General features: G+C 45.2%; 2 protein-coding genes across 5 annotated transcripts; both read left to right on the plus strand.

The window, feature by feature from the left end:
* Positions 1-32,395: 32,395 nt before the first annotated feature.
* Positions 32,396-929,376, plus strand: LOC146772936 (rho guanine nucleotide exchange factor 11-like). Of its 4 annotated transcripts, none has more exons than XM_085639320.1 (41): positions 32,396-33,815; positions 205,845-205,930; positions 269,011-269,109; positions 281,036-281,085; positions 283,769-283,826; positions 294,967-295,145; positions 313,468-313,539; positions 315,520-315,639; positions 316,433-316,487; positions 325,477-325,547; positions 354,384-354,521; positions 355,046-355,120; positions 369,081-369,182; positions 380,123-380,221; positions 384,681-384,723; positions 408,264-408,360; positions 413,043-413,165; positions 414,224-414,247; positions 428,321-428,465; positions 448,691-448,787; positions 458,530-458,559; positions 476,751-476,877; positions 537,491-537,664; positions 553,340-553,387; positions 556,437-556,627; positions 586,417-586,563; positions 614,859-614,938; positions 618,455-618,580; positions 655,962-656,079; positions 687,815-687,996; positions 688,097-688,172; positions 694,829-694,996; positions 752,641-752,728; positions 769,541-769,636; positions 795,100-795,182; positions 824,992-825,228; positions 855,884-856,318; positions 895,277-895,372; positions 897,367-897,662; positions 909,707-909,890; positions 928,554-929,376. In XM_085639320.1, exons 1-41 carry the CDS (start codon positions 33,781-33,783, stop codon positions 928,613-928,615), a joined length of 4,812 nt encoding a protein of 1,603 aa, XP_085495446.1. In that variant the 5' UTR covers positions 32,396-33,780; the 3' UTR covers positions 928,616-929,376. The 4 variants fall into 4 exon arrangements, with proteins under 4 accessions (XP_085495446.1, XP_085495447.1, XP_085495449.1 ...); XM_085639321.1 differs by having other exon boundaries at positions 824,995-825,228; XM_085639323.1 differs by lacking the exon at positions 895,277-895,372.
* A 58,698-nt stretch (positions 929,377-988,074) lies between these two features.
* On the plus strand, positions 988,075-996,447 carry LOC146772937 (uncharacterized). Its single transcript, XM_085637869.1, has 2 exons — positions 988,075-988,360; positions 993,997-996,447. The coding sequence occupies exon 2, from the start codon at positions 994,521-994,523 to the stop codon at positions 995,658-995,660; it is 1,140 nt and encodes a 379-aa protein (XP_085493995.1). The 5' UTR covers positions 988,075-988,360; positions 993,997-994,520; the 3' UTR covers positions 995,661-996,447.
* The last annotated feature ends 156,986 nt before the right edge of the window (positions 996,448-1,153,433 follow it).

Genomic DNA, 1,153,433 nt, shown 5'->3' on the forward strand with positions numbered 1-1,153,433 from the left:
TTCACACCCATTACACATTGATTTAAAATTACATTATGATTTAACTTGTACTGTTGCTGTTAACGATGGCTTAACTAATGGTGCAACAGGTATAGCAGAATTTGTAGAAACTAGAAATAGTTCACCAATTTTAGTTCGGATTACATTTGATAATGAAAATGTGGGTAAAATTACAAAACAAACACTTGTATCACATAAACATTTCACATAATTGGACACGCATTCATCCTATATCAAGACCTTTTCAATTCACTAAAAAATGTATTATAGTTATACGCAAACAGTTCCCATTACGACAGTCCTCTGCATGACTATACATAGGACCCAAGGTGAAACTATTGAACAACTTTATATACACTTAAACAATAGCAAAATACATCACCTGCAAACAGATATGCCATTGCAATCATCAGTACCACAAATAGCCAGATAATGCAAACATTTAAATATTATTGTACAAAATATACGCTCACTACGAAAGCATTTCAAAGCAATAACTGCTGATAATAACATCATGAGTGCCGACATCATTTGCCTAACAGAAATAAACACAATTAGAAAAGCAGAAAACAATGCCTTCTCAATTCAGCAATATCATTTGACAAATTACACAATCAACAAACCATGGAATTGTACTTTACTACAAAAACAAAACCCTTTTCATACTACCTATTTATAAAACACACCAACAAATTGGCATTCTACATTTTACTCAACATATTAAAAATAACAATTACTTAAGTGGGATACTGTACACATCCCCACATATACCAATTTAAACACTATTGTAATTATTTACAAACATGATAAACTTCTACCCAAACTATAAATATAAAATAATGGGTGATTTTAACATAGATTTACAAACACAATAACACCATAGTTCACAACTATTAGAATTTATGCACACACTATTTAACTGCAACCAAAGAATACACAATTACACAACAGAGTACAAAGCATTATTAGAGCACATATACACTGATTAGAAACCTATGGAATATTAGAATTTTATTATAGTGATCACAAAGCATTATAGATAGCAATTTAAACAACAGTTTGTACTTATTAACATTTCCTTTTCAGATTTCAGATGATTTCTATTGAAGATATTAAGGGCAAAGCAAATGAAGAAAACAAACCATACCAAAAAGCTATCAGAGACAACATCAATATATGTTCAACGAAAACTGATTATAAAAATGCAAAACAGGAAATCAAAATCCTATATCATCTTGCAATAGCAGACACAACAGGATCCATCAAAGCTATCTGCTATAAGGAAGATTGTTACAGTCAAACAAAAGCACAAAATGGAATTCTTATTAGGAATTTCATAGTAAAAAACAATAATACATTCATAACAAAAATATCAAGAATACCTGCCATTACAATTCCAGAGTCTATAGTTCAGGAAGCTGAATAAATACTGCAGCCACCAGTTCCACCACTTTTACCAATAAAAACTATGTGAGAAGCTAAGATAAAAACGCTTCTAAGCATTTCAGGGATAATCTCATAGGTATGTTACTAAGAAAAAGTTATTAACTTATTTGTTTACTATATGTGTAATTGTATTATAAAAAAACAACTCCAGGTATATGTTTAAACAAGTCTTTTATATGTTTACCAAACGCTATTTTAAACTTTGTTTACCAACAAAAAAGTAAGTAGATGCTAATTAATCTGCTTATTAAGTTCACATAGTATAAAAATGCCAAATTGTTTGAGATGCTAAATCAAACATTACTCAAACCTTTCTTTCAGAAATATGATGCAAGTAAATAGTACTAAACACATATTAATATATATATATCAAAATCTAAAAGTAAATATTAATTTAAGGCGAAACCTCTTACAATTTTCAACAAATAAATATCTGCCCATGTGTTTTATGTACACAGTAAGCCTTACCCAAACATTTGTTTAAATAATAAAAAGTAAGTAAATGTTAATTATAATCCTTAGACATTTCATTTACCCTCTCTCTCTCTTGCGCTCTCTCTCTCTCTCTCTCTCTCTATATATATATATATATATATATATATATATATATATATATATATATATACCGTCAGAAAGGCCGTGCTGGCCGAAACGCGTCGCTGTGACAGACTGGCTCTGTAATAAATTATAATTTCCAAGCTTCCAGAGTGCTGCATCCTTTGTTGTAAAAAATATTTATATTTCTGCCTGCAGGCGTGTGCTGCCCGTACCAGTGATTTAAGGTGAAGGTTGAGCCTTACGCAGCTGCTCGAGTGCTTTCCAAAAAGCGTGTGTGTAGGAAGGTGGATATCTGACTATGGTTACCCCCAAATTTTTGCCTAGTGTCTAGCTGGTTTTTCGACTTAGTTGGCCTGAGATCCTGCCATTCAGGCTCTCAGGCTATCTGCTCTCTCTGTAAAATGGACTCCATGTACCCTAGGTACATACCCAATTGGTTGGATCACCCTGTCAGCCCCTGTACCAGTGTACACTAGGTACCCAGGGCATTGGTGTATCCAAGGCCTGCCAGGGGCTGAAGCATGTATTATGCCACCCCAGGCTTGGCCTAACAATCTGACACAACTGGCTGATCACTCAGCTGGGGTAAGTTGGTGTAATCACCTCTTACTTAGGTGTAGTATACCTATACCTAAACTTAAATGGGACACCTGGTAACCTATAAGTCACTCCTATGGCAGGCCTTAACAATCCTGAAGGCAGAGTGCTTGGTTCCATGTGAGATGGTGCTCTGGCATGAGCTGAGCCTGTCTGCAGTGGTCGGAACAACTTCCTTCTACTGTTTCCAGATATCGTCATACCATATACTCTTAAGTGCATTATGAACCTCGCGGTTAAATGCTATCTTTGGTTTGGCTTTATCAAAACATGTCGAGTAAGGTGTCATACGAATTGGAATACTAACCCCTCGCCAATTCTGGCGACGGGGTTAGCATTCCACCCTTCTAGAGGGACACGACATGTACAGTGCCTGAAACCCGGGTAAAATCAGACATAGCCTCAGCTCCACAAAATGGATGCTGCCACCACAGACACAAGTCTGCCCTCCTGCTGCTGGGAGTCCTTCCAGCTTGGGAGGTGTGGACAAAGGGTTTCCTGCCAGGGGAGGTGCGTGCACCACCCCAGACAGGATTTTGTGTATTGGTCAGGTAGGGCTTGAAAGAAACCAGACATGCCTGTGGCTCACAAGGAGCCTCGGTGCATATGCCAGTTCAAACCGGTCCTGGGGCACACCAGTCCCGGGCCTGGGGCGAGCTGGACAAAGGATTGGGGGTGTAACCACCCCCCTCCCTGGTCCCACCCTTAGGGAGGGACCTAGCAGGTAGTCCGGCCCCTAGAATCCGAATAAAGGTAGGAGCTGTGTCCTAAGACTTCAGACATCCTGGAATCAACTTGAAACTAAGAAGAAGACGGGAACTTCGACGCTCTGCCGCACAGAGGACTGAAGCCAATCTCCCCTGTGGTCAGGGAGTGACCACCTTGCTAACGCAAGCACCATCCAGCGAATCAACGTCTGCTTTGCCGCCGCCTCCCGCCGGAGCCCGAGCCCAGAGACTGACAAGACCTGGACCTCCAGACCTCTCACCGCCCGATCCACAGTCCCTGCAAAGAGGAGACCCGTGGAGGCACCGAGACACGTGGAGCCAGCCATCTTGAAACGACTACGACAAGCTGACCAGTGCAACAACCGAGGCTCCCTCCAAGTTGTGCTTTGGGTCCTGAGAAGCCCAACCCTCGAGCAGCATCTGCACCAAAGGTGAGCCCTCCAGCATCTCCACGATCTGCGTGGGGCCCTTCTGCATTTTGCCACTCGACGCGCCTAACCGGTTGCTGGCCCGCTGGCTAGTGGCCATCTTGGCGACGAAATCTACGACAAACACCGCTGGTCTGGTTGCTCCAGACTGGCCCTTGCTCCCCTCCAAAGGAGCGATCCCTCTGACCTTGCTGGTCAGAACCAACAGCTGATTTCCGAATCCTCCTACAATTGCTTTTGCCAAGGCTTGTTTGCTTCGATCAAGTCGCCGACACCGCCGACAGCGAGAGCCTGCGTGGGACAGCTCGTGAGCCGACTCCTGGACGTCGTCGACCTTCAGGGACCACGTGGCTGCGGAGACAAGCTACCCCTCATCACCTGTTTGCACCCGACATCGCCTGGTACCCACCTGGTGCCACGCTGGTCACTGGCTAGTGACTGTGAACACTGTCCCCTCTGCTTACAGGTCTTCAACATCTCCGATCCACTCTTGGATCCACCGCATCCCTACCGGACCGACCGCCTGCAGCATCTTTGTCCCAGGCTCAACGGAACAGATAGAAGAAACCCGACGCACTTTGAGGCCTATGCACCCGCTTCCTGTGGGTGAGGTAAAGCTGGCACACCTGTGCCCAAGTGTAGTATTACATCTCTAGTGCCTGTGTTCCAAATCTTAAGTTCCTAGTCAACCCGGAAGATCTCCTTTGCAGTAACTTTGTACTTTTTACGCACCCATTGAAACCTATGGGAGCACGCGTGTGACTATTTGCTCTGCACACGCCACCCGTGGACCTCCTGGTCACTAACTGACTTTAGCTCCTTGTAGGCCCAGCGATTCTAGAGGCCCTAGGCCTTTTCCCTTTTCTGTTCGTGGTACTTATACCACTATTTTAGTATATGGTTTGAGTGGCCACCAGGGCCTATCCATATAACGTGCAACTTCTGTGTATTCTGTGATAATCTTGTTTGACGATTTGTGCTCCTGTGCTCATAAAGAGACTAGGGGTTACTTTGAGAAATAAATACATATATATTTTGAATATATATCTGTGTGGTGTCCTTTCATTGGTATAAAAGGGGGTTGCATTTGGTAAAACAGCTGGCTTAACACGCTTCACGAGTTTAGCCTCAAAGACTGCTTAGCCTACGCTACCACTAGGGCAGCTAGTCCGAAAAGGTTGACTTACAACCACACCATAAGGGTTGCTTGGCATGGTACAAGGTGATCACTTTAACTAGTGAGCATCATATACCAGGCCAACTTCTCACATTGGTGAGCAGCGGTTGGATTTGAGCTTGCTGTGTTTTACCATTGTAATCTCTTGGTTACCAATTGAAAGATCACATAGGTACCTGTAGGTACATATAAAACAAGATTAGATATACTTAAGTTCTACTGAACTTAGTTGTTGTAGAGCAAAGGGAGTAGCACACCCTGACTACAACTACTAGATAGGTTTAGTAGGTAAACCCAAGTGTAGGTAGATTGCAACACATCCACCCACACTTAAGAGCAATGGCCGGGGCAGAGGGGTCCACTGTACCCATCTCTGTCGAGAGTGACCCCCAGAGGGCACCAACCAGCTTTGCTACCCTTAATCAGAATGAGCTCAGGCATTTGGCAACTCTTAGAGGCCTTAAACAGCCCAAGAACCCAAACTCTGCTGAGCTCAGAGAGCTCTTACAGAATGATGAGAATCAGAGAGCACTCAAGAAAGCTTCCCAGTTAGCCCCCTTAGGGACAGGAACAGGAGGCCCCCCTTCTGAAGATGCCACTGAAGTACCCCTTCCCAATAGTCACCCCTTAGATGGGATGCCTACCACAGAGGAAGAAAGTGATGGGGATACAGATGTGAGTGGGGATGAAGGGAGAACTAGCCCAGTGCCAAGTGTTATACTTGGCCCAGCTAAACTAAGGCTATTGGGGACTGACAGTGGGTTCACCCCATTGGATCTCCCCAGTGGACTTAACACAGGGCTTGGAAGGCAAAGGAATCGCTCAGGTGACTCCAATGCTTCCCATGGCTCTAGAGGCTCTCAAGGTCACTCCAGAAGGAGACTGACCACCCCTCAGAGGAGGGAACATGAGGCCAGAATGCAGGAAGCCCAGCTGAGGATCAGGAAGCAGGAGCTAGAAGTAGCCCTGATGGAAGAAAAACTGAGCAAGGCTAGGCAGCATAGAGAGAGTGGGTCTATACCCACTGGTGGCAGCAATGTCCCTAGGGACAAAGATAGGGTCTTTGACAATAGGAACCTGTCCAAGATTGTGCCCCCCTACAAAAGTGGGGATGACATCCACAAATGGATGACTGCTCTTGAGAGAGCCTGCAAAGTGCAGCAGGTTCCTGAAGACCAGTGGGCAGCAATCTTATGGCTCTCCTTTGAGGGGAGAGGCAGAGATAGACTCCTCACTGTTAGAGAAGAGGATGTCAGAAATTACAGAGTCCTGAAGAGTGTCCTAGTTGATGGGTTAGGCTTAACCACTGAACAGTACAGGTTAATGTTCAGAGACACCCAGAAGACACAGACTCAGGACTGGTCTGAATATGTGGAATGTGCCACTAAGGCTTTGGAGGGTTGGTTGCTGGGAAGTAAGGTGTCTGATTATACAGGATTGTACAATTTGATGATGAGAGAGCAGATTTTAAGTAATTGTCAAAACCAGCTTCTCCATCAACACCTGGTAGACTCAGATTTGACCTCTCCCCAAGAATTGGGAAAGAGGGCAGATAAATGGGTCAGGACCAGGATCAGGCCTAAAAACCAGGGTGGTGACCAAAAGAAAGATACCACCAAGCCTCAAGAGAAGGGTGGGGATAAAGAAAAAGAGAAACCTTCCTCAGGGCCCCAAAACTCCACACAGGGTGGTGGGTCCCAAGCTCCCTCCTCTACCACAGCTAAAAAGCCCTACTGCCATGAGTGTAAAACTCCTGGGCATTGGAAAACTGACAGCGGTTGCCCAAGGGCTAAAAACAAAACTGTTCCTCCAATTACTCCTGTCACACCACCTATTACTGTCAGCAGTAATCCCCCAGGTGGTGGGAGTGCCCCCAGAAATCTGGGTGGGTTTACTTGGGGAACACAGGGGGACCCTGGCTTAGCCAATTCCCCTACAGCAACCACTCTTGTCTGTGATGGTGGCATGGGGTTTGCCAACTTCACTGCCTGTCCCAACACTTTGGGTAGGTACAGACAGGAGCCCTACATCAATGGTACAAAAGCTGAGGCCTACAGAGACACTGGGGCTAGCATCACAATGGTGGCCCATTGGCTAGTTCCCTCTGAGCAGCTTTTGCCCGGTTTCTCCTACCAGGTGACTAACATTGATGGCAAACAGAACAGTCATCCCATGGCAGAGGTATGTCTCAGCTGGGGAGGGGTCACTGGCCCTAAAAGGGTAGCAGTGTCCCCAACCTTGCCTGTAGACTGCTTACTGGGGAATGACTTAGAACTCTCAGCTTGGGCTGGAGTTGAACAAGACACCCATTCTAAAATGGTAGGCCTTTCACAAAAGGGTAGGGGGGTTGTGCCATTCACAACCCCTGTCCAAATAGATTTCCTCCCTGAAAAGGTTGGAAGGGCAGTGGTAGCCACAGCCCAGGCACAGACAGACTTCCCTGTAGGGACTGGCAGAGCTGTGACAGTCACAGCTCAAACACAAACTGAGTGCCCCCCTGAAAAGGTTGGCAAGGCTGTAATGGTCTCAGCCTATACTCAGACTGACATAGGTGTAGTGAAGCCTGAAACAATGGATCACTCCACACAAACTGAGAGTAGTGGGGAGGAAGAAAAGTCTCCCTCTCCCCAGACATTAGGAAAAGGTCAGCCTCCTCAGGGATCTGACCTCACCCCTTGTGAAGGAACTGCCCCAGAGGTAGCCAGGCCTGGCCTGGCAGAGCCTCTGATGTCAGTGGCCCCTTCCAAGGTGGGATCCAGTCTGGTGCAGGTAGCCTGCCTCTCTCTACCCTGCCTCAGTCAGCCCAGGGCTGCAGAGGTCAGGGAGGCCAGTGGACCCCCAGAGGGCCCCTGTCCACAAGAACCCCCCCATCAAAAGAATGAGGATTGCCTGGCTAGTAGCCCTAGTCAGGTGATGGGTAAAAACATTCCTGAGGGATCTCCTTTACAGGTAGTTAGGGACCTCCCCCAGGGGGATTCTGTTGGGCACAGGCAAACATGGGACCTTAGGGCCCCAAACCTGACCTGTCCCTCCAGTAAGCCCACAAAAGGGACCCAGCCTCCAGCTTTAGGTAGCCAGAGGCTGACCCTGAGAGCACAGTGCAACTCAGTTAAAGAAAGAAAGGCATCCATGGTGGAGGATGATTGGAGGAAGCTGAGGCCTCACTTTGAGGACACTCACTTCAGTACTCCATCTCAACACCAGCCTTTTACTTTGCCAAGACACACCACAGGTAGAGATTCCCTATGGTGGAGACCCTCTGATACCCTTAGGGTGAGGGATTGCTTAGTGGACCATGAGACAGGGGGTAACCATGCCAGTGCTGGTTCCTCCTTATATGGCCACTTGGGCAATATAGGCTTACCTGGTCAAGGTCAGCCTTATCTCCCTTCGTTTGGGGGGGGGTTGTGTAGGAAGGTGGATATCTGACTATGGTTACCCCCAAATTTTTGCCTAGTGTCTAGCTGGTTTTTCGACTTAGTTGGCCTGAGATCCTGCCATTCAGGCTCTCAGGCTATCTGCTCTCTCTGTAAAATGGACTCCATGTACCCTAGGTACATACCCAATTGGTTGGATCACCCTGTCAGCCCCTGTACCAGTGTACACTAGGTACCCAGGGCATTGGTGTATCCAAGGCCTGCCAGGGGCTGAAGCATGTATTATGCCACCCCAGGCTTGGCCTAACAATCTGACACAACTGGCTGATCACTCAGCTGGGGTAAGTTGGTGTAATCACCTCTTACTTAGGTGTAGTATACCTATACCTAAACTTAAATGGGACACCTGGTAACCTATAAGTCACTCCTATGGCAGGCCTTAACAATCCTGAAGGCAGAGTGCTTGGTTCCATGTGAGATGGTGCTCTGGCATGAGCTGAGCCTGTCTGCAGTGGTCGGAACAACTTCCTTCTACTGTTTCCAGATATCGTCATACCATATACTCTTAAGTGCATTATGAACCTCGCGGTTAAATGCTATCTTTGGTTTGGCTTTATCAAAACATGTCGAGTAAGGTGTCATACGAATTGGAATACTAACCCCTCGCCAATTCTGGCGACGGGGTTAGCATTCCACCCTTCTAGAGGGACACGACATGTACAGTGCCTGAAACCCGGGTAAAATCAGACATAGCCTCAGCTCCACAAAATGGATGCTGCCACCACAGACACAAGTCTGCCCTCCTGCTGCTGGGAGTCCTTCCAGCTTGGGAGGTGTGGACAAAGGGTTTCCTGCCAGGGGAGGTGCGTGCACCACCCCAGACAGGATTTTGTGTATTGGTCAGGTAGGGCTTGAAAGAAACCAGACATGCCTGTGGCTCACAAGGAGCCTCGGTGCATATGCCAGTTCAAACCGGTCCTGGGGCACACCAGTCCCGGGCCTGGGGCGAGCTGGACAAAGGATTGGGGGTGTAACCACCCCCCTCCCTGGTCCCACCCTTAGGGAGGGACCTAGCAGGTAGTCCGGCCCCTAGAATCCGAATAAAGGTAGGAGCTGTGTCCTAAGACTTCAGACATCCTGGAATCAACTTGAAACTAAGAAGAAGACGGGAACTTCGACGCTCTGCCGCACAGAGGACTGAAGCCAATCTCCCCTGTGGTCAGGGAGTGACCACCTTGCTAACGCAAGCACCATCCAGCGAATCAACGTCTGCTTTGCCGCCGCCTCCCGCCGGAGCCCGAGCCCAGAGACTGACAAGACCTGGACCTCCAGACCTCTCACCGCCCGATCCACAGTCCCTGCAAAGAGGAGACCCGTGGAGGCACCGAGACACGTGGAGCCAGCCATCTTGAAACGACTACGACAAGCTGACCAGTGCAACAACCGAGGCTCCCTCCAAGTTGTGCTTTGGGTCCTGAGAAGCCCAACCCTCGAGCAGCATCTGCACCAAAGGTGAGCCCTCCAGCATCTCCACGATCTGCGTGGGGCCCTTCTGCATTTTGCCACTCGACGCGCCTAACCGGTTGCTGGCCCGCTGGCTAGTGGCCATCTTGGCGACGAAATCTACGACAAACACCGCTGGTCTGGTTGCTCCAGACTGGCCCTTGCTCCCCTCCAAAGGAGCGATCCCTCTGACCTTGCTGGTCAGAACCAACAGCTGATTTCCGAATCCTCCTACAATTGCTTTTGCCAAGGCTTGTTTGCTTCGATCAAGTCGCCGACACCGCCGACAGCGAGAGCCTGCGTGGGACAGCTCGTGAGCCGACTCCTGGACGTCGTCGACCTTCAGGGACCACGTGGCTGCGGAGACAAGCTACCCCTCATCACCTGTTTGCACCCGACATCGCCTGGTACCCACCTGGTGCCACGCTGGTCACTGGCTAGTGACTGTGAACACTGTCCCCTCTGCTTACAGGTCTTCAACATCTCCGATCCACTCTTGGATCCACCGCATCCCTACCGGACCGACCGCCTGCAGCATCTTTGTCCCAGGCTCAACGGAACAGATAGAAGAAACCCGACGCACTTTGAGGCCTATGCACCCGCTTCCTGTGGGTGAGGTAAAGCTGGCACACCTGTGCCCAAGTGTAGTATTACATCTCTAGTGCCTGTGTTCCAAATCTTAAGTTCCTAGTCAACCCGGAAGATCTCCTTTGCAGTAACTTTGTACTTTTTACGCACCCATTGAAACCTATGGGAGCACGCGTGTGACTATTTGCTCTGCACACGCCACCCGTGGACCTCCTGGTCACTAACTGACGTTAGCTCCTTGTAGGCCCAGCGATTCTAGAGGCCCTAGGCCTTTTCCCTTTTCTGTTCGTGGTACTTATACCACTATTTTAGTATATGGTTTGAGTGGCCACCAGGGCCTATCCATATAACGTGCAACTTCTGTGTATTCTGTGATAATCTTGTTTGACGATTTGTGCTCCTGTGCTCATAAAGAGACTAGGGGTTACTTTGAGAAATAAATACATATATATTTTGAATATATATCTGTGTGGTGTCCTTTCATTGGTATAAAAGGGGGTTGCATTTGGTAAAACAGCTGGCTTAACACGCTTCACGAGTTTAGCCTCAAAGACTGCTTAGCCTACGCTACCACTAGGGCAGCTAGTCCGAAAAGGTTGACTTACAACCACACCATAAGGGTTGCTTGGCATGGTACAAGGTGATCACTTTAACTAGTGAGCATCATATACCAGGCCAACTTCTCACATTGGTGAGCAGCGGTTGGATTTGAGCTTGCTGTGTTTTACCATTGTAATCTCTTGGTTACCAATTGAAAGATCACATAGGTACCTGTAGGTACATATAAAACAAGATTAGATATACTTAAGTTCTACTGAACTTAGTTGTTGTAGAGCAAAGGGAGTAGCACACCCTGACTACAACTACTAGATAGGTTTAGTAGGTAAACCCAAGTGTAGGTAGATTGCAACACATCCACCCACACTTAAGAGCAATGGCCGGGGCAGAGGGGTCCACTGTACCCATCTCTGTCGAGAGTGACCCCCAGAGGGCACCAACCAGCTTTGCTACCCTTAATCAGAATGAGCTCAGGCATTTGGCAACTCTTAGAGGCCTTAAACAGCCCAAGAACCCAAACTCTGCTGAGCTCAGAGAGCTCTTACAGAATGATGAGAATCAGAGAGCACTCAAGAAAGCTTCCCAGTTAGCCCCCTTAGGGACAGGAACAGGAGGCCCCCCTTCTGAAGATGCCACTGAAGTACCCCTTCCCAATAGTCACCCCTTAGATGGGATGCCTACCACAGAGGAAGAAAGTGATGGGGATACAGATGTGAGTGGGGATGAAGGGAGAACTAGCCCAGTGCCAAGTGTTATACTTGGCCCAGCTAAACTAAGGCTATTGGGGACTGACAGTGGGTTCACCCCATTGGATCTCCCCAGTGGACTTAACACAGGGCTTGGAAGGCAAAGGAATCGCTCAGGTGACTCCAATGCTTCCCATGGCTCTAGAGGCTCTCAAGGTCACTCCAGAAGGAGACTGACCACCCCTCAGAGGAGGGAACATGAGGCCAGAATGCAGGAAGCCCAGCTGAGGATCAGGAAGCAGGAGCTAGAAGTAGCCCTGATGGAAGAAAAACTGAGCAAGGCTAGGCAGCATAGAGAGAGTGGGTCTATACCCACTGGTGGCAGCAATGTCCCTAGGGACAAAGATAGGGTCTTTGACAATAGGAACCTGTCCAAGATTGTGCCCCCCTACAAAAGTGGGGATGACATCCACAAATGGATGACTGCTCTTGAGAGAGCCTGCAAAGTGCAGCAGGTTCCTGAAGACCAGTGGGCAGCAATCTTATGGCTCTCCTTTGAGGGGAGAGGCAGAGATAGACTCCTCACTGTTAGAGAAGAGGATGTCAGAAATTACAGAGTCCTGAAGAGTGTCCTAGTTGATGGGTTAGGCTTAACCACTGAACAGTACAGGTTAATGTTCAGAGACACCCAGAAGACACAGACTCAGGACTGGTCTGAATATGTGGAATGTGCCACTAAGGCTTTGGAGGGTTGGTTGCTGGGAAGTAAGGTGTCTGATTATACAGGATTGTACAATTTGATGATGAGAGAGCAGATTTTAAGTAATTGTCAAAACCAGCTTCTCCATCAACACCTGGTAGACTCAGATTTGACCTCTCCCCAAGAATTGGGAAAGAGGGCAGATAAATGGGTCAGGACCAGGATCAGGCCTAAAAACCAGGGTGGTGACCAAAAGAAAGATACCACCAAGCCTCAAGAGAAGGGTGGGGATAAAGAAAAAGAGAAACCTTCCTCAGGGCCCCAAAACTCCACACAGGGTGGTGGGTCCCAAGCTCCCTCCTCTACCACAGCTAAAAAGCCCTACTGCCATGAGTGTAAAACTCCTGGGCATTGGAAAACTGACAGCGGTTGCCCAAGGGCTAAAAACAAAACTGTTCCTCCAATTACTCCTGTCACACCACCTATTACTGTCAGCAGTAATCCCCCAGGTGGTGGGAGTGCCCCCAGAAATCTGGGTGGGTTTACTTGGGGAACACAGGGGGACCCTGGCTTAGCCAATTCCCCTACAGCAACCACTCTTGTCTGTGATGGTGGCATGGGGTTTGCCAACTTCACTGCCTGTCCCAACACTTTGGGTAGGTACAGACAGGAGCCCTACATCAATGGTACAAAAGCTGAGGCCTACCAGTGCAGTTACAGTCAGGAGAAGAGTTTGAGGTTAAAAGAATACTGTATTCTAAGAAATCTAAAGGGACAATCTATTATTTAGTGGACTGGAAAGGCTATGGTCCGGAGGAGCGATCTTGGCAAAAATGTTCTGATGTTCATGCCCCCTGTTTGGTACGAGCTTTTCATCAAAAATTCCCTAAGAAGCCAAGATTGCGAGGGGGTACTGTCAGGACTATTAAAGACTATGAACCATCTCTTAGCACCATAAGTGCCAAAAGATCCCTTGTAACCAGAAAAATCAAGACAACTCTGACCTGGAGCGAGGCTTGGAAAATAAAGAACTTCAAGATGGCCGACGCTCTGGGAGAAGTGACATTCTAATCTTTTTGAGCCAGTCTCAGAATTCTATGTAAAGCGCTCAACTTAGAATGTTGCCGCACTTCACCTGAATTCGAGACCCGTTCGGTTGCGTTTCTCTGTGTCCCGAGTTAATTTTAGTCAGGGTTTCTCCCTAATGTAATTTACCACAAACCTGCATTCGAGTAGTCAGAGACCGCCGATTGTAGAACCCAATTCAGTATTCTGTGTATCATTTCCAACACGGCTTTCCTCCTCCGAGGTAGCGTCTGGTTTGAGCTCATGCGCAGTTCACACAGGACAAGAACAAACAACCAAGGATTGCTACGCGGTTACAAAAGTCCGCGTTAGCTGTCTTTGGACGAGGGCAGCGACGAACTGAAGAAACAAAGAAGATTCAAGGAAAACGAGACAGAGAGATTCTTAGACGAGCAGTTTTCAAGTCTTCACAATGAGCTAAGTCTTGATGATTTAACAATATAGTCAGAGTTAACAAAACGTTTAATTTTGGTTAAAATAAGTAATTGAAATAATACTCACCTGAGATTGTCTCACCAAGATCTATACCTAAAAGAAGAAAGGAAATATATTAATGCTACGAAGTAAAGGAAAGAGAAAGACATAGATAGGTAGGTTAACGTGTGTTTAGATAATAATAAGTGATTGAGGAAGTATTGATTAATCCACAATTAATAAGTAATGTCGATTATTCATGGCAGAAAAGAAAAGGCAGAATAATACATATCCGCTGACCAATGATATAGAAGAGAGGCACAAGCTGAAGGTTATACTGGTACGTTGTACATAGTGTTGGAAGGAGATCAGAGGGTTTAGTGAGATTTAGGATTAATGAGTGTTATCATTATTTACCTCCTGAACGCCCCAACCAGAAGCAAGAACAGCTGAATGAAGATTGGAGTGGAAGTAGATAACCATTGGCAATCTCTTCTCTCTTTGTTATTTTATCCAATCCCCCTACCCCCTTTGCGGAGACATTTAGCGCATTTATTCACCAGTAGTGCGTTGGTGGTTCCGGAGGTAGTATCGGGAAAAGGCATCTCTGTTCCTGCGCAAGGTCTATAGAAGTGGCTCTGACAGCAGGCGTGTGCTGCCCGTACCAGTGATTTAAGGTAAAGGTTGAGCCTTAAGCAGCTGCACGAGTGCTTTCCAAAAAGTGTGTGTCAACCAGGAGCTTGATGTTTTGGCGGCTACACGGCCGTCGGAAGGGCACCACCCCGTGACCATTGGGGGCCATGAGGACTGGTAATTACCTATCTGACTATGGGGCAACACTGCTGGATTGAGGACAGAGACGCTTTTGGGGGCTTATCCAGATTTTGCAAGAAATGTGCTTCCATTTGAGGATTAATTACGGACACTTCAATTCCCAAGAACAACCACTGTTCCATTTGGACAGCCCATTAGGGCGTGGCATAGTATAAATTGGTGGGGGAGTGTTCATTATGTTTTCGCCTTTGAAGAAGTGAATAAACGAAACGTGTTGGCAAAAAAGTTATTTGCCTTTATATCTGCCTGCAGGTGTCAGGACTATTAAAGACTATGAACCATCTCTTTGCACCATAAGTGCCAAAAGATTCCTTGTAACCAGAAAAATCAAGACAACTCTATATCAAACATTATCTTCACAGGTAATAGAAGCATCACAGGAAAACATAACAACATACGCATATGGGCTTGAAAAAACTAACCAAGAAATAAGTACACTAACGACGTAAGTTGAGAACAACGTTGAGGACTTCTCTGATGCATTAATGCCACATTTGCCAATTAAAATGCAAGTATTTTTACAAATGGATGCATAACAGAAGTTATTGCATAAAAGTGAAAAATGCAAACTAAAATGAAAAAGTACATAAAACAAATATGTGCTCTATTGTTTTAGTACATAAGTGCACATTATCTACAAATAAAATAATAAAATGCATCTTTAAATTAACAAACAATACATGTGAAAAATTATTACTTCAAATTCTCAGTATCTCCACATGCCTAATAACAACGTTCTTTTCCTGGAATTCAGACTTCCAGGTTTTCGCACAACCTCTCAAGTGCACAAATTTAGAAGATCAATAAGTTCTCTCCATTTACTTTAGCCACTCGTACTATCTTTCGATCCCAATATCTATTGATCACATAATCCTTTTCTACTTAACAACATGCCACATATTTCTACTACACAAATACAATAGACACCACACACAATTACACAACTAACAAATACAACACAACAAACATAATTCAACTACACAACACATGCATCCAATTCACTACAAACCAAAAATCATAGCTGTACCTTGCCATTTACAATGTCAACAGCTCTCATTCTAAACAATACAACACCTATTGCATGACAACTGCGTCTCTGGTCTCATCGGTAATTCATCATTCTAAATACTATAGGCAGTGCTGCTACCTGCTGCTCTGGTCCCACTGGAAATTCCTCATTCTTAATCCTCTAAACAATGCTAGTACCTGATTCTCTGGTCCCGTCAGTAACTTCTCATTCTAACTCCTCTAAACAATGCTGGTAGCTGCTTCTCTGGTCTCATCGGAAATTCCTCATTCTAACAGTTCTACACATTGTTGCAGCTGCTTCTCTTATCTCATTGGAAATTCCTCATTCTAAGTCCTCTAAAAAGTCCTACTATCTGCTTCTCTGGTCTCATCGGTAATGCCTCAATCTAAGTCTTCTAGACAGTGCTGCAACTGCTTCTCTGGTTCCAGTGGTAATTCCTCATTTAGAGTCCACTAAGCAATGCTGCAGCTGTGTCTGTGTTCCCAGTGGTAATTCCTCATTCTTCATCCTGTACACAATGCTGCTAGCTGCTTCTTTGGTCACTTCAATAACTCACCCATTCTAACTCCTTTAGGCAGTGTTGCAGCTCGAGCTCTGTTGCCAATAGTAATTCCTCATTTTAATGTCCTCCAAAAATTGCTGCTTCTCTGGTCTCATCTGTAAATCCCCCATTCTAAGTCCTCTAAACAGTGCTACTAGCTGCTTACTCGTCTCAATGGTAATTCATTATTCTAACTTCTCCAAACAGTGCTCTAGTTGTGTCTCTTCTCCCACTGGTAATTCCTCATTCTTAGTCCTAAGCAGTGCTAATAGCTGCTTCTTTTGATACCCTCAGTAACTCCCCCATTCTAAATCATCTAGGCACTGCTGCTGCTTGTCTGTTTACAGTGGTAATTACTAATTCTTACACCTACAGGCAGTGCGGCCAGCTGCTTCTCTACTCCTATTGGTACGAACATAGCCTGGCATTCTGGCAGCTTGGCTGTTCCTGTTAAAGCGGGACCAACACTGATTTGCATATGGTTGGTCCATGTCTGGAGTAGTATAACTGACAAAAAGAAACAAGCATTTGCAATGCAATAGGTCTCACATCAGTGAAACTTTGAGCTATTGGCATTGCAAATGATAATGATTGTTAGATTCTTTTTTTTGTCAAAAAATATCCCAGCAGTAGCATAAGTAATAAAAGAAATTCCACGAAGCAAGGTAAGGGTGCAGTACCACAGGATATGCTTAAATAAATATTTTTTACAAGGAGATGGGTCACAAGAAATTCCATCAGGGCAAAGAAGTTAAATGGTATGATGACGAGTGCAAAATAGCCAAACAAGTTTTATGGTCAAAGAAAGTAGAACTTATCACCATCACATTCAACCTGACAGGTGGGTCAATCATTTCACCACACTATATGCTACAACACACTCCAGTGACTCATCCCCAAGTTCAGGCCAGGGGACCCCCATTGAGGACAGGTTTGCAGCTGATGCAGGAAAAGACGATGTAATAGTCTTTAGCCTTAAAGAAACTGCTAGATCTATTGACGTGTTAAAATCCGCCAAGGCCCCTGGGCCACACAAAATCCCTGGTGACCTGTATAAAACAGAGCCCAAGTTTGGACAAGCTACATAAACTTACTATCAAATGACATTTCGGTGTGTGGGGAAATTCCCAATTCTAGGAGAATTGCTAAAGTAATCCCAATCTATAAAAAGTCCATGCCTGCGTCTACTCTAACTATATGCCAATAAGCCTTACAGACAATTTACAAAAGATCTTTGCAAGGCAAGTCCTAAATAAATTATAAAAGTGGGTGGAAGAAGAGTGAATCATGTCTCCGCTCCAATCTGGATTTCGCTTAAAGACAAGTACCTCTGATCAGGTCTTCAGATTTGCTACCCTCTGCTGGAAATATGCTCTATCAGCAAGACAAAAGCTCTATGTAGCTTTTGTCGATCTTAGAGCAGCCCTCAACTTTATTCCATGTGATAATCTGTTGGGAGTTTTGACAAATATTGTTGTCCAAGGGAATCTGCCTCAACTAATTGTAAAGCTCTACATTAAGAATTATGCTCAAGTTTGGTGGGGAAGCAAGGGAGAACCAACGGATCACATTCCAATCATGCGTGGAGTACACCAAGGTTGAGTTCTTGCCCGACGTTATTCACCTTCTATATGAATGATATAGTGAAAGTACTCCTTGATTGTATCAATGATTCACCCACTCTGAACAATAGAAAGGTTCCCTTTTTCGTTTCGCAGATGATTCGCTACTCATCACAAAACATATATGTGGCTCCAACTCCTGGTCAACACATTTCTAGATTTTTGTACGTCAAGGGGCTTAGAGCTTAATGCTAATAAAACCAAGTACATAGAGTTTGGAACGGGACCCACCCAGAACTCTGTTAGTCAAGCTGGTCGTGAAATACTCAAAAGAGTACACAGCTTTGACTATTTGGGGGTCAAACTGAAAGACAAATTGAAATGGGCAGCTCAATTCACTAAGAGTGCGTTGTTAATTGAACACAGATCGAGTGTCATCCTAAGGTGGTACAAAAAGACGAGCTCCAATTCGATATCACCAGCATTGGAGGTCTATTGTGCAAAAGTACAAAGCACAGCGCTCCTTGGTCTCAAGGTCAGGGGCTGTACTGATACTCTCCAACTGGCCACCGCAGAGAACAACTTCGCACAGAAGTAGGTTTCTGAACCGACCAGCACCCTCTTTATCCCACTATTTTTTGACCTAGGCCTAAAAAGAATCTGTAATTTGGCTTCACTTAAGCCTCTAATGTATTGGGTCTGCTTCTGGTCTACACCCGAGTTTAGTGATTATAGAAATTCCCTCAGGGATTTAGTAAGTACTACAAACGCTATGTGGTTACCCTGGCTAAAATTTGTCTCGGTCCGTGGGCTGGGCTTGCAGAGATTGTGGGATGAGCCAAACTCCCTTTGAAAAGCTGACCTTGGTGGTTTGAAATTACATCCACAAGCATTGTGTAAAAAATGGGGTCAAGGGTCATCTGACAAATAAGTATTTGGAATTCAAGATTACCCCATGCTTTAAACCATTCTTGGACACAATTTCCCAGCCATGAGCTAGGAGCTTCAATGTGCGCTTTCGTCTAGGCATTCATCATCATCAAGTCTTTATTTCGGCCACCAGGGCCATAAAAGAGTACAAATATACATCATTGCTTAGACAAAATAAAAGACAATAAAAACAGTTCATAAGCAATAGTTTAAAATCATCAAAATATTGAACTCGATGGGAAGGACTTGAGGTAGCGCATGCGAGTAAACCACATTGAAGTTAAGAATTTTGCCACCGCAAATACTATTGAAGGGGAGAGGTCTGATTTCAGTATTCTGAAGGCGGGGGCATAATGTCTAAAACCCATGTTAGTAAGAAGGGGGCGGAGCCAGTAATTCCTTGCTCTGCCCACCGAGCCGTGTATGCCCTTATAGGCAGTGTGTTATAACACCATTGCATAAAAAGTTTCCTCGTTAAGGGCGGGCCCATATCATCGTAAGTGAGCTCGAGATGGAAAAAATCTTTGAATCCTAGAAAATGTGCTGTTTGTGAGTCTTCTCGTACACTCTCAATGGCCACACTCAAATGGTACTCATAAGAAACTTTGGAAATGAACCTTCGGGAGACCTTAGGACAGGCCGATGCAGGATCCGACCACAATTCTGGTCTGCCAAGTGCTTCACAGATGCGTTTAATATAGCTGAGCCATGGGATTGGAATATCTGTAATAGGTAGAGAGATCTCAGTTCCAGCAGTAGAGGAAGAAGTACAAAACCTAGCTCTAGTGCATCAAACAGCCACAAAAAACTTAGCAAATAGACCACAGGAGGTCTTCTTCTGAGGTCAGCCCCTTCAATATACCTGGGAGGGGCTCGTACTGGCAGTTTAGATCGCCACCGATTATAAAGGGGGTGCCCTCCGGGATTGCTTCCAGGACCGTCACTAGCTCCGCAATTGTAGGCGATTCCTGTGTAATGTTCACTGGCCTAGCATAAATGTTAATCAATAAAAGGTTATAAAAGTTGGGCCATTCCAACAGTACAGCTAAAATATCTACAGAGTCTGTCGGGAAAATGGAGGCCTTACACCCCAGATCAATAGCAACCCATATGGCTAGGCCTCCGGACGGGCGGCCTTTCCCCCCCCAGGTCGCATGTACAGAAAATACAGCGAAGCCAATATGCAAGATCTCCTCCCTTGCCCAGGTCTCCTGAAACAGGCAAATATCTTTGTCCCCAATAAAGGAGCTCCAGGCCGGGTTGATCCATTTAGTGGCTAGGCCCGCGACGTTCCAAGATAAAATCTTGAGGGGAGACAAAGCATCCGTCGCGGGATGTGCAACTGGGATATGGGTCGGTTCAAGGTTCGGGCCCTCGTGTAGGTTAGAAAAAGAATTGGGGATATGAGGATTCGTGACCATGGCCGAATTAAGCGGAGAGGAAATGACCCCCACGGGACCTTCTGTATTTGGATGATAACAATCCAAGTGGGTCGGGTACTCCTGCACAGTTAAAGTATCAAGGTGAGCAGGAGAAATGCAAGACGTGGTTTGGTACAGGGCTGCGCCACCCCCCCCAAGCGGGCGGTCAATCCACCATATCCAAAGAACTAAACCTATTGTAAGTAGGGAAATAGTCATAGCGAGGAGGAACCATAGGAGCGTGGTCCCTACTGGACCCTTGGCCACCCCGTTTCCCTCTCCTGCCAACCAATACCCAGCGTTCTTCCTCCTGATCGAGCGTCGTATCCGGGTAGAAGAATGACAGTGGGTAGGGTTGGATAGGGGATCCCTGGGTGATTTGAGGCCACCTGCAAATGTGAGAAACCGTGCGGGGGTCCCTGAAATTAATCAATACACAGTCTCCTTTGATGGATTTGCTGGTATTTCCCAGCCATGGGGCCCTCCTCACCATAAGAACCTCACTATGAATACCCTGGGGGAGGGGTCTATTTAAAGAGAGCCAGTGGATGACCTTGTTTTTTAAAGCGTCAACTGGTTCTTTAACAAAAGGTCGTAGTTCAGGAATGCCGGTTAAGATGACAGTGTAGGGGGCAGCCTCCGGCGGCAGATGGACTGGCCTATGTCTAATGTCAGTATCTTGCGTCCCTGCTAAAGATTCCAATGCAAACCCGTGGGAGCTGGAGTCAGTAGTGCAAGGTGCAATCAGAGGTTCAGTTATGTGAGGGATGGATGCACTAGGGTTACGTGGCTGGGAAAGCTTAGATAGAGGACAGCCTTCTTTTGCTGGAAGTATTAAAGTAGTGTTTGCCTGTTGGTTATCTGGTCTGGATACTTCTAGGAGTGATTGGATTCCCCTCTGTAGGTTCGCTAGAGATGTTTCTATTAGAGCCAAACGGTCTAGTAGTGGAGTGAGTGATTTCTTCAAAAGAGAACTTAAATCAAAGAAAGAGAAGCCAGCCACACATGGTGTTGGATTATGATTCTGGAGTGTATAGGCAGGTATATCTAGTGGGTCTGACCCTGTTTCAGTTGGCCTTAATTGATTAGATACACTCCTCGGGTTAGGCTTGGCAATTTTGGGCTTTTGCCGTCTAATAGTTTGTGCCTTTCTTTTCCTCCTCGGGATTGCACCTTCCCTCTCCCCCTGGCTGGGTTGTTTAGTTAAAGAGTTGCTACAAAGGGTATTAGCCTGCTCAGGGATGAGACGATTTAAATTATGTTGAGCGGGGTGCAATCTAAGTGGGGGAAGCGAAGAAATACTTAACTCAGTTGGATTTGAAATATCATGATCAGTAACAGGAGTAATCAGAGAATCGGGTTCAGAGGCACCAGGTTCAGGGGCTACATTAGGTACCGTAAAATCATGGGCGTGAGCTGGAGAAATAGCCTGTGCAAGAGGTCCCAGAGAAGATCTCTGTAGGAGAGTGGAATCTGACTAATGGTTGCCCCCAACTTTTTGCCTGGTATTTGAGTGGTTTTTGACTAGTCTGGCTGGGATCCTGCTATCCAGGACCCCAGCCTATCTGCTTTCTCCCTAAAACTGATGTAAGTACTTTAGGTACAAACCTAATTGGATGCTGGGCATGCCCTACCAGTCCCTTGTAGATGGTACCCTAGGTACCCAGGGCATGGGTCCCCCAGTAGGCCTACCAGGGCTGCAGCACTTATTGTGCCACCCTGGGACAGCCACACAAACTGACACCACCAGACCACTACTGTAGTCTGGGTAAGGTGGTGCTAGCACCCCTTACAGGGATGTAGGTACCCTATATCCCATACCATTACAACACATATACTCTCATAGGTCACCCCTATGGCAGGCCCTGGTAATCCTACAGGGCTGGGTGCTGAGGTATGTGTGAGGGGGGACCCCTACGTGAGTAGGGCCTCTCTGCAACCTTCGTAAAACCATTACTGGGTTGTTTGTAGTGTAGCCATACCATATACTCTTAACCGCATTATAAGTAAATCACGTCATCGCGATAACTTGAGAATGGCTACACAGAACCATATCGTGTTTGGTGTCAAACATGAAGGAATCATACCCCCAGTCCAGCCATGGGCATGAGGGTACGATTCCCCCTTGCTAGGAGGGTGATATGGGAAAAGCGGTAGAATTTAGACACCAATTTAAAAGTGCACATGTACCACAAAATGGCTACTGTCCGCCACCTACACGACTCTGGCTGGCTGTTGCTGGGGAAAACCCCAGCCTCGCCATCTGGACAATAGGGCTCCTGTGGCAGGGAGCCCTCCCCAGACAGGATATGTGGATTGGAACAGGGTGGGTGCACCAAATGTCCTTTCAGAGTTGCACGTAGGCAGCTGCAGAGCCCCAATTCTGCATACACCGCCTGGAACCGGTTCAGGGGCATCCTGCCCCTCGCCCAGGTGGGAAACACACAAAGGGGAGTGGGTGTAGCCACCCTTTCCCGCCTCTACTCTGATTGGTAGGCTCTATTTGGGACCATCCCCTAATCTTGGGGATATATGTGAATAACCTGGCCCCAGAGCCTCAGATTCGTCCAGAACTTAACAGAACTGACCTTCGACGAGCTGTTGCCCAGCTGACTGAAGAAATCTCCCTTGGGATAAAGGAGTTATCCCCCTGCTTGGCAGGCACCTAAAAGACTGCAAGATACCCGGTTGGAACTTCGCTGCTCTCACGAACTTCGACGCCTTCCATCAACCTTGAGGTGGGTCTCCAGTGCATCCCAGAGTCCTGTGAGCGTGCCCAGCAAGTCTGAGCACCGTGGACCACGTGGGTGCCGAGATCCCTGCATACCCCGAGACCCCGGCCACCTCTTGCATAGCACACGACCCCGACCAGTGGGGAAGTTGTGCTTTGGCCCATTTCTGAGCCAACCTTCAAGCAGCATCCGTGCCAAAGCTCAGCTCCCTAGTCCGCTCCGGTGGCCCGTGGGAGCCCTTTTACGCACTCCATTTTGCTGCCTTCCACGGTCCCTTGTCTCTCGACTTGTGGGCCCTGACGGAGGAAAATCTACCTTTCCAAGAGTTCCCCTGGTTGCTCCAGGCCTGCTCTGCGCTCCCTGCAAAGGAGAGCACCCTCAGACCTCGTGGGTCTGCACCAGCAGCTGCTTTGTACATCTTGCGTGGGTTGCGGTTGCCAATGCTTAGTGGATCCAATCGGGACACTAACACCGCAGCGACCCTCATCCAACGTGGGATAGTCGCCCTCCAGAAGCTGGCCTTCCTTGAAGCCTCCCGGAGCCCGTGACTGCAGAGCCCAGCTGTGCCTTCCACACCTGAAGCACCCGACATCCACGAGCTCCTTCCTGTGAGCTCCCTGGTCACTGTGCTGTGACCCAGACTCTGTCCCCTCTGCTTTCAGGTTCATCTTTATCTTCTCTTCATCTTCAATCTTCACGACTTCAACGACGCTTTCAGCTAGCAGCAGTTTGGACTACTTTTCCATAGAAAATCAGCCCGCGACCCGACACCAGAATCGACCTATGCACCCGGCTTCCCTGGGGCAGGTAACAGTGGTACTTCGGTACTCCCGTGGTGGTGGGCTCTCCAAAGCCTTAAGTCTCAAGCCTTAACTTTGTACTATTGCTAGAAGTGTCTTTAAACCTTAAATATTCAACCGCTACATTCTCCATAGGCTAACATTGCGATCCCGATAGCAGCTCTTTGCACTGCACGCGTCTCCCGTGGGTCCCCTTCCTCTTAACTGTGGGTGGATTCTGAAGGGGCAAGCGATCCTGAATGCCCTAGGCATTGCCTGTAGAATTGTCGTGGTTCTTATACCACTATTTTAGTATATGGTTTGGTCCCCCCCTGGGGCCCATTGATTTCTGTGCTATTTATTGTGTTTATAAATGCTTGTTTGAATTGTAACTTTGCCACTAGCCACATAAAGTGACTGTGGGATTCTGTATAGAATAAATACATATATTTTATATATATACACCTGTGTGGGCTACTCTTTCATTTGGTTATTCAAGAGGTTATTATGGTAAAACAATAAGCTTAACACTCCTTCAAGACTTAGCCTGAAGGCTGCTCTCCACAGCTACCACTAGGATAGCTTTCTTTAAAGGTTGTCTTAAAACCTATCATCAATAAGAGTCGAATTGGACTGGTGCAAGGTGTCCCTATAACTAGGAACAGCATATGCCAGGCCAACTTCTCACAATCTCCTTACCCAATCTATCTCCTGGGAGATGCGCCTTTCTAAGATAGTAATTTCGTCAGTCAGTAAAGAGCCGGCCTTAGCAAAATACATATCCAAAGTCCCGGATGCAGCTCCAGCAGCTAGCGCAGATTTACTTCTAGTTTCTCTAACTGACATAGTTGGGATCAGGCAGGGAACCTCAAGGAGCCCTTAGCTTACCGCAATGAGTGAAAGTAGTAAGGCCTGGGCCTGGCTCGCCCGTGCTCGAACGGCCTCAAACGGCCCGCTCTTTGCCCGGTCTTCGCCCCGGACTTGGCCCCGCGCGCGTCCCTCTGGCGCGCGAAATCAGGGCAGTGGTATAAGGGCTTGGGGGCGGAAAGGGAGGAGTCGGGAAGAGGAGACAGCTGCGCTCGCCGCCAAGCAGCCTGGTCCTCCCAGTCCCGGTTTGGAATGTTCCAGGTAAGTATCACCCCCAAAACAGCACAGCGTCCTCGGGCAGAGCCCACAATAGTCCAGCAACAGTAGCCCAAGCGAGATGAGAGCAGTGGCAAGCCTGCGAGCGGCTCCCGCGAAGCGGGGGCCGCGAGGCGTCTAGTACCTGCTGAGGGAGGAGTCGGGAAGAGGAGGCAGCTGCGCTCGCCGCCAAGCAGCCTGGTCCTCGCAGTCCCGGTTTGGAATGTTCCAGGTAAGTATCACCCCCAAAACAGCACAGCGTCCTCGGGCAGAGCCCACAATAGTCCAGCAACAGTAGCCCAAGCGAGATGAGAGCAGTGGCAAGCCTGCGAGCGGCTCCCGCGAAGCGGGGGCCGCGAGGCGTCTAGTACTAGCTGAGGGAGGAGTCGGGAAGAGGAGGCAGCTGCGCTCGCCGCCAAGCAGCCTGGTCCTCGCAGTCCCAGTTTGGAATGTTCCAGGTAAGTATCACCCCCAAAACAGCACAGCGTCCTCGGGCAGAGCCCACAATAGTCCAGCAACAGTAGCCCAAGCGAGATGAGAGCAGTGGCAAGCCTGCGAGCGGCTCCCGCGAAGCGGGGGCCGCGAGGCGTCTAGTACCTGCTGAGGGAGGAGTCGGGAAGAGGAGGCAGCTGCGCTCGCCGCCAAGCAGCCTGGTCCTCGCAGTCCCGGTTTGGAATGTTCCAGGTAAGTATCACCTCCAAAACAGCACAGCGTCCTCGGGCAGAGCCCACAATAGTCCAGCAACAGTAGCCCAAGCGAGATGAGAGCAGTGGCAAGCCTGAGAGCGGCTCCCGCGAAGCGGGGGCCGCGAGGCGTCTAGTACCTGCTGAGGGAGGAGTCGGGAAGAGGAGGCAGCTGAGCTCGCCGCCAAGCAGCCTGGTCCTCTCAGTCCCGGTTTGGAATGTTCCAGGTAAGTATCACCCCCAAAACAGCACAGCGTCCTCGGGCAGAGCCCACAATAGTCCAGCAACAGTAGCCCAAGCGAGATGAGAGTAGTGGCAAGCCTGCGAGCGGCTCCCGCGAATCGGGGGCCGCGAGGCGTATAGTACCTGCTGAGGGAGGAGTCGGGAAGAGGAGGCAGCTGCGCTCGCCGCCAAGCAGCCTGGTCCTCGCAGTCCCGGTTTGGAATGTTCCAGGTAAGTATCACCCCCAAAACAGCACAGCGTCCTCGGGCAGAGCCCACAATAGTCTAGCAACAGTAGCCCAAGCGAGATGAGAGCAGTGGCAAGCCTGCGAGCGGCACCCGCGAAGCGGGGGCCGCAAGGCGTCTAGTACCTGCTGAGGGAGGAGTCGGGAAGAGGAGGCAGCTGCGCTCGCCGCCAAGCAGCCTGGTCCTCCCAGTCCCGGTTTGGAATGTTCCAGGTAAGTATCCCCCCCAAAACAGCACAGCGTCCTCGGGCAGAGCCCACAATAGTCCAGCAACAGTAGCCCAAGCGAGATGAGAGCAGTGGCAAGCCTGCGAGCGGCTCCCGCGAAGCGGGGGCCGCGAGGCGTCTAGTACCTGCTGAGGGAGGAGTCGGGAAGAGGAGGCAGCTGCGCTCGCCGCCAAGCAGCCTGGTCCTCGCAGTCCCGGTTTGGAATGTTCCAGGTAAGTATCACCCCCAAAACAGCACAGCGTCCTCGGGCAGAGCCCACAATAGTCCAGCAACAGTAGCCCAAGCGAGATGAGAGTAGTGGCAAGCCTGCGAGCGGCTCCCGCGAATCGGGGGCCGCGAGGCGTATAGTACCTGCTGAGGGAGGAGTCGGGAAGAGGAGGCAGCTGCGCTCGCCGCCAAGCAGCCTGGTCCTCACAGTCCCGGTTTGGAATGTTCCAGGTAAGTATCACCCCCAAAACAGCACAGCGTCCTCGGGCAGAGCCCACAATAGTCTAGCAACAGTAGCCCAAGCGAGATGAGAGCAGTGGCAAGCCTGCGAGCGGCACCCGCGAAGCGGGGGCCGCAAGGCGTCTAGTACCTGCTGAGGGAGGAGTCGGGAAGAGGAGGCAGCTGCGCTCGCCGCCAAGCAGCCTGGTCCTCCCAGTCCCGGTTTGGAATGTTCCAGGTAAGTATCACCCCCAAAACAGCACAGCGTCCTCGGGCAGAGCCCACAATAGTCCAGCAACAGTAGCCCAAGCGAGATGAGAGCAGTGGCAAGCCTGCGAGCGGCTCCCGCGAAGCGGGGGCCGCGAGGCGTCTAGTACCTGCTGAGGGAGGAGTCGGGAAGAGGAGGCAGCTGCGCTCGCCGCCAAGCAGCCTGGTCCTCGCAGTCCCGGTTTGGAATGTTCCAGGTAAGTATCACCCCCAAAACAGCACAGCGTCCTCGGGCAGAGCCCACAATAGTCCAGCAACAGTAGCCCAAGCGAGATGAGAGCAGTGGCAAGCCTGCGAGCGGCTCCCGCGAAGCGGGGGCCGCGAGGCGTCTAGTACCTGCTGAGGGAGGAGTCGGGAAGAGGAGGCAGCTGCGCTCGCCGCCAAGCAGCCTGGTCCTCGCAGTCCCGGTTTGGAATGTTCCAGGTAAGTATCACCCCCAAAACAGCACAGCGTCCTCGGGCAGAGCCCACAATAGTCCAGCAACAGTAGCCCAAGCGAGATGAGAGTAGTGGCAAGCCTGCGAGCGGCTCCCGCGAATCGGGGGCCGCGAGGCGTATAGTACCTGCTGAGGGAGGAGTCGGGAAGAGGAGGCAGCTGCGCTCGCCGCCAAGCAGCCTGGTCCTCGCAGTCCCGGTTTGGAATGTTCCAGGTAAGTATCACCCCCAAAACAGCACAGCGTCCTCGGGCAGAGCCCACAATAGTCTAGCAACAGTAGCCCAAGCGAGATGAGAGCAGTGGCAAGCCTGCGAGCGGCACCCGCGAAGCGGGGGCCGCAAGGCGTCTAGTACCTGCTGAGGGAGGAGTCGGGAAGAGGAGGCAGCTGCGCTCGCCGCCAAGCAGCCTGGTCCTCCCAGTCCCGGTTTGGAATGTTCCAGGTAAGTATCACCCCCAAAACAGCACAGCGTCCTCGGGCAGAGCCCACAATAGTCCAGCAACAGTAGCCCAAGCGAGATGAGAGCAGTGGCAAGCCTGCGAGCGGCTCCCGCGAAGCGGGGGCCGCGAGGCGTCTAGTACCTGCTGAGGGAGGAGTCGGGAAGAGGAGGCAGCTGCGCTCGCCGCCAAGCAGCCTGGTCCTCGCAGTCCCGGTTTGGAATGTTCCAGGTAAGTATCACCCCCAAAACAGCACAGCGTCCTCGGGCAGAGCCCACAATAGTCCAGCAACAGTAGCCCAAGCGAGATGAGAGCAGTGGCAAGCCTGCGAGCGGCTCCCGCGAAGCGGGGGCCGCGAGGCGTCTAGTACCTGCTGAGGGAGGAGTCGGGAAGAGGAGGCAGCTGCGCTCGCCGCCAAGCAGCCTGGTCCTCGCAGTCCCAGTTTGGAATGTTCCAGGTAAGTATCACCCCCAAAACAGCACAGCGTCCTCGGGCAGAGCCCACAATAGTCCAGCAACAGTAGCCCAAGCGAGATGAGAGCAGTGGCAAGCCTGCGAGCGGCTCCCGCGAAGCGGGGGCCGCGAGGCGTCTAGTACCTGCTGAGGGAGGAGTCGGGAAGAGGAGGCAGCTGCGCTCGCCGCCAAGCAGCCTGGTCCTCGCAGTCCCGGTTTGGAATGTTCCAGGTAAGTATCACCCCCAAAACAGCACAGCGTCCTCGGGCAGAGCCCTCAATAGTCCAGCAACAGTAGCCCAAGCGAGATGAGAGCAGTGGCAAGCCTGAGAGCGGCTCCCGCGAAGCGGGGGCCGCGAGGCGTCTAGTACCTGCTGAGGGAGGAGTCGGGAAGAGGAGGCAGCTGAGCTCGCCGCCAAGCAGCCTGGTCCTCGCAGTCCCGGTTTGGAATGTTCCAGGTAAGTATCACCCCCAAAACAGCACAGCGTCCTCGGGCAGAGCCCACAATAGTCCAGCAACAGTAGCCCAAGCGAGATGAGAGTAGTGGCAAGCCTGCGAGCGGCTCCCGCGAATCGGGGGCCGCGAGGCGTCTAGTACCTGCTGAGGGAGGAGTCGGGAAGAGGAGGCAGCTGCGCTCGCCGCCAAGCAGCCTGGTCCTCGCAGTCCCGGTTTGGAATGTTCCAGGTAAGTATCACCCCCAAAACAGCACAGCGTCCTCGGGCAGAGCCCACAATAGTCTAGCAACAGTAGCCCAAGCGAGATGAGAGCAGTGGCAAGCCTGCGAGCGGCACCCGCGAAGCGGGGGCCGCAAGGCGTCTAGTACCTGCTGAGGGAGGAGTCGGGAAGAGGAGGCAGCTGCGCTCGCCGCCAAGCAGCCTGGTCCTCGCAGTCCCGGTTTGGAATGTTCCAGGTAAGTATCACCCCCAAAACAGCACAGCGTCCTCGGGCAGAGCCCACAATAGTCCAGCAACAGTAGCCCAAGCGAGATGAGAGCAGTGGCAAGCCTGCGAGCGGCTCCCGCGAAGCGGGGGCCGCGAGGCGTCTAGTACCTGCTGAGGGAGGAGTCGGGAAGAGGAGGCAGCTGCGCTCGCCGCCAAGCAGCCTGGTCCTCGCAGTCCCAGTTTGGAATGTTCCAGGTAAGTATCACCCCCAAAACAGCACAGCGTCCTCGGGCAGAGCCCACAATAGTCCAGCAACAGTAGCCCAAGCGAGATGAGAGCAGTGGCAAGCCTGCGAGCGGCTCCCGCGAAGCGGGGGCCGCGAGGCGTCTAGTACCTGCTGAGGGAGGAGTCGGGAAGAGGAGGCAGCTGCGCTCGCCGCCAAGCAGCCTGGTCCTCGCAGTCCCGGTTTGGAATGTTCCAGGTAAGTATCACCCCCAAAACAGCACAGCGTCCTCGGGCAGAGCCCACAATAGTCCAGCAACAGTAGCCCAAGCGAGATGAGAGCAGTGGCAAGCCTGAGAGCGGCTCCCGCGAAGCGGGGGCCGCGAGGCGTCTAGTACCTGCTGAGGGAGGAGTCGGGAAGAGGAGGCAGCTGCGCTCGCCGCCAAGCAGCCTGGTCCTCGCAGTCCCGGTTTGGAATGTTCCAGGTAAGTATCACCCCCAAAACAGCACAGCGTCCTCGGGCAGAGCCCACAATAGTCTAGCAACAGTAGCCCAAGCGAGATGAGAGCAGTGGCAAGCCTGCGAGCGGCACCCGTGAAGCGGGGGCCGCGAGGCGTCTAGTACCTGCTGAGGGAGGAGTCGGGAAGAGGAGGCAGCTGCGCTCGCCGCCAAGCAGCCTGGTCCTCGCAGTCCCGGTTTGGAATGTTCCAGGTAAGTATCACCCCCAAAACAGCACAGCGTCCTCGGGCAGAGCCCACAATAGTCCAGCAACAGTAGCCCAAGCGAGATGAGAGCAGTGGCAAGCCTGCGAGCGGCACCCTCTTGCCGAGATCTTTTACAAGCAAATGGAAAAATGAATTGGCTTTATGCCTGTGCCCAGCTTGTGGCCTGGATCCTGAGACTGAGGTACATTCTTGTTTTTTTGCCCGCAGTACCTGGGTTCTTGTCGAAAGTGGATTTGACCAATCTGTCTGAACCTGAAGTAACCAGATATTTAGTAGCCCAGAGAATTCTGAAAAGTGACAGTTCTCCCTTAATTGTGTTTGCAGTCAGCCACTTTTTAGCAAATGTTTGGTACAAACGCAGTAATATCTTTTTACAAACTGCTTTGTGATCACTAATGAGCATGATCAATACTCTGGATCTTGTGTACTGTTTTTCATTCATGCAGATCAGTTAGAGTTTAGAATGTGACTCGTACGCTGCCTACTTATACCTGGTTTTATGATGTATGTAGCACTGGCACTTCCTGATTATGGCATTTTTCACATTGTATTTTTAATTGATTTTATCTTAACATGATTGTTTGTATCTTTGGAGATGAATGCGTACTTTTAATGAACATCACAGCCCTACAGCAATCTCTAAAATCATGAATTTTTAAGTACTATTTTTTTTATATTCGCGCCATATATGAATTTGTACTGTTTCTGTGTGTACTTTGATGGTTTTTCGACAACAGAATAAAGTATTTTACTACTACTATTCCGACATTACTAATAAAGCAAGCACAGGAAAGGTTTCCGTATTAAAAAAAACAACTAAAGATTTTACAAAAAATGCACATGTAGGTACCTGTTCCCAGCCCGTCCAGAAGAATGTTAAACATAACTAAACCAAATTGCAAGCAACCTGGGGCCTTATTACACATTATCATTGTATGGGCCCAACGCACCTTTCAAAAGGTGCGCCGGGTGCAAACAATGATAATGCGCCCCATTAAGGTGTATGCGCTGCATCCAGGGCAGCCACGACTTCGCGCTGCCCTGGAGGCAGCGCATTCATGTGAAAACACGGAGCACCTGTTCTGTGTTTTCACAGTGCAGGCGGCATCCACCTGCACTTTCAAAGGGAATTACAGATCCCCTTGCAGGCGGGTGCAGTCAGTGACTGCACCCTCCAGCTAGCGGATGTCTGGGGGGGTCCATGGGACCCTCTTTACCCCAGTGAAGAGGGCTCCTCCACGGTGGCGCACTGACAGAGCGCCACCTTTTAAATGGCGCACTGTCAGTGTGCCTCTGGAGGGCTTCTTTGACGCTGCGCCTGCATCTGTAATACGGCGCGGGCGCAGAGTCAAGGGAATTCTCTCATTTGCATAGGGCACGCCCCTACGCAAATGAGGAACACCCTCTGAAGGTAGCGCTGGAGCTTTAAGTGCACCAGCGCTATTGGTATTATAGAAGGGGACGAACAAGCGTCTGCGCCCTCTTCTATGATACCAAAGTGCCCCGGGGGCACCTTCTGTAATATAGCCCCTGGTGCTTTTCTGCCTTCCTCTGTGGCCACATTAAGGCCCTTTTGGAATTCCACTCTGCAATGTAGTCACTCCAGCTAGTGACTTATTATCCAAAAATTATTTTGGGAAAATCTATATATTTTCGTATACATTTCAACAGCACACTCCAATCTTGTCACATAGATATGCAAAAGACACATCAAACATTACTCGGTATGTTTAAATCTCTCCTGCGTTATGGTCAAACATAATCTGATTTTATTTGTTCTAGGAAAAGTACACCTGTTGCTCCCACCCTTTCTTATATATTCAAAAGCGCGTTGCCGCATGGCATATGTATTTGTATTTAACCGCTACATGTATTTCAGTTTAATGCGTTGCACCTACTTTACCCTACACCCATTCTTTAGACTGTGGCATTGGTTCACTTGTTTGTTTAGCAAACATACGCCCCCGCCCCTCACCGCACCAAAAATGTCCCTCGTGACGACTTTCTACTTTCGGTTTCTATTTTATGTTAATTGTGCTGATCGAGGGAGGAAGAGAGAGCAGCGAAGAAAGCCCACAGAAACTACTAATTACCCTCTGCAAACTCTAATCTTTTTTTCAATTAAAACTCTTTCCTTCCCCTCTTATGAAGGGGAGGGAGGAGGACAGAGATTGGAAGGGAGAAAATAAGCAGGAGGAGGGGATGGAAGAAGGAGGAGGGGGCGAGAGAGCCCTGGATGCCGCTCTAGCTGACACAGAAGGCAGGCTCCGCCTCTTTTCCTCCTCTTCCTCCTCTAGCAGTGTGTGGTTTGTGTTTATGCCAGGCCGTGGTCAGTCCCTCTCGATGTCGTGTTCACCCAGGGGGAGGGGAAACTGCAGCCAGGAGGAGGGGATTGAGAGAGAGCGAGAGACAGCCGCAAACCAAAAAAAAAAAGCCCTGTGATTTTTTTTATCTTCCCAATCTGCACTACACAAAAAAGGAGAAAAAAAGCCCAAGGAGGAGCAATATACTTGGGGCGACTGCAAGGACAACCTGTGCTGCTTTTTGGTTTGATTTCGTTTTTACGTTCTGGGATTTTTTGAGGGTGCTGTTTTCTGCCGTTGCTTCCTTTTTCCCCCCTCGTTCTCTGTTGTGTGTTTAACGGGAGCGAGAGAGGGAGGGAGCGAGACAGGGAGGGGAGCCACTGGGCCAGGCATGCCGGACTAGGAAAGGCTGGGGATTCTAAAGGCCTGAACACTGGGTGATTGTGGTTGGGAGAGGTTACAGGGAGGAGGGTGGGTCGGTTCTAGATCCCGTTAAAAATAACACAAAAATTAGATGCAGACGAGTCAGCAGGGACTGCGACTCCCTTTTTTTCTCCCTCTGCATGGGGGTAGAGCGACATAAAAAAAGGAAATGGTTTTTGCCATTCTGGAGTTTGTAAATAGCTGGCGAAGGGCACATAACGTTTCTAGATAGCCAAATGTATTCTTGCTTGCCTAAAAATACAAATAGAATTGTGGTTGTATTGTCATCAGCAATTTGGATGCTTGGTTATGAGCGGGTACTTTTGGAAGTAAAATAACGTTGTTTTTCAGGGATTTTAGCTCGTCTTTTTTTATTGGACCCAGGCATTTACATGAGTTAAAGTTTTCAGAAGTGCTTTTAGTATTCTTTCACATTTTAGTGGTTTAAGCCTAAATATTTTAGCAGCAGGGATTGACTTAGCCTGGATATGTACATATGTATGTTTTTATTAATGTATTTATTTGTCAAACAGCTGTAGGCTAAGCGTTTGGTATAAACATGCATAAATCTATGTAAATGCATGTAGTTTATTTCTTGTTCAGTGTAAAACTGAGCTTTAAGTAGATTCCTAACACCCACATTTATGTTTTACCTTTGCTTTTCCCTTCCCAGCAATAAAGACCGCTCCTAAACAGTGTTATTGTTAAGAGTGTAATATTAAAAAGCACCACTATTTCATGCATGTATTTTTTTGTATGGGAGAGTAACTTTGAAATAAATACACAGCACCCTCATCTTTTTCGTACAGAGAAGGCACCTTTTTTTATTTTTTATTTCTGAATCCATCTCATTTTATGCGCGAAAGTGAGAAACGGACCATGGTAACCCTAAAAATGATAATGAACCTGCAGCTGCCAGGCTCATGAAACCTCATCTGCCCCGGAGAGCAAATGATTTTTGCCACACTGTCTTATTTTCATATACTGCAATTTTGACAGTCAAACTGGATTTGGCATCAGAAGAAGATCTTCAGGAATCATGAGTGTGAGACTGCCCCAGACTGTGTTAGACAGGTAATTACGAATTTACTTAACTATTAAAAAAGCTGCATGATCACTCAGTTTTGTATATGAAGCGTTGTGGTTATTTATTTGAAGTCAGCCAAAGAGTACAAATATATTTTGAAATGATTCGTCATGCTCGAAGTACCTTTTTTATAAACAATAATATTGTATTAAATGCCAATAGAGTATTCTTTGCAGGTCTTAATAACCTGTATTTTTATGCTACAAGAGAGCATGAGTGCAAAATAGGAGGTGGTGTGCGATAAGAATAAAAATTAGGCAATTTTGCACCTCAGCCCTCCTGCTCCGATTTTGCAGACATTGCTACTATTCATAGACATTAATATTCTTAGAGTTCAGTCACTGTCAAGTTGTAATCATTCTTTATCAAAGTTGTCAATTGCTGACCACGTGAGTATATTTTAAAGAGTGGTTGTCGGGTTTAAGGCCTTTACTTCAAAGAGAATTGGGATGAGAATTTAGGTCCAGTTTTAAGGACTCTTAATTGGGTCAATTTTTGTAGATTCATTCCATGGGTCATTGGTGTAGTTGAACGAGGGTCTAAGATTCTTTCTGATGTTTGTCATTTGAAGCTAGTTATGCTTTGTTGGATTGCTGGAAAGCTTTGAGCCATTAATGGGTTAGTCAGGAATGTCTGCATTGCTGGTCATCATACAGAACCCCTATGAAATGGGTTAGTCAGTGTACTTCTGACACCAGTGCTCCATACTTTGGGCACTGAATGATTGAGCTTAGATGGCTGCATCTTTCTGCAGTGACAGAATGAGCACTAATGCACCTTACATGTTTTGATGTTCACTTTTTTGTTTACGCTGTGTTCTAACCATTAAGTAGTTGTTGATCGGAGTTCATTCATATGTTGCTTATTAAATTGTGCAGTTGCATAGATTATCTTCACGTATAGCAAATGTTTCCAATGTATTATGTTTGGACAATGTGCTTCTTTCCTGTTTGTTGGGACAGTTGATATACTGGCAGTAAGGTACCACAGAGACAACATATTGTGATCTAGAAAACCAAAGTGACAATGTTTCAGCCTTTAGCCATAAGTTGTCTTCAGTACTTAAACAGGAATGCAAGAGGTCAGGTGTTATTGTTTTTAAGATTTAGGTGTTTTGCATACACTTTGGACAATACTGGAGTGTGAGGTTGGTTGTGAGGCAGGCATCTAACATGGTTCATTCTTTTGCAATGCTCCTTTTACTTTGCCTGAACTATATTAATTGTGGTACACTATTACTACACTGATCATTGATGCTCTCTCTAAATACATTACTGTAGTTCCCAATCATTCTGTCAAAGTAGGCTTCATACACTAGTAGTTCATTGATCATACAATGGTGTAATTTGGATAAATTGTGCCCGTGAATTGCTCATTGCGGTCTCCTTCTTGGCTGGTGGTGAAAAGGAGCCTGCTGCAGGATCTGAGGCCAATGACTCTACCTGCTTTAGGAGATGTAGTTGTCTTGTATTCATAGCTACATTTTTTTCTTTGGGTAAGTTGTCCCTCTGTAGACTGCTCAATTTTCTGATATAGTGCAACGTCTTTAAATAGTAGTGTTTCTTTGATCCTTTTTATGTATATTATGATAGTGTACTAAAAAGATCTACTTCTTAGTCGTTTCCTACCTCTGCATAAATTGATATTGGATGCTTCTATCATGTTGGAGGCCGAAGTAATTATCAACGTATTGATATACTTGGAAAAGACAGTTGAATGTGCATGAGGAGGTTGACCGAAAGTTAGTGGATTCCCATCGTTGTGCAACTGAACAAAAAGGAAAGTTGACTTTGTGCACATATCAGCTATCTCAATAGTACTAATAGGACAGTACTGATAGGATTTCTGGGGTTGCTGTGAGGGGAGATAAGGTATTTGCTAGAGTAATTATTAGTTACTGCAGAACTGATTTGGATTTCAGAGCATAGTCTTTGGTCCATGGTGATTTTGTGGTTGGTTAATTGTTGAAGAAAACTACTGCTTCACAACTGTAATTGCTTTGTCATACAGCTGTATACACCCTTCATTTGAAAATGCATTTTTATTGAAATTTAGTAGATACAATTATACCCTCTTACAGCAAGGTACTGATAAGGTGTGCGTAAAAAAAGACGAAAAAAATAGGCCTGCAAAAGAAATACACAAACAAAACTAGAACTGTAGCACAGGTAGTACATTATACTCCCCCCCCCCCCCCCCCCCCAACAACACGGGAATTAAATTTAGACTGGTATGCAGCCAAGATCCGTACAGAATAGGGGGTCGACAGCTGGTGTGTATGCTGCCTGCCTATGATGGACCCATCGGGTATATAGAGGGTAGGTCGATGCCCCTGTACGTTGCCAGAGGTAAAAAACAACAATTCTCCACTGGTATGATTATACAGGACAATTAGAAATGAATGTGAAACACATTGCAAGGAAGACCAGCATTGGCATAGCCAATAGGTCTCGCCTTTGGGACCTTATAAGTGTCTAGCTGTGCAACAGTTGCATAACTAAATACTTATAAGGTCCCAAAGCGAGACCTATTGGCTATGCAAAGCGGCCGTGGGGCCGCGAGTGAAAGTGATCGCGATCAAACATCAAAGCTGCCGTGCGGCCGCCAAAGTGAAAGTAATCACGGTAAATCGCGGCGCGCTCACCCACGCACATGCACTGTAGCTCTAGGCTGACCTGGTAGCACTTTTTGGAGCCCTCTCAATAAGTCTCGCCAGACCAGTGAATGCGCTGGGTCAGGCGAGACCTAAAAAAGGGAGACTCAGTTCAGATTTTTGAATAGTGCACTTGGCATCATATATTTACAAAACGTAATAAAGTACAGTTGTAGCAGCACTGTAGACATAAAATGCGAAAAAACTACGCAAATTGGACTTGGTGCTCAATTGTGTAAGTGATGATGCAAGTGACAATGTGTAATCAGCGGAATACGGCGCAACATACAATTGGTGGATAGAAATATACAGTGAGTGTTGGTGGTTTTAGCAATAATTTAACAAGTTTGTTCACTGAAGACAATTATTTGGTTGAACCACAGAGAGTAATGCGCTATTATTTGCGCTGAACGGTCGAAGATGTTTGGACCCTTTTAACTCGGGATCATCTTCAGAACCGGGTTGCTGAAATTAGAGCTGCACGGTGCTGAGGTGGACACGGTCCTGTGTCCCTGGAGGGCGAGGTAGCAGTAAATGAAATGGTGTGGGTAGGATTCCCAGCCAGGATATCCTGGATTAGAAACACGGAAATAGTTGCGTGTAGCGAGCGATGCCGTGTCACGGAGGGAACATCGGCAAGTAGAAAGGTTAAGGTGGTGGAAACTCTTCGTTGTACCCCGAATCGGTACCGGTGGGGGAGCTTTTGTCAATACGGAGTGAATCTGGGGTATCGCGGGGGCGTCGGGGATGACGGCTCCTTGCTGCTCCTGTACGTTGTTGCCCAGCGGGCCCATATCTTTTTGTGTTTCTGTGGGCAGCCCCTCGCCTTGAATACTGCTATTTCCAATCCCATGCAACTGTCCAAGCTACGCTTCCACACCCCGAGAGATGGCGGCGTGGTCCTCTTCCAATGTTGGGCGATGTCCCTTTTTGACAGAGAGTCCCTTTTTGACAGAGAGAGACCCAGAAACAGGAGTTGCTGTTTATAGTGGTTTCCCCCAATCCCATCAGTGCTATGTAATAAAAATAGTTTAGGCTCTGGGGTGAGATGCGAATATAAGACCCTCGCCAGGCACATGACTACCTTTCGCCAATATAGCTGGAGGGCCTTGCAACTCCACACCGTGTGGAAAAAAAGTCCCCTCCTCTTCCTTGCACCGAAGACAGGTAGGGTGCTGTAAAATTCCAATACGCCAGAGCCGAGACCGTGTATAGTAAGATCTATGGACATATTTGAATTGGATCAGGCGGTAACATGTCGCTAATGCTGCCCCCTGTGGACTCACCAGTGCCTCCGTCCAGGCAACATCAGCGATGCCTGGGATGTCTGCTTCCTACGCCAAACGGGTTGCATTTAATGTCGTGTCGTGTGTGACTAAGGTTTGGTAGATCTGATGGATTTTATGTGCCCTCAGGTCCCCCATTAATAGTCGGTCCTCCAGAGGGTGAAACTCCGATAGCTCATCTCAGGTGCAGATCATTGGGGTTAGAGCATTTCGAAGCTGTAGATACCTGTAAAATTGGTTGCGGTGGAGATGAAACTCTGCTTGGAGCTGTGAGAAGGATTTAAGGACTGTTCCCTGCATAACGTCCCCTAGCGTCGAAATACCAATCCGGTCCCATGTACGGAAATCCGTCAGTGAAGGTACTGGTCGGAGGCAAGTTCCCTGCCACAGTGGAGTCGTCTGCGGCCCCTCCATCCCATCACTGTCACCATGCACAGCCAGATTTGAATAATTACTTTGTACGCTGGGGTCAAGTGATCTAAGTTTAATTGGCTGTAGAGGAGACCCAGAAGAGACTCCGTACCCATTGCACGCCTCTCGACTGCGAAAGCCAGGTCCGCATGCGAACTGTACCACTATTCATATATGTACAGGCGAGTATAGTCTGGGAAGAGCATGATGGTGTGGGAGTTGTAGACCAGCTTCTCTCTGTGCATTCTGGCAAATTGGAGGATGGTGTCCCGTTCGCCCGGGGAAGGGGGGGGGGGGGTGTCTCTGAGTCATCGCCCGGTGGGCCCACTTCACGACTAAGCAGGGGGACAGATCGCATAACAGGCCCCCTACGAGGACCACGTTCACCGGACCATGTTCATCAGACACCCAGTGTCCCCCCTCGGTATGCTTCTGTTGCAAAAGGCCACCTGGGACAGGCCACCACTGCGCCCTCTGAAGGAGAAGATGGGCACGAGTCCAGGTGTCCCAAGGCCAACGGACCCTGCACTACACCACTGCCCAGGCCCTGGAACCAACTCAGACTCCACCCATCCCCCCCCCTCCCGCGCACGACCACCAAGCAGCACTTCTAGGCGTGAGGAATTTAGTCACCGCACTGCGCGCTGACACCCTTCAACTTTTAAGCCATTGTTATTCAACTTAAAACATAGCCATCTCTTTTCACTAGCCAAATCATCTGTCCCCTTTACGGTATGGGCCTTATGAGTTGCTCATAATCTGACTCATGCATAAACTCCTATCTACAAATTGACCAGAATTACGAGTTTGAAGGTACTTCACGTATCTGATAAATATTGGTTGTGTTAAATAACTCAAGCTTTGAGAGCAGCATCTGCCGAAATATACCGGTGGACAAAATACTGTAGTTACCGTATCATGTGGACTTTGGTGTGTTAAACACCAAAATCTGTATATTATTGCTCATGGACCTGTAATAGATGTTATTTATCACACCCGATAAATGTATCCTCTGGTATCGTTATTTATTGTGGCGATAAATAACACCATTCCTCTTAATCAGGGCTTAACTTTCTGCTAAGAGCTGTGGTGTGATGCAACATTTTTGTTGTTGATATTTTAAATTTTGACATGGAAATTAACTGATTGGGGAATTGATTGAGGATTTGTATGTGCTGTGTCTTTGTTTCTTTATTAACATTAGGTCCAGGGCAGGGGTCTTTTTGTGGCTAGGAGAGGTGCATAGTGCTGGTGTCTAATATGAAGAATGTGAGGAATAATGTGAGAGTATCTTCCTCTTGTTCCATTTGGAGATTGAAATATGTCACCAGGGAGGGGCAACCGGCAGGAAGTGAGGTTAGTTCTTGACCGTATGTTTTGTACTAAATTATGGCTGAGTACCTGGATGTATGCTGGCATTATGCGATTCGATTTTATTCTCTTAAGGGTGTTTGGATGATAATAGAGAGATGGGGACATGGGGAGGTCGAGCTTGTGATGTCATAGTCAGTAGAAATGGTAGGCACGGTACCGGTGTTTCTATCTTTGGTTGATAATCCAGTTATGCCTTTACCATTTTTATACCAGGTGAAGTGTTCCCAATGCTGATTATGGTTACCTGAGATAGTATTTTCCTGGAAGGAATTTGCATCATTTGAGACCAAGAACAAATAGCATGGTTTATTGTTCCTGGTGGGAATGTCCTTAGTTTAAAAAAAAAAAAAAAAAGTCAGTTTTACTCGAGCACAATTTGGTGCTATTGTGTTTTGTCCCGAATCAAGGTATTTGAGCCAGATTACTGAGCGGGTTTGATGAGTGGTATTTGAGGAAGTTGTGCCTAGGCTGGGAGTGATAGAATTTAAGATGTATTGCCATGTGCGTCATGAAGTCTTACCTGCTATGAGGCTCTCTTCGTTTTAGGTTTGGTGGCCATAATAACATCACACAAAAAGTTGCGGGCTATTTGATTGTGAGACGATTCAGCATGTGATAGCTGTAGCATGCAGCAATGGGGTTATCTCGCTATACTTTAGGTTTAGAAGGTGTCATCAGCATGGCATCACCTTTGATTGACAGTCGTTTGTTGTGCAAAATCATCATTGGTACAACATCAAACTGAGTGTGGAGAACTTACAAGAGCACAAATCGAACGAACTTGTAAAATGTAATCTGCCTTTTTGCAAAATAAACAACACTGCGGTTTCACATTTAGAATTAAAATGCGCGTTCAGATCCTCATCAGAAGGAGTGTGGAATGTTGTTTAGGAGCATAAATTTCGTTTGGAAGGTAAAACAGAATTATGTGCAAAACTAACCCTGGTGGAACATCATCACGACTGTAGAAAAACATGAAGCTTTAAAAACACAGCAAAGAGCAAAATCACCTTTTGTTTCAAATCACCCTTGATGCAACACCAACAAGAATGTGGAAACACTGGAAGGAATAAAAAAACTTTGGGGTACAAGAACACACTAGACACATCACTTTCAGGTATAAAGTCATCCTTGGTGCAACATCTACAGCAGATTGGAAAAAACGTTTGGGAGTAAAAGTTATTTTAAGATGTGCAAACCTTTTAGGGTGCAAAATCAGCAGCTGTGTGGAAACACCTCTCAGGATAAACACACAGTTATCCAAAGTGTTTTTCAGTGCGAGACCAACCGTTGTGCAGCATTTGCAGGAGCGGTGAGACGCTTTTAGGAGCAAAAATCACATTTAGTTGCATTATTGTAAAATCAGTTGAAATGAGGCGTCATTTAAGTGCAAAACCGCTAAGTACAGACTGAAAACGTAATAAAATATACCATTAGGTATAAATGGTTTGCAAGCAAGACCTTACATTTAGTTGACAACACATTAAGGTGAAAAGTAAGGTACTACTATGTTACACCCTAAAGCTGTTTGTCTCTTAAAGGAGCCAAACTACTTTAAGGTGTAAGATAAGCAGAAGTGTGTAAACACTTTTAGGCGCACATATAGTAGTCCGGAGGAAAATCTCCTTTGGGTTAAAAATCGCATTTGAGTGCAAAAATCACTGTTAGGTGCAAAACCATCCGTGGGACGTTAGCAGGGGTGTGGAGATGCATTTAGTTGCAGAAATACACTTGATCCAAAGTTGTGAGGCTCGTGGCATCTAAACTACGTTCACAATCACTAGGCTCATAGGGAAAATCTGGCAGCAAGTTGTCACATAAGGTGTAGCAGATTGTACTGCATTATAATATCACAGTTGTTTGACAGCACCATGAGGGGCACCATACCTGTATGAATGTGGGAAATATTTAAGAGTGCGAATCACATGAAGGTGTGAAATCATTTTTAGGTGACAAATGCAATTTAACCAGCATTGGTGTATGACATTTGGGTGTAAATCCTATTAAAGTGCAAAGTGATCCGTGGCGGAGCAGGAGTGGGGGGCACTTTTAGGAGCACAAATGAGACCCCATTGAACTGCATGTATGCATCACCTTCTATGTACTGCGATGCGAAGTTCCCAAAAGGCAGGATGACTGATAGATCTAATAGTCATTAGACAACCATGAGACTGAAATACGCCTTGCATTTGGTCCAAAGTCTGTACAACACTCTCTTTAAGTCTGAAGAAGTTTGACTCTGAGAAACTAGTGGTGTAAGAGGGCCGACCCTTAGCTGATATTTGTGAATGTTTTTGGGATTGAAATCTCTCGCCGCCTTATGATCACTTCAACAGACTTTTTGTTGCCACCAGAAGGCTTGTTATTGTGCCAGCGGGCTTCTTCCCGCTTCTGTCAGGCCCTAGCTGTGTACACCATGTTCTCAGGAGTTTTCTACTAGATTCCAGTCGGCTGCGGTCCAGCCCTCTCCTTTTTTTTCAAAGCTGGAAACCGACAATATAGACACAACTACGACATTGCTACAGCACGGAACATCGCACCACAACCTGGCCAGCTAAAAACTGAAAACATCCTGTTGATCAGCATCCCTAGCCCTTTGTTGCTGGTGACATTTCCATCAGTACATACACGCAACACAGGATGTACACACGCACCTCTTTCCGTACACCATCGCAACAAAAGTAGGCACAAGGAGAGAAAACGCAAGCCTTAAGCTGAAGTAAAGCTCCCATATCTATGTAAACATTCACCAATATGGTGACTTAAAATACTTGAACAATTTTGGGATTTTCAAAGTGGGAGACAAACGCTGTATCCTACAACCCAAAGAAGCTCACAGCACAGGTGTTGCATAACTTTTATGCAACTTGGAATGTTTTCTAACCCATGACCGAACAGGATAGCTCAGTCATTACATGTTCACAAATGCCCTTCTTCAAGCCCTCCGAAAAACAAACACTCCGAAACTAAATTTTACTTATAATCCCATCATCTCTGGTGTAATGATGTGACCTCAAATTATGCTTATTTTTAACCATCTCCGGCAAACCATATGGTGTCTACAGCTGCACAGTGAATGTAGAGATACAAGCCGGGGAAATATAAAAAATAATAATATGGTAGACAGGCAGCTGTGGATTTGTACTTTCAGCGTCTGCTTCGAACTCCTACCAAGACTACAGAAAAAATGTGAAATATCTTCAGAGACATAATTGTGTAACTCAGGATGTCCTGTTTCTCATTCCGCAACACTGAGCCTGCAGAGTGAATCACACAGAAGAGCATACACTTCACATCTCAACATTGTCACAGTCCCTGCCTCTCACATTAGAGTAAATGTCATCGACAGTGAGTTTCATCCAGACCTGTGTTACGATCCACTCTTTTTTGACTGTACATGGAGCCTCTACTCGAGAAACAACTGTTTTATTTCTGCTGTTTATCCTAAACTGGTATTGAAAGCACTACGTTTACAATTGGGGTGTTTAAATGAAGTGGAGCTGCTAATTGAAAACTCTTGACGCGTATATTTTCAGATTTAATCCGTGTATGGTGATGGGCCACCAAACCTACAAAACATGATAGGAGGAATGGTTGCAATAAGTCTAACCATTGGCAATCACTTTGGGTGGAATTTCAACTCTTCTTTGTTTTGCCCACCATGCTACCCAAGTTTGGATCCATCCATATGCAAATCAGTCTTGACCCTGCTCCAGTAAAAACAGTCCAGACCGACTGTCCGGCCAGGTCCTGAACTGGAACAAGCAACCCAGAACCAGCGTTGCCCAAATTGGGGGCTCTTCAGTTGGGCGTGGCTTGGTTCCAGTGGCACAGTGAGCAAGGGTCTCCTGTCTGGACAAACCCTTTTCCACTTAGGGCGTAACTTAAAACACCTAAAAGGTGATGGGAGGAATACTTGCAACAAGTCCTAATAACCACTGGCAATCTCTGGGGCTAACATTTCATCCCGTTGTTCCTTTTGCCAACCATGCCATCTACATTTGGACCTAGCCATATGCAAATCAGCCTTGACCCTGCTCCATTAGGAACAGTTCAGCACGACCTGCCTGGCCAGGTCCTCCCTGCACTGCAATACAAGCAACCATAGACTCGTTTTGTTTTGATCGGGGGTCTTTCATCATCGTAGCTTGGATCCAGTGAGCAAGGGACACTACATGATATAATTGCGGGAATGGGGAATGTTGGTCTTTCTGTCTTTAGTTTAAACAATTGTGTTAGCAAAGTATTTGGATGCTGTTAGACATTCTTCTTTAAAAAAATAATGTATTTGAAAATATGCAGTGTGTTCAATAACAATCATGAGTAGAATTAAAAAAAAAAGATCTAAGAGTGAATAAGCAGGTCTTTAAATAATTTTTTTTTAAAATCTGATGAGCGTGTTCAAGCCATAGTGACAGTGGCAAGGAATTCCTCCTGTGCGGACCCTCTGGTATGATGGGTGAATTGGTGTAGGGTGACGAGAGGAAATTATCTAAATGTGCCTTACTTTGTAGTTCTCAATACTTGCATACCATTGGCACAAATAATGTGTCTAGTGAGTGTCTGGTTTCCTTTGCACACATCATCTAAAAGTATGCTTGATTTGTGAGTGGATATAAGTTTCCTCTCAAGGCCCAAATTCACGAAGGACTTTATTACCCTGTTAATTACACCTGGTCTGCTTTTGATCAGAGCACTTCTTGGCCCTGTTTTTTGTTCAGTGCCAGGTGTGAAAGTGTCCTCTCTCCTTCACTTGTCATCTTCTTTCCTTCCCATGCTTCACTCCAATTTGAGCCCTTGACCAAGTGACCTACCTGTACCTACACAGATGGGATTCCCTTAGAACATGACACTCTCCCTCCTTTTTCCAGAAAGATGTTGAGGTTATCCGTCAGTGCTTGTTGACCTTCATCACATGGTGCGGTCAACTTGGGGTATTGGATGTGCAGCATTCCCGGGATTACCTTTTGTGTCTTGGGATAAAGCCATCTGAAGAGTAGTGTTGACATTTAGATATTTCTGGATGTATTACACATTTCAGGTCTTTAGTCCATAGAGACACTAGTTCTTTTTACATGGATGGCCTGGTTGGGCACACCATTAAAGGTGATATGATTTTTTTTCTTTCTGTTTTATCTCTGTTGCGAACGGTAATTTTACTAATACGCACATACAGACAGACATTTGTTATGTTCGTGATAAACAACACATTGAGTGCTGTCACTGTTGCGCATGGTACACGTTTTAGCTTATGTCGCATTGCATTCAAGATACAAAGCAGCATATAACACCACGTTTTATGTTGTGATTTTTGAAGAGGTAGCAAGTCTTCTCTGAACTCCTTCATTTGGCTTTTTGTTTTCCATTTATTCCACAATGATGTGCCTTTAGGTAGAGCAGGTTTTCTGTAGGGCGGCAGGTCAGTCTTACACCTCCGAAGACCAGCTCTGCAGACTAATAGCTTGGACGTCATGACGCATTCAGGCTGCGATAGTTTGTCAGAGCATTTACAATGTGGCACAATTTCATTGTGTTTACACCCATGATGTCTACATTTGGAAACCTCACCCACTCTCTAAAGGATCTTATATGTTTCAGTGTAATGAATACCGCCCTCTACTCCCACTTTTGCTGTCAGTGGACATCAATAACTTGCTTGTGCAATCCCTTATGTATATATGACACTGTGGTCCTGCATACCATGACCCCAAGCACCTCATTCTTTTACTGGAGTACGTTTAATTCATGGTCCAATCCCAGTTAATATGGGTTACTTCTGTTTAGGAAATCCATGATTTTAGAGAGTAGGCTGGCTCACTTAGGCCCTGAATTAGAAGACTGTTTTCCTCTGACTATGTCCGTCTGTTCCACAGAACGTACAACTTGGTTGATGTGGCGTAAAATTTGGAAACCTCAAAGCTTCCTTACCATGTAAACGATTGTGTAACGTGGAACCTGGAAAGCAGGTTGACGGTCATAGCAAGGAGGCTCATTAGCTGAACAGTGGCATTGCTGAGGAGGCACATACCAGGCAATTCAGCTTTCAGGATATGAACTATCATTTCATGAACAGATCACTATTGCATAATTTTCTTGTATTTATTATTTTAATCTTGGGAGAAGATGGTGCCATGTTCAACTTTACCGCCCCTGCCTTAGGTTCAGAAGCACACATCATGTTGCACGTTACTCCAATGTCAAACAAAGACCGTGCAGTAAGTTAACCTATACCCAGGCAAACGGGGGTGTCTTCTATGATGAAATTTTTCAAGGCCTTTCGACTTACTAACAGGCGTTGACAAGAGAGACAAGGGATTCTTGCCAATTTTCCTGGTATCTTTTTGTAACACTTCATGTGCGCTACTTTTAGACGATGAACATTTGGATCTCCTCCCTATGGTCACTCTGGCGCGATCATGATGTGTTGCTTTTTTGTTATGCTTGTCTCAGCGCTGTAAGTTTACTTAAAATGTGTCGCAATTTGTTTACGGTTTGTGAAGTGGTTTTCACAGTTGCAGTTACTGCAGTCAAGGCTATGTACAGGGTCCACTGTGAGTGAATGATTTATCACAGTGATAGCATAGCTTTATGGCTCTGAGTTTTTGGCTTTTTTTTCTCTTCCTTTGTCTTCTCCACCCTGCCATACACATCACTTCATGTCTCGCCCAGCTTCTATTCTCGACATGGATGGGTAGACCCTTGCATACACTGGGCATGGCTGAAATGTAAGGATGTTCATTAGGCTCACCACAAACTTCATGTCTAATGGCACTGAGCACCCATCGTTTTCTGATATGTGATCTTTTGTTATATGTTTATTGAATTTCTGGAAATTGCAGTGTGCTACTGTGTGCAGCACATTTTTCACATATTCATCCATCATCTCACCTTGTATCTGACAGGCTGTCTCAAAGGTGTATCACTCCTAGTTGCTTTTGCACTGAGGATTGAATCTCTCGTGTGTTTTGTATTTTTGTTGGGGTATTTCATTAGTAAGTCATAGTTGTAGCTACATACACGGTAGATTAATGGACTGATCGCATGCTACTTTGAATAGTTCTTGCATGTGCTTACACTGACCTAACATTTTAAAGTCTGACATATCAGTGGCATGCCCATGCAAACATAGTGTTTCATCATCAGTGGTGGATATTTTATTGGAGCAGATCAAGAGAAGAAATCGGTTCTGTGCTACATTGATGGCTTCACTATAAATTCATCCAAATGGTAGCGTCCTCTGTGGCCACAGTGGACAAATGGGGTTATTAACTGAAATTAGTACACTTGTGCGCTGCCTTACTTGAAAGGTGGCTCCCCGCTGCACAACACAAATGAAACATTGCAAATATGTCCTTCTAATAAATGATGCTTAGAGAAATCATTAAGCTTTTAAGAATCAGGCTAGTGTGTGGGACCACCAGCCTCTTCATACATCAAAATTGGATGTTTATGTAGTCCTTCAGTTGGCTTACAGGAGCCCCATGCACAAGGGTAAATGGTAGTGCCAGTGGGGTTTCCCAACCACAGAAGTGTGGGACAAATGGCTATCCTGCCTGGCGTATGCAGGCTTTAGGAGAGAAAGGACAGCATGAGGTAGTGCCACAGCATTAGAGGCTCCAGTGGGAGAACAGGCTCTCATTGGGTGTATGGGTGCTGTGAAGGTGGCCTACATTGGTTAGTCCACTTGAGCAATGTGAGATTTTCTCTCTGGACCCAGACACACACTCAGAACAGCAGGCTCCTTGTACAGTTTGTTACATCTGCTTTATTCCCTGTAGCGAATTGCAAGGCCATTTTGTTTTTCACAACTGATCTTTGGGTCGTGCGTCCTGTTCGTTTGCCCAGTGGCAACGTGTATGTTCTTCTCAAGCTCTTCCTTGCCTTCTGTGCCTGGAGACCTGAACTTTAGTAACTCATCTGCTTATTTTTCTGCAACCCAAATGTTGGAACGTCGCAGTATGCCATTGGAAAGCTAAGTGGGGCAGGTGGCTGTCATCCAGCTCCAGCAGTGGTTTTAAGGGAAATAAACATGATTCAAATTTGGTGACCCTCGGCCCTGAAACTTCCGCAGAACGCACCAGCACCTCAACCGTCCGATTTGGGTTTCTTTCCTCATATCCATAGAATAACAGGACATTGCATACAAAGATATTGTGTGTGTGTCTAACACCCAAGTTCATATCCCCCATGTGCTGTTCTCATTTTTGAGCGCTGGTGCCTGTGGCTCCATGGCCAGTGCAAACAGAAGCATGGAGAGGGGACAGCCCTGTCTCTTGGCTCTTCCCGCTTGCCGTTGTCCAGAAATTGTTTTCCCAGTTCAAATTCTATCTGTGGGCTGTGTATATAGTACTCCGATCCATCTAAGTATTTCCCTGACAAACCCCCATCTCCTGTAGATTGAGAGAGATATTTTTCCAGTCTAAAGTTTCAAATATCTTTTCCATGTTGATGGAGGCACCCCCTGGTTGTCTTAGTCGTTTGGTAATCTGAGTATATGCATCAGGCATCAAACATTAATTGCTGTAGTTCTACCTAGGATAAAGCCATGCTGGTGGCATCGACCAAATGCGGTAAATGTTTGGAAATGTTGTTGGACAGGACTATGTCTAAGATATTACAGTCCAGGTTAAGCATGGAAAGGAGATGATATGATGTTCCATTCAGTTTAGCGACCCACCTGTTAAAGATGGTACACTGCTCAGGAAAGTACAGTGGGGTACTGTTCCTGTAAGTATACTGTTCTAGAGCTAATACTGACTAAAGCCGTTCGATTGAAGGAGACTCTTACTGTTGCATGTCAAAGTACCAGAGTCTTGGTGCTTGAGGATAACAACAAGCTCACATTGCATGCTGTCTAGCTTGAATCAAGGGATGGGTAACCCATATACAGTTTGAAGCTGTCAATTGCCTGCTTTAATGTCATTTAATGTGCAGGAGTTCAAATTGTTTTTATTTACACCGAAGTCCAGAGAATGAGACCGATGGGCCATTACTCTGGCGAGTGTGGTTAACCCTCAGTATCAAGCTCACTGTGAGTTTGTAGAGAACTAATAAAATTATGAACATACAAAGATAGAAAGGTTAATGGTAAAACAAACACCAACCGGGCACCAAATCTGATCCCTCTGGTATAAAAAAAAGTGGAATCTCAGGTATAGGGAGTCAAGGAACCTGAGTACTTGAAGCCAAATAGAACACCTGATGGAGAACTAGCTTACCCTACAATATACAGCAGGAAGGAAGTGAGAGCATCAACCGAGGAGACACCTATTTACCATTCCAGTTTTTAAGCTTACATAAAGATCTCCTAGACCAGGGTAACCTCTCAACACACACCCTTCTTGCAAACCGTTGGCAAATAAATTAACACACTGTGAAAACAGTGTAATTTTCTGTTACTCACCTTTCATAATAAGATGTCATATGAGATGTCAACTTAACTGTTTACTCTGGTTAGAACCGAAATTCTCCCCCAGATATGTCTCACGCTAAAGGTTCTTTCACGTTATCCTAATGTAATTTTAATTTTTTGTTGTTGTTGTTAGGCAATTCTTGTTGATGAATATTGTTTCAGAGCCAATGGAAAAGAAAAGCACTGATTGGATGTTTAGAGTTAAAAATGGGCCTTCAGTTGAGACAATCTGTTCTTTTGTGAAAGCTTCGTGCTTGTGTGTGCATTTATGTCTGTTGGTCTGCAGACATGGGTACCTAACTATACTTTTGGCTGTGAGCATGGGTGTTTGTATGCATGTTGATGTATGTGCACATGGGAGCCAGTAGTTTTATTGATCTTTGTTTTTTTGTCTGTATCTGTTACTCATTTGCTCCAAGTGATCATGTGCATGTATCTCCAAGCTGGAACTACACAAAAGCCAAGGCACTAGACTTGTTCAGTGCCTGTGGGGTAGTGACATTGCTCATCCTTGATACTAGGCTGTAGTGTAATCTTAACCTAGTCTGGTGTCTTTAGTACCTTTTTTAGGTCTCGGCTAGTGTAGGCTGCGCAGACATGCGCAGTCTCGCTGGTGAGATTTTATGTTTTTGTGTAGCTTTCACTAGCGGGGTTTAAGCCCCACCCCTCTTTAAACGGTGGCTGGCGTCACCGTTTATGCTAAACGGTGGCCAGCCATTGGAAAAGAGCTTCCAGTGACGTACACTTTTCTCTTTTAGAGCCGTCCCAGTTGGACTGGCTCGCTTGACTTATGTGTGTGGTAAACGGTTTCTTATCTTTATGGGGCCATGTGTTTCAAACACATGGCCCCATAAAGACAAGAGATCACCACCGGGAGCTTCATCTGCTGTAAGCTCCTACGTCACTGCAAGCCGCGCTGGGATTGGACCAGCGTCGCAGGTTGCCTAGCAGGCAGCGGAGGGGGGGGGGGGGGGGCTCTTCTCTTGTTCTTCCAACCCACGCCTCTTTTCTCGCTCCACACCCACTATCGTTCTTTCCCTCAGCCAGCTGTCCTGCTCCTTTGATCTCTCTCTCACTCAGTGTGTCCTCCGTGAGGTTACTCACTCGCTGTCTTTCTTTCAAGCAGCCTTTGTCCTCCTCGCGTTAACCCCTATTCTCCCCTCTGCCGTCTCGCCCAAATTGTACCCCTCGATGGTTCTCACCATTTTCCTCCCAGCTCCTTCACGTCTGCCCCTCACTCTTTCAGTCTCCCGGTCTGCAGCCCTTGCTATAGGCAGTAGCCGCCTTTCTGTCTTACTTATACCGTGAGGTTACTCGCTCGCCGTCCTTCTTTCAAGCAGCCTTTGTCCTCCTCGCGTTAACCCCTATTCTCCCCTCTGCCGTCTTGCCCAAATTGTACCCCTTGCTGGTTCTCACCATTTTCCTCCCAGCTCCTTTGCGTCTGCCCCTCACTCTTTCAGTCTCCCGGTCTGCAGCCCTTGCTATAGGCAGTAGCCGCCTTTCTGTCTTACTTATGTGTTATATCCACTAGCTTTCTCGCCCAGTCTAGCCCCTTTCTTGTCTCTCTCTTCCTCTTCCCCAGTTTATTCCCGTCGCTCTCTTCCCGCCCCGAGTCTCCAACTCCTCGTTATCTTTCTCCCAGTTTATCACCACTGCTGTCTCTGTAGCTCTCTTTATCTCCTGCCTTGCTGTCTAGCTCTTCCTTGCTACCCCAGTGGTTGGGATAGCACTCTGCCAACAGAGACTATTAGCAGCCTAGCTTGCTGTCTCTCCTCTCGCTAACTGTGTTCAGCGTGGCGTCTCGTCTCAGTAACTCAGGGTTTTCTCTCTCCTAGTTAGGATGTTCCTCGTCATGCTTTCCCCTTCCCCACGGCTTACCTCGGGCTACACTCCCAATTCCCCAGCCCCTCCCCTCAAAGAAACCGAAAGGAGGACAGCTTCTAAAAATAAATCTTGAGAAAGGTCCACTTACTTTCCAAAACCAACGTTTCTGGTCCGGAGAGGCACCGTAGGATACGGGTATAAAAATGCCATATACTACTGAAATGAATAATTATTCAAAAGGTGATGCTTTCTAATACCAAACAAATGGGACCAGACACCAGCGGAAAGTGTACGTGCATGAAAGGTTGGGGCTTGTAGAGAAGCGTGCTGCTGCCCTCACGGGGCGCTGGGATGTCATGGTTTGTCAAGGCGCTCTCCTGCTGCCTGATTCTCCCACGGCAACTGCACTTCTGAACTCAGATCTGCGGCTGTGCCCCTGCAGACTTGTTAACATGCTCTAATGTGAATCAATTTTAGAAATGCAGCTGAAACCGAAAGCACAAGCTGCTGTATCTTTCCCAACCCAAAATAATAAAACAAACTTCACAGGAAATCCCTTTTCACGTGTGCAATGGGATACAATTCATGCACCAGTCCGAGGTGCGGCAGTTCGTGTTCAGTTCTGGGACAGGCCGCCAGGGGCGCAACCTCACTGCAGTCAGCCCGCGCCCCATCACACAGAATTAACGAAGCGTCCGTGTGCCGCTGAACGTGTGAGGCTGAAGGTACCGAAGTGTCCCAGCCTTGCAGCAGCTCTACTGCTGAACATGTGAAGCAGAGTTAGCGGTGCATCGGAGTGCTGTTAAACATGTGATACAGCAGGTACCCAAGTGTCCGAGCCCTGCAGCAGCTCTACTACTGAATACGTTAAGCAGAGTTAGCAGGACTTCCGAGTGCTGCTGAACATATGAGGCACCAGGTACCCATTAAGTTAAAGCCATTTGCTTTGCTATACAATACCATTAGCAAAGCAAATGGCTTTAACTTAATCAAAGGCGAGACCTATTGCATTTTCAATGCTTGTTTTTTTATTCTGTCTTTTTAGGTCGAGGCATACCAGACAGCACAGCTCTCTGGTTTCTTTTTTTTTTTTTTTACACACTTTATTGATGACTTCTTTGAATTGTACATAACAGAAATCTTTAAGCTTAGTCATTTTTAACTTTAAGCAAATAGACCGAAGCAGCGTACAGGTATTATGACACTTACTTTCCTGGAACAGGCATAACCTATTTCCGCGTGTATCAGAATACAAATAAAGCTCTCTGGTTTGCTAAAGACATCTTGGGGACATTCAGAAAGCAACCCTGGGGATGAATAATGCCGGTTGCTTACCATTTGCTTAGTGGTTTGTAACTCACATATTCTGGCTTTCTATTTGCTAGCTTTATTTGTTTTAGGCTGTCCAGAATGAGTTAATTCCTCCCAAACAGCAAAACCTTTTCACACTACCTCTCCTTGTATTCTTCCCCAAGTGCTCCTTTCTGTAAACAGGCCAGTAAATCTTGTTCTTATCTTGTCACATTTGATGTGCATTCAAAGATCGTAATCAAATGTCAGGTTCTGTCTTCAGAGGGAGCTTGGTGTTTATTTTCTTTCTCTGATTTCCAAGTGAGAGGATTTATAGTACAATCTTGCTGGATATTGGGGGTAGGAAAGATTTTCTTTTCTAGCACACAACATTGAAATGAACTACGCATGTGTTTGTAAACCATATAGTTTTATTAGTAAAACTGTATGTCTATGCAAATGTAATGGTCATTTCAATTGAAAATGTGTTGTTTGTAAAGGCAGTGTGGTACCACACCATGCATACTCCACTCCAGTCTGCACCACACTACGTCACTGCCTTTTATTCTGCACAAATCCACTTTACACCACTCCATGCCAGTGCAGTCTGCCTCAATCCTCTACTCCACGCCTCTCTACTCTGCACCCCTCTCTACTCTGCACCCCTCTACTGTAAGCCAATGCACTCTTCGCCACTGCACTCTACAACACTCCAGTCTCGGCCACTCTACTCTGCACAGCTCCACTCTACGCCACACCACGGCACTCTATGCTGATACACTCTACTCTGTACCACTATACACTACCCTGCACTCTGCACCACTTCACTGTACGCCACTCTAATTTACTTTGCACCACTCCACTCTGTGACTGCACTCTACACCGTTTTACTCCACGCCATTACACCCGATGTCACTCCGCCACTACACCATGCCACTCTACGCCACTGCACTCTACTCTGCACCACTCTGCTCAGAAACCATCTACTCTGCACCACTGCACACTGTGCCACTGACTCTGCCACTCTGCTCGACTGCACTGTATGCCACTCTGCTAAACTGCTCTTTACACCACTGCACTCTGCACCACTGTATGCTGTGCCATTGTTCTCTATCCCACTGCACTGTATGCCGAAGCACTCTACAACACTGTTCTAGTCTGCACCATTCTGTGCCTCTCTTTACCACTGCATTCTATGGCACTGTACTCTACGCCACTCTACACTTCTTGGCACCACTGCACTCTACTATGCAAAACTCTAATCTACGCCGTTGCATTCTACGACGCGGCATTATACACTGCTTAACTCTATGCCCCTGCATTCTACACGACTATACTCTGTAGCACTCTATGCCTGTGCACTCTAGACCAGTCCACTCTACGCCACTCTAGACCAGTCCGCTCTACACCACTCTAGGCCAGTCCACTCTACAGCACTCTAGGCCAGTCCATTCTATGCCACTCTGCTATACGCCACTCTACTCTGCGCCACTCAATGCAACTCTGATAAATGACACACAATGTCACTCCACACTATGACACTCTAACCCACTCTTCACCATTCCACTTTACGACACCCCCTGCCACTCTCCTCTACGCCACTTTTTTTCATCCATGCTTCACAGTAGCCAAGCTGGTGTACAATATGGGTAAAACACACTGGCAAACCCGATAGCTGTTGCACTGGTGAGATCTATTGGATACGTCAATGCTTGTTTTAGTAGTGTCAGTTACACGCTATCCTGTAGTATTTTGTTTGCCATTTCAAAATCAGTTTGTTTTCCTGCTTTCTTGGAAGACTTCCCTAGTCTGATGCTGCTGTGTCAGGCTCTCTATTGTGGATGGGTTTTGATAGGTCTGTTATTTTTTTTTCCTTTTTCTCTTTCTACCACGGTCTCTTGTCCATGTTACTGAATGAATTTTAGGTCGAGTGGCACCAGTAAGGAGCGTGGCACTTGAATATTGGTAGTTGTGAACATTGTGTGTGTTGTCTCATCAGTTAGGTCTCACACAATTATTATAACCATAAAGTGACAAGGAGGTTGTTTTATTCAAAGGAAGTAGATTGGCAGAGACTCTCTGTTTTTTTTAATATATATATATATGTATATGTGTTGTTGTTTTGCATATTGCCTTTTTATGGTCCTCCAGACACCTGCAGTTGTCTGGTACGTATATTAGGCTGCAATTGAACCTTATACGTTTACCTGGAAACCCAAGAGTCTTTTTCCCTGAAAGACCACTAGCCGGCTGTATATTTCACCACCAAGATGATGTGAGACACTAGACAAACGTTTATGGATTGCTAATGCTGACTAAAGCGAATTCTATACGCGTTCCGATTTTATTTATTAAATACTAGCTAAATGTGCACCTTTATATATCTGAGATATTTTCCCACCAAAGAATATTGGCGAAGTTGCCTTAAAATGCCAAGGTCCATGAATTGAATCCGATTGATTTGGTTAAAGGGCCTGTTGATAAATGACAACACAGAGTAGCTCTAAGGTATTGTAATTGTCCTTTCACATACCAGCAGTTGTTAGGGTTTCCTCTTAGATCTACATGTGCCACCACTCACATTTGATAGGGGCTGTTTTCCCCCCATTGGCTGTTGTTTATAGTGCAGGGTAAGTGTGCGATGCCACATATGGGAGCTGAATCGTGTTACTTGTGTTTACTTAGCCTGCTATAGCAACTGTAGAGTGAAATTAACCTGACAATAGCAAATGCATGGAAGCCATTATCCTCCTGTGCAGGTTTGACAGGGCTACTCTGAGTATCCTTGTCATGGAGACAGTTCACACAGGAAACCAACGCCTTCTCACTGTGAGTACCTTTGGTATGTGTTAGTTCAGGTAATTGAATACTTAGGTGAATAGTTCAGTCGAACGAAATGTCCTTCAAACCGCGACCTCCCTACACGGGACTGCCTTTCACTACTCTGAGCTTATGCTGCCACTTCATGAACATGGTGCTATTTTGGTTCACCTGTTCCCATTGCATCATTTCAGTTCGCTTTGTTATTTTTATTCATATCTTCTGGCACTTTGTCAAAGATAAGTCTAAGTTTTTCATATCCAAGTTTTCCAGAGTACAGTGTAAAGTGGTTTGGTGACTTGTTGCTAAACTTTCACAATTCTTGAAAATGTAACAAATAAAATCTAACAATTTTCAGTTTTGCAAATGTTTTTGCACTGGTAGACCCTATTCACAATAAAAAAAAAAATGTATTATCAGATGTTTTCATACAGCTTTCCGTTTTCAAGTTTCGTATACACATTTTTTTTTTTTTTTAATGTAGTTGACACCAAGTTTTCTTTGATTAGGGAATTATCCACTCTACTGCAGTAGCTACCATAAGATTTTTGGTTGAAACCCTTGAGATTTTTGGTTCAAGCTGTAAAAATGCACGGAGATGGAGTTGTAGCCGTAGGTGATGAACGGAGCATATTTTACATTTCATGACCACCTTCACTGTATTCTACACTGGAATAACACGACTGCCACAAATGAGGTGTGTTATGTTTTTGAAAGTTCTGCTAAAATTGAATCCGCCTCTAGCTAGGTGTTTTCGAATCTCTCGTTGCCCATTGAATGCCAGATTGCATCATTGTATAAGATATATATTTGGTGTATGACCCACACTAGGCTTCTGCGAGCATTACTAAATAAATGCAAACTTAAGAAGTCTTTGTTTCTTCTTGAGTATCATAGTAGTATTAATCTGTCCTAGATGAAGCCATGCTTTCCTTTTCTTCTACATCATTTGAATGAAATAATATGATCTTGAGAGTTGTTGACCAAGAACGACTGATGTATATGTAAAACCAAGATCTACAGGTGAGAGAGAACATTTCCAAAGAAGCTGTCTCCTTCTCCAATTTCATCTGGGGATGCAGTCCGTTCACTTGATCCTCTGTAGGTTTTGATCAAGAACATCTGCTTCAATCCAGTCACAAATAAAAGAGAACAGAGGAGGTGTGGTTTGACTGTCTGCAGGTTGGCATCGCCATTTGATAACAATCTACTACAGTATGTAACGCCGAAAAAAACCCTGTCATTTAGAATCTTGAAGCATCCCCCATACAAATATTTAAACTGGTATCTCCAAAGGTACTTAGTATTTGAGAGATGGTGAATTATTGTTGCCGGCCATGGGTGGAAGTGAAGCTCCAAATCGGAGTGTAACATTGATTTACTGAGGGACTCAGTTTTAAGTATAAGCATCCTCATCAATGTTGCACTTTTTCCTGCCTTTGACATTTACTCATATATTCAGGTGTAGTACTTGGACTTTTGCTTTCACTTCTTACAGCATTGGCAGGACTATGCAGCATTTCCAGAACAAATGATTGTCCCCCGAATGATACAGGATTGAGGCCTATACTTTAGTGGTCCAAGATTGGTCAGAGAGAGTACAAAGCAGCCTAATGACTTCTGGCTGTTTTAGGGGTCGGGTGGCAGGGGAGTTGTGCTGGCATAAGAGGTAGCCAACTCTGTGCTGCTAAATTCCAAAGCTGTGGGATCAGATTGTTATGTGGCTTTGTCTCTTACTTATGTTGCAAAAGTGACAGACACCTCTGTACTGGCTAACTATACGCACAGGATACAGTTGTGACATCTGTGGAGAGAGGGCAACAAGGATGACCTTTTAAAGACCGTTAGGGGTCTCTAGGCACTTATCGAGATCTTGCTTGGTGTCTTAGCATCTTTGCTGTCAAGGCACTGGTTTGATGCTAGTTTAACTTGTACATTATCCCCTCTTCCCTTCCACATCCCTAATACCGCCAAGTTTGCTTCTTCCCTCCAATGTTCAGGCCATGACTGGTGTTGCAAGTCTATAATAGGTCCTAATACAAGCAAGGAAAATAGGCTCCTCAGCCCACGGTTATGTAGTGGAAAAACTATTATTGGGGTTCAAAATACCCTATCTCTAGACCCCAATTCCACTGCAGCTCCTGCAAAAATGATAGCTGGATCGCTACAGGTCATAGACTGAGGACAGAGTTGCTGGACTGTACATGCCCACTAGGATCTTAAAATGTGAACTCTGAGACCTGTGTATGGTCTACTCCAAGTCCAGTTTTTCAGTGGTCCCTGGGCACTCCCAAGACCTCTGGGGTTATAACTTGGAACCCTTTGTCTTATAAATACATTTTCTGCTCAAGTAGTTGTACAGTATAGGCTAATTCTACTTTGTCTCCTTTTTCTCATTATGTGGAACTATTGTAAGAATTTAGTTTTATTCACTTACCTTATTTTTTATTTATCTTTTGTTTCTGTTTTTCCACAGCTGAGTGCTTTGCTCAAGTCAGATGAACAGTAATGTCAGTTAGCATATCCAAATGTAAACATAGCATTTTGTATCTATCTTCAAGCATTTGTGCAGCAAACAATAGCAGACTTGTCTTAGAATACAAAAAAGTGAATAGCAGCTGTTAAAAATGCGGTTTGTCCTCAGCCAGACTCATTAGCCTTTCTTCAGTTGATCCCTTAACAGCTTCCTGCTCTGAAAAAGAAAAAAATCAATCCATTTGCTTCAATTTAGATTTTTCTGTTTTATTTCGTCCCAGGGTTTAAACGCTTGCCAGTTTGCCTTCAGGGTTAGTGGACACACCCCATACCATTAAACCAAAGGTAATGCTTTGCCAGGTCCAGGCAGCAGCCATGAAGCCAGGTGTCTTTTAAATCTTTAATGATGGCTTCATCATAATGAGTCACTACAAACAGCAAAGTTGCTTCTTTATTTACTCATTTCAAATGTTTCCAGGCATCCTCTGTTCATCAAAAGTCTTTATTTCGGCATTAAAGTACCATAAAAGAGATAAGCACATGAATCTTAAATAGCGATGAACAAGATAAAAGGTACTATAAAATACTCCCTATGCAGACTCTTGGGAATTAAGAAAAAAAGAATACGAATTTGACAAAATCGTGACACAAAGATACAAATGCAACAAGCATTGGCATAGCCAATAGGTCTTGCTTTTGGGACCTTCTAAGTATTTAGTTATGCAGCACAATATCCTTGGTGCAACCACATCAACTGTTGCGTGGCTAAACACTTATAAGCTCCCAAAGGCGAGGCCTATTGGCTATGCCAATGCTTGGTGTGGTTGTGTGTGTGTGTGGGTGCGGTTGTGGGTGCGGGTGCGGTTGATGGTGTGTGTGTGGTTGGGTGTAGTTGTGTGTGTGTGTATGGTTGTGGATGTGTGGTTGGGTGCGGTTGTGGGTTTCGGTTGTGGGTGTGGATGTGTGGTTGTGTGTGGTTGCGCTTGTGGGTGTGGTTGTGTGGTTGTGTGTGTGTGGTGTGTGTGTGGTTGGTTGTGTGTTTGTGGGTGTGGTTGGTTGTGGTTGTGTGGTTGTGGTTTTGTGGTTGTGTGGTTGTGCACGTGTGGTTGTGCGTGTGGTTGTGCGGTTGTGTGTGTGGTTGTGTGTGTGTGTGTGTGGTTGTGTATATGGTTGTGGTTGTGTGTGTGACAGTAATACTAAAAGCATCTCAAAATAAAGGAACACAAACATCGATTTTGTGGAAAGAGAAAGCACGTTGTAAGACAAACGGGCGCCGCAAAGCATTAACACAACAACAAAACAAACAAGATCACTTAGCGAAGAGTGAGTGCTGATAATGGATACACACAGCCCATCATCTTAAGAGTTCGATTGCAGCCAATGTGCACGCAAACCTGCCCCCTCCTTGTGAGTTGCACCCCATATTTCATGAGTTGTAACTGCTGCACCCACCATAGCGCTTTGAGATCTAAAGCGCTACATAGGTCTAATCGATTAACCAGTCGCCAAAATGCTGTGCTTTTAAAGAGAATGTGCCAAAAGTTTCCAGCTTCCTCATCATGTACTCATGAAAGCGCCAACGAAAGGACTCCCCCCCCCCCCCCCCCCCCCCCCCGAATGGTGCAGCGGACATGAAGCAGCTGCTGCGATCAGAAATAAACACTGTGAACGTTGTCCAGTTTCACAGTAACATTTCCTTAATGTTCTTTAAGTCACAAAACAGTAATACTAAAAGCATCTCAAAATAAAGGAACACAAACATCGAGTTTGTGGAAAGAGAAAGCACATTGTAAGTCAAACGGGCCCAGCAAAGCATTAACACAACAACATCTTCTTTGATGTTTGATGTTCTTTGAACGAGAACATCAAAGGGGCGCCGCGAAAGTGATCGCGGGCGCTTAATGAGCATGACGAGGTTTGCCAGCCTCTGCTCCTAAGCCCGCGCACATGCACTGTAGCTCTAGGCTGGCCATGGTAGCATTTCTTGAGCCCTCACAAAAAGTCTCGCCAGACCAGCGCATGCGCTGGGTCAGGCGAGACCTAAAAAGGGTACAAAGATCAGCAATTTCAATATTTAAATGATTTATCCTATCGGAACAGAGCTAAAGTGCTAGTGCTTAGTTAGATTTTGTTTTTATCTCAAATTTACAAATATAAGGCCCGATTACACAGTAACATCCATTTTAAATCCTGTGCCCCAAGTAACCAGTAAAAGGATACAAGTTTAAAATAGTAGCATAGAAACCAGTTATTTACAAGCCAAAGTGCTAGTGCAGGGTATGCGCCCGACTGGACTGATCATTTGGTTTTCAATTTATTTTGTTCATGCCAGTCGGGGAAGTAGATAGAGCCCTCCTTCTAATGGCCCAGAAACTTTGCAGTTGCACAAGCATAGAGTGGTCTCACATCTGACTTTAACATGCGTAGGGCGTCTTTATGGCTATGTGTCCCAAATTGTCTACATACCGGAGTTAGCCAGTACCTTCTAGGTCTGGCATAATCAGCACAGGCAAAGAATACATGGCCTATTGTTTCATGAGGGCATGGACAAGAGGGACAGCCCTTGGGTTGTGGTGTATTTGTCAGCCAAGTGTTAGTAAAAGCATTAATGGGTAGACAGTTGTATCTGAACTGTATATACAATTTTCTGTCTGCCGGCACTTATAAAATTAAGGTAGTTTTCAAGCCGGCTGCTGGATTTAATATCAGTGAACAAATCCGTTAAACAGCCTTGGCGTATTTTCAAGAAATTCTTCTGTTCTACCCATGCCCAAAACTGTGATTTCAATTGGTCACTAGAGTATGAGGGCGGGAGACCTTCTAGCTCCTTAGGCACACCCATGTCTGCCCGGATGGTATTTATGTATTTAACCCACCCAATTTTATGATTTGTATCCAAGGCAGAAACTTCAGTAAAAGCAGCGGCGTATGGCGCCAGATCGGGGGTTGTGACCAATATATGCCAGAAGAGCAATGGGCGCCAGTTCACCTGGACATTGATAGACTTGACACCCATGTCAAGTTTCAAGGGGAGGAAGGGGGTGCTCTGTGGGAGTGATACCAGGCTCCTAAGAAACTTGTTTTCTGTTGTTGAAAGGATGTTAACGTTTATGGAACCCCACAGTTCTGCCCCATAGAACACACTACTCACTACCATGCAACTATACAACTTAAGTACGGGGGCTACAGGCTTGGTATAAGAGAGGCAATGCTCCCGTCGCAAGACCCGAGTTAACTGGGAAAATTTCAGGGACGCCCTCTCTAGGTGTTTCTTCCAAGCCGTTCCCTCGGACAGCTTAATTCCCAGGTAGTCAAAAGAACTCACTCGTTCGAGCGGGACATTGTCAAGCACCAGGGTACCTTTAAAAGATTTGTGGGGCTTTAGCATAATCAACTTGGTTTTAGTAGTGTTGATGACCAAACCCCTCTCATCACAAAAGGTCTTAAAACGATTTAAAAGTTTTTGTAGGCCCATGGGAGTTTTGGACACCAAGAGGGTGTCGTCCGCAAACAATAAAGTAGCTATTTTGTGGTTTGCCAATGTGGGAGCGTTAGCCGGAGTGGAGCACAAGAGATCGGCCACCTGGTTTACATAGAGGGAGAAGAGGGTAGGGGTCAAGACACACCCTTGGCTTACCCCCCCCCCCCCCCCGCCGAATCTTGAATGGCTCGGTAGTTTTACCCTGGTTTCCCCACCTTACACATGCAAAAATATCCTCATGAAGCCTAATAAGTGGTTCAAGGAGTTCCAAAGGTATTCCCATGTCCCGAAGGACTTGCCAAAGTAAATCCCTGGGGACTAGGTCGAAGGCTGTTTTAAGATCAATAAAGGCAAGATATAAACTGCCTTTGCCCAGCACAACTACTTTCCAATACAGCATAACCAGGCGAAACACCTGGTCGATGGTGCCAGTCTTCCGCCGAAAGCCCGCCTGCAGAGGAAAGAGGATGTGACTCTTCTCCATCCCGGTCTGGATTTTAACAAGGAGCGAACGGCAGAAGACTTTCTGGGCACAGTCTATCAAGCTAATTGGATGGTAGTTGGCGGGCTTCGACCTGTTTCCCCCCCCCCCAGTAATATCATTGGCCAATCTCATGAAGTAAGTTGCCCAGTGTTCCCTATCGGCACGAAAAAGGTCTCCCGGGATGCCATCAGGACCGGGGGCTTTTGCAGGGATAATGGCATCTAGAGAGCACATTATCTCCTCCCTAGTGAATAAAAGTGTACATGCAGGAGGGCCTATGTCGTGGAGCATCTGGGAACTATCAATAGTGGGACCACTGGAATATAACTCACTAAAATGTTTATGCCATTCTACGGCCGGAATATTATTTGCCAAGGGAGGTGTATGTTCGAAGTTACTTTTGGACACCGGGGACCAAAACATTGGACTATCAGGATGCCCAATGGCTTTTCCTAGCTCTTCCCATCTCCTCTCATCCCATTCCTTTTTGGCTTTATCCTACGCCTGTTTATATTCCTGCATGGCTTTGCGAATACTGGCTGGCTCTCTTTTCTTGATAGCAACAGTCAGTCTCCCTCTCAGGGTCCTACACTCTTTATTGAACCATGAATGTCTTCCCAGAGGTCTTCCCTGAGATAACCTGGTCTTATTAATTAGGGCATGAAAACAAACGGGCCAGACAATCAAAGAATTCCCTATGGAGGGTACTACAACTACTCTGTTTAGGTGAGTCCGTGGTCGCTGAGGTTAGGAACGCTAAGTGATTAATTAGGGCGTCCTTAATCGATTCGATCTTTGGTTCATCCGCCAGTACCACAGGCCGTTTGAGTCGGCGCTTGTCGTTTGTGGGGGTTAGAATCTTTGTGCTTAATGGTGTCGGGGGCTCTCTCCCAATACCACCCCAGGGATTAAGAATAGACCGAATAAGGGGGTATAATCACTGTCACAGGATGTGACAATGGCCATGTCCTGTACCAAGGGCCAGAGTGTCAGATCCACTAATAAATAGTCAATCCTACTTGACCGATTTGGTCCAGAAAATGTCATTCCTCCTCCTCTGTCTGAAATAGTTCTACCATTTGTAGCCCTTAGCCTATATTCTAAGGATATCGCTTTTAACTGAAGTGCAGCTTCCGACCATTTTTTGATCGGGGTGAGCTCCAGTGGGGGTACCCTCCAAGATTTGTTATCCTCATTCACGTCATTGGCCTCTGCCCAATCGAGTGGCTCAAAAGTTACATTAAAGTCACCACCAACTATTAAAGGGTAACTGTCATGCCTGGCTTCCAATAAGTTATCCAGGACCTGGAGAGTTGGAGAACTACCACCTCTGGTACTCCTGGTGTATACATTATATATATATATATCAACCGTCTTACCCTTGCCATTAGTTATCCTAATCCCGAGGTCATCTGGACTGTTCGTAACCAACTCTTTGGCGTCGCAATTTAATGTAAGACTTACAAGTATGAGCAGCCCTCCTGAGGGCCGACCATGTTTGGATGGTTTTTCAGGTCTGTAGAAGGTCATAAAGCCTGGAATGAACGTAGGGGTCAAACTCCAGGTTTCTTGGAGTAAGCAAATCTCAGTCTGTGCGGTAAGCTCCAGCCAATGCGGGTGATCAAGCTTCCCCCTTACGCCCGCCATATTCCATGACGTGATTCTCAACATTTGCCCAAGGTTCAAGGGTATAGGACCGGAGTTAACTTCGCTTTCTCCCTGTGAGATGTTTAAGCTCGAGTCATTATTGGTTGTGTGGGTGCAGTTCGTGTTAGTGTGCACTTTAGGTGAGAGTGGGTCGTCAGCAAGAAGGGCAAATCGATTACTGAGTGAGAGCTCATCAGGTGTAACGCTATCCAGGAGACTAGCTTCCTTTTGGGCACACGAGGGGCTTAGAGTATTACTATTGAGCACTTCCACAGCTGGGGTCGTTTTACGTTTCCTTGCTGCTTTCTTAAATAGATTGGGGATGTTCCCGTACCCTACAGCGGTGGGTCCGGTGGAAATTAAGGAACATGGGGACTTGGTGTGGGTGGTATCCTTGTTGGGGGAGGAAGGAAATAGTGCAGGTGTAAGTAGCAAATCTTCACAATTGGCAACAATGTTCTCTATGCGGCCGAGGACTTCCTCTCCTGTCTCTTCATCACACCCAGTTCCCTGTACCAGCGACTGGAGCCGTTTTTAAAATCTTTTCCTAATAGTACCTCCCAGCCCAATCTTGGTCCCTTTTCTTTTCCCATGACACCGTTAAGCAATCATACCCTCAACAAGAGTGCTAAGAACAGTACTAGCCCCCGCAGAGCTATAATAACCAATAGGGAGCAGACTATTAGTTCAAACTTTGAGTCTAGAAGTATGTAGAATAGCAAGGGTAGATCGACAACAGTACCTTAATAACATGTACCCTGGGGCACCGTGCCTGTGATGTTACAAAGGTGGCCCAGCCCAGCCTCCTCCGAGTGATGACTAGCAAGGACGGGCCTGCCCTTGGCCTGGGCGCTGCCCGTGTGCGTCCCGCGCTGCGGGAGCCCGCTCTGCCCTTTAAGCTGGCGCAGACAATGAAGCTTGATGCGCGCTTGTGCTGAGCGCGAGGCACCCTGGGGCGGCGAGTCCTGGCCCCCTCTGGTCCCGGTGAGACTGCTGTGCTAACGGGCATCCTCTGTTATTCGATGAGAACCTTGTAAAGTGGCCTTAGTATAGTTTGGCTGGTAACAAGGACTTTTGTGAAAATGGGTGAGTGTTCCCCAATCCGGATTACCGCAAGTGCACTGATCTGACACAAATTGCCGCTCAAACCCCCAACACCCCAGATTATTACCCTGTTAAGTCTGATAAAACACGTGTGGTGAGTAACTGCAATATTCTGAGTTTTTCAGTTTAGAAAGCGGGAACATTTGCATTATCTTTGCTAATTAGCTCCTAATGGACAGTTCATATCACCCAGTGCAAAAAAAACAACCGAGAAAATGGTGCTTGTTACACAGCGACCCACATTTCTTGCTGAATTTGGGTTTTTTTAAATCTCCACACTTGAGCACTACTGTCTAGTGTATATACGCAAACACCTAAACGTGTCGAATTTAGCTAAACTCTGATTAGCTTATTTTTCTCTCCTCTATGGCCATAGTACATGGAGTAGAAACTACACCCAAGACATGGAAAGTTAATTGTCCCCTATGGAATGCAGCCCACATTGTGCCATCCACTAGAGTGACAGGGGAAACATGGCTCCAGGCCTACCATTACAGTCCCACAGTTGCAATTTAAACCTGCAGTTGAATGGATTAAAATAACACTTTCTGTGAGGTACAAACCTCCTTTTTAAATGTTAGTGATTCACGTTTATGCAAACTTTGTAGCTCACAAGGTAGGGGGGCATGGTTTTTAAAAGTGGGCCAAAATTAATGTTACTATGTCCCTTCAGTGACCAAGCCATCAACACTATTTTCACTGTTCTCTTGCAGGACTAGCTGTCCTGTGTAGAAATCTAGACTACTGACTGACCTATGAATACTTCTGTCTTGAGAATAGGACCAGCTACAAAAATAACGAACCCCCTTTTTTAATAGATATTAAAACTCCAACGATGAAGCCAGATTTTAAATAATATTAAGGAAAAGTAACTTTTATACAGCTACCCTTTTCCTTTTTGAACGATTGGAAGGCTAATTAACATACGCTTCTGCCAGCTCCCAGCTTGTGCTCAAGTCCAGCAATAGGTTTGAAAGACGTATGAAATGCCTCCCAGGATCAAACAAAAGACTGACCTGAATATAGGTAAAGGTGACATGTCTGAACTCCACAGAATATTGAGAGGGTTCATCAGTTGATACCACACTGCCATATCCTGCTTGACAGGTCTCTGGAGCCACATGAAACATTTGGGGTACACTTGAAAGGGAAAGGCCAGGATGCAAAGCCAGTTCTTGTTTATCACCAAACTTGTTGCTGAAGGACCCTGCATTTGTCCTCCCAGACTTCAGCCTATGGGTTTGTTGTGGGTAGATTGCCTGCTTCAATCAATATTTTAGTGTTAGATGTGGGAGGACATTGGTGATTTCCCCATGCCACTCTTACATATACCTTCAGCCATCAGCACCTCAGTTTAGTGTAGCTGAAGACTTTTATCATCTTGAAAATGGTCTGTTACATGGCAGTTTCGACCTGTTTGCAATAAGGCAAACTGGAACTACTAACGAAGTAGTCACGGTTTCGGGCATTTTTACCCCATTGGATAGGGAAAGTCCCAGGAGTCATTCCCACCCACTAGCTAGTGCCACGCGTAAACGTGGCACCCCATCCGAACACTTCTGGACTTGCAAAAGGATATTAGGCAGACTGAACTTGCTGCATTTGCCATCTGTGACCTGGGAGAAGGGTCTGAGTAAGCTGCACCCCTTCTCACTTGAAATCAAAGGGCAAAAAGATCTTCAAGGAACATAAGGCTAATCCCCTGGGTGGCTCTAGGAACATAAAAAAGCTGCGTAGGACATTCCTGTAAGGCATCCCAGCTTACAATTGGCAACTGAATGTGGACTGGACTTTTCTGTTGACCTCTGACTGCCACACTGAAAATCTCTAAGTGCTCCCCTTCAGGTCCTGGGGACCTTGGATGTGTATTCCCGTGGTTGTTTACGCACCAAAAGAAGTCCACCCAACATTTTTGCTCATGAGTTTCACCGACCGCAAAAAGTATCCGATCAGCAGTACATGGCGTTTGCTAGAATATCAGGTTTGTGTTGTGTGGAGAATAGATTTCTTCACCAAAAAAAAAAAAGTTCCTATTCAGATTGGGGTTTGAAAACTTTTTTTGAACTTTCCTACTTCCAGGCCCTAGTGAAGACCTATCAGTCCACTTGGTGTATCCGACCCACACACTATCGTACTCTGTCTCAAATCTCTCCTAGGTGCAATCTAGTGTGACCATGGACTACCTTTGGCACTTTATGCTTTTTGGCACTAGTATCTTCACTTAAATCTTTAAAAATTCACATTGCTGGTTCCCCTTATTGAATTATTGGTGTGATTTTGCTCATTACATTTTTTTCTCTTTTTATAAATTGGAGGGAGATTTTTATTGTGTTGTGTTTTCTACTTTTTAATAGTTTGGTACTTCCAAATGCTTTACATGTTTTCTCTAGGTTAAGCTTATCTTCTCTCTGCCAGAGCTTCCATGGTTTGAGCTAAGGTTTAAATTATTGAAACCTTTGACTGTATCCTATAGTATTGTGACTTCTCACTTGTGGTGGACATCAATCCACCACAGCCAATAAACCACTGGCCCACAATAAGCCTGCAGTATCACAGACGGCAATTACCTGAAACTTACAATGAGAATGTTTGTGTTCAAGAAACATATTTTTGGGAAATGTAAATCAGTTGGCATTTCTCTCATACTGCAAGCTTCTTTTTAGGTTCTGTGAATGTGCAATTTGGTAGCATACTGGCAAGTGAACGGTTGAGACGGGACATGAATTTTAGACTTTCTTTAAGTCTAGTCCTCAATGCTTCCCCTCCCCTAAGTTAATACCTCAGCCAGTAATTATTTTTGGCTATTAAAAACTCAGTCTGTTTGTTTAGCCACTTCAGAATAGCTAGTTCCTTAAGGGGTAGTTGCAAATTCTATCAGCATTATGAAGAGTAGAAAAGGCTTTTCTGTCTATCCCTTTTAAGTAACCCTGGGCGTAGTGGGGCTACGCGGAGGTCCACGGAGTTGCAAACAAACTCCGTGGAGCTGCCCATCTCCACCCCCCTATTAAGAAGTACGTTTCCAGAAATTAAAAACAAACTTAAAACCACTTACCTCTTTACTGCGGCGTCCCAGGGCTGCCCTCCTCCTTGCCATACCAGTAATACTTAAGGTAACTACGCTGGTGCAGTAAAGAGGTAAGTGGTTTTAAGTTAATTTTTAATTCCTTTAAACTTACTTCTTTATAGAGGGGTGGAGGCGGGGGCTGGCCAACTCTGCTCCGCTGCGGAGTGTGTGGAGATTTGCCTTCTCCGCGACACGCGGATAAGGCAAATCTCTGCACGCTCCGCGGGCAGAGCGGAGGTCTCTTCCCCCCCCCTTCTCCCCCCCCCCCCACGGGTTACTTTTAAATAGTATAGCAGCATTGCCGCTGCCCCGTGATCATCTTGTGTGTCTTTCAAGCCAACACATTTTGATGAAGGACTTTCTAGATGGTATTGAAGGGCCACCTTTGAATGTGAAATTCGCTTACTTTGGGATGGTGCCTGTGGAAAGGTTTTTACTAGATTTTCCTGACCACCTTCAGCACGTTCAAGGGGATGTGAATCACAGACTCTGAAGAACGGTAGGGTAGTGCGATGCCAACAATAATTGCTGAATTAGGACCTTCAATTGGTCCATCCTTTGATTTGAAGTCATAGCTCTGGCAGTGATGTGCAACATCTGCATCTTTGAAATGTGGGGGCTTTATTGAAGGCAAAGAATTAAAAGCTAGATTTAGAACCAAGAACCACAAAATATGTAAACTTCCCACCACACCACTGGTATTGTACAGTAAGCTGAGTAACTTTGGTCGAAGCTCTGGAGGAACTGTGGGGCATGAGTCTATCCCACCCCCCATGTAGCCCGAAGTAACCCTAGTGTTGAGCAGAATTTGGGGCAGGAAGATGTAACGCTGAATCAGCAGTCAGTAGGGTGGTGGAGAGAGAGTCTTAGTAGCGCAGACCATGGATTTGTTCTTGGATCTCGATTCTCACCCCTGGCTTTTATTAGTAGAATGGATTGGGAGTAGCAATCCTCTTTAGTGAAGTGATTTTCAAGAAGAATGTTGGAGGATAGATTCAGCTCAAAGACCCTGAACGCTAGTAAAGCCCTGGGCCATTAAGAGAAAATCACAGCCCCGGGATGACTGCTTGCACCTTTTAGAATCCCCAAGCATTACAGAGGGAGGTGCGGGTTAGGGTTTGTTTTATTCTGGGAAGACACTTCAAGCCTTTAAAGAACGTCTTCTGATTGGCCTGTTGTTGGTTTACCCATTACATTTAACCCTGACAAGTTTGCTTGTGGCGCTATCCGTTATTTTTGTTGTTGTGCCTATTAGATCTGAACTAGAGATTGCTTTAAATGTTTTGACAACTTTGCACAATACAAAAAATCCTAAAACATATAACATATGTGCATTTATAGAGGGGTTTTGCATCCATTGTTTTTTTTTTTTTCCAACTTCCATTCACATGTTGCTTCAGCCCACAACAGCATACAGAAAGGGACACTAGATCGGCCCACTCCAGCCATTGCCTCTTTTGTACTTAAGTGACGCCATTATCCTGGTGTCAGAAAAAAAGTTCACCTTACTGCCAGTGTTAATTGTCCAATCATTTACTCTGTAGGTGTTTTTTTATTCATACTTTACCTTTTTATTGATTTTATTTATCCTTGGCTGTGTAATGTATTTATTCAGGTTACAGTACTTTTAAAATCAATGATGTCTTTTGCGCCAGTAAGAATCTGTTTCCTTTGATGTGTATTAAAATTAAATTTAAAAAAATACCCCGTTTTACTTTCCCTCTTCTTTGTGAATTTATTTTGGAGGTTCGCCCTTTCTTCCCTGTACCCCACATTTGAATTTCTCGAATAATCTTGGAGAATGTTTCACTTGACAGCATTGTGTCACACATGTGCCTGCTTGTACACACTGTGAGTGCACACAGCAAAGACGGCTGACTAGTGGCCTCCGGGCAGGAGGAAGGACATATTTCACACATTTTGAGAGCGAGAAAGCAGTGCGTAAGTGTTCTCAAATTGTAAGGTGAAAGTGCCGACCTCTCTCTACCTTAAGGCAAGGATCGGAATCTGTGGAATGTAGAAAAGAATGATGAAAATGATGGAAAGTCCCTGCATTAGGGCACTACAGCTGTTCCGTCTAGGAATATCGTTTGCTCAGCTTCAAGGCCACGGCTGCCTTGTATTTTGTGTGGCCTTTAGTTGTTCTTTCTGCTGTGGAAATGGCATCATTGCTATTTTCTTTACCTACCCGCATAAACTCCAACTGTTGGAGTTTAACTGCTAATTTGTATTCCTACCGTTTTGATGCCAACCCCTCTTGCTGTATTGCTGGCTGCTTGGAGAATTTGCAGTAGCGATGTGCGATATTTACGTAATTTCTTTTTCATAATTATTCAAAATGCCGCAAAAATAACATAAGATACGAAACTGATGTTTAGCGTGATTTTGTAGGGGAACGCTTCCTCTCTTTCAGTTTGGACACGAGGAATCATTTTCATTTAAATAAATAGTGCAAAAACACGAACAACAGTCACTAGTTCATGGTGCCCTTGATCGTGCACTAAACTGTTGTGCTACAAATGGCCTAATTCTGTCACGTGACAATGTCGTGTCGTTTTGGGAATTTCAAAAAGATCCCGAAATAATGTGTTATTGCTCCAGCGTAAGGGAAATGTGCACATAATTACTTAGTGACAATACAGTTTTTAAAAAATTGCTTTTGGTAGCTTACCCTCTTCATGATGTCTAATCTTCAAAAATATTTTTTAAATTACCAGCCTGAGAATATTCAGTTCGTCTTTAAATTGCCACTCAAAGTATTATCGCTTTGACAGGGTGTGTAAACAGAAAAAACACAATTTGGTTTAACTTGAATCCAAGTCAATTAGATTAAATTCATTCCTACCTTTAAATTAGCTGAGGTATTTGTGTTGAGTGGTGACAGGAAGTGTATTCTATCAGGCATGTTAAGCAAAATGTGTTATGATAGTTAGCACACGTGTAGTGTGTACACCTCAGTGAGTGTCATTGTTGAAACTGTTTCCAGTCCTGGGCCTTTGTATGAAAACTTAATACATTCTGGATATTATAGTTTTGGTATAATTACACAAACACACCTGTTAGTTATTTGAAGGTGATATCAAAGGACTGGAAACACTTGTAATGACCTGGTATGCCCAGACGTGGGTCCCGTGCTCTCCGTGCCACTGGAATCAAGCTATCCTTGCTGAAGAGGGGTGAAACCCCGAAACCGGTCCTAGGATGGATGCTTGTTTCCAGTCCAGGGAGGACCTGGCTTGGCAGTTCGGGCTGGACTCTTCCTATGAGGCACAGGGTCAAGACTGATTTGCATATGGCTGGGTTCAAACTGGAACGGCATGGTGAGCAAGAAAACGATGGAATTAGGCCCAGATCTCTGTCCTGGGGTGAATGTATGACATTGTTCTGCATTCTGTCCATCAATTGTTGTTTTTGCATTTTGAGACTGTACGGCCTCCACATGTATGATCACGAGCATTGTATTGGGTTAGAGTTATGGATTCCTTTGTAAACACCCAATTGCCATGTCCTCATTCAACTGGGCAAGACATTTGATGCAGAGAGCTGTAGCTCTGAGTTTAGGGAGTGGCCTTTGATAACACTGTGCGCCCAGTACTGATTTACGTAGCCTTTAAGCATGACCACTGTAGTCTCGGCCAGGCCCGAGCTTTGGACATGGCATGTGCTCATCATAGACCTCTTCATAGGGTGTGGTCGCCTGCTCTTTGTGCGCACCAAGACTTTCTGCTTTGTTTTGCACCCTGTCCGCAGTCTCAAAAATACTAGCATAAGAAACAAAAGACTGTTTCCAGCAACCTCTGAGTGCAAGACGTGGCCATGGGCTACACCCTACCACGAGTTTCTCGGATAGTAGATCTTGCTTTTCGTATCCTTCAAGTGTGGCCAGGTGGGCTGTGGACACATTGTGTAGCCTTGGGCCATGTGCTGTGCCCACTCCCCTTTCACTCGAAGCCCACGGACATGTAGGTAAGGAGATGTTAAAACAGTAGCTATTTTTAGGTTCAGGTATCAGATGATGTTGATTGTGTCAACGGTTAAGTAATCTGTGATGTCACCAATGATGTCACTTTTGTACACAGAAAATCAAGCTGCTGCAAAATCGGCGAATACGTAGTTCAAATTTCTTATTCAATGTTTGCATTTATGCCAATATTGGTAAACCAACATAAAATTTAATCCAACATCCATCCATATTTCATTATAAAAAGTAACATTTGCATAATAATTAAAATACTAATATACAAACTCATTAATACCTTTAAGTAAAATCCCTCAATTGGCATACGTAGTTAGAAGGATCCAATACTACTCTCTAGAACTGTATATAGGTGGCCTAGGGGAAAAAAACATTTTTAGTAGCTTTGGTGACTTGATCAGTATTATCAGTGGTGATATGATTTGTAGTGTCAGAGGTGATGTTACCTATGGTTAGAATTAATATGTCGTCCTTTCTTTCCGAGCTGTCGTTGCTTTGTGGAACTTTGCATTGCATTACTGTCATTGTAGCTCTTCATAAGGTAGACATTGTAAAATGCGTTTGACTCTATTTGAAGCTTATCAGAGAAGCCAAGCAGTGCCAGATTGTAGAAAATGGACCAATTTATGCACCTTCAGTAGCTGTTTTGCTAGAGAGAGTTGAAGAGGTTTTAAAGTAGAGATGCACACTTGAGAGTATTTGATGATATTTCTTTGGGAGTGTCAATTTTTTGGGGGGTACATATGTTTTGCGTCCTAGGAATCTGGTGGCAATAACTAGTGGAATCTTAGAACGGGCTTTTATTCCACAGTCACGTATGATATTGATTTCTTGCAGCCACAGTTCTTGAAGTCCTTTTTCTTTTGTCACCAGTGTACATAAATTAGAGGTAGAAGCACCCGGTATCGATACTTGCACTACTGTGCACCTTTCATTGTAGCCTGAAGGCTGTAGCACTATTTGCCACTTGTAGGATTTTCACACTTGAAGTACTTGTGCAAGCATATGATGTCTAGTTGATGTGAAATTTTGCTTCCCTAAAAACTTTGTGGCCACTTTGTAATCATACTGAGCCACCAGCTGCTTGGTTCTTTGCCTTTTTGCAGCAGGCCAGAGTCTGATAAGGCGTGCTCCAAGTTCATTTCCGCACGCTTGGACCGAATGGTCCTCTGTTTGAGGAAGAAGCCAACTAGAATGGCTGCACTGTGTTCATGAGCCGTGGATCCGAAATGAAATGGGTTTTGTGGCTAGTGGGGGGCACAAAGCCATATTGTTGTAACGAGCAGCGTGGAGAACTGCATCCGATGTCTGACTCAAACATAGTTACTGATACAGTAGTGTGGAAGTCAGCCATGGCACTGAAGACATTTTGCAGGTCAAAGTTGAGCAGTAAATTTAACAATGAACTTTAAAACAAAATGCGCCGGATGCAAAGCTGCAGGAATGCAAAGCTGCAGATGTTGCAGACTGAAGAACCTCGAACAAATGTTTCCTCAGGAACGTCTGTGAATCCGTAGCAGAACAGAAATCTAACCATTAACTTTCATTTCAGCGACTCTTTTCATTATAAAGTGTCTCCCGTGGTTATTTAGCTTTCTGCACCACTCGATTCTCATTTTCTCACTTTGAGACTCTGCATGTCTTTTACTTCACTTAAACCTTAGGTTGGTGCAGAGTAGACAGTGCAAATTAGGTGGTGGTCTCCATGCGCTGTGTGGTCACAGGCTTTCTGGTGTCTGGAAATGAGCAGGATTTGAGATGGATGCTACATTTTGTATGTTGGGCATGAGCAACTCCACAAGTGTGCTCTGTGCTTCAAAACACAAGAGTCATTCCTGCATCCGAGATTATTGTATCATACTTGAATTCACATTCCTTTCTTTCCCACCTATCAGCGACCACGGTATTCAACATCATTTCCATGGAGACTTTGGATCCAAGCAGACAGGAGAATAAGGAGAAATTCCTTAGAATGCTAGTGAAGGGCACACCCATAATGCCAACTACTGGCAACTACCCGGTTTATAGGGAGGACTAAGAAGGTAGAAAACACATCCGTCCCTATCTTGCCTTTGGCCATCTCTTTTCTTTTTTCTTGCTTTCTTTCTGTCCTGTAGAAATCAGATTTGCGATATTGGGTCTGTATATTATTTTAAAGAATGTTTTGCTCAGAAGCCTATCCTTAATTTTAAAATCTCTAGGGTTAATTTTCCGGTTCTATAAATGGTCAGGTGTTGACTACCCCAGATTGACACAAAGCCTGTGTTTCCAAAGAGGTTACTCTTAAGCATTTCTAAACACTAAACATACAAAAGATTAGTTGAAGAGATCTATTTTTTTAGCTCATCCAGTAGCTCACCAAGTTGAACTATGTATTTTCTGTCGAAAGCAAGATTTACTTCTATAAGGAAGTCTATTCAGACTATGGGGAAACCTAATGTTGGATGTAGTTAATTTCATATTAATCCTCCCTGTCCAAGCTATCTCACAAATACACAGAGGCAAACTAGTGAGAGGATGGAATGTGAATAAAATAATAGTACTAGATAATCGCATGACGGCATTTCCAACCCTTTACTTGTAAGCTCATGCAGATTATGCAGAAATAGGTGAGAGCTATGAAAGAATTCTTATTTTGACTATGTGGGACCTCATAAAACATTGTGTGCTGGCAATCATTTATTATATAGAGAGACATGAAGTGTGCTACTTGATTTTCAAGAAAACTGGCATAGGGCACACAGACGTCACATTATCTGGTCTTGCTGCCCAAATATGGGTCTATAATTCGGGTGCAGATTCAGTTGCCCTAGGTCATGCAGAGAAGCTCTGACTTGAAACTACAGGCTTATCCAATGTCTTAGCACCAAGTCACCATTCATAAATTATTTGTGGAGATTGCTTCCGGTCAATGCCTCTTGTCAGTCATATTCATTGGAAAGTCTTTGAAGAGGCTGATAACCTAGGAAGGGTTATTTCGGCAGGGTATTTTTCCCCACTCTTTTCTCTGTGCCCTTTCATACCTTTATGTATGTTGTGTGCGATGCTATTGTGTATTTGTCGACAGTAGTGTTAATAAATGGCAAGGCCTCAGGGTGCTTCATACAGATTTCTGTAGTTATGATTTGTCCATCCGGGGTTCCCCACTAGGGATTTCTTCACAAACCACATTCGGTGTATTGAATGGTTCGATGTGTCAGGTCATAATTTCATAGGTATCCCTTAAGGGGGAGTGTTTCTTGAGATTTTTCATCTTAACCCTTCCGAATGTGGTGTGTGCAGTAGTTGTCTCTGCATGGTGCTTTGCAGTGGATTTTAAGTTTTGTGGCCCTTCATCTCATTATCTTAGCTGATTCAGATTTGGTTATGACCGACCTTGTGGGTGACTGGTTTGACTCCTTTAATGACTGTGGCCAGAGCAAGAGGCTGTTCTGCGCTAGTTATATCAGTAAGTAAGAGTCCCGTAGGTAAGTATTTTGATCTTACCTCAGAGTTATTGTTGGGTGCTTGAGTTTAATACCTTGTACATGGTGCCTCAGACTAAGAATGGGAGGCGAACAGGTAGAAGTGTCTGTAGAGAGGTCTGAGGTAGTTTATTCTTCTTTAATATTTTTTATCCTTTTGATCACTTTAGTTTTTTGTGTAGAGAATGCTTTTCAGTGAAGTGAGATAGGAGTCTAGGATGCTACCCTGCAGAGTGTTGCCTCCACTCAAGATGTGATTGCACCATAGCTTGGGTGATCACTCTGAAGTCGGTTTCTGGGTGGGAGACTTTTAATTTCAGAGTAAGAGGTGTTATTGTTTATTGTTTTTTCTCTTTGTTGCAATTTTGGTAAATAATGAGGCTGCTGTTAATGTAGAACTCAAGGAATTTAGTGTCAGTGAGTCCGTTTGTAAAACCTCCGAGGAGTATACGTGCCAGCCATGTTTCCATTTGTCTTTGTTTGCTACATGAGATAAGCTTGACATAATTCTTCGCCATCTAGGCGTGATGTGTGGAGGAACAACCTTTCCTTTCCTATGGGTGATTTTCGTCCTGAATGAGGCCCTTAAGAAGAGCTGCATATCTTCTGCATGTACAAGTTTTTTTTTTTTTTTTTTTTTAAATCAGTTGGTAGATCTCCCTCCAGTGTCAAACTGCCATACTGATTCTTCCAGTCCAGGGATGTTTGCTGGCTGCTTTCACATCTCGACCAGAGCGTGTGCCGCTCTCTAGTTTGCTAGATTCTCTGCCCTCTATCACTTCCCGTAATGGCCTGCTCTATTTTCTTTAGAGCCTTTTCCAAGGACATAGATCGGAGAAGTCAATATTTAAATCAACCTCTTTCATAGTGATAAAAACATCCTGTGCACCCCTAAAACTCATTTGGTTGGTCTGCACCTTCTCTCTGCAGTTACATCATTCCATTGGATACACTGTCCCATGTCTTGGCACGGGGCCTGCACTCGAGCCAGCTGTTTGCGCGGCGTTTCCCTTCGGGATGTGCTAGTGCCATTCATGGCAGAGACTAGTGTCTTCCCCGCTCCTCCTTTGAGGAGGTCAGAGAAGAACAAGGTTTCCTTTTTCACGACTGAAGAGAATTGGGCGGATCATAGCAAATACAGCTGAGCCCTGCTGCGAAAGGTCTGGCGCTTTCAATGCCTCCTTGTGTCAATGGGCTGGGGCTGAGCTCTAGTAGGCTGGGAGGGTGAGAAGTCTGGGTGACTAAGAGGAACTGATTAAACCATAAAGCCCAGTGACTAAATATCTGCCTTCTAATCGACTGCTACAATGAGCTTTATTGTTAAATTAATCAAATGATCGCCAATCCTTGTTTTCCCATAGCTAGCTGCACAGGAACTCCCTTTCTCTGCCTTTTATTTGAGCATTGAGGGGTGTGGCTGATCTTATAACAGAGGGGACCCTATGTTTTACCAGTTTAGAAAAAATGCAGGTATAATTGGTGGGGTTCCGAAACAGCAAGAAAAAAAAATATGCATTCATAGGTTTTGGAAACAGTCGGGATTTTAACTCCTCCTAAGTTGCAAAGCTCCTAGTGCTTGGAAGATCTTGTAGGGTCAAAGGCCATACAAGTATCATCGTCGTATGGGCATACATTTGATAAAAATTCTAGTCTTGATGCATGCTACTTATATTTATTTTTTTAGCTCTCATTGCAACCTCGGTAAATTGTTTTGCAGCTAGTGTTGTCAGTGGTTCTTCTCTCTCGCTAACCCAGCAGCTCCCCCTGGCCGTGAGCTTCGGAGTCTTTGTCCATGCCCTTGAGCATGGACGAAGTACTGCTATTTGTGGTCCGCAGACTCCTGCTGGTACTTTTTTGTTTTGTATGCTCTTTCTTCTCGTGCGCTTTTTGGAAGACTTTGGGTCTGCACATTCTTTTGTATCATGAAGCAGGCAGCTAGCTGTCTGTCTGTATTAATGCAATTTTTTGTGGTAACAATAAACCATAGAAAGCCTCCACGCTCCTTTAATTTTAAATTATAGCATCCTCGAATGTTTAATAGTTTTCTGTTTGGATATAAGGGGAGCCTGGCCTACTTTTTAGTGTTATTTATGGCGGCCCACAAGAGCCATCTTTGCTGAGCGCGCCATCCTTACATCCGCAACCTGTGGCGGGTACATAACCTTGATTTTCTGCATATTTTGACTGCCCTAGGTTTTTGTTCTCTCTTACTTCCATTTTCTCTCCCCAGCATTGCTGATGGGGCGCTGGCTTTAACAAGATATACAATGCTACTGATATTAGGCTTGCCTACTGTTACCGTGGCATGTCAGGGCAGCGCTTTACCTGTTCCCAGTGGCCCTTTTACTCACCACTGCATTCTGGGACTTGTAGTCTTGTTCCCGTCAATTGGATTGATGCACAAGTAGCAGTAGTAGTTAAATGGAATCAGAGGACTTGAATGTAGTGCCGTGCTAACAAGAAGTGTGGCTGCCGTCCTAAGAAGTACACTTTTTTTTTTTTTTTTTTTTTTTAAATAAAATGACGGGCGAAAAAAAACCATTATCTGTTTCATAACCTTTTTTGGGTGTTTTAAAAAACAATCACACCACCAATTTTTTTTTTTTTTGTGTTTTGAAAACAATCACACCACATTAAAGAAATGTTACGACATAAACGTATCTGAGGGAAACCATCACCCAATATAAACCATACCGCCTCCAAGATATACGTATGTAGTGTAAGTCTAAGAATGTTAGAGGACTGGACTTTAGGTTAACGGTCGGTTTTACTGGCTATCCATGACCCCTCATGTTTCACCGCATAGTCCCTCCATTTATATACCATATTTTCTGCTGGAGGGGGGTGGGCCGTCTGTGAATAATGGCTTCCCTTTGTTTTCATTTAAGGCCCAATAGCTGCTCTGCTGGTGGGACTCTAGACGTCTTTTTGTAGCTGCATAGACATTTGGAACAATATTCTGTATAGGATAATGTACGAAAACATTAACAAAGTCAAATAACCTGCGCTGAGCTATTTGGCCTTGTTAATGTTTTCTAAAGATGTTGCAAGGCTGTACAGGCTGCTGTACTACATAACATAAAGTAAACAAAAAAAGGGCTATGACCTGGTTAATGCTGACTGCGCCATAGCACTTAGTTTTTCTTTACTTCGAGCCATGCTGCACGGCAGCACACGCTGCCAATGCTTGTTAACCAGGCCCCTGCGTTCTTTGGCAGAGATTGGGCTTACTAACTGACTGGCCCATGTTCCTAATATTTCCCTCACTTCTCTTCCGGCAATATTCTCTGGGTTTTTGGTAGTTTTTTTATTGTTTTTGAAACGCAACATATTTAATCCCTGTAATGCGGTTGTCGGCCAATGGCCGACACTTGAACTACCTCCGCAGTGCTTCTTTCGTCCCATTACACTGGGGAGTTTTATAAAGGCCCCTTTGGTGCTCTGCACCTAGGGAGTCCTTTTTTAGGTCGAAGCTGACCACACTGCACAGCAGTCTGGTTTGTTAACGACAACTTGGGGACATTAGGAAAGTTTCCCTGGGAATGCATTCCGCCCATTGCTTGCCTTTGTGGTTTGTAACTCACTTTTGCTTGCTTTCTATTTGCTTGCTCCATTTGTTTTAGACTGTCTAGCTTGAGTTTGTCCCGTCCCTTGCTCAAAACCTATTTACTGTATTCTTCCACCTGTACTGGATATCCGTAAACAGGCCTTTAAATCTTGCTCCGATTTTGTTATGTTCTCACAAGGGCTCCCATTGACCTTGGTTTGATCTGTTCCTGTCAAGGGCACTGGTCTCAGCCACACAAGGGGTGCAGGTTTTTTTCATTGGCTCAAGTGGGGTAACACTGGGTGAATGTTTGCGGATTCCTGCATATTCCGGAAGTTTCTATCAGAAATGTAAGGAAAATATGTGCTTTCGGGAATATTTTGAGGTTTGCAGGGCATTTCTGGTAAGAACATCTCATGGGATCCACGCAAGGTACAGAACCCTGGAATCTCCTGGTTTTCTAGTTTTCAAAACTGTCTATGGTTGGTAGCTTTGCATAGGTGGCACCATAGCATGCCCCATAATACCACAGCTACCTCAACTGCTTATCTCTCAAAGTAGGGCTTTAGGCACTTTTTGTGTTGTGGTCTCGTGGCCCACCCGCTCAAGTGGGGTACCATTCTTATTGGGGGACAAGTTGGAATGCAGGGGGGTTTTTACCTACGTTTGGTTTTGTAAGGGCTTCTGGGTAAAATTACCTAGTGAGAACAACAATAGTCAAGCATCCCTATACTCCCTTGGTGGTATAGTTTTAAAAAATGTGGAGGTTTGGTAGGTTTCACTAGGTGTGGCCGAGCCAGGGCCCAAAAAGGGGGTCAGTTTTGAGTGGAAAAATGTGATGTATCCATGTTGTGTTACCATTTTTATTGGGAGACTTGGGGGAATGCTGAATGGAAGGAAGTTTGCGGCTCCCACAGATTGCAGAACTTTCCATCAAAGAAATGAGAGGAAAATGTTTTTTTTAAGTCAAAGTTTGAGGTTTGCAAGAGATTCTGGGTTAGAAAACCTTGTGAGAGCCATTCAGGTCACCCCAACCTGGATTCCTCTAGGTGCCTAATTTTAAAATAAATACACCGGTTTGCTAGGTTTCCCTAGGTGCCGCATAAACTAGGGCCAAAATCTACAGCTACCCACTTTGCAAGAAAGACTCATTTTCAGTGGAAAGATGTGATGCGTCCATATTGCTTTTTGGCCCATTACCTGTTGTGGGCACTAGGCCTACCCACGCAATTGAGGTGCCATTTTTATCAGGAGACTTAGGGGAATGCTGGGTGGAAGGGAGTTTGTGGCTCACTGCAAATTCCAGAACTTTCCATCAAAGAAATGTGAGGAACACATGTTTTTTGTTTTTTTTAGTAAATGTTTATGGTTTGCAAGGGCTTCTGGGTAAAAAAGCACCTGGTGAGAGTCAAGCAATTCACTCCACCCTGGATTTATTCAGGTGCCCAGTTTTAAAAAATGTGCCAGGTGCTAGCTTTCCCCAAGTACTGACTGAGCTAGAGCTCAAAATCCACAGTTACTCGCAGTGAAAAAAAGAGTGTTTTGTGTGGAAAAATGTGATGTACCGTTTTTATCAGGAGACTTGGGGGAATGCTGGGTGGCAGATAGTTTGTGGCTCCCGGTAGATTCTAAAGCGTTCCATCACAGAAATGTGGGGGAAATTTTTTTTAATTTGTTTTTTAGGTCAAAGTTTTAGTTTTGCAAGGGAGTCTGGGTAAAAGAAATCCTGGTGACAGCCAAGCAAGTCACCTCACCCTGGATTCCCTTAGGTGTCTAGTTTCCAAAGATGTGAAAGTTTGCTAGGTTTCTGAAGGTGCCAGTTGAGCTACAGCCCAAAATCCACAGCCACCCACAATAAAAGGGTCAGTTTTCAGTGGAAAATTGTGATGACTCTGTTGCTTTTTGGGCCGTTTCATGTCAAGGGCACTAGGCCTACCCAGACAAGTGAGTTACCATTTTTCATCAGCAGACATGTGGGAGCGTATAATGGTAGACAATTTGTTATAACAACTGGATTTTGTTGCATTTGTGCCTTCTGAAAATAATCAAGCAATGGTGTAAGAAAGCCAACATTTTGAAAAAAATTGTATGCTAGTACGGGTACCCACAAATTCAGAGATGCACAAATAATCACGGTTTCTAAACTCTTGTGCCCATTTCAGAAATACATAGGTTTCCATTTTTCACTCTCCATATTTCAGCATATGAATTGGTCTATACTCTGTACAAAATGAAAAACCCTTGTCCGCTGCAGCTCAGTTGTTGACTCTGGGTACTTTTGGGTTCTTGGATTACCTTCAAACTTTATATATCCCCTCAACCAGAAGGTTCTAGCGGATGTAATGGTATATTGCTTTTGTAAATTGGACATTGTAACAAAAAGCTACAGATGAAAATGTTGTCACAAATGGCAGTTTTTTTTTCTACTCCTTTTCATTGTTACTTTATTTCAACAGTTTCTTTGGGAAAACCTTGCGGGATCTACACACATAACCCTAACCCCCTTTCTGAATTTGGAATTTTGTCTACTTTTCAGAAATCTATGGCTTTCTTTATCACTTGTGTATTTCACACTGGTTTCCACCACATACTGGAAGTATTTTGAGAGCCCAAAAAATAGGAAAACAATGGGCTACCCCTTTGAAAATGCCAAAATGGTGATAATGTCTTTTTTTTAATTCAGCTCTGCATGTTCCTTATCGCTGAGAGGATGGTGGCTTCAGCACAGCAAACCGTTCGTTGGGGCCATTTTTAGGGGGTAAAACAGTTACTGTTGCTGCGCAACTCTGTAAAGCGCTTGGATACCTTTGGGTCTAGTTAGCGCTATGTAAAACTCAAAAATAAATGAATATGCACTTTTAGCTAGAGCCTTTTTTTTCTTATTTTTCTCCAGATTCTCAAAATGTAGCTATATTTTTCCTGTTTTCTCGGTCTCCTCAAGGGGAATCAACAAACCCTGGGTCCCTTTAGAATCCCAGATTTTGGGGGAAAAATACACATATTTGGAGTAGATACCTTATGTTGAAAACAAGTTATGGAGACCTAAGCGCAAACTACCCCAAAAAGCCATAAAAAAGCTCAGCACTGGGGGAGGGGGTAAAGCCCAGCAGTTAAGGGATTGAAGGCTTTTGTTTGTTTCCAAAGTCTATTCAGTTTCAGCACACAAACCCACCAATACAGTCTGATTTTCTTTTTTCTCCAGAGACTGCACATCTCCAGTCTTTGGGTCATTTAATTGGCTTACTTCAAGGTCGTATACCACCTTCCAGACAGTTTGCTTTGTCATAAGACCGTACACTGTCTTGTATGAATCATTTTTTATGTACAAGAAACTTAACCAGCAGCTATTTCCTAGTTTCTTTTTCAGATTTCTTCAGCATGAGGACTTTTCATTCAGTGTCTGAGTGAAGTCCTGCACATTTCTTGTATGGAATCAAAAAAACTTGCATTTGGTGGTCTGCAGACTGTGTTCTAAACTCAGACTTTCACATTACGCATATACTTAACACCGAGTCTCATATTCTCCTACTCATACAATCACTCTCTCAATTCTGATGCACGGGTGGGTATTCATGTATATCCTTTTCTTAAAGCCACCAAAACTGTTTAAGTTTATTGTACTACTTGGGTGTGCTGGACTGGTCTGTGTGCCGGACTGGAACTTGTTTCAGCTTGAAGTAAATTCTCTAAATTTTAATTCAATTTATTGCATAATTAATAAAAATTATTAAATTCTCTAAATGCAGCGTGAATGCCTCAAAATTGATTAAAGAAGACAGTAGAAAGTTGAGTTGCCTTATCTAAGCTAGCATGTCCACAAATCCCACATAATAAATTGTATTTAAAAGGACACACACTCTACTCTACACCTCTTTTCTAATTTCTTATATTTTGATGACTTGTCCGTTTTTTTTTCATTTTCCTGCTTACTTTTCAGTGTATCAGACAACTCTTGCAATCATTGTAAAAGGAAGAGATCATTAGCATGTGTGAAGCACAACAATATTATGCTTGGTTTTTCTTTAACACGTTTTAATTCAACCATACATTCTTTATAGCAGTGGTGCCCATCTCTGACTTCGCTGACAGACGGGACTGACAGTGGATACCAGGTTACACCTCCCAGCTCTATTGTTTACCTTCACAGCTAGCCAAAGTGTTCATATTAAAGGCAAGAAAATTTCTTGTTCAGTACCAGTGCTGGTCATTGCTTTTATCTGCCTAGTTGAATACCGTGGTTCCATGCTTCTTCGTGCCTGCAGCAAATAGTTATTAGAGCATACAGATGCCTAACATTGTTCCAATCCTGCCTGTCCACAATTTGATCTCTCACAGTTGATCACGTCTAGATTGGGAGGTGACAAGTCCTTCCGGTGTGGTAGAAAATAAGTATTTGCCTTGGCCATGTGCCCACCATATCTCCAACCAATAACTAAATCGCAGCGGATGTATTTTGCTGTTTTAAAAAAAATAAAAAATCCTGCCATAATATCAGACATTGGGTGGTCTTTCATTGAAAAAGGCATCACTAAAGAAGAGGACCATCTTGTTATTGTGTTTTTTTTCTTCAAATTGTGTATGGTCAGCCAATCAATTTAGGAAATGTAAGCGGAGTCATGCCATATGATAGTCCATGAAGCAATTCAGTGTAGGAAAGACATTGATGATAACCACTTAACACTGCCGGCATAATTGGACAATGCTTCACAGGAAGGTGCGGCTGAAGAAAACCATTGTTAACAATAAGGTAAACTTAGTAGTTGTGGAACATCTTCATTGGCAATTGGTCTTTATTTAGGAGCCATGTCTAGGAAGTTGCTGCTTTTCGATTAATATTAGAACTCCGCGTTTCAATAGATGGAATAAGTCTAAAATAGGGGCTTTGTCAATGGAAATTTACATTTCCACTGTGGGCTTTGATTCTAGGATGAAACCTCTTAGTAAATTACACAAAAAATACAGGCTCTCTTATTTATATAGCCGTGAAAGCGGCAATACATCGATTTTAGTCAAACTATTATCAGCAAATCAAAAGAACTCCTGTTACTGACTGCAGAACGTTACATGCTGAGTCCACCTTGCTTGTGATTCAGATCTGTCAGCTGTAAATCACACTCCGATGTATGTGGAGAACTTAAAATGCAGGCTATGTTATCTGGTTGAGGGTGGCCAACAATGAGACGTTTCTGGGTGGGTTTTAAATCTGCAGCTTTGTTCGGGTTTGTTTAGTAGAGTGCTCATAAAGGTCATTTTCCCTAAATGAAAGCCATCCAATACAAAGATCTATCTATCAATAAGGCAAGTGAGTGTTCAGGTGCCCAAATTGGTCAGTGTTTAAAAAAAAGCCTGTTAGGAGTATATGGTCTTGAGAGTTCTTATAAGAGTAGGTGCAGCTAGACTTAGTTGCACAATAGCATGTCAATACAATATGTATTACAATGTTGCGCTAAGCAATTTAGTTTGGACACTCCCCTCTAAGTGACTGAATCATGGCAGATGCCTGAGGCCTCATGTTCAGGTTTAGAACAAGCGAGCCAGAGAGGAAATCCCAGTTGGAATGTTTACATGAATAACAACTTTTACCTGTTGAAATGTTTTATTAGTCACTTTTCTTCATCAGAAGAGGCATGCCTGATTCTTTTTGAGAATGCCTTGCCTTTCTTGGTGGTTAAACTGATATAGTTCCACATAGCTGCTCAGCTCATCCATGCTTCCTACTTGAAAAGTGGGCAGCATTCTTTGTGCCTGATCCATAAATTGTCATTTGGAAATGTCTGAAGATTGCTCCTGTAGCAGTACTCTTTTTGTTTGGAATACATTTCGGACGTTTCAGAAGTTCCAAAGAATACTAGGAGTACTTGCGTAAATTTGAAGGAGTCCTCTGTTTTTTCACTCCATTTGGAGCGTTTTTTGTGTAAGCGATGTGGGACACTTACCCTTGTACCAGGTGTTTCCACCGAGATCTGCTCATTCAGCGCTACTACCCCTAGATAATCCGTCAGGTTCTGGTTCGATAGTGTATTTTCACTCGAAGGAGGCGATGGGTTTGGTTCATCGGCCCATTTTGGAGCAGCAAAGGCTGCTTCCATCATTAATGTAGTGTAGGGTTTCCTGTTGATGGTTCCATTAAAACCATCACTAGGAGGTCTAAAATAGACATGTGCGGAAATAAACTAGACCACATGAGCTATCCAGTTGCAATGAGTGATAACGTTGGCGGCACCATTTTGATTTGAACTAGTTGTCTTTGAGGCCTGGAGTGGGGAGAAAGTGTAAGAATCATTTTCTCGCAGCCCCAGTCTTGCCCCTCTATTAACTGGCAGCAGTTTGTAAGACGTCCACTATCTAAAAGTGTAAGTTTGCATGAATCGGGTATAAAATGTATTTAGGTGAGAGAGTGGAAAGACAACATACAGACTCATCAGGTTGCCAACAATATGGATGACAAAGATTAACTTAAGCCCTAAGTTGGGTCTGGACCCACACAGGCCTTGCAGCACTAAAGCATCACTAAAGCCCTCTGCCAAAAAAACACCCTATTGTAAAGCAGTGAGCTGTGCCTACAACCGAATGTCAACGTGCACAGGTGCTGAACCTAGTGGAAAATGATGTTCTTTTAGAGGCCAGGGTTTTAAGCAAATTTATGTATTTCACCCTGCCACTTTCAAAGATTAGAAGCTGCCATTGGGCGCCGTAGATGTCTACGTAAAAAGGGTCATGTTTACTTTATTATCTTTCTTACCAGCGGGTATTTATTTTTCGTCATATCTCCCTTTCAGAGCTCTAATTCTCGGGCTGTTTAAGCCCATGGCTTGCTGTACTTTGGACCTATGCTATTTCTACATTGTTTTGTTCAAAAAGGCAAAGGGCCTCCTCTGGGGTCTGTAGTTGAGCTCAACACTTTTCATGTATTGGAAGTCAGGCTACACCCTAGAGATTTTCCTTGCATTCAAGTAAAAAATGTGCTTGCTTTGGTTTAGAACTCTGCTCTTTCTCAGCCTCCATCACCTTGTAGATTTCCGAGTTGTTTCAAAGTCCTACACACATATGTAACTTCATTTCCCTGCTTTATTTTTTGCTTCTGCTGTGAAAAACGTTCATAATAGCAAGATCTGACTAACTAGAAGGAAGCTTTGTCTGGTGTTAATGCGACTGGTCTTTCAAAAAAAAAAATCCAAGCAGGTCCTACGTGCTCTTTACAAACTGTTGACTTTGCAGGGAGCATTTTTCCCTGTGATTTGTTTAGGCTGATACAGCTGGCTTGAGGGCTGAGCAAATTATCCACCTACGTGCTTAATGTGATTTTGGTATTTGACAAGGAGACTGTATTTGGTTTGGTCTCTTGGCCAGTTTCTCAGCCCTTTTCGGCAAGCTTTTACTTCCAGAGAGAGCTGAACAACTGGGTGCTGCACACACGATTTCTTTTCGTCATTTATCCATCGCCGCCATTTTTACGTCTAGCATAAGGGGGCTTTGAATCGCTCGTTTCAGAGAGCGATGACGGTTATGGCTTGCTGCCTCGTTACTTTGTGGTTTGTTTCTCCACCAGGAAATAGTGCCTTGTTATCGTGAATGATTTGCAACAGAAAATAATAGGAACGAGAAGGTGATAAAATAAATAATGTCCCCAGCAAATGCTTATTGTTGGCCGTAGTAATCGTTTATATTTTATATATTAAAAAAATATATATATATGCAACCTTTGTGTTTACTGGGATGTGTGTTAGATACTAGTTTTGCATTGTATTGCATCGTTTAGAAGGCAAAGACAACAAGTGAGGATCACCAGGCTACTCGTCGCTTCATTCACCTTCCGCTGCAGTACATTATGGTTTTGTAGCCTCTGGATTTCAGACCATAAATAGTCTGCCAATATTTAAAAAATGTCATCATTGAATGTATACATTTTTTCCAGGCACAGTAAGATATAGAGGCATGCTTTGATTTTTTTCTTTTAGTCATCCTCGGGTTTTAATAATACTGTGCTTTATAAATATTTGTGTCTGGTCTCATTATTTGATTTCTGAGTTTAATATTTGAATCATCAAGTAAAAGGAGGGACTCGCCTGGAAGACTGTGGAATTAATTCTAATTGCAGCACTGTCTCGTCTGATATTATGGGGCTGATTGTTACGGGAAATGTCAATTATAGAACAACTGAATATGAGGTGGAAGTCCTTGTTTTGAAAATCAATGACTTAGACAGAATCTATCTTTGTATTGAGAACACAGATGAATTTTCACAATAAACTCAAAACCAAAATGTTTTGTATTTACAGGAAGTAAAAACATTAATTGATTCTTTTCTCAAAATATTAGCCTATACAGAATATATTTAACATGGTAAGAAAATGTTATGAAAACAAAAGCAATGAGCATTTTGTTTTGTTTTCTTTCATTTTTCTTATAAGTAAAATGCTTTCTTTAATTCACATTAATCCTTTAAGAAGGGCATACAGTAATTCAGTTTATTTGTACCTCTACATCTCCGGTTCACAAAAGCCCCCATCCAATATCTATTCACTGTTTTCCGAACACTTTGAGGCGGTAAAGGCTTACCGGCCTTGCTCAGTGCTTATTTACAAGTTTTTCATTTGCCTTTGGTGCTCATCTTCTGCCTGAGAGACACAGTAGAAACCTCTTTGACGTGCAGACCCATTCTGTACAATCTCACCCAAATACAGACGACCCCCACAGTTTGGCCATCCTATTTAAACCTCTTTGATATCACAAATCGTGTACATCCATGACGTTGAGTGGCTGGGTGTTGCAGGAAGGGAGATGGAGATGATGAAGATGAGGGGGATTTGACTGTTGCCGGACAAATCTATGTGGATTGGAATTTTACCTGTAGGGTAATTATGATATGCTGTAATATGTTCTACCTTTTCTTCCCCACTTCTCATGACCAGCCTTGTGATTATTTTTTATATAACTAACCCCGCAATAACTATAGCAGCTTGACTGTTTCCATCTGTACTCTGCACTGCACGCATTAGAAATATATGCGTCCTAGGAAGGTGCCAGCCCACCGGGGAGTTAATCTAAGTGATCAGTGGAGATCCGCATGAACCAAGGAAGTCTAACAGTCGTTACACTAGAGTTGCAGCTGATGAGTGGCTGATGCATATGAAAAAGTGTTTCCTTTGGAGAAGATACTATTTTAATGTTTCATGGCTAAATATTCTCTTTACGGCACACTCACACCTGCATTCAATCTATCGACACACGTGGAGGGAACAGTATAATTTCAATCCCTTTACTAATGATTACAAAACCAAATTTATGTCAAAAGTATAACAATTTATTACTTAGTTTAAAAAAAGATTTCGCTTAACAATACATCAATATACACTATCGCTATTGCATCAAAATCACATCAGAAATACAGTACAATTACACATTGAATTTAAAAAAAGATTCATATAAAAATCAGAGAGAGTACAAATCAAAAACAAAAGACTGTGTCATTGGGTGAACATGTCCGTGATTATTTCATATAGAAGCCGAGACTTGATACCATACATAAAATGAGCATTCAATGGTCCCAGTTTTCTCACAGATTATGTTCTTATTAACCAGCGTTGACGCGTTTCGATGGTGCCTTTGTGTAGCCATCTTTTTCAAGACTAAAACCTTCGTGACTCTCTCAAGTGAAAAAAAAAAAACCTGGAACAAATTGGATCGCCTTAGATTGTGATCCAGGATGAATCTGAATTTTGGAGGATCCGTCAAGTAATTAGGGGGCCTCTGCCTCCTTCTGTTATGGTCGAACTAATTTTAATTCATATATAGAAGATCTGAAACATAAAGCAAACTGTAAGCCAGAAGTTGTTGTCTCTAGCAGAGTTTAAAGTTCAACAGTAGGTTGGCCCACGATCCACCAGTAGATTGACAGATCTTCATAAAGCTTATTATATTATTTTCATAGAGTGGGTCGGTATCCAATGAAATACCGCTGTCTGTGCACCTTATTTTTAAGACACGGTTGCCTATGCGTGTATCCTTTTTGTACTTAGGATTTGAAAATGGATCGATTTTCCACCGTGTTGCTCCTTTCCTGTTCTGGATGCGAATGCATATGAAATAACACGCAGAACTAAATTAAGGGCTGGCACCTTCGTCCCACGCATACATTTCTAATGTGCAGGGCTGATTGCCCTTGACACTGCGTTCTTCCAACCGGGATTACTCCTTGTAAAGGATTAATACCTTAATCACCCACTAGATATGTGGTGCTCACACCTGATGATGACCTCACATCTATAGAGGATGAAACGCCGTCAACTGTACACCTATATCTACTCCGATCTGACTATATAAAAATAATTAAAGCGGTCCGGATTCTTGATGTTGTTAGATGATGCACGTTTCTTTGTCACTCACTTATCACTGCATGTTCTTACACTTAACTGTGAGCACTGGATCTTGTCTTAATCTACCAAAAGAAAGATTTGAAATGCTTCAGTAATGTGTAGTGAATACATTAATTGATGATTTATCTGCCTGCTCTAAGTTTGTTCTGGTGGACTTTTAAGATTAACTGAGACCTTGTCTGTCGCTTATTTGACTAATTGTCTAAGAAGTGAACCCCTGTTTTTCTGCAATATGGTTTATAACCCCAGGTTCTCTGAAAATTGTGGGTTTTCCCTTGCTTTAAAATACATACTGTGTTTTTTAGCAATATCATATGATGGCGGTTTTAAGAAAGCAGCAGCATAACTCTTGGTGGACAACAGTGGTCTCTGTCTAATGCTTCATAACGTACTTGCTCATGCAAACCATCTTTAGAGCCCTGTGATGTGCTGGCTTCAATGTCAACCGTGACAGATGGAGGAGCTTTGGCCTCACCCTTACTGTGCATTGGAGCTCTTTATTTTGCTGAAGATCTGTAGAGTTCTTCCAAGCTCCCACTCGATAGCTTTTGCTGGTGGGCCGCTTCTTTTATGGACAGCTCCACCTGCACAACCTTGGTATGATGATTTTCTTTGGTTGTTTCAGTAACTAGACCAGTCTCTTCGTATTAGAATGATTTGATAAGCAGATCACGCTATGATTGACTTAGTGTTTAAATGTCTCTTCGTAACCACCTGGTTGATCTCTGCTTCGTAGCACATCAGGCGACAATTTAAAGTGTGCTAGATTGTCAAAATATGCTGGTTTTCAAGACCTGGTTATATCAGCCTTTAGCATTATCACTCTGCATAACATATCTTATCATTAATTTGCGTAGTAGCGTGGTACATCTATTTGCGGCCTTTTCATTGTATTTTGGCTTCCCATATGTAGATTTTCAATTCTGCTTTCTTTTTTTGCAAAAGCTTTACACCGGCTGGTGTTGTGCTGAGACTACACTTGTGCCAGTATCAATTCTGTACTTCGACTGTGGCACACGTGCATGCACAAGCACATGCAGTTTGCTGGACCACAGTAAACTCTCTGTGAGTGCTGTTGATCTCTAGGTTACTTATCCCCTACTTATCGCCAGTTGTAGTGTCCTGCCCTCGCAGTCGCCAATGACTACGGCACACACGAAGAGTAGTTGTACATGTCTTTGTTCTTCAACGTGTAAGCAGAACTCAGCTTTCTAAACCTGCATTCACTTCATTACCCTCCAACACATACATCACAGGTCTACGGAGTCCATCATGGACCAAAATAGTTTAGTTATTTTATATTTACATGGCACCACAAATGTAGTAGTCTAGACCTAGCGCCATTTGTACAGTGCAAGTTGATTTGCAGTTAGCATAATTGTGCGGGAGAATCCACTTTTGCCAAGTGTCATTACTTTTACAACTAAAAAGTATTTTGTGAAATGTTCATAGCTGTAATGCTTACGATCCCTCAAAAGTAATGCAAGCTAAAGCATCCCATTCTGTCTAACCCAAAGAGGGTATTAAAAATGGCAAAAATAAATTCCAAATGGAGACTGCAAAAAATTGCATTTCACAGATTGCCTCGATGCTTCTTAATTCTGATAAGACATTGGGAAGTCTTTATGTAAATTTTCTTCTTGGCGTGCTTTAGATATCCGTGTATACAGAGAGTGGTATCCCTAAGTAGGTATTATCTTCACCTCCAAATGGATAACTAAATGATCTCCTTTGGTCACTTGACTGCTATTCCATAAGTTTATAGTCCAATGGTGTTGGTTAATCGAGGACGTCAGTGGTAAAGGACATCCTCACTCCGGGCATGATTTAGACCGTGGTGGAGGGGAAACTCTGTCACAAACGTGGCGGATATCCCGCCGCCATATTACGATCCCATTATATCCTTTGGAGATCGGCGGACGGGATATCTGTTACGTTTGTGACGGAGTATTCCATCTGCCGAGATCTAAATAAGGCCCAGTATCTTGCATATTAAACAGTCGAGATGTTGCCCTGTAACCGCTCAAAAAAGCCTGGGCTAGATAAATTGTCCTTTAATTCGCTATCACCGTCTCACTCTATATATTGGGCTATCTGGGCGCTGGCTACCTAGCCACTCAAGTGGCTGTAGTTGGAGTGAAACATGTTGTTATTAATATTACATTTACATGATATAGTGATAAGTCTGCATTTGTAGTGCCCTGCACTGTGCCAGTTTGGAGACTTTTCTCTCAAAATTATGCATGTGTTCGCTCTAAAAATGTATCTGGGGCCCCCTATAAAAGCATGTTAACTATATCTTTGCTTACCCTCCGAGGTTAATATGATGCACAAATAACGGTGATCATAGAGGAGCTGGCTGAGGTCTGCGGATGTTTACTGTAAAGAGCAAATAGCAGGGCTGTACATGTACACACACCCCTGCTGTGCTCGTAAAACACGATAACCGCTGCATTCAGGAGCAGTTAATAGACCCAATAGATACGCAAGTGAAAATCCTGCGGTTTTGTAAGAGATACTTTTAAAAACATTGGTGAGTGAAGCAGAGGAATGACTAATGCCAAGGGCTTTCAGTGTTACAGTGAGTAAAAAAAACACAAACCGAACCGTCAACACCGAAGACAAATACAGTAATTCTTCTGTTTTATCATTTGAACAACACTGCTATCGCCCCGCTGATGGGCGCTGACATTTTACCTCCAGATATTTCGAATAAAATCTCATGATGTCAGTGCAAAGCTGCCACTTTGCATCAGAGTTTGTCAGCCAAAGAGAGACCGCTAGTAAAAAAAATCAAACCGATGAGTATTGTAAATGGTTGTAAATGTTCAAGCGAGCCACTTAAGGGAAAATTGACGGTGTACTCTGATCAGTGTGTTCTGTTGACGTTGTATTGCAGCAGTCTAATAATATAAACCTATTTAAATTTGAAGCATCAGGACATAGTGCTTTGCCCGAATTGCACTATCTTTGACCAGGTGCCCGAGTAGCTGTTAGATCCCCAGGCCTCTAAAGTAGAATGTAAACATCTAAGTAACTTGACTAAATTGTGTTCTGTTTGCACATTCCACACCCTTTCCATTTAGGAGATGCGCCTCACACAGTGCAAGAAGCGGAGATCATAATTAGTTGTTGAAGGTATAATATTTGTATGTAATTTTGCATTTATGATAAAGATGCTATTTCCACCCGTCCTTGGCAATTCAAGTGATGGGGTGACATCACCGTTGTGGTGAGAAATATTTGTGAGTGGCATTCTTAAACTCTTGCCACCATTGTGATGGGATGTCTTACTTACAGTGTGAATTTAATTCACCTTGCTTATGCTGCACTCTTAGCATTTGTCAGTATCTTCCAATGACGGGCGCCCTGACTCCAATCCCCGAAAAAATGATAGATCTAACAGTGATTTTCCACACATAAATGATATTATGCTATGTTAAGTGCATTTATATACTGCAATCCCACCTTTTGTATGTGGCAGAAGTGATTTTAGAATGTGAGCGTCCTTTACAGTTCAGGGAATTTTCGTTGACCATATTAAAAGTGACTTGTTGATAGTGGACTTGTTTTTGTTTCACAGTATTTAGAAGTGAGTCTTGTATGCAGGCCAGCAGGTTTGAAGTAGACCGGTGTATTGATTAGTTATCCATTATATTATGCTACCTGGCTACAACCATTTGGAGCATTGCATGCATGGATGTGTTTGCCAAAGTACATTGATGTTTGGTTTTTTTCAACTTCTGTGGACGGTTGTACATTGCTTGACCTCAGGCTTCTTTTATGTTTCAGTCTCTCGCTGGAAACCAAAGATCACACAGTGTGCATGATAGGTCATTCTAAGTCAGATATATTATTTATTGTGGATATTAGCAGTTTAGATACAAAAGCATAGCTAGCTCCCATCCAGCAGCATCTTCCTCAACCGCCTTCTTCAGATCCACAGTTTCATTGCTCTACTCACATGCTGTGCTATTTTGCACATTTCTACATCACATCTACACTAACATCATGCTTCCGTGCCACCTTGCACATACTAGCACTCACTTAACACATGCACTCAGGATTACACAATTCCAAAGTATCTTTGCTCCTAATATGGCTTTAATGCTTCTCATATGAGTTTAGTATGTTTGAGGTGACAACGTATGGTCAGCTCTATGGTTAGGAGCCAAGATGTATTCCTGATTTTGAAGCAGGTGTAATCTTGGTGTAGTGTGGCAGTTAAAGTATAATTTGATTGGCTGTGTTGCTAAGGTGGCAATCTCCTAGCAAATAATATAGCTGTGAGCCATGTTAACCAGGTGATGAGGCAAAGGGTTGTGTCTGATGATAACCGATTTATATTCGTAAGGGCAATCATGCATTCAAGGAGAGTGAAAGATCGTGGATGCAAGTTAAGGACTGGAAGAGATAGGAGTTCTGTGGTAATATCCTACGGATAAGGAGGCCTTTAAATGGACCATTTTATGGTATTTCATAGCCATTTTCACAATTGTACCAGAAGAAAATAGCTTCAAGAATTCACATTCAGGCTCCATTTCTACAAACATTAATGGTGAGGAATCTGAAATACACTCTTCTTCATAATAGGAAATAGTTGTACTCGCTTTGACCGATTAAACTATGCCAACATTGTTTCACAATGGTAACCCCACATGCAATCTACCTTTTGTGGATTTGTTTCAGGTGGAACTCCAGAGCTACCTTAATAGTTCTGTGTGAACTCTACAACACCTAAGGATTGACCTCTCCAGGAATAAAAACTAAATATGCTGTCATCCCCAGCACTAGCGGGTATTTAGCATGATAGGTCAAGCTTATCCAGTCTAAATCTGATGCCCTAGCCTATTGTAAGAGTGACCCACCTTCTTCTCAGATGGGTTGACTTAAAACAAAAATAAGTGATTAGGATTATTTAAATTTAAATACTTTTTGTGAGGTTTGAAAAACGGTGTAGGGTGTTTTCTGGCAACAGCAGGCTCATTGGTGTGGAATGAATATCTTCCTAGAATGATGTGTCTTTTACACTGGGCAATTTTTTGTACCTGTTGCCTTAAGCAAGCGTTTGTAAAGCCAGCTGCTATTATCTTTCTACATATTGGCTTTGCCAACCATTTCTTTTGATGTTCTGTGGCAGCCGCTAAAGAAATACAGTTTACCAATTCTATACAGCACAATCAAGAAAAAAGAGCACAATGACTTCTAAGCACCTATGCATGAATATGTATCATGAGACATGCATATGCATCCCGAGGCATGCATATGACAAGCTTCATCTGCCATTTTATTTTTTATTTGTGTTCTAAGATGGCAAATGCCACTTGTCGTTTTAAAACAAATAAATTGAAGCATGCATGAAAGCTCTCTTTAACAAATCTGAGCACATAGCAGCAGTCGGGCACTCCCCAAAAATTGGGGAAAAACTGTGATGAGGAGCAGTTCAAGAGACTGCGTTCCACCCCAAAGTGTGTATTTTGTACCGCTGGGACCTAGCCACGCAGGTCACAAAATAATTCACCTGTAATGGGAAAAGACATGCAAGAATGAAGTGAACTTGAAGACGAAAAAAGGAGCTAAGCATATGGGACGGAAAAAGAAGAGTTAGATATTTTCCCCCCCAAAATCCGGTAGGTTATGGTTCAGTCTTATTTCTTCTAGTCAACAATGTTGTAATGCCAGCATTTAGCGGGTAAGCACCAGTGCTTATGTAACTGTTTTGACATCAGTGGGGGTGAAATGGGATTGCTTAAGCTTCCTCAGTAAATAGAGTTGGGAAGACAAGAGATTGGTCTGTTTAAAAATAAGAGTGACCATAGATAAAATTTAGAGCATACAAACACAGAAGATGAAATACCTAGCTGTGAGAGTGATTCATGCTGTTTTTACTGTCGAAGGATAGTCTGGAGTGAAGAAAGAAGAAGACTATTTTTTGGGCGAGTTTAGTTTCAAGTTGAACAAGGACATCCAATTTCTAAGTTGTTACAAGCAGACTTTTCAAGTTAATATGTCTGAGGAAATAGACATTCTAAAGTAAAGTTTGGTATTCTCTTTGTATTGTTACATTACCATTTTTTTTTTGTTTTTTTTTTGCCTTGAGTCTGGTGGTTCCATGTAGAGACTGAATAGGGAGGACGAGAGGATTGAGGCCTAGGATACTCAGCAATTATATGTTTTTGTACTTGACCTTAAATCCCCATTCAAGACTAGAGGAGGTTGAGTAGGGTCTACTTGGTAATGTTTTTGAGAAATGCTCTGTAGGTGGGATCCGATGGCCATCTATTAATCCGCATTATGCAAAAGAATGGAGGCCCTAGCTTAGGGTAAAGTCCAAGGAAATTTAAGATACAAAGCAGGTGAATTCCATTGTTGTCTTAGAGCAAATTGCAAACAGTAAATGCCCACTGTGTGGCGTTTGGTGTTTACTAAATGTACAATTAGTGACCTTTTAGTTGCTAAACACATCTACATGGGGAGTAACACAATAATGGCTCATTTTATTGCCCTTTCCGGGGTTTGCACATATGAGCTATTTGGCTGTTTTGCGCCAGGTAGGTCCTAGTAAAACTGTCTGAGCAAAAGAAATCGGAGACTAACAGTTTGATTCATAGTGAAACACTTGTTTGAACCCAGAACAGGATATGCACTCTATTGGGTAACAGGTCAGTGATCAAGGTGGCAGAGCTTTAACCAATCGGTCAAATTATTTCCCCGCGGTAGGCTATATCACAGCTTTGCCGCTGGGACGGTTCTGTTTCAGTGTTTATGGTAGCATGATGCATGGTTTAATAATTCAGGTTGGACTGCAGCGTGTTCAGGTCTTGTATTACGATTGTGGACAGCTTTTTAGGTCTCGCCTGAGCCAGCACGCATGCGTTGCTCTGCGAGGCATTTAGTAAGGGCTTTTCAAGCCTGAACACTCGCTCGTGCGTGTGTTTTTAATTTTTTTTTTTTAATTAACCCACGATTGGCCTTTGCATGCGTCTTTCTAAGAAAGACAGCACGCAGGCCTAGGGTCCTCGGGAGCGAGCATCAGCGTCATCTGTTTACAAATATCACGCCCTCTCTCGCGTTTGCATTAATTGGAAACAAATGGCGGTTGCGCTGGCCCTGGTGCACTTTTGATGAAAACGCGGCGCTTTCACTGCCGACCTGGCACGCGCGGCTGTGCTTGTTAACCGGGCCTCTCATTCATCCTGGCGGCGCGCCTGTTTCGCGGGATTGTCTTCCTGTCTAATGATCGCACTCTTTGCGCGTTAGTTCTTTGGGTAGGTGGCCGCTCAATCTGCGCCTTTAGAGGATTATATGGTAATATGGAGACTCGCCCCTTCCTCCTTCAGCCTGAACACTGGCGTGGCTTCCCTTTCACATAGGGACGCAAGGGGCTTAGAGCACATATGGCGCCTGCCCCAGGCTTCGCGGGGTTTACTCTCTCACAGGCACCTATCGATTCCCATATCAAGCAGTACTATTTCAGATTTTTCGATCAACAATGTGCAGCAAGGAGTGTTCACCATCAGGAAACCAGCGTGGCTGGCATTGCCTGCTCCCAGAAGAGAAGCGGCAGCGTATTACAACCACTCGGAAGGAGCACACCAAGGCAAAATTGTACTCTCTCAGCTTAGGGAAACTGATGTACAGACGAGGAGGAGGACCTCCAAAGGCTCTGTGCAAAAACAATCCAGGCAGTTAAAAAATACGCGATCGTCACTTCCATAATGACGTCTCACACAGCAATGCTTGCGGTGAACTACAGGATGACAAAAAACAGAAGACTTACGAGGAATGTCCTGTAATACTTTAAAACACGCAAAACAACAAAATATCAGAACCCAGTGAATGATTCATGAAGAAGCTTACTGCCTTACGTTACGGCGCGAGGTGTGATGCATCTGCCTATCACCACTGTAGCATCTTATCTGAATAAATTCAGTCGTATTCGAGAGTGGCGAGTGTAAAGTAAAGCGCCTCGAGGCTCTGGTCGTGCTTGAAGGGGGATGGGCGAAGAGCGCATGCTCTTTGTGTTGCTCAGCAAGATCCCGAACTGCTAACCGTGTGCTTTGGAAGAAGGTTTACTGACTTGCTACATTTATATAGCACCTTCTACCAGACAGTCTGCAAGTATGTAAACCTCCCAGGGTATAACAGTTATCAGTGGTGTTCTTCCCTGGGTATATCAGTTTCTTAATTCTACATGGAGATTAATGTAAGGAAGGCAATGGCCAACCACACGTACCCACTTCATCTAGGTACTATTGTCTGTCAATAGATTGACCCATTGTCTGTCATTGCAGTGAAATAAATGTGGTCCAATAATACATATTTTGGAACAACGGTACTTATAATGCACGGCCATCACACATTTATGACTACAGTGTTCACGTCAATTTTATTACAATAGTACAGCATAATTGACATGGAAAAATAGTTTCCAGCCTCACAGATTACACATTGAAAGGACTATTACACAAGGAAACATCTCTCCAAAAGTCACATGGCCTCTTTAATGTGATTTTACCGTTATGCACATTTAACTCATTGCACCCTGGTCTTGGTTTAACAGTTTTATTAAAAATTAAAAATACATTCATGGAAAATTCGATGGGATGAACCATAAACGCAGATAGAGCAGACTAGAATGTGCTATTTGTTACCATTAGCAGGAACATGTTGACCTATATGATGCAGGAGGTATAGCGCTTATAGGCACCCTGACTCCAACTTTAGTATCCCCTTCAGTCTCCAGCAATTAAGCAGTATCCTTGAGAAACCGCTGGAGATTTTTACTATGATATTCAGAAACCCACACGTTAACTTTATATCCCATATATATTTAACATTTTACTACAAATCCCCGAATGTCTTTGCTTGTTGACTGAAGATGAGACTTGAAAACTCTGCTAAAACATGGTCTACTATCTTGTGTTTCAAAAGGTACAAGCTATTTCAGAGATCTGTTGTAAAGCCTCTTGATCCATCCAATGTGTATTTTGCAAATGCTGCTCGCTGGATTCAAGCCTGAGAGCAGATTTTCAATTTGACATTATGGTGCTTTGTAATTAACTCTCGTGTTCTTGCATTCACTGGTTTCACTCCCAACAGTTGAGAGACTAAATGGTAGCTGTGTGCAGTGTCCACCGCCATCCTTCACTTGGGAGGGAGGGTTGCAGTACAGAAACTGACCAATTCATGTGTGAAAAAGACCGCTTTATTGAAACAGGTGTACATCACAAATGTTCCTGGCAAGCAGCCGTACAAAACTAAAACCTTGCTATACATCCAGTGAACTAACCCCTACCCCAACCCAACATACTCGCCCTGCAGCTAACTCATTTAGTAGTTAATCTCCGCACTTCCAACTTTCTATTCTCTCTACATCCTATGAGTGTATGTATGAACCTGTAAGTAACCAAATGTCCTAAACTGAACCTTGAACTACCAGCCTACCCTCCCCTTGCACATGGTTCCCCAACTGACATCCAACTTCTACCAACCCCTGTCCAGCTTTTCATGCCCCTGCCTCCCAGGCAAGAGGGGTTGAGAAACTACCCACCTTTTCTGACCCCCTGTCTCTAACTTACCACTTACCGCCTAACGTTCAAAGCCTTGGCCAAAACTTCTGTGATCTCGAGCAGACATAAATGCATTCCCTTCTGAGACTGATGTACCCCATCACCCCTTAAACTCTTTGGTCTCAAATTTAATGTCTGAATGGCATATTCAACCAAAACCTGTGTCTCTGCAAAAGCGTGCCATCTCCCTATTGATTTTCCTCCACGCCCTGTTTATTGCTGCCGGCTTGCATGCACTTCTCCAAAATCGCATCAGCACAAACTCAGTCTATAGTACAAAAACCCCTGCCCACTGATCTTTTCTCTCTTACCAAGTCACTCTGCCCAAGGTGAAGAAGCAACACATCCGAGCACCTTGCCCCAACCATCATGTCATTTAATGTGCGTAAAAGGTCCCTCCAAAGCATACCCCTTCCCCTCTAAATAACCTTGAAAAAGGCGATCAATGAAACCCAGATAAGTCCCCCATGGCTTTCTGTTCAGCTTTTATAGCTGCCCACTTGATAAAGGAGTGGCCCACTACCCAGGCCTCAAAAAATCCTAAAAATGTTACTAGGCCTGCAGGTGTAGCGACTTTAACATTTTACTTAACTTCATTATAATGCTCTTGACCCATAAACTGGATTTAAATTATGTGATCCTGGGCAAGTATTTTAATTCACTGAGAGGCCATTTTCTTTCACATATGAGGGCACCTTCCAATATGCAAGTTCAGCATGTCTGCTGTACAAACAATTCTCTTGTTTGATTGAATAGACTAAACATTAGCTCCATAAATAATATACATCTGGCCACATATAGGTTACTTCTGACTTGCCTCTTAGTTCAATACCCGCATTGTCATCAGGGCAAGGGCAGAAATGTTTCTCAAATCATGTTTAGAAACTGTCACTTTAAAAAAAATACTAAACTAAAGCCTAAAGTAGCAGCACACTGTCCTTTGCAATCTGCAGATGTTACATTGAAATGGCCTCAGACTTTGTCACCGACGTGGTTTTAAAACTATATAGCGTACAATGTTTAGAAATAAATTTCTGCAAATATTCGTCATCCACGCATCAACAAGTAGTGTTCTGATTTGTTTTGCTCATATTCAAATCTTTGTTTGCATTACACTTCTGAATTACAAAAAAAGCTTTTTCATAATTCCTGATACATTTTGAAATAATTGTACTATTCATTTACAAGCTGTTTAAATGGTGTGTAAGAGAAAAAAACGGACATTTTACAGCCTTTTGTTTCATAATTATTGTCAGATAGCTCACTTGGAAAAAATCACTAACTGTAATAAGTGAAAGAAAGGTAAACACCATTTTCCAGGAACGCATAATCAACAATTCGTAAAAAGACAAGATTTAAGGGCATCTTAATTTCTCATTCACTTTCTGAATGAACAGAAAACCTCTTTCTTCCAGTTAATTTCACTGGCCAGCTCAGGCGAGTAAGTGCTAAAAATAGCTCATCCTGATAATATCTCACTCGCCATCGTGAGTGGATTTTTTTGAGGCCTGCCACTACCCAGATCAGGGCTCGTAAAATCTGAAAAAATGGTACTAGTCCTGCAGGTCTAGTACCTTGAAAAATCTCCTCGACCTAACAGTAACCTACTTGACCTCCGTTTCTGAAAGCGGAGCAAATGTGACAAGATAACAAGATTTAAAGGCATCTTAATTGCTCATTTGCTTTATGAGCAATAAAAAGGCCTTTAAATTTTGTTATCTTGTCACATTTTCTCCGTTTTCAAAGACAGAGGACAAAAGTTAGTATGTTTTCCTACTCGCCAGAAAGGGCGAGTAGGACCTAAAAATAGCTCCACCTCATTAAATTTACCTCGCAAATGCGAGCGGTCGAGTGGATTTGTCGAGCCCTGCAGATATACAATTCCTCGGCGGCTGGGCCCGCTACAGCACCCAGAAGGAAACAGACCAGCAATAAGCAATTCACCGAGCAGCATCTGCCACTCTTCCCCCAGCTCCCTCACATAGTGCCTATATCATTGCAACGACCAGCGGTCTAGTTGCCTGATAGACTTGGGCGGCCACCCCTTATTTGTAGTTTCTGATGCCTACCCAGTTCAAAAAGAATGCATGCTGTACTCTGTTGCGTGCACTCCGTGCTGGAACAAGGCATTACGTATCATCGCTATTAAGTGGTATGCCATCACTTTGCCCCGTAGGTGGTGCCAGAAGACCAAACTGCTGTCTGCCTTACAGCAGGTTGTCTAGCGCTTTTCCCATGCCTCCGGACATGGGCCAGATGAATATATTGATTTCGATATGATCCGCTTCCCCTGGGCTCTCTGATCGGTTTTGGAGTGGCTAAGCCATATCTCCCAGATGCCCCGACCACACCCTCCCAACTGAGTCCTCCCATGCCTCTGCCCCCCCCCAAACAGTTAAGGGACTCTGAAAGCCCCCTAAAAACATCCTCACCATCAGTGTAGAAAATAAGCAAATCTCTCCCATGTCTCTTCATACCTCAGGCAGCTTCTGCAGCACTATAAACAGTAGATTCCACGACAAGGCTTTCTGGACTGCCCCCTCTGGCCCTGTTCTCATGTCCAATCTTCGAGTATCCTGTGTCCCAGGTTGCCCACCAATGGAGAGTATCCCCATAACAATTTGCCCATAAAGGCCAAGCCTGTCAATCTCCCCACAATGGTCACCCACAACAAACCCCGGTTAACTAAGTCCAAGATATACTGCATCCTCGACCCTCTCAATGGTCACTCCCTGGTGCTGCGCACCTAACACCAGGAATTTCTTTCATGCCTGAACATATGCACTGTGTGTCGAGTCTGCCAGCAACCCTACTACCAGTTGTACCATCATGTGTTGCTTACAGACCATATACTCTCCGGCATGAGCGTTGAGTCTCTGACTGCGTCCTTTGCTAATCCACAGAATATCCCCCACCGTGTACGTGAAGACCATCTGAAATGTCATTGTCCATGCTGGCACGTGTTGCGCCTTATAAGAGATGTCTTGTCGCAAGCAACCCAACACAAAAAACTGTAAAAGCTTCAGGACCTGCATGTCCCTAGCGGACTCTCTGTTCACCACCTCCATCACTGACATGTTGTCCATCTGAAATAATACTCTCTTGTGTCATAACTCCGAGCCCTATTGGGACGACTGCTACCACCAAAAGGATCAGTTCCATGAAAACTATACTCCTACCTCTGTTGTGCCACATAGCTGTCCGTGGCTCTGCACATAACCTACCCTGCCAATAGAGACCTAAACCACCCCCGCTGCATCTGAGATTTGTACGTCCCAATCTACGTTCTCCTGTCTGGCCAAAGGAACATCATTGAAATCCTGCGGGAAAAAACCCACATTCTCAGGTCCTCTTTGACCTTTGCTGAGAGTCGTATATGGTGATGAGGCAATGAACACCCCGATAACGCCCGCCCCATCCTCCTGCTGAAAGTCCGCCCCGCATGTACCACCCTGCACACAAAATTGAGGTGTCCCAACAGGACTTGAATCTCCCTCGCTCTCACATTTTCCCTTCCTAGCATGCACATTAGCAGTGTCAGCATTTTCTCCTCTTTGTCCTGTGGTGACCTGGCTTCCATCCGCATGGAGGCAATATCAATGCCCAAGAACGATAGCACTGTTTGTGGACCTACTGTTTTCTCTAGTGCAAACAGAACACCTAGTTCACCCATGAGCTCTTGGAACCTTAATTTAATTTAATTGTGGGTTTATATAGCGCTAGAATCGACTCCCGGAGGAGTATCTCCGCGCTTCGACCGCTGGGGAACCCGTCCTGGCTCACCCTGAGAGATGGTCCCTAATGGGTATCTCTAAGGTGCGACCAAGCATCCCCGGCGGTCTGGGGGGGGGGCCGTTGTGAAGATGAGGCAAGCTAATGCCCAGAGTTGCCGAGTGTGGTCCCTGACTGGAGTAGGCACCGAGGCGAGAATTATCGAGCCCGCTGACCCTGGTCCACGATCCTGCCGCGTCGGGAATCGAACCCTGGTCCCGGGCCGTCCTCTGCTTACGGGTCTGCCGCCTCTAACCAGTGAGCCACACCTCTCCACTTGCCAGTAGAACCTGGTAGTCTGCCAAACCAGGTTCCCCCACAATTAAGAAATCATCCAAATAGTGGGATACCAGCTGAAGGCCTGTATGCCATGTAAACACCCACTGCAAGAAAGAACAGAAACACTCAGAGCGCATAAAATGGAGCAACCCATTGGCAATGCTTTATCTATGTACCGTTTTCCTTTAAATTGCAAACCCAATAGCTGGAAGTCCTCGGGGTGTACCAGAAGAAGCCGAAAAGCTGACTTCACATCACATTTTGCAATTAATGCTACCAGGCTTGCTGTCAATACCAGTCACATGGCTACATCCACCGAGGAGTAGGGCACTGACATCACTTCCTCAGCAATGAAATCATTCACCGACCCACCCTCGGGCCACGACAACAAGTGTTGATTAAACTAAATTGGCCCTCCTCTTTTTTAGGAACGACTCCAATGATCATATCTGCCATTGGCCAATCATGAAAGAGTCCCGCCATCATTCCCTCTCAGACCTTTCTCCAATTTTTCCTGCACCACCTGTGCATGCTCTTTTGCTTAGCACAAATTGTCTGCCTACCTCAGAGGATCCCCATACCCCAAACGAAAACCCCAAATAAATCCTTTCCCCAACAACTTAGCCTCTTCTGTCCGCTCGTCGAACCCTAGCCAGTACTTCAACCTCTCTATATTAGCCAGAGTATGCGCCTTTTGTGCCAGATTCCTGGGCCCCCCTCCTACCTCAGGGACCTGCGAATTGCTGCAGATGCCCTCCTTGGCTACTCCTGTATTGCTGCCTCTGTCCTGTGCCCTGTCTGTGGGATGCACCTCCTGTTCCGTAACAGTTGACCAGGGAATGTTGCCCTCAGCATTTTGAACACTAATGGCAGTATTCTTGCGTGCACATTCCTTTATTAAAATCCCAGCAGATGCCCCCTGTCCCTGATTGAGCCCTTGGTGCCCCTCCCTGGGTGGGACATCCCTGAAAGGGATGATACACTATCTGCAGACCACTTTCTGTAAAAATTGTTTTCCGCAGTTTTGCTGCCCCCATGGTCTGCTGCCATACATCCGAGTCCATTTTACCCTATTTGGCCTCTGGAGACAAGCCAACGGTGCCCGAAATTCCTTGTCGTATTGAGACCACGCATATCCCCTCCTGTGAGTTGGGCTTGCCATGCCACTCCCATGTATTTGAACATGGCTATGCATCGCAGCGAATATTTTCTGCAGTATACACAGGCATAAATGCAGTGGTCTACTTTTCTATTGTGAGGGGTATCTTTGGCCGCTTTGCCGACTTGTACTACTCCTCTTTAGAACCCTCTTTTGATCACACCTCTCTATGGAGGAGTTTTAGCATCTCAACATACTCCCCCTTCCAAATTCGCTCTTTCGTGGCCGACAATAAATTAGCCCCCTACAGTTTAGTCACGCCCCTACAAGGCTATTGTTTTACGTTAAGATCCTTGCTTTCGGGCCCCTCCTTACTCTCTTCCTGCCTCAGCGACCCCCCAAAACTACCCCTGATCCTTCCTTTTTGCTGGTGTCACTGTGAGTGTTGTCCTTCTCTTCCGTACTTAACTCCCACATCCGGCATGTATTGCCCTTTGCGCAGACCACCCATCCCCCCCCCGTAGCCCCTCCCTCGCCCCTTTCTGACATTCTGCCAGTATCCACGCCTGTGAATGCCATTTTTGGTGCTTTCCCCTTCTCCTAACCTGCCACCAAGGTGGGTGCCTGCGCAGTGGCAGTCCGCCTCACCAGTGGTTTCTCCTCCTTCGCACACCTCAGAAGGTCATTCCTTGCGCACCTGTGAAATACTGGACAAATAATTAGTGGACTCCGTCCCCCGCTAATATACGACTCCTCATCCTGCAGTTCACCTTCTTCCCTGCTCTCCTCCTCATAATCCAATATTGTGACCCACAGCAGATGTTCCATAATGCCCCTGCCCGTCCCCCTGTCTTGTGCATGATCCGATCGAAAGTTCAGTCGTAGTGTCCCCCCTGCCGCTGGGCCCTGCCTTCTCTTCGTCTTGTGCTGATGAGCCATACCCAGCTCTACCGAGTCTGGAATGTCGCACTAACCCCTGCACCTGAAATAAAGATGGAAAAACTGGTGTACAGGCACCCTACACCTGAACTGTTACCTCTTGTGTGCCCAAAAACTCCTCCGTCCACACCTGATAGCCCTGGGTGTGACTCGCTAGCCCCCCTCTCATGCCACGCCCCGCACCTCACCCCGAGAGGGGCTGCCCCCCGATGACCCCCAAATCATCTTCGAAGACCTCCTCCTCCCCTCTCCATTCTAGCATAGCTGCGACTATTGGAGACCCGGGGCCCGGCTCAACCCCTGCTGCCCGCCACACCTCGACAAAAATCTCCCCCTCCCTCTTCTGCCCTGTGGCCACCCCATTGCAGGGAACCTTCCCTGCCTAAGTATGCGTCCACCTGGGCCACCCTGCCTCACTTCCCCCATCTCCTCTTGAGAAGTCCTCCCAGTGTTCAAAAATGTCTAACCTCACCAGTCTGGCTGTCCTCCACAAGGCTGTGGTAAAACACTGACATTTGCTGCTCCTGATCCCTCTGCCGGCTGATGTTCCTGCCCGTTCCACTGGCCGCTGGTCGCTCAGCATGCACGGAGCTGCTGATGGGGTCTGCCACTGCCCCACCCAACTCCTCTCTGCTCCCCCCGTCTTGCTGGAGAGCCACGAGGGGCCCCAAAGATGCTGTGCGTGTTTTATGGCGCAACCCAACCTCCATGCCATTAAATGGGGGCGGCTCTTCTGATGCCGCCTGTTTCCTCCCTCCTTTTTTTGTTGGCGGGCCCATAAAGTGCCTACAGCGCGGCTACCTTGCCTTTCACAGTCAGCGTATCCCCCGCTACACAGGCCACAACCATGCTGACGTCCTCCACACCCCCTTCTGCCACACATCTTTCCCTCCCACCAACAGCCTTCAGATCTGGCCAAGCCGTTGCCCGCCTGACACCAGAGGGCTCCGCCCGGCATCCTGAGGGGCCGCTCCTCTAGTCACGGAGCAGCCCCTCACACTCTCCTCCTCTAATGCAGCCCCTGCTGCTCGCCATTTCCTCAGAGGGGAGCACTCCATAACAGCCACACCTTCAAGTAGGGTGGGCCGGTGCAACATCTGCCTTTCCTCCCAGCACGAGGTCTAACCTCCCGGACTCCCTCGGCAGCTGCATCGCCTTGGCTACTCCTGCATGATTGGACATTGTTCTTACGTAAGTCGCCGCTACCCTAAACTACTAAGGACAAAACCTAACTTCCACCTCATGAACTGAAGGCACTAAGAAATTGTGAAACCTAGCCCAACCTGACCCTCTTAATATAAGTTGGGCTTATTTTGGGCTATATACGAAGCCCAATACAAATTGGCGGTAGGTGGACTGCACCACCCTCCGAATCTGCCAGGGGGGGCAGACTTCCCTCCGGTCAGCTGCCCCCAAACCCCCCCCTTATGCTATGTCCATATTCGAAATTCAAGCTGAAAGGTCCTCTGAGCTGTTACTGTTTGAGGTTCTTAAGTGTGCCAACTCTTAAGGTCTGATTACCCCACTTTCACACTTTGGGAAGTGACAGTGATGAGATGTAGTTTCATGTGCCACACAATTTTCCAATAAATCTCCCTCCTGTTCACTGGCATCCATTTTGTGTACATATAGAATAGCTACTCACTCATCAATCGAAAAAGTGCTTACGGCCTCGCAAAAATACCAATAGCATAATATGCATGCGCGTTCTAGAAAACTGAAGGGGGTCTTCTTGTCTTGACGCCTGAAGATTTTGCAGGAATTAGTTAAATGCAGACTAATTTATTAACATATTTGACTCCTTGTTTTATTGTAAGCCTTCGCATAACCATAGCAGCACTATTAGAAGCCTTTTATCACTGAACACCGTCGTCCTTCATGACTTCTTTGGAGGCATGCATCAAATGCCTTAATGAGATTGAGCACTTAGAAAACACTTAACTAGCCAAATGGCCTGCTATTATTGTGAATTAATAAAGACCATTACAGATCTAGCAATTCATGTATTAATAATATATTTTTTTCTTTTGAGCCACTTTACAAGAGCGGCTGTCGTTACTTTAACGTCCTGTACTTTGATTATCCGGAAACTGATTCAGAGGCGGGACACAGTACACTAAATTTTACCTCCTGTTAAAAAATACATATTCTCATAGAATACGCATCAGGCAAGAAAGAGGCTATCAGAGTTAACAGGGTGGGTTATAAAATACATTTTTACTTGTGCTATCAAAGATTCTACTATAGAAAGCATGGTGGTTCAGAAGGCTGTGGGTTAACTATTTATATTCTGTTTAATTCTAATGTATCAGTCGCAATGGGACTGATTTATAGCGCTACACAAAATCAGACATACATAAGTAGGACTTGCTTACTGTCTCGCCTTCTGTCTTATATACAGACACTCATAGCGCACACATCGCTCGTACACATGTGCACCAAGCACTTTCTCCCCCTCACGCACACTTTCTCCCCTACACACACATGCACTTTCTCCCACACACACACGCATGCACCTTCTGTCACACACGCACAAACTCTCACATGCACACTCCCACACACATTTACTCACTTTCACACACTGACATTTAATACACATCCTATTTTACCCATTAGGGATCGACTGCTACATCACTGAGCTGTCTTCTTTTGTATCTCAGCTGTTTTCTCCAGGGGAAGTAGGGGTTACGCATTTATGTCAACTGTGAAGGGACGGCCTGCCCCCTTAAATTTAGATATATGTAAGGAGGTTGGGAATTGTGGTATTCCTGCTTTGAAAGAGGTCAGTCCTTTCAAGAAGCCGTCACTTCCGTTTGATGCTGTTTTATCGTTTTAGTCTTCTTTTTTTTACGAAGTTTCACATAACATTTTGTTTCCAACATAGCTATAGTGCAAAAATTCAGTTCCCGGCATCAGTTCACTCTCATAACATGTGCTTTGTTTTTTTATTTACTTTGTTTTTTATTTACTTTGTTTTTAAGTTATCAAGGACTACCTTCAATAATGCAACAAATTAGCAATTATCTGTCTTTGGTGGTTAAGGGTTAATTGCCTTGATTAGTGACTTTTTATTTTTATGTGCCTTGAGAGAGAATCTAATATTGGACTTATTTTGCCTTTGGTGTCTAATGTAAGACTAATATGTACACTTGAGGTCTAATGTTATAACCCCACAGTGTGTATAACTCTTTCCCAGGAGGCGCTATTTTATTTGTAATAGTTTTTTTATTTTTTATTTACCGGAAACATAATGAATTTTGTACCATTCTAAAGATGTGCTGCGTTATTTAACTATTTTTAAGCTTTGCATGAGGGACCTCTTGCTCTGTTCCTTGCAAGACATTTTGTTGGCTTAGAACCCAATCATTCCTTACCTTTGTTTAGCTTCATTGTAACTCTTATTTACATGCTCCTCTTTCGTCGGCATGTGCTGGCTTCTCTTCCTCTTCTTGTGTCACCCCCACACCCACAGCATGCAAAAAGTACTTGTGTCCTTCCACTGCTTGCACTTTCTGAGATACTTTTTTAGGTCTCGCCTGGCGTTAGCGCGCATGAGTTGCTCTCGCCATGCGAGGGCCTTTGGGAATCGATACAGATTCCGAAGTGACTTAAAGCCGCGCCCTTGTTTTCAATTGACGCACGTCATCGTTAATGTTAAACGCTGGCGTCTGATTGAAAAACAGGCTTTGGGGTTACCGCCTTGTCCACTTTTAGGATGGCCCATCTGGACAGGCCGACTCCATCTTTGTTTGGCATGACCTGAGCGCCCATGCCCACTTTCACTTTTAAAGCGCAGCTGGGCAATGCATTTGTATGTGTCTCGCATTTAAATATGGGACATATAAGATTGCAAATATTTCTGTAAATTATGCACAGCACCCGTGCGACGCTCCTCAGCGGGACTAATTGCATTTATATTTTAAACATGGCCCGTGTGTGTGCAAGGCGGAGGACACTGGCACAGCTAACCTTCTGCATTTCAGGAACCAAGCCCCCGCAAGCTCTGTGTACACAACTCGCCAATGGCTCCCATCTCAGGTGCTGTGCCACATTTTCATCCTTTTCACCACTTATTTATATATATATTTTTTTACATGGGCACTGGGAGAACAAATGCCGAGGCTCGAACCCAGTTCTCCAGTGCCAAAGTCGCCCGCTCTGGATGATCTGCCATGTCCTCGCTGCATATATTGCTGGGATAGGTCAGTGTGTTTCCGGATTTAACACATAAAGTGATAGTTGTGCGTGTCTATGCTAAAAGAGGCTATTAATATCCAAATTAACCCTTTCTAGCAACCCTATATTTACAAAAGATTGGAAAAAACGATATGGTTCTAAACGTATGCCTTGCAGTGTGCTTTGCAGCAGGCACATTAACCCTCTGTGCTACGTTGTAATGAGTCAAAATTCAAAAAACTTTATTCGGTCTTAAAAGCAATAGACCATATGTTATTAATATCCCAATTAACCCTTTTTAGCAGCTCTATAATAACAAAAGATTGGAAAAAACTATATGGTTCTAAACGTATGCCTTGCAGTGTGCATGCACTGCCTGGAGGCCGGTTCATACTTCACCGCGCTATATTACAAGCACTGCAACTTAAAAAGTTGAAGTAACAAAAGAGGTGTGCTTTGTGCTTCGTTATAATGAGTAAAATCTTTGATTAGACAAAACACAGATGTCTGCATTGGGTGCATTAACCAACAGATTTATTTTGCCATTTAGTAATCTTTCATCTCAGGCTGGGCCTCAAGCCTGACGTGTGACATAAAAGCGCAGAAGAGTAGACTTTCTCTTTCAGGCCCAGTCACAGCCAGGCTTGACTCATCCCAGGCACCATTTACCTGCTCACTGGAGCACTTGCACACACTGGGCAGGCGGGGCAATTGTCTTCAAACAGGGCGGTGATTGGCAGCTGAATTAGAATGACAGCCCCGCGACCGAACACCACTGGAGGATGGTGTCCACAGTGACACAAGTAGTTACATTTAGGCGCACATCGCGTCATCGGGCCTTAATGTAACTCCTTCTGTCATGACTGTGTGCTAGCCAGTGATTGCCTGCTGCTACTGCCTCAGAGCGTGGGCTGAGAGTGGGGGCTCCAGCCTGCCTAAAGCAGGGACACACAGTGAGCAAAGCAGCAACGAGCTATGCTCAGTTGACAGTGTGTACCCTAAGTGCACCATACAACCAGAGACATTCATTAGGCACCAAAAAATACGCACACAGGGCACAACCCAGCCCAAAAATATCTCACCTGCGAGGTGGGGTTTTCCCTCACAAATGGGGAAAAATGGTCCCTCATTTGTGGAGGAAATAGCCCAACCTGGCAACACTGGAAGCTGCCTTCTATCCTAGATAGCATCACGTCATCAGCTACTCCAGGTCCCAGTCCTGGCCTTTCTTTTGCACGTCGTTTTTTCCCAGCAAATTGGTCCAATTGTCGAAGGAGAGCACACTGCCAGTAGGTCGGCATACATACCGCAAAGTATTATGGTAGATGCAGTTCCTGTTGTTAGATGTGTTTTATCATAGGTGTTTGCACAGCCAATGCTTGATGCATTCCTGGACATGTCTCTGGGTTATTTCCCTTCTTTAACAGAAAGTTGCAGTCGTATTGAGATCAATTACAGTTCCCTCTTCCATTTTTATCTGCTCCTGTGCATTTAAATGTATATCAGTTCTACTGAACGAAGTGTTGTCTTCCATACTATGCTTACCAGATGACACCATATCATCAGCGATTCCAAGTCCTTGTCCTTGGCTTTCCTTTACCTTTTAGGGTGCATTAGTCCAACTGTTATAGTTTAAATGAAACAGGACTACAACTCCCAAAATGCATTTGGTTGTTAAAAGGAACGCTTTGCACTGAAAGATGTGTCATTTCTGAAGTGAATTTATTAGGAACCTATTCTGTGCAGCTGGTATTGTGCTCTTAAGTGTGTGTCCGTTCCTGTGCTAAGAGCTGCCCCTGGGCTGTTAAAAATGCCGACTAAGATATATGGAGCCCCTGTGACAATTGTTGCACCAGTGGTATTAAACATGTCAGCTGTGCTGGGAGGGCTGGTGCAGCCATGCCTTAAACATATCCCAGACCTACTAAGAAGTGTGCTAAAGAACATTATTACACTTACTATCAGCCCTGATAAAAGTGCCCCTACTGCACAATTAATCAAATCAATTATTGGACGACTAAACAAAAAATCACTGAAATATAAACTTTACAATTAAACAACGCCCTAAAAAGACAATGAAAATGTGCTTCCTGTCATTATTTGCAGAACCCAGAATTTAAAATTATCAAGACTGATGCCATCAAGCATTCAACCCATAATGCAACACACTACTTAATATCACAATTCCCGTAGCAGGCATTGCCGTTCCAAACTCAATCACGGAGTCACTAAAATATGGGAGCACATTGTATGGGAGCACACTGTAATTTAACTATTTACATTCAGATATTTGTTTAAGCATGTTTAGATGTGTGTATGTATATATATATATATATATATAATATATCAATCCTACTGGCAGTCGCCAGTAGGAAGTTATAGTTAGGACCTATTTTCCATAGGAAATCCGCAACATTTTATTTGAAATAACGTTGGCGTCGATTGACGAATCTTCGCGAAATTTTTCAAACTTTTGGCCAGCTCCGGTCCGCTCCTACCCTAAAAATTTCACGGTGATTCGTCAAGCGGGGGCCGAGAAAAAAGGGGGCTCCCAAAACGTGTTTTCCCCATGCATTTTCCCATAGGACCTGTTGACGCAGCTACAGCCCGAACTGCTGAACGGAATTGCACCAAATTTGGCAAAGAGGTAGTCCTCAGTTCAGACTCGTGCCTTATGCTTAAATGGTGTAAATCCGTTCAGTAGTTCCTGAGAAAATTAGAGTTAAACAGAAAGATATATCTGGGCAGAGCCTAACTACACATCTCATCGTGAGATCTGATTGGCTGTCAGTACTTCATCCAAGAAGTCTTGGCAGCCATCTTGGGACCAATATACATGATAGCACCTCATTAAAAAGCATTGCAGTTAATAGAAGGTTTTAAGACTTTAGTTACATTATAAATCATTTGTTGATGGTACCATACTCATTTTAGGAATTGTGGTGTGTTCTAAGGTGATTTTACCATGTGAAAAAGCCTTCTGCTGTGATATCATGAATCATGTTTGAGAGAAAACTATTTTCTCATGCTTTTCCCACAGAGGTTTGGAAGGTGATCTATAAGCTAAACTGAGAGCATATTTTCTGTAAATTCACATTATCTTTCTCAGTCATGTGAGAATGAAGTCTGACATTCTCAGTAAAACATGTACATCCAACAAGGGCAGAGACTGTCAGTTGATTCCTTTGTGTTCTACTGCAGCTTCCCAGACTGTTCTAAAGAACAACTAGAGCGCTAACAGTCCTACTTATGACAAACGTATTGCACACCTGAAGCCATCTTGATTGGAATAAAGAGGTAACTCTTAAAACATTTAATTTAAAAAGGAACAAAATGAGGGGGTTCATTTTGCCATAGAAAGTATGATTAGTGCTGCAGGAAGAAAAATTAGGGCACATTTTGAGTGACTTCTCAAATCCTCTTCTATTTCATTAAAAAATTCTGATATGCAGACTGAAACATGTACTTTGAATACCAGCAGCAGACTTCCCTGGTGAGCAGTACCTTTACTACAGTGATCTAATGAGCAACTAGAGTGCTAACATTCAGAATTTATGGCAAATGTGTGACATATCTGAATACCTTCTTGATGGAATCAAAGTAAAAAACTGAAAGCATTTCCAACTTAGGAGACTGCAGTAAATGAGGACATTAGGAAACTTCATAACAAATAAATCTCCCAAGATGGCCACCAGAGACAAAAGAGCCCAAATGCAGCACAAATATCACCCAGATGTAGCCCACATGTAGCCCAATGACAGAAGTGTGCAAAACACTTATTTTTTGTGTATTTGCAGTTTTATATAGTGCAGACTTGTCAGGTATTGGAGTGCTTTACATGAGCATTGGTTACATCACACAAGATCAAATTCATTTTGGTTGTAGACATGGGGAGATTAAGTGATTTGACCAGAATCACAGAATGCTGAGCTGAAGCAGAAACTCCAACCTGGTTCCCCAGTTGCAAAGTCTGCAGCTCTGGAAGTAACACCACATCCTCTCCCCTAAGTGCAACGTTTAATCAAGTGGTCAACTGGATAAAAAAAACATAAATATTACAAATAATTTACAATTCTTTGTCACTATTTGAAAACTCAGAAAACATGTCCTCGTTTTAGTTTTTTAGAGCACTAACAATAATTTTGATGCAAATAAGACCCCCTCATATATGTAATTTCTAAAGGAAATGCTCTAGGTATTACAGTTTTGATTACATCAAGATGACGTCAGGCGTTCCACACTTTTGTAATAAATATAGAATGTTAGCAATCTAGTTGTTCATTGGGATACTGTTGAGAGGCAGAGGCCAGTTGCACGGACTCTGAAAATTGAAGGCAGGTAGGAGAGTGCAGAGGCAACAATTTGACCACACTGGGCAGGCAGGCAGGAAGGGCAGTGGTAGCACAACAGACTATGGAGGGCAGTGGAAAGGGGGGCAGGGGTAACAAACCAACAGGACTGCCAAGAGAGGCTGTGGCAATATAATAGACCATTGTGGGCAGAAGGAAGAGGCAGTGGTAGTACAACCATACATGGCAACAGACCCGTTTCAGCCAGGAAACGTCCAATGTTTTTAAGCTCAAATGGGCTTTATTTGATCTGTCTCCTGTCTACAATCTCCTCTTTTTCAATGTAACTCAAAGGGGAAAATCAATACCCCAGTTTTTTTTCAAAATCTCCCTTTTACCAAGTTCAAAATGTTCGCAAGTATGGTACATTGGATCATGGTAGACAGGAGGAATTAGGGTAGGGACATGGACTCGGATAACAGAGGACAGGAGGGACATGGAGAGGTGCACCAAACTGACCCTACAGGGCAGGCATCAGGGTTTGCAGCAGCACAATACACCACACAGGGCATGCGGGACGGGAGTGCAGCACAACAATCCATAGAAAGCAATAGGGAGGGGACAGGACCATGCACATGGACAACAGAGAACAGAGGGCAAAGAGGCAATGGTAGCTAGCTGACCATAATGGACAGACAGGAGAGAAAGCTGCAACATAACAGACCATAAAGGGCAGGAGGGACGGATCAGGGGCATTACAATGGAACAGACAGGAGGGAGGGAATAGGGGTCTGCACATGGAAACGGAGGGCTGGGGGCAAGGGGGCAGGGCAGGAGCAGCAAGATGACCATGGAGGTCAGGCAGGATGGGCACTAGAACACACCATGGAGAGCAACAGTGAGACTATGATGGCATACACACAGACCATGGAGGGAAGGTGGGAGGGGCCATGGCAGCACAGAAGACCATGCATGGCTAGCGGGAGGGTTAGTGGCAGCAAAATGGCTTTGATGGGCAAGAAGGAGGGTGCAGGGGCATGCACAAAGGACCATGGAGGATAGAAGGGAGGGTCAGGACCTGGGCACAGACAAGAGAGTTCAGGGGAAGAGGCCTCACAACAGACGGCGTGGGGCAGGCAGGAGGAGCAGTTGCAGCACAACAGACCAGGGAGGGCAGAAGGGTGTGACAGTAAAATGGACCATGCAGGACAGGAGGAAGGGGATAGGGGCATGGCATGTGGACAGGCAGGGTGGAGGTGGGATGGACAGGTTACAGTCATCTGACAATGCTAGGCAGGTGGGAGGTGAGTGGCAGCTCAACAGAACACTCAGAGTAGATAGGAGTGGCAGTTCCATGGAACATGGTGGGCAAAAAGGATGGAGCAGGGGCATGCACAAAGACATCGGAGGGCAGGGGGAAGGAGAATAGGGGCAGCAAGCTAACACAGAGGCTAAGCAGGAGGTCAATGATGGGCCATAGAATTGGGCAATGGAGGGCAGGAGGAGTGAACTGGTACATCATGCTAAATGGAGGGCAGTGGCAGCACATCAGGCCATGCATGGCAGGAGGGAGGAGGCTAGTCCATGGATTCACACAACAGAGGATAGGGAGTAGGTGAATGGGGCAGCAAGCTAACTGTTCAGAGAAGGTGGGTATTAGGAACTTTATTATTTTTAAAATGTGTGTCTGTGCGAACTACTTAAAATATGAACAAGTATGCAGCATAATCTCACTTTTATTCAGGAAGAAGAGGACGTTTGTGACTGTGACTCCGGGCTCACTTGGCAGAAACACCCCCTGACCCTCCACCCCCCATCGCAAAATGTAATGCCCGTGAAAAGGGTAGGTGGACGCAGTGTATATAGAACATAGTCCTGAGAGCACGATTGAAAATGAAAACTAGATATAGAATATGGTATAAACTATGCACCAAAAAGTGTGATATAAGATGAACCGGGGCGTGAAATATAATATGCAATACATTGTGCGCAATGACAGATTCATTGGAGAGCGCGAGATAGCACAGGCGCGTGCTATGCGATATGCGCCTTGGAGTGTAATATGCACAGGGCAGTGTTGTGTAACCTAACTAGTCTCTAAAGTTGTAATATAAAATATGTGCTGGGGAGTGTAACGTTGCATATGCACTGTGACAAAGATATGGATCCCAGATTGTAATATGTATGGCATAGCGGTGTGCGTAATAACATAGGCATCGAGGAAGGCATGTTAGATGGGGCAATATAACCCGTGTGAAGGCAAGTGTGGCATGACATATTCATGGGGTGGTGTTACAGTGCACATGGGCTATAGAGTGTCATAGCATACGCACTAGCAGGTGGAATACAACACAGAGGTGTGTGGCACTCGGCGGGCACTGGTGGGTGTAACACAGCATTGGGCGCAGCCAGGAGCACGCTGTGACTCTCAAGTGAGGTTCGTCTCCTTTCCAGAGAGTAAAATAAAAAGTATTACACATCCGGCGGTGGATGTGTGTTTTATTAACCGTGAGGGGGGTTTCTTGCATAGTTTGGTCGAATTTTTGTCGAAACCCCTTTGAATGGCTTGGTGTGCGTGTGTATTAAATGTGCCCGTCAATAGCTACCCATGTTTGTATAAATAAACGACAAGGGTGTCTACTTGGAGAGTACCCACCGGCGGGGGCGCCGGGATTAGGCACGGTAGAGCGTCAGAGCTTCACTAGCGGTGTAAATACATTCCACGTGGATTCATTGTATGCATAGTCGCCTTTTAATGAATATCACGCAAATCGTTATGGTTATAGGTACATACGGTTTGTCCAGCATGTCCTAGGTGTTTCTATAAATATATATTTTTTTAAAATAATAAAAAACAAAGGCGGGCCCCGGGGGATGGGGTCCCCGGGGCCATAAGTGGCCTGAGGAGGGGGGCAACGCAGCCCCCCTCCTAAAGAATAATAAAAAAAAAAAAGGCCATGACCCGGGGGGGTTGGGGTCCCCGGGGCCGATTAAGGCCTTGGGAGGAGGGCCACGTGGCCCCCTTCCAAATTTATTTTTTCCAACAAAAAAAATTAGGGTGCAGGCCCTGGGGGATGGAGTCCCCAGGGCCAATAAATTAGAAAAAGAAGGGGGGCCACACAGACCTCCTTCTTAAAAAAAAATAAATAAATAAATAAAAGACCGGCATCGCGCCGGAGGCCACGCCCCCTCCTTGCAGCACTCTGCAAACGCGCCCCCTGGCCAGTTGTAAGTTGGGGAATTAATTCCCCTTCAATACTAAGGGTCCCTGAGGGCCAACTAGCCCAACAGGTATCTCCAGTATGTGCCAGGGAGCTGCGTTGCAGACATGTGTTCTGAGACCATGCCCCTTTTTACACCTCTATGCAACGCAGCTCTGTGGCGCTTACTGGAGGTACCTAGTGGGCTAGTTTGACCCTAGGGACCCTTAGGATTCAAGGGGACTTAATCTCTTAGAACGGCCACAGGGCGCGTTTACACAGTGGTGAAGGGAGGGGACGGGGCCTCAGGTGACGTGTGCAAACACACCCTGTGGCGCGTTTTAAGTTGGGGAAATAATTCCCTTTCAATCCTGAGAGACCCTGGGGGCCAACTAGCCCACCAGGTGCTTCCAGTAAGCGCCACTGCTCTGCATTGCAGAGAAGTGGTGCAGGCCATGCCCCTTTTTACACCGCTCTGCAATGGCGCTTACTGGACGTACCTAGTGGGCTATTTTGCCCCTAGGGACCCTCAGGATTCAAGGGGACTTAATCTCCCAACTTAAAAGGGCCACAGCGCGTGTTTACACAGTGAGGAAGGGAGGGGACGGGGCCTGAGGTGACATGTGAAAACACTCCCTGTGGTGCGTTTTAAGAGGTAGTTTTAATCCCCTGCCCTATTATATACTAGGGGCTTACAGAGGAGGTCATGCTAATCACAGGGGGACCCCAACGCATAGTGTTCCCTAGTGTATGTAGGTGTTTTCACTGTATTCTGAGTGTCTTTTAACATAGCACTGGCTCTAGGACTGGTTAGTCAGACTCAGTTACCACCAGTATCGTCTGAAAAAGTTGAGGGTGCAGGATGATTTTGCAACAAGGCTTCTTTCTGCTCTTCTGTTTGTTCTTTCTGCACGTTATCCTTCTTCCTGCACTTTTCTTCGTCTTTGAGGACTTCTGTTGCATCTTTCTTTTTTTTTCTGTGCGTTTTTTCTTCTTTCTTCACATGTCCTATCTCTGTAGGCATAGTTAGAAATTAGCATTTAAAAAACCTTTGAAATTCACTGAAAAAACCTTTGGTTTCAGGCACGTTATAGTTAGGAATTAGCATTTAAAAAAACCTTAGAAATTCACTGAAAAAACCATAGGTTTCAGGGGCGTTGTAGTTAGCTGGACTTTTCACTCATACAAAACCATTGAAATGCCCCCGTTATAGTTATTTCAGCTAACTATAACTCGTGCGCCCGCAATGCACTGCTGATGACGTCACATATTACATCACTCATGACATGGTCAGTAGCATCACTCATGACATCACTGATGACATCTCAAATGACATCACGGTTGACATCACTGATGACATCATCCTTGTGATAGTGGCAGACCTCCTCTCCCCCTAATATAACCTTTGATACACCATTCAAAAATAGAAACAAACATTTTCAAAACAATGGACATATCAATACCAGTTACAACAACCTATTCAGTAATTCTAAGATCCACATCCACTCATTCTCCAACAGTCCTATACAGTCACTTATACATGTGCTCACTCATCATATGTACTTATACACCTATACATCCTGTTACACAATGCCACTCATCCAGAGAGTTACTCACACACATAGTCACTCATGCTAAGAATCAAACATCCATTTACTTGCATATACAGTTATACACACACCACCACACTTACTTCTACAGAAACTTACACATACTTAGTCTTCTAAACAATCACTTATAGAAACACATACTTATTCACACAGGAACTCTTCCAATCTCTCACTCTCACAAATACTCACTTATATACACCAATAGTCACATATACTAGTTTAAAACATATGTAGTTACTCATAAAGACCCTATTGAGACAGTCATTTACTCACTAACACACCCATGCACACACTCATCCACCCATACAGTCCTGCACACATGCTGTCTTCAACACATACAGTGAGTCACTTATTCATGCACCTATGCACTATGTAATACCCCCCACCGAACCATACAGACACTCCTACTGATACTCAAAAAACCAACTAATAACCTATATAGACCCTCATGTAGCTACTCACCAACCCATGCAGCCACTTATACACAAGGTGAGAGACTGATACAGATATTTACATATTTAAACATTACTCACTAAGCCATGTATTCACTAAGATACACTTAATCAGTCAGTTATACAATCAATTTTTCAAAAACAAATCATCCATTTAGACACTTATATACCCATTTATTCTTCCATCGACCTTGAGATATACATATATAAAGCATATGTAATTTTCTGAAAAACACACATTCACTGGATGATGTCATCAGTGATGTCATTTGAGATGTCATCAGTGATGTCATCAGTGATGTCACTGACCATGTCATGAGCGATGTAATATGTGACGTCATCAGCAGTGCATTGCGGGCGCGCGAGTTATAGTTAGCTGAACTAACTATAACAGGGGAATTTCAATGGTTTTGCAGGAGTGATAAGTCCAGCTAACTATAACGCCCCTGAAACCTATGGTTTTTTCAGTGAATTTCTAAGGTTTTTTTAAATGCTAATTCCGAACTATAACGTGCCTGAAACCTATGTTTTTTTCAGTGAATATATATATACACACATATGTGTATATATATATATATATATGCATTTATGTATAGATATCTAATAATCTTACCTTGCTTCAACTTCACACTATTCTTATACATCTCACACTCCTTTTTATATCACACCTACTTCTCTTCTACTACTCTATCCTTCCTTATGCATCATGCTGCTCTCCACACTTTTCAACATTCAAAACACTAAACTCCTGCACACTTTCTTCCTTCTCCCTATTTACTCTCCCCCACACCTTTCTTCTACATCATAGTATTCTGCTCCTCACTATACTTCATTAACCCCCATGCTATTCTTCTAATCATTCTCCTTCCCAAATCTTAAACACTGCTCCTCTCCTACTAAGGTATGCTTTAAACTACTACACAGCTAACAAATACAATTCTACCAACATAAAATAACAACATATCACAAACATACACTAATTAATACAAAGCTATAAAACAATACCATTCGCAAGCAAATTGCTTTAACTTAAACGAAGGCGCGAGCTATTGCATTTCCAATGCTTGTTTCTTTTTGTAGAAGCGCTGCATTACTGCATGTTTGAAGGCCGTCTCCCTCATGTGATTCTCTCAGTCCCCCGGTACTTTACCACTCCAGTCTGTCACTCTCCCTTACTCCTGTCCTTTTGACCTTTTCTGTGTTACTGCTTGCCCCCTCCTGATCTCCTCCTGCAGCCCATGCTGTTTCTTTCCCCACCCACTATCTGGGTTGTTGCTTACCCCCACCTGCTGCTCATGTTGTTGCTTGCTCCCGCCTGCTGCTCATGTTGTTGCTTCCCACACCCTCTATCCGTATTGTTGCTTGCCCCTTTGCGCCTTCTATGTTATTGCTTGCCACCCTGCCCTCTCTATTGCTACTTGCCTCCACTCTCCCTGTTGCAACTTGCCCCTCACCCTAGATGTTGCTAATTGCCACCCGCCCTCCCTGCTGCTACTTTCCCCCGCCCTCCCTGCTGCTATTTTCCCCCGCCCTCCCTGCTGCTATTTATGCTGCTCATGCCCCCCTGCCTGTTGCTGATTGCCCCCTCGCCCTCTCTGTTGCTAATTGCCCTTTCGCCCTGCCTGTTGCTAATTGCCCTTTCGTCCTCCCTGTTGCTACTTGCCCCCTCGCCCTCCCTGTTGCTACTTGCCCCCTCGCCCTCCCTGTTGCTACTTGCCCCCTCGCCCTCCCTGTGCTACTTGCCCGCTAGTCATTTTCGTGTTTATCACGCCATCACACTCAAGAGAAAATTTGCAATGGTGTTGGTCAGAGCACCGTAGTGGGGAGATATTTTTCTTTTTCCTACGGTACACTTGTAACCTATACACTTTTTACTCTGAAGCAGCGATCAAGAGGTGTGGCTCAGCCCAGCCTCTTTCGAGTTCTGACAAGTGCAGACAGGCCCACTCTTGGCTGGGTCTCTGCCTGCAGAACAGGCGAGCTATATGTGCTTTCTAGCACCAAGTACAGAACCAGACCCGCCTCCACCAACAGCAGGGCAGTCTAGGATCTGTAGTGTCCTCGTATCCCACAAAGAAGTCTCACATCCCATGCAGTCGATGAGCTAGATGTGCTTTATGGCATCAAACACCGCACCAGACCCTGCCACCTGCATTTTTCCAAAGCTCTTCCAGAGAATTACTAGGCACATCTAGCGTTGTGTGTTATGTTTTCATGCTGAACCAAATAGCTTCTTATGATAGGCCTAATCACCCTTGCCTACTCGCTTTGTAGTCTAAGTTGTTTCCTTAACAGTTGCAAATAAGACTGATTTGGGCCTCACAGCCGGATGGCTAGGTGTAGGGAGAAAACTGGGATTTGGGCCACACCATCACAATCTGAACAAAAAACATCCTGTTGTTCTTTTTCACAGCTGCCAAGTTTTCAGATTCCTGTGTGTGACATTTTCATAATTTCCGTGTAATTATGAGTGACATTTCAACAACTATGAGTGACACTTTCTCGCAAGCCAAATCAAGCAATGAAGGTGAGGCAAACCTATAAATATCGGAAATTACACTCATTTGAGCAACAAGAAATTCCAAGAAGATCGTAAAACTGCTACAGAGCACCAAAAATGGAAGCGCATTAGCCTAGTGCGCAACACACTGGTGCCTAGTGTTGCCAGACGAGCTGGCAGAAAAACAAAAAACAGATTGCCTGTCAATATGGGGCCTGCCCCCCCCCTCCTGCTGGCAAAATCATCTGGAGAGCATGACCATCTCAGGACTTGGGGTGCCTCACTCTTTGTGACGCGAATGACAACGTGACAGACCCTCATCCTCACCAACCGCAGGGATGTGAGAGGCCGCAGACATGTAGACTACACCTGTAAACTCCACTGTGAAAACGAACTCCTCAGTATGCAGCATGTAATTACTTGCACCATTTATTCAAGCAGTCTAATGTATGTGACTGGAACTCCAGCAATGAAACAAGTAAACATACAGCCATATATTATCAGCTGCAGACTGACATTGTGTGTAATAATTGTTCATAAGAGCTGAAAAGTTCATTACAGGCATCTGTGTATTCCAGTGCTTTCTTGTGCAAGTCAGTGGCGCTCACTTTGTTAACCTCAGAAGGATGAAAGGGACAGCCAGCCTTGCCGGAAGCCAAAACCTGATCTGAAGAATGTCAAAAGATCTTGTAGCGCAGTGATGCCCCTGAGCTGTGTCGCTCACCAATGTTCTAGTCTACAGGGTTAGCATATGTCGTACCCTTCATGGGGTCTGTGGTAGTGACGGCTTCCCCAATAGGCAGCCCTGGAACTTCCAGAAATACATTCAGTCTGTGTGCTGGGCCAAAAGCGTTTTGAATGACAACCGGATACATCATGAATTGTTAGTCGTGGCTGTGCGGATCCACCTCTCTTGGCTAGTGAGCACCCCTGACTCTCAGGTTTTCAATGCAGGCAGCTGAAGCTGCCTGATCGCTCGTTCCCATTAATTTAATTTGAGTTGTGTTATTACACACACACACACACACACACACACACACACACACACACACACACTGAGAATTCAACTTGAAGTGCCTGGCTGCACTTGTTACTTATACTTTCTTTACGGTTCTGTGTTGTCCTTCAACTTTAACCTGAGCCAGGCACCGTGAGTGGCACTGGCAGCGTGTCGGCGACTTGGTGCAAGGCAACTCAAGCTGGCCACCCCCACAGCAATTATCTGTCTAGTCAGTTGGTCCAGGCTGCGGCCTGCCGGCTAGCTGAGTCCTCTAAGTCCTGGACGTGGCAGCCACTGCAAACTGGTGTTGGCAAATAATTCAATTGAATTTGGTGGCGGCCATAGATATAACTAGCCCCACAGCGTGGGTGGCCCAGCCGAGCACCATGATTGTGGCCGGGGCAGCGCCGCCCGCAAACCAGTCAGTGAGCATTGGGCCTCCTTCCTCATTACTTTGGTGTCCCCGCTGCACTGCAGGACGTGACGTCACGTCTCCACTGTGGCGCCATGGCCAAGTTGCATCACACAACCTGACTGGGGCAGGCCTGGCTGTCTCAGTAGCTATTGGGCACTACTGGGCTGTGACGTCAGGCTGTGCCTGTCTAACTCTGAGCCGTGCAGCCCCACGGCAGGGAATCATTGCATTGAAGAAATACTTTGTAGCAGTGCTGTGAGCCTACCAGGCCTTAGCCCAGCTGGGAGTGCTGCCTCCCCCAAGCTTACGGGAGCAGCCAGCGCAAGCCACAGGAGGCTCGCTGCCAGCTGCAACACACAGTCTTAGTTTGTTTGCAGCATTTCTGTAACAGATCCCATGCATTAAGCGTGGCAGTGCATTTCAGTGCAGTGATGAAGCGCACCACCCGGAAATGCATTAGTCTAATGCCTGATGCGTGGTACTTGGCAGGGCTGTTTTTTTCTGTATATCTTATATATGGAAATGCGATTATCAATACTCGTTGCTGAGAAAGGTACCTGGAGGTGCTTGTTCAAGAAGGTGTTTGAGGTTTCTTTGACCCTCTTTTTGCGTTGAGGGGGCCAGTATACATAGAGAAGTTACAAATAAAATAAAAAAATTAAGAGTGTTTCATTTGAGGTCCTTAGAACATGAGGCACTGGGTGTTGGAGATGTTTGAGCGAAGGCTGTTCAGCCGCAGTACCTGAGAAAGGGACACATCCATTTCGCTTGCTCTTGGATTTTGTCCTGGGTTTCACCAGAAGGTTAACCTAACAGGATGGTAAGGTGTTTTGTAGCTTTATATTTTATCCTGGAGGTGTGTGGCTGCAGAGCTTTCATTTATTTGTCTATGGGGTATAGAATTTTATAGGAATTCCCAGTCTTTACGCGAAGCAAGTAGACGATTTTTAGTTGATTAGTGGCAAGTGAGTGTTTTTATGGTCTGGCTCGACAGGCCAGCTGTCGCCCAAAATGTATGTGAGCATTGCTAGAGAGGGGCTTGGGATCCGCCCACATGTTGGGAGTCAGAAGCACATGTTTTGATTGGGCAGAAGTTGTGTTCTTCCACAAAAATAGTTTTTGCCTTCTATACAACTGTGATCATTTTGTTTATCCAGTTGCCTGATATTGAACTTTCAGGTGCACACACATCACATTGTAGTGCTTTTACATGGATTTTTAGGTCTGACTTGACAGTACAACTGTCACCTGACTTTTTAACCTAGACCAATATTATTCTACATATAATTACTTCCACACAAATACATATTCATTCTCATGCTATGTACTTCTAATGCTTTACATTGCCATACAACATTCTTGTGAAGCCAGACCGATTGGCATTGCCAATGCTTGTTTTTTAAAAAACCTTTTACATTCCTGTGTGCACGCCAAAGGATAGGCGGTGTTGCAATTGCTACAGCAAATGTGTCCGCTACCCTGGGGTGTACGTTGCAAGTTAATAAGGGAAGATTATGACGGTAGAAGGACTTTCATATAACCTGTTTAGTTGTCGGTGATACGATCTGCTTCCAAATGTGGCATAGGTTCATCATTTTGCCGTTCAAGAGACTGTTTAAACTTGCCTGTGTATAGGACCTAAATAGATTGTCTACGCACATCTCTTGCGGCAATGTAAGTTTTAGTTTTTCTTTAATGAAAGACTGGGTCACGTTGTTGACGGACTAATGTGAGAAAGCTTTTCCTTGTTTCAGATGTTTTAACATAGCATAATTGAATTGGATGGACCCCTTTCCCTACTCTTTCAATATTATTTACATTTTCTTCCATGAATTCATCTTGTGTCCTCTGCTATACTTTCTAATCGCACAGTCGAGTTTGGCGACATGCAAGCACTTGATAACTTATTGAACAAATAAATTAAATGTTTACATTAAAAAGGCCATCACATACTGGTCCTAACAGTCTGCATGTAACATCTGATTGGGTGTGACCATGATCTGAGTGTGTCCCTCTTAGAGAACACAGAGGAGATTAAGAAGGCATCTATGCTTGTGAGGCAGTAGAAAGGCTAACGGCTGAGTTAGAGGTTTTCCAGCAGAAATGTTTAAATATAGAAGAGTGATAAACAGTGTTAGATATTTCAATGATGAGATTAGCGAAGGGTGTGGGCATTAGGTAAGCCTTTCAGAGTGCTACTTCTGTTCTTACTGTGGTTCATATCGGAGCCTGTAGATAACCAGCCTCTAGATTCATGTGATGATATGGATGATCCTAATCTAAATATAACGTTGTAAAAATAAAAAATAAAACGCTACGGTAAAGGAAGGTGAGAAGGCCATAGTAGGCTACTTATCCATCAATGATACACCCAATACGGCGATAGCGACGCTTTGGGAGGCTCTCAAGGCAGTTATTAGAGGCACGTACATAGCAATAGCGCCAAACTCAATAAAGAACGAGCCTTGAAGTACGCTGCGTTAGAAGCTAGTGTGAAGGAACTGGAGGAAGTTCATCGGTGTGTAGGTTCACATAAAAATAGACGACCAATATAGCACGGAAACAGCTTAGAGCGCTAGATATGGATGCAGCGGCATATGCTTTATTGCAAACGCGACAGAAGTACTATGCGGGGGGAAATAAGGCGGGGAAGCTGCTGGCACATAGGCTGAGAACACGGGTGCACTCCAGGCGGGTACAGGGCATCATAGATAGCGACGGACACCACATTGCGAGAGATGAGGACATAGCAGCGGAGTTCGGCCGCTTTAATGCACAACTATATAAGGCAGAAGGGACACTCCCGGACATTTGCACACCATATATCGCGCAGTTCCCCATAACAAAGTTGCTGGCCTCGCACGCTGGGCCCCTGGAGAAGACATAACTGAAAGGGAGGTGTTGTACGCAATAGGGCGACTTCAACTGGAAAAAGTACCAGGGCAGGATGGGTTCATAGCAGCCTTTTACAAACGGTATGCCACGCTTTTGTCCCCAATTCTTGCTCAACTGTATAATTCTTTCAGTGATTCTGGGGAGCTTACAGAATCAATACGCATGGCGATAATCATTATGCTGCCAAAACCAGGGAAAGATCCCCAACAGTGCTAGTCATACTGCCCCATATGCCTTCTAAATGTGGATGCCAAGATTTTTACAGGGATTCTAGCAAGCAGACCGGGTGGACATATGCCGGGGCTCATAGAGCCCGATCAATCTGGCTTCATACCGGACCGCACCTGTGGTGACAATACTAAACGGCTTTTTCACTTATGGAACAAAACACAACGTTCCCAAGTCTCGACCTTGTTCTTATCAATAGATGCCAAAAAGGCCTTTGACCCCGTGCATTGGCCATTCTGGCACGCGGTACTGAAGACAATGGACCTAGATTCCGGCGCTAAGTCGGGGCTGGTTAATCGGGCCCAAAAGCGTCTGTCAGGGTAAACAACACACAGTCCCCGATCTTCCTGGTTTCGAGAGGGACCCCCCAGGGCTGCCCACTTTCACCGCTATTATTTGCGATACATATGGAGCCGCTAGCGGAGCGCATCCGACATCATCCACAAATAGAGGGAGTCTGGATGGGAGGCCAATCTCATAAAATAGCGCTGTACACCGACGATGTACTACTGGCCATCACAAACCCACGTCATTCATTGCCTCCTCTTCTTGAGGAACTTGCAAAGTTCGGTGAAACCTCGGGTTTCAAAGTGAACACAGCTAAGACCCAAGCCTTGAATATCACTATTCCAAATGAAGAACAAACTCTCTTGGCGTTGGAGTTCCCCTTTCAATGGGTGCAGCAGGGTATCCAGTATTTGGATATTCAAATATTCCCCACAATAGAAAGCTTGGTCACGCATAGCTATACAGACCTGTTGCATACAGTGGGATCCCTCATACAATCTTGGCATGGCGGTCCCCTTTCCTGGGTGGGTCGCATAGCATCTGTCAAAATAACTCTGCTGCCGAAAACTCTCTACATGATGCAGGTGATGCCGTTGCCACCTCCTGAATCCATCTTGAAGAGGTTACAGGCTGCCCTTGAAACCTACATATGGTCGGGTAAACGGACCTGGATGGCAAGAGAGCAAACATATTTGCCGCTTGCCAAGGGTGGACTGGGTATACCAAACCTAGCCAAATATTACCAAGCCGCCCAGTTACGCTATATGGTCAAATGGCACCGCCCAATAACTGAGAAACACTGGTGCTTCTTGGATCAGGTGGTGGCAGGAATCCATGTTTAGATGATCCTGTGGGTCCAAAGTAATCATCGTCCGCCAGACGTCTATAAATTGCCAGTGGGCAGAGCCACTGTGGGGATTTTGGACAAGGTGTATTCTTCTCACCAGTTATCCACTCAGATTTATCCACTTACACCAAACATAGGGAACCAGGATATTCCTCGGGCCATGCAAGATAAAGCTTTTGCACACTGGTAGGAGGCCCAGTGCCAAAGGATTGGAGACCTATTTGATGTTCGAAGCCTGTTGGACTTTGGTGCGCTCCAACAAGACTTTGGACTCCCAGACTCTGACTACTGGCGTTACCTGGCAATCCGACACTGGTTGTCTCTTCCCACAATCAGGCCACATGCCAGTAGACGACTAACACTGTTCGAACGCTGGCTGTTATCCAGAAAGGATGATTCCCGCATTTTATCAGACATATATTCTTTTTTAAACACACAGATCTCCTCCTCACAGACTGCAGCTAGGAAGAGATGGGAGCGGGAGTGCGAACATAGTTTTACAGATAAAGAATGGCACGATATTTTGCACCATGCACGTATCTCCGCCACTAGCGCTGCTGGCAAAGGAACGCTGTTAAAGTTAGTGCACTACTGGTATTATACTCAGGCCCGTCTGGCTCAATGGCAGAAGGGAAGGGAAGACACATGTTGGAGGCATTGTGCCCAATCAGGCACGCTCACCCACTTGCTGTGGCACTGCCCCAAACTCCATAGGTATTGGAAGGAAGTCCTGGCTGATATTGACCTGATGTTTAATACCGAAATACCACGCTTTCCTAGCTATGTACTGTTCGGGTTACCCAATGTTCTAACGGATCCATTACACTCTCAAAAGGGTAAGGCTATTACATTAGCACTTTGTGCAGCAAAGCAAGTCCTGTTATCAAAATGGGCCACCGATTTAGTCCCAAACCATACAGATTGGATACATAAGCTTTGGGACCTATTGGGGGTGTAGAAATTGACAGCTGTCATTAGTCATACCTTACCCAAGTTCGAGAAAAGATGGGGAACGTGCATTAAACACCTTTTGGGAGAATTCCAGCAAACTCATGTGCCCAATATATCTGCGTATATTGCAGATTACACCCTCTACCCCCACAATAGATCCAGGGAAAACGAAGAAGTGTTGATCACGACGACTGTGACAAAAGCACATATTGTTTTCTTTATTCATTGTTTATTGCTGTTATTGATTGTTTTCCTACCCTCCTCCATTTCTTCCCCCCCCCCCCCCCCGCTTCCTCTCAGCTACCTCGCCGACCAATGGATGCAGGCGCAGGGTGTTGTAAATCAAAATCAATAAAAATCGTTACAATCTTAAAATAACAAAGATGAACTGGAAGGGTGTGCTAACTGCCTGGGTTTAAAGACTCTATTGGTTTGCGGAAGATCCTTGAGACAAATTAGGAGAATGTGTTTCTCAATAGAACTGTCACTATTTGTTTTTTAAATAAAACCCCATACGCATGGATCTCTGCCAGAAATCCCTTTGTGCTACCCACTGCCAACACTGAGATAGCCCTAAGGTTTAAAGATCACTGTGCAGAACATATGTCCGTCTCCCAGACCAGTTCCTATAAAACAACCAAGATAAAGACCTATGTAGCATACCCTTCCTAAAGAATGGGGGTGTCAGATCTCTTGTAGTGGTTAACAGAACCGGACGTGTCTAACCTCTAGAAGTGTCTACAGGACCTTTAAGAAACAGAAATGTCCCTGTCTTTCTCAAGTTAGTGCAGTCTGCCATTCTCAGACTAGTTAAACTATGGTTAATGCAGAACACTGTTGATAGCAAAAACCAAAGGAAATGATGGACGGAGTGTTGAACATTGCAAGCACTCACCACCAGTCAACTGATCGGGGTTTAATCCATCACCGTTCTTTAGCCCACTCTGCCAGCCCAGTTCAGACATGGCCATATGCAAATCAGTCTGACCCTGTGCCTCATGGGAACAGTCCAGCCCGAACTGCCAAGCCATGTTTTCCCTGGACCGGAAACAAGCTTCCTAGGACCGGTTTCTGGCACTGTTGATAGACTGTGGAGGTGGGATCCTTCCTATAATCATGTTAAACCCATCCCAATTTTGCACTGACTTTTAGCAAAATGTCTGCTCAGATTCGAGTGAGTGCCTATTGGTTCCTGACCATCAGCAGAGTTACACACCTCAGTATTTATAGTCCATACTGGTTCGTTATTGACTGTGTCCATGGACTTGTGCTGCACTCATCACTTTCTATTGGCTTTCCATAAAAAAGTATTGTGTGACTTGGATTACCTAATCTGCAGACAGAAAACAGTAGGTGCTACTTTAACCAGATTATTTGGCATGCACTGCTGTTGTGCTTTAATCAATACTAAAGAGATAAAGTTATGATTCTATTCATTTGGATTACGTTTTTTTTTCAATTTTAAACATTTTGCTGAAATTGAGACTTTTAATCCTAGACAATGTGGGCAAAAGAAACCTGAGTGTTACTTGGATTTCTATTTTATCTCGTTTTTTGCAATGTGCAGTTTTCTAGTATATGAATACATAGGTCATACATACCCTTTCAAACACATTCTCTTTTGAACACATCTTTACGTCTTCTAATCCTTATCCCTCTCACTCCACCTTTGAAGCATACTCTGCCTTACCTAGAACCAGCTATAAATCTGAATCATTCTATGTCTCAGGCCCAGCTTTACCCATGGTGCTGCATCCCTCTTGCTCCTGTCTTCTCCATGCTTTTTCCCCCTCATTTCTTCAGTGCCTTCTCCTTGCTTTTCCCTCGTTTTCACTGCCTCGTTGCTTTTTTCCACATTTTTTTAGAACCTTTTCCTTGCTTTTCCCCTGTTTTCACAGCTTTCTCCTTTTCCCCCCTATTTTTTGAGAGCTGTAGCCTTGCTTTTCTCTTGTTTTCAATGCTTTACTCCCTCCTTTCCTTGTTTTTTGAGAGCATTCACCTTAGTTTTCCGTTGTTTTTTCACTGCTTTCTCCTGCTTTCCCCCCTACTTTTTTGAGAGCCTTTTCCGTGCTACTTCCTCATTTTTCACGGGCTTCTCCTTGCTGCCCCCCCTAGGTTTTTGAGTGCCTTCTCCTTGCTTTTCCCTAGTTTTCCCTGCTTTCTCGCTGTTTGGTCTTATTTTTCACTGCTTTCTCCTGCTTTTTCCCCCAATTTCTTTGAGTGCCTTCTCCTAGCTTTTCCCTAGTTTTCCCTGCTTTCTCGCTGTTTGGTCTTTTTTTTCACTGCTTTCTCCTTGCATTCCCCATTTTCAGGTCGAGGGACCGTCCAGTCTGCCGAAGGCAGAACCGGAAGTTTGGAGATCTTATGATGCTTAGAGTGGCTATTTAGCCCGCCTCTCTTTTTGGCTCTCCTCCATTGACTGGCTTCCTAAACGGAGGCCAGCCATTGGAGGAGGGAGCCGTCCCTCCAAATAGGCTCCGTCTTTTTCAGATTCGGGGGCGTGTTCCGTGCTCTTCTTTCCACTTTTTAGCCACGCCCTTTTTAGGTCTCGGCTCGAAGGCTGCGCTTGCGCAGTCTCGCTCCGAGACCGAGATTTAATGCTTTGGAGAAGAGGGGCTTGAACCCGCCCCTCTTCTCTCCTCTTCTCCATTGGCTGGCCTTTTAAATGCTGGCCAGCCATTGGAGAAGAGTCTTTGTCTCGCAAAACAAGCCCCGTCCTTTTCGGATTCGGGGGCGTGTTTTTTCGCTACTTTTCGCTGGGCGTGTTTTTCTCTCCTCCAGCCAATGGCAAGAGGAGAGAAAAGGAAAACACGCCCCCGTCTCGGAGAAAGGCGGCGGTGTTCATGGCTCTCGCTGCCCTATCCTCGCAACCTGGAGCTTGTGGTGAGGTGTGCTCTGATGTTTACGTTTCCAACTCAGGTCACAAACCATAACACGTTTAAATCCTGGTTTCTCCACTTGACACCAACCGTGTGATCTTGCGCAAACCACTTTAACTCCCGGTGCAAAGTTCCAGATTCCCCGGGAACGGTCTAAGCTCCAATATTAAGCCTTATCTTGGAAGACTGCATCCTCCTGCCCCAGGATGTCCTCGGTACTGGCAGAGCTGCAGAAAGGAGGTCCAAGGGTCCGTCCCTGCCGCGCCGCTCCTTATGCGCCCTTGGCTCCTCTGTGCACTGCACCCTCAGCTGCAGCGGGTGGAGAACGAAGGATCCGCTGAAGAGTGGGCGCGGTGCCCTGGCACCCCCGGGTCCGAACGGGTCCAGCTGGGTAAGTTTGTGGGGTGCCACAGGTGCACTCTTCTTCCCCTGCAGTTAGCCTTCCGGAGCTCTCGGCTATGGCACAGTACCGGTGCTTGACACGGATCCTCCCCCCCTACCTTTAAGTACAGTGCATCCGCCCTATCCAATTATAGCACCATTTCCACCCCGCGGCCTCTCCTGGCCCCTTGTGCGCTCTATTGTTTGCTAACAAGCTTCTGATGCAATTTAAGAGCCGCCAGACTCTGCCAGGCCGGGAGGATGTGCCTTATTCATGAGGCGCTGCGGTGGCGAACCTTCAAGTCTTGGCACCTCCCACAGTGCCCTCGTGTGATGGGCAAGGCGCTATAGGTCACCCCTCTAAAGGCAGCTCAGTGTTTTGGGACCCTACTGCAAAGAGTACCGTTAAACCCAGGCTGTCATGATTGGGCAGATATAGGCCGCAATCCTTACGAGGTCGATATATTTACAGCCATATGTGAAACTCAACCTGTTATCCTTCGGAGATCTATGTAATCAGGGCCACTTGAATTATGCGATTCTGCAGCCGCAGCATTTTCCACATAATTATAGATTTGCCCCATTTGCCACTTGATCCATCCACTGCTGTATCTGCAGATTTTAACCAAACCATGCGTCTAGCTGAATCGCATCAAACGTTACTAAATATGTGGCGACCCCTGTTTCCGCACAATAGAATGCCACCCGCAAAGGTTGACTGGTTATCCATCCTTCAGTTGTTTATGACCGTATTTGGTTGTTAAACTGGTACCAATGAGGTCAAATCTTTTGCCAGAAAGTGTTAGCAAGTATAAAAACCACAAAATAATGAAGCAATACTATAAAAAAGTGCCTCATTATACTGCATAGTTGCCTTTTTTGCCTCCTAGTTTGGTCCTCCCTTTCTGCGTCATTCGAGTGGCCTAGGAGATAATAAATATCATAATTCAAATTCGGCATGTCATCTTTCCGAGGTCCATAAAAATAGTCCTGCAGGTGACACAGCCTTTAATCCTTCTGAGGCTGCTAATGTGAAGGACATTCTACTCACTCCCTCCACTGTTCAACAGCAATCTAGATGATACCATGAAAGGGGCGGGGGAGGGGGGAAATAAATGCTCTATAATTGTATTATCTTAGCTTTTATTTGTCTCGAGGATTGTATTCACAATGTTAGCATACACTATACATTGGTTCTTTTCTCTCCGGCAGATCTAGCATCTTTGATCTTACCCCTTTACTGCACCTCCTTTCAGCACTGAAGTTGGCAGACATAGTGATTGTGGTGCGGCTGTGGTGGGAAGGGGACATTTGGGAGTACTTGTGAGGGGGGAGATTAAAGTTAACAACCTCTGACTGTTCGGGGCAACGCGTTCTGCTTACATGATGAGTGTGAGCTCAGATGCATGATGGGTCGTGTAGTTTCCTTGGTCCTTGCGAGGGTAGTTAATCCTACCCAGCTTGTATTTTTGTTACAGGTTCGGATTTATAATTCTGCTGTAAGAATGAGTTCAAAGTAGGGCTACAAGTCTTAGAAGGCACAGCGAAAAACCTGAACTCGGCGAGCTGCTCACGCATGGATCAGGGCACACGAGAACTTAAACAAATTCGCCTTCAAAGTCTCCTAAGTGGTCGAGGTCAAGAGGCAGGTCAGTGGGTCCAATAATTCAAACAGAGGACGTAGGCTTAGGGCTAGAGCAGCCGACTTTGGAGCTGACGCACAGGGTTCGAGTGTCAGCCTTGGTTCAGCATCCTGTGATATCTTAATCTTCCCGTGTTTATAAAAAATGAGTGTGTCTTGTGTGAGGTAACTGGTGGTCATTTAAAGCGCTCCAATACTTTTGGGTAGAGGTTGCGGTATATCAACCTGCAAAAAAATAAACAATGGATTTAGGAAGAGAAGGGGGCCGCAGAGGTTGGTGTTCATAGCTCTTTGACTTCACAGCCTGTAAGCACTTTGTGAATATACACATCGTTAGTTTAAACAAGTGCGCGCCTCGCGCTACAAGTGAGGGGTGGGGGGGGGGAGTGTAAGAGCACACAAAGCGTTTCCCTTGCAGGAGCATTTGAGAGTGATTAAGCTATTGACATTGTAAATAACAATGCAGTTTCTTTAAATCTTTTAACAACAACAACATAAACAAAAATAATGTCATGAGCAATGCCAATAGCTCTAACTTTAACAATGCCGAGACCATTGCATTGTAAATGCTTGTTTAGTTCGAGCTTAGGCAGTACATGCACTGACTCTCGATATTTAGTCTATGGGCTTACAGCCTGCATTCAAAGCTCTTGTTTGGCTTTTGTCAGTGTCCTTTAAAAAACATTGCTTATAATTTGATAATGGTTCCTGCTTTTTTCTTAATTGTTGACTCCCATGGATCACCCCCAGGACTTGTCCTCTTCAACTTGTTGTGATTTATGTTCCTTTTGTGCGGCCTATTTTTTGGGGGGAAGCGGTTGCCTTGGCTTGTGTATCAGCATGGCGCCCCCTTCATGGACGTCGCGCTTTGTTAATTTCTGTCGGCCGCCAGACCAGCCTCTGATGCACCCGGCCTCTGCTCTTCCGCTGTAAAGTGACAACAAGTTAACAAGTACTTTCATTGCATAAGGCACTGGCCTGGCTCTGTGTGTGAGATGCTATAATCTGCCTCCTTCCCTCCCTCCGGACTTTGTGTGCTGCTCACCTGCGAATGGTAGCCATATGAGCAGAAGAAAAGAATAGCCGTTGATGAACTTTCAGTGTATTACCCACGGGTCTCCCTGTTCGTCTCTTCTGCAGACCTCGCTGTCATTTAATCATGCACAATGATTACATTTGATTTGTAACAATGTATGTATTCTTTTGCGCAATTCTTCTTGTGTTGTGCCTAACTTACCTTCCTGGGAGGGACCCCCCTACTCAAGAATAAACCAATTCTACATTGCTTTCAGTGTGGAATAATTTCAGTCAGACAGCAGACCAGTCTGTCTATAGTCCCTGTAATGCCTGCAGGCTGATTCAAAACCCAAGTAGCTATATAATTTGTCTTTCCCAAGAGGGCTACCTGCCTTCTGTATAGTGTCAGAAGATTGCAGGCTCACACCTACCACCCCCTCCACAGGTATTTGTGAAGCGTAACGTTTTTCTTTGTGAACCCCCCCCCCCCCCCCCCCAAGATCTTGGATGTTCTTGGGAACTTTCTTCCTTCAAGGGTTTCTTAGTTTCGATACTTATGAATGGGAGACTGGTCCACCACATTCTACACTCCCCACCTCCCTCCTCAGTGTGCGCTCTTTTTATTACTGCGTAGACAGACGATGTTTTCACAAAGCTGTCTGGAAAATCAGGGTATTTTTTTCTTTATATAGAAATTCCTACTGAAGTTCTGCTACTTCTAAATGTTTAAATTAGTAGGCATTGCTAATATGATAATTTATCAGCCTCGGACGGATAAAAGCCTATGCTGGCCCTGCCAGCTGTCAAGCTTATTTTCCTGAGAAATATCAGATGCCACAAGTGAGCCCTTAACTCCATGGGATCGGGCCGTCTGTATAAAAAGGCTGAGCTGAGAATGGCACTGCAGAATGGTAATGGCAATCTGACTTCTCATCCAGCATGAATTGACTTCATTGCACCCTGTCAAGTCCATTGTTGCCTCTGGACTAAACCTGCACCATGCATGGCCTGGCACTAGCGGTGCTGGCACATTGTGCTACAGGCTGGGTGTTCCCAGCAAAGGTAGGTCTAACAAAGCCATCACCGCCCTTTTAAATGTCTTGTGCTTCATTGCATGATAGTCATAAGGTGCAGTGTGGGACACGTATTTCTGTCCTATTATTTATGCACGTGTGCCAGTCTATGCAGTGGTGTACCGTCACTTTACTTGTGCCAAGCTAACCCTTGCGTACCATGATGGATATCTATCAATGACAAGACTGATTTGCATCTGGCTGGCTCCAAATTGGGGTGGCGTAGTGAGCAAAAGAGCATTGGATTTAACCCAGATCTCTTCACTGGGGTGAATGTTTGATTTATTCAGCACGCTGCAATCATTGGTTGCCGCAGCATTCTATTCAGTGAGGCAGCGTGACTGCACGAAAGTCTTCTGATCACCGTGGTATAGTGCCTAGACTATGCATGATTCATTTGATGCGATCTGCACAGTGTTAGTACATGAGCCAGTCTATGCAAGGGTAACAGTGATTGCAGATGTGTTAGTCCATGCATAGTGAGTGTAATGTGTCAGCCAATGCTGAGTGAAAACAGTCATTATATGTGACTGTCTGTGCAGGAGGGCAGTGTGGTTGTCTATGCAGAGGCATACATTGGTTTTAAGTACATCATTCTATGCAGTGGGCGTAATAACGGTAGGAGCATCAGTCTATGTAGGCGTTAGTCCTTGTGCAGGCTCAGCCAATGTATTTATATCTGGGTCACAAATGGTGCCCTTTTCTTTCCCATGTGATGTGATCACGTTATATAGACCATCACCTGTAACCCTGAGGAATGTATTGATTGATATGCGGTTGATGCATGTCCTCTGAACTAGAGAACAAGGGTCCGGCTTGGATTATTGCTATGAACAGTCCCCTCCAGGTGCCCGTCACTGACCATGGGACTCCTGTGCAAAGGGGACTTTTACACAGCCCTGGGCTTTCACCGAACATCTCTGTGCATGCTGGGGCTTTTAAGTCCCAATTTATACAGCAGGCATTTGAACTACAAGTGCCAGCATGCTTAGTGCTCGTGGCATGAAGGCAACCCCGGGACACAGGGCTGCCAGACAGCTGTGGGTATGTGTTCACACTGAGGCCCTCAAATGGTGCCCCGGGATGGCATTGACTTGCATCAGTTTTTTGTGTGTGGGGGGGGGGCATGGTGGGGGGGGGGGGGGGGACAAACCTGATTGTTAGACCTGGGCCATTCACCTTTTGAAATTGTTTACTTTCTAGTGATGAAAAGATCATTTGGTTGAACTAATAAAAGGGCAGTGGGAACTGGGTTTTATTTTGTCCCTGGTTGGAGTTTATAGTGTTGGGCAGGATGTTCTCTTGTTACGTGTACACCCCACCTACAACATGTTCTCTTGTTACGTGTACACCCCCCCCTAAAACATGTTCTCTTGTTACGTGTACACCCCACCTAGATGTTCTCTTGTTACGTGTACACCCCACCTACATGTTCTCTTGTTACATGTACCCCACACCTACAACATGTTCTCTTGTTACATGTACACCACACCTACAACATGTTCCACACCTACAACATGTTCTCTTGTTGTGTACACCACACCTACAATATGTTCTCTTGTTACAAGTACTCCACACCTACGCCATGCTCTCTTGTTACATGTCCTCCTCACCCACAGTATGTTCCCATGCACCGCTCCATCTCCCTGCTCCCCTTTTTAAACCAGGTTCTAGAAGCCATGTGGCAAGCTGCCTCAGCCCCTTTATCGAACATTCCCACTATCTTGACCCCCACCAGGCGGGCTTCCATCATGCTCATTCCAAAGAGGCTGTCATTCTCACGGTCCTAGACGAACTTAGGAAGGGGGCCGACAAGGGCACTACTCAGGCCCTGGTACTCCTTGATCTCTCTGCAGCGTTCGACGCGGTCGACCATGAACTCTTGGCCGACCATGTCAGTAACGCCGGGATCCAGGGCCTGGCTCTTAAGTGGCTCCTATCCTTTTCTGTAAGACCGTTCTCAAGCTGTGCGCCTCGCCCACCTCTCCTCCCCAATGTTAAACTGACCTGTGGGGTGCTGCAGGGCTCTTCCCTCTCACCGCTCCTCTTTAACCTGTACTTACATCCCCTCATTCGCTCCCTCAGCGAAAGGAAGGTTTGCACCTTCAACTATGCCAACGACCTCCAATTGATCTTTGATATTGATCAGTCAGCATCCTCGGTCTCCAACTTCCAATCCACCATGCGATACATAAGCGACTGGATGAACAGCAACCACCTGAAATTGAACCCGGATAAAACTGAAATGATGCTAGTTGGCGGGCCATCCAACCCCTGGAATTCCAACTTCCCGACAACCGAACTGGGAACCCCCCCCTGTGCTCTATGGCTAAACACTCATAAGGTCCCAAAGCGAGACTTATTGGCTATGCCAGTGCTTGTTTGAGTGCCTTTTCCTTGCTATTCCCTCGTTTTCACTGATTTGCCTTGTTTTCCCTCATCGCGACTGAATGAACAGATCACCACGAAGCAGTTAACAACTCCATCGCCTTGAGACCCTCACGAGTGATTTGCTGCGTTTTATAAATCTTGGATGATGATGTGTCCTTTTTAGGTCTCGCCTAGCGTTGCTGCGCACATGCGTAGCTCGCTCGGCGAGTTTATTGTTAAAGAGGACTTTTAGAAAAGGGCTTGAAGCCCCGGCCCTAGTTTCCATTGGCTGGCATCACCGTTTATGCTAAACGGTGGCCTGTCATTGGAAATGAGCTTTCTGGGTAGCCTCCCTTTGACTTTTTTGTCCGGCCCACCCGTACTGGGTCGTCTGCTTTCCTTCTGTCGTGAAGGTATTTCTTATCTTTGTGGGAACCATATGTTTTCACTCAGCCCCGTAAACACAGGGCTGAGTGAAAACAGATGACGAGTGCTTATTTTTTATGCGGATTTCTATAGCGCGAACTCTACCTGAAGGTATTGGAGCGCTTTACATGAGCTCCGGTTATGTTACACAAGGGGCACATTCAGGCACCGGGAGATTATGTGATCGGCAGTCAGGGCTGCTCGGGAGGAGTGCTTGAGGCAGGCTGGCACGGTGTTTTTTTTTTTTAATGCAGATTTCTATAGCGCAAACTCTACCTGAAGGTATTGGAGCGCTGTACATGAGCTCCGGTTACGTTACACAAGGGCACATCCAGTCATGGGGAGATTGTGATCGACAGGCCAGGGCTGCTCGGGAGGAGCACTTGAGGCAGGCTGGCACAGTGGTTTTTAAAAAAAGTTTTTTGTATTTTTATTGAATTCGACAATCATACATACAGTACCGATTAGCAGGTAGTATAGTTACTTATACATTTGTACAGTATACATGGGTCAGCCAAGCATATACATCAATTACTCACATCTCTGTCTGCAGTTCTGCGCATTTCTAACTCCACTACTGGGGATACACATATGCCTCCACGATAGACATTCCATTTGGACCATTTCCTGTCCCATTTTTTGGGGCATTCCCGGTGTATAAATACGTCTTTCTCAACTATCATGCACTTGTCTAATTCCTTCGCCCATATAGAAGTGGACGGCGGGGTTACCCCCCCACCACACTCTCGCCAGTTCCCGCTTGACCAGTGTGTATCCTAGTGTCACCAGTTGTTGTTCTATTTCAGTAAGGTCAGTTGCTGCCCAGACATTTAACAGTCCCAGCTGCGGTGTGAGTGCTACCTCCTTTCCCAGTGTGGTCTGTAAGTGATCTGTGGCTTCTTCCCATATATGATGGGCAGCAGGGCAATCCCAGATAGTGTGATAGAAGGTGGCTGGTTGTTTGCAGCCCCTCAGGCAAAGGTCATCCTGTCTTGCGCCTATTTTGGCCAAGGTAGTCCCCGTAATATATGACCAGTGTAAAATCCTAAGCTGTATTAGACGAAATAGAGGTGTGATGGCCGCTTCCCTAGGGGACATAAGGGCCGATTGCCAGTCCTCATCATCAAGCGGTCCCAGGTCACCTTGCCAATGCTCTCTAAGTTTACTGACGGTATCGGGCAGGTTATTACAGAGTTTTTTTTATATGTTAAAGATATGGCTTTCGCATGCAGTGCTCCATCTAGTAAGCGATCTTCTAGTGGCGATGAGTCTGGTATATCCTTGAAGTTTGGAAAGGCCGCCTGTAGGGCGTGTCGTATTTGCAGGTATCTGTATAATTCCCCGTGGGCCATTTGGTAGTGTCCCCGGAGTTTCTCAAATCTAAGGATAGAGCCCTTTTTGACCAAATCCCCCACCACTGAAATCCCAATAATTTTCCATTTGTCGAACCCTGGTTGGTAACGCAGCATTTCCAGTTTCTGTGTGTACCACAGTGGCGTTGCTTTGGTAAGGGTATTAGCTCAGCCCAGTCGAGAATTTACTTGGTGCCAAACCCCTAGTGTGTGTGCGGTGGGCCCAAAATATCTACCTTTCCTGGTTCATGAATATAGGGCACCCAAATAACCAGAGCGGTTTGTCTGGTATCTGTCCAGAGCATAGGCCGGATCAGTGGGGGGGTGATATATCCAGTGGTTTACCGCTAGCAGTTGTGAGGCCCAGTAGTAGAGCTTAAGGTCTGGCAACCTTTTGTTAACTTTTTTATTGCCACCCTAGGGGCCTTACCATCCCACAGCATCGTACGAACTCGCTCTCCACTGCGGCAAAATCTGCATCCGGGACACGGTTTGGGCAAATCTGAAGAATATATAAAAAGCGCGGAAGAGCCAGCATCTTAAAGAGGGCGGCGCGGCCCACTATGGATAGAGGTAGAGACCGCCAGTGCTTCACATCTGTCCGTAGCCTAGCTAGCGGGGGCGCTAAGTTATAATTGTGAAAAAGACCCGGATCTGACGTGACGAATATTCCTAAATATCGGAGCCCTTCTCTAGCCACTTCTATCTTACAATTCACTGGAAAACGAGGATCTGCCCCCGAAGCACAAACCATACCGACTTACTCCAGTTGATGGCTTATCCAGAATATTTCCCAAAGTTCGTGAATATGTTTAGGACCGCATGAATGGATTTATAAGGGGAGGCCAGATATAATAGTATGTCGTCGACATAGAGGGATATTCGGTCTTCCTGGTCCTCTGCCCATTTCAGCCCTCATACCATTACGTCACGTCGTACCCACACGGCCAGGGGTTCCAATATGAGGGAGAATATCAATGGAGATAAAGGGCATCCCTGTCTGGTGCCCCTCTGTAGTTTTGTTTTTTTTGTGCAGTTTTCTATAGCGCAAACTCTACCTGCAGGTATTGGAGCACTTTACATGTGCTCCGGTAACATTACACAAGGGCACATTCAGGGCACATTCAGGCACGGGGAGATTATGTGATCGGCAGGCAGGGCTGCTCGGGAGGAGCCCTTGAGGCCGGCTGGCACGGTGTTATTTTTTTTTTTATGCAGATTTCCATAGCGCGAACTCTACCTTAAGGTATTGGAGCACTGTACATGAGCTCCGGTTAAGTTACACAAGGGCACATTCAGGCATGGGGAGATTGTGATCGGCAGGCAGGGCTGCTCTGGAGGAGCGCTTGAAGCAGGTTGGCACAGTGTTATTTTATTTATTTTTTTCATGTATGGCGCTGCCCCGAACTCCTTTGGAGACCTCATCTCCAGACCTCCTTCATGACAGTGGAATCCCCTCTAATTCTCAGACGTGAACAGCATGGGACTTGCCTCAATTTGGGACATTCATGCCACAGCTTTACATCATCAGCGCGCAACTTAGCCTCTACAGGTTGATGCGCTTAAACTTTTTTAAATCATTGCTTCTCTTTTCGACCTCGTTGTTCGCGTCTCACGTTCCTGACTTATATTTGAAAACTAAGTTGTGTGTCCCGTATATCGTGTAGAATCTGCGTTCAGGACCTGGACACTGTAACCGTGACCAATAGGAACAAGCATTAAAAATGCAATAGGTCTCGCCTTTCATTAAGTTTAAAGCCATTTGCTTTGCTATACAATACCATTAGCAACGCAAATGGCTTTAACTTAATCAAAGGTGAGACCTATTTCATTTTCAATGCTTGTTTATTTTTCTTTCAAGATTTGTGGCTTCTCATATTTTTCCCTACCCTCTTTACAGACATAGTGCTAGCATCTACAAAAAATAATAAGAAAAGTTGATCACCAGTTGAAGTTACGATGGGAGATTAAAACTGTGAATGATTTCGAAAAAGCTCAGAGACCTCGTTTTTATAATAATAATGATTTTGTTTCTGCCATCTTTTTGGGGAACGTTGCTTTTTACACAGCGTGTATGAATGACACGTATTTGTGCATTCTGTTGAACCGGTTAAATTAAAATAGCAAACGTAGGGTATGTTTTATTCACCCTCTTGTGTTTGAAAATTAGGACACTTTAATCATTTGTGTCTTTTATTGACCGCTTCAAAAAATACATGAGCTTTTGCGTTGGAAAGAAAATGTGCACTTAGAGGGTTAAAGACTCTAGGAGAATGCGGAAACACATAGTTAGAATTAAATAAAATATAAAAATAGAAGACTGACTGTGGTATTAGAGCTGTGGTCCCTCTCGGGATCGAGAATGCAACGTTTGTATCATAACCCATCTGCGCAAGAGTCTATATGCCATGCAAATTAATTTATAGTGCACAAACCAATGTGCCTCAGCTAGCATGTCCTTGTTTCAATTAAGCTCTCTACTGATGCCACTAAGGCCTTACCCACTTTCTGCGTCAGAGGTCATTTGCTCTTTTTCAGTTAGATGGTCTTAAAATACGCATCTGCTCTTGGCAGGTGTGAACTGGCCCTTTAAACGCTTCTAACCAGATGCTTAATTTCCCCCAAAGAAACTATTTGGTTTCGGTATTTTTCAGCAAGTTGCTCACTGGTATTCACTGGTGTGTTTGCATTCCTTTGTAACATAGGGGCGACAAGAAAACGCTACTAAGTTTGGACAGACTTAAATGTTTGTCTTTCGCGCGCACAAAGTGAACTGTTCCTTTGTTGACCCAAGCTGTCTCTCGGGCATACAAAACAGGCATTTCAAAAGAACTAGAAGCATCTTTCCTGGTGTGGTCCATGATTATTCCCCATTTGATTTCAGCTTCGTTGGTGCCTTGACATCAATACTACTGTTTTCGTTCTTGATTGATCAGCTAGAGCAGGGATTGCAATAAAGATATAGAGAGCAGGATTTTAAGTGGGGTGGGTTCTACAATGCTCAGTATCGGCAGATATCAAACAGCGTAGGCAAAGATAATGCTTAAAGGCAGAGCCATTGGTTTTGTGAGTGCTTGTCGCGAGCAGCCTGGCAGTAGGATTAAAAGCAGCCGCTGGGTGCGCTGCGACTGCGGATGTCTGGGGAACGATGATAGGGAGCTGCTGGGCGTACTGACGCAAGAATGACGTGCAAAGTCTTACACTGACAACACTTCCGGTGAACAGCTTGGCGTGACGAGATAAAGCAGGGGTTTGTTGACAGTAGTGAGCTGACGGATAAGACGAAACCAAGATCAGCGGAAGCCTTCCAAGACTGAGACGTCATCTGACCCTCGTGGAGTGACGTAGATGAGGTAGTGTCAGACGTGGGAAGTTGCCGGGCACACCGAACAGGGCCAGCAGCTTGGAATCAGGAATACAATGGATTGCCAAATGTCTAGTATTGCGGCAGTGGCCTAGCAAGTGGATATTCTGATTTCTCCTTGTGTAGACTTGCATTGTATTATTACCCTTTTCCTTTGTGGTTTGCTTTAAAGCCTTTATAAATAACTCTATATTATGTTTTAAAAAGTGTACATCCTTTACTGCGGAGTAACGTTCGTCGACGTAAATTACATTTCATCCTTGTGAATGAAGCAAAGCGGCTGTAGAGAGTTTCTTAGAGGCGGTGTTGCTCTGTTCTGACTGGCATTAGCATGAAATTAGGTTAGAAGATCCACTCTATCCCTAAAATTGTGTTGTGGAGGGGGTTTATTTGTGCAGAGTGGCTTTCCTAGAGCGAATTCCGGTGGAGTTTTGATCGTTGGGTCTTTGTAGAGGTGGAGAGGCTGTTGTAGTGAACTTGGGCAGGTATTTGGTTGGATGGGAGAAGTGTGATAGGTACTGTGCTCATTGTACCATAGAAAACAGACGCCATCTCTGGTGAGGCCCCACTCTCCTGAATCCGTCTGGGCTTGTCAGTGTTTCCATATCTAGAGGGGGCTTGGCCTGGCAGCCCTGGCTGGACTGTCCGTGTTGGAGGAGGACCGCAGTACATCTGCACAAGGCCGGTCTCTGTCTAGAGACCTTACCTTTGTGAAGCTATCCCAGGTAGGTCTCCTGCCTGCTTGGGAATGTTTCTTGCTGTTTACATTGTTCTCCTGAACATCATATTTTTTTAGGAGCCCAAATTCTGAAAAACGAAGGTGAAATTCCTCAAAATAGAGATGTGCTCCGTTATTGGACAGTTCCCACGATCAAATTCACTTCCACCCTTCGTACAAAGACTATTGTAACAATTCAGAAAGGTTCTGTCTAATTCATGAAAAAGCCATTTTTTAAGAAAAAAAATTGTTTCTTCATACCTCCAGTATTGCTCCGCCACTGTGAATTGTGTGGTATTGTTACTTGAGATATATGAACAGGAATGCGGCGCTTGACAGCACAAATATAGCATCTACATTCATATTAGTGATAGTTTCCAGGTAACGTTATGTGTCTGTATGTGATGTTTTGTCCCTTGCCTGCCATAATAATCCTTGCTAGTGGCAGACGCCTAGCATTTAACGTCACTACAGATGGATTGATTGATTGATAGCTTGCTTGCTGGTCAGGCGTCGTAAAGTGTAGTAACAGGGAACGAATGATCATTGTGTGCGCCTGCTGATCTCCGCCATAGTGAAGGGAGGGGGGAGAAATGAGTCCGCCTGAGCAGGGAAAAGAAGAGGAAATAATGCTGATCCGATGGAACGGGGGATAATTGCTGTCTCTCCCAGGCCCAGCTCGCCTGTAATTATGGTTTCTGAAGCGATCGCGTCATCATGGAAATCCGCTACGTGCAACGATTTTAACGTTTCCACTGTTTAAAAAGCATTTTCATTTTCCCTGAAAGAAACTGCATTGAATAGACTTTTTCTTCAACGTTATATTCATATATATTTAGGAGATCTTAGTTCACTCGTGCACACTCTATCACATACCCAGACTCGACCACCGTTACAGTGTGTACCCATGCACGTTTTTAAGAATGAAGTACCCACCAGAAGGACGACCACTGTATCGTTTGACTTAAAAACAATATGGTCAGAAGCTGTGTATTTATTTTCTTCCAATTTTTTTTTTTTTGTATAATGTGTCCCAATTTGAATTGTTTCTTGCGCAGCATCATATTTAAGAACAAGCGTTTTCAATCTCGCATTATTTAGAGTTTGAGCTATTGGCATTGTAAATGACAATGCCTTTTATTTATGTGTTGTTTTTAAAACCGGTAAATAAAAGGCATTGTCATTTACAATGCCAATTGCTTAAACTCTCGCAAATGTGAGACCTATTGCAATGCAAATGCTTTCGTGCTATAAAAATGTTTAAAAAAGCTTTAGGATAGAGCGTGTCCTGCCTGCAAAAGCAGGCAGGACACAGCTATTTGAGAAAATTGTGCTTGGAGGCTGTAATTAAAACCTACTCAGTATCAACACACGTAACGGGGGTATTGCCATGGGAGGTTACAAAATGAGATAAGGCACTACTAAGGAGGGACTACTAAGCCTATTGACCTATGAACAGCCACAGTTCACAGTGGACAATGACACAAGCCAATTAAAAATGTGTGCAGAGTTTCAAGTCCCAGCCTGAATACAGCATGCTGTGCAGAGCAGCGCATGGACTACCCAGGCTCGACCTAAAAACATGCAGGCTAACATCACATACCAGTTAAGCGTATTATAGAAATAACAAGTATGTGGGCAAGTCTCAAATAGAATTGTAATGGTTTAATTTTTTTAAAAAGTAATTTTATTTCTGATGCGTACATCTACCTGCAGATTTCTCTCCTTGTTAATCTCCGTAGCCGTTAGGCTGGATCCGGAAACTCTTGCAATAGCTCCTGCCAGCCAGGTGATGCCATTGATCTCCATTGTGACTCGGTCCTGCCTCCTGACATGACAACATGGAGCACCACAAAGGCACCATCACTCCATGCTGACATCCGTTCTTCTTTTTGCACCTCCAGCTATGCATCTCTAGAGCTCTTTCCAATTTTGGTTTTCACCCAATTCTTAAATATTTTAACAAAAATTTGTCTGAAGCACATATCTGACCCATTAGACATCTTATGGTGCCTCAGCAACAAAGCATGACTTGAAGTCATATGACCAGTGTTTCTTGGTTCACCTGAAGGCTTCCAGGGACATAGAGGACATGCTCAGCATCGCCAAACACAAGAAGCGAAGATGGTCTTAGTTAAAATCGGGCTGGCCAGGTAGGTCTGAAGTTGAAAGAAATGTCCAAGGACTAGTTGAGGAAGAAAAGAAGTGCCACCGAAACTCCTTGATCTTGGATTGGTTGCACAGTCAATAATCACTACACTCAGCTCCAACTTCATTGTTGGGCTAACTAGTGTCATCCTTGGTGCCGATGGGTCATTGTTGAATCCGCAACAGGCTGTGAGCTATAGGGAGACCATGCTACAGGTGTTAAAGTTCATTCTGTCTCTCTCTCGTGCGCTACAGGGGCATGGAGCTTCCAGAACCTCTTGTCAGACTTAAGCATTCGAGCTATCTTGCTGCACCAACTAATCTCGGTTGATTTCAGCCCGCTCTATTGACTATACGTTTCTTCATTTCTGTGCCGAAGTTCAAGCTCTGGTTCTGTGTCGGTGTGGGCCATGATTCGGTGGCATCCCTTCTAGTCGTAGATCCAGAAACATAACTAGAGCTAGCCCCATATCGATGTATACAATTACTAACTCAAATGCTGGTGACGATGAGAGCTCTCCTCCAAATCCACAGCTCCCATAACAGTCCCTATTGGAGGACATTTTTGAGTCTGATTTGTACGCTGTCAATGGCCTTTAACATATTCCCCACAATAAGGATGATGATGAAGAGCCAGGTAAATCATTGCCATCTCGCTATAAAAATGCTGGCTTTATTTTGATTTACAAAGTGCCAGAGGCTTGAGTAGTTAGTTCTCAGTAGTCTTCCTTTGGAATCTCCCTCTGGACCTCCTACTGAAGGAAAGTCTGTCATTTGCGGTTGTGGTTCGGATAACTTCAGAAGTCCTGCAATTTCCTCTCTCCATTAAGGAGGTTAATGCTAACCTACTCATGGAAATTTTGCAAAGAGGCCATTGATTTCTGGGCCTTTGTTGCCTTTCAACAATGCTCTCACTGACTAAGTCTTGTGTGCTTGGTCTAAGTTGTTTTGGGCCCCATTGCGAGGCATCAGAGGCCAGTGCCAGGTGGTCAAATGTTTGATCCAATATCCAACTTCAATGAGCCTTGCATTGCAGGCTCCACTTGAAGGCCCACTGTACAGAGAATTAAAAAGAATTGATGCTATGGGCATCTGCAGTTTGACATTACACTCTCTAAACGCAGTGTTTCTCTTGCGTCGCCATGTTGCCGGCCTTGCATGAGGATGTGTCGAGGGTGTAGTCACGATACTGTGAAGTATGTTTTATATTCTTCACCTGACAGTACATATTCAGTTGTCTTTGCTATAGGCACTATATAAATCCAGAATAGCCTTTACCTTGTTATTTTGTATGTTGTTTCATTTCATGTTCTGTGTAAAATATTCTACTTTTTGCTCTGTGTAAAACACTCACGCACGTGTTGGAGCCCATTGGTATATAAAACTGCTAAATCAGATAAGTCAAAACAATACAATGAGACATTTGCTCTGCAGTAGTGGAATAGCCTGCGAATTTACAAATATGATTGATCTTTGTATGAATTTCAATTATTATCCTAGCTTGTGGTTTAATGTTTTTACAAACTGAAGCTTTGGCAGAAGCAACAATGCACTGATAGTACATTTCAGAATTGAGCCTCTGACTCCGCTAAGAAACCAGCACCACTCCTTTTGCAGGTGAGAAGTAATCCTGGAACATATAGAAGGAATGGTGTATGCTTGCATATTGCATGATTTGGTGGGATCATATTCACTAACTAGTAAAGTCCTTTATGATGCAGATGTTTATAAAAGAGGCAGCAGTCTTTGAAAGAAGGATACGATGGGACTCGCTTTGCTGTTGTTTGCTGCTGGTGTATTAGAGACTGCAAGCACCAGAAGGTGTTGGAATGCGTAGAAGGAGGGGGCCGGCAATATCGATTTGCTCATAAGCGCTGGGATGCCCACGGGGCAGGAAGCGATTTTCTGTTTGCTGCTGGTGTGTTGGGGACTGCAAGCCCCAGAAGGCATCTGAATGCTTAGGAGGAAGGGCCTGTTATTTTGATGCGCCCATAAGCACTGAGATTCCCATAGGCGCAGGACACGCCTGGGCCCTTCTTCGCTATCATCGGCCAGGAGAGGTTGCGCAGGGCCATTTCTCTTGGCCCGAGGTCATATGATCTACCTGGATGAGTGGTCTTTTCTCCGATTTCTTTTCATGTAAGACTGGCTCTAACTGAATGACTACTGTGAGAGTAACCTTCTTCTAAGACCGTGAATTTGGTGGGTTTCCCATGTAGTAATCTCAGCAGGCTGTGGATTTTTTTCTTGACTTCAGATGCGGCAGAGGAAGACACCGAGGGTTAAGGACCATATTAGTTCTCACTGTGAGTCCCATCGCACAACTCTAGACTCTTTTTATTTTTTTATTTTTGGCTAGAGCAGTAATGATGATCACTAAGGAGATAAATCTGGCAGAGGGGCAGCTATCCTTTGAACTCTGCAAAAGTCAAGTTATCTTCTTGAGGAATTTAAATAGATTATTGAGGCCAGTATGGTCCCCCTAATAGAAAATTTGAGATCTCTGGAGGCAATGGTTTCAGATTTCTTTAGACTGCATAAAGTAGAGGCTGGACTGCCAAGCACCGTGCTGACTATACAAACTAATGAAACCGCTAATGAGGCAGTTACCCAGTCGGGTGAGGCAGTTTTCGCCAAGTTGCCCCATTAATGCTATATCTTCTGTACACAGAGAGGGTGATTCCAAAGATTAAGCGATTTCTCAGACTGGGAGAGGCAATTCAAATGGGCTTGCAGAAGGAGAATACATTGGTTTGGAGACAGAATGGGCATGCATAGAATTGTATAAGTGGAATCATTTGTGCTTGAATCTTGAATGCTGTCCAAATGTTGCTGTACTGACAAATGTACCACTGTTGCCGCCATCAATTGAGGAGTCCACTGTCCTACTTGAGAACAAGGTCTGCATCTGGTTAAGAACAAGGTCTGCATCTGGTTAAGCCAGATCTCTGACTTTCATCCCATTGAAAACATGGACATCCTATTTGTCAGGAGGATTAGATGGATTGGTTCTTTACATAAGCAGCCAAGTCACCCACCTTGATATAACGTGTCCGGTGCTTATCATTCACTATACTTACTCTTAACAGCTTCCCTGATGTCAACCACACGCTCCATTTTACCTGAATAGATGCAGTTCCTGCCCATCCACGCTCTACTTGGCTTTAAACCTGCCTCCCTTCCTCTCAACAATGTGAAGGATGATATTCCTGTTTTTATGTGCCAGGTTTGTCGAATGGCCTATAAGATATCTCTGATAACAGATTTCCACTCCAATCCATCATTCAGCACCAATTGTAACTGATCCTTCAGGACACGGTTCACTCTCTTTACTAATCCATTGCTTCAAGGGTGATTGAGGGACATTCTAACATCTTTAATTCTTGAATCTTCTTAGCATCAACTTAGTACTATTGTCGGTGACCATCACTTCTGTGTACCCTTTTCTGAGAAAATCCTTTTGCAAAAATTTGCTAACAAGACATGAAATAATGTTTTTCACATATTAAATCTCTGGCCACTTGGAAAAATAGTCTTTTAAGGCCAGTGCAAATTTGGGCATGCTTCCTAAAATCCCAAATGATCCAGAAAAATCAAAAGCTACCTAATGCCAATCCACCTTATTTACAGGCACACAAGTAATAGGACTCAGACTAGTGACCTGTGTCTTATCACTGAGAGCGCACTGACAGCAATTCCTGACATGATGTATCACTTGTTTATCCACACTAGGCCACCAGAAGTCTTTGCGAAGCCTGCGCTTCATGGCACGTATAAAAACATGCCCCATGTGAATTAAGTGTAGAATTTTACTTTGAAGACCATCAGGCACCACCAACAAATAAACTCTGCACAGCACCCCCCCAACAACCGATAATTTATCTACAATTTATTTATATGGGATAAGGTTTTCATGCAATAACGGAACTGAGCCATCTGTGATGCAAGTACTCCATGACTGCTTGAATGTCAACTTCCTCCATCAACACTCATTTCCATTCCACTTCAGAGAGAGAACCTTTTATGGCAACATCTACCGGGTGCAGCGTACACACCATTTTAAGGTCCTTAAATGAAAGTTCAGCAGAGTTTTCCTCATTTAAAGGTAATCTTGACAGTCCGCAGCAAAATGTTTCTTTCCTGCAACATACTCAAGAGTGTACTGATAGCCTTGAAGTCTGTATTGCCACTTCACTATTCGGTGAATGGCTCTCCCACAACCTGCGGTTCTGAATAGATCTTTTAAAGGTTTATGGTCAGTTCTGAGAATAAACATATCACCCACACAAAATTCCTGAAGTATTGGGTACCCCTCCACAAGGCAAGGGGGTCATTTTCTATGGTAGAGTATGTGACTTCTGCACCCCTCAAATATCTAGAGGCAAAAGCCACTATTTCCTCGCTGCAATTACTTCTCCTTTGCATTAAGACAGAACCTAGGCCTAAATTATTAGTGCCAGTATTGATCATATTTCTATCCCTGGTATTGAAAGGTTTTAGTGGGTTGACAGCTACAATTTTTATTTTAACACATTCAAAAACTTCTTGAAATTCAGTGTCCCATACATAGTTTGCATGTTTTTTTCAGTAAATTTCGCAAACATGATGTTTTACTTGCAAAATCTTTTATACTTTTGGCATAGAGCTCTAAAGAACCAAGAAAAGACCGTAGCTGGTTTTTGTTACTAGGCACAGGTACCTTTCTTATGGCTTCCACAATTTTGACCTTTGACTCAACGGCTTTCTCAAATATAAAATGGCCCAGATTATTCACCCCATGGCAAATAAACTTACTTTATCTTTCTTCAGTGTAAGTACCTTTCTAAGTCTAGCATTGTGTTCATGATCATTCCTCCCATAAATTGGGATGCCATCTTGGAAGTATAAACACTCCGTCGATGTCCTTAAAGTTCTTCATCAACTTCCAGAATACAGAGGAAGCTAATGGTAAGCCAAATAATATACAAACATAAAGAAAAGCCCCTTTGGGCGTCACAAATGAGGTCAGATGCCCAGAATCCTAACATAATTCAATTTGATGATAGGCAGCTGACATATCTATAGAAGAAACACTTTTGCCTCTTTTACAGTCGCCAACATTTAATTTATGTTAATAAGAGGTTGGTGATCAACCCAAATGTTGGAGTTTAAGTTGCACAAGTCAACATAGAGTCGCAAGGACTTGTCCGACCTACGTGTTAAACTACTGGAGAAAGCCACTCTGATCCCTCGATAAGTTCAATAATTCCCAAATTACATAATTTATCTAATTCTGATTTCAACTCCTTCCTCAAACACATTGGAACCCTGCAGACTTTGTGTACTTTAGTTTGAGCATTGTGTTTCAATACTATAAGATGTTAAAAACCTTTCAATTTTCCCAATTGATCACTGAACACCAGCGAACATTCATTTACCCACTCTTGATCACTTACATGGTAAACTGTTCTAATAGCAATAGCAGACTCTAAAAAGTTACCCTTGGACACTATCAGCTTGAGATGATTGTAGTCTAAAATTATTTCAAGTTCCCCCTGGTTTTTCCACTCCAGTTGATTCAACCTATTCTTTACAACGTAAACCTGAGTAGTGATAGTACAGTTATCAAATCGTAACCTAGCATACATGTTTAGGTCCCGCCTGGCGTTGGAGCACCCATGTGGTCCCGCCTGGCGTTGGAGCACCCATGTGCTCCTCGCCTGCGAGAGCTATAGTAAACAAGTCTGTTTCCAGAAGGGGACTCTAGTCCCGCCCCTCATTTCCATTGGGTAGCGTCAGCGTTTATGGCAAACGCTGGCTTCCCATTGGAAAGGAGGGTTTTTCGTTGCCTCCCTTTGGATTTTTGCCGGACTGGCTTGCCTGATTCACGGCTGTCGTGAAGACTTTTCTTATCTGCTTGTTTATGTAACAAGCAGATAAGAAAAGTCTTCACACAGCTGTGAAGCAGGCATGGAGCTCTGAGGCGCACGTGGTCACGGGGAGGACAGGGGGATCCCAGCAGACTCTGTGGGTTTTCCTGCCAAGGCAGCTGCGTGAGGGTGCGTTATTTACTTCAGAGGTAATTGAGCGATTAATGTCAGGCATTTCTTGTCTTTGAGTCCCCGTGTGTACATGTCTGTCAATAGATGTGTGTCTGTCAGTGCCGGTCTCTATGTGAGGGCACGTGTGTGTACACTTCGCTACTAGTATGTCTGTTTTATTATCACCCGTCAGTGTTAAACTACCAGTGCAGATGCGTCCGCAGTGTCTGTTGGCACCTGTTTGCACATGTCTGTCAGTTGAGTTGTATCTGTGGACTGTAATTACATGTGCACCTTTGATTCTCTGTACGTGAGTGCATGTGAATACACTTGACTGCCAAAATAAGTGTGTCTTTGCCGCCTGGCATGCCTAGATTAGAGTGCACGAGTATCCATGCTGTCTGTGGCCGCCTGTCAGTCTAAGCAGTGCTCTTAGAGTCGCCTTCAAAGCTCTTGTTGGCCCTCCGCGCACCTGTGTTTCATACTTGGCGGTACAATAGGCTTCCTCGTGGACCTGACAGAGTAGCGGTGTAACGGAGTCCACACAGGCGTCCTCCATGCACACTCGTGGGTTCAGGTGGCTCACAACGCACACATTTTAGGGGGAAGGACTGCACAGGACGCCCTGAGCCGCTCCCACCTTAAGAGCCTCTTTGACTGTGACGGCACGTCGGAAATTTACCAAAGCCAGAGCTGGCCAACTGGGGGCTCGAGCGGTTCGCTGTGCTGGGATTGGCTGGCTGCGTTGACGTCGCCTGACGCCTGCAGGGCTGGGATGCCTGTTAACCGTGAATAGGGAGAGCACATAAACAAAGGCACATTGGAGGTGGCAGAGCCAGTCTGCCCGGCACGCGCTCCTCGTGCTGCCCTCTTTGAACTGTCTGCAGCAGTAGCAGCGCCCCTGTGCCACTGCCCCCTGGAGATGTAAGAGCAGGCGATGAGCAGAGCTCCGGCCACCACAGTAAGTACCGTTTCTGTTTAGCTGAGCTAGGCGGACCAGTCTCAAGCGCTAAGAGGGCACACTGTTTTCAGGGCATACTCTTGTTTTATGGTTGGGGGGGTGGGATGGGGGGTGCTCTAGTGCAGTGGCACTGGGTCAAATTACTGGGGACCAGATGTTGGAATGATGGGCGCACACTGCAAACTATTAGTTGGCAATGATGTCTCAAGTAGGACGAGCAGAGGGGTCTCAAGTTCCGTACTTGTGAGCTGTTATTCTGCGCATTGTGTTTTGTCGCTCCCTATCTTCGGCATCGGTAGGATCCGATTTTACAGTCTGTGCGTTTATATAATGGCAAGTGACATCAACACTGTGTCCTGTCATCTTGTACATAGAGCCGCGGGAGGCTACACATTCTCCACTCACTGTACACACCGAGCACCGACCGTCTGTACAGAGAGCACGAATTGTGTGATGAGAATGGAAAGTCTGTGCATCGAATACAGTCCGTTTAGCTTCTAAGCACTGACAGTCAGTACATTGAAAACTGACAGTTTATGTTCCAAACACTGGCAGTCTGAAGATTAAGAACTGACCGTCTGAGTTCTATGCACTGACAACATGCATCTTGAAAACTGCCACTCTGTTTTTCCTTCTGCGACAGCTTGTGCATTGCAATCGGTCAGTCTGTATACTAAGCACTGACAGTCTCTACATTGACCAGTGACATTCTATATAGTAAACACTGACGATCTGTACATCAAGAATGATCCATTTACAGAGCCACAGCCCGTCTGCACAATGTTTAACTTTAATGTATTAAAGATTCTGTCCATGCTCTTCAAAATACGTTTATTGTACTAAAGATCTTCTCTCTGAGGTTCCTCTGCTGGCAGTTCTGTGGCCCACCAAGTAAACCCCCCCCCCCTGCAATCTCGAGTTCTATATTCCACTGCACCTGCAGCATCTGGGGATATGTATTCTGCTCAGCTCCCGCTTTATTTATCCAAGTGCACCTTCAAGTATTTAATCTCCTTGTTTCTATTTCTGTGCTTAGGACAGGTTGATAGTTAGCACTTACACCTGAGCAGGGCATAGCTACCAGTGGTGCAGCCGGTGCAATGCACCAGGGCCCAGAGGTGTGAGTGGCCACAACTATAGCAGCCCTGAGAGGGTACCTAATTAATCATTACGGAGTTCGACGATTAAACAAGACATTTTCCTGTCATATTTGCTGTGCGTTCAAACCTAGAGGACAAATTTTATCCTTTAAACATGAAGGCTGGTGTTTACTTTTGTCGCTTGCGGCAAAGGATGAGGATGATGGAATTTAATTACATTGAGCACTTTTGTGATCTCAAACTGGAGAAGTGCAGTGACTTTCTGTTGAAGATATGTGTGGGACCTACAGAAATATGTGCGTGTGTGTATGTGGTGTGTGTATGTGGAGTGTGTGTGTTAGTGTGTGTATGTGGTGGTCGTGCGTGTTTGTGGTGTGTGTACTTGTGTGTGCTTGTGTATGTGGAGTGTGTGTGTGTGTGTTTGTGGTGTGTGTGTGAACGTATGTGGTGTGTGTGTTTGTGTGTATGTGGTGTTTGTGTGTGTGTGTATGTGTGTGTCAGAGCCAGTACAAGTGAACTCCTGTGATCCAGATCTGGCTGTTGAATGACATATGTTGAAAATAGGAAGAATCCCCTGGTGTTGTGAACTATTCAAGCATCAAGCGGTGGACTTAATGAGATTTTCTCTTGTCGGATGGAGGTAACTCATTTTGTTCGGGTTGAATGCCTCTATGTATAACTTCTGTACATTAAAAAAAGAAAAAAGAGCATGACATAAACCACATATGCCAAGTTGCAGATGGCAATATGCTTCTTATCACAGTTTAAAAACAAGCATTGAAAATGCAATAGGTCTCGCCTTTTATTAAGTTAAAGCCATTTGCTTCGCTAATGGTATTGTATAGCAAAGCAAATGGCTTTAACTTAATTAAAGGCGAGACCGATTGCATTTTTAATGCTTGTTTCATCTACTTTTATCCATTTCCCATCATATGCTAAAAGATTGATGCACGAGTCTTGTAACTGTACTTCCGGAAGATGTTGTAACTCACATTGATCAGTGTGAATGGGGAACCCGATTATACACCGCCACCCTTTACAGTGATGGATATGAAACAAAATTGCAGAACATTTCCTATCCATGTCCGTTCTGGCTAACGCAAATACACCTTTCTCCTCACACCCTTGGGGGAGATAACATCAATACAACATTTTTGTTGTCAACCAAAACACCTTCATCAAGTACTTTAGCAATTGGGATAGGTCGGGTTCTCTGACTCGTTGAAGCTTTGCATACACTCGCAAAGTGACCCTTCTTCCAACATTTAAAACATACTGAATTAAGAGCACTCCAAATTATCGCATTTCCCAAGTGAGACTTTCTACTGCATCAAAAACACAACAGATGACTACTTTCATTCACGCTATCATTACTAGAATTAGCTTTTCTAGGTTCATCAGTCCCAGACTTAACATTTCGTTTTTCAATTTGTTTAGTGACCAACTGAACTTCACTTGGTTTTGCTGAAGTATTAATTCCCTCGTACACATTTCAGAGTGCTCAGTGCGTCTAGCAATGCACAAAGCCAGTTGATTTTTGTAGCTTCATTGAGAACATTGGTAGTTACTTGTAGCTGAGTCGAGTTCAAGGGCAAAATAATTCGCAACCAGCTAATAGAAAGGACTAACTTAAGGAAAATTCAAGAGATCTTGATGTTAACTGAAGATCCTTTCCTCGTTGCCACGGAAAAGACTGAGTCGGGTAAGTAGTAACACATCTATTCAGTTCACGACCTCTGTCCTCCAAGTCAGGCAGCAACATTGTCGTCCCTCAGAACCCCCTTCACCAGTATTCCACCCCAACACTCCACGCTCCACCCAACACATGGACATGGGGGAATATCACATGGGATTTTGTCCCTTGCAGACCTCCATCTTTGCGTTCATAAAAACTATGACTAGCAAAAAGAGTCCTTCCATATGCATAATGCTGAGACACCAGTTTTTGCGACGCTTTGCTTATGGTGAATTTGTACATCAGTTGCAGCACAAAGCATTCATGTATCAAAGCAGTTGCTGTGCAAAAAACAGTTACTGCTTTGCGACTTGACGGGTACAAACTGCCCCAGATTCTGCACAGTGGTGACGTTACAGACTGCTTGCTGGGTTCCAAACAAGTTAGTTGGTTTTGGTGGAAAGGGTGCTTCACCAATACAGATAATCTCCATGCCTTGCTAAATGTAACCAAGATTACTCCTCCCTCCCCTGCCTCATAAGCTGAAGGTTTTATTAAATGTGCAGAGGGAGTGTGTCTTTTTAAGTGCCACCACAGCATGGGAAAGCTGACATTGCACTGAAGAAGCAGTCACTGAGACGATTTCGAAAAGTCAATTTACTGTGGAAAAAAACATGCCTTCGTTCCGTTTATTCACCATACTCCCACTTGCTGCCTTTCTCCCCTCACTTGTGGTGGGGGACATTATTCTCAAGGCAGACGAAGTCTCTGGTTTGCGTTAGTCTCATACCTGGCCCGATATTTTTCCATTGGATCTGCAGTATTTGCTGAGGAAATAGAAATAAAACACCCCTATCCTCTCGTCGCTTCTCACCATACTGCCCACTATATGTAAAAAACGCTCTTGGATTTATAACCCAAAGCGACTGATACAGTATTTCTTAAACTTGTGCTATATGTGCCAAGAAACATTTCCTGAATTATATATAGATGGATTTATTTTCCTCCTTTTTTCGCAGTTTCCAGCAAAATGCTGTTTTTCATTATGGTGCGTCATGAGTGAAAGTATTTTAAACCGTGCTTGAAATTGTTTCGCAGCTGTACAGTACTACATTCATTAATTGCATTTTTTGTTTGATCTGTTTATTACGTTTTCAAGGTACAGTTACAAATCAAATGTAGGCACTCTAAAAATACAAGGGTGTTAATGTTAATATCTTACTGAATGTCCGGAAGAGCACAACCAAACAAGCATCCTGCCTAAGTTATTTATTTATTGGGCGGAATATCTCGCCATAACTGCGAATAGCTACACAGTCATAATGGAGCCAAAATACATATACATTAATGCACGTAAATTAGCAACAAAAAGACGTGAAATCAAACAATTTAAACTTCTCTTGATTGTGGTCTTTCGCTTTCTTTTTAGAGGAGGAATGAATGTGGTCTGAGTGGTTTGAAGTGCGGAATGGATGGTCAGGGGGTAAGATGTAATGTGGGTACAAGAGCAATATGATGTATAAATATTTGATTATGTGTTGTTGATATATATTATAAAGACCCCCTTCTGATACGTTTGTTCTGTTTTTGATGTACCCAGATTCTTTGAGTGTAGCCCTAGTGGTGTATTCAGTAGGTCATCTGCTTGTTCATGTTTGCTTGTTCTTTGGGGATAGTATGTCTGAGATTAAATGTCCCCCAATATTAGCGTCCAGTTGAAGCTGGAGATGTGACTCAGCCACATAGGCCAGTGCTTGTGATGCTGCAGTGGATGTTCAGGCTGGTGTGAGAGAAGAGTCAGAGTCAGGAGGCGAAGATGAAAGGTGCCTATGACTTTCTATCTAGTCCATTTCTCCTGAGAGACAGGAAACGGTACACTGGACTGTTGTTAGCATGAGAGGAGCGCCATACACCTGGTTTTATTCCTTAACCTGTAGAGCTCTACTCAAGACTGTGATACAACGTGTTTATGCCAATGACCAATATCCAGCTAAGGGCTACCCTCCTAATGAGAATCTGTTGCAGACTAATGAATAATGTAGGATAGGATAGATGATTTATTGATTGATTGGTGGCTGCACTGCTCTCCTATGTAATGGGGAACTCTGGTACCATATGGCGTGTCCATCACAACCTACAAATCAAACCTTTTCCACCAGTTCAGGATTGACACAAACTGGGCGGGTGCTGCTCAGAAAAAGTAAACCACAAACAAAGCTGTTCTGACATCCTGGTTTTTGCCAGAAGATTGAAAGAAAAACCCATTGCTTTATTTAGTGTCCCACTGAAGATATGGAGGGAGGACATATAGATTTTAAATCCTGCTAGGATTTATTTGTTTTTTTATTTTTATTTATTTGGCATTTTGTAAAGAGTTACACCTGGCCAAGAACAAAACTATGCAGCAGATGCAGAGAGCCCAAAGAACACATGAGCGTATGTGTTTTTATTTGTTTATATAGCGCCAGAATCGACTCCCGAAGGAGTATCTCTGCGCTTCGGACGGGCAGCATAGGTATAGTGCAATTGCAGCTAAGATCAGAAACAGAAAAGGGTAGTCTTAAACCGCTTCCTAATTTGTAAATGGTTAGGGCACTGTCTCAAATGCAGGGGGAGCTCATTCCAGTAACGAGGGCCAAGGTAGGAAAGGGCCTTTCCCCCTGGTCTTGCCCTCCTAACTCTGGGAACCTCTAAGAGATGTTTGGAGCCCGAGCGGAGAGATCTAGAGGGACGGTAGGGTATGAATTTCTTCGAAAGATAAATAGGACCAAGATTAGAAAGCGCCTTATGGATGGTACAACAAATTTAGAATTTTACCCGTTGGTGTATTGGAAGCCAATGAAGCTACAAGAGAAGAAGACTGGAGGCAGTCCTAGGGGGCACGTTAAGGACTAGCCGTGCCGCCGTGTTCTGAACCACCTGCAGTCTGCTGATCGAAGTCTCACTAGCAGAGATCAGCAGACCGTTACAGTAGTCCAGACGGCTTAATATAAGTACCTGAGTTAGAGTCTTCTGAGTAGAATCAGGAAGCAGAGTAAAGACTCAATGGAGTAGGCCCAGTGAATGGAAACAGGTGCCAGCTGTCTGAGTGGCGTGCTCCTTCAAGGTAAGGGCTTGGTCCAGATGGATGCCTAAGTTCTTAACAGTGGATTTAGTGGAAGGAGGGGCCCCAAGATCGATCGGCCACCACTCGGGAGACCATAGTAAGGGGGCCTCTCCGAAGAGTAAGATCTCCGTTTTCCCAAAGTTACACTGGAGGAGATTGCTCTTCATCCAGTGTGAAATGGCTCTCATACCCGACGAGAAGGTCAGCTGTACAGAAGGAGTAAATTTGTCAAAAGGGAAAAGCAGCTGTGTATCGTAGGCGTATGATATTGTGGTGAACCCATACGTCCTCAAGAAATTGGCCAAGGGAGCAACATAGATATTGAACAGTGTTGTGCACAAACATGAGCCCTGAGTTACTCCCTTGGACAGTTCCATAGGTGCCGAACGATATGGGCCCAGGTTGACGGTCTGAGAGTGACCAGATAAAAAACTCGACATCCACTGATTTTCTTAATCCAATCTCCTTCAGTCTCCTGAGTAATATCTGATGTGAGACCGTGTCAAAGGTGGCAGATAGGTCCAACAACACCAGAATCGTGGAATGGCCCTTGTCTAGGGTCATCTTGATGTTATCCGTGACCGCTAGCAGAGCTGATTTGGTGCTGTGTTTGGGCCTAAAGCCTGACTGGGAGAGATCTAAACAACCAGTAAGTTCGACATGGTTTGAGAGAGGTTTGTTGATGTCTCTCCAGTAGTTTGCTCAGGAAAGGAAGAAGCAAGATGGAACGGAGATTGGACAGATCCGTCAAAGGGGCCTTGGTGTTCTTACGAATGGGCATAACCTGCGCTGCTTTCCATTCTGACGGAACGTGACCCTCTCTTAGTGAGAGGTTGAGGAGATCTTCAATCGAAGGGGATAGTTGAAGGGCCAGGGAGGTGACGACTTTGGCTGGAGTAATATCGTGGGGGGACCCAGATTTTACTCTATAGATCAGTGTTACTACATCTGCCGAGGTTAGCGGAGGAAAGCTTTCAAGCAGCTGAGGGGTTTCCGGTTCTGGTAGATCCGCTGTCAAAGGGGCCAGGTGCTGGCTTCCTGACAAAACAATTTTTTCATAGATTCGCTCTATTTTCTGTGAAAAATATTGCGCAATATCATTGCATAGCGTTTACGTGGGTGCCTCAAGGTTCTCACAGGCCTTGGGATTGGTGAAAGACTGGAGGATACGATGTAGGATTTTAAGGGCATTGCCAGCCAGAGCTAGTTGGGAGGCAATGTGGGTTTTACGTGCCTTTTTTATATTATTATGGTAACTGGACAAAGTGGTCAGAAACCAAACTTTATCACTCTCATCGTGGGTGGTGCGCCAACGTCTCTTATATTTCCTACAAAGTTGTTTTTGTACACGCAGCTGAGGGGAGAACCAGGCAGCCTGAGGGCGTTTGGAGTGATTAGGGAGTCGTTTCAGTGGTGCGAGATGATCAATAGTCCGGGAGACTGCAGGATGGTATTTAGCCAGGGCTTCTACTATAGTATCCGATGTGATGTTCCGTGGCATTAAAAAGGAGGCTTGAAAGCTCTCCCAGGTGACATTCTGCCATTGTCTACAGATATGATGTGTGGCCGAATTTGACCCCTTCAACTCCCTTGGGCCCTGAATGGACAATTAGATTAGCGCATGGTCGGATCAAGTTAATTGTAGGGGGGGCTCACACTGAACATTAAGAGAGTTGGAGAAAATAATGTCCAGTGTGTGGCCAGCTATATGAGTGCGGCCTTCATTGAGCTTGGATAGGCCCAGGAGTGCTAAGTCAGCCAAGAGAGTTAGTGAGTCAGCATTGGAGGTGCATTCGCTATGAATATGAAAATCACCTAATAACATATAATTGCTGCTCGCAATCACGTAGGGGGCTATTAGTTCAGTAAGTAATAGTGAGAATTCAGCTAAGGGTCCTGGGGGACGATACACTAGGGCCCCCTTCCAGCTAACTTGGGAGGAGAAGTCTATCTGAAAGACAAGAACTTCCCATCATAGCATTGCAGCACTCATCCAGTGGGGAGACATTAATGCTATCTTTATGCACAATAGCAATTCCTCCCCCCACCTTAAGTGGTCTGTCCATCCTAATACGTTTGTAGACTTTGGGTATAGCTAGCGCAATAGAAGGAACAAAGTGAGGCTTAAGCCAGGTTTCGGTCAGAAATCCCAGCTCAGGCTGTACGGAGGACAGTAGATCCCAAACCTCAGTGGAATACTTAGGCAGGGAACGGATGTTGCATAGCAGACATTTCCATCCCATCTGTGACTTATCTTTGGAATTACCTATAACTTGGTCAGGGTGGGTGGAGGGTTCAGGAATAAAGGAGCCCATGCTTGAAAAAGAGCAGTATGGTGCCTCATTAATCGGCACCATCTCACCAGAGTTGCCCTGAAACTGACAGGCTTGGCAGGCGAAGGGGCCTTCGGGGAATGGCCAAGACTCAGTCCGGCAAGAGGGTAGAAAGTTGACCCTTAAATCCAGCAGCTCCCGTCTAGTATAGAACCTAAGGGGAGCTCAGCCCTTTTAAGGAGTAAATTAACCAGGGTCCCTGGCGACCTCCAAATGCGGACGGACTTGCCTTAGGTGCGCCTCTAGCGTGCCGCCGGCGCGCCCGCTGCGCACGTCCGCTGCAGGTGTCCGCTGCGCGTCGTCTGGGGCATCCGGTTAAGTAGAGGGGGTTGGGGCACTAGAGAGCCAACCTCCCTCGCAACCGGAAGTGGATTAAAAAATTAATGCTTCCTCCACAACAATCGAGCAGAGCTCGCGGTGGACCGGGGAGAAAAGAGCAGAACAAGTGATGTGGGTGAGCAGCAATATACAATAAAACAAAGTCAAGTATTTTAAAAGTATACAAGGTACTGTGCAAAATCGCTAGAGGGTAAGCTGGACAGCTTCAAAATGCAGCTTCTATGTTAGCGCGCGACCGCTGCGTGTCTTCTGGGGCATCCGGTTAAGTAGAGGGGGGTTGGGGCACTAGAGCGCCAACCTCCCTCGCAACCGGAAGTGGATTAAAAAATCAAAGCTCCCTCCACAACAATCGAGCAGAGCTCGCGGTGGACCGGGGAGAAAAGAGCAGAACAATTGATGTGGGTGAGCAGCAATATACAATAAAACAAAGTCAAGTATTGTTGTTTAGGATAAAAGACACCTCTACCGGATCTTGTGTAGTACCTCATAAAAGGGGCCGGATGGCCTAGGCCAGGCCAAAGAACTATGATTTTGTTTGCGATAAGTTTCGTTAGAAAGTTCAGAGTCATTTTGAAAACCAACTGGCTTGGCAAGTAACCTTAGGAGCACAAGAACTCCATCATGGCCTATGTGTTACTATGAGAAGGCACCTGACACAATAAACCTGCTGCTGTGCATGACAAAGTTTGTGAGGAGGGAGTTATAAAATGGAACGCAGAAGAAAAATTGTTGATGCTTTTTCATCCTGAATATTAATTTTCCTCACTTGCCCTGTAGTATATAATCTTCTGCATACTTTGCACATATTATTGATAAAAAGTTTCTATCTCAAACCAATCAAAGGTTATTAAAATGACCAATGATGCAGTGCAGAGTGCCATAGGGTCACACCAGTCTCTTTACAAAGTTAACTATTCATTTTTAGCAGTTGATTGCTCTAATCATGCATTTGAAAAGGGAGGTAATGTTGCTTCGGTAATGCTATCTTCCCAGTGTGATAGCAGGGATTTAGGCCTTTGCCCTGTAGCAGGAGTTACCAGGCATTGTCAGAGCCATCCTGTCTGACCTTTTGCACCTATTAGCTTTGCCAGTGCAGTTTGGCAATGCTGGGCAACATTTGTAAAACAAAACAAAAGAAATTGAACGACCCAATCAGGTAATTCTGTAGAAGCATTCATGCATCTCCACGCGTCCATAGAATGGGGAAAGAGGAAGAGAGTGACCAGTACACAAGGGAGAGAGCAACAAGGGGAGTGGGGTGTGAAGTGCACAAAGGAGAGAAACATGGTGCATGCTGAGTGTGTGGTGGAGAGAGAGATGAGGGAGGTTGTGAGCAGCAAATGCGGAAGAAAGCAACATGAATCGCGGGGGCAGGTGTTTGGTGTAGGAGGAATAACATGACGGAGAGAGTTGGAAAACACATACACTCATGTAGTGCTTAACCAAAAAAAAACAGGTCCCTAAAAGCGAGCAGGCAGTGGGAGGCTAGCCAGTCGAAAGGATGGTAAAGATGGTACGATCTTGAAGAGGGACAAACGTAAGAAGAGGAATACGAGCTGTGGAATAAGATGCAAGAAAATAAAAGGGAGAATGAAGCCAACCAGTGGTAATCAGTGGGCTGGCTGTAAGCCCATTGTAAGTTCACAATAGGTCTTTCACAACCAGAAAGTTATATTAAATTTAAAATGTGCCATTTTTTTCTGCAGAGCAGTTTTTTTATGTTAAAGATGCTTCATAATTTTTACGTTCTGGAACTACAATGGGCGAAGGGTCAAGCATGATGCCAACCAACCAGGATGCATGTTTTAATGTACTAGCGTTCAATTTGTATTTCTGGTGACATATTGTTATGTTCACTTCTAAGTGTGTATTATCAACTGTTTGCAATTGTCTTACCTTTGCTGCGACATTAGTCTTTCCTGTTTCACTTCTTCTGGTTGTAGAACAGGCATGAACTTCTACCACATTCATTATCACGTTTTGTTTTTTGATCTAAATATCAAATAAATTACAGATTTTGGTAATGATATTAGAATACTCGTGATCCTGAGCCCAAAAGATGTACACGTACATGAAGCTTATAGTATCCTCTTTTTAATGCTAACTAAATCTGTCAGAAATCAGCAGGCATTTGCAGAAATTGAAGCTAAGAGGGTTCTTATTGAAAAATGGGTGAAATAATTGTATTAGCTGAGAAAATAGGGTAAACTGTATGTTGTAGAAGTGCATATTTTGTTTTCCCAGATGCCTGTTGTGATCTGAAAGTATGTCTTTGGCAGTGCTGGAACAATTCATGCAGCAGGGTTCACTAAATTATGGTGCAAGAAAAATCAAATTGCGTAGCGTAATTTGACACATTCTGGTCTGTTCCATTTCTAACACAAATTATTAGCATTGGTGCAAATGTTTTTCCTCATTAGTACCCCTTTAACACCTGAATAGAGCAAACAGCCACTGAAATGTAATTAGTTATTCCTTGCAAAGGGCTTAAAATTGCACTAGGGTGACCAACTGGCATGGGTGCAAATCCAGGACCGTGAGTGTAAAAATTCAGGACAAAGGGTCACAATTCAGGACAAAAATTCAGGACAGAAGGTCAGAATTCAGGACAAACATTTGGGACAAAAGGTACATTTTGCAGACACATGAGAGGAGGTCGCGCAATCATTAATAAGTAAATAGACAACCAACACAAGCACAAGTCAAAATAAGTTTATATTAGGTTGAGAGATCCTTGCATTGAATCCGTTGTGTGCGGGTGAAACCTAAACACCTGCGTTTGCATATTCAAAAAAAATAATAATGAAGAAAAAGATCAAAGCTGAAGGCTTCTCAGATCTTACATGCCCCCTCTCCCCCACTGGAAAAATAAACCCAATCTGATCAGTCATCCCAAGGGGATGTGATGTGTAACAGCTAAGGGGGCTCAGAGGGCCAGGGCAAACATGACAATAATAACAGCACAAAAGCATAAACTTTGCACTATTGGATAAAAATAAATAAATAATAAAGGACAATTGTATTTGTACCATTATCACTGCTTGCGTGACAGTTTGAGGCTAACAGTGGATGCACCTGAGTAACACCCCCCCCCCCCCCCCCCTCAAAATGAAACCTCCACCCCCCAAGAGCATGGCCCCTGGTGAGGTGACAGGAGCCCATAAACAAAATCAGTTTGTCACGCCCTGGGCTCTGGCAGGAGGAGGCCCAGCAAATACTGTCACTGCGCAGAGAGGACCATTATCATTGTGTATGTGATAATTAGGCCGACATACAGAACGATGATGGGCCTGATGGCAGTCTGTGCCAGGTCGGGGAGGGGCTGCTTGCAGGCCATTGATCACAGCAGGAGCCAGAGCTGGTCCCTGCTGTGAGAGTTGCAGAAATCTCAGGCTACTCGCAGGGGGCAGCTCCCTCCAATGCCTGAAATTACGGACAAAAGGCATCCGTGGAAGAAACCCTCACGGACAATGGACAAGAAGCCCAAATTACGGGCAGTCCGTGAAATTTACGGGCGGTTAGTCACCCTATGCTACACGGAACCAGTTTTTAAATTAAACTTTTTATTGGTTTGATTTAGTAACTTCTTTTTGTTGAATCTGTAAATTATACTTGCGGTGTGACAAATGCCATACCTAAGTAGTTGCAGAAAACTTAACAGCCACAGTTTTAATAAATCCAGTGGCCCTGTTTAGGGTTTGGATTGGATCGTCATTTGAGATAGGGATTTTAAACAATATTTGTGGTGAGATTGCTTACTTTCATTCATCAGAGCACTGCCAAAACAGATGTCTTTGTTCGCTATGGTGAATGGTTCCATAATAGTCAATCCTGATTGCTCCCAAAATATAGATGGTGTTACCCAAGGCCGTATTTGGGACGTCAGGGCTACGCCTTATTCTGACTTTCGGTTCAGGCAGTGTGATGATATAAATGTGGCATATATATCTAAATCTGTACCTATAATGTTCATATCTGGGACGCTAAGGAGACTAAGCCTTAAAAATCACCTACATCTGTGTCAATCTTAAACCGCACTTTCAAATGAAAAGTTCCTCTTTAACCTAAATGAATTCCTTTAATTTCTCTCCCACCAACCACCTTCACACTTATTAAACCAAGACTTCCACTCCCCGTGTGCGCTACCACAAGCAGCAGATTGTTCTGGTCAGGGTGGTTAGACACCATTAAAGTTACTTGTGTATACATATGTATTTGTGTATTTTTAAGTATGCCTAAATAGACTCACGGTTTTAAAATCTGTTGTTAGTGTGCCACCATGTGCTTTTGAAAAATACATGATTCCTTTAGAGCAGTCTTGGCTCGTAGAAGTTTTTCCATTCACGGTGATGAGGGCCCAGCAACAAGCTATCACTAGGTGAGTGAAGGTGCTTCTTTGCACGATTGTGCCAGAATGACCCAGAGTAAACCTTTAAAAGCCACTGTACAGAGGACAGTTCTATCAACTAATCAATCAATCAATCAGGGGAATTGTAAGCGCGCTACTCATCTGTGAGGGTCTCAAGGCGCTGGAGAAGGGGGGAATAAGCAGCTCCCTTTCAGTCGCAGAGCCAGGTCTTGAGCGTCTTCCTGAAGATGTTCAAGGAGGGGGCACATCTGATGTTGAGCGGGAGCTCGTTCCAGGTCTTGGCTGCGATATAGGAGAAGGTTCTTCCACCTGTTCTGGCTCTGCGGATGCACAGGATTTCGGTGAGGTCGGTGGATTGGAGGTTTCTCTAGGGTACGTGGAGGGAGATTCTCTCGTTGAGGTATTGGGGTCCGTTGTTGTAGATGCATTTGTAGGCGTGGGTCAGTATCTTGAAAGTGACTCTCTTCTCAATGGGGAGCCAGTGGAGGCTCTGTAGGTGTTGGGTGGTGTGCTTGTGTCGAGGAATGTCGAGGACAAGTCTGGCTGCAGTGTCCTGTATGATGTGGAGCTTGCGGTTCAGAGACTTGTTGATCCCGGCATAGAGGGCGTTTCCGAAGTCCAGTCGGCCTGTGATGAGCGCGTGGGTGACGGCCTTCCTTGATTTGTGGAGGATCCACTTGAAGGTCTTTCTGAGGATTCGGAGGGTGTTAAAGCAGCTGGAGGCGATGGCGTTGATCTGTCGGGTCATGTAGAGGGAGGAGTCGAGTACGATGCCGAGGTTTCGGGCATGGTTCGTGGGTGTGGGGGGGGGTGCTGCCGAGGGCATCCTCGCCGCCTTGGAGTTATCATGCCCTATTATATTATCAGTCATCCACAGGGTGAGTACACACAAAGGTTTGCGTACAACATTGACACAGACTTAAAAATGACGCAGTGTCTGGTTTGCAGTCCTGAAGTGCGAGCCACTGTAGCGTCCTCCCCAGCCTGCAAGTAGGCAAATCACACCACAATAGATCTTGATTACACCTCTGCTATTCATCCACATGTAATTAAACTATTCTATCTCATCCACTCCTTAAATAAGTCTGCTTTAAATAAGCCATCGCCCTACTCCTGCTTAGTTTATCACCATGCAGTAGCCTCCTCACTGAACTAAGTATCCTTGACGAAAGTTATTTCACATCTAAAGGTTCACCTGGAAGGCAGAGGCACGTCAGAGAAAGTGTTACTACTGCTTTTTGACCAAAACTCATGCTTTAACTCTGCAGACTAAGAAATCTATGTTGTTACCTCCCAAAGGCAACATAACAGGAGTCGTAGACTTTTCCTTTCCTGTGGTTTCACACCCTTAACTTCGATTTCAATCATTTAAAGTGGCCCACTTTTCTGTGTACCTCTCGTTTGGTTAGTGTGTCGGACTACAAGGTTGACCCTTGATGGCAATACTATACATATCCATCATCTTTCTTTTGCACCAGCTTAAACTTTATTCCACCTCGAGTTTCTAGGGATTAAGATCTACCCTGCAGTGCCTGTTTCATTGATGCTTGTCCATTTATTACTAAAAAGCAAAACCTGCACAGAGTCTGAGAAACTTGCATTTGTGCCAGTGAATCCAGAATGATTAGGAACTTCCTGAACTTAGTGGATCCAAAATGGAACTACTATTCTCAGTTCATGGAACGAGCCACCAAACTCGCATACATTCAAACTTACCAGTCATTATAAAATAATTATTTCAGGGAGTTAAGACCAAAAGACACTTGTCTTGCAAATTATTCTCTGACCAAACCAGACCCTTTGGGAACTAGAATACTTAAGCACCAACCTTCGTGGTTCAACTTGTCTCTTCACCACACAGACTACAGATTAAAAAAAAGTAGATGGTACATAACCCTAAGAGTGTGGCAATGGGTCAGTCTGTTATGCAGCTAAGCACTTTGTCACACAAACAGTTTTCTGATTTATTTTCTGTACTGGCAGTCGAGAAAGCGGTTTTTGCTTCTTTGACAGAGAACTTTATCCTTATTTCATAGATTTGGATTCATGGTTCTGACATTTTTCTTACTGTTCATTCAGTCCTAAAATTATGTCTTGCGTTGGAAACGTGTAATGTGGGATTTATTCTGTTTATAGACTAATAAACATGTAGAGTGCTTTTTTACTTTCCCACTTGTGGTGATTACAACCTTTAACAAACCTTTATACCTTTAGTGCTCTCAAGCTTCAGAGATCGAGGCACATTAAATAATTCTCAAGAAATGATTTGGAAACAATGATAGGACATTCAACTAGTATATTTTCTTGTAAAGTATCTGCACAAATAAATGGAAGCCGAATCTGACCACTGCTGCTAAGCACCTGTAGCCCGAAATACGTTAGGATAACATTTTTCACAGGAAAATAATCCCCTAATTAAGTTGGGGTCTAGCACTTTTTTCCGATCGGTAAAAGTGGACAGGACCCCAATTCTTTCTTTCTTTTTTTTCCGCCCGTAAATTTTGACTGTCATTATTCGATGGTTCCCATTAATCTTGATGTGGTCCTATTTCTACAAGATCATGCATGTGTATTTAAACTACTTTTATCATCAATTCAGCAAACTAGGTTTACAATTCTTCCATCAGCTAAACATGTTTCGGATATGTCTTTGACGATTTGTCTCTATAGTTTTCATTTGCGGAAGCGGCTGTGTTTAGGTTAGCTGCCAACTTATCTGGAACCTTACATTCTTTATGTTCTCGCAACCCAAAAATGATGAATTTATTTTCTGGTCAATTCTCTAAAGTTCTAAATGCTTTATTAGCTGCTGAACATTTATTGTTGCATATCTATTTAGAGCACAGGGCCATATCTGCTGTTGCTTGTGTGGAATACGCTCTGTATTGTCACATCGAAACAATGGATACATTTTACATTTCTCATTGATACTTCTAAGTGCATATTCCTCATCCTTTGAATATTCCCCTGGTATCAGACTGCTCCTAGAAAAATATTTAGCAGTACCCTTGCACGCCATTAGGTGGTGTTGTGCGACTCCATCTAGACGTTCCGCTGTGGAAGTGATGCTCAGATTCACACATAAGCATCACCCGTTTGTTCTGACTTCTGGTGCTATCTAGGCCATCTGCACCTATAAATGCAGGGCCCCACAAAATATTTGTGTGGACCTTTGTGCAAATGGCTATACTTGGGACCTTTTTAGGTGGAACTGGGAGCAGTTCACAAAAGAGGGAAAATAGGACAGTTACTGAGGAATCTGTGGTTAGAGTATCTAACAGAGCATTACCAAAGGTAAATGACTTGTTGCTTTTATAGATCCATCTAACCACAGATTCCTGACCTTTTGAATAGATACCAAAGCGCTACCTCCTAGGCCTGTGAACTAAAAACGAAAAGTTTATCATTACTGAGCTGGCAAAGATCCATTCTCGTTGGACCTAGCTGTCCAGAGAGTTGTGCTTCATTAATGTGTGGAGCAAAGCCCACGTAGCAGCCTGGCAAATGCCCAAGACAGGCACTCACTGTGCCAACACTTATGTAGCAGCCTTGTCTCTGGTGGAATAAGACTGCAAATTTACCAGAAGCTAACTCTTGGCCAGTGCATAACAGATTTTAATACACCATTCTTTGCTCCAGGGAATCCCACAAGTAGCTGATCATCTACTCAATATTCTCTAGTATGATCAATGTAAAAGCTAAGAGTTGTTTTAGGATTCAGCTGATTGAGAACCTCCTCCTCCTTAGAGGAGTCAGGTCACGCAAAGAACGCCGGCAGAGTGATATTTTGCCCAATGTGAAATTGGGTTACCACTTTCTGGAGGAAAGAGGGCTGCGTTCTGAAGACCAGTATGTCTAGTTAAACCTACTTTATGGTGGGTTAACGTAGAAGGCTTGTACTCGCTTACCAGTCAGGCTAATTTTATGGCGACAAGAAAGGCTGTGTTGAGGGTTAGGAGCCATAGTGGACAGCTGTGAAGCAGTTCAAAGGGCATGCACATGAGGAAAGTAAGGACCAAATTTCATTCCCACTGTGGCATAATACACTGGGAAGGTGGAAACCCATGTTGTAAACCATCGATTCTTAACTTGTGACCCCTGTCGCCTACCCAGGGGTCAGCAGTAGTTTAGAAACTCAAATATTATCAGATTAATAGATTATATTTACATAAAAAAATCAGAAGTGAAATTTGAAAGTATTAAAAACAAATATGTCAATGTGAAGGAATTTGAAACTGGAAGCTAAAAATTAATTCAGATGTTATACTTATTTTGATTCATGGGAGCAGCACAAGTGCAGGTAATTGAATCTAGTACGAACTATTGGTGAAGTCAATTGAAGCCTCACTGGAATGCACCTATAAACAAACCATGAACTAGGAGTAAAAGAGACAATGTGAAATGCTAGAGTCTAACATATAGCTTTCTTTTAGAACTAAAACTACGTTTTGAAAAGCTCCAACCTTCACATTAAAATTGAAATTTCGATTTATTTGCCTCCTTTTGTTTGTGAATTAAATAAAATATTTAATAATTGATAAATCTGTTTGATGTATTCTTGTTTCTGTATTTTTGTATATCATTTTGAGGATGAAATCTTAAGAACTGCTTATGCGGGGTCTCCAGATTCCGGTAGTGAATTTTTGGGGATCTGTAGAAGTCGAATGGTTTAAAAACCGCTATTGTATGTCCTAAGTAAGGTCTTTCTGGGCTAAAGATAAAGCCAACACCGCCACTTCAGACAACATGGTGTGAAGTAGGTCACGACACTACTTAGATTATGAGATTGCAGATTCTCCATTAGCTCAACACCGCTATTGCAGATTTGTACTCTGCTACAAATCCCAGAGACAGAGCAGGCTGAATAGGGTAGTTTGACATTAAAATCCCCCTCCACACAGAGGCCGGCTGTTTTACCAAAGCCCTTCGAATTCCATAGGGAGGTAATAAAATCAAATATATTAGTAACATTCATTTTAGGAATACTATAAAAATCATTATTGTAAAAGTTAAATACAGAGATGTCCCCCTTTTATATTTTAAAATTTGGAAGTTAACACTGTGATTTTGTAAAACCATTAACACTACCCACGCCACAATATTCACCCATATCGAGCGACCACCAGACGGATGACTGGATTTAGAGGGTGTAGCTAAAATATTAAAACACTCAAACCCATCAAGATATATGTCTTTGTTAGCCCAGGTCTCTTGAAACATTGGGATGTTGTGTTGTCTGACTAACTCCAACCAAACGTCTAAGGCTATTTTCGATTAAAGGCCGGCGACATTCGAACTGAGTATTTTCCGAGCCTGGTTATCACAAGCCATAGGGCCAGTTATGACACTTTGAGTGTGTATCTTGGATGTATGTGGTGAGCGTGTAGACATGGGATCAACCTCATCTATCTGGGAGAGTGGTGTTAGTAAGTCCAGGGCATTAAGATTAGACAGCACTTCAAAATTGTTCTGTATAGCTAAGGGGGGGTTAACCATGCAATACAGCCATAGGGGGTGGTTTGTAAAAATAGCCCAGTGGTAAAGTCCAGTTTTTGGACTGTCTAGGGGTAAGGATATACTGATTTTTCAGGAGTGCCTTTACCATTGCGGGTTTGCGAAAATTAATAACACAGTCCCCCTCTATGTTTTTGGGTGAGTCGCCAAAACATTAAACTGCTTGTTCTTGGATAACCAATCCACACATTTAATGCGTAGCTGATCCCAGGTTTTGCTCTGCTCTTTTTAAGGGTAGGTACCCCTGCCGACACCAGAACATAGGGGCAAACTGCCAGTGGCAATCCCAACACATCCGCCGTATTTGATCTAAGGAGGGGCCCACTCGAAGGATGGGGTGTTAAGCTATTCGAGGCTAGCATCCAATGGGCGACCGTTCAATATAGGGTTGGGTTTAGATGTAGAAGCAGAGAGAGTGGGTAAATCGGCCCCAGTTTAGGTTATCAGCCAATCATAGGCCAAAGAGAACTGTGATGTATGTTGTCCATGGCAAAAGAGACTGCCTCTCAATCAGTTGTGTACATGTCTTACGTGATGGTGCAGTTAAAGAAACATCTAGTGTGCCTTTGATACTATGAGATGAACTATCTACAGGGAAAACATTAGGTATGCAATTAATCAATCCCACAGCAGTGTCAGTGCTGGAATTGGCTGTCTTTTCCCGGTGGCTGATACTATTCATCAAAGTCTCCAGGAGATCCAGGCGGTGCATTAGAGGATTAAGGTTCATATCTATCAAATCGCCTAGCCGAGAACGTAATGCATTGATGAAAGGTTGCTCTATGTCCGATAAATCGAATGTGGTGTCAGTCTGGGTGTAAGAGCAATGACTGCCCTTGCCATTCGAGGGCTGAACTTGGAGACAGACCCTGGACGACAACTGCATCCAGGAGGTTAAATCACTTCGGGGCACACCGGTACGTGGGAGCTGTTTCCTTTTCGTGCAGACAGACTTCCCTTTTGGTGCAGACAGTCTTCCTTGTCGTCCTTTTTCGTTTTGAAGCCACAATTGGTGCTGCAGGGGGAGTGATCGTGGTTAACTGTGTCACGGGCAGGTCATGCCTAAGACCAACATTAGCAGTGCTAAAGGTGAACTCCTGATTCGCATTGCTCCAGCGTGGAGTGCAAAATCCCTCCCGCCGTCACAGACCAAAGATCTCACATACACACATTATCCATACGTTCGCTGGTGGGGCCCATTACACCAACATTCACTCACCATTAATCCGTGTTTCTTGGGAGGCGATTATCTTCCAATCGCTGGCATGAAAGGAAATACCACTTTACCCTAAGAGTGACAAATCTACATAACATTCTGACACTCATTAGGCCCTGCACTTCACCTTTAGTATTCTCTAATTAACCTTTTCGTTAACACATTTTCAATGAATAAACAACCCAACTCATTTCTGTAGTTATTCAATTTCAATCTTTATCTAAATAATGCAAATTAAATTGTTCATTTAATCAAGTTGCCATTCATATTTACCTATTCTGGCTAATTGTCGTCCTCTAGGTCAAATCTGGCAGTCTCGCAAATCTATGCCCATCAAATTTAGTAAATTCAGTTCATCAGGAGTTTGGGCATTAATTCAGTCCGTCAAAGATTCAGGCAAACAGCTGTCCTGCAGTGTCACCGTCCTCTTCGTCACCATAACGTCAGGAAATCGAGAAAGGCCATAAACGAACCCGCACCAACCTCTCTATTCTACCATAATTTATAGTAAAAATCATTGACAAATTGAATCAAAAACGGGTCTTCAAATGTTCTGATTGGTCAATTGAAATCTTCTGACAGGATTCCCACCAAAATAAAGTCTCAGGTCATTATTCTTGATTGTTCCGGTTTTTCAAAGCACATTATTGTTCTTTCAGAAAAGCTGGTTTGTTTCCCAGGGTAACCTTGAAGGGTACAGTCTGGTTAGGGTCATGACGAGCCCACTGTAGCTGGCGTCAGCGCAGGCGCACTTCACCCAAGCCTTGTTCGGCGTCGGCAGTCGGGTTAGGCACCAGAGGCAGCCATTTTACGACAGGCCCAAATGCTCAACTTAAGCAAAAGAAACCCAAAACGTAATTAATACATAGAAATTACTAAATAAATGTTATTCCCTCACTAATACCCATATGTGTGTGTATTTATCTAGCATTAAGCAACACTCAAGTGGGTTTATACTTACAAAATAAAGCACAAATCACAAATACATCACAAAAGCGACATATATCATGCAATATTCTACTTGTCTATCATTAGTATGCGTACATAATTTAGTTTACGATTTAATAAAGTCATGCAAAGCAATCCCACGTATATTTCAGTCATTAATAAGGTTGATTAGTTATTTTCCACTTCAATCCATTAATTCAATTACAATTAATCAAATCATCTAATTAGTAAACATGCAAAGTGGGGTGGGTATACAAAATTTTTGCATTACCCGCTCCAGCAGCATCAACCACCGGTAGTAAAGGGTCGCAGCTCGCAGAGGTGGGGGGTGATGCAGGGTCAGGAAAAAACGCACCAGATGCAGACACAATCTGTGCCACCTCACATCCCAGCGACAGTCTGCGTTCAGTTAGCTCTATCTCGCTTGATACGATGTTAGCCACCCTTTCCAGCATACTATCAAGGGTAACAGAGGGGCGCGCGAGTGGGGGACCTGTTTGCTTCCTCAAGGCTGCTGCTTAATTAGCAGAGACGCTCTCACCTTATGGCTGAAACTGCTATACCAAGGGAAAGAGAGGGGGCCCAGCCTCTGCCGGTCACTGTCAGGGGCAGACAGGCCTGCTCTTGGCCCGGCATTCGCCCAGGCACGTGCCCGGCACGTCCTGCGCACGTCCCGCACTGCAGGAGCCCCAGGGAGCTTAAATGTGTGCCTCCAGGCACGGGAAAGCGTTGGTGGTGTAGGACGCAAATGTTGCTGGGGATTGTGGTCCTGCCCCCACCACCTCGCGATCACTAGGCGTCCTGTGCTGTGGGAGCCTCGGGGAGCTTAAATGTGTGCCTCCAGGCACGGGAAAGCGTTGGTGGTGTAGGACGCAAATGTTGCTGGGGATTGTGGTCCTGCCCCCACCACCTCGCGATCACTAGGCGTCCTGTGCTGTGGGAGCCTCGGGGAGCTTAAATGCGCGCCTCCAGGCACGGCAAAGTGTTGGCCGCAAATGTTGCTGGGGCTTGTGGCCCTGCCCACATCACCTCGCGATCACGAGCGTCTGGGGAGCATTCAAAAGGTGAGGTACTTGCAGTTAGACAGAGTATCTACGAGAAACTGATAAGTAACTTGTTCATACAGGAAAAGCCATGTTATCAGACAAGAATAGTTGTACTGAGAGGGGTTTTGTAAAGGGATCAAACAAGTGATTACTTGACAGAACAAAATATTTTCACCAAAGTAAAAAAATAGATATTTCCACCAAGGGGAATAATTTTACGGAAATATTTTTTTGCAACTGCCATCCCATACGTCTTCCTCATTAGGAGATACACACTGCTTCATGTTTGTTTGTCAGGATTTAATATTTCAATTTACCCCTTAGCTTCATGGCTGTGCTGCAGTTACAGTTATACTTTCAGTTCTACAGTTGGTGATTAATTTGTCAATCTTTGAGTTTTACAAATTAATTAGACAGCTCTGAGAGTTTTGCAAAGAGCCAGTAGTTTCACAGTCTACACAGTTTTACAAATAATGTGTCTTTTTTTCAGCTTTTGATTATAAAATAGCTAAACACAATAATAGCTACACTTAATTGCGTTTATCCAACAAAATGTATTTTGAGCTTTGCAGAAGTGCTTCGTTGGGTCTTAGTGCTCCACTTTGATTTGTTTTATTTAAAAAATACATTTAACTTAATGATCATTTGCCGTGATCAAGTCTGTGCTTTAACTCCATTTCCTCTGCAGCCAAAAAAGGTCCCTTTAGAATATTGGCTTGATTTCAGTGAAAATGAAATTACCTCAAAATAAACTTTACCCAAGTATGTTCCTTTCTTGACCTGTAGGTATGTAATGACACCCTGAGACTACATTTAGAGAAAGTTTTTGTTATTTGAGCACAATCCAGATTCAGCCTATTCATATTCACATGTTGATTGTTTCGAAGTATAATAGGAAATTACTATAGTTAATTGTGTCAGTCTTAAATTCACAATGAGAATGTGTAACTTAGAATGTATGTATGCTTATATGGGTACTAGTATAGAGCAAACCTAACCTAGAACAACGGAGTTCTGTTCAGGACTTGTCTGGAGCCAGCAGCCAGGATACAGGTCCGTCTTCTGTTTTCCTTTTTACCGTTCATCATCCCCAGTCTTGCGATCTGGCTGTAGGTATGTCAAGATATTCCAGTAATGTTTAATTTGTCAGCTGGGTTGGAAGGGAGCTGTTCATTGTTTCCATGTAGGTAATACAGCAGATCCTGAAAGTGGTATGGGCATGCTAATGGAGACTGAGGTGTTCCATCAGGGTTGAAGTGATTTGACTGCATTTCTTTAGGCTTCTGTTAAGACCTGTCATGGCTGGTATCATGCCTTTTCAGGCTCCATGTACTATCTGGATTCTGCGGAGCAAGACGTTGCTTCAATCCAGACACACAAGTATGAGGACTGAAATCGGTTGCTAAAGAAACACTTTCACTTTTTTTCAAGTGGGAAAGCGGGTACCATTCCGTCTAGGTCCTCTTGGTGACTTGTTCTTTGACAGAGAGGTTGGTGTCAATGATGAACCTGAGTGACTTAGCTGTGTTAGATAGTTTAGTGTTGAGGCCATTCCAATTCTTGTTATTGTTCCAGTTTTGGACTCATTTTTGTTGTCCTTTTTGAGGAACTCCAGTATTTGTCCGATTAAATTTCATGTAGGTGCTCTATCTATATCGGGTTCTGAATGAGGTGGGGCAATGCTTGAGTTTCTGAATGTGGAGAGCACAAAACACTTTCATATAGAGTTGTAGGTCATCGTTGTTGGTGAATTTTGATATGACCGATGAGTAGGGTTCCAAGGAGCTCCATGAAGATGCCTAGTGGCAAGATGGAATCATGGGGTATTCCTCAGCTGAGTATTGCTTTTGGGATCCTGGGGTCCCTTTCTGGACGAGCTTATGTCAGTTAGCTAAGTTGTAGGAGAGTCAGGGAAGGGCATTAGTGGCCCATCTCATTTGTTATGTTAGGGTGTTAATGCGGATAGTATGGTTGACCATGCTGAAGTCATTTAGGAGGTCAAGAAGTGTCACCAAGCAGTGGTTAAATCTTGTCTATGATCAAGAGGATGTTGATGACCACTTGATTGCTGGCTGATTTAGAGCTACGGTAGGCTCAGCAGCTTGAAAGGTAGCTGTAAAGGTTAGTGGTGTTGAAGGTTTTTTGAGGATTTGTATGCTGCTTTCTCGATTGTCCTGCTGAGGAAGGGTAGATGAGGGTTGCTCCGGTAGTTGCTGAGGACATAGAGGCATAGACAGGATTTCAGGAGTGGGAAATTTGGCTAGTCTATACGAATTCTAGCAACATGCTTTCGATAAGAAGTAGGTGTTAATAATAGTGGTATTGGAATGCCTTGATCCGGCAGTAGCGGCAAAATAAGTTTGTGTGTCAACCCAAATAAAATGAGATAGTTCGCAATTATATAATAATTTGCCTCTGGTTCATAGTCAAAGACCAAAAACAACCTTATTGTATTTCTGTTGGCTGATTCAACACACAGTTGAAAGAAACGGAAAACCAGCGACTTCAACATCAAAAATGCACATCTAACATTAGCCATAAGACCCAAATAAACATTTGGTTGAATACACATAGAACTGAAACAACAGGCCTACATTGAGCATGTGACCTTCCTTTGCAATGAAGGAAAAATAAGCAATCCTGGATCTATAATTTTTGCTGGTGTTGTGAAAGCCTTTAAATGGACTGGTCAACATAGAATGATTGTAAACAATGTTAACGTAAGCCTTGGACTTCAATAATGAGCTCCAGCTCACGTGGAAACATATGTGTCTTGCCTACCAGTCTCCTGGGAGGGCTCCACTGGGAAGTGGACGCTATGGAAGAACATGGCAGAGAATTGTGTGGGGTCACTAATGGTAAACAATGCAAACTGTAACCGTATCCTGATTATTTGTAACATATGAGGTCGTATTTAACTCCAGATGTATGACTGAGTTCAATAACCAGAGATGGAAAAACAAAATAATGAACTCCAGCTCATATTAATTTGCTCTACTTTAAAAAGGTGTAATAGTGTATTAGGAGCTGCCTTCAAGATGCAATACTGCCAATTCAAATATGCTAGCCAAAATAATGCTCAAGTTTTTGTGGCAGAGGGTAGGACAAGTGGGCCTGGGAGAAGTGATAAGTGTTTTGATGGTCGTGAAGAGTGCTTTGTCCGTTGAATTCCTTTTGTTAGTGTAGAATTTGGCTTTGGCTGATGTGATGAATTATCTGCGTGTCGAGTGGCGACATTTTAGTAGAGTGAGGGATCAGCTTTCATCCTAATTTTTCCTGTTTACAAAGGATGTTCTAGTTGTCAGTGAAATCTTTGAAATATCACAATTCTGATAGTTGTGGTTTGAATTTTTTTGTTTTTAGTTGGCCATTGGTGCTTATTTAGCTGTCCAGGAGTATATATTTGGTTTTGCAGTGTGAATCTTTTTTGAATTTACATACTGTGCATCGTTCCGCCATTTAGTGGTTGGTTCCGGAATAGCTGCCTTATAGTCTCTCTTCTTTTTTCTATTCTTTAGAAGGGCGTCCGTGACCATTTAGTCTGAAACACCTCCTTGATTGTTCGCAGATGTATGCCTCCTAAAATCTTTGATGCAGTCGCCATCTTTAGATTCTTTTCTCTGCCGTTGGGTCCAGAAGCCTATGGGAGAGCTTCGGAGTCAGGGAAGAAGAAACTGCACAGAGGAACATCAATTCCCTTCTCTTGACTGTGTTTTACAGTGGAAAACTATGTCGACCGGTAAAGGAAGCAAGAACACCAAAAGCCACTGAGAAACACCTAAGGTTGAGAAGACCGGCTCACAAAGTCTGTAACCTCTTCCTCCCTAAAGACGTTCAAAGGACTGGGCGGTGTGTGCAGCATTCTTACTGACGACTATCAGGGCAAGGCAGAAGCAAAGGTGAGCACACTATGCCATGGCATTGATGCAGAGAAATCAGGAGTCCCTAAAGGATCTTGGACTATCTAGGAGAAGATCATTCTGGAGGAGACTGAGGAGGTCTAAGGTGAGGAACCAGGCCTCGAAGAGGTCATCGAGGTGCCCACTGGTAAGAGGCACAAGAAGGTGCTGAGGGAGGAGCCCAGGCTGAAGGTAAACCATCAGGGTTATGACATGCTGAATCCGTAAGTTTTGACTCTAGAAAAACGGTAGTACTGTCCATATCCTTGACGCCAGAGGGCAAAGTCAGCCCGAAGAGCCACACGGGTCCAAGGCAAAGGACACCGCTAGAGAGACACCCTCGAAACCGGCTTCGACCTTAATAGAGGATTAAACACATGGAAGAGAGCCAGCACAAAGGTGCTCAATGCTGGCTTGAAGACCGGGGCCCCATTGGCACTCTACTTCGACACTGAAGAGTTTTTGACAAAGATTTCAAATCACAGAAAAGAAGAAGCCAAGCCATTGAGCTTGATGCCAAAAGGAAGTCGCTCGAGGTAGAGTGTGAAAGAAGGCGTCTTGAGGCTGAAGTCGATGCCCTAATCAAAAACAAAAGGGAATTCGATGAATCCCGCTAGGGATATAGGATTCCTCTAAATCAACACGCACAAGCAGAAGAACCAGAGGAGCTGGAAATCCCAATCACTCCAGAACCTCAAAAAGAAATCGAAGAGGACTGGTTCGAGTTGGAGGAAGAGCAACAACAAGAAGAACTCTCGCAAATGATAAAGCCGACAGATGAATGGCAGGACATCTATGCAGACTAAGGGGTAAAATCCTATACATCCAGCCCATCACCACAGGATGACATCACTGCATACAAAGTATTCATCAAGAGAGCTACAGGTACTTATGGGGTGTTCAGTTAGAAGAGCAGCAGTCAGGGCATGCTTCCTGTATGAAACTCTACTACCCAACCAGAAAAGAAACCAATTCCTCACAGTGACACCCAGTATGCTGGACCAGGGCAGAGATGCATTAAAAAACAGCTGCATCAAAGGCCATACCACCAAGGGTATAAAATAAGTTTTGCTTCTCAAGATGCAATCTACATCGGTTAAAGATGCCAGCAGGCTCCCTCATTGTGGCAACAGAATGCAGGAGAGCATACACCCCTGTTTCTGTGGGGCCTCCCTCTGATTATAAAAGCAAGAGTAGAAATGGTAGGGAGAAAAATGGAGAGATCGGCAGTAACGCAGAGGAGGCTAGCTAACTGGAATGCCCTGCTAAACAGGAGTGGGATGAAATGGAGGAGCTCATAGACCATTTGCCAGAGCTGAAAGAGTCTCTGGGAAAAGAAGATGGTGGGTGATGCAGCATCTGTGAGCTCTCTCCCGGAGTTTCAACCTGCCTGCCATGCCTCTGGCCTTTTTCCCTGTTGGCTACCCTATTCAATCCTTACTGCTCTTCACATCCAGCAAATGGCATAATACTCATTAGTACCCGATTAGCTACCTGACGCATCAGCTCAGTGCTTGGAGGCTTTGACGCAGCTTGACATACCTGTGGCGCACGATGTGGCTGGCTGGCATTTCCAACACTGGACTCAGCGCGGCAAGCCCCTCCGGCATTATAGTGCTACTGCCGAGTGTGCTTGGAGGAGTTCAGGGGGGCCGCACAGCAGCAACAGCGATCAGTCAAGCGCCTCCGATGGCTTCAGTTTCAGTGGAGGCTTCAGATGGTCGCCTTTGATCAACGGCAGAAAGGGGGGGCCACCTTCTGGGTCGGCACTTAAAATCTAGCAGTGCTACTAGCCTCCTGCAAGCGTGCATTGAAGAATATCCTAGGCCGGGCCAAGAGTCATCTATCATGGACATGTTAACAGATGCAGCTCAATCTCAAACCACGAGGATTGATAAATCTGCCTCAACATCTTCTTCAGTACTTGCCACTGCAGATTCTGACAACAGTGTTGCAATGCCTCTCCCAATTCTGGTGGCTTTGCAGCAAGGAAACTCATAGTCAGCTTGGGTCTCTCACTAAATTTCTTGAAATCGAGGTGTCAGAGCTGATGGAACAAGAGGGTTTTCATCGTATATGTGTGTGTCAGTGAGAACTTCTCCCCAGTGAGGTAGCTCAATGAGATCACCACTTACTTCAGCAGCAGTGAATAGTGAGTTTTCTACATTTTCTGAGGTAACTAACGCAGACACAGTTAAAAGCCGTACTGCCATGGATTTCCCATCTAAATACAGTGCGGTGGCTGGTCTTACTTCACAAGCCATTGGATTCCCTTATAAGAAACTAGGCAAATAGCATCAGAGAAGCCAATGCAATCTAAAGAAAAAGTTGAACTTACAAGGGGCCTCTAGACACAGCAACTTGGCCACTGCTCATATAAAAGGGGGTGTCAAAGGCAGCCCATTGCACAACTGCGTTTCATCTAAAGGGTTAGTTAAATCCTTAATATCCCGACTAACTATCGTCTGCCTGCCTAGCCAGCTATCAATGGGGGTGGGCGTGGTCCTGTAACGTCATCCTAGCACCCCCTTCAGCTTTCAAACTGGCCCGACTCAGAAGGAACTTCTCGACTCTTCTGACAGCATAATTTCTGGGTATTCCACACCAGTAGCTATGACAAGTACTGTAATCCGGCTTACTCCCAGGAACCATTCTTGTCCATGATTTGACAGTTTTTCCAAGTGCAATGATTTCAAGAGCAGGAACATTCTGCTTAATTACGGGCAGACAACTTGGTAGGGCCGCACTCTTTGGCTGAGGTGACTGGCAAGGTTGCGCTACTAACTACGGAAATGGCAAAGCTACAACATAGGGTTGCTGGGGTTGAGTAAGTCGACTCAGCTACAGTCAAATTCATTAATTGCTCTCTGTTCAAAGGAAGATTGAAGACTTGGAAATCCCCAACGTCAAAATAATCTGAGTGTCTTTAGAATACCCGAAGGGAGAAAGTTGGATGATCCAAGGCTGATTATAGTTAAGGTTTTTTTAAAAGTGTTCCTGGAGCGTGCAATTTGGGTTATGGACTCACAAACACAACGTTCATATCGACTTCCTATAAACCTGAGGCAAACGACTGTCAAAACGAAGTCCTCGCACCCCTGCCCAATACTAATATTTGTGGGCAATTTTCTACTTAGACTGACAATATTTCTTAAAGCCCACCCAACTATGCCAGTGACAGTTCTATTTTTGTCCATTTCAGTTCGGTCAGACCTTTGCAAACTACTATGGACCGATGCTGGAATTTGTGCCAAATGATCGACCCTCTGAAAGCTGTAGGGGCACAGGTCTTTTTGCAAAATTATCAAGGGCACAGTATTCTACACAGAATCTGATGCTGTGCAGGCTTTAAGCCATTGGGCAAGGGTGATCCTCGATTACTTAAGCAGGCCAACACCAGGTGGGGGGGGGGGGTACCTGGCGGCCTCCTTTCTCTTGAATCTCGCTACTTTGATAGAGAAATGGCCAACTAATGTTTAGATATGCCTGCTAAGCTTAGTCCATTACTTAGTATTTTTAATTCGTTATTACTTACCGAACTGTACCGGTTTGTACATGAAAAAGAAGCGCTTTGTATTAAAAAAAAGTTCATTGTTGTATTATGTGATTTTTTTTCTGTAATCAGTGCTGACTCAAATATAATGAAAATCTTCTTAAAACAAAAAAAAAAAAAGGAACACCTGCTAGAGGAGTAGAACAAGAGAGTAAATGTGTTGCTACCTGAGGCAAAAAGAATTGCCAATACATGCGTAAAATCTGTGTCAGTCCGCAGTGGATACTGCTATTAGGGAGCTCTGCACGGCTACCTCCTTAAACAGAAACACTTGTCTCTGACTCTCGAGATTCAAACAGAGTATCCAGTAAGCTATAATTAACAGGGGAAAGCCTGTTTGGAATAGGCATTGGAAAAGGTGTAACATCTCGTGAAAAAATACAGCTAAACAGCCAAGGCCATGGTAGCCCTGCAGTGTAAGAGAACATTCTGAGAAGGCATGACCCAGAGGAAGAGAACAGCCACAAGAGGAGCTGTACAGCCACACACCACTCAACCCTCAGACACCAACAGAGTAAGGCCATCACTCCACCACAGTGGCATACAGCACTGAGACCAGCCAGTCCTTTTGCAGCTTCAGAATGGGAAGAGGGGGAACACCTTATAAGGGGTAACCACGCAAACAAGTGACTGTTTCCAGATCATCCTCCAACACAAGTCGCCAGTAGAAGAGCAAGCATTTGCAATGCAAAATGTCTCCTATTTGCGACCATTTAAGCTATTGGCATTGTAAACAGCAATTCCTTTTATTTGTGTTTTGAGAACCAACACACATATATTAAAGGCATTGTCATGTATAATGTAAATAGCTCAAACTCTTGCGAATGCAAGACCACTTTCTTGGTGGACGCGCCCCTTTCTTTAGACGCTGCTTGCTGTATTCAGGTTACAGCAAGCCGCCTCTAAAGAAAGGGGGGCGACCATCATTAAAGTTAAAGCGGGCATGTGGTGCTTTTACAAAACAAATATATATATCGAGTTTGTGAAGTTCACATACAAATGTTTATTTTTTGTAAAAGCGCCCCCATGCCGTGCTTTCACTTTAATGGCGGAGACGACCCTTTCTTTAGACACTGCTTGCTGTAACCTGAATACGGCGAGCAGTGACTAAAGAAAGGGACGCGACCACCATGAAAGTGAAAGCACCGTATGGACTGCTTTTACCCAAAATAAACCCCAAAACAAAAGTACTGTAGCGCGGCCGCTATAGTTAAAGCGGTTTGCGCTGGCAAATTTAATATATAAAGAAGGGCAGCCGCTATAGTTAAAGCGGACTGGCCGCCATTACTAATAAAAATATAAAGGCGTGCTGTGTTGTAGAAAAGCACGTCCAGGGTGGAATAGGGGAAAATCGTTAAAGAAAATAGTGCTCAGACTAGATAAAGCAGACCGTGTAACAACACAAGTAAAAAGTCCAGTCCTTATGGGAGGTTACAAATGAAGACAAGGTGGTACCAAGGAGGGACTACTAAGCCTATTCATGAATCAAAAGCAACAATTTAGAAAGGACAGTAAATGGAGCCAATTGAAAAGATGTGTGGGAAATGGGCGGAGCTTCAAGTCCATACCCGAATACAGCATGCCTCGTATGTTTTGTAGAGCTCTTTGTTTTTATTAGTTAGGGCAGCATTAAAATAATCACGTATATACGTGCATACTAGCACCAATATGACAAACGGATCTTCTCACAACAGCGACTGAAGGCAGATTATTAATTAAAACAAAGAAGTCTTGGGCAAGATTATGTTCCTATATGGAGTGCATTTTAATCGGCTTAACTTCTTTACAATTAGTTTTATTTGACAAAAGCGGCTTCGCTCACATTGGACCCTGTTTTAAAGCCAAAGTGCAATGTTTTTTGTGATAAACTTTATCACCACCGGTGTTCATCAAAATGTGATAAAAGCAAGTACCTATACAGATATCATGTGCAACATATGTTAAAGTAAAACGTGTTGTATGTAAAAATAAATGGGCCAAACCACTATGGCCACGTCCTGACAATCATAAATAACATTAAAAAAATTCTGAAAAGAAAAGCACAAATGAAACTTTTACAAACCATCAAATCACTAAATCCATGGGATCTTCACAAGTCACCAAAACTAAAATTGGTGAGCCACAAATACACTAGCCAAAACACAGTGGCCCCTTTGTACGAGCACATATTCTCAGATAGAGAATGGGAAAATATTTTGAAACATCAGGCCCATTGTGCTAATCTGCAACTAGATATGTAACTAGGACATTATTACTTTTTGTTGGCTCTTGATGGATAAGTTACGGCAATCTCTCTAGTGGGGAGATGTTTCATGGTGAGCCGCCTTTGGCAGAGTTCTTATGGGTAAAATAGAATTTGCTAATAGATGGGAAACACCCCTAAATTGGAACCTGTAGTGCCCAGAAGTTCTTGATTCTACCAACGTAAGACAGAATGTAAAGTAAGCCTAACTACATTTGCATGAAAGCTGATACTGGTCAAAACACAATGAAAGACTGATTAAAAATTAAGGAATAGGATAATCCAATATTAAAAAGTCGTGCCCGATACAAGCAACAACGTTTTTTAACTTTTTGAAAGAAATTGAATGACAAATGATCCTTTTCTCCCGTCTTCCCTTCAAAACAAACCTGGGGCAAGTAATCTCAACTCATGGGACGGCCTCGGTCGACAGGTTTCAGTTTATATCCCTTTCCGAAATCACCCTAAACATTTTAGACTCTAACCAAGGAGGGCTTTAAGTGAGTAATGTTTAAAATAATTAATAGACGCTTTCTGGAGTTTGATTAATCATTCTACAAACGCAGGCCAACTCTGGCATTAAATAGCCCAATCCTATTTAGGAGATGAAGTGTAATCTTTACTTCACATCAACCATCTGAACGACTTCTTGCCCATATCTTGGTTTATTTGCGCATTTTCTGCCTATTGTTGGGATTAAGAGAAATAGAACAATGGTTCTGTGGATCTTATTTCAACACCGGTATGTTCCATTCGTGGCAACCCATTTTAAACCCTAATTTGCATGCATAAAAAAAAAAAACTTCAAGTTCTTTCAGGATGCAAATCAATTGCACTAATCTTGGTGGATGCAACAACTGATCGAGATGATAACGGTGCAGTGCTCAAGAGTGAAGGTGCAGAAACGTATACAATATGATTCACGTATGTACAGTAAGAGGTGTCCCTTCTTTTCATTGCACTCCTATAAGAATCCCACGCTTGGTAACCCCTGAATATATGTGGACGTTTCAATGCATTCGGACAATCATATGGGTCTCATCAGGACTAATAAGTTGGATACATCACCTGAATCTCATCTGTAATTAATACACAGAATGTCCGATGTTGTAGTGTATGGGGCCACGAGTTGACACAAACCAGGCCAAAATGATGATTCTTGGAGAACCGAGTTCAGAGCCGAAACGACCCAAACATCACACTCGCCTCTAAACAAGTACAACAGCTTCTCTTAGTGTATCTAAAGCAGGGGTCCAACCTTTTTTGTAATAAGAGCTAATTATGTTCATTGAAACTCATTGAGAGCTACTAATATTATTATAGAAATAATGATCACATCAGACAAGTTTATATTAGTGGCCACGCACGATATGCAACCTTATTACCAGTGTTCACCTCAGTCCATCAGGCATGGTTGCAAGCCGCAACATATAAATAGCTATGTCAATATATAATTCCTTTACATGGGTATACAGAACAGCCATAGCTGCAATGCCTTTGGCACCAATGTAACAACATTAGTAAAATGTTTCCCGGTGTTTCATGATTCATCACTAAAATATAAGCCTTAAATATATTTTGGAAGCACAGCCATTTTTCTCCAAGTATCTGCTTATGAGTTCTGAAAATAAACACATTTTTTGTCTCAACTGTACACTCTATTCAACCAAAAACTCGGCCAAGTAGAAGCTTCAAATTTAGTGTTCTGGGCTGCACACAGGAGAGCTACTTACAGTACCTGAAGAGCTACTCGTTAAAGAAGCCTGGTCTAAGGAAACAGGGTGGCACAAAAGGAATATACCGGGGTTTAATGAGACCTGCAGAACCATTGTCCTATTAATCTCATTGCTACCCTGGTTATGTATTTTGGGCATGTAGGGTTGGTCCTCTGTTGGGTACTATTGTGATTAGGCATGTGTTCAAAATTACAGTAGACCTACATAGTGTAATGGTTTGCAGTACTCATCATGATCAAAGTAAAAGCTCCTGCACAACAAACTACAGATTGACAAGTTTTGAATTTCATAGTTATTATGGAGTACACCCTAATCATAAATACATTAGACATTCAGATCGGAGGGTGTGAAACCTACATTTTACCCTTTAAGCAGAAGCAATGTAAAACACACAAATAGGCAAAATGAAGAAAATGGGTAAATCTTGTTAATGAGCATGAAATGTACCATACCTTGAAATGTGTTTAAATGCATCCACTATTACCAGTGCAACATCTGTTGTGAACTCGGGTCCTTTCCTTTTGCTGCTCTGAATGACATTGTTGGCTTAATATAGGAATGTCCGCTTTCTACTTGACTCGACACAAAACTAAGACGGCTGATGTAAAATCGTACCAATTTACTCTATTCTAAGAACTAGCGTGCCCTGCCGGCCTTATTTGGCTTCAAATAACTGAGAAGCGCATTGGCATAACCATTAGTTTCACTAACAAACCAAAGGAAAAAAAAAGGTTTGCAATGCTATAGGTCTAGCATTTACGAGAGTTTGAGCTATTGGTATTGTAAATGACACTGCCTTTTATTAATATGTTGTTTTTAAAACAGATAAATAAAAGGCATTGTCATTTACAATACCAATAGCTTAAAATCGCACAAATGCTAGACATTACAAATGCGTTCTGTGCCCCTGCTTCAAAAATAAAAAATAAAGCGTTAGGAGAGAGCGTGTCCTGCCTGCAACAGCAGGCAGGACAAAACTATTTGGTAGAATAGTGCTCAGAGGCTAAAATTGAATGGGGGGCATGGGATGTTAGAAAATGAGATACGACGGTACTAAGGAGGGACTATTAAGCCTTTTGACCAATGAACAGCCACAGTTTACAGTGGACAGTGACACAAGCCAATGAAAAATATGGGCGGACAGTGAGCAGAGCTTCAAGTCCCTAGCTGAATACAGCATGCCTCACAGAGCAGTGCATGGACTGCCCAGGCTCGACCTAAAAAATCTGAGGATTCCTGAAGGAATGGTAAATGTTCACCTATGACAAATGAATACTAAATATTATAAGAAATGGCTAATAGAGTTAACCAAGGTGTCCCAACAATACCAACAAAAAGGAAGAGAATAAAGGAAAACAAACCATGACTTCAACAGAAAGTTGAAGACTTATTAAGCAAACAAACTATTGAAATAGTACCCCCAGAACTACTTCAAAAGGGTATACTCAAACTACTTCCCAATTCCAAAACCGGACAGTACATTAAGAATAATACTGGACCTAAGGACACAAAAACACAAAAGTTCAAAATGCCAGCGCTGTAAGACGTCATCCCTCTCATAGGAAAAGGAAGACTACATTGAAACGATTGATCTCAAAGATGCCTACCTACACCTACCAGTGAACAGACAGCACAAACAATATCTCAGATAAAGGACAGAATATTGCTAGGAGCGATACAACTACCAGGAAAGTAAAATGCAGAAGTGGATAGGCTAAGCAGAAAAGCAAGCGCCAATCACGTGTGGGATCTGAAAAGCATAAGTGTTAATGCAGATCTTCCAAATATGTAGGAGACCACAAATAGACCTATTCGCAACACACAAGAACGCAAAATAGCAAAGCTTCGCATCCAGGTTCTACCATCCACAGTCACTGGAGAATGCTGTGTCGCCTGTCAATAAAATGGTCAGGGAGATTTTCTTATGCCTTTTGACCAATTCCAATCATACTGAAGCGCAGGCAGGAGCTTTTAAGCCTAATCCTGGTAGTCTCATAGTGGGCTCATAAGACTTGGTTCTCTGACCTCATGGATATAACCCTAAGATAGTACATCACACTCCCTGCACACCAAGACCTGCTGACGATGCAGGAGGGGCAGGTATGGCACCTGGAGCCAAACACACTTAGTTTGGCTAAATGGCCCCTGAGGAAACCGAGTTTGATCACCTCAATTTTCCAAGGAGAGCAGAGAAGCAAGGTGATCAGCAACAAGGAAATGCTACAGCAACAATTTGAAGAGATGTGTACATTGGTGAAACAAAGCAAGGAAACAGAGACTGGGCACAGGATGTACTGCCATTAGATTGATGATTAATCTGCCGGACAGGCACCTCTCTTATGCCTGAATCAAGGTTCACCTAGCATCCGTTGTAGCACAAGGGGTTTACTAGGGAGAAGTTTCTTCACCTCACTAGCAGTAAAATGTTTCCTTGAGGAAACAAAGATGGAATCACCGTCAAGGAGCACACCCATGCCCAAATGGAACCGAACTGTTGTACTTGCGCAGCTTAGTGTCATCACCCTTCAAACTGATGCCAAAAGCACAGCTCACATTCCTAGCTCTTAAGATTGCATTCCTCATTGCAATCCCCTCGCTCGCTAAGGAGGGTCAATGAAATACAAGCACTCACCACCCAAGAACCATATCTTTGAATATATAAGGACAAAGTAGTGATGAAAATAAACCCAAAGTTCATACCAAAGTTAGTATTGAAATTCTATGTTAACCAGGACATCTTATTCCCGGCCTTTCTTCAACCACCTGAAAAACACCTTTACAAAACACTTGTGTGGACATCCACAGCAACAAGGAGGCAGAAGTGGAACAAAAAGTGCTGAAACATTTTGTTTGTAAACACACACACTTTGAGAGACCCAACCTACCCACAGGAAGAAATATTGCTTTATAATCAATGGACAGCATGTGAATTCAGAAAAAATTCACACTGCAAAACATAATGCTTACTTACCAGTTGGAATAGTTTTGCAGCTTGAAGAATTTTCTGGATTCATGTGCGACCTGCCCACCTCCACCTCCACCAGTATAGGTGTATTTACAAACTCATCACAGAGACAACGCTAACTAACACAAAGGAAACCAATATATCTCATCGGAAGGAGAAAAGAAACGAGAAAACAATCAAGATGATGACTGCGTTGAAGGATTTCCAGGACATACATCTGACAACACTCAAGGGGGGAGTTTTGCCCAAAAGGTTGACGTCACCCACGAAAAAAAAGGGAGACTACAAGGAGACTATTCTGGACCCAACCACTAGATGGCAGAATTATGCGCAGTGTGTGAATCCCGAAAATTCTTCAAGCTGCAAAACTACTTCTACTGTTAAGTGACAATTTCGTTCTTGAGTGACGGAAAGTGGCTATATATGGACTTCTTTATGTAGTTAACGGGTATTCAGTGCACCTCACCTTTATATGAATCTTGAGGGCTAGAATTTGAGTTTCTGCTGAATATGCTACTTGGCGGTTCTCCATCTCTGGCAAACTTGTGTTTGTGAGTTGAATCGAAGGATTTTCTAGAGCAGAGCTTCAGTACGCTTTGCTTTTGGGAGCCTTTGACCTGGTGGCCCAGTGTCTGGCTAGTGGGAGTCCAAGAATACTTTATTTGGGAGGCGTGACATGGGAGAATTGGGGCATAAAAGTGAGAAAGATTCACAAAAATGTTATAGCCAGAAATGTAGTGCATTTGTAGCCACGGACAACTGAGTGCCTGTCTAGACTCTTCATCCAGGATTATGATCCAGATCATTTTTGAGTGGGAAGGACATTTAATTTCACTGATGTTCATTCCCAGAATTGTTTTTTATATAAACAATAGCAGTAGACGCAGTTGAATAAGTGATTAATAATAATGTCATAATACGTACTTTCTTTAAATTGTAATTCATAATAGGCCTTTTGGTCAGTGCCTAGTTGATCATTAGGTTTGCAAAGACAATAGAATCAAATCTACTCCAAGTTATTACTGTCAAGGTACCTGAGTCGATTGAGCCTTTTCCACAGGAGCCGATGCTTGATCTCCACTCCACCACTCCGCTACCGCGAGCTCAGAGGCTCACGAGCAGCAGAGAGGGGGAAAGGGGAATTGGACAGAAAAGAGAGACAACACTGCGTCTTCTTCCTGGACTGGACTCGGACCTTGTCTTCCGATTCCTGCAACGAGAGTTACTTAACGACAATTCTTACCACTAGCTCTACACAGAAATTACATTGACCTCTAACCAACTATACCTGTCCTGACACTGTGTTTTGCCGCTCTCTGCTTGGGTTGATACCTTCTAGTGGGTGAGTAGTGGAGTTGGAAGGTGGGTACCACTCCTGCAAATAGAAACATATGTAAACCTGATCTACCTCATATTCCTTCCACACCTCCTCCCCTAGAAGTCCATCGTTACCTGTCTTTTACTAGAAGGTTGAGTTATGTTCAAGTCAATGTTCACTAATTCACTTTCTTCTACTTCCAGAGCGAGGCAGAAAATAGGTTGAAAGTTCAATTCATATATGTATATATATATATATATTATATATGCTATGCTGCTTCTCTTGCAAGGTCTCTTTTAGTTCTTACTTGTTTCTTGCGACTACTTTCTCTCTAGTCTTTCCTTCTAAAGATGTTCTGGAGCTCAGTGGATCTTTAGAGATAGCGCTTCTTCATTCTCTCAATAAGTTGATAGAAAGTCACAAGCCCTTTGTGGAATCCGGCGTCCACGAGATAAAGAAAAAATCAGCACTTACTTCTCTGAAGGGGAAGTTCGAGAATTGATTCTACCTTCTTCTTGTCCGTCGAGATGAGGTAGAACTGGAAAGGATTTGGACTCTTCACCTCAAGCTGTGACTAAAAACTAACTGTACTCCTGAGGAGAGTGAGCAAATAACGGGAACCCAAATGACAAGGACTGGGAAGGAACCTTAGGGGAAGTTGGCTCTATTCAGAACTAACTGTCAGAATCTTGACGGGAATTTCTTCAGACGAAATACGGAGCGATAGGAAACTCCGTCTAGTCAAACCAATTTTGACGGTTGAAGTGCGCCGCGCTGAGGACGCGCTCGCGCACTTCAGAAACTGAGAAAAGACTACACCGCTGCATGAACCAAACAATAGCTGGAAAACAGATGTGCCAGCCAGCGGCCATCTTGAGGGGGGTGTGTACCTGAATCCTAAGCGCTAAAGGATCGCAAGAAGGCAACAAGCGATCGTACTGAAATCTTTCTACGCCTTCCTAACCGACGACCAGCCTGACTCCTAGAGTGTATGCAAAATGTCGGAAATCTAGCTGCGCCCACCACAGCCCTGACAGTACCTCCCACCAAAACCCCCTCCCTAACCCTTTTGGGCTTAGTGGGGTGTGTGCGGTGAAAATTTCTCAGCAAACGGGGAGCATGGATATTGGATTGGGGCTCCCAAGATCTCTCTTCTGGACCACAACCCTTCCAATCTACGAGATAGAAAATTTCCCCTCCTTGAACTCTTGAGTCGAGTATTCTTTTCACCTCAAATTCCTCCTGCCCTTGTACCAAAACGGGAGAAGGAGAATTCCTGTACCTAACCCCTTTTGGACTGCACTGAAGCAAGGAGACATGAAAAACTGGATGTATTCTCAACCTAGGAGGAAGTCTTAACTTCACACTGACTGGATTCACCATTCTGTCTACCTGAAAGGGACCCATGTACCTCGGCTGAAACTTTCTGTTTCCCTTCAAACGTAAATTTCTAGTAGACAACCAGACTAGATCTCCCTTCTTGTAAACAGGATTGGGACGTCTCTTCTTATCAGCCTGCTTCTTGTAAGAAATCTTAGCCTGTGACAGATTTCTAGTGGCTAATTGATAGGCCTTATGTAAATCCTGAACCACTGTCTCCACAGCAGGAACATCACTAGCCTCCTTGTCTACCCAAACGTTTGGATGACGACCAGAATTTAAATAAAACGGAGAGAAACCTGTGGAGGCATGCTCAGCATTGTTATAAGCGAACTCTGCCGCCCAAATCAGGTCAGGCCAATCTCCCTCCTGGTCCATCAAGAATAGGCGCAGAAACTGCTCCAGCTCCTGATTCACTCTCTCGGTCTGTCCATCAGTCTCAGGATGGAAACTGGAAGACAGACGAGAGTCTACACCCAATCTTTTCAAAAAGGATCTCCAAAAGCGAGAGACAAACTGAGGACCCCTGTCAGAGATAACAACCTTGGGGATTCCGTGGGCCTTGACAATGTGCTGTGTGAACAGTTTGGAAAGCTGGGTAGCATTGGGGAGGGCCTTTAAAGGGATAAAGTGACTCATCTTGGAAAATAGGTCCACCACCACCCAAATGACAGATAGTCCCACACTGGAAGGTAGATCCACTATGAAATCCATTGAAATAGTATGCCACGGGTACGGGGCTGGGGGCAATGGCTGCAAAAACCCTTGGGGAGCCCTTCTAAGTGTTTTTCCCTTGATACAAGGCTCGCAAGTAGCCACATACTGCCGCACCTGAGCTTCCATTGCAGGCCACCAAAACTCTCTTCGAATCAGTTCTGTAGTTTTCTTCACTCCCTTGTGCCCGGCCAGCATATTGTCATGAAAGTGTTCAATGATTTGTTCTTGCAGCTCCCGACTAGGCACGAACAACTTGTCTTGGTAAACGGGTCTTCCATCCTTGACTTGATATTCTTTCCCTTTTGCCGTCCAGTCTCTAACTTCTTCCAAAGATCGCAAGTTTGGTAACTTCTGCTCTATTTCGGAGTAGGAGAGTGTTCCTATTATCCGTTCAGCTGGAATTATGACTCCTTTTTCTGCAGTCTTGTTGTCAGCGCTCACATTTAGGCGAGATAAGGCATCCGCCTTCCCATTTGCCGATCCAGGTTTGTAAGTTAAAACAAAGTCGTAATCTGCAAAAAATAAAGACCATCTCAATTGGCGTGGGGTCAAGGTACGGGCAGATTTCAAAAACTGGAGATTCCGATGATCAGTAAATACTGTCACCACATGCCTTGCTCCCAGCAAATAATGTCTCCATTCAGTGAAGGCATCCTTGACAGCCAACAGTTCCTTATCCGCAATGGGATAATTGATTTCAGCCGCAGACAACTTCCTAGAGCGAAAAGCTACTGGATGTAGCTGACCGGTCTGCTTATGTCGCTGGGACAAAACCCCTCCGATGGCCAAATCGGAGGCATCTGCTTCCACAAAAAATGGTTCTCCCGGATCCGGGTGGAGTAAGATTGGAGATGATACAAAGATTTTCTTGAGCTCGTTAAATGCTAATTCCGTTTCGGCATTCCACTCAAATTTGGTTTTCTTCCTCAATAATCTCGTAAGAGGACAAACTCGCTCAGAAAAGTTGATGATAAATCGCCTATAAAAATTGGCGAATCCAAGGAAACTCTGTACCTCCTTTACAGTACGCGGAGAGGGCCACTCCTTGATTGCTCGCACCTTAGACTCATCCATGGAAACTCCATCCGAGGACAACACAAATCCCAAAAACTCAACTTGAGTCGTATGAAAAACACACTTCTCTAGTTTGACAAAAAGTTGATTTTCAAGCAATTTCTGAAGTATGGATCTGACGTGCTGGATATGTTCTTCCTCGCTGGCAGAGAATATGAGGATATCATCTATGTAAACCACTGCGAAGCGATCGAAAAATTCTCGCAGAACATCGTTCAAAAAATGCTAGAATGCTGCTGGAGCATTGCATAAGCCAAATGGCATGACTTGGTACTCAAATAAACCAAAACGAGTGCGAAAGGCGGTTTTCCACTCTTCGCCTTCTGCCATACGTACCAAATGGTAAGCCCCTCTCAAATCCAATTTTGAGTAAACTTTCGCTCCTTTCACCTGGTCTAACCGCTCCGAGATTAAGGGAAGCGGATAACTGTTCTTCTTGGTTACCAAGTTAAGGGCGCGATAGTCTATGCAAGTCCTTAATTGGCCATCTTTCTTGGGGATAAAAAAAAGTGGGGACGAAACTGGAGACTGGGAGGGGCGAATGAATCCGTTGGCCAGGTATCTGTTCAGATATTCCTTGAGATGGGCATTTTCCGCTTCAGACAATGCATAAATCCGACTACAGGGAAGGGAGGCTCCTGGCTCAAGCTCGATTCGACAGTCGTACTCCCGATGAGGCGGCAAACGTTCAGCCTCTCTTTCGTCGAACACTGAGGCCAGATCTTCGTATTCAAGGGGAATTTCTTGGGTGTCTAGCGCACAGATAGTCTTGGGGAAGCTTGCTAAAAGTTGGGATTGTGAAACTTCTGGTGACTCTGGAATCGTGTGAAAGCAATGACGTAGACAATACTCTGAGTTCATGCAAATCGAACGTCTGGCCCAATCAATTTGCGGATTATGCTCAGTGAGCCAAGGCAGACCCAAAATCAGCTGAAATTGTGGAGCGTCGATCAGACTAAATTGCAAGGAACTAAGATGTTGTCCGGGTCCACTCAACAGGATCTTCTCCGTATCATACACAATAGGTCCGGAGGACAAGCTCGTTCCGTCCACTGCGCGAACCGGCTCCGGCCTTTCTTTTCTCAAAAAGGTGATTCCGAGAGACTTGGCGAAACCTATGTCGCAAAAATTTCCAGTTGCCCCAGAATCAATCATGACAGAAATCCCATCCTTGATCCGTCCTCCAAATCTTATTTGCACAGAAATGATCAAATGTGGCGCCGAAGATTGCAAGGTATTTGCCACTAACTTTGGTTCTGGAGTTGACTGTTCCTTCGCTTCCACCAGGGCAACCCCTTCTACTGGTGGAGCCGATCTTTTAACCCAAAATTGTTCTTGGGCCTCTTAGTACACTCCCGCACAAAATGACCAGAGTTCCCACAGTACATGCACAACTTGCCCAATCGTCTCTTCTCCCTTTCTTCCTTCGACAGTGGCCCTCTTACAGAACCAATTTGCATAGGCTCTTCCTCTGACACAGCTTCCTTTAACCTAGATCCTTCTGATTTTATTCTGTCAAATCGAGGTGGGACATTCCTAAATTCCTTACGTCTCTCACTCTTTCTTTCACTCTGTCGCTGATCAATCTGTAGGACTAAGTCTATTAGTTCTGAAACCTCAGTAGGTCGCCTTGGGATCTGTGAGAGACCATCCTTTAACTCATCCTTTAGCCCACGATAGAAAATTGCAGCTCGTTTTTCCTCAGGCCAACTGGTTTCCACAATTAATTTGTTGAATTGGGCCAGGTATGCCACTAATTCACGATTCCCCTGCTTAAGATCTAACAGCTCATTGTCCGTGGATTGGGAGATGGTTCTTCTGTCAAAAATCCGTAAAAATTCTCTCTTGAATCCTTCAAAATCATACAAAATGGAATCATTGTTGTTCACCAAGGGCATGGACCAGGCAGCAGCATCTCCACTCAGGTACGACAGCATGAAAGCCACTTTGGATTGATCTTCCTTAAAAATGATTGGCCGACAGAGATAGTGTAAGGAACATTGCGTGAGAAAAATTTGGGCCTTGTGTGGGTCCCCACTAAATCTTTCTGGAGCTGCCAATGGAATTGTCGGGGAAATAGCATGAATGACCTGAGTAGTGAGTTCTGCAGCAGACTGGGCAGGAGCAAAAGAAGGAGGCTTATCTTCCTTAACTGAGGAAGGAGAACCTCCGGAAAACTCGTCAAACTGCTGACGCAAATAACGAGCTTCTTGGGCAGACTTCCTAACCTCTTCCCTCAGGGACTTGTTATCTTCCAAGGTGTCACTTAGCTGTTTCTGTATACTATCTAACACCGTTGCTAGAGCCTTTACATCAATTCCCTCAGCCATCGTGCTCGGGTGGAATTTTAATTGTTTTGGCACTTCAATCTGTCAAGGTTCTGTCAAGGTACCTGAGTCGATTGAGCCTTTTCCACAGGAGCCGATGCTTGATCTCCACTCCACCACTCCGCTACCGCGAGCTCAGAGGCTCACGAGCAGCAGAGAGGGGGAAAGGGGAATTGGACAGAAAAGAGAGACAACACTGCGTCTTCTTCCTGGACTGGACTCGGACCTTGTCTTCCGATTCCTGCAACGAGAGTTACTTAACGACAATTCTTACCACTAGCTCTACACAGAAATTACATTGACCTCTAACCAACTATACCTGTCCTGACACTGTGTTTTGCCGCTCTCTGCTTGGGTTGATACCTTCTAGTGGGTGAGTAGTGGAGTTGGAAGGTGGGTACCACTCCTGCAAATAGAAACATATGTAAACCTGATCTACCTCATATTCCTTCCACACCTCCTCCCCTAGAAGTCCATCGTTACCTGTCTTTTACTAGAAGGTTGAGTTATGTTCAAGTCAATGTTCACTAATTCACTTTCTTCTACTTCCAGAGCGAGGCAGAAAATAGGTTGAAAGTTCAATTCATATATGTATATATATATATATTATATATGCTATGCTGCTTCTCTTGCAAGGTCTCTTTTAGTTCTTACTTGTTTCTTGCGACTACTTTCTCTCTAGTCTTTCCTTCTAAAGATGTTCTGGAGCTCAGTGGATCTTTAGAGATAGCGCTTCTTCATTCTCTCAATAAGTTGATAGAAAGTCACAAGCCCTTTGTGGAATCCGGCGTCCACGAGATAAAGAAAAAATCAGCACTTACTTCTCTGAAGGGGAAGTTCGAGAATTGATTCTACCTTCTTCTTGTCCGTCGAGATGAGGTAGAACTGGAAAGGATTTGGACTCTTCACCTCAAGCTGTGACTAAAAACTAACTGTACTCCTGAGGAGAGTGAGCAAATAACGGGAACCCAAATGACAAGGACTGGGAAGGAACCTTAGGGGAAGTTGGCTCTATTCAGAACTAACTGTCAGAATCTTGACGGGAATTTCTTCAGACGAAATACGGAGCGATAGGAAACTCCGTCTAGTCAAACCAATTTTGACGGTTGAAGTGCGCCGCGCTGAGGACGCGCTCGCGCACTTCAGAAACTGAGAAAAGACTACACCGCTGCATGAACCAAACAATAGCTGGAAAACAGATGTGCCAGCCAGCGGCCATCTTGAGGGGGGTGTGTACCTGAATCCTAAGCGCTAAAGGATCGCAAGAAGGCAACAAGCGATCGTACTGAAATCTTTCTACGCCTTCCTAACCGACGACCAGCCTGACTCCTAGAGTGTATGCAAAATGTCGGAAATCTAGCTGCGCCCACCACAGCCCTGACAATTACCCCAAGCTTTAGCTTCTCTCTTCTCACTCTTACTCCTTCTGTACCTCTTTCACTCTCTGCTTTCCTATCCTCATCTCTAACCTTTTTCTGCAGGCTTTGTACTTTTCATAACTCGTCCCATGCTAGAAATAGGATTATCAGCAACTTCTAGGATAATATATTGTTCATGACGACCGGTTTCAATCAGTTTGTTCCTCACGGTCCATTACGGAGGAAGGCATAACTCAAGCGTATTGACCTGACACGGATCTGCCAAGGACTACTTGCGTGTATGCGGTCTCTTCGATGACTTGGTCACTAGGGCCTACTGCATTCCAAGGTTGTACACTCACTAACTCGTGTCCCTTTACATTGATCCGATTGTAATGTACCGTCTGATCCACCTTTTGCTGTCTTCTAGTAATGGCGACATGGTTGACTTGATGTACCTACTATACTTTGCCCTGTCTTTTATGTATTTGTAAAGAAAATTTAAAAAAATTATTTGAATTAAAAAAAAAAAAAATCTACTCCAAGTTATTTGATGGCGCTTGGTAAGGTTACAGTCATTCAACTGTTTCTGGAATTAATAAATGTCCAAAACGTCTCGGATTCATAGTTGAGGGTTAGGACTTGAAGTTTATTTGCAGTGTTGGGCGATCGATATCTGTGTAATTAAAAATAAGAGAAATATACACCGAAGTCTGAGGTATGAAGAAGAATGGCTATTAGTAGTAGCATACAATATTCAGTTGTGAAGCCATAAAAGCACACAGAACCAAACACAATAATTAGAACATTGCAGTTCTATAACCGGGATCGCAACAGCATTAATATCAATCCCCAAATCAATTTAAATACACTTCCTACAGAATAACATCTAACAGACAAATGTAAATAGGATAAAGGGCACGGTGCAAACAATACATAATCTGCAATGGGCAAGATATGCCTAATAGTTAATATCGGGAACTCAAGAAAATTTCCTGAAATTGCTTATTATTTCTCCACAATTTCGCATACCCTGACAGTGGCCAAGACGAAACACCAGACTGCATGCATTACTAGTTCAGTTCAAAGAAGCCGGAGATGTAGTAACGCTGGCCTACATCGTCCAATAATATGGATTCTAAGCAAGGGGACCAGTACGTGTTCCTTGGGGCCTCATATAGGTCACAGAAAAAGAAAAAATGCACCCGTGACTGTAGTGTTTTTGCGTCGCAGGGGTAAGCTATCAGATCTTTATCATGGTGGACATGGGATGGATAAGCAACGAATAGGCGGACCATATTCAGACGAAATCTTGCTCGGTAGTACCTTTGTATACTGGGGATAATAAGCAGGTAAAGCTCTATGCTGATAGTTGTCCATAATAGAGTGTAGGCTCTAACCCGGATTTTACCACTTTCCCTAGCTTCTCTGCTGGTTGCCAGATAAGCTAGCAGCTCCTTTTTAACAAGCGATTTTGAGTGCCTCATAAGGAACTGGGGATATTCAAATTTTTCATGGCAGCCAATTAAATACAGCTGCTGTAGCCACTGGATACGGTTTGCCATTTCCGGGGCCAAACTATCTGCGATAGTGGCCTTAAGGGTTGTTTCGGGATGGCACCAAATGGAAGTCCATAATAATATAGGGGCGGACTTAATTATGTACTCTTAAGTGTTTCATACCCAGCTCTTCATTGCATATGCTGCCAGGGACACACTGGGGTAGCCACAGCCGTTTGTACATGAAGCTTTTTTCGCCAGTTTGTAATGAGGTTGGATCACAATAGCTCCAGATACCAGCCCCGTATGAGGCAGCAGAAATAGATCTGGCTTTATAAATAGTGAGTATTGCTTCAACAGGGGACGGACCCAGTTTCTTCACAAACTTGAAGATAGCTGCCCTGTTTAGTTCAAAGTGTGTGTGTCTCACCTCTACGAGATGTTGCAGGAAGCAATAATTGGTAATGTGGATCTCCAAATAAGTGAAGTTTGAATCTGTCTGAATTTTAGTTCAAGTAAGCTGGAAAGACTTCACTTTGCTCTTAGGGTGACCACAGATCCTAGTATATGATTTGGACTTATTAGTGTGTAATCCTAGTCTGTCCATATAACCAGAGCCTCTAGAACTATGCTGATGGCCAAATTATGCCGCAGGGTTTCATATATTATGCAGCAAGAAACAGTAGATTATAGGGCATAACATGGCACATTTTGTAACAGTATTACTTCATTAGTTTATCATTTCTAAACGTGGTAACACTGTCTGGGCATTGGTTGTACCTCATTAGTATTATGTTAATATCCATATATAGCTGTAAGCAACAAAAAGGTGACAAGTCCAACTTTGAAAGGACCTATCACTGCGCAGGCAACACGCGTCACTTCATTTTAAGTAACTTTTGAACTGTTTAAGCTAGAAATAATTTTTTGTTTGTTAAAATCTGCAGATTATGTGGCAGATGATGGATTATGTGGCAAATGCAGCAAATCTGTAACTACGCAAAAAAAGCTACTGTCGCGCATTTGCATAATTCGAGTGGCCCTGCAAATTACCCACAAAACTGTTCTGTTCAGCAGTCTTGGCAGACCAACTACAGTCCTGGACATAAGTACAGAATCATCTGCTTACATAAGGACAGGTTGTTTTTTAGTGCCAGCCATGGGGGGGTGGAGAGGTAAAAAACCACCCTTCATAGAGTGGCCTCCAGTTTGTTACAGGCTAAACAAAAACGGGGCATGCACGCCTGCCCTGAACAATCTTCAAGGAAGATGAGCATTCTCCATTGGGTCCATATCTGACACATCCCACCATGTCCTCATGAAGTCTAGATAGTATTTGCACTATGCCTTTGTCAGCGCCCATAGACTGCATCTTGGACCAAAGCCTGCCTCTGTCAACATTGTCAAAGTTAGATGAAGCAATGTCCCGGGCACATGTTAGGAGTGGAAGTACAAGGGTTGTAAGTCTTGTAAGGCAAAACAAGCTGTGGTCGACACCAGTACGTTTCTTAGGTTGAATTTAATCATAGAGCGTAAAGGAAAACAACCAGCCGACATGTGTTTCGTCACATGTGAAGTATCCCGTGACTTCTTCAGGGCTGGGAAAGACCTAAAAAGGAAAAATAAAAATAACAGAAAATAACCACATATTCTTAATATCATTGAAGGCAGACATATGTGTAGTGAAACAAAAGAAAGCACCATTATGACGTGGAAACCCTAAGAGAACAGTGTAAAGGCAAAAACTGTGACTCAACAAAAAACGGAAAGAAGGCCCCGTGGGGAATACAGTGAGCATTACAGATGGAAACAAGTAGTGGTCATAAACGTACTGAGAACATACATAATGAAACAATGACGTCAGTGGAGCAATGTGTGAGCGAGTTAAAAATGACAGTGACTTGTGGATTTCTCAACCTAGAAAATCAATAAATTGAAGACACTAAAATAAAATCATGTTATGAGCAACATGTGCTTGAGTCACGCTAATTAGTCAGAAGAATGAAAGAAGAGTCCACAGTTTTCGGAAAAGAAAAGAAAGAAAAGCTCAAAAGAGGCAGAACAAGTAGGCTGAAAAAAGTAACACAGACAGTAAGGCAAAAGAAAATCACAATCTTTAGGTGAGTGGACAGTACCCCAAGCCTAAAAGGTAAATAACCACTGGAAGAGAACCAATAAAACAGCATGTGCGCAATCGCACAATACGGAAAACAGGGGCCCCGAGAACTAGTTTAAAGGAAATCAGCGAAAAAAGGGAAAGCTACCTGTTCGGAAGACATTCGAAAACGTGCGTGATCTAGGGACAAGAGAATAACCAGGAGTAAAGGTAAGGATAACTACAAATGGATGTTTCCAAAATTCACAACAAAATGCCCCAGGGGTAAAAGAAAAAAACTGCTCACCGCTGAGCCGGTGATAGTTCCAACCCGGCCTAATCGGGTATTGTATCGAATATATCGGTATACTGATTGAAGTGGGTAACGCAAGGGATGGACTGAATATGTCACTACCCCGGGAGTCCAGGATCCAGTCGACATAAGCCGGCGGATAAGCCTGCCTTACGTGAAGCCCTGTAAAATAAAGTACCAGACATGGAGGACCTTCAAAATAATTAAAAATGAGGTTGGGAGCTTACGGAGGAACGCCAGTCAAACGCTTACCTTGGGCAGTGGTTCAGGGTGAACAAGCAACGGATCCGTCTCGCTTTCCGGATGCGGAAGGAGCGGAAACCGGAAGTGGCGTAAAGTACAAAAGCCGATGTAAAAGGCTAGAACGCGCAACTACAATTAACTAACTGTTAAAATGTGAGCAAGAACACCAGAAGTGAAAATAGAGGTAAATGTCAACAGAACAGAGAGATCAAACAAAGAGAAAGTTCAAGGACAGTAGAAATAAAAGCACAGGTTTTAGTTAGATGAAAGGGAAAATACAAGTGTAGATGGCCTGATAAACAGTTTTCAAAACTGATGGAAGTTTAGAAAATGAGTCATTGTGGCCACAGAAAGAAATAATCAAATAGGGGCAAATAGGAAGATATGTTTAAATTACTGTACCGAGGAGACATAAAGAGGGGAAATAGCAAGTACTAAGTACAAAAAACCCCGTCAAGGTACAAACGGATGCTGAATGACAGTAAAATGATTGTCAGTTGTTAGAAAGCAAAACAAAACAAATTACATCACACATGATTGGAGGGCGACATTTTACAGCTACATGATCGTTGAAGGGTGCAGTGCATGACATCCGGTACCCAAGAAATATTGTAGTTTGTGGTCAGTGTTCAATCCATGTCTCACGGTGTGGAGGCGCATGATCCAGGTGGCCTCCAAGCGTCTTGAGTCGGAGTTCCCTGTTTCCCCCTGTGATGCTAGGCTGAGTCACATCAATGCCAAAAAATGTGAATCTTTTGTGTTGACCTTGTGATGGACAGGATGCTGCGTGCAGAGCCATGGGATACCTGGCATCTTGGTGGTGGATTGCTCTGACATGTTCACTAATTCGTTCCTTATGGGATCTGATGGTGCTCCCGACGTACTGGCCCTTGCATGTGCACTCTAGAATTTATACAACATATTTGGTGTTACAATTGATGTTGAAATTTATTTGATAGTTCCTTTTGTCAAAACCAGTGAAATTTTTAACACCATTTTGAGCCCATCTTCAGACTCCACAGCAACCACACTTGAAGAATCCTTTCATGTGGGTTGTAAGCCAAGAGCTGGCAATTGTGGTGTGTGGAACCCTGGGTCTGATTCGGTTTCTCAGTGTCCTACCACGTCTGTAGGTGATCTGGGGTCTGGCGGTAATGACCTCCCTTACGGCTCTGTCAGCAAGTAGAATGCCCCAGTGTTTAAGACTTTTCCTAATCGCTATGCTCCTGTCACTATAATCCGTAATCCGTCTAACTGGTTGTATCTGTGACTGTGAGGTGTTCTTAACGCGTAGTGTAGTGTCCCTCTTGATCTTGTCAATTCTTTTTTCAGCTTTATGTATGGTATGTGACTTGTAGCCTCTTCTTTTGAACCTACTTTTCATGTCTGCAATACAGTTCTGAAATTCTGGTTCCTCGCTACAGTTTCTCCTGGCTCTAACAAATTCACCGCACAGAATCGCCTGAATTTGATGGATAGGGTGGGAACTCTCCGCATGTAGGATGACATTACATGAAGTTTCTTTGCGGTACAGTCGACTATGTAACATGTCCTCTTTTATGTACAGTTCCACATCCAAGAATGTAACACTGGATGTGCTGGAGTTACTGGTAAATCTCATGTCCATGTCTTTGGAGTTAAGATATTCACAGAAGGCCTCTAATCTCTCCTGGGAGCCTGACCACAGTAAAAGACAATCGTCAATGTAGTGCCACCAATAATTGATGTTGTCCATCCAGGGGGCCCCCCTCTTGCCCCAAATCCATTCTGATTCCAATGAGCCCATGTACAGATTGGCAAAAGAGGGCGAAAATCTGGAGCCCATGGCAACACCCTTAATTTGTTTGTACCAACGCTTGTCATACATGAAAAAATTGTTATTAAGATTGATATCCATCATGGACACGAGCATGTTCGTGTGTTGCCATAAGGTGGCAGGCCTATTGTGTAAAAGGTGCGTTACTGCCTCCAGACTTACATCAGGTTTTATGGAGGTGTAAAGGGATACCACATCCAAGGTGCCCATAATCATGCCTGGTTGCCATTGAACATCAGCGAGGACACACAGAATATGTTTGGTGTCCTGGATGGTAAGTTCTTGACCATATGGCCTAGGAACAAGTCAACATACTGTGCGAGTCTCTCTGTGGGGCTCCCTATGCCAAACACAGTGGGTCTGCCCGGTGGAAATGGTGCCTGCTTTTGTATTTTGGGAAGGGTATACAGCCATGGAAACGTGGGTCTAACTGCTTTCATATATAGGAGTTTGTCTTCATCTATGAGACCTGAAGAGTGCCATTCTGCCAGATGTTTATTGATTAGAAGAGCCAAAGGGCCTGCGGGATTATTCGTGAGTTGTTCATAACAAGAGGTGTCCTGCAGTTGTGTCATAATCTCCTTATGGTAGTCTGTTTGGTTCATGACTATCACGTTTACTCCTTTGTCGGCTTCCCTGATTACAATGTCCTGGTCTGCACCTAAGGTCTTCAGGGCTAACCGTTCACTTCTTGACAAATTATCTTTGTTCTTGCGTTTGGTTTTAACAGACTTGTGGTCATGTTTGTCTATGTCTTCTAATACTAAGTTATAGAAGGTGTCTACAGGGTTGCCACCCGGAAGTGTAGGAGTCCATTTGGATTTGACTTTAAGGCCACTGGCAATGGTCAGGCCAGTGTCTATATCCAGTTAATGTAGAAGAAGTTCCATACTGATGGGTGGATCGTCCATGTCTGTGAGTGAGAGAAGTAAATGTGTATCCTGAATGTCTTTTATACTCTGTACGTTGGAGGGATTGTCACTACAGATTTTCACAATGTTGTTATAGGAGAGTGGGATCCCCTAAAAATGTTTTCTCAGTTGCAGACCCCTAATAAATATGAGGAGATCAATTTTGAGTCTACACAAGTCATCCAGTTCGTGTGGATTAAAGCTTAAACCCTTGCTCAGTAGAGAAATCCTGTCACTAGTGAGTGGTTTAGAGGAAAGATTAACTACCTTAAAGGTAGAGCTGAGGTCTACAAATGCCAAGCCCCACTATGAGCTGCACATACTTAGTAAGCAAAAGTAGCAGATTGAGACACTGCTCTGTGGTCCCTAGACCTCGCTGAACCCATACTGCACTTGTGTTAAAGTGCTCATCTGCTGCGCCAAGGTCTCAAGGTTGCGCAGCAAAACCCTACCTATGACTTTGGCTGTAGAGCCAACAAGTGATATTGTGCGGTAACAGCAGGGGTCTCCTCTATTCCACTTTTTAGGTCTCGCCTAGGCAGCGCTTACGTGGTCTCTTCGAGACATGCTGTATCGAGGATATGGGTTTGAAAAAACTGACATCTTTTTTTATTGGTTCCTGTTGCTGGCCTTTAGAAATGCTGGCTTTTCATTGGTGAATACACTTAGTAGTCCCTCCTTTTGAAAATTTGTATCCTCCCATGAGGACTGGCCCGCTTACATGTGTTCTTACTGTTTAGGTTATGTATACTTAGAACTCTTTTTTTAGTCGGGCTGCATCTTTGCTCCTAAAGTGTTCTGTTTACTTTTGCAATGAAACTTAATTTGCTTGCAGTCCGTCCCTGCATATGCTTGGTCCTTTCCACAACAATGCTCCAGGCCCCCTCCCCCTCCTCCGAGGCCGCTGCTGTTTTGCTCACGACACTGCTTGCCCGTGCCTCCCCCTCACCCTTCCCACAACACTGCTCAGGCTCCCACCACCCCTCTAAGGCCACTGCTATTTTGCTCACGACACTGCTTGCCCGCCCCGAGCATTGAATTCTTATGTTATTTTCCATTTCCAGCTTTTATTTATATAGCGCACCTATACATGCGCTCGGGGGGGGGGGGAATGAAACAATCAGGCTGACACCAGACTGGGACATGGATCCCCAGCTCCCCAGTCGGCAGCTCTCTCTGCTGCACTTACAACTGTTGAACAGAATTGTACCCCTTGGCATGGAGGTGGAACCTTATTCAGCATATATTGGTTTTGCTGTTTTGTGTAAATCCATTCCGACGTATTTTGAGATATTTGCATTGCAGAAAGTATTTTTGAATCTAGATCCACGGAGTGTCAAAGGATAAACCTTTCAATTAATATTCAGCTGATTGGCCGAGGGAGCATTTTGCCCTTCTGCCTTCAGTAGATTGTGGATAAATCTACAGCTGTGACTGGAAAATCTTGTCATTATGAGGTGCGAGATCTGCCTGTATTGAGGGGGCCTGTGGAAAATGGCAGAAACTGACTGACCTTAAAAGTATTCATAAAAATAGTATATTACCATGCACGCTCTACGCATTCAAACCTTGTACAATAGAATCCAGGGACCCCCTATGGGCCCTGCACATTTCAGACTTTGCGGCGGCAGCCATCTTGGATCTCCAAAGCTCATATAATATCCTCCGATTTAAAAGGTGTAGGGGATGTGGTCTAAAGGTCTGAGCTGCCGACCTTGGTACCAGGGAAGTCCTGGTGATAGCTCAACATCCTATGATTCTGGGCAAATCACTGAATCTACAGGAGCCTAAAATAACAATGATAATGAATCTGGCCTTGTGTGATGCAATCTGGTGCGCATGTAAAGTGCTCCAATGCCCTTGGGTCGAGTTTGCGATATATACAACTGCAAATAAAAAAGAAAAGTAGAAAGCTTGCTCTGCTCAAATGGGCACAGAGGGTAGGAAGATCTGGCAGTACATGCACCCAAATGTTGTTGTTCACGACAAAAGATTGCGCACAGCTAGTTCAGGGAGCATTGGGACTTGTCAGAGGACGGAGTCAGAACCCTTGTTCTGCTTCAGAGCCTGCTGTGCAGATAGAAAGGCAGTACACATTAGGTTCTGGGAGCTGCTCCATGGCGTGGCCTGAAGCCATACATTGCACCGAGGTCCAGCTATACAGGGCTAAATGCTTTTCAAGGCAACTAGGTGGGATTCAAAGGTTGACCAAGGCTGTGCCCTGCCTTCATAGCTGTATGCGCATTGACCAAAAATAGACATTTATCTTAAAGGGGATGTTATGTTTAGTATGGCCAGCTTAAAAACCACCAAAATGTAATTTGTGTTGAAAGTGCAACCATAACTACTACTCCAGTGCACTGATTATGAGGGCGTGGATGATCACCGATGGTAAATAATGAATGATACCCAAGGTGGTGATGGCGCATTGTGGGAGTGATAAGGTGTAGAATGGGGTGGCGCACTTGGAGGATAACTCTGCAAATTCCTGGTGGTTCCTCCTGGTTTTAGGTGAACATCTTTTTTCCCTGTGTATTATGCAGGAGACATAAAACTACTAGATTTGCTTTTGAATAGCCAGTGTACTTTCCCGGTTCTGGCCAGTTCACAGGTGACATGTCCCACGCCTATGAGTGTTGAGTCTGGAGCATCTCAAGTCTGATGGTTAGTATAGGGAGATCAAGAAGATTTATTTGGGCGTTGTGTAATAGGTGGGGGTAGGGGGTTGCTTCTTTTGTTGATTTCACCAAAGTGAACTGTTAGTGGTTCTTTAATGATTTGCGTGGTCTTGGTTGTGGGTGACCAGTTATTGGATAGTACCTTGGGAAAAACGGATGCTGGTACTCTCCAGTTACACAAAGACTGACCATTAATTATAGTCCCTAGCTGGCATTCCAAACTCTTGGTAGATTACTCTACCAGACTGATATTTTGCAATAAAAGCTTTAAATGATTAAATGAATATTAGGCAATTTCACTTATGTAACCCCAGCACCAGTCTTTGCTATTAGTTTTTAGAGATTACATCACTAAATGAGAGCTAATCAAAGCAAGTAAAGCTTTTGCATTTTATTTTGGAGTCCTTCAAATACAGATGCACTGGTTGCCTACAATATACAGGCAGTCATAATATATCATGAGTAGGTATTGGGAATGGAATGAGTCGAAATGCTTTCTTAGAAATATGATGGTGTGTCATGTGATGATGGGCAAATGAGAACTGAAACGCAGTTTTTTTTCCCTTTCTCACACCGAGGTGTTTTTGGCATATGCCTCAAATTTACTTAATCCCTTAGATTGTCATGTGTTGTTATGTTATGACCAGAAAATAAATACTCAAACGTCTTTATATTGTGTTTTTTCTATTTTGCCAGGTTAAGTGGTCTATCTTTGGGAAATGCCTCTCCTGATCCCGGGTCCCCAAGTCACCATCAGTCTTCTTATTCCAATGAAACAACAGGTAAGAAAAATGATATTTAACTCTTCTCATGTCTGCCCCCTCCTTTTTTGGTATACATTCAACTGTAAGCAAGATATTTCTTTGCTACTTCTATATAGCAAAAGCTATTTCTAGATATTATTTTATTAAATGCTATCTTCTCATGGCCTCAGTCTAGTACTGCAGGGATATGCTTTTTGCTAAAAGTTGGTGGTGATAGAATTTCTTTCAAACTGGTGTATTTACTTAGCAAAGCAAACACAAGGAGATGATGGATGGAGCAGTGAAACGTTTCAGACCCTCACCCCCAGTTACAGATCTGGGTTGAATCCATCATTGTTTTTCAGCTCACTTCGCCTCCCCAGTTCAGACCCAGCCATATGCAAATCAGTCTTGACCCTGTTCCTTGTGTGAACAGTCCAGCCGCAGAACTGCCATGCCGTGTCTTCCCTGGACCGGAAACAAACATCCTGGGACTCGTTTCGGGTAACACCCCTCATCAGCCAGGCTAGCTTGAATCTAGTGGCAAAGAGAGCAAGGGACCCACGTTTGGGCATACCCTGCCAACTTAGGGTGAACAAAGCAAACATGATGGATGATAGTTCAGGCTGGACAGCGCTCCGTCCATCATTTCCTTGTGTTTGCTTTGTTCGCCCTAAGTTGATGCACACCTGGTTGCACTCTTAAGACGTCTTCATTGGGGTTTGACCACATCTGTGAGATATGGAGATGAAGGAGATTGTACCTCACCTTATCATTGGATACAATCATAGGAAAAAAAACATCACTGCCTTTTTAGAAATTTAAACAAGAAAATGTCTTCCTACATGACATATGGGGCTGGTGCTGGAGTTGGGGGAACAGGGATGTAAGCATTATGCAACTGGAAGAAAACAGAGCTTGTAGGCGCATACTTGAAGTCCCTCCTTCTACATCGCACTATGTTATACACCAGGAACTAGGCTTTGAGGACTCCATTAAACTTGCCCTCCTGATGCTGTGATGTTATGTATGGTTGAACAAAGAGGCTGCTTTAAATTGGGTAATCATCATTGATTGTCTTTCTTGTACTAATGTGTCCAAAATCCCCTTGCTGAATTATACCAGAATGCAAACCAATGATTTGGGTTGCCCACAGATGTATGTTAACCCAGATGGTATTTATAAGAAGGACAACATTTGTGTGAAGAACAGTTTTCTTGCTGCCAGAGTGGATCAGAGAGAAGAATCTGAACTAGTGAAACCATCTTTAAGAGAGCATTGTCTTGTAAAATTTCTCTAGGAGTTGCCTTCCTGTTGCCTTCCTCTCTAAGTCTTTTTTTGGTCTCTTGGGAAAGAATGTTATTAACCCGTTTTAGGCTAGGGTCCATCAGATGGTTATTGTGTTTCCTACAACAGCAGTTTTCACAATCCAATATATGTATTTGTCTTTGTGACAAGGCATCTCCTCAGATCCTTTTACGTCTTACATTTTTGGTAAATTATATCTGATTGTCCTATGGTGTCTTATATCCTCAGTATCGGGATGGTGCTCAGAATGGCCCACCTCTCTGCAGATTTAATTCTGAACTGCTATATTAGCGCAGACTCTTGAAGTTATCAAGCGGGGGAAGAAAGAGTAGGAAACTGCAGGGAAGGAGACCCTTAAAAGAATAAACAAAAATAGATAACTGTGTTCTGAAGTAGGAAGTAATTTGAGTGGTGGATATGTTATTCAGTTATTTGGATAGAGAAGGGTAGGTTGCGGGATAGAAGAGGGAAAGAGGTTTGTATTTATATAGTGCTTGCTACCCCTTGATGGAGGTTTGAGGCGCTTCATTGGCGAGTAGCACGCTACTCTGGAACACATAAAGGATTAGTGGTGAATTAGTATAGTGGAATACGGAAATTGAGAAGTGAACATAATAATCTGTTATTTTGATTGAAAAGGATAGTGGAGGGACAGAAGAGTGAGATTTTTTTTTTGGGATGTTAGAGCAGTAGAAGGAGGCTTTTGGATATGTAAAAGGGGTTTTTGATGGGGAAGAGTCAGAGGGAAGAGTTTATAAAGGTTTGTTTTGGAAGATCAGTATAGTAAAAAAGGTTTCAGATGATGCAAGGAGGGGTAGAGTAGGAGAGAGTCTATAAAGGTTTATTTTGGGGATCATAGTAGTGGTATGGGGTTTGGGATAAATGAGAGAGTGGATGTAGAGGATATATTGATATATGTATAGGGTGAGAGATAGGGTAGTGCTTTGGAAATAGTAGCAATAAGTTTGATGAGTCAGAAGGTTTGGCCAGAGGATATATTGAGAGAAGTATAGGCTGAGAAATTAGAAGAAAGTGATAAATATATAGATCCTTAAGTACATTGAAAGTATATAGATGCATAGAGGAGGTAAGTATATATAGATTAAAGATATTGATAGAGTTACAGGTTGAGAAATAGGGTAGTGCATTGGATATGCCTTTTTAGGAGAAAGGTAACAGACACACAGATCTAGGTACATGGAAGGTACATAGATGCACAATGGAAGTAAGTACATGTAGAGCAAAGATGATTTTTATTTATTTACAACATAATTATTCTGCATGTTTATACACAGCAATACACAAAGATAGGTACATATCTAGAGTGAAAATAAATACTTATATACAGAGGAATATGCTGTAAATTTCTGTTTGCTTATGGTGCTTATGTTGGGAAGAGCCAATTCTTGAGTAGTTTTCTGAAGATAAGGTGGTTGTTGGTGGATCTTATGTTGGGGGGTAAAGAGTTCCATAGTTTGGCTGCTTGAACAGAGAAGGATGTGCCACCCATGTTTTTTTTCTTGTATCTTGGGATTTTGAGGCGAGATGCTCCTTTAGAGCGTAGGTTCCTTTGTTAAATGTGTTTGGTGATTTTATTTCTGATGAAGAGTGGTCCCATTCCATGTATTGCTTTGTGGGTGATACATTTAGCTTGAACATGGATCTTCTGGCAACCGGTAACCAATGCAGGGCTTTCAAGGCAGGTGAGATGTGGTCTCGCGGTTTGATATGCAAGAGTAGTCTGGCAGCCGAGTTCTGAATCCGTTGTAGTCTTTTCATGGTCGTTAAAGGTGATCCATGGTAGAGGCTATTGGCGTAATCGAGTTTGGACAGAACAAGGGAGATGGTAGGTTGGACCTTGTGTGGAAATCCCAAATGAGGGAAAATTTGTCGCAGCGTTTTTATTGTGACAAAGTTTGACCTTGCTAGTTTGTCCACTTGGGCATTCATCGACAGCTTGGAGTCCATGGTCATTCCGAGGTTTCTTACTTCCTTCGAGACTTTAGGCGGTGATCCCAGTTCATCAGCCAGGCGGCAAGCGGGTCGTAATGTTTCCAATCGCCACCGTTTTTGAAGCACTCAATTTGAGATGGCTCCAAGTCATCCACTGATCCACGGCTCTGAGACAACTGAAAATTGCGGATTTTTCAATGTCTTTGGAGCATTCCAGTTGAAGGAGTATTTGCGTGTCATCTGCATAGGTATAGCACGTGAGGTGACATTGATTCATCAGTCCCGGTAATGACTTCATGTAGATGTTGAAAAGCATGTGCGAGATGATAAAACCTTGAGGGACCCCTGCTTTTGTGGAGTATGGTTTGGACGAGAAAGGTGGGGTATGGATGACATTAGTTCTGTTTTGAGGTAGGACGCGATCCAGTCTAGAGCAGTTCCCTCTATGCCGGCTTCATAGTCTTTGTTTCAGAGTGTCATGGTCAACCGTGTCAAAGGCAGCCGAGAGGTCCAAGAGGAGTAGCGCAGCAACCCCACTGCAGTCAACTGTGTTCTTCAGGTCATCCCAGATGGCAAGGAGGACAGATTCAGTGCCTCTTCCCGGACGGAATCCTGTTTGGAAGTCTGAGAGTATATCATTCTCTTCAATGAATTGTGACATCTGGGCCAAAACAAAAAGCACCAACCAGCAATAATATTCAATATTAGTGCGGATTTTATCAGTCATAGCACATAGAGCAGGGGTCTCCAACCTTTTCTGTAATAATAGCTACTTATGTTCAGCGAAAATTATCACGAGCTACTCTAAGTGATATGATAGTCCATTCAAGACTGTCAGTAGTGATCACATCAAGGCATTAGGCAGGGCTGCCAGCAGTAAAGACGAAAAACACAATCAATTTGGAATGCATCTACATGGGCAATTCATAACAGCCATAGCTGCTATTCTCCAACACCAAGGTAATAATATGAGTAATAAATGTCTCTAACTCAAACAATAGCTTAAAATGTATTTTGGAAATTGAACCACTTTTCTCCAAACATCAGCTTATGAGTTCTGAAAATACCCACATTTTCATCTCGGATACATGGTTTTTAATATTAGCATTCAAATAATAATATAATCAAGTAAAGGCTTTCATGTTAGTAGCCTGAGATGCACGCAGGCAAGCTACTCACAGGTAGCTGGAGAGCTACTGGTAGATCACGAGCTACTCGTTGGAGATGCCTGACATAGAGCTTTTGATAAGAGAGTCCCCCCCCCCAAAATTATATGAGCGTCACAGTGAATTGCAGAATGAAAAACCCAAACGTCAAGAACTCTATTCATCCTGGTATGTGAGCACTGGGACTTCCAATATCAGGTTTCGTTTTCAGTTCAGTATATATATACATATGTTCATGTGAATACCACCTGTGGTATACTTCTTCGTCTCATGAGTCTCCCATCAAAACTCGCCAACGGAGGATAACCAGAAGCACCGATATCACAGATTCCCCTTTTGACGAGTCTCTAAGGAGAGAGCTGGCCAACGGAGGAGAAAGGAACTATAAGACGCTGGCACCGGCGTCTATTCTCATTCTGAGCACTGCTTCAAATACAAAGGAAACGCAGAAGACTCTCACCTTCCAGGGATAAACAGAACCAATCGAAAAGAGTCTGTGCAACAAGCACCCTTATCAGACTGCACCGCAAACTCCCTGACTCCAGGCACAGGTTACCAAAATAATCGGCCACGTTTTGGAACGCGGAAATGATTTTAACAGCTACTCTGACAGCAGACGCATGCATGTATGCGACGTCAGTTTTGCAAGTCTTGCTGGAACATGTAGTTCCTGATTATGAAGCCATCTGTAATAAAGCATATTGCAATCGTATTCTTTTGCTATGTTCATGTACCACTAAACAGTGCTTGGCAGTGTTTCCTGACAGTGTTCAAGTCATAACCTTTATGTTTGACTGATGTGCTTTGACACTGATAGAGACAGTTAGTTGTAGATTCCTTACCGTAGAATTTCCCCCAGGCGTCACTCCAGAGATTGTTTCTTCAGCAGTACCCCTGCGCGTCATTAGGTCGCATCGATTGGTTCCACGTCTGTCGTAGGCGCCGTGGGAGCCGGGATGACGTTGCAGGACCTACATTGATGCCGCCCATGCGCGCTTTCATCCGTTCATTCTTTTTCCATGCCAGCCTAGCGCAGATCCAGAGATAGCTACCCCTATCCACTTCTTGGCTAACTTTTTTTGACTTTTTGTCTACGTCTTTTTCAAATAGGATGAGGTCTGTGACGGATCAACACCTCTTGTGCCTTTGGTGTTCAGAGCATGACCATGACTCGAAGTTGTGCTCAGAGTGCCGAGCCATGAACCCGAATGATTTGCGGGAGCAGTCCCGAAAGCTGCTGGAGGCCCAGCCCTCATTCCGCATCGCTCCCGTTCGAGGGGAAGGCCTCGAACGGTCGTGGAGCCCACACTCCTCGCACTCTAAGTCAGCTGGAAGATCTTCAGTTAAGTCAGGGAACCACAAGAAGAAGTCAAAGAAGCACAGGCGTTTTTCAACTTCTTCCCGTTGGTCAGCCGACGCGATGCGGGATCCCAAGCGTTGTCACTCAAAGGCTCCGTCTCTGGAGCCTACTTCTGAGAATGCTCGACACCTCCCTCCCTTTCCAGGAGCCGGAGCGTCTCCTGACCGAATCCCTAAGTTCTATGAAGCCTTGCACCTCATACTTGGGCAACCCGGCTCCGCCAGGGCGGATTTATGCCCCGCAAACTCGGTTGTGGGCCCTGGAAGTTAGACGCCGGCAGCCCCAGCCCTGGCTATGGAGGCAGCCCCAGCCCTGGCAATGGAGAGTCCACGTGGATCCAGGCCTGGATCCGGATTGATGCCGCTCAATCTCACTCGACCTTTCTCAACGAAGACGCTCCCGGTCTGCGCAGACCCCATCCTCATCCTGAAGTGGACATGTAGCCTGACCACGTCGAATCTGACGTTAGAAGGGACTTTCGTCCCTGTGTTCATTCCTGGTGTTCCTTTTGGGTCAGAATGGGAGGAAGAGGACTGGGAGGGGATGCTGAGCCCTTTAACTGAACAGCTTGAGTAACTGGATCGGAGAATGGTCCCGGGTGATAGCAGTGGTATTTCCCCTGACACTAGCCAGCCCCCCCCCTCCCCCTTTCCGTGGCTACGGAGGAGGAAGCTTTCTATGCTCTGGGGGTGAGGAGGGCAGCCAAGGTCCTTGGCCTCAAGCTCCCTAAGGTGCCAGTCAGGACCAACCTCCTGACAGACGTGCTTCAGCTTGCGGCTTCCTCTCCCGAACCCCTCTTGCCGTTCACTGAAGCTCTCACGGACGTCCGTTTGGGCACTTGGTCCAAGCTCAGCACAGGGGCTCCTGTGGATAGGACAATTGCCCACCGCCACACTCTGAGCGACCCAGCATTTCTGACCAATCACGGCTCCCCTGCGAGCTTGACAGTCCAAGCCTCTTCATCAAAAGGCACATTCGCTTCTGCTCCACCAGAAAGGAAATCCAAGAAGCTGGGCCATCTTGGGAAGAAAATTTTCTCTTACTCCAGCTTGGCATTGCGGTCGGTGAATACTGCTTGCTTCTTGGGCTGCTACACCCATACTATCTGCGATACGGTCACGCAGGTGCTGCCTCAGTCTCTCAAGCTGTGGCAGACGGGAGAGACACAGGCAAATTAACCATACGATGTGGACTGGATACCACCAACTCATTGGGCAGAACGATTATCACGACAGTAGCTGTTAGACGCTACACCTGGTTGAGGACTTCTGGCTTTTCAGGGGATGTCCAGTCTTCTTTGATGAACATGCCCTTTGACGGCACTCTAATTTTCGGCGGCAAGGCACACTCAGTGTTTGAGCGCTTCAAGGATTCTCGAGCTATGTCCAGATCCTTGGGCCTCGTGGCTACCTCACGTCCATCTCAGTCTGCCTTTTGTCCCTTTCATGGCTATGGAAGGGGCACCCATCCATGGCCTGCCCAGCCACAGAGTCACGCAAACTGTCCAGCCTCTGCGTGGCCGCGGGCGTGGGACTCAGAGTCCTTGCAGGTCATGGAGCTAGCAGGCAGACCAGTCCACCCTTTCCACCCTGCCGCAGCCTCCAACCCTTCCTAGTCCGAGGTTCCAGGTCCATCAACGGCCAGTTGGAGGCAGGATCCGCCATCACCTCGTCCACTGGCAATCCGTCACGTCGAACAGGTGGGTTCTGCAAATAGTCCGATTTGAGACTATCCCCTCCCCCCAGCCACCTTTTTACGATTGCATGATGGAGGATCTATTGGCACTCCTCCGCCAGGAAGTATCGGTTCTCTTGGCCAAGAGAGCTATACAGAGGGTCCCTGTGCCAGAAGTAGGTTGTGGTTGTTATTCCCGCTACTATCTGGTACCCAAGTAGGACAAAGGCCTGCGTCCTGCATCCTATCTTAGAACTCTGAACCTTAATTTCTTCCTCCGGAAGGAGAAGTTCAAAATGCTCACCTTAGCCCAAGTTCTGTCTGCACTCGACCCTGGAGACTGGATGGTGGCGTTGGACTTTCAGGATGCTTATTTTCATATCCCTGTCCTGTCGGCCCACAGACCTTACCTTTGGTTCACTGTGCGCCACGAGCACTTTCAGTTCACTGTGCTCTCCTTTGGCCTTACCAGTGTTCACAACGGTGATGGCGGTGGTCGCAGCTCATCTATGCAGATCAGGGGTTCCAGTGTTTCCCTATCTCGACGTCTAGTGTGCCGCCCCAGGCTGTTGTCTCCCACCTCCAGACTACGGCAGACCTCCTGCATTCGCTGGGGTTCACTATCAACGTTCCAAAGTCACACCTGACTCTTCTCTCAGATGCTCCGTTTCATTGGGGTGGTTCTGGATACAGTGTAGTTTAAGGCCTAACCTCCCGAGCAGCGAGTCTGGAATATTTGGGCTATGATACCGATGTTTCAGCCTCTATCACGGATTTCCGTGAGAGTGACTGTGAGGCTGCTGGGCCTCATTGCCTCCTGCATCCTGCTGGTGGATCATGCCAGATGGCATATGTGGGCTCTGCAGAGGGACCTAAAGTTCCAGTGGGTGTAACACCAGGGGAATCTTTCCGACTACGTCCAGATCTTGGAGGCAACTGTGCACCAACTGCAGTGGTGGCTCACAAACCAAGATGGGGTCAGAGACAGATCCCTCTCCCTTCCTCAACCAGATCTAACAGTGTTGACGGATGCGTCACTCCTGGGATGGGGCGGCCACCTGGGAAAGGTGGAGATCCGAGGCGTCTGGTCTCCGACTGAATCAGGCGTCCATATCAACTTTTTGGTGATCCTGGTGATCAGACTGGCAGCAAGCATTCCTTCCCTCTCTCAGGGGGAAAGTGATGCAGGTGTTAACCGACAATACCACTGCCATGTGGTACACAAACAAACATGGGGGAGTGGGGTCGTGGACCCTTTGTCAAGAGGCTCTCCACCTCTGGACATGGCTGGAACATCAGGGCATGACCCTGGTGGTTCAACACCTGGTGGGCTCCCTTAATGTCAGGGCAGACGAAATCAACCGTCGGTGCCTAGTTGATCACAAATGGCGTCTCCATCCGGAGGTGATGCAAGGTCTATATTAGCGGTGGGGAGAGTCTTGGTGAGATCTGTTCGCCTCCGAAGAGAACGCGCAATGTCAGCAGTTTTGTGTGTTGGAGTTTCCAAGGCCGCACTTGCTCGGTGACGCTTTTCGTCACGAGTGGCGCTTCGGCCTCCTATAAGCCTTTCCGCCTGTACCACTTCTGCCCCGAGTGCTCAAGAAGATCAAGCGCGACTGAGCTCAAGTCATTCTTGTAGCATTGGACTGCATACAAAGAGACTGGTACCCCAACCTTCTGAGCACGGACATCGATTATCCGATCAGACTGCCCCTTCGGGAGGATCTTCTGTCACGGCAACAGGGTAGGGTACTTCACCCAAACCTGTCCAGTCTCCACCTCCTTCTGTGGAGATTGAGCGGTGGCAGTTGACAGCTTTTGACCTTCTGCCTGAAGTCGGTGATGTTATCTTGGGAGCCAGATGCCCCTCCATGGAAACAGAATACACCTGTAGATGGGCAAATTTGTGGCATGGTGCACAGCAAAGGCTGTTGGTCCCCTTTCTCCTCCTCTTTCAGAGGTTCTCTTGTATATACTTTCTTTGGCCCAGCAGAGTTCTGATTGGCTTCTCTTTAAGGATATCTTGCAGCCATCTCTGCTTTTCTTCGGCTGCCAGATCAGCCTTCTTTATTCAAATCTCCTTTCATTAACAAAGTCCTTAAGGGCCTTATTCATCTGTTCCCTCCGTCTCCTTTTGTAATGCTCCAATGAGACTTAAATCTGCTTCTCACCTTTCTTATGTTTGCTCCCTTCGAGCCTCTTCATAACTGTCTCCTCAGGGTGCTGACTGTCTAAACTGCCTTTCTTATTACCATCGCCTCTGCTCTCAGGGTGAACGATCTGCAGGATTTATCTTCTAAGCCCCCTTTCCTATCTGTCTATCTAGATAATGTGGTGCTTCGGACCAAGCCTTCCAAGGTCGTCAAGCCTTTTCATGTGGGACAATCTTTCACTCTGCCCGCCTTTTAGACAACCTACATCCCTCCAAAGATGAGGAGGGACTCCACCGACTGAACCCAAAACGTACATTGTCTTTTTATCTTGATCGCACAAAAGACTTCCAGGTGGATGGTCAACTCTTCATTGGCTATGTGGGTGCAGAGAAAGATCAGGCTGTTCAAAAACGGACCATTTCCCGTTGGGTTGTCCTTTGCATCAAAATATGCCATGCTTTGGAGAAGACATTCCACCACAGCAATGGTGGCAACCACGGCATTAGCACATGGAGTTCCAGTCCTTCACATCTGTCAGGCAACAATGTGGGCATCCTTGCACACGTTTACCAGACACTACTGCCTGGACAGCCAAGTCCATAGGGATGAGTACTTTGCCCGTTTGGTCCTGCAGGATATTCTGGTATGATTTTGGTTCGCAGACCCTCCTCCGGGTTTGGTATTGCTGGGGTATCTATTCTAAGGTAAGGAATCTACAACCAACTGTCTCTATCAGATAAACAAGTTACTTACCTTTCGGTAACAATGTGTCTGGAAGAGACATATGTTAGTTGTAGATTCCTTACCGCCCCGCCCATCTTCCCTGCTCTGAGGACAGATTTGTAGGGATACAAACTTCCCTAAAAGGCCCTAATTGTACACACCAGTGGTCAGTGACCTACGTGGCTGTGCGCTTCTGGCGTGGAAGGCCATGTTAAGAACAGTCGTCCGCGCGCATGGGTGGCATCTATGTAGGTCCCGTGACGTCATCCTGGCGTCCACACAGATGCGGAGCAGACCGCCACCTAACGACGCTCAGGGGTACCCCTGAAGAAAATATCTCCGGTTGCAAACTGATGCCTGGGTGAAATTCTAAGGTAAAGGAATCTACAGCTAACATATGTCTCTACCAGATGTATCGTTACCGAAGGTAAGTATCTTGTCCATTTATTAACCATTTTATTAACCATTTTACATAAAACAATTTTAACAAATGTAGAGTGGCCTTGCTTTTTTTGCAATTAGATGATCCTGCCACATGCACAGGGGTCAGTGGCTTTTTAAAAAGTGCCCATTTTTTTTTACACATAAAGCTATATTGTTTCAAATTCATTTCAAGCTGTATCTAACTTTTTCATGATGAGGGTTTTTATTATATTTAATTTATTTTTATTAATGTGTAGGTATAGATATTGGTGCCTGTGTTTTTTAATTATTTACCTTGTTTACTTTTATGATCTTCCATAGCGAGATTGAATAAAGTTTGTTTTGACCTTTGACCTATCAGAATTCAAAATGACTGCTCAGAAACATTGGTTCTTTGCCTTTGCCCCCAAGCAGTTATTTGACACTAAGTCACAGGTAGCATTAGAAAAGTCAGTAGTTAAGGTTTTTCGAATCTATCTCTTAAATGTGCCAATGCCTTTTGGTGTCCCAAATTGGCTAAGGCATTTTTTCTCTTTAGGTCAGTTATTGTGTTTACTATTGGCTTAAAGTAGGTTTTTCATCAGTTGGCATTAAATGCCCAGCACATAATCCCAAAAGGTATACGCTCTATTCCAAAGGTTGTGATGAGATTCTAGTGGCCGTGCAACGTTATTTCCTGAAAACTGTGTTTTATCACAGACCGCAATTGTACTCGTGGATTGTCACCTAATGAACGACGAGAGGGTGTAGAATGTCTCTCTCATTTTTCTCTGTGCTTGTAGTTCAATGATTAAACTTAATATGTGTGATATATGGAACTGTCTGGTTTAAATCTAATAATCTTTTCATTAAAGAACAAAGGGTAAGCCCATTGTCTGAAGGCTGAGTTTATGGAATCCACCTCAAGAGTGATGAATCACTTTGTTGTCTATTGTTTGTCGGGTAACAGCGTTATCTTCTAATCCACAAGCTTGCGTTCTTCCTGGAACTACAATAGCCATCTCTGGATCTTGTTTGCATTGGATACACTGCAGAAAACCAATGATGTTAGCCACGTCTATTAATGTAATACGCTTTGAGATTGGGCTGTTGTAAGGGATCAATATTTGTCCTAAGTTCAACACCACAAGCCTTCTTATAGTCAAATTTACTTAAATGACATATCTTTATATATTCATCTTATGTGATCAGTGTGTAGATACACACTGTTTATTCATTTTAACAGGTTTTGTAGGCAAAATGCCGTCCATTTGAGCCCTATTGGTATTTTGAAACTTAGTAACAGAAATACTGCTGATGTGCTAATATTTCATGACACTACATTGATGCTTCCTTAAAAGACTAAAATCCAGAAGTTTGTGTTTTGCTTGGTTAATGTTTAGCTCCAGTAGCAACACCCTCTCCAAAGCCTATTTTGCAATGCATTGCTCTTAAAGATTCCCTGCGCCCAAGGCTTTACAGATCCTAATCTTCTCTTTCAGGTTTTCAGCAAAAGGACTTTAAGTACAGTTTTCAATGTTTTCACTACGTTAATTTTTATGTAGTCAGTGAATTATGTTGTTTCAAGCACTGTATCCTCCGAACCTTGTAGAGCCTGATTATTATCAAGGTGGTAGTAATGATGTTACCTAGCCTTGAAGATGATTTGAGACAAACTAATGTATTCATGTTCTTTGTTGAACACTCATCACAACCCCTTGGCATTGTTATACCTTTGCATTAATATACAATTTGTTTGCAGCCTACAAAATGACTGACTGTTGCATGCATGGGGATTTTTGGGGGGATTCGGGCCTTTCTTGTAAGATATGAGATGGGTCCCAGTTCGAGACTGTTCAAACTTTTGGAGGCCCACACTGAGAACCGTCGGTTAACTGGTTAATCTATATGATGACATTTTGTGTAATGTGTAGCAGCTTGATTATTTTTTGCACCTATAGTATTGTATTGTAATTGCATTTGTATAGCGCTTACTACCCCTGACGAGGCGTCGAAGCCCATTTTAGGCGAGTAGCACGCTACTCCGGGACCCATAGAGGATTAGTGTTGAATTAGTATAGTGAAACATGCACCTGTGCGACTATTGAACCACAGGCTTGCCGATTTCTCTAGAAAAGTTCCTGTGCAGGGTGAATAGGATTCTAAACTACATGCGCTCTCTGGAAGGGAACCTAAGGAATCTCTCAGTACATGGGCTATGGGAATGTCTTTTGGGTAAGTCTTCCAGTTGGTGGTTTTTGGAGTTGTTCCAGAAGGTATTGAGGTACTTTACAATGGAGGTGTTAGGACTAATCAATCTTGGCACTGATGTAGGAAAGATTTGTCTTGATGTACCGTAGCTAAGCGAACGACCATTGGATTTAATTTGGGTGGGCCTGCTTATGTTTGTGCATACCCAATGTTTTGAACAGTAGGCAGGTGATCACGTGGTATTGATCGAAAAGGGCAGGTCACCTAGCGCTGAGCGAGTAGTAAACTGGGGTTGAAAACTCTATGTGGCTATAAAAGATGAGGCTATATAGTTCAGACTGTTGCTTTCATTAATGAAGTAACTGCCTGGCATGCCAATGGCATATTCCACTCTTTCAAAGTGAATGTTGCAGCTGTTAAAGACTGAGTAAGGTTCCAAGTGGAAGTATTTAGTCCCAGACAGTGAGAAGAAATCTGTTAAATTTGTGGGACAGACTATGGATTATTAAGGGTTTGAAATGCAGTCTGCTTCCATGAATCATTCATGCTGTGAATATATTGATATTCTTCATTCGGCCATCCTCAGAAATGCGACTGCAATGTTGCATAGCAGATTAACAAACAAGCATTTGCAGAGCCAATAGGTCTGCATTCAAAGTGTTACACCCTGCATACTCGCGTATACATTTCTGACACTGCACTCACATTGACAGAGTATTTAATCTCTAGTGTACTGGGAAAAGGAGCAAAAAACAAGAAAGTGTGTCTGTTTTCTATGGTGTGAGGAAATCTGGGCACAACCAAGAAAGTATAGGAGAATGAAGCATGTGAGAGGGCTTGTAGTGCTGAATCGAAAGCATAGTTAATTGTTCACCATTTACTGTGCCTTAAAGATTAGTGTATTCACTGGTAACCTTTGGAGGAAGGCTAACAGAACTGAGCAAAAACGAATTAAAAAAACAGTAGTGACAGCTGTAGTTTGTAAAATCTGAAGATATTAGGATAACATGAGATAGCTGCCTGCATCACCAAACATCCCCTTTAATATGAAAGGACAAATTTTCCTTAAGCTTGTTAAAATATATTTTTTTAAGTTCATATTTTTGTCACTGAAAATAAAGGCGTATTAATGTTTTTATGTTAAATCCAATGCACAAATAATTAGTATGTATGTAGTCAAAATGAGTTTAATATGAGCTTTAGAAGTGTGTTTACATGATTTAGTTATGCCACATTTTGGTGAAAATTAATGCTATTTCTATCTGTTGTTTTCTACACTTTTATTTACATCTCCCATAAGATTCCATGTGCATCTCTTTTCCCCACATGGTCCGCAAAAGCTAGGACAGTTTATGTAAGGTTTTTCAAACAGGTCATGAATACAAATGCTTATTATTGAAACTTGTGGTCTACTGGATAGGTTGCAACATTCAAAGTTTCATCAGCTGTGTTTCTGAAGCTCAGTTCAGTTTTACACGATCATGAAATGCCTTTTTTTAATGTTGTATATTTTGTTCAAAACATCACCTGATGACAATGATACGGAAAAACAGGATGCTTTCTCAGAAAATGGGATAGTGCTAACGTATAATGCAATAGATGTGGATTATTCTGATTCATGGCATGCTGAATCCATGGATTTAGCTAATTTCGCATGCAAGAACCCTTCGGTTCTGGCAATGAGTCAGAATATTTTAGGCTTTCCTACATGTTGATCGGGATGCTGTCTGACCTTTTCCTTTATTATTTTTGCTGCTAATTTTAGAATTAGAATGATTTGCGATTTTGACCATTCAGTATTAACTTTGCACTTTCAGCCTTCATGACATTTATTCTGTGCTGCTTGATTTTGAGATTTCTGTCATAAAACCCTTATTATTTTCTCTGATCTACAACTCAGTTATTGAGTGGTCTTAATTATTTTAAATACTGCTAAACTGATGTTGGGTGTAGGCACCTTTTTACACAAGATCAACTCGAAGTGGAATCTCTTGAAGTAAATTGGGGAGATATGCTTATTGGGGTTCAGTACTAATTATTGGGGTATGGGGTTCCACGTAGAGAGATTGGTAGCAGAGGTTAGTTGTGTATGAGCACCTCCTCTTTGTAACACTTTGGCAACATAATTCCTGGTCTTTAATTCCCATTCCAAGAGAATAGTGTTCTTTTCCCCTGAGCCATCAGAAGGGCTCTGGAGGCTAGAGTTTCCCAGGGAAGCTGCCTTGCAGCGCATTTATCAGTGATTTGGAATGTAAGTATGAATAGGGGGAATTGATTGATGTATGGCTTGTATTTGAGAGGTATGTTGAAGTATGAGTTTGTGAGATGGATTCTTGTGTGCTTTATGAGATATTTGGATATTTAATGCCAACTATTGGGTAAGTTGGTCGATTAGTCATTGTATTGTTGATGTATTATTCATACTTGTTCATTTATTTGTTGCGAGTTGGTTGGTTTGGTTATCGGCTTCGTCGCAATCCAATATGTCGATATATTGTGGTTTATTTGTCGGCAAAAGTTAGTGTATAGTAAAAGGCGCCACATGCACACAGGTGTTTCTGAAATGAATGATTATTGATGTATTTTTGCTCGCAAGTTCATGGGAGTGAAAGCATGAACCCGATTGGATTACAGCTGAACCGGGGTCTGTCTGTGAATTGTGGTTTTCGTACTGGACTTCGAAATGTGTGGTTTCTGCTGCTCTTCGTCTATCAGTTGTGAGAATTTACTTGTCTTGCTGTAACCTGTTGACTATCTTCCTATTTAGATTAAGCTGACAAAAATTTAATAAGTTTGAATCTGTTTGGAACGGTTCTTCAGTAGTCTTCCATGTTCACGTAGAAGTCGCCCTTTTATTGAATAGTCAACCAGAGAGCTGTGCTAGAATTGGGAAGAAGTCATCACAACGCTGTGCTCTGATTGGTTGGTTGTTGATAGAGCCGTGTTGTGATCGGTTGACTTTTGTGAGCGCCACAACGGGTTTTGTTGTTTCTAATTTCAATTATTGTGTTTTTGTTTCAAGTGACAATAATTGCAAGTTTCTGTTGTATCTACCCTTGAAGGTAAGAAAATACCAGATGAGGTAACGTCTGCATACAAAAAGATGACGGACATTGGGTTCTAAACTTGTCCCTCAATTTCTGAATGGCATGATTATACCACTTCTAATAAAGATTTGCAGTTTGCTTTAGAAGGTACCTTTGGCATTAAAGCTAGATTTCCTTAGGAAGATTATGAGCATTATAAAGCAGATGCCCAGACCTAAACAGTTTGAGGCACTAAATAAATAGCATCGTATAGCAACTGGAAAAGAAAGAAAAAGAATGTAAAGGCAGGTGAAGGGCTTCTTCAAACAGTGGTGAAGAAATGGATTGAAGAGAAAAATGCGGAAGGGAGGATACAATGGAATGAATGCGAACGTACCCTGCTATAATTAAAGAAACAAATGACCAAAGCAAGACGTAAGATGGAAGGAAACGGAATGATGATTCTTATGAGGAGGACAATTTCTTTAATGATCTCTTGAATTCTAGTCCTCCTCCGTTTAAAGCGGTAACAGGGACAGATAATTCTGGTTCCTGCTCGGGCATGACATGGGAGCCAGAGGAGATTGCACTACTGTGCAAGCTCCGATAGCTGTTCCACTAAGTGCACCAAGAGAGGCAGTAATGAAAGCGATACCTAGTACTAGTAGGAATACCTACCCTGTTGCTCGGGCTGAAGTCAATTTATCTGAACGAATAGTAGTGGTTGAAGAGTCTCCTAAAGTTATTAACCTTGGCATTTGGAAAATCTCTTTTGATGAAATGTTACAGGGAAACATTGATTTGAACAGGCTGTTGACCTATACAATTCTAATGAAATGAGATATTTAATTTAAGAAACAGCCACGTGTGCAAACAAAGCATATGAGGAGTTAGAGGAGCTAGCTGATGAATGTAAAGTGGACATTATCAAAATGAAACATGTGAAACGAACTTATAAAATCGATTCGACTTATGATGAAATTTAAAAAATGAGCTTGATTAATTTGAGAGCTCATATTAAAGATTTGATTGAGAAAACAAGGGACCGATGCGACTTAAAAAATACAAAGGGAGAAGAAAGAAAGGCTAGTAAAATGGAAGCAAAGATAATAGAAGGCAAAGCATGGGGAACAACAAGTGAATAAGAGGTTGGAATTGGAATGGTTTTGAAGTTTCATTTGGAGCCTCCAACTAAGTACATGTGATATGGTTTCTCCACAAACGTCCCTAAGTTGAGAGAGGAACCAGAGATGGTATATAGAGGTGCATTGGTTAAACGTATGACATGTGTGGACTGATTTTAATTCATTATTTGAAATTGTGATTCTTAGTGACTTGTGGGCAGAGTGTGAGGCAGCGGTTGCTTGACCACCTGGAGAACTAGGTAGGGTTGCTCCTAATTTTGATCGTTCTGAGGAGGTAGCAAATAAATACAGACATGTAATTGAGTACTTGAAAAAGAGAGTGCCTGAAACGGATATAAGTTGGATAACGTTTTTGAGAACCTCGCAGGAGCCGAACCTCACTGGAGCCGAAGGATTCAGTCCATTCCTTTTATGGGAGGCTCATTCACATGTTAAAGAAGCACAGTGAAGCCTGTATTCCTGAGAAATATGGTGTCAGTGGTTTTGTCTCTGCTTTTGTCAAAGTGAAATATGTTGACAGACAAAGATTATTGAGATTCTGAAGTTGGCTTAATATAGTAGTAATTACCTTGATGCAAAGCAGAAAAAAGATCAAGGAGAAGCTAATGATTGCTCAGACAAAGCAATAAAAAAAAAATCTCAGAACCAGATGGGGTCAAATGTGAATTTTGGCCTGTCTGGAATAAAGTGATGAATTAGATGCAGGTTGCAGCAATGGGAAATGGAAAGATACAAATGCAAGATGGTGGGAAAGATTTGGCGAACAACAATGGGATGAATTTGAGTTAAAATGATGAAAAGAAACACTCCTTGACACTTCTTTGTGATTATTGGGCCATGGATACTGGAGTGTCGCCAGAATCCAAATAGAATTGAGGGTCATGGCGTTCCCCAGATGCAGAGAAATGATTGCTCCAACTATTTCAAATTCTGTGTAGGGTATGCAAAATCAGAAATTATTTCAAATGCCCATGCCTTCAGCTTCAATGTGGCAGCAAAATATCAGAAATAACATGCTATATAATACAAAGTACCAACAGAATCTATTGATTCTGAATTGTGACTTAGCAGAGAGCTATTATTAATGATGGTGCATGAGGCAAGAAGAGGATTGCTTACTTAGAGCAGTCCTAAATTTAGACAAAAGTGGCCCACATGTTGACGTAGAAGTCAAACACCATCCTGTTTAATTTTTGATTGATAGGGTGTGCCTGTTCTACAGTTCATTGTGGAAGTCCTAAATCTACCCCTCTCAGGAAAGGAAGTCCAGGTCTTAGGGGTTAGTAATTATAGCAGATGTCACAGTAAGAATTGGTTAGTTGGAAAATTTTGTGTGATTCAAGTCCTGGGAAGAGACTTATTTTGCAAAATGAATTGTGTGATTTATTGCCCAGTGAATGCTGTTGTAATTGAGCCATAAGAGGAAGACTCTTGTGTTTAAAATAAAATCACAAGAGACTAGAGTTCAGTTATTCCCTGCTTCAACAAAAGATTGCCTGCCTTTCAATTTAAGACATGTTGTCAAATATGAGGTATATGAGAACTCTGGAAAACAGATAGGGCTAGTAAAAAGTGCTGAGCCAGTTAAAATAAAAGTGAGACCAGATGCAATTTTACCTACAACCAAACAGTATGGTAATTGTAATTCCTTTTATATAGCGCTTACTACCCCTTACGAGGCGTTGAAGCGCTTTTCGACGAGTAAAACCCTATTCCAGAGCCCAAAAGGTATTAGTGGCGAATTAGTATAGGGAGATATGAAAGTAATTTGAGCGGTGGACATGGGAGTTTATTTGGATTGAAAAAGGATAATAGAGGGATAGAAGAGGGAAGAGTTTGCATTTATATAGCACTTGTTACCCCTGATAAGGTGTCAAATGGTTAGCACGCTGCTCTGGAACCGAAACAGAGCCCCGAAGCCTGGGCTGGGACACCCTGACCCTTGACCTTAAATAGCCTTAGTGATCAGGTGACCCCTTCGGCCAATGGGAGCCCTAACCAATCAGAGAGCTTTCCTTAAGACCAATAGGAGACCAGTCCCTTACAACCAATCGCAGCCCTAGTCCAAGCAGCCAATCAGAAATGCACTCCTAAGCCCCAGGAACCAGTAATAAACCCTAGACCTATCTACCAATCAAAACACTAACCCTAAGCCTTGCGTCCAATTGAATCACTAAGGGACCAATCAGAACCCTAGACCTAACAGCCAATCTGAAAACCAACCCTATGCCCAATAGATACAGCAGCCAATCAGAGCACAGATGTAACGTGCAGTAGCAAACGTAGATAAAGAGTGTTTGATCTCAAGCACAGGCTGATGGCCGGGGGCAGGGAGAGCTGCTCCTGAAGTCTGAATCTCCTTGGATACAGACAGGCTCAATCCACACTTTTCAGGTCCTGTTTTAGGCAGCAGGTAAGGCTCAAATCTAATTCTAATACCACTGAAAATACTGCAAGGATGTTTGAAAGTGGTTGCAGCTGCCTGTGTTGCCATTGAACAAAGTGATAGAATAGTGAAGAGGCATAATTTAATTGTATATGTCCCTCACCCAGTTGAGATCTTTCAGACAAGAACTAGAACACAGTATTTGACAAGTAGCAGACTGACTCGTTATGTGCAAGATATTCTTGTAGTTGAGAATATTTCGATCAGAAGGTGTAAATCACTGAGCCCAGCAACACTGCTTTCTATTTCAGACAGGCCCTTACAAGGCGGGGGGTGATGAATTTGAGACAAACCTGAGCATGACTGAACAGCGGTTACTGAGATATGCACTAAACAAAGACCAGACAATAAAGAAACTCCATTGAAAATGGATGATCAGACATTATTTGTTAATGGTTCTTGTTCAGGAGACCATTATGGAGCTTCCTATGCAGAATGTTCTATTACTGAGACCCTTGAAGCATGCTATCTGTTGAATGTAACCCAGCATAGGTGGCAGGGTTGGTGGCATTGACAGGAGCTTGCTGCTTATCCGTTGCTTTGAAAATGACAATTTGCACAAAAAGCAAATAAGGTTTTGAGTTTGTGCATGACTACAGTTGGCTGTGGTTGCAGGGATGATTTATAACATCTTCTGGTGCTCCCATTAAAAATAGTGCTTTGTTAGATGCAGGGCACCAGCCAGAGGAAATTGCCGTGGGATGAATATTGCCCCTAGGGCTGGAAAAGGTTTAGTTTCACTTGCTAATCGATATGCAGATCAGGTAGCAAAATACTGTTCTTTATAAGATGAGACAGTGGTACAAGAAAGTGAGAATGATGAATCAAGAATAACTATCATTCAAAATGCAGAAAATGTAAATTGTTTTTTAATTAACTTAATTCAGACTTCTTTAAATGAGTTAAAAGATTTGCAGGAGGATGTTTTGTAAGAAGAGAAAAATAAATGGGAAAAATGTAATTTAAAGAAAAATCATCAGGATTAGTACATTAAAGGTGAAAACAAATAATTCCTCCCATATGAAATGCTATATCCAATAGGTAAATATTTACATAATCGAAGCCATGCAGGTAGGAATAGTATGTTGTGCACATATGGAAAATACTCGGAGAATAAAAAATGTAGTATTGTGTTTGGTGTGACAGAGAAATAATCAACGAAGAAAAACCCTAACAGTGATGAATCATATTGGTAAATCAGAGGGCCCATTTACAAGAAGCCAAGCAGACCTTGTAGAGATGCAACAATGCAATGGTCTGTAGTGCATTGTAATAATTGCCTGCTTGTTCTCAGAATGGGTGGAAGCCTACCCCACTTGGAGATCAAGTAGCCTTACAGTTGCCAAATCTTTGGGAATGAGTTTCCCGCACCGGTCCGTCTGAACCCCATTTCCTGCCGCATTATTCACCTGATTCTCTGCGGCTCTTCTCTGGTGGCTGGCTGAGGTGGGTCTCGGTCTCCCAGCATTCCACGTGGCACGGAAGGCAGGGACAGCCATCCCGTTGCCGTAAATGCACCTCACTACTCCCGCAGTGAGGGTTTCGACTGCCGGGCCAACCGAGGCTTTCCCCCTGCTGCATTTCTCACCTGCTTCTCTGCCGCTTTTCTTTGGCGGCAGGCTGGGGTGGACCTTGGACCCCTAGCATTCCACGCGGCATGAGAGTCGGGGACAGCCCTCCTGTTGCCATAAAGGCACCTCACTACTTCTGCAGTGCAGGTTTCTAAATTGTGGATCGTGAGGCCCAAATCTGAGACTCTTTGTTTGAAATGGGTAAGCGCAAAGCACAACAGCGAGAGATGGGGGGAGTAGCTAATACCTTAGATTCTTTCCTGACAAGGTCAGCAAACCTACTATCTAAAGAAATTGTATTGATGGCACGCTGTCTCTCTCTTGAAAAAGGGAGGAGAGACCCAGACTCAGTAGTGATCTCCCTGAACTTGGTCACATCGGCACAAAATTGATTTGACAAACCAAGTAGACCCACTTACAAATCCACACAGCATTTCCCTATGCTAGGGGGAACTGGGTGTAACTCCTACAGGACAACTTCCAGTTAATAGGAAAAAGAGGTCTGAAGGCCAAGATTGATAAGTCTCCTAAACTGCCTTCGCCTGTAGGTCCTGACATTTTGAGAAAGAGACACCCCTGAGATTAATGATGATTTGAGTCATAGTTTGGGGAAATTGTTTTTGTTGCTGAAACAACTGCTTTTGCTAATGCTAGGGAAAATCAAAAAGACATTAGTCCCCCTAACCACCCGGGGGGCTGTTCAATAATTATGTTGCTGCAGAGGGGCTGAAGGCACCCCCTAATTCTCAGCCATTTTAGGAACCAATATGATTGGGAGGAGAAGGGGGCTCCCGAATACCCATTCATTACGTCTTACTAATCAGGGGGGAGTAGTAGGTCCCCAACAACTAAGGCCTCTTTGTAGGTCAGAGTACACACCATTGGCTGAGACAGGAGCTCTGTCAACACAGACCTACCATTCCAACTGAGCCCACTGAGGGGGGCAGAAATAAAGTGAGTGGCCTCCCCCTTCTCCAGAAATCCTCCCTTTTCTATCTCCCGCCCGCCTCATGTTCTTTCGTCATAATACTGGCAGATAGCCCAGAATTGATGGAGGCTCAGCAGGAGACAACCGAGCAACTCATGACCAAAGCCTGGCATTGGCTGACGAGATCTATGAGGGGGTCAGAGACTTTTCCAGGTATGTTGTTATGGCAAGGAGAGTAGAGTGGGTGAGCCGGTCCCCCAAAGCCTTAGCGGACGATTGCATAGTCCTTAATTTTAATGACAGAAGGGTGGTGGGGGATTTACTCTGGGCACTTCCCAAATACTCTCTCAAGGGTCATGGAATTATGCCCACCCTTTAGGGTATTTTTATAGACCCTTCTGGCCGCCTGGGACGGTGAAGAATAGTATCGAAACTTATCCCCCTATCCTCCCCGATGTTACATACTAGTCAAATATGAAGTAATGGTTGACAATCGCTTTACCCCTCTGCAAGATCTAGAGTCCTGTGATTGACTGAATAAAGCACACTTGGACACTCACTTCAAAAATATAGCACAAGTAGGGGCAGATAGCAAGGAGACAGTCAATCACACTTTAAAAATTGTTACCTGGAATGTAACTGGTTTAAAAGAAAAAAAATGGGAATCTTAGATTGGAAAAGTTTTGTAGTAAAACATGATATCTTGTGTCCCCGGGAAACCTGGAAAACAGGTCAGATATTTTTAGATGGGTATAGATCATTTCAAACTGCAGCAGTCCCTTCCGTGATGATGAGAGTGAAGGTGGAATTGTGACCCTAATAGCAAACACACGAGGGTTAAATGTCGTAAAGTTTTTAGTTCTCCTCCCCATTTCCACATTTTATTAGGCGAAGTTTTAGGTGATTGGGTTTGGCTACTGATTAACTACTAAAATAATAATTTTGGAGGGAATATGGCCTCACTGGTAAGTCATTTCGAAAGGGAAATTACCACCATTAGAGAAGCACACCAAAAGTGTATTTATATCCTGTGGTTGGGTGACCTCAGCGTGCATTGTTTCGAGAATATGACAGTACCTGTGTGTGGAATAGCTGATGTAATGGGGGATATAATTCCCCATTTCACTCATAGCGAACATGGTAATTTTCCTAATAGGCTTTTAATAACTATGAATCTTGAGATAATTAGCCAGAGCCTGACACAGGTTTACTCTCAAAGATATTTGGGGGTACTAAGTCTGGTTCTACCATAGATTTTATATTAGCTTCAGAACCCCTCTGTGGCAGAATAACCCAAACAGAACCATCTTTTCCATGTGTAGCGATCATGTGGCCCTTTCTTGCTCTATAGTATGGGTGGTGGGTAATAGGCCTGCAGCAGACAATATACCCCAGTCAATTTTAGCAAGGTAGAATGGGTGCTTATTAAAATGGGAAAAGGTTAACAGAGATCAAGTTGTTCCATTGATAATCTCAAAAAAGCTGAGTGAGGTTTTGATATGTTATGATCCAGCTCACAAACCAAAAGGCTTAATGTTGGCATTTTTAGATATAGTGGCTAAGGTCAAAAGAAACCTGTTGTGATCAAACTACCCCCAGGTGACCCCAGTGGCCAGCCGATTTGATGCAGTCTGCTCTAAGACATTAAAAACATCAACATTCTGCCCTTAGAACCATTTCAAGAGATCAAAAATTGATGAAGACTATTTGCATATCATATAGTGAGGCACTGAAAGCCAGAATCAGGGACCCGAGGAAGGAAGCGTGGGAGAACCTGTATCATGGTGAGGTTACAAAACAATTCCAGGGATTTCTGGAGATTGATTAATGCCTCGTTTTTTAAAGATGACGCCTATCCGACATAAGACACACATGTTGGCGAGGATGATCTGAAAGAAACACGTTAGTTAGATTCCTCACCTTAGAATATCCCCAGGCGTCAGACTGGATCCGGAAGATTTTTCGTCAGCAATACCCCTTGCGCGTCGCTAGGCGTCGTCTGCGGCTCCGCGTCCGTCGTCGGCGTCGTGCGCCGGGATGACGTCGTCGGAGTACTTAGACGCCGCCCTCGCGCGCTGACGTCAGTTCTTCTTTTTTCCGCGCCAGTAAGCGCAGATCCAGGAGAGCTACTCCTTTTAGTCTTTTTTGACTAAATCTTTTTGATCATTTTTGATCCTTGTCTGTCAACATCTGGTGCCGGTAGGATGCATGGGTTCAAGGCTTGCGAGGATTGCCATCGACTGATGTCGGTGACCGATCACCACCGCCGGTGCCTCTACTGTTTAGGCCCCGACCACGACGCGGAGTCGTGCAACGACTGCCAGGCCCTGACTTCGAAGGCTAGGCGGGAGCGGTCCCGCAAGCTTCTCGAGCTTCGCCACTCGGCTCCGCGTCGTGCGCGATCCCGGTCCAGGAGGAGGTCCAAGGATCGCTCGCGGAGCCCTAGCCGACGCCATCGATCGTCCGGCTCCAAGTCGTCGGGTAAGTCCAAACGCTCAAAGAAGTCCAAGAGGCGACACCGCTCTTCGGACTCCCCTCGCCGGTCGCGCGACTCGGCCGAGGGTCAGGGTGGTTCCACCCCCGCGGCTCCGGCGGAGCCGCAGGCGCCGCGACCGCCCCCATACCTTCCGGTCCCTGGGACTGACGCGGCGCCGGCGGAGATCAGTGCCTTCCTCTCGGCAATGAGGAGCCTGGCCCCGCCGTCGACGCCCGCTGGCGCGCCTTCGGGCCCCGCGGACTCGACTGGGCGACCTCGCCTGCCGGCGGCTCCGGCGCCGTCGACGACTCCGGTCTCGACGCCGCAAGTCCCCGCGGGGCCCATGCCTGGGCCCCCGTCGCCGCCGGTTGACCTAGTCACTCCTCCACCGGCGCCGGCGACTGAACCACCGACGCCGCCACCGGCGCCGCCGGCGCACACGCCTACACCTCCGGCGCCGCCGACGCCTTTGGCGCCGACACCGCCCCAGTTTAGCCCTCCTCCGGACCCGGCGCCGCAACGGCGTCGACCGACGCCGCATCTGACGCCGCTTGAGTCCTACCATCTCTACAGTCCGGTTCCGATCGTTTCTCCTGTTTATCAGGAATCGGAAGAAGGGGGCGACTGGGAGGGGTTCGAGGACCCTATGGCTGTTCAGTCACAGCTTTATCAGGACTGGGCAGATGAACTGGGGGAGGCCAGTGGGCTGGACACCTCGCCAGACACTGGATTCACTTCTCCTCCGACCGTGGCTTCGGAGGAGGGTGCAGCATTTTCTGTGGTGCTGCGCAAGGCGGCCGAGGCCCTTGGGCTCGAGTTGCCTGCCGTGGCTGTGAGGACTAACATCCTCACTGAGGTGCTTCAAACCTCAGCAAGCTCCACTGAGCCTCTGCTGCCGTTCAATGAGGCCCTCACTGACGTTCTGCAGGGCACCTGGTCCAAGCCCTCCACAGTCCCTCCTGTGGATAGGAACGTTGCCAGGCGCCACCGCCCTGCTCCGGGCGACCCCAGTTTCCTGTCCCAACACCCCACCCCCGAGAGTCTGGTTATCCAGGCCTCTACCTCCCAATCCTCCTTCCCGACCGCTCCGCAGGACCGGGATTCCAAGAGACTCGAGCAGTTTGGCAAGAAACTGTTCTCGTCCCTTAGTTTGGGCCTGCGGTCTTTGAATACCGCCTGTCTCTTGGACCGTTATTCCCATTCCCTGTGGGATACGGTGGAGGACGTGCTGCCCCTGTGTCCGGAGGAGGTCCGGACGCGTCTTAACCAGGCTTTGGCCGATGGGAGGGATGCAGCACGGCACGCCATACGATGTGGGCTTGACACCACGGACTCGCTGGGTAGAGCGATTTCCACCACGGTGGCGCTCCGCCGCCACGCCTGGATGCGGTCCACGTCATTTTCCGGGGATGTCCAGAACACCCTCATGGACTTGCCTTTTGATGGCACTCGCCTGTTTGGTGAGAAGGCGGACAGTGCGCTGAACCGCTTTAAGGACTCCCGGGCTACGGCCAAGTCCTAGGCCTCTCGGCTCCGCGGGCGCACACCTCCGCTTTTCGCCCCTTTCGTGGCCAAGGAAGGGGCGCCTCCTCACGTCCGCAAAGCCACCAGCCGCAGAACCAATCTGCGCGCGGACGTGGTTTCCGCCGTGGCGGAAATGGAGGCCGAAGTGGTCAGCCCACTTCCACCCCGGCAGCATCCGCCTCAAAGCCCTCCTAGTCCGACCTTTCAGGCCCATACCACGCCAGTGGGCGGCAGAGTTCGCCATCACCTGCTCCACTGGCGGTCCATAACATCGGACAGGTGGGTGCTGCAAATCGTCCGAAGGGGCTACTCCCTCCCCTTCGATACGACCCCTCCAGCCATGCCACCGCAGCACCACCGTATCTCGGGGGATCATTTGAATCTTCTCCGCGAGGAAGTTTCGGCTCTCTTGGCCAAGGGGGCCGTCGAGCGCGTTCCGAGTCCAGAAGTAGGTCGTGGTTGTTATTCCCACTACTTTCTGGTTCCCAAGAAGGGCAAGGGGGGCCTACGCCCTATCTTGGACCTCCGGAACGTCAATGCCTTCCTCCGAAAGGAAAGGTTCAAGATGCTAACGTTGGCTCAGGTTTTAGCTGCCCTAGACCCTGGAGACTGGATGGTAGCGTTGGACTTGCAGGACGCATATTTCCATATCCCCGTCCTGCCGGCCCACCGGCGTTACCTGCGGTTCACGGTGGGCCAAGAGCACTTTCAGTTTACCGTGCTCCCCTTCGGCCTCACCAGTGCCCCTCGGGTGTTCACGAAAGTGATGGCGGTGGTCGCAGCTCATCTGCGCAGATCAGGGGTTCCAGTCTTCCCCTATCTCGACGACTGGTTGTTGAAGGCGGGCTCGCCCCAGGCAGTCGTCTCCCACCTCCAGACTACGGCGGATCTCCTGCATTTGCTGGGGTTTTCCATCAACGTGCCGAAGTCACACCTGAGTCCCTCTCAGAAGCTCCTCTTCATCGGAGCGGTTCTCGATTCGGCGCAGTTCCGGGTCCATCCACCGGAACAGCGGGTCCGGGATATACAGGCCCTGATTCCCATCTTTCGGCCTCTATCCCGGGTTTCGGTCAGGCTAGTGTTGCGGCTTCTGGGGCTGATGGCCTCCTGCATCCTACTAGTGCATCACGCCAGGCGGCGCATGCGGGCTCTGCGGTGGGACCTGAAGTTTCAGTGGGCCCAGCATCACGGCAACCTGTCCGACCATGTCTTGATCTCGGAGGGCACTGCACGACAGTTGCAGTGGTGGCTCACGGACCGCGAGTGGGTCAAGGGCAAGAGCCTCTCCCTTCCCCAACCGGAGCATGTCGTAGTGACGGATGCGTCCCTCCTGGGATGGGGTGGCCATATGGGAGAGGCGGAGATCAGAGGCCTCTGGTCTCCGGCGGAGTCTCGTCTCCACATCAACCTGTTGGAGTTGAGAGCGATCCTGCTTGCACTGAAAGCCTTCCTTCCCTCTGTCAGGGGAAGTGTCGTGCAGGTGTTCACGGACAACACCACCGCCATGTGGTATTGCAACAAACAGGGCGGGGTGGGGTCGTGGACCCTTTGTCAGGAGGCTCTGCGCCTCTGGACATGGCTGGAACACCAGGGCGTCACCCTGGTGGTTCAACATCTGGCGGGCTCTCTGAACGCCAGAGCAGACGAACTCAGCCGCCGGTGCATGATGGATCACGAATGGCGTCTGAACTCCGAAGTGGCACAAGGTCTCTTTCGGCAGTGGGGAGAGCCTTGGTTAGATCTATTCGCCACCGAAGAGAACGCGCAATGTCAGCAGTTCTGCGCGTTGGAATTTCCAAGGCGGCACTCGCTCGGCGACGCTTTTCGTCACGAGTGGAGTTGCGGTCTGTTGTACGCCTTTCCGCCTATACCACTTCTGCCCAGAGTGCTGAAGAAGATCAGGCACGACCGGGCCCAAGTCATCTTGGTGGCTCCGGATTGGGCACGAAGATACTGGTATCCCGAGCTACTCAGTATGTTGACCGATCCCCCGATTCGTCTGCCCCTTCGGGAGGATCTTCTGTCGCAGCAGCAGGGGACGGTCCTCCACCCGAACCTGTCCAGCCTCCACCTCCATGCGTGGAGATTGAGCGGCGGCAGTTGATGCCATTTGACTTGCCTCCTGAAGTCTGTGATATCATTCTGGCAGCCAGGCGTCCCTCCACAAAGTCGGTATACGCCTGCCGGTGGAACAAATTTGTGGCATGGTGCACAGCAAAGGCTGTGGATCCCCTTTCCGCCCCTCTTTCTGAGGTTCTCCTCTTTCTTCTTTCTCTGGCCCGGCAGGGCTCTGCCCTGGGCACCCTGAAAGGTTATCTTGCTGCCATCTCCGCCTTCTTGCGGCTTCCTGATCAGCCTTCTCTTTTCAAGTCCCCTGTGGTTACACGCTTTCTCAAAGGCATTACACACACGTTCCCTCCGGTCCCTTTTGTAATGCCTCAGTGGGACTTGAATCTGGTCTTGACATTCTTGATGTGCGCTCCCTTCGAGCCTCTTCACAATTGCCCTCTTCGTCTTCTGACTCTTAAGACTGCTTTTCTGGTAGCCATCACCTCGGCTAGACGGGTGAGTGAGCTCCAGGCTTTATCTTCAAAGCCTCCTTTTCTGTCTGTTCATCCGGACAAGGTTGTCCTTTGGCCTCGTCCCTCCTTTCTTCCTAAAGTGGTGACTCCATTTCACCTTGGGCAGTCTGTCACCTTGCCCACCTTCTTTCCGCCTCCGCATCCTTCCAAAGAGGAAGAGAGGCTCCACCGTCTGGACCCAAAACGTGCGCTCTCCTTTTATCTGGACCGCACAAAACAGTTCCGGGTGGACGACCAGCTTTTTGTTGGGTACGTGGGCGCTAAGAAGGGGAAAGCTGTGCACAAACGGACCATCTCTCGGTGGGTCGTTTTGTGTATAAAAATTTGCTATTCCTTGGCTAAAAAGGACCCTCCTGCTGGGCTGCGCGCCCATTCTACTCGGGCCACGGCGGCTACTACTGCCTTGGGACGGGGAGTCCCTTTGCAGGACATCTGTCAGGCGGCGACGTGGGCTTCGCTACACACGTTTGCCAGGCATTATTGCCTTGACAGCCAAGTCCGGAGGGATGGCTTCTTTGGCCGTTCTGTCCTCCAGGACTTTCTGGTGTGATCTTGGTTCGCAGACCCACCACCGGGGATGGTATTGCTTGGGTATCTATTCTAAGGTGAGGAATCTAACTAACGTGTTTCTTTCAGATGAACACGTTACTTACCTTCGGTAACGATGTATCTGTAAGAAACATTAGTTAGTTAAATTCCTCACCGACCCACCCATCCTCCCCGTTCTGCGAACTGACATCTAGGGTTAAGGTTGTCCTTTCAGGCCCCTAGATTTTATTTTTGGCACCAGTGTCGGTCTTTGCATGGCTCTGCGTTCCTGGCGCGGAAGGCTATGTACAAGAACTGACGTCAGCGCGCGAGGGCGGCGTCTAAGTACTCCGACGTCATCCCGGCGCACGACGCCGACGACTGACGCGGAGCCGCAGACGACGCCTAGCGACGCGCAAGGGGTATTGCTGACGAAAAATCTTCCGGATCCAGTCCGACGCCTGGGGATATTCTAAGGTGAGGAATCTAACTAACTAATGTTTCTTACAGATACATCGTTACCGAAGGTAAGTAACTTGTTCTTTGGGTGGCTCACTTTGAGCACATTTTAGGGGCTGCCGATGTGTCCCTGGTACTTCCTTCCAAAATCCTGCAGGTAACCCATAAGGAGATTTTGTCGTAAGATATGGCAGAGGAAAGATTGAGACTGGCTCAATGTAGTGTTACAAAGGCCCTAGGTCCAGATGGGGTCCCAGTGTGGCTCAATGGTTAGAGCGGCAGACCCTGATGCAGAGATCTGGCCCGGGACCAGGGTTCAATTCCCGCCTCGGCGGGTCTTGGGCACAATTTCCTCGGACCTGATATTTCTCGCCTCTGTGCCTACTCTAATCATGGGTCCCACTCTGCAACTCTGGGCAATAGCTTGCTTAATCTCCACAACGGCCCCAACAGCGCTGGGGATGCCTGGCTTCACCTTGGGGGTGCCCAGGAGTAGACATTTCACAGGGAAAGCCAGGAAGGGTTCCACAGCGGTATGAGTACAAGCGCCAGGACGCCCCGTCGCTGGGGCAGCAGTGCGCTATACAAGTACAAAATTTCATTTCATTCATTTCATTTCAGTAGATCTTTTCTTAACCCAACAAGAGCTTTGGACTCCACTTCTAACCAATGTTTTTAACACCATAACTAAGGTGGGTGCTCCATTCTCATGGAATAATATGATAATCATTCCCATTCACAAACAGCGGGACCAGTCCAATCCTCAAACTTACAGACCCATCTCCCTGTTAGACAGCAAAACTAATGGGGTGCTTTTTGTTTAACAGGCTGGAGGTTTGGGCTAGAGAGAGGAACATTCTGATACCATCTCAATACGGCTTCCAAAAAGACAATGGAACCATAGACCAATACCAATACCTATGAGTTTAACCATAGCCAAATATACGATGGCGAAGCATCAGCAGATCTAAATGGCCTTTATGGATCTGTCGATCGCTTTTGATTCTGTCATCCACTCTAAGCTATGGGATTATTATGGATGAGATGCGCATCGAGGCAGCTGTGACTGGATCTATGAAAGATATACCCATTTTTAATGCATTGCACCTCACTATACTGCTTTATGCACAGCTAATTGCAAGAATGGGGTGGCACTACACAAACTTATAAAGGTCTACTCAAAGTTTAAGTAGTTTGGACTGTCGTGTTAATGAAGCTAAATCCTTCGTATTACCGGCAACTTGACTGGGCAAAGGACAACTCTGTCCATATCACGTTGCATGCACTCAATACTGCCAGAGTTAGGTATGGTAACTGCGGTGAGCTCACAGACCCTTTAAAGATTGAAACTGGTGTTCGGCAGGGTTGTGTGCTGGCCCGATATTGTTTACTCTTTCTAATAATCATCTAGCGCACGCACTTGATTTTCCTGGTAACGATGCACCCAAACAAGGCCCTCATAAAAGTGTAACACTACCTTTCACATTGGCATAATCTCTTAAATCCAGCGTGGTCTGCAGGCACTACTTGATCGTTTTTCAATTTCCTGTAGCGATCGTGGTCTTGAACTAAACGTCAGTAAAATGAAATTTATGGCTTTTAATCCCTATAATCTGTTAGAGCAAGTATTTTGGTGCAGGGCGCTGCTGTAGAAAAAGTTCAGGGGTTTGTGTATTTGGGGGTTTGCCTGAATCACAAAAGGAGCTGGTCCTCTTATATCGAGTTGTTCTTTAAAACGCCAACAAGAAGCTGGTTCCGTAGTCAAACTGCGCAAACTGGCCAACGTTTATTGTCGAGAACCAGCTGTGAAGATTTACAACATGGTGTAGAACTATGGGGACACGTCAAAAGGAATGAACTTGGTAAACCGAAAAAAGGTTTGTGAGGAGCATTCTCAACCTTCCTCAGAGTGCTCCGCACCTCCTCCAATTGCTGGATCTGGGCATTGTTCCTATAAACCAGTTTATCACGTGTCGCCTATCTTGCACTGGCATGGACTGTGATCTATAGATAGACTAGAATTCTATAGATCAGTGATTAGGGCTCCTGGTTGTGAGAGGATTGCTTGTTTCGCATATATTAAAGCCACATTGTACGAGGTAGCCTTACCTCTGCCTTGGGAAACCCCTGTCATGGCAAAACAAGTCCCTCGCTCCCTGGTCAAAGAACAACTGAATGAGTTTTTGTGGTTGAGGGATTTGAAAGGTGTTAAAACGGGTAGTCTCACTGACTATTTTCTAAACCTCAAGATCTTCCCCGCATATGAATCTTTTTTTTTTAAATATATTCTCCCAGGTTACATTCCCCTGCAACTCTATTTAAAATGCATAAATCGGGGTGTGCAGTATTGTAGCTCTAATGTGTGCCCCGTACGTAAGCCCGTTGACTTTAATGTAAACATAGGTATGACCACATTGCCTTTACCTAGATCGGACCCTCAGACAATGTAGGCAGCTCTAAAGTGTGCATTGACTATCCTTTAGAAGACCGCAAGCTCTTATTGAGGCTTTTTTCATAATCAATTTTATTGGGTTTTTTAAAACAGGAAAAACCAGCAGTAATCAAATACAGCGTGTTGCAGCAGTTAATGCACTTGCAATACATAATCTCATAAAGTCTCACATAGTGCTCACAGTTCCTGAAGTGAGGTACTTTTATTCTATCTGTCCCAGCCATTTGCCCCAGACTTTACTATATTTCGCCGGGCAGCCCCAGGCCTCATACATAGGCTTCTCTTGTGCTGCGCACCAGTCCACCCCTCTGCGCCATTTGGTTATGGTGGGTGGGACAGGGTATATCCAGCTGGCAGCAATGTCCCTCTTAGCCATGACCATGACTGTGCTCAGAAATAGTTTGTCAAATCTAGAGCCGTCTAATCCATCCGTGATTCCCAGGAGCATATTTAATGGATTGTGTGGGACCTCCCATATCAGAACCTCTGTGAGCTCCTTTTCTATGGAGTCCCAATATCATGCAATGACGTGGCAAGTACATACCATGTGAAAGAAATCTGCTTGGTCTTGTTCACAACGTTTACATGATGCAGTGGTTGCACACCTGCGCTATGAAGCGGTTTTTTGGTGTTAGGTAGGCAGCGTGTAGATTGTACAATTGGACCAGACGGAGTCTGGCTGAATTGGTGACTGTTTCGGTGCCATCAGTGCATCGCTCCAGTCCTCCTCCTCAAGAGGCCGGATCCATCCCTCCCATTGGCTCCTAAGCTGATCTAACCTATTTGGAGTGTTTGTCAGGGAGCGGTAAATACGAGGGATTCCTCATTTTCCCAGATTACCTGTCATGGTTTGCGTCTCAGGGGGACTATATTCTGGTAGTGAGGTGCAATTTGGTATGTGTATGCGGAGGGCATGGCGCAGTTGCAGGTACCTATAGAATTGTGAGGAGTACCTGGTCTTCAAGTCCTGAAAAGTGCGCAAGTGATCCCCTTTCCATATGTCCCCAAGCTGTGAGATGCCAATAAGATCCCAGGCCCGGAATCCCTCTAATTTTGCTGACCTCTCGGAACCAAGTACCAGGCCAAAGAGTCGTGTATTGGGTCAACTTATTCATCCATTGGATGTGGTGCAGGAAGGCGTGCCAGGCCAGGAGAACCACCTGTGTCACCATGGGTAAAGTTCTGGTGAAAGGTCTCCCGTACATCATCGTCTGGATCTGGGTAGGCCCAAGTCGTTCAGCTCTACTCTGTATGCTGGGTCAGACCAGCCTCCGTTAAACCAGTCATGTAGACTAAATAGGCGGGTTGCCAAATAATACAGGTATAAATTAGTCCTGCCCATACCCCCGTCAAAAGATGGGGTCCGGCATTAGGACAGGGCCATGGGAGGTCTCCGCCTGCCACAAAGGAATTTAGTGATCAGGCTGTCCAGTTCTTTAAACCAAGTCCGCGGGAAATGAAATGGGGTATTTTGAATTATTTCGAGGAATCTGGGAAGTATCATTTTAAAGTGGGTGACTCTTTCCAGAGCATTAGGCGGTAGTGTCTGCCATTTGTGGAGGTCGTCTCGAGCTCTCTTTACCAGTGGGGTAACATTGAGTGACCCGGCGAGGTCAGGAAGCAGGGCCACCCAGATTCCCAGATATTTAAACGATTGCCTTCTGATAGGTATTGTGGCTTGCCAATCAAAGCAGTCTCTCGAAATGTGGAGAGGGACTAGGATGGACTTACTGGGATTTAATTGCAGACCAGAGATTTGCCCAGTAGAGTGCAGCGTCCGAAGACAGTGGGGACCGGATTGAGCTGGTTCAGCCAGATAGAGCAGGACATCATCCGCGTATAGATCGATTCTGTCTTCCTCAGAGTCCGACCATATCCAACCCCCAATTCGGTCGTCGGACCGTATGAGGTATGCCAAAGGCTCCATCGCCAGGGCGAACAGGAGTGGTGAGAGGGGGCAACCTTGCCTCATCCCCCTCTTAATAGGAAACAGCTCCGATAGTCCCTCTTGAAGAGCACACGCACCTGCGGCCTAGTATATAACACTGTAACCAAGTTGCAGAAGGGCTGACCCAGGCCCATCTCAACCAATATGTCCACCACATACTACGGAATCAAAGGCCTTTTCAAAATTAATGAGAAGTGCTAAATAAGGGGTTAGTGGTTGGCGATTTGCTAAGGCTAAATGGAGGCGTCTGAGACAGTGTCTGGTTCTACGACATTGCATAAATCCACATTGGTTAGGGTGGACCAGTTTAGTAAGATAGGGCCTCAGTAGGTTGGCTAGGACCGAGGCAAATATTTTAACCTCTGTATTAATGATGGAGATTGGGCTGTATTCAGCACAGTTTGATGAGGGAGGTTGTGTTTTAGCGATCACCACAATGGTGGCGGCATCTGATGTGGAACAAGTGTCTTACGGTAGGCAGCGTAGTACTCCTGCGGGAGACCATCGGGGCCTGGAGCTTTACCCGATGCGGTGCGTGATATGGCATCATTGATTTCCTCCTGGGTGATAGGAAGATCAAGGTCAGCCATTTCGGCTGCACTGAGGCGAGGGGAGATGGAGGTGCTCCGTTTTGATTAGCTCTGAAAGGAAGAGTTCAGGGCACTGCTCTGAGTAAAGTTTAGAGTAATAAACAGCAAAAGTCTGAGCCACGGGTGAGGGTATGAACAGTACCGTCGCGGTCCGTGATTTCTGGGATTATGCGATTAGCCATGGGGTATGGGCCAATTAACTTATTGTGGCTTGACCTAAAAAAAGGGATATCATTGTTAAATCTCTTCATGATGCATTGGTCAGTGACTTGACAGTGGCATACACATTTCTATTATATTTTCAGAAATTCAGAACATAAAACCTGTTCCTGTTGCATTTTTCTGAGGGTTCAAAATATACAATCACTGCCTATTGTGTTTGTTAAATCTTTGCAGTTCAAAGATTTGACAAGTTTCTTGCCATTTTACTTTCATCTTGTATTACACAGTTGTGTTTGCTGGTATTGCAAGTCGCTTCAAGTCAAGCAACAGAGTTTTCTTCTGTTTATCTTGCATGGTTGTGTCAGTTCAGTTCAAAATCTTTATTCGACTCTTAAAGATGTCATAAAAGTATACATTTATAAAGTACATGCAAACATAGGACAAACCCATTAAAATGTTCAAATAATTTAACACTACAATTCCTTAAAATCTTAACAAAGCAGCTAATGAGTCCACGTGTGAAACTAGAAGCATCTGGTTTAAAAATGTATCTGTTCATAATGGTTTCTTATTTTCATGGCATCTTTATTAAAAGTCTGAATTCCAATAAATATTTCTACCGAGGGTAACTTTTGTTAAAATTCCATTGTGGGCAAATAACTTTAAAAGCAGTTTGTCGCAGTAAAGGTTTTAATAAAAGCGATCTAGAGCTTCCATACAGGGGTCAAACCAGTGTTAAGTGAAATGTGCATTGTCTAGTTACATAATTACAATGACATGGTAGCAGATCAAGGCTTCAGGTACATTGAGGGGGGAATGCCACTTTTTAAAATGTATAAGATTAAGTCTAAAAAAGGGTGTGTTAAAATATAAGTGTTAAAAATAGAAACGGAGAAAACAAGTATTGCTATTTGGCTTCTCTTTTTCAGTACATAATCCTGAAAATACACAATCAAGATACAAAGCCTGTTTCATTATTTATGAGGAGTAAAGAGGGCCCTATGGCTCATGAGATAGAGGGATTTGTATATTTTATTTCACTGATCCCATCCAAGACAAACTTTAAATGGGTGTTTGCTAACCATTTCATAATGCCTTTGGTGGTGGTTGAGCCTTTCACGCAGCCCTCTGCTCCTTCTGGATTGCCCAGAATATTTAGATTTGCAAGGTATTGTTTGTTCTTAGCATTTCCATACTTTTGATTTAAGACTCTGCACTGGCATTCATGATTTACCCCCTGCATTTATTTGACCTTTGCAGTTTAATTATTTTTATAGAGTTGTGTGTCGTTGACATATTGATGAGTGTTGCTGATACTGCTGTTGGTCAGTGGGCTTCAGTGGAAGTCCGTGTATGAGTTTTGGACATTTTTTACTGACTTTGCAAGAACATATGGACAAGAAACTCTCCAAGCAATTTCACCTGGTATCAGTTAAATGTGTATGGCTTAGTTCTTTCATAGGCAATACGTACTTTCATAAGGCGCCCCCTGTCATGTGTAACGCACATGAACACCAGGAGTATCTAGGGCTTCCATCTTTGCGAGTAAACACGGCCTCCATTCATGGTTTAGAACAGCGCTGGTTCATCCATCTATGAACTTAAAATAGATTTCTCAGATAGTTCCATACATTGCAGATTGGACAAAATAGAAAAAAAAACTTCCAGCAGGGAGACAAGCAACAGTACTCCAAAAGAAATGAACATGTCAATGGAGATCCACCTGTCTATTGATGTGGAAGATGTATGATGGCACATTACTTTGCTTGCTGTGTTTAGATGTTTTTTGGTCAGATTTTGGTGTGGGAGAGGCTGCTGGTGATGGCTTTTAACTCTTGGATTGGAAGGGTAGTGAAATGAGCAGGTTTGGATGACTATGTTGGGAGAGAAGGATCTTGCCTGAATTACATTGTTAATAAGAAGGTGGAGTAGGATGAATGGAGAGGCTATGCAGGTGATGGAGTGGATTTTATGGAGGAGCTCAAGATGGCATGCTCTGCTTTAATTCTCGAGACCAGTTAATCTAGTTGTGGATGGAGCCTTCTGGTAAGATCTTGGGGCTGTTTAAATTCACTGTCAGGTGGTACCTTCTCCAGGATTACTGCTAATGAACAAGATATTGCTTAGTTCCAAATCCATAGGGGCATCCAGGTCAACTGCCTCATAGTATATTTCATTTACTTGACAATAGGGTGCATGGAGATGATGGTATGGAAGGATTGTAGAAGTAGAACGTTGTAATTCACTGGTATGTATCAGGTAAGTGCTTGGCATTGGACAGTACTAGAGCTCTCCAATACTTGTTTTAGAATTTTACGCTACTGGGATGGTAGGGTGCTTGTCAGTGGGAAAGACATTACAATCCCCATGGATTATAAAAAAAAAAATCTGAATACCCAGAATATTGTAAGGAAGATTAAAAAGGCAGAATGCATGAAAGGAGAGGTGGGGATTTCATAGCATGGCCACTCTTTGGTGCAGATGAAGGGGCACAGTGTTTCATATTCAGATTCATAACGGTTTCAGTGAACCTGTGGATGAAAGGTATTCTTGAATCTTTTTTGTTTATCAGCCCACTTTAGTAGTTGTAAAAAATTGACTACCGTGACCAGTACTGTAGAGTGAGGTTGCTTTCAGAGTTTAGCCTTACCTCAACTCGGAAGAACCTTTCAAAGTTGAGGTTGGTGAACAGGTTAAGAGGGAATCATGATTGAAGCTGAATGAGCATGCAGAAGGGCCCAGCTGGAAAGGGTGGCCAAGTCACTCTAGGAAGGTGGTAATTGTTTTTAAAGGAGAATGTCTTCTAATGAAGATAACCATGGCCGAGGTTGTATGCATTCTGTGATGTGGTTGATCGATCAGTATGGGCAGAGGAATCAGACCCAAATAGAGGGCACAGTTTCATAGTTCTGTCTCCTTCAACAGGATTGCATAGCCTTTTTATATTGCATAGGCTTACCTCACTTATTTTAAATAATATATGGCCTGTTCTGATTACTGTGAAGTTTCATAAGGGGCTTGTTCTGGCAGGCCCATGTTCCTGTTCAGTGAGGTCTCCATATAGTCTTGGCTTATCTCTTGCGGTCACCTTCAAGTTGTAGTATTTAGTTAGTCTCCATGGAAGCCTAAAGTGAGTTACCATTGGGGAGAGAAAGAAGACATGACTTATCTAGCTACAGTTGATGGTGCATATGTTTATATAGATTTGACACTTTGCAGCTTACCTCTTATGTGCACAAATTTGTCATTCAGTATTTCAACTGTTTAACATTTCATGTCAAGCTCTTCTTGCCAAACTTGGCATAAGAATTCCTTATGAACCACAAGTATCCTCTAATCTTTTTCTCTTCTTTCTTATTAATCTTAGAGGAAAGAATACATAGTTGTTGTCCTCAGACAACTTTGAGTTATGACAGCACTCACTCAAACCAATAGTAAAAGTATAGCAGCTTTTCACCCTGTTGACCATTTACAGATGTGTTTTTTAAAGTATTCAGTTGCATCTTCAGGGACTGCTTTATGTGCCCGCACGAGAACCTTGAGCATAATCATATACTGTGCATTGATCTACAACTGATATATTATGATCTTGATATGAGATGTTGGTAAATGCTGTATTTGCTAGGTTGTGCATCAGCTGTAGCCTGGAAATGTTATTGTTAGTTAGTTGTTCAAGCCAGCAGAATATTAGAGTAGTATTTGACTTTGAGTTTGGTTTGTGTAGTTGATGTTAAAAAAGTATTAATAGATATGCTTTAGAAACTTCCAAGTGACATTTCATTAGCTTCTCTTAACCCATTAGTCAGTTATAATAACTTTATAAGTCCTAATTATGTTCGGTCAGGTAGCTGGCTTGTGACTCAACGAAGTCAAGACCATCTGCACGAGGACGACTTGAGAGGGTGATATGTAGATGGCCTTTCAGTTTAATTACCGAACTGTCAACACCAATGTAATATCTGGCCTAAAACAGTTATAATCCGACAAACATTTATGTCATCAGATGCAAAAGGCATTCTCAAGAGTAAGAGCCTCTAAAGGTCTACACCACTTGAACTCTGTACTGCCCTTCACCCTTCAAGGTTGAGCTCATGAGATGTAAGTGCCACTTATTAATGCCAGGTCAGCAGTAAAATAGATGTTATATTTGTGAAGCAATGTTGAATCACAAGCTAGTCTTGCTTTATATATCAAGTCTTGGTGAAGATAAAAGGATTTTAGGGGTGATTGTTTGGTTTTTGAATGTTTATTTAATGTTACAGTTGCAATGAATTTTGGTTTGATTTGTAGGTTTCCAGGCAGTGATGGCTTGTTTCTCTCTTCAAATAAATGGTTATTGGTGATTTTAGCTTCTTTATAGAAATTGCAGATGATCTTCTCGTGAACCAAGGGGCAGACTTGAGTCTTTAGCAACGAGTCATTTGACTTACTCGTACATTTGATTAGATTCTGGGTTTTTTCTTTTTCAATCCCAGTCTTGGTGGTTATTGATCATAAGTTTTCGTCTTGTCTGATCACGCTATTGTTGTCTTCTAATTGTAATTGGATCGAATGTGTTCCTTTGAGAAATGGTCATGTGGATCTCTTTTTTAGGTTGAACCTGGAGTCAGTGCGCATGCGCTGCTCTATGAGGCGTGCTGTAGTCCAGGGATACCCAAAGTACGGCCTGGGGGTGCATGCAGCACTCCTGACCTTTAATTGTGCCCCCCTGGTGAACAGCAGCACTGGGTTGTTGTTCACTTAACACAGCAGGGGCATTCAGAAAGCTACAAAACAGGCGTACTCTATTTTACAGGTTAACTAAACTAAAAGTAAAGAAGCAAAGAATGTTCCCTTGACAACATATCTTTAGCATGCATCTGCTTTGTGTCACTCTACGCCCACCTTTCAACACCCGACCCTGCCCTGCTGGCATCGGTGCGGCCCTCGGGAAGCCACTGACCATACTTTCTAGCCCCTGGGGAAATGGTTGTGAGTAATCGTGCTGTAGTCTGTATGTGAAGCATGGCCACTCTAACTGCCTTTCATAGATCCCTTCCTCTTCTTTTCAAGCTGTCTTGCTTTCGTGTGGTGAATGGGTGCAATTTGTCCCTCTTTTTGGTGTTTTTGTCACAAGGGTCATTCTGCTTGAGACCATTTCTCTAACTTGCTGGGCACTTTTTTACATTTGTTTTGGTGCTTGTGTGTTGTCGCTGTTGGTTTCAGACCATATCTTCATTTTTACATCTCCTCACAGTGCGCCCACACAACGGGAAATGCTACGCCCCCTCATCCCTGTTCTTACATTTTTTTATTTTGTGTGTTTTTTGGGGCAGAATTTTATTTTTACAATATGTATCCATGATTTATTGGTCGCCACGTGCTGCTCACGGGCCGCTTCAGTGCACCACATCAAAAGCCCAGAAGAGATGGACTGCTATGAACCTGAAGAGAACTGAGGGATCGTTAGTAGGGTATCTGAGGCCCAGAGAGATCTGAGTCGCTAGAACGATGGACATCTGAGGAGACCAGAGAGATGGGAAAGACAAGCAAAAGAGAAAGGTAGAGTGCAGAGGCGCAACTAGAGTCAAATTTCTTGGGGGGGTGGGGGTACGGGGGGAGGGGCTAATTCTTCCAGCAATAGGCAGGGTGGAGATGCTGGGGCTCTAAGAAGAGGTGAAAAACAACAAAGCCCCTTTAACAAGTAAATGGTCTTTGTAAGGAGGAGGACGGAGCGGACCGGAAGCGGATCGTGACTGTGCTGCTGAACGCCACTCCGGAAGTAGGAAACGGTCTAGCCTTGGACTCGACCGAAGGGGAGGAGCCACGCACGGGAGGTAACGCAGAACGCGTAAACGAGCTGAAACGGAGCTGGAAGGGCGCGAGACCGGAGAAAGGAGAGCGAGAAATCCAGAGTACAGCGAAAAAGGAGGGACCAAGGACGGAGGAGAGCAGCGAGCGGGAGGGGTGCAGGAGGAAAAAGGAGAGGCGGAAGACGGCGAACCAAGGAGAGAGAACAAGATATTTACGGCGACCAAACCCGGTGGGCTAAAAGGAGGAGAAGACACCCCGGGTCCCAGCGCCACGGTCCGGGCAAGTGTCTCTTCGGGGACCTTTTGGGTGGCGTTGGTGGGGAGGTTGCGAAGGGGCACTAGAGCAAAGGTGAGACCCTACCGGACTCCCACACTTCCCTCCCCACACCTGACGTCGGTGATGGTAGCACGGATGTAAACATACAAGTAGCAGCACTGACTCAGACCTGTTTTTGTTTTCTTTTCCTCCCTTCCCTCACCTACCGAGCACCTCCATGTGCGGACTCCGAACACAGAAGGCCAAGACCCCTCCAAGTTTCGAACGGCCCGCACAAGGAAGATCCCACGGCCAGTGACTGTGTCTTATGTTTGTTAACTCTGATTATTTGCCCAAATCACACCCTGAACCTACCGGAAGATACTCCCCATCCCTACCTGCCAGACTTGCTAAATTAAAGAGCCAGAACCATTGCACCTTGTTGACTTCGGCGGGTTTTCTTTTTTGTTTATGGTCAACCTTCCCGTTAGGGACCCCTGAACACCACAGATTTGGTGTCAGAAGTGGGATATAGCTGGGTGTCAACAATGACACAGCCCGTGCCTGTTACTATAGAGAGCATCATTAACCAGTTGGCAGAGGGACAGAGACACCTCAAATTGGCACTTGAAGAACAGGCCCAAGCAGCCCGAAAACTGAGTGGGTAGCAACTACCGCTGCATGGCCCCAGGAACGGTGGAGTCAAAATATAGCTCCTCTCCTGGCTGGGGAGCTACAAGCCGCCTATCAGGCCGCCAACCCCGCTGGAACGACCGCCTACTAGGATGTGAAAAAAGCCATTTTAGAACGGCTAGGCTGTGACCAAGAATACTACAGGGCAAAATTCAGGAAAGAAAGGTGGAACACTGGAGACAATCCGCGTGCCCTGTATTACAGGATCAGAGACCTGGGGAATCGCTGGTTAACACCCCATATATCCACGGTAGAGGAATTGACAAAGTGTATCTGGAACAGTTCCTTGACGCCCTACCAACAACAACCCGTACATGGGTGAAACAACACCCTAACCTCACAACCGCAACAGCTGTAGACTTGGCTTGTGCTTTTCATAGAGCACCTGAGTTTAAAGCCGGAATAGCCCGGACCTCTTCTTTTCCGCTGAGAAATACACCCAGACCTGACTTAAAACCCTGTGTACAGCCTAGACCAGTTCCCCCCCATCACTAGCCCGGGTAGTCAAGGACCCCAATGCTATCATTGCTCCGAGTGGGGACACATAGCCCGACAATGGCCACATAAAACCCCGACAGTAGAACCCATGGAGGTAGGGTATTCTAGGGGACGGATATTTGTGTGCGGTCAGGGGTCCCCTCGATACAAAAAAGATATACTGCTTAACGGAAAAAGGCAACAGCCATTATTTGATACCGGGTGTCACGTGTCCGTGGTAGATAGGTCCCTAGTTCCCCAACCGCAACTACGAGAAACAGAAAGAGTACAAGTCACCTGTGCTCACGGGGATACAAAGTCATACCCAGTCGCGGAGGTCCTACTTGATATATCTAACGATCCCCAAATACGGAAAGTAGGTTTCATACCGTCCTTACCTGAGGCAATCATTATCGGTACAGACCACCCAAAATTCGAGCAGTACTTAAATGAGACTAAAAGAGAAGCACTATCATGGTTACATGAGGCACCCTTTAGCGATTGTGTCCTAGAGACTGGAACCAGCAAAGACAGGAAAAGTAAGACTGAAAGAAGGAAAGCAAAACAACTGTACGTAGAGACCCATAAATCACATCACGCCTTTCCTATCTCCCTTACAGACCCCGTTGAGGCAGTCCCGATTAGCTTCCGCTCAGCCCAGAGGGAAGATCAGACCCTTGTCCATGCTTGGGAACAGGTACAGGAGCAAGAAAAAAATGAGGTAGCACCATATTTTTTTATTCATAAAGGTTTGCTATATCGCTCTGTAAAGGAGGGGGAACGGGTCAAAACACAGCTCTTAGTGGCTCTTTCCTTTCGTCACCATGTAATGCAGTTAGCCCACAATCACACAGGGGGTGGACACTAAGGGAAAGAGAATACACTGAAGTATCTCTTGGGCAGGTTTTACTGGCCGGGAGTCTATAAGGATGTGGCGAAGCATTGTGCGTCCTGTGTGAGGTGCCAATACTCCAACCCCGAAGGGATCAAAAAGGCCCCTCTATGTCCCTTGCCAATAATCGACGTCCCCTTTAAACGTGTTGGCATGGACTTGGTAGGCCCACTTACTCCCTCTGCTAGAGGCCATAGATACATCCTAGTCATCATAGACTATGCCAGCAAATATCCAGAGGCTTTTCCTTTGACCACAATGACCTCCCCTGCTGTGGCTAGAGCCATGATTTCTTTCTTTTCCCGGGTGAGTTTTCCCACCGAAATACTTCCGGACCAAGGAACCCCTTTCATGTCCCGATTAATGGCCCAAGTGTGTAAGATCTTAGGTATCCACCAAATCCGAACGTCGGTTTATCACCCCCAAACAGACGGCCTTGTGGAACGCTACAATAAGACCATTAAAGCATGCTCCGCAAGGCCATCTCCGAAACCGGGAGGGACTGGGACCAACAACTACCACTTGTCCTGTTTGCGATCCGAACCCATGAGCAGAAATCAACGGGTTTCTCCCCGTTTGAGCTATTGTTCGGAAGAAAACCCCGAACCCTATTGAACAATGGGAGGCAGAGGACGAGGAGGGACAACCAATACCCAAATACGCAGCCGATTTAAAAGCCGCTGTTGCCAAAATCTGGGGTTTTGTACACGAACACATGGAAAAAGCCCAAGGCATTCAAAAGTTATATTATGACCGAAATAGCCGATTAAGAGAGTTCGCTCCCGGAGACAAAGTTCTTCTCTTGCTCCCAACGACAGAGAACAAACTACTATCCTAGTGGCAAGGCCCTTATGTTATTGAAAGAAAAATCACTCCAGTCACATACAGCGTTCTCCAACCCCCTCCGGTCTAGGGGCAAACAAATATACCACGTTAACCTTCTTAAAAAAAATGGGAGGAGCCCACTACACCCGATGAGACTGGGCGATCGGTTCTTACGATAAACACAGAAAGGCCCCTAGAGATATCCACAGCAAACACACAAGCTGTAAACGAGTAAGCACCTGTTGGGCACATACTGTCTTCTAGCCAACAGACACAATTATCCTCCCTGCTTGACCGCTTCCCTGGTCTATTTTCTTCCACCCCAGGACTGACCTCCCTAACACACCATGATATAATTTCACTAGACAACAGTATAGTAAAGTTGAAGCCATATCGCATCCCTGAAGCGAGACGAGAAGCAGTGGAAAAAGAGGTCACAGCTATGTTGCAGGCACACATCATAGAACCCTCCACAAGCAACTGGTGTTCACCAATAGTGATAGTATCGAAACCCGACGTAAGTCTGCGTTTCTGTATGGACTTTCGTCAAGTAAACAGTGTCACCAAATTTGACTCATACCCGATGCCTCGAATCGATGAGCTAATTGAGAAATTAGGAAATGCCAGATATTTGACAACTCTTGATCTCACTAAGGGTTATTGGCAGATCCCCCTAACACACCAAGCCAAAGAGAAAACAGCCTTTTCAACCCCCTCCGGGCTCTATCAATTCCGGGTGCTACCTTTCGGCCTCCATGGGGCGCCAGCAACGTTTCAACGTCTTATGGATCGCTTGCTGAATCCCCATACCGGATACGCAGCCGCTTATTTAGACTACATAGTCTTCAGCCCAACATGGACAGACCATATGAAACACCTAGCAGCGGTGTTTTCAGCCATTCAGGATGCCGGTCTAAAAATAAACCCAAAGAAGTCCCTACTGGTCACGGATACCATACAATACCTCGGCTATACGATACAAGGGGATCTAATAAAACCACATCTGAATAAAGTAGAGGCAATCAAGTCCCTTCCTAACCCCAAAACCAAACGCGACATACGCTCGTTCCTTGGGTTCATCGGGTACTATAGAAGATTCTTCCCTAATTTTTCTTCCCTGGCCAGCCCCATTACAGATCTACTAACCAAGACCTATCCGTCCCGGATACACTCTTGGACGATAGAACACGAATGCAGCTTCCAAGCACTAAAAGACACCATATTACATTGCCCAGACTTCCGTAAACACTTTATCCTCCAGACCGATGCTTTCGATCTCGGTCTGGGTGCCGTACTACAGCAGCCTGACTCAGGGGGTGATCTCAAGCCTATCCTATACATCAGTAGACAATTGTTTCCTAGGGAATGCCATTATTCCACCATTGAGAAAGAGTGCCTGGCTATAAAGTGGGCAGTTGAAGCACTACAATGCTATCTACTAGGACGCCGCTTCACCATCCTCACAGACCATGCCCCCTTAACCTGGCTCGTGAAACACAAGGATTCCAATCAACGTATACTCGGGTGGTTCATGTCCCTACAACCTTTCTCTTTTCAGACATTACATATGCCAGGTGCCAGACAAGGCTGTGCGGACTACCTGTCCCGGAATCCCTTCACTGAATGGCCCCAACGTCCATTCGTAGTGGGAGAGATATGTAAGGAGGAGGACGGAGAGGACCGGAAGCGGATCGTGACTGTGCCGCTGAACGCCACTCCGGAAGTAGGAAACGGTCTAGCCTTGGACTCGGCTGAAGGGGAGGAGCCACGCACGGGAGGTGACGCAGAACGCCTAAAACGAGCTGAAACGGAGCTGGAAGGGCGCGAGACCGGAGAAAGGAGAGTGAGAAATCCAGAGTACAGCGAAAAAGGAGAGACCAAGGATGGAGAAGAGCGGCGAGCGGGAGGGGTGCAGGAGGAGAAAGGAGAGACGGAAGACGGCGAACCAAGGAGAGAGAACAAGATATTTACGGTGACCAAACCCGGTGGGCTAAAAGGAGGAGAAGACGCCCCGGGTCCCAGTGCCACGGTCCGGGGAACGGGCCATGGCTCAAGGCAAGTGTCTCTTCGGGGACCTTTTGGGTGGGGTTGGTGGGGAGGTTGCGAAGGGGCATTAGAGCAAAGGTGAGACCCTACCGGACTCCCACACTTCCCTCCCCACACCTGACGTCGGTGATGGTAGCACGGATGTAAACATATAAGTAGCAGCACTGACTCAGACGTGTTTTTGTTTTCTTTACCTCCCTTCCCTCACCTACCGAGCACCTCCATGTGCGGACTCCGAACACAGAAGGCCAAGACCCCTCCAAGTTTCGAACGGCCCGCGCAAGGAAGATCCCACGGACAGTGACTGTCTCTTATGTTTGTTAACTCTGATTATTCGCCCAAATCACACCCTGAACCTACCGGAAGATACTCCCCATCCCTACCTGCCAGACTTGCTAAAATAAAGAGCCAGAACCATTGCACCTTGTTGACTTCGGCGGGTTTTCTTTTTTGTTTATGGTCAACCTTCCCGTTAGGGACCCCTGAATACCACAGTCTTCTAAAGACCTGTGAAGTACTCAGGTGCGGCTACAATAAGATGGACGCCAGACCAGCCAGCCCACAGCAGCTCAAAAACTGACTGGAGCTGTAGCCCTTTGAGCACTATGGTCGTTGCGCGCCTGGTAGAGTGCAGCACTTGACAAAAGTCTAGTGAAAATGACAGAAACAGCACACACTCAAAGTACTCCAAGGAGGGCAAGAAACTGCAATCCAGGATCTGCTGGCACACCGCAGCACTACCTGTCACAAAGCAGCATATAGCACAACCTTTCACACAGTGCAAGCGGAAACATCATTGTGCATCATACACCACAAACAGCATACGGCGGACTGTTCTTTACTCTTTCTATCCCATTGTCAAAGAGTACTGCCTATGACCGAGCGTAAGCAGCACTTCCCATTATACTATCAAACACTATATATAATTCACTCTAACAATATGGTGCAAAATTCAACACAACACGAGCAGTAATAGTTCTGTGCATAAAACAGCTCAAACAACACTGTCCAACACAACACCAACATCACAGCCCGACGCAGGACACACTGCATCGTGCATCACTCTACGAAGAGCACAGTGCACCCACTGCACGATACGCAGACAGAACTGAACATTATACGGCGCAGGATTAGAACACACTATCCCTCACAGACACCACGGTGCACTGGACGACACAACCAACAAATTGTGTCACACCATAAGTAAAGCGGCGCACACACCACTCGGCACCATGCACCACAAACCACCAACAAAACCCTGCATCCCTAATACAAACAACACAGCACATGCCAGAGCACTAGCAGTACCGCCCACGATATGTCCTAGACCAGTGATACTCCACGTACGGCCCGGGACCCCATGTGGCACTCCTGACCTATCCATGCGCCCCCCTGGGCAGCAGCAGCACTGGGCTGCTGTTTACTCGACTCAGCACTAACATGGAAAAAATATTAAATATGCAGCAAACACTTATTTAAAGGTTAATTGGAGTTAGGGAAAGGAAATAACTAGGCCCTTAACTTTAGAAACGCCTTCATTTTTTAAAACGGCTACTAGATATACATGCTTTGTTTCCCCTACACCCACTTTACACCCCCTGCTGGTATCGGTGCGGCCCTCTGTCACACCATAGACCAAATTTGCGGTCCCCAGGAAAATGTTTGAGTACCCATGTCCTAGACACTGGCATCACAATGTGCATAGAGCTCGGTGCGTCCCACAGCACAAGCAGAAGTGCGAATCCTGCAACTGTGCCAATCACAGTACACACAAGAAAATGAGCATCACACTTTGCGGGCGCTAGGTGGCGCGCGACCAAGATGGCCGCACACCAGTAAGGCTCCTACCTGACCGGGCGAGATCATATACTTCACATACATCCTATGCTGCTATTAAGATCCGCAAACCGACCTGTGGGGTGTCGGTATCATTGAGGCCCATGATGGGAAGAATCCTGAGGTCGGAGCGCTGGCTGAACCGATCCTGGCGACCGGAGAAAGTTCCCACGGCTGGGCGTCCCTCGGACCTCTAGGTGGAAAGCGGCTGCCGCGGCTGCGAGAGGCCGGTGCTGTGCGGACCCTGCGAGCGGCGGTGGCGGACCAGCTTGGAAGGTTGTGGTGTTGGTGTGGTCACACTGGACATCCGTGCGATGTGAGGTCCGCGATCGGCTTCAGCTGGTGGTCTCTGTACGCTCATACCCCCGGCCCAGGAGCAGCTTGTAGAGAGCCCGTCATCCATCGGACGCTCGAGAGCTCAGCCCGTGAGTAATTGGCGGGTGGCGCATCTCTGCAGCATCGGACACCGGGGCGTGCGGTGAGCCCCCCTTCTGTGGATTTGCTCTGGAAGCTGGCACGGGAGCCCTTTATGCTGGTGGGACGCCTCTGACACGGCGCAATTGGAGTACGGACCCGGTTGGTCTTCGCCGCCATTTTGCTTGCTGGGAGGTGAGTCCGCTCCTGCTGCGAACTGTCTGTCTGCCCCCCCACCGAAGGTTTGGAAGTTGCCCAGGGGTGCATGGTGACAATCAGTGAGGTCACTCCCGGCGATTATACGGCACCTGTCAGAGTGAAAGCTGCCTTGATCCCCCTAAGAGTGCATTGAGCGGCGGCCATTTTGCGAGAACACAGGGGGTCATCTGATGGTGCGAGCGACTGTTTCCAGGGCCCTACATATTATGGCGGTCCCCTGATATCCTGGGTGAGCCGGAGGACACCTTCTACAGTGCACGCAGTCTGCAGGGATCTACTGCTCCGTGGTGCAACCAGGGCGGGAGTGACGGGCAGCTGTTGAGTATTGCCGGGAGGCCCCGGGAGAACGGCTGTGCGACTCTGCCGGACTGAAGAGGCTAAAGGGAATCCCCCCTCTACGCTTTGAGGTGCCCAGGGTGCGCCGCGGGCAGATCCAGTTCGCCACTATACCTGGGGGGAACCCTCGTGACCTCAATATGGGCCGCACCAACACCAAGCAGGCGAAATTGCCCTTCGAAGCGTGCAAAGTACCCAAGACCACGTCGGCTGACCAAGCAGACACTGACAACATGGACACCCAGGAGGAAGACTGGAAGTCGCTGCTGCTGGGTATGAAACAGTCTCACAACAATTGCAGAGAAAATAGACACTATGAATGCCCGCATGGACGCCGTTGTTAACAAGTTGGATCATCATGAACAACGGATCACGGAAGCAGAAACTAGGGTATCTGATCTGGAGGACGGAGATACGGCCCATAAGGCGCAACTCTCGCAGATGGATCGGCTGCTCAAAATAATCGCAGACAAGAACGAGGATTTGGAAGCCCGTTTCCCGAAGGAACAATGTGCGCATCCTGGGTTTGGCGGAGTCGTCCAATACAGGACGCATGGAGGACTTCATTGAAAAGCTGGTTGTGGACTTGTTCGGACGCGACTCCTTCTCGGCCCACCTCATGGTGGAGCGAACGCACAGATCCCTGGGGGCCCGCCCGCCCCCAGGAGCGCCGCCTCGCCCGGTGACCGCACGATTCCTCAACTACCGGGATAGGGATGCGGTGCTACGACTCGCTCGAAAAGAAGCAGGTGTACTACGAAAATACCACGCTGTCATTTTTTCCGGACTTTACACAGTCAGTACAGGATGCGAGGCGCAAATTTGCTGCCATGAAGAAGTTGTTACAGGCGCAATCGATCCCCTATGCCATGCTGTACCCAGCAAAACTGAAAATCACGCACCAGGGACGGCAACATTCTTTTCAGAATCCTCAACAAGTTGAAGACTTCCTTAAGAAGCATCGTAATAACACACCTTCGAGAGCGGGAACACGATCACGGTCCGGATCTTGGTCTCCCATGTCAAACCCGGACTGACCTGACCACCTGAGACAACACGAACATGGACACTCGGTGACCGGCGCTCACGGCACTGTCAGACTTTGATGATGTACTCAGATTTATATAGCATGTTTACTGTTCTCGCCCGGACTCTCTCTCCCCTCATGCGACCCGGAAGTAGGAGAACCCCTGACAAATGTCAACCTTTCAAGTCAGTAAGGGGCTGCTGAGTTTGGGCTGAGTTCGCTGGCGGTCCGTGCTACTAGCGGGCCGGTGGGCACTCTGGCAGCCAGGAGGGGCACAGGCAAGGAGGCCGGGAGTGCGACCTGCTGTAGGTCTTGACTTTTCTTTTGCATTGGGTGGATTTGCACTGGGATGGCTGACCTGTAAACTCCATAGGTATAAGACGCAGCTCTTGTGAGCCACTGCTTCAAGCGAGGGGGACCGTTGGCCCCATCTCGGATTCAACAAGGATATATCTGAGCGCCAAGATTAACCTAATAAGAGATCCACCTCATTTGAAAGAAGATTTGCTGAGGATTATAAGAGCTTGAAAATATGACCTATCTCTAGCAGAGATCTGTCCCCTCGTGTGTGCACTGAAAAGTTTTCTCTCCTTATTGGTCCTGATGAAGGTGAATTTAAATTATCTCTCACCGAAACGTGCGTAGACCAGCTCTTCTACAACTGGACAAGAAAGCTTATCTGGACATACTCAGACTAAAGAATAAGAGGAAATTAAGTCTGTCACTGTAAACTTTACAGTCAAATGTGAAAAATTTTCTGATTGCTTTTAAACAATTGACTTTCCCAGTTGTACATTTTCTTATTGGTTTTTCTTACTCCTTTTTGTAGTGATTTGCCTGTGGTATGATTGTTTGTATGCAAGACTAGTATGCAAGATATGTATGTAGGGATTTAATTGGCCTATCGAGGGGCTAAATCATTTGTGTTTATGTCATTTTAGATATGTCTATTACTTTGTTCAATTGTACATATCTGCTCTTCAGTATATTTGGGAAGTATTTGAAATCATAACATTGAAATGAAATGTTTATAATCACTTTTTGATATGAAAAATGCACCTGCTTATCAAACAAAATAAACAAAGATAAAAAGTAAAAAATTATGTGTATACATTGTATTTATGGGTCATCACTGTAGGTGTGCATGTCTATTAAGATTTAATTAGAGTATTTACCAGGAAATGAAAGAAATATAGGCCGTCAAAGAGGTAGCTTCTCTTTAAAATTTTCTCTCTCCCCTCCTGCCACAGCTGCCCGTGTTTATAGCGGAGTAGTGGGTGGGTGCAACTGTGGAGGAGAGTGGGTATGGTGCGAGCCCCTACTGTTTCTCCCACAAGGGTGTTCCATCAAACCTCCTACAAGGAGGGACCGTGTTAGACGGGTTGATGTTTTCTCAGGTGGGGAGGGTGCAAATGCCCGGCGTGTTGGGGTTGCTGGAGGGGGGGGGGGGGTTGTTTTTTTGGCGCACCGTAATGTTATTCACCCAGTTGGTCAGCAGGGAGAAGATAGCATTCCAATCCACATATGTTAGCTGTAAGTATGATAGAGGGCACATGGGACATTAACAGCCTGAAAGTACTATCTTGGAATGTACGGGGTCTGAATAACCCTAAGAAAAAGAGGCAGGTACTTAGCTATCTACACAGGCACCACATAGCCATTGCTATGTTACAGGAAACACATTTACGTGCGGACACTGCTCCCCCTTTCGCAACGAAATGGGCCTTACACCGTTACTTTGCGTCCTATTCCGGATACTCTAGAGGTGTGGCCATACTCATTAAACGCGGGGTGGGGTTTGTACCAAGTGGGTCGGCGGTGGACAGTAGTGGAAGGTTCTTCCTAGTGTGGGGGAGGCTTAACTCCCATGAGGTTTTTTGCAACTTTCTATGGCCCTATCTCAGACGATCCCCAACCCTTACTCTCACTATGGGACAAAAATTCAGACGTTCGGAACTACATATGTAATCTGGGGGGGACTTTAACACGGTGATACAGCCCCAGGTGGACCGATCTCGTGCCGCACCTGTGCATTACACGAAAACGCAACGAGCATTCAAAGATGTACTGGATACCAACTTCCTCCTTGACGTATGGCGGTATAAGCATCCGACACAGCGAGAAGGCACGCATTACTCGGCGGTGCACGCGTCCTGGGCCCGACTGGACTACCTCCTTGTATCGGTTGGGATGGCGCATTGGCTCTTGGGTGTTGTTCATCTAGCGCGTACATACTCTGATCATTCCCCTGTGATGATGACCATGCAGCTCCCGATTCACCATAGTCCGTATCGCAATTGGCGTCTTAATCCCTTGCACCTCCAAGACCCAGTCTTCCACAAAGAACTAGAGCAAGATATTAAAGAATTCTTTGAGCGCAATGTGCACTCTGTCTCTAGTCTCACTACTGTCTGGGAGGCATTTAAAGTCACGGCCAGAGGCTGGTGCATTTCCAAAGGAGGGGGTGTACTCAAAGCACTACGGAGGGACCTTAATAGGTTGGAAGGCGAACTTAAAACGCTGGAAGCAACACTCCAGACGTCTCCGGACAATGGGGCAAGTCGAGCCAAACTGATGGAAACCCTCGCAGAGTATGAAGAAGCTGTGAGCAGAGAGAGTAGTTTTCGTGGGAAACCATACATTGTCAGAGCTTATGGGGAAGGGGACCGCCCTGGGAAAGTATTAGCGCAGCTGACTAGGCCCCCTAAGTTTTCAAATTATGTCACGGAGGTGGTGGATATCCAGGGTAATGTGCATCGAAACCTCTCTGACCTACTGGAGGTGTTCCGAAGTTACTATAACACACTCTATGCTTCACATAGGGGGGGACCCGCTGGATCTGCCGTTCTATTTTGAGGATACGGCTCTGGCATGGCTGGGGCCCACACAACAAAAAAAAATTAATTTGGAATTAGAAGTGGACGAGATTGTCGAGGCAATAAGGACTATGAAATCAGGGAGAGCTCCGGGCTCTGATGGCTTACCAATAGAATTTTATAAAGCATACGCGCCAATCTTAGCGCCGATCTTGAAAGGCGTGTTTGATGCGGCCCTAGAGGAAGGAACACTGCCAACAACTATGCAGGAGGCCCAAATAATCTAGCTGTTAAAACCTGACAAATCCCCGTTACATTGCGAGTCATATCGACCCTTATCCCTACTGAACTGTGACACTAAAATCCTAGCAAAAGTTTTAGCAATCCGACTCAGTCTCCTAATGGAGCGCCTGGTGCTCCCAGACCAGGCGGGCTTTATTCCAAGTCGCGCCACGGCCCACAACCTTTGTACCCTATTTGTAGTCCTACGGGACATAGACCCCAAGTGCTCGGCGGTGGCGGTCTTCCTTGATGCCACTAAAGCGTTTGATTCGGTGGAGTGGGACTATCTGATAGGCACCCTGCAATACATGGGGATGCTGTTTTCCCTCCTGAACTGGATTAAACTGCTGTACACACAGCCGTTGGAGACGGTACTACTGAATGGCGCCCGTTCCACTCCATTTATTGTTTCTAGAGGCACGAGGCAGGGATGCCCGCTCTCCCCAATCTTATTTGCTTAAGCCATCGGACCCTTGGCAGCGAAGCTTCGACAACATCACAAGGAGCGCTCTTTGATCTACCCCGCCAGGCAATTGCTAATCTCATTATATGCGGACAATATGACCCTGTATATCAAAAAACCTACTGAGAATCTTAACCCTGTGTTGCGAGAAATAACCAAATTTGGCGCCATATAGGGAATCCAAATAAATTGGGCTAAGACTGCGGTGTTCCCCCTCACCGCCAATACCCAAGAGTTCCCAATGGATTATCCCTTAGTTTAGGAGAATGGTGAGTTAAAATACCTGGGTGTGCGGATCACTAGGGACAGGGGTGCATTGATGCATGCCAACTATGGGGTGGCTCTAGATGGGGTAACTGACAAGATTGCCAAGTGGATCCGCCTTCCACTGTCAATGGCAGGGAGGATCTCCCTTATTAAGATGGTCCTACTCCCTAAGCTTCTGTATCTCTTTGTCAACATCCCCCATCATCCTGAACGATACTTTTTTAATACACTAAATTAAATAACTTGTACGACTTATATGGGGAGGGAAACAGGCGCGACTAAGCCTAGCCACACTGATGTTACCGTATCAGCAAGGAGGATACGATGTTCCCAACTTTGAATACTATTACGTACATGCACATTTCGCAGTTTACTGGCTCTATCCGCCTCCCTTCATGCCGCACTTAGCGGTGGAAGATGGCTATATGTCTCCGACGCCCCCAGAGGGTTACCTCTTCACCAGGGTGACGGGGCGAGAGCGAGACCCTTCCGCAGTGGATTGTACGATTGCTGCGTGGGGCCATATAGCGCGTAGGCTGGGAGCCTCTATGATGTATTCCGCCAAAATACGTCTGCTGCGTAACCCCTTAATACAGGTCACTTATGATGGGCTATGCCGCAAATTACTGGACAGTTTGCATTACACCACCTGGGGAGATCTCTATGTAGGGGGACAATTCTGATCTCAGACACAGTTTTCTGATGGCCGTGAACCCACTACCATGGACAATTTCATGTATACCAGGCTCCGACAAAGTGTGAAGGCGGTTACCCCAGTGTTTCCGGACAAGCCCGAAACGTTCGCTCCCCTTCATGATTTGCTACGGGCGGAAACAACACGGCACGTCGTGTCAACACTGTATAAACACATCCGTAAAGGGACTCCTTCCCGACTTCCAAAGGCCAGACGGAAATGGGACAATGACCTAGATGCTCCACTAACGGACGAGCAATGGGAGTTAGGTTGCAGGCAGACAGAGGAGGTTACTAGTAACAGTAGGCTTTGCCTTATACACTTTAAGTATTTGCATAGATTATACCATACCCCTACCAAACTACACAAACTACTACTGAGGGAGCACGATCATTGTGCATGATGTGGGCAGCAGGGTGCAGACTTTATACATTTAGCATGGTACTGCTCTCGAGTGGCCACGTATTGGGTACAAGTCTTTGAAGGGCTGTCCACTATGATCGGTATACATATGGTCCCGGACCCGCTCATAGCTCTATTGGGCCTTATTTAGGGCATAAAAGCAGTACATAAGAAATACTTAGCTATGGCATTGTTTTTGGCAAAACGGCAGGTAGCTTGTAAGTGGGGACAGGCCGTGCCCCAAAATTCAAGGATTGGATAAATGAAATGACTACGTGGCAAGGTCACATGCATTATTACGCTGAACTGTTACCTGCGAACTCTCGACCGAAAAATATATGGGGACCACTGACTGCCTATCTTCGGGAATCTGAGGCACCCCAAGGACCAATCTTGGTAGGAAAGGAGGAGGGTTCCGTAAAGGAGGGGGACGCGGGTACCCAATTGGGATCCCCCCAAATAGACGATGAGTCCTTGGGGGGCTGCAATGCTGAGTCTGTACATGGCTTTTGATGACTGCAGGGGGCACGGGGAGCTTGTCAGGTACCTGCCACAGGCGCGGGAGATCAAATTCATCAGGCTGATGTCAATTGTAAAGAAAAGCTCTGCATTTTGATGACTCTGGATGACCCGCTTTTTATGGACCGTGTTGCTCTTAATGCACTGTATTTCTGTGTTACCCTATGACCGGTGGGTGGGCTGTTACATAAGCTGGGATGGGGGCGGGGGGATGTTGATCATATGTAGAGAATCTGCACAGGAAGGTGTAAGTTACTGACGTAATATTTCAGCAATACCATTGTTGATTGTCATTACACTGATGTACTGTGCAGATTACGAATAAAGTTTCTTTGAAACCAAAAAAAAAATAAAGAAAATGAGCATCACACTTTTTAAGGAACACTGTGCTTATCACTTACAAGGAGTACTGCCTAGCACACACAACATGGAGCATCACACGATACAAAACACTGGGCATCTTACACAGGATATCACAGAGCACAGACCGCATTATGCATCACACTACACAAATCATACTGAGCACCACAAATCATGCACCGTGTTATTCGTCACAAGCAGCGTAGGCATCGGACAGAACAAGCACCACTTCTCATCGCACAGCCCGAACAGCACGGTGCATCCTGCAGTACAAACAGCACAACCGATCCCACATTGCTGCCAATCACAGGGTTCAAACTACACTGAGCACCCACCAACAAACTGCACTGAGCACCCACCAACAAACTGCACTGTGTATCACACTCATTACTAACGTAGTGTATCAAATAGCACACATACAACACAGTCCATCTCACACAGCACTATCCAGCAGACACCACAGCTGCCAATGCACATGTCACAGCACAAACAGTAAACATTTCATTGTACTTTGCATCATATAATTAAGAAAACACTGTTCACTATAGACTACAAATCACACCGCGCATCATTCAATACAAGCAAACTGCATCACACTTCAGAGTCAGCCCTGTATCTAAAACAACACCAATACCACAGTGCATCTCAACGCAAAAACATCAGTGCTCATCACAAAGTACTAACGGTGTCGTCCATCACAATTACTAACAACGTCTGGACTTGCAGCACGACCAGCAAAATGCAACACACAGCACAAACGGCACCAAACATAACAAGCATTTGCAATGCAATAGGTCTCGCATTTATGCGAGTTTGAGCTATTGGCATTTTAAATGACAATGCCTTTTATTTATGTTTTGGTTTTTAAAACATAAATATAAGGCGTTGTCATTTACAATGCCAATAGCGCAAACTCGCATAAATGCGAGACCTATTACATTGCAAATGCTTGTTTCATACTGCCAACAAACCTACCCCCATGTCACGTGTATTGATGCATATACCTATATCAAAATACTTCAGGCTCCCATTAGGTAGCTTCAAGCGTGACTGAACAGAGCAAGCAAGAGTCCTCCAGGCTGGCAGGGTACCATAGTCCCGTTCTGAGATTTTCATTCAAAAGATCAGTGCATTCTGGGAGAGGTGGTCTTCATTTCCTTACATTGCAGCTATGCAGCTACCACTGAGAATAATTTATGAAAAAATGTCAGCCATTGCCCGGGATGTGGCTTAACAGCTAGAGCGGTCGACCTCTAAGCTGGGGAACCAGGTTCGAGTCTCGTCAGGGACGCTCAACAACCTGTAATTCTGGGCAAAATCACTTATTCTCCCCATGCCTACTAAAAATTAATGTGTCCATCTGCAATGCAACTGTTATTTATGTGAAGCGCTTTGATACCTTCGGGTCCACTTAGCTCTATATAAAACTATAGAAAAAAACATCTTGGCACCAGATCAAGGAAATTGCCCCACTGCTGTGAAATGTTGCGCTCCTTCTGAGTAATTTTGAAGCACAGCAGGTCTTAGTGCTTTTATATTTGCACTAATGAAAAGCGTGAAGATGTTGTTAGTGCAAAAAATATATTTTGTGCTAACTCTGGTCGAGGTGTCAGTTCATTGTGTGAAAATTTGCCAAGCACCAGTAAAAACAAATGCTGCAAACTGTACGAAATGGCTGCCGTTGTTGGTGCCTTTTACATGAGCTGGCCCATAGAACGATTACAAACCATGCTCTGCTGTGGGGTTGCACAAAGCCGGGTACACAGTTTTTAGTCATGTGCACGAAAGCCCCTTTCACTCCCAGGATGGTGGATGAGGAAATTATTCTCATGCCAGCACACTCCGTACTAGTAAAGGAAAAGTCTTGTTGCGCAGAAATGCCATTTAGACATTCATTCCGGAAGTGCAGCCATTACAAGCCCAAGACCGCACTGGCCGAGGGTGTGCATTAATTGCTTATTAATGGCATGCGACCTCAGAGCACGGTATCCCTGAAGCGGGCGCCGCCCTCATTAAAAAAAGTTTAAAAATATAAAATGAAACCGAGTGTGGTGTCCCAGAAGCGGGTGCCGCACTCATTACAAAAGTAGAAAAACAAAAAATTAAACCGAGCGCGCTGACCCTAAAGTGGACGCCGTGCTCAGCATACAATTAAAAGCACTATAAGAAAATCGGCTACCATTGTCCGAACATTTGAAATTTAATATTGACTAGAAAGTTCTTAAAAGGTCTAGTAATTCGTACTGAAAAACAAAGTAGAGAAAATCATTCAAAAGCTTCTTACAATGCAGAATACAAGAAGGATGAGTCCCCAAATGAATGAAAACAAGACCAGCCCGGCGGAGCGTGGCGCGCACGCTTGGCGGGGGCAGGGGAGCGGACCCTTTGAAGTGCGTTGCCAAACGGATTGCATGGCGGCACGACGCGCGTGATTGTGCGCGTGCTCGCCATGCAATCCGCTTTTCGGAGCACTTTTGGGAGCCCCTTACAATAGTCTCGCTTTGCGATCGCTTACGCGAGACCTAAAAAGGCGAGACCTAAAAAGGTGGCCAAACAAACGTTACATCCTGGATTCTCAGTATTCTTTTAAACAAGTGCTTGTATTGATTTTTCACAAAGTAATAACTTTTATTTAAGTAACCTGATCCTGGAATGCAGCCCCAAGATATCCCCACAGTTGTTTATGGAAGTCAAAGGCAGCGCAGTCGCGTAGAGGTGAAGGGAGAGAGGAGAGGCAGAGGGGAGAGAGGAGGATGGCAGAGAAAGTTATATTTGTAATTTTGTTGAATATATTTGAATGTGCTGTAGAGCGTTCCGGCAGACACCGGCGTAATTTAAGCCCCCTGCAGGCTTTGAGTACGGGCCAGGATGAAAACCAAGAAGGAGGCTAAACAAACTTGCCTACAATGTTTATGGTAGATAAGTTTAAACACAGTGCTAAGCGTCCCAGTAGACAACGCCCTCTGTGCATCAGACTAAAGAGTCACATGTTATATTTTAATGATACATCGCTCTTGATCGGGTTTTGTGAACTATGCGTTCTGATGCCAAACATCATAGTGACAACGTGTCTACAAGTGTGTTCTTTTAAGCTGTATTCACCGGCGGAGCGTGGCGCGTGCGGAAATAGGGGTCACGGGAGAGAGGAAAGGCAGACGGGAGAAAGGACGATGGCAGAGAAATTTATATTTTTAATTTTTTTGAATGTATTTGAATGTGCTGTAGAGCGTTCCGGCAGACACCGGCTTAATTTAAGTCCCCTGCAGGCTTTGACTAAGGGCCAGGATGAAAACCAAGAAGGAGGCTAAACAAACGTGCCTACAATGTTTATGGTAGATAAGTTTAAACACAGTGCTAAGCGTCCTAGTAGACACCGCCCTCTGTGCATCAGAATAACGAGTCACATGTTATATTTTAATGATACATCGCGCTTGATCGGGTTTTGTGAACTATGTGTTCTGATGCCAAACAGCACAGTGAAAACGTGTCTACAAGTTTTTTTTTTAAAAGCTGTATTTACCGGCAGAGCGTGGCGCGCGCGCACATGTTATATTTTAATGATACATCGCGCTTGTTCGGGTTTTGTGAACTATGCGTTCTGATGCCGGTATTCACTGATGAAGCATTGGGATGAGTCGAGAATGTTTACTTCATCCAGACATTAATGAAATAGAAACAGAAGAAACAATTATAAAGGATCAAATGAAGGAAAAGCCATGATAGAATACAGAAGTACTTCTTGAAAACAACATTTAACAAGACAAGCCCGGCGTAGCGTGGTGCGCGCGCTTGGCGGGGGAGCGCATTCCAGGCGGGGGAGCGGACCCTTTGAAGTGCGATGCCAACGGATTGCATGGCGGCACGATGCGCGTGATTGTGCGCGTACTCGCCATGCAATCCGCTTTTCGGAGCACTTTAGAGAGCCCCTTACAATAGTCTCACTTTGCGATCGCTTACGCGATAGCAAGGCGAGACCTAAAAACGTCTAAGAACTGTTATCTAGGACTCGAAGGTGCATTCGGGATTGGTGACACTAGGGGTTGGGTCACTACGCTAGGGTCAAGGCGTGGCTAGAGAGAACAACATCCCGGATTTTGTGCATTTGGTTGGATTTTCACAGAGCAGAAACTGCTCATAAAAATGTTCAGTGCAAATGCATGTTCAACTCATCACTTATCCGAGGTAATCACATTTGTGCTCATATAATTCATTTCAGAATGTGTGTTGTGTTTGCTCTTTGCACCCTAAGTCTGCCTACAACTGCTTGTACTGTCAGCACCAGGCTTCTCTCTCAGTGCTTGTGTATGTTGCCCAGGCGTGAGTGGAGACAAGAAATGCATCCAGGCAGCTATGACCGAGAACCCTCATGTAGAGTTCTGGAAAAATGCAGGAAAGCTAGGGTTAATTGGAGTACTGCTAAAGCACCAAATTCTGCTGACTCTGAATTTTGGACTTATTGTAACAAATATGTTACTGTTCTCTCCGGTCCTATGGAAAATTAATAGTTAAAGTCATTTGAGCAAGTTCCTCTCAATCTATGTGTAGAGTATCCTAATTATTCGTAATACTGCACGTCCTATTGTGGTCCTGTAAGCATCATACCGGGTATTGGCACTTATTTAGAGCAGAAGTCTAAATGAGGCTTCAAGAGGCAGAGCCTCACCGTAGGCTTCTGTGCTTTTGTAAATACCATTGTACTGGTGATGCCACCTTACTGCTTGCTGTCGCTGAAATCCGCCAACACACAAATCAACACCACCCAGCATATTTACACTCCACATTATACCACTCAGCACTACATAATTCAACTCCACATAATAGCACTCAACTCACTACCACATAATGACACACCACATAAAAGCAAACTCGACCACATTTTTTTTTTTTGTTGAAACGTTTTTTATTGTTTTCCAAATCAACAACTTCAACACACATCCCACGACCTCCACCCGTCCCAGGAGTACCGCACAATTATCATCAATATCAAATATCCAGGAGAAGGAACATCCTTCCCACACAGTCCCCTTCCCCCCCTTCTCCCCCACCCCATGTCAGTGTGCCCCCGTCACCTACCCCTCTTCTGAAGTGCCCCTCCTCCCTAATAAATTATGTACGGGAGCCCAACCTCTCCCTAAGCAAACAGAGCCTTCCCTCATGCCGACCCAAGGTGTATGCGCCCAGGACCCACCACCCTTCCCCTTCTACTCCCCGCTACCTCCTGCCCATCAGATGTGCTCTCCCCTTCCCCAGCATCAGACATCAACCCCTGAAGTTCCACCACCAACGCTTCCCATGCTCGGGCCGTCGCTAGGCAAACTCGACCACATAGTAACTATCCACATAAAAACACTCTGTACCATGCCACAAAATGTCATCAGCATATTTTCATTCCATGTCACACAGTTCCATGCCACACAATTCAATTCAACACATTTCCATTCCACACCTCACAATTCAACAACAAACCACGTAATTATATTCAACACAACTATAAAACACACAACATACATCCAATACATACTACATAATCACTCATCATACCACAAATTCTACATAATACTCCACAACACAAAATAACATTCCACATAATCATACCCCATAACACACAATCCCACTAAGCATACCTCTAATACGCTTGAATACACCATAATTACTATCCACATAATTCAACTGCACACAATGCCACATACCACTACACAAATACACTCCACACCACACAATTCCACAACTGACGATTCCCCCCAAAAAACATAATTCCACTACACACTACGTACATCCACTACACTCCGTAACACATAAGTAAGACATTTGCATTTATAACACCAATCAACTCCACACAGTTACAATCCACACCACAAACTTTGACACCAAACTACATAATACAACTCAATAACACAATTACTCAACACACCACATACATCTGATCCACACCACAGAATTCAACATCGTGCCACAACATTCAGCAGCACACCACATAATTAAAATTCCACTACATACCACTCCACAACATACCATTCCATAATATTACACTCCATAACACACAATCCCACTCTACATATTTCCACTACACTCAATACCACAAAATTACTATCCACATATTTGCACAGCATGCCACATAATTTCACTACACAAATCCACACCACACCATTCCATCCCACACAATTACACAGCTAGCCAATCCAATCCAACCCACATAATTCCACTAGGCACCACATGCATACACACCATAACACATAGGTAAAAGACATTGCCATTTACAGTGCAAGTAGCTCTAACTCAAATGCATGTGAGACCGATGGAATTTACAATGCTTGTTAGCTCTTTGCTTTGTTCTAGCACTGCATGCCCTTTGATGATTTGAACATGGAGGTTGGTGCAAGTTGTAGCATGTTTGTTGGAAAATTTCATTGGTTTGTTGCATTTGAACCAGAATAATAACTCCTTTTTAGCTGTATTTTTCAGTGAATTACATTTTTTCCTTTCATGGAAGTACTTAATTTCCAACCTCGTGCATCCAACCTGCTGTGAGCAGGCACGCCCCACATCTGATGTCCTCGGCCCCACTGCCTGCTTTCACCCAACTCGGGCTGCACAGGGAGTTCAGCAACGCTCAGTGGGAGTTTGTCATACCACAGCACTCAAAGCTTTTTTCTCTGCCAACCCCAAGGCCATGCTTAATGGAGGTGGCCTGGCCCTGTGTCCTGCATAGTGCCGTTATCCTACCCACAAGGCATTTGCCTTGCAACTAGGCCCTTTGTCATCAACCAGCCCCTGATGTGCATGGCCTTTTTGTGCATGGGGGGGGTTTGCACCGGGGCTGTGCGGTCCCACGCCTGTAGCCTAACCAAACAGTGCATAGCCTCTGGGCATGCACAGGAAAGATTGGGTGCATCTCTTGGTCTTTGCTTGTGGTCAGACTCTTGTTAAACTATTTGCCTTTGGGATTTTCTTTTGATTAGCCTGAAGTGCTTGAGCCAAAAGTGATTTGGAAGTCACAAAACAGTCTAATCAGAAATTATTAGATAGCCGGCCAGGAAGTAGCAGTCGACTTTGGCACCTTCAGTGACCTTTCGCATGACTTTCTAATGTTCTGTGACAAGAAAGTCACACAAATTTTTTATTGTTTTTTCGTAGTTTAACCCATTGTTATCATTAAAGGGAAAATTGCACATACGCTTGGAGCAGACTCATCTGAGTCAATGACTTTTGAAGTCAGGAATTTTTTTTAACATTTCTTATTCCTTTGTCTATCTGTGTAGTCTTGGGATAAAACTTGTATTCTCTGTCTTAATAAATACTCCATATTAGAAGCTCTGGTTTAACATCCCAAATCGTCAGATCATTAATTTCTGTCAGTGGCGTAAGTTATAGTTAGCAGCTTTTCCATTACTTATTTAATATGACTTCGAGTAACTGTAATTTTCTTAGAATCAAGAAAGGAAGACCAGAAATTCTTCAATAATTGCCCTTGGTTCGTCTGTATGTGTGGTCTGTGATCAGTTATGTCGCTGTTTACTTGAAATTAAGATTGGGAAGCAAATATGTTTAGAATTTTAGATTTTGTAAAAGTTTTCTCCAGTTTAGTTGTGCCTTTTTGAGTGAGGAGATTTGATCCAATGTGATACATCCTATTTAGTTTTTATAAAGGATAAACGTTTCAGTTCTCAATAAATAGTATTCCTTGTTCTGCTGCAATTGATTGTATGATCTTCCCAGGTTTGGTTCAGCGCTGCGTCATCGTCCAGAAGGATCAGCATGGCTTTGGGTTTACCGTCAGCGGAGATCGCATTGTGCTGGTTCAATCTGTTCGGCCGGGTGAGTAACCGCTCTTCCTGCACTTACGAAGCTGTGAAAAATATTTCTGGGAAGACGAATTGGCATTGCTAGTTTTTATTTCCCCACGTCAAAAGATAACTCTTTTGCAAAAAACAGCATTTAAAAACTGGCCGCCTTCTAAACCAGAAGTCAAGTTTGAAGGTTGATGTTTGCTCATTTGGGTGGTTTCAATTTTAAATAGCCATATCTCTCTAAATACAGATGCTTGAGAAAGTTTGAGCGGCACGACTGTATTGCCAATTTCTACATCTGTAATATTTTTTTAATAACCGCTTTACCAAGCCACTATTATGTGTGTTTCTTTTTATAAATATGTATTCGCTGATCAATGTTTCATGTGCTATATATTCTCTTTTTCATAAATTTCCACTTAGTTGAGACTGTTATTTTTCCTACTGAATTAGTTGGTCGTGGACCTTGATATATTGTATGCTTAAATGTCTCATTTACCTCCTATATGAATGGATGGGTATTTTCTCTTTATTTCCCTTTATCCCTAGGAAAGGTATGTTTCACAGTTGCTCATTGAAAGGAGTCTCTCATTAATGTAATTCATATTTAGATTAAGCCAAGTGTAATGCTCATACTGTTTAGGTAAATTAAGTCAGAAAAGGAAGCGTTTATTCCATGCACAGTATGGGAGATTGAAGAATAGTTTAGAAAGACGTGTGTTGAGGATACAAGGTACATGTTCTGAAACGCTGGGAGATCGTCATACGTAGTGTATCACCCAACTACTGCTCCAAAAGCCCCTTATAGTCAAATAAATATTAGGTGAACTTGGAATTTTGATGTCGACGATTGGGTGTTTTATTAGTCGCAGTGACTTTTGATGAGGAATTGGGAAAAAGCAGCAGTGTGTTTCAGCAAAGACCTATTCTACTACATAAAAACTGAGTCAATATTGTAATGCTGTGAACACCACATTCTTAGACAGTGGATGTTTCATACATTAATTTACTTGATTAATTTCCTGATACAGAAGACTGTTGGGCTTTCATTCATTGGTCTCACATCGGTCTAGTGAATAGTATATGTATGGTGTCTTCCATACTTCTCTTCTGGTGAAATTTCGAAGTTCTTTCAAGTTTAAAACTGCAATGTTGAGGGTCATCTCTTTGATGAGGTACACAAGGCAGATACTAAGCCTGCAGTGTTTTTAGGTCGAGGGACCGTCCGGTCTGCCGAAGGCAGAACCGGAAGTCCGGAGATCTTATGATGCTTAGAGTGGCTATTTAGCCCGCCTCTCTTTTTGGCTCTCCTCCATTGGCTGGCTTCCTAAACGGAGGCCAGCCATTGGAGGAGAGAGCCGTCCCTCCAAATAGGCTCCGTCTTTTTCAGATTCGGGGGCGTGTTCCATGCTCTTCTTCCCACTTTTTAGCCACGCCCTTTTTAGGTCTTGGCTCGAAGGCTGCGCTTGCGCAGTCTCGCTCCGAGATTTAATGTTTTGGAGAAGAGGGGCTTGAACCCGCCCCTCTTCTCTCCTCTTCTCCATTGGCTGGCCTCTTAAATGCTGGCCAGCCATTGGAGAAGAGTCTTTGTCTCGCAAAACAAGCCCCGTCCTTTTCGGATTCGGGGGCGTGTTTTTTCGCTACTTTTCGCTGGGCGTGTTTTTCTCTCCTCCAGCCAATGGCAAGAGGAGAGAATAGAAAAACACGCCCCCGAATCCGAAACCGCCGCTGCGTTTCTCCGAGGCATTTCTGCTTCGCCTCGTAGAAAGGCGGCGGTGTTCATGGCTCTCGCTGCCCTATCCTCGCAACCTGGAGCTTGTGGTGAGGTGTGCTCTGATGTTTACGTTTCCAACTCAGGTCACAAACCATAACACGTTTAAATCCTGGTTTCTCCACTTGACACCAACCGTGTGATCTTGCGCAAACCACTTTAACTCCCGGTGCAAAGTTCCGGATTCCCCGGGAACGGTCTAAGCTCCAATATTAAGCCTTATCTTGGAAGACTGCATCCTCCTGCACTGGAGCCGCACTGTTGGGGTCCCCCGTACTCCAGGATGTCCTCGGTGCTGGCAGAGCAGCAGAAAGGAGGTCCAAGGGTCCGTCCCTGCCGCGCCGCTCCATATGCGCCCTTGGCTCCTCTGTGCACTGCACCCTCAGCTGCAGCGGGTGGAGAACGAAGGATCCGCTGAAGAGTGGGCGCGGTGCCCTGGCACCCCCGGGTCCGCACGGGTCCAGCTGGGAGTGCAAGGTGAGTGTGTGGGGTGCCACAGGTGCACTCTTCTTCCCCTGCAGTTAGCCTTGCGGAGCTCTCAGCTATGGCACAGTACCGGTGCTTGACACAGATCCTCCCCCCTACCTTTAAGTACAGTGCATCCGCCCTATCCAATTACAGCGCCATTTCCACCCCCCGCGGCCCCTCCCGGCCCCTTCTGCGCTCTATTGTTTGCTAACAAGCTTCTGATGCAATTTAAGAGCCGCCAGACTCTGCCAGGCCGGGAGGATGTGCCTTATTCATGAGGCGCTGCGGTGGCGAACCTTCAAGTCTTGGCACCTCCCACAGTGCCCTCGTGTGATGGGCAAGGCGGTATAGGTCACCCCTCTAAAGGCAGCTCAGTGTGTTGGGACCCTACTGCAAAGAGTACCGTTAAACCCAGGCTGTCATGATTGGGCAGATATAGGCCGCAATCCTTACGAGGTCGATATATTTACAGCCATATGTGAAACTCAACCTGTTATCCTTCGGAGATCTATATAATTAGGGCCACTTGAATTATGCGATTCTGCAGCCGCAGCGTTTTCCACATAATTATAGATTTGCCCCATTTGCCACTTGATCCATCCACTGCTGTATCTGCAGATTTTAACCAAACAATGCGTCTAGCTGAATCGCATCAAACGTTACTAAATATGTGCCGACCCCTGTTTCCGCACAATAGAATGCCACCCGCAAAGGTTGACTGGTTATCCATCCTTCAGTTGTTTATGACCGTATTTAGTTGTTAAACTGGTACCAATGAGGTCAAATCTTTGGCCAGAAAGTGTTAGCAAGTATAAAAAAAACACAAAATAATGAAGCAATACTATAAAAAAGTGCCTCATTATACTGCATAGTTGCCTTTTTTGCTTCCTAGTTTGGTCCTCCCTTTCTGCGTCATTCGAGTGGCCTAGGAGATAATAAATATCATAATTCAAATTAGGCATATCATCTTTCCGAGGTCGATAACAATAGTCCTGCAGGTGACACATTCATTAATCCTTCTGAGGCTGCTAATGTGAAGGACATTCTACTCACTCCCTCCACTGTTCAACAGCAATCTAGATGGTACCATGAAAGGGGCGGGGGAGGGGGGAAATAAATGCTCTATAATTGTATTATCTTAGCTTTTATTTGTCTCGAGGATTGTATTCACAATGTTAGCATACACTATACATTGGTTCTTTTCTCTCCGGCAGATCTAGCATCTTTGATCTTACCCCTTTACTGCACCTCCTTTCAGCACTGAAGTTGGCAGACATAGTGATTGTGGTGCGGCTGTGGTGGGAAGGGAACGTTTGGGAGTACTTGTGAGGGGGAGATTAAAGTTAACAACCTCTGACTGTTCGGGGCAACGCGTTCTGCTTACATGATGAGTGTGAGCTCAGATGCATGATGATTCGTGTAGTTTCCTTGGTCCTTGCGAGGGTAGTTAATCCTACCCAGATTGTATTTTTGTTACAGGTTCGGATTTATAATTCTCCTGTAAGAATGAGTTAAAAGTAGGGCTACAAGTCTTAGAAGGCACAGCGAAAAACATGAACTCGGCGAGCTGCTCACGAAACAAATTTGCCTTCAAAGTCTCCTAAGTGGTTGAGGTCAAGAGGCAGGTCAGTGGGTCCTATAATTCAAACAGAGGACGTAGACTTAGGGCTAGAGCAGCCGACTTTGGAGCTGACGCACAGGGTTCGAGTGCCGGCCTTGGTTCAGCATCCTGTGATATCTTAATCTTCCCGTGTTTATAAAAAATGAATGTGTCTTGTGTAAGGTAACTGGTGGTCATTTAAAGCGATCCAATACCTTCGGGTAGAGGTTGCGCCATATCAACCTGCAAAAAAATAAACAATGGATTTAGGAAGAGAAGGGGGCCGCAGAGGTGGGTGTTCATAGCTCTTTGACTTCACAGCCTGTAAGCGCTTTGTGAATATACACATCGTTAGTTTAAACAAGCGCGCGCCTCCCCCTACAAGTGGGAGGGGAGTGCAAGAGCACACAAAGCGTTTCCCTTGCAGGAGTATTTGAGAGTGATTAAGCTATTGACATTGTAAATAACAATGCCGTTTCTTTAAATCTTTTAAAAACAACAACATAAACAAAAATAATGTCATGAGCAATGCCAATAGCTCTAACTTTAACAATGCCAAGACCATTGCATTGTAAATGCTTGTTCACAGTTACCTTTGTGAGGTGGAAAAGGGAAACCATGTCCTTATCCTTCCTTTAGCCTCTATCTGCAGGTATTTAAAGTGTGCGGTGGATCGAGACATAATCCCAGATTACTGTATAAAGTGTAAAACCAAATTCTGTCTTGACGAACCTGTAGTCATGCCAACGTTTTTGTAAACCGTTTGTAGTCAGTATAGTAAAACTATGTCTTCATACTCTCGGGGTCAAGATGTGTTTCAAGTGTTACATGAATAAGGTAAATTCATTTAGAAGGAAGGAAAAGTATTCTTGCTTTTTTTGATATTTGATCAAGGATTGACCAGTTTCAAAATAAAACATACCGGAAGGAACATTCAAAGAAAGATTGTCGGGTATCCAAACAGGTCATACCTGAAGAAATAGCCACTGTCGTTGCTTTCTGTCTGAGGAAAGGAGGCTGGGTAACATTCAAGGGGTGGCCGTGCTAAATTCGAGCAACATCCTTGGTTTAAAGTCCGACCGCCTAATTACAATGTAGGCGGTCAGAGCTTAAACTGGCCAGTTGGACCGAGTGGCTTCTGATGGGCTTAAGGAGCCCCTCGACCAGTTGGAGGTCGCACATAATTCCCTACAGACTGTGTTTCCGCCGTCGGGATTAAGTCCTCGGTTTCTGACAGCCTTTTAATGTTGGACTTTTTAACATGAAAATTCCATCAGAAACGACTTTGTGGGCCTCTAGCAGGGCCCCTATGCCTCTGCGGCCTCCGGATGAGGGCCTGAGGGGCACCTATGGTGCCCCCTGTAAATCACTGCACTGTGTGGCCACGTGGTGCAGGGATTTACAGGAACTACCATTTCTCTATGAGAGCTTGTGCTGCGGCCGGTTTCCAACTGCTGCACGAGCTCTCATAGGGAAATGAAAGTTTGCAACCGCACCATGTACGGTCACATTGTAATGGGGTGATCGGAACCGCCGACCTACGGTCGGTCAGTTCCCACACTGGAACGTACGCCACCCGATATCGTAATTAGGGCCTTAGTGTCTTAGAAAGGAGCAGAAAGCCCCTTACTCTATAGCACCGATCAATAAAGATGAGATGAAGTTGAAAATCTTGCCTCACGTATATCTAAACAAATCGCAGTGAAAATTTACACCGTTAAGCATCTGAGAGCTTAAAAATATTTTTGGGCCTCTTCATGATCCAAACCACTTCTGTAGATCAATTGTGTGTATTTTAGAATTTGTTTTTACATCGCAACATCCATTACAACGCATGATTTTACAACCCATGTATCACAATGCATTTTTAGAAACTACATTTACAACGCATTCCATTACAACGCACAACATTACAACGCATAATACTTTTAGGGCAACAGTAGGGTAAGTGTTAGATAGTGTAGGGGTAAAAATTACTATTCCCACTCCAGTGAGTGCAACAGTAGGGTAAGCGTTGGATAGTGTAGGGGTAAAAACTAGTATTCCCCGTTACTTACCTTATAATGCGTTGTAATGGCATGCATTGTTACAGTGACATGCGTTGTAGTCACATGCGTTGTAATGGCTGCGTTGTAATGGCATGTAATGTAAAGGCAGTTGCGTTGTAATGTCAGCGTTGTAAATGGAGTGCGTTGTAATGACTGCGTTGTAATGGTTGTTTCCCGACCACATCCGAGACAACCACAGTGATGGCCATACCTTGCTGGATTAGTAGTAGTAGTGACCACCCAAATATATGTCACAACATTTGAGTGATACCAAAATATGTCAAGATTATTGACCAATACAATATCATGAAGGTACATATATAGTTAAGTATATATTTACTATTCTAAACTCCACATCTGTGTCCCCCAAAGATGTGTAAATCCTCAAGATAAATAGATGTGGAGTAAAAAAGTAAGGACAACTACACTTACCTCTATATACTTACCTTCATGATAGTGTTGTAGTCTATATTCTTGATACAATATATTGACTACACGATATGTAATATTGTATAAGAACACCAACCATCCAGAGCAAAAGACAGGACTACTAACAGCACTGTTAGGAAATGTTTTAGCATAATTAAATGCCTAATGAAATAATGGCAGCAAGTGGCCACTGGCACAAAGGCAATACTAAACGCTATAAACCCCCATAGCATGGTATGAACTATCATTCAAAGAGCAGTTTAAAAATGCTTTGGATTTTCAATCACTCGGTTTTCAATTATCAGCATAATAGTTTATAAAAATACCTGGTGCCGTATTACACATTATCATTGTTTGCGCCCTGCTCACCTTTCAAAAGGTGCGCCGGGCACAAACAATAACGCGCCCCATTATGGTGTATGCGCTTCCTCCAGTGTAGCCGCGACGTCAGTGACTGCACCTGCCAGCAAGGGGATGTCCGGGGGTTCATGGAACCCCCTTTACCTCCTGCAGAGAGCTGCTCTCAGGGGGCGCACTGACAGTGTCCCACCTTTTAAATGGGTCACTTACAGTGCACCTCCTGAGGGCTTCTTTGACTCTGCTTCTGTAATATGACGCGGGCGAAGAGTCGAAGGAATTCCCTCATTTGCCCTTTTGCAAATGAGCGAACATCCTCTGAAGGTAGCGCTGGCGCTTTAAGTGAGCCAGCGCTATTGGCATTAAAGAAGGGGACGCAAAAGCGTCTGTGCCCCCTTCTATTATACCAAAGTGCCCCGTGGGCCCGCAAAGCAGGCGCAAAGCTTGTTGCTTCCAGGGGGCACTTTCTGTAATATGGCCCCTGGTTTTCTATCAAATATGCACTTTCCATTTTGGGTTAACACACTCGAAGAAAATCTTGTCCTTTTCTTGCAAAGTGATTTTTTTATCATATGGGTATATTAGAGCCTCTGGGTTAAGTACATCGCTGGGTTACACATCAGGGAGCTACTTCTAGGGTACTGGCGAGCTATCAGTAGCTCCAGTGCTACCCGTTGGAGACCCCTGGTTCAGCACCTACCATTATTAATATGTAGCTCGGTAGTCTGTGAAGGATCACTTGCATATAACCAGGGCCACTGGAATTATGCACTTATGGGTCTGCAGCGTTTTTTGCATAGTTATGAACTATCCATGTTTGCACATAACCGATCATTTGCTGCATGATCTGTAGATTTTGACCCACATTTATTTTTACTAGCTCAAACAAATCAGTTGCTCAAAGCGTGGCGACACTTGTCCCTGCTCAGTAAAATGCCCTTCACAAAGGTTGACTGGTCAATTTTCAACTGCTTATTGCTGTAGCTGTGAGTTAAATTGTCAGTAATTGGGTGAAATCCTTGCCAAGGCATTGTTCGCGTGTGTAAAAATGCCAAAATAATGAAGTAATACGATCACAAAATGTGCCACATAATCCCACATAATGTGCCTTTTCTTGCTGCATGATTCGGTCAATCCTGCTGCATTATTTTGTCCTCTCCTCCCGCATAATTCCAGTGGGCCTGCTTACAAAAGAAGTGGTTTATCAAGAGTATCCCAGATTTATAGTTGGTCCGCTCTATTGCAGCTAAAGTACGGAAACTATCTTTAGAAAATGGAAATTCCATTCTCAGGGTATTTTATTTTTAGATACTTTTTTTATTGTGATTTCATATGCAAAAAATTGAAGTGAAAGAGGAAAGTACAATTAGGAAAAAATGGTGCTTCTGACTTCTTGTTTTGCAATCTGAGGAGTCTTGCAGGAAAACAATTGAAATGAGAATTGTAAAACAGGTGTGAATTATTGGTTGTTAGTTTTATTTGCAAATAAAGCATTTATTACATTTGTGACATGGCAAAATATGTCTGTAGAAAATATATTTTGTAATTGTTTTTATACTTGTGTTAAGCACTGTTAAACAACTTTTGAATTACGTATTAATTATGGAAAATCTATTAAAGTAGATTTTTTTCCCACAGCGAAACTTAAATCCACTTCAGGGAAAAACGTACCTAGTTTGGATTATTCGTGCTGCATGTTCATTTAATATGAACCTGTGTGTCACAATATGCATATATTGTGGTTATAATGTTTCCAAATCAGAACGGATAAATCTTTATGCGGTATACATTAGTATAACCTTGAAAGATATAAAACAAATGTAGTAAAATCAACTAAAAGAAATGTCAGTTAAGACAGCACAATATAATTTTACACGTCACAGCAAAGCATTTCGTTAGCCAATAACATGAAATCCTCAAAAATCTGCCAAAGACAGATACGTTTAAAAATCCATGCACATCAGCCGGGCAATCGTGTCTCAAAAATAAAACATTTTAACTGTTCCCAGTAATTGCACAATCTAAGCTCATATGAGTTTGTCAAGGTTGCAAAAAATGCAAATATACCAAAAAAATCACAAGTTACAGGGATAAGTAGAGAGTAATACATGGACCATTAGTAAATCAACCTACTCTGTCTTAGCAAAAATATAAAGTATAGTAGTGGTGAACAAATATCGAGATTTCTCGGTATAGTATTGTGCAAGTAATACGCAGATTACATTTTCAAGGGCCAAAGTCTCCCCAAAAAAGTGCTTTGTGCAAATGTAAACTCCGATAGAGTAAAATGCATTGCGCACAAAACAAGATAGTCCCTGCCTCTCGAAAACACAAATGGCAAATTCGTGAGTCCCTGTCTCCCCAAAGAGGTACTTTTTGCAGATATAAATACAGTTATAATAAAGTGTCTTGTGCATAAAACAAAGTCCCTGCCCGAATTTGATACGCTTACTACAGCAGAAAGAACAGAAAATATGTATTTCCCCACTAACTTTCTCAGGCGACCACAACAAATATAAGTGTGTAGACCATCAGACATATATGTTCTGTTTGAAGAAGCTGCAAGTAGCAGACGGCTGGTCTGCAACTTCTGATGTTGAAGTGCTTTGAAAGTGGAATTAGTAACTGCTTCCTCGGAACATTATAAAACTTTTTTTTTTTTTTTAAAGAGAAAGTGTGAAAGGGACTGGCTCATTAGGTCGAGCCTAGCGCAATGCGCATACGTTGCTCTATGGGGAGGCTTCTTGTAAGCACTCCAAACATCCTAGAGACTTCTTCGTGTGATTTTGCTAACACCCACACATTTTATTGGCCATTGCGTGTGGCTTTCAAAAATGAAAGCACACAAATGGCCAAAGGCAGGTGTATGTCCCGCCTTTTCTGTAAACGTTCACTCCCACGACCTTTGGGTCTTGAGAGCGAGCGGAGCGAGCAGCGGTGCGCAGTGTGCCAGCTGAATTCCAGGATCATGTTGCAAATTAACCCAGCGCAGTCGCTTTCACTTTCGCGACCGCGCTTGTCTTGTCTCAAAAGCAGACCCCACCCACCCCCAACACAGCATCGAGCAGCGCTCACAACGCGCCTTCATTTATTTATTATCAGCGCCTGTATGTTCTTTTTATACACAGAATCGCTCGCTTTACGGCCGCCATGCTTTGTTTCATGAAGCTCAGCGGGCGTGGTGTTTTGGTAAAAGAATGCAGGCTGCTGCTGCTGCTACAACGACCATCTAAATCGTTCCTTTAATCTAAACATGTCTGCCGTGATGCAATTCTTCTGTTTGCAGGTACGTGTGACGAGTGAAGAAAGCGTGTCAGGCTACAAGCCGTCTGCAGCCACAAAGCACATCCTATCATCAAGGGGCTCTGCGTCCCACCCGTTACTGCCTGTTACAGTGCTTCTGCGCCCATCGTGTTCATTTAATTTAATTTAAACATGTCCGTTGTGCAACACTTTTTCTATTTACAGGTATGAACAATGTGGGCTGTGGCAGGGAGTAACCCGACTGACTCCAAACTTGCTAAAGTCACTGCACCCCAGACCACGTCTCCCGAGGCATCGGCCAGCTCTCGCAGTGCTTCATCACTTGTTTGTGTACCTCAGTCATCTCCCGAGGCATCAGCCAGCTCTTGCAGTGCTCCATCCCTTGCACAAACAAGTGCTGCTTCCTGCTCACCACCAGTCACGGCGCTAAGGACCAACACCCCCAGCGGGGCAGACTCAACCCCCGGGCCAGGCCCTTACTGGGAATAAAACTAAAAGGGTATCCCTCGCTCCCGAGACAAGCTGGGCCGCGCCTAACAGACGGATGGATCTGTCTTCAAGGCGCTCTAGGCGAGTTCGTGCACATTGTTTTTATTTTTTGGCAGGCTAAGTTCCCAATGTTCACTTTTCACAAGGTTTTCCAGTCTGCCTTTATCCAACTCTTTTGTCTATAGAACAATAAGATTTTCACAGCTTAGCCCAATATTTTTTTGACTGTAATCCAACCCGGCCATGTAGGAAAACCTAAGCTGAATTTTTATCTACAAAGCCGAGCTTTTCCAGATACATTGGTATTGCGCGGGAGAATCGTGCACCATCGTTTTTGCGAAGTATATACGGTATTGGATCACCTTATTTAAATAGTATTGATTTAAAAAAAAAAAGGATCTAAGCAGATGCAAAAGTAGCAAACCCAAAACAATTAGAAACCTTTAAAAAGTTCTAACTATTTTCATAAAACCACGCAAGGGTTAAAAAAACAAGCGCCAGTCCCGGGCTGTGAAGGAAGCGCCTCCGGCTCCAAGCAGTTTCTTAGCACTTCCATGTAAGCAGGCACAGGGCACAGCCTATGATCAGGGGGCTCTGCCTCCCCCCTCACTGCCTGTTATTTATAGTAATTTGGTGCCTTTCACCATTATTTAATATATCGAGCCATGCTGTCCCTTCTCTATCCCGCCTGTCTCTGAAAACATTTGCTTTTTTTTATACTCTTCCCCGTCCCCTTTCTTTACCAAATCACTTTCTCCCTTTCTTTCCTCTTCCCCCTCACCTTGCCACCCCTTAAACTTCACCCCACATTTCCCACCCTGCCCCTTTTACTCCTTTTCTCCCTCCCTCATGCCTCCTCCAGGCCCCCTGGATATAACCAATTTCAGGGATGATCTCCAGCCACTTGAGCTACAGAAAGAGGAGGCTGAGTAACCGAGCAGCCTCTGTTCCCCCCCGTCAGTAGTGTTAGCAACATCACCACCCCCATCTTCAATGTCAAGCGCATCCCTTTCTTTAAGGAGGTAATGCCAGGGCTGGAGTTGGCACTAGTCAACTGCTACAATTAGGTGCTTGTTTCCCATTTAGAATATCATTTTCAAAATATTACTTATAGAAGCATCAAATTCCACAAAACTAATAACCCGCCCCAAAGGCGAGACCTATTGGCTATGCCAATGCTTGTTTTTTAGTCTCACGGGTAGGGCTCCAAGAGAGATTCATGACGAGTAGTAGCCGGATAAGAGACCAAGCAATGAGCTATACCAAATCTAAATAAATTGATTGTTTGTGTGAGAATGAAAAGGTAAGATGTGGTTCCATAAAATTAGTTGCAAGTTGTTGTTCTCCAGGAACTGTTGCTGTTGGTTTCAGAAAGCATCTTTTCTACTTCTCCCAAAGAGCTGATTTTTCGATTTGTTCACTGGTGTTATGTTTGTGCGTTGATATCCCCATCAGCTTCTCATTGGAGTCGAGGTAGAAATTAATACTTTTTGAATGTCCTGTTGTAATGCCTATTTTTTTGTTGTAGGAGGAGCTGCTATGCGGGCCGGGGTACAGGAAGGAGACCGGATAGTGAAGGTAAGTTTCGGAACAAGCTCCATTGTTAGCTTTAAAAGCCTGTTGTATTTGCCCACAGTGTTGTTAAATACTTTATTTAGATCAGTTAATTATTTATAGCAGCTCTCTGAATTAATAGCGCCAAATATTGCCACCTATTTCAGTGGTGCAGTAGCCCTAATGTATCAGTTATTGATTTTTAGGCCTGGTCTCCTTTAAGAAATTCCAGCCTCATATCAAAGTAAATGAGAAAACCGGTAAAGAAATAATTATCCAGTGAACTAAACTGTTGGCCATAACAAATGTACCTCACTGCATTTTACCTTTATCATAGTTCCGGAAACCCAGTCCATAGTATTTGTTGCAATTAAAGCTTCAGTGTCCGCCGTTAGCTTGCCATGTTTTTACCTTGCATTGAACACCTGACTACATAAGTTTGTGTCCAACATTTACTTTGTTGAGTACTTTACTGATTGACAGTTTTAGATATAAGCATTGCTTCAAGAATATTATGCTGCCAATACAACACTACGATCCAACTAACCAATGATCTCCCTAGCAGTAGTATTCTACTTCCCTGTACCCTGGCCGAATAATGTTTTGAAAGACTTGGGTATGTTTTACTACAGACTAAATTGCCTCTGATGCTTTGGAGAGGTTAGAAGAGTTAGGTTTCTAATTTCTTCTGTAGGCCATCTGGTTTGCACCAGGTCTGATGTTGACCAGCGCAAGTCTTAGCCCATGCTTTGAAACATTGACTGATCTTTGAGCAGCAGCCTTTTCTGGAGACATGAAGTAGATGGTTGGCTGGTGCATTAACAGTTTTTTAGGGGAATGCTTTTGTGATTGAGGCGGAGTGTCTAAGGGTTCATGTTTAGCCAGTGAAATGTTTGTAGGTATTTAAACATCAGACTTCAGAGTTTTTCCCTTCCTAACTTTAATGGTTCAGCATTCAGAACAACCTTAAGAGGGTAGATTCATTTTAGCTAATATTCAAGGAGTCTTGGTAGACCGAGACGATCAGGCTCTAGAGAGGAGATAACATAGGTGGGGGCAAGGCTGGCAATAGTTGTCCCGACTGCCTACGTTTAATGATTTCAAGAGCAAACCTACAGGCTTTGTCTTGTGTAAATTTTACGTGACTAATGTTTTAGAATCCTTGTTGATAAAGTTTAGTGCAAAGAATTTGAGTTTTCTGTTGGAACTGTACAGTTTGAATGTACCTGTGGACCTCTGTGACGGGTTTGGCTCTTTCTAGTTTCTCCTATTGACCGAGTTCAATATATATATTTTTTTGTTCAATACATTTTATTAGTTTTTAAAATCCAAAGTTGTACTGCGGAAATGAGGAAGGAGAAGAAAAAGCTACAACCTCTGTCGTGGTACAGTTGCATAATGTATACAATATTGTGGCACATACAGATACTGAGGATGAAGGCATGAAATAACATTAGACATAAATCCAGTATAACAGAAGCAACAGAAGCAACTGGTACCTGGCTATGTGCATGAAATAGGATTGGATGAAGTGAATCCTGTGGAACTCTCAGATGTATACCTTTTGCAAATGTACCAATGATGTAATGAATGGAAAAGAGAGAAAGAAAGAGAGGGGAGTTGGAGGGGTAGAAGAGCAGGAAGGAGGGGGAGAGTCAGTGTGTTACTGTGTACATGGAGGATCCGAGATTCTGATATGATAAGAAGAGTAAGAATCTATGGTCAGTAGATTTCCCTTTCGAGTGAAGAGTCATAAATAAAAAGGTCAAGCGTATTCCAAATACCACGAGAAGGGGCTGGGCAACCTCTTGTATGAGATTGGTTGATGTGTGTACTGTGTAGTTAGGTTACCCAGGTCCTCCAAGTGTGATAGGATACATTATTGGAAGATTTCCAGTCAAGTATTATAACTTCTATAGCGATGGTGAGATAAAGATCAAGGAGTGATAGGTCCATGGCAGAAAGGTCAATTGGAGGATCTGCCATCTGGGGTCCTAGGATGATGATCTGTAGGGATAATGGGATCGATATTTTACAAATATTCTAAAGCTTTTAGGACACCTCCTGCCAGTAGGGATGTAGATGAGTGCAGGTAAAGAACATTTGTTCCTCGTCGCCTGGGGACAAGTCGTAGGCTCAGTATGTATTAGCAGCGTCTTTCAACTTTAGTGGTCCTCACAAAAAGGCAGATTTCTTATGAACTTGCATCTGTTGGTCCAGTTGACAGAGTTTAATATGTAAATAAAGATGTGTGCCTTCAGCATATTCGAATTATGGGATTCTGATGTTCCCATTAATATTCTGTAGTGGGTGGTGGTTGATGATAGTGGGCAAGAATTAATGTTTAGGAAGTAGAATTTTGATTTCTACAAATGACCTGTTGGGAATCAGAACGGAATAGTCCCAGTTTGAGATTTGATAAATTGTCTGTGGTTGGGGGACACCTGGCGAGAAAGGAACAAGTGATTTCCTTGCTTTCACTGTATCTCTGTTTTTAGACTGTTGCTCTAGTTTTGAGTCCTTTAGGTCTCATTTTTCCAAATATTTCACTTTTTCATCATTTCTAGTTTTTGATTCATCTGCACTCAGTCATCCACTAGAATTCGTATTTCATTATACGTTCACGCACTTTCAGACCATTTCTTCAGCCTGTTTATATCTTAGTCCTCTCTTTCAAGTATATTGATTGTACCTATTTTGTTTGCAGGTGAACGGCACCATCGTGACCAACAGCTCACATGGTGACGTGGTGAAACTCATCAAATGTAAGTAGGAAGTCAAGAACAAGAGTAGGAAATGAACAGACTCCTTAGTGTTTTAACAGTGCACCCTTTAGAATTTCAATATCTGCAGGCATTGTGGGTAGACTTAAGCCATCAATTCTATTTAAAAGTTGGAGAAGTTCAAATGTAGTATTTTGTGGTTAGTCAAAATTGTATGGAAAAATACAGAAAATATGCAGTTGTAAATCCTTATGATCTAGTGAGGGAGACATAGAAAAACACATTCTCTCAGCACATTTGGCAGTGGTGTAGATATCTTATTGTTGTCAATTGCTTTAGGGATCCACTACTATGGCACATGAACATTTCCACTCGTACTATTGTAATCCCGAACCTTCCTTAGTGATGCAATCCAAATAATATTTATAAAAGGAACACATCAACATGATGACTTTTAATTATTTTCAGACTTCTTTTTGAGGTGCGTTCTCCCATCCTTAGGTTATGCTTTCGGAAATCTCTTCATGCTGAATTGACGTGCAGATATCGCTTTACTTTTCTTGAGAAAAGCTTTTATTTTTTTAAAACAATTCAACAGAAAGGCAGACTTCTTATTAATGGTTCTGCTTTCTACATCCAGGGATACAATAAAAATGCTTAGTTTATAGCTTTTAGCCTTTCCAAGAGACAAATGCCTTTAGCTAATGATTTCGTAAACTTTAGCAGCACCAAAGCCTTGAATGTTTTCTCAGTACTGCATTATATATGGTGAAATTGGGTAATTTACATTTTATGATCCATTTTTTCGAAAATTGTGTGAGAAAGTACACTTCCACTTAATTTACTTAATGTTATTTTTCTTCACTTCGATTATCAATCTATATCTGCACCAAAAGAACAATCATCATCTAAGCCAATGAGAATTTATTTTGCAAGAGACAGAGAACGTTGAATTTAAGGGGTTAGGCAGAAAATATTGCACACAGATCGTGCGTTTGGGTTGTATGTATGGTAGTATTGCACATCTAAAGGAAGAAAGATACAAGAGACACTCAAGTTAACCCTACCAATAGGAAGAGCAATAGTAACGCCAACATGCATCTTCAGGTAACAGTGCAAAGTGCTCAAACTCTACTCAGCAAAACAGCTATTAAGGCTAAATATACCAATTTAAAGAAAACTACAAACTCAGATGATCAAATCCGAGATCGTAAGGGCATAAAGGCATAGCCTAATAAAGTACGTTTATTGGAAACACTAGTAATAGCTCAGCCCATATGCAAGTCGATGCATTCAGATAACCCAACCAGATAAGTGATGGTAAGACCTGCTTGGTTCCTGAATGACTTACTGTTCCATCAGAATGGTATTTGGGTGAACCTAGGGTCAATGAGATGCTCTTTGTGCTGTGAAGGTCAAATATTTCTTCAATATCTTAATTAATTCTGCCGTTTTGAAGACCTAAATCCAGTCTTTTTTAAGGCCAAAACATGTCACCATAACTCATTTTCAAAGTCTATTTCATGTGAATGGAATGGTATGTTGTATTGAACATGTAGCAGTAGCAACTTACCCCAACCCATAATTTTCCTAACATGAACTCTTGAATGCAGCTAATTCAGTATTCTTTTTCATGTTCTGTAATTTTTTTAATTCATTGTTTATAAACTCTCTCTTGGCTGTGTGGTTGCATATGACAGAGACATTGTAAAGCAAAGTTCAAAGTGAGGGAAAGCAAAGTATTTCTATGTCTCAAAAACAGTAGTGTTTGCACTGTGACTATGCCCAGTGAATGTAATTCATTGTTGTGAGGAGCCATCTATTTCAAGGTAAGCAAAGCTGGAGTGATGTGGTACTTTTTGTTTAAAGCAGTAAAATAGTTCAGACTTAACAAGCCCATTGCAAGCGTTATAAGTAAGAAAAACTCTCTTAAGAATGATTTATTATCAAACTGTTTTTTCCGGCTCTGTTGTAACCTGATGTGGGTCATCTAATTTATGCAGAAAGTGAGCGAGTGACTCTTCGCTTGATATCTGGTTGCACAGAGTAAATTTAACTCATCACATTATCAAAGTAATACTTAGAGATCAACAATGCATCACAACATTTATACTATTGTAGATTACTCATTGTTTCATGTCCTGAGACATTTATTTAACCCATTAAAATTAAACAATCATGAACTATTGTCCAATCTGTTACAGCAATATAGATATATATATATATATGAGGGAAAAGGTGTGGTGCAGCGGCCAGGGCGGCTGACTCCGGAACACTGGGGCTCACGGTTCGATCCCAGAATGCTGGCGGCAGGTTAGCTCAGCATCTTGTGACTCTGGGCAATAGCTCGCTTAATCTTCTTGACGGCCCCCAGCTCTGGGACACCTCTTCAGAGGTAGCTGTGCACTTTACAAATGCTGGTATTTCATTTCATGTACAATGTAAACAGAACAATATTACTGATTACGAAATTATTCCACATCCAAAAATCAATATCGCCCAATGCATTTTGGGATCATCACTCTCTTCTTCAGGGGCCTCTGTGAAAAATAATGAAATACTGTTGGTCAAACATAATGTTTTCACACGTTTATATACAGGGATAGCTACCTCATCTCCAGGAATGCACACCGACATGGGAAGACTGAAACACAGCCCATGGAAATGAATACCAGTGGTGCTAGTACATGCTATAGAAAAAGCTCTAATAAAAGTGATGGTGAACCATAGCTATGATAGAAAACGAACAAAAGCCAGTAAACCACCAGCTTGAAAAAAACAAAAGTGAATAAACGTGTACAAAAAGCAAGATTCAACGATGTGCCCACAGTTTGCATGCCACCATCTTGTGTTACCAAACAAATACTAAATGCTAATGAAAATCACAAGCTTACTGGATGTCAGCCAGTGACTAACAATTATGGCAAAGATACACTTGTAGTGTGTCTTGAATCTATGAAAAGGACAAAATATCAACCCAGCATGAGTGCTCAATCCGTAATGCCCAAAAAGATGGACAGAAAAAATACAGACTACCACTAATCCATACCTGGCTGTATATCAAGCCACTTTAGTAGTACACTGCAACCTTGTTCAAACCACGCCGTAAAACTACTGGTTAGCTACCATCATGTCAACAAATGCGGTTGGAAAATACTTCACAAAATGCCTAATTCAAAGGAAAAAAAATAAGTGAGTCCTCCAATCTTATAGAACAGTTAGGGTGTTGAAGATAGTATCTATATTTTAGATACCTCCTTCGCTGCTGCGAGCGAATACAAGGGTTGTCCCGCACCCCAGTCGTAAATGGCAGGAATGGTAAAGTCCGTACTCTAATCAGTGAACAACAAAATGTAAATCACGTGAATTACTGGGCTTAATATCAATTGAATAATTTCGTAATCAGGAATATTGTTCTGTTTATGTTGTATATATTGCTGTAACAGATTGTACAATAGTTCATGACTGTTTAATTTCAATTTTGATGGGTAAAATAAATGTCTCAGGGCATGAAACAATGAGTAATCTACAATAGTATAAATTTTGTGATGCATTGTTGATCTCGAAGTATTACTTTGATAATGTGATGAGTTAAATTAACGGTGTGCAACCAGATATCAAGTGAAGAGTCACTTGCTGACTTTATGCAATTTAAGGGGCAGGCTACCTCTTCCTGGTGTGCACGCTTACAAGTTAAGTTTGTTCCGTTCTTTGGAGTATTGAATTTTAGAGAGGTGTGTGAAACTACATTCATTTAGTTCAGCTAATTTATGCCACATATTAGAGCAACTCAAATTTGCATAGTAATAGTAATGGAAAGGTAAAATTAAATTAAGGATTCTCATGTTGAGAATGAAATCTTTACTTATGAATTTTCTGTTGACACTAACGAGGAAAACGTGTAAGCAAACTACAGCATCTTTTGTTTGTTATTCCAATGGCGGGCAAGTCCTAGTGCTATGTAAGCATTCAAACAGCTTGGACAGAACATCCTTTTTAGGTCTCGCCTGAGCCAGCGCTTTAGCGCTGCTCTCGCGAGAGCTTTTGTAAAAGGGGGATCTGGAAGTGCAAACTAGTGCTTTTCAGGCCTCCAAATACAGTGCATGTGCGCCGGGCGCGCGCACCATTTGGCAGCCTGCGTGATCAATTTCACGGCCGCTTTGATGTCCTCAGTGAGCCGCGCGGCCACTGAGGACATCAAAGCGGCCGTGAAAGTGCACACCATATGCTCTGCTTCTCCCTCCTCCCTTTTCGTCACTTATTGTTGAGAGCCTTGCACTGGAAACGGTTTAATTCTTGCGTCTGTTTAGAGCCCCATAACAAAGTTCACAAAAAGCTGTTTCGGGTTCTGTGTGTGGGAACCTTTCAGGATCCCTTGTGCCCACGTGCAGAAACAATGCCTGCACCAGTGGATATAAAAACAACATGCATTTCTGAAACTCGAGTCACTGGCCTGACTTATTTGTACAAATCCTTTAAATAAAAAAACCGTCACGTGTAAACCCATATGGCCTAATTCTGGCTTGTAAAGCATTCATACCTTATTGCTACCAGGGAGAAAACAGGCAGGAAGTAAATATACGACAAGGCAGTGACAAAAAAATGTTGAACAACGTCCATGCCTTACTGGTGAGAACATAATCTTAGCCGATGCATTAATTATTGCCAGAAACGTATGGAATTTACAGGAGTCTATTTTTTATTCAGATGTTTTGAATCAAGTAAAACAAACAATGTATATTTTAGTAGACACTGAAAATTGGCATCCATCTCTCTGCTCAGGTCAAGCTGTGCACCCCCTTGAGCACTGCCTACTACAAGGTACGCAGTCCTTACGGGCCCCAAACCCTTTAAATATGAATATTTACTCAGATATCGATTTTTAGATAAAAATGCAGTATTCAAACACTAAGGAGCGCAGAAATGAATAAGGTATATTTCCCGTTCATCCGATGCTGTCCATTCAGGAAAAAAATTATGTGTATTGGGGAGGCTTTTGTTTCTGCAAACATCATACAGTAACATTTCTCTAAAATTGCTACAGTTCTTTGGTGTGCCTGCAGGCTCACAGCAGATGTGTGTCAGTTTTTTAAAGAAATTAATTCTATCGTACAAAATAATAAAATTCATATGCAAGACATCAACAATGACAGGACTACAGCAGTCACTTGCACATACATTCCTACAAGTCTCGGGGGAGGGTCTCTTTCTGTTGAGGCTCCGGTGTCCCTGGGGGTGCATTAGGAGTCCTTAGCATGAGTGCAGGACGTGTCTGCTGAACAAGCAGCATGCATACGAGATGTGCTTCCCAAACCACAAATAAATTGACAGAGTTATCTCCCACCCACCCCCCCTTTCTGGCTCCCCCCTTCTCTTTCAAAGCGCTAACAGCACTCGGCAGATCATTGCTGTGCAAGTTCCGGGCTCTGCAGGAGGCACAGTGATTAGAGCTGCCTTAAAAGTTTCCAGAGGCGTCAGTAGCAGACATGCTGGCTGAGACCCTCTTGGTTACTCTGCAAGTATGTTTCATTTTTGCAACAGTCCTTCCGCCAGCCTGTTAATTTGTAAATGCATGAAGACAAGGGGGGAGGTAAGATTCTTCTTGTTTCTAATGCTATGGCCGGCTCTACCCCTCCCTCTCCTCCAATGTCCGGCCCATGGCTTACAAGAGAAACAGAAAGAATCTTACCTTCCACCTGTCTTCATGCATTTACAAATTAACAGGCTGGCGGAAGAAATGTTTAAAAAATGAAACAGACTCGCTGAGTAACCAAGAGGGTCTCAGCCAGCAGGTCTGCTTCTGACACCTCTGGAAAACATTAACAGGACGGGGCTGCTTTCAGCTGCATGATATCTCCCAGAACAAGCATTTGCAATGCATTAGGTCTCGCATTTACGCGAGTTTGAGCTATTGACATTGCAAATAACAATGCCAATGTCATTTACAATGCCAATAGCTTTAACTCGTGTAACTGCGAGACCTATTGCATTGCAAATGCTTGTTTTGTATGCTGGCCCACAATTATATTTGTCTAGAAAAATCCCACCATATGACATTTATGTATTAAATCAGTTTCTTTTATAAACCTGCCAGAAGAAGAATTAAAGCAACTCACCTATGAACGTACTACAACTTTGAATACACTGAACCTTAATTTACAAATGAAATAAGCTTAACACAAATCTTCTTTTTGTAAAGAACCCAATATTCACCTAACAAAGCATTACGTTTTCAAAACATGGAAAGGGCCATTAAATATCCCAAAACATTAACGTGTATGTGCAGTGAAAGTGGGTGGAATAATTCTCACCTAACCGTACTAAAATTTTAACTTTCCTTCATTCGTTGTTAGGACTCGATGCAAGATACTTGTTTACAGCTTACCACCAAAGAAGCCATGTCTTCCAGAGGTTTAAAATAAAATTTCCTGAATATGGAATCCCTGAAGTTTGGGCCACTTTGAGAATGTCTTTCAATCTTCTGCACACTGAAAAGCCTTGGAGGCAATAGTTCTCTTATTGACTGAGCCGCAACTTGAAAATGTTGATGACCTGAGCACAGACCTCGTTTCAAATCTCTCAGATAGGTGTATTTACTGGTGGAACCCTTAGTTTATGCCTTAGAACAATCTTTAGACCGAAGGATGATCAAGTTGCAGTGCCAGAAACTAGCTTATTGGCTCCTGAAATAACTAATTTAAAATGTTTTACAGTCCTGTAAGTTTTATCTTCGGACATTATGATAAAAACAAATCCTGATCTGCATCACAGCTGCCTCTGTTGGATCCTGACACCTCTCCAGCAACCATGCATACATCTGGACCACTACCTTAATATTGATGACTAAGATTGCTTGATGAACTAGCATTGCCAAAGCAAATGGGTCTCGCCTATGCAAGAGCTATTGGTTTTGCCAATATCGATTTAGCCATGTTGTACATTGGTGTGGCTGCTGTTCAGCATGGCAAAAAGTGAGTGACGTAAAGAGAGTGGCGTGAATTAGAATGGAGTGGCATAGTGTTTTAGGGTGTCGTGGAGGGAGTAGAGTGTTGAAGTGTGGTAGAGCTTAGAGTTGAGTTGCATAGAGTAAAGAGAGTGTCATAGAATGGAGTGGCATAAAGTGGAGTAGGTTAGCGTGGAATGGCGTAGAGTAGAGTGTTGTAGAGTGTTGCATAGTGGAATGGCTTGGAGAGGTATTTTGTAGCATAGAGTGGCATGGATTAGAGGGAAGTATTGTGTTGTAGAATAGAGTGGAGTAAAGTGGGATGGAGTGGAGTAGAGGAAGTTACATAGTGTGGGGGTAGTGTCGTAGAGTGGAGTACAATGTTGTAGAGGAGAGTGGTAATGGTGGGAAGTAGAGTGCCATACAGTGCAGTAGAGTGTAATGGAGTGGAGCCTTGTAGAGTGGGGTATCGTAGAGCGGCCTAGAGTGAAGTACTGTATAATGCAGTGTTGCAGAGTAGTTTAGTGTAGTGTAGAGTAGAGTAGAGCAGAGCAGAGTAGAGTAGCTCAGCTTAGATTTCACGGACATAGAGTAGATTGTTTCAGAGTAGAGTGAAATGGCGTAGAGTGGAGTGTTGCAGTGTGGAGTGCAGTGGCATAGAGTAGTGGTGTAGAGTGAACTGGCTTGGAGTGGTACAGAGTAGAGTGCACTGGCATAGACTGGTGCAGACTAAAGTAGAATAGTCTAGAGTGGAGTGGTATAGAGAAGCTTTTTCAGAGTAGAGTGAAGTCGTGTTCAGTGGAGTGGTGCAGAGTAGAGTGGAGGAGGTTGCAGGGTAGAATGCAGAGGTGAAGATGCTTAGAGTGCTGTGACACTGAGTTCCTTTGCATATAGTGCAGTAGAATGACATAGAGTTGAGTGGTGCAACGTAGAGTGCAGTGGCATAGAGTACAGTGGTGCAGATTAGAGTGACATAGAGTTCTATGGCCTAGAGTGCAGCCTTTCAATGTAGTGTCGTAGATTGCAGTGGCTTAGAGTAGAATGGTGCAGAGTGGAATCGAGTGCAGTGGCGTCAAATACATTGTAGTAGAGTAGAGTGAAGTGGCATAAAGTAAAGTGGCTTAGAGTGCAGTGTTGTAGAGTGAAGTGGGGCAGAGTAGATTAGAGTGTCTTCGAGTGGATTGGCATATAGTGTTGTGGCATAGACTGCAGCAATGCAGAATAGAGTGGCATAGAGTGCAGTGGTTAATAGAGTAGTGTAGAGTGCATTGACGTACAGTGCAGTGGTGCAGAGTAGAGTGGCTTAGAATGCAGTGACATAGAGTGGCATAGAGTGCAGTGGCGTAGTGTGTAGTGGCACAGCGTACAGTGATGCAGAATAGATCGGCATGGAGTGCGATGGTTTTGAGTGAAGTAGTTTAGAGTGCTTTTGCTTAGAGTGCAGAGGCATAGAGTGCAGTGATTAGAATAGAGTGCAATGGTGTAGAGTGCGTGCAGAGTACAGTGGTGCAGAGTCGATTATAGTGGTGTAGAGTGGCGTGGCTTAGCATGTAGTGGTTACAGTAGAGTGTAGTGGCGTAGAGTAGCATGGCGCAGAGCGGAGTGGTACAGCGTAGATTGCAGTGGTGTAGAGTGGAGTGATGTAGGGTAGAGTGCAGTGGCGTAGAGGGCAGTAGAGTGGTGTAGAGAGCAGTGGCGTAAAGTGTTGTAGAGTGCAGTGATGCAGAGTAGATTGACATATAGTGCATTCGTTTTTAGTTTGAGTAAAGTGGTGTAGAGTACATTGGCGTGAAGCGCAGTGGCATAAAGTTCAGTGACGCAGAGTGGAGTGTTGCAACGTAGATTAGAGAGGCATAGAGCCGATTTGCATAGAGTGCACTGCCATAGAGTGGAGTTGTACAGTCTAGTGCATTAGCATAGAGTGCAGTGGTGCAGGGTACAGTGGAGTGGCCTAGACTGAAGCAGTGTAGAGTGCAGTGGCAAAGAGTTCATTGGTGCATAGTAGAGTATAGTGGGGTAGAGTGCATTAGCATAGAGTAGAGTGGTGAAGAGTAGAGTAGAGTAGAGTAGAGTGGAGTGGAGTGGGGTAAAGTAGAGAATGCATGGTGTGGCAGTGCACTGCCATTACAGACAGCACATCTTCAATTGAAATGACCATTACATTTGCACAGACATTCAGTTTTACTGATACCACTATACATCACACAAACAATTTGTGGAAATGTCGTCACCTAGTGTATTGATTTGTTTTGATTATATTCAAATATTAGTTTCCACCACACTTCAGAATTACCCCAAAAATATGCTTCATGTTTGCTTTCCTAATCCAGTTGTATTCTGAAATATCTGCACAGATCATTTGCAGACATTTACATTTTGTTGCGCGCTAGAAAAAAATAACATGGTACAGCCTTCTTCCAGCAAACCCAGGGTAGCCAGCATAATATAGTAAAGAACATGAAAAAACCGTAGAAATTAACTGAAAAAAACAAAGGTTACAGGGGCGCAATGCACTGCTTATGGCCATACATATCACCTCACTCATGACATGGTGAGTGGCATCACTGATGAAATTACTGATGACATCATCCACCCAACCACTCACACACATTAATTCACACCCCTATACAACCTCTTGTACACCCACTCACAGACCCATACAACCACTCAATCAACCATAGTCACTAACACACTCACTCAAACAGCTACTCTCACAACCAATCACTCAACCACCCTCCCACCCATACACCTACACATACAACCAGTCACTCACCATTTCAGCCACACACTCACTCAGACATCTACTCGTACACCCACATATTCACCTATATAGCCACTCACTCACACAGCCTCTCAACACAGCCACACACTCACCCATACAAGCACTCAGGCACACTCATTCACACACCCACACAACCACTTACATACCCATTCACACAGAGTATCTCTAAATACAACCACTCACATTCCAGCTCAGTTAATGAAACACCCACTCAATCTCTCATACAGCAAATAACACACCCAGTCACTCACTCCTACAGCCATTCAGACACCCACCCACGCACTCACCTAGACAGACACCCACAAACCCTTTCACCTACCCATAGAGCCTCTAACTCACCCATACAGCCACTGATTCACCCACCAATAGTCACTCACCCATAAGCTACTTTCACACTCACTTAAACACACATACAGTTGCTCACACACCCACTGACACCCCTGTACAGCCACTCAGACACCTATACAGCCACTCAGACACAAACGCATACACATTAGTTGTACACCTAGTATAGTAATGTAACTTTTGTAATAGCTTATTATATATGTTTAACAAACATATGCTCTTCGAAAGAACTTGCACTTACTGGATGATGTGAAAAGTGATGTCATTTGAGATGTCATCAGTGATGTCACTTAACATGTCATGAGTGATGTAAAATGTGAGGTCATAAGCAGTGCATTGCGGGGTACGCAAGTTATAGTTAGCTCAGGTAACTATAACTGCTGAATTTCTCTGGTTTTGTAGGAGTGAGCCTAACTAGAACATCCCTGTGACCTTTTTTTTTCTTCTGCAGTGAATTTCTAAGTTTTTCCCCCTAACTATAATGTCACCCCCACCCCCCATCTCCTCTTATTTAAAAACAACAGTGACCCTTGAAATGCAGAACCTGTTTCTTGGTTCTATGTGGGTTTATCGTAAGGATAGCTCACAATAGTGTTGTTCTAAATATTTTATCATTGGGGTACATTTATTTTAACTGACATGGTCTCTCTCTCGCTGTGAGTGTGTGTATGTATATATATATATATATATATATATATATATCTTAAGTCTGTATATAAGCGCACAATATCATACATGCACAGGTCAGAGCACACCGATCCTTCTATTAGTTTTCCCGTGGCAGCAGACTGACGGCTTCTGTCACAAGAGATTACATCTGCTGATAACAAATACCACTTGTGCGGTATTATAATCTTTACGATAAATGTATGTTTTTTTTCTCATTCTGGCTGTTTAACCGCAGAACTCTTGAGGTCAGAGTTCACGTTTGTTTAGCTTTGCCTTCTGCTGCTTTTCAAACTAGACAAGTGAACCTTTGCCTACATTTGCAGTAATTTGGCTACTGCCTGTCTCAGTTGTTTTTTCATCACAGCTACAGTGTGTACTGAAATATTTCTTTCTAGGAGTGTCATTTTTTTTAATTAAGATTTCCTCCTCCTCCTCTTCAACAGCCGGCGCTTATGTTGCACTGACACTTTTGGGGCCCCCTCCTCCGTCTCTTGGGGTGCCTGGGTTAACTCAAGAATTCGGCGCCTCCGGGATCCACCGCAAAACTCAAGCGTCTCCACCACCACCTCCCCCGCCTCCGCTGCCTCCACCACAGCGGATCACAGGACCCAAACCACTACAGGTAATACAGGCTTTTGATTGGCAGCTTCTCTTGTGTTTTTTTTTTTTAAAAGAGACACTGCCCGCACCTGGAACATAGTTAAGAGGAGCAGCTAGCTAATGTCAATGATGATAATGTTTTTTTATAAACTGCATGCTTTCCTTCTACATTGGCCACACTTGAATGCAGTTGTATACAGACAGGTCTGTGCACAGTATAAAGATTTTGATAGTAATTCATGTCCTCCTAGGTGACAGTTACCTTCTGGGATTGCATATATTCTTTTCGGCTTTTTGCAAACACATGCAAACCTCATTTGTACAAAAAGTATAATTCTGCCATTTATCAGATCCATTTTTGCATAGGACAAAAAGGAAAAGTGTTAACTGATGAGAAGGCCATGTTCCCGTCAAAAAATAAATGTATTCTTATCAAATTGATATCCTTCCAGCCATCGGTAAAATTACCCTTTAGGGGCTCAACAATTTGCACTTACATGAAGACTGGTCTTGGGAGAGCGGTCTGATGTGGCCTGCCTTTACCTCAACTCTCAGCAACAGTGGGGCCTAGATTCCTGTCAGCAGTGGCGAAGCCCATTGAGAGTCCTGTCTGGAATAATGTTGCTTGGAACTGACAATAGGGCTTGTGCTAAAGAAAGTGATATGCTGTGGCAAATCTAGGTGCACAAAGTGGTCACTGCATTGATTTTTTCCCCCAGAGTTTTATATAGCCAAACTCGACCCGTAGGTATCAGAGTGCTTTACATGAGCACCAGTTGCGTTACACAAGGACACATTCATTAGGTCTTGCCTAGCGATGCAGAGCATGCGCTGCTCGCCTTGACGAGCTCTATTGTTGTCGGTTTCTTCACCGAAGGGGGACACGACATGTGCGCTCCTGGACAGGCGATGTGCACGCGCATGGTGTCTCCTATCTAGCGATGTTAGCTTTCACACGCTCCCATCGCGCACTTGATTTAGCTTTCAGTTTCACTGCGCGCTGCAACTATACAAGGCAGACACATACATTTGGACAGGCACGAATCATGTCACCAAAGTGTATCAGCACACTTGTTTCTCTACCCTTCAGGTTGCTGTCATGAACTTTGTGTGAATTTTTGGCCGATTTCACCCCTCCACCCCCTAAAAAATCCTTTCAATTCCGTGTTGCAAAACAAGTTGCCAAACGGAACGAGGCTAGCTACCTCCTCCCTGGTTTTAAACCAGGCTTTGGGTCCAGATGCAGAGACAGCCTGGCTTCTAATAGTGGAAAATGCTCTGGGCATCTAAATGGCATGATGGAGCCTGGCGTCCACTGTTCAGACCCCACTGGATGCCCTCCTGCTACCGGACAGCAAGCCCAGCCTGGTCAGAAATAGACAAATCTCTGGGCAGGAACTTCACCGTAAAGGCGTACGTAAGTGCCTGAGCCAAAAGTGCACGTGTCCAAATAACCCTACTCGGCAGAATGAATCCTTTCCTACCCATCGATAGCTGCACAATAGTAGTTCAATCTCTAGTGCTCTTGAGACTCCACTACGGCAACACCTTCCTATCCGCGTGACGAAGAGTCACAGCTACATTTCTGCCTGACTCCTACACATGCCACGGCTTCACAGGCTTTCGGAACCCCTTCTCACTCTGCAAACACTTTGATCGATATGGTCTCTGAGTAACAACTTTTCGCTCCCACCCTTACCTGTCTCAACCTGTCCCATATCTTTTTGTGCGTGCGTCTTTTAATTTTTTTTTATTTATGGGGGGGGTGGAGGCGGGTCGAAGGCTCTCTCCACAGTAAGAAGTACCTCTACTTCGGTTTCACCCATCCTCTCCACCCCCATTCCCCCACATGGTGCCCCTCGTGTGCCCCCATGGTGCTTTGCCCCCACCTCACCATTCTCGGAGCCGGTGGAGGTCTCACAGTCAGAGATGACCTGCTAGGGCCTCGGCTGCTTCCTCCTGGACATCTCCCTCCCGTGGGTGTCCGCTTTCGTCGCACCCAGCATGCCCCCCCCGGATGCATTGCGTGCTGCCTGAGGCGTCGGGTCGCATTCAGTGCGGTCCGCACTCTGTACTGCAGGAAGCGCTGATAGAGGATTCTGTCTCCTCCCAGCAGCCTCCTCCAGGCCCTATTGTGCACCCTACGAGGGAAGCTAATCCCGCACCCCACCCTCCGGGGCCCTTGCTGGCAGGAGGAGGGGGGTGTTAACCCTTCCCCTCCTGATCTCCCCCAGGCCAGACAGCCGGCTGCAGATCCCCAGCCTGGATAGGTGAGATTTCAATACAGATACCGCCGTTCCCTGGATGGCCTCTAGGCGCTAGTGGGAAGTAGGTGCTTCTGAATGATAAAACTGGAGACTCGACCCCCACATAGCGTAATCATGATAATAACGTCAAATGAAATAGTTATGTATCACTTGACAAAAGTCTACAAAGCGTGGCTCATTTATGTGTGACTCAATGTCTTCATTTTATCTCCCTAGATTTTGAAATTTCTCAGTCTGGCTAACACGGCTTCCATTTTGCACAAGTTTGCAGCGGGTGCACCAACCCACTCAGTTTTCTTGCCATTTTACGGTAGCAGAAATAGTATGAATTGTCTTTGCCAGTAACCGATATTATGCTTCGCAATCAGACTAGCATATATACAGGCAAGAAATGACAACCCTATCGTTTCCACTTCTTATAGTAGAAAACATTAGTACGTTGGTTATTTGTAAGAGTTACAGCGCCAAGATGGCACCATGTTTGTTTAGAGAGCACTAATCAGAGGGCACTGCTACTCATCCATACCACTCTATAATGTAAGCATATAGTGTGCAACCAGGCTGTGCGGGATCTGGTGTGTGAAGTGAGGGTGGGCATGTCAGTGTGTAGTGTCACACTGGGAATGGAGAACATCTGAAGTGACATAACCGATGACAAAATGGACAACATCACTGATCACTGATAACACCATAGTGCTATACAGCACTGAGTACTGTGTGCATATGTATGGGTGCATACATGAACACAGCGTAAACCCTGGAGGTTGTACAGGTTGAAAGTTGCATGGCGCACCGTTTACAAATCAGTAAAGTTTAGGGTGCAAGTAATACTCCGTGGTAAACAACGTAAAGGGTGAGCGCACCTGATGTGGGTAGCAGAGTTATGTTTCACAGTAGGTTGTGACTTAAAGCCAAAGCCTATTACAAACAAGCATTTGCAATGCAATATGGCTCACCTTTGTGAGAGTTTGAGCTATTGTCATTGTAAATGACAATGCCTTTCATTTATGTGTTTTGAAAACCTGTAAGCGGTCCGTAAACACGCACTTTGTACTAATAGTCCATGTTTACCAGAAGCAAGGCTGGCAGTAAAAGAGGAGCAGTTACTGCCAGCCTTGCTTCTCGTACGCAACGACTATAAGTACAAAGTGTGTGTATAGACACCGCTTGCAGGTTTTCAAAACACATAAATAAAAGGCATTGTCATTTACAATGCCAATAGCTCAAACTCTCACAAAAGCGAGACCTATTGCATTGCAAATGCTTGTTTTTGTTAGGCACGGAGAGATTAAGTGATTTGCCCAGAAACACAGGATGTTGAGCGTCCATGCCGAGGTTCGAACCTGGTTCCCCAGCGCCGAGGTTCGAACCCGGTTCCCCAGCGCCGAGGTCGACCGCTCTAGCTGTATGGCCACATTCTCTCCCCAATCCCCAGATTGAAGAGGCATCACAGTACAACCGTATGTCATCCAGCCCACGTCATTTTAAGATACATTGCCCTGTTAAGGAATTAGTTGTGATTCGGACAGTACAGTTGCTTAAGAGGATAAACTCCTTGGAGCCCCGAGCTAACAGCACTAGGAATGGTAAACTATTTGGGGTGGAAAACCTCATGGAGAGTTCCATATAGAGGAATAATTAGGACATAGAAGCAAAAGTCTCTTCTTTCCAAGGTCGTGCTGTCCCTGCTGCCTCCTATTTGGAAAAGAAAGTGGAGTTCTTAAAGAGCAAGTTAGGTCAGCAGATGTCCGATTTCTGTGTCTGGCCACAAAGTCCCAAGGAGAAAGGATCAAAAGGGTAGGGCAGAGAAGTTATGAACAAGAGTTTGGAGGACAGAATCACTTTCCACAATGCAAAGGTGAATAGGGTGCAGCACTTAAACTAAGGGCCCAAATAATGTGCAAATGGTGAGGAGTTTGTTATTGTTATTTTAATGGATGCTACCTAAAAATACATTGTTTTATATCTAATCTGTAATAAAACGTTTAGAATATAGATTCAGTTGAATATTAATGTTTCTGATGTATATTTCTAACCGCAGATTCCTCACACTGCGACCCCCCCAGTCACATGACTGGAAAATGCTCTGCAAATGATCCTGTGCACTGGCAGGTGGCACCATTGGCCGGTGTCTCAACTCCATCCCTCAAATGGACGTGATGAGATGAATCCTCACATAGGCACCACCCTAGTTGCTTCTTTTCTGATAGATACACAAAACTGCAGATACTTGACATCAGAATATCCCGCAGGTGCCAGACCAGACTGAATCCTTAGAATTTTGTAGCAGTGCTCCGCCTTCCAGTAGCTCTGCCGAGTGGTGGAGTGGAGCGCATGAAAGTGCCTCCTCTGCAAACAAATGTCAGTTCCTTTCTTTGTGACCTTCCGACGTGGCTGCAGAGACACCTTTGTTAGTCTTCCAACAACTCCAAATTCTTTGAGCGGTGTGCTAGGAAATGATGTCGCTAACAAAAAAGTCAGGATTTGAGCTGTGCCCCGAATGCTCGATGCAGATGTTGGTCACGGACCCAAGCAATATGTGACTTTCAAGTCTGGGCTCTGGATACGACAGCCATTTGACAAATGCACTGTAGTGCACCTGGAGGTGATTTGATACTTGGCGGCGAAGACGTACATTGCCAAACAAAAGAAATAGTCGCTTTATTCACACGGGTCCCACTCCAAGTCTCCAACCCGGTCATTGGTCTGTTCCCGCAACCACTCAAAATCTTCAGGTAAGTTGAAGTCCTAAAGCAAGCATAAGTAAGCAAAGAGAGGCTCAATCCCATCCTGCCACTCTGACTCCAATGAGAAAGCATCAAAATGTAAGTCTCACTCCCTCTAGGTCACCAGCAACAGAACTGATACCTCAGTGTGTCAGGATGCACTCAAGTGCTCTGGGCCTTTGACAGATAGGAAACCAGGCTCTTCAGTACGCTGTTTACCTTTAGAACTAAGCTATCCTAGTCCAAGGATTTTAAGAGAGTGCCACAGCCGCAAGGGACAAGTCAGGCTATGACCCCATAATTCATGTGCATGAGAGCAAACCTGGACAGAGTGAAGTTCATGATTTTTTTCTGCCACAAAAAATCCCGGACATTTGGTCTGTCATCCTTAAATTTTGAGCTTAAACCTAGATCTCTGTGAGGATGGCTCTGATGCTTTTTATTCATCATGAGTCCTCCTGGTCAGCTATGCCAGGCGACAAATACGAGTCCTGCAGTGGTACTGGAAATTCCAGTGAGCCTAGCGTCCAGGCTGCCTTTCAGAAATCAATCGGGTCTCGTAGGATGTGGTCCAAGGTCTGCAGTGATGGCGGTTTGATAAGTTTGTCCTGCAGCAGGCCCCTCCCCCTTCTCCACTTAAAGCGGACAGTGGAGATGGATGCATTCCGGATGAGTTGAGGGAGGGCCTTCGGAGTCAAATGGAAATCAGAGGCTGCTGGCCTTCAATCGAAGGCTTGCTTAATTTCAACCTACTGGAGCCACCTGTTTAGCCCTGAAAACATTCCTGGCATCAATCTGGGAGACTGGTGCAGATTCTCACGGACAACACTAAAGCCATGTGGTACTGCAACAAGCAGGGCGGAGTGGGTTCCTGTGCTCTGTGCCCGAAGGATCTGCACCACTAAAGGTGGCTACAGTGCCATAACATCTTCCTGGTTTGCCGACCACCTAGCAGAGTCCCTGAATTCAGAGTGGATGAACTGAAAATATGTCATCTGGCAGGTCACTTGTGGCGTCTACATCCCAAGGTATTTGACCAATGGGGAGAGCCCTGGCTAGATCTTTTAACCATTTTCGAGAATAGGCAGTTTCAATAGCATTGTGCGTTGGAGATTTAGCAAGATGCATTTTGGCTTGAATGGAATAAGGTACTCCTTTATGCCTTTCTGCCACTGCCTCTCCTGAGTTTTGAAGAAGATCAAGAACAACTATGCCAAAGTAATTCTAACTGGCCCAGATCGGTCCAGGAAAGTGTGGTTTTAGGAGCATGGTGTAGATAGCATCTGCAATTAACTGCCTTTGAGTTGCTGTCTGGAGTGGTTGATGTCATCCTCGTCGCCGGACCGCCCCTTCACAAAATACATCTACGCTGGGACAAGTTTGCAGCCTGCTATGGTTCCTGGATCACTTGGCCCCTTACAGATGAAACTGTTGGGTGTCATTTTGTTATGTCTTTAGACCAAGCTGGCCTTACAGTAGGTACTGTATAAGGTTATTTGTCGGCCATTTTGGCCTTTCGCCATTTGCTGGACCAATCACCCCTGTTTAAACCGCATGTTGTGATGAGGTTTGTTAAAGTTTTGATACACGTTTTCCCCCGCACCGTTTGTGATGCTCCAGTGGGACCTTAACTTGGTCTTGACATTCCTCATCTGTATACCCTTCGAGCTTCTGGAGAGTTGCTCGCTGCATCTTCTGACACTTGCTACATGAGTGAACTGTGGGCAATTTCATTTGAATCGCTCCACACCACTTTCTTTCCAGACAAATTGGTGCTGAGTATTTGGTCAGCCGCCTTACTGAAAGTTGTGACACGCTTTCACATTGGCCTATCGATCACTCTACCAGCGTGAATTGCCTCCCTTTTACCTCATACAGGAGAAGATGCTCCAGCTGTCGAACCCCAAGTAGACTTTAAACTTTTACATTGATAGTGTCAAAGACCATCAAGTGTAGTATCAGTTTTTCTGGTGTTTTTGCAGCAAAGAAAGTGAAGGCTGCAAACGAACCCTGTCAAGTTAGATCGTCCACAGCATTACGATATGCATTGCACTGGTGAAGAAGCAGCCTCCTTAAGATCTGAGAGCCATTCCACCAGGGCCAATGCTGCTCTTACTGCCCTGTTGCGAGGGTTGTCTGTCCAGACTGCTATGGTGATCTATCTGCGGGTAGAAGCATCCATCAGAACAAGATGTTACTTACTGTTGGTAAAGATCTTACTGGCAGAAACTCTTATATAACTGCAGATTCCTCATTGCCCTTCCTCCTCCCAGTTCTGTGGAGTGGCCTTTTTAACGTGGTACCATGTTAGTAATCAGCACACTGTTTCCAACAGTTGTTCGCGCTTCCAGGCTGAGGGTGTGGAAATTGAAAGAGAAGAAACTGATGTCAAAACGCAGATGTGGTTCTTATATGTTTCTCTGTCACTTCCTATGTGGTATGGTGTCCGCAATACACACAAACCCTGGAAAATATTGACGGTAGGGAACCAGACGCTATGGGGCCTCAAGGCTGAGCTGGCCTCCAGCCACAAACTAATATACAAACAAGCCACCTGAGTGAATCTTTTAAAATTATTATCTAATCTAACACATTCTGCAATATGCTTATGTTACATCTGGCTGCTTCTAGACATAAACAAAAATATGGTTGGATGCCCTCACACACCACCAGGTGTCATGCTTTACCATTGGACCCTCCACATTCTTTAAAGAAATGGTTCGATGAAGAGGGGGCCTACTCCCTGAAGTCAGAGAGGCACTTCTGTCTAAATACGGACCTAGGAAAATAATAAATTAAAAACCAATGTAGTACACTAATCTGGTACTTGGGAAAAATCCACCTCTCTGACAGAATCAAAGGCTCTACCTGGTATGGGCGTCCTTACTTCCAGTACTGTCCTTAATGGTATGTCATCCTGAAAAACTATAATCATTTTCTTAGATCATCATCAAATAGCTGGCCATCCAGAATTTTCTTGACTGTTTTACCTGACTCAATAAATATAACACATGCCCATAGGATGTGGTTATGATCACAAGCTATCAGAGCACCATAGGTTGGTGTTATTTTTAAGTCCTCTATTTAAAGATATCCAAGAATCCTAACCATGTAGTTGGAAAAGAAACCCCTAGGGTAACTCCACTTCTCTTCCCAATAGCTCTGGTGTTTCTGCTACTATTGTGTTTATCGCTGTGCTAAATGCCTCTAGATCAGTGGGTTGATCTCTGATTTGATCTCCAGTAGAAGAGTGTACTGGTACAGCCATGAACATGGAAGGAGGAATTCCAGGGGTGGAACAGATCATACTACCATCAGGCTCAAATTGGATAGTCATGTTTAGGTTAGCCATAAGATCTCTTCCCAAATAATTAAATGGGGTAATCTGAGAAAATAATAAGCTGCCATCAACATTCCTCATATCTCCATCTCTAGCTGCTTAGTGAATGGAACCCTCATTACCGACCCAGAGAATCCTTGTGTGTCCATTGATCTGTTATCCCCAGCTCCTGTAATTAACAACCAGAGTCTACAAGATTTAAAAAAAAGATTGGAGGACCCTAGAACTGATATAAGAACTGATACACAACCAGAGGGCTCAAGATCAGACACATTATGTAAAAACAATTGAGGACAGGTACAGATGGGAAAACAGAACGAACCGTAGCTATCGAAGAGCAAGACTCGAGAGTGGGAATGAGTGGATAGGCCCAGAGGGGTAGCACCTACAAAAATATCCAACCTAACACAAATAGGGGGAATATACTAACTGGCACAGCACAGGCAGGGAAAGTACAGCATGGGAGCAGGATCAGCATACTACACAGCACATGAGATACCCAGCATTACCTATACAGAGCGTAGACAGACCTTCACCACATAGGAAGATGGGTACCCCCCAACAAATGGGCTGGAAAGTGTTTATGACAAACATCCCCAAGCTTAGCCTCTCATCATATAGGGAGGATGAAGAGTCACTAAAAAGCTAAAATAATTCACTGGATCTGACTCCAGCACGACTGCCTATCTGTAATACACTGGGATTTATTGGAGGTGGAGCGCTTAACTAGTAAAAATCCAGCCCATGATACCATGCTCCTTACACTAAAATCAAAAAAACATAGCGGATGGGTTAGTAGTGCTTGATTTAAGAACAGGACCACTTTCCAGCAGCCCGGTGAGATTTAGACTATACAACCCCCGTGGCACAACGGAAGGGTGCCATCGAGAAACTGCAAGCCCCAGATTACTACCTAACCTCGATTCCTTGCATAAACATTTGGAGGCAGTCGATTGACAGCCAATGCTGTCTCCCACATTCAACCGAAGTGTGGGGCCCCTTGTCTTATCTAACGAAGATCTACTCCCAATTGACCCCACTATTAAGCAGCATGCTATTCTAGTAGATAGGGGAGAAACAGGAGCAGACCATCTCACAGAGAGCTCCCAATTTTGGAGTGAACCAACACAGCCATCAGAAATGCATTTGACATCATGGAACATAGCAGGGCCGAATCGAAAATTAATAGATTGTGAATGGAGTATATCAACCGTAGTGAAATCTGTTTTTTGCAAGAAACTTGGGTGATGGAAACCCCTCACAAGCTTGGGTATAAAACATTTACTATTATTGCCACCCCCTCAGCAAGAGGCAGACCGTCGGGTGGCCTTGTCTTATAGGTAAAAAATCACCTTAAAGTTTGAAACATCTCCCCTGGAATTTCCATCACAAGATATACTGGGTTTAAAGGTTTTAACACAAGACAAAGCTGACATTTATATAATAAACCTCTACAATAGACTAAGTCCATCCTGTAAGGAATCTCTAGTTATAGAGTTGTTACACAAGTTTTTGAGTACAATCGACTCCAGGGCAATGGTAATTGTGGGGGAGATTTTAATTGTAATTTTGAACCAGTAGTGGGTTTGGACAATATTTTTGAAGAGGAGGACATGGCAAACCATATTCCTTCTCTGGAGGCTGGCCCTACAGTGTCCTGTACAGTTGCAGTTTCACAACTTATTTGTTTAGTTTCAGGGCAGGGACTTAGGGCCTGCAATGGTAGGTTGCCGTCAGACAGACCGAGTGCCCCTACATTTAATAGGGGAACTACTGAGAGCATTATTGATTTTATATTGGTAACTGCTAACTCCTGGCCTAATATGCACGATCTAAAAGTCAAAACTAGAGACAATAGAGATCACTACCCCTTGTGCTTAACATTAGCAGGCTCCCTCTTCGACCCTATGAATTGGAGAAATAATGATAACAACCCAACTCAACCTACAGTTAGTAACAACCGTAGAGTCCTGAAAAGGCCATCAATAGTGTTGTAAAGATGAAGTTATGATAATAATTTACAGCACATTTTAAGATGTTATCTCCCCTTACACAGATCTTCCTATCCCAGAGATTCCTATAGTGCAGATTCATCGTAAAATGACAGATAAATTAAAATTGATCCTGAGCAAAATCCCTAGAGAAAATGAGGTGGGTAATACAGCTACTTACCTCTCAACTAACCAGTGGTATAATAGTGAGTGGTGTAAAGTAAAGGGTGAGCTAATACTGGCAGCAAAATCTAATGATGTTAAGGCACTAACAGACATGAGGTCCAAGCACAAAACATTAATAATGCTAACAAAGAGACACTGGGATGATAGCGTCTGGACCAAACTGATTATCGCAGCCAAAATTAAGCACCACGCAGGCTTCTGGAGAGTTGATAGCTAAGGGTAATAAAACGGGGAGAAGTAGTATGGCTCTCTTCTAGGACTCAGGTACTTGGGTCAATCATTTTTCAAACTATACTCGGAGATTACTACCGAACCAACAAACAACCAGCAAAGGAACTCAACAAATCCCGTACCAATCTCTGAAACTGGACAAACCCATACTTTAGCACAGAGGAAACTTTGGCAGCTATTGATGCAGTTAAGCCCGGGAAAGCTCCAGGCCCCGATAAAATACCAGGCAACCTGCGGAAACACAATAAAGCTGTTTGGGGCCATACATCAATCTTCTCTGTAATACTGTGGTGGGCAGGTGCCCCATTACCAGAGTCTTGGAAAGGGGCTGAAATCATCCCAATTTTTAAAAAGGGATATCGCCAAGATCCAGCAAACTATGGGCTTATTAGCCTAATCGATACCCTACAAAAGATCTATGCTTAGCAGATTTTATCAAAACTAAATGACTGGATGGGGGCGTGGCCGAGCCGAGCCGCAAGATGGCCGCCGTATACCGGGGCTCTGCCGGCCGAACGCACTATCCGACGGCCCATCCGAATATGCCTCCTTGTCCGGGCAGACAGAGTTAAGCAGTGAGGTGTCGGAAACCCGGAGACCTGGTGGCTGCTTTTGCGGCTGAAATTGGCGGAGTATTGCCGGCGAGCTGGCCCTGCGAGATACTGCCGGGACACCCACGCGACGCACATCGGCCGCCGCTACGCGAGTCCCCGGCTGGGGCCTCCGATCTGGCGCGAGAGGCGGCCCGGCGAGGGAGACCTGCGGCGCTGCTGTTGCCGTGACCCGAGAGGCCGGATCGTCGCCCAGCGGACCTGCGGTGAGTGCGTGCTGGCTGCCCCCATAGTGTCTCGCCACGCGGGGGCACGGCGGTGCCACTTGGAGAGGCCTAGCCACTGCTGGGGCGCCCGAGGGAGCGGCCGCGGCTGGCGCTGCCGCCGCAGCGCGGACGACGATCGAGGGAGCCTGCGGGGACGACGCTTGCCTCGCCGCTGAAGGCAGTTGCATGCCTATCGATTTGCTGGCCCTGCGAGGGGGTGAACTGCCGGCTGCTGCTGTCCGGAAAGGATATCGAGCCGAGCCTGCGGTGTCGCGGCCAGAGGGTAACGACTTACCGCCAACGACGCTGCCCTGCTGCTCCTGCCTCGGTGCCTGTGTGCTCCCTGCACCTTAATGGACAAACTGTGCTCGCTGGGTCTGAGGGTGGAAGTACCGCGGTGCAACATGTGGTACTGTTTTGGAAAGTAATGCCAGGGACCTCTGCCAACAGTAATCGCCCGCCTTCTCCATCTTGCATCTATGGGCCACGACATTTGCATATCCACATAGCGGACACCGGACATCTGCTCTGAGCAAAGAAGCTGACACAGCTTTTTGCTGCGAACGCTGGGGGCCATTTGGCGCTGGGGCTTTGCTGGGGTCCGCGGGGAGCGACAGGCGGCGACGTGCCTCTGTCGCCCGTGAGGCCTACCGGGGGGCAGTGCCTCGCAACCTGGAGTGGCTGACTGGAATACCCCCCTCCCCGAGTTCCCACTGGGAAGCCTCCCCTGCATGATCATGGGTAAACCGGATAACAAACAGCCGCGGCTGCAGTTCGAACGAAAATCTACCCGAAATGTGGAGGTGGAGTCGGCCTCTCAGACGGTAGTCCCTGAGACGCAGCTGGAAACCCCACAAGACGAAGACATAAAAAGTATGTTTCGTGAACTAAAGGGATGCCTGAGGGAGATCGACTCTAAGCTTGACTCAATGGCACAGCGCATGGAGGGCCTGTTGCACACAGTGGATCAGCATGGGGAGAGGCTTGCGGCGGCGGAGGCACGGATTGCGGACTGTGAAGAGGGCCAGGGGGACACCCGGGAACAGCTGCTCCGCATGGACAAGGTCTTGGAGGTGATACGCGGGCGCAATGAGGACTTGGAGGCCCGCTCCCGCAGAAACAACGTACGCATTATAGGTATTGCGGAGTCCACAAACATTGGCAACATGGAGAAATTTGTAGAGGGCATGTTCCGCGATCTATTTGGGACAGAGCTGTCGGCAATATTTCTGGTTGAGCGTGCGCACCGAACGCTGGGACCGCGCCCAGTGCGCCGCAGAGACCGATCCTGGCTCGCGTTCTCAACTACCGCGACCGGGACACCATACTGCGGTTGGCTCGGGAAAAAGGTGAGCTCACTTTTCAGAACATGGCCATCTCCCTATACCCTGACTTCACGCAGGCCGTACAAGCGGCGAGGCGTGAATTCATACCTGCAAAAAAGATTTTCCAAAAAGTGGGGACCAGATACGCCATGTTGTACCCCGCCAAGTTAAAAATCCACCACAAAGGGAAGCCGCTGATCTTCACGGAGGCGAAGGAGGCGCTGAAATTCGCCAGGAAAGCAGAACGAACGAATGGGGAGCGGCGCGCCAGCCGTGCAGCCTCCCCGGCGGACAGGCTGAGTGATGTGGAATGAATCGACGGACGTCACTGTGCTCCCTGAACTTCTATTGTGTTGAATGGCGTCTGGACACTCTGCGGATAAGTACCCATCACTGTCCGTGGCTTGATAACTGCGGTGGGTGGGGGATGCGAATGGAGGTCGCTGAGGCTGACGCCACATGGACTGCTGATACTTATGGTCTCAACGGGTGACACCGCTACTGTTCTTAGGCGATGCAAAAGTCACTGCCCGTTGTGTGTGGTCTGCTGGGGCTTTGGACGGCAGAATGTTCGGCCACCTTATCGATTACAGATGGGGGAGAGTGCCGGTTAACCCACGCCCTCGAGGGGATGATTCCCGTGCAACCGCTTTGTTTTGGGGTTAGTAATGGGAGGGGTACAGTATCTCAACCTGATTGGGGGGTTGGAGTGGGAGGAGGGGAGGGGGGGTTTGTATTGTTTGATGTTGTTGAACTGCAGAAATGTAAGGTACTATTGAAAGACGACACGATATTATCCCTCCACGCACACACTTTCCTGATAAGTGCGAGAAATGATACATTGGTTATCAGGCCGTCTGCCCTGCCCCTCACCCCGCAGATAGACACACTGCCGCGTAGGACACAATACCCACTACTGCACTGACTGCGCTGCGTTGTCTGACATGGAATATACGAGGTCTCAACGACCATCGCAAGATTAGATTGACTCATACGCACCTAGCCAGACACCACATCGACATCTGTCTTCTACAGGAGACCCACCTACTACAGAAAGCGGGAGAACGACTGCGACATGCCAGGTGGGGTGAGGTGCACACATCCGGATGCTCCAACTATTCCCGGGGGGTGGCCATATTAATACGTAGAGGCCTGCCCTGGCAAACATTTAAAGTACATGCTGATTCGGAGGGCAGGTATTTACTGATACTGGGGAAACTGTTCCATAAGCAGATCATTTTAATTAACACTTATGGTCCCAACACGGATGACCCAGGTTTTTTCAGGACCGTCTGGCTGAAAGCGCAGGCCCTTGGCACGGGGGAGTACATATGGGGAGGAGATTTCAATGCGGTGCTTTCGCTGGAATACGACAGGGAGGGGATAGCGCGCACACATCACCCGCATACAGCGGACCTTCTTCGAGGTCTAATGGAGGAATACAACCTGCTGGACTCGTGGAGGACCCTACACCCCGGGGAGCGAGAGGGCACATGCTTCACGCCACACAGGAAGGCATGGTCTAGATTAGATTTCTGGCTCCTAACCCCACATGTCCATGCCTGGGTATCTGAAGTGCACCATAGAGCACGCACCCTGTCAGATCACTCTCCGGTCGAACTGGTGCTACGGATCCCCAAACCATACACCACCCCATTCGCGTGGAGGTTGCCGGCGCAGGCCCTGCTGGATCCGGTTTTTCGCGAAGAGGTGCACCAACATATCCTAGATTATTTCGAACTAAACACAAACTCGGTGGCGTCTATAGGCACACTATGGGATGCATTCAAGGTAGTCATCCGGGGCCACTACATTGCGGGACAGGCTAGAGTGCTGAAGGTCATTAGAAATGCACTCAAGAGGCTGGAGGACCGCTTACATACTCTAGAAGTACAATATAGCTCCGATCCCTCAGCGACCACGCTGGCGGAAACATGCACCACACTAACGGAATATCAAACTGAGGCAGATAGGGAGCTTAAATTTCTGCATAAACATGCAACGGCGCGCCGGTATGGCGAAGGGGATCGCCCAGGCAGAACACTTGCCCAGTTGTTGCGCTCACAGAAGGGCTCCTCCTACATTCCCTCAATCGAAACGTCGCGAGGCGACACCGTGTACTCCCTCCGGAGATACTAGATACATTTCGGTCCTTTTATAAAGACCTATACCGCTCCCGGGGTGGGCCCTCATCGGATGATTTCTCCGATTACCTAGACACGATTCAGCTAATATGGTTTAATGCGCACCAAAAAGGGTACTTCGACCGCCCCTTTACACTTGAAGATGTCAAGGAGGCATTGGGGTCCTTGGCGCCCGACAAGGCGCCGGGACCGGATGGCCTACCAGCGCAGTTTTACAAGGAATACGCTGACCTCCTAGCCCCCCGGCTGTTAACGGTGTACGCTGAGGCAGTTGAATCTGGGATACTCCCTACGACGATGAGAGAGGCCCTCATTATTGCCCTCTTAAAACCCGATAAGAATGCCCGGAGATGCGACTCGTATCGGCCACTTTCCCTGATAAACACGGATGCGAAAATATTCGCTAAAATGCTCGCTTTGCGGCTACAGCCGGTGCTGCCACTCATGATCCGCCCTGATCAATCGGGGTTTGTGCCGGGCCGTTCCACGGCCCACAACTTACGGACCCTGTTTGGCGTACTGCACTATTTAGCCCCCCACGTCAAGGCCGCGGTGGTGCTGTTGGACGCCACGAAGGCGTTCGACTCCTTGGAATGGGAATTCCTCTTTCCATTGCTGCAGCGAATGGGAGTCAGTGAAGCGTTTATCCGCTATATTCGACTGCTCTACACTACCATCACTGCCCGTGTGAGGGTAAACGGGCTTGTGTCCGCGCCCTTTGCTATCGGTAGGGGCACGAGACAGGGATGCCCCCTGTCACCCCTACTCTTCGCGATTGCCACCGAACCACTGGCGGCCCAGATCAGGCAGCACCATGCGGACAGGGGAATTGGATTCGCATCCCGGGCGCTGACCATCTCAATGTACGCAGATGATATTACCCTTTATGTAACTGACCCAATCTCTCCCCCATGACGAGTGAATTGATACGATATGGCCGGCTATCGGGAGTGACTATTAATTGGGAGAAATCGGTCATACTGCCTCTGACGGATGCGACGCCCCGCTTCACGCCGGATTGCCCGCTGGAATGGGCGACTGGTCCGGTACGCTACCTAGGGGTATGGATTAGCACAGACATGCAAGCATTGTGGAAGGAGAACTATGGGCGGGCGATGCGGTGGATAGAGGAGAGGGTGGGCCGGTGGAAGCACTTGCCCCTGTCACTGGCTGGTAGAATTGCCGTGGCCAAAATGGTCATACTGCCCAAGATGCTATACTTATTTGTTAATGTCCCACTCCCCTTGACTAAGCACTTCTTGAACAAGATACGCTCGCTCATGATCGAGCTGGCGTGGGGGGGGAAACAGCCGAGGGTGGCCTGGGAGACCCTTACTCTCCCGCAGCGGCAGGGGGGTATGGCGGCACCAGACTTTGCGCTATATGCGTACTGTGCGCAGGCGCAATTCCTGCACTATTGGGTACACCCCACGCCGTATCAGCCGCATGTGGCGATAGAATCGGACATGGTGGCCCCGCTACCACTCAGGACTGCCCTCTACGCGCCACACAAGGGGAGGCGCAATGAAATCGATACGGTGCGCGCGATTCAGTGGGCCTGGGACGGGTTGCGCCGTCGGGCTAAGCTGGACTTCCTCTACACTTCATCGATCCCTCTGCGCGGGAACCCCATGTGGCCCCCGCTGCAGCGCATGACGACGGGAGAGCGCGCAATGTCGCGTGGTCTCCATACGGCGGGTGACATTTTCCCTGATGGTGTTTTCATCACGCTGGAGCAGATGTGTGCTGCGGAGACCCCGACGATGCTTGACACCCTGCTGCATTGTCAGCTTCGACATACGTGCCAGGCACTGTTTCCTACATTCCCGGAGCCACCGCCGTGCTTGCTGGCTCTGGAAAATATCCTGAAGATAGAATCGGGGCGTAAGCTGATTTCCCGCCTATATGGACGCATGCAAAGTGATCATCCAATAGTGACCCCGGCGGCGCGCAGTTTGTGGAGTGCTGCCTTGGGGGTTGATATCACTGACGCCCACTGGGACCTATGCTGTAAAATGCTCGAGAAACTATCCCCTAACTACAGACTCCGGCTGATTCATTTCAAATACATACACATGATATATCGTACCCCAAGCAGACTTCATCGTATTGGCTTAAGAGACACAGACAACTGTTGGAGGTGCATTGCGCGCGGCGCTGATTTTTTGCATATGTCGTAGGAATGTCCCACGCTGGCCTCCTTTTGGGCCGAGGTAATGCGGGTGGTGGGTAGCATCACGGGACTGCAGATCCCATGCACTCCGCAGGTTGCGCTTCTGGGGATCTTGCATACGGTTCAGCCTAAACATCGCCGGTTACCGGCCATGCTCCTTTTGCTTGCCAAGCGCCAGGTAGCAATACATTGGGGGGCTACTACGACACCCACCATTAGGGAGTGGCTTAAGAGTGTGGTATACTGCCAGACGCAGCTCACCCTCTTCTGGGAACTCCTGCCGTTGCGCACACGCCCGAGGGATATATGGGAACCATTCTCAAATTGGTTGACTCACACACCACTTCATACACTGTAGTACGCTGATTTTCATGGTGGATAGCTGGGAGGGGACGGAGGACGGAGAGCACAATGGACTACTGCGTTGGGCGCTAGAGATGTGGGAAATGTTGGGGGTGCACTGGGGGGCTGGGACGTATATGGCCTATGTCATTGGTTTTTCGCTCAAGAACGACTAAGTGGGAACTTGTTTGTCATCTGATAACATTGTATGTGTGGGGAACTGTCTCGTCGGTACTATATCTTATGCACCCTGCAGTGTATTACGTTTGTTTTGTTGTTGAAAATGCAAATAAAAAGAATTTTAAAAAAACTAAATGACTGGATAGAGGGGAATAACATTTTATCACAGTACCAGGCTGGGTTTAGAGCTAGAACCAGGACATTTGATTAGGCGGCAAATGCTATAGCTTATTTTGAGATAAAGTAAAGTATAATTTCTGTAAAATGAATGATTCCATTTAATTGGGTCTGATGACTCTGTTATTGATGCATCTGTGTTTGATCATTCATTTACAAATTGAAATGTTTAGTCCCCTCAGCCCTTCAACAATCCTACTCCTACCACTGAGTTCAATAACAAGAAATGTATAGTAGCATGTTGTTCTGTGTTACTTGACCCTGTATTACCATGTGAATTTAAAGTGACTTTTTATCACTAGCCCATTCTAACCATTTCATCTTGATGATCTAGGTAGGGTCTCTGTTTTGGTGCTGGGTATGGGTCACTATGAACTTGCCAAGAGTATTTGACCATGCCTCCTGTGCTAAATGTATTGCCTTACTTGTGTGTTTTCTTCCCTAGGATTCAGAAGTTCAAAAGCATGCCACTCAAATTCTGCGGAATATGTTGCGGCAGGAGGAGACCGAGTTACAGGTATACTAAGGAAGCAGATTGTATTCTAGTAACCAAAAATATGGAAAACCAAATACAGTTTTACATGCATTTAAAGTCTATATTAGAGCCCATTTGTAAGCTAACATTGAGTACACCACTCATATACATCATGGTGTGTAATTTGGCTAGACCTTTAAAAAACTTAGGGCCTGATTACAAGAGAGTCCTTATTTTCTGACCCATGCGTAAACGGTTTGCGCAGGGGTCGAAATTAAAGTTCAATGTTATTTAGCGCATCTGATAATTATCGGAAGCTTTAAATAAGTCAACCTTCGTTACATTTCTGAAAGTCAAACCTGAGGATATTTAACAGGGTGAAAGCATAAAGTGCTTACTGCGACACAGATTTTGGTGCGTTAAACACCAATATTTGCATGTTATTCTCCGCCAATCCGTAATAAGTGTTACTTATTACACCTGATAAAAAATGTACCCCATGGTATCATGATTTATCAAGTGCAATAAATACCACCTCAAATCGTAATCATGGCCTTAGTAGGCATCAGTGGGGCAGTAGTTAAAGAGCAGTTTTGCAACTAGAATGTTGGGCGACTCCTGTCTAGGACTACAATATGTACATTTGATTCACTATCTTCTTCCTGAATCCGCACTCTTTAATGTCGTGCCTTTCATTGTAGGGTCTTGGACATTTAACTTTGAAACGGCGATGTAGGCACATGATGGTAACACATAGCCAGATTTTTCTCGTTATTGGTTCCTGCATCAATTTACATAGTACGGCAAGACACCGATTTCTCTTTTTTTCTGGTATGAAACAACCCCTCCGTCTGTGCTTGCTAAACTGGTGTCTGAAGTTTAGGCATTTGTAACTATTTACGGAGTAGAATGGGACAGAACAAAAAAAAGTGTTAAAAAGGATGATTTTATTTTCAATCTGACTCAATACATTTCAAATTCATTGAGTTCGATTGGAGAGTACTCCAAAGAATATTAGCGAGGCTTCATAATAATGATTGTTAATCATCAAAGGAAAACCAGAAGGGCGTTATTCAATAAAAGCAGATATTGGAGGAGTAATTTTGTCATTGCCACAGATTTCCAATTAGGATACATGTAATTTCAGGCAATGTGTAGGAGTTAAACATTGTTACGTTGCGCTGCTCTCATTGAAGTTAGAGGTATTAACTACATTTGTCGCTCTTTTGAATGTTGAAAACGGGTCAGCCAATCAGAATGTTCCCTTAATGGAATATAGTTACCGTTCCAGGCTTACATAGGAAGCATTCCACGTCCACCATACTCCCTTTTGTCCACAGCGTTCACTGCATGTATAATAAACCTAACAATCAATCTTAACAATTGAGACAAGTAAATCTGCAAATATCTTGCCACAGTAGCTTCAGCAAATACTATTTTCTATACGCAAATCTTATTATTGAAGTCTAGTTGCGCCACACAATAAGCAGATCTGATTTTATTGAGTATTTTTTTACAACCCTCCTCTTCTAGAATTTGTAACCATGGACAGTATATCATGAGGGAAAATAACAAGTTAAGTGCCCCTTTTTAAAATGTCTTTCTTTGGTTAGCCTCTTCTGTGGTCCCACATAGCCCACCAACACCTACATAGTCTCCCGTCTAAACATTTTGATTTACGTTTGAATAGTAAAAGTGGGAACCTGGGAAACGGCATGGCAACTTGGTCTTGTATTACATCAGGCCACTGAGGGATTCTACAAGTAGAATACTGTACATTCGTGAGCATAGAACCATTTAATAACCTTTTTACTGAGACTACAATCTGCTCTTTTGTTAGAGTTTTTGTTAAAGTCTGGTGTTCTAGTCTGGGAGTCTTTTTTTTTTTAGGCAAAGGTTCAATGTGGAAGCATTTATGAGAATACATAATGAGCAGTGCAGTTAGGGCAGAACAGATTGAGCGTAGCAGAATATCTAATTTATGTGCTTTCAGCAGCTTTGTGTTTTTACTTTTCTCTATAGAGTTTGTGTGAAGTGTACAGCAGGAGCCCTGCTGCTCTCATTGAAGATCAAATTGAAGGCGCGCGGCGGCGAGTTCATCAACTCCAGCTCAAGATTCGACAAGAAACCAGTGGACCAATGGTAGGGCATGCCAGTTGCATCCGTTTCAACCTCTATGCGTGTATGCATGATATTTTCATATTCTGCTTACTTTGTTTAGAAATACTGTTTACTTCAAATCAAAATAAATATCCTCTTTCTGAGTTTGGTGACTGGCTTGTTCTTTGCAATCTGCCTAAGGCATATTTTCATAGCATGTCCAGGCAGTCCCGATTTTTAGTCAAAACCACTGCTTTTAAGAATCTATAATAATTTGTTTGCTCCACAAGATGTGGCCTGGTATGGCCCAGAATGCAATGTCCTATGGATGAAGGGGACTGGTAATTCTGTGGAATGCCATCATAACAAGGAGGCAGTTGGCAGTTGTGCCTTATGTTGAATTTCTTCAGGCCTAACTATCCTGTCATTGACAATGTATTAACATTGACTTAAATCTTCTTGACACAGCACAATTGTGAGAGGCATTTTTGTATTGAATACTAAATTAACTCTTGCAGCCTTGTTCACAAAGTGTCAGACTGCCACAAGAATACTATAGGGTGAAAAGAAGAAATTACTTGTACACTGTTCCTCAGTGTACTTCTACTCAGAGGATGCCTCCTTCACCAGTCATCAGCCAAGATGCTAACCTGGTATTCTGTTCCAGCTTGTTTCTTTGTCTCATTAGTATGTTTCCATATCTGTCTTCTTTACTCATTATGTGCTTCGTTCCTTGTGCTAAAATAGGCCTTCACTTTATGAATATAAACCTAAAATTGTTTAAAATCAATACCTCGTTGTAATGTTTAATCTTGCTTTTCTGCTTGTGTTCCAGGAGGCAATGAGATCGCAAAGTGACTCCAGCCCCGCTTGTCTTAGGGTAATTGAGGGTGAGTCGCACACTTTCCTTCATGAAATACCTACATAGAACTGTTACAGATGTTTTATTCCTACATTTCTAAATGACTCAATAAGTGTAATGCTTTATACAGCTTAGCATCAAAATCCAGCAAAATGCTGGTGTCCCATACCTCCCTACATACTGTCAACAAATGTACACATTACAATTGACTGAGGTGGAACCGATTGTTGATTACAACACTCAGTCTGTTACAACTGTGCATCGCCTTACCTTTTCAAGCACTAAGAGTTTATTAAGCAAAAGTGTAGGCGGTAGTTTCACCATCTACATTCAATGGTTATGATCCAGCTGTTTCAAAGAATTGTGAAACTCAACACTATGGGAACTTTGACTGTGGCTGGTAGAGACGCTAGCAGAATGATGTGGTTGCTTTAAGGGAAGTGTTCAGTCAGCTCTTAAGTAATATTCAAGTTGTTAAAAATGGAGGTAGGAGGGCTACAACACTCTCATACTAAAGTCATTTCGAAACAAAGAGAAATCTGCTCAACTGTAATTTTAATTTGATTAACAATATTTACTTCTTAGTGTACAAATTTTAACAGCGTCTTAGATTTACAGAGGTTGTGTAATACCAAGTCTAATTTTTGAATGGGACAGAATCATCAGAAAGGTATAAATAATAAGTAATGTATCCATTTCATACATTAATGTGCTATTAAGAATACCTATTTAAAATAGATAAAATTTACTTTGCTAAACCCTGCATCATTTATTAATGAAGGTGAATAAAAACAGATATTTGATGTCTAATCGATCATAAACCCTTCAATATTTTCCTTAAAGGAAAGTGGACAGTTCAAAATAGGTGGGGGCAGCCACTAACGGCAACATTTAATGATGTGCATTAATCCATGCACGTATGCCTGTGGCTTTTGTCAATGCTGAGATATATTATAATGGAAGGAAAGAGTTGACAGATATCTGAAAAATATCAAAATTGTTTGAGAACCAGAACTCGGTGCTACTGCAGCATATGTTCCACCATTATTCTGCATCTGGTCAGTTTGGTGTTCCTTTGCTCTTTCAAACACACTGCTTCATTATTATTTTCAACTGATTCATTATAATTGGAGTATGCTCTAGAGGTAAATCCTTTTTGTAAATTGTGCTTAAACATATAAAATGAAAATATTATTTTAGCTTTTTTTTATTGAGTACTTAATTTCAAATATTTTAAAAACATCAGTTGTGCTTATCCACACTCCATCTGGATCCAAAAATGCCCTGAGCATAAGCTGTCTAATTTTATAAAAATTAAGCAGACTTTCCTCCCTCTAAGCCTTTATTCTGAATATGATCTAGGATATTAGGATTATGTCAAAGGAGACCTGGTGGGGGGTCATCATATTTTTTGGGCACATTCTTTTTCCAAAGTGGTCAATTTGTGGTATTGGAATTTATAGAAGGAACTTTTAGAGGAAACCATGTTCTCTACAGTGCCATCGTAGGGTACTAGATTTTTTTTCAAAATGCTTATATTGATTTTTATTTACCAGTACAATTATAATCTGTCACCAATTATACATTTAGTATTATGTGCCCCAGAGTTTTCCCTGCATGGCAGCCAGTGGAACATTTCCAGGGGAAATTCCCAGATAGGATTTCCAAACTGACCAGATTTTTTCCCATTTCTTAAGGTAGCGTCTCTCCTCCTAGACCACCCTCTCTGCATGCATGCACCAGTCCATGTCTTTCCCATTTTGACACTTCTGGAGCCCCCTCCAATCGTCTGGCTATATTCCGCTCTGCCACAATTAATGCCAGTGCAGCCCCACAATTTCAGGCATTTTCGGGTCATATCATCACCTCATATATTTAATACAAACCACTTGGCAGTTTAAACAATTCTCTGGTAGTGCCCACATTTCTACCTTTTGTTTTATCTAAATATTTTATACTGATTAATTGGGTCTTTTTATTCCAGATAAACAATGTCGGTAGTGGATATATCAAGCTGAATACGCTTATACAGTATCTTAATTTTAGTTCATCCTATCATGGAAAGTGAATGGATGCCTCAGTGCCTGGAGCAGATTTGCATTTTTTAGGAGAGAATAATTCACACTCTATAATTTTTGTATGTGACTCAACAGTCTTTATATTAAGGTATTTTTGGGAGAATAATTTATCTTCAGGTTGGTTGTGTTGTATTTTACTGAGAATGTGTTAAAACTGGTTAAGTCACAGAAGCATTCCTTCTGTGTTCGACAGCCAGTGAAAATGTTTCTCTGCTCTCCTGTGTATTTGATATATTCCTGATTGTAAACAGACCTCACAAATAAAGCTGTCTGCTAATAGATTTAATTTGTTAGCAGTCAGATGCTCAAGGCAGTTGTTTACTTTCTCCTCCTTCTGAATTCATAAGGTGATGGGTTGATAAAATCTGGGCATCGCCACCTAGTACTTTTTACAGTATTAATTTAGATAGCTACCTTCTCATTTATGTTTCAGTAGTAATTATTAGATTTTTAGCATATATCAAATGCATTACAGTACCCAAAAAGGTAATTGACCCATAAAAAAGTGTTTGTTTACATCCACGCCAGCACACCTCGAAATGGATGGGCCTGATAATGTGTAGGCAGTGGGGGGTGAGGTGCAAGCGGTCCGAATTTTTATTTGTGGTCTCCCTACACTGAGGGTGGCGAGGAAAGTTTTGGTGTGGTGAAACACTTCTTGCTATAGTTTAGTGTCTCTGAGAAATCTGGCGGCCAGCCCATCGCAATTGGAATAACGTTTTGGGTGTTGCAGTCCCGGTGTTATGGGGGGTAGAGATGGTTGAGACCAGGTGTTTGTCAAAGGTCAAGTGCTCGATCAACTTTTTAAACTGGGTTAGTGCACTCTTCGGTGCGCTCTGAGTCTATTGTGGAAGATTAAGTGGTGGATTTGGATATAGTGGAAAGGCTTGTAGTCAGGAATCTCATAGTCTGCTTTGAGTTTCGTGAACATTTTAACATGGTTTCACTGGAAAAAGTACTGCAAAAGCAGCCCTTCTTCCTCCAGATTTGGAAAGCCTGTTTAGCAAGTCCGGGGTGAAATTGGTATTGTTGAGGATGGGCGTGAGTGGGGAGGGGAAGGAAGTTGGGCCCTATTTAAGATGCAATTGAGTCCCAAACTGCTAGGGTGGATATAGGGACTGGGGAGGTGTAGGGGAGTCTCCCTCTCATACCCTTGGGGACCCATGGGACCTCTCCTACTGGGACGGTTGCTAGATTCTGGTCTCTGAAGCAGCAAGGTTTATTGGTTTCTCTTTTGCGGCACTCAATAGTATATAGCGTAGCTGGGATGCCTGATCATAATGAAACTCTCCCAGACCTCAGTCTTGAGGGTTTTTAGTCCAGGTCTGTAGGGCCAGTCTGGTGTGCCCCCTTTCCCAAATGTACGACATACAAGCGGTCTGGAGATGGGCGATGTCTTCCTTAATGATTGGCAGGGCTTAGCTTGGAAAAGGTCAAATATGCAAGCAAGTAATGTCATTTTAAGAGCAGTTATTGGCCCTACCCTTCATAGTGCATGATCTGTCTAGGCTGACAATGACATTTTGATTCCACGCTAAAGCATTTTGAAGTTAACTTTAGGGCAGGTGGAGAAGGAAGGTGACAGGTGACTGCCCAGATGTCTGATGGAGTTGGTTGTCCTGTGTTGTCATGGTTAAGGATTCTGCTAAGGCGTTCCCACCAACTGCTCCCCCCCTTAATTGGTTTAACCCCAAGACAACGTGCACTCTATGAGGTTATCTCAGGACTCACGGACTACCTCGATGCTGCTCAGCGCACTTGAATTTCCGAACCTATTATGTAGAATCCTGCTTTATTGTATCAACCCCAAGACAACGTGCACTCTATGAGGTTATCTCAGGACTCTCGTACTACCTCAATGCTGCTCAGCACACTTGGACTGCCGAACTTATATGTAGAATAATGCTTATTGTATGAATCTTGCTCTAAAACTGTTGTGAAGTGCTCCGATACCCTCGGGTCAGGCTAGCGCCATATAAAACTCCTTAATAAATAAATAAAATAAAATAAAAACTAGGATCAGACCTTTAGATTTTGTCATATTAACCCACAGACCTGCGACTGCCTGAAATTCCTCAAGGAGGTGAATCAGGGCTTGGAGCCCTAGCGCTATAGTTCTGTAAGGGAGAGCAAGATGTTGTCTGCATAGATCGAAAACTTATAGGAGTCACTGCAGAATGATATGCCTTGGATCTGAAGGTTGTTCCTAATGTGCTTGAAGAGTGCCTCCAAAAAGAGTTAAAACAGAAGAGTGGTAGGCGACATCCCTGGCAAGTGCCTCAACGGATTTTGACAGGTAGTGATGAGTAGTCATTGACTCTGATTTTTGCAGTTTGGTTGCAATAACCTGCAGTGATACAACCTCTCATCCTGTGCCTGCCAGTTCGAAGAGCATTCCCAAGTCAACGCTGTCAAATGCCTTTTTGGCATTTACAGACAGAAGTATTGCTGCCCTACACCACTTCTTGGCAGTATTGATGAGATGTAAGGCCAGTTTTGTTGTATTGCTCCTCGTTCAGTTAATTATAAAGCCTCCTGAATGTAGTGTATTAGGTCGGCATCTGTCTGTCTAGACCTACGAGCTGGCGTCTGGATGGGGCAGGTTTCCAGAGCCGACACCTGAGTAATCCCCCGAGAAGGTGTGGGCGTCCAGCGCCGCTAGACTCAAGGAGTAACTCTTGCTCCTCATTTAGGTCGCGATCAAAGGGGGCATAACTGACTCTAGAGCCACACACAATTTGTGTAGGAGGCACCCCCCTCTTGTGATCGGTGAGAGGGCTAATGGTACCCTTCTCACACCAAGATGTTTGTGCACTCACCTCACATCACCATCACCCCTGGTCCTGATGAAACGCCAAGGATCTTATTGACCACCCAAGGCGTGAAACATGTCGACCGTAGCTTAGTTACCCAGACACATTACGTCTCTACTGGTAACTGTTAACCTACGGGTTTTTACTTTACCAAGGGCACCTCTTTATTAAATAACTCCTCTATGTTTGGTAACCCTTAGGTACTTTTAACTCACATTGCACGCACTACCTTCACTTCTCATTTGGTACTTATTTCCACATACCCACATGCACCCATCGGCAGTTCTTTAAAAGATCTCCGCTAAAGAGACCCTTCGGGGGACCCGTAGGGCATTGCACCGCCGGCCCGACGAGGAGCAACCGCCCGATGATGAAGCATGACATCCTACGGGGTGTGTGAGGGCAACAAGAGACAATTTATACCTCTCCCCACTTCAAGTACCAAGTCCTTGACCTAACTTCTCCATCTTTCCCACCTCTGACCTTATTGTGCGTGTAGGTTGTCCTGCAACCACACTCACCACGCAACAGTGCCTCCTGTGTGATTACCTGTCTAGACGATTGGCCAGGACCTTTGTAAAGAGTTTTAAATCGAGTTTCAGTAAGGATATCGGACGGTAAGATGGACATTAAGTTGTCCTTGCCAGGTTTGGGCATCAGTATAATAGATTTTTCAATCATGCGCATGCTCCGCTATCAAAGTATTAAACAGAGTGGTAAGGACAGTTAGAAATTGCTGGGTAAAGGGCTTGTAAAAGCGCAGAGTAAATCTGTCTGGCCCTGAGGCTTTAGAGGACTTAAGTTGGTTATTGGCAGTTAGGACTTTGACTGCTGAAATAGAGTAGTCTAGGTCTGTGGCCTCAGTTAACGAGAGCCTTTGCAGGTTGATGAAGTTCAAGAATGCATCTCAACGCCCCTCCCTCCTCCCAAAAGTAAGACAAAAGAAACAGTAGTAACCAACCAACTGTAAGCAAGGGTCCACCCTGTGGGGCCATCATCAGAGGTGGTCGCCACACTCAGAAGACACTCCAATCGAGGCTGGGGCAGATTGGCTGTGCAGGTGTGGTCATCCCTTCGCTGGGTGTGGCGGTGTTGTACCAGAGTGAAATGAGGCAGGTGGTGTCTCTGCTTTACCCCAGAAGGTGCTGGTGGGGGGCAGGGGACCTCCTGGGTGCTGCCGTGCACAATCAGGGCACTCCTCATCAGGTCGACTGCTCGGGGAGACTGCAGGCTAAAAGCGCCGCTGACCGTAGCCGGTGGCTCGGTGTGTTGGTGTAGAGGTCAAGGATTATCACCGAGAGCTCTGATACAGGTCAGGGGGAAGCAGTGGTTCATTGGTGTCCATAACGACTGGTGTGGGTCCCTGTGTGGGTATAATTAAACATACAGAAGCAGCCAGATGGGGAGCTCCTAACTCATGCGTCCATCATCTTGAATGGCCTGGCCACATCTCAGCTTCTCATTTATTATCAATTTAGTATAATCTCCATTTTACTTCCAGTAATTTTTCCCAAGTCAAGCTGCCCATTTAATATCAGTTTAACTTGGGCTTCATTTTTCTGAACACAGATTTCCCTGTTAAACTTGCTAGGGAAGTTAATTGTAATTAGAACAAACTAAGGGTACTTCCTATTAATTACAACAAACACTTTTTTTGGATCTAAAAAACCTTGTCTCAGATTGACAGAATAATTGGATAGATCAGTTTTCTACCAGCCAACAATTATGGATAAACCCAGTTGGATCTTGACCAGCCATGTTTTGTTCACTTTATTATTCATAATTGTTTTTGGTTTTTTTACGTGTACCTTACTTTTTACAAGCATTGATCGGATCTTTTAGGTTCACCTTCCTAATTTATTCAGGTTAGACCCTCTCAAAGTTTGGATTTTGGTCATTGGCACTCCTTCGCAAGTGATCCGTCACATCTGCTAATTTCTATGAGAAGCATCATCCAGGGCTGCGCTTAATAATGTGGAAGTGAGCAACTGCTCTCAAATTCATTTCATTTTAACAGAAATGTATACACAAAATTCTTCCGGCATAACCATAGAAAAAGTACATTGCCTTCGTATTAATCATAAAAAATTAGTCTTTACTAATTAGTCAATGGCCTAACCACCCGTCTTATTTGGTAGTTGCAGGTGATTGGAATGGTGTGTAATATGGAAGACGGAAAGGCGCATATTATACCAGTTTTAGATCAGATTGCCTTTGAAGAAATATGAGTTATAGGTTTTGTGTGCAGTGCACTAGACCTTCTATGGTTGTGGTGATACTTTCCTTGAGAGCAAGTTTAAAATCTACACTCCAGGACTATCCCTTTGGTAAACCTCTGTACTCTGGGTCTTTGCTACAGCAGGTCGGGAAGGGACTCTTAGTCACCCCCAGTTACTGTATTCCCTATTTCAATCACAACTATTCTATATTTTTGACAGAAACAGAAGACGTGACGTTGCTCTTTCTTGTAGTCCTTGCATTTGAGAGGATGTTCTCTTAGCACCCAGGGACCATCATATGATAAAGCATGCTACACAACATGAACATAGCTGAAGCACAAACAAGCAGACGTTTGAAGCTGCGTTTTCCTAACTTAGACACTAAATATGCAGAGCAAGTTAATTTACTCAAAAGGCAGTCTACTAACAAGCAATCGCAATGCAGTAGGTCTTGCATTTACGAAACTCTTGTAAATGCGAGACATATTGCATTGCATTGCAAATGCTTGTTTGAAAAAGCACCCATGCGTCGCTTTCACTTTAATGTCGGCTGTGCCCCTTTCCTTAGGCAACCCATATCTAAAGAGAGGGGCGCAGCTGCCATTAAAGTGAAAGCGCGGAATAGGGCGCTTTTACAAAAAAAGCATTTATTTATCAACTTGACAAATGCTTTTTTTTGTAAAAGTGCCCCATGCCCCGGTTTCACCATTATGATGGCTGTGTCCTTTCCTTAGACATGGCTTGTCTAAGGAAAGGGGCGCTGCCGCCATTAATGTGAAAGTACCGCATGGGGCAGTTATAAAAATAAAAGTTAATAATCAGTAAGAAAACAAAATAAAAACCATGTGGCTGCCTTGGGCGCTGCATATAGACTAAAGGCACGGCCGCCACTGTATGAGCGCGGCATGCCGTTTTATGAAAAAATAAAGCAATGGGGAAGAGCGTGTCACCATTCAAGCAAATAGTGCTTGATACTGTAATTAAAGCATACTGAGTTACAACACATGTACAGGAGTGTCCTCATGGGTGGTTACAAAATGAGTCAAGGTAGTACTTAGGAAGGACTTCTTAGCTTATTGACCAATGAAAAAACCCAGTTTCCAAAGGACAATGACACAAGCCAATGAAAAATATGGGCAGAGCTTCAAGTCCATACCTGAATACAGCATGCCTCTCAGAACAGTGCATGCGCTGCCCAGGCTCGACCGAAAAATGGTGTCTAAGTGAAGGAAAGTGGCAGAGTACCAAAGTAAGCGAAGCACATCCAGTGTTATAACAACATAAGTGCAGTTTATCGTGCATACTACATAGTTTTATATTTATTTTCTATTTGATTTTGCCAGTTCCATCCAATGTGCAACACTGGGATTATAATAGCAACGTATGCTGTCAGGACAGCCAGTAAATTGCAACACACCTGTGCTATTTACTGTTCTATTCTTTTGCTTGCACCAGTGTTCAATTCTTTGGTCACACGCTTGTTTGTTTAAAAATGTGGCACTGTTTGTGCATTTTGTGGGCAACCATCAATGAGGTTTCTGGTTTGCTTCAGTGTGAAAGTTGACCTGGTCCATTATATAGACATTCTAGCTGTGTAAAACTGCACTCTGCATATTGTAGATAACCGAGCCCTTGGTTTAGCTTTACAGTGTTTTACATTATTGCTGAATCAGCCTATTGTTTGATATGGATGTGCCATAGGACTAAATTTGCCAAGAAATGTGAATGAATATGATTACTTTACTTGGGCAAAGTGCTTTGATTGTGCGTTTTAGGGACTCTAGCTAGCCTCTGCTTTTTACCCAGTCCAGAGATTTTATATGACACAGCAAGCTTTTTCAAATTCAAATGTTGTAATTTTGCTATATTCTTTCTTTGTGTATGTGTGTCTCCGTTTGCTGATGAAGGGCGACTCTCAATGGAATCACAGGACAGTGGACTGGACTCTGGCACAGAACGTTTCCCTTCCATCAGTGAGGTCAGAGCATAGTAAAGTCATTATACTTCATTACAAATAAGTGATTGCGTCTATCCCCAGTTAGAAAAATTTAATTTGTTCTAAATTCACTCTTTTTTTCTCAGATGTACACTATAGCATTTGTGTCTGAACTTCAAATGGCTTGGAACATGATTTCAGTTTTTCCTTTGTGGATATGCAGGCTGTCAAATGGTTTTTCGTAGAGGATTCAGTTTCTTTCAATCTTCTGTCTTGATTTGAAGCTTCTGTTTCTGAAAGTTAGTATTTCATGCATAAAGGTATTATTTGTCAGGTAATGGAAAAAATGATGATTGCTGTCCAGTGCAAATGACCCCGTGTCCACACCTTCAATCTAAAACTGTTGCAACGTTTTGAGTCTTGTTTTTGAGAAACAAAATGTCAATAGATAATAGCCTTTTGTGAGCTGACGAACACTTAAAAAAATTAAGGATATTTTTAAAAGCACGACTGCTAACATATGCAGATGTGTAATTCATTTGGACTTTACAAGATTTGTAGTTTGCCATGGGAAAAGATGCTTTTGGAGTAAATTTATTTCACAGTTTTATGTATCATGATGGCACTAATTATAACATACAGGTGCTTTACATTTCAAAAGCCTATATAGTAAACCTAAAGCACTAACTGGGTGGAAAGAAGAAGGAACGAGAACCAGAAAACATGTTGGCGAGCCTATGTCAAAAATAGTCGATATAGGTGAGCTTTTAAGTTGTTGTTTGAACTGCATCGATTAAGGGTTGGTTTTTAGGTCAGCTGGCAGAGAGTTAAAAAAAGAGGGAGTCTGTCTTATTTCAGAGTAGTGGTATCTGAAATCTATGTTCATTTATAATTCATGTAAATTGAACTTTTTTTTTTTTTTTATAATTAAGAGACTCTGCTCCGGATGTTTGCTAATTCTCTCTGATAGAAAAGAAAACTGTAAGAAATTGGATTATTAGTTGAGGGGTTATCTACATACCCCAAGTAATAATCACAACCCTTGGCAGGGTGAACCACTAAAGTTACTAAATAAACATGAGCTCAACCTCCTGGGTAGCTAGGGCAGAGAGCAGCCAAGCTTAATTCAGAAGCAATGTATAAAGTATTTATGCAGTTCTAAAACAATAATACAAAATAAGAAATCTGAAACATGACTAAAATGCAATAAACAAAATTAGAACTGAGTGATAAAAATCTTATAAGGGTAACCTGAGATAGGAGTATCTAAAGGTTTAAGTAGAAAGAGCTCCAAGAAGCACAAACGACCAATGATAGTCAATGGTTGCTGTAAAACAGGACCTAGATGCACTTTGACTTACTGTGCAGGTCGGATACACCATCTAGGTTTGTCGTGGGCCAAAGATATTACCTTCTGACATTTTCCTTTACAGTCCAATCCATTACAGGCGTACATTTATAAAGCCCCCCCCCCCCCCCCACTATCTCCAAAGAGGTGCTTAGAGACTCACTGACTGTCAGACAGAAGCCATCAGCAAGTTCTGGTTGTCACTGGTCATGTGGGCAGTTGCAAAACAGGCATATTGTAGTTTGTTGTGTTCCTGTAGCTTGAACAGGAGATTATTCTTCCGACACTTGGAGTCCGCTTCTTCATCCTGGGTACAAAAGGAGAGAGCCTGTCCAATCTTCTATGCACTTCTCAGGTCTCAGACTTCTTCAGTTTTCTTCTGATTTTCCAGAGGTCCAGGAGTGTTCTGAGGTGGGTGCCTGGAGAGGTCACATTTATGCCTGGTATGAGCTATTGAGTGTAAATGACTCTTAGGGATGCCCTAACCTATGGAGTAAAGGTTCTCGGGGCTAACCCTACCCACGTAGGGTATTTTCAAGATGGAGAAAGTCTTCAGCCACTCTAAACTTGGCTCGAAGGCATGTGGATGTGTGTGGGGAGTGTACTACGGTGATCCTATTGTTCTCCCACTTCTAGCAATAAAATCCAGTTTGAAGCAGCCACAGTACCCCAAATAACCCCAGAGACAGAAGTCTGGTAGAACACAAATTTGTATTTTCAGCAATCCGATGGTGGATGCACAATAAAAACATCCTGTTTTCCTCCTTTGAAGCGTGCTCCAAGTGATATATATATAAACCCTGCAGATTGGTCAAGCAGGCTTTGACACTGTAATGACAAAAAGCGCCCCACTGTAATGTAATTGGGGCTTGCCTGTCTGGTGGGACAAAGGAAGGTGCCAGCTAACATTTGATTGTGATGGGGAGTTCTCTTTAAAGTGCGTCCCAAGTGTATATGAAAAACGCCAGTAGATGTATCAAGCAGGAATTGATATTCAGGCAACATTTAACACTGTGTGTAAAAAAAGGATGCTCGTAGCCCCACCCGCATATTCTGCCAGGTAGAGAGTATCACCTATGGCCATTCAAATCAGCCTATTGTTTGCTCCTTGGGGCATTCCACACCCATTCCGCCTATTAAAATTCTAATTACTGTCTGGCAGAAGTGGGAGGGTAAAATGCAGATTTGTATACAGGAAATTCGGGCAGGGAAAAAGGTAAGCTTCTGAAAGTTACTTTTCCTTAATATTTACTAAAAAAATCAACTTTACCATTGAATTGGGTTTCAATAACTATTGAAAATAGTTGTTTTGTTATTTTTGTATCTAGTTACATTCCCGAGATTAGTTTGTACTTATTATTACCTCCCAGTATTTTCTTATAGGGCAGCCATCCTTGCTTCAGGGAACATAGATTTTTGGAGCTTTCAGTACAAGGACATTTGTAATATAATCCTTTTAGATGTCCGACTTTTAAATACAGTGCCCCCTGCCTCATGGACAAAACAGACAATTTAGTTGCGACTTAAAAATATTTAAAAGGAAGGTTTAGGCCTTTCAAAAGGGGTTATTTTAACAGGTTGAATATACAGATTAAAACCGACATTCAGGCTACCAAGGGTGTTCCTGCAGTCATGTTTATGCTGTCACCATAGTGGATGGCACAATGGGTGCTGTAGTCCACTTGTGATATTTAACTTACAAGTCCTGGGAACACTTTGGTACCATATATTAGGCACTTATTGGTAAGTTACATATTCCAATTAGGAGTATTTCAATTTTACTACATTAAAATCTGGAGCACATTCACTTCATCACTGGATAGCAGGGGTAACATGAACATAATTCTATAGCCAGCAAAAATATAGAGACCATCAAAACGTAAAAAATCCAGGGTGACCACGCAGAAAAGGTGGATTTCCCACAAAAACCATTGTCTAATCCTTCCTTGCTAGTCGTAGGAGACCCGTTCTTACAACATTGTATGGGCTCTGAAGTGACTGCAAGAAACAAAGAAGTGTGTTATGGGCCTGGAGACATTAAAAGGGAAAAGTTAGAACATATCAGTTAGCCTAAGCAGTCACTGAAAGAAGGAAGTAAAAAGCTGAAATAAAATAAATAAAGATTGATACAAAGATAAGATGCTTCAGAGGTGAGAACACAGACGTTCTGCAAACCATTCACAATTCCTTTTTGGCATCAAGAGAGAGAAATCCACAAAGGGTGTGGGTATTGCCGCTCCACTTGTAACTTGGCATGCCTCAAAGGTGTTATTAGATTACATACAGTGTGCCACAAAGAAAACTTGCTTGTTCTGGGCCCAGTAATGACTGTGTACTAGGAACAAGGCATTCTTATAAAGCGTTTGCATAAAATTGGTGTATTTTGATAATGTATATGGTTCTGCAATAAGCCCTGGCAAGTGGTCTCTGCTTCGGTAGGAGTTTATATCTCTGCTGTGTCTCAGAAAGTTGCCTACATTTCTCCATATTTCTAGCCCATGGTAAATTACCGAGCAAAGACCATTGTTGTGGAAGGTGTGAAGGAAGAGGGAAAATTACTCAATCACTACCATCACAATTATTTTATGTTTTATATAATTTTATCTGCTTCTAAGAGTTTATGCAAGATTTGCTGGCACATTAAGGAAATTTGTACCACTGTCAGTTCATAGGATAGGATAGTTGCTTGTGGTGTCTTTTTGGGGTGTCTGCCAGAATGGGATGTAGGTATGTGCAGAAGTGATAGACACTGACATTCTTAAATGGTGAGTAGAGCTCATGAAGTGGACAGAAAGACGGGGGACCTGATCCATAGCTGTACTTGATTCTCAAATAGTGGGACTACATAGCTACAACCGTATCGCTGGTGCAATATTTGGAACACTTGCCCTACTCATTCACATTCACAATATTTTCCATAGATTTGTTCTGAATTGTTGTGCAAATTGGTTCCAGAAACCTAAACTATCTGTTCAGGCTCTGGCCCTGGAAAAATACTATCTCTTGTTCTTTACTGGGAAGCAGTGAGCACACTGCTTACACCTATGAAATTTGCCACTATTTTGGAAGAAGCTGTTGATGCATAGGTTCAGAAAATGCAATGTTTACAAATAAATGTGTTAATATATAATTTCTGCAGGTAGTAAGAAGAGCTTGGTAACTCTAAAGTAATATCTTCCTATTATCAATTGTTCAGTGGTTACATTTGACACCTATCTGAAAGAGACTATTAGTTATGGATTCCTCACCTTAGAATTAACCCCAGGTGTCAGACTGGATCCGTAGAATTTTTCTTCAGCAGTACCCCTGCGTGTCGGGAGATGGCGTCGGTCGACTCCACGTACGTCGTTGGCGTCGTGGGTGCTGGGATGACGTCGTGGTATCTACTTTGATGCCGGAATCACGCCCTGACGTCAGTTCTTTCTTTTTCCACGCCAGCCAGCGCAGATCCGGAGAGAGCGGTATCTCGAGTCACTATTTGACTCTCTTTTTGCGACTTTTTAATTTTTTTTATTTGAAGTTTTGCATTAGCATACAGCATGGGAGCATACCAGATAAACAATGCATTTCGAATCTCCATTGTAAGAAAGCAATACAAATAAAAAATAAAAAACAACAAGAGGTACATTCCAATGGTCAGGAGATGTCATATATGCATACGGATTACTTTGCATTTGCTACGATGTTAAACATTTTGTGTATTGCGGTAACTTATCAAGCACAGTGTCACAGATAGATTCACACAGAGTTAGCAGTAGACTGGGATAACAACTACTCTCTCAGAGGGGCCCAGATATCCGTGGGTCTAGATGTTGGCGGCAATTCCTCAGCATAGAGGTCCAGCTGCTCACGGCAGAATACCATATCCTTAACCCAGTCATCAACTTTCGGAGCAAGTTTACTCTCCCACGTGAATAGCACTCATCCTCTTGGCCACTCTCACGAACCTTTCCATTGCAGCCTTTAGACGAGGGACGTATCCAAGGAGGCACTTCAGGGGCGTGCACTGCAACACCTGTCCTGTCATAGTATGTATACGTGCCGTAACGTTCTCCCAGTAGGTGAACACAGGGTTACATTGCCATGCACGATGGAGGAAGTCAGCACTGTTTCGGCCACACCGCCGACAGTTGTCCGAATCCCTGATACCCATACTATGTAATTTGACAGGAGTATAGTACACTTGATGTATAAATTTAAAATGAATAATTCACAAATTACCATTTGGAGTCAGGCGGCCAGTTAGCATGCATATTTGTTCCCATTATTTTGGGTTGATCGGGGGAGTCAGTATGGCATTCTAGCGTTCCATGCTTTTATCTGGCCTATGGACTGTTTCCTCCTGCACCGCTTTGTATAATTTGGTAATCCGATTTTTCTTAGTTGGGGCTACTAGCAATATCTGAAGTGACTTAAGTGTTACCGGTTCAGCAGGGAAGTCAGTATAGTGGTCTTTTATCACACGCTGCAATCAATAGCATGTGTACTGGAAGAGCGGGGTAGGGTTCTGGATATAATTTAGGTCGTCGCCTGCAGTATACCTTCCCCTCGGCTAGAGATCGCACATGTGTGTAATTCCAGCCTCCTATCTTTTTGCGACTTTTTGTTGACATCTTTTCGAGTCGTTCGACACCTCATGTGCCTTTGGTTTTTGGAGTGCGACCACGACCCAAAGTTGTGCTCCGACTGCTGGGCCATGAACCCGATGTCTTTGCGAGAGCGGTCCTGAAAGCTTCTTGAGGCCTGGCAGTCCGCTCCTCGTCGCTCGAGGTCCCGTTCGAGAGGGAGGTCGAGGGACCGGTCGCGAAACCATCACCACGACTCCTCGTCGAAGTCTAAGGGTAAGTCGAAGCACAAAAAGAAGGCGAAGAAGCATCGTCACTCTTTGTGTTCTCCCCTCTGTCGGCCGACGCAACACGGGTTGCGGAAGTTAATCATCCAGCTCCGCCCGCGGAGCCTGTTGGGTCTACCCTGAGCCTCCCTCCCTTTCCGGGAGCCGGGAAGACCTCTGCCCAACTTCGTAGTTTTTATGAAGCCCTCCACTCGATCTTTGGGCAGCCCGACTCCGCCGGCGTGCCTTCGGGCCCCGTGGACACGGCTGGGTGCTCTAGGCCTTCGATCCCGGCAGCTTCAGCTCTGGCACCACAGGGCCCCCAGGGATCCAGGCCTGGGTCCGGAATGGCGCCGGTCGACCTTGTGACACCTCCAGTGCCGAATGCAGTGCCAACACCGGTTGTGTCCCCAGCTGACGTCGACCACAGCCTCCCCCTCGATGTGGACACGGACCTGGACTGGCGTCGACAGGTAATTTTGTACCAATGTTCTCCCCTGGTGAGCAGGACTGGGAGGGGTCTGTGGACCCTCTGGCAGACCAGTTAGAAGAACCGGACTGGAGAAAGGTGTTGGGTGAGGCCAGTGGTCTGGACACCTCCCCAGACCTTGGCATGCTATCTCTCCCTACCATGGCTACGGAGGAGGGTGCATCATACGCAGTGGTGTTACATAGGGTGGCTGAGGCCTTAAACCTTGAGATTCCTACGGTGGCGGTCAAGACTAACCTCCCGACTGAGGTGCTTCAACTGGCAGCGTCCTTTTCTGAGCCCCTGCTGCTGTTCAATGAGGCCCTCATGGACATCCTTTTAGGCACTTAGTCCAAGCCCAACACGGGCTCCTGTGGATAGGATGATTGCCTGACGTCACCGCCCGGCCCCGGGAAACCCCATTTTCCTCTCCCAACCCCCCACCCCAGAGAGCTTGGTGGTCCAAGCCTCGACTTCCAAGGGCGCAATCCCTACTGCTCCACCTGATGGGGAATCCAAGAAGCTGAACCACCTTGGGAAAAACATGTTTTCTTCCTCCAGCCTAGGACTGCGGTTGGTGAACACCGCATGTCTCTTGGGCCGTTACTCCCATCTGTATGGGACACGGTCGCGCAGGTGCTGCCTCAGTGCCCGGTGGAGGCCCGGGCTGTGCTCTCTCGTGCATTTGCTGAAGGGAGAGACGCAAAGAAGTTCGCCATAAGTTGTGGGCTGGACACCGCTGACTCGCAGGGCAGTACAATTTCAATGTCTGGCTGGCTGAGGTCCACTGGCTTTTCAGGTGATGTTCAAGCTACGCTTTTGGACATGCCCTTTGATGGCCGTCGCTTGTTTGGCGACAAAGCAGACAACGCGCTCAAATGCTTTAAGGACTTCAGGGCTACGACCAGGTCCTTGGGCCTCACATCTCTTCCTGTTGCCCCGCACACTCTGCTTTTCGCCCATTCTGTGGCTACGGAAGGGGTGCCCCGCCACGTTCCGTCCAGAGCCACAGGCCTGCGCATGCCGTCCAGCCGCTGCGTGGCCAGGGAAGTGGGACCCACCGTTGTGGGTCTTGGGACCAGTGGGCGGGCTGGTCCACCAGCGCCCCTTCTGCAGCAGCCTTTAAGCCCTCCTAGTCCGTCGTCCATCACCTCCCCCACTGGATCAACATCACGTCTGACAGGTGGGTTTTGCAGGTAGTACAAAGGGGCTACTCCCTCCCCTTCGAGACTACCCCTCCATCCATGCCACCTCCATTCCATCGCATGTCGGAGGATCACTTGGCCCTTCTCGCAACAGAATATTACGGCTCTCTTGGCCAAGGGAGCCATCAAGCGAGTTCCTGCCCCAGAAGTAGGTCGTGCTTGTTATTCCCACTACTTTCTGGTGCCCAAGAAGGACAAGGGCCTGTGTCCTATCTTGGATCTCAGGAACCTCAACCCCTTCATCTGGAAGGAGAAGTTCAAAATATTGACACTGGCTCAGGTCCTGTCTGCCCGCGGCCCTGGAGACTAGTTGGTAGCGTTTGACATGCAGGTCACTTATTTTCACAGCCCCATCCTGCCGGCCCATCGGCGTTACCTGCGTTTCACGGTATGCCACGAGTACTTTGTTTACCGTGCTCCCCTTTAGCCTTACCAGCGCACCTTGGGTGTTCACGAAGGTGATGACTGTGATCGCAGCACATCTGCACAGATTAGGGGTTCCAGTCTTCCCCTAGCTCGACGACTGGCTGTCAAAGGCGGGCTCGCCCCAGGCTGTCATCTCCCGCCCCCAGACTATGGCCAACCTCCTGCATTCGCTGGTGTTCACCATCCATCCATGTGCCGAAGTTGCACGTGATTCACTCTCAAACTCCTTTTCATCAGAACGAGTCCGGGATATTCTGGCTATGATTCCAATCTTTCAGCCTCTATCCCGGGTTTTGGTCAGACTGACCCTGAGGCTACTGGGCCTCATGGCCTCCTGTATCCTGCTGGTGGACTATGCCAGGTGGCATATGCGGGCTGTGCAGTGGGATCTGAAGTTCCAGTGGGCACAGCATCAGGGGAACCTTTCTGATTGCATCCAGATCTCGGAGGGCACTGCACATCAATTGCAGTGGTGGCTAACGAACCAGGATTGGGTCAACGGCAGGTCCCTCTCCCTTCCCCAACCAGAGTTCACAGTGGCGACAGATGCATCACTTCTGGGGTGGGTCGGCCACATGGGGGAGGCGGAGATCAGAGGACTCTGGTCTCCGGCGGAATCGGGGCTCCACATCAACCTTCTGGAGCTTTGGGCGATCCATCTTGCACTGAAGGCATTCTTTCCTTCTGTCAAAGGGAGAGTAGTGCAGGTGTTCACGGACAATACCAACGCCATGTGGTACTGCAACAAACAGGGCGGGGTGGGGTCGTGGACCCTATGTCAGGAGGCACTTCATCTCTGGAAGTGGCTGGAACATCAGGGCATGTCCCTGGTGGTTAAACACCTGGCAGGATCTCTGAATGCCAGGGCGGACGAACTCAGCCGCCGGTGCATGATGGATCACAAATGGCGTCTTCACTCTAAGGTGGTGCAAGGTCTCTTTCAGCAGTGGGGAGTTGGTTAGGTTGAAGTACTGGGAATTTTAAGCCCAGCGGTGCAGGGGAACACACCCTATGACTTCGGGTTCTTCCTGTTTCAGACCTACAGAAACACAGAGTCTTCTGGGTGAAGTCAAAGATCAGTTTATTGGCTGCAGACCAATTACAGGCATCCTAGAAGTACAACAGCGTGTATGTTCTCAGGAGACTGCTAAAAGTTACAGAAACGGGCTTCTCCTTAAATACAGAATATCCTGCTTCAGGCATACATTCCTTGTTTTATGATATGGCCATATAAATGTATACATTTCAAACGAAAAGGCAGAGTCATGATGACCATCCCACATTCCAGTTAAGCCAGCCCACAATTATTTACCCAGCAAGGCTCAGATCCCACATCAGATATCAACAGGCCCCAATAAACACGAGCATCTCCTGTTTAGAAAACAAGCCATAAAGCAGGAACAGTGAGGTGTGAAAGAGATTAGCTGGAGGCTCGTGTGGGATGAAAAGGCTTTATGGTGTGTCAAGCCCTGATGCTAATCACAGGTGGCCGTAGGACGGGGAGCTCGTAAGACCGGACTGACCTGGGGCAGCGAAGCCAAGCTGCCCAGGTCACAGAGAAGTCAAAGGAAGGCACATGTGCTCTAAAAGGCCCGTATTTGCTTCATGATATGTAGCCTATGTGAGGGCAACCATAAGATGGCCACCGCTCTAAGATGGAACCCACGGAGTCAATGTATAATAACGTATACATAGTGCATTCATAGCTAAAACGTTACACAAAGCACTTGTACATACCGCATTGACCATTCGCGGTTCGCTAATACCGGGATAGACAGGGGTAGGGCCCTGCCTCCTACGCGGTCCCAAATTTTAAAGTACGACAGACCCTCCTTTTGCCCTTACATAGGCAACAACTATACTCATTTCAATCCGAGTCTAGGTCAATATTCACGAAGTCATGGAGATGTTGCTGTAGCATCATCCTATTACTTAGTTCGTCCCTCGATACAGGTTTCCTTACACAAAATGTAGCACAGAGGCCACATATCGCAGGAGCACACTGTATGCACAGACAGAACAGGAAAAGGATGGCTAAGATCATTCCAATGACCATCAGAATCTTCCAACCCCAGGCAGATATCAGTTCCCAGAACCACCCCACTAGTGACCAATCTCCTTTATCCACGTGTATGGATTCAGATATTCTATGCAGTTTGGAGATGGCTTGATAAACCGTTGGAGCGTTATCTGGTATGAAAATGCAACAACTAGATTGGATAACCTTACATACCCCACCGCGGTCTGCATGTATGACGTCTAGAACCATGCGGTTCTGCAAAGTCATGAGGCGATCCGCTTGGAGCTCAGCTGTTAAATTACCAAGGGCACCAGCCGTAACATTAACAGTGGATTCAACCACACAAGTCAGTTGTCTCAGGTTCCTACTATTAACCATAGGTCCCCAAAATGGCAGGAAACCCAAAAAGAAGTCTCCTGCTTCCTGACCTGCAGTATCCTCCTTACTAATCACGCCTCTCACAACTCTGGTCTTGTGATAGTCGGAGGCAGCAGTGAATGTTGGCGGTAGCAGATTTGCAATATAACATGTGCCCGAGAAGTCAGGGGGCAACCACGTATATGCTCGATCGTTGCAGACAAAATATGTACCCTTGGCAGCCAAAAACGCAGGGGAAAACTGTGACGGAAAAGTGTACGTTTCAGTACAGTCACTTCTCCCCAGTTGAGCTCTTGGATTCTGACCATTACCTTGTAAACAAAACCGACCTATGTGGGGTACGACCCAAATTGGGGATGAAACTTTTCGCTGTCTTTCACCCAGACTAATACTATACCCCGTCGCGTTCCACCCTACATAAGCTCTCAATTCCTCCTTGGGTATAGATGAGTATGCGTCGATATCTCTGCTCATATCGGCAACTCCTTTCATTAAAGCTTTATTATTTGTGCTAGGTCTGATGGAACGCGGTTGTCGCGGGGAGTACGCATCTAGAGCAAAGAGAAACATGGTCTGGAATGCCCATGACGATCCATTGTAACTAAACGGCAGCACTAGATAAGGAATACCCTTATTAATGGTATGTGGCATTAAACCACACACCCAGCAATTGGTTGTATTCATGACTAGTTGGTGCTGGTGCAGGAGCTGAATAAACGAGTTGTTTACAAACTCTGATCGTCTAGCTTGTTCATGTTCAGGCAGAGGGTGAAAAGAGTGTGAGGAGACAGTAGGAGGAGGTATAGGCTGTACAGTGGGTGCAATGGGCTCTTGAGAGGAGAAGAATACAAATCCTACAGTAAACACTACCATACTACATAATATAAACAGACATAAAAATACAAAACGTTTGCTCTTCATTATTTTACACATTCTTGCTTTAAAGTTCATTTCCTCAGCGAGTCTCTCCATCTTAAAAAACTCCATCCTCTAATCGTGCCGCTCGCGGCGGGTGAGTATCTTCTGCTAAGGAGTACGCCTGTCAGTCCAGGGAACGCCCTAGACCAACCAGAACCGTTGACCTAACGTCTTCGGCCTGTACCCCAAAGTCTTGGCACCGCGACCCTGCGGCTGAACCCGGATGGTGGTTCGAAAAACAAAAATCAAGAAAGTCCTTCAGTATGGAGAGCTATGGTATCAAAAAACAAAAAGGTAAGGAAAAGAATATTTATTTGTCCATAGGCCTTGGTCTTAAATTGTAGTGGAAAGGGCCAGGTACTGTCTGATCTTGAAACAAGAGTTCAGGCTCTGTAGTGTCCAATCGAATTGACGGTGGCAGAGCTTCTTGTAAAATATCGTCACTTTCCTGTGCTGAAGCTGTGCCTTTTACGCGTGCATCACTAAACGGCACGAAACGAGGTACAGTGTCTGTTTCAGAGTCAGCGATACCCTCCTGGACCCACTGGTCATACGGCAGAGGCAAAGGGATCCTTTTGATGTGGGCGCCGTGGATCCAGTTCTTTTTCCCCTTTACTCGAACATCTGATCTTGTAGACAGAAGTACGAGATGAGGGCCAATCCAACGGGGCTCATCGTTGCTTTTGCGCTGGAAATTCTTGATGAGCACCCATGTGCCAGGGTCGATAGGTTGTCCTGGAGCTTCAGAGGCCTGGGGAAGAGTATCGTGCACCTGTTGGTGTAAAACACGCAATTTAGCCGTCAATTCGTACAAATAATCAAGCAGTACTGGATGTTCGATTTCGCTGAATTTCGTCGGTCTTGGCACACCCCATACATTGGCCGGGCGGCCAAAAATAATCTCGTATGGGCTAAGTCCCACTCGTGAGTGTACGGTCATTCTGGTGGACAGGAGTGCTAGAGGCAGAGCGTCAGGCCATTTAAGACCGGAGCTCGCCTGGATTTTGGCCAGCTTGAGTTTTAGAGCGCCATTGTAGCGCTCTACTAATCCAGCTGATTGGGGGTGATTTGCAGCGTGGAACTTTTGCTTTATCCCCAACCCCTCACACACATTCTTCATCACTCGACCCACAAACTCACTCCCATTATCACTCCACACCATTCTTGGCATTCCAAACCTAGGGAAAAATTCCTTCACAAGGGCTTTGGCTGTGGATAGAGCAGTGTTGTCCTTTAGGGGATAGGCTTCTATCCATTTTGAAAAAGCGCAAACAACCACCAATACATATTTCAGGTTGTTGCACCTTTCCATGTGGATAAAATCTAGCTGCAAAACTTCAAATGGATATGATGGAGGCGCAAAATGACCAGCTGGAGTTGGGGTTCCCCTACCAGGGTTGTATTTCAAGCATACCATACAATTCTTGACCACATTCTCTGCACACTTGGGAATCCCAGCATTCTGCCATACTGGAGCCAACAACTTACAGATTCCTTTCATACTGATATGTGCCATTCCATGTGCCATAGTAACCACTGGAAGCACATATGCATCAGGTAACAACCATCGCCTATGTTCTGACAGATCAATCCAACAACCATTCTCATCCAACTTACCCATACTTTCTCTCCACTTGCTCAACTCTTTCTCTGTGGCTTCAGCTTGAAGGGACTTTACACCTTCTATTGTGTTTTCACACATTCCAACATCACCAACCCATCTTGCAGGGCCTGCAACATACATTCGAGTCTTTACATCTTTTGCTGTTTCTTTCGCGACTTCATCAGCAAACGCATTACCACGACCAACATCATCAGTGATTTTCTTGTGCGCACTGCATTTCATAATCGCAACTTGTAACGGTAGGGTCAGCAACTCAAGGAGATCATTCACCAACTTGCCATTCTGAATCTTAGCTCCATGCGAAGTCAGGAACCCACGTTCTTTCCACATTCGCCCAAAACTATGAGCCACGCCAAAGGCGTACTGGCTATCCGTATATATGTTCACTTTCATTCCTTCAGACAACACGCATGCTCTCGTAAGGGCAATCAATTCTGCTGCTTGAGCCGAATTTTGTGGCACACGTGCAGTTTCAACAATCGTGTGCAAAGTCGTGATAGCATATGCAGCAGTCGTATCACCATTCGGAAGCTTGAAACACGAACCATCCACCCATAAGGTACCATCACACTCAGTCAGGGGAGTATCTTTAAGATCTACTCTTCCTTTTGTCTCTTCTTCTGTTCTGAACAGACAATCATGTTGCTCAACCCCATCTAGGTCTGCTGGAATTGGTAATAGGGTAGCTGGATTCAACGTGTTGCATCTCTTTATGTGTATATGATTTGCTAACAGTGTCCGCTCATATCCAGATAATCGCGCACTAGTTAAGTGTTGTGTCTTGGTCCTGTTTAACAATGTGTCCACAGCATGTGGAACCATAACAATCAATGTATTATCCATCACTAGGCCAGCAGACTGTTGAATAGACATAGCTGCGGCGGCTGTAGCTCTCAAACAACTTGGCAATGCCCTCGCTACCGGGTCCAAGGTTGACGAAAAATATGCGCATGGACGCGGTCTGTCGCCAAAAGGCTGTGTTAACACTGATAATGCGCAACCATCTTTCTCATGAACATACAATGTAAAAGGCTTGCTGTAGTCAGGGGTACCCAACACAGGAGCTGAACATAATGCATTACGCAATTCCAAAAAACTTTTCTGACACTCCTCAGACCATGGGATAGGATTCGGTGTGTCTTTACATGTTAATGCTAACAAAGGTTTTGCCAGCAAGGAGAAATTTGGTATCCAGTGCCTACAGTATGAAGTAGTGCCCAAGAAAGCACGCACTTCTCTCTGTGTTCTAGGCACACTCAATTGTGCAATGGCTTGAATTCTTTCTGGGGTCAGTTTCCTTCCCTCCTTCGATAAGAGATGACCTAAGTAGGTCACTTCTTGTCGACAATATTGCAGCTTTGAGAGAGACACTTTGTGATGAAAGGCAGACAAATGACGCAACAATGACAAGGTAGCGTTTTTGCAAATCTTTTCAGTATCCGCGGCGATTAGTAAATCGTCAACATACTGAATAAGGATAGCGCCACTCGGTAAAACAAGTGCATCAAGCTGCGGTTTTAAAGCCTGACTGTATATTGATGGACTTTCACAGTAGCCCTGTGGAGCGCGTTTAAAGCGGAAGCTGCGACCTCCTAAACTGAAGCCAAAAATGTCTCTGCTGTCCTCTGCAATTGGGATGCTAAAGAAAGCATTCTTTAAATCGATCACTGAGAACCATGCAGCGGAGGCTGGAATCATAGTTAACAAAGCAGTTATATCAGGGACAACTGGAAACTATGGCACAACAATATTATTAACCTCTCTAAGATCAATCACAAATCTGTAAACAGGTGGCTGTGAAGGGTCCGTTCGTTTTAAGACAGGTAAAACAGGACTATTGCAAACGTTGCCTCTTGTCTCTTCAATTACACCCTTTTTAATCAAATCACTGACAATTGCTAACAATGCTTTCTGACCTTCATTGGAGATCTTGTATTGGGGAATACGTGGCAATCTGACATTGGCTTTTAAAGTGACCACGTATGGCGGTATTTCCAAAAGACCCACATCATTGGGACCAGTAGCCCAAAGGACATCCAGAAGGGATGACAATTCAGGTGGCATTGCATTTGTAGACAAATACATTGGGGAAATCACTTCCTTACCTAATGTAAGTTGTACTCCTGAGGGAGAACAATATAGTGTTGCATGCAATCTTTTTAGCAAATCTAATCCTAGCAGATTTTCACCACAACCTGTCGTTAGGATGAGGGGTGCTTTTAACTCACAAGGTCCAACAGAAAGTGACATAGGACTAGAAATCGGGTTCCTAACTGGAGCGCCAGAAAAATCTACTGAAACATTCATTTCGCCAGACAAAGGCACGCCAGGGAGTTTTGAATGCATGATTGAACTCTTTGCAGCACCAGTATCCAGCAGAAAGGGCTCCGTTACATTTGCTGTAGTTACTTTAACATAAGGTCCGCTCTGATCCACTGGCACTGAAACAACTCCCTCTCTCTGTCTACGGCTGTCCTAGTAATCATTATCTTCTACATTGTCATCTTCTGCATAATAATCATTATTGTAGTACTGAGCTGTATTACCAGTCGCGTTGGCTTGCGGATCAAAGCTATTTATGATATTTTGAGGCGGAAGAGGACGCACGTTCTGGGGAGCATTTCCACGCCCTCTGCCTCTAGGAGCTTGCTGACCACCCCTACCTCTTGCGCCATACGCATTACTGTTACGCTGCATTAATTTAGGGCAACTATACTTGAAATGACCTTCCTCTTTGCAATATGAACATTGATTGGGACCTACAGGGATACGTGGTTGATAATACCCATTCATTTGCTGATTATTCTGAAACTGTTGGGGCTGCTGATAGATACCTTGGGTTTGCCTATAATTATTCTGTCCTCCACGTGGCGGATAAGCCTGCTGCAAGAGGACCTTTGTTTTCAGTTCTTTCGTTTTCTTATCTGTTCTATCCTTCTCATCTTTATCTCTATTTTCATAATACTGTGCAGTAGCCAGTATTTGCGCTGAAGAGGAAACAGCCCAGGAACTTTCTGAGTCTTTTAATTTTTTACACAACTCGGGAAGTAGATTCTGCACACATTTATCAACAAATAACCGTTGGCCACCTTCAGTGCTCATGTCTTGACCACTGTGGTCGATAAACGTTTCTTCAAACCTGGTAAAGAAATCGGACACTGTCTCATCTTTCTTCTGCTTACATGCGGATAGTTTATCCCAATTTACGCGCATCGCGGGCATTCTAGTTTTCATGTATGTGATAATTCTACCAGGGAGTTCTGCTACCAAGGGGTCAGGCTTTGCGCCACCAACTTGTCTAGCGTCTGCAGCAACGATATTAGCCCATGTACCCCCTAGCTCTGCAGCATAATCCGTATTACGGATGGATCCCCATAAAGGCTGTGGAACAACATTCCCGAATAACATATCTATGTCAGCCAGATTCATGACACACGATTCTTCAGTTTGGGATAACTCTTTATAATATCCTGTAGGGTTTTTACGGGGGTCAGGCAATGTCTGCTTAAGTGCTAACACCTCAGATCGCTTCCACGGGACATGCACCCAAACACGCTGAAAATGTGCTAGGACAGGTGGATTAGCATTTGGATCAGCAGGTCTCCAAACTGGGGGAACCTCACGCATCGGATATTGGCGCGCTTTTACCTTTTTCCCCACAGGGAGTTCCTGCTCGAACAATGATTGCTGACAATCCCCATTTCTGAGGGACAGTAAAGTCGCAACTGCTTTATCTACATTGGGGCCCACAATTATACCTGTTTCAAAATCAAATCGCACTCGACACAATTCCTGTGGGTTTGGGTTTGCACCATTATCCTCCAATTCCTCACAGAGGAATTCACACATCTTATCAAAGACATACCTCTGTTTTGGGGCATCCCATTGGTGAAAAACGTTAACAACTGATTCCACATCATAGAGTGAAGGGAAACCAATCCACCTACGCGCCAGATGATCTAACACCTCTTTCTCGTCGGGACCAGGCAGCTGACTGCGCAATTGCTTACGCTGTAAGCCAGGAGTCGCACTAGATGACCCAAAGAGAGGCGACATTAAACTAGTAACTATATTAGCTAGTCGTTGTCGTGCTGAAGGAGAAGTTGAGGCGAAAACAGGGGGATAGACAGAGGGAAGAAAAACGGATTCAGATACAGGTACCTGGGTAGTGTAAGAAGGAGCGCCAGGGGAAGCCGCTGGCGTGCTAGGCAAAGTCGCAGGAAGCGCGGGGGTAACAGGTAACAAAACTGGCGGCCCTTGAGAGGGCTGCACTGCAGGGATAGGAGCCAGCTGAAGAGGAGCTGGCGGCTGCGGGAAGGCTTGCGGCATATTTACCGGAGGCTGCACATTTACAAGCTGTCGAGGTGCTGTGGCATTTTGCGCATATGGGGGTGGCGAACTTAGCAAATGGGACATTAGGGAATCTTTCTCTTTTGTCTCATCTTGCACAAGGGGTGACAAAACAGGGTAACATTTATCGATCCCTAGTTTGCGCTGTCTATGTAATTGCTCATTCATTTGTTCCTCCTCATTATCTTTAAATTGCACAGCTGCTTGCATCACTGACATACCTCTTTCTCTCTTATTCCTTTTCGCTAGCTTAATTTCCTTCTGTTTGGCTTCCTTTCGCCATAGGCGGAAAGAATCAAACATCGCCGGCCGGGCTTTCTTTTTAAAAATTTCACTTCCAAATTATCTAAGATATCTGTATCGAAACTACCATTTTGGGGCCATTTTAAAACACCGTCCTTTCTGGTGTATCGGATCCATACTTCATTATATGCAATGGGGCCCACGCCATGTTTTACATAAAGCTCATAAGTTGGAGTTCCAATTGGAGGAACCGGACATGAATCCTCTAACTGGAAATCCATTCCACAACCCAAACAAAACAATCTTCCAAATACACTAGCACCAGGCATCTTCGCTCACTAGTCTAGTTCCAAACTTCAAAGGATTATCGATTACGATAGTCTCGTGAATACACGAGTCCTCTGGCTTTGGCGTTTGCAAACTCCAAATCAAAATAATCCCGAAGGATACCAAAAATCCCAAAGGATACCAAACAAACTGGGAGACGCTCCACTTATACTTAACTGAATATCGATGATCAATGGCGTCACCAGAAGACTCTCTCGGTTGATTCGCTCTACCAAATTCGTCAAGGGTCCAAAACAGGGCGATTCATCAGGGCAGCAGTCCTTCGTAGCCGTCGGGACGCGGAGAACCTCGCAGAAAAGACTTTCGGACCACGTCGACATGCAGGGGTCGATGAAGTGGCGGCCTTCCTCCAGAATTTCCACACGAAGCTCCTCACGAACCTCTGGCTTGGACCGGTACCGCTGAAATCGTCCCGAGTTGGGCGCCAACTGAAGTACTGGGAATTTTAAGCCCAGCGGTGCAGGGGAACACACCCTATGACTTCGGGTTCTTCCTGTTTCAGACCTACAGAAACACAGAGTCTTCTGGATGAAGTCAAAGATCAGTTTATTGGCTGCAGACCAATTACAGGCATCCTAGAAGTACAACAGCGTGTATGTTCTCAGGAGACTGCTAAAAGTTACAGGAACGGGCTTCTCCTTAAATACAGAATATCCTGCTTCAGGCATACATTCCTTGTTTTATGATATGGCCATATAAATGTATACATTTCAAACGAAAAGGCAGAGTCATGATGACCATCCCACATTCCAGTTAAGCCAGCCCACAATTATTTACCCAGCAAGGCTCAGATCCCACATCAGATATCAACAGGCCCCAATAAACACGAGCATCTCCTGTTTAGAAAACAAGCCATAAAGCAGGAACAGTCAGGTGTGAAAGAGATTAGCTGGAGGCTCGTGTGGGATGAAAAGGCTTTATGGTGTGTCAAGCCCTGATGCTCATCACAGGTGGCCGTAGGACGGGGAGCTCTTGGGACCGGACTGACCTGGGGCAGCGGAGCCAAGCTGCCCAGGTCACAGAGAAGTCAAAGGAAGGCACATGTGCTCTAAAAGGCCCGTATTTGCTTCATGATATGTAGCCTATGTGAGGGCAACCATAAGATGGCCACCGCTCTAAGATGGAACCCACGGAGTCAATGTATAATAACGTATACATAGTGCATTCATAGCTAAAACGTTACACAAAGCACTTGTACATACCGCATTGACCATTCGCGGTTCGCTAATACCGGGATAGACAGGGGTAGGGCCCTGCCTCCTACGCGGTCCCAAATTTTAAAGTACGACAAGGTCTATTCGCCACCGAAGAGAACTCGCAATGTCAGCAGTTCTGCGTGTTGGAATTTCCAAGGCGGCACTCTCTATGCAATGCTTTTCGTCGCGCGTGGAGTTGTTGTCTTCTATACACCTTTCCGCCTATACCACTTCTGCCCAGAGTGCTGAAGAAGATCAAGAGCGACCTGGCCTAAGTCCTTCTTGTGGCTCTGGACTGAGCACGAAGAGTCTGGAATAACGAGCTTCTGCACATATTCATCGATCCTCCGATTAGACTACCTCTTTGAGAGGATCTTCCGTTGCAGCAGCAGGGGACAGTCCTCCACCCGAACCTGTCCAGGCTGCACCTCCTTGCGTGGAGATTGAGCGGTGACAGTTTACAGCTTTCGACCTTCCTCCCGATGTCTGTAACGTTATCTTACCAAAACGGTATACACCTGTGGATGAAACAAATTTGTGGCATGGTGCGCAGCAAAGGCTGTGGATCCCCTCTCTGCACCCCTTTCAGAGGTTCTCCTCTTCATTCTTTCTTTGGCCCAGAAGGGCTCTGCTCTAGGCACTTAAAGGCTATCTTTTGGCCATTTCGGCCTTTCCTCGGCTTCCTGACCAGCCTTCTCTTTTCAAGTATTGTAAATAGTTTCCTTAAGGGCATTACTCACTTGTCTCCTCCTATTCCTTTCGTAATGCCCCAGTGGGACTTGAACCTGGTTCTGACCTATCTTATGTGCGCTCCATTCGGGCCGCTACATAGCTGTACTTCTGACACTTAAAACTGCCTTTGTGGTTGCCATCACCTCTGCTTGCAGGGTGAGTGAGCTTCAGGCTCTTTCTTCCAAACCTCCTTTTCTGGCTGTTCACTCGGACAAAGTTGTCCTTCGCACTAGGCCTTCTTTCCTTCCCAAAGTGGTTACCTCTTTCCACATGGGACAGCCAATCACTTTACCCACCTTCTTCCCGGCCCCGCATCCTTCTAATGAGGAAGAGAGGCTCCACTTTCTAGATCCAAAGTATGCGCTTTCGTTCTATCTGGATCGCACAAAGGAATTCCGGGTGGATGACCAGCTCTTTGTTGGCTTGGTGGGCGCCATGAAAGGTCTTCGAACTAGATCTTCTTTTCTTCCGAAAGTGGTTACCTCTTTCCACATAGGACAGACCATCACTTTGCCCACCTTCTTCACGCCGCCACATCCTTCCAAGGAGGAGGATAGACTCCACTGTCTGGATCCAAAACGTGCGTTATCATTTTATCTGGATCGCACAAAACAATTCCGGGTGGATGATCAACTCTTTGTTGGCAATGTGGGTGCCAAGAAAGGTCGGACCGTGCAAAAACGGACCATCTCTCGATGGGTCGTCCTTTGCATTAAAATCTGTTATTCCTTGACGAAAAAGGAACCTCCGGTAGGACTGCGCTCCCATTCCACCAGGGCGACGGCAAGCACTACTGCTTTGGGACGTGGAGCCCCCCTCAGTGACATCTGCCAGGCAGCCATGTGGGCGCATCTGCACACGTTCACTAAACATTGCTGTCTGGATGATCAAGTCCGGAGAGACGCCTTCTTTGGCCGTTCAGTTCTCCAGGACTTTCTGGTGTGAACTTGGTTCGCAGACTCACCTCCGGGTTTGGTATTGCTGTGGTATCTATTCTAAGGTAAGGAATTTATAACTAATAGTCTTTCAGATGAACAAGTTACTTACCTTTGGTAACGATATATCTTTAAGAGACATATATTAGTTATAGATTCCTTTCCGCCCCACCCATCCTCCCCGTTCTGCGAACTGACTTCTAGAGTCAGGGACTCCCTTTCAGGGCCCTAGTTTTATGCACCAGCGGTCAGTGTCTTGCGTGGCTCTGCGCTTCTGGCGTGGAATGTCGTGTAAAAGAACGGACACCGACTAACGTGGAGACGACTGACACCACCTACTGATGCGCAGTGGTACTGCAAAGATAAAATTCTCCGGATCCAGTCTGATGCCTGGGGGTAATTCTAAGGTAAGGAATCTATAACTAATATATCTCTTACAGATATATCGTTACCGAAGGTAAGTAACTTGTTCGTCACAAACAGATGCTTACAGGTTCTGTAACATTTTCCATTTGCAGTCTGTTTTTGTCTGGCAACAGCACAGATAGAAGGAGGGCTTCATGGGGAAGCTATTGCTGTTTTCCTGACTCGGCATCCTCCACTTTCATTGTTAGTTTTAGACTTTAGAGTGCAGTTGTGTTTTTGTGAGCAGCATGGGATGCCCAGGGCCACACTAATGTACATGGATTTTTAGGTTTTGCTTGGCAGTTTAGCTTTCGATTGACCTGATATTGTGATCAACATAAAAGAGCTATCCGATAGAGACTTTTAGCCGCGGATTCCTTCCCTTAGAATTATCCTGAGGCTTCAGACTGAATCAGGAAAATCTTGAGCAGTACCCCTGCACCCCGGGAGGTGGCGTCGCTCGGCTCTGCGTTGCTCACGCCAGAAGTGGTGTGCACTGTGTGTATATAGGCATCACCCCAGTGTGCTGACATTTCTTTTCTTTCGAGCAGAGCAGATCTGGGGAGAACTACTCAGTCAATTTTTTACTGACGTTTTTCAAAAGTTTTGTTGAAGATTTTTTTTAACACTTGTCTCTGCTATTGTGCTAGGGATGTCCCATAAAAAACAGTCGTTTTCAGATCATGTTGTGCCTGTCACAGGCACAAGTTTGTCATCCACCCACACTTGGTTTGTCTGTGGTATGTGGAGCGCACGGGACCAGGACTCTAAAACCTGCGAGGATGCCCTGCCATGAATCCAAAGGCGCTGCAGGAATGCTCTTTAAAGTTCCTCGCCTTCCGACATCAGACGACCATGCGACATTCAAGATCCCCTTCATGTGGAAATTCCCAGGGCTACTTTTGAAGCTGCTACTGACAATCATTGTCACAGTCTAAGTCATCAGGTAAGTCAAACAAAGGAAATAAGTCGAATTGCTCTCTGGCTTCAACCTGCTGGTCCAAGTCCTTGAACAAGACGCAGGAAGACTTTGCCACTAAAGGGCTTGCTCCCTTTGCATAAGCATGTGCCTGGGTCCACTCCACACCTGCCAGAGTTTCCCAGAGCTGGCGTGACCCCCGCCCGAATCAGTTTTATGAGGCTATGCACCTCCTATTTGGGCAACCCGACCCCTCTGGAGCGCTTTCAGTCCCCATGGGTTAGTAAGGGGCACCTATTGGATTTCTGCCGGCGGGTCTGCCCTCCGTGGCAGTCGGGCTGCATGGATCTGGTGCGGGATCTGGAGCGGCTTCACCTGTGAGGCCACAGCCTTCTTTAGAGCTTGCTCCCATTCTGTCAGTTCCAGTACTGTTGTCATCCCGTTGTGGCCCCAACCCTATTGCCATCACCTACTCAATATGGAGCCATATTGGTGTCGTCCGGCTCAGACTCCAGGTCCAGCCAGTACTATGCATTCCGAGTCAGAGCCAGTGCTTGTTTCTTTTGATAAGCCTGGAGAAGGTGAAGATTGGGATTTGTCTGAAGACCCTTATCGATACCACAACCCCCTTGACGAACCAGCGGAAAACTGGTACAAGGAACTGGTGTATGCCAGTGTTTTAGACACCTCATCATACACTGGCTTGATCTCTCCTTTCACTGTGGCTACAGAGAAGGGAGCCTCCTTTGCAATGATGGTGCTTGGAGTGGCTGAGGTCTGTGACCTTCAGCTGCCTTCAGCCGACAGTTACCTTCTCCGAACCTCTATTCCCCTTTAATGAAGCCCTTATGGATGTCCTGCGTGGGACCTGCTCCAGGTCTACAGATCTGTTGCCTGCTGAAATCGCTCTGCTCCTGGGGACTCCAGTTTCCTCACCTAGGAACTCACCCTAGAGAGCCTGTTGATCCAAGCTCCACCTTACGAGTTAATCCTGGCGTGTTTCCTACCTCTCCACCGGATGGGGAATCTAAAAGGCTGGACACCTTTGGCAAAAGGTTGTTCTCTTCCGCCAGCATAGCTTTGCGGTCGGTGAACACTGCATGCCTTTTGGGATGATACACCCACACTGTGTGGGACTTGATTGCACAAGTGCTACCCATGGTCTCCTAGGAGGCCTGAGCTATACTCTCCCAAGCTTTTGCTGATGGGTGAAATGCAACAAAGTATGTAATTTGATATGGGCTGGTCACGACTCACTCGCAAGGCAGAGTGATTGCTTGGTTGGTGGCACTGCGATGGCTCGCCTGGTTGAGAACCACAGGCTTTTCATGGGATGTCCAGGCTTCCTTTGTGAACATGCCCTTCGATGACTCTTGCCTTATTGACAAAACGGCAGACTCGGCACTGGGTTATTTTAAAGACAGCTGGGCTACTGCCAGGATTTTATACCCCTGTCCATGGTTCCCCGCCAACTCCAGTCTGCCTTTCGGCCCTTTTGTAGCTATAGTACGGGCTATCAACGGCATCATTTCCCACCTACCCTCCAAGGCCAACAGGCTGCTCAGCCTTTTTATGGCTGTGGTTGCGTTTCCCACAGACGAAGTGGGATCATCCGCAAGAGTTTGGGCCAGTCCGAGCCCTCCCTCCCAAACCCCACTCCCCACTGCCTCCAAACCACTTTAGTTTGCCCTCATTCTAGCACACGCACCCAGTGGGAGTTAGTATCATCTGCCCTTCTGGCAGTACATAACATCGAACACGAGGATATTCCAATCGTCCAGAGTGGTTATTCCATTCCCCTTTTAGAAACCCCTACACCCGTGCTTCCTTCTCACGACCAGCTGACAGAGGACCATCTCTCCATGCACCATCAGGAAGTGTTGACTCTTTTGGCCAAAGGGTGTCTGCATCAGAAGTAGATTGTGGTTGCTATGCCCGCTACTTTCTGCTGCCCAGAAAGGACAATGGACGTCTCCCTATTTTAGACCTGTGCCCGCCTAACTTCTTCCTAAAGGAGAAGTTAAAGATGCTTATCTTGACTCAGTTTCTGTCTGCCCTTGACTCCGGAGACTGGCTGGTAGGTTTGTACTTGCAGGATGCCTATTTCCATATCCCCGTACTTGGGGTGGGTGACTGTAGGCATGAATATTATTAGTTCGCTGTGTTCCCCTTTTGTATTAACAGTGCCCCTCTGGTTTTTCTAAAGTGATGATGGTGGTTGCAGCACTACTGTGGAGGTCAGGGGTTCCAGTCTTCCCCTACATCATCGACTGGCTGTTGTAAGCGGACTTTCCCCAGCCAGTCATCTACCACCTCCAGACTACAGAGAAACTCCTGCACTCGCGTAGATTCACTATCAACATGCCAAATTCATACCTGCCTCACTCTCAGGCTCTCTTTTTCATGAGAGCTGTTCTGGACACAGTGCAGTTTTGAGCCTATCCTCCAAAACAGTGAGTCCAGGACATTCGTGCTATGGTTCTGGTGTTTTAGCATTTGTCCTGAATTTCAGTGAGACTGACTGAGGCTTTTGCGACTTATGACCTCTTGCATCCCGCTAGTGAAGCATTCCCGTTGCCTCTTCAACTTGGTCTAGATCTTGGAGGGAGCTACAAAAGACTGCAGTGATCGCTAACAAGCCGCGATTGTGTCAGTGGCAGAAACTTCTCTAACCAGAGCTGACTATAGTGACACATGAGTCACTCATGGGCTTGAGCGGCCATCTGGGAAAGATGGAGATCAGAGGACTCTGGTCTCCGGTGGAGTCCCTACTCCACATCAACTTGTTGGAGCTGCAGGCGATCCGACTTGCATTGAAAGCCTTTGTTCCTTCGATCAAGGGAAAGCTGGTTCAGGTGTTCACAGACAACACCACCGCCATTTGGTTCTGCAACAAATAGGGCTGGGTTTAGTTGTGGTCCCTTTTACAGGAGGTCCTGCGACTCTCGACATGGCTTGAACGTCCGGTCATTTCCCTGGTAGTTCAGTACCTGGTGGGCTCTCTGAACCCTAATGCAGACAAAGTCGGCCGTTAATCCCTAGCGGATCATGAATGACGTCTCCATCCGAAGAAGGTGCAAGGTCTCTTCCGAGATTTGGGAGAACCTTGGTTAGATTTGTTCGGCACCACCGAGAACGCGCAATGTTAGCAACTCTGCACACTGGAGTTTCCAAGGCAGCTCTCGCTCGGAGATGCTTTTCCCCTTGAGTGAAGCTCAAGCCTCCTGAATGGCTTATGGCTTTCTGCCAATACCACTCCTGCCCAGAGTTCTCAAGATGATCAGGAATGACTGGACTCAAGCCATTCTTGTGGCCCCGGATTGAGCATGGAGAGAATTTGAAATTTCAAACTCCTAAACCTGAGCATCCATGCTCTGATCCGCTTGGCATACGCACTGCCATCGTGCTTGGATAGTGAACAGTGGCAGTTGACAGCTTTTGATCTTCCCCCTCGAAGTCTGCAATGTTATTCTGGCAGCCACGAATCCCTCCATCAAAATGGTGTATGCCTGCTGTTGGGACACATTTGTGCAATAATCTGCCTCTGTTGATCCTCTTTCCGCACCCCTATGTCAGATTTTGTTGTTTATTCTTCCTCTGTCCTAGCAGGACTCTGCTTTGGGTACTGAAGGAAAGTGCCCCTTTTTGCATGGTTGCCCCCCACTTTTTGCCTGATGTTGATGCTCTTTGACTAAGTGTGCCCTAGGTTCCTGCCAACCAGGTATCCAGGGGCTATATTCTTTCCTTGCAAACCCAATTGGCAACTCTCTCGCCACATGTAAGTCCCTTGTAAAAGTTACCATGGATACCAAGGGCCCTGTGTCCAGAAAAGGCCTCTAAGGACTGCAGTACATATTGTGTCACCCTTAAAGGCCCTGTACCTTAACACATACACACTGCCATTGCAGGCTGCGTGTTGTGATGCAGAGCAAAGTGGAGTCGACATGACACACATCCCTGTATGACAAGCCAACAACCCACTGCTTATGGTGTAGGTAAGCCACCCCTCTAGCAGGGGGCACTATACCACTGGTGAGGGTACTGGTGCATGAGCCCTGTACCCCTACTGTGTCTAAGTCCATTCTTAGACATTGTAAGTGCAGTAAAGCCATAAAGAGTATATGGTCTGGAAGTTTGCCATTACGAACTCCACAGCACCATAATGTCTTTGCTGAAGTCTGGGAAGTTTTCTATCAAACTTCTCAGCACATCAAACCCACACTGATGCCAGTGTGGGATTTATTGCCAAATGCACTCAGAGGGCATCTTAGAGATGCCCCCTGAAAAACAACCTAACTGTAATGTTCTGGCTAGGTGGCTGCTCGCCAGCTGCCACCACCAGACATGTTTCCAGACCCCTAGGCCGAGAGCCTCCTGCTCACCGGCAGGAGAGATCATAGAAGCATCTGCTCAGCCATTTTGACAGGCCGCACCCCCTCACCTGTGATTCATAAAATTATTTGATTGCTGTCTGCGTACATAAAGTCTGAAATTGAATGATGGAATTGAGTGGGCTAAAGAGATCATTTAGAGACTGAATGGAAGAGAAGATAGCATAGAGTCATAAGGGACTCTGCAGGTTAACTGTCTGAACGAAGACATGAACAAGGAGTGAGCCACTTGTTGAGCTCTAGTCAATGATAAAAATAGAAAACATCAATAAATCTATATCCTTCATGCCCAAGTTAGGCGAGCAAGGTCTGATGTTCACAGTTTCTGATGTGGTTGAAAGATTGAGAAGAACCAAAGCAGCAGAAATTATTCTGTTAACACAGTGGTGAATTAGTTGAAAGCGGCCACCACTCTGTGCTATAGCAACCTGGAAAGGATACAAAAGGTGGTAAGGTTCTATGTGACGAGTTAGCCAGACAAATTCTGCTCTTTCCAAACAGCTTGGCCAGATAGTGGAGTTGAGAGACAGGAGGGATAGGATGATAGTTGGCTATGTTATCAGGCTACAGTGAGGGTTTTTGTAAGAGACAAGTCAAATGAGAACTTTTCTCTCTTGGGAACACCGCCTTTAGTTAAGTTATTGAGAGTTGCCCAATGGTGGTACTATTCTACTAGTAGAACGCTCTCATGACTCTTGGGTGGAAGAAAATCTGACAGAGACCCTAAGAGTTTACTGCTACGGACCAAGAAGGGAAAGTCTTCTGAGAGGAGAGAAATGGGCCAAAGACTTAACTCATTCAAATAAGAAAACAGCTAGAGAAGAGAAAAAGAGAAAGGATTTGAAGTAAGACAGAGTAGACGAAATTGCATTAATACCAAAATGTTTGCTAATGATTCTAGAAAGGTCAAATTCATATTAAAAGTTATTAACCAATTCAGACCTCTATTTAAATGAAGGTATTAAATAGATGCTTTTCTAAACAACTTGCACTTCCTCTTTCTGGGCTTAAAAATTCTGAAAGTTACTGCTCTCCAATGTTTGAAATTCAAGAGGGAATTGATGAAATGAAATTTCGGAAAACCTCTTTATTGGATGGATTTCTTGTTGACTTGTATATGGAGTTTAAAAATGTGTTGTGCCCATTTCTTCTGAAAGTCTCTTTAATGACACTAAACAGTACAACAAAACATCCCATCTTTCCCAAGTCTCTTACTCCACTAGGTAGCAAAAAAATATGCACTTTCCAATAATACAGTCCACAAAGGTATGTCCTCTGTGAAGTTTTTGACTCAAACTGGAGTCTGAAGAGAAGACGGAGACTGCAGAAATAGAAAAATAATTTAGAATTAAACAGTTGAGGCAGAGAATAGTGCAACATTTTCATCTACCGCACTACTCCCTTGTTTTACTTCAAATAGTCATATTATCTAAGAAGGATCTTTTGTTGTCTGCAAATGTTTTAAGTATAATACTTTTTGGGTTGGGGTTTTCATATCCTTTATTTCATGTACGCTCATCACAACCCATGTGTTTTGATGACACTTCAATTTTTTCTGACTTCAGGTTGAATAATTTGTGCTGCACTACCCCACTCATGAGATTTTTAATATGTTGTTATACATGCCATTTGATGAGCGTTTTTGCAGAGCACAGCTGGGTTCATACCAGCATTTAGTCACTTTGATCCAAATAGATTGTTTACTTAATACATGTAAGACACTGCCAGGGTTTAGCAGCAGCCATAAGACATTTCTTTAGTGATTACTAGCTCACTAACAGTACTACAGTAACTATTTCATTGAGAATGGAGTACACTTAGTGTCTTTTATTATACACAACCTTTAGGCTATTGTGGTAAATGTTTACCTAAAGAAAATCCTTTTAAAAGTGCTCCAGCAGTTCTTGATGATACTCACTATCAAATAATCATTTAGTACAGTTGGACCAGATGTATCATTTACATCAAGCAAATTGTTCTTGGAGTGTAAAATATATATAAAGATATATTTTTCTGCAGATTTAAATAGATTTTAATGAAATTTGGGTTCAGTATGTTAATGTGGTTAGTCCGTCACTATTCTTTCTTGTTATAGTCATATTTGTTCATCTTATATTATTGGTCTTTTTTTCTTTTGTAGTACCCTCTGAATCGAAACTCTATTCTTTCGGACCCAGAACTGGATAGTCCAAGGACTTCACCTATTATCTCATCAAAGATTTTCCATCATCACCGTCGCCAAGGATCAGACACGCCGTTCACCCCAAGTCTTGACATTGTAGGTTTGGGCAATGATAAAACAAGGGGTCGTCTTATCAATTTTAGAATAGAGTGCTCTGGAACAGCTCATGTTTATCTTGTAGTTTGCTATGGAGAATGACAATTATTTTCTGTAGCCTAGCCCAGCGGAGGATGTAATAATAACGACCTAAGTGAAGTAGAAACCTCCTCACGCACACCACTAAATATCGAAGTATTCTGTAGGCAGATTTGATTGAAGACGGGTAAATTGAAGTGTGCAAAAGCATCTTGGCAAGGAACTATTTGTAAGGATAACTCTCATGATGTTTAGCTGCTATGAATTTGAGAGTGCTAAGATTGGTCACTGTCCTTTTGGGATTAGTGCAAAGCTTAAGCATAGGTTGAAAACTTGAATCCTAGATAAACGTTTCCTGTGGCAAGCTATAAAAATCTGGGATATGGGATAATGTTCGTTATTACAAAATACATAACCCCAGGTCTGTTCTACTTCTGGCTATGATTTTATGCTTGACTAAATGATGCCTCTACTTGAACTTTTAGGTTATGGACCGTTCACCAAAGCCACTGATTATTGGCGAGGAAGAAGATTATGACCCTGGATACTTTGTCACTGAGGTACCATTTCAAATGATTCACTTTACTCCCCACTATTATTGGCTGAAAATGTTTAGGGTGTGAGAGCAATACAATTGTTCCCAAAATGGAATAAGTTTAGAATTTAAACTCCATCTGTAGCCTTCATTGTCATAATATCACTTGGGACAAAGGGTACTCTTTCAGAAGGCCCTGTGTTGGCAGAGTAGCCAACTTGCATGGGTCCAACACATTATAAGTATATAATTCTGTAGTTTTCATCAACAATCTGATTGATCTGTTTGCCATCAGCCTTTTATAGTCCGAGATCTGCATGCAGGATATTGATGGTGTTGTATTGAAGGAGAAAACAAATCTCATTCTTTAAAAAAGGGTAACAATTAGGAAGAGGGCATATTTTCTACATTAATTAACTTCGGGTGTTGTGTTTGTTGTCACTAGTAGGATGCTGAGAATGTATCAGTAAACATAACATTGCAACAGGAAGCTATCTCTTAATGTTAAATCTGTAGAAGCACATTTTTTTGTTTGTTCCAATTTATTAGAGTCACACCTTGTAGATCCCTTAAGCCTCATAAGCTTTTTGAATGAAAGTATATGTGGGTAGCTGTTTCTCACCTCACTCCCATTGAGTTAGGCTCAAGTAGTACTGAGTGCTAAAAGCAGCTACACCTGTTAGAAAAGCTCTCTGGTAGTATGAATAGAGCCTCTACCCAAACCCTTAAAATCCATGCGCAAACACAATCATTGATATGATTCTTTATTATACACTACTTGTATACAAATCAAATGCCTTTGAATCGTTTTAAATATTATAAACATCTTTTCATCAAATATGGCAAAGTTTAAATATGCAGTAATTATCTTTCATCAAACATCCCTATCCTATTTGTTTTACCTAAGTTTGTTGTAAGCAGCCTTCTATCGGCATGGTTGGGTAAGTGATATCCTAATATAGCAAGTTATGCACTGCCTGCCAGCCTATATTATGGTAGCTTGAAGCTTCAATTCAGAACACCATGGTTCCATGCTGCCTCCAGCATCTGGCCTCTGTTTCCTCCCAACACCTTAAATACCTGTTCGAGGCATATGAGCTGTAGATCGTATACTTGTGCATCGATCGCCATCTGGGGTTGGGCTCGGGTGTTTGCACTTTGTTTTTGTCTCGGAAGAACTCTTTGTAGTCACGAGGTAGGTGACTCCTCCTTAGGACAATAGTGCGGATGGGCATCAACGCCATCTCCAGATGTTTTTTTTCCACCATCAGGTTCGGATGTGATTTGCTGCGCTCCGGGTCGATATCGGTTTCAAATCTCCCTTTGAAGTATAATCCCTCTCCATTTGACGGTATTGTCTCGATCGCGTTTCCTTTTTGATGCACATCTTTAAAACCAAACTCCTCGACCTCGATCCGGGCCGTTAGGCCTATTCGCGCCGACTACACCTGCAGTCAATGGAAAGTACTCCTTTCAAAAAATGACCCGGGTGAGGTGCTAAGTTCCCACAAACAGACTTGCACAAGGTCTGTAACCTCTGCCTCTCCCCGGAGCACGAAGACAAGAACTGCGAGGCCTGTTCAACTTTCAGGTTGAAGAAAACCATTGGTGATCGTCTGGCTCGACGTCACGAAATGTCTTGTGGAAGCAGCTCGATTCCGGACATCTTCGGAGCAGAGCCCAGTGTCCAGCCGGACAACAAGGTGATGCAGAAGACCACTCTATCTCCGAAGCCGACGACTCCGACGTCGAAGACGAAACAGTCACCACGGCTCAGCGGTCCGTGAGTACTGAAACCCCTCTCCCAACCAAAACCAAACCTAAGGCTCTGGTAACACCCTCGCCCTCGGGTCGACAGCGGCAACATGTCTCAGACGCCCCGCCCTTGGGCCCGGTTATGAAACCTAAAGATAAGCCTTCCGGCTCGGGCTCGAGCCAACCCCATTCCGGTGCTGAAAAGTCACCTACGACACCGAAGCACAAGGACACAGATGTGCCACACCCTTCTTCGTCTACACCGAAAACAGCCTCAACGCCGAAGCCCTACCATACCAAAGACAAACATTCGGAACCAAAAAAATCTTCGGAGCCGAAAACGGCTTCGGAGCTGAAAAAATCGTCTGTGCCTAAAAAAGTCGTGGAGTCACAAACTCCTAGAACAAATCGTAAGGAGTTCAAGACCCCGCAGAAAGCCTCCGAGACTTGGCCCAAAGAACATTTTGACCCAAAATCTTCGGCAGCGAAAAAAGACATTTTACCCACGCAACCTGTACCTGATTTTTTGGATCCAAAACAAAAAACTCTTTCTATTGATCCAGAGACTGGCAAAGTCGTCGCCAAGCCTCCAAAAAAGAGGAAACTGGACACTTCAGAGGAATCTGCAATACCCTTGAAAAGAAAGGAGATGAGTACTAACACCTCACCACCTCCTTCTTCTCCTCCAGCTGATCCAAATCTTCTCATTTCTGCACCACACTCCCCACAACATAATGTTTCACCTCAAACATCAGATACTGAGGATGATCATATCGAAGGGGGTAGGAATATAGATCCACATGGGGATGATGATGCACATACCATCCCACACGATGTAGACACTTGGAATGACTACAACACAGATCCCGACCCACATAATGACCCGGACCTCTATCCATCTAGGCCATCACCACCAGATGACAATATTGGGTTTGCGCAACTTCTCAATAGGGCTGCCCAATACCACGGGGTATAGTTACATTCTGATCCCTTAGAGGATGATTTTTTACTTGAAATCTTTGCACCCTCACAAAAGTCCACTTACACCTTGCTAATGTTAAAAGGCATGTTCAAACATGCCCCCGAAGTTTTTAAGGACCCTGTCAGTGCCAGGATTCTAAACACCAGGATGGATAAAAAGTATAAGGCAGCTCCCAATGACCCAATTTACATTAAAGGTCAGGTCCCTTTGGATTCTCTTATGGTGTCTAATGCATGCAAGAGGGCAAGCTCGCAGAGTACAGGCGACACTCCCCCTCCTGATAAGGAGTCCAAGCTAATAGACGCATCTGGTAAACGTATTGCATCACAGGCTGCAAATCATTGCTGCATTGCAAATCATTGCTGCATTGCCAATGCCCAAGCTTTATTGGCCAGGTACGACAGGGCTCACTATGACGAGCTTGAAAAGCTCATGGAACACCTTCCTGACCAGTACAAACAAAAGGCCAACAACCGTATACAAGAGGGGAAATTGATCACAAACACCTCACTTAAATGTGCGCTTGACGTGGCTGATACCGCATCTCGCGCCATTAACACTAGTGTTTTGTTGTGCAGGCACGCTTGGCTCAGAGTCTCTGGATTCAATCAAGAGGTACAATCTGCTATTCTAAATCAGCCCTTTGATCAAGAGCATCTTTTCGGCCCTCAGTTGACACATCTTTAGAAAAGATGAAAAAAGATACGGAAACTTCTAAGTCCATGGGGGCCTTACAATTCCCTTCCCCTAGAGGCTCTTTTCGCCGCTCCTTCTACAGAGCTGGCTCCAAAACCATTGGCTCAGAACATCCCTCTTCGTCCTATAAGAGCCCGACTCAAACGTCCTCCAAAGGATACTTTTGTGGAGTCTACAGAGGCAACAATGGTAAGTGAAGAGGTCGTGGCAACAATAACCGCACCTCCCCTACCACCAAACAGTGACTTCCCTGCACTTCCCCCCCCGATCATCCCACTCCTGTCGGGGGACATCTCTCACAGTTTCTAACTTTCTGGAATTCAATCACAACAGACAAGTGGGTAAGACAAATTATCCAGTTTGGTTACTGCCTGAAACTTACCTCTACCCCCCCAAACATTCCTCCCAAACAATGTCCAATGTCCTCGGAACATCTAACACTTCTCAAACAAGAGGTTCTCTCCCTATTACAAAAACATGCAATAGAACCAGTCCCCTTGCCTCACCAAGGCACAGGAATTTACTCCCTCTATTTCCTAATTCCAATAAAGGACGGATCTCTCGGGCCCATATTGGACCTCAGACCCCTAAACCTCTACATTCAGTCGGATCACTTCCACATGGTCACTCTCCAACAGGTGCTCCCACTACTTCAACAGGGCGACTTTCTCTTCACTCTGGATTTAAAGCACGCCTACTTTCATATTCCCATTCACCCCGCTCACAGGAAATATGTCAGGTTCGTGGTAGATGGTCAACACTACTAATTCAAGGTACTTCCATTTGGGGTGACTACAGCACCCAGAGTCTTCACCAAGTGCCTCGCAGTAGTTGCGGCCCACTTAAGAAGACAGCACATTCATGTCTTCCCTTATCTGGAACACACACACAAAACAATCCAACTATTTCAGGACTTGGATTCACAGTAAACCTCACCAAATCCCATTTCCAACCATCTAACATACAACAGTATCTGGGGGCTACAATAGACCCTTCAAAAGCTGTAGCATACCCCAACCCAATCATGATAAGCACCATACAAGCTCGAAAAGCAAAATTTCAGCCTCAACACTCACTACCAGCGCGAGTGTTCATGCAGCTAATCGGGATGTTGGCCTCTTGCATTCTCATTGTCCCATATGCACAACTCCAAATGCGTCCCTTACAGGAGTGTTTGGCACGTCAGTGGAACCAGGCTCAAAGTCAGCTAACAGATCTGGTGTTGGTAGACGACCGCACCCATTGTTCTCTGCAGTGGTGGAACACACAAAATCTTTCCAAAGGGCGGCCTTTCCTCGACCCGGTTCCACAGGTAGTGCTAACAGCAGACACATCGCTCACCGGCTGGGGAGCTCATCTTCAAACCCATACCATTCAGGGCTATGGATCCCTCAACAAAAACAATTCCTCATAAATTACCTGGAATTGTTGGCGAACTTCCTAGCGTTTAAATCTTTTCAACTCCACCTCGTAAACAAAGCTTTCCTGGTCCATACAGACAAAATGACAGCAGTGTATTACATACAAAAACATAGGGGGACACACTCTCTGCAGCTTTCACACCGAGGCTCAAAGCATATGGAGATGGGCCATTCCTCAAAATATATATCTCCTCGCAGAACACCTCCCAGGAGTACACAATCAAATTGCGGACCTACTCAGTCACCAAACACAGCAGATCCACAAATGGGAACTTCATCCTTCATCCATTCTTTCAAATGTGGGGCCACCCAGAAATAGACCTGTTCGCCACACACCAAAACGCAAAATGCCCAAGCTTCGCATCCAGGTATCCACACCCTTTGTCCAAAGGCAATGCGCTGTGGATGAACTGGTCAGGCAATTTTGCTTATGCTTTTCCGCCTCTCCCACTCATTCCGCTCTTGTTTCGGAAACTAAAACAGCATTCCCTCACAAAGATCCTGGTTGCTCCAACATGGGCCCGACAGCCATGGTTCACAACCCACTTGGAACGATCAGTAGTTCCTCATCAAAAGTTACGCCTCTCACCCAAGCTTCTCACTCAGAACCATGGAGAGATAAGGCATCCAGATCCCAGGCAACTCAACCTTGCGATCTGGCACCTGAAGTCTTAGAGTTTGGATACCTTAATCTCCCACCAGACTACATGAACATCATTAAAGAGGCAAGACGTCCTACCACTAGAGCTTGTCATGCCACAAAGTGGAAAAGATATGTAATTTACTGTACAGATAACAAAATCAACCCACTAGATGCTGCTATTCAAGACATCATCTGTTACCTTTTGCATCTACAACAATGTAACCTAGCGTATACATCCATTAGACTACATCTCGCTGCAATAGCATCCTATCTCCAAAACAGACAACACTTTGTATAGTGTATCAGCTATCAAGGCATTTATGGAACTACTTAAAAGAATAATTCCACCTAGAGTGCCACCCTCTCCAGCATGGAACCTAAATGTGTTACTTACCAGGCTCATGGGTCCCCCATTTGAACCTATGCATAAATGCAAATTACAATTTTTCACCTGGAAAGTAGCTTTTCTGGTTGTGATCACCTGTCTCAGAAGAGTTGGTGAACTCCAGGCATTAACCATTCAAGAACCATTTCTACAAATCCATCATAACAAAGTGGTTCTTAGGAATAATTCAAAACTTCTACCTAAAGTCGTCTCTACTTTCCACCTTAACCAGTCTGTATAACTCCCAGTGTTTTTCCCTCTACCAGACTCAGTAGCAGAACGAGCTCTTCACACGCTAGGCGTAAACAGAGCGATACTTTACTACATTGAAAGAACAAAATCCTTTAGAAAGACTAAACAACTTTTTGTGGCTTTCTCATTAAGGCAACCCTATCTCATAAACAGGGATTGCAAGGTGGATTGTTAAATGCATCCAAATATGCTATGCTAAAGCCAAACGCATCTTAACCATTCCCCCTAGGGCTCACTCCACAAGTAAACTAGGGGCATCTATGGCATTCTTAGGTAACATTCCCCTAGATGACATCTGCAAAGCAGCAACTTGGTCTACACCACACACACATTCACAAAACACTATTGTGTAGACGTGCAAGCAAAACAAGCTAGTTTTGGCCAGGCTGTATTACGAACACTTTTTCAAAACACGGCAACAGATACAGGTAGGTACCGCTAAGGAGTTAACTGCTGTATATTCTTTGCACAAGTATACGATCTACAGCTCCTATGCCTCGAATGGAAAATGCTACTTACCAGTATGCATCTGTTCTTGGCATGTAGAGCTGTAGATTATATATTTTCTTCCTATTCGGCATCAACATATGTAGACACATAGGACGCGCTATGACATTGATCGTCAGCCCACAATGCTGTAGCACTCAACTTCCATCTAATATCCTTTTTTTTTGCTCTTGAGTCCAGATGTGTACATGCGGAGTTCCTGAACAGACAAGATTTTGTCAGCAAACTCGACTAATGACTTTGTAGAGCAGTGTGAGGCCCTCCAATGCTCAATTGAGAGAACCAGGTTTCGCACATAGACTTTCATGGAGCATTGACTTGGTCAGGGGATTTGTATAGCAAGCAATGTTGCCTCTCAACCTCGTTAAGGTCATTTTAGATTCTGAATATGTGCTTTAAATTCAGCCTTAACTGCAACCAAAATTTTACCATAAATGACAATCATCCGATATCTATCTTATGCTTCCCAAGAGATCATGAGTCCGGATTACCTTCCTACTTGTCTTTCAAACCAAATACTCTAGTTCACAGAGAAAATCATATTGATGCACTGGGGAAAGGTTGATTTGGCCAATCTGTTTTAAGAAAGGCAGAATAAGCAGGTGCCATCCATGGAGTGAATGGGTTTCTTGGAGAACAAGCATTGGCATAGCCAATAGTTCTCGCCTTTGGGATCTTATAAGTATTTAATTATGCAGCACAATATCCTTGGTGCAACATCAACTGTTGCATGGCTAAACACTTATAATGTCCCAAAGGTGAGACCTATTGGCTATGCCAATGCTTGTTTTCCTGTGCTGCTTGACAGTAAGGTCTTTCCTGTGTTTCGCTCATTGCTGCCCAGATTTTCAGTAGGTTAATATTTCCATCTAAATGTGTTTACTAGCTGAGTATTAAAACAGCACACAATATGTTTTCAGTAAATGTGTATGTACTTTTTAACTGTATATTTATGCTATAATTGACAACGGTAATTGATGCATCACTACAAAAAGATGCGCACTTAGATTAATAATTTTGGCAGTGAAGCCCCATTGACAGAATGTCCGAAAGGCCGCGTTAGCCCAGAAACTCTTAACAGATTTGTAAATCCTGTTTCCAAGTAGGCGCTGTAAAAGGACAGAGCTCCGGCGCTGTATGCATAATCTGCCTTACATATACAAGACCTTGTGCAGTCCCCGTTGCCACTGTCTTTAATTGACAGCAGAGCGCTCTATATTGCTGGACTACACTCGTGCACTTATATAGCCAGGTTTCATTTATACGGCAGCATTCTTTATTAATTGGACGTTCGCACGTCACCAACGGGACTGCCACAGAGAAACATCACAAGTGTTTAAGGAGATACTATCGGAAAAGTCCTGCATGTTCTAGGCGCGCTGGGAAGGTTAAGTGCAGAATCGGACCATTCTCGCCATGCCGATGTGGCAGGAATTCTTTTAAGGAAAGATTGGCATTTTGTGTAGTTTGCTTCTTCGAGGCGACTTCAGTGGGTGCCACCTTGAGTGGAGAGAGGCCCAGAGGGCTGTTATTTTGAGGTGGCAAGGGAAGGGTTCCCATGAAAGAGGTTCACTGGGCCGCTCACAGCCGGGCTGCTAGTTTACTTTCACATCTCACGTAGGGCAGGGGTATGACAGCTGCTGGCACCAGAGAGGGCATTAACAAGAGATTTACAGCCCGAAGCCTGGCTTCTGAATGTCCCCTTCTGCGCCCGGGTGCGATGCTTGCCGTGTTAGCAGGGCAGGCGCTGAGAGCTCGAGGGAAGTGAAGTGATGCGGGTACTGCTACCAACAAGCACGCGAGTGGTGCGCACGCGCCACAGTGAGACATCTGTTTTCCATTATCGCGCATGCATCTGTGCACGATAATGGAAAACAGATGTGGCCCGTGCGGGTAACCACAAGCAATACGCCGTGGGCGGAGCGAAGGCCATGCACCCGCCTTTACCCAATTGCGTGCTGTCTTTCTTAGAAAGACGCACGCAAAGCCCAATAGCCTATGAAAAACAAAAACACACGCACGAGCGTGTGGTGAGCTTTCTGAAGCCCCTTACAAGAAGTCTCGCCAGAGCAGCGCATGCGCGCTGCTACAGGCTCGACCTAAAAAGGACAACTCATAATAGGCCTTGGGGGAACACAATACAGATTCTGACATCCAGATTGTTTAATTGGAAGTCCTTGAGGTAAAGAATCCATTACCTGGGAAAAAAAACAATTACTAAGACCCGAGGTTTACAAAGCCACCGATGATAGACATTAAGATGGCTAATAAAGAGCAAATTACAGAAGTAAAGTAATACATTGTTAAAAATAGAAAGTTCACATAAGTTAAAACCCTTGACATCGAAACTGTGTCACATCGAAGAGGTTTGTAGGAGACAGTCCCAACAAATCTGTGTGGAACACAGGCAAAATCTCTGAAGCCAGCACCGTCACTGTATGTTTCCCATAACAGTGCATCAACAGTACATTAAGCATTGTCGATCTCTCGGGTTTAACATCTTACGAAGCCAATATTTGCCTTAAAATTCTTGTTATCGCATTATATGCCATAAATAGTCCTGCATATAAGTCAAATAAACAAACGAGCAACATTGAAAACCTAGTCGCACATCCCTATCAATTTAGAGCCCTATAAGAAATGACCTAAAGTGGTGCTCTGACACTATATCACACCTATTGCCATGATGTGTACATCTTGACCTTAGAAAAAATACAATTTTCCCAGGCCAGATATTAGACTAAGAAAACAAAATAGTGGAGCACCCTTCATATGTAAGTGATTGCTGTCATCATGATCCAAATCAATTTAGCTTAAATATGCATTTATATCATTTGAAAAATATAGAGATACTATCTCCTAAATAGACATTGTAGGCTTGTGATATTTTTACTTTTTGTTTAAAAACAATGTCACATAGATTATTATGCATCAGATCATATTTTATATTCCATGGTTTGTTCATCACTTTATTATACATATAAAAATTCAATACCAATTATATATGCATTATTGTGCGTTTCCTTGTTCCACAGATAGTTATGTTGTTCTTCTAGATGATCTCAGCCGACATGTGTTTTGTCCTAAGGGACTTTTCTTTAAGGGTATGCTTAGATATGTTGTTTCCAGCCCATATGTATTGGTCACTCTCGCTTGTGCCAATGAAGGACAGACGAAGACTCCCCGAAAAATCAATAATATCTTTTAAAAAGAGAAGATGAAACTGTAAAAAGTCATGTCCACCCCGTAATGTAAGTAATCAATGGCAACTGTTGATTCCGTACTTTATGCACACAAAAGCTTTCTAACCCTGCTCTTGACGCAGACCTTGATAAGTCCTAGAGGTGAACATTGTAACTGCTGTTGTGCTGTGTACACTGACACTTACATATGAAGAGTGCTCCATTTTTTTTCTCAATTCTAATTTCCTTAAAAGTGAGAAGGTGGCCCCTGCATAAAGGTCTCCTAGCTCAAGAATTCCAGCTTTCTGCCATAGGGTCCTATCATATAATCCAGCCAGATCTCAGAGTCTCGGCAGGCGCATAAAGTAATTTCCAGGGCATATACTTAGCTGCAGTTGCTGCCTACCTTCACAATAGGAAACACACTTCACTGTTCAGGGTCATTGTCATCAATTGATGCTATTTTCTTGGAGCAGGAGTGAGGCTCAAGCGGTATATTTAACCGGGACAGGACCCCTATTCAGTACACCAGAAAATAGGACTGCCTGTCAGGTGGCAACACCGCTAATGTCCACCAGGTAATAGGAAAAGTAATTCAGGAAGGATAGGCTGTGCATAAAAATGATGACCTATTTCAGGAATAAATGCCCAGAAAATTCTCTATGTATTTGATATGCATTTACTGAAATCATTAGGATTTGAGCCTGATTTAACACAGGCGCAGCCAGCACGTTTTTGCCCAATCTGGTGGTCATCACTGCAGTGACCGTGCTTTGGAGTTTTTCTTTGAATTTACAACACAAATACGATTGGAACACAGTTATTTGGATTTTTTGAATATGGTTACTTGTATATAATTTTTTATGCGCTTATGGTATCTATCAGCCTTTAGAAAGCCCTAGGCATGCCAGCCACATTGGGCGAAACACGTGTCTGCTGCACCTTTACCGTACCTGCTAGACGATAAGAGGGCCCCCATGTATTACACTAACAGGACATAACCCTTCTGCGAAACACTACAGCTTTTTGTCTCTTTCTCAGAAACATGCAAAGGCCATTCTCCCTGTAAAGTGGGCATATTCTGGTGGTCAGTCAAATGCATTCAGACCTGTTAAGCAAAGCCAAGAGGCAATTGCCTGCAGCACCCAGACTCCACTCTAGCCGCAAAAAGGTGGCATCTGCAGCTTTCTTAGGTAACAACCATATGGCTGACATATGGAGGCAGATACTTTGTCCACCCCACACACTTTCACCTAGAAATACTCTGTGAATGTGATAGCTCACAAATAAGCTAATGTTGGCCAAGGTTTTCCACATTCACTTTTTCAGTCCTCTGCAACTTCCTCTGGCTCACCACCGCTAAGGAAAGAACTGCTTCACAGTCTATGCAGAGCATGTGTATTTGCAGCTACACATGCCACAAACTTAAAATGTTACCCTGCAAGTATGTATCTGTGGCATGTAGTGATTTAGATTCTCATACGCCTACCATTCCTCACTGGAAGCCTCAAGTTGTTGCTTATGCCTTTCTTCTTACTCTTTGCATGGTCATCTCCTTTTGTTTCTGCCTGCTCCTTTTCATCCTCACCGGCCGTGCAGGAAAGCCAATCTAGAAATGGAGCTGATGCTCATGTGCGTTACCAGTCATAGGAAGATTCACTATAGCATGCGACTTGAAATAATATAAAGCAAAACAATTTGTACACGTCTGAGTCCCAACACTAGATGGCCGGAGTATGCAAAGCATGTGAATCTACAGCACTACTTGCTATGCACAAATGCTTGCAGGGTAATGAACATTTTCCTTTCTTCTATTTTTTTTTCTTGGCGGTAGAGGGAAGAGTTTTCTGAGATATATTTCCCCTTCTGTAACTATAAATGGCAGTGTTACTTGTGCATAGTTTCATTATTGGAAAACCACACTTACATTAACAACATTCTTTAATAAAGTAAAACATATGTAATGTACAACTAGAGGCCTGATTTAAAGTCAGGCAAATTGGTTATTCCGTCACAAACATGACTGATATACTATACACTTTGCTGCAAGTTTATTCCATCCTGTGGCACTTGAAATAAGAATGGTAGCGTATCCTTCACATTGTTGACAGAGTACCCGTCCACCAAAATCTAAATCAGGCCCTATGTATTTACACAATTTAGAGTGACAAACATAGTTAACTTACAAAAATATTATATACAAGACATTCCCAGTTTTTATAAAGAAACGAAAATAACGGTCATATTTTGAATATGGAATGGTTGACAGAACTTTTGAATAACTGTTAAACTTTTTTTGATGCCTCCTCTTTAAGGTGTGTAATGTTTTAAGGAAAGTTTGTAAAAACGTATCAATTACTCTATGTGAGGAAATGGGGTGTATTATGTGATGTGGTTGTGCAAACTCTCTGTGTAAATACACTTACCAACCTCTTTAGGACCCTTAGGTTTTGTCTGGGTAGCAGTGGCACTCCGCAGCAAAGCTTACAAGGTGTTAAGCATTTAAACAGCACAAAAAAAATTAAGAAGTAATTGACATTACATTCAAGAAATCTGACATTCATTTATAAAAGACTGTATTTTTATGAGAATTTAGACACGAATTAAAAACATCCACCAGAGGGTTCCGGAGAAATAGATTTTAAAAGCAATAATAAAGCAATACAGTTTCACTCAAGCACCCTGAGAGTCGTTAGCACGTCTCTGCAGGGGGGCAGAAGCCTGTCTCAGGGAGCAGGATCGGAAAGGCACAGGAGTTTTAAAGGAAACAAAGCGGTAGCTTTGCTAAAGCTGCTCACTACAACAAGTTACATTAATTTCAATTTTAGATACAAGTCTGGCTTAATGTAATGAGTTGTTGGATACCTGGAGTGCCCACTTTGGTATCACCGTTTGAGTTAGCACAGCTGAGGGGGTCAACGTGTAACCCTGCACTCGTCTATTGGGTGACCCAGTCTTTCCACAGCGACTATAGTTTTGCATGCTATACTCTCAGGAATTGTAATGTATATGTCCTGCCTGTGTCATATGTTTCACCCTGCCTTTAGGGCTTGGTAAGCCTGTCAGAGGGGTGTCTTACACACATGTTCTGGGGGAAGTGGTGGCTTTGCCGTTGCAAGCAATGGCAAAGTCGGGCTAGCTGTGTATGACTGCTCTACCAGTCTGCAGTGGTGAACTGTGGGACTTGTTTTACTTAGGGGACCTCCAGGGTTGCACAATCAGTGCTGCAAGCACTGGGCACCAAGGCAACGTTTATTAGGGACCTACAGGTAAGTTAGCCATTTCCAATTGGGTATAGCCACTTTGACATACACTTTAAGGGTCAGGCACCAAAACAGAGGTCTGGTTAACAGGCCTACGTGCACTCTCACGAGTCCAAAAACCAGCAGCATCATTCGAAAACTTGGGGTTGACCTTACTAAATGAGGCATTTCCTTACACTCTAAAATGGTTTAATTATAGAGTTGTTTAAATTAAATGTTTTTTAAATTAAAGGTTTTTTTAATCAAAGAGGTTATATGAATAAAGGGAAGAAAGAAACATTAGTTGCAGTGTCCATACACATCTATTTAATTTCCAGTTCAATATCTCTTACAATCCAAACTTTAATGTATATAAGGCCCACTCTCCAGCAACCACCATATTTCCCCCATCATCACTTTCACACGTCACTCCGGACCTCCAGAATATTTTATATGTTCCTGATCTCTCATCTTCATCTTGCATGGTATCTGAGCATAAACTAGTTCCCATAAGTATTACATCTGAGATCCCTCTGTTAATCAGGGGATTTATTATGGAAAGTAATATCACTTCACAGCATTAACAGATTTGTTTGTCCAACAAAACTTATTTTGGTGATATATTGGCTGCCCATTATCTACATTACAGTAATAACATGATCTCATTTGATTTTTTCTTTTTTTTTTTTTAAACAAAATTAGTTGTTTTCTATATCTGTTGCTGGGTGTAAGCCCTGGGATTCAGTTGGTTGAAAGTAATTCTAGACTGAAGAAAGACATGGTTGTCAATTGAAGCCATAGCACTGTTGTGTATTGTTCAGTTCATTAGCTGTAGTCACTGATGCAGTCTCAAATTGGTTTTCAAAGAATCTTTAGAGGTTTTTCATGTAATTTATTGTGTGACTTTTGTGTTTTTCTAGTGTGACGAGTTGTTCCAGGACTTGGAAAAGCTGAAATCCCGCCCGGCTTACTTAGGAGTTTTCCTGCGATACATTTTCTCTCAGGCTGATCCCAATCCTTTGGTAAGGCAGCTATATTGTTGCATTTGTTGTTTAGAGTATGCATGTCAGTGTTGGGTGACAGGAGTTATTTATGCAAGTAGGAAGCAATTGAACATGTTCATTCATATTTTGAATATTTGAAAAGTAAAATGCCCTATTTTATTCATTCTGTACATAGACTGTACTTTTTACTTTCCTCTCTTTTTTGTTTTTCAAGATTTGGCTCCATACTACATGCATTTCGCTCTATTCTCTACTCTTGGTCCCTCAACCACTCCTCTTGCATTAAGCATACATAAAAATCGTATGAAATAGGGTCTTAGTTGAGGGATGTAGGTACCCACCTCAGATAATAGCCACAATGTTTGTGAGGGTGAATTTTTAGTCACTAAATTAGCCTGAGCTCAACCCCTTGTTAGCTCTGGCACAGATCAGACAGTCTTAACCTAGAGGCAATGTGTAAAGTATGTATGTAGTAGTAAAACATTAATAATGTTGAAATGCAAACACAATATGAATCTCAAAACAAAGTAGAAACCTAAAGCAAAATTTAATAAATAAAATCCCATCAAAAATCCAATACAGGAAACCGGAGAGATGAATTGTTAAAATTTTGAGTAGAAATAGCCCCAAGAAGAAGAAAGTGCCAATGATAGTCAGTGGTTGCTGTAGAACAGGACCTAGGCAGAATTTAACGCTGACAGCAATGGAATGTGGGCTGAACAAATTAACCAGGTTCATACTGGTCAAAGATTTTACCTTTGGATTTTAGTCCTTTATGTCCCAATCCACCACAGGCGTATCCTTCTAAAGCCCCCCGGGCATCAATGGAAGCACTTAGAGATTTACTGGGCATCAGGCAGCAGAGGCCACAACAGAGTTCAGTCCAGATTAATTTGCCAATGCTGAGCTGGGCAGATGCCAAAAAAAGGCCTCTTGTAGATAGTTGTATTTGTATAGCTTAACAGAGGTAAGTGTTGTGACCCTTGTAGTCCACTTCTTTGTCTTGGGTAAATGAAGGAGAGCAAGTCTAGTCTTCTAGGCTCTTCCCAGGTCTCAAATAGCATATTCAGTCCTAGTCTGATCTTCCACAGGTCCGGAAGTGTTCTGAAGTGAATGCTTGGGGACGCTACATGTATGCGTGGCTCAAGCTTGTGGGTGGGATTGACCCCTGGGGACACCCAACCAATGAGGGAAAGGTTTACTTTGCTTTGCCTACCTATTTTGGGCATTTCAAGATGGCCTAATTCTCTGGCCACAGTAAACATGGGCTTTGAGGTGTGCCTGCCCCAACACCTAACTATAAAATCCAGTTTTCAGCTGGCGCTGTAACCCCAACAAACTCTAACAGCATTCTAGTAAAATTAAAAATATGTTTTTAGAAAACAGACAGTGGATGCACACAACGTGTTTTGGCAAGCTGTTTCTCTCCTTTGAAGTGTGTCCCAAATTTTATATTTAAAACCCCAGCAGACCTGTCATGCAGGATAGGACATTCATCAGGATTTGACACCTATATCAAAGAGGATGCTTACAGCCCCACCCCACTTGTCACTCCAAACCAGTTGTGATGAATCTCTCCCTCCCACTGAGGTTGGTGCCTGGCTGACTATAAGGACAAAAGGGAAGGCAGGCCCATGTGTGGGGTACATGGGCTTGTGACAGGAGAGAGGTCCCATTGAAGTACACCAAACGTCTGGGTTTAGTCCCCAGGCCTTTCTGTCAAGGGGAGGGCAACTTCTCCCCACACCCAAGGATCATTGTCCCTGTCCTGTGAGCAGTTCACACTTTATCTCATGGGAACCATCAAGCTGACCGGTAACAGATGAATAATTACAGATAGACTTCTAGAGGATTTGTGCAGACAAAAAGTCACTTTTCTAAATCACCTTTTCTGTGTTAATTTGACAAAATTCGACTTTACCATTAAATTTGAATTTTTTTAACTCTTAAAAAGAGTCTTTGGAATATTTCTCTAGCTCTTACAAATCCGAAATTAATATTATAGGGTATTATAATGTAATCCAGAGCTTCACTTTGGGTGCAGCCAGTCCTGCTGCAGTAAATCTAGTTTTTTTTGGTTTGTCACTATAAGCACTTTTGGAATATAAAAAGTTTAATTCCTACTTTTGAGTTCCCTGCACCGTACCCCTTGGCCAGAAGGGCCTACCTCAAGCGTGACTAAATATTTAAAAATACGGTTTAGGCTTGTCAAAAAGGATCATTTTGACAGGTCGACTTGGCACTTAAAAGCTGCAGAACCAGGCTACAGTGATTGGCAAGGAGACATTATGTACTCACTGGTGATATTTAACTGGGTACACTGTGGCTACCATGTACTAAGGACATGTAAGTGAGTTAAATATGTCAATCAGGATTATAACAATTTTACCATGTTGAAAGGATGAGCATATGCACTTTACCTCAGGTTATTTGGGATTAGGTACACAGAGCTCTATAGTCATCAAAAATAGGGTTCAGCAAAAAGGCGAAGAGTGTGGGGTGACCATCCAGAAAGGGCAAATTTCCAACAAGAAGAAAACAGTTTACACATCTCTAAGTGTGTGTTCGGTATCTCCACTGGCTCTTCCTAGTGTTCTGTTGTGTCCCATTTCCGGTGCTACCTCTCCTTAGTGGATGTGTGCTAGAGGATGGAGTGTTAGATCATCTTGGCTGCGGGCTCCACCACTGGGCAACAGACAGTACTTCTGCCTTTATGGGTAGGCAAAATCATGGGTTCACCCCCTCTTTGTCAGATTATTGTGGCAATCCTACATCCAAATCAATTCTGATTTCCTCTCTCATTTCAAAGGGGAATAACAACAGTATCTGGGCTATTTGACATCCAGGGATCACTACTAATCCTGGATATTTCTGAAGCCTAGTGACCCAAGGGAATTTCTTATGGACCAAAACCATGTAAGGACCACATTGACACTACATTAACTACACACTGTCCACTTTTTGACTGGTACAGTTTTTAGCAAAAGCATGGCAACTCTGGGTGGTGGACTTTTTGTCCCTTTGCAGATTCCAGAACTTTCTCTCACAGAAACGTGTGAAAAGTCTGTGAATTTAGCCAAAGTTTGACATTTAAAGTGCATCCTGTTTTAGAAAATATAGCAGTATCCACGCAAGCCACACCACTTTCCCAGGTATCTAGTTTTCAGAAATACCTGGGGTTGGTCGAATTGACTACTGGGTGTTACATGCTTTGGACCCAAATACCACAGCTGCCCACATCTCCCCAAAGATGTAAAGTCAAATGAAAAATCTAGGTGTAGTCGTGTTGCATTTTGGGGTTTTTCCAGGCACTAGTGCTGGGCCCACCCACTAAAGTGGCATACCGTTTTATTGGGAGAAGTGTGGAGTTATGCAACAGTAGAACATTTGTTATTATCAAATTAATTTCTCTCCATTTGTGGCTTCGAAATCTAATTCTGTTTGTAGGAAAGAACACATTTTGCACAACTACATCTGACTGATATTATGGGTAACCCCAAAATTTATAGTCCTGCGAATCACCACTATTCCTGAACTTTGATTTATCTGGAAACATTTAAACAAGCATAGCTTTTCTTCATCCCGCAATTTAATTCAAAAGATTTCACCTTTTGAATTGATGCATGCTCAGTACTTAATAAGAAATCCTAAAGTGCGACTCAGTTAATGGCTCCTGAATATTACCTGTTTTGGACAACCAGCAAGCACTATGAATCTCTTGTACCAAAACAGTCTGATGGACTTGAAAGATTCACCTCTATAAACCGCATTGTGTCAAAAAATACAAATAAAAACATGTTCACCAGTTTTTGTTAATCCTACTTCCCTTCATTCGTTTTTGATTTCACCGAGTAGTTTATTTGGAAAAACCATGAGCTTTGGACACCAATTAGCCTTTGCTGAATTCAGATTGTTGTCCACTTTTCAGAAATGTACAGCTTTCTGCGTTCACCCATGGATATCCCACTTTTTACTCCCACACACTACAAGTAGGTAAAAACTGCAAAAGTAGAAAATATTGACTGACACTTAGAACCTTGCACAAACCATAGTGATAATGTTTTTTTCTTCTTTTTTAACTCTACCTGTTCCTCAATGCTGGGATGGAGACAACCTTAGCACAGTGTAGCCGGGTCAGAAGGAATGCGCAAAAGGCTACATCGGGGCAAAGAAGGTTTTATTTTAAGGTAGTCCGTCTTCTGTGAGTTGCCAGTTTGAACAACAACAAAAAAAAAGAATAAGAGGCTTGGAAAAGAAACAAAGAAACAAAAACAGGTAAACGATGAAGAGTCCTCCTCTTCTTCCGGGCTGGAATCTGTCCTCTGGGATGGGTTCACAGTCCTCCCTTAATCGTCAGGCAGAGGTAGAGAAAGGTGCTCCGGAGTCCCCAAAAGAAAACAACAGCAGAAAGGTAGGGGTCAATATCACGTCCCGATGGTCAAACTCACGAGGGTAGGGGGTGAGGAAAACACTCTAGTGCACAAGTGATTGAAGCGAGAAGAAACGGGAGGTGGTGAGGAGTGGCATTGAGGGGAAGAGGTATTTACACTATACAACGAGGAGGCGATGAGCGGCAACGTTGTTAACCCTCAGGCTTCTCCCGCCTCCCGACCCAGCCAGAGAATCTTTCCCGTACCTGAGTCAGCCACACTCCTCCGGGGTCGTGGCTCGGCGAAGCGTGTTCCCGGTGGCCTCCTGGCTTCGCCTTCCAGTCTCCTCACTTGTTCTCTCCCTCCGGGCTGTATGTCTTCTCCGGGCGTCTGGGTTGGGTGTCTGGGTTGGTCTTCAGGGTCTCGGTTCCTCGATCCTTCGCTCTCCTTCCATTCGAGCCTCTCTCCGGTGTCCATGCACCCCTGGTTCCGATTGCCAAGGCTCCTTATTGGGCGCCATTCAACGACGTCATCAGAGGTGGCGGGGCCTTCCCTTAGTGTTTCCCAGTTAAAGAGACCTACATCGGAATCAGTTTGCGATGTCTGCCACGAGTCCTCCTGGCGAGAAGAAAGCATAGGCGCTGTAATTTCACGGGCTTCCCACCAGTCACCCCATTGTCCTGCGGCTTCCCCGCTGACCTTGTGACACTCAGCAAATCGTTTGTTGATGTCATTCTCAGAAAAAATAAAAACCCCTGATTCTTGCTCAGTATAATTTCCAATTTTTCTGTTAAAAAAAAATGTTGTTACCTTTTGGCTATTTTCTTGGTTCCCTCCAAGGGAATCCACAAATCCAGGGTCCCTTTAGAATCCCTAACAAGTGAAAAAAGTGCTCAAATTTGGCCTGAAGACATTTTGTGGGTAAAATGTTAGGAATGCTGAAGTGCAAAATGCATCAAATATAAAAAATGCACTTAACACCGGGAGAGGAAAATCCTCATCATTTAAGGGTTTAAAAACCCTAGAGTCATTGCATCCTTTTACAAAAAACCCTACAGACACTGCATGTTTAAAGATACCCTTACAAATATTGCATCCTTTTTAACCACTACCACAGACATTGCATGTTCACGCAGAAACTCTGTGTCATTTAAGAGAGAAAAAAATAGGCACTGTTGCCCTTACGAAAATTATACTTTCAGGTGACCATGTGCTTCTTTGCTGTTCTTACATCCCTGCTAGGTTCTTCATCAAGGACCTTGTTTCATGGAATTGCTTAAAATGTGTCTTTTTCGTTATTTCCTCCTGATGCTTAGTCCATGGGGTTCTGTTCACCAGGAGTCTCCAACCGTTTCATTAATAAGAGTCACTTATGTTCAACGGAAATCATACTGAGCTTCTAATATTATTATTGTTGTACACATCAGGCTAGACTGCACTAGTGGCCACCTTATGCAAGAATAGCATCCATGATCACTTCAGTACATTATTGTCATCGGTAATGCAAAAAAAGGCTTTGTGAATTTGAAATGCCTCTACAAGGGTAATTCATAAGAGCCACAGCTGCAATGCCACTGGCACAAGGTGATAATATTAGTAATAAGTCTCCTAATGCTGCATGATCTTTTATTCAGAAATCCGTTTCAAATTTGTTTTGAAAATAATGAGTTACAAAAATACTTTTCCAATTCTGTTACACAGTTTTCAATTATGGTATACATATACTATTTTAACTAAGGAAAAGCTTTCAATTTAGTTGGCTGGGCTTCACACAGGAGAGCTAGCAGGAGCTCAGGAGTTACATGTTGGAGAAGCCTGAATTCTTCACTGTAGACCATGCCACTTCCTATTCGGTTTCTGTACCTCTCACACTCAAGAGTGGTGTTCCCAAAGCCTTTCCATAGTATGTATATCATGTAAGTAAAGGTGAGTAAAATTGTACTACACCATTTACATCCTGACTTCATAGATAAGAATTTGTGATCAGGCTGAAGTTATCCCTTTGCAGTATTTTCCCTAAAATGTTTCATTTCATGATGGTTAGTGAAACCTCTGAAAATGTTTCATTTTTTATAAATATATTAAATATTTTTTTTGTTTTATTACTTTATGGATTGACTTAGATGTTAGTTTATTTGTTGGTGTGAGAAAATGGGGTTCTCGTGCAGTACCCCCCCCCACACACACACTTTTTACCTGGCTTTTGATGCAACTTTGACTGTAGAGTACTGGGTACCTGCTGTCCATTGCTACTTCTAGCCACCTCTAAGTCCCTAGTAAGTGGTACCCTGAGTACCTGGGGCCTGGAGGCAGAAGATGGTCCTCTGGAACCCCCTCACTAGGACCATGGCACTGCCCCTGCAACTGGCATGCCCCTGTTAGGTGAAAAAATGAACAAGTCGACATGGCACACTGCCTGGTTGCCATGCCAGCTAGCACTGCCTGAGATATAGGTAAGTCACCCCTCAAGCTGGCCTTACCAGCCTAAGGTAGGGTGCACTATATCCCAGGTGTGGGCATATCTGCATGAGCAGATATGCCCCTACAGTATTATGGCCTATTCCTTCATATTGTAAGTGCCAGGAAGTCATAGTGAGTACATGGGCCGGGAACTTGACAACTCGAGTTCCACAGCCCCATGATGGCTTCAGTGAACCCTGGAGTGTTTTGTAACAAACAGCTCCTAGTAATAAATCCACACTGATGCCAGTGTGAGATTTATTAAAACATGTACTCAGGGCACCTCAGAGGCCCCCCCCCTGAAAACCTACCGACCCTGGTGTGGGCACAGACTGGCTTTAGGCAGCCTGCCACACACAGACATGTTTCTGAACCCCTGGGTGGAGAGCCTCTGCTCTCTGGGACCAGAAACAATGCACATCATTGGCAGAGGTGTCAAACCTCCTCCCTCAGGATGGGCCAGTGCTAGAAAGGGAAGTTTTAAAGGCCTGCTTCATCTGTAATGCAATCCACAGCTTCTGCTGCTAGCAGCAGATGGCAGCTCTTTGGTTTATACGCCCACTTTGGGCAGAAAAATTGGCAGGAAAATTGAGAAAGTCTAGGTGGTGTGCCCACCTCTGCCAACTCCACCCCTGCGGTGGAGGAGGCGGTGTTAAAAACACTTTCCTGAAGATGAGGGGACCCCTCCAATCGGGGCTAGGTCTATGCCCCCTTCCTCAGGAGGGTGGCATATTAGGGGGTGTAGTCACCCCAGGTAAGGTACCCATTGACACTACCTATTACTCCCCTAAAATGCTTCCTAAATGTAGTATTTAGGTGGCTCCCTGAGACCTGGAGAGTAGATTGGATGGACCAAAGAAGAAGACTGAAGACGATCCCTGAAGTAGCAGAAACTGATCCACTGCAGATCAAATTCAGTAAGACACCCGCCATCTGCAACCGGTTCAACCACTGGGCCTGCTGTTCTTCCAGAAACCTTGCAAGGCTTCCAAGAAACCTCAGAGACCTTCCAACCTTCGCCAAAGTGCCAAGAACCTCCCTTCTGACTAAAGACTTCAGTCCCCGGTGTCCGCCAGTACAAGTACTACAGCAGTGATGACCGACACTTGTTTCGACGTGACTCTGCGCTGCCAGAATAAAGCATCCCATTCGGACAGCCTCCATGACCTTTTGGGATCTCTCGACCCAACGACCCCAACTGTTCCCAGCTCGGGGCCTGAGAGACCATACCCTCCTGTAAGTGGCCCTGTAGGCCTCCTCCGGTACCTCCTGTACTGCCTGCCCATCCGCGACCTCTCTGTGTCGGTCTGACGATGGCGGCACTCCTTCACCCAATCTACAGCAGCATACGACCGCGACAGTAGCTGTGTTGGCATGCTGCTGAATACCATCCTGCTTCCTTCCTCTCCGTGGACCACAAGGGTAAATATCATTGCCGGTATCGACCGCCTCAGCGTGGATACTGAATTCGGCACCTTCTGGATGCCCCCAGTCCCCCGTGACTGACATTGCCATCAGTGTATGTCTGAGCCACCCGAAGACTGGACCAGAACTGTAATTGGAGTTCTTGTCTGTTACACCGCCTAATTGTTTGCCTCCACAGGATAATATTGGACTATTCTGAAATTGCCTTGTCAACTTCTGAATCTGGAAAGTATTTTTCATAGAAAACGTACTTACCTGATTGCAAAGACCTTGGCATTAAAATAAAGTACAAACAAAGAATAATTTTCAAAAATTGACCTGGATCTCCTTTTTGAGTCATGTGTCCATTGTTGATCATTGTTGTGCAATAAATGTCTAACACTTCTTTGTGTTAGGCCTAAGGCTGCTCTGCTCGCCCACACTCCCACTAACAGAGCACTTTGGGTTTTACATTAAGCCGTGTACACTTTTGGGGCACCCCTGGATCCTGTGCACGGTATTACCTCCTAGTGGTAATATCGTATTGAGCCAGCTTCCTACAGTTGGATATCCAGAATTCCAGCACATGCCTTGGTGTAACTTTGGTCTGAAAATAAAATTATAAACATACCATCAAACAAGCAAGGAAGTGTCACAGCTAGAGTTTGTATTTCTCTAGTGGTGTAGACCTCCATCATAATAACTTGATGTGGCCGCATTGCATTTGTCAGATGCAAGAATAATAGTCCACAGTTCGAGACCTTGCAGATTATACTTCGAAATTAATGGACATTTAGATTAACAGGGTAATTTACTACATCTCTGTGATACTATCCTTGCTGAATTCACATTTTGAAATAGTCTTTATTTTGCTTTGTGGTCTACTAATGTACTTTTAGTCCATTGGGGGATGTTAAACAATTGTAACTAGCAACACAAACACAATGTGACTGAATTAAGAATTGACTGAAATACTTAACTTGTAAAAAGAAAAAGAACAAGGGCCCAAAGCTTTTTCTTAGGAACTCACGATGGAACATCCAAGTACCAGGGTTGCCAAATACAAATGCTGCCTATTCTCAGTTGCACCTCATACCTCTTTTTTCAGTTTCCTATATTTCCAGTCTCTTTATCTCACTCCTCAGATTCTGTTTCATCCTTTCTTTCTCCTTTTCTCAGTGTTCTCACCTTTCATTTACTCCTTCCTTCTCTGCCTTGCTCTCCCATGCTTTAAAATTTGGACCAAGGTCTGAAAATAAGGTCTGATCCCCTAAACCAATTGTGATGCCCACCACCTGCAGTGACCTCCCTAAATTAAGCACTGATCAATTGAGAATTCTGCAAAGTTTAAAAACAAGTGTGCGATTTTTGAAGCCCACTCTGGATCAGTATCCTTTTGTGCACTCACTGTTGCACAACTACCACCACTGTGCCATGTTTAAGTAGTCCTCTTATAAATGTGTCCAGCTTTTTCCTCTGCATCTGCATTTTTCTTATCAATTCGATTCAGTTTTTCTTTATTCAGCATAAACATGCCATTAAGATTCATATCATTCACAATTTCATAAATATGCAATCAATGTTCAAACATAATTATTTATGAGCAAATTTCAAAATTTGTAGTAAATCCTCAAGGAATAATCTACACACAGAGCTAACTATTCAACAATGGACTATCAAAATGTCCTTATTCTAAGAGCAGACCAGACAAAATGTATTACAGACAAACAAGTTGTATGAGATAAGAGCTGGTGAATATAAACAAGCACAGGCCTGCATTGTCTTCTATCCGATACACATGACATAGGCAGTAAATAGCGTTTCCTAGGGTACATATACATTAGATAAAAAAGCATGAAGTACAATGTACTGTGAGAGGACTTATTACCCTTTGGACTACATGGGAGTTCGCGAAGGCAGACACCACACTTAGGAAAAGCCACTAACAAAAAATACATGATATTCAATCTATAACGAATGAGGTAATGTGATATCGCTGTGGGTTGACAACATTCTCTTCTCCTTTCCATAGTCTCACACATTTTGAGAAACAAATCTTTTATTATTATTTTTTTTATCTAATATTTGATTTGCATGTTCAGAAGGCCCACTCTTCTATTCCTTCCTCATTGTTCTTTTCTCCACAGCAATGGCCAACCACTGTTTGCTTTAAAGGGAAAGATCCACCTTACATGTTTTTGGGACAATGAATTGGTCACTATTTAAACTCCCAGAGTTGTCCATCGTTTTTGTCAATGTCCCTTTTATCACCTTTTGAAATGTTAAAAATTGAATGATAACACTTGGGAACCTGCAACTTTCTCCCTCGTCGTTGTTCTGATGGCACTTTTCAAGTGGAAGAGCGTTTCAAGTTCCTTAGTTACTTTTCATGGATGCATAATCGTGGGTGCTCCAATTAAAGTTACAATTGCATTCAATTCCCAATGAAACGTTTTGTGTGGACCATTGTCTTAATTGGTGGTACCCAAACACGATTTTTTGAAGATAAAACAATGAATAGTGTAGTAAGTACACTAGTGCTTCTGGACAAGTGTTCTCTCTCAAACATCATTTGTATAGAAATTCATGTATGATGTCATCAGTAACTTTGCTCTTCTTTCTCCCCTCCTCCCTTGTGCTCCACCCTTCTGACTCTCAACTCTCTTTCTCGTACTTTGTTTCATTTTTGTTCCTGCTCTTTTTTCCATCTCTTATGCCCAAAAGCTCTTCTATTTATGTGCGGACGTTTGCCAACAGATGAGCGTCAAAGATGCACGGATACTGGGGAAGGAGGTTTCTGCCATTTTTCTGGACAAAAATGCGGTAAGAGCAATGTTTAGCATATACAGATATTTGTGCTAAATTGGCATCAGCAACCAACCATTACCTAAAATGTAAAATGAGGTCAGCCAACCTGGTCTGCCAGAAAACTATTTGACAAATGTACCTGAAAGCGTTAGACAAATGTATCTTATAAAAGTACATTTCAGTAAAACATACAGGACAGAAACATGTGTTGCGATGTGCATTAGAAAGGATATATTCCCCATGGCCATGTAAGCACCCTCGGTCAGTGTTAACCCAAAATCTCAGGGAAAGCAGAAGGCAGCGTATGCAAATACTCACTAACTAATGTCCACTTCTAACTTCAATTTGTCAGTGCCTGCTTCTAATAATCATAATTGTTTGAAGGGGTGGCGTCTAGTGTGTCATCAATCACGAGAAATGTATTCTGGTTTTCTTTATACATGTAGACATTGTGAAAAAAACACATGCAGCACCATTTATCTATTATCTCTGTTGTAAGAGGTGCAATCCACCTGAATTCGGCCTTGAACATCTGCATAGTTAGGAGTATCCTAGTTATCAAATATTTAGCGGATGTTTATTAGTTTACAGAGCAAAGGAATAGGCACTTCATTTTGTAATGGTAAGCTAGCCTTAAGGACTTCTAAAAAACCTGAAGTGTATACTGAAGTATTCTTTTTTTAAAAGGTGATCTTTTTCCCTCACAATTGTTTTCAGTGTCTTTTCAAAGGGAAACACCCTTTACAACAAGGTTTTTTACCACGTTGTACCTTTACCACGCGTTTTTTAAGTACTCCTGTTTTTAGAACCCTTATGCTTTTACAACTTATGCCTTTACCACGCATTTAAGGTAAGTTCGGGGGTCTCCCCCCCCCCCAAAAAAAACCATTGTTTTCATAGATATAAATGTATATATAAACAATGTGTGTTAAAGGCATATGTTGTAAAAGCATATGCGTTCTAAGAAAAATGCGGGGTAAAAAATGTGTGGTAAAGTAATGCAGAGCATTTCCCTGCGTTGTTCCGTCATACAACTCTTTTCAATGAACCGTGTCTAAAAGAGGTTGGTTTAATCAGCAACAAGTTTGTTTTTATGTTTTATTTCTGAGCGTAGTCTCAGCAGTTGCTTATTTGCACTGACACAAACTGAATGGTTGCCAAGATAGTTGGCTTTACTTGCTCAATTATCTGTATTTGTGTTATTTACTGTGAGTGGGATCAGCAATGATTTAATGTACTTAGTAAATACACCTTGAGCAGTAATGCTGTTGGATATTTCAAAACTGGGGCCAGGTACATGAATCTCTCCCCTTGCCCGCAGACACTCGTCTGGAGTAACTTAGGAGGTACATGGCAGTAGACGGCTGAAAGCAGAGCATCCAGGTCACATGCTAGAAGTGTTGTGGAGAGTGTACCACTATTTTACACATTTGGTGATCATGCCCGCATATCCAAAATGTCTGATGGGATGTCCTTGCACTTTTACTGTCATGATAAACACTACACTTCCACTTGAGCCATTGGTGGTAGTGTTGGGTCTTCTTGGTGCCTAAGGCCCTTCCCCCATCACCACTTCACTGGGAAAGCTGATCACCCATCTCCTACTAGCTGCCCGCCCAGTATAGAGCAGGTGTGGAAATTGCCAAGCGCCCCAACACTTAACATGTGGTGAGGGAAAGAATGGTCCAACTATGCAATGGAGAAATGTTCAGCAGCGATTGATGACCGAATGCACAAATTCGACCTGATATGGTTCCCTTTCGTGAAATGCATGCGTAGGGAGAACAGGGTGGTGGGGGATTCATTATGGTCATGTCCCAGACTCTACGTAGCTCGGGCGTCTGTCTGGTGACTGGCCTGGATAATGACCATCAAGAGAATGGTGACGGCTGCCGAATATAATTAGTAAAACTCTTCTCCCACCTGCATGATTTTGCAAATGAGTAACTATGTCACTGTAAGAATGTATATTTGGAAATGTGAGTTTCACCGTGAAATCAGTGTAATCAACGAATGTGAAAGAGTGCTAAACCTTACGTGCACCTTTCGAACCGCTGTGAAGCCCAAAAATAACGTTGCTAAAGAACTGACATGATGTGACTTGGACAGCCTAGTTTCAGTAATACCAGGGCTGCAGGTACATCCTCTCCCGCAACCTCCGCTCCGCCAACATCCAACTCCTAGCCGTCTCGTCTTTTAAGCTTCACCGTCAGGGTGGACGCAGGTTTGCGACTCTGGCTCCCAGATTATGGAATTCCCTTCCGCTGGAAATCCGCTCCTGCAATAACCTCCCAAGCTTCAGGAAAATGCTTAAAACATGGCTATTCACTCAGGCCTACAACTAACGCCTGCTTGGTCCTGGCACACGCTAGAGCTAGCGCCATGAAACCTTCCGGTGATCGTGCGCTCTATAAGAAATAAAAAAAAAAAGCAGTGTTGTGCTTTAAGGTTGTCTTAAAAATTGATTATTTCTTCAAAGCAGCGCAAATTTTATTTTGAATACTTGCATTAACAAACAGTTGCATTAACAATCCTGACCACATACAGTTTGGTAGAATGATTGTGTTAAGCACCGTAGAGATTCAACCCTGAAAAATCAGGGTCATCTAACTAGCTGTTCTCTGATATTGGTCTTCTGTGGTTCTCACGGCTACTGCTGGGACAGCATAAGATACTATGGTCATCTGAGAATAAATCCAGATCTTTTTCAGTTGTGGATTTTCGAATCGTTATCATACTGCAACAATAAATAAAATTAGGGTTTCCTTTAAAATGTGCCTCGGAATGTGTGTTTACTTGCACGTCCATCACTCCCTCTCTTCCAACCAAGAACTTGCAGAACACTTCCTTACTAACAATGAGAGATGGAATGCCAATAGGATTGCTCTAATAAGTCAGTCGGTAAGGAAACTAAGTCAATCAAGGCGATCCCTTAATTCTTATCGAATGCAAGCTGCCCGAGAACGTTGACTGGCTAATGAACAACATTGTAGAAAGCCTTGTTTTAATTGTAGTTTTCAAAGAAGCCAATATAATTATTATTATGACTTTCTATGGATGAACATCTTTCAGTTTACAGGCCAGAATAGAGACACGGTAATTTATAGACCCTGCTAATTATTTCTTCATTTATATAAGGTAAGCCTCTGATGGTCATCAAGGCAATTCCCAAAGGTTAGCAAAGTATTGGTTACTTTTGTGCTCCTATTTTGCAACAATACCAGTGGTAATTTACTTTGTCCTGAGATAAAAAAAAAATGTTTTTAATTGGACAAATGCATTTGCAACTCATTGCTTTATTCATGCTTGAGGATGTGTGTGCCCCCAGTTGGTGCTTGAATCTGTTCACCTCCATATTTTCATTCGGCAGATGGAGTAGGGCAGCTTATCTATGGGCAGGAGAATATCAAGGCATTGTCTCCAAGTTGGTCAATGGGTACTTAGAATAGAAGTCTAGCTATTGTAAGGCTGACCCTAATAATATTCAGGGATCTTTGGAAGTGACTAGAGCATGCATTGTAGACAATGCACTTGTGGATGTGAAGGGAGAGGCAGTCGCTCTACCGTTAGTTTAATCAAGCATCGCAGTTCTAGCAAAACCACACCTCAGGATGTAAAATAGTATTCCAAAAAGTTGTTCACAGCATGGTACTCTTTTCTGAGGCGCGGATTAGCAGGGGGTGGCTGAGTGCTACTATGAGGCCACTTTAGGCTGCTGCTTTATAGCAGCACTGAAAGGTGCCACAATAGGTGCCTGAATGCAACAGGTGACCTTGTTGCTAGGGGTTGGTAAGAGTAACCAACTGGTAAACTATCACATTACCTGATGCTCTGAAAATCCTTGCACTGGGCCTGATGAACCTCTGTATTGCTAAAATTGTTTGTGGAAGATGGGCATCATTTTCTGGGGTGTAGATAGGGCAATACAGAGGTGAACAGTTAACAGTGGGGCATCATTTATTCTCCCTTACCCATCGTGCTGCTGCAATAGAGTGTACTCTCAAACGAAGTGATGGGTGAGAGTGCCATTACCGCATGAGCCCCGTACTTGCCGCAACTCCTTTCACCCTTTCCTTAACCATGCTCTGAAATTCCTGGGGCAGACTGGGGTTCACTGGAATAGCTGGATAATCTTGGTGGCACTGCCACCTGAATATCCACAAGCGTCCCTTTAGACTCTTTCTTTGCTGGTGCCAAGAAGATTGCGGCATGGGGCAACAAAAGGTATTGAGCATTTTGGAGGCCCAGAGAGGTGAATCATACCAGCCATATAAAGAAGATTGTTTGAGAAAAGCAGCAAAGCAATGGATGTCTACAGGTGCTTCAATAGCTAGGGAAACTAGTCATTCAGTATTGTATTTTAATTCATTAAGTACCAGAGAACCTGCACCCATATGTTGAGTCTTGTGTTGTTACCTTTAAAGCATGGCATTGCACTAATGAAATATTAATCCTTTTATTTTTATTTTTCCAGCCTTTACGAGTGAAGGTCCCAGAGCCCTTGTTAGTAGACCTGGGTAAGGCATTATTATGTACACTAAGTTCACATCTTTACATTGTGTGTAATCAGCCTATTAAGTGGTTTGCTCCTGCAATGGGCAGTCTGGAGGCTTCTCCGTGCACTTTGCATTCATGCTTTCTAAGATCGCACTCCCAACACTTTCAGCAACTGCCTTTCTTTATCTGTCATGGTCTTTGAAGTGGCAGGATGAGATAGAAACAATAGGAGACAGATACTAGATGCATTTTTGGAGGCTATTCAATATCTACAGTGTCCGATATCGACAATGAATTTAGTGAAAAGACCCTCTTTAACTTTACTGCATTTGCCTGTACAAATCTTGAGTTCTAGACGTGAGTGATGTGGATTTACTCTGTGATTTTGCATCCCTGCTACTTGACTTACGGAGTTAATTCAAGATTTTAGGTTCTTCATTTTCCGAAGGATGCTTCTTGACGGAGATTACTCGCTTTCATATGTTTCCCCAGGCACCAGACTACATCCGAAAGTTTTTCATAGCGGTGCCCCTGCGTACCACTAGGTGGCACCACTTGGCTCCGCATTTTCTTCATTCACCCCTAAAGTGGCTGAGCAGATTTGCAACTACCTGCCACCTCTTCATGCTGACGTCAGCTGCTTTCACTCTGCTTCTTCCAGCGTGGGGCCTGAGCTCCTCTTTCACTTTTGTTGGTCTTAAAACGGTCTTCAAACAAAATCCACTGTTTGAGGGAATAATGTCACTCCAAAAACGACAAGCGTTATACTATGGACTCACTGCAGAAAACAGATGCTGGTCACTGATCCGTATGAGAGATCTCTTTGTAGTTTGGACTCGTGAAATGACTCCTAGTGCCCCCTCCTGCACCCGAAGGCAATCCAGGACTGCGAGTTGAATGTCTCAGAACACAGGAATGGCCTTACGTAAGTTCTGCGCTCACTGCAAGTCAAGGACCTGGATCTACTCCCGTGAGAAATCTTCCCGGTCAAAGACCTTCGGTTAGTCGAAGTCCAAGCATAAATAACAGAAGGCGAAGTGGTACTCTATTCCCATCTCGCCACTCTAATGCGAAGTCATGGGGGCATTAAGCTGCCAGTCGATCTCGCTCCCAATTTCTAGTTGAGAAGCTAATTGTGCAGCTAATCCCAATGCGCCCTATGTTCCCTGGGCCACCGGTGATACCACAACAGGTCAAGGTCTTTAAGGAGACCATGTTACTTATGTTTGACCCTCTTCCTGCTCCATCTGAGACACCTTTTGGCCCCAAGGATCCACTGGGGCCCTCAGTAGGATTATTGCTTGCAGATCCATCCTTGGTGTCATCCAAATCCCTTGGACCTGTCTCTGGTTCAGCACTGACTCCTGTGCAGAGTTCAACACCAACTCGGAACTCACACAAGACCTCCTCCGTTGAAGCTGATGATGGCGAATGCTGACGTCCTACGTCAAAGGTGTGTCGGCTCGAGCAAAGTTGTGTTCTGAATCTGCTACAGTGCAGATTCTTATGGACAACACCACCTACATGAGCATTTCAATAAACAAGGCAGAGTGGGGTCCTAGGACCTGTGCCAAAAGGATTTATACCTCTGTTATTGGAATCTCCTTGATCATGAACCACTCTGTGGGACCTTTGAATGCCAGGGGCAGACAAGCTCATCCGGCAGTGTCTGGCAGATTTTTAACTGTCTGCTTTTCAAAGTAGCATAGGGCATCTTCTGACATAGAGCGTAACCCTGGCTAGATCTTTTCACCACCATCAGAATGTGCAGAATCAAAACTTTTGCATTTTGGCATTTCCGTGAAAACTCTTAGGAAATGCATTCCAGTTGGAGTGGAACACAGGATTCTTGTATGACACTTTCTGCCTCTGCCTTTCCAACCCCTGGGTCTGAAGAAGATCTGGTTTCGTATTGAGCTTGGAGATTGTGGTACCTGGAACTTCTGGTCATAAGGATCTGTCCTCCGATCAGGCTACGACTTCGGGAGGATCTTCTGTCGCATAGTAGGCCAGGGCTCAGCACCCAGGCCTGCTTGTTTCACACCTCCATGTGTGGAAATTGAGCGGCGGCAGTTGCTGTGTTTGACCTACAGCCTGAGGTTGTGGATGTCATTCTTGCTGCCATGCGTCCATCTACCAATCCCACTTATGCTGGGTCCTGGGAAAAATTGGCCTCTTGGTGTGGAGTCTGTAAGACAAACAACTTATGAGCCAAACTGCCGGATGTTTATTTTGAGCACTATTATAGGTTCTTTCTCTGCCCTTTTGGTCTTTTTGCATTTGTCGGCCCAACCGTCCTTGATTTAAATCACCTGTTGTGATGCGGTTTATGAAAAGTTTCAAATACATATGCCCTCAAACATGGTGTGTGATGCCACATTGGGACTTTAACTTGGTTTTGACTTTATTCATGTGTACTGCCATTGAGTTGGTGCACTGTAGCTTGTTGTCCCTTCTGACCTTAAATATTGTCTTCCTCATTGCAGTCACTTTATCTTTTTTTGTAGCTGTCTTGGTGCAACTACCCTAAGCCACCTTTTTTCTACAAAAACTGGTGTAGAGGACTTGGACTGCCTACTTTCTGAAAGCTATTAGTCCTTTCCACATTAGGCGATAGATCATACAGCTATCTGTGCCCCGCCTCAGCCCTCGCATGAGCAGGAATTACCCCCTCTGTTGGACCCCAAAAGAGCTTTAAGCTTTTATTTAGATCCTACCAAGTAGTCGACGATAAGCTTTTTGTGGGGTTCCCTGGGGAGAAGAAATGAAAGGCTTTCCTAAAAAAGACTTTGTCGAGTTGGGCAGTCATCTGCATTAAGATCTGCTCATCATTGACTAAAAAGCTGCATTCAGAAGTCCTTTTAGCCACTCCATCAGGACTAATGCTGCCACCGTTGCATTCATTACCACGCAGAGTGCCTGTCCTTGACATCTGTCAGCCACGGCGAGAGCTTTATTGCAACCATACTGCATTGACAGTCAGATCCGACAGTAAGTACATTTTTTCTCGTTCAGTCCAGGAAGATTTTGTGGTTTGAGCCCCCTCTACTGACCTTCCACAGGTACTGCTTTGATATCTATTCTAAAGGTGAGGAGTCTGCAGTTAGAAGTGTCTATCAGAAGAACATGTTACTTAACTATTATAACCCTGTTTTTGATGGACATCTTATCTAGTCTCAGATTCCTCCCTGCCCTCACTCCTCCCTTGATACCAAAGGGGATGATGGACGGAGCTTTTGAGCAAATCAAACACTCACCCCCAGTCAAATGATCCGGGTTTAATCCATCATCATTCTAATTTATTCCCTGTTCTGTGGAGTGGTCTCTTTTTACCATCTCAATAGATGTCAAATTAGAGATCTGCACACTCGTGCTGACTTTTCTTTTGGGCTCTGCATCTGAGAATGTGAAAGAGTGCAGCAGGAATGACATCTGCTCTCAGATGTGGCGCTTATTTGCAGCTCTGCTCATTCACTTCTGAGACAGAATGAAGCCGACACGGAGGCACACTATACCACCTGATGTGGGAGCACTGCTATGAAAATCTTCTTGATCCCTTCTAGTGCCTGGGGAAATATTGTAAAAGGGATGAATCTGCTGTTTAATACGGTATCCAGCAGAAAGACGATTACCAAAGGTAAGTAACTTGTTATTTATATGTATGGCATTGCCATTGTCTGTCAGTAGGAATCTGAAGCCCATATGTCCTAATGGTAGAAAAGCCACCTTTAATAGACTATAGCTCACTTTTAGGAAATGGACACTATGGGTGCTATGTTACTTCTTCACACATCTAACCTCTAAATAAAACTGCTTGTAGTAATGATCTGAAAGAGACACGTTAGTGATAGATTCCTTACCTTAGAATATCCCCAGGCATCAGACTGGATCTGGAAAGTTTTTCGTCAGCAGTACCCCTGCGCGTCGGTAGGCGCCGTCGTGCGGATCCGCGTACGTCGCTGGCGTCGTATTCGCCGAGATGACGTCATCGGAGCTACTTAGACATGCCCACATGCGCTGACGTCAGTTCTTTCTTTTTCTGCGCCAGCAAGTGCAGATCCGAGAGAGAGCGGTACTCCTAGTTAATATTGTAACTTTTTTTCTGAGACTTGTTTCTCTTGCTTGCCGAGTACTTGACTTCTGGTGCAGTGGAGATTCCTGGGTTTAAGTCCTGTAGGGACTGCCGTCGGAACATGTCGGTGGCGGACCCGCATGACGTGTGTCTCTTCTGCTTGGGGCACGCCCATGACCGCGAGACGTGCCCTGATTGTCGGGCCATGGCGCCGAAAGCTTTGCGGGAGCGTTCCCGAAAGTTGTTGGAGGGCTGGCAATCTGTTCCGTGACGCTGGAGGTCCCGCTCCCGTGGGAGGTCGAGGGACAGGTCGCGGGGCCGACACCACCATTCTTCGGAATCGGGGACAGGTAAGTCAAGGCGCCATAACAAGTCGAAGAAGCGACGTTGCTCTTCATCTTCCCCTCACCGGTCGCGGGACGCGGTAAAGGGAGCGGGGGTCACTTCCCCGCGGCTCCATTGGAGCCTCCGTTGTTGCCTGCGGCCTACCTTCCTTTCCTGGGGCCATGCGCGACTCCGGAAGAAGTACAGGTATTCCTGTCGGGTTCAACGCCGCGTCGAGGTCGATGCTGGACACGATGCCGTTGCCTACAGGGCCGGACTATGTCGAGCCTGGTTTGGTCTATAATCCCCTGATTCCTATTCCAGGTGGGGAGTTTATTCCCTTTCCCCGGGCCACTCGTCCTTATCGGCCTCTTAAACAGCTGGTGGACGAAGGGGAGTACTGGGAGGGGTCTGAGGACCCTATCGCAGCTCAATGTGAGGATGAACCGTAGTGGGAGGGTGATATGGAAGGGCCAGGCGATCAAGATTTCTCTCCGCACCCTGGTACACTGTCCCCTTCTTCCATAGCTACGGAGGAGGTTGGGACTATTTCTGTGGTGTTGTGTAGGGTGGCTGAGTCTCATAACCTCGAGCTCCCTTCCGTGCCTATCAGGACCAATTTCCTGACTGAGGTGCTGCAGCCGGCGACCTCCTTGGCGGAGCCGCTACTGCCCTTTAATGACGCGCTTACAGACATTCTGTTAAGCACCTAGACCAAGCCTAACACAGGGGTTCCTGTGGATAGGAGTGTGGCACAACGCCATCGCCCGGCCCTGAACGACCCCAGTTTTCTCACGCAACACCCAACGTCTGAGAGTCTGGTTGTCCAGGCCTGCCTCTCCGAGCGCATTCCCTTCCGCACCTCCGGACAAAGAATCTAGAAAACTTAAGCAGTTTGGGAAAAAGATTTTCACCTCTGCCAGTTCTGGGTTGCGAGCGGTGAATACTGCATGCCTGTTGGGCCGCTATTCCCAGTTTCTGTGGGACACTGTAGCACAGGTGCTGCGTCAGTGTCCAGTGGAAGCTCGAGCGGTGCACTCCCAAGCCATTACCGAGGGTAGAGATGCTGCAAAATTCACTATCTGTTGTGGCCTTGACACAGCCGACTCCCTCGGCAGAGCAATTTCCACAACAGTGGTGCTACACCGTAACGCCTGGCTCAGGATGACTGGCTTCTCCGGGGATGTCCAGAACATTTTGTTGGACATGCCCTTTGATGGCGCGCGCCTCTTTGGTGACCAAGTGGATAGCACTTCGGAACGCTTTAAAGACTCTGGGGCTACAGCCATGTCCTTGGGTCTTGCAACCATGCGTGCTCCCCTGGGGTCTGACTTTCGCTCCTTTCGAGGTCAGGGACGAGGCGCCCAAACGCGTTCCATTCAGAGCCGCCGGCCTGCGCGGCCACAGTCTCAGCGCAGCCGCGGTCAGGGAGCCCGTCGAAGTGGGGCACGGGGCCAGCGGATGAGTCCGTCCACCACCGCCCCTGCTATCACTGCCTCAAAACCTTCCTAGTCTGGTGTTTCAGGCCCACCAAATGCCAGTGGGCGGCAGGATTCGCCTTCACCTCCCCTACTGGCACACCATCACTTTGGACAGGTGGGTTCTGCAGATAGTCGGAAGGGGCTACTCCCTCCCTTTTGAGACTGCCCCTCCAGCCATGCCGCCTCAGTACCACTGCATGTCGGGGGATCACTTGGCGCTTCTCCAGCAGGAAGTTGCAGCCCTCTTGGCCAAGGGGGCCATCGAGCATGTTCTGACGCCCGAAGTAGGTTGTGGTTGTTATTCCCACTACTTCCTGGTTCCAAAAAAGGACAAGGGCCTGCGTCCTATCTTAGACCTCCGGAACGTCAATCGCTTCCTCCGGAAGGAGAAGTTGATGCTCACGCTTGCTCAGGTCTTGTCTGCCCTAAACCCCCAAGACTGGATGGTAGCGTTGGACTTGCAGGATGCTTATTTTCATATCCTCATCCTGCCGGCCCACCGGCGTTACCTGCGGTAGGCCACAAGCACTTTCAGTTCACCGTGCTCCCTTTCGGCCTTACCAGCGCCCCTTGGGTGTTCACGAAAGTGATGGCGGTGGTCGCAGCTCATCTGCGCAGATCAGGGGTCTCAGTCTTCCCCTATCTGGACGACTGGCTGTTGAAGGCGGGCTCGCCCCAGGCAGTCATCTCCCACCTCCAGACTACGGCCGACCTCCAGCATTCGCTGGGGTTCTCCATCAACGTGCCGAAGTTGCATCTGATTCCCTCTCAGAAGCTCCTCTTCATCGGAGCGGTTCTGGACACGGCGCAATTTCGGGTTTATCCTCCCAAACAGCGAGTCAGGGACATTTGGGCTATGATTCCGAACTTTCAGCCCTGGTCCTGGGTTTCGGTCAAGAAGACCCTGAGGCTGCTGGGCCTCATGGCCTCCTGTATCCTGCTGATCAACCATGCCAGATGGCATATGCGGGCTCTGAAGTGGGACCTGAAGTTCCAGTGGATGAGCATCAGGGAAATTTGTCTGACTACGTCCAGATCTCGGAGGGCACTGCACAAGACTTGCAGTGGTGGCTTACGGACCAGCGTTGGGTCAGCGGCAGATCACTCTCCCTTCCCCAACCAGAGCACACAGTGGTGACGGATGCGTTCCTCCTGGGATGGGGCGGCCACATGGGAGAGGCGGAGATCAGAGGCATCTGGTCTCCGGTGGAGTCAAAGCTCCATATCAATCTTTTAGAGCTCAGGGCAATCCTACTTGCACTGAAGGCATTCCTTCCCTCTGTCAAGGGGAGTGTAGTGCAGGAGTTCACAGACAACACCACCGCCATGTGGTATTGCAACAAACAAGGCGGGGTGGGGTCGTGGACCCTATGTCTGGAGACTCTGCGCCTCTGGACATGGCTGGAACGTCAAGGCATTTCCTTGACGGTTGAACACCTGGCAGGTTCTTTGTACGCCAGGGCGGACGAACTCAGCCGCCGGTGCCTGATGGATCACGAATGGCGTCTTCACTCGGAAGTGGAACAAGGTCTCTTTCAGCAGTGGGGAAAACCTTGGTTAGATCGGTTTGCCACCTAAGAGAACGCGCAGTGTCAACAGTTCTGCGCGTTGGAGTTTCCAAGGCGGCACTTGCTCGGAGACGCTTTTCGTCGCGAGTGGAGTTGTGGTCTGTTGTACGCCTTTCCGCCTATACCACTTCTACCCAGAGTGCTGAAGAATATCAGATGCGACCGGGCCCAAGTCATTCTTGTGGCACCGGACTGGGCTCGAAGAGTTTGGTATCCTGAGCTACTCAATATGAGCGTGGATCCCCCGATCCAACAGCCTCTTCTAGAGGATCTTCTGTCGCAGCAACAGGGGACAGTTCTCCACCCGAACTTTTCCAGCCTCCACCTCCTTCTGTGGAGATTGAGCGGTGACAGTTGATTCCATTTGACTTGCCTCCTGAGGTCTGTAATGTGATTCTGGCAGCCAGGCGTCCCTCAACTAAATCTGTGTACTCCTGTTGGTGGAACAAATTTGTGGCATGGTGCACAGCGAAAGCTGTAGATCCCCTTTCTGCCCCTCTTTCTGAGGTCCTATTGTTCCTTGTCTCTTTGGCCCAGCAGCGCTCTGCTGTGGGCACTATCAAGAGCTACCTTTCTACTCTTTCAGCCTTTCTCAGGCTGCCTGATCAGCCCTCTCTTTTCAAGTCCCCTGTTGTCAATAGATTTCTCAAAGGCATTACTCACCTTTTCCCTCCTATTCCTTTTGTGATGCCTCAGTGGGACTTGAACCTGGTTCTCACATACTTAATGTGCTCTCACTTTGAGCCTCCTCATAACTGTCCTTTGCGGTTATTAACTTTGAAAACTGTCTTCATGGTGGCCATCACCTCCGCTAGGCATGTGAGTGAGCTGCAGGCTCTTTCATGTAAACCTCCTTTCCTGGCGATTCATCCGGACAAGGTTGTGCTTAGACCACATCCTTCCTTTCTGCCAGAAGTAGTCACTGCCTTTCATCTCGGGCAGACTGCCACTCTGCCCACTTTCTTTCCGCCTCCGCACCCTTCAAGAGAGGAAGAGAGGCTCCACTGTCTTGACCCAAAAGGTGTGGTTTCATTCTATTTCAACCGCACACAGCAGTTCCTGGTGGATGACCAGCTCTTTGTTGGCTACGTGGGCGCAAAGAAGGGCCGAGCTGTGCACAAGCAGATTATCTCCCGATGGGTTGTCTTGTGTATTAAAGCCTGTTACTCTCTGGCTGAAAAGGAACCTCAGGTAGGGCTGCGCGCCCATTCTACCAGGGCCACAGAAGCTACTACAGCATTGAGACGTGGTGTCCCCCTGCAAGAGATCTGTCAGGCAGCCACGTGGGCCTCGCTGCATACTTTCACTAAGTACTATTGCCTTGACAGTCAAGTCTGGAGAGACGGCTTCTTTGGCTGGTCGGTTCTCTGTGACTTTCTGGTGTGATTTGACTTCGCAGATCCTCCACTGGAGTTGGTACTGCTTGGGTATGTATTCTAAGGTAAGGAATCTATCACTAACGTGTCTCTTTCAGATGCACAAGTTACTTACTTGTGTAACGATACATCTGTAAGAGACATTAGTTAGTGATAGATTCCTTACCGCCCGCCCATCCTCCCTGTTCTGCGAACTGTTCTCTAGGGTTCAGGTCATCCCTTTTGGGGCTCTAGTTCTATTGCACCAGTAGTCGGTATCTGGCATGGCTCTGCGTTCCTGGTGCGTAAAGTCGTGTACAAAACTGACTGTGCGCGTGTGCGCGTCTAAGTAGCTCGGCGAATACGACGCCAGCGACGTACGCGGAGCCGCACGACGACGCCTACCGACGTGCAGGGGTACTGCTGATGGAAAAGTTTCCGGATTCAGTCTGATGCCTGGGGATATTCTAAGGTAAGGAATCTATCACTAACTAATGTCTCTTACAGATATATTGTTACACAAGTAAGTAACTTGTGCATCATCACATCACTTTTTGGTGAAACGATTCGTACTGTGAGCAAGAGGATTTCGAAATGCAAGATCACCCTCTCAAATGTGCTACTCAGGGTCAGGTACAAAAACAGCACACTGCTTGATTCTCTGCAGTAGAAGACCTCCTTATCAGTGAGAGGGTTATAATAAGTTAGAAGGGCAGGCTGATTTCATTGACGTGCTACAGACCAGTTTGTATTATGAGCAAAAGATGTTTCCTATCGAATGTCCTCCCAACAATTAAATTAACTGTACTATTTTCAGTGGAAAGTTTTCATCCCATTACTTGTTTAAATCGTATGTTAACTGTTTATTCTCAGTTTTACATTTTCACTGTGGTGGCCTTTGCACCATGAAGCTTTTAATATTCCATTGTGTATTGAATTATTAGCACATAATGATGTGTACTCTAATTTTTTGCCCAGAGTTAGCTTTTCGTTCTGGAAGGGAGGTTACTCAGCTGAGGCTGTGAATCCTGAAGAAAGGTTAGATCTCCCACCAGCAGACTGCCCTTATGTTATAGTGCTAGCAAATGTACCAGAACTGAAAGCGGATCAACAAGAATCAACGGAGCAGTTAATCCATAAAGCTCAGCACTGGCTTTTTAATTGTACATTTAGATGGTGTTATGGTAAAATTGTGAGTGAGAACCAACCATTTGACTTTTATGTAGGCGGCAGAAGTAATGAAGAGGTGCAATTCTGTCCAAATCACATCTCATCATTTGTGAAGATGGCTTGCTTATGTTACCTATCCCAAAGAATTTTCCTTAAAAATATGAGATCTAGTAAAGAAAAACTATATGTGAATCGAACGTTATTGTAGCTATTTAAAATATAAGCTTGTTAGGTTACAAGCAGAATATTTGTCTTAAGATCTAACAAACTATTTGCTTTAGAGCTAATCCATGAAATACGAAACCATGTATCTGAAAGAAACAGTTATAGATTCCTTACCTTAGAATTACCCCCAGGCGTCAAACTGGTTCCAAAAGGTTTTTCGTCAGCAGTACCCCTGCGCGTCGGAAGGTGGTGTCGTTCGACTCTGCGTTAGTCATTGGCGTCGTGGTCGCCAGGATGACGTCGCTGTAGCTACATAGACGCCGCCCTTGTGCGCTGACGTCAGTTCTTTTTTTTTCCGCGCCAGCAAGCACAGATCCGGAGAGAGCGGTACCCCCAGTCACTTTTTGACTGACTTTTTCTCGACTTTTGTCAATATTGTTTTTGAGTCTATCGAATCCTGGTGCACGAGGGATGACTGGCTTCAAGGCTTGCGGTTCCTGTAGCCGACAGATGTTGGTGACGGATCCGCACCGCGTGTGCCTCTTCTGCCTGGAGTGCGACTACCACCCCAAGTCGTGCTCCGATTGCCGGACCATGAACCTGAAGTCTTTGCGGGAGCGGTCCCGAAAGCTGCTCGAGGCCCAGCAGTTGGCTCCGGGCCACAAAAGGTCCCGGTCACGTGGAAGGTCGAGGGACCGGTCGCTGAGCCACCATCATTCTTCGTCCAAGTCTTCGCACTTGGGGTCAGGTAAGTCGAAGTACAAGAAGACGTCGACATAGCATCGTCGCTCTTCGACTTCTCCCCGTCCGTCAGCAGAGGCGACGAGGGATGCATATAGCGCCCCTTCTGCGGCTCCCCGTGCGGAGCCCGAAGGGCCGACCCTGGGTTTCCGCTCCTTTCTGGGACCTGGAGCGACCCCTGCCTAGCTTCGTCAGTTTTACGAAGCGATGCATGCCATCTTTGGGCAGCCTGACTCCGCCGATGCGCCTTCGGGCCCCGCGGACTCGGCTGAGAGCCCTGGGCGTCCGAAGCCTGCGGCTCCTGCCTCGGCACCGCAGGGTCCCCTTGGATTCAGGCCTTGATCCGGATAGGCGCCGGTCGACCTTGTTACGCCTCCCCCGGCGCCGATTCCATCGGCCTCCACCTTGAGGTAGGCACGGAGTCGGACCAGCATAGACTGATACCAGATCCGGCGCAGACGGGTACATTTATGCCCCTGTTCTACCCTGGCTCTTTGAGACCAGATTGGCAGCCAGAGGAGGGTGAGGAGGCCTGGGAGGGGTCAGGAGACCCTTTAACAGACCAGTTAGGTTATGAACCGGACTGAAGAGAGGAACTGGGGGGAGCCAGTGGTCTGGATACCTCACCAGACCTTGGCATGTCTCCTCCTACCGTGGCTACGGTGGAGGGAGCGTCGTACTCGGTGGTGTTGCGTATGGCGGCCGAGGCTCTCGGCCTCGAGCTACCTACGGTGGCAGTCAGGACTAACCTTCTGACAGAGGTGCGTCAACCGGCAGCGAGCTCTTCGGAGCCCCTGCTGCCGTTTAATGAAGCACTAACGGACATTCTTTTGGGCACGTGGTCAAGGCCCAACACAGGGGCTCCTGAGGACAGGATGATTGCCCGACGCCACTGCCCAGCCCCGGGCGACCACACTTTCCTCTCCCATCACCCCACCCCGGAGAGCTTGGTGGTCCAAGCCTCCACCTCCAAGGGTGCATTCCCTACGGCTCCACCCATATGGAATCCAAAAAGCTGGACCATCTTGGGAAGATGATGTTTTCTTCCTCCAGCTTGGGACTGCGGTAGGTAAACACCGCTTGTCTGTTGGGCCATTACACCCACTCCGTGTGGGACACGGTTGCGCATGTGCGGCCTCAGTGACCGGAGGAGGCCCGGGCCGTACTGGGGCAGTTGTCGAAGGGAGAGATGCAGCAAAATTTACTATCTGCTGTGGGCTGGATACTGCCCACTCACTAGGCAGAACGATTTCCACGTTGGTAGCCCTTTGACACTATGCCTTGTTGAGGTCGACTGTTTTTTCTGGGAATGTCCAATCCACCCTGATGGACATGCCCTTTGATGGCCATCACCTATTCGGTGACAAGGCAGGTAGCGCGCTGGAACACTCTGGCTATGGCCAGGTCCTTGGGCCTCTCCACCACCCGCCCTGCGCAGTCTGCCTTTCTCCCCTTTGGTAGAACAAGACCTTCCTTTCTTTCCAAGATGGTTACTTCTGTTCGAGGCATATGAGCTGCAGATTACACACTTGTGCATATATCACCATCTGGTGTTGGGCCCGGATGTTTGCAGTTTGTTTTTCCTCTTGGAAAGTCTTTGGAAGTCACGAGGTGACTCCTCCTTTGGATCGTATTGCGCATGGGCTTCAGCCCCATCCTCAGATTGTTTTTTCCACCATCGGGCTCGGATGTGATCTTCGCGCTCCGGTTCCGAACAGCTTCCAGTTCGACGATCGACGCGCAATCCTCACCTTAAACCGCGGTATTGTTTCGATCGCGATGTCCCCCACTCAACGCGCCTTCTCATCGGCACGGACCTTCAGTTCCAGTCATCGATGGCGGCCTTCGGACCTCTCCAAGCTTCGGTCCTGGCTAATGGAAAGGACTCCATTTAAAAAGTGCCCTCGATGCGGGTCCAAATTCCCCCACACCGATCTCCACGAGGTATGCAATCTCTGCCTCTCCCCTGAACACGAGGCTCGAGACTGTCCGGCGTGTAAGTCCTTCCGGTCCAAAAAGACTATTCGGGACCGAAGAGCCAGAAAAACTATGGCGCACTCCTCGACTACGATTCCGGACGACATCTTTGGAGAAGGCATCGACGCTTCAGAGCAGTACACCGAAGAGGGCCTCGTCAGCGCTTCCGAGGCCGACGACTCCGATGTGGAGGACATCACCCCGGTGCAGAGGGTCGTGAGTACTGATCCCACCCCCCCCCACACCCCTACCGGCACCGAAAAAGGCTCCGGTCACGCCTTCGGGCCTAGGCAAGACCAAGGACACTGCTTCCAACACCCCACCTTCGGGCCCGGTGAAGAAGCCAAGCAAGCCTTCTGGCGGCTCAGGCTCGGGCCAGCCTACTCCCGGTACCGATAAACCCACTTCGGCGTCGAAAAAGAAGCCGACCCCCATATCGACACCGAGCTCCGCACCAAAGCACTCGGGGTCGAAACCCAGCTCTTCGGCACCGACACCACCTTCGGTGCCGACCAAAGCACACAAGGCCACCGGCACCGACACTTCGAGGCCGAATCTCGGCGCCGACCAAGCGTCCGGAGGTTCCCAAACCAGGTTCCAAACAACGAACCGGTACGGGAAAGCCTAAAAAGCCAACGCCTCCGATTCCTTCGGCGCCGACGGACAGACCAGCCTCACCGGACTTATTTACACCGGATCCCTTGCAGAAAACACTCACCAAGGATTCAAAAACTGGACATTTGACACTTTCTTCCAAAAAGAGACATTTGGAGAAACCTGCTCCACCTCCGCCTCCAAAGAGGAAGGACTCTGCTACCTCCCCGTTCAGAATACCTTCCCCACCTCCTCCACCTTCTCCACCTTCTCCTCCTCCTCCTCCTCCACCCCCTCCGCCTTCTCCACCCCAACCTCATCGTTCTCCCACCCCTTCTCCACAAGATGATGATCACGGGAACCCATATGATGACATAGGGAATGTCCAACAGGACCTACCCAAAGGGGACCCCACTCCTACAGGATCCCCAGACCCATGGGACGACTACAATATACCTGATATCCCCAACGTCCCACAAGATGACCTTTACCCCTCCAGGCCATCTCCACCAGAAGACTCATTGGGGTTCCACCACCTACTGCAAAGGCTGGCACACTATCACGGGGTAGACTTACATACCGGCCCCATGGAGGAAGATTTCCTCCTCGACACGTTCGACACCACACATAGGTCTACCTCCATATTACCTATGCTTAAAGGAGTGGTAAAGCATGCACCAGAGGTTTTTAAGGACCCAGTTAGAGCCAGGGTCATTAACCCGCGCATCGAGGAAAAAATACAAAGCTGCCCCCACAGATCCCTCCTACATCAGGGGGCCAGCGCCACTAGACTCTCTAGTGGTACCCACTGCACGTAAAAGGGCAAACTCCCAGGCGTCATGCGAAGCACCACTACCTGACAAAGAGTCAAAGCTACTGGATGCATCAGGGAAACGCACTGCGTCACAAGCAGCCAATATGTGGCGTATCGCCAATACTCAAGCGCTATTGGCCAGATATGACAGGGCACATTATGACGAGTTAGAGAGCATACTGCACCACCTCCCTGAGAAATATTAAGCTAGGGCCAACAAACTAATTCAAGAGGGTAAGACTATTACGAACACCTCTATATGCTGTGCCTTAGATGCAGCAGACACAGCTTCCAGTGCCATCAATACAAGCGTCCTCCTGCGTCGCCATGCTTGGCTGAGAATATCAGGGTTTAAACTGGAGGTACAAGCCTCCATCCTTAACCATCCCTTTTACCAGGAACATCTATTTGGCCCAAAGGTAGATGAGGCCCTAGAAAAAATGAAGAAGGATACGGCGAAGTCCATAGGAGCCTTACAGTCACACCCTCCTAGACGCTCCTTTCGCTGCTCTTCCTTTCGCAGTACATCTAGAGGCTACTCCTCAGATACCACGTCCACTTCGTACAAATCCCCCACTCAGTCCACCTTCACGAGGGGTTATCAAAGAGGCGGCTATAGGGGCAACAATATTAAAGGCAGAGGCAAAACAAACAACGCCCGCTCTGCCACAACGCCTACCCAATGACTTCCCCCCCACTCCCCCCAGACCATTCCACTCCGGTCGGGGGCAGACTCCAACATTTCCTTCCCGTCTGGGCTACCATCAACTCAGACAAATGGGTGACACAAATAATTCAATCAGGCTACTGCCTAGAACTAATATCTACCCCCCCCAAACATTCCACCCAGGCAGCGCCCAATGTCACAAGAACATTTAATACTCCTAAAGCAGGAGTTAGTCTCCCTCCTACAAAAACAAGCAATAGAACCCGTTCCTACCAACCAACAAAACATGGGAGTCTACTCCCTATATTTTCTCATACCAAAAAGGGACGAGACTCTGCGGCCCATCCTAGATCTCCGGCCCATAAACACGTACATACACTCCGACCATTTTCATATGGTAACGCTTCAGCAGGTACTTCCGCTCCTCTCCCAAAACGACTTTTTGACCACCCTAGATCTAAAAGACGCTTATTTTCACATTCCGGTGCACAAAGCTCACCGCAAGTACCTCAGATTTGTAGTGGACGGACAACACTTCCAATTCAAGGTGCTCCCGTTCGGAGTCACAACAGCGCCAAGGGTATTCACCAAGTGCCTAGCAGTGGTAGCAGCACATTTACGAAGACAACACATCCACGTCTTCCCATACTTAGACGACTGGCTGATAAAAGCCGGGTCGTACAATCAGTGTGTTCAACACACATCTACCACCATTCAATTACTCCACCAGCTGGGCTTCACAGTTAACCACCAGAAGTCCCATCTCCAACCATCCCACATAAAACAATACCTCGGTGCCACCATAGACACCTCAAGAGCACTAGCCTACCCCAATTCGGCCAGGATTGCAAGCATTCAAGCTCTACGCACAAAATTCGCACTACAACACTCCCTTCCAGCTCGAGTGTTTATGCAACTAATAGGGATGATGGCCTCTTGCAATTTCATAGTGCCTCACGCAAGACTCCTGGTGTGTCCTCTCCAAGAGTGCTTAGCGCGCCAATGGAACCAGGCCCAGGGTCAATTAACAGATCTGGTGTTGGTAGACGGTCGCACCCATCGCTCTCTGCAGTGGTGGAACACCACAAACCTTTCCAAAGGTCGACCGTTCCTGGACCCGGTTCCTCAAATAGTACTGACAACGGACGCATCGCTCTCCGGCTGGGGAGCTCATCTACTACATCTCACCACACAGGGCAAGTGGACACCTCAACAAAAGTTACTCCATATCAACCATCTGGAGTTACTAGCAATCTTCTTAGCCCTAAAATCTTTTCAAACTCAAATTTCAGGCGAGGCAGTCCTGATCCGGACAGACAACATGACAGCCATGTATTATATCCAAAAACAAGGCATCACACCATCTCCACAGCTCTCTCACCTAGCACAGAGCATATGGAGATGGGCGATACCCCAGAAAATCTTTCTCCTAGCTCAGCATGTCCCAGGAGTCCAAAACACAGTGGCAGATCTGCTCAGCAGACAGACACAACAGATCCATGAGTGGGAGCTTCACCCGCAAGTTCTTCACCCATACTTTCAAATGTGGGGGCATCCACAGATAGACCTCTTCGCCACCCACGAAAACGCCAAATGCCCAAGCTTCGCCGCCAGATACCCACACCCATTGTCCAAAGGAAATGCGATATGGATGAACTGGTCAGGCAAATTTGCGTACGCTTTTCCGCCTCTCCCACTCATTCCTCTAGTGGTGCGCAAACTACAACAACACTCCCTCACACTAATCCTAGTAGCTCCAACTTGGGCCGGACAATCGTGGTATACCACACTGCTGGAACTATCGGTAGTGCCACACCAAAAACGACACCTCTCTCCACACCTCTTAACCCAGAACCGTGGAGAGATCAAACACCCGGACCCAGCGCAGCTCAACCTGGCGATCTGGCTCCTGAAATCTTAGATTTCGGGTACCTAAATCTTCCCCCTGACTGTATGAACGTCATCAGAGAAGTTAGAAGACCTACCACTAGAGCGTGCTACGCCGCCAAGTGGAAACGTTTTGTTGTTTATTGCCATAACAACACCATCAATCCACTGGACGTGTCCATTCAACACATAATAGGCTACTTACTCCACCTTCAAAGGTGCAATCTAGCCTATACATCCATTCGACTACACCTCGCAGCTATTGCAGCTTACCTACAAAACAGGCAACATCTCTCACTCTTCAGAGTACCTGCCATTAAAGCCTTCATGGAAGGCCTTAAAAGAATAATTCCCCCCAGAGTGCCACCCTCACCTGTGTGGAACTTAAATATCGTTCTCACCAGGCTAATGGGGCCTCCCTTCGAACCTCTCCATAAATGCGAACTACAGTTCCTAACATGGAACACCGCTTTTCTTGTAGCCATCACTTCCCTTAGAAGGGTCAGTGAGATACAAGCACTTACCATTCAAGAACCCTTTCTCCAAATGCACCATAACAAATTTGTTCTCCGTACCAACCCAAAATTCCTCCCTAAAGTCATTTCTCCCTTTCACCTAAACCAAACAGTAGAACTACCAGTATTTTTCTCGCAACCACAGACCGTTGCAGAAAGGGCTCTTCACACACTGGATGTGATACGAGCCTTACTCTACTACATTCAGAGAACACAACCTTTCAGTAAGACCAAACAACTGTTTGTTTCTTTCTCTCCACCACACAAAGGTAACCCCATCTCAAAATCGGGGATAGCTAGGTGGATTGTAAAATGCATTCAAATCTGCTACCATAAAGCAAAGCGAACGCTATCCATTCCCCCGAAAGCCCATTCTACACGAATAATAGGGGCTTCCATGGCATTCTTAGGGAACATCCCATTAGATGTTATCTGCAAAGCAGCTACATGGTCAACACCGCACACTTTCACCAAACACTATTGTGTAGATGTGCAAACTAAGCAACAAACTAGTGTGGGCCAGGCTGTACTCAAAACATTATTTCAAACCACTGCAACAGATACAGGTGGTCGCCGCTAACGGTGGGTACTGCTATATAATCTATGCACAAGTGTGTAATCTGCAGCTCATATGCCTCGAACGGAATATGCTACTTAGTATGCATCTGTTTTTGGCATGTAGAGCTGCAGATCTACACACGCCCACCCACCTCCCCGGCTACCTTTATCTGTTCCAGTTTATCTTATTTAGATAGCACACACATGGGCATCTTCACTGTTACTACTAAGCTCCATCTTTCCCTGCTGGCGAAAAACAATCTGAGGATGGAGCCGAAGCCCATGCGCAATACGATCCAAAGGAGGAGTCACCGACCTCGTGACTTCCAAAGACTTTCCAAGAGGAAAAACAAACTGCAAACATCCGGGCCCAACACCAGATGGCGATCTATGCACAAGTGTGTAGATCTGCAGCTCTACATGCCAAGAACAGATGCATACTGGTAAGTAGCATATTTCTTCCACACTGGCCAAACCATCACTTCGAAAGAGGAAGAGAGACTCCACCGTCTGGATCCAAAACGTGCTCTTTCCTTCTATTTGGATCGCACCAAACCATTCCGGGTGGATGACCAGCTCTTTGTTGGGTACGTGGGCTCAAAGAAAGGTCGGGTTGTGCACAATGAACCATCTCCAAGTGGGTCCTTCTGTTCATCAAAGCTTGCTATTCTTTGGCAAAGAAGGAACCTCCAGTGGGACAGCCCACCCATTCCACCAGGGCGACGGCAGCTACCACTGCTTTGGGACGGGGAGTCCCCCTTAATGACATTTGTCAGGCAGCTACGTGGGCATCGCTGCACATGTTCACCAAACACTACTGCCCGGACAGCCAAGTCCGGAGAGACAGCTTTTTTGGCCGTTCTGTTCTCCAGGACTTTCTGGTGTGAACTTAGTTTGCAGACCCACCTCTGGGGTTGGTATTGCTGGGGTTTCTGTTGTAAGGTAAGGAATCTATAACTAACTGTTTCTTTTAGATAAAAAGGTGCTTACCTTTGGTAATGATATATCTGTAAGAATCATAAGTTAGTAATAGATTCCTTACCGCCCCACCCATCCTCTTCGTTGTACGAACTGACTTCTAGGGTTAAGGACTTACTTTCAGGGCCCTAGTTTGTGCAAAGTCGTGTACAGAACTGACGTTGGCACGCGAGGGCGGCGTCTATTTAGCTACCGCGACGTCATCCCGGTGACCACGACGCCAGGAACGAACGTGGAGTTGCCCGACGCCACCTTCAGACGCAGGGGTACTGCTGACGAAAAACTTTCCGGATCCAGTCTGACGCCTGGGGGTAATTCTAAGGTAAGGAATCTATAACTAACCTTTGTTTCTTACAGATATATCGTTACTGAAGGTAAGTAACTCATCAACAATCTGTTATATTGTACTAATGGATTTTTTTTCCGAGCACAAGGGTTGGAGGGGTCACCAGAAATGCGTTAATTAGCACTTATTGGTAGGAGCAGAAGGTCTTTGTGTGCTCTTAACAGCAAATTACTCATGCTTTTTTCAAAGGTATATTAGGACCCTGTTTACAGGCAGGTCGCTCCCCACGTCACACAGCTCCACCTGTGTGCCCCTGAGCCTGCTGCTGCCGTGAGAGCGAGGCCCCCCTCTACCTCCTGCTGGTAGTCCGCTCCCTGGAATCTGCACATGCTCTGCTGTGTCCATATTGCTGCTACTGTTTTGTCTTGCTTGTGCCCTTATTTCCCTCTGTATTTCTCGCTTAGTTTTTCATTTTGGGCCACTTTACCCCTGTTCCCCTCTGTCCCCCACCCGCTCTGCTCTCCCGTCGCTGCGTCCCCTCCGGCCCCACCCCCCGATCGCCGATAGGTCCCGCTCCCAGCTGCTCCTCTCTCCCACCTCACCCTCTTATGGTGGCCTAAGGCAAGCCCGTCTGCGCCTGTCCGCGCCTGGACAGCTCCCAGCGCCAGACCCCCTAGCCCCCGCGAATGCAACGACACCCGATGCCAGCACCCACCACGCACTCAATGCAGACTAATCCCACACCTGCGTCCATCACACCCCGAAGTGGACCCATGGACCCTTCTCCTGCCGGACCTGCTGCTACACCAGCCTCCAAATCACCAACATGCCCACCGGGGCAGGTCGCAACAGCCTCCGGTGCCTTCTTCTCAACACCCGCTCTGCCCGCAAACACACTGTCGAACTCTGGGACCTACTCGACTCCCCCTCCCCAGACGTCGCCTTCCTGACAGAGACCTGGATGAACCCCTCCTCGGCACCCGACATCGCTACAGCCATCCTTGACGGCGACAAGATCACCCGCAGCGACCGCACCAATGGCACAGGAGAAGGAATCGCCATCGTCCACAGAAACACCCTTAGAATCTCGACCAGCACCGACGACATGCTTATCACTGCCGAACCCCTGCACTTCCACATCCACACTGACCCCAACACCACCCTCCGAGGAATCCTCATCTACAGACCCCACGGCCGCAGTTCAGCGACTCCATCGCCAACCTCGTCAGCACGCACACCCTTGCGTCCACTGACTACATCCTCCTCGGAGACCTGAACTTCCACCTCGAGAACACCAACAACAGCAACTCCACCACCATGCTCGACAACCTTGCCAACCTCGGACTTAAACAGCTCGTCACGACTCCCACCCACTCCGCCGGACACACGCTTGACCCATCTTCTCAGCCTGCAACCATGTCACCTTCAGCCACACCACCGAACTCCACTTGTCCGACCACCGCTGGGTCCACTTCACCTTCGAAAAACCCACCACTCACCACCACACACAACGGGCCCCCCCACCGCAGATGGAGCAAAGTCACCGAAGACCAGCTAGTCACCACCCTCGCCCAAAACCCACCAACGGACACTACCGACACCGACTCCGCTGCCCTCAACCTCAGGCAATGGTTAGACGACTGCGCCAACACCCTCGCCCCAATCAAGAAACCCTCGGACATACGCACAGACAGAAAAGCCATCTGGTTCACCGCCTCCTCCAGGCATCCAAGCAGGCCTGACGTAGCCTCGAGAAGAATTGGCACCACGAACCAACACCAGACAGCAACACAGCCTACAAGAGCGTCATCCGCAGAAACCTCCAACTCATCCGAACTGCCAAAAGGACCTCCTTCAAAGAACGCATTGACAACAACGCACACAACAGCAAAGAGCTCTTCAATATCGTGAAGGAACTCTCCATCCTCAGCTCCAACGACATCCCGCCATCACAACACCTCTGCGACTCCCTAGCCACCTTCTCCCACCCCAAGATCACAGACATCCACGACAGCTTCGGCAACCAGGCCCCCCCGACAGGCACAGACACCTCAGACTCACCGCCCCACAGCCCCATCGAGATTGACCCCCTGCTCTCCTGGACCCATGTCAACGACGAAGACACCATCAAAACCTTGAACACCATCCACTCCGTTTCACCATCCGACCCCTGCCCGCACCACATCTTCAACAGAGCAAGCTCCACCATCGCACCCCATCTCAGCAAGATCATCAACAGTTCCTTCGAGACCGCCACCTTCCCGGAAAGATGGAAACACGCCGAGATCAACGCCCTACTCAAGAAACCCAAAGCTGACCCCAAGGACCTCAAGACCATCCGGCCCATCTCCCTCCTCCCGTTTCCGGCGAAAGTCATTGAGAAGATCGTCAACAAGCAACTGACCTCCTTCCTCGAAAAGAATATCTTGGATCCTTCCCAATCTGGATTCCGCAGCAACCACAGCACCGAAACAGCCCTCATCGCGCAACCGACGACATCAGGGCCATGATGGACAGCAGAGAAACCGCGGCCCTCATCCTCCTGGATCTCTTGACCGCCTTCAACACTGTCTGCCAGCACACCCTCCGCACACATCTCCACAACGCAAGGATCCGCGACAGAACACTGGACTGGACCACCTCCTTCCTAACCGGCAGAACCCAAAGTGTCCGCCAAAACCCGCTCTAAAGACACCAAGATCATCTGCGGCGTACCCCAAGGATCGTCCCTCAGCCCGACAGTCTTCAACATCTACATGGCACCACTCGCTAACATCGCCAGATCGCGCGACCTCAACATCGTCTCATACGCCGACGACACCCAGCTGATCCTCTCCCTCACCAAGGCCCCCACCACTGCCAAATCCAACCTCCATGAAGGAATGAAGGCCATCGCCGAATGGATGACGCTCAGCCGCCTGAAACTGAACTCCGACAAGACGGAGGTCCTCATCATCGGATCCACCCCCTCCTCCTGGGACGACTCATGGTGGCCGAACGCACTGGGAGCTGTACCGACACCCACTAACCACGCACGCAACCTGGGAGTCATCCTGGACTCCGCACTGTCAATGACCCAGCAAGTGAACGCCGTCTCCTCCTCCTGCTTCAACACCCTCTGCAAGATCTACAGATGGATCCCCACCATTACCAGAAGGACGGTCACCCAGGCTCTCGTCAGTGGCAGACTGGACTACGGCAACGCTCTCTACGCAGGAACATCAGCCAAACTCCAGAAACGACTACAACGCATACAGAACGCCTCAGCACGCCTCATCCTCGACATTCACAGCCACATCACAGCCCACCTGAAAGACGTACACTGGCTCCCCATCAACAAGAGGATAACCTTCAAGCTCCTCACCCACGCTCACAAAGCTCTCCACAACACCGGACCAGCGTACCTCAACGGACGACTCACCTTCTACACCCCGAACCGCCAGCTTCGCTCCGCTGACCTCGCCCTCGCCACCGTCCCCCGCATCCGTCAAGCGACCGCCGGCGGCAGATCATTCTCTCACCTCGCCGCAAAAACCTAGAACACCCTCCCCATCAGCCTACGACAGACCCAGGACCTGCTGGCCTTCAGGAGACTCCTCAAGACCTGGCTGTTCGAGCAGTAGCAGCCCCCCCCCAGTGCCTTGAGACCCCCACGGGTGAGTTGTGCTCTCTACAAATGTATTGATTGATTGATTGATTGATAGTTAGTTAGACTCTGGCATACATGAAAGGTATTGAGAATGGACAGCTGACCAACAAATAAAGAGATGTGAAGCTATGCAGAGATTTACATCTTTAACACATGACTTTATGTTCTGGGGATCTTTTACAATGCATTGAAGTTCACAAAGTGCTGATCACCTCTGAAGCAGCCATCTTTAGTACCAACTGAATTAAACAATTCATAACAGTTTGCGTAATAGCACTTTTGATGAGTCGATGTTTTCAAAAGGCAAATTGGGGAACATAAAAGTCGACACTTGTTTAAGCTAACGGATGCACATTCCCAGGTACTGATCACATATTCCACGAACGCGAATGACACCCGGACTGCAATTATATCCCCATGTGCCCGTAAACTCTGCTATGACCTGTTATACACTGAACAGATGGTAAATGACTAAGCGCACACCACGTTTTGGAGGGTAATGTGCTTTTTTTAGGGTTGAGGATACCACATTCCCTAGATCAAGCAAAAAATTAAGAGGCTAAACATTGTGAAAGAAATATCTTTTGACTTTTGTTCTCCGTATTTGTAAATTACTTTCCTCCTCTTTAATGCTTTGTTTTAGTATTTCTTTCATTCTGTTTAGCACGTGAATTTATTTTCTTCTTCCCACAGGAACATCACACGCTTAAATATTCACATTTGTTGTTCTCTCTTTATTTTTGCAATCATTGGCCCCAGAGTCTAAAATGCGCAATTCAGAAGATGTACGGGGTGTTTTCTCAGAAGCTCAGGATTGTGTGTTGCCAGAGATTCAAGAACAGATACAGGACTACAGGTAATCACTCTTATACTTTTAATACTTATTGTGCTATTTATCACATATGTTGCTACTGCAGGCTGTGCATATTGCTTTTTAACAATTATTGATATATATATATATATATATATCACATCACTTTGAGAAACGCTGAAGGTCAGCTGAAACGTATTGGACTGCTGCTAATAAAATTAATGACTTGACACGTTGTTTAGAGTGCCCACGTTCTGTCCCGTGTAGCTGGCAGGAATTGAGATATATATATATATATATATATATATATATATATATATATATATATGAATAACAAGGCGTCCAACGGTTCCGGATAAAACGGCGCTCTTTTTTGAAGGTGCGGTGTCCTTGCGGCTTGGACCGCCGCTAATATGCCAGCAAACTTTTCTCCGTTTTAGCAAAGAAAAAATAGGGTCGCACTCCAGCGAAATGTAGTACTCCTTTGTTTTAATTTCACAAATCCACAGATTACGAGATGCACACAAAGAAAACCAACGCGTTTCGTCAGCGTCCGCCGACTTGCTCACGGTTAATTTACAACATTCAAATCAGGTTATTTAAACAAACAAACAGGAAATTGACACACCTTTCCTGTCATGTGAGGGGTGATTTAGAGTTCACCAGATTTCTGGGATATATAGTCCCGCATTAAATCACAAGTGTTTGTGTATTTATAAGGATTTGCTTAACGGGAGGCTGATTGACCCCAAATGGGTCCAAAACTTTCAAATGCAATGTCTGAGTAAATCAATTTTCGTGGTTGGACAAATAAGTATCAATTTCAAAAATTATATATACATTGTGATATACAAACCCTCTGGTGGGTCGTCATTACAGAGTTTGTTTTTTTCTCTTTCAAAAACCACCTTGTAAATAAATATCCTCTAGTGGATCGACATTGCTAAGTGTCCCATGATAGGCCTACATCTTAAGACTGATATTACTTAGGGAAACCATATACACGGTCAATAATAGAAACTCATTGACACATTGCTGTGTTAAATAAAAATACTCAATAAAGTTTTATATTGCAGTCTAGGCCACCTCTCGCGGCAAGATTCATCGATGATTTATTGATAATTTGGAATGGTAATGAAAAGGAATTTAGTGAATATTTTGAAATTCTTAACAACAGTGTCGAAAGTTTGAAATTCACATATGAAATCAACAAGAACAAGATCAACTTCTTAGATGCCACAATATATGTGAAAAATGGTCATTTGGAATCAACACTGTTCCGTAAATCTACAGCTACAAATGCCACCCTAGAAGCAACGAGCTTCCACCAACCCTCCCTAGTGTCAAGCATACCATACGGAGAATTTCTCCGACTTCGCAGACTGTGCAGTGAGGAAGAGGAATGGAAGAAACAAAGTGCAGGCTCAATAAACAGATTTCTACAGAGAAAATACAATAAAAACACGGTGAACAAGTGTTGGAACAGAGCCAATCAGAAATCTCGGGAAGATTGCCTGACTCAAACCAAAGAGTCAATAACCAAGGAGGAACCAATAAGACTAATACTGGATTATACCTTGGAATCGAAAGAAATCGTCAATGTGATCCAAAAGAATTGGAAAATACTACAGTTGGATGGGACTGTGGTAAAAATAATGGGACCGCACCCTGTAATAACTTACAGAAGAGCTCCAAACTTAAAAGACAGATTGGTACACAGTCACTTCAAAACGGATAAAGCACAAACAACATGGTTAAAGAAAACTGGCTTTATCAAGTGTCAAAACTGTAAGGTGTGTCAAATCGCCAAACCCACAAATGAGATCAGAATGGCGAATAAAACAACCTGGAAAATCAAACAGTTAATATCGTGTAAAAGCCAATACACGGTCTACATCATTGAATGTCCTTGTCATTTAAAGTACGTGGGTAGCACCATTTGTGAGCTGAAGAAAAGGATACTGGAACATACCAGGGCCACCAAAAACAAGGACAAAAACAATGCGGTAGCAAGACATATGGAGACACACCACAACAGTAATTGGAAGTCTCTAAAGTTTTATGGAATTGAAACTGTACCAATCAATACACGAGGTGGAAATCGGGAGAGACTACTGAGACAGAAAGAATCTCGACATATTATTAACTTTAGAAGCATGACGCCGTTTGGTCTGAACCAGTCGGAAGAACTTTACATACATCTCTAGACTGCAATATAAAACTTTATTGAGTATTTTTATTTAACACAGCAATGTGTCAATGAGTTTCTATTATTGACCGTGTATATGGTTTCCCTAAGTAATATCAGTCTTAAGATGTAGGCCTATCATGGGACACTTAGCAATGTCGATCCACTAGAGGATATTTATTTACAAGGTGGTTTTTGAAAGAGAAAAAAACAAACTCTGTAATGACGACCCACCAGAGGGTTTGTATATCACAATGTATATATAATTTTTGAAATTGATACTTATTTGTCCAACCACGAAAATTGATTTACTCAGACATTGCATTTGAAAGTTTTGGACCCATTTGGGGTCAATCAGCCTCCCGTTAAGCAAATCCTTATAAATACACAAACACTTGTGATTTAATGCGGGACTATATATCCCAGAAATCTGGTGAACTCTAAATCACCCCTCACATGACAGGAAAGGTGTGTCAATTTCCTGTTTGTTTGTTTAAATAACCTGATTTGAATGTTGTAAATTAACCGTGAGCAAGTCGGCGGACGCTGACGAAACGCGTTGGTTTTCTTTGTGTGCATCTCGTAATCTGTGGATTTGTGAAATTAAAACAAAGGAGTACTACATTTCGCTGGAGTGCGACCCTATTTTTTCTTTGCTATATATATATATATATGAAAAATCCAAGATTCTGTGAAGAATTTCACAAGTAATGGGACAGCACACCAGGAAACGGCACAAGAACTTTATTGTGCACTAGCGTATATATATATATATCTCCTGTAAATTCCAACTGTGAATTTGGGCTACAAAATAAAGACTGTGAGACCCTGCCAGGATAATCTATAAAGCTTTTCTGAGAGTTTGAGGATATGAGACTTTTATTTTTGGCTTGTACAGTGACACTACTCCAACAGGGTTTTGCCTAGCACAAGTAACAGAGGTGCAAAAAGTCTAGCCTTACTTCTATCTTGGGTTAACTCGGCCTAGAGAATGTAGTACAAATCAGACAGCAGCTGCTTGTGCCTATAAATGGGCATCTATTTTTCTGTAAATTATTTTACGCTCTTTTCCATTGCGGCATCAAGAAAATGTACAGGATTCTGTGATTAAGATAACATCAGTGAAGTCAGAAGCTTGCTCCTGCCTGTTATCATGGATACTCAAAGCTTGAACAATATCCAGTAAAGATGGACCAACGAGGGTTCTAAATTCTGAATATATTTTCTCAGCAAAATGTGAGCATTTGTATGACTTGTGTCCACTACTTTGCAATAGTTCTGAGCTAGCAGGCCCATGTTTTGAACACCTTTGTAGCCTTAAATGTTGTCACACTTTAGAAGCTGAAATGTGAAGTCGACTGGCAAATCTACCATCAGAGATGTGGGATTTCTTAGTGTGATCCTTGTGCAGGTTACCTGTGATTTTGATGAGCTGCAGAAAAGGCACGTAGGTTCAATGACAAAATTAGCCGTTTCTAAAGTTATAAACATTTCATGTGTGTGATTTAAGCCAAAGCATTTTAAGACTTATAAACTCTCCAAGCTACATGGCATTAATAGGAGCCCTCTGACAATAGTTTTGGGAGTCACATCTCTTTCTTTGAGCTGCTGACCATAACTCTGAGGTAGTGTGGTGTAGCCAAGAACAGTGCAGTGATGAGTTTCCTAATACTGTGCCAAGCCCACCCCTTTTAATTGTTATTACTTCAACAGGAGTGATGCAGGATCCTTATTCATAGAGATTCAAAAATAGTTCATCCTCCTGAAAAATTAGACTAGAGTGATTTCTATTATGAATAGTCATTTGTAGCATTTTTTGTGAACTTTGTGTCTAAAAGTACTTTGCTAAACATTCGAGATGGAGTCATTTGAAACTTTCATTCTGATGATGCCAACACATTTTTACCAAGCCTAGGTTTTGGAAAGGTTTTTCAATCCAAGAATTATTTTTCAAAAGTTCTTATTACAAAAGAAACTGAAACTGTGCACAATGGAATTGTAAACTTTTAGAAAATTGTGATTCTGCTCTACAATCGTTTTCTATGCCCTTTTTTGACTACATACTTAAAATTCCTATGTAGTTTCTCTGATCCTTGCCTCCTTAAGATAGTAATTACTAGATACCATCTGCTTACTAAATTCTAGCTTTTTTAACCGTATAAACTCCTAGTTGTTCATCTTTTTATTTTAATTATATTCAATGATGTTACATGAATCACAGCTCTCCAGTCTATCGAAAAAGATCCTTGAGATTGGCCTAGAAACCAGAAGGTGGCAAGAAACCTATTGTCCATCAGAAGCTCAAGCTTCACTTAATTCAGACCATTTCGAAACTGATTTGTTACATGTCTGAAGTTGAGTTTAAAGTGCTTCTCAGGCCCCTGTATTTATAGGCGGACAGCTTTTAAAAAGTTTACAACTTTATTATTTAGTTTTTGTCATGCTGTTTTCCTCTGTTGAAAGTCAAAATGATGCTGTGCTATTAGTTATTTTTGATTGTTTTATCAGTGTCTCTGACCTTTGTTTGTTTGCCATGTAGGACAAAGCGGACAATGGGTTTGGGAAGTCTATATGGTGAGAATGATCTCCTGGACTTAGATGCTGATCCCCAAAAGGAGCGTCAAATCGCAGAGAAACAGATGTCTCAGCTTGATGAGTTACTGTGAGTTGGAGATGTTTTTAGACACTTTCAAACAACTAACTGCAGTGCTTCTCCGTGGCCTTAATTATTGAAGATAGTCAGAGTTCTAGGTATATCTTAAAACAAGCATTGGCAAATCCTATTTGTTTCGCCTTTGTGACCTATTGGCTTGCCAATGGTTTTTTAGCCATGATGCACTACATCTGTGATGCTGTGCAGAAGGGCTAAAGTTAAGGGGGGAAAAAAGCTTTAAACAACCACTTTTTTATTTTTGGTTACCTGTCCAAGTTGGATTGGTAACTAAAAAGAAAATCAAGCTTTCAAAATATATTTTTTTTTTTTTAGCTGCCCGTCACCCACACCTATCTTGAAAGTAGTCATCACTGTATTTTAAAAGGGACATTCATCTATATCTAGTTGTACTTTTAAGTTTGAAAAAAGGCAGGTGGGAACAAAAAAGGTGTTTGAAGAAATCTCTTCCAGTACAGGTCAAAGTCATCCAAAACATGCCTTGTTTTTTGTTTGGTAGAAGTGTAGATTAACAATCCAGAATGTAGGACACCTCAACTGGGTTGAAGAATAAATCAAATGTTTGATAGAACTTAGCCTACTCTTTCCTCTACAAACGCTAAATGTAATGGGAGACAATTCCCTTGTTGGTGAATAGTGACTCAGATGTATGTGTCCTCCTTGTCTATTTTCTGTAGTGTATTCATTATTTTACATTGGGGTGATAGTTTATACAACATACACAGAGGCGTAACAAAACATGAGGGTCCCTCCCTGCAAAGTATACGGAGGGGGCCCCTCGTCTCCCACCACCTACCATTTTTGCTGAGGGGGCCCCCTGGAGCTCTGGGCTCCACCAGCACCGCGGGTGCGTTTGTTACGCTGCTGGACACACACCAATGTCAGTTAACTTAATTAGACATTATATTTATCACCCTAGAGATGCTGCATGCAAAAGCCTAAAGAAAGTTAGGATTTAAGAATAAAAGAAGATAGTACCAACAGCTATAATGTTCTTATTTTTAGAAACATGTTATTCACACCTTAATCCCGCTTTTTGTTCCTTGCAGGTCAAAGTATGAGGAAGACAGAAGGTAAGTGATTTGTTTGTAGCTCTATAAGGATAAATAACTGCATGTGAGCGTGAAGCAGGGGATGGCTTATGGGGAAGTCTTCAATATGCCATTTTTCTAGTTGCTTTAAATAATTTTGGGCTACTAACCTATTATAAAGTCACAATGTTCTGGTTCACAAAATAAGAGCCTTTTCTGCCAGCAAAATGTTTCTCTAATGTATGAATCCCATTTTAGAAGTCAGTAAACTTTTATCAATGCCAATTCGCAATTTGCAAGAGACGTATTGTGGCTGTCACTTTCAAATTGCGAATAGGCATCCTATGTATCAACGGCATGCAAACAGTCTCAAACCATTATAAAATTACTGATCCTTAAGGTGGGGTGGTAACTCATTAGCAGAAGAGAAAGCCCTTTGGCACCCCTTCCCCCCATGTGAATTGAGAATGTTTCTGGTGGAGCAGGCAATGGTCCAGCCAGGGGTCCAGTTTATTAGATAGAAACATTTTATATTTGATATCTATTTGACTGTGGGCCAGATGTACCATCTCCTCCCAGTTTATCGGAAAATTAAAGATACTCTCCATTTGATCTGGACAGACCATTATTACTTCTGTTTGAGAATCTTTGTCAGGCTATTCAAAATTGCTGTCTACCTCATCTGTCAAACCGAATCTTAAGTCTCAAGAGCCTAGAGTAAGCTTGATGCAAACCAAGCTTGTGAACTGTTTAACAGTCACTGGGAGACTGTAGACCCTGCTATTGGCCCAGATTACCAAAATAACTATCATTGCCTTCTTTAGTAATTCCTAGTTCATTCAAAAGTTATGTGCTGTATGGGAAGATTGTGATTAATCAAATAACTATCCACTTATCTTACACAGGTCAAAAGTAAATTTATCCCAGTGCAGTTCTTATTGCAGTTTAGATACATAATATTGTATGCATATAATTAGCCGTCAAATAAAGTCCGCTCCTGAAAACATGTCCTGAAACTTGGTTGTATAATTGTTAGGTCTCATTTAATAGAAAAGGCATTCGCTGTCTATTGCAAGGCTTATTGTCAGCTTATAGTGGGCTTATAGCCTGCACATTGCGTACCATTCATTTGTTGGCTGTATTGTCATTCTTGTTTTCCCGCATCTTATTAGTTGGCTTCTGTGGCTTAACTTCCTCTTTTTGTGTTTGCCATTCCCTTGGAGCATGACTGAAGTACCTGTGTCCTTCCACTGCTCGTGTCTTGAGAGCTGCTTTATTTTTTTGCTAATGCCTTCTTCAAGAGTACACGCTTTCAGGCAGTCTGTCTCCTGTCCTTCTCTCTCTGCCCCTGTGCTCCTTGTCCCTCTCTGCCCTTGTTTCCCATCCATGCTCAGGTTACCTTCTTTCACCCCTGTGCTTCATTGCCACCTCATCTTGTTTGTCTGCGTGCTTCTGTGCTACCCCCAGGTTATTCTCGTCTGTGTATTTCTGTGACCTCCCTGCTCTCCACCATGTTGATCTCTGATCTTGTCCATTCATGTGCTTTTGCCCCAGCAGCTCAACATTGCTGCCCCCCTCCTTCACTGATCCTATTAACATTTTGTTTTCAAAAAGCATAATGATGCGCCCACAAGATTTTGTAGGTGTGCACATGCGTGTTTAACGCATGAAAATGCCTACAAGATAACATGATCCAGTGCCTGCATAATTGTGCTAATTTTTTATTATTTCTTTCCTCTCCATGCTGGACAGCATCTGCTTTGATGCAGTCCAGCATGGAGAAAAGACATTGGGAGAGCAAATAGGTCTCTAAATGAGACATATTGGCCTTATCGGAAAGAGACACGTTAGTGATAGATTCCTTACCTTAGAATATCCCAAGGCGTCAGACTGGATCCGGAAAGTTTTTCGTCAGCAGTACCCCTGCGCGTCGGTAGGCGTCGTCGTGTGGGTCCACGTATGTTTCTGGCATCGTAGCCGCCTAGGTGACTTTGTCGGGGCTATTTAGACGCGCCCATGCGCGCTGACGTCAGTTCTTTCTTTTTCCGCGCCAGCAAGGGAAGATCCGAGAGAGAGCGGTACTCCTAGTCATATTTTTGACTTGTTTTCTGAGACTTGTTTCTCTTGTTTGTCGAGTACTCAACTTCTGGTGCAGTAGGGATGCCAGGGTCTCTGTCCTGTAGGGACTGCTGTCAGGACATGTCGGCGGAGGACCCGCATTTCTCGTGTCTCTTCTGCTTCGGGCACGTCCATCACCCCGAGACGTGCCCCAGTTGTTGGACCATGGCGCTGAAGACTTGCGGGAGCGTTCCCGGTAGTTCTTTGTGGCCCGGCAATTGCTCCGCACCACTCAAGGTCCCGCGCCCGTGGGCGGTTGAGGGGCCGGTTGCGGTGCCTACACCATCATTCGTAGCATCGGGTTCAGGTGAGTCGAAGCGCAGTACCAGGTCGTAGATGTGGCGTCGCTCTCCGCCTACCCCTCACGGGACGCGGTGGAGGGGGCGGGTGGTCACTCCCCCGTGGCTCCGGTCGACCCTCCGTTGTTGCCAGCGGCCTACCCACCTTCTCTGGGGTCGTACGCGACTCCGGAAGGAATACAAGTGTTCCTATCGGCCATGGGCCGTTTATTTGCACCTTCGGGTCCCTCCGGAGCGCCTTTGGGCCCCTCGGAACCGTTGGGTGGTTCTGCCCCCTGCCACCGCCTTTGGCCCCGGCAACGCCGGCAAGCTACCCTGGAACGCCGTTGGCTCCGGCCTCTGCCCTGCCGTTGGCTCCTGGCCTCGGACCCGCCGATGACTCTGGCCTCTGCCCCACTGCTGGCTCTGGCCTCTGCCCCACTGCTGGCTCTGGCCTCTGCCCCACTGCTGGCTCTAGCCTCTGCCCCACTGCTGGCTCTAGCCTCTGCCCCACTGCTGGCTCTAGCCTCTGCCCCACGGCTGGCTCTGGCCTCTGCCCCACTGCTGGCTCTGGCCTCTGCCCCACTGCTGGCTCTGGCCTCTGCCCCACTGCTGGCTCTGGCCTCGGGCGCCGCCGCTGGCTCCGGCCTCGGCGCCTATTGTCCACCAATTCCTTGCCCAGGAGAGGAAATGTTCTCCATTGCCCCGGCCTCCTCGTCTTCTCAAACAGCCGACGGCCAACGGCAATGACTGGGAGGGGTCAAGGGACCCTCTCACAGCTCAGTGTGGGGATGCACCACACTAGGAGGCCAATGTGGTGGATCTGAGCGAACTGGAATTTATCTCCACGCCCGGTACACTTGCCCCTCCTCCGTGGCTCCGGAGCAGGATGGTACATGTTCTGTGGTGTTGCGCAGGGCGGCTGAGGCTCTTAACCTCAAGCTCCCTACGGTGTTTCTCTGAACCTATCTCCTGACTGAGGTGATTCGGCTAGGGGCCTCCTCCATGGAGCCGCTGCTGCCCTTTAATCACGCACTTACAGACGTCCTCTGCGCGCCTGGTCCGCGCCTCCCACAGGTACTCCTGTGGATAGGAGTGTGGCACGACGGCATCACCCGGCCCCGGGCGACCCCAGTTTCCTCAACATAACACCCGACGCCGGACAGTCTAGTTGTCCAGGCCTCTGCTTCTCCCAGCGTATTGTACCAAAAAAAAAAAATATATATATATATATATAAAGAGGTTGAGCGGTCTGGGAACAAGGTTTTACCTCTGCCACTTTCGTACTGCGGACAGTGCATACTGCATGCCTTTTGGCTCGCTATTCCCACTCTGTGTGGGACACAGTGGCGCTGGAGCTGCCTCAGTGTCCGACGGATGCTCGGACGGCCAAGGGGAGAGATGCAGCAACGTTTACTATACGTGGTGGCCTTCATACCGCCGACTCCCTCGGCAGGGCAATTTCCACAACTGTGGCGCTTAGCCGTTACGCCTGGCTCAGAGCCACTGGCTTCTCAGGGGATGTCCAGAATGCTTTGTTGGACATGCCCTTTGATGGCACGCGCCTCTTTGGTGACAATCTGGATGGCACGTTGGAACGTTTTAAGGACTCCTGGGCAACGGCCCATTCCTTGGGCCTTTCCGCCACGCGCACTCCCTCTGGGTCTGCCTTTCGTTCCTTTCCTGGCAGGGACGAGGTGCCCAAACACGTTCCCTTCAAAGCCGCAGGCCTGCGCAGCAGCACTCTCGGCACAGCCGCTGAAAGGGGACCTGCAGAGGTGGGTCACGGGGCCAGCGGCTGGGTCAGTCCGCTGCCACCCCTGCCACCAAACCTTCCTCCCCGGGGTTTTTGGGCCCATCAAACACACGTGGGCGGCGCGATTCGCCATCGCCTCCCCCACCGGCGCACCATCACTTTGGACAGTTGGGTTTTGCAGATAGTCCGAAGGGGCTACTCCCTCCCATTCCAGACTGCCCCTTCGGCCGTGCCCCCGCCGTACCACCACATGTTGGGGGATCACTTGGCGCTTCTCCAGCAGGACGTTCCGGCCATCTTGGTCAGAGGGGGCCGTTGAGCGCGTTCTGACGCCAATAGTTGGCCGTGGTTGTCATTCCCACTACTTCTTGATTCCAAAGAAGTACAAGGACCTGCGTCCTCTTTTAGGCCTCAGTACGTCCCGTTCGGAAGAAAAAGTTCAAAATGCTCCCGCTTTCAGCTCATCGTCCTCCCATTTGGCCTTACCAGCGCCCCTCGGGTGTTCACAGAAGTGATGGCGGTGGTCTCAGCTCATCTGCCCATATCAGGGGTTTCAGTTTTCCCCTATCTCGACTACTGGTTGTTGACGGCGGGCTCCCCCCGAGCAGTCGTCTCACACCTCCAAACTACGGCCAACTTCCTGCATTCGCCAGGGTTCTCCATCCACGTGCTGAAGTCGCATAAGGCTCCCTCTCACCAGCTCCTCTTCATCGGAGAGGTTCTGGACACGGCGCGGTTTCGGGTTTATCTTCCTGAACAGCGTGTCCATGAGCGGCAGATCCCTCTTCCTTCCCCAACCGAAGCACACATTGGTAACAGATGTGACCCTCTGGGGATGGGGTGGCCATATGGGGGAGGCGGAGATCAGAGGCCTCTGGTCTCCGGCGGAGTCCGAGCTCCATATCAATCAGTTGGAGCTTACGGCGATCCTGCTTGCACTCGAACCATTCCTTCCCTAGGTCACGAGGACAGTAGTGCAGGGGTTCTCGGACAGCACCACAGTGACCGCCAGGGCATTCTACAGGTGGTTCAACATTTGGCAGGTTCTGTGCACACCGGGGCGGACGAACTCAGCCGCTGGTGCATCGTGAGTCACGAATGGCGTCTTCACTCGGAGGTGGCACAAGGTCTCTTTCAGCAATGGGGAGAACCTTGGTTAGATCTATTTGCCACCTAACAGAATGCACAATGTCAGCAGTTCCGCGCGTTGGAGTTTCCAAGGCGGCACTCGATCAGCGACGCTTTTCGTCGCGAGTGGAGTTGCGGTCTGTTGGACGCCTTTCCGTCTATATCACTTCTACCCAGAGTGCTGAAGAAGATCAGACGCGACCAGGCCCAAGTTATTCTTGTGGTACCGGACTGGGCTCGAAGAGTTTGGTATCCCAAGCTACTCATTATGAGTGTGGGTCCTCCGATTCGACTGCCTCTTCGGGAGGATCTTATGTCGCGGCAACAGGGAACGATCATTCACCCAAACCTGTCCAGCCTCCACCTCCTTGCGTGGAGATTGAGCGGCGACCGTTGATTCCATTTGACTTGCCTCCTGAAGTTTGTAATGTGTTTCTGGCAGCCAGGCGTCCTTCACCTAAACTCTATACGCCTGCCTGTGGAACAAATTTATGCATGGTTCACAGCAAAAGCTGTGGACTCCCCTTTCTGCCCCTCTTAATGAGGTCCTATTGTTCCTTCTCTTTGGGCCAGCAGGGCTCTGCTTTGGGCACTGTTATGGGCTCCCTTTCTGCTCTTTCAGCCTTTTTCAGGCTGTTGTCCATAGATTTCTCAAAGGCATTACTCACCTTTTCCCTCCTATTCCTTCTGTGATGCCTCACTGGGACTTGAACCTGGTTCTCACATACTTAATGTGTGCTCCCTTTGAGCCTCTTCATAACTGTCCTTTACGGTTATTGACTTTGACAACTGTCTTCCTGGTGGCTATCACCTCCGCTAGGCACGTGAGTGAACTCCAGGCTCTTTCATGCAAACCTCCTTTCCTGGCGGTTCATCCGGACAAGATTGTGCTTCGGCCGTGTCCCTCCTTTCTACCAAAAGTAGTCACTGCCTTTCATCTGGGGCAAACTGTCACTCCGCACCCTTCCAGAGAGGAAGAGAGGCTCCACCGTCTGGAACCAAAATGTGCGTTTTCATTCTACCTCAACCACACACAACCGTTCCGGGTGGATGACCAGCTATTTATTGGCTACGTGGGCGCCAAGAAAGGCCGGGCTGTGCACATGCGGACTATTTCCCGCTGGGTTGTCCTGTGCATTAAAGCCTGTTACTCTCTGACTAAAAAGGAACCTCGGGTAAAGCTGTGCGCGCACACTACCTGGATGACGGCAGCTACTACTGCATTGGGACGCGGTGTCCCTCTGCAGGACATCTGTCAGGCAGCCACTTGGGCCTCGCTGCATACTTTCACTAAGCCTTATTGCCTTGACAGTCAAGTCCGGAGAGACGGCTTCTTTGGCCGTTAGGTTCTCCGTGACTTTCTGATGTAATCTCACTTCGCAGACCCACCACCGAGGTTGGTATTGCTTGGGTATGTATTCTAAGGTAAGGAATCTATCACTAACGTGTCACTTTCAGATGCAAAAGTTACTGTGTAACGATATATCAGTAAGAGACATTAGTTAGTGATAGATTCCTTACCGCCCGCCCATCCTCCCTGTTCTGCGAACTGTTCTCTAGGGTTCAGGTCATCTCTTTCAGTGCCCTAGTTCTGTTGCACCAGTAGTCGGTATCTGGCATGTCTCTGCGTTCCTGGCGCGTAAAGTCGTGTACAGAACTGAAGTCCGCGCGAGTGGGCGCGTCTAAGTAGCTCCGACGACGTCACCTCGGCGGCTACGATACCAGCATCGTACGTGGAGCCACACGATGACGCTTACCGACTCGTAGGGGTACTGCTGACTAAAAACTTTCCGGATCCTGTCTGACGCCTGGGGATATTCTAAGGTAAGGAATCTATCACTAACTAATGTCTCTTACAGATATATCGTTACACAAGTAAGTAACTTGTGCGCCAGTGCTTGTGATTGATGTATTGCAGTGCGCGGGTAGGCAGAATGCACCCCCTCTGATATGGCACACGTTTATTAATAGGGTTTCCAAAGTTGGAGGGCAGCTGAGTGCCATGTTTGCCTCTCTCTAAATACACCAAACCTATTTACCTGCAGGAGCAATAAAGTGAGATGCTACTACAAGCAGAGAAGAAACATTTGTGTAGGGAGGGTGGTTTGCCAAGAAAAATAACATGAACTATTTTAAAACTGCACCTAAACCATGAAAGAAGACCCATTTCCCGTTCTCAAACAGCCAAGAAGCCTGTTCCCTTAAGATCCGCTTTATCGATTGATTGAAAAGTTTTGTTTTGATCTCCAGGTTCATAACATCAACATACAATATATAAAAACAAATATAAATACTTTCCATTCTAATATCCATAGACCACACAATCAATTCCTTTCCCATACTGCCCCTTAGTGTGACCAAACTTACCTTCTAAACTTGCATCAATTTCAAAAAGTTATTATAAAGTGCAAACATAGGCAGTAATATACTACCATCAAATACAAACAAGTTAATTAAAATACATACATAAGACTTATTATTGTTAAAGAATATTAAAATGTTGACAGGCCATTTTTATAAAGTGCAATATGCTAACCCTGTCTTTATCAGGATTGTTCATTGCAAGCAGACAAAGTCGTCTAAATAGATAAAACAGTGACTTGGTAAGGTATCCTAATTAATTGTTTAAAAAAGACCAGTAAAACAGCAAAGTGGGGAAATATTATACAAAGGACCTAAATACAGTAAATGTGTCCATATACGGCAAAGTTGTCATCTGATTGGACCAGAAGGAAGAAAAATATATAAAATCTCTTGTGTATAAAAGGACCGCTTAGCCAATAGCTTCTAGACACTTAGTGCGCCAAATCCCCACAGCCATTAAGAATTTAGCAATAGCAAACACCATAACTTATTTTGTGTCTGTGCTAAGTGTTCTAAAGGCATCCAGGTACTTTTTTGTTCCCAGGAACCTACAAATGGGTGATATTCATTTATTTTTTTGAAAGGGATGTGCTGGACAAACGAATAATATGCGAGTTAAAGTCTCCGGGGCTCCCTTGCAAGCTGGGCATGAATCATCTTTAACAACTGCATCTGTTCACATACTTCAAAACACCTTTATCTGATAGAGACTACTAGCCGTAGATTCCTTAACGTCGAATTATCCCCAGGTGCGAGACTGGATCCAGATTTTTTTTTGCCACATCATCTCTGCGTGCCGGGGGGTGGCACCACGTGACTCCGCCCTGACGTTGTCTGCGGACTTGACGTCAGCGAGGTCACATAAGTCCCACCCCAGTGCGCCGACGTCAGTTTCCTTCTTTTCCGCGTGCAACACGGATCCGGAATGTGTTCCCTTGACCTGTTTTCAGGCCTCTTTTAACGCCTTTGCTTTGGAAACAGTGTGCAATGCCTTCGGGTTTCAAGACGTGTGCTGCTTGTACGCGTCAGATGTCGGCGACGGACCCTTGCCCTATTTGTATGTGGTGTTTGGGCGAGCACCATGATTCTACGGACTGCGACGCTTGTCAGCATCTCAAGCCGAAGTCCCGGCGGGAGCGCCGGATAAAATTGCTTTCGGCACGCTTGTCCAGATCGGTCTCATCAGCGTGTCAGTCCTCTACCTCGGAAGGGTCCAGAAGCCGCCGATTCCGGCTGCGGCATAGTCCTTCACCGAGGCCCCATGGGTGTCGCTCGCCTGCCAGTAAGTCCTTCAGCTTGTCACCGAGACCCTGTCCTCATTCTGCAGAGGGCGTGGGTTCTTCTCAGGACGTGCGCTCTCGCCCGTCGCCACCCTATCTGCCGTTTCCTGGCATTGGGGCGACAAGGGCCCAAATGAAGGCCTACGCTACAGCTCTGCAGGCTTGTTTGGACCCCCTTCCTCTCCCTGAGATGTCCACGGATCCCTCGCCATGCGCGGGACCTTCTGCGGACTCGCCGGCGGCTTCACCCCCGGGGCCGACGGGTTCGGCTTCAGGGTTTGGAGGTGTGGTGTCGTCGAGGTGCGGCCCTACGGGGTTCCCCTCTTTGACCCACAGCGTCTCTGCCTCGCCGCAAAGCCCCACGGGGTTCTCTGTGGTGTCGCAGTAGGTCGCCGGGACTTACGGCTCGTCCCCGAGTCCCCCTCGGTCCTCTGCACAGGTGGCTGTCTTACCGGATGCCGAGCCGACGCCTTTCTGGCGCCGACGGCTTTCCTCCCCCGGCCCTGACGGCGCTGCGGGTGAGGGCCGGGACCCGGGGCGCCTCCCCGGGTCCCTCTCGATCCTCTACGCCGGCGGCTGCCTCGTCGGAGGTTGAGCCGGCGCCTTTTCGGCCCCGCCCCTGCCCCTTTCTCCTCTGAGGCACGTGGTGGTGGAGGTCGACTCGCACCCCTGGTGGACACTTTGGCGCCGATCGAGGACACACCGGTGCCCATAGCGGACTCCCCGGCACCCTCCTGACATCGGATCGTCGACTATTCTCCGGATGTCCCTTCCTCTCCGGAGGATTGTCGTCGCCTTGTCTCCCTTCACCGGAGACTGGACACCGCATCGTTGCCTTTTCCCCGGCGGCTACCAGGGCGGATTCTACGCCGTCTCCACGTCCACGGACCCCAGACCCACTCTTCCGCACCTTGCAGTTAGTTGCACCGCCAGCTTCTCCGGAGACCCCTCAGGCCCCTCACTCCTCCACGGGTCTTCCATCCTACAGGGGCTGGCCTTTTCTTCCTCCAGCAGGGCACAGGGACGGTCGGCTTAGTTTGCAGCCTTCGCCCACGGAAGAGTTGCTCTCTCCCCCACGACGCCCTACGGAGGCGAGTGTAGCCTTTGTCTGGGCCATCTCCACTGCCACCGGCATTTTGCAAATGGGCAACCCGGTCGCTCCACTCCCCATGGACCACTTGTTGGAGGTTCTCCACCAGGGCTCTGATGGAGGGGAGCCGCTTCTTCCATTTGAAGCTTCGCTCCACAACTCTCTTCTGGGGGCATCCTGCTACGGGTTATCCGGTGCCTCAGCCGCTCCTCCACCGCCACCGTTCTGCCCGCACGATCCAGTCTGCCTTTTTTCCTACCCATCTGCCCAGGGCCCTGTCCTGCAGACTGCTTTTCCTTCCTTGCCTTCAGTGTTGCCCCCTCCGTCGCAGGAGGCCCGGTGGTTGGACTCCTGGGGGCGTAACATTTTCGCTTCCACTAGTGCTGCTCTGCGCATGCTCAACACACTTTGTGTGTTGGCCAGGGCTACCTCCGACCTATGGGATTCCGCTGAGTCCCTTCTGTCTCGCACCTCCCACAAAGGTGCCCGTGCTGATCTGCGGCACCATGTGCTGGATGGTCGGGAGTTAGCTGCATTTATTCTCCGTTCGGCCTTGGATGTCTCTGATTCTCTCGCCTGGGCTATGGCGAGTTCTGTGGCCCTCCGCTGCCATGCTTGGTTGCGGGATAGCGTCTTTCCGGAGAATATTTGGGAGCGTCTTGTTGACCTGCCTTTTGATGGGATTCTTTTATTTAACACCCACGCGGACTCTGCTTTTCAACGACTCCTTGCGGGACTCTGTCCTCCTCCCCCTCTGTAAGCTTCGGCTTGTCGGTCCTCAGGTGTCTTATGGGAGGCATTTATCCCACCTCTCTCTTTGTGCCTAGTGTTTAGGTTGGCCCGTGTGTGTGCGGCTTGGAATGCCTTCAGGGTCCTTACGTTGGCCCCTCTGTACTTTTGGCTGCTGGTCCAGCCCTTCAAAGTTTGTGGTGTGTGATTTTTGGCGGTTAGTGAACCTGTATAGGTCCTCAGGTTGGACCATCTGTGTATTCTTTTTTGGCTGATTGGTAAGCCGCCTGTGGTGATATCCACAGGCTTTTATGTTCTTGACCTCTGCTGCGGGTTTCCCTAAGAGGTGTTCCCCTGTTTTGTTCTGGGGCGTGTCATACCCTAGGCGGGGTACTTGTAGGCTATTGTATAGCTCTGTCCTAAGCTGGGCGGGTGTGGATACCTTCTCGGGTTCCACGCGTTTCCTGGCGTCACTGTATACCTCTTGGTGCGGTTTCTTTTGTTCTTCCGCCTTTGCGCAGCTTGCGCAGCTTGCGCTGCTCCAGGTTCTGTCCTTTTCAGTATCCAATGGTGCTTCTGTCCTCCTTCTACAGGGCTTTTCTATCGTACATTTTGCCCTTTGTTCCTGCGGGAGATCTGCTTATGTGCGTTTTGCCTTCCCTCTTCAGCCTCTGGATCGCCAGACCGACTTTTGTCATGCTGTCTACGGCGTTGTGTCTTGGTGTTTCCACCTTATTAGCCGACGTTTGGGCCTGGTCCTCTGCCTTGTGTTACAGGGGGGCTAGGTTATTCCTGGTGTTCTGGTTGACGGCTTTAGGTCTGTCCTACATATCCCCCCAACCCCTGGCTGCTTCTTGGGGGGGTTCTTCTCCTCTTTATCTTCTGGCCGGTCCCATTTCTCTTCGTGGGCCGGGTTGTGCCTCTGGGACGGTCCTTCTCTGGGGCTTGTTCTGGGGTTCCCTTGTCTCTGTCTTTGTCTTGCGTTCGGCTTGTTCTGGGCACGCTACTTCATAGTAGTTACCAGCTGCCTGCTGCGCACGCCTGGTAGTTATGGTCCGCCTCCGTGGGCCTCGGCGTGTACCCGTGTGCTCCTGTCCCTTGCTTTGCTGGAGCTTTGCGCGACTGTGTCTTCCTTCTCACATATGCGCTTATTGGCTGTGGGGCCGTTCCTGCCTTGTTGCCTGCCTCGGGGCTGACACCCGTTCAGCTGTCCCCTTTGCTGTGTATGTTCTCCTGAGGCGGGCTCTGCCTGCGTTCCACCTCTTTTCCTTGGATTTGCAGGTGGTTCTTTTCTTCCTTTGGTACGCGCTTGGTGCCGTCTGTCCCTCTGGGTTTTCTGACGGACACCCTTTGCCCCTCGGGTAGGCTTGTGGTATCCTGGCCTTCCCTTCTCCTTGTTCTTGCTTACTTCTGCTTGGTGGGGGCTGGGCCGTCCTTCCTGTCCCTATGACAAATCCCCTGTTGGGGCCCTGTGTTCTTCCAAGCTGGTGAGGTTCTCTCGCAGACCCTCCTCCTCTCTGGGTATGGCTAGGGTATCTATTCTACATTAAGGAATCTGTGGCTAGTAGTCTCTATCAGATGTACAAGTTACTTACCTTCGGTAACGATGTATCTGGTAGAGACGATTCTAGCCGCAGATTCCTTCACGGCCCGCCCTTCCTCCCCGTTCTGCGAGGACCCTTCAGATTGATCTTCTGCCCTCGCCTTCCTCCGGGTGGCTTTGTCTTCTGCGGGTGCCCTCTTTCACTTCCTCCCTGGCAGGATGCTTTGTTCTGTTTATTTGTTCCACTTCTTCTTTTCTGGCAAATTGGATGGTGGGTTCATATGTACTTCTGCATCCCTACACCCTTGTTATTCCAGTGTGGAGCCTACTCTTAATCTTCTCCCTTTTTTCATTACTTGGGGTTTCTGACTCCTCTGCAGTCCCCTGTGTTGGGGTCACTTGGCTGTGCCTTAGCCCTTTACAGGGGATACGACATTCCTTGATGGTGTTTTCTTGGGTGATTTTTTGTTACTCCTCTGTTCCGAACTTGTTGGCATTCACTGGTATAGATTGTAGTGGAAGACTTTCTGTCGTCTGCCATGACATTTTCGCATGTTTTCTGCCTCCAGGGAGGATATCGCCTTCGCTTTGCAGGGTTGCTTCTCAGAGCGGTGCTCTGCTCTTTCCTTTCCATGACTTTCAGTAACACAGTGCTTGGCTCTGTCCCTAATGGTGCTGTTCCTCCCATTCGCTTCTTCTCTTTCTGTTTCACTGATTTTTTTCACACACTGTTCCCATACTCTAACAGTTTTTTTGTGATGGCTCCGTGTTGTGGTGCGGAAAAGTTCTCCAGAAAACTGACGTCGGCGCACCGAGGTGGGACTTGTGACCTCGCTGACGTCACGTCCGCGGACAACTTCAGGGCGGAGTCACGTGGTGCCGCCCCCCGGCGCGCAGAGATGCTGTGACAAAAAATAATCCGGATCCAGTCTCACGCCTGGGGATAATTCTACGTTAAGGAATCTGCGGCTAGAATCGTCTCTACAAGATACATCGTTACCGAAGGTAAGTAACTTGTACGTTGGTTCCGGCTTGTCTTCCTCCTCCTCGTTCATTAAAAAATAATTAGTGTTTTTAGTGTTAGCTATAAAATGCCTTATTATTAAGAGTTAGCACTTTTCAAACATAAGAGTAACCTGTTACTCTGTGTAAATCATATATAAAAATACATCTTCATTATACATCTGAATTGAAGGCTAATACTAACCAATATGCCATTTTGCAGATACAAATATACATGCATTTATTAAAATTATCTACAATGACAACAGTTGTGCAGTGCTCAAAGTTGAATACTCTGTGAAATAAGTTAAATGAAGTGTGTAGTGTGTGTTTACATGGAATGAGTAATAAAATTGGCCTCAAAGATCAGAAGGCTGTAACAATTGACATTTCGGATATTGTGGCATTGTATTATTGAATCTTATTAATAAGGGGTGCCAATAAGCCACTTTTTGATCTAGATTTTTAGTTTAAGTTTTGCCATGAGGCTTTTGCTCAGAATACATTTTGTTTAGTGAGTATAGTACTTCCCTAATTTGTAAAGATGAAGAACAACTGTGTTATGTCTTTACTTGTGCCTTTAAAAAAATAAAAGAAGCTGGAGCCAATAACACTGACTAGAAATGAATTCTGTCAAAGGAAATTTTTACCAAAGTTAACGGTGTACACACAAGCGAAGATTGGCTCTGCATCACTGAATGACATTACCAGTGCATGTACCTAAATTGCATTTCACCTAACAAGAGTCCTTTACTGTTACTGATTGGTAAGAGCCCGAGCTTGTCTTCATAAAGCTTAAAATTCTAAATTGTTTGTTTTTCTGGCAGTTTGCACATGGCCTTTGCTTTGGGCACCTACATGACGTATGTGGGTATCAGAGCGAGGGATTCCCGCCCTGCCAGTGTCTCGGAGAAGTCTACTGCCTTGCCAGACAAAGACAAGTGGCTTCCGTTCTTCCCCAAAGCAAAAAAGGTGAGGCTGCATGACTTGACCCGTTCTTATTTTTAAATTATTTTTGGTCACAGTGGTTGTTTCATCTGATCACAATTCTACAATGTTACTACCAACAAATCATCTCAAATTCTAGGCTGATAATCACTGCAATGCCAGAATTTTTATCTCACATCTCTGTAAAACAGAATGTGTCTTTGCCCTTGACCTGGTGCATAATGTAATGATGCAGAAAGTCTGGCAGTGAGTATCTAAGACAATTGCGATCTTTTTTTTCTAAAGTTTATTGGGTTATCCAACATTCTAAAAACTAGAGCGGAGTTATACATTCCTCTAACTTTGGGCCTACAACGTAAACTACTAAGTGTAGATCTTCACAAAGAAATGTGGTAACGAGATATGCTGTAAAAGCTGATCATTTGGCCTTGTAATGTAAAGACAGTAATAGTAGCATCAGCAATTCATTTTAAAAAATTTGATTCTTGGGAAATCAACTTTTCATCCTTAGCGTCCGGTTGAAAATAAGTGACGAAAATATGTAAAGGAAAAAAATAATCTGTCATACTTTGTCTCCTGGTGTCCAAATTATTTATTCCTATGATCCTCGCCAAACATACTCATTTCAGTGACCTATTCTCAAGCCATAATCACTATTCATATTACTTTACGTACAGCATCTGATGTCACTGCTACTAAGATATAATTGTTCTTAGAGCTCCCTTGACCTCATATGACTATACCAAAAATAGAAATATGTTGAGCAAAAGCTGCTTGTGAGTTTCTATGTATGGATTGTAGGACAATGTAGGCATATTCAGGGCCACTGGAAATATGCTATTGTGTGGCCTGGACGATCTTCCCATAAACATTGATTTGCCACTTTCTCCATCATCTTCTGCATAAACTGTAGGTTTTACCAAAACACTTTTTGTTTCTAGCTCAGACCGCTCTAAAGATACTAAAAAAGCAGCGAATGTGCAGTGGAAGGCCCTTTGCAAAGCTGGGCTGGTAACCTCTATGTTGCTTATTGCTATATTTGGTTGTTTTTTCTTTCTAGATAATTAACTCAAACCTGCTGCATAATTTGGTCCTCTCCTCCTGCGCAATCCCAGTGGCCCTGGGCATAGTGAATAAGTCCATGATCAAGGCATGTGGTATTTTACTTAGAGATCCTTGTGATCTAGCGGCCTATTAGATTTCCAACATACAGTTTACAGTCTTCCTTGTTGAGGCATGGCTGGCTCTTGATAGCTCCAAGGAATGAGAGGTAGGATCTTTGTGGGAAGAATAATAAGTCTAACAAGGTGGGATGGATAAAAATGTATCTTTCAGCTTACTCTCACCCCACTCATTGCTATTTAGCTTTTATGGAAGGCTGTTTTAAAATGGAGGATGCTAGCTAACACCGTGCCACTTGGAAATGTGAAGTTGAGGTTAATTTTCGAATCAGTCATTTCTGATGTCTTCTAACTGCGGATTACTCACCTTTGAAATATACCCAGGCTCCAGACTGGATCCAGAATTCTTTAAAGCAATTGCTCCCATCTGACCCCAAGAGGCATTTAACTCCTAGATGACGCCCTTGAATCTCCTGAAGCGATGGATCAGAGCCAGATACAGGCGCCACCCATGCACGCTGATGTATTTTACCGTTTTTCTGTCCTTTGATGTGGATTGTGAGTTCTGCACCCAATTTTGCCTATCTAACAAAAATTCTAAATATTCCCAATGTGCCAGGGAAGAATTAGGTCTCCCTTAAAATGACTTGATGTAAGCTGTGCTCCAGCTGCAGGAAGCAGATGTCGGTCACAGATCCTAAAGATGTGCACCTCAAATTTGTGTGACAAGAGTGCCCTTATGCACACGAAGGAGATGTCACCCACATCAGGCTTATGTCAGGCTATGAGATCACTTAAGGTGAGGACAACCCATGGTGTCTGAACAGTCTGGGGCTAGTATCCCTGTCCGGCTCAGATTCAGACTTAGCCCAGTTGCTCCAAAGTGTTTCCCACAATACCGATGATGATAAGAGGCGGACAATTTACTTCTAATTCCGACATCAATGAAGGACTCTCTTTGGATCTACAAACTTTTTGTGGATTAGATACATGTCCAGAAATTGAGTAGGAATCTACAACTGGTCCACCTACTGAGGAAAGTGCTTCTTTTAAAGTGGTAGTTCTCAGGGCAGCAGGAGTCCTTGACCTGCATCTGATACTTTGCAGACAAAATCTACTTCTTTGGAGACAGCATCTAATTGACTGAAATCCTCAAGCCAGGTCTGTTCATCACCTCCATTAGCCTTCTAAGAGGCTCTTATGTAAAGTTTGTCTGCTACATTGGAAAAGCAGTGCTCAGCCACACCAGTCAGTCGAACTTTGGCCAGGCGACACAGACCAGCTTCTGATCTTGTATTCCTCACCCAGCTAGAGAAAGCCTTGTGAAGCAAGTGTCAGCAAGTAAGTTTAACCCAAATGCTTTATTTTTTTGCTGCTCCAGACAGGATATACAAGCCTAGTGACACATTTCGAAAGAAGTTATTCTTTTTGGTTAGCCTAGCCTTGCTATCTTTATCTGCAGTCTGTCTTTTGGGGCACCACACACGTACTGTGTTACATTGCCAGCAAGTCTAGCCTTACGATCTTCAAATGAAGTCTGTCTCTTTGACCGCTAATCACTCACAGTGTTTGATAAGTATATCAAAAATGTGCTGGTCGTTCCAGAGTACCCCAGGCCTATATTCGCCCAAACCATTCATCCAAGATAACAGGATCCAAATTATTATGTTTTATGTATTGGTTTTGAAAAGTTATGGTGGTGGGATGCACACCTGTTTATCCTAAGTTTATCTATATTAGTTTTCGTCCTCAAACAGTGCGTGCGAACTGGAAAAATGTCTTACCCAAGTGACACTTAAATTGAAACCAACAAGACGTGGAGCGTATTACGCGCCACCTCCAGTCGCACAGCTGAATTGTGCATATACAGCGCCTACTTATATATTCAACCATTGTACCTAAAAAATAATCTGTGTACTCCATATTTGTAATACTATATTTGTTCTCTCTCTCAAGTCCTGTTTAATCCACACGCAGGAATATAATGCCGTTTCCATGGCTTCCCATGTTTAAGTTGTGCCCATCCGGACCTCTTAACAAAAACACAAACTGATGCATAATTCGTCCAAGGCAGTGTTTATTAAAAACCCAATGCATTTCATGCTACCAGAGCCCTTCTTCAGGGATCACTATAAATGAAAAATAAAACATTTATCATTAACTTGGTAATCATTTTTGTGCATCTTACATAATCAGTTAATTGTTGTTGTGCATATTTACAAAATTAATCCTTGTTGTGTACTACTAAGTTAACCTGAATCCCATATTGTTATTGCACCCGTCCGTTATTCTCTGTTAGTCGGCCTCTGTAAAAGCAGTTTAATTATACCTTGCCATTTAACTAGCACACCATTATCGCTACAAAATAACCACTTGCTTTCATCGCCTTCAAACTCCCTACCCTCTAAATCCTTCCCATTTATCATTCACCAACATTAACAGTTCCCCACAACCTCTCTTCCTCACCTATTTTTACAAATCTCCCCTAACTCAAACATACTTTCCAAGTACCCATATCACCCTCTCACAATTACTACATTTATTCCGCTCTCATAACAACCATACCTCATCCATTTATAAACGACCTCCCACCCACCCTGGAACCCACTTTACTCACAACCCCTGTCGTCATACACACAAACACTCACACAGTCACTCGTTATCTACCTCTACCACATGTTTAACTAGCGCACTTACTCATCATTCAATCACAAACCGCAATTCACATCGCACAATTTCACGTACCTGCCACTACTTTTCCAACCAGTTAGTCCTCATCTCATCCTCGAATAACGATACACACCCCCATGCTTCCACCCAGTTTTTAACTCATCACCTCTTACAAGCCCCTCCTTCATCTATGTAACCTAATGGCCGGCCGCTCTACCTTTTCCCGCCAACAAACTGCTTAAAAATCAGAGAGAAAAACTACATTTCCCGTAATGCAACAGGTTAACAAGGCCACTCACAACAAGGAACAATCATTATCGTGTTATCAATACTTCATTGACTTTACTGCGTTATGTAGAACATAACCAATCCAAGCCAGATCCCGAGAGAGCTACCCCCAGTCATTCTTTGTCTGACTTTTTAAAAACGTTTTGTCGACATTTTTGGAGAACTTTTCTCCTGGTGTGGATGGTATGTCAACTAGGAAAGCTGGCACCTTCAAGCCCTGCTGCGCCTGTCACCGACTGATGCCGGTAATGGATCCGCATCTTGTTTGCCTCTGGTGCCTTTAGCACGACAACAACACGAAGACCTGCATCGACTACCACACCATGCACCCCAAGGCTTTGAGGGTGCAGTCCTTCAAGCTCTTCACCACTGGACGTGCGATGCCGAATTTGTCTCGATCCCGTAGAGAGGAAGGTCCTGGAATTGGTCACGGAGCTCTAGATCCTTGTCGCACTTGAAGTCGTCTTCAGGTAAGTTCTAAAAGAAGAAGAGCAAGAAGTCGAAGGGATCTTTGTCTTCGCCCCATCCGTCGAAGTCTTCCAACGGGATGAGGGAGCGTCAGGCTCAGCATCTCCCCGAGTTTCTGAGAGCCGAAGCAACCCATGCCCAACGTCACAAATTTTATGAGGCCATGAACCTCATATTTGGGTGGCCCAAACTCGCTGGTACACCTTCGGGTCCTGCGGTTTCAAAAGGGGTTAGTTACCAAACATAAAGATCCACCTCTGGAAGAAAACAAATGACCTGGGTTCAGAAAACACTAGGGTAGTAAAGTGTGCGTGTCCCACTTTGGTTGGACACACACTAGGTTGTTTAAATACCCCTCACACACCAAGAATGACCCATGGTGTCATGCTTCATCATAGGGGGCGTGCTACGACCTGCGACTATGCGGGAGCACTGATGATAAAGTGCTATGTGTGATGCAAAGGGAGGGTCTAAGGTGAATGTAAATGTGAGTTAAAAAGGACCTGGCCCCTTAAGACAAAAAACTTTAATATGTCAAGGGGGGCTGGTGCTAGTAAAAAAGTGGTGCGGAGATTCCCTACGTAATGTGTGGTTACTCCTAATATGTCAACATGTTTCGATGCGAAAGCATCTTCATCAGGACAGGGCTAAGATCCCTCCTAAAAAGCGTGTACTTATTTAATGACTATTAACATAAGTGAAGATGCAAATAATGATGCATTAATATACGATATCTAATAGTATACTTGTATATTCTGAAAAAGAAAAAGAAATTGGACGTGTTTAGTGTCCCAGGAAGCAAAAACATGGTACCTGCAAACATAAGTAGTGCGCCACAAATGTGACCAAACGTGATCGTTAGCCATAAGTCTAATATTGCAGGAAAAAAGTGCAGTGACCTGTAAGAGACAATACATGACACTACACACAAACAACAGAAAACACACACTCTAAGAATTGCGTGAACTAATCTCTAGTGATCTAGATGGACACAGTGGCAAAAAAAAACAATACATACTTGTGTATGTGAGGATTCTGCCTCATGAACCTTGAGAACGGGTGGAAAAGTCAAGGAGCCTCAATGGTGCCCTTGCACAGACTTTAGCTCAATGTACGCCCATCCAGCGGTTTCGCTGATATGCGGGGCTTTGCGGGCTGTGCTTCTTTTAAAATGAGCCAGTAATCGCTAAATTGGGTAGAACGCGTTACACCTGGGTCATGGTAGTGACTTCCGGGTAGAAACTGTCGAAAGGCTAGACCGGGGAAAGCCCTCGGAAAACCGGAAGTGAGGAATAATCGTAAACACAAATTCGTGGAAAGCAGTGTGAGCTATCAAAAATACGATAAAATAATCCGGTGAAGATGGAACATTGTATTGGAATGGTAAAGCGGATATTTGGTTTTATCGTATGCTGAGAAAGCTCAAGTTGCGGGCGTGTTGCGCAGGTTTAGAACACGTGTCACACCACTGCGCAACACATTGGCCAAATGGTATGCTCTAAAAAAAGGTATAAAAAGGGGGGGTAGCGGAGAACAGCCATGCTAAAACCTCCTGATATATAGGATAAATACAAATACAGGGATTTCTCAAAAGAAATAGTCTTAAAGGTAAGTATGGAAAACGGGGCCATTCGCTCTCCATGCCTGGTGGGTTACACAGAGCCTCCTGATATAGAGGATGAATATAATGAGTCTCAAAAGGAATGGTCAATATTAAGTCTTAAAGGTTTATTTGAAAAACAGGGACACCAGCTCATCAATGTCAGGTGGGTTACATAGAGAATACTCAAAGGAACCTTCCCAGAGAGTGCTGTACATTGATAAAAATAAATGGAAAAATTAAAAAAAAAACATTAAAAAATTAAATGGATGGCTAAAAAAGGGGAAACAGGAAGAGGTGCATTACTGGGGGGTCTCAAAATTGATCATTGCAGATTCTGCTTCAAAGGAACACACCAGTAGCAGTCCGACATGCATCAGATGACACATGTGGGAAAATGATGGTGCTAGGTCAACTGTGACCATGGTATCTCATCATTCAGGCCCGTCAAGTGTGTGCTCAGACGGAACACCCAGCGTTGCTCTTTTTCAAACAGCCCAACCTCGGTGTTCAATTGTTCTATGATTGTCCATCTGAGGTCTTCAACCCCATGGTTCATAGTTAAGAAGTGGGTTGCCATTTTAGTCGTACTCTTTTTGCAGCGAATATTGCTCTTATGCTCGCCGATCCGTATCTTCACTTGTCTAGTGGTCATACCCACATATTCCATCTTACAAGGGCAAGTAATGAGATACACAACATTCTTGCTGTTGCAATTAGTGAATTTTCTTTGCTCCCAGGAAGTACCGTTGGCAAAAGTGATGTGGATACTTTTTTTGGTGAGTGTGCATGTACTGCACATACCACATGGATAATGTCCTTTGATGGGTGGTAGTACTTTACTAGTAGTACGTCGGGTTGGTAATGAACGTGGTCTGGTATGAACCAGAATGTCCTTCAGATTTTTGCCTCTTTTGTGGGAGAACATAGGTTTTGGTAAGTTTAAGCCGCCACAGTTCAGGATCTTCCAATTCTTATTAATGATTTTGGACACTTGGTTGGAATGGGTGTTATAGGTTGTAACACAAATGGGTCTGGTCTCTTGCTCTTGTGGCGTATGGTCTTCTAAAAGGGAGTCCCTATTGTTGTTCCTCGCTCTTTTGAGTCCTTTTCTAACAATTGATTCCGGGTAGTTCCGATCTAGCAATTTCTTTTCCAAATCTTTTGCCTGGGCCCTGAAGTCCGTAAGTTCAGAGCAATTCCTCCGTAAACGGAGGAACTGACCATAAGGGAGATTATCCCGAAGGTGTCTGGGGTGAAAGCTATCATATAGCAGTAAGCAGTTCTTTGCCGTAGGTTTAAAGTGCGTGCTGGATTTCAATCTTCCTTCATCTGCGTAGATGTTGAGATCAAGGAACACCAGATTGCTGTTACATGACGCATGTGTGAATTTGAGTAAGGTGTTCTGTTCTTTCAGCCAATTCATAAAAGTGGTCACTGATTAGGAGTCCCCCTTCCAAATAACTAAAACGTCATCAATGTAACGTTTCCATAGAATAATGTTGTTGTAGAATGGGTTATGCTGGTAAAGTATTTTCTGAGATTCAAGATGATGAACATACAGACCCGCTAGACTCGGCGCAAAGGTACTCCCCATGTTTCAAAAGGGGTGACTACTGGTTCTTCGCCACTGATGGACCCGGACGGCGCCGGTCATAACACTTCAACGTTTCCCAATACCGGTTCCATTGTCTGTGCTACTGACCTCCCTGTTCACCTTCCTGACTCTGACACGGAGCCAGAGAGGCGCTGTCCGGTGCAGACTCTGGCGCTGACTGGAGCCATACCTACCAGGCTGGAGCCTGAGCCGATTCCTGTGGATTAGGCCTTGGGGAAGATTAGGAGTCGCCACTGGACTCTTAAGAATACCAGCCCCTTGACCCTAAAATGCACTGGTGTGAGGACTTAATGGACAGCACTGGACTGGACACGTCTCTAGATACTTGCATGGTCTTTCCTTCTACTGTGGCTATGGAGTAGGGGGTGCCTTATGTGTGGTGGTGAGAAGAGCTGCCGAGGTCCTGGACCTTAGTCTTTCCTCAGTGGTAGTCAAGACAAACGTTTTGACAGAGGTGCTTCAGTTGGACGTGACCCCCTCAGAACCGCTAATCCCTTTTATTGAAGTCCTAACGGACGTCCTGCTTGAGACCTGGTCCTAGCCAAGCACAGGGGCTCCTGTGAAAATAATTGCCTGCTGCCATTGCCCTACCCCAAGAGACACCAGTTTCCTCCTGCAACTCCCTATCTTGGAGAGCTTGGTGGTCCAAGCCTCCACATCTTTTGTAGACCCTGGAATATTCTCTACCACCACACTGGATAGGGAATCCAAGAGGCTGGACACCTTAGGCAAGAAGATGTTTTCTTCCACCAGCATGGCACTGTAATTCGTGAACACTGCGTACCTTTTGGGCGGTTACTCCCATGCACTGTGGGATTCGGTTGCGCACGTGCTCCCCAGAATACCGGAGGAGGCCCGGGCCACACTCTCCCAAGCTATGGCAGATGGAAAAGATGTAGCCAAGTTCACTATTAGATGTGGGCTGGACACGACCGACTCGCTGGGCAGATCGGTTTCTTCGTCTGTGGCCTTAGGTAACCATGCCTTCCTGAAAGCTACTGGCTTTTCAATGGCTGTCCAAGACTCGCTTATGGACATGCCCTTTGATGGCTCCCTTCTCTTCAGAGAAAGGCCCCCGCAGCTCCCACAGAGTGGGGGGAGGGCCTGATAGCTTCAGACGGCCCCCTCAGTACAGTACCCTGTCTTGAGAGCTCCTGAGTGAGCACAGGGGGGCCCCCTCCATGTACTTTGTAGGGGGACCCCCTCAAATTTCGTTAAGCCAGTGACAAGGCGGACTCAGCACTGGAGCACTTCAAGGATAGCAGAGCTACAGCCTCGTCCTTGGGCCTTTACATGGGTTCCCACCACCCCAGTGCATCTTTCTCTCTTTTCGTGGCCATGAAAGGGATCTTCCAACCACATCCTTACCCGCCCAGTCACCACAGCACACAAGCTCCCCAGCTTCTGCGTGGCCTAGGACGCAGTACTCCCAGCCAGAGGTCAGATTAGTCCACCCCAGGCAGCCACAGCCTTGACCTCTCTTTAGTTTGCCCTCCAAACATCATGGCCAACCTGTGGGAGGCAAGATTCGTAATCGCCTGCACCACTGGAGGTTGATAACATCGTTGGGTTCTCCAGATTGTCCGAAGGAGCTACTCTATCCCCTTCGTGACTACCCCATCACCCATACCACCAACTTACGACAGGCTGACAGAGGACCATCTCTCCTTAGTACGCCAGGAAGTAACAAATCATTTTGTTGATGAAGCCATGGAGAGGGTGCAGACGCCTCAAGTAGGACATGGTTGTTATTCCCACTACTTTGTGGTGCCCAAAAAGGTTGGCGGTCTTTGTCTTATCCTAGACCTGCCCCCTCTCAATAACTCCCTTAAGAAGGAAACATTTAAAATACTCATGCAAGTCCTGTCTGGCCTGGGTACGGAAGACTGGATGGATGATAGTGTTGGGCTTGCAGGACGCTTACATCCACATTCCGGTTTTGCCTGCCCACAGGCATTACCTGAGGTTCATGGTTGGGCCACAAGCATTTTCAGACCGCCCAACTCCCCTTTGACCTTACTAGTGCCCCTTGGGTGTTTAATTAAGTTATGGCAGTGGTTGTAGCTCCTCTGCGGGGATTAGAGGTACCAGTCTTTCCATATCTTGATGACTGGGTCTTGAAGGCGGGCTTGCCTCAGGCAGTCGTCTTCCACCTCCAGACTATGGCAGACCTCCGGCACTCACTCGGGTTCACTGTCAACATGCCGAAGTTACACCTGACTCCCTCTTAGATACTCCGTTTCATCAGAGCTGTTATGGACACAGTGCAGTTTCTCATTTATCCTCCCGAACAGCAAGTCCAATATATTTAGGTTATGATACCAATGTTTCAGCTTCTGTCCTGGGTTTTCGTGAGACTGACACTTGCATCCTGCTTGTGGCACATGCCCGCTGGCATATGTGGGTTCTGCAGTAACACCTGAAGTTACAGTGGGTATAGTATCAAGGGAACCTCTCCGGCATTGTCCAGATCTTGGTGGGAACACCAAAAGCTCTGCAGTGGTGGTTAACGAACCTCAATTGGGTCATTGACAGACCTCTCTCTATTACCAGACCATATCTGAATGTAGTGACAAATGCATCACTCCTTAGATAGGGCGGCCATCTGGGAGAGGTTGTGATCAGGGGCCTCTGGTTTCCTGCGAAATCCAGACTCCATATTAACATACTGGAGCTCCGGGCGATCCGGCGAGCATTGAAAGTCTTTCTACCCTCCATGAAGGGAAAGCTAGTGCATGTGTTCACATACAACAACACTGCCATGTGGTACTGCAACAAACAGGGCAGAGTGGGGTTATGAACTCTGTCAAGAGTCCCTACACCTCTCAGCATGCCTGGAATGTCAGAGCATATCCCTGGTGGTTAAATGCCTAGTGGGCTCCCTGAACGCCAGGGCAGATGAGCTCACCGAAAGATGCCTAGCGAATCACGAATTACATCTCCTTCCGGAGGTGGTGCAAGGTCTCTTTTAGCAGTGGGTAAATCCTTGGTTAGATCTATTTGTCACCACCAATAACCTACAATGCCAGCAGTTCTGTGACCTGGATTTTCCAAGGCGGCTCTCGCTCAGACACATTTTGTCTTGAGTGGAGCTGAGGCCTCCGGTAGGCCTTTCTGCCCATGCCACTCCTGCCCAGCATTCTCAAGAAGATCTGGAAGGACCGGGCCGAAGTCATCTTTATGGTTCCAGACTGGACTCAGAGAGTTTGGTATCCCGAGCTGTTGAGCATGGCCATCGGTTCTCCGATCGGGCTTCACCTTCAGGAGGATCTTCTGTGACAGCAGCAGGGGAGAGTTCTCCTCTCGAACCTGTCAGCACTGTTCCTTCTTGCATGGAGATTGAGCGGCGGTGGTTGACAGCTTCTGAAGCTCCACCCAAAGTCTGCAATGTTATCTTGGCAGCTAGGTGTCCATGTACCAAGACAGTATGCGCCTACCATTGGGTCAGGTTTGTGGCATGGTGTGCAGAGGAACAGGTTGGCTCTCCTTCTGCTCCCCTCTCTCAGGTCCTTCTCTTTATTATTTCTGTTGCCACAGAGGGCTCTGCTTTTGTCAGCTTAAAAGGCCATCTTTCTGCCATCTCAGCTTTTCTGTCTTGACAGATCAGCCATCCTTGTTCAAATCCCCTTTTGTAAATATGTTTTTGAAAGGTCTGCAACATGTTTCCTCCTTCACCCATCATCATGCCTAAGTGGGCCCCTAATTCAGTCCTAATTTTTTTGATGTGCACTCCTTTTGAGCTACTGCACAACTGTCCTCTTAGGCTTCTTACCATCAAGATGGTATTTGTAGTGGCAATAGCATCTGCCCGGAGGGTCACTGAGCCTTTAGGCTTTGTCCTCCAGACCCCGGTACTGGAACATCTACCCAGTCAAACTGGTTATTTGCACTAAAGCTTCCTTCCTGATAATTAGTCACTCCCTTTCATGTAGACCAGTTTGTCACCCTGCCTACTTTTCACGCTCTGCCACATCCCTTTAATAGGAGGAGCGCCTTCACCGACTGGATCCAAAAAGAGTGTTGTGTTTCTACCTTGACCACACGAAAGAATTCCGGGTGGACAAACCACTCTTCTTGGGGTATGTCGGGAGCGAAGAAGGGAGAGGCTGTACAGAAATGGACTATCTCCTGATAGATCGTGCTCTGTAGAAAGATCTGCTGCGCATTAGCCAAGATGCAACACACTGAAGACTTCTGTGCTCACTCCACCAGAGCTAAGGCTGCGACCACAGTGCTAGCATGCAGGGTTCCGGTCCTGGACATCTGCAAGGCAGCAACGTGGGCCTTTCTGCATATGTTCACAGATCACTACTGCCTGGATAGACAGGTCCATCAGGATGGGCACTTTTCCTGTTCAGTCCTGGAGGACTTTTAGGTGTTAAATTAATTAACAGGCCCACCTCCAGGGAGATATTGCTTGGGTATTTATTCTAAGATAAGGAATCTGTGGCTAGAAATCTCTATCAGATGAACAAGTGACGTACCTTCAGTAATGCCTTATCTGGTAGAGACTTCATCTATCTGCAGATTCCTTACCACGCTCCTGGCATGGACAGTCAGAGAAAGAAACTGACATCAGCACGGTAGGATGGCGCCTCTATAGGTACCTCGCACGTCTCTTCCAGGACGGACTGCGCCACTTGGAGCCGAGCGATTCCACCTACCCGTGCGCAGGGGTACTGCTCATGAAAAATGTCCGGATCTAGTCTGACTCCTGGGGTTAATCCTAAGGTAAGAAATCTGCAGCTAGGTAGAGTCTCTACCATATAAGGTATTACCGAAGGTAACTATTTTATAATGCATCCAAGAAGAAACATAATTCAAACAGGTAGTGATAATCCTTGGAGAATGTGAAGAGCTTTGGAACCTAAACAAGATCTACTTGCCGTCTACGTACATGTAAAACTTAAAAGAAAATACTTGCAACATATGAGCAAGGTGACGTAGATATAGATTAAAAGAGTGGGCGACGATGAAGTAGGAGTTCATTGTCTCACTCCAAAAAAAACGTTAGGGAGATGAAGCCTGATTGAATGTAATGCTAGTGTTTGCTCAGAAAGAAAGTGACTAAATATATGGAAGGTTAGGTGTATGGATTCAGAGTGAAGGTATAAGAAATGTATGTTCGAGGCATATGAGCTGCAGATTGTACACTTAGCATAGATCGCCATCTGGTGTTGGGCCCGGATGTTTGCAGTTTGTTTTTCTTCTTGGACAGTCTTTGGAAGTCACGAGTTCGGTGACTCCTCCTTCGGTCCGTACTGCGCATGGGCTTCGGCTCCATCCTCAGATTGTTTTTTTCCGCCATCGGGTTAGGATGTGATACTTCGTGCTCCGGCTTCGAACTTCTACGGTTCCAGCCTCGACGGAAAATCCTCGTATCTTCGAGTTTCTTCATCATCATCTTCATCTCTCGAAGCGGCACTTTTCTCCATCCCGTACATCGGCACCGGCCTTCGGGCCCTCCTCGACTCCGGTCCCGGCCGATGGAAAGGACTCCGTTCAAAAAGTGCCCAAAATGTGGGTCTAAATTTCCCCACACCGACCTCCATCAGGTGTGTAATCTTTGCCTCTCTCCAGAACACGAGGCCAGAGACTGCCCCGCCTGTAAGTCTTTTCGATCGAAGAAAACCATCCGGGATCGAAAAGCTCGATGCACCATGGCGCACTCATCGTCTGCAGCTCCACCGGACATCTTCGGAGACGGCGCCGAAGCTTCGGGGCAAACACACACCGAGCAGGAAGAAGATGTCGTCAGCGCTTCCGAAGCCGACGACTCCGACGTGGAGGACATCACACCGGCGCAGCGGGCCGTGAGTACTATGCCCCCTCCCACCCCCGCGCCCAAAACCAAAGAGACTCGGGTTACTCCCTCGCCTGCCGGCCTGGGCAAAACCAAGACCAAAGCTTCGATCACCTCACCTTCGGGCTCGGTGTCGAAGCACCCAAAGTCTCACGGCAGCTCGGGATCGAGCCAGCCGACGCCCGGTGCCGAAAAACAGCATCCGGCACTGAAGAAAGCAATATCCAGCTCGACTCCGAAGCCACCGGTGCCGAAGCCTGGACTCTCGGTGCCGACCAAACACAAACATAAATCTGTCGGCACCGACGCTCCGACGCCGAAAACTCCTTCGACGCCGAAAAAACAGGAGGCCCTAAAAAAGCATGGCGCACACAAACCATCGAAGCCCTCGGCTCCGAAATCACCGGTGCCGACGGACGATTCGACGCCACTGGCTCTGTTTACACCAGACCCTCTACAAAAGACTCTGTCCAAAGATCCAAGGACTGGACTATTGACTTTAATTATCAAGAAAAGACGCCTTGATACTCCGGCTCCTCCTCCGCCACCCAAAAGGAAGGACTCTGCTACTTCACCCCTCAGAGTGCCCTCCCCACTACCGCCTTCCCTACGTCCTCCACCACCTCCACCCCCCCCCCCCCCCCCTCCCAGGTCTCCACCACCTCCACCTCACTACGATCCGGCCCCATCCCCAGACCCGGACAATTACCCGGCGGACGCCCCAATGGATCCCACTCCACCAGGGACCCCAGACCCATGGGAGGATTACAATAACCCTGATATACCAGATATACCTCAGGACGACCTATACCCATCCAGGCCGTCTCCTCCAGAGGACTCCTTAGGGTTTCATCATTTAGTGCAGAGAGCAGCACACTACCATGGGGTGGACATGCACAGTGAACCAGTGGAAGAAGACTTCCTACTGGATACATTTGACATACAAGACAAATCCACTTCTATTTTACCCATGCTTAAGGGTGTCACCAAGCACGCTACAGAGGTGTTCAAAGACCCTGTCAGGGCCAGAGTACTGAACCCTAGAATAGAGAAGAAGTACAAAGCGGCACCCACAGACCCTGCATACATTAAGGGCCCTGCTCCCCTAGATTCCCTAGTTGTCTCCACAGCTAGAAAGCGGGCTAACTCCCAATCCTCAGGAGAAGCCCCACCGCCAGACAAGGAATCTAAACTTCTGGACGCGTCTGGTAAACGCACCGCCTCCCAAGCTGCAAACATGTGGCGCATTGCAAACACACAAGCACTGCTTGCGCGATATGACAGAGCACACTATGACGAACTAGAGGCTCTTATGCAGCACCTTCCAGAAAAACACAAGCGCAAGGCTCATGACCTGATACAGGAGGGTAAACTAATTACAAACACCTCCATTAAATGTGCCCTCGATGCAGCCGACACTGCTTCTAGAGCCATAAATACAAGTGTCCTGCTTCGTCGCCATGCCTGGCTCAGGATCTCAGGGTTCAAGCCTGAAGTCCAGGCATCCATACTCAACCACCCCTTTGACCAGCAAACTCTCTTTGGGCCAAAGGTAGACGAAGCGTTGGAAAAGATGAAAAAGGACACAGACACAGCAAAGTCTATGGGGGCACTCCAAACACAAGCCTCTAAACGTTCCTTTCGACGCTCGTCCTTTCGTGGCACAGGCAGAGGCTCCTCCACCGATAACGCCTCTACCTCCTACAAGTCCCCTCCTCAAAATACCTTTTCAAAGGGCAACCAAAGGGGCGGTTACAGAGGCAACAACAATAAGGGCAGGGGCAAAACCAACAACACCCGTTCTGCCACCCCACCCGCACAATGACTCCCCTCCGCTCCCCCCAGACCATCCCACTCCGGTCGGGGGCAGACTGCAAAACTTTATCCACACATGGGAGTCCATAACATCGGACAAATGGGTGACCCAAATCATTCGGTCAGGGTACTGTCTCGAACTAACATCTACCCCACCCAATATCCCACCAAGGCACCGTCCAATGTCTCAAGAACATTCCACACTGCTCAAACAAGAGGTACTCTCACTCCTCCAAAAACACGCTATAGAGCAGGTCCCCGTCAATCAACAAAATCTAGGGGTCTACTCCCTATATTTCTTAATACCAAAGAAAGACGGGACCCTCAGACCCATTCTCGACCTCCGGCCTCTAAATGCCTACATACATTCAGACCATTTTCACATGGTCACCCTACAGCAAGTCCTCCCACTCCTCTGCCAGGGAGACTTTCTCACAACCTTGGATCTGAAAGACGCATACTTTCACATTCCAATACACCCCTCTCACAGGAAATACCTCAGGTTCGTGGTGGACGGGCAACATTACCAATTCACGGTTCTCCCCTTCGGGGTCACCACCGCACCACGGGTGTTTACCAAATGCCTAGCAGTAGTAGCAGCACACCTCAGACGTCAACATATTCACGTCTTCCCTTACCTAGACGACTGGCTGATAAAAGCCGCGTCCTACGACCAATGTGTGCAGCATACAAACAGCACCATCCAACTGCTCCACCAGCTAGGCTTCACGGTGAACTACCAAAAGTCCCACCTCATACCATCTCACACAAAGCAATATCTCGGGGCCACTATAGACACCTCCAAGGGTATTGCCTATCCAAACTCAGCCAGAATCACAAGCATTCAAGCCTTACGCAAAACATTCCTTCCTCAACACTCTCTTCCAGCAAGAGTGTTTATGAAGCTCATAGGAATGATGGCGTCTTGCATTTTCATAGTGCCCCATGCAAGACTCCACATGCGTCCACTTCAAGAGTGCCTAGCACAACAGTGGAACCAGGCCCAGGGTCAGCTGACGGATCTGGTGTTGGTGGACGGCCGCACACATCACTCTCTGCAGTGGTGGAACACCACAAACCTTTCCAAAGGGCTGCCGTTCCTGGACCCGGTTCCTCAGGTGACTCTAACAGCGGACGCATCGCTCTCCGGCTGGGGAGCGCACCTTCTACACCTCACCATGCAAGGTCTATGGACGCCACAGCAAAAATCGCTCCACATCAACCATCTGGAGCTCTTGGCGATCTTTCTAGCCCTAAAATCTTTCCAAAAACAGATTGCGGGCAAAGCAGTCCTCATTCGCACAGACAATATGACTGCAATGTATTATATCCAAAAACAGGGGGGGACACACTCTCCCCAGCTCTCCTGCTTAGCCCAGAGCATATGGAGATGGGCAATTCCTCAAAACATCTATCTTTCTCCTGGCACAGCACGTTCCAGGCGTACAAAACACCATGGCAGATCTGCTCAGCAGACAAACGCAACAACTACACGAATGGGAACTGCATCCACAAGTTCTTCACCCATTCTTCCAACAGTGGGGGCATCCTCAGATAGACCTCTTCGCCACCCACGAAAACAAAAAATGCCCAAGCTTCGCCGCCAGATACCCACACCCATTGTCCAAGGGCAATGCGATATGGATGAACTGGTCAGGCAGATTTGCATACGCCTTTCCACCTCTCCCACTAATTCCATTAGTGGTCAGGAAGCTACAACAGCACTCCCTCACACTCATTCTGGTAGCTCCGACGTGGGCCAGGCAGCCGTGGTACACCACGCTACTACAACTGTCAGTGGTACCACATCAAAAACTGCATCTATCCCCATGCCTCCTAACCCAGAACCATGGAGAAATCAGGCACCCGGACCCAGCTCAGCTCAACCTGGCGATCTGGCTCCTGAAATCCTAGAATTCGGATACCTTAACCTTCCCCCTGATTGCATGAACATCATCATGGAAGCCAGACGTCCTACCACTAGAGCATGCTATGCCGCAAAGTGGAAAAGATTTGTAATTTACTGCCGTAACAATACAATCAACCCTCTAGATGCATCCATACAGCACATCATATGCTATCTGCTCCATCTTCACAGGTGTAACCTGGCATATTCATCCATACGCCTACACCTAGCAGCGATCGCTGCTTATCTACAAAACAGACAGCATTTATCACTCTTCAGAGTGCCCGCTATTAAAGCCTTCATGGAAGGCCTTAAACGCGTAATTCCTCCCAGGGCACCACCTTCCCCTGTATGGAATCTAAATTTAGTTCTTACACGACTAATGGGTCCGCCCTTCGAACCAATGCACAAATGTGAGCTACAGTTTCTCACCTGGAAAACAGCTTTCCTTGTAGCTATCACTTCCCTTAGAAGGGTTGGTGAAATACAAGCGTTCACCATACAGGAACCCTACATACAAATGCATCACAGCAAGGTCATACTTCGCACAAATCCGAAGTTTCTGCCCAAAGTCATTTCCCCCTTCCACCTCAATCAATCAGTGGAATTACCTGTCTTCTTTTCGCAACCTCAATCTGTTGCAGAAAGGGCCTTACACACACTTGATGTGAAAAGGGCGTTGCTATACTACATACAAAGAACGCAACCCTTCAGGAAGACTAAACAATTGTTCGTTTCCTTCTCTCCACCACATAAAGGCAACCCCATTTCTAAATCAGGGATAGCTAGGTGGATTGTAAAATGCATACAAATTTGCTATCAAAAGGCAAAGAGAACATTATCTGTTCCTCCTAAAGCCCACTCTACAAGAAAGTTAGAGGCTTCTATGGCTTTTCTAGGAAACATACCCTTAGATGACATCTGCAAAGCAGCCACATGGTCTACACCGCACACCTTCACAAAACACTACTGTGTAGATGTGCATTCCAAGCAGCAAGCTAGGGTGGGCCAGGCTGTACTAAAGACACTTTTTCAAACAGCTGCAACGGATACCGGTGGTCGCCGCTAAGGTTGGGTACTGCTATATAATCTATGCTAAGTGTACAATCTGCAGCTCATATGCCTCGAACGGAATATGCTACTTACCAGTATGCATCTGTTCTTGGCATGTAGAGCTGCAGAGTTGTACACGCCCACCCGCCTCCCCGGCTACCTGTATCCGTTCCAGTACATCTTATTTAGATACAACACATGGGTTTCTCACTGTTATTACTACGCTCCATCATTTCCCTGTTGGCGAAAAACAATCTGAGGATGGAGCCGAAGCCCATGCGCAGTACGGACCGAAGGAGGAGTCACCAAACTCGTGACTTCCAAAGACTGTCCAAGAAGAAAAACAAACTGCAAACATCCGGGCCCAACACCAGATGGCGATCTATGCTAAGTGTACAACTCTGCAGCTCTACATGCCAAGAACAGATGCATACTGGTAAGTAGCATATTCCTTATATTTGACACATGGAGCAAGGAAATTAGTTTTTACTGAAGGTGTGTTTTTTTTCTCATCGCCTGCGCAGGCAAGTCTTTGTGTAGCTAGCCTTGGTTTTGTGTTTCTTCTTGCATGGATGCTAGGTGCAGGTGAAAGGTGATTTATATGCCCAAAACAAACTTGAAGAGGAATCTCAGTGCAGAACCCATTAAGATGTTATTTGGTTACTAGCAGTGGGTACCTCCTTAACTATCTTTCTTCCTTCAGTATATATCACACTTCTTAAGTTGCATGTAATTGAAATAGTAAAGTGTAAAAGAGATGAGATAGATCACTTTAAGATGGCGTTCAAAGTGATTTCTTGAGGTAAGTTGTTGATCGTAAAAGACCATAACTTCACAGAGCATTGGCTGAGGTCTTTACTATTTACTGGAGGCATTATTGTAAGTTAAAAGGTTTTGAAAGTTGCAAATAAATTCTGGGGCAATGTATAGTTAATCAGACTAATTTGGCTGATTTAGTGATCTCACTCAACCCCGAAGAAGGCAAGTGTCTGTGTGATTGTTTGAGAAAGTTCTCTGTTGTCTTAGCCAATTAAAATAACTGCCCATTTGCCGAGTTGATGCCAACTCTAACCTCCTACTGGTATGAAAATCACAGCTGGCCCAATATCTTCTAGAACGTACCTGCCTATATCATATATTGCTCAACCTCAGTGCTGCATAGCTAATTCCCATTTTTGCAGTGCAAATACCTTGATATCACACTTTTGCAACAAGCGTTATCCTTAGCAAACAGTATTCCCGGATGTACCTTTAGACCCTGTACCATTTTGGCATTAACACTTAAATATTACACTATTAGTGTTGTCTCTCCCCTTCTCCTGAAGTTATCAAGCGATTTGAGGCCTGAGGATTTTGTGTGTAGCACTGTAGTCCAATATTTGCAAAACTTGTAAACCATTTCAGAGGGATAATTTTACTCTGCTTACTCTTAAGTTGTGGGAAAGACAGTTCAGGCTGCATAATTAGAATACCTCGGCCCAGGTTAGCGTTGGTCATTGGTTGCTGTTTTGAGTGATCGGGGGATTAGCAGAGGCTGAGTACTCTTGATGTTATAGAGGAATGGGCTGTTGTGGTAGAGGAACAGTAGGATATTTTCAGAAAGACTATATGCTATTCTGTTAACATCCTAACCTTCTTTCATCCATATTGTGTAGATTTTCAGAAGCTTTGGCATAGCAGAGTGATTGCAGAAAAATCTAACTTGCTAAAACACAAATATGAGTTTCGATGTTCCTCTTGCATGGGTTGGCTACCATTATAAATTGGAGCGGTTTTATAGATCACCAACTTTAAAAACAAATCTTTTTGTTAAGATATATTTGACTTGCTGTTTGAATGTAGCATCTGCAGTGGATTTAGTTCCCCTGTTTGTGTTGTATAATGTCGCTCATCTTCTTGTTTAACAGACCAGCAACTCAAAGAAGGATAAAGAATCAGTGGAGGATAAAAAACGAAATCCCATTCTCAAATACATTGGCAAACCCAAAAGTGGATCCCAGAGCAGTGAGTATCTTAATATCCTGGGCTTGAGGTTGAGCAAGAAGTTTGAATGCTCCAGTAGGCGACCATAGGGTAACTAAACAGGCTGAACTATACCTGAAGTGGTGAAGAACGTGAAAAATTGCTTTTTGAGTATACATTTTATTGAGTAAAAATATATAGTGTGAGTGTTTCAACTATCAACACATTGCTAAAAGTAACAAAATTGTACAGCTTTATAGAATGACAGCGTAAAAGATGAGCATGATGAACAATGTAATAGTTAGGATAATAGTAAGGCAATAAGGAAAAGAGAAGTATCAAAAAAAGAAGAAAAAAGGGAATTGAGTATACGGTTGTTAAATGTGAATTTGTTTCACTTTAAAAAAACGTATCTTCAATTACAACCTACTTTTAAACTTTTGCAACCAAGGAGCCTTGTGTAGAAACTGTCCATTTGTAAACCGTGGTCGCAGATTTAGCTCTGACTTTTTCTGAGTTAATAATTATTTTGCAAACTGACCTATGTAGTAATAGGACAGTTTACAAAACTCCAAATCACAGTTGCAATCCGACCTGCTGCATCAATTTATAACGAGGTTGGAAGAAAATAGTGCCTCACTATGGTTGGATGCTGTCACTAAGATTGTGGCCTCCTGGGGACAGCAGCCACCACGTCTGTGATTCCATTTAAAAAAAAAAAAATATATATATATATATATATATATATATATATATATAAATATGTCCCAAAATCCACGTAGTACAGTATGCTCTCAGTAATAAAGGCACGGCAACTCCGTAGTACAGGTCCAAATATTTATTACACCTCGCGTTTCGGCAAAAGCCTTGATCACGTGTAACCAAGAACACAAACACCCAAAGTTAAATAAAGTTACGCGTGGGAAGCAAGTATCATGGAAATCAAGAAGGGACTTCGCGATGGCTCAGATGTTCCCTAGCATGGTCGCCATCTTGGAAGGGCAAAATGTTTCAATGGCAACATTAACGTACATCATACAGTGAAAATCAAGGTTAAGTTCGATAGAAGTGCCAATGATGTAAACAAATAAGTATTGCAAAATATTCACAGTTCATCTACAAAGCAGTAAAATCTACTGGTAGAAACAATCATCCCTAGTCGGGTTCGCCATCTGAGAAAGGTCAAATCAAACGAGCAACACAGTTAAATGATCGTAAATCGAAGATTCTACAGCAGATCTGGCAAAAAGAGTGTTGATCATAAAGATAATTAAACAACACAAAATTCTAAAATACATAGTGTAAATAGAAGGATAAGCTTAGTCATTACTATAAATTCATCACAAAGGTAATGACACTGGAGCTGAAAAATCTCACTGAAGTGGGAGAACAGGTCAAATACCAGAACCAGTAACATAGCCCCACTAGTTGTCTCAGGTGTAGAATCTGTCTCAATGGACTAAAGTTCTATGATTCAAACATAGTGCTGCTAGTAAAAGAATAAATGTCCAATGACACTAAACAGTGACCAAACCTGTATCAAGGTCTCATCTTAACTTAACATGAATACCACAAAAAATGATATACCAAGATCCCAGTGCGAGGAGGTGTGAGTGTAGAATTTTGTGTTGTTTAATTATCTTTATGATCAACTCTCTTTTTGCCAGATCTGCTGTAGAATCTTCGATTTACAATCATTTAACTGTGTTGCTCGTTTGATTTGACCTTTCTCAGATGGCGAACCCGACTAGGGATGATTGTTTCTACCAGTAGATTTTACTACTTTGTAGATGAACTGTGCATATTTTGCAATACTTATTTGTTTACATCATTGGCACTTCTATCGAACTTAACCTTGATTTTCACTGTATGATGTACGTTAATATTGCCATTGAAACATTTTGCCCTTCCAAGATGGCGACCATGCTAGGGAACATCTGAGCCACCGCGAAGTCCCTTCTTGATTTCCATGATACTTGCTTCCCACACGTAACTTTATTTAACTTTGGGTGTTTGTGTTCTTGGTTACACATGATCAAGACTTTTGCCGAAACGGGTTGTGTAATAAATATTTGGACCTGTACTACGGAGTTGCCGTGCCTTTATTACTGAGAGCATACTGTACTACGTGGATTTTGGGACATTGAACTTACAGGTGAGCTTCGCCGGTGTGTATGCCACCCTTCATGGGTCCCAGCACCCCAGAAGAAGCGACGTTTATTTTTGGAATATATATACATATATATATATATTTTTAAAATAAATCTATTTGTTTTCCTCAAGAGAAACTGCAAGCATTTTAAAAGAAAAGTTTTTTTTGTGTAAGTTTGAATGTTGGCAGTAGTCACCTGGACCAGTGCCTACTTCTCTAAACACTTTTTATTCACATTTTGAAAGGTCTAAAGAGGGGCCCTTTCCTTTAGCAGATATTTTAGCATTCAACTTCGGGAGTCAGTAACTTTTAAGTGTTTTGGGACTTTTTTCATCTGCACAACATTGCTAAATACCGTAACGATTTGCTATTTAAAATAGAGACCCTGAACAAGTCTCTTTCAAATAACTCGGTTATGCTTTTCAAAAGCCTATGTGCGATTAGGTAGCCTTTTGCCTGTTACTGAAGCACAACATGGGTTTAGTACATAAAAAAAACTACTTTTTTGATTGCAGACCCGCTGATTTTGCGAATCTCAAGTTTTGCAACCACAAAATAGATTTACTAGTGATTAATTTACAAATACCAGCTGTGGTTGCTATCACCGCACTACATAAGAGCTTCCCTTTAGTTACGTAAGCATGGTTCAGACCCGTCAGAGCCATGTTGCAAGATGGTTCTTCCCACTGATGCTTTCCGAAGACAGTATAGAATTCCAATAATTTGTATTGGCGGGGTTGTACTCACAAAAAACAGTACCTTTAACTGTTGTTGGAACACTGTCTACATGTGGATAGGCAAACAACAAGGAGCTGCAGAGGGAAATAGACCACAAGTCGCCCTCCTCTCAATCAATAATCTTACACAATAGACTGGGTCTACGAAGGTATCACCACCATGTATCAGAATAAGCTGCGGTACAAATACCTATATCTTTTGGTATTTTGAACCCCCCTCCTTTCTTAACTTGAGGTAGTCACCGACAGCCTTTCACCTTCAGTTTTAAGAAAAACCTACAAAGTTTTTTTACTAATGGCAATCCCCACTTATAATTCTCTTAGCAAAAATACAAGAAGAGAATATCAAGTCCCAACTCAAATACACAATGTTTTTTGAATTTTGAAACAAATTTTTGAAAAAAATGTGAAAAGACAAGATGACACCTCGCGTGCGCACCACCAATTGAGCCTGCAGATTGGTACTCACCAGCTATGCCCACTTTTATCATCATTGGTTGTCATCTTGCTTATAAAAAATATACATAAAGTGTCCACACAATTAAACCCAAATTGTGATATTAAGTGGTGAAGCAATCACATACCAAGATGCAACCAAAATGTGAAATAAAATTGAAAAAGATGCACTTTTCACAGAACCAATTTTATTCTTCCTTATGTGTGCACCTAATTCAAATTTTAAAAAAGGTTGCTTAATATGCATACCAGTGTATTATGCCGACATGTTTCATCGCCATGAAAAATTTGTGGCGATTTCTTCAGGGCAAACACAGTCGCCTGGCACCAGTCGGGGACACTTCTTAACATTTATTCCGGGGACTGCCAAAAGTAAAAGACAAGACACACACAATTCTTGCTAAATAACCAATTCTAAATAAATGGTCATTTTCTCTAAATCTCTAACACAAACATTTTTTTTACCCTTATTGAGCCACACTTCCTCGTACCAGCTTGTTTCTACAGGTCACAACACGAGCTCCATATGTGAGTCCTCGCAATGGATTCGCATTCAGCTGTAATGCAAATCTAGGAATAACAGAGTATCTCATTAGATCCTGCACACCCCTGTTCAATCTTGTATCTAACAGTCACCGAACATAGTTCTGACTGAGGTGACTGGGAACTTCACACATTGCCTTGATTATTTGTCGCAATTCACCCATTTCTCTCTGCCATTTTTTTACTTGCTTCTAGTGGTTCCCCTTATCTTATACAAGTACTTCTCAAACGCATTCTCGATGACCAGGTGTCTTTTTTTTCTTCACCTATTCCCATCCAATTCAAAACAAATATTCCTCCATGCATAACTCCACACACTAGATATCGGAGTCATGGTACCTGTGAGCTAGAATACACTTCCTTCCCACTCAACGCACTAAGCATCGGAGTCATAGTCACCGGGTAATGGAATGAACTTACTTCACCTTAACCCATATCGAGAAATTCTTGTGTGATGCCCATAATCAAAATGCGAGCTTTAAGGCAATACCAATGTGATATCACGCAAAACCCTCTTTGCAGCCATTCATTCTTACCACCCGGGGCCTCACGGAGCTTCTTGTCTCCACCGGATGAACTCGACCCGCATCCGCCTCTATTTTTAAACTCTTGCGGGAAAAACGACAGCGTCACCATGCTGTAACTATGAGCGCCATCTTAGAATGGGATTATTTCTACCGGATTAATACTATGAAAAACTCCTTTTCGGATACCGGTACTTATCCCCATCTATATTCAACCCGTTTTCAAGGGGCCAGCGTTCTTCTCATTTCGATCTTCATACACACTTTCAATTTAATTTTTCAATTTAATTTTTCTTTCGCGTTTAGCCGGTGACTGCTTATATTTATATATTTTCACCCGGTAACACGGATATATCGCCTTGCTATATCAATGGGCTCTGTTTTACAAGTGGGACCATTTCTGCTTGAATGTTATTTTCTTGTTATTTTTCGGGCCTGCCCCTGTCTCAACCCTCCATTGTTGCTCAAAAAATCAACCAACATGCTGATGCTATTTACTGCGCCCTCATATATATATTCACTGTGGGCGCTCCTGTGCCCATAAGACAAAGTACCCTATCTCTTGTTTTATTTTTATATATATTTATTTTTGTTTTATGTTGTTTACTAGTATCTAGCATTCTCAGAGACTACTTAGTTGTTAACCTTAGACCCGTTTATAATAACACCCAGATGTTCACCGTCCTTGTCCCTAGTGTAGATACAATATAGTATTCCTTGTACACAGCAGTAATGGCTTATACTGTCTCCTATAAACACCAGCAGCGCTTAACCAAAAGCAAGAAATTTCATTCATCTATGTTCAGTATTTAGCCTTGTTCCATTCAATTTGGTCGTTTAACCCAAATTGGTCACATTTCTCCTGAAAAATCCACCGTGCTTCTTTTGAGGCAAGAAGGTCTTCAATATTTTGAGGATCCCTACTATTCTTTCAAGTACAACCCAAGTGAAAGTGTGTTTGGTCTCATAGCAATGTTGTACCAATCTTGTAGTTAACTTTCCTGCTCTGATTGTACTAAGGTGTTCCTGCATTCTGATTTTCACCTTCCTTGTCGTGAGACCTATATACTGAAGGTCACATTGACAAGTCAGTCTGTATACCACATTCGTGGTGTTACAATTACTGAAACGCCTCAAGTACCAGGTCTTCCCTGAGTTTAGAACAACACTCAATGTCTTCTTGGTAAGCCTACATACTGAGCATGACCCCACGTTTCAAAATTCAAAACACTTGGTGTATTTGAGTTGGGACTTGATATTCTCTTCTTGTATTTTTGCTAAGAGAATTATAAGTGGGGATTGCCATTAGTAAAAAAACTTTGTAGGTTTTACTTAAAACTGAAGGTGAAAGGCTGTCGGTGACTACCTCAAGTTAAGAAAGGAGGGGGGTTCAAAATACCAAAAGATATAGGTATTTGTACCGCAGCTTATTCTGATACATGGTGGTGATACCTTCGTAGACCCAGTCTATTGTGTAAGATTACATGTGGATAGGCCCAGCTTTGGGGCTTAACAGAGCCTGACATTTTCTTAACCTAAATTTGTAATGTATGTGGTCAAAGAAAATTGCATTCTGAAAAACCAAGTGGTAATGATTGTATATGGCTCATAGGACACTATTTGAATCTTGTTCTTGTGTGAAGGATGTGGGACACTATTATGTCGTGAAATATAGAAGCATTAGCCCTGAAGATGTTCCTAAATGATGGAAACAAAACATGTTGGTTGAATTGTGACTGGTTTTTTAATGAAAAAGTAAAAATTTAATTCTATTGTTTGTAATAGCTATATATGGATTACATACTTTGGAGATGAATGTACTGTGACGTAGGGTTTGATATATGAAGAACTGTTAATTCACTGCTTTCTGAGTGCAGTCTTGACGATTTAAAATATATGAATTATACTAAGAAACATGTGTGAAGACAGCTTTGTGCTTACAATGTCTATTCTTAATTTCACTTTTTTCTCAAGTAGCGAAAAACGTAGAGAAAAAGACTTGCATTATTTTGGGGGCTGGTCTCCGCTAGGCACAAAGTGTTGAAGGTGGATAGAAAACCACCTCACCTGAGAGCACGACAGATGTGGGACCATAGGTTGCAGGATCTACTGATGGATAAGGAATGTTACAGAACAACACAACATTGCTAGCAATGCAAGATATAAGCAAGGACATTTTCATTACTTCCACCGCTCACACCCCTTCAAGACAACATAAGATATACTCAGACAGATCACTGAATTGTCCAAAATGCTAGGAATGTGGGGCTCATTCCTACACATGGTGTGGAATTGTAGAACAGTAGCAGAATACAAGGGAGAAGTGTCAAGAAGCTTTGATAGATCATAGTAGTCATACTAGACAACAATTAGGCACTGCTTAATGGGGCACCTACCCAACTGAAAAAAACATAAGATACAGCCGTAGGTATGCAGTGCTAGGATTACGGCTTGTGAAATGCTGTATACCGATGTGCTAGATTTTCCATAGATGGCCCACAAAAGGTAAATGGGAAAAAGACCTGTTGGAATGCCCACTAACCAAAGAGTTTCCAATAAGGGAGGTTCAAAGAGATGAAAAGGTAGGTGAGTATCTGCTAAGCTGAAATGATAAATGCACTAACAGACACACCAGAGGAGGCCAGTTAGTAAAGATAAGTAACGAGATAGCATATATTGGGGTATGGCCACGAAGGCCTTTCCATATGCGACCGCTTATAGGGGAATACTGCACACTGAAGGGGCTTAATTACCTCCATATTGGGAAACATGACCGAAACAGAAGGTGACATTCGAATATTGAATAAATACTAACTGAGGACATTGTATGGAAAGATTAAGAGACAGAAGTGTACATTATATTTATTGCATAGCAAACATACCAGAAATGTATATGACGTCCCTGATGCTGTGTTCTACATTGTTTTCTTTCATTTCAGCAAAAAGAAAATAAAGATAATTATTAACAACAAAAAAAGTTTAACCAGAGATTTCAGTTGCCATTAACAGCTCAAATTTTCTGGTGGAAAAGTAAGAATTTCCAGTGGAATAAAACCTGAATGATCAATTTACCCTGCGCTTTCTCATTTCTTACTGGATCCCTCCGAATGTCCGAAGTGTTCAACACGTAAAAGGTCATATTTTTACACGACTTGAGTTTACCATTACCACCATTATGGGATAAGGAAAACTGACCCATTCCCCAGCCAACTTGTAATAGGGCCTCAAAGTTGATTTCTAACTGCAGAAAATCCCTTATTAAAAATGTACACTTTTGCAACAACAAAAAAAGATTACATTTGGTTTGAACTAAGAAACAAGACGCAAGATGACCATCAAGGCTTTGTAGAGCTAACATGACTTCATCAAGGCATTGTAGAGCTTGAGTTTCAATGCTTTCATACTTTCGCTGGTCATGCTACAATTACATACAGTAGCACAGAGAATGCATAATTGTGCATTGAAGCTGAAGGGTTGCCTGCTTTTCATTATCCAAAGTTTAGCAGTCGACTTGGTCCTTTTATTTAGCTTATCAGTTTATTATATTTTGAATTTTGATTGACATGTTCACTCTGATTTAGTTTAGTCTCTGTTAAATATTATTTTATTTGAAGTACTGAATCGTGTTATTTTCTTAATTGACTTTCGTGGGATGGTTATTGATCTGCTTAGATCAAAGTTTATAAAGTACATAATCAAGTGCTTTTCCAGAGACTCAACTTCAAAACTGTCAACTGTAAAATTAAAAATTCATCTTAAAAGTGTACTAAATCACAGATAATTACTCTATCCAAAACATGAACGTGACCCCTAAACGGGTGGGTTAACGGTTACACCATTAAACATTTTTACAGTAAAAGTTTATCTTGCCCCACCACCCTGAGACAATTGTGGGAATAATGCTTGTGGATTTGAAATGAACACATCTAATAATGGGTGGTTGTGAATGAAGTGATAATTATAGTCATCTGTTATAGCCATCTTCAGGGTACTGTACCAGTCAGCAAAGACCCTCTACCCTAGTAATAGGCTTCAGCTAAACATCTAGGTCGAAGCAGAAGGGCTATTACGCTATACGACCATTCTGTTCACAGAGATAATTATTTTCTATCAAAAAGAAATATACATTTTAATGTTTAATCAGAAGATGATAGGCTCCTGTGCTTACCTAATGGATTCAATGAAGCACTCAACCTTCCAGTGTTATAAAATAGCCTTATAGCTCGCTGTATTAAAGTCACGCTCCACCATCATACGGCCTATAAAAAGGGAGCTGGAGACCAAGAGAGTCGAATATCCTAAAAAGAGCCTTCTGGGAAACCCATGATTTCAAACCAACATGGTTCAGAGGAATATGACACTTTACAACGCGTGTCATTACAACACATTTTTTACATCGCAAAATCCATTACAACGCATGTCGTTACATCGCATGTCATTACAATGCATTATCCATTACAACGCGATTACTATTCTAACTCCGATGGGGCGTTACTTTGGGGAATGCGTTGTAATGGATTATGCGATGTAATGATATGCATTGTAGAGGATTTCATGTTGTAAAACATTCGTTGTAATGACGCATTGTAGCGCGTTCGTTTTAAACGATGTTTCCTGGTTCAGAGCCTTTTAGGCCTTTCACATTTCCTACTATGTATATAACATTTGCCTCCATGCACTTAGCCACAGCAGTTAGCTGTCAAACATAGGAAGCAAAGCAGTAAAAGTGGGTAGCAGTAAGGCCTGATTCTACTTTGACTGCCTCAGTCATCTTTTCTGTAGCAAAAGCAAGGCACACTCAGGAGCGGGGGAAAATCCCCTCTTTCCCTCTGCTGCTCCTCTGTCATGTGGAAATTGAGAGGACGAATGCATGCTGTGCCCTTGACCATAGCCTCTGCCTCTCTAGCCACTTATTCCAAGAAATGCAGGTGGGAGAGAGAGACTTAGGGCATTGTAATGCTGACAGTAGTGGGATTATAACAGTGTTTTTGCCTGCTGCTTCTTCATGTCTTCAGTGGATCTGTCAACACTCCAAAGTTCTAATGTAGCATTAAAGCCTTCTTTCAAATACCACACCACAGAGGCCTTCTCCACAAATTATAGTCCTAAACCACATCCAGTGGTTTAAAACAAGCGGTATATAGGAGCTACAATACTTTTTGAATATTTCATCTCTATGGATATAATGTTCTAAAGAAATGGGGAGAAACTGAAAGATAATTTGGAGTCAATCTTCATATATTCGATGCTTATCAAACCTTTCCATGAAACCTCTCCATCTTTTTCTATTTTTTTCCATCTTTTGCGAAAGGTTGCATATGCTCATTGTTTAAAAGATATTAATTTGACATTTCAATTTTATTCCTTTTCAGCATTTCATGTTCCCTTGTCCCCTGGTGAAGGTAAAAGGCCTCTTTCTTTTATTAATTTATTTCATTATTGTGTTGCCCAGTCGCGCTAGTGTGTGTGTGTGTGTGTGTCAGCGTGTGTGTGTGTGTGTGTGTGTGTGTGTGTGTGTATATATATATATATATATATATATATTGGATTGATTTCATCATCCAAGTTTATTTAGTGGTCACATCCTCATACAGCAAAACATGCAAAATTCAATCAAAAAGTTTGAAAGCAATATCAATTTTATTTGAAGACCTATTGAAAGAATACAATGCACTGTTCCAAAATGTAAGAGGAAATGAAAACTAGAAAAATATGAACCTGAAATTAAGGGAGGAGACATTGTGCAAATTTTTGTGAGATAAACAGGATTATGAGTAGAGCAGGGTGTCCATGTATTTGTAAGATGCCCTTACCACTTATACAGAGGAGTGGCAAGAGGCTACAGTATTTGAAGACATGATGTGATCTGTGACAAAACCATGTCTCTCACTATTTCTGACTATGAAACTACTGACGCTTAAAAAAAATGTCATGAAGCAATCATAATGAAAGCTGCAGGGGAACATTTTGTTAGACCAGTTCTGTTTAATGAAATAAGATCAGCTTCCAGAGCATAACAGGAGAAGGTGGTGGCCTGGTCAGAAGAAAAATCAAAGAGTAAAAGGTGGAGAAAGAAGCCATGGGTGGGCAAAAATATATGTAGCTAAAACTAAATCCAAGTTGGGGAAAGGAGAAAATATGATCTCTCATCAAAACCATCAATCGAATCAGTAACCAATTTATGTGAGCATGTACCAATTGAAACAGAATATGAGTTACTAGATGTGGGGCTAAGCAACTGCCCAGAGAATCATTTTGACTGCACAGAAACATAAATTCAGATCTTTATATTATTAAGAAAACTAAAATTATCTTAGGCATTTGCAGTGAAACCATTCATAACAAAAGACAATTTAAGTTTTAAAATGATACATCTACAAATTGAATAAATTCCAGCCTTGGAAACATAATTTGAATTAATATTAGGAAAACATCAGATACTGCTGGTAATTTCTTAAAGAATAAGAAACTGCAGACAGTTATGCCATTAAGCCAACTAATTGACCTTAAAGAAATGTCAAAATAAGCATCAGCAGCATGACATATGTTGTTGATGGTATCCATGAGCCTGCAATAACATATTTTAAACAAGCATTGGCATACCTATAGGTCTCGCCTTTGGGACCTTATAAGTGTTTAGCCATGCAACACTTGATGTTGTTGCTCCAAGGATATTGTGCTGGATAACTGAACACTTATAAGGTCCCAAAGGCGAGACCTATTGGCTATGCCAATGCTTGTTTTTATAGCTTTACTCTGTGTGGTCCCATTTGCATTTTACTGTTTATTATCCTCAACATTCAATTTTGATTTTTTTCGTCTCAAGCAGGTAAAATGTGAATTCTCGACAACCCATTCAATACAATGTAAACGACAGGGATATATTGTCACTGATTGCTAGGCCTTTGTGAAGAGCTTTTCGGACCACGTGTCAGAAAGCATTGTTAGCATCCGTCCACCCACAACACTAGAGGTTGATTCGGAGACTCGTAACTCAAAGGCCTGTAGAAAACATGAGCGGCCTATAGGAAGGTGGGACACTGCGGGATAGGCTGGTGAATATGGAAGCCACAAGAGTCGGCCTGGTCTTCCAGCTGAAGAACAGTATACCAACTGAACCGGCCATAATTGAAACGTTCTCAATCATATTGTCCGACTATAGCCTGTCAGATCTGGGCAGCCTCTTTGGTCAGCCACGGCCCGCACCATAGGCTTAACGTGGTTGGGGCCCACTGAAGATGCACGCCTCTCACATCCGTCAACATGGTTCTTATTGTGGTGCGTGGCAGGTAAAAATCACGTCGTGTGATTCGGTTCCGTGCATTTCCATGTGTTAGCTGAATCTTCAAAACAGTGGCAGGTTGCTGGACATTGTCTCCGGAAGACAGTAACTGTCATGCAATCAGATGCCAGTGCAGCAGCATCATCTTGCGGCCATCTGCAGCATAACACATGTGGTATAAGTTAAGAAGGGCTTTATTTCGCCAGTGTTCTATATCGCGAACGTGGACCAAAAAGGGCGTTGGAGCGCTTTACAATGAAAACATAGGTTACAGATAATAATAAATGTGATCAATTTTCATAGCAGGCACACAGGTGAAAGTTAATCGTGAGGCGTAAAAAAGGCACAACAGGTGACAATCAAATAAGGGACGACGGATGGGCAAACAGGCACGTGAAGAAGAAAAGAAAGAATTAAAAAAAAAACACAGGTGACCGAAGACATGATCATTTAAGTAAGTCTGCTTCAATGTCTCATACAACCGCGAGTAAAATCCATTAAGGGCATTTCGCTAGTTACCAACAAGTAGAGAAAAGAGGGAAACAAAAGAGGGTGTACAAGCGCGCGTGGGTGAGCAGCCCATCTGTTTTCAATTATCGTGCCCGTGTCTGGGCACGATAATTCAAAACAGATGCCGCCCGTGTGGGTAACCGCAAGCATTAGGCCGTGGGCGTCAACATTGGGACAAAAAGGTGGGACAAAAAGACGCCTTTGGCCAATTGCGTGCTGTCTTTTTACAAAGACGCACGCAAAGGCCAATGGAATGTCAGGACCTCGAGCACGAGCTTGCTCTCTCGTGCGCAGAGTGCTGGTCACCTCCAAGAGGCCGTATCCTTAGAGCTGCGCATGCGCGATGCGCTATGGCTCGACCTAAGAACTGAGTCGATGGAATTGTTAATATACCACAGCAATTGAAATCAAGCTGTTGAAAGCCTTAAAATAAATAGTAATTTAGCATTTAAACTGTCAGAGAAGTGAGTAAATATTGTATCTATAAACTATTGTTTACATGAAGGTGAGCGACATTTGGATGACACAGGTTGTTAAGAAATTTACCTTAGCGAAAAATACTGTGGGATAATATCATGATATGTTGGTGGAATGGCTCACACACTTATGACAGTATAGTCTGGTATCGGTATAAAGACGACCTGTTTCCTATTTAGAATCACAATAAATGTCTAGCTTAAAAGTATTGCTCTCAGGCTAATTTAGCTAAAGAGTTTAATGGAGCACTGAATGAAAAGTTGCATTTAAACCTCACAAGCACAGTGAGCAATCAAGGAATCATATTTTTGAGCTTGCAGATAGAGGTGTCAAATACTACTTTGTAAGCTTCCCTGTATTGAAAAAACCAGCCTTGTGACATCCCCCTAGCTCTCATCCTAATAAGCCGAAGTGGAGCATCCCCTCTGGAAAGTTGTTCATCACAAAGCATAAAATGCAGAAAAATAATCGTAAGAAAAACCAGATGTAGTCTGCCGATTCAGAATGAGAGCTTTGAAAATTGCATAGATGGCATTGCTGATGGCAAAAATAGAAATATCAACTAGCAGGGTGACACGGGTAGAGAAGAGCTTTATTGAGCAGATACACATGATAGCTACAAGCAGCAATATAATCTAATAAAATCAAAATGATCATGCAAAAACCCATGGAATATAACAGAAATAACAATTCACTACAAAATAGAATTTTCACTGCTATAACCTACAGATCTACTGTCACTAAGGGATCAATTGTAACAAAGCTTTCTCTCCTCCGAAACAAAACCAGCTTGGTCACAACAAATGTATGATTTCGATCCATGTAAAAAAATGCATGGATGAACTCTATAGAATGGACCTCCTGCTTGATGCCTAATAAAATAATATCAGTCATTATATTTAATTAAAGACACATTGTGTGTATACATTATGGAATGTATTAGTTGGAAAAGATATGTAGGCAGTAGTTGCTGTGTCTTTACAAAAATAGAACACAATGAATACAAACACCAGGTTCTCATGCACATGCTTTGCATACTTCTAGTGTTGGTCTCCAAAGTTGTTTTTCTTCAAAGGAGCATTGAGTCACAGTATGTTGTGTGACTCCTCCCCTAGTGACAAATGAACCTGATCGCCGACTCCACCCATAGATTGTTTTTCTCCACCATTTTTTTCGGAGGTGTTTTGTAACGACTCCGAATCGATGGGCACCCCTGGCCTTTCTAGGAGATAGCTGTTGGCAGCATTCGACACCCAGGCCTGGAGAACAATCCTTCTGGATTTGTGATAAAAAGAGAACAATAGGAATCAACTAAAGAATAATCTCGGTGGTGCCGTAGTACATGGGCAGATTTGGTATAGAGGTCTCAGTCAAGTCCTTCTCCACCTTTACTTAAATACTGACAGAAGCTGGGCAAATACAGGGTTATGGATCAAACTCCCATCTGCTTTTTCCCACAGTGCAACACAAAGTAACCTTCTACCGATCACCACAGCATATGCAATCGCTGCCTCTCTCCCAAAACATTGATACCTTGTCAGCATCCTGTGCCACTTTTTGGTGCGAAAAGACACCATGCAATAGGAGGGAGAGACGTTGGGTGCGTCTTAGAAAGCTTGAACAGTCAGTTGCTGAGACACCAAATGTTTTTGATGAACGAGACCCCTTGATGCGGAGGCAGAAAAAGCAAGGCCCTTGGTAGTCGCAGCATACCAACAAACACACAGACTGAGTCTTCCAGCGCCTCTGAGGGGTGAAGGTCGAGGAAACACCTTTGAGGTCAATGCCATTTTTCACTGATTATGAAATCTACTCCCATGGCGACCATGAGTACTACTGTCCTGTCCTATTGTCCTGATGCCACACACACAGAAACTCATGGTTTTGAGGAAGAGCACCGCTAGCAAGTGAGCTGGGCACCCATCCTCGAGCCCTCCAGGTGAAAGCCGTCGGTGTCTGGTGCACCTCTGCCCTCTATCTCCTCTCGATACAGAGATAAGACTCCAGAGTCATATACCAAACTCTACAAAGGTCCACGCAGATCCAACTGTGTGGCATAAGTGTGTGCAGAAATATCAGCCATGGCCCATGATCAGGCCCTGGACGCTGACATCAGACATCTCCAAAGCACCTCTAATTGAAAAATTGACAGAGAAATTGGATGCAAGGCTGAACAGACTTTTAGTGCACCCTGACACCAGGAAGATCTCTGCCAAGGTGAAAATCTCAAGTGCGTTGCTGCTGATAACTAAAAACAAAAGCTCGTCTTCAAGGAAAAAATAGCTTTCAAAGAACCTTTGCATTGAAGAGGCACAAATGCAATGCCACAAGCTTCACGCCACTGGCAATTTCACCTGGATGTTCGCCTCCACTACCGCCACCACCTCTTTCTCCACACTTAGATTCTCTCCCATGTACACCACCTCTGCATTTTCTGTAGGGGACAATCCACTCTTATTCTGACACCAGAGTTCACTATGGGGAAGGGTACCCATATAACTAGCTGCAGGACCAGTGGATGACCATAGGACACCAGATGACCAAGACCTAGAGCCGTATTCCATCAAAGCATCTCCTTCCGATGATATACTATGATCACTCAGTGATGAGAGTGGCTTATCACCATAAGTTGGAGATCCACACAATGGAAGAGGAAGAGGATTTCTTGTTGAAACAGTTTCACTGACTAAGTGCACAGTCCAATGTATACCAATGCTTAAAGGTTTGCGTAAAACTTCCCCGAATTTTAAGGAACCAGTTAGGGTAACGGTAGGGGTCTTCCAGTGACCCACTATACATTAGAGGGCAAGTCTCACCGGATTCTCTAGTCATTCACACGGCATGGATGATGGCGTCTGTCTACGCAAAAGGGAATGCCCTCCTAGTCAAGGAATGCAAGAGCCTTGTTTCTGCGGGGAATAGAGTTACAGTAGGGGCTACTACTCAGTGGTAAATAGTTAACTCATTAGATTTACTGTTGAGCCGCGACAGCTATCACTGGGAGGAAGCAGGAGGCCCTCATACAACACCTTCCAGTTCCCTATAAAAAGATTGGTGAGGAATTTGTAGTGGAAGTGAAAATCCTCTCTAACAGAACCATCAGGTAGCTCATTGTGCAGCTGAAACTGTGTTCTGTAATGTGAATACTAGTGTTCTCCTGCTGCCGACATGCATAGCTTTGTGTCTCGGGTGTTAAAACAGAGGTACAGCAACATCTTTTCAATACCCCTTTTGATGGGGAACATCTTTGGAACCCAAATCAACAAGATATTAGACAAAATGAGGAAAAACAATGAGAACTCTACGTCCATAGGTGCACCACAACGTTATGTCCTAAAAGATCCTTTCGTAGAAACTAGGCGAGAGGGGGGCAACAAGACAACACCATCTACCCAGGCACAGTCACACAAACAGCAGCAGAAGCCGACCTTCCATGACTCCCTCGCCAGTAGCTGTTACAGGGTGGCTAAAGAGGGAACAACAGTAATAGCAGATGAGGTGACTCAGGCAAGGGAGCATTTAATTCCCATCCATCCCCACCCAAATCATCCAACACCTGCCGTTGTGTTGCATCGCTGGTTGGAAATCACATCACATCAGTGGGTCCTAGCAATAGCCATTAGGGCTACTACCTCGAATTCCATACCACCCCACCCAACATACCATCGGGATGCCACTGCCTCTGTCAGGGCCATCTCCCCCTTTTACCAGCGCAGGTCTCATACTTGCTCCAGAAGGACTTAGTGCAGCTATACCAGTATGGAGAGGGAGTCTACGCGCTCTTCTACCTCATTTCAAAGACAAATCTGAGGCCACTCAATTTATACATCCTCTCGTAACATTTCTATATGACCACTATGCAGCTTGTCCTCCCACAACTTTGGTACTTCTTGACTGCATTAGATCCCAAAGGCATGCATTTTCTACATCCTCCTCTACCCAGCCCATGACGGAGGTACCTACTGTTCATGGTAAGCGGACAGCATTACCTGTTTACAGTGCTACCTTTCAGGCCACCACAGCTTTAAGGGTCTTCAGAAGGTGTTTGGGAGTGGTGGCTGGCCATTTTCAAAGCGCAGACATCCATGTTTTTCTGTAACTAGTCGACTGGTTGATCAAGAGCAGCAGCAGACAGTAATGTCTAGCACATAGCCAGACATAACAGAACTTACTATACAGTCTATTGCTAAAAATCTCAGCTTCAACCACAGAGGAATTAACCAATCCTAGGATTGATTCTTTACACTGTCAGAGGAAGGGCATAGCCAAATCAGCTGGGTGGTATTTTAACAGCGCTCCCTCTTTTCCATACAGTTTGTCCCATGCCTGTATGTATAGTATTGAAGCTACTAGGAATGAAGACATCATTCATTTTTTTTTTTTTTTGTAAATTCTTTTTATTGGCATTTGTTATTACAGTCGTGGAACATATGCATTCCGTACGCATGAGTATTGTACATGTGCATTCAAATCAACTATTATCATTATAGACATTTACATTTGCGTCTATTTCGCGTAATGCTGTATGTGCTGTAGCAGGTGTTTGCCAAAAAGGAAACCGGGGGGGAGAACCAAACTAGGGGTCGTCATGGGATTCTAGGTAGTTGGGCCAGACAGATGTCATGGTTTCTCGGGTATCTGCTCGGTGGTTCAGCTGCATCTCTCTAAGGAAGATATGGGTGTGCGGGCGGGAGCAGGGAATAGGTCAGTGTGTCGAGTGAGTGGGAGCGGAAGATTAGCGGGCCCTAGGGAGGCGTGAGTGATCGGGAGTGATCCCCCGCTATGTGGGCATGCACAGTAGGTAACTGTGTGGTGTCGGGGGTAGCCGCGCCAGTGGTCGGGTCCTCTTGGGACTGGGACTGTTTAAACTGGTGTAGCAGGAGCACCCATTTCAGGGAAATTGGGGTTTTACGTATGCCTTTAGCTTCTTCTTCGCGCACTGCGTCCTCCTCTGCTGTAGCCCATTTAAGCACCGCCCTCTCCCATGCTGCGATCGGCGGCCCGTAGGGGAGCGCCAGTGCATAGTTATACAGCGTTTGGCCAGTAGGTGGGCTAGGGAGACAAAGCGTATGGGTATTTTGTGACGTTTCCTCCGTCCGATTATGCCTAACGCACAGCCCTCCCAGGTGGTTAAATGGGTGAGTCCGGTGAGGTCTCGAAGCGTCGTGTGAATAGACGACCAATAGGCTTGGATACCCGGGCAGGCCCAAAACATGTGGTAAAAATCTGCAGCTTGCGCCTGACACCGGGGGCAGAGGAAGGTCGTATCGGGGTAGAAGCGCTGAAGGCGTGCTGGTGTCCGGTAAGCCCTATGTAGAATGTGAAATTGTATATTCTTAAAACGGGTGTTCCTAGATACTTTTTGGGGGAATTCAATCGCCCGTTCCCATTCATTATCGTGAAATGACCATCCCGCTTCCTCCTCCCAGAGAGTCCGCAGGGGTTCAAGTAGTGGGGGTGCCAGTTCCCTGATCGATTTGTACAACCAAGTAGTAAGATGGCGGCCTGCTCCCATTCGTAGTATTGTGTGAAGAACTGGGTGCGTGGGGTCTCCCCTAATGTGAGGTCGCAGTACGGTCGGTAGTGGCTGAGGAGTTGGCGGTGCAATAGGAACTGACCTGGGGGGAGGTCATAGTCATCCACGAGTTGTTGGTACGGTCTAAGTTGTCCCTCTTCGAATAGTATTTCTGCTTCGGCGATGTCTCTGGACGTCCATTCCTGGAGCATGGCAGGAGCAAAAAACCCTGTGTGTTTGGGCCAGCCTACTAATGGAAGTAATGGTGTGTGTGGGGGACGGTTTGATGCCATGCGGTGTATGCGCTGGACACATTTCCGGGCTATTTCCACTTGGAGGGGGTAGGTCCTTGTGGGACGGGATCCCGGTATGAGTAGGCGACGCAACTCTGGTGTTGTCACCCGGCCCACGGTAGTGTATGTTTCGGATGTGTACCTATCTGCCGTCCAGTAAGAAAGCCACTGAAGCTGCGCCGCCAGAAAATAGGCTTCGAATGATGGAGCACCTAGGCCTCCTTGAGTCGTGGGTAATTTTAGTTTTGCCAGCGCAATCCTGTGTCGTCCTTTACCCCATATTAGAGAGCTAATGAGTGTGTCCAAATCTTTAAAAAAGGATCGGGCGGGATTACTGGGAGGTTGGTAAAATAATACAGCAGTCGTGGGACCAGTATAATTTTTGCGAGAGCTACCTGACCGATCGGGCCAGTGGGAGACTCTGCCAAAACCCAATCGTGGATCGTATACTGGAGAGTGCCCTACGATGGTTGCCCTCAAAGAGGTCGGTGGGGGAGTGGTACAAGCGGATCCCAAGATATCGGGGGGCTTCCGCGGTTCAACTTATTTTCTGGTCGCCAATCCAAATTTCCTGGGGGGGGGGGGGGGGGCATTCGGGTGGAGGGGGTATACCATAGATTTATCCCAGTTTACTTTCAGGCCCGAGGCGTTGGCAAATTCTGTCAAGGCGATCTCGAGTAGGGTGAGATCCGCTGTGATATCCCGCATATAGATAAGAAGATCGTCGGCATACATAGACACACAATGCGTAGTGTCTGCGAGTGGGATGCCCCAACCTTGTCCCTCCCGGCGGAGACGGATAGCTAAAGGTTCAACAGCGAGCGCGAATAATAGGGGTGAGAGGGGGCACCCTTGTCGTGTGCCCCTATGTATCGCGAATTACGGGGAGATGTATCGTCCAAGGCGGACCCGGGAGGTAAGTTTGGTATAGAGAAGGCGAGTGTAAGCTATGACAGTGGGGCCAAGTCCAGCTCGCCTGAGAACTGGGAAGAGGAACTGCCATGTTAGGGTATCGAAAGCCTTCTCAAGGTCCAAGACCAGGCACGCTGCCCGGGGAAAGCGGTCGCCAATCTGATCCTGGATGTGAAAAAGACGGCGTATGTTCTGAGACGTATTCCTGCCCGGGACGAAGCCACACTGGTCCGGATGCACTAGTGGGCGTATAATTTGGGAGTATCTATCCGCTAAGATCTTCCCTAGGATTTTACAATCGGCTGTGAGAAGCGTGATAGGCCGATAGGAGGCTAGGAGCTGGGGATCACGGTTGGATTTCGGGAACGTTACGATCACCGATTCTCTCATGGATTTGGGCAGTTCGCTGGATTGTAGCGCTGTGTCCAGCACTGTCGATAAGCGGGCAGTCAACTGGGAGGCAAAGGTGGCGTAATATTCGAGTGGAAACCCGTCCAGACCTGGGGCTTTGCCACGGGCTAGGGCCCGTATGGCGTGTGTAATCTCAGTGGTTTGTATCTTCGCATCCAGATCCGTCTTATATGCGTCAGATATCTGGGGAAGGGGGAGGGGGTCTAGGAAGTGGTTAACTGCCTCCAGATCCAGTGATAGGGGGATATTGTAGACTGCCAAGTAATGTTGATGGAATGCCTGAAGGATCTCATCCTGAGTGTACTAGGGTGCCGTGAGAATTTATTATCGCGGTGATGGGACGCACCTCCGTGTCCTGTTTAGCTAGCCACGCTAATAGTGTGCCTGTTTTGTCACGGTCTTTATGCATTCGGGTCGCATAGGCACGAAAGTTGTGCCGCCGTAGGTCCGCACATGCCGCCTGGTAGTCTGATTTGGAGTGGGCGATTTGTGTCGCCGCTGACTGGTCGGCGGCCTTAGTGGCAGTAGCTAGCCGCTTTTCCGCTTTATCAAGGGCCTGCTCCAGGGTACGCTTAGCCCCGGCTCTCTGTTTAATGCATTCCCCACGGGCCACCACCTTAAAGATGTCCCACTCAATGAGGATTGATGATGCAGTCCCCACGTTGAGTAAAGTATTCTTGAATGCTACGTTGTTGCTTGTGCGTAAAGACTTGGTCCGTCAGGCAGTCTCGTGATAAGCACCATGTGGGGACTGGGGGATGTGGGGGTCTCCACTGAAGGCTTAGGAGATGTGCATCATGATCTGAGACGATCCTGCCTAGATAATCCGAGTGACATATTTGCGGGAGAAGTGTTGCCGTACATAGGAAACGGTCGAGCCGGACTCGTAGGTTGTGGGGGATGGAGTGGAAAGAGTAGAGGCGTGTTTGAGGATGGTGCAGTCTCCATACATCCGTGAGCGATCAGTGTGCGACCCATGCTTTGAATCGCTCAATATGTCTGTGAGTGGGGGAGTGTGGGAGCGGGGGGTGGGAACGGTCCAGTCCTGGGTCCAGGATACAGTTGTAGTCCCCCCCCCCCGCCCCTAATATCCAGGGTACATGGGTGAATTGGGCTAGGGTTTTCGTGAGTCTGTCCCAAAATTTGTCCTGGTTGACGTTCGGGGCATACACACTTCCCAGAAGGACAGCCTGACCATCCAGGAGCCCCTCTAAGAGGGCGAACCTGCCCTCCCCGTCCACCACCCGTCTGAGCTCCCGGAATGGGGTCCCTGGGCGGACCCAGATCAGCGCCCCGCGGGCAAATGAGGAGTAGGTCGTAGCACAAATTAGGCCGCTCCACTTTGCGCGTAACTTGCCTGCTTCAGTTAAGTCGAGGTGGGTTTCCTGCAAGAAAAGGATGGATGCTTTCTGCCGCTTTGCGTAGGCATAGATCGCGTAGCGCTTACGTTGGGTGTGTAGGCCGCATGTATTCAGCGTGAGTATGTTAATGCCCGAGTTTTTCGTTAACGTTGCCATGAGCGATCTATGCTGTGTGTGGGTTGGGTGAGGCACCCACTAGATAGGTCATTAAGTGGTCTCCTAGGGATGCGCTGCGCCTGGGGAGAGTAGGTGAAGGGTGAGCCTGGCCGCTCAGGTGTTCTACGGTGTGGAGTACCATGACGGAGTGGGACTTGTATGAACTGGGGTGTAAACGACGTGTAGGGGTTCGGGAAACAGTCCCAATTCAAAGGACTCATCGTTCGGGAAACGGTGTGTCCAAACTTCCTCCCGTAACACTGGGGGGGGGGGATAACTGCTCTATATGATAGGGGGTGGCGACATGCAAGTGCGAGGCCGCGCGCTAAACGGGCATATAGAAGGATCAATGCGCGTCACTTACAGGGTATCAGACCCTATTCTTTTGGGAGTGGGCATGTAATGGACACTACTCATAAGAATACAATTTGATAGTCTGTATTCCTGGACTGTTTTAAGGTGAGCGAGGAGAGGCTTGTCCATCCAACAGTCCGTCTGCCGTTTGTGGGGGGGTGCCACTGAGTCAACCCCTGAAGTGGTGTCGTCACTGTCGTTTTCGCCTTCCGATGAGAAAAGATGCGTGCCGATCTATGGGTTCCGAGCGTTGAGTGGAGCGTAGGTCCGTTGCTGCTTGCAGAGCTTCGCGCCTCTCCCTCATGATCTGTTCTAGATCAGGTGAGTCGTGGGTGCCGACCGCCGTTTTTGTCTCGGTGTTGCGGAGTTTCATGGGGCGTTTTCGAGCACGGAAAGTTTTGAGAGGTGAGCCCCGTTGGGGGTGAGTGCTGGGTGCCCGCGTGCAGTGTTGGTCGACCCAGTCATGTGCGGCCTCTGCGGTCGTGAAGAAAAGGGAAGGGCCTTTGTGGAGGATCTTGAGGCGGGCCGGGAAGAGTAGAGCATATTGAATGTTATTTTCACGCAGTCTCCGTTTTACGTCCAGGAAGGAGGATCTTTGCTGCTGCACTACTCGGGCATAGTCCGGGAAGATAATTATCTGGTTGTTCTCTACTCGTAGTGGCGCCGCTAGTCGTGCTGCCCGGAGTACTGCATCACGGTCCCGAAAGTGTAGGAATTTAGCTAGCAGCGGCCTGGGGGCTGCGCCAGGTGGGGGTTTTCAGGCAGGCACTCTGTGGGCTCGTGCGGTCTGATGTCTGATGTCGGGGTGAAGGATTTAAGCCATGTGTCCATATAGTCTATGGGATTTGCTCCCTCAACGCCCTCTGGTAGTCCCAGCACCCGGATGTTACAGCGTCGCGAGCGGCCTTCCAAGTCCTGTGCACGCTCTTCCACCGCGGATTCCTTGGAGCGTCGTCTGATGCTCCTTTAGTGTTGGCTGCATTTCCTCCAGCGCCCGTTCCTCCGTTCTCACCCGGTCAGCCAGTTTACGGTGATCGTCTCGGAGGAGGTTAACGTCCGTCGCCAATGTACCGAGTCTATCCTCCATAGATAACCGGGACAGTTCGATGGCGGCGAGGACTTTGTCCAGTTTGTTCTAGATTGAGAGGTCCGGCGAAGGTGCTGTATTGGGGGACCAATTTGAGGCTTTCTGCATTTTTTCCGGGGCGGTTTCCGGTACTGTGTTGTGCTGTGCAGGCTTTGGTTTCCCCATCTTCGCCCTATGTGGTGGGGGGGCGTTGCTGCTGGATGGGTCGTGCAAATCCCAAGGGGTGCAGGAAGTCAGCAAATAAGAGAAGCGGGGCCCAGCGATGTTGGTGGATGGCGGGAGCGTGTCCCCGGAAGAAGATAGTCCTCGCTGGAATTCCGGCTCCCACTCTTCGGTCTAGGCGTAGAGATCGCCTACATCAGGTGCGGGGGGTTGTGGGCGATTTGCTCCGAGCGGTAGGCCGCCCTCGCGAAGAACGCACATGCTCTCGGTGGTACGAGTGGAGGGTCACATGCGTCGCCCCAATGGATGGAGGGCGAGCCCCGTGCAGGTTGAGGGGCTATCTCTGCAGTCCCTGTATGATCAGGGCCTTCGCTGGGTGTGTGCGATGGGGTCGGGTATCGTGCAGGCGGCCATATTAAAGTCCGGCAAAGTCAGTTTTCAGGTAGTTGAGGGGCCGGGACTTGCGTTGCCCCTGCTGAGAGTCGTGGTCCCCTCCTGACCCCACTATGCGCCAGCCACGGCAGGGACCTGGAATGTCCTGCAAGTGGTTCAGGGCCCGCCACTATCCCACGCCGAGCGCCGGCGCTCTCCGGTGATGCGCTTGCCCTCGCCGATCTCCGGTGTCCCTTGACGTCCTGGGGGGGTTCGTTGGTGGTCCGCTGTGGGCGGACTGGGCGCGGTGTGTCAGGTCCCCCGGGTACTTCCGGAGGGGCGGTCTCTGTGGGATCAGGGCCCCCGCCGAGGGTGTACTGTGGAGTCCGGCGCTGTATGGGCGGCCATGCGGAGGTCAGGCAGGGTCCGATGTGGATAGTTGGAAGGCCCTCGGATCACGCCGCCCCCACCAATGTTCGTTACTTCCCCGCGGTCCCCCTGTAAGCAGGCTGTGTTGGGTACCTGGGATGTCCAGTGGGGGCCGAGGCCCGCTTCTAGCTTGCGTCGGATGCACAACGTTGAAGATGGCGCGTGGGTCGAGGGCGCCGACGATCGCCTGCACCATGGCTTTCTGTGCAGCCCTGCTCCGGTTCGCCGCGGGTCCACGGCGTCCAGATGCCGAGTCGAGCTGGGCGTGGTGTGCTAATTTCCCAGGGCCTCTCCCCACACCGCCGCCGATTCCCCTCGGAGGACCCCCGGCGCCGTTTTGAGATCCGGAGTGCGGCACCAGCGGCTCCGTAGAAGGAAGCTCCGATCAGAAATCGTGAGTGTTTTCGGACCTCCGCATACACCGCACTGCCATGCAGACAGGTTCCTACGTTTCTGGGTCCGTTGGTTAATCGCGGCGACGCTCAAAATTAGCTGTTAGAGGCGCCCGAGCACGGAGCCTCAGCAATGCATGTCCGCCATCGTGGCTTGCGTAGCCACGCCCCATTAAGACCTCATTCATAGCAATTGTCTCGCATGCGAGGCTGCACATGTCCCCGCTACAGCAGCCAGTCAATGGTCACAAGCTGACGGCCAATGAGAAGATCTAGTTTTGATAAAGGCCAGTACTCCGTGCTCTCTGCAGTAGTAGAAAAGCAACAATCTGTTGATAGGCAGGCCTTTTGTAGACCCTCTTCTTTATGTGACCATTACAACAGACGTGCCACTTATAGGGTGAGTATATATCAGGTAAGGGGCAACGAGGTTATCCTGGGGATCTGGTTAATAAATCAATTATAAAGCACATTGATCCCCTTGGAGAGAGGAAAGAGCCAATCCTTCCTAGGCAAAATAACAAAATGTACAATAGTTAGTACCAGTACACTATACGTAAACAAATGTATTAGTTACAACATGAATCAATTTAGCGAAGCCTTAATAGAAAGTTAATATTGTCAGTGCTCAAAAAAGCAGCGCAGTGCAATGTCACATTTGTGAATTAAATACACAGGTGCTTATTTACAGTATATACAATCTAAGAGCTGATATTAAACCAGATTTCAACAAGACTCCAAATTATAGTTCATTGTTTGAGAATATATATCGGCATCAGTCCACTTGTAAAACATTGACGTTTTGACCCCACACTTAATTATAAAATGGTCATCATCGGGAGCAAAAAGATATTCTACAATAAAACAAATAAATGTCCAAAGAATAAAATGTGTGAAAAAAGTATGATATACTTGTAAGACCAATAATATAAGGAGGTTACAGGACAAACCAACAGATCACAATGGCTGAAAAACACCAGTTTCAAATTATGGAAATAAATCTATAGATTGAAGGAGAAGAGAAATTTCTAATTGGTCAATAAGCGTAAAAAGAAAGAGAGGTCCCTATATTATAATCAATGAGTGATTATGAGAAAACCAACTCACCCTCCTAGGTAGCAGCACTGAGCAGAAAATGGTGAGGCAAGCCCAAATTATTCTAAAAGTGGGGAAAAGCAGTGCTAAATTTGAGGATATATGCGGGTGCATGCTGCCAAGTGGCTACAGAGCTGTACTTACCCAAAGCTGTAGCTGAAGTACGTTCTGATCGCGTGTGCGCTGGCATCTAGAAATAGACAATGGCAATGTGGGAAAGAGCACGCTGCATAAAAGGAAAAAAGAAAGAAAGTCAAAGGTTCTAAAAAAATTAACTGCACAGAAAAACGGTGAAAATTATTCTCTTCGATGAAATCCGTTAATGAAAAAATAGTGGAGGCCATATAAAAATCCAGGACTAGACCTCTATAGCCATAGAAAAAAAACTTTCATGGGCCACAGAAAATACTATACTTTTACTAGCCTAAAATGTATGTGAATGAGCACCCGATAGATGTGCATTTGACGCTTGGAAAAAATCTGCAAGCAAAGTAAATGAGTGAATCCAGTATTGATAAACAAACAGTATTGAGCCCTGTACTGTTTCTTCTATTTTACCAATTCTGTCATGCCAGGGTCATTTACATTGAAATCAAGGGACCACTGTCAGATTTTCTTGTAATAGTCTGCTTTCTGGACACTGCAAATCAGGGGTTTATAAATATTGTTCATAAATGTGAGCATAACTACATAGACGACGACCCCAGATTGTACACCCTAAATTGGGGTTAGAAAGCTTTTCAAGCAGAGGCATCATTCTGAAATTACTCCATCTATTAGGTTTTCATATTTATATCTACCAATTATGCAGTTCTGTAAAGCATGTACTGCTGAACAAATTTGAGATTTTTTAAGACTTTAGTCACATTTGTCTTTTAGTACATGAAACATCCTAAATGTAATTCTGTCACTAAAGAGCACTTTAAAACCTATATAAAGCTAAAACCATTAAGTGATTAAATAGTGGAATAAAATGGAAGTGAAAAAGCGATCTTATTTCATGTTGCATAAATATTCAACTAATGATCAATGAAGTTTTGTGTGCTAACTCACCCTCTGATCGGTTTAACATTTGTGCACATCGCATTCTAGTCTGCATTCATCATTCTGAATAAAAACTGCCCCATCTTTCTTGAGCCACCCTTGCATCCTTAGTTGACCTTTCTAATTCACCAGACTTGTCGTATGGATCACTCAACCTGGCCCATAGCAATCTAGCCCCACCTCGTTTCCCTTTATTCAAAAGCGCTACACAGACCTTCACAGACTTAAAGTGTTATCTGATGATTGCACCTTTTCTTTATATGCTGTATTCTTCTACCCCCCTATGGCCCACGTGTATAAATATATATACCATGAATTTATTCAATAAATGTAGTATTTCATCTAATGGATTGTTCCACAACTCCTAATTCTCTATAACACACTTCCCACAGTGTAACCACCCCTAGCAATTTGTATCATATGGTTTCTAAGACTTTTTGGCTAGTTTAAGGGCACCCAATTTTCAAGACATGAGAATAAACTGTTAAGAGCCTAAAAGGTGTATTTATAACAGTGAGTCCTCTTTTCATTCCCTTATTGTTTTTCCATCCTGTTATTCAAGTTATGGTTTGTATCACCCTATTCTCTCTGCATGTATGCACCTAATATTGAAAGGGTGAAATAGAGCTTGTGCCTTTAGAGCCTCTGTGGCTTGAAGATTTTAATTTTCTCAGCACTGGAGATAACCTGGAGAGGCTAAAGGAGTTGCTTGTAAAATTACTCTGAGATCTTTAGTTGATGATTACCGAATATTCTTTAGGATATGCAAAGCTATAAATGATCATTTTAATGGCAAGAAATCAGTCAACCTGAGGGATCTGCTGCGTAAAGATGAGGGTTAAGCTGAACAGTTTTTAATAAGCTTCCAGTGCTGGGAAGAGAAAGTGTGACACCGCATCGCACTGCGTTCACACATGGTGCATTTCCTAAACCCTAAAAGGACATTTTATGACTTTGGGGAAAAGGAAAATTGGTAAGTATCTCCTACTCATCTCTGAGTTATGCTCAAGTAGGTAAGTAAGAGTGCTAGGAGTCAGACAAAACCTGTTGGAGGATCTCATATCTGCAGATGGTATGTTGAACCCCGCATTGTACCCTGAGCTCAGTACAGAATGGTTAGTGTTTTACACTATGTGATCGTTACGCACCATTTTTGGTTTCTCCTCATAGTATATTTCAGCTGCCTTAGTTGTGTTTATAAAAAGTGCATCAGGAAAATTTTCCTATTCCGGCTTGTTAATATGAGTCTCAAAAAACAAGCATTGCAGTCGAGCACACATTTGAATTATCTACACCGTTTAAACTAGTTGGACTGCTTTCTGGGTCCTGCATCATGCACTCTGATGCATATAGTCCACAGGCAATGACCAAGTTAGTATACAGCCAGACTTGTAATATAGGCAACATATTGCAAGTCTAGTTGTATAATAACTTGATTCAAGATCTCGTTAGACTGCATCGAAGAGCACTCTTTATTTTCAAGATTGAGGCCGTAGATGCATTGGTGCATAAAACACAAAAGTAGTTTACAGTGGCTGAGAGCTTGTAGCCCAAAACATTTTACATATTTCCCCATCATGCATTGATATAAATATAGATGATGACCAGCAGTTGCAGGCAGATCATTTGTCAATGCTTTAGTTGTGAGATACACGAGTGGTCATGACATGAAGTGGTGTCTTGACAATCTGTATGGTCACTATGGGCACACATAACATCTTGCCTCTTGTTTGACACCTAGTTAAACCTGGGAATGTGAGGAATATAATTCTGCACTTTGAGAACAACCAGCACTATGACCCCCAAGACCTGGTGTTGCAGCGGTTGTCAACAGGAAGCATTCATGAAGAGCTTCTGGACTCTGAAAGGTAGGCGAATGCTTCTGCTGTAGCAGTCTATTCTATAATCTATAATGTGACTACAGTTGTATGAATTCACAGCCTAGTGGGATAACTGTCTCTAAGCATTTGTCACCGTACCCCTTCTGTGGGAAACCATGCTTTCTTCCACGGTTACCTACACGTTCGAAGAGAAATTCTTAACCATAAACTATACACTTCCAAAATGTATTCATTCTGATTGAAGACTGTATCAGGTTTTCATGTTTTTGAATTTGAGTTTATTATCCCCTATTGCTGCACTTGTCTAGTTATTAAGTATTATATTTGTAATTTTGAAAGTGAACTGTTTATCAGGGCATATATAACAGTTGTGTACACTTGCACATTCCTCAGAACGTCCGTGTGCATTGTGTATATTTTTTATGTGGAATTTCTTTCGCCCATAGTATGTTTGTTTTTACATGTGCATTCAGTTTGTGGCGCAGAATGACAAAAGTGCTACCCTGTTTAACAATATAATGTTGCATTTATTCTCTACATAGAATTAAATGATAGTGGTTTGTTTTATACGCTATTGTTTTAAAACCACAAATATCAGCATTCCCTTAAATTGTCTTTATCTACAGTATTCTTTGAGATTCTGCTAGAATAGAAGGTTACTTGGATTCATTCCTTTATTAGTATTAGATGGATTTAAATTAAAATGAATTTCTGATACAGATTTCTACCAGCAGATTTCTTCACCTTTAAAAATACTACCCAGGAGGTGCTGTGGTTGGCATGGAATCCTGATTGCAAGGTGTCAATTAGGTGGTTGAGGTCCAGGTATTCGATGAGCTGTTGGTTGATGGCTTTCTCGATAACTTTGACTTGGTAGTGGAGCAGGGAGATCGGTCGGAAATGTTTTATATCGCTTGGGTAGCGTGGACATCCTTTTTAATGGTTCACAATTCCCTCCTTTTGAGGGATTAAGCAGATTCAGCCCAGGAGTGCTTCAAAGATAGCAAGGCCACAGCTCTCCCTGGGCCCTCCTTCTATCCGCCATCTGCATCCGCGAGCTGCATCTGCCATTTCACCCTGTCTGAGGCTATAGTAGGGGCTTCCAGTATCGCCAGCAGGCCCAACCAGAACAGCAATCCCTCCAACCTTTTTGCGGCTGCGTATCCCCAAGCCTTGTTAGTGTGCCCCTGTTGGAACACAGCTACCCAGGCTGAATAGGACATTTTCTGCCAGGGTGGCAGGCAATAGCTTTGGACAAGTGGGCTCTCAAATCTTTCTACGGGGTTGCATCTTACAATTTTTTTTAAATCCCCCCACCATCCACCCTCCTCAGATCGGCTGATGGAGAACTATCCGTCTTTCTTGTATCAGGGAGTGCAGGGTGTTGACAAAGGAGCCATAGAGAGGATACCAGTGACAGAAGTAAGGCATGGTTTTTATTCCTGGTGCTAAAAAAAGGACGATTGTCTCATTATCTTTGTAGAATTTCGCACTCTCAATGCTGTTCTGTTATCCTCAAACAAACAGAAATGCTCAGAATTTTAGAAAGCTTGCTTAAAGGGATAAAAGGGTGAAATTCTCCGGACAATGTTGGGGGCTCCATGGGCATCCTCAAAACAAAGAGATTGTCCTGCAGCTAAAAAGCTGCAAAAACACATTTGCTGCTAAAATCTACCTTTTAAAGAACAATCTTATTAATTAGTACCAGCGTATTAATAAACAAAACATGTCCCTCATCGGCGCAGTCAACCAAAACAACATTAGCAATTACCCTGTTAGTGAATGCACTCGCTTGTCTTTGAGGATCTGCTCATTAATATCCTCAATTACAACTTATTCCTTAGTAAAACCTACTTAGTTGTCAAACCCAGCACCAAAACCCTTACGGATGACACACTCTCTTACAGAGCTCTCTTATCAGCGTAACAATATATATGCTGTTTGAGGACTTCGGTTGTTCTGGTAAGGGGAATAGCTTACAAACTGAAATTTTACATGTAATCAAAAGGCAAATGCTGACTTGAAAATTTAAGTTGACATACTTGGTTGCATTTGATTGTTAATTATTGGGTATTCTTTGTGCCTGCTTTCCTGTAAGAGAGGCTTTCAACCTGCTCTTGCTGGTAGCTATTATATTGCATCTTACATGGAACAATGACCAATTGCAGAGTATGTGCGTGCAAGCTTGTGTGTAGGAGGAATGACCTCTGCAAGAAGTCTTTCAAGATACGCCTTGATATATTGTTCCAAATAATTATTTTAGGAAAACACAAGGTTGTGGGCTGTAGGATGGTGAGAGAGATGATGTGATGGTCATTCCCAGCATGAAAATGTGATGAATTATGGTCCAAAGATGGCTTCAAGTGTGTGTCCTCTTGAGTGCGTTGGTAAGATGTGTCGATAAAGCGACTGTTTTGGTTGCTACTAATTTTGTCAAGCCAGAGATTGAAGTATCCAAACGTGATTGTTTTGGGGTATTTTGTAAATATTTAGAGATAGTGAAGGGTTCAGAAGAGAAGGGTTTTTAAGCAAGAGGTCCATAAATGAAGAAACAGGAATACTGGATATGCTTTCCTGTGAACGAAGCATGATCACATTTATTTTGGTTATCTGGTGTGATTTTCTTATGTAGGATAGGATCAGCATTGTTCCTAGACAGTGTTTTATGAAAAGGCAATCATGTTTCCGTTCCGAAAGCAAATTCCAGATGTGGCATTGATATTTTGATGCAGATCTTGAAATGTTGATAATACATTTTACAGGATTCAAGGAGAGAAAAATAGAAAGTGTGAGCCTTAAAGGTCTGAGGAGTAGAGCATAAGAGGAACAAGTAGAGTATGCACCCTTCACCACACATTTTTTTGGGCTCTGGTTGGCACTGAAGCAAGGTGTCCATCCTTGACACCTAGTGGCCCATGAGTCCAAGACTACGTGTCAGCACCAAAGTCTCCATGCAGACGCCTCAATCGAGTCCAAAACCAATGTCTGTGCTGAAAACTCAGTCAGCTCCGAGACTTTTGACAGGCGACTCCAAGGAGAGGCCTATCCTTAAAAAGTTCCAACCAGAGCTCGATGAAAGGCAGCAGTGCACAATCATCTACCCATGCTCAGGCAAGATCTCCACCCCAGAGAAGTCTTTGCCTAAAAAGCACAGGCTTGCCTTTGCATGAGTTCCATCTTCAGACATTCCTCTATGGCCCTAAAATCCCCCCTCCTCCCAGGCCTAGGTCAAAGTTGTTGCCCCTGTTCCACCCACTCTCACTCCTCTCCCTCCTCCTCCACCAGCATCACTTCCACCCTTCCACCTCCTGCAACTTCCCCTCTGGGTTCACCGGAATCGTGCTCAGACACAGGCAGCCCAAGCCACTACTGTCCAGAAAATGATTTTGCCAATCCATTCTACCCGCGACCCACTGATGATCCTTGGGAGGATTAGGACGTGGATCCTCCAGGGAACCCTAACCATGACCATGTCCCTGTTAGGGCATCTTCTCCAGATGACACCACAGCCTACCACAGCTGCCCATCACAAGGTGGAAATGTATGTCACCCCAGAGGGTGATGATTTCTTGGTGGAGCCATTCCCCATAACCGAGCTCTCCCTCCAATATTTGGAGACAGTCATGACACATTTCGTCCCCTGTCTAGATGACTAGTTTATCAAGAATGCAAACAAACCGGACTGCCTAGCCCACACCCTAGCCAAAATGTCTCTACTACAGAGCTTATGGTTTACAGTAAATGCCACCAAGTCCCACCTCAAGCCACTTCAAGTGTAACCCTTCCTGGGGTTCGTCCTTAATACAGTGATGACCAAAGCTTACAGCAGCGCTAAAACGGTAGTGGCATTCCAGCGGCTTCTGCCTCTATTTTCAGCCACTCTGTCTTCTCAGATGTTTTAACTGTAATTTGCCTCCTCAATAGGATGGCCTCATGAATAGCCTTAGTCCCTCATGCAAAGCTCCATATGCACCTACTTAAGAGCGCCTTTCAGATCAGTGGTCAAAAGCAAAGTCATTGGGAAGATGTAGTGTTGATAGGGGCCTCCAGCCATTGTTTTTTGCAGTGGTAGAACAGCAACAATATGTTGCGGGGCAGGCTGTTCACACACTCCGTTCTGCAGGTGACCATCACTATGGACGTAGCACTTGCGAGCTGTAGGGACACATCTCAACAACATGACAGTCCAGGATCTGTGGCCCCTTCATCAACATGGTCTCAACATGAACCATCTGTAAATTTTAGCCATTCACTTAGATCTCAAAGCCTCTCTCCATTCATGGCAAAGTGGATCTGGTGCAGATAGTCAACATGACTGTCATGTTTTACCTACAAAGCAAGGCGTCACACTGTCCCCTTAGTTTTCAGCACTAACGCGCAGTGACTTTGGCGTTGGGCAATTCGTCACCAAATATGCCTCCTCGTGGATTATCTCCCAGGGTTAGACAACGACTTTGAAGAGTTGCACAGCAGGACGCACCAACAAATCCACAAGTGGGAACTCCACCCACAAATCCTACTCTCTTATGTTAGTCAGTGGGGCATCCCCAATATAGACCTTTTTACCAAGTGGGAAAACGCCAAAATGCCCAAACTTCATTCCCAGGATTCCACACCTCCAGTCTTTTAACAATGTTCTGTCTATGAAATGGTCAGAAACCTTTGCAAACGCCTTTCCTTAACTTCCACTTCTATAATACAAAGTGAGGAAACTATTGTGAACCTCCTTCACCCTCATCCTGGTGGTTCCCAAGCGGGCCAGACAACCATGGTTCTCGACCCTTGTAGAGATGATGCTTGCCCCACACAACAATCTCCCCAACAAGCTTGACCTTCTTAAACAAAATCAAGGCAGGGTCAGACACCCGGGCACCAGGCAGCTCAACATACTGATATGGCTCCTGTGGTCCTGGAGTTTAACTTACCTTAACTTAACTCAAGAGTGTATGTACATACTCAGGGAAGACTGTAGACCTACCACACTTATCTGCCATGCTGCTAAATAGAAACAGTTTGCCCACTACTGTATCTTGAAGTCACACAAACCCTATCAAGCCTACAGTATGAGACGTTATTTGCCACATCCTACAACTGAAAAAGTCAGGATTAGCCTACACCTCCATTCAAATGCACCTAGCTGCTATTAGCGCATACATGCTGACAGTGAACATCCCTCACTTTAAAAAAGACTCTGTAGTTAGGGCCTTTATGGGGGGCCTTAAACATGTCATCCCACCTACAGTGGAAACTGCCCCAGTCTGGAGTCTGAATATCTTCCTCACCAGACTCATGGGACCTTCCTTCAAAACACTGCATTCTTGCTCCTTGCAGTTTCTTTCCTGGAAGGAAGCCTTTCTGGTAGCCATAATATCCCTTAGACATATTTTTGAGCTACAGGCCCTCACAATACAGGAACCTTTCTTCTCGTCCATATTGTCAGGCTGGTTCTTAGTACCAACCCCAAGTTCCTACCTATGGTTGTCTCCCCCCTTAACCAAACAATTGAGCCCCCAGTCTTCTATCCACATACTGACTCAGTAGCCGAGAAAGCACTTCAGACACCTGACTTCAAGCATGCTATCATGTATTATATAGATGGGACCTAACCTTTCCGTAAAATACAGCAGCTTTTTGTTTCCTTTACACTGCCTCATAAAGTACACCTCACAGGTATTTGCCGAGCGGATAATTAAATGGATCCAGCCCTGTTTCCTTAATGCCAAAAGCACTCTACCTACCAGCCCAGACTGCTCTCCATCCGCAAGGTGGGTGCCACTATGGCTTTTTCTGGCAACATGTCCATAGCTGACATCTGTAAAGCCCCTGCATGGTCCACTCCAATCACATTGACAAAGCATTATTGTTTGGATATTCTTGCAGGGTAACAAGATAGTTAGTCAAATTTGAAGAAGCAATAGAGACGGTCCCAAAAGCCCAAAGAAATCAGGGATTTTATTTGAGATTCTTTCTGATAAGGAAGAAAACGAAAAAATGTAAACCTGTTATTGACCTCAGGGTGCTAAACAAGTTCCTGAAGAAACAAATCTTTCAAAGGAAAAGAACAAGGACCCCCTGAACAGCAAATAGTTCAATTCCTAGGACAGGGTAATTTTAGTATAACGAGAATAACTCCTAGGCAATCAGAATATAATGAACAAATTATATAACAATAAAATATAGGGACACATGAAAGAAAAATATAAAAATACTGTAAAGAATAATAATTTATTTTTTAATTATTCATATTGTGAGAAAGATTCATGTAACACATTACATTCAATTTTTTAAAAATATAAGAGGCAACCAATATAAAAACCAACTAAACAAAGTTAAAAAGTGGCAGCTTTGAATAATTGACGCGCGTTTCGGCGTTCACAACGCCTTCATCAGGAGTAGCCACACATGTATCTACAATGATAAAAAGATATATACATATTCATTAACTAAATAGTAATATATCGAAAAATGAATCATTATTGTTCATTCATTTTCTGATATATTACTATTTAGTTGTGTCTTTCTCACAATATGAATAATTAAAAAATAAATTATTATTGTTTACAGTATTTTTATATTTTTCTTTCATGTTTCCCTATATTTTATTGTTATATAATTTGTTCATTATATTCTGATTACCTAGGAGTCTTTCACACAGTAGCGCTTCAGGAAGTCCTCCTGATGCTCCAGGTGAATGATTATATGGTGTCCATGGATCTTCAGGATGTATATTTTCACATCCCAAAACATTGGAAGCAGAGCAAGTACCTCTGCTTGTAAGGGGCAGAGCAGCACTACCAATTCAAGGTGCTACCTTTGGCCCCAAGACAACACTTTGAATATTTATCAGGTGCTTAGCCCCGAGGATTGCTTACCTCAGATGCTAGGGTCACCAGGGATACATGAACTTGAACGACTGGCTTGTCAAGGCACCATTAAAGAGAAGCAGCAAATCCTTCTATGATCGCTTGCATCACTGTATTATGCATACTAAGAGTAACACTGAACGTCAATAAGTCTTCCGCAGACCTGTACAAACAGCAGCTTTTGGGAACAATCCTGGACACACAAAAGGGAAAAGACAGCATGGTACCCGATGAGTATGGTGATCTGGATCTCACATTAGACTGTAGAGACTTCCTGGCACAAACTCCAGCAGCAGCTATCACAGGAATCTTAAACGCCAAATGGGAGCATTTCTGTGTCTAGGGCAAGGCTAAAGGATTCATTTAATAGAGATTTCTAACCACAGATTCCTCTACCTACAATATTCCCCAGGCATCAGACTGGATCTGGAAACTCTTGAACAGTACCTCTGCGTGCAGGTCAGTAGCATTGATCGGCTCTTCAGTAGTGTCATCAGCATTGGAAATGACCTTGCAGTGCCCATATAAGCACCACCTCATTGTGCTGATATCAGTTCCTTCCTCTCTACGCCAACAGCATGTATCATAAGACCTACCTCTGTCATCTTTTGACTAATTTTTCGACACTTTTGTTGATGATTTTTTTTATCTGTTTCTCTCAGTATGCTAGGAACACGTCACATGCAAATCCTACAGGGTTTAAACCGTGCGGGGTGTGTCACAAAGAGATGTTCGTGTCTGATCCCCACTTTGTCTGTCTATGATGCTTTATTTGTCTCTGAGGTCGGGCCACGACCCCAAGACCTGCAACGACTGCAAGTCGATGTACCCCAAGGCGATTTGCGAGTGGGTGATGATTCTCCAGATGGCCTGCAGAAGAAGGCTCTACGCCGGTCCTGGTTTGAGGTGGTTTCCACAGGTGATTCTTTTTGTGTTCCAAGACTTTGTCCTCCAAGTTGGGTAAGTCAGAGAAGCGCAAGTTAAAGCATTCTCTAGTTTCCCCACTCAAATTCCGTTCTTCTAGACCTTGCTCCCATACACCATTGGGTTCCATGGAGCCGGAGCGATCCCTCCCAGTTGAAAGAGTCCTATGACACCATGCACGCAGTCTTCTGCTACTGACTCCCTCTATAGCGCCTTTGGGCCCCAAGAAGCCATGAGGTGCCCCGACTGGGTTATCGCTGGCAGGTTTGCTCCCGATACCAGCTGGACCCTTTGAATCCTGCTCCAAGCCACCCCAGGCAACTATAAGCCTCCCTGTTGCTCTGTCAACAGCCCCTAGGCAATCTGAATTGAAGCCGCTGTACTTCAACATAGCTATCGTCCAGACCATATCTCCCCCTCCCCCCCCATTGTCTATTGTTATTAATAAATCCCAATTCGTGTTGACATGCATAGAAGTACCTCTTGTATTCGATATAATCTACTGTTGTCTTACTATTTAATGGATACTGTGTAAAGGGGAGCAGATATATCTCTACTGTGTCCCTTCAACAAGATACCGAGCGGAATTCTTTTCTCCTTCAGTAGATTCTTTGTCGTACTTTGGAGGAAGGTGCATCATTCACAACAGTGATGCACAGGGCAGCTGAGGTCCTTTGACCCACAACTGCCTGTGGTTGAGGTCAAGACCAACATCTTGACAGAGGTGCTTCACCCAAGGGCGAACTCTACGGAACCTGTGCTCACCTTAAATCAGGCGATCAACGAGGTTCTCCTGGGGGTGTCTGGGCAACACCTTGCACGGGGCTCCAGTGCACTGCATGATATCCAGTCACCATCATCTCACCCCAGGAGATCCAGCCTTCAGATCCGGCCTTCCTCTTCCAGGCATCCCATCCTTGAGAGTCTGGTGGTGCAGGCCTCGCGAGCCAAAGTTAACACCTAACGCATTCCCTTCTACCCCACTGGATAGGAATTCCAAGATGGTGAATACCTTTATGACACTGTTGTACAGCTGCTCCCCGTGCTTCCTGAAGAAGGCTGCACCAACCAACCAACTGAACCAAACCTTGTGGATGTCCAGGAAGCAGAGAAGATTACCATGAGATGCTAGCTGGTCACCAAAACTCTCTAGGCAGGGCCATGGCCTATATGCTCAGTTATCAGGTCTGTTTGATGTCCACTGGAGTTTCTGGCAAAGTGCAGTAATTCCTGATTGACATGGCAGTCGATGACTCATGCTTGTTTTGCAACAAAGCTGATTTGGCGATTGAGCATTTTCAGAGAAGCCGATCTACCGCCAGGTTCCTGGGTCTTTCTCTGGCTTTCTGATCACAACAGCACTCTTTTCTCCCCTTCCATGGCAGCAGCACCTGTGGGTGTCCACAGATATCAGCCTTACCCCTCAACCCTCAGGCTACTCTGCCCTTTTGGATCCCAGAAAGGACACAGGAGTCATGCTCAGTGCGTTTTTCAGTCCACCGCCCCTCCTGCTACCACAGCCTACAAGCAGCTTTAGCAAGCCCTGCACCCAGCACAGTCATCCTGTTGACAGCAGGATCCTGCACTGCCTTCCCTAGTGGAGCAACATACCCTCGGCCAAGTGGGTGCTCCAAATTGTGAAGAGAGGGTACACCCTTCCATTTGTAGAAAATCTTTATTTCGGTTATGAAACCATAAAAGACAGCATTTCATGTCAACGATTAAAAAAAGATTTTGGCAGGAATATTTAAAAGAATAAAATACATTGATAAAAGAAAAGGATCTTTTGCAATTTGTCAATGACCACTAGTTGGTAAATGGCTTTTATATCCAGGAACTGGCGAGTTACAGAGCCAATCTTGGGGTCCACTGAGATGTTATCAAATTTCGCCTTCCAGTACATGTTGGATAAATATGTTCGCGTGACCCTGGTGTGGGCAATTAGAGGACTTGCCCATAGCTCGGGACAGCCTATCTCATTTAAGCTTTTCTTGATATGCATAAGCCAAGGAAGCTTCCCTGCCCCAGGTAGGGTGAGTACCTCTTGCAATTCGGCTCTGTACTCCGCCAGCTCGATTGTTGCCCACAGACGTCACCAATACAGTAGCGGACGCCTTGCAATTTCTTGTGTGATAGGTCTCACCCCCAGATCCATATACAAGGGCAACAGAGGGGAGGTTCGCGGAAGCCCTGTCAATTGCCCTCTATTTATGAAAACCTCTCTCCCTTTGCCACCATCCCCAGACCAGCTGACGGAGGACCATCTCAATTTGCTCCGTCATGAAGTGCAGCTTCTGTTAGCTAAAAGAGCCATTGCGAGAGCGCCAGAAGTAGAGTGTGGTTTTCCTGCTACTTTCTGGTGCCGAAAAAGTATAGAGCACTTTATCCTTTCCATGAAAAGAGCAATTGAAGATGCTGACCTTGGCTCAGCTCAGGTCTTTTCTGATTTGGACCCTGGGGACTGAACGGCAGCATTAGATTTGCAGGGTGCTTATTTTCACATCCCAGTCCTGCAAACCCACAGACATTACCTACAGTTCACAGTGGGCCATAAGCATTTCCAGTTTGGTCCGCTCCCCTTTGTGCTCATCAATGCCCCCCGGGTGTTAACTAAAGTTATGGCGTAGATTGTAGCTTATCTTTAGATGTCAGGGGTTCCAGTCTTCCTCTACCTCAATGATGGACTTTCTAGCGGTGTGCTCGCCCTAGGCTATCCTCACCCACCTCCAGACTACAGCGAACCTCCTATATTCGCCGGGGTTCACTATCATCCTGGCTAAGGCACACCTGACTCAGTCCCAGATGCTCCCTTTTATTCTGAATACAGTGCAGTTTCGCGCCTTCCCTCTGAAGCAGAGAGTCTAGGACATTCAGGCTGTGATCTAGATGTTTCATTGATGGCACTGACTCTGAGGCTGCTGCACATAATGCCCTTCTGTATCCTGCTGGTGAAGTACGCCCGGTTGTACATGTGGACTCTGCAGTGGAACCTGAAATCCCAGTGGGTGCAGCATCAGGGGAATCTTTCCGACCTGCTCCAGAGGTTGGCAGAGACTGCCAAATATCTGCAGTGATGGCCTAACGAACCACGATTGGCTGAGCTGCAGACTTCTCTCCCTACCCTAGTCTGAGCTGACAGTGATGACCGATGCATCACCTCTTGGTTGAGGCGGCCAACTGTGAGAGGTGGAGTTCATCGGACTGTGGTCGCTGGTGCAGTCCTGGCTCCTACATCAACCTTGAAGGCAATTCTTTCAGCATTGAAAAGAATTCCTCCCAGCTATCAAATGAAGGTTGGTTCAAGTGTTCATGGACCACACCACTGCCATGTGATATATCAACAAACAGGGTGGGGTCATGGACCCTGAACCAGGAGGCCCTGCGGCTCTGGACCTGACTGGAGCGACAGGCCTTTTTCTCTCTGAATACCAGCGCGGACAAGCCCAGCCACCAACCCCTTGTGGATTATGAAAGACGTCTACATACGGAGGTGGCCCAAGATCTCTTGAGAGGGTGGGGAGAACCTTGGCTCTATCTATTGACCACCGCTGAGAGTTTCCAAAGTGGTTCTCTCTCAGTTTCGAGTGGCGCATGTTACTCCTGTACTCCTTCCTACCAATATCGCTCTTGCCTCGAGTTCTCAAGAATATTAGGACCAGATTTGCCCAAATCACCCAAACTGGGCTATGGGAGTATGATATCTCAAACTCTTGAGCATGAACAAATGTCCTCTGATCAGACTGCCCCTTAGGGAGCATCTTCGATTGCAGCAGCAGGGCAGAATACTACCCCTGAACCTTAGCATGCTCCACCTTCATGCATGGAGATTGAACAGCGACAGGTAAAGGCCTTCAATTGGTCTCCCAAGATGTGACGTTATCTTGGCAGCCAAGCGTCCCTCGTCAAAGACTTTATACACCTGCCGTTGGGCCTAATTTGTGGCTTGGTGCTCTTCTTGCCAGGTTGACCTGCTTTCGGCCCCTTTGACAGAGGTATCTGAAAGAAACCATTAGTTATAGATTCCTTACCTTAGAATTACCCCCAGGCGCCAGACGGGATCCGGAGAATGTTTCTCTTAGCAGTACCCCTGCGCGTTTGTATGTGGCATCGGTCGACTCCTCGTCTGTCGTCGTGGTTGCTGGGATGACATTGCAATGTCTAATTAGACACCGCCCCTGCGCTCTGATGTCAGTTCTTTCTTTTTCTGCGCCAGCCATAGCGCAGATCCGGAGAGAGCTACCTCTTAGTCACTTTTTGACTAACTTTTTCTTGACTTTTTGTTGACTTCTTTTTGAGTCTTCGAAGTCGTGCTCCAACTGTCGGCACCTGAATCCAAAGTCTTTGCGGGAGCAATCCCGAAAGCTCTTGGAGGCCCAGCAGTAGGCTGCGCGTTGCTCGAGGTCCCGGTTGAGAGGAAGGTCTCGGGAACGGTCGGGGAGCTACCATCACCACTTGTCAAAGCACAAGCCGAAAGGGGAAGAAGCAGCGTCGCTCTACGCCTTCTCCCAGTTGGTCGGCTGACACGATGCAGGACCGGAAGCGTCTTCGCTCTCCAGCTCCATCTTCGGAGCCTGTTCCAGGGACGGCTCTGAGTTTCCCTCCTTTTTCCGGTGCCAGAGCATTCCCTGCCGAGCTTTGAGCTTTCTACGAAGCGCTTCATAGCATCTTTGGGCAGCCCGACTCCGCTGGTGAACCTTCGGGCCCTGCGGACTCGGCTGGGGGCACTGGGCCTTTGATGCTGGCGGCTCCAACGCAAGAGGGCCCCCGAGGATCCAGATTGCCGCTGGTCGACCTCACTGTACCTTCCCTGGTGCCGATCCCAGTGACGATGCCACCGGTGCCGGTCGTGCCCCCGACTGGTGCCAACCCCAGCCTCACCCCTGACTTCGACACGGTGCCTGACCAACATCGCTCGACGTTGGTACCAGTGCCGGAAGGTACGTTTGTGCCTCTGTTCATTCCTGGTGTTCCTTTCAGGCCTGAATGGCAACCAGAGGAGGGTGAGGAGGACTGGGAGGGGTCTGTGGACCCTTTGGCTGATCAACTTGAAGAGCCGTACTGGCGAGAGGACCTGGGTGACGCCAGTGGTTTGGAAGCTCCCCCCCCCCCCCTTCCCCCACCGTGGCTATGGAGGAAACATCACACGCAGTGGTGTTGCTTAGGGCAGCTGGGGCCTGGATCTCCCTACAATGGCAGTCAGGACTAACCTCCTGACAGGTGCTTCAACCGGCAGCAGCCTCTTCGGAGCCCCTTCTGCCTTTCAATGAAGCCGTAGCGGGTCATCCGGCACTGACGTTTGTGAGAAAGTGGCTCTGTATATACTGTTCCCTAATAGGTACAGGGTGTACAGAGTCCACAGTCCCCCAGAGGCTGATAGAGGTCACAGTTAGGTATGACCTTACTCTCAAAAGTGGTAGCTTGGTCGAGCAGTAAGGCAGTACCAGAGGACAGTGTAAAGCATTTATTGTACACACTCAGTCAGCAAATGGTTTCACACACTCAATAACTGAACTCTAGGCCAATGGTTTATATATATAAAATATATGCTTGTTTTATTTTTAGAACCACAAAGGGGGTAAAAATATACTTTTGCAGCGTGAATCTTTCTGGATTCACTATGCTGTGCATTATTCCGCGATCTTGTGGTTGGGTCCGGATTCGTAGTCTTTTCTTTGTTTTTTTTTTTTTTTTTTTTTTTTTGTAGCCCAGGTGGGCGTCGACGTCCACCATTTGGTGCACCTCCCGTGACGTCGTCGTGCTTCCTGCGGAAGTCCCACCTTTGGGGCGCCATCTTCAGATTCTTTTTTCCGCCGTTGGGTCTGGATCGTCATCGGGAAGCTCCAGAAGTTCACTCGGAGGAAGAAGAAAGAAAAGCGAGTTTCATCGATAGAATCAAGAGAAGACATCAGGAAAGAACAGATTTCGACAGGAACGCGAAGAAAGAAGACCAGCGAGCCTTTTTCTTCGACAACCTTGGAGAATGCACGCTCAGAGACCCTGAGCGAAATGGACAAGACGCCATTCAAGTTCTGCCCAAACTGCCACCACAAGTTCGCGCAGAAAGACCTGCATCCGGTCTGCAACCTCTGCCTACCGGTGGATCATCAGAGTATCGACTGCAACGCCTGCTCAGTCTTCGCGCCGAAGACACTCAGGGTGAGAGAGAGGCAGAGGAGAGCCAACGCCAACATGGAGGGCCAAGGAAAACCCCCGACACTCTACGCGCTGGGCCTCGACACGGACGACGAGGACAACGTCGCCGAGGCAGCCGAAAACTTCACGGTCGTAGAGACCGACAAGAAGAAAGAAGACGAGGTAAGAGAATCGTCGAGCGCAAATCAAAAAACACCTCGAAAACACGAGGGTGACTCGAGAAAAACTGAGTCATGGTCCACGAAGGGAGCCCCGGCGCCGAAAACTTCGACGTCCAAAGGGGGAACTTCGGACAAAAGGCCCAGCGGACCCTTACAAAAGGACTCCCTGGCGCAGAAAGACGCCGAAAGGCAAGGGTCGTCGAAATCATCCCATGAAACGGGCCGATCGACGCAGAAAGAACGTTCGACGTCGACGCAAGTTTCATCGAAAAGGCCCGCGGTCGACGCCGAAAGCATCTCCGAAATGGAGAAAAAGAAGAGGCGGCTCGAGGCCGAAATGGAGAACATCCTTCAAAGGAAGAAGGAGTTCGACGCCAGGATGAAGGAATTCAAGATTCCAACGGTTTCATCGGCGGACGTCGTCGAAGTCGAGGAGGAGTTCGACGCCGAAGGGCTGACAAGGGACCTCGAAGAGGAAGAGGAGCCCTATTATGAGGAAGAAGCCGAGGAAGAAGACCAACAATCGTTCTTCGAATCGGCGACATCTACCGGCAACGACGTCGAATGGCAAGATCTCGACACCGAAAACCCGGAGGAGGCCGTGGACACGTACCCCTCGAGGCCTTCGCCACCAGACGACATCGGGGTGTACAATATGGTGGTGAAGAGCGCAGCAATGGCCTTCGGCGTCAAGCTCGACGAGGAGAGGCCGAAAGCAGATTTTCTCGTCGAAACACTGCTCCCCATCCAGACTAGGAGCCAGTTCCTCCCCATGCTACAAAGCGTGATGAACCAGGGGAGAGAAGCCTTCAAGGAGCCTGCCACCTGTCGGTCGATCACGCCCAGGACAGAGAAAAAGTATAAACACTCCTCCCTGGACCCACCTTACATCAAGGGTAGCGTCACCGCAGACTCCATCATTGCCTCCACGGCCAGGAGAAGGGCCAACGTGCCAGCAACCTCGGGCCCACCTCCAGATAAAGAGAGCAGGAGAATCGACCTCACAGGCAGAAAGGTCGAGAGGAACGCCGCAATGCACTGGCGCATGGCGAATTCAAATGCACTCCTAAATAGACACCAGTACCAACACTGGGATGAAATGGGGGAGCTAGTAAAGCACCTCCCCGAAGAATACCGCCAGAGAGCCTCTCACCTGGTAGATGAAGGCAAGAACATCGCCAACTCCTGTATAAAGACGGCGTTGGATGGGGCAGAGACTTCAGCAAGACTCATGGCCATAGGGGTCACAGAAAGGAGGCATGCATGGCTAAGAATCTCGGGATTCAAACCGGAAGTGCAGAACAACATCCTGGGCACTCCCTTCAACGGAGAGACACTGTTCGGAGCAACGGTGGACGAGAAGCTCACCCAGCTCAAGAAGGAGAACGAGACAGCGAGGTCCATGGGGGCCCTGCAGCTGAGGGGAATGAGACGAGGAAATCCCTCGAGGAGACCCTACGGTAGGGGTGGAAGCCAACAGGGGACGTCGCACCAGGCGTTCCAACAAGGTCAGCAGGGCGAAGGTCACGGACAAAGTCAGCAGAAGCAAAGCTGGCAATATCAACCTCGGGGCCAGTCCTTTCGAGGGAGAGGGAACGGACGTGGCCAAAGGAGGAGAGGGGGCGATCAGCCCTCCTCGAAGTGACTCAGCACGCAAGAAGACGCCCACCCTCGTCAGGCCCCCAAGGGTGAGGCGCAAAAAGGTGTCATCAGGGGGAAGAGAAGATCCAAGAGCCTACGAGCATACGTCACCAGTAGGCGGAAGGCTGAGGTTCTACCTTCAGGAGTGGCGGCGCATAACCACAGACAAGTGGATACGGAACATCGTGCAGCACGGATACTGCGTAGAGTTGGAGAAAAGACCTCCAAACAGAAAGCCGAAGGGAAGACAGAGATCGGCCCAAGAACTGGCGATACTCAGAGAAGAAACACGGAAACTCCTGCAAAAGGGAGCCATAGAGACAGTGCCGTTCAGGGAACGCAACAAAGGGGTCTACTCAAACTACTTCGTGGTTCCGAAGGTAGACGGAGACCTCAGACCCATACTGGACCTCCGGTACCTAAACAAGTTCGTCAAAACACAAAGGTTCAAAATGACTTCACTGCAGGAGGTACTGCCACAGATAAGAGAAGGGGACTTCATGGTCACCGTGGACCTCAAGGATGCCTACCTTCACATCCCAATAAACAGAAGGCACAAGGGCCTTCTAAGATTCAACATCGAACAGGAACACTACCAGTTCACAACCCTGGCCTTCGGATTAAAATCAGCGCCAAGGGTCTTTACAAAATGCCTGTCGGCGGTAGCGGCACACCTACGAAAGCAGGGCATACACGTATACCCCTACTTGGACGACTGGCTGGTCAAGGCAAACTCACGCGAGAAGTGCGAGAGGCACGCAAAACGCGTAACGGACACCCTCACAAATCTGGGATTTTCCATCCACTGGGGAAAATCATCGCTGGAACCGGAGCAGGTAAAGATTTTCCTGGGGGCACAGATCAACTCCCTCAACAGTACAGTAGTGCCCAGCGACAGGAGGACAGATGCCCTACTGAAGGAGACGCAGCTCTACCAGAAGGGGCGAGCTCTGACAGTGAGGGCGGTGAGCAAGATGATGGGGATGATGGCGTCCTGTATCCAGCTGGTGCCGAATGTACGCCTGCACATGAGACCATTCCAGGAATGGCTGCAACAGCAATGGTCACAAGCAAACGGAAGTTGGGAGGATCTAGTGGTTGTTACGCACGCAGTGCAGGAGGAGATAACTTGGTGGAACAGAGACAACATTACAACAGGGAGAAGCCTGACACCACCAAGCCCAACAGTGACCATTACCACGGACGCATCGCAGATGGGATGGGGAGCGCACATGGACAACCTCAGAGTGAGGGGTCTATGGGCTCCGGCAGACGCGGTCCGCCACATCAACTACCTCGAGTTGAAAACAATACTGCTAGCCCTGAAGGCATTCCAGAGACACCTGTGCGGGCAGAGGGTGTTGGTACAGACAGACAACACCACGGCGATGTTCTACATCAACAAACAAGGGGGGACACAGTCGTTTCCCCTCTCATCCCTAGCTCAGGAGATTTGGAGATGGGCCATACCTCTCAGGATAGATCTACTGGCAATTCACCTACCGGGGAAGGACAATGTGGAGGCAGACTGGCTGAGCAGGCAGACCTCAGCATCGCACGAGTGGGAGCTCAATGGCCAGGAAACGGAGAAACTCTTCCGGAGATGGGGGACTCCCACAATAGACCTTTTTGCAACACGCCACAATGCAAAATGCCAAAGCTTCGCGTCCAGGCAACCAGATCAGCAATCCAAGGGCAATGCCCTATGGATAAGCTGGTCGAGGACATTTGCCTACGCCTTTCCACCGATACCCCTGTTGCACAGAGTGCTCGACAAGTGCAGAACCAGCAACATGACTCTGATCCTGGTGGCCCCACAGTGGGCGAGGCAGACATGGTTCTCACAGATTCAAGAAATGGCGCAAGGCAATCCGTACAGGTTCGAGCGAAGAAAAGACCTGCTCTCAATGCAAAACGGGGAGGTCCTGCACCCAGAGCCAGAGACCCTCAACCTAGCAGCATGGCTCCTGAAGACCTAGAGTTCGCACACCTAAGGTTACCTCAGAGCACTATGCGAGTGCTACGGGAGGCAAAGAAACCTACTACAAGAAAGTGCTACAGCGCAAAGTGGAAAAGATTCACGGTGTGGTGCAGGAAGAAAGGCCTGCACAACAGAATGACAAAAGACTCAACGGTGCTGAGGTACCTCACACACCTTCTAAAGAGTAACCTCTGCTCGAGCTCCCTAAGGGTGCACCTAGCAGCGATCGTTGCCTACACCAGAGGTGAGAAGGGTGGAAGTTTCTTCAGCTCGCAGGTGGTGAAGAGATTCATGGAGGGAGCCAAAAGAATGGCACCCCCGAAAAGGTTGCCGCCGCCGGCATGGAATTTAAACGTGGTTCTGACGGAGCTCATGAAGGCGCCGTTTGAACCCATTCACAAGGCCAATCTACAAATGTTGACGATGAAGACTGCCTTTCTAGTGGCCATAACCTCACTACGCAGAGTGAGCGAGCTTCAAGCACTAACGCTACAGGAGCCCTACATTCAAATTCACAAGGACAGGGTAGTCCTGAGGACGGACCCACACTTCATGCCCAAGGTAGTGTCGGCGTTTCACATGAATCAGAGTATACAGATACCGAGTTTCTTCCAAAACCCGACTACAAACGCAGAAAAGGCCCTGCACACCCTCGATGCCAGAAGAGCGGTGATGCACTACATTGAAAGAACCAAAGAACTCAGGAAGTCGAAGCAGCTGTTTGTGTCCTTTGCTACTAGCTTCATGGGTAGACCAGTGACCAAGGGCACCATCGCTAGATGGATTGCCCTCACTATCCAATTCTGTCACAAACAGGCTGGACAGGAGCTAACGGAGGGGCCACAAGCTCACTCCACAAGGAAGAAGGGGGCCACAGTTGCCTTCCTGGCAAACACGCCCATCCAAGACATTTGTCTCGCAGCAACTTGGGCATCTGTGCACACGTTCACAAAGCACTACTGCGTGGACATTCAAATGAATAAGGAAGCACAGGTCGGACAGAAGGTGCTACAACACATTTTCAACGACCAGCGATCATCTTCCACCCAGCCACCACAAAAATAGGAAAACCGCTACAAAATCTATGCACAGCATAGTGAATCCAGAAAGATTCACGCTGCAAAACGAAAAGTTTCTTACCTGTCGGTGTAGTTTTGCAGCTTGAAGATCTTTCTGGATTCACTAGCGAACCCACCCACCTCCGCCAGGAAGATGAGGCTGGAGGAAGAGGGGGTGAAATGGATAGGATCAAAAAAGGTGGATACGTACAGAAATATGGACAAAAGGATTAATCAATCGCCTAGGGTTAAAAAAAAAAAAAAAAAAAAACAGGGAAAAAAAGAACCCGAAGATGGCGCCCCAAAGGTGGGACTTCCGCAGGAAGCACGACGACGTCACGGGAGGTGCACCAAATGGTGGACGTCGACGCCCACCTGGGCTACAAAAAAAAAAAAAAAAAAAAAAAAACAAAGAAAAGACTACGAATCCGGACCCAACCACAAGATCGCGGAATAATGCACAGCATAGTGAATCCAGAAAGATCTTCAAGCTGCAAAACTACACCGACAGGTAAGAAACTTTTCGTTTCTCAGAATGAGAGGTTGAATACAAATACTTTTGTTTTAAGCAATAAATTTGTGTAAACAGTCACAGTTGGTTGCAATAAACAATCCTATTTCCTAAACATAACAATGCATTGAGCTCAATGGTAAATTCAGGTTATTTGTAATAAATTACTTTTCAGATTACTTTTGGAATTCCAGGTCTGGCTCCTAGAACCAGCCTTGGGTCAGTATTCAGAATCAAGTGATGAAAGTCGACTTAATAACTGTAATGATTTTTAAATAATATTTAGCTATTTCAAAAGTTAGCACTTCGAAAATATTTCAAAGAAAACATTCAATGGATCTCTATGGCAAAAAATTCAAATTGCAGGTAGAGTACTTTATCGTTACTTTAGTAATCCAGGACTGGGTACCTAGACCCAGGACTGGGGTCCTTATCAAAAACAGGTAAGTAATTTCGTTTGCAGAAATGGTACGATTTTAAAAGAATATTTCCAATTTGCAAAAATAGACAATTAGAAGAAATTTCACAGAAAAGCAGACAATGGTTTCCTATGGGAGAAAAATGAGTTAGAGGTAAGTATAGTTGTGAACACTTTTCAGGGTCAGGGCTGGGCACCAAGATCCAGCACTGGGAGCTCACCTAGGAGCAGGTGAGTAAATTCGTTTTTGTCACTTGGCTGATTTTTGGTGAATTTTTGCAGTTTTGAAAAGTTCACACTTAGAAGATTTTTGAAGAAAAAGCCAGTCAATGTTACCCTATGAGGAAAATGAAGTTAGCGGTTTAAGGGTAAGTACTCGACTGGCAGAGTTGAAATTCCGGGCATGGACTCAGGGGTCCCCCAGTGTCAGGTAGGTACAGTTGGTTCACCCTCAGCGGTTTCAGGACGGCCGGGTGCAGAGAGAGTTAGGCCCAATGTTATCCTATGAGGGATAGGGGGGCCTTGGTTGGTGGCTGCTGTCTGGCAAGCCACGTGGCTGTGGGAGCTGGGCTCCTGGTCACTTACTTAGGGCAAGTGGGGAAGTAGGTTAGTGTAGAGAGGGCACTGCCAGGGCCACTCGGGCGGCTGGGTGCAGGGTGCTTTTGAGCCTTCGGGCGCTCAATGGAAATCAATGGGAATGTTCCGGTTTGGAAAAAGGCTGCAGGCTCGGGGACGAGGATGTTTCAGGTGCCACCACCACTTCGAGAGGTAAGTTGGGTAGTTGTAGGTTAGGTGGGTACCCCGGGATTGGGCACAGGGGGCCGCAGGGCGCCGGGTGCAGGGGTGCCTTTTGACGTCGGGAATCTTACCCTCTGGTTGATCGCGGTTGGGGTGGCACTTGGTTCTGAGGCTGCAGGCTTCTTCCGGGATGTCGAGGGGGGTCCTTGGGTGCCGGACTCGGGGTCTCAGTCGCCGTGGGGTCGTCCTCAGGGTCTTTGTCCACTCCGGCACTGGCCAGGCTTGGCTGGTGCAGAGTGTGTTGGGTCCGCGGTTCCGGGCTGCTGCCAGGGGTTAAAAATAGGTTTCTTGAGTAGAGCCTCTACTCATGGGAGTCCCAGGGGCTTAGAGCCAAAAGGTAGCCAGGTCCTCCGGGGTTGGTGAGGTTGCTGGCCACGAGAGATGCCGCGCTGGTGCAGGTTCGAGAGTCGACAGGCCGGTAGGGCTGGGGCCTAAGCAGTTGGTGTCTTCTTCTCTTTTTAGCAGCTGCAGGGCAGGTCTTTGTTCTTCTTGCTCTTCTTGTAATTTTCTATCTGGAATCTAAGGAAGGAAGGTTCGGGGTGCCCCTAAATACTAGATTTAGGGGCGTTACAGGTAGGTGAAGGCCAGGGACCAATGGGTCCTTGTCCTGGGGTGGGTACACCCCCCATCCTGCCTCTCTCCTGTGGGAGGGGGGCAGTAGCCTAAACCTGATAGGGTAGGGCCTCCCATCTTCAAGATGGTGAGAGCCCGGAGATGTGCTTCACCTCGCCTCCCCCACCTGAGGGGTGGGGTGGGCAGGCTGGCACATCCCCTGCCCTTGTATGGGGTTTCCGGCCAAGCTTCCCGCCAGAGTGGGGGGTTGCAGTGGCCTGGGGAAACTCCAAATGGCGGCCTGCCTTTGAAGCTTCCTTTTGCTCATCCTGGTGGAGGAGATTTCTCACCTCACCCAGGATGTGCATTGTTGCAGGCCCGGGAGAGCAGGGGCTCTCCCACCCAGGGGTCCAGCAACGTGTCTGCTGTGTGGCAGCCTGGGCAGCCTCAGAGCAGACGTGGATTGTAAGTTAGCTGTAAGGGGGCATCTCTAAGATGCCCTCTGGGGTGCTTAGTACATTAAATCCTACACTGGCATCAGTGTGGGTTCAATGTGCTGAGAAGTTTGATACCAAACTTCCCAGGCTTCAGTGTTGCCAATATGGTGCTGTGGAGCTCGTGTTTGACAAGCTCTCAGCACCATGTACTCTTAAATGACAGCACTGCACTTACAGTGCCCAGGAATGGACCCGGGTACTGTAGGGGCACAGGGCTCCTGCTCCTGTGCCCACACCATAGGCGTAATGCACCCAGCTAGAGGGGTGGCTGACATATGCCTTGGCAGTGTAGGTGATGGGCATGGTACACAGTGATGTGTGCCATGTCGACTCTTTGTTTTGTCCTGCACCCAGACACTCAGCCTGCAAGGGCAGTGTGTTTGTAAGGGTACAGGGCCTCTGAGGGTGGCACAATGAGTGCTGCAGCCCTTAGAGGCCTTCCCTGGCCACAAGGCCCTGGGTACCTAGGGTACCATTTACTAGGGGCTGACATGTGGCTAGGGTTTGCCAATTTGGAGTTTGTGTGGTTTAAGGAAGGAACATAGGCCCTGGGTACCTGATTGGCAGGAACCCAGGGTACACTCAATCGAAGTACATTCAGCAATTTAGCAAAAAGTGGGGGCATACCATGCAAGAAAGATGGCACTTTCTCACAACGTTGGACTAAGGGAGCAGGCATGGGACGCTCTTCAACAGACCAGTGTATTGAAAAATAGCTCAAAATGTTGGTTGGTAGTTAATAGTCCCTTTCTCTCAGAAACTCCCATTTCTGACACTGATTGCTTAATCCCAGCAGATAAATGGGTATCGCATTTTGGAAACATTTTTAGTGATGTAATTCTGGGTGAAACAAAAGATTATAGTGAAGACGGACAAACTAGTACACCACTCCACTTCAGCGTTGAGGAGGTCTATGAAGCCATTGTAACTTCATCTGGCGGAAAGGCCCCAGGCCCCGACGGGGTTCCCGCCGATTTATATAACGCGGACCCAAATGTATGGACTAGTATCTTGACACATGTTTTTAATGCCGCGAGTTTATATGGATACCCAGCATCCTGGGGAGGGCAGTCATTGTCCCGATTTTTAAAAAGGGTGCAAGGGATGAGCCCACGTGTTACAGGCCGATTTCACTCCTAGATTCCACAGCCAAAATAATGGGTAAAGTTGTACTGGATGACCGAAATGTTATCTTCAACCTGCAATTTGGTTTTAGGCCAGGTAAATGGACCTTGTACCAATTTAAAATTTACATTTGGTGGTAGGGAAATACGCCATTGCCAAAAAGGGCATAATACATCTGGCATTCATGGACTTGACTCAAGTTTTCGACTGTGTTAATAGATCAAAATTGTGGTCAATTCTAAGTAATATGGGTCTCGAGCCTGAGCTCGTGAATTTTTTACATGCTATTCATGAGACTAACACAGTAGCTGTTAGATACAACAGCAATGGGGATTTGACAGCCCCTTGGGATGTGAAAAGAGGGGTACGCCAAGGTTGTATCCTGGCACCCCTTTATTTACATTATACATAAATAAATTGGGAGATTTTTTAACAGCTAGTTGTAAAGTTATTCCCAGGTTTGGTGACAAAAAAATTCCCGCACTTTTATACGCGGATGACACAGTCATACTAGCTAGAATGTCAGTGGACCTCCAATCATTATTCAATGCTTTTATAGCTTTTATGGATTCCTTAGAGCTCTCAACAAATTTTAAGAACTCGCACACTATGTCCATCGGCATTGATAAGTCCCAAAAAAAGATCCAATTTTATTGTAAAGGTATAGAACTAACAAAGGTCCCAACTTTCCCTTACTTGGGGGTACTTTTTGATGATCGTGCATCATGGCACTCACAAATTATGCACAAAAAGAATACTCTCACTAGATTAACTGGGGCAACACTAAACTTTGCTTAGAGACTAGGGTCAACACCTATCTTGGCATTGATGAAGATATATAAGGAAAAATGCATCCCAATGGTAACTATGGCAGTTATATTTGGGGATATAAGGAAGGAAAAGACATTCAGTATGACGAAGATAAGTTCTTACGTAAACTTTTGGCAGTCCCGCATTCCACCCCTGCTTATATAATACATGAAGAATTAGGGGTGGGATATATATCAGACCAGATTGCAGTAGCCCCTTTAATGTGCTGGCTAAGAGTCTGGGCAAGTCCTACAATACATTTAAATCAAATAATAATTACTGACTGTCTAGCGTTAGACAGAGCAGAACACATTCCCTGGCTAAAGTACCTAAGGGATCTGACAAATTGGCTAGGTTGCCCTGACCTTTTCTTAAGGCCCAAACATCTGAACAAACTCAAAATTAGAAACATCAAACAACAGTTTTTACTTAAGCGCCAGGGATTAAGGGAAGAAAAGTTGCTAAAACCAGCGGTGAGAGGCTATATTACATTATTTTTACACTTCCAAGTTCAACCATACCTACAAATTGTCAGCAATCCCTTTCACCGCTTTGTATTAACGAGATTTCGTCTGCTTATGGTCCCTTGGCTTTTATTGGTCCCTCAAGGATTTTCTAAACCTGGTACTTTAAAACCATGTCCCTGTGACAACTTCTCCGAACCGGACACCTTTCATTTTATCTTCTTTTGTGATTACCATGTCACTTTACGTAAGAAATTCATACTACCATTGCTCAGAGACTGTCATTTTGCCCAAGTTAGGCCTGCCATACTGTAGCTTCAAATGCTACCTTCCCCCATTGTCTGTTTGGGGTTGCAAGTTTTTTAACAGGAGCCATTAGGTGCAGGAAAAAAATGTTTTTTTTAGCTATTAGTATGCTTTTATAAGTTTGCTATCTGAAAGAAACACGTTAGATTCCTCCGATTGCGGGCGCGGGCCGAGAGGCCCAAGGACTTGGCCGTAGCCCGGGAGTCCTTGAAGCGCACCAGCTTACTATCCGCCTTTTTGCCAAAAAGGCGATTGCCATCAAAGGGCATATCCATGAGGGTGCTCTGGACATCCCCTGAGAAAGACGTGGACCGCAGCCAGGCGTGGCGGCGAAGAGCCACCGTGGTTGACATCGCCCTACCCAGCGAGTCTGTAGTGTCTATTCCACATCGAATAGCATGTCGCGCTGCATCCCGCATGTCGGCCCGAGCCTGGGCGAGCCATGTCCGGGCCTCCTCCGGACACTGGGGCAGCACGGCCTCCACCGTATCCCACACCTTTGAAGTGAGGGCCCGGTAGTCGAGGCACGACTCGGAATTGTGGTCGGCCCCCAAGCAGAACAGGCACCGGCGATGATGCTCCGTAACCGACATCAGTTGGTGACAGGAGTCGCAGGGTTTGAACCCGGGCATCCTACCGGCACCAGAGTCGAGTCGACAAGAGACCAAAAGAGTCAAAAAAGTTTAGTCAAAAAATGACTAAGGGGTAAGCTCTTCCCGGATCGGCACTGTCTGGCGCGGAAAAAAGAAGAACTGAAGTCAGCGCGCGAGGGCGGCGTCTAAGTACTCCGACGTCATCACGACGCCGACGACGAACGCGGAGCCGCAGGCGACGCCTAGCGACGCGCAGGGGTATTGCTGACGAAAAACTTTCCGGATCCAGCCGACGCCTGGGGATATTCTAAGGTGAGGAATCTAACTAACTAATGTTTCTTACAGATACATCGTTACCGAAGGTAAGTAACTTGTTCTTCATGCTCCCCAGGAGTCATAAGCAGGGATCATCATATTTGATCGAGTCGGCCCTATCGTACTCTGCACTTTATACAATGCTTCCGTACTGTATGGTTTTGGGCCCTCGGCCCTTTGGTTAATATCAGGGAGGAAACAAAAGGGGACTATTGTGCCTGACGAGTCGGCTCTACTATTGCACTTTGCACTTTATATATTGTGTTTATACTGTATGCATTCTAGATTTTAATTCTCTGGCTGATATAATGAACAACATAAGTGGGGATTATTGTACTTGATTGTATTTGCCTATTTGCACTTTACATTTATGCAATGTTTTAGTTTTTGGGTATTTTAGGCCTTGATTTCCTGGTCGATATTAAGAATGCTTTTTTTTTTAATTCTGATTTTTTTTAAAATGTCTTAATGAAATGTATTGCTGTATAATATGTTTACTTTTATGACATTAATTTGTCCAATAAAGCATTCTTGACTCTTCACTCTTGGGTGCCTATACCACTCCGGTTCCAGTTCTCCCGGCTCCGACCACAACACCACCGACGCTGCTGGCAGATAAAGCTAACCCCATTTCTGACTCCAAGCCGTTTCTGCCTCAACACCACTTGCCATTGACCCCGGTGCCATCCAGACTGTATCAACCTCTGGGTTTGCTGACATTGGAAGGCCCTTTACCCACGAGGAGGGCGATGAGGAAGAAGTGTTTGGTATGGTTTGGTGTGGTTGTTTTGAGGATGACCCTAACCAGAAAGAATGCTGATACAAGGAGCTGGGTGACACCAGCGGCCTAGACACTTCCCCAGACATTGGCATGCATTCCCTTCCGGGCCTTACTTCAGAGGAAGGCACATCCTTTGCAGCAGTGATGCGCAGGGCAGCAGAGGCCTGTTACCTAAAACTGTCTGCGATCAAGGTCAAGACCAACATCTTGACAGAGGTGCTTCACCCAGGGGTGAGCTCTACGGAACCTGTGCTCACCTTTAATGAGACCCTCGCTGATGTTTTCCTGAGGGCCTGGGCTAAATCTTGCCTGGGGTCTCCTGTGCACCACATGATTGCCCATCGCCATGGTCTCACCCCAGGAGAACTCGCCTTCCTCTTTCAGCATCCCTACCCTGAGGGCCTGGTGGAACAAGCCTCAGCAGCCAAATTTAGCCTAACACATTCCCTTCTAATCAATCTGGATAGGGTATCCACGGGGGTGGATACTTTTGGGAAGCAAATTTTCTCTTCTGACAGCTTGACCATGCAGTCGGTGAGCACAGTATGCCTTTTGGGCCAATACTCCAGTACATTATGGGACTCAGTTGCACAGCTACTCCTATTGTTCACTGAAAATGCTGCACCTCCTGAGCCAGGCCTTGGTGTACGACCGGGATTCAGTTAAGTTTGCCATTAGGTGTGGTCTGGACACCTCAGACTCCACAGGCAGGGCCATGGCCTTTACAGTGGATCTCCGTTGCCATGCCTGGTTGCACTTCTCTGGGTTTTCCAGGGATGTGCAGTCATCCCTGAATGACATGCCATTCGATGCGTCCCGATTGTTTGGCGACAAAACCAGCTTGGCACTTGACTGTTTGCAGGAAACCGAGCTACCACCAGGTCTCTGGTCCTTTCTCTGGCTTCCCAATCACAGCAGCAGTCCTGTTGCCCCTCCCGTGGCTGCAGTTGGGGCACCTATGGGCTTCCACAGTATGCGCTTCACCCTAAGTCTCCTGCATCCTGCTGGTGAAATAAGCTTGATGGCATATGTGTGTTCTGCAGTGGGACCTCAAGTGCCATTGGGCATACTATTAGGTCATTCTCTCCAACCTGTTTCAGATTTCGACGGAGACTGCAAAATATATCTCAGCTCTACATTAACCTTTTAGGGCTGATGAAAGTTTGTTTGGCATTGAAAAGCCTTCCTCCTATTCATCAAAGGAAGTTTGGTTCAGGAGTTCAAGGACAACACCACAGCTATGTGGTATTGCAACAAACAGGGCAGGTGGGGTCCTGGACCCTGTGCCAAGAGGCCCAATTCCAATGGACCCAGCTGGTGTAACAGGATATCTTCCTGGTTGTGAAGCACCTGGCTGGATCTCTAAACTCCACGGTGGTTGAGCTCAGTCACCGATACCTTGTGGATCGCAAATGGTGTCTACATCTGGAGGTGACACAAGGCCTCCATGCATAATGGGGAGAACCTCTGCTTGATCCATTCATGGCCATCAAGTGTTTCCAAAAAGATTCTCCCTCGGAGAATCGTTATGTTTAGACTGGAACCTGGGTTTCTTCTATGGCTTCCCACCGATACTGCTCCTGACCCGAGTTCTCATGAAGCCCAGAACTGACCCAGCCCAAGTCATCCCATTGGCTCTGGACTGGTCAAGGAGAGTTTGGAACCACAAACTACTGAGCATCTGTTCTTTGATCTTGTTCCTTCGGGTGCATCTTCTGTCCCAGCAACAAGGCGGGGTTCTACACCCGAACGAACCTACGCACTCTCCACCATCATCCGTGGAGATTGCATACAGTTAAATGCCTTTTATCTGCCTCCCGAGATCTGTGACGTCATCTCGGTAGCCAGGTGTCCATTGCCAAAGATTGTATTCGCCTGTCGTTGGAATTAATTTGTGGCTTGGTGTTCCTCTAGCAAAGTTGACCCTCTCTTGGCCCCCTTGTCCGGAGGTCTTATAGTTTTTGTTTTCTTTAGCCTCGCAAGGCCTTTCCCCGACATTGTTAAAGGTTGTCTTTCAGCCAAAAGGCTTTTTTGCGGTTGCCTGATCAGCCCTCACTGTTTAGGTCACCTGTTGTGACTCGTTTACATAAGGGATTGCAAAGTTTGTCCCCCCCTTACCCCTTTCATCATGGTTCAATGGGACCTTAATTTTGTCCTTGCATAGCTGTTCAATCAGACTCTTATCTCTGAAGATGGCTTTCTTGGTTGCCATTATATCGGCCAGGAGGGTCAGCGAGCTTCAAGCTGTGTCAGTCAACACTCCATACACCATCTACAAACCAGACAGACTGGTTCTTCAGATAAATTCCTATTTTCTGCTGAAAGTCGTCACGCTTTCACATCAGCCAGACCATCACACTGCTAACATTTTTCAGTTCGAAAGAGGAGAGTAGACTACCACCGAGACCCAAAGAGAGCTCTTTCTATTAACATTGATCACATCAAAGTACAACATGTGAACGATCCACTCTTCTATGAGTTCACTAGAGCAAAAAAGGGCAAGGTGGTACTGAAACGGACAATCTGTTGATGGCTTGTACTCTTATCAAGAACAGCTATGCATTAGCTAAAAAGCAACCTGAAGGCTTGAGGGCCCATTCCACCAGGTCCATGGCCGCCACCAGCACGTGGGTACCTGTGCTGGACATCTGCCAAGCAGCCACTTGGTGTCTCTCAGTCCAAACTTTCACAAGGTACTACTGCTTGCAAAGTTAGGTCCGTCTAGGCTGCGTCTCTCTGACGTGATCTTTAAAGACCCAGTAAGAGCAAATATCATAACACCCACAGTGGACAAAAAATCCAAACCGGCTCCATCAGACCCTATTTACATTAGAGGTCAGCTTCCCCCAGACTCGCTAGTGGTGTCTAATGCCTGTAAAAGGGCTAATTCACAAACATAAGCAGACACCCCTCAACCTGATAAAGAGTCTAAACTTAATGATGCTACGGTGAAATAGGTAGCGGCACAGTCCTCCAATCACTGGTGAATTGCCAACAACAAGCTTTATTGGCACGATACAATAAGGCACACTAGGATGAGATGGAGGAATTTCTCCAACATGTTCGTGGAGGAATAAAAAAAAAATGAGATTGTTAATGAGGGCAAATTGATTTCTAACAACTCTATCATGTGTGTCCTAGATTCAGCAGTCACAGCAGCCAGGGGCATTAATATCAGTGTACTGTTGAGACATGCCTGGCTCCTTATATCGGGTTTTAAACCAGAGGCACAACAAACATTACTCAATGTACATTTCGCTAAGTAACATCTTTTTGGTCTCCAAGTGGACCAAGCGTTAGAGAAGATGAAAAAGGATTCTTAAGTAGCTAAATCTAAGAGGGCGCTTCAAACCCCTGCTTTACATGGTTCCGGTTACCGTACTTCTTTCAAACATGGTTCAAAAACAACAACTAATGCTTCTATCTCATCCTATAGGCAGCACCATCAAAAAACTCTCTCATGAGGGTACTACAGAGGCACATAAAGGGGAAATAATTCCAAAGGTTGTGGTAGAGGTCCATCAACACGATCTGCACCCTCTCCCTCAAAACAGTGACTCACTTCTCATGCCTCCTGACCATTTTTTTATTTTTATGACTTTATTTTCAGAAATTTACAGCTCAAACAAGAAGCAAAGTGCGGTATCCTGTCCGCAGTGAAGCACACACATGTAACATACTTTAGCAGAACATAATGAGTAGGTGTCATTAAGCACCGTGATGTACGTGGTGTAGGTGTTCCAACCTTACCAGAGCGGGATGTATGAATTTCCTATTTGGGGGGAGTCCATATTCTACTATCTTTGTGTCCGTCATGCGAAGCTAATACTGGAGTCAGTCTGCGACTGAAGTGTGGTCTTGCGGTGGAATGTCACCTTCAATCTCCGTTTCTTCCTGTCCGCTGGTGGTGATGTATGTCGTGTACAGTCCCCAGAAGTTTTTAGGGCGACACTTGGGAGGTAGTAGTTCACTGTAATTCTCCCTTTGTGTGCTACAATAAAGCATATCACGTGACCACTGTGTCATGGTGGGGGTAGGGCCACGCAGCCAATGGATAGCGACGTTGCATTTTGCAAGCAGCAGACCCATATCTACCAGTCTGCGCTTCCCCTGCGCAACGTTTTTAGAATAGCCCAGCAGTGCCAGGGCCGGATCCCGGGCAAGCTCTATTTCTAGTATTTTCGCTAGCTCCTTAAAAATTAATTCCCAAAATGTATATATTCTTGGACAAGTCCAGGCAAGGTGCATGAAATCTGCCATGGGCTATCGCAGGCCGGCGTGTCCCTCAATCCATATCTATTTAATCTTTCCGGAGTATATTATGCCCTATTGAGGTACTTAAAATGGATCAATCTGTGCCTACCATTTAGTGATATACGGCGTGTACTGGTGCAGCAATATGCCCACATTGCATCATCTATTGGCTGTTACAGATCTCGCTGCCAATCTAGTCTGGTCTTGAATATTGGTTAGCCCTGTGTGACATGGCCATCTTATAAATATTGGAAACTATCTTACGCGGCGATTGTGCCTTGATGACATACGTGAGTTCCGCAACCTCTGGGGGCTCCAATAGGTCGTCACCCAGCACATCCTGCAGGGCGTGCCTAATCCTGTGATACTGGAAGCGCTGCAATAAAGTGCCAGGAGGCTCCCGCTGCACCAATTCTCCCCATTGCTTAGCCACTCCATTATGGAAAAGATTGCCGACCTTTTGTAGCTGTGAAGAGTTTAACACGCATACCACCCCACGGTCTCTACAGGGAGGCAGCCAACGTGCCCAATCTAATGGCATCTCTGGGGAATATAACAGAGCTCCCGCCTGCAGCTGCAGCAGAAAATGTCATGCATGCCGCGTAGCATTGATCGAGTCAAGTATCCCTGTCCTGTGATCTGGGTCTTCCGTCAGTAAGGCTGGGAGTGGCAGCAGTTCCGCCACTATCGCCTCGAAGTCGGAGGTGAGGAGCTTCCCCTGGGCCATGTTTCCAAAAATAGGCGTGCGAACACTGCACAGCTCTGTAATATAAATTTAAATCCGGGTCTCCCAGGCCCCCCCATGTGATATGGCAAGGTCAACGTCTGCCACTTTATCCTAGCATGCTTGCCCGCCCAGGCTAGTTTAATGAGAAGCGTTGTAACCCGACTAAAGAAGGATATAGGCAATACCATGGTGATATTCATAAACTGGAATAAAAACCAGGGCAAGACCACCATCTTCATTAAGGAGATTCTACCTAACAGTGATACCAGCAACTTAATCCACATCTCCACGTCCTCTTCCATCTTGCTGACCGCTACGCCATAATTTTCCCGAAATACAACATCGGAATCAGGGTGGACTCGGATCCCCAAGTACCTTATAGAATCCGTGGACCAGTGCAAGGGGTACTCTGTCATGCTGCTGAGTGGCAGGTGTGAGCGGGACCACGACCGACTTTGACCAGTTAACACGTAACCCTGATAAGGCTCCGAAGCGTACCACCTCCTGTAGGACCGAGGAGAGATTGTTTTCGGGGCTGCGGACATACAGTAAGGTGTCATCAGCGTATGTTGACACTATCAATTCTAATTTTCGACAATCTGATCCCCTTGTGGCTATGATATTAAGGGCGCAGGCCAGTGGTTCCGCCACCAAGGTGTAGAGTAGTGGCGATAGTGGGCACCTTTGCCGCGTCCCCCGCGTAATGTTAAAGGGCGCTGTCACCAGGTTACCGACTCTGGCTGTAGGGCGATTATACAACACCCCAATCAGTTGCAAAAATACTGGACCCAGACCCATCCTAGTTAAAGCTTGATGCAGGAAAGGCCACTCGACCGAGTCGAAGGCCTGCTCCATGTCCAAAAAATAATGCTACCGCCTTAGTATCTGGTCTGGTGTGCTGCAGAGCTCCAAATACCGTACGTAAATTATAAGTGAGGTTCCTATCCGGAATAAACCCAGCCTGTTCGGGGGCCACCAGTACATGCGCCAGGGGTACTATCCGATTAGCAAGTATTTTTGCAAAAAGTTTGGGATCCACTTTGAGCAAGGAGAGCGGTCTGTAGGACCCGCACTCCTCTGGGGGCTTCCTGGGTTTAGGTATAGCTACTATCACTGCCTCTCTAAGTGTGGGCGGCATTTCACACAATTGACACATGTCATCAAAGAGTGCAGAGAGATGCGGTAGGAGTATATCCAGGAATGCTCTATAAAAGGACACAGTGAGACCATCTGTCCCGGGAGCATTTCCCGCTCGCATGCCAGTCAGAGCGAGGACTATTTCGTCCCTTTCCACTGGTCTCATCAGGAATTCCCGGTGAGTATTCATGAGGAAAGGCAATTTAATATAAGATAGATACTCCAGTATTTCCTCTTCCGTCCCCGAGGAGCGCGTAATATATAATTCAGCATAATAACTGTGAAAGCGTTCCGCAATCTCCGTCTCCTCTGTTAGCACCTCCCCCTCCTCCGACGTGAGTTCCGTGACTAGAACTTTGCTGCGGCGTCTCCGTAGAAGCTGTGCCAGAACCGAACCCGGTCTTTCCCCTTCCCCATACGCACGTGCCGTGGCATATTTTCCCAGATGTTTAGGTTCCGCATCGGCAGCATCCTGATATTCCTCCAACGAAGACTTAATTTCAGCAGCCACGGCCTCGTCCGCCATAGACAGCTGGCGACGCTCCATGTCCCCCAATTCCCTCTCCATGTCAGCCAGGCGTCTGCGAATATCCCGGAGAACTCCTGAGTGCTTAGCCATGGCTATACCCCGAATATAAGCCTTAAAGGCTTCCCATATCACCTGAAAGTTGTCAACCGACCCTATATTAGTCGCAAAGAACGCCTCGATGGCTTACGCAAGCTCAGCTTTGAAGGCCGGATCCAATAGTGAGTACGGCGGGAATCGCCATGTAAACGGCGGGATACCTTTCCTAGGTGTGGTAATCGTTATCAGCAGTGGGGAATGATCAGACAATGTACGAGGTAATACCTTGCATTCTCGGACCGCCTCATAAAGTGGAGTAGATGCCATCCAATACTCTATCCTGGTGTGTAGATTGTAAAAAGCAGAATAATGCGTGAACCCCCTTTGTACGGGGATCTCGAACGCCACACATCTCTCAGATCTAAACGAAGCATTACGCCTTCCAGCGTCTTAGCTGCCGCTGTGGGGCGTCTCTCCGGGCCCCCCGATTTGTCAATTTTCGGGTCCCTGACCAAATTAGGATCCCCACCCCAGAGGAACCGGCTATTCATGTATTTAGCGGCAGCGTTCGCCAGGGCATCAAAAAAATCCGGGCCATCGTAGTTTGGACCATATATGTTCACAAGTACCAAGTCCAGTCCTCTCCCCTGGCATGTGGATATAGTGTACCTACCGTCTCTGTGTCTAGTGGTGTCAAAATATACGCAGAATTAGGGTTGGTCCATGTGATCACCCCCCTGGCCAAGCAAGAAACAACAGAATATACTCTACCCCTATGATTGAAAAATGTACAGTGTATCATATATCTAACTCCAAAAAGGATGACACTCAAATTGGATGAAGAAAATGTGGCATACAAACACATAAGGTCACCATAGAGAAGAATGCAGAGGCAGAAAGACACAAAACAATCAATATAGCAAAAATATTTTTTCCTTTTTTTTGGAATATAAATTTATTTCATTTGTTGATGACACTTTTTTATAATACATAGATAAAAAATCTTTTTAGTGGATACTTCCACCGAAAATAATCACATTGGATAAATCATGTAATACATTAGTACAGAAATGGAAAAATTCAACAGCGCACAAAAATTAGTACAGAGAGGGATATGACACAAAATGAAAGGAATGGATCAATAAATAACAGGTTCCCAAACCAGGGGAGAGAGGAAAAGGGAATGTTTTTGATCAAACATACATACACTCAAATGCAAACAGCTCACATTCATACAACATTACATAGTTCATTCAAAAAAGACCAAAGACACTCGTGGGCCCAATCCAGGGACACGGGATGGATGATCCCAGGATACTTTGATGGTTGATCGAAGTATGCAGATAAAATCAATGGGGGTATAACGGGCCCAATAAACAACGCCGACGCGCGTTTCGGTGAGACAACTCCTAATCAGGAGTACCACCTTCTTCAGGGCGTAACAGACCGACCCCCACAGGCTGGGACCTGTAGAAATAAGATAAAATAAAAATAAAAATAAACTGAAGAAATAGACTGGAAAATAAATAAATCAGATGTATGCATGGACAAAAAAAGGAGAGAAGGCAGGGAAGAAAAGACATCTCCTCGCGAACATAATGCAAAGTGTATGCCACATAGCAAAAAAACAAGGAATAAATAGACTCCAACCTGAGTGCCAAAACCTTAAAATGAATAACTACAATTTTCTTTTTGGAACTATTTAGTTCAAACGTAGACTAACACATATACACAGGCACTTGGAACAACAATAAAGAGAACTACCAACAGGAAAGGGAAAAATGGAAAAATACCAAGAGAAAGCAAAAAAATCAAACAACACCTCACTGAACTTTATGCAGAGAATATACTAACAAACAGACAATAGAACAAAAAGACAAAAGACGCAGGAAGGTGCACAGATAAGCGCTTACCTGCGTTGAGATCACGAGAGGAAGAGGGAAAATTTCCTTGCGGTAGTATTCTAGAACAAATTCCTCCAATTCCGAGTCGAGGAAAGACAAAAACAGATTTGATACCCAAGACAGAATAGAGAAATAGAAGAAATGAGCGCCAAACACTCGATATCCACAAAGGTGGATCAGGAGGTGCTATTCAAGGATTAATAGCTTAGTTTATCCTAACAGCTCTGCTGGAGAAAACAATGTGGATAAATATTGTATCGAAAAGATTTACCTAGATTCCACGGGGGCTAAACATAGCGGGAGTACATCTACCCGCTAGATATAGACAAAGAAGCGAGGAGAGATTGTTTTCGGGGCTGCGGACATACAGTAAGGTGTCATCAGCGTATGTTGACACTATCAATTCTAATTTTCGACAATCTGATCCCCTTGTGGCTATGATATTAAGGGCGCATGCCAGTGGTTCCGCCACCAAGGTGTAGAGTAGTGGCGATAGTGGGCACCTTTGCCGCGTCCCCCGCGTAATGTTAAAGGGCGCTGTCACCAGGTTACCGACTCTGGCTGTAGGGCGATTATACAACACCCCAATCAGTTGAAAAATACTGGATCCAGACCCATCCTAGTTAAAGCTTGATGCAGGAAAGGCCACTCGACCGAGTCGAAGGCCTGCTCCATGTCCAAAAATAAACGCTACCGCCTTAGTATCTAGTCTGGTGTGCTGCAGAGCTCCAAATACCGTACGTAAATTATAAGTGAGGTTCCTATCCGGAATAAACCCAGCCTGTTCGGGGGCCACCAGTACATGCGCCAGGGGTACTATCCGATTAGCAAGTATTTTTGCAAAAAGTTTGGGATCTACTTTGAGCAAGGAGAGCGGTCTGTAGGACCCGCACTCCTCTGGGGGCTTCCTGGGTTTAGGTATAGCTACTATCACTGCCTCTCTAAGTGTGGGCGGCATTTCACACAATTGACACATGTCATCAAAGAGTGCAGAGAGATGCGGTAGGAGTATATCCAGGAATGCTCTATAAAAGGACACAGTGAGACCATCTGTCCCGGGAGCATTTCCCGCTCGCATGCCAGTCAGGGCGAGGACTATTTCGTCCCTTTCCACTGGTCTCATCAGGAATTCCCGGTGAGTAATCATGAGGAAAGGCAATTTAATATAAGATAGATACTCCAGTATTTCCTCTTCCGTCCCCGAGGAGCGCGTAATATATAATTCAGCATAATAACTGTGAAAGCGTTCCTCAATCTCCGTCTCCTCTGTTAGCACCTCCCCCTCCTCCGACGTGAGTTCCGTGACTAGAACTTTGCTGCGGCGTCTCCGTAGAAGCTGTGCCAGAACCGAACCCGGTCTTTCCCCTTCCCCATACGCACGTGCCGTGGCATATTTTCCCAGATGTTTAGGTTCAGCATCGGCAGCATCCTGATATTCCTCCAACGAAGACTTAATTTCAGCAGCCACGGCCTCGTCCGCCATAGACAGCTGGCGACGCTCCATGTCCCCCAATTCCCTCTCCAGGTCAGCCAGGCGTCTGCGAATATCGCGGAGAACTCCTGAGTGCTTAGCCATGGCTATACCCCGAATATAAGCCTTAAAGGCTTCCCATATCACCTGAAAGTTGTCAACCGACCCTATATTAGTCGCAAAGAACGCCTCGATGGCTTACGCAAGCTCAGCTTTGAAGGCCGGATCCAATAGTGAGTACGGCGGGAATCGCCATGTAAACGGCGGGATACCTTTCCTAGGTGTGGTAATCGTTATCAGCAGTGGGGAATGATCAGACAATGTACGAGGTAATACCTTGCATTCTCGGACCGCCTCATAAAGTGGAGTAGATGCCATCCAATACTCTATCCTGGTGTGTAGATTGTAAAAAGCAGAATAATGCGTGAACCCCCTTTGTACGGGGATCTCGAACGCCACACATCTCTCAGATCTAAACGAAGCATTACGCCTTCCAGCGTCTTAGCTGCCGCTGTGGGGCGTCTCTCCGGGCCCCCCGATTTGTCAATTTCCGGGTCCCTGACCAAATTAGGATCCCCACCCCAGAGGAACCGGCTATTCATGTATTTAGCGGCAGCGTTCGCCAGGGCATCCAAAAAATCCGGGCCATCGTAGTTTGGACCATATATGTTCACAAGTACCAAGTCCAGGGTTGGTCCATGTGATCACCCCCCTGGCATCTGTGGTGAAACCTGAGGCGTGTACATTGTCCCGTAGACCTGTGCTCCATAGGAGGGGGCTGTCTATTGGAAGATGTGTCTCCTGTAGCAAGGGCACGTCAATGGAAGGATTGTGCAGATAGTGTAATACCTTACGGAGTTTCCTGTGGTCATTCAGGCCCCTGACATTCCACGTAAGTGCCCTAAGCGCTTCTGCTGATTGGGTTGTTCGGTTGGTACTATGTGACCCCATCCCACTCATCTGGTCTCAAATCACAATTAGATCCGTGCCTTCGGTTGTGCTAGTCTGCATCTTGTATGTGTGCGCAAATAGCTTCCCTCCGGAAGAACACCCACCTGCTTCGAAACCCCCACTCACCCCCCTCCCACAGCAGACCTCCCGCAACATGGCTGCGATCACTCCCCAGTCCCCTTCCACACCTCCCCCCTCCCATCCCAACCTTCGAAAACAAAGAACAGTCCCAGGTGTGCTTTACGCGTGGGCAGAGGTTGCTCATATAATATGGGGTACTACCCGGCCCCCATGGAGCCGCTCTCTAGGTACTGTCTCCTACTGCTCTCGTAATTGCCCATTATATAATGCTTCCCCCTTCCGCTCCCTCAATTGGACAAGTTTCAAAGTTCTGGGCTTCGTGTTTTGACTTTACGCAGCATAGTGTCCGCCGAGCGTGGCGCCCCCGACCAAGAGCTATGTGTCCCATAGTTCTACAGCACTGCTACACAGTCAGCGTCTCCAGCAGCGCACTGCAATCTACATCTCTCCTAACACTGGACCCTATTGCGTATTATTACTCAGGCTCTATACATCTCCCCCCTTCACCCTCCTATCAAACTCCAGACACCCTCTCCACTCTGAGGCTCTTACAACTAATACATCATCATCCCAGGGCAAATGTCATACTTATCACTCTCAGTCACCAGTCTTAATTCAATCCTGCTCCTCCAGCTGCCCTACGGTCGCCACATCAAGGAGCTGCCGCTCCGGACTTGGATGTTTTTTTCTCGACCAGTCTTTCAGCGCCTTCTGCAGTGCCTTTGGGTCTGTGAAGATGTGAGATCTGCCTTGCCTGTTAACACGCAGTTTGGCAGGGTACAGCATGGCGTAGCCCACTCCCAGCTCTCGTAGTTGTTTTTTCATCGGGATGAACTGTTGGCGTGCTTCCTGTACTCGTATCGTGAAGTCTGGAAACAGCGAGATCACTGGGCCTTTATACCCTAAGGGCTGCTTCTCCCTGGCCAACTTCAATGCAATGTCCCGATCCCGATAGTTGAGTAACTTTGCTATGATTGGGCGGGGCGGCGCTCCCGGGGGCGGCCGAGGCCCCAGAGAGCGGTGCGCTCTTTCAACAACAAACATATTCGAGAACGCTTCTTCCCCCAATAAGGCTTTCAACAACTTCTCTATGAATTGCTCCATATTACCCGTAGGTGTGGTCTCCGGAAGTCCCGTAATTCTGAGGTTGCATCGCCGAGAGCGGGCTTCTAAATCTTCGGTCTTGTCTTGTAGCACCCGCAGCACTCTACCTAGTTGTTTGTGGTCTGAGTCAAGGGTGGTATGCGCTTCCTCCACCTCTGTCAGCCTGCGTTCCGACATGTCCAGCCGCTCAGCATGTTTATCTAGTCTCTCAGCCATACGATCCATGCAATAGGATAATGCATCCATTTTCGTGCCAAGGGATGAGATACCGCTCTGCAAACTTTTCTCCATAGCGACTAGCATGCCTCGAATATCCGGACATTGTTCCTCTGCAGGCTGGACACGCACTCTGGAGGCCGCTTCAGTGGAAGCGTCACTGGATTTGGACTGCTGTTGCTCAAATGACCGCTTCGGCTGTACCCGGTCTACTCTTCCCATCTTTGTCTCATGCGGTTCGCACAGCCAGCAGGAGGGGTGAATCCATGTTAACTGTTGCACCAGCACCCCAGTGCCGCCGCGCCAGTGGCACCTCTGATTTAGGAGTTCTTCGTGGGAGATCCTCAGCTCTCAAGCTCGCAGCCTGGCCCAGTGCTCGGGGCCTCTAGGCAGCTCCACTGTATGTCCGCACTATCAATCACCCCCAAGTGTTCCTCCTCGTGAGCTGCTAGGCACTGTGGTCGGTCGTAGCTGTCCCACACCAATACCGCGCACCAGTGCGCCTTTACCTCAGCAGGCTCTACATATAATCATCCATTCTCGCCTGCAGCAAGTCTTACAGAGCGACATAATTTCAGCGAGGGCCGAGGCCGGTATTCCCCTCCAGCGTGCTGCTGCCACGTCTTCCGGTGTTTAGTCAATCCGTTAGTAAGTGCGCAACAGCTCCCAGCGTATTGTGGGACTACACTTCAGCCACTAGTCCCTCGTGGTCTGCCGGGCTCTGAACACGCAGCGCAGCCTCCCCGGGGCTGTCACAATATCTTACACGCACTGGTTCCCCTCCGCAGTGCTCCAGCTCAGTGCGTCCTCCTTCCAAAATGGCGGCACCTCAGCGGTCCCGATTGCGGTCTCTGGCCGCTCCCTCGGTGGATTGAAGTCAAGTGTCCCGCCGTGTGTTGTTCCTATGTGCCCGCCACTCTTAACAAGGGCCGAGTTGCTGCCGTCCGTGCCCCGCTGCTACCGTGCCGCGGTAATCTTCCTGCTGCGCCCTCCTCACTCACTCGGGGCCAGGGGTGCGTCGCAGGAGCAGCCCCGGGTCCCACACAAGTGCCACCGCGGACTGGGTGCACACCTTCAGGTCACGCCGCACAGACCAACCAGTATTTCAGCCGCTCTCAGTAGCAGCTGCACCTCGCGTGTATCTCCCCTCTGAGGGGTTCAGGGGGTCCGGGTGCATGCCACCCTCCTCGTTCACTCGAGCCCGGGAACTGAGGCCCAGCCCAGCGCTCCTCGGCCGTCGCCCTAACTTCGGCCCAGATTGCGGCTCAGCTGTCTGGAGCATCGCAAACCGCTCCCACGAGTCTTCGGAGCTCAGGGGGCACAGCTATCCGTTCCAGATTTAGGTCAATTGTAGGTTAATTGTTGAATTGGGAGACTGTTTTTACGGAGCTCCCGGCTCAAGCGGCCATCTTGGTCGCGAGCAAGCTCTGCCCCCCTCCTCCTGACCATTTAACACCTGTCGGAGGCAGACTACAAAACGTCCTTTACTTTCGAATTCCCCAAAAAGGCAAATCACTAAGACCCATCTTAGATCTCAGGCCATTAAATCATTACATTCTAACAGAACACTTGCACATGGTCACTCTCCAGGACGTGATTCCACTGCTTCAACAAGGCAACTTTATGCCAGCACTAAACTGGAAGGACACCTTTTTTCTCATTCCAATACATCCAGCTGTTCCCAAATACCTCAGATTTGTCGTCGCTTGTAAGCATTACCAATTCGCAGTATTCCCATTCGGAGTCACTACAACACCATAGGTGTTTCCCAATTGTCTAGCAGTAGCAGCAGCACATCTACACAGACAAAACAACATGCATGTCTTTACATATCTGGACTACTGGCTTATCAAAGTCAAAACATTTATGCATCTCTTGGGCATGGTGGCATCTTGCATAACTAAATACACACCTGCTGCAATAATCTCAGTCACAGGGTCATTTACTGATTCTACTGTTGGTAGACAGATGCACTTATTGCTCTTTTCAATGGTGGAACACACAAAACCTGTCAAATTCACGAGCCGGTTACCCAGATCATTCATCCCTTACAGGATTGGGCACTCACCTACAGAATCTTACAGTGCAGGGTCTCTGGGATGCCAAACCCCAGAGTCTCCACATCAACTACCATGTTCACCTAGCATTGAAAGCATTCCTAACTCACCTAATAGGAAAATTTGTCTTGATTCGGACAAACAACATGACAACAATGTTATATATACAAAAACAAGGGGGAACACACTCGGTACAGCTATCACGCCTATCTCAGACAATTTGGCATTGGGCAATACGTGAAAGCATCCATCTGCTAGCCGAACACCTCCCAGGGATGGACAACCATTTTGCTGACCTCTTTTGCAGGATGCAGCAACAAATCCATGAGTGGGAACTCCACCCTTGAGTCCTACTCCCCTCCAAAAGTGGGGGTTTCCACAAAAAGACCTATTTGCAACTGTAAAGAATGCAAAATCCCCAAACTTTGTCACCAGGTTCCCACTATCCAGAGGCAATGCTCTATGGATGAACTGGTCATGGATATTTGCCTACGCTTTCCCACCTCTCCCACTTCTTCCGTTTGTGGTTCCAAGACACAGGCAAACGTCTCACCCTCTTTCTAGTAGCTCCCACTTGGGCTCATCAACCATGGTTCACTACACATGCCCACATTCTCAGTACTTCCTCATGAGAAGCTTCCTCTCAACCTAAATCTTCTCACTCAGAACCATGGAGAAATCAGACACCCAAATCCATAGGAGCTCAACTTTGTGATTTGGCTCCTGAAATAATAGAATTTGGATATCTTAATCTCACACCTGAATGTATGACTATTCATAAAGTAGCTCATAAGCCTACAACTAGAGGTTGCTATGTAGCAAACTGAAAACAATTTGTCTTCCAATTTGCAGAACAGACAACATCTGTCTTTGTGCAAAGTACCAATTAAAGGGTTCATGGAAGGCCTTAAAAGAATAATTTTACCTAGAGTTCCACCTGCCCCTGCATGGAATCTTAATTTTATACTTACCAGACTTATGGGTCCACCATTTGAACCATTACATAAATGATAAATGTCTTCTCCAATTTTTATCTTGGAAAGTTCCATTCTTAATAGCCATTTCCTCACTTAGAAGTTTCAGTTAGCTCTGGGCTTTAACATTAGAAGAACCTTTCTCCAGTATTGGGGTATCTTTCGTAGATTCACATGCCTGAATCATTCCCTGTCGTCGGAGTGGGAGTCCCACGGTACATAAAAATAGCAATATACATGCATATAGAAACCATATCGTAGGTAACCTAGAACCAGGAAGTAAAGTAGCAAGAAATCAAAAGGAAAAAATACTCCACTTTCATGACTCGTCCAAGTCATTATATATAGTCCAAACTACAGCCAATCAGGCGGCAGCATCCTCCAGAATGCTCTCCTCAGAGGCTCAGGCTCTCAGATTTTCTACCGCACGTCGTAAATCTTGTGGGAAGCTCCGGTTGTTTTCAGAAGATCCCCACAAGAAGTGCATTTACTGCTTGTATCCTGACCACTAGGTGAGAGACTGCAAGATCTTCAGAACTTTCCCACAAAAGACTCTGAGGGACAGAGAAGGGTGTCTACTTCTGTGGCTACAGAAGATTAAAGATCAGGACAATTGGCATTTAAGGGGGGAGGAGCCTAGCGCTTGACCAAGATGGCCGCGTGAGCTTAGAGCTCCCAAGACCCTCGCGCCCTCCGTCGACTATCCTGTCTCTAATCCTGATGGTATGCATGGCACCGTGTTGCTGAGTTGTCAGGGAGGCGATTGATGCTACCCGCGGTCGGATCGCCCATCGGGAACCGGACTTATGACTGGCGAAAGATTGCGGCCTAACTCCCGGAGATGCCAGGGGCTAGAGTTGGCAGGATGCCCGACTCCTAGTTGATCAACAACGGCCTGGTGAGGTGTGAACTGTCGGACGGAGGCCCTCGCTCTTTCACTTTCGATTTCGTTCCCTTTGTCTGCCCGGACACTGTAGAGCTCTGGGTGGCTTTATAACCCCAAGGACGCTCGGCGGGCTACTTTGGCAGAACAAGGCGGACCTGCTCACTCTTTATACCTCTCTCTGAGAGGGAACGGTCTTCACTGCATTGGACTGCCTGGAGTCCATTATGTCGGGCAAGGCAGAAGGAGATCGGCTGAAGACTAAGTCCACCAGGCGGGGAACGTATTCCCAAGTCAACAGTATGGACCGCTACGCCCTCCTGAAGACATCGCCGAGTGGATCGAGCCAGGCGCCGGATGCCCAGAAGGAGGACTCGCCTGGGACACCGGAGCTCTCCCTGCAGGATGTCATGGGCGCGCTTGATGGGATGCAGACCTCGATGGGGAGGCAATTCGAGGCCCTGGCGCATAAGGTGGATGCCATCCTGGTGGATGTCAACTTGATCCGCTCGGACCTGGGCAAGACAAACGAACGCGTTAAGGACCTGGACCACAAGACCACGGGCCTCACTGATGATGTTGCGGATCTGCAGAACGAGGTCCGGAAGCTGAGGGCCGAGAGTGACCTCGCCGCCCGCCGGCTGGAGGACTTCGAGAGCCGGTCCAGGTGCAACAACGTGCGCGTCATCGGGGTCCCGGAGTCCTCGGATGAGGCTTCGACGGACCTGCTTGTGGAAGATTTGGTCCTCAATCATCTGAAGCCTAAGGGCCTTGGAAAGTTTTTTGCGGTGGAAAGGGCCCATAGGGTGCCGGGCGGACGGCCCAAGGCGGGTGCCCCGCCGCGGCCGATTGTCGCCCGGCTCTTTCATTTTCGAGATCGGGACGCTATCCTGCAAGCTTCGAGGGTGACGGGCCCAGTCCCCTTCCAGAATGCGTCGGTGAATTTTTATCCGGACTTCACCCAGCAGGTGCAGAGACAGAGACAGAGCTTCCTGGGGGTGAAGCGAAGACTTCGGGAACGGGACCTGAAGTATGCCATGCTTTTCCCCGCCAGACTACGGGTGGTGCATGAAGATCGGACATTCTTTTTTGACTCTCCTGTTATGGCCGACGAATGGCTGGACGCTTTGCCCCGGTGACGGACCGGGGACGACACAGCCGAGCATGGAGACAGTGGCCGGGATGGACAGGGCTGATATCTCAAAGCCGGCCTGACTTGATTTGACCATACTTGAAGATTTGAACAGAGTGCAGTAACTGTGGAGGGTTGCGGGAGGACGAGGGGTACTCTTTTCCTCCCTTAGGGTACTTTTTGTAGATTTTTGTTTTTGTAGGGCGACAGGCACACTGCAAGTTGGGGGGGCTTTTTAAGCTGCAGCAGGGGTGCAGGGTGGGGGGAGTTATGGGGAGTTTGAGTTTGTTGTTGGGGGGTTTATTTCTGCAAGGCATGATGATTATCCTCAGGGCTGTTCCATGGTGGCGCCTCGGGTGTGGGGTGGGCCTCTTTCCGTTTGAGGATGGGGGGTAGAGGCTTAAGTGTTATAAGCTGGAACGTTAATGGTTTGGGGGATCGCATTAAGAGGGGGATTGTTTTGCAATTTCTGAAACGTTCAATGCCAGACGTTGTCCTGCTGCAGGAGACGCATCTCCTAGGCAATACGTGCTATGCCCTGAATAGGAAGGGGTATAAATTCATTGCACACTCGGGATTCTCTTCTGGGTCCAGGGGTGTGGGCATCCTCGTTAGAGCATCGCTGCCTTTTGAGGTGGACTCCACCATTGTTGACGATAGGGGGAGGTTTGTGGCGGTGGCGGGGCGGTGGGAAGGAAGGACTTTGGTTTTGGTTTCGGTTTATGTCCCGCCGGCCCTGCAGGCCTCCACATTTGCTGAACTGGGCAGGGCTTTGCTGACTCTCCCGGGGGGCATGCTGGTAGTGGGAGGGGATTTCAACGCTGTGGGTTCCGGACTGTTGGATAGATACCCGCCCAGGGACACAGGGGGGGCTCAGAAATGGCTTCCAGACCTCCTGGACACGTTTGGCCTGATAGACTGCTGGAGGCTCCGGCACCCCACACAGAGTCAATACACGTTTCACTCCGGGGCGCATGGTAGCCTCTCCAGGATTGACTACCTGCTCACTCTGGCCGCACATGCCTCGTTGATATCCGAGGCGAGGCACATGGCACGTGGTATCTCTGATCACTCGCCAGTGTGGATCCGGCTGGATCTAGGTCGGGAGGGAGGAGGGAGGGTGGCCCCCATTAACCCATGGTATTTCCGAGACCCCAAGATGCGCAGCGCCCTGGTAAAGAAGGTAGATAATTACTTTAAGGACAATCTGGGAACCGTGGACTCGGCGGTGTCGCTGTGGGAAGCTTTTAAGACCGTGCTTCGGGGGGAGGCCCTCTCCCTGGTGGTGACTGCCAAGAATCGGAGGGATTGCGAAGTGCGGCAAGTGGAGGAGGAGATTGCGGCCCTTGAGGGGGATATGGAGGAGGAGGTCACAGAGTCCTCATTGCATGAGCTTTGCTTGAAGCAGGCGGAGTATAGGGACCTGGTGACGGACGCCGCCAAGACCCTCAGCAGGGAACAACAGGGCCGCCTGTATGACGTTGGGGATAAGGCAGGGAAACTCCTGGCGTGGCTGGACAGGAAGGAACGGGTCAATAGAGTGGTGCCAGAGTTGATTGGAGAGGGGGGAGAGGCGATTGTGGAACCTGAGGGGATTGTGGAGTGTTTCGCGGAGTATTTTCATAGGGTTTATTCCTCTGTGTCGGACAGGCCGCCCGAGGAGTCGTCTGATCTCCTCCGTGATATCGAGTTGCCCTGCCTCTCTGACGTAGATAGGGACGATTTGGATGGCGACATCACGGTTGACGAGGTGGCGGGGGCGATTCGCGCGTTGAATTCGGGTAAGGCCTCTGGACCGAACGGACTGCCGATCAATCTGTACAAACTGTTCCCGGATAGGGTCGCCCCTCACCTGCGCGCCAAGTTTTTGGAGGCGCGGGGGGATGGGATCCTTCCGTTGGATCAGCGGCTGGCGTCGATCGTGGTCATACATAAAGAGGGTAAACCCCGAGATAGATGCGCCTCCTATCGGCCCATTTCACTCCTCAACGCTGAGCCGAAAATTCTGGCCAAACTCCTGGCTACCCGTTTGATTAGGGTACTTGGCGATCTGGTCCACCCGGATCAATCTGGCTTTATCCCGCACCGAAACACAGCATTGAACCTTAGGCGTCTCCATGGCGTCATCGCCAGGGCGGGCACGCTGCGTGAACCGGCTGTTGTGGCATCTCTTGATGCCACGATGGCCTTTGACACGGTGGAGTGGGCATATTTATGGGCCGTGCTGGCCAAGTTTGGTTTCGGTCGCGGGTTTGTGAGTTGGGTCCGGTTGCTGTACGAGGGGCCACTAGCGAATGTTGTGGTGAATGGTCGGGCATCTACTCCGTTTCAGCTTGGTAGGGGTACTCGGCAGGGCTGCCCCCTGTCGCCTCTCTTGTTCGCCCTCGCCCTTGAACCGTTGGCTGCGTGGATACGCTGGCACCCGGATATACGGGGCCTTCGGTGGTCGCCTGATCACGAGGACCGTATTTCGCTTTATGCCGATGATATCCTGCTGTATCTTGCCTCACCTAAGAAGTCACTTATAGTGGTCTGTGACGTACTCGCATCGTTCGGTAGGAACTCTGGGCTTGTGATTAATTGGGGCAAATCGTACTTGTACGTTCTTAGTGGCGAGGTCCCACCGATCCCTAGAACATGTTCGATACAGGTTGCCCAGCAAGGTTTTGTGTATTTGGGGATTTTTATATCCATGGATCCTGCTGTGCGCTATGAGAGGAACCTGCTCCCCCCCTTGGCACGCTTGAGGCGAGATGTTGAAGGTTGGCGGAGGCTGCCGCTCTCCCTTGTTGGGCGTGCGGCCCTGTTCAAAATGATGTCTCTTCCCCGCTTCCTCTACGCCCTCCAGAACACCTTGGACTGGGTACCGGCCAAATACTTTCGGGAGGTCGAAGGCCTCCAAAGGACGTTGCTGTGGGATGGGCGGCCGCGAATAGCTATTTCAAAGTTGACGCTCCCATGGTACGATGGGGGCATTGCGCTCCCAGACATCCGACGGTACTATTGGGCCACGCAGCTGAGCGCGATCAACCATGGGTTTTACGGCCCTGCCCTCAGCCCTGGGTATGCCATGGATAGGTGGCTGCTGCGCGGCGGCAACTACTACAGGGCGTTGTATTCGCGGTCCCTAGACTCGTCCCTCACGGGGCCCACAGGTGTGGCGGTGCGCGTATGGAAGATGGCGACCGACTCGCTGGGCTGGAAGGATAGGCTAACCCTCGCTACCCCATTGTTTGAATCGGAAAGGTTGGGAAGACTCTGGCATACGAAGGGCTTTGATAAGTGGGATCTGATAGGTATATCCAAGGTGGGGGATGTGCTGCATAAAGGGAGGGTGAAGTCCTTCGAGGAGTTGCAGACTGAGTTTGAGCTAGGGCCCTCAGAGTATTTTAGGTATATCCAGCTGCGTCACGCCCTCCGATCAGTCCTCGTGGAGGGTGAGAAGGTGCCGGAGTCCTCTCCCCTTGAGGACCGAGTCCTTGATGGTCATATGCCCGAGAGCACGATTTCGCTCATATATAAGAAGTTGATAAACGTCCGGGCAGACTTGCTATTGGGGCTGAGAGAACAGTGGACCAGGGATGGCCTTGAGTTGGATAATGAGGAATGGCAGTCAGCGGTTTCTTCGCCTAAGGAGGTTGCGATCCCGTCGCGTCTGAGGCTGGTGCAGCTTAAAATACTGCACCGGGTGTATGTTACGGGGCCAAGGCTGGTCCACATGGGATTCTCGGAGGACGGCCTGTGCAGAAGGGGATGTGGTATGGTGGGTACTTTCCTGCACATCATTTGGGAATGTGGTGTCATTGTGGAGTTCTGGAGGAGAGTCCATGCAGTCATGGGGGAGGTGACGGGCATTGTGGTACAGCCGGAGGCGCGGTGTTGCCTCCTGAACGTCTGGGGGCCCACTGATCTCGATGAGGCGCAGACCCAATGGGTGACTCTGGGTAACATGGTAGCTAAAAGGGATATCGCGCGATTATGGGGCTCCTCGGGACCCCCTACACTGACCGCGTGGAAGGAGAACATGGATTGGAGCATGTTTAGGGAGAAGACGGTCTACTGCTCTAGAGGTCGCCCCCGGAAGTGGCATGCCATCTGGGGGCGGTGGAACCAATACAGGGGGGGAATATGTCTTGCCCCGGACCTGGAACCTCCCGAGGAACTGCTTTCCCCCTGACCTACTTTCCAGCACAGTTTGGTTTTAGTAACCGTTCTGGGCCTCTGCTGTTCCCCTTCTTCCTCCGCACACAGTCTTATACTTAGTAGATGAGTGGGGTCCTGCCTCCCCTGGGGGCTTTCGCCATGGGCTTTCAATGTTCTGCCTTGCTGGGGTTTGTTGTGTGTTTTTTCTGTGTTTATTTAAAATTGGACCTTTGCATTACTCATCGAACTGTATTGGGGACACATCACTGTATCTAACTTGCAATGCTGCCGAACCTTCGGGCTGTCGGCTGAATAGCTGTGTCCTGAATTTCGAAATAAAGGTTTTCAAAAAAAAAAAAAAGATCAGGACAATCCCTTATCGGAAGTTGGGAGTATTGCCTCTCTTCAGACTACTTCTTCTAGAAAGAGGACAGCTGACACGGATTTATCTTCTCCTGGGGCTAAGATGTCGAAAAAACAGCACACTTCTAAGAGTGCTGAGCTGCCTTCTACTTCAAAAAAGGCTCCTCCACCTTCTAAGAGTAAAACTCTTCCTTCTACGCCCCCGAGAAAGACTGTGAAGACTCGGGCTTCAAAACAAGTTTCTGACAGGGCTAGTCGACGAAGCCTACCGTCGGTGCGACGACGACGTCGACTGCTACTTTCTCGTCGCCGAAGCCAAAGATGATAATGTCTTCGGCATCATAGCCGTCGACGCTGGTATCCATCTCCGTGAAGCCAGTCCCATCGACGAGGGAGGTGAGATGTACCATCGACGTTCCTTCAACGACGAAAATTAAGAGCCTCGTCGAAGACTGCCTCATCGACGGCTGCCTCGTCTTCGAGGTTTGTCTCGTCGATGATCACTTTATAGACGTCCGCCTTGTCGACGACTACCTCGTCGACGCTACAACTGTCTTCATGCACGGCTCTTCAGGTTTGGTCTTCGTCTACGCCAACAACATCCTCTTCATCGTCTACGGCACCATCTACACAGTTGCCGCCGTCAACAGCAACGCCTTCTTTTCTTCAAAAACGTGGGGCTTCTTTGGAGGCTCCCTCTCGAATTCACACCTCCCCTTCTAAGGTTCCTCTTGTGTTACCTGCACAGTTGCTGGATTATGAAGAGGATGATGAAGAATCGGATGAGGGTGATAGATTTCGTACTGCCAGGAGCCCTTCCGAGCTCTTCATTAAATATCAGGATGTGGATCAAGACTATGATTTCTGCCAGGAGACTGTTCCTCCAGCTCCAGATCCAATTCCTACGGCCCAAATGCCTTTGGCTCTTCTAAATAATCTGCAATACATATTGGACGATTATTACCGCCATTTCCCTCCATCTGAATCGGCTTCTTCTATACCACCTACACCTGTTCCTCAATCTTCATCAGCATTGAGGTCGCCCAGACCACATTCTCCCGTACATTCACATCACTCTCAGGATGCTCACACCACGGATGACGATAGGGAGGAAGGAGAACTGGATGAAAGATCACTCCTTACAGAATGGGACGACTACCAGATACACACTCCGTCTCCATCTACTCCTGCTCCGGTTGACTCTCCTCCAGTTGACATCGGAGGTTTTCATCTTCTCATGGAGAGGGCAACACAACGGTTCCTCCTTCCTATGGAAACAAAAAAAGGATGATTGTTTCCTTTACGGTTTTAAAGATCAACCGAGGAAGCAAATACGGTCTATTCCTATCATTGACTTTATTTGGCAAGAAGGACTAAAGGTTATGAAACTCCTGCTTCTATTCCTGGGGTCTTGCCCCGCCTCGAGAAGAAATACAAGGCACCAGACAATTTGCCAGAATGTCTGATAGGGCAGCCAAAGGCAGATTCTGTTATCGCTCAAGCAGCTCAACGATGAGCGCGGAATCCCTCCTCTCCATTGTCAGCTCCTCCTGATGAGGATGGGAGACGTCTGGACGCTATTGGAAAGAAAGTTTCGACCATGGCAGCAACGACCGTCCATGCAACGAATTCACTGGCTATCTTAGGTCGATATGATAGACAGATGTGGTCGGACATTTCTACTTACATCAACATGTTGCCTGAGCCCTCTAAGTCTGAGGTGCTCAAGATTCTTCAGGAGGGGGACCGAATCTCGGCTGAGATTATTGATTTGGCTGTGGATGTTGCGTCTACGGGATTTCGACAACTGGCAGGTACCACAGTCCAGCGACGACAGGGCTGGCTAAAAGCTACATCATTTCGCCAGCAGGTTCAGGCTAAAATAATTGATATGCCTTTTGACAGCAAGTCTCTGTTTGGTCAGCATGTGGACGAGACCCTTCAGGCCATTAAAAAGGATACAGAGACAGCAAGATCTCTCGGTACTCTTCAATTTCGGAAACCACCTTTTCGTGGCGCTAGAGGCCGTGGATCCTTCTCTGGTCGAGGAGTATATAATCGGCAACGACAATACCAGTCCTATCGGAGTTACCAACGTTACTCATCTCAGCGTCCACAATCCTTTAGGCAACAACCAACTACCTCTTATTCACAAAACAGAAGAAAGTCTTCCTACCGCGGACGTGATGCGTGTAAGAAGTAGTGACAACTGCCACCTACTCTACCACTTACCCCTTCAAAAGTTGGAGGAAGAATCTCCCGTTTTTACTCAAACAGGTCAGCTATAACAACAGACAAATGGGTCTTTGTCATTGTGGCCAGAAGTCATGTTCTAGAATTTGTAAAACTTCCTCCGAATTCTCCTCCCAAAGGACCACCTCCAGCTCACCTCACAGAGCTTTTTTCCCAAATAAATTTGATGTTACGAAAAGGGGCGATCGAAGTAGTTCCTCAGTTGCAAAGAGGAAACGGATTCTATTCCAGATTTTTTCTAATAAAAAAGAAATCGGGAGATTGGCGCCCCATATTAGATATTCGCTCCCTCAACAAATAACTAAAAAAGTTATCTTTCCGGATGCGGGGAATTGCATAACCACCCTTGACCTCCAAGACGCTTATTTTCATGTACCAATTCTCCCCAGACACAGAAAGTTCTTGAAGTTCAGAGTGGCTGGCAGGGACTTCCAGTTCAAAGTTCTTCCTTTCGGACTATGTTCCGCGCCCTGTGTCTTTACCAAGGTCTTGACACCGGTGGCAGCACACCTTCAACTGGAGGGAATTCAAATCTTTCCCTATTTAGACGATTGCCTTATCAAGGCAAATTCTTTCACAAGCGCAAACGCACATACTCAGAGATGTATGTCTCTTTTCCAATCTCTGGGCCTTTCTGTCAATTTCGACAAGTCCCACCTCGGCCCATCACAAAGGAGAACGTTCTTGGGAGCCACCATAGACACTCTGCTGACTCAAGCCTTTGTCTCAAACGAAAGGCAACTGAAACTTTGCAAACTTGCCCAACTGTTGCAATCAAGAAAGTACTTTTCAGTCCGGCAGTTCAAGTCACTTCTGGGTATGCTTTCATGTTGCATTCCTCTGGTCCCCAACTGCCTTCTCAAGATGAGACCTCTGCAAGAGGAGCTCAACAAACCGTGGTTACAGGTTTCGGGATCCTTCGACGATCACATCCACATCACTTCTCGGATTCGGGAAGCTTTACGCTGGTGGACTTGCAAAAAGAACGTGACAGCAGGCTGCTCATTTCTAGTGGAAGCTCCAAGTTTCGTCATCACCGCGGATGCCTCCCTCGAAGGATGGGGAGCGCACCTGCAAGGACTCCCTGTCAGCGGCAAATGGGATGCTCAACAAAGGACTTGGCACATCAACCTCTTGGAGTTGCTAGCTATCTTCCTAGCCCTAAAGTCTTTTCGCACCATCATTCTCGAAGCATCGGTGTTGATCTAAACGGACGTCAAGTATGCATTACTTGAACAAACAAGGAGGGGCAAGATCCGTTTTACTGTCTCAGCAAGCCCAGCAAATTTGGGATTGGGCGATCCGACATCGGATAAGTCTAACAGCAATCCATGTCCCGGGAGTTTCCAACGTCCTCGCGGATTCCCTCAGCAGGTCGACAGTTTCCAATCACGAGTGGGACCTCCATCAACCAACTTTGGATCGTATTTTTCAGAAGGGGGGTGGACCCGATCTGGACTTGTTCGCGACCAGTCAGAACCGCAAATGCCCATTCTTCGCAAGCTGGCTTCCCCACAAAGGATCGTGCGGGAATGCGTTTTTGATGAACTGGTCGCGGATTTATGCCTACGCTTTTCCACCGATACCGTTGGTTCCTAGGGTTCTCCGGAAAATGAAGGAGTCTTGTCACCTAATACTCATAGCTCCCAGGTGGCCTCGCCAATTCTGGTTCACCGAACTTCTCCTTCTCTCCGAAGGCGATCCCATTCAGTTGCAACCAATACTGAACCTTCTATCCATTCAGAACGGACAGATCTGCCACCCGGATCCTGCATCTCTGCGCTTAGAGGCCTGGCGCCTGAGCACCTTGAATTCACTCACTTAAACATTCCTTCGGACTGTAGGGAAGTCTTGGCCAATGCTAGAGCGCCTTCCACAATAAAGGCATACAGGCTCAAATGAAAACGATTTTGCCTGTGGTGTCAAGCCGCCAACATTCATCCAATCCATGCAAAACCGGAACAAATTTTGCCTTTCGTTTTACATTTGGCAGGATCAGGCCTTTCCCATTCGGCTCTTAAAGTATTTTTAGCAGCTATTTCAAGATTCCAGCAGGATGGTTCCAACTCTTTACTCCTCTAGGGTCATTCAGCATGTTCTTCAAGGGATTGTTTCACATGTTTCCTCCCATCCGCCGTCCACCTCCATCCTGGCATCTTCACGTTGTGCTCTCACAACTCATGCGACACCCCTTTGAACCTATTCATAGGGCAGATTTGAAGTTTCTTTCATGGAAAGTGTCTCTGCTGTTGGCTCTAACATCAGGTAGGTGGGTCAGTGATAGTCAAGCCTTCACTATTAAACCGCCTTTTCTTCAATTCACCAAGGACTCGGTGGTGCTACGCACTAACCCCATTTTTATGCCAAAAGTTCCTTCGGACTTCCATTTCAACAAACCGGTCATTTTAAGGACTTTCTCTCCCAATCACCTGCGGAAGGGGCTTTGCATACTCTTGATGTCAAGAGGTGTCTAAAATTCTATTTACAGAGGACATCTTCATTACGGAAATCTGATCAGCTATTTATAGCTTATGGAAAAATGCGTACAGGACACCCAATATCCAAACAGTCCATTGCTCGTTGGATTTCTGCTGCAATTTGTTTCTGTCATCAGCATGCAGGCAGACCATTACAAACAACTCAGAGAGCACATTCTACTAGAGCAATCTCTTCCTCTTTCGCTCTCTTTGCTGGTGTGCCTCCTAATCAGATCTGCAGAGCTGCTACGTGGTCCAGCAGGCACACCTTTACCAAGCACTACTGTCTGGAGACTGCCAGCGATGCCGACACGTCTGTGGTACAGGCGGTTCTCCGTAATCTTTTTAAATAAGGTGAGCCCCTGTTCTTCCCGCCTCCTCTCCGCTATTTTCTGACGTACAGATCTTCTATGATTGTTTATGTATATATATATATATATATATATATATGCATAGATATATATATCTATATATATATATGTGTGTGTGTATATATATAGTCACTTAAAAAACCATAGGTTTCACACATGTTATAGTTAGCTGGACATTTCACTCGTAAAAAACCATTGAAATTCCCCCGTTATAGTTAGTTCAGATAACTATAACTCGCGCGCCCGCAATCTACTGCTCATGACGTCACATATTACATCACTCATGACATGGTCAGTGGCATCACTCATGACATCATCCTTGTGATAGAGTGGCGGTCGCGCGAGTTATAGTTATCTGAACTAACTATAACGGGGGAATTTCAATGGTTTTTTACGAGTGAAATGTCCAGCTAACTATAACATGTGTGAAACCTATGGTTTTTTAAGTGAATTTGCAAGGTTTTTTAAATGCTAATTCCTAACTATAACGTGTGTGAAAACTATGGTTTTTTAAGTGAATTTGTAAGGTTTTTTAAATGCTAAGTTATGTATGTATTATTATATTTTTTATATATTTATTTTAGAATAAACTACCTATGTATATAGTTATAGATTGACTGTATCCTGTAATATGCAATGGCTCGTTTAAAAAGTTTTTTTTTTTAAGGTTTTTCAACGTGCGCGCACACCGCGATTTAAAAAAAATAAATGTTTTTTTTCACCCCTCGGGGGCCTTCAGGGACCCCCTGACAAAGGCTAGGAGGTCAGGAACTCTCTACCCTGCCCCCTTTTCACGTTCTCCACCTTTCTTTTTCACTGTCACACACAAAACACACAAAATGGCGGCTGACACTTCCTGATTTCGACCGATTCGAATGTTGACTGACATGTAACCACCAATCAGAATTACGCTCGCGCACGCACGGTGCGCGCACGGTGCGCGCTTATAGATATTTATGTACTTTTAACTGCAATTTTCTCAGGAACTACTGAACAGATTGACACCATATATGCAAAAGGCACATGCCTGACCTGAGGACTACCTCTTTGCCAAATTTCAAGTAATTCTGTTCAGCCGTTCGGGCTGTACCTTCGACTAAAGGTCGTATGGGAAAATGCATGGGGAAAGTGCGTTTTGGGACCCCTCTTTTTTCTCAGCCCCCGCTTGACGAATCACCCCGAGACTTTCAGGGTAGGAGCTGAGCAGAGCGCCCCATTAGTTTTGAAAATTTCGCGAGGATTCGTCAACCGGCGCCAAAGTTATTCAAAATAGAATTTTCAGATTTCCTATGGAAACTCGGTCCTAACTATAACTATCTACTGGCGACCGCCAGTAGATAATATATATATGTGTATAGAAATATCTATATCTGTGATTACATACTGCCTATGAGATGCATATGCTTATGTTGTGAGGATAATCTAACTAGTATCCGTATGGAGTTATTGCTCTCTACTCTGATTTAGGCATGTGAATCTATGAAAGATACCCCAATACTGGAGAAGAACCAAAGTTACTTACCTGTAATCTGTGGTTCTCCAGTATTGGTATCTTTCATAGATTAACATGCAACCCACCCACCTCCCCTCAGAGGCTCTTCTATGCTCTTTTCTCTCTGGATCACACTTGTGCTAGAAAATCTGAGAGCCCGAGCCTCTGAGGAGAGCATTCTGGAGGGTGCTGTCGCCTGATTGGCTGTAGTTTGGACTATATATAATGACTTGGACGAGTCATGAAAGTGGAGTATTTTTTCCTTTTGATTTCTAGCTACTTTACTTCCTGGTTCTAGGTTACCTATGATATGGTTTCTGTATGCATGTATATTGCTATTTTTATGTACCGTGGGACTCCCACTCCGACGACGGGGAATGATTCAGGCATGTGAATCTATGAAAGATACCAATACTGGAGAACCACAGATTACAGGTAAGTAACTTTTGTTCTTCTTTCAAATACACAAGGATAGGGTGGCTCACCAACAGACATGAATCACACAGCCCAAGCTTGGGCAACCCTTGGTATGACAATAGCAAAGCACAATATAGCTAGATACTGGGGGGCAACAGATGCTCCACTTCCCACAGACTGGTGTAAAGACATGGATGTAGCCATGGCGGCAGAAAAAGCCACATATGTCCTCAGAGTGTGCCCTCAAAAATGGGAAAGGATGTGGGGTAAATGAAACAACTATAGAGGGGGTATATGCGCCCCTCGAGTAATAGGCCCAGTCTCAGAGGAGGAGGATTAACAGACAATTGTTGGTACGCTATGTATTTGAAATTGTAACTTAATTGTGCGATGTGTTTCTGTTGTCGATACTACATGACCGAAACCAATCTACAATGAATACGGTATGTTGTAAATGTATACTCTGCAAGTCGTACAAGTAATACAAAGTTTCACCAAAAAAAGTATAGGGTGGCTCTTAGAACCAACCCTAAATTTTATCTTTCCACCTGAATCAATCAGTTGAGTTATCTGTTTTCTTCTCACAACCAGGTTCAGTTGCAGAGAGAGCACATCATACATTAAATGTCAAAATAACTCTAATGTCCTATATTGACAGGACTTACGAATTTAATTTCGAAAAACAAAACAATTGTTTGTATCGTTTTCACCCCCTCACAAAGGAAATGCCATATCCAAGTCAATAATTTCTAGATGGATAACTAAATGCATTCAAATATGCTATGCTAAAGCTAAAAGAACTTTTCCTACACCCCCTTGAGCACTTTCTACTCAAGTGGGTGCTTCCATGGGTGGTAATCCAATAGCTGACATTTGTAGAGTAGCTAAGTGGTCTACACCAACTGCAACACCCTCATGTTCACCACCCCTTTGGAAGAGGGACTGCTTTACAATCTATGCAGAGCATGTGCATCTATGCTATACATGCTTCGAACGGATTATGTTACTTACCCTGTAAGCATCTCTCCGTGGCATGTAGTGCTGTAGATGCACTTGCACCCACTATCCCGGACACCTGTGGCCTTTGCAGTTTCCTTATACAATTCCATTTGCCTTGACATCTCTTTACGGATACTTACTCTCACTCTATTCTCACTTGCCTGCGGTAAAACAATCTAACAATGGAGTTGATGCCCATGCTCATTACCAAGAGAAGGAGTCACTTGTCTTGTGACTCGAAAGACTTCTTCGAAGAAAAATAACTTGGACATATCCGGACCTAACACTACATTGTTGAAGTATGCAGAGCATGTGAATCTACAGGACTACATGCCACGAACAGATACTTACAGGGTAAGTAACATAATCCTCTATAGTCTTCCTTCTCCAAAAATATGCATTTGACTTTTACCGGTACTCTTTTCTGGTGCACTTCCAAGGTGAAACTCGTGAGCTGCTCAATAAAACAGCCATCAAGGAAAAGCATGAATAACAGAGGCATGATGAAGGGGACACTGGTGTAGTTTGGATCCTAGCACATACAGCAGAGTAATAGTCGCTTAATTTTTAGCAGGAGTAGTTTGGGTAGGAAAGGGCACCTTCATTTCAAGATCTTTAGATAACAAGCACTTGCATAGACCCTAAGCATCCCTCACTGGACGATGTTTGAAGGTAAGATTTCATTATAGCATTCAGTATTTGATAATGTGCTGTCAGAATTTGTGTCATGCAGTTTGATTATTTGGAGTTTTATATTGCATGCACAAGAAACAAAGGTAATGTGGTGTTTTACATACACATTCTTTTGTGCTGGAAGATTAGTTTTCATGAACAATTTCTCATTAAGATCACATGCGAATAGTTGCAATATGGACAGGAGGAATTTGTTAAAGAATACTTTATATGAACCTGTAGAAAAGAAGAGTATCATATTACATAATTGCTTCTTTTCATAACAGGATTAGCTTTATGTTTTGACAATATTAGGACAGATCAAAGAAGAGCCATGTTGAGCAGTGCTTGACCATTCTTGGTTTGTATCTGATGGCATAATTACTCACCAAAAATGTCAGCCTGACGACCTGGGGACTGTCTTTTTGGTTTAGTCTATCTATAAGGATGAATAACAGACATGTCAGGCCTCCATTTACATGAATGGCAATTTTTATCAAGCACATGATGGTGTCTCTTAACATAGAAGAGTAGGCAAGCGCAGGCCGTGGATGGTTTGACTTTGGGTCAGGCTCAGCATTGCAAGCCTTGTGAATGGTCAATATAGTGATGACTACTCCACAAACTGGAAACTGATCCTCAGTCCAATGCTGCACAGAGATCATCCGTAACAATGGCACCCATGTAATCTCCATCCCACACCTGTAGGAATGAAGGTGCACTGGAATCCCCCAAACTGAAATTGGACAGATGAACTTTAGTGCCCTGTGCCTGAAGTCAACTTAATTTGTAGAGTGCATTTAATATGGCCTCTTGTCATAAAGCTTAATCTCGTGAATTATCTTGAACCATTGCCTTGATATCTGCACTATAAGCCATTAATAATACAGGTGCGTCAACCGAAACACTTGGGATACTTTTGGCTATGTGGTTGATTTACATCCGTAGCCAGTCGCTTTGAGAAATAATGTTATGAGGGCAATGATAAGATGCATTGATTGCTTTTTTTGGGAGTCATGGTGATTAGCAGATTTGAACCTGTTAAATGGAAGAAAATCCTTGACACATTTCCCAGAACTCGCATCTGTTAAAAATTGCATTGCGAGCCTTGATTAAGGCAACAGAAGCGATCAGAGAAACTCTAGATTAAGGAGGTATGGCTGCTCTCATTCTATTCGGCCTGTCTGCAGCTTTTGACACAATACAATCATGAGCTGCTGAAAAGTCGATTAGCTGACATTGGTATTAGAGGAGATGCCCTTGCTCTCCTAAAACCTTTTTTGACCAGACTGAAACAATATTTTTCACTAAACAAATTAAGATCTGAACTTTTTTGTCTACCATGCTGAGTACCACAGGGCTCATCACTGAGCCAGACCCTGTTTAATGTTTGTTTCCAAATTAGCTACCTTGATTAGACAGTTTGGTTTCTCATTGATCTCCTACTCAGATGACACAAATTGTTGTCTCCTTAACTGAGAACGATCTCAACATAGACTCTAGATTTAGACAATGTATGCTAGCAGTCAACCCATGGATGGCAACTAACTGCCTTAAGTTGAACTCTAGTAAAACTGGGGTAATTGTTTTTGGGAAATGACCCCTTCTGGTCCCACTCTTGATGGCCTCCAGAGTTAGGTACTTCTATCCTAGTCAAATCAGCCTGCGATCTTGGAATGATTATTAACAAGAGACTTGCCTATAAGGAACAGGTCAATGTTGTCTCTTCCTCAGTCTTTTACACCCGTCAAAACCATTTTAAATAATCCTACATTTTCTCCCTTCCTCCTTGCAAAAAACAGTAGTTACTTTGATGGTGCCTTCAAAACTTGACTACTGTAATGAGCTTGTCTTGAACATAAAACAGCAATATCTGAATAAACTTCAGATTATACAAAACGCAGCCACTCAGCTGTTAATAGGCATTGCCAAATTCAAATCTCTATCAGGTGCTCTCTAGAAAAAGCTTCACTGGTTGCCAGTAAGACATAAAGTGGCATTCAAGCCTGTCTGCACTGTTTTAAGGCACTGCATGGGATGGATTGGACCTGACTACCTGAAGAAAACATTCAAGTGGTACAAGCAATCACAAATCCTGAGGTCTTCTACAGCATAAAATGTCCTGATTCACAAATGTAAGCACGCCTCTTGGGGAGGAAGAAGCTTCATTACATTCCTGGAATACTCTACCTATTCATTTAAAAATGCTGGAAAATCTTTTGGCTTTTAGCAAAACCTTAAAAACCTGGCTTTTAACTCTATTTAAAGTGTACCTTATGATGCTGTCCTAGTTAAGTAGGTCTCTTTCGAGCTAGCACCAAGACACCTCCGGGTAATCGTTGCGCTTTACAAATATATTAACATAGCATAACATGGCAAAAGATGCACTTTACAAATCACCAAAAATTACAGTATTTAGGATCCATGTAGATTTCATACTGCAGAATTTCATTACATACTCTTGCTTTTGTGTACAGGTGGCTGTTTATGTGGCGAGAGAAGTTTCCAGCACAATGTCTCTAATAATAGATGTCAAGTTGCATCTCTTATCAGTCCTTGCTTTATGTTCTCATCACTTCTCTCACTACTATAGCTGGGGCACCAGTTCTGCCTGTATGAGCATTTCATATGCATACGCATTTAGATGTATTTTAAGAGGGCTCTTAAAGTAGGAAGCCTTTTCTCTTTACGCAATGAATACATTGGTTTCCAGACTACGCGTTTCCTGGAGCAGAAGACTGTGCCTTTCATTTGTGCGATGGCGACTCTTCAGTCCCTTGTAATGCCTTATTGATTTTTATAGCATGTGCTATAAAAAAAAAAAAAAGACAGGAGAGGAAAAAATCTATTTTGGTTCAGCTGGTGCAGAATGGGAGCTGCAGAACAGAGGCCTGTTTGCTGGTCAGGACTGCTGATTACTGCATTAGAATTAAGGGTCAGCGGCAACATTAATGCATAATAATGGCACGAATTTGCAAAAACAGTAAATAGATAGGGATAGGAGTGAGAGCTGAAAATCATGGATAAGAGGAAGAAGATGGAGATGAAGAGGTAAGAAAACCAAGGAATAGTGAAAACCTTGCAAAATTATCTGACAGAATGTTAGCAATTTTAATTTCTCTGTTGATGGGGAAAGAAAATAGTGAACGGAGATGAAAATGTCTGCATTTATTGTTCTACAAAATGGAAAGACTCTTTAAAAGGCATTCTTGTACACTGTGTGTAATTACTAAATCTTTTCTCGAAAGAGGTAAATCTTTTCTCAGAATAGATAAAGCTCATTATTTTAGTTTTGCTGAAAGTGCAAGTACCATGCCTCGGAGTTAAAGCTTTGGATATTTTAAGGATGCTGCTTTTAACCAAAAACAATGAAAATTTGTGTTTTCCCCTTAATTAAGCCAAGTGAGTTCAAATGTTTCCATTTAGTTACTTTCACACAGTGTTTTTAGAGTCACTAAGAAAGTAGCCAACAACTTATATTCTGTATATTTGCTAGATTGTGCAGAAGAACGAGGGATAAATCGTTGGATACATAATTCTGGTCTTGACACATTGGTAGAGTTGAGAAAGAACGGGGCCTTAAAGGCGATACATTTTCAGGGCAGGATAGCAGTGCATTGCATAGATGTCTGAGGTATGAAATTTGTAATAGCTAGAAAGATGCAGTTATTTTTCTTGGGAAGAATTAGCCTTAATAAAATAAATATTTAGGCGTGCTGACGATCTGTAAATATTTGACTAAATCAAAGGCAGGGTAATGGAGGTGGGGAGTGAAATGTTTGAAACTGAAGTGATTGTGGTCTCTATTATGGTACATCGGATTTCAAGTTTGAATTGTATTATTTGCACTCCAGGTGGGATTGATAAGTGTAATATAAAAACATGTAATCTAGCTATTTATGAGATGCATTGTAAAAGGTATGACATCATAGGAACATAGCAGCAAATAGAGGCTTTCTTGTCACAGTTAAACTCTCTGGTTTTGCAGTGATGTAGACTTTATTTATGAGGTGTGGATTATAACACCATTTTTTATTTGGTTCCAGGTCAGAGGTGAAGCTTGGTCGATCAGAGAGCCTCAAAGGCAGGGATGAGATCAAGAAGTCTCGGAAGTCTGACAATGTTCCTAGATCTCGGAGTGATGTCGACATGGATGCTGCAGCTGAGGCAACACGGCTCCACCAGTCAGCCTCCTCATCTGCATCCAGTCTTTCCACCAGGTAAAAGGCTGGGGTTCTTAACTTCAGCAAATATGACCTTCTTCATCTGAGTAGTTATTTGCTAAAAAATACATTGTAATTCAGTTTGTGCTAGTGTTTTAAATCGGTTTGGTAGACAAATCCCCTTTGTCATCCAACACCAGTTCACACATTTGACAAGTGGGTTTAAGAATGTTTTGTCAAAGGGATTCTTGGTTAACAAATTTAAGTTGGCTTCTGTAATGGCACCGGCACTAGGAGTATACTATCTATGTTTATTTCTGTCAAATTTTGTGAAATCCTGAAAGTTGTAAATCTGCACTAATGCAAGGACATATTCCAGCCAGTGCACCTTTCTCACTTTCTTCAGGAATCTAGCCCCCATTTTATTTCTATGTTGCTCACAATGGTTGAACACCAGTTATCCATTATCAATCTTTTTTCAAATATTGGCATGCATCAAGCACATTTTACTAAATGATGCCTCAGAGAAATGGTACCTAAAGTTGCACAGCTGATCTGAAAGAGACTATTAGTTATAGATTCCTTACCTTAGAATGACCCCCAGGCGTCTGACTGGATCCGGATACTTTTTTCTCAGCAGTACCCCTGCACGTCGGTAGGTGGTGTCGGTCTACTCCGCGTTCTGCGTCGTGATAGCTGGGATGACGTCGCGGTATCTACTTAGATGCCGCCCTAGCGCGCTGACGTAAGTTCTTCCTGGTGCACGTAGAGATGTAACATCGTTGGACCGGCTTCAAGCCTTTTGACTCCTGTCATAAGTTGATGTTGGTCAATGACTCACACCTCATATGACTGGAGCGGATCACGACGTGAAGTCGTGCGCCGACTGTTAGGCCATGAACCCGAAGTCTTTGCGGGAACGGTCCTGAAAGCTTCCGGAGGCCCAGCAGTCAGCCCCATCATTCCTCCTCGAAGTCTTCGTCATCGGGTAAGATGAAGCACAAGAAGAAGGCTAAGAAGCACCGTCGCTCTACACCTTCTTGTCCGTCGGCCGACGCGACGCGGGACTCCGAAGGTCGTCGTCCTTCGGTTCTGCCTGTAGAGCCTGCTGGGACGGCTCCAAGCCTCCCTCCCCAGGAGCCGGAGCGTCCCCTGCCCAGCTTCATGCATTTTACGAAGCCCTCCACTCGTTCTCTGGGCAGCCCGCCCCCCCGCAGACTCAGCTGGGGGCTCTAGCCGTTCCATGTCGGCGGCTCCGGCCTCTGCGCCGCAGGGCCCCCAAGGATCCAGGCCTGGATCAGGGTCCGCGTCGGTTGACCTCACAACACCTCTCCCTTCACCGATTTCTCTGACGACGCCTCCGCCACGTCTGAAGCCGGTTGTGTCCCATGCCGGCGTGGAACCCCGGCCTCCCCCTCGAATTGTACACTGAGCCGAACCGGTGTCGACGACCCCGGTGTGGACCGGTACTTTTGTACCACTGTTCTACCCTGGAATTCCTTTTCGCCAGAGGCCAGTGGCAGCCAGAGGAGGGTGAGGAGGGCTGGGAGGGGTCTGTTGATTCTCTGGCAGACCAGCTGGAAGAGCCAGACTGGAGAGAGGAGTTGAGTGAGGCCAGTGGTCTGGATACCTCCCCAGTCCTAGGAATCCTTTCTCCCCCTACTGTGGCCACGGAGGAGGGAGCCTCCTACGCTGTGGTGTTGCGTTGGGCCTTGATCTTCCTACAGTGGCAGTCGGGACTAACCTCCTGACTGATGTGCTTCAGCTGGCAGCTGCCTCTTCAGAGTTCCCGCTGCTGTTCAATGAGGCCCTCACAGACATCCTTCTGGGCACTTGGTCCAAGCCCAGCACAGGGGATCCTGTGGATAGGGTGATTGCCCAATGCTACCGCCCGGCCCCAGGCGACCCAATTTTCCTCTCCCAACATCCTACCCGTGAGAGCTTGGTGGTCTAAGCTTCAACATCCAAAAGAGCGTTCCCTTCTGCTCCCCCAGATAGGGAATCCCAGAAGCTGAACCATCTTGAAAAGAAGATGTTTTCTTCTGCCAGCTTAGGACTGCAGTCGGCGAACACCGCATGTCTTTTGGGCCGCTACACACACTCTGTGTGGGACAAGATTGTGCAATTGCTGCCACAGTGCCTGGAGGAGGCCTGGACTGTACTCTCCAGTGCGGTTGCAAAGGGTAGAGACGTAGTGAAGTTTGCCATTCGATGTGGGCTGGATACCGCAGACTCGCTAGGTAGTATGATTTCTACGTTAGTAGCTTGAGACGCTACGCCTGGCTGAGGTCCACTGGCTTTTCCGGGGATGTCCAATCGACCCTTTTGGACAAGTCCTTTGATGGCCGTCGCCTGTTTTGCGGCAAGGCAGACAATGCACTCGAGCTCTTCAAGGACTCTAGGGCTACGGCTAGATCTTTGGGTCTCACTGCCACCTCTTGCCCCATTTAGTCCACCTTTTGCTCCTTTCGTGGCTACGGAAGGGGGGCCCCACCACGATCCACCCAGGGCCATAGGCCGGCGCAAGCTACTCAGTCCTTGCGCGTGCGGGGATGTGGGACCCAGCACCGTGGGTCTGGGGGCCAGCGGGAAGGCCAGTCCACCAGTGCCCCCTCTGCATCTGCCTCCAAACCATCCTAGTCCGACTTTTCAGGGCCACTAGTAGCCAGTGAGCGGCAGGATCCACCATCACCTTCCCCACTAGCACAACATCACGTCGGACAGGTGGGTTTTTCAGATAGTCTGAAGCCCCCTTTGAGACTACCCCTCCCTCCGTGCCACCAACACTCCATCGTATGTTGGAGGATCACTTTGCCCTTCTTCGTCAGGAAGTTACGGCTCTCTTGGCCAAGGGAGCAATCGAGTGAGTCCCTATGCCAGAAGTAGGTTGTGGTTGTTATTCCCACTATTTTCTGGTATCCAAGAAGGACAAAGGGCTGCGTCCTATCTTGGATGTCAGGGAAGTCAACCACTTCCTCCGGAAGGAGACGTTCAAAATGTTGACATTAGCTCAGGTCCTGTCTGCCCTCGATCCTGGAGACTGGATGGTAGCGTTGGACTTGAAGGATGCTTATTTCCACATCCCCTTCCTGCCAGCCCATAGGCGTTACCTATGGTTCAGGGCAGGCCACAAGCATTTTCAGTTTACCATGCTCCCCTTTGGCCTTACCAGCGCCCCTCGGGTGTTCACAAAAGTGATGGTATGGTCGCAGCTCGTCTGTGCAGATCAGGGATTCCGGTCTTCCCCTATCTCGACGACTGGCTGTTGAAGGGGAGCTTGCCTCAGGCTGTCGTCTCCCACCTCCAGACTACGGTGGACCTCCTGCACTCACGGGGGTTCACTATCAACGTGCCAAGTCACACCTGATTCCCTCTCAGAAGCTCCTTTTCATCAAAGCAGCTCTGGATACAGTACAGTTTCGGGCTTATCCTTCCGAGCAGGAAGTCTGGTATAATCGGGCTATCATACCGATGTTTTAGCCTCAAACCCAGATTTCGGTGAGACTGAACCTGAGGTTGCTGGCCCTCATGGCCTCCTGCATCCTGCTGGATGGATCACGCCAGGTGGCATATGCGGGCTGTGCTGTGGGATCTGAATTTCTAGTGGGTGCAGCATCAGGGAAATCTTTCTGATTGCGTCCAGTTCTCGAATGGCACTGCACACCAATTGCAGTGGTGGCTAACAAACCAGGATTGGGTCAACGGCAGATCCATCTCCCTTCCCCAACCAGACTTCACAGTGGTGACAGATGAGTCACTCCTGGGATGGGGCGGCCACATGGGGGAGGCGGAGATTAGAGGCCTCTGGTCTCCGGGCGGCCTCTTGTAAAAACATGAACAGATGCGAGGTTCGTCAGACAGTGTTTATTCATTAAAAACCCTATGCATTTCGGGCAACGCAGTGCTCTCATCAGGGGTCACTGTAAATGAACGATAAAATGACCAATTAGTACTTTTTACAACCATACTTTAATTCTTTTCATAGGTCAATGTGCAATACACCATTGTAAGCATTCTTTTTAAAACCTCCCCCACAATTAAATGGCGAACGACTTCATGGGTGTGTAAATCTCATGCCCCCATTTATTAAAGTTTCACCATTTTTTTAGAGACGTGTCACTAGCTCTAATAATCCATACCCCAAATGCTTTCCTTCTTTCAGCCTCACTGCTTTACTTAAAAATCTTTCCACCCTATTAATCTACTTCCTGCTCATTAGCACAACGTTCCGACAATTGATTCAAGTCTACTGTGACTTCCATTCGTTCCTCTTTAAGCTGTGCATTATAACAGGTAGACAACGCACGTGTAATGTCATTAAGAAATTTGGAAATGGCGTTTGGACCATATGTCGGAATTAATTTGGAGAAAACTAGGATAAACTGAGAAACATGAAAGAAAAGATTAAGAATAAGATTGGATTTATGAATTATACACTATCGCTAATAAAGCATGTTCACGCAGTGCGTTTGGTTGGGGCGAATGGAAGCCCCATTTCAATACTTTCACGTTAACCCTGGTGTCATTTGGGCATGGCACTTCACCAAGCTGCACGCAGCAATACAGTAACATTGAATAATCCGCATTAAAATCAGGAGTGCATCCCATCACTAGTAATGTATGATCCCTTTCTGCCCCTCTTTCAGAGGTTCTCCTCTTCATTCTTTCGTTGGCCCAGCAGGGCTCTGCTCTGGGCACTCTTAAAGGCCATCTTTCGCCCATTTCGGCCTTTCTTCGCCTTCCTGATCAGCCTTCTCTTTTTAAGTCCACTATTGTAAATAGATTTATTTAAGGGCATTACTCACCTCTTTCCTCCTATTAATTTGGTAATTCATCAGTGGGACTTGAATCTTGTCTTGACTTACCTTATGTGTGCTCCTTTCGAGCCACTACATGGTTATCTTCTCAGACTCTTGACTTTAAAGACTGCGTTTCTGGTTGCCAACACCTCTGCTCGCAGGGTGAGTGAGCTTCAGGCTTTATCTTCTAAACCTCATTTCCTTGCTGTCCATCGGACCAGGTTGTCCTCCGAACTAGACCTTCTTTTCTCTCTAAAGTGGATACCTCTTTTCACATTGGACAGACCATCCCTTTGTCCACCTTCTTCCTGCCCCCGCATCCTTCCAAGGAGGAGGAGAGACTCCACCGTTTTATCTGGATCGCACAAAACAATTCCGGGTGTACGATCAACCCTTTGTTGGCTATGTGGGCGCCAAGAAATGTCAGGCCGTGCAAAAACAGGCCATCTCTCGATGGGTCGTGCTTTGCATTAAAATCTATTAATCCTGGGTCGAAAAAGGAGCCTCCTGTAGGACTGCGTGTCCATTCCACCAGGGCGACAGCAGCCACTACTGCTTTGGAACGTGGAGTCCCCCCTCAGTGACATCTGCCAGGCAGCCACGTGGGCATCTCTGCATATGTTTACTAAACATTACTGTCTGGATAGACTAGTCCGGAGAGACGGCTTCTTTGGCCGTTCAGTGCTCTAGGACTTTCTGGTGTGAACTTGGTTCGCAGACGCACCTCCAGGGTTGGTATTTCTGGCGTATCTATTCTAAGGTAAGGAATCTATAACTGATAGCCTCTTTCAGATGAAGAAGCTACTTATCTTCGGTAACCATATATCTGTAAGAGACATATATTAGTTATAGATTCCTTACCCTCCCACCCATCCTCCCCGTTCTGCGAACTGACTTGTAGAGTAAGGGACTCTCTTTCAGGGCCCTAGTTTTGTGCCCCAGTGATCAGTGTCTTGAATGGCTCTGCGCTTCTGGCATGGAATGTCATGTAAAGAACTGACGTCAGCGTGCAGGGGTGGCTTCTAAGTAGATACCACAACGTCATTCCGGCGATCACAACGCCAATGATGAACGCGGAGTTGACCGACACCACTTACGAACGCGCAGGGGTACTGCTGAAAAACAATTCTCCAAATCCAGTGTGACGCCTGGGGGTAATTCTAAGGTAAGGAATCTATAACTAATATATGTCTCTTACAGATATATCATTAACGAAGGTAAGTAACTTGTTCTTCTTGACTCCAGTGTCAGGGCCAGAATTCCACACACTTTACTGTGTGTGATACATGGTCATCTTGTCCTTGAAGAATGAGCTTTCGATATTGAATGAAGTGTTTTTAAGTTGGCGTTTTGATGCTGAACAGTCACATTAAGCTTGTTTCATAAGCGGTCCTTTTTTATCACGTTATGGATGACTTTGTTTTGTGCAGTAGTTTTGGGGATCAGTTATGTCATTAAAACCTTTTCTTTGAACTGTGTATATATTAAATATTTTGGTCTGACATTGTAGCGGATTAAAGAGGAAATATTTGCTGTATTTTTATCCTTTTAAATTGATTCAATTCTATTTATTAGTGTAGCAAACGTAAGTCCTGTAATGGTTTAGGTCTAAAGACTTGGTCCATTTATGCCCAGTTTCTTATTAATGGAGTTCCTTTGGTTTCATTAATGTATAATCTAGCATTTCAAGGCTTTATAGCAGTATATTGGGAATACATTCTGCCCTCCTGGTCCCTCTAAGAGTTTCTTTAAGAGACTTAATGTATGCTTCCAAAACACATTTTCAGTAGCAAGTCATAGTGTTAGGATGTGGGGACTTTAATCAACAAAGTTCAACCTGATATCTTAATCATAATAGTATGATTATTTTGACCACCTCTATTCAGTAAAACCATTAAATGAAGCGTTGAATTCACTTTCTCGGGTTAAATGTAATCTTTTTAAATAAAAGTTGAATAATATATAATGCACAAATTGTGCAATTATACAGGCCAGAAATTAGACAAAAAAAATGTAACACTGATGCGCAGCATCGAAGTTTGATAGCGACTTTGACAAGACATGTTTTTCTGCAATCTCCGACCAAGTGGGAGCATGCTTGTTTAGGGGGGATGTGGGTTACATTTGCACCTCTTAGACACCGACTTGAGAATAGTTATGGAAAATAATCTGTCTGTTCAAATTTGGCCCTAATTGTCTAAAATTTGCCATGAAAACCAAGCATCCAATGTATATGCTTTGTCTATTGTATTATCAGTGTTTGCATAGTTGTGATGCATGCTCATCTTTTAAACCAAAGACTTCTTGAGAGTAGGGAGAAGCAAAGATTAGCATGTTGTGCTAAAATGAAAATCCTGAAACAAGCGGAGTTTTAGACTGGAATAAAATGAACTGCCTATGTCTGAAATTGACTTGTCAGAATATGAGGATGTAGAGGCAGCAGAGAGACCAGAAGGGGGAACAAGGTTTCAACTCTGATGTTAGATATCAAGACACAAAATATGTAAGGTTCCGGCCCTCTTTCTGGAATTTGTTTTAGGCAAAAGTATAGTGTCTCCTCTTCAGCGCCAAAAAATAAAAAGACCCTCAAATTTAAACAGCAGTCTGTTATTCTCTGCAGAAGCGCAAAGAACCAAGACCCCTATGGTTAAAGAGAGCTAGAGACAACACAGGCGACATTAGATTAAAGAGAGACATGCAGACCACTTCCTCCAACCATACACGATGGCTGAGAGGAGAAGGTGTTGGCTTTATTGAAGAAGAGGGAATTCAGTTGGCAAGTAATGTAGAGGAACATAAACCTCACTTGCAGGAAGAGGAGGATCTAACTTGGCAAGTTGTAGAAACTGATTCACCTCAGGAAGAGGTGGAACTCTACCTTTCAAGAGCATCCCCACTAGGTCACTTGGCAATGTGTCATGGAGTTGTTAAAAAGGCTGCCTAAACCTCGAGAGTACAATTTCAAGAAGTGCTAAAAGATTCTTGTTTTCTGTTAGAGCCCTATGCTTCGTAAAAGTCAGCTTACATTAATGACATGTGGAAGTGGATTCATGAACATTTAGCACTGCGAGAAGGATGTATAAGAATCTCGGCATCTAGAACACCCCAGAGAAGGACAGCAAGAGGCTGGAAGCAGTAGGAAGGAGAATTGAGCGAGCAGCAGCCATACAATGACTCAAACCAAATGCAGTCCCGTCCTGAACAGAAATACACATTAACAGACGGAATAAATAGAGGACTCGTGGAACAAAATACAAAAAGAGGGCAAAGGCAGTTATTGAAGAGTAAAAGGTATAGCAAAAGCATGTTTAATATTGTGCCTGAACAGAGACTGATTTCATTCACTTAATCAAGAAGGGCTGGAAGGTTACACACCTTAACAGAGCAAGAACCATATTGAATCATACACAAAGACAAAGTGGTAAGGAGAGTAAATGCACAATTCATACCCAAGGTAGTTCCCCAGTTTCACTTTTATCAAACAATTCAATTATCAGCATTTCTCCAAAATCCTTTTGGTTCAGCTGAAAGGCCTCTACACACAGTAGTTGTAAGAAGAGCAGTAATGTTACTTAGAGGTAAGAAATGGTGCTAGAGTGCGGTGGATCATACGACCGTTGAAATGTGGTGCACTTTATCAACCAAAAGATTATCTTGTAAGCCAAAGCTCGTTCAACTAAAAAAAAAAAAAGGGCCACACTGGTGTTTATGGTTAATGTTTTACTAAATGACATTTGTGCATAAACAAAGTGGGCCTCAAAACATATTACACGTACCGTCATAGAAGGAAGCCAAAATAGGTTAGACAGTATTAAACACTTGTTTAAAGTACTTACTCTTCAAACCTTTCTCCACAGCACATAGACATTACTGATACATTACCTATGTACAGCATGTAAATCTAGAAGAGGTTCATGCTGAAACACAAACTAGTTTACCTACACATAACAGCAGTTTTGCAGATTGAAGCTTTTCTGGATTCACCGGTGACCCTCACACCTCCATGGTGAAAAAGAGTAGCAAGTGAAAAATACAAAATCTAAAATAGAAGCACATATTAGAGCATAGTGAGCTTACAAAGAACGTCATAATGAGTCATCATGGCTCTGCCTATTTAAATTCAACATACAAATGTGGGCCCAACCACCAGTTATCAGAATAATGCATGGCATGCGACTCTAAAAGAGTCAAAAGCTGCTATTGTTAAAAGTAAGTAACCGGTTTCTTTTTGTTCACCCAAATAAAAGGGTAGACAGTTAAACTTGTGAAGCAGTTTACCATTTATATTGACAAGGAAACCTGATTTATTCAGAGATAGCCAGAAACTTTTCATATATTTCCAGTTCCTTTGTTAGCAAAGGTAACAAGTTCTCTAGATGTGTTATGGTTAATATAACATCATCCACAAATACGTTCAATTTAAATGCCTTCATCCGAAAATTGATTTTGTTGTATCTTATCGTTTGCAAGAGTGTTTCAGGAGAGGTGGCAAGATGACAAGTAAAAGGGGAAACCTGGGACAACCTTGTTGCATTACTCTCTGAGGCTGGATCTTTTTTTTTATTTACCTATCTTCGCTTTAATTTTTTTAAATGTAGATGGTAGTAGTTTATAGTTGGCTTGAGTGAGTGTGGGATTATTTCCTGGTCTACTTACTCTACCAATTGATGTTTCATTATTAAGTTCAGTTAGAAGATTTACTTCACTTTTATTCGCTTTTTCTATCAACTGAGTATTGATTTGTACATTTCTAAATTTCTTTTCTTGCATCAGGAAGCCTGATTTGTCCAACTCTATTTAGGTTGTCAACTAAAACTCCATTCAAGATGCCAGGATTCTTTTATAAATGTTTTCTAGGTTTAACAATTTATCATTCTTGTTGGCTTTAAGACTCACTGTTAAAATCTTTCTCAGCTTTGATGACAGAGAAATGGTCTCCTTAGGTATCTTTGATAAAAAAAAAAGTTCATGAGTTATGAATCATGCTATACCCAGAATGCTCCAAAAGCTTGGTAAAAGCTTTGTGTGAACCATTCTAGGGATGATATTTTTTTAATTTTAAATGTTTAATCACCTCCAAGACTACAATGTTGAAAATGTCACACCTTTTTCATATCAGAGTTTGCACTTGAGGAAAAATAATCTCTTCTAAATATTTTCTCTGCTCTTTGGTTTATTTTTGGCTCCAGGTGTAAAGATTCTGATATCACTTGTGGCCCACCTCCCTTTGACTTTATTCACCTCATAAAATTCCGTTATGCTCATCTATGAATGCTCAGATAATGCCTGCCCTTATTCTTTTAATATCAGTGCTAATATTTGACCTGATTGAGTCCCCTTCTTGTAAAATTATTTTAAATGTTTAGTTACAAATTGTCTGCATGGGTTTGAGTGGCTTTGTGCTGCTACCAATGTTTTGTGGCTCACTTACGGTTTTGCATTATTTTCCCATTATTATGTTCCTTCTGCATCTTTGCTTCTCATTGGTCTGGGTGCTTACCTTATATTTGATATTAGTTCTATAAATTGTACCATTAAAAGTACATCAAAAGCATGACATGTTTATGCCAACTCTCTACTATCATAGTCTTCTGTTTACTCCTTTTCTATGCTAGGTCTTCTGGTATTTGGTCGTTCTATTTTCAACTGCCTCATGCGTCTAAACCTGGTCTCTGTAAATCACCATTGTCCTTGGTTATCATGTGTGTTATATGTTGCTGTACAATTCTGTTCTTTTTATCTTCCTCGTCAGTTACTAGTCTGAAAGCAGTGTTTGGGGCAGAGCAACAAATAATTTTTGGTGTGGGGATGAAATGTTCTTCATGTACTGACCAGCTCGAACTGTCGAAATCTTGGCTTCAGGCTCTTGGGCCCTCATAACCAGGGCGCAGTTTAACCCAGAGTGGAAACTCAGGATGGAGTTATGCCACCCCCAGTTAAAAGTTACTACAGACCTGGACTGAAAAGGCTTGCAAACTCTGGATCCAGTATTTTGGGGCTCAGGCACTAGACCCTTTCAGAAGCTACACGGGCTGTGGGCTTCAGGCAGCATCATAGCACTGCTTCCCCCCTCCTCTATGGAGCAAGAAGAAAAAAAATGGAATCGAGAGAAAACACATGGAAAAGGACCCAGTATCTCCAGATATGTCATTAATCTTCATTCTAGGGAGAAACCCCATCAGTGGGTTTTAGTTCAGGAATACTTTCCGAAATCAAGAATTCCAGCCAATGACATCCCGTCAGCAAAATATACCAAACTTGTAATGAAGGCCATAATTGCTTATGTTGTTGACACTTAAAAGGGTCTCTAAGAACCGCAGCACGAATTGTCCCACCTTAAGGGACCCCTTACCATGCACATGCATGACTGCCATTGCAGGCTGTGTGTCTTGGTGCAGACAAAAGTGAAAACACATCGTCACTCGTCCCTGTGTGCCATGTCCCCTACCACAGCATATGATATTTGTAAGTCACCCCCTACAACAGACCTGACAGCCCTAAGGCAGGGTGCTTAATATTATATGTGAGAACATATCTGCCTGAGAAGATATGCCCCTGTGCTGGTCAGTCCTATTGCTGCCAGTGCACGTGACCAAGGAAGCCATCTTAAACCATGTACTGGACACTGGTGAAAACGAGTCCCCCAGCTACAGGATGGCTTCAGTTAAAATAGGGATGTTTGGTATCAAACATCTCTTCTTGATAAACTTATACTGATGCCAGTGTTGGATTTATCAAAACATGCACTCAGAGGCTTTGGTGCGCTTGCTGGCTGGATTCTGCCAGCCTGCCTGCTGAGACAAGTTTCTGACCTCTTAGGGTGAAAGTCCTTTGCTCTCAGGAGGTAAGGAACAAAAGCCTGTCTGGGGAAGAGTGAGTAACACCCCCTTCCACAGGATGACCTCCTGATTATCCTCCTTGGGCTGGCAAGCTTCAGAGGAGCCACCACCTTTAGAATGCACATCTGGCTCCCCTCTGTGCCCCCCCCCCCCCGCACCACCCCCCTGGTCCAGAACCCACTTGGCACCTGGACAGGCAGGAAAACTAGCTAGTCAGGTAGGCGTCTCACCCCCAGGCTAGTACCACCCTTAAGGTGGGCTACTCACAAGGTGGACACGATTTTTCAGAGGTAGCCATCTTTGTGTTGGCACACCTCGGAATTCTGGGAGGAGGGTATACCCATGTCCCACAGGACATGGTCATATAGAGCGTGTAGTGACCCTAAGGGTCAGTAGCCCATTGGCTGCTACCCTACACTCCCCTAACCTCCATAAATTCAGTATTTAGGGTAGTCCCTGGCACCAGAGAAACAGATCCTGACGACCTAAGAAGAGAGGACACCAAAGAGCCGCAAAAATGTTTTGATAAAAGTCAATAAAAAGGACAATTTTTAAATTTAAGAGTGTTAGAACGTTCCAAGAGATTTGCTACCTTTCAACACATAATAGAGGCCAGCATCCGTCTATTACGGTTTGGCAGTTTGCCTATAAATGTTGGGTTTTTGCTTGGAGATTGGGTGGCCACTTGACGAACCTATGGGCAACTTTTCTTAAGGTTAGGGAAATGTTGATTAGATTTTTGTGAGAAGTGGTAAGATGGCCATATCAAACATGTTTCTTCCATGTCCAGCACCTGTCATTTGTGCCAGATAACAAAATGTTGGATATTAATTGTGGCAGATGGGACACCAAAGTGTTATCTCATAATGTTACAGAGAATGACCTCTCCCATATGTTGTCTTCGGAGGTCAGTCGGTCAACACGATGTTAGCCCAAAGGATTGATTTTTGGATAACATGAGCATTCACAAGAGATGCTACAGCTTGCTAATATTGTGGAGGTGCAATTGTTGTTGCACCTTTTTGTTTTATCAAAACAAAAAAGCCTCTCTGCTCCCTTATGAGTTATTTTGTGAGTGGATGCTGCTGTGGTTCAAATGCAGACATCCCATTTCATTTTTGGCCACTTCCAATGCTGCACTGTAACTGACTGCTTTAACAAAACCATGGTGTAATTACTCACTGTTTGTGGAATGTTTTGGCTGATGCAGATGCTGAAGTGCTTGACTTTTGATTTCTCTGTGAACTTTGTTTTTCTCAAGTACACTCTTAACCACTGATGCATTAACCTCTTACTTCTTTATCATTCTGTGTTTTCTGGAACGGTAATGTACTTTTTCCTTGTGTTTTTGTGGTTTCTCTTGTGTAGTCATATGGATTGCCACTACAAAGCTTACCGACACACAGGCACATTTTTCCTTGGTGTACATATGGAGCACGCTCACCTTTCACTTGCAGCCTTATAGTCCATAGTTTGAATGGTGCTATTGTTCACTTGAGCACTCTTAGTTGACCCACCAAGAACGTTCACTGTACTGTTTTTCTTTATCACCCACTATTTTAACTTAAGAATGTTCAATTTATGTATTTAAGGAACTTGTTTCAATATGCTACACATAACTGAGTAGCTCAGGATTATTCCGCTTTTTAAAGTAAAGTCACGGATTCACATTTAAAAACATTGATGGTTGGCAGTTACAAGTAATCACCATATTTGATAGTCTTCTAGCCACAGATTCTCTACCTTAGAATATTTCTCAGGCGTCAGACTCGATCCAGAAAATCTTGAGCATTACTTCTGGGCGCCGGTAGTGGCGTTGTCCACCCTGGAAATGACGTGCACAGTGCCTGTATAGGAGCCTCCCCTGTGTGCTAACTACAGTTTGTTTCTTTAAGCACCATCAGCACAGTCCTGGAGAGAGTTGCGTCAGTCCTTTTTTGGACTACCTTTTCTAACTTTTTGCCAACATGCTTCTTGAGATACACTCCCAGTGTGTGCTAGGGATGTCCCCTGAAAAAACTGTGGGGTTTAAACCGTGTGGATCCTTTTGCATACAGATGTGTGTGACAGACCACCTGGTCTGCTTGTAGTGCCTGGGGTAGGCGACGACTCCAAGGTGTGCCAAGACTTACAAGTGATAAACCCTAAGGCAGTCTGGGAGCATGCCCTGAGCTCCTTGTCGCCCACACAGGACTAGTCTGCACTGCTCCGGCTCCAGTTGGGTCCTATGGATCTGTTTTTGGACCCGAATTGCAACAGGACACAAGTCTGTGAGCTTCCCCGGGTTACGTTCGGCTGAAACCGTTCCCGACACTTTGGTTATACTGACTCCCAATATGGAGTCTGATACTGGTATGAGGAACTGGTGGATGTTAGTGGTCTGGACATTTTTCCCGGACCCTGGCCAAGTCTGTCGTCCAACTGTGCCTATGGAGGAAGGGGCTTAATTTGCTGTGGTGGTGAGGAGGGCGGCTGAGGTCCTGGATCTTAAGCTGGCCTTGGTGGCAGTCTAGAATAAATTCTTGACAGAGGTGCTCCATCTAGGGTAGGTACCACATGGCTTCTGCTCCCTTTTAATAAAGCCCTCACTGATGTCCTGCTCAGGGCCTTGGACAAGCCCTGCACAGTCGCTCCTGTGCACAGGACAATTGCCTCCTGCCATCGCCCCATGCACGGGGAAGCAACTTCCATCACCCCACCCCAGAGAGCCTGGTCGTCCAATTAAGGCTTGACAATGGGCCTGTAAATGAAGGTGGTACAGTTAATTTTCTTTGTGCCGTGAAGTCGTGGATGAGAGTAAATTGCCATTGTAGAAAAATCTAGATCTGTTTGGTCAGTTGTTCTCTTGTCAACGGTAAATCTTCTAACTGGTCCTTGTCTCTCTGAAATCTTCTGGCCCCAGTGAGAGTGCTCCAAACCCCGTGGGTTGTATTTGCACCAGTGGTCTATTTTTAATCTGTGATAAATGCAGTTGTAAAATAATACCTTGTAGTATTGTGTTAGTTGATGAAAAGTTTGGACAACGCCACCATACTGCGGTAAAGCCGATCAAGTACTGTTGGATAGGCTCCCGAAATATCACCTACTCTGAGTTTCTATTTTAAAAGATACAACAGTACTGCTTATTCAAGCCGTTTTGCAATGTATGTTAATGTGCAATTTGTATGTAACTCGTCTCTTACTCAAGAGGGTGTCAGTGTGCCTTACTATTTACAATGAATAACAAACCCAAATCTCTAGAGTACGTTTCAAAAATAAATCAACAAGAAAGTTAATAACTTCAAATGTAAGATACATGAAAGTGAGTCATAGCAGTAATTTCAGTTTTTTTGAGTTTGGATCCCAATAGACTGAAAAGTTTAAATTAAGAAAATATTCACTGTGCACAAAATATTAGAAGAAAGGGCACCTAAATATATTTGTCGTCGTGGTCTTCCGCAGACATATCTCCGAATAATTACCACTGTCTGTGAACTTACTGGCCACAAATCTGTCATGGAATGAAACCACCTGGTCGATTTTGTGTCCAATAATATATTGTGAATTTTTTAAAAACAACTGTTTAACAGCGCATTGATGTCATTAAAATACAGCAGTAGTTGTCCGTTCTTTTAAAAAATATATATTTATGGTTTGAATTTTCTTGTTTTATCTACTTTCAGAAATGTTTTCTCTTGGTGTTCTCATAGTAGTTCAGGTCAGCATTCCAAAGAGATGGGGGGGCTTATAAAAACATGTTTCCCTTTTGGAAATCTGATTCAAACCATTGAGGCTTGATTCACCTTTAAGGTAAAATAAAATTCCCCTTTCATTGTAAAAGTCTTTCACACTTAGGGAGGCTCGAAAAAGCACTGCGCTCACGGAGACCTCACACAGCTGCTTTAGTGACTGTGTGCATGATTCAACTTCAGTGTCTCTTGTCCATTATTGATGTAAGACTCATACCATTGAAGATATTGAGTGTCTAAAACAGATAATGTATGCCGCATGCTTATTGCTATGATTTGGATTTCAATACGGTCATGATGTATTCTGGTAAAGCATAAGTATTTGTACCATTAAAACATGACTGATCCAAAGATTTCCACCAACAGGTCTCTGGAGAACCCCACCCCACCATATACCCCTAAGATGGGACGCAGGTAAGTAAGATCATAGAGGATGTGATGTAAGTTAGCTGACATGAGCAAGACCTATTAATTTGTGTACTATCTGTCAGTTGTTGACCATTAGAAAGTGGTTCAGTCATGGAATGTGTACATTCACAAAGAAGGCTTTGCTGGCTTAGGTTTTGTCTTCACAGATGCTCTTGAATATTGAAGTATTTATTTGCTTTTAGAATCATTCATTTCATTTAGAGAAAGAGCTCAGGACATTCACTAATAGGCTAATTGATGCTACAATCAAAACGAAAACAGTAAAGGGCCATAAGTAGCTGTGAGCACAGATTTTGCTCATAACTATGATCCTAAAAGTGTGAGTAGTACTATGTTGTACACTTTCTGGTTTGTCCCATTCCATTGATGGAATTCTGCAGCTAGAGGACACAAGTCTTTAGAAATATTGTATCATATTTAGAATCTAGCTTAATGATATTTAGGATTAGTGACTTCCTTCTTCTCTGTTGATCTTGACTGCTACGTTTTTGGGAACATGCTTGTAAAATACTTCAACGGACAGATTTTGCTAGGACAACATAACTTAGAAATGTACAGAATTTCTTCATGTTTGCATTAAGTACTTGTTTTTTGTTTGAACAGTGCTTTAAACAGAATTGTTTTAGAATGTGTTGATGATTGTACATGACTTTAGATTCATCAAACGTCCAGGGATATCAAGTTGGAGATCCCATACTTCTTGAACTCCTTCACCATCACCTTCCTCTTCCCACTTTGTCAACAGTGGGATTATGTGATCCTTAGCCGTGAAGACATCTGAGGCAGTGAAACATTTATTTTACTCTTCATTAAAAATGCTTCTGCTAAATGTACTTTTTGCACCAGACATAAAAGTAAAAACATTTATGAAGCAGTCGCTTACATAGATACACAGGAGGAAAAGACAGGAGAAAGTAGAGAATTTAGGGAGGGAGAATAGAGCAACAGGTTCCACTGAAGTGAAGGAAAACTGGAAGGTTGACAAACTAACAAAAAATTTAGTCAAGCAGAAAATCTATGAACTTCGACACCTCCAGGGAACACCAAGAACGTGGCATTCACCTATTCAGGTACAGTCAGTGTATTCCTAAAAAAAGGTTCAAATGCACAATTGTGGCCAGCCTATCCCTAGGTGAATGTCCAGGGAGGCCATCGTCCGGTACAGTGTCTGTTAGCCAGTCATAGGTTCAGTTGCCAGTTCAGAATAAAAGGAAAAAGCCAAAGAACTTTTTCGAGTGGCCCTGCAGCGGCTTAACGCCACTGGTTAGGAACTCAACCAGTGTCGACGTAAAATAAATGTAAACTACTGTAGTGTAATCTTTTTAATGGGAACCGTCCCATGATTGGAACTGTAAAGGTTCTATCGACAATTAAGATACCCAGTGGATAAAAAGTTAAATTATACTAATCTATTTATAAAGCTCAACAATATAGTCTCATGATTATATAGGAATTCTTTTTTGTGGCCAACATATACAGTTGTTATCTAACAAATATCTTTTTTAGAATAGGATAATATCAGTAACGTTTCAACCCCTTTTTTAAAATAGTCAATATCTATATGAAAGCAGTCTTATTGGACTTCCCATGTCTTCCATTTTCACAAAGATTTCAGCCTTCATACATTGAACATGTGTTTTGTGTATAAGGAATCCTGCTTCCTCAAGGCTCTGTGGTTGAATTCATTAAATGTGTCCTCCTGTATCATTTTCCAGTAAGTTCTCCTTATACTTCTTCACTTCAGAACATTCCATATTATGAAACTTTCAGTAATTTCCAAAGTTGCAAGATTGAACATCAACTCCATGTGTAGTTCAATGGCACTCATTTTCTTCTCAGATCTCTATCTTTATGTACATGTTTCACACTTCTCATCAATACTTAAAAACAATAAGCCTATAATATGTCACAATTGCCTGCCGATATTCCCTCACTAACAGGCAATAACTCTCATGTGGTTAGTCATAAGTACAAATCCAAAGGTTCACATTCTATGTTGAGTTGCAGCCTCCAATTCCACGTCACTCTTTAAGAGGAGGACGTGCCTCTAAATGCCCAGTTGAAGCATAAAAAAATCTAAAACAGAGATGTAAATACTTTTGCAGTTCTCAGGTGCCCTGGCACCAGCAACGCATGTCCGGACACAAAAATCAGTTGCCATTGAATAGCCATATACTCCGGTAAGGTCATGTATATTGATGTGTAGCCATGTAGGTCCAGTTCAGCCTCATAAGCACATGCACATTGTCCCACATGCCCATGCCCAATTTTGTTTTTAAATGTTCTAATATAGCCTTGACTATCCAGTACAGTCTTGGCCTCAAATGTTCTGGCAAAATATTAGCTTCAGATGCTCATTGCAGCTCCCCCTGCGCAGTAGGGCTACAAATACCCAATGAATCCTCTGCATGCATTTGTTAGTTGCTGAATGTTTCTTGATAGAAGGCAACGTACGGACCTTGTTGGAGGAACGCTGATCCCATCTTACTTTCTTCTTGTGCTACAGGAGCTCTTATTGGCTCACTTTAATTTATTCCCGGATACTTCAGTTTGGAGGCTGCTGGATGGAAGTTTTGGGCGTTCTTATACCTAGTTCCAATCAGAGACTCCCAGCAGCTTCCTCTATGTGCTGAGGGACTAGAAAGTATGATAAGGGATAGGAAATCAAGAAGGCAGTCCTAGCTCACAATGCCATATTTACTTTCTTTTGTATGCTGTCCCTGCGACCTCAGAGACCAGGAGATTGGCAAACTGCTAACTGGCTACTTCGCTCGTTACCCGCTAAATGATGTACGTCATAAGCATTCCATATGTTGTGTACTTTCATGCAAAGTTGTAGTTCTGTGTTTTGTTCCAGAGAGCAATGCAAATGACAGTGGTGGCCATTTGATGATAGACCAGAAAGTACAAACTAGTCTGGTTGTTCATCATAGCCCGAGTCATCAATTGTAAACATGCAGTTAGTATAATGTGTTTGTAAATAGTGTAACCTTGGTTTTTAAAATAATTTTCCATGTATTTATACCCCTTTCAGAAGCATCGAATCTCCTAATTTAGGGTTTGCTGGTGGTGATTCCCTTCTTCCTAATCTGTTAGAGGATGAGCTGTGCCATCTCTCAGACCTGGAGCCTGAACCAGACTCACAGAACTGGCAGCATACAGTTGGACGCGATGTTGCACCCCATCTACCACAGAAGGAGAGGGCTAGGCAGGAAGTCATACATGGTGAGCAGTCCAATTCATTGTTTGATTTCTGATTCAGGCTTGTTTTTTTCTGGAATGTTACAAAGCATTGTTTGAATTTTATTTGTTTCCTAATGAGCTTCAACAGCTGCAAAACATATGTTAAAGAATAGGGGGCATATGGTCAAGAATTGCCTTTTCCAAATTCTGATTCTTACTGAATTGCAATCAGGAATTCACAGTCCCTAATCCCTGGTTGGTTGCAAATCGACCTTCCTCATGAATATTAATGAGGTAAGTCACAATTTGTGACTCATTAGGAATGATAGCCTTCACAGGGATGGTGGCTTGCTGGGGTTAACAGACCACCATGCTTGTGATTGCTTTTAATAAAGAAATATTTGTGTTTTTTTCTAAATGGATCCCGTTTCCGTCAAGTAAAATAATAAATGAAACTATTAAGGTTCGTGGGACCACTTCCTGCTCTTACAAATATTTCTGTTCACATTCTCAAAGGGGATGGGGATCCTTGGGGACCCCTTCCCATTTGCGAATGGTTACCACTACCTTTTAGTACTCGGTAAACAAATTAATATTTTGCTGTAACTTGGTTGCAAAACATTAGTACATACCACTGCAAATTGATAGTTGAAAGTGAAGACCTAAGCACGCCCCTTCCAAATACCGAATCGTAATTGCAATTTCGCAGTTACAGATTCGCAGTTTGGCATTTGTACTTTAAAAACTGTTTTTCGCGGTCGCAAATGAGCTGATTCTGTGATTCAGCCAATTGCTGACCTCAAAAAAGTTTTGTACATATGGCCCTAGACCACCGTTTGCATTACATTGCCTCAAATGCATGGGAGCCCAATTATTTTGGTCACTGGTATAACGCGTTTAATCCTAAAGGAAATGCCGTTTTTGCCAGTGCATTATTTGCCTTACTCGAGAGATGTGTCTCAGTAATAAGGCCGGCTGGTTTCCCACCACGACTGTACTAGTAGGCCCTTGTTCTTTAAATACGACCTAGGTAAAGCTTGGTATAGAAGAAAGGCTTATATTAAAAAAAATAGCCTAACATTTTGAAAATATTGATGCAGGCTTGCACGGTATCTAGTAAACAAACTTTACTCCACTCTGTACAAAAATAAATCAAGAAGAGAAAGGGAAATTTGGAATCTGAAGTAAATGGCTGACTTCTTGACTTCCATTGGGTCTTACGTCATATGTGACGCGTTCAGTCAGTTCAAGCTGTTGAGTTCATACCACGTTGCATTTTGAGACTCACTATTTTAAGTATGGGCCCAACTCAGGAGGCACCCTACCATTGGCTAATAAGACAGGACTGTGGTTTTACCCTTTACTCTATCTAAGTGGTGAGTAAAGTAATTAGCCAGTCACTGCGTTCCTTTGAACTTAATGTATTTCTTCCGCCTTGCGAGCCAGATAACTGTAACCTGGGTCTGACTTCTTCAGCATGTTAGTTTGTCATGTGCTGAGAAGAAATAAAATCACTCCATGGATCTGAACACAGAAATGCGATGCTCAGAGTTGGCATTTGTATCTTCATCATTGTTAATTAGGGATTACTTGTGTGACCTGTTACCTGAGAATAATTATAATTTGTTTTTACTACACCGGTGATTCTCCAAAAGCCGCCTCTGAATTATTTGTAGTTCAAGGGAGCATTCAGTTACACATGCTTAATGGCCCATGTCCAGTACTAAACCCTAAGCAAGTTCAGGCATAGGAGCAAACAGCACTTATCATGAGGAGATGCTTGAGCCATCACTTTTAAAAGAAAATAAAGCAGTTTGTGGTGCTTTTCAAATCAAATCGGAAGCATTTTTATTCGGCAGAGAAACCTGCCATAAAAGCAATTTAAAATACATGCAAGGGAGAATAAATTAAACATCAACGTCAACCAACGTGTCATATAGAGCTTGAATAAAAGCATGCCATACATAAATAAATAGACTAAAAGAGTATAAGATCTTAGTGAAAGTGCATGGTGCTTCTTGAACGTACAGCTGCCTTAAGAAACAACCTTATGCAACAGGTTTTTGTCAGTTAAATCTTTTAGACCCCTTAAGCCTGTTGACATTTGCGATCATTTCTAAGCCTTAAAACAGTTGCTAAATATATTCTCCTTGTAAATAATTGGTAGTGCCCACAGAAAAAAGTGAAATGAATCATGGTTTGCTTAGATACATTGTTGCACGAGTAAACTTGTGAGCCCAAATTGTGCTGGAAACCTTGTGGAAAACAGAGGGAATATTTCAGGCTCCCGGCTCTAAATCGAAATAGGAGCAAGCACACCCAGCTCCCGGTTGTACTCACCAGGTTATCAGTTGACACAGCACCAAAGTTAGCAAGGAAGCAATCCCTAATGCTGGATTTTTGTGATTCTTCATGTAACCCAATACCCTGCAATTTTTCGAACAACAGGGCCTGTGCTTGCTTTATGCTGAGTAGTGCAACAATAGCTGACTCAGAAACAGCAAATCTTAGTCCAATCCCTTCCAATTACTTTATTTACGTGGGACAGCCAGGAAATAGAAAGCCCTTTGACACAAGCCAGGCAGTCAAAATGTATCTTTCTAGTGAGTGAGGCTTCCAAATTGCTCATAACGGAGAGCCACAACAGCACAGGACAAGTACATATTTGGTCACTTAAATAATTTAGTGCTAACTCCTTATGGCAAATAAAATGTGAGGTCAATGCGGGCACCATTAATACTTGCTTGCAAACGCATTTTCTTCCATTTGTAGCGACTGCGGGTCACTAATGCCCCATATTCCTGCCCTGTAGGTAGCAATGGGTACACACTGAGCTGAATATATTTGTAACAAAGGGGCAAGGGCTCTGCCTCCTGGTGGTGATAGTAAGCTAAGGAGGGAGCCTACAGCCTTCGACAATTTAAATCTGTTTTGCACAATTTGGTACACCCATGAGCTAGAAGCACTAAATAAAATCCCTAAATATGTAAAAGTGCTAGTGTGCAGTAATGTATTTGACCCTACTGTGATGGACTATGAGCGTATGTGCTTCGTGCCACAGGACAAAGTGAACAATTTTGAGAAATTGGTCCTTAGATCTACTTTCTCCTTAAAATCCACAAAATAATTGACTAAAATACTTAAGGCTTTCGTGGTGCGGGCCATTAGTACAGCGTCCTCCACATATAAATGTACAGCAATGGGTGCGCAGTTTGCCATGGGGACATCAGTGGTGCTATTTATTAGGTCCAAACTGAGGTTATTTATATATAAAATAAGGGGCAAGCACACACCCCTGACACACACCCCGTTCAACATTAAAAACATCAGACACTTCCCTTCCGGTCCCAAACCTAACACATGCTTTTGTCTCATCGTCTAAAGATATTAAAGTGCGCACCAGTGTTGGGTCCATCCCCATTCCGATTAAATTTTGCCATAACTTACACAGTCAAAGGCCGTCGTCAGGTCCATGAAAGCAAGATACAAGTTAGATTGCTTCGACTCGGTGTATTTACCTATAATAAGGTGTAAGTTCAAACATTATTCCACCGTACCTATTCCATTTCGAAAACCCAGCTGACACTCATTTAATACATTGTTTTCATAGACCCATGTTAATATCCTATTGTATAGGACTTTTCCAAAGATCTTAACTGGGATGTCTAGCAGGGATATAGGGCGATAAGTTTTAGGCTCAGAGTGACTCCCCTTTTTAGGTCTTGCGACCTGCGTTGCACTGCGCAGCAGTGCTTGCGCAGGCGAGAGTCCTTTTGTTCTGGGTTACAGAAATCGATCAAGGAATCGCACACGCTTGTGCGTGTGCGATTCCTTTTTAGCTCCTCCATTGGCCTTTGCGTGCGTCTTCTTCCAAAAGACTGCACGCAGTTGGCCTGAGGCACGTGCATAGCTCCTCCCATGGTCTATTGGTGTCTATTACGCGCACCAAGCACATAATAGACACCAATAGGCCGTGGGTGGAGCTGTGATCGTGCCGAGAGTCCGGCGTGACGCGCGCACCACTTGCTTTTCTTTACTTCTGGTATAAACGCGGCACCCGCGCTTTACAGTAAAGCGCGGGTGCCGCGATTATACCTAAGGTAAAGAAATAGATGTTCGAGGCATATGAGCTGCAGATCACACACTGAGGATAAGATCGCCATCTGGTGTTGGGCTCGGATGATTGCAGGTTGTTGTTGTCTTCGGAAGAAGCCTTTGGTCACGAGGTTGGTGACTCCTCCCCTGGACAACAGTGCGCATGGGCATCCACTCCATCGGCAGATTGTTTTTTTCCGCCATTGGGTTCGGATGAACTTTTTTCCGCTCCAGCAGAAAACTTCCAGCAATCAATTTAACTCTTTAATCTTCATTTCATCGACGTCGACATCAACTCGGACCGGTTCCGGAAGCGGCTGATGGACAGGACACCCTTCAAAAAATGCCCCCAGTGTGGAGCGAAGTTCCCCCACAGTGACCACCACGAGGTTTGCAACCTCTGCCTGTCGCCGGAACACAACGAGTCCACCTGTCCAGCTTGTTCCGCTTTCCGTTCGAAGAAGACCCTCCGGGACCGAAGAGCTCGACGCCATATTATGGCCAAACCAGCTCCAGAACCGGAGGACATCTTTGCTCAAGATGTTCCCGAAGACGACACCGAAGATCTCGAGATCGTGTCCGAAGCCGACGATTCCGATGACCTCATCACTCCAGGGCAGCGTGTGAGTACCACCCCCCCTGCCCCTGCCCCATCCAAAAAAGCATTGGTCAAGACTCCGCCAGTTGGGCCCAGTCGCGACCGGAAATCCTCTTCAGAAGCCCCGCCCTCGGCACCGAAAAATCAGTCGACACCGAAAAATCAGTCGACACCGAAAAATCCATCGGACCCGAAAAAATCATCGGCGCCGAAAACTGCGTCCCCGCCGAAACAAGCTCATAAAGACCCGAAGCGGATGTCACAGACACCACCTTCGGAGCCAGATGATCTTTTTCGACCAGATCCTACTCAGAAGCGGATCTACATCAATCCTAAAACGGGACATGTGACTGCCATCCCATATAAAAAGCGGAAGCTGGACACTACACCTCCCCCAGCTCCCATACGGAAAAAGGACTGTGCTACTTCACCACTTCGTCCTTCCTCTCCTGTTTTACCTCCTAACCCGTCCCCCCCTCCTCCTCCTGATTCTCCTTTACCTTTACCTTTACCTTTACCATCTCCCTATCATTCACCTCCTCCACAGGATGATCATGATGACTTAGGGGGAGGGGCGGACCCTGATTTATTTGATGATCCTGTTGACCCAAACGACCCTTTTACGTTCCCAGACCCAGCACCCATGGATGACTGGTCTTATCCTATACCTGACATGCCTGACCCCACTACCTACCCTTCCAAGCCCTCCCCTCCTGATGACCACCTAGGGTACGGCCAACTTATAAATAGGGCAGCAACATTCCACGGCGTTACAATGCACACAGACGCCATTGAAGAGGACTTTCTCCTTGATACCTTTGAGCAGTCACAAAAGACTGTTCACATACTGCCCATGATCAAAGGGGTTATAAAGCATGCTACTGAAGTCTTTAAGGACCCTGTTCGAGCTAGGGTTCTCAACCCACGCATCGAAAAAAAGTACCGACCAGCCCCGCAAGACCCTGCATACATTAAGGCCCAGCTCCCTTTAGACTCCCTAGTCGTATCAAATGCCAGGAAGCGCGCTAACTCACAGACAACTGGAGAAACGCCTCCCCCAGACAAGGAGTCTAAGCTTTTAGAAGCCTCGGGCAAACGGGTCGCCGCGCAGGCGGCTAACCATTGGCGTATTGCGAATACCCAGGCCCTGTTAGCCAGGTATGATAGAGCGCATTATGACCAACTTGAGGACCTTATGCAGCATCTGCCTGAACCTTTTAAGTCCCAGGCCTCTGACCTCATCCAAGAAGGCAAATTAATATCTAATGCCTCCATTAAATGCGCCTTAGATGCAGCAGACACTGCTTCTAGAGCGGTCAATACTGGCGTCTTACTCAGACGACATGCCTGGCTCCGTATTTCCGGTTTTAAACCGGAGGTTCAAACCGCAATTCTAGCTCAACCTTTCAACCAAGAGCAGCTATTTGGCCCTGCAGTGGATACTGCATTAGAAAAAATGAAAAAGGATAATGAAACTGCCAAGTCTATGGGAGCACTGCAGTCTCATCAAAACCGGGGTTCCTTTCGTCGCTCCTTTTATAGAGGAGGCTCCAAAAACACATCAACTGAGACCACGTCCACCTTTAAAAATTCTGGACAAACATCCCCTAACAGAGGTTACTTCCGGGGAGGTTATAGGGGAAACAATAACAAAGGTCGAGGACGGGGCAACAACAACAACACCCGCACCTCACCAGCCACCAAACAGTGACTTGCCACCACTCCCCCCAGACCATTCCACTCCGGTCGGGGGACGACTCCAACAATTCCTGCCTGTCTGGACTTCCATCACCACAGACAGGTGGGTAAGACAAATTATCCAGTCTGGCTACTGCCTCGAACTCATACAATCCCCCCCAAACATACCGCCCAAACAACGTCCAATGTCCTCGCATCATCTCTCTCTCCTCAAACAAGAAGTTCAATCCCTGTTACAAAAACATGCGATAGAACCAGTTCCCCTTCAACATCAGGGAAAAGGGGTATATTCTCTATACTTCCTCATTCCCAAAAAGGACAAAACACTAAGGCCCATACTGGATCTCAGACTACTAAACCAGTATATACATTCGGATCATTTTCACATGACCACTCTCCAACAAGTCCTCCCACTTTTACAACAGGGAGACTTCCTCGCCACATTGGACCTCAAGGACGCATACTTTCACATCCCTATGCATCCCGCTCACAGAAAATATCTACGATTTGTGGTAGATGGGCAACACTATCAATTTACAGTTCTCCCATTCGGAGTAACAACAGCACCCAGAGTGTTCACCAAGTGCCTAGCAGTCGTGGCAGCGCATCTCAGAAGACAACAGATCCATGTCTTCCCCTATCTGGACGATTGGCTCATAAAAGCCAATACATACCAAAAATGCGTTCTCCACACTCATCGCACCATCAAACACTCCACGATTTGGGATTCACTATCAACTACCCCAAATCCCACCTACAACCTTCCCACTTACATCAGTATCTAGGAGCAACCATAGATACATCCAAAGCCATTGCCTATCCCAGCACAGCCAGGATAGCCAGTATACAAAATCTCATCTCTCAATTTCAAACTCATCCATCTCTTCCAGCAAGAGTGTTCATGCAGCTCCTAGGCATGATGGCGTCGTGCATCTCCATAGTCCCACACGCACGACTTCAAATGCGTCCCTTACAAGAATGCTTAGCACAACAGTGGAACCAAGCTCACGGACAACTTACCGATCTGGTGTTGGTGGACAGTCGCTCACTTCGATCACTGAAATGGTGGAACACCATCAACCTGTCCAAAGGGAGACCGTTCTTAGAGCCTCTTCCACAAGTTGTGCTAACTACAGACGCATCTCTCACGGGGTGGGGAGCCCACCTCCTCCACCATACCACTCAGGGCAGATGGACCAGCCAACAAAAACTGCTCCACATCAACCACCTGGAACTCTTAGCAGTGTTCCTAGCACTAAAATCCTTTCAAATTCACCTAAAGAACAAAACTGTCCTCATACGCACAGACAACATGACGACAATGTATTATATACAGAAACAGGGAGGGACACACTCTCTCCAACTGTCCCAACTGGCACAGCAAATCTGGAGATGGGCAATTCCCCAAAACATCTACCTGTTAGCAGAACATCTCCCAGGGATCCACAATCAAGTGGCCGACCTCCTAAGTCGCCACACACAACAGATCCACGAATGGGAACTACACCCCAAAGTTCTACTCCCCTTCTTCCAAAAGTGGGGACAACCAGACATAGACCTGTTCGCCACCGCCGAAAACACAAAATGCCCAACCTTCGCCGCCAGGTTTCCACACCCACAGTCGAAGGGCAATGCCCTATGGATGAACTGGTCAGGCAGATTTGCGTACGCCTTTCCGCCTCTCCCACTAGTTCCATTTGTGGTACGCAAACTGAAACAACAGTCACTAACACTAATACTAGTGGCTCCCACTTGGGCACGTCAACCGTGGTTCACCACACTTCTGGAACTATCTTTAGTTCCACATCAAAAGCTACGCCTCTCCCCGGATCTATTAACCCAGAACCATGGAGAAATCAGACACCCAGATCCTCAAACACTGAACCTAGCGATCTGGCTCCTGAGGTCCTAGAGTTCGGTTACCTCAATCTCCCTCCAGACTGTATGAATATCATAAAGGAAGCCAGACGACCTACTACTAGAGCGTGTTATGCCGCTAAATGGAAACGATTTGCCATCTACTGCGCTAATAATGACATACATCCATTGGATGCTTCCATCCAAAACATCATTTGCTATCTACTACACTTGCAAAGATGCAATCTAGCGTATTCCTCTATACGATTACACCTAGCAGCCTTGGCAGCCTACTTGCAAAATAGGCAACACCTGTCCCTTTTTAAGGTACCAGCCATCAAAGCGTTTATGGAAGGTCTCAAAAGGATTCTTCCCCCAAGATTGCCACCTGCCCCAGTGTGGAATCTCAATGTGGTTCTAACAAGACTCATGGGCCCCCCATTTGAACCTATGCACAAATGTGAATTGCAATTCCTAACATGGAAGGTAGCCTTCCTTATCGCAATCACTTCCCTGCGCAGAGTAAGTGAAATACAAGCCCTTACATTTGAAGAACCTTTCTTACAACTACACCGTAACAAAGTGGTTCTTAGGACAAACCCTAAATTTCTTCCAAAAGTGATTTCCCCTTTCCACCTTAACCAATCAGTAGAACTACCGGTCTTTTTCCCAAATCCAGACTCGGTAGCTGAAAGGGCCCTACATACCTTAGATGTCAAAAGAGCCTTGCTTTATTACATCGACAGGACAAAACCTTTCCGAAAGACAAAACAACTCTTTGTTGCTTTCGCACCACCACACAAAGGCAACCCGATCTCCAAATCAGGAATAGCCCGGTGGATAGTTAAATGCATCCAAATATGCTACCTCAAGGCTAAACGTACACTTACAGTTCCCCCTAGGGCGCACTCCACGCGTAAAATAGGGGCTTCTATGGCCTTCTTAGGCAATATTCCCTTAGAAGACATTTGCAAGGCAGCCACATGGTCTACCACGCATACCTTCACTAAACACTATTGTGTTGACGTGCAGGCCAAACAACAGGCCTCCGTGGGCCAGGCTGTCCTAAAAACTTTATTTCAAGCTGCTGCAACGGATACAGGCGACCACCGCTAAGGGGAGCACTGCTGTATAATCTATCCTCAGTGTGTGATCTGCAGCTCATATGCCTCGAACGGAATATGCTACTTACCAGTATGCATCTGTTCTTGGCATGTAGAGCTGCAGAGTCACACACGCCCGCCCGCCTCCCCGGGACCTGTATCTGTTCCAGCATCCGTCTTACTTAGACATTACACATGGACATCCTTTCTTTCTTTTCTATATACTCCATCTTTTCCCATCATGGCGAAAAACAATCTGCCGATGGAGTGGATGCCCATGCGCACTGTTGTCCAGGGGAGGAGTCACCAACCTCGTGACCAAAGGCTTCTTCCGAAGACAACAACAACCTGCAATCATCCGAGCCCAACACCAGATGGCGATCTTATCCTCAGTGTGTGACTCTGCAGCTCTACATGCCAAGAACAGATGCATACTGGTAAGTAGCATATTCCTTTTTTTTCTATTTCTTTACGTTTGGTATAATCGCGGCACCCGCGCTTTACTTTTAATGTTATAAGTAAATCGCGGGTGCCGCGATTATTCCAAAGGTAAAGAAATAGATTTTTTTTTTCTATTTCTTTACGTTTGGTGAGTTTTTTTCATTGCATTTACCACCCCCAGCAGCTGATGTTATCATGGTTGGTAATCCCTGGCCTGCATGGGTGGATGGGGGGGATTTGCAGTTACTGCCACCAGGCTGCATGAAGATTACTGCAGCATGCACATGAACCCACCCTAACGGAAAAAAGGGTGGTACCTGCCAATGGGAATGGTGAAGGTGTACATATTTTGAACATTTTAGTAGAATTCGGTGTCTATTCACGAATCCTTCGGAGCCTTTCTAACAATCCATATATTTTACAAATAGTTTTAACTACGGGTTTTGAAATACATAGGAGTATACGTGACTGCGTGCACCTCGTAATTAACGTGCATTTCTTAACCCCTCCCCCAAAAAATGTCTAGTATCACTGCAGCCCCCCACCTCCGATCCATGTGCTGATCCTCGCTGTCTTCAATAAAACATGGACTTTTAAGTAACATCAATTTGTTGAGAAAGTGTTGGGTGCTCCTTCCTGCCTCTCGTTTTGTGAAGTCAAACCACACAGCAGCAGGTGCCCGCGTCTCAGTGTTGGGGCATATGTAAACAGCAAATAGGCAGGGTTGGGTTGCAAAAAAATTCTTGCTTTCCGGCAATAGCGAGGCCCTACAGAAGGTTTAGAAGGCCTCATGTTTATGACAAAAAAATGTTTTCCGGCGAAAAGGAAGGAACTTTACCAGCAGTGTAGTCTTTAGTGCCACTTTTTTCTATTTTCTTTTTCAGTTGCCTATTCCCAGGCTGTTCTGCAGACTTGGCCTCTTTGCAGAGTGACACTCCTCTCAGCAGCGTAGTCTCCAGCCTGGAGTTCCCATAACAGAGGCCCCAAGGAGGTGTGAACTTTCCACACTTGGGTGCTAACAGTGACACAGATAGTGATCAGGAAAAGAAACAAAAGGCTGCCCTCACCTAAAAGACCCTTCTCACTGTTGTGAATAAAGATTGCAGTCCCACCCTTCACTCCCACCATCTGCCAAGTGTCTGCGTTTGTGTGCTATGGAAGGAAGCCCTCAACAGCGAACAACATCATTAAACTCCACTACATACCACTCCACAACACAAAATACCATTCCACATAATTACACTCCAAACAAACACAATCCCACTCCACATAATTCCAGTTCACTCAATACCACATAATTACTATCCACATAATTCCACAGCATATCATGTAACATAATTCCAATTCACAAATCCTCTACACAAAATTCCATGCCACACAATTAGACAACTAACTAATCCAATCCATCGTACATACTTCCACAACAGACCACATACATACACATAAGTAAAAAAACATTGCCATTTCCAATGCTAATAGCTCCAACTCTAACAAATGCGAGACCTATTGCATTTCCAATGCTTGTTAAAGATTGGCACTATGATTGAAAGGGCGCATGATTTTGGAATTGTGTGATGTCTCATGGAATTGAACACATTTATCAATAATGGTGGCTGTAAAGCTCACACTTAATCAAATCAATGGTAATGCCATCCGCACCAGGTGCCTTTTCACCCTTACTCTCCTGAATGGCAGCCATACCTTCTGATAAGGATACAAATGGGAAAGTGGAAGTGTCAGTTTTGACAATGTTAATGTTAGTTTGGTTGCTAGCAGTATAGATGGCTTTAAAGTGTGCTGCCCAATCCTCACTGCTTATGTGGCAGCTATTAATGGTGCCAGTTTCATCTATTGTCCTCATGCATGATACAGTTCTCAGAAAAACCTTACTATCCTTTGTCTTAGCAGTGTCTGTAAGAGTAGCCCACTGGTCAGTTATAATTTCCTTTCTGCGCTGTCTGGTCACAGACTTGTACTCCCTGCACAGAAAGGCCACAAGATCTTTATCTCGAGGGCGGACAGTGTGGTGCTCTTAAAATCGGAGACTGAAGGAAAGTGCCACGCGGAACATGGGTTAACACTGCAGTCACCTGGAAGGATCATCTCTAAAATAATGTACAGGCTTAGAGCGGAGTTTAATTCACAACATTAGGGTTGGCAGACTGTCGGAATTGGGGAATAGTTGGTCAGAGGCCAGTTCGGGATGGGTGTATAAGAGTCAGTTGCATGTTAGATTTGCTTCTTAAATTTATTTTTACATTGCTGCCACATTCTGATAAGTCTTTTTTACAGCACATTTGTGCTCAAAACACTCTTGTTTGCTCCTAAAAGGCATCCTAACTTTTTAAAACTCAGTCCTATCAAGAGAGAGCTGCTATTGTCCAGGATTTTTGTTGTTCACTGATATCAGGACCTGTGGCTGACTTTCCTGGACACACCCTCTTCAAGCAGTAAATGCAGTAAAAAATCTGGACATTATTTATACTAACCCTACTTTGGAGCTGTGGGTTTCACTTTGTTTCTCAAACTGTGGGTTGCAAGCTGATTTTTGCTGGGTCATGAAAGTCTAAGCAATAAATTAAAATGCCTTTAAATTCGATATTTCTCTTGTCACATTTGCTGCACTTCAAAGACCGGTCAAATGGCAAGCTTTGCCTTCTGACAAATTGCTGCCTATGTTTTTTACAAGGGTGGTTGGTGTTTAAAAGCTCCTCTCACTTTGAAGTCAGTGAAAGAAAAAGTACAGTGAATTATGTGGCAATCTTGATGGGGTACTGGGAATGTGACAGGAATGGCTATAGGATGTCATTTTATTTGTAACACAACAAAATGTAAATATATGTAAATGAACTGTATGCATTCAGCAGTTCGAAAAGCAAAACCAAAGTACATGTTTTGTAATTCTGCAGTGTGATGGAAACAAACATTTGAATGGGATTGAAACAAATCAAGACACTTTTCTTGGTGATGCACAAATGATATATATTCATTGAAACCGTATTTCCACACATTTGTTTGTGTGCAAAATAGTTTTATCATTAAAACTGTATGTCTGGGGGGAGGAGCCTAGCGCTTGACCAAGATGGCCGCGTGAGCTTAGAGCTCCCGAGACCCTCGCGCCCTCCGTCGACTATCCTGTCTTTAATCCTGATGGTATGCATGGCATCGTGTTGCTGAGTTGTCAGGGAGGCGATTGATGCTATCCGCGGTCGGATCGCCCATCGGGAACCGGACTTACGCCTGGCGGAAGATTGCGGCCTATCTCCCGGGGATGCCAGGGACTAGAGTTGGCAGGATGCCCGGCTCCTAGTTGATCAACAATGGCCAGGCGAGGTGTGAACTGTCGGACGGAGGTCCCCGCTCTTTCACTTTCGATTTCGTCCCCTTTGTCTGCCCGGACGATGGAGAGCTCTGGGTGGCTTTATTACCCCAAGGACGCTCGGCGGGCTACTCTGGCAGCATAAGGCAGAACTGCTCACTCCTTATTCCTCTCCCTGAGAGGGAACAGTCTTAACTGCACTGGACTGCCTGGAGTCCATTATGTTGGGCAAAGCAGAAGGGGATCGGCTGAAGACTAAGTCTACCAGGCGGGGAACGTATACCCAAGTCAACAGCATGGACCGCTACGCTCTCCAGAAAGCATCACCGAGTGGATCGAGCCAGGCGCCGGAGGCCCAGAAGGAGGACTCGCCTGTGACACCGGAGCTCTCCCTACAGGATGTCATGGGCGCGCTCGACGGGATGCAGACCTCGATGGGGAGACAGTTCGAGGCCCTGGCGCATAAGGTGGATGCCATCCTGGTGGATGTCAATCTGATCCGCTCGGACCTGGGCAAGACGAACGAACGCGTTAAGAACCTGGATCTCAAGACCACGGGCCTCACTGATGATGTTGCGGAACTGCAGACCGAGGTCCGTAAGCTGAGGGCCGAGAGCGACCTCGTCGCCCGCCGGCTGGAGGACTTCGAGAGCCGGGCCAGGCGCAACAACGTGCGCGTCATCGGGGTCCCGGAGTCCTCGGATGAGGCTTCGGCGGACCTGCTTGTTGAGGATTTGGTCCTTAATCATCTGAAGCCTAGGGGCCTTGGAAAGTTTTTTTGCGGTGGAAAGGGCCCATAGGGTGCCGGGCGGGCGGCCCAAGGCGGGTGCCCCGCCGCGGCCGATCGTCGCCCGGCTCTTTCATTTTCGAGATCGGGACGCTATCCTGCAAGCATCGAGGGTGACGGGCCCAGTTCCTTTCCTGAATGCGTCGGTGAATTTTTATCCGGACTTCACCCAGCAGGTGCAGAGACAGAGACAGAGCTTCCTGGGGGTGAAGCGGAGGCTTCGGGAACTGGATCTGAAGTATGCCATGCTTTTCCCTGCCAGACTTCGGGTGGTGCACGAAGATCGGACATTCTTTTTTGACTCTCCTGTTATGGCCGACGAATGGCTGGACGCTTTGCCCCGGCGACGGACGGGGGACGACACAGCCGAGCATGGAGACGGTGGCCGGGATGGACAGGGCTGATATCTCAGAACCGGCCTGACTTGATTTGACTATACTTGAGAAATTGAACAGAGTGCAGTAACTGTGGAGGGTTGCGGGAGGACGAGGGGTGCTCTTTTCCTCCCTTAGGGTACTTTTTGTAGACTTTTGGTTTTGTAGGGCGACAGGCACACTGCAAGTTGGGGGGGCTTTGTAAGCTGCAGCAGGGGTGCAGGGTGGGGGGAGTTTCGGGGATTCGGAGTTTGTTGTTGGGGGGTTTATTTCTGCAAGGCATGATGATTATCCTCAGGACGGTTCCATGGTGGCTCCTCGGGTGTGGGGTGGGCCTCTTTCCGTTTGAGGATGGGGGGTAGAGGCTTAAGTGTTATAAGCTGGAATGTTAATGGTTTGGGGGATCGCATCAAGAGGGGGATTGTTTTGCAATTTTTGAAACGCTCAATGCCAGATGTTGCCCTGCTGCAGGAGACGCATCTCATAGGTAATACGTGCTATGCCCTGAATAGGAAGGGGTATAAATTCATTGCACACTCGGGATTCTCTTCTGGGTCCAGGGGTGTGGGCATCCTAGTTAGAGCATCGTTGCCTTTTGAGGTGGACTCCACCATTGTTGACGATAGGGGGAGGTTTGTGGCGTTGGCGGGGCGGTGGGAAGGAAGGACTTTGGTTTTGGTTTCGGTTTATGTCCCGCCGGCCCTGCAGGCCTCCACATTTGCTGATTTGGGCAGGGCTTTGCTGACTCTCCCGGGGGGTATGCTGGTAGTGGGAGGGGATTTCAACGCTGTGGGCTCCGGACTGTTGGATAGATACCCGCCCAGGGACACAGGGGGGGCTCAGAAATGGCTTCCAGATTTCCTGGACACGCTTGGTCTGATAGACTGCTGGAGGCTCCGGCACCCCACACAGAGTCAATACACGTTCCACTCCGGGGCGCATGGTAGCCTCTCCAGGATTGACTACCTGCTCACTCTGGCCGCACATGCCTCGTTGGTATCCGAGGCGAGGCACATGGCACGCGGTATCTCTGACCACTCGCCAGTGTGGATCCGGCTGGATCTAGGTCGGGAGGGAGGAGGGAGGGTGGCCCCCATCAACCCATGGTATTTCCGAGACCCCAAGATGCGCAGCGCCCTGGTAAAGAAGGTAGATAATTACTTCAAGGACAATCTGGGAACCGTGGACTCGGCGGTGTCGCTGTGGGAAGCTTTTAAGACCGTGCTTCGGGGGGAAGCCCTCTCCCTGGTGGTTGCTGCCAAGATTCGGAGGGATGGCGAGGTACGGCAGGTAGAGGAGGAGATAGCGGCCCTTGAGGGGGCTATGGAGGAGGGGGTGACAGAGTCCTCACTGCATGAGCTTTGCTTGAAGCAGACGGAGTATAGGGACCTGGTGACGGACGCCGCTAAGACCCTCAGTAGGGAACAACAGGGCCGCCTGTATGATGTTGGTGATAAGGCAGGGAAACTCCTGGCGTGGTTGGACAGGAAAGAACGGGTCAATAGAGTGGTGCCAGAGTTGATGGGAGAGAGGGGAGAGGCGATTATGGAACCTGAGGGGATTGTGAAGTGTTTCGCGGAGTATTTTCGTAGGGTTTATTCCTCTGTGTCGGACAGGCCGCCCGAGGACTCGTCGGATCTCCTCCGTGATATCGAGTTGCCCTGCCTCTCTGACATAGATAGGGACGATTTGGATGGTGACATAACGGTTGACGAGGTGGCGGGGGCTATTCGCGCGTTAAACTCGGGTAAGGCCTCTGGACCGAACGGATTGCCGATCGATCTGTACAAGCTGTTCCCGGATAGGGTCGCCCCTCACCTGCGCGCCATGTTTTTGGAGGCGCGGGGCGATGGGATCCTTCCGTTGGATCAGCGGCTGGCGTCGATCGTGGTCATACATAAAGAGGGTAAACCCCGAGATAGGTGCGCCTCCTATCGGCCCATTTCACTCCTCAACGCTGAGCCGAAAATTCTGGCTAAACTCCTGGCGACCCGTTTGATTAGGGTACTTGGCGACTTGGTCCACCCGGATCAATCCGGCTTCATCCCGCACCGAAACACAGCATTAAACCTTAGGCGTCTTCATGGCGTCATCGCCAGGGCGGGCACGCTGCGTGAACCGGCTATTGTGGTTGGGTTAGGTTGCTGTACGAGGGGCCGCTAGCGAATGTTGTGGTGAATGGTCGGGCATCTACTCCGTTTCGGCTTGGTAGGGGTACTCGGCAGGGTTGCCCCCTGTCGCCTCTGTTGTTCGCCCTCGCCCTTGAGCCGTTGGCTGCGTGGATACGTTGGCACCCGGATATACGGGGCCTTCGGTGGTCGCCTGGTCACGAGGACCGTGTCTCGCTTTATGCCGATGATATCCTGTTGTATCTTGCCTCACCTAAGAAGTCACTTATAGTGGTCTGTGACGTACTCGCATCGTTCGGTAGGAACTCGGAGCTCGTTATTAATTGGGGCAAATCGTACTTGTACGTTCTTAGTGGCGAGGTCCCACCGATCCCTAGAACATGTTCGATACAGGTCGCCCAGCAGGGTTTCGTGTATTTGGGGATCTTTATATCCATGGACCCTGCTGTGCGCTACGAGAAGAATCTGCTCCCCCCCCCTGACACGCTTGAGGCGAGATGTTGAAGGTTGGCGGAGGCTGCCGCTCTCCCTTGTTGGGCGTGCGGCCCTGTTCAAAATGATGTCTCTTCCCCGCTTCCTCTACGCCCTCCAGAACACTTTGGACTGGGTACCGGCCAAATACTTTCGGGAGGTCGAAGGCCTCCAACGGACGTTGCTGTGGGATGGGCGGCCGCGAATAGCTATTGCAAAGTTGATGCTCCCGTGGTACGATGGGGGCATTGCGCTCCCAGACATCCGACGGTACTATTGGGCCACGCAGCTGAGCGCGATCAACCATGGGTTTTATGGCCCCGCCCTCAGCCCTGGGTATGCCATGGACAGGTGGTTGCTGCGTGGTGGCAACTACTAAAGGGCGTTGTATTCGCGGTCCCTAGACTCGTCCCTCACGGGGCCCACAGGTGTGGCGGTGCGCGTATGGAAGATGGCGACCGACTCGCTGGGCTGGAAGGATAGGCTAACCCTCGCTACCCCATTGTTTGAATCGGAAAGATTGGGAAGACTCTGGCATACGAACGGCTTTGATAAGTGGGACCTGATAGGTATATCCAAGGTGGGAGATGTGCTGCATAAGGGGAGGGTGAAGTCCTTCGAGGAGTTGCAGACTGAGTATGAGCTGGGGCCCTCCGAGTATTTCAGGTATATCCAGCTGCGCCACGCCCTCCGATCAGTCCTCGTGGAGGGTGAGAAGGTGCCGGAGTCCTCTCCCCTTGAGGACCGGGTCCTTGATGGTCATATGCCCGAGAGCACGATCTCGCTCATATATAAGAAATTGATTAACGTCCGGGCAGACATGCTTTTGGGGCTGAGAGAACAGTGGACTAGGGATGGCCTTGAGTTGGATAATGAGGACTGGCAGTCAGCGGTTTCTTCTCCTAAGGAGGTTGCGATCCCGTCGCGTCTGAGGCTGGTGCAGCTTAAAATACTGCACCGGGTGTATGTGACGGGGCCAAGGCTGGTCCACATGGGATTCTCGGAGGACGGCCTGTGCAGGAGGGGTTGTGGTATGGTGGGTACTTTCCTGCACATCATTTGGGAATGTGGTGTCATTGTGGAGTTCTGGAGGAGAGTCCATGCAGTTATGGGGGAGGTGACGGGCATTGCAGTGCAGCCGGAGGCGCGGTGTTGCCTCCTGAACGTCTGGGGGCCCACTGACCTCGATGAGGCGCAGACCCAATGGGTGACTCTGGGTAACATGGTCGCTAAAAGGGATATCGCGCGACTCCTCGGGACCCCCTACACTGACCGCGTGGAAAGAGAACATGGACTGGGGCATGTTTAGGGAGAAGACGGTCTATTGCTCCAGAGGTCGCCCCCGGAAGTGGCACGCCATCTGGGGGCGGTGGAACCAATACAGGGGGGGAATATGTCTTGCACCGGATCTGGAACCTCCCGAGGAACAGCTTTCCCCCTGACCTTCTTTCCAGCACAGTTTGGTTTTAGGAACCGTTTTGGGCCTCTGCTGTCCCCTTTCTTCCTCCGTACACTGTCTTGTAACTAGTAGATGAGTGGGGTCCGGCCTCCCCTGGGGGCTTTCACCATGGGCTTTCAATGTTCTTGCCTTGCTGGGGTTTGTTGTGAGTTTTTTCTGTGTTTACCTAAAATTGGACCTTTACACTACTCTTTGTACTGTACTGGGGACACATCACTGTATCTACCTCTCAATGCTGCCGAACCTTCGGGCTGTCGGCTGAATAGCTGTGTCCTGATTTTTGAAATAAAGGTTTTTCAAAAAAAAAAAAAAAAAACTGTATGTCTGTGCAAATTTAGTGGCCATTTCTACAGAAAATGTGCTGTGTGTAAATGGCCACACAATGCTATAGTTGCATCGAAAAATCGTCCACTTCATGTCTATTAAAGCTAGGTGGGTTGTGAATGTTTGTTGTTGAAAAAAGTGGGTTGGACATTCGAAAACATTTGGGAAGCACAGCTCTAACACATTTCTGGCATTTGAAATGACTCAAAAGAATGTTGCTCTTTATCCTTAGCTCGTCCCATAAACTAGTTATTACCACTTTTATTCAGTTATGTCTAAATTATACCTAGGCTGTCCGGAATTCGGTTTTAACCGAATCTAACCGACAGAACCCTACCGGACGAAAATCAGCGGACTCAGTTTAAACCGAGTGTCACTGATTTTCGTTGCTGTTGCACCACTTGGCCACTTGATGGAGCCAAAGCGTTAGATACTGTAGCGTGTACTGTACACAGGGAGACAAGTAAGTGGCCTGCGGTTGCAACTCCTTGTAATAATGCAGTATTTCATGATTGCACTCTGAAGTGTAGAGAAATATTGTAAGAGTTTCATGGCAGCACTTCAGTGCATCGATGGCCGCAAAAAAACAGAAGAGAGAATTATTAGTGAAGGAAACTAGGGCTGTAGAAGAGAGTACATGACCGATCGTCACACCACCATCCAGTGGTCCTGAACTCTGCAGGGTTCAGAGGTAGACGGGGAGGCAGTCGCCAACAGGACCTCTCCACAGTACACTAAATAGGTTCCAGCTTCCAGTGTGCGTGCCGTGAATGTTAGAAAAGTAAGCAAATAGAAAATGAAGGCGGCGGCCACCATGTTTAAAAGTATAGCCGACGTAAAATCTGCACAGCCGGCAATGAAGTAAAGGTGGCCGCCGCCTTTCTTTTCTATTTAATTGCATACACATATGCAAAGAAGGGGGGAGAAGGAAAAAAATACCTCTGGTCATTTTACAAGCTGCCGAACTGCTGACAATAGGCGCATGGGTGCCATTGTTTAAAGTAAAGTGCGGCATCTTACCGATGTTGAAAATAAGAAAAAAATGAATAAATATTTAAAGTTAAAGCGGGGGGGGGGGTGTACAACACCTAGCTCCCCTGTGTAGACTCGTGGGTGTACAACACCCAGCTCCTTTCTATTGACTCTGCTGTACAACACCCTATACCCCGCTCCCTCTGTAGACTCGGGGGCTTCTGCCCCGGGTGACGCTGTCGGGTTTTCCATCCAGCCCAGAGGTAGCAGATGGGGTTGCGCCTTGCTGCGGAGCCCAGAGGATGAAAGTTGCCGTCTCGCTTTACATTATCCCCGCGCTTGGAGACCTAGAAAGGACATTTTTATCAGCAGTTGCAAAACGTGGCTCGACCACTCTAAAAGGGAAGTTAAACATGACATTTTTAAACAAATTTGAAGCCATTAAAAAATGAAAGATACTACTAAAGGGAAAAAGTTAAAAAGGAATGTTAAACTACATTAAGAGGATACATGTGTAATGTATTAACTCTGATTATCTTATTCATTTTCAAATTATTTAATCTATTTTGCGGAGCGCAAAGGGGGGGAGGGGGGCGGGGTCAAGCCCGAGGTACATCTTCTAAGAGTCTTAGCGGGATTGGATCCTGGGCCAGCCATTGTGTCAAGGATCACACGGCTCGACTTAAATTCGCCGTACAAAGGTAGTGATAAGGTGGTGAGCTCGGAGCTGATAGGCGAGATTCCAGGCCCTGGAGACGGCGGTATCAGCAGCAAAGCTCCCTGCGGTGTCCCAGTCACAGAGAGGGGCTGACGAGACAGCTAAGGGTCAAGAAAGGGAGGCCCATTGAATGGAATGGAGAGCAGAGCGGTGTGTGCTGAAGAACACAAGCAGAGCAGAGTATGCCCCTGACGGTTCTGAGACAGTGACCGGCACGGCACTGAGGCCTGGAAAGTAACTTCAGTAACGGAGCAGAGAGGCGGAGAAAGCATGACGTAGACTCCTGGAAGAGAGAGCGGAGGCCCCTTCTAACACTAACATGACAGCAAAGAGAGGGGGGCTGCCCCGTGTCACTGAAGGAGGGGGCACCTCCGGAGCAGGATTCAACTACGTACACTGGGCATGGGCCCTGGAAGTAGGGGTGCAGCAGCATATTAACTAAATATTTAAAGTTAAAGCGCGATGTGACGCTGGCATGGAAATACTAATCTCCAGCATGTGTACTGTACATAGGGAGACAAGTCAGCAGACATGCCAACCCTCCTGATTCAGGCGGGAGACTACCGATTTAAAGGATAGTCTCCCGCCTCCCGATTCAAGTATCCAGAAACCCGATTCCTCGGGGTTTCAGCAGACAGGGCTTGGTATTGTGTAACTGCTAATTCTTCCAGCAACAGCCAGTGGCGATGCAGGGGCTCTAGATGAGGTGAAAAACCAACAAAGCCTCATTAACAAGCGAATGGTCTTTTAAAGACCTGTGAAGTACTCGGGCGGCTGTGTGCGTGCCCCGGGGTGTATGCACTGCCAGCAACCTGCCAGGCCAGTTTACAATACTTGCATCACCCTCTCTCTGCCTGCCATTGCGCTCCATGAAGAAAAAAAACTTGCATTTGCGTTTCAAATGTCCGATCCTGCAGCAGCACACTTCCAAAGCCCATACATGAGAGTAACCCGATTCAAGGCCGCATTCTCCCGATTTTTTCTAAAAAATCTCCCTCTTTGCTCTTTTGAAATGTTGGCATGTATGAGTCAGTGTTCCGCGGTCGTAATTCCCTAAATATACCTAGTGCAGCTTCACCCTTATCTGACGAGCAATATGGAGAGCACCAGTCCCTTGCACCAAAGACATTGATGTTGTCTATTATTGCTTTGGGAGAAAGGGTCAAGGGGCCAGCAGCTCATCTTTTCAGATTGGAACAGCAAAGAAAAGTGCAATGATCATAGGATTTTACTATAAAGGAAACAACTGAAAAGGTTTAAAATAGCTCAGCACTGCGCTGGAACTATAAAGACACATTTCCAATAATGCCTGTTAAAAGTTATTAGCATGAAAGTTGATCTTACTATAAACCCCACTTACTTGAAGATGACAGCGGTCGACACACATCGCAGGGTTTTAGCTTCAAGACTGTTGATCGAATAAATGGATTTTGCAAAAGTCCCTGGGAGTGCAGCATCTCCTTTTGTGAAATAATTTGTAATGGGTTTGTGGTCTTATACCCCCAATGTTGCATCAGCATTAGAGCGTGTTGCTTGGAGACCACATTGTGAAATAATGTTTTAAGGCGGCAGTGCCCGGTGTTGGGATTGACAATGCAAGAGACTGAAGTTAGTGTGGAGATACTAATCTCCAGTGTTTGTATTGTAAATATGGAGACAAGTCTCCCCCAGTCGCAACTCCCTGAATGCATGAGAAATGGCTAGCTATGATGCATAGAAATGTCCCTTCACCAACCATGGCGTTTGAAGCCTCACTTTGGTACTCTGCGCAAGTGTTAGATCCCTTCCGTAAAGGGGAATTTTCGCCAGACTTTGCGAAGTACAGCTTCATTTTTGACCGCTTTAACACCTCTGAGGGCATATGCACCCAGTTCAACTCATATGTTTCTGAACCTGGCCCAGACAATGTCAACCTTGAGGTGCGCCAGTATTGGCATGGAAAGCTACGTCAGTGGCCAGAGTTGGCAAATTGTGTACTGTCTGTTTTGGCGTTGCCAGTCTCAAGTGCCACTGTCGAGAGGGCCTTTTCCCAAATAAAAGTGTACATGGGTAGGAAAGAGAGAGTGTGAATGACCAAAGATTCACTGAATAAATATTGTATGGTGTACTACAATAAATTCGACTTGTAAAAATGTATTTTAACCTCATATACACTGTACATAGACTGTCTATATTCCATGCACCAATTAAGAAAGCAAACAATAATAAAAGCAAAGCGTCCCATAAACACCGGTAAAACACCGTTTCAGTTGTTTTTTATGGCGCGAAAATTAGTAACCACTGAAAAGCACTGTTTTTTCGAGGTATTGAAATCACTGGAAAACACTGAAAAAACACCACCAGAATTTACCCAAAATAGAAACTGAAAACAGGAAAGCCTAATTATACCAATCCATATTACCTGCACCTCTTAAAAAATGTATCCAAGGGCTCCAATTCATCGACAATGCTGCAGCCAGGTCAACTTGCCACTCCTAGCTCAGAGATAACATTTCACCTGTTGTTTATTCTCTTCTTTGGCTACCAGTTGTATTTTTTGTATTATCGTCAAGACCGTGGTCATTATGCACAAATGTGCTCATATCCACTCACCTGCGTTTTTGGCCAATATAGTCTGTTCTTAAGCTCCTGGTCACTCCCTTCTGTCCAGCGGCACCTTTCTGTTTACAGTACAAGGTGAGAACTGCTACTTGGGGCAAGAAAGCTTTTTCGATTTACACAACCTACTAACAACTTTTGTTTCCCTTTGCTGTGACATTTTAGGGGTTGATTGCAATGCCGTCCAGAAAGGCTCCGAACAGGATTCGGATTCGGCATCTATGTTTCCGACCGAATCGAACACCTTTCCGGGAGACCGATTACAATGCAAGGAAACTGTTCAGACTGTCTGAATCGGTTCAGAACGGCTTTCAGACAGCCCCAGTCATTCGCAGCCAAATCGTACAGCTCTATGGACACAGTTTCCGAACGAGCGATTATGAGGACTGATTCGGACAGCTATTCCGATTCGGTCTGCCCGACACGAAACGGCTATCAAATCTGACTTTTGGGGCCCTTAGCAGGCCCCCCTTCACCCATAGGACTCCGGTTGGGGTCCGTGAGGGTACCCAAAAGACCCCTCTTACCAACCATGCACAGTGTGGCAGGCACCATGGGGTGCCCGTCACAGGGTGCATTGTTTTCCGAAACCAGCCCTATTTTTTGCAATGGGAGCCTGTGTTCTCGTTCGGCACACAGGCTTCCATTGAAGTCAATGTGAGTCCGATCGAACGATGTACGGAAGCATCATAATCGGTCGGTCAGACTCGCAGAACCAGAGAACTCTGGGAGTCCACCTTCCAAACCTCTCTGCAAGGGAGAAGGGTGCAAAACCTTGGTAAACGAACATCCTGCGGGGAAGCAAAGAGATCCACCCTGGGTCTTCCGAACCTTGCCAAAATCTCCCATAAGTTCAGAGGAGACGGGGACAAAAACACTGAGGAAGGTAGTAGGCGACTCTGCTGATCCACACACCCATTTTCCCTCTCCAGCAGATAGATCGCAGTTAGACCCAACAGATAGGCATCTGTCCAAGCCCCAATCTGATCTTTCAGGAGAGCCAAAAGAGGAGAACGAGCCCCCAAAATGGCTCAGATATGCCCATGGCCACCTGATTTTATGTCCGGACTTGAACCAACTTATCCTTGAAAAGAGGGACCAAGTGCAGAAGAGTTTTGAAAACCACATCTAGTTCCTTCCAATTCAAAGACATCCATCTCTCCATGGGTGACAAAGGAACTTGAGTTGAAAGAGTTCCGAGGGTAGACCCCCAAATTCAAGGGCTCACATAGTTTGTCAGGGAACAGGGCATGGGAGACTCCAAGGGCTCCTTCTTCACCAGGCCTTATCATGTGTCCCTTGGTGTTCACAAAAGTGATTGTAGTGGTCACTGCTCATTTACAGAGATTGGGTTCTCGATCAATCAGCGGACCACTCTGGACTCTTGCAGAGAGGCTTCCTTTTAAAGGAGCTATTCTGGACATAGTGTAGTTCAGGGCCTTCCCTCTGTTGCAACGAGTCTAGGACATTCGAGCTGGTGCACCGATGTTTCAGCCCCAATTCTGGATCTCAGAGCAGCTCCTAGGCTTCCTGCATCCTGCTTATCCACTTCGCCAGGTGCATATGTGGGGTCTCCAGTGGGATCTGAAGACTTGGTGGGTTCAGCACCAAGGGAACCTCTACAGTGGGATCTGAAGTCTCAGTGGTGAGTCATCCAGGTTTCTGAGGCAACTGCAAAAGTTCTTCATTTGGGTCTTGACCAGCAACAGACCCATCTCCCTTCCCCATCCAGAGCTGACTGTGGTGACGGATACACCACTACTCGCTTGAGGAGGCCATCTGGGAAAGGTGGAGATCAGAGGACTCCGGTCTCTGGCATAAATCCAGCTCCACATGAGGCACTGAAGGTCTTTCTTCAGGGGAAGGCTGGTGCAGGTGATAGAGATCAGGGTGTGTATAATATTCCCACTACCACGGATAAAGTAATCTCACAGTTACACGCACATGCATACATCATACGCTAGGGCCCATTTCACTAACATACGCTCAATACTCTACCAGCAATAAACCTGTGGAAGGAAAAACTCCTAAACACCCTGCATCTATACCGAGGTCGATAAGACCTGGTTTTTGTGACTGTCCTTAAGCATAATCTATACAACATATACAGCAATAATCAAAATGTAAACCCAATAATTGACCAGAAAGAATATCCAACACCATGTTTTTAAAGTTATATTGCTTTATCTAAAATTAGTCAAAGAAAATCAATCAGAGTAAATCATTTCTCATAGTTACCTATTCTAGCTAAATGTCAGAACGGGTCAGGACAAGTCTCTCGGTAAATGTCTCTCAAGACGAAGTCCTTTCAGCATCAATCCTCAACAACGCAGATTCGGTACGCGGCAAAGGCAAAATGGCAAGTGGCAAAAAACACTCTCTAGGCTAACATTTCTTATAGTTTCTAAACAATAGAAAGATACATTGGAAACATAGAAAAAACTATAATGTCCGCCGGACTTGCTGAGCAGAGCGAGAAGGAAAGGATGTAACATCGCTACATTTGAAAATCTCCGCTCAGGAAAAGTACACATAATGAAGACTACGGAACAGGAACCAAGAAAATAAAACATGTATCATATTAATCCTGCTTCTCCTTGGCTATCGAGCCACAGTTCAGAGCTTCTCTCTAAGGCTCCTTTGTTTCCCAAGGCTGCCAAGGACACTTTCATTTCACTTGGAGATCTCCCAAAAACTGCTGCTGTCCTCATGGAAAGTTTTTCAAACCAGCAAACAAGGACCATGGTCAGTTAGCTTCAGGACCATTTCCAGCAGGGGTCTCCCTCGTCACAGTTTTCATATTATAAATCACAGCCAGGCTCATAAATCGCCCATCTTTTCTAGGCCAACATAGGCCTCAATAGACCATCTTAATTAAAAGAGACAAAAACAACGTTACCACAGCATAGTGATTAAACAGTGTTAACCCCACTAATACCCTTATGTGTATGCATTTATCTAGCACTTGCAACATAGAAAAGCATTAATTCGGAAAGCATTTTGTGCTCAAAAATAAACAGCACATAGCAACGTTTAAACATGAAAACACGCACGTTATTTTTAAAACAGCACATTTATGCACACCCACGTGTAACTCTCTCTTGTTAGGACAAACGGATTGATTAATATAAACACACTTGCACAAGAGAAATAATTAATTATTAATTATTAATAAATTAGTACAACGAATAGACATGCCAGAGCTTCAAAAGCCACTAAATTTTCAAACTGAAAACTCTGCTCCAGCACAGGTTCTCATTGACAACACCCCCCCCCCCCCCCCCCACCCCATGTAGTACTACATCAAGGATGGAGTGGGGTACTGGGTCCTGTGCTAAGAGCCTCTACCCACCTGGAGTCTCAGGGTATTTCCCGAGTCATGAAACTCTTGGCAGGATCTTCATTTGCCAGGCTGACCAGCATACCGGCGATGCCTGGTATATCATGAATGGCAGTTGCACCGCAAGGTGGGAAAGGGCATCTTCTGACAGTGGGAAGAACCCCGGTGTGATGTCTTCTTCCTTCTCATGACATGATGTACATTCTAAAGAATGTAGAACGCTGTTTGTGGAAGCGAGTTCTTGAGCGGTCAGTTGGCTTCTTAGACTGATGGCTGAGGTGTTATCAATTAAACCTCTTCACTAAACTCAACATGTGTGCACCATTTATGTGAACTTTACACCCGACTTATATCCTTTTGCCACAGTAGAGAATGTACAGTGTCAACATTTCTGCTGCACATTGGAGTTTCCCAAGAATGCTCTCTCTAGGAGACGCATTCTGGCTAAAATGAAGCACGGACTCCCATACACATTTCTGCCACTGCCTCGCGTTCTAAAGAAGCTCAGGAACAACCGCTCCCAAGCTATCCTGGTGGCTCTGTATTGCACAGAACTTCTAGATATAAGCATCTGTCCTCTGATAGGCTCTTCTGCTGCAGCAGTAGGGAATTCTGCATCCGAACCTGCACAATCTACACTTCCATGCGCTGAGATTGAGCAGCAGCTGTTTTCTGCATTTGATCTGCCACCCGAGGTTGTGAATATCATCCTTGCTGCCATGCGGATGCCTATGAAATCTCTTCGCTAAATAGTATTTTTCAAGGCAGATTGTTGGATGTTTTATTGTTTGTTTTGTCTTTGGCTCAGCAGAATTCTTGAAGTTGACACATTGGTTAGTTGGACCTTTAAGACTTTGTGTTTTTCTGGCCACCTGTCTTTTTCTAAGTCACCTCTTGTGATTTGTTTTATTAACGGTTTGACACACGTGTCCTCCCAAACAGTTTGTGATGCCACAGTGGGATCTCTATTTGGTCCTGATGCAACTCATGTGCATTACCTTCGAGCTAATTTATAGCTGCTTAGTGCCTCTGCAACTCTCACAACTAACCTCCTGCAATCACTTCAGCTTGTTTCGTGTGTGAGCACCTGGCTCTTTTGATGCAGCCACTCTATTCCACCTTTTTTCCAGACAAACTAGTGTTGAGAACCAAACTATGTGACTCCTTTTCACTCCCATCTTTAATCCTCCTCGCCCCTTGAAAGAGGCGGAGAGGCTCCATTGACTGGACTGTAAAAGAGCCTTAAGCTTTTACATTGATCTACCTAGGACCATTGGGTGGATGCTCAGCTTTTTGTGGGGTTCTCTGAGGCGAAGAAAGGAAAGAAAGTGCATTAAGATGTGCTACGCAGTCCCTGGAAGGTTTGAGAGCCCCCTTCCACCAGGGAGGAATAAGGCAGCCATGACTGTGTTGTCATGATTAGTGCCTGTCCTTGACATCTGTCAGACCTTGACATGGTCAATGAACATGTTCATGAAGCACTAATGCCTTGACCGGACCGACGGGAATGACGTTTCGCCTGTTCGGTCTTTCAGGACTTTTTGGTCTGAACCCACTCCACAGAGCCTCCACCTGGGGAGTTGCTGCTTTGCTATTTGTTCTATACTTGAAGGATCTGTGGTAAGAAGTATCCATAAGAAGAACAAATGACTTTCCTTCGGGAACACTATGTTCGAGGCATGTGTGCTGTAGATACACATGCTTTGCATACTCCTGCCATCTAGTATTGGGTCCAGATGTTTGCAAGTTGTTTTAGATACTAACTGCAGACTCCTCACTGCCTCCCCTCATTTTCTGTGTAGTAGTATCGTTTTTTACCATCTGAAAGGGACCCATATTAGAGATCTTCATGCTGGTACCTCCAGTTCTTATGTACGCTGCACTGAAGGGCATGAAGAGAGTTTAACAATAAAATGATGTTGGAGTGCCGGTGTGACACATATATGCGGTTCCGCTCTGTCACTTTCAGGAAGTTAACACAGAGTCACTAAGCGGCCAACGGGACCACTGCCATGAAAACATCTGGAACCTGTCAGGTGCCTAAGTGCTATTCTAAACGTGAGAATCTGAGAATATCCTCCAGAAAGAGCACAACCGAGGGTAAATCTTTTGTTTACTGTGCATACTGAAGTGTTGTTCCCACTCCCACCCTCACTTTGTTTCTTGGCTGTGTTTCACATCAAAAGATGTGTGGTACTTTTATGCAGTAATGTAGCAAGGGTGCCAAAGGCCCTAATGCGAACAAGAACAATGGGCCCCCATAATCCTCTACTGGGAAGTGAAAACATCAAAATTAGGATGCAGTGTGCCCCTCGCAGCTTTGGGTCCTAGAGCCTCTGCACCTGCTGCACTAAAGGTAGCTATACCCCTGCTTTCATGTAGAACGTGCCACATAACTTGATGCAAATATCGTAGTAATTTGAAGGAATTGCTCACTTAAAAAAAAAAAAAAATGAGTATTCAAATTGTCCCGTGTGCTATATGTACCTAGAAAATGACTTTTTTTGTGTTGCTAATAACTTTAGAGCAGTTTGACGAATCTCCACAAAACTTTCTAAAAAGGTACTCTTCTTTTGCCTAGTTTGTGCATAGAAAGTTCCGGTGTGATCCATCAAGCGGGGTCCCAAAACGCAAAATCCCCATGCATTTTCCATAGACTTTTTTAGACCGCTCTACTGCAAATATTGCTGAACGGAATTATGCCAAATTTGGCAGAAAGCTAGATCGTAGTTCTCAGATTATGCCTTTCGTGATTTGGTGTATTTCCGTTCAGTAGTTCTTAAGATATTAAGGTTTGAAAATATTTGTATTTCTGGACAGTTGAGTTGGTCCCTCGAACCACATGTGTTTTTTAAATGGAGTGTTCGGACTGGCCTAGGTAGCTGTTTTTTTTCTCTTGGTTCAATTCGCTCCCATGGAAGCGAGCGCTCTGATATGGCAGTGCATCATCCCAGTCCAGCTAATGGCTGTCTTCAGTGTGCGTCACGGGATTCTGCTCTTTCATAAGGAGCACGTTCACACACAGTAAGGTCCCTTCAGTGCCCGGGACTAAAACGCCAATATGTCTTTTTTGATATCAAAGTATATTTTGGTTTTAGTCAATGTTTCTATTGGTGAGCTCCCAGCAGCTGCCCAACAATATCTTTTTTTCAAAAACATTACAAAAAAAGCATTGACAAAGCCAAAAGACTGGCAGGCAAACCTTACTTGCTAGTCCTTTTTCTGTTAATGCTTTCCATAAATTTATACATGTAGTGTTTATTTAATTTTTTGCAGTTTCAGGTCCGACCGGAAAATCACTTATTTGCAGTTATTTCGGTACGAAGTAATCTATTGGGTAGTGGTTGATTTATGCCCATTTTGAATGTGTGACCTTGGACAAGCTGCCTATTGTTCAGTTAAAATGCGTGGGTTCAGGTGGTTCTACTTAGTACATTGCCATAATGAAAGGTGACTTGCATTCTGGGTATTCTGTCATTGCTACATTTAGTTTCCAATGGGCTCTTAATAGATATGTACAATCTTAATATTTTTTTATCATGTTACAGAGCTGTTTGTGACTGAGGTGTCTCACTCAAGGATCCTCCGAGTGCTCGATCTCATTTTCTACCAGCGTATGAGGAAAGAGAATCTTCTGTCTCAGGACGATTTGTTGCTGCTGTTTCCCAATCTTCCTGTGTTGATTGAAATACACAGTAAGAGGCTGCTGGGGGTTTGATATTTATTACAATCATTATTTATTGTCAATCTTTAATGTCTGTATTTGACATATTTCAGTTCTTAGTGTACAGTGATTGTGGGGCAGGGTTGGGTTTGCAGGCTTTGTTTACAATACAGTTGCAAATATTTGGCACCTGCCTATCTTACTGATGGGGGCAGCTGAACACGTTGTTCTTCTTGATCCTGAATATTACACCTCTTGGGTTACACAGCAAAGGATAGTACATTCAGCATTGAGTTATATGTATTGTTACTGTATGAGGTGAATTGAGATTGCACACTAATGATAAGTTTTGCAAAAAGAAGCTTGTGGCTAAATCAAAAGTTGTCTGGGGTTCAGAGAAAAGGTGAAGATAACTTCAGACCAGGCTTGTGGATGAATGATAAATCCAGGCAGAGAATATGCTGTTTTCAAATGGACATTTCGAACTGCAGTTTCCTCTTTAAAATAATCCTAGGCACTAATCACCAAACAACAATTCCTCCCATTCACCAATGGGTGGCGCTCTTCATCGGTTATGCTGACCCCAGAATTCAACGACCATAGCATGCCATCGAAAATGGCCCTTCTTCAAAAAGGGAGGTTTCAAACCATTTGTCAACTGCAGAAAGTACATGTTGATCATGGATCCACATGACATTTTCTTGTGGTTCTTTAGAACTGGTCTTTATTCCGAGTCGCGCGACAAGCTCTCTCTGAACTATCTGGCTGTGATCAGGGAGTGGGACGTGAAATGCTAAATTACAGAATACAGGAGGATGTCGCACTTGAAGCAATGTTTTCAATCTTGCTAGTAGTCTAGAAAATGCTCCTGCATCAAATCGCTAGGTCACTTCCAAGCCAAATATTTACCCGAATCCATGTCCTTGGGTAAGTCCAAGTCGTGCTACAAATACACGAAGGCCAAGTGGGATACCTCCACCTCTTTCTGCTCCAGGTCATGCAAGAAGCTGTGTAGTCAACAACCCAAGGGCATGACTTGCCGACATCTTTTGACTCCAAGCACGTCCTCGGGCTGGCCCGACATACACAGATTTTCCCAGGCCGTTGCGGACCAAGGAACAGAAAAAGGCCTTTAAAAAGGCCGTAATGTAAATCTTTAAGTCAATACCACCCCCCTTTGAAATTCCTTTAGACTTCATGATGCCGCAAAGGGCCTCCAGTCATACTTTTGCCATCAGGGTTTTCCCTAGAGCTGGCTGACCTTTCTGGGCCTACTTTCTATATCTCCTCTCTGACTCCTGGCGTCACGCCAGTTCCACCCGCACCGACACCAGCTCCAAACTTCATATACTCCTATGATGGATCTGTAGCTGATGGGGCCCGGGTCAGACATATGTCACGTTACAAATTTGCAAAAGTGCAGCATCCAGCTTTGGAATGCAATCCCATGTTTTTCTTGGCACCAGTACCATAGGAGGCTGGAGGCCCCGTTCATCTCTGATTCAGTCACAGTTCAAGGACGTCAGTGCACTGGTGTCATGTGGTGAGGGCAACCTGTTACCTTCTTGCTATACTGATGCGGGATTGTACGTGGACATACAAACTGCAGGTAGATTGGATAATTCTTGTGAGAATGTGTTAGAATCAACCAAAAGTCCCCCCAGAAAAAAGTACCTCTTTCGCTGTTGTTGTCCAGAGAGCTGTTGAAGTTCTGAAGTTACAGTGCCTACAATAAAAAAGACATCTAATTTGTTGATAAACATCTTACAGCCACCAAATATCTTTGTCTGTCACTGATGTTGCAACACGTAGAGGCCTTTAGGGAGTCCATGCTGCCCATTTTCAGCACTTTACTGGTTCCTTTCAGGCCCCAAAGATCCGCTCTTGCCTCTAGTCCTACATTTGCAAACAGGTTACCCTTTGCGCCATCTGAACCCCTGGAACCTTCTAAAAGTTTAGCACAAGCTTAGGTGTCGACTTCGGCAGCACCAGCTGCTCTGGGTTCCTTAGCATCAATGCCGACTGCCAACGCCGGAGTAGGATTTGCAGCCCAGTTTTCCTTATTACTGAGAGCAGAATCCACCACAACCTTCACTGAGAACGTACCCAGCTTCCATCGGAGCACAGCCAACTGGCAACCATTCAGATTGTGATGCCTTTCCCTTACCACAAGGTAGGGCTCAAACTTTACTTTATTCTTTTCGGCACTGATTCAAACAGTGACATTTTCAAAGAAGGGAATTATTTTGTTATCCAATATAATGCGGAAAATTGGTATGAAGAATTACAAGATGCCAGTGGCCTGGATACTTCTCCAGGTACTGGCCTCTGTTCTCCTCCCAGTCCTGCCAAGAAAGCACCTCCTACACTAGATCCTCAACTCCCTACCATTGATGTGAAGACTGATATTCTGACAGGTACTCAATCCTGGTCAGGGTTGAGTATCTCTATTACCATTTAATGAGGCGCTCATGGATATCTTCTAATGGACTTGGGCAAAATCTTGTTCAGGACCATCAGAGAATAGGCTGGTTATTTGGCACTTTTGTCCAGCACCAGGCGACCCTGACTTTCTCGCACAATATTCTACACCAGAGAACTTCGTAAAAGAACAGCTTTTGTTTGCAAATACAATTTTTTCTTTCACAAATCATGCTCTGCATTTGGTGAGTGCCAGCTGCCTTCTGGGCCTCTACTCCAATGACTAATCAAACTCGATGGCTCAAGTATTTCCTGCAGTTCCAGATCATCTCAGGGCTTCCCTGACCCAAGCTATCGAGGATGACTGCGTCACAGCAAAGTTTGGTTCGAGGCATGTGGGCTGCTGAATTCATATCTGTGCATAGATCGCCGCCTAGTGTTGGGTCCGGATGTTTGCACGTTGTTGTCCTGGAAGACTCTTCGAAGTATCCTGAGATAGGTGACTCCTCCCCTGGACCACAGTGCGCATGGGCATCCTCTCCATCCTCAGATTGTTTTTTTCCGCCATTGGGTTCGGATGTGCTTATCTTGACTCAAGTTAGGAAAATGTAGTTTTCAGGCCAAAAGGCCTCTAGCTTACGTCGGTACTGTTCCCGATTGGTATCGACAGTTTACTTGCTAGTTTAGCGACCTTCACAACTTTTTCGGATCCATTTCATCCGACCAATGACCCTACATCGACGATGGAATCGAGGACCCCATTCAAGCGGTGTCCTGTTTGCCACGCGAAATACCCACATATCGACGTCCATCCGGTGTGCAACAAATGCCTCTCACCGGATCACGACGAATCGAAATGTATGGCCTGTGCCCGATTCAGATCCAAGAAAACTCTCCGGAATCGACGAGCCGCGAGACTTGAAGCGCAGCAAGCGGCGCCGGCCCCGACCAACATCTTCAGCACCGAGGACGAAGATGTTGAAAGCGTGGAAAACATACCCTCCAGCCCCGCTTCCGAACACGGTTCCAGATCGGAAGAAGTGGATGAAGAGCTTTTTCACAGGGAAGAAGCCGACGATGAGGTAGGAGACTACGATGAGGCCTTAGGGGCCGAAGAAGGTAGCTCTGGTGACGAGCAGGGCCTACCCGTCCAAACGGAGGATATCACAGTGCGTCCATCTACGGCTCCAGTCGAGGGATCGCCTTCGGGCCTTACCCAAGATCAATCCCGCAGTTCTTCGGCCCCGCCCTCTGGCCCGGCCTCGGACATCCAGCGAGAGCCATTATTACCCAAAAAGACTGGTTTCCCTTCCATGAAACCGAAACCAACCGTCACACCGGTTCAACAGAAACCGAAAGTGAAACTAACAATGGTCGGCTCGAGGACCACTACACCTTCGACGCCAGCCAAAACCGTTGGCTCCGACCGCACCAAAAGGGACTTCGGTGCCGAACTCGCTGCAGCCGATGTCGGCACCGACCCAAAGAGAAAGGCCATCGGTACCGCCAAAGCGCCTCGGCCCCCGGCACCGAAACAATCGGCACCGACCACCAAGGTTAAAATGGCCGCTGCGTCGCAATCCATCTCGAAAGCAGCGACTACGGTCCAATCATCGACGCCGTCGACAGCTACTACCTCTCCTCGACTCGATGACCCTGTGTCTCCAAAGAAGTCCACTCCTACCTCTATAGAACCACTCGGCGCAAAACAACCGTCGGAGTTCTCGGTGCGACAAGTTGCAGCGTCCTTGCAACGTATCAGAGAAAAGGCAGCCCTCCAGCCCACGTCGGGCTCCGAGCCGAAAAAGGCTCAAAAGGCACCTTCGGCACCAACCAACATCACCTTTGGTTTGCCACCATCCACAGCGCCAAAACTATTCGAGATCAGAACTCGTGTCACCCACACAAGGTCCCCATCTACTGAACACTCTCCTACTGGGACATCACCGTCCCACTTCATCGACGCCGACACCGGCAGGCTCATGCTCCGCAAGCGGAAGATCACTTCCGAGCAAGCTTTGGACTCTTACAGAACCCCGCTGAAGCAAAAACTGCCGTCAGAATCGGAACCAGTTCTTTATGAACGCCTCCACACCTCTTACCCAGATCCACAGTCCTTCTCTCCCACGCACTCCGACACGGACGCCATAGAGGACTACATGGGTGATGACACCACCTACCCCAGGGATATGGACCCTGAAGGCCAGCAGGACCCTGATCAAGCTTGGGATGACCCTGTAGACCCGGGTGCCACTATGGATACCCAGGACACGCAGCTTTATGGCGCAAAAACATCTCCCACAGAGGACACTGCTGCATTCAACGCCCTCATTGAACGTGCCGCAGCCAATCATGGAGTGCAACTCCACTCAGACACAATCGAGGACGATTTCTTGGTGGACACTTTCGCATCCTCAGAAAAGACTGTAAAGACTCTGCCCATGTTGAAAGGTGTCCTCAAGCCAGCAGAGGACATTTTCAAGGAAACAACCAGGGCACGGGTAATAAACCCCAGGATCGAGAAAAAATACAAGCCCGCACCTGGGGACCCTACGTACATTAGAGGCCAGTTACCTCTGGACTCCATCGTAGTTGCTAATGCTCGCAAACGGGCACACTCGCAGACAACTGGTGATGCTCCTCCCCCGGACAAAGAGTCCAAGGTGCTAGAGACCTCCGGCAAAAGGATTGCAGCCCAGGCGGCAAACATATGGCGCATTGCCAATACACAGGCGCTCCTAGCTCGCTACGATCGCTCACACTATGACACGTTAGAGTCCCTACTCCAACATCTACCAGATGAGTACAAAGAGGCAGCGGAGCTCCTCATCAGGGAGGGACAACTTCTCACAAACGCATCCATTAAGTGTGCACTGGATGCCGCCGACACAGCTGCGAGAGCAATAAACACCAGCGTCATGCTACGACGACACGCCTGGTTACGAATCTCCGGATTCAAACCTGAGGTTCAAAATAACATCCTCAATCAGCCTGTCAACCCCGACTACTTATTCGGACCAGAAGTTGACACCACCCTAGAAAAGATCAAAAAAAAACCAGACACTGCAAAGTCTATGGGGGCTCTGCAAACGCAGACATTTCGTAGTGGCTCCTTTCGTCGACCCGGAAATAGAGGAGTGGGTAGAGGACAGGGGTCACAGCAAACCTACAATAAAGGGGGCACACAGAGTACCTACGATAAAAACACCCGAGGTGGATATCGTGGCTCCAGCACCAAGGGCAGAGGACGCGGTTACTGCAATACCAGGTCCTCCCCCAAAAACAAACAGTGACGCCCTCTCCCTTCCCCCCGACCACATAACACCTGTCGGGGGAAGACTCCAGCGGTTCCTGTCCACGTGGAATACCATCACCACGGACAGGTGGGTCAAAGATGTTATCCAACACGGTTACTGCCTCGAATTAACCTCCACTCCACTCCACCCACCATACCGCCAAAGCACCGTCCTATGTCCTCAGAGCACTTAGCATTATTACAGCAGGAAGTGCTAAGTATGCTGCAAAAAGGCGCAATAGAGGTCGTGCCCGTCCACCAGCAAGGGACCAGCAAAGGACGGGTCACTCAGACCTATACTAGACCGGAGACCCCTCAACCACTACATTCTCTCAGAGCATTTCCATATGCTCACCCTACAGCAGGTTCTCCCGCTGCTCAAACAGGGAGATTTCCTAGCCACGCTCGACCTCAAAGATGCATATTTCCACATACCCATACACCCGTCACACAGAAAATATCTCAGGTTCACTATTCAGGGCCACCACTACCAATTCAAAGTCCTTCCCTTCGGCGTGACAACAGCACCCAGAGTTTTCACAAAGTGCCTAGCTACTGTGGCTGCACATCTACGGAGGCAACACATTCACGTCTACCCTTACCTGGACGACTGGCTTATTCAGGCAAAGTCAGCCCAGCAATGTGCCAGCCACATGTCCCGCACCATTCACCTTCTTCACAGTCTGGGATTCTCACTAAATTACCCAAAATCACATCTCCAACCCGCACACGTACAACAGTACCTAGGTGCGACCATAAACACCCTGGCAGCCACAGCTCAGCCAAATTTAGTGAGGGTCAACGGCATGCAAATGCTGATCTCCAAGTTCAAACCCCAACACTCTCTTCCTGCGCGAGTGTTCATGCAGTTGATAGGCATGATGGCCTCCTGCATCTTCATAGTCCCGCACACAAGACTACATATGCGCCCGCTTCAGGAGTGCTTGGCACGTCAATGGAATCAGGCTCACGGGCAACTAAAAGACCTAGTGTTGGTGAGCAGTCGGGCATACAACTCTCTGCATTGGTGGAATCCACAAAACCTTTGCAAGGGCCGACCGTTCCAAGAGCCTGTTCCACAAATCATACTGACAGCGGACGCGTCTCTCCAGGGATGGGGAGCTCATGTACTCCATTACACAGTGCAGGGACTATGGACAATACAACAAAAGAAGATGCACATCAACCTTCTAGAACTGATGGCAATCTTCCTGGCAATGAAAGCCTTCAAGGTACACTTGTGCAACAAAGTCGTGTTGATCCGGACGGACAACATGACTGCCATGTACTACATACAGAAGCAGGGAGGAACGCACTCTCCACAGTTGTCTCATCTGGCTCAGAGCATGTGGAAGTGGGCCATTCAGAGGAACATATTCCTCATGGCGGAACACCTCCCCGGCAAGGACAACCAGATGGCGGATCTGCTCAGCAGACACAGCCACCAGATGCACGAGTGGGAGCTACACCCGTCAGTACTCCAACCGTACTTCCAACAGTGGGGTCATCCAGAGATAGACCTATTCGCCACAAGCGAAAACGCAAAATGCCAAAGCTTTGCCGCCAGGTTCCCACATCCACAGTCGCAGGGCAATGCGATATGGATGAACTGGTCCGGCAGATTTGCGTACGCTTTTCCCCCAGCGCCGTTGATACCGCTGGTGGCACGCAAACTGCGACAACACTCACTAACACTCATCCTGGTTGCTCCAACATGGGCACGCCAGCCATGGTACACCACCCTTCTGGAACTTTCCGTGGTGCCGCATCAACGGCTGCGGATCAAACCCGCGCATTTGACGCAGAACCATGGAGAAATTCAGCACCCAGATCCGCAACAGCTGAACCTGGCGATCTGGCTCCTGAAGTCCTAGAGTTTGGCTACCTAAACCTGCCACCGGACTGTATGGAGATCATTAAGGAAGCTAGGAGACCCACTACCAGAGCTTGCTATGCAGCCAAATGGAAGAGGTTTGTCATTTATTGCAATAACAATGACATTAACCCGCTAGACGCATCCATTCAAAACATAATCTGTTACCTCTTACACCTATACCGATGCAATCTGGCCTACACCTCAATACGTATCCATTTAACCGCAATAGCAGCCTATCTCCAAAACAGGCAGCACCTCTCTTTATTCAGAGTGCCTGCCATCAAAGCCTTCTTGGAGGGACTTAAACGAGTAATTCCCCCAAGACATCCACCAGCACCAGTGTGGAACCTCAACTTGGTCCTCACCCGACTGATGGGTCCACCCTTCGAACCTCTCCACTCATGTGAGATTCAATTCCTCACCTGGAAAGTAGCTTTCCTAGTGGCAATCACTTCGTTGAGAAGAGTTAGTGAACTCCAGGCACTAACCATTCAAGAGCCATTCATACAGGTTCACGCAAACAGGGTCGTACTACGTACCAACCCCAAATTCATGCCTAAAGTTATATCGCAGTTCCACATGAATCAAACGATTGAACTGCCTGTTTTCTTTCAGAATCCACAAAATGTCGCTGAAAGAATGCTCCATACACTAGATGTTAAAAGAGCCCTCATATACTATATAGACAGAACTAAAAACTTTAGGAAGACAAAACAACTTTTCGTTGCCTTTTCCCCACAACACAAAGGCAACGCCATCTCCAAAGCAGGTATAGCCAGATGGATCGTTAAATGTATTCAAATTTGCTATCAAAAGGCTAAACGCACATTAACAATTCCCCCACGAGCCCCCTCAACACGTAAGTTAGGGGCCTCCATGGCTTTCCTGGGAAACATTCCTTTACATGATATATGTGGAGCAGCCACATGGTCCACTATACATACATTTACCAAACACTATTGTGTAGATGTACACTCAAAACAGCAGGCAGCTGTAGGACAGGCTGTTCTCAAAACTCTTTTTCAGACCGCTGCAGCTGACACTGGTAGCCGCCGCTAATGGGAGGTACTGCTATGTATTCTATGCACAGATATGAATTCAGCAGCCCACATGCCTCGAACTGAATATGCTACTTACCAGTATGCATCTGTTCTTGGCATGTAGGGCTGCTGACATTCATATCGCCCACCCTCCTCCCCGGCGCCTGTAGCAGCTGCAGCTCTCAGAATTGCTGTATAGCATGGTCATCACTTTCTGTATCTACTCCATCACTGCCACAATGGCGAAAAACAATCTGAGGATGGAGAGGATGCCCATGCGCACTGTGGTCCAGGGGAGGAGTCACCTATCTCAGGATACTTCGAAGACTCTTCCAGGACAACAACGTGCAAACATCCGGATCCAACACTAGGCGGCGATCTATGCACAGATACGAATGTCAGCAGCCCTACATGCCAAGAACAGATGCATACTGGTAAGTAGCATATTCATTACCAAAATCCAGAGCACTACATAAGTATTGTATTTTTGGTCTGCCAATGTAGCAGATCCGACATTTAATTTTCAAAGAATCCAAAGTTTATTGACACGCAGGTCAGTATCAGATGAGAACAAACAAAAAAGATGTGTGTCTTCGAAAAGACAACTTTTTCAAGGCTGTCAATTTAAAAAGCAATTGTTACATAGTTTGTAATAGGGTCTGGTTGGGACACGAAGACTGCCTAGACCGAGCAATGTTGTACATATTTGGCACTAGAGTGCCACACATGGATGAGGTCTAATGGCTTCTCAAGGGATATCCAGACATCTTTGATGAACATGCTGGTCATTGCCTCTTGTCTTTTTGATAATAAGGCAGATTTGTCCCTGAAATGTGTAAAGAAAGCAGTGTCATAGCACATTCCTTGGATTTTTCTGCCCTCACCACACAATTTCACCGACTTCGTAGCAGTATTAGGGTGTTCCATTTTCTCCAGCATCTGACCGTTCTACTAGCACAACAGGCCTTTCAGCCTTTTCTTGGGGGAGACTGTGGTTCACAAAAACATCAGGAACAACACGCAACTTAGTCCCACGCCATCTACAGCCTCAAAACCTCTTTATTGTTTTCCTGACAGCACACAGCTAGCCTGGCGGATGCAGGATTCGCTATTTCCACCAAAGGTGTCAAGACATTACTTTAGACAAGTGGTTCCTCCAAATCCTACAACAAGGCTATGCCCTTCCATTTCTTTCTATTCCGCTGCACCTTCCACCACCATCAGGACAGTTGACTGAAGACCACCTGTTTCCCTTTCAGCAGGAAGTGCTGACCCTTCTGTCTAGGGGGACATAGAATGGGATCAGGCATCAGAGGTAGGAACTGGATGTTTCTCCCACTATTTCCTTGTGCTGAAGGGCAGAGCCCTTCCTCTAATTTAACATCTTTGCCCTCTTAATACCTCACAGTGGAAGGACAAATTCAGGATGCTAATGCTAGCCCTGGACCTGCCTGCCTTAGACCCTGGAGTCTGTATGGTGGCATTGAAGCAGTAGGAATCTAATTTCCATATCCTCATCTGACTTTATTTTAAGGATTATTTTCATAAAAATTTCAATGTCTGGTGTCTTCCATAAGGTCCATAGGCACTTGTTGTGGTTCACAGCGGGCCATGAGCATTTTCAGTTTGCACTGTTCCCCTTTGGCCTCACCATTGCCCCTCGGGTGTTTGTGAAAGTGATGATAGTGGTTGAAGCACACCTTTGCAAATTTCCGGTTCTAGTGTTTCCCTTCCTCGATAACGGACTGTTGGAGGTGCGCTCGCCCCAAGCAGCTGCCAACTACCTCCTGACAATGGCAAATCTTCTAACATTGTTGAGGTTCACTATCAACGGGCCGTAGTCACATCTTACTCCCTCGCAAATGCTCCTGTTCATTAGAACCATTCTGGATACGGTGCAGTCTTGCACCTGTTCCCCGGAGCGGAGAGTCCAGGATATTATGACTATGATCATAATGTTTCAGACTCTATCCTGGTCACTGAATCCACGCACAAAGCTGGACACACACTCAACCCAATTTTTACCTCCAGCGACCGGGTCATATTCAACCACCTCACAGAACTCACTCGGTCCACCTACACCATCATTCACTTCACATTCTCCAGCGCTCAGCATACAACCACCAAGCATCACAGCTGCTCCCACCACAGCTGGGGCAAGGTAACAGAGACACAGTGAACTCGGACCCTCATCACCACCCAACCCAAAGCTTCATCAGACCTAGATCAGGCTGTCCACAGCTTCTTCACCTGGATCACCAAATGCATCGACTGAGTCTCCCCGATAAAGCCAGCAAGAACCAACAAGACCTCAAGACAAGTCAGCTGATACACCCCAGAGCTCAGAACCACCAAGCTCAAGTGCTACTGACTCGAGAAACTATGATGCTTCACCAGTAACCCCTTCAACAAAGCCGCTCACAGAGCAGGCCTCACCAGTTACCGCCTATGCATCAAGAAAGCCAAGAGAGCAGCGATATCAGCCCACATATATACAGCAGCCAACCACATGAAAGAATTATTTAAAACGGTCAAGGAGTATTCCAACCCTGCAGCCACAGAGAACACATTCCACCCTTACCAAGAACTCTGTGACACCCTTACGGACTACTTCCACAGCAGGATTGCCACAATCTACAACAACTTCGACCCACAACCCACAGTTTTCAACCTCAACAGCCTCGACCACACTAGCCAAACGCACACCAGCTAAACAATAACCACATGGACCTCACTCACCACACAGACAACCATGGCCATAATAAATAAAAAAAATCAGTTTTATTAGTTTTTAAAGAAGCATGAACGTGGTTAAAGCATCAACAGTTCAGGACCAGAGACATTGCCAAATATACATCAACATCACATGCAATACATATGGGGGCAGCATAGGAGCGCAAAAGGTGTTGCATGGAGCAAAGAACAGGCTAAAGACATGGACTTCTCAATGCACAGGAGACATTACTGAGCGTTTGTGGGTTTCTTACTGCGGGGTTCACGACATGTGGCGTTGGCAGAGGCGAAGTCCGTATCAAAATCAACAACAAAAGGAGAAGAAAAGAAGGGGGGGTGGAAACATTGGGACAAATCAGCCAAACTAGGGTCTGCCCAGCCCTCCCCTATCCCCCAAATGAAACAACACTGTACACATTTCCTATCAACGAACCCATCAGATCCTAATTTGTTTAAGGGGCTAGCATGGCTGTATCAACTTGCATGGCTTTTGTGGAGTGGTAGGTTAGGACTCTGCATCCGGTTTATCTGCTCTCGCTATAGCTTCTGCATTGCTCATTTTGGAAGCCATGTAGTATAGTGTCCCAGTTTGCGGCAATAGGGATCTTGCGTAACTCTAAAGTGTCTTCTTAGTGTAACGCAGTAGTCTCAGCTTGGGCCCAACCACAACAGCCATAATGTCATCCATCCACTCTGGTGCACCCCACCAACCCTTGCCCACACCATTTTTTAAACCTCTGAACCAATTAAATCAGCACGGAACTCCCCTGCATCCTCAACACCTCTATCACCCGGCAGCCTTCCGGGACAGATGGAAACACGCAGACATCAGACCACTCCTAAAGAAATCCTCCTCCTATGATCTCACGAACTCAACAATTATTGACCGATCCCTCTGTTCCCTTACCCTGCCAAAGTACTTGAGAAGGCCATAAACCAACAGCTCAACGAATATATGGAACAAAACAACCTGCCTGACGTCTTGACTTCCGGGATCCCGAGCCAACCACAGCATGGAGACTGCACTGATTGCAGCCATAGACGACATCAGAACCCTTGTTGACCACTGCGAGATTGCAGCCCTGATCCACCTCGACCTTGCAGCTGCATTCAACACCGTATCCCACCACACCCTCATCAACAGACTGTACAGCATTGGCATACAGCAAAACGCCCTTAAGTGGATCGCTTCCTTGCTTACAGTTCGCACACCGTCATACGGCTGCCTCCCTTCACCTCCGAACCCAAGAACATCATTTTTGGCATAAACCAACAAACATCCCTTAGCCCCACGTTGTTCAACAGCTACATGACTCCCCTCGCGGACATTGTCAGATCCCATGGTCTCAACATCATATATATTTATTGTATTTGATGAGTTTTATATAGCGCTGGCTAGACCCAGAGGTATCGGAGCGCTTTACATGAGGTTCCACAATGTTACAAAATTACATCAGTTACAAGTTATATCAGTTACTAGTAAAACATTTAAAGGGCATGGAAGACGAGATAAATGGAGCATAGACTGGTAAGGGGGTAGGGTAAAGGGGCTGGAGGGAGATACGATGGAGAGACGAAGGAAAGTCTGCCCAAAGTCCAGCTGGGTCGGTGACGGCCGGGGGGGAAGACCACAGCCCATCTCCTCGATAGCTATCACGTAGCTCCACCGGGCATTGGCCTAATATCTAGGTCTCAACTGAAAAACATTCAAAGAGTATAGAAGACGGGATAGATGGAGTGTAGAAGGGTATGGGGGTAGGGTAAAGGGGTTGGGTGCAGGGACGACGGAGAGACAAAGGAAAGTCAGCCCAAAGTCCAGCTGGGTAGGTGACGGCCGGGGGAGGGGGTGGGGGGAGGGTAGTCCACAACCCATCTCCTTTTTAGCTAACAGGTATCTCCACTGGTCATCGGCCAAATAGCTAAGGTGTCCACGGTCGGAGGTAATTTCACATATTCTATGTCCTGATGGGTACGCCTGGTGGGGGATAGGTTCTATGTCCGTTTTTTGTCCTAGAGTAGTAGCACAACGTGGTAGCGACAACTGTGGCAGCCATCTTGGTGTTACAAAGCCATAACTCTGAATTTAGAGTGCTAAGAACAGAGTCACGGGTGCAATTTTGGGGACAGGCGCTGCTCTCATAAAGAGCGCCGTGGAGAAGAAATCAAACGCTCAAACAGCAGTGTCTTGTAGTCAAGTGAGCCCAGCGCTGGGATCCACATATGATGTGGGCTGTATGTCTTCCGCAGGGCATGTGCCATGTTATGTGTCAGCTGTGCAGGGCCTCCAGCCGCAGTTGTTCCCTTTCCTTCTGGTTGTCCCTCTTGGCTCATAGGTGTGCTTCTACAGCAGATCATGCAGGTGTTAGTGGAGTACCCGGGTAGACAAGGCTCTCATCGTGCACTGTATTGAAGAACATCCGGCGCCATCTTAAAGTCAGGCACAGGGTCAGGCATATATATATGCTGATGACCTACAACTTATCCTCTCGCTCACCAAAGACCCCTGTCCCCCCACCAGAAAAAACTTCTGCAAAACCATGACCAATGTAGCCAACTGGATGAGAGCTGCAGGAAAGTACCCTTTTTTGACATGGTCACCCCCCCCCCCCCCCCCCCCCCCCCCCCCTTTTTGCCTAGTATTTGATCTGATTTTGACTGGACGTACACTAGGTTCTTGATGACCAGGTCCCTAGTGCCAGTTCTCTTTCCCAAATCTGTGCAATTGTGTCCCCAATTGGTAATTACTTTAGCACTCCCTGTAAGTCCTTAGTAAACGGTACACCTGGTATCTAGGGCAAGGAAGCTTAAGCGAGTCCTTGAGGGCTGCAGAACAAATTGTGCCACCCTAAGGGTACCCTCACAAAACACATACAGACTGCCACTGCAGGCTGCGTGTCTTGCTGGAGACAAAAGTGAAAACACAACATGGTACACATCCCTGTGTGCCATGCCCCCAGACATCGCATGCAGTATAGGTAAGTCACCCCTACAGCATGCCTTACAGCCCTAAGGCAGGATGCACTATACTACATGCATCTGTCGCAGCCTCAGCAGTGGCAGTTCCTTCTCCTACATCGCCGTTACAACCTGGGATGATCTGTCTCATCACCTCCAGACAGCAGCCTTCATTGCGGACTTCAGAAAGAAACTCAAGACTTGGCTTCTCAACTGAGACCTCACACCCCAGTGCCCAGATACCCTCAGGGTGACAGTGCTGCGCTGTACAAATGCTGATTGATTGATTGATCTCAGTCTGAAAATCTCTGAGGCTTCTGGGATTGTTGTTTGCTACCTTCTTCTGACCAGACATACCAGATGGCAAATGTGGGCTCTGCTGTGGGACCTCAAGTCCATGTTCGCACAGTACCAGGGGAATCTGTCAAACTGCATCTAGATTTCCATGGCAACTGCAAAATACCTTCAGTGTTGGTTAATCAACCGCAATTGGGTCAGCAGCAGACCTCTCTCCCTGTCCCACACAAAGTTGTCAATGGTGACGGATGCATCAGTTCTAGATGCGGGACGCCATCTGGGAGAGGTGAAGATCAGAGGCCTCTGGTGGAGACTTGACTCCACATAATTTTGTTGGACTTGAATGCAATTTGCTTGGTGATTAAGGCCTTCCTGCCCACCATCTGAGGAAGGCTGATGTAAGTGCTTATGGACAACACCATCACCATGTGATACTGCGACAGGTAGGGTAAGGTGGGGTCCTGGGTCCTGTGCCAAGAGGCTCTACGTCTCTCAAAGTGGCTGTACCACTCAGGAATTTCTTTGGGGGTTAACAAACCCCTGGGCAGACGAACTCAGCCGCTAACGCTGAACGTATCATGAATGATAGTTACTCATGGAGGTGGCTCAGATTGTTTTCCAGCAATGGGGAGAGCTCTGGCTTTATCTTTTCACCAGAGCTCAATGTCCGCTTTTAAGTATGATGGACTTAAAAAGGCTGCTCTCATTTAGAGGCAGTCCATCAGTAGTGGAGCTTGGGACCCCTGTGGGCCTTTCCGCCGCTGCTTCTAATGCCCGGAATTAAGAGGGAGATTATGAATATCCAGGCCCAAGTTATCATGTTAGCACCAAATTGGGCAAGGAGCGGAGAGTGTAGTACCCAGAACTCTTGAACATGACCATCTGTCCTCTGATCAAGCTGCCTCTTCGGCAGGATCTTCAGTCACAGCAGCAGGGCAGGGTAATGCACTCGATCCTGCACAATTTGCACCTCCATGTTTGGGTCTTGGCGGTGAGTCGTCCCTCTACAAAATCGATGTACACCAGCCTTTGGGACAAGTTTGTGGCTAAGTGTGCAACCTGTTAAAATGATCCGATCCAGTACAAGTCAATTTGATGGTTTATTGTTTGTTTTGGGTTTAGCCCTGGAAGGACTTGTTTTGGACACTGTTAAGGCTATGCGTTAGCCCTTCTGGGTTTTTGTAGATACCAGATCTGCCGCCTTTATATATGTTAACTGTTCGTTGATTAGATTTTTGAAAGGGTGCAACATTTGTTTCTGTCAACATTGTGATGCCACAGTGGAACTTGAAACTGGTTTTCACCTTTTTGATATGCACCCCGTTTGAACTGCTGCACAGGTGATGTTAAAAACTGTCTTTATCCTCCCCATATCATCAGCTAGGCATTTGAGAGAGCTGTAGGCTCTTTCTGTCAACCCACTTTATACAACATTTTTCCCAGATAAGTTGCTGTTTAAGATCAGAGGTTCCTTCCTATGCATGACATTTGTGCGGAGCCCCTCGCTCCACCTATTGGTATGCAGAAGTAAAGTCCTGCTTTGAAGTTTCCGAACCTAGTCTGGTACCTGAATGATATTCACAAGGGTAAGCATCTGTGATTAGGTGGGGTATTCACCTGCAATTCATTACCTAAACTAAATGACTTTTTCTACGGGGTGTTCTTGGTGCAGCGGACCATTTTGACCATGCCATAGGCACTATTGTAGTGAGCAGCATCATACTTGTATGCACTGCTGGGTTTTTCAGTGACAACAGAGTATCTCTAATGGGCAAGTCCTTCAATGGATCCAGGCACTTTGTGGAAAAGAATGAATCGACCCGAGAACACTTTAAAGCCAGCCTGCGCATGAATTGCTCTAACTTGTTCACCAGTTTTACCAGCAGTACAAAAGCTTCCGAGGCCTGTCAACAGCTACCCTTGTTATCAGTTCAGCAGCCGGCCCAGAATCCTTGCAGCTCCAGAGGCCGTGGGCACCATCAAGGGAAGCAATCTTGCATCACCTCCTAATCCGCCTAATCAGCCACTTCTATTTTACCTTTCAGGACCAATTTCTTGGGGAGAGGAGTTGGCCTAACAGCTAGTGCAGTCGACCTCGAATCTGGGGAACGGGGTTCGAGTCTCGGCAATGACGCTGAACATCCTGTGATTCTGGCCAAATCACTTAATCTCCCCTTGCCTAAACAAAAAATGAATGTGTCCTCATGTAATGCAACTGGTGCTATGTAAAGCGCTCTGATACCTATTCGGGTCAAGTTCGCGCTATATAAAAACTCTGTAAAAAAAAAAATAATAATAATAATCTCAAAGCAGAGTCAACTTTTTCCTAACCTGCTGGAATTCCATCATTTCTTATTGATGGTACTCAAGTTGCTACCTGATTGGCGGCAGATCATGTAGCTGGTGGTCTTTAGGGATCAAGGTTTTTGGGGGCTATTCAGAGCCATCAAAAGGGTATCGGGCTCAGAAATGGATGAGGATGGTTAGTCCGACTTCTTCCTGGTGTCCAAGAAGGACGGATGTCTCAGATTGATTTTTGATCTTAACCCTCCAAATTCAGAATTCTTAATCTAGCTCAAGTTCTCACTGGCTTGCATCTAGGTGTTTGGATGTTATCCTCGGATTTGCAGGAAGCATACCTCCATGTGCTTTCCTGCAGGCTTAAAGATGCTGCCTCCTGTTCGTGGTAGGGGGAGAGCATTTTGCTGTTCTACCGTTTGGCGTCGCCCCCATCACCCGGTTTTACGAGGGTGATGGTGGCAACCCACCATCTCAGGTTGTGAACTCATTTATTAACATAACTTCAAGACTGACTGCTAGAGATGTGTTGCGCAGCAGCAGTTCCAGGGAGATTGCTGGCTGTGATGCAAGGTTTGGCACCAGGTATGTGTCACACTGTGGCATTCTGATGCGGCTGCGGAGAGATGCGTCACACTTCATCAGTTCTGTTCAAAGAACCACAGCTGGGCTGGCAGAGCACCTACAGGCCCACTTCCAAGTGTACTGGACTAGGGTGGCACCACTTGTGGAAGGGGAATAATGGGGTGGGGGAGGTAGGATTCCCAGCTGACAGTCTAGGTGCTAGATTTGATGGGGTTGGAGACTTTTCTGTCCCTGAGGCTCTGATCAGAAGGCTAGTCAACTAGCCCTTGGAGTCACTCTGGTAGTCTTGGGTTCAAGGATGCATGTCTAGTCCTTTAACTTAGGTAGCAGGGCAACAGAGTAGCAGTCTTTCTTGAAGAGCAGCACAGCAGTCCTGAGTCTTCCACAGGTCCAGAAGTACACTGAAGAGTTGGGTCTAAGGGTTTAATGTTTATACCTGGTGCTCATTTTGAAGTAGGAGAAAGATCTGGATGTTTTCACGCCCAGAGCTACTTGGAATTTCTCGCCTCTCAGCCCTAGTCCCAGAATGTCTGGGGTCACAATAGATTTGTGCCAAAACCCTTTGTGAGTGCGCAATGGCAGAGTCTTTGTGATGTCAAGTGTGGTGTGGTAGGTGACAGCTCCTCCCCCTCATCAAGTCCGTGATGGCCCATCCTGCCAACAACTTTGCTCCTTTGTCTCACTGTCTGGGAGCAATATACAAAGACCAACTGCCAGCTGCACTAGTCATGTGACCCAGGAAACAGGCTGTAGGCACCAAATGCTTATAACAAGAAAATTCCAACTTTCTAAAAGTGGCATTTTCAGAATTGTGACTTAAAATCTGCCTTTTCCACTAAAAAGGGTTTAAATTGCAATTCTTTAGACAGCAAACTCGATTTTCCTACCTACTACGAATTGAAGTTATTAAATGTAATAAGTTAAGCCAATGTTATCCTGCGGGAGAGGTAGGCCTTGCAGTAGTGAAAAACTAATTTACGAGTTTTTCACTACTGGGGCATATAAAATGTAAAAAGTACATGTCTATCTTTTTAAATGCACTGCACTATGCCATAAGGCTGTTTAGGGTCCTAGCCTAGGGGTAACTTATATATATTAAAAGGGAAGATTTAGGCCTGACATAAGGTTTATTTTGCCAGGTCGAAAACGCAGTTGAAAACTGCACACACAGGCTACAATGGCAGCCCTGCGACATGTTCAAAAGGATACTTAAGTGGATGGCACAATGAAAGCTGCAAGACCATTAGACCATTAGTAGAATTTAATTTACAGGCCCTGGTTACATTTAGTTTCACTTTACTAGGAATTTCAAGTACGCCATCTGGTTGGTAGACAGTTTTACCATCTTTAAAGGAAAGAATACAAGCACTTTAGCACTGGTTAGCAATGGTAAAGTGTGCAGAGTCCTAAAGCCAGCAAAAACGAAGTCTTCAAAAACAGGAGGCTGGAAGGTAAAAAGTTGGGTTAAAATCACACCAAGGATATCTGGTCCAACATGAGCACTTCCCCAGCTGAAAGCAAGGCAAACTATCCACCTTTAAGGTGGTTCTCATCACTAAGGCGGCAGAACCTTGAGAAGCCGTCAGCATAGGTGTGGTCAGTTCCAGGCGGATGCTCCATGGTAAAGTCTGTTCTCTGTAAGGAGGTCAACTATCAACAGTTAGGAATTCTCACCCCTCATCTGCATTAGCCATCAGAGGGGTCTGCGGTCTGTCTGAATCCTGAAGTGAGCCCCAAACAAGTTTGGTCCCAACTTCTTTAGTACCCAGACCACTACAAATGCTTCCCTTTCTATTACACACCACCTCTTTTCTCTGGGAAGGAGCCTCCTACAAATGAAGGCTACTGTTTGATATAGGCTCTTTGTTTAGCTGTACAAGCACTGCTCCTATGCCATGCTCTGAGGCATCTGTCTGCAAAATGAACTCCTTGGAGAAATCAGGGGCCTTGAGCACAGGTGTTGTGCACATGGCATTTTTCAGGGTGTCAAAAGCAGTATGACTCGCCCCCCTGCAGATCACCTGTATGGTCTGCTTCCTAGAAGTTAGCTCTGCCAAGAGAGCAATAATGGTGGCACACACCGGGTCAAATCTCCTGTAGGAGCCAGTGAAGCCCAGAGAAGGCCCTCAACTCTGTCTGGGTCAGGGGGAGTTTCCAAGCCAGTATGGTTGAATATTTCCCTGAAGAGGCTGCAACTTGTCTTCTCTCACTTGGAGTCCCAAGGAGACCACTTAACCCTGCTCTATCTGGCACTTACTGACCTTGATAGACCTGCTTGCTCTCTGCAGAGCCTGAAGCACTTCTCTGAATGTGGCACAGGTGATTATTCCATCTAGAACCGAAGACTGCAGTGTCGTCTCGGTAGGCAGAACTGAAGTTCTCCAACCCAGTCAGGAAACTGACCAACCTCTTGAAGGTGTCAGGGGCAGTCTTCAATCCGAAGGGCATCACCCGAAACTGGAAGTTGCCTTCTGTGATAATTAACCCAGATCTGTCTTTGGCCCCCTTAGTCACTGTGATCTGCCAGTACCTAGATGTCAGATCAAACGTGCTGAGGAATTTAGCTGGCCTTAACAGATCAATGAGCTTGTCAGCTCAGTGGATGGGGTGTGCGTCAGTCTTAGTGTCTTCATTGAGCCCTAGAAATCCACGCAGGACTTGAGTTCAAGGGTGGTACCTGGAGGTTCAGCCTTGCGGACTAGCACCACCCGGCTGGACCAAGGACTGCTTGAGGACCCAATTGTCCCTAGCTCCCAACATTTTGGAGCCTTCCTTTATTCTGGCTCTCATCTTGTCAGATTGCCTGTAGATCTTATTCTTCACAGGCATACTGTACCCAGTGTTGTTCTCATGGGTACACCATATAGTGAGCCCTGGAGTTGGGGAGAAGAGAGAGCGGAACTGCTCCAAAACTTGGCAACAGTCTCTCTGTTTCTCTAGGGTCAATGTATGATAGAGGTAGAAACCAAACACTGACCCATCCTACTCCTTCGAAGAAAGGGTGCTGTGGAGAGGTTCCCTCTCCTCCTCCACTTCATCAACCGTGACAAGGAGCATGGTAACCTTAGACTTCGCGAAGTGAGGATTTTAGCGATTGACCTGTAAAGGGTTTCAGGGAGTCCTGAGGTCCACCAGATAGGTGGCATCCCACTTACGTTCTTTTACCTCATAAGGTTCCAGATCATCAGTCTTGTAGGGCCCTAGACTCCACAGTCTCCACAAACTCAACCAAAGTGACCTTCTGTTCCGTTTCATAACCTCCTTGCTTGCTTCCAGATTCCTCTGCGCCTTCGTCCAGAAGCTCTTCATCTGGGTGCAGAGGGCCAGCATGTAGCAGACCACACCCTGAAGGACTTTGGGTGGAGCTTGCTCCCAAACCTGCTTCACCATACTGAGACGCCCTCTAACAAGGTTCCCATATAGAAGTTCAATGGGTCTGAATCCATCCCCCTCCTACGGTACCTCCCTGTACGCAAACAGGCATGCAGTAGGACGTCCCACTTTCACCTCAGAGGCTCTGATAGGCCTATAATCATGCCTTTAATGGTCTTGTTGAATCTCTCAACAAGCCCATTGGTTTGGGCGTGATAATGTGTCTATCTGGTATGGGCGTAGGGAGAACTTTTTGGCCTGGTTTTGGGAGCACCAGCTTGATTACACCTGCATGCCATGTTATCTAATGTTTTCTTGTTTGTTTTATCTTTGGCTCAGCAAGGCTTAGCAGTGGTTACAGTTAAAGGCTGTATTTTAATCCTCTCCGTCTTTCTAAGTTTGCACAACTTACCTTCTTTATTCAGATCACCTGTTATGGTGAGATTTAACACGTTTCCACTAAAGCCTTTAAATATACCTCAATGGTACCTCAACTTGATCCGCACAGTTCTAATGTACCTGGAGTTCCGGTCTATGTACATCTATCAATCCATCCTCTTCGCTTCCTTTTTTTCCTCTTTGCTCCTTTCATGGAAGAAGGAGGCTAGAAAGGCTCTACCTGAGTGCCCTGAAAAGAACCTTTTATTTTTGGAGTACTGTGTAGACAACAAACTCTTTGTGGGCTTTGCTGGTATCAAGACATGGAAGGTGGTACAGAAAATTACCCTGTCCATGTGGATCGTCCCTTGCATATAGGAATGCCCACACCAAAAAAAAAACCCTTTGAGGGCCCACAGGCTCACTCCTCCCAAACTAAAGGTACCTCAGTGGCGAGGGGTGTTTGCATCCTAGACATCTGCCAGCTTGCTGCAACATGAATGTCCTTGTATACATTCACAAAACACTACTGCCTTGACAATGAAGTCTGTAGAGGGCCATCTTGCCTGCTCAGTATTGCTTGACTTTTTGGTGTGAGTCCAGTTCACAGACACTCCACCTTTTTTGGACATATTGCCTGGGTATCTACTCTATGGGTGAGTTATCTGGAGTTAGAAGAATCTAGAAACGGAATATGTTACATATCATCAGTAACACTCTTTCTGGTGGATACTCTGTCTGACCTCAGATTCTTCACTTCCCTCCCTCCTTCACTGTCTTTGTATTGGACTATGGTGTCTTTGAAAAGGTTTCAAGTTACTTTTGGCACACTGTCATGACTGATCCAAGTCTGAGGGTGTCCAAGAGTGAAAGACAAAACTGATGTTAGAGTGCAGGTGAAGCGACTAGGTAGGGCTCTGTACCATCATTTTTGGAACAGAGCGAGGCCTTAGTGGAGTCCGACAACACCACTTACCAACGTGTGTGAACAATTTTGGGTTCAGTATGGCACTTGGGTTTATTGTAAAGGTGAGCAAACTGTGGTTTGACAGAGCTTTTCTGAAAGGAAGTAACTTGTTCTTCTAGTTTTTCAGAAGCTGCCATGGATGATTTATTTTCCTAAGCAGCAGGCTGGTTGCTTCATGCATTGAGGCAGATGTTAGCATGTCTTGTAAACTATGTGAACATCAAATGTTGGCCAGTGTATTGCAATGATGGTAGTGGTTGTGTTGCCAAACTTTGATTGCCAGTAAAGTTGTTTCTGCATTTAAAAGGATGTGGTGACCATTTCAGGTGACACACAGAAAATCATAGTTCGAGGCATATGAGCTGCAGAATTCACACTCTGCGCATAGATTACCATCTGGTGTTGGGCTCGGATGCTTGCACCTTGGTGTCTTGGAAGAAGTCTTTAGTAGTCATGAGATAGGTGACTCCTCCCTTGGACAATAGTGCACATGGGCATCGACTCCTTTGTCAGATTGTTTTTTTCCGCCATCGGGTTCGGAGGTAACTTCAGCGCTCCGGTTTAGTACCGTGTTTTCCAAACCTTTTCGACGCGCAAATCATCAAAGAAACTCAACGGTATTGTTTCGTTCGCGTGCCCTTCGACATGCTCCTCAAATACACTATTCCAGTCGTCAACGCAGGCCGCTGGACCTATCGACACCTTTCGGGCCTTCGGCTAATGGAAAGGACTCCATTTAAAAAATGCCCCCAGTGTGGAGCTAAATTCCCACACAGCGACCACCACAAGGGTCTGTAATCTCTGCCTCTCCCCCAAGTACGGGGAGAGTAATTGCCAAGCCTGAGCCTCTTTTTGATCCAAGAAAACTTTCCGTGATCACCAGGCCCGACGACACGTTGTGGCGCAGCAAGCAGCTCCGGTGCCGGAGGACATCTTCAGCGAAGGCCCCGATGTCCCGGAGGAGGATTCGGAGGATCTGGAAATAGTTTCCGAAGCAGATGACTCCGACTCAGATGACCACATCACTCCAGGTCAACGAGTGAGTACAACTGCCCCTACCCCAACCCCACCTGTAAAAAAGAAGGCTCCGGTCAAGACTTCGCCTGCTGGCCCCAGTCGCGAACGAAAGAAAGCTTCAGAAGCCCCGCCCCCGGCTCCGGGGATAAAGGAGAAGCCTTCTGGCGGCTCGGCACCGACCAAACCACATATCAGTGCCCCGCACCAAAGCCGGGAGCGCATCCAACTCCCCTAGTCCCCAGAAAACAATTCGCACCGAGCACCTCGGGTATGAAACCCAAAAATTCAGGGCTGAAAAAGATTTCGACATCGAAGCTGAAGGATCCAAAAACCCCTTTGAAGGTTCTACAGCACAAATCTAAACCTCGCTCGGACCCGAAAAAATCGGCGCCGAAAGCGACTACCGAAGAGGAAGAACGTTTTCGACCGGATCCCATCAATCCAAAGCAAAAAACACTCCAAGTGGACCCCAAAACAGGACCTGTGGTTAATGTTCCACACAAGAAGAGGAAACTGGACACCCCACACATCCCTGAGGTGCCTCCAAAGAAAAGAGACTGTGCTACTTCACCTCTACGACCCTTTTCTCCTGTTCTTCCTCCTAAACCTTTCTCTCCACCACACTCTCCCATAATTCCACCATACTCACCACCACCACAAAATGATGATGATTTAAGGGGTGGGGGAGGAAACAATGACCCTTTCACTGACCCTGATGACGACACAGATTTACCACAGGACGATTGGGATGATTATTATGACCCAGTAGGCCCTCCAGACCTCCCCGACCCCGATGCATTCCCAACAAAGCCATCTCCCCTAGATGACAATATTGGTTTTAGCCAGCTTTTAGACAGGCCTGCCCAGTACCATGGGGTTCAAATGTATTCGGACCCCGCAGAGGAGGACTTCCTAATGAACACCTTTGCACAGTCACAAAAACTGTACAAACTTGACCAATGCTAAAAGGCGTCATTAAACACACCCCAACCATATTCAAAGACCCTATAAGGGCTAGAATTCTCAACCCTAGAATTGACCAAACATATAAACCCGTTCCCAATGATCCTACCTACATCAAGGGTCAACTACCTTTGGATTCTCTAGTGGTCACCAACGCTAGAAAACGTGTCAACTCTCAAACCTCCGGTGATGCTCCACCTCCGGACAAGGATACTAGATTATTAGATGCTTCGGGCAAACGAGTTGCTGCCCAAGCAGCTAATCACTGGAGGATAGCCAATGCGCAGGCATTACTTGTCAGGTATGATTGGGCTCATTACAACCAACTAGAAACCCTATTGCAGCATTTGCCTCATCAATATAAGACGAAGGCCAATGATTTTCAAGAGGGCAAATTAATAACTAATGCATCAATCAAGTTTGCCCTTGATGCAGCAGACACCGCATCCAGGTCCATTAACACTAGTGTGTTACTAAGAAGACATGCCTGGTTGCGCATCTCTGGCTTCAAACAGGAGGTACAAACAACTATCCTCAATCACCTGCTCAATCATGAACAACTGTTTGGCCCAGCTGTGGATACAGCTTTAGAAAAAATAAAAAAGGACACGGAGACTGCTAAACCTATAGGACCATTACAGTCTCCATCCACACGAGGTTCCTTTCGGCGCTCCTTCTATAGAGGCGCATCCAAAAATATCAGTACAGACACTGCTTCTTCCTCATACAAAAACCCCACACAAATATCCCCTAACAGAGGATATTTTAGAGGTGGATACAGAGGAAATAACAACAAAGGAAGACGCCGAGGTAACAACAATTCTCGCGCCTCTCCCTCTAACAAACAGTGACTTCCCTCCAGACCATTCCACTCCGGTCGGAGGGAGACTCTCACAGTTCCTACATGTCTGGCAATCCATCACCACAGACAAGTGGGTAAGACAAATTATCCAGTATGGTTACTGCCGGGAACTTACAGCAACTCCACTCAGTATGCCACCCAAGCAGCTTCCAATGTTCACGGAACATCTGACACTCCTCAAACAGGAAGTTCTTTCACTGCTTCAGAAGCATGCAATAGAACTAGTCCCCATACAACATCAAGGAACAGGAGTTTACTCTCTATTTCCTAATCCCCAAAAAGGACGGTACCCTAAGGCTAATATTGGACCTCAGACCCCTCAATCTCTACATACAGTCAGATCATTTTCACATGATCACTCTTCAACAAGTCCTTTCACTGCTTCAACAAGGCGACTTCCTTGCCACACTAGATCTCAAGGACCCCTACTTTCATATTCCCATACACCCTGCTCACAGAAAATACCTAAGGTTCACTCTGGACGGCCAACACTATCAGTTCAAAGTCCTTCCATTTGGGGTGACCACAGCACCCAGGGTGTTCACAAAGTGCCTTGCAGTAGTAGCAGCACACTTGCAAAAACATCAAATCCATGTATTTCCATACCTTGACGACTGGCTCATAATATGCAAGTCATACCACCAGTGTGTTCACACTCATCAAACCATTCAGCTGCTACACATCTTGGGGTTCACAGTAAACTACACCAAGTCACATCTTCAACCATCCTACATACATCAGTATCTAGGAGCCACAATAGACACTTCCAAAGCTCTAGCATACCCCAATCCAGCAAGGATAATCAATATGCAAACCCTTATCTCCAAGTTTCAGCCCCAACACTCTCTCCCAGCACGAGTGTTTATGCAACTCATAGGAATGATGACCACTTGCATTTTCATTGTACCTCACGCAAGACTTCAGATGCGCCATTTACAGGAATGCTCAGCATGTCAGTGGAACCAGGCTCAAGGTCAACTTCCAGATCTGGTGTTGGTGGGCAGCCGCACACATCGCTCTCTGCAATGGTGGAACACACAAAATCTTTCCAGAGGGCGGCTGTTCCTAGATCCGGTTCCACAGATAGTGCTAACAGCAGATGCATCACTCACCGGCTAGGGAGCCCATCTCCTAAACCACACAATTCAGGGCAGGTGGACCACTCAACAAAAACTTTTCCACATTAGTTACCTAGAATCACTGGCAATTTTTCTAGCGTTAAAGTCTCCTCAACAAAGCTGTCGTAGTTCGCACAGACAATATGACAGCAATGTATTACATACAGAAACAAGGAGGAACACTCTGTCTCATCTAACGCAAAGTATATGGAGATGGGCCGTTCCACAAAACATATATCTTTTGTCAGAACATCTTTCAGGGGTGAACAATCAGATGGCGGATCTGTTAAGTCATCAGACTCAACAAATACACGAATGGGAACTTCATCCGCAAGTTCTTCAACCCTTCTTCCAGACGTGGGGCCAACCAGACATTGATCTGTTCGCCAAACATGCAAACGCAAAATGCCCAACCTTCGCCGCCAGGTTCCCACACCCGTTGTCCAAGGGCAATGCGATATGGATGAACTGGTTAGGCAGATTTGCGTACGCTTTTCCGCCACTCCCGCTCATTCCACTAGTAGTACGCAAGCTCAAACAACAGTCTCTCAAAATGATCCTAGTTGCTCCAATATGGGCACGGCAACCATGGTTCACAACACTACTCGAACTCTCGGTAGGTCCACACCAAAAATTACGTCTCTCCCCAAAGCTGCTAATGCAGAGCCATGGAGAGATAAAGCACCCAGATCCAGCACAACTGAATCTAGCGATCTGGCTCCTGAAATCCTAGAGTTTGGTTACCTCAACCTCCCATCGGACTGTATGAACATTATTAAAGAAGCCAGAAGCCCCACTACTAGAGCTTGCTATGCAGCTAAATGAAAGAGATTTGTCATTAACTGTAATAACAAAATAGACCCATTGGATGCTTCAATCCAAAACATTATCTGCTATTTGCTACACCTACAAAGATGCAATCTGGCATACTCATCGATAAGATTACATCTGACTGCCCTTGCCGCCTACCTACAGAACAGACAACACTTGTCATAGTTTAGAGTGCCTGCTAACAAAGCCTTTATGGAAGGCCTTAAAAGGATAATTCCACCCAGACTGCCACCCTCTCCAGTGTGGAACTTAAACATTGTTCTTACTAGACTCATGGGTCCCCCATTTGAGCCTTTACAAAAATGCGAATTACAATTTCTTACATGAAAAGTAGCTTTCCTTGTCGCAATCACCTCTCTCAGGAGAGTAAGCGAGATCCAGCTTTTAACCATACAAGAACCATTCTTACAAATACATCGTAACAAGGTGGTTCTTAGGACAAACCCAAAATTCCTTCCCAAGTAAATCTCTGCTTTCCACCTTAACCAATCAGTAGAGTTCCCAGTATTTTTCCAAAATCCTGATTCTGTAGCTGAAAGGGCTCTTCACACGCTCAACGTTAAAAGAGCTGTACTTTACTACATGGACAGGACTAAAAACTTTAGGAAGACAAAGCAACTGTTTGTAGCTTTCTCTCCACCTCATAAAGGCAATCCAATTTCCAAAGCCGGAATTGCCAGGTGGATAGTAAAATGTATTCAAATATGCTATCAGATAGCAAAACGTATGTTAACAATTTCCCCTAGAGCGCATACAACACGCAGACTAGAGGCTTCCATGGCATTCTATGGGAACATTCCCCTAGAAGACATTTGTAAGGCACCAAAATGTTCTACAACACACACCTTCTCCAAACACTATTGTGTAGATGTGCAGGCAAAACAACAAGCTTCTGTTGGCCAAGCTGTTCTTAGGACACATTTTTAAACCACTGCAACTGATACAGGCGACCACCGCTAGGGGAGACACTGCTGTACAGTCTATGCACAGAGTGTGAATTCTGCAGCTCATATGCCTCGAACGGAAAATGCTACTTACCAGTATGCATCTGTTCTTGGCATGTAGAGCTGCAGAGATTCTTTGGCACAGGTTGAACGTTTGTTCATTTTCTGCCTTTCCTTTTTGATCACTTTAGTCTTTGTAAAAGTTGAATGCTATGGGAGACAAATATACTCCGCTCTTGTCCAAAGTTATTAATTTGATAAACATAAAAAGAATTACTTTCACAGCATCAGCCACTGTCAAAACTAAATCTCTGATTATTCTCTCTCTCTGTCCTACCCCAAATTACTCCTCTCATCTCCGTCACTTATATCAGGTTCTCTGGCAGAGTCCATGAAGAAGCTAAGAGAAGAAGGACCAATCATCCAAGAGATCGGTGACCTTATGCTGTCCAGGGTATGAATTTATTTGAGAGTCATTTTATTTCAGTTTGTTAGAAGTTTACACCTTTTGGGCCTGATTCTGTGGCTCATAATAAATGTTGTTACTTTGTGCAAGACTGAAGTTACTTGTACTGTCTGCTCTGGAGCATTAGCTGTCACTGCTGTTTAATTTGGCGTTTAGGCCAGGTGTGGCTGAAACATTTAAACCTCAATTCCTTTGAAGCCTGACACTGTGGTAGGGATCAATGCAGAAGAATAACTATTGGAGAAAGCATATGGTGAAATAAAAACCACATCATCATTGAGCTCTAGCAACATTTAAGACCTCTTGTAATCGAGGGAAACCTTAGTTAATACATAGTGGAGGCCTAGTGGGACAGAAGTGTGCAGTGTTGTCCGTTTGACCCACATGGGAAAGGAGTTATAGTAGTTAGAGTTTAACAACTTTAGGTAGTGCACTAGAAGAATACTTTTAACACTTACACATTTTCACAGATTATATCTGACAAGCTGTAGAGACACGATGTGAAGTATTCATTACTGGTAGTAATGCAGATGTTTCCAAGATGTTAATTTTATCCCACGTAGTTTCTGTCAGTAGACGTGCAGGATACAATTCACTGTCATCTGGGAAGGCATAACAAGCATTGAGATGCTCATAATTCCTATTTACTTAGTCCAACAATTCATGTCATACATGGTGCACTTTCTTTGAAAACTCAGATTACATTTAACACAGTTAAAAAAGCATCTTTATTCCCTAACATTTATCAGTCATATCCTCTGTGCTAGAGGAGATCTCTTTGCTGGCACTCGGTGTGTGCAGCCAAACATTGAAAATGGAGCACAGCGTCTAGGGATTGTCTAAGTCACCCAACTGAAATGTTTCTAGTTATTCTAGTGCAACATACCAGGCAGCCTACAGCAGAGTAGGAAACAAATGTAGGCATGTCTTGGTTTTTCCCCCTCCAATATAAACAATCATGGGTCCAAGGGAAGGGTTATATCTCTAAAGTGCCCATGAATTTCCTTCAAAAGAAAATAACTTTCCTTCCATTTCAGCCAATATGAAACATAGCTTTTGCTGTATTACACTCACACTACCTTCTGTCACACTGCCTAAGATTGGTTCTGTGCAACCTACATGACGTCAATAAACATAGGACTTAGCTGCAATTTTCGTAGCCAGTTTCTGTACTTTCGTCTCACATTTGTATGTGTTTCAGTTCATTGTATGGGCCCAAACATTTTAACTACCTTTTGTGTCTTTGAACTCCCACCCATCAACCTAGTTGGTGGCATGCTTCATCATCACATTCCCACCAAAGATGCTGAATGCATCTTAGATGTGCTTTGATGTCAAATTACAGCAGAGCTGTTTTTTACCTTGTGATGAGGTGAATTTGTGAGTAAAATCGTTAAATTTACCTTCAGGATATCTGCCCTTGAGGGATCAATTTTAATAATTGACTTCTGGGGTAGGATTAAAATCAGTGGTGGATGTGCTCTTACAAGTTAGTGGTCTCTCACATCTTAGTGTGTGGTCAACGGTGTTCAGCCAGTGGTGCGTGCAGAGGGGTCATAGTGGCTTTCTTCAGGACCAAGGTGTTTAGGGCCAGAATACCATAAATAGTGAACTTGTACTCACTAATGTATGCGTATATTTGAAGCTCTTTTCATAACATATTCTTTTTCACCCTACTTCTTATAATATCTGCAAAAGATCAAACACATTGAGACCAACATAATGTATCATGACATGGTAGAATTGACGAGCATTGATGAAGATAATGCAGTGCTGGTGCAGCAGGTGTGTGTCATGCAACATGCTCATCATGCATCTAGACGATTGGATCCTGCGTCTCATGCAGTTGTGTAATAAGTTATCTCTCATAACATTGCAGAGACTATAGGTGCTGCATCTCCCCGGGATCCATGTTACCCTAGTTAGTAGCAACACGAGTAGGTAGCATACGAAAATATTGCCACCCGTTCTTCTGGGTTTCCTTTCATTGACACCTGATACCATGCCGTATAGTGAATATCTTGCAGCATGAACCTTCTTACTATAAAATAAATTTCATAGAGAAGCAATGTCATAGTTGGTTACATTTTGAGGTCAAAGCCCTTCTTACCGGACCGCGGAAGGAATACACTTTCACTTCTGATGTGTTCCATGTGGGAGGTGCAGATATTACTATATATGAGAAGATATTACTGCTAAATCATTAAAATCTACAGATATTTTAGAAAATGCAGCTGATGTCCTGATTAGGAATACGTTTTTTTCAAAATAGTGTCACTAACTACCCTTGCAGGTATTGTAAGTTTCAAATCTTTTTGATGCTTGTAGTTCTGCACCCAGTAAGATGTGTGGCCCACCTGCATTTAAACAATAGTAATCTGGGGCTGACCATTGTTAAATCATGAATAATCATCATTTGCCCCGGTACATATGATGTTAAGAGGCTGTATGAGATGAGGCTGAGCTGAAAGGGAGTTCAGGCTTTCCTCTTTACCACTGGTGTTGTTGTGATACCCTCAATCCAGATCCTTGACATGCCATTGGCAAGATGCCCATTAGCTTCCCCCTTGGCAGACTCTGCCCACTGGAAGCTTGTGGAAAAGATGAGAAGCATTTTGGTTTGGAAACCAAGCGTTTAATAGGGGAATTGCAACTCTCCTTGTTAATAGTGAGCAAAAATGAATAAACAGTATGCATAGATCGCAGTTCTCAAAGTTCCAAAGTGTAGTTTTCTGATTAATCATTTTGTGGTAAACATTGATTTGCAGATCGATTTTGTCACGTTTTTGTTTACGTTCCCCGTTTTAGGTGCTTGCTTTTTATTCGGATATGTTTACATAGATGCATTCATCTATTTGGGAGAGCAAGCTCACTTGACCTACAGCTGTATCATGAAAAGTTATGGGCTAGATATCTGGATCCCTCAGATGTCTGAGATGTAAACATGGTTTGGGGGCCGGGGAGGTGATAGTTCTCTCTGCCTTTGGATGTGAAATGTTTTTAATGCATCTTTGTTTTGTAGCCTTTACTCATTTTGAGTTAGACTTTGAATTGGTTTGCACACATTTAAGATCAGTTGCCAGATATATTTGTGATCTTGCTTAATGAGCCCACATGGATTATTTTTAAACTGTATTTGTATTCCAGCTGTGCTTAATTTACTTCCCGCAATTACATTTCATTTCTAGCTAACATGCACAATGTTTGCACTTGCTTTATTTGTATCAATTCTGCATTAAGGTGCTGGATGTGTATGTTTAGTTTTTACATTGCACTTGAAAATACATACAAAGTAATTGTTATATGTAGTTTGATTTTTATATTGTCATGCATGAATGAACCCTTGATCTGTTATTTAAATTTGTTTTTAGAAGAATATGCTGTGGTACACTTCCATACAATTTAATCTGCCAAAACACTTGGGTGGGCAGAAAACGTTGAGCATGTCACTGGGAAGCATTTGTTAAATATCTGGTTTATTACATTTTTTGGGAATCTATCTAGTTTGATGGGTCTGCTGGTGAGGAGTTAAAGCACGAAGCTGCAAAGTTTTGCTGTTTTCAGTCTTTTGCCCTGGAATTCATCAAAACCAAACAACGGAAGGAGCCCCGATTTAACCTATTCATGCAGGTATGTCTTTCTGCTTCTAGTCAATATCTTGCCCAACAGAATATCTGTTTAAATCAATGAAATGTGTTCAGGGTTCGAAAGGTCTTTGGGTAAGATAAGTGTTTGTATCGTGGAGGCCTTTTTTTGGCTTTACTATTTGAGCTCCAAAATAAATGTAAGGTTTTCTCTTTTTAGTTCAGAAATAATTTTATTGAAGAGAGTAAAGGTGTCTGCATACAGTACAAAATATTAGACTCACTTTGTTACAATACATGTCTGTTACAATAGAACTACATGAATCGGACTTATTAATGAAAGTAGACAAAGTAAAACAATATAAATGAAGCATAAATAACGTAAAATCTAAAGTTTTAGGAACCGTCAGGAGAATCAAGGTGGTTTAAGGACTTCCTGCTGGGATGGTTATGGTAAAGAACATTTTTGGGCACTTGCATCAATGTATGTTGTGACGGGTGACCACACATTTAAATGTTTCGTTGCCATGTGTAAAGGGTAAACAAAAGAAGTGTCCAGTCTATGATTATGGCAAACAGCATACCACCAAGCTTTGTAAGAAATTTTTGTAAAATCTTTCCAATCAGTGGTTATTTGCTGAAAAGCAACCGCTAATAATAAATCAATAATTTTAACATTTAGCTTGACATTTTCCCAAATAGAAGAAAGACTTCCTAGAAAAATAGGAGTAAAGGAAAAAGGAAAGTTAGTACCAAACATTTAATTAATTTGGGTCCACACTTGTTTCCAGAATGCATATACACATGGACAATAAAATAGCATATGAAATAAATCAGCATTTGTGGACGAACATGTCCAGCAAGTATCCGATACCGTTGAGAATCTTTTGCTTAAAGTAATTGGTGTTAGCAAGAGTCTATTATATACAAAAAACAATGTTTGCATTGTGTTAGCTGCCCTGGAAGATCTACGAATCTTGGTCCATATTTTCTTCCATAGTGACAATGGCCAGGATGTCATAAAGTTGGGTTCCCACAACTGTTCTGTTTTAGATTTCTGCCTGTCAGTGGCGGAACTTTGTAAATAGTTATGGATATTGGATGCCTTGGGCATCGTTTGTAACAGTGTATGAAGTCGCGAGGCAGTATTTGGAACATTAGAGGTATCAGGTGTGCTAGATAATTGAGTATAAGTATCCATCACAGCTTTCTTAAGGGAATTATATTTATGTTTGAATGAAGCAGGCAGATTAAATGATTCGCTAAGCGAAGAAAAGGATATAAAATCTGATCTTGAGAATAGCTGATTAACCCATATTAGTCCCTTTTGTCTCCAAGTTTTCCAATAGAAAGGTTTATTTCGGATGAGAAGGTTCTTGTTGTGCCAAATTGGTGAGTTAAGAAAAGAGTCTAGAGTGCTATGAGGTGAAGGAAGGGTTGATTCAAGGAGTTTGGAAGTGAGTTTAATTATGGGAGTAGAAAGGGACTGAGGTTTGCGTGAGAAGGAGAGATACTCATGAAAAGAGAAGGGATATAAAAATAGATGCTCGAGTGAGGCCCAAAGAGGGGACTCCTCCGTGGAGTCCAGCAACCAACAAGAAGCTTGACGCAAAAGGAAGGCTTTTTGATATACCGGGAAATCTGCAAAATTAACTCCACCTTCTAATGTAGGGCAAATTAATTTTAAAAGAGACATTCGGGATTTCTTATTGTTCCACAGGAAAGAGGAAAGGATGGAGTTAACTTTTTAAAATAATTTAGCAGAGATAGGTACTGGGATGTTAGAAATAGTATATAATACTATGGGTGATAACATCATCTTTATAGTATGCAAGCGTCCCCACCACGATAAATAGAGGGGATGCCATCTAGTGGTTAAATCTGATAGTCTTTGTATACATTTATTCATACATAATGTTACTGTATCTGAAGCTGAGGAAGTGAAGTGTAATCCTAAATACTTAATATGTTTAGGGCTCCATATGAAATTAGAAGCATTGAAGTCTGATTTAAAAGTGTATTTGGTTATAGACAGAATCTCTCATTTATCATTGTTCAATTTATATCCGGGAATATCAACTTACTTCATCTAAAAAAGCTGGAATTGAATCTTCTGGTTTTGACATAAAAAGTAGATCATCAGCATAAGCTGCGAGTTTGATATGGGAATTTAACGTTTGGAAGCCATGTAAATGTGGATTTTGACGTAATTCAGATAGGAATGGTTCCAAAACTAAATTAATAAAAAGGAAAGGAGAGAGAGGGCAACCCTGGCGCACTCCTCTTCCCAAATCAAAAAATGGGGAAATCATGCCATTAGCACAAACTGCAGAACGTGGATTAGAATAGAGGAGAGATATTAAAGATATAAACTTGGGGCCAAAGCCAAACCACTTAAGTGTATAAAACAAGGAAGTCCGCTCAACTCTAGCGTACTCTTTTTCTGCGCCTAATGCTATTGCTGCAAGGGGTTGCTTTAGATGGGATGATTTAGATAAAACGTTAAAGAAAAGACGTGTGTTGTCTGTAATGAGTCGTCCCTTAACAAAACCAGATTGCTCTTTGCCCAGAAAATTTTGTAGTCCATGTTAACTAGGGAAATAGGCCTATAATTTTTACAGTACTTAGTTTCTTTTCCCTCTTTCGGGATTAGGCATATGTGGGCTTCTGAAAAAGAGCCAGAGGAACTATTTACGAAACAAAGAGTTTACCAGGGAGTACAACTTCGGTATTAAAAGTTTGGAAAAGTGAAGATAAAACTCAACAGTAAAACCATCGGGACCTGGCGCTTTATCATTTTTAAGACATTGGAGAGCTTTAAGTAGTTCTTTCTGTGTTAGGCTCGCTTCCAGGGAAGATAAATCAGAAGGGGGTGTATTGGGATTTTTGAACATTAGTAAAAATATGTGATAGTTCTTGATCTGTAGGTTGTGTTTCGGATGTATATAATGATTTATAAAAGAGAGAAAATTCATTCAGTATCTCAGCATCTTTACATTTTAAAGCAGAACATTCGTCATAAATAAATTCAATATTTAGTTTGTTGTGCCGAATTTTTAAATAATTAGCCAATATTTTTCCAGCCTTATTTTTGCCACCATAACATTTTGCACTAGATTTTAACAAACACAGTGAGGCATTATCTGTAGATTTCTTATTAAATTGCAATTTGGCCTTTATAAGAGCTGTTAAACATTTCTGCGAAGGGGACGTGTAATATGAGTGCTCCAGCCTCTTAATATCATGAAAAAGATTGTTGGTAAGGTTGCGTGCTGTTTTTCGTTTCTTGGAAACAAGATTAATAATAAAATCTCTCGCTGAGGCTTTAAAAGCATCCCAAATGGTCAAATGGCATGGAATCTTTCTGGTTTATCACAAATTACTCCTTAAAAAAGGAAATGAAGGAAGCTGTGCATACAGGATCTAAAAGAAGAGCATTGTTAAAACGCCATCTTCTAGGAGCATTAACTTTAGGCAGTTTATCAAGACCAATTGAGACGGGCGTGATCGGACAATAGGATAGGGCCAATTTCTGCGTATGTGAGGTGTTGCGAAATATTATGAGAAACAAATATATAATCAATTTGTGATTGAGTATGATGAGTTGGGCAGTAGAAAGTGTATTCTCTGGTAGTCGGGTTACATAAACGCCATGCATCAAGGAGCTTATGCTGGGTGATAGTGTGGACAAAAGATTTATTAGGGACAAAAGAAACCTTGGAACATCTGTCTATAAACGGGTCATAAATTTGATTACAGTCACCAGCTAATATAAAATTATCTTCACTGCCATGAGTAATTTGCTTAGCCAATGTGTGCCAAAAAGAGGCGTCCCCACCAGTGGGAGCATAAACATTAAGGAAAGAGACTGGAACACCCTTGAGGGACCATTTAACATTCAACCATCTGCCCTCAGCATCTGATTCCTGTGATAAAAGTATAACAGAAAGTGATTTGCGAAAAAGTGTCATAACTCCATTATGTTTACCATCCCCTTGAGAGAAGAAGACTTTCCCAACCCAATTTCTTCTTAATTTTAAAGACTCAACTTCCGTAAGATGTGTTTCTTGTAGAAAAGCTATATCAGCGCCCATTTTAGCTAGATGAGATAATACTCTGTCTTTTGATAGGAGAGTTTAATCCCCTAACGTTCCATGAGATCAGTTTTAAAGACATAGAGGTTCAGGAAAAGAATGAAAAAGGAACATGAAGTAAAAGTCCAGATCATGAAAATGACAGTGGAGGATATAGGAAGAGAAACGGTATATGCAAATGATCAATTCAATTGCGAGGCGAAAGAGGATAGAAGAATCAAACGTATTAAACCAAAAGTGGAGATTAGAGATGACAATATAGCAAGAAATAGATAGTATAGATAGATAATATAAGAATAGGTATACAATAAAATTTAAAGACATAGTAAAAAGTATGTTAACAAATGTGTGTGTGTGTGTAGAGATATGTAGATATATTAGAAACACCAAAAGAGAAGAGAGTAAGGAGATGCATGACAAAACAAATAACAAAAATCAAAACAAATAACATATCTATATGAAAACTTGAATCTGCATCGACGAATATAAACATAGACATGAGAATACTAGAGGAGCTGAGAGTACTGAAGACATCAAATAAGCAAAAAAAAACAAGAAAAAGACTAAACAAATAACGTACCTACAAAAAGGGAGCATAGGTGTGGGGAGGGGTGGAGCCACATGGAGCAGACGAACAGAAACAACAATAAGTTGTGTACCTAATAGTGGCCAGATACCGTCCTAGAGATGAATGAACAATATATAACCTGCAATAATAAGAATGGTAGAATCATCTTAGCAAAGTTCAGGATAATCAAGGAACATGTGAGGAGGAAAATCTTGAGGAATCCATATGTTCAGTTCTGTGTGAGTTAATGAAGCTTTGCAATCGTATTGGATCCTCGTATGTTGTTGTATATAACCTTAAAAAGTCAAGGGTGGAACAGACCATATCTTGCTTCCATTGAACGAAGATCCGGCCTCATGCTTAGGAAGGCTTTGCGTGTGGCTGCAGTGGCTTTGGAATAATCCTGTGCAAAAAACAGTGTTGATCCAGAACAGGAGATCCGTTGAATAGCTTTAGCAGCTGACAACACTTTTAACAGATCCGTGTACTCTAGAAAATAGAGAATGGCGAAGATGAAACGTTTGGGGAGATGCGACCCAGCCTATGAGCACGTTGTATGTTGAGCACAGTGTCCTCTGGCATATGGAGAACTTTGGGGAGGAAGGATTTAAAGAATGCCAGAGAGTCCATACCTTCGACCCCTTTCACCAAACCATAAATTCGTATTATGTTTCTCCTATTACGATTTTCAAGGCCCTCGACCTGTTTTTGAAGTGTTGACACTTGAGAATGAAGGAGGGAAACGCTATTAGTGGTGTCCTTGAAGGAGGAGACATTCTGTTCTACTGCTATAAGTCTTGCATCGAGTTGAGACCAGCTGTCTGAGAGGGCCTGAGGGCTTTTATCTCCTGTAATAACAATTCCATAGAGACTGGCGAAGCAGGTTTAGGCGGTGAAGGAGGATCTTTTTTCAGGCGTTTCACGTTGGACTTTCCCGGTGGTCCCTGAGTAGGTTCCATTGTTATATCGTGGCCCTCTGGCACAAGTAATCCTGAGCCTTTAAGTTTCGAAAGTTCTGAGAATTTTTTTTAGTTTTTGATGAGTGTGTCTTGGCCTGGACATAATAGAGAGGGACCCTTTTGTTCTTCCCATCAACGTGCGGCTGAGTTGTAGGAAGATTCCTGGTGTACAACTCGAGAATTGCTAAATATGCAGACAGTAAAACGAGCAAATATAGTCCATAAAGAAGAACGGCTTGAGCAAGACTGTGCAACCTAGGTGAGTTTCCACAATTAGGACCACTGTAACCATTGTAGTGATCATAAAATATATAGTCAGTAACAAGCCTTTTACTTCATGCTCAAAAAGTGCAGAGAAACTAATATTGAACAATATGAGAAAAAAAACTGAAGAAGTACCTCCTTGTTAAGAAAATATCCAATAAAAGAATAGCTAAAAGCAGATATACGTTATATGAGAACTCAGCTGCTCATTGCAATTTAACTGAAAACGCATCCTGCAAAATGGCGGTCGCGACCACATCCCCTCAGAGCGTTGCAATTATATGAGGAGAAACTGGGTTGATAGACTGCTTTGAGTTCCTGAGATGAGGAAGTGCTGGAATCGTAATTCAAAATATATATGGGTATTCGCATGAAGAAGAGTCATTTCGCCGCCGTTGAGGAGAGAAATACGTTTGCGGCTCATATCAAAAACAAAATGGCGGCCGCCAAAGTGTAGGCTAGGTCACAGCATGGTCTGCAACTCTTCAGACGGACATTCCTCCGGACAGCTTCGCATAGTTCTGGCTCGAAGCGCGATACTACCGCACCGATCTGGAGAGCCTCACTAAGACGCCGCCATGCTCGTCGGGTGCCAAGCCACACCCATAAGGTTTTCTCTTTGATGCGTACTTTTTCGGCATTAGATCATTCATAGATCCACACAATTGTGAAACTTTTAACATACCTGCCTTTCTTAATTTTGGGTGACCACAATTCCACCAATGAGCTGAAAATGCTTCAGCACTGTCTCGGTAGGCTATTTCCAAAATCTTTTCTGCACGTTTTATGACAAGAGTTCTTGAAGTGATAGGTGCTCTTTTTAGAGCATTATGTTAATGTTGCTGATATTTTTCCAAGTTTCAGGTGCTGTAACTTTGTTCAAACTTTTACTAGGTTCATTTTAGATCCATTTGCAGCACTTCAGCTCTGTAGCTGACCCTGATATTGACATTTCAGCGTTCTTTTGTTTAAGTTTTGGAATGCACTGCTTGCTGCTGTAACTGAAGAGCAGGTAAATCTATGAACAATACAATACTGGAGCAAAGTACTGTGCTACATTTGCAGTTCACCAGCAGTAGTATATTTGAGAGATTCACATTTAAACACTTCTCCTCTCTGGCAGTGTATGTACGATGCAAATACTTGGAAGTCAGAGTATATCTGTAGAATGGGTGGGATGATGAGTGGAGGATTAAGCTCTAGCAATCCCATGGTGCTCTATTAAGGGTGTGTGGTCGAGCAGCCTTAGGCTTAACCTAGAGGAGTGCAAGAAATTTGAAAATGTAATGATCAATAAATGACACACACAACTCAAGAAGGAAATACACACTAATTTATAAAAATAGCAAGTATCTATATATATGTTTAGGCATCAGAGAGAAATCGTTCAGGTTAGTACGTTTTTAAATATAAATTCTTTTCAGTTCAGTTCAGGAAGTGGACACTGCAATTTTGAGTTCGGCAATGCTATCCTATGGAAGGAAGAACAAGTATTGCAAGCAGGCATACTACAGCGACTTAAAGGACCAATCTTCAGGAGTTAGGGTGCGTGGTGGGTAAGGTCCCAGGCAGCAGCAGCACCTTCAGCACGAGGCCAGCCAGGAGCAGGCTGAAAAACTGCGCCGGGCCCAATGTTATTCTATGGAGATCGGTCACTGCAAAAAGAGGCTGCACGTTCTGCCTGGAAGACAAGTCCGGCTGAACCTACAAGGTGGCTCAGACCATGTGATGCTCTGGGACGTAAGGACACCTTTGGTCCTCTTCTTCACGGCCCAGGGGCGACAGATACAGCGGTGACTTTAGGCGTCTGGTTTTCTTATCTTGAGCAGTTGCGGTTGATGGAGCCTGCGTGCAGAGGCTGCAGGCAATGTCGGTGGGTCCACAAGGGGTGAAACCATGATGGACTCTGGCTCTGGAGGGTTGGGGGACCTTGATGACACTGTTGGCCCACCTCGATTAGGGCTGAAATCGACAGGTCCAGTGGTGGCTTCAGGTGTCTGGTTTTGGCATTTCCGGATTACCCAGAGCCTTTTCATTTGGAGTTTCTGCAGGATCCAGGGAGCAGTTCCGCTGTTCTTCATGAGGACTTGGTCTTTATTGAAGGCAGGCAGCCCTCCCAGGTTTTGCAGGCACACAGCTGCTGCACAAGACGTCTTTGGCGCAGTTCAGATGGAGAGCGGCAGACAGGTCAGCTGGGCTGGGACCAAGTCAGGTGCTCTCTTCAGTCTTCTGCTTTTGCAGCTCTAAGTGTCGTCCTTCTTCCAAGGTTGGCAAGATCTCTTCTTCTGGTGCCAGGGGCTCCCCTAAATACTGAATTTAGGGGTGTTAGGGGAGTGTAGGGCAGTAGGCAATGGGCTACTGACCCTTGGGGTCACTACGCCCCCTATACGACAAGGAGTGGTCATAACCCTGTCCCAAAATTCCGAAGTATGCCATTGTAAAGATGGCTACTTCTGAAAAATCATGTTCACCTCAGTCTAGCCCACCTTAGGGGTGTTACTAGCCTGGAGGTGGCATACATGACTAGCTACTTTTTCCACCTTTCCAGGTGTCAAGGGGGTTCTGGACAAAGAGGGGGCAGCTTCCTCCTGTTAGGGGAGCCAAGCTTGCATTCCAAAGGCGTCATCTCTTTGAAGCCTGCTGGCCTGGGGAGGCTAATGAGCAGGTCACCCTCTTCCTGGACAGGCTTTTGTTCTGGGCTCCTGAGAGCAGAGGCTCTCACCCTAGGAGGTTAGAGCAGTGTCTTCGGTGGCAGGCTGGCAGAAGACAGTCAGGGAGCACACCAGAGGCTGGTAGGTTTTCAGGGGGGACCTCTAAGGTGCCCTCTCTATGCATGTATTGGTGAATCCATCACTGGAATCAGTGTGGGTTTATAAATATGAGATGTTTTATACCAAACATTCCTATCTTCAGTGAAGCCATCACGTAGCCGTGGAAGTAGTTTTCACAGGTGTCCAGCACGTTTTTAAAAATGGCTTCCCCTGTCACTTGTACTGGTAGTAATAGGACTGACCAGCACATTGGCATATCTGCTCATGCAGGTATGCCCTCATGTAATATTCAGCACCCTGCCTTAGGGCTGTCAGGCCTGCTGTAGGGGTGACTTATAAATATTACATGCAGTGTTAGGGGACATGGCACACAGGGATGTGTAACATTCCGTGTTTTCACTTTTGTCTACACCAAGCCACGCAGCCTGCAATGCCAGCCTTGCATATGCCTGGTGAGGGATCCTTTAGGGTGGCACAATTCTTACTGCTGCCCTTAGGGACCATTTTTAGTACCTCAGGCCCTAGGTAGCAGGGGTCTAATTACGAGGGACTTACAGAGGGTGCTAAAGGTTTTGCCATTGGGGGTACAGTTGTAAAGTTTTGGAAAGAACTCTGGCACTGGGGACCTAGTTAGCTGGAACCCAGTGCACTTCCAGTTGCAATCGCTTCAGTTACCAGTCAGAGAGTGGGGGGGTGACCATGTCAAAAGGTCTACTTTCCTACTGGGGTCTTTCCTGTTGCTAGCAATAGACCCACCCACACAATTGTGATATTAATTTTTATCAGGGATCGTATGGGAGCACAGAATAGTAGAGCACTAATTATTATCAATTGAATTACTGTCCAACGGTTGGTTGCTAACTGTAAGCCAGCGTTCAAGAAATAATATATTTTGCAAAATGCCTTAATCACATTATAGTAGGATTACCCCAAAGTAAAAATTGGGCAAATTATCACCAATCCTAAAATCAGTTTTATTTCATACCCATTTTTTATTCATTAGATTTTAGCATGTTAATTGAAGCATACACAACTTATTAGAACCAGCAGTTGAAACATCAGCTTAAGGAAGCATGTGTTTTTGGATAACCAGCAAATGCTGTATATTCCTGCAAACGTAAAGTCACATTACTTTTTATAACTCCGCTGTAGGGTAGAAAATTGAAGACGAAAAGCCACCTGTTTCTGTTACTTCCCTTGCATTTTACATCATTTTTCATTTCAGTGAATAGTTTGTTTAGGAAAAACATGAGATATCTAGGGAAATTACTATTGCGGAATTCCAAATTGTACCGAAAGAAAGGGGGAGACCAAAGGAATTCCTAGAGGGGCTCGTTCTAACCGTGTAAATATGAACAATAGAAGGCCTACACTCACCCACCAGGGTTTCCCCTAGGTGGCTTGCTTCATCATAGAGTTCTTACCATTCCGGTTCGGAATTGTCAGTGCTACTACCAGTGAGACATATGGAAACACTTGAGCTGTAAATACCCAATGAATGATGGAATGGGAGTAGGAAGGGTTGGAGGTGCCGAATTAAAAATACCTGATTGATAGGGAAAACTGTGTTTAATTCTGCCATGCAAGCAGTAGGATTAAAAAGGGCAGGAATTACAGAGCACACAGTTATAATGCACCAGGTTTCTGTGTGGTCCAGTTCCAAATTGTCTACTTTTAAGAAATGTATAGTTTTTCATGTTTACACATGGGTTTCAATCTGTTTCCGCCACGCATGTTAGGAAAGTAGAAACCACAACAACAACAAAAATATGAAAACATTGCTGTGCTTAGTAAAATGGAAAACTGTGTTTAAATATAATTTTTTCCAAACCTGAAAGCTGTATATATAGGGATGTTAGCAGCGCAAACATTTTGATGCCATTTTTAGAAAGAAAAAGCATACGCTTTTTTGCAAAGCACTGTTCTCTCAGTTTTTCCATACAAACAAACCTTTAGTTAGGTTATTTTCTTGGTTTAACCTGGGGTACCCTACACACCCATGGAACATTTGCAATTTCCAAAATGTGGCAAAGAAACATGAAAAGTTATGAAGGCTCAAGCACAAAGTGCCCAAACAGCAACTCAAAAGACTCAGGACTGGAGATATGAGTTGAAGATTCTGGATGTGGGTATTGAACTAGGGCAGTGGTATTAACCTTTTGACTTCTGTGAACCCCCACTTTACTGGAAACCTTGAACCCTTGCACAAGCAATTTTGATGGCTTGAACATCAAAACAATACACAGAAATACACAAACAACCATTCATCAAACTAGTACACAAATAATGAAATATTTTATTCAATTCACAAATGAATATATAAAATATAAATATTTTCATATCTGAAAGAGACCCGTTAGTGATAGATTCCTTACCTTAGAATATTCCCCAGGCGTCAGTCTGGATCCGGAAAGTTTTCTGCTCAGCAGTACTCCTGCCCAGTAGGTGGTGCCGTGCGGCCCGGCGTCGGTAACTGGCGTCGTGCGCGCCAGGATGACGTCACGGAGGTTACTTAGGCGCCACCCATGCGCGCTGACGTCAGTTCTTTCTTTTTCCGCGCCGAAAGCGCAGATCCGGATTGAGCACGTAACCCAGTCGATTTTTGACCACTTTTTTGAGACTTTTGTCTCCTTCTCTAGTCTCTTGGTGCACGTAGGGATGCCCGGCTTTAAGTCTTGTGGGTCATGCCTCAGTAATATGTCGGTGGCGGACCCCCGTGATGTCTGCCTCTACTGCCTGGAGACCGACCATGACTCCCGGGATTGTCGGGACTGCCGTGCCATGGCCCCGAAGGCCTTGCGGGAGCGGCGCCGGAGGTTGCTGGAAGTCCGGCACTCCACTCACCGCCGCTCCGGGTCTAGGGGCCGTTCGCGGGACCGGAGCCATCGCTCTTCGGACTCTTAAGTCTTCACCTTCAGATTCCAGTAAGCGACGCCATAAAAAGAAGTCGAAGAAGCGTGTTCGCTCTCCGACATCCCCCCCGTCGCTTCCCGGAGGCGGACGAGGTGGACAGGGGCTCCGCCCCTGCGGCTTCAGAGCCTGGAAGTCCCACGGCCTACCTGCTGTTCCCGGGTCCGTCGGCGACTCCCGAACAGATGCAAGTGTTTCTTGGGATCATTTGGCTCTTCTCCGTCAGGAAGTCATGGCCCTCCTAGCCAAGGGGGCCATCGAGTACGTTCCCGATCAGGAAGTAGGGAGACGTTGCTATTCCCACTACTTTCTGGTCCCCAAGAAGGATAAGGGGGGGGCCTGCGCCCTATCTTGGACCTCCGGGACGTCAATCGCTTCCTCCGGAAGGAGAAGTTCAAGATGCTGACTCTGGCTCAGGTCCTGTCTGCCCTGGACCCTGGAGGCTGGATGGTAGCGTTGGACTTGCAGGACGCTTATTTTCACATTCCCATCCTGCCAGCCCACCGGCGTTACCTGCGGTTCACGGTAGGCCAGGAGCATATTCATTTTGCCGTGCTCCCCATCGGCCTTACCAGCGCCCCTCGGGTGTTCACGAAAGTGATGGCAGTGGTCGCAGCTCATCTGCGCAGGTCAGGGGTGTCAGTCTTCCCCTACCTCGACGACTGGCTGTTGAAGGTGGGTTCGCCCCAGGCAGTTGTCTCCCACCTCCAGACTACGGCCGGCCTCCTGCATCTGCTGGGGTTCTCCATCGCACCTGAGTCCCTCTTAGAAGCTCCCTTTCATCGGAGCGGTTCTGGATTCGACGCTGTTTCGGGTTTATCCTCCCGAACAGTGAGTCCGGGATATTCAGGCTATGGTTCCGCGCTTTCAGCCTCTATCCCGGGTTTCAGTCAGGATGACCCTCCGGCTTCTGGGCCTGATGGCCTCCTGCATTCTGCTGGTGCCGCATGCCAGATGGCATATGCGGGCTCTGCAGTGGGACCTGAAGTTACAGTGGGCACAGCATCAGGGCAACCTGTCTGATCTCGTCCAGATCTCGGAGGGCGCTGCATGACAGTTGCAGTGGTCGCTCACGGACCGCAATTGGGTCAGTGGCAGATCCCTCTCCCTTCTCCAACCGGAGCACACAGTAGTGACGGATGCGTCCCTCCTGGGTTGGGGAGGCCACATGGGAGAGGCAGAGATCAGAGGCCTCTGGTATCCGGCGGAGTCCCGGCTCCATATCAACCTTCTGGAGCTGCGGGCGATCTGACTTGCACTGAAGGCATTCCTTCCCTCTGTGGGAAGTGTAGTGCAGGTGTTCACGAACAACACCACCTCCATGTGGTATTGCAACAAACAGGGCGGGGTGGGGTCATGGAACCTATGTCAGGAGGCTCTGCGCCACGGGACATGGCTGGGACATCAAAGCATTACCTCGGTGGTTCAACACCTGGCAGGTTATCTGAACGCCAGGGCGGACGAACTCAGCCACCGGTGCATGGTGGATCACGAGTGGCGTCTGAACTTGGACGTGGCGCAAGGTCTCTTTATGCGATGGGGAGAGCCTTGGTTAGATCTATTTGCCACCGAAGAGAACGCGCAATGTCATCAGTTATGCGCGTTGGAATTTCCAAGGCAGCACTTGCTCGGAGATGCTTTTCATCTCGAGTGGAGCTGCGGTCTGTTGTATGCCTTTCCGCCTATACCACTTCTGCCCAGAGTGCTGAAGAAGATCAGGCGCGACCGGGCCCGTTATTCTTGTGGCTCCGGACTGGGCTCGAAGAGTATGGTATCCCGAGCTACTCAGTATGAGCATCGATCCCCCGATCCGTCTGCCTCTTCTGGAGGATCTTCTGTTGCAGCAGCAGGGGACGGTCCTCCACCCGAACCTGTCCAGCCTCCACCTCCATGCTTGGAGATTGAGCGGCGACAGTTGACACTTTTCGATCTTCCTCCTGAAGTCTGTGATGTCATCCTGGCAGCCAAGCGTCCCTCCACTAAAACGGTGTATGCCTGTAGGTGGAACAGATTTGTGGCATGGTGCACAGCTAAGACTGTGGATCCCCTTTCTGCCCCTCTTTCTGAGGTTCTTCTGTGTCTTCTCTCTTTGGCCCAGCAGTCCTCTGCTCTGGGCACTGTTAAAGGTTATCTTTCGGCCATCTCTGCCTTTCTGCGGCTTCCAGATCAGCCTTCTCTTTTTAAGTCCCCGGTTGTTAATCGTTTTCTTAAGGGCATTACGCATACGTTCCCACCTGTGCCCTTCAGAATGCCTCAGTGGGACTTGATATTTGTGTTGACTTTTCTGATATGCGCTCCCTTTGAACCCCTTCATAACTGTCCCTTACGTCGTCTTACTCTCAAGACTGCTTTCCTGGTACCTATCACCTCTGCCAGAAGAGTGAGTGAGCTGCAGGCTCTTTTTTCCAAACCTCCTTTCCTTTCTGTTCATCTGGACAAGGTGGTTCTGAGGGCACGTCCTTCTTTCTTGCCAAAGGTTGTCACGCCCTTCCACATCGGGCAGACCATCACTTCGCCCATCTTTTTTCCGCTTCCGCATCCTTCAAGGGAAGAGGAGCGGCTCCACCGTCTGGACACAAAACGTGCGCTCACATTCAATCAATCAATCGGCTTTATTTCGATATAGTGAATATCTTAAAAAGCAGTACATAGACTAATGAACAATAAAACAATAAAAGGAGCCAATACATAGAAAGATAAACATACATTTCATACTACGAGTGGCGCCAATAAATTAGATAAAAACAGTTAAAAATACAGATTAAACAAGATACAAAAGCCTAATTGATCTAATACGCCAAGCCCATCCTAGGAACTTTGCTAAGCCACAAGCAAAAAGGGGCCGTGGGTCATTTTTCAATATACGTAAGGCCTCCTTATAATGTCTAGTTCCAAGTTCTCTACAGAGTGGCTTTAGCCATCTACTGCGGGGGTCTACATAGGGCGGGCATTCAAACAGCAAATGGGGGAACAGTCTCTGTCCTGTTTTCACAGAATGGGCAGGAAGAAATTGTTTGGGCCGGAACCTTCCACCTAGAGGTCAGTTCCCCAACGGGAAGTAGACCTACCCTGAATTGGAAATATAGAGCCCTGTCCCTGCGGTTTGTAATAACATGCAAGTATGGTTCACAAAAAGACACATCCTTTACCAAAAGAAAATCCAATGTGGACCTGCACAAATTGGCATTACTACTTCTGCCATCGGCTACCCATCTCCAATATATCTTCTTCAGGACAGATTTTGGGGGGGCAGTTCTATTGTTCCAAGCGTCGCCAAGGCCAAGATTGCCGAGAAGACGCTTGACTTCCCTCAACCAACAAATCTTTGGCCAGCCTGGCAACCCCAGCACATCAGTTAAGCCATCCGCGTAGCTAGACATTTCTGGAACTCTCCAGATTCGCGCCCATAAGAGGAGAGGACGGAGCCTAGCCTGATCACTGATTGCCCGAGTACCCATTCTATCTGCAGCGTACACAACAGTTCTGGGTGGATGATCAGCTCTTTGTTGGCTACGTGGGCGCCAAAAGAGGTCGGGCGGTGCACAAACGGACCATCTCCCGGTGGGTCATTCTGTACATCAAAGCCTATTACTCCTTGGCCAAGAAGGAGCCTCCTGTGGGACTGCGTGCCCATTCGACCAGGGCAACTGCAGCCACTACTGCCTTGGGACGCGGTGTCCCCTTGCACGATATATGTCAGGCAGCTACGTGGGCCTCGCTACACACGTTTACCAAGCACTACTGCCTTGACAGTCCGGTCCGTAGAGACGGCTTCTTTGGCCGTTCTGTGCTCCGTGACTTTCTGGTGTAATCTTGTTCGCAGATCCACCACCGGGGTTGGTATTGCTGGGGTATCTATTCTAAGGTAAGGAATCTATCACTAACGTGTCTCTTTCAGATGCACAAGTTAGTACTTGTGTAACGATATATCTGTAAGAGACATTAGTTAGTGATAGATTCCTTACCGCCCCACCCATCCTCCCCGTTCTGCGAACTGATTACTAGGGTTAAGGTCATCCCCTTTTAGGGCCCTAGTTTTATGCACCAAAGATAAGTTTCTCGCATGGCTGTGCGTTTCGTCACGGAAATTTGTGTACAGAACTGACGTCAGCGCGCATGGGTGGCGCCTAAGTAGTCTCTGTGACGTCATCCCGGCGTGCACGACGCCAGTGACGGGCGCGGAGCCGCACGGCGCTGCCTACTGGCGAGCAGGGGTACTGCTAAGCAGAAAACTTTCCGGATCCAGACTGACGCCTGGGGAATAAGGAATCTATCACTAACTAATGTCTCTTACAGATATATCGTTACACAAGTAGTAACTTGTGCTTTAATTGGAAAGATTGGACTTTAGTAAAATCACCTGAGGCCACCCATCTTCCATACTACAATCTGTTTGATCCCTTTGCACTGTGCCTGTGAATCAATCTTTGGACACCAATTTAATTTTTAGCCTCCAATTTCAAATTCCTCCCCTTTTACGGAACATTTAAAAATGTTAATTTTCACATGTTGCATCTTTATTTATATACTCTTTATTAATCTGTTAATAATATTTAATTTTCTAAGCAATCGCGGACCCCCACTGCACTGATCCCTGGACCTCAGTTTAAGAACCATTAAATTAGGGCACCCATGCTGTCTGTGCCCAAGTTTTGGGGGCTGGTAACATGGTAGAGACTCAAATATTTAGATTTTCCAACCTTACATCTGCACAATTCGGAATCATTAAATCTAATTCTTAATGTAAATGAATATATGCGGGCAATATTACTTTCCTTCAGCTTGGGAACATTAAGATAAACCTGTTCATGCAAACACTTCAAACCTGGGTTTTTCTTTTGTTGCACAGCTTCCTTAGATGCCTGATGACATTGTTTTTAAACATCAAGATTTAAATACCTGTTCAATACAAGGTTAATGAAATAAAGAATTGTGGTTTGAACTACAAAGTGAATTGATACATTCCATAAAGCACTTAAATGCCATAAAGTGGCAAAACTAGCTTCACCACTCCTTCCATAAGTGCCATAAATAAAATAGAAAGACTCCAATATGTTCAGCTTGCTCCCACTCCTGAACCACAAATGTTGATAGTATGAATCCAGAATGAGGTTCGCTGTTTTCTTCCCAAAAGTAATGTCGGTCTTTTTTTTGTAAACAAATGTTATTGCCTTTTACATGTCATACAGCGTAATCACAGTCTGTGGTGTCAAGGTTCATAAATCCCAATCAAGTGTATACTTCATTTGGTATCCCCCACTTGGTCTAACCATCTCACGTAGTGACTGTGCCGATCCCACAGGAGTTTTAACGTCGGTTCAGCATATATACGAGAAACTTCCTCCCTCCCCCCCCCCCCCACAAGTTACTACCCCCTCCCACCCCGCACTGCTGTCTCCCTACTATCTCTATTGGGTGCACTTAGTAGTCTCTCCTGCGCTTGAGATGCGTGCAACGGTGCTGCGCCGGGGCCCTCAATCGTATCTCCCTCCTCTCCTTTGCGTGTCCATGCAGTGTTCTCATCTCTCGGGATCTACTATGTCGCTCCGTGCTACCCTGGAGCCTGGGGGTTCTCTATGTGTGGGGGTCTCTCTGGGGTGGAGGCTTCCGATGCCTCGTCACTTCTCGTTAAGTCCGCCATCAATCCCTCCCACGCCTGAGCTTGTTCTAGCATGCCCACTCCTCGTCTTGCATTCCTAAATGGGCCCCTGCCCTCGCATCCAGCCCATTTCACCAGCGCTTTTTTCCATCTGCGCACGTTGGGGCCCTCCGGTTTCTTTCAACTATTAGTTAATTCTTGTTTCGCAAGGATAAATGCCAGGTCCTGAAACCTATCTGTGTTCTTGGTTTTGGCAGTGTGTGGGAACAGGTTGAGTAGTACGTGGGCAGGTGTGCAAGGGACCACCCTCTCCATTACCCTCACAACCTCTTGTGTAACTTCCTGCCAGTATTGCGTTAAGGAGGCACAGCTCCACATCATATGCATATAGGTTGCCCGATGTGCCTCACACCTCGGGCATCTAGCATCTGCCTCAGCAAAATAGTGGTTGATGCGTTCTGGGGTGAGGTACGCTTGGTGAAGGGTATAGAAACTTATCGGGCTAAACCGGGCGTTCGGGAAAACCGCAGATCACCCAAGTTCAGGGGGGGGCCTCACATCTCTCATCAAAGAGAATAATCTGGACTTCAGCCAGTTCACTCCAGAACCCGACAAGGAGCAAAGCGTTCCATCATAGCTTTCGCTCCCGGCAGTGCGTCCTCTACAGCGTGCAAAAATAGCAGGAGGTCATCCGCATACAATGTTATTTGGTGCCTCTGCTCTCCCACCTGAATCCCCCGGTATGCTCCTCCAGATCGCGCCATGCAGGCTAATAGCTCCACAGCCAGGGTGAACAGCAGTGGAGAGAGGGGACACCCCTGGCGCGTCCCCCTCTCAACCCGATATTGCTCCGATATTGTGCGTCCCGTGCAGACCCTCGCCACCGGGTCAGTATATAGTAACCGCACCCAGCATATAAACCCCGGTCCAAGGCCCATTTTGCTCAATACTGCATACAAGAACCCCCATTTAAGGCTATCGAATGCCTTTTCCATATCGATGGCGAACACCGTCCCTCCCTGTTGCGCTGTCGCCCCTAGTTCGATAATGGACAGCAGTCGACGTATATTTAGGGTTGTATTCCGGCAAGGGATAAAGCCTGCCTGGTCTTGGTGCACCAGGGTTATCATGTGGGGGAGCAGTCGCGTCACTAGTATCTTGCTTAAGATTTTAAAATCTAGGTTGAGCATCGACAATGGCCTGTACGATGCGCACTCCAAGGGGGACTTGTCCGGCTTCAACAGCGGTACTACCACAGCCTCCCTAGTGGTGCCTGGCAAGTGACCTTTCTCCCTTGCCTCTGCATACATCTCCGCCATCCTGGGACGCAGTTCTTCAGCGTATGACGCATAGAACTCCTTGGGGAGCCCATCCGTGCCCAGTGTTTTCCCTTTCGCCAGTGCCTTAATGGCTACCCGAACTTCGCGTTCCGTGATTTCAGCTCTTCTGTTAGGGCGTGTAGCGGGAGGTCTGCCAGATATGCCTCGATTTCTCCCCCCCCCCCTCCCCTCCCCTCCCCTCCCCTCGGGGCCCGGAGCTCTTATAAAGTCTCTCGTAGTAACTGCGGAATCGGTCGTTAATATCGTCCTGACGGTATAGAGTGCCCCTCCGGATCAGTCAATTCTAAGATCGTATTCTCCCTGTGGCTGGGGTTAGCTAGCCACGCCAGTAGTCTACCCGTCCTGTCTCTCTCGACATGAGTTCTGTCCATGTACGCCCGATAGTCAAAGCACCTCAGTCTCTCTTCCTGCAAGGCCACCTCCTCCTTCGCCTCGAGTAGCTCCTGACGGAGTCCCGGGTCGCTCAAGTAATGTCTGTCTTGTCAACTTCTTAAGGCAGTTCTTCTTCCTCCTCTCCCATTCTCAGTGAGTAAGTAAGTTTATTATGCATGATTAATTAAAACCTTTACAACAATAAAACATTATTAAAATTCATTTAAACGACTTCTTTAAAATTACACAATTCAATTGCTACTCATCAGTAAATATTAAAGTGCAAGTGCGTCAAGGTCAAGCAAACAATTTATGGTTTGATCTTGATTAGGGCTCCCGGTTTTATGGTATTTATGTTTTTTAACATTTCCGTCTGTATTTATCCATATTTATTTTTTGGTAATTTTTTCTGTATTTATCCACATTTATTTTTGTCGCAAGCAAAAGAATACGCTGCAGCTAGTATTTTTCCACATTTATTTGAATAGGCACTGCACACTTGTACTCAGATGTTATAGGTTTAGATATATTTATATATACATCAAATTAACTAAACATAATACATTCATCTGAAAACGTTGCCAAAATAATTTAAAGAGAACATGGGCCTAAACAGATCTTGAGTAACTTGCATGAGGAAATCTTTACTGTGGGGCTGTACACCCTAGGGATCTTTAAATCCTGTTCTTATCTTGTCACATTTGATGTGCAGTCAAAGACAGATGTCAAATGTCAAGCTGTATCTTTGAGGGAGCACCCATTCTTTTTTCTCATTGCTGAACAACTTCCCTGGGATTATTTAGACCAACATAGGAATTATTTTGACAAATTTTTATTCCATTTTTTTCCAAACGGAGGAGATAATTTTCCAAAGTATACTATTATAAATATCTATTTATAACTTGCTAAAACGCAAGGTGAGTGTACATATTTTTGAGGGGAGGAGAGTGCGAAATGCTTTGTTTCAACATCGGAAGCATTCTTCACCCAAGCCAACACAAAGTACAAAGGAACTGGGCCCGTAGGTACTGGAGAGCTTTACCCGAGCATCAGTTCCATTTTATCTGTTCATATGCATTGGCTTCTTCTTCCTGGGGCAGCCTTTGGTGCCATGTAACCCGAGAGCCCCTTCCATCTATTCAGCCCCGAAAGCAGCCAGTGCAGGGTACAGTGAGATCTTCAATATGCATGGCCACTGCATTCCTGGAGCTGAGGGGCACTCTCCCTTATGAAGATGGGAGGAGGCAGGTAATAAGGGTAGGGGATTCTTCCTGGACATTGCGAATGACGAAAAGGGGGTGGCTTTGCATAAAGATGTAACAACCCGCTGAACCCCAGTTAGTACCAAACGTTTTTTTGGAGCAGGGGCATTTTCCTTGTTTCCATAAGGTCAATGCAGCATGCCACACCACTGCTCGCCACTCTCCTGATTCTGTTCAGTGGCAGCGTTTTCAGCAGTGCTCTAATGAAGATTACCATGTTGTAATAAAGATTACAATAAGCAATTGAGTTGTTTCTTTGTTGCTCTCTTATTCAAGGCCACCTATTTCAACTTCCTAGTAGTCCAAGTTTACGAACTGTGAGGGAAGTAGTTCCTGTAGACAAGATGCCGCTGAAAGCGCGGACCCACGTAAAGGAATGCACATTTCAAAAGGGGAAGGCGCCCGGAGGCAGAAGCAACAGTCTTCAACACTGCCCGAGCTCACCTTAATAAGGCGAAGCACTCTCAGACAATGAAACGCTTCAAACACCCAGAAGTGATACGGGGAGAGCATGCCGGATGGTGATGACTACCCCACGCCCCCATGGGGCCTGATGAGTGATGAATGACCTGTGAAGGGAGAGTGCCAAATGCTGCTCTGAGAGTCCGCCCCCTGAGCAGGACGTCTTTCATGTGCAGAGAGCAGCCTGCATTCCTCTATGTATCAGAAAAGGCAACCCTGAGCTGAAGCACCTAGTCTGGTTTGTCAGTATTTTTCCGTTTAAATTTATAAATACAGACGAAAGAAAAAAAGTTTTCCGTTTGCATTTATATGTAAAAATCCGTTTAAACGGAAAACCGGGAGCCTTAATGTTGATCAAGTAGATTGCAAGTTGCTTGATCTTCTAAAGCAGGTAAAAGGTTTGTAATTGTCCTAATCTAGGCAGCGAGTTAGTCAATACAAAATTTAAAATCCTTCCCTAAGCATTATATAAAATTACACAATTCGGTTTTGAGTTCATGATTAGTTCATAAGGGAGACGCAGCGGCAGCAGCGGGGGTCCAGCGGACTACGATACCTTGAGAAACCACACGACCCAGGAGACAGCGGGTCTCACGGCAACCCGAGGCCACGCCCCCTGACACCAGGGCTGTATTTAAACTCCTCGCGCCTCCCGCTTCGCGGGAGACGCAGCGGCAGCAGCGGGGGTCCAGCGGACTACGATACCTTGAGAAACCACACGACCCAGGAGACAGCGGGTCTCACGGCAACCCGAGGCCACGCCCCCTGACACCAGGGCTGTATTTAAACTCCTCGCGCCTCCCGCTTCGCGGGAGACGCAGCGGCAGCAGCGGGGGTCCAGCGGACTACGATACCTTGAGAAACCACACGACCCAGGAGACAGCGGGTCTCACGGCAACCCGAGGCCACGCCCCCTGACACCAGGGCTGTATTTAAACTCCTCGCGCCTCCCGCTTCGCGGGAGACGCAGCGGCAGCAGCGGGGGTCCAGCGGACTACGATACCTTGAGAAACCACACGACCCAGGAGACAGCGGGTCTCACGGCAACCCGAGGCCACGCCCCCTGACACCAGGGCTGTATTTAAACTCCTCGCGCCTCCCGCTTCGCGGGAGACGCAGCGGCAGCAGCGGGGGTCCAGCGGACTACGATACCTTGAGAAACCACACGACCCAGGAGACAGCGGGTCTCACGGCAACCCGAGGCCACGCCCCCTGACACCAGGGCTGTATTTAAACTCCTCGCGCCTCCCGCTTCGCGGGAGACGCAGCGGCAGCAGCGGGGGTCCAGCGGACTACGATACCTTGAGAAACCACACGACCCAGGAGACAGCGGGTCTCACGGCAACCCGAGGCCACGCCCCCTGACACCAGGGCTGTATTTAAACTCCTCGAGCCTCCCGCCACGCGGGACGCACGCGGGCGGGCGCCGGGCTAAGCCCGGGCAAAGGGCGGGCCGTCTGTGGCCGTCAGGGGCCAGAGGAGGCCAGGCCGGGCCACATCTCTTTCCTGCACACTGCAAGATCCAAGGATGGGTAAGCGGAAACTACTTAATACCCAGGACCAGGGGGGAGCTAAAGCTAAAGTGCCCAGAAAGTCGGGAACTATTATTTCATACTTAACCTCAGCTGTGGGGGTATTAACCTCAGAAATAGCGCAAGCTGAGAGGGAGCTGGGTCTTGATGCCACCCAAGACCAACAGTCTGGCCTTCCGCAGCCGATAGGGAGAATCCCTATCCCATTGGAGCCGGTTGTTGTGATTGGTCCTCCAGCTCCTGCGCTGGTTCATCCTGTTGTTCCCGGAGACACTACGGCCACCATCCTACCCTTGATTTCTCCCCAACCTACGCCACAGCAGGCTGCTGCAAGAAAAAGGCCAACTAAACCTCTTTTAAAGGGCGTTAAGAGGTCGAGTAAAAAGCAAAACAAGCGGGACTCTGTACCCATTTGTACTGTACCAGAGGGTAGCCCTGCGACCATGGACTCCCTTTATTCCTCTATTCGGGACATGGTGGAGAACATCTTTTCAAGTCGACTTGAGGAGATTCTTACTAGCATAGCAAAAGACATTGTTGACACCTTGAATTTATGTGTTGCTAGCCTACTAGAAAAATGTGTTAAGATTGACTCTGCCCTTTCAGCATTAAATAAGGCCCGTATTACCCCTTATAACAGTACCTCACCTATTTTGACTGATGTCCCAATAGATGACCAAAATAGTTTTTCAGCAAAGGGTCCCTCTAGTATTGTGTCTACAGTTGTGCCCCACAATCTGAGTAATGACGTGACAATTTTAAAAACATCAGACGCAGTGGACCAGTTGATCGGGCAGGCTAGGCCTCTAAAACAAACTAGGCCTCAGGTGAAATCTGTTAGCGGCCATATTCCAATTAACTCGCCCACCTTACCTTGCATTAATCTCCCTCCTGAGGCTGGCCCGTTGGTGGTCATTTTGGTCAAGGTCCCACCTTTAGCACCTGGTAAGGTTGAAACAATCAAAGAATTATTGTCAGTCACTAGGAAATGGTGTGACCAGAATTCTTCTGGCTATGACAATATTTCTCACCATATTCTAACAGCCAGGCGGGTCGGTTGGATCGGAGGCACCCAGAAAAAACTTAAAGGGGACTGTGTAGTTGTAAATTTTAATAGTTCCTATGTCGTACCACGTATGCTATGGGATGCCTCAGATATGGATGGGGAGATTGGTAATATTAGGGCTGTCCCTCTAGGCTTCTTCTACCCACCGCTCCCCAGTTTCCCTGGAACCTGTGAGAGTACCCGCTATCCACTATGCCCAGAGTTCACTTTGGCTCCCTTGCCTTGTGCTGTATCTACCAAAGAGACTGCCCCTTGGTGTTTCCCTAAAGCACCAGCTAAGGTCAATCCCGGAATTAACTGGAGAGATAGGCCCCCAGAGGCTGTTGCTACATTTAACAGGTTCTCACCCTTGTCCCAGCTAGATTTAAATGACTGACTAGACCCTCCAGCACCAACAACTAGTAGTACTGTAAAGGAAAGTGCCATTATAGTAGACTCTGGAGTCCACATTAGGATCATGAGTTGGAATATAGCTGGGTTACGTTCCAAGCAAGAAGACGAAAATTGGTTAAACTATGTTGCAGGTTTTGATATTATTGCTCTTCAGGAGACATGGGCTAGGGACAACAACCTGTGGATTGATGGATTTAAATCCTATTGCCTGCCCGCTTTACCATCAGCAGCTGGCAGGGCAAAGGGAGGGCTGTTGTTCCTTTTTTCCATAAAACTTAAGGCGGAGATAAACCAGATAGTCACTGCCTCATCAAATTGTCAATTTATGGAATTTATCACTGAGTCTCAACCTAAAACACTGTTTATCAATTTTTATAATACAGGGGATTGTGTACCTGTGAATGAGCACCTTAGTTTCTTAACAAACTTTTTAGAGTTGTATAATGCACGTCAAACCACATCTGTACATATTATTTTTATGGGTGATTTTAATATTCATCTCTGCGATTTTAATTGTAAAATCGTTGACCCCTTTGGCCCGCCCCACTCGGTTCCCCCACACTTTGAACATTCAACTAAAGGTGAGGCACTTGAAGAGCTCCTCCTAATGGCGGATCTCTTTGAGCCATGTTTTTTATCTAAGGCTGAACGGGCAGCGACATTTGAGGCAAGGGATAGCGAATCAATCATTGATTATATTTTCTTATCCCCTACACTCTTAAGGTGGGTCCATAAGTATAGTGTCTTTCGCCTTCCTTTTAGTGATCACAATCCAGTGATTTTAGAACTCGACAAGGCTTTTTGCTTTAAAGTGGCCCCACTGGCGATAGTCTCCTCTGCTACCCTGGTCACTAGTGATAAGGGTAGGAAAGTAAAGTGGTCCAGAGTAGTTCCAGAGGATTTTTTGGATAGCTTGATGGCGAGGAGAAATGATGAGTTCAGGAAGTGTATGGACCCCTTTAATACGGGTGGTGAGACAATAGTTGCTTTTGACTCAATCTGTAAACAGGTCTCCTCTGATCTAACTGTACCTAGCATTCCGCGCAGTCAACAGGGAAATAAGTGGTTTGATGCTAGTTGTTCTAGGGCTCACCGAATTTTATTAACTGCCCTAAAAACACTGCCTCGTGATAAGGCTTTAATAGCCACCCTTAGGAGAGACTATAAATCTATAATTCAGCGCCGGAAAAACGATTTAAAACAAGAGGCCTGGGACGCTTTGTCCTCGATTGAAGTCCTTAAGGATAGCGCAAAATTCTGGAACATAGTGAACAGCCCTTTTTTAATAGGGAACGATAACGCCCCACTCGACATTAACATCCCAGAGGGGGAGTGGCTGACTCACTTCGAAGGAATTTATGCGAGTGACCTGACCCCTGAGCCTTTTAAGGTCCCCGATTCCTTTTTTCCCCTCAACCAGTTGATATTTAACAAGAATGATGTGGGGAAGGCTATAAAAGACTCTGCCTCTAATAAGGCCCCGGGACCAGATGGTGTCCCATTGGATCTTTTTAAAGGGAATATTGAGATCTGGAGCACGATTTTAACAAATGTTTTTAATGATAGTGTTGAGAATGGGTTCCCGGTATCCTGGTCCAAATCAATTATTGTACCGGTTTTTAAAAAGGGGGACAGGGGCGATCCGAGATGTTATCGGCCCATCTCACTAATCGATTCAGCGGTTAAAATATTGGGTAAAGTGGTTTTAAATAAAATCTCGGACTGGGTGACGGAGAAGGGGATTCTATCAGAGATACAGTATGGCTTTAGGTCAGGCAGAGGTACTATGGACCAGTGCCTTAACCTGTACCTTTTAATTAATAAATATACTGTAGCCTCTAAAGGGTCCCTATATTTAGCATTCATGGATTTATCCACAGCCTTTGATCTGGTGAACAGATCAAGGCTGTGGACGATCCTGTTGGACCTAGGGTTAGACCCCTGCCTGGTGCATTTCTTAGCGGATCTGCACCAAGATTTGTATGCTGCAGTGAGGGTCTCCCACGAGGGAAAATGCACACGTCACTTTAAATCGGGCAGAGGGGTACGCCAAGGATGTATCCTAGCCCCCCTGCTCTTTACCCTATATATTAATAGACTAGATGTAATTCTAGGTAAAGCCAGTTTGGACACTCCGCGTATAGGGAGCAACACTCTTCCTGCTCTTCTATACGCGGATGATGCTGTCCTCCTGGCCCGTACCCCGCTGGGTCTACAGAGATTATTAACCTCATTTGGGGACTTTATGAGCTCACTGGACCTCGTGGTGAATAGTTCTAAATCTCATGTGATGTCCCTGGGCAGCCAGAAAAATAAAGTTAAAAAATTTTACTGCAAAGGAGTGGAGGTCACTAGAGTCAAGGTATTCACCTACTTGGGGGTCATATTTGATGATAGAGGTTCGTGGGCCCCTCAGCTTACTGCTAAAAAGAATAGTGTGGGTAGAGCATCTTCAGCCATATTAAGTTTTGCACGACGATTGGGTGGAAAACCTAGTGACGCAGTTCTTGCTATTTATAGGGCGAAATGTCTAGCCATAGCAGCTTACGGTGCTGCCATTTGGGGGTATAAAAAGGCGGAGGGAATTCAGATTGTAGAAAATAAATTTTTCCGTTCACTTCTCTCCGTCCCCCAATCATCTCCAACTTTCTCAATCCATCAAGAATTGGGGATGGGTTTTGTTTCTGATCATTTAAGTTTGGCCCCCCTTACATTTTGGTTGAAAACATGGTTGAACCCTGAACTTTCCCTTAATAGACTTATTCTAAAAGATTGCTTGGCCCTAGACAGAATGGCTAAGATCCCCTGGCTCTTGTACATCAAGAACATGTTTTATAAATTAGGACGTCCGGAGATTTACGAGAACCCAGAATCTATTATTAAGGGGGACATTGGCTGGGTTAAAGTCCAGTTTTTAAATATAAGAACTCAAGAGCGGGAAGATGAGGAGCTCACAAAAACATCAGTAAGGGCTCATTTTTTACTGATATCCTCTCCCCAGATTGAGCCCTACCTTAATCTGGTCAGGAATCACCATCATCGCTGGTTGCTGACCAGATTCCGTTTCAACCAAATTCATTTTGTTTTAGGGAGCGTTGAGGGATGGAGCAAACCTATAGATGCAGCTTTTTGTAATTGCGACGGCCATTCATTTCAAGATACTGCGCACTTCACCTTTTTTTTGTAAATATTATGTTGAAAGCAGAAGGAAGTATATCATACCATTGTTGCGAGGGAGAGGTTTTTATCAAGTTAAACCTGCTTTGATGTATCTGCAATTATTAAATTCCCCCTGGATTATTTTTAACATTGCTAACTTCCTGGTTGCTGCAGCTCGCGCAAGGAAAAAAATTTGATGTACAGCCTACCTTATGAATTTAGTGTTATTTGTATTTGTCGGGATGGATTTTTATAATGTTGTTATTGTATTGTACTTGTGTTTTTAACAATGTGTAATACTGTGATGTACTTTTATGATTTTAATTAATCGATTAAAGTGGTTTTGATGATGATGATAGTTCATAAGATGCTTATGCATCTGGGCTGTGACGGCTAAACATGATTTCTTTGATTAGGCAGTTCTATGGTACAAATTTTCCCGGATCATGTAAGCTGGTAGTAGTTATCCTGGATTAAATGGCCATTTGCAAACCAGTCAATATTAAAAAATCCACTCTTGAGTTTTTTTGGGGTTATGCAGTTCGTCATGATGTTCTTCTGATAATTTTAAAGTGCTTATTCCTCATGATCTAATGAGCTGGACAGAGTTTCTTAGGTTGGGCTTCTAGAACAAAAAACCAAGTCGTAGATGTCCTAAAGTCCACTCTTTAATTTTTATTTACAAGTTGCACAGGTCAATAAAGATGCTAATGTTTCTTGAGTGTCTGTACCAAAATGGTGCTAGTTCTAGCGCTGTTGGTCTGGATACAGGCTGTTCATTTCCACGTTGTGCCATTGTTAATTGGGCGCCAGAAATCCATAGGTAGGACTTTCTATGTTTCAAGCTGACGTCAAGCAATGCCCTGTTCAGTTATGTTTTATTGATCCTCACGCAACATGCTTTTGTGCCTTTTTGCTATTTGATTGAAAAATGTTGTGAGCTGGCAGTTTAGCTGTGTGTCAACTGGATTGAAGCACAGCTTTACTCCCTGGCTATAGGTCCGAATACCAAGCTGCTTAAAAAATGGGCGTAATAGGCTGTGCCTAATGTCCTTTAAATTTGGGCAAATGCAGACAACATGAATAATGTCCTCCTTGCCGACTCCACATAAGCGGCAGAACTGCGAACTGTCTTTTCTTTCCCAGGGTGGCAAGTGAGAGGTAATCGGGATAACTCCAAGACGTAGCTTTAAGAACTTTTCTTTCGTCTTTATTTTGACTCCAGTTTTAAAATAAGATTGTGGCAGCAGTATTCTGTAGTCATTAAGCTTTATCCAGCCATGTAGCTTTTTGGCACTTGTTTCCTTGTCCTCAATGGCGGATATGATTCGTGTTGATTTTTTCACGATTTTTTAAAAAGACGAATGGTCGGTGGGGGTACCCCAAAGATCTGAGAATCCCAATACTTTAAGGGAACAAACAGATAGTCCCTGGCTGAAGATTTTCTGTGGCGGAGTAGTTCTTCCCAGAGATTGGAATTTAAGGATCAGACCTTTGCGCTACGGATCTTGTGCCAGCTACTTACGTGTGCACCCCTTCTTTCCAGCGTTTGTTTTTGAAGGCCGAAATCCAGCCGTATTTGCGCTGGTGAGACGTATTTTGGTAGGTGGGATATTGCTCTATATGAATTGACTATCACTATATCCAAGGCTACAGCACCCTTTCCTTGAAGGGATTCACTCCTGTATGTTCGAGTCCGCTGCAGTTTTGCACGCAGTATCTGTAACAAAGGGTCAAGTGTTACGTCCGGCAGTTTATTCTTTATTGATTTTATCGCCAGGTACATCGCTATTCCCTTCCCCCGCAAGGACTCCAGTTGGGGTTTGAGCGTGTTTTTATGGTCCATAAGTATTCCCAGATATTTGTAGCGGGTTACCAAATCCAAGCCTTGTCCATTTAAATGCCAGTTGATCTTTTTCTTTTTTAGATAATTTACCGACATGATCTTAGTTTTCTTAAGATTTATTTGCAGGGAGTTCCTTTCTGAGAAGGTATAGGTTGCATTTAAAAGGTGTTGAAGGCCGATAGGGGTCAGACTTATCAGCACCAAATCATCTGCGTACAACAAATTTGACAGCAGTATTTTCCCCAGTTTTGGAGCATGGGATGAGCATTTGTCGAGTTCCCCTGGCACATCTGCAAGGAAGAGATTGAATAATAACAGCGCTAGCACGCAACCTTGATTTAGCCCTTTTGTGGACGGAATTTGTTTAGAAAGGTGCGTTCTGGCTCCTAACTTGATCTTAATCCCGGTGTATGTGTGCAGTAATTTAAGCTGGACCAGAAGCAGTTTCGGTATTCCCCAATTTTCCAGTTTTCGCCAGAGTTTAAATCGGTCAACATGATCGAAGGCAGCAGTGTAATCGATTAAACTAAGAAATACAGGGGATTTGGCCTCTTTTGCTACATCCATTAATAAGGTTAGTGCCATGATGTTTGTCATGGTACCTTGGCCCCGGCAAAACCCTGTTTGGTTAATTGGAATGATGGAGTTTTCGGACGCCCATGATGTTAACTCATCCAGTATAGTGCCTGCAAAGTACTTTGCCTCCACATCAATGAGGGCAGTAATCTGGTAATTATTTAGGAGTTTCCTGTCGCCCTGTTTGAAAATTGGGCTAATGATTGATCCTTGCAAAAACAACAGTTGATGGACAGAATGCAGAACAATGTCATACATTCACCCCAGTATAGAGATCTGGGCCTAAATCCATTGTTTTTTTGCTCACCATGCCATTCCAGTTTGAACCCAGCCATATGCAAATCAGTCTTGACCCTGTGCCTCATGGGAACAGTCCAGCCCGAACTGCCAAGCCAGGTCCTCCCTGGACTGGAAACAAGCATCCTAGGACCGGTTTCGGGGTTTCACCCCTCTTCAGCCAGGATAGCTTGATTCCAGTGGCAAGGAGACCACGGGACTCACGTCTGAGCATACCAGTCCCACTCGGGGAGACAAATGCAAAAACAACAGTTGATGGACAGAATGCAGAACAATGTCATACATTCACCCCAGTACAGAGATCTGGGCCTAAATCCATCGTTTTTTTGCTCACCATGCCATTCCGGTTTGAACCCAGCCATATGCAAATCAGTTTTGATCCTCTGCCTCATGGGAACAGTCCAGCCTGAACTGCCAAGCCAGGTCCTCCCTGGACTGGAAACAAGCATCCTAGGACCGGTTTCGGGGTTTCACCCCTCTTCAGCCAGGATAGCTTGATTCCAGTGGCATGGAGAGCACGGGACTCACGTCTGAGCATACCCGTCCCACTCGGGGTGACAAATGCAAAAACAACAGTTGATTTAATCCAGATCTTTTGACTGGGGGAGAATGTTTGCATCGTCAGCATTCCGTCCATCATTTGTTTGCTGTAATGATTGATCCTTGCCAGGACTCCGGGATTAGTGTTGTGTCCTTTATGTCTTTAAAGACCGGTGATAATGCATCACTCCAGAAGTCTGCATCGGCTTTATACAGCATTGGTGGAATGCCATTTGGACCAGGGGCGCCTATAGGTCTGCCCCTGGCTATTTGCCTCTTTATATCCGTTTGTGTTGGGCCGTGATGTTCTACTTTGGCGAGAGGAGGATTTAAGCCTACAGCCAGTTCCCCCTCCCAGTAGTGTTTTACGCTTCCATGTGGGTGTTACTACTTAGCTGTATGGCTGTTTCCCATTTGTTCCCTGTTGGTTTTGCCGCTGCTCTCTGTCATATACCCCGTTTCCTTGACGACCTTATCTTTATCTTCAGTTGTGTTCTTAAAATGCGTGAAGAGGTATCCAGCCCATGCTTCCTCCGTTATGTTGGAGTTTATTCCGGGGTGATTTGGATTTTTGATTCTTTTATTTATTTGCCAGAACCTGGCGCTATTTTTTTGTTTAACTTCGTGGAGCAGCTTAGCCCATATTTCATCGTGTTTTGATTTTTTTCTTTTCCTATTTCTTCCTCTTTATCAATGCCTTCGTTTTCCGGAGAACGATTTGCAGATCCTGATTAAGTGAATTTTTTGCCTAACTGTCTCAATATTTGATTTATAGTGCGTTAGAGTTTTTTTCGATTCCAGACTGGCTAGTAATCGTGTTGGTGCGCCCTCTGGCTGGCTCGACCTTGCTACTGTCCCTTTCAATAGGTTTCTTACCAACGGTCGCAGTAAAGCTTTGCCATGCATCAACTGGTTGTATTGGGAGACCTGCCCCTTGGGTATACATTGTTTTGGCCGCGAGAGATATTGCGTCGATGTTACTGGGTTACACCGTAACCGCTTGAGTTTTGAGGCCCCTTCAATGTTAATCCCTGTATATGGCTCAAACGTGAGGACTGTATTAGCTTTTAGTGTCATTTCCTGAGGCAAATGATCACTGTGTTCCTTGTTACCTATCTTAAAGGTTACGACTTTACCAAGCATATTTAAAGATGTAAATGTAAAGTCATTGTAGGAAGATGTTTTTGAGGGAAACGTAGCAACTGTTGGGTTGCCCCCCTGAAAGCGCCCATTCAAAGCTCTTAAATTAAGGTGTTCTAGTTGCTGCAGCAGGTGTTTTGAGCATCTTGTGGGTTTTTTAATTTTTGGAGAGCCCTGGTTTGGAACGTAAACCACACTGTCCTGGTGCAGCGGCTGAGGGACATAGGGGTAGGGGAGGCCGCCCTGACCCTCCTGTCCTCCTTTCTGAAGGCAAGGGAGCAGAGGCTGTTCTGGGACGGCATGAAGTCGGACAGTTGCCATCTTCCTTGTGGAGTCCCACAGGGGTCCGCCCTATCCCCGACCTTGTTTAATCTTTACGTCACCACGCTGACCAATCTCGTTAGGAGACATGGCTTTCCTCTGGTCTCGTACGCTGACGACTCTCAACTTGTCATCTCCATCACAAATCAGCCAGAGACCACAGCAGCCAGGTTACATGCCTGTCTCACCGAGATCATGGACTGGATGAGTCAGAGCTATCTGAAAATAAATACAGATAAGACAGAGGTGATGGAGTTCGGGCCAGGCCAGCCCCTGTGGAACCGGTCTTGGTGGCCAACCGAGGCCGGAGAATGTCCTCGCCCAGTAGAGAAGGTCAGGAATTTAGGGCTCATTTTCGATAACAAACTGAATTTCGGTGCCCAGGTAATCAGCCTTATTTCATCGTATTTCTTTCGCTTAAAAATCTTGAGAATTTTTTTTCCATTCATTCCTCAAGAGCTACAAAAGACAGTGATGGTAGCTCTTTTTCTATCAAAACTAGATTATTCTAACGCTCTATTCCTGGGAATCGATAAATTCCAACTGCAAAAATTGCAATCCCTACAAAACGCCGCCGCAAGACTTCTACTGGGCATACCTAGAGGACAGCCAACCTCAGCTGGAATTAAATCACTTCATTGGCTGCCCATTAAACAGCGCATAGAATTTAAATCTTTAACCCTCGTGCATAAGGCAATTTATGGGGGCGATGCTGAGGACTTTCAAAAACTATTCACACAGTATGTTCCTTCACGTGTTCTCAGATCGGCTAGCCAAGGTCTCATTAAAACTACGAAGATATGATGGGCGAGATGGGGGGGCCGAGCAATAACACACTGTGCGGCCAAGCTCTGTAACAAACTGCCACTCCCCATGAAGCTTCAACCTAACCTCCAGCTTTTCAGGAAGAGTTTGAAAACCCGGCTGTTTACAGCCGCATAGGCCTTTCTGTCACAATTTCATTTTCCCTGCCCTCACGCTCCAGCGCCACGACGCCTCGGCATTTGAGCGCTATACAAGCATCTAAACATAAACATACTTCCCATGCGACACTAAGATCTTGCACAAGGGCTACGTCTGTTCTGAAGCCAAGAAGATGCATATTAAAATCGCCTGCCAGGACGATGCAAACATTGTCCCGCTTTCGATTTTTGTTTGGGGTGGACATAGATGTTGAGTATTATAACTTCTTGTCGTATGTTATTAAGCTCGAGTGCTATCATTCCTGCTTGTATGAAGTTTGCAGATGCAATTTGTGCCTCTATTGGTGTAATTTCTCCAATTTTTTGTTATAGATGCCAAAATCATTAGGCCCCCCGATCGATAACCGAAATCGGAGCCCTTTGTTGCTGGGACACAGTGGGAGGTGTAGCCCTGAAGCTTGAAGGCCTTATTCTTCCACGTCTCTTGGAGCAGTATCAAATCGAATGATTTTAAGTTATGCAGTACCTCGGGGTCCTCGGTTTTGCTGGCTAGACCATTGATGCTACAGATACATATGCTGATTTCCCTGGTCTCAACCGGTGCCATCCGCAAGCTGCTCCCCCTTTGTCAATTTGTTTGCTTCATGATAATTGTGCGCTGTATTTGCCTTCAGTTTTGCGATGTAGCCGAGCAATCGTAACATGGTTTCATAGGTTCTAATTTCAAGGCAGATGCCTTTATGCCGGAGGCATGTGCTCCAGGGGTGCTGCTCCTAACTCCTTTTAAAACTGAGGTGGTATTTTTACGTGGAGCAATCGTACTGGAGAGTAGAACGGGTGTCGGATAAGGAGGTTTTTGTTCGACTTTCAATTTTATCCCCCAGTGTTTGAACTTATTTTCTTCTATCATAATTTTATTAACTTCCTCGCTAGAGTTCTATGTTGTTTTAGTTGCTTCTGGGCATTGCGGGTTGTTAGTTGGTTGAAACTCTATTGAGAGGAGATCAGCAGAGCTAATACTGTTGAGGCTTGTGATGGAATGTAGAAGCCGCAGTATGTTCCCTCTGTTCAGTATGTCCTCTCTACCCCGAGATTCGTACTCGGGGGTAAATATTATGGTGATTGTGCCTTCCCCATGTTGCCCCTCCATTTGCTTTATGAAAAGTCCCTCATTTTCAGAGGGCCTAGGTTGAATGAGACGACTTGTGGTGACCCCTAGATTGTTACTTATGGGGGGAGGGGGGCTAGTTGCTGACGGTCGCATTGCATCCTTGTGTTCCCTGACCCCCGAGTTGTATTCGTGCTCCCTCCTGCTAGCTGTTGCGATGACTCTGAGTTGTTAATCTGAGTATCGTCGCGGGCCCTAAGCTTGAAGTTTGTTCCGCTTTAGTAGACTTTCTTGGCCCTTTGCTTACTTGAATTGGCTCCTGCTTGCTGTCGCAAGTCGGAACGTTCTGTATTGATTCTTTTGGAAGTAGGCCCGAATCCGTTAGCAGAACAGCGTTGGATGCCATGAGGAAACACTCGGGGCTGTCGACCGAGGTAGAAATGGAGGCCTGTTTGGTGGTCTTAGGATCTGGTCCAGGGGCAGTTAGGGTTAGGTGTGGCTGATACTTAATGCGTAATCCTTCGCCTACTGACTTCCTGTTTCTTCCCTTCCTCTTTTGTGTCCTGCGAACCTTCCGGGGTGTCTGGGCTTTGATTACTGCACACACTTTTGTTGTTACTGTTGCTCCACTGTCTGCTGAGGAGTGATTTCCAGTTTTGATTACTGCACTTTGTGTTGATATTGCTGATGATTCACTTCCAGCTGAGGGGTAATTGCTTGTTAATGTCCGCTCTGCTTTTGGATGCTCCAATGCTGTTGTTACTGTTCTGAGTAATACGCCGCTTTGATGATAGTTCAGTAAGACAGTTGTTTTTAGATCTAATATCCGTTCCCCTATCATAGATGGTAGTGTTTGTAACTTGCCCACAATTGGGGCTCAAGAGCATACTGGTTGTGGCGTTTGGAGCACATGAACTGCATCCTGCCCTCTCTTTATAAGGCTGTTGAGCTCTGATAGTTTCCAGTCAATGCCTGAGATAGAATCAGCCATGGTTTGGAGAACCGTAAGCTGCAAATTCATTTTATGAGATTGGTATTGTAGTGCTGCGGCTGAGTTTTGCAGGGTACTTAAAATTGTTATCCAGATTGATTCCGGAATAAAATTTCCAGTGTTGTTACCTTTCTCTAACCGCAGGATGTTGGTTGCTTCTTCAGATGGATGGTGCGGGACGGGTTTTAAATTGTAAGAATCAACAAGTTCCTCCCATTCCTGTGTAGCTAGGAAAGTCATGTCAGTATACGTCGAGTGGGAGTCGTCATAAGGTAGCAGCGTACGGCGCACTGGAGGTGTATTTACTATTGAATTGTTGTGCGCTGCCAGGTCGTCCCAGGCGTCCACTTGAATAAGTCGTGTTTGAAGGGGAGAACTGTTTTTTGGCTGTGAGAGCAAGTCTCATACTTTTAGGTCGGCATGGGCGACCTGTTGATCCTGTTCCAAGGTGGAGGCTGGTGGGTCCCTGAGGTCCCTAGGGTCCACCCAGTCACCAGTGTCTGTTTGGTTTGAGTTTTTCACAATAAGTTTGTCTGGCTGACTATATGTATCCAATTTGAGAGGTCTGCCCGCCTTTAGACAGCCCAACAAACTGTTTTTTGCACCACAGGGCATGTCCTTGATGTTGCAAGGCGACCTCAGCGATGGTTCGTCGCCTTCTCTACCAACTCTCACCCCTATCAGGCTGGTAGCCTCACCATTTCCGGATGGCTAGGTCATCCGTTGCCATTATTTTCCCGGGAGAATGTGGGGAGCTGTTCCTTACACATGATGAAGGCTCAGCTGGCCTGGTGTTAGTCAATGGTCTACAATCGAGTTTGCCTGGCTGGAGAGGTATTTACAGCCCCTTTATGTTCACAGTGTTAGAGTAGATTGCTGTTGCAGGGTCTTTCAGAAAGGAGAATTTTGTATAGATCTTAGGTTGATAAGTACATAACTTTTTCTTCTGGGGCATCCCTTCGATGGTTATAAGATCTTCTGGTTCTTGACCCCTAGGTGGTGGTGTACAGTCAGTTACAGTTTGAAGATTGATTGTCGCTGAGCCATAGGCTTTACGTGTGCCACTCCGCTCCGCAGTTGAGCTTTTGGGAGCACCCCTACTGGGTTTTGTGAGATTAGTTGTACTTGTCTTGTCGTGGTCTTTGTCGTGGACCATCTCTAGTTACGAGGCTTCCTTAAGGTCCATTTTTGTCTTTTTTTGATTTGAGTTTTGGCCCAAAAAGTGGTTGCCTTACTCTGCCGGACCTCATGGCACCCCCTTGTTGTCTAATATTATAGATGCTTAATTAAGACACCAACGAAAAAGGAGGGTTAGGCGTTGGAACAGAGAGCAGAGCACGCTAACTGGCCACAAGCTGCACCCAACCTGGTTGGGCCGCTTCCTCAGTCTTGCCGGGCTCACACTCGGCGGCCGCCGTTAACGACAGCCGCTCTCTCTGCCCTTGCTCACTTCTTATTCACCTCTTGCTGGAGTCCCCTCGAGTTCCAGTCCTGGTCTCAGATCCCAGGACCCAAGAACCCTTCCTGCACTCCTGCTCGCCCGGCCTCTCTTGGCTCACTGACTCACAGTTGGTCACTTTTGGACGCTGTTGGCCGGAAGCTGCAGCTGCAGGTCCACTTAGAGTGCCCTTGGTGAGCCTTTAATATCCCTCAATATGCCTCAGCACGTTCAGCCCTGCACAATCTCACGGAGACCCGCTGTCCGTTACTCTCCGATATGGCAGCGATGTCCGCTGTGGGGGCCGCACCGGCAACAGGCAACATGACAGGTAATACGGTGCTACCCCCCACCCCCACCCCGACTGGCTGGTGTGCTAAAAGGACAAGTGAGGGAGCGGCCGGTGCTCACGCACACATGCAGGTCCTGCTGTCAGCGTTCGAACTCTCTGGCTGGAGCACAACATACAGCACTGCGCCGTGCCGCACCACACTGATCTATGCAGCGCAGCGCAGGCCCTTACTGACAGCTAGGATGGCAAGGCTGGCTTCAGGCCTCTGGGTTGAATGGGGTGAGCGGGGAAGTGAGGGAAGCGGCCCGGCGCTCACAGAAACTCCTGGCCGGCCGAGCAAGTCTGCAGGCTCCTCCTCTTCGGCTACGTCTTGCTACATCTCGCACGCAAGAGCAAGTGAGCAGCTGGTGATTTTGTTCCTCATTGCCCTCATGCAAGGCTGGTAGCTCTGGTTCTCTGATCATATTATCTTGACCAAGTCCAAATATTTGCATCTTCCTCTGGAAGTTAACATAAGTCTCTTTATGAATTCGAGTTTGTGGTCTCCACTCGTTCTTTTGCACTGAAAGGCTGTGACTCTGACTTTTTATTTACCAAATTTTAAAGCACTTGATTGTGTTTCTCAATTAATCAATTTGTCTGTGAATGTATTATCTCCAAGATGTCTTGTAAACCTGTTTGAGTACACCCACAGCAACTGTTCAGTTCTATAAAAGATTCAGGTTTCCGATCTCAGTCTGTCAGATTATGCTCCTCCCAGTAACTGGAATTTCTCGCACATCAGAGTTTGCTTTTAGTGGAGCACCGGTGGTGACATATTTAAGGAAATGTTTTCATCATAGCATATTCCTTGTTCTCAGTTAGGCTCTTGAGAGGGACTTTTTGTCTTGCAGTCATCTGAAACTCTTTTCTTTAGAAATGTTTTTTAGTCCCTCTTTCCTCGGCTGTCAAAGTTGCTGAGCTTCAGTTTTTGGTAGTAACAGTGCATAAAACAAACCATTGCTTAATGATAACATGAATTTTCCATCCATCAGGCCTTTTTGCAAGGCTTAGGTTCCTTATCTTGCTCCATCACTTGAAAAGAGAAATGTCTTTTGGGGTCTTCCGGGTAATGCTTTGTGAGATGTGTAGTATAACTGATCTGAGTGTGTAATGTAGTCATTTTATATGTATTGTCTCAATATGTATCATTTCTTTGCCACAGGAAGCAGAAAGCAGTCCTCAGTGTCGACGACTTCAGCTTAAAGACCTCATTGTCTCAGAGATGCAGCGCCTGACCAAGTATCCCCTTCTTCTGGATAACATAATCAAGCACACAAATGGTATGGTTACCAAAGTGTTTACTCGGGAAATCCCAAGTACCAATCACAGAATTCCTTTTTGAATATGGCCTATTTCAATAGCTGTAGATTGGACAAGTGATACAGAATCTCTATTACTGTTGCTATGCAAAAAAGATGTTTATTGCCCTCCCTATGTACAGATCAAAAGGAGAGTAAAGCCTCATAGCCCTCCGCTGAGGGTTATGCCAGTTGCTAAAGGCTCTGATCCAGAGTTACTGCCTACAGTGGTGAGAGGGAGTGCCTTTAGCAATCGGTATAGCTTGAGGCAGAAGGGCTTTAAGGCTATTAGAACATTCTACCCGCTAAGGATAGAATGTTTTAAAATAAAACGAGGGAAACATAAAGTCAAACATTGCATTGGTGGAGCAGAAGGCTTATACCAGCCATTATAAGCCCGGGAGCTACTCCATTGTCTTCAGTGGAGCTCTCAACATTCTTGTGTTTTAATAAACATTACAGCCTCCACAACACTTTTTGTGCTATTTCCTTGATGTGTTTCATGCACCTCTAACCATTGCTTGAAGATGTGTCTCACAATAATGATTTTGGTCACTATGGTGGATTTTATTGACTATCAAGTGGAGTTATTAAAGACCTGATCTAAGAACTTGGTTTTCAAGTCGCCCTTGCGTTTAAGGTTTTATTCCCCCCATCTCTCTTCAATTTGGGTTTCAAAGCTATGCCTCCTTTGAATGCCACTCTGTACCCCTCTTCTGTCTGATTATTTGGCCACTAATTGATTGGTTGTTGTGAATGTTAGGTTTTTCCTGGGTCTGTATTTTTGGAACATGTTGGTGTGCTCTGGTCACCCCAGACTGTAGTAACATGCTGGTGTGCTCTGAAAGAGCACAGAGGGTTGCAGTAAATCAGATGGTATACTTTTTTGTCAAATAGTGACGCCTTGATATGTTGGGTGGTTACTTGTAGTAATGATTTCAGCTCATTTATAGTTGTGTCTCATAACCCATTCATTTCTTTCTGGCTTCTTGTTTTTAAAACCAGTACATGATCCACTTACCAAAGACAACTTGGAAGTCTAAAAATAGAACAGGTATAAATCCTGATTCTCAGATATGTAGTAACTCTCCCTCGCATCGTTCAATGTATTTTTCTTTGCTGTGGATTATTTTAATGCCCAGCTGATTGGCATCTAATCAGCTAGTTGGGTCAACGTGATATTGTAGTTTATGAAGGACTACAGTTGCCAATGTTTTGATTACTTCTGGTAGATCAGAAACTGGTTTCTGGTTTCTTTTGTACTGAATTGGCAATTGTGGTCCTTTTAAAGTGTGCTGTGAGCTCCTCGTACATCAAGCTAATCTGACTTGACTTTCCTATTGGACCAGATTTAGTAGAAGAGGAGATGCTCTGGGCGAATTTCTCTTCCAATATCTTTGAAACTGAGCCAGCTCTGGCAAGGTTCCTATGATGTGATCTTCTGAGATGCTCGTTAAACTTATGATTGGGTGAGAATATTTCCCTTCACATTTTGTCTGTTGAAAACTGGCTGAAATACTTAAGTAATTTTGATACTGTTTTAGATCTTTTAAAAAATCAGTCCACTATTGTAGTGGTTGGTAAAGGGTTTATGCAGATTTGAACAAGTGCCCACAGTTTACAGTGGCTTTCCCTCCAAAATAGATTGAGTATGGCAGAAAACTAGGGTTTCAATGCATCAGTGAGGCCCCTATAGAGGATAAGGCTTGACCAAGTCGGGCCCTACCTACTGTTTCAGATGGGGAAGGGTATTACTGTAAACTAGGCCATAGGCACATTAGTAAGATCTGTATAGAGGTCAAGAAACGTTGACTAAGTTAACCCTTACTGGTCCTTCGCCTGCAAATACATATAATTAGTTTATTCAGCCATGAAATTGTGCTCATAAAGGGTAAGTACTATCCCAATCTTTCCCTAATTCATACAGTGGAATAATTCTATGGATAAACCTTAGGCAGGCACTACAGTCGTTCTTAATGATAGGTAAGAATGTATTCTGATTTCTTCATTCCACCCCCTGTTTGTAGAGCAGTCAGCTGCCTACCTCATTTACAGGTTCAACCAAGCCCTTGTTTCAGCTGCAGCTAGAACCCTTGACTCTCCTGAGGCTGTGACCTGCCTATGGGATTCAAATTCCTAGCATTTCTGTACATATTGGTGGGGCTGCTTTCCCAGCATTATTTCCACTAACAATTCAAACATTGGTTTAGCACTTAAGCAGTCAGTTTAACCACAGATGCAGTCACGCTCTCTTCCACAGACACCTGCTCTTTACCAGGCCTCCAAGGTAATGCTGTCACAAGTGCTGTATTTGTATGTATTTGAATGTGGATTTATTAAGCGCGATTGATGCCCGGGGGCGTCCAAGCGCTGAGGGACCGACAGGTGTATAGGCAGAGGCGGGGATAGTTACCAGAATTATTGTGGGGAGTTGAAAAGAAGAGTCTTGAGCTGTTTCCGGAATGAGGTAAGATTAGAATTAGCTCTCAGATGAAGAGGAAGGGCGTTCCATAGCTTGGAAGCGTTATGGGTGAAGGTCCTACCGCCTGCTCTGGCTCTTTTTATTCTGGGTGCGGTGGCCAGAAAAGTCTGGTTTGACCGTAGGTTTCTGCTTGGATGGTAGTGAGAGATTAGGTCGCGGGTGATGATTGGGCCTTTGTCCCAGAAAGCCAGGTGGGCAATACACAAGGCTTTGAAGTGGATTCTTTGGCGGACTGGCAGCCAGTGTAGACTGGTCAGACTAGCTCTGACGGATTGTCGGCGTGGGAGCTGGAGCAGTGTCCGAGCTGCACAGTTCTGCACTGTTTGAAGTCTACGCAGTGTGTAGTCCGGTGCAGCGAGGTATAGGATGTTATTGAAGTCCAGGCGGGACTGGATCAGACCCTGGATGGCCACTTGTTTTGCCTCCATGGGTAAAAGATGAAGAATTTTTTTGAGCATTTTAAGAAGGCCAAAACAGGTGGCGGAAAGTTTGGTAGCTTGTGTGTCGAATGACAGGGATTTATCGAGCCACACCCCAAGACTCCTGATGTTGTCCTTGGGTGTTGGGGGGGTGCCCAGACAGGGTGGCCACAGGGAATTGAAGGAGCTAGGATTCGCGGGACCTAGAAGCATCAGCTCCGTCTTGTCCCCGTTTAGCTTGAGTGATGAGGAAGACATCCAGCTCTTTACTTCCTCAAGGCATTTACAGAGTCCCCCGCTCATGGGAATGTTGGCCTCATGTGCCAGTGAGACCACCAGCTGGGTGCCGTCCGCATAGGAGATGATCTTAACTCCATACGGACGAACAACCTCAGCCAGTGGCCTCATATAAATGTTAAATAGCGCCGGGCTTAAAGAGGAGCCATGTGGGACCCCGCACCTTAAAGGTCTGCTGGTAGATACTGATTTACCGTCGAAAACCTGAAAGGATCTGTCTTTCAGGAAGGACTCGAACCATAGCCAAGCCTGGTGCTTGACGCCAACATTAGACAGACGGTTCAGCAGGATGTCATGGCTGACCGTGTCAAAGGCCGCGCTGAGGTCAAGGAGGATCACTGCCACTGATCCTCCTTGGTCCAAGATTTTTCTGGATTCCTCGGTGACCTTGAGGAGGGCGGTCTCGGTTCCGTGCTTGGGTCGGAAGCCTGTCTGGGTGGGGTCTAGCAGTTGGTTGGTTTCTAGGAAGGTGACCAGAAGGCTGTTGATGTATTTCTCCAACACCTTGCTCAGCCAGGGAAGCAGGGAGATTGGCCGATAGTTGCTGAAGTCTAATGGGTCCAAACTGGGTTTCTTCAGCAGTGCTTTAACCATTGCCCGTTTCCATCCAGGAGGGACCGTGCCGGAGGAGATAGAGGCATTCAGGAGGTCCATTATGATGGGTAGGGTGACCTGAGATGCCGACATTATAATGTCTGGTGGGGCTGGGTCGTTGGGGGAGCCAGATTTGACTTTCCGGGCTACAGTTTCCAGAGATGCCAGATCTAGGGGGGGGAAGTGAGCTAGTGTAGTGGGAGTCTGTAAGGTAGGGTGTGCCAAGACTGTGTTAGTCGAGGCTGGAACGGAGGTGGCCAGGGGGGGAAAGGAGGCGTAATTTTGTCAATTTTTTGGTGGGAAAAGGCTGCCACATTGTTGCAATGCTCTGTGGATGTGGTTACAGGTGGGCTGGGTGGTAGCTTGGAGAGATTTTTTACTATTAAGAAAATCTCCCTAGGTTTTGATTTGGCTGACATGATTTTGTTAGAAAAATATGCTGCTTGAGTGGCTTTGATTTCTTCTTTGTACTCTTTAAGTAGCGTTCGGTATTGGGTTTTTCCTATTGGAGAGAAGTCCAGACGCCATTTCCTTTCAGCTTTCCTGCATAGGCGTTTCTTTTCCCTAAGGGCCTCTGAATACCATGGTGCCGATTTGTGGGAACGTTTTAGAGTGGTTTTTCTTTTGGGGAGAGTGTTGTCAAGGGATTGGGTGATCCAGTCTTCATAGGACTGGTCAGCTAGGCGTGGATCCTTATTATGGAGAGGAGGGTTGCTAGCGAGTTTGCTCATCCATTTGTCGACTGGAAGGCGGGACCAGGCTCTGGCTATTCGTACTGTGGGTTTAATGGTTGGAGGTTTGAGTGTGGTCCAGGTGAAGGGGACTAGTAAATGGTCAGTCCATGGAAGGGGGATTGGTAGGCTGGATGTAAGATCTGCGCAATTGCTGAACACAGGGTCCAGCAAATGGCCTTTGACGTGAGTGGAGGACCTAACGATTTGGGTTAGCTGCAGCGCTGCTAGGTCATTTATCATCATAGTGGCTATGTGATCGGTTGTGGAGTCAAAGTGGCAGTTAAGATCCCCTAACAGGGTGAAGTTCGAGGAAGTGCTGACGCGTTCCGCCACAATCGAAGCGAGAAGATTGTGGAATTGTTTGGGAGGGCCTGGAGGGCGGTAAATTAGAGTACCTGTGAAGCAGGTGTTAGGGGAGAGTTCGAGGCAGAAGGCTAGGCTCTTGCAGTCAGGGATGGTCTCCGGAATTACTCGACAGAGGAATTGGTCTTTATAGATAATAGCTAGACCTCCTCCTCTGCCCTCAGGGCGGTCCTGCCGAATGATTTGGAAGCCGGGAGGGAGGGCTGTGATTACCGCGAGGTCCGAATCTGTGGCCAGCCATGTTTCTGTTAGGAAGACAATGTTTGGCATACGTTCTTCCAGCAATAATGCGAACTCTGCCCTGTGTTTGGCCAGGGATCTGCAGTTGAGCAAGAACATGCGGTACTCATGTGAATGGTCTGGAGCCGGCTTAGGTTTAAGGGTTGATTGGCAGGAGGGGCAGGAATGTGGGATGTTTTCTGCATGAAACTGGGGCTGAAGGCAATCTCTGCCGGTGGGTCTTAATCCCATGAGAGTTTCCGAGTTGTAATGTCTGAATTTTATAGTCGGGGATATAGGGGGGGTGGCCCTAGGCCCGGTCTCGGCACGGACGAGCACAGACGAGCTTGGCTTATGCGCGCCTTCGGCGCGCAATCGTCGCGCCCGCTGCGCTCGCGCGCCTTCGGCGCGCAATCGTCGCGCCCGCTGCGCTCGTCCGCTGCGCTTCCGGTACATGCACATGTTTTGAAGAAGGGGATAGGTGAAGGCGTGGCCTCTAGTGGGCGTGCCCAATCAGGGCGAGGGGAGATGATTAGGCGGGAAATGCGGCGATTTCGCCCTTTCCAGCGCTCGTTTTCAGCGTGGAAGGGTGCCTGCACACAGAGGATGTGTCCCAGGAGGGGTGAGTGAGTTAAAATCCAAGTGACAAAAATACAGTATTTTAAGTTTTAAAAACAGTGAATAGTTCTGTCTTCTTCTACTCCCGGGTGCGCCTCAGGAGGGTCCAAGTTATCTGACTCGCTTGTAGATCAGCGGGTTTTTTATAGCTAGGACTAAGGGGGCGTGGCCTCTAGTGGGCATGCCCAATAAGTGCGAGGGGAGATAATTAGGCGGGAAATGCGGCGATTTCGCCCTTCCCAGCACTCGTTTTCAGCGTGGAAGGGTGCCTGCACACAGAGGATGTGTCCCAGGAGGGGTGAGTGAGTTAAAATCCAAGTGACAAAAATACAGTATTTTAAGTTTTAAAAACAGTGAATAGTTCTGTCTTCTTCTACTCCCGGCTGCGCCTCAGGAGGGTCCAAGTTATCTGACTCGCTTGTAGATCAGCGGGTTTTTTATAGCTAGGACTAAGGGGGCGTGGCCTCTAGTGGGCGTGCCCAATCAGGGCGAGGGGAGATAATTAGGCGGCAAATGCGGCGATTTCGCCCTTCCCAGCGCTCGTTTTCAGCGTGGAAGGGTGCCTGCACACAGAGGATGTGTCCCAGGAGGGGTGAGTGAGTTGAAATCCAAGTGACAAAAATACAGTATTTTAAGTTTTAAAAACAGTGAATAGTTCTGTCTTCTTCTACTCCCGGCTGCGCCTCAGGAGGGTCCAAGTTATCTGACTCGCTTGTAGTTCAGCGGGTTTTTTTATAGCTAGGACTAAGGGGGCGTGGCCTCTAGTGGGCGTGCCCAATCAGGGCGAGGGGAGATAATTAGGCGGGAAATGGTCAGCGTGGAAGGGTGCCTGCACACAGAGGATGTGTCCCAGGAGGGGTGAGTGAGTTAAAATCCAAGTGACAAAAATACAGTATTTTAAGTTTTAAAAACAGTGAATAGTTCTGTCTTCTTCTACTCCCGGCTGCGCCTCAGGAGGGTCCAAGTTATCTGCTGTCTACTTTTAAGAAGATAGAATGGCTGTTTTGTTGTGTACACCTTATTACAACCAGTCCATAGCAAAAACAAACACAACACAACCCCTGCCAGGAACACAGGTAAATTCTTGAGCCCTGCATTACAGCATTTTTAGTAAGAGATGTATCACCACTGGAATCTATCAGAAAGTGCACTCTTTTTGGATGGTTGCCCCCACTTTTTGCCAAACTGCTGAAGTACTTTGACTTAGCGTGCCCTGGGTTCCTGCCAAACAATTTCTCAGGGCCTATGTTCTTACTCTAAACTCTATTGAGACAAAACCCAATTGGCCACATCTCAGTGCCTTGTAAATGGTACCACAGGTACCAAGGGCACTGGGGCCAGGGACGGCCACTAAGGGCTGCAGCACACATTGTGCTATCCTTAGAGGTCCTGTACCTTTACACACACACACTGCCATTGCAGGCTGCATGTTTTGGTGGAGAACAAAGTGAAGAGTCGACATGGCACACATTCCTGTGTGCCATGCCTACAGCCCACTGCCCTGGCATACGTCAGCCACCCCTCTAGCTGGGTGCACTATACCAGTGGTGACGGTAAAGGTACATGAGCCCTGTACCCCTACAGTGTCTAAACCAATTCTTAGACATTTAAGAGGATATTGTGCTGGGAGGTTGTCAGTACGAACTCCACAGCACCATAATGGCATTACTGAAAACTGGGAAGTTTGGCATCTCTCAGCACATTAAACCCACACTGATGCTAGAGTGGGATTTAATGAAAAATGCACTGAGAGGGCATTTTAGAGATGCTCCCTGAAAAACGACCTTATTCTAGTGTCCTGGCTAAGTGGCTGCTTGCCAGCTGCCACCACCAGACATGGTTCTGGACCCCTGGGTCGAGAGACTGCTGCTCTCGGGGGTCTGAAAAAATTTGGGGAGAGGATGTAGCCTAACGGATAGGGCGGTGGATTTCAAATCTGGGGAACGGGTTCGAGTCTTGGCAATGACGCTCAACATCCTGTGATTCTGGGCAAATCACTTAATCTGCCTGTGCCTAACAAAAATGAATGTGTCCTCATGTAACGCAACTGGTGCTAATGTAAAGCGCTCTGATACCTGATTTTCAGGTCAAGTTCGCACTATATAAAACTTCGAGAGAAAAAAAAATGCACATACTGGGACGAGGTGCCAAGCCTCAGGATGTGCAGGGTCCACGAAGGGGAAGCTTCGAAGGCTTGCCACCTTTGTGAGCGACCACGGCTCTTTGCTACTTCCAGCAAATGGCTCCCACCGGTTCTGACCCCCCCCCCCCCCCCTTAGGGTGGGAGAATCGGCCGGAAAACCAAGTGAGGAAGGGAGGTTTTCCCACCTTTCCCAACCCCTCAGGTGGGGGAGGCGAGGTGAAGCACAACTCTCCGTACCCACCATCTTGCAGATGGGGGGGAACCCAGCCAACCAGGGAGAGGCATATGCCCCGTAAGAAAGTGGCTCTGTATATACTGCACCAAAGTAAGGTTCAGTTTGCACAGAGTCCAACAGTCCCCAGAGGTTTGGCAGAGGTTAAAGTTAGATATAACCTTACTCTCTAAAGTGGTAGCTTGGTCGAGCAGTAAGGCAGTATCAGAGGACAGTGTAAAGCATTTGTTGTGCACACTCAGTCAGCAAATGGTCTCACACACTCAAGAACTGAACTCTAGGCCAATTGGTTTGTATGTAAAAATATATTGTTGTTTTATTTTACAACCACAAGTAGGTATAAAAATACTGTCTCAGAATGAGATGGTATATATAGTTGGATACTTTTAATAAGCAATAGACTTTTCAATGCAATAGGTACAGTTGTTGCAATCTGCAGCACAATCCTAACACAATAATAACATTGAGCTCAATGGGAATTTTAAGTAAATGCAATATCAATTACTTTACGTATGTTTTTCTTACTCAGGGCTGGATCCTGGATTCAGCCCTGTTGCATCTCCTGTAAACAGTTGAAAGAAATGGTTTATAGTAAACAGGCGATTTGTAAGGAATATTTGTAAGTTGCAAAAATCGACACTTAGAAGAATTTCTGGTGAAAACCAGGCAATGTTACCATATGGGGAAAAAAACTGGTCATCTGAAAATCACAGTTGTAATTACTTTTTAGGGTCAGTGCTGGGCACCAAGATCCAGCACTGGGATCTCTCCTGGTAACAGGTGAGTAATTTTGTTTTCGGCTGTGGGAGCTGAGCTCCTGGTCACTTACACAGGGCAAGTGGAGAAGTAGAATAGAACAGATGCTGCACTTCCAGGGGCACTCGGGCGGCTGGGTGCAGGGTGCTTTTGGGCCTTCGGGCACCCAATGGATTTCAAAGGGAAAGCTGCGAGACGAACAAAGGCTGCAAGCTCGGGGACGGAGATTCTTCAGGTGCGACCACCACTTCGAGAGGTAAGTTGGGAAGCTGTATATTAGGTAGGCACCCAGGAGTTGGGCACAGGGGCCGCAGGGCGCAGGGGTGTCTTTTGGCGTTGGGAAATCTTACCCTCTGCTGCTCGCGGTTAGGGGGGTCCCTGGAGTTGAGGCTGCAGGCGTCGTCAGGAGCGTCGAGGAGGGTCCTTGGGTGCTGGAGTCTTGGTCACAGTCGCCGGGGGAACATTCTCGTGGTCTTTGTTCACTGAGGCACAGGCCGGGCTCTGCGGGTGCAGAGTGTGCTGGATTCGCGGTTCCTGGCTGGCACCAGGGGTTGTTGCTGTTTGAGCAGAACCACTGCTCGTGGGAGTCCCAGTCTTTAGATGAGCAAGGCAGTCAGGTCCTCCGGGGTTTTTGAGTTTGCTGACCAGTGGAGACACCGGGGTTTAGCAGGAGCAGGTTCGAGGGTCGACATGCCAGTAGGGTTGGGGACAAGTCAGTTGGTGTCGTCCTCTTGTTAGCAGCTGAACGGCAGGTCTTCTTTCTTCTTGTTCTTCTTTGTAGTTTCGAAATTGGGCTCTAGGAAGGAAGGTTCAGGGTGGCCCTAAATACTAAATTTAGTGGTGTTACAGGTAGGGAAAGGTCAGGGACCAATGGGGCCCTTTCCTGGAGTGAGTACACCCCCTATCCTGCCACTCTCCAGTGGGAAGGGGGTAGGAACCTAGTCTTGATTGGGTAGGGCTCCCCATCCTCAAGATGGCGAGAGCCCGGAGTTGTGCTTCACCTCACCTCCCCCACCTGAGGGGTGGGGTTGGCAGAGGCTGGCACACCCCCTTTCCTCACTTGGGTTTTCCCGCCAGTCTTCCCGCCAGAGTGGGGGTCAGAACCGGTGGGGACCAGTTGCTGAGTACAGCAAGTGGTCTGGAGAGGTTCACAAAGGCGGCATGCTATTGAAGCTTCCCCTGCCCATCCTGGGGGAGGAGACCTAGCACCTCGCCCCAGGATGTGCATTGTTGCAGGCCCATGAGAGCGGGTGGCTCTCTTCCCAGGGGTCCAGCAACATGTCTGTTGGGTGGCAGACTAGGCAGCCTCTCAGTCAGGACGTGAGTTGTGGGTTAGTTTCAGGGGGCAACTCTAAGTTGCCCTCTGTCGTGCATTTTACATTAAATCCCACACTGGCATCAGTGTGGATTTAATGTGCTGAGAAGTTTGATGCCAAACTTCTCAGTCTTCAGTGTAGCCATCATGGTGCTGTGGAGTTCGTGATGACGACTTCCCAGCACTATATACTCTTAACGGCAGCACTGCACTTACAGTGCTCAGGAATGGACCTGGGCACTGTAGGGGTACAGGGCTCATGCACCTGTACCCACTCCACTGGCATAGGGTACCCAGCTAGAGGGGTGACTGAGGTATGTCAGGGCAGTGTGTTGTGGGCATGGCACACAGGTATGTGTGCCATGTCGACTCTTTGTTTTGTTCTGTACCAAGACACTCAGCCTGCAAAGGCAGTGTGTGTGTGTCAGGGTACAGGGCCTCTAAGGGTAGCACAATAAGTGCTGCAGCCCTTAGGGGCCTTCTCTGGTCTGTGCTCTGGCCAGAGATGCCAATTGGGTTTTGGTTTCAATACAGTTTTAGGGAAGGAACACAGGCCCTGAGCACCTGATTGACAGGAGCCCAGGGCACACTCAGTCAAAGTACATCAGCATTTCAGCAAAAAGTGGGGGCATACCATGCACAAAAGATGGCACTTTCTCACAGCCCCCTTCCCACTAGAGGGTGGCATAATAGGGGGTGTACCCACCCCACGGAATGGACCCATTGGTCCCAACCTTTAATTACCTGTGACGCCCCTAAATCTAGTATTTAGGGGCAACCCTGAACCTTGCCTCCTCAGACAAGAACCAGCTAGAAGAAGAACCGAAGAAGCCATGCTGAACTAAGAGGAGGACTCCCACTGACTTGGCCCCAGCCCTGTCGGCCTGTCCCCACCTCGAACCTGCTCCAGCGAAATCCCGGTGTGTCCTGCAGCCACCAGCCTCAAAAACCCAAAGGACATGCCCTGCCTTCCAAAACCAAGACCTTGTCTCCCGTGAGCACTGGATTTGCTCACCCACAGACTCTGGCTCCAGGCAAATCCGTGAGTCTGCACCCGACGCCCACGGCCCGAGTTCGAGTGGCCCAACACCAGCGATCCTGACCTGAGATCTGGTGATCTCTGACCTGCCTTGAATCTTCAATCGAAGCCTGCATCCCCTTTCTAGACAATCCCCCCCGACCGCGACCGGAGCTGGTAAGACGAAACCTGACGCCTAAAGACAACCCTGCACCAGATTTCCCATGGCCTTGGGTGGCCCAACCGACGGTGTCCCAGCATCCCCAGGCATCCCAACTTAGCTCTGCAACCGGTGGTTGCCTCCAGAATATCTTCGTCCCCGAGTCTGCAGTCTTTGTTGCAACCGGAGAATCCCCATTGAAATCAACAGGGCACCCAACGCCAAAACAGCACCCTGCACCCAGCCGCCCCTGCGCTGCTGCGGGTGCACTTTGGGTGCTAACTCGAATCCCCCTTTGCCCTGAACCTAACACCAAGAGCTTTTCTCCCACAACCTTGCGGCCTGCCCGTGAGCAGCCACCAAACGGAGGACCCCTATCCCCTATTGAATAACATTGGGCCTCAGCACTCTGCACCCGGCTGCCCTAGTGCCGCTGAGGGTGTTTCAAGAGTGAATCCTTGACCCTGGGGGAATCCTGGTTCTAACCCCAGAATACCAACTCCCACAAATAAGTACTTACCTGCAAACCATCAACTACATTTGCTCCCTTAGGACTGCATTGACTGCTTTCCTTAAAAATTGTTTCAAGTGTGGAGATGGTTTGCATGAAACATTGAAAAACTGCATATGTACTAAAAGTTAATTACTTACCTTTTGTCTAGGAGATGTCTCAGTGTGATATCTAGGCAAATCACACTGATTAGCAAAAGTAATCTGAAAAGTAATCTAAAAAGTAACGTACACAGTAATCTGTAAAGTAACTAAAAAGTAAGTTTGAACTGTTGACTTACCTGTAATTCAACCAACTGTATTTAAACCTACGTTCAACTGTGAAACACTGCATAAGATTTTGCTAAGTATTATTTCACTTACCAGCACTAGGCTTGGCTTGGTTGTAGAAATACAATTACTAATTAATACTTTTGATACTAACAAATTGGTCTGAGTTCAGTCTTGAGTGTGTGACATCATTTCTCGCCTGTGTATATACAACAAATGCTTGACTCTACCCCCTGAAAAAGCCTTACTGCTCTCCCACACTACCACAACTAGAGAGTAAGGTAATATCTACGTTTACCTCTGCCTACCTTTGTGGTTCCACTGGACTCTGTGCACACTATGCCTCATTTTGGTATAGTATATACAGAGCCATCTTCCTACAGAATCCTAATTGGGATTGCAATTTAAAACATATTCGGCAAACAGTAGTGATTAATATTGAAATAGCCTTCCAAACATAACATCTCTAAACAAGAAGATGCAATCATTTGTTTAACTCTTGTATATGTACCCAAAGGTCACTATTTGTGTTAGACGATGACCCTGTAGCATGTACATCAGCACATCTTCAAAATTCATCACTGTCACATGATCAGGCCCAGATATTGATTTCCTCACATTTTTATGGATCCTAAGCTACTTTTCTTTTACAGCTGGCCCATTTTTTGTGGTTACAACTCATTGTACTTCTTAGAGTGTAAATAATATTCAGATCCCATTCAAACTTTCTTTTATTAACTTTTTTAGGGTTGAGTGTTTAACATAGAGTCTTTTGGTGATCAGAAGTCACAGTGCCTTTTGTTAGATCACTTTTGAAATCCTCTCCTTGTTCATCGTATGCGTAACACATTTTAAGATTAGACCCCCTTCTTCTAACCTCACTAGCGTTTCCTGATTTAATTCTTTAGAATTTGTTAATAATTATGGTGAATGTTATCAGTGTTTGGTCCAACAAATTACTTATCATTTACATATGAAGCAGGCGCTTGAGCTTCATTAGTTTCAGTTCATATGGTGTTCCTCATTTGTATTTCCTATTTCCCTGAAACTGTTCAGTTTATCCTCCAATGCTGCGACTCGGTTATTTAGTTTATCAAACATTCATTTCATATGAGAAATAGCTAGTTCAAACCAACCTTGTATCGCAAGTTTTCACAGTGGTGAATTTTCAGCTAAGCAGACGTTTTTGTATTCCGAACGGATTTGAATTTTATCAACCCAAGTAGCCAGTTCCTTTCCTTTGTAAAGTACATTACTCCCTCATGGAAAAGATAGCCATCCCATGACTCCACTAACATTACATTAAACTTTTCCTAGTCCTCCTTTCACCAAGACCCAGATACCCAGGCCTTCAGCTCAGCAACAGTGATCTCAAGGCATTGTTTTTCCAATCGCTGTCTCACTATTGCTCATGTTTAATGCCCATGTTAGGTTTTCTCTGCTTCTTTGCATCACCATTGACTGCCTCTGTAATATTCTCCAATCCTTTGCATCACCATTTGCTTCCTCTGTTACATTCCATGCTCCTTTGCATCACTATCTGCTACTTCTGTACCCATTCCCTCTTGGAGATTTCTCTGCCCATTTGCATTCAAATCCTCTCTGTGAAACACTGGAATCCTTTCAAACTGCTTTCTCCTCCCCAGTTTAATGAAGCTGCACCATTTCCAGGGGAATGTATTGTCTCCACTCCCACTACTCCAGTTGGAGTCTTACCATCTGATGCATGCCTTTCTGGTTGATACTTATAAGTACAGATTCCTCACCTTGTGAATACGCCCCGGGTGCCAACTGGATCTGTAAGATTTTACAGCATAGCCCTTAACACTGGCAGGTGGCTCTATTTGGCTCCACGTCAACCTCATTCTTCCCCGGAAGGGACAGTCAAAGCTGCATTGAAGCACCACCCTTGTTCACCTGATGTCAGTTCCTTTCTTTCCACACCTTTGTGCATGGGCCCTGGAGCTAGCTCCGAACTTTTCTCTCAGTTTACAAGCTTTTCACCAAACTTCATACTTTCCACATTGCAAGAGATTACGGCCCATGCTAAAACTACAAAGTTTATACCTTGTTGGAACTTCCTCAAACAGAGGTCTATGACAAATTCCCATGAGATGCGTCTCTGGTTTTTGGGTTTGGGTCACATCTTCAAGTCGTGTTAGGAATGTGCCCTTATGAATCCGAACTATTTATATTCTTCTCAAACAAGAGCAGCCTAAATGTCTTTGAACCTGGTTATTCAATGTAAATTGCATCACAGTAGTTCACACAGAACTTATTTATACCAAAATAATATAAGGAACAGCAAAAATGACTGTAATTAATGATTTTCAAAACATAAAAGTACATACAACAACAAGCTCCAGTTTAGTCACAGCGTAAATGTTATCTTCAAGTAGGTATTATAAATGCATTGGTCAAAGTTACCCCCATGTGAGAAAACCACAACCAAAATCGGAAATAGGCAGTGTGCAAAAATTCCAAGGTTTGTTGGTATATAAAGAAACAACATATAGGTTAGTCCATTAAAACAGGCTCTTAGATGCCTGTGTACAAGTGTATCATGATATTGGCAACTTTTTGACTCTTAATAGAGTACAAGGGTTTCTTCAGACTTGGATTTGCTTGATGGACTAGTGCCGAAAAAGGACGAAAAAGCGTAGGGCAAGCTGTGTCTTACAGTATGCAGAGTGTGGTACACACCACTGTAAAGCTAAACACAGCTACCCACAAGGATATCAGTTAGGTACCCATGAGAGTAGAGCAATATAGTCTAAAACCCTCAATGGTGCTGTGGAGACCAAGGCTCAGCCCCATAACAAAGTCTCTACGATCAGAGACCATAGAGTGCAATACCAGTGTGCAGTGTACCCTCAATCCTAATTGTGGGCCTGATCCTTGGTCCCCATGGCCCAATTTGGTATAGATGAGTTCTGTGTGAACCACTATAATTTGATTTACTTATGAATCTGAAGGCTGTCCAGGAACATGAAGCCAAGCCGTACATTTTTGAACACTGGAAGAAAGTTGCGTAGGTTCCATTATCGCTTAGAGTAGAGGGCACAGTCCTCTTCCCGTTCTCTGGACTGTTCCCACAACAGGTAATCTGTGGTCCAAGTCTTCAATTAAGTCGAAAAGTAAACCCTGGAACTCCAAGTGGGTTTCACCAGTCTTTTCCTGAAAGTCATGAATACATCAAGGTGACCCCTAGTCTCACTACTTGTTTTCCTGCAGAGGAGCAGATTCTGCAGCTGATCCCAACTCAACCTCCTGGGGTGATGCACATGCACTATAAGTTAAATTAACATAACCTTAATTTCCAGGTCATTAGTGAAGTTGTAACAGTTCACGGCTTTCGAAGAAGCCATGTTACAAATATTTTGAGAGCTTTCTAGCTCCTGCTGGCGTGCCTTTGGGCCCCATAGATCCACAGCGGTCTTCATTTGGGTTACCACTGGTGGATCCTTCCTAAGCGCCGTCTGTGCCTCCTGAGCCCGTTTCAGGTTCAGCTCCGACTCCTGAGCTGACTTTATATCTGACACCAAGATCTATGCCAGTTCCTGCCATGTTGATGCTGGCCCGACGCTCAATACCATTCCTATTGTTCTGTCTGACTACGAACCAAATTAGTCTTGACCAAAGTCGCGCCCCAGCATAGTACCATTGCACCCAGTTTATTTACACTGTGACAAAGCTTTACCCAGCCACGGCTCCTCTGCTATGGCAGAGGAGCGTTGCCCACCCCGCCAGCTGCCTCAAAACAGCTGGAAAGGAAAAATAAAACAATATTAAACCCCTTTTATTCTATTTTTAGTTTTCCTCTCCTGACGAGCCTTCGGGCGAGCCCATGGGGACGACAGGGCAAGAGGAATGGTAGTGCAGTGCCTTCAGTGTGCATGACGGTTTGGCTGGCAGTCTCGGGCGCTCTCCAACCCAGCTGCGTTGCTTGGTTCGGTACAGCAAGCACATGTTCCCAGTCTCCCTGGGAGCGCAAATCCTCGGCACCCAGGCCAATCCGGACGCTGCTCTCATGACATGAGAGCAGCGTCAGGATTGACCACAGTGGAGTCTGGGAGCCTGTGCCTGCAAAAAGAGGAGCAGAAGAGTGTGACGCGGCTGGCTGCAGATGCGTTTTTTAAATTATTTATTTTATCCCCCCCCCCCCCCCCAATGGGCCCCTTCCCACCCCCTCATACCTCTTCCGCCCCCTCCCACACACTCCTCACCCCACCACTCTTCCACAGCACCAGCCATCACTGGCATTACTTTTTACTTGGGAGCTGTCCTTCAGTGCTCCAACAACTTTTTGGATCTCACACTCACCACAGTCAACCAGCTTTCAGAGATGATGGTGATGAATTGTTCCCACACTATGATGATGACAATTTCTACTTTAACCTAAAAGAAGCCGGTGGGTTGGGCACCTCTCCGGAAACTCTATTGGGTTCTTACCCAGCCACCTCAACGGAACAAACAGCCTCCTTTGCTGTGGTCGTCAGATGCACAAATGAAGTCCCAGACTCTGGGATACCTGCTTTTGAAGTAAAAACCAATGTTGTCACTAAAGTTCTACAACCTGGGCAGGTTGTGTCTGAGCACTTGTTATTATTTAGTGATGCCCTGACTGACACTCTAATGGGTACCTGGGTTAAGCCTTTCCCTTGCCCACCTGTGAAAAGGCAGGTAATCACGCAACAGGTCTGCTTCAGGTTATCTTGCTTTCCTGACACAACTTCCTACACCTGAGAGCCTGATAGTTCAGGCATCTATCAGCAGAGTTAACTCCTACTTATTTCTTACGCCCCCCACAGACAGAGAGTCAAAATGAGTAGTTGCATTCTGGAAACAAACTTTCTCCTCAGCCATCTTAGCTCTGCTGTCAGCCAATGCCAGTTGTTTAGGTATTCCCATGGATTATAGGCATGGTCACTGAGGTCTTGCCAACAGTCCCTGGGGAGTTCCTTGCCAATCTAGTGCAAACTATTTAATATGACCAGGATGCACGAAAATGCATCATCAGATCAGAACTGGATCATTGGGGTGCTCCAGCGCTAGACATGGATGTTATGCATCTCTGGTGACATCCAAGCATCATTTATGGATATCCCTTTTGATCAGTCTCACCGGTTAACCTAAAAATGTATATTCCGCACTGAAGACCTTTAAAGAAAGCAGAGTCAGAGCGCACTCCTAGTGCTTTTCTGTGCCTTCGAGGCAGTATCCCCAATAGCTTTGCCCTTTTCGAGGCCTCACCAGGGGGTTGGCATACAGGCCCACTACCCCAGCAAAAGGCACCTCAGTCCTTTCAGTGCCTGGATAAAGATCCAGGTTCTCACGGACAGTGAACCTCCCAGGACCCTGCCATCTGCCACCAAGTCTTTTAATTTGGCCTTAGCAGAACGCGATTGTCCTGTGGGAGTCGGGATCAGTTATCTCCTCCTTGGGTGGTAGTACATTACATCCGAAAGGTCTTTTGATAAAGTCCTCATCTCCTAGCTTTGCTGTCAATATGATTTGTTCAGGAGACATGGAATTCAGTGCAATCCCTTGATTTCCCTGATGCCTACATGCTAATAAATGTTCCTTTTGCTTAGCAGCCTACACTTTCACATTGTTTCTGTCATTGAATTGAATTCTCATCACTATATCTCCCAATGGGTCAATTTTGAGGCCACCAGAGTCACCTGATTTAATGTCCAGGGCTAGCAATTATCCAAAATATGTTTGCCAATTTTATTCTCGGATCAGCATGTATGGGGAGTCAGTTAATACTGTGACCGTATTTCCTGCAATGTTTACCTCACATTCGGGTATACTCGTCAGCCAAAATCAACCTCTCCATTCACTTCCTTTACTTCACTCACCTGAGTAATTATTTTCTTAACTCCTTCACTCTTTCGCTACTGCAGGAAAGAGGCCTTTCTTGCATGGTTACCCCCCTAAATGTTTGCCTGATGCCAACTAGACTGAGTGTGCTCTGGGTTATTGCCAATCAGGTTCCCACGGCCTGTGTTCTTTCCCAAAACTGTACCTTTGTCTCCACAATTGGCACACCTCTTGTCCACATGTAAGTCCCTTGTAAAAGGTGCCCCTGATACCAAGGGCACTGTGGCCAGAGAGCACCTTTGAGGGCTGCAGCATGTATTATGCCACTCTAAAAGACCACTCACCTTAACACCCACACACTGCCATTGCAGGCTGCGTGTTCTGGTACAGCCCAAACTGAAGAGTCGACAAGACACATCCCTGTGTGCCATGCCCACCAACACTGCCTGTGGCATGGGTAAGACACCCAGCTAGTAGGCCTTTCAGTCCTAAAGGCAGGGTGCACCATACCACCAGTGAGTGCATGGCTGTCTGAGCACTATGCCCCTACAGTCTCAGAGGTCCGCCTCAAAGACGCGTTGGCGCCAAAACCCATACTAGCCTATAGACCACCCTCCACCAATTAATCCTAGGATTGTTAATGGCCAATCCTAGAGTGGTAACGGGAATAGATCAGTAATCAAAGTCTATTCGCTATTTAAACACACACACAGGGAAGTTTTATTACAAGGACTCTAAAGCTTAGAAACCCATGTAAAAAAAAGGAGGCTGACTTTTTAGTAGGAACCCACGCTGGACTCTTCATTGGATAGTCAACCACAGCCAAAGCGTTTAAGGCTGCAACCACTAGCCCTCCGCCTTAACTACTTGTCTCCACTCCACTACCTCCAGGGAAGTGACTCCACCATGAACCACCATTCATTCTTCACTAGGGTGTCCACAGTCATATTCAGATAGACGCAACCCCAGGCTTACGCCCCGCCTGAGGCCTATGATGCACCCTTCTATCCTCATTCCAACAGAAGATCTGTGGGAGTATTTTGATGTACACCCCACCCCCCCAACTTCCCCAGTGGACGCACACTTGGAGCCTATTCTACTTAGCGCCTCTCCCCCTGATTAGAATATCACATACCAGGGATCATTCAAAGGGCTGCACTGTATCATAGAGAGGACATGCATACTACTGCAGAGGAGGATTTCCTTGTGGAAACATGGTCTAGGTCTAAGCGCTCCATGCAGTCCGTCGCAATGATGAAAGGGATGCTTAAATCCGCCTAGACATTTCAAGGAATCTATCAGGAACCGTGTTGTTACCTCTTGGGTCGAAAAGTAATAAAAGCCTTCTCCCTCAGACCCAATTTACACCTCTGTGGTGGGGCTTGCACCCATTAATGGGCCTTTGTGCAAGCTATAGCGGCGGCTCCACCACCAAGTAAGGTAGTAGAAGAATTCATGAGGGAAAAAGGTCACAATGGGGCCCGCTACGCACTGGCATATCACTAACTCACTGGACCTACTCTTGAGATACAATAAGGTCCAATGGGAGGAGATAGAGAGTCTGCTACAGCACCTCCCAGATAATTTAGGTAGAGGAAATTGTATTTGCCTGTAAGGTAATTTCCAACGCTACTTTACATGCAGCTGTCAGAGAGGTTAACACCTCAGCCATCCTACAGAGGCATTCATGGCTGCATATTTCCAGCTTCAAACCAGAGGTGCAATAGCTCCCTGTTTACCTACCTTTTGATTGGGGCCACTCCTTTGGTCCACTAGTAGACCAAATGCTTGAAAAGGTCAAGAAAGATACAGACATAGTGAAAAGCTTACAAGGTCTCCACCCGCCATCCTCTAGTGGCTCCTTTCAAAGGCAGCTTGTATAGTGGTGCAGCAAAGCCCCTTCATTAGAGCAGCCTCAGTCTTACCAACGGCAGCAGCAATCCTATCTGTAAATTAAATCAACGCCGAGAGAACCCATTGGTTGGTCGACTCACTTGCCCTCGATTGCTAGACTCATTCCACAACCCATCTACTGGGAAGTCCTTACTCCATTTAAAAAATGACCCTCATTCACTAGGAATTCTCAGTGGCATACTTCATTTTTGAGTCCTCACCCAGACACCTATTGTATCCGGACAGGATCAACAGTGTGAACCAAGGGTGCTCTTATTAATCTGATAGTGGGATCTGACAATTCAAAATTGTCTTTTGGTCCCTAGGCTTCATTTTTATTAATTACAGGGTGCTCAGACAATGTTAAAAAACACATGTGATGCTGATGATGAGAATAAGTGTTCCCCTGCATCTAAATTCAGGTATACATGTTGCAGCCACCTATTTCAGCCCTATGGGTCTAGTGGCTTTTATCAGGAGCAAAGCTCAGACCCCTGTAGGTTTTCGTATGATAGTTTTCTCTCTTAGGTTGTAATTGTTCAAGTTTAATAATCCTACAAACGCACCTTCATTCATGCATTCCAAACATAGAAACCATTTGGGTACATCTACCCATGCAGTCTCTGTGGTTTGGGAAAAGAAAACATTAGTCATGGTCATGGTCATAGCCATACATTCCGGCTATGACTCCCTCTGTGAGCACTGCAAACACTATTCGTATTGTGTGACTCGGAACAACAGACAACATGCACTTCTTTCGCATTCAAGTGTCCAAGGGTGAAAATGAACATTAACCACGAAGGTCATCCTAAATTTTAACACAACCATTCATGTTTATATGTAAATAGTTCTTCAAAATTAGGATCGGTAGGGATTGTCATACTTGGGAGACAGACTTCGTGTGCGGATTTCAGCATATGTGTTTGAGTCTTGTGAAGTCTCTCTATTTTGTTATTTGACAAATTGGATGAAGAAACATATCATGGATCCAGAATCATAAGTTATCATTGGAATCAAATCTTGAACGGTTTTATATCGGGACATACCTTGTTTCATCTTTTATATTTATACTACTGTGGACTGACCCTCATTAAATTATTGATGATATGGCAACCATAGTTTCGAAACAGCTTCTGTCTAGCCACCTGTATGAGATTATAGTGTAGGTACAAAAAGAGAGTTTCCCAGGTTTAACCAAAAGGGACCGGGTATGTAAAGTTTTCAAAACTAAAGAGCTTCCCTTTTGGGTTTATTCAAAGTTCTCCAACAATAAAATCATATACAATATATTATGAACCCAAGACAAGAAATCTACAGACTATAGCACCATGGAAATAGGATATGATGTTTTTATTAAAAATTCCTATATCACAGACTGTATTACAATATTATATCCAAGACTGCTTAATGTCTTGCAGTCACCATCAATAAATGGAATTCATATAATCACAACCATAATTACTCATTCACAATAATTCATATTTAACAATTCTAATCAACAGTTATGCATAATTAAATTTGACCTAAAATAAAGCATTTAAATGAAATAGACAATACAGTAAAAATAAGATTTAAAAACAGCAAATGCAATTGTGTCCTCTTGTCGACGCGTTTCGGTGTAATATATAATGTACAAAACCTTCTTCAGGACCAACACTTTAAAAACAGCTCTCACTATCAAGTAAAATCAATACAGGAATGGGGCTTCGTTATCGTTATCTTAGATAGCCATGGGGGAGTGTATCAGTTCACTTCATCCCTATTATTGCACTTGTATCTTCTAACGATAACTCCTCAATTCTTATTCATATTAATAAGTGCAAAGCGATCAATCAGTCGTTAACCCGTTTAAGCAGTAGTAGAGGTTTATTTCATTCTTAGCCTTTCCGATTGTTTTCCTTGTCGTACGATTCGTTTAAGTTACTCCTCACGATATCAGTAGCTCTCTTGCTATTATTCAATTCAAGCAGAGGCCAGTTCCTTGTTCAAACACGTAGCGTCTCGTCTCACGGGATTCTCAGATGCAAGCATCTGATGCAAGCATCTGAGAATCCCGTGAGACGAGACGCTACGTGTTTGAACAAGGAACTGGCCTCTGCTTGAATTGAATAATAGCAAGAGAGCTACTGATATCGTGAGGAGTAACTTAAACGAATCGTACGACAAGGAAAACAATCGGAAAGGCTAAGAATGAAATAAACCTCTACTACTGCTTAAACGGGTTTACGAATTATTGATCGCTTTGCACTTAATATGAATAAGAATTGAGGAGTTATCGTTAGAAGATACAAGTGCAATAATAGGGATGAAGTGAACTGATACACTCCCCCATGGCTATCTAAGATAACGATTACGAAGCACCATTCCTGTATTGATTTTACTTGATAGTGAGAGCTGTTTTTAAAGTGTTGGTCCTGAAGAAGGTTTTGTACATTATATATTACACCGAAACGCGTCGACAAGAGGACACAATTGCATTTGCTGTTTTTAAATCTTATTTTTACTGTATTGTCTATTTCATTTAAATGCTTTATTTTATGTCAAATTTAATTATGCGTAACTTGATTAGAATTGTTAAATATGAATTATTGTGAATGAGTAATTATGGTTGTGATTATATGAATTCCATTTATTGATGGTGACTGCAAGACATTAAGCAGTCTTGGATATAATATTGTAATACAGTCTGTGATATAGGAATTTTTAATAAAAACATCATATCCTATTTCCATGGTGCTATAGTCTGTAGATTTCTTGTCTTGGGTTCATAATATATTGTATATGATTTTATTGTTGGAGAACTTTGAATAAACCCAAAAGGGAAGCTCTTTAGTTTTGAAAACCTGAGATAATAGTGTGTGCACATGTGAGAGAGGTGCCTCCCTGTGCGATCAGTGTGAATATCATACACCGAGAAATAATCTACATATCTGATCTTGGTCTTACTGTATAAATACCCTGTATATTTCTTACTTGCCATTATGTCGGGTCAATTCAAGTCATACTCTGTCTATTTGTTGAATGCTGTCCACGGGATATTGTCATTCAGCACATAATGTGTGTTGCCAGGCGATAAACCCACCAATGTTCCTTGTCAAGAAGTCTTTTCCACCATTTTATTTGCACCATCTATTTGCTGCAAAATGACCCATTTGAGGTCCTTCAGTGTGTGGCCCTTGGAGATAAAATGGTTATTCATTTTTGCTGTTTTTCCTGCATCGTATATAGCTGCGGTACTCACATATCCAGATATTGACCTTTCTGCACGTTATACCAATGTACCTCAGGTGGTACGAACAAGTGATCATGTAGATCACAATAAGAAAATTACAGTTGGTGTGTCTTATCGGGACCCATGGTTTTGTTATTCTAAGGTAAACGGTTTTGTCTGAGTTGTGAGGTGACATACACTGCACGATCCACAAGGGTAGTAACCTATTACCTGGGGGAAACCCCAAAGTTGTAATATTGGGGTTACTTCCCTTCTCTGGGCCTTGTGTGCACAAAGCAGTCCTTCATGTTAGTGCCCCTTGTGTGTGTGCGTGAACATGGATGTTTCGAAATGCAAATTCCCTTTATTGAGTTAGGTGGCAGTTCTCATTGATGACACTTTTGAAATAGTTTTATGGCACATTGTATGTGTTCACACAGATAAGTGTGTTCACCTTTTCTACTTTTTTGTGTTTTCTTTTAATGTCTCCCAGTTCTGGTTTCTGACTCTTCTTGCATCCTGATAAGTTTGTTTCTTGGTATCCCTTTGTTCTCCATTTATTGAACTGTACTTCTGCTCGATCTTTAACGTCCGTTAGGCTACTGCAGTTCCTTCTTAGTCAAAGGTATTGGCCGTAAAAGAGTAAATTCTCTCTCAATGGTCTGGGGTGAAAGCTGTAGTAAGCTATTCCTGTTAGTTGGTTTGTAGTATATGTTTGTCCTTAAGCGACTTGTTCCCAGACGATCACAATATCTAGCAAAGGTTGGTTTCCTGTATTCGCAGTATGGGTGAACTTTAAGTTTCTGTCACAGGTGTTTAACGAAGAGAAAAAGGTTGGTCACAGATTCTGGATTACTTTTCTAGGTCATCAGTAGGTCCTCAATGAATCTGTTCCACATCTTGATGTGTGTTTTGAAGGGGTTGCAGTCATTGAGAATGGACTTAGTGTCAAAATGATGTATGCAGAGGCCTGCTGTACTTGGTGCAAAAGTACTGCCCATAGAAGATCCATGGACTTGCAAGTATAGGGTCTCCTCAAGCTCGAAAAAATCTTTGTAAGTGCCATTTTAATGCACTCTTGTATAAAATGACGGGACGTATTGTAATTCCAATCCTCACGGTAAAGAATTTCTTCTATATTATGTTTCCTTCTGGGATAAACTAGTGTAAAGGCTTTTAATATTTATGCACACTTATAGATTGTTGAGTCAAGAGTTGCATCTTTCAAGAGGACAAGTAGGGGTCTCAGAAAGGAGTCCCTGAGTGTTAATAAAGAGTCAAAATAGCTCTTATTTCCTGACTCTACTGGACGTACTAGTAGAATATTTTAATAGTTTGTATGCCTTGCGTTCTTGAATGAATGTGAGTTTGTAGGATTATTAAGCTCCAACGATTAAAAGGTTAAGAAAGGAAATTATCTCAAGAAAGCCTATTAGGGGTCTGATTTCCAGTCCCAGTTAAAGCCACAAGACCCATGGGGCTGAAATAGGTGGCTGAAACACATATATTCGATTTTAGATGCAGTGTAATGCTCATTTCCTCATCAACATTGCACGTGTTTTAACTAATTAATTCAAATTAAGCTGAAGGACTGTGAGGCAATTTTACATTCTGAGATCCCACCATTAGATCAACAAGAGCTCCCTTGGTTTGCAAGGTTGAGCCCACCCAGACACAAAAGAGGTCCAGGATGAAGCCGAACACTAAAAATTCCTAGTGGGTCAGAGTTCTCCTTAAGTAGAGTAAGGACTCCCCTTTGAATAGGTTTTGTGATGAGTCTGGCATTTATGGACAAAAGCTGACATCTGGGTTCTCTCTCTGTTAATTTGATATGTAGATTTACAGTTGGAAGTGGAGTAACTACATATAAAATACATCTATCTCCCTCTTATTTTTACATAGTCCCAATCCTATCATTAGCAAGCAGGCAGCAGATATACATGTGATTCATGCAGGCCAACTTCAACATAGACAAGGGTAGAGGTACTCCCCGTAAGTGAGTCCCCACCGCAAAGCACAGACTTAACACATATTCCCCCTGATCATACCACACCTTTCAGGTGAAGGCTGCAGTAGTTTCTTCCTTTTTGGGAAGAAAGCACCTCAGATGCGGAGTTCTAAGCATTGACTAGAACTCCTTTGAACTCTACCAACCTTTCACCCTGTGTACATACGCTTAAACGCAGTACACCTCCACCTTCGCCAAGAGGAGGGAAATACAAGCACTCCTACTCCCAGTGCCCTTCCACCACCTGGGCGAAGGGTATTACTTTCTGAGCTCTCTAATCCCGAAACTGGACGGCTCTCTAAGGCCAATCCTCAATCTCAAGCCCCTCAGCAGATGCATCCTATGCGAGCATTTCTATGACCGCTCTTCAGGATGTTGTCCTACTGCTGCAGCAAAGGCAATTTGCTGAACACTGAACTAAGTGGATAGCACTACCAGTACGAAGTGCTACCTTATAGGGTTACAACAGCACAAAGGGTGTTTACAAACTGCCTTGCCATTGTAGCCATTCACTTCAGAAGGAGATGCACACATATCTTCTCCTATCTAGATGATTGCCTGATCAAGAGTGTGGACAGACAGCAGTGCCTAGCATACACTCAGTCAGCCATCTTCCTCCTTTTCAGGTTGGGATTTACAGTAAATGCCACCAAGTCCCACCTCTAGCCTCCTCAAGTTTATCCCTTCCTCTGCTCAATTCTAAATGGAGTCACTGATGAGGCTTGCCCCAATCCGCAAAGAGTGCTAACTTACCAGCAGATATTGTCTCTTTTTCAGTCAAATTTGTCAGTGAAAATAGTAGTGCATCTCTTAGGAATTATGGTTTCTTGCAGTGCCATAGTTCCCTATGACAGTTCGCTCGTGCACCCATTTCTGGAGTATCTCTCAACACAGTGTTCAAAAGCGGAAGGTTATGTACAAGATCTAGTGTTGGTAAGGTCCGGTACTCATCGCTCCCAGCAGTGATGGAATAACAGCAATTTGCTGTAGTGGCAGGGCCTCTGCAGACCCCACTCTGCCAGATATGACTCTGGCAGTCTCCCTCTCTGGCTGTAGGGGCACATCATCCACACCATGGCATTATTGGATCTCTGGTCACCCCAACAGCAGAGGTTTCCCATCAACTACCTCAAACTTCTAATCAGCCACCGACCACTCAGATACTTCTTTCAGAACATTTGGGGCAGGGTGGTACTCATCAAACCCAACCTATTGCCACCATGTATTATCTACAGAAACGGGAGTACTGGCGAACCTGTCAGTACTGGCACAAACAAATTGGCATTGGTAAATTTGCCATCAGATACACCACCTAGCGGACTAACTCCCAGGAGTGTATGACTTTGCAGACCTGCTTAAAAGAAATAATCAACAAATTCACGCACTCCACCCACAAATATTACTTCCCGATTTTCAGTGAAGATAGAACTATTTGCCTCTTAAAATAAAAAAGCAGAATGCCAAAGCTTTGCCTCCAGATGTCCACACTCCTTCAACAATGCCCTGTGGATGAACTGTTTGGGGATATTTTACTACACTTTACCCCCTCTCCAGCTCATTCCATACGTGTTGAGGAAGCTACTGCAAACATCCTTCACCATAATCCTGGTAGCTCCCACATAGGCTAGATGAATATTGTTCTCAAGCTCACTCATGGACTCTGCTACCCCGCACAAAAATTTCCCAAGCATGCTGGACCTTATCACTCAGAAGCTGGGCAAAATTAAACATTGAGACCCAAAGCAGCTCAGTTGAGCAATGTGGCACCTGAGGCCATAGTTAGGTTATCTATATCCAGGTCTTCCACAAGAATGTATAGATATTTTCAAGGAAGCTCACAGACCTACTACTAGGGCTTGTTAAGCAGTAAAGTGGAAGAGATGTGTCCACTATGTAGCTCCAAGATGCTAGATCCTCTTAAAATCACTGTACAAGACATTATTTGTCCACCTATGTTCCTATAGAAATCAAGGGTGAGCTTATACATACATAGACCTATCTCTTGCAACCATTACCCCACACATAAAATAGAGCACATTCTTCTATATTAAGAATTCCAGTCATGTAATGCCTATATGGAAGGTCTATAAAAAGTGATTCCACCTATGGTGCCACCTGCCCCTCTATGGAACCTCAGTATAGTACTCCAAGAGTAATGGGTCCCCCCCCCTTTGTGCCATTGCCTTCCTGTCCTGTGTAATTCTTTCCTTGAAGGTAGCTTTCCTTCTAGACATTACATTGCTAATGCTCATAAATGAGTTCCAAGCCGTCCCTTGATAGGAACCTTTTATCCAGGTTCATGCTGACATGGTTGTCCTGAGAACTGACATTAAATTTCCTCCTAAGGTGGGTTCACTTTTCTACCGTAATCAAACTATTGAACTACCAGTCTTTTTCCCTAACACAGACTCTGTGGCTAAGAGAGCTCTTCACGCTCTAGACGTCAAAAGAGCTATAAGACTATATTGGCAGAACCAAACATTTTTGTAAAACTCAACAGCATTTTGTTGCTTTTGCTAAACCTTGTAAATGCTACCCTATATCAAAATCAGGCATAGCTAGATTCATTGTTAAATGTATCCAAAAATTCTAATCTAAAGCAATGAGAGTTCTGCCTCCTAGGCCACATTCTACTAGGAATAAGGGGGCAAACATGGCCTTTCTAGTGGATATTCCAATAGCAGAAATTTCAAAGCAGCTACATGGTCAACTGCGCACACATTTACTAAGCATTACTGTGTAGACATCTCATCTGTCAACAGGCTAGAGTTGGCCATTCAGTATTAATAACTTGATTTCAGACATATGCATCATCCACTGGCTAGCCACTGCTTATGGGGAGTACTGCTTTACAGCATGTGCTGCGAACAGAGTATGTTACTTACCCAGTAAGCATGTGTTTGTAACTGTTAGTGCTGTAGATTCACATGCGGCCACCCTCCTGCCCAGAGTCAGTGTCTTGTTTGCTTATCTCTGTAACATTAAGCGCTAGCCTTACTTAATACAACATTTGTTTGATCACCATATTCTCACTACTAGCCACTCCATACTTGCACTCCTGTACAGACGAGCCTCGAGGTCACGTCCACATCCTGTGATTCTGGGCAAATCACTTAATCTCCCCGTGCCTGATTGTGTAATGTAAATACGGTGCTCATGTAAAGCGCTCCAATACCTTCGGGTCGAGTTAGCACTGTATAAATATGCAACAAAAACTAAAACACAATCTAACAATGGAGTCTGTGCCCATGCACATTTCCTATTAAGGGAGGAATCACAGAAGACCTTGTGATTTCAAGAGACTTTTTCGCACACAAAAAACTTGCAAAGTCTGAGCTCAACATTAGATGGCAGAAGTATGCAGAACATGTAAAATCTACAGCACTACAAGCTACAAAGAGATGATTAAAGGTTGAATAACATATTCCTTAAACTCCCCTTGCAACAATGCACTGGAATTCACTAGTAGCAGCAGGGTTTATGAGTCTGTACTCTACTTCAACTTGTATCAAAACAATGGGATATGTTGTTTGTGTCATAGCTTGTCTTTTACCATTTTAAAAAATATTTTTTTATCAAGGGCACATGCTCACAGGTTTACTGCATTCTTGTGGTGCTGACTTCTCTTTTTGCATTCATCTACACCTTATTTCAGCCAAAATGGCCTATTAAGTGAAACATGCATGATCACATGTGAATTCTGATGTAATCTCCCTAAGTGCCTGTCAAGCATCTCCAGACGGTGCAACGTTGTGGACAAGATACACCTCTTCTGTCTGGAATGCAAGATGGATATGCGCATTTGTCTCTTAAGCCAGGAGATGATTGTACATCTCCTGCACAGAATTTGAAATTGAAATCGTGAGCAGAATGCGAGGTGAGTCTTGAGGTCCACCTAAACTACAGGAACTTTGCCCTCACTTCATGGACTTCCCACTATCGGCTTTTCCCCACGTTTGTACGTTCCATTCTGTAAAAAGGCACCACGATGATTTCAATAGCAGCCAGTTTTGTTTTTCAATGACGCAAAACTACGAAGGTGCAGGCAACCCGACAACCTCACAGCAACTACCTTGAAGTAGAGTACAAAAGTTCTGCCCCATATACTGTGGCATACTAACATTCCTTTAACAAAGAAGTGAATGATAGTGCACAAAAGTCGTCATCCCAGAGTTGTAGGGTATCCACATCTACGTAGTGTACTGACTGTTGCTTGATCTCCATCTTGGTTGTTACTGGCTTTGTTTATCAAATACCTTCCTGATGTTTGAGCAGGACCTTGCAGTGAACAAGTCAGTGGCTTATCAGTTCCTCACCCATTACCTAGCAGTAATTGTGGCAGTTTTGGCTCTGAGAATATTCCCTTTCATCCGCTCCCTACCCCATCAGAGGGACATTTTACAACAATAAAGGAAGTAACTGTTCATGTTTGGCTCGGATTTCACACCTTAGCCTGCCCCTAAGGTGTTTCTCAGCTTGCCTTGTGATTCACCAGAGCCAGATGCAGTTATCTTAGTACTGGAAGAAGACCCAGATGCTCCAAGAGGACCCAGAGTCACTTGTTACCTGAAATGGTGGCTTTCCAAGGACCTTTGTTTTTCTATAACCAGATTCATTCATAGCATTTAAGTTGTCCTCATAAGGGGCCATCTATAGTTCCAGGCGGAAAGGGACCTTTATGTTACCATTATAAAATGAAGCTCACCTTTTAGTGTGTTTCTTCCATAATCACAGAGCTAAAAAGTGCTACCCTTTACCGAAAACCCCATTGTAATTTCACATCAATAAGCACATGTTACTTGTCAAAGCTGATTTAGAGTTTGGTGGGCTGAGGGAGGTCCACCAGAGTTTACTCCAGCCAAACCAAGGGTCCACTGCCTGTGAAAATTATAGTTGTCCTCTAACTGTGCATAGCTCTAAACATAGGCAGGAATCACTGTCACGACGGTTCCTGTATTAAAAGTCTGACTGACAATACCGTCCAAATGATGATACCATCTGTCAAACTTTTAAAATGTTTGTTTTTTCCTTCAAAAAGAAAATCCCAAAGCGAGATTTTATTTTTGAAAAAACGAAAACTAATGACCCTGACACCATGGGAGTTTTATAACATTGTGTGGGTGTTTAAATGTGTTTTACTGTACGTTAGGGCATGCAGTTGGGGGTTTATGTCAGCGATGGAGACGAAGAAGTCTCTATCTTTGACATGTTTAAGGTCCACCATTTGGTATATCAGGTGGCGGACCTTCAGTTTAGTGGCGAGGGTCCTTCATCACCATTGCGACGGAGTAACTTCTCAGCAAACTCTAAATCAGCCCGCCCCTAAGTTGTAAGTTACTGTAGCTTGAGCAGCTGATGCTAAGTTTATAAGGCCTTTCCAGTCTTGGAGCAGCTTTTGAAAATACATATTTGTTTCACTTTTGCTTCTTTTTCCTGAAATTCTAATTGAAATAAACCTAAAGATGTCTTGCCGCCAGCATTAATGTTTAAGAATCCAAAATGGTGTATGACAACTAACTTCTAGATATGTGAAGTGGCGACTGCAAGGATCACCATCTGGAATGTGTGAGCTGTATGCCCTGCACGCCTTAAATCAAATCTTAAATGGCTTAATGATTTTTTTAAAGTTCAAGTAGGAGTCCATCAGGATCAAAATTAAAGTAATTTGGAAGTCGTGTCAACTGTAAGAGTACTCACCAAGGAAAACCTGTTAGCTTAGTCTTATCCATTCTTGATGAGAACAGGCTACGATGGAGAATTCTGGACTTGTGGATGATGAACAAGATGTGCTGGACAGGCAGGGCCATGAATTCTCTTGGGCTAATGCCACTGTGATTAGTACTGTGGCCACTTTACCATGCAAGAAAAAACACACATTCAGTGATTTACCTCTACTCCCTCAGCCGCCTGCCACGTAGTTTTGCACTTAAATGTTTTTTTACAACAAGGCCTACGTACATAAAATATCTACACAAGCTTACCTTGTAGACCCCCAGGACTGTTATACATGATTATCACAGATTTGCTTTTGGATCATTGGCTAGAGTTCTTTACTCAATGCTCTGAAAGGAACGGAGAGTGAAACAATTCTAGAGTTCTTCGGGGTTGTGAAATATTACAGCATGTAGACACGTTTGCATCAGTAAACCTTATTGAAATGTAAAGAGCATTCATAGGATGGCCAAAATGGTGAGAACCAGACTAATGTTATTTTAGTTTGTTCGAAGGATAAAGAATAGTGATGTAGCTCTTATTTAACTATTGAAGTCTGCTCTTGGTGCATTAAGTTGATTTTGACATAGTTGTGTTTAGGCCTGAGAATCTTCACACAGCCCTGTATCAAGGCACAGACTACAGTTGAGTAATACGATTTCCATGTTGCACTGTATTCACAAGTCTTCAAGAATGAGCTTATGTTGTATGTTTGTAGCTGCCTGTCCAGAAAACTGTAATTCAGTTTATGCACAAGGCATGCATGGCGTTACATGTGTGTTGAATGTAATCTCTGCTTCTTTCTTGGTTGTTTCTCAGTAATGGTCCTGAGCAAGTCCTTGATGGAATTTGAGTATTTCCAGACTTCAGTGCTTCTGCCAAACCTAATGCTTTTAAGTGTTGAAAAAGCCCCAAGATGTCCTGCTTTGTCCTGCAGGTGGCAGCTCGGAGCAGGAGAAACTGTACCGATGTAGGGACCGATGTCGGACGATTCTGAAGTACGTGAATGAAGGAGTGAAGCAAACCGAGAACCAGCACCGGCTTAAGATATATCAGAAGCAGCTTGATACCACTGCACTAGAAAGGACCACAAATAACCCTCTTGCTGCAGAGTTTAAGGTAAACTTTTTTTGGCTTCTTTGAGCATTTGACTGATTTTGAAACTTATTTTTCAATATCATGGCATCGAATTGATTGATGTCCATTTTCTTTATAATAGAACCTCGATTTGACCACGAGGCGAATGATCCATGAGGGACCCCTAAACTGGAAGATAACAAAGGACAAAAGTGTTGGTATGCACGCTTCTCAACTGTCGGACCCCTGTAGTTACCATCTGTCTTAGGCCAAGTTTCCAGAAAAAAACATTTTTTTTTGTTTAAATATAACTTTGCTGCAGTTTGACAAATTTTCAAAAAACTTTCCCAAAAACTTGTTCTTTCATCTCAACACCATCCTAGAAAATGTTAACGTGACCCGTCAAGTTAGGCCGAGAAAAGGGCAGAAGCTCCCAAAACAAGTTTTCCCCATTCATTTTTCCATAGGAAATGTAAACACAGCTACAGCCAAAACGGCTGAACTTAATTTCCCCAAATTTGTCAGAAACCTAGATCTTGGTCCTGAAACAGTGCTTTTTGCGAGTTGGTGTAAATCCGTTCCATACTTCTTGAAAAATTAAACTTCAAAACGTGTATTTCACGCCGCTCAGGATCTGCAGATCCAACAGATCTTTTGATAAGATCTGAATAACTGACACCACATCAACAAAGATGTGGTGACAGTCATTTTAGAATTCGGAGACTCATTCCTACATCCTTCAAAAAGTAAAAGTAAAAAAAAAATAACTTATGGGGCAAAAACGGCAACACTGCAACATCTGAATGGAATGAATAATGACAACACTGTGCATGGCGTGAGTTATAGTTGTTGGAGATAACTATAACTGGTGAATTTCAGTGATTTTGTTGGGTTAAAACTGTATGTTTTAACTGACATTTTCAAATAACTATTATGTTTCACCTTTAGGGTTTTTTTTGTGAATTTCGGAGGATTATTTTATATAACCTATTACAATTTAAAACTATAACCTCACTTTAAACTTTAACCCTTTGTTTTTTCAGTGAAAAGTTATTTTTTTCTTGTGTTTGTGTACATAATGTGATGTCTGTTGACTTAGATGCTCGGCATACAACTGCTATCTAGTGTTTGGCTTGGACTGTTGCAGCTTCTTTTTTATCAAAGAAGTTATTAGTCACAAGGTTTCTGCAACATCTCCTCTAGTAGTGAACTCGCATGAGTACCGGACCAAAGTTAGATTGTTTTTTTACTCCATTGGGTTAAGTCATGTATTGAAGTTCCCTGGACCTGACTCTTCCCGTCCCAATGCAGAGACAGTTGACTCAGAGAAGAGGACCATCGTTGTAGTTTCTTGTGGAACATGTCGAAAGGCAGCGCTGGATCATTATTTACTCTGGCACAGGCAAGATCTCTGCCACTGAGAATACTTTGCCCATAAAGTGAAAACTCGCCTACAAGAATACTCCAGGCCCAGATTCTACTCTCCAGTCTGCACCTCCCAGGAGGCCTAAGGACACTACTACCCCTCCTCCTCTTTCACCACCTCCACCTGTCCCGCCTCACTTTTTGCAATTTCTTCTCAGTGGTCACTGGAGTCTTATTCAGGCACAGGTAGCTCTACCCCGAAATCTCCAGCAGAGGACTTTGGTGTGCCACTTTACCTTCACCCTATGGATAATCCTTGGGAGGACTACGACGTGGACCCACTGGGGGATCCTGACCGTGACAGTGTACCTGTTGCCAATTCAGTAGTCCTCCTGACTTGTTATGACAGGCCCAATAAGAAGAGGTTTAGGCCTTACTCCAAAATCTCCCTGACCAATACTGGAGGATGGAAGAAGAGATTGTTGAGGGTGGGAAGGCCATATCCAACTCTTACCATTCAGTGTGCATTAGATTTGGCTGATAAAGCTGCCAATGAGCTAAACACCTCAGTGATCCTCAGCTGCCCCTCTTGGATGCATGTCTCCGGCCTCAGAAGTGATAGGTCCGACAACAGCTCATTAAGCTGCCCTTCACAGGAGAACACTTTGACGGTCCCCAGGTTGGTGAGATGTTGGAAAAGATGAAGAATGACACTGCTAAGGCCAGGGGTGCCCTTCTAGTTCCTTTAGCCGGAGTTCCTTTCTGCAGCAGACAATGTCTAGGTCCAGGGCAACTTCTACTGACTTCACAAACGGGGAGATATGAGTTATGCACCGAAGCGTTCAGGGCTCAGAAAGCCAAAGTTCGAGGCAGAGGCACTCCCTTCAGGGGAGCCTCTATCTTCAGGCATTGACTTTGCTTGAATATCCCCGCCCTTTCCACTCCCAATCACACTACACCTGTTGGGTGGAAACTTTAGGGATTTCTTCCCCTTTGGGGACCACAGACTGGTGTGTTCGATCTATCATTGAGTACGACTACTACCTTGAACTCATGTCAAACCCACCAAACATCCCACCCTGCTCACACACACACCCGCCATCTATACAGAACGCTTTGTCCTACTCAAACGAGCCATAGAGCCAATGCCCCTCATCATCAAGAAAAGACGTTGGATCCCTGTACTTTCTCATCCCCCAAAACGACGGATCCCTTAGGCCAGTATTTGAGCTCAGGCATCACAACAGAAACATCCTCTCAGAACATTTCTACATGATCACCCTACAGGAAGTAAGCCCCCTGCTTCAGCCAGGGGACTTCATGGCCACACTAGACCTGAAGGGGACCTACTTTCACATCCCCATCACTCTGACCCATCAATGCTACCTATGCTTCATAGTAAGTGGTCAGCACTACCAGTTCAAGGTGTTGCCCTTTGGAGTCACTACGGCCCCAAGGCTCTTCACCAAATGTCTATCAGTTGTAGCTGCTCATCTCAGAAGGGAGAGGGGACTCACTTATTCCTCTACTTAGATGACTGATTGATCAAGACTGCAAGCAGACAAGACTGCTGGGTCTGCACCCAAACTGCGATCTACCTGCTACACAAATTAGGTTTTACAGTCTATACCACCAAGTCCCACCTCCTACCACTTCAGGTCCAGCCCTTCGTAGGGTGAATCCTCAATGAATCCTTGGGTAAAGTCTAACCAAGCGAGCAAAGCATGGTTGCGTTTCAACAGCTACCGCCTCTTGTTCAGCCACTCTGACTTTTCACAGTGCAGAAAAGTGATCCACCTTCCAGGTATATTGACCTCCTGTATTGCTATAGATGCTCATGCAAGGCTCTATATGCGTCTACTTCGAGAGAGCCTCTTGGCATAGTGATCACAAGCAGAGGGTCACGTGGAAGATCTAGTGTTTATAAGGGTCTGCACCCATTGCTCTCTGGTGGAACAACAACAATCTGTTGTATGACAGGCCCATCACAGACCCGGTACCACAGTTGAGAATTACCACAGATTCCTCTCTCGCCGGGGCGTAGGCACAACTGAACAACTTGACAGTCCATAGTCTGTCTATCTCATCAACAGAATCTCCACATAAAACATCTGGTACTTTTCTCCATACACCTATCCTTCAGAGCTTTCCCCCCAGATATTCAGTGGAAGGTGTCCCTGGTGTGAACCGACAACATGACTGCCTTGTTTTACCTGCAAAAACAAGGTGAAACACACTCTCCTCAACTGTCGTACTAGCTCGGAGAATTTAGCATTGGGCAGTGTCCACCTAGTATATCTCCTGGCAGAGTTCCTTCCGGTGATGGATGACTTTGTAGACCTTCTCAGCAGGCGCAGCAACGAGACCATGAGTGGGAACCCCAACCACCAGTCCTACTCACTTATTTTCGGCAATGGTGAGACCTCAGATATAGACCTCTTTGCTGCCTTACGCCTAGTTGCTATTGCTGCATAAATACAGAACAGGGAACACTTTCTATTCAAGATGCCTATTATAAAAGCCTTCATGGGGGGCCTTAAACGTGTCATCCCACCTAGAGTGCCACATACACCAGTCTGATCACCAAAATGATGAGATTTCCCTTCACATCACTACATTCTTGTACTTTCCATTTTTTTTTCTCCAGAAAGTTTCCTTTTTAGTAGCCACAACATCACTTATTGGTGTTAACTACAGACCCTCTCACTACAAGGGCTTTTTGTCCAGGTACACAATGACAGGATGGTCCTTAGACCAAATGTAAGTTCCTTCCTAGGGTGGTCTCCCCCTTCCAACTTATCCAGACTATTGAGCTTCCACTTTTCTTACCCCTGTGTATCTTGGTACCAGGGAGAGCACTTCATACATTTGACTTCAATTGTGCTCTTGTGTATTGTATAGATAGGATGAATTATTTTTGCAAAGCATAACAGATTGTTGTTGCCTTTGCACTGCCTCATAAAGGCCTTCCCATTTCTAAGGCAGGGGTACTCTGGTGAATTGTTAAATGTATCTAGATCTGTTGCCTTAAAGTCAGAAGAAACCTACCTGCCCTTCCCATGCCTCACTCCTCCCACAAATAGGGCACCACTATGGCCTTTCTTGGAAACACACCCATAGCGGGCATCTGTAAGGCTGCTACATGGTTCCATCTACACATCTTAACAAAGCCTTACTGTATGGACATTCCGGCTAGGCAACAGACTACAATATGTCAGACTGTTGTAAGGACTTTGTTTCAGACCTCTGCACCCTTCACTGGCTAGCCATCACGTTGGGGAGTACTGCTTTACAGTCCATGCAGAGCATGTGTATCTGCAGCCACACATGCTAAGAACGGAGTTTACTTTCCCTGTAAGTATCTGTTGATCACATGCGCCCATCCGCCTCCGGAGAAGCCAGCGTTTGCTACAAATATCTTCAATCTGTATGATAATTTAAATTACACACATGCTCACTGTCTTATCCTGCTTACTACTCCATCCCTACTCTGACCCACTGTGTGGAAACCAATCTACCAATGGAGTTGATGCCAATGAATGTTACTTATCAGAGGAGGAGACCTCACTGAGACCTTGTGACTCGATTCTTTAAAGAAAAATAAGTTGCAACAGCGAGAGTCCAACACTAGATGGCAGGACTATGCAGAGCATGTGAATCTACAGCACCACATACTTCGAACAGATGCTTATAAGGTAAGTAAAAATGTCCTTCTAGCCAATAGTATTATTGCAATCATAAATTAAAATGGGTTGCTTAGAAACTATAATGTAAAGAATACTGCAATACTAAAGTACCCCAAGATGTGTTCTCCTGTTACCCTTTCTCTGAAAGAATGTTCAGATGAAGGCTGCTGACATTCAAGATATCTCCCTTCCATGAAGACTGCAGTGAGAGACTCTTCACATGTCTTCTGCCTCTCTCCAGTCTGGCTCAAAAAGGTCCTTGCTCTCCTTCACAGCAGTACTAGTACTCTTGTCATCTATGTTGCTTATGGGTTCTAAGCTAATTCATCAGACCTCAGCCCAGTGAACTCCTAACATAAAATTACTGACTAGCAGTCTTCACAAAAACGTTAGTGAAACTTATGCCACAATGTGCCTCACCAAATCTAACCATGATCAGCAATTTTGGTTCTTTTGCAAACTTTTGATTCACGTACATATTAAGTTTGGCAGAGAGGAATCTCTATACACCTCCTGGACACAATTCCCTTTTCTCATACACCAGGATTCCCATTCAATAAATGTGGTGGTCACTGTTATCAAAGGCTTGGTTGAAAACAGGAATCAAGGAGTCCTTGTTTATTCTGATCCATTACTGGATTTAGGGATGAGCTACTTTTTCTCTAACAATTTCCTTATTGTGGTCTTCCATTCATGGACACCAAAACATTTTATGTAGGGAGTTCAATTCATTTGTCAGTTCTGTACTAGAATTTTACAGTGAAAAACTGTGAAGCAAACCAGTCAGTCAAGTTAGTCAAAGTTCACTTTATTCGGTCAATTAAAACCATCCAAGTGCAAATAACAAAACAGGACTGATCGAATCTACAACCATAAAATACATAAATGTAAAATCAGTTAAAATCCCCCATCTTGTGACAGTATGACAGACATTAAATTTTTTTTTAAAAAAAAGAACACTAAGACAATTGTTACTCTTCATAGCGTCTTGCTCTACTCAGGGTCATTATTCACAATGGGTTAAAATGCACTTCTTAGAGTTACACAACACTTCATGGGAAGAAAAGGGCACCCCAAAATTCCATAGCGGGGGGAATAAAAATGAACCCACCAACGACTGGTGGGTTCAAAACTGTGAAGCAAATCATAAACACAACCATGTGGATGTCAGTGGGAAGTCTAAGTGGGCTTGTGCATGTTGCACTAAGACTGAGGAAGAAGTGGTGAGATGTGATATCTGAAGGAGAGCCTACACAACTCTCACCTCCTCCCACGGTTTGGAAAAAACTATGCAAACTATTCAAAGCCAAAAGAAATGTGGAGAAGAGCACACACTGAGACAGACCAAAATATCTTCAGGTACAAAGAATAAGGTCACTGTGCTTTTGTAGTTAATCTTGGCAATACGTTTTGCATGCCATCTTCCATTTATACAGGATCTTGGATATTTTCTTTTGCCCAGAATGTGTGTGTACAAGGTCTGTGTAAACAATCTCAAATCCTGATAACTAGTAAGAAATTGACTTTTCTCTCTCAAAGTGAAAATCACTTCTTTATCATGCCCATCCTGCACTTACGTCTCACATTGATGCATGTTTTTGCCCTGTATCTCTTTCTCTGCAGAGTGAACATCTTTATTTGAATTTCTTGAAGGCATACTTATTCATTTAAATTAACAATATGATTGTTGTGTGCACTATAGAAATAGCCAATCAAGGTAAATATACATGTCTGTATCTTTCCAGGTTTGCTCTTTTACTGTTACAGATCTGATGACAAACTATCGTTTTGTCTCTGTGTCTATATTGTCTCTCCATATTTAGATGTGCATGTGCTGCTACTGGAGGATCTTTTAGTGCTGCTGCAGAAACAGGATGAAAAGCTTATTCTCAAGTGTCACAGTAAAGCAGTTCTGGGTTCATCAGACTCTAAACAGACTTTCAGCCCTGTAATAAAACTGAACTCTGTGCTTGTCCGTGCCGTCGCTACAGGTATGTTGGGCATTCAGAACTCTTGTCTACAGTGTCAACATCCACCCACACACACACACCCACACACCCAGCCTCTTATCCGCTTGTCGTCAGTTCAACATCATGAAGTAACTTTCATTGACTCAGACAATAGGTCTTGATTTAGTGTGCCAACACATTAAACATGCAAACAATAAAGCCAAAAAGACAAACAAAAAAGCTCTGTACATTGAAGGTTCCTTGCTTTTGATACATTCCTCTTTTGGTTTGGTTTCGGTGTCAAATAAATGTTGATTGGCAATGGGTTCGTCATTATAGCCCATCTTTAGTGTCTGTGACCAGAAAGCAAGAAGAACTACTGCTCTCACATTAAAACCCTCAATGTAGTAATCAGTGTTAAATCATGTACTTCTTAGTCCTTTGCACAGACGAGGATGCAATTCTCCAGTCCCACCTCTGTGCACTCTTCTGCACCTGGCACAAGCACAGTCAAGTCTCCAATTTAGTAAAAAGAAAAGAGCTGTGCATAGATATTTACATTATTTTAGCAATACAAAGATGCACCTCACGGAGTATAAAATGACCAACATCAACTTTGATCATCCATAATGTATAAAGTGTTTGCAATGGTATCACATCTATGTTGAATGACAGCTTCCCTAGTCTGACATTAGGGCACTGAAAGCTGTGTTGATGTTCTCACACTAGCAGCCAGAGAGAACATTCAAAAGTCACAACAAGCAGGAAGCTTGTTTCAATGAAGAACATGATCATAGCATATCATAACTCAGAAATGAGCTTCCACCTTGTCTTTACATATGCTACAAAATATAAACCGTGTTTTGAGAAAACAATGGTTCCTAACGGGCCAGTGTGGTCCAAATTAAACAAGAACAATTTCATTTGAGATGGTGTTAGTCAATATGCCTATATCAAGTGGGCATATAAGGTAATTAATGCTGGACGGAGCAGCAAAAGATAGTTATTTGACAGGGACACACAAGATTTTACGTAATGTACAGTATTTAATTTAATATTTTCAACAATATTGAGAGTATAGTTTAAGTGCTCACAAAAAGTTACAGCAAGTGTGGTGTGACGAGTGAGGGTGACTTTTGAAATGTATACATCGCATTGACAACAAGGATAGAAACGCCTGTGTAATTTTAAACAATAAAAGGAGTTTTATTGTATATTCAATATTGTTGAAACTATTAAATTAAATACTGTACTTTACGTACACTGTTCTGTTTCCCTGTCAAATAACTATCTTTTGTTGCTCTGTCCGGCATTAATTACCTTGTATGCCCACTTGACATAGGCATATTGCTTAACACCATCTCAAATGAAATTGTTCTTGTTTACTTTGCACCACACTGGCCCGTTAGGAACCATTGTTTTCTCAAAACATTAATAGTCACCCCAGGTTCTATTGTTGGGGTTCCCTTGTTTTTCTGTTACAAAAATATAAACCATCATGGAGAAGGAAGCTCTGCAAAACACTGTTTTCAAGACTGTGCCATTATCTTCCTCTTGTGTAGTCTGATTTTCTTTAGTTTTTGAAAATCCATAAAACCTCATTGCCGTGATCCATTAAGTGTATACCAGGACTTAATCAGCTCAAACCACTTTAATGTTGTGCTCATTGGATTTGTTTGACTTTGTTCATTCTGTAATTTGAGTTATGCCTACTCTTCTGATTTGTCAAAAACCCAGCAGTTATCCAGTATTGGGGTTTCTGTAGTAGGGGATCTCTGTGTACAGTCATAATCTATGAATAGTCCCGCCCATGTGCGGGGACCCCGGAGCAATCAAAATATCTCTTAAGCTGTCCTGCATTTGCAAACCTGCAAAGACACTTAAGAGACAGACAAAATAATACAGCCTAACAACAATATGGCTGCACTGGCCAGCACTTCATCTGAAGTGAACACAAAAGCCAAAATAAAGTTTAAATGTCATTTTTATTCACATCTGACATGTTCCTTTATTGTATCACACCCCCTTCACCAAAATCCCTTTAAACAATAGAGAGGAAGGGGTGGACAGACAAGCCCTATAGGCTGTCATTATGTGTCTGCTAAAAGGATACCGTGCCTTTAAGGAACTCTCCAGAGACCCCCGGTATCCCAGGATGCACAGCCACAGCAAGTTACTTTCAGTTCTTTTTTCCAGCTCCTGCTAGCAGGACCCTGGAGCTTGAGCTCTACCCTTTTGGGTGGATATTTGGATAAAAATTGTTTTTTTTTTATATAGAAGTTTGTTCATTCGACGTCTAGAGCCTTTCTCTGCTGCATCCTGCGATTTGGTGCAGTTTGACCCACTCTTAGCATGGCTTTATTTGATAAATGCCCTGAGTGTGGGAGGAAAATGGCCAAGACGGACCCACATGATGTCTGTATTCTCTGCCTCTCCTCTTCACATGTCCCTGCTACGTGTGCCATCTGCAAGACCTTCTCCAAGAGGACCCTGAGAGACAGAGAGAAGATTCGCCTTCAGGGACAGGAGAAGCAGAGAACAGGTGGGACTTCGGGGCATGGAGGATCTCATTCCCCTTCCTCTGCCCATGCTTCAGCCACTGGAGGGACCTCCAGGCAGAAAAAGGAGCAGAAACGACACCTACCGGCTGGTGGATCGCGTTCGACGTCGAAGGCGACGACGTCGACGGCGAGAGGTAAAGCACCGGAGTGTTCGCCGTCGATCCAGGGCTCTGGATCTCGGCGTTCTCGACGTTCGACGTCGAGAGAGGGGCCGGCGAGACCTAGAACTGGGTCACCATCGAGGATTTCACAGTCGATGTCGACACACCATCGACGTCGTGCAGAGCCCCACAGACAGCGCAGCTCGCCGTCGAGGCGCAACCGCTCGTCTCCTTCGCCGTCAGCTCTTGGATAGACGCCGACGACATCGACGCCGAGACACCGGCGGCTGCCGTCGAGGCGCAGGAGATCGCCGTCGAGGCACAGATCGCCGTCGAGGCACAGATCGCCATCGAGGCACAGGAGATCGCTGTCGAGGGGCCGCCGTTCGACGTCAAGGGGACGCCGTTTGCGGACAACGACGAGGAGAAGCCGTACGAGGTCGACGCTCAGTTCGACGTCGAGGACATCGGGTAACACTTCTTCGGTGATTACCATATCCAGTCGTGGATCGAAGGAGGAGAAGGCGCTCCCCCTCGTTTACTTCAGCACGGGATAGGCCGCCAAGAAGAGAAGGGTGGACGGGAGTCCGGACAGGGCTAGTCCGGGTTCTCCTGCAAGGAGTGATGGGACTCCGCAGCCTCTCCCTCAGCCGCTGCCTCAGAAGCCTCCTACGCCTCCTCCGCCTCCTCCTCCTCCTCCTCCTCCTCCTCCTCCTAAGCTACCTACACCGCCTCCGCCAACGCCGGTGCCTCAGCTCCCGCCGTCTCCTCGGCTACCGGTGATTCCTAATGCTCCGCGCAGACTGAGATCACGCTCCCGATCTCGCCGGAGGTCACGGAGCAGACACAGATCGTCCACTCACACCAGGCATGGACGACGGAGATATAGATCTCGTTCCAGAGGCACGAGGTATACGGACTCTTCGAGCAATGGACGGCTTTCCCCCTCGTTGTCGGAAACGCCGCCTACTAGAATATCGCCGGTGGATGATATTGCCACGTTCCAGGATGTGCTGATGCGGGGGGCGGCGAAATTGGGAATCTCAGTAGCAGTACCGGTTCCCACTACCTCTGTGATCTTTGAGACTTTGCACAAGGCTCACCTGTCACGCCCCCTCCTGCCTTTGGTTCCGGGTTTGGAGGAGCCAGCCATGGAGGTCTTCTTGACACCAGCCGTGGTGAAGTCTGCTCCCTCACGGTTGCAGAAAAAGTACAGGGCCCCTGATTCGGACCCGGCGTTCCTCAGGGTGGACCCTCCCCCGGACTCTGTCATTGTGGTTGCGGCTCGGAAACAACACTCCACAACGCCCTCTTCCACGGCTCCTCCGGATAAGGAGAGTAGCAAGATGGACTCCTTGGGGAGGAGAGTGTGCTCTACGTCGGCCACGACTATGAAGGCTGCTAGCGCCTCCGCTCTGCTGGGTCGCTATGACCGATCGCTTTGGGACTCCCTGCAACAGTTTGCTGCCTTCCTGCCTAGGGATAAGCGGGAGGACTTCCAGGAGGTGTTGAATGAGGGCATGATGGTCTCCAACCAGATCATCAGTGCAGCGGGGGATGTATCGTTGTTGGCGGCCCATGGGTACTGTCATGGAGTACACATGAGGAGACATTCCTGGCTGAGGCTTACCTCTCTAAAGCCTGAAGCGCAGCAAAAGATTGCCAACTTGCCTTTCTCCGGCACGACGTTGTTCGGGTCTCATGCGGATGACGAAATGCCCCGCATGAAGGCCGAAGCAGAAACCCTGAAGGCTGTGGGGTTGGAAAAACCCAAGGAACAGAAGAGGTCATTCCGTTCCTATGGCAGGCGTTATTCTAAGCAACGCGGCCAGGGGCGTCAGTCTGGTCAACAACAACACCAGCACCAGCAACAACAGCAGTTCCCGAGGCAGTCCTTTAAAAAGCGCCAGAGGGGCAGAGGCCAGCATCAATCCTCTTCGGGGAACAAGGGCCCGGCCGGGTAGAAGCCCTGAAAGGTCGCTTCCCCCTCATCCGTTACCCGCTCCGGTGGGGGGAAGTATTCAATACTACCTGGCAGAGTGGAGAACAATTACTCAGGACAAGTGGGTGCTGAATATTTTTTGCAATGGGTACAGTCTTCGTTTCACCAGCCCGCCTTCACAGATTCCACCAGTGCGCTCTCCCTGCATGGTACGAGAGCTCCAGCGGGAGGCGGACATTCTGTTAAGGAAGAAGGCGATAGAGGCTGTTCCTTTGGGGCAAGAAGGAAAAGGTCTTTACTCAAGGTTCTTTCTCGTCAGAAAAAAGGACAAGAACGAGTTCAGGCCTATTCTGGATCTGCGTCAAGCAAACAAGTGGATCCGCAGAGAGAAGTTCCGTATGTTGTCCCTGCATCAGATTTATCCTCAGTTTCATCGAGGAGACTGGCTGTGCGCCATAGATCTGCAGGACGCTTACTTTCATGTGCCGATCGCACAAAAGCATCGCAAGTTCCTGAGGTTTCTGGTAGGCAACAACCATTACCAGTATACAGTGCTCCTGTTTGGTCTGAAGTCTGCGCCAAGGACGTTCTCCAAGTGCATGGCAGTGGTGGCAGCACACTTGTGGAAGAACAAAGTGTTTGTGTATCCATACCTGGACGATTGGCTGATCAAAGCTTCCACGTACCAGGAAGCCCAGTGTCATTTCAACAGGACAGCTGCCTTGCTTCATCGCCTGGGGCTGCATATCAACATGTCGAAGTCCGTGCCGATCCCTGTGCAGTGTCTCCAGTACTTGGGGGCCTCAGTCAATACTTTGAACGCAAGCGTGTGTCCTTCGGAAGAGAGACGCTTATCGATCCGTGGGAAGGCCCTGCACCTCCTCTCAGCCCACTATCCTACAGTGAGGACGGTGTCCTCTTTACTGGGGTCGATGGCTTCATGCATCTTTCTCACCCCCAATGCACGTCTGCATATGAGGCCTCTGCAGGAATGTCTGGAGGATCAATGGGACCAGAGGAGGGGGCGTTGGGAGGACAAGATTCTTCTATCCCAACACGCTCTACAGTCTCTGAAATGGTGGTGCTCCTCAGAGAATGTCTGCAAGGGGACTCCCTTTCACAAGGATGTTCCGGTCCAGACCATAGTGACCGATGCGTCTCTCCAGGGCTGGGGAGCGCATTCGGGCCCTCTTCAGATTCAGGGGATATGGTCACAGACGGAGATGACTTACCACATCAACTTTTTGGAACTCAGAGCAGTACACTTGGCCCTGAAGGCGTTCCATCCCTCCTTCAAGACAAACTCCCTGCTAGTTCAGACGGACAATACTACTACCATGTATTACCTCAACAAGCAGGGGGGCTCCCGTTCACGCACACTGTCTCGGGAGGCACAGACGATCTGGAATTGGCTGGTGGCCAGGAACCTAACGATCACGGCAACCCATCTGCCGGGGGTGCAGAATGCCCAAGCCGATGCGCTCAGCAGGCTCGTTCAAGAAAATCACGAGTGGGTGCTAAACGACGACGTGCTAAGAGACGTCTTTGCAGAGTGGGGCACTCCGGATGTCGATCTGTTCGCTACGGCAGAAAACAGCAAATGCCGCGACTTCGCGTCCAGGTACTACCAACCAGGGACGCTGGGGAATGCACTATGGATCAGCTGGTCGAACAGCTTCCTCTACGCCTTTCCACCCATTCCCCTGATTCCGGCGGTGCTGATCAAGCTGTCGCAATCCAGAGCCAGGATGATCCTGATTGCTCCGGAGTGGCCGAGGCAATGGTGGTTCACCGACCTTCTTCACCGGTCTGTTCTGCCACACCGGCGCCTGCCGTGTCGGCCGGACCTTCTCACGAAGTTCGGAGGACAGATGGTTCACCCCAATCTCTCGTCCTTGAGTTTGGCAGAATAGCTCCTGAGCTAGTACAGTATGGACACTTGAACCTACCTCAGGACTGTATGGAGATCTTGAAAGAGGCGAAGAGACCGTCTACGAGGACTTCTTACGCCTATAAGTGGAAGAGATTCTGCTTATGGTGCACGGCAAAGGACATTGACCCTACATCCTGTAAAGAAGATGTGATTCTGCCTTATCTGCTGCAGTTAGCTCAATCTGGGCTTAACTTTCAGTCTATTAAAGTTCATCTCGCAGCTTTGACTGCGTATAGAAAGGGCCCTTCCCAAACCTCATTTTTTCAAATCCCTGGAAGGGTTTGCGTAAGGTGTTTCCCCCTGTTAGACGACCTTCTCCACCATGGGAATTGAATGTGGTGTTGTCCAGATTAATGAGGGAGCCTTTTGAGCCTATTCATAAGGCTTCTCTGCAGCATTTGTCCTGGAAGGCTGCCTTCCTTGTGGCCATTACATCGGCCAGAAGAGTAAGTGAGATTCAGGCTCTGTGTTGTCAAGAGCCGTATACTGTATTCCATGCTTCTAAAGTGGTAATGCGTACTCATCCTAAGTTTTTACCTAAAGTGATATCTGATTTCCATGTAAATCAAATGATAACTTTGCCTACATTTTTTCAGCATCCCTCCTCTCCGGCGGAGAGGTCTCTGCATTCACTAGATGTGCGTAGGGTGTTGAAATTCTATCTAGATAAGACAAAAGACATCCGCAGGTCGGATCAACTGTTTGTAAATTATGGTTCAGTAAGAACTGGTCTAACTACCTCAAAACAGTCCATCTCCAGATGGATTGCGTCCTGTATTCAGCTTTGTTATCAGAAAGCTAATAAGACGTTAGGGGGTAAGCCTACAGCGCATTCGACTAGGGGCAAAGCAGCTACTACGGCTTTGCTTAGGAATGTTCCAATTGCTGACATTTGTAAGGCTGCCACCTGGAAGTCGGTCCATACGTTTACAAAGCATTACTGCCTGGACTCTGCTGCTAGGGCAGATGCGCAGGTTGGGCAGGCTTCGCTGAGGAATTTGTTTGCACAGTAATTTGTTGGTGTTTTGTTTGTTACTCCACCGCTGTTTGTTGGTTGGGATGGGCTTGCCATTCTATTCATAGATTATGACTATACACAGAGATCCCCTACTACAGAAGGAGTAGTTTCTTACCTGTAACTCCAGTTCTGTAGTAGGGGTATCTCTGTTATAGTCATAAGCGACCCTCCCTCCTCCCCGGTGGAGTACACTGACAGTATCAGGCCTGTGGTTATACACCTTCAAAAAGAACTGAAAGTAACTTGCTGTGGCTGTGCATCCTGGTATACCGGGGGTCTCTGGAGAGTTCCTTAAAGGCACGGTATCCTTTTAGCAGACACATAATGACAGCCTATAGGGCTTGTCTGTCTACCCCTTCCTCTCTACTGTTTAAAGGGATTTTGGTGAAGGGAGTGTGATACAATAAAGGAACATGTCAGATGTGAATAAAAATGACATTTAAACTTTATTTTGGCTTTTGTGTTCACTTCAGATGAAGTGCTGGCCAGTGCAGCCATATTATTGTTAGGCTGTATTATTTTGTCTGTCTCTTAAGTGTCTTTGCAGGTTTGCAAATGCAGGACAGCTTAAGATATATTTTGATTGCACCAGGGTCCCCGCACATGGGCGGGACTATTCATAGATTATGACAGAGAAACCCCTACTACAGAACTGGAGTTACAGGTAAGAAACTACTCCTTCTTTCATAGATTCACATGCTTGAATCATTCCTCGTCGTTAAAGTGGGAGTCGCACGGTACTGTAAACAAGCAGATGCGTCCCTCCTGGGATGGGGCGGCCACATGGGAAAGGGGAAAATCAGGGGCCTCTGGTCTCCGGCGGAGTCCCTGCTCCATATCAATCTTCTGGAGCTTCGGGCGATCCGACTTGCACTGAATGCATTCCTTCCCTCTGTCAAGGGGAGAGTGGTGCAGGTATTCATAGACAACACCATCGCCATGTGGTACTGCAACAACCAGGGCAGGGTGGGGTCGTGAACCCTATGTCAAGAGGCTCTGCGCTTCTGGACATGGCTGGAACGTCAGGGCATTTCCCTGGTGGTTCAACACCTGGCAGGTTCACTGAACGCTATGGCGGATGAACTCAGCCGCAGGTGCATAATGGAGCACGAATGGCGTCTTCACCCGGACGTGGCGCAAGGTCTCTTTCACCAGTGGGGAGAGCCTTGGTTAGATCTATTCGCCACCGAAGAGAACGTGCAGTGGCAGCAGTTCTGCGCGTTGAAATTTCCAAGGTGGCACTCGCTCGGTGATGCTTTTCATCGCGAGTGGAGTTGCGGTCTGTTGTACGCCTTTCCGCCTTTACCACTTCTGCCCAGAGTGCTGAAGAAGATCAGGCGCGACCGGGCGCGCCTGGGCTCGAAGAGTTTGGTATCCCAAGCTACTCAGTATGACCATCGATCCCCCGATCCGACTGCCTCTTCGGGAGGATCTTCTGTCGCAGTGGCAGGGGACGGTCCTCCACCTGAACCTGTCCAGTCTCCACCTCCTTGCGTGGAGATTGACCGGCGGCAGTTGATTCCTTTCGACTTGCCTCCTGAAGTCTGTGATGTCATTTTGGTATCCAGGCGTCCCTCCACTAAGTTGGTATACGCCTGCAGGTGGAACAAATTTGTGGCATGGTGCACAGCAAAGGCTGTGGCTCCCCTTTCTGCCACTCTTTCAGAAGTACTTTTGTTCCTTCTTTCTTTAGCCCAGCAGGGCTCTGCTCTGGGCACTATCAAGGGCTAACTTTCTGCTGTTTCGGCTTTTCTCAGGCTACCTGATCAGCCCTCTCTTTTCAAGTCCCCTGCTTTAAATAGGTTCCTCAAAGGCATTACTCACCTTTACCCTCCTATTCCTTTTGTGATGCCACAGTGGAATTTGAATTTGGTTCTTACATATTTGATGTGCGCTCCCTTTGAGCCTCTTCACAACTGTCCTCTATGTCTATTGACCTTGAAGACTGCTTTCCTGGTTGCCATCACCTCTTTTTCTTTCTGTCCATCCGGACAAGGTTATGCTCAGAACCTGTCCATCCTTTTTGCCAAAAGTTGTCACTGCCTTTCACATCGGGCAAACCATCACTTTGCCCACCTTCTTTCCGCATCCTTCCAGAGAGGATGAGCAGCTCCACCGTCTGGACCCAAAACGTGCGCTCTCATTCTACTTGGACTGCACACAACAGTTCCGGGTGGATGACCAGCTCTTTATAGGCTACGTGGGCGCCAAAGAAGGTTGGGCCTAGACAAGCTGACTATCTCCATATGTGTCGTCTTGTGTATTAAAGCCTGTCAGGCAGCTACATGGGCCTCGCTGCACACTTTTACTAAGCATTATTGCCTGGACAGCCAAGTCCGGTGAGACGGCTTCTTTGGCCGTTCTGTTCTCCAGGACTTCCTGATGTGATCTTGGTTTGCAGATCCACCACTGGGGTTGGTATTGCTGTGGTATCTATTCTAAGGTAAGGAATCTCTCACTATGTGTTTCTTTCAGATGAACAAGTTACTTACCTTCGGTAACGATATATCTGTAAGAAACATTAGTAGTGATAGATTCCTTACCACCCCACCTGTCCTCCCCGATCTGCAAACTGATTTCTAGGGGTAAGGTCATCCCTTTCAGGGCCCTAGTTTCAAGGCACCAGTGGTCAGTTCTTGCATGGCTCTGAGATCCTGGTGCGAAAGTAGTGTACAGAACTGACATCCGCGCGGGAGGGCGGCGTCTAAGAAGCTGCCACGATGTCATCTCGGCGACCACGATGCCAATGACGGACGCGGAGCCACACAACACCACCTTCTGACGTGCAGGGGTACAGCTGAAAAAAACTTTCCGGATCCAGTCTGACGCCTGCGGGTAATTCTAAGTTAAGGAATCTATCACTACTAATGTTTCTTACAGATATATCGTTACCGAAGGTAACTTGTTCTTTACACAGAGACCACCACCTACTCTGCCAAAGGGAGCCCCTCTCCCTCATCTTCAATTACTGTCGAAAGAGGTACGATTAATGCTCTCAAATGGGGCAATACAGAAGGTCCCAACAACCCAGAATGGAAAAGGATTCTATTCCCGTTTTTTCCTCATCTCCAAGTGGATCTAGGATCGGTGGAGACCGATCTTAGATTTCAGAAAACTAAACAAAATCCTCTGCAAACAAACTTCCGGATTATATCTCGCTTCGACATTCTTCAAGGACTCAACAGTGGAGATTTGATGACATCCTTAGATCTGGAAGATGCCTACTTCCATATTCCCATCCATCCCAGGCACCGCCAATATCTTAGCTTCACAGTAGCTTGAATCCATTACCAATGCAAAGTTCTACCCATCAACTCAGATCTGCACTTCAGATTTTTCCCAAATGCATGTCACCTGTAGCAGCAGTCCTCAGAAAGCAAGGACATCAGGTATTCTCTTACCTAGACGGCTGGCTAATAAAAGCCCCAACCCAGGTCAAGCTACCAGTGCAACAGAAGCTTGCCTCTCTTTCTTTTGCAAGCTAGGCCTCTCTGTCACTGGCCAAAGTTCTCCTCCACACCCAGTGAGACCAGGACATTCCTGGGAACCCATCTCGACACCATATGGAACAAAACCTTCCTCTCCCAAGAAAAACAAACAGAATTGCTGCATCTGTCTTGAAGCATTGCAAAAAGAAAGTGTGTTTCTGTGAGACTGTTAATATCGCTCCTAGGCATGACCTCTTCAGCTATAAGCTTGGTTCCCTTAGCACGTCTTAAGATGAGACCATTTCAAGAAGAACTGCAACCCCAGTGGGCCCAGTCAGAAGGGTCCTTCAACAACTTGATCTCTATCTCCCTTCCGATGTTACCCATACTGGCATGGTGGTCTCATATACCAAATCTCTCCCAGGGCTTCACGTTCCTGCCGTTAGGGCAGGATTTTGGATTTTATAGTCCCTATGGATGCTTCTATGGAGGTTTGGGGTGGTCACATGCAGGACCTGCAGGTCCAGGGAAGATGGTCGGCAAGTCAAAGGTCTTTGCACATCAACGCTTGGAGCTCAAAGCCATTTTCTCTCTCCTTACAGGCTTTCCTCTCAAGTATCACAAACTCCTCTGTGCTGGTTGGTACGACAATACAACCAGCATGTATTATATCCGCAAACGGGGAGGAACTTTATCTCTAACACTATGCCGGGAAGCTCAAGAGCTTTGGGATTGGCTCTCAGCTCCCAAGATATCACTGAAGACCGAACATCTCTCCGGAGTCCATAACACACTAGCGGATGCCCTCAGCAGGACTAAGGACAGCTGCCATGCGTGGGAATTCGTCTAATGACAACTGAACAGGACATTCTCAGAGTGGGGGCAACTGTGTTGGATCTCTTTGTGACATAAACCAATACAAAATGCCAGTTCTACGCAAGTCAATTCCCTCCACCAGGGTTGTGGGAGATTGCTCTTTTGATGCATTGGTCCAGTATCTATGCGTACACTTTTCCCCCCATCCCACTGATTCCCAGAGTCCTCACCAAGATGAAGAAGGAGCACTGCCGCCTCATATTAATCGCTCCCAAGTGAATTAGGCAGTACTGGTTTTCGGAGCTTCTCCTCCTGCTGGAGGCCAAGCCAATTCGCCTCTTTCCCACGCCGTCGCTCCTGACCAGGTGCAATGGTCAGATTTGTCTCCCGGATCCAGCCTCTCACCATTTGCACGCATGACTCTTGAGTTCAACGAATTCAGGAATTTAAAGCTACCGCTAGAGTGCAAAGATGTCCTCGCTCTAGAGGGGAAGGCACGTACAAGACTTATAGGTGGAAGTGGAAAAGGTTTTGTCATTTGTGTCAACAGAACTATCTTCATCCGTTCCACGCAGCTCCTGAACAGATCCTACCCTACCTTCTCTCCCTGGCGAACTCAGGATTAGTTTACTCTTCAGTAAAGGTCCATCTTGCAGCAAGATTAAGGTACAGACGTTCTCTTCAGACAGTATCTCTCTGCTCCACAAGGCTTGTGAAAAAAGTTAAAGAAAGCACTCATAAAACCTTTCCCTCCGGATCGACCTCCTCCCCCGGAATGGCACCTTAACATACGCCTTTCAAAGCTGATTAGCAGCCTTTCGAGCCTGTTCATAGGGCTGAATTAAAAATGTTCACACGGAAAGTTGCTTCGCTCCTTGCACTCACATGTACCAGGAGGGTGAGTGAGATAAAAGCCTTTACTTCAGGAACCTTTTCTTCACTTTACAGATGAGTTTGTTCTCCTTAGAACAAACCCGAGGTTTATCCCCAAGGTTCCTCCCCAATTTCATATAAATGAACCTATTCTTCTGACTTTCTTCCCTAATCCAGTCACACCAGCGGAACAGGCTCTTCACACTTTCAAAATCAAATGGTGCCTAAAGTTTTACTTGCAAAGAACCAAAGACATTCGCAAAAGGAACAAGTTATTCATAGCCTATAGTCAAGACTATCAAGGCTCAGCGGTATCGAAACAAACCATTGCAAGATGGATCCCAGTGACAATACAATTCTGCAATTCCAAGGCTGGCAAACCTCTGACAAAGAGGGCAAATGCCCATTTGAAGAGAGCAGTGTCTACTTTGACAACTCTGTTCGCAGGCATGCCATTGGAGAAAATTTGCTGTGCTGCCATGTGGAAAACCACCTGCACGTTCATGCAGCACTATTGCTTGGGGGTAACACAGCAGGCTGACGCAGCTGTGGGACAGACGGGCCTGAGACATCTATTTCAAAAGTTGAGCCTCTGTAAATAGAGGTATCTTTTTATTATATACTCAAAGCTAGCTTAATCTCAATTATGACATGAAACTATTTAATCACTTCCTGACATTTTCATTTCCTTTGAAAAAATGTTTACAATTGAATGCTTGTCCTCTCATCGTGCTTTTTAGGACTGTGTATGCATGTTTACATAGGTAGGTAGAAGTATCTCTATCTTTACGCTTTTACGATGCATTGATTAGAAGTATATTTTATTGTTACCTACCGTCCACTAAGGAAAATGTCATTTATTTGGATACTACTTGCTATTCTGATTCAAGCATGTGAATCTATTTAAGTTACCCCAATACTGGATAAGAAAATATGAAACTTATGTCACTGCGGTTATCCAGTATTGGTATCTTTCATAGATTCATATGCAACTTACCCTCCTCCCCGGAGAGGCTCTCCTTATGCTTGGGATATTGCTCCCACTTGTGCTGGAAAATCGGAGGTACTCAGCCTTTCTTGGGAGTGTTCTAGAGGATGCCAGTAGCTGATTGGTTACAAGTTCAAGTTTGGTCCTTTTTTTCAAAAAGAATATAGATAGGCTAATAAATGTGTGGCCTACGGACATTCTAGCCTATGATAGTATGCATAAATATATCTGCTTGTTTCATGGGACTCCCACTTCGACGACGGGGAATGATTCAAGCATATGAATCAATGAAAGATACCAATACTGAATATCCGCAGTTACAGGTAAGTTAAAAAAAAATTATTACACTAACCTCCCTGCAAACCACCTCCAATACCCCCCTCCCGGTATTTCATCTTCTGCCTATTTTACCTTTTGCTATATTCAGCATGGAGCCTCCTGCAACCGATATTTCTATTTAGTGCTAGGCTTTGTGGCTGGTGGTATCTCTTATAGTGGGACTCACTGAACAAAGGATTTGTCCATTTCCTTTATAGCACTTTCCTTTTATAAAGCACCACAATGCCACCACTATTGTTTGCTATTCATAGATTAAAGCCATTTGATCTGAATAGTTCATATCTTCGTACGAACAATTGTGTTACAAGTCTCACAGTTACTTCTAACCAGAAATTTCTCACCTTTTGAATTCCCCCAGGTGCCAAACTAAATCCAGAAAGATTTTAGCAGTTACTCCTGCACGCTGATAGGTGACGACATTAGAATCCGTACTGACTTCATCTTACCTCTGTAAGTGACAGTTCAGGTGCTAGGCTCGTGTTTCCCCTGAAGACTACGGGTTTTTAGCCATGATGCTCCTGTAGGAAGTGGATGTCGATTAAGGACCCGCATTATGTCTGCCTTTGGTGTCTCGGATCCAAGTGTGATTTGAAGCCATGCATCAAACGTGACCTGATGCATCCAATGACCATCAGGGAGTGACAGCACAAGATACAAGATCTGTCGCGCACCCACAGATCATGGTTAACAGTATCAAAAATGGCAGAAAGACGTCAGGACTAAGATCTCTGGTGTCAGTAGTTGTCAAGAGACTTTCTATAAAAGCGGCCTCAGAGCCATGGCCAATGTGAAAGCCTAGTTACTGTCCAGCTGTTGAAGGTGATCATGGTGTGCCTGATGCTGGCCCTTTAATTGTTTCTTCAGTGTTTTATTCACAATGGGAATGCCACCTATTCTTGTGTGGAGTGATTTATCTTGGTAAGCAAAGTGAGATGGTTATGTGCTTCAGGAAAGCTGGAACAATACTCTCCAACCTTGAATACATGAATGATTTTTTTAATAAGAGGCAGCATGATTTCAAAACCTTCCTTGGGGCCGATTGATAAACCCACTTCAACCTTTTTATTTGTCTTTAAAAAGAGCAATTTTGGCTTTTTAGCTTGTGACAAACATGACAACAGTTATGACGCATTAACATACCATACTAGATCTACAGTCCTGAAGCAGCATTAGGCATAGGCTGCTGGGATCATGTACAGAATGAATAACATGGAAGACAAACTGGAACTCCAACATTACCACAAAGTATAGGCATGGGTGGCAAGAATCATTAGGGAAGTATTGGCAAAACTCTAGTATGGAACCTTGTTGTCACTCAAACTCTAATCTTCCTGAATTACCCACATTCTCATGGATACTTCTAACCACAAATTCCTCACCTTGCAACTGTCCCCTGGTGTACGCTGGATCCGACTTTTTTTTCTCAGCATTTCCCTCCCACACCAGGAAGTGGTGTCATGTGGTTCCAAGTCGGGGTCCCCCTTCACAGGAAGTTACATTGGAACCGCCATATAACCACCAACATTATGTGTAGATGTATGTTGCTTTCTTTCTGTGCCCTATGACATTGATCTGGAACTCGCTTCTTCGATTTCTGTCAACTGACATAGTTGTTTTTCAAGATTTCCTCAACATTTTGAGTGTGCAAATGACATGTCTCCACCCCCACAAAACAAGTTTTAAACCTTGCCGTGATTGCCACAGAATCGTGCCACAGCTGTGCTCGGATGACCCTAATGCTACCTGGAACAACTAGGCCAAGCTCTACGTCACTGAGTATCGCAGAAAGACTTGATTCCTATCAAAGTTGAGGACGTAGATGTGTTCTGCTTCCTGAGGCATTTCCCGAGAGAGACCATCATTGCACTCCAAGTCCGCAGATAAGTCCAAGGAAAAGAAGTGCAATAGGTCGAAAGATAGCTCCCCTTCTTTCCACCACTCTCCTCATGAGATGTTGCGCTGACACCACAGTACCCCAAAGTCACACTTTCTATCTCCCACCTGGAAACTGATCCTGGCACTAGTTCTGATCCAACCCGATGTTGGGTCCATAGGCTATGATACAGCAGATCCAGGCTTTCAAAGATGCTATGCTGTTTTTAGTACCCTCCCAGATCTCTATCGAGCACCTTTGGGCCCCACGAATCTGATGAAGCCCTCAGTTGGGATATCACTGGCAGATTTGATCCTTATCCTGACTGTGCCTCTTGGCCCCATTCCTGTATCTGCCCGACTCAAGGGCCAACCCCTGCTTCAACTTCCGATACGGTACCAAAACCTGAGCACCATGTGTCGACAGCGACACCACTAATGGTTGAGGAAGAGTCAATGCTTATTTCGGACTCTAAAGCAAATCAGATGTGACATCTCTTGAATTTGCACCTACCTTGACCTTTAACTTGACTCCAGACTGATTCCAATACACTTCCTCTGTATTGCAGATTTTAAGATCTAGAGCAGCAAGACGACCTATCAATTATATGATGTTTAAAACCAGTTTCTTGACCTGCAGGAGGCGAATGGCTTTGATACCTTGACTGACACTGGCCTAAATTCTCCCCCTGGCCCCACTACAGTCGAGTGTGCCTTATTGCCATGGTAATACAATGAGCAGCAGAAGTACTTGACATCCATCTTCCCCCAATGGAGTTAAAGACTAACATACTCCTGAAGGTACTGCAGCCAGGGCAGCTCTCCGTGCAACCTCTCCTTCACCTTTAATGAACCTCTGACGGACACACTTTTTGGCACCTGGACAAAGCCAGGATCTGCCTCTACTCTCAATCATTGAATAGCCAGGAGACCCAGACCTGCTCTCGGAGACACGTTTTTCCTCCTGCAGCATCCAACACTTGAAAGTCTTGTTGTTCAAGCCTCCACCAATAGGGTGAACCATAATGTGTTTCTGACCACTCCGCTAAAAAAAAAAATTGTAGCACAAGGAGTAATTTGGAAAGCACATGTTCTGATCCACCAGTCTTGCCCTCAGCTTCTTAAATTCAAATTGCCTTTTGGGGCGTTATTCGCATTCATAATGGGACATGGTGGGCAACGTCTTGTCAGCAGTAACATATGACCTTTATGTAAACCTTCAACAACTCATTCAGGGTAAGACGCAGTGAAGTACGTAATTAGGTTGGGTCTGGACACTACAAACTAATTGTGTGCGTAGGGCATTTGATGCCAGCTTTGTGTTTCCACACCAGGATACATTTTACAGGATTCTTGAGTGATGGACATGTCCATTAAAGGCACCCATCTCTTCGGAGCCCACATGGACTCTGTGTTGGAGTGCTTTAAAGAGAGCAAGGCAACAGTGAGCTTGCTCGGCCGAGCACCACCCAGACAGTAGTTTCCCCAGTGCCCCCTTCAAGGTTTCTGAAGACACTTACAGAAGAAGCCTCGTCAGACCTTGCCTCCACAACAACAGACTACCCAAACCTTTCGAGGCAGAGGTGGGGATTCTGGCCAGCAGCATCCAGGGCCAACAAAATAAAAATTCCCCTGCTCTGCACCACTCCAAAGCCACATTAGTTTGCCCTCAGCAGGGCGTAGTCACCTAGTTGGAAGCTGAATAAGTCATTACAGCCATCAAACAGATGGGTGATCCAAATTGTTCCACATTGCTACGTGCTACCCTTTGTTTCCACTCCCCCAAACATGCCACATGCATCACAGCGACTTCCGGAGGCCCACTAGTCCATTCGGACTAGATGGTCAGGCTCTCTTGGAGAAGGGAGCTATATAGATTGTGCCGGCATCAAAAGTCAGGGTGGTTGCTACTGTTAATTTCAACTGCCAAAGAAGGATGAAAGACTTCATCTTATTTTAAATCTCCACCATCTGAACTTCTTACTTAAAAAGACAAGCTTATGCTTTGGTCTAAGTTCTGCATGGAATGGATCCAGGTGACGGTGTGATGACATTGGCTCTCTAGATCTCATATTTTCATATAACCATCCTGCCCATAGATGCTACCAGCAGTTCTATGTAGGTTACAAGCACTTTTGGCTCTTGGTGCTCCCCATTAACCTTATGAGCACCCCTAGTGTGTTCATCTAGGAGAGGTGGAGATCAGAGGACTCAGCTGAAACCCGCCTTCACGTCAACCTCCTTTAGTTGCAGGCGATTCGCTTGGCTCTAAAAGTCTTCTTCCCATCCATCGGGGGAATGGGTACAGGTTCTTATAGACCACACTACTGCCAAGTGGTTCTTCAACAAGCAGGGCGTTCTGGGTTCATCATTGCACTTGACAGGATCTTTAAATGCCAGCCAGGATGAACTCAGCCGACATTAGCCAGTCTATCACGCTTTCCTCATCCATCCAAGAAGGAAGACTGAGATTCCATGGCCTAGACCCGAAGAGAGCTCTGAGTTTCTACGTTGGTCACACTAAATATCACTGGGTGGATGATCAGCTCATTGTGTATCTTCTATGGTTTGGCTAAGAAATAGCCTCAGGAAGGCCTTTGGGCTATTTCGGCCAAAGCTTCTACCATGAGTCTTGGCCGTCTTGGCCATCTGCCAGGCTGAGACATGGGCGTCAATTCGCACATTCCAAAAAAGTACTGTTGGATTACCAAGTACCAAAGGGGATGATGGACGGAGCGTTTGAGCAAATCAAACACTCACCCCCAGTCAACTGATCTGGGTTTAATCCATCATCATTCTTTAGCTCACGCCACCACCCCAGTTCAGACATGGCCATATGCAAATCAGTCTGACCCTGTGCCTCATGGGAACAGTCCAGCCCGAACTGCCAAGCCATGTCTTCCCTGGACCGGAAACGAGCATCCTGGGACCGGTTTTGGGTTCATAACCCTCATCAGCCAGGCCATCTTGAATCCAGTGGCAAAGTGAGCAAGGGACCCACGTCTGGGCATACCCTGCCAACTTAGGGCGAACAAAGCGATACCAAAGGGGATGATGGACGGAAAAAAATATGTATTTAGGCCCAGATCTCTGTACTGGGGTGAATGTATGACATTGTTCTACATTCTGTCCATCAACTGTTGTTTTTGCATTTGTCACCCCGAGTGGGAAGGGTATGCCCAGACGTGGGTCCCGTGCTCTCCATGCCATTGGAATCAAGCTATTCTGGCTGAAGAGGGATGAAACCCCGAAACTGGTCCTAGGATGCTTGTTTCCAGTCCAGGGAGGACCTGGCTTGGCAGTTCGGGCTGGACTGTTCCCATGAGGCACAGGGTCAAGACTGATTTCCATATGGCTAGGTTCAAACTGGAACGGCATGGTGAACAAAAAAACGACGGATTTAGGCCCAGATCTCTGTACTGGGGTGAATGTATGACATTGTTCTACATTCTGTCCATCAACTGTTGTTTTTGGATTACCTAGTACGGGGGGAAGGGCACTTTGCCTATTCATTCCTGCATGCTTTCTTTGTCTGAATCATCTACAGAACCACCACTTAGCGAGGTTCTACTCTGGTATGTTTTCACCTGGTGAGGAATTTGCTGTTAGAAGTGTCCATCAGAAGAGCAAGTTACTTATCTTTAGTAAGGCTCTTTCGGGGTGCATACTCTATCTAACTGTAGATTCCTGCCCAACCCTACCTTCCTCCAAGTTTTGTGGGATAGACTAATTTGACTGATACTAAAAAATGCCAATTAGAGATCAGCACACTGGCACAATCTGCTTACTAGGGCTCAGCATCCCACGGCTCAGACAGATATCAGAAAAAAACTGATGTTGACGTGCAAAGGTGTTGGTTATATTGTGGGCCGATATCACATTTATGGTGGGACAGACCCGATGCGAAGCTGCTCAATGCCACCTATCGGCATGCCAGAAAATTACTTAGAAAAAAATCTACTGATCCAGTCTGCCACCTGGGTATTCACTAGGTGGTAATCTGCGACTAGATGGATTATCCATGCGAAAGTGTTAACAAAGGTAAGTAACTTATTACTCTGCTATATACTTCAGGAGCAGGATTCTAGATCGGAAATGAGATGGAGAAGAGCCTATTGACACAAAAGAGAGACTTTTGAGTGTACAGTATATCAACGTTGTAAATCCGTGACAAATAGCCCATCAAAATAATATAACTGCAGCAAAAGAAAGAACTTAATCAGATCCTCATCTGGTTTCTTTAAGAGTGTACCAGGGACACTGGCCACTATTTCAAATATTTCATAGTGTCATACAGCAACTTGTGAATAACCAGAATCGTACAAAACGAATTCAGAAACATGAGTAGTTTTCAGTGCGACAAGCGGTTTTGAGCACATCAAGTTGATGTTAATTCAAAAAAAGGTCAACGCAAATATATGTTCGAGGCATGTGTGATGTAGATATACATGCTTTGCATACTCCTGCCATCTAGTGTTTGGTCCGGATGTTTGCAAGTTGTTTTTCTTCGAAGAAGTCTTTCCTAGTCATGAGATAAGGTGACTCCTCCTTACGGTGATAGTGCGCATGGTCATCGACTCCATTGTTAGATTGTGTTTTTCAGCCATCAGGTTCGGACGTGTATTGCTGCGCTCTGGTTCAAAACCATTTTTGGGGTTCCCCTCGGCACGAAATCCTCTCTACCCTTGACGGAATTGGTTCGTACGTGTTTCCCACTTCTCCGCGTATCTTTTCGGTCAACGGAATCTACTTTTCGATCGGAAAGCTTTGTGGACGGCCTTCGGGCCTAACTGCGTTGGTTCAGCTCTCCGTCGATGGAACGGACACCATTCAAATTCTGCCCTCAGTGCCATACGAAGTATCCGCGCACTGATTCACACAGGGTGTGTAACTTGTGCTTGTCTCTGGAGCACAAGGAAGAAGACTGCAACACTTGCAGACCGTTTTGATCGAAGAAAACTGTTCGCGATCATCAGGCTCGACGTCGAGAACTGCAGCGTCTGAGCATCAAAGACATTCCGGACATCTTTGGTGAAGATTCCGGTCAAGAAGATGTTGAATCATCAGCGGCAGAGGAGGAATAAGCCTTCTCCCTGCAGTACTCCGACTCGGAGTTTGAGATAGACCTTGAAGTCAAAGAACTGCCGCAGGGACAAGGTGACATGAGTACAGAAGACCCCTTACCCCTTCAAATCACTCCTAAAAAGCACAAGGCTTCGGGCACCACCTCTGCCTTCTGGCCAAGGTCGGTACCGAGATGAAGTTTCCGATGCCCTGCCTCCAGGCCGGGCCCTGAAACAACCAGTCACGCCTTACAGCTCGGTACCGAAACGGCAAAAGTCCTCGCCGGAACCAAAGCCCTCTGGTTCCAAACAGAAGTCCGGCCCGAAACCGAAATCCTCCATGCCAAAAGCCAAGCAGCGTTCGTAGCCGACATCTTCCATACCAAAATGCCAGCACACACCGGCGCCAAAACCGAAAGATGTTATTTCGGATCCGAATTGAGACATTGTTCCGCCGAAAACCGATCCCAAGCAAAAGGGACTATATACTATCCCAGAGACTGGTCATATTCATCCCAAGCTGCCTCAGAAACATAAGCTTCCTGATGAGGACACTCCTTACAAGATCCCTTTAAAGAGGAAACAGACCCAGTATTTATCAAGGACTAGTTGCCACTAGATTCACTGGTAGTGTCTAATGCTCGTAAGCGGGCTAGTTCCCAGACATTTGGTGATGCTCCCCCACCAGATAAGAAGTCTAAGTTAATCCATGGCGCATTGCAAATACACAGGGTCTTTTAGCCAGGTATGACAGGGCACACTGGGATGAAAATGGCGCAATTGCTTCAATATACCCCAGATTAGCATATAGCTAAAGCGCAGTATTTAGTAAATGAGGGTGAGCTCATTTCAAATTCCTTCAAAAGGTGTGCTCTAGATGCTGCCGATACTGCGGCTAGAGTGGTCAACACTAGCATTTTGCTTAGGATACATGCTTGATTAAGGATCTCTGCATTTAAACCCATGGTCCAACAATCCATTCTTATCACACAATTTGACAAGAAACATCTTTTTGGTCCTGAAGTAGATCAGGCATTGGACAAAATGAAAAAGGATACTAAAGTGGCCAAGTACATGGGAGCGCTCCAGTCTCCTTCAAACAGAGGCTCCTTTTGTCGTTCCTTTTACCAAGGAGGGTCCAAAACCACATCCTCTGACCACAATACCTCCACCTACAAAGGTAATAAACAGTTCTCTCCCTCAAGAGGTTTTTTCGGAGAGGTTATTGAGGGAACAACTTTAAAGGTAGGGGTAAAGGCAACACACCCCTTAACTCCACTTCCCCTAATAAGCAGTAACTTGCCCACGCTTCCCCCCGACTATACCACACCTGTCAGGGGAAGACTTCAACAATTTCTCCCTATTTGGCAATTATAACAACAGGCAAATGGGTGATTGGAATTATCCAACATGATTATTACCTAGAGCTTACCAGCAATCCTCCAACCATTCCACCTCAACCTCACAGATTGTCTCCAGAACACATACAATTGCTCAAGCAGGTAGTGCAATCTCACTTACTGAAAGGAGGTAAAGAGTCGGTTCCTACACAGTACCAGGGCTCGGGGGTTTACTCTGTATTTTCTCATTCCCAAAAGGGACGGTTCCCTAAGATCTATTCTGGATATCAGAGAGTTCAAAAACTATATGCTGTCAGAACACTTTCACATGGTGACCCTTCAACAGGTACTTCCACTTTTACAGAAGGCAGATTTTATGTCTACTCTAGACTTAAAAGAGCCATATTTTCATGTTCCAATTCATCCGGCTCATCGTAAATACCTCAGATTTGTGATAGCGGGCAAGCATTACCAATTCAAGGTGCTTCCCTTTGCAGTTACTACAGCACCCAGAGTATTTACCAAATGTCTGCCAGTAGTCGCAGCTCATCTCAGAAGACAACATATTCACTTTCTCTCCTATCTAGACGACTGGCTCATCAAATCGAGCACTTACCAAAAATGTCTACAACACACACAGATCACAATAGACCTACTTCATCAAGTAGACTTCACGGTCAGTGCACAAAAATCTCATCTGCATCCGTCACAGAATGCAGTCTTACCTAGGAGCCACTCTAAACACAGTCAAAGCTCTAGCCTCTCCCAATGGAGCCAGAATTCACAATATTCAGGCTATCATACTACAGTTTCAGTCCAACCAAGCCTTACCAGCCAGAGTTCTCGTACTACTGCCAGGAATGATGGCATCTTGCATTGCAATTGTACCTCATGCAAGACTTCACATGCGTCCCCTACAAGAGTGCCTGGCACGTCAGTGGAATCAGTTGCAGGGTCAATTAACCGATCTAGTGTTGATAGACGGCTGTACCCATCGCTCTCTGCAGTGGTGGAACCCACAAAACTTATGAAAAGGACTGCATTTCAACCACTCTATTCCACAGATCGTGCTCACAGCAGACGCATCTCTGACTGGTTGGGTTGCTCATCTCCAAGATTACACGATACAAGGCCTGTGGAGCAACAAACACAAAAACCTTCCCATCAAGAGCTTCTAGCAGTTTTTCTAATCTCAAAGCTTTTGAAACTCACCTCATGGGGAAAACTGCCCTGGTCCGAACAGACAACATGACATCAATGTATCATATGGAAAAGCAGGGGGTATACTCTCTCTCTCCAACTGTCAATACTTCCTCAAGCCATTTGGAACTGGGCGATCCATCACTAGATTTATCTTCTGGCAGAACACCTCCCAGGAGTAAACAATCAAATTGTTGACCTTTCAGCAGAAGGAGACTGCAAATTCACGAGTGGGAACTTCATCCACAAGTTCTCCTTCCGTACTTTCAACAATGGGGATTCCCACAAATAGATTTGTTCGCCACAGCAGAAAATGCAAAAATGCCCAAGCTTTAGGATCGAACACCCGCTGTCAGTGGATGTGCCCTCACACACCCTTGCGGGTGCAAAGCATCATCACTGGGCACTGCTCCTCGTGGGGGTGGTGCTGCAGTCCCTCACGGGCCCTCATTGAGGGCGCTCTGTTGGAGATCTTTTAAGGAGTAGCCGCAGTTGTGCATGTGGGTGTGTGGGTTGGGTGAGAAGTGGTGAGATAAAATGACCTGTTGGTACCCTAGTGGTTTTATTCGTAGGTCCTCAGGGTCAGGTTAAAAATGGGTCAGGGATGGAGGTGCAGATCGCTCTAAGATGAGTAGGGGGAGGAAAAAATGTTGTCCCGCTGCTCTCAACCCGTGTGTGTGTCTAAAAATGAGATGGTGGGTGAATAGTGGGTGGTTGACATGTTTCGCGCTTCCCGTGGTCCCTATTGGATCCCTCAGCGCTTCATCAGGACCTTTTTACGAGAAAGGAAAAGAACACAAGGGGATCAGGGAGAAAGGCACCCTGTATTCCCTTACTACCGTGTGACAGGTGAGTGTCACGGTAATTAATAAGTGGGAACGTCTTATTTGTGTCCCAAGCTCGAAACCTGGTGGAGACAAAGAAAAAATGGGGGGGGGGGGGGGGGGGGAGAAAAAAAGAGGGGAAGAGACAACAAGATACTGGTCATGTAATAAGGGTGTGGCAACATTCACAGTGCATGTGTCATTCCTGTGTGTTGTAGGACATGAGCATGCAGTGAAGAGAGCTGGCAATCCCAGGTTTTTGGTACTAATGCAGATGCGTGTAGTGGTGAGGGGTGTTGTACTTGGTCCATGGCATACAGATAGAGAGATAGGACATCTATATGAACACCCCTGTAATGTCCACGGGGTGAACTGAATCTCAGAGATTACGATAAGGTATTTAAATTTACCACCAGACTGTATGAATTTTCTTAAAGAAGCAAGGAGGCCTACCACCAAAACATTCTATGCAGCAAAATGGAAAAGATTTGTTGTATACTGCAGTAACAACAAAATAAATCCTTTAGATGCTTCTATACAAAACATTATCTGTTACCTGTTACGCTTAGAGCAAACTGGACTAGCTTATACATCTATTCCTTTGCACATTGCAGCGATAGCTGCGTATTTGCAGAACATGCAACAGCTGTCACTATTCAGAGTTCCAGTTATCAAAGCTTTCTTGGAGGGGTTGAAAAGAATAATACCACCAAGGATTCCTCCTGCCCAAGTTTGGAATCTCAACATTGTTCTCACAAGGCTCATTGGTCCACCTTTTAAGCCATTGCACAAGTGCTCCTAGCAATTTCTCTCATGGAAGGTTGCTTTCCTCATTTCAATCACATCACTGAGGAGAGTTGGTGAGCTACAGGCATACACCTCAGAAGAAACCTTCTTTCAGCTACACAAAGACAGGGTAGTTCTACGCACCAACCCTAAATTCCTTCCCAAAGTGTTTTCATATAAACCAATCGGTTGAGTTACCAGTCTTTTTCCCCTCAACCTGATTCGGTTGCAGAACGCGCTCTTCACACTCTTGACGTTAAGAGCTTTATTGTACTACACAGATGGAACAAAAGACTTTTGCGAAACAAATCAACTGTTTGTTGCATATGTTCCACCTCACAAAGGCAATCCCATCTCTAAATCTGGTATTGCAAGATGGATTGTTACATGTATTCAAACATGCTACGTTAACCCCTTCCCTGCTCATGACGGAACCACTCCGTCATGAGCCACGGTTGCGCTGTGCTCATGACGGAGTGGTTCCGTCATGCTGCGGCCGTTGGCCGCCGCTCCGCCCACGCGGCGCTAATTCCCCGCCTGTGCGGGCGATTAGCGCAGTGGGCGGAGACGTGACGGAACCACTCCGTCATGAGCACAGCTCAACTGTGGCTCGTGACGGAGCAGTTCCGTCACAAGCACAGCGCCACCGCGCTGCCCCCAAACCCCCCCCCAGCGCCGCGGCGGAATTCCTGCCGCGGCGAAGGGGTTAAAGGTAAAATAACTTTATCCAAACCCCCTAGAGAGCATTCCACTTGCAAAATAGGGGCTTCTGTGGCCTTTTTAGGTAACATTTCTCTAGCTGACATATGTAAGGCAGCTACATGGTCTACACCACGCACATTTACTAAACACTATTGTTTAGATGTGTTAGCACGTCAACAAGCTAATGTAGGCCAAGCAGTACTCAAAACGCTATTTCAAACAACTGTAACATCTACAGGTTAGCCACCGCTTTGGGAGAATACTGCTTTGTAGTCTATGCAAAGTGTGTGTATCCACAGCACACATGCCTCGAGCGGATAATGTTACTTACCTAGTAAGCATCTGTTCTTGGCATGTAGAGCTGTAGATTGACATGAGCACCTGCCTCTCTGGGTACCTGTAGTTGTTGCAGTTCTTCATTATACAGTTGTACGCATGGACATCTCTATACTACACTTACTCCATTCTCACCCTCTTGTGGGAAAACAATCCAACAATGGAGTCGATGACCATGCACACTATCACCGAAAGAAGGAGTCACCTTACCTCATACTAGGAAGGACTTCTTAGAAGAAAAACAACTTGCAAACATCCAGACCCAACACTAGGCGTCAGAAGTATGCAAAGCATTTGAATCTACAGCTCTACATGCCAAGAACTGATGCCTACTGGGTAAGTAACATTATCCTTTCTGCACTTTTTTATGTTGTGCAACAAATACCTAAGCAAATCAAAGTTTTGTATCTCAACTTAAATCTTTTCCTAAATGAGAAAGCCTAAAAGGACTAGTTTGCATACTTGTATACAGTTTCTGGGTTTAAAATCTGCTTACCTGAAAAACAAGGGCCACCCCCACAGAATTTATTTGAATTCTCACCAGGCCCCGCATGATGTTCGATAGGTTGATTGGAGATTTGGGAGGGCTAGTTAAACCTAAATGTCCCTACCAAAGACTGGCTGTCTAAATATTAGCTACGGTTTTGCTGCCTCATATGTAGGCTCTGAATTTAAAGGGCTATATTGTTGGCAAGCACAACCATGAAAAAGCACTGAAGATTAAACCCCAGTCGCCTGCAAATAGATGCCGATAAGGCCTAAAGGTAAATATATGTTCGAGGCATATGAGCTGCAGATCACACACTATGCATAGAAAATGGAATAAGTCTTTGGAAGTCACGAGATAGGTGACTCCTCCTCTGGACAATAGTGCGCATGGGCATCGACTCCATCTTCAGATAGTTTTTTTCCGCCATTGGGCTCGGATGTGTTTGTTGCGCTCCAGCTCGGTGTCGTTACCGTTCTACCTTTTGACGCGCAATCCTTCACCCATTCTTCGGTATTGTTTTAGATCGCGTTTCCCATTCGACGCGCATCTCTACAAACTTGAATTCTTCGATTCCGGTCGTCGACGATTACCTTCGGGCCTAGCTGCGCCATCAGGCCTTTTAGCTCATGGAAAGGACTCCTTTCAAAAAGTGTCCTCAATGTGGATCCAAGTTTCTACACGCTGATCTTCACGAGGTGTGTAACCTCTGCCTTTCGTCCAAGCACAAGGCCAAAGACTGTCCAGCTTGTGCCTCTTTCCGCTCCTAGAAAACAATACAGGATCGTCGGGCTCGAAGAAGCATGGCTCGATCATCCACATCGATACCGGACGATATCTTCCAAGAAGGCATCAATGTGCAGGAGCAGATCGAAGAGGGCAACATTAGCGCCTCCGAAGCCGACGACTCTGATGTCGAAGACAACTCCATCACTCCAGGGCAGCGGGTCATAAGTACTGACGTCGACCCCTCCCCCCCCACCCATTCATAAAAAGGCTTCAGTAACACCTTCACCTTCAGGCCTAGGTGCACACCGGGACAAAACTTCCCACGCCCCGCCTTCGGGCTCGGCAAAGAAGACAACACATAAGCCTTCAGGCCGCTCGGGATCGAGCCAGCCTACCGTTGGTACCGAAACCCCATCCCTGGTGCCAAAAACAAAAGACAAACCCAAAGAGAAACCACTGTGTTCGTTCGCACCAAAGCCTGGTTCCACATCTGCGCATTCGGCACCGAAATCCACTGGCACTGAACCTTTGGATCTGAAAAAATCATCGGAACCAAACAAACAACCGGTTCTGAAGACCACTGGCACTGAACCTTCGGATCCGAAAAAATCATTCGAACCAAACAAACAACCGGTTCCGAAGACCCCAGTGGAACCCAGGAAAGCTCCTGATTTGAAACCTAAGGAGCATAAAACAACTCCAAAACTTGTACCACACAAACAGTCGGACCCGAAAAAATAAGCACTGAAACACACTCCAGAGGAGGAGCTTTTTCGACCTGATCCAACCTAAAAAACTCTCAAAATAGATCCAAAGACAGGTCAACTTATACTTAGTCCTTCCAGGAAAAGGAAAATGGACAAACCTGCTTCAGCTCCACTCCCTTTAAAGAAGAGAGACATTGCCACTTCTCCTTTAAGAATTCCTTCGCCACCTCCTCCTCTACACCACATCTCTTCTATTCCATCTCCAGTACCCTCACAATCTGTTCCACCTCAGGGTGATGAGGACACCTTTGGAGAGAAAGGGAATGATGAACCTTTAGGGGAACCTAGTGTGAGAAAGTGGCTCTGTATATACTGTTCCCAAATAGGTACAGTGTGTACAGAGTCCACAGTCCCCAGAGGTTTGGCAGAGGCTAAAGTTCGATATAACCTTACTCTAAAGTGGAACTTGGTCGAGCAGTAAGTCAGTATCAGAGGACAGTGTAAAGCGTTTGTTGCACACACTCAGTCAGCAAATGGTCTCACACACTCAATAACTGAACTCTAGGCCAATGGTTTATATATAAAAAATATATGCTTGTTTTATTTTAGAACCAACAATAAGTATCAAAATATACTTTCTCAGAATGAGATGCTTTGGATAAATACTTTTGCAATATGCAATTGGCTTTTGTAGAAAGTTACAGATTGTTGCAATAGGCAACACAAGTTCAAACACAATAATGCATTGAGTTCAATGGAAGTTTTAAGTTATTTGCAATAGATTACTTTCAGGATTACTTTTGTATTTCCAGGACTGGATCCTAGATTCAGTCCTGGGTCATTTCTCAGAAACAAGTGATAAAAGTCGACTTAGTTGCTGTTATGATTTTTAGACAATATTTTGCTATTTTAAAAGTTGACAGAAAATATTTCATACTAAACAGTCAATGATTCCCTATGGAAGAAAATTCAAGTTACAGGTATAGTATGTTCTCGTTTCTTTTGTAATCCAGTACTGGGTGCTTAGACTCAGTACTGGGACCTCTATCTAAAGCAGGTAAGTAATTACGTTTTCACAGTTTGTACGATCTTTAAAGAATATTTGAAGTTTTCAAAAATCGACTCTTAGAAGAAATGTCACAGAAAAACAAACCATGATTCCCTATGGAAGCAAATTGGGTTACTGGTAAGTACGGTTGTGAATATTTTTCAGGGTCAGTGCTGGGCACCAAGATCCAGCACTGGGAGCTCACCTAATAGCAGGTGAGTATTTTCGTTTTCGTTACTCGGCTGATTTTTGGTGAATATTTTAAGTTTTGAAAACTCCACACTTAGAAGAAATTTCAGAAGAAACCAGTCAATGTTACCCTATGGAGAAAATTGAGTTATCGGCTTTCAGGTAAGTACTCGACTGGCAAAGTTAAGGTTCTGGGCACAGACTCAAGGGTCTCCCAGGGTCAGGTAGGTACAGTTGTTACACCCTCAGTGGCACAGGGGCAGCCGGGTGCAGTGTGAGTTAGGCCCAATGTTATCCTATGGGAGGCAGGGGGGACTTGGTTGGTGGCTGCTGACTAGCAGGCCACGCGGCTGTGGGAGCTGGGCTCCTGGTCACTTGCTCAGGGCAAATGGGGAAGTAGATAGGTGTAAAGGTTACACTGCCAGAGCCCCTCGGGCGGCTGGGTGCAGGGTGCTTTTGAGTCTTCGGGCACTCAATTGGTTTCAATGGGAAAGCTCTGGTTTAGAAAAAGACTGCAAGCTCGGGGACGAAGATTCTTCAGGTGCCACCACCACTTCGAGAGGTAAGTTGGGTAGTTGGAGGATAGGTAGGTACCCAGGAGTTGGGCACAGGGGGCCGCAGGGCACTGGGTGCAGGGGTGCCTTTTGGTGTCGGGAAATCTTACCCTCTGTTGATCGCGGTTGGGGGGGTACCTGGTTCTGAGGCTGCAGGCATACCAAACTTCTCAGTCTTCAGTGTTGCCATTATGGTGCTGTGGAGTTCGTGTTTGACGAGCTCTCAGCACCATGTACTCTTAAATGGCAGCACTGCACTTACAGTGCTCAGGAATGGCTCATGCTCCTGTGCCCACACCACTGGCATAGGGCACCCAGCTACAGGGGTGGCTGATGTATGCCAGGGCAGTGTAGGTGGTGGGCATGTCACACAGGGATGTGTGCCATGTCGACTCTCTGTTTTGTCTTGTACCCAGACACTCAGCCTGCAAGGGCGGTGTGTGTGTGTTAGGGTACAGGTCCTCTAAGGGTGGCACAACAAGTGCTGCAGCCCTTAGAGGCCTTCCCTGATCACAAGGCCCTGGGTACCTAGGGTACCATTTACCAGGGGATGACATGTGGCCAGGGTTTGCAGTACAAAAGGGGGTGGTGATGGACGGAGCATCAGAACCAATCAAACACTCACACCCAGTCAACAGATCTGGGTTTGATCCATCACCGTTCTTTAGCCCACTCTGCCACCCCAGTTCAGACATGGCCATATGCAAATCAGTCTGACCCTGTGCCTCATGGGAACAGTCCAGCCCGAACTGCCAAGCCATGTCTTCCCTGGACCGAAAACAAGCTTCCTATGACCGGTTTCTGGCATTTCAGCCATCTTCAGCCAGGCTTGCTTGAATCCAGTGGCAAAGTGAGCAAGGGACTCACGTCTGAGTATACCCTGCCAACTTATGGCAAACAAAGCAGTACAAAAGGGGGTGGTGATGGACGGAGCATCAGAACCAATCAAACACTCACACCCAGTCAACAGATCTGGGTTTGATCCATCACCGTTCTTTAGCCCACTCTGCCACCCCAGTTCAGACATGGCCATATGCAAATCAGTCTGACCCTGTGCCTCATGGGAACAGTCCAGCCCGAACTGCCAAGCCATGTCTTCCCTGGACCGAAAACAAGCTTCCTAGGACCGGTTTCTGGCATTTCAGCCATCTTCAGCCAGGTTTGCTTGAATCCAGTGGCAAAGTGAGCAAGGGACTCACGTCTGAGTATACCCTGCCAACTTATGGCAAACAAAGCAGTACAAAAGGGGGTGGTGATGGACGGAGCATCAGAACCAATCAAACACTCACACCCAGTCAACAGATCTGGGTTTGATCCATCACCGTTCTTTAGCCCACTCTGCCACCCCAGTTCAGACATGGCCATATGCAAATCAGTCTGACCCTGTGCCTCATGGGAACAGTCCAGCCCGAACTGCCAAGCCATGTCTTCCCTGGACCGAAAACAAGCTTCCTAGGACCGGTTTCTGGCATTTCAGCCATCTTCAGACAGGCTTGCTTGAATCCAGTGGCAAAGTGAGCAAGGGACTCACGTCTGAGTATACCCTGCCAACTTATGGCAAACAAAGCAGTACAAAAGGGGGTGGTGATGGACAGAGCATCAGAACCAATCAAACACTCACACCCAGTCAACAGATCTGGGTTTGATCCATCACCGTTCTTTAGCCCACTCTGCCAACCCAGTTCAGACATGGCCATATGCAAATCAGTCTGACCCTGTGCCTCATGGGAACAGTCCAGCCCGAACTGCCAAGCCATGTCTTCCCTGGACCGAAAACAAGCTTCCTAGGACCGGTTTCTGGCATTTCAGCCATCTTCAGCCAGGCTTGCTTGAATCCAGTGGCAAAGTGAGCAAGGGACTCACGTCTGAGTATACCCTGCCAACTTATGGCAAACAAAGCAGTACAAAAGGGGGTGGTGATGGACGGAGCATCAGAACTAATCAAACACTCACACCCAGTCAACAGATCTGGGTTTGATCCATCACCGTTCTTTAGCCCACTCTGCCACCCCAGTTCAGACATGGCCATATGCAAATCAGTCTGACCCTGTGCCTCATGGGAACAGTCCAGCCCAAACTGCCAAGCCATGTCTTCCCTGGACCGAAAACAAGCTTCCTAGGACCGGTTTCTGGCATTTCAGCCATCTTCAGCCAGGCTTGCTTGAATCCAGTGGCAAAGTGAGCAAGGGACTCACGTCTGAGTATACCCTGCCAACTTATGGCAAACAAAGCTCACTTTGCCACTGGATTCAAGCAAGCCTGGCTGAAGACGGCTGAAATGCCAGAAACCGGTCCTAGGAAGCTTGTTTCCGGTCCAGGGAAGACATGGCTTGGCAGTTCGGGCTGGACTGTTCCCATGAGGCACAGGGTCAGACTGATTTGCATATGGCCATGTCTGAACTGGGGTGGCAGAGTGCGCTAAAGAACGGTGATGGATTAAACCCAGATCAGTTGACTGGGGGTGAGTGCTTGCAATGTTCAACACTCCGTCCATCATTTCCTTTGGTTTTTGCTATGTGGCCAGGGTTTGCCAATTTGGGTTTTAGGTCTTCAGGGAAGGAACATAGGCCCTGGGCACCTGATTGGCAGGAGTCCAGGGCACACTCAGTCAAAGAACATTCAGCAATTCAGCAAAAAGTGGGGGCATACCATGCAAGAAAGATGGCACTTTCTCACACCTTGTCATCCTAATATCCCAAATGACCCATGGGACAATTATGGCACACCAGATGTTCCTGATACACCACTAGATGATCTCTACCCATCTAGACCATCCCCTCCAGAGGACACTATAGGATTCACTCAGCTCATACACAGAGCTGCAGAATACCACGGTGTGAATTTTCACACAGACCCTATAGAAGAAGATTTCCTCATGGGCACTTTTGCACCATCTCAAAGGCCCACTTCCATTCTCCCAAGGTTAAAAGGGGTAATGAAACACGCTCCTGAAGTCTTTAAGAATCCTGTAAGGGCTAGAGTCATTAACCCCAGAGTGGAAAAGAAATAAAAGTCTGCCCCAGCTGACCCTGTTTACATTAAAGGGCAGCTTCCCTTAGATTCCTTGTTAGTCTCCAACGCCAGGAAAAGGGCTACCTCCCAAACCTCAGGCGATGCTCCACCTCCTGATAAAGGAGTCAAAACTGTTGGACGTATCTGGTAAAAGAACAGCGTCCCAAGCAGCCAACATATGGAGAATTGCCAACACGCAGGCTTTGCTGGCTAGGTACGATAGGGCACACTATGACGAACTGGAGACCCTACTACAACACCTTCCATATCAATATAAAACAAGGGCCAATGATCTCATCCAGTAAGGAAAACGTTTAACCAATACCTCCATTCGATGTGCTCTGGATGCTGCAGACACAGCCTCTCGAGCTATTAATATCAGTGTCCTCTTGCACAGACATGCGTGGCTACGCATTTCGGGGTTCAAACCCGAGGTTCAAACTACCATACTAAACCAACCGTTTGACCAGGAACATTTATTTTTAAATAGGGGCGCCTCTAGAGGTTTTACCACTGATACCTCCTCCTCCTATAAAAGTCCCACCCAGACCTCATCTACCAGAGGTTATTACATAGGAGGCTACAGGGGCAATAACAACAAGGGTAGAGGCAAAACTATTAATACTCGCACTGCCTCCACCTCCAAACAATGACTTCCCTCCACTCCCCCTGGGCCATTATACTCTGGTCGGGTGGAAAATTGCTACAGTTCCTACCTGTCTGGGACACCATTACCACAGACAGGTGGGTGAGCCAAATCATCCAATCCAGTTATTGCCTAGAGCTCACTTCAACTTACCCAAACATACCACCCAAACAGCGTCCAATGTCAACAGAGCATTTAACGCTTCTAAAACAAGAGATGCTTTCCCTCCTACAAAAACATGCAATAGAACCAGTTCCCCTGCATCATCATAACACAGGGGTTTACTCCCTGTATTTTCTCATTCCAAAGAAGGACGGAACCCTGAGGCCTATCCTGGACCTCAGACCATTAAACCTCTACATGCTATCAGACCATTTTCATATGGTCACTCTTCAACAGGTCCTTCCTCTACTCAAACAAGGCGATTTCTTTGCCACCTTAGATCTCAAGGATGCCTACTTCCACATTCCCATTCACCCTGCTCACAGAAAATATCTTCGATTTGTAGTGGACAGTCAGCATTATCAGTTCAAGGTTCTCCCATTCGGAGTCACCACAGCACCCAGAGTCTTCACAAAATGTCTGGCAGTGGTAGCAGCCCACTTAAGAAGACAACAAATTCACCTCTTCCCATACTTGGACGACTGGCTCATAAAAGCCAAGTCGCATACCCAGTGTGTAAATCACACACACAACACAATCCAAATACTTCACGACTTAGGTTTTACAATAAACCTCACAAAGTCTCACCTACAACCGTCCCACATCCCACAATATCTAGGTGCCACAATATACACCTCAAAAGGCCTTGCATATCCCAATCCAGCCAGGATAGCAAGCATGCAAGCCCATATAACAAAATTCCAGCCGCAACACTCACTTCCAGCTCGAGTGTTTATGCAACTGATAGGGATGATGGCCTCTTGTATATTCATAGTACCTCATACAAGACTCCAGATGCGCCCCTTACAGCAATTCTTAGCACGTTAGTGGAACCAAGCTCAAGGTCAGCTAACAGATCTGGTGTTGGTGGACGGCCGCACACATCGCTCTCTGCAGTGGTGGAACACCCAAAACCTTTCCAAAGGGCGACCGTTCCTAGAGCCGGTTCCACAGATTGTGTTAACAGCAGACGCATCGCTCACCGGCTGGGGAGCTTATCTACTACATCACACCATACAGGGCACATGGACACCTCACAAAAGCTACTCCACATCAATCATTTGGAGTTACTATCAATCTTTCTGGCATTAAAATCATTCCAGAAACGCATATCAGGCAAAGCTGTCTTAGTCCGGGCGTACAATATAACAGCAATGTATTATTTACAATAACGGGGGGGACGCACTCTCTGCAGCTCTCTCAACTAGCTCAGAGCATATGAAGGTGCACTATTCCCCAAAACATATTCCTTTTAGCCCAACATCTTCCAGGAATTCAGAATCAGATGGCAGATCTGTTAAGTTGTCAAACGCAACAGATTCATTGGTGGGAACTTCGCCCACAAGTTCTTCAACCGTTTTTCCAAATGTGGGAGCATCCAGAGATAGATATCTTTGCCACACATTACAACACAAAATGCCCAAGCTATCCACAGCCATTGTCCAATGGCAATGCGATATGAATGAATTGATCAAACAGATTTGCGTACGCTCTTCCGCCTCTCCCACTCATCCATTAGTGGTGCGCAAGCTGCAACAACAGTCACTAACACTGATCCTAGTTGCTCCAATATGGGCCAGTCAACCATGGTACACAACATTGCGGAACTATCAGTAGTCCCGCACCAAAAACTACACCTCTCCCCACAACTCTTAACACAGAACCATGGAGAGATCAGACATCGAGATCCAGCACAGCTCAATCTAGCGATCTGTCTCCTGAAGTCCTAGAATTCGGTTACCTCAATCTTCCACCTGATTGTATGAACGTTTTCTGAGAGGCTAGGCGCCCCACCACTAGAGCCTGCTAGGCAGCCAAGTGGAAAAGAGTTGGTATATACTGTACCAATAACACGATCAATCCTCTAGATGCGTCCATTCAACACATCATATGTTACCTGCTGCATCTTCAAAGATGTAATCTAGCCTACACATCAATTAGATTACATCTCGCTGCCATAGCAGCTTACCTACAAAATAGACATTTGTCTTTGTTCAAGGTACCTGCCATTAAAGCATTTATGGAAGGCCTTAAAAGAATAATTCCTCCCAGGGTACCACCCTCTACAGTGTGGAATCTAAACATCGTCCTCACTAGATTAATGGGTCCTCCATTCGAACCGCTACATAAATGTGAGCTACAATTTCTTACATGGAAAGTCGTTTTACTTGTGGCCATCATATCTCTCAGAAGAGTCAGTGATTTACAGGCACTAACTATTCAAGAACCATTTTTACAACTCCATCATAACAAAGTGGTTCTCAGGACAAATCCCAAATTCCTTATTAAAGTTATTTCTCCCTTCCATCTCAACAAATCTGTTGAGTTGCATGTGTTCTTCTCACAACCACAAACAGTAGCAGAAAGAGCTCTTAATACACTAGACGTAAAAAGAGCACTCCTTTACTATATTGACAGAACAAATCCTTTTCGCAAAACAACTTTTTGTATTCTTCTCACCACCACATAAAGGCAATCCTATATCAAAGTCTGGGATTGCAAGGTGGATTGTCAAATGTATACAAATTTGCTATCGCAAAGCAAAACGTACACTATCTATTCCCCCTAAAGCCCACTCTACCCGCAAAATAGGGGCTCCCATAGCATTTTTAGGGAACATTCCCTTAGATGATTTCTGCAAAGCAGCTACATGGTCTACACCGCACACATTCACAAAACACTATTGTGTGGGCCAGGCTGTACTCAAAACACTATTTCAGACTACTGCAACAGATACTGGTGGTCGCCGCTAAAGAAGAGTGCTGCTATGCAATATATGCATAGTGTGTCATCTGCAGCTCATATGCCTCCAACGGAAAATGCTGCTTACCAGAATGCATCTGTTTTTGGCATGTAGTGCTGCAGATTCACACACGCCCACCCACCTCACCGGCTACCTTTAATGGTGTTCCAGTATTATCTTAATTAGATACAACATACATGGACATCTATTTCTGTTTCTCACAAAACTCCATTTCCCTTCTTGGCGAAAAAATAATCTGAAGATGGAGTCGATGCCCATGCGCACTATTGTCCAGAGGAGGAGTCACCTATCTCGTGACTTCCAAAGACTTATTCCAATACAACAATAAAGTGCAAACATCTGGGCCCAACACCAAATGGCGATCTATGCATAGTGTGTGAATCTGCAGCTCTACATGCCAAGAACAGATGCATACTGATAAGTAGCATTTTCCTTTTGTACAGGAATGTGCCATCCTGAATTTTACTAATATAGTTTATATATACTTGAGGCAAAACAGAGACCTGTTTCAGGACAGAAATATATAAGCACAACTTGTAACAATGGAAACCTACTCACAAAAATCCAGTTTTAAGCAATTAGTGATCCCAAATCCCTGGTTTTCTTCCGATAGCAATTCCAGCAGTTTCCCTGTGTTGTACATGGAAGGTCAGCAAGACATTTTGTGTGCATACAGTCCTATTTAGGTGCCTATTTCTGGAGTGTTTCTTTGTGTTTGTAAGGATGAATAAGGTTAATTTAAAGACGAGTCGCACCATTCTTTGTTATTATTAAAGTTTCATTATACAGACATTACACAAAAGGATATTTCTTCACTCAACCGTATCACTATACATTGCATCAATGACAACTAATAACACTCATAAATAATAAATAAAACTGTGAAAATTCCCAACGTTCCCACCCTCCCCTCTAAACTGCCATATTAAAAGGGGTCTAAGATTCCCATTATTCCTTTCCTCTGTATCCTTCGTCCTCTGTGTTTTGTTTTATATCCTTGGTGTGTGTTGTATACGTGCAAACGATGGCCCCCGCTATGGGTTGTTTTGCTATTGCATCTATGAGACTGAAGTGTTTCTATTCACACTCTCACCACTATACTGCCTATCTCCCCCTGAGTGTTCCATGCTGTTCAGACGCGGGACCCTGGCACCCAGTCTGGTCCAACAATTCCCTCATAATTGTCCCCAATGCAAGAAGCACCTCTGGCAGCCTGTCGCCTCTTACTTCCTTTTGTATATGTTCCTCTTCTACTGCAGCCCACTCCAGAAGGTCTTTCTCCCACTTCTCCCTAGTCGGGGGCTATCACTCATCCAATGGAACGCTATGCAATGTTTTGCCACTGTGAGACCGAGCACTCCAAAACATTTGCTTAGTTTGTGCTTCGAGTCGTCTGGTAGTAATCCCAAGAAGCACTGATTAATCATCAATGGTATGTCTTAACCCATCGGATATATAGCAAGCACTTGGGGGACAGGTAGGTCATACAGATTATGTTAAATTGAGCTTGCTTAAACCTGGCACCTACTGATACCCTTTGGACCACGGCATGTAGCGTAGACCAATCACTGGGTGATAGGGGTTAATCGCTGAGAGATTGGCTCTTAAAGGCTTAATCCAGTAATCCTTAGGCAGTGCTTGGTACAGATGTGTGACCAGCCACGGCCTCCAGCCATGGACAACATAGTCACCATTATGTGGGTGGGCTCTGGGGCCTCCTGGAAGGTTGGCCACAATTGGCACACAATAGCAGCTATTTTGCGTATTGTAGAAATTGTCCCAGGCCCAGAGCAAATGTAGCCGTAGCATTCCTCCTGGGTACAGATTAGCTAGGGTCAGACACCCTCTCTCTTTCCATTTTTTCATAGACATCAAATCAATTGAGCCATTTTTTTAAAGGCTTGTATGATACAGACATCCAGGTCTGGGGCACAAGGGGCTCTCTTCAGTATCCTCTGGGCTGCCCTCTCCCAGAGTCTGGCCATCAGTCGGATCAGGTGGAGGAAAGTCCGAGGTATTTGTCTTCGATCCCAGCAGATGACCATCACACTCGCAAGCCCGCAGGGATTTCTCCCAGATTAATTCAGCATCCAACTATTGGATTGCATGCTGTTGTTGTGTGGCTAAATAGTACAACTCTAGATCTGGGACCTCCAGAGCCCCTTTCTCCCATTCCTGTTGCAGCATGTCAAGATCTATTCGCCACATCCCACCACTCTATAGAAGTTCCACCAGGAGTGCATCCAGCTCTTTGAATACACTTCGCTGGAATTTGTGAAAGCTCCCCTGCATGACATTGAGACAGCGGGGCACCGCCACCATTTTAATAAGGGCTAACTTGCCCATCAAAGACAATCGTAATGTAATACAGAACCATATGGACTGATGCAGAACTTCTATCACTCTCCCCACATTATTAAGATAAAACTGCTTCTCATCATGGGTGATATATATATTCCCAAATATCGGTCCTTGTCCACCATCCAGGGTAGCTCCACTTGTGGAGACTGGTCTTTTGGTATTTCTCATAGCCATCCAAATGGGAACTGGAGAGACTTAGCTCTGTTAATGCGTAAACCAGATACCTCCCAAAACTCTTCCAAGACTCCCAACATCAGTGGGACCGACAAGTTTGGTGGTCTTAAGTATACCAAGGCTTCATGGGCATACAACGAGAGACAATATGCTCCGTCGTGCCTGATCTCACTCCCCAATCCAGCCGGCAAGCCAGTGGTTCCATAGCTAAGGTAAAGATCAGCGGGGAGAGTGGACATCCTTGTCTGGTACCTCACTGTAGGGCTATTGTGTCCGGAGCGTATCTTCCTGTGCACACTCTGGCCTGTGAGTTTGTATATAGCAAGGAAATCCTTTTTAAAAAGGGGGAGCCCAAACCCATTTTGTGGAGTACCCGCCATACGTATTCTCATTTTACAGAATCAAAGGCCTGCTCCACATTGAGAAAGGCCAGGGCTTAACAATCTTCCTGTAGCCATAGTGCCTGCATAACATGTGCCAGTCGGCGGAGGATAAAACGTGCAGGGGATAAAACCTAAAGCTGTGGAGAAAAGGCAAAACCCTAGCTGCTAGAACCTGACTTAGGAGTTTGAGATCCACGTTTTACATAGACAGGGGTCTGTAAGACCCCGTCTCCATGGGGTGTTTACCGCCTTTCGGTATAACTACTATTAGAGCCTCTCTCAGTGACTGTGGTAGCTCCTGTTTTTAAAGGCCTTTGCAAAGGCCACCAGCAGTTTGCCAGTGAGCAGGTCTGGAAAATGTTGATAAAGTTTGGCTGGGAGGCCATTCACCTCCAGAGATTAAGCTGAGTTCAGGGCCTTCACGGGTCACAGCAATTCCTGTTTAGTTACCGGTGTCCCCAAAGGCTCATAGTCTTACGTGGTGAGATATGGGAGTGGAAAGCCCCCCAGGTAGGCGGCCACTTCTCGCGTCTCCTGTGCCTTCTGTGGCTCCGAATACACTCTCCGGAGGCTTTCTGCAAACACCTCATCAATCAGTTGTTGCGTGTAAACCAGGTTACCATCCCTCTGTTAGACCGGCAGAACTAGCTGCACTGCAGCCTCTGAATGGATCAAGCACGCCAGTAATCGCCCAGGTGTATCTCCATCCATATACCATCGTCGACGGCCAGCCCTCATAACATGTTTGTGCAACTGATCCCATAAGTCCGCGACCTTTTGTCGTTGGTTGCATACTGTGGTTTCTCTTCAAACCGAATAAATCTTACGCCTTTGACCTTTTATCGCTTGTTGTTCCAGTTCATTTCCCCTGCAGTAGACATTGGCTGCAACTTCTCTAGGGACTCTAATATGCATTCTTGCTTTTTAAGGTCATTCTCTAATCTGCATCATATTGCGACCAATGTGGACATGCAAATCTTGATAACAGCAGATTGGGGCTGTGGTACACCCATTTCCGATGAGATACACCGAAATGAGGCTTACCATTATTGATACTCCATATGCTTAAAGCTCATAGTGTCTCTTGCCACATGTATACAGACCCAGATCAACCTGAAATAAAAATCTCTGTAAACAGCATGCTGATTGCAGCAAATCCAGACCTGGAGGCTACAAATCTGCCTTTATCTCAGCAGCCCAAAATGTCTTTGTATCACTGCTTTTCTTAGCCAGACCCCTAGGCTACCTTACCCTTACAGCCGCTAAGGATCTTACTCAGTAATTGTTGTCCAGCATCTCTCACCAAGTGAATATTTTCATCAAAGATGTGTTTCATCACCTTCAACATCTGCACAGGATACTTCCTCTTCTACTCCCCCCCCCCCCACCCCCACCCCCTTGAAAGAATTGCCTTAATTCTAGCTTTGGTCTTATCCTACGTGGATTACTGCAATGACCTGTACTCTGGCTTCTGTAAGTAGCCTCTGTCCAAAACAGCAACCAATCCAACTGTTTAGTGCATGGCTCATACTCTTGCTAAAACAGGATAGAATAACCATATTACACCCACCCATATAATATTCCTGTGGCTCAACATTGAGGAGAGATAATAATTCAAAACCCTCTGCTTAATCTACAAATCTCTCCATGGTTACGCTCCATCATACCTCAAAAAAATCTTCATCTGTACTAATCTTCCAGGTTCTTGAGATTGGCCTCAATCTACTGTTGTTTTGCCCTTACAAAGGCTCATGTTTTGGTGATATTATCTCCTGTTCAGTGCTCAAATTTCTGATGGACACTTCTCACCATAGATTCCACACCTTTAAAATAACCCCAAGTTTCGGACTGGATCCAGAACACCTTAACCATAGTGCTCCAGCGCACTGGTAGGTGGTATTGTGTTCATCCGCATAGACATTTTACTACTCAGGACATGATGGAAAGGATCTCATGTCAAAGAAAAATGAGAAGTCAGAAGTACAAATGATGAGTCCACTCAGCTTCCAACGTTTTAGCAACCAATATCATTGGAGAGAGCTCTTGTGACTGAACCTCTCCAGTCCCTCTTTTACATGAGAATGTAGGTGAGGATACCTGGATGGTATTATAAAACGTCCATCACCCACCAGTACCACTGGTGGCATGCTTCGTCCTTGGCTCTTCACCCAATACCCCTAATGTGTTGGGGTGGGCTCAACACTGTCGACTAGCGATGCTCTTTTTGAAGGTACAACGGGATCTCAAGTTAAAATTGCCTGCAGGTTTTCCCTATTCTTCTTGTAATTTGCTTTATTTGGGGTACCTTTGGCAAAGTTAAAAACAGAAAAAGATTTCCTCAGATCATAAAATGTACTCGCAACATCTAAGGCCGACATGTTTCAGCCAGTAATAGTCATCTAACAAGGTCATATGGCTTTCTTCAGGACTGAGGTAGAAGATCCCTTTTCTCTTCCAGACACTGTTTGTGTAGGCTAATCTGAGAAACAAAACAGTTCAAAGAAGAGGGTCCAAGGGAAAAAAAGTTTAAAGACCATTAAGGATTATATCCCCAAATAACTATTGCCAAACATATAAATCCTAGGGTCTACAATAATCGTGAGCACATAACACTACCTCCAAATAATTACATAAACAAATGGGGTAGATATCAAACTCTTACTTGATAATTAGTACTTAAGTTTACATATAGGGGCTGATCCCTTTTCAGGACGTAATCCCTCACTCACCAAAGGTGACCTGCTTCATCATAGGGATTCTCCTCCCAAAGGAAAACCCTAGTTCCTTTGAGGGCTACAACCTCCTCACTGAGAGGGAGGAGCTCAGGGATGTTTTGTTTAGGTTGTGGAGGATTTACTAAGTCCACATATGATGAGCAAAAATGTATGAGTGAGGTCGCAGCGCAAACAAAAGAATTGTGAAAACAGTATATGAGAAGATGTGAATATTAAAACTGGCTAGGAGGCATCACAACAACACTTTAATAGAGATATGCCAATGATCAGAGAGAACCGTCTCCCTGTTACATCATGTTTCAGACCCATAGAATATTTTCATTGATTACCAGCAAACATTCAGAACGTTATGATCTGCTTACATTCCTTTATTTGATATGCGGTTCTCCCTTTTAGTTGCCTTTTATATTGTGTGCTGTGTCTTAAAAAAAACAATATTCATGTAGGTATGTATTATAATTATATAGCACAAATCTACCCTTGAAGCAATGATGCACACTTTAAAGTTGGAGAGGTTAGACATCTTTCTGGGGCCTGGTAGTACCAGTGGAGGGATCACTTTTCGGATGATGTCCTGTAATGGGATGTAGACTGTTGCTGCTTGCAGCTGAGTCGTTTGTTCTATAGAGGTGGGGAGATATGATGATAATTGTTGTTGCAATGCTTTTCCAGGTTCTTAGGAGTACCAGCAGAAGGCTCATCTTCTTGGTCAAACCTTCCTAGTATTTCTTGCTCTCTTGTTTTGCTTTGTCAAGGCTGGGCATGTTTGTATGGGTGACTGAGCCTTTTGCTTTTTTATGTCAGGAAGGGTTGCATGTTGAAGATATCTGCCTTGAAGAGATTACAAACAAAATATTTTTAAGTGATGCAGGTGGGCAGCATTAGCAAGCGGAGTTCATGGAGCTTTGGGAGTGTGCCAGTTTTACTTTCTCAGTTCTTTGAGTCTGGCTGCCACCTGAAGGACCCTTTTCACTGGCACCAAATAGGTATCTGGGATGTCAATGAGTAGTGCAATAACTCTGTGCAGGTGAGAGTGCATTAGTTGTGTAACTGCATTTCTGGCGCCAGTTACCTGAAGATATGTCTTCATTCTGTGTAGAAATGAGCGCTGCCATCGGGGTGATTTTGTCCAGCTTTACATTTGTGAGCCATACTTGCATCTGCACTTCCTTTTTTACATTTGGAATAATGCAAAACTCTATTTTCAGGGGGTTCAGCTTCAAGTAGCATTTGATATTTTTATGAAGAGCATGAAAATAGAAATTATGCTTCTTGTTTTCAACTCCTCTTTATGTAGCTTTGGACTGCAGTGAAAAATATTGGACTGGGACCTGTACTGCATTGCATCACTAGCTGACCCCTCATTGCTGTAAGCTTAAACTTTCTTACTCTCTGAAGTGCTGAAGAGTGATAAGAGCGTGGTACGTTGTTTTATTAGGCAGCAGAAGGTGACTGCTGAAGGCATGTTAGACTGCAGGAAAGTGGTTGCAACCTCTTTCAGTTTGCCTTTATTTTATGTATTAGCGACGTATGATGAAGCTTTTTTAAATTACTTTTACTGTTTTTGCCTCGCTCTTCGTTCCATCACGGATTTCTCCATTTGACGTGGTGAGAGCGGGCGAACCGCCTCACTTCCGGTTTTATGGCTAGAACCAATGGGGGTTAGCAGTCTAGTTGCGCTCCCTCGCTCCTACTTAAGGAAGATGTCAGCGCTGATTTGTAGCGGGCATGCCAAAGGCAAGCCTGTCTGTGTCCGACATCGCCAGGAGCCAGGACCCTGCTCCTTTTACCTAAAATTGCATATTCTGCAGAAGAACTCATTTGTATAGGTAACCAAGCTAAGAGCTCCACTACTGATGAACCCTGATAAATACATAGCTTTCCATCTCTCCCTGAAGGCCCTCTAAATTGTTTAAATTGTCACGTTCAAAGCCTCAATCTGAATCATGGAGGAAAACTCCCCTGACAGTAACCAAGGAGTCCCTAACCCCTGGGGATGACCCATCTATAGTGGCCCTTACTGACCCTCTCTCTCTGTCCTCAGTCATCTGGAAGGGCTTTCTGTGCAATGCTTGATCAATACCTAAACATGCATTTGAAATCTGGGACACAATTACCGCCACCTCACCCGATCTGGGATTTCTTAGAGCGACCTGGCTAAAACCCTCCACTGTTCCCTCCATTGCGATAACATTTCGAAATAATTACTGTATCTTGAGATTGGATACGGAGTGCAGAATGGGTGGGAGTTTAGCAATTATTTTTAAAGAATCTCTAAAAATCTCTTTCATTGAAACCTTCTCTGAAGATTAAGCAGAGATATGCGTCTTTAAGGTAGATTGCTCTCCCCAGAACAGCTAAAACGGAGCCCTAGTATATCGCACCCAGGTCCCACACGAAATTGTAGTCATAAACTCATGGAACTTATTGGTATTGGTATTCATGCACTGGCATCTAAAAACTTCATTTTACTTGGAGTCTTCAATGTGCATATGGAATACCCCTTAAATACAGAGGCAATGCAACTTTATGCTGACCTATCCACATTAGGCTTCAAACAAATTATCAAAGGTCCCACACATACTTCAGGCCACACCATGGATTTATTTTTTTACTTACTCCCCCTGATGTCTTGTGATTTGCCTTGCCCCCTCATGTGAACTGATCATTCACTAATTGGTTTTCGCATCACGTCGGCATATGTACTTTAAAAAAAATAATCTCAGGAGACAATGACGTAAAGTCACACCAGACGCTTTTACCAACGAATTTACTGCTCCAAACATAGAGGAGGCTGTAGGTGTGGAAGATGCACTAGTGGAGTTTCACACGTCTTTAAATACACAAATATTAACAACCTAGCCCGATGAAAAACATTCTTCCCCCAGACGTGCTCTTCATGCCCCTTAGTATAGTCCAGAATTGTGCAGGGGAAAAAACACAGTGCAGACAATTGGAGAGACGGTGGTGACTAGCCCACAACCCCGGTGATAAAGAGATTTAGCACAGTACCATAGCAATATTAGGAAAGCACGCAAAATATATATTTCACTGTAACTCGGACCGGCTGAAAACTCCTCTAAGGAGATATATGATTGGGGAGAGGATGTAGCCTTACTGCTAGAGCGGTCAACCTCAAAGCTAGGGAACCGGGTTCTAGTCTTGGCAATGACGCTCTACATCCTGTGATTCTGGGCAAATCACTTAATCTCCCTGTGCCTAACAAAAATAAATGTGTCCTTCTGTAACAAAACTGTTGCTCATGTAAAGCACTCTGATACCCGATGTCTCAGGTCTAGTTCGTGCCATCTATATAAAATTCTAAACTCTTTCATCAACCCACAGGCTTGTTCAACTGATACCTCACCTTCACAAGCTTTGTGCGATGCCATTGCAGACCACCAGGAAGACAAAGTAAATCAGATTTACAATAATTTGCAGAACCCACTTAACCTTATAAGTTCAGATTCCTTTTGCTCTCTTGCAAAGGCCTCCAGCACTTGCACCTTAGAGAAGCTGGTTCCTCTTAGGCCTGTTTGCAAAGCCTTGAAGGCAGCGAAATCAGGGTCCCCACTAAATACTATTCCAGCCAAGATAGCAGCTACTCTATCTAATCAGCTTGCTCCGGCCATCTGCTCGCTACTAACTCTTTCGATAAGCTCGGGCAAGATTCCGGTAAACTGGAAAGCTGCTCAGGTCATTCCTATTCGTAAGAAGACAAACCTTCCAGCATCAGACATATCATATTATCACCCCATTTTACTACTCCCCTTGTTGAGTAAACTATTGGAAGGTCAAATTAATAGAATGGATTTACACCTCTCTCATATGCAGAGGTACTCATCTTCTGATCTCCTTGGATAGAGGCCTCTCCGGAATGAGATATCGCTTTGCTAACAGGATGAAAGCCATCTCGGCTTGGATAGTTGAGAATTGTCTTCAGCTAAATATCAGCAAAACCGAAATCATGCTCTTTGGTATAGCTCAACAGCTCTGGTCCCCAGAATGGTGGCCATCAGAATTGGGAGCAGCACCTACCCCTAAATCCTCAGTAAAAATCCTGGGTGTTCGTTTGGACCAGAGTCTTGTTATGAAAGATCAGGTAGTGGCTACCTCTGGCACCTGATTTCATGCAATGAGTCTGTTGCACAGAGTTCTTCCTTTACTCCCACTTTCCGTGCTCAAGCCCTTAGTCCAGGCTTTGGTGATCTGTCACCTGGACTATGGTAATGCTCTTCTAGCCGCTGTTAACGGGCCTCTATTGGACATACTCCAAGTGCTCCAAAATACAGCGGCCCGCCTAATCTGTAATATTCCGGCCAGATCTGCCTCCACTCTGTTGTTGCGCTCACTCTATTGGCTTCCTGTGCACAGAAGAATTACTTTTAAAATCTGCTGTTTAGTGCATAAGGTGCTAAACCGCAAGCGACCCAGATTCCCAGAGGAGAAACTCATCCCTTACCTGCCAGGCAGGCCTCTAGGACCAATGAACAATTCATTTCTTACTGTACCACGATTTAGGAAAACTCACTCTGGGGGTAGAGCCTTCCCTTATCTGGCCCCTTGCTACTGTAACAAACTTCCTACTCACATACGAAAGTGCACTGATAACCGTCTTCTCAGGAAACTTCTCAAAACCAAACTATTGTAACACTATGTTCGAGGCATATGAGCTGCAGATTGTACACTTAGCATAGATCGCCATCTGGTTTTGGGCCCGGATGTTTGCAGTTTGTTTTTGTTCTTTGGACAGTCTTTGGAAGTCACGAGTTCGGTGACTCCTCCTTCGGTCCGTACTGCGCATGGGCTTCGGCTCCATCCTCAGATTGTTTTTTTCCGCCATCGGGCTCGGATGTGATACCTCGTGCTCCGGCTTCGAACTTCTACGGTTCCAGCCTCGACGGAAAATCCTCGTTCTTCGAGTTTCTTCATCTAATCTTCATCTCTCGAAGCGGCACTTTTCTCCATCCCGTACATCGGCACCGGCCTTCGGGCCCTCCTCGACTCCGGTCCCGGCCGATGGAAAGGACTCTGTTCAAAAAGTGCCCAAAATGTGGGTCTAAATTTCCCCACACCGACCTCTATCAGGTGTGTAACCTTTGCCTCTCTCCAGAACACGAGGCTAGAGACTGCCCCGCCTGTAAGTCTTTTCGATCAAAAAAGACCATCCGGGATCGAAGACCTCGACGCACCATGGCACACTCATCGACCGCAGCTCCACCAGACATCTTCGGAGACGACGCCGGAGCTTCGGGGCAACTACACGCCGAGCAGTGGGACGACGTCGTCAGCGCTTCCGAGGCCGACGACTCTGACGTGGAGGACATCACACCGGCGCAGCGGGTCGTGAGTACTGTACCCCCTCCCACCCCCGCGCCCAAAACCAAAGAGACTCAGGTTACACCCTCGCCTGCAGGCCTGGGTAAAACCAAGCACACAGCTTCTATCACCCCACCTTCGGGCCCGGTGTCGAAGCCTCAGAAGTCTCACGGCAGCTCGGGCTCGAGCCAGCCGACGCCTGGTGCCGATAAGCCCCATCCGGCACCGAAGAAAGTGATACCCAGCTCGACTCCGAAGCCACCGGTGCCGAAGCCTGGACTCTCGGTGCCGACAAAACACAAACACAAATCTGTCGGCACCGACGCTCCGGCGCCGAAAACTCCTTCGATGCTGAAAAAAACGGAGGTTCCAAAAAAGCATGGCACACAGAAACCATAGAAACCCTCGGCTCCGAAAACATCGGCGCCAGCGGACGACTCGGTGCCACTGGACCTCTTTACACCAGACCCTTTGCAAAAGACTCTATTTAAAGATCCAAAGACTGGGCTATTGACTTTAGTTGTCAAGAAAAGACGTCTTGACACACCGGCTCCTCCTCCACCGCCCAAGCGGAAGGACTCTGCTACTTCTCCTCTCATAGTGCCCTCCCCACTACCTCCTCCTCTGCCTCCTCCACCTCCTCCACCCCCTCCCCCTCCCAGGTCTCTGCCACCCTTACCTCATCGCTCCCCGACCCCGTCCCCAGATCCGGATTATGGGGATCCAGATTATGACCCGGCGGACGCCCCAATGGACCCCACTCCACCGGGGACCCCAGACCCATGGGAAGACTACCAAAACCCTACCATACCAGATATGCCTCAGGACGATCTATACCCATCCAGGCCGTCTCCCCCTGAGGACTCATTAGGGTTTCACCACTTAGTGCAGAGAGCAGCACACTACCATGGGGTGGAAATGCATAGTGAACCAGTGGAAGACGACTTCCTACTGCACACATTTGACATTCAGGACAAGTCCACGTCTATCTTGCCCATGCTTAAAGGTGTCACCAAGCATGCTGCAGAGGTTTTCAAAGACCCTGTTAGGGCCAGGGTATTGAACCCTAGAATAGAAAAGAAGTACAAGGCGGCACCCACAGACCCTGCATACATTAAGGGCCCTGCTCCCTTAGATTCCCTAGTTGTGTCCACAGCTAGAAAGCGGGCTAACTCCCAGTCCTCAGGAGAAGCCCCACCGCCAGATAAGGAATCCAAACTTCTAGACGCGTCTGGCAAACGCACTGCCTCCCAAGCTGCAAACATGTGGCGCATTGCAAATACACAGACGCTACTTGCGCGCTATGACAGAGCACACTACGACGAGCTTGAGGCTCTTATGCAGCACCTCCCCGAAAAACACAAACGCAAGGCTCATGACCTGATACAGGAGGGTAAACTAATTACGAACACCTCCATTAAGTGTGACCTCGATGCAGCCGACACTGCTTCTAGAGCCATAAATACCAGTGTCCTGCTTCGTCGCCATGCCTGGCTCAGGATCTCAGGGTTCAAGCCTGAAGTCCAGGCGTCCATACTAAATCACCCCTTTGACCAACAAACTCTCTTTGGGCCAAAGGTGGACGAAGCATTAGAAAAGAAGAAAAAGGACACAGACACAGCAAAGTCTATGGGGGCACTCCAATCACAGGCCCCTAAACGCTCCTTTCGACGCTCATCCTTTCGTAGCACAGGCAGAGGCTACTCCACCGATAGCGCCTCTACCTCCTACAAGTCCCCTCCTCAAAATACCTTTTCAAAGGGCTACCAAAGGGGTGGTTACAGAGGCAACAACAATAAGGGCAGGGGCAAAACAAACACCACCCGTTCTGCAACCCCGCCCGCACAATGACTTCCCTTCACTCCCCCCAGACCATCCCACTCCGGTCGGGGGCAGACTACAAAACTTTATCCACGCATGGGAATCCATAACATCGGACAAATGGGTGAACCAAATTATTCGGTCAGGGTACTGTCTCGAGCTAACATCTACCCCACCCGATATCCCACCAAGGCACCGTCCAATGTCTCAAGAACATTCCACACTGCTCAAACAGGAGGTGCTCTCCCTCCTTCAAAAACACGCTATAGAGCAGGTCCCCGTCAATCAGCAAAATCTAGGGGTCTACTCCCTGTATTTCCTTATACCAAAGAAAGACGGGACCCTGAGGCCCATTCTGGACCTCCGGCCTCTAAATGCGTACATACATTCAGACCATTTCCACATGGTCACCCTACAACAAGTCCTCCCGCTCCTCTGTCAGGGAGACTTTCTCACTACCTTGGATCTAAAGGACGCATACTTTCACATTCCAATACACCCTTCTCACAGAAAGTACCTCAGGTGGTGGACGGTCAGCATTACCAATTCACGGTTCTCCCCTTGGGGGTCACCACCGCACCACAGGTGTTTACCAAATGCCTAGCAGTTGTAGCAGCTCACCTCAGGCGTCAACATATTCACGTCTTCCCTTACCTAGACGACTGGCTCATAAAAGCCACGTCCTACAACCAATGTGTGCAACACACCAACAGCACCATTCAACTACTCCACCGGCTAGGTTTCACGGTGAACTACCAAAAGTCCCACCTCCTACCATCTCACACAAAGCAATATCTCGGAGCAACTATAGACACCTCCAAAGGTATTGCCTATCCAAACTCAGCCAGGATCGCAAGCATACAAGCCTTGCGCAAAACATTCCTTCCTCAACACTCTCTTCCAGCAAGAGTGTTTATGAAGCTCATAGGAATGATGGCGTCTTGCATTTTCATAGTGCCCCATTCAAGACTCCACATGCGTCCACTTCAAGAGTGCCTAGCACGACAGTGGAACCAGGGTCAGCTGACGGATCTGGTGTTGGTGGACGGCCGCACCCATCACTCTCTGCAGTGGTGGAACACCACAAACCTTTCCAAAGGGCGGCTGTTCCTGGACCCGGTTCCTCAGGTGATTCTAACAGCGGACGCATCGCTCTCCGGCTGGGGAGCGCACCTCTTACACCTCACAATGCAAGGTCTATGGACGCCACAGCAAAAATCGCTCCACATCAACCATCTGGAGCTCTTGGCGATCTTTCTAGCCCTAAAATCTTTTCAAAAACAGATTTCAGGCAAAGCAGTCCACATTCGCACAGACAACATGACTGCAATGTATTATATCCAAAAACAAGGGGGGACACACTCTCCCCAGCTCTCCCGCTTAGCCCAGAGCATATGGAGATGGGCAATTCCCCAAAACATCTTAGTCCTGGCACAGCACGTTCCAGGCGTACAAAACACCATGGCAGATCTGCTCAGCAGACAAACGCAACAACTACACGAATGGGAACTGCACCCACAAGTTCTTCACCCATTCTTCCAACAGTGGGGGCATCCTCAGATAGACCTCTTCGCCACCCACGAAAACAAAAAATGCCCAAGCTTCGCCGCCAGATACCCACACCCATTGTCCAAGGGCAATGCGATATGGATGAACTGGTCAGGCAGATTTGCGTACGCCTTTCCACCTCTCCCACTAATTCCGTTAGTGGTAAGGAAGCTACAGCAGCACTCCCTCACACTCATTCTGGTAGCCCCAACATGGGCCAGGCAGCCGTGGTACACCACACTACTACAGCTATCGGTGGTACCACATCAAAAATTGCAACTGTCCCCATGCCTCCTAACCCAGAACCATGGAGAAATCAGGCACCCGAACCCAGCTCAGCTCAACCTTGCGATCTGGCTCCTGAAATCTTAGAATTTGGATACCTTAACCTTCCCCCTGATTGCATGAACATTATCATGGAAGCCAGACGTCCTACCACTAGAGCATGCTATGCCGCAAAGTGGAAAAGATTTGTAATTTACTGCCGTAACAATACAATCAACCCTTTAGATGCATCCATACAGCACATCATATGCTATCTGCTCCATCTTCACAGGTGTAACCTGGCATATTCATCCATACGCCTACACCTAGCAGTGATTGCTGCTTATCTGCAAAACAGCATTTATCACTGTTCAGAGTGCCCGCTATTAAAGCCTTTATGGAAGGCCTTAAACGCGTAATTCCTCCCAGGGCACCACCTTCCCCTGTATGGAATCTAAATGTAGTTCTTACACGGCTAATGGGTCCACCCTTCGAACCAATGCATAAATGTGAGCGACAGTTCCTCACCTGGAAAACAGCTTTCCTCGTAGCTATCACTTCCCTTAGAAGGGTTGGTGAAATACAAGCGTTCACTATACAGGAACCCTTCCTACAAATACATCACAGCAAGGTCATACTTCGTACAAATCCGAAGTTTCTTCCCAAGGTCATTTCCCCCTTCCATCTCAATCAATCGGTGGAATTACCTGTCTTTTTCTCGCAACCTCAATCTATTGCAGAAAGGGCCTTACACACACTTGATGTTAAGAGGGCTTTGCTGTACTACATACAAAGAACGCAACCTTTCAGGAAGACTAAACAATTGTTCGTTTCCTTCTCTCCACCACATAAAGGCAACCCCATCTCTAAATCAGGGATAGCTAGGTGGATTGTAAAGTGCATACAAATTTGCTATCAAAAGGCAAAAAGAACATTATCTGTTCCACCTAAAGCCCACTCGTACTAGAAAGTTAGGGGCTTCGATGGCTTTTCTAGGGAACATACCCTTAGATGACATCTGCAAAGCAGCCACATGGTCAACACCACACACCTTCACAAAACATTACTGTGTAGATGTGCATTCCAAGCAGCAAGCTAGTGTCGGCCAGGCTGTACTAAAGACACTTTTTCAAACCGCTGCAACGGATACCGGTGGTCGCCGCTAAGGTTGGGTACTGCTATATAATCTATGCTAAGTGTACAATCTGCAGCTCATATGCCTCGAACGGAATATGCTACTTACCAGTATGCATCTGTTCTTGGCATGTAGAGCTGCAGAGTTGTACACGCCCACCTGCCTCCCCGGCTACCTGTATCCGTTCCAGTCCATCTTATTTAGATACAACACACATGGGTTTCTCACTGTTATTACTACGCTCCATCATTTCCCTGTTGGCGAAAAACAATCTGAGGATGGAGCCGAAGCCCATGCGCAGTACGGACCGAAGGAGGAGTCACCGAACTCGTGACTTCCAAAGACTGTCCAAAGAACAAAAACAAACTGCAAACATCCGGGCCCAACACCAGATGGCGATCTATGCTAAGTGTACAACTCTGCAGCTCTACATGCCAAGAACAGATGCATACTGGTAAGTAGCATATTCCTTCTACCCTGCTTGTTGGTCTTGGCTGTGCTGATACACTCCTTTGGTGGTGATTCATCTGCATTACAAGCTAATTTACATAACATTTAACATAAAAACTATCAGGTATGCTGTTGGTCACCGGAGTGGGTGCTCATCTGGAAACGTTCATGTGGACAAACTGGAAAACACCTATTTAGGTTTGATGATGAGTAGTGTTAAATGCACCATAGAGGGTGAAGAGGCAGGGATCGCTTTGTTGCTAACCTGAAAGTTGAGGACATTGTTAACCACCTAGATGGTTGATGTCTCTGTACTGCACGGTAGAAGTTGACCCCTGACATGTGTCTTGTTAAAGACATGCTTGATCCACTTGTGTAGCTGGAGAGTGACTTTCTTTTTTGTTGGTCTTTGAAAGGCATGGAAGTTGTGTGATTAAGTGTTAGTTAATGAAGGGGTTTGAGACAAAGTTGAACTTCATAAGTGAGATGATCTGACTGGTCTGGAGAATTCCCAGATTGGTGCCTTGAAAGAGAAAGGTGATGATTGTCTTCATCAAAGGCTTAGATGTATCATTGGAGATAGATTTCAGCATTATCTGTGGGGATGATGCCATCTTGGTACGGAGGGGTTTGAAAGAGGAAAGGAAGTTTGAGAGGTCATTGAGGGTGAGAGGGGTGAAGTATGTCCTTTGGATATTTCATTTGGTGGTTTCTTCAGAAAGCAGTCATTGTTGCTGCTCCGACAGTGTGCATCCCGATTCTGCAAATCAGCTTTGGTGCCACCTCAAAAAAGAAAGTCCAATCCAAACTACTCGAATCTTTCACCTCTGAATGGTATCACAAGAGGTCACAGACCTTAATGTTCTCATCAATGATATGCAGCTTAAGCCACTATGTCACAGTGAACTATATAACTCATGTTTGGAAATACCCGTGACACTTCTGTTGATTGTATGATTGTTCTTTACACTTTTCCCACTTTTTAACTGAATGTTGTTTCAGATATTTATCTTAGACGGCCTTGCCTGTCCTTTTAATAAAATCCCCTACTACTGATGACTAAAGCTACAGGATCTGGGTGAATAGTAAGACTTAAAAAATGAGTTTTTCAAAACGCTACATCCACTCAAGGCAGTGTGCATAGGTCAAGCTGGAACCATGTGAAATCTTGATGGATGACATTTCATACAAAGGCCAAACAAAATTAATTGACTTGTGCTTTGTATTGTAGTGTTATCGCACCGACAAGGCGATAGATCCTGATTCCAAACCTCTGGAGTGGGAAAGGCAAATTTAAGGTGTAAAGTTAGATCAGGGTCCCCACTTGATCCATGTCCTCACTTCATCTTCTCTCGGATCATATCGACTTTATGCCTTCGCGTAACTCGTATATTCAACAAATCCCTGGACACTGCTGTATACCCTGAGATCTGGAAAAAGCCACAGTAGTCCCATTACTAAAAAAAAAAAAAAGCAGGGACGGACGGCCATAATCCAGCAAACCACCGACCAATCTCTGAGCTCCCATACCTATCTAAAGTGATGGAGAAGCTGTCTAAAGTGATGGAGAAGCTGTCTAACTATCTAGAAACCAATGAGCTCCTGGATCCCATCCCAAACTGGCTTCAGAGCCACCAACAGCACTGAAGCCACCCTCTTGGCAGTCCTAGATAATATCAGATCCATAATTGATCAGGGCAAGGCCGCCGCCCTGATCCTTTTGGACCTGTCGGCGGCATTCGACATGGTCTCGCATGGCCTATTACTGAGCACCCTACATGAAAAGGCTATACATTCTAATGCACTTCATTGGTTCTGCTCCTTCCTAAGCAACAGAACACAAAGAGTACAAATGGGACCTTTCACCTCCTACCCAAAAACCATCAACTATGGCATCCCACAGGGAGCCTCCTTGAGCCCCACCCTCTTTAATTCCTATATATCGTCTCTGGCTAAAATCTGCAAAAAATGGGGATTCCGTACCTGCTGTTATGCGGACGGCACACATTCTGATAGCCCTTGAAGAAAGACAAGAGGACACCAGGATTAAACTAACTGTCTCTCAGAAATGGCGGCTTGGATGTCAGATCACTTTCTGAAACTAAACGCTGATAAATCAGAGATCCTACTCTTTGGAGGAGCCCACTTAATTTGGGATGCAACCTGGTGGCCCAAATCATTAGGAACTGCACCCGCGCCCAAACAGGTTGCAAAAAACCTGGGCATTCTTATCGACAATGCACTAACCATGCAGGACCACGTCCACGCATTGTATGGAAGAAGCTTCGCTACATTAGAACTCCTAAAAAGACTCTTCTTATGGATCCCCCTGGAATGTAGGAAAACCATCATTCAGGCCTTGGTCATAAGAAACTGGATTACAGGAATGCACTCTATATGGGCATGGCAGACTACCTCTTGCCTCGTCTGCAATTAATCCAGAATGCAGCTGCCAAGTTGGTGTTCTACAAAAGCAAGTACAGCTCAGCATCAGAATGCACGAGGCCGGTCCATTGGTTGCCTGTGCAACAAAGGGCTAGATTCAAGCTCCTGGGCCATGCACACAAAGCCCTACACCATCACGGCCCCAGAAGTCTACAAGATAAAATCTAATTCTATGCTCCTACACAGAATTTAAGCTCGTGCAATCAGGCACGGGCAAAAACAAAACCATTAAGAAGGGCAGGGGGACGCTCTTTCTCGCATCTGACAGCCACTCACTGGAATGAACTTCCTCTAGAACTTCGTCTTACCGATGACTATATGTTATTTAAAAGGAAGCTGAAAACCCATCTGTTCCCCAGGGTCTAACTATTTACACTGAGGCCTCTAACATCACCTCACCCAGGTTTTCACTCTCCTAGCGCCATGATATCCACCTGGATAAATGTTGCGCTGATAAATAAATAAATATATAAAGTGCTCAATCTAGAAAGAGTAAGCCAATAACGATATGTAGGGTTCGTGATCCACCCTAGATAGGGCTCTTTGCTAGGATTTGTTGATACTTGGACATAGTTGACAATTGATTCTTTAGCCTAGTCCAAATCTAAGCGTTTTCTTTTATGCGATGTTCCAGGTACAATTTTATAACACAAAGCTTATGGTTTGGGCCAACTGTATATGGATATTCATATAGATCTAATCGGCCCAAGTTATCAAAAGTATCCGTCAGATAATTTAATCATTGTATTTTGTCTGCCCTCTCTAAGGACACACAATTGGAAATAGAAATTATTGTCGGGGTCACCTCAGGGAATTCACTGATTTTAACCGACAATAGTAAAGGGGCTAGTCCAATCAAGTGTTCTAAGCTCCTAGTGTCAACTTTAGGTGGCTGTGCATCCTGGGACTAAGAGTAATCTGCTCATAAATTGATTTTCCTCCCGTTGTAGTATTTCAGCGTTATTGTAACCCCAGAGCCCACTCCCAACACACCAGCTGTAATACACTTACTCTTATAGAGATTCAGCGTTTCTGGGAGGGATTTATTTCATAGCTTACAGGCAAACTTGAAGATAGCCTCGATGTTTCTGCTAAAAGTCTGGGATCTGAGTGTTAAAAGCGGTGTCCAACTTGATAACTGATTAAAAAGGATGCCTAAATAATTGAAAATGTTCACCTTTGCTAAACGTGCGTCCTCCATATTAACAAGCTCTTTCTTAGTGCTGGGGCGACCACATGTCATAATATACAACTTTCAAAAATGTACTTGAAGGTCTAAATCCTGCAAGCGATCTAAAAACAAATCTAAAAGGGAGTGAAGGCTATTTGCAGTGCTCGCAATTAAATCTGCGTCATCCGCATATTATAAAATGGGAATTGTTTTTTTACCCATACATGGGACATCCTTACAAATTTCAACCAAATGGTTACTGGTTCAGTTTAAATAGAGCAAGAAGAGAAATGCAACCGGAATGCATCCCTGCCTAACGTCCCTGGTAGAACTAACATAAGAGGAACATGTGCCTAAGTGGCCATAACAATGTAATTAGGTCTCAATTAGTATTATTCCAAATGTGTGCATTATATGCCTGGATGAATTTACACAGTATATATTGCACAGCAGCTTTCAGGAAGAAATACTGCTGAAACCACAATGTTGACATACTCTGTGGCATAGCTGTTAGAAATATTTTAATTCAGAGAAGTGTTTATGCAGTATGTTTGTGCACTCTGACCTACTCCTTGCAAAGGCTAGGGTTGTTCGCATTGTGAGATCGTGACTGGTTGAGGATGCATGACTGGTGTATAAGCATTATGTCCATCAGGTGAGCCCTGATCTATACTTAGCCTGCTGTGTTTGTATATATGTGTTTTCATTTTTGTATGGTCTCCTTTTTGAGGAGGATGGATCTGATTTCTGTAAAGCGTATTTTTGTCTGTTTTCTTCATTTTCCTTGTACTGTGTGATACAAATTATGTCACGAAAATACTGGTTACAGGAGTGTGCATTAAATGAATGATTTAGGAAATGATCCTCAGCTGGTTAAAATCTGATCGTTGGGAAAAATAATTGTTTCGTTTTTAGGTCACCGGTTAGGGTTCCCTCTGCCTTTTTGGCAGTTGTTTCTGAGCGCTTCGGCGTTTGCTTCGTAGCATTTCCAAATTTGTTCTATCAAATGTGATACTTCAGTCTGGATGGCATCAGCGCTTTTATGACTATTGAGACATTACCGTGGCTTGTAAAATGGTGGTTACTACATGACATCACCTGACTTTAAAAAATAATTCTGGGTTTTATGTAATCTACCATTTGTAATAATATACGTTTGACTGTAATTAGGAATTTGTAACTTTTCCGTCTGCTGTCAAGAGTTTTTATTAAGTATGCCATATTCATTCTTTAAGCTGTTGACTTGAATAAATATTTCGCTCTTCAAATTAGTGGTACCTCTAAAAGTTACTATCAATAGATTTCATAACTGTTACTTATGAATCTATCGTCTTTAATTTTAGCAGGTTAGAATATAAGTAAATAGGAATTCCGTAATTGTTGTGTCTGTTAACTTTTCAGTTTCTGCCATGGTGGTTTCCTGTATAGTGTTGTTATTAATATTATTTTTTTTTTTTCAGATAAGCGAGCCCTTTTCATCATTTGCACATCCGAACTTGGACCTCAAATCTACGAGCTTGTGGCACTCACTTCACTGGAGAAAAACACGTAAGAATTTCAGCTGACACCTTAATAAGGCAACAGTGAAGCAACAGAACTCTTCCTAAGGGCCATATTTTGTAGAGGCTCCAAACAAAGTACCCTGGTGAATATAATCATTGTATCCTCATACCGGCTGGAACAGCTTGCATAGTCACAGTCTAGCTGTTTTCTGTAGGGGTAGCCTGAGGGAGAAGTCTAAAAGAAGTTCTGATCTCTAAGACTGTTGCTTTTCTCCAGACAACCTGTGTAGAGTCCTCACTGCCACTCTTCTACGGATAATGTGAAATGACTGGTCCAGTACTAATGTTACCAGCAGTCATGTCCGCAGTATTTAGATCTTGTCTGAACATTTTGAAGAATAAACTGCAGAAGCATGCTTTGTGACTCACATTAACACGTTTTTGATGTAAATTACTAACAGAGGCATGTTAGAGATACTATTTAAACATCGCCCATGAATTACCGCTGTGGCTCCCGTATATCACTGGATACATTTGTAATGCTTTGGAGAGAAGACAAATAGTTATTTGTATGTTTTCTTTGCAAAACATTGCCAACATCTTTAACGCAACTTGGTTTGTCAGTTCTAGGAGCGTTGGTCACCAATCACTTTAAAAAAAGAAATTCAACTTTTCTTATTTTTGTGGCCTTTTTGTGATTGTTCTTTTCCTTTTATTTTATTTGTATATCCTTCTTGCATCCTATGTTGGCATAATTTGCTTTTGAAGCTGGTTTTTGCCATATGTTTTAACATTACTACATGGATTTTCTGGAGAACACAATTCTTTGAAGGCCCTTAAAGTGCCTAAAATACCTCAGCACACAACACTGATTACACCGTTATTGATTCACGTTCATTTTTATGGAATATTGTACATTGGTACACAGTGATTTTAGCTATTATAACAATGATGAGGGTTACTGCAGGTCAGCATCTGCCATAGCCTGCACTTTGGTCTCACTGACAAACCATTTAATCGAAACATTAATTAGTCTAGAAGAGGAGAGCCAAGTTGGCCCAGAACCCCCAGCGTGTTTCACAATCCCCAGCGGAAGAACAGGGGGAGTTTTATGATGAGGATGAGTAATATGACCAACTAATCTTAGAGGAATCCCAAGGGGATGAGGAGATATGGCAGGACTTAGACACTGACTCTCCTGAGTACAGGCCTGACGCCATCCGTTCTCTGCCAACCCATCTGGATGACTATTTTCTGTACAATGCTGTCATTAAAAGGAGAGTAAATACTTAAAAGTGCAGCTAGAGTGTTTCCTCCCAAAAATAGTGCTATTAATGAAGGAAAATCAGTTCTTGCCCCTGCTACCTGGTTGAATGGCAGAGGCATGCATGACTAAACCATGCATGCCTCTACAATGCAGCCTAAAATACAAATGCGTCCGTACCATGCATGACTTTACCACGCATTTTCGTGGTAAAGGCATGATTGGTATAGGGTAAAGATCCTACCTATGTCATCTGCCCTTAGCCCTAACAACTACTTCGACCGCCCCCCACCGAGCCCTAAAAAGTACCTCAACCCCATCCTTGGCTCTAAGAATGAACCCGACCGCCCTGAGTTCTAAAAACTACCCTGACCCCCAAACCCTAAAACTACCCTGTCCCCCCAGCCCTCAAAACAACCCGACCCCCTCCTGTGCCCTAAGAGCAATCCAACCCCGCCAGCCTTAAAAGCAACCCTGCCTCCCCCCAGCCCTGTAAACAACCCCTAACCCTGAGCCCTAAAAACGCCCCCCAACCCTTAAAAACTACCCCCCACCCCAAAACCCGACTCACTGCATCCTCTCCCGATCCTTCCTGTTCCTAGGCCCGCCCATCTCAGCGTCTAGACTGTGCATACACCTTAACTACGCATGTGTGGGTAAGGCATATGTGTAGTTCAGGCAAGCGTGGTTGCGCTTGCATTGGAACGGCACGTGTGGCTCTTCCAGTGTTGTTCAAGCTGGTTCCTCTGTTACCTAGAATCATGGACCAGAAGAAATAAGTATTTAAAGAGGCAGCTTCTTCTAAAGTAGTAGCACCAAGAATAGAGAAGAAATATAAACGCTCTAGCCAAGACCCAGTATGCAACAAGCAATGTGCTTGCAGAATAGATTAGACTCCACAGCGAGGAAAAGGGCTAATGCTCCAGCATGCACAGGACCACTTCCAGAGAAGGAAAATAAGCTATTTGAGATGGACGTAAGAAATATGAGGCAATCGGTAGCCACACAGTCATGCACCACACATTTTAGTGCTGTCAACAGTTAAATGAGAAGGAAGAACTGATGCAATATGTCCCAGAACAATACGAAGAGAGAGCAAGGGCAATAATACAGTACAACAAAAGAGAAACTTGAACGGCGGACTATTATTTCTGCACCTCACGCTAGTTTCATATGTTGTCAAGGTCCTGCGCAACAAGCCCTGGCACCAACCGTCAAGTGATGCCTCTGTGTTCCAGATCCTAACTGTAGCGAGTGGTGGGCGTGCGCCAGGCAATGAAGTCCAAGATATCGGTATAATGTTTAAAAAGTCTTTATTCCAAATCGATTAATCACACAATAAGGGAGCATTAAACTCAGCCAACGCGTAGAGTTTTAACACATGAGGCGCTCAGATAGATGCGCAGAGCAGGAAATTCACAGGGCCAGGTCTGGCCTATGAGCAAAGATCTTGGATAAAGCGAGGTAAGCAAAGATAATAAAGAGAATGTCCAAAGTTGGAGCTCCAGGTAATTGCACTGGACGCAAAATGGGAATACCCAGGTCCAAATCCGGCCTAAATGCGAAGCTCTGGTATCGACTATTCTTCTCGAAGATCTTTGCTCATAGGCCGGACCTGGCCCTGTGAATTTCCTGCTCTGCGCCCAGCGCATCTATCTGGAGCGTCTTATGTGTTAAAACTCTACATTTCCGTTAGGAAACTCACCCTGTTTAAGCCCTGATGAAGTTCTCCATGTGAGAACGAAACGCGTTGGGTGAGTTTAATGCTCTCTAATCGTGTGAATAAATCAATTTGAAATAAAGACTTTCTAAACATTATACTGGTATCTTGGACCTGTCGCACGCCCACCACTCTGGCAATAATACAAGCAGGAAAGACCATCTCAAACAACTGCCTCAAGTCAGCCCTTGAAGCTGCTGAGGCAACCAGCAGACCCATGTGCATGGACACTACACTAAGAATACATGCCTTAATAAGAGTATCCGGCTTTAAACAATAAGTCCAAGTATGTCTTTTACCGGGGAAAAACACACTGAACTGCAGTGGATAACTCTCTCCAGCAAATAAAGAAATACAATCATATGGAAAAAGGACTCCTCTTACCAGGAGATCAATTTAAAGAGGGAATTCTGAAAAAGAAAGTTAGTTATGGATTCCTCACCTTAGAATTACCTCCAGGCGTCAGACTGGATCCAAATAATTTTTTCTTCAGCAGTACCCCTGCGCATCGGTCGACGCCGAGTTCGTCGTTGGTGTCGTGGTCACCCGAATGACATTGCGGTATTTACTTAGACGCCGCCCCTGCGTGCTGACATCAGTTCTTTCTTTTTCCGCGCTAGCCTAGCGCAGATCCAGAGATAGCGGTACCTCAAGTCACTTTTGGACTCTGTTTTTGCGACTTTTTGTTGACTTCATTTTGAGTTGTTACGACTTCTGGTGCAGAGTGATGTCATCTCGGCGGACTGGCATTAAGCCTTGTGCCTCCTGTCACAAACTGATGTCGGTGACGGACCCCCATCTTGTGTGCCTCTGGTCCCTGGAGCACGATCTGAAGTCGTGCTCCGACTGCCGGACCATGGCCCCGTAGTCTTTGCGGAAGCGGTCCCCAAAGCTTCTGCAGGCCTGCAGTCGGCTCCATGCCGGTCGAGGTCCTGGTCGAGAGGAATGTCGCAGGACCGTTCGCGGAGCCATCACCACTCCTTGTCAAAGCCTTCGTTCTCGGATTTGTCGAAGCACCAAAAAAAGCGAAGAAGCACCGTCCCTCTTCGCGTTCTCCCCGTCTGTTGGCCGATGCGACGTGGGATGCGGTTGGTTGTCGCCCAGCTCCGCCCGCGGACAGTGCTTTAAATGGGGAAAAATAAGTTCAGGTACTCATTAGAATAGAGGCGTGGCAAGTGGGCAGGGCGAAGAGCAATATATGATCGTACCTAATGACTTCTGTAGCAGTTGCAGCACATGTCAAAACACACGAGAAATGCGTTTATGGCAATAAAGCAGATGAACCCATTAAACATAATTACATGCTCCTCCGAAACAGAGCGGAATCTGCCCTGGAGGAGAAACCTAACCTGCGCCTGCCGTGCTGTGGATCTGAAAGAAACACGTTAGTTAGATTCCTCACTTTAGAATATCCCCAGGCGTCAGACTGGATCCGGAAGATTTTTCGTCAGCAATACCCCTTGCGCGACGCTAGGCGTCGTCTGCGGCTCCGCGTCCGTCGTCGGCGTCGTGCGCCGGAATGACGTCGTCGGAGTACTTAGACGCCGCCCTCACGCGCTGACGTCAGTTCTTCTTTTTTCCGCGCCAGTAAGCGCAGATCCGGGAGAGCTACCTCTTTAATCACTTTTTGACTAACTTTTTTCGATCCTTTTTGATCTTGTCTCGACTCCGGTGCAGGTAGGATGCCTGGTTTTAAAGCCTGTGCTGACTGCAACCGCTTGATGTCGGTTACGGACCATCACCGCCGGTGCCTTTACTGCTTGGGCCTCGACCACGACGCGGCGTCGTGTTCGGACTGCAAGGCCCTGACCTCGAAGGCTAGACGGGAGCGGTCCCGTAAGCTTCTCGAGCTTCGCCACTCGGCTCCGCGCCCCTCTCGATCCCGGTCCAGGAGGAGGTCCAAGGATCGGTCGCGGAGCCGCAGCCGACGTCATCATCGATCGTCTGGCTCCAAGTCTTCGGGTAAGTCGAAGCACTCCAAGAAGTCCAAGAGGCGACACCGCTCTTCGGACTCCCCTCGCCGGTCGCGCGACTCGGCCGAGGGTCAGGGTGGTTCCACCCCCGCGGCTCCAGCGGAGCCGCAGGCGCCGCGCAAGTCCCCATACCCGCCGGTCCCTGGCACTGACGCGACGCTGGCGGAAGTCAGTGCCTTCCTCTCGGCCATGAGGAACCTGGCTCCGCCGTCGACTCCCGCTGGCGCGCCTTCGGGCCCCGCGGACCCGACTGGGCACCCTTGCCTGCCGGCGGCTCCGGCGCCGTCGACCTCGTCACGCCTCCTCCGCCGGCGTCGACACCGGTACCACCTCCGACGCCGACTCTGCTCGACGTCGAGCCCCAGTTCAGTCCCGCTCCGGGCCCGGCGCCGTTATGGCGTCTGGACGCCGCGTACGGCGCCGCTGGAGACACATTTTGTCTATCGCCCGGCTCCGATCCTTCCTCCTGCATACCAGGCATCGGATGATGGGGGCGAATGGGAGGGATCCGAGGATCCTATGGCCGCTCAGGCTCAACTGTCGCAGGACTGGGCAGATGAGCTGGGGGAGGCCAGTGGTCTGGATACCTCTCCAGACACTGGATTCATCTCTCCTCCGACTGTGGCTTCGGAGGAGGGTGCTGCTTTCTCTGTGGTGCTGCGCAAGGGGGCCGCAGCCCTTGGGCTCAAGCTACCTGCCGTGGCTGTGAGGACTAACGTCCTCACTGAGGTGCTTCAGTCTGCAGCAAGCTCCACTGAGCCTCTGCTGCCATTCAATGAGGCCCTCACTGACGTTCTGCAGGGCACCTGGTCCAAGCCCTCCACAGTTCCTCCTGTGGACAGGAACGTCGCCAGGCGCCACCGCCCTGCTCCGGGCGACCCCAGTTTTCTGTCCCAACACCCCACCCCCGAGAGCCTGGTTATCCAGGCTTCTACCTCCCAATCCTCCTTCCCGACCGCTCCGCCGGACCGGGATTCCAAGAGACTGGAACAGTTCGGCAAAAAGCTGTTCTCCTCCCTTAGTTTGGGTCTGCGGTCTTTGAACACCGCCTGTCTCTTGGACCGTTATTCCCACTCTCTGTGGGATACGGTGGAGGACGTGCTGCCCCTGTGTCTGGAGGAGGTCCAGACACGACTTACCCAGGCTCTGGCCGATGGGAGGGATGCAGCGCGACATGCTATCCGATGTGGGCTTGACACTTTCTACCTCAGTGGCGCTTAGACGTCACGCCTGGCTGAGGTCCACGTCCTTTTCGGGCGATGTCCAGAGCACCCTCATGGACATGCCCTTTGATGGCACTCGCCTTTTCGGCGAGAAAGCGGACAGTGCGCTGAATCGCTTTAAGGACTCCTGGGCTACGGCCAAGTCCTTGGGCCTCTCGGCCCCGCGGGCGCAAACTTCCGCCTTTCGCCCCTTTCGTGGCCAAGGAAGGGGTGCCTCCTCACGTGCGCCTAGCCACCAGCCGCAGAACCAACCTGCGCGCGGTCGCGGATGTGGTTTCCGCCGAGGCGGTTCTGGAGGACGACGCGGTCAGCCCACATCCACCCCGGCAGCATCCGCCTCAAAGCCTTCCTAGTCCGAGCTTTCAGGCCCATTCCACGCCAGTGGGCGGCAGAGTTCGCCATCACCTGCTCCACTGGCGGTCCATCACATCGGACAGGTGGGTGCTGCAAATCGTCCGAAGGGGCTACTCCCTGCCCTTCCAGACGACCCCTCCAGCCATGCCACCGCAGCACCACCGTATCTCGGGGGATCATTTGAATCTTCTCCACGAGGAAGTTTCGGCCCTCTTGGCCAAGGGGGCCGTCGAGCGCGTTCCGAGCCCAGAAGTAGGTCGTGGTTGTTATTCCCACTACTTTCTGGTTCCCAAGAAGGGCAAAGGGGGCCTACGCCCTATCTTGGACCTCCGGAACGTCAATGCCTTCCTCCGGAAGGAGAGGTTCAAGATGTTAACTTTGGCTCAGGTTCTAGCTGCCCTAGACCCTGGAGACTGGATGGTGGCGTTGGACTTGCAGGACGCATATTTCCACATCCCCGTCCTGCCGGCCCACCGGCGTTACCTGCGGTTCACGGTGGGTCAAGAGCACTTTCAGTTTACCGTGCTCCCCTTCGGCCTCACCAGTGCCCCTCGGGTGTTCACGAAAGTGATGGCGGTGGTCGCAGCTCTTCTGCGCAGATCAGGGGTTCCAGTCTTCCCCTATCTCGACGACTGGTTGTTGAAGGCGGGCTCGCCCCAGGCAGTCGTCTCCCACCTCCAGACTACGGCGGATCTCCTGCATTTGCTGGGATTTTCCATCAACGTGCCGAAGTCACACCTGAGCCCCTCTCAGAACCTCCTCTTCATCAGAGCGGTTCTCGATTCGGCGCGGTTCCGGGTCTATCCACCGGAACAGCGGGTCCGGGATATTCAGGCCGTGATTCCCATCTTTCGGCCTCTATCCTGGGTTTCGGTCAGGCTAGTGTTGCGGCTTCTGGGGCTGATGGCCTCCTGCATCCTACTAGTGCATCACGCCAGGCGGCGCATGCGGGCTCTGCAGTGGGACCTGAAGTTTCAGTGGGCCCAGCATCACGGCAACCTGTCCGACCATGTCTTGATCTCGGAGGGCACTGCACAGCAGTTGCAGTGGTGGCTCACGGACCGCGATTGGGTCAAGGGCAAGAGCCTCTCCCTTCCCCAACTGGAGCATGTCGTAGTGACGGATGCGTCCCTCCTGGGATGGGGTAGCCATATGGGAGAGGAGGAGATCAGAGGCCTCTGGTCTCCGGCGGAGTCTCGTCTCCACATCAACCTGTTGGAGTTGAGAGCGATCCGGCTTGCACTGAAAGCCTTCCTTCCCTCTGTCCGGGGAAGTGTCGTGCAGGTGTTCACGGACAACACCACCGCCATGTGGTATTGCAACAAACAGGGCGGGGTGGGGTCGTGGACCCTTTGTCAGGAGGCTCTGCGCCTCTGGACATGGCTGGAACACCAGGGCGTCACCCTGGTGGTTCAACATCTGGCGGGCTCTCTGAACGCCAGAGCAGACGAACTCAGCCGCTGGTGCATGATGGATCACTAATGGCGTCTGAACTCCGAAGTGGCGCAAGGTCTCTTTCAGCAGTGGGGAGAGCCTTGGTTAGATCTATTCGCCACCGAAGAGAACGCGCAATGTCAGCAGTTCTGCGCGTTGGAATTTCCAAGGCGGCACTCGCTCGGCGATGCTTTTCGTCACGAGTGGAGTTGCGGTCTGTTGTACGCCTTTCCGCCTATACCACTTCTGCCCAGAGTGCTGAAGAAGATCAGGCGCGACCGGGCCCAAGTCATTCTTGTGGCTCCGGATTGGGCACGAAGAGTCTGGTATCCCGAGCTTCTCAACATGGCCATTGATCCTCCGATCTGACTGCCTTTTCAGGAGGATCTCTGTCGCAGCAGCATGGGACGGTTCTACACCGAACCTGTCCAGTCTCCACCTCCTTGCGCGGAGATTGAGCGGCAGCAGTTGCTCTGGGCACTATCAAGGACTACCTTTCTGCCATCTCTGCTTTCCTTCTGCTGCCAGATCAGCCTTCTCTTTTCAAGTCCCTGGTGGTTAACCGTTTCTTGAAAGGCTTAACGTGTCTTTTTCCTCCAATTCCATTTGTTATGCCTCAGTGGGACTTGAATCTTGTACTAACTTATTTAATGTGTGCTCCCTTTGAGCCGCTTCATGACTGTCCTTTACGCCTCTTAACTCTTAAAACTGCTTTCCTGGTAGCCATCACTTCCGCTAGGTGAGTGAGTGAGCTCCAGGCTCTTTCTTCCAAACCTCCTTTCTTGTCTGTTCATCCGGACAAGGTGGTTCCCAGGACCAGTCCATCTTTTCTTCCTAAGGTGGTCACTGCCTTCCACAGCGGGCAGACCATTACTTTTCAGGCACGACCGGGCCCAAGTCATCTTGGTGGCTCCGAATTGGGCACGAAGGTACTGGTATCCCGAGCTACTCAGTATGTTGACCGATCCTCCGATACGTCTGCCCCTTCGGACGGATCTTCTGTCGCAGCAGCAGGGGACGGTCCTACACCCGAACCTGTCCAGCCTCCACCTCCATGCGTGGAGATTGAGCGGCGGCAGTTGATGCCATTTGACTTGCCTCCTGAAGTCTGTGATGTCATTCTGGCAGCCAGGCGTCCCTCCACAAAGACGGTATACGCCTGCCGGTGGAACAAATTTGTGGCATGGTGCACAGCAAAGGCTGTGGATCCCCTTTCCGCCCCTCTTTCTGAGGTTCTCCTCTTTCTTCTTTCTTTGGCCTGGCAGGGCTCTGCCCTGGGCACCTTGAAAGGTTATCTTGCTGCCATCTCTGCCTTCTTGCGGCTTCCTGATCAGCCTTTTCTTTTCAAGTCCCCTGTAGTTACACGCTTTCTAAAAGGCATTACTCACACGTTCCCTCCTGTCCCTTTTGTAATGCCTCAGTGGGACTTGAATCTTGTTCTCACATTTCTAATGTGCGCTCCCTTTGAGCCTCTTCATAATTGTCCTCTTCGTCTGCTGACGCTTAAGACTGCTTTTCTGGTAGCCATCACCTCGGCTAGACGGTTGAGTGAGCTCCAGGCTTTATCATCAAAGCCTCCTTTTCTCTCTGTTCATCCGGACAAGGTTGTCCTTCGGCCTCGTCCCTCCTTTCTTCCGAAAGTGGTGACCCCCTTTCATCTTGGGCAGTCTGTCACCTTGCCCACCTTCTTTCCGCCTCCGCATCCTTCCAAAGAGGAAGAGAGGCTCCACCGTCTGGACCCAAAACGTGCGCTCTCCTTTTATCTGGACCGCACAAAGCAGTTCCGGGTGGACGACCAACTTTTCGTTGGATACGTGGGTGCTAAGAAGGGGAAAGCTGTGCACAAACGGACCATCTCTCGGTGGGTCGTTTTGTGCATCACAATTTGTTACTCCTTGGCAAAAAAGGACCCTCCTGTTGGGCTGCGCGCCCATTCTACTCGGGCCACGGCGGCTACTACTGCTCTGGGACGGGGTGTCCCTTTGCAGGACATCTGTCAGGCGGCAACGTGGGCGTCGCTACACCCGTTTGCCAGGCATTATTGCCTTGACAGCCAAGTCCGGAGGGATGGCTTCTTTGGCCGTTCTGTCCTCCAGGAACTTTCTGGTGTGATCTTGGTTCGCAGACCCACCACCGGGGATGGTATTGCTTGGGTATCTATTCTAAGGTGAGGAATCTAACTAACGTGTTTCTTTCAGATGAACAAGTTACTTACCTTCGGTAACGATGTATCTGTAAGAAACATTAGTTAGTTAGATTCCTCACCGACCCACCCATCCTCCCCGTTCTGCGAACTGACATCTAGGGTTAAGGTTATCCTTTTCAGGCCCCTAGATTTTATTTTTGGCACCAGTGTCGGTCTTTGCATGGCTCTGCGTTCCTGGCGTGGAAAGCTATGTACAAGAACTGACGTCAGCGCGCGAGGGCGGCGTCTAAGTACTCCGACGACGTCATTCCGACGCCGACGACGGACGCGGAGCCGCAGACGATGCCTAGCGACGCGCAAGGGGTATTGCTGACGGAAAATCTTCCGGATCCAGTCTGACGCCTGGGGATATTCTAAGGTGAGGAATCTAACTAACTAATGTTTCTTACAGATACATCGTTACCGAAGGTAAGTAACTTGTTCATCAGGGTACCGGTATTCTCCCTGGCTACAGAGAAGTGCCGGTACTGAGGGCAAAAAAAAACGGAAGTTCCGGTACTCCATACCCGTGAGTACCGGCCCATTTAAGGCACTGCCCGCAGAGCCTGTTGCGTTGACCCTGAACTTCCCTCCCTTTCCAGTAGCCGGGGTGACGCCTGCCCATCTTTGTAGCTTTTACGAAGCTCTTCATTCTATTTTTGGGCAGCCGGACTCTGCTGGCACACCTTCGGGCCCCGTGGGCTCGGCTGGGGGCTCTAGGCTTTCGATGCCGGCGGCTTCAGCCCCAGCACTTCAGGGCCCCCAGGGATCCAGGCCTGGATCCGGATCAGCGCCGGTCGACCTCGTCACATCTCTTACAGCGCCAAATCCATTGGCGACACCTCCGCCCCCTTTCGACGCCGGTTATGTCCCCAGCTGATGTCGACCCCGGCCTCCCCCTCGATGTGGACACGGCCCCGGACCGGCGCCGACCGGTAGTTTTGTACCCACAGTACCCGTCTTCTCCTCTGGTGTTTCCTTTCGCCCTGAGTGGCTACCAGAGGAGGGTGAGTAGGACTGGGAGGGGTCTGTACCCCCTCTGGCAGAGCAGTTGAAAGAAACCGACTGGAGAGAGGAGTTGGGTGAAGCCAGTGGTCTGGACACTTCCCCAGACCTTGGCATGCCTTCTCCACCCTATTGAGGCTACAGAGGAGGGTGCGTCATACAAAGTGGTGTTGCGTAGGGTGGCTGAGGCCTTAAACCTCAAGCTTCCTACGGTGGCGGTTAGGTCTAACCTCCTGACTGAGATGCTTCAACCGGCAGCAGCCTCTTCGAAGCCCATGCTGCCGTTCAATGAGGCCGTTACAGACATCCTTTTCGGCACGTGGTCCAAACCCAACACAGGGGCTCCTGTGGACAGGATGATTGCCCAATGCCATCGCTCGACCACGGGCGACCCCATTTTCCTCTCTCACCACCCTACCCCTGAGAGCTTGGTGGCATAAGCCTTGACTTCCAAGGGCGCATTCCCTACGGCACCACATGATAGGGAATCCAAGAAGTTGGACCACCTTGGGAAGATGTTTTCTTCCTCCAGCATAGGACTGCGGTCTGTGAACACCACATGTCTCTTGAGCCGGTACTCCCACTCTGTGTGGGACTCAGTCACGCAGGTGCTGCCCCAATGCCCGGAGGAGGCCCGGGCTGTGCTCTCTCGTGCAGTGGCCGAGGGGAGAAATGCAGCAAAGTACGCCACCCGATGTGGGCTGGACGCCGCCGACTTGCTGGGCAGGACGATTTCCACGTCAGTAGCCCTTAGACGCTAAGCCTGGCTGAGGTCCTCCGGCTTTTCAGGCGATGTCCAAGCTACTCTTATGGTCATGCCCTTTGATGGCACTCGCCTGTTTGGCGACAAAGCAGACAACTCACTCGAGGGCTTTAAGGACTCCAGGACTACGGCCAGATCCTTGGGCCTCGCTTCCACCTCTCGCAGTCTTTTCGTCCCTTTCGTGGCTACAGAAGGTGCCCCGCCATGTTCCACCCAGAGCCACAAGCTTGCGCAAGCTGTCCAGCCTCTGTGGGGCAAGGGACGTAGGACACACCGTCGTGAGTCTAGGAGCCAGCGTGCGGGCCAGTCCGCAAGCGCCCCCTCTGCAGCTGCCTCCAAGCCCTCCTAGTCTGACCTTTTAGGGCCACCAATCGCCAGTGGGTGGCAGGATTCGCCATCACCGCCCCCACTGGCGCAACATCTGGTTGGACCCGTGGGTTTTGCAGATAGTCCGAAGGGGCTACTTCCTGCCCTTTGAGACTACCCCTCCATCAATGCCACCTCAATTCCATCGCATGTCGGAGGATCACCTGGCCCTTCTCCAACAGGAAGTTATGCCCTCTTGGCCAAGGGAGATATCGAACGAGTTCCTGCCCCAGAAGTAGGTCGTAGTTGCTATTCCCACTACATTCTGGTGCCCAAGATGGACTAAGGTCTGCGTCCTATATTGGATCTCAAGAACATGAACCACTTCCTCTGGAAGGAGAAGTTCAAAATGTTGCCATTTGCTCAGGTGGCTCAGGTCCTGTCTGTCCTCGATCCCGGAGACTGGATGCTAGCATTGGACTTGCAGGACGCTTATTTTCACATCCCTGTCCTGCCAGCCCACAGGTGTTACCTAAGGTTCACGGTAGGCCACGAGCACTTTCAGTTTACCGTGCTCCCATTTGGCCTTACCAGCGCCCCTCGGGTGTTCACGAAAGTGATGGTGGTGGTCGCAACTCATCTGCGCAGATAAGGGGTTCCAGTCTTCGCCTATCTCGCCGACTGGCTGTTGAAGGCGGGCTCGCCCCTGGCTCTCGTCTCCCTCCTCCAGACTACAGCCAACCTCCTGCATTCGCTGGGGTTCACCATCAACGTGCCATAGTCACACCTGATCCCCTCTCAGAAGCTCCTTTTCATTGGAGCAGTTCTGGACACAGCGCAGTTTCGGGCTTATCCTCCCGAGCAGTGAGTCCGGGACATTCGGGCTATGATTCCGATCTTTCAGCCTCTATCCCGGGTTTCGGTCAAAATGACCCTGCGGCTACTGGGCCTCATGGCCTCTTGCATCCTGCTGGTGGATTATGCCAGGTGGCATATGCGGGCTCTGCAGTGGGACTTGAATTTAAAGTTGGCGCACAGCATCAGGGTAACCTTTCCGATTGTGTCCAGATCTCGGAGGGCACTGCAGGCTAATTGCAGTGGTGGCTAACGAACCAGGATTGGGTCAACGGCAGATCCCTCTCCCTTCCCCAACCAGAGTTCACAGTGGTAACAGATGCATCCCTTCTTGGGTGGGGCGGAGATCAGAGGCCTCTGGTCTCGGGCAGAGTCCGGGCTCCACAACATCCTGCTGGAGCTTCGGGTGATCCGTCTTGCACTGAAGGCATTCCTTCCTTCTGTCAAAGGGAGAGTAGTATAGGTGTTCACGGACAACACCACCGCCATGTGGTAGTGCAACAAACAGGGCGGGTGGGGTTGTGGACGTTCTGTCAAGAGGCACTTTGTCTCTGGAAGTTGCTGGAACATCAGGGCATATTATCCCTGGTGGTTCCACACCTGGCAGGTTCTCTAAATGCCAGGGCGGACGAACTTAGCCGCCGGTGCATGATGGGGTGCAAACAGGAGAATCAAAAGATCAGGGGCCAATAGAACCCACAGAGAGCTAAAAAACAATAAAACATTTAAAACTCACAACCGATTTCTTGAACGCCTTTCACAAACATATCAGAGGGATAGTAGTAAAGATCTAAACACACAACCCAAAAGCAATATTCTTCGTGAACAAATTGGGGGTGGGTTTTGGGGGGGATTTCAGGAGGGTCTACCACGATATGTGCTATCTAACCTAGCACAGGAGATCTGAATATGGACACTCCAAATAAAGATATCGCTGACCGCGATACACATGCTGGGGTAGCAAAACAGATGCAGACAGATTAGGCAGACAGAAGGTATCACGCAGGAGTGGGAACTAGATTAGGGAATGGTACAAAGAATAATACAAAAATGTGGGACGCTACAGACAGACCAGTTCGCCACAAATAAAAATACAGAATGCCAAAACTTTGCGGTGTGTCCAAGTACCCACATGAAATCTAGCTTATGCTTCAATTAAGGTATGCCTATGAGCGATAGAAGCAGATGCACTGGTGAAGTGCACGCTTACATATAATGTCATAAAGTAATGGCGCGCCCCCCCCCCTCTGGTCAATGCCAAAAATGGGGTAACAAATAAGGACAATTATGAACCAAGCAATGCTGTGGCGGAATATTGCGTAGCATGTGAATCTACAAAAGTCTTCTATTTTCAAAACTATTGGTACAGATAAGTACATATTTGTTTATATAGTTTCATAATCTCATTTTATCCACCCACAATAAGTCAAGCGGTCCAATTGCTCTCCAAATAGATGTACCAGAAATGTATCATTTTTCATTGCTACTAATTTTCTGGATGAGGTCATTTATTTCTCTAATTTGTTTTGCTTTTGTCAATCCTCTTGAATTTCGTTGGATTTTCCAATTTTGGGGATATTGTGAAAGGTCTATTTTATATTGCCCTCTCTTGCTTAACTGTTAATATTTGTGACCTTATTGAAACAAATAAAAAGTACAATTTGTGTGAAAGTTAGAATTAGTGGCTCTACTAATCTGGACTTCAGGAGTTTTAATCCATGTTTCAGACTTTTTGAGCAGGCTTTGTGTATTATTGGCCTTCTGGCATGCATACAATGAATGTTTACTGCTAATTTGTTTTATACAGTCATGCATGTTTATAACACAAGAAGTATACAGAAGCAAACTTTGGTTATTTCCACAAAAAAAAAATTCGATAGTGGGGTTAACAGATAGATGCAAACATTTGTACAAACTCTGACCTGGTGGAAGTGGGTTCAATAAAACAGTGATGTTTTTGAGACAATGTTGCGGGCGGAAATAAGGGGTCGGAAACTGTGTCAGGGTAAAGTAGGTTTTATTGCTCCCAGAACATGTCTCCTACGTGAAGCCAGTCTAACAACTTAGAAGGTAGGGGTGGCAGTCTTGAATTTGGCGTCCAAAACTCGTCACCGTCCCGTGGTTGTTCTACGTGTCGCAGGTGAGGTGGGCTCCCAGGATTCGGGCAAGGAAAAAAAAACACAAGAAGAACGGGGTAAGGGAGCTGCACTGTTGCTGGTAAAGGGATGGGAGTGAAGGGACAACGCAAAACCGTGACGCACGTCTAGAGGAAAGTGTGAAGGTGCTCAGGGCAGGGTACAAGCAGGAACGCAAACAAGGGACCCGGTTTACTCCACAGGGTTCTCCCTCCTCCCAACCCAACCCAAAAACCGTTCCCATACCTGGGATGGCCACGCTCCTCCGGGAGCTTGGCTGGGCGAAGCGCGGTGCCGGTGGCCTCCTGGCTTTCCCGGGACTCCGGATGTTTCCTCCGCGCAGCTCTCCACTCTTTTGAACAACTTTCTTCCTCCTCCGTCCGTGGCGTTCTCCGATCCTCCTCCTTCCTCCTCACGGGTGATTCCACACACCGACATCAGGGAGTTTCTCCTCCTTATGGCGCCTCCACATCAGGGGGTTGGTTCTCGAGGAGGGCTTCCCCAGTTAAAGGCGCCGCTTTGAAAACATGCCATTGCCTCCGGCATGGGAGCGGGGGACATATTTCAGTCATCCTGCTGTAAGGAGACAAGAGGGGCGGGGTTTCACAGACCACCAGTCAGTATTTAGTTTGTCTTCCGCCCCCAACGACCCCTCTTCGTTCAGAGAAACATATGGTTCTCCATTTCTTCTAAATAAGGAAGGAGAGCTCAATCTCTAATAAAGATAAATGTTATAAATGAGTGTTCATGCATTGATGGAGAAGGCCTCACTTTTTATCTTTCCTTGCCGCTGAAATCTCCAGCCCACTAGTATTGTTTCTGATGGTGTAGCCAGAGAAGGTTGTGTTTCCGTCCTGTAGTTTAATGTACGGATGGTAATAGCTTTACAAATGGCGCACAGTTGGGAGGGTGCTGTTTATATACAGGTGGTTGTTTTTCCTGTTATCGTTGAGTGGTGGGTGTTTGAATGGAAGACAGCCTTTTTCTCAATGGTAAAAGTTGAATCCAGGAGAAACGTGAAAACCGGGATTGTATGTATCAAATTTTGTTAATCATTTGCTATGTAGCATTGTAACTGAGGAGCACCCTAATTATGGCACACACTTGTCTGACTATCTAGTGGCCCCACATCACTGAACTTGCAGTCATTAGGCTCCTACATGAGAAATGTTATGTGTACCCACACCCCATAGCGAGTTGAGGATATTTTAGAGTATTAAACCGCGCTTTACTGAAGATCAAACTAAAATAAAAAAGTCTGAATGCCCACATTGAGTGAAAAAAAAGAAAGAACATGTTGAACACTTGTGTGTGTGTGTAATCCTTTAGTCACTCATTAAACCAGGCATCACTTCTGAGATAGTAGCTCTCAATGTCCTTCATTTTAAACATGTATGTGTTAAAAAAAATGTGTCTTGGTGCAAGCTGAGTGGGGTTTTTTTCTTCAGTTTATTTCCTCTGTGAACCTTATTTTGCTGCATAACAGAACTGCTAATTTTGTTGCTCCTTTTCAACAAAATAATGGCTTTCTGTAAGAGAACCTGTCTCCCTTGTTTTCTTGTTGTCAGACATTGATGTTTTAATTTGATAATTTACATTTCCTGATGCCTATTTATATGGGACTTATTTCTTCTTTTAAAGGTGGAAAGATCGAATTGAAGAAGCAGTGAAAGGTGCAATGAGGAACTCCTGTAGCCCGAAGCAAGAACTGGTCAATCACACTCCTCCCCCTGTCAGGTGAAGTGAACAGTCATATTCTGTGGATTTGGCAATCACTTTGCAGAAATTGAATTCTGTGCAGTGTCGGCTATTGTCAGTATGTTGAAATGACTAACAAAATGTCCAACACATGCACACTTATAGCCATGAGTGGCAAAATGGCTATTTGAATTTAGGTTCTATTATGCATTCACATTGTAGTTAGGGTTTTAGGGAGTCCGGATTCATTTTGGAGCAAGGTCCCGTGCCACGACCAAAAAAATTTGTATATCCGTAGGCAGGAGAGCACGTTGTTTAGTTACCTAAATCAGTGCCCTAGAAAAATAAGCAAACATCTGATTGCACAATTATGCTGTTTTAGACTGCAGGTTTCAGTCAGTACCACACCTGCAGAAAGCAGATGTCTGGCACAGACCCGCATGGCATCTGTTTTTGGTGCTTTGGATCTAGGCATGATTCAGAGTCATTGAACAAATGCTCCTTTATGCACCCAAAGGCCTTTAGGGAGCAGATGACAACATTGTACTTCACAGAGCACAAAAGGCGGTACTGCTATAAGTCGAGTTCTCCATCTTCTGGCAAGTCTAAGTGGAAGGCTGTTACAAATCTCATTGTAAATACAGGAAGTGCAGATGGTAGGCCTCCCCACATTACTCATGGCAGATTTCAACCCCGTTCCACAGATCGAGCCCATGCTCTCTGAATTTCATGGTCAATCCTAGTCTCCAAAGCAGGTGGAGACCTTTAAGGAGGCACTGCTGCAGCTTCTCTGGTCAATTCTGGATTCTCCTGGAGTACATTTGGCCACTGAATTGCAGGGGCCCAAGTTAGACTTCCACTTGTAGCTCCGGCACTACTGTGAACCCATTAGACCTCTGTATCTGCCCTCACCAGTACTGAGCCACACCTTCACTTCATTGCTGGAGGCCATACTGGTTCCAACAATGCCGGCGCCTGCCCCTTCCCCAGCTTCAGTGGCACAGATTCTGTATCCAACCGTCACACTGATGTCTGGTCTGCAACCGAGCTCAGCTAGATCTCAGCCAATGTCTTTACATGAGATTACCATGGCATAGCCAATTGTGTTAGAAGACCGTCTTTGAAGTGCCTTAGTCTTGACATCAGTATTTTCTGAGATGTAAGACCTTATTTGGTCAGACACAGATGGCATAGGGGACCCTCAGGATATTGCACATGCTGGAGATGATGAGGCAAACTGTTTATTTCCTTCTCACTATACAGATGATGGACTAGAGATAGATTTCCAAAATGCGTGTTGGCTCCTTTCCTGTGGTGGGAGGTATTGTTGCATGGAAGATCCACAACATGGAGAAGTGAATTACTTTATTTTGTAATTTGCCTGAAGTATAGTTTGCAACATCACCAACGTTCTTCCCCACCATTTCCTCACTGTCGTCTCTCCAGTGTTCTGTGCATAATCACACAACCCTCACTACATTGCAGGTTCTGTGCATGGAACCAATGACCTACAAGTTCACAACACACACCCCTCTTTAAAATATATATATATTTTTTTTAAACGCCTCAAAAATTCAAGTTAGAAACTGGAACACAGACTCAAAGATAACCCTGCAACCTAAATAAAAATAAGAAAATCTAAAATAAACCACAAAATACGTTCTATATTACCATGCACATAGTCTTGTAAACATTTTGACAGTTTCCTAATTCTTTTGTCAACGTCCTGTCCACCATCATGTTCATTCATTTTTTTATTACTAGCCCTAGAAGTGACTCCAGACTTCTCACCACTCCCGCCATTAGCTTCTTCCAACACCACTTCCTTCTCTTCAGTCATCAGAATATCACCACCCTCCTCCAGAAAATCCGAATGTCCAGGTACCTCGTGTTCCCTTCCATTGCCGACCATCTTCCCATCATCTAAAAATCCTCTAACAAGTCAGCATCAAACGTATTTGACTACCCATGAACTCGCCATTCCATGTGCACTGGATGACGCTGCTACTGCAGCACAGGACATCAACCCCAGCATCCTTATTTGGTGCCATGCCTCGCTTTGTGCCTCTGGCTTCAAGCCAAAACTGCAACAGCATCCGTTTAAGTTGCCCTTCAATAGGAAGCAACTCTTCGGACCGCAGGTGGATCAGTTGTTGGAATAGATAAAAAAGGACACAGATAAGTCTATGGTTGCTCTCCAGACACCTTCTCCGTCGTGTTCCTTTCAGAAGCCCCAGTATAGAGGGGGTTCCAAGGTCACCTCCCCAGAGGCGTTTACCTCCTACTATAGGGAGCAGCAACAACAGTTTTTCCAGAGGAGCGGTAACAACTCACGGAATGGAGGAAAGGGTGGTGTGGCTAAGGGAGTTGCCCTTTCCAAGCAGTGACTCTCTCTCTCTCTCTCCCCCCCACATCCCCCCCCCACCCCCACCCCCCCATCACAATTCTCCTGTCGGGGAAAAAAATGAGTGCAGCGATTTCTTTCATGATGGGAAGAATTCTCTCCATTATTGGGCAGGGTTACTCTTTAGGACTCACTGTAGCCCCACCCAATACCCCTCTCCACAAACATACCATGTCTCCAAAACAGCAGCGCTGCACAAGTAGGGGCAATCATTTGCAAGGGGGCAATACAGTCTTTTCCACCGCAGCAGCTTGGAAAAGGGGTGTATTCTCTCTACTTCCTGTTTCCCCAAAATGACCAGACACTCGGGCCTATACTCTACCGCAGTCTCCTCAACAAATAAATCTTGTCAGAGCACTTCCACATGGCCACACCTCAAGATGTAACCCCTCTCCTACAACAAAGTGACTTCATGACTGCACTCAACCTGACAGACTCTTACTTTCACTTTCTGATCCACCCTTCTCCCCGCAGGTACCACTGGTTTGTGCCCAGCAGTTCAAAGTGCTGCCCTTTTGGTCACCCATGGATTTTTCAAAGTGTGGTTGCCACTCATCTTTTTAGGACGTTTGGACGACTGGCTGACCAAGAGTGCAAAGAACAACAGTGCTTGGCACATACCCAGACCACCATAGACCTCTTGCACGCTCTAGGGTTCACCATCAACACACTCAAGTCCCAACTTCAGACGACTCTTCAGGTACAAGTCTTCCTGTGATCATCTCTCAACTTAGCCCAGGAAATAATACATCTGCCAAGCAGAGATCCCAGCTTTCCAGTCGATACTGCCACCTTTTTCAATTAGATAGCCAAATATTGGTTAGGACGATCAGGCGTCTCATCCATATGATGGCCTCCTGTATTGCTATAGTTCCCCATACGAGTCTACAAATGTGCCCACTGTAAGAGTGCTTAGCTGCACAACGGTCGCAAGCAGAGGGTCAATGGGAATTTCTGATGTTGACTCATCGCTCTCTCCAGTGGTGGAACAGCAACAATCTGTTGCAGGGCCAGCCATTTCTCGACCCAGTTCCACAAGTGGCCATCACAATGGACACTTCCCTCACCAGGTGAAGGGCATATTTACAGGATTCGACATTTCAGGCTATGTGGACACCCCAACAACTGGGGTTCCACATCAGCTACTTGGAGATACTGCCCATACAGTTACCTCTCAAAGCATTTTTCACCCACATTAAATTCAAGGTAGTAGTAATCCACACTGACAACATGAGCGCCATGTATTACCTCCAAAAACAGGGTGGCACACATTCACATTAGCTGTCAACATCAGCACGGGGCATTTTGAAGTGGGCACTCGAGCACAGGGTCTATTTTACTGGAGATGTCCCGTACCCCGCTGGGGGTCCAACGGTAGTGTCAAGCTTTGCCACGTTTATGCACAATCTGGGTTTGACAGTTAATACCTCAAAAACATTTGTAATGAAATGTGGGGCAGGCAGCAACAAATGTAGAGACATCTTCATTGATGGTAAAATGGTCGAATGTACTAAAACCTTTTCCTATTTAGGGATATTGTTTGACCATTTGGGGGCCTGGACTCAGGCTGTGCAAGCCAGGAAGTTATTATTTATGAAGGCAACCGCAGCTCTAAGTAAAAAAGCAGAAAACTCGGCAGACGTCCATCCGTTGAATTGCTGCAAATTTTATAAAGCACAGTGTGTGTCAATAGCCACTTATGGTGCTGGTATTTGGGGCCATGTGGACATTAATCCCCTACAGCTTGTTGAAAATACCTTCCTCAGATCCGTGCTGGCGGTTCCAAACAGTACCTCTACGTACATCTGCCATGCTGAATTGGGAATACCATTCATAGCAGATAATATAAAAATACAGCCAGTTTTATTGTGACACAGGATCTGGACTGCCGACAATACTAAACTTAATCGTGACATTTTAAAGGACAGCTGTAGACTACAAGGGGCCTTGAATATAAGATGGTTAAAGTGCATAAATGTTTTTTTTTAACTAATCTTGGTCACCCAGTATATTATAATGATCCTAACACTCTGGGAACAGTTAGGAGGAAAGATCTCAAGAGTAGTTGTCTGTTATTCCTGGAGACAAGTAGAACTACCACTGAAATGGTTAAACCATCTGTACAGGCCCACCAGCTTACATTGACCACACATAGTATTCAGCCGTACTTAAGAAATATTCCGGTGGTTACGATAGGTTCCTCGTTTTCGACTAGGCATAATTCACAGATCAATTAGCATTCCTAACTTGAATGATTGGTCTAGAATCTTGTGTAACTGTCCTTGTGACGACCTGTCCCAACAGTCGACTCTGCGGGTATTTTATTCTGTGCAGCGAAGGAGGTGGATCCTCCCGATTCTAAGAACACTCAGCTTAAGTCAATGCCGTCCTGCGCTGTTGGTTTTACAACTTTTAGAGAATGAACATTTGACCAGCCCTATAGTCACGTTTTTAAAGAATATTTTTAAATGCAGGAACACGATTTTGATGTAAGTCTACCCTGTGCGTGATCCATGAACTTGACAGTTTTGAATTTTTAAACTGCACATTTAAAATCTTTAAAAAAAAATGTATGACTTGACATTTATGATGCATGTATTCATGATTTTCTTCTTTCAAGAAATCGAATGAAGCTCTATTGTATTGTACTGGTGGAGTACTTAATGGAAGTGGGCAATTGTAGGAAAGTGTCCCTTTTTGCCTGATGTTGATGTACTTGAACTGAGTGTGTCCTGGGTTCCTGCCAACCAGGTACCCAGGGCCTATGTTCTTTCCCTAAACTGTGCTGTTGCTAAGCCCAATTGGCAACTCTCTGGCCACATGTAAGTCTGTTGTAAAAGCTACCATAGGTGCCAAGGATACTGTGACCAGGGAAGACCTCTAAGGGCTGCAGCACTTATTGTGTCGCCCTTAGAGGCCCTGTACCTTTACACACACACACTGCCATTGCAGGCTGCGTGTTTTGTTGTAGAACAAAGTGAAGAGTCGGCATGGCACACGTCCCTGTGTGCCATGCCTACACACCACTGCCCTGGCATAAGTAGGCCACCCTGCTAGCTGGGTGCACTATAACAGTGGTGATGGTACAGGTGTATGAGCCCCGTACCCCTACAGTGTCTAAGTCCATTCTTAGACATTGTAAGTGCAGTAATGCCATAAAGTGTATATGGTCTGGGAGTTTGTCATTACAAACTCCACAGCACCATAATGGCTTTACTGAAAACTGGATTTAATGAAAAATGCACTCCGAGAGCAGCTTAGAGATGCCCTCTGGAAAACGACCTAACTCTAGTGTCCTGGCTGAGTGGCTGCTCGCCAGCTGCCACCACCAATCATGTTTCTGGACCCCTGGGTCAAGAGCCTGCCGCTCTCGGGGTCCTGAAACAAAGCACATCCTGGGACGAGGTGCCAAGCCTCCTCCCCCAGGGTGGACAGGGTCCACAAAGGGGAAGCTTCAAAGGCTTGCCGCCTTTGTGAGCTACCCCAGCCATTTGCTGCTCCTAGCAACTGGCACCCACCGGTTCTGACCCCCAGTTTGGACGGGAGAATTGGCGGGAAAACCAAGTTAGGAGAGGTTTGCCTATCTTTGCCAACCCCCCACTTAGGCGGGGGAGGCAAGGTGAAGCACAGCTCTCAGTCCCTGCTATCTTGCAGATGGGGGGACCCGGCCAATCAAAATGCGACTTATGCCACCTCCCACCGGAAGGTGGAATATTAGGTGGTGTACCCACCCCAAGGAAGGGACCCATTAGTCCCGTCCTGTACCTACCTGTAACGCCCCTAATTTGGTATTTAGGGGCAACCCTGAACCTTGCCTTTTCAGAAAAGAAGAAACTAGAAGAAGGATCGAAGAGCTGTGCTGAAGAAGAAGAGGAGGACACCAACTGACTTGGCCCCAGCCCTACCGGCCTGTTCCGACCTCAACCGACTACAGCAAAATCTTGTTACGTCCTGCAGCCAGCAGCCCCCCAGAACCAGGAGGACCTGCCCTGCCTTCCCTAACCAGACTTTGTCTCCAGTGAGCACCGGATTCGCTCACCCACAGACTCTGGCTGCGGCCAAATCTGTGAGTCTGCACCAATCTGCACCTGACGCCCATGGCCCGAGTTCAAGTGGCCCAACACCACGAGAAGGTCTCCCTTGTGATCTTGACCTGGGATCTGGTGATCCATGACCTGCCTCAAGTCTCTAACCGACGCCTGCAGACCCTTTCTGGAGCATCTTCCCTGACCGGGACTGGAGCCGGTAAGAGAAACCTGACACCAAAAGACACCCCTGAACCTGGCCGCCCCTGTGCCGCTGTTGGTGCACCTTGTGTGCTAAATCGGATCCCCTTTTGCCCAGAGCCTAACACCTGGAGCTTTGCTTCCACATCCTTGTGGCCTACTCATGAGCAGCCACCAACCGGACGCCCCCAATCCCCTTACTGGATAACATTGGGTCTCAGCACTCTGCACCCGGCCGCACTGGTGTCGTTGAGGGTGCTCTGAGAGTGCATCCTCGACCCTGGGGGAACCCTGATTCTAACCCCAGAATACCTACTCCAAAGCCTACGTACTTACAGATAACACTGTTTTCTCACATAGGACTGCATTGACTGCTTTTCTGTGAAAAATCTAAGTGTGGAGTGGGTTTGTATGAACCCTTAAACTGCAAATGTACCAAAACTGAATTACTTAGTTTTGTTAGGGAATGTCCCAGTGTGATATCTAAAAATATCACACTGAGTAGAAAAAGTTACTTAAAAAGTAATTTGAAAAGTAATGTACAAAGTAATCTCAAAAGTAACTGTAGTAATTTTGACTGTTGACTTACCTGTAAACCAAACAATGGCATTCAAAACTGCATTCAACTTGTATTTCACTGCATAAATCTTGCAAAGTATTATCATACTTACCTGTACCCGGCCTGTCTTGGTTATAGAAAATAAAACATAACTCAAACCGATTTTTTTATACAAATAAATTGGTCTGAGTTCAGTCTTTGAGTGTGTGACATCATTTCTTGCCTGAGTGTGTACAATAAATGCTTACCACTGTCCGCTGATAAATCCTTACTGCTCGCCCACACTACCACAAATAGCGAGTAAGGTATTATCTATTCTTACCTCTGCCTACCTTTGGGGTTACACTGGATTCTGTGCACACTATACCTTACTTTGGTATAATACATACAGAGCCAGCTTCCTACAGCAATGACTTTGAAAACCTGCTCAGCAGGATGTGGCAACAAGTCCACGAGTGAGAACTCAACCCGCAAGTCCTACTCCTATACTTCTGTGTTTGAGGATTTCTCAATGTAGATCTCTTTGCCACTGCTGAAAACATCAAATGCCCAAGCTTCGCCTCTAGGTTCCCACACTCACAGTCCATTGGCAATGCACTCATAGATGAACTGGTCAGGAATATTTGCCTACGCTTTGCTGCCTCTCCCACTCCTTCCGTTCATATTTTGGATGCTTCATCAGTCATCCCTCACTCTGTTCCTAGTCCCCCCACGTGGGCCAGGCAACCCTGGTTCACCACTCTTCTCGACCGAGTGACGTACAAGAAGCTGCCCAAGTGGATAGATGTTCTCACTGAGAAACAGGGCACAGTCAGGCACCAAAACTCCATGCAGCTAACTTGCGATTTGTCTCATGCATTCCTAAGATTTGGCTACCTCAGACTTTTTCCTGAGTGTATGACCATCTTCAAGGAGGCCTGCAGACCCAAAACGCAGGCCTGCTACGTGGACCGTATGACTGTGTATTTTCCATAAACTATACCACACCTCTTATGGTTTCCCAGCCCTGAAGAGTCATGGGATAACGGTCCCAAGTGACGAAACACGTGTCGGCTTGTTGTTTTCTTTTCTGCTGATCATAAATATTTAAATATCCAAACTAAAGAATCTACTGATGTCGACCACTATTCACTTTACTTTAAAGGACTTAAGAAGAGAACTTAATTGTGTGTTCCTATCCTAATGTGTGCCCGGGAGTCTGTCTTAAATAGAAAAGGTGTCCACTATTGCCTTCCTAAACACATTCACCCTCTCAGCCAGCAGTGCAAGACATAGTCTGCTGCCTGATTCATCTACAGACGTCAGGCTTTGCCTACACATATCTATTAGAGCTTACCTTCCAAATAGGGAACACACTTCACTTTTCAGGGTTCCAGTCATCAGAGTCTTCATGGTCCTTGACTGTAACATTGTTCTCACACGACTTACGGGCCCTCCTTTTGAACCCCCTTCATTTGTGCCCTCTTAGTTTCTCATCTGGAAGGTGTTTTTATAGTGATCATAACCTCTCTCAGGTGTGTAGGTGAGCTTCAATCTTTCACCCTCTTTTCTTTCAGGTGCACAATGATGGGGGCAAACCCAAAATGTCTGCCTAACGTAGTATCTTATTTCCACGTTAACCAAACCATTGAACTCCCGGTGATCTTTCTACACCAGACTCCTTTGCAGAAAGGGACCCTCACACACTAGACGTCAAGAGGGCTATGAAGTATTACATTCAGAGGACAAAGCCCTTTCTCAAAACTTAGCAGCATTTTGTCTCATTCACAAAACCAAACAAAGGCCATGCCCTCTCCAAAGCTGACGTAGCTAGTCCGATGCACTCAGACTTTTTTCTGCTGATGCCAAAAGACATTTGCCTGCCCCACTCAGGCCCACTCTGCATGCAAAAATAGGGGCCTCTGGATTCCCTTGATAACGTTCCCATAGCTGACATGTAAAGCAGCTACTTGTTCCACTCCACACACATTCACTAAGCACTACTGTGTGGATGTCTTAGCTCACCAAGGGCCAGATGTAGGTAATCCACAAATACCGAATTCTTAATACCGAATTTTACCGATTCGGTATTCAGAAATCGTATTTCTTATGTAGGTAATGAATCGGTAAAAAATACCGATTCCTTAATATTCGGTAATGAGGAATACCTACCCCAGAGCTTTCCAAACTGTGTGTCCCCACACAGTACTGTGTCGCCTGCAAATGGTGGGTGTGTCGCGGGATGACACTGGTATTAACGGGCACTTAGCACATAACTGCTGCTAATTAGGAGGCATTCCTTTGTTCTAACTTTGCCTCATCTATTGCATAACGTCTCCCAGTAAATGGTCTTTTAAAGACCTGCGAAGTACTCGGGTGCGGCTGTGTGTGTGCCCGGGATGCTCGGGTGAGGTGACAGAGGGTGACAGACAGAGGGTGACAGACAGAGGGTGACAGACAGAGGGTGACAGACAGAGGGTGACAGACAGAGGGCGACAGACAGAGGGCGACAGACAGAGGGCGACAGACAGAGGGCGACAGACAGAGGGCGACAGACAGAGGGCGACAGACAGAGGGCGACAGACAGAGGGAGACAGATAGAGGGAGATAAAAGGAGGAAGACCGAGGGAGAGAGACAGAGGGAGGGAGACAGAGGAACAGAGAAAGAGAGATACAGACGGCGACAGACAGAGGGCGACAGAGGGAGGAGGGCGACAGAGGGAGGAGGGCGACAGAGGGAGGAGTGCGACAGAGGGAGGAGTGCGACAGAGGAAGGAGTGCGACAGAGGGAGGAGTGCGACAGAGGGAGGAGTGCGACAGAGGGAGGAGTGCGACAGAGGGAGGAGTGCGACAGAGGGAGGAGTGCGACAGAGGGAGGAGTGCGACAGAGGGAGGAGTGCGACAGAGGGAGGAGTGCGACAGAGGGAGGAGTGCGACAGAGGGAGGAGTGCGACAGAGGGAGGAGTGCGACAGAGGGAGGAGTGCGACAGAGGGAGGAGGGCGACAGAGGGAGGAGGGCGACAGAGGGAGGAGGGCGACAGAGGGAGGAGGGCGACAGAGGGAGGAGGGCGACAGAGGGAGGAGGGCGACAGAGGGAGGAGGGCGACAGAGGGAGGAGGGAGACAGACAGAGGGAGACAGAGGGAGACAGACAGAGGGAGACAGACAGAGGGAGACAGAGGGAGACAGACAGAGGGAGACAGACAGAGGGAGACAGACAGAGGGAGACAGACAGAGGGAGACAGACAGAGGGAGACAGCCAGACGGAGGGAGACAGCCAGACGGAGGGAGACAGCCAGACGGAGGGAGACAGCCAGACGGAGGGAGACAGCCAGACGGAGGGAGACAGCCAGACGGAGGGAGACAGCCAGACGGAGGGAGACAGCCAGACGGAGGGAGACAGCCAGACGGAGGGAGACAGCCAGACGGAGGGAGACAGCCAGACGGAGGGAGACAGCCAGACGGAGGGAGACAGCCAGACGGAGGGAGACAGCCAGACGGAGGGAGACAGCCAGACGGAGGGAGACAGCCAGACGGAGGGAGACAGCCAGACGGAGGGAGACAGCCAGACGGAGGGAGACAGCCAGACGGAGGGAGACAGCCAGACGGAGGGAGACAGCCAGACGGAGGGAGACAGCCAGACGGAGGGAGACAGACAGACGGAGGGAGACAGACAGACGGAGGGAGACAGACAGACGGAGGGAGACAGAGGGAGGGAGACAGAGAGAGAGGGAAAACGTGGGAGACAGAGAGAGAGGGAGACAGAGAGAGAGGGAGACAGAGAGAGAGGGAGACAGAGAGAGAGGGAGACAGAGAGAGAGGGAGACAGAGAGGGAGGGAGACAGAGAGAGAGGGAGACAGAGAGAGAGGGAGACAGAGAGAGAGGGAGACAGAGAGAGAGGGAGACAGAGAGAGAGGGAGACAGAGAGAGAGGGAGACAGAGGGAGGGAGACAGAGGGAGGGAGACAGAGGGAGGGAGACAGAGGGAGGGAGACAGAGGGAGGGAGACAGAGGGAGGGAGACAGAGGGAGGGAGACCGGGGTAGAAAGAGGGAGGGTGAGGGAGACAGAGAGAGGGAGACAGAGAGAGGGAGACAGAGAGAGGGAGACAGAGAGAGGGAGACAGAGAGAGGGAGACAGAGAGAGGGAGACAGAGAGAGGGAGACAGAGAGAGGGAGACAGACAGAGGGAGACAGACAGAGGGAGACAGACAGAGGGAGACAGACAGAGGGAGACAGACAGAGGGAGACAGAGGAAGAGAGAGAGGGAGAAAGGCAGAGACTGAGACAGAGAGACAGAGAGGGAGATGGACAGAGGGAGAAAGAGAGAGGGTGACAGAGGGAGGGAGAGGGAGGGAGACAGAGGAAGGGAGGCAGAGGGAGAAAGAGAGAGGGTGACAGAGGGAGAAAGAGAGAGGGTGACAGAGGGAGGGAGAGGGAGGGAGACAGAGGGAGACAGAGGAAGGGAGGCAGAGGGAGACCGAGGAAGGGAGGGAGAGGGAGGGTGTCAGACAGAGAGAGAGGGAGACATAGAGAAGGAGACAGAGAGGGAGAGGGAGACGGAGACGGAGACAGAGAGAGAGGGAGACAGAGAGAGAGGGAGACAGAGAGAGAGGGAGACAGAGAGAGAGGGAGACAGAGAGAGAGGGAGACAGAGAGAGGGAGACAGAGAGAGAGGGAGACAGAGAGAGAGGGAGACAGAGAGAGAGGGAGACAGAGAGAGAGGGAGACAGAGAGAGAGGGGAGACAGAGAGAGAGGGAGACAGAGAGAGAGGGAGACAGAGAGAGAGGGAGACAGAGAGAGAGGGAGACAGAGAGAGAGGGAGACAGAGAGAGAGGGAGACAGAGAGAGAGGGAGACAGAGAGAGAGGGAGACAGAGAGAGAGGGAGTCAGAGAGAGAGGGAGTCAGAGAGAGAGGGAGACAGAGAGAGAGGGAGACAGAGCGAGAGGAAGACAGAGAGAGAGGGAGACAGAGCGAGAGGGAGACAGAGCGAGAGGGAGACAGAGCGAGAGGGAGACAGAGCGAGAGGAAGACAGAGAGAGAGGAAGACCGAGAGAGAGAGAGACAAAGGGAGACAGACAGAGGGAGAAAGAGGGAGGGCAAGAGGGAGACCGAGGCAGAGGGAGAGAGACAGAAGGACGGAGACAGAGGGAGGGAGACAGAGGGATGGAAACGGAGGGAGACAGAGGGAGGGAGACAGACAGAGGGAGACAGAGAGAGGGAGACAGACAGAGGGAGACAGACAGAGGGAGACAGACAGAGGGAGACAGACAGAGGGAGACAGACAGAGGGAGACAGACAGAGGGAGACAGAGGAAGAGAGAGAGGGAGAAAGGCAGAGACTGAGACAGAGAGACAGAGAGGGAGATGGACAGAGGGAGAAAGAGAGAGGGTGACAGAGGGAGGGAGAGGGAGGGAGACAGAGGAAGGGAGGCAGAGGGAGAAAGAGAGAGGGTGACAGAGGGAGAAAGAGAGAGGGTGACAGAGGGAGGGAGAGGGAGGGAGACAGAGGGAGACAGAGGAAGGGAGGCAGAGGGAGACCGAGGAAGGGAGGGAGAGGGAGGGTGTCAGACAGAGAGAGAGGGAGACATAGAGAAGGAGACAGAGAGGGAGAGGGAGACGGAGACAGAGAGAGAGGGAGACAGAGAGAGAGGGAGACAGAGAGAGAGGGAGACAGAGAGAGAGGGAGACAGAGAGAGAGGGAGACAGAGAGAGGGAGACAGAGAGAGGGAGACAGAGAGAGAGGGAGACAGAGAGAGAGGGAGACAGAGAGAGAGGGAGACAGAGAGAGAGGGAGACAGAGAGAGAGGGGAGACAGAGAGAGAGAGGGAGACAGAGAGAGAGGGAGACAGAGAGAGAGGGAGACAGAGAGAGAGGGAGACAGAGAGAGAGGGAGACAGAGAGAGAGGGAGACAGAGAGAGAGGGAGACAGAGAGAGAGGGAGACAGAGAGAGAGGGAGACAGAGAGAGAGGGAGTCAGAGAGAGAGGGAGTCAGAGAGAGAGGGAGTCAGAGAGAGAGGGAGACAGAGCGAGAGGAAGACAGAGAGAGAGGGAGACAGAGCGAGAGGGAGACAGAGCGAGAGGGAGACAGAGCGAGAGGAAGACAGAGAGAGAGGAAGACCGAGAGAGAGAGAGAGACAAAGGGAGACAGACAGAGGGAGAAAGAGGGAGGGCAAGAGGGAGACCGAGGCAGAGGGAGAGAGACAGAAGGACGGAGACAGAGGGAGGGAGACAGAGGGATGGAAACGGAGGGAGACAGAGGGCGACAGGCAGAGGGAGGGAGACCGAGGGAGGAGGGCGACAGAGGGAGCGAGACAGATAGAGGGAGACAGAGAGAGGTAGACAGACAGACAGACAGAGTGAGAGAGAGAGAGAGAGAGAGAGAGATAAATGTGTATGCCGGGTCTGGTGGCTCAGTGGACGAAGGCATTCGCTGCAGGGGCCTGTGTTCAACCCCATGGTCTCAAATTTGCTTGAAAATGCACCTTTTGCCCACTTTTATTTCTTAATTTTCTTCAGGGGGAGAACACCCCAAACCCCCCTTAAGTGGTTCGGGCTCACTTGCTACGCATGCTCGCTACACTACCTTACTGTGTCCCAAAATGATGCATCTCCAAAGAGTGTGTCACCATCTTGAAAAGTTTGAAAAGCTGTGACCTACCCATTCATTCCTATGGGCTCGGAGGCCCATAGGAATGAATCTAAAGCCATTCTGTATTAGCGATTCGGTATTACTGAATCAGTAATACCGGGAGGTATGTCAAGGGTGCCAGGGTGTCCCAAGGACACCCTGTTGCACCCCTGAAATGTGCCTGTGTGCACATGTGGCGCAGATACATGCCCTAAGGGCATGGATGTGTGCCACATGGCACTTTAAAAAAATTAAAAAGTGAATTTTTAAAGGAATTAGTTAATTACCACCAACTTGAAGTTGGTGGTAATTAACGAATTCTTAAAGCACATAAGCACTCTTTTATGTGCTTTCTACATTGCATTTACCGATTCAGTAAATACAGATTCGGTAAATGCCGATTCGAATCATCACCTACATTAGGAAAGGCTAAATACCGGTCGGTAACCCTGAAATTTACTGAATTTCGGGGTTACCAACCGGTATTTAGCCACCTACATCTGGCCCCCAAGAAGCTAAAATTGGCTAAGCTGTATTACATACACATTTCCAGTCCTCTGTAACATCTTCAGGCTAGCCACTGCTTATGGGAAAACTAAACTGCTTTAAAGTCTATGCATAGCATGTGTGTTCACAGCTTAACATGTAACTAGCGGAAAATGTTACTTAACCAAAAAGCATCTGTCTATGGGATGTAGGGCTGTAGATGCACATGTGCCCAACCTTCCTCCCCAGAAATCTGTTTGTTCCAGATGCCTTTCATTCTTACTCTTTGCATAGTTGTCTTCTTTTGTTTCTCTCTGGTCCATTCCATCCTCACCCACCGTGAAGGAAATATCTAGCAATGGAGCGCATTCCAGTGTCCATTACCAGTTATAGGAGAAGTCACTATACCTTGTGACTCTAAAGACTTCTTCAAAGAAACACAAATTGCAAAGGTCTGAGCCCAACACTAAATGGCAAGAGAATGTACAGCATGTGAATCTAGAGTAGTACATGCCACAAACAGATGCTTACAGGGTAAGTAACATTTTCCTTCTGGCGGTTACTCAGATTTTACACTGACCCCCCTTCATCCTTGTTCTGTGAGCTTGACTTCTAAGTAGTAATAAGGTTTCTTGATAGATACTGCACACTGTCCCGATTCTTATTCTTTTACTGATGCTCTGTACATAAGGACACAGAATCCTTTATTCTAAACTGGGGTAGCACCAATATATGGTTCTATATCATCACTTCCCGAGGTGGGGTGAAGCGAACATGGAAATCTATTGGTGCCACCTTTCGCCAGGCTGGAGCAATTGTAAAAAGTTGCCTGATGTAGTCTGGTTTCTGGGGAAATCCAAAAGGTGAAGCATCTACAGTTAAATTGTCCAACAGAAAGAGCATTACCGAATGTAGGCAACTTTTTGTTGTTGTTTGTAGAGACTATCTGTTCCACATTGAAGGTGGATTTAAATACTGCCTTGCAAAACAACCAGTTCTAATTGTGAGTATTTTTATCATGTCTCTGTTAAAAAAGGTGTATCTTGGATCATATTTGAATTTCTGTTTATTTAAGGTGCACCATTGCGTATGGATGTGAATGTGGAAAAAGTTATTTTCGTATTTCTGACCCCTGCACATTCAGGGGTGCATATGTACTGCGCTTACTCGCATGTTATCCTTGAGTTATTTAAGGTAGCTTTTGGACATTGCAAAGTCCTTCCACTTAGGGTAGCAGCAGAAGTTAGTTTGTGTTTTCCAAACTTAGAGGAACATAGGGCTCTGAATATACAAAAATTTCTAATGATCAAGACAAGAGAAATGTCTAAGTTATAGAAAGGCAGGTCTGATAATGGCTACTGATATATAGTGTTCTACCTATTTGGTATCAGCTGTATTTAAACCTCTGAATTTAAAGTTTTCACATCCTTCCAAGGTTAACCCAGAACATCATCCTTCGAGATTTCCTTATGAAAAAAGGATTTTCCACAAACTTGTTTGTTCATATGTTTATAGGAACTACATTAGAAAAAAAATAATGAAGTCCAGAAATGTAATAAATCTCTCCTAATTAGTAACTGCAAATAATTAACATTGAGTTAGCATGTGAACATGTTTTGATGACCCATAATCTTCTATTTTCATTTTTTTATGCAGAGATCTGCTTGACTACTGGTGAAGTCCAAAAGAGGTTAAAGTCTGAGGGTTGGTGGGACACAATGGGGTTGTTAATCAAGCATTCAGTTGTGAAAAGGGCATGTTTTTGAAGAAATATTGTTATCTTGAGTCGCATTTGCTTTTGATATTTTCTGTGCAAACATCCCCATTGTTGTGTAATGTTTTTCGTAGCTGAATTTTGAAACAACCAAATAAGCATTAACAAATCACTGTGGAAGAGAGAATTCTCCTCTCTAATATAGTGTAAGCGAACTGCTAATCTGAATTGCCTTGTACTCAACGTTAACTGCTCTGTGACAGTGCAGACCAGATGTGCTCCACTCTGCAGCATCTGGGATGAGAGAAGAGCCATCTTTTGGTAGTTTTGTTAATTAAGTTTCCACAGAATCGGGTAATGTGCAACACTAGGTAGAGTGAAAATGTCCCACCTCTTCCTCTGCAGTGAAGTTGTTGAGTGCAATCTGTCCATGATCTCGCTTCATCATCATTTGAAGAACTTATTAACATTGTACATGTGGACTATGACTTCCTGCACACTGCACCCTACAATTCCTCCCCGTGCTCAAGGGGATGCTCAATACTGCGCCCGAGACCTTCAAAGAGACTGTCAAGGTTAGAGTCATCACACCAAGGGTCAATAAAAAAAATACAAACATTTGGCCAAGTTCCACCGACTCCCTTTTTGGTCCACACTGCGCAGAATTACACCAACTCCTAAGGTACTGGGGATGCGCAACCTCCTGACAAGGAGAGTTGATGCAGCAGGCAAGAGGGTGGTTATACAATTAGCCACACACCCTGGCAGATTGCTAGCTCTGTTGGTCCACTCACAGGATAGGACAGTGTGTATTGGGACGGAATGTATGAACTCCTCCGACACCTCTCTGAGCAGTACAGACAGTGGGGGCAAGAGCAGGTTTCCTAAGTCAAAGCCATCTCAAACACTACCATTCGCTCCGCTGTTGACGCAGTTGTCACTGTGGCCAGGAATGGTAATACTACCATCCTGATCTGAAAGAAACACGTTAGTTATAGATTCCTTACCTTAGAATTACCCCCAGACCTCAGACTGGATCCGGAAAGATTTTCATCAGCAGTACCTCTGCGCATCGGAAGGTGGCGTCGGTCGGCTCCGCGTCCGTCATCTGTGTGGTGGTCGCCGGGATGACATCGCTGCAGCTGCTTAGATGCTTAGAAGGGCCCCTCGTGCGCTGATGTCAGTTCTTTCTTATTCCGCGCCAGCCAGCGCAGATCGGGGAAGAGCTGTACCTCAGTCATTTTTTTACTAACTTTTTCTCGACTTTTGTCAACTTCTTTTCTCGAGTCTTCGACTCCGTAAGGTGCACGAGGAATGCCCAGTTTCCAGGCCTGCGGATCCTGCCATCACTTGATGTCGGTGACGGAACTGCACCGCGTGTGTCTTTTTTGCTGGAGCGCGACCACGACCCCAAGTTGTGCTCTGATTGCCAGGCAAGAGGGTGGTTATACAATAGGCCACACACCCTGGCAGATTGCTAGCTCTGTTGCCAGCTTTGCAGGAGCGGTTCCGAAAGCTCCTTGAACACCAGCAGTCGGCTCCGTGCCGTTCGAGGTCCCGGTCGTGAGGGAGGTCGAGGGACTGGTCGTGGAGCAATCGCCATTCCTGCTCGAAGTCTTCGCACTCGGGGTCGGGTAAGTCGAAGCATAAGAAGAAGTCGAAGAAGGATCGTCGCTCTTCGACTTCTCCTCGTCGGTCTGCCGATCCGACGAGGCGCGGGGGTGGCACCACTCCATCGGGCTCTGCGCCCTTTCCGGGACCGGGAGCAACCCCCACCCAGCTTGCATACGTTCTACGAGGCGATGCATGCCATCTTTGGGCAGACCGACCCTGCCGGCGTGCCTTTGGTCCCTGCGTACTTGGTTGGGGGGCCTAGGTCTTTGCTGCCGGCGCCACAGGCCCCCCTTGGATCCAGGCCTGGATCCGGATCGGCGCCAGTTGACCTTATTACACCTCCACCAGCACTGCTTCCGACGGCACCACTGTAGTGCCCGACGCCGGTCGGCCCCCTGGCCGGCGTCGACCCCAGCCTTCTTCCCGACGTGGACACGGAGCCGGACCGGCGTCGCTTGACGACGGATCCGGCGCCGGGTGGGGTTTTCATGCCCCTCTTCACTCCTGGTGCCTCTTTCCAACCACAGAGGAAGATGAGGAGGACTGGGAGGGGTCAGGTGACCCTTTAACTGACCAGCTTGAGCCTGAGGAGGACTGCAGAGAGGAGCTGGGGGATGCCAGTGGTCTTGACACTTCACCCGACCTTGGCATGTTGTCTCCTCCTACCGTGGCTATGGAGGAGGGAGTGTCATATGCTGTGGTGTTGCGTAGGGCAGCTAAGGCTCTCAACCTCGAGCTTCGTACGGTAGCGGTCAGGGCTAACTTCCTGACTGAGGTGCTTCAACCAGCGGCAAGCTCTTCGGAGCCCCTGCTTTCTTTTAGTGAGGCCCTCACTGATGTCCTTTTGGACACGTGGTCCAGGCCCAACACGGGGGCTCCCGTGGACAGGATGATCGCCCGGCTCCGGACGACCCCACTTTCCTTTCCCAACACCCCACCCTGGAGAGCTTGGTGGTCCAAGCTTCCACCTCCAAAAGCACCTTACCTACCGCTCCACCGGAAAGAGAATCCAAGAAGCTGTACCATCTTGGCAAGAAAATGTTCTCTTCCGCCAGCTTAGGACTGCGGTCCGTAAAGACTGCATGTCTCTTGGGCCGTTATTCGCACTCAGTGTGGGATACGGTGGTGCTAGTGCTGCCTCAGTGTCCGTAAGAGGCCCGGACAGTGCTCTCCCAGGCTGTCGCCGCCGGGAGAGATGCAGCTAAGTTTACAATCCGTTGTGGGCTGGACACCGCCGACTCTCTGGGCAGGACCATTTCAAAGTCGGTAGCGCTTCAACGCTACGCCTGGACGAGGTCCACTGGCTTTTCAGGAGATGTCCAGAACACCTTAATGGACATGCCCTTTGATTGCCGTCGCCTTTTTGGCGACAAAGCAGACAACGCCCTAGAGCGGTTCAAGGACTCACGGGCTACGGCCAAGTCCTTAGGCCTCTCCTCACGTCCGGTGCAGTCTGCTTTTCACCCCTTTCGTGGCTACGGAAGGGGTGCCCAGCTACGTCCCACCCAGTCCACCAGCCCCCCCCCCCCCCCTCTACAGCAGCCTCCAAACCTTCCTAGTCTGACCTTTCAGGGCCATCAAACGCCAGTGGGCGGCAGGATTCGCCATCAACTCCACTGCTGGCGCACCATCACTTCGGACAGGTGGGTTTTGCAGATAGTCCGAAGGGGCTACTCCCTCCCCTTTGAGACTACCCCTCCAGCCATGCCACCGCGATACCACCACATGTCGGAGGGTCATCTGGCCCTTCTCCAACAGTAAGTTACGGCTCTCTTGGCCAAGGGAGCAATCAAGCGCGTTCCTGTCCCAGAAGTAGGTCGTGGTTGTTACTCCCACTACTTTCTGGTTCCCAAGAAGGACAAGGGCCTGCATCCTATTTTGGACCTCAGGGACGTCAATCGCTTCCTCCCGAAGGAGAAGTTCAAGATGTTGACGCTTGCTCAGGTCTTGTCTGCCCTCAACCTGCAAGACTGGATGGTAGCGTTGAACTTGCAGGACGCTTATTTTCACATCCCCGTCCTGCCGGCCCAACGGCGTTACCTGCGGTTCATGGTAAGCCATGAGCACTTTCTGTTCACCGTGCTCCCCCTTTGGCCTCTCTGGTGTTAACGAAAGTGATGGCGGTGGTCGCAGCTCATCTGCGCAGATCAGGGGTTTGTCTTCCCCTATCTCGACGACTGGCTGTTGGAGGCTGGCTTGCCCCAGACAGTCTCCCACCTCCAGTCTACGGCCGACCTCCTGCATATGCTGGGGTTCTCCATCAATGTGCCGAAGTCGCACCTGATTCCCTCTCAGAAGCTCCTCTTCATCGGAGCGGTTCTGGACACGACGCAGTTTCGGGTCTATCCTCCCGTACAGCGAGTCCAGGATATTCAGGCTATTTTTCCAATCTTTCAGCCTCTGTCCTGGGTTTCGGTCAGAATGACCCTGAGGCTGCTTGGCCTCATGGCCTCCTGCTGATCGATCATGCCAGGTGGCATATGCGGTCTCTGCAGTGGGACCGGAAGTTCCAGTGGGCGCAGCATCAGGGGAATCTGTCCAGATCTCAGAGGGCACTGCTCTACAACTGCAGTGGTGGCTAACAAACCAGGATTGGGTCAATGGCAGATCCCTCTCCCTTCCCCAACCAGACCACACTGTGGTGACTAATGCCTCTCTTTTGGGATGGGGCGGCCACATGGGAGAGGCGGAGATCAGAGGCCTCTGGTCTCCGGCGGAGTCCAAGCTTCACATCAACCTTCTGGAGCTACGGGCGATTCGGCTTGCACTGAAGACATTCCTTCCCTCTGTCCAGGGAAGAGTAGTGCAGGTGTAAATGGACAACACCACCGCCATGTGGTATTGCAACAAACAGGGTGGGGTGGGGTCGGGGACCCTATGTCAGGAAGCCCTTCGCCTCTAGACATGGCTGGAACATCAAGGCAGTTCCTTGGTGGTTCAACACCTGGCAGGTTCTCTGAACGTCAGGGCGTACGAACTTGGCTGCAGGTGCATGATGGATCACGAATGGCGTCTTCACTCGGAGATGGTGCAAGGTCTCTTTCAACAGTGGGGAGAGCCTTGGTAAGATCTGTTTGCCACCGAAGAGAATGCGCAATTTCAGCAATTCTGCGTGTTGGAATTTCCAAGGCAGCACTCGCTTGGTGATGCTATTCGCCGCGAGTGGAGTTGCGGTCTGTTGTACGCCTTTCCGCCTATACCACTTCTGCCCAGAGTGCTGAAGAAGATCAGGCGCGACCGGGCCCAAGTCATTCTTGTGGCTCCGGATTGGGCACGAAGAGTCTGGTATCCCGAGCTTCTCAACATGGCCATTGATCCTCCGATCTGACTGCCTTTTCAGGAGGATCTCTGTCGCAGCAGCATGGGACGGTTCTACACCGAACCTGTCCAGTCTCCACCTCCTTGCGCGGAGATTGAGCGGCAGCAGTTGCTCTGGGCACTATCAAGGACTACCTTTCTGCCATCTCTGCTTTCCTTCTGCTGCCAGATCAGCCTTCTCTTTTCAAGTCCCTGGTGGTTAACCGTTTCTTGAAAGGCTTAACGTGTCTTTTTCCTCCAATTCCATTTGTTATGCCTCAGTGGGACTTGAATCTTGTACTAACTTATTTAATGTGCGCTCCCTTTGAGCCGCTTCATGACTGTCCTTTACGCCTCTTAACTCTTAAAACTGCTTTCCTGGTAGCCATCACTTCCGCTAGGTGAGTGAGTGAGCTCCAGGCTCTTTCTTCCAAACCTCCTTTCTTGTCTGTTCATCCGGACAAGGTGGTTCCCAGGACCAGTCCATCTTTTCTTCCTAAGGTGGTCACTGCCTTCCACAGCGGGCAGACCATTACTTTGCCCACCTTCTTTCCGCCTCCGCATCCTTCAAAGGAGGAAGAGAGGCTCCACCGTCTGGACCCAAAGCGTGTGCTCTCCGTCAATCTGGATCGCACAAAACAGTTCCGGGTCGATGATCAACTTTTTGTTGGCTACGTGGGTGCAAAGAAGGGTGGGGCCGTACACAAATGCACCATTTCTCGATGGGTCGTGTTGTGTATTAAGGCTTGAAACTCTCTGGTTAAAAAGGAGCCTCCGGTCGGGCTACGTGCTCACTCCACCAGGGCGACGGCAGCCACTACTGCCTTGTGAAGAGGAGTGCCTCTGAATGACATTGTCAGGCAGCTACGTGGGCATCACTGCACACGTTCACCAAACACTACTGCCTGGACAGCCAAGTCCGGAGAGAGGGCTTCTTTGGCTGCTCTGTTCTCCAGGACTTTCTGGTGTGATCTTGGTTCGCAGACCCACCACAGGGGTTGGTATTGCTGGGGTATCTATTCTAAGGTAAGGAATCTATAACTAACATGTTTCTTTCAGATGCACAAGTTACTTACCGTTGGTAACAATATATCTGTAAGAAACAGTTAGTTATAGATTCCTTACCGCCCCACCCATCCTCCCCGTACTGCGAACTGATTTCTAGGGTTAAGGACATCTTGTCAGGGCCCTAGTTTTGTGCACCAATGGTCAGTGTCTTGCATGGCTCTGTGTTTCTGGCGCGGAAGGTCGTTACAGATTTTACGCCAGCGCGCGAGGGCGGCGTCTAAGTAGCTGCCGCAACGTCATTCCGGCGACGACGGACGTGGAGCCGACCGACGCCACCTTCCGACGCGCAGAGGTACTGCTGACGAAAACTTTCCAGATCCAGTCTGACGCCTGGGGGTAATTCTAAGGTAAGGAATCTATAACTAATGTTTCTTACAGATATATCGTTACCGAAGGTAAGTAACTTGTGCGTTAGGAGTCATGCCTGGCTCTGTGTCCCTTCAAACACACAACCACATTTTCTGAACCTACTGTTCAAGGGTGAGCCCCTGTTCGGACCGCAGGTGCGGCCAAAATAATGGGTGCCCTTTAGACCACAACTTCCCAAGCGTTAGGTCACAGTATAGGGTGGCCAGTATAACCACTTCCCCAGACTCTCCAGCCACTACAGGCAACAATAGCAATAAACCCAGCATTTAACACAGGGGTATTCAAGAGGAGGTGACAGGGTATTAACATCAAAGGGAGGGCCAAAGGCGACATTACCAAATGGGCCCCACTCTCAAATGACTGACTACCTTGCACTTCCTCACGATCACTCTACATCACTTTGGGAAAGACTCCACTGGTTTGTCCAGTGCTGGTAAAAGATAGCCTCTGACCAATTGATGTTCTCCACCATTCAACACTGCTACCTCCTTGTGCTCACTACAACACCACCAAACTTCACACCCTCTCTGCATAACACCAGTGCCTTCATCAGGAATAGATTCAGGTGCTTATCCTCAAAGGAACATTTGAATCAGTACCATTGCAACATCTGAGCAAGGGGTTGTGCTCCGAGCACTTTCACATCCCCAAAATGGATGGGTCTTTAAGGCCAATATTGTAGCTCAGGCCTCTCAACAAGTACATCCTTTCAGAACATTTACACATGGTCACTCAACAGGATGTCATCCCTCTGGTGCAGCAAGGCAACTGCATGACAGCTCTCGTTCTGAAGGATGCCCACTTTCATTTACCCGTCTATCTCTCCCATCGCTGCTACCTACAGTTCATGGTAAGTGGTCAGCATTACCAAGCCAAAGTATTGCCATTCGGGATCACTAATGTTCCCAGAGAATTCACAAAATGCCTCGCACTGGTAGCCGCCAATTCTCAGAGGGATTTATTGGCCCATGCTCTCTTGGCAATACACCGTACTAAAAAACAAACAAGACATGTATTCCCACTGTTTTGGAACAACTGTTTTGAAATAACAGTGGTAAGATAATAAAAGGGAAGGTTAGTGCTACAAAATATGGTGCAGTTTGCGCGACTGTTGACAAAAGTGATTATCGGTGCACTTGTGATATTAAGTTTTTGTGATATAAAACCAACAAAGAATATATATATACAATGTTGACTGTTTGGCAAAATCATTTAGGTAAACAAAAAACCATGAATTATAGTTATGTTTGTTCATTCGATAATTAATTATAGACAGCAGAATAGATCTCTGCTTTTTCTGCGCTCCCTCTCTTCCGTACATGGTCAGAAGCTTTGGCAAACATCCCTCATTCTGATGACTCCCACTTGTGCGAGGCAACCGATTCTTAACCCTTCAGGAGATGTCTGTGGTTTCCCATGAGAAGCTCCCTAACTGGCCTTACCTTCTCACTCAGAGGTAAGGCACAATGAGACATCCTAGTCCCAGGCAACTCAATCTAGTGATCTGACTCCTGAAGTCCTAAAGTTTGGCTTTTTTAATCTTCCTCAAGAGTGCATGTCTATCCTCAAAGAAGCTTGCAGACCCACTACACGGGCCTGCTACACTGCCAAGTGTAAGAGTTTTTTCTACTACTACATTCCCAAGCACATAGTCCTGCTTAAATTCAATATATTCTCTGCTACTTCCATCATCTACAGAAATTAAGCCTCACCTATAATTCCATATGCCTTCACTTAGATGCCATTGCAACTTATATGAATAACAGGAAACACTTCTCCTTATTCAGAATCCCTATCATCAAGGCTTTCTTGGGAGGAATCAAACAAGTTATTCTACCTGGGGTACCCCATGACTATGTTTGGAACGTTAACATTGTCCTTACCAGAATCATGGACTTTCCCTTTGAACCTCTACATTTGTGCCCATTACAATTCCTTTCCTAAAATGTTGCTATCCTTGATGCTATCACGTCTTTAAGGTGTGTTAGCGAATTGTCCTTAGAACCAACCCTCTTCTTTTCAAAAGTGATTTCCCCATTCCAACTCATTCAAACCATTGAGCTCCCATGCTTCTTCCCACAGCAAGACTCTGTGGCAGAGGGGGCCCTTCACACCCTGATGTCAAGCATGCCCTCCTGTATTATATTGATAGAACCGAGTCCTTTTGAAAAACTCAAAAACTTTTATTTTGCTTTCAGCAAGCCACATGAAGGTCAGACTTTTTCAAAGGCGAGCATAGCTAGATGGATTGTTAGATGTTTTCAAAACTGCTACATTAAGGAGGAATTTGCCTTCTCTGCCCAGACGTTATTCTACTTGCAAAAAAGGAGCCACTATTGCTTTCCTTGGAAGCATAACCATAGCTGATTTTTGCAAAGCATGGTTCACCACGCACACATTCAACAAACACCACAGTGTGGCTATTCTATCATGACAAAATGCAAGAGTTGACAATCTTCTCATAGAGCTCCATTTCAGTCCTCTGCAACAACCTCCCACAAGCCATCTCTTGGGGAGCACTTCTTTACAGTCTATACAGAGCATGTGTACTCACAGCCACACATGCTACTAACAGACAATTTTACTAAAATTGGAAGCATTAGTTCCTAGCATGTAGTGCTGTAAATTCACATGCGTCCAACCACCTCCCCGGAAGCCTTTGGTTGTTGAGATGTCCATTTCTTTTAACTCTTTGTATATACCTTCATTACATTTTCCTGTCCTTCTGCGTCATCTTTACGCTCACCCACTGTGGAGAACACAATCTCACTATGGAGCTGATGCGCTTGTGCATTGCCAACTAAAGGAGGAGTTATTTTACCCTGTGATTCAAAAGACGTCTTCAAAGAAAAACAAGTTGCAAATGTCCAAGCTCAAAATTAGATGGCAGAAGTGTGCAGAGCATGTGAACCTACAGCACTGCATGCTACAAACAGATAATTACAAGGTGAGTAACATAGTCCTTATTGCATGTTGATTGGATTATTTATTGTGTGATAGTGGAAAAACTAGCTATTGTAATCTAAGGATAGCCTTGTGCGTCCTCTGCCAGATTATGACCTCTTTGTCAAGAGATCACTTCTATTTATTTGTGTTTGGGGATCCTAGGCTTCAGTTTGTATCTCATTAACATAAATCATATTTCTCTCATCATAGTGTGGTGCTGCCGAATTCTGTCGTCCCAGCCATCCTCTCTGCTGAAAACTACACTGTGTCAGACACAGAAGAAGTCCCTCTAGGTGAGTTCTGTTGCGTAGAGAATCTTCAAAACACATCAGTTCTGATGGATACTTCTAACTGCAGATTCCTCACCATTAGACTATTCCACAGGTACAGACTGGATCCAAAGGTTTTCATAACAGTGCTGTTGTGTGCTGGTAAATGACGCTGTGCATCTTTGTGTTGATCTTGTCCCATGGAGTAAGTGATGGAGAGAAGCCACATATAGATGCCACCCTTATGTGACAAAGTCTGTTTTTTATTTCAACGCTTTGAACATGGATCTAGAGCTTCGCTCTCTCTTCTCTGATTGACCAATCTTTCCAAAACTCTCATGTGTGCAAGGGAATGGTGTCCCCACCGAGGACTAGAGAGTTCAAACTATGTCATGACTGCCGGAAACAGGTGTTGGTGACGGACCCGCTCAAGGTGTACCTCTGGTGTTTGGGCTAAGGGTACAACTCCAAGTCATGCGAAGAATGTTATGTTCGATGGCATATGTGGTTGTTATACATGCTTTGAATACTCCTGCCATCTAGTGTAGGATTCGGAGTTGTAGAAGTTGTTTTTCTTCAAAGAATTCTTTCGATTAATTCGGTAGAGTAACTTCTCCTCTTTGTGATACTGCGCATGTGCATCAACTCCTTTATTACACTGTTTTCTCTTCACCGTTGGGTTTGGACATGTGTGCCTCTCCTCCGTGTTCGACTGCTGTTCGGTACGACTTTTGGGTCCTATCCTGTCTTAGGTATAGTTCTTTCAATCACACTTTTCCATTACTAAGCTGCTTCAAATTTGTTGGTTTGGACACCAACCGATGCCCCTTGTGGGCGTCGCCCATCTCAGGCCTACTGCGCATGTGCACCGTTGGCACTGAACATGTGTTCCTGATGTAATGGATACCTTTTTGATGTTGCACCCAGTGTCACACCAAGTACCCGCACACAAACCAACATCTTATGTGCAAAGACTCTCCGGGATCAGAGAACGCATCGGCTAGAAGAGTCCAGTCGCTCCGAAGATGACACAAAGTTTTCGGAGAAGAGCATGCCCACAAAGAGCAAGCTGCCAAGTATAAAGAAGAAGCCTTATTCGAAGTGGTAGGCGAATAGGAGCCCAACCTGCCACTCGTACAGTGTGTCTGTACTATCGACCCTGACCCTGTTCCTCCACCAAAAAGACCTCCAAATCTTTGCTCTTTCCATTATTGGAATTCACCAGACCTCCACTGCCATCTGGCCATGGTCAACCGAAAAGACACTTCAGATGCCCCATCCTTGGGTTTGGCACCGACAATTTCAACCAAGTTTAAATCCTCTGTATTAACCTTCTCGGATCATGCACATATGTCTGTATCCCTCCCACTCTTCGAAACTGACCCAGCACCTGAGTGCTTCTGCCTCAGTGCCGGCTAAAAAACATCTCTCCGCTTCGGTTCCGAAATGAGCCGAATCAAAAATCCTCAAAGCATTCTTCAGTTCCGAAATCATCCGAGACAAAAACTTCGAAACATTCTACAGTTTCTATGTCTCCTGTTGAGTCTATCCTCAAAACCATGGATATTCGACCAAGAAAAATCCAGATTTAGCACGGAACTGGAAAAATAACGGCCTCTCCTCCACCAAAGAGGCAATTGTCTTTTGAGGATATTTGGACACTCCTGTGGCACAAAAAAGAGGACAAAAGACACTGCTACAAGTCCTACTCATCATCCCCCACCTTCTTCTCCACCACCAACTCCTCCACTACCCCACCATCATCACCTCCACCTTCTCCTCCTTCTTCTCATGCATCTCCACATCATTATCCTATAGATGCTACACCTCCAGGTTCACCTAGATCAAACACTGGTGTTATGGAAGACCCATTATGCGAGCCAGAACCATGGGGCATATCCCATTCCGATCCCATAACAACGAATGACCCGGATCAATATCCATCTAGACCCTTCCCTCCTCAGAATGCTAGTGTCTACCAACAACTTATTGCCAGGGCAGATACCTAATATGGTGGTCATTTACATAAAGAATCATTAGACGAAGATTTCCTTTTTGACACTAGAGCTCCAAGATTTCTGCCAGACCTACAGCTCCTCCATCTCCCTTAATGATGGCATTTTCCTGCTCATGATTTTTATCTTGAGCAATTGATGAGAATGTGCGTTGCTTTTATTGACAACAAACTTTCCTTTATGAAACTCTGAGTAAATGTGTTTATCACAAATGTGGACAGATAGCCATCAACACTAATTACTCCCTTATTTCTTCAAGGGACTGCCTAGATTCAAGATAGCCTTATCTGAAAGAAACACGTTAGTTAGATTCCTCACCTTAGAATATCCCCAGGCGTCAGGCTGGATCCGGAAAGATTTTTGTAGCAATACCCCTTGCGCGTCGCTAGGCGTCGTCTGCGGCTCCGCGTCCGTCGATGGCGTCGTGCGCCGGAATGACGTCATCTGAGTACTTAGACGCCGCCCTCGCGCGCTGACGTCAGTTCTTCTTTTTTCCGCGCCAGACAGCGCCGATCCGGGAGGAGCTTAACCCTTAGTCAATTTTTGACTAAACTTTTTTGACTCTTTTTGGTCTTCTGTCGACTCGACTCTGGTGCCGGTAGGATGCCTGGGTTTAAAGCCTGCGACTCCTGTCATCGACTGATGTCGGTGACGGACCACCATCGCCGGTGCCTTTACTGCCTGGGGCCCGACCACGACGCGGAGTCGTGCCCCGATTGTCATGCCTTGACCTCGAAGGCTAGGCGGGAGCGGTCCCGTAAGCTCCTCGAGCTTCGGCACTCGGCTCCGCGCCGCTCACGGTCCCGGAGGAGGTCCAAGGACCGATCGCAGAGCCGCAGCCACCATCATCGCTCGTCGGGCTCGAAGTCTTCGGGTAAGTCGAAGCGATCAAAGAAGTCCAAGAGGCGACACCGCTCTTTGGACTCCCCTCGCCGGTTGCGCGACTCGGCCGAGGGTCAGGGTGGTCCCACCCCCGCGGCTCCGTCGGAACTGCAGGAGCCGCGTCCGTCCCCATACCCGCCGGTCCCTGGGACTGACGCGACTCCGGCGGAGGTCAGTGCTTTCCTCTCGGCCATGAGGGGCCTGGCTCCGCCGTCGACGCCTGCCGGCGCGCCTTCGGGCCGCGCGGGCTCAACTGGGCGACCTCGCGTGCCGGTGGCCCCGGCGCCGTCGACGACTTCGGTCCTGACGCCGCAGGTCCCCGAGGGATCCAGACCTGGATCTCTGCCGGCGCCGGTCGACCTCACGACGCCTCCCCCGTGGCACCGACACCGGCGCTGTCTCCGGACGACGCCGTTCCCCGGTTTAGCCCCTGTCCGGGCCCGGCGCCGCTCGACGCCGATGGATGAGCGTTTCATCTACCGCCCGGCTCCGATCATTCCTCCTGTTTATCAGGAATCGGATGACGGGGGCGACTGGGAGGGATCTGAGGACCCTATGGCCAGACAGGGCCAACTTTCACAGGACTGGGCAGACGAACTGGGGGATGCCAGTGGTCTGGACACCTCCCCGGATGCTGGTTTCATCTCTCCTCCAACTGTGGCCTCGGAGGAAGGTGCAGCTTTCTCAGTGGTGCTGCGCAAGGCGGCCGAAGCCCTGAGGCTCGAGTTGCCTGCTGTGGCCGTGAGGACTAACATCCTCACAGAGGTGCTTCAACCGTCAGCAAGCTCCACAGAGCCTCTGCTGCAGTTCAATGAGGCCCTCATAGACGATCTGCAGGGCACTTGGTCCAAGCCCTCCACAGTTCCTCCTGTGGATCGGAACGTGGCCCGGCACCACTGCCCTGCTCCGGGCGACCCCAGTTTCCTGTCCCAACACCCCACCCCGAGAGTCTGGTTATCCAGGCCTCAACTTCCCAATCCTCCTTCCCGTCCGCTCCTCCGGATCGGGAATCCAAGAGGCTGGAACAGTTCAGAAAGAAGCTGTTCTCTTCCCTGAGTTTGGGCCTGCGGTCTTTGAACACCGCTTGCCTCTTGGACCGTTTCTCCCACTCTCTGTGGGATATGGTGGAGGACGTGCTGTCCCTGTGTCCGGAGGAGGCCTGGACACGTCTCTCCCAGCCGCTTGCTGACGGGCGAGATGCAGCACGACATGCCATACGGTGTGGACTCGACACCACGGACTCGCTGGGTAGGGCGATTTCCACCACGGTGGCGCTCCGGCGCCACGCCTGGCCGCGGTCCACGTCTTTCTCGGGGGATGTCCAGAGTACCCTCATGGATATGCCCTTTGATGACACGCGCCTTTTTGGTGAGAAGGCGGATAGTGCGGTGGCTCGTTTTAAGGACAGCCAAGTCCTTGGGTCTCTCGCCCCCGCGGCCGCAATCTTCCGCCTTTCGTGGCCAAGGAAGAGGCGCCTCCTCACGTCCGCCTAGCCACCGGCCGCAGAACCAACCTGCACGCGGTCGCGGACGTGGATTCCGCCGTGGCGGTACTGGAGGACAACGTGCCGGTCAGTCCACATCCACCCCGGCAGCATCCGCCTCAAAGCCCTCCTAGTCCGAGCTTTCAGGCCCATTCCACGCCAGTGGGCGGCAGAGTTCGCCATCACCTGCTCCACTGGTGATCCATCACATCGGACAGGTGGGTGCTGCAAATCGTCCGAAGGGGCTACTCCCTCCCCTTCGAGACGACCCCTCCAGCCATGCCACCGCAGTGCCACCGTATGTCGGAGGATCACTTGAATCTTCTGCGGGAGGAAGTTACGGCCCTCTTGGCCAAAGAGGCCGTCAAGCGTGTTCCTGGTCCAGAAGTAATCCGTGGTTGCTATTCCCACTACTTTCTGGTTCCCAAGAAGGGCAAAGGGGGCCTACGCCCTATCTTGGACCTCAGGAGCGTCAACGCCTTCCTCCGGAAGGAACGGTTCAAGATGCTCACTTTAGCTCAGGTTCTGGCTGCCCTCGACCCTGGAGACTGGATGGTAGCGTTGGACTTGCAGGACGCCTATTTTCACATCCCCGTCCTGCCGGCCCACCGGCGTTACCTGCGGTTCACGGTGGGTCAGGAGCACTTTCAGTTCACCGTGCTCCCCTTCGGCCTCACCAGTGCCCCTCGGGTGTTCACGAAAGTGATGGCGGTGGTCGCAGCTCATCTGCGCAGATCGGGGGTTCCAGTCTTCCCCCTATCCCGACAACTGGCTGTTGAAGGCGGGCTCGCCCCAGCAAGTCGTCTCCCACCTCCAGACTACGACCGACCTCCTGCATTTGCTGGGGTTCTCCATCAACGTGCCGAAGTCACACCTGAGACCCTCCCAGAAGCTCCTCTTCATCGGAGCGGTTCTCGATTCGGTGCAGTTCCGGGCCTATCCTCCGGAACAGCGGGTCCGGGATATTCAGGCTCTGATTCCCATCTTTCGGCCTCTATCCTGGGTTTCGGTCAGGTTGGTGCTGCGGCTTTTGGGGCTGATGGCCTCCTACATCCTGTTGGTGCATTACGCCAGGTGGCGAATGCGGGCCCTGCAGTGGGACCTGAAGTTTCAGTGGGCCCAGCATCGAGGCAACCTTTCCGACCATGTCTTGATCTTGGAGGGCACTGCGAAACAGTTGCAGTGGTGGCTCACGGACCGCGATTGGGTCAGGGGCAGATGCCTTTCCCTACCCCAACCGGAGCACGTAGTAGTGATGGGACGCGTCCCTCCTGGGATGGGGGGGCCATATGCGAGAGGCGGAGATCAGAGGCCTCTGGTCTCCGGCGGAGTCTCAACTCCATATCAACATGTTGGAGCTGAGAGCGATCCGGCTTGCACTGAAAGCCTTCCTTCCCTCTGTCCGGGGAAGTGTCGTGCAGGTGTTCACGGACAACACCACCGCCATGTGGTATTGCAACAAACAGGGCGGGGTGGGGTCGTGGACCCTTTGTCAGGAGGCTCTGCGCCTCTGGACATGGCTGGAACACCTGGGCATCATCCTGGTGGTTCAACATCTGGCGGGCTCTCTGAACGCCAGAGCAGACGAACTCAGCAGCCGGTGCATGATGGTTCAGGAATGGCGTCTGAACTCGGACGTGGCGCAAGATCTCTTTCTGCAGTGGGGAGAGCCTTGGTTTGATCTCGGCACTCGCTTGGAGACGCTTTTCGTCGCGAGTGGAGTTGCGGTCTGTTGTACGCCTTTCCGCCTATACCACTTCTGCCCAGAGTGCTGAAGAAGATCAGGCGCGACCGGGCCCAAGTCATCTTAGTGGGCCCGAAGGTACTGGTATCCCGAGCTACTCAGTATGTCAATCGATCCTCCGGTACGACTGCCTCTTCAGGAGGACCTTCTGTCGCAGCAGCAGGGGACGGTCCTCCACCCGAACCTGTCCAGTCTCCACCTCCATGCGTGGAGATTGAGCGGCGACAGTTGATGCCATTTGACTTGCCTCCTGAAGTCTTGGGACGTCATTCTGGCAGCCAGGCGTCCCTCCACAAAATCGGTATACGCAGGTGGAACAAATTTGTGGCATGGTGCACAGCAAAGGCTGTGGATCCCCTTTCCGCCCCTTTTTCTGAGGTTCTACTCTTTCTTCTTTCTTTGGCCCAGCAGGGCTCTGCTCTGGCCACCTTGAAAGGTTATCTTTCTGCAATCTCTGCTTTCTTACGGCTTCCTGATCAGCCTTCTCTTTTCAAGTCCCCTGTTGTTTCGTGTTTTCTTAAAGGCATTACTCACATGTTTCCTCCTGTCCCCTTCGTAATGCCTCAGTGGGATTTGAATCTTGTCTTGACCTTTCTGATGTGCGCTCCCTTTGAGCCTCTTCACAATTGTCCCCTTCGTCTTCTGACTCTTAAGACTGCTTTCCTGGTAGCTATCACCTCGGCTAGATGGGTGAGTGAGCTCCAGGCTCTGTCATCTGAGCCTCCCTTTCTTTCTGTTCATCTGGACAAGGTTGTCCTCCGGACTCGTCCTTCTTTTCTTCCAAAAGTGGTGACAATCTGTCACATTGCCCACCTTCTTTCCGCCTCCGCATCCTTCGAAAGAGGGAGAGAGGCTCCACCGTCTGGACCCCAAACGTGTGCTGTCCTTTTATTTGGACCGCACCAGACAGTTCCCGGTGGACGACCAACCTTTTGTTGGATACGTAGGTGCTAAGAAGGGGAGGGCTGTACACAAGCGGACCATCTCACGGTGAGTCGTATTGTGTATAAAGGTTTGTTACTCATTGGCGAAAAAGGACCCTCCTGTTGGGCTGAGAGCCCATTCCACCTGGGCCTCAGCGGCGACTACTGCCCTGGGACGGGGAGTTCCCTTGCAGGACATCTGTCAGGCGGCGACGTGGGCCTCACTGCACACGTTCGCCAAGCACCATTGCCTGGACAGCCAAGTCCAGAGAGATGGCTTCTTTGGCCGTTCTGTTCTCCAGGACTTTCTGGTGTGATCTTGGTTCGCAGACCCTCCACCGGGGTTGGTATTGCTGGGGTATCTATTCTAAGGTGAGGAATCAAACTAACGTGTTTCTTTCAGATGAACAAGTTACTTACCTTTGGTAACGATGTATCTGTAAGAAACATTAGTTAGTTAGATTCCTCACCGACCCACCCATCCTCCCCGCTCTGCGAACCGACATCTAGGGTTAAGGTCATCCTGTTCAGGGCCCTAGACTTTTTGGCACCAGTGTCGGTCTCTTGCATGGCTCTGCGTTCCTGGCGCGGAAAGCTATGTACAAGAACTGACGTCAGCGCACGAGGGCGGCGTCGAAGTACTCTGACGTCATTCCGGCGCACGACGTCAACGACGGATGCGGAGCCGGAGACGACGCCTAGCGACGCGCAAGGGGTATTGCTACAAAAATCTTTCCGGATCCAGCCTGATGCCTGGGGATATTCTAAGGTGAGGAATCTAACTAACTAATGTTTCTTACAGATACATCGTTACCGAAGGTAAGTAACTTGTTCTTCCATTCGATATGGGACACGGTTGCGCAGGTGCTGCCCAAAGTCTCGGAGTAGGACTGGATTCTACTCTCCCAAGCTAATTCAGACGTGAGAGATGCAGCTTGGACATGACAGACTTCCTGAGCAGAGCGATTTCCATGATGGTGGCCGTACGTCGCCACGATTGACTGAAGACATCTGGTTTTTCGAGGGATGTCCAGGCTAATCTTATGAACATGCCCTTTGATGGCTCCCGTCGCTTCAGAGACAAAGCAGATGCCGCACTTGAGCGTTTCAAGGACTCAAGAGCTATGGCCAAGTCCTTGGACCTCACCGCAACCTCTGTGGGGCCGTGGACGCGGAGGCCAGAGGTCAAGCCAAGCCACGATCCCCTCCTCCACCGCAAAACCCTCCTAGTCTGATCTTTCAGGATCATTCACGGCCAGTTGGTGGCAAAATACACCATCATCTCCACCACTGGCAGGACATCACCTCGACAGATGGGTGTTGCAAATAGTCCAAAGGGGCTACTCCCTCTCTTCAAGACTCCCCCTCCATCCATGCCTCCAGTGTACGATCGGCTGACTGAAGCTCACCTTTCCCTACTCCCCGAGGAAGTCAAAACTCTCTAGGCCAAGGGAGATATAAAGAGGGTTCCCCGGGCCAGAAATAGGCTGTGGTTGTTACTCTCGCTATTTTGTGGTCCCAAAGAAGGACGGAGGCCTTAGTCTTATTCCCGACCTCAGAGCCCTCAACTACTTCCTCAACAAGCATTTACAATGCAACGGTCTCGGCATTGTTAAAGTTAGAGCTATTGGCATTGCTCATGACAATGCAGTTTCTTTAAATGTTTTAAAAACAAAAACATAAACAAAAATAATGTCATGAGCAATGCCAATAGCTCTAATTTTACCAATGCCAAGACCATTGCATTGTAAATGCTTGTTTTTTTAGGCACAGAGAAATTAAGTGATTTGCCCAGAGTCAAAGGATGTTGAGCAGGCGCCGAGACTCTCCCGGTTCCCCAGTGCAAAAGTGGGCACCAATGGCCGTACCGACACATCCTCTTCCTTGGCACTGTTTACACCGCGAAATCACTTGCGCTGTACCAGTGCGGACCGGCCCCGAGAAAGTAGCTTCCTTGCAGGAGTAAGTGAGAAAGTGAAACTCTCGCCAGTCCTTGGCTAGAAGTGCAGGGTCAGCTGGCCCATGGCTGTCCTACTTTTCGGAGCTGGGAGGGGCGGGAGGAAGCTCTCATGTTTTGCCTTGGGGGTTTTCCATGAAGAAGTCTCTCTTGCGTCAGAACTTCCCCAACCACTAATTGCAGACACCTGAGTAATGGGGACCCCCCCCCCCTTCCCTCGACAGTAATCCATAAATATATGAGACAATCCTGTGGGCCCGTTCCAGTCACAGCATGAATTAATAAAGCAGTGAAACTCTGAAGTACGCGCGGGTTGGGGTGTAATTTACAGGCTTATAGGAGGGGCAGAGACAGGGGGCGAGACAGACGAGGCCATAAGGGGCGCGGGCAGGGAGAATGAGTGACTCTCGTGACTGGCTGAAAGGTTGGGCTTGGAGGGACAGAGGAGGGGCTGCAGATGTCACATATTTAACAATATGTTCTTGGGCAGAGAGAACGGTACATGACAATGGCGTAACACAAAACGATGCCCCCCAAATGTGACGAGGCCAGGCTCGGCTCCGAGCTTCCGTTATCTCATAGATGGCTATTCATCAGCCTTGGGCTGAATGCTCCCCCCCCCCCCCCAAAAAAAAGACCTACTTTACGCCCCAGGGACATGGGACTAGCGGGACAGAGCCCGTGTGGAGTCTGGTGGACCACACATTATTGGGGGAGTGCTGGAGGGCAGTGCCTAGTGTAAATGCTCGGGGGGAGAAACGAGGACAGAGCTTATGTATGGACTGGAGACGATCCCACGGCTAATAAATAAACTAACAAATACTTTCGTACCTAGAGAGGTTGTGATGGAATGGTAGAAAGTGGTGTGAACTGGAGGGGCCGGAGAAACAGCGTTGAAAAACGGGGAAAAAGAGTGCGGACATGGAGGTGGAGACAGACCTGTGGATGGCGCCCCCTAAGGGGAAAAGCTGCGTCCGAGAGTCCCTCGCATGGAGACACGAGGGGCCCACAGGAAGGCCCTCGCAGCTGCCGCCTCAGAGTTCGGCATCCCTAACGACCAACGGGCACTTCGAATTTTCAGAGTCCCTGCAGTCTAAGTGAAGGCAAGCCAAGAAAATAACAAGCACACCACTGCCTTTCTCCGAGGCGAAGCAGAAATGCCTCGGAGAAAGGCAGCGGCGATTTCGGATTCGGGGGCGTGTTCTCAGAAATCAGAAAAGTAGAAAAAAACACGCCGAATCCGAAAAGGACGGGGCCTGTTCGGAGTGACAAAGCCTCTTCTCCAATGGCTGGCCAGCATTCAAGAGGCCAGCCAATGGAGAAGAGGGGAGAAGAGGGGCGGGTTCAAGCCCCTCTTCTCCAAAACATTAAATCTCCGACTTCCGGTTCTGCCTTCGGCAGACCGGATGGTCCTCGACCTAAAAAGGAGACGTTCAAGATGCTCAGGTCCTGTCTGCGCTGGACCCGGGAGACTGAATGGTAGCGCTGGACTTTCAGGATGTCTATTTTCATGTACCCGTCCTGCCTGGCTATCGTCTCTACCTGTGGTTTACGGTGGGCCACGAGCCCTTTCAGTGTGCCATGCTCCCTGTTCAGCCTCACCAAGGTGATGGCAGTGAACGCAGCCCATCTGCGGTGATCAGGGGTTCCAGTCTTCCCCCTATCTCGATGACTGGTTGTTGAAGGCGGACTCATCCCAAGTAGTCGTCTCCCACCTTCAGACTACGGCAAACCTCCTGCATTTGCTGGGATTCACAATCAACATGCTGAAGTCACACCTGATTCCCTCTCAGACGCTCCTTTTCATTGGAGCGGTTCTGGACACTGTACAGTTTTGGGATTATCCTTCCGAACGGCAAGTCCAGGATATTCAAGGTATGATACCGATGTTTCAGCCTCTATCCTGGATTCGGGTGAGAATGACTGCGAGGCGGTTGGGCCTCATGGCCTCCTGCATCCTGCTAGTGGACCATGCTAGATGGCAAATGTGGGCTCTGCAGTGGTACCTAAAGTTTCAATGGGCACAGCATCAGGGAAATCTCACTTACCTGATTCAGATATCAAAGGGCACTGCGAAAGTCCTGCAGTGGTGGCCTCTCCCTTCCTCACCCAGATCTCACAGTAGTGCCGGATGCGTCTCTTCTGGGATTGGGCGGCCATCTGGGGGAGGTGGAGATCAGAGGACTCTGGTCTCCGGCGGAAGCCAGGCTTCATATCAACCTATTGGAGCTTCGGGCAATGCGACTGGCACTGAAAGCCTTTTTACTGTCCATCAAGGGAAGGCTGGTTTATGTGTTCACAGACAACACTACCACCATGTGGTTCTGCAACAAACAGGGCGGTGTGGAGTCATGGACTTTGTCAAGAGGCCCTTCATCTGTGGACTTGACTGGATCAACATGGCCTTTCTCTGGTGGCTCAACATCTGGCCAGTTCTCTGAACGCCAGAGTGGACAAACTCAGCTGAAAGTGCTTGCAGGTCACAAGTGGCGTCTTCATCCGGAGGTGGTACAAGGTCTCTTTCTGTGGTGGGAGAGCCTTGGTTAGATCTGTTCCCCTCTGAAGAGAACCCGCAGTGTCAGCAGTTTTGTGTGTTAACGTTCCCAAGACCACTCTTGTTCAGCGGCGCCTTTCGTTGCAAGTGAAGCTCAGGCCTCCTATATTCCTTTCCACCCATACCACTCCTGCCCGGAGTGCTCAAAAAGATCAGTAGCGACCGGGCACAAGTCGTACTTGTGGCTCCGGATTGGGCATGGAGAGTCTAGTATCCCAAGCTTCTGGCTAAGAGCATCGATCCTATGTTCAGGCAGCCTCTTCAAGAGGATCTTCTATCGCAGCTGACGCTCCTCCACCCGAACCTGTCCACTCTCTGCCTCCTTGTGTGGAGATTGAGCGGTGACAGCTGGCGGCTTGTGACCTTTCTCCCGAAGTCTGTAAAGTTATTTCGGCAGCCAGGCATCCCTCCACAAAATCGGTATACGCCTTCTGATGGAACACATTTTGTAAATATTGTAAAGAACGGTCTATTGACCCCTTAATTGCCTCTCTTTCAGATGTTCTTCTGTTTATCCTTCCTTTGGCCCAGCAGGGCTTTGCTTTGGGCACTCTGAAGGGCTACCTTTCAGCCCTCTCAGCTTTTTTCCAGCTGACAGATCAGCCTTGGCTTTTTAAATCCCCTGTGCTGCAGAGATTTTTGAAGGGATTAACCCATTTGCTTCTCCCTTCTCCCTTCTTCTTTTCTGATGACACAGTGGGACCTTAGTATGGTCCTTACTTTTTTGATGTGCGCACCTTTTGAGCCACTGCATAACTGCCTTCTACGGTTGCTCACTATCAAAACAGACTGATCTGAAAGAAACACGTTAGTTAGATTCCTCACCTTAGAATATCCCCAGGCGTCAGACTGGATCCGGAAGATTTTTCGTCAGCAATACCCCTTGCGCGTCGCTAGGCGTCGTCTACGGCTCCACGTCCGTCGTCGGCGTCGTGCGCCGGAATGACGTCGTCGGGGTACTTAGACGCCGCCCTCGCGCGCTGACGTCAGTTCTTCTTTTTTCCGCGCCAGTAAGCGCAGATCCGGGAGAGCTACCCCTTTAGTCACTTTTTGACTAACTTTTTCGATCTTTTTTGATCTTGTCAATCGACTCCGGTGCCGGTAGGATGCCTGGTTTTAAAGCCTGTGCTGACTGTAGCCGCCTGATGTCGGTTACGGACCATCACCGCCGGTGCCTTTACTGCTTGGGCCTCGACCACGACGCGGAGTCGTGTTCCGACTGCAAGGCCCTGACCTCGAAGGCTAGACGGGAGCGGTCCCGTAAGCTTCTCGAGATCCGCCACTCGGCTCCGCGCGTCGCTCGATCCCGGTCCAGGAGGAGGTCCAAGGATCGGTCGCGGAGCCGCAGCCGACGTCACCATCGGTCGTCGGGATCCAAGTCTTCGGGTAAGTCGAAGCATTCCAAGAAGTCCAAGAGGCAACACCGCTCTTCGGACTCCCCTCGCCGGTCAGGGTGGTTCCACCCCCGCGGCTCCGGCGGAGCCGCAGGCGCCGCGCACGTCCCCATACCCGCCGGTCCCTGGGACTGACGCGACGCCGGCGGAGGTCAGTGCCTTCCTCTTGGCCATGAGGAGTCTGGCCCCGCCGTCGGCGCCCGCTGGCGCGCCTTCGGGCCCCGCGGACCCGACAGGGCTGCCTTGCCTGCCGGTGGCTCCGGCCTCGACGCCGCAAGCGCCCGAGGGACCCGTTCCCGAGTCCCTGCCGACGCCGGTTGACCTCGTCACGCCTCCTCCGCCGGCGTCGACACCGGTGCCACCGCCAACGTCGACTCCGCTCGACGTCGGGCCCCAGTTCAGTCCCACTCCGGACCCGGCGCCGCTACGGCGTCAATGGACGCCACGTTCGGCGCCGCTAGAGACACACTATGTCTACCGTCCGGCTCCGTACCTTCCTCCTGTATACCAGGAATCGGATGATGGGGACAATTGGGAGGGATCCGAGGATCCTATGGCCGCTCAGGCTCAAATGTCACAGGACTGGGCAGATGAACTAGGGGAGGCCAGTGGCCTGGATACCTCTCCAGACACTGGATTCGTCTCTCCTCCGACTGTGGCTTCGGAGGAGGGTGCTGCTTTCTCTGTGGTGCTGCGCAAGGCGGCCGCAGCCCTTGGGCTCGAGCTGCCTGCCGTGGCTGTGAGGACTAACGTCCTCACTGAGGTGCTTCAGTCTGCAGCAAGCTCCACTGAGCCTCTGCTGCAATTCAATGAGGCCCTCATTGACGTTCTACAGGGCACCTGGTCCAAGCCCTCCATAGTCCCTCCTGTGGACAGGAATGTCGCCAGGCGCCACCACCCTGCTCCGGGCGACCCCAGTTTTCTGTCCCAACACCCTACCCCTGAGAGCCTGGTTATCCAGGCCTCCACCTCCCAATCCTCTTTCCCGACCGCCCCGCCGGACCGGGATTCCAAGAGACTAGAACAGTTTGGCAAGAAGCTGTTCTCCTCCCTTAGTTTGGGCCTGCGGTCTTTGAACACCGCTTGTCTCTTGGACCGTTATTCCCACTCTCTGTGGGATGCGGTGGAGGACGCGCTGCCCCTGTGTCCGGAGGAGGTCCAGACACGACTTACCCAGGCTCTGGCCGATGGGAGGGATGCCGCGCGACATGCTATACGATGTGGGCTTGACACCACGGACTCGCAGGGTAGGGCCATTTCTACCACAGTGGCGCTTAGACGTCACGCCTGGCTGCGGTCCACGTCATTTTCGGGTGATGTCCAGAGCACTCTCATGGACATGCCCTTTGATGGCACTCGCCTTTTTGGCGAGAAAGCGGACAGTGCGCTGAACCGCTTTAAGGACTCCCGGGCTACGGCCAAGTCCTTGGGCCTCTCAGCCCCGCGGTCGCAAACTTCCGCCTTTCGCCCCTTTCGTGGCCAAGGAAGGGGTGCCTCCTCACGTACGCCTAGCCACCAGCCGCAGAAACAACCTGCGCACGGTCGCGGACGTGGTTTCCGCCGAGGCGGATCTGGAGGTCGACGAGGTCAGCCCACATCCACCCCGGCAGCATCCGCCTCAAAGCCTTCCTAGTCCGAGCTTTCAGGCCCATTCCACGCCAGTGGGCGGCAGAGTTCGCCATCACCTCCTCCACTGGCGGTCCATCACATCGGACAGGTGGGTGCTGCAAATCGTCCGATGGGGCTACTCCCTCCCCTTCGAGACGACCCCTCCAGCCATGCCACCGTATCTCGGGGGATCATTTGAATCTTCTCCACGAGGAAGTTTCTGCCCTCTTGGCCAAGGGGGCCGTCGAGTGCGTTCCGAGCCCAGAAGTAGGTCGTGGTTGTTATTCCCACTACTTTCTGGTTCCCAAGAAGGGCAAAGGGGGCCTGCGCCCTATCTTGGACCTCCGGAACGTCAATGCCTTCCCCCGGAAGGAAAGGTTCAAGATGTTAACCTTGGCTCAGGTTCTAGCTGCCCTAGACCCTGGAGACTGGATGGTAGCGTTGGACTTGCAGGACGCATATTTCCACATCCCCGTCCTGCCGGCCCACCGGCGTTCCCTGCGGTTCACGGTGGGCCAAGAGCACTTTCAGTTTACCGTGCTCCCCTTCGGCCTCACCAGTGCCCCTCGGGTGTTCACGAAAGTGATGGCGGTGGTCGCAGCTCATCTGCGCAGATCAGGGGTTCCAGTCTTCCCCTATCTCGACGACTGGTTGTTGAAGGCGGGCTCGCCCCAGACAGTCGTCTCCCACCTCCAGACTACGGCGGATCTCCTGCATTTGCTGGGATTTTCCATCAACGTGCCGAAGTCACACTTGAGTCCCTCTCAGAAGCTCCTCTTCATCGGAGCGGTTCTCGATTCGGCGCAGTTCCGGGTCTATCCTCCGGAACAGCGGGTCCGGGATATACAGGCCCTGATTCCCATCTTTCGGCCTCTATCCTGGGTTTCGGTCAGGCTAGTGTTGCGGCTTCTGGGGCTGATGGCCTCCTGCATCCTACTAGTGCATCACGCCAGGCGGCGCATGCGGGCTCTGCAGTGGGACCTGAAGTTTCAGTGGTCCCAGCATCACGGCAACCTGTCCGACCATGTCTTGATCTCGGAGGGCACTGCACAGCAGTTGCAGTGGTGGCTCACGGACCGCGATTGGGTCGAGGGCAAGAGCCTCTCCCTTCCCCAACCGGAGCATGTCGTAGTGACGGATGCGTCCCTCCTGGGATGGGGTGGCCATATGGGAGAGGCGGAGATCAGAGGCCTCTGGTCTCCGGCGGAGTCTCGTCTCCACATCAACCTGTTGGAGTTGAGGGCGATCCGACTTGCACTGAAAGCCTTCCTTCCCTCTCTCAGGGGAAGTGTCGTGCAGGTGTTCACGGACAACACCACCGCCATGTGGTATTGCAACAAACAGGGCGGGGTGGGGTGGGGTCGTGGACCCTTTGTCAGGAGGCTCTGCGCCTCTGGACGTGACTGGAACACCAGGGCGTCACCCTAGTGGTTCAACATCTGGCGGGCTCTCTGAACGCCAGAGCAGACGAACTCAGCCGCCGGTGCATGATGGATCACGAATGGCGTCTGAACTCCGAAGTGGCGCAAGGTCTCTTTCAGCAGTGGGGAGAGCCTTGGTTAGATCTATTCGCCACCGAAGAGAACGCGCAATGTCAGCAGTTCTGCGCGTTGGAATTTCCAAGGCGGCACTCGCTCGGCGACGCTTTTCCTCACGAGTGGAGTTGCGGTCTGTTGTACGCCTTTCCGCCTATACCACTTCTGCCCAGAGTGCTGAAGAAGATCAGGCATCGCAGCAGCAGGGGACGGTCCTCCACCCGAACCTGTCCAGCCTCCACCTCCATGCGTGGAGATTGAGCGGCGGCAGTTGATGCCATTTGACTTGCCTCCTGAAGTCTGTGATATCCTTCTGGCAGCCAGGCGTCCCTCCACAAAGACGGTATACGCCTGCCGGTGGAACAAATTTGTGGCATGGTGCACAGCAAAGGCTGTGGATCCCCTTTCCGCCCCTCTTTCTGAGGTTCTCCTCTTTCTTCTTTCTTTGGCCCGGCAGGGCTCTGCCCTGGGCACTCTGAAAGGTTATCTTGCTGCCATCTCTGCCTTCTTGCGGCTTCCTGATCAGCCTTCTCTTTTCAAGTCCCCTGTAGTTACACGCTTTCTAAAAGGCATTACTTACACGTTCCCTCCTGTCCCTTTTGTAATGCCTCAGTGGGACTTGAATCTTGTCTTGACATTCCTGATGTGCGCTCCCTTTGAGCCTCTTCACAATTGTCCTCTTCGTCTTCTGACTCTTAAGACTGCTTTTCTGGTAGCCATCACCTCGGCTAGACGGGTGAGTGAGCTCCAGGCTTTAATATCTTCAAAGCCTCCTTTTCTCTCTGTTCATCCGGACAAGGTTGTCCTTCGGCCTCGTCCCTCCTTTCTTCCGAAAGTGGTGACTCAATTTCATCTTGGGCAGTCTGTCACCTTGCCCACCTTCTTTCCGCCTCCGCATCCTTCCAAAGAGGAAGAGAGGCTCCACCGTCTGGACCCAAAACGTGCGCTCTCCTTTTATCTGGACCGCACAAAGCAGTTCCGGGTGGACGACCAACTTTTCGTTGGATACGTGAGTGCTAAGAAGGGGAAAGCTGTGCACAAACGGACCGTCTCTCGGTGGGTCGTTTTGTGCATCAAAATTTGTTACTCCTTGGCAAAAAAGGACCCTCCTGTTGGGCTGCGCGCCCACTCTACTCGGGCCACAGCGGCTACTACTGCTTTGGGACGGGGTGTCCCTTTGCAGGACATCTGTCAGGCGGCAACGTGGGCTTCGCTACACACGTTTGCCAGGCATTATTGCCTTGACAGCCAAGTCCGGAGGGATGGCTTCTTTGGCCGTTCTGTCCTCCAGGACTTTCTGGTGTGATCTTGGTTCGCAGACCCCCCGCCGGGGATGGTATTGCTTGGGTATCTATTCTAAGGTGAGGAATCTAACTAACGTGTTTCTTTCAGATGAACAAGTTACTTACCTTCGGTAACGATGTATCTGTAAGAAACATTAGTTAGTTAGATTCCTCACCGACCCACCCATCCTCCCCGTTCTGCGAACTGACATCTAGGGTTAAGGTTATCCTTTTCAGGCCCCTAGATTTTATTTTTGGCACCAGTGTCGGTCTTTGCATGGCTCTGCGTTCCTGGCGCGGAAAGCTATGTACAAGAACTGACGTCAGCGCACGAGGGCGGCGTCTAAGTACTCCGTCGACGTCATTCCGGCGCACGACGCCGGCGACGGACGCGGAGCCGCAGACGACGCCTAGCGACGCGCAAGGGGTATTGCTGACGAAAAATCTTCCAGATCCAGTCTGACGCCTGGGGATATTCTAAGGTGAGGAATCTAACTAACTAATGTTTCTTACGGATGTATGTCGTTACAACGCACACTTTTACAACGCATGCACTTAAAACGCATTTTTTACAACGCACAATCCGTTACAACGCATGACATTACAACGCATGACACTACAACGCATTTTTAAAAACTACCTTTACAACGCATTCCATTACAACGCATACTACCATTACAACGCATACCATTACAACGCATAATATTAAATTGCATTTAAGGTAAGTATTAGATAGTATAGGGGTAAAAATTACTATTCTAACTCCAGGGGGTGCAACAGTAGGGAAAGTGTTGGATAGTATAGGGGTTACAATTACTATTCTAACTCCAGGGGGTGCAACAGTAGGGTAAGTGTTGGATAGTATAGGGGTAAAAATTACTATTCTAACTCCAGGGGGTGCAACAGTAGGGAAAGTGTTGGATAGTATAGGGGTAAAAATTACTATTCTAACTCCAGGGGGTGCAACAGTAGGGTAAGTGTTGGATAGTATAGGGGTAAAAATTACTATTCTAACTCCAGGGGGTGCAACAGTAGGGTAAGTGTTGGATAGTATAGGGGTAAAAATTACTATTCTAACTCCAGGGGGTGCAACAGTAGGGTAAGTGTTGGATAGTATAGGGGTAAAAATTACTATTCTAACTCCAGGGGGTGCAACAGTAGGGTAAGTGTTGGATAGTATAGGGGTAAAAATTACTATTCTAACTCCAGGGGGTGCAACAGTAGGGAAAGTGTTGGATAGTGTAGTTTAATACTATGCGTTGTAATGGTAGTATGCATTGTAATGGAATGCGTTGTAAAGGTAGTTTTTAAAAATGCGTTGTAGTGTCATGCGTTGTAATGTCATGCGTTGTAATGGATTGTGCGTTGTAAAAAATGCGTTGTAAGTGTAGTGCGTTGTAAAAGTTGCGTTGTAAAGGTTGTTCCCCGTTTCTTACAGATACATCGTTACCGAAGGTAAGTAACTTGTTCTTTTTGTAGGCAATCACCTCTGCCAGGAGGGTGAGCAGAACTGCAGGCACTTTCATCACAGCCTCCTTACCTGACAGTCTTTCTGGAAAAAGTGGTACTAAGAACTAGGGCATCTTTTACGCCCAAGGTTGTAACTCCTTTCCATCTGGGACAGTCCGTTCCTCTGCCCACTTTATATGCACCTCCGCACCCTTCCAAAGAAGAGGAGCTTCTCAACCGTCTGGGCCCAAAAAGAGCGTTATCGTTCTATCTTGATCGCACAAAAGAGTTCCAAGTAGATGACCAACTCTTTATAGGGTATGTGGGAGCAAAGAAGTGGCCTGCTGTTAAAAAGAGGACCATCTCTCGATGGGCTATCCTCTGTATTAAAATCTGTTACACCTTGGCAGAGAAGCAGCCTCCATAAGGCCTTAGGGCCCCTTCCACCAGGGCGAAGGCAGCTACCACTGCCTGTAGGAAAGTGGGTTTCTGTTGCAGTAACCCCCACCACCACCTCCACTTGTTGCCAGACTACTGATGCACTTTGACTTGATGTGCCCTGGGTCCCTGCCAATCAGGTTCCCAGGGCCTGTGTTCTTTCCCCAAACCTAACCCAATTGGCATCTCTGGCCACAGGTCAGCCCCTGGTAAATGGTAGCACATGTACCCAGGGCACTCTGACCAGGGAAGACCTCTAAGGGCTGCAGCACTTATTGTGCCACCCTTAGAGTCCCTGTACCTTTACACACACGCACTGCCTTTGCAGGCTGCGTATTTTGTTGCAGAACAAAGTGAAGAGTCGACATGGCACACATCCCTGTGTGCCATGCCTACAACCCACTGCCCTGACATAGATCAGTCACCCCTCTAGCTGGGTGTCCTATACCAGTAGTGAGGGTACCGGTGCATGAGCCATGTACCCCTACAGTGTCTAAGTCCATTCTTAGACATTGTAAGTGCAGTGCTGTCAGTAAGAGTATATGGTGCTGGGACCTTGTCATTACGAACTCCACAGCACCACAATGGCTACACTGAAAACTGAGAAGTTTGGTATCAAACTGCTCAGCACATTAAACCCGCACTGATGCCAGTGTGGGATTTAATGAAAAATGCACACAGAGGGCATCTTAGAGATGCCCCCTGAAAAACGACCAGCCTCTGGTGGGTTCCCTAACTAGTACACACCAGCCTGCCACCACGAGACATGTTTTTGGACCTCTAGGGTGGGAGTCTTCGCTTCCTGAGCCCAGAAAAAAAGCCTTTTCTGGGCCCCCTTCCTGTCTCCCTTCCTTTTCGGCAGGAAGGCAGGAGGGAAAAACTAGCCATCCCAGAAAGTATGCCCGCCTCTGCCAACTCCAACCCTCATGTGGGGGAGGTGAGGTGAAGCCCTCTCTTCAGTGCTCACCATCTTGCAGATGGCAGGCACTCCTCAATCAGGATTAGGGATTGTGTTCACTCCCCCACGTGGGGTGAGCACGCCAAGGGTGTAGTCACCCTAAATCAGTAGACCATTTGCTACTGAATTCAAGACCCCTAAAAGCCCCCCTAAATACAGTTTTTAGGGGGCAGCCCCGAACCAAGAAAGCAGATTCCCACAACCTAAGAAGAAAAAGGACGAAAGAAAACGCCCAGCAGAGGAGACTGCAGAGAACAATTGACTTGGCCCCAGCCATACCGGCCCATCTGCAGTTTCCGGAGATCCTGCGCCAAAAATCCCCCACGTGGGGTGAGCAAACCAAGGGTGTAGTCACCCTAAGGTCAGTAGCCCATTTGCTACTGAACTCAAGACCCCTAAAACCCCCCCTAAATACAGTATTTAGGGGGCAGCCCTGAACCAAGAAAGCAGATTCCCACAACCTAAGAAGAAAAAGGACGAAAGAAAACGCCCAGCAGAGGAGACTGCAGAGAACAATTGACTTGGCCCCAGCCATACCGGCCAATCAGCAGTTTCCGGAGATCCTGCGCCAAAAATCGTCTTGTCCTGCAGCCAGCGACCTCCAGAACTCCTGGGAGGACTGACTGCCTTCAACAAAGACTGGATCTCCTGTGAACAGCAGCCCTGTTCAAAAGAAACTCCGAAAACAGACTCTGAGCCTGTTGAGGACAAAGAAACCCGACACCTGGAATTATCACTGCACCCGTCGCCTACAGCCCGAGTTCAAGGGGCCCACCCATCCCAGCGAGGTCCCCCGGCGCTGCAGAGTCCGAGTCCAACGTGGGTTGACCCCTCCAGGACTCCCCGACGTCGCCTGCAGCCTCTGCACGGAGACCCCCCCCCCCCCCCCCCCCCAACCGTGAGTGGCCTGGTAAGGTGAAATCTGACCTCAAAAGACACCCCTGCATCCAGCCGCCTTGCGCCCTGGAAAAAGGAACCCGAGGAGCACCTACGTCGTGGAGCCCTCCAACTTACCTGCCCAGCTGTTGGTTCCTTCCGGAAGCCTTCCTGGACCGAGCCTATAGCTAAAAAACAAAACCGAAAATCCCCATTGAAAACAACAGGGCACCCGACGCCAAATCAGCACCCTGCAGCCGCTGCAGGTGCACTTTGTGTGCTAAACCGGATCCCCCTCTGCCCTGAGCCTAACACCAGGAGCTTGGCTCCCAAAACCTTCTGGCCTGCTCACCAGCAGCCACCAACTGGAGGTTCCTATCCCTCATTGGATAACATTGGGCCTCAGCACTCTGCACCCAGCTGCCCTAATGCCGGTGAGGGTGTAACAAGAGTGCATTCTTGACCCTGGGGGAACCCTTGTTCCAACCCCAGAAGCTCAACCCCAAAGACCAATTACTAACCTGGTAACCGTTAACTTCCTTTTCTCTCCATAGGAACCTATTGACTGTTTTTCTCTGAAAAATGTTCTAAGTGAGGAGTTGATTTGTATGGAAGCCTGAAAAATAACAATCGTTCAAAACTGATTTTACTTACCTTTCCTCTAGTAAAAATGTCCCAGTGTGATATCTAGGCATATCACACTGAGTAGAAATAGTAATCTAAAAAGTAATCACAAAAGTAACGTTCAAGCAACTTACCTGCAATTTTCATTGCAAAGTCGATACAAAGTATATGTACAGCATTTCACAGTATAGCATTACCAGTAATGCTATACTGAGGGGGAGAGGAGTTGGCCTAATGGCTAGGGCGCTTGACCTCGAATCTGGGGAACTGGGTTCGAGTCTCGGCAATGACACTGAAAAGCCTGTGATTCTGGGCAAATCACTTAATCTCCCCATGCCTAACAAAAATGAGTGTGTGTCCTCATGTAACTTAACTGATGCGATGTAAAGCGCTCTGATACCCGATTCAGGTCAAGTTCGCGCAATATAAAACTCTGCAAAAAAAAAATCCAACTCTAACCATTTCAAAGTACATTGACAATTGCAGTTCAAACTGTATATTTACTGCAAAGTATTTATCAACTTACCTGTGCCAGGCTTGCTTGGTTCTAGAAAATAAAATAACTAAAAGGATATTTTTATACAAAACCAATTGGTCTGAAGTTCAGTCTTTGAGTGTGCGAAATCATTTGCTGATTGAGTGGGTACAACAAATGCTTAACACTGTCCTCTGATACTACCTTACTGCTCACCCACACTACCTTAAATAGAGAGTGAGGTGCTATCTAACTTTAGCTCTCCCTAGCTTTGGGGATCCACTGGACTCTGTGCACACTATACCTCACTTTGGTATAGTATATACAGAGCCAGCTTCCTACACTGCCCTCCAGCATGGGGTTCCAATTGCTGTTATCTGCCATTTGGGCGTCTCTGCACACCTTTGCCAGACACTATTGTCTGGATTCTCAAGTTCGCAGGGAGGGCCTGTTTGGCCGCTCTATTCGGCAGGATTTTCTGATCTAAAACTATTCCCCAGTCCCACCTCCAGGGAAGGCATTGCTTGGGTATCTGTTCAAAGGTGAGGAATCTGCGGATAGATTTCTCCATCAGATGGACAAGTTACTTACCTTCAGTAACGCCTTATCTGGTAGAGACATGATCTAACCACAGATTCCTTACTGACTCACCCATCCTCCCTATACTGCGTAATTGTTTTTAGTGTCTGGGCTGTTCCCCTTCTGTGGGCCCTAGCTGTTTTAACACACCATGGTCAGCCACTTCATGGCTCTGTGCTTTGGGCGTGGAATGTCATGAAACGGTACTGACGTCAGCTTGCCGGAGTGGTGGTTATATTGACAACGCGGACGACACAGCAAACACGACGACAACGACATCACACGGAGTCGACCAATGCCATCTACTGGCGCGCAGGGGTACTGCTACGAAAAATCTTCCGGATCCAGCCTGACGATTGTGAGTTCAAAGGTAAGGAATCTAAGGCTAGATAATGTCTCAACCAGATAAGGCGTTACCGAAGGTAAGTAACTTGTCCACCTCATCCAAAAAGGAGGAGAGGTTGTATCAACTGGACTGCAAAAGCACCGTAAGCTTTTACATTGATCGTACCAAGGAACACCATGTGAACGATCAGCTTTGCTTTTTGTGGGGTGAAGAAAGGGATGTCTCTGCAGAAGAGGAAGCTGTTGAGGTGGATAGTCTGCTTCATCAAGATCTGCTATGTACTGGCCAAGAAGCAGCCCCTGGAACTCCTGAGAGCTCATTCTAACAGAACTAAGGCTGCTACCACTGTATTGACTCGTAGAGTACCTGTCCTTGACATCTACCAGGCCCCGGCATGATCATCATTGCCTACCTTCATGTATCATTACTGCCTCGAGAGCCAGGTCTGGCGGGAAGGCACTCTGCCTACGTCGCCCTGCAGGAGTTTTTGCACTGAGTCCACTCCACAGACCCTCTGCCTGGGGAGGTACTGCTTTCCTATCTATTCTAACTTAAGGAATGTTGTGCTTAGAAGTATCCAGCAGAAGAACAAATAACTTACCTTTGATAACTCTCTTTCTAGTGGATACATTATATAACTGCAGATTCCTCAATGCTTTCCCACCAGTGCTGTTCAGTGGAGTGGCTTCCTTTTTAACATCTAAAAAGGTCTCAAGTTAGAATTCAGCCAACTTGTACCAAAAGTTGTTGATGCTACACATCTGAGGGTATGGAAAAAAAATACGAAACTTACATCAGTACATAGGGATGGCACTTATGTGTGGCTCCACTTGATCACTTTTAGGGTGGTATGGAACCCACAAGGAACCACATGGCTCCACTTAGCAGGGTTCAGAAGCACTGCTGAAGAAAAGTTTCCAAATCCAGGTAGCCACTTGGGGAGTTCTTTAAGGTGAGAAATCTTGAGTTCGAGTATCCACGAGAGTGTTACCAAAGGTTTGTAACATGTTCATTTCAGCCATTTACATGTGAAAAGTACCTTGCAGTAGTCCCTATGTCGACACATCATGCAATATCCATTATCATCTTCTACCCCAGATGCTGTTATCAGTGTGGAAAAATGCTACAGCTTCCAAGAGAGGTTCAAGTCAAAGCAGTTCAGTTTCAATCAACCCTGGCCAAATTTCTGTATGCGTCTATCAGGTTTTGGTTTCATTCTTTTACTGCCTTTCTGTTGCCAGACCAGATCTGAAAAGTGGAAGTTTACAGCGTTTCGATCCATTCTATTCAATTATTATTGTTTGAGGTTTGATAATTTTACAGTTTGATCCCTAATTTTGAGTTTTCTTTCAGCTCAAAGCAAGAACAAGTTGAGCGTTAATGTTTTCAGTTGTTTCTCTACCAGTATTAGTGATAAAACCTCTTCCTCCCAGTACATCGCTTTGTTTTGGCAAAGAGATTTGCTCCTTCAGAGCTGAATTTGCACCACGTCCTTGCTCTGCCTTTAGTACATTTTAACCTTCATTCTTCATGCAGTTAATTTCACCGGTAATGAATTTAGAATAGGTCCTCGAACACAATCTTTTGCACCACCTAGATGTAGAAGCTAGAATGACCTAAACTGTGTATTTCAGGAAGAGTTCAGTGACGTTCATACTTCATGGATTGTCCATCAAGTTCTTTCTTTTTTTTGCACTTTTATATAGCACAAACTCGACCCGAAGGTATCTGAGCGCTTTGCATGGGCACCAGTTGCATTACAGATGGACAGATTCATTTGTTTTGAGGCACGGGGAGGTTACATGATTTGCCTAAAATCGCAGGATGCTTGAGCCTCCCACCAGACTCAAGCCTGTTTTCCCAGCTTCAATGTTGGCCACTCTATGATCACATATCTCCACCACTACAGTTCTCATATATGTACATTGACTCTGATCATTTTTGAAGGATAATTCTTCAGACAAGGCACAGGCTAATTCTGCCCCAAATCCTTGATGTGCCGTTTCATTGCCCTTGGTGACAAACATGTCAAAATCATCAATTTCAGTATCTCAATTAAATATTTAATTCTTTGCTTCTTTCCCCAGACAGCAATGAGACCCATACTTGAAGTGGATTATCTGCTTTTTTGTGAGTTAGTTTCTATAAATATAGACATTGTAGAAAAGCTGACTTAATTTGTACTATCCTGTTGATATCCCCATCAAAACCTCATTCTATTTCCATGAGGTAGACTTTTGCCATATAGATCAACTTAAAACCCATGTAGCTGTAGTTACATTTAATCAAATTATCCATCACCATTGTGGCCTAGGATTCAGAATTCAAAAGTAAAAGTGACCAGTTTTATTAGTGATTGTTTCAACCCGGAAGTATATTGCTACCTTGAGCCACTCATTTTTAAGAAACCGCTTTAACTGAGCATTGAATTTAGTGTGTCGTATTACTGTGCTATAAACTATCCAAGGTCTAAACCTCCATCGACCTCCTGGAGCACTTATAGTCCTTGGAGAGGCGAGGAGGAACATGGTTATCTAGTTGTATTACACTAATAGGAATGATACGAAACGTTACTACACTTCCTGAGTACTGGCCAGTAAGCACTTCAGCAGGACCTAGAGGAAAGGCCTCAGGTGCTGGACCAGACAATAATTTGCCTTACTCTTAGACTTCCGTACTTGCAGCAGCGAATGCAAGTATAACACAGAAATAGAAGTTGGAATCGACCGGCTGCATAGAATAGTCTGAGAGGACTTCAGCTCCAGCCTTTCTCGGTAACTCAGCACACATCTTAAGAAAACTTTTAGAAAGAGATGCACTTGGTCTTGGGCTGCTAACTTCTTTATAAAATTTGCATGATGCTGCATGTTAAAGAGTCAAGGATTCTTGTATTGTCTTGTGGGTACAGGAGACTAGACTGATTGTATCTGCTGTCTTCTCCCTTGAGCCACAGCATAGCTTACTAATGCCACTGTGAGCAGGGATTAGTCACACTGAAAGACACTGTGAAGTGCATATACTCCCATGGAACAGTGGTTATTTACTTATTGGCTTGTGTAGTGCTTTACTGAACCATTAAGGGAAGTAAGTCACTCCTGCCCAAGCAAGATCTACGATTTGACCCTAAAAATACAACAAAAAATACATCAAACAAATACACAAAATTATGGATTATTTAATTTACAAACAAAAACACATGCAAAAATCATTTTTTAAAATTTTAAGTGGAAAGCTGTTAGTTTTATTTCTAAAAGAACCAATATGCTAAACTCCAACTTAACACTTTTTTTTGGCTCCTAATGCATGCTCTCCCTTTGTCAGCGCATACCAAGGTTTCAGTGGAGCCACCATTTGTCCATATTAGATACAGTTTGCTGCAGTTGCACTGCTCCCACAATTCAATCTATGGATTCCAACTTAGATTGTTAACCATCAATTTTAAATTCCTTGACATTTACAGAACATATTAACATTTTCAGTTTTACAATTTCCTTTTTATGTATATAGATGTTATCAATATGCTAATATTATTTCATTTTCTAGACAGTCAGTGACCCCCTGGGTAGGCTTGGCAGGCTCCAGGCTAATAACTGCTGCCATTTTGTACTCTGTATTCTTTCTGCCCCTTTCATAGTCACTAAAGCCTTTACACCAGTCAGAAATTCAACTCTCAGTACTTGCTAAGAAAGAAAAATGCTTTAGTTGGAAATAGTGGTATGAATTAAATGCATAATGAACAAGCATTTGCAGTGCAATAGGTCTCACATTTACAAGAATGAGCTATAGGCACTGTAAATGTCAATAGCTTAAATTCACACAAATGTGAGACCTACTGAATTGCAAATATTGTTTTTTTCGAAGCGCCCCATGCCGCACTTACACTTAATAAAAACCACCCCCCTTTCTTTAAACGAGCCGCATCTAAAGAAAGGGGCTTGGCCTTTATTAAGGGCAAGTGTGGCATGGGGCCCTTGGAAATAACCCACAAAAAAAATATTTGTAAAGCTTTTGTGTCGCATTTGCGAAAGTTTAAGCTAATGTCATTTACAATGCCAATAGCTCAAACTCTCCTAAATACGAGGCCTATGGCCTTGCAAACAAGTGGCCGCCATTGTCCCGGCTGCTTAGAAAGTGAAAGCGCGCATGGTACTCTGAGTATAAGGAAAGAACTTCGTGCCTGCATTAGGGCAAAACCCATTAAAGAAAATAGTGCTTACAGAGTAAATAACACATATGGTGTAAAAACCGAAGTAAAAGGGTCAGTCCTTATGGGAGGTTGCAAATGAAGACAAGGCAGTACTAAGGAGGGACTAACAGGCTGAATACCGAATCCGAAGCCAGCATTTACAAAGCCCAAAGACACAAGCCAATGAAAAATATGGGCGGAGAGTGGACGTTGTTTCAAGTGCATACTTTGATACAGCATGCCTCGCATAGCAGCACATGTGCTGCCCAGGCTCGACCTAAAAAGGCAGTGATCTTCATAGTATAAGGGCAAGTCATACGAGTGCTTTTCAACTCAAAAATAATTTTCTGGTTGCTTATCTGATAATATCCCACCAAAATGGTTTTGTTGATTGGTTATCTGACAGCCTTTTAGCAAATAGTGGAGATTATTTTATTAAAAGCGGGCATTCCTTAAAGCATCATAATGTGGCTGCTTGGTAGTAAAATCAATCAATCAGGGACGTTTTAAGCATGCTACTCACCCGTGAGGGTCTTAAGGTGCTGGGGGGGGGGAGCAGCTCCGGTCAGTCGAAGAGCCAGGTCTTGAGGGTCTTCCTGAAGATGTGCAGGGTGGGGGCGCGTCTGATGTTGATAGGCAGCTCGTTCCAGGTCATGGCCGCGATGTGGAAGAATATTCCTCCACCCGTTCTTGCTCTGCGAATACGTGTGGGTTCGGCGAGGTCGGCGCATCAGAGGTTCCTCTTGTGTATGTGGAAGGAGATTCTTTCATTGACGTATTGGGCTCCAGTGTTGTGGAGGCATTTGTAGGTGTGGGTGAGTATCTTGAAAGTTACTCTTTTCTCGACGGGGAGCCAGTGAAGGTCACGTAGGTGCTGGGTGATGTGTTTGTGTCGAGGGATGCCGAGGATGAGTTGGCTGCGGTGTTCTGTATGGTCTGGGGGGGGGGGGGGGATCCATTTGAAGGTCTTTCAGAGGATGCGGAGGGTGTTGAAGCAGGTGGAAGTAATGGCATTGACTTGTAGGATCATGGAGAGGGGGGGAGTCGAGTACGATGCCGGGGTTTCGACCGTGGTCCGTGGGGGTGGGGGACACTGCTGAGGGCGGTAGGCCACCAGGAGTTGTCCTATGCAGAGGGGGAAGGTCCGAGGACAAGGACCTCTGTCTTCTCCGAGTTGAGTTTCAGGCAGCTGCTGCTCATTCAGGATGCGCTGTCTTTCATTCCTTCCTGGAAGTTGAGTCTGTTGGTGATGGGGTCCTTGGTGAGGGAGAGGATGAGCTGGGTATTTGGCGTAGGATACTATGCTGAGTCCATGCTGTCTGACGAAGGCGGCGAGGGGTGCCATGTAGATGTTGAAGAGCGTGGGGTTGAGTGACAATCCTTGGGGTACTCCGCAGCTGATCTCAGTGGGTTCAGAGAGGAAGGGTGGAAGTCTGATTCTTTAGGTTCTGCCGGCGTGGAAGGAGCAGAGTCAGTGGAGGGCAGTTCCCTGTATGCCGGCTTCTTGGAGTCTGGCGGTGAGCGTCTGGTGGGAGACAGGGCTTCTGTGTGTCCTTGGTCGAGGAGGATGTGAATGTCGTCTGTGGCGGCGAGTAGAGCGGTCTCAGTACTGTGGTTGCTTCGGAATCCCAAGTGGGAGGGGTCGAGGATGGAGTTTTCTTCGATGAATTTCGTAAGTTGGGTGTTAATGGTCTTCTCTGTGACATTTGCCGCAAAGGGGAGGAGGGAGATGGGTTGGTAGTTCCTGAGATCTGTGTGATCTGCTGAGGGCCTTATGAGTAGGGTTTGATTTCAGCGCGTTTCCAGTCGTTGGTAAAGATGCTGGTTTTGAAGGTGGCGTTGATGGTGCAACATAGTTCTGTGGCGATTGCGGTGGCAGTTCTGTGAAAAAGGTGCGGCGGCAGGGGTCCGTGGGGGCTCCTGAGTGGATGCCTTTCATGGTTGATTCAGTGTCTTCGGTGGTGACTCTGGTCCAGGAGAAGATGGTGTGCTGGCTGGCGTTTCTGGAGGGTGGGAGTGGTTTTGGGGTCAGGTGTCTGGTCGTTGAAGTTGTCGTAGAGGCCCTTGATCTTCAGATGAAAATAAAATCCGAGCTTATTGCAGAGCTCTTGGGAGTGGGTGATGTCCGTGGTTTCGCTTGGGGGTTTGGTGAATTTGTGGATGATGCTGAAGAGCTTCTTCGAGTTGCTGAAGTTTTCGAGGATCTTGATCTGAATGAAGGTCCTTTTGGTAGATCTGATGCGTTGGTGGTATTCTGTCATGGCGTTTTTGTAGGTGGTGCGGTCCTCCGAGGATTTGCTCTTTCTCCAGTTCTTCTCGAGATGTCTGCAGGTGCATTAGTGCAGTTTTTCTTGATTGCAGTTTCTCAGGTTTTTGCTAATTTGCAACCCTTGAGACCATTCAAGTTATAGGAACATATTTTGTTAAAATGTCCTATATCCCCAAAATTATTCTACAGAAATATTACTGCATCTTTCTAATTGCAAAACATGTTTTCTAACAATTATGCTTTTCACCTGTCTAGAAGATCACAATTCGGGAGAACTGCTGAGACCCGTGAAACATCCAGTTCTAATGGGAGAGCCTGAGATGGGGTGCAACGAAGACAAAGAGGCTCTTCTGATGCCAACTCACCTGACTGCGCCTTTGAAAGAACAGGAAACAGAGGACGGTCTAGTAGAGCTCCCTCGGTGGGATACGTCGAGTTCTTCCCAGGTTCCTGAATTCACAGGGGGGTTAGCAGACTCTGCACTTGAGGATGGTGAGTCAAGATCACTCGCATCTTGTTATCTGCACTTTGTCCATGAATGTGCTTTTCTGACAGAGACTTCTAACCTCAGATTCCCCACCATTTCAGTACTCACCAGGCATTAGACTGGATCCGGAAAATCTTCTGCATTACACCTGTTCTGGCAGGTGGCGCCGGCGCACCGTGTCAATGTCATCCTGGATATGATGTCTGTGGGCCTTATATATAGGCGATAGTCAAGTGCTCTGACGTCAGTTACTTTTTTCCACACCAACAGATGCAGATCAGGGGCAATCTCTCATCGAGACACTTCTCAAAGAGTTTTTCTCAAAAACCAGTGTGGAAGTGTATATGTCACCTGCCAAATCTACAGGCTTTAAACCCTGTGTAGAACATTGCCAACAAATGTCTGTGACTGACCCATATGCGGTCTGCCTGTGGGCCCTGGGGTGGGACCACAATTCCAAAGACCTGTAGTGACTGTGCCTTGATGCATTCCAAGACCATTTGAGACTGAGAAGTGAAACGCTTCATGCCAAAGCATCTCAAGACAATGTGCTGAGATCAGTTGAGGTCAAAAGGTTGGGCCTGGTCCCGCTCCCAAGGTCACTACTGTGACAGGTCGTCTTCACGATTGAAATCCTTTGGCAAATCCAAGAAGAAGCGCAAGAAGTCCAAGCACAACTCGGTCCCCACAAGCCACACTTGATTTCCAGAGAAGGCATGCAGGCGTCATTTTGCCTCCAGGTAACCGACCCAAGTCGCTCTATTTCACAGTAGATTCAGATCATTGCTCCGAGGTAACTGGAATCTCTAGGGCTATTGGCTGGACCCTAAGGAACGGAGAGACCTCCTAATGAGGTTTCCGAGGGCGGGTCATCCCACTTTGTTAGTTAGGCCCTCTGAATCCACTCAGGGCTCTGGACCGATGTTGGTACTGGTTCCCTCCACAACTCCACAGCCCACACTGGAACACAACCCCGACGGCCAACCCATAGTGCTGTCCGACCCCAAGGCTGCACTGTCCCAACCTCAGCTGAGGCCTCAACCTCTTTACTGCTCTTTTGATTCCAACACAGTGCCTCTACCTGCTGGAAGGGCTCATGTCCTTCATGAGTCATTTGGCATGGACTCCAATAATCGGGGATGGGATGCTGGAGATGAGATTACCCTGCTTTACCCAGAGGGTAACTGATATGAGGATCTCCCAGATGGCAGTGGTCTGCATACTTCCCAAGACACTGGACTAGTTTCACCCTCCCCAGGGCCTGCCAAGAAAGACACTGCCTCCTTTGCTATGGTTATGCGAAGGGCAGCAGAAGGTTCTTGATCTTCGACTTCATTCTCGAACAGTTAAAAGCCAATGTTCTGACCGAAGTGCTACAACCCTGGCAGGAGAGTTCTGAGCCCATACTCCCATTCAATGAGGCTGTCACTGATAAACTACTAGGTACCTGGGCCAAACTGTGCTCTGGTCCACCTGGCATCACCAGATCGCCGGACACCATCGCCCAGCTCTAGGGGATCCAGCTTTCCTCACCCAATACCTTACTCCTGGGAGCATTGTGGTGCAGTCTTCTGTGAGTAATGTTTACCCAAACTCATTTCCGACTTCCTACTAACAGGGAATCGAAGAGGATAGAGACCCTAGTGTAAGCAGTTTTTTTCCTCTACTAGTTTGTCCCTTTGCTCAGTGAAAGCCAGCTGCCTGTTAGGCTGCTGCTCCCACGCTCTCTGAGATTGCATGGTGTAATGTTGCCCATTGTCCCGCAAGAAGCCTGGGCCTTTGATGCAGAGGCCATGCAAGATGGTTGTGATCGGCCAAGTTCACAATCCGCTGTGAACTGGATATCCCTTATTCCCTTGGTAAGGCTATTAGCATCAGTGTGGCCATTCGCATGTAAGTCTGGATGTGGTTGACTGTCTTTTTAGGGAACATTCAGGGCAGTCTCATGGAAATGGTGGTTGGTGGTTCCTGACTTTTTAGAGAAAAAGCATACTTAGCCCTGGAGCGGTTCAAAGATAGCAGGGCCACAGCTCAGTTCACAGTGGACCGCCTGTCGCTCTTGCAGCCGGAAGTGCAAACTCTTTTGTTCAAAAGAGCCATAGAGAGGGTACTGGTGCCACAAGTTGCTCATGGTTGTTATTCCCACTACTTCCTTCCGGTCTTCCTCTACATCGACAACTGGTTGTTAAAGTTGGGTTTGCCCCGCGCAGACATCAACCTCCTCCATACTATGGTGAATCTCCTGACAACTTTGGGGTTCAGTATCAATGTGCCTGAGTCACAACTTACTCTTTCGATGAATCTCTCCATCATCGGAGCCATTCTGGGCAAAGTGTAGTTTTGCGCTCCCCCCTCCCCCTTCCTGGAGAGCAGAGTCCAAGACATTTGCTCTATGATCTCAATCTTTTAACCTCTGTCCTGGATCTCAGGGACGAGGACTCTGAAGCTGCTGGGACTGATAACCTACATCTTGCTGGTCACGCACACCAAAGAGCATATGCGGGCTCTGAAGTCCCTGTGGGCTCAGCATCAGGGGGACCTTTCTTGTTTGGTCCAGATTTTGGAGGAGACTGCAGAAGATCAGAAGTGGTGAATGCGGGTCCGCAATTGGGTCAGCGGCAGACCTCTCTGCTTTCCTCACCTAGAACTCACAGTGGTGAGCAATGCGTCACTTGTCGGTCGTTGAGGCCATCTCAGAGAGGCGGAGATTAGAGGCATCTACTCGCCAGTGGAGGCCCAGTTCCATATCAACCTTCTGGAGGAGAAAGCCACTCTCTTGCTGTTGAAAGCCTTCCTGCCCTTCATCAAAGGGAATCCAGTGCTGGTGCTTACGGACAACATCACCGCAATGTGGTACTGCAACAAGCAGGGCTAGGTGGGGTCATTGAACCTGTGCAAGGAGGCTGTGCATCTCTAAACGTGGCTAGTTCGCCACAGGTTTTTCTTGTGACACACCACTTAGCAGGTTCCCTGAACTCCAGAGCGGACTAAATAAGACGTCAAGCCTTGCAGATGTAGATTGGCAGTTACATACGGAGCTGCCCCTATAGTCTTTTGTGCAAGTGTGGCTAACTCTGGCTCGATGTTTTCGCCACTGCAGAAAACGCGCGTCAGTACTTTGGCGCATTGAAGCTTCTCACCTGGAGAAGCAATCCACGTAGAGTGGAACTCTGGACTTCTGTACACTTTCCTGCCAATACATCTCCTGCCCGAGTTCTGAAGAAGATCAGGACCCACTGGGCCCAAGTCATCCTAGTGTCTCCGGACTGGGCACATAAAGAATGGTATCCCAAACTCCTGGGCTTGAGCATTTTTCATTCTATCAGGCTGCCGCTTTGGGTGGATCTCCTGCAGGGCAGGGTTCTGTACCCAAAATTGTGAAATCTACACCTCCTTTTGGAGATTGAGCAGTGACAGAACAGTTCTTTCAACCTTCATGCCAAAGTCGTGACTGTCATCTTGGCATCCAGGCGTCCCTCAACCAAAGTTTTATACGCCTGGCATTGAAACACGTTTGTGGTCTTGTGCGCTACTAAAAAGATAGACCCAATCCATGACAAACTTTCCAAAGTTCTGTTGTTTGTGTTGTCCCTTGCCAAGGCCTTTCTTTGGGCACTGCTAAAGGGTACCTGTTGGCTCTTTTGGCCTTCTTACAGTTGCCAGACAAGCCATCCTTATTTAAATATCCCATTGTGATGCATTTCCTTAAAGGGTTACAACATATGTTTCCCCTTTTCTGTTTGTTATGCCCCAATGGAATTTGTTTGCCCTCACGTTCCTCATATGTGCTCCCTTTGAGCTTAAACACAGTTGTCCACCTAGCCTTCGTATCGTCAAGAATGCCTTTCATGTCGCTATATCATTGAAGCTATGGATCCAAGAGTTGCAGGCACTTTCTGCTAACCTGCCCTACAACACGTTCTATCCAGACAAGCTGATTCAGCGTATTGATCCTACTTCCTTCCGAAGGTAGTTGACTCCCTTTCATGTTGGTAAGAATATTAGCCTTCTGGCTTTCTTTGCTTCACCTCACACCTGTAAAGAGGAGGAGAAACGGTCAGATCTAAAAAGGCACTCTGCTTCTACGGTGATCACTCCAAAGAAGTACATGTGGATGATCAGCAGTTTATCAGGTTCACTGGAGCAAAGAAAGGCAGGTCTGTGCAGACACTCACCCTGTCCCGCTAGATTGTACTTTACATTTAAATCTGCTATAATCTGGACAACAAAAGGCTCCTAAGGGCTTGCAAGCTCATTTACGTGGCCAAGACTTCTACCACTGCATTGACACATAGGGTGCCGGTACTTGACATTTGTCAGGTTGCTACTTGGGCATCACAGAATATGTCCATGAGGTATATCACCTAGACAATCTGGTCTGCAAGGAAGTGCACTTTGACCACTCGGTCCTTAAAGTTTTTTTAGCTTGATCAGTTAACGGACCCAACACCTAGGAGGAATTGCTTAGTTATCTGTTCAAAATGTGAGGTATCTGTGCTTAAAAGTCTGTATTTGAACAAGTGGTTTACCTTCTGTACCACTTTTTCTGGTAGAGACACTATCTAACTTCATATTCCTCAATGACCCTCCCACCTACCTGTTCCTTGAACTAGTCTCTTTACACAAAAATATCTCAATTTTGGAATCTGCACACTGATCACAACCAATCTGATTGACTCCACCTCTGTAGTAAGGGATGCATAAAAAAAAGCAACTGATGTCAGCACACTTTGGTGGCTTATATGTAGGCACATACATGTCACAACACATTACATTTATGGGGAAACCAAAATAATGTGGTCATTTCAAATCAGGTGTGAATGAGTCTTAAAAGGGTCAATATGACATACATGTGAAAAAGAGAGATTACAATTGACTCAGATGTGTAAAAATAATAACATACATGAATTGATTTATTTGTAAATTGATGAGGATGTTAAAAGGTGTGGTTTAATGATTGCCTTTCATCATACACTGTTTGTCCCCGGGCTTCTTCCTTTAGTCATTTTCTGTCTTTCTGAAGGAGCTCCTTGATTATGTTTGACTATGCGATTTTCTTGGGCAATTGACCGCTGCAATGTGCAAGTGTTCCTAAATGTTCGAGGCATATGAGCTGCAGTTCACACACTTAGCATTAGATCGCCATCTGGTCTTGGGCTCGGATGCTTGCACCTTGTTGTTGTCTTGGAAGAAGTCTTTGTAGTCACAAGATAGGTGACTCCTCCCTTGGACGATAGTGCGCATGGGCATCGATTCCATCCTCAGATTGTTTTTTCCTGCCATTGGGTTCGGATGCAATTTTGCACACCGGTTCGAAACTTTGTTTTCAAACTTTTTTCGACGAGCAAAGCTTTCTATAACTCTTCGAATTGACTTCGAGCATCGAAATCTTCGACTCGCCTTTCATCGGTTCGATTCCAGTCGTCGACGCAGGCCGCTGGGCCTGTCAACGCCGTTAAGGCCTACGGCTCATGGAAAGGACGCCGTTCAAAAAATGCCCCCAGTGTGGAGCGAAGTTCCCACACAGTGACCATCATAAGGTCTGTAACCTGTGCCTTTCGCCAGAACACGACAGGTCCAGCTGCCAAGCCTGCACCTGTTTTCGATCGAAAAAGACCATTCGAGATCGTCGGGCTCGACGTTACATCATGGCGCAGAGATCCGCTCCGGAACCAGTGGACATCTTCAACGAAGGCCCAGATGTCCCAGAAGAAGTTTCCGAAGACCTACAAATCGTGTCAGAGGCAGAAGACTCAGACAACCCCATCACTCCTGGTCAACGAGTGAGTACTACTGCTCCTACTCCAACCCCACCAAAACAGAAGGCACTGGTCAAGACTTCGCCTGTTGGCCCCAGTCGCGACCGAAAACACACTTCAGAAGCCCCGCCTCCGGGCCCGGCTCCGAAGAAAAAAGACAAACCTTCCGGTAGCTCGGGACCGAGCAAACCGCATGTAATAGTCCCACCGGCGCCTTCGATACCGAAGCCAAAAGAACATTCCGCTCCAAAATCCACGCCAAAAGACAAACCGGCTCAGAACACCTCGAGGCCGATAGATAAACCGGCTTCGAATACTTCTAAATCTAAAGATCATACTTCGGCTCCGAAACCCTAGCCTTCGGAACCGAAAAACAAGCCAAAGGATTCTACCACGCCTCCAAAGGCCAAGGATCACAAAACCCAGCCCCGCTCGGAACTGAAATAAACGGCGCCGAAAGAGGTTATCGCGGAAGAGGAACTATTTCATCTGGATCCTGTCGCTCCCAAACAGAAAAATATCTACATTAATCTCAAAACAGGACATGTTACAGCTGTGTCATGCAAAAAGAGGAAGTCAGACACAGCACATACCCCTCCAGTGCCTGTCAAGAAGGACTGTGCCACTTCACCCATGCCTCCTTCTTCTCCTGTCCTTCCTTCTAATCCACTTCCTCTCCCTAAACCTGTTACACCACCTCTACCTGTAACTTCTCCACCACATACACCACCACAAGATGCTGATAATGATGACCTAGGGGGAGGGGGGAGACCCTAATGACCCATTCACGGATCCAGACGACACACCACAAGACGATTGGGATTACAACGACCCAATAGATCCACCAGACAGCCCAAGCCCCCAACCATACCCAACAAAACCATCTCCCCCAGACAATAATATTGGTTTTAGACAGCTCATTAATAGGGCTGCTGTTTTTCACGGTGTGCACATGCACTCAGACACGACAGAAGAGGACTTCCTTTTAGATACATTTGAACAGTCCCAAAAAACTGTACAAATACTACCAATGATTAAAGGGGTCATTAAACATGCCCCTGAAATATTCAAAGATCCTGTACGAGCTAGGATTCTAAATCCTAGAATCGATAAAAAATATAGACCTGCCACTGACGACCCTATGTACATTAAAGGACAGCTGCCTTTGGATTCACTAATGGTTTGCACAGCTAGGAAGCGTGCCAATTCACAAACCTCCAGGGATGCACCACCCCCGGATAAAGAATCCCAAGTTACTATATGCATCTGGCAAAAGGGTAGCAGCGCAGGCGGACAATCACTGGCGCATAGCCAACACTTAAGCACTGCTGGCTCAATATGGTAGGGCACATTATGACCAGATGGAAACCCTAATACAGCATTTGCCTGACCAATATAAAACTCAAGCAAATGACCTAATTCAAGAGGGCAAATTAATAACGAATGCCTCCATTAAAGGCGCCCTTGACGCAGCAGACACTGCCTCTAGATCTATTAATACTAGTGTTCTGCTCAGACGGCATGCATGGTTACGCATTTAAGGCTTCGAGCAAGAGGTCCAGACAGCCATGCTAAATCAACCGTTCAATCAAGAACAACTTTTTGGACCGGCTGTGGACACTACCCTTGAAAAAATGAAGAAAGACACAGAGACTGCAAAGTCCATGGGAGCACTGCGGTCTCCACAAACACGTGGCTCCTTTCAGCGCTCCTTTTATAGAGGAGCCTCCAAAAACGTTGATCCAGATACCTCATCTTCCTTCAAAAACACCACTCAAACATCCCCCAACAGAGGACATTTTAGAGGAGGATACCGGGGGAATAATAACAAAGGGAGAGGCAGAGGTAAAAACAGCACTCGCACCTCCCCTGCTAATAAAAACTGACTTCCCTCCACTCCCCCAGACCATCCCACTCCGGTCGGTGGAAGATTATCACAATTCCTACTTGTCTGGAACTCCATCACAACAGACAAGTGGGTAAGACAGATTATCAAGTATGGTTACTGCCTGGAACTTACAGATACCCCCCCAACATACCACCCAAGCAGCGTCCAATGTCCACAGAACATCTTACGCTTTTAAAACAAGAAGTTCTCTCACTGCTTCAAGCCAGTCCCCTTACCACATCAGGGAACAGGGGTTTACTTGCTGTATTTCCTAATACCCAAAAAGGACGGGACTCTAAGGCCAAAACTCGACCTCAGACCCCTCAATCTGTATATACACTCAGATCATTTTCACATAATCACTCTACAACAAGTGCTTCCACTGCTGCAACAAGAAGACTTCCTTGCCACACTAGATCTCAAGGATGCCTACTTCCACATTCCCATACATCCTGCTCACAGGAAGTATCTACGGTTCGTAGTGGACGGACAACACTAACAGTTCAAAGTCCTTCCATTCTGAGTCACCACGGCACCCAGAGTATTCACCAAATGCCTTGCAGTGGTAGCAACACACTTAAGGAGACCGCAAATCCATGTCTTCCCATATCTGGACGACTGGCTAATAAAGCCAAGTCATTCAACCAGTGTGTTCACCACACTCATCAAACCATCCAAACATTGCACAACTTGGGGGTCACAGTAAACTACACCAAGTCACATCTCCAGCCCTCTCATGTACACCAATATCTAGGGGCCACGATAAACACTTCCACAGCTCTAGCATATCCCAGTCCAGCCAGGATAGCCAGTATACAAGCTCTCCTCACCAAATTTCAAGTCCAACACTTTCTCCCAGCCAGAGTGTTCATGCAACTCATAGGCATGATGGCATCTTGCATATTTATTTTACCTTATGTAAGACTTCAAATGCGTCCCTTACAAGACTGTCTAGCACATCAGTGGAATCGGGCTCAAGGTCAACTTACAGATCTGGTGTTGGTGGACAGCCACACACATCGCTCTCTGCAGTGGTGGAACACAACAAACTTATCCAAAGGGCAGCCGTTCCTCGAACCTGTTCCACAGATAGTACTGACAACAGACGCATCACTCACATGATGGGGAGCCCATCTCCTCAATCACACAACCCAAGGCAAATGGACCACTCAACAAAAAGTGCTCCATATCAATCATCTGGAACTACTAGCAATATTCCTAGCACTAAAATCATTCCAACTACATGTACAGAACAAAGCTGTCCTCATCCGGACGGACAACATGACAGCCATGTATTACATACAGAAACAAGGAGGCACACATGCTCTGCAGCTGTCCCAGCTCGCACAGAACATTTGGAGATGGGCGATTCCTCAGAACATATACCTACTTGCAGAACACCTTCCAGGGGTTCACAATCAAATTGCCGATCTGTTAAGTCGACAAACACAATAGATCCACGAATGGGAACTACTTCCCCAAGTCCTGCTGCCCTTTTTCCAACAATGGGGCCAACCAGACATAGATCTGTTCGCCACACACGAAAACGCAAAATGCCCAACCTTCGCCGCCAGGTTTCCCCACCCGGAGTCAAAGGGCAATTCGATATGGATGAACTGGTCAGGCAGATTTGCGTACGCTTTTCCGCCTCTCCCACTCATTCCAATAGTGGTACGCAAGCTCAGGCAACAGTCTCTCAAACTGTTCCTAGTAGCTCCCACATGGGCACGCCAGCCGTGGTTCCCAACATTACTGGAACTCTCGGTAGTTCCACACCAAAAACTGCATCTCTCCCCGTCCTTATTAACCCAGAACCATGGAGAAATCAGACACACAGATCCAGGTCAACTGAATCTGGCGATCTGGCTCCTGAAGTCCTAGAGTTCGGTTACCTCAACCTGCCACAAGACTGCATGATTATAAAAGAGGCCAGAAGACCTACCACTAGAGCTTGCTATGCTGCAAAATGGAAATGATTTGCCATTTACTGCACTAACAATCATATAAACCCACTGGATGCATCCATCCAGGACATCATTTGCTACTTACCACACTTGCAAAGATGTAATTTGGCATACTCATCCATACGTCTCCACCTAGCAGCATTAGCAACCTGCTTACAAAATCGACAACACTTGTCACTCTTCAAAGTACCTGCGATCAAAGCCTTCATGGAAGGACTTAAAAGGATTATTCCTCCCAGATTACCACCCTCTCCAAGGTGGAATCTAAACATTGTTCTTACCAGGCTCATGGGACCCCCATTTGAACTTCTGCATAAATGCGAACAGTTCCTCACATGGAAAGTGGCTTTCCTTATTGCTATCACATCCTTCAGAAGGGTAAGTGAAATCCAGGCTTTAACCATACAAGAACCATTCTTACAATTACACCGTAACAAAGTGGTTCTTAGGACAATTCCGAAATTCCTTCCAAAAGTCATATCTCCGTTCCATCTTAACCAATCAGTAGAGTTACCAGTGTTCTTCCCAAATCCAGACTCGGTAGCTGAAAGAGCTCTTCATACTTTAGACGTTAAAAGAGCCCTTCTTTACTACATTGACAGAACCAAATCATTCCGCAAAACAAAACAATTGTTTGTAGCTTTCTCTCCACCACATAAAGGCAACCTCATTTCCAAATCTGGGATGGCTAGGTAGATAGTTAAATGTATCCAAATATGCTACCACAAGGCTAAACGCACACTAACGGTTCCCCCTAGAGCGCATTCCACACGCTAAATAGGGGCTTCCATGGCATTCTTAGGAAACATTCCCTTAGAAGATATTTGTAAGGCCGCCACATGGTCTACAACACACACCTTCACTAAACACTATTGCATTAAAGTGCAAGCAAAGCAACAAGCTTCTGTGGGACAGGCTGTCCTTAAAACTTTATTTTAAACTGCTGCAACCTATACAGGTGACCACCGCTAGGGGAGATACTGCTATATAGTCTATCCTAGTGTGTGATCTGCAGCTCATATGCCTCGAATGGAATATGCTACTTACCAGTATGCATCTGTTCTTGGCATGTAGAGCTGCAAAGCCACACACACCCACCCACCTCCCCGGGACCTGTATCTGTTCCAGCATTGTCTTACTTAGACATCACACATGGACATCTCTCTCTTTTCTACAAACTCCATCATTTCCCATCATGGCAAAAAACAATCTAACGATGGAGTTGATGCCTATGCGCACTGTCGTCCAAGGGAGGAGTCACCTATCTCGTGACCACAAAGACTTCTTCCGAAGACATCAACAGCCTGCAAGCATCCAAGCCCAACACCAGATGGCGATCTACTATCCTAGTGTGTGGCTCTGCAGCTCTACATGCCAAGAACAGATGCATACTGGTAAGTAGTATATTCCTTTCTGGTTCAGTTCCCCTGGCAGCCTCTTATCCCCCCTTGGAGGTTCTATCACGTATCAATGGTACGCAGTTTTTTCTCTACACTCCCTTAGAGTTGTCTCCTTCTATCCTTCGATTGTTACAGTTGCGACATCTTTTCTTACGGAGGTTTTTTATGTATTACCTCCAGTAGCTGTTGTTTCCCCTTCAACTGTTTCCACCTCGTGTACTTGGTCGCGCCCCCCAGTGTTGCACCACTTCTCCCGGCTAGATGTAGGATTGGCGAGTTTCATGAAGACTTGTTGTCCCTAAGCTTGGGATTCAAGAGTGCCGCCTTTTGCCTCTGTTGGCACAGGCTTAAATTCCTCTGATGTGGGGAATATACGGCATACCCCAAGTATTGACTGTCTTCACCGCGGATGACGCTCAGCAGGGTCGGTCTGGTTAGCATTTGATTGTAGAACTACAACGTTTTTTCCTGTTTTCTTTCTGCCCCACCCCACGGCCATTGCATGACCTGCTATTCTTCCCTCACAGTCATTGCATGACCTGTTGTCTTTGCCTTTCCGCTGTTGTGTGATATGGTCTGCTTGCCTCATGGTTGTTCGGTCCTCATATGACCCTATGTTATGTATGTACTCGGGAGCCCGGCTGCGGCTCCTGGAGCTGCCAGGCCCTCTTGGACTGCTGCGGTGAAGGGACCCGCTCCTCTCTTGCTCCTGCGAAGCCACCGAGGAGATAAAGGCGGCACGGTCGGGGCCCCAAACTGTCATGAGAAAGGGTTGGTGCACTCTGGGGTCACCAACAGAAACCCCCCCCCCCCCCCCCCCTTGACTTGATCCCTCAGAGGGGCGACGAAACCCGAAGTGCCGGGAAAGTGGAGCTGGGCAGCGGCTGAAGGAGACAGGGCACAGCCGCATGGCCTAGAGCACGCCTATATTTTGAGAAGGGAAGACGATTGTGAGGGTCCGGCGGGGATCGTCTGGGAGTGACGGCGCCCTGCTGTGAGTGGAGCGGAACCGGGCTAGTGCTCCCCTTCACACCCCCCCTCCTGATTTTGCAGGGGAGACGCAGCATGATTGAGCTCTCTGACACCGAGAGCAGGACACTGTTTGGCTGTCTGAGGAGGCAGAAGCGCGACCACCACCAGCGCCGCGAGGTCACGCCCATTAATACCGGATATAGTTGCAGGAGATCTTCCGGACGCGGTACGTGCGCGGGCGGCGCCGGGCTAAGCCCGGGCAAAGGGCGGGCCGTCTGTGGCCGTCGAGGGCCGGGCTGGGCCACCCCCTTTACTTCTCGTGACCCAGTAAGAGATATGTGGGACATTTTGTTTGTTTATTATATTGTACTGTAGCTTATCGTTCCCCGTAAAGTGTATTGTTGTGTAAGTTGTTAAATGGCAGGGAAAGGAAGACGTACAGTGGGGGGTGTGACAGTGACCGGTACCTTAGACCAGTTTATTACTAGAGCCGTTTCGGTCCTTGAACATGAAATTGCCATTACCGAGCGGCGCCTTTCCTCAGAACCAATGTATGCCCGACGCTCATCTATTGGCACATTGGCTCTGGTCAAATCTCCAACTAGGTTAGTAGGATACGGTAGCGGTGATTTGCTCCAGCTAGGAGCTACTGAAGCATGTCCCATTAGGTCACCTGATAGCACGAGAAACAAGGAAGCCAACGGTGTGCCTGTTTCAGTAGCAGTGGGTTCTTCAAGTCCCGAAGTAGCTTTTCCCCAGACAAGGGCTAGCAATAAAGCAGTTAGATCCGCTAACCCTAAGAGGAAACGTGGTGGGGAAGTTCAAGGCATCAGGAAGTCGAAAATCTCTAAAACAACGAAAGGTTCGACTAAGCCCGGTGCCTTAACACCTGATGACTGTCTGGTGCTGGATGAAGTTAACAAAGGTCGTTCATTAATTCTCCCCCTCTTAGAAAGGGTAAAACTAGTTAGTGAAAGAATCGAGCGTTTGGAACAAACGATTCTTGATAACTTTTGTTCCCTAAAAAATGTTGTCAAACTGTCAAAAAAAGATACAACTAAGCCTAGTTCTTCATCCCTTGACAAGCCTTCGATCACCATATCCCCTCCCTCTGTCAAACTTATTGTGGCTCCAAAGGTCAGCACAGATATTGGTCCCCAAAAGGCATGGGACAATAACCATCTAACTTCTGGGGGGGCTGCCCGGATAAGTAATGTATCTGGGGTTAATTCCACTAAAGATTCCACGGGAGTGCGAGAAGCTGTATATCCAGTGACTCATGAAAATCTTATTACACCTCCCTTGGCTCACATCCATCTTCCCCCGGATTACCTTCCTTATGTAGTAGTGCTAACTGGTGTTCCCGAATTAAAGGGTGGGAAATCTGAATCCTTTCAGGAACTAAAAAATAAAGTGACTTTTTGGCTAAATAAAAACAGGCCCATTCCTAACTACATGAACGGGAAGATTTTATTTGTCCGAAGGGTCAGTTGGGTGGGTTCTAGACCAAAAGACGCTTTGGGTGACGCCATAATTGTTAATTTTAAAGATAGGCGCATTGCTAGTTTCATTTGTAACCCAGTGACTTGGCCGGGGATCAAGGTGCATGATTTAAACCATTTTTATAACCAGGTCCCTAACCTTGAGGGTAGAACTAGACAGGATTGGGTGGTAAGAGGAATGAGCTCTGGATCCACCACCCAAACCCCCGTCCATCACAGTGGCTTGAGTACACTAGATGATCTGGATTGACCGGGGACGAAAGGGTCTAATTTAAAAGCCCCCAGGGACGCCTTGGTAGTTGGAGTCGAGTTGGAGGGTGGACAAGATGTTGCTCACTTAGTTCCACCCTGGACGTTTATCCCGACTAGTGACCCCAATATAAATTTGTACAGGGGGAACCCGAGGTTGGTTGAAGTTGGTTCCAACATTACTTCCCAGGCTCCACTGTTTAGACCACGATCAGGTACATTAATCTCTTGGAATGTCGCTGGCCTGAAGGCTAAGATGGATTCTCCCGAATGGGTCGAATTCATAGGTAATTACGATTTTTGCCTTTTCCAGGAGACCTGGTCCATTGAGCCCTTGTTTCTCCTGGGCTATTTGAACTTTCATATTCCGTCAATCAAGGGTCATAAGGGCCGCCCTATGGGTGGACTAACTATCTGGGCTCGTCAGGATTTATTCCCTAAGGTTAGTGAGATAGCTACAGGATCCCCTGACATTCAACTGATTAGATTATTCTTGGACCCTACGGGTATACTTGACATTTATAACCTATACCTTAGAGGGACTAAGGGGGCAAGGTCACGGGTCTTGGAGATTCTGGATTCTCTTCTAGAAGAGCACTCAAGTGAGAGGGGAGTGATCATCGTGGGGGACCTGAATGTAACGTTCGAACCCCTCTTGGATCCGGATTCTGATAGGGGTTTTGACCCCGAGGAGGACCGCTTGTGGGGTATACCTGGATTGTCCCTTGCTCCAATTAAAAGATGGACAGAGGTGGTATTGCAGGTAAATGCCCTCTGTTACGAGAAAGGACTAAGGGCATTGAATGGTAGGACGCTGGGGGATAAGAATGGTGCTAACACTTTTGATAATGGTCCCTCCAAAAGTAGGATTGATTACGTACTTTGTTGTACGAAGCTATGGCAATCCATCAAAGATATGGTGGTTGAACCAAGAGTTGAGAGCGACCATAATCCCATTTGTGTAACACACCGGTGGTGGGGGAACACACAATTAGCAGAAGAGGTATCGATACTTGCGCCTCCTGAAATTGTCCCCTCTAATAATATGCGCAGACTTAACTGGCGAGAGGTTAAGACCAATGATAAGGTCATTGCTAGTATTGACACTGAGCTAGCTAGTGTAACGCTGAAACTAGAGGGTGCCATGGCCACTGAGGAAGATAGCGCTCAAGTCACTGGGCTTCATGAATCTTTCTTTGAGGGTTTACGTAGGCATTTTCTAAAACCATTGAAAAACGGTACAAAGGCCCCTCCTAAACGTTTACGCTTGTACGATGGCGAGTGTAGAAGGGCCAGAGTCGATTTAGCTGCAGCCCTTTCTAGACAAATCTACAAGAAATGTCTTGCCAGGCAAAAAAGAAATGGGATGAACTTTACTGGCAAGACTTGAAGAGTGCAAGTCACGCCAGAGACTCCAGACTGTTTTGGAATGTCATCAAATGGAATAGAGGAGGTTTGCCTGATAGACCATCAAACTATGTAACCCAAGAGGGTTGGTTAAAATTCTTTAAACCCCAATACGCATGTAATCTTTTGCACAATCCCCCTAGGGAGATATCTTATGTTTTTTTCTCCCAAGGCCCTTTCAGTGCTGATGACGTTTTAAAAGCCCTGGGATCCGTAGCTACTGGGCGTGCTCCAGGATTAGATGGGGTTCCATCTGATGTCTTTCTTTACAATAAAACTTGAATTGATGTTAGACTGGATTGAAGATAATAGGATTTTGTCAATTGTTCAGGCTGGTTTCCGCAAACTAACTAGCACAGTGGACCAGGTTTTTCGCTTTGTTCAACTCCACTGGAAGGTAGTCACCCTGGGTAAAGGTAGTCTCTACGTCGCTTTTGTGGACTTAAGAGCTGCCTTCGATCTAGTGCCCCGTTTGCGGCTGTGGGCAGTCCTTGAAAAGCTTGGGCTTCCCGTAGAAGTTTTGACCCTGGTTATGAGGTTACATGAGTCTAACTTCGCAAAAATACAGTGGGGAGGTCCTGGTGATGTTACCCCTGAGTTTCCGGTTGAGCGTGGTGTGCGCCAAGGATGTACCATGGCCCCCACGCTCTTCTCATTATACATCAATGGGATAGTTGAATGCATGCTTAGCGTTAATACCGATGCTCCAAAGCTGGCCGGGGTCACCACACCGATATTGATGTTTGCGGACGACACGCTCATTGTATCTAAAACCCTGAGTGGTCTGCAAAGAGCTTTGTTGGTGTTTGAAGACTTTTGTCTTGGCCATGGTTTGGAGGTAAACGTGGTCAAGACCAAACTCATGGTTTTTAATCCACATTCAAGTTATAGAGTGGGAATTTTTTTTATGAATGGTCAATGTAGGAAGGTGGATATCTGACTATGGGTACCCCCAACTTTTTGCCTAGTGTCTAGCTGGTTTTACGACTTAGTTGGCCTGAGATCCTGCCATTCAGGGTCTCAGGCTGTCTGCTCTCTCTTTAAAATGGACTCCATGTACCCTAGGTACATAACCAATTGGTAAGGATCACCTTATTGGACCCTGTACAGTGTACCCTAGGTACCCAGGGCATAGGTGTACCCTAGGCCTCCCAGGGGCTGCAGCATGTATTATGCCACCCCTGGTCTGGCCTTCCAATCAGACACAACTGGCTGATCACTCAGCTGGGGCAAGGTCGTGTAATCACCCCTTGCTTAGATATAGTATGCCTATATCTACCCTTATATATAGACACATGTGTACCTATCAGTCACTCCTATGGCAGGCCTTAACAATCCTGGAGGCAGAGTGCTTGGTAACATGTGAGATGGTGCTCTAGCATGAGCTGAGCCTGTCTGCAGCTTTCGGAACCATGTCCTTATAGCTGTTCTATGATATAGCCTACCATATACTCTTAAAGTGCCTTATAATCTTAAACGGTTATGGTAACTATGGTTTGGCTTTATCAAAACATGTCGTGTAAGGTGTCTAACACTTTGGAATAATACCCCCATACCATTTCTGGTGATGAGGATATTATTCCTCCCTTCTAGAGGGAGAGACATGTTAAAATCCTACTTTGCTGTTTAACTCTAACCAAAGCCTCAGCATCACAAAATGGATGCTGCTGCCACGACACAAGTCTGACCTCCTGCAGCTGGGAGTGATCCCAGCCAGGGAGGCCTGGACAATAGGTTTCCTGCTTGGGGAGGTGCTAGCACCTCCCCAGACAGCCTTTAGTGTATTGGGGCAGGGTGGGCTGAAAGGAATGAGACATGCCTGGGGCACACAAGGTGTTCCTTGCATAGTCCAGTTCAAACCGGCACTGGGGCACTCCAGCCCCAGCTCTGGCGCGAAACTGGACAAAGGGAAGTGGGTGTAACCACCCCCTCCCAGGTCCCACCCATAAGGCGTGACCTAGCAGGTATCCCAGCCCCCCAGATTAGTATAAGAGTGGGAGTTGGGCCTCAAGACTTTAGATTATCCTGAACCTGCAAAACTGAACAGAAACTCTGGACCTTCGACATTCGACGAAAGAAGAAGACTGAAGAATCTCCCTTGTAGCCAAGGAGTGGCTACCCTGTGCAAACAGGCACCATCAAGAGACTACCCTTTGCTTTGCCCACGTTCTACGAGGGACCGACTGCAGAGCCTGACCAGAGCCTTGACTTCCAGACTTCTCCGACCCTGATCCACATCCACAGCAAAGCTGAGATCCGTGGAGGCGACGAGCGACGTGGGACCGGCTACCTGGAAAAAGTGGCTAGTAACTTAAAGCGCAGCTTCTGAGGTACCCTCGAAGTTGTGCACCGGGGATTGAGAAGCCCCAACCCCAAGCACCATCTGCACCGAAGACCAGCCCCCCCACACTCCACGAGTCCTGCGTGGGGCCCTTCAGCATTTTCCTGCTTGCCGCGTTGCTTGCCCGCTGGCTAGTGGCCTTTGTGACGACGCACCCTGAAATCTTCTGCGCTGGTTTGGCTCCTCCAGACTGGCTCCCGCTTCTCTGCAAAGAAGAAGCACCCCAGACCTTCCTGGTCTGCACCAGAAGCAAGTCCTTCGTTCTTCGTGGGTTCCGCTTGCCAAGGCTTGGTGAGTCCTAGTCCAACTTCGACGCCGCCGACAGCAAGAGCCTTCGTGGGACAGCTCGCCTCCTGGTCCTGGTCGCCCTCGACGCTTCCTGGTCCTCCTGGCTGCAGCGACAAGCTTCACCTTCACCTGCAACTCTTCACGACATCGCCTGGTTCCTTCCTGGTTCCACGTGGTCACTGGCTAGTGACCTTGACTCTGTCCCTTCTGCTTGCAGGTTTCTTCTCTTCTTGATCCCAGCCTTGGGATCCACCGGACACTCTTCACTGACTGCCTGTCAGCATCTTTCTTCAGGCATCCATAGGAGTCGACGACGAAAACGACGCATCTTCACCCCTATGCACCCGCAGCCTGTGGGCTAGGTAACTTGGGTACTCCGGTGCTCATCAGGATAGTGACTATCCTAGTGTCTAGTTTTCAAGTCTCAACTTCCTAGCTACTCCGGAAGTGTCCTAAATCTACCGTTTCTAAAACTGTACTATTGCTATTGACTTCTACGCATTACGCGTGAGTGTTTCCACTCTGCACACGAATCCCGTGGGCCTCCCACTTCCTAACTAACGCTAGTGTAGTGTAGCCCCAGCGATTCCCTAGGCCTAGGCCTATTCTATTTCCGTGACAGTGGTTCTTATACCACTTACTTAGTATATGGTTTGCGTGGCCCCTAGGGCCTAACTGTATTACTTACCTGTGTGACTTAATGTATGCATAAATAAGACTGTGTTGTACTTACCTCTAATCTCATAAAGAGTGCTGAGGGTTTGCTTAGAATAAATACACTTTATTTTATATATATATCTGTTGTGGTGTCCTTTCATTTGGTATTCAAGGGATTATATATGGTATCACAGCTGGCTTCACATGCCATTCAGAGTTTAGCCTAAGACTGCTCTTGTCCATGCTACCACTAGGATAGCTGGTCTATAAGGTTGACTTTACAACCAATCACCATAAGGGTATTTGGACTGATATAAGGTGTACACTATAACTAGTGACATCATACATCAGGCCAACTTCTCACAGTCAACCGCTAGAAGAGGTTAATAACTTTGTTTACTTAGGTTTGCACGTAACAAACGACAACAAGTGGGGCAAGCATATCGAGATGTCCGCCATGAAATTTAGGCAGATTTCGGGAGCTCTATCAAGTGAGCACAAAAAATCTCTCACTAAACCCATTAAACCAGTGCTCCAAGTTTGAGGCAAAGGCCTTAAGTTCTGTATTGTACGGGGCTGAGCTATGGGGTTTTGAACGGTTAACTTCCTTAACTGTTGTTGAAAATAAATTCCTTCGCAGTATAACCGGCCTTCCACAGAGTACACCTTTGGTTCCCCTCAGATATGATCTAGGCAGGAAGGCCATCACGGACCTAGCAGAACTCCGTCCGGTTTTATACTGGCGGAGGCTCTGGACCACTCCCGAGCTTTCTCTATATGCCAATGGCCTCTTGGATGTCATAAAATCTGACAAGTTCCATAAGATCAGTTGGCTGAGGAATCTCCGTGAGACTTTGATAGATCTGGGTCTAGAGGGGTTGTGGAGGGACCCAGTGGCGGCCTTGTTCCCTTCCAAGAGATCGTTGGGAATGACCTACTGGGAACGAGTTGATTATCATGTATGGAGCAGAGCGAATTGCTCCAGGATGACCAGTTGGTACCTGGAGGCAAAAGCTTCTCCCGTTCTGGAATCCTTCTGGGACCTGATCGCCAAACCTGGCGATAGGAAACTGTACTTCCAATTAAGAGCCGGTTCCTTACCACTTAGGTCCCTTACAAGTAGATGATCCAGTGTTGGCGTGGAACTATGTCCTGCTTGCGGTCTGCAAGCTGAATCAGTCGCCCACTTTTTGTTTGTTTGTCCCGTATATGCTACCCCAAGAAGAGTCTGGTTGTCTCCAATGTGCAAAACCCTAGGTACAAGAAGCAGTACTGTTGCTCTAAGAATCTTACGCACAAGTACTCTACCGATTATCTCTATTGCTCTAGCTAAGTATTTGGGCTGGGCATGGTTTTTAAGAAAGAAGATCCCTAAGCACATTCCGGTAGTATCCCTATGAAGTCATGTTAAGTAGGATTGTGGGTCTTTTACAACTGCTGTTTCCCATTCTTCTCTTTGTATATGTTGTTTTTTCAACATTTAGCTCATTTTCTAGTCTTATCATTGTCTAATGTTTTTTTTTAACAAATCTTTTAAATATTTATTGATGGATTTCAAGTATTTTATACGGTATGCATTGCTTGTTTTTTTTTCTTTGTGTTTTTTTGTTTGTGTCTTTTATGATATTTTATTATCGAATAAAGACTATGATGATGATGATGGTTATATGCAGGGGCTTGTGGGGATGCACGTGACTCATCAACTTGCTCATTTTGGCCTTGGAAGAAGATGAAATGATTTCATCGAAACGCGTCGGCCAGGAGAACAAAAGTACGGAAGGGGAAGCTGCATGATTTTCACAATAAAGAAATGTTTCTCACCTTGACGGAGTGCGGCCTTAATTGCTGGAGCAATTCTTGATGACATATATATATATGTATGTATATATCTGAAAGAGACACGTTAGTGATAGATTCCTTACCTTAGAATTACCCCCAGGCTTCAGACTGGATCCGGAAAGTTTTCGTCAGCAGTACCTCTGAGGGTCGGAAAGTGGCGTTGCTCGACGTCCGTCATAGGCGTCGTGTTTTCTGGGATGACATTGCGGCAGCTACTTAGACACCGCTCTCGCGCGCTGACATCAGTTCTTTCTTTTTCCGCGTCAGCAAGCTCAGATCTGGAGAGAGCGGAACCCCCAGTCCATTTTTAACTGAATTTTTTGGGACTTGTCTCTGTCTTTTTGGAGTCTATCGACTCCTGGTGCTGTAGGGATGCCCGGTTCCAAATATTGCGAAGTTTGTCCCCGCATGATGTCGGTAACAGACCCGCACTGCGAGTGTCTGTACTGGCTGGGGCGCGACCACGACCCCACGTCGTGCCCCGACTGCCAGGCCACGGCTCCGAAAACTCTGCGGGAGCAGTCCCGAAAGTTGCTTGAGGCCCTGGAGTCGGCTCCGCGCCGTTGAAGGTCCCGGTCCCGTGGGAGGTCGAGGGACCGGTCGCGGAGCTGCCACCATCGTTTGAAGTCTTCGCACTCTGGGTCAGGTAAGGTGAAGTCGAAGAAGCGCCGTCGCTCTTCGCCGAGCCTGTCGCGCGACATGGCTGAGGGTGCAGGTAGTGCCTACGCAGTTGCCGATGGCCTACCGCCTTTCCCGGGTCCGTCTGTGACTCCAGCCCAGCTGCAGGACTTTTTGTCAGCCACGGCTCGCCTCTTTGGGCCGTCGGACCCCGCCGGCGCGCCTTTGGGCCCCGCGGGTTCGACTGGGGGTCCTCGCCCTTCTTCGTCGATGGCTCCGACGTCGTTGACGGCTCTGGCCTCGACGCCGCGAGACCCCCATGGATCCATGCATGGATCTCAGCCAACGTCTGTTGACCTCAAATGACCTGCACCGACGTCCACGGCACCGCTGCCAGCGTCGGGCGGCCCCCTGGCCAATGTCGTCCCTGGCATCCACTCCAACATGAAGACGGTGTCGGACCGGTTTCCATCGACGCCGATTCCGACGTCGATGGGAAATTTTTGTCCCTTTCTCCATCCTCCTCCTCCTTTCCCGCCTGCCCAGGAGGTTACGGAGGACTGGGAGGTGTCTGAAGACCCTCTCGCAGCCCAATGCGAGTTAGACCCGGACTGTGCAGAGGATTTGGAGGACGCAGATGGCCTGGATTTTTTTCCAGAACCTGGCGCACTGTCTCCTTCTACCGTGGCTACGGAGGAGGGTGGTTATTATTCAGTAGTGTTGTGTAGGGCAGCCGAGGTTCTCCACCTCGAGCTCCCTACAGTGGCCGTCGGGACTAACCTCCTAACAGAAGTGCTTCGGCCAGTGGCTTCCTCTGCGGAGCCGCTGCTGCCCTTTAATGACGCACTCCAAGACGTTCTTTTGGACACCTGGCCCAGGCCCAACACAGGGGCTCCTGTGGATAGGAATGTGGTCCAATGCCATCGCCCGGCCCCAGGCGACCCCATTTTTCTCTCCTAGCACCCTACCCCTGAGAGCTTGGTTGTCCAAGCCTCTGCGTCCCCGAGCGCCTTCCCTTCCGCACCTCCGGACAGGGAATCCAAGAAACTGGAGCAGTTTGGGAAGAAGATTTTCTCTTCCGCCAGTTCAGGTTTGCGGTCTGTGAACACTGCATGCCTCTTGGGCTGTTATTCCCACTCTGTGTGGGATACGGAGGAGGCCCGGACAGTGCTCTCCCAAGGTATTGCTGAAGGGAGTGTTGCAGCCAAGTTCACGATTCGTTGTGGCCTTGACACCGCTGACTCGCTGGGCAGAGCGATTTCCACAGCAGCAGTGGCGCTACGCCGTCACGCCTGGCTGAGGACAACTGGCTTTTCAGTGGATGTCCAGAACACTCTGATGGACATGCCTTTTGATGGCACTCGCCTTTTTGGAGACAAGGCAGATGGTGTGTTGGAGCGCATTAAGGACTCGCGGGCTACAGCCAAGTCCCTGGGCCTTTCGGCCACGCACACTCCTTTGGCTTCTGCTTTTCGCTCCTTTCGTGGCCACGGAAGAGGCACACAAACATGTTTGTTTCAGAGCCACAGGCCTGTGCAGCAACAGTCTCAGCACAGCCACGGACGTGGGACCCGCCGAGGTGGGTCACGGGGCCAGCGGGCGGGTCAGTCCACCACCACCCCTGCCACCACTGCCTCCAAACCTTCCTAGTCTGGTATTTCAGGCCCATCAAACAATAGTGGGCAGTAGGATTCGCCATCACCTCCCCCACTGGCGCCCCATCACTTCGGACAGGTGGGTTTTGCAGATAGTCCGAAGGGGCTACTCCCTCCCCTTCGAGACTACCCCTCCAGCCATGCCACCTCAGTTCCACCAAATATCGGGAGATCACTTGACACTTCTCCAGCAGGAAGTTGCGGCCCTCTTGGCCAAGGGGGCCATCAAACATGTTCCGATGCCAGAAGTGGTTCGTGGTTGTTATTCCCACTACTTCCTGGTTCCAAAGAAGGACAAGGGCCTGCGTCCTATCTTAGACCTTTGGCACGTCAGTCGCTTCCTTCGGAAGGAGAAGTTCAAGATGCTCACACTTGCTCAGGTGTTGTCTACCCTAGACCCGCAAGACTGGATGGTAGCGTTGGACTTGCAGGATGCTTACTTTCATATCCCCGTCCTGCCGGCCCACCGGCGTTATCTGCGGTTGACGGTAGGCCACAAGCACTGTTCACGAAAGTGATGGCGGTGGTCGCAGCTCTTCTGCGCAGATCAGAGGTTTCAGTCTTCCCCTATCTCGACGACTGGCTTTTGAAGGTGGGATCGCCCCAGGCAGTCGTCTCCCACCTCCAGACTACGGCCGACCTCCTGCATTTGCTGGGGTTCTCTATCAACGTGCTGAAGTTGCACCTGATTGCCTTTCAGAAGCTCCTCTTTATCGGAGCGGTTCTGGACACGGTGCAGTTTCAGGTTTATCCTCCCGAATAGCGAATCCGGGACATTCAGGCTATGATTCTGATCTTTTGGTCCTTGTCCTGGGTTTCGGTCAGGATGACCCTGTGGCTGCTGGGCCTCATGGCCTCCTGCATCCTACTGACAAATCATGCCAGATGGCATATGTGGGCTCTGCAGTGGGACCTGACGTTCCAGTTGGCGCAACATCAGGGGAACCTGTCCGAGTACGTCCAGATCTCGGAGGCCACTGCACGACAATTGCAGTGGTGGCTCACGAATCAGCATTGGGTCAGTGGCAGATCACTCTCCTTTCCCCAACCGGAGCACACAGTGGTGACGGATGCGTCCCTCCTGGGATGGGGAAGCCACATGGGAGAGGCAGAGATCAGAGGCCTCTGGTCTCCCGCGTTGTCCAAACTCCATATCAGCCTTCTGGAGCTCCGGGCGATCCTACTTGCACTGAAGCATTCCTTCCCTCTGTCAAGGGGAGAGTAGTGCAGGTGTTCACAGATAACACCACCGCCATGTGGTACTGCAACAAGCAAGGTGGGGTGGGGTCTTGGACCCTATGTCAGGAGGCTCTGCGTCTCTGGACATGGCTGGAACATCAAGGCATTTCCTTGGTGGTTCAACACTTGGCAGGTTCTTTGAACGCCAGGGCGGACAAACTCAGCCGTGCATAATGGGTTACGAATGGCGTCTACACTCGGAGGGGGCGCAAGGTCTCTTTCAACAGTGGGGAGAGCCTTGGTTAGATCTATTCGCCACCGAAGAGAACGCGCAATGTCTGCAGTTCTGCACATTGGAATTTCCAAGGCGGGACTCGCTCAGCGGCACTTTTCATCACGAGTGGAGTTTGCAGTCTATTGTACTCCTTTCCGCCTATACCACTTCTACCCAGAGTGCTGAAGAAGATCAGGCGCGACCGTGCCCATGTCATTCTTGTGGCCCTTGTCTGGGTTTGAAGAGTTTGGTATCCCGAGCTACTCAGTCTGAGCGTGGATTCCTTGATCCGACTGCCTCTTCGGGAGAATCGTCTGTCGCAGCAGCAGGGGACGGTCCTCCACCTGAACCTGTCCACCCTCCACCTCCTTGCGTGGAGATTGAGCGGCGACAGTTGATTCCATTTGAATTGCCTCCTGAAGTCTGTGATGTCATTCTGGCAGCCAGGTGTCCCTCCACTAAATCGGTATACTCCTGCAGGTGGAACAAATTTGTGGCATGGTGCACAGCAAAGGCTGTGGATCCTCTTTCTGCCCCTCTTTCAGAAGTCCTTTTGTTCCTTCTTTCTTTGGCCCAGCAGGGCTCTGCTCTGGGCACTATTAAGGGCTGCCTTTCTGCAATTTCGGCCTTTCTCAGCCTCCCTGGTCAGCCCTCTCTTTTCAAATCCCCTGTTGTAAATAGATTTCTGAAAGGCATTACTCACCTTTTCCCTCCTATTCCTTTTGTGATTCCGCAGTGTGACTTGAATCTGGTTCTTACCTATTTGATGTGCACTCCCTTTGAGCCGCTTCACAACTGTCCTCTTCGTTTACTAACCTTAAAGATTGTTTTCCTGGTTGCCATCACCTCCGCTAGGCGCGTGAGTGAGCTCCAGGCTCTTTCCTGTAAACCTCCCTTTCTGTCTGTTCATCCGGACTAGGTTGTGCTCTGCACTCGTCCTTCCTTTTTGCCACAGGTTGTTACCGCCTTCCATATCGGGCAAACTATGACCTTGCCCACTTTCTTTCCGCTTCCGCACTCTTCCAGAGAGAAAGAGAGGCTCCACCGTCTGGACCCAAAACGTGTGCTCTCATTTTACCTGAATTGCACACAACCGTTCCGGGTGGATGACCAGCTCTTTGTTGGCTACGTAGGCACCAAGAAAGGCCGGGCTGTACACAAGAGAACTATCTCCCGCTGGGTTGTCTTGTGTATAAAAGCCTGTTATTCTCTGGCTAAAAAGGAGCCACCGGTGGGGCTGCGCACCTTTTCTACCAGGGCAACAGCAGCTACTACTGCATTGGGACGTGGTGTCCCCCTGCAAGACATCTGTCAGGCAGCCGCGTGGGCCTCGCTGCACTCTTTTACTAAGCATTATTGCCTTGACAGCCAGGTCTGTAGAGACGGCTTCTTTGGCCGTACTGTTCTCCGTGACTTTCTGGTGTGATCTTGGTTTGCAGACCCACCACCGGGGTTGGTATTGCTGGGGTATCTATTCTAAGGTAAGGAATCTATCACTAACGTGTCTCTTTCAGATGCGCAAGTTACTTACCTTCGGTAACGATATATCTGTAAGAGACATTAGTTAGTGATAGATTCCTTACCGTCCCACCCATCCTCCCTGTTCTGCGAACTGATTTCTTGGGGTAAGGTCATCCCTTTCAGGGCCCTAGTTTCAATGCACCAGCGGTCAGTATCTTGCATTGCCTCTGCGTTCCTGGCACGGAAAGTCGTGTACAGAACTAGCGCCCGCGCGCGAGGGCGGCGTCTAAGTAGCCTCCGGGACGTCATCCCGGCGATCACGACACCTACGACGGACGCGGAGCCGCACAATGCCACCTTCCGACGTGCAAGGGTACTGCCGACGATAATTTTCCGGATCCAGTCTGACGCCTGGGGGTAATTCTAAGGTAAGGAATCTATCACTAACTAATGTCTCTTACTGATATATCGTTACCGAAGGTAAGTAACTTGTGCGTATGTATGTATGTATATATATATATTTCCATGGTTGCCCGTTAGATGGGGATCGCTCCCTCATCTGCCTGGTAGGAGTTTTTCTTCTGGATATTCCATTGGGTGCTTCAAGAATACTCAGATACTCCGTTAGGTGATTCTGGTATGCTCATTAATACCTCCTTCTTGTCTAGGTCTAATTGGTATGCGCTTTTGGACAAGCGCACTCGTTCATGTTTACCCTTTGGAAGTATGTGCCTGTTGAGATTCTTCAAACAGGCAATGTTGTATTGTGCTCTGGCCCCATTCTGTTTTTGGTGGGGTTTGCCCCCACCCCCCTTCTCTTTTTACCTCTTCCTTGGTTGGTACTCGGGGCGTTGTCGGTGTACCTTGAGCGTGGTATATATTTTCGGACTGCAGCATGCATTACCTGCATAGGTGTATTGCTAAGGCAGTGTCCAGTTTTTCATATGTCCATTTATGCCTTTGGATATGTTTTGTTACGCGGGACTTTCGGTCCCGTGGTGTTCTCCCTTTAAGTCAAAAAAAAAAAAAAAGAAGTGATGGGAAGATAAGGGAGAGAAGGACACAGAACAAAGCGTTCTCCATGTTAGAACTCCTTCATTTGCTGTCTGCTTCGTTTATCTAGGGCCTTACCCTCCTTTGCTTAAGGGTGTTTGTGTCTGGTGGCCCTTCTTCTATTGTTCTTATCAGGGCAAGAGCCTCATGTGTTCTTTCATACCCATTGTTAGTGTACTTGTTGTTTACATAAAACATCCTGACTGTTGTCCAGAGATTTTGTGTAGGATTTCGCCCCCTTTTTTTTCCCCAGATTCTGTTTTTACTTGCCTTGATTGCCTGAGCCTCTTCTTGGGCCAGGCGCTGTTGCCAAGAGGCAGAGTCCAGTACTATTGATGTATCACTTTCCACCCTGGTGGTGGAGACTTTATTCATTTAGTTGTGCTTGGATGGATTTGCACTATTTCTTTATATCTTAGTTTCTTCTTTGCACTTAGTGGCTTGTTTTGGCCCCTCTAGTGGCCTCGTTCTTTGACCTAAGATAGAGGCCATCCTCCTGTTAGTTGGTCTGGTGGCTCAGTCCTCTATTGTACATATTGCAGACTCCTCTACTCCTTCTAGTGGTTATGTACCCATGTTCTATCGGACCAATTAGCCTTTGTTTAATTGGATCATGCCTTTCTTCCTCGGAGTTGGGTTACAACGGGTGTCTGTATTTAGGTACCACTATGCCTGAGGAAACATGCTCCTTACTCTTGGTGCATATTCCTTGCTTGCGTTTTCATTGTGGTTGTTACCTTCTTTAGAAGAGAGCTCTCTCTCTCACTTCTGTATCATTTCCCACTGAGGTGTGGCCGATCTTATTCTCGGTCAGCCGGTCCTCCTGGATTTATTGTGGGATTGATCCGCAGACCTTCCTCCTGGAGATTAAGGCTATAGTAACTTAATTCACAAGTTAAGAAATCTGAACTAGGTGTCTCTATCAGATGAACAAGTTTCTTATCTTCTGTAACAATGTATCTAGCAAAGGCATAGGTTACCCGCAGATTCCTTAACGCCCCACTCTGCAAATGACCTTTAGGTTTGATTTTGGTGTTTTTAGTTCACTTACTTCCTGATTCAATAACCTTTGGTGTGGAAGTGTTCCTCCCCCCTTTTTTTCCTTATTTTGCTTGTGTTGAGGTGGGGTTCTCCACCCTTTCCTCTTGATATGTGGTCAGAGAAGTTCCATCTTTCCCTTCAGGTATAGGGTTAAGGGAGTAGGAAGTGTTGTTCTTGTAAATTGTGTCATGCGCCTCTGCACACTGTCCTACTTGGTTTGTCCTTCATTGACTTTTTGTCCTTTTCCTCGAGGGTCTTTTCTAGATTTATCTTACCCTTCATTTCCCTTTTTTGTTGTTCTAAAAAGTTGTTTCCCCCCCCCCCCCTCTTTTTAGCACACTGTTTCCACAGCCAGTTTCTATGTGTCTCCACGTTTGAAAGTTTCACAGAAGAAGCTGACGTCAGTGCACCGGAGGGGACTTAAATGGCTCCACTGACGTCATCCGGAGTCGGCGTCGTATGGACGGAGCCATGCAGCACCCATATATCCCCCCTCCAAGAGTTTACATGGCACACATCCCTGTGTCCCATGCCTACAATCCATTGCCCTGGCATAGGTAAGCCACTCCTCTAGCAGGGTGCACTATATTGGTGGTGAGGGTACAGGTGCATGAGCCCTGTACCCCTACAGTGTCTAAGTCAATTCTTGGACATTGTAAGTGCAGTAAATGTCATAGAGAGTATAAGGTATGGGAATTTGTCATTGCAAACTCCAAAGTACCATAATGGCTTTACTGGAAACTGGGAAGTTTTGTATCAAACTTCTCAGAACATTAAACCCACACTGATGAGAGTGTGGGAGTTAACGAAAAATGCACTCAGAGGGCATCTTAGAGATGCCCCCTGAAAAACGACCTAACTCTAGTGTCCTGTCTGAGTGGCTGCTTGCCTGCTGCCACCACCAGACATGTTTCTGGACCCCTGGGTCAAGAGCCTACCGCTCTCTGGGTCCTGAAACGAAGCACATCCTCGGACAAGGTGCCATGCCTCCTCCCCCAGGATGGGCAGGGTCCACGAAGGGGACTCTTCAAAGCCTTTGTGAGCTACTCCAGCCATTTACTGCTCCCAGCAGCTGGCCCCCACTGGTTCTGACCCCAACTTTGGTCGGGAGACTCGGCGGGAAAACCAAGTTAGGAGGAGAGGTTTGCCCACCCCACCCCTCAGGTGGGTGAAGCAAGGTGAAGCACAACTCTGTCTCCACCATCTTGCAGATGGGGGGACTCAGCCAACCATAGTGAGGCTTATGCCCCGCTCCCACTGGAGGGTGTCATAATAGGGGTTGTACCCACCCCAAGGAAGGGACCCATCGGTCCCGACCTGTACTTACCTGTAACGCCCCTAGGTTTAGTATTAAGGGGCAACCCTTGCCTCCTCGGGCAAGAATAGAGAAGAAGAAGGACCGAAGAACCTTTCCTTAAAGAAGAAGAGGACACCAACTAACTTGGCCCCAGCCCTACTGGCCTGTTCTGACCTTGACGGACTACAGCGAAATCCCGGTGTGTCCTGCAGCCAGCAGCCCCCCAGAACCGGGAGGACCTGCCCAGCCTTCCCTAACCAGACTTTGTCTCCAGTGAGCACTGATTTGCTCACCCACAGACTCTTGCTGTGGCAAATCCTGCGAGTCTGCACCCGACGCCCACGGCCCGAGTGGCCCAACAACAAGAGGAGGTTTCCCCGGCAATCCTGACCTAGGAACTGGTGATCCCTGACCTACCTCAAGTCTCTAGCCGACGCCTGCAGGCCCTTTCTGGAGGATCCCCCTACGTGACTGGAGCTAGTAAGAGAAACCCGACACCAAAAGGCACCCCTGCACCCAACGTCCCACGGCCTTGGGTGGGCCAGCCAATGGTGTCCTGGCATCCCAAGACATTCCAACTTACCTCTCCAACTGGTGGTCGCCTCCAGAAGATCTTCATCCCCGCGACTGCAGTGTTAGTTGCAACCGAAGAATCCCTATTGAAACCAACTGGGCACCTGACGCCAAAACAGGCACCTGATTCCCCTGTGCTGCTGTGGGTGCACCTTGTGTGCTAAACTGGATCCCCTTTGCCGTGAGACTAAAACCAGGAGCTTTGCTCCCACAATCTTGTGGCCTGCTCGTGAGCAGCCACCAACCGGAGGCCCCTATCCACCATTAGATAACATTGGGCTCCCGCACTGTGCATCTGGCTCCTCTAGTGCAGCTGGGGGTGCTTTAAGAGTGCATCCTTGACCCTGGGTGGAGGGGGGGAGGGGGACCCTGGTTCTAACTCCCAAAAAACCAACTCCCAAACCTAAGTACTTACCGTTGAGTCAATAACATTGTTTTCTCATAGGACTGAATTGACTGCTTTCTTATGAAGATTGTTCTAAGCGTGGAGTTGAATTGTATGAAACCTTAAACTGGATATTTACAAAAACAAATTTACTTACCTTTTATTTGGGAAATGTCCCAGTGTGATATCTAGGCATATCGCAGTGAGTAGAAAAAGTAACTTGAAAAGGAATCTGAAAAGTAACAAACACAGTAATCTTCAAAGTAATTAAAATGTAATTTTGACTTACCTGTAAACAACCCGGTTGCATTCAACTGCATTCAAACTGTATTTACCTGCATTATTCTTGCAAAGTATTATTACACTCACCAGTGCCTGGCTTGGTTCTAGAAAATAAAATACAACTAAATAATATTTTTATACAAACAAATTGGTCTAAGTTCAGTCTGAGTGTGCAACATCATTTCTCGCACGTGTATACAATACATTCTTAACACTACCCTCTGATAAAGCCTTACTGCTCGTCCACACTACCACAAATAGAGAGTAAGGTATTATCTACTTTTACCTCTACCTACCTTTGGGCTTCCACTGGACTCTGTGCACACTATACCTTACATTGGTATAATATATACAGAGCCAGCTTCCTACAGCGACTAGACTCTCTCTATCAGATACCTTGTTACTGAAGGTAAGTAACTTGTTCTTAGTATTCACTTGATCCTGTCTGACAATTCATATGACCTAAACCTCATTTTTCTCAAGTATTTATAAGTAGCATTGGTGTAAAACAGAATAATAACTATAACTTGTGTTTGATAGTTGAAGAAAAACTCACATGGTCCATTTTTCTTACAGTTATGAGTCTACGGCATTTAATTCTGTGGAACCTTTCACCACACAGTGACTGTGACTTTGGGAGGGATTTGGAACTCGCATCTGAGGATGACCTGACCCCCACTCCCTCTCTGGTTGGAGGGAAGGGGCACCCATGTGACACTGTGACAGTCCCTCAGGATACACGGTTAAAGACTGGAGATGGGTGTTACCCAGCTGGGGCTGGAGCTTTCACCACAGGACATTCAGAGAGCAGCTCTGAGAGCCGCAGGACTCCTAAAGATACTGTAGATTGCCTTAGCTTCAGAGACATGAACAATACGGGTTTGGGAAGGCAGCAGTGCCAGCAACAAGAGAGAATCAACCAGCATCTGGAGTCTCAACCACTGGAAGCACAGGTACTCTTGGAGGAGCGGTGTTCGCATGGACGAGGCAGCTTTAAAGTGGTGCGAAAAGGTAACACACAAAATTATGCTTGGTGTTCTTCATACTCGATTTCTAATTTTGTAAGCAACAATGACTCTTATGCTTTTGGATCAAGGATAGAAATGGTCTATACGTTTTGCTTCCAAAGTGGTTTTTGCTCTTAAATGTTGGATATTAATTGTTGTTTGGTCGTGAATTTTGGGAGATAGAACAATGTATTTAAGGCATCCTTATATTGGTAAGGTGTAATCGCTCAATCAGAACTGTTTCTTTGATCAGCTTCAAGGCTGAGATGTCTGTGGCACACTGTGAAAATGTGACTGTGAGGTGTTCACAAGCTAACTCTAATCCGATAGTGAGCTAGAATAAGAAGTTATTTTTTTATTATTTGTTTGACTCGAGTTTGCTGCTTGATATTTATTTAAAAAGGCTTACTTTGGCTGGCAGCCATTATGAAGGGCTTGCTCTGCAGAGGATAGAGTTATCGTGTTAACTGTTTGGGTTATCGCTGCCTTCTATAATGAATTAGAGTTGTAATTAATGATTGATCGCCTATCACCCAGAGACAGGTTTAGAGCAGCTGCACTCTGTACAGAGCTATAGGAACGTTTGAAAATTGTGCTTTTTTATGGTTTAAACTATACTGGAAAAGAGAAAGTTCTCCAAATGTTTTGCTGACCCTATAGTACACCTTCTAGCAAAGTTTGCAAACTTGTTCTTGCTTTTACAGTATGTTACATGAAATATATTTCTTGAACACAGTAATTCCTCCAGGATTCATGGCTGTCACCAAATAAACACGCTGTGGGACGGTTGACTAGATGCTTATGTTGTAAACAACCATATCTTCCGATGGACTAGTGCAGATGATTCATCAGTTTGCCTGTGTCTGCATTCGTCTTTGTACGTTGAAAAGAGATTTGGAGGAGGTTTTTCAGTAATGAGAGGGACTAGTACAACATTTATATCCTTGGACAGAACTGCAGGATCAATTTGGTGAAGAACTGTGTGTGTCATATAGACAGAGTGAATATCTGTATGCTTCAATTCACTGGAATCGGTGATAACAGGGCAGAAAAATAAAGTAGTTTCATGTCCGTATGCCGATCTGGACAGTGTGATTCTGGACACTTTGCTGATATAAGATTAAGTACTGCAGAGGCACCAGGTACACGCTGTTGTAATTAACAATCTTCAAGGAATAGTGAACTCACCAACATGGCTCTATGTGATTCTGAAACCGATACAAATTATAATCAAAACTTAGAGCATTCAGCATTTAATAACAGCCCTGAGTGTTGGAACATCACGTTCTACTCTGTGGTGAATCTGAACGGGGAATTAGCATGTGGAAGAATCCACAAAGGCGTACATGAGTAAAAGTCTTACTTTTAACTGTGATGTTCCCACCACAGAGCAATACCTGGGGTGGAGACAGTTGGATAAGTGTCTTGCATCAAATTTTGAATACTGTGCCACATTTACAGATCGCAGGACTGGCACTGTATTGTTTTTCATCATGCCTCAATAGGAATGGGGGGGGTGCTTGGGGTGCCATCTATACAGAAGATGAATTGCTATCTGCATGTTGCAATGGCATTAACCCTGTGAATAAAACTGCAGCTAAAATAACTCTGGTAGGACCCCATGTCAGTATGCTACAATCAACATGAGGAAGTGGTATGAGTTTCCTTATTTAATCTGAATTAGGATCTATCCTCCCAATTATGAAGCATATGCCCTTAGAGCAACCTAGTCCCTTTAAAAGACTAATTCTTTACCAAATCCTATTTGGATGGTGTAGAAAAATGGCTCTTTTTGCATATTCCCACCCATTTTTTGGAACTTATGCTTCTGTTTTTATTAGATTCTTTGCACTGGCCCCAGTGCATATTCTCTGACTCCTAAAACATTTTTAAATTCGTTATACTCCTAGTTGGCATATTTAACTTAAATTTAAATCCTTAATATACCAAGTGTACCTAGGGTGTGTAATTTAAATGTCACAGGTGAACTGCATTGCAAATTGTGCCATCCAATACAGTGACTGCGTACACATGACTGCAGGCCTAGCACGTTTTGCCTGGCTGTGTAGTTTCAAACTGCAAAGTTAGCCTGTCAAAATCACACCTTTTGACAGGATGAAACCTTTTTTAATTATTAACAAGCGACCCCTAGGTACGCCCTACTGCCCTAAAGGCAGGGTGCATGGTATATAAAAGTTGTAAAGGTTAAATGCTAAGCATGTTCTTTCTGTGAAAAGTCTGCAAAAGCTATTTTCACTTTAGCAGAGTTAGCTGTCCGATAGGAAAGCATTGGGATACAATCTTTAATTGAACAATTTTATCTCCGGCTAGGAAACGGCTACACAGTTCATTATTGGACTATTGGAAAAATTACTTCAAGCCCAATTCACTAGTGAAGTCGGATTTGTAATTAATATTTTGGAAATGATACCTTTAGAAAGCTACATTTTTCATGCCTAAAGCCTCTGCAGGGCCATTTGCATGAGCACCAGCTATCAAAGTTTCAGCGCTCTGTCCATCATCTCCTTGTGTTTGCTTTGTTCGCCCTAAGTTGGCAGGGTATGCCCAGATGTGGGTCCCTTGATCACTTTGCCACTGGATTCAAGATGCCTGGCTGATGAAGGGTGTTACCCAGAAACCAGTCCCAGGATGCTTGCTTCCGGTTCAGGGAAGACCTGGCATGGCAGTTCGGGTTGGACTGTTCCCATGAGGCACATGGTCAAGACTGATTTGCATATAGCAGGGTCTGAACTGAGGTGGCGAAGTGAGCTAAAGAATGATGATGAATTCAACCCAGATCTGTGACTGGGGGAAAGTGTCTGAAAAGTTTCAGCGCTCCGTCCATCATCTCCTTGTCTTTGCACCATCTATCAACTGACAACTGAATAGCTTCCTTGATGAAGTGTGAAAACTGCTCCCTGGTAAGGACAAAGGTCTTGGGTGTGGGTATGTGTGTGTATTCCTCTTGAAGGCTAACCATTTGGACGGAGTGTAGTGAAAACAGGATGGTGGCTGAGTGAAGCCACTGTGCACAGCCCTCCTCCTCCCAGTTAGAGCCCGACGGACCAGATCACCCCAGTACGCTGAGCAAAAAGAGCTTGCGCGGAGCATTCCTAGAGTATAAGCCCCGGAACGCCATTCCTCATACTCTATGCCATGCTGCACTCTTTGAACCAGCTACGGTGAACTCTGGTGGTGCAGTGGGAATCGAAGGCGGGACTCCCACGTAAGGAAGCCTCCTGATGCATGGCCCCCAAAATGGTAGGTGCGTCGAAGCCCAAAGCGGGAATGGCTCCCTTTGATGTAGCTGGGACTGGCCTTGTTAGTGCCCCCAGCAGCAGACAGGAAAAGCCAACATGCAGCAGCCTACAAAGGGCTCCAGCAAGTGCAAAGACCGAGACAAACGACAGAAGGGGAAGGATGGAATTTGTGTCTTCCCTCCTCCAGCCCTACATGGAGCCTCCATATTAAAATTTCTAAATAAACCAGTTGGTGAGCAGATATTTATGGCGCCCGGCCGGGGGAGTAGTCTCAACCTTCAGCATTACAGCTTGCGGATATATAAGAAGAAAAGGATGCTTTCCAGGAAATATAGCAGGTGGCTCTTCATGAAGAGGATCAACAAAATATGGAAGGCGTAACGTTTGAAGCTGCAGTGCCACTGCCCCAGGTACTGATTTTGTTAAATTCCCCCATTTTCTGAACTGGTAATGGTTCTTCTGTGTGGTCTTCTCCCTAGCAGGGTGCGGAGGTAGAGCGGTTTCAACCTGTTAATGGGACAGAGAAGCCCAGAGAGGGGACCCTACGACAGAATTCGACCTCCTTGGAGTGAGACAATGCTATCCCTGTCAATGGGGGGGGGGGGTGTAACCCCAAGAAAAGAGAAGTTGGTGCCTGGAAAGGTGGGGTGGAGTCAGACACAAAGACGGCAGATAATTTGTTTTTTTCCTGTCTAGAGTGGTCAACCGAACAAAGGGACTCCTCCTTGGATGACCTCAGTGGTGGCTTTCTTAGCAACATAAGTGGAACCCTGGTAAGCAGTGACCAGCTAACAGTCAAAAAGGCAGGTGCCAAAGATGGTAAAAACGCAAAGATTGAAACCCATGTGTGGAAGCTGAAATGGGAATACACAGAGCTAATGGGGTAGTATAGATCCCTAAGACATACCAGCACATGGATTGACCACTGAGGCACCAACTTGTGAGGCAATTTACCAGGGCATAATGACACACGGAGATGAGACGCGAGCTGATGCATACAAGACTCGGGCTGCAACTAGTAAATTGCAGAGGGCAAGCCGAAAATGAACCAAGCCTTGTTCTGAGATATCAGAAGGATGACCACTCTGGAAGATAGGGTAGTGACTGCAGAAGTCAATGTGGCAGCCATCAAGGGGCAAGCAGGAGCACATTACGCACATACAATGGAAGCTAGAGGACTTTTTGAAAACTGGGACAACGGTGTATTGACTTTCGAGTGCTGAGGATTGATGACGGCGTGGAGGGGAATGATTTGAGGAAGTTTATAATAAACTTGTTCCAAAACTTTTCCGGAACTGGAGGTCTGGTACTGGGAACAGGAAATCCAGAGGGCTTATAGATTCCCATTAATGAGAAAGCAATGTCATCATGGAATGGAGAAAACCAGAGCAATCATGGTCTTTTTGGGGACCTTTCTCTTAGGACAGACTGTGTTTGAAAAGGCCCGACCAAATTTTAAAAGTAGTGCTGATAGCTGCTCTTTCTTTGTTAGACCTGACTTCAGCCATTTGATGTTGAAGGCTTAGACAGCTGATTAAGCTGTTTCAAGTTAAGGGAGTGCAAGCTTATTTGATAAACCAGCAAGGCTCAAAACCATCAGAAATTATATGACTCCTGTGTTTAACTCGGAAGTCACAGCTAAAGAATTTCTGTAGGAAATGATTTGAGGGCTAATGCAATAGAAGTGTTTGAATGATTTAGGGAATTTGAAGTAGAGCCTGGATAATGTTGTCTTGGATCAATGAGTTTTTGAATAATTCAATGTTTATGTACAGATCCTTGAGTGCGGATGGTGGCAGGGCTAGGGTTCTCTAACTTGTATATTTTTTTCTTATTTTCTCTTCTTATTTCGCAATTTGGGGTATTTGGTCTGCTATGTGGTCAAGAAGATCTCAGGACAATTGTTAATAGTAAGATTTGACTCGAGCTGGAGGGGAAGGTGTACAAACCATCTACGGGACCGATACAGGTCTGATAGCTTCACTAGGGTGGGTGCGGTGTGGGGGGGGGCAAGACGGGTGGGCAGGAGTCTGGTAGTGTGCGAGGATTAGGTGAGAAGAGTGGGATAGAAAAGAAAGGGGTGTGTTTTTTTTAATATAAAATTGGAGCAATAGTATTATACATTTGATCAAATTGTCCCAACAGTACTGCCGGAATCTTTGCATTAATGGCTGTAATATGCCACAACAAGACTTATGGGGTATTACCTTAAACAAAATTATTAATGATGCAAGCTAAGAAAATATCGATATGCACTGCTTATAACTGTGGGCTGAATGATAGGTCTAAAAGACAGAATGTTGCTGAGGTATTCAGAATCTTTAAGGATTATATTATAGCAAGCGACACACATATTGTGGGACAAAAAGGCCTGGCTACAAATAAGGGGATATACTTTTTTGGCCTGTACATCACAGGACTCGGCCACATGGAGGGTTGCACTCCTGGCTAAAAATGACCTGGCAGTAGTCAAACAGTCCCTTGAAATATTCTTGGCAGATGGGCGATTGTAGAATGTCAAATTGGGGGGAAAGCCTCACTATATGCTTTATCTACGGCTCTAATGTAGATGAAGCGTCAGTAATGGGTAGTTTGGACTTAGAGTTGGCGTCATGGCCAACCCCTCTATTTTTCTGTGGGGATGGGAATATCCATATTCAAGTCACTAAGAACTCTGTGCAGCCTGAAACTTATGGAAGATTACCCAGGAATACTGGGCTATCAGTCAGCTGCTGGTGGATCATGGTCTGGTTGATGCTCGGGCTAGGCTCAAATACCCAGATCTGGTTTATACATATTTTTCCCATCCGCGCAAGAAATATGTACTACTAGACTGTTTTTTAATCTCAACAGCTGTTGTTGGTAATTCAGGTATCTGAAAGAAACACGTTAGTTAGATTCCTCACCTTAGAATATCCCCAGGCGTCAGACTGGATCCGGAAGATTTTTCGTCAGCAATACCCCTTGCGCGTCGCTAGGCGTCGTCTGCGGCTCCGCGTCCGTCGTCGGCGTCGTGCGCCGGAATGACGTCGTCGGAGTACTTAGACGCCGCCCACGCGCGCTGACGTCAGTTCTTCTTTTTTCCGCGCCAGTAAGCGCAGATCCGGGAGAGCTACCCCTTTAGTCATTTTTGACTAACTTTTTGATCCTTTTTGATCCTGTCTATCGACACCGGTGCCGGTAGGATGCCTGGGTTTAAAGCCTGTACGGACTGTAGCCGATTGATGTCGGTTACGGACCATCACCGCCGGTGCCTGTTCTGTTTGGGCCTCGACCACGATGCGGAGTCGTGCTCGGACTGTAAGGCCCTGACCTCGAAGGCTAGACGGGAGCGGTCCCGTAAGCTTCTCGAGATTCGCCACGCGGCTCCGCGCGCCTCTCGATCCCGGTCCAGGAGGAGGTCCAAGGATCGGTCGCGGAGCCGCAGCCGACGTCACCATCGGTCGTCGGGATCAAAGTCTTCGGGTAAGTCGAAGCATTCCAAGAAGTCCAAGAGACGACATCGCTCTTCGGACTCCCCTCGCCGGTCGCGCGACTCGGTAGAGGGTCAGGGTGGTTCCACCCCCGCGGCTCCGGCGGGGCCGCAGGCGCCGCGTCCGTCCCCATACCCTCCGGTCCCTGGGACTAACGCGACGCTGGCGGAAGTCAGTGCCTTCCTCTCGGCCATGAGGAACCTGGCTCCGCCGTCGGCGCCCGCTGGTGCGCCTTCGGGCCCCGCGGACCCGACTGGGCTGCCTTGCCAGCCGGCGGCTCCGGCCCCGGCGCCGTTGACGGCTCCGGCCTCGACACCGCAAGCGCCCGAGGGACCCGTTCTCGAGTCCCCGTCGACGCCGGTCAACCTTGTCACTCCTCCACCGGCGTCGACTCTGGTTCCACCCCCGACGCCGACGTCGACTCCGCTCGACGCCGTGCCCCAGTTTAGTCCCGGTCCGGGCCCGGCGCCGGTCCGGCGTCGATGGACGCCGAGATCGACGCCGCTAGAGACACAGTTTGTCTACCGCCCGGCTCCGTTACTTTCTCCTCTACACCAGGAGTCGGATGATGGGGACTACTGGGAGGGATCCGAGGATCCTATGGCGCATCAGGCCCAACTGTCCCAGGACTGGGCAGATGAACTGGGGGAGGCCAGTGGTCTGGATACCTCGCCAGACACTGGATTCATCTCTCCTCCGACTGTGGCTTCGGAGGAGGGTGCTCCTTTCTCCGTGGTGCTGCGCAAGGCGGCCGCAGCCCTTGGGCTCGAGCTACCTGCCGTGGCTGTGAGGACGAACGTCCTCACTGAGGTGCTTCAATCTGCAGCAAGCTCCACTGAGCCTCTGCTGCCGTTCAATGAAGCCCTCACTGACGTTCTCCAGGGCACCTGGTCCAAGCCCTCCACAGTTCCTCCTGTGGACAGGAACGTTGCCAGGCGCCACCGCCCTGCTCCGGGCGACCCCAGTTTTCTGTCCCAACACCCTACCCCTGAGAGCCTGGTTGTCCAGGCCTCCACCTCCCAATCCTCTTTCCCGACCGCCCCACCGGACCGGGATTCCAAGAGACTGGAGCAGTTTGGCAAGAAACTGTTCTCATCCCTTAGTTTGGGCCTGCGGTCTTTGAACACCGCTTGTCTCTTGGACCGTTATTCCCACTCTCTGTGGGATGCGGTGGAGGACGCGCTGCCCCTGTGTCCGGAGGAGGTCCGGACACGACTTACCCAGGCTCTGGCCGATGGGAGGGATGCCGCGCGACATGCCATACGTTGTGGGCTTGACACCACGGACTCGCTGGGTAGGGCCATTTCCACCACTGTGGCGCTTCGACGTCACGCCTGGCTGCGGTCCACGTCGTTTTCCGGCGATGTCCAGAGCACTCTCATGGACATGCCGTTTGATGGCACTCGCCTGTTTGGCGAGAAGGCGGACAGTGCGCTGAACCGCTTTAAGGACTCCCGGGCTACGGCCAAGTCCTTGGGCCTCTCGGACCCGCGGTCGCAATCTTCTGCTTTTTGCCCCTTTCGTGGCCAAGGAAGGGGTGCCTCCTCACGTGCGCCTAGCCACCAGCCGCAGAACCAACCTGCGCGCGGTCGCGGACGTGGTTTCCGCCGCGGCGGATCTGGAGGACGACGAGGTCAGCCCACATCCACCCCGGCAGCATCCGCCTCAAAGCCTTCCTAGTCCGAGCTTTCAGGCCCATTCCACGCCAGTGGGCGGCAGAGTTCGCCATCACCTGCTCCACTGGCGGTCCATCACATCGGACAGGTGGGTGCTGCAACTCGTCCGAAGGGGCTACTCCCTCCCCTTCGAGACGACCCCTCCAGCCATGCCACCGCAGCACCACCGTATCTCGGGGGATCACTTGCATCTTCTCCACGAGGAGGTTTCCGCCCTCTTGGCCAAGGGGGCCGTCGAGCACGTTCCGAGCCCAGAAGTAGGTCGTGGTTGTTATTCCCACTACTTTCTGGTTCCCAAGAAGGGCAAAGGGGGCCTCCGCCCTATCTTGGACCTTCGGAACGTCAATGCCTTCCTCCGGAAGGAAAGGTTCAAGATGTTGACTTTGGCTCAGGTTCTAGCTGCCCTAGATCCCGGAGACTGGATGGTAGCGTTGGACTTGCAGGACGCTTATTTCCACATCCCCGTCCTGCCGGCCCACCGGCGTTACCTGCGGTTCGCGGTGGGCCAAGAGCACTTTCAGTTTACCGTGCTCCCCTTCGGCCTCACCAGTGCCCCTCGGGTGTTCACGAAAGTGATGGCGGTGGTCGCAGCTCATCTGCGCAGATCAGGGGTTCCAGTCTTCCCCTATCTCGACGACTGGTTGTTGAAGGCGGGCTCGCCCCAGACAGTCGTCTCCCACCTCCAGACTACGGCGGATCTCCTGCATTTGCTGGGGTTTTCCATCAACGTGCCGAAGTCACACCTGAGTCCCTCTCAGAAGCTCCTCTTCATCGGAGCGGTTCTCGATTCGGCGCAGTTCCGGGTCTATCCACCGGAACAGCGGGTCCGGGATATACAGGCCCTGATTCCCATCTTTCGGCCTCTATCCTGGGTCTCGGTCAGGCTAGTGTTGCGGCTTCTGGGGCTGATGGCCTCCTGCATCCTACTAGTGCATCACGCCAGGCGGCGCATGCGGGCTCTGCAGTGGGACCTGAAGTTTCAGTGGGCCCAGCATCACGGCAACCTGTCCGACCATGTCTTGATCTCGGAGGGCACTGCACAGCAGTTGCAGTGGTGGCTCACGGACCGCGATTGGGTCATGGGCAGGAGCCTCTCCCTTCCCCAACCGGAGCATGTCGTAGTGACGGATGCGTCCCTCCTGGGATGGGGTGGCCATATGGGAGAGGCGGAGATCAGAGGCCTCTGATCTCCGGCGGAGTCTCGTCTCCACATCAACCTGTTGGAGTTGAGGGCGATCCGACTTGCACTGAAAGCCTTCCTTCCCTCTGTCAGGGGCAGTGTCGTGCAGGTGTTCACGGACAACACCACCGCCATGTGGTATTGCAACAAACAGGGCGGGGTGGGGTCGTGGACCCTTTGTCAGGAGGCTCTGCGCCTCTGGACGTGGCTGGAAAACCAGGGCTTCACCCTAGTGGTTCAACATCTGGCGGGCTCTCTGAACGCCAGAGCGGACAAACTCAGCCGCCGGTGCATGATGGATCACGAATGGCGTCTGAACTCCGAAGTGGCGCATGGTCTCTTTCAGCAGTGGGGAGAGCCTTGGTTAGATCTATTCGCCACCGAAGAGAACGCGCAATGTCAGCAGTTCTGCGCGTTGGAATTTCCAAGGCGGCACTCGCTCGGCGACGCTTTTCGTCACGAGTGGAGTTGCGGTCTGTTGTACGCCTTTCCGCCTATACCACTTCTGCCCAGAGTGCTGAAGAAGATCAGGCACGACCGGGCCCAAGTCATCTTGGTGGCTCCGGATTGGGCACGAAGATACTGGTATCCCGAGCTACTCAGTATGTTGACCGATCCCCCGATACGTCTGCCCCTTCGGGAGGATCTTCTGTCGCAGCAGCAGGGGACGGTCCTCCACCCGAACCTGTCCAGCCTCCACCTCCATGCGTGGAGATTGAGCGGCGGCAGTTGATGCCATTCGACTTGCCTCCTGAAGTCTGTGATATCATTCTGGCAGCCAGGCGTCCCTCCACAAAGACGGTATACGCCTGCCGGTGGAACAAATTTGTGGCATGGTGCACAGCAAAGGCTGTGGATCCCCTTTCCGCCCCTCTTTCTGAGGTTCTCCTCTTTCTTCTTTCTTTGGCCCGGCAGGGCTCTGCCCTGGGCACCCTGAAAGGTTATCTTGCTGCCATCTCTGCCTTCTTGCGGCTTCCTGATCAGCCTTCTCTTTTCAAGTCCCCTGTGGTTTCACGCTTTCTAAAAGGCATTACTCACACGTTCCCTCCTGTCCCTTTTGTAATGCCTCAGTGGGACTTGAATCTGGTCTTGACATTCCTGATGTGCGCTCCCTTCGAGCCTCTTCACAATTGTCCTCTTCGTCTTCTGACTCTTAAGACTGCTTTTCTGGTAGCCATCACCTCGGCTAGACGGGTGAGTGAGCTCCAGGCTTTATCTTCAAAGCCTCCTTTTCTGTCTGTTCATCCGGACAAGGTTGTCCTTCGGCCTCGTCCCTCCTTTCTTCCGAAAGTGGTGACTCCATTTCATCTTGGGCAGTCTGTCACCTTGCCCACCTTCTTTCCGCCTCCGCATCCTTCCAAAGAGGAAGAGAGGCTCCACCGTCTGGACCCAAAACGTGCGCTCTCCTTTTATTTGGACCGCACAAAGCAGTTCCGGGTGGACGACCAACTTTTCGTTGGATACGTGGTTGCTAAGAAGGGGAAAGCTGTGCGCAAACGGACCATCTCTCGGTGGGTCGTTTTGTGCATCAAAATTTGTTACTCTTTGGCAAAAAAGGACCCTCCTGTTGGGCTGCGCGCCCATTCTACTCGGGCCACAGCGGCTACTACTGCCTTGGGACGGGGAGTCCCTTTGCAGGACATCTGTCAGGCGGCGACGTGGGCTTCGCTACACACGTTTGCCAGGCATTATTGCCTTGACAGCCAAGTCCGGAGGGATGGCTTCTTTGGCCGTTCTGTCCTCCAGGACTTTCTGGTGTGATCTTGGTTCGCAGACCCACCACCGGGGATGGTATTGCTTGGGTATCTATTCTAAGGTGAGGAATCTAACTAACGTGTTTCTTTCAGATGAACAAGTTACTTACCTTCGGTAACGATGTATCTGTAAGAAACATTAGTTAGTTAGATTCCTCACCGACCCACCCATCCTCCCCGTTATGCGAAGTGACATCTAGGGTTAAGGTTATCCTTTTCAGGCCCCTAGATTTTATTTTGGCACCAGTGTCGGTCTTTGCATGGCTCTGCGTTCCTGGCGTGGAAGGCTATGTACAAGAACTGACGTCAGCGCGCGAGGGCGGCGTCTAAGTACTCCGACGACGTCATTCCGGCGCACGACGCTGACGACGGACGCGGAGCCGCAGACGACGCCTAGCGACGCGCAAGGGGTATTGCTGACGAAAAATCTTCCGGATCCAGTCTGACGCCTGGGGATATTCTAAGGTGAGGAATCTAACTAACTAATGTTTCTTACAGATACATCGTTACCGAAGGTAAGTAACTTGTTCATTAGGAGACTCCCAAGGGTCTTTGCAGATCAAAACCCACAGATTCTGGAGATTGCGGATTTAAAGGTAGATAGGACACCACAATGTTGATATTTGATTAAAAGAAAATACTCCTTAATACCAGTTATGTGGCACACATGAAGGAATGGATAGCTGATTTTGTGGCAATTAACCTAAATAGTGCTGCTGAGGGGGTAGTGGGGGACTCGTTAAAGGCAGAAATTAGAAAGGAGACCATAAGTTTTGATTTCATTACCAAAGAAAGCAAGTAAATTAAATCAATGGACTGTATGTGGAGCTCTCTGAACTCGAAGTGCAGCACATGAGATTGATAATGGAGAAACAGGATGATCATGAATTCCAGCAACAAATGATCATGGTTGAAGCCATGATTCATTCCTATCACTCTTATGAATATGGGGAGAGTGTGAGACGATTATTGGTTCTTCGCACGCGGCAGATGGAATCAAATAGGGTTATAGAAGCTGTATTAGACAGGGAGGGGGGCCCGGGTTAGCACACCGGTTGCTGTTGCTTAAGTATTTAAGGACTAGTTTCAAGAACTTTACCAAGAGGTTGTAGCTTCTCCAGTAGATCAGATGAAAGTCTTTCTTGATGATACTCTAATATCTCTAATATCGGGGGTGGGAATGGAAGACCGCAAATCTCTAGATAGAGCTATAACTTCTGATGAAATTGAAACTGCTCTATTTTCAGTGGCACCTGGTAAAGTGGCTGGGCCGGATAAAACCCCTATAGAATTCAACAGAACTTTTTTCTTAGAAGCAGCTAAAGGTATGACTGATATATTTTTGGCAGTGTAGCAGAGTGGGGTTCCACCCACTTCATTAGGTTGCCCCGATATTGAATCACAGCTCTTATACACCAATTTGTCTAATTAACAGCAATGCCAGGGTATATTCAAAGATCTTAGCATTACGCTTGAGCAGGGTCATAGCCATATTGGTGTCCCTTTGGCAGTTTGGGTTTATCCCTGGGCGGGGTACGACATATCAGATAAGACTATCAATAGCCCTGTTTAATGTAGCAGAGGTGACTGGGTAATCAAAAGCTGTGACCCTGCTCGAATTGGGGAAAGCCTGCGATAGAGTGCCATGGAATTGCCTATGGGAAATACTAAAATGCAAGGGGCTTGACCCAGGCCTGATTAGAGTGGCAAGGGCACTATATCATAAGCCAACGGCTAAACTTCAACTTTTGGGTGTGACAATCGGATGGAATGGTGATTATGAGGGGGGTACCTACAGGGATGTCCATGTTCCCCCCTTCTTTTTGCAGTATATATAGATCCCTTTATTTTGAAAGTCTGGAGGGTAATGCTTTAATATAACCAACAAGGATAAAGGGGAGAGATATTAAAATGCTAACATTCTGGCATATGCTGATGACATTGCGACACTTACTCCAGATTGACACAATGTGCTCTAATTTTTCGTGGGATATAGAAGAGTGCTCCGCTCCCTAAGATACTTGGTGCTCCCCGGAAGTAGAGGTGGCTGGACAGTGCCGAATTTTGGATATTATTACTGGGCATCTCTTTTACAGCATATGGGGATTCTGTTTGCAGACAGCGGCGACCTTGCGGTAGCCAGATCGGAGGCACCATCAGTTTCTGAACTTGCCTTGGGTGAAGAGACCGGGGGAGGTTTTGCTTGGAATTTACAGTGTATCCATTATAAGAAAGTTACATTTAAAACGATCATGCCAGCCTTCAAATTCTGGAAAGGGCTGAGGGCAAAATTAGGGATCACAGAGTATAATAAATACACCTCGTTATGGAGACCTTCTATCTTCCCTTCTATATTTCATGATGGAATTTGTAGGGCATGGGAGCGGGAGGAGTTGTCCAGCTTGGCAACCTCTTTAAATCATCAATTGTATTCATTTGCTGACCTTCAACTGAAATGTAGATTGCCTATGCAATATGTTTTTTAAATATCTGCAAATTAGGGTCTTCATCGTGAAGCTTGGCAATGGTCAGCTATCAGTTGTTAAAATCTCATTCCTGGAATCTATGAAGAGATTTAAGGTGGCAAGCATTGGGGAAAAATATAAGTCTTTGATTGATACAGTATCAGATAATAAACAGCATCAAGCAGAAAGATGGGAGAATAGACTGGGGACCACGAATATCAATCTACAAAAATCAATGGACCTCAAATTAGAAGTGTGGCTAACTGCATCCTTAGAATCCAACATTAAATGACAGTGTTTAATTTGTATTCTACATGTCCAAGATGTTCAGTTGGAATAAGAAATCTGACGATCATTGTCCCCGGTCCGGGGAGGTTCTAGCGGATATGACTCACATGTTCTGCTGATGCAGGAAATTGCAATCGTTAAGAGCTGGGATCGAGATTTGTTTTGTAGGAGACACTTAGGGTGAAAATAGAAATCATGTTCCCCCTGATGTTATTTGGGATTGATAGTAATATCTAGGGGACTAAGGGGATGCTGTATTTTATACTTTTAGCCATGACAGTAGCAAGATTGACCTTTGCAACAGCCTGACTCAAGTCGGAGCCACCTACAGTTTGGCAGTGGCTCTCATGACTCTTCAATATGTATAACCTTGAAAAAACCTTAAAAGGGCAAGCAGGCAACAAAACTAGGAATTGTGAACTGGGCTCTGTTAGCAAGCTGGTGGAGCGTAAATATGGAATTGAGGGCTGGATCTCATAGCATGGGCTCATGTACAATGGTGGTGCACTTTATGAATGGATCTGTGGGACTGTTAATCCTGGAAATATCTAGCACTGTCAGAGCACTTGCACTTTACCACCTGATCCACTATGGTTGCACGCTTTCTTTTCGTGTTAGCAAATCTCAGAATAATCTAGTACTGTTTGATTTGATGCACTTCATAATAAGGTTTTACTGTTTGATTAACTATGGTAGGACACTTTTTTTCAGTAATCATAATTCCCAGAAAAACTCAGTTCTACCAGTGCAGATGCACTTTATCAGTAGGTTTTTCTGTCGGGCCCATTATGGTAGCTCATCTTAGTGCTTTTTTTGTTCTGCAATAGTAAATAAAGCCTGGAATAAACTAGTCCTGTCTGAGCATATAGACTTCACAAGAAGGTTGTATGGTCTTACAAACTATGGTAGTGGACTTAATAATTTTTTATTGTGATTGTAAAACCCAGAACAGCCAAGTAACACTAAGGCGCATAATCTAGTTTTTTTAGAACAAAGGTAAAAGCAGGCGCCAAACACTTGCTACGCGCACTTTTTGTTAGTGGCAGTACTTTAATGTATTCAATGTGTGTATGGCATGTATCATATCGAATGTATGTCATTTGATGAGTTTTTCGCTCCATAATAAAAATATTTAAAGAAGGAAAAAAGGATAGCCATTTGAACTGTTCCCAGGAACTTGATTAACTTCAATGATGCCTACCCGGTCACCGGCAAATGTTAGCTGACACTTGGGCAGGCCCATCCTTTGTTTCTTCAGTCATATCCCAATGGGAGAGGAGCTGCGCAAGAACTGTTTTAGATGGACCAAAGAAAGAGCTGTTGCTCATTTCCCTTGTCACTCCTCTGGAATAGGCACAGGAGCTCCGCAGCGGAGATGTAAGGTTCCACCATCTTGGATTTGGGCAGAGGGTGGGCACTGTGAAATTGCTTGAAATATGGCACACAGAAACTGTTCACCAGTAGGTAGGGTTACCCCTGGGAACTTTTTTACTATTGATTGGGGATGGGCCAGGCGGCACCCCCATAGGCTAGTGGCAGACATAAATGAGACACCCCTGGGCACCTTCTTCAGAATACTACTGGACTAGTGAGAGACAGAAGGAGGACTGCTCCTGCTGTTGAGACCTCTGAGGAGACCAGAAGGGATGGAACTGCTCCCACTTGTACCCATGAAAAATAAGAGGACTCCAAGGGTCAGTTGACTGACTTCCTGTTAAGCAAAAGGGCTACAAAACACGAGCAACACTTTTCCTGAAGAGCCCAGCTGGACAGTTCCAGCTGGACCTGCCCTGAACCTTGCTGTGTCAAAGTGTACTCCTTCTAACATCCTGAAAAAAGAAGGACTTACAAACATTTTGGCTATAAAGACCTTAGGACAAACATGCCAAATCAATCTGAAGAATGTAAAATGCTACTAGGCCAAGATTCAGGTTGTTCCCACTGAGCTTTTCTGCATCAGCCAGCCAATTTCAGCTTGTAACCTTGCCATCCTGGAGGAATCTGTTCGCAAAAAAATTTCTGTGATCGAAGGCACCAAGAGCATCCAGGGGCTTGGGTGTGAATTTTGACTTTCTCCCTCTCTGATCTTTCTTGTCAAAAGTCTTTACCAAGAACTTGTCCGACCACTATTCTGCCTCATACAGCCACACCCTGTTGCCTTTCCTCATAGAGCCACACCCTATTGCCTTGCCCACTGAGTATCTTTGACTTCCAATTCAGAGACTGTCTGAAAATAAAAATGCTGACCAGGACGAACCTTGCTTTTGTATCCGACTCGTGCAGCATTGTGGTTGGACTTAAATTGCGCCTAGGTTCCAGTCAAGCCCAACTAGGTGACCGTGGTTGACACTTAATGCTTTTTTGGCTTTAATTTCAATTAAAACTTGTAAAAATCATATCTCCAGTCCCCCTTAATGGATTTTGGTATTATTGTGTTCATTAAAGTATTGTCTAGTTTTAGAAGTTGGACCGGGAATTTTATTGTGTTGTGTGTTCGACTTTTTAACTGCTTTGGTACTTCTAAATGCTTTATATTTGTTTTTTTAAGTTAAACCTGTCTACTATGTGCCATAGCTATCAGGAGGGTTGAGCACAGGTTTAAATTACTGATACCTTAAGTAGACCTAACTGCCTTCGATCCAAATAATCAAAATCTACGTTCTCATTGAAGAATTGTATATCAATATTCTTTGTGGTTCACTGGGTTGGAAAGTCTCTTATTTTTAAGGACCCTGGACTCTAATCCACGTTATCGGACATAGTTTATCATCAAGTCCACTTCTAACTGCGAATGGTGTGCCATAGTGGGCCTGTGTTAATTAACAGGCTCCTCGTTGGCGATGAGAATCTTACCTTGGCAATGAGATAGGTAGAATAAAACTGTATAGTGTAAGGCTAGTGCTGAATATTTTATTCTCATGTTCTATAAGAAAATTAAACCAGCATTGGCTGTATGTAAGAGATATTGGCTTTTGCAATGATTATTAGCCATGCTGTACCGTAGTATATGACGGAGGGTGGGAAGGAGGGACTGGGGTAGCAAGCTGACAACAGAGGGCAGGAGTGAAGTGATGGGGGCGAGAGCTGACAACGGAGGCCAGGTATGAGTGTCTTGGAGAACAAGCTGACAATAGATGGCTGGCTGGCTGGGCTGCGACAGCAAGCTGACGAGCGGGAAGGCTGTGGCATCAAGCAGACATTGAAGGGCTAGTGAGCAGATCTGTTGGACCTCATCTCATTATTGACATGCAAAAATACAATTCCCACATTTCAGTTAAAACTATAAGACTAAAACACTGGTACAACACTGGAACAACACTGGAACAATAAATGTAAAATCGCTGTGCAAAATTTTCAAAGACCGCACTATAGCACAGTAGGAGCAGTGCTGCACATATCGCAGTGTTAGAGAACACAAACACTTCAACTACAACATTACTGCAGCTAAACAATTACTGCAGCTCTAGAAATCAGAACCATACAATACCATCACTTGCAACTACAGTGCCAATACTAATCGTACAACAATATTAGAGCGATGTAACCAAGCAACAGTATTTATCAGTCAAGCAATCATGATTTGTAAAGCACGGCTAATCAGTCAGTGCTCTCCTTTCGCTATATTTTCATAGCATATAAAGCGCAAAAGTACATATTATATTACAAATATTGTTAAAAACTTAAAACAAGAAAATTCATTTGTAGAATAAAAAACAGAGCACAATAAATACATTCTTAAAATACCTTTCTTGATTATAAACTTTGCCAATACATAATACCATATCATTAAAATCATGTAAACCGTGTCTCTCAAAATAGCTTCCTCTATTGTCATACATCATACAGTAAATGGGCTCTTCTATTCTTCAGAGCAGACCAGAGGAATGACGGCAAAGAATAACATATTAAAGGGTCAGCCAACATTTGAAAGAAATATAGGGCAGGTCGGTAACGTCTAAAATTGTATTTTCGCAAAACTGGGGTTATAAATCTCATCTTATGGTCGTTGTAGAAACTCCAGAGAAAGAGTATGTTTAAATCTGTCTGCGTTGACGTCCCATTACAAGGGCATGGAGTCAGATCACCTGCAGAATAGACATTACGTGGATAACCCAGCTTCAGATAGATACAATTTAATCAAAACCTCACTAAAATGAACCAATGTTGGGGATTCAACATAGTGGCTAAGTAAGAGAAAACTATCTGAGTTATAGTTATAGGGGGAGACTTTTGATAAAGCTTCACAGTAGCCTTTTTGCTATTAATATCCCTTCTTTCATATGCCTACATATATTACTTTAATCCTTGCCTTGGAGATAAGCACACAACTATCTCATAGCTTGGGTAAAGGCTGAACCTTACCACTCCCTCCTCCTCCTCAACTTCTTCCTTCACTGCAGCAACAGGGGAACAACCCTGCGTTCCTCTTGTTTGGGCACATGGTGCTTTTTAGAGTATGGGTATCAGCCTTTCCCAAAGCCTGGAAGGCAATAACTTCAGATCAATGGGTATTGCAGGTTGTGGAAAGAAGGTGAACTCTACCTTTCCGAGAGGCCCTTCCACTTATTTCTCCCTCATCATCTGTCTTCTGCAGACCACCTATGCACCCTTCTGAGTTACATAGAACTCTTACTCCAGAAAAGTCGCAGGAGTGAGAATGGGACCAGGGGTACACTTCCCAGTCCCTACTGCTCCCGAAGAATGATGGCAGTCTTCTTCCGATCGTAGACATCAGGTGACATAAAGACAATAAGGTCTGACTCTATTTTGAGCAGGCCAAGACTCTACTGTTCCCTATTTATTTTTTTGCAGAATCGTCAGCATGTCTGCTTTGACACAGTTGTTGCCTGCACTGATCTTTCCAAGAATCTGTGAAAGTATTGAGTCTCTCAGACAAGCACATTAATAAGACACCTAGTGCAACTTCACTCTAGAACAAGTGCCTTCTTATCTCCATTTTAAGGTTAAACAAGAACAATAGCCAAAGCAGTGTAGTCTGAATTGTCATATTTTTACCTTATTTGTTTATAAGGTTGCATCTTAGACTAGGATCTTGATGTACATTGGATGTGCCAGACATTCCAAGCGTGATGTAGTAAATTCCAATCTTAGATAAGATATAGTATAAAAGGCCCGATATTTGACCATGCAAGATACTGCCAGAGACTATCTTGAATGCCCGAGATGCTGCCGTATCGCAATCTCTACTACAAGCTGATATCAAGCCGATGTTCTGGAGGAGAAGAGGCGATGGAACTTATGTTTACCTTGTGCAGTGAACACTTCCTTCCTAACTTTTGACAACTACAGTGCTTTGCTGTGAACAGGTGTGCAGTGTGCTGATTCTCCCTCAGAAAATCTCTATGCCTGTTCTGCTACTTCAAGCTCTCCTAGTGTAGCACATAGAAGTAGGTTTTAGGATATTAGCTTTCAGATAACATTTTAACTATGGTTCAAATGTTCATTTTATTCTCGCTGTTAATAACATTCACATGTGCCGCTATTATGATAGTTTGTGTGGTTATTTTAAATGTGCTCAACAACAGATTGAGACTATTGTAATAAAACGCTTTTAGTTAAAGCACCATTTTTCTTTGTGCAGCTTGTGTATGTGATATTGGAGAACTAAATAGGTTTTGTTTCCACTCACAATGAAGTCTCTGGATCCCTGTTTAGAGACTGTTAGTAACCTAAAAGCATTGACGCCACTTCAACTATGTATTGGTTGGGATTCTGTGAGGCTACAAAAGCCTGTCTTTCGCGTTCAAACTTTGGTGCATTAAACTAAGTTCACTTGTGTCACCTGTGGATGTGAAAACAAACCTTGTAGAGCTGAGCTAAAGAATCAGTTTAAGCAACACAGGTTCTTAAACTGGCTCTATCCTAAGGAAAAGTTTAAGATACTGCCATTGGTGCAGGTGTCGCTGCACTGGAAGCACAAGATTGGATGGGGGGGATCAATTGCAGGACACTTTGTTTCACATACAGATTCCTTGGTCACACAGGAAATACCTACACTTCACAGTGGAATCAGTGCAATGCCTGTTTGCGGTCCTCCCATTAAGCTTGGCGTCTGCTTCCCAAGTCTTCACAGAGGTGATGGCTGCCCATCTCAGATGATCAGGAATCCAGTGCTTCGTATTTGGATGACTGGATCCATACCAAGTCTTCAGAGATAGTGTGGAGCCAACTGCTGTCAACCGCTTCATTTTTGTGTATCGCTGTAGGACCTGGCCTTTTCAACATGCTCAAATCTCACCTTGAGTCTTCTCAGCACATCCTGTTGATAGAATTAGGAATGGACACTGCATTGAGTTGTGCATTTCTGCTCCTCAGAGTAAGTGATACTCAGGCTATGAATCCAATGTTTTAGAATGGAGCATGCCTTTTAATTCTGATAGTCTCGCGTCTGCTAGCTTCCATTATCCTTTGGGCCTCTCACACACACTGGCACATGGGTTCTCCAGTGTGCTGCCTGTGCAGGCAGTAGTTCAAATACACTAAGATCTTTCTCACACTATAGTGATTACAATAGACGCTACACCGGATTTGACGCAGTGGAGTGTGGAGAAGATCATTATTCAAGGAGTGCCATTCTAGCCTGAATCAGCAGTGACCATGGTGGTAATTGACACTTCCACTCTGGTGGAGAACTCATATGGAGGAATTGTAGATCAGTAGTCTTTTTTCTCCATAGCAGTAGATGTAACATATCAATCTGCTGGAGATGCAAGCAATCTGGTTGGCGTTGAGGGCCTTCATTCCATCCCTTCGCAGCTAGTCTATCCATATCTTGACGAATAACACAACTACGATGTGGTATGTCAAGATACTTGGAGGGGTGAGGTTGCATTTACTCTTTCAAAAAGCAATACAATTCTAGTGTTGGGTGCAGAAGCAGCAGATCTGGTTGGTTTGCCAACCATCTAGCTGGTGCTCTGAATGTCTGAGCTAACAGCCTGCGTCGGCTTTGCCTTCCCGACCATCAGCGACTTCACCCAGAGGTGGTCTGGGATATCCTAGCCCTGTGGGGTGTATACCTCAGGTGGACCTATTAGCCACTCTCAGCAATGCCCATTATCCTCAGTTCTGTGCCCTCCAGAATCATAACAGAGAGCCTTGGTGGGTGTGTTTTGGTTGAAGTGAAGATTTCTATTTCATTATGCATTGCCTCCTATAGCTTTGATTCCTTGTATGCTCAGGAACGTTCAGCTAGACTGGGCCCAAGTCATCTTAACTCCCAGCTGTCCGAGAAGGGTTTGGTATGTGGATTTCATGCACCTTTCGTTATGTCCCCCGCTCTGCCTCCCTCACAGAGTAGACCTCCTGTCTAAATTGGAGGGACAGGTGCTGCACCCCAACCTCCAGAGCCTCCACTTTCATGCCTGGAAATTGAGTTACGACAGCTGAATACTTTTTCAACTGCCTCCTGAAGTTATGGATGTTATTTTAAATGCCAGTAGGTGTTATAAAAAAAAAAGGCGTGCCTCAGGAGATGTAGTAGGTTTGTCAAGTGGTATTTCCGTTGACCGTTCCATAGACCTTCTCAAGGCCCATTCATAAGAAATCTTATCTCATCTTATGATTGGATTAGAAATGTTGTGCAGTTGTATAGCACCTGAGAGGGTGTGGCGTAATATACAGTGATGACAACTTTGTGACTGTGGAACCGGTGTCAAGTCTGGACGTCGGCTCTCCCCATCACCAAGTGCCCAGAAAAGGGAGTTGAGGTAGGTAGACAAGGGGAGGCGGCTGGAGCATAGGCAACATGAACAATGGGCAGTGACATAAAAAGTAAATTTTCAATATGGCCACTGTGGATTTGCAAGGGAGTTCTATTTTGTTAGTACCACTGTGGTGTCTCGCTTTTGTTTCTACTGCACATAAAACCCACCAGAATTCATGAACTATCCCTCAGCTCTTCCTCGTTAGAGCACCGTAGGATCGAGCTGGAAGTGTGCCCTTTTGCTGTTATAATACACCACCCTGAGACATTCTTGTGAGTGCACTGTTGATCATGACATAACGCAGGTGGTCTTGGATCTAAGTTCACACAGAAGGCAAAGGGGCAGGCTAGTAATATGATTGCTATTGACTTCGATGTTAAAGACGAGCATCTTCCCCTTCTTGGTTTGAGCAATGAAAGATAAGAAGGGATGGGGCACGAACCCAGCGCTTTCGCTCTGGTTGCTATGCGTGTTTCCCCTGACACGAGGAAAGAAGCCCATCCACTGTATATTGCCACAGCTTTTTCAGACAACGGGTGGGGGGCTGGAGCAAAGGCAACATGGACAACAGGCAAAGCTCCAAACACAAGCAGCAGGAAGCAAAAAAAACTAGCAGAGACTAAAGAAAAAGAATGCACCGACACTATGTATGGCAGCTCGTGAAATAAACCATATAACAGGGCCAGTCTGCAGAGCAGTAACTAAACACCCAGAAGGTGGGACAACATTGAGCATTTACCTACCAAACTGATTTTGAAAGCCAGGCCAAGGAACCAACGAAAGGAATGGGCATGGTGAAAGCCAACAGGGAGAGATACAGCATGTCGAGCGACAGTGCATGCACTGCCTTGGCTCGCTCAAAAAAGATGAGGAATCTGCAGGCAAAAGTATCACTCCAGAGGAAGTTACTTACATTCAGTAACGATCTTTCTAGTGGATACTCTTGTTTTACCTGCTGATTCCTCACCGATCCCAACCACATCCTTTTCTTGAAGACTGGTTTCCTACTAGAATCATTACAATAAGCATCCACGTTTAGATTCCTACTAGAATCATTACAATAAGCTTTTAAGATATGAATCTCATCCTGTTCACCCCAAAGGTACTTGAAAATAATGGATGGCAAACAGATGTTGAGGCCCCAGTGGGGGCACTCTATGGCTACAGTAACACCGCAATGGCATTGTTTCATTTTATGGGAACGAGCAAGTCTCCCTTACCGACACAGAGTGCTTTTTAAAAGTTTCCAGATCAAGCCAGACTCCTGGGATTTTCAAAAGGTGAGGAATTTGCTGGTAGATATAGAGTATCTACCATAAAGCTTGTCATCAAAAGTAAATAGCTTTTTCATTTGGGCTTTTACCCATAGCATATGCATCTTTTCGGTTGGTAACATTCCTTTTCTTCAGCTGTTAGAGGTAGCCTGGGCTGGTTTTGCTTGCCTTGTCTCATACTTCAGCTATGTTGCTGCCTTTAAATATTCTTTCAGGTGTGCCTTGTTGGATATATATGTAGTGTCTCTTGGTGGCAAGTGCTGATTGAAGGAATCATAGCTGACTAAATAGCCTCTCTATGTTGGCTCTATATGGAATCTCTTGCCTGTTGTGCACTCTTGGTTGTTGGTCCTTTGGTGCTGTAGAGTACATCCTATGATGTTCATTGATAGTCATAAACACTTGAATTAGTTCGCACTTTCTGCATGGACCCAGAGCACTTAACAAAGATGGATTGTCCAAAGAAGGCCGCACAGGGTGTCAATGTCCATTGGTCCGTAGGATGAGTAGCACTCCGTAGTAGTCTATCAGAGACTGGATTATTTTCTGGAATTGCTAAACCAGTTTTTTCAAGTTGCATTTTAAAACTGATTGGTGTATTCTGTTGCTCTCAAAGAGGCTTTGATTCAGCCTTCTGCTGCCATTGTCTTGAGATTTGTCAGTCACATCTTGGATCAGCCCACATGAGTAATTTAATTTCACTTTCTATCTGTTGTCTCTTTGTGTTTACAGTTCTTCCTCTTCCTCGAATGCATAAGGGATTTTTTCAGTATTTGAAAAGTATACAATGTCATCACACATTTAATTCTTTATCTCACTGTGTATTATACGTATTAATCAATACTTTAGTATTTAATTGTTTTTAACTGCAGCAGGCATTTGTCTAATAGCTCTTGCGGGAACTTGGGTGCAAGCATCAGACCTATTTGTTTTGCCAATACTTGTCAGTTTTAGAGTTGTCCTCTGTATTCCCCGTTGCATCAACATGCCTCTTGCAGAGAACTCATTGGTTGACTCTTAGTTCAAAAAGCCCATCAGGGGAAGATATTTGTTGCTGTCTGGTCCAAATGATGGAAATGCATCAGCCGGAAAATCCATGAAAGACCTTTATATTCCCTGTATATTGGTTAGCATTATAAATCCAATCAGAACTCATTTGTTCCTCTAGTAGGGTGATTTTTTTGTAGATGTCTTTGTCACAATTGATTAGTGACCTATCTGTTTGGCATGTTCTGCGTTCCAGGTATCCTGTTATCCTGAGTGGACTCTGCGACTCGAACATAGGTTGCTGATGGATACTTCTAACCACAGATTTCTCACGTTGAAAACATCCATATGTGCCAAACTGTGTCTGGAAGATTTAAACAGCATTTCTCCTGCGTGCCTGTAGGTGGTGCCGTGTGGCCCAGAAGTAACAGTGGAGCAGCATATAAGCACCATCCCAGCGCATCAACGTTGTTTACCTTTTTTTTTGTGAGCCTTTTTATGTAGATTGCTCGCAACTTTTTCCTCATCAGTTGACTATTTTTTTCTACTGAACACTTTTTTTTCCAATGTGTGAGGACTGTACCCTTATGTATTCAAAGATAATCCAGGAACACAAAGCAAAGGTGTACATTGCCAAACACAGAAAGAAGTCTTGGAAGTCTCACTCAAAGTTGAGAACATGGACCTGTTCCCATGAAAGGTCCTTGCTGTGATCCAAATCTTCCTGTAAGTTGAGGCAGGAGCACAAAAAACCGCAAGCGGGAATCACCCCAGTCCCTCATCTCAGCTTGAGAAGTTTTGATGATGTCAGGGCGCCTCATTTTCTCACTCCTGGTCTCCCACTGAGGGGTCGATTCCACAACTGATCCTGATGCACCCCAAGTTTCTGGGCCATCTGCGATGTCACAGGCCTTTCGGGAGAACAGTTTGTGAATCTTCAGCACCCTTCTGGCTACCCCTGGTACGCCTTTGGATGCAAAGGGTTTAAGGAAGCCTCAGGCCAGGTAACTTTGCCTTCTGAGCCTGCCTTGGACTTAACTCTGACGACTCAGCCAACTTCCATTTGGCACCAAAATCTACACTTGCCAATGCGATATAGGCGCATGGGGACGACTCTGCTCCTATAGTCTTCTGACTCTGAGCTGAATCCATCTCGGTGCCACTTGAGGTCACATCCTAAAGCTGTACCGACACACCCACCCCAGTCCAGTCCCACTCAGACAGAATCACGCCTTATCCTTAGAGCCGCACATCATCTTACCAACAACTTTTCAGTTTTGCCTCTGATCAGAGTCAACAAGCCTTGTCAAGATCACTATGGCGATGAGTGTATTTTCTCAAACATTATGATAATGACAATTTATATATGGACCTGTAGGAGGCCAGTTAATTGGACACTTTACCGGTCACTGGTTTATGTTCTCCCCAAGGATTACCAAATGAAGTGTGCCTCCTTTGCCATGTCAATGAGACTTGCTGTGGAATCATTGGATTTACAACTGCAAAGGTCAATAACCAACGTACTAATAGAAGTTTTGCAACTGGGGACAACTTCATTAGAAGCAATAACTCCATTTAATGAAACTCTAACTGACACCATTAAGGGCATCTGGTGTAAGCCCTGTTCCCATCTGCCATGGAACAGGCATGGAGCAAGGTGGCACTGGCCAGCACCAGACAATCCTCATTTCTTGATGCTGCACCCTACACCAGAAAGTGTGGTGCCTCAAGCTTCTATCATTAGGCTGAAACCTAATTCTTTCCCCAGGTCTCCTCCTAACTGAGTGTCAAAACATATTGAGCATTGGGGAAGCAGATGTTTTCCTCTGCCAGTGTCTAGCCCTATAGTTAATCAATGTCATCTGCTTGCTAAGAAGTCATACCCATGCTTTGTTTGGGGAGCCAGCAGTTCCTGAGATATACCGGGCCAATCTGGCTCAAAACATCTAGGATGGTCCGGATGCTCCAAAATACATATCTTCTCTGGACTGGGCAATACCTACTGCTTGGGCAGAGAAGTTGGCATTAGCGTGGTGCTTCAACAGCACACTTTAATGTGATCCATAGATTAAAAAAACCTACCGCAGACAGCGCTGACCTTAACAACTTCCGACATATCTCTAACATCCCCACACTAGCCAAACTCCTAGAAAAATTTGTCCAATCGCAACTCTGTGCTCACATCGAAAATTTCCATCTCCTGGACCAACATCAATCTGGCTTTCACAGTGGGCACAGCACCGAATCGGCTCTAACCCACGTTATGGATGACATTTTAAAAATGCTTGACCAAAATGAATCTTGCTTCCTTATCCTCCTTGATCTTTCCTCTGCATTTGACACTGTTAATCACGACAACCTCCTATTCCTTCTGGAGCACAGGATGGGCCTGGCTGGTCCGGTGTTGCAATGGTTCTTGTCCTTACTCCATCACAGATCCCAAAGAGTGAAACCCAACCACTCTCTCTCCCAGTCATCACCAGTATCCATGGGAGTCCCCCAAAGGTCCGCCCTATCTCCCATACTCTTCAACTTGTTCTTGGAACCATTAGCTAATGCACTAAATTCCAAGGACATTCTTTTCCATATGTATGCGGATGACACCCAACTTTATCTGAAAATCTCCTCCGCGGATAACATCACTTCACTCAACACTACCCTATTGACTACTCAAAACTGGTTAACTGAGAACCACCTCCTGCGCAACACCTCCAAAACAGAATTCTTTCTCATTCCTCCTCCGAATCACACTCCTAAGGTAGACCTCTGGATGAACCACCTCACCACCTTTAACTGCTCCCCCCTCATTATTGACTCAGCTAAATCTCTCGGAATCACCCTGGACAAGCACTTGAACATGAAGTCTCATATTAGCAATGTGTGCAAGGGAGCTAACCACCTGATGAGGATACTCTGGAATCTCAAACCTTTCCTCCCACAAGCTGAATTCAAGCAAGTGGTACAAGCGCTTGTTTTGCTGAGGCTAGACTATGGCAGTGTCACTCTCTGTGGTCTCCAGAAATATACCTTAGTCCCACTAAGGACCTCATTGAATGCGGCGGCCAGATTGCTTACGGGTACCAAAAGAAATGCGCACATGTCCCCAGTCTTAAAATCCCTAAATTGGCTGCCCTACGAAGCAAGAATACAGCTAAAGATTGCCTGCCTATCTCACAAATCCCTCCATTTCAAAACCTCCAATTATCTAGCGCAAAAGCTGGAACTATCCAGAGGGGATAGACCCTCTAGGAGTGCTAACTCTCTCCTCCTGAAACCTCAGATCTTTCGCAAAAAGAGAACGTGTCACCGAGCTTTCTCTGGCTTTGCACCGAACATCTGGAACTCTTTCCCACCGGAAATACGCAGAATCTCCTCCAAGGTTGCTTTCAAATTGGAAGTAAAAAGATTCCTTATGAACAAGTTCTTACCTTAATAGGGTGTTGGATCATCTGCTCTAATGCATTGGACTTCCACCTTTAAGCCCTGCACTGGATGCTTTTCCTGTTTGTTTTTTGGGTTTTTTTTCTCCAATAATATGCTCCCCTCCTATTTCGCTATGTTCCAGGTATTATCTTATTCTTTGTTGGCCCCTTGTATTTGTAACCGTTCTTGTGCTGTGAGTCCTATTTGATATGTGTTCAGTTTGGTATTTCTATTTGACACGTGTACTGCAACTGTTACTGTCCTTTCCCTCAATTGTAAAGCGCTCTGATATCCCTTGGGATCATATTTGCACTATATAAAACTTTATAAATACATTAAATAAATAAATCCATGGCCTTCTCTGAGGATGTGCAAGCCTCTTTAATGGACATACAAATCTATGGGTCTTGCCTGTTTGGTGAGAAGGCTGACTCAGAGTTTGAACATTTTAAAGAAAACTGGGCCTCAGTGCATTCCTTTGGTCATTCTATCCCTACAAGGCTGTATTCTCCATAGTTTTGCCCCTTTCGAAGCTGCTTTGGGGTACCACTACCAGGGACCACCTCGCCTGCAATCGGAGACCTAGTCCTTCCGGGATTGATGCCCCTCAGGTGTTCACAAAAGTGATGGTGGTACTCACAGCACACCTTCTGGGGGTGGAGTTTCCAATTTTTTCCTGCCTCAACAACTGGCTGTTGTAGGCAAGTTTGCCACAGTCAGTCTCTGGAATATGGTGAGCATCATGACTGCATTTGGGTTCACTATCAAGGTGCTGAAGTCACATATGACTCCTTTCGCTGAGGCTCCGTTTTACTGGTTACTGTTTAGTTTCGGGCCTTACCTCCATTGCAAGTCCAGGAAAATTATGCTGTGATCCTGAAGTTGCAGGTGTTGGTCCTGGTCCCAGTGAGAGTGAATCTGCGACTGCTGGGCCTCTTGACACTCATCTTGCTCGTCGACTATAACAGGTGGCATATGCGGGCTCTACAGTGTAACCTAAAGCCTCAGTGGGCACAGCACCGAGGAAACCTGTGGTTTCGAGGACAATGAAAATGAACTGCAGTGATAGTTCAGCCCCAATTGGACAAGCAGTAGATCCCTCTCCCTGCCCCAACCAGCACTCGCAGTGGTGACAGATGCATCACTTCTGGGACTGGGAGGTTATCTGGGAGAGGTGGAGATTAGAAGGCTGTGGTTTCTGGCGGAGACCCATCTCCACATCAGCCTTTTGGAGTTGTGGTCCATTCAGCTGGCACTGAAAGCCTTCCTACTGTCCGTAAACCAGCTGGCAGGATTTTTGAACGCTGAAGGGTGACAAACTCAGCTGATGGCGCCTGGTGGATCACAAATATTGTTTACACTCTGGAGTGGCACAGGGGTGCTTCCAGCAATAAGGAGAACTCTGGCTAGATCTTTTCACAACTGCCAAAAATTCACAATGTTGAAACTTTTGCATGCTGGCGTTTCCAAGAAGGCTGTCTCTCAGAGATGCATTCCAGGGTAGAGTGGCACATGGGACTCCTGTACAACTTTTCTGCTGCCTCTCCTGCCGCAAGTCAGGAGCCCAAGTGTGATGCCTGGAACTTTTGGTCATTCACAGCTGTCCTCCAATCGCGCTATTGCTTCAGATCGCCCGTTGCAGCAGCAGGGCAGGGACTTGCAATCAAGCCTTCATAATCTACATCTCCACGCGTCGAGATTGAGCAGCACCAGTTGACTGTGTTAGATCTTCCTCTGGAGGTTGTGGATGTCATGCTTGCTGCATGGCGCCACTCTACGAAACCTGTCTGTGCTGGGCGTTTGGACAGGTTTGTAGCCAGGTATGGCATCACCAATACCATCCCATTACAGGCCAAGTTGTTGGATGTCTTATTTGTATATCCCTGGCCCAGCTAGCAATTGCAGGGTGCACTATTGATTAGTATTTGTAGGCCCTTTCAGACTTTTTACATTTACCAGTCTAGCCGTCCTTATTCAAATAATCTTCTAAGATGAAGTTCCTAAAAGGTTTGGCTCATCTATTTGCCCCAACCCCTTTGTGATGCCACAGTGGGATTTTAATTTGGTCCTCATTTTCCTCATGTGCATGCCAAATGACTCCATACACAGCTGTCCTCTACGTCTCCTGACTCTGAAGACTGTGTTTCTGGTTATGGTGACTTTGGCTCATCGCCTGAGCTCTCTCTGTGTAGCTGGCCTACACCACCTTTCTCCCAAAAAGATTAGTGATGGAGTCCAAGGTGATCTTTTTGCATAAAGTTGTGATTTCTTTTTCATTGGGCAATACATCATTTTTACAGGCGTCTGTGCTCCACCTCACCCTTTAAAAGAGGAAGAGCGACTCCATCAGCTGGACCAGAAAATTCTTTAAGCTTTTTGATCAATCATACCAAAGATCATCAGTTTAATGTTCAGCTCTTTGTCTAGTTCTCTGGAGCAAAGGGGCAGAAAAGGACTTCATCAAGGAGGATAGTACTTTCTATCTAAATCTACTATACACCGCCGAGAACCAGCATCAGGATTGGTTGAGGGCCCATTCCATCCGGACCAAGTCTGTTACCACTGTGCTGGCTTCAACTTCCGCACTCCGGCACACTTCACCTCGACAGTCAGGTCTGAAGAGAAATACATTTCACTCATTGGGTCCTCCAGGACTTTTTGTATGAGCCATTTCACAGACCCACCACTATGGGAGTTGATTATTTGGTGCATATTCTAAAGGTGAGGATTCTGAGGTTAGAAGTATCCATCAGAAGAGAACAAGTTACTTACCTTCGGTAATGCTTTTTTTGGTGGATACTCTAATTAACTCCAGGTTCCTTCCTTTCTCTATCATCCCAGTTCTATAGAATGTCCCATCTAAGAAATTAGAGGTCTGTACACTCGTACTTTTGGGTATTGTTGGGCTCCGCGTCCAAGAGCAGACAGATTTAAAAAAGAAATTGATGTTAAGGTGCAGGAGTCACCCTTATCTGCAGCTCCATTGTCACCACTGGGGCAGAACGAGGTCAATGCAGAGCAACACGTCAATACCTATGGGCCCGGGGAGCAATGCATTTTGAATCTTCTGTATCCAATCTCGCTCCAGGGGGCATTGTAAAGGTGAAGAATCTGCAGTTAGAATAGCCACCAGAAAGAGTGTTGCAGAAGGTAAGTAACTTGTTCTTTCAGTAAGATGAATATAACTGATGAATTAGAAAACCATCGTATTAAGATCCAGTACTTATAAATGAATATCAAATGTACAAATGTTAACTGGATTTGTCCCAACCCCTAAAAAGTATAGTAGTAAATGTTTCTAGTTGTTTGGCTACAGCCTACGTTTCTGCGTTTAACACTGCTTTTGGGTTAACATCAGGACCAGGAAGAATTGGAAAGGCCTCTGCCCGTTTAGTGTGTTTGCAATGGAAGATACCAATTTTATAACAAAACAGAAAAAAGCTGATAGTTTGAGGTCACTATCACTGCCCTTGCAAAGCAAAAACAAACCAGATGAATTGCTCATTTGCTTCCAAACTTGGCAATTCTAGACATTGGAGGCTACAAGCACAAACATAGTATTGACAAAAAGGCAATTTGTAAGGAAACAGGCCATTAGTTGTGTGGCCTGCACAAGTAATGGGTCCACAATCCCCCCCCCCCCCCCCCCCCCATTACTGGGAATCAAACACTCCATTGTTGCGCTTGACTCTCTCAGGGTAGAGAAGCAGAGCAGTCCAACGCCTATTTGGGACGTGGTATGGGTTAGTGCTCACCATTTGGTGGGACTCAGTATTAACACTAAATAATTTTGTCCAGTCTGTACTTTTTCTTTAGAAAAAGAAGGTACATTTATTACGCCCATTCTATTAAATACTACGCAGTGCTTTACAAATATACATAAGTCTATTGGAAAAACCTTTGATATAATTCAATTTAACCCTAAAATACAGGACCCCAAAAAACACAGTACCTCTCTCACTGTACATTATAGCACGTTACCATATAGGAGAATGTCACTGCACATCATGCAGGCCTATTGGCATTTTCATTTTTATCACACTTCAGGACCAGAATCACGTCACAATACATTATTCCATAACGGACTTCAATAAACATGATCCATCTGCAATCATTATAAGTAATAAAGCATTGCAACCATGTGCACACATAATTACTAGAGCTTTGTAGGCTTTCAGGAATAATCGTTACTGTCGTCAGCAATTACAGCTCCTTTAAATAAAGCATTGCAGACAACATCTTTAAGTAAAAATAAAACATATGTCTGCATCTTTCTTAAACAAGCTTAGGCCACAAACATGTAGCCATAAGACCAACCAATAGAGTTCACTGCACTCCTAAGCTATACAACAAAAGTTGCAGCCTAAGGAATGCTTGATTCATAGGTAGAAAGGTGGGGAGGGGTCATCTTTTCTTAGACCCTAAAAACTCAGGTTCACTTTTAAAAACCCTATAGGTTTCCTGGATGGAGAGCTGCTACACTCCTGCAGCCCCCCACCTGCGGCTTCCCATGGCTACCACAAACCACACCAAAAATAGGTCACTTTCAGCTCTGATGGGCATTCTCCCTCCTAGGAGCATGAATTTTGAATGAGCAGCTCTGGTCGCATTATTATGTTGTTGCCGCACTGCCTCCACTTTTTTTTTCTCCATTTTTTTTGTATTGGAGGTGCCCTGTCCCACCTAGGCACCCCAAATGGCTCCTTTGTTTGGGGCAGCTCGGGAAGCACAATCCCAACTGCCACTGCCGGCTCCCAGTCTGCCCGGCATTCTGCTGGCACGGAAGCCGGCATCTCTCTTATGCTGTGCCCACTCCTGTGGGCAGAGTATCTTCCTTGTAGTAGTCGCTCCACTTCCGCCAGACATGGGGAGGGGGGATGGGCCCTCCAAAGATGGGGATCACAGTGCCTCTCCCCCATGATCCTTTGTCGTTGGGGTCCCTGAGATGGGGAACCAGGCCCCTTTCGAGCCTCCCCCCGATTCTGTTCATGACAGGGGTTCAGGCTCCCTTGAGCCTAAGCTCTGGGGAGGGGGTCCCATGTACACCCCGCCCCAAGGGTTCATCTACCATTAAGGATCCCTGTGTCTAACCCCTGGACCACCCCAAGGGTCTTTTAGACTTTGGAGCAGAGCTCCACACGCTCCGGTGCTCGGCTAGTGAGGTCAAAGGTCAAATCCTTTTTCCTTGCATATCTCAGGCCCCTTTGGGCCTATTGTCACAATCCTGGGATCATTTTGCTCCTGGTCGTGTGCCCTAACAGCCTTTTCCTGAGGTTGTTATGGCCTCTATGTTGGCACATTTTGCAGTGAGCTGGTTCCACTGCCTCCCTGCACTAGACCTTCTTCTGTTGAGTCCTCTGAATCTTCTCTCCTCATGTGTGGCACATAAATCCAGTTCTTCTCCCAACTGGTCCTTAAAGAGGATAAGGGGGCCAGCTTCCCTGCTCCTGGAGAGAGACTCACTGGTCATGGGTTTAACTCTAGGCAGAGTCCTTTTCCAAAACCGCATCAGTGGGTTCCCCTTTCCAGTTGTCTGTGGCTACCGCGGTCTAGTCTTAGTGCCTACTACCAACAAAAAGCAATACAATACAATACAAAGAGCTTTATTCGAGAATTTCTCATAAAAGCAGTACACACAATAATTGTTAATATCATATATCATAAAAAACAATCAATTTAAAAAGGATAAGCATAGTTACAATAAATTAGCACAATCCCAGTATCACATTCATCTAGACGGTTAACTCCTAGGCAATGGTGCTCTGTCTAATGGACCATGCCCAACCCAAGAATTTGGCGGTTGCAACAGTCATTTGGAGACAGGAACTAGTGGAGATGATTCTCATAGCTACAGTACCATTGGAAATGTTTAAATTTCTGCAAGCCGGTGCTAACCAAAAACGCCGAGGGGCATTATAGGCCTTGCAGGAAAACAAGAAATGCCCAATGGACTCCTTTGTTTTTCCACAAGCGGGACAGGTAATATCAGTAGACCCCCTCCATTTCCCGGTTAAAGACCTTAAGGGGAGGGCGCCTATCCTCAGTTGAAAAAAAAGTTTCCTGTCCCTTGGGTTAGTTATAATGTCCCAAAATGATTCGAGTATAGGGAGGGACTTAACCTCCAAAAAACGACCAGACATAGAACCTGCATCAGATTTTCTCCATTCCTGTTCGGACACATAGGCCAAATACAATTCCTTAATTGCTTGCTTACTAGGGAAGACAGCGTCATGTGGGGTATCCCATAGCATCTTTAGCCCAAGCATACATAACAATGCTCTAAGTTTGGTCAACCATTGGATCTTGTGAAAAACATCAGCCTTAATCACTGCTGCAAAGCCCTCAGCATAATGCTTAAGTTCTGGTGTAGACCAGAGCCGCCTCCAATACAAGATCGGGCGTAATCTTGCCAGATCCCCTACAGCCTCCCTTCCCAGATCATATCTCATTGGGATCAGAGGTGTACTTTTAGGGAGACCGACTAATGACCTAAGAAACTTATTCTCAGACATCTGCATCGAGTTAAGATTACCAAATCCCCACAATTCTGCACCATACAGTGCAGATACCAAAGATTTTGCTTCATACACCTTCAAAACTGGTGCAATGGGTTTCGACTGTGATTTCCTGTGCTCAAGCCCAAGGATTCTAGACACTTGCCTATGCTTTAAGGCAGCCAATTCAATATGCTGAGCCCATCTTAAATCATCAGTTATATGAACGCCCAGGTAAGTGAAGGCTCTGACTACATCCAGGGGGCGTTGGCTCAAAAACAGCCTGGGTCTGGCACTGCGATGCGGGTTAAAAAACATAAGTTTGGTCTTTGCCACATTTACTTGTAGGCCATAATTCCTGCAGAAATCGTCAAAAATACAGAGAGCACTTTGCAGGCCACTAGGGGTCTTAGACAGGATCAACGAATCGTCAGCGAACATCAAGATCGGAATCTTGATGCCCGCCAACGAAGGTGCGTCCACATTCGAAGCCAGCATTCTGGCTACTACCCCATTAATAAATAAAGAAAAGAGCAGAGGGGCCATCGCACAACCCTGTCGCACGCCCCGTTCTACTGGGAAATCATCAGTAGTCTCGCCCTGCGTACCCCACTGTATCCTAGCGAAATTAGCCGCATGTAACCGCATAACCATAGTCAACAAGTCGTCAGGCAGACCCAGGCTTCTTAATTCAGACCACAACTTGGACCTAGGCACCAGGTCAAAGGCAGCCCGCAAGTCTACAAAAGCAGCGCACAAGCTGCCTCCACCCAGCGCCACAGTCCGCCATTGAACCATAGTAAAACGGAACACCTGGTCTATCGTGCTAGTAGCCCTCCGGAACCCTGCTTGGTAGGGTGATAATGCATTGTGCTCATCCACCCATTCCATGAGTCTATTTACAACCATCCTCCCCACAACCTTTTGTATTGTCGCTATCAGGCTGATAGGCCGATAGTTCCCAGGCGATCCCCTATCGCCCTTCTTGAATATGGGAATGATGATTGCACCCCTCCAACTCAACGGTACCGGTGCTCCTTGGGCAACTGCATTAGCGAGGAGAAGGATGTATCTGCCCCATCTATCCTTATCATAAATAAAGAGATCTGCCGGTACCCCATCCATCCCAGGGGCTCTACCCAACGATACAACACTTAGAGCCAACAGAACCTCATTGAGGCTAAAAAATGGCTCATTTGGGTAGACATCCTTAAACCCTTCCATCTCCCTGCCAGGGTTAGGATCAGCATATTGAGGTTTAAAGTATTTGACCCAATCCTCCTCCGGGACATTGTTGTCAGGGCAATCGGGCACGCCACCTCTCCCCCATCTAACAATACTCCAGAAAAGCCTGGAGTCCTTTGAGCCGCAGGCTTCCAGCAACTCTCTCCAGTGCCACTCGTCCCACTCCTTTTTTGCTGCAACTATGCAGTTTTTATAATTGCTTCTAGCACCACAAATTAACACCAGGTCCCTGGACTTAATGGCGCTGCCCAGGGCCAACCTTGCAGTCCTGCACTGTGCATTATACCACTTCGCAGTCGTGTTAGGGGCCCTGCATTTGTTAGCCCTACCTGCTTTCTGAAAATGTGACTTGATAGTTAAAAAGAGTTTATCATGGATTATTGTCGCTTCCTGTGACCCCTGGGTAACAGCGACAGCCTGCTCCAAAGCCTCGATAGCTCTATCCACCTCCCTGTTTATCCTAGCTATAGAATCTTGGTTGGCTAATACACGGGGCCATTTTAGCCGACGTGTGTTATTGGAAGAAACTGGTAGAGGGAGACGTTCCCACGCTGTTCGACCATTCCCACTAGAGAACGTCCACCATCCATGGGAGATACACAAAGGATCATGATCACTTTCCAACCTATGGATAACCTCCATATCATTAACCAGGTTCCATATTTCCAGGTTGCACATGACATAGTCTATCCTGCTCCTGCTCCGGTTGTTATTAAAGGTGCAAGCTCCCATCCTATCGCTCTTGGTTCTCCCATTCAACGCACGGAGGCCTCTCTCCAGGCAGATGGCATTTAGGCAAATGATGTCATCGGACCATCGCTTTATCGGATCTAAATCAAGTGGAGGGACACCCCAATGCCTATCATCTATCCCTAGACAGTCATCGCCTATATCTAGCGGTTCAAATGTACGATTAAAATCACCAGCAATTATAATATTGTTAGCCAGGGAATGGGTGTCTAGGAGAGCCACCAAGGAAGCTAAGGCTTCTGACTTTCCACCCTTGTTACCCCTAATATATACATTGTATAGGTCAAGGCACCCTAGCAATCCCAAATCTAGGTTTATGAGTTGGATGTCCCTACTTCCTGTCTCGATAGCTCTTATATTTAAAGACAGGTTTTGCCTGACCCAAATCGTCAAACCTCCCATAGGCCGGCCCTTTTTACCCTTAGTGGCTGGCACACAATAGTTCAAAAAGCCCTGCATGAACATGGGTTCGCACACCCATGTCTCTTGGAATATACAGATATCAAAACCATTGACAAAGTCAACCCACTCTTGGGACTCATGTTTATAACGCAAGCCCGCTATATTCCATGACATTAAGCTTCCAATCCCAACCCCACCTTTGTTAGGATCTTTCCTGCCTGGCACAAACGGAAGCAGTGGCACGTTAGAGGTTGTAATTGAACCATTTCCGTCTGTAACACAAATCTCACCTACCAACAAAAAGCACTTTCTGCCCCTTGTGCAAGAGTCCACCGCTGTCTCAACCCTCCTGCACAGCATGTGCCATCCAGGAGTCACTGGTCACATCTCCTCTGAGGGCCTCACCTCTGCCTGGCATCACTGCCAGGGCCTTTCCCACCAAAACTTCAAATTGGAGCCCTTTCCTGCGTTGTCTCCTGAGATCTGAGCTCTTTTTTTTTGTTCTTTGGGCCTAGGCTATCCCAACAATGGTACATGGAGACAGCTAATTAAGCAGATAAAGCTAATTAAGCAGATCTTCCTCCTCAGGAGCTGAGAGAAGCACTTTTAATTGCTCCTTTTGTGTGTGGAGGCTTTTATACATTTTTCTGGTGAGCAATGTAATTTACTTGGCCCTGTAGGTGACAAAAGGTCTGGACTCTGATCCTGAGCTGAGCAAGAGAAAAAATGACAATTCTGGATGACCCATAAGATGTACTTATAGCTTATTAGGTCTTGCATAAATTCATCTTGGCGCACAGGTTTCACCCCATTTTTATATCTTGATAGACATTGTAGGCCAAAGGGAAGCGAAACTGCCCGCTAAGGCAGAATTCCCCTTATGTATGTAATGGAGTGCCACTGCATAGAAAACTGTAAACCATGCTGACTTTCCCTATGAGGGTCCATTAATATTATAAGGGCTACCCCAGGTCAGTATCTAATCCTGCACCAGGCTACCTGTGCGCAGTTACCGGACTGTGCACAACAGTAGTCTCACACGTGCAGCCCTCCCACTTGTCCCCACCCACGGGCGCACTTGTTCACATTGAACCGGCCAAGTGCCCCTTACCCTTGCTACGTTGCAGCTGCCTTATCTTGAAAGCCGGAAACTGGCGGTAAACATGCACTACCGGTTTACTATGTGTTATATCATCGGTGAGATGCCAATTGTGAGATTTACCTACAATAAAAAGTCCAGAAATCAGGTAATCAAAATATCCAGGCGGATAAAATGTGCAGACCCCATTTCGTTATGCTGTCATTTTGGCTTTTATTTGTATTGAAAAGATTTTCACAACCTCTCCTAAAACACAGCACAGTTACAGCAGGGGCTGCAGCATTGCATACTTCTTTAACACAGTGAACAGATAACAGCGTTTCCAGCATCACAGAGAGAATTTGTACATACAGCTATACACGCCCAACACACAGATATACAGTTCCAGCACATACACACACAAGCTTGATACAGAACAGGCAGCAGCAGTTTAAGTTACACACACACACACACACACATAACCGGTACAGCACAGGCAGCAGTAGTGCACTCTTCCTTACACCGACAGGTAGCAGTAGTGCCCCTATCCTTTAATGCGCCAGATGGTTGCTGCAAATGAAAGGAGCCCGTATTTCCTCACAAATACAGATTGTAGAGCACAGATGCAGCAGTAAACGCTTCCTTCTATACAGTGAATGGGTTATTTACTTGCACTAGCAATCCATGTCTCCTTACACACATAGGATGGTGAAATATCTTGCAGCAGAAGTGCAGGAATACACAGCACAGCCATTGCTCCGTTTGTCCATCCACCCAAGCACAGCACAATAGTAGTCTATCGCTCATGAAAAAAGGATTCTTTATTCAAATATGAAATTCATTACTGACTTTCAGCGCACACGTCACCCATCAGTTGATGCCCTCAGCAAGACCTGCAGTAAGGAAAACAAAAAGAAAGTACTGGGAGCAAGCTAGTGTGATAGACCCTTCCTCGGTGTGATGTTGAAGATGGCAGACAAGCATTGCAAGTGATCCAGAATATGACCTAGTGTCTCATTGGTTGTTGATGGACGTGGCATCCCGTTCTTTATTTGGCCGCATCAAATACCATCGGAATTTTCTTCCTATTGGTGAAGCTTTTAAGTTCTAATTTAACCACCTACTATACCACGTGCTCCTCTTTTTTACTATAGAAGGCAGTTCGATTTACATTGAATTCCATTGTGCTGTAATATAACAGGACTGTAGGCAATCCTATTTAACTTCACAAATATGGTGTTCTTTGGCTTTGGGTTTCTTTTTTCTACTTTCTCTTTTGTAAAAACGTTCCATCTTGACAAATCATTGGAAATTGGCTACTAACCAACTTTTAGGTGACTACAATTTAATTTCTGTTTTGATCTGATTCCTTTCTTAATCTTTTTTTTGTTTGTCTTTTTTCTTCTCACTTTTTTTCCATATTGTTTCTCCTTCTCTGCCCATCCACAAACCCCTTCCCTTCTCCTTTGTGGTGTTTTCTGCACAGCTGAGGTGGTGGGCAATAATACCATCATACCGTTGCCAGGCAGCTGCCAATCAGAAACTGAGCTGCAGAATGTTGGAGACGGAGCTAACTTAGCTGGTAATCATATTCTCATTTTGTGGTGGTGAGAGTTGGAAAGGATGCAAGGTAGTCTGTCCGAACAAAACTAAGGTCTGAGCTAAAACTACCTTATCCTGTTTACGGTATAGTTGAGTGAATGAAACAGAATGTAAACTCAGTGGAAAAAGCTTATCATGGTTACTGTATGAATATGAACATTGGCAGTGTGACTAACCAAATACACATAGACTGAAGATCACTATACATTATGCAACTATCTGATTTCCATCAGTGGATCCCACAGCATTAAATTATGACATGTTCTTGCTTGGAGGTATTGACAGTTCTTGCTAGGAGGTATTGACACAAACATTGTGCGTATTCTTCTGGGAGAATTTATTTTCCTTGTTTTATTTGTGCCTTACTTCTGCAGTAAAAACACGAACCAGAGGGCTTTAACCCCTTCAGTGCCACGCCCTTTCCCCCTCCTGTGCCGGGCGTTGCACTAGTGGGTGGGGTTCATGACGAGATAGTCTCGTCATGGGCACAGCGCAACCGTGCTCCATGACGAGACTATCTCGTCATGGGCACTGAAGAGGTTAAGATGAAGGGGTGTGATGGTGGTAAACAATCTTCTGGAATATTTCTTTTGAGTGTACACATGTTTATTTTCTTACTATATTACTTGGCAAGCACCATTACTATTGTCTTCAGTATCACCAAAAGACTTCTACTATGTAGGAGATTGAATACTCATTAAGACTTGAAATAAAAGGCTATTCCACCATCATGAAGCAGTGTATAGAAGACCCTGTCAAACATCGATAGTGCCCTTTAGCTACACAAAGCAGTGTTATCAAGTGTAGACTACTCTACAGCCCTTGATTTCCCACCTACTTTGGACCTGGACCATTCCTCTTAAATCACACACTCAAATATACTTTTCTGGTAAGATAATGTTTGGTGCAATTTGATGACATGTTGCATCTGGTTTCTGGCCTTGAATCTTGTGGCTGTGCTCCAGGCTTTTTAAAAGTTCTTGCATTGTGATACATTTAATGGTTTAGTCATTGAATTCATTTATGACTGGTGTTATTTTTGTTGTAAATGCACCTCCTGTGGGATTTGGAATTCTGACTACTTTACTTTGATTCGCTTGCGGGGATTGCTCTGAATCAACTTTTTTTTCATATGAGAGGTAACAGTGGTTCATAGAGCTTGGCTGCAAATTTTGTACAATAGCGAGAAGCTTTCCTTAGTCCCTTTGTGGCCTGCTGCCCTTTGATTTCTTGCGGTGACCAGGTCAGGATTCATGGGAACTGTCAGCTATCTATGGGTATGGGAACTTGATGTGACTGGTAGCTTTCTTTAATCAATCCTGCTCAGGGTGCTTTGCCCTATTCTAACAGAATTGTGGTAGCATCTTATTGTAATGGTTAAGGACTTATTGTTGTGGTGTTGTTACCTTATGCCACACCTTTTCATATTGTTATCCAGTTCAACCTGGTAGCCCCACTAAAATGATTTCAGTCATATTTCCAAGCGTATCATTGCTTTTTTTTTTTTTTTACAAGCCAGTGTCTTTCTCATCTGAGTGAAGAAATGCCATTTTAACTCACTCTAGCCATTAGGTACTCTCCTTGTATTGTTTTTCATAGCAGCCCCTGAGAATCAGATAGGACTTATAGCATGGTCTTCAGGTAGTGTCATCTGGAAATATTATGTGCCTGGAAAATGTTCTGCAGTATGCAATAGAGAGGGAGTTAATGCTGTTATGGATTTTGCTAGAATTCTCTGGTTGCTAATTTAACATGTTTTATCATGAAGGTATTCTTAACAAATAATGTTTAAGAGGTAGGGATTTTCTGGCGAAAGAATTTCTCTGGAAGGCAGGACATTTTTACAGATCATGTAACTGCTACTAAAACTGGTGGCGTGAGTGCAAAACAGTAAAATTCTGGTTTTAAGTGTCTGCATTTGATAAAACCAAGTAACTGATGCATGTATATTTTGTTTTTCTCTGCATAATGCAGGAAATTATTTTTATGTAGCAATGCCGGCTGAGCCCCTTGATTCCTCTACAGATGATGAACATGTAGCACCTTTAGGGAGCACTTGTCAGACTGACAGGACTGAAAGTCAGGCTGATCCTAGCACCTTGAGTGCACACACGATCAGTTGCATCAATTCCAGTGAAGCCAGACATCAATTCGGAAGCACCGAGGTTGCTCCTTCTGCAGAATCGCCAGCCCCCAGCCTTGTAATTCGTGATGTGGACATGATCTTCAAGACGATAGAGCAGCTTACACTAAAGCTTCACATGCTGAAGGTGAGAGTGCCTGATGTGCAAAATAGGATTGTAAAATGACTGATTACCTGTGATCTATGACACTGTTATCCAAATTGCCATAAAGCCCTCAAAAACATACTTATTTTCAAGATAAAATTAGTATGCCATCTAGCAGCAGTATGTTTAGAATTCTAGAGATAGATTTTTGTGACCACTCAGATTTGTTCTTATGCTGAGCATAGAGCAGCTAAGTTATGTAAAAGGTTGGATGTTCATTGGCTTTTAAAACACTTTAGAAATCTTTGTCTTCTACAAATGGAGGTACTAGTTGTGCAGACTAAAGAAAAAACTATAGTGAATTTTGCACAACCTTGGAAAAGTAGTCAGTCATGTCAGTCCTTTGAAATAGCATCATTACAATCCATTATGGAATCACAATCACATAGACTGACAATAGAAGCATCCTGTTCAAAACATTTATGTATAACCTCCACCCCACAAGGCTTGAACATCACATTTACTTTCTGGATTATATTTTCGAGAAATCCTTTCTTCTCCTATATTACACAAATTACAATGGTAACCCATACGCACTTCAGCCCACAGCAATTTTCACGTACCAATCTGTGATCCAATCCTCTACTGACAGCAAACGTCTCCTGCTATAGACTTCATTGCAACTTGCCTTGGGAGGATCACATTATTTAGAAATTGTCACTTACCTGTTGCATAGTTGCATAGATGAGAATCACTCTTGGTGATCTTTGTGGAGCGTTAAGGCTCAGGCATGGAACCTGGTGTGTCAGACATTGGTTTGAAGATCAGTTTAATAAGAATACATTTGGGACTATTGTCCTATAGGTTTTTTTCAATATGTATTTATTATGTTTTGCATAAACACTCGGCATGAACATACAAAATTTCCCAACATTAATTTGCATAGTAATTAATTTTAAAAAACTCCAATTGAAATCAACCATATGATCTTCACAATGTCCTCAGGTGACCGGTACAATTATCCATATAGTTCAGAGATCAAAAATGCTTTGCTATTTTGTTAGACCAGTGGCCACCTTCAGCACTGTGGGGCATGATTTTCTTTGGAGGGAATCACATGGCTTATAGCATGTGCTACTGTAGATCACATGCTCTGCACACTTCCTATTTAATGTTGGGCACAACAGTTTATCAAGCCACAAATGGGTTTCAGTATTTTTGGGCAGACGTGCTGCATAGTTTGTGATCCACGGAATCCAACTACTTACTAACCTATCTGCTAGAACAATAGAGGCAGGAGCAGTAGTGTGACTCCACCTTGTAGCTAATACAATGGCTAAATCAGGAGGAGCATTTCCTGTTAGGAACAAGCATTGGCATAGCCAATAGGTCTCGCTTTTCGGACCTTATAAGTATTTAGTTATGCAACTGTTGCATGGCTAAACACTTATAAGGTCCCAAAAGCTAGACCTATTGGCTATGCCAATGCTTGTTTAATGTAGACTTTGGCAACAAGGAGAAACGTGGCAGTAGATATGTTCTGCTTAATTGTTTGCAATGGTTTTGTGGCAGAGTTTTTGAAAAAGTGAATGTATGGGGTTGAGCCACTTTTTTGGCACGACCCAGGTGCAAAATCTCATTTCTTAAATCTCGTAATGTCCTTAAATGTTCATAATAGACCTGCTAAACATATGTAGCAGGCCCTACTAGCGGATGTCCCTTCTTGTGATATCACTTCCTATGAGGCCACATTTTGTGATGCCACATGTAATGTCACACTTTGTGACATCAAGCGCTATGTCACGTGTCATGATGTCACTTGCATACTGCCTAACTTGGTAAGTACCCCCACTTCTGCGACTGAAAAACAGCCATGAACAGAGGGTTTGGCAGATAATCGAGCAGAGGAGCCATGTGTGCGGGGTTGGAGGCAGTTGTAGCTCTGGGACCCTGTGCAGCCAGAGACATTTTAAGGCATGGGCAAAGTGGGCTCTGGTCCAGGGATTCAGCTTTTCACAGGGCCCCTGATAGAGCCAGCTCTGATCTGTAGAGAGTCTTGCCTGGGTGATTTTTAAAAATTCTTAAACAGATTTTTTTAAATAAGATTTCCTTTCATTATTTTTAATGTGGGTGATGTGTGAGAGTATTACAGACATTTTGCTGAGAAATTGTGTGTTAATGTTTCATGTAACATCCATAAAAAAGCTTATTTTATTTAGATCGAAAAAGGACCTCACATATTAAAAATAAGAGGGTGTCACAGAGATTACCTGACCAAAAAGGGCACGAAAGGGATTAAAATGGATCATAAATTCAAAGCTGTTCTGAAGAGGGGCCACTGAAATACGTTTGGCCCAGGGCCCCCAAAATCCTTAAGATGTCCCTGTTTGCTGCGGTGGGGTAGAGGGGAAACTGAATATCCACGTGGATTCGGGGTTTAAGGCAAAGTGGAGGCTCTCTGGCCTGGCTGGTGCGAGGGACAGGCCAGGGGGTTTGTCGGCAGTGAGGGCTCTGACGGGGGAGATACCTTGTAACAAAACGAATATTTCCCAAGGGAAAGTCTAAGTCAGAGGTCATAGATTCATGCACGAGACACATTAACCAAGTGAGTTACAACACCAAGTGTCTTGCCCATTTGGAAAGTCAAGCGGGAATATCACCCACATTAACTTTGACTGCCAACAGACACCAAAAGTGTTAAAAAAGCTTTTCACAACGTTCTGCAGGACCAGCTTTTCTCGGGTACACGTAAAGAGAATAAGAGGAAAACGTGCCCTCTGCAAAACATATTTTAAGAATGCCACATTCACCTTGCACTAGTATTGATTATTGCGATCATTTTAACTTATTCATGCCAAGTTCGAATCGACTGATCGATTAATAAAAATTCGTGAAAATGACGCAACCCACTTTCTTGCAACTAATTGTTGTGCGAAACATTTACTAGAGGCCCAAATGATATTTCCACGGATGACATTGCATACGGACTTCACTCCCCCACCCCAACACAGCTTGCAGACGACACAGAAAATGCGAGAAGTCTGCATTTTTAACATCTGAATAGGTATATCTAGAGAGTTTGGTGTTCTTAGACACCGTTCATCGTGGTGGCATGCCTGTGAAAAGGCCTGGAGGAGGAAGGTACATAAGGGGGTGTGTTGACTGTACCCAGAAGCTCCCTGTACGACGTCAAGTTGGTATGAACACCCCTGAAACTCTCAGGTAAATGAAGCTGCCTTCGACTCGACCACCCGGAAGCGCTTTGGTGCCTCGTAAGTGGTATGGGCAGTAAAAAAAACTAGACGCAAGCAGATGTGATGAAGTCGGGAAAAGGACAAAAGGCAGTTTCAGAGAAGTCAGGGCACAAAATCTAGATTGAAAAGGCTTCATTAAATAATGGGTGGAAATTAGTAAGGGAAGGCGGTAGAAGACAAGGCATTTGTAAAAGTAGGAGTGTAGTGAGAGTAGGTGACTTTATGCTGGATTGCAGGGTCAGCTGTGGCTTTCTTGAAGCAAAGCATGCCAGTGGCAGTTCTGAAACACGGAGGGGAAGTATCAGAGCAGAGCGAGTAGTGGCAGGATGCCATCACGGAGACGAGAAAAACAAATGTCACAAAAAAGGGCAGACACCGTAAACATCAGCTCTGCTGTCGACGACTTTCATTTTTAGGTTGTTTTAAATTTTATGTCAAAACCTTTAGGTTTCTGCTTAGGAAGCATCTGTTCGTAATAGTTCAGCGCAGTTTTTAAATAAAGGTGCGTGTAAAATCTTGAACTATTACGAACAGATGCTTCCTAAGCAGAAACCTAGAGGTTTTGACATAAAATTTAAAACATGCGGTGGCCGCTTTCGCTGCGATCACCCGTGAGTGGTGCGTGCGTGTGTGTAGCAGGAAGTGGGATAAGGGAGGGGGTAGCATGGTGTGCACTTTCGCGGCCGCTTAGATGTTCAGTGGCCGCGCGGCTCACTGAGAACATCAAAGCAGCCGCGAAAGTGATCAGATGGATGACAAATGGTGCACGCGCCCGGCGCACATGCACTGTAGCTGGAGGCCTCAAAGAAGCACTGGTTTGCACTTCCAAATGCCGCTTTCTATAGCTCTCGCAGAGCAGCGCTAAAGCGCTGGCTCAGGCGAGACCTAAAAAGGAGAGTCCTGTTCTTGAGGTTTATAATTTCCCTTCAGACGTGCTATAGCAGATTTTGCAGAACCTCATGCAAGTAGCAAATCCCTAGACATTTCAGGAAGACCTGGTACCAAAGGCAGCATTTGATGAGAATAATTCCTAAGATGGAATGTTTCTAAGCTAAATGTAGTGTTAGGTGGTGGCATTGATACTGCAAAGTTCATGTTTGCAGCATTTGTGATACGCATCTCATGAAAGGTGTTAATGTCCTCAAAAGGTGACATCCTCACAAAAGGCCAAAGTGTAGGCTATTATCTTTTGATAAAAGATGACGAAGTCTTGAGCGAACGAGCCCCTTAACAAATTCAAAGTGTTTGAGGTGTGAAACTCTTTCAAGGAGTGTGGTCTCTGTGTCTTGTGAGATCCCATTAAACTGTATGGTTGCTCAATGTAGTGCATTAGATAACCTATAAGATGTCTGAAGTGCTGAAGGAACAGTGTACATCAGCAGTATGAGATGTCGTAGGTAAAGTTAAAATAGGTTCTGTATGCTCCGGCATTGTAAGAGGAAGTGGTTCAGTTTCGCCTTGAACCACAAGTGGCACAGGGTTGAGAGACTTAGCAGTGACTGCTGACTGAGATAGAGGTTATGTTAAGGTGTTGCAGCCTTAGGTGGTGTACATTGTGTAGTCGGTATAAGTTGAGGTAACGAAGGCAGGTCAGATGGCATATAGCACTGAAGAGATTTCTTTGGTAGGAGAATAAGGCCTTGAATACTCGTGAGTCTGTCATCGCGGGCAAACGTTTGTCGATGTTGAGTACCCCGATTGCAGGCAGATGGTCTCCATACCTGTCCTCCATGTCATATACATCAAAGGGTAGGGGCGCCGTTGGTAAAGTCACCTCTAGAGGTTCCTCAGGGGACAACCAAGGTATTCCTGTTTACTCTGTAGCTTGATCTTAAATCTGGCCTTGAGTACTCAAGGGGATATAGTGACTCTGACTGTATGCTCCTTAGGAGGATATGAGTCAGGAGGTCTTTCATCATGAGAGACCTTCTCTGTGTTTATCTGAAAGAAACACATAGTGATAGATTCCTTACCTTAGAATTACCCCCAGGCGTCAGACTGGATCCGGAAAGTTTTCGTCAGCAGTACCCCTCCGTGTCGGTAGGTGGCATCGTGCGGCTCCGCGTTCATCGGTGGCGTTGTGGTCGCCGAGATGACGTCACACGCACTACTTAGACACCGCCCACACGCGCTGACGTCAGTAATTTCTTTTTCCACGCCAGTAAGCGCAGATCCGTGAAGAGCAGGTACCCCCAGTCATTTTTTGACTGACTTTTTGAGGCCTTTTTGTCTCTATTTTTGACTCCTGGTGCAGTTAGGATACCCGGTTTTAAGTCTTGTGAGGACTGTCACCGCATGATGTCGGTGACGGACTTGCACAGAGTGTGTCTTTTCGGCCTGGGGCTTGACTACGACCCCAAGTCGTGCCCCGACTGCCGGGCCATGGCACCGAAGTCTTTGCAGGAGCGGTCCCGAAAGCTGCTGGACGCCTGGCAGTCGGCTCCGCGCCGTTTGAGGTCCCGGTCCCGTGAGAGGTCGGGGGACCGTGCGTGGAGTCGTCATCATCGATCTTTGGGATCCAAGTCTTCGCACTCGGGGTCAGGTAAGGCGAATCACAAAAATTCGAAGAAACGTAAGCGTTCCCCGACTTCCCCTTGCAGGTCGCGCGATGCGGCTGAGGGAGCAGGTGGTGCCTCCCCCTCGGCTCCGGCAGAGCCTGTGATATCGCCAATGTCCTACCTGCCCTTTCCGGGTTCGTCGGCGACTCCGGTTCAGATACAGGAGTTCCTGTCGGCCATGGCTCGCCTCTTTGGGCCATCGGGTCCTGCTGGTGCGCCTTCGAGCCCCGCAGTCCCGACTGGTGGGCCCCGCATTTCACAGCCGGCGGCTCCGTCCCCGGTGTCATTGCCGGCTCTGGCCCCAGCACCGCAGGACCTCCATGGATCCAGGCCTGGATCCTGGTTGACCTCATAACACCGACGTCGACCCCACCGGCACCACTTCCGACGTTGCCCGCTCCTCGGGACGACGACGACCCCGGTTTCAGCCCCGAAGGGGACGCGGCATCGGGCCGGCGTCTATCAATGCTGTTCTCGACGTTGCTCAGGGATTTCTATCCCCATGTCCCTGCTCCTTATTTTAGGCCTGTGGAACTGCCTGAGGAGGAAGGGGAGGACTGGGAGGGGTCTGAGGACCCTCTCGCAGCTAATTGCGAGTTTGAACAGGACTGGGCAGAGGAGTTGAGGGAAGCCAGTGGTCTGGATACCTCACCAGACCTTGGCATACTGTCTCCTCCTACCGTGGCTATGGAGAAGGGCACTAGTTATGCAGTGATGTTGCGTAGGGCGGCTGAGGCCCTACACCTCGTGCTCCCTACTGTGGCCGTCAGGACTAACCTCCTGACAGAAGTACTTCAGCCAGCAGCTACTTCTGCGGAGCCGCTGCTGCCCTTCAACAAAGCACTTTACGACTTTCTTTAGGGCACCTGGTCCAGGCCCACCACAGGGGCTCCTGTGGATAGGAACATGGTCCGACACAATCGCCCGGCTCTGGGTGACCCCATTTTCCTCTCCCAACACTCCCAACACCCCACCCCGAGAGCTTGGTTGTCCAAGCCTCTGCTTCTCCAACCGCCTTCCCTTCCGCACCACCGGATAGAGAATCCAATGAACTGGATCAGTTCGGAAAGAAGATTTTTCTTCCGCCAGTTCTGCGTTGTGGTCCGTGAACACTGCATGCCTCTTGGGTCGTTACTCCCACTCCCTGTGGTGTACGGTGGCGCAGGTACTGCTCCAGTGTCCGGAGGAGGCCCGGACAGCTATCACCCAGGCTGTTGCAGAGGGGAAGAGACGCAGCTAAGTTCATAATTCGTTGTGGCCTAGACACCGCCGACTCACTGGGCAGATCGATTGCAACGAGGGTGGCGGTCTGACGCCACGCCTGGTTGAGGACAACTGGATTTTCGTGGGACGTCCATAGCATACTTATGGACATGCCCTTTGATGGCCGTCGCCTCTCCGGTGACAAAGCTACGGCCAAGTCCTTGGGACTCTCTGCAATCTGCCCTCCTCCACCTTATGCTTTTCGCTTCTTTCGTGGCACAGGAAGGGGCGCCCCTCAGCGTTCGCAACTGAACCACAAGCCTCATCAGTAACAACCCCAGTGCGGACGCGGGTCCCACCGTGGCGGACCAAGGGGCCAGCGGGCGGGTCAGTCCACCTCCACCCCGGCCACTACTGCCTCCAAACCTTCCTAGTCTGACCTTTCAGGCCCATCCAACGCCAGTGGGCGGCAGGCTTCGCCATCACCTCCCCCACTGGCACACCATCACATCAGACAAGTGGGTTTTAGAGATAGTCCGAAGGGGCTACTCCCTCCCCTTCGAGACTGCTCCTCCAGCCATGCCACCTCGGTACCACCGCATGTCGGGGGAATCACGTGTTGCTTCTTAAGCAGGAAGTTGCGGCCCTCTTGGCCAAGGAGGCTATCGAGTGCGTTTCGAAGCCAGAAGTAGGTCGTGGTTGTTATTCCCACTACTTTTTGGTGCCAAAGAAGGACAAGGGCCTGCGTCCTATCTTAGACCTCCGGAATGTCAATTGCTTCCTCCGCAAAGAGAAGTTCAAGATGCTCACTTTGGCTCAGGTCTTGTCTGCTCTCGACCCACAAGACTTGATGGTAGCGCTGGACTTGCAGGATGCTTATTTCCACATCCCAGTCCTGCGGGCCTACCGACACTACCTGCGGTTCACGGTAGGCCACGAGCATTTCAGTTCACCGTGCTCCCTTTTGGTCTTACCCCAGCGCCCCTCGGGTGTTCACGAAAGTGATGGCGGTGGTCGCAGCTCATCTGCGCAGATCAGGGGTTTTAGTCTTCTCCTATCTCGACGACTGGTTGTTGAAGGCGGGCTCACCCCAGACGGTCGTCTCCCACCTCCAGACTACGGCCGACCTCCTGCATTTGCTGGGGTTCTCAATCAACGTGCTGAAGTCGCACCCGATTCCCTCTCAGAAGCTCCTCTTCATTGGAGCGGTTCTGAACACGGCTCAGTTTAGGGTCTATCCTCCCAAACAGCGAGTCCGGGATATTCGGGCTCTGAATCCAAGCTTTCAGCCCTGGTCCCGAATTTCGGTCAGGGTGACCCTGAGACTGCTGGGCCTCATGGCCTCCTGCATCCTGCTGATCGATCATGCCAGATGGCATATGCAGGCTCTGCAGTGGGACCTGAAGTTCCAGTGGGCGCAGCATCAGGGGAACCTGTCCGATCACGTCCAAATCTCAGATGGCACTGTACAACAGTTGCAGTGGTGGCTCACGAACCGGCATTGGATCGACGGCAGATCCCTCTCCCTTCCCCAACCGGAGTTTACAGTGGTGACGGATGCGTCACTCCTGGGATGGGGTGGCCACATGGGAGAGGCAGAGATCAGAGGCCTCTGGTCTCCACCTGAGTCCAAGCTCCATATCAACCTTCTGGAGCAGCAGGTGATCCGACTTACACTTAAGGCATTCCTTCCCTCTATCAAAGGGAGAGTAGTGCAGGTGTTCACAGACAACACCACCGCCATGTGGTACTGCAACAAGCAAGGTGGGGTGGGGTCGTGGACCCTCTTTCAGTAGGCTCTGCTCCTCTGGACATGGATGGAACATCAGGGCGTTTTCCCGGTGGTTCAACACCTGGCAGGTTCGTCGCGAGTGGAGTTGCCATCTTGTTGTACGCCTTTCCGCCTATACCACTTCTGCCCAGAGTACTGAAGATGATCAGGCGCTACCGGGCACAAGTCATCCTTGTGGCCCCGGACTGGGCTCGAAGAGTTTGGTATCCCGAGCTACTCATTATGAGCATCGATCCCCCGATCCGACTGCCTCTTCCAGGGGATCTTCTCTCGCAGCAGCAGGGGACGGTCCTCCACCCGAACCTGTCCAGCTGCCACCTCTTTGCGTGGAGATTGAACGGCGGCAGTGGATTCCTTTCGTCTTGCCTCCTGAAGTTTGTGATGTAATTCTGGCAGCGAGGCATCCCTCCACTAAAGTGGTATACGCCTGCAGGTAGAACAAGTTTGTGGCATGGTGCACAGCAAAGGCTGTGGATCCTCTTTCTGAGGTCCTTTTGTTTCTTCTTTGTTTGGCCCGGCAGGGCTCTGCTCTGGGCACTATCAAAGGTAATCTTTCTGCCATTTCGGCCTTCCTCAGGCTCCCTGATCAGCCCTCTCTTTTCAAGTCTCTGGTTGTAAACCGATTTCTCAAAGGTATTGCACACATTTTCCCTCATATTCTGTTTGTGATACCACAGTGGGACTTGAATCTGGTTCTGACTTATCTTATGTGTGCTCCCTTCGAGCCCCTTCACAACTGTCCTCTTCGTCTCTTGACCTTGAAGACTGCCTGGCTGGTTGCCATCACCCCCGCTAGGCGACTGAGTGAGCTCCAAGCTCTTTCTTGTAAACCTCCTTTTTTGTCGGTCCATCCGGACAAGGTGTGCTCAGGCCCCGTCCTTCCTTTTTGCCAAAAGTTGTTACGGCCTTTCACATTGGGCAGACCATTACCTTGCCCACCTTCTTTCTGCCTCCGCACCCTTCCAGAGAGGAAGAGAGGCTCCACCGTCTGGACCCAAAACATGCGCTCTCATTTTATCTCAACCGCACACAACAGTTCCGGGTGGATGACCAGCTCTTTTTTGGCTGCTTTGGCACCAAGAATGGTTGTGCGGTACACAAGAGGACTATCTCACGCTGGGTCGTCTTGTGTATCAAAGCCTGTTACTCTTTGGCTAAAAAAGAGCTTCCGGTGGGGCTGCGTTCCACTAGAGCAACTGCAGCCACTACTGCATTGGGACGTGGTGTCCCCCTGAAAGACATCTGTCAGGCAGCCACGTGGGCCTCGCTGCACACGTTTACTAAGCATTATTGCCTGGGCAGCTAAGTCCGGATAGGCGGCTTCTTTGGCTGGTCTGTTCTCTGGGACTTCCTGGTGTGATCTTGGTTTGCAGTCCCACCACTGGGGTTGGTATTGCTGGGGTATCTATTCTAAGGTAAGGAATCTATCACTGTGTTTCTTTCAGATGAACAAGTTACTTACCTTCGGTAATGATATATCTGTAAGAAACATTAGTAGTGATAGATTCCTTACCGCCCCACCCATCCTCCCCATTCTGCAAACTGATTTCTAGGGTTATGGTCATCCCTTTCAGGGCCCTAGTTTCAATGCACCAGTGGTCAGTATCTTGCATGACTCTGCGTTCCTGGCGCGGAAAGTTGTGTACAGAACTGACGTCAGCGCGCGTGGGCGGCGTCTAAGTAGCGCCTGCGGCATCATCTCAAAGACGACAACGCCGACGGACGTGGAGCCACACGACGCCACCTACCGATGCGCAGGGGTACTGCTGACGAAAACTTTCCGGATCCAGTCTGAGGCCTGGGGGTAATTCTAAGGTAAGGAAACTATCACTACTAATGTTTCTTACAGATATATTGTTACCGAAGGTAAGTAACTTGTTCTTCTGCCACAACATTGACGTATGACGAAAAGGATGGCATTTTATCATAAAAGAAAAATGCTTGCAGTAAGAAAGTGAAAGAAAAACACTAAGCCTTTAAACGTGAATTGTAATCAAAATGTAAAGATGTTGAAAGGTTATTGTTAAGGAAAAGCAAAAAAGGCAATTAGATGTAAGAAAGAACTGAAGCAGCTCAGGTATTGTTAGTTGCAGCCAATCTTGCTACCCTTTTAGGTCCTTTTCCCATAATTCCAGGTTTATAAAATATTTTTTCTTTACACTTTTTTGAAGCTAGTGACCATTCAGAAGAAAAAATTGGCTACTTTTTCCGATAAGATACAATTTGGCCAAATGGACTACAACAAATGCTGCTCAATTGGTGGTTTTGTTTTGAAAAGTCTGCTTTTCTAAAGAAAAATTATGAATGTATTTTATGAAATTGAAACAGAATGTGAAACATGAGCAGAACTGTTCCCTACTTACACTTATCAGTGGAGATCCATAGGAGAACAAGTTATTGCCCTTGTGAAAGTTTTTTTTGTCCTTATTGTTGTTTAGGTTTGTATGACTAATCACATTTATGAGAGTAGCCTAAAAAAGGCTGAAAGAAATTACACATTTTGATGCAAGTTTGTTTTCATAAAATGTTTACACGATAAACATAAAGGGGTTAGGTGCAATCTGTGTATTTCCAATTATTACAAAGAGAATAGAGATAACCTCCTTCTTCGAGATAATGCCGGTCTCTTTAATGCCCCTTCTCACAAAAAATATAACAAACTAACCATTGGATGGCAGCCCCAGAGCAATATACTTTGGCATAGCATCTGCTCCTTTCTGTAACTTGCTACCTTTTTGGTCCTTCACAACTCCGGTCCAAATGGGAAGAAGTGCAGTATTCCTCCATAGCGCTGGTCAGACCTGCGAACTACTATGAAAAGCCTCTCCTGACCACAGGATCTTCAGGGTTGCCACTGTTGGGTTGAGCCGATTCTCAGCACAATCTATTACTCTTACACAATTAGAAAAAAAAGATAGGTGGCAGATGTAACACAGCAGCTTCTCCTTTGTAATCCTGCATCCAAAGGTTGAATCCTCACTGAGACTTACATTCAACTCCCTTTTAAGACGACAGTAACATTTTCACTTCCCCCATATAGTCTGAGAAATAGAGAGAACTCGCACTAGCTCAGCAGTTCTTTGAAAGTATGGGGTGGAGGTGATTAAGCTGTGTCAAACTTGTCTAATCTGGCATCCTTCTCAATATCCCCCCCATAACAAATCAATGTGTTTTCTTCTAATAGTGCAGTTGTAGTAAGCATCCTGTAAATGTGGACGTTGTCTTCAGTCAAATCATGTTGCATTCTTTGTTGTGATCTTTTCTATTTAACCATTTTAGGAAATGGAAGCAGCACACAGGGAGTTATTAAAGTCTTTTAGAGGAGCCCCTTCAGAGGATGGTCCGTTTGTCAATGACACGGGGAGAGAGACGAACACACAGAGGGCACAACTTCACAGTCCCAACGGGGAATGCAATTCTTCCTTTACGAGAGACCTGCAGTCAGAGTCAGTAGCTGAGGATGGTAAGAAGACTTCTGTATTGACCTGGCATTGGAACCAAATTGATTATTTTCTACAGCACAGCAAAAATAGCGAGGAGACACTTTGTGGTGTTTTTTAGTATATCGAAAGGTTGACCACAGACACTTTGATCTTTCCTAGAACCTTCCATTTTGAACAAAGACCTAAATATAAAACCCTCTACCATTGTGCTGAAGCAAAACGTGTCCTGAGAATGTCATCTTAGAAAAGTTCCTAAAATTGTAGTGTATTGGGTTCCAGATTATTTGTTTGCTTCCCAACAAAAATAAATAAATATTTTGGGAATTGGTAAATGACATCGGTTAAATATGACAGCCTCCGTTTCACTTTTAGGAAAATACTGTTACTTTGAGTGTTCACTGCTTTTCAAAGCCTTTAGATCATGGGGTGTCAATTGATGGGCAACAGAAAGCTTACATTATTTGATTGAATTCTTTGAGAAATTCATTCTTTTGGAAAATCGTGGGTGGTGCTAAGGGATCCAGCACTCAAACACGTCAGTACAATCATGTCTTTGTAAGCAGGAATAAAAACATAACCATAATTGGGAAAGCTTAATTTGTTGACAAATAATATTGGATTCTAGTGGATACTAACTACAGATTTCTGAACTTTGGTCTATCCTAAAGCCCCAGACTGTATCCGCAAACCTTAAAAAGCAGTTCCCCTGCACGCATGTTGGTGTCACGAGCAACCCACGTCAACTCCGTTCCACTTCATAAGTGATGCACGGAGCTGCAGATAAAATGCCACACGTGTGCTAATGTCAGTTCCTTTTCATCTGCCCCTTCAGATGCGGAACTGGATCTCGGCTCCTCTTCTTCACTCTGTGAAAAGATTTTTTCTTCTTACAATTTTTATTAAATTTTTCCAGTTTACCAGTGGTCACCCGCTAAGACTACAGGCTTAAGTCTTGTAGGGTCAGTCGCTAACAGATGTCAGTGATACCCCCCACCCCAAAAGACGTGCCTCTGATGCTTAGGTTCAGTGCACAACTCCAAGGCCTGCAACGACTGTACCCAGAAGAATCCAAAAGTCATGCAAGAATGCAAACCTCTACTTGGCAAATCACCACAAGACTCCAAGCAGCTCCCACACCAGGTCAAAGCCGAGTGCGAACGAGCTCCTTAAGTCATTCCCACTGCAGATCTTCATGGTCGAAGTATTTGAGAAGGCCCAAAAAGACACACAATTCCAAGCAGGACTCTGCCCCTTTCCACCATTTCCATTCTCTGCAGAAGGTGCTACCATATCTCCAGTTCTCGCTCCCATTACAACGAGCACCTGTTTCCAACATTTGTCCCGATGCACCCATAGTCCACGAGCCAATCAAAGATATCACAGCAGGCTGGATCCTTTTGAGAGGCCATGCTTTGCATCTTTGGCACTCTTCTGGCTCCCTCTGCCACTCCATTGGACTCCAACAATCCTCCTGTCAAAAAACCACTTGCAGATTAGACCTCGGTGCCCTCTATGCCTCTTGATACTGCTCTAGGTTCCACGCCAGCTTTGGTGCTAACTTTTGGTCTAGTGGCAAAATCTGGGTCTGGACATTAATGCTGGCACTGACGTTGCCAGAGGAGCAACTACTTTTTGTGGTGTTTGGTTCAAGACAATTTCGTCTCGTCCAACGCTACACCCATATACTGTTGTGGTGCAGTCAATACTCAATCCCTCAGCCACTATTCCACTATTGCACAGTCGCACACAGCCACTACACCACATTTTTGGCTCTGACCAAAGCCAGCAATACAACGATAAAAATGAAGGGGATGTCTTTATGTTGAAGAGAACTAGTATGTGGATCTACAAGATGCTAGTGGGTTGATTAACTCAGCCAATGCTGGGTTGGTTCCTTTCCTGGACCACTAATGGATGTAAGTGCCTCCTTCAACTATGGAATTAAAAACGAACATACTTGTTGAGGTCCTTCTGCCAGGCACTGACAAACCTCTTCTACCTCTCAATTAGGCCCTCACTGATGCGCTCATTGGCACATGGACAAAGCATGTTCTAGCCCTTCGGTGAATCGGCAGGTCGTACAGCACTATAGACCAGAAGCAGGCGTCCCTGCTTTCTTAACCCAGCATCCAGCTCCTGAGATTTTGGCAGGGAAGCTGTCCTACAGCAGAGTCATCCCTAATGGCCTTCCCAAGGTCAGTCAACTCCAGCTGGCTCCTTTGTCGTTAGACTCACTCATCCTAGAACATGATTGATGGGATCTTCCACGTAGTTCTACAAGACAACCAACTGACTTGGCCTAAACCATGCAGGATGGCAGGGATACAGCCAAGTTTGTCATCCGTCCAGGCACCACTGGTTGTCTCGTAAGGGCTTTTGGAACAAGTGTGATACTTCAGTGCCAAAACGGATGAGACCCACAGGCTTCTCTGGGGACGTCCAGGCACCCCTAATGGACATGCCCTTCAAAGGTTCCTGCTTGTTTTCTGAAAAGATAGATTCTGCCCTAGCGAGTTTTATAGAGAGCCGAGCCTTGGCATGCTCTTGGCCTTTCAGCACCAGTATGGCGTTCGCCCAACAGTTTCACCATTATCGGGATATCCTAGGACTTGATCTATCAACAGCATCAGGACCTGCCGCCCACACAACAGGCCTCCCAGCACTTTCAAGGTCAAAGCATGGGCCCAACAGACAGATTCACATGTGCCCACCTTCCCCCCGGAATTCAGCAGATGCTCACAACACTTTTTATCACAATGGACAGCATTTACTACTCTGTCTTTGACACCATACTCCGGTTACACTACTCACCCGCTGAGCGAAAAACAATTTAGGGCGGATTCTTTGATCTGGTGCATGGTGGAGGCACAACAGGTTATGTTAGTCGAAAACAACGTTGAACAAAAATAAGTTGAAACATCAGCGCTCAACTTTAGATGGCAGGACTTTGCAGAAAATGTGAATCTATAGCACTGCATTGGACGAATAGATGGTTACAGGATAAAGTCATATTTTCATTTCCTTTGGACATCTACCATAAGAGGGACCACCAGAAGTTGGCTCTGTTGGCTCTGCAACTGTTGCTCCCAAGAAGCGTCCTGGCGCTGAGCAGAGAAAGGCAGAGTTCATAACATCAGGAATAAGAGAAGAACATAAGATCACCGAATACATGTGCGACACAATGAATCAGAGGCCATAAAGATCCAGGTTTTCAGAAGTTTTCTGAAAAGAGGTTCGGAGTCCATTAATCTCAGATGTCTATTGAGTTGATTGTAGGCCCTTGTCCCTAGGACAGCAAGAGATTTGCTGCCTTTGGTCTTGCACCTAAAGGTAGGAGGTTTGAGAAAATTGGCAGATGAGGATCTCCAGTTCCGAGAGGTAGTTTAATGGATGAATCTGGAAACTAGATATTTTGGCCCAAATACTCTATAAGCTCTAAAAGTGAGCAAGAGAATATTAAACAAAACCCTTCTACTTACTGGCAACCAATAAAGGGCTTTAAGCACAGCTGAGGCTGAGGAATAGGGTGGCACTGTCATCACAAGTCTAGCAGCTGCATCTTGTACTCCCTGCAGCTTCCGAAAACTCTTTTTGGTGGCACCTACCTGCATATAGACTATTGCAATAGTTCAATCTGGATGTGATTAATGCAAAGGCCACTGTCTTTCTTGCTGCAAGGGTAAGCTAGTCAAATCATTTTTTCAATGATTTTATTAAGTTAAAACACATTCCTGCCACTGCAAGAGCTTGTCTCGCATAGGTTTGCAATTCCTCAAAAGGACATTTTTTCAAAGATTATAGGGCTGAAAACCTCGCTCAGCGCATTGGGTTGGAGTAAAAATATTTTTTTGGGAACCGACTGATAGCAATGCAAATGATGTCGGCGATGAATTTGGCCAACCATACACTGATGGTTTGAGGACCTTCGGGCTCCAGAGGCCTGGACACCTCGTCAGACACTGGACTGGTCTTGTCTGAGTCCTGCCAGGAAAGAAAGTTCCTCCGCAATGGTCATAGGGCAGGTTTCAACTTCAAGTTACTCACAGTTGCGAAGAAGACTAACATCCTCACTGGTGTACTTTAGCCGCAGCAAAGAAATGTTCAGCCGACTTCCATTCAATGAGGTCCTCTCAGACATCCTTCTTGGGGCTTGGGCAAAACCCTGTTCCGGACCTGTGGTGAACAGACCGATAGCATGACATCGTCCAGCCACTGGTAATTCGAATTGCTTGACTCAGCACAGCACACCTGAGAATCTAGTTGTGCAAATCTCTGCGACCAAAGTTAGCCCAAATACACCCTGTAACTTCAACACCAGGCAAGGAAATCGAAGTGCATTGAAACCTTTGGAAAGTGCATGTTTTTGTCAGTTAGTTTGGCATTATGTTCCATCAACCAAATCTAAATCTTGGGGCATTATACCTGCGCCCTTTGGGACTCTCGCTCAAATCTTGTCTGGTGTCCTTGACAACTTGCGTTCCATCCTTAAGCAAACCATGATAGTTGCATTGGAGCAAGGTTTACCATCCAATGTGGCTTGTACACCACCAATTGATACCAGTGTGGCCCTTAGGAGGTACTTATGAATTAGGTCCACAGGCTTCTCTTTTGACATCCACTGCACAATACTGGGCCTGCCTTTCGATGGCTCTAGCCTTTTTGAGGGAGAAAGGAGATTCGTCCCTTGAATGATTTTAAGACAGTAGGGTCATGGCGCACTCTCACCAATGGGTGGAAAGTGCACACAGCTCCTCCTAAACCCCTGCTTTTACTAACTCACTCCACCCCGAGCTCATAAATCCAACCAACCATATACCACCCACCACCCACCTAGTCCATGGGAGGAACACCTGCGACTGCAATCACCCTAATGATGTTTCAAGCCAGTCTCTTATAACCTATTGTTTGAAAATGTGAGATGCCTGTTTTGTTATACATTGCTGTCGTGGAGCCCAGGGGGAGGGTGCTCTCTAATGGTTTTATACCCCGAAGAAGAGGATCGGACGCTTTCTGTTTCTCCGGTGTCTCTATTTATTTTAACCAACACAAAAGAAAAAGATGTTCCGGTTCCAACAGGGCGTTCCTGGATTCTCCGGTTCTAGGAAGGAGTAGGCTGGAACCCGCGGATCTCAGTTGACGGTCCGGAAGGGAGCAAGAACGAAACGAAAACAAAACCAGGGGTCAGTGGAAAGATCAAGAAACTTCTATGATTAGGGAAGAGGTCTGTGGGGGAAGATCATGGAAAACCGTCACCATATGTAGCCCGGTCAGGGAAGCGGTGTCCACCCTCTAAGAGTTTCCCTTTCCCTCCCAGTGCTTGGAGAATCCCCGTATGCGGAGACGTGCCTTCTCCAGCCACGCTCCTCCTGGAGAGTGGCGGGGCGACACGTAGTTCCGTTGGCCTCCTGGCTTTTCTTTGTCCTCCAGGACCTTCGCTGTGGCTTCCTGGCTTTTAGCTACACGATGTCTTGTCCGGTCCTTAGGCGTGGTCTCCGTTTCCTACGCCTTCTCCTGTTGGCTCTTCCTCACCACTCCCTCGACGTGTGTCCTCTTCCGCTTTCTTTCCGGCGTCCTCATCTGATAGGGTGATAGAGGATGACGTCGCTCCACCAGACTCCTCCTCCCGGGCACTCAACGTCTGGTTAAATTGACCGCCTGCAGCCTGTACACGGAGCGTCAGGACGTCAGTGTTTTAATATAACGGGGAGCATTTTGTCAGCAGTTCCTGTCCCCCACGGGTATCCCTACACATGCATATATAAATGCAATAAAAACAAAATTTTAAAAATGTTCAAGATGCCCGCCCATATGTTTTGTGTCCTCGACTCTGCAGGCCCACAGGCCCTGTCTGCGGTTGACGTTGTGCAAGAACATTCTCAGTTTGCTGTGCTCCCCTTTGACCTCAACAGTGCCCCTCGGGTGTTCACTAAAGCGATGGTGGTGGTTACAGCAAATCTTTAGAAGTCAGTGGTTCCATTCTTCCCCCTACCTCAACGACTAGCTGCTCATAGTAGGCTCTCTCTAAGCGGTGGTCACTCACCTCCAGACAATGGCGAACTTCCTCTGCTTCATTGTGGTTCACTATAAGCATACCAAAATCACACCAGCTTCACAGAGGTTTCCTTTTATCTGAGCCATGGTGCAGTTTTGCACTTCCCACCCAGAGAGCAGAGTCCAGGATATTAAAGCTATGCTCGCTATGTTTCAGATCTGTCCTAGATCTCAGCGAGGATGACTCTGAGACTGCTGGGACTGAAGGCCTCCTACACCCTGCTGGTCAAGTACACCAGGTGGCTTATGTGGGCTCCGCAGCAGGATCTGAAGTCCCAGTGGGCATATCCTCAGGGGAACTGATCATATCCAGAGTTTGAAGGAGTCTGCAAAAGACCTGCAGTGGTGGTAACTAGACCTCAATTGGGTCAGCAGTAGATCTGTCTCCCGCCCCCACCCAGGTCTAATATTGGTGACTGATGTATTGAGTTTGGGTTGCAATTGTCACTTGGGAGAGGTGGCGTTCAAAGACATCTTGCATCCAGCAGCGGCCAGGCTCCACATCAACTTTATGGAGCCACTTGACATTAAATGCCTTACTGCCATTTTTCAAGGGGAGGCTGGTGCAGGTTCTCACAGACAACACTACCACAATGTGGTATTGCAGCAAACAGGATGAGATTGGGTCGTGGACCCTGTGCCAGAAGGAACTACTCCTTAGAAGTGGCAGGAACACCAGGAGATATTTCACCACCTGACGGGATCTCTGAACTCCAAGTCTGACTGACTAAGCTGCCAACGCCTTCAAAAGGTTTAAGGCAATAAGATGAGAGAGCCCTACGCAGGATGCCACAACAAAAGCCAGTTGCCCAATCTGGTCTATAAATTAAACTATAGTCATTATAGTTGTCTGGCGTTGAATTAATCCAAAGTACAACTATACAGTTCTCTTCTTTTATTGAGTGTTAATTTCTATTGATTCAGTATATATTTGTAATATCATTGAAGGAAAACAAAAGTATCATAAAGGCCTTATTGTAACCTGTTGTTATAAAAATATTTAACACACCTGGTTTCAGTTGGGTACTTTTGTCTTCCACCAGGCTGACAAACCTCAGCAAACACGTGTTAAGCATCAAACTATGCCGCTCCTCAGGGCTGAAATGAGATAAATAGACTTTTTTTCACTACATAATTACATTCTTTGTGTTACACAAAAATATATTTTAAACTGATCAGTGACCACAGCTACATAAGTAAGCCCTTTCCTTAATATTGGTGGCATAGGCCATTTTATTCAAAACCAACATAACAGCTACTTTGCCCAAAAGACAGAACATACAAATATTATATACAGATAATGTATATGGTTACCATTATTACTAGACATGATTAAAGCATATTAATGTACTAAAATGGATGCGCATGGAGGAATATTTAGACAAAAGACACAACTACCTCCTAGTTGTCACTACCATGAGACTTATACAAATAGCTTCTCTCACCTGATATGAATATATCCGTGTAGTTTCATCAAAAGTGTTTCCCGAAGGAATAACAGATTCATAAACGTGTATTGGAATCGTTGACTATTTTGAAAGATAAGCGGTAACCCTATTTTTACTCAACCGAAAATGAATATCGGTTATAATTGAATTTCAACCTTAAGTCTCATCAACTATGATTAGACTTACCAAGAAATTATTCCATAGTTTGTGTTTACCTCTTTATAGTTAAGAAGAGGTGACTATTTACATATCACAGTCTTTTTGTAATGGCATCAAGTTATGAGTCACTAACACGTAGTTGCCCTTACGGTCCGACGTGGAGCAGGGTCGCGTTCAGCGAATGGGGAAACCTTGGCTCGATCTTTTTGCCACCCTTGATAACATCCAATATCAGCATTTCTGCCTGTTGAAGTTTCCAAGGCACCTCTCTGAGATGCGTTTGTCCCAGAATAGAACTCGGGACTCCTGTACGCCTTCCCTCGATACCTCTCCTGCCCAAGTTCTGAAGAAAATGAGGAACAAACTGGCTCAAGCAATCCTGGTTGCATCAGATTGGGCAAGGATAGTGTGGTATCTAGAACTCCTCGGGATGAGCATATGTCCTCTGATCAGGCTACCGCTTTGGGATAATCTTCTGTCACAGCAGCAGAGCAGACTCCTAAACCCAGCCTGGCACGATATCCACTTTCATGCTTGGAGATTGAGCACCAGCCGTTGACTTGTTTTTACCTCCTTCGCGAGTTGTCGATGTCATCTTGGCAGACAGGCAACACTCGACAAAATGAGTATACACCTGCTGTTGGGACAAATGTGTTGTCTGGTGTACTGCCTGGCAGATTAATCCACTTCATGCCAAGCTTTCTGAAGTGTTGCTTTTTGTGTTGTTACTAGCCCAGCAATACTTTCTAAATTTAAATGTGGTACTTGTCTACTCTTTTGCCTTTTTTTCGGTAGCCGGATCAGCCTTCCTTGTGTAAATCACCTGTTGCATTGTTTTTTCTGAAAGGTATGAAGCATATGTCTCCCAATGTCTGTTCATTATGCTCTAGTGGTACTTTATTTGGGTCTAATGTTCCTAATATGTAAACCTTTTGAACCGCTGCACAGTTTTCTTCTACGTTTTCTCATCTTTAATACAGTTTTTCTCTTCACCATTACATCAGTGTGGCAGTGGTGAGTGAGCTAAAGGCCCTCCCCATCATCCTGCTGTATACTAAGATTTCCCAAGGCAAATTAGTTCTGAGAACTGGGCCTCCTTTTTCCTGAAAGTAGTAAATCCTTGTTCACCCTAATGTTCACCATCTTAGATTTTTTCGCTCCACTTCACCCTTCTAAGGAGGAGGAAAACCTCCATGGCTGGATTCTAAAGGTTTTTACAATAATCATACCATAGAACATTGTGTAGATGATCAGGTCTTGTTGGATTTGCTGATACAAAGAAGGGCAATGCAGTGGCGAAGGTAATCATTTCGTCCTGGATTGTTCTCTCTATCAAAGTCTTCTATGCACTGGCCAAGAAGTGACCTCCAGAAGGCTGGCGATCTCACATCAGAACCAAGGCTGCTACAACTGCCTTGGTTTGTGGAGTGCTTGTTCTGGACATTTGCCAAGCTACTAAGTATGTATCACTCTGTGTTCACAAAGCACTATTGTCCGGACAGCCAGGTCCATCAAGATAGGGACTTTACCTGCTCTGTATTGAATGACTTTTTGATTTGAGACAGTTTTCTAATCAACCTCTTGGAAGTATTGCTGTGGTATCTATTCATAAGATGAGAAAGCTGCAGTAAGCAGTATCTGTCAGAAGAACAAGTTAATTACCTTCTGAAACGCTCTTTCTGGTAGATTCTCTATCCTACCGCAGGTTCCTCACAAGCCCTTCTATCCACTAGACCATTTGCCTTTTTGAAAGGTTCCAATTCTGGAGGTCTGCACACTGGTCAAAACCAATTTGCTGTGCTGCTCTCCATCTGGGGCACTGACAGCCTAGAAAGCAACTGATGTCATTGCTTGCGAGTGCCGCCTATATGCAGTTAAGAACCTCATTTCTAGAGCAGAGTGACGTCTGTGCGGAGCCGCACAATGCCACCTACAAGTGCTAAGGTACTCTGCTTGAAAAATTCTAGATCCAGTCTGACGTCTGGGGAATATTCAAAACACGAGGAATCTGTGGTTAGGTGGAGTACCTACCAGGAAGAGCGTTATCGAAAGTAACTTGTTAAATTCAAGAATTCAAATTTCCAATAGATGAAAACAAGTCAAAATGCTAGGATTAGAAGCTGTGGTTGAAACACAGTAATAATATTGTATTGGACTTCTTCCAAATGTCATATTCCATTTAAAAAACATATTTAGAGGTAGCTTAGTAACAATTGCAGCGTGGATTGATCCAGGAAATGATAGCAATGAACATTTGGAGCTGACCAAGAATTTACAAGACTACATTTGGTTCTGAAAATAACAGTGATATAATTAACATCAGTAGGCCCATTTCTTACATTTGAATCCGCAAAACTGACATGGCATAGAAGGGCTATTTTTGCAAAGGGTTGCCAGTATTCTGATGCTCATTCTCTAAAGATATACAAGGCTTAGAACTTCCAACCAAGTGTTCTGAAGCGAGATTGAGAAGAACGGCGCCAATGCTGCGAGAGGCATCAATGGCATTGGGCTGTGGTAGAGTCCAAAGGGTATTTGGCAGCTGATGAGGCAAAAGAGTACAATAGGCTCTTGTTTTCCATCTGGAACCCAGTTTAGCCCCTTGGAGTTATGAGATCTGTATCTGATAGAGACTACTAGCCGCGGATTCCTTAACGTAGAATTATCCCCAGGCGTGAGACTGGATCCTGAAAATCCTTGCCATAGCATCTCTGCGCGCCAGGGGCGGTACCACGCGACCCCGCCCTGACGTCGTCCGCAGACGTGACGTCAGCGTGGTCACATAAGTTCCACCCAGGCGCGCTGATGTCAGTTTCCTTCTTTTCCGGAGTGTGTTCCCTTGACCTGTTTTCAGGCTTCTTTTAAAGCCTTTGAGTTGGAAACAGTGTGCAATGCCTTCGGGTTTCAAGACGTGTGCTTCTTGTGCGCGTCAGATGTCGGCAACGGACCCTCACCTTATTTGTATGTGGTGTTTGGGCGAGCACCATGATTCTACGGACTGCGACGCTTGTCAGCATCTCAAGCCAAAGTTCCGTCGGGAGCGACGGATGAAATTGCTTTCGGCCCGCTTGTCCAGATCGGTCTCGTCGCAGCGTCCGTCTCCTACCTCGGAAGGGTCCAGACTCCGCTGTTTTCGGCTGCGGCATCGTCCTTCACCGAGGCCCCACAGGCGTCGTGCCACCGAGGCCCTGTCCTCCTTCTGCAGAAGGCGCGGGTTCCTCTCGGGACGTGCACCCTCGCCAGTCGCCACCCTATCTGCCGTTTCCTGGCATTGGGGCGACAAGGGCCCAGATGAAGGCCTACGCTACGGCTCTGCAGGCTTCTTTGGGCCCCCCTCCTCTTCCTGAGACGTCCGTGAATCCCTCGCCATGCCCTGGCCCTTCTGCGGACTCGCCGGCGGCGGCCGATGAATTCGGCTTCAGGTTTTGGAGGTGTGGTGTCGTCGAGGTGTGGCCCTACAGGGTTCCCCTCTTCGACCCACGGCGTCCCTACCTCGCCGCACAGCCCTGCGGGGTTCCCTGTGGTATCTCTGGCGGTCGCTGGGACTCACGGCTCGTCCCTGAGTCCCCCTCGGTCCTCTGGGCAGGCGGCTGTCTTACCGGAGGCCGAGCCGACGTTGACAGCTTTCCTCCCCGGCCCTGGCGGCGCCCTGGGTGGAGGCCGGGACCCGGGGCGCATCCCCGAGTCCCTCTCGGTCCTCTGCGCAGGCGGCTGCCTCATCGGAGGTCGAGCCGGCACCTTTTCGGTGCCATTCATTGGCTGCTTCGGCTCCGACCCCGACCCCGCCCCCTTCTCCGATGAGGCATGTAGTGGTGGTGGTCGACTCAGCGCCTCTTGTAGCCACTTCGTCACCGATCGGGGTCGCACCGGTGTCTGTGGTGGACTCCCCGACGTCGGATCGTCGACTCTTCTCCGGATGTCCCTTCCTCTCTGGAAGATTGTCATCTCCTTGTCTCCTCTTCACCGTAGACTGGACGCCGCATCGTTGCTTTTTCCCCGGCAGCTTCCAAGGCGGGTTCTACGCCGTCTCTGCGTTCACAGCCCCCGGACCCGCTCTTCCGCTCCCTGTAGTTGACTGCCCCGCAGGCTTCTCAGCCTTCTCCTGAGACCCCTCAGGCCCCTCACTCTTCCATGGGTCTTCCATCCTACAGGGGCTGGCCTTTTCTTACTCCAGCAGGGCACGGGACGGGTGGCTTAGTTTGCAGCCTTCGCCCACGGAGGAGTTGCTTTCCCCCCCACAACGCCCTACGGAGGCGAGTGTGGCCTTTGTCTGGGCCATCACCACGGCCACAGGCATGTTGCAAATGGGCAACCTGGTCGCTCCACTCCCAACGGACCACTTGTTGGAGGTTCTCCACCAGGGCTCTGGTGGAGGGGAGCCACTTCTCCCATTTGAAGCTTAGCTCCACAACTCTTCTGGGGGCGTCCTACTACGGGGGATCCGGTGCCTCAGCCGCTCCTTCATCGCCACAGTCCTGCCCCGCACGATCCAGTCTGCCTTTTTTCTGACCCATCTGCCTAGGGCCCTGTTCTGCGGGCTGCTTTTCCTTCCTTGCCTTCGGTGCTGCTCCCGCCGTCACGGGAGGGCCGGTGGTTGGACTCCTGGGGCGTAACATTTTCGCCTCCACTAGTGCTTCTCTGCGCGCGCTCAACACACTTTGTGTGTTGGCCAGGGCTACTTCTGACCTGTGGGATACCGCGGCGTCCCTTCTGTCTCATGCCTCCCAAGAGGGGGCCCGTGCTGATCTGCGGCACCATGTGCGGGATGGTCGGGCGTTAGCTACATTTATTCTCCGTTCGGCCTTGGATGTCTCTGATTCTCTCGCCCGTGCTATGGTGAGTTCTGTGGCCCTCCGCCGCCATGCTTGGTTGCGGGATGGTGTCTTTCCGGAGAATGTTCGGAAGCGTCTTGTTGACCTGCCTTTTGATGGGACTCTGTTGTTTCACACCCATGCGGACACCGCTATTCAGCGACTCCCTGCAGGGTGCCGTCCCCCTCCCGCTCCGTAAGCTTCGGTTTGTCGGTCCTCCGGTGTCTTATGGGACGCGTTTATCCCACCATTCTCTTGTTGGGGCCTTGCGTTTCGGTTGGCCCGTCTGTGTGCTGTGTGTGGCTTGGAATGCCTTTAGGGTCCTTTAGTTGGCTCCTCTGTTCTTTTGACTGCTGGTTCAGCCCTTCAGTTTTGTGGTGAGTGATTTTGGCTGTTAGTGAAGCTGTATAGGTCCTCAGGTTGGACCCTCTGTATTTTTTGGCTGATTGGTAAGCCGTCTGTGGTGTTTTCCACAGGTCTTTTATATTCTTGACCTCTGCTGCGGGTTTCCCTAAGAGGTGTTTCCCTGTTTTGTTTTGGGACGAGTCATACCCTAGGTGGGGTACTTGTTGGCTATTGCATAGCTCTGTCTTAAGCTGGGCGGGTATGGATACCTTCTCGGGTTCCTCGCGTTTTCCTGCCGTCACTATATACCGCTTGGTGCGGTCTCTCTTTTTCTTCCGCCTTAGCGCAGCTTGCGCTGCTCCAGGTTTTGTCCCACTCCGTATCCAATGGTGTTTCTATCCTTCTTCTACAGGGTTTGCCTGTCGTCCAATTTGCGCTTTGTTCCTTCGAGATATTGGCTCCTGGGCGTTTTGCCTTCCCTCTTCAGCCTCTGGATCGCCAGACCGACTTTTGTCATGCTGTCTACAGCGTCGTGTCTTTTTATCTTCTGGCCGGTCCCTGTTCTCTTCGTGGGCCGAGTGGTGCTCCTGCGACGGTCCTTCTCTAGGGCTGGTTCTGGGGTTCCCTTGCTTTTGTCTTCGTCTTGCGCTCGGCTTGTTCTGGGCACGCTGCTTCATAGTGTTTGCCAGCTGTCTGCTGCGCACGTCTGGTAGTTCTGGTCCACCTCCGAGGGCCTCGGCATGTCAGTGTGTGCTCCTCTCCCATGCTTGCTGGAGCTTTGCGCGTCTGTGTCTTCCTTCTCACGTCTGCGCTTATCGGCTGTGGAGCTGTTCCTGCCTTGTTCCCTGCCTCGGGATGGACACCCGTTCAGCTGTCCCCTTCGCTGTGTGTGTTCTCCTGGGGCGGTCTCTGCCTCTGTTCCTCCTCTTCTCCTTGGATTTGAGGGTGGTTCTTTTCTTCCTTTGGTACTCGCTGGGTCCTGTCTGTCCCTCCGGGTTTTCTGGTGGACGCCCTTTGCTCCTCGGGTAGGCTTGTGGTATCCTGCCCTTCCCTTCTCCTTTTCTATTTTACTTCTGCTTGGAGGGGACTGGGCTGTCCTTCCTGTCCCCATGACACATCCCCTGTTGGGGCCCTGCGTTCTTCCAAGCTGGTGAGGTTCTCTCGCACCCCTCCTCCCCTAAGGGTATGGCTCGGGTATCTATTCTACGTTAAGGAATCTGCAGCTAGTAGTCTCTATCAGTTGTACAAGTTACTTACCTTTGGTAACGATGAATCTGGTAGAGACGATTCTAGCCGCAGATTCCTTCACGGTCCCCCCTTCTTCCCTGTTCTGCGAGGACCCTTCAGCTTGGTCTTCTACACTCGCCTCCCTCCGGGTGGCATGTGACTTCTGTGGGTGCTCTCTTTCTCTTTCTGGCGGGATGCTTTGTTCTCTTTATTTGTTCCACTCCTTCCTTTCTGGTACTTGGCCTGTAGGTTCATATGTACTGTTGCATCCCTGAACCCTGGTTCTTCCAGTTTGGGGCCTACTCATAATCTTCTCCCTTTTTTCGTTGCTCGGGGTTTCTGACTCCTCTGCACTCCTCTGGGTTGGGGCCTCTTGGCTGTGCCTCAGCCCTTAGCGTTTTACAGGGGATACGACACTCCTTGCTGGTGTTGTCTTGGGGTGCTTTGTCGTTCCTCATCTGTTCAGGACTTGTTGCCCTTCACTGTTATAGATAGTGGTTGCAGACTCTCTGTCGTCTGCCCCGACATTTTTCACATGTTTTTCTGTCTCCAGGGGGGATATCGCCTTCGCTTTGCAGTGTTGCTTCCAAGAGCGGTGCTCTGCTCCTTCCTCTCCATGACTTTTAGTAACTCAGTGCTTGGCACTGTCCCCACCATTCGCTTCTCACTTTTTGTTTCACTGTTTTTTCGCACACTGTTCCCATACTCACACAGTTTTGTTTGTGATGGCTCCGCGTTGTGGCGCGGAAAAGTTCTCCGAAGAAAACTGACGTCAGCGCGCCGGGGTGGGACTTACGTGACCTCGCTGACGTCACGTCTGCCTACGACTAGCAGAGATGATGTGGCAAGGATTTTCCGGATCCAGTCTCACGCCTGGGGATAATTCTACGTTAAGGAATCTGCGGCTAGAATCGTCTCTACCAGATACATCGTTACCGAAGGTAAATAACTTGTACATTTTGACATCTGATAGAGACTACTAGCCGCAGATTCCTTAACGTAGAATTATCCCCAGGCGTGAGACTGGATCCAGAATTTTTTTTGCCACAGCCTCTCTGCGCGCCAGGGGCGCCACCACGTGACTCCGACCTGACGTTGTCGGCGGACGTGACGTCAGCGAGGTCACATAAGTCCCACCCCGGCGCGCTGACATCAGTTTCCTTCTTTTCCGCTTGCAACGTGGATCCGGAGTGAGTTCCCTTGGCCTGTTTTCAGGCCTCTTTTAACGCCTTTGCATTGGGAACAGTGTGCAATGCATTCGGGTTTCAAGACGTGTGCTTGTATGTGTCAGATGTCGGCGACGGACCCTCACCCTATTTGTATGTGGTGTTTGGGCGAGCACCATGATTCTACGGACTGCGACGCTTGTCAGCATCTCAAGCCGAAGTCCCTGCGGGAGCGCCGTATGAAATTGCTTTCGGCCCGCTTGTCCAAATCGGTCTCATCGCAGCGTCCGTCCCCTACCTCAGATGGGTCCAGAAGCCGCTGAGTTGACCTCCACCACTACATGCCTCATCGGCGAAGGGGGCGGGGTCGGAGCCGAAGCAGCCAATGAATGGTACCGAAAAGGCGCCGGCTCCACCTCCGATGCCGGTAAGTCCTGCAGCTTGCCACCGAGGCCCTGTCCTCATTCTGCTGAGGGCACGGGTTCCTCTCGGGACGTGCGCCCTCGTCCATCGCCACCCTATCCGTCGTTTCCTGGCATTGGGGCGACAAGGGCCCAAATGATGGCCTACGCTGCGGCTCTGCAGGCTTCTTTGGCCCCCCCTTCTCTCACTTCGACATCCGTGGCTCCCTCGCCATGCGCGGGCCTTTTGCGGACTCGCCGGCGGCTTCACCCCCGGCACCGACAAGTTCAGCTTTAGGTATGGAAGTGGGGTGTCCTCGAGGTGCGGCCCTACGGGGTTCCCCTCTTCGACCCAGGGCGTCCCTGACTCGCCGCAAAACCCCGCGGGGTTCCCTGTGGTGTCGCAGGAGGTCACTGGGACTCATGGCTCGTCCCTGAGTCCCCCTCGGTCCTCTGGGCAGGCGGCTGTCTTACCAGAGGCCAAGCCGACGCCTTTCCGGCGCCGACGCCTTTCCTCCCCGGCCCTGTCGGCGCCGTGGGTGGAGGCTGGGATTCAGGGTGCCTCCCCGAGTCCCTTTCAGTCCTCTGCGCAGGCAGCTGCCTCGTCGGAGGTCGAGCCGGTGCCTTTTTGTTGCTGTTCATTGGCCGCTTCGGCTCCGCCCCCGCCCCTTTCTCCTATGAGGCACGTGGTGGTGGAAGTCGACTCGGCACCTTTGGTGGACTCTTCGGCGCCGGTCGAGGTCACACCGGTGCCCATGGCGGACTCCCCGGCGCCATCCCGACGTCGGATCGTCGACTCTTCTACGGATTTCCCTTCCTCTCCGGAGGATTGTCATCTCCTCTTCACCAGAGACTGGACACCGCATTGTGGCCTTTTCCCCGGCAGCTTCCAGGGCGAGTTCTACGCTGTCTCCGCGTCCGCGGCCCCTCTCTTCCGCACCTTGCAGGTGATTGCCCCGCCGGCTACTCCACCTTCCCGGAGACCCCTCAGGCCCCTCACTCGTCCATGGGTCTTCCATCCTATAGGGGCTGGCGGTTTCTTCCTCCAGCAGGGCACGGGGACGGGCGGCTTAGTTTGCAGCCTTCGCCCACGGTTGCTCTCTCCCCCACGATGCCCTACAGAGGCGAGTGTGTCCTTTGTCCAGGCCATCTCCACGGCCACCGGCATTTTGCAAATGGGCAACCCGGTCGCTCCACTCCCAACGGACCACTTGTTGGAGGTTCTTCACCAGGACTCTGGTGGAGGGGAGCCGCTGCTTCCATTTGAAGCTTTGCTCCACAACTCTCTTCTGGGGACCTGGGGCCGTCCTGCTACGGGGGATCCGGTTTCTCAGCCCCTCCTCCACTGCCACCGTCCTGCCCCGCACGATCCAGCCAGCCTTTTTTCCCACCCATCTGCCAGGGCCCTGTCCTGCAGACTGCTTTTCCTTCCTTGCCTTCAGTGTTGCTCGCTCCGTCACGGGAGGCCCGGTGGTTGGACTCCTGGGGGCATAACATTTTTGCTTCCACTAGTGCTGCTCTGCGCGCTCAACACCCTTTGTGTGTTGGCCAGGGCTACCTCCGACCTGTCGGATTCTGCGGAGTCCCTTCTGTCTCGCACTTCCCACGACGGTGCCCGTGCTGATCTGCGGTGCCATGTGCTGGATGGTCGGGAGTTAGCTGCATTTATTCTCCATTCGGCCTTGGATGTCTCTGATTCTCTCGCCCGCGCTATGGCAAATTCTGTGGCCCTCTGCCACCATGCTTGGTTGCGGGATAGCGTCTTTCCGGAGAATATCTGTGTGCTGTGTGTGGCTTGGAATGCCTTCAGGGTCCTTACGTTAGCCCCTCTGTACTTTTGGCTGCTGGTACAGCCCTTTAACGTTTGTGGTGTGTGATTTGTGTCTGTTAGTGAACCCCTATAGGTCTTCAGGTTGGACCATCTGTGTATTTTTGGGCTGATTGGTAAGCCATCATGTGTACTTCTGCATCCCTACACCCTGGTTATTCCAGTGTGGGGCCTACTCATAATATTCTCCCTTTTTTCATTGCTTGGGGTTTCTGACTCCTCTGCAGTCCTCTGGGTTGGGGTCTCTTGGCTGTGCCTCAGCCCTTCACTCTTTACAGGGGATGTGACACTCCTTGATGGTGTTGTCTTGTGGTGATTTGTCATTACTCATCTGTTCCTGACTTGTTGCCCTTCACTGTTATCGATTGTGGTTGCAAACTTTCTGTCGTCTGCCCCGAATTTTCACATGTTTTTTTCTGTCTCCAGGGAGGATATGGCCTTTGCTTTCCAGGGTTGCTTCTCAGAGCGGTGCTCTGCTCTTTCCCTTGCATGACTTTCAGTTTCACAGTGCTTGACACTGTCTCTCATGTTGCTGTTCTTCACCATTCGCTTCTTCCCTTTCTGTTTCACTGCTTTTTTCGCACACTGTTCCCATACTCTCACAGTTTTGTTTGTGATGGCTCCGCGTTGTGGTGCGGAAAAGTTCTCAGAAGAAAACAGATGTTAGTGCGCCGGGGTGGGACTTGTAACCTTGCTGACGTCACGTCCGTGGACAACATCAGGGCGGAGTCACGTGGTGCCGCCCCCGGTGCGCAGAGATGCTGTGGCAAAAACAATTCCGGATCCAGTCTCATGCCTGGGGATAATTCTACGTTAAGGAATCTGCGGCAAGGATGGTCTCTACCAGCTACATCGTTACCGAAGGTAAGTAACTTGTACATTAGGGTGACTCTTTCCTGCATTGGTGAAACAGTTTAGTCTGCATTGTGCGGTGTAAATGAGGAATATACCAGCTTTAAGGCATGACCATCTCATAATCAATGACAGTCATTGTAAGAAGATGACCTGACACCAAATGTAATATGGGCAGTTTGCTTCTGATGGTATCCTTCCTGTGGATTTGTTTTGATACTGTAGATTAAAACCTACCTATAAAGGACATGGGCTCACTTGGGCTGGCGTGCCATAAAGATGGAGAGCTTGTGCTGACCTTTCAGATTCTGCCTTAAGATTGTATTAGATAACAAAAATGTGAGTTACTGCGTCAAAGACCAAGTCTTTAACTATGTTTAATTTTTCTCCTCCAGGTCTTACAGAGGTGTTAGAAGATTCGTCTGCAATGGTGAATTTCACAATGGGAAGTGAATGAAGAGCACACACAAGCAGGCTTGTCCTCTGTCTTTCCCCACCACCTCACACTCCTATCGTGCCCTCAACCACCTTCAGCCCCACCAAATATAATGTGGATCAGGACCAGCAGCTGTGGGTGGAATGGCTTAGAAGGAAAGTGGGAAGGCATGGCTACTAAAGATACCTATATGTAGGGCGTAAAATGGGAATGAAACTGGAACATTATTTTGGAGAAAGGAGAGGAGAGTCTCATAAAAACTGGAATTTTTATTTTCTGAAAAGCGCATGTTAGCTTAATAAATTAAAATATATATATAGTTCTATACCTATTTAAAAACAAAAGAACATGGCACACTACAGCGATTTTATTTGCTTCATGAAAAGTGTTTCCTGCCTGCCCAAGCATGCTGTTTGCCTTTGGAGATTAGGGATCACTCCTCCACCCCTACTCTTCACATGAACAAAATGGACATGAAATGTATTTCCTGAGGACTTGTTCCCACGTCCACTCCGCACTTCAACCAAGGAGGCTGGAGAAAAGAGGGGCGGATGCTTCTGGAAGACCTGCTTCTTCTCCCATTCACCCTCATGAGAGAGATTGCAGTATATTCTGTACAAAATGCACTATTTTATTTTCCAGACCAGGAAAAACGTGTGGCAGTGGAAACTTAGAGCTGCTTCCTTTTTAAAAAAAATATATAAATATGTATGTATGTGCATTTTCTGTAAATAATTTGTTTCCCCAGCTTGTAATAATAACAATAAAAAAGGTGATCACCACTAGCGCCCCCACTGACACTCAAAGTTCTTTCTGTGAGCTGGAGGTGTCCACAGTGAAAGTTTGCAGATGTTGGTGGAAACCAAAGTTGGAGCTTCACAAAGAATGTGACAAGTGGCATTGAACATACCACAAGAAAGAAACACTGCTTTTAAAATGTATACTTGTTTGATTCTTAATTCACAATTGAGAAGAATGATACTTCATTTTCATAGAGTAATCAATTAGCTTTGTGTAAAATAGTAATTTATTGCTTAAAAATAGCTAAAGAGTACTAATAGAAAGTAGTTCAACAAATGACAAATGTTGTAACCTACAATACTTAGCTATGTAGCATCTACATTCTCCCATCTGATCAAGCACAGGTGGCAATACTCCCTGTGCATACTCATGTTCTCACACATCTGGCTTCACTTTCATTCACTCACTTTCACACATTCACTCACTATCACTTACGTACAAAACAAGCAGAATATATTTGTATCCCTTTTTGAACCATTTAATTTTTTTCTGAAATGAATTGTATTTAGTTTACATACTTTTTTAATGATTTGCTTTTTTCCATTTTTGGGAAAAACATTAAACAAAAATAGAGCCATGATAAATGTGGGAAAACGGTATTAAACAAAGACGAAAAACAATTTTGCACGCCTTGTGGTGCAGAAGAACTTGATTTTTGTGTGCTCTTCCACTTTGCCCTCCACAGGAAATGATCTTCCTACACACCAAGCAACACAAACCCACAGTTTTGAACACAGATCAATTTATTCTTCCTCCTCCTTCTACATGTATAGGCAACCTCTCTCCAGGAGCCATGACAGACAGCATGGTTTCAGTAAATGTAGAAGCCTCTTTGGCATCTTCTCCATGTGCAATGAAATTCTGCTCAGCCCTTGCATAATGGTGCTTGTTCTCTGACATGATTCCGAAACAGTTTTTCCATTGTTGCCCCTGCTCAGCTTCTGTGCGCACAAAGTTCTTGTCATGTATTTGATCGCAATTGTGGAATGTTGAAAAATTTCCAGACAATAGATTCTGGTGGCTCCATGGAATCCTCATTCTGAACACCTTCCAATTCCTCATTTTCTTCAGTTTCTCTTCTCATGTTCTTCTGATGGATACAGTATTTACTTGCAGATTCCTCACCTTTTGAATATCCCCAAGCACCAGCTCGGACAAGAAACTTTCAATAGCTTTCTCACACCGACAGGGGGCACTGACTCCAACATGGCCGGCGTGCGGCACAGCGTGACATCATTGGAGCCATAAAGCGCTCCCGTCAGTGTGGTGACATGAGTTCTTTTTTTCTACACCTCCGACACAACACTGAGCTCTTAAACTCTCCTAAGGACTTAGGTCGCTTTTTCGGCGTTTACTTTAAAAAATACTGATTTTTGGTGCAGTCTTTTCGAGCCATGCTTCCACCTAAGAAATCTGGATTTAGACCATCTTGAGACTGTGCGGTACAAATGTTCATCTCTGACCCTCACAAAATCTGTCTCTGCTACCTAGGATTGAACCATGACTTCACCTGTAGAGACTGCCAACAGATGAACCCGAAAGCTTTGAAAGAAAGAGAATCCAAGCTATTCATGGCCACAGCACAGTATGAGGAAGAGGTCAATGAAAATCCTGTCGAAGAACTAAAGCATCATTGGCTCATTCTTCCAGATCTTCAAAAGGAAGCTTACGAAGAAATGTTGCCATGAATCCCATTATCATTCCTCAAAGGATAAGTCTCCAAATTCGGTGATCCCTCCACCTCTCTCGTAGGAAGGTCAAAAAAGGTCACTCCGGCACGGATTCCAGTGTCTCCACTTCATCATTGGAGGAACGTTTAACTTCTGTGCTGCAACCACACCCACCGGCACCGCAGTTGATGACACGTGCCGTATCCTTCTCCAAAGGCACCAGTATTGACACCACCAATAACCTTCGAGCCGCCGCAAGGTACTCTCTCACTCCATCAATCATGGAGGGAGGCACAAAGGCTTTTGGAGGAAGAACGTTTCCTCTTTGAAAATGTTTCTCAATAGGATTTAGAGATAGAGGATACCCAAGTATCCATGGACCAAGACACTGCGGGTTTGAAAGAAGCAAGCGATCTGGATACCTCTCCAGAGTGGGATCTTTTTCCTCCAACAGGTCTTACCTTCCTGAGGTAACATCCTACCACTCAGTGGTACGTTAAAGCAGCCGCGATATTAGACTTCCTTCTCCCAATCACTAAGTTAAATCTAACATTTTGATAGGGGTTTTGCATTCATCATCCAATGCCTCAGCACCTTTCCTGCCCTTTAATGAGTCTTTGACTGAACCCATACTGATGACCTGGGATAAACCTACTATTGCTACAGCAGTTTCCAGATCAATTGCAAGGCACTACAAACCCCCTCCTGGAGACCCAGTATTCCTATTGTCACACCCATCTTCAAAGTGCTTAGTAGTTTAATCTTCTTGCTTGTCAAAACTTCCCCCTGGTTCCTTTCCGTCTGCATCCTCTTATAGGGAATCCAAGAAGATGTAATAATCTGCCACAAAGATTTTTTCGTCAGGTAGCATGGGATTTAAATCTTTGAATGCAACCTACCTCTTAGATGTTTTTTGCAATATTGTAGTCCGCACAAAACAAAACCTAGGGCCTGTAAGGTAGAGTTTACCCCAGGAACTGCAACATTTGTTGTACCACCCTGAGTAGAACACAGTAAAACATGGCTCCCAGTCTGCCACTTCAAACTGGAAGGGCAGTTTAAAACTGCTGAATCGACTTTGCCATTTATAGTAATGGCAGAACCCAAACCTCCATTTTTAAGTCAAAGCCTACCAGACAGTGCAGCTGTCTGGTTTACTCAAGACATCTTGCTGACATTCAGAAAGCTGATCTAGAAATGCTTTCCATCCATTGCTGACCATTGGCTTTGTAGTTTGTTACTCACATTTTCTGGCTATTTGCTGGCTTTATTTGTTTTAGACTGTCCAGCTCAAATTTGTCCCTCCCATTGCACAAACCTTGTTCACTGTTTTCTTCCACGAACCCGCTTTCTGTAAACAGGTCTTTACATTTATTTTCTTATCTTGTCACATTTGCAGTGCATTCAAAGACAGAGGTCAAATGTCAAGCTGTGGTCCCAGGGAGCTTGGTGTTCACTTTTCTTACACTGACTTCAAAGTGAGAGAATTTATGTGACAATCCTGCTGAGTACCCATGTATAAGGAGAGGGTATAGTATGTTTTTTTTAACAGCACCCAATAAAAAAATGAATTGTGCTAATGTTTCAAAATATATCAGAATTAGTACAAATGAAGCACATATTTTTTTTATAAATCTGAAGTGTTGTGGAAACAAATATTTTAATACCATCAAAATACGTCAGTACTTTAGGTGACACAACAGCTCAAGAAGCCTGCACCAAGAGACCAGCAAAAAGAGGCTGCACCAATGAGGACTGCACCTGCTGCACAGCGAAGAGAAGGGACTGTGCCTGCTGTTTCCTGCTCAAGGAAAAATCATCTCCAGAGCCCTGTCAAGCCAAGAGAATTCCAAGGGCCACCTGACTGGCCTCCTGTTTGCAGCACAGGTACACAACAGCTGAAGAAGCCTGCTGTGGTAAGTTGGTAGCCCAAAGTCTTCAAGATGCTACCACCACCAACCTGCAGCACTGAGAGCCAAGACTCACACACAGAGTTGCACCCGGATTTCACTGAGCCTGGGAGGGCTGTCGGAGAGTTGCTGGGAGCTTCAGAAGGAAAGCTGTTGACCCAGAAAGGATTGGACTATGATTGCGACAACGGGCGACTGATAGTCCAGTGGTGACTGGACCTCAGCCAGACCCAGAAGGACTTCGTGGGATGTCAACCCTGCCACCAGGATTCCCTCATCACCTTCGTAGACCGAGGGTTCCCTGCAGGAAGATCACCGTCACATCCACAGCATCCCTAGAGCATCTTCTGAATCCTTCATCCCTTGCATCAGGACCCCTCTATAGGAATCCATTGCAACACAGATAAAGTGCCTGCAACTGTTGAAGGACTACGCCTCTTGTGAAAGTATCTGTTCTTGAGCACCTTGCTGGCCCCCCTAACTAGCTTCCTGCCAGAGTTGGCTGCCAGAAAATACTTCCATCTGACCGTGCCTACACTTAACTAAAAGTGTCCAATTTGTTGACTTAGCCAAGGCTTGTTCGCTGTTTATTAAATTGCAATAATTTATTTTTGCTTGTAAAATCCTTATCTTCAGAACTGTCAGATGGATCTTTTTCATTCTAGTGTCTAAATTCTTATAAAAAATAGTAATTTTATTTTATAAGTAGATGTTAGATTTCTTTAGTGTTGCATCGATTTCTTCTTGAAACGTTTTGGTGCTGTTTAAATGTTTAACACTTGTTTCTCTGTGTAAGACTTACTGCTCATTGGCACAGCTACCCAGGATTGACCTGAAGGCTTGACAAACAAAGGACATTCTAAATGAAACAAAACAAGAACAAAACAAAAGGTTGGTTGAGAGTTTAAAAGCTTTTGTGAGGTGATACCTTAAGAGAGAGAGTAAATACCGGACTGAGGCCTTATTATTTGTTTATAGGTAGCATATCTGTCGGTACCATTCATTAGACTGATGTGAATGCCTGCTGCAGTGTTGCTGTTGAGTAGACAAGCCTCAGCATCTTTGACTCTACATGCTCTCTCCATTCCAACTCCCTTCCCCCTGGGATTTCCCACCTGAGCAGTGTCTCCTCCTGTAAACCAAGGGCATGTCTAGAGAGGATTTGTGTACTAGCATCACCCCACCATTGGAATCATCTGGGATCCAGGTAGGTGGGTTATGACAGGTGGATGGTGAACAGCAACCTTCCTCTGGTGACAACAGTGATTGCAGATGCTTTCACTGTAGAGTGGAAGTTCATCTGGAGGAACTCGAGATGCAGAGGGGTTTGGTGTCAAGAAGAACAGATTTTACACATCTGTTGAAATTAATTGTGGGCAATCCGTCTAGCACTCAAAGCACTTTCCTACCCTGTGAAGTCAGTCCGTCCAGGTCTTTTTTTTTTAAAATTGTATTTAGCTATAAGTATACCACATTACAGAAATGAAGAAACCATAAGAAAAAGACAAAGCATAAGTAGCATGTAAAACTGAAAATACCAACAAAATCCTAGTCAAGTAATATGTAAAATATCCGTAAGCATGATAAAGAAGAAAGGACAAGGGGAATACGAAAGTCAACAAAAACAGTTGTAGAATTGGAGTAAAGGGAAGAAGATGCCAAAATAGAAAAAGACAATAATACATTAAACCCATTGGATGCTAGACCAGACCCTTTTACATTTTAACAAAACAATCAACAGAGGAGTGTGCCAAAAAAGGAAAAACGGAGAAGAGCAAGCATGTAAACAATCACAGTAAAAATCTACTGTGGAGAAAAACCCGCTAGGTTTTTAGATAAGCCTTTTAAATTTTAACCAAGGACGTGGGCCTCTGACCTTAGCTAGGGCAAGTTCCATTTTGTACATTTGTCTGAGTAAGGCCCAAACTTGGTTAAAGCTTTGGCTTGTGCTATTAATCCAAGCTCTAGCGATACATAAGCAGGCACATGCTATAGCAATTGAAGTTAATAATCTCTCATGACTGACCATATCACGTATGGTCCCCAAGACTATTTCCCACTCAGTAAGTTGAACACTATAACCGAGAAGTAGTTTAAGTATGGAAGGTACATCTATCCAGAATGTGTTTAACCATGGACAGGTAACAAGCATATGTCTTAAATCTGCAGCAAAGACTTGGCATTTTGGACAGAATGATTTAGCCGAAGATTGGTACGTAGCCCATTTAGAGATGAGCTCAGGTGTGTCCTACAACATAAAAACTGTCTGGTGTTGTTGTAATTTCAAATTAACAGAAGTTACAGCTACATCTAAAGTACTCAATGAAGCCTGTATTTCTTCGCCTGTTATGTCGGTTTGAAAAATACAGCTTCATTTCGTAGCGATCTGCAAACTGTCATCGCTAACAGCTGCAAGAAATTTCTGATAAACTGTACCGATAGTTCCTCTGCCGGAGGTAAAAAATATTACCAATAATATTTCAGAGGGACTTGCCATTTCTGATAACCTCTGGCCCCGTAGGAAGTAGTCCCGTATTTGCAGAAATTTAAAAAATGTACTCTGTGAAAGCCCAAACTCATCTTTCAGGGCTGAAAAAGATCTAAATCCCTGTTCGTCTTATAACTATCCAAGATGATTAATGCTCTTGTGCTGCCAGCATCTTCCGACATAGTCATGGAATAGGTTGGGCAACATGGGATTGCCCCACAACACCGTATACTGGTCCAAGTTGATTAATGCCCTTGTGCTGCCAGCATCTTCCGACATAGTCATGGAATATGTTGGGCAACATGGGATTGCCCCACAATACCGTATACTGGTCCAAGTTGATTAATGCCCTTGTGCTGCCAGCATCTTCCGACATAGTCATGGAATATGTTGGGCAACATGGGATTGCCCCACAACACCGTATACTGGTGCAGCACGGGCTGCGAGTATTCCTTGCAAATGTCCTGCCAGATCCTAGTAATGTCTCTAATTATCTTGAACCTGACCCGCTTAAAGTAATTGGGGTCAGAAGTCTTATACAGCGTGAACCCAGTGACTGGTCCGCAGGCTAGCTGATATGACAGCCAAGCAGTGCCGGTATCGAGCCCACTGAGCAAGCTTCGGATCTGAACCGCAAATGCAGCCCAAAAGTAAAGTTCGAAATCTGGGAGCTTAAAACCCCCTTGTTTGTAAGATATTTTGATATATCAAAGAGCCCTCCGGGCATGTCTGTATCCCTATATAAAACTACCGGTAGCACTATCTAAACGCTTCAAAAAGACCAAGAAACCCTCCAAGGTATTGTGCGATATAGATATAAAAATTTGGTGAGAATATTCATTTTAACTGCGTAGTGTCGCCAAGACTGTTTTAAGCTGTGGCTCATAATTCAGAGAAACCACATCATCCACTTCACTACTAAGACACACTCCCAAATAAGTAGCTGTTCTTATAACCCCTAATGATCTCAGCACCATTTCAGGTTGAAAATTTACAATTGTCTGAGTCTTAGTAAAGTTTAATATATAGCCGGAGAAGGAGCCGAAGCGCTGCGCCTGTCATGTGATTTCGACTATAGCGTCGACAGGGTTGGAAGAAAAGATGGAGATGTCATCCGCCTATGCAGTTAATTTTAATTCTAACCCACTAAAACATACTGGAGCAATCCTTCCGTTTTGCAACAAATGCCTTATAAAAGGCTCAATATAAAGGGCAAACAATAATGGGGATAGCGGACAGCCCTGCCGCGTACCCCTTTGAACTGCGAAGTGGGCTGAGGAGAGACCGTTAAGCTTAACTACTGCCACCGGGTTGTTATACAATTTCTGGACCGCAGAAATATACCTAAGACCGAGGCCAAATGATGACATAATAAGCCATAGTGCTTCCCAGGCAACTCGGTCGAAGGCCTTTTCGGCGTCGAGCATCACCATCCCTATATGTTGGTCTAATTGACCGGAAATGTCAAAGGTAGCAATGGCTGTGTTAATGTGAGCCGCCGTATCTCTAACTGGGACAAAGCCGTGTTGTTGCTCCGAGACTAATTGGTGAGTAGAAGAAGCCAAACGCGAGGCCAGGATTTTGGAGAAAATGTTAGCATCGACATTAGTCAGTGATATAGGGCGATAAGACCCCCTTTCCTCTACTGGTTCCCCTTTTTAGGGAATACCACGATGTTAGTAATACTCCAAGATGCAGGGGCATCAGCCCCGTTAATGATGTTAATAAGTAACTGTGTGAAGACAGGTGCCAAAATGTCCTTAAAGATTTTGTAAAACTCAAGCGGAATGGTGTCTTCACCGACCGCCTTGCCTGAGGGTAAAGAGCTAATCACATCCTCAACCTCAACCAGCTCTATGTCTTTCTGCAAACATGCGGAATCCAGAGGGTCGAGAGTCTGTAATGCACTCTCCTGTATATAATTTAGAGCAGTATGTTTATTAAAAGGAGCTGACTCACCATATCAATTTGCATAGAATAGTCTTAACTTTTCGGCTATATCCAGTGGTCGAGTATAAGACAGACCATCTGCCCCTTTTATCAATTTAATGTAAGATCTGGCCCTCTGATCAGTGATCTGAGTAGATAGCAAGCGGCTAATCCTCTCTCCGTACTCTATGCTCCATAGTTTTATATTTGTGATAGTTGGTGGCAACTTTATCAATTAGCCCTCTGTTAAGCTTGGCTCTTACTTCTAAAGGCCGAAGTTATATTAACTGTTCTGCTGCGTCCCTTACTGCAATAGCATGGGCGTGCTGTTCCAAATAGACCCTGTGCTCCTGCTCTGCCTCCCGGGTAACACGCTGGTTCTGTGTTAAAATATACTGGAGAGTGGCCCCTCTAATATAAGCCTTCATACAGACCCACAGAATTGAAGTAGTAGCAGTGCCCCTATTAATTTCGAAGTATTCCCCAAGTGTTCTTCGAATATATGCCTAAAAGTCTAAATTGTTGAGTAGATGTCTAGGGAATGAAAAAGACAGAGAGGTTCTCTATCCCCCAGCTGAGTCTGCAGAGTTAACATCATTGGATTATGGTCAGATGTAATTTTGGGACAAACCACTATAAGTGCCTTTTCCAACAAAGTTCTATTAGTAAAGATCATGTCCATTTGAGAGTAGTGTTTATTTGGGGGTGAATAGTATGTATAACCTGGGAGTATTGGACACAGTCTCCTCCAGTTGTTATCCAGTTGATGTATGTGGAGAAGTTCAAGAATGGCTGCCCTAGTACCAACCATTCTAGGCCGAGTTTTGGTATTAGTGGTATCAATCTTATTGTCACTAATGCAGTTGAAGTCCCCTATAACTATCAGATCCCCAGCTCACTCCAGTAGTTCTGAACTTAAATAATAGAAAACATCGGGACAATCGGTATTAAGGCCGTATACCACACAAATTGTGGTCTTACTCTCTAAGGTCAATAGCTGAGCTATTGCCCATGTCCCCTTAGAATCGGCTAGTGTGCGTAAGACTGTCGCCTTAAGGTTCCTAGATTTCAAGATGGCGACCCCTCGAATAGAGATCGCCTGTGAGGTCCAAACAAGTGTATCAAAGCCAAGTTGTTTTAGCTGAGGTCTATCCTTGTACACAAGGTGAGTCTCAGTAAGGCCAAATATCAGAGGTTTAAACACATGGAGTTCCTCCCCAACTAATCTGCGCTTTCTGGCCTGGTTCAGCGCTGCAACGTTCCAACACATATATTTTAAGTCTGGCATTAAATAAACTCCATGAGCTCGATTCAGTCGTCTCCCCCCCTTATTAATCATCCTTTTCCTTTTGCTCTACCAGTGAGTTTCTAGCTAAAATGTGGCTAATTAACCCCCTCCCTCCCGATCCCCCTCCCCTGCACTGCTCCAGCAGATTGACAAGGAGCTGCTATCTACCATCGCCAACCTACCACCTAACCTTGCTAACCTCCCCCTGTGCCTACGGAAAGGAATCATCCCCTTCCCCTGCTGTCACTGGCTGACAGCCTTGAAAGAACGCCCCTCCACCCCCCCTAGACCTCGAAACCCCACCACCAACTTGCCCCACTGATATGTATGAAAAGTGTCTAAAAAAAGGGAAAATGAGAAGTATACATCTCCAAGTCCCCTACGCATGCCTCCTTCACTTATAGAATCAGCTACTGGTACCAGACTGCCACTTTGCTAGTGCTTGTTTGGCATCTTGTTCAGTATAGAAAAAATGTGAATGTCCATCTTTAGTAACCTTGAGACGGGCTGGCTCTTGCAAGAAGACTTGTGAACAGACTGCCTTGAAGGGATCCATTAATTGATGCAGCTTCCAGCATTTGTCCATTGTGGAGTTACACAAATCAGCGCGTGCAAACATAGAAATTGAGTCCAACTTGACTAGAGTAGAGGGGCGAGCTTTCACATAGATTGCTTGACGTAACAAGAAATTGCCCAAATACACCAGTATAGGCCGTGAGAAAGATGACTTGGCTTGATTCCCTTGAGAAAGAACCAGCGGCAGTCGATGCCCCCGCTGTACCTGTGTATCCATATCCCAGTCCACCAAATCTGGAAATGCTTGTTGGAAGAGACTGACAAAATAGACCCGTGGGTCAGAGCCTTCCCTCTCTTCTGGTATGCGGAAGATCCTCAGATTCTGCCGACGTTATTGATTTTTTTTGTTTTTTTTTTGTTTTTTTTTGGAAAACCTTTATTTTAAAATCAGTGACACAGCTATTCAGCCGACAACCCGGAGGTACGGCAGCTTTAGAGACACAACACATGCTTGCGTCCACATTTTACTGACAGGAGAGTCAAAGGTTCTGTTTTAAATAAACATAAATCCAACCCTAAACACAAACAAGGCGATAAGTACTGTAAGCACCAAAAGAGGTTCCCATCAGGGGGGACGAGCCCCATTTCGTCCAACAGACACAGGTCTATAGTAAGGGAAAGGAGGGAAAGGCAGAGACTCAAGAAGACAAACACATACCAGCAAGGAATTCAAAGCCGGAAAGAAAGCTAAGGGGAAAGCTGCTCCTCAGGCGGGTCCGGGTCTGGGGGCAGGCATATGTCCCCTCTGTACTGGTTCCATGGCCCCCATACAGAGTGCCATTTCCGAGGGCGCCCTCGAGCACAATACACTGTCTTCTCCCTAAACATGCTCCAATCCATGTTTTCCATCCACGCTGTCAATGTAGGAGGCCTATTAGAGCCCCACAGCCGAGCAATGTCGCGCTTGGCTACCATGTTCCCTAGGGTCACCCACTGAGTCTGTGCCGCGTTGTGGTCAGTAGGACTCCAGACATTCAGGAGACAACATCGCGCCTCAGGCTGCATGACAATTCCCGTCACCTCCCCCATCACCTCGTGGACTCGCCTCCAAAACTCCATAATCGCACCGCATTCCCAAATAATATGTAGGAAGGTACCCACCATAACACAGCCTCTCTTACATAAGCCCTCCTCAGAGAAACCCATGTGGACCAACCTGGGCCCCGTCACATAGACCCTATGGAGTATTTTAAGCTGCACCAGCCGCAGGCTCGCAGGGATAGCGACCTCTTTGGGAGAAGAAACTGCATGACGTTATTGATTTTTGAGGTCCTCAACATTCGCCAGCAGGAACACTAGCTGAGACTTTTGAGTTTTAGTCGTTCTCACAGTGAAAGTGTTAGCCTCTTCCACTGCAGCAACGCGTTTTTGTAAGTCTGACTTCAGAGGATAGCAGGGCAACCTTGGTGGTGACGTCTGTCAGTGCTTGTTTAATCTCCCTGCTGTCTGTTTTAGCTTGAGAGTTGTATTCTTGAGCCTCTGCTCTCTGCGTGACTAGCGCCTGCAAGATTGTGGGCAGGGAAGTTTCCTCACAATCGGCCAAATGCAGTCCTTTCGTGGAGTCGACCAGTTCAGCTGATACTAGGGATGAAGATAAAGAACTAGAGGCAGGTGCCGGAGACAAAGAAAAAGAACTAGAAGATCCACTATTAGCTCTGCCTAAATTACCATCCAAATTGTCCAATTGAATTAACGGAGCAGCAGGATTAGAGTAGGAGTTAGATAGTAGTGACGAATCTTCAACTTCAGTTGCAGCAGACTCCATATTGCCAGAATTAGTCATGAGACGATAGCATTAACACCCCCCTTTGAGGCCACCCATTTGCGTAGGGGACTGATGCCAGGACCGGCCTTTGTACTACTTGAAGCAGAATCCTTGAGTCATCCCAGTGCGGTGGTAACTTGAGGTTTAACTCCACCACGGCTCTTGCCTCCCTTGGCTGCTCTAGTAGTCTTAGGACCTTTCGCCTTGGCGCCTTTCCCCCTGCTGGGGTATAGATTTTTGGGGCGCTGGGCTTTGTTGCCTCACTGGTCAGTTCAGTTAGTTTCCATTGTGAAACAATGTGCTCCGCCTGAAGACAAGTCTGTGTGTCTGTAATAGAATGGATGGAGTCAGAATGGCCAGTTCCTAAGGCTGGATCAGTCCGAAAGTCAGCAGGGCCTGGGCTAGATTGTTGCTGGGACCCTGGTTCAAGTGTAGCGTCAATTTGGAAATTACCATCACCCGAACCCCGACTGTTCATACAGGGTTGCATATGCATTGACGACTGCAGCAGTATTTGTTTAGGTATGCCGGATGCATTGGTACACGATATAGATTAACCAGAGGAGCCAGGAGAACCAGCTTAAGAATCACAGCAGGCCGCTTTTCCTAGAGTGATATCTTTTACCACACTATTATCCATATTCTCCATAGCCATTACGAAATAACCATTTGCCCTGTTGCTCCCTTGCTGGTCTAGGGCCAAAGATGACAGTCCTATAGCAGGACAGGCTAGAGAGCTTTCAATCTCCCCAAAGCCCTCCTGAACAGCCGAAATCAGTAAATCAGCCATCTCATAACCCGGAATGAAGGTCTCTGAGCCACAGGACCGGAGCAAGTCAGCTGCCTTACCAGAGCGTAGCAGCTAAAGAATTGGTTTTCCCAACTGGGAGCCGGAATTAGGCGCCACACCCGGAGAAGCCGCCAGCTCCTCAGCCCCACGGACGTCAGCCTCCGCACGCCCCCTCCCTGGGACAGATGTCCTGTATCCTGAAGCGGAAGGCACCTCCGCACAATCGCGTCTCTTCGAGGCTGCAATACGCTGTGGTGCCATTCCTATGGCAGGCGCCGCCGCCAGAGTCCAGTCACCGTCGGGAGCCGTAGTGGTGTTCCAGGGATCAGAGAGCAGCAGCAGTCGCAAAGAAAACCACTGTGCTGCTCGACTTGCAAGAAAATGGCACCATGCATTTGATGACCAATCCGGCAAATCGAGCCGCCAAGTTTCAGGTATCTGCAGGCGCTGTGTCAAAGCTCATCGCCTTATTAAACGTGAAGGACGAAGGGGCATGCTTATTTCCAAGACTGAGCCCACCTCGCCTTTAGCGTAATAGTGTTCAAGGATGTAATTCATCGGAAAGTGAGGGGGGATCACTGGGAGCATCGAGGTACATGGGGAGAGCTACGGAAGGCGTCCTCTGAAGTGGAGTCAATCCTCCATCTTCCTTTCCAACGGCTATGTGGTATATCAGCAAACAATAGGGATTGCGGTCATCTCTTCCCTGCAAACAAGTTTCACGACTGATCCTGGTCTCACGACAGCCAGATCTTGGTAGTAGTAAATCTAGCCGGACAATCTCAGTGGGCATCATCTAGCCGATCACGAGTGGCATCTCCATTTGGAAGTTGTACTGAACATTGTTCGACTGTGAGGTACACCTCAACGTTTTGCCACTCTGGAAAACACTTATTGCTTGACATTATGTACCCTCCAGTATCCACTCCAGTGAGCATTAGAGGACATGTTTCATTTCAGCTGGAGTTCTCAACTTCTCTATGCGTTTCCTCCCTTACCTCTTGATTCATCAGGTGCAGAGGAGGAAGATTTACCTCGACCAGGCCCAGGTAATATTGATTATACAGGACTGCCCAAGAAGGGTGTGTTATGCAGACCTCATCCACCTCTCTCTGTGCCCTCCACTTCAACTCCCTCACAGCCCAGACTTCCTCTCCCAGTTGCTGGGGCAGGTCCTACACTCTCAGCTCCAGAGCTTGCCCCTACATGCCTGGGGGTTTAACGAGTAAACATGAGTTCCCTTTCTCTTAATCCTAAAGTGGTGGGTGTTATATTATATTCCAGAAATCCCTCCACTAAATCCCTTTATGCTAATAGATGTGCAAAATTCCTCAAATGGTGTGCTGACAATGCCTTAGATTCTCTCCGCACTCACCTATCTGATATTCTTCAATTTGCTCTTTCACTAGCCCTACAAGGCTGTGCAGTTGCTATAGTTCAAGGTTATTTGTGAGCCATTTCGGCTTTTATATGTTTGCCAGATCAACCATCCCAGCTCAAGTCTCCTATTGTTATGAGGTTAATTAAAGGACTTACAAATAAATTCCCTCCCACTCTATTTCTTATGCTTCAGTGGGACCTGAATTTTGTCCTTACATTTCTTGTGTTCACCATTTGAACTTCGTCACAGCTGCCCCTTGCGGTTGTAGACTTTCAAGACTATTTTCTTGGTGACAATCACTTTAGCCAGAAGAGTTAGTGAATGCCAAGCCTCAAGTGTGAAACCTCCATTCACCTGCTTTTTCCCTGAAAAGTTTGTGATGAGAACCAGAGTTGCTTTCCTACAAAAGGTGGTTACTCCATTCCACTTAGGTTAGTCTATCACTCTCTCCATGCTTTCTCCTACTTCACACCCTACTAATTAAGAGGAAAGACTTAATTGCCTCGACCCCAGAAGAGCTGTAAACTTCTAAGTAGATAGTACTTGAGGGTTCGGACTGGATGATCAACTGTTTATAAATTCAATTGGAGAAATGAAAGGCATGGCAATCCACAAACTAACTATTTCCAGATGGATCATGCTTTGCATCAAGATCTGCTATGCCATGGCTCACAAGGAACCCCCAGAAGGTATTCATGCTCATTGTACCAGAGCACAGTCATCTTGTTCCACCCTTGTACCAGTAACCATTACCTGTAAAGAGTGATCTTGTCTTTCCTTCACACTTTTTTGAAACATTATTGCCAAGATTATGAAGTGAGAAGGGATAGACACTTTGTGCGTTCTGTTCTGCAGGATTTTTGGGTATAAACAGACATGCACCCACTTCCGGTTGGAGTATTGCTTGGGGAATCTATTCAAAAGTGGAGGAATCTGCAGTTATATGTATTCATCAGAAGAACAAGTGACTTACCTTTGGTAATTCCTTTTCTGGTGGATACAGTATCTACTTGCAGATTCCTTACCAACCCACCCGCTTCTCCGTTGAGTGTTTGAAAATACCAAGGTAATCTTGTTCATCTACTCATCTTTGTGTGTGTATATTCATCCTCGACTCAACAATCTCCATGACCAAGCAAGTCAACACCATCTCATCCTCCTGCTTCAACACCCTCCGCATGCTCCGAAAGATCTACAGGTGGATCCCCACCGACACAAGAAGAACGGTCACCCAGGCCCTCGCCAGCAGCAGGCTGGACTACGGAAACGCCCTCTACGCGGGAGCACTGACCTAACTGCTGAAACGGATGCAACGCATACAGTATGCCTCTGCATGCCTGATTCTCAACATCCTTCGCCACAGCCATATCACACCCCACCTGAGAGACCTCCACTGGCTTCTCATCAACAAAAGGATCTCCTTCAAGCACCTCACCCACGCACACAAGGCACTCCACAACACCGGACCAGCATACCTCAACAGACGACTCTCCTTCTACACCCCAAACTGCCAGACCCGCTCCACCGACCTCGCCCTTGCCACCGTCCCCCGCACCCGAAGAGCAACAGCTGGCAGCAGATCTTTCTCCTACCTCGCCGCCAAGTCCTAGAACACCCTCCCCATCCTACTACGGCAGACCGAAGACCTACTAACCTTCAGGAGGTAACTCAAGACCTGGCTATTCGAGCAGTAGCAGCACCCCCCTTCCCCCAGCGCTCTATAAATGTACTGATTGATTGATTTTACATATATATATATATATATATATATATATATATATATATGATACCAGGATCCCACAGAAAGACCATGCCAGGTCAAACGCGGGCACAGACTCCAATTTAAGATGCAAAAAAAATATTTAGTGCATTAACATGTCGAAATGACGCATTTCGACCACAAGCCTGCGGTCTTGATCACATAGCGCGCTGTGTAAACCAACAGGGTTTATATACGCCTGTAGTGACTTTACTATGTTCATCTTGACCTGTCCAAGTTGCATGATAATTACGACATGCAGTAAAATTACCCAGTCATCGACCAATGACTGGGCACACAGCGTGAGGCAAGAGCGATAACAGACCTAGACAATAGACTAAAAATTTAAAAAACAGAACAAAACATAACATGGATGACCTTGTAATGTTTAAAACGTGGTAATGATGCTTAAACAAATGAACAGATGCATATGAAGCGCGTTGACAGTGAATATGCCCAGGAAAAGAAATATAATCAATAAAGTAAGTCTACTGTTTTCAAGTCAAAGCGCCCGTGTCTGTGCGAGGAGGAAAACCTCATAGTAACATATACTGTGTTAAATGTGAATAATAAGGTGGAAGGTCACTGGTTAGTTGATCATGCTAGTAGGAGGGGGTCGGGAAAGCCGGGAAAGTGCAATTGTGTATTGGCGTGAATGGACTGGAGAGACTCGTTGCTTGTGAAATTAGTGTGGGTGAGTTCAAATCACATATGCAAAGTGAGTATTTGAATGCTTCAAAACGAAGGGACAACCTCACTTGAGTCAGCCGACTCACAATCAAACTCAATTGGGACGCCAAAGCGAAAGAGACCGGTAAAGGGAGTCGCAGACAAATGTTGCAAAGTACATGTACAAAGGGGGCTGTGGCACACCAAGCAAAGAAATTAAAACAAAGATATACAATACATGTGGAGCTATGAATCACATGGAAAAAAACATAGAGTGAGTGTTCATAGGAAGTTGTGTAGATCCTCACTGATGCTGAGCCCCGCGGGGGCCTTGGTATTCAGTCCTAATATGTATCCAGACTCCAGTTGCCGCAACAGTTTTTCCCTGTGGCAGGACGCAGTCAACTACGCAGTATTTGAAGTGGTCCAGGTTGTTGTAATGGACTTCCTTAAAGTGTCTTGCGACAGGGTATGTGGGGTCACTGTTAACTATTGCCCTGATGTGTTGTAAGATGCGAAGATGTACCTGGAGCTTGGTGCTCCCCACGTACCTGAGACCACAGCTGCATATAAGAATATAGACTGCATATTCTGTCCTACATGTCAGCCTTTGTTTGATTACTAAAGGTTTGCTACTGAGCTGTGATTTGGCTGGTGTTGATCCCAAATCAGCACGCCCTGCAGCTGCTGCACTTGAAGAACCCTTTGATACCTGATAGCCAGTTAGTTGTAGTGGTTATTTCAGGACTGTTCCTGACTACAGCGTCATGCATGGAGCTAGAGCTCTTGTAGGTAATATCAGGCCTCTGGGCTACCATGGGCCCAAGTGTTGGGTCAGTTTTTATGATGCTCCAGTGCTTGTTGACAATGGATCTCAGTGCTCGTGCCTCAGTGTTGTGCATGATAAGGTGAGGGGTGACGCAGCCTTGAATGGATGGCTCTATCATTGTATCAGTACTGACTGGTATCTGTTGGTCTTCCCTGTAGTAGCACCTCTCTAGGTATGGAGTTAGCCTTGTTGATTGCTGCAGTTATGACCCTTTCTGTGTACCCTCTGACTTTGAATCTCATGTGGGCATCTTTTTGACAACTAGTTAGGCCCTCAGTGTTGCTGCAAATTCTGCGCAAGCACAGCATCTCCCCATATGGAATACTAGCTGAGGTGCCTGGTATGGAAGCTAGTGATGTGGAAGGTGGAGTTCCCAGCTGTGGATTTTCTGTGGAGGGTGGAATGTAATGTGTTGTCAGAGACACATAGCTTCACATAAAGAAAGTGTACTGACTCAGTGCTCATAGTGGCATTGAACTCTAGGATATAGTCATTACAATTAATCTCTCTTTTGAATGCTCTTGCACTCTCAAGAGAGCCCTCCCAAACCACAAAGACGTCATCTATGTAGCACAGCCAACATAGGATATTCTTGGACCAAGCTTCCGAGTGCGTCATCATGTGGACCCGCTCATCCCACCAGCCCACATGTAAGCATGCGTAGCTAGGGGAGAAGCAAGCACCCATTGCAACGCCCCTGAGTTGCTGGTACACTTTGTTGTTCAGCATGAAAAGGTATGCTGCAGACACCATTCGATAAGGAACTGCCAAGAATTGTTTACGTGCAAATAGTCCATCATGATGGTGTATGCTGGTATACAGCAATGTTATGTCTAGGGACATCAAGACACAGTTCGACGACCAGGGAACATTATTGATTTTAAGAAGAAAGTCACTAGGGTCTTTTACGTATGTAGCTAAGTTGACGACATGCTCTTGGAGAAAATAATCCACATATTTGGAAATGTTCTCGCAAAGACTTTTACGTGCCGAGATGATTGGGCGTCCTGGCACAGGTGATGTACCTTTGTGTACCTTAGGAAGGAAGTAAAGTATTGGGAGAACAGGGAATTCATTGTTCAGGAAGTTGAACTCGTCCTTACTCAGAATGCCTTGTGTTCTGTAGGTGTTGAGACTTTTCTTCAGGTCTTTCCCACTCACAACTACTTCCTTCATATTGGCAGTCCTGTAGAATGTGGCGCCGTTCAAGTGTCTGTGGGCTTCTTCCATATATATATCTCTAGGCCATAGGATGATGTTAACCGCCCTCATCCGACTTGATGATATCAGTTCTGTCTTTGAGGTTTTTCATTAGATCCATGTATTGTTTGCACTTAAAGTTGTCTCTGCGTTTGGCGCGGGCTTTGCGCTGGTGCATATGTTTGAGCTCCTCCATGAAAACATCATTGTAAATATCGAAAGCATCCTTGGGCATGGTGGGCGTGAAGGTGAATGGCGGCCTAAATGGACTGGTGAGTTTAGCCGTGGTGTCAATACCTGCGTTGTGTAGCAGCTGTTCAGTCGAGACATTGTCAGTGGGGGACTCAATTTCAGCCAGCGTGCGAATGGTTGAGATATCAAACACCGCAAGATTGCCATCTGTGTGTCCACAGGTGTTGGCGCTGGTTGGCAGAGGATTGTTGGCATGTTTCTGCTTGAAGAATTTGATTTTCAATTTCCGAATGAAATTGAAGATGTCGATTCTTGTGGCAGTGTATGTAAACTGCTTTCAGGGCAGAAGGTCAGGCCCATGGAGAAGAGTTGTGTCTCCGCGGTGGTTAGTTGTAAGTCCGAGAGGTTGATGACGGTCCTGGAGTTTTTCATCACTTGCGCCTCCAGTTGCCTCTTTTTTTGTTGGTGCTATCTTTTTGATTTCCACCGCTTTCTGTGCTCATGTCTCCTGCAGTTGTTCCTGCGTTTGGTTTCCTCGGTGCTCGTGGGCGCAGGGTTTGGCTCCTGTCCAGGACAAAAAAATCAAGCTCCTCCGCTAAGCTGTAGTTACTGTGTTGCATGAGGTCTCTATTGCTCACGCTCCTGCCATCTTCGGAGTCGGTGTCGCTTTCAAAAGCCGAGCTTAAGTCCGATGTTGAGGCAGAGTCCGCTCCCTCATGGGTCAATGCCGTTTCAGTTGTCTGTGCCATTGCCCTCTCAGATTTATTAAGCTTTTGCCTTTTGACAGAATCATATTTCCTTGCGAACTTAAAGATGTCTGCATTCTTAATCGGCCGTGTCCCGTGCAAATTTGAATGCCTCACGGGTTTTTATCGTTTCCTCATGCTTTTTCAATCTTGCCATTTATCTTGATATATATATATAAATAAATACATTTACTGAAAAAACCATAGGTTTCAGGGGTGTTATAGTTAGCTGGACTTTTCACTCGTACAAAACCATTGAAATTCCCCCGTTATAGTTAGTTCAGCTAACTATAACTCGCGCGCCCGCAATGCACTGCTGATGACGTCACATATTACATCACTCATGACATGGTCAGTGACATCACTCATGACATCACTGATGACATCACTGATGACATCTCAAATGACATCACTGATAACATCATCCAGTGAATGTGTTTTTCTGAAAATTACATATGTTTTATATATGTATATCTCAAGGTCGATGGAAGAATAAATGGGTATATAAGTGTCTAAATGGATGATTTGTTTTTTAAAAATTGATTGTATAACTGACTGATTAAGTGTATCTTAGTGAATACATGGCTTAGTGAGTAATGTTTAAATATGTAAATATCTGTATCAGTCTCTCACTTTGGGTATAAGTGGCTGCATGGGTTGGTGAGTAGCTATATGAATGTCTATATAGGTTATTAGTTGGTTTTTTGAGTATCAGTATGAGTGTCTGAGTGTCTGTATGGTTTGGTGGGGGTATTACGTAGTGCATAGGTGCATGAATGAGTGACTCACTGTTTGTATGTGTTGAAGACAGCATGTGTGCCAGTGTAACGCCCTGAACGTCCCAGGATCGTTTAACAGACACGATAATGAGGACGCAACCACTTGTGAAGGGTTAGTTATTTTAATGAAGGCAAAACAATACAACGAATAAACAAAAGTTATAGTCACTGGAATCCTCCAGGCTAAGTACGTTACCAGCCCACAGCACGGATGGTCCTAACCGTCCTCTGCATATACGCCGATCCCGGCGTATGCCAACAGAGGGCAGAAATGAAATGGCCGACAATGCCAATCGGTAGGCTGTGAGGGGCACGACGAGTGTTGGGGAGAATCGAGGAGTCAGGGAAACACCCAGCCGGGGTCTCTACCTGAAGGGAGCAGCCGCTCAACCTCTTCCTCAGACTGCACCGGGACGCGGAGTCACCTCCTGGTGATGCGTCACCGATACCCCAATCAAAAGCAAGAAGACTGAACCGAGAGCAGCCGCTCGATCGATCCTGTGGACTTCCGAGTCTGTATCGCGGCAAACACCTCCTGGTGTGCGTTACAGCTGGCAGTCCCTGTATCTCTGGTCGGGCTGGGAGTTACGACTCCAACCAGCAAAAGCGCCACTGCGCTTTGACTCAGCCGAGTCAAAAAGCGAAGCTCAATGGTTGACCGGTAGAGCTTCCGGGTCCTTCACAGGTGACGATGGGGCAAGACACGGCCCAGGGAGTAACGACTCGACCTACCTCCGTTCTTGCCTTACTGGAGCACCACTCCGGAACACTGCTCTTCACGAAGCAGGTACGTCGGTGTAAACACAATATCCGACAGCCTTGTACCTCCCGGTTCCTCCCTTTATAGGGCGTGTTTTCCTTGAGTTATGTAACAGCTCTCCTGTTTACATAAGGGCGTGTTTTCCCTTGAGTTATGTAACAGCTCTCCTGTTTACATAAGGGCGTGTTTTCCCTTGAGTTATGTAACAGCTCTCCTGTTTACATAAGGGCGTGTTTTCCTTGAGTTATGTAACAGCTCTCCTGTTTACATAACCTCTCAACCGCTAAGCATCCTGGGAGATGTAGTCCGTTTACGCTGGTTACCGTTTTCCTCCCCTCGCATGACAGGAATTCTTGACAGCCAGACTGTATGGGTGGATGAGTATGTGCATGGGTGTGTTAGTGGGTGAATGACTGTCTCAATAGTGTCTTTATGAGTAACTACATATGTTTTAAACTAGTATATGTGACTATTGGTGTATATAAGTGAGTATATGTGAGAGTGAGATATTGAAAGAGTTCCTGTATGAATAAGTATGTGTTTTTATAAGTGATTGTTTAAAAGACGTAAGTATGTGTAAGTTTCTGTAGAAGTAAGTGTGGTGGTGTGTATATAACTGTATATGCAAGTAAATGGATGTTTGATTCTTTATTAGCAGGAGTGACTGTGTGTGAGTAACTCTATGGATGAGTGGCGTTGTGTAACAGGATGTATAGCTGTATGAGTACATATGATGAATGAGTACATGTATGAGTGACTGTATAGGACTGTTGGTGAATGAGTGGATGTGTATGTAGATCTTAGAATTACTAAATAGGTTGTTGTAACTGGTATTGGTATGTCCATTGTTTTGAAAATTTTAGATTCTATTTTTGAATGTGTGTATCAAAGGTTATATTAGGGGGAGAAGAGGTCTGCCACTATCACAAGGATGATGTCATCAGTGATGTCAACAGTGATGTCATTAGTGATGTAATATGTGACGTCATCAGCAGTGCATTGCGGGCGCGCGAGTTATTGTTAGCTGAACTAACTATAACGGGGGAATTTCAATGGTTTTGTACGAGTGAAAAGTCCAGCTAACTACAACGTCCCTGAAACATATGGTTTTTTCAGTGAATTTGTAAGGTTTTTTTAAATGCTAATTCCTAACTATAACGTGCCTGAAACCTATGGTTTTTTCAGTGAATTTCAAAGGTTTTTTAAATGCTAATTTCTAACTATGCCTACAGAGATAGGACATGTGAAGAAAGAAGAAAAAACGCACAGAAAGAAAAAAAAGAAATGCAGAAAGAAGCAACAGAAGTCCTCAAAGACGAAGAAAAGTGCAGGAAGAACAAACAGAAGAGCAGAAGGAACCCTTGTTGCAAAATCATCCTGTACCGTCAACTTTTTCAAACGGATACTGGTGGTAACTGAGTCTGACTAACCAGTCCTAGAGCCTGTGCTATGTTAAAAGACACTCAAAATACAGTGAAAACACCTGCATACACTAGGGAACACTATGCGTTAGGTGTCCCCCTGTGATTAGCATGACCTCCTCTGTAAGCCCCCAGTATATAATAGGGCAGGGGATTAAAACTACCTCTTAAAACGTGCCACAGGGTGTGTTTGCACACATCACCTCAGGCCCCGTCCCCTCCCTTCCCCTCTGTGTAAACACGCCCTGTGGCCATTTTAAGTTGGGAGATTAAGTCCCCTTGAATCCTGAGGGTCCCTAGGGTCCAACTAGACCACTAGGTACCTCCAGTAAGCGCCACAGAGCTGCGTTGCAGAAAGATGTCAAAAGGGTCACGGCCTAGACCACCTCTCTGCAACACAGCGCAGTGGTGCTTACTGGAAGCACCTGGTGGGCTAGTTGGCCCCCAGGGTCCCTCAGGATTGAAGGGGAATTATTTCCCCAATTTAAAACGTGCCACAGGGCTTGTTTGCACACGTTAACTCAGGATCCGTCCCCTCCCTTCACCACTGTGTAAACACGCCCTGTGGCCGTTTTTAATTGGGAGATTAAGTTCATTTGAATCCTGAGGGTCCAACTAGCCCACTAGGTACCTCCAGTAAGCGCCACAGAGTTGCGTTGCAGAGAGGTGTAAAAAGTGGCACGGCCTGGACCACCTCTCTGCAACGCAGCTCAGTGGCGCTTACTGGAAGCACCTGGTGGGCTAGTTAGCCCCCAGGTGCCCTCAGGATTGAAGGGGAATTATTTCCCCAACTTAAAACGCGCCATAGGGCGTGTTTGCACACGTCACCTCTGGCCCCGTCCCCTCCCTTCCCCACTGTGTAAACACGCCCTGTGGCCGTTTTTTAAGTTGGGAGATTAAGTCCCCTTGAATCCTGAGGGTCTCTAGGTGCAAAATAGCCCACTAGGTACGTCCAGTAAGCGCCATTGCAGTGAGGTGTAAAAAGGGGCACAACCTGCACCACCTCTCTGCAACGCGGAGCAGTGGCGCTTACTGGAAGCAACTGGTGGGCTAGTTGGCCCCCAGGGTCCCTCAGGATTGAAAGGGAATTATTTCCCCAACTTAAAACGTGCCACAGGGCGTGTTTGCACACGTCACCTCAGGACCCGTCCCCTCCCTTCATCCACTGTGTAAACGCGCCCTGTGGCCGTTCTGAATTGAGAGATTAAGTCCCCTTGAATCCTAAGGGTCCCTAGGGTCAAACTAGCCCACTAGGTACCTCCAGTAAGCGTCACAGAGCTGCGTTGCATAGAGGTGTAAAAAGGAGCGTGACCTCAGAACACCTGTCTGCAACGCAGCTCCCTGGCGCATACTGGAGATACCTGTTGGGCTAGTTGGCCCTCAGGGACCCTCAGTATTGAAGGGGAATTAATTGCCCAACTTACAACTGGCCAGGGGGTGCATTTGCAGAGAGCTGCAAGGAGGGGGCGTGGCCTCCGGCGCAATGCCGGTCTTTTATTTATATAAGTTTTTTTAAGAAGGAGGGCTGTGTGGCCCCCCTTCTTTTTCTAATTTATTGGCCCTGGGGACCCCATCCCCCAGGGCCTGTACCCTAATTTTTTTTGTTGAAAAAAATAAATTTGGTCCTCCCAAGGCCTTAATCGGCCCCGGGGACCCCAACCCCCGGGTCATGGCCTTTTTTATTTTAATTCTTTAGGAGGGTGGCTGCGTTGCCCCCCTCCTCAGGCCACTTATGACCCCGGGGACCCCATCCCCAGGGGCCGGCCTTTGTTTTTTATTATTTTTAAAAAATCTATATTTATAGAAACACCTAGGACATGCTGGAAAAACCGTATGTACCTATCACCATGACGATTTGCTTGATATACATTAAAAGGCGACTATGCATACAATGAATCCACGGGGAATGTATTTACACCGCTAGTGAAGCTCTGACGTGTCTGACGTCCTACTGTGCCTAATCCCGGCGCCCCGCCGGTGGGTACTCTACAAGTAGACACCCTTGTCGTTTATTTATACAAACATGGGTACCTATTTACGGGCACATTTAATACACATGCACACCAAGCCATTCAAAGGGGATTCGACAAAAATTCTACCAAACTATGCAAGAAACCCCCCTCACGGTTAATAAAACACACATCCACCGCCGGATGCGTAATACTTTTTATTTTGCTCTCTGGAAAGGAGACGAACCTCACTTGAGAGTCACAGCGTGCTCCTGGCTGAGCCCAATGCTGTGTTACACCCACCAGTGCCCGCCGAGTGCCACACACCTCTGTGTTGTATTCCACCAGCTAGTGCGTATGCTATGACACTCTCTAGCCCATGTGCAACACCCCGTCAATATGTCATGCCACACTTGCCTTCGCAAAGGTTATATTGCCCCATCTAACGTGCCCTCCTCGATGCCTATGTTATAACGCACAGCGCTATGCCATACATATTACAATCTGGGATCCATATCTTTGTCACAGTGCATATGCAACGTTACACTCCCCAGCACATATTTTATATTACAAATTTAGAGACTAGTTCGGTTACACAACACTGCCCTGTGCATATTACACTCCAAGGCGCATGTCACATAGCACACGCTAGTGCCTGTGCTATCTCACGCTCTCCAATGAATCTGTCATTGCGCACAATGTATTGCATATTATATTTCACGCCCGGTTCATCTTGTATCACACTTTTTGGTGCAAAGTTTATACCATATACTATATCTAGTTTTCATTTTCAATCGTGCTCTCAGGACTATGTTCTATATAACACTGCGTCCACCTACCCTTTTCACAGGCATTACATTTTGCAATAGGGGGTGGAGGGTCAGGGGGTGTTTCTGCCAAGTGAGCACGGAGTCACAGTCACAAATGTCCTCTTCTTCCTGAACAAAAGTGAGATTATGCTGCATACTTGTTCATATTTTAAGTAGTTCGCACAGACACACATTTTAAAAATAATAAAGTTCCTAATACCCACCTTCTCTGAACAGTTAGCTTGCTGCCCCATCCACCTCCTCCCAATCCTCTGTTGACTGAATCCATGGACTAGACTCCTCCCTCCTGCCATGCATAGTCTGATGTGCTGCCACTGCCCTCCATTTAGCATGATGTACCAGTCCACTCCTCCTGCCCGCCATTGCCCAATTCTTTGGCCCATCATTGACCTCCTCCTTAGCCTCTGTGCTTAGCTTGCTGCCCCTAATCTCCTTCCCCCTGCCCTCCGATGTCTTTGTGTATGCCCCTGCTCCATCCTTTTTGCCCACCATGTTCCATGGACCTGCCACTCCTATCTACTCTGAGTGTTCTGTTGAGCTGCCACTCCCCTCCCACCTGCCTAGCATTGTCAGATGACTGTAACCTGTCCCTGCCACCTCCACCCTGCCTGTCCACATGCCATGCCCCTATCCCCTTCCTCCTGTCCTCCATGGTCCATTTTACTGCCACACCCTTCTGCCCTCCCTGGTCTGTTGTGCTGCAACTGCTCCTCCTGCCTGCCCCGTGCGGTCTGTTGTGAGGCCCCTTCCCCTGAACTCTCTTGTCTGTGCCCAGGTCCTGACCCTCCCTTCTATACTCCATGGTCCTTTGTGCATGCCCCTGCACCCTCCTTCTTGCCCATCATAGCCATTGTGCTGCCACTAACCCCCCCGCTTACCATGCATGGTCTTCTGTGCTGCCATGGCCCCTCCCACCTTCCCTGTGTGGTCAGCTAGCTGCCCCATACCCTCTCCCACCATGGTCTGTGTGTATGCCATCTTAGTCTCATTGTTGCTCTCCATGGTGTGTCTTGTTTCTAGTGCCCATCCTGCCTCACCTCCATGGTCATCTTGCTGCTCCTGCCCCCTTGCCCCCAGCCCTCTGTTTCCATGTGCAGACCCCTATTCCCTCCCTCCTGGCTTGTCTGTTCCATTGTAATGCCCCTGATCCGTCCCTCCTGCCCTTTATGGTCTGTTATTCTGCAGCTTTCTCTCCTGTCTGTCCATTATGGTCAGCTAGCTACCATTGCCTCTTTCCCCTCTGTTCTCTGTTGTCCATGTGCATAGTCCTGTCCCCTCCCTATTGCTTTCTATGGATTGTTGTGCTGCACTCCCGCATGCCCTGTGTGGTGTATTGTGCTGCTGCAAACCCTGATGCCTGCCCTGTAGGGTCAGTTTGGTGCACCTCTCCATGTCCCTCCTGTCCTCTGTTATCCGAGTCCATGTCCCTACCTCAATTCCTCCTGCCTACCATGATCCAATGTACCATACTTGCGAATATTTTGAACTTGGTAAGAGGGAGAATTTGGAAAAAAACTGGGGTATTGATTTTCCCCTTTGAGTTACATTGAAAAAGAGGAGATTGTAGACAGGAGACAGATCAAATAAAGCCCATTTGAGCTTAAAAACATTGGACGTTGAAGGAGGAGCCTAGCGCGCAACCAAGATGGCCGCGTAGGTGCGAGGCTCCCGAGGACCTCCGCGACCTCCTGAATTAATCCTGGCGATATCCTGTCCTTGTTGAGGGGACTGTGTCGGTGAACCCGAGCTGAGGCGCCGCCCGTTCTTTGGGCTCGAATCGGACCCCGAACACCGGTGGGAGCATCGATTGAAGGTTGCGGCCTTCTCCTCGCCGGCCCCCCGGATTGGAGTAGTGGGGCGATCCGGGGACGAAGTGAATAACAACGGCGAGCGGGGCTGAGCGACTCGCATACCCCGCACTTTCACTTTCGCTTTTGCGCCCTCCTTGCCTCAGGCGGGGTCGGGCTGCGGAGCGGGGTGCGGTGGTGTTGCCTTGTCCAGGTGCCCGGCTGACCCGCCGGTGGTGGGTTGCCCCGCTGCCCGGTGGTCGCCCCCCGTCCCCCCCCCTGACACCCGTGATTTGGTGTGGCGGCCCGTTTGGAGATCTTGGCACGACGGTGTAAGGGCCAGCATGTCCACCAAACAAGATGGCGACCGGGCGAAGATGAAGACAACCCGCCGTGGCACGGCGCACCAGGCCAATAGTATGGATCGCTATACGCTCCAGAAGGGTTCTCCGGAGACAGCGCGGTCGTCCCTGGTGGGCCCGACGGAGGCACCTGCCCAACCGGTGGATCTGACCCTCCGGGACGTCATGGGCGCCATCGCAGAGATGAAGGCCTCGGTGGACCAGCGTTTCGATACCTTGGCGCAAAAAATTGACTCGGTCCTGGTGGATGTGGGCCTTGTGAGGGCAGACTTGTCAAAAACGAACGACCGGGTTGACTCCCTGGCCCACACCACAACGAGCCTCACGACGGACGTGGTGGCCCTCCAGAAGGAGGTGCGCCGGCTTGGCCAGGCGAGCGCCCTGATGGACCGGCGACTGGAGGATTCCGAGGGTCGGGCCCGGAGGAACAATGTTCGCATTATTGGTGTGCCGGAGGGCCGAGAGGCGGAGGCGGCGGATCTCTTTGTGGAAGAATTGATCCTGACCCATCTTCAGCCCCGGGGGCTGAGTAAGCTTTTTGCGGTGGAGCGTGCCCACCGGGTCCCTGGGGGCCGCCCTAAGACCGGTGCCCCGCCGCGGCCTATTATTGCCCTGATTTTTAATTTCCGGGACAGAGACGCCATTCTCCAGACCTCCAGGCAACAGGGACCGGTCAGGCTGGACAACATGGATGTACACTTCTACCCAGACTTTACTCCGGCGGTCCAGAAGCAGCGGCAGAGCTTTCTCGGTGTTAAACGTCGCCTACGGGACCTAAACCTCAAGTACTCAATGCTCTTTCCGGCTAAGCTGAGGGTGGAGGTGGATGGCCGTACGCACTTCTTCGACCGGCCCGAGGCGGCTGGGGACTGGTTGGATACTTTGCCTGGAGATCGGGGTGGGGGGGGCGCGGCTGGCGGGGGGGGCCCGCCGGATCAGAATTGAGGGGTGACTGTATAGGCCTTGCTCGGGACATTACTCCTTTACCATATATCGCTTTCGTATGTTCCCCTCCCATGGAGGTCGGGTGGGGTCTGCTGGGGGCTTCCCTCCTCCTCTGGGGGACTAGTTAGTACTTAGCTATGGGGCGACAGGCACACTGCACTTTGGGGGGGCTGTCTGGGCTCATGCAGGGGTGCAGGGAGGGGGGAGTTCTGTTGGGACCGGGGGGTGGGGGGGGTGTGTTGTTTGTTAACACCGCAAGGCAAACCCGCAACTGTTTTGTTGTCTTTAAGATGCTCGGTGGGGGGCGACCGATTGTTTTGACGTATCATGGGGGGTAGGGATTTGATTGTGTTGTCATGGAATGTTAACGGCCTGGGGGATAGGATTAAACGTGGTGTGGTCCTGCAGTATTTAAAACGTATTTCACCAGATGTTGTCTTCCTGCAGGAGACACACCTTATAGGTAACACCTTTCATGCAATGAATCGGCGGGGATATCGTTTGGCGGCCCACTCCGGCTTCACTTCGGGCTCGCGGGGGGTGGGTATTATGGTCAAGAACTCGCTCCCGTTGGAGATTGACGAGGTGCGCCATGATGAGAGGGGACGTTATGCTGTTCTGGTGGGACGAATGGAGGGTAGAGTGTTTATCTTTATATCAGTGTACGTCCCGCCTGGGTTACAAGCCACTACATTTGCGGACCTGGGGCGCCTCCTTCTGGACCTTCCGGGTGGCCTGTTGGTGGTTGGAGGGGACTTTAACGCGGTTGCCTCTGGGTCTATGGATCGCCATCCCCCTAGGGACCTCCCCCGGGCACAGGCGTGGCTGCCCGGCCTGTTAGACACGCTGGGCCTAGTGGATTGCTGGCGCTTAAAGCATCCCGTATTGCAACAGTACACCTTCCACTCGGGGGCCCATGGTAGCCTCTCGCGGCTTGATTACATCCTTGTCCCGGCGGCCCATGCAGGGAGGGTGGGGGAGGTGCGCCATTTGGCACGGGGTATCTCAGACCACTCCCCATTGTTGTTGCATTTCGATGTCTTCCCGAGGGGGGATGGCAGGGTGGCCCCGATCAATGCATGGTATTTGCGCGACCCCACCATTCGTGCCGACTTGATCAAATCCTTACAGCGCTATTTCGATGAGAATGTGGGGTCGGTCCCGTCTGCCATCTCCCTGTGGGAGGCTTTCAAGGTGGTTCTTAGAGGGGAGGCCCTCTCCTTTATTTCCAATGCCCGGCGGCGCGAGCGGGAGGAGGTGACCCGGGTTGAGGCCGAGATTGCAGAACTGGAGGGTGACCTGGGGAGCGGGGTAACAGACGCCAAGTTGCATGTTTTGCATTTAAAGCAGGCGGCCTATCGGGCCCTCGTCACGGAGGCGGCCAGGGGCCTCAGTAGAGAGCAGCAGGGGCGATTGTATGATGTGGGTGACAAGGCTGGCAAATTGATTGCGTGGTTGGACAAGAGGGAGAGAGCGAGCCGCGTGGTGCCTTTGATTGAGAGCGTGGATGGTGTGTGCGTCACTGAGCCGGAAGCCATTGTCTCCTGCTTCGCGGATTATTTCCGCGAAATCTACTCCCCGGTTTCTCCCTGCTCGGAGGAAGATTCCCATGCCTTGCTTCGGGACATCGCACTGCCCTCCCTTACGGTGGAGGACAGGGATTCGCTGGACGCCCCTCCCACCTCGGACGAGATTGCCTCGGCTATTCGCTCGGTTGCTTCCGGCAAGGCCATGGGCCCCAATGGTATTCCCATGGAGCTATACAAGTTGCGCCCGGATGTGTTGGCGCCCCACCTGCGCGCGATGTTCCTTGCGGCCCACTCGCGGGGCTCCCTCCCGCCGGACCAGCGTCTGGCTACAATTGTGGTGATCCACAAGGAGGGGAAGCCCCGTGAACGGGTCACATCCTATAGGCCGATTTCGCTTTTGAACGCGGAGCCCAAAATCCTCGCCAAGGTGTTGGCCAACCGGTTGGTTGGCGTGGTGGGCGATTTGGTCCACCAAGACCAATCGGGCTTTATACCACACCGCAACACGGCGCTTAATCTGCGGCGCTTGCACGGGGTGCTCGCGCGTGTCCCATTTGTGCGGGAGCCGGCCATCTTGGCGTCCTTGGACGCCACCATGGCGTTTGATACGCTCGAATGGCCATATATTTGGGCGATGCTGGCGAAGTTTGGGTTTGGCCCGGGTTTCGTCAGCTGGGTCAAATTGCTATACTCGGGCCCGTTGGCGCAGGTGGTGGTGAATGGGCGAGTATCTGCCCCGTTCGCGCTGGGGCGGGGCACGCGACAGGGTTGTCCCCTGTCGCCTCTCCTGTTCGCCCTGGCCATGGAGCCCCTGGCGGAGTGGCTGCGGTGGCACCCTTCTATCCGTGGTCTCCGCTGGACCCCCGAGCATGAGGACCGCGTGTCTCTCTATGCTGACGATATCCTTTTGTATCTCGCCTCCCCGCGCAAGTCACTGATCGTCCTGGTTGATGTTTTGCGCTCCTTCGGTCGCAACTCAGGCCTGGTCATCAACTGGGCGAAATCCTGTGTCTATGTGCTCTCCGGGGAGGCCCCGGTCCTGCCACGGGACTGTCCGATCCAGATTGCCTCCCAGGGTTTCCGGTACCTGGGTATATATGTCACTCTTGACCCGGAGGCCCGCTATGAGCGGAACTTGCTGCCCCCCCTCCAGCGTCTGAGGGAGGACGTGGTGCGCTGGCGGCGTCTGCCACTCTCGCCGCTCGGCCGAGCGGCCTTATTTAAAATGATGTCCCTGCCGCGCTTCCTCTACGCCCTCCAGAATACCATGGACTTGGTCCCGGCACGCTACTTTCGCGAGGTGGAGGGCCTCCAGCGGCGCCTGTTCTGGGACGGGAGGCCGCGTATTGCTCTGGCTAAATTGACGCTCCCGTGGTACGACGGAGGGGTCGCCCTCCCGGACATCAAACGGTATTACTGGGCCTCCCAACTAGCTGCAATTAATCATGGCCTTTACGGGCCCGCCTTGAACCCGGCATTCGAGATGGACAGGACGCTTCTGCCCGGTGGCGATTATAATCGAGCGCTCTACTCTGGCGCGCCCGACTCCCGTTTGACGGGACCGACGCGTGTCATGGTGCGTGTCTGGCACGCGGCTAATGCAGCTATGGGGTGGAAGGACCGTTTGACCCGAGCGTCTCCGCTGTATGCATCTGAGAGGTTGGGCTCCCTGTGGACGTCGAAGGGCTTCGAGAAGTGGGACACGATCGGAATCAGCACGGTGGGGGATCTCTGGACGAGGGGGGGATTCAAAACTTTTGAGACGCTGCAGGCGGAGTTTCAGCTGCAGGGCAGTGAGTACTTTCGGTACCTACAGGTCCGCCACGCGCTGGGCTCCGTCTTCCCGGATGTTGCATCCATTCCGGAGTCTTCCCCCCTGGAGGACAGAGTGCTAGATGGCCATGTCCCGGACAGCACGATCTCCCTCATATACAAAAAATTGATTAACGATAGATCGTGTCTGCTGACTAGTCTCCGCGAGGCTTGGGTTGCCGACGGGCTGGAGCTGGACGACGAGGATTGGATTTCCGCGGTGGCCTCTCCGAAAGAGGTGGCCATCCCGGCTCGCCTTCGTTTCGTCCAGCTCAAGATCCTTCACCGGGTCTACGTGACGGGGCCAAGGCTTTTACGTATGGGTTTTGCCGGTGATGGAATGTGTAAGCGTGGCTGTGGTGCGTTGGCGACTTTCATGCATATACTGTGGGAGTGCCCGAAGGTGGAGCGATTCTGGCGTGGTGTGCATGAGGTTCTACGTATGGTTACGCGTGTCACGCTGCTGCCTGAAGCGAGGAGATGCTTGCTGAATGTCTGGGAACCAAATGACTACTCGGTCCCGCAGGCGCGGTGGGTGACTCTGGGATACATGATAGCCAAGCGTGATATTGCCCAATTGTGGGGATCCCAGAGGCCCCCTGCGGTGTCGGCCTGGAAAGAGCATATGGATTGGTGTATGTTTCGTGAAAAGGTGGTGTATGTGGCGAGGGGTAAGCCTGGGGCGTGGATGAAACTCTGGGGCCCCTGGAACGCCTACCGCGGGGGTATTTGTGAGCCGCCGCTGTTACCGGCGGCATCGCCGGCTCCGTCTCCCTAGATGGCGCCCCTCCCTTGGCCGCGGGCGCGCGGTCCCCCAATCCCTGATCTGCTCCCGTCCCCCTCTTCAGAATTTTGCTGCTGGTGTCGATCCCCCACTTATGGAGCACGTGTTGTCACTTGGATCGAGGGTTGCCTTGCGGTTGTGGTTTGTTTATGTTGTTTTGTATTCAGAAAATGGAACCGTACCGTGGGCATGGAGCCTGGAGACCTGCACCATTGATCACTCCTGTTTTCCTACTGTGCACCGCTGAGAAAATTTTTTGCTGTATGTATGTAATATGCTTTTGATGCTCTAGCGGCCGGCCGGGTGGTTGTAGGCCCATACCTGTAACTTCTATAAACTGCAATAAACGGTTTCAAAAAAAAAAAAAAAAACATTGGACGTTTCCTGGCTGAATCGGGTCTGTTGGCATGTATGGTTGTACTACCATTGCCTCTATCTTCTGCCCACAATGGTCTATTATATTGCCACAGCCTCTCTTGCCAGTCCTGTATTGTTGGTTTGTTGCCCCTGCCCCCCTTTCCACTGCCCTCCATAGTCTGTTGTGCTGCCACGGCCCTTCCTGCCTGCCCAGTGTGGTCAAATTGTTGCCTCTGCACTCTCCTACCTGCCTTCAATTTTCAGAGTCCGTGCCCCTGGCCTCTGCCTCTCAACAGTATCCCAATGAACAACTAGATTGCTAACATTCTATATTTATTACAAAAGTGTGGAACACCTGACATCGTCTTGATGTAATCAAAACTGTAATACCTAGAGCATTTCCTTTAGAAATTACATATATGAGAGAGTCTTATTTGCATCAAAATTATGGTTATTGCTCTAAAAAACTAAAATGAGGACATATTTTCTGAGTTTTCAAACAGCGACAAAGAACTTTTAAATTATTTGTAATCTTTGTTTTTTTATCCAGTTGACCACTTGATTAAATGTTGCACCTAGGGGAGAGGATGTGGTGTTACTTCCAGAGCTGCAGACTTTGCAACTGGGGAACCAGGTTGGAGTTTCTGCTTCAGCTCAACATACTGTGATTCTGGTCAAATCACTTAATCTCCCCATGTCTACAACCAAAATGAATTTGATCTTGTGTGATGTAACCAATGCTCATGTAAAGCACTCCAATACCTGACAAGTCTGCACTATATAAAACTGCAAATACACAAAAATAAGTGTTTTGAACACTTCTGTCATTGGGCTACATGTGGGCTACATCTGAGTGATATTTGTGCTGCATTTGGGCTCTTTTGTCTCTGGTGGCCATCTTGGGAGATTTATTTGTTATGAAGTTTCCTAATTTCCTCATTTACTGCAGTCTCCTCAGTAGGAAATACTTTCAGTTTTTTATTTTGGTTCCATCAAGAAGGCATTCAGATGTGTCACACATTTGCCATAAATTCTGAATGTTAGCACTCTTGTTGCTCATTAGATCACTGTAGTAAAGCTACTGCTCACCAGGGAAGTCTGCAGCTGGTATTCAAAGTGCATGATTCAGTCTGCGTGTCAGAATTTCTTTATGAAATAGAAGAGGATTTGAGAAGTCAAAATAAGCCCTAATTTTTCTTTCTGCAGCACTAATCATAATTTCTATGGCAAAATGAACCCCCTCATTTTGTTCCTTTGTAAATTAAATGTTTTAAGTGTTACCACTTTATTCCAATCAAGATGGCTTCAGGTGTGCCATACTTTTGTCATAAGTAAGACTGTTAGCGCTCTAGTTGTTCGTTAGAACACTCTGGAACATTCTGTCATTGGGCTATACTTGGGCTACATCTGGGTGATATCTGGGCTCTTTTGTCTCTGGTGGCCATTTTGGGAGACTTATTTGTTATGAAGTTTCCTAATTTCCTCATTTACTACAGTCTCCTCAGTAGGAAATACTTTCAGTTTTTTACTTTGATTCCATCAAGAAGGCATTCAGATGTGTCACACATTTGCCATAAATTCAGAATGTTAGCACTCTCGTTGCTTATTAGATCACTGTAGTAAAGCTACTGCTCACCAGGGAAGTCTGCTGCTGGTATTGAAAGTGCATGTTTCAGTCTGCATGTCAGAATTTTTTAATGAAATAGAAGAGGGTTTGATAAGTCACTCAAAGTTTGCCCTAATTGTTCTTTCTGCGGCACTAATACTTTCTATGGCAAAATGAACCCCCTCATTTTGTTCCTTTTTAATTTAAATGTTTTAAGAGTTACCACTTTCTTCCAATCAAGATGGCTTCAGGTGTGCAATCCGTTTGTCATAAGTAGGACTGTTAGCACTCTAGTTGTTCTTTAGGCCACTCTGGGAAGCTGCAGTAGAACACAAAGGAATCAACTGACAGTCTCTGCCCTTGTTGGATGTACATGTTTTACTGAGAATGTCAGACTTCATTCTCACATGACTGAGAAAGATAATGTGAATGTACAGAAAATATGCTCTCAGTTTAGCTTATAGATCACCTTTCAAACCTCTGTGGGAAAAGCATGAGAAAATAGTTTTCTCTCAAACATGATTCATGATATCACAGCAGAAGGCTTTTTCACATGGTAAAATCACCTTAGAACACACCACAATTCCTAAAATGAGTATGGTACCATCAACAAATGATTTATAATGTAACTAAAGTCTTAAAACCTTCTATTAACTGCAATGCTTTTTAATGAGGTGCTATCGTGTATTTTGGTCCCAAGATGGCTGCCAACACTTCTTGGATGAAGTACTGACAGCCAATCAGATCTCACGATGAGATGTGTGTTTAGGCTCCGCCCAGATATATCTATCTTTTTAACTCTAATTTTCTCAGAAACTACTGAACGGATTTACACCATTTAAGCAAAAGGCACAAGTCTGAACTGAGGACTACCACTTTGCCAAATTTGGTGTACTTCCGTTAAGCAGTTCGGGCTGTAGCTGCATCAACAGGTCCTTTGGGAAAATGCATGGGGAAAATGCGTTTTGGGACCCCCCTTTTTTCTCGGCCCCCGCTTGACGAATCACCGTGAAATTTTCAGGTTAGGAGCGGACCGGAGCTGGCCAACAGTTTGGAAAATTTTGCGAAGATTCGTCAATCGGCGCCAACGTTATTCCAAATAGAATGTTGCGGATTTCCTATGGAAAATAGGTCCTAACTATAACTACCTACTGGCGACTGCCAGTAGGTAATTAGGTAGTTATAGTTAGGATCTAGTTTCCATAGGAAAAGCATTTTTAGACTTGGCTATAACTTTTGCATCGTTTGAACAATCTGCGTGAAAATTTCCCAAAAAAGTTCTGGTTGACATGGAAAGTTTGGGGGTGGGGGCGGGGGTGATCCTTGCAGTGAAGACCGAGAATTTTTGGGGGCGAAAGAAGAGTGCTTTTGTAATGTTAATTCCCATAGGAACCTTTAGCCACATCTACAGCCCGAACCGCTGAATGGACTTAAACCAAATTTGGAAGGTGAAGTAGATGTTGGTTTAAGGAAGCGCCTTTTGCTTATTTGGTGTAAATCCGTTTAGTAGTTGTTGAGACATTTAAGTTTAATATTATGGTGAAATCTCTGGTCGCGATGTTTTCACGAACAAAGAGAGCTTGTGCAGGGAAATGCACTGCTCTGGCTGCCAACATTTCAACCGGAAAGTGTTGGCATCCATATTTGGACTCTGCTTCAAGCCAAGTCCCCCCTCCCCCAACCAAAAAAGTTAAACTAAATAAAAACAGGCAGAGTAGGAATACCCTGACCCAGCCATGGCATAAAACCGCCACCTCCCTGGGGCAGTTTACATTATTAAGGCGGACAGAGAAATGGGCCCACCTGCAGCCCCGGGGCCCGCCACCTCCCCAGGGCTATTGAAACAATATGGGGGGCCACATGGACCCCCTCTGCCCCAGGGACCGCCACCTCCCCGGGTCACTTTTGCTTACAAATGAGGGGGGCTTGATTGGCGCCCCCCTCTGCCCCGGGCACCGCCTTCTCCCTGGGGCAAAGAAATGCAAATGATGCTGGGGCCCTGTCAACTCCCCAGGGCGCAGCCATTAAATAATTGAGAAAGTGGCTGTGTGATTGACTCTATGGGTAACTGACAGTGTGCGAGTGGCTGTATGGGTGGATATATCGGGCTGTATTAGTGAGTGAATTAATGTTTGAGTGGCTGTACGGGTGACAGAGGATTTGCGTGTAGACCTATGAATCAGTGAGTAGGTGTGTACGTACTAGTACGGTTGTGAGAATGGTAGTGTGGAAGTTGCAGTGGGTGAATAAAAGGTTATATTGGGGTGTGAGTGGGTGTGTGAGAGATTATGTGGAAGATGTCATCAGTGATGACATTTAAGATGTCATCAGTGATGTCACTGACTATGTCATGAGTGATGTAATATGTGAGGTCATAAGCAGTGTGGGTGCAAATTATAGTTGGCTCAACTAACTATAACTGCTGAATTTATATGGTTTTGTATGAGTGGAATGTCAGACTAACTATACTGTCCCAGTCACCTTTGGTTTTTTCAGTGAATTTATAAGGATTTTTTTATTCTATTTCCTAACTATAACGCCCCTGTAACCTTTGATTTTTCCAGTGAATATATATATACATAGGTGTGTGTGAGAATTTAGTGAAAACGGCATCTATACGTTTGATGTTAGTTTCATCCGTTCACCTCTGAAGGCTTGTAAAAAAAGAGGATGGAAACTGACATAATCACGCTGATGGGAGTGCTTTATAGCTTGTGATGTCACATAGTTCCTCATGCGGAGTGGTGTTGGATCTGGCACTCCCTGTTGGCATAGTAGAGCTACTGAAAAGGTTCCAGTCCAAACTGGCACATGGGGATATTGAAAAGGTGATGAATCTGCAGGTAGATACTGAATCCACCAGAAAAGGCGTTACCAAAGGTAACTTGTTCTTCTTGTCCAGAAGCCATCCAAAAAGTAGGAAAGCTTTTGCTACCACCAAAAAACTAAAGCTACAGCAAAAATACTGTACTGTCTCCTTTGGTACATAGCTGTGTTGTGATAAGGAATGCTGTGAAGTGGTCCAGAAAGTCGAGGACTATCTCACTGTGGAACAGTACATTCTAGGACACTAGTCCAATTTCTATAGTGGGCCAATTATTTATAGATCCTCTGCATACACTGTAAAATAGGCATGGGTGGGTGGAAAATTGTGGATCCACACAGATTCCAGAACCTTCTATCAATGTGGGGAAAATGTGTCTTTTTTGTCAATTTTTTCAGTCTGCAAGGGATTCTGGGTAACAGACCATGGTGGGAGGCAGTCAAGTCACCCCATCCTGGATTCCCCTGGGTGTCTAGTTTTCAAAAATATATAGGTTTTCTAGGTTTCCCTAGGTGCCGGCAGGGCTAGGGTTCAAAAACTACAGCTAGTCACTTTGTCAAAAAAGGGTCATTTTTCACTGCAAAATTGAGTCGTGACCATGTTGCGTTTTGCGCCGTTTCCTGTGCGGGCACTAGGCCGACCCGCACAAGTGAGGTACCATTTTTCTCGTAGGACTTTGGGCAACGCGGGGTGGGTGGAAAATTGTGGATCCACGCAGATTCCAGAACTTTCCATCACAGAAATGTGGAGAAAATGTGTTTTTTTTGTCAATTGTTTACATTTGCAAGGGATTCTGGGTAACAGACCATGGTGGGAGGCAGTGAAGTCACCCCATCCTGGATTCCCCTGGGTGTCTAGTTTTCAAAAATATATAGGTTTGCTAGGTTTCACTAGGTGCCGGCAGGGCTAGGGTTCAAAAACTACAGCTAGTCACTTTGCCAAAAAAGGGTCATTTTTCACTGCAAAATTGAGACGTGACCACGTTGCGTTTTGCGCCGTTTCCTGTCGCGGGCACTAGGCCGACCCGCACCAGTGAGGTACCATTTGTCTCGTAGGACTTTGGGCAACGCGGGGTGGGTGGAAATTTATGGATCCACGCAGATTCCAGAACTTTCCATCACAGAAAGGTGGGGAAAATGTGTTTTTTTTGGTCAATTGTTTCAGTTTGCAAGGGATTCTGGGTAACAGACCATGGTGGGAGGCAGTCAAGTCACCCCATCCCGGATTCCCCTGGGTGTCTAGTTTTCAAAGATATATAGGTTTGCTAGGTTTCCCTAGGTGCCGGCAGGGCTAGGGTTCAAAAACTACAGCTAGTCATTTTGCCAAAAAAGGGTCAATTTTCACTGCAAAATTGAGGTGTGACCACGTTGCGTTTTGCGCCGTTTCCTGTCGCAGGCACTAGGCCGACCCACACAAGTGAGGTACCATTTTTCTCGTAGGACTTTGGGGAACGCAGGGTGGGTGGAAATTCATGGATCCACGCAGATTCCAGAACTTTCCACCACAGAAATGTGGGGAAAAAGTGTTTTTTTTTGTCAATTTTTAGGTTTGCAAGGGATTCTGGGTAACAGATCATGGTGGGAGGCAGTCAATTCACCCCATCCTGGATTCCCATGGGTGTCTAGTTTTCAAAAATGTATAGGTTTGCTAGGTTTCCCTAGGTGCCGGCAGATCTAGGGTTCAAAAACTACAGCTAGACTCTTCACAAAAAATGTGTAAATTTTCAGTGTGAAAATGTGGTGTGTTCACCTTAGGTTTTGAGCTACTTCCTGTCGTGGGCACTATGCCTACCCACACAAGTGAGGTACCATTTTTATCGGGAGACTTAGGGTAGTTCAGGTATGTAAAGCAACTGTTAATACCTATTGATTTTTGATGCATTTCTCCCTTCCAAATGAAAGACATTGTGTAAAAAAAAAAAGTCATTTTGAAAACTGACCAATAATTGTCATGCAAGTATGAGTATTCCGAATTTCGAAAATGTGCAAGTATGCACTGTTTCTAAACTCTATAATTTGTTCCTATTTCAGAAATACATAGGTGTCTTTCATACCAATTTTTCCATGTATACATTTTCACACAATAATTGCTATATACCCGGAACAAAAAAAAAAAACATTACAAAATGCTGCTCAGTTTTTTACTCAGGGTTCGTTGGGCTCTTGGTGAACCTACAAGTCCCATATATCCCCACAACCAGGAAGGTCCAGCGGATGTAACGGTACATTGCTTTCAAAGAGATGTTATAATTAGAAGAAGTTACGGGTGAAAACGTTGACACAAAAGGCTGCTTTTTTTAACAAAGTTTTAATTTTTCCTATATTTAACTGTTAGTTTCTATGCAAAAACCTTGATGGATCTACACAAATGACCCCTTGCTGAATTCAGAATTTTATCTACTTTTCAAAAATGTATAGCTTTGCAGGATCCATTATTGCTTTTCTACCCATTTCTACCATTATCTGGAAGGAGGTAGAAAGCACAAAAAATCGCAAAAATAGGGTATGTCCCAGTAAAATGTCAAAACTGTGTAAAAAATGTTGGATTTTTGACAAAAATCTGTCATTCCCTAAAAGCTGGAGGAATGGTGATTTCAGCCGCACAAACCCCTTTTTGATATCATTTACAGAGAAAAACCCAGATGCTTTCATTTGCAGCCACTTTTCCCCGTTTTTCACAAAAATAACAAAATTTTGCTGTATTTTGACTAATTTCTGGGAACCCTCTAGGAGAATCCACAAACCCTGGGTACCTTTAGAATCCCCATGATGTTGGAAGAAAAGGACACAAACTTGGCGTGGATACCTAATGTGGTCAAAAAGTTACAGGGGCCTAAGCGCGCTCTACCCCAAAAGACTAAAAAGGGCTTAGCACAGGAGGGGAAAAGGCCTAGCAGCGAAGGGGTTAACTCCAATGTTTACCTATAATACAGTATTCTAATTTGAACAACCATCTCAATAATATCTTAATACTTATTCAAATCAGAGAAACTATTGCAGAGCTTAATTTGTTTGTGCAAAACTCTATAAGAATTGCTAGGTTGCAACCCAGATGACAAACAGATAACTTATCCAGGCTTGCGGTTATGCATAATCAACTAATTGAACTAAGCACTTACGGTATTTACGTAGGTGGTTGTATCCGTATTGGTGTTGATCAATTCTGGAAGCAATGCAACCCCACTTTCAGATATATCTTTGTGGAACAAGCCTCTGGTCAATGGGGATAATATCTGAAACAGATGAAAACCAGAGTAAACTCAGACTCATTTGTCCATGGTGTACCGCTAAAAAGTAAAATTACAAAGTAGGTAATCTTTTTGGCAACATTTTAGAAAATGGTATTATGAAAAAAATTACATTTTGTATTATTCAACAATCTTCTACATTTGTTTTAGAAATGTATTCATTTATTGTTAGCTTGTCCTATTCAATAATAATCAGAAATGTCACACTGTACACACTATGAAACGAATCATACATGTATTACTAAGATGTTGATATTAGCATCTCACTTTGATTGTCATTTTGAATCATTTTAATTCCTTTTCAACTGATGTATTACCAAAAGAATGGTCCATATTTCACAGGTAGAGGCTATTGTTTTGAAGATATGGGATAATATTTAAAAAATACAAGTTTCATCCAATGAGAGATCTAGATACGGTCTGATTTCCTTCCCTCTAGATAATTGCTCTTTAAGGATGGCAGTGCATATAGATACTGACTGCCCCAAAACAATCCAGAGAGGTTCAGAAACATCATCATGAAAGCTGAGCAAAATATAATCATTCTATACAAAATCAGCGTCCTATGTTATCTGAACATTGCAACAACAGCTTAAAAAATATTAGTCTAACCTATTTTAAATTGTTTTTTGAATAGCAGTCCATTCACGAAATCTAAGCAAAACCTGAAGATTATAATTGCAACAACATTTGATTGTTTGTTTGCCTTCCTGTTAGCTGCCTCCAAAGTATCTGAATTATTCAGACAGAATACATATTTTAACAAAACAAAGCCTGTTTTTATATAAAATCCTATGTTCTTGACTACACAAATAAGAACTTTTCTATAGTTTTTACTACAGTCGAATAGTGTAGTGCACTATTTCACTTACTGTGTTCATGATAACCTCACCAAAATAAACATACAATATTAAAGATTACATGAGAGAAACTGTTGTGTAGCTCCTATAAAACCTATATAGGATCTGCACGTTTAGACAGCATACACTGTAGGATTGGTGTCAGACTGAGTCTAGACACCCCCAACCGGGTATGTTGTCCTGTGTACCAGCCAGCTCACAATGCCACTAGAAACTCCTCTTACTAAGGAGGGAATAGTTCTTGGCAACTATCGAACATGACAACCCTGATCCCTCAGGACCGCAGAAACAGTGTCATACTTTTCGTTCAGTCACTAGTGCTCACTTAGTCTCAGAGAGATACACAAATTAAACAGTATGGGCATTTTTTAATAAGCATTTATTGAACAGTCGTTATTCTAGTGTAAAATAGGTGTGCTGAAACAACCACTGGACAGAAACAGATATAAATTATTAGAAGCACTAAGAAAGTAAAATGATGGTAGATTCCTACCATTGTGCTATAACCATGAATACAGGCAAGTATTTAAAATACATGACAATTAAATGCATACTCCTACAATGCAAACCTAAGTTGATGTACCTGAGTGTACCTAGCATGTGTGTAAGTGTTAAACCAAGATTCCCTCTAGGATGAAGACAACCCCATTACCTGAAGTGAAATAGGGGTACCTATATGGAATATAACAAAACACGTATTATATGCTACTGGTCCAGTGCAATTTTAGTGCTTTATGCACTTGCACGTTATATATTCTTGTTATTCGAAAATCACATCAATCTGTGAGCATTATAATACTTAATTAACAGTGGGTGGCTATGTTTATTTTTAGTAAAAGCAACACATACACTCGAAATGAAATCAATATATTTACTCATGATAACTGTACTTGTTTGGAAGTCATTTTAATGCAAAGTTAGCCTAACATGTAACAGGAACTTCATTTTATTAAATGCCTTGCCAGTGTCTTGTTTTTCTCTCCTCTGCAGGTGTCTTATTGTGTGCCTCATTAGGAAGACTAGGCTAATTGTTTACTGTATTAGATTGGTAGGTAACTGAAACCTAATAGAAGATGGCAGTGGATATGGAGACTGAGACAGTGGGAGAGATCCTTCTGTACGAAGCAGACTGGCCAATGTGCAGAGGCCATGTCACAGAAAGAGGGGCTTTAGAGGTGCAGGTGTCCACAAATTGAACGTCATATGTCAACCCAACTAACTTCATATGACTACTCATAAAACAACGTATTTTAGCACAACAACACCATCATACTATGTAAGATCTATCAGCATACTTGCACACCATCTCCATGATACACCAACATGCTCATCATCATACATCCACACAAATATATAAGGTTGTGCGTTATGTATTCTCTCTCTCTCTCTCTCTCTCTCTCTCTCTCTCGCCCCTGAAAATACATAAAGGTTAAAGTGACATTATAGTTAGATGATGAAATGCGACAAGTAATGATAAAAAAACAAAAAAAATTATGAAATTTGGAGGTAATAATTTAGTCAACTAACTTCAGCCTGCTCTCCTGTATAGTTTCGAAGGTTAAAGGAACGTTATAGATAAGTGAAAATGTCGGTTTTAACATGCTGTTTTAAACAAACAAAACAAACAAAATCCACCTGTTATAATTATCTCAAGGAACTACAACACATTCCCTAAAGTAACTATAGCTTACACCTTCGTCATGCACTGCTTATTACCCCACCTATTACATCAGTTAACACACCCCTTCCAAATACTAAATCGATATGTGTTCGCTATTCCAAATTACGATTCGGTGACATGTTGTGGAATTGCAATTTGGGAATGATCCTGCGAATCGGGCCGTTTGCAACCAGGGAAAATGCATGATACATGTGGCCCTATATTTCTTATGCCTTCTTAGCAAATGAACATGTCACTAGTAAACAGTTCCAGGTGTGTCTTTCCCTGTGTCTCCTGAGTATAGGGATAGCAAAGAAGTGTTCATGCACACACGGGACCCGACACATACCTGCATATAAACAATGCTCCTTCTAATCTCCCCTCACTGTTTTACAGGGTTTTCATTCCTCTGTCCTGACCTCTTGCTCTCCACTAAATCACATCATTGCCAGTTCTATTTGGTTATTTCTTTCAACTCCTGTTAACCTATGAAATTCTGTTATTAGGTAACTAGGTACTTTACTGTCAGTTCTCAATCAGCATAATTATAATTACCAGTTCTCAAGGGTAATGCAGGCCTCTGCTGAGGGAGAGGGCAACCCTTCAGAGGGCCCCAAACCATCAGGGGGGCCTAATTCAGTCCAAGGCCAATTAATATCTGCAAGATATGGGAAACTTGAGATACCTCATCACATTCTGCAAGGGGACTCATCCTTTTGTGTTAAGCCACTAACACACCTGTAATTACCACTTCCTGGTTAGCAAACATTAATGCTAGCTGCCAGCTGGCAGAAAGTCCCCTGTGTCTATCGAATAGGAAATGGGCATCCTGCCACTCCCTGACCAAGGTGAGTATGTTTGTTTCTGATCTGCATGATATAGATGCATCTGGCATCAATATGCTGGATGCATTTGGAAGGACAGAGGAGAAGATTCACTATGTAGGGACCCATTGTGAGTTGTGAGGAGTGGTATTGTAGAAATGCATCCAATAAAAGCCAAACACTGCATGCAAACATTTTGGAGGAAAATGTGGGCAAAAAGGGCCTGGAACTGGGACGCACATAAATGAATGAACCTAGCAATTTTGGTGTTTCATATGTTCTTCCCTATTACAGGCCTGGAAACTAAGATGGGCCGGTACCTGGCATAGCTCAAGTATCTTTATATCTATTTATGGGCCAATTCAGAACCGCCCCTTACTGTGTCCTTGCTTGAGGTTTGACTAGAGGTCAGAAAAGGTGACTCCTCTCAGCTCTTCCATTCCAGCACAGATTTCTTGCTGGGTTAGTAGGAGAGGTAGAGGGGAGGATAGTGTGTGAGCTGTACCTCCCGATTTTCCTCCTCACTCTTCTAATACCAAAGCAAGAAATCGGAGGGTTGAAAGGTGGAGGCAGGAAGTAAAAAGCCTGGATCCATTTTACCTCTCTGTTTTACTTCCTGGTCCTCTAATTAGACGCTGGGCTTGGAAATTATGGTGGGAAAAAGATTGGCCAGGTCTTAGTAATGCTTATCAATCTCCCTCCCTAATTCTTTTGCACACCAATCATAAAAGAGACTATTATAACCCGGGTGTGGTCAGATGAGGAGCTAGAAACAGTTATCAGTTGTATTTACTTGTTCATTCTTTGTTTATGGTTTTCCTACACATGAAAATGATCAGACCGCTTTACAGAGAACATGTAATAATTGTGTGGTGCTTCCATGCTTGTAAATATAATTTCTTCAGATGGGGAGAAATTTAGGAGAAAATGAAAGGTTTAGGCTAGCTATTTGTTTTAGGCAGGTTCGGTGAAAGGGTAAAACTCCAATGGATCAACATAGCAAGAGGGATTAGTAAAGAATTGAGATGGAGTATAATAATGCTGTTATGAAAGATGCTCACAGTCTCTCCTGATCATGCCCACACACCAATTTCCAATGATGGACCAGCAAGTGGATGGATAACCTGGCTGCACTATGCAGCACCTGATATTCCACCTTTGCAGTACCTAATATATATTATTGGCTGTTCCCAGTTAGCATGATCTCATTTGCCATTTCCCTTGTAGAACAGTGATAATTGCCATGCATGGCGGCCACATATCACTGACATTTCTTATCTATCAGAAGCTCCTTGGTGTCCACTGGAAGGGAGATCCAGTTTAGCATGCTGCCACTTCATGAGGTTAGTTGGAAGAAGACCTTTATATGTGGCTGCCAAATATATATGGGTACTGCTAGATTAAATTACCTCTCTCCTTTCTAGCCTTAAGTTGAGGATCTGGGCAAGGAGCAAAAAGTGAAAAAGCCTGGAACAGTGTTCACTGTGCCCAGTGTTTCCCCTTACCTCTTTACCTGGTGTTGCAGTGCCTTCATAGAAAAGGAGGTGGCAAGATAAGGAAGAAATGCTAGTGAGTTCCATCCACCTTCATAGTCACCTCCTCTAAAAACCGTTTAGAGAATCATAGGGTTGGAGAGTGGGAGCGGAACGTGAAATAATGAGGAGAGGCCCAGGCCTTTCACTTCCTGTGTATATCTCCTAACACCTGGGTTTACGACTGAGGTTTGATGCCGGTTGGAAGGGCTTGATACCCATTTCCAATTAGACACCAATTAGGCACCAAATTCTCCTAATACCACAGCTACATATGTGAAGATTGTCAGGTAGGCACTGTTTGGTATTTCAGTGATATGGTGAATTGGAATGTTTCTATTCAAGTTCAGAATTCCGTTGCAGTCAGTTAAAGCAAGCCCTCTCTCGCTAATGAGCTTTCTGTAAGTTGTGAAATAAAATAATTATATTTCACTAACCTCTGCACAGAATTTAGTTCTGGTGATGAGTGGGTCATCATGAGGATGGCCAGAAGCAGTTGGTGGGGTTGCTTCCTTTCCCAGATAAAAACACAGCCCATCTGTTCCTGTTTTAAGATTCTGCAAAGGCCCGGGCATGATTCTAAAGTAGATCTTTGTATTAAGTGACCTATATTCATTTTAAACATGGGCTTTCTCGCTTTGTGTACTTTACTTATCAGTCAGGAATAATTAGGGTAGCTATGGAACACATTTTAAAATGTTTTCTTCTAACATTTACTGTTTAACATATGTACTGATTAGGAATTTAAAAAAACAGCTTTAGGTGAATTTTCTACATTTTGTGCCAGTATGGCATTGAAATTCCGGTCAGGTGGCAACCCTAGCAGTCAGTTGAGACTTCAAAAAGACAGTTGATAGAGTCCACTTTTTTTTGGAAACTGATCAGTTGATGGAGAACAAGACAGATTGATTCAGATGGCTGAGGCTATACAGTGGACAACCAGATAAGTGTTCACCTGATTGTGTTGAAGCAGGACACTGAAGGAACATTTCTACTAACTTGTAGGTGGGAGTACAAGGTCGCAGAGTGTGAGCCCTCTTGTGCCTGTTCATGCCTCCGTGTATTAACACAGTGACGTCTTTCGTGAGTGGTCATTTTGGATTAGGTCACTGTAAATACAAATATGTACATGCCATTACGAGGACATGGTGACATATAGGACAGGGCACCATTTAGGATTGGGCCACCATCAATGAGAGCATTAGGGTGTAATGGTGATGTGCGCACTTGAATAAATACATTTTACATTGAAATGGGCAATCAATAGTTCTTCACTTCATCTATGACCGCACATAATACATCACTCATGAAATGCACTATGATTTGATAACATCACAGATGATATCTGAAATGACATCTATAATGACAACAATGTGCATGGAAGGGGCATGAGTTATAGTTTCTCCAGTGACCTGGCATTGATCAATTTCAGCGGTTGTAAGAATTTATAATGTTATTACCCTATTATGGTGTCCTAGCCATTCGTACCATACCTGGTCCTAGCCCGGGCTGACTTGGCTGCCACTTACACCAAGGTGGTTTATAAGAAGGGAAATGCCTGGTTCTTCGCCTTCCAAGATTGAGACTGCAATAGCTGAGGGATATCTTCTACTCACCTCCTTGGTCATATATCCCTGCCAGTTCTTTATGAATTGAGACAGCTGACTGTAGGGTAATCTGGTATGGCACTGAAACTATGGTAGTGATGAGGACAAAAAAAAAAAAAAAAAGAATTTAAAATGTTAAATTTCAACTGAAATTTTTACCTGCATATAACATCAAATTAGCCTTTGTTTGTTTTCAGTAAATATTTATGTAAATGTATATATAGATATATATACAAATATATATTTCACAATGTCCTACATCATAAGCGTGTCTTAAATATTGATATAGATTCCTGCACCAGACTCCATCTTTTAAATGTACTTAACATTAGTCTGATTCTAGTTATTTTCTGTGCTCAGATTTGAATGAGTTATTTTATACGTTTTCCATGACATAAGGGCACAATCAGACAAAACAATAATGGTGTCCTGTCAGTTTATCAGTAGTGTATAAGACATCAGTCTGACCGAGGTGTCCTATAATATCTATGTTACAGGGTTGTCTGGTACATATGTGAGACATAGCAGTGATATTTACACAGAGATGATGCCTCTAGAGCAGAGTTCTTCAATCTGTGGGGCGCGCCCCCCCAGGGGGGCGCAACTCCATCTCAGGGGGGGCGCGCAATCCACCCTGAAATCTTACCTTTGTTTGTCTTTTCCTGTCTCGCGTCGCAAGGCTTCCCCCATTTCAAATGGAAATTTTTGTTGGGCAGAACTCCGGTAACAGAGGGTTGGAGGGGGGAGGGAGGGAATTAGATGGTGCTCATGCTTTGTCATGTTAAGAGAGAACAGTTCTTTTTAATCGTCCCAGGAGGGGGTTAATTCGTAGCGCTGAAATGCTTCAGCTGCAGTGGAAGGTGAAAGTCTCCTCTGATAAAATCGAAAGCAAACAGGCAGTCCTTTCCCTTTGGTTAGATTCCATAGAGCAGAGGAGACTCCTTGCCTTCCACTGCAGCTGAAATGACTGTTACTTTCCTTCAGTTTTGGGAGACATCCTGCCTCCCACTGCAGCTGAAGCATTTCAGCTCTATTAATTTAACCCCGTCCTGGGAGGGTTAGCTCTTAGCAGAAAGGAGACAAAGTTTCTTTTACAATTACACAGGCAGGCACACAATGCCCCACAGGGCTAAAAGGGCTTCAAGATGCCAAAAGAAAAATGCCAGCCAGCCATGTGTTGTTTAAACTGCCTGCAAATTACTTGTCTTGACATTAAATATGCTTATAAATAAAGAAGTATTTATTCCTTTGTAATGTTACTTTTCTGTCTTTCTTCCCTTTTATCAGTCATGGATCATTCAAGCAGCCCTAGAACATAATTAAAAGTGCTTTCTATTTATATGTGCTGTTCGAAGTATGCACAGACAAGTGCTGACAATACAGTTTTAGGTGACTGCTTATTTTTATACCTCCTGGGACATCAAAATAATGAGCTGGCAACCCTAATTATATAAAACTGGAAGCTTTTTTGCAAGATCAGCACATTTATTTCCTCCACCCTGAACCCTGGTTAATGCCATAATAGCAATAGTTTAACATATCTGAAACCCTACACTGCCGTCAATAACCTGCTGAGTTACTTCAAGTGTCTGGGAATGCACCATGCATTCAGACAACTCGCTCCTCATTCTCGCCCTTCACTTTCATGCTCGCCCTGCACTCACAGCGATCACAATACACTCACACTGATCACCATGCACTCACACCATTCACCCACTTACCCTGCCCTCACAGTGACCACACTGCACTTATGCCACTTGCCCTGAACTCACACCAATCTCCCTTTACTTACCCTGGAGTCACATGAGCACACCGCTCACTCTGCACTCACAGTGATCACTCTGCACTCACTTGCGCTGTTCACTCTGTACCTCACCCTGCAGTCACACGAGCACACTACTCAACCTGCACTCATATGACACTTCACTCACCTGTCCCCATCACTGCTCAATCTGGAATCTCACTCAAATAAGCTCATCATTACCCATACATTCATTCGTCCCACTCTGCACTTGCATCCGCACCCAAATTCATATGGTCACCTCACTCACCTTGCAGTCTCTCCTCTTACCCTACTTACCCTGGTTCACCGTGCACTCACATGGGTAGTCCTGCCACCCACACAGCGCAGAGGGTTAATGTGCCTGCTACAAAGAATGTGTACCATGCAGATCAAAGAACTGAGTGTGAGTAAACAATGAGTAGTGCTATAAAAAAATTAAATGTTTGCCAGAAAGGTGCTATAGAGAGATGAGGTGCATTGTTAGTGAGTGGTAGTGGGGGAATTCATGGAGAAGGAGGAAATGGAGGAGGGGCACCAAAACAGACTGTTGCACTGTGTGCGATAAGTGCTTGGGCCAGCCTTGGGTGGAAGTCTTAGCCTCCACCTGAAGTTCGGGTCTAGTTGCGCCCCTGTACACAAGTATGGGTATGTCGTGCCCCATCAAGGACTTTGTCCTAAATTACAAAAGGATACATTTACATCCACTGCAATCCAGCCTTTCAGGGGGCCCCTTGATAGAGGCAGCTCTGTTTTGCCCTAATGGCCTGGAATAATTCCTAAGCAGATTCTTGTAAATACCGTTTTGTTTCATTTCTGTTTAATGTGATTGATGTGAGAGAGTCTATTACTATTTGCAGAGAAATGCTTTGTTTCTTGTAACAACCATAAAAAAAGTTTAATTTAGATCAAAATGGGTCCTCGTCTATGAGATATTAGAAGATATCACAGATATTCGCTGTAAAATTAGTGGGCTCCTGCTTTGTTACAACAGTGAAACCACACATCACTATCTCAGAAGATTAGATGTAAACACTTTTAGAATTTACAGTCACTGCTTTGAGAGAAACTCCTATCAAAACGCTCTTGCCTTTCAGCACGTCCTATTTATGTGAGATTGGGTTCTCAGCACTTGCAGTATTAAAGACTAAGTACCGTTCAAGACTGGATGTGGAGCACAACCTGAGGAGGGCAGTAGCAAAAATCCATCCACAGATTGACCGTCTCTGTGGCGAAAAGCAGGCACACCGGCACATTTATGTTGGTGGTGTTCTTAATAATCTATGTCATGTAGGTAGGTAGAGCTTTATTCGATAAAAAATATCCTAAAAGCACAACATACAATAAAATTTAAAATGATCAAGTCGAATATATCTAAAAGTGAACTAGATCACCAGATAAAACACAATGTGCAAAATACAAATAGGAAAGTAACACAGAATTTCATTATGGAGGTATAGATAGCAGAGGATAAAAACAGACCACTAAAACAATTCAATGCATAAGAGTGGCAAGTTTTTTTTTCCTCAGAAGCCAGGCACGACCCAAAAACTTGGCCACTCCACATACAATGATAAGAGACGAAGTATCTGTTTTTAAAATACGCAGCACAGTGACAAAATCGCGGCTACCCAGCATTTTACAAATCGGTCTCAGCCACTTGGATCTCGCTCTTCTATAGGTAAAACATGCGAAGAGGAAATGGGGAATAGTCTCCTTCGGAGCTGTACAACTCGGGCAACCAGTAGATATATGTGCATGGCCCTTCCAGCGAGCAGTAACGGAGTTGAGAGGTAAAGTTCCTAATCTAAATCGGACATACAATGATCTGTCCAGTGGGGACTGAATGAAGTCAAGATAGGGTTCCAGTTTGCAAAAGGACTTATGCTGAAAAAAAGCCTCACTCAGCTTCCCCACATTATCATTGCTCAACTCTCTAGTGTTGACCCAGCTCCAGTAGGCCTTCTTAAGGTCCAATTTCGAAGGGGGTGACTGAGATTCCCAACAGTCTTTGTAACCAATGGCTCTCAACAGTACACTTACATGGGAGATCCATTTTATCCTCCTCCCAGTGTCGGCTAGTATAAGTTCACTTAGGCCTGCAGCATATTTGGCAAGTTCTGGGGTCCTCCGTAATCTTGCCCAGAATAGTAAAGGCCGAAGTCTTGCAATGTCCTGAATTGAATGTCTGCCTAGATCATAAAACAATGGTTTTAATGGAGATGATGTAGGAACAGAGACAAGATCCCTCATAAATTTGTTTTCAGACTTGACCAAATCATGAATATTTTCGTTGCCCCAAATTTCGGCTCCATACAGGGTACAGGATAATGCTTTCGCCTCGTTTACCACGAGGGCCGGTGCCACAGGTCTACTTATAGAGAGATGTTGTTCTCTAATTATGGCACCAGTAGCCCTCTTGTGGCATAAGAGCATCTTGGTTAAGTGGGGGCTCCACTTCATCCCTTTCCCAATGTGGATGCCTAAATAGTTGAAAGAATTCACAATGTCAAGCAGGGTGCCATCCAGACTAAAAGCATATCTGAAGCGCCTAGGAGGGTTTATTACCATAAATTTGGTTTTCTCCGTGTTTATGATAAGGCCATGGGACTTGCAGAAGGAGTCAAACCTATTTAAAAAAATGTGTACGCCGGCGGGGGATTTGGAGATCAGGAGAGTGTCGTCGGCGAACAGGAGGGTAGGGACTTTTTCACCAGCCAGGACTGGAGCATCAGCTGGATCATCTCTAAGGAGGTCCACCACCCCGTTGATATAAAGAGAAAACAGGGTGGGAGCTAGTACGCAGCCCTGGCGAACCCCCCTGTTCACCGCGACACTCCTAGTGAGCTGGCCCTGGGCACCCCATCTAATATTAGCATGGTTATCCTCATGAAGGAGCATTAAAAAGGCAAGGATCTCATGGGGGACGCCTAATTGAAGTAGGACCTGCCATAATCTTTGACGAGGAATTAAGTCAAACGCAGACTTAAGATCAATAAAAGCCAAGTATAAAGAGCCTTTATCTAAAACTACCACTTTCCAGTAGATCATAAAAAATCTAAAAACTTGGTCCATACTGCCTACCTTTTGCCTAAAACCTGCTTGAAAATGAGATAAAATGTTCATGTCCTCAATCCACAGCCTCAACCTCATAAGGAGAACCCTGCCAACCACCTTCTGAATCACATCAATTAAGCTAATAGGTCTGTAGTTGGCAGGGTCCTCCTTATTACCCTTTTTATATATGGGAATCACCACTGCAGCCTTCCATGACTCAGGTATTATAGAGCCCCTGGCTATGACGTTCATTATAGTAGAAATGAACGATGCCCAGGGAGTTGGATCATGTAGAAGTAGATCACCTGGGAGGCCATCTGGGCCTGCCGCTTTGCCGGGTGCAATACTTTTGATTGCCAAAGTAACTTCCTGGATCCCAAAGCTAGTATCGGGTGGGAAACTTATGGCCGAGGGGAGAAGATACTCCTCCTCCTGCTCTACAGGGGCAGTCACTCCCGCATATATAGCAGAGAAATGGTTGAACCATTGCAGCTCCGTTATATGATTTGGGATGCTTGTTGTTTTTGCTCGCTTCCCTCTATTTATGAGGTCCCAGAATACAGTGGGCTTTCGATTCAATGCTGCCTCTTTTAGCTCCTGCCGATGAGTTTCCTCCCAATATCTTTTTGCGACTACCAGGGATCTAGAATAGTCCTGTCTTGCCCTTCTAATCAGGTTAGTGTCTTGATTCTTAAGGGCTTTTGATAAAGTCATTATTTTCGCTCTGCAATCTTTCGAGTACCAAGGGTTCGAACCTTGTGCAGGTGTCCCTATACGGGGAGGGTTTCCTGCCAAGGTGAAAAGTTCCCCAATCTTGTTTGTGGTATCACGGTAGAGTGAAGATATGAGTTGGGGGTCTTCTGTTTTATTAGGGATCTCACTGAGCTCAGCGTTTTTCCTAGCTAATATTTCTTTAATACTTTCAAGCTTCCCCTCATGTTGTGAGATTCCGTGCCATTTAAGACGTCTGTTACAGCCTGCCAACGATACTTCTTTCGTTGACATCATAGATGGTTTGATAAGTGCATGTCCCGGGTTCAACCAGACATCTATAATTTGTAGGCACAGAGGGTTATGGTCGCTGTCAATGGTATTTTTTACGACCATATCCACAACATTCCCCCAAAAATGGATGTCAACAAGGATGTAATCTATGCGGGATGGGGTGGTTAGCCTATTAAATGTATAGGCCCCACTTGTATCTGATTTGGATCTACCATTCACTGCTCGCAGATTAAACTCCTGAGTGAAAGCATTCATTTGAATTGCCCTCTGGGACCATTTCTTAATAGGAGGTAGCTCTAAAGGAGGAATGCCCCATTTGAGATCAGCCTCCCTGATCCCCATTAGATCTTCCAAGCATAAGGGTTCGAAAGTGCAATTGAAATCGCCACAGACGATGATACTGGAATGGGGATCAATGAGAGTTAGTTCACGTTCCAGGGCAGACACTACCTGGGAAGCTTGTCCACCCGCAGTCCCTCTGGCATAGATTTTAAATAATTCTAGCGTCGGTCCCCCGTGTGGGCCTTTTATGGTCAAATGTAAAAGATCGGGGGAGTTGCTATTATGAGCCTCCACCTTCCAGTTGTTCGTAATATTTACCCACACTAACAGCCCCCCAGAAGGACGGCCTTTCCCTATACTTGTGGCTGGTGTGTAATATGTGGTATACCCAGTTTTGTAAAGAGGGTTTGCGCTCCATGTTTCCTGGAATAGGCAAACATCAAATGTGCCAATGAATTCCTGCCATTCCGGAATTAGAAGTTTTTTTGGGAGTCCTGCAATGTTCCATGAGACAATATTTAAAGTTTCCACAAAAGTTTTGGCAGTTTATATTTACCTGGGTTCGTGGGGACGACTCGCAAGGGGGTAAAGGCTGTAAAAAGGGTGATTAGCCATAGAGGGACACATTACTAAGGTCAGCAGGGTTTGAATCCATCTCCATATTGCATCCCTGTAGTGGGTCATGGGCCAGTCAATCTACCCTATTCAAAATTGAATCATTACTCAGAACCCTTGCTCTTCCCTGAGGCTCCTGGCCTGAGGGAACCCAGAGTGGAGAGCGCCTTATCTGTATAGAGGAGTAGTCAGGCGAGGATGTGCGATATTCCAAAAGCAACAGATTCTCAGCCAGGGTGGTGTTAGTGAATATGAGCTCGATGCAATCGAATTGGCTAGTATAGGATGAGATTCTTCTTGCCTTAACAATGTCATCGCGAATGATCGACCTGCAACCTCTGACATGCCTAAGCCAATGAATGGCTTTATTCTTTACAGATTCCTCATTTTCGTGGGTTTGGGTAGCAGCAAGTCTTGGTACTTTGACCAAATAGGCTGTTTTAGCATCGGACAGGGAGTGACCTGGAGTTGGGTTTAATGCAGAATTATCTTTGTACTGGGCCTGGGCCTCTTGATAACTAAATCTCGAATGCCCATCAGATTTGGACATATGTGAAGTAGTAGAAGGATCATTGTGGGTTATTGGGCGTTTCACGATGTCCGTATACAGGAATTTACTGCTACTAACAGAGGTCAATGTCGGCTTACGTGTGGGTTCAGTCTTATTACAAGATAAACGTGTCCCCCTTTGTGAGGTTGGCTGTGAACTGATCGGAACAGATAGTGGGGGTATTGGTGGTGTCAAATTTCAAGGGTTGCTTAAGGCGTCCCTGGACATCGGTATTAATGGGGCCCTCTTGCTTAATTCCATAATTATATTTTTTAATAGCTCTACCTCTTTCAATAGATGATCAATTTTGTTCTCAAGGGTCGCTCCCTGTACATGGTGTGTTTGTACTGCTTTATGGTATGTTGGTCCAGAATCCTGACATTCTGGCAGAGAGTGGAGTTCCTCATCTAAGCCGTCCAAAATTGAAAACCTATTTGAACAGGAGAGCTCAAGAGTAGCAGAACGTGGTGGCATTTCGATGACCGGTAGTAACTTTATAGAATCTTGATTGGCTCCCTGACTCGCCTCAGTTTGACCATTCTGAGATAAACAAGAAGGTATTTTAGAAGTAACTTGGCTAGCATTTTTTTTTTTTTTTAACATAGTTGGAATCATGCAATTCTGACTACTCATGGGTTCCACTACAGTTTCCGCTATGGCAGCTGAGGGTGGCCTAGTGTCCTCCAGAATCACTTGACAATCATTAACTATCGTTTCTATCCTTTCCAGCACACAATTACCAGCTGCATGAGTAAGTTTCTTTGCCTTTTTCCCCTTTTTGTTCGTGTTATCCCCACCACCCTCCATGCTCTTCCTTTTTGCCATATGCGCATACTGAAATGGGCTAATGACAGGGTATAACAAAGCTGCCAACTAATTGCTATACTATACTAATGTTAGTACACAAGTAGCATAAAACCTTAAAAATATATATTACGTCAATAGGAACAAGAGTTCAGAGGGGACTCGGGGGACAGATCGATCGCTTGGCACAGTACCTTCGTAGTGTATGTCAAACGCAAGGGGGGTGGCCCAGCCCAGCCTTGTCCAGCCCCGGACGGCCTCAGACGGCCCGCCCTTTGCCCGGGCTTAGCCCGGCGCTGCCCGCGCGCGTCCCGCGTCGCGGGGGCTGGGTGCAGTTATAAGCGCCTCCATGCGCGAGTGTGACAAAAGCGGACTTCCGCCGCTAAGACTCCTGGGGGCTGTAGTCCTGCACTCTGCGGCCGCGATGGTGTGTGACTGCGGCGGCGGCAGGAGGGCTGTGTAGGTGGCCAGCAGCAGTACCAGGACCAGGTATGTGATGGAGCAAAGTTGGTGGTAAGATGCCACGAAGTTCTAAAGTCGCCCGCTCTGCCGGGGCTGGGTGCAGATTTAAGCGCCTCCGTGCGCGAGTGTGACGAAAGCGGACTTCCGCCGCTAAGACTCCTGGGGGCTGTAGTCCTGCGCTCTGCGGCCACGATGGTGTGTGACTGCGGCGGCGGCAGGAGGGCTGTGTAGGTGGCCAGCAGCAGTACCGGGACCAGGTATGTGATGGAGCAAAGTTGGTGGTAAGATGCCACAAAGTTCTAAAGTCGCCCGCTCTGCCGGGGCTGGGTGCAGATTTAAGCGCCTCTGTGCGCGAGTGTGACGAAAGCGGACTTCCGCCGCTAAGACTCCTGGGGGCTGTAGTCCTGCACTCTGCGGCCGTGATGGTGTGTGACTGCGGCGGCGGCAGGAGGGCTGTGTAGGTGGCCAGCAGCAGTACCAGGACCAGGTATGTGATGGAGCAAAGTTGGTGGTAAGATGCCACGAAGTTCTAAAGTCGCCCGCTCTGCCGGGGCTGGGTGCAGATTTAAGAGCCTCCGTGCGCGAGTGTGACGAAAGCGGACTTCCGCCGCTAAGACTCCTGGGGGCTGTAGTCCTGCGCTCTGCGGCCACGATGGTGTGTGACTGCGGCGGCGGCAGGAGGGCTGTGTATGTGGCCAGCAGCAGTACCGGGACCAGGTATGTGATGGAGCAAAGTTGGTGGTAAGATGCCACAAAGTTCTAAAGTCGCCCGCTCTGCCGGGGCTGGGTGCAGATTTAAGCGCCTCTGTGCGCGAGTGTGACGAAAGCGGACTTCCGCCGCTAAGACTCCTGGGGGCTGTAGTCCTGCGCTCTGCGGCCGCGATGGTGTGTGACTGCGGCGGCGGCAGCAGGAGGGCTGTGTAGGTGGCCAGCAGCAGTACCGGGTCCAGGTATGTGATGGAGCAAAGTTGGTGGTAAGATGCCACAAAGTTCTAAAGTCGCCCGCTCTGCCGGGGCTGGGTGCAGATTTAAGCGCCTCCGTGCGCGAGTGTGACGAAAGCGGACTTCCGCCGCTAAGACTCCTGGGGGCTGTAGTCCTGCGCTCTGCGACTGCGATGGTGTGTGACTGCGGCGGCGGCGGCAGGAGGGCTGTGTAGGTGGCCAGCAGCAGTGCCGGGAACCAGGTATGTGATGGAGCAAAGTTGGTGGTAGGATGCCACAAGGTTCTAAAGTCGCCATGTCATGTGTAAAACAAAGCATCCTAGTAAAAACAATTTGCGCACATATTGTCTTGGAAAATTGTGTTTTGAGCTGTGTAGTAAGCCTCAGTTATTTCACCACACCCACTCACAAACCTGCAGTGTCCTAAACACTCTTATTGTGTTGAACATTATTTGCCGGATATGGCCCATTATACGCGCGTGGCGGACAATTGTGTAGTGTGCCAGGTTCCTGAAATTTATGTTGGGTGGTGGGGGGGCCCAACATCTAAAAAGATTCATCGGGGGGCTCAACCTACAAGAGTTTGAAGACCTCTGCTCTAGAGCATGGGTACTCACAAAGTTCAGTCTATGGTGTGACCAAGGGACGCACTGATGCCAGCGGGGGGTGTAAAGTGGGTGTAGGGGAAGCAAAGCATTAATATCTAGTGGCTATCTTTAAAAATGAAGGTGTTCCTAAATAGTTACTTCCTTTCCCTAACTGCAATCAACCTTTAAATAAGTGTTTTCTGTATATTCAACTTATGTTTTTAATGTTAGTGTCGAGTTGAGTAAATGGCAGCCCAGTGCTGCTGCTGCCCAGGGGGCTCCATGTATAGGTCAGGAGGGCCGCACTTTGAGTATCACTGCTATAGAGAATACTGGTTGGAATTTTCCATTGTATTACTATCCTGTGTGTCACCCACAATCAGCTAGATAGGCAGCTGTCATTTTATTATATAAACTCTGGAATTTGAGCATTTAGTTAGAAATGTCCTTTCCCCAAGATGTCGAGAGAGACGTCAGACTCCAGATCACCAGCTGCTGTCTTTCCTGCACTCTGGTTGGACTCTTGGAGCGAGAAATTAGTTTTGCTGAACTCTGATCACTGAAGGCTCCCTCCTCCTTGGCCCCTGCCAGCTGAAGGTCTGACAACATAGAGGCCCTCTCTGTGACAGGTTTGCAGATCGACAACTGTAGTGCTTCCCTTGTAGGCAATGCAAGATTATTCTTTTGCTCTCAGAGTAGTGTATAGAGAGTGACAAGGGTGGATGTAGGGAATCTGGTGCTGTGAATCTGGTGCTGTGAACCATGATAGATTTTTTTTCATGTTTACTCTTAAATGAACCCTTATGATGGTAAACTGTTTCATATGCTCCGTTTCATATGTTCCGTAGTCAAAGCACATGTACTAGTTAATAGAAAATTGCAACAAACATTTTTAACCATACATAGTGTAATATTTGGTACAGATGCTTGAGTGTGACTTTCTAAGTACACAAGGTGTGCTTCCTAGATACTATTGCTGAGAGAGGAGATGTTTTAGTTGCCAGAGTGCACATTTCCTCCATAAAAAAGGGGCAGGTCTGTGGTAAACCCGACCCTCTTTTCTCATACATAGCGCATTGAACTCACTCCTAATGTTATTGGGCAAGGAGATCTAAACACATAGACTTAGGGTATGTCCCTAAGATACGTAACATGGCACCCAACATGGAGCTTGCAGTTTTAGGGGAGTCTGGAGTCGTCTTTAATGATCACACTCAGAAGAACTGTCATTAAAAATAGACAGAGACATCTGTTGAAATGATGGTTAAACTTCAGTCATATAAAATAGGGAACCCCTAATTCTTCAGCAGGTTAGTCAAGCTTAACTCTTAAGAGGTAAAATCTCCATTTGTGGTTTACCAGTTTTGATTCCTATTGACTGAATCTGTTCTCTTAAAAATTATGCTTCTGTGGAAATTTGGCAGAGATCGCTGTTAGCATTTAGATGAAGCCATCTTGTTTCCGGCAACCATTTTGTCAATCATGTGCTTTTTCCTTCTTCACTGTTGCTTGCCCTTGTGCTTTGCTCAAAGAACTGGCTATACTTAGCCTCTGCTACTCTGCACAAGTGCAGAAGAGTCTATAGCCGCCCATGCACCTGCTCTAGTCTGTAACTGTCAGATTGTTTTTACCAAAGTCAGCAACTGCTGGCTCCTCCTTTACTGTTGACTGTGCATTCTTTGTATGACCATTTATGTATGTAACTCTCCTACGTGTGCTTGTACCACCCTCTTTTGAGCTCCTGTGTGGGTATAAAAGACCCATGGTTCTTCTACTCCTTGTGCTACTTCATACACTACCGAAGGGTGTTGTGTGAATGTAGTTCCACCTCATGAGGTTAATAAAATATTGTTTTACTATTTCAGCTTCTGTGCCAACTTCTATTTTCTGGTCTGAGGACTTTTGTGCAGAGAAGATTGAACCCCTAGCACTGGTAGGCCTTGCTGAGGTCCACCTCTACAAATTAGCGCCTGTCACGTGGGGCTCATCGGCGACTCGGATACCCGAAGGAGTGGTCCTGACGGAGGATTGCTATGGGTGATCACTGTGTGAGGAGACCCGTGTCTTCGCAGCCGCATTGCTTCTTCCACTTCTCCTGATATTGACCCTCCAGGCGGTGCCGGTCGTCGACTGAGATTCCTTCTGGTGTTCGCCATGCAGAGACCATTTGGTCAATTCAGAACTTGGCAGTTGAAAGCTGATGGTTTGTGCTTGGTAAGGTCGTCGACATTTGTTTGTTAGTATTTGGCCAAAAACTTGACTTGTTTGGATATTTATATACATTGCAATTTATAAAGGCAGGTAATGAGAACATTTTGAAAAACTTGAACGGCACACTTTGAGTTGAGTGCTACTTTGCGTATAATATTGTATATACTACAATAATCTTGGCATGCCTGTTTCAAGCACACTTCGTGGAATGTGTTGCTTTCTTGGAGTTACCAATATGGATCTTGAACGGAATCAGCCGGCTCCCCCAGAGGGGACACCAAATAGGGATATGTATATCAAAACTTGTATTTCTTCTATAATATACAGCACGTTATGGAATAAATATACTAGTAAGGATCCTGAGTTGCGATGGCCTATAAATGGGTCATTTGTTCTTAAAAAGATTCAGTATGTGTAGCAATGTATGTTTAAACGTAAAAGTAGACAGGATATGTTTGATTGTGTACGAATGTGGGAGAAAGAAGCGCGTGAACATGTGAGAAGAGAGCAAGCTTTGGTAGAAAAAAAAAACACAAAAACATCCATGCAAAAGCGCTGGAATTGAAAAATAAAGGAATGAAGGAGATAAAAGAGGGAGAGAGGATAGGGAGCGTTGTTTACAGGTAAATGGCCAATACCCTGTCCGGCGCCCCTTTATCCTCTAGTTAATAAACCACAGGATGATTCCATTTTGTTAGATCGCTCACCGCCTCCATACACTTTTCCCTCTGCCCCTACTATTGATTCGGATGATGATATTTCTCCTACAGATCAGGATCGGTTAGGATCTGATGCTCAGCGTCCGACTCGCTCAATTCTACCGGCTGACCGTGCAGCCGCTCTTAGATCAACTGCTCGCAAAGCAGCTTGTGATGACATTTCTGCTTCAGATCTTTTAGCTGATATACAACAATGGCAGGATAGGGAACAGTTATATTTTGTAGAAACATTTACCACATAAGTGATTGCACGGTTTAGAAAGCATTCCACAGAGTTAGAGCCTGTTGATATAGCAAACGATTGTAAACAATTGCGTGACAGACTTTTTCTCCCTTCTCAGGTGGCTGACTTAATTAGACTCTTGGTTAAACTGCGAGCTGAGGCATTCCATTTGTGGGAGGAGAAAAAGACAGCCGCTGCAGCTGAACAAACAAATCAGCCCTCCGTGTCGCAGGATGGCAACCCAGGGACAGATAAGGCTATTGCAGTTCATGGAAAACCAATGAGTGAAACTGCGCCTTTGTATGTCCCTCCTAAGGGTACGGGAAAGGATGACGATAAAACTTCAGATGATGCGAAGGAGTATTTTATTTATAATTGGGTCTATACTCCTTGGAGTAGAGCAGATGTTATGGCTCTTAAGACTGCTTTGCAGACCCGCAGAAAAATCCGGCGGCTTTTTACGAAGAAGTTGAAGGAGCTGTTGGTTCTTGTATTATGACTTTGCCTGATATTGATATGTTTTTTGGGCTTATCCTACCCCCTGATATGTGGAGATCTATTCATAAAGTAGATGATCAGGCAGCTTTTGGAGATGTTTTGAGGGAATTGGAGAGGACAGATAGAGAACGGGAACCAGCACAGAAACCGCAACAACTGATTTTAGACCTTCCAAGAGCTATAATTGTTAAATTGAAAACTCTCATTCCTCCTAAAAAGATAGATTGCACTAGGTTAGCATCCTGTAAACAAAAGACAGATGAATCAGTCTCTGACTTTTTTACACGTTTTGAGGAGACATTCCATGACTTTAGTGGCCAGTCATTGACAGATGACACAGGCAGGCATCTGTTTGTCGATAAATTTGTCGCGAACATGCTGCCAGGAATAGCTAGTCGCCTAAAGGCCAGCGAGAGTTCATAGACTACGTCTTCTCCAGTCTCTCTTTTGACTATGGCTCAGTATTATGAACGTCAGGAATTGGAAGCTAAGGGCAACGAGGATAAAAAGACTAAAGATTTAAAAACGAAGGTTATGCTAGCTCAGGTTTATGGTCCATCCTATAGAGGTGGTGGCAGAGGCGGACGTGTGATGTACCGCCCTGGCGCACCCTCTTTTGCCCGATTTACTTTGTCTTCTGATCAGTGCGCTTATTGTAAGGAGATTGGACATTGGGTTGCTGACTGTCCACAATTGCGCACTCAGCAGTATCAGCGTGGTCGAGGACAAATGCGAGGCCGTCCAGGGAATTCAGGATATAGGGGAGGTATGGATAGTCGCACTAGGTTTGAAGCTGTTGATCATACCCAGAATTCTTCTAATACTTTTGATAGGTGTAATCAATATCAAATGTCTGCTTATCCGACTGCTGATTTGAAAGATTCTACTTATGCATAGGAATGCCTAGGATGGGGTAAACAATCAGTTGAAGTCCCAGTAGATCAGGAGGGCCCTTATGTTACTGCATACGTTTTAGGTTCCACTGATCAGTTTTTGGTTGACACAGGAGCTACTCGTAGTGCTCTGTCTAAACAATTGGTTCCAAGGGCTCCCCTGTCTGGCTTAACAATCACATCGAAAGGTTTTGATGGGACTCCTTCCCTTAGCCCATTCTCACAACCACTTGCATTTCATGTTGATAAATTTTCTGCTCCATGTCCATTTTTGCTTTCCCCTAACACGCCGGACATTATTGTGGGTCTTGATATGCTCAAGCATTTTCAGGCTGTGATACGTTGTTCCCCAGAAGGCGTGCGTGTTATTTTGAATGATAACTATCCCATGGTTGAGAAGTCCTATCTCATTAGAGAAGATATTGCCTTGGCATCACTCCCTAGTACTTTGTGGGCGACATCAGATACCGATGTGGGACAAATGGTTATCCCACTAGTCCATATTCAAGTGAGGGAAGGTGCTTCATTGCCTCGATTGCCTCAATACAACATTCCTCGAGAAGGCGAAGAAGCATTAATACGTATTGTTCAATATCTGATTGCAGTAGGAGTTGTGGAAGAAGTCCCTTACAATATTTGCAATAGTTCTATCCTTTCCATTTTGAAGAAAGATACAGATACTGAAATGTACAGGTTTATTATTGATTTGCGAGAGGTTAATAAGATTTTAGTGCCTCAATACCCGGTAGTCTCTGACATCACGACACTCCTTACCATGGTTCCTCCAACTGCAACTACATTTTCTGTGATTGATCTGAAGATGGCTTTCTTCTCGATTCCTATTCATCCTGGTAGCCGATATTTGTTCAGTTTCACTTTGAATAATCGATTCTTCAGATTCTGTAGAGCTCCCCAGGGGTGTACAGAGAGTCCTAGTATTTACAGCCAAGCTTTAAAATGGCGGCTTGATTCTTTCCCTGTACCAACAGGGGTGGCTTTCATACAATATGTCGATGATTTCTTGTTGGCAGCTGATACCTCTGAACAGTGTGAAGAAGGAACACTGTTATTGCTTCATTTCTTGCATCACACCATCACAAGGTTTCTCAAAAGAAATGACAATATTGTAGACAGCAGGTTACCTATTTAGGTCACTGCCTGTCTAAGGAGGGACGTGCACTCACACCAGACCGCATTCAAGTTATTTTAGAAACGCCTGTGCCTCGTACCCAGAAAGATGTTCGTGCATTTATTGGTCTTACTTCATTTTGTAGGCAATGGATTTTGGGCTTTTCACACATTGTAAAACCTTTGTTGGCCCTCTTGACTAAGGACACTCCAATGCCCCCCCATGGACTACTGAATGACAGAATGCTTTTCAGCAGTTGCGTCAAGCTTTATGTTCTGCACCAGTATTAGGCACTCCAGACTACACTAAGGCTTTTACACTCTATGTACACGAGAGGGACGGTGGTGCACTCTCAGTTCTAGCACAGACACATGGTGATAAGAAGCATCCTTGTGCATATTTTTCAGCTGTTCTTGATCCAGTCGCTCGTGCATTGCTTGGGTGTTTTCGCTCTGTTGCAGCGGCAGCTGTGTCCATACGTCAGAATGAAGGGATAGTCCTGTCAGATAGATTGCTTGTGCTAGTACCCCATGCAGTTGATGCCCTTTTGAACCAAACTAAAACGCAGCATTAACCAGTGTTCATTTGACAGGATATGACCTGACACTTTTGGCCCCTCATATCACTCTGAAAAGATGTTCAACCCTTAACCCAGCTACTCTGTTGCCATATCCGGCTACTCAATCCCAGCCACAAGAGTTTCATGATTGTATATTCCTTACCGAGGAACAGACAAAGGGTTGTGTTGACCTACAAGACACGCCCCTTTCAAATGTTGATGGAGAATTATGGGTTGATGAGTCTTGTTTACGATTACCAAATGGTATGACCTCAGCTGTGTATGCAATTATAACGCTTCACACAGTAGTTGAGACAGCTCCTGTTCTACAGAAGTCAGCCCAGGCAGCTGAGCTGATAGCACTAACAAGAGCGTGTGAACTTAGTACTGATTTGTCTGTTAATATCTATACAGATAGCCGCTATGCTTTTGGAATGGCTCATGACTTTGCGCTACTCTGGAAGGAAAGAGGCTTCCTTGTATCACATGGAACGCAAATAGTGCATGGAGAGTTAGTGCATAGCCTCCTGACTACCTTGACATATCCGAAGAAGATAGCGATTGTTATGTGTAATGTACATAAAAAAGTAACAGATAAAATAGGGCAAGGTAATGCCTTTGCAGACCACACAGCCCGCGAAACTGCAATGCAGTCAAGCACTACATCAGTGTACGTAGTGAAGTTACAGGCTGATCGTTGGCATGGAACCAGGCAGGAAGTGCTTGATATGCACCGATCTGCCTCTACAGAAGAACTTGAGCAATGGTCTAAGGAGGGAACATTGGATGATGAGGGCTGTTGGAGGAATAAAGACATGACTAAATGGCGACTGCCCACAGCCTATTTACATCCTATGATTTATATGGCACATGGGCTAGCACATGTTGGAGCATCCTCAATAACGAAGTTGCTTACGCAAGTTTGGGATAATCCAGAAATTGCTGGCACAGCTAAAAAGATAGTGCAGTCCTGCTTGATTTGTCTCCAGTACAATCCTGGAAAAGGGACACGAACTCCAGCAGGAGGGTTGCTACACCAACTGCGCCATTTGAGGTTTTGCAGATGGATTACATCCAGCTTGAACGCTGTAATAATTTAAAGCATGTTATAGTAGTGGTATGTGCTTTTAGTAAGTGGATGGAAGCATACCCTATGAAACATAATACAGCTCTTACTACAGTGAAGGTGCTTCTAAAGGAATTCTTCCCTAGATTTGGTGTTTGCAAACTTTTGTGGAGTGATAACGGACCCCATTTTATTGGGCAAGTTGTTGAGTATGTCTTGAAAGGATTGGGAATTAGGCAGAAGTTTCATGCTGCCTTCCACCCACAATCAGCAGGACTAGTGGAACGGTATAATGCTACTCTTAAGCTTAAACTAGCTAAAATCCAGGCTTCCACATCTCTGAAGTGGCCTGATGCACTACCCTTGGCATTACTGTCCATTAGATCGGTACTGCATACACGATCTGGCCTCACACCGTATGAGGTGGTATTCGGTAGGCCTATGAATATTTGGGGAATTCCTAAGCCACGCCCCATACATGATGTACCTTGTGTTATGATGAACGATTATCTATCGCAGTTGACTGATAGTCTGCTTTCTATTCATCAACAGGTTTAAGAAGCTCTTCCTGACAGGTCGAAAGCTGAAGGCCACGAGCTGCGGCCCGGTGACCATGTGATGGTCAAGGTCTTCCAGAGATCGAGCAGCTTGGAGCCTAGGTGGCGCGTCCCGGAGCAAGTCCTCCTCGCTACGAGAACTGCAGTCCGAGTGACCAATCGGAAGAACTGGGTGCACTCCACGCACTGCAAAAAGGTGCCCTCTGCCTTGGTGGAACCTGCTGCACTTGCCGGCCATCGAGAAATTCTGGACACAGAGAGAGTCCAAGCCATATCACCTGAGGAATCTGAGGAAGTCTTCCCAGACCACACGATCCCTGGTATATCTCAATATCAGCTACGACCCCGGAGAGAAGCTGCATTGCTGAAAGAGACTGGTTGAGCAACCGTCCTGGGTTAGTGAAAAACTGACCTGCAAAGGGGGGGATCTATTAGTGACAACCGTCTCAAACTCAGAGAAGAAACCAATGGCTGCCCAGGACTTTAGAGCTCCAGCGGTTTTGTTACTTCAACAACAATATGAATGTGCTTATGGAGAAAGTATCAACTGCTGCTAGGATTTGCGACAAGAGGATTATGTGTGTTGTTGGGTTCACTGTCACTATGATCACTATGGAAGTGATAACTTGGGTTGTAGAGGAAGTGGCTCCTGCTCGACAAATACTGACTGTCACTACTCCAGCACCCATTGAACACCACTATTTTACTTTCCCTTATCATGAGCAAAAACATAGACAGTCTTATCTGAACAACACGTTCATTCAGATGTTGCACCACACGCACTATGCTACGAACATTACTGACTGTTGGGTGTGTGGAATGATGCCAGCTCATCAGAAAAAGGGAAGAACACCTTTCATTCCTCTTCCCTTTTCCCACAACGGCTCTTGTCAAGCCTGGTTTGCACTTCTATTGGCTTCTCAAGTGGCTAATATTACTGATATGGGTGTAGGGAGATTAAACTACTACCTTAATAAAGCATGTTATCCTGATGAAGAAGGTGATCCGCAAGCTAAAGGGACTAAATGGGAGATGGAGGAGTACCGACAAGGAAATGCTTCTGCACATTTTGTTTACCCAAATACTCGAACTTGTAAGGGTAATGGACCATTTGTTATGGCTGTCACTAGAGCCCGAGCAGACTTATGTGTGAGTAGTGTGGGGAAAATTCCAGTGGGAAGAAGCGAATGTACTCAGGTTTTGACTATTGATGGTACCAATAACAGCAGTTTTACGTCTTCACATAATGCATACTTTAGTTGCGGAAACAAGGGATACTACCATCTACCTGTTGGATGGTCTGGAGCCTGTTACGTATCCATTTTGCTACCTCCTGTGTTTCTGGCACCTGCATCATATCACAAGGACTATCGACTGTTAAACTACATTTCTAAGAACAGATACAAAAGAACAATAAGTAATGATGAGGTGGATCAGACTGACACCTCACTGCAGCAATATGTTGACTTTAATTTGGAGCTATTCTTTTCTGTTGGCGCTGCCTTGAACAGCAGGAAAATCAGACGATTAACTTGTGTCGCGGAAGCTGTGACCAACCAGACAGCTATGGCACTTGGAAACATCACAGAGGAACTACAGATTGCGAGGATTGTGGTGCTCCAGAACCGTATGGTCCTGGACGTGGTTCTGGCTGATTGAGGTGGTGCATGTCACAGCATCGGAAGTAGTTGTTGCGTGTACATTCCAAATCATGCCCCTTCAGTTTTTGATGCAATATCCAAGCTACATAGAATAGCTGCTGAGATTCACCCTGATACTGGCACATGGACTTTGGCCAGTTGGTTTTGGACATTGGTCTCCACCTGGGGCTGGAAACTATTAACAGTGCTGTGCATATTACTTGCAATTCTACTGACATGCTGCCTTTGTATACAATGTGGTCCAATGCTTTGCTCCATCTGTATCACTGCTTGTACACCTACCAGACGTGATGTTAAGCAAATGAATGCCAAGCATGTACTAGATAAAGAGATTGATGAAATGATGAGACTCGACATACATGATGTTTACCTAGACTCTTCTAGATTATAGATGTCTGCAGCTGATGCTAAAAGGGTAGTCTGTGGAAATTTGGCAGAAAACGCTGTTAGCATTTAGCTGAAGCCATCTTGTGTCCGGCAGCCATTTTGTCAATCATGTGCTTTTTCCTTCTTCACTGTTGCCTGCCCTTGTGCTTTGCTCAAACAACTGGCTACACTTAGCCTCTGCTACTCTGCACATGTACAGAAGAGTCTGTAGCTGCCCATGCACCTGCTCTAGTCTGTAACTTTCATGTTATTTTTACCAAAGTCAGCAACTGCTGGCTCCTCCTTCACTGTTGACTGTGCATTCTTTGTATGACCATTTATATATGTAACTCTTCTATGTGTGCTTGTACCGCCTTCTTTTGAGCTCCTGTGTGGGTATAAAAGACCCATGGTTCTTCTACTCCTTGTGCTACTTCATACACTACTGAAGGGTGTTGTGTGAATATAGTTCCACCTCATGAGGTTAATAAAACATCTTTTTACTATTTCAGCTTCTGTGCCAACTTCTATTTTCTGGTCTGAGGACTTTTGTGCAGAGAAGGGTGAACCCCTAGCACCGATAGGCCTTGCCGAGGTCCACCTCTACACTTCCTCCTGCTGTGATAAGAGCTAACTGTAGAGAAGCGGTTACACAGCATATCCAAGCAAATTGAGTTCCCAATGTGCAGGGGGCGGTTGATTTTGTGATAGCCACAAATACAGCATATGCATATGAAACATTATATTCATGGGTTTGAGGAAAATTGATGTTTATACAGGACACTTTCATGCATACCAGCCAGTTGCGGTACCCAGTGAATATACAGCATATTTAGAAATTCCTTTTACATATCAGGAACATCGAAATTGGTTTGCAGGAATCCTACCACATACACAGAGACATGTCAGGCAGGGGCCTCTGCGTAATGAAGGGGCTACCAGGCCAGTCTTGGCAGGATACACACCATATCCAAATGCAGGTACGTTAAATACAGCAGAAGTAGTGGCATTACTGAATAATTTTGTTGCGACTCATAGGTTATTGTTACTGTTAGAAGGCGACCTCAGAGGAGCCCGGAGGGGGCCCTGGCTATCCTGAGACCAACCCTCGAGGTATCGTAGCCGGGCACTGGCGGGAGACTCCTCAGGGGAGGAATCTCGTATCTAGGATCGTACACTCGGCACCACACGACAAAGAGACACCACACCGGGAGTTCTTAAGAGCAAATCTTTATCAGATCGGAGTTGTAGGATCTTTATGATCAGCAAGGCAAATATATACAAGTGGAGCGCGGGCTCACAGAGTCTTGGAGGGGGGTAGGAGGTAGCGGGACAGTCTTTGGGGATATGGATCAAATGCAGGAGCGTACCCGGCGCACAGCTCACAATCCTCGAGCTGGGGGATACGCTGGTCGTCGTCGGGGTCCGGCGGGACCAAGAGAGTCTGTGGGAGCCGCGAGTCACTCAGCAGGGCTCAAGCACAAGTCGGAGGTCTTACGATCTTTCAGGGAGCCGCGAGTCACTCAGCAGGGCTCAAGCACAAGTTCGGAGGTCTTACGATCTTCAGAGAGCCGTGAGTCACTCAGCAGGGCTCAAGCACAGGTTCGGAGGTCTTACGATCTTCAGGGAGCCGCAAGGCACTCAGCAGGGCTCAAGCACAAGTTCGGAGGTCTTACGATCTTCAGGGAGCCGCGAGTCACTCAGCAGGGCTCAGGTGTTTCCAAAGGCGAATCTGCCGGACAGTCCCAGAGCACCCCTTGTTATAGGACGACTCCTCTTTGATGTCCGGAGTCTGTGCAGGCAGGGGTCTTGTCACCTGGGGGTCGCTTGTCGGGGTTTCCTGCCATTGTCTTTTGATCCTTTCAGGGCCGGGTTGGGAGGAGTCCCAGACACCCAGCAGGCGTGGAGCCAGCCCTCGGGGAGGCCGGAGGGCCGATCGAAACCCACCTTCCCAGGGGAGCTCAGAGGTGCGATGGAAACTGCTCCTCCCTCTCTCATCCCAATGGGAGCGCGATATCCTCCAGCCGGAGTGGCGCCTCTAGGCCAGGGTCGCGCTGGGGCCGGGCGGCCATCATGGTGCATGGAGTGGGCACGCGGGCCCGGTGTGGCCGAAGGGAGGAAGGCCACGGACGGGGAAGTCCGGGTCGGGTGTGTGTGTGTTCTGGTGGGAAGGATCGGCTAGGCCGTGGGCTCGGGGGCTGCGTGAGGTGCAGGGGTCAGGTTATGTGGTGCGAGGACAGGGATGGCTATGTTACGAGGGCCGGGTCTAACAGTTACAATATGTTTTAAGAACATAAAATATTAGACAGGCTCCGGTAGAACCTGTGGCACAGGGACAAGTTCCCATTCAGGCAATACGTTTAAATGGTATCATGGGGAAAATGCTTTGAAAGTGTAATGAATTAGCATTTTTGATTGCTCGCAAGACCAACCAACTGGAAGCAGCCTAGCCTCACACAACAACTTGAGATAAATATAGAATTCTTACTGTGTGTCTACCTTAGGAATAGTGCCACCAGTAGAGGAGTGTAACACCTGGGGAACTATTTTTGCATGTATTTATACAACTATGCATGGTACACCCTCATTGGCTGTACTCCTAGAGTTGATTAAACAGGTAACAAATGAACACAGGCCTGCACCTGGATCTGGGGAATGCATTTGTAGGTATTTGTGCTATTGTATCCTCCATTATTTTAAGTAATATTCATGGGAAAGCATCAGCACTGGCTATAAATCGAAGGTAGGCAGCTACACCATTACAGGATCAGTAACAAGAGCTACCTAAAATCATAGGTGAGACCTACTCCACTGTGGGCCATGGTCTCTTAGGGACAAGGGAGGTGAAACCACAATTTAAGAGTAAAAATTAAAATAGGAATACTAGTAAAGACAAACCTGCAGCTGAGACTAAAAAGAAGCCAAAGCAAATGGAAAGCGAAAAAGCAGCCTGCATCTCTGACAGTTCAGGAGTCCAGCAGGGGTGGGTATAATTTGAGGGACTGTGTCAAAATTAAAAAAAGAGACTGTTATCAATATTCTGATGGCTATTCTTCCTGTTCTTTTCAGGACTCTGACAATAGGAGAACAGAGAGAGACAGTCAAAGTGATTACAAGCACAGAGCAGACTATACAAAACAAAAGGGGGACTGGGGCCAAAGTACTGTGGTCAGTGTACAGAAGGAAGAGAAGGGTCCTGACTCTAAAACACAAGTGAAAACGAAGAAAGTAGTCAGACTTCCTAAAAAGCATGGCTTGCACACTATGAAACGACTGCAAAACGAACCCTGGGCATGAATGCTGCTAGACAGCCCATCAGAAGTAACAATATTGCATCAGATTTGTTAGATCTGGGGGTCTCTAGTTGGCAGAGGTAGGTACCTTAGCCCAAATAGGGACCCTTGCTTCTAGTCAGGGTACAGGGACACACACTGTAGATAACCCCTGCTCACCCTCTAGGTAGCTTGGCTCGAGCAGACAGGCTTATCCACAAGGCAATGTGTAAAGTATTTGCACGTAACAACTACAATGACCCCCCCAGTACACCACAAATGTAGACCACACAGGTGAGTATATTAAAAATATAACTTTATCTAGTTTCAGCAGTAAAAATCAATTATCATAGCATTGCACATTAATCGCTTTCTTGGGTTGTTAGGAACATAAAAGGATAGTCTCTAGTCTCTTGGGCGAGTTAGGTTTTGTTAAGAATATGTCTTTAGGCTCTAAGTACTGAAAACCCTTTTCCAGCTATGCCCCTGCGCTTGTAACTAAAGCTGTTCATCTCAGGAAATTGCACCCTGGGCGTTGGTCCCTGGGCCCCACAAGCTAGGCGGGACGTTCGGGAGTTAAGAGGGCTGTCACAACAGATACCGAAGCTCCCTCTCGCTGCACAGACTCACCAGGCTGCAGGTCGGGGCGCAAGGACTTGGCACGTCGGAGCCCTTCCTCGGGACAGAATTCCTGCAGCTCTCGGACGATGGCCAATCAGGTCGCGGCTCCCTCGATGAGCCCCCAGTGACGACGTCGGACGTCACCGGGCGCCAGCCAATCGCAGCGCGGCTCCTCCGGCCAAGCCTCCGCCGTCAACCAATCGGGTCGCAGCCTCCTCGCTTCTTCCTTCGCGGCTCTGTGGAGCGGAGAAACACAGCTCCTGGTCGATCTCGGGCCCCCGGGCCGTGGCGGTGAATTGCTGGCAGGATACTTCAAGGCGCCGTAGCACAAGTGCCGATGAGCACGTCGATCTTCTCAGCGCGGCAGCCGGTTTCAGGCACAGATCAGCGTGGCTCCCTTCAGCAAAGCAAGGAGCAGCCAGCGCGCTTTACGGGACACAGCAGAGTCTTGAAGTCTCGGCAACCTTTATGTCCCTGGGTTGCCAAACAGGAGGCCAGCTCTTCTCGGGCCCTTGGAGATTCGATAGTTGAAGACACAGCACATAGCAAAGTCTTGGTTAGGTCAAGTAGGCAGGGTCACAGCACACAGCAAGGCCCCTTCTCCTCCTCAGCTTCAGTTGTTCAGCAGGACAGGTCAGCCCTTAGAGCACACAGCAAGGACATCTTCCTTTAGTCCTTCAGCGGTCCGTCTTTCAGCAGAGGTTCCTCTTGATTGTAGAATATAATTTTCTGTTGTCAGGGGTCCTTTACTTATACCCCTAAAAGTCTTTGTGCAAGTGGGTCCTGAGCCCGGTCTGATCCAGTTCTGGGTGTTGCTGGAGCACTTTGCTTTCCTGGCTTCTTCTTTCCTTTCAGAGTGAGGGGCAGAGTCGTCAGCCGCCCAGCAGGAGGTGGAGCCAGCATTGTGGCAGGCAGGCACATCCCTATTCACTCCCAGGTGCTATCTCCTCCCTCCACTCTACTTGCAAATGCAGTCATTCAGCAAAGGGCTGACTCATCCAACCTCCTGGGGGCTCCCCAGCCCCTGTCACTCTCAAACCAGACAGTCAATCCACAAGCATGCCCAGGCACACAGAAGGGTCAGACAAGAGAACAGCTACTCTCTAAAAATTACTGTTCTCCAACTCAGGATTTAAAAACAACCTCTCCTAAAAGATGTGTTATTAAATGCTGAGCTCAGGGATATCAAACACTCATGTCTTATCTTGTTCCTATGAGAAGATAGGCTGATAGGCACTGGCACCGGCCTCCCCCATGTTAGCCTATGGAGCAAGATAACCTTGCAGCAGTGAACACACAAAATGGCCGCTGTTCACTACCAGAGCATGGTACCTGAACTAGTACATGTTCTACATTTTACATACACCGCACCCTGCCCAGGGGGGTACCTTGGGCCTTCCATAGGGATGACTGATGTGCACAAAAAGGGAAGGGTTTGGCCCGGCCAGTGTGGACACTGGCCAGTAGGACATGGCAGCCCAGGGACTGCAGGCAGGCCTGCGGTGGCAGGCCTGAGACACCATTTTAGGGCTACTGATGTGGGTGGCGCAATCAGCGCTGCAGGCCCACTAGTAGCATCTGTCATCACCAGCCCTGGCACACACAGTGCACTTTACTAGGGACTTCATGGTGATACAAATATGCCAATCAGGTATATCGAATCAATATGATATTTTACACAGGGAGCACTTACACTCTGGCACTAATTAGCAGTGGCAGAGTGTCCAAAGCATCTAAACCAGCAAAAACGAAATCCAGCACGGCATAAAAAATCCAGGTAGCAGAGGCAAAAGATAGGGGAAAAACCCACGCCAAGGATGTCAGGTCTAACACGTGTCTCCTCCAGCTGAAAGTCGGGAGAACTACCCACCCTCTTGGGAGTTCTCATCACTAAGGCGGAAAAACCTGGACAGACCATCAGTATTGGCGTGCTCTGTACCGGGACGGTGTTCCACCATGAAGTCCATTCCCTGTAGGGAGATGGACCACCTCAACAGTTTTGGATTCTCACCCCTCATCTGCATTAACCATCTGAGGGGCCTGTGGTCGGTCTGAACGCGGAAGTGAGTCCCAAACAGGTGGGCCTCAGCTTCTTCAGGGCCCAGATCACAGCAAATGCTTCCCTTTCAATAGCACTCCACCTCTGTTCCCTGGGGAGTAGCCTCCTACTAATGAAAGCTACAGGTTGGTCCCCGCCCTCGTCGTCCATCAGTGAGAGTACTGCTCCCACACCTTGCTCTGAAGCGTCTGTTTGCACTATGAACTCACTGGAAAAGTCAGGTGCCTTAAGCACTGGTGCTGTGCACATTGCAGTTTTCAGGGCATCAAAAGCAGTTTGACAGGCCTGGGTCCAATTCACTTTCCTGGGCTGATTTCTAGAGGTTAGTTCTGTCAAGGGGGCAACAATGGTGCCATATCCCTTAATGAACCGTCTGTAATACCCAGTGAGTCCTAGAAAGGCTCTCACCTCTGTCTGGGTCTTGGGGGGTTCCCAAGCCAGAATGGTATCAATCTTCGCCTGTAGGGGCGCCACCTGGCCGCTCCCCACCTGGTGTCCCAAATACACCACTGATCCCTGCCCTATCTGGCACTTGCTGGCCTTGATAGTGAGGCCTGCCTTCTGCAGAGCCTTCAACACTTCACAGAGGTGTTGCAATTGTTCCTCCCAAGTGGAGCTGAACATAGCAATGTCATCCAAGTATGCGGCGCTGAATTGCTCCAGCCCGGATAGTACCTGGTTAAGCAGTCTCTGGAAGGTGGCAGGGGCATTTTTCAATCCAAAGGGCATGACGCAAAACTGGAAATGCCCCTCTGGTGTTGAAAATGCCGACCTCTCCTTTGCCCCCTCAGTTAAGGCAATCTGCCAGTACCCTGAAGTCAAATCAAAGGTGCTGAGATATCTGGCAGCTCCCAACCGATCCCCAAGCTCATCAGCTCTGGGGATGGGGTGCGCGTCAGTCTTGGTGACCGCATTGAGCCCACGGTAGTCCACACAAAACCGAAGTGCTGGCGGGCCACCGGGTGTAGCAGCTTTCTTGGGAACTAGGACCACTGGGCTAGCCCAGGGACTGATGGAGGTCTCAATTACCCCTAACGCCAACATCTTGGAAACTTCTTCCTTGATGCTGGCCCTGACCTTGTCAGCTACTCTGTAAAACTTCTGTTTCACAGGCAGACTATCTCCAGTGTCCACATCATGGACGCACCAATTGGTGACACCTGGGGTCAGGGAGAACAGGGAGGCAAACTGACCCAACACCTGGCGACAGTCTCTCTGCTGTTCTGGGGTCAGGGTGGGCGAGAGGCCCACACCATCCACTGACCCATCTTGCTCCTTGGCTGCCAGGAGGTCAGGGAGAGGATCACTATCCTCTTCCCCACCATCATCTGTAGCCATGAGCATTGTCACTTCAGACCTCTCAAAGTGGGGCTTGAGGCGGTTCACATGCAAGACTCTCAGGGGCTGCCTAGGAGTCTTCATGTTGATCAGGTAGGTCACCTCACTCTTGCGCTCTACCACCTCGTATGGCCCGGTCCACTTGTCACGGAGCGCACAAGGCTCCACCGGCGCCATCACCCACACTTTCTGCCCAGGATGAAATTCAACCAGAGTGGTATTCTGGTCGTACCATTTTTTCATCTCTTCATGGCTGGCTTCTAGGTTCTCTTGAGCGAGCTTCCTGAAGCGCTGCGTCTGGTTGCGGATGGCCAGCACATAGCTGAACACATCCTGGGGGGTTTTCCCACGGGATTTCTCCCACCCCTCCTTCACCAGTGTGAGAGGTCCTCTAACAGGGTGGCCATATAGCAGTTCAAAGGGGCTGAACCCTAAGGACTTCTGCGGCACTTCCCTGTAGGCAAACAACAGGCATGGTAACAAGACGTCCCACTTCTGTCTCATGGGCTCCGCTAGGCCCATAATCATACCTTTCAGGGTGCGGTTGAACCTTTCAACCAACCCATTTCCTTGAGGGTGATAAGGAGTGGTGAACTTATAAGTTACCCCACACTCCTCCCACAGTGACTTCATGTACCTAGAGATGAAGTTGGTACCCCGGTCGGAGACCACCTCTCTGGGGAACCCCACACGGGACAAGATCCCCATCAATGCACGGCCCACCACGGGGGCTGTGATTGTCCTGAGAGGGACTGCTTCCGGGTACCGGGTGGCGTGGTCCACCAAGACCAGGATGAACCTGTTGCCTAAGGCAGTCTTGGGGTCTAGGGGCCCTACGATATCAATGCCCACCCGCTCAAAAGGGGTGCTCACCACAGGAAAAGGTTGGAGGGGTGCCACGCACTTTCCTCCGCTCTTACCACTGGCTTGACATGTTTGGCAAGACTTACAAAAGGTACTGACGTGCTTCTTCATCTGGGGCCAGTAAAAGTGGGTGACAAGCCTGTGATAGGTCTTGTCTTGCCCCAGATGTCCTGCGAGAGGCACGTCATGAGCCAGACCCAGTAAGAAGTTCCTGAAGCGCTCGGGTACCACCAGCACAGGGGCTGCACCGGGCTCAGCAAACGTAGGCTCACTATAAAGTAAGTCATCCTCCCAGTAGATCAAATGTTCCTTGGACCCTAGGCCTGCTGCCTGGTCTGCAGCCTGCTGCCGCACACCAATGAGAGAAGGGCACTCCTTCTGAGACTGGCAGAATTCCTCCCTGGAGGGACCACCCTCTTGCTGCCAATGGGTCAGCTCAGGCAACTCCCCCAGTTCGGCCACCTGTTCCCCTGTAGGTTCCAGGGCATCCCCCTCAGGTTCTGCTTCCTCCTGGACCGTGGGAACAGTGGGGGCCGGTTTCCCGCGCCCTCCGCCCCTTCCTCTCCTGGCAGGTTCCTGGGCCATTGTTCCAGGCTCCAGTTCTACTGATCCACCCTTACTGGCTATCATGGCACGTGTGGAGACACAGATCCACGCTGGCAGACCTAACATCTCCAAGTGAGTTCTTCGCTCTACGTCCTTCCATGGAGAACTCTCCAGGTCGTTACCCAACAGACAATCTACCGGCAAGGCATCACTGACACAGACTTCCAAGGTACCAGAGACTCCCCCCCCCATGTAAAGGGAACATGCGCCATCTTGCAGAGGCGCACTGAGGTGTCAGCTGCCACTACTGGGCGGAGCACATTGGGAATGACTTGCTCTTCAGACACCCACTGTCAGGTTTTGCAAGTACCCTCTTACCTTCAGGAGCACTTGCTTGTTTCGCAGAGACGCTATGAGCCAACTTCCCAGAACTCTACCAAATAACCTATGACTTGTACCTTACTCTAGGCTAAGGAATAGAGCCCCGGGAGGAGGGCCGGATACTGGACGCACGTAGAAATCCTGTTGTCGACCTGCGAGGCAACAGAACATAGATGTAAACTATGCGAACCTAGTTTCCTATTTTACACTAAGTTTAATTCTAGTCTTTTTAATTTTGCCTTTATTTAATAGAACCTTTTCCTACCTGCGATCTGAGGAATTCTTGATATGCGCCCAGCAGTCTTGTGAAGGTGTAGGAGTGCAGATTGATGAAATGTTGTTACGAATTCGCTCTGTACCTTGTTGGTTATTTGCTTGTATCTAAGAAAACAAACATAACATTTACTTTCTAATCTTGCAATTGAATAGTCTATTTTCACATTTCTATTACGACTTTCTTTATATACTACGAAGCCACTTACTTTTATGAGCGTGCACCAATAATTCTTAAGCCTTCACCAGACCTGTAACATTTTGGGTAAAAAACATGCTTCACAAAAACATACGAAAATTACTTTTCACAAACTTTTTCTTTTAGCTGAAAGTCCAAGTTCCCAAAGCATTATCAATGCTACATAGTTGAGAGTTCCAAAAATTATAGTTCTACTTCACGTAGGTAAAGTACTTCAAGCTTTCTTGCGTAGGGCGCCAGAAATTTAAATCTGTACTTAGCTCTTCATTCTGTGACTTTCTCTGTCCTTAGATCCCTTTGGTGAAGCGATGGTGCCCTCCTGTGGATGAAGACAGAAGACGCGGCAGCTCCGAGATTCAGGTGAGTTCTTCGTAGAATTCAGGAGGCTAAGCACTGGAAAATGGCTGGGTGTGGCTTTAAATACTCCTGCCACACCCAGAACACCAGAACCTTCTTTACGTGACTCGCGCATGTAGCGCGAGTCACCGTCTTTGCCGATCCCAATTTTAGCATCGGGTCGGCTCTTGAATGCAGTGCGCTTCTCTTGCTGCGCGCTAACTCTGCATTTAACAGGCATAAAATTGCCAAAAGCCATACAGCAAAGCGGAAATGTATAATCACGAGCCACAAACACCACAATGTAAAGAATAAGCCCTCCACAGCATAACCCAAACACCTACAGCTATGGCAATCATAACACCCACGGCAGTTACAACAATAATCACCATAAATGATTCATTAACATAAAACACATTACAAATCTCTTTTCACGGAGTGCTGGTTACACGGGACAGGGGTGGGTTTTTACATGGGGAGAATTCAAGGCGCTTTAAAGGAAGCGTGTCCTTGATCTTATATGTACATTATGTTTCATGACAGTACTCCCCTCTCAAGATCCCCCCTAAAACTAGAGGGACAGGTTTTGGTTTATCAGGATATTTTTTGTGAAAAAGTTTCACCAACCGAGGAGCATTCTGAAGATTCGCAAGAGGTTCCCATGACCTTTCTTCAGGACCGTAACCTTTCCAATCCACTAAATAATGTAATTTCTTTTTAATTCTTTTTGAATCAAGAATTGCTCGAACTTCAAATTCAGGATTACCATCAATTTCTACAACAGGAGGAGGGGCATTAATCCGAGTTAAAGGATTAAAAGGCTTTAGTAAAGAAACATGAAAGACTGGGTGAATTTTATAACGAGGTGGTAAGGTTAGACGAACACTAACTGGATTTAACACCTTCTCTATAGAAAATGGTCCTATGAAACGAGGACAAAATTTTCTTCCACCTAAAATCTTTAAATTTCTTGTGGATAACCATACCTTATCACCACTGGCATAAGATGGTTGAATTGAGCGATGAGAGTCTGCTTGTTACTTTTGTGTTTCTTTAGCACCTGCTAGATGATAACGAGCTTGTTGTTGAATAGACACTAATTCTTGTACATAAGTAGAGACCGAGGGAGTCAAGTTAGTTTGAGGTTTGTCAATACAAACACCTTGTGGGTGATAACCATGAGAACAAAAGAATGGAGACATTCCAATAGACACATGGTCAGAATTATTATATGCGAATTCTAAGGCCCATAAAATATTCGACCACTCTTGTTCACAACTGTTGATCATGCAACGTAAAAATTGCTCAATGGTTTGGTTAGTTCGTTCTGTCAACCCATCCGTTTGTGGGTGATAACTGGATGAAGTACGAATGTCCATTTGTAGGTTTTTCCCCAATTGTTGCCAAAAATGAGAAATGAACTGGGGGCCCCTATCTGAAATGATAACTGAGGGAATTCCATGTAATTTTACCATTTCTTTCATGAAAATATTAGTAAAATCTTTAGCTGTGGGTAATTTTTTCAATGGTATAAAATGAGCCATACGAGTGAATTGGTCAATAACAGTTAAAATCGTAGTGTAACCAGTTGAAGTTTTTGGCAATTCTACAATAAAATCAAGAGATATGGTATGCCAAGGTTGTGGAGGTATTGGTAAAGGACGTAATAAACCACTAGGGGATTGATGTAAAACCTTGTTTTGTTCACATACAGCACATGTTATAACAAACTTTTTTACATCTTCAAACATAGTTGGCCACCAAAAGGTTCGTTTAATTAACTGATATGTTTTCGTGATTCCAGGGTGTGCAGATAAGATGTTATCATGTTGTAAATGCATTACCTTATCTTGTAAAATTACATTTAGTACAAATATTTGGTCACCCATATACAAAAGATCATTTCTTAACTGTAACAGGATAGTCAGATTTCAACTCCTGCACAGTTTTAGTGTTTAGTTCTTTTCGTATTTCAAATATGATGTTTTTATCAATTATGCCAACTTGAAAACATTGATCGGGTAAAATTTTTTGTGACAGTTCTTGACTTTGAAAACAGTCTTCTGTAATTCCGATTCGGGATAAAGCATCCGCTTTATTGTTTTCTTTTCCAGGACGATACGTAATGATGAAATTGTAATCATTAAAAAACAAAGTCCAACGTAACTGACGAGCAGCTAGGGCTTTGGCTGATCGTAAAGATTGTAAATTACGATGATCAGTATATATTGTGACCGGGTGACGCGCACCCAACAAGTAATGGCGCCATTCTTCAAATACAGCTTTTATTGCCAATAATTCTCTGTCAGCTATGGCGTAGTTTTGTTCTGTAGGAGTTAATTTCCTAGAATAATAAGCTATTGGATGCATTTGTCCAGTTTCTTTATGTCGTTGTGACAAAATTCCTCCAATAGCAAATTGTGAAGCATCAGCTTCAACTATGAATGGTTGAGACGGGTCAGGATGCATTAAAATTGGAGCTGTGGTAAATTGATTCTTTAATTCTTGAAAAGCCTGTTCAGCAGACTGATCCCATTCAAATTTTGCATGTTTTCGTAATAACTTGGTGATTGGGGTTATGAGCTTTGAAAAATCATGAATAAACCGCCTATAAAAATTGGCAAACCCTAAAAAACTTTGGATTTGTTTCACAGACGTCGGGCTAGGCCAGGTGAGTATGGACTGTATTTTCTTTGGATCCATTTCAATTCCAGATGGAGTAATAATATAACCCAAAAATTCAACTTTAGTGACATGAAACATGCTTTTCTCAAGTTTGACGAACAGAGAATTTTGTAAAAGTTGTTGAAGAATGGCCCTTACTTGCTTTACATGGTCTTCTTTGTTTTTCGAATAAATCAAAATATCATCAATATACACCACGCAACAGATGTCTAAAAAATCTCGTAAGACTTCATTGATAAAAAACTGGAATGCTGCTGGGGCGTTGCAGAGTCCGAAGGGCATGACCTGATATTCATATAAACCAAACTTAGTACGAAATGCGGTCTTCCATTCATCTCCCTCTCGGACTCGTACAAGGTGATATGCCCCACGCAAATCCAGTTTTGTGTATATTGTGGCATCTTTTATCTGATCTAATAAAGTCGGAATTAGTGGTAAAGGGTACCTATTTTTAATTGTCACATTGTTCAAGGCGCGATAGTCTATGCACGTGCGCAAATCTCCCCCCTTCTTCGGTATAAAAAAAAGAGGGGACGAGACTGGGGATTTAGAATGTCTAATAAATCCATTTTCCAAATATTCATCCAAGTAGATTCTCAAATGTTGATTTTCAGACTCAGTAAGTGCATATATGCGACTACAAAGGAGAGTTGCACCTGGCACAAGATCAATCCGACAATCGAAATCTCTATGAGGCGGTAAAGTGTTAGCCTTTTTTTTATCAAAAACATCCAAAAGATCTGAATATTCAGATGGAACTCCTTGAATGGCTAACACAGTCTCTGATGTTTTAGGAAAATCATAACCCTGTATTAATAACTCAGAAATGTGTTGTGGTAAACAATTGGCTTGACAATACTCTGATTTAAATAACAAGGTTTTCTTTACCCAATCTATTTGAGGATTGTGTAAAGCTAGCCACGGAATTCCTAAAATTAACCGAAACTGTGGTGCATCTATGACGTCAAAAGATATAGTCTCAGAATGTTGTGCTGAAGAAATCATGAGTAAAGTGTCTGTCTGAAATTGTATTGGGCCTGACGATAACTCTTTTCCATCTACTGCTCTTACTATTTCAGGGTTATCTTTTTGCACTTTTGAAAATCCTAAGTCACTTAAGAATTTTGTGTCTATAAAGTTTCCTGTAGCTCCAGAATCAATTAGGGCATCTATAGACCAAATCACAGATTTATTTTCAGGAGATTGTAATGTCACTTTGATACCAAGATGGTTTGAAGTCATAGTAGGAACAGTAGAGGCCAAACTTGCTTGCGTACTCGACAGAACTGCCTCTTTTTTTGTCGAGCACTCTAGTTTTCCGACTGATCTAAAAGGGCCACCTCGTTACTCTTCCCTTTTTCTTTATTAGGACGGGTTGGACATTCTTTTACGAAGTGTCCAGATTTTCCGCAATACAAACATTGATTCATCTTTCTACGTTTCTCTTTTTCTTCCTTTGTGAGAGGGCCTCTCACGGTGCCTATCTGCATGGGTTCTCCCATATCTATTTTGGAAGAGGATTCATTTCTCGGAGTAGATTTATCCTTAAATACAAACATTTTGGAGTCAGTTTTGGTTTTTTTCTCCTTTTCGTTCACTTAGCCTGTGATTTAACTTCACTACCACATCTATAAATTCCCCACAGTCTTCAGGTGGGTCTAAGATTTGAGTAACCATGTCTTTTAATTCATCTCTTAGTCCTCTGTAAAATATTGACACTCTTTTCTCTTCTGGCCAGTCAGCTTCTATAACTAGCCGATTAAATAAGGAGATGTAATGAATTAAATCGGATGATCCTTGTTTTAAATTGAGAAGTGCATGATCGGCCGACTGAACAAAGACATGTTTGGCAAATAATTTTTTCATGGTTTCTTTAAACCGTCTAAGATCATATAGTAATGGATCATTCCTGTCCACAAATGGTACTGACCATAAGGCTGCATCACCCCCTAAATAAGACAAAATGAAAGCCACTTTAGAAGAGTCGTCAGGAAACGCTGTAGGTTTGGCTATAAAATGAAGGTGACATTGATTCATAAAGATAGTAACTTTTGCGCTGTCACCATAAAATCGTTCTGGGGGAGCTAATGGAACTGAAATTGGCGTTACTACTTGAATTTGTGTAGGGGTTGAGGCCGAAGCGTTATGCAAGGTTTGCATATTTTGCGTAAAACTAGATGGTTTTAAAAGGGGCTTATTTGTAGAAGGACCTCTCCAAGGATTTACACCAGGAGAAGCTGTGGCCTGCATATTATTTTGTAAGACTGAAATATCTCTACGTAAGGCTGCATTCTCTGTTTTAATATCAGTTAACATTACAGCTATGTCTTGTAACGAGATCTGTGGATCTTGATTCATAGCGTCCGGGCGAAACCCTTTTCCGTGGGCTTAGCCTTCTGTCAGGTTTTGCAAGTACCCTCTTACCTTCAGGAGCACTTGCTTGTTTCGCAGAGACGCTATGAGCCAACTTCCCAGAACTCTACCAAATAACCTATGACTTGTACCTTACTCTAGGCTAAGGAATAGAGCCCCGGGAGGAGGGCCGGATACTGGACGCACGTAGAAATCCTGTTGTCGACCTGCGAGGCAACAGAACATAGATGTAAACGATGCGAACCTAGTTTCCTATTTTACACTAAGTTTAATTCTAGTCTTTTTAATTTTGCCTTTATTTAATAGAACCTTTTCCTACCTGCGATCTGAGGAATTCTTGATATGCGCCCAGCAGTCTTGTGAAGGTGTTGGAGTGCAGATTGATGAAATGTTGTTACGAATTCGCTCTGTACCTTGTTGGTTATTTGCTTGTATCTAAGAAAACAAACATAACATTTACTTTCTAATCTTGCAATTGAATAGTCTATTTTCACATTTCTATTACGACTTTCTTTATATACTACGAAGCCACTTACTTTTATGAGCGTGCACCAATAATTCTTAAGCCTTCACCAGACCTGTAACATTTTGGGTAAAAAACATGCTTCACAAAAACATACGAAAATTACTTTTCACAAACTTTTTCTTTTAGCTGAAAGTCCAAGTTCCCAAAGCATTATCAATGCTACATAGTTGAGAGTTCCAAAAATTATAGTTCTACTTCACGTAGGTAAAGTACTTCAAGCTTTCTTGCGTAGGGCGCCAGAAATTAAAATCTGTACTTAGCTCTTCATTCTGTGACTTTCTCTGTCCTTAGATCCCTTTGGTGAAGCGATGGTGCCCTCCTGTGGATGAAGACAGAAGACGCAGCAGCTCCAAGATTCAGGTGAGTTCTTCGTAGAATTCAGGAGGCTAAGCACTGGAAAATGGCTGGGTGTGGCTTTAAATACTCCTGCCACACCCAGAACACCAGAACCTTCTTTACGTGACTCGCGCACGTAGCGCGAGTCACCGTCTTTGCCGATCCCGGTTTTAATATCGGGTCGGCTCTTGAATGCAGTGCGCTTCTCTTGCTGCGCGCTAACTCTGCATTTAACAGGCATCAAATTGCCAAAAGCCATACAGCAAAGCGTAAATGTATAATCACGAGCCACAAACACCACAATGTAAAGAATAAGCCCTCCACAGCATAACCCAAACACCTACAGCTATGGCAATCATAACACCCACGGCAGTTACAACAATAATCACCATAAATGATTCATTAACATAAAACACATTACAAATCTCTTTTCACGGAGTGCTGGTTACACGGGACAGGGGTGGGTTTTTACATGGGGAGAATTCAAGGCGCTTTAAAGGAAGCGTGTCCTTGATCTTATATGTACATTATGTTTCATGACACCCACTGACACCTGACAGATGTCACACTAGCCTGTCTCTCAGAGCCTCTATCTCCCTCCCATTGATGGTCACCTTTTGCCCGTGTTAGCGGGTATCAAGGTATCCTGGACCATCTCTTGGTCTCCTAAAGAGACAAGGGTCATCATAGCTAATCCCTCCTCCCCACTGGAAATCAAATCCCCTCCCAAAGCTACACTAGCTAACCCTGGGACTGGAGCAGCAGCTGGTGCTGGGGGTTTCTTGGGATATTTAGGGGCTATGTGGCCCACTTCCCTACAAGCATAGCAAGTAGGCGGTGGTCTGTTGTCCTGTCTGCCCTTATGGGGCCAAGACTTCTTAGGCTTGGGGGCTTGGGACTCTTTTTCCTGGGAACTGTTTTGGGGCCCTTTAGAGAACTCCTTACTGTTACCCTTGTCCTCCCCACCTGTCTGCTGGGGACCCTGTCCACCCTTGGCTGGGATACTTACCACCCCTTTTTTGACCCTGGTGCTAGTCCAGCGGTCTGCCTCTTTAGCAAGCTCACTGGGATCAGTTAACTTGCTGTCTAAAAGATGCTGGCGCAGCTCTGGAACACATAGACTACTCAAGTGCTCCCAACTAATCAAGTGACACAACCCCACATAATCAGTAACTTTGCTGCCCTTTATCCAACCTTCCAGTGCACGCGTGTACATACTCACACACTCCACCCACGTACTCAAATCAAGTTTCTTGAAGTTCCTAAACTTCTGGCAGGTACTGTTCTGGTGTAAGCCCATACCTGAGGCACAAGGCCTCCTTCATAGTGGGGTTGGTTAAGGTACCTGCTGCTTCTAAGAGTGCTAATACATCCCTCTCAGAGGCCTCAAAATGCTTCCACAAACCTGCCCCCCAACTCTTTTCAGGCACTTCATTCATCTTCAAGGCAAGCTCATAGGATCTAAACAATGCATAGATATCTTCACCCCTCTGATAATTCTGCACCAAATCTTTCGGTATGTATACTTTACCCGCCTGTACTGGTTGTGCGCTGCCACCATTAGGACTGGACTCCACTTGTTTAGCTTTAATGTCCAGCTCCCTCATGCCCAACTCATGAGCCAACTGGAGTTTTCTCTCTTCCAAAGCGAGAGCATTCCTCCTCTCCTCCGCCTTCTTTTCACTGTCAAGGCGCAGTTTCCTCTCTTCTGCTTGAGCTTTGAGCTTAAAAAGTTCAATCTCATGGGCCCTAATCCTCTGATTTTCCTCCAGTTCCTCTGGAGAAAGGCCCCTACTGGAATGGGTGCTGCCCGCCCTAGAAGGCGACACGTTTACTGGCAAATCATTGGATCCAAATCCATGCTCCTGTGTACCATCCTCTCCAGTAGCATCTTCTGTTACAACATTTTTGGCCTCCCACCAGGCCCTTAGAGCTTTCTGTAGCTCATCCTTGTTTGCGCTGCCCTTCTCTGGGCATCCAAGCTGCTTGCAGAATTGCTTTAGTTGCTCCTTCTTATATGTGAGCAACTCCTTCACTTCAAATTGCAATTCCACCTCCTCGCCTACTCCATTCAGAGACATGATGCTTCCTAGGGCTTCCAAAAATAGTTTTAAAACATTTTGTGCAATATGTAACTGCTAACTAGACTAGTGATGTACAAAGAATCACTGCAGGTCAAGGGCAAATACTGGTTCTAATCCGCACCGCTGACCACCAATGTTAGATCTGGGGTTCTCTAGTTAGCAGAGGTATGTACGTTAGCCCAAATAGGGACCCTTGCTTCTAGTCAGGGTACAGGGACACACACTGTAGATAACCCCTGCTCACCCTCTAGGTAGCTTGGCTCGAGCAGACAGGCTTATCCCCAAGGCAATGTGTAAAGTATTTGCACCTAACTACAATGACCCCCCCAGTACACCACAAATGTAGACCACACAGGTGAGTATATTAAAAATATAACTTTATCTAGTTTCAGCAGTAAAAATCAGTTATCATAGCATTGCACATTAATCGCTTTCTTGGGTTGTTAGGAACATAAAAGGATAGTCTCTAGTCTCTTGGACGAGTTAGGTTTTGTTAAGAATATGTCTTTAGGCTCTCAGTACTGAAAACCCTTTTCCAGCTATGCCCCTGCACTTGTAACTGAAGCGCTCCTCTCCGGCTGTTCTTCTCAGGCAATTGCACCCTGGGCGTTGGTCCCTGGGCCCCACAAGCTAGGCGGGACGTTCGGGAGTTAAGCGGGCTGTCACAACAGATACCGAAGCTCCCTCTTGCTGCACAGATTCACCAGGCTGTGGGTCGGGGCGCAAGGACTCGGCGCGTCGGAGCCCTTCCTCGGGACAGAATTCCTGCAGCTCTCGAACGATGGCCAATCAGGTCGCGGCTCCCTCGACGAGCCCCCAGTGACGACGTCGGACGTCACCGGGCGCCAGCCAATCTCAGCGCGGCTCCTCCGGCCAAGCCTCCGCCGTCAACCAATCAGGTTGCGGCCTCCTCGCTTCTTCCTTCACGGCTCTGTGGAGCGGAGAGACACAGCTCCTGGTCGATCTCAGGCCCCCGGGCCGTGGCGGTGAATTGCGGGCAGGATACTTCAAGGCGCCGTAGCACAGGTGCCGATGAGCACGTCGATCTTCTCAGCGCGGCAGCCGGTTTCAGGCACAGATCAGCGCGGCTCCCTTAAGCAAAGCAGAGAGCAGCCAGCACGCTTTACGGGACACAGCAGAGTCTTGAAGTCTCAGCAACCTTTATGTCCCTGGGTTGCCAAACAGGAGGTCAGCTCTTCTCGGGCCCTTGGAGATTCGATAGTTGAAGACACAGCACACAGCAAAGTCTTGGTTAGGTCAAGTAGGCAGGGTCACAGCACACAGCAAGGCCCCTTCTCCTCCTCAGCTTCAGTTGTTCAGCAGGACAGGTCATCCCTTGGAGCACACAGCAAGGAAATCTTCCTTTAGTCCTTCAGCGGTCCGTCTTTCAGCAGAGGTCCCTCTTGATTTTAGAATCTAATTTTCTGTTGTCAGGGGTCCTTTACTTATACCCCTAAAAGTCTTTGAAGTCTTTGTGCAAGTGGGTCCTGAGCCCGGTCTGATCCAGTTCTGGGTGTTGCTGGAGCACTTTGCTTTCCTGGCTTCTTCTTTCCTTTCAGAGTGAGGGGCAGAGTCGTCAGCCGCCCAGCAGGAGGTGGAGCCAGCATTGTGGCAGGCAGGCACATCCCTATTCACTCCCAGGTGCTATCTCCTCCCTCCACTCTTCTTGCAAATGCAGTCATTCAGCAAAGGGCTGACTCATCCAACCTCCTGTGGGCTCCCCAGCCCCTGTCACTCTCAAACCAGACAGTCAATCCACAAGCATGCCCAGGCACACAGAAGGGTCAGACAAGAGAACAGCTACTCTCTAAAAAGTACTGTTCTCCAACTCAGAATTTAAAAACAACCTCTCCTAAAAGATGTGTTATTAAATGCTGAGCTCAGGGATATCAAACACTCATGTCTTATCTTGTTCCTATGAGAAGATAGGCTGATAGCCATTGGCACCGGCCTCCCCCATGTTAGCCTATGGAGCTAGATCCCCTTTCAGCAGTGAACACCCAAAATGGCCGCTGTTTACTACCAGAGCATGGTACCTGCACTAGTACATGCTCTACCTTTTACATACACCGCACCCTGCACTGGGGGGTACCTTGGGCCTTCCATAGGGATGACTGATGTGCACAAAAAGGGAAGAGTTAGGCCCGGCCAGTGTGGACACTGGCCAGTAGGACATGGCAGCCCAGGGACTGCAGGCAGGCCTGCGGTGGCAGGCCTGAGACACCATTTTAGGGCTACTCATGTGGGTGGCGCAATCAGCGCTGCAGGCCCACTAGTAGCATCTGTCATCACCAGCCCTGGCACACACAGTGCACTTTACTAGGGACTTCATGGTGATACAAATATGCCAATCAGGTATATCCAATCAATATGATGTTTTACACAGGGAGCACTTACACTCTGGCACTGATTAGCAGTGGCAGAGTGTCCAAAGCATCTAAACCAGCAAAAACTAAATCCAGCACAGCATCAAAAATCCAGGTAGCAGAGGCAAAAGATGGGGGAAAAACCCACGCCAAGGATGTCAGGTCTAACAAGATTCTACAAGAGTTTCTGGTGGTGAATCCAAATGCAAAGTACATAGAGGTTGAAACCTCTGATATACATTTAAAACCTCCTGATAGTGTTTGCAATGTGGAAATACAAATAAAAGAGGACATTCCCCACACAATAAAAGCTGTTTTCTGGTAGTGCCTCTCTGATGCCTATAATATAATCTTGGCAGAAGAGGACTGGCCTCCAGTCTTCTTTAGGGAAGCACCCCGGGGGAAGGAGGTGATTAAAGAAGCCTTTTCTTCCATAGTACCTGAGGAGATCAGGGAAACATATGCCAGGAAATGGCCTTTAAATCTCAATTCAGTGCTATACAAAAACCAAGCAAGGTGGCATAAGGACACAATTCCTCATGTCATTCTCTAAAGGAGCAATCCTCAATAAAACCAGAAGCTATCCGTGACATGAAAGCAATTTTAATGCAGTTACATTACCGGGGCATAATAGTTCCTTGCCATTCACAAATGAATAATCCTTTGTTTCGCATATCGAAACCTCACGGGACATATCACATACGTTTAGATTATAGAAATGTAAATTCACATATGCACACAAATGTTGTGCAAAGCACACACACTACAGGTGCATAAGAAATACAAAACAAAATTCGACATTGCCAATGGATTTTCCAGCCAAAGTATAGTCCCTAGAAGCAGCTATCTAACTGCATTTACGAGTTTTGGAGACCAGTATTTTGGGAAACAGTTCCCTGAAAGTAAATCTGTCTGAAGACCCAATAGATTAAATCATTAAAATTATACCTATACTTCATCAGTGTTTACTCAGAAAGTTGGGATTTATGGCCAACAGAGATAAGATAGTGGGAATATACCTGTGATAGTTACCATTTACAGTGTAGATAAATTATGTCAACACTGGTTACAACATGTTATTCTACACATTCAACTCTGACAAGATGGAAGTACTACATTACGCTGTTACTGAACACTTCACCTAACTATAACGTTACTTTAGCTTTTGTTTTTTTCTGTAAATTTCTAGGTTTTGTTTTTACGTGAAGTGATAGTTTACTACCTTAGGTAAAGCCAACCCCCTGCCATACACAGCCTTTGGCCATGCACAGCTGCTGGTTGGCCACAGAGCCTGGTTTACATTTATGCCTGGTGGCCAACACCTGCCACAGGCAGCCCAACCCCCCCCTTCTCCCGCCCCTCTGCACCCAACACCCTATATATGAAGTAGACCTATCATCTTTCTCTAACAATTACCAATAATTTTAATTAAATGAATATTTCAATAATGCCCACACCAACATTTTTATAATTATTGATTACTTAAAAAATATTTAATAAAGTTTTATAACTGCATGTCTGTTAGGATCCCTTTTTTCAGCAAAGCATCATGAATAGGAAGTCGAAACCTTAAGGCATGATCCACCTCCATGCTCGTTCACGAAAACGCATACTTTTTAGACGATCCCTAAGTAGCAATGTACAAGGCACTTTAGAGACGTCTACTACCGTGTATAAGTGGTCGTCTCATTCACAAATCAGCGCTTGGCTTACTGATCCTGTTTCCGACTGGTGACCACGCCCCCATTCCTAGCGACTAACTTTGAATTCTGCATCTACGATTTGCCCTCGCCTTGTACCAGCTTCATTACAATATCGAATACCCTCGACGCCTTGGTTTGTGACCGGCGCTGCTCCGCTCCTTCCCTTCCCCGGAGCCGGCCAGCACGGCATACCTGTCGTTAAAAGGGATTGGTCGTCGCTGCTCCGCTCCCTTCCGTTAATTCAGAACCGGACAACCTTGAGTGTTTGTTCCGCTGCCTCCCTTCTCCAAAGCCGGAGCCGGCCAGCGTGACGCGCCCTCTTTCAAAAGGTGAGCGACCGTTGCTGCTCCGCTCCTTTCCCTAACCCGGAGCCGGCCAGCGCGGTGCGTTACTTGGTTGAGGAGGATATCGTTGCTGCTCCGCTCTCTTCTCTTTTCGGGAGCCGGCCAGCGCTGAACAACCTTCCTAAATTCTTTAAGGGGTGTCCGTGACTGCTCCGCTCCCTTCAATCACCTCAAGAGCCGGCCAGCACGGTACCTCTCTTATTGCTCTAGCCCAGGGTATGTTCGTGGCTGCTCTGCTCTCCACACTTCCCTAAGAGCCGGCCAGCACGACGTCCCTCGTTTAGCCTCCTTGGACATAACTGTGTTCGTGATTTCTCCGCTCACCTCGTTCACCCCCCTGAGCCGGCCAACATGACACGCTTTTTTATATATATTCCTGGGTCCCTGAAGCCCTACACTATACTCTGTCACATTCATTAGTATTCCCCCCCGCATTTAGTTTTGTGACCCGGTATGATTGCAGGTGTGAGTGCGTCATTCCTCGCCCTTCTTTAAGAAAATCGGTCAGTAGAGGCACTTCAACTCCTACGTACACGTCCTCACGAGAAGGTTTGCTGACCGGTGCTACCTTCTACGGGAGAGACATTATTGGGCCATTCTGAAACGCTCTATCGGGAAGTGAACTTCATGGGAAAAGTGGACATGCATTAATGTTAGAGACTCTCTGTGCACTTCTATAGAACAGCTGTAACCATCATCTGTATTTTTTTTTTTAGCAATCTACTGATCCACAACCAACGCTTCCTGACACAAACCTCAGGGGAAGAGTGGTGGTCACTCATTGGTTATTCCCCTCACTTTTAGTGAACAATAACTCAGGAGGAGGTTTTTTCGCTCTTCTCCGAGGGTTGTTTTCAGGAAGTTTGGGGACGAGGGCTTCGCTCCTGTGGAAGTTCTGTTGTTTGGTGCACATCCCGGACCAACCTGACAATGTCTGTGACATCATTTTTATTAATGCATTTTGAGGGTGAAAACTGTGGAAATAAATAGAAATATATTTCTATTTCTTTAACAAAGAAAATAAAACAAGCCTACATTTTAACATTTCACACCCCAAAACATGCAATCATGAAAATAACTACATGAAAGCCTTGTATTTTATGTGATACTTCTCTAGAACACGTACAATGCAACGATGCACGCAGCCCCTACATGGTACTGTTGCGGGGATTCTGCACATACACAGAACTGTGAGCAGGAAAACAGGACCTCAGTGTATAGAGATTGTACCTTCCTACCACCTTAGTACCCAAAATTCCAAAACAAACTAGCTATAGTGTCTCATTCGTTCTCCTACAAAATCACAAACCTACAAATGATTAGACAACCCCGGACACAACACTCCTGACTCTCTCAGGAATCGCGGTAGCAAGACATACCCTTTCACTCACTCACACGTACTTGTCGACAATAAGAATTGGCAAAGTCACTGTAATAGTTCAAAATGTTTATTTTAACTATCGTGCTCTGTAATGCAGTGTACAATCCACTACCAGCAGGGAAATGCATAAACTCTGAACAATTAGCATTGTTACAATTCCATATATTATAAAGGGGGATGTCATCATATACAGACAGTGGAAAAAGGACTATAAAGCCTAACCAACCTCCCCTTGGTAAGGTTGGGTTTTATTAAATAAAGGAAGATCTCAGGGCTTTGTCAGCAGACCCCATACCTTAGACCCTAGATGTGAGCTTTAATTCATAGGAGCAGCATAGCTCTTCTCCATGGAAAGGTCTCTCTTCAAGTGTGTGTTTGAACAACATGCATCTCCGTAATATCAAAGCACGAGTTTCCAGCAGTGCAGCTGTGTTTAGCATGTTTTGTCTAGGTGCTAGGGATTGACCAGAACAGAATAAACGGGGCATGTTTATCGACCTTGCACATCGTTTTCAGACTAAACTCCAGGAACTACAGAGAACGCGAAAAGCAGACAGTTCTCATGTGAAATTCATAAACAGAGTCTTGCAAAATAAAGTCATGTAGTAGCGTGTACAAAAGCAGCATCATGACAGCAGAGCTCATGCTAACTCAGCAATGTTGACAATGACCCTAATGGCCATATAACACCCTTCCCTTGGTAAGGTCATAGTACATAGACAAAGGACCAAAACAGAGTTCAAATGCGAAGTAGATTCCAAAAGTGCTTGAAAGAAAACAAATTGGGAAAAATAAATAGAGTTGTTTAAAATTTTATGTTGTTGCACGACAAGCATGATTAAGAAGGAGGCGGTAAATCCATCAAAGTACGTGAACCTAAGAATGCAATTTGTTCCAAAAGGTCATCCCTATCGTTGGTAGAAAACAGGGATGCCATCCAATTAAGTATGTCGAAGGAACAGATATGTTCCTCGTAAGGTGATGTTCCCAAGAGCATATCCGGACAACTTGGGTGATATTCAATAAAACTTCATCATAAGATGTTCTGTGCAGCCGCACAGATATCCCATTCAGCCAAGACTCCAAGTGCAGCTGCATTGAAGTACTGGGGATTTTAGGACCCCAGCGGTGCCAGGGGTAGCACCCTATGACTTCGAGTTCTTCCTGTCTTGGACCACAGTGCGGTACTTGAAATTTTCATTCTCAGGGTAATATAACAAAGAACTTGGCAAAGAAGCTGAAATATGAAAAGACATCTTTATTAAACTCAAATGAGTGGGACTACGTCACACAGAAGCCTTAACAACTGAATGAGGCAGTCTCCAGAACAAAAACCAGTCTTCTCTTTTATACAGAATATTACGCTTTGGGCAACACCGTCCCTGTTTTACAAGTGGTCATTCACATATTTTCGCTTCAAAGAAGAAACAGAGTCATGATGACAATCCCACATTTCAGCTCGTTAAGCCCACTATCATTTAACCCAGCAAGGCTCAGAACCCTCATCAGATATCAGCAGACCCCAATAAAACGGGCACCTCCTGCTCGTAAAACAAGCCATAAAGTAGGAAACAGAGTCAGATGTGAAAGAGATTAGTCAGGGTTCGTGTGGGAAGAAGGAATTTATGATGCCTCGGGCCCTGATGCTAATCCCATTTGGCCGCAGTAAAAGGAACCGGCCGGACAGGGCTGACTTTGGGCAGTGGAGTGAGTTTGCACAGGTCACAGAGAAGTCACAGAAGGTGTACGTGTCCTTAAGGCCTAGGCATGGCCTTAGCACACAGCCTATGTGAGGGCAACCAAGAAATGGCTACTGTTCTAAAATGGAACCCGAGGGTTCAATATGTAGTATCATATATACGGTGAATTTATCGGTGAAACATGACGAAAACACTTGTACATACCGCATTTGTCATTTGCGGTTTGTTGATATCAAAATCGGCATGGTGGGGGCATGCCTCCAATGTGGTTCCAAATTTTACAGTACCACAGACCCTCCTTTTGCCCTTACATAGGCAATAACTATACTGATACTAATCTGAGTCCAGGTCTATATTCATAAAGTCATGAAGATGTTGCTGTAGCATCATCCTATTACTTAGCAACTCTCACGGGACACGTCTCCTTACACATGTAGTAGCACAAAGGCCACATATGGCAGGACAAAATAAGGAATATCTCTATCTGTAGTAGGTGGCATAAGATCACACACCCAACAATTAGTGATGTTCACTACTAACTGGTGTTGATGCAGAAAGCTGCAAAAGAATTGCTTACGAATTTTGATCTTTTAACCTGCCCATGTTCAGGAAAAGGGTGAAAAGAATGCAAAGAAGCAGTAGTAGGAAAGGACATAGGTTGGGAAGCGAGTGCAGAAGTCAATTGAGTAGAGAAAAACAATCTCACCCATAAATGACAACGTCATGTTTAAAAGACACTAGAAAACACGTCATTAAGAACATCTAGATAACGGGAGAAAGTAGTGACCACTATTATAAATGAAATAATAATTTTTCACAACCCTAAGCAAAAAGCAAATCCCAAAATTATCTAGTAACATTTTTAGGGCTCCTATGCATTTCAGTAATTCTTGTATGTTCAGGTGAAACAGTGGTGGCCCTCATCAATGCTCTAAGGTGAAAATACTCTTTCCACAGAAAATGGACTTTATTCTGCTTTTACTAAACAGAATAGTACTTTAAAACAATGCCAGCAAAACAATCAGTCTCCTAACACCTAGTCTATACAATCACACGGAAACCTCTTGTGAAACCAACTATGCCCAGAGTCAGTTCAAAAAGCCTCTCTGGCAGGCTTCTATTGTCCATCAGATCTTCTTTTGTTGTTTTCTTTCGCATGAGCCTCTTCATTCAAGCCTTTCATGAGAGAAGTACTATTTAGTTGGAGTGCCCTCCTGGCAAACACCCACAGCTCACTCGAAAGTCTCAACGTCTCAAGGCAGTGCACCTGTGTCTCTCCTCTGCGGCAGACACTACAAATAAGATGCTCTTCATTGGTCATGGGCACAGATCATCTTGTGAAGACCCGGGACCATTCTCAGGCTCCAACACTCATCATTCGGTGTCAGAGGACGCTCAGGCTGCTCTTTCATGGGCACCAGAATGTAGTGCCTTTTGTCAATCTTGGATCCGCCGGTGCACTGCACTTCCATTGGAGCAAAGGAAAAAAGAGGGGGTTGTGTGGCCAAAAACTCAGGCCAAGGGGCTCAAGGGACTGCACACTGTCAGAGGTTACCAGCACATGACAGGCGCTCTTTTGCACTGAAATTCTGGTTCTGTGGCAAAACCAGCTCCTCCTCCTTTTCTGATGTTGAACGCCTTCTGATGAAGCAAGTGCGATGCTTTAAACAGTTCATTGTATAACAAGGGGACTGCAAACAGGTGGCCTGTGATCTTCAAAGGAGTGGCCACACGCCATGGGACAATTTTGGTCTAGAATATACTGTCATTCTCAAAAAGCAATACAAATATAAAGGCAGTAGGCAAAACAGTGTCTCTAATCTTTTCAATTGGGTTTCCGTGTGAGAGCCTCCATCATCTAAGGGTAGATAACTACACGAGAATTCTATCTAAATGGATGTCTTCACATATGGTGGCATTGTCTAATGGGGCAAACACATTTTTTTTCTCAATGATTACATCTAGGTGTTCCTAAATTCCTTATCTAGAACATCTCAATAGAGAAATCACATGGTACAGATTATCATGGGCATGTAGAAAACTTTCACATCAGGTGCAATATGCAATACACAGGCTAATAGTCAAATATGCAAACAAAAGACAGGAACTAGAGGGTCCTGATATTTGCATGATTAGAACACATCCGATCCCACCAAAAATTAAAGCAGCAGGAACAAAAGGGTAAAAACCACATTAAAAATAGACATTGAAAATTCGTCATGTTCAAAAAAAGGTAAACGTAAGATATCTCCTATTGGTATGGAAAACTTGTCTTACTATAATATTGAGTCAGTTAACTAGTCTATCGCTACCCTGACAGTCAGGCTGGAAAACATTGAAGCAGGCCTAAGGAAAATTCTTGAAAACCAGTCTGGTCATACAAAAGGGAATTATACATAACATGGGGGTCCCTGGTACATCACTTCAGTCTGGAAGTGTGTACCTGAACAATACACCTACAATAATAAATGGGCTGACTGGTGAAAGGAATACGGAAAAGGGAATTGGAACTAGGACACAACTAAAATCCCCAATAACTAAGCATGATGAGACATCTACCAAGAGTATGGGTGATACACAAAAGGCCAAAGTTACACAAATTTTTAACTCTACTGCTGGCGACTACACCATATACGGAAATCTTAGGGAATGTTCCAGTTCCTTCTTCAGGGAAAAAAATGAAAACCTGGTTTTCTTTTAAGGAACAAAAGCCATATGCTACTTAGGAAGCAAAACATCATTAACTAATGTAGTATAGAAATTAGGCCACCTTGAGTCACAGATCTATAATTTCATCCTTAGGTCCAATCAAGGATACATAAATGTAGGGCTGCCTGTTCCTTTAAGGGAAGGGGCAGTAACGTGACTAACTGCAGGTGGCACACTTTGATCCTGTATATCTCTTTTTATTTTCCTTCAATACCATTATAGCCAAATAGACATGCACTGGTGAAGTGTTGTCTCTCATGTTCACAGCATGAAATATCATTATCTGTGGAATTTAGTAACCAGAACAAGTTGAACCAACTGTTGCGTAGCGATGGGCATCGTCATGACCATCCCCTCGCAACGCAGGTAAACTTGTAATAGTATCAAAAGCAGCAACAAAAACAAAAAACAAAAACATGCATAAAAATAAAAAATAAATAATAAAAACGCACAAAACGTCAAGCCATCAGATATTCTTGCTGTATATCAAGCACAAAAAGCATAGACAAAACAATAGCATATGTGAATAAGCGGTGACTCACAACACCATGTCATGTACTTTTATGCACTGTAAACCTGCAGCCCAAAACCCAATATTTGGGCCTGTTTAATTTGTCAGGTTTAAAATCCTTACCCTCCTTTTGACAGTGGATCACCAGGCAATGGAAATCTGCTGTCAAATATAACTTTACTGTCTCTCTTCTAACATACAGGACCAGCAAGAACAATTCATGATAGGACCAAATACACAAAAATAAATTTGCATTACTTAACTGTTACCCTCTTGTCAGTTACCTCGCAACATCAAGCCACTGTAGTTTTACCTTTCTCAAAGTAAAAAGTGTTACACTGACACGTCATATTAATTTGGCACCTACAATTTCCACTGTGAAAAATAAGTCTTAATTGGCAATTCGTTCACACTTAGGTATGTAGCCTTCAAAATTTTAGAAAAGGGCTGCATCTTATTTTCTGTCTAAGACTTAATGCAACACTTCGTTTCCTGTCAAATAAAATCAACTAGCAGGCATCATTCTATTTTTTTAGAGCGAGACACAAATGTATCAGTTCTGCAAAGCATTTAACATAATGTTTGGACTTTCAAAGAAACCCTTTTTCTATATTTATTAAGTTCTTTAGTTTTATTGATGTTCTTATGGAGAAACCAGAAACCCCACCTTTAGAGGCCCGTGTAGCAAGGTCATTCTGTATTCCACAGAGACAAGGCCCTAATTTAAAAGGTCATAAATGTCAACGTGGCAGCCTACTCTATTGTTTATGGGAAAACTAAAGATAGCATCGCAGCGTAACTTGAGCCAGCCTCTGCAGCTCTCCTAGCCCCCAGCTTCTGCAACTCTGAATTTGTCAAAGCCAGAAGGCCTTCCTGATTCCTCCTAAGTTGCAATAATTCACTCTATTGTGAAAAATAATTTCTTCTTTTTAGGCGCTAAAAAAATTATCTCTATTCCCAGATTATTAAACTACATTTACTGTGAATAATTCACAAAACTTAATAACACTCAGTTTTTAGAATAAATGCTTGTTGCAATCCTATGCAATGGTACACATTTCATCAACCTTTAACCCCTTCAGCGCGGCGCGGATTTCCGCGCCACGCTGAAGATTCCGTGCGCGGGCGGGGCCATGACGGAACGGTTCCGTCATAAGCACAGCCCAACCGACGTGCATGACGGAACCGTTCCGTCAAGCGCGTCGAAGGGGTTAAATGAATGAACGTCTCAGTAGACCCAGCTGAAGTTAGAACCGTCAACCCTGATATTAAAACAAGCCTTTGTACTGGCACATTGACTCATTGAATCATAAGAAGGCACAACCTGTAAATATATATATATCAAACCTAAATGTACGTATGTACTGAAGCCTGAGACACTTTAAAAAGTACTCCAAATGAAAGAAAATGCAGTTTAAACAGTGCTTTTACCCAAATTCGACTTTGATATTTTAGGCATTAAAAAACGAATATCCTACAATTTTCTTGCATAATATGCATTACCAGAATGTCTATTACATAACCCATGAGTCAGGCATTGGAAATAATAACTTATACTTTATAAAAATGAGCTTGTTTGCGCCTGCGCCAAGGGAAAATTGTACACACTAATGCTTGTCATTTTAGTGATGCAACACAACTTAAATCAAATTGTAATGCTAGGAGGTCATAGTATGAGTATTAAGCTTTATAAATATTAAAAAACGATTTTGAAAAGCACTTATTTTTTTAAAATAATTTTTCCATGTTAAATCATTTTCTTTAAAGAAAACAACCAATTATTCGTTTTTGTGATAATTCCACACATAAAAAGCAAGCTGCATCCCTTGCTTATCATTTTGGACACATTAACTCACAAACCTAAGCGCATAAGCCCAACTTGAAACGCATCACATTTTTGCGCCACTTTCATTTAAAAGGGCGGTTATGCAAAATTCCACCCGTGTTTAACTGGGAAAGTGCTGGCTGAATGAACATTCCTATCAAATATACTGCAGCTGAAAAGTTTGCCTGTGAACATCTAATACAATGCATCTAAAGACAATGCTGTAAATTTATTTACTTTTGCAAAAATAGATAATTTCGTTTTTGGGGCCTTATTTATATCTATTGAGTGTGTTTCTAAATATATCCTTTAAGCATTTAACGGCAGTTTTGTATATGCGCACAATTGCTCATTCTATAAATTAAAGAGCAACATATAGCTATTTTAGCACAACACATGGTTCATTTCTGTATTTTCCCTAAGTTTCTACTTAATATTAATTAACCAACATTTTACTTAACAGACTGAAAACATCAGAAAACCCACAAACACATATTGAGCTCATTTCAGACATAAACAGAAAGGGGTCAAACACACAATACAGCGCGCTTTAGCCATTTTTCATAAATAGCGCCGTCGCAATTTACTTACAGAAGTTGCACTAATGAGAAAACCACATAGACATTTAAACACACAGTTGACTTACAGATCAATACTCAGGACAGAAAGAAAGAACAGCTCACAGACTATACTTGAACCAAACCATTTGCAAATACTAGTTGTAAGTCATATTTACAAAAAACGCTTCTCAATAGTGTTCCAAAAGACTGCATAAACAGCCCAACAGACTGATGTATCTCCAAGAAGTAGTGAATGTGCTCAATTCACTACCTTTGCCTAGCAGAACACCAAACAAAATCGTTCTGCATATCTTCATTCATAAAACTGCGCAGAACAAAGTATCCTTGTTTTGTATTATGTCATATTTTAATTCCCCGGGGATACAAAATCACCAAGGAAGAAATATGTTTTTTTTTAATCTAACCTATTTAGATATTTCCCACACTATGGTACCTTCCAAAAAAGCAACACATTTTTCCATGTGAGCTTACAAACAGGCATGCCAAAAATACTGCGGAAAACGCAAGTATTATAATCAAAATGGTGCTTAAGGTATTTTTCGTACGTGCACCGTTCAACTAAACCAAATGGTGAAATATCTCCTCATTACCTGCCTACACAAATTGCAATTCGCATATCCAAACCTATACAAACCAAAAGTTGGCCAACACAAATTTCAAAGTTCCAAAGCTACATTTCCAAATTTGCTAAGATCAGGCATCTTATAGCTCACTAATCTAGCTTCAAACTTCAAGGGGTTATCTCTACCAATACACTCGCAAATATACGAGACCTGAAGGACTGGGCTATTCTAAGGCCCAGCGGTGCCAGGGGACAACACCTGAAACCTTCGTGGGTTACCTGTTCCGGCGTACAAAACACAGAGACACGGGACACTTCCGGCGGCGTCAAAGATCAGCGTTTATTTACTGCAGGGAAACAGAAATCACAAGAAGTACACAACGTGTAGGTTCTGAGAGACTGCTTCGAATTGCAAAAGTGGATCGCTCCTTTTATACACAATTTGGTTATAGCACAACATGGCAGACAAAGGTTACGACTCAGTTCCCACAATAAACTTCAAAAGGGTCGCATTCATGTTTCAGAAACTCGGAACATAATTACAGCAACATTGCCGGTTCCCAACTGTAAAAGCACATTATCCCCACATTAAGTACATTCCATTCTGACTGTAAACACATTAAGAGAAGGGACAGAAACAGTTGCAAAGGAAGAACAAGGATGCACAACAGATTGAAAAAGAGTGTAGAGAGTAATAACGGAAACTTGACTGCAGGATCAAAGACCTCGTGTCTAATGCATGCATGACTGAAACAATAGACTGGCACAGCAAGATGAGCCTTGAGCGGGGCCATCTGCCCTTGCCGTGTCATTTCCCTATCATAAAGGACACCCTCAAAGAAACACGTGTCCTTCGTGAAAGCTTGGGATTCCCAGGGTCACAGAGCGAACAAGGTCCGTTCGCTGGCTACTTGAGGGCAAGAAACAAAATGGATGCCGCATCTAAAATGGAACCCGAGGGTTCGGATGGACGTACCTAGAAATGAGACGATCCGTACATAGCAGCGTAGCGAAACCGCGTACACCCACTAAACTCGTCATTTGCGGTTCGTAGATACCGAACTCGTCCATATTCGAACACACCCAAAAAGTGTCATTCCGATTCACACGGAACCTCAGACGCTCCTTTTGCCCTCATGTAGGCAAGCACTAGTCGAGATCAGAATCGATTTCGATATTCATCAGATCGTTCAGCTGTTGCTGGAACATCATTCTATTCATCAATGTCTCCTTGGTAACAGATGGCCGTCTTATACACGTTGTAGCACAGAGACTACATAAGGCAGGACCACACTGCACACAAAGACAACACGTGAACAGAAACGTCACAACAACCCCTACGATCATCAGAATCTTCCAACCCCAAGTGGATATCAGGCCCCAAAACCATCCTAGAAGTGTCCAATTACCTTCGTCCACGTGTATGGACTCGGAAATCTTATGCAACTTCGAGATGGCTTGGTAAACAGTTGGAGCGTTGTCAGGAATGAAAATGCAACAGCTCGAATGGATAACTTTGCACACACCACCTCTATCTGCAAGAACAACGTCTAGCACCATACGGTTCTGCAACGTCATAAGTCTATCCGCCTGAAGTTCAGCTGTTAAATTACCAAGAGCACTCGCAGTTATGTTAGCAGTCGACTCTACCACACGGGTCAATTGTCTTAGGTTCCTACTATTAACCATAGGTCCCCAAAACGGCAAGAAACCCTTAAAGAAGTCTCCTGCTTCTTGACCGGCAGTATCCTCTTCGCTAATAACGCCTCTCACAATTCTAGTCTTGTGATAGTCTGAGGCAACCGTAAAAGTCGGTGGCAAAAGATTCGCGATATAACAGGTACCCGAAAAGTCACGGGGCAACCATGTATATGCACGTTCATAACATACGAAATAGGTACCCTTGGCAGTCAGAAAAACAGGGGAAGAGAGCATCGGTAGAACATACGTATCAGTACAAGCACTGTTCCCAAGTTGTGCTCTCGGATTTCGACCCAAACCTTTCAAGCAGAAATTACCGAGGTGGGGTACGATCCATATTGGAGACGAGCTCTTAAGCTGCCTATCACCCACTGACGTACTATACTCAGCCTCACTCAGGTCCTTATAGGCTTGCACCTCTTCATCTGGAATAAGCGATGCATCAAAAACATCCCTATCTAAATCCGCAATCGCTATCGCCAAAGGCTTGTGGTGCGGACCAGGACCAAAGTTTGCAGAGCGTGGCTCTCGACTGGGGTAGGAATCTAGTGCACTACGGAACATAGTTTGGAATGCTCGAGCTGACCCTTGGGAGCTATAAGGAAGAACCAGATACGGAATACCCCTATCCATGGTATGTGGCATTAACCCACACACCCAACAGTTGGTAGTATTCATCACCAACTGATGCTGATGTAAGAGCTGAACGAAGGAGTTATTCATGAATTCCGCACGTCTAACCTGTTCATGTTGGGGCAGGGGATGAAAGGAATGTGGAGAAACAGTGGTAATAGAGCTTGGTTTAGGAGAAAGAGTAGGTGAAATGGAAGGCAATAACGACTGTATGCCAAAATACACTCCACCCACCAATAGCATAGACACAGTCAGAAACAGTAGGAATACCTGAAACAGAAAACATTTTGTTCGTACAATCTTATGCAATTTTGATCTTTGCGCCGACATCCTTTCTACTTCCAACAGCTTAGAGAATGCCATCCTCTAAAAACCGTCCGTGACGTACTTGACGCACTTCGTTCTGAGTAGCGATTATCAATTCCCAGGAGTTCCCAGGAGTCGATAAAAGTAACCAACCTTGTGTCAGAAACCTGCTAAACAGAAAGGAGTACCCGCACGGCCCTACGGTTAACCCGGATGATAGGTTTTCCTAAACACTCAGCTTAATACAAATCTCTTTAGCTGTGAAAAGCGCACATAACAAAAAACTCAAGAAAGGATGTAATTGTTTGTAGTGTTAATGGCAACAGAAAAGGGAAATATGAAAGAAATTTTATTCGTCTCTGTTACGTGGACGAAGAAAGTATCGATTTCTTCCAAGTCGAGTCTGTTCTTCAAACAATTGTTCAGCCGGTGAAACAGTGTTCAGTCGATTGGATGACGATTCAGACCTCGAACTCTCTTCAACTGGCGACTCAACAGGTGTGTCTGACTGCAATGAATCGTCTCCTACAGGTTGAGCATCGCTAAACGGCACAAAGCATAGAGGGGTCTCAGTTTCCGTTGCCGCAACACCAGTTCTCACCCAACTATCTGTTGGTGAAGGGATCGGCACCTTCTTGGTATGGCCAGCATGTACCCAGTTCTTTCTGCCTTCCAACCGAACTGCAGTCCTCGTGGCCAATAGCACTTGAAAGGGTCCCACAAATCTTGGCTCCAAGCTGCGTTTTCGGCCAAAATTCCGGGTAACGACCCAGTCACCCGGTTGGAGCCGATGTCTAGGACCCTCTGTCTGTGCCGGCAAAGCTTCAAAGACCTGTTGATGAATTAACCTTAGTTTAGTAGTCAGATCATGAAGATAATCAATCAGCATTGGATACTCAAGACTATCAAAGGCCTTAGGTCTCGGGACTCCCCAAATGTTCGCAGGGCGGCCGAACACAATCTCATATGGGCTGAGCCCTACTCGAGAGTGTACAGTTGCTCTGGTTGATAGGAGAGCCAGAGGCAAGGCATCAGGCCATGATAAACCAGTCGTAGCTTGTATCTTTGCGAGTTTCAGCTTCAGAGTACCTTTGTACCCTTCAACCAAACCCGCTGCCTGGGGATGATTGGCACTATGGAATTTCTGTCGAATTCCAAGGCCCTTGCACACACTCTGCATCACACTTCCCACAAACTCACTTCCATTATCTGACCACACAATCCGTGGCATTCCATACCGAGGGAAGTATTCCTTCAGTAGGACTTTCGCTGTGGACAGGGCAGTATTATCCTTAAGAGGATAGGCCTCGATCCATCTGGAGAACGCACAAACCACAACTAAAACATACTTCAGATTATTGCATCTCTCCATATGGATGAAGTCCAGTTGGATAACTTCAAAGGGACAGGCAGGAGGAGCAAAATGACCAGGTGGAGTGGGGGTGCCCTTGCCAGGATTATGCATCAAACACACCATACAATTTTTAACCACTCTCTCAGCACACTTAGCAATACCATCGTTCTGCCATACAGGGGACAATAACTTGCATATACCTTTCGCACTAATATGTGACAACCCATGAGCCATAGTCACGACAGCCAATACATAAGCATCCGGTAGCATCCACCTCTGACGTTCCGACAAGTCAACCCAACATCCATGCATGTCCAACTTTCCCGTACTTTCTTTCCACTTGGTTCTTTCAGTTTCAGTGGCCTCATTCTGAATTGCTTTCACACTCTCAACAGTGTCTTCACACATACCAGTCTCCGTCGGCCATCTCACTGAACTCGTAACATACATTCGGGTTGCAAGATTCTTAGCCGTTTCCTTGGCAATCTCGTCCGCAAATGCATTACCACGACCAACATCATCCGTAACCTTTCGATGAGCACTACATTTAACAATCGCTACCTGTTTAGGCAAGGTAAGTGCATCCAAAAGATCATTCACGAGCTGCCCGTGTTGGATCTTCGTACCATGCGATGTCATAAATCCTCTTTCTCTCCACAATCGACCAAAACTATGCGCAACACCAAATGCGTACTGACTGTCGGTGAACACATTCACTCGCTTTCCCTTAGACAAAACACACGCTCTCGTCAATGCAATCAATTCTGCCGCTTGCGCTGAATTCTGACTCAATCTCGCGGTTTCCACAACTGTGCTCAACGTCACTACAGCATACGCAGTCGTCACATCACCATTCGGCAACTTAAAACATGAACCATCAACATACAAAGTGCCATCGGGATCTGTCAACGGAGTGTTTTTCAGGTCCACACGACCCTTCGTTTCTTCCTCAGTTCGTAAGTAACAATCATGTGGTGGTACATCATCTGATTCCATATTAATCGGCAACAATGTCGCCGGATTCAGCACATTACAACGCTTGATCTGTATATGACTTGCCAAAAGGGTCAACTCATACCCGGACAACCTTGCACTCGTCAGATGTTGAGTTTTTGTCCGATTCAGGAGAGTGTCAACTGCATGAGGAACCATCACTATGAGCATATTATCCATAACCAGACCTGCGGATTGTCGAATAGACACCGCAGCTGCCGCTGTTGCCCTCAAGCAACTTGGCAACGCTCTAGCTACCGGGTCTAAAGTCGAGAAAAAATATGCACAGGGACGCTGCTTACCACCGAATTGTTGTGTCAAAACACTCAACGCACAACCTTCTCTCTCGTGAACGTATAGTGTAAATGGCTTACTGTAATCAGGAGTACCTAACACAGGAGCCGAACACAACGCATCACGTAATTCAGAAAAACTTTTCTGACACTCTTCCGTCCATGGCAAAGGAGTCGAAACATCCTTGCATGTGAGAGCTATCAATGGCTTCGCTAACAGTGAAAAATTTGGAATCCACTGTCTGCAGTATGACGTGATACCTAGAAAGGCACGCACATCTCTCTGAGTTGTCGGCACAGTCATTCGAGCAATTGCTGCAATTCTTTCAGGGGTCAACCTTCTTCCCGCCTTTGACAATAAGTGACCTAGATAGGTTACTTCTTGACAACAATATTGTAATTTAGAAGGTGACACTTTGTGATGTAAGTCACATAGATGCTGTAACAGCGACACTGTAGCAGGTTTGCAAATCTGTTCAGTGTCAGCAGCTACCATCAGATCATCGACGTACTGAATCAAAGCCGCACCAGCCGGCAACACAAACGCATCAAGTTGACTCTTAAGAGCTTGGCTGTAGATCGATGGACTCTCACAGTAGCCCTGAGGTGCGCGTTTGAACCTGAAGCTGCGACCACCTAATGAGAAACCGAATAAATCTCTGCTTTCCTCAGCAATCGGAATGCTAAAGAACGCATTCTTCAGATCGATTACCGAGAACCATGATGCAGAGGCTGGAATCAGAGTCAGCAAAGCTGTAATGTCAGGCACCACGGGAAACTGTGGAACAACAATTTTATTCACCTCCCTTAAATCAATAACAAAACGATACACAGGAGGCTTAGATGGATCAGTTCGTTTCAAAATAGGTAACACAGGACTATTACACACGTTACCTCGTGTTTCCTCGATGACATCTTTATCGATCAAATCGTATATGATCGCTAATAGTGCTCGTTCACCATCAAGAGAGATACAATACTGGGGAATACGTGGCAGTCGCACATTTGATTTCAATTGAACAACATAAGGTGGTATATCCAGCAGGCCCACATCATTGGGACCTGTCGCCCACAAAGAATCAGGAAGAGAACTCAATTCCGGTGGGAGCTTATCAGTCGACAGATACATAGGGGAGATCACTCTCTGACCCAATGTAAGCTCCACTCCCGCAGGAGAACAGTACAAAGTCGCATATAACCGCTTCAATAAATCCAGGCCCAAAAGATTCTCACCACAACCAGTAGTCAAAATCAAGGGAGCTTCTAACTCACGAGACCCAATTGTAAGGGGCAAAGGGCTAGAAACTGGATTGCTAACAGGGGCGCCAGAGAATCCCACGGAAACATTCGTTAAGCCAGACAAAGGCGCGCCAGGGAGTTTCGAATGCATGATGGAACTTTTCGCTGCACCAGTGTCCAACAGAAAAGGCTCAACTACGCCCAATGTAGCAACTGCGACATAAGGCCCTCTCTGATCAACCGGAACTGATACTACTCCCTTTCTTTGTCTAGGGCTGTCCTAGTAATTACCGTCAACACCAACATCATGCTCGACATAATAGTCATCCACATGATACTGTGCAGATCTACCAGACGACGGATCGCGCCGATCAAAGCAATTTTGCGAATCTGATGAAGTGGCAAGACGCTCGTTCTGATTCTGAGTAACGCCGCGACCTCTACCACGCGATGCTTGTTGAGGACCACTACGACCTCCTCGAGCCGAAACACCATTGTTGCGGTCACGCAAACTGGACAATTAAACTTCAGATGACCCTCACCCCTACAATATGCGCATTGATTATACCCCAATACAAAGCGAGGTGTAGAAGAGTCATTACGCGACTGTGATCTAGAAAACTGCAATTGTAAGCGATGTGGCTGTTGCGAGTCATTCTGATTCGAGCGCGGAGGATACGCTTGCTGCAATAAGACCTTTGTTTTAAGATCCTTCGTTTTCTTATCTGCGTGTTCGCTTTCTTCTTTCTCTCTATTTTCGTAGTACTGGGCCGTGGCTAATATCTGAGCAGTGGTGGAAACGGCCCACGAACTTTCAGAATTCTTCAACTTGTTGCTTAGTTCAGGCAACAAATTCGATACAAATTTATCAACAAACAATCGCTGACCTCCCTCAGAGCTCATATCTTGACCACTATGATCAATAAATGCCTCCTCGAATCTCGTAAAGAAATCGGAGACACTCTCATCCTTCTTTTGTTTGCACGCAGACAATTTGTCCCAATTAACGCGTATGGCTGGCATAAGGGTCTTCATAAGGGTAATTATCCTCTGGGGCAGATTCTCAATGAGCTGTTCAGGTTTAGCCCCACCAACTTGCCGGGCGTCAGCCGCCGCAAGAGCAGCCCAATCACCACCTAACTCAGCTGCGTGATTCTCGTGACGGATTTTCGCCCAAATCGGTTGAGGTACTACATTACCAAACAACATGTCAATATCGGCAAGGTTCATGACAGTAGCAGCCACTAATTGGGACAATTCCTTATAATAACCTGCAGGATTTTTACGGGGGTCGGGCAAGGTTTGCTTTACCTGCAAAACTTCCGATCGCTTCCATGGGAGGTGTATCCAAACCCTCTGAAAGTGTGGTGGAATAGCAGGATTAGCATTAGGATCACCGGGCATCCATACTGGGGGAACTTCCCGCATAGGATACTGACCTGGTTGTGCCATCCATTCCTCAGTGGCGTCTTTAAACAATGCTCGAGGTTGCATTATAGATCGAAAAGATAACAGACGCTCTAAAGCACGTCGGACATTGTCACCTACAATCGTACCAGTCGAAAATTGATTCTGAAGCTCAGTGATTTCGGGCGGTACATTATCTACCTCCTCATTATCCCACTCTTCTCTCAAAAATTTACACATTTCCTCGAACACGAATCTTTGAGTGGGCTCATTAAACTGAGAAAATGTCTCAAAAACTGTACGCGAAGCGTACTTCGCAGGATGCCTAATCCATTTACGCGCCGTTTTCACTAACGAATCACGTTCCCTACCATCAGGGATTTGACTGCGCCTCTGAGCAACATCAGAAAGATTGGAACCAAGTACAGGTCCAAAAAACGGAGAATAGAGAGTAGCGACAGCATTAAGTATACGACTACGAACAGAAGGGGAAGAAGAAGAAGGCACAGGAGCATCAACATTAGGAGGAAGCGTAGAAACAGTAGCAGTAGTCGGGGTAACAGGAGTAGTAGTAACAATAGGCTGGTGAGGTACCGGCAAAGGAGCAGTAGGGAAAAGAGCGGGTAAAGGAGGATGGACAAGTTGCAGCACAAAGGGATTCGGGAGAACAGGAGGAACGACAGGCTGACCAGCAGCCGCCAAAACAACAGGTTGAGGAACAGGAGGAATCACAGGACCCACGGTGTCTGGTGCATAGGGAGGTGGTGATTTCAATAGATAGGACAATAGGGGATCTTCCACCACCTCTTCTCCCGTCTTATCTGGACTAGACGGTAAAACTGGATAACATCTATCCACTGCCATATAATGAAGCCTAGCACTAACTTCCTGCTCCTTCTCATCTTTGTCTCGCTGATACTGTTCTGCATTTCGCATCACCGTAATGACACCTTCTCTCTTATTTTTCTTAGTCTGTTTGATTTCTTTCTGCTTGGCCTCTTTGCGCCATAATCGAAAGGAATCAAACATGGCCGGCCTAGCCTTCTTTTTAAACAATTTAGCTTCGAGATTATCTAATATTGCAGTTTCGAAACTACCATGCGATGGCCAACTAAGAACACCATCATTTTTAGTGTAACGAATCCAATATTCATTATATACAATAGGACCTACGCCGTGGCGACTATAGAGCTCATAAATTGGAGTTCCAACTGGAGGTATCGGGCATGAATCCTCCAGTCGGGAATCCGTGCTGCAACATTTGAGGAAACCAAACAAAGTACTACGGCTAGGCATCGTGCACACTAACCGAGTTTACAAACTTCAAGGGCTATCGAATTACGACGTCCTCGCAAAAAAAATGCAAGACCCTCGGTTTTTGGCAATTGCAATCGTCAAATAAAACCCAACAACTACGAACCAACAACTAAGAACCACAAATGCAATGGAACCATGCAAACAACAAAGTAACCTGGGAGCGACCCACAAATACTTAACTGAAAGAGCAATGGCGTCACCAGGAAGGCCCGTCTATCGTCTCGCCGTACAAAGGACTACGCCAGGCGCCAAAACAGGTCGACAGTCAGGGCATCAGTCCGTCGCAGCCGTCAGGAGGCGGGAATCTTCGTGGGAAAAGTCTTCGGGCCACTTATTTCGACAACTGGATCGATGAAGCGGGGTGCACCTTCCCTCGGAGATTTCACACGAAGTTCCTCACGATCGTCGGGCTTTGGACCGGTACCGCTGATGTCGCCACACGTTGGGCGCCAACTGAAGGACTGGGCTATTCTAAGGCCCAGCGGTGCCAGGGGACAACACTTGAAACCTTCGTGGGTTACCTGTTCCGGCGTACAAAACACAGAGACACGGGACACTTCCGGCGGCGTCAAAGATCAGCGTTTATTTACTGCAGGGATACAGAAATCGCAAGAAGTACACAACTTGTAGGTTCTGAGAGACTGCTTCGAATTGCAAAAGTGGATCGCTCCTTTTATACACAATTTGGTTATAGCACAACATGGCAGACAAAGGTTACGACTCAGTTCCCACAATAAACTTCAAAAGGGTCGCATTCATGTTTCAGAAACTCGGAACATAATTACAGCAACATTGCCGGTTCCCAACTGTAAAAGCACGTTATCCCCACATTAAGCACATTCCATTCTGACTGTAAACACATTAAGAGAAGGGACAGAAACAGATGCAAAGGAAGAACAAGGATGCACAACAGATTGAAAAAGAGTGTAGAGAGTAATAACGGAAACTTGACTGCAGGATCAAAGACCTCGTGTCTAATGCATGCATGACTGAAACAATAGACTGGCACGGCAAGATGAGCCTTGAGCGGGGCCATCTGCCCTTGCCGTGTCATTTCCCTATCATAAAGGACACCCTCAAAGAAACACGTGTCCTTCGTGAAAGCTTGGGATTCCCAGGGTCACAGAGCGAACAAGGTCCGTTCGCTGGCTACTTGAGGGCAAGAAACAAAATGGATGCCGCATCTAAAATGGAACCCGAGGGTTCGGATGGACGTACCTAGAAATGAGACGATCCGTACATAGCAGCGTAGCGAAACCGCGTACACCCACTAAACTCGTCATTTGCGGTTCGTAGATACCGAACTCGTCCATATTCGAACACACCCAAAAAGTGTCGTTCCGATTCACATGGAACCTCAGACCCTTGGCTATGGAAATTGCAATGACCAAATCAAAAACCAAGAAACCAACCCCTCGGCTTTGGTAATTGCGATAACCAAATTAAAGACCCAAAGAACCAAAAGCCTGGGAGCGACCCACTTATACTTAACTCTTACTTTTACTAATCCAAATTCTAACTGTCAAGTTCTACATGACCTAACGGTCTTTTATAATACTCACGCCAAAAGGGTTCTCAAGCAGGAGTGACATCATGTGTAGGATCAATATCAGGAAGATCAGAAATATACTGGGCTGCATAATCAAAGAATCTCCAGAATCCCTGTGCACAGATTACCTTCTTGGTAGAATCCTGTTCTGTCCTCCTCAGTAGATTTCAGTCTCCTGACAAGATCACTCCCACAGAAAGTCACTTCGCTGATGAGCCCCACATGGGCGCCAACTGAAGTACTGGGGATTTTAGGACCCCAGCAGTGCCAGGGGTAGCACCCTATGACTTCGAGTTCTTCCTGTCTTGGACCACAGTGCGGTACTTGAAATTTTCATTCTCAGGGTAATATAACAAAGAATTTGGCAAAGAAGCTGAAATATGAAAAGACATCTTTATTAAACTCAAATGAGTGGGACTACGTCACACAGAAGCCTTAGCAACTGAATGAGGCAGTCTCCAGAACAAAAACCAGTCTTCTCTTTTATACAGATTATTACGCTTTGGGCAACACCGCCCCTGTTTTACAAGTGGTCATTCACATATTTTCGCTTCAAAGAAGAAACAGAGTCATGATGACAATCCCACATTTCAGCTCGTTCAGCCCACTATCATTTAACCCAGCAAGGCTCAGAACCCTCATCAGATATCAGCAGACCCCAATAAAACGGGCACCTCCTGCTCGTAAAACAAGCCATAAAGTAGGAAACCGAGTCAGATGTGAAAGAGATTAGTCAGGGTTCGTGTGGGAAGAAGGAATTTATGATGCCTCGGGCCCTGATGCTAATCCCATTTGGCCGCAGTAAAAGGAACCGGCCGAACAGGGCTGACTTTGGGCAGTGGAGTCAGTTTGCACAGGTCACAGGGAAGTCACAGAAGCTGTATGTGTCCTTTAGGCCTAGGCATGGCCTTAGCACACAGCCTATGTGAGGGCAACCAAGAAATGGCTACTGTTCTAAAATGGAACCCGAGGGTTCAATATGTAGTATCATATATACGGTGAATTTATCGGTGAAACATGACGAAAACACTTGTACATACCGCATTTGTCATTTGCGGTTTGTTGATACCAAAATCGGCATGGTGGGGGCATGCCTCCAATGTGGTTCCAAATTTTACAGTACCACAGCATGCGCTATTCCCAGAACAAGCCTGGTCATGTGCCACTAAGGGACCCATTTACTGATTAAAATCCGGGTCCTAACATGACGTATTGGAGAGGCATAAATCCAAAGCCCAATAGAAGGTGCACCGCTGCCAGTTGAACACAGGTTGCACGCAAGTGAAGTAGGCAAAGCGAAAAGTTAATCCATAACCCACACTAAGCGTTGCTAATGGCAAGCATCCAAAAAGTTGTCACGGTACAGTTGCAATTGGCATGGCCTGTGCATTGCCACAAGATGAGCAGCCATTGCGTAGCAGGAACAGAAGAAGCAGGATTCCACCAGCTAGCGCCAGTAACGAAGGGAACCCTCTGAAGACACTAGAAAAAATAGAATGAATAAAAGCCAGTAATACTCCAAATATTGTCTGAAAAGAAGTCACAAGGCCAGATCCCACAAGTTTAAAAAAATGAGCAAGGCCTTCGGTGTCAGACGCTTCCATATTTGATGAATAAGCTCCGCAAAATGAAGTGGAAGGTTTCATGTTCAGAAGAGACTGAATCGCACTAGATGTTCTAGCCACCTGCAACTCGAAGGCCTCTCGAGCTGAAGAAAGAGCCAATTCGTTTTGAAACAATAGCGCTAGGAGCTTGCTTAATTTGTTGAAGTCTGTTTTCAAAGTTGGAATGGAAGGCCAAATGAAACTATCCATTTTCCCATGCAGGGGCGGAAAAAGCACATTGCTACAACAATTAACACATTGTGAACCTGTTACTAAATACAGAATTCCTGCCCCTAAACCACAGCAGTCATGGTTGTTCAAAATAAGATAACTGCTGTTAGTAAGCAAGGTAGAAGCGTGAATTATTGCTGAGACAGGAGTTCCTTCAAAAAAACAAGCAAGATTAGGTGCAGATACATTACAAGCGCCGTGCTACTTAACGTGTTTACAAACCAGGGAATGTCCTACTGTGGAATCGCAGTCATCCCCTGTTAGGCAAACGTCCTTATCTCCACGTTGACATCTGTGTGTGAAAGGTAGGGACCATAATTCATGGAGAAACGTACTACCCAGGGGTTCAAAGCGGCCTGTTGGAAAATGTTTCATACAAGACATAATTGAATATAATTAAAAACAGGTCTTAACGTGTTTGTTTTGTGTAAAAAATAATGCCCATAATGTTGATAACAGAATAAATCAGCATAATTGGCAGAGTTTAAATATAAAACTTCAACATCAAAAGCAGCATAATACTTTAAATCAGAAAAACAATGAATGTACTGCTTGAACATCCCAATCATCTGAATGTATGTCCTGTGTTACCACATCCCATAAGGAAACGCGAAACACGTATGTTATCTTAAGGACTTCCGTTGGGCCTTGAATTTTGAAAGCAACTTTATCCCAAACAATGCCATCTACAACCGGGAAAGCTGAAATGTTCACAAGAGTTTGATCACGATTCATGATATGGGACAATATATGTGGGGCCAGAACTCCATTGACCAGGTTCCCAGCAGAGCGTTCTGGCAAATAATGACCAATGATGAGCAAGACAAATACTGTCACAAACCCAATTGACATGAAGAGGAAAAACAGGATGAGTACCAACCAGATATAGGTCCAAGGGGGCATGAGGTAAGTATTTTTGAACCAAGAGATGAAAGTACTTAATTTTGTTGGTGGAAGAGCCAAAGTAGAACATGAGGAAGACGAATCATAAGAGAAGCTGGCATGGTCCCCAAAATATCAGTTTGCACACATGTCTATTAGAGGTGGTAGGGCAGCATCAGCGTGATGTTGTCGAGGACTGTTCGTCACTTCACTCTGGTACTCCCCTGTAGAGTAAGTATACTTGGCTTCGGCGCTGGAAGAAGATTGAGGCAGAACAGGCGAAAGGTCAATCGTAGTTTCCATCTCACCTCCAGCGATATGTGGAGTAATCAAAGAGAATGTATTCATCGGATTCAAAGAGATAGCGTTGCATGAAACTGCAGGCGTTACACTATTCAGAATCAGCCAGATGGTGTAGTTTGACATTGTCCACTGAGATGTATCTGTTGTCTTTGCGTCCGTGTAAAAGTGGTAAAATGACTGTACGAGTATACTTCAATCCAAGGACTGGAACTGGTGCACGATAAGAGGGACCAAATTATTTTTTGCTCTCCAGCTTTTCTCGTACCAGAACTCCAACCTGAGGAAGCCAGCCGGCAACCGGAATCAGCAGTGCTGCATCATTGGAAGAGGGTAAATGTTCAGTTGCATAGCAGTCACAGGGCTTTTGTAGGTCTTAAAACATAGTGTAATGATTATCTACGTCAAATGGTGTGGCAGCCACCACAACATCTTGACCATCAAGGTCTGTCACAAACATTTTAATACCAAAGAGCATTTTTTTTTTGGATGGGGTCCACCCACCCAGAAATCTTCTAGAGAGATTGAGTGCACGTGAAACACCATACAAATGGGCCAGCCAGTTCCTGCCAGTACCTAAGACTCTAGCTGTCAAAGATTGCTTTAAGTCACGGTTCATTCGCTCCACTATAGAATTGCCCTCAGGCCTGTATGTAGACGAAACCTTCAACAGCACCCCCCTCAACGTCATTGTGTCCTTGTACGCCTTAGAGGTGAACGCTGGACCTTGGTATGAATGGAAGGTGCCACAGGCAAACATCTTGACAAAGACACGCAAATCTATAATGACATTTCAAGCGTCAGCACTGTGTTGTAGCCAAACCCAAAGGAATCTAGTGCACAAATCAACTGAAACAAAAATGTTTTTCTGTGCAGTATCAGAAGAGAACGGACCGCAGTGATCAAGATACACACAGCCAAATGGCTGACTGGAAATACATAGCTGTGTTTGTGGTGGGCGTGCGACTGGAGACAGTTTGATTTGTTGACAAATATCACATAAAAGTACATAATTATGAGTCTGTTTATATAAACCACGCCACCAGTAACGTTGCTGTAAAATAGAGACTGTCGCAGACACCCCGGCATGTGCAGAAGCCATGCCTTTGTGTGCGGCAATGATCAAAGCAAGTCTGCGGTCCATGTTGGGAATCAGCCAATACCCAACAGATGGAATTTTAGCATAAGGAACTTGTCCGGGAAATAAATGATAAGAATGCTTTGAAGGGAAGCCCTTCAGATAAGCAGTTCCATTCTTCGTAGCGGCAATTGCCGCCAACATTTCATTATCTATCCTAGTCATGGACCTTGTAACTGCTGCTATGGAACACATGGCTACTGCAGACTTGGCCTGTTCATCAGCCAAAGACTGACCAACAGCATGTGCTCCCACACGTTGATGGCCAAGAGTATGTATAACCTGTGTGAGTGGGAGACATTTTTTAAGTTCTGGCACTCGAACCCAAATTTTATGCTTTATTACGCTGCCTTTAGAGTCTCGATAGTAATTTTGTGACCAAAAGAATAAAAGAGTATCCACATTAGGAACAGCAAACTCGAGAGGAAGAACAATGACACACAGCTCTGCCAATTGCACTGTTCAGTCTCCAAGCGCTTGTGTATGCACTTTGGAAGACTTAAATTCTCCATTGACAATTGAACCAGCCACAATAGCACAAACCACCGAATAAGCATGTTTGGAACCGGTGGCCAGTTGGGCCGAGCCATCGTATAAATTATATATCTATACTCATCGAAAGAAAGCAATGACAACGGAGGAGGATGAGCATGTTCACACTGTAAAAACTGCTGTGTCTGAAGAGCAGGATCAAAGACAAACGTGACATCGGCTGATGTCAAAGAAGTAGCCCATTGTATCCAATGGGGATGTAATGCCTTAGAGTTTGGCACACTTGCCTTAGTCACTGCTTCTAAAGCAGGGAGAGGCGTGACCATAAGAATGCGTTTTCCCTGTGCCAGTGCGCGTTCTTTTAAAATCGCCATCTGGACTGCCGTCAAAACCATTCAACATTTGAAAATTGCATTTCAGCCGCAGTGAAACAAATGTGATTTGTATGCAACTGGTACTGTGCCACCCTCATTGAACTTTACGTAAGTGAAACCCTCTGTCCCCGGTACTATACGTATCACCAGGTTTGTGGTATAGTCACTCTTCAACAAGTAGTTAGTAGCTAGCAGGTTGATTGCAAAGATAGTAGTATAGAGGTATGTTCCGGAAGCCAGCTGGCGGAGGAATATGTTGGTTGTATCAACGCATAAAGCAGTTTGATACGCTTGGCACAATCAGGGATATAAGTCCTCCTGAAATTCAAAAATCCCAGCAAAGACTGAAGTTTCTTCAGAGTAGATGGAGGTTGCAATTGTGCACACTTCTCCAGAAAGTGGGAGGCTAAGTCCCTACCATCATTATCGAGCTTGTAGCCCAAAAAGAGCACCGCAAAACAAGCGATGTGTGATCTTGCAAAATTAAATTTGTATCCATAGTCGGCAAATGACAGAATAATTCGGTCGACTCGGACAAGATGCAGCATCAGCTCATCGTCCGTCAGATAAATATCATCAACATTCGAGAACGCGTCTATGCTGTCTATAAAAGAGACAACACGCGCAGCGAAAGCCCCGGAGCTATGTTTATACCCCATAGGCAAACGTGTACATTTTTTCTGATTTCCAACGGCGGTAAATGCTGTCAAGTCACGGCTCTCAGGAGCCAAGTTGTGACTATAGAAACCATTGGATATATATCCAGAGTAGTTTAGAATTTCTTACGAATAAGACTGTTCACTAGTGCAGAGCTATGTGTGTTTATTACCACAAATGTACGACAATGACTATTCAAATTTCGATAATCGAATACAATGCGATATGACCCATCGGGTTTGGATACCGTAAAAAGTAGATTATTCAATGGTGATATACAGGATTCAATCACTCCTTGATACTCCAACTGTGTTAGAATATCACAAACGGGAGCCTTAGCTTCTCGTCTGATTGGATATTGGGGCTGCGGTTATGGCATAGACCGTAATGGTATATCATGTGCTGGTGAATCTCTATCATAGCCCACCTGATTACGGTACCCGCTGGGGCAACGGCCAAAGCCCACTCATATGCATGAGCCTTTGCATGATCCTCAGGGACATAACGCGAAAAACTCAGAAGTATCACGTCCTCCCCTTTAGAAGCCGCTAGCACAAATGGTGGAGGCCAATCTGCCTCTGCCAACAAAATGTCGTATGAAGATGTAAGATTTCCCCCCAAAAAAACTGTGATTGTACACTGTATATCACCTTCAATTTGTAAGACAATTTCATAGAGTCTATCCGGGGGTGCAACTTGTGTATCTGCTGTTTCTACTGTAATAAATGTATCAGTTGCTCTCACCTCCAGACAAGGACGCAGTGGTTCCCGCACTATGGTAACTTCTGCTGCGCTGTCGAGCAGAGTTACTGCCCAAGTCCAATCTAGAAGTCATGTTCTCACCATCTGAGGCATATTTCGCTGTTAAAGCAGCACCTTTTTTCTTCTGATACAGGAGTTTAAAACGTGTTACAATCAGTTATTTCAGGAACTAGGTATTTAGGCAAACTCTTGGTCAAAATCCTGTGCTTCTTCACAGGTGGTGTGTTTGGAAAAACAGCCTCAAGTTGTCCAAACTTTTCAGCAAGCCAATAAGGAAGTTCATCCTTATTTTGCGGATGCTTGCCCATCATAGAATTAATCATTAAGTGACTGATTTTCACACCACCAGGTACAGATGGTTGCGCAGCAACGATAGGTGGTTCCACCGAGAAGTTGCACAACATGAACTGAATAACAGCTCTTAGTATGCATATCAATGAAGTATGCAAAACACAAAGATCTGCGATCGTAGCAGTTAGATAACGTGGGTGTTGGGGTATACCCAGCCAAAACGGGCCACGTGGCCCCATCTAGCAATAAGGGGCCTAAACATACTGGCGTTGTCGGTGAAGAAGGGCGCCATTAAACCATATTTGCTGTTGCCAAGCCATTAGCGGAACTTCAAGAAACCTATAAGGGCGATACTCCTGAGGAAGGGCAGTGGCAGTATATTCATGAAACAAATTGTCAATTCCATCGACCGCCGGAAAGGTGACCCAAAAATAAAACACCTTGAAGCGGTAAGCTGCATCCGCTTCCACAACAAAGATAAGAGCAACACCAACTTCAGGGACTCCATATTGAGTCAAATATGCCTTGACTGGTGCATGGTTAGGAGTCGCAATAACAATCGCCATAATCAATAATAGAGTACAACTTATGTGTGGCAGCGCAACAACGGGGTAAAAAGAAAGAGAAAAGACCTTTTAAAATTCTAGCTTGAAAAACCTATAAAATATCATAATATAGGAGGCACACTGTCACAACTGTTTTGTGGACAAGCACAAGCACTACTCAGGAGTCTCGCAGATAAGAACCAGACCAAACATTGGCGGCGCCATGTTGTGGGGATTCTGCACACACACAGACTATGTGCAGCAAAACAGGACCTCGATGTATAGAGGTTGCACCTTCCTACCACGTTAGTACCCAAAATTCCAAAACCAACTAGCTATAGTGTCTCATTCGTCCTCCTACATAATCACAAAGCTACAAATGATTAGACAACCCAGAACACAACACTCCTGACTCTCTCAGGAATCGCAGTAGCAAGACATACCCTTTCGCTCACTCACTCATACTTGCCCCAAAAAGAATTTGCAGAGTCACTGTAATAGTTCAAAATGTTTATTTTAACCATCGTGCTCTGTAATGCAGTATACAATCCACTACCAGCAGCAAAATGCATAAACTCAGAACAATTAGCATTATTACAATTCCAAATAATATAAAGGGGGAGGTCATCATATACAGACAGTGGAAACACGACTATAAGGCCTAACCACCCTCTCCTTGGTAAGGCTGAGTTTTATTAAATAAAGGAAGATCTCTGGGCTTTGTCAGCAGACACCATACCTTAGAGCCTAGGTGTAAGCTTTACATCACAGGAACAGCATAGCTCTTCTCCATGGAAAGGTCTCTCTCCAAGTGTGTGTTTGAAAGACATGCATCCCCCGAAATATCAAAGCACGAGTTTCCAGCAGTGCAACTGTGTTTAGCATGTTTTGTCTAGGTGCTAGGGACTGACCAGAATAGAATAACAAGGGGCATGTTTATCGACCTTGCACATCGTGTTCAGACTAAACTCCAGGAACTCCCAGAGAACGCGAAAAGCAGACAGTTCTCATATGAAAGTCATAAACAGAGTCTTGCAAAATAAAGTCATGTAGTAATGTGCACAAAATCAGCATCATGGCAGCAGAGCTCATGCTAACGTAGCAATGTCGACAATGACCATAATGGCCATATAACAGTACAGCAGTCCCAGCTGTAGAGAAAAAGCTCCAGCCTGGGAAATGTTTTAAAAAAATATTCTAATTTCTCCTAGTGTCATGGTTTCAATGACCCAGGAGACTTAGGGACATATTTACAAGCCCCTACTGCCACAGGAATGTCACTTTTAGTGACATTCCTGTGGCGATATGTGCTTTGCCTTATTTACAAGGTGGTGTGAAGCCACTTAATGTGGCTTAACGCTGCTTTGTAAATAAGGAACCCTTTCACGCTATACTTAGCGTGAAAGGGGGGTATGGGTGTTGTTGTGGGTGTTCTACCGTAACACACATTGATTTTGACGCTGCCTCATATTTAGAAGAGCAGCATAAATATGGGGCAGCACCAACATTAAGACCAGGGAAAACCTGGCGCAGCAAGGAGAAATGTTTAATTTCTCCTTGTTTTTGCTGTTTCCATGTGTGCTGCGTTGTGCAGCACATATGGAAACAGCAAAACACCCATGATTGTTTATGTGCAGCAAGGTATCCCTTCCTGCACATACACAATCATTTTTAAAAAATGAGGTTTTGAAACTTCTATGTGTGCTGCATTAAGTAGCACACATAGAAGTTCCAAAACGCCATTTAAAGATTGTTTATGTGTAGGAAGGGACACCTTCCTGCACATAAACAATCATTCCCCTCAATGCAGGCACCCTTGCACTATTGTGCAAGGGTGCCTGCGTTGATGCTAGGCAGCTAAATTTAGTGCCAGCGCAGTGGGAAACGAAGGGCCGCTCCATATTCATGTAAATATGGTGCAGCCCTGCGGTTCTAAAGTGACGGAGCGTGTCATTAGTCTTCTAGGTTTAATGACACGCTTTGTCACTTTCCCTGTAAATATGCCCCTTAGTTATTGTTACTAGTGTTGCTGGGAGGCTGCAGCACTCCATGCAACCCCCCAACAACATTAAACATTGTTTTGGGTGATGTGCCTGCCCCTTCTAAGGACTTCACCAAAAACAACATATAAGCAAATAGCCATCTCAGGCCATTATGGGTGCTCCTTGAAGGAGCAGTGAAGAATAAATGAGCAGCTGGGGCCACACATTTATTATGCACTTTTTTGTTTTTTAAATATTTTTCGGGGGTATCCCGGTCTCACCCGGGATACCCACTGTTGTCTTTTGTATAGGAGGCATTCGAGGCAGCCCCAAGTCCCCCATGGGCCCGCCCACTCCCTGCAAGCAGCTCTATCAGGCCATGCAGGAGCCAGCATTTTGTTTTATTTAAGGGATGTCCCGGTGGCCACCCAGGGCACACCAGGCATTTGTTATTTTTGGGAGCTATGGGGGGAGCCCCAGGGCCCACAATGCCCATGCCATCATTGTCATTTTATTTAATTAAAAGGTGGTGTGCCCCGGTGCCCACAAAGGACATGCCACAACTAGTCCCAGCCTTTTTATTTCTTAAGTGGGATGCCCTGATGCCCACCCTGGGCACCCTGCAGCCCCTCCAGCTCCCCTGCTTTCACCCATCACAGGTGCAGTGGGAGGCAGCATTTGTCCAACACCGTAGGAACAGTTTGCTTTTGCTCTTTTGGTGTGGGAGCAATTCAGAGCACTTCCCTGCCCAAGAGCGTGGGCAGGGAAATTATTTCTTTTCCCACTGGGTGGGAGCATCTTTGTGCGTGGAGTACCCCAGGAAACCATCACTGAGGCAACCCCCTCCCTTTTATTTAACTTATCTACCCCGGTGGGTAGGATCCCAGGGGCCTCTTAGAGGCTGGGGAAGGGTGCCACATGCCCCCTACCCTTTACTGAACTTATCGGCCTTGGGGAATGTGGTCTCCGGGGCCTCTTGCATGCGTGGGTGGGTGGCCGAGTGCTCCCGTTCCCCATAAGCCACATCTCCCCCAGACCCTGACCCACCGGGGGGGGGGGTAATAGAAACAGGCAGCAGCCCATGCTTTTTTTGATTTCTCCACTGATTCATGACAAATTAAAACAAAAATGTGTTTGGCCCCACCAACAGGTCTAAGGGGTCAGGGTATCCCTACCCTGCCTTCTAAGTCTTTTTTTTTTTACATTTTGAGTCCCAAGTCCTAAGATGGCTGCCACCACTTCAAGGTTGATGAAGTTGCAGCCATTCAGATGTGCCAGCTACCTGGATGCTTCACAGTGTGATATAAACTATTTTTTAACCGTAATGTTTCTAAAACTACGTAACGGATTAACATCAAAACACAAAAGCACTCTTTCTGGACCAAGATCTAGCTTTTTGTCAAATGTGGAGTCAATCTATTCAGCGGTTTGGGCTGGAGCTGTGTCTTAGGTTCCTATGGAAAAATGAATGCCAGCAGTCGCATGAGAAGTGGGATGGACTCCGCCAGGTCCTTCAAATATACCAGCGTGTCGTCTGAAGACATGGAGACAACATTCTGACTATCCCCTACTGGAATACTACAATCCGAAAGGTGGTTCCTAAGGAAGATTGCGAGTGCCTCTATTGAAAGCACAAATAACAATGGGGACAAGGGACAGCCCTGCCGAGTGCCCTACTCTATAGCAAAGGACTCATACACTTGAGACCCCAATCACACTCTCGCTATAGGCAGGGAATAGAGCAGCCTAATCCACAACACATATTTGGTCCCCAGGCCCATGCATATCAGGACCTGCCACAGGTATGGCCATGCCAGGCTATCAGATACATTTTTTATGTCTAATGAAACCAATGTGGCCTGGAAGGCAGACTCCTATGCTTCGTGCATCACATGAGCTAGCTGCCTTAAGTTCATATATGAGCCTCTCTCTGGGACAAAACCACACTGATCAATCCCCACCATGTGCGTAACCACCCTCCCAGCTACAACGCCACTACCTTTGCAAGCAACTTAATGTCCACGTTCAGCATGGACAGGGGTCTGTATGATTCTGAATCCACAGGGTCCTTCCCCGGATTAGGAAGCATGAGTATGATTGCTTCCCTTATGTGCAAAGGTAACTTGCCCTTGTCATGGGCTTCCTAGAGGGTTTCCAACAATGCCGGGAGCAAAGTAGCGACATGCGCCTGGTAGTACTCAAGTGGAATTCCATCTGGTCCCGGGCATATCCACCTAGCCATCTCGCTAAGCACCTCCTACAGGTTGTCCAGCTTTATATCCTCATCCAATCCCTCTGCTTGTACCATTGTTAAACGCGGCAGTCATACCTGTGTTAGGAAGTCGGCCACTGCCAAATTCAACTCTCGTGTCAGGGTGGCATTCATACCGGCCAGGTGAGTGTGCAATAGTCGGACCACTACCATCAGACCATCAGGGTCTGTAACAGCTAATATCATAGGAGGAGGGCGCTCCCTCTTGAGCACCTCGCAAGCATGTGCCTGACCTATCCCCCTCCCTATGTAGTTGTTGGCGATAGTCCTTGCGGACATGGCATTCAAGCCTATCCCAAATCATCACCACAGCACTATGTGCGGCAGTCAGTGCTGCATCCTCCCCCTCCCATCCCTGCACTCGACTCTGCAATGTGGTAAGTAGTAATTCCTTCCCACAAAGTTCCAACTCAAAATGTTTTGTGAAGCCATAAGTCTTTCCCATGCACGCACCTGTGATCACCACCTCCAGTGTCTCCCAATCCATCCCTTGTGCAAGTGTCCTTCTGGTTTACTGATCACGAGTCATGAATCTAAGGTGCACACGGGATTGACAGGACACTCTGTACGTCTGAGTGCGATTTTGGGCGCCACACTCGGCTTGTTCTTCCTGTTGTGTTTGAACACTTTTGGAGCTTTGTTTCTTTTTGAGCTTTATGGACTTGAAACTTTTGTGTTGGAACTGACCTTGTTACCCGTGCACCGGGATGAATGGATTACCGGTATTGTGATGCAATGAATGATAGTTTTTCACGCCGTTAAGCCCTGAAGAAGTCGTGGGTTTTGACCCTGACGAAACACGTGTCGGCTGGTCATAGTGATCTACAATAAACATAACGAACACGAATCATCTGGAGTGTTCTACGTTCATTATTGTGTTCAAACTAATTTGTAATGAGCATTATATTAGCCATACTTGGATTAAGAATTTGACAGTACTAGTTGTCTATACTCAACCATGTGTGTGCACAGGCCATTGAGTACAAAGTGTGGGGCAATTTTTGCCCCTTATGAAGGTTTGAGGGTTTTTCATTTGCCTGCAGCACCACATTGATTTTTTTGAAATTTGTAAATCTTGCGGGAGTTTGGGAGGCGCCATCGTATGCCGCATCTTTAATAACCCGTCAGTTTGCTTATACCATGTAGCAGTATTTAGTGACCTTACACATCTGCTGTTTGTCCTTTAAGCTGGAAGTGGCGACCCAAGTGGACACCCCCATCTAATGATAAATATGTAGCTGAGTAAAATTGCCCTTACCATTTTTTACAAGCTTTTGGGCTTCCGCATCCATCAATCAATCAATCAATCAATCAATCAATCAATCAATCAATCAAAGTACTTGTACAGCGTGCTACTTACCTGTGAGGGTCTAAAGGCGCTGAGGGGAGGGGGGTGCCGCTACTGCTCAAAGAGCCAGGTCTTCTGAAGGCGAGTAGGTCTTGGGTCTGCCGTAGGTGGGTAGGGAGGGTGTTCCAGGTCTTCGCGGCAAGGTAGGAGAAGGATCTGCCACCGGAGGTCGTTCGTTGGATGCGGAGGACGGCGGCGAGGGCGAGGCTGGCAGAGCAGGGCTGGCGGGTGGGGGTGTGGAAGCTGAGTCTGCTGTTCAGGTAGGCTGGTCCGGCGTTGTGGAGTGCTTTGTGTGCGTGGGTGAGGAGCTTGAAGGTGATCCTCTTGTCGACGGGGAGCCAGTGTAGGTCTCTCAGGAGGGGGGGTGATGTGGCTGCGGCGGGGGACGTTGACGATCAGTCGGGCGGGGGCGTTTTGGATGCGTTGTAGCCGTCGTAGGTGTTTGGCTGGGATTCCTGCATAAAGTGTGTTGCCGTAGTCCAGTCTGCTGCTGACGAGGGCCTGTGTCACCGTTCTTCTTGTTTCGGTCAGGATCCACTTGTAGATCCTACGGAGCATGCAGAGGGTGTTGTAGCAGGAGGAGGAGACGGCGTTGACCTGTGTAGACATGGAGAGGGAGGAGTCGAGGATGAATCCTAGGTTGCGTGCATGGTCGGTGGGTGTCGGTGCTGTTCCCAGTGTGGTAGGCCACCAGGAGTTGTCCCAGGCTGAGGTGGTGGCGACGGCCTTCATTCCCTCGTGGAGGTTGGTTTTGTTGGTGTGTGGGTCCTTGGTGAGGGAAGAGGATGAGCTGGGTGTCGGCGTAGGAGATGATGTTGAGGTTGTGATGGCGGGCCACTTGTGCGAGGGGGGCCATGTAGACGTTGAACAGCATCGGGATGAGCCCTGGGGGACGCCGCAGATGATGTCGGTGGCTGAGGATCGGAAGGGTGGGAGGCGGACGCTCTGGGTTCTGCCGGAGAGGAAGGACGAGTTCCAGTCAAGGGCCTTCTCTTGGATTCCGGCTTCTAGGAGGCGTGTTTTTAGAGTGCGATGGCAGGCCGTGTCGAAGGTGGCTGACAGGTCCAGGAGGATGAGGGCTGATGTTTCGCCGTGGTCTAGTTGGCGCCTGATGTCGTCTGTGGCGGCGATGAGGGCTGTCTCGGTGCTGTGGTTTCGTCTGAATCCGGACTAGGACAGATCCAAAATGTTGTTGTCTTCCAGGTGGCGGGCCAATTGTATGTTGACGATTTTCTCGATGACCTTCGCCGGGAACGGGAGCAGGGAGATGGGCCAGAAGTTCTTGAGGTTCTTGGGGTCCGCCTTGGGCTTCTTGAGGAGGTTGTTGATTTCGGCATGCTTCCAGCTTTCCGGGAATGTTGCTGTTTCGAAGGAGATGCTGATGACCTTCTGTAGTTGGGGTGCGATGGCTGCGTCTGCTTTGTTGAATACGTGGTGTGGGCACAGGTCTGACGGAGATCCTGAGTGGATGGAGTCCATGATCTTGAGTTGACGTTGGACCAGGAGGTCAGGCGGTTGGCGCTGGTGGTGTTCACAGGGTAGGTGGAGTCTGGCGTAGTCACGGCGGTCGTGGTGTTGAAGCTGTCGTGGATGTCAGTGATCTTGCGGTGGAAGAAGATGGCTAGTGAGTCGTACAGTTCTTGTGAGGGCGGGATGTCGTTGGCGTTGGCGCTGGGGTTGGAGAGTTTCTTTACGATGCTGAAGAGCTCTTTGCTGTTGTGTGCATTGTTATCCAGGCGGTCTTTGAAAGAGGATCTCTTGGCTAATCTGATGAGGTGATGATGTCTGCGGGTGGCGTCCTTGTGGGCTGCGTGGTTGTCCGGTGTGCATTTGTGGAGCCATATCTTTCCCAGTATCCGGCATGAGCGTTTGGAGGTCTGGAACTCATCGGTGAACCAGGTGACTCTCTTGCTGGCATGGTTGTTGGAGGGTTTCTTGAGCGTGGTGAGGATATTGGTGCAGTCGTCGATCCACATCCATGAGGTGTGTCTCCTGCAGGAAGGCAATGCTAACCCTCAACTGGCTAAGGTAAGTATGTGTCCAGTATCGCTTAACAAAGGAAGTTAGCCCCCATACATTCCAAGATAACAGTCTTATTGCTTCAGCCATCATACATCAATTCTACATGCATCCTACCCCCCTCTGCCTTCCCCTTCCCACCCATCCACCCCATCCATCCCTGTCCTTCCATAAAATATGTTGCTGCAACTAACAACAAAAACACTGTAAATCCGCCTGCCCCTCCACCCCAGGTAAACACCCCTCAACTGAATTTGTGTCTGCCCATTCGTCCCTATCAACTCCCCTCTGTTAATACTGCTGCGTCACCCAAATGTTGTAGTCTAGCAAGAACTGTCGCAGATGTTCCTGTATGCAAAGAAGAACACGAAGGAGTCAGATGGCTAAGGAAATACCTCTTTCCCCAGTCCCTGTCTCCCTCCTACGTGTCCCAGAGTCCCACCCCTCCTGGCTCCGAGCATGTGTATTCAACAGGTATTTAAAAGAAGCAACTGACGAATTGGCCAACAAAAACGAAAATCAATGATGTACTAATCAAAAGTAAGAAAAAGAGGTACATGGGAGAGCAGCATGTCCAAGACCCCACAAAAGCAGCTGTCCCGTGCATCCATCCCATCAAAATACATTACAATTGCGGTATCTAGCAGTAACATACATTTATATTTCAACACAGGTACATTTTTCGGCAGAGTATGTCCCAAATAGTCATAGTGAAGCCATATCCAGTGTAAGCACCCGTTCCAAGGCAGGGCATGTATTTTACTGATAGGTGGGGATGCGGTCCTTCACTCACAACCCTGACACCACTGTGTGCTCTCCCCGCAGACCTCCGCAGGATCCAACGGTGTACCCTAGATCTCCTACTGTATCTCTGAACTGGCATTAGAGGATGACATCGATGTGACCATTTCGACCAGCGCACTGGCCTCCTCCCTCTCTGCTGCTGTGATTCCAGGAAGATGGTGCCATCAGTCCTCTCTACCAACCTTGTACCAGATCATGACCTCCTCCTTTGCCTGCTCTGTTTCCTTTGCTGTGCCTCCAGAGATTACCGAGTCTCAGTCTTGCTGCATCTCCGCTCCGCAGACATCGCCTGCATAAGGTCTCCACCTCGTATCGCCAGCAAATCCCATGTTTCCTCTGGTGTAGTGAAGATGAAGGTCCAGCCATTATGAATCACATTCAGCTCGGCAGGGTGTAACAACATATATTTCAGGCCCATGGCAGACAACATCTGCTTGACAGCATGGAATGATTGTCTCTGCAATTGTACTGCTCTAGTGTAGTCCGTGAAGATACGAATGATTGCATTGCCAAATTTCGGGTCGCCCTACTTACAGACCGCCTGCAAAATTTCGTCCCAATCCCTATAATTCAGGAATTTAGCAATAATCATTCGGGGTGGGGGCTACGGACTACGGTGGTGGGGCCAGCGGCTGGTGCATCCTTTCCACGGTGAAGAAGTTTGATAGTGTGGCATTCACTAGCGTTGATTTAATCCATACTTCCAAGAAGCTTTGGGCCCTCCCCTCTAAGCTCCCTTAAGGAACCCCACAAAGCAGAGGATACACCTATGTGATCTTCCCCCCGCGTCCTCCAATCTAGCTTCCATTTTGCTCTAGTGGGCCTCAAGTGTGCTCACCTTCTTCTTCAACTGGGATACCTCTTCTTTGAGTTCTGTCACCTGGCTCTCCGTTGAGTGTCGCGCCACCTTATGTAGGTCTGCCCTCAACAGGTTCACATCTATCGCCTCCACCTTAGCTTGCACCGCCTGGCTGGGCTGCCTCGATGGCTGCCAAGATCTGGGTACCCATGGGTTCTGCCACATCTAAGGGATGTGCCCCCTCCATTACCAGCTGTTCTCCCCAGAATGTGGGGCAGTGTATTGATATATTTTCGTCTGCTGCATAGAACGCGTAGCCTCATCCTTGCCCATGATGCAATACAACTGACTGACTGGTCTGTTGCTCTGGTCAGTGGTACACTACTGAGTTCTCAACCCTGGTCGGCCAATGTCAGCAGCACAATCTCCATGCCAGCTCATGGCCAGATGATCCCCCGACTTGATTATTTCAGGGCCTATCCCAGGTCAGATCAGGTGACAATTACCTCCTTTCAGCACCCATGGGTCCATAGAGTCTCAAAGGAAGGAGTTCATGCAGGGGAAGGCTCCTACAATTCACTCCCCTCCTCCATTGGCCTGAGCTGGGGGTGGGAGAAAAAGGGGGTCTCCAGTACCCCCTTACCGCATCAACTGCCCCCAGAGGGGCTCACCATGTAGCCGTGCTTTCCCATCAGTGCTCATCGCTCAAGCCGTTGGAGCCGCAGCAGGCTGACTCCCTCGATGCAGCGTCTGCGTTAGGCAGCTTCACAGTGAACAGCAGATCTTGCCGGTCCACAGCTAATTAATGTCTTCAATTACCACCAGAACACAGGCAATAGTCATTTAGAGTAAAAAAACTTAAACATTAAAAAATTATAATTTCTGACCATCCGGAGAAAAATCGACAGTTCACAGGTCATCATTTTTCATCAGAAAATTGATTTTTTGGACTGTATTAAAATTGATTCAAAATGTCATTTACATTGTGCCTCATGTTGAAGAACTACTTTTTAAAGCCTCAATGTGACCAAAATTGCCATTTTTGCAGACTTTTTCTCTACTCAGAAGCTTCTATTTCGACCAATTTCAGGCATTAAAATGACTCTTAGCACACTTATTTGAGTTCCAAAAGTGATAATTCACATGCAATAGTCATTCACAGTCAAAAAACTTAAACATTAAAAAAATTACAATTCCTGACCATCTGGAGAAAAATCGACAGTTCACGGGTCATCGTTTTTCATCAGAAAATTGATTTTTTGGACTGTAGAAAAATTGATTCAAAATGTCATTTGGATGGTGCCTCATGTTGAATAACTACTTTTTAAAGCCTCAATGTGACCAAAATTGCAATTTTTGCAGACTTTTTCTCTTACTCAGAAGCTTCTATTTCAACCAATTTCGGGCAATAAAATGACTCTAAACACACTTATTTTAGTTCCAGAAGTGATAAATCACATGCAATAGTCATTCACAGTCAAAAAATTAAACATTAAAAAATTACCATGTGTGACCATCTGGAGAAAGTTCGACAGGTCACGGGTCATCATTTTTCATCAGAAAATTGATTTTTTGGACTGTAGAAAAATTGATTCAAAATGTCATTTGTTTTGTGCCTCATGTTGAATAACTCCTTTTTAAAGCCTCAATGTGAACAAAATTGCCATTTTTAAAGACTTTTTCTCCTACTCAGAACTCAGAAGCTTCTATTTCGACCAATTTCAGGCATTAAAATGACTCTAAACACGCTTATTTGAGTTCCAAAAGTGATAATTCACATGCAATAGTCATTCACAGTCAAAAAATTAAACATTAACAAAATTGCCATTTCTGACCATCTGGAGAAAAATCGACAGGTCATGGATAATCGTTTTTCATCAGAAAATTGATTTTTTGGACTGTATTAAAATTGATTCAAAATGTCATTTGCATTGTGCCTCATGTTGAATAACTACTTTTTAAAGCCTCAATGTGACCAAAATTGCCATTTTTGCAGACTTTTTCTCTTACTCAGAAGCTTCTATTTCGACCAATTTCAGGCATTAAAATGACTCTTAGCACACTTATTTTAGTTCCAAATGTGATAATTCACATGCAATAGTCATTTACAGTAAAAAACTTTAAACATTAGAAAATTATATTTTCTGACCATCTGGAGAAAAATCGACAGTTCACGGGTGTAGGAGAGTAGGGTCTGCAATCCTATGATCACCCAGATTTTTTGCTTTTGCCTCATTGGTTTACGACTTTCCCTGGCTGTGGGCCTACCAATCAGACCCACAGCCTAGCTGTTCTCTCTCGAAATTAACACACATGTACATTAGGTGCATCCACCAATTGGAACTGGGTCACCCTGTCAGTCCCTGTCTCAGCATACCACAGGTATCCAGGGCATCGGTGTCCCCAGGGCCTACCAGGGGCTGCAGCATGTATTATGCCACCCCTGGATGGCCGCCCAAATCTGACACAACTGGCTGCACGACAGCTGGGGCAAAGTGGTGTAATCACCCGTTGCTGTAGGTGTAGTATTCCTACACCTAACCCTAAAATGGACACATGGATTCCTATCAGTCACTCCTATGGCAGGCCTTATCAATCCTGAAGGCAGAGTGCAGGGAAACACGTGGGACGGTGCTCTGGCGCGAGCTGAGCCCGTCGACGGCTTGCGGAACCAAGTCCTAATAGCCGTTCCATGGTGACGCGGGCCAACTACTTTTAAGTGCATTATAATCCATGCGGTTATTTGCTAACTTTGGCATCGCATCACCTACACATGTCGAGTAAGGTGTCATACGAATTGGAATACGAACCCCTCGCCAGTCCTGGCGACGGGGTTAGCATTCCCCCCTTTTAGAGGGGCACGACATGGAAGTAACCTTGAACCCCGGTTAAAGTTGACTCAAGCCTCAGCATCACAAAATGGATGCTGCCACCAGACACAAGTCTGACCTCCTGCTGCTGGGAGACCTTCCAGCGAGGGGAGCTTGGACAAAGGATTTCCTGTCGAGGGCGGTGTTAGCACCATCCCAGACAGGGTTTGTGTATCCCAGGTAGGCAGGGCTGAAAGGAAGGTGATTGCAAGTGGCACCCCGGTGCTCACTGTGCATAGCCCGGCTCAAACCAGTTTCGGGGGCCCACCAGCCCCTGAGCTGGGGCGAAGCCGGACAAAGGATAGGGGTGTAACCACCCCCCCTCCTGGCTCCACCCATAGGTAGGACCCGGTCATGGGCCAGCCCCTTTTCTTAGAATAAAGGTAGGAGCTAGTCCCCTTCCCAAATTGGATAATTCTGAATCTTGAACTACTTTCCACGAAAGGAACTCTTGACTATTTCTGAAGACTCTCCCTTGTGGCTAAGGAGTAGCCACCCTGCACCAGCAGGCACCACCTAAGCGCTTGCGGTTTGCTGTAAGTCTCTCCTACGAATCAAGACTGCCCAGCTCGACGAGACCCGAGTCCCTGCCATCTCTGACCTTTTACCTACCTCGTCAGCCCAGCTGAGAGTCGTAGGTGTGACGAGACCTGTGGGACCGGCCATCTTCAGAACCTGCACGATGCTTATCTAGCACGCCCACCGAGGGACCCTCGAGTGAGTGCACCTAGGGTTTGAGAAGCCCTAACCCTGAGCAGCTCCAGCACTGAAGTCTGCCTCCCCAGCATCCACGAGATCTGCGTGGGGGCCCTTCCGCTCCTTGCTGTTCACCGCGTTGTCCGACCACTTGCCGACCGGCTTGTGGCCCTCTTCACAACGCACCACGATTGTTTCATCACTAGTCTGGTTGCTCCAGACTGGCTCTTGCTCCCCTTCAACAGAGGAGTACCACGGACCCTCCTGGTCCACCCCAGACACCATCTTGACTCCCCCGCTTGGGTTGCCACTGCCAAGATCCGCTGCCCCATTCCTGGGCCCAGCATCATCGACAGCAGACACCTTCGTGGGACAGCTCGCCCTCCATCCTGGTCGCCGCCGCGCCTCCTGGTCCGAGGAACAGCCGAGTCCGACGTCATCCACTCACCTGGTCGAGGTGACTTCAGCCGGTACCCTCCTGGTGCCCACACGATCGCTGGCTAGCGGTTGAGAACTGAGTCCCCTCTGCTTTCAGGTTTCCTTCATCACCGATCCAGGCTTGGATCTCGCTGAACATCGACACTGGTCGCCTGCCAGCAACTCTTCTTTCAGGCTCCTGAGACTACAACGAGGACTTCCGACATCTTGCCGAACCTTCCACAGCCGCAGCCTCTGGGCTAGGTAACTCGAGCATTTCGGTGCTCCATCGCAGGTTCGCTTTACAAGTGTCCAGTTGCTTTTTCGTTTAGTCTCACTGATCGGATCACTCCGGAATCAGTAACTTTAGACTTTCTAACCTCTCCCCTTCCACTTGCAGTGTAAGGGTTTCGTGCCCTCGGGCATTTGTGTAAATTGTGCAACCAGAAGTATTTTCCTAAGAGTTTTGTATTGTGCTTAGCTCCCTGACTCATAAAGAGCCAGGGTAGTCTTGTTATAAATAAATATCCTTTATTTTCATAACAACTTGTGTGGTGTCCTTTCACTCGGTGCTCAAGGGGTATATGTGATGGTAAACAGCTGGCTTAACACGCCCTCTAGAGTTTAGCCTAATACTGCTCGTATCCACGCTACTAGGATAGCTGGTCTATAAGGTTGACTTACAACCAATCATCAATAAGGGTCGTTTGGAATGATACACAGTGATCACTAGAATAGTGAGCACTACATATCAGGCCAACTTCTCACAACGGGTCTTTGTTTTTCATCAGAAAATTGATTTTTTGGACTGTAGAAAATTTGATTCAAAATGTCATTTGGTTTGTGCCTCATGTTGAATAACTACTTTTTAAAGCCTCAATGTGACCAAAATTGCCATTTTTAAAGACTTTTTCTCCTACTCAGAAGCTTCTATTTCGACCAATTTCCGGCATTAAAATGACTCTAAACACGCTTATTTGAATTCCAAAAGTGATAATTCACATGCAATAGTCAGTCACAGTCCAAAAACTTAAACATTAAAAAATTTACCATTTCTGACCATCTGGAGAAAAATTGACAGGTCACGGGTCATCGTTTTTCATCAGCAAATTTATTTTTTGGACTGTAGAAAAATTGATTCAAAATGTCATTTGGATTGTGCCTCATGTTGAATAACTACTTTTTAAAGCCTCAATGTGACCAAAATTGCCATTTTTAAAGATTTTTTCTCTTACTCAGAAGCTTCTATTTCGACCAATTTCAGGCATTAAAATGACTCTAAACACACTTATTTTAGTTCCAAAAGTGATAAATCACATGCAATAGTCATTCACAGTCAAAAAACGTAAACATTAATAAAATTACCATTTCTGACCATCTGGAGAAAAATCGACAGGTCACGGGTCATCGTTTTTCATCAGAAAATTGATTTTTTGGACTGTAGAAAAATTGATTCAAAATCTCTTTTGGATTGTGCCTCATGTTGAATACCTACTTTTTAAAGCATCAATGCGACCAAAATTGCAATTTTTACAGACTTTTTCTCTTACTCAGAAGCTTCTATTTCAACCAATTTCGGGCATTAAAATGACTTTAAACACACTTATTTTAGTTCCAAAAGTGATAATTCACATGCAATAGTCATTTACAGTCAAAAAAGTTCAACATTAAAAAAATTACCATTTCTGACCATCTGGAGAAAAATCGACAGGTCACGGATCATCGTTTTTCATCACAAAATTTATTTTTTGGACAGTAGAAAAATTGATTCAAAATGTCATTTGGATTGTGCCTTATGTTGAATAACTACTTTTTAAAGCCTCAATGTGACCAAAATTGCCATTTTTCAAAACTTTTTCTCTTACTCAGAAGCTTCTAGTTCGACCAATTTCAGGGATTAAAATGACTCTAAACACACTTCTTTTAGTTCCAAAAGTGATAAATCACATGCAATAGTCATTCACAGTCAAAAAATTTAACATTAAAAAATTACCATGTCTGACCATCTGGAGAAAATTCGACAGGTCACGGGTCATCATTTTTCATCAGACAATTGATTTTTTGGACTGTATAAAATTTGATTCAAAATGTCATTTGGTTTGTGCCTCATGTTGAATAACTACTTTTTAAAGCCTCAATGTGACCAAAATTGCCATTTTTAAAGACTTTTTCTCCTACTCAGAAGCTTCTATTTCGACCAATTTCAGGCATTAAAATGACTCTAAACACGCTTATTTGAATTCCAAAAGTGATAATTCACATGCAATAGTTAGTCACAGTCAAAAAACTTAAACATTAAAAAATTTACCATTTCTGACCATCTGGAGAAAAATTGACAGGTCACGGGTCATCATTTTTCATCAGACAATTGATTTTTTGGACTGTATAAAATTTGATTCAAAATGTCATTTGGTTTGTGCCTCATGTTGAATAACTACTTTTTAAAGCCTCAATGTCACCAAAATTGCCATTTTTACAGACTTTTTCTCTTACTGAGAAGCTTCTATTTCAACCAGTTTCAGGCATTAAAATGACTCTAAACACACTTATTTTAGTTCCAAAAGTGATAAATCACATGCAATAGTCATTCACAGTCAAAAAATGAAAATATTAAAAAAATTACCATTTCTGACCATCTGGAGAAAAATCGACAAGTCACGGGTCATCGTTTTTCATCAGAAAATTTATTTTTTGGACTGTAGAAAAATTGATTCAAAATGTCTTTTGGATTGTGCCTCATGTTGAATAACTACTTTTTAAAGCCTCAATGTGAATAAAAATTGCCATTTTTACAGACTTTTTCGCCTGCTCAGAACCTTTTTTTTCGACCAATTTCAGGCATTAAAATGACTCTAAACACACCTATCTTAGTTCCAAAAGTAATAATTCACATGCAATAGTCATTTACAGTAAAAAAATTAAACATTAAAAAAATTACAATTGGGGAGGAGCCTAGCGCGCAACCAAGATGGCCGCATAGGTGCGAGGCTCCCGAGGACCTCCGCGACCTCCTGCATTAATCCTGACTATATCCTGTCCTAGATGAGGGGACTGTGTTTGTGAGCCCGAGCTGAGGTGACACCCGTTTTCCGTTTCCAAATCGGACCTCGGACACCGGCGGGAGCACCGATTTAGGTTTGCGGCCTTGTCCACGCCGGCCCCCCGGATTGGAGTAGTGGGGCGATCGGAGACAAAGTGCACAACAGCGGCGGGCAAGGCTGGGCGACTCGCGTACCCCGCACTTTCACTTTCGCTTTTGCGCCCTCCTTGCCGACGGGCGAGGTAGGGTTGCGGGGCAGTGTGCGGTGGTGTGGCCTTGCCCGGGTGCCCGGCCGACCCGCCGTCTGTGAATCGGCCTGCAGACCTGTGGTCGCCCCCCCCCGGAGCCCGTGAACTGGTTTGTCGGCCCTTTCGAGGAGATTGGCACGATTTGGGGACTGCAACCATGTCCACAAAGCAAGATGGCGACCGGGCAAAGGTGAAATCGACCCGCCGTGGCACGGCCCATCAGTCCAACAACATGGACCGCTACACCCTCCAGAAGGGATCTCCTGAGGCGCCGCGTACGTCCCCTGCGGGCCCGACTGATGCTCCTGCTCTGCCCGCGGATCTGACCCTCCGAGACGTCATGGGCGCCATCGCTGAGATGAAGGCCTCGGTGGACCAGCGCTTTGACACTCTGGCGCAGAAGATAGACTCGGTCCTCGTGGATGTGGGCCTGGTAAGGGCCGATTTGTCCAAAACGAATGACCGGGTCGACTCTTTGGCCCACACTACCTCGGGCCTCACTACGGACGTGGCGGCCCTCCAAAAGGAGGTGCGCCGGCTTGGCCAGGCGAGCGCCCTGATGGATCGTCGACTGGAGGATTCCGAGGGTCGGGCCCGGAGGAACAATGTCCGCATTATTGGGGTGCCGGAGGGACGAGAGGGGGAGGCGGCGGATCTGTTTGTGGAGGACTTGATTCTCACCCATCTCCAGCCCCGGGGGCTGAGTAAACTCTTTGCGGTGGAACGTGCCCACAGGGTCCCCGGAGGAAGACCTAAGGCCGGGGCCCCGCCGAGGCCTCTCATTGCCCGGATTTTCAATTTTCGGGACAGGGACGCTATCCTGCAGACTTCTAGGCTACAAGGACCGGTCAGACTCGACAACATGGACATCAATTTCTATCCTGATTTTACTCCGGCGGTCCAAAAGCAGAGACTGAGTTTTCTCGGAGTTAAACGTCGCCTACGGGACCTGAACCTTAAGTACGCAATGCTTTTTCCAGCTAAGCTGAGGGTAGAGGTGGATGGCCGCACGCACTTTTTTGATCGTCCCGAGGCGGCCGGGGACTGGTTGGACACTTTGCCCGGGGATCGGGGCCGGGGGGGTGGGGGGGGGTGCGGTTGGTGGGGAGGGCCCGCCGGATCAGGACTGAGGGACAAATAGTAGGCCTTGCTCTGGACAATATTATTGTTATCATTGTTCCCCTCCTGTGGAGGTCGTGCGGGGTCTCTTGGGGGCTTTCCCTCCTCCTCTGGGGGACTAGTTAGTTTTTTCATCTATGGGGCGACAGGCACACTGCACTTTGGGGGGGCTGTCTGGGCTCATGCAGGGGTGCAGGGAGGGGGGAGTTCTGTTGGGACGGGTGGGTTGGGGTGGGGTGTTGTTTGTTTTTACCGCAAGGCAAACCCTTTACTGTGTTGGTGTTTTTGAGGTGCTCCTTGGGGGACAAATGATGGCTTCCGTATGTGATGGGGGGTAGGGATTTGACTCTGTTGTCGTGGAACGTTAATGGACTGGGGGATAGGATTAAGCGAGGTGTGGTCCTGCAGTATCTGAAACGAATTTCTCCAGATGTGGTCTTTCTGCAGGAGACACACCTTGTTGGTAATTCCTTTTATGCCATGAATTGGCGGGGCTATCGCTTGGTGGCCCACTCGGGCTTCACATCGGGCTCGCGGGGGGCGGGCATCATGGTTAAGAACTCGCTCCCGCTGGAAATAGATGAGGTGCGCCATGATGAGAGGGGACGTTACACGGTCTTGGTGGGGAGACTGGAGGGCAAGGTAGTCGTTTTTGTATCAGTGTACGTCCCACCGGGGTTACAATCTACCACTTTTGCGGACCTGGGGCGCCTCCTCCTTGACCTCCCGGGGGGGCTTCTGGTGGTTGGGGGAGACTTCAATGCGGTGGCTTCTGGGACTATGGATCGTTACCCCCCTAGGGACCTCCCCCGGGCACAGGCGTGGCTGCCCGGCCTCTTAGATACATTGGGATTGGTAGACTGCTGGCGACTAAAACATCCCACGCAGCTGCAGTACACCTTTCATTCGGGTGCCCATGGTAGCCTCTCGCGGCTTGATCATGTCCTTGTCCCTGCGGCCTATGCTGGGAGAGTGGGAGAGGTGCGCCATCTGGCGCGGGGTATTTCAGATCACTCCCCGCTCCTGTTGCATTTTGGTGTCTTCCCGAGGGGGGAGGGCAGGGTAGCTCCAATCAATGCATGGTACCTGCGCGACCCCACTATTCGTGCCGACTTGATTAAATCCTTGCAGCGGTACTTTGAGGAGAATGTGGGGTCTGTCCCTTCGGCTATCTCCCTGTGGGAAGCCTTCAAGACAGTTCTTAGAGGGGAGGCCCTCTCCTTTATCTCCCATGCCCGGAGGCGCGAACAGGAGGAGGTGACCCGGGTGGAAGCCGAAATTACTGAACTAGAGGGTGACCTGGGGAGTGGGGTGACGGATGCCGCGCTACATGTTCTACGCCTTAAGCAGGCGGCCTATAGGGCCCTCGTCACGGAGGCGGCCAGGGGCCTCAGTAGAGAGCAACAGGGGCGACTGTATGATGTGGGTGATAAGGCTGGTAAATTGATTGCGTGGTTGGATAAAAAGGAGAGAGCGAATCGTGTGGTCCCGCTGATCGAGAGAATGGATGGTGTACGTGTCACCGAGCCAGAAGACATTGTCTCTTGCTTCGCGGATTATTTCCGCGAGGTGTATTCCCCGGTTTCTCCCTGCTCGGAGGAGGACTCCCATGCCCTGCTTCGGGACATCGCGCTGCCCTCCCTTTCGGTGGAGGACAGGGAGTCGTTGGAGGCTGCTCCCACCTCGGATGAAATTGCCCTTGCCATACGCTCGGTCGCATCTGGCAAGGCCATGGGCCCAAACGGTATCCCTATCGAGCTGTATAAGCTGCGACCGGATGTGCTGGCACCCCACCTTCGCGCGATGTTCCTGGCGGCCCACTCGCGGGGCTCCCTCCCGCCGGACCAGCGTCTGGCTACAATTGTAGTGATCCACAAGGAGGGGAGACCCCGAGAATGGGTCACATCCTATAGGCCTATCTCGCTCTTGAATGCGGAGCCCAAAATCCTCGCCAAGGTGCTCGCCAACCGGCTGGTCGGCGTGGTGGGCGATCTGGTCCACCAAGACCAGTCCGGCTTTATACCCCATCGCAACACGGCCCTTAATCTGCGGCGCCTGCACGGGGTGCTCGCGCGTGTTCCGTTTGTGCGGGAGCCGGCCATCTTGGCGTCCTTAGACGCCACCATGGCGTTTGATACACTCGAGTGGCCATACATTTGGGCGATGCTGGCGAAATTTGGATTTGGACCGGGATTCATCAGCTGGGTCAAATTGTTGTATTCGGGCCCATTGGCGCAGGTGGTGGTGAATGGACGAGTCTCGGCCCCATTCGCGCTGGGACGAGGCACGCGACAGGGTTGCCCCTTGTCGCCTCTCCTGTTTGCACTGGCCTTGGAACCCCTGGCGGAGTGGCTGCGGTGGCACCCTTCCATCCGTGGTCTCCGTTGGACCCCCGAGTATGAGGACCGCGTGTCCCTATACGCTGACGATATCCTTCTGTACCTCGCCTCCCCGCGTAAATCACTGATTGTCCTGGTTGATGTTTTGCGCTCCTTCGGCCGCAACTCAGGCCTTGTCATCAACTGGGCTAAATCATGTGTGTATGTGCTTTCCGGGGAGGCTCCCGTCCTTCCGCGGGACTGTCCGATCCAGATTGCCTCTCAGGGGTTCCGGTACCTGGGTATCTATATCACTCTGGACCCGGAGGCCCGCTACGAGCGGAATTTGCTTCCCCCCCTCCAGCGCTTGAAGGAGGACGTCGCGTGTTGGCGGCGCCTGCCGCTTTCGCCGCTCGGCCGGGCGGCATTGTTTAAGATGATGTCGCTGCCACGCTTCCTGTACGCTCTCCAGAACACTATGGACTTGGTCCCGGCGCGCTACTTCCGTGAGGTGGAGAGTCTACAACGTCGCTTGTTCTGGGACGGGAGGCCGCGTATTGCCTTGGCGAAGTTGACGCTCCCGTGGTACGACGGGGGGGTTGCCCTCCCGGATATTAAACGGTATTACTGGGCCTCCCAGCTAGCTGCAATTAATCATGGCCTTTACGGGCCCGCCTTAAACCCGGCATTTGAAATGGACAAGATGCTCCTGCCTGGTGGCGACTACAATCGAGCGCTCTACTCTGGCGCGCCTGACCCCCGCCTGACGGGGCCTACGCGTGTCATGGTGCGAGTATGGCACGCGGCTAACGCAGCTATGGGGTGGAAGGACCGTTTGACCCGGGCGTCACCGCTATATGCGTCTGAGAGGTTGGGCTCCCTGTGGACCTCGAAGGGCTTCGAGAAGTGGGACACGATCGGCATCAGTACAGTGGGGGACCTCTGGACGAGGGGGGGATTTAAAACATTCGAGATGCTGCAGACGGAGTTTCAGCTGCAGGGCAGTGAATACTTTCGGTACTTGCAGGTCCGCCACGCACTGGGCTCCGTCTTCCCAGACGTCGCCTCCATTCCGGAGTCATCCCCCTGGAGGATAGAGTGCTGGATGGCCATGTTCCGGACAGCACGATCTCCCTCATATACAAAAAACTGATTAATGATCGCTCGGGCTTGCTAACTGGCCTCCGCGAGGCTTGGGTAGCCGATGGGCTGGAGTTGGACGACGAGGACTGGATTTCCGCGGTGGCCTCTCCGAAGGAGGTGGCCATACCGGCTCGCCTTCGCTTCGTCCAGCTAAAGATCCTCCACCGGGTTTACATGACGGGGCCAAGGCTTCTGCGTATGGGCTATGCCGAGGATGGGCTGTGTAAGCGTGGGTGTGGTGCTTTGGCGACTTTTTTGCATATTCTGTGGGAATGCCCGAAGGTGGAGCGATTCTGGCGTGGTGTGCATGAGGTCCTGCGAGTGGTTACGCGTGTCGCGCTGTTGCCTGAAGCGAGGAGATGCTTGCTGAATGTGTGGGAACCAACTGACTATTCGGTTCCGCAGACGCGATGGGTGACTCTGGGATACATGATAGCTAAGCGTGACATCGCGCAGCTGTGGGGATCTCAGAGGCCCCCGGCGGTGTCGGCCTGGAAAGAACACATGGATTGGTGCATGTTCCGAGAAAAGGTGGTGTACGTGGCGAGAGGTAAGCCTGGGGCGTGGGTGAAAGTTTGGGGCCCCTGGAACGCCTACCGCGGGGGTATTTGTGAGCCACCACTGCTGCCGGCTGCCTCGCCAGCTCCGTCCCCCTAGTTGACCCCCTCCCCCGGCCCCGGGCACAGGGTCCCCCAGTCCCTGCTCTCTTCCCGCTCCCCTCTTTAGATTCTTGTGGATGGTTGGGGTTCCCCACTTAAGGAGCACGTGCTGTCACTTCGGATCGCGGGTTGCCTTGCGGGTGTGGTTTTTTTGTGTTGTTGTGTTCTTATAAAATGAAACCGTATTGCGGGCTCGGAGTCATGTGGCCCACGTCGTTGATACCTCCTGATTTACCTCTCTGCAACGCCAAGAGCCTTTTTTTTTGTATGTATGTCATATGCTCCTGTCACTCTAGCGGCCGGCCGGAAGGTTGTAGGCCCACACTTGTATATATTTGAGATTGCAATAAACGGTTTCAAACAAAAAAAAAAAAACAAAAAAAAACAAAAATTACAATTTCTGACCATCTGGAGAAAAATCGACAGGTCGTGGCTCATCGTTTTTATCAGAAAATTTAATTTTTGGACTGTAGAAAAATTGATTCTAAATGTCATTTGGATTGTGCCTCATGTTGAATAACTACTTTTTAAAGCCTCAATGTGAACAAAATTGCCATTTTTACAGACTTTTTCGCATACTCAGAAGCTTCTATTTTGCAATATTTGAGGCATTAAAATAACTCTAAACACACTTATTTCAGTTCCAAATATGATAATTCACATGCACTAGTCATTTCCAGTAAACAAACTTAAACACTTGAAAATTATAATTTCTGACCATCCGGAGAAAAATCGACAGTTCACGGGTCTTTGTTTTTCATCAGAAAATAGATTTTTTGGACTGTAGAAAAATTGATTCAAAATGTCATTTGGATTGTGCCTCATGTTGAATAACTACTTTTTAAAGCCTCAATGTGACCAAAATTGCCATTTTTACAGACTTTTTCTCTTACTCAGAAGATTCTATTTCGACCAATTTAAGGCATTAAAATGACTCTAAACACACTTATTTTAGTTCCAAAAGTGATAAATCACATGCAATAGTCATTCACAGTCAAAAAACGTAAACATTAAAAAAAATTCAATTTCGGACCATCTGGAGAAAAATCGACAGGTCACGGGTCTTTGTTTTTCATCAGAAATTTTTTTTTTTGGACTGTAGAAAAATTGATTCAAAATGTCATTTGGATTGTGCCTCATGTTGAATAACTACTTTTTAAAGCCTCAATGTGACCAAAATTGCCATTTTTACAGACTTTTTCTCTTACTCAGAAGCTTCTATTTCAACCAATTTCGGGCATTAAAATGACTTTAAACACACTTATTTTAGTTCCAAAAGTGATCACATGCAATAGTCATTCACAGTCAAAAAATTAAACATTAAAAAATTACCATGTCTGACCATCTGGAGGAAGTTCGACAGGTCACGGGTCATCATTTTTCATCAGAAAATTGATTTTTTGGACTGTAGAAAAAGTGATTCAAAATGTCATTTGGATTGTGCCTCATGTTGAATAACTACTTTTTAAAGCCTCAATGTGACCAAAATTGCCATTTTTGCAGACTTTTCTATTACTCAGAAGCTTCTATTTCGACGAATTTCAGGCATTAAAATGACTCTTAGCACACTTATTTGAGTTCCAAAAGTGATAATTCACATGCAATAGTCATTCACAGTCAAAAAACGTATACATTAAAAAAATTACAATTTCTGACCATCTGGAGAAAAATCGTCAGGTCGCGGATCATCGTTTTTCATCAGAAAATTTATTTTTTGGACTGTAGAAAAATTGATGTTAAATGTCATTTGGATTGTGCCTCATGTTGAATAACTACTTTTTAAAGCCTCAATGTGAACAAAATTGCCATTTTTCCAGACTTTTTCGCCTACTCACAAGCTTCTATTTTGCCATATTTGAGGCATTAAAATGACTCTAAACACACTTATTTTAGTTCCAAATGTGATAATTCACATGCAATAGTCATTTACAGTAAAAAAAATTAAACATTAAAAAATTATAATTTCTGACCATCCGGAGAAAAATCGACAGTTCACGGGTCTTTGTTTTTCATCAGAAAATTGATTTTTTGGACTGTAGAAAAATTGATTCAAACTGTCATTTGGATTGTGCCTCGTGTTGAATAACTACTTTTTAAAGCCTCAATGTGACCAAAATTGCCATTTTTACAGACTTTTTCTCTTACTCAGAAGATTCTATTTCGACCAATTTAAGGCATTAAAATGACTCTAAACACACTTATTTCAGTTCCAAATATGATAATTCACATGCACTAGTCATTTCCAGTAAACAAACTTAAACACTTGAAAATTATAATTTCTGACCATCCGGAGAAAAATCGACAGTTCACGGGTCTTTGTTTTTCATCAGAAAATAGATTTTTTGGACTGTAGAAAAATTGATTCAAAATGTCATTTGGATTGTGCCTCATGTTGAATAACTACTTTTTAAAGCCTCAATGTGACCAAAATTGCCATTTTTACAGACTTTTTCTCTTACTCAGAAGATTCTATTTCGACCAATTTAAGGCATTAAAATGACTCTAAACACACTTATTTTAGTTCCAAAAGTGATAAATCACATGCAATAGTCATTCACAGTCAAAAAACGTAAACATTAAAAAAAATTCAATTTCGGACCATCTGGAGAAAAATCGACAGGTCACGGGTCTTTGTTTTTCATCAGAAATTTTTTTTTTGGACTGTAGAAAAATTGATTCAAAATGTCATTTGGATTGTGCCTCATGTTGAATAACTACTTTTTAAAGCCTCAATGTGACCAAAATTGCCATTTTTACAGACTTTTTCTCTTACTCAGAAGCTTCTATTTCAACCAATTTCGGGCATTAAAATGACTTTAAACACACTTATTTTAGTTCCAAAAGTGATCACATGCAATAGTCATTCACAGTCAAAAAATTAAACATTAAAAAATTACCATGTCTGACCATCTGGAGGAAGTTCGACAGGTCACGGGTCATCATTTTTCATCAGAAAATTGATTTTTTGGACTGTAGAAAAAGTGATTCAAAATGTCATTTGGATTGTGCCTCATGTTGAATAACTACTTTTTAAAGCCTCAATGTGACCAAAATTGCCATTTTTGCAGACTTTTCTATTACTCAGAAGCTTCTATTTCGACGAATTTCAGGCATTAAAATGACTCTTAGCACACTTATTTGAGTTCCAAAAGTGATAATTCACATGCAATAGTCATTCACAGTCAAAAAACGTATACATTAAAAAAATTACAATTTCTGACCATCTGGAGAAAAATCGTCAGGTCGCGGATCATCGTTTTTCATCAGAAAATTTATTTTTTGGACTGTAGAAAAATTGATTCTAAATGTCATTTGGATTGTGCCTCATGTTGAATAACTACTTTTTAAAGCCTCAATGTGAACAAAATTGCCATTTTTCCAGACTTTTTCGCCTACTCACAAGCTTCTATTTTGCCATATTTGAGGCATTAAAATGACTCTAAACACACTTATTTTAGTTCCAAATGTGATAATTCACATGCAATAGTCATTTACAGTAAAAAAAATTAAACATTAAAAAATTATAATTTCTGACCATCCGGAGAAAAATCGACAGTTCACGGGTCTTTGTTTTTCATCAGAAAATTGATTTTTTGGACTGTAGAAAAATTGATTCAAACTGTCATTTGGATTGTGCCTCGTGTTGAATAACTACTTTTTAAAGCCTCAATGTGACCAAAATTGCCATTTTTACAGACTTTTTCTCTTACTCAGAAGATTCTATTTCGACCAATTTAAGGCATTAAAATGACTCTAAACACACTTATTTTAGTTCCAAAAGTGATAAATCACATGCAATAGTCATTCACAGTAAAAAAACATAAACATTAAAAAAAATTCCATTTCGGACCATCTGGAGAAAAATCGACAGGTCATCGTTTTTCATCAGAAAATTGATTTTTTGGACTGTGGAAAAATAGATTCAAAATGTCATTTGGATTGTGCCTCATGTTGAATAACTACTTTTTAAAGCCTCAATGTGACCAAAATTGCCATTTTTAAAAACTTTTTCTCTTACTCTGAAGCATCTATTTCGACCAATTTCAGGCATTAAAATTACTCTAAACACACTTATTTTAGTTCCAAAAGTGATAAATCACATGCAATAATCATTCACAGTCAAAAAATTAAACATTAAAAAATTACCATGTCTGACCATCTGGAGAAAGTTCGACAGGTCACGGGTCATCATTTTTCATCAGAAAATTTATTTTTTGGACTGTAGAAAAATTGATTCAAAATGTCATTTGGATTATGCCTCATGTTGAATAACTACTTTTTAAAGCCTCAATGTGAACAAAAATTGCCATTTTTACAGACTTTTTCGCCTACTCAGAACCTTTTTTTCGACCAATTTCAGGCATTAAAATGACTCTAAACACACCTATTTTAGTTCCAAATGTGATAATTTACATGCACTAGTCATTTACAGTAAAAAAATTTAAACATTAGAAAATTATAATTTCTGACCATCCGGAGAAAATCGACAGTTCACGGGTCTTTGTTTTTCATCAGAAAATTGATTTTTTGGACTGTAGAAAAATTGATTCAAAATGTCATTTGGATTGTGCCTCATAATGAATAACTACTTTTTAAAGCCTCAATGTGACCAAAATTGCCATTTTTACAGACTTTTTCTCTTACTCAGAAGCTTCTATTTCAACCAATTTCGGGCATTAAAATGACTTTAAACACACTTATTTTAGTTCCAAAAGTGATAAATCAAATGCAATAGTCATTCACAGTCAAAAAATTAAACATTAAAAAATTACCATGTCTGACCATCTGGAGAAAGTTCGACAGGTCACGGGTCATCATTTTTCATCAGAAAATTGATTTTTTGGACTGTAGAAAAATTGATTCAAAATGTCATTTGGTTTGTGCCTCATGTTGAATAACTACTTTTTAAAGCCTCAATGTGAACAAAATTGCCATTTTTAACGACTTTTTCTCCTACTCAGAAGCTTGTATTTCGACCAATTTCAGGCATTAAAACGACTCTAAACACGCTTATTTGAGTTCCAAAAGTGATAATTCACATGCAATAGTAATTCACAGTCAAGAAATTAAACATTAAAAAAATTACCATTTCTGACCATCTGGAGAAAAATCGACAGGTCACGGATCATCGTTTTTCATCAGAAAATGGATTTTTTGGACTGTATTAAAATTGATTCAAAATGTCATTTGGATTGTGCCTCATGTTGAATAACTACTTTTTAAAGCCTCAATGTGACCAAAATTGCCATTTTTGCAGACTTTTCTATTACTCAGAAGCTTCTATTTCGACGAATTTCAGGCATTAAAATGACTCTTAGCACACTTTTTTGAGTTCCAAAAGTGATAATTCACATGCAATAGTCATTCACAGTCAAAAAACGTATACATTAAAAAAATTACAATTTCTGACCATCTGGAGAAAAATCGTCAGGTCGCGGATCATCGTTTTTCATCAGAAAATTTATTTTTTTAGCTGTAGAAAAATTGATGTTAAATGTCATTTGGATTGTGCCTCATGTTGAATAACTACTTTTTAAAGCCTCAATGTGAACAAAATTGCCATTTTTACAGACTTTTTCGCCTACTCAGAAGCTTCTATTTTGCCATATTTGAGGCATTAAAATGACTCTAAACACACTTATTTTAGTTCCAAATGTGATAATTCACATGCAATAGTCATTTACAGTAAAAAAAACTTAAACATTAGAAAATTATAATTTCTGACCATCCGGAGAAAAATCGACAGTTTTGTTTTTCATCAGAAAATTGATTTTTTGGACTGTAGAAAAATGTATTCAAAATGTCATTTGGATTGTGCCTCATGTTGAATAACTACTTTTTAAAGCCTCAATGTGACCAAAATTGCCATTTTTACAGACTTTTTCTCTTACTCAGAAGATTCTATTTCGACCAATTTAAGGCATTAAAATGACTCTAAACACACTTATTTTAGTTCCAAAAGTGATCAATCACATGCAATAGTCATTCACAGTAAAAAAACATAAACATTAAAAAAAATTCCATTTCGGACCATCTGGAGAAAAATCGACAGGTCATCGTTTTTCATCAGAAAATTGATTTTTTGGACTGTGGAAAAATAGATTCAAAATGTCATTTGGATTGTGCCTCATGTTGAATAACTACTTTTTAAAGCCTCAATGTGACCAAAATTGCCATTTTTAAAAACTTTTTCTCTTACTCGGAAGCATCTATTTCGACCAATTTCAGGCATTAAAATTACTCTAAACACACTTATTTTAGTTCCAAAAGTGATAAATCACATGCAATAGTCATTCACAGTCAAAAAATTAAACATTAAAAAATTACCATGTCTGACCATCTGGAGAAAGTTCGACAGGTCACGGGTCATCATTTTTCATCAGAAAATTTATTTTTTGGACTGTAGAAAAATTGATTCAAAATGTCATTTGGATTGTGCCTCATGTTGAATAACTACTTTTTAAAGCCTCAATGTGAACAAAAATTGCCATTTTTACAGACTTTTTCACCTACTCAGAATCTTTTTTTCGACCAATTTCAGGCATTAAAATGACTCTAAACACACTTATTTTAGTTCCAAAAGTGATAAATCACATGCAATAGTCATTCAGAGTCAAAAAATGTAAACATTAAAAAAAAATCAATTTCGGACCATCTGGAGAAAAATCGACAGGTCACGGGTCTTTGTTTTTCATCAGAAAATTGATTTTTTGGACTGTAGAAAAATTGATTCAAAATGTCATTTGGATTGTGCCTCATGTTGAATAACTGCTTTTTAAAGCCTCAATGTCACCAAAATTGCCATTTTTACAGACTTTTTCTCTTACTGAGAAGCTTCTATTTCAACCAGTTTCAGGCATTAAAATGACTCTAAACACACTTATTTTAGTTCCAAAAGTGATAAATCACATGCAATAGTCATTCACAGTCAAAAAATGAAAATATTAAAAAAATTACCATTTCTGACCATCTGGAGAAAAATCGACAAGTCACGGGTCATCGTTTTTCATCAGAAAATTTATTTTTTGGACTGTAGAAAAATTGATTCAAAATGTCTTTTGGATTGTGCCTCATGTTGAATAACTACTTTTTAAAGCCTCAATGTGAACAAAAATTGCCATTTTTAAAGACTTTTTCGCCTACTCAGAACCTTTTTTTCGACCAATTTCAGGCATTAAAATGACTCTAAACACACCTATTTTAGTTCCAAAAGTAATAATTCACATGCAATAGTCATTTACAGTCAAAAAATTAAACATTAAAAAAATTACAATTTCTGACCATCTGGAGAAAAATCGACAGGTCGTGGCTCATCGTTTTTATCAGAAAATTTAATTTTTGGACTGTAGAAAAATTGATTCTAAATGTCATTTGGATTGTGCCTCATGTTGAATAACTACTTTTTAAAGCCTCAATGTGAACAAAATTGCCATTTTTACAGACTTTTTCGCATACTCAGAAGCTTCTATTTTGCAATATTTGAGGCATTAAAATAACTCTAAACACACTTATTTCAGTTCCAAATATGATAATTCACATGCACTAGTCATTTCCAGTAAACAAACTTAAACACTTGAAAATTATAATTTCTGACCATCCGGAGAAAAATCGACAGTTCACGGGTCTTTGTTTTTCATCAGAAAATAGATTTTTTGGACTGTAGAAAAATTGATTCAAAAAGTCATTTGGATTGTGCCTCATGTTGAATAACTACTTTTTAAAGCCTCAATGTGACCAAAATTGCCATTTTTACAGACTTTTTCTCTTACTCAGAAGATTCTATTTCGACCAATTTAAGGCATTAAAATGACTCTAAACACACTTATTTTAGTTCCAAAAGTGATAAATCACATGCAATAGTCATTCACAGTCAAAAAACGTAAACATTAAAAAAAATTCAATTTCGGACCATCTGGAGAAAAGTCGACAGGTCACGGGTCTTTGTTTTTCATCAGAAAATTTATTTTTTGGACTGTAGAAAAATTGATTCAAAATGTCATTTGGATTGTGCCTCATGTTGAATAACTACTTTTTAAAGCCTCAATGTGACCAAAATTGCCATTTTTACAGACTTTTTCTCTTACTCAGAAGCTTCTATTTCAACCAATTTCGGGCATTAAAATGACTTTAAACACACTTATTTTAGTTCCAAAAGTGATAATTCACATGCAATAGTAATTCACAGTCAAGAAATTAAACATTAAAAAAATTACCATTTCTGACCATCTGGAGAAAAATCGACAGGTCACGGATCATCGTTTTTCATCAGAAAATTGATTTTTTGGACTGTATTAAAATTGATTCAAAATGTCATTTGGATTGTGCCTCATGTTGAATAACTACTTTTTAAAGCCTCAATGTGACCAAAATTGCCATTTTTGCAGACTTTTCTATTACTCAGAAGCTTCTATTTCGACGAATTTCAGGCATTAAAATGACTCTTAGCACACTTTTTTGAGTTCCAAAAGTGATAATTCACATGCAATAGTCATTCACAGTCAAAAAACGTATACATTAAAAAAATTACAATTTCTGACCATCTGGAGAAAAATCGTCAGGTCGCGGATCATCGTTTTTCATCAGAAAATTTATTTTTTGGACTGTAGAAAAATTGATGTTAAATGTCATTTGGATTGTGCCTCATGTTGAATAACTACTTTTTAAAGCCTCAATGTGAACAAAATTGCCATTTTTACAGACTTTTTCGCCTACTCAGAAGCTTCTATTTTGCCACATTTGAGGCATTAAAATGACTCTAAACACACTTATTTTAGTTCCAAATGTGATAATTCACATGCAATAGTCATTTACAGTAAAAAAAACTTAAACATTAGAAAATTATAATTTCTGACCATCCGGAGAAAAATCGACAGTTCACGGGTCTTTGTTTTTCATCAGAAAATTTATTTTTTGGACTGTAGAAAAATTGATTCAAAATGTCATTTGCATTGTGCCTCATGTTGAATAACTACTTTTTAAAGCCTCAATGTGAACAAAATTGCCATTTTTAAAGACTTTTTCTCCTACTCAGAACTCAGAAGCTTCTATTTCGACCAATTTCAGGCATTAAAATGACTCTAAACACGCTTATTTGAGTTCCAAAAGTGATAATTCACATGCAATAGTCATTCACAGTCAAAAAATTAAACATTAAAAAAATTTGCCATTTCTGACCTTCTGGAGAAAAATCGACAGGTCATGGATCATCGTTTTTCATCAGAAAATTTATTTTTTGGACTGTATTAAAATTGATTCAAAATGTCATTTGCATTGTGCCTCATGTTGAATAACTACTTTTTAAAGCCTCAATGTGACCAAAATTGCCATTTTTACAGACTTTTTCTCTTACTCAGAAGCTTCTATTTCGACAAATTTCAGGCATTAAAATGACTCTAAACACACTTATTTTAGTTCCAAAAGTGATAAATCACATGCAATATTCATTCACAGTCAAAAAACGTAAACATTAAAAAAATTACCATTTCTGACCATCTGGAGAAAAATCGACCGGTTGCGGATCATCGTTTTTTATCAGAAAATTTATTTTTTGGACTGTAGAAAAATTGATTCTAAATGTCACTTGGATTGTGCTTCATGTTGAATAACTACTTTTTAAAGCCTCAATGTGAAAAAAATTGCCATTTTTACAGACTTTTTCGCCTATTCAGAAGCTTCTATTTTGCCATATTTGAGGCATTAAAATGACTCTAACACACTTATTTTAGTTCCAAAGGTGATAATTCACGTGCAATACTCATTTACAGTAAAAAAACTTAAACATTAAAAAATTATAATTTCTGACCATCTGGAGAAAAATCGACAGTTCACGGGTCATCGTTTTTCATTAGAAAATTGATTTTTTGGACTGTATTAAAATTGATTCAAAATGTCATTTGGATTGTGCCTCATGTTGAATAACTACTTTTTAAAGCCTCAATGTGACCAAAATTGCCATTTTTGCAGACTTTTTCTCTTACTCAGAAGCTTCTATTTCGACCAATTTCAGGTATTAAAATGACTCTTAGCACACTTATTTGAGTTCCAAAAGTGATCATTCACGTGCAATAGTTATTTACAGTCAAAACACTTAGGGCCTCATGTAGGTAGCCAAATACCGGTCGGTAACGGCCGATTTTCGGTAATTATACCGTTACCGACCGGTATTTTGGCCATTGGTATGTAGGGGTACAAATGTTGCTTTCGGAATTTACCGAATCGGTAAAATTACCGATTCGGTAAAAATACCGAATCGGTAATGTTACCGAATCGGTAACTTTTCCGAATCGGTAATTTTACCGAATCGGTAAATTCCGAAAGCAAAATCGAGATGTAGGGGGAGTGTGTGTGTGTGTGTGTTTAAGAGTCGGTATTTACCACCAACTTATAGTTGGTGGTAAATAATGAATGTATGTGTAAATGCATTTTTACGCGCGTAGCAGTGTGCAATGTGGCATACATACATGCCCTTAGGGCATGTATGTGTGCCACATGTGCACACATGGCCGAATCAGGGGTGCAACAGGGTGTCAATGTGACACCCTGCCACCCTTGTATGTGTTCCCCCCATTACCGAATCGGTATTTACCGATTCGGTAATGAGGCATACCTTCCCATCAATGGGAAGGTATGCCTCATTACCGAATCGGTAAATACCGATTCGGTAATTACCGACTAGTAACGATTCGGTAAAAAATACCGACTCATTACCTACATACCAGTTACCACTTCTAAAATACCGATTCGGTATCGTTCGGTATTTTAGAAGTGGTAACTGGTATGCTACCTACATGAGGCCCTTAAACATTAAAAAATTACCATGTCTGACCATCTGGAGAAAGTTCGACAGGTCACGGGTCATCATTTTTCATCAGAAAATGATTTTTTGGACTGTATTAAAATTGATTCAAAATGTCATTTGGATTGTGCCTCATGTTGAATAACTACTTTTTAAAGCCTCAATGTGACCAAAATTTCCATTTTTACAGACTTTTTCGCATGCTCAGAAGCTTCTATTTTGCCATATTTGAGGCATTAAAATGACTCTAAAGACACGTATTTTAGTTCCAAATGTGATCATTCACATGCAGTAGTCATTTACAGTAAAAAAATTTAAACATTAGAAAATTATAATTTCTGACCATCCGGAGAAAAATCGACAGTTCACGGGTCTTTGTTTTTCATCAGAAAATCGATTTTTTGGACTGTAGAAAAATTGATTCAAAATGTCATTTGGATTGTGCCTATGGTGAATAACTACTTTTTAAAGCCTCAATGTGACCAAAATTGCCATTTTTACAGACTTTTTCTCTTACTCAGAAGCTTCTATTTCGACCAATTTAAGGCATTAAAATGACTCTAAACACACTTATTTTAGTTCCAAAAGTGATAAATCACATGCAATAGTCCTTCACAGTCAAAAAATTAAACATTAAAAAATTACCATGTGTGACCATCTGGAGAAAGTTCGACAGGTCACAGGTCATCATTTTTCATCAGAAAATTGTTTTTTTGGACTGTAGAAAAATTGATTCAAAATGTCATTTGGTTTGTGCCTCATGTTGAATAACTACTTTTTAAATCCTCAATGTGACCAAAATTGCCATTTTTGCAGACTTTTTCTCTTAGTCAGAAGCTTCTTTTTCGACCAATTTCTGGCATTAAAATGACTCTTAGCACACTTATTTGAGTTCCAAAAGTTATAATTCACATGCAATAGTCATTCACAGTCAAAAAACTTAAACATTAAAAAAATTACAATTTTTGACCATCTGGAGAAAAATCGACAGGTCACGGATCATCGTTTTTCATCAGAAAATTTATTTTTTGGACAGTAGAAAAATTGATTCAAAATGTCATTTGGATTGTGCCTCATGTTGAATAACTACTTTTTAAAGCCTCAATGTGACCAAAATTGACATTTTTACAGACTTTGGGCCTCATGTAGGTAAATAAATTTTACCGGTTCTTAAATACCGAGCCGTACCGAATCGGTAAATTAGAATCGGTAAATTAGAATCGGTAAGTTATATGTAGGTAAAAATTCGGTAACAGTTACCGATTCGGTAACAGTCGGTAAATACGAATCGGAATTCACCGAATCGGTAAATACCGAGGTGGTATTTACCGAATCGGTAAATACCGAGGTGGTATTTACCGAATCGGTAAATACCGAATCGGTATGTACGGATTCGGTAAATCAAATCACATGACTTGACGAAACAGCCAATCCAGTGCAACGACAGCCCACCCAACCAGGAAGTGCCCACACCCAGGCAGGTGTACATCATTAGCCGAAGTGGCCACACCCAGGCAGGTGTACATAATCAGCCGACCCTGGAGAGGCTTGGAGTGCAGAGGAAAGGCAGGGAGCCGTTGCATGTGCGAGCGGGTAAACGAACAGCATGTCCAGCCAGAGAACACAGAAAGACGGAGGGGAAAGGAGGAGGAAGCTGAAATTTAGCCCCAAGGAACTCCAGGTGCTGGTGGAGGAGGTGGTGAAGCAGCACCAGAAGCTGTTTGGAAGGCAATCCCTGCAAGTGCCTGAGGCTGAAAAGCGCAACATATAGCTGGCCATCCAGGCGCAGGTCAATGCTGTGGGAGTGACCCACAGGGACATTGAGGTCCTCAAAAAGCGCTGGTATGACCTCAGGATTGTAACCAAGAGGAAGATGGGCGACATCCAGAAGGAGGCCAGCCAGACCGGAGGTGAAACCAACAGGGCACCTGCCCTCACCAAACTGGAGGAGCTGGTGGCGGCCACAATCGAGCAAGAGAGCGTCGTGGGTCTTGGGGACGCCGACAGCTCTGCCAGAGCCGCAACACACCAAGGTAAGACGAAAGCACAGCAATGTTGCCCCCCCTACCCCTATCCCACATCCCCCATTGTGAAACGAGAATCACACTGCAGTCCACACGTGTCAGTGCAGACAGGCAATGCATTCCGGGAGATGTAGTCAGGGCAACACTAACCATGACGTAAATGTTACAGGGCAACAAGGCATGTCACGCACTCGAGGCACAAGGAGACAGGGGACATATTGGAATGTGAAATGATTTATTGTGACGCTTGCAATGCAGCCCTTTGGGGACACTGAGCCAATGTTGTATTTCTGTCCACAGATGTGACACCATGCAGGACAGGGCATGCTGCAGGAGAGACGGCACACCGGCCACATAAATCACCTCTAGCCAGCACAAGTGCAGACCAGGGAGCAGGCCCACTGGCAGTCGCACCACCAACACAGCCAGCCTCGCCGCACACAGAGCCAGCATCACCTCACCGAGAGCCAGCATCACCACCACCAGAGCCAGCATCGCCACTCATGTTCGATTCACCGGCCACATCTCCGCTTGCAGGTGTGAGAATGAGGAGGCGTCCAGCAGCCAGGCTACGAGCCTTAGACACCTCGTCAGACGACAGCATGGGCACAGAAGACCGCACCGGGCCCCAGGAAGGGAGCCATGCCACTGTGCCCCACACCTCACAGGCAGCACAGACGGAAGCAAGAGGGCGCCGCAGGTCGCGTGTCCAGAGTCCACCAGCACCCACTGACGGCCATGGTGTCTTCTTGGGGCTCGAGGGCCAAATGTTGAAGCAACAGCGCCTGCAATCAAAGGCAGTCATGTCAGTCCAGAGGCACATGCGGGTGATGAAGACGACATTAGTCAACATGGACACTAACATTAGCGGCATGGCTGCGGGCATCCGGGACATGTCCCAGTCAATCCAGCAGTTGAGCAGCAAATTAGATGCTGACATCGAAGCACGGCGCCGGGAACGCCAGAGACGGGACACCACCAGCAGGGCACTCAACCGTCTGGCAACTGCGACTTCTCTGCTGTGCCGGCGCTCTGTGACGATGCAGGAGGGCCTCACACAGTGCTGCAGCGACCTGTCTCGGGGGATGGTGCAGGTGACAAGTGCACTAGGGGTGCTATTGACTAGTCAGGCGTCGACAACTGCTGCAGGGGATGCTGCGGAGAGCATCGACACCAGCAGCAGCATCACACCCCCCGTCCCAGAAGCACGCAGGAGCAGCAGGCGGCTTGGGGTTGGCTCTAGTGAGGATGCACAGGCCGTGCAATCCACCACTGCAGCGCGTATGCGCAAACATTGATGTGGCCCTGCTTAGCCACTTCCCATTGGGTGACGTAACCCTGGACATACTCCTTGTATAGATGGTATATTGCCAGATTGGCCTGTTCATGTGTTCATGGCGTGGTGCCACATTAAAACTACGTCAGGACTTCTCACAACTCGCTGTGTCCCCTTACTTACTCAGAAATAGTTGCATGTGATCACTGCCCGTCTCTCTCTCCCATCGATTGCAGTTGGCACTCTAGCTGCGTTGCCCTCTGGCTGGCCTGACTCATCCTCGTTGTCCTCAAAATATGTCAGTTCCACATCTGTACCTTTTTTCGTGGCAAGGTTGTGCAGCATTGCACAAGTGGCAATAATCTTGCAGCAGGTGATGGGTTTGTACTGGCGTGCGCCTCCGCTCTTGTGGAGGCAGCGGAACCTGCTCTTCAGTAGTCCAAACGTGCGCTCCACCACATTGCGTGTTGTTTTGTGTGCCACGTTGTATCGTCTCTCACTCTGGGTTGCTGGGTGTAGGTAGGGAGTGAGGATGAATGACCGGCATGCATATGCACTGTCGCCTGGATGAGTAAAAGGGAACCATCAGTAACAAGCCTCTATACACTATGATTTGCATGTTTCAAGGGGCGTCACTGTTACTTACCTAGCAGGTATCCCTCTCCGAATTCTCCGGCACTCAGTCGTGTGTAGATCCCACTATTCTGGAAGATGTAAGAGTCGTGGGTGCTCCCCGGAAACTTTGCAACTATATCTGTGATGATGTTCCCTGCATCACAGATCACCTGCACATTGATGGAGTGGGTGGACTTCCTGTTCCTGTAGATGTGCTCTGTATCAGCTGGAGGACAGATTGGGATGTGTGTACCATCAATACAGCCGATGACATGGGGGAACTGTGCCATGTGATAAAAGTCAGTTTTTGTTTTCTGCAGTGCAGCCTGTGTGTTCGGGAAGCTTATGTAGTGGTGCATTCTCTGCATCATGGCATCCAGGAACTTCATGAAGAAACGTGACAGGCAACTCTGGGAAACCCCACCCACCGCAGCTATCACCACCTGATAACTGCCGGATGCCAACAGATGTAGGCTGCAGAGCACCTGCACATGTGGGGGTATGGCGTGCGCCCTTCTTATTGGATGGTCCAGGAGTGGGTGTAGGTCCCTGATTAAGTCCATGATGGTTTCGGGGTCTAGCCTGTACCTCTCATGTATCTCTGCATCAGTCAGCTGGAATAGTGTGATGCGCTGTCTGTAGATTTGTTCCTCCCGTCGCCACACCCTCAGTCCTGCTGCCTGTAGACGTAGGCGCCTTGCAATGACGTACATAGCGGCCATGTTGTCCACGCTGTTGCATTTTGGGTTTGATTATATGCATTGTTGATGGTTACCACCTGCTTTCAATCCGTGTTAATTACCGACTCTTATTTACCGATTTTACTGGATTTCTTAATTACCGAGTGCTCCTACATGTCATTTTAGATTTTACCACTTCATATTTACCACTTCATGTTTACCGATTCGTTAATTATGTCTTCGGTAAATATGAATCGGTATTTTAGAATTCGGTAAATATGATTCGGTATTTACCGCCTCATATTTACCGAAAAGTCGTTTTTGGACTCCTACATCTCACTTGTCTGAATACCGGTCGGTAACGGCATATTTACCGAAAATCGGCCGTTACCGACCGGTATTTGGCTACCTACATGAGGCCCCTTGTCTCTTACTCAGAAGATTCTATTTCAACAAATTTAAGGCATTAAAATGACTCTAAACACACTTATTTTAGTTCCAAAAGTGATCATTCACATGCAATAGTCATTCACAGTCAAAAAACTTAAACATTAAAAAAAAATTCATTTCGGACCATCTGGAGAAAAATCGACAGGTCATGGGTCATCGTTTTTCATCAGAAAATTTATTTTTTGGACTGTAGAAAAATTGATTCAAAATGTCTTTTGGATTGTGCCTCATCTTGAATAACTACTTTTTAAATCCTCAATCCGACCAAAATTGCCATTTTTGCAGACTTTTTCTCTTACTCAGAAGCTTCTATTTCGACCAATTTCAGGCATTAAAATGACTCTTAGCACACTTATTTGAGTTCCAAAAGTGATCATTCACATGCAATAGTCATTCACAGTCAAAAAACTTAAACATTAAAAAAATTACAATTTCTGACCATCTGGAGAAAAATCGACAGGTCGCGGATCATCGTTTTTCATCAGAAAATTTATTTTTTGGACTGTAGAAAAATTGATTCTAAATGTTATTTGTATTGTGCTTCATGTTGAATAACTACTTTTTAAAGTCTCAATGTGAACAAAATTGCCATTTTTACAGACTTTTTCGCCTACTCAGAAGCTTCTATTTTGCCATATTTGAGGCATTAAAATGACTCTAAACACACATATTTTAGTTCCAAATGTGATAATTCACATGCAATAGTCATTTACAGTAAAAAAACTTTAAACATTAGAAAATTATAATTTCTTACCATCTGGAGAAAAATCGACAGTTCACGGGTCTTTGTTTTTCATCAGAAAATTGATTTTTTGGACTGTAGAAAAATTTATTCAAAATGTCATTTGGATTGTGCCTCATGTTGAATAACTACTTTTTAAAGCCTCAATGTGACCAAAATTGCCATTTTTACAGACTTTTTCTCTTACTCAGAAGATTCTATTTCGACCAATTTAAGGCATTAAAATGACTCTAAACACACTTATTTTAGTTCCAAAAGTGATAAATCACATGCAATAGTCATTCACAGTAAAAAAACATAAACATTAAAAAAAATTCCATTTCGGACCATCTGGAGAAAAATCGACAGGTCATCGTTTTTCATCAGAAAATTGATTTTTTGGACTGTGGAAAAATAGATTCAAAATGTCATTTGGATTGTGCCTCATGTTGAATAACTACTTTTTAAAGCCTCAATGTGACCAAAATTGCCATTTTTAAAAACTTTTTCTCTTACTCGGAAGCATCTATTTCGACCAATTTCAGGCATTAAAATTACTCTAAACACACCTATTTTAGTTCCAAAAGTGATAAATCACATGCAATAGTCATTCACAGTCAAAAAATTAAACATTAAAAAATTACCATGTCTGACCATCTGGAGAAAGTTCGACAGGTCACGGGTCATCATTTTTCATCAGAAAATTTATTTTTTGGACTGTTGAAAAATTGATTCAAAATGTCATTTGGATTGTGCCTCATGTTGAATAACTACTTTTTAAAGCCTCAATGTGAACAAAAATTGCCATTTTTACAGACTTTTTCGCCTACTCAGAATCTTTTTTTCGACCAATTTCAGGCATTAAAATTACTCTAAACACACTTATTTTAGTTCCAAAAGTGATAAATCACATGCAATAGTCATTCACAGTCAAAAAACGAAAATATTAAAAAAATTACCATTTCTGACCATCTGGAGAAAAATCGACAGGTCACGGGTCATCGTTTTTCATCAGAAAATTTATTTTTTGGACTGTGGAAAAATTGATTCAAAATGTCTTTTGGATTGTGCCTCATGTTGAATAACTACTTTTTAAAGCCTCAATGTGAACAAAAATTGCCATTTTTACAGACTTTTTCGCCTACTCAGAACCTTTTTTTCGACCAATTTCAGGCATTAAAATGACTCTAAACACACCTATTTTAGTTCCAAAAGTAATAATTCACATGCAATAGTCATTTACAGTCAAAAAATTAAACATTAAAAAAATTACAATTTCTGACCATCTGGAGAAAAATCGACAGTTCACGGGTCTTTGTTTTTCATCAGAAAATTGATTTTTTGGACTGTAGAAAAATTGATTCAAAATGTCATTTGGATTGTGCCTCATGTTGAATAACTACTTTTTAAAGCCTCAATGTGACCAAAATTGCCATTTTTACAGACTTTTTCTCTTACTCAGAAGATTCTATTTCGACCAATTTAAGGCATTAAAATGACTCTAAACACACTTATTTTAGTTCCAAAAGTGATAAATCACATGCAATAGTCATTCACAGTCAAAAAACGTAAACATTAAAAAAAATTCAATTTCGGACCATCTGGAGAAAAATCGACAGGTCACGGGTCTTTGTTTTTCATCAGAAAATTTATTTTTTGGACTGTAGAAAAATTGATTCAAAATGTCATTTGGATTGTGCCTCATATTGAATAACTACTTTTTAAAGCCTCAATGTGACCAAAATTGCCATTTTTACAGACTTTTTCTCTTACTCAGAAGCTTCTATTTCAACCAATTTCGGGCATTAAAATGACTTTAAACACACTTATTTTAGTTCCAAAAGTGATAAATCACATGCAATAGTCATTCACAGTCAAAAAATTAAACATTAAAAAATTACCATGTCTGACCATCTGGAGAAAGTTCGACAGGTCACGGGTCATCATTTTTCATCAGAAAATTGATTTTTTGGACTGTAGAAAAATTGATTCAAAATGTCATTTGGTTTGTGCCTCATGTTGAATAACTACTTTTTAAAGCCTCAATGTGAACAAAATTGCCATTTTTAACGACTTTTTCTCCTACTCAGAAGCTTGTATTTCGACCAATTTCAGGCATTAAACCGACTCTAAACACGCTTATTTGAGTTCCAAAAGTGATAATTCACATGCAATAGTAATTCACAGTCAAGAAATTAAACATTAAAAAAATTACCATTTCTGACCATCTGGAGAAAAATCGACAGGTCACGGATCATCGTTTTTCATCAGAAAATTGATTTTTTGGACTGTATTAAAATTGATTCAAAATGTCATTTGGATTGTGCCTCATGTTGAATAACTACTTTTTAAAGCCTCAATGTGACCAAAATTGCCATTTTTGCAGACTTTTCTATTACTCAGAAGCTTCTATTTCGACGAATTTCAGGCATTAAAATGACTCTTAGCACACTTTTTTGAGTTCCAAAAGTGATAATTTACATGCAATAGTCATTCACAGTCAAAAAACGTATACATTAAAAAAATTACAATTTCTGACCATCTGGAGAAAAATCGTCAGGTCGCGGATCATCGTTTTTCATCAGAAAATTTATTTTTTGGACTGTAGAAAAATTGATGTTAAATGTCATTTGGATTGTGCCTCATGTTGAATAACTACTTTTTAAAGCCTCAATGTGAACAAAATTGCCATTTTTACAGACTTTTTCGCCTACTCAGAAGCTTCTATTTTGCCATATTTGAGGCATTAAAATGACTCTAAACACACTTATTTTAGTTCCAAATGTGATAATTCACATGCAATAGTCATTTACAGTAAAAAAAACTTAAACATTAGAAAATTATAATTTCTGACCATCCGGAGAAAAATCGACAGTTCACGGGTCTTTGTTTTTCATCAGAAAATTGATTTTTTGGACTGTAGAAAAATTTATTCAAAATGTCATTTGGATTGTGCCTCATGTTGAATAACTACTTTTTAAAGCCTCAATGTGACCAAAATTGCCATTTTTACAGACTTTTTCTCTTACTCAGAAGATTCTATTTCGACCAATTTAAGGCATTAAAATGACTCTAAACACACTTATTTTAGTTCCAAAAGTGATAAATCACATGCAATAGTCATTCACAGTAAAATAACATAAACATTCAAAAAAAATCCATTTCGGACCATCTGGAGAAAAATCGACAGGTCATCGTTTTTCATCAGAAAATTTATTTTTTGGACTGTGGAAAAATAGATTCAAAATGTCATTTGGATTGTGCCTCATGTTGAATAACTACTTTTTAAAGCCTCAATGTGACCAAAATTGCCATTTTTAAAAACTTTTTCTCTTACTCGGAAGCATCTATTTCGACCAATTTCAGGCATTAAAATTACTCTAAACACACTTATTTTAGTTCCAAAAGTGATAAATCACATGCAATAGTCATTCACAGTCAAAAAATTAAACATTAAAAAATTACCATGTCTGACCATCTGGAGAAAGTTCGACAGGTCACGGGTCATCATTTTTCATCAGAAAATTTATTTTTTGGACTGTAGAAAAATTGATTCAAAATGTCATTTGGATTGTGCCTCATGTTGAATAACTACTTTTTAAAGCCTCAATGTGAACAAAAATTGCCATTTTTACAGACTTTTTCGCCTACTCAGAATCTTTTTTTCGACCAATTTCAGGCATTAAAATTACTCTAAACACACTTATTTTAGTTCCAAAAGTGATAAATCACATGCAATAGTCATTCACAGTCAAAAAACGAAAATATTAAAAAAATTACCATTTCTGACCATCTGTAGAAAAATCGACAGGTCACGGGTCATCGTTTTTCATCAGAAAATTTATTTTTTGGACTGTAGAAAAATTGATTCAAAATGTCTTTTGGATTGTGCCTCATGTTGAATAACTACTTTTTAAAGCCTCAATGTGAACAAAAATTGCCATTTTTACAGACTTTTTCGCCTACTCAGAACCTTTTTTTCGACCAATTTCAGGCATTAAAATGACTCTAAACACACCTATTTTAGTTCCAAAAGTAATAATTCACATGCAATAGTCATTTACAGTCAAAAAATTAAACATTAAAAAAATTACAATTTCTGACCATCTGGAGAAAAATCGACAGGTCGTGGATCATCGTTTTTCATCAGAATATTTAATTTTTGGACTGTAGAAAAATTGATTCTAAATGTCATTTGGATTGTGCCTCATGTTGAATAACTACTTTTTAAAGCCTCAATGTGAACAAAATTGCCATTTTTACAGACTTTTTCGCATACTCAGAAGCTTCTATTTTGCAATATTTGAGGCATTAAAATGACTCTAAACACACTTATTTTAGTTCCAAATGTGATAATTCACATGCACTAGTCATTTACAGTAAAAAAATTTAAACATTAGAAAATTATAATTTCTGACCATCCGGAGAAAATCGACAGTTCACGGGTCTTTGTTTTTCATCAGAAAATTGATTTTTTGGACTGTAGAAAAATTGATTCAAAATGTCATTTGGATTGTGCCTCATGTTGAATAACTACTTTTTAAAGCCTCAATGTGACCAAAATTGCCATTTTTGCAGACTTTTCTATTACTCAGAAGCTTCTATTTCGACGAATTTCAGGCATTAAAATGACTCTTAGCACACTTATTTGAGTTCCAAAAGTGATAATTCACATGTAATAGTCATTCACAGTCAAAAAACGTATACATTAAAAAAATTACAATTTCTGACCATCTGGAGAAAAATCGTCAGGTCGCGGATCATCGTTTTTCATCAGAAAATTTATTTTTTGGACTGTAGAAAAATTGATGTTAAATGTCATTTGGATTGTGCCTCATGTTGAATAACTACTTTTTAAAGCCTCAATGTGAACAAAATTGCCATTTTTCCAGACTTTTTCGCCTACTCACAAGCTTCTATTTTGCCATATTTGAGGCATTAAAATGACTCTTAACACACTTATTTTAGTTCCAAATGTGATAATTCACATGCAATAGTCATTTACAGTAAAAAAAATTAAACATTAAAAAATTATAATTTCTGACCATCCGGAGAAAAATCGACAGTTCACGGGTCTTTGTTTTTCATCAGAAAATTGATTTTTTGGACTGTAGAAAAATTGATTCAAACTGTCATTTGGATTGTGCCTCGTGTTGAATAACTACTTTTTAAAGCCTCAATGTGACCAAAATTGCCATTTTTACAGACTTTTTCTCTTACTCAGAAGATTCTATTTCGACCAATTTAAGGCATTAAAATGACTCTAAACACACTTATTTCAGTTCCAAATATGATAATTCACATGCACTAGTCATTTCCAGTAAACAAACTTAAACACTTGAAAATTATAATTTCTGACCATCCGGAGAAAAATCGACAGTTCACGGGTCTTTGTTTTTCATCAGAAAATAGATTTTTTGGACTGTAGAAAAATTGATTCAAAATGTCATTTGGATTGTGCCTCATGTTGAATAACTACTTTTTAAAGCCTCAATGTGACCAAAATTGCCATTTTTACAGACTTTTTCTCTTACTCAGAAGATTCTATTTCGACCAATTTAAGGCATTAAAATGACTCTAAACACACTTATTTTAGTTCCAAAAGTGATAAATCACATGCAATAGTCATTCACAGTAAAAAAACATAAACATTAAAAAAAATTCCATTTCGGACCATCTGGAGAAAAATCGACAGGTCATCGTTTTTCATCAGAAAATTGATTTTTTGGACTGTGGAAAAATAGATTCAAAATGTCATTTGGATTGTGCCTCATGTTGAATAACTACTTTTTAAAGCCTCAATGTGACCAAAATTGCCATTTTTAAAAACTTTTTCTCTTACTCGGAAGCATCTATTTCGACCAATTTCAGGCATTAAAATTACTCTAAACACACTTATTTTAGTTCCAAAAGTGATAAATCACATGCAATAATCATTCACAGTCAAAAAATTAAACATTAAAAAATTACCATGTCTGACCATCTGGAGAAAGTTCGACAGGTCACGGGTCATCATTTTTCATCAGAAAATTTATTTTTTGGACTGTAGAAAAATTGATTCAAAATGTCATTTGGATTATGCCTCATGTTGAATAACTACTTTTTAAAGCCTCAATGTGAACAAAAATTGCCATTTTTACAGACTTTTTCGCCTACTCAGAACCTTTTTTTCGACAAATTTCAGGCATTAAAATGACTCTAAACACACTTATTTTAGTTCCAAAAGTGATAAATCACATGCAATAGTCATTCACAGTCAAAAAACGAAAATATTAAAAAAATTACCATTTCTGACCATCTGGAGAAAAATCGACAGGTCACGGGTCATCGTTTTTCATCAGAAAATTTATTTTTTGGACTGTAGAAAAATTGATTCAAAATGTCTTTTGGATTGTGCCTCATGTTGAATAACTACTTTTTAAAGCCTCAATGTGAACAAAAATTGCCATTTTTACAGACTTTTTCGCCTACTCAGAACCTTTTTTTCGACCAATTTCAGGCATTAAAATGACTCTAAACACACCTATTTTAGTTCCAAATGTGATAATTCACATGCACTAGTCATTTACAGTAAAAAAATTTAAACATTAGAAAATTATAATTTCTGACCATCTGGAGAAAGTTCGACAGGTCACGGGTCATCATTTTTCATCAGAAAATTGATTTTTTGGACTGTAGAAAAATTGATTCAAAATGTCATTTGGTTTGTGCCTCATGTTGAATAACTACTTTTTAAAGCCTCAATGTGAACAAAATTGCCATTTTTAACGACTTTTTCTCCTACTCAGAAGCTTGTATTTCGACCAATTTCAGGCATTAAAACGACTCTAAACACGCTTATTTGAGTTCCAAAATTGATAATTCACATGCAATAGTAATTCACAGTCAAGAAATTAAACATTAAAAAAATTACCATTTCTGACCATCTGGAGAAAAATCGACAGGTCACGGATCATCGTTTTTCATCAGAAAATTGATTTTTTGGACTGTATTAAAATTGATTCAAAATGTCATTTGGATTGTGCCTCATGTTGAATAACTACTTTTTAAAGCCTCAATGTGACCAAAATTGCCATTTTTGCAGACTTTTCTATTACTCAGAAGCTTCTATTTCGACGAATTTCAGGCATTAAAATGACTCTTAGCACACTTTTTTGAGTTCCAAAAGTGATAATTCACATGCAATAGTCATTCACAGTCAAAAAACGTATACATTAAAAAAATTACAATTTCTGACCATCTGGAGAAAAATCGTCAGGTCGCGGATCATCGTTTTTCATCAGAAAATTTATTTTTTTAGCTGTAGAAAAATTGATGTTAAATGTCATTTGGATTGTGCCTCATGTTGAATAACTACTTTTTAAAGCCTCAATGTGACCAAAATTGCCATTTTTACAGACTTTTTCTCTTACTGAGAAGCTTCTATTTCAACCAGTTTCAGGCATTAAAATGACTCTAAACACACTTATTTTAGTTCCAAAAGTGATAAATCACATGCAATAGTCATTCACAGTCAAAAAATGAAAATATTAAAAAAATTACCATTTCTGACCATCTGGAGAAAAATCGACAAGTCACGGGTCATCGTTTTTCATCAGAAAATTTATTTTTTGGACTGTAGAAAAATTGATTCAAAATGTCTTTTGGATTGTGCCTCATGTTGAATAACTACTTTTTAAAGCCTCAATGTGAACAAAAATTGCCATTTTTACAGACTTTTTCGCCTACTCAGAACCTTTTTTTCGACCAATTTCAGGCATTAAAATGACTCTAAACACACCTATTTTAGTTCCAAAAGTAATAATTCACATGCAATAGTCATTTACAGTCAAAAAATTAAACATTAAAAAAATTACAATTTCTGACCATCTGGAGAAAAATCGACAGGTCGTGGCTCATCGTTTTTATCAGAAAATTTAATTTTTGGACTGTAGAAAAATTGATTCTAAATGTCATTTGGATTGTGCCTCATGTTGAATAACTACTTTTTAAAGCCTCAATGTGAACAAAATTGCCATTTTTACAGACTTTTTCGCATACTCAGAAGCTTCTATTTTGCAATATTTGAGGCATTAAAATAACTCTAAACACACTTATTTCAGTTCCAAATATGATAATTCACATGCACTAGTCATTTCCAGTAAACAAACTTAAACACTTGAAAATTATAATTTCTGACCATCCGGAGAAAAATCGACAGTTCACGGGTCTTTGTTTTTCATCAGAAAATAGATTTTTTGGACTGTAGAAAAATTGATTCAAAATGTCATTTGGATTGTGCCTCATGTTGAATAACTACTTTTTAAAGCCTCAATGTGACCAAAATTGCCATTTTTACAGACTTTTTCTCTTACTCAGAAGATTCTATTTCGACCAATTTAAGGCATTAAAATGACTCTAAACACACTTATTTTAGTTCCAAAAGTGATAAATCACATGCAATAGTCATTCACAGTCAAAAAACGTAAACATTAAAAAAAAATCAATTTCGGACCATCTGGAGAAAAATCGACAGGTCATCGTTTTTCATCAGAAAATTGATTTTTTGGACTGTGGAAAAATAGATTCAAAATGTCATTTGGATTGTGCCTCATGTTGAATAACTAATTTTTAAAGCCTCAATGTGACCAAAATTGCCATTTTTAAAAACTTTTTCTCTTACTCGGAAGCATCTATTTCGACCAATTTCAGGCATTAAAATTACTCTAAACACACCTATTTTAGTTCCAAAAGTGATAAATCACATGCAATAGTCATTCACAGTCAAAAAATTAAACATTAAAAAATTACCATGTCTGACCATCTAGAGAAAGTTCGACAGGTCACGGGTCATCATTTTTCATCAGAAAATTTATTTTTTGGACTGTTGAAAAATTGATTCAAAATGTCATTTGGATTGTGCCTCATGTTGAATAACTACTTTTTAAAGCCTCAATGTGAACAAAAATTGCCATTTTTACAGACTTTTTCGCCTACTCAGAATCTTTTTTTCGATCAATTTCAGGCATTAAAATTACTCTAAACACACTTATTTTAGTTCCAAAAGTGATAAATCACATGCAATAGTCATTCACAGTCAAAAAACGAAAATATTAAAAAAATTACCATTTCTGACCATCTGGAGAAAAATCGACAGGTCACGGGTCATCGTTTTTCATCAGAAAATTTATTTTTTGGACTGTAGAAAAATTGATTCAAAATGTCTTTTGGATTGTGCCTCATGTTGAATAACTACTTTTTAAAGCCTCAATGTGAACAAAAATTGCCATTTTTACAGACTTTTTCGCCTACTCAGAACCTTTTTTTCGACCAATTTCAGGCATTAAAATGACTCTAAACACACTTATTTTAGTTCCAAAAGTAATAATTCACATGCAATAGTCATTTACAGTCAAAAAATTAAACATTAAAAAAATTACAATTTCTGACCATCTGGAGAAAAATCGACAGTTCACGGGTCTTTGTTTTTCATCAGAAAATTGATTTTTTGGACTGTAGAAAAATTGATTCAAAATGTCATTTGGATTGTGCCTCATGTTGAATAACTACTTTTTAAAGCCTCAATGTGACCAAAATTGCCATTTTTACAGACTTTTTCTCTTACTCAGAAGATTCTATTTCGACCAATTTAAGGCATTAAAATGACTCTAAACACACTTATTTTAGTTCCAAAAGTGATAAATCACATGCAATAGTCATTCACAGTCAAAAAACGTAAACATTAAAAAAAATTCAATTTCGGACCATCTGGAGAAAAATCGACAGGTCACGGGTCTTTGTTTTTCATCAGAAAATTTATTTTTTGGACTGTAGAAAAATTGATTCAAAATGTCATTTGGATTGTGCCTCATATTGAATAACTACTTTTTAAAGCCTCAATGTGACCAAAATTGCCATTTTTACAGACTTTTTCTCTTACTCAGAAGCTTCTATTTCAACCAATTTCGGGCATTAAAATGACTTTAAACACACTTATTTTAGTTCCAAAAGTGATAAATCACATGCAATAGTCATTCACAGTCAAAAAATTAAACATTAAAAAATTACCATGTCTGACCATCTGGAGAAAGTTCGACAGGTCACGGGTCATCATTTTTCATCAGAAAATTGATTTTTTGGACTGTAGAAAAATTGATTCAAAATGTCATTTGGTTTGTGCCTCATGTTGAATAACTACTTTTTAAAGCCTCAATGTGAACAAAATTGCCATTTTTAACGACTTTTTCTCCTACTCAGAAGCTTGTATTTCGACCAATTTCAGGCATTAAAACGACTCTAAACACGCTTATTTGAGTTCCAAAAGTGATAATTCACATGCAATAGTAATTCACAGTCAAGAAATTAAACATTAAAAAAATTACCATTTCTGACCATCTGGAGAAAAATCGACAGGTCACGGATCATCGTTTTTCATCAGAAAATTGATTTTTTGGACTGTATTAAAATTGATTCAAAATGTCATTTGGATTGTGCCTCATGTTGAATAACTACTTTTTAAAGCCTCAATGTGACCAAAATTGCCATTTTTGCAGACTTTTCTATTACTCAGAAGCTTCTATTTCGACGAATTTCAGGCATTAAAATGACTCTTAGCACACTTTTTTGAGTTCCAAAAGTGATAATTCACATGCAATAGTCATTCACAGTCAAAAAACGTATACATTAAAAAAATTACAATTTCTGACCATCTGGAGAAAAATCGTCACGTCGCGGATCATCGTTTTTCATCAGAAAATTTATTTTTTGGACTGTAGAAAAATTGATGTTAAATGTCATTTGGATTGTGCCTCATGTTGAATAACTACTTTTTAAAGCCTCAATGTGAACAAAATTGCCATTTTTACAGACTTTTTCGCCTACTCAGAAGCTTCTATTTTGCCATATTTGAGGCATTAAAATGACTCTAAACACACTTATTTTAGTTCTAAATGTGATAATTCACATGCAATAGTCATTTACAGTAAAAAAAACTTAAACATTAGAAAATTATAATTTCTGACCATCCGGAGAAAAATCGACAGTTCACGGGTCTTTGTTTTTCATCAGAAAATTGATTTTTTGGACTGTAGAAAAATTTATTCAAAATGTCATTTGGATTGTGCCTCATGTTGAATAACTACTTTTTAAAGCCTCAATGTGACCAAAATTGCCATTTTTACAGACTTTTTCTCTTACTCAGAAGATTCTATTTCGACCAATTTAAGGCATTAAAATGACTCTAAACACACTTATTTTAGTTCCAAAAGTGATAAATCACATGCAATAGTCATTCACAGTAAAATAACATAAACATTAAAAAAAAATCCATTTCGGACCATCTGGAGAAAAATCGACAGGTCATCGTTTTTCATCAGAAAATTGATTTTTTGGACTGTGGAAAAATAGATTCAAAATGTCATTTGGATTGTGCCTCATGTTGAATAACTACTTTTTAAAGCCTCAATGTGACCAAAATTGCCATTTTTAAAAACTTTTTCTCTTACTCTGAAGCATCTATTTCGACCAATTTCAGGCATTAAAATTACTCTAAACACACTTATTTTAGTTCCAAAAGTGATAAATCACATGCAATAGTCATTCACAGTCAAAAAATTAAACATTAAAAAATTACCATGTCTGACCATCTGGAGAAAGTTCGACAGGTCACGGGTCATCATTTTTCATCAGAAAATTTATTTTTTGGACTGTAGAAAAATTGATTCAAAATGTCATTTGGATTGTGCCTCATATTGAATAACTACTTTTTAAAGCCTCAATGTGACCAAAATTGCCATTTTTACAGACTTTTTCTCTTACTCAGAAGCTTCTATTTCAACCAATTTCGGGCATTAAAATGACTTTAAACACACTTATTTTAGTTCCAAAAGTGATAATTCACATGCAATAGTAATTCACAGTCAAGAAATTAAACATTAAAAAAATTACCATTTCTGACCATCTGGAGAAAAATCGACAGGTCACGGATCATCGTTTTTCATCAGAAAATTGATTTTTTGGACTGTATTAAAATTGATTCAAAATGTCATTTGGATTGTGCCTCATGTTGAATAACTACTTTTTAAAGCCTCAATGTGACCAAAATTGCCATTTTTGCAGACTTTTCTATTACTCAGAAGCTTCTATTTCGACGAATTTCAGGCATTAAAATGACTCTTAGCACACTTTTTTGAGTTCCAAAAGTGATAATTCACATGCAATAGTCATTCACAGTCAAAAAACGTATACATTAAAAAAATTACAATTTCTGACCATCTGGAGAAAAATCGTCAGGTCGCGGATCATCGTTTTTCATCAGAAAATTTATTTTTTGGACTGTAGAAAAATTGATGTTAAATGTCATTTGGATTGTGCCTCATGTTGAATAACTACTTTTTAAAGCCTCAATGTGAACAAAATTGCCATTTTTACAGACTTTTTCGCCTACTCAGAAGCTTCTATTTTGCCATATTTGAGGCATTAAAATGACTCTAAACACACTTATTTTAGTTCCAAATGTGATAATTCACATGCAATAGTCATTTACAGTAAAAAAAACTTAAACATTAGAAAATTATAATTTCTGACCATCCGGAGAAAAATCGACAGTTCACGGGTCTTTGTTTTTCATCAGAAAATTGATTTTTTGGACTGTAGAAAAATTTATTCAAAATGTCATTTGGATTGTGCCTCATGTTGAATAACTACTTTTTAAAGCCTCAATGTGACCAAAATTGCCATTTTTACAGACTTTTTCTCTTACTCAGAAGATTCTATTTCGACCAATTTAAGGCATTAAAATGACTCTAAACACACTTATTTTAGTTCCAAAAGTGATAAATCACATGCAATAGTCATTCACAGTAAAATAACATAAACATTAAAAAAAAATCCATTTCGGACCATCTGGAGAAAAATCGACAGGTCATCGTTTTTCATCAGAAAATTGATTTTTTGGACTGTGGAAAAATAGATTCAAAATGTCATTTGGATTGTGCCTCATGTTGAATAACTACTTTTTAAAGCCTCAATGTGACCAAAATTGCCATTTTTAAAAACTTTTTCTCTTACTCGGAAGCATCTATTTCGACCAATTTCAGGCATTAAAATTACTCTAAACACACTTATTTTAGTTCCAAAAGTGATAAATCACATGCAATAGTCATTCACAGTCAAAAAATTAAACATTAAAAAATTACCATGTCTGACCATCTGGAGAAAGTTCGACAGGTCACGGGTCATCATTTTTCATCAGAAAATTTATTTTTTGGACTGTAGAAAAATTGATTCAAAATGTCATTTGGATTGTGCCTCATGTTGAATAACTACTTTTTAAAGCCTCAATGTGAACAAAAATTGCCATTTTTACAGACTTTTTCGCCTACTCAGAATCTTTTTTTCGACCAATTTCAGGCATTAAAATTACTCTAAACACACTTATTTTAGTTCCAAAAGTGATAAATCACATGCAATAGTCATTCACAGTCAAAAAACGAAAATATTAAAAAAATTACCATTTCTGACCATCTGTAGAAAAATCGACAGGTCACGGGTCATCGTTTTTCATCAGAAAATCTATTTTTTGGACTGTAGAAAAATTGATTCAAAATGGCATTTGGATTGTGCCTCATGTTGAATAACTACTTTTTAAAGCCTCAATGTGACCAAAATTGCCATTTTTACAGACTTTTTCTCTTACTCTGAAGCTTCTATTTCAACCAATTTCGGGCATTAAAATGACTTTAAACACACTTATTTTAGTTCCAAAAGTGATAAATCACATGCAATAGTCATTCACAGTCAAAAAATTAAACATTAAAAAATTACCATGTCTGACCATCTGGAGAAAGTTCGACAGGTCACGGGTCATCATTTTTCATCAGAAAATTGATTTTTTGGACTGTAGAAAAATTGATTCAAAATGTCATTTGGTTTGTGCCTCATGTTGAATAACTACTTTTTAAAGCCTCAATGTGAACAAAATTGCCATTTTTAAAGACTTTTTCTCCTACTCAGAAGCTTCTATTTCGATCAATTTCAGGCATTAAAATGACTCTAAACACGCTTATTTGAGTTCCAAAAGTGATAATTCACATGCAATAGTAATTCACAGTCAAGAAATTAAACATTAAAAAAATTACCATTTCTGACCATCTGGAGAAAAATTGACAGGTCACGGATCATCGTTTTTCATCAGAAAATTGATTTTTCGGACTGTATTAAAATTGATTCAAAATGACATTTGGATTGTGCCTCATGTTGAATAACTACTTTTTAAAGCCTCAATGTGACCAAAATTGCCATTTTTACAGACTTTTTCTCTTACACAGAAGCTTCTATTTCGACCAATTTAAGGCATTAAAATGACTCTAAACACACTTATTTTAGTTCCAAAAGTGATAAATCACATGCAATAGTCCTTCACAGTCAAAAAATTAAACATTAAAAAATTACCATGTGTGACCATCTGGAGAAAGTTCGACAGGTTACGGGTCATCATTTTTCATCAGAAAATTTATTTTTTGGACTGTAGAAAAATTGATTCAAAATCTATTTTGGATTGTGCCTCATGTTGAATAACTACTTTTTAAAGCCTCAATGTGACCAAAATTTCCATTTTTACAGACTTTTTCGCATGCTCAGAAGCTTCTATTTTGCCATATTTGAGGCATTAAAATGACTCTAAACACACGTATTTTAGTTCCAAATGTGATCATTCACATGCAGTAGTCATTTACAGTAAAAAAATGTAAACATTAGAAAATTATAATTTCTGACCATCCGGAGAAAAATCGACAGTGCACGGGTCTTTGTTTTTCATCAGAAAATTGATTTTTTGGACTGTAGAAAAATTGATTCAAAATGTCATTTGGATTGTGCCTATGGTGAATAACTACTTTTTAAAGCCTCAATGTGACCAAAATTGCCATTTTTACAGACTTTTTCTCTTAGTCAGAAGCTTCTATTTCGACCAATTTCAGGCATTAAAATGACTCTAAACACGCTTATTTGAGTTCCAAAAGTGATAATTCACATGCAATAGTCATTCACAGTCAAAAAATTAAACATTAAAAAAATTTGCCATTTCTGACCTTCTGGAGAAAAATCGACAGGTCATGGATCATCGTTTTTCATCAGAAAATTTATTTTTTGGACTGTATTAAAATTGATTCAAAATGTCATTTGCATTGTGCCGCATGTTGAATAACTACTTTTTAAAGCCTCAATGTGACCAAAATTGCCATTTTTGCAGACTTTTTCTCTTACTCAGAAGCTTTTATTTCGACCAATTTCAGGCATTAAAATGACTCTTAGCACACTAATTTGAGTTCCAAAAGTGATAATTCACATGCAATAGTCATTTACAGTAAAAAAACTTAAACATTAAAAAAAAATTCATTTCTGACCATCGGGAGAAAAATCGACAGGTCACGGATCATCGTTTTTCATCAGAAAATGTATTTTTTGGACTGTAGAAACATTGATTCAAATTGTCATTTGGATTGTGCCTCATGTTGAATAACTACTTTTTAAAGCCTCAATGTGACCAAAATTGCCATTTTTACAGACTTTTTCTCTTACTCAGAAGCTTCTATTTCGACAAATTTCAGGCATTAAAATGACTCTAAACACACTTATTTTAGTTCCAAAAGTGATAAATCACATGCAATATTCATTCACAGTCAAAAAACGTAAACATTAAAAAAATTACCCTTTCTGACCATCTGGAGAAAAATCGACCGGTTGCGGATCATCGTTTTTTATCAGAAAATTTATTTTTTGGACTGGAGAAAAATTGATTCTAAATGTCACTTGGATTGTGCTTCATGTTGAATAACTACTTTTTAAAGCCTCAATGTGAAAAAAATTGCCATTTTTACAGACTTTTTCGCCTAATCAGAAGCTTCTATTTTGCAATATTTGAGGCATTAAAATAACTCTAAACACACTTATTTCAGTTCCAAATATGATAATTCAGATGCACTAGTCATTTCCAGTAAACAAACTTAAACACTTGAAAATTATAATTTCTGACCATCCGGAGAAAAATCGACAGTTCACGGGTCTTTGTTTTTCATCAGAAAATAGATTTTTTGGACTGTAGAAAAATTGATTCAAAATGTCATTTGGATTGTGCCTCATGTTGAATAACTACTTTTTAAAGCCTCAATGTGACCAAAATTGCCATTTTTACAGACTTTTTCTCTTACTCAGAAGATTCTATTTCGACCAATTTAAGGCATTAAAATGACTCTAAACACACTTATTTTAGTTCCAAAAGTGATAAATCACATGCAATAGTCATTCACAGTCAAAAAACGTAAACATTAAAAAAAATTCAATTTCGGACCATCTGGAGAAAAATCGACAGGTCACGGGTCTTTGTTTTTCATCAGAAAATTTATTTTTTGGACTGTAGAAAAATTGATTCAAAATGTCATTTGGATTGTGCCTCATGTTGAATAACTACTTTTTAAAGCCTCAATGTGACCAAAATTGCCATTTTTACAGACTTTTTCTCTTACTCAGAAGCTTCTATTTCAACCAATTTCGGGCATTAAAATGACTTTAAACACACTTATTTTAGTTCCAAAAGTGATAATTCACATGCAATAGTAATTCACAGTCAAGAAATTAAACATTAAAAAAATTACCATTTCTGACCATCTGGAGAAAAATCGACAGGTCACGGATCATCGTTTTTCATCAGAAAATTGATTTTTTGGACTGTATTAAAATTGATTCAAAATGTCATTTGGATTGTGCCTCATGTTGAATAACTACTTTTTAAAGCCTCAATGTGACCAAAATTGCCATTTTTGCAGACTTTTCTATTACTCAGAAGCTTCTATTTCGACGAATTTCAGGCATTAAAATGACTCTTAGCACACTTTTTTGAGTTCCAAAAGTGATAATTCACATGCAATAGTCATTCACAGTCAAAAAACGTATACATTAAAAAAATTACAATTTCTGACCATCTGGAGAAAAATCGTCAGGTCGCGGATCATCGTTTTTCATCAGAAAATTTATTTTTTTAGCTGTAGAAAAATTGATGTTAAATGTCATTTGGATTGTGCCTCATGTTGAATAACTACTTTTTAAAGCCTCAATGTGAACAAAATTGCCATTTTTACAGACTTTTTCGCCTACTCAGAAGCTTCTATTTTGCCATATTTGAGGCATTAAAATGACTCTAAACACACTTATTTTAGTTCCAAATGTGATAATTCACATGCAATAGTCATTTACAGTAAAAAAAACTTAAACATTAGAAAATTATAATTTCTGACCATCCGGAGAAAAATCGACAGTTCACGGGTCTTTGTTTTTCATCAGAAAATTGATTTTTTGGACTGTAGAAAAATTTATTCAAAATGTCATTTGGATTGTGCCTCATGTTGAATAACTACTTTTTAAAGCCTCAATGTGACCAAAATTGCCATTTTTACAGACTTTTTCTCTTACTCAGAAGATTCTATTTCGACCAATTTAAGGCATTAAAATGACTCTAAACACACTTATTTTAGTTCCAAAAGTGATAAATCACATGCAATAGTCATTCACAGTAAAAAAACATAAACATTAAAAAAAATTCCATTTCGGACCATCTGGAGAAAAATCGACAGGTCATCGTTTTTCATCAGAAAATTGATTTTTTGGACTGTGGAAAAATAGATTCAAAATGTCATTTGGATTGTGCCTCATGTTGAATAACTACTTTTTAAAGCCTCAATGTGACCAAAATTGCCATTTTTAAAAACTTTTTCTCTTACTCGGAAGCATCTATTTCGACCAATTTCAGGCATTAAAATTACTCTAAACACACTTATTTTAGTTCCAAAAGTGATACATCACATGCAATAGTCATTCACAGTCAAAAAATTAAACATTAAAAAATTACCATGTCTGACCATCTGGAGAAAGTTCGACAGGTCACGGGTCATCATTTTTCATCAGAAAATTTATTTTTTGGACTGTAGAAAAATTGATTCAAAATGTCATTTGGATTGTGCCTCATGTTGAATAACTACTTTTTAAAGCCTCAATGTGAACAAAAATTGCCATTTTTACAGACTTTTTCGCCTACTCAGAATCTTTTTTTCGACCAATTTCAGGCATTAAAATGACTCTAAACACACTTATTTTAGTTCCAAAAGTGATAAATCACATGCAATAGTCATTCACAGTCAAAAAACGTAAACATTAAAAAAAAATCAATTTCGGACCATCTGGAGAAAAATCGACAGGTCACGGGTCTTTGTTTTTCATCAGAAAATTGATTTTTTGGACTGTAGAAAAATTGATTCAAAATGTCATTTGGATTGTGCCTCATGTTGAATAACTGCTTTTTAAAGCCTCAATGTCACCAAAATTGCCATTTTTACAGACTTTTTCTCTTACTGAGAAGCTTCTATTTCAACCAGTTTCAGGCATTAAAATGACTCTAAACACACTTATTTTAGTTCCAAAAGTGATAAATCACATGCAATAGTCATTCACAGTCAAAAAATGAAAATATTAAAAAAATTACCATTTCTGACCATCTGGAGAAAAATCGACAAGTCACGGGTCATCGTTTTTCATCAGAAAATTTATTTTTTGGACTGTAGAAAAATTGATTCAAAATGTCTTTTGGATTGTGCCTCATGTTGAATAACTACTTTTTAAAGCCTCAATGTGAACAAAAATTGCCATTTTTACAGACTTTTTCGCCTACTCAGAACCTTTTTTTCGACCAATTTCAGGCATTAAAATGACTCTAAACACACCTATTTTAGTTCCAAAAGTAATAATTCACATGCAATAGTCATTTACAGTCAAAAAATTAAACATTAAAAAAATTACAATTTCTGACCATCTGGAGAAAAATCGACAGGTCGTGGCTCATCGTTTTTATCAGAAAATTTAATTTTTGGACTGTAGAAAAATTGATTCTAAATGTCATTTGGATTGTGCCTCATGTTGAATAACTACTTTTTAAAGCCTCAATGTGAACAAAATTGCCATTTTTACAGACTTTTTCGCATACTCAGAAGCTTCTATTTTGCAATATTTGAGGCATTAAAATAACTCTAAACACACTTATTTCAGTTCCAAATATGATAATTCACATGCACTAGTCATTTCCAGTAAACAAACTTAAACACTTGAAAATTATAATTTCTGACCATCCGGAGAAAAATCGACAGTTCACGGGTCTTTGTTTTTCATCAGAAAATAGATTTTTTGGACTGTAGAAAAATTGATTCAAAATGTCATTTGGATTGTGCCTCATGTTGAATAACTACTTTTTAAAGCCTCAATGTGACCAAAATTGCCATTTTTACAGACTTTTTCTCTTACTCAGAAGATTCTATTTCGACCAATTTAAGGCATTAAAATGACTCTAAACACACTTATTTTAGTTCCAAAAGTGATAAATCACATGCAATAGTCATTCACAGTCAAAAAACGTAAACATTAAAAAAAAATCAATTTCGGACCATCTGGAGAAAAATCGACAGGTCATCGTTTTTCATCAGAAAATTGATTTTTTGGACTGTGGAAAAATAGATTCAAAATGTCATTTGGATTGTGCCTCATGTTGAATAACTAATTTTTAAAGCCTCAATGTGACCAAAATTGCCATTTTTAAAAACTTTTTCTCTTACTCGGAAGCATCTATTTCGACCAATTTCAGGCATTAAAATTACTCTAAACACACCTATTTTAGTTCCAAAAGTGATAAATCACATGCAATAGTCATTCACAGTCAAAAAATTAAACATTAAAAAATTACCATGTCTGACCATCTAGAGAAAGTTCGACAGGTCACGGGTCATCATTTTTCATCAGAAAATTTATTTTTTGGACTGTTGAAAAATTGATTCAAAATGTCATTTGGATTGTGCCTCATGTTGAATAACTACTTTTTAAAGCCTCAATGTGAACAAAAATTGCCATTTTTACAGACTTTTTCGCCTACTCAGAATCTTTTTTTCGATCAATTTCAGGCATTAAAATTACTCTAAACACACTTATTTTAGTTCCAAAAGTGATAAATCACATGCAATAGTCATTCACAGTCAAAAAACGAAAATATTAAAAAAATTACCATTTCTGACCATCTGGAGAAAAATCGACAGGTCACGGGTCATCGTTTTTCATCAGAAAATTTATTTTTTGGACTGTAGAAAAATTGATTCAAAATGTCTTTTGGATTGTGCCTCATGTTGAATAACTACTTTTTAAAGCCTCAATGTGAACAAAAATTGCCATTTTTACAGACTTTTTCGCCTACTCAGAACCTTTTTTTCGACCAATTTCAGGCATTAAAATGACTCTAAACACACTTATTTTAGTTCCAAAAGTAATAATTCACATGCAATAGTCATTTACAGTCAAAAAATTAAACATTAAAAAAATTACAATTTCTGACCATCTGGAGAAAAATCGACAGTTCACGGGTCTTTGTTTTTCATCAGAAAATTGATTTTTTGGACTGTAGAAAAATTGATTCAAAATGTCATTTGGATTGTGCCTCATGTTGAATAACTACTTTTTAAAGCCTCAATGTGACCAAAATTGCCATTTTTACAGACTTTTTCTCTTACTCAGAAGATTCTATTTCGACCAATTTAAGGCATTAAAATGACTCTAAACACACTTATTTTAGTTCCAAAAGTGATAAATCACATGCAATAGTCATTCACAGTCAAAAAACGTAAACATTAAAAAAAATTCAATTTCGGACCATCTGGAGAAAAATCGACAGGTCACGGGTCTTTGTTTTTCATCAGAAAATTTATTTTTTGGACTGTAGAAAAATTGATTCAAAATGTCATTTGGATTGTGCCTCATATTGAATAACTACTTTTTAAAGCCTCAATGTGACCAAAATTGCCATTTTTACAGACTTTTTCTCTTACTCAGAAGCTTCTATTTCAACCAATTTCGGGCATTAAAATGACTTTAAACACACTTATTTTAGTTCCAAAAGTGATAAATCACATGCAATAGTCATTCACAGTCAAAAAATTAAACATTAAAAAATTACCATGTCTGACCATCTGGAGAAAGTTCGACAGGTCACGGGTCATCATTTTTCATCAGAAAATTGATTTTTTGGACTGTAGAAAAATTGATTCAAAATGTCATTTGGTTTGTGCCTCATGTTGAATAACTACTTTTTAAAGCCTCAATGTGAACAAAATTGCCATTTTTAACGACTTTTTCTCCTACTCAGAAGCTTGTATTTCGACCAATTTCAGGCATTAAAACGACTCTAAACACGCTTATTTGAGTTCCAAAAGTGATAATTCACATGCAATAGTAATTCACAGTCAAGAAATTAAACATTAAAAAAATTACCATTTCTGACCATCTGGAGAAAAATCGACAGGTCACGGATCATCGTTTTTCATCAGAAAATTGATTTTTTGGACTGTATTAAAATTGATTCAAAATGTCATTTGGATTGTGCCTCATGTTGAATAACTACTTTTTAAAGCCTCAATGTGACCAAAATTGCCATTTTTGCAGACTTTTCTATTACTCAGAAGCTTCTATTTCGACGAATTTCAGGCATTAAAATGACTCTTAGCACACTTTTTTGAGTTCCAAAAGTGATAATTCACATGCAATAGTCATTCACAGTCAAAAAACGTATACATTAAAAAAATTACAATTTCTGACCATCTGGAGAAAAATCGTCACGTCGCGGATCATCGTTTTTCATCAGAAAATTTATTTTTTGGACTGTAGAAAAATTGATGTTAAATGTCATTTGGATTGTGCCTCATGTTGAATAACTACTTTTTAAAGCCTCAATGTGAACAAAATTGCCATTTTTACAGACTTTTTCGCCTACTCAGAAGCTTCTATTTTGCCATATTTGAGGCATTAAAATGACTCTAAACACACTTATTTTAGTTCTAAATGTGATAATTCACATGCAATAGTCATTTACAGTAAAAAAAACTTAAACATTAGAAAATTATAATTTCTGACCATCCGGAGAAAAATCGACAGTTCACGGGTCTTTGTTTTTCATCAGAAAATTGATTTTTTGGACTGTAGAAAAATTTATTCAAAATGTCATTTGGATTGTGCCTCATGTTGAATAACTACTTTTTAAAGCCTCAATGTGACCAAAATTGCCATTTTTACAGACTTTTTCTCTTACTCAGAAGATTCTATTTCGACCAATTTAAGGCATTAAAATGACTCTAAACACACTTATTTTAGTTCCAAAAGTGATAAATCACATGCAATAGTCATTCACAGTAAAATAACATAAACATTAAAAAAAAATCCATTTCGGACCATCTGGAGAAAAATCGACAGGTCATCGTTTTTCATCAGAAAATTGATTTTTTGGACTGTGGAAAAATAGATTCAAAATGTCATTTGGATTGTGCCTCATGTTGAATAACTACTTTTTAAAGCCTCAATGTGACCAAAATTGCCATTTTTAAAAACTTTTTCTCTTACTCTGAAGCATCTATTTCGACCAATTTCAGGCATTAAAATTACTCTAAACACACTTATTTTAGTTCCAAAAGTGATAAATCACATGCAATAGTCATTCACAGTCAAAAAATTAAACATTAAAAAATTACCATGTCTGACCATCTGGAGAAAGTTCGACAGGTCACGGGTCATCATTTTTCATCAGAAAATTTATTTTTTGGACTGTAGAAAAATTGATTCAAAATGTCATTTGGATTGTGCCTCATATTGAATAACTACTTTTTAAAGCCTCAATGTGACCAAAATTGCCATTTTTACAGACTTTTTCTCTTACTCAGAAGCTTCTATTTCAACCAATTTCGGGCATTAAAATGACTTTAAACACACTTATTTTAGTTCCAAAAGTGATAATTCACATGCAATAGTAATTCACAGTCAAGAAATTAAACATTAAAAAAATTACCATTTCTGACCATCTGGAGAAAAATCGACAGGTCACGGATCATCGTTTTTCATCAGAAAATTGATTTTTTGGACTGTATTAAAATTGATTCAAAATGTCATTTGGATTGTGCCTCATGTTGAATAACTACTTTTTAAAGCCTCAATGTGACCAAAATTGCCATTTTTGCAGACTTTTCTATTACTCAGAAGCTTCTATTTCGACGAATTTCAGGCATTAAAATGACTCTTAGCACACTTTTTTGAGTTCCAAAAGTGATAATTCACATGCAATAGTCATTCACAGTCAAAAAACGTATACATTAAAAAAATTACAATTTCTGACCATCTGGAGAAAAATCGTCAGGTCGCGGATCATCGTTTTTCATCAGAAAATTTATTTTTTGGACTGTAGAAAAATTGATGTTAAATGTCATTTGGATTGTGCCTCATGTTGAATAACTACTTTTTAAAGCCTCAATGTGAACAAAATTGCCATTTTTACAGACTTTTTCGCCTACTCAGAAGCTTCTATTTTGCCATATTTGAGGCATTAAAATGACTCTAAACACACTTATTTTAGTTCCAAATGTGATAATTCACATGCAATAGTCATTTACAGTAAAAAAAACTTAAACATTAGAAAATTATAATTTCTGACCATCCGGAGAAAAATCGACAGTTCACGGGTCTTTGTTTTTCATCAGAAAATTGATTTTTTGGACTGTAGAAAAATTTATTCAAAATGTCATTTGGATTGTGCCTCATGTTGAATAACTACTTTTTAAAGCCTCAATGTGACCAAAATTGCCATTTTTACAGACTTTTTCTCTTACTCAGAAGATTCTATTTCGACCAATTTAAGGCATTAAAATGACTCTAAACACACTTATTTTAGTTCCAAAAGTGATAAATCACATGCAATAGTCATTCACAGTAAAATAACATAAACATTAAAAAAAAATCCATTTCGGACCATCTGGAGAAAAATCGACAGGTCATCGTTTTTCATCAGAAAATTGATTTTTTGGACTGTGGAAAAATAGATTCAAAATGTCATTTGGATTGTGCCTCATGTTGAATAACTACTTTTTAAAGCCTCAATGTGACCAAAATTGCCATTTTTAAAAACTTTTTCTCTTACTCGGAAGCATCTATTTCGACCAATTTCAGGCATTAAAATTACTCTAAACACACTTATTTTAGTTCCAAAAGTGATAAATCACATGCAATAGTCATTCACAGTCAAAAAATTAAACATTAAAAAATTACCATGTCTGACCATCTGGAGAAAGTTCGACAGGTCACGGGTCATCATTTTTCATCAGAAAATTTATTTTTTGGACTGTAGAAAAATTGATTCAAAATGTCATTTGGATTGTGCCTCATGTTGAATAACTACTTTTTAAAGCCTCAATGTGAACAAAAATTGCCATTTTTACAGACTTTTTCGCCTACTCAGAATCTTTTTTTCGACCAATTTCAGGCATTAAAATTACTCTAAACACACTTATTTTAGTTCCAAAAGTGATAAATCACATGCAATAGTCATTCACAGTCAAAAAACGAAAATATTAAAAAAATTACCATTTCTGACCATCTGTAGAAAAATCGACAGGTCACGGGTCATCGTTTTTCATCAGAAAATCTATTTTTTGGACTGTAGAAAAATTGATTCAAAATGGCATTTGGATTGTGCCTCATGTTGAATAACTACTTTTTAAAGCCTCAATGTGACCAAAATTGCCATTTTTACAGACTTTTTCTCTTACTCTGAAGCTTCTATTTCAACCAATTTCGGGCATTAAAATGACTTTAAACACACTTATTTTAGTTCCAAAAGTGATAAATCACATGCAATAGTCATTCACAGTCAAAAAATTAAACATTAAAAAATTACCATGTCTGACCATCTGGAGAAAGTTCGACAGGTCACGGGTCATCATTTTTCATCAGAAAATTGATTTTTTGGACTGTAGAAAAATTGATTCAAAATGTCATTTGGTTTGTGCCTCATGTTGAATAACTACTTTTTAAAGCCTCAATGTGAACAAAATTGCCATTTTTAAAGACTTTTTCTCCTACTCAGAAGCTTCTATTTCGATCAATTTCAGGCATTAAAATGACTCTAAACACGCTTATTTGAGTTCCAAAAGTGATAATTCACATGCAATAGTAATTCACAGTCAAGAAATTAAACATTAAAAAAATTACCATTTCTGACCATCTGGAGAAAAATTGACAGGTCACGGATCATCGTTTTTCATCAGAAAATTGATTTTTCGGACTGTATTAAAATTGATTCAAAATGACATTTGGATTGTGCCTCATGTTGAATAACTACTTTTTAAAGCCTCAATGTGACCAAAATTGCCATTTTTACAGACTTTTTCTCTTACACAGAAGCTTCTATTTCGACCAATTTAAGGCATTAAAATGACTCTAAACACACTTATTTTAGTTCCAAAAGTGATAAATCACATGCAATAGTCCTTCACAGTCAAAAAATTAAACATTAAAAAATTACCATGTGTGACCATCTGGAGAAAGTTCGACAGGTTACGGGTCATCATTTTTCATCAGAAAATTTATTTTTTGGACTGTAGAAAAATTGATTCAAAATCTATTTTGGATTGTGCCTCATGTTGAATAACTACTTTTTAAAGCCTCAATGTGACCAAAATTTCCATTTTTACAGACTTTTTCGCATGCTCAGAAGCTTCTATTTTGCCATATTTGAGGCATTAAAATGACTCTAAACACACGTATTTTAGTTCCAAATGTGATCATTCACATGCAGTAGTCATTTACAGTAAAAAAATGTAAACATTAGAAAATTATAATTTCTGACCATCCGGAGAAAAATCGACAGTGCACGGGTCTTTGTTTTTCATCAGAAAATTGATTTTTTGGACTGTAGAAAAATTGATTCAAAATGTCATTTGGATTGTGCCTATGGTGAATAACTACTTTTTAAAGCCTCAATGTGACCAAAATTGCCATTTTTACAGACTTTTTCTCTTAGTCAGAAGCTTCTATTTCGACCAATTTCAGGCATTAAAATGACTCTAAACACGCTTATTTGAGTTCCAAAAGTGATAATTCACATGCAATAGTCATTCACAGTCAAAAAATTAAACATTAAAAAAATTTGCCATTTCTGACCTTCTGGAGAAAAATCGACAGGTCATGGATCATCGTTTTTCATCAGAAAATTTATTTTTTGGACTGTATTAAAATTGATTCAAAATGTCATTTGCATTGTGCCGCATGTTGAATAACTACTTTTTAAAGCCTCAATGTGACCAAAATTGCCATTTTTGCAGACTTTTTCTCTTACTCAGAAGCTTTTATTTCGACCAATTTCAGGCATTAAAATGACTCTTAGCACACTTATTTGAGTTCCAAAAGTGATAATTCACATGCAATAGTCATTTACAGTAAAAAAACTTAAACATTAAAAAAAAATTCATTTCTGACCATCGGGAGAAAAATCGACAGGTCACGGATCATCGTTTTTCATCAGAAAATGTATTTTTTGGACTGTAGAAACATTGATTCAAATTGTCATTTGGATTGTGCCTCATGTTGAATAACTACTTTTTAAAGCCTCAATGTGACCAAAATTGCCATTTTTACAGACTTTTTCTCTTACTCAGAAGCTTCTATTTCGACAAATTTCAGGCATTAAAATGACTCTAAACACACTTATTTTAGTTCCAAAAGTGATAAATCACATGCAATATTCATTCACAGTCAAAAAACGTAAACATTAAAAAAATTACCCTTTCTGACCATCTGGAGAAAAATCGACCGGTTGCGGATCATCGTTTTTTATCAGAAAATTTATTTTTTGGACTGGAGAAAAATTGATTCTAAATGTCACTTGGATTGTGCTTCATGTTGAATAACTACTTTTTAAAGCCTCAATGTGAAAAAAATTGCCATTTTTACAGACTTTTTCGCCTAATCAGAAGCTTCTATTTTGCAATATTTGAGGCATTAAAATAACTCTAAACACACTTATTTCAGTTCCAAATATGATAATTCAGATGCACTAGTCATTTCCAGTAAACAAACTTAAACACTTGAAAATTATAATTTCTGACCATCCGGAGAAAAATCGACAGTTCACGGGTCTTTGTTTTTCATCAGAAAATAGATTTTTTGGACTGTAGAAAAATTGATTCAAAATGTCATTTGGATTGTGCCTCATGTTGAATAACTACTTTTTAAAGCCTCAATGTGACCAAAATTGCCATTTTTACAGACTTTTTCTCTTACTCAGAAGATTCTATTTCGACCAATTTAAGGCATTAAAATGACTCTAAACACACTTATTTTAGTTCCAAAAGTGATAAATCACATGCAATAGTCATTCACAGTCAAAAAACGTAAACATTAAAAAAAATTCAATTTCGGACCATCTGGAGAAAAATCGACAGGTCACGGGTCTTTGTTTTTCATCAGAAAATTTATTTTTTGGACTGTAGAAAAATTGATTCAAAATGTCATTTGGATTGTGCCTCATGTTGAATAACTACTTTTTAAAGCCTCAATGTGACCAAAATTGCCATTTTTACAGACTTTTTCTCTTACTCAGAAGCTTCTATTTCAACCAATTTCGGGCATTAAAATGACTTTAAACACACTTATTTTAGTTCCAAAAGTGATAATTCACATGCAATAGTAATTCACAGTCAAGAAATTAAACATTAAAAAAATTACCATTTCTGACCATCTGGAGAAAAATCGACAGGTCACGGATCATCGTTTTTCATCAGAAAATTGATTTTTTGGACTGTATTAAAATTGATTCAAAATGTCATTTGGATTGTGCCTCATGTTGAATAACTACTTTTTAAAGCCTCAATGTGACCAAAATTGCCATTTTTGCAGACTTTTCTATTACTCAGAAGCTTCTATTTCGACGAATTTCAGGCATTAAAATGACTCTTAGCACACTTTTTTGAGTTCCAAAAGTGATAATTCACATGCAATAGTCATTCACAGTCAAAAAACGTATACATTAAAAAAATTACAATTTCTGACCATCTGGAGAAAAATCGTCAGGTCGCGGATCATCGTTTTTCATCAGAAAATTTATTTTTTTAGCTGTAGAAAAATTGATGTTAAATGTCATTTGGATTGTGCCTCATGTTGAATAACTACTTTTTAAAGCCTCAATGTGAACAAAATTGCCATTTTTACAGACTTTTTCGCCTACTCAGAAGCTTCTATTTTGCCATATTTGAGGCATTAAAATGACTCTAAACACACTTATTTTAGTTCCAAATGTGATAATTCACATGCAATAGTCATTTACAGTAAAAAAAACTTAAACATTAGAAAATTATAATTTCTGACCATCCGGAGAAAAATCGACAGTTCACGGGTCTTTGTTTTTCATCAGAAAATTGATTTTTTGGACTGTAGAAAAATGTATTCAAAATGTCATTTGGATTGTGCCTCATGTTGAATAACTACTTTTTAAAGCCTCAATGTGACCAAAATTGCCATTTTTACAGACTTTTTCTCTTACTCAGAAGATTCTATTTCGACCAATTTAAGGCATTAAAATGACTCTAAACACACTTATTTTAGTTCCAAAAGTGATAAATCACATGCAATAGTCATTCACAGTAAAAAAACATAAACATTAAAAAAAATTCCATTTCGGACCATCTGGAGAAAAATCGACAGGTCATCGTTTTTCATCAGAAAATTGATTTTTTGGACTGTGGAAAAATAGATTCAAAATGTCATTTGGATTGTGCCTCATGTTGAATAACTACTTTTTAAAGCCTCAATGTGACCAAAATTGCCATTTTTAAAAACTTTTTCTCTTACTCGGAAGCATCTATTTCGACCAATTTCAGGCATTAAAATTACTCTAAACACACTTATTTTAGTTCCAAAAGTGATACATCACATGCAATAGTCATTCACAGTCAAAAAATTAAACATTAAAAAATTACCATGTCTGACCATCTGGAGAAAGTTCGACAGGTCACGGGTCATCATTTTTCATCAGAAAATTTATTTTTTGGACTGTAGAAAAATTGATTCAAAATGTCATTTGGATTGTGCCTCATGTTGAATAACTACTTTTTAAAGCCTCAATGTGAACAAAAATTGCCATTTTTACAGACTTTTTCGCCTACTCAGAATCTTTTTTTCGACCAATTTCAGGCATTAAAATGACTCTAAACACACTTATTTTAGTTCCAAAAGTGATAAATCACATGCAATAGTCATTCACAGTCAAAAAACGTAAACATTAAAAAAAAATCAATTTCGGACCATCTGGAGAAAAATCGACAGGTCACGGGTCTTTGTTTTTCATCAGAAAATTGATTTTTTGGACTGTAGAAAAATTGATTCAAAATGTCATTTGGATTGTGCCTCATGTTGAATAACTGCTTTTTAAAGCCTCAATGTCACCAAAATTGCCATTTTTACAGACTTTTTCTCTTACTGAGAAGCTTCTATTTCAACCAGTTTCAGGCATTAAAATGACTCTAAACACACTTATTTTAGTTCCAAAAGTGATAAATCACATGCAATAGTCATTCACAGTCAAAAAATGAAAATATTAAAAAAATTACCATTTCTGACCATCTGGAGAAAAATCGACAAGTCACGGGTCATCGTTTTTCATCAGAAAATTTATTTTTTGGACTGTAGAAAAATTGATTCAAAATGTCTTTTGGATTGTGCCTCATGTTGAATAACTACTTTTTAAAGCCTCAATGTGAACAAAAATTGCCATTTTTACAGACTTTTTCGCCTACTCAGAACCTTTTTTTCGACCAATTTCAGGCATTAAAATGACTCTAAACACACCTATTTTAGTTCCAAAAGTAATAATTCACATGCAATAGTCATTTACAGTCAAAAAATTAAACATTAAAAAAATTACAATTTCTGACCATCTGGAGAAAAATCGACAGGTCGTGGCTCATCGTTTTTATCAGAAAATTTAATTTTTGGACTGTAGAAAAATTGATTCTAAATGTCATTTGGATTGTGCCTCATGTTGAATAACTACTTTTTAAAGCCTCAATGTGAACAAAATTGCCATTTTTACAGACTTTTTCGCATACTCAGAAGCTTCTATTTTGCAATATTTGAGGCATTAAAATAACTCTAAACACACTTATTTCAGTTCCAAATATGATAATTCACATGCACTAGTCATTTCCAGTAAACAAACTTAAACACTTGAAAATTATAATTTCTGACCATCCGGAGAAAAATCGACAGTTCACGGGTCTTTGTTTTTCATCAGAAAATAGATTTTTTGGACTGTAGAAAAATTGATTCAAAATGTCATTTGGATTGTGCCTCATGTTGAATAACTACTTTTTAAAGCCTCAATGTGACCAAAATTGCCATTTTTACAGACTTTTTCTCTTACTCAGAAGATTCTATTTCGACCAATTTAAGGCATTAAAATGACTCTAAACACACTTATTTTAGTTCCAAAAGTGATAAATCACATGCAATAGTCATTCACAGTCAAAAAACGTAAACATTAAAAAAAAATCAATTTCGGACCATCTGGAGAAAAATCGACAGGTCATCGTTTTTCATCAGAAAATTGATTTTTTGGACTGTGGAAAAATAGATTCAAAATGTCATTTGGATTGTGCCTCATGTTGAATAACTAATTTTTAAAGCCTCAATGTGACCAAAATTGCCATTTTTAAAAACTTTTTCTCTTACTCGGAAGCATCTATTTCGACCAATTTCAGGCATTAAAATTACTCTAAACACACCTATTTTAGTTCCAAAAGTGATAAATCACATGCAATAGTCATTCACAGTCAAAAAATTAAACATTAAAAAATTACCATGTCTGACCATCTAGAGAAAGTTCGACAGGTCACGGGTCATCATTTTTCATCAGAAAATTTATTTTTTGGACTGTTGAAAAATTGATTCAAAATGTCATTTGGATTGTGCCTCATGTTGAATAACTACTTTTTAAAGCCTCAATGTGAACAAAAATTGCCATTTTTACAGACTTTTTCGCCTACTCAGAATCTTTTTTTCGATCAATTTCAGGCATTAAAATTACTCTAAACACACTTATTTTAGTTCCAAAAGTGATAAATCACATGCAATAGTCATTCACAGTCAAAAAACGAAAATATTAAAAAAATTACCATTTCTGACCATCTGGAGAAAAATCGACAGGTCACGGGTCATCGTTTTTCATCAGAAAATTTATTTTTTGGACTGTAGAAAAATTGATTCAAAATGTCTTTTGGATTGTGCCTCATGTTGAATAACTACTTTTTAAAGCCTCAATGTGAACAAAAATTGCCATTTTTACAGACTTTTTCGCCTACTCAGAACCTTTTTTTCGACCAATTTCAGGCATTAAAATGACTCTAAACACACTTATTTTAGTTCCAAAAGTAATAATTCACATGCAATAGTCATTTACAGTCAAAAAATTAAACATTAAAAAAATTACAATTTCTGACCATCTGGAGAAAAATCGACAGTTCACGGGTCTTTGTTTTTCATCAGAAAATTGATTTTTTGGACTGTAGAAAAATTGATTCAAAATGTCATTTGGATTGTGCCTCATGTTGAATAACTACTTTTTAAAGCCTCAATGTGACCAAAATTGCCATTTTTACAGACTTTTTCTCTTACTCAGAAGATTCTATTTCGACCAATTTAAGGCATTAAAATGACTCTAAACACACTTATTTTAGTTCCAAAAGTGATAAATCACATGCAATAGTCATTCACAGTCAAAAAACGTAAACATTAAAAAAAATTCAATTTCGGACCATCTGGAGAAAAATCGACAGGTCACGGGTCTTTGTTTTTCATCAGAAAATTTATTTTTTGGACTGTAGAAAAATTGATTCAAAATGTCATTTGGATTGTGCCTCATATTGAATAACTACTTTTTAAAGCCTCAATGTGACCAAAATTGCCATTTTTACAGACTTTTTCTCTTACTCAGAAGCTTCTATTTCAACCAATTTCGGGCATTAAAATGACTTTAAACACACTTATTTTAGTTCCAAAAGTGATAAATCACATGCAATAGTCATTCACAGTCAAAAAATTAAACATTAAAAAAATTACCATGTCTGACCATCTGGAGAAAGTTCGACAGGTCACGGGTCATCATTTTTCATCAGAAAATTGATTTTTTGGACTGTAGAAAAATTGATTCAAATGTCATTTGGTTTGTGCCTCATGTTGAATAACTACTTTTTAAAGCCTCAATGTGAACAAAATTGCCATTTTTAACGACTTTTTCTCCTACTCAGAAGCTTGTATTTCGACCAATTTCAGGCATTAAAACGACTCTAAACACGCTTATTTGAGTTCCAAAAGTGATAATTCACATGCAATAGTAATTCACAGTCAAGAAATTAAACATTAAAAAAATTACCATTTCTGACCATCTGGAGAAAAATCGACAGGTCACGGATCATCGTTTTTCATCAGAAAATTGATTTTTTGGACTGTATTAAAATTGATTCAAAATGTCATTTGGATTGTGCCTCATGTTGAATAACTACTTTTTAAAGCCTCAATGTGACCAAAATTGCCATTTTTGCAGACTTTTCTATTACTCAGAAGCTTCTATTTCGACGAATTTCAGGCATTAAAATGACTCTTAGCACACTTTTTTGAGTTCCAAAAGTGATAATTCACATGCAATAGTCATTCACAGTCAAAAAACGTATACATTAAAAAAATTACAATTTCTGACCATCTGGAGAAAAATCGTCACGTCGCGGATCATCGTTTTTCATCAGAAAATTTATTTTTTGGACTGTAGAAAAATTGATGTTAAATGTCATTTGGATTGTGCCTCATGTTGAATAACTACTTTTTAAAGCCTCAATGTGAACAAAATTGCCATTTTTACAGACTTTTTCGCCTACTCAGAAGCTTCTATTTTGCCATATTTGAGGCATTAAAATGACTCTAAACACACTTATTTTAGTTCTAAATGTGATAATTCACATGCAATAGTCATTTACAGTAAAAAAAACTTAAACATTAGAAAATTATAATTTCTGACCATCCGGAGAAAAATCGACAGTTCACGGGTCTTTGTTTTTCATCAGAAAATTGATTTTTTGGACTGTAGAAAAATTTATTCAAAATGTCATTTGGATTGTGCCTCATGTTGAATAACTACTTTTTAAAGCCTCAATGTGACCAAAATTGCCATTTTTACAGACTTTTTCTCTTACTCAGAAGATTCTATTTCGACCAATTTAAGGCATTAAAATGACTCTAAACACACTTATTTTAGTTCCAAAAGTGATAAATCACATGCAATAGTCATTCACAGTAAAATAACATAAACATTAAAAAAAAATCCATTTCGGACCATCTGGAGAAAAATCGACAGGTCATCGTTTTTCATCAGAAAATTGATTTTTTGGACTGTGGAAAAATAGATTCAAAATGTCATTTGGATTGTGCCTCATGTTGAATAACTACTTTTTAAAGCCTCAATGTGACCAAAATTGCCATTTTTAAAAACTTTTTCTCTTACTCTGAAGCATCTATTTCGACCAATTTCAGGCATTAAAATTACTCTAAACACACTTATTTTAGTTCCAAAAGTGATAAATCACATGCAATAGTCATTCACAGTCAAAAAATTAAACATTAAAAAATTACCATGTCTGACCATCTGGAGAAAGTTCGACAGGTCACGGGTCATCATTTTTCATCAGAAAATTTATTTTTTGGACTGTAGAAAAATTGATTCAAAATGTCATTTGGATTGTGCCTCATATTGAATAACTACTTTTTAAAGCCTCAATGTGACCAAAATTGCCATTTTTACAGACTTTTTCTCTTACTCAGAAGCTTCTATTTCAACCAATTTCGGGCATTAAAATGACTTTAAACACACTTATTTTAGTTCCAAAAGTGATAATTCACATGCAATAGTAATTCACAGTCAAGAAATTAAACATTAAAAAAATTACCATTTCTGACCATCTGGAGAAAAATCGACAGGTCACGGATCATCGTTTTTCATCAGAAAATTGATTTTTTGGACTGTATTAAAATTGATTCAAAATGTCATTTGGATTGTGCCTCATGTTGAATAACTACTTTTTAAAGCCTCAATGTGACCAAAATTGCCATTTTTGCAGACTTTTCTATTACTCAGAAGCTTCTATTTCGACGAATTTCAGGCATTAAAATGACTCTTAGCACACTTTTTTGAGTTCCAAAAGTGATAATTCACATGCAATAGTCATTCACAGTCAAAAAACGTATACATTAAAAAAATTACAATTTCTGACCATCTGGAGAAAAATCGTCAGGTCGCGGATCATCGTTTTTCATCAGAAAATTTATTTTTTGGACTGTAGAAAAATTGATGTTAAATGTCATTTGGATTGTGCCTCATGTTGAATAACTACTTTTTAAAGCCTCAATGTGAACAAAATTGCCATTTTTACAGACTTTTTCGCCTACTCAGAAGCTTCTATTTTGCCATATTTGAGGCATTAAAATGACTCTAAACACACTTATTTTAGTTCCAAATGTGATAATTCACATGCAATAGTCATTTACAGTAAAAAAAACTTAAACATTAGAAAATTATAATTTCTGACCATCCGGAGAAAAATCGACAGTTCACGGGTCTTTGTTTTTCATCAGAAAATTGATTTTTTGGACTGTAGAAAAATTTATTCAAAATGTCATTTGGATTGTGCCTCATGTTGAATAACTACTTTTTAAAGCCTCAATGTGACCAAAATTGCCATTTTTACAGACTTTTTCTCTTACTCAGAAGATTCTATTTCGACCAATTTAAGGCATTAAAATGACTCTAAACACACTTATTTTAGTTCCAAAAGTGATAAATCACATGCAATAGTCATTCACAGTAAAATAACATAAACATTAAAAAAAAATCCATTTCGGACCATCTGGAGAAAAATCGACAGGTCATCGTTTTTCATCAGAAAATTGATTTTTTGGACTGTGGAAAAATAGATTCAAAATGTCATTTGGATTGTGCCTCATGTTGAATAACTACTTTTTAAAGCCTCAATGTGACCAAAATTGCCATTTTTAAAAACTTTTTCTCTTACTCGGAAGCATCTATTTCGACCAATTTCAGGCATTAAAATTACTCTAAACACACTTATTTTAGTTCCAAAAGTGATAAATCACATGCAATAGTCATTCACAGTCAAAAAATTAAACATTAAAAAATTACCATGTCTGACCATCTGGAGAAAGTTCGACAGGTCACGGGTCATCATTTTTCATCAGAAAATTTATTTTTTGGACTGTAGAAAAATTGATTCAAAATGTCATTTGGATTGTGCCTCATGTTGAATAACTACTTTTTAAAGCCTCAATGTGAACAAAAATTGCCATTTTTACAGACTTTTTCGCCTACTCAGAATCTTTTTTTCGACCAATTTCAGGCATTAAAATTACTCTAAACACACTTATTTTAGTTCCAAAAGTGATAAATCACATGCAATAGTCATTCACAGTCAAAAAACGAAAATATTAAAAAAATTACCATTTCTGACCATCTGTAGAAAAATCGACAGGTCACGGGTCATCGTTTTTCATCAGAAAATCTATTTTTTGGACTGTAGAAAAATTGATTCAAAATGGCATTTGGATTGTGCCTCATGTTGAATAACTACTTTTTAAAGCCTCAATGTGACCAAAATTGCCATTTTTACAGACTTTTTCTCTTACTCTGAAGCTTCTATTTCAACCAATTTCGGGCATTAAAATGACTTTAAACACACTTATTTTAGTTCCAAAAGTGATAAATCACATGCAATAGTCATTCACAGTCAAAAAATTAAACATTAAAAAATTACCATGTCTGACCATCTGGAGAAAGTTCGACAGGTCACGGGTCATCATTTTTCATCAGAAAATTGATTTTTTGGACTGTAGAAAAATTGATTCAAAATGTCATTTGGTTTGTGCCTCATGTTGAATAACTACTTTTTAAAGCCTCAATGTGAACAAAATTGCCATTTTTAAAGACTTTTTCTCCTACTCAGAAGCTTCTATTTCGATCAATTTCAGGCATTAAAATGACTCTAAACACGCTTATTTGAGTTCCAAAAGTGATAATTCACATGCAATAGTAATTCACAGTCAAGAAATTAAACATTAAAAAAATTACCATTTCTGACCATCTGGAGAAAAATTGACAGGTCACGGATCATCGTTTTTCATCAGAAAATTGATTTTTCGGACTGTATTAAAATTGATTCAAAATGACATTTGGATTGTGCCTCATGTTGAATAACTACTTTTTAAAGCCTCAATGTGACCAAAATTGCCATTTTTACAGACTTTTTCTCTTACACAGAAGCTTCTATTTCGACCAATTTAAGGCATTAAAATGACTCTAAACACACTTATTTTAGTTCCAAAAGTGATAAATCACATGCAATAGTCCTTCACAGTCAAAAAATTAAACATTAAAAAATTACCATGTGTGACCATCTGGAGAAAGTTCGACAGGTTACGGGTCATCATTTTTCATCAGAAAATTTATTTTTTGGACTGTAGAAAAATTGATTCAAAATCTATTTTGGATTGTGCCTCATGTTGAATAACTACTTTTTAAAGCCTCAATGTGACCAAAATTTCCATTTTTACAGACTTTTTCGCATGCTCAGAAGCTTCTATTTTGCCATATTTGAGGCATTAAAATGACTCTAAACACACGTATTTTAGTTCCAAATGTGATCATTCACATGCAGTAGTCATTTACAGTAAAAAAATGTAAACATTAGAAAATTATAATTTCTGACCATCCGGAGAAAAATCGACAGTGCACGGGTCTTTGTTTTTCATCAGAAAATTGATTTTTTGGACTGTAGAAAAATTGATTCAAAATGTCATTTGGATTGTGCCTATGGTGAATAACTACTTTTTAAAGCCTCAATGTGACCAAAATTGCCATTTTTACAGACTTTTTCTCTTAGTCAGAAGCTTCTATTTCGACCAATTTCAGGCATTAAAATGACTCTAAACACGCTTATTTGAGTTCCAAAAGTGATAATTCACATGCAATAGTCATTCACAGTCAAAAAATTAAACATTAAAAAAATTTGCCATTTCTGACCTTCTGGAGAAAAATCGACAGGTCATGGATCATCGTTTTTCATCAGAAAATTTATTTTTTGGACTGTATTAAAATTGATTCAAAATGTCATTTGCATTGTGCCGCATGTTGAATAACTACTTTTTAAAGCCTCAATGTGACCAAAATTGCCATTTTTGCAGACTTTTTCTCTTACTCAGAAGCTTTTATTTCGACCAATTTCAGGCATTAAAATGACTCTTAGCACACTTATTTGAGTTCCAAAAGTGATAATTCACATGCAATAGTCATTTACAGTAAAAAAACTTAAACATTAAAAAAAAATTCATTTCTGACCATCGGGAGAAAAATCGACAGGTCACGGATCATCGTTTTTCATCAGAAAATGTATTTTTTGGACTGTAGAAACATTGATTCAAATTGTCATTTGGATTGTGCCTCATGTTGAATAACTACTTTTTAAAGCCTCAATGTGACCAAAATTGCCATTTTTACAGACTTTTTCTCTTACTCAGAAGCTTCTATTTCGACAAATTTCAGGCATTAAAATGACTCTAAACACACTTATTTTAGTTCCAAAAGTGATAAATCACATGCAATAGTCATTCACAGTCAAAAAATTAAACATTAAAAAATTACCATGTCTGACCATCTGGAGAAAGTTCGACAGGTCACGGGTCATCATTTTTCATCAGAAAATTTATTTTTTGGACTGTAGAAAAATTGATTCAAAATGTCATTTGGATTGTGCCTCATATTGAATAACTACTTTTTAAAGCCTCAATGTGACCAAAATTGCCATTTTTACAGACTTTTTCTCTTACTCAGAAGCTTCTATTTCAACCAATTTCGGGCATTAAAATGACTTTAAACACACTTATTTTAGTTCCAAAAGTGATAATTCACATGCAATAGTAATTCACAGTCAAGAAATTAAACATTAAAAAAATTACCATTTCTGACCATCTGGAGAAAAATCGACAGGTCACGGATCATCGTTTTTCATCAGAAAATTGATTTTTTGGACTGTATTAAAATTGATTCAAAATGTCATTTGGATTGTGCCTCATGTTGAATAACTACTTTTTAAAGCCTCAATGTGACCAAAATTGCCATTTTTGCAGACTTTTCTATTACTCAGAAGCTTCTATTTCGACGAATTTCAGGCATTAAAATGACTCTTAGCACACTTTTTTGAGTTCCAAAAGTGATAATTCACATGCAATAGTCATTCACAGTCAAAAAACGTATACATTAAAAAAATTACAATTTCTGACCATCTGGAGAAAAATCGTCAGGTCGCGGATCATCGTTTTTCATCAGAAAATTTATTTTTTGGACTGTAGAAAAATTGATGTTAAATGTCATTTGGATTGTGCCTCATGTTGAATAACTACTTTTTAAAGCCTCAATGTGAACAAAATTGCCATTTTTACAGACTTTTTCGCCTACTCAGAAGCTTCTATTTTGCCATATTTGAGGCATTAAAATGACTCTAAACACACTTATTTTAGTTCCAAATGTGATAATTCACATGCAATAGTCATTTACAGTAAAAAAAACTTAAACATTAGAAAATTATAATTTCTGACCATCCGGAGAAAAATCGACAGTTCACGGGTCTTTGTTTTTCATCAGAAAATTGATTTTTTGGACTGTAGAAAAATTTATTCAAAATGTCATTTGGATTGTGCCTCATGTTGAATAACTACTTTTTAAAGCCTCAATGTGACCAAAATTGCCATTTTTACAGACTTTTTCTCTTACTCAGAAGATTCTATTTCGACCAATTTAAGGCATTAAAATGACTCTAAACACACTTATTTTAGTTCCAAAAGTGATAAATCACATGCAATAGTCATTCACAGTAAAATAACATAAACATTAAAAAAAAATCCATTTCGGACCATCTGGAGAAAAATCGACAGGTCATCGTTTTTCATCAGAAAATTGATTTTTTGGACTGTGGAAAAATAGATTCAAAATGTCATTTGGATTGTGCCTCATGTTGAATAACTACTTTTTAAAGCCTCAATGTGACCAAAATTGCCATTTTTAAAAACTTTTTCTCTTACTCGGAAGCATCTATTTCGACCAATTTCAGGCATTAAAATTACTCTAAACACACTTATTTTAGTTCCAAAAGTGATAAATCACATGCAATAGTCATTCACAGTCAAAAAATTAAACATTAAAAAATTACCATGTCTGACCATCTGGAGAAAGTTCGACAGGTCACGGGTCATCATTTTTCATCAGAAAATTTATTTTTTGGACTGTAGAAAAATTGATTCAAAATGTCATTTGGATTGTGCCTCATGTTGAATAACTACTTTTTAAAGCCTCAATGTGAACAAAAATTGCCATTTTTACAGACTTTTTCGCCTACTCAGAATCTTTTTTTCGACCAATTTCAGGCATTAAAATTACTCTAAACACACTTATTTTAGTTCCAAAAGTGATAAATCACATGCAATAGTCATTCACAGTCAAAAAACGAAAATATTAAAAAAATTACCATTTCTGACCATCTGTAGAAAAATCGACAGGTCACGGGTCATCGTTTTTCATCAGAAAATCTATTTTTTGGACTGTAGAAAAATTGATTCAAAATGGCATTTGGATTGTGCCTCATGTTGAATAACTACTTTTTAAAGCCTCAATGTGACCAAAATTGCCATTTTTACAGACTTTTTCTCTTACTCTGAAGCTTCTATTTCAACCAATTTCGGGCATTAAAATGACTTTAAACACACTTATTTTAGTTCCAAAAGTGATAAATCACATGCAATAGTCATTCACAGTCAAAAAATTAAACATTAAAAAATTACCATGTCTGACCATCTGGAGAAAGTTCGACAGGTCACGGGTCATCATTTTTCATCAGAAAATTGATTTTTTGGACTGTAGAAAAATTGATTCAAAATGTCATTTGGTTTGTGCCTCATGTTGAATAACTACTTTTTAAAGCCTCAATGTGAACAAAATTGCCATTTTTAAAGACTTTTTCTCCTACTCAGAAGCTTCTATTTCGATCAATTTCAGGCATTAAAATGACTCTAAACACGCTTATTTGAGTTCCAAAAGTGATAATTCACATGCAATAGTAATTCACAGTCAAGAAATTAAACATTAAAAAAATTACCATTTCTGACCATCTGGAGAAAAATTGACAGGTCACGGATCATCGTTTTTCATCAGAAAATTGATTTTTCGGACTGTATTAAAATTGATTCAAAATGACATTTGGATTGTGCCTCATGTTGAATAACTACTTTTTAAAGCCTCAATGTGACCAAAATTGCCATTTTTACAGACTTTTTCTCTTACACAGAAGCTTCTATTTCGACCAATTTAAGGCATTAAAATGACTCTAAACACACTTATTTTAGTTCCAAAAGTGATAAATCACATGCAATAGTCCTTCACAGTCAAAAAATTAAACATTAAAAAATTACCATGTGTGACCATCTGGAGAAAGTTCGACAGGTTACGGGTCATCATTTTTCATCAGAAAATTTATTTTTTGGACTGTAGAAAAATTGATTCAAAATCTATTTTGGATTGTGCCTCATGTTGAATAACTACTTTTTAAAGCCTCAATGTGACCAAAATTTCCATTTTTACAGACTTTTTCGCATGCTCAGAAGCTTCTATTTTGCCATATTTGAGGCATTAAAATGACTCTAAACACACGTATTTTAGTTCCAAATGTGATCATTCACATGCAGTAGTCATTTACAGTAAAAAAATGTAAACATTAGAAAATTATAATTTCTGACCATCCGGAGAAAAATCGACAGTGCACGGGTCTTTGTTTTTCATCAGAAAATTGATTTTTTGGACTGTAGAAAAATTGATTCAAAATGTCATTTGGATTGTGCCTATGGTGAATAACTACTTTTTAAAGCCTCAATGTGACCAAAATTGCCATTTTTACAGACTTTTTCTCTTAGTCAGAAGCTTCTATTTCGACCAATTTCAGGCATTAAAATGACTCTAAACACGCTTATTTGAGTTCCAAAAGTGATAATTCACATGCAATAGTCATTCACAGTCAAAAAATTAAACATTAAAAAAATTTGCCATTTCTGACCTTCTGGAGAAAAATCGACAGGTCATGGATCATCGTTTTTCATCAGAAAATTTATTTTTTGGACTGTATTAAAATTGATTCAAAATGTCATTTGCATTGTGCCGCATGTTGAATAACTACTTTTTAAAGCCTCAATGTGACCAAAATTGCCATTTTTGCAGACTTTTTCTCTTACTCAGAAGCTTTTATTTCGACCAATTTCAGGCATTAAAATGACTCTTAGCACACTTATTTGAGTTCCAAAAGTGATAATTCACATGCAATAGTCATTTACAGTAAAAAAACTTAAACATTAAAAAAAAATTCATTTCTGACCATCGGGAGAAAAATCGACAGGTCACGGATCATCGTTTTTCATCAGAAAATGTATTTTTTGGACTGTAGAAACATTGATTCAAATTGTCATTTGGATTGTGCCTCATGTTGAATAACTACTTTTTAAAGCCTCAATGTGACCAAAATTGCCATTTTTACAGACTTTTTCTCTTACTCAGAAGCTTCTATTTCGACAAATTTCAGGCATTAAAATGACTCTAAACACACTTATTTTAGTTCCAAAAGTGATAAATCACATGCAATATTCATTCACAGTCAAAAAACGTAAACATTAAAAAAATTACCCTTTCTGACCATCTGGAGAAAAATCGACCGGTTGCGGATCATCGTTTTTTATCAGAAAATTTATTTTTTGGACTGGAGAAAAATTGATTCTAAATGTCACTTGGATTGTGCTTCATGTTGAATAACTACTTTTTAAAGCCTCAATGTGAAAAAAATTGCCATTTTTACAGACTTTTTCGCCTAATCAGAAGCTTCTATTTTGCAATATTTGAGGCATTAAAATAACTCTAAACACACTTATTTCAGTTCCAAATATGATAATTCAGATGCACTAGTCATTTCCAGTAAACAAACTTAAACACTTGAAAATTATAATTTCTGACCATCCGGAGAAAAATCGACAGTTCACGGGTCTTTGTTTTTCATCAGAAAATAGATTTTTTGGACTGTAGAAAAATTGATTCAAAATGTCATTTGGATTGTGCCTCATGTTGAATAACTACTTTTTAAAGCCTCAATGTGACCAAAATTGCCATTTTTACAGACTTTTTCTCTTACTCAGAAGATTCTATTTCGACCAATTTAAGGCATTAAAATGACTCTAAACACACTTATTTTAGTTCCAAAAGTGATAAATCACATGCAATAGTCATTCACAGTCAAAAAACGTAAACATTAAAAAAAATTCAATTTCGGACCATCTGGAGAAAAATCGACAGGTCACGGGTCTTTGTTTTTCATCAGAAAATTTATTTTTTGGACTGTAGAAAAATTGATTCAAAATGTCATTTGGATTGTGCCTCATGTTGAATAACTACTTTTTAAAGCCTCAATGTGACCAAAATTGCCATTTTTACAGACTTTTTCTCTTACTCAGAAGCTTCTATTTCAACCAATTTCGGGCATTAAAATGACTTTAAACACACTTATTTTAGTTCCAAAAGTGATAATTCACATGCAATAGTAATTCACAGTCAAGAAATTAAACATTAAAAAAATTACCATTTCTGACCATCTGGAGAAAAATCGACAGGTCACGGATCATCGTTTTTCATCAGAAAATTGATTTTTTGGACTGTATTAAAATTGATTCAAAATGTCATTTGGATTGTGCCTCATGTTGAATAACTACTTTTTAAAGCCTCAATGTGACCAAAATTGCCATTTTTGCAGACTTTTCTATTACTCAGAAGCTTCTATTTCGACGAATTTCAGGCATTAAAATGACTCTTAGCACACTTTTTTGAGTTCCAAAAGTGATAATTCACATGCAATAGTCATTCACAGTCAAAAAACGTATACATTAAAAAAATTACAATTTCTGACCATCTGGAGAAAAATCGTCAGGTCGCGGATCATCGTTTTTCATCAGAAAATTTATTTTTTGGACTGTAGAAAAATTGATGTTAAATGTCATTTGGATTGTGCCTCATGTTGAATAACTACTTTTTAAAGCCTCAATGTGAACAAAATTGCCATTTTTACAGACTTTTTCGCCTACTCAGAAGCTTCTATTTTGCCATATTTGAGGCATTAAAATGACTCTAAACACACTTATTTTAGTTCCAAATGTGATAATTCACATGCAATAGTCATTTACAGTAAAAAAAACTTAAACATTAGAAAATTATAATTTCTGACCATCCGGAGAAAAATCGACAGTTCACGGGTCTTTGTTTTTCATCAGAAAATTGATTTTTTGGACTGTAGAAAAATGTATTCAAAATGTCATTTGGATTGTGCCTCATGTTGAATAACTACTTTTTAAAGCCTCAATGTGACCAAAATTGCCATTTTTACAGACTTTTTCTCTTACTCAGAAGATTCTATTTCAACCAATTTAAGGCATTAAAATGACTCTAAACACACTTATTTTAGTTCCAAAAGTGATAAATCACATGCAATAGTCATTCACAGTAAAAAAACATAAACATTAAAAAAAATTCCATTTCGGACCATCTGGAGAAAAATCGACAGGTCATCGTTTTTCATCAGGAAATTGATTTTTTGGACTGTGGAAAAATAGATTCAAAATGTCATTTGGATTGTGCCTCATGTTGAATAACTAATTTTTAAAGCCTCAATGTGACCAAAATTGCCATTTTTAAAAACTTTTTCTCTTACTCGGAAGCATCTATTTCGACCAATTTCAGGCATTAAAATTACTCTAAACACACCTATTTTAGTTCCAAAAGTGATAAATCACATGCAATAGTCATTCACAGTCAAAAAATTAAACATTAAAAAATTACCATGTCTGACCATCTGGAGAAAGTTCGACAGGTCACGGGTCATCATTTTTCATCAGAAAATTTATTTTTTGGACTGTTGAAAAATGGATTCAAAATGTCATTTGGATTGTGCCTCATGTTGAATAACTCCTTTTTAAAGCCTCAATGTGAACAAAAATTGCCATTTTTACAGACTTTTTCGCCTACTCAGAATCTTTTTTTCGACCAATTTCAGGCATTAAAATTACTCTAAACACACTTATTTTAGTTCCAAAAGTGATAAATCACATGCAATAGTCATTCACAGTCAAAAAACGAAAATATTAAAAAAATTACCATTTCTGACCATCTGGAGAAAAATCGACAGGTCACGGGTCATCGTTTTTCATCAGAAAATTTATTTTTTGGACCGTAGAAAAATTGATTCAAAATGTCTTTTGGATTGTGCCTCATGTTGAATAACTACTTTTTAAAGCCTCAATGTGAACAAAAATTGCCATTTTTACAGACTTTTTCGCCTACTCAGAACCTTTTTTTCGACCAATTTCAGGCATTAAAATGACTCTAAACACACCTATTTTAGTTCCAAAAGTAATAATTCACATGCAATAGTCATTTACAGTCAAAAAATTAAACATTAAAAAAATTACAATTTCTGACCATCTGGAGAAAAATCGACAGTTCACGGGTCTTTGTTTTTCATCAGAAAATTGATTTTTTGGACTGTAGAAAAATTGATTCAAAATGTCATTTGGATTGTGCCTCATGTTGAATAACTACTTTTTAAAGCCTCAATGTGACCAAAATTGCCATTTTTACAGACTTTTTCTCTTACTCAGAAGATTCTATTTCGACCAATTTAAGGCATTAAAATGACTCTAAACACACTTATTTTAGTTCCAAAAGTGATAAATCACATGCAATAGTCATTCACAGTCAAAAAACGTAAACATTAAAAAAAATTCAATTTCGGACCATCTGGAGAAAAATCGACAGGTCACGGGTCTTTGTTTTTCATCAGAAAATTTATTTTTTGGACTGTAGAAAAATTGATTCAATATGTCATTTGGATTGTGCCTCATATTGAATAACTACTTTTTAAAGCCTCAATGTGACCAAAATTGCCATTTTTACAGACTTTTTCTCTTACTCAGAAGCTTCTATTTCAACCAATTTCGGGCATTAAAATGACTTTAAACACACTTATTTTAGTTCCAAAAGTGATAATTCACATGCAATAGTAATTCACAGTCAAGAAATTAAACATTAAAAAAATTACCATTTCTGACCATCTGGAGAAAAATCGACAGGTCACGGATCATCGTTTTTCATCAGAAAATTGATTTTTTGGACTGTATTAAAATTGATTCAAAATGTCATTTGGATTGTGCCTCATGTTGAATAACTACTTTTTAAAGCCTCAATGTGACCAAAATTGCCATTTTTGCAGACTTTTCTATTACTCAGAAGCTTCTATTTCGACGAATTTCAGGCATTAAAATGACTCTTAGCACACTTTTTTGAGTTCCAAAAGTGATAATTTACATGCAATAGTCATTCACAGTCAAAAAACGTATACATTAAAAAAATTACAATTTCTGACCATCTGGAGAAAAATCGTCAGGTCGCGGATCATCGTTTTTCATCAGAAAATTTATTTTTTGGACTGTAGAAAAATTGATGTTAAATGTCATTTGGATTGTGCCTCATGTTGAATAACTACTTTTTAAAGCCTCAATGTGAACAAAATTGCCATTTTTACAGACTTTTTCGCCTACTCAGAAGCTTCTATTTTGCCATATTTGAGGCATTAAAATGACTCTAAACACACTTATTTTAGTTCCAAATGTGATAATTCACATGCAATAGTCATTTACAGTAAAAAAAACTTAAACATTAGAAAATTATAATTTCTGACCATCCGGAGAAAAATCGACAGTTCACGGGTCTTTGTTTTTCATCAGAAAATTGATTTTTTGGACTGTAGAAAAATTTATTCAAAATGTCATTTGGATTGTGCCTCATGTTGAATAACTACTTTTTAAAGCCTCAATGTGACCAAAATTGCCATTTTTACAGACTTTTTCTCTTACTCAGAAGATTCTATTTCGACCAATTTAAGGCATTAAAATGACTCTAAACACACTTATTTTAGTTCCAAAAGTGATAAATCACATGCAATAGTCATTCACAGTAAAATAACATAAACATTAAAAAAAAATCCATTTCGGACCATCTGGAGAAAAATCGACAGGTCATCGTTTTTCATCAGAAAATTTATTTTTTGGACTGTGGAAAAATAGATTCAAAATGTCATTTGGATTGTGCCTCATGTTGAATAACTACTTTTTAAAGCCTCAATGTGACCAAAATTGCCATTTTTAAAAACTTTTTCTCTTACTCGGAAGCATCTATTTCGACCAATTTCAGGCATTAAAATTACTCTAAACACACTTATTTTAGTTCCAAAAGTGATAAATCACATGCAATAGTCATTCACAGTCAAAAAATTAAACATTAAAAAATTACCATGTCTGACCATCTGGAGAAAGTTCGACAGGTCACGGGTCATCATTTTTCATCAGAAAATTTATTTTTTGGACTGTAGAAAAATTGATTCAAAATGTCATTTGGATTGTGCCTCATGTTGAATAACTACTTTTTAAAGCCTCAATGTGAACAAAAATTGCCATTTTTACAGACTTTTTCGCCTACTCAGAATCTTTTTTTCGACCAATTTCAGGCATTAAAATTACTCTAAACACACTTATTTTAGTTCCAAAAGTGATAAATCACATGCAATAGTCATTCACAGTCAAAAAACGAAAATATTAAAAAAATTACCATTTCTGACCATCTGTAGAAAAATCGACAGGTCACGGGTCATCGTTTTTCATCAGAAAATTTATTTTTTGGACTGTAGAAAAATTGATTCAAAATGTCTTTTGGATTGTGCCTCATGTTGAATAACTACTTTTTAAAGCCTCAATGTGAACAAAAATTGCCATTTTTACAGACTTTTTCGCCTACTCAGAACCTTTTTTTCGACCAATTTCAGGCATTAAAATGACTCTAAACACACCTATTTTAGTTCCAAAAGTAATAATTCACATGCAATAGTCATTTACAGTCAAAAAATTAAACATTAAAAAAATTACAATTTCTGACCATCTGGAGAAAAATCGACAGGTCGTGGATCATCGTTTTTCATCAGAAAATTTAATTTTTGGACTGTAGAAAAATTGATTCTAAATGTCATTTGGATTGTGCCTCATGTTGAATAACTACTTTTTAAAGCCTCAATGTGAACAAAATTGCCATTTTTACAGACTTTTTCGCATACTCAGAAGCTTCTATTTTGCAATATTTGAGGCATTAAAATGACTCTAAACACACTTATTTTAGTTCCAAATGTGATAATTCACATGCACTAGTCATTTACAGTAAAAAAATTTAAACATTAGAAAATTATAATTTCTGACCATCCGGAGAAAATCGACAGTTCACGGGTCTTTGTTTTTCATCAGAAAATTGATTTTTTGGACTGTAGAAAAATTGATTCAAAATGTCATTTGGATTGTGCCTCATGTTGAATAACTACTTTTTAAAGCCTCAATGTGACCAAAATTGCCATTTTTGCAGACTTTTCTATTACTCAGAAGCTTCTATTTCGACGAATTTCAGGCATTAAAATGACTCTTAGCACACTTATTTGAGTTCCAAAAGTGATAATTCACATGCAATAGTCATTCACAGTCAAAAAACGTATACATTAAAAAAATTACAATTTCTGACCATCTGGAGAAAAATCGTCAGGTCGCGGATCATCGTTTTTCATCAGAAAATTTATTTTTTGGACTGTAGAAAAATTGATGTTAAATGTCATTTGGATTGTGCCTCATGTTGAATAACTACTTTTTAAAGCCTCAATGTGAACAAAATTGCCATTTTTCCAGACTTTTTCGCCTACTCACAAGCTTCTATTTTGCCATATTTGAGGCATTAAAATGACTCTAAACACACTTATTTTAGTTCCAAATGTGATAATTCACATGCAATAGTCATTTACAGTAAAAAAAATTAAACATTAAAAAATTATAATTTCTGACCATCCGGAGAAAAATCGACAGTTCACGGGTCTTTGTTTTTCATCAGAAAATTGATTTTTTGGACTGTAGAAAAATTGATTCAAAATGTCATTTGGATTGTGCCTCATGTTGAATAACTACTTTTTAAAGCCTCAATGTGACCAAAATTGCCATTTTTACAGACTTTTTCTCTTACTCAGAAGATTCTATTTCGACCAATTTAAGGCATTAAAATGACTCTAAACACACTTATTTTAGTTCCAAAAGTGATAAATCACATGCAATAGTCATTCACAGTAAAAAAACATAAACATTAAAAAAAATTCCATTTTGGACCATCTGGAGAAAAATCGACAGGTCATCGTTTTTCATCAGAAAATTGATTTTTTGGACTGTGGAAAAATAGATTCAAAATGTCATTTGGATTGTGCCTCATGTTGAATAACTACTTTTTAAAGCCTCAATGTGACCAAAATTGCCATTTTTAAAAACTTTTTCTCTTACTCGGAAGCATCTATTTCGACCAATTTCAGGCATTAAAATTACTCTAAACACACTTATTTTAGTTCCAAAAGTGATAAATCACATGCAATAATCATTCACAGTCAAAAAATTAAACATTAAAAAATTACCATGTCTGACCATCTGGAGAAAGTTCGACAGGTCACGGGTCATCATTTTTCATCAGAAAATTTATTTTTTGGACTGTAGAAAAATTGATTCAAAATGTCATTTGGATTATGCCTCATGTTGAATAACTACTTTTTAAAGCCTCAATGTGAACAAAAATTGCCATTTTTACAGACTTTTTCGCCTACTCAGAACCTTTTTTTCGACCAATTTCAGGCATTAAAATTACTCTAAACACACTTATTTTAGTTCCAAAAGTGATAAATCACATGCAATAGTCATTCACAGTCAAAAAACGAAAATATTAAAAAAATTACCATTTCTGACCATCTGGAGAAAAATCGACAGGTCACGGGTCATCGTTTTTCATCAGAAAATTTATTTTTTGGACTGTAGAAAAATTGATTCAAAATGTCTTTTGGATTGTGCCTCATGTTGAATAACTACTTTTTAAAGCCTCAATGTGAACAAAAATTGCCATTTTTACAGACTTTTTCGCCTACTCAGAACCTTTTTTCGACCAATTTCAGGCATTAAAATGACTCTAAACACACCTATTTTAGTTCCAAATGTGATAATTCACATGCACTAGTCATTTACAGTAAAAAAATTTAAACATTAGAAAATTATAATTTCTGACCATCTGGAGAAAGTTCGACAGGTCACGGGTCATCATTTTTCATCAGAAAATTGATTTTTTGGACTGTAGAAAAATTGATTCAAAATGTCATTTGGTTTGTGCCTCATGTTGAATAACTACTTTTTAAAGCCTCAATGTGAACAAAATTGCCATTTTTAACGACTTTTTCTCCTACTCAGAAGCTTGTATTTCGACCAATTTCAGGCATTAAAACGACTCTAAACACGCTTATTTGAGTTCCAAAATTGATAATTCACATGCAATAGTAATTCACAGTCAAGAAATTAAACATTAAAAAAATTACCATTTCTGACCATCTGGAGAAAAATCGACAGGTCACGGATCATCGTTTTTCATCAGAAAATTGATTTTTTGGACTGTATTAAAATTGATTCAAAATGTCATTTGTATTGTGCCTCATGTTGAATAACTACTTTTTAAAGCCTCAATGTGACCAAAATTGCCATTTTTGCAGACTTTTCTATTACTCAGAAGCTTCTATTTCGACGAATTTCAGGCATTAAAATGACTCTTAGCACACTTTTTTGAGTTCCAAAAGTGATAATTCACATGCAATAGTCATTCACAGTCAAAAAACGTATACATTAAAAAAATTACAATTTCTGACCATCTGGAGAAAAATCGTCAGGTCGCGGATCATCGTTTTTCATCAGAAAATTTATTTTTTTAGCTGTAGAAAAATTGATGTTAAATGTCATTTGGATTGTGCCTCATGTTGAATAACTACTTTTTAAAGCCTCAATGTGAACAAAATTGCCATTTTTACAGACTTTTTCGCCTACTCAGAAGCTTCTATTTTGCCATATTTGAGGCATTAAAATGACTCTAAACACACTTATTTTAGTTCCAAATGTGATAATTCACATGCAATAGTCATTTACAGTAAAAAAAACTTAAACATTAGAAAATTATAATTTCTGACCATCCGGAGAAAAATCGACAGTTCACGGGTCTTTGTTTTTCATCAGAAAATTGATTTTTTGGACTGTAGAAAAATGTATTCAAAATGTCATTTGGATTGTGCCTCATGTTGAATAACTACTTTTTAAAGCCTCAATGTGACCAAAATTGCCATTTTTACAGACTTTTTCTCTTACTCAGAAGATTCTATTTCGACCAATTTAAGGCATTAAAATGACTCTAAACACACTTATTTTAGTTCCAAAAGTGATAAATCACATGCAATAGTCATTCACAGTAAAAAAACATAAACATTAAAAAAAATTCCATTTCGGACCATCTGGAGAAAAATCGACAGGTCATCGTTTTTCATCAGAAAATTGATTTTTTGGACTGTGGAAAAATAGATTCAAAATGTCATTTGGATTGTGCCTCATGTTGAATAACTACTTTTTAAAGCCTCAATGTGACCAAAATTGCCATTTTTAAAAACTTTTTCTCTTACTCGGAAGCATCTATTTCGACCAATTTCAGGCATTAAAATTACTCTAAACACACTTATTTTAGTTCCAAAAGTGATACATCACATGCAATAGTCATTCACAGTCAAAAAATTAAACATTAAAAAATTACCATGTCTGACCATCTGGAGAAAGTTCGACAGGTCACGGGTCATCATTTTTCATCAGAAAATTTATTTTTTGGACTGTAGAAAAATTGATTCAAAATGTCATTTGGATTGTGCCTCATGTTGAATAACTACTTTTTAAAGCCTCAATGTGAACAAAAATTGCCATTTTTACAGACTTTTTCGCCTACTCAGAATCTTTTTTTCGACCAATTTCAGGCATTAAAATGACTCTAAACACACTTATTTTAGTTCCAAAAGTGATAAATCACATGCAATAGTCATTCACAGTCAAAAAACGTAAACATTAAAAAAAAATCAATTTCGGACCATCTGGAGAAAAATCGACAGGTCACGGGTCTTTGTTTTTCATCAGAAAATTGATTTTTTGGACTGTAGAAAAATTGATTCAAAATGTCATTTGGATTGTGCCTCATGTTGAATAACTGCTTTTTAAAGCCTCAATGTCACCAAAATTGCCATTTTTACAGACTTTTTCTCTTACTGAGAAGCTTCTATTTCAACCAGTTTCAGGCATTAAAATGACTCTAAACACACTTATTTTAGTTCCAAAAGTGATAAATCACATGCAATAGTCATTCACAGTCAAAAAATGAAAATATTAAAAAAATTACCATTTCTGACCATCTGGAGAAAAATCGACAAGTCACGGGTCATCGTTTTTCATCAGAAAATTTATTTTTTGGACTGTAGAAAAATTGATTCAAAATGTCTTTTGGATTGTGCCTCATGTTGAATAACTACTTTTTAAAGCCTCAATGTGAACAAAAATTGCCATTTTTACAGACTTTTTCGCCTACTCAGAACCTTTTTTTCGACCAATTTCAGGCATTAAAATGACTCTAAACACACCTATTTTAGTTCCAAAAGTAATAATTCACATGCAATAGTCATTTACAGTCAAAAAATTAAACATTAAAAAAATTACAATTTCTGACCATCTGGAGAAAAATCGACAGGTCGTGGCTCATCGTTTTTATCAGAAAATTTAATTTTTGGACTGTAGAAAAATTGATTCTAAATGTCATTTGGATTGTGCCTCATGTTGAATAACTACTTTTTAAAGCCTCAATGTGACCAAAATTGCCATTTTTACAGACTTTTTCTCTTACTCAGAAGATTCTATTTCGACCAATTTAAGGCATTAAAATGACTCTAAACACACTTATTTTAGTTCCAAAAGTGATAAATCACATGCAATAGTCATTCACAGTCAAAAAACGTAAACATTAAAAAAAAATCAATTTCGGACCATCTGGAGAAAAATCGACAGGTCATCGTTTTTCATCAGAAAATTGATTTTTTGGACTGTGGAAAAATAGATTCAAAATGTCATTTGGATTGTGCCTCATGTTGAATAACTAATTTTTAAAGCCTCAATGTGACCAAAATTGCCATTTTTAAAAACTTTTTCTCTTACTCGGAAGCATCTATTTCGACCAATTTCAGGCATTAAAATTACTCTAAACACACCTATTTTAGTTCCAAAAGTGATAAATCACATGCAATAGTCATTCACAGTCAAAAAATTAAACATTAAAAAATTACCATGTCTGACCATCTAGAGAAAGTTCGACAGGTCACGGGTCATCATTTTTCATCAGAAAATTTATTTTTTGGACTGTTGAAAAATTGATTCAAAATGTCATTTGGATTGTGCCTCATGTTGAATAACTACTTTTTAAAGCCTCAATGTGAACAAAAATTGCCATTTTTACAGACTTTTTCGCCTACTCAGAATCTTTTTTTCGATCAATTTCAGGCATTAAAATTACTCTAACCACACTTATTTTAGTTCCAAAAGTGATAAATCACATGCAATAGTCATTCACAGTCAAAAAACGAAAATATTAAAAAAATTACCATTTCTGACCATCTGGAGAAAAATCGACAGGTCACGGGTCATCGTTTTTCATCAGAAAATTTATTTTTTGGACTGTAGAAAAATTGATTCAAAATGTCTTTTGGATTGTGCCTCATGTTGAATAACTACTTTTTAAAGCCTCAATGTGAACAAAAATTGCCATTTTTACAGACTTTTTCGCCTACTCAGAACCTTTTTTTCGACCAATTTCAGGCATTAAAATGACTCTAAACACACCTATTTTAGTTCCAAAAGTAATAATTCACATGCAATAGTCATTTACAGTCAAAAAATTAAACATTAAAAAAATTACAATTTCTGACCATCTGGAGAAAAATCGACAGTTCACGGGTCTTTGTTTTTCATCAGAAAATTGATTTTTTGGACTGTAGAAAAATTGATTCAAAATGTCATTTGGATTGTGCCTCATGTTGAATAACTACTTTTTAAAGCCTCAATGTGACCAAAATTGCCATTTTTACAGACTTTTTCTCTTACTCAGAAGATTCTATTTCGACCAATTTAAGGCATTAAAATGACTCTAAACACACTTATTTTAGTTCCAAAAGTGATAAATCACATGCAATAGTCATTCACAGTCAAAAAACGTAAACATTAAAAAAAATTCAATTTCGGACCATCTGGAGAAAAATCGACAGGTCACGGGTCTTTGTTTTTCATCAGAAAATTTATTTTTTGGACTGTAGAAAAATTGATTCAAAATGTCATTTGGATTGTGCCTCATATTGAATAACTACTTTTTAAAGCCTCAATGTGACCAAAATTGCCATTTTTACAGACTTTTTCTCTTACTCAGAAGCTTCTATTTCAACCAATTTCGGGCATTAAAATGACTTTAAACACACTTATTTTAGTTCCAAAAGTGATAAATCACATGCAATAGTCATTCACAGTCAAAAAATTAAACATTAAAAAATTACCATGTCTGACCATCTGGAGAAAGTTCGACAGGTCACGGGTCATCATTTTTCATCAGAAAATTGATTTTTTGGACTGTAGAAAAATTGATTCAAAATGTCATTTGGTTTGTGCCTCATGTTGAATAACTACTTTTTAAAGCCTCAATGTGAACAAAATTGCCATTTTTAACGACTTTTTCTCCTACTCAGAAGCTTGTATTTCGACCAATTTCAGGCATTAAAACGACTCTAAACACGCTTATTTGAGTTCCAAAAGTGATAATTCACATGCAATAGTAATTCACAGTCAAGAAATTAAACATTAAAAAAATTACCATTTCTGACCATCTGGAGAAAAATCGACAGGTCACGGATCATCGTTTTTCATCAGAAAATTGATTTTTTGGACTGTATTAAAATTGATTCAAAATGTCATTTGGATTGTGCCTCATGTTGAATAACTACTTTTTAAAGCCTCAATGTGACCAAAATTGCCATTTTTGCAGACTTTTCTATTACTCAGAAGCTTCTATTTCGACGAATTTCAGGCATTAAAATGACTCTTAGCACACTTTTTTGAGTTCCAAAAGTGATAATTCACATGCAATAGTCATTCACAGTCAAAAAACGTATACATTAAAAAAATTACAATTTCTGACCATCTGGAGAAAAATCGTCACGTCGCGGATCATCGTTTTTCATCAGAAAATTTATTTTTTGGACTGTAGAAAAATTGATGTTAAATGTCATTTGGATTGTGCCTCATGTTGAATAACTACTTTTTAAAGCCTCAATGTGAACAAAATTGCCATTTTTACAGACTTTTTCGCCTACTCAGAAGCTTCTATTTTGCCATATTTGAGGCATTAAAATGACTCTAAACACACTTATTTTAGTTCTAAATGTGATAATTCACATGCAATAGTCATTTACAGTAAAAAAAACTTAAACATTAGAAAATTATAATTTCTGACCATCCGGAGAAAAATCGACAGTTCACGGGTCTTTGTTTTTCATCAGAAAATTGATTTTTTTGGACTGTAGAAAAATTTATTCAAAATGTCATTTGGATTGTGCCTCATGTTGAATAACTACTTTTTAAAGCCTCAATGTGACCAAAATTGCCATTTTTACAGACTTTTTCTCTTACTCAGAAGATTCTATTTCGACCAATTTAAGGCATTAAAATGACTCTAAACACACTTATTTTAGTTCCAAAAGTGATAAATCACATGCAATAGTCATTCACAGTAAAATAACATAAACATTAAAAAAAAATCCATTTCGGACCATCTGGAGAAAAATCGACAGGTCATCGTTTTTCATCAGAAAATTGATTTTTTGGACTGTGGAAAAATAGATTCAAAATGTCATTTGGATTGTGCCTCATGTTGAATAACTACTTTTTAAAGCCTCAATGTGACCAAAATTGCCATTTTTAAAAACTTTTTCTCTTACTCTGAAGCATCTATTTCGACCAATTTCAGGCATTAAAATTACTCTAAACACACTTATTTTAGTTCCAAAAGTGATAAATCACATGCAATAGTCATTCACAGTCAAAAAATTAAACATTAAAAAATTACCATGTCTGACCATCTGGAGAAAGTTCGACAGGTCACGGGTCATCATTTTTCATCAGAAAATTTATTTTTTGGACTGTAGAAAAATTGATTCAAAATGTCATTTGGATTGTGCCTCATGTTGAATAACTACTTTTTAAAGCCTCAATGTGAACAAAAATTGCCATTTTTACAGACTTTTTCGCCTACTCAGAATCTTTTTTTCGACCAATTTCAGGCATTAAAATTACTCTAAACACACTTATTTTAGTTCCAAAAGTGATAAATCACATGCAATAGTCATTCACAGTCAAAAAACGAAAATATTAAAAAAATTACCATTTCTGACCATCTGTAGAAAAATCGACAGGTCACGGGTCATCGTTTTTCATCAGAAAATCTATTTTTTGGACTGTAGAAAAATTGATTCAAAATGGCATTTGGATTGTGCCTCATGTTGAATAACTACTTTTTAAAGCCTCAATGTGACCAAAATTGCCATTTTTAAAGACTTTTTCTCTTACTCTGAAGCTTCTATTTCAACCAATTTCGGGCATTAAAATGACTTTAAACACACTTATTTTAGTTCCAAAAGTGATAAATCACATGCAATAGTCATTCACAGTCAAAAAATTAAACATTAAAAAATTACCATGTCTGACCATCTGGAGAAAGTTCGACAGGTCACGGGTCATCATTTTTCATCAGAAAATTGATTTTTTGGACTGTAGAAAAATTGATTCAAAATGTCATTTGGTTTGTGCCTCATGTTGAATAACTACTTTTTAAAGCCTCAATGTGAACAAAATTGCCATTTTTAAAGACTTTTTCTCCTACTCAGAAGCTTCTATTTCGATCAATTTCAGGCATTAAAATGACTCTAAACACGCTTATTTGAGTTCCAAAAGTGATAATTCACATGCAATAGTAATTCACAGTCAAGAAATTAAACATTAAAAAAATTACCATTTCTGACCATCTGGAGAAAAATTGACAGGTCACGGATCATCGTTTTTCATCAGAAAATTGATTTTTTGGACTGTATTAAAATTGATTCAAAATGACATTTGGATTGTGCCTCATGTTGAATAACTACTTTTTAAAGCCTCAATGTGACCAAAATTGCCATTTTTACAGACTTTTTCTCTTACACAGAAGCTTCTATTTCGACCAATTTAAGGCATTAAAATGACTCTAAACACACTTATTTTAGTTCCAAAAGTGATAAATCACATGCAATAGTCCTTCACAGTCAAAAAATTAAACATTAAAAAATTACCATGTGTGACCATCTGGAGAAAGTTCGACAGGTTACGGGTCATCATTTTTCATCAGAAAATTTATTTTTTGGACTGTAGAAAAATTGATTCAAAATCTATTTTGGATTGTGCCTCATGTTGAATAACTACTTTTTAAAGCCTCAATGTGACCAAAATTTCCATTTTTACAGACTTTTTCGCATGCTCAGAAGCTTCTATTTTGCCATATTTGAGGCATTAAAATGACTCTAAACACACGTATTTTAGTTCCAAATGTGATCATTCACATGCAGTAGTCATTTACAGTAAAAAAATGTAAACATTAGAAAATTATAATTTCTGACCATCCGGAGAAAAATCGACAGTGCACGGGTCTTTGTTTTTCATCAGAAAATTGATTTTTTGGACTGTAGAAAAATTGATTCAAAATGTCATTTGGATTGTGCCTATGGTGAATAACTACTTTTTAAAGCCTCAATGTGACCAAAATTGCCATTTTTACAGACTTTTTCTCTTAGTCAGAAGCTTCTATTTCGACCAATTTCAGGCATTAAAATGACTCTAAACACGCTTATTTGAGTTCCAAAAGTGATAATTCACATGCAATAGTCATTCACAGTCAAAAAATTAAACATTAAAAAAATTTGCCATTTCTGACCTTCTGGAGAAAAATCGACAGGTCATGGATCATCGTTTTTCATCAGAAAATTTATTTTTTGGACTGTATTAAAATTGATTCAAAATGTCATTTGCATTGTGCCGCATGTTGAATAACTACTTTTTAAAGCCTCAATGTGACCAAAATTGCCATTTTTGCAGACTTTTTCTCTTACTCAGAAGCTTTTATTTCGACCAATTTCAGGCATTAAAATGACTCTTAGCACACTTATTTGAGTTCCAAAAGTGATAATTCACATGCAATAGTCATTTACAGTAAAAAAACTTAAACATTAAAAAAAAATTCATTTCTGACCATCGGGAGAAAAATCGACAGGTCACGGATCATCGTTTTTCATCAGAAAATGTATTTTTTGGACTGTAGAAACATTGATTCAAATTGTCATTTGGATTGTGCCTCATGTTGAATAACTACTTTTTAAAGCCTCAATGTGACCAAAATTGCCATTTTTACAGACTTTTTCTCTTACTCAGAAGCTTCTATTTCGACAAATTTCAGGCATTAAAATGACTCTAAACACACTTATTTTAGTTCCAAAAGTGATAAATCACATGCAATATTCATTCACAGTCAAAAAACGTAAACATTAAAAAAATTACCCTTTCTGACCATCTGGAGAAAAATCGACCGGTTGCGGATCATCGTTTTTTATCAGAAAATTTATTTTTTGGACTGGAGAAAAATTGATTCTAAATGTCACTTGGATTGTGCTTCATGTTGAATAACTACTTTTTAAAGCCTCAATGTGAAAAAAATTGCCATTTTTACAGACTTTTTCGCCTATTCAGAAGCTTCTATTTTGCAATATTTGAGGCATTAAAATAACTCTAAACACACTTATTTCAGTTCCAAATATGATAATTCAGATGCACTAGTCATTTCCAGTAAACAAAGTTAAACACTTGAAAATTATAATTTCTGACCATCCGGAGAAAAATCGACAGTTCACGGGTCTTTGTTTTTCATCAGAAAATAGATTTTTTGGACTGTAGAAAAATTGATTCAAAATGTCATTTGGATTGTGCCTCATGTTGAATAACTACTTTTTAAAGCCTCAATGTGACCAAAATTGCCATTTTTACAGACTTTTTCTCTTACTCAGAAGATTCTATTTCGACCAATTTAAGGCATTAAAATGACTCTAAACACACTTATTTTAGTTCCAAAAGTGATAAATCACATGCAATAGTCATTCACAGTCAAAAAACGTAAACATTAAAAAAAATTCAATTTCGGACCATCTGGAGAAAAATCGACAGGTCACGGGTCTTTGTTTTTCATCAGAAAATTTATTTTTTGGACTGTAGAAAAATTGATTCAAAATGTCATTTGGATTGTGCCTCATGTTGAATAACTACTTTTTAAAGCCTCAATGTGACCAAAATTGCCATTTTTACAGACTTTTTCTCTTACTCAGAAGCTTCTATTTCAACCAATTTCGGGCATTAAAATGACTTTAAACACACTTATTTTAGTTCCAAAAGTGATAATTCACATGCAATAGTAATTCACAGTCAAGAAATTAAACATTAAAAAAATTACCATTTCTGACCATCTGGAGAAAAATCGACAGGTCACGGATCATCGTTTTTCATCAGAAAATTGATTTTTTGGACTGTATTAAAATTGATTCAAAATGTCATTTGGATTGTGCCTCATGTTGAATAACTACTTTTTAAAGCCTCAATGTGACCAAAATTGCCATTTTTGCAGACTTTTCTATTACTCAGAAGCTTCTATTTCGACGAATTTCAGGCATTAAAATGACTCTTAGCACACTTTTTTGAGTTCCAAAAGTGATAATTCACATGCAATAGTCATTCACAGTCAAAAAACGTATACATTAAAAAAATTACAATTTCTGACCATCTGGAGAAAAATCGTCAGGTCGCGGATCATCGTTTTTCATCAGAAAATTTATTTTTTGGACTGTAGAAAAATTGATGTTAAATGTCATTTGGATTGTGCCTCATGTTGAATAACTACTTTTTAAAGCCTCAATGTGAACAAAATTGCCATTTTTACAGACTTTTTCGCCTACTCAGAAGCTTCTATTTTGCCATATTTGAGGCATTAAAATGACTCTAAACACACTTATTTTAGTTCCAAATGTGATAATTCACATGCAATAGTCATTTACAGTAAAAAAAACTTAAACATTAGAAAATTATAATTTCTGACCATCCGGAGAAAAATCGACAGTTCACGGGTCTTTGTTTTTCATCAGAAAATTGATTTTTTGGACTGTAGAAAAATGAATTCAAAATGTCATTTGGATTGTGCCTCATGTTGAATAACTACTTTTTAAAGCCTCAATGTGACCAAAATTGCCATTTTTACAGACTTTTTCTCTTACTCAGAAGATTCTATTTCAACCAATTTAAGGCATTAAAATGACTCTAAACACACTTATTTTAGTTCCAAAAGTGATAAATCACATGCAATAGTCATTCACAGTAAAAAAACATAAACATTAAAAAAAATTCCATTTCGGACCATCTGGAGAAAAATCGACAGGTCATCGTTTTTCATCAGGAAATTGATTTTTTGGACTGTGGAAAAATAGATTCAAAATGTCATTTGGATTGTGCCTCATGTTGAATAACTAATTTTTAAAGCCTCAATGTGACCAAAATTGCCATTTTTAAAAACTTTTTCTCTTACTCGGAAGCATCTATTTCGACCAATTTCAGGCATTAAAATTACTCTAAACACACCTATTTTAGTTCCAAAAGTGATAAATCACATGCAATAGTCATTCACAGTCAAAAAATTAAACATTAAAAAATTACCATGTCTGACCATCTGGAGAAAGTTCGACAGGTCACGGGTCATCATTTTTCATCAGAAAATTTATTTTTTGGACTGTTGAAAAATGGATTCAAAATGTCATTTGGATTGTGCCTCATGTTGAATAACTCCTTTTTAAAGCCTCAATGTGAACAAAAATTGCCATTTTTACAGACTTTTTCGCCTACTCAGAATCTTTTTTTCGACCAATTTCAGGCATTAAAATTACTCTAAACACACTTATTTTAGTTCCAAAAGTGATAAATCACATGCAATAGTCATTCACAGTCAAAAAACGAAAATATTAAAAAAATTACCATTTCTGACCATCTGGAGAAAAATCGACAGGTCACGGGTCATCGTTTTTCATCAGAAAATTTATTTTTTGGACCGTAGAAAAATTGATTCAAAATGTCTTTTGGATTGTGCCTCATGTTGAATAACTACTTTTTAAAGCCTCAATGTGAACAAAAATTGCCATTTTTACAGACTTTTTCGCCTACTCAGAACCTTTTTTTCGACCAATTTCAGGCATTAAAATGACTCTAAACACACCTATTTTAGTTCCAAAAGTAATAATTCACATGCAATAGTCATTTACAGTCAAAAAATTAAACATTAAAAAAATTACAATTTCTGACCATCTGGAGAAAAATCGACAGTTCACGGGTCTTTGTTTTTCATCAGAAAATTGATTTTTTGGACTGTAGAAAAATTGATTCAAAATGTCATTTGGATTGTGCCTCATGTTGAATAACTACTTTTTAAAGCCTCAATGTGACCAAAATTGCCATTTTTACAGACTTTTTCTCTTACTCAGAAGATTCTATTTCGACCAATTTAAGGCATTAAAATGACTCTAAACACACTTATTTTAGTTCCAAAAGTGATAAATCACATGCAATAGTCATTCACAGTCAAAAAACGTAAACATTAAAAAAAATTCAATTTCGGACCATCTGGAGAAAAATCGACAGGTCACGGGTCTTTGTTTTTCATCAGAAAATTTATTTTTTGGACTGTAGAAAAATTGATTCAATATGTCATTTGGATTGTGCCTCATATTGAATAACTACTTTTTAAAGCCTCAATGTGACCAAAATTGCCATTTTTACAGACTTTTTCTCTTACTCAGAAGCTTCTATTTCAACCAATTTCGGGCATTAAAATGACTTTAAACACACTTATTTTAGTTCCAAAAGTGATAATTCACATGCAATAGTAATTCACAGTCAAGAAATTAAACATTAAAAAAATTACCATTTCTGACCATCTGGAGAAAAATCGACAGGTCACGGATCATCGTTTTTCATCAGAAAATTGATTTTTTGGACTGTATTAAAATTGATTCAAAATGTCATTTGGATTGTGCCTCATGTTGAATAACTACTTTTTAAAGCCTCAATGTGACCAAAATTGCCATTTTTGCAGACTTTTCTATTACTCAGAAGCTTCTATTTCGACGAATTTCAGGCATTAAAATGACTCTTAGCACACTTTTTTGAGTTCCAAAAGTGATAATTCACATGCAATAGTCATTCACAGTCAAAAAACGTATACATTAAAAAAATTACAATTTCTGACCATCTGGAGAAAAATCGTCAGGTCGCGGATCATCGTTTTTCATCAGAAAATTTATTTTTTGGACTGTAGAAAAATTGATGTTAAATGTCATTTGGATTGTGCCTCATGTTGAATAACTACTTTTTAAAGCCTCAATGTGAACAAAATTGCCATTTTTACAGACTTTTTCGCCTACTCAGAAGCTTCTATTTTGCCATATTTGAGGCATTAAAATGACTCTAAACACACTTATTTTAGTTCCAAATGTGATAATTCACATGCAATAGTCATTTACAGTAAAAAAAACTTAAACATTAGAAAATTATAATTTCTGACCATCCGGAGAAAAATCGACAGTTCACGGGTCTTTGTTTTTCATCAGAAAATTGATTTTTTGGACTGTAGAAAAATTTATTCAAAATGTCATTTGGATTGTGCCTCATGTTGAATAACTACTTTTTAAAGCCTCAATGTGACCAAAATTGCCATTTTTACAGACTTTTTCTCTTACTCAGAAGATTCTATTTCGACCAATTTAAGGCATTAAAATTACTCTAAACACACTTATTTTAGTTCCAAAAGTGATAAATCACATGCAATAGTCATTCACAGTAAAATAACATAAACATTAAAAAAAAATCCATTTCGGACCATCTGGAGAAAAATCGACAGGTCATCGTTTTTCATCAGAAAATTGATTTTTTGGACTGTGGAAAAATAGATTCAAAATGTCATTTGGATTGTGCCTCATGTTGAATAACTACTTTTTAAAGCCTCAATGTGACCAAAATTGCCATTTTTAAAAACTTTTTCTCTTACTCGGAAGCATCTATTTCGACCAATTTCAGGCATTAAAATTACTCTAAACACACTTATTTTAGTTCCAAAAGTGATAAATCACATGCAATAGTCATTCACAGTCAAAAAATTAAACATTAAAAAATTACCATGTCTGACCATCTGGAGAAAGTTCGACAGGTCACGGGTCATCATTTTTCATCAGAAAATTTATTTTTTGGACTGTAGAAAAATTGATTCAAAATGTCATTTGGATTGTGCCTCATGTTGAATAACTACTTTTTAAAGCCTCAATGTGAACAAAAATTGCCATTTTTACAGACTTTTTCGCCTACTCAGAATCTTTTTTTCGACCAATTTCAGGCATTAAAATTACTCTAAACACACTTATTTTAGTTCCAAAAGTGATAAATCACATGCAATAGTCATTCACAGTCAAAAAACGAAAATATTAAAAAAATTACCATTTCTGACCATCTGTAGAAAAATCGACAGGTCACGGGTCATCGTTTTTCATCAGAAAATTTATTTTTTGGACTGTAGAAAAATTGATTCAAAATGTCTTTTGGATTGTGCCTCATGTTGAATAACTACTTTTTAAAGCCTCAATGTGAACAAAAATTGCCATTTTTACAGACTTTTTCGCCTACTCAGAACCTTTTTTTCGACCAATTTCAGGCATTAAAATGACTCCAAACACACCTATTTTAGTTCCAAAAGTAATAATTCACATGCAATAGTCATTTACAGTCAAAAAATTAAACATTAAAAAAATTACAATTTCTGACCATCTGGAGAAAAATCGACAGGTCGTGGATCATCGTTTTTCATCAGAAAATTTAATTTTTGGACTGTAGAAAAATTGATTCTAAATGTCATTTGGATTGTGCCTCATGTTGAATAACTACTTTTTAAAGCCTCAATGTGAACAAAATTGCCATTTTTACAGACTTTTTCGCATACTCAGAAGCTTCTATTTTGCAATATTTGAGGCATTAAAATGACTCTAAACACACTTATTTTAGTTCCAAATGTGATAATTCACATGCACTAGTCATTTACAGTAAAAAAATTTAAACATTAGAAAATTATAATTTCTGACCATCCGGAGAAAATCGACAGTTCACGGGTCTTTGTTTTTCATCAGAAAATTGATTTTTTGGACTGTAGAAAAATTGATTCAAAATGTCATTTGGATTGTGCCTCATGTTGAATAACTACTTTTTAAAGCCTCAATGTGACCAAAATTGCCATTTTTGCAGACTTTTCTATTACTCAGAAGCTTCTATTTCGACGAATTTCAGGCATTAAAATGACTCTTAGCACACTTATTTGAGTTCCAAAAGTGATAATTCACATGCAATAGTCATTCACAGTCAAAAAACGTATACATTAAAAAAATTACAATTTCTGACCATCTGGAGAAAAATCGTCAGGTCGCGGATCATCGTTTTTCATCAGAAAATTTATTTTTTGGACTGTAGAAAAATTGATGTTAAATGTCATTTGGATTGTGCCTCATGTTGAATAACTACTTTTTAAAGCCTCAATGTGAACAAAATTGCCATTTTTCCAGACTTTTTCGCCTACTCACAAGCTTCTATTTTGCCATATTTGAGGCATTAAAATGACTCTAAACACACTTATTTTAGTTCCAAATGTGATAATTCACATGCAATAGTCATTTACAGTAAAAAAAATTAAACATTAAAAAATTATAATTTCTGTCCATCCGGAGAAAAATCGACAGTTCACGGGTCTTTGTTTTTCATCAGAAAATTGATTTTTTGGACTGTAGAAAAATTGATTCAAAATGTCATTTGGATTGTGCCTCATGTTGAATAACTACTTTTTAAAGCCTCAATGTGACCAAAATTGCCATTTTTACAGACTTTTTCTCTTACTCAGAAGATTCTATTTCGACCAATTTATGGCATTAAAATGACTCTAAACACACTTATTTTAGTTCCAAAAGTGATAAATCACATGCAATAGTCATTCACAGTAAAAAAACATAAACATTAAAAAAAATTCCATTTCGGACCATCTGGAGAAAAATCGACAGGTCATCGTTTTTCATCAGAAAATTGATTTTTTGGACTGTGGAAAAATAGATTCAAAATGTCATTTGGATTGTGCCTCATGTTGAATAACTACTTTTTAAAGCCTCAATGTGACCAAAATTGCCATTTTTAAAAACTTTTTCTCTTACTCGGAAGCATCTATTTCGACCAATTTCAGGCATTAAAATTACTCTAAACACACTTATTTTAGTTCCAAAAGTGATAAATCACATGCAATAATCATTCACAGTCAAAAAATTAAACATTAAAAAATTACCATGTCTGACCATCTGGAGAAAGTTCGACAGGTCACGGGTCATCATTTTTCATCAGAAAATTTATTTTTTGGACTGTAGAAAAATTGATTCAAAATGTCATTTGGATTATGCCTCATGTTGAATAACTACTTTTTAAAGCCTCAATGTGAACAAAAATTGCCATTTTTACAGACTTTTTCGCCTACTCAGAACCTTTTTTTCGACCAATTTCAGGCAATAAAATTACTCTAAACACACTTATTTTAGTTCCAAAAGTGATAAATCACATGCAATAGTCATTCACAGTCAAAAAACGAAAATATTAAAAAAATTACCATTTCTGACCATCTGGAGAAAAATCGACCGGTCACGGGTCATCGTTTTTCATCAGAAAATTTATTTTTTGGACTGTAGAAAAATTGATTCAAAATGTCTTTTGGATTGTGCCTCATGTTGAATAACTACTTTTTAAAGCCTCAATGTGAACAAAAATTGCCATTTTTACAGACTTTTTCGCCTACTCAGAACCTTTTTTTCGACCAATTTCAGGCATTAAAATGACTCTAAACACACCTATTTTAGTTCCAAATGTGATAATTCACATGCACTAGTCATTTACAGTAAAAAAATTTAAACATTAGAAAATTATAATTTCTGACCATCTGGAGAAAGTTCGACAGGTCACGGGTCATCATTTTTCATCAGAAAATTGATTTTTTGGACTGTAGAAAAATTGATTCAAAATGTCATTTGGTTTGTGCCTCATGTTGAATAACTACTTTTTAAAGCCTCAATGTGAACAAAATTGCCATTTTTAACGACTTTTTCTCCTACTCAGAAGCTTGTATTTCGACCAATTTCAGGCATTAAAACGACTCTAAACACGCTTATTTGAGTTCCAAAATTGATAATTCACATGCAATAGTAATTCACAGTCAAGAAATTAAACATTAAAAAAATTACCATTTCTGACCATCTGGAGAAAAATCGACAGGTCACGGATCATCGTTTTTCATCAGAAAATTGATTTTTTGGACTGTATTAAAATTGATTCAAAATGTCATTTGGATTGTGCCTCATGTTGAATAACTACTTTTTAAAGCCTCAATGTGACCAAAATTGCCATTTTTGCAGACTTTTCTATTACTCAGAAGCTTCTATTTCGACGAATTTCAGGCATTAAAATGACTCTTAGCACACTTTTTTGAGTTCCAAAAGTGATAATTCACATGCAATAGTCATTCACAGTCAAAAAACGTATACATTAAAAAAATTACAATTTCTGACCATCTGGAGAAAAATCGTCAGGTCGCGGATCATCGTTTTTCATCAGAAAATTTATTTTTTTAGCTGTAGAAAAATTGATGTTAAATGTCATTTGGATTGTGCCTCATGTTGAATAACTACTTTTTAAAGCCTCAATGTGAACAAAATTGCCATTTTTACAGACTTTTTCGCCTACTCAGAAGCTTCTATTTTGCCATATTTGAGGCATTAAAATGACTCTAAACACACTTATTTTAGTTCCAAATGTGATAATTCACATGCAATAGTCATTTACAGTAAAAAAAACTTAAACATTAGAAAATTATAATTTCTGACCATCCGGAGAAAAATCGACAGTTCACGGGTCTTTGTTTTTCATCAGAAAATTGATTTTTTGGACTGTAGAAAAATGTATTCAAAATGTCATTTGGATTGTGCCTCATGTTGAATAACTACTTTTTAAAGCCTCAATGTGACCAAAATTGCCATTTTTACAGACTTTTTCTCTTACTCAGAAGATTCTATTTCGACCAATTTAAGGCATTAAAATGACTCTAAACACACTTATTTTAGTTCCAAAAGTGATAAATCACATGCAATAGTCATTCACAGTAAAAAAACATAAACATTAAAAAAAATTCCATTTCGGACCATCTGGAGAAAAATCGACAGGTCATCGTTTTTCATCAGAAAATTGATTTTTTGGACTGTGGAAAAATAGATTCAAAATGTCATTTGGATTGTGCCTCATGTTGAATAACTACTTTTTAAAGCCTCAATGTGACCAAAATTGCCATTTTTAAAAACTTTTTCTCTTACTCGGAAGCATCTATTTCGACCAATTTCAGGCATTAAAATTACTCTAAACACACTTATTTTAGTTCCAAAAGTGATACATCACATGCAATAGTCATTCACAGTCAAAAAATTAAACATTAAAAAATTACCATGTCTGACCATCTGGAGAAAGTTCGACAGGTCACGGGTCATCATTTTTCATCAGAAAATTTATTTTTTGGACTGTAGAAAAATTGATTCAAAATGTCATTTGGATTGTGCCTCATGTTGAATAACTACTTTTTAAAGCCTCAATGTGAACAAAAATTGCCATTTTTACAGACTTTTTCGCCTACTCAGAATCTTTTTTTCGACCAATTTCAGGCATTAAAATGACTCTAAACACACTTATTTTAGTTCCAAAAGTGATAAATCACATGCAATAGTCATTCACAGTCAAAAAACGTAAACATTAAAAAAAAATCAATTTCGGACCATCTGGAGAAAAATCGACAGGTCACGGGTCTTTGTTTTTCATCAGAAAATTGATTTTTTGGACTGTAGAAAAATTGATTCAAAATGTCATTTGGATTGTGCCTCATGTTGAATAACTGCTTTTTAAAGCCTCAATGTCACCAAAATTGCCATTTTTACAGACTTTTTCTCTTACTGAGAAGCTTCTATTTCAACCAGTTTCAGGCATTAAAATGACTCTAAACACACTTATTTTAGTTCCAAAAGTGATAAATCACATGCAATAGTCATTCACAGTCAAAAAATGAAAATATTAAAAAAATTACCATTTCTGACCATCTGGAGAAAAATCGACAAGTCACGGGTCATCGTTTTTCATCAGAAAATTTATTTTTTGGACTGTAGAAAAATTGATTCAAAATGTCTTTTGGATTGTGCCTCATGTTGAATAACTACTTTTTAAAGCCTCAATGTGAACAAAAATTGCCATTTTTACAGACTTTTTCGCCTACTCAGAACCTTTTTTTCGACCAATTTCAGGCATTAAAATGACTCTAAACACACCTATTTTAGTTCCAAAAGTAATAATTCACATGCAATAGTCATTTACAGTCAAAAAATTAAACATTAAAAAAATTACAATTTCTGACCATCTGGAGAAAAATCGACAGGTCGTGGCTCATCGTTTTTATCAGAAAATTTAATTTTTGGACTGTAGAAAAATTGATTCTAAATGTCATTTGGATTGTGCCTCATGTTGAATAACTACTTTTTAAAGCCTCAATGTGAACAAAATTGCCATTTTTACAGACTTTTTCGCATACTCAGAAGCTTCTTTTTTGCAATATTTGAGGCATTAAAATAACTCTAAACACACTTATTTCAGTTCCAAATATGATAATTCACATGCACTAGTCATTTCCAGTAAACAAACTTAAACACTTGAAAATTATAATTTCTGACCATCCGGAGAAAAATCGACAGTTCACGGGTCTTTGTTTTTCATCAGAAAATAGATTTTTTGGACTGTAGAAAAATTGATTCAAAATGTCATTTGGATTGTGCCTCATGTTGAATAACTACTTTTTAAAGCCTCAATGTGACCAAAATTGCCATTTTTACAGACTTTTTCTCTTACTCAGAAGATTCTATTTCGACCAATTTAAGGCATTAAAATGACTCTAAACACACTTATTTTAGTTCCAAAAGTGATAAATCACATGCAATAGTCATTCACAGTAAAATAACATAAACATTAAAAAAAAATCCATTTCGGACCATCTGGAGAAAAATCGACAGGTCATCGTTTTTCATCAGAAAATTGATTTTTTGGACTGTGGAAAAATAGATTCAAAATGTCATTTGGATTGTGCCTCATGTTGAATAACTACTTTTTAAAGCCTCAATGTGACCAAAATTGCCATTTTTAAAAACTTTTTCTCTTACTCGGAAGCATCTATTTCGACCAATTTCAGGCATTAAAATTACTCTAAACACACTTATTTTAGTTCCAAAAGTGATAAATCACATGCAATAGTCATTCACAGTCAAAAAATTAAACATTAAAAAATTACCATGTCTGACCATCTGGAGAAAGTTCGACAGGTCACGGGTCATCATTTTTCATCAGAAAATTTATTTTTTGGACTGTAGAAAAATTGATTCAAAATGTCATTTGGATTGTGCCTCATGTTGAATAACTACTTTTTAAAGCCTCAATGTGAACAAAAATTGCCATTTTTACAGACTTTTTCGCCTACTCAGAATCTTTTTTTCGACCAATTTCAGGCATTAAAATTACTCTAAACACACTTATTTTAGTTCCAAAAGTGATAAATCACATGCAATAGTCATTCACAGTCAAAAAACGAAAATATTAAAAAAATTACCATTTCTGACCATCTGTAGAAAAATCGACAGGTCACGGGTCATCGTTTTTCATCAGAAAATTTATTTTTTGGACTGTAGAAAAATTGATTCAAAATGTCTTTTGGATTGTGCCTCATGTTGAATAACTACTTTTTAAAGCCTCAATGTGAACAAAAATTGCCATTTTTACAGACTTTTTCGCCTACTCAGAACCTTTTTTTCGACCAATTTCAGGCATTAAAATGACTCTAAACACACCTATTTTAGTTCCAAAAGTAATAATTCACATGCAATAGTCATTTACAGTCAAAAAATTAAACATTAAAAAAATTACAATTTCTGACCATCTGGAGAAAAATCGACAGGTCGTGGATCATCGTTTTTCATCAGAAAATTTAATTTTTGGACTGTAGAAAAATTGATTCTAAATGTCATTTGGATTGTGCCTCATGTTGAATAACTACTTTTTAAAGCCTCAATGTGAACAAAATTGCCATTTTTACAGACTTTTTCGCATACTCAGAA

Source organism: Triturus cristatus, chromosome 12, assembly GCF_964204655.1.
Source record: "Triturus cristatus chromosome 12, aTriCri1.1, whole genome shotgun sequence".
In the NCBI taxonomy this organism is placed as follows: Eukaryota; Metazoa; Chordata; class Amphibia; order Caudata; family Salamandridae; genus Triturus; species Triturus cristatus.

Coding starts and splice junctions, on each gene's coding strand:
- LOC146772936 (XM_085639320.1), top strand. CDS start 33,781: ATGAGTGTGAGACTGCCCCAGACTGTGTTAGACAG. Junction 553,388..556,436: donor ACCCCTAAGATGGGACGCAG/GTAAGTAAGATC, acceptor TACCCCTTTCAG/AAGCATCGAATCTCCTAATT. Junction 909,891..928,553: donor AGAGTCAGTAGCTGAGGATG/GTAAGAAGACTT, acceptor TTTCTCCTCCAG/GTCTTACAGAGGTGTTAGAA.
- LOC146772937 (XM_085637869.1), top strand. CDS start 994,521: ATGAATGTGCTTATGGAGAAAGTATCAACTGCTGCTAGGATTTGCGAC.